The sequence below is a fragment of the Apostichopus japonicus genome, chromosome 3 (assembly GCF_037975245.1).
Source record: "Apostichopus japonicus isolate 1M-3 chromosome 3, ASM3797524v1, whole genome shotgun sequence".
Classification (NCBI taxonomy): Eukaryota; Metazoa; Echinodermata; class Holothuroidea; order Aspidochirotida; family Stichopodidae; genus Apostichopus; species Apostichopus japonicus.
The window spans coordinates 17,439,639-18,545,426 of NC_092563.1; the positions used below are offsets into that span (position 1 = coordinate 17,439,639).

At 37.6% G+C, this 1,105,788-nt stretch overlaps 44 protein-coding genes, 4 long non-coding RNA genes and 64 other non-coding genes across 186 annotated transcripts; 37 read left to right on the plus strand and 75 right to left on the minus strand.

The window, feature by feature from the left end:
* The first annotated feature begins 285 nt into the window (after positions 1–285).
* LOC139965256 (uncharacterized) lies at positions 286–41,079 on the plus strand. 3 transcript variants are annotated; one of them, XM_071967431.1, is made up of 39 exons: positions 286–470; positions 1,639–1,733; positions 2,992–3,175; positions 4,061–4,255; positions 6,027–6,193; positions 6,570–7,319; positions 8,438–8,704; positions 9,621–9,679; positions 10,819–11,139; positions 12,169–12,339; positions 13,071–13,346; positions 14,060–14,267; positions 15,311–15,430; positions 16,025–16,132; positions 16,651–16,715; positions 16,984–17,169; positions 18,493–18,646; positions 19,444–22,209; positions 22,536–22,696; positions 23,234–23,464; positions 23,949–24,071; positions 24,389–24,514; positions 25,241–25,471; positions 26,345–26,556; positions 27,267–27,428; positions 28,019–28,103; positions 28,935–29,099; positions 29,847–30,024; positions 30,748–30,952; positions 32,021–32,127; positions 32,424–32,604; positions 33,108–33,335; positions 34,064–34,235; positions 35,179–35,386; positions 36,311–36,480; positions 36,702–36,761; positions 37,027–37,286; positions 37,755–37,881; positions 38,688–41,079. In XM_071967431.1, exons 3-39 carry the CDS (start codon positions 3,012–3,014, stop codon positions 38,874–38,876), a joined length of 9,558 nt encoding a protein of 3,185 aa, XP_071823532.1. In that variant the 5' UTR covers positions 286–470; positions 1,639–1,733; positions 2,992–3,011; the 3' UTR covers positions 38,877–41,079. The 3 variants fall into 3 exon arrangements, with proteins under 3 accessions (XP_071823532.1, XP_071823530.1, XP_071823533.1); XM_071967429.1 differs by lacking the exon at positions 1,639–1,733 and having other exon boundaries at positions 287–470; XM_071967432.1 differs by lacking the exon at positions 1,639–1,733 and having other exon boundaries at positions 287–470; positions 24,392–24,514.
* Positions 41,080–58,517: 17,438 nt separating this feature from the next.
* LOC139965264 (signal recognition particle subunit SRP68-like) lies at positions 58,518–72,626 on the plus strand. 13 transcript variants are annotated; one of them, XR_011792206.1, is made up of 6 exons: positions 58,528–58,714; positions 61,232–61,331; positions 61,570–61,799; positions 62,605–62,819; positions 69,639–69,717; positions 70,915–72,626. XR_011792206.1 is itself a non-coding variant. In XM_071967446.1 (5 exons), the coding sequence occupies exons 3-5, from the start codon at positions 61,693–61,695 to the stop codon at positions 71,139–71,141; spliced, it is 363 nt and encodes a 120-aa protein (XP_071823547.1). In that variant the 5' UTR covers positions 58,518–58,626; positions 61,232–61,331; positions 61,570–61,692; the 3' UTR covers positions 71,142–72,626. The 13 variants fall into 13 exon arrangements, 6 of the variants coding, with proteins under 6 accessions (XP_071823547.1, XP_071823546.1, XP_071823552.1 ...); XR_011792207.1 differs by having other exon boundaries at positions 61,570–61,616; XR_011792205.1 differs by having other exon boundaries at positions 58,530–58,714; positions 61,570–61,749.
* A 14,130-nt stretch (positions 72,627–86,756) lies between these two features.
* On the plus strand, positions 86,757–88,820 carry LOC139965263 (uncharacterized). The gene is made up of 3 exons (XM_071967444.1): positions 86,757–86,912; positions 87,458–87,662; positions 88,586–88,820. Exons 1-3 carry the CDS (start codon positions 86,881–86,883, stop codon positions 88,712–88,714), a joined length of 366 nt encoding a protein of 121 aa, XP_071823545.1. The 5' UTR covers positions 86,757–86,880; the 3' UTR covers positions 88,715–88,820.
* Positions 88,821–88,964: 144 nt separating this feature from the next.
* LOC139965262 (cyclin-D1-binding protein 1 homolog) lies at positions 88,965–96,103 on the minus strand. Its single transcript, XM_071967443.1, has 7 exons — positions 95,879–96,103; positions 94,142–94,204; positions 93,368–93,529; positions 92,932–93,028; positions 92,251–92,398; positions 91,246–91,581; positions 88,965–90,277 (listed from the first exon to the last, which is right to left on the minus strand). The coding sequence occupies exons 1-7, from the start codon at positions 95,964–95,966 to the stop codon at positions 90,116–90,118; spliced, it is 1,056 nt and encodes a 351-aa protein (XP_071823544.1). The 5' UTR covers positions 95,967–96,103; the 3' UTR covers positions 88,965–90,115.
* A 7,092-nt stretch (positions 96,104–103,195) lies between these two features.
* On the plus strand, positions 103,196–129,449 carry LOC139965259 (chromodomain Y-like protein 2). The gene is made up of 8 exons (XM_071967439.1): positions 103,196–104,365; positions 105,018–105,786; positions 111,782–112,007; positions 113,146–113,272; positions 113,895–114,067; positions 118,885–119,095; positions 120,294–120,437; positions 120,963–129,449. The coding sequence occupies exons 1-8, from the start codon at positions 104,330–104,332 to the stop codon at positions 121,119–121,121; spliced, it is 1,845 nt and encodes a 614-aa protein (XP_071823540.1). The 5' UTR covers positions 103,196–104,329; the 3' UTR covers positions 121,122–129,449.
* Positions 129,450–133,831: 4,382 nt separating this feature from the next.
* Positions 133,832–146,322, minus strand: LOC139965257 (uncharacterized). Of its 10 annotated transcripts, none has more exons than XR_011792202.1 (6): positions 146,090–146,304; positions 142,513–142,612; positions 142,205–142,251; positions 140,942–141,155; positions 136,212–136,290; positions 133,832–135,085 (listed from the first exon to the last, which is right to left on the minus strand). XR_011792202.1 is itself a non-coding variant. In XM_071967434.1 (5 exons), exons 3-5 carry the CDS (start codon positions 142,195–142,197, stop codon positions 134,940–134,942), a joined length of 351 nt encoding a protein of 116 aa, XP_071823535.1. In that variant the 5' UTR covers positions 142,198–142,251; positions 142,513–142,612; positions 146,178–146,322; the 3' UTR covers positions 133,832–134,939. The 10 variants fall into 10 exon arrangements, 4 of the variants coding, with proteins under 4 accessions (XP_071823535.1, XP_071823534.1, XP_071823536.1 ...); XR_011792201.1 differs by lacking the exon at positions 140,942–141,155 and adding an exon at positions 136,503–136,594 and having other exon boundaries at positions 142,046–142,251; positions 146,090–146,299; XR_011792199.1 differs by having other exon boundaries at positions 142,072–142,251; positions 146,090–146,298.
* Positions 146,323–156,021: 9,699 nt separating this feature from the next.
* LOC139958531 (F-box/LRR-repeat protein 8-like) lies at positions 156,022–159,432 on the plus strand. The gene is made up of 2 exons (XM_071955656.1): positions 156,022–156,141; positions 157,472–159,432. The coding sequence occupies exon 2, from the start codon at positions 157,483–157,485 to the stop codon at positions 158,701–158,703; it is 1,221 nt and encodes a 406-aa protein (XP_071811757.1). The 5' UTR covers positions 156,022–156,141; positions 157,472–157,482; the 3' UTR covers positions 158,704–159,432.
* Positions 159,433–159,569: 137 nt separating this feature from the next.
* LOC139965258 (cyclic nucleotide-binding domain-containing protein 1-like) lies at positions 159,570–174,759 on the minus strand. Its single transcript, XM_071967438.1, has 13 exons — positions 174,619–174,759; positions 173,396–173,480; positions 172,642–172,784; positions 171,940–172,117; positions 171,291–171,439; positions 169,840–170,000; positions 168,630–168,691; positions 167,368–167,446; positions 166,119–166,251; positions 165,310–165,419; positions 164,072–164,222; positions 163,518–163,585; positions 159,570–162,928 (listed from the first exon to the last, which is right to left on the minus strand). The coding sequence occupies exons 1-13, from the start codon at positions 174,695–174,697 to the stop codon at positions 162,800–162,802; spliced, it is 1,527 nt and encodes a 508-aa protein (XP_071823539.1). The 5' UTR covers positions 174,698–174,759; the 3' UTR covers positions 159,570–162,799.
* Positions 174,760–178,233: 3,474 nt separating this feature from the next.
* LOC139965260 (uncharacterized) lies at positions 178,234–188,692 on the minus strand. Its single transcript, XM_071967440.1, has 5 exons — positions 188,538–188,692; positions 186,853–187,173; positions 185,536–185,859; positions 184,571–184,948; positions 178,234–182,704 (listed from the first exon to the last, which is right to left on the minus strand). The coding sequence occupies exons 2-5, from the start codon at positions 186,995–186,997 to the stop codon at positions 182,073–182,075; spliced, it is 1,479 nt and encodes a 492-aa protein (XP_071823541.1). The 5' UTR covers positions 186,998–187,173; positions 188,538–188,692; the 3' UTR covers positions 178,234–182,072.
* Positions 188,693–194,587: 5,895 nt separating this feature from the next.
* LOC139965261 (adenosylhomocysteinase A-like) lies at positions 194,588–202,761 on the minus strand. 2 transcript variants are annotated; one of them, XM_071967441.1, is made up of 8 exons: positions 202,358–202,761; positions 199,668–199,858; positions 198,517–198,745; positions 197,933–198,045; positions 197,587–197,794; positions 196,962–197,164; positions 196,262–196,456; positions 194,588–195,664 (listed from the first exon to the last, which is right to left on the minus strand). In XM_071967441.1, exons 1-8 carry the CDS (start codon positions 202,386–202,388, stop codon positions 195,533–195,535), a joined length of 1,302 nt encoding a protein of 433 aa, XP_071823542.1. In that variant the 5' UTR covers positions 202,389–202,761; the 3' UTR covers positions 194,588–195,532. The 2 variants fall into 2 exon arrangements, with proteins under 2 accessions (XP_071823542.1, XP_071823543.1); XM_071967442.1 differs by having other exon boundaries at positions 202,274–202,390.
* Positions 202,762–205,446: 2,685 nt separating this feature from the next.
* On the minus strand, positions 205,447–219,083 carry LOC139965266 (adenosylhomocysteinase B-like). The gene is made up of 8 exons (XM_071967452.1): positions 218,924–219,083; positions 217,227–217,417; positions 211,174–211,402; positions 209,396–209,508; positions 208,735–208,942; positions 207,932–208,137; positions 207,141–207,335; positions 205,447–206,545 (listed from the first exon to the last, which is right to left on the minus strand). Exons 1-8 carry the CDS (start codon positions 218,952–218,954, stop codon positions 206,414–206,416), a joined length of 1,305 nt encoding a protein of 434 aa, XP_071823553.1. The 5' UTR covers positions 218,955–219,083; the 3' UTR covers positions 205,447–206,413.
* Positions 219,084–219,513: 430 nt separating this feature from the next.
* Positions 219,514–229,205, plus strand: LOC139965268 (V-type proton ATPase subunit d 1-like). The gene is made up of 7 exons (XM_071967455.1): positions 219,514–219,780; positions 221,122–221,293; positions 222,203–222,381; positions 223,618–223,775; positions 224,684–224,860; positions 225,382–225,459; positions 226,245–229,205. The coding sequence occupies exons 1-7, from the start codon at positions 219,651–219,653 to the stop codon at positions 226,404–226,406; spliced, it is 1,056 nt and encodes a 351-aa protein (XP_071823556.1). The 5' UTR covers positions 219,514–219,650; the 3' UTR covers positions 226,407–229,205.
* Positions 229,206–230,180: 975 nt separating this feature from the next.
* Positions 230,181–234,724, plus strand: LOC139965271 (dynein light chain roadblock-type 2-like). Its single transcript, XM_071967459.1, has 4 exons — positions 230,181–230,336; positions 231,571–231,649; positions 232,788–232,955; positions 233,517–234,724. Exons 1-4 carry the CDS (start codon positions 230,334–230,336, stop codon positions 233,564–233,566), a joined length of 300 nt encoding a protein of 99 aa, XP_071823560.1. The 5' UTR covers positions 230,181–230,333; the 3' UTR covers positions 233,567–234,724.
* A 624-nt stretch (positions 234,725–235,348) lies between these two features.
* On the plus strand, positions 235,349–238,246 carry LOC139965272 (dynein light chain roadblock-type 2-like). The gene is made up of 4 exons (XM_071967460.1): positions 235,349–235,582; positions 236,153–236,231; positions 236,707–236,874; positions 237,690–238,246. The coding sequence occupies exons 1-4, from the start codon at positions 235,580–235,582 to the stop codon at positions 237,737–237,739; spliced, it is 300 nt and encodes a 99-aa protein (XP_071823561.1). The 5' UTR covers positions 235,349–235,579; the 3' UTR covers positions 237,740–238,246.
* Positions 238,247–240,855: 2,609 nt separating this feature from the next.
* On the minus strand, positions 240,856–244,070 carry LOC139965270 (MIP18 family protein galla-2-like). 2 transcript variants are annotated; one of them, XM_071967457.1, is made up of 5 exons: positions 243,770–244,070; positions 243,149–243,218; positions 242,611–242,736; positions 242,179–242,224; positions 240,856–241,737 (listed from the first exon to the last, which is right to left on the minus strand). In XM_071967457.1, the coding sequence occupies exons 1-5, from the start codon at positions 243,994–243,996 to the stop codon at positions 241,637–241,639; spliced, it is 570 nt and encodes a 189-aa protein (XP_071823558.1). In that variant the 5' UTR covers positions 243,997–244,070; the 3' UTR covers positions 240,856–241,636. The 2 variants fall into 2 exon arrangements, with proteins under 2 accessions (XP_071823558.1, XP_071823559.1); XM_071967458.1 differs by having other exon boundaries at positions 243,149–243,226; positions 243,868–244,059.
* Positions 243,962–254,097, plus strand: LOC139965267 (tetratricopeptide repeat protein 5-like). 2 transcript variants are annotated; one of them, XM_071967454.1, is made up of 10 exons: positions 243,962–244,084; positions 246,186–246,318; positions 246,788–246,999; positions 247,813–247,960; positions 248,740–248,831; positions 249,722–249,775; positions 250,571–250,717; positions 250,926–251,140; positions 251,817–251,961; positions 252,464–254,097. In XM_071967454.1, the coding sequence occupies exons 2-10, from the start codon at positions 246,186–246,188 to the stop codon at positions 252,581–252,583; spliced, it is 1,266 nt and encodes a 421-aa protein (XP_071823555.1). In that variant the 5' UTR covers positions 243,962–244,084; the 3' UTR covers positions 252,584–254,097. The 2 variants fall into 2 exon arrangements, with proteins under 2 accessions (XP_071823555.1, XP_071823554.1); XM_071967453.1 differs by lacking the exon at positions 243,962–244,084 and adding an exon at positions 244,148–244,308.
* A 1,539-nt stretch (positions 254,098–255,636) lies between these two features.
* LOC139965273 (diacylglycerol O-acyltransferase 1-like) lies at positions 255,637–273,878 on the plus strand. Its single transcript, XM_071967461.1, has 18 exons — positions 255,637–255,896; positions 257,804–257,985; positions 258,606–258,693; positions 259,325–259,365; positions 260,501–260,586; positions 261,337–261,389; positions 261,793–261,895; positions 265,294–265,482; positions 266,542–266,622; positions 267,377–267,480; positions 267,618–267,656; positions 268,120–268,161; positions 268,596–268,640; positions 269,199–269,311; positions 269,822–269,887; positions 270,651–270,738; positions 271,227–271,289; positions 272,208–273,878. The coding sequence occupies exons 2-18, from the start codon at positions 257,810–257,812 to the stop codon at positions 272,379–272,381; spliced, it is 1,551 nt and encodes a 516-aa protein (XP_071823562.1). The 5' UTR covers positions 255,637–255,896; positions 257,804–257,809; the 3' UTR covers positions 272,382–273,878.
* LOC139965275 (carbohydrate sulfotransferase 15-like) lies at positions 272,895–298,408 on the minus strand. Its single transcript, XM_071967464.1, has 8 exons — positions 298,339–298,408; positions 288,460–288,678; positions 283,302–283,539; positions 282,618–282,725; positions 282,127–282,274; positions 281,177–281,342; positions 280,344–280,488; positions 272,895–279,404 (listed from the first exon to the last, which is right to left on the minus strand). Exons 2-8 carry the CDS (start codon positions 288,514–288,516, stop codon positions 279,217–279,219), a joined length of 1,050 nt encoding a protein of 349 aa, XP_071823565.1. The 5' UTR covers positions 288,517–288,678; positions 298,339–298,408; the 3' UTR covers positions 272,895–279,216.
* On the minus strand, positions 289,286–299,925 carry LOC139965274 (uncharacterized). Of its 2 annotated transcripts, none has more exons than XM_071967463.1 (3): positions 295,769–299,925; positions 295,133–295,244; positions 289,286–294,038 (listed from the first exon to the last, which is right to left on the minus strand). In XM_071967463.1, the coding sequence occupies exons 1-3, from the start codon at positions 296,359–296,361 to the stop codon at positions 293,754–293,756; spliced, it is 990 nt and encodes a 329-aa protein (XP_071823564.1). In that variant the 5' UTR covers positions 296,362–299,925; the 3' UTR covers positions 289,286–293,753. The 2 variants fall into 2 exon arrangements, with proteins under 2 accessions (XP_071823564.1, XP_071823563.1); XM_071967462.1 differs by having other exon boundaries at positions 295,760–299,924.
* Positions 299,926–304,319: 4,394 nt separating this feature from the next.
* On the plus strand, positions 304,320–310,001 carry LOC139965582 (uncharacterized). The gene has a single exon (XM_071968107.1). It carries the CDS (start codon positions 304,320–304,322, stop codon positions 309,999–310,001), a length of 5,682 nt encoding a protein of 1,893 aa, XP_071824208.1.
* Positions 310,002–321,439: 11,438 nt separating this feature from the next.
* On the plus strand, positions 321,440–321,512 carry Trnak-uuu (transfer RNA lysine (anticodon UUU)). The gene has a single exon. It is a non-coding gene; the product is annotated as a tRNA-Lys (tRNA).
* A 95-nt stretch (positions 321,513–321,607) lies between these two features.
* Positions 321,608–321,680, plus strand: Trnak-uuu (transfer RNA lysine (anticodon UUU)). The gene has a single exon. It is a non-coding gene; the product is annotated as a tRNA-Lys (tRNA).
* A 95-nt stretch (positions 321,681–321,775) lies between these two features.
* On the plus strand, positions 321,776–321,848 carry Trnak-uuu (transfer RNA lysine (anticodon UUU)). The gene has a single exon. It is a non-coding gene; the product is annotated as a tRNA-Lys (tRNA).
* A 268-nt stretch (positions 321,849–322,116) lies between these two features.
* On the plus strand, positions 322,117–322,189 carry Trnak-uuu (transfer RNA lysine (anticodon UUU)). The gene has a single exon. It is a non-coding gene; the product is annotated as a tRNA-Lys (tRNA).
* Positions 322,190–322,291: 102 nt separating this feature from the next.
* Trnak-uuu (transfer RNA lysine (anticodon UUU)) lies at positions 322,292–322,364 on the plus strand. Its single transcript has one exon. It is a non-coding gene; the product is annotated as a tRNA-Lys (tRNA).
* Positions 322,365–322,632: 268 nt separating this feature from the next.
* On the plus strand, positions 322,633–322,705 carry Trnak-uuu (transfer RNA lysine (anticodon UUU)). The gene has a single exon. It is a non-coding gene; the product is annotated as a tRNA-Lys (tRNA).
* A 96-nt stretch (positions 322,706–322,801) lies between these two features.
* On the plus strand, positions 322,802–322,874 carry Trnak-uuu (transfer RNA lysine (anticodon UUU)). The gene has a single exon. It is a non-coding gene; the product is annotated as a tRNA-Lys (tRNA).
* Positions 322,875–323,142: 268 nt separating this feature from the next.
* On the plus strand, positions 323,143–323,215 carry Trnak-uuu (transfer RNA lysine (anticodon UUU)). Its single transcript has one exon. It is a non-coding gene; the product is annotated as a tRNA-Lys (tRNA).
* A 95-nt stretch (positions 323,216–323,310) lies between these two features.
* Positions 323,311–323,383, plus strand: Trnak-uuu (transfer RNA lysine (anticodon UUU)). The gene has a single exon. It is a non-coding gene; the product is annotated as a tRNA-Lys (tRNA).
* A 100-nt stretch (positions 323,384–323,483) lies between these two features.
* Trnak-uuu (transfer RNA lysine (anticodon UUU)) lies at positions 323,484–323,556 on the plus strand. The gene has a single exon. It is a non-coding gene; the product is annotated as a tRNA-Lys (tRNA).
* A 3,203-nt stretch (positions 323,557–326,759) lies between these two features.
* On the minus strand, positions 326,760–326,832 carry Trnak-uuu (transfer RNA lysine (anticodon UUU)). The gene has a single exon. It is a non-coding gene; the product is annotated as a tRNA-Lys (tRNA).
* Positions 326,833–326,933: 101 nt separating this feature from the next.
* Trnak-uuu (transfer RNA lysine (anticodon UUU)) lies at positions 326,934–327,006 on the minus strand. Its single transcript has one exon. It is a non-coding gene; the product is annotated as a tRNA-Lys (tRNA).
* A 269-nt stretch (positions 327,007–327,275) lies between these two features.
* Positions 327,276–327,348, minus strand: Trnak-uuu (transfer RNA lysine (anticodon UUU)). Its single transcript has one exon. It is a non-coding gene; the product is annotated as a tRNA-Lys (tRNA).
* Positions 327,349–327,443: 95 nt separating this feature from the next.
* Trnak-uuu (transfer RNA lysine (anticodon UUU)) lies at positions 327,444–327,516 on the minus strand. Its single transcript has one exon. It is a non-coding gene; the product is annotated as a tRNA-Lys (tRNA).
* Positions 327,517–327,617: 101 nt separating this feature from the next.
* Trnak-uuu (transfer RNA lysine (anticodon UUU)) lies at positions 327,618–327,690 on the minus strand. The gene has a single exon. It is a non-coding gene; the product is annotated as a tRNA-Lys (tRNA).
* Positions 327,691–327,791: 101 nt separating this feature from the next.
* Positions 327,792–327,864, minus strand: Trnak-uuu (transfer RNA lysine (anticodon UUU)). Its single transcript has one exon. It is a non-coding gene; the product is annotated as a tRNA-Lys (tRNA).
* Positions 327,865–327,959: 95 nt separating this feature from the next.
* On the minus strand, positions 327,960–328,032 carry Trnak-uuu (transfer RNA lysine (anticodon UUU)). The gene has a single exon. It is a non-coding gene; the product is annotated as a tRNA-Lys (tRNA).
* Positions 328,033–328,133: 101 nt separating this feature from the next.
* Positions 328,134–328,206, minus strand: Trnak-uuu (transfer RNA lysine (anticodon UUU)). Its single transcript has one exon. It is a non-coding gene; the product is annotated as a tRNA-Lys (tRNA).
* Positions 328,207–328,301: 95 nt separating this feature from the next.
* Trnak-uuu (transfer RNA lysine (anticodon UUU)) lies at positions 328,302–328,374 on the minus strand. The gene has a single exon. It is a non-coding gene; the product is annotated as a tRNA-Lys (tRNA).
* A 101-nt stretch (positions 328,375–328,475) lies between these two features.
* Positions 328,476–328,548, minus strand: Trnak-uuu (transfer RNA lysine (anticodon UUU)). The gene has a single exon. It is a non-coding gene; the product is annotated as a tRNA-Lys (tRNA).
* Positions 328,549–328,818: 270 nt separating this feature from the next.
* On the minus strand, positions 328,819–328,891 carry Trnak-uuu (transfer RNA lysine (anticodon UUU)). Its single transcript has one exon. It is a non-coding gene; the product is annotated as a tRNA-Lys (tRNA).
* Positions 328,892–328,986: 95 nt separating this feature from the next.
* Positions 328,987–329,059, minus strand: Trnak-uuu (transfer RNA lysine (anticodon UUU)). Its single transcript has one exon. It is a non-coding gene; the product is annotated as a tRNA-Lys (tRNA).
* Positions 329,060–329,328: 269 nt separating this feature from the next.
* Positions 329,329–329,401, minus strand: Trnak-uuu (transfer RNA lysine (anticodon UUU)). The gene has a single exon. It is a non-coding gene; the product is annotated as a tRNA-Lys (tRNA).
* Positions 329,402–329,502: 101 nt separating this feature from the next.
* On the minus strand, positions 329,503–329,575 carry Trnak-uuu (transfer RNA lysine (anticodon UUU)). Its single transcript has one exon. It is a non-coding gene; the product is annotated as a tRNA-Lys (tRNA).
* A 270-nt stretch (positions 329,576–329,845) lies between these two features.
* Positions 329,846–329,918, minus strand: Trnak-uuu (transfer RNA lysine (anticodon UUU)). Its single transcript has one exon. It is a non-coding gene; the product is annotated as a tRNA-Lys (tRNA).
* A 270-nt stretch (positions 329,919–330,188) lies between these two features.
* Trnak-uuu (transfer RNA lysine (anticodon UUU)) lies at positions 330,189–330,261 on the minus strand. Its single transcript has one exon. It is a non-coding gene; the product is annotated as a tRNA-Lys (tRNA).
* Positions 330,262–330,356: 95 nt separating this feature from the next.
* On the minus strand, positions 330,357–330,429 carry Trnak-uuu (transfer RNA lysine (anticodon UUU)). The gene has a single exon. It is a non-coding gene; the product is annotated as a tRNA-Lys (tRNA).
* Positions 330,430–330,698: 269 nt separating this feature from the next.
* Trnak-uuu (transfer RNA lysine (anticodon UUU)) lies at positions 330,699–330,771 on the minus strand. The gene has a single exon. It is a non-coding gene; the product is annotated as a tRNA-Lys (tRNA).
* Positions 330,772–330,872: 101 nt separating this feature from the next.
* Positions 330,873–330,945, minus strand: Trnak-uuu (transfer RNA lysine (anticodon UUU)). The gene has a single exon. It is a non-coding gene; the product is annotated as a tRNA-Lys (tRNA).
* Positions 330,946–331,215: 270 nt separating this feature from the next.
* Trnak-uuu (transfer RNA lysine (anticodon UUU)) lies at positions 331,216–331,288 on the minus strand. The gene has a single exon. It is a non-coding gene; the product is annotated as a tRNA-Lys (tRNA).
* Positions 331,289–331,383: 95 nt separating this feature from the next.
* On the minus strand, positions 331,384–331,456 carry Trnak-uuu (transfer RNA lysine (anticodon UUU)). The gene has a single exon. It is a non-coding gene; the product is annotated as a tRNA-Lys (tRNA).
* A 101-nt stretch (positions 331,457–331,557) lies between these two features.
* On the minus strand, positions 331,558–331,630 carry Trnak-uuu (transfer RNA lysine (anticodon UUU)). Its single transcript has one exon. It is a non-coding gene; the product is annotated as a tRNA-Lys (tRNA).
* A 101-nt stretch (positions 331,631–331,731) lies between these two features.
* On the minus strand, positions 331,732–331,804 carry Trnak-uuu (transfer RNA lysine (anticodon UUU)). The gene has a single exon. It is a non-coding gene; the product is annotated as a tRNA-Lys (tRNA).
* A 95-nt stretch (positions 331,805–331,899) lies between these two features.
* On the minus strand, positions 331,900–331,972 carry Trnak-uuu (transfer RNA lysine (anticodon UUU)). Its single transcript has one exon. It is a non-coding gene; the product is annotated as a tRNA-Lys (tRNA).
* Positions 331,973–332,067: 95 nt separating this feature from the next.
* Positions 332,068–332,140, minus strand: Trnak-uuu (transfer RNA lysine (anticodon UUU)). Its single transcript has one exon. It is a non-coding gene; the product is annotated as a tRNA-Lys (tRNA).
* A 101-nt stretch (positions 332,141–332,241) lies between these two features.
* On the minus strand, positions 332,242–332,314 carry Trnak-uuu (transfer RNA lysine (anticodon UUU)). Its single transcript has one exon. It is a non-coding gene; the product is annotated as a tRNA-Lys (tRNA).
* Positions 332,315–332,409: 95 nt separating this feature from the next.
* Trnak-uuu (transfer RNA lysine (anticodon UUU)) lies at positions 332,410–332,482 on the minus strand. Its single transcript has one exon. It is a non-coding gene; the product is annotated as a tRNA-Lys (tRNA).
* A 101-nt stretch (positions 332,483–332,583) lies between these two features.
* Positions 332,584–332,656, minus strand: Trnak-uuu (transfer RNA lysine (anticodon UUU)). The gene has a single exon. It is a non-coding gene; the product is annotated as a tRNA-Lys (tRNA).
* A 101-nt stretch (positions 332,657–332,757) lies between these two features.
* Positions 332,758–332,830, minus strand: Trnak-uuu (transfer RNA lysine (anticodon UUU)). Its single transcript has one exon. It is a non-coding gene; the product is annotated as a tRNA-Lys (tRNA).
* A 95-nt stretch (positions 332,831–332,925) lies between these two features.
* Positions 332,926–332,998, minus strand: Trnak-uuu (transfer RNA lysine (anticodon UUU)). The gene has a single exon. It is a non-coding gene; the product is annotated as a tRNA-Lys (tRNA).
* Positions 332,999–333,093: 95 nt separating this feature from the next.
* Positions 333,094–333,166, minus strand: Trnak-uuu (transfer RNA lysine (anticodon UUU)). Its single transcript has one exon. It is a non-coding gene; the product is annotated as a tRNA-Lys (tRNA).
* A 101-nt stretch (positions 333,167–333,267) lies between these two features.
* On the minus strand, positions 333,268–333,340 carry Trnak-uuu (transfer RNA lysine (anticodon UUU)). The gene has a single exon. It is a non-coding gene; the product is annotated as a tRNA-Lys (tRNA).
* A 95-nt stretch (positions 333,341–333,435) lies between these two features.
* On the minus strand, positions 333,436–333,508 carry Trnak-uuu (transfer RNA lysine (anticodon UUU)). The gene has a single exon. It is a non-coding gene; the product is annotated as a tRNA-Lys (tRNA).
* Positions 333,509–333,603: 95 nt separating this feature from the next.
* Positions 333,604–333,676, minus strand: Trnak-uuu (transfer RNA lysine (anticodon UUU)). The gene has a single exon. It is a non-coding gene; the product is annotated as a tRNA-Lys (tRNA).
* Positions 333,677–333,777: 101 nt separating this feature from the next.
* Positions 333,778–333,850, minus strand: Trnak-uuu (transfer RNA lysine (anticodon UUU)). The gene has a single exon. It is a non-coding gene; the product is annotated as a tRNA-Lys (tRNA).
* Positions 333,851–333,945: 95 nt separating this feature from the next.
* Trnak-uuu (transfer RNA lysine (anticodon UUU)) lies at positions 333,946–334,018 on the minus strand. The gene has a single exon. It is a non-coding gene; the product is annotated as a tRNA-Lys (tRNA).
* Positions 334,019–334,119: 101 nt separating this feature from the next.
* Positions 334,120–334,192, minus strand: Trnak-uuu (transfer RNA lysine (anticodon UUU)). The gene has a single exon. It is a non-coding gene; the product is annotated as a tRNA-Lys (tRNA).
* Positions 334,193–334,463: 271 nt separating this feature from the next.
* Positions 334,464–334,536, minus strand: Trnak-uuu (transfer RNA lysine (anticodon UUU)). Its single transcript has one exon. It is a non-coding gene; the product is annotated as a tRNA-Lys (tRNA).
* Positions 334,537–334,631: 95 nt separating this feature from the next.
* On the minus strand, positions 334,632–334,704 carry Trnak-uuu (transfer RNA lysine (anticodon UUU)). Its single transcript has one exon. It is a non-coding gene; the product is annotated as a tRNA-Lys (tRNA).
* Positions 334,705–334,805: 101 nt separating this feature from the next.
* On the minus strand, positions 334,806–334,878 carry Trnak-uuu (transfer RNA lysine (anticodon UUU)). Its single transcript has one exon. It is a non-coding gene; the product is annotated as a tRNA-Lys (tRNA).
* Positions 334,879–334,973: 95 nt separating this feature from the next.
* Positions 334,974–335,046, minus strand: Trnak-uuu (transfer RNA lysine (anticodon UUU)). The gene has a single exon. It is a non-coding gene; the product is annotated as a tRNA-Lys (tRNA).
* A 95-nt stretch (positions 335,047–335,141) lies between these two features.
* Positions 335,142–335,214, minus strand: Trnak-uuu (transfer RNA lysine (anticodon UUU)). The gene has a single exon. It is a non-coding gene; the product is annotated as a tRNA-Lys (tRNA).
* A 101-nt stretch (positions 335,215–335,315) lies between these two features.
* On the minus strand, positions 335,316–335,388 carry Trnak-uuu (transfer RNA lysine (anticodon UUU)). Its single transcript has one exon. It is a non-coding gene; the product is annotated as a tRNA-Lys (tRNA).
* A 95-nt stretch (positions 335,389–335,483) lies between these two features.
* Positions 335,484–335,556, minus strand: Trnak-uuu (transfer RNA lysine (anticodon UUU)). Its single transcript has one exon. It is a non-coding gene; the product is annotated as a tRNA-Lys (tRNA).
* Positions 335,557–335,657: 101 nt separating this feature from the next.
* Trnak-uuu (transfer RNA lysine (anticodon UUU)) lies at positions 335,658–335,730 on the minus strand. The gene has a single exon. It is a non-coding gene; the product is annotated as a tRNA-Lys (tRNA).
* Positions 335,731–335,825: 95 nt separating this feature from the next.
* On the minus strand, positions 335,826–335,898 carry Trnak-uuu (transfer RNA lysine (anticodon UUU)). Its single transcript has one exon. It is a non-coding gene; the product is annotated as a tRNA-Lys (tRNA).
* A 101-nt stretch (positions 335,899–335,999) lies between these two features.
* Trnak-uuu (transfer RNA lysine (anticodon UUU)) lies at positions 336,000–336,072 on the minus strand. The gene has a single exon. It is a non-coding gene; the product is annotated as a tRNA-Lys (tRNA).
* Positions 336,073–336,167: 95 nt separating this feature from the next.
* Positions 336,168–336,240, minus strand: Trnak-uuu (transfer RNA lysine (anticodon UUU)). Its single transcript has one exon. It is a non-coding gene; the product is annotated as a tRNA-Lys (tRNA).
* Positions 336,241–336,341: 101 nt separating this feature from the next.
* Positions 336,342–336,414, minus strand: Trnak-uuu (transfer RNA lysine (anticodon UUU)). Its single transcript has one exon. It is a non-coding gene; the product is annotated as a tRNA-Lys (tRNA).
* A 101-nt stretch (positions 336,415–336,515) lies between these two features.
* Positions 336,516–336,588, minus strand: Trnak-uuu (transfer RNA lysine (anticodon UUU)). The gene has a single exon. It is a non-coding gene; the product is annotated as a tRNA-Lys (tRNA).
* Positions 336,589–336,711: 123 nt separating this feature from the next.
* Trnak-uuu (transfer RNA lysine (anticodon UUU)) lies at positions 336,712–336,784 on the plus strand. Its single transcript has one exon. It is a non-coding gene; the product is annotated as a tRNA-Lys (tRNA).
* Positions 336,785–336,879: 95 nt separating this feature from the next.
* Trnak-uuu (transfer RNA lysine (anticodon UUU)) lies at positions 336,880–336,952 on the plus strand. Its single transcript has one exon. It is a non-coding gene; the product is annotated as a tRNA-Lys (tRNA).
* Positions 336,953–337,053: 101 nt separating this feature from the next.
* Trnak-uuu (transfer RNA lysine (anticodon UUU)) lies at positions 337,054–337,126 on the plus strand. Its single transcript has one exon. It is a non-coding gene; the product is annotated as a tRNA-Lys (tRNA).
* Positions 337,127–337,866: 740 nt separating this feature from the next.
* On the plus strand, positions 337,867–450,214 carry LOC139965277 (uncharacterized). 16 transcript variants are annotated; one of them, XM_071967473.1, is made up of 32 exons: positions 337,867–338,353; positions 355,542–355,642; positions 358,104–358,162; positions 368,779–368,846; positions 372,657–372,762; positions 377,469–377,563; positions 381,799–381,910; positions 388,532–388,623; positions 393,903–394,046; positions 394,948–395,189; positions 396,136–396,278; positions 401,813–409,057; positions 410,372–410,413; positions 412,950–413,030; positions 415,065–415,139; positions 417,434–417,538; positions 418,499–418,555; positions 422,043–422,114; positions 424,899–424,961; positions 426,727–426,819; positions 427,544–428,598; positions 430,845–430,856; positions 432,310–432,468; positions 432,881–433,063; positions 434,244–434,363; positions 436,439–436,603; positions 437,557–437,675; positions 438,973–439,047; positions 439,578–439,770; positions 440,500–440,617; positions 442,598–442,747; positions 445,975–450,214. In XM_071967473.1, exons 1-32 carry the CDS (start codon positions 338,303–338,305, stop codon positions 446,058–446,060), a joined length of 11,481 nt encoding a protein of 3,826 aa, XP_071823574.1. In that variant the 5' UTR covers positions 337,867–338,302; the 3' UTR covers positions 446,061–450,214. The 16 variants fall into 16 exon arrangements, with proteins under 16 accessions (XP_071823574.1, XP_071823577.1, XP_071823566.1 ...); XM_071967465.1 differs by lacking the exon at positions 337,867–338,353 and adding an exon at positions 349,924–350,223; XM_071967467.1 differs by lacking the exon at positions 337,867–338,353 and adding an exon at positions 349,924–350,223 and having other exon boundaries at positions 415,065–415,097.
* On the minus strand, positions 385,683–388,006 carry LOC139965287 (uncharacterized). The gene is made up of 3 exons (XR_011792211.1): positions 387,820–388,006; positions 386,922–387,081; positions 385,683–386,521 (listed from the first exon to the last, which is right to left on the minus strand). It is a non-coding gene; the product is annotated as an uncharacterized lncRNA (long non-coding RNA).
* A 2,668-nt stretch (positions 450,215–452,882) lies between the features above and the next one.
* Positions 452,883–463,630, minus strand: LOC139965283 (uncharacterized). Of its 2 annotated transcripts, none has more exons than XM_071967490.1 (5): positions 463,272–463,630; positions 457,125–457,242; positions 455,994–456,134; positions 454,757–454,906; positions 452,883–454,238 (listed from the first exon to the last, which is right to left on the minus strand). In XM_071967490.1, exons 1-5 carry the CDS (start codon positions 463,455–463,457, stop codon positions 453,736–453,738), a joined length of 1,098 nt encoding a protein of 365 aa, XP_071823591.1. In that variant the 5' UTR covers positions 463,458–463,630; the 3' UTR covers positions 452,883–453,735. The 2 variants fall into 2 exon arrangements, with proteins under 2 accessions (XP_071823591.1, XP_071823592.1); XM_071967491.1 differs by having other exon boundaries at positions 457,115–457,242; positions 463,272–463,411.
* Positions 463,631–465,387: 1,757 nt separating this feature from the next.
* LOC139965281 (uncharacterized) lies at positions 465,388–476,372 on the minus strand. The gene is made up of 5 exons (XM_071967487.1): positions 476,003–476,372; positions 471,916–472,033; positions 470,787–470,930; positions 469,517–469,666; positions 465,388–469,001 (listed from the first exon to the last, which is right to left on the minus strand). The coding sequence occupies exons 1-5, from the start codon at positions 476,186–476,188 to the stop codon at positions 468,499–468,501; spliced, it is 1,101 nt and encodes a 366-aa protein (XP_071823588.1). The 5' UTR covers positions 476,189–476,372; the 3' UTR covers positions 465,388–468,498.
* A 1,781-nt stretch (positions 476,373–478,153) lies between these two features.
* On the minus strand, positions 478,154–505,277 carry LOC139965279 (N-acetylgalactosamine-6-sulfatase-like). Of its 2 annotated transcripts, XM_071967482.1 has the most exons (11): positions 505,034–505,277; positions 501,992–502,115; positions 501,332–501,509; positions 499,566–499,776; positions 498,423–498,687; positions 497,670–497,773; positions 497,021–497,263; positions 496,259–496,383; positions 495,072–495,189; positions 491,062–493,495; positions 478,154–478,458 (listed from the first exon to the last, which is right to left on the minus strand). In XM_071967482.1, the coding sequence occupies exons 1-10, from the start codon at positions 505,220–505,222 to the stop codon at positions 493,409–493,411; spliced, it is 1,644 nt and encodes a 547-aa protein (XP_071823583.1). In that variant the 5' UTR covers positions 505,223–505,277; the 3' UTR covers positions 478,154–478,458; positions 491,062–493,408. The 2 variants fall into 2 exon arrangements, with proteins under 2 accessions (XP_071823583.1, XP_071823584.1); XM_071967483.1 differs by lacking the exons at positions 478,154–478,458; positions 505,034–505,277 and having other exon boundaries at positions 493,191–493,495.
* LOC139965280 (uncharacterized) lies at positions 479,185–488,885 on the minus strand. 2 transcript variants are annotated; one of them, XM_071967486.1, is made up of 5 exons: positions 488,489–488,885; positions 485,084–485,210; positions 483,670–483,813; positions 482,268–482,360; positions 479,185–481,751 (listed from the first exon to the last, which is right to left on the minus strand). In XM_071967486.1, the coding sequence occupies exons 1-5, from the start codon at positions 488,672–488,674 to the stop codon at positions 481,249–481,251; spliced, it is 1,053 nt and encodes a 350-aa protein (XP_071823587.1). In that variant the 5' UTR covers positions 488,675–488,885; the 3' UTR covers positions 479,185–481,248. The 2 variants fall into 2 exon arrangements, with proteins under 2 accessions (XP_071823587.1, XP_071823586.1); XM_071967485.1 differs by having other exon boundaries at positions 482,268–482,417; positions 488,489–488,884.
* A 558-nt stretch (positions 505,278–505,835) lies between the features above and the next one.
* On the plus strand, positions 505,836–516,491 carry LOC139965282 (aurora kinase C-like). Of its 2 annotated transcripts, none has more exons than XM_071967488.1 (9): positions 505,836–506,091; positions 507,430–507,493; positions 508,225–508,475; positions 509,647–509,838; positions 510,638–510,776; positions 511,196–511,344; positions 512,229–512,403; positions 512,778–512,834; positions 513,701–516,491. In XM_071967488.1, the coding sequence occupies exons 2-9, from the start codon at positions 507,464–507,466 to the stop codon at positions 513,803–513,805; spliced, it is 1,098 nt and encodes a 365-aa protein (XP_071823589.1). In that variant the 5' UTR covers positions 505,836–506,091; positions 507,430–507,463; the 3' UTR covers positions 513,806–516,491. The 2 variants fall into 2 exon arrangements, with proteins under 2 accessions (XP_071823589.1, XP_071823590.1); XM_071967489.1 differs by lacking the exon at positions 505,836–506,091 and adding an exon at positions 506,151–506,289.
* LOC139965284 (uncharacterized) lies at positions 516,048–525,778 on the minus strand. Of its 2 annotated transcripts, none has more exons than XM_071967492.1 (3): positions 525,340–525,778; positions 521,650–522,464; positions 516,048–519,140 (listed from the first exon to the last, which is right to left on the minus strand). In XM_071967492.1, the coding sequence occupies exons 2-3, from the start codon at positions 522,399–522,401 to the stop codon at positions 518,921–518,923; spliced, it is 972 nt and encodes a 323-aa protein (XP_071823593.1). In that variant the 5' UTR covers positions 522,402–522,464; positions 525,340–525,778; the 3' UTR covers positions 516,048–518,920. The 2 variants fall into 2 exon arrangements, with proteins under 2 accessions (XP_071823593.1, XP_071823594.1); XM_071967493.1 differs by having other exon boundaries at positions 518,997–519,140; positions 521,772–522,464; positions 525,340–525,775.
* A 102-nt stretch (positions 525,779–525,880) lies between these two features.
* On the plus strand, positions 525,881–528,523 carry LOC139965286 (DNA replication complex GINS protein PSF3-like). The gene is made up of 2 exons (XM_071967494.1): positions 525,881–526,355; positions 527,147–528,523. The coding sequence occupies exons 1-2, from the start codon at positions 525,960–525,962 to the stop codon at positions 527,390–527,392; spliced, it is 642 nt and encodes a 213-aa protein (XP_071823595.1). The 5' UTR covers positions 525,881–525,959; the 3' UTR covers positions 527,393–528,523.
* Positions 528,524–531,811: 3,288 nt separating this feature from the next.
* On the plus strand, positions 531,812–547,500 carry LOC139965289 (zinc finger protein 236-like). Of its 3 annotated transcripts, none has more exons than XM_071967497.1 (11): positions 531,812–532,042; positions 533,068–533,324; positions 533,756–533,899; positions 534,847–534,989; positions 535,575–535,699; positions 536,408–536,818; positions 537,512–537,886; positions 538,888–542,447; positions 543,209–543,446; positions 544,846–544,980; positions 545,575–547,500. In XM_071967497.1, the coding sequence occupies exons 1-11, from the start codon at positions 531,997–531,999 to the stop codon at positions 545,742–545,744; spliced, it is 5,604 nt and encodes a 1,867-aa protein (XP_071823598.1). In that variant the 5' UTR covers positions 531,812–531,996; the 3' UTR covers positions 545,745–547,500. The 3 variants fall into 3 exon arrangements, with proteins under 3 accessions (XP_071823598.1, XP_071823599.1, XP_071823600.1); XM_071967498.1 differs by having other exon boundaries at positions 531,820–532,042; positions 538,891–542,447; XM_071967499.1 differs by lacking the exon at positions 531,812–532,042 and adding an exon at positions 532,142–532,546.
* A 4,995-nt stretch (positions 547,501–552,495) lies between these two features.
* LOC139965290 (meckelin-like) lies at positions 552,496–581,136 on the minus strand. Of its 2 annotated transcripts, XM_071967501.1 has the most exons (29): positions 580,819–581,136; positions 580,012–580,106; positions 579,296–579,395; positions 577,187–577,335; positions 575,986–576,057; positions 572,386–572,460; positions 571,250–571,395; positions 570,486–570,585; positions 570,256–570,342; positions 570,070–570,135; positions 569,361–569,418; positions 568,384–568,479; positions 567,619–567,736; positions 567,012–567,132; positions 564,869–565,024; positions 564,455–564,553; positions 564,125–564,211; positions 563,031–563,210; positions 562,259–562,315; positions 561,579–561,719; positions 560,735–560,815; positions 559,879–559,995; positions 557,893–558,003; positions 557,545–557,575; positions 557,027–557,059; positions 554,944–555,038; positions 554,353–554,455; positions 553,677–553,819; positions 552,496–552,741 (listed from the first exon to the last, which is right to left on the minus strand). In XM_071967501.1, exons 1-29 carry the CDS (start codon positions 581,006–581,008, stop codon positions 552,661–552,663), a joined length of 2,988 nt encoding a protein of 995 aa, XP_071823602.1. In that variant the 5' UTR covers positions 581,009–581,136; the 3' UTR covers positions 552,496–552,660. The 2 variants fall into 2 exon arrangements, with proteins under 2 accessions (XP_071823602.1, XP_071823603.1); XM_071967502.1 differs by lacking the exon at positions 557,027–557,059 and having other exon boundaries at positions 552,501–552,741.
* Positions 581,137–581,176: 40 nt separating this feature from the next.
* On the plus strand, positions 581,177–618,727 carry LOC139965291 (uncharacterized). Of its 3 annotated transcripts, XR_011792214.1 has the most exons (6): positions 581,204–581,318; positions 601,763–601,834; positions 603,866–603,935; positions 614,875–614,973; positions 615,447–615,554; positions 617,617–618,727. It is a non-coding gene; the product is annotated as an uncharacterized lncRNA (long non-coding RNA). The 3 variants fall into 3 exon arrangements; XR_011792213.1 differs by lacking the exon at positions 601,763–601,834 and having other exon boundaries at positions 581,177–581,318; XR_011792212.1 differs by lacking the exons at positions 601,763–601,834; positions 603,866–603,935 and having other exon boundaries at positions 581,182–581,318.
* Positions 618,728–632,509: 13,782 nt separating this feature from the next.
* LOC139965296 (ciliary microtubule inner protein 1-like) lies at positions 632,510–645,331 on the minus strand. The gene is made up of 3 exons (XM_071967509.1): positions 645,089–645,331; positions 637,014–637,095; positions 632,510–635,220 (listed from the first exon to the last, which is right to left on the minus strand). The coding sequence occupies exons 1-3, from the start codon at positions 645,151–645,153 to the stop codon at positions 634,963–634,965; spliced, it is 405 nt and encodes a 134-aa protein (XP_071823610.1). The 5' UTR covers positions 645,154–645,331; the 3' UTR covers positions 632,510–634,962.
* Positions 645,332–645,727: 396 nt separating this feature from the next.
* On the plus strand, positions 645,728–748,249 carry LOC139965294 (uncharacterized). Its single transcript, XM_071967508.1, has 6 exons — positions 645,728–646,400; positions 653,632–653,664; positions 686,851–687,213; positions 705,270–705,386; positions 729,807–729,991; positions 735,227–748,249. Exons 1-6 carry the CDS (start codon positions 646,358–646,360, stop codon positions 735,941–735,943), a joined length of 1,458 nt encoding a protein of 485 aa, XP_071823609.1. The 5' UTR covers positions 645,728–646,357; the 3' UTR covers positions 735,944–748,249.
* Positions 658,932–661,252, plus strand: LOC139965298 (uncharacterized). The gene is made up of 3 exons (XR_011792216.1): positions 658,932–659,115; positions 659,854–660,013; positions 660,414–661,252. It is a non-coding gene; the product is annotated as an uncharacterized lncRNA (long non-coding RNA).
* LOC139965299 (uncharacterized) lies at positions 710,195–729,792 on the minus strand. Its single transcript, XR_011792217.1, has 3 exons — positions 727,981–729,792; positions 723,111–723,195; positions 710,195–714,031 (listed from the first exon to the last, which is right to left on the minus strand). It is a non-coding gene; the product is annotated as an uncharacterized lncRNA (long non-coding RNA).
* On the minus strand, positions 740,705–801,475 carry LOC139965293 (U3 small nucleolar RNA-associated protein 4 homolog). Of its 5 annotated transcripts, none has more exons than XM_071967507.1 (18): positions 801,335–801,475; positions 798,035–798,314; positions 796,468–796,587; positions 795,844–795,909; positions 794,863–795,040; positions 794,277–794,431; positions 793,451–793,670; positions 792,399–792,499; positions 791,210–791,312; positions 790,842–790,909; positions 789,944–790,060; positions 789,157–789,417; positions 787,739–787,831; positions 786,292–786,474; positions 783,667–783,757; positions 783,497–783,594; positions 774,754–774,891; positions 740,705–751,449 (listed from the first exon to the last, which is right to left on the minus strand). In XM_071967507.1, exons 2-17 carry the CDS (start codon positions 798,188–798,190, stop codon positions 774,772–774,774), a joined length of 2,130 nt encoding a protein of 709 aa, XP_071823608.1. In that variant the 5' UTR covers positions 798,191–798,314; positions 801,335–801,475; the 3' UTR covers positions 740,705–751,449; positions 774,754–774,771. The 5 variants fall into 5 exon arrangements, with proteins under 5 accessions (XP_071823608.1, XP_071823606.1, XP_071823607.1 ...); XM_071967505.1 differs by having other exon boundaries at positions 783,497–783,630; XM_071967506.1 differs by having other exon boundaries at positions 783,631–783,757.
* Positions 801,459–804,639, plus strand: LOC139965297 (chromosome transmission fidelity protein 8 homolog). Its single transcript, XM_071967510.1, has 3 exons — positions 801,459–801,599; positions 802,290–802,407; positions 803,180–804,639. Exons 1-3 carry the CDS (start codon positions 801,580–801,582, stop codon positions 803,441–803,443), a joined length of 402 nt encoding a protein of 133 aa, XP_071823611.1. The 5' UTR covers positions 801,459–801,579; the 3' UTR covers positions 803,444–804,639.
* Positions 804,640–806,503: 1,864 nt separating this feature from the next.
* On the plus strand, positions 806,504–820,324 carry LOC139965300 (uncharacterized). Its single transcript, XM_071967512.1, has 12 exons — positions 806,504–806,805; positions 807,466–807,594; positions 808,039–808,161; positions 809,416–809,537; positions 809,938–810,035; positions 810,775–811,596; positions 811,715–811,813; positions 812,325–812,423; positions 813,749–813,871; positions 814,534–814,626; positions 815,434–815,538; positions 815,892–820,324. Exons 1-12 carry the CDS (start codon positions 806,617–806,619, stop codon positions 815,894–815,896), a joined length of 2,007 nt encoding a protein of 668 aa, XP_071823613.1. The 5' UTR covers positions 806,504–806,616; the 3' UTR covers positions 815,897–820,324.
* LOC139965303 (ileal sodium/bile acid cotransporter-like) lies at positions 818,695–844,311 on the minus strand. 2 transcript variants are annotated; one of them, XM_071967519.1, is made up of 4 exons: positions 843,517–844,311; positions 822,341–822,956; positions 821,502–821,803; positions 818,695–821,148 (listed from the first exon to the last, which is right to left on the minus strand). In XM_071967519.1, exons 2-4 carry the CDS (start codon positions 822,932–822,934, stop codon positions 820,620–820,622), a joined length of 1,425 nt encoding a protein of 474 aa, XP_071823620.1. In that variant the 5' UTR covers positions 822,935–822,956; positions 843,517–844,311; the 3' UTR covers positions 818,695–820,619. The 2 variants fall into 2 exon arrangements, with proteins under 2 accessions (XP_071823620.1, XP_071823619.1); XM_071967518.1 differs by lacking the exon at positions 843,517–844,311 and adding an exon at positions 828,547–828,827.
* Positions 825,865–825,936, minus strand: Trnay-aua (transfer RNA tyrosine (anticodon AUA)). Its single transcript has one exon. It is a non-coding gene; the product is annotated as a tRNA-Tyr (tRNA).
* On the plus strand, positions 833,169–854,096 carry LOC139965302 (hepatic sodium/bile acid cotransporter-like). Of its 4 annotated transcripts, none has more exons than XM_071967516.1 (3): positions 833,169–834,056; positions 847,692–847,793; positions 847,964–854,096. In XM_071967516.1, exons 2-3 carry the CDS (start codon positions 847,787–847,789, stop codon positions 849,385–849,387), a joined length of 1,431 nt encoding a protein of 476 aa, XP_071823617.1. In that variant the 5' UTR covers positions 833,169–834,056; positions 847,692–847,786; the 3' UTR covers positions 849,388–854,096. The 4 variants fall into 4 exon arrangements, with proteins under 4 accessions (XP_071823617.1, XP_071823615.1, XP_071823618.1 ...); XM_071967517.1 differs by lacking the exon at positions 833,169–834,056 and adding an exon at positions 840,345–840,982; XM_071967514.1 differs by having other exon boundaries at positions 833,181–834,056; positions 847,692–854,096.
* Positions 853,828–868,753, minus strand: LOC139965301 (T-cell immunomodulatory protein-like). 3 transcript variants are annotated; one of them, XR_011792218.1, is made up of 17 exons: positions 868,518–868,753; positions 866,874–866,952; positions 866,322–866,467; positions 865,461–865,512; positions 865,171–865,245; positions 864,133–864,386; positions 863,537–863,631; positions 863,020–863,186; positions 862,605–862,725; positions 861,522–861,624; positions 860,473–860,504; positions 859,886–859,964; positions 859,452–859,579; positions 858,755–858,837; positions 857,719–857,836; positions 854,884–856,441; positions 853,828–854,834 (listed from the first exon to the last, which is right to left on the minus strand). XR_011792218.1 is itself a non-coding variant. In XM_071967513.1 (16 exons), the coding sequence occupies exons 1-16, from the start codon at positions 868,708–868,710 to the stop codon at positions 856,382–856,384; spliced, it is 1,785 nt and encodes a 594-aa protein (XP_071823614.1). In that variant the 5' UTR covers positions 868,711–868,753; the 3' UTR covers positions 853,828–856,381. The 3 variants fall into 3 exon arrangements, 1 of the variants encoding a protein (XP_071823614.1); XR_011792219.1 differs by having other exon boundaries at positions 853,828–854,799; positions 854,851–856,441; XM_071967513.1 differs by having other exon boundaries at positions 853,828–856,441.
* Positions 868,754–871,094: 2,341 nt separating this feature from the next.
* LOC139965315 (N-acetylgalactosamine-6-sulfatase-like) lies at positions 871,095–884,740 on the plus strand. The gene is made up of 10 exons (XM_071967550.1): positions 871,095–871,289; positions 873,330–873,453; positions 873,887–874,064; positions 874,543–874,753; positions 875,736–876,000; positions 876,720–876,823; positions 877,255–877,497; positions 878,175–878,296; positions 879,724–879,841; positions 880,613–884,740. The coding sequence occupies exons 1-3, from the start codon at positions 871,161–871,163 to the stop codon at positions 874,042–874,044; spliced, it is 411 nt and encodes a 136-aa protein (XP_071823651.1). The 5' UTR covers positions 871,095–871,160; the 3' UTR covers positions 874,045–874,064; positions 874,543–874,753; positions 875,736–876,000; positions 876,720–876,823; positions 877,255–877,497; positions 878,175–878,296; positions 879,724–879,841; positions 880,613–884,740.
* On the plus strand, positions 874,266–880,699 carry LOC139965583 (N-acetylgalactosamine-6-sulfatase-like). Its single transcript, XM_071968108.1, has 8 exons — positions 874,266–874,306; positions 874,543–874,753; positions 875,736–876,000; positions 876,720–876,823; positions 877,255–877,497; positions 878,175–878,296; positions 879,724–879,841; positions 880,613–880,699. Exons 1-8 carry the CDS (start codon positions 874,266–874,268, stop codon positions 880,697–880,699), a joined length of 1,191 nt encoding a protein of 396 aa, XP_071824209.1.
* LOC139965308 (copine-3-like) lies at positions 883,415–989,323 on the minus strand. Of its 7 annotated transcripts, XR_011792220.1 has the most exons (18): positions 989,009–989,322; positions 965,964–966,223; positions 963,904–964,083; positions 953,401–953,475; positions 937,151–937,225; positions 933,481–933,567; positions 928,082–928,171; positions 915,751–915,846; positions 914,834–914,929; positions 903,619–903,705; positions 902,239–902,298; positions 901,645–901,778; positions 900,216–900,322; positions 899,405–899,538; positions 897,579–897,815; positions 896,811–896,828; positions 888,904–891,842; positions 883,415–886,141 (listed from the first exon to the last, which is right to left on the minus strand). XR_011792220.1 is itself a non-coding variant. In XM_071967529.1 (17 exons), the coding sequence occupies exons 2-17, from the start codon at positions 966,150–966,152 to the stop codon at positions 886,135–886,137; spliced, it is 1,755 nt and encodes a 584-aa protein (XP_071823630.1). In that variant the 5' UTR covers positions 966,153–966,223; positions 989,009–989,322; the 3' UTR covers positions 883,415–886,134. The 7 variants fall into 7 exon arrangements, 6 of the variants coding, with proteins under 6 accessions (XP_071823630.1, XP_071823628.1, XP_071823632.1 ...); XM_071967529.1 differs by lacking the exon at positions 896,811–896,828 and having other exon boundaries at positions 888,904–889,004; XM_071967527.1 differs by lacking the exon at positions 883,415–886,141 and having other exon boundaries at positions 887,636–891,842.
* A 5,200-nt stretch (positions 989,324–994,523) lies between these two features.
* Positions 994,524–1,023,514, minus strand: LOC139965312 (dipeptidase 1-like). 2 transcript variants are annotated; one of them, XM_071967548.1, is made up of 10 exons: positions 1,023,394–1,023,514; positions 1,008,097–1,008,238; positions 1,007,408–1,007,540; positions 1,006,088–1,006,238; positions 1,005,173–1,005,242; positions 1,003,562–1,003,738; positions 1,002,491–1,002,599; positions 998,992–999,067; positions 997,399–997,534; positions 994,524–996,158 (listed from the first exon to the last, which is right to left on the minus strand). In XM_071967548.1, exons 1-10 carry the CDS (start codon positions 1,023,420–1,023,422, stop codon positions 996,051–996,053), a joined length of 1,131 nt encoding a protein of 376 aa, XP_071823649.1. In that variant the 5' UTR covers positions 1,023,423–1,023,514; the 3' UTR covers positions 994,524–996,050. The 2 variants fall into 2 exon arrangements, with proteins under 2 accessions (XP_071823649.1, XP_071823648.1); XM_071967547.1 differs by lacking the exon at positions 1,023,394–1,023,514 and adding an exon at positions 1,012,678–1,013,045 and having other exon boundaries at positions 995,982–996,158.
* A 3,563-nt stretch (positions 1,023,515–1,027,077) lies between these two features.
* Positions 1,027,078–1,064,054, minus strand: LOC139965310 (cytochrome P450 10-like). 6 transcript variants are annotated; one of them, XM_071967534.1, is made up of 11 exons: positions 1,063,903–1,064,054; positions 1,060,751–1,060,841; positions 1,043,044–1,043,339; positions 1,041,902–1,042,127; positions 1,040,967–1,041,157; positions 1,035,447–1,035,645; positions 1,034,348–1,034,534; positions 1,032,229–1,032,395; positions 1,031,245–1,031,323; positions 1,030,628–1,030,831; positions 1,027,078–1,029,880 (listed from the first exon to the last, which is right to left on the minus strand). In XM_071967534.1, the coding sequence occupies exons 3-11, from the start codon at positions 1,043,324–1,043,326 to the stop codon at positions 1,029,770–1,029,772; spliced, it is 1,647 nt and encodes a 548-aa protein (XP_071823635.1). In that variant the 5' UTR covers positions 1,043,327–1,043,339; positions 1,060,751–1,060,841; positions 1,063,903–1,064,054; the 3' UTR covers positions 1,027,078–1,029,769. The 6 variants fall into 6 exon arrangements, with proteins under 6 accessions (XP_071823635.1, XP_071823639.1, XP_071823636.1 ...); XM_071967538.1 differs by lacking the exon at positions 1,060,751–1,060,841 and having other exon boundaries at positions 1,063,903–1,064,052; XM_071967535.1 differs by lacking the exon at positions 1,063,903–1,064,054 and having other exon boundaries at positions 1,060,751–1,060,852.
* Positions 1,064,055–1,081,198: 17,144 nt separating this feature from the next.
* Positions 1,081,199–1,092,793, plus strand: LOC139965305 (sterile alpha motif domain-containing protein 3-like). Its single transcript, XM_071967520.1, has 9 exons — positions 1,081,199–1,081,313; positions 1,084,302–1,084,531; positions 1,085,172–1,085,280; positions 1,085,934–1,086,101; positions 1,087,124–1,087,217; positions 1,088,142–1,088,483; positions 1,089,159–1,089,339; positions 1,089,866–1,089,951; positions 1,090,795–1,092,793. Exons 1-9 carry the CDS (start codon positions 1,081,303–1,081,305, stop codon positions 1,091,077–1,091,079), a joined length of 1,506 nt encoding a protein of 501 aa, XP_071823621.1. The 5' UTR covers positions 1,081,199–1,081,302; the 3' UTR covers positions 1,091,080–1,092,793.
* The last annotated feature ends 12,995 nt before the right edge of the window (positions 1,092,794–1,105,788 follow it).

Sequence of the window (1,105,788 nt, forward strand, 5' to 3'; positions counted from 1 at the left end):
GGGAAAAAAATGCGACCGGGCCGGCCAAGTTCTGTCCCCTTACTGGATCTGCCGCAAGGGACAGATCTATCAACTTAATCCCACGCATATACTTCGTTATGGGCTTGTTCGCATAGCGTCATACGTTCTGTGGCTTCTGTGCCATCGTGTATAAAACAAAACTTTAATAGCTACAGGACACGAGTATCGACGACCCTCCTTTTAATTCCTGTTTACGGGCCGGGCGTTCCATATGCAGTTGAAACAGTAGAATGACAAGCTCCCAACATACCGCAGAACAACATATCAAAGATTGAATCACATGCTGAAATGAAGTTTCGCACTAACTTCGACATGGTAATTCCATGATAACTTCCGCGGCAATTTGTTTTGATGAGTAAACTTTGAATTTATTTTCACCGTACGTGGCATGATGATTAAAATGTAGTGCTATGTCAGAGCAAGGAAATATATGAGAAGTTTCCAAATCGGTAAGAAATTATCGGTGTGTGAGTCCCTCGTTCATGTTTTTCTTTTGTGTACGAAAAATTTGAACGAGAAGAAAACAAACGAGTACGGCACCGTTCTGTGCAATAACACTGACAATTTTCCTAGGCTACGTCTGTACTATATTGCCAACCATAGTTTTGTATTGGTTAGGCTAAATATAGTCTGTGTGACACTGAAGTGTCAGTTGCAAACATTCTGACTGTGTCTATGTAGTTGAGATGATAGCAAAATTTAGAAATAAAGTGAATATTTTGAAAAGGTCACACCAGATTGGTGACAGGCTAATACTAGCAGCTTAACTCAGATTAGGTCTAGCCTAGTGCCAATGGAAATGTTACTGTTACTAGTGTTACTAGTATTAGTAAAGGCTTCATAATTGATGCACCTTCAAATATTACTAGCAACAATACAGCAAGGAACCTTAACTTTTTGCAGTTAAGCAGAGTTACATCTTTCATGAGTTTGAATCCATTTCAGTTATTAGCTGATCAAATTGTGGTTTCATTTAACACCCTCCCCCAAGTTTTGCACGTATTTTTGGCATTTGGAAATCTGACTCCCTAAAAATAACCAAACTTACCGCAACATGATACCACTTCTCCCTGGGACCTGAGCTTAGAGGCTCAGAGCATAGCAAACAGCACCCTAAGTCAATTGATGTATACTACAAAAGTTACAGTTACAGTAGCTTATCAACAAATGTGTCAATTTCGAGGTATGAAAGAACTTGACACGGCAGACATTTTGTGGTCAAATTTTGCTCAATTGTACATTACATAGGTACAGAACAATAATTATTTGGAGATCATTACATTTCCGAGGAACTACACACATGAAAATGCATACAGTTGGGTGATTTGGATTTTTACTTGATAGACATAGTACATTCATCAAATCTTTCAGTGAGTTAATTAATATGAGCCCACCATGCTACTACTAGTGCCTATAGACCTCATTAGGTTGGTGGGAATAGACCAAGGCTAGACCTTACAAGTTACATTGTATTTCATAGGCTTCATTACATAGGTGTATACTGGTTTGATTTTGCGTATGGACATAAAATATCCAACAGAAATTGCAGGTGCAGAAATTTGGCTTCCTTTATAGCTGTTTGGAATGTAGTTAACATGCTCATTTCCTTTTGTCTAGGATTGCAATTATGGAGATCATCACGATAAATTATTTATCTGAGTGAATGAACGTTCCCCGCAATGAAAGGGTTAAGTCAATTCATCACTGCAGAGGTGAGAAGTCTATTGTTTAGTCCACTCAAGCAATAGCTGTAATCCTAGCTAATTATGCTTTTCATCTAGGCCTAGTCATAAAAGAAATTTCGATCTGAGTGAAATGACAACATCAGACGTACTATATAAGTTCCCAAAATCTCGAACTGACAATCCTGAACAGAAATAGGCCGTATAAAACATAAGGAAAAAAACAAATGTCTTTATTTATTCAACATGCCCTTTTTTTGACCATGTGGCCTTGTTTCTTCAGAACTATAGGATATGACTGTACATGGCATAATGCAGCATATTATCGCTATACACTAAAAGCAACGATACCAAGAAAGTTTCATGTGCATGACATGTTCCAGAACTTCTCCGACAGATTGTAGTTTTTGTCATTGGACACGATAGCCAATCAGATACTGTTATTGAATGGTATGAAGCTGACAGAAGATATATTGTCTCTTTTCATTGGCTGAAATATCTAAAGCTAGTTCAGTGAAAAAGTTTGCATGATCATAAGAAAAGAATTTTCCTGTTCTGCCCAAGATAGGACAGTAGGCCGATATAAGAAGGAGAAAAGAAACTAACCACTCAACCAATGACAACAATGATAATTTATAATCTTCTTCAAATAAAAGGTTTTGAAGCATTTTCAGTAATCTTACAATGATCCACGCTAGAGCTAAGTAAATTTGTCTTTACTATTTCCTTTCACTGCTCTGCCGTTTTATGTTGATAAACCTGTCTGTATTCTGTGCGTGTTTTTGTCCCTTCTGTTACTGTTACTTGTCATTTAGCCTTTGAAGAAGATCCTGCAAGGATCGAAACATCAGGCCAACTAACTTTTACATTCTCTTACACTGTAGGCTCTCCAGCGGATAAGCAGTTTGCTAACAGTTTTATTTTATTTTGGTTTTATATTGAACTCTGAGCATCTTAACTTAGGTAGCTGAGGGAGCAGCCATCTTTTGCAACACAATATTACGTAGCAAATTAACCTATAGAGTATAGACCGTACTAATGTAAATGGCCTATACAGTGAGGTATCAAAAGTTTATCAAACTTTCTAATATGTTGAAAATGAAAATTTTTAAGATACTATCCAAAAAATGGTCCTTTAATATACATCTCTTTATAATGACCCCACATAGATGCTGCACTCTCAATTTGCTGTCATGATATGTACAGTGACAGTGACATGGTGTACTTTTCAGAATCTAACAAAAATTTCATTTGAAAAAGTGATTTCTCCTTTTGCTGATTTTGCCAGCATTTTTGAAGTAGACGAGAATGGAAGCAGAGCGTTCATCACCGTTTACTCCAGATCAGGAGTCCTTCTTGGCTCATGCAACTGGTAAGAAGACGGAAATGGATGACATCACAATGAGCTCACTTCCCGGTACTCCGATAGCTGCGTCCACAGTGATGAGACAGAAAGGAGCCATGAAAGAAAGGTGGGGATATAAGATGCAATAAGGACAGATTCGTAAGGACTGTGCTATGGTCTGAGATTTATTAGAGCTCCGGCTTATATTTACATAGTGGCACTTAATTTTCTAGGTATCAGGCAATGATCACAAAATTTAAAACCAACAATGCTTGTCAACAGTTCTGGAATATTTATCTATTTGCAATGTACTGTATTCAAAGTTTTGTAACCATCTTTTTGTTGTTGCACAAATTCTCCGGGTAGCATGAACTGAGCAAAACAGTATTTTCGATGAACTTTTAAACCATGGAGCAAAGTAATCATTTTGCTTCAATTTGTAGTACCTTAAGTATCTTTCAAACCATTTCTGCCTTGATTACGATTTGTGTGCGAACAATTTCCTACTCTACGAAAATCCTGTTTATGAGTTTCTCAATCAGTATTCAGATGTTCATGATGTATATGTTTTGTATGTATACATCAAGAGCCAAATTCCTATTGAATGCCTTGCCCTGCCTCTTTCTGGTTTTTATGAGAGCCTTGAGGAGGAAACTGGGACTTGATCCTTGGTAACACTATATGCAAGGCACTGTGGCTTCTGAGTTGCGCCCTAAACTAAGAAATGAATTTATAGCGATCAACTAAGGGCTGGATAGCTCAGTTGGTGCAGAGCTCAGGGCTTTTATCATGAGGTCACTGTTTTAAATACCTATCTAGCCAAAAAGCTATGAATTTAAACAACAAGAAAAAACATAGTTTGAAAAGTAAACTTCATTCACATTCACTTTCGATATGTTATACAGTAAAAGATATTTAGATTATTGTTTGTTACGTTTCTCGTTTCACAAAACTTGTATGAACGCCTTCTAAGATAAAATTATTTTTTGTGGGGGATTGGTTCCCTATTCAGGATATCTGCCAATGGAAAGGACTCGAGGGGATCACTGTTTGGATCAAACGACCCAAGTCTGGCTCAGTCAAATGACTCACCACAGCTGATGGCAAATACAGAAAATGCAATAGAAGAAGAGAGCCCTCTAGAGGCCAAGCGTGACGAGGGTACTTCAAATGAAAATCTTGCTCTTTCTTTAGAGGAAAAGTCCAGGTAAAGTTTATCAATTAATGCAACATCAAATTAGCTCTAATTGTAGTTTTGATCCAAAGTATTAGAAGCTTTTGAAGTCCTTATGATCTTCTTGTTTTCTAAAGAGGTCCTATTTTGTGTGTGATCTATACTGTTTACAATGGAAAATATGTTTCAAAAGATCTCGTCTTTGACACTGAAGAATGAAAGTCGCATATTACTGCTCGTGATCAACTATGAATTGTTGGTGTAAGCCCAGTATATTTTCGTGGCTAAAATGTATTGGTTAAGGGATGAATGGAAAAAAAAACATGTGTTAGCTCGAATATGTCACACTATTTTGTGAATTAGGGAATGTGCAGGTAGTTTACTTAGAGGTGTATGTCATACTGTAGATCTCTCTCAAAGACATTCTCAGTGATTTCAGAGACTGCAGCTTGTCAAGTTTCTTGTAGCTGGAGATCCCCATATAAAGCAGCATTTTGGGTTTTGTTGCCGTTTTGACAAGTCCATCAAGTTTTTGACATATATCAATCACATAACAGCAAACTAAGATATTAGCCAAGTTTTTTCCCTACCAAAAGCGTTAATTGGCGAGTTATTAAGGACATTTGTAGATAAGAAGAAAGAAGAAAAGTGTCCTGCAACAAAATTACACATTTAATATTAATCGCATACAGTTCCCTCAACCCACTAGTTTGAATTCAACCAATCAGAGATGCAGGTTTAGTTATGAGCCGTTGCTAAAAATAGATTCAAAACGTCGAGTTGGTAACTTGGTACAACCAGCAAGCTGGACTCTAACAGCTCCCCGGTACAACTGCCATAGACAATCTACACAAATCAAGCATGGTGTTGTATTGCGTATTGGCAATTGACGTTCGTAGCTTTTAAATATTCATATTATGTGCGAGGTTTATTTATTTGGATCCCAAGTTCCCACAAAAATATCTTCGAGAAAAACAAAGTTTAAAGTTGTAAATTTTTCAACTTTTATGCCACCATTTGAAGTAAAATTTGAATAGATAAGCTAGTTATGTATGTCGTTATGGCATTGTGGAATCAGTGAGGTTGAGAAAAATCATAGAAAAGGACGCAAAATGCTGCTTTAAGACAGCTTACTGAGCTGCGGTACCTACTGAAATGACAATCGATGATGAAATAATTTACTGAATTCTAGTTGTTTACATCAAACTTCAGATTGCATTGTTAATAACTAACTCCAAATAATCAGCCTCCTTCACTTTGGAGTTACAGTACCTAAATGAAAGGCAAATAGTCGTGGCCTAGGCCTATGAAGTATACTGGCCCAAAGCTGGTGCTCTATTTCACCAGACTTACATATCCTTCAAAAAATATCCTTCAAAGTATCCTTCAAAATTTGCCCTGACATGAACTTTAATTTATGTCCACAGTCTACTTTGTTTTATTACTGTCACAAGCAAGAAATGTTTGCACTGCACAACTGTTATTTGATAGTTTTATCTGATTTACCCGCCATAGACACTGCTGAAAGCGTATTCGGTATGTCATATTTGGTTCCAACTGCTCCCACTCTACTGTACCAAGAACCTACCCAATCAAGAATTGCTTTGTACGTAATGCATTTTGCAATTAAAACTTTTGGCAGAATTGTTTCTCACTCGCTTACCATGTGGTCCCGTGTGTTAGGGAATGTGGTGAAAAGTGGACCAATATCATTTTATCTTTGGGTTCAATAAAGCATGGATGAAAAGCAACTGGCAATATCCATCATTCTGTTTTTCTTTGTTTCATTTTTCCCTCCCATCAGTGATAATGTCGAAGACTTCCTCAGGACGCACAACGTCTCTGGTCTGTTACAGAAGATATCTCTTTCCCAGCTTTCGCTTTCGGATAGACCTCTGGAAACAAGACAGAGCTTAATGTCACAGACTTCAGATACCTCCCTAGGAATATTGAATCTGGATTCCATGCAAGGTGAGATGGCTTCCCTTGGCTCTGTTAAATAACGAATATTCATATTAATACCTCAATTAAGATACTAATTTAAGAGAGTTTGGTTTTAGTAAACAGTTGAATCAAAAATATGTATCTGATAGTATGCAAAAATAATTAATATGCAATTACTACTAATTACTAATTGTGAATTTTTGTGGGAGGATAAAAGGAAAATTTCCTCACCCCAGCCCGTCCCCCGTCTGGCGTGAGTATTGGTTGTTTGTGTTTGAAGCAGAATGCATAGTCGGACTTCAAAACTTGGTAATTTAGACTGGCTGAATAGTTATAGATCACGTTTATTGTGAAAAGCATGCAAATTCCCAGACTTTCAATTTTAGTTGGTTTTATTTTACAGATATATCTGCAGGAATAGACAACTATGACATCACAGAGAGAGACCAATCAGCAACAGGAATTCACAATGACTCAGAGAAAGATTCCAGGAACAGTACCTCGGAGAAAGGCAGGAAGGATGCCATGAACCAAATATTGAAAGCTTCAAAGAGAAATTACTTGTCCTCCGATACCCCTGGCCCCAGAGGTCAGGGCTTAGGGGAAGGTCAAAGGTTAACAAACAGCTTTGGCAAAATGTCTGAAAAGAGTCTATATGGAGAAAGTAGAAAAGATTGGTCATGTTCAGAGCACATTGTTGGAGATGGGAATGTTAGAACAGTGAGTGATCCAGGAATGCCTCAAGGAAACTCTTTCTCACTAGAAAGTCAAACCAGAAGGAGAGAAGGATCCACCAATGAGGTCCACCAGGTGCTGAGAACTGAACCCCAAGTAGATCAGGAAAGCAGCATCCGCTTTCAGGAGGAGGAGGAGGAACGAGATGCAGAGTTAACACCGTCGTCTGCAATTGATTCATCCGAAGGTGGAAGAGATTTCAAAACTGGGAGGGGATGGTCTGATAGAGGGTTGATAATGTCAGGCATAGGAGAACCAAAGATAGATAGAAGGGGTATTTCATCGAGTGACTCGAACAGTAATATAATGGAAGGAAGAGACGCAGTGTTTGTTCACAAGCCAAATGATGCACCGGTTTCTCAAGGGTTAATGTCACTGAACCATGAGGAAGAGGAGGAGGAGCATGAAATAGACCGGGGTGAGTTCAAAATGTATGTATGTATGTATATTAGATCCTCCTGCAAGCAGGAACTCGTGAAGAAGCCTCATTGGCTTATCAAAGCCGCAAGCTGACCGAAGTCAGTCTCTTACATTCATATTTAACGTCCATGGTTATGAATTGTTAATTGTCAACAACTCTGTAACTGGACGACATACATTATTCTGGGAGTGACTCGAAAATAGCTTCTGTTGTCACTTGGAGGTTCTGGGTTTTAGCCTGTGGCAGCTTCAGTTTGGTAAATGATTTCTCAAGGACAAATCCATAAATTTCCCCATCTGTAATGGTTTTCCCAAATCGGAAAAAGAAATGTTGAATGAGCTTGACTATACATTGGATCTAGTTGCAAATTGTGAAAGTGTGATATGTAAGCCATTCGGTTTCTCTTACGGCAAGTGTGGCTGCTTAATGTCTTGAACAAACTGCCTCCCAGGCTGATGTGTCATATTCTATCATATCCTCCGAGTGTATAAAGTTCTGCGAATCTGCGGCCAAACTCAGATATGAGAGAGAGAGAGAGCGATGTGAAGTATGAGGCTTCCCTTAGATCATAATTTAATGCAGAAATATAATATTTATAATAGCCAGTTAAAAGTGTGACTGGTACGTAGACACATCTGTGTGGAAGAAACTTGTAACAAAGCTAGAGCCTCTTGGCGTCATGGGTTTGGACAGCCTCAGTTCCAACACTCTGAGCGCAGCCGTTTTGATAGGTACATCGTCCAGTTACTAAGATGAATGTTTGGTTACTATGACGATGGCACCATATCTTTTGTATTACCACTGCCTCACCACCATTATACTAACTCTTCTTTGTTAATATACTCCTCTGCACTGCTGTCCCTTTCATCTCCAGCAGGCCAATAATTCATCTTACTGCCCTTGTACTTATATTTTCCATTGTTTTAACGTTCCAGTTGGCATTGTCTGTCCATTTGGTCTACTAAACAGCTATATCATTGATATCGTTTCCAGAGAAGATCCTGGTAGGACTGAAATGTCAGGCCCTTTAACTTCTATCGTTCCACATATTTTCTGTTAGTTCACATGTCCTTTTCAATGGCAATTGAGCGTTCTCTCTCTGTCATGCTCAACAGTTTCCATTCAAGCCGGGCTGGACCAGCTCGATGCGATGTTCTTCAATCCAAGTCCGAGTTCCAAGTCGCAGAGGTCTGGCAGCGGAGATGGAGAGGAGAGCCATTGTTCGTCGGTCCAGCAATCTCCGCGAATCTCGCAACAGGGTCGAGACTGGCCGCCAAGCCCACTCGCGGCACAACACATCCGCACAGAGTCGCAACTCAGTGCCACGTCTATAGACTTTGGTGAAGTCGGTGATCAGGGGAACTTTCTACAAGATGCATGTGGTAAGTCCAGTTAATATTTTAATATTCAAAGCACAGAATTTACATAACAGTTTGGTTGACTAGGTCCCCGATAGGTGACCGAAAATTTCACCTCCTTCAACTGGGGCAACCATCTGGGGACGGATAATGTGGCTTGGAGAAAGGTTCTGTATATGGGTAGTTCAAGGGTGCTCAGTTAGAAAATGGTGTCACATTTGGCAACTTTTGAAGTAATTCATGTTCAAGAAATACCACTTTTTTTGTCCACAAATTTTGTCTTCCAATATCCTTTGGCAACCCTCTAACATTTTTTGCCAACCTAAGAAAAGGTGACGACCCCCATTTTGAATACCAGGGGGGGCTATGATGAAGCAAATGGACGTGACATTTGAAGTACGGCATTTAACTACCATTTCTGTGCCAGTGTGTAGGTTTATTATCAAATATGAAAGGTAATGGTTACATACCAACTGATTCCCTTCAATTCTTAACATTCTGTTGTTCCATCACTTTTCATTACTTATAGTGTTAGCCACTTGCAAAATAGAAAACCTTTTTCAAAACAGTCAAACTTAAATTTCTTTCTCTGAAATGAATATGACCTCTCTCATTATAGCAGCAATTTGAACCTTTGAGTATTTTCTTTCCACATTGCTGTTTCCACAGCGTTTTTCTAGTTTTCAGTTTGAAGAAATTTTGTTTGAATTTTGATGCAGGGTTTGCTTAGTTTTCTGCCTGATTAAGCGTTACGAACCAAAATTTGATGAAAGTCAACTGGAATCTGTAGTAACAAGTTTGACTTAGTTCTCTTCTTGGGCTGGTATACCTTTCCTAAAATTGTTGCAGACATAAAAAGGAAAAATGCTACTGTAAGGGCAAAAAGTAAAAATTAACATTTGTTTTTTGTTTTGTTTTTTTCCCTTATGATCTGTTCTAGAAGCTGCAGCTGATGAAAGTGAAATCGATACTGAAGATGAGATTGAGGCAGCTCGAAAGGTATTTCAAATTTCACTTCAAATTTCAAATATGAGATATTTACTGTAACTTCTACTCGCTATGTTGGGATTATTCTATATGCAATTGATATACCTTAAATGATTATTTGCCTTATTCATCATATTGCATTTTACCTGATTTAAATCATGAAGTAAATTCTGATGATGATTTTCTAGTCTATCAAGTACAGCGTAGCTCTTCTTCAGTCCAGGTAATAACAGACATTTAAGAAAATCAAACTGTAGTGTTATTTCTGAAAGCCTGTGTAGGAAGTCGGTACCATATAAAGTTAAAAGACCGGGCATTTCGATCTCAACAGAATCCTCTTCAAATATTTATTTACTTTCCAAGAAGATCCCGTCGGGATTGAATTGTCAAGCCGTGTAACTTTTGTATGTACAGCATATATGTCAATTGTTCCTCTAACTTACACATAAATTGGCAAAGAAAAAATGTCAGTTTGGATTACAAAAATTGTGAATGTACAAGTTCAACATTCTGAGTATGAGTAGGATTACAAAGGATTACAGAGCCTGGATTATTGGTGGTGTTTGATTTTCATTTGGTCAGAGTCAGAGTTTGAATAAAAGACAATGGGAATGAGTTCAGAAAAGTGTACTCAAAACTAAGAAATTGAGTGCAGACTTGAGTACTACATATCTATATTGAAAGTAATTTTAAATTGACAGAAGTTTTTATCAGATTTTGAAATAGAAGAACCATCACCCTTAAATTTTCTTGGACCATATTTGGTCTATGACTCGATAGTGGCTGTATCATCTCCTCACAGGAGAAAACTTTCAAAACAGTCTTTTTCACTTTTGCAAAATGGGTGTCCCCAATCATGATTGGTTATGTCACTAAATTCAATTTTCCTGGAGGTAGGTGAAATTTGTGCATAATTTGCAGGAAATTTGAATCATAATATTTTTGTCAAGCAATTCCAATTTGAAGTGGTCCGTGATTTCACTTCATCAATTGTGATATATATAACTCTAAATTGTATTTTAATTGTCTGTGATGTCATTTCTTGTTAATGGAGGAGTTTTGCTCAATCCATCACCTCGACCACTGCACAGATAATTCTGGACTGTGTTTTTTTTTTTTTTTTCTTCTACTGCTCTCTCTCTCTCTCTTAGGAATCCCGACAGGAACGTGAGGCGGTGATGGAGGACATTGTCCGACCAGGTATCGAGGGAGGAAGCTCAGGTGAGGAAGATCCATCCCCGTCAGCGAGCAATCTTGAGCCCAGACCGTCAGCGGAGGGGGTAGTGGCCGTCTCTCCTGTCCCTGGTGACGGGGGAGGGGGAGGCGATGGAATGAGTGACCAAGAGTCTGATAGTGGTGCCTCGATAGGTGAAAGGTCACCGGTGAGGAATGGTGTCAGTGGATCTGGAAGGTCGCTTGATGCTGATCAAGACGGTCTGGATGGAGATTTATCCGGGGACAGAGATATAGAGGTGAGACTCATCCTACTCCATCAGAGATAAGAGACACAAAAGCAATCGTCCTGATGCATGAATGATGATGAAATTCTTGAATTTTAGAGGGATACTTTCAGTGCCTGAAGAAGAATTATGTAATATTAAAGGGAGGACATTCTCTGAACTTTAAGTCAAAAATGACATCTTCATAGCATTAAATCTGAATCTGCAAAATATTGCGATATTTTGCATCTGGCAACAGCAGAGTGAATGATGTGGTCACGCTAATTCAGCTAAAAATTGTTTCTTGTATTTCCTTTCTAGTATTTAAAATCACTTAGTTACAGTAAAAAAAAAAGTTTTAGTCTGATGGATGAAATGCTAAGTATTGTTTATTCTAAATAATTCAACAAGAACTTTGGACAGCTAGGCAACCGATCCGAATGCCTCAGTTTTCAAGGATAAATGAAGATGATTAAAATCCTAGAAAATTTAAGCTTTTCAAGTAAATGACTTCACAGACTTAGTGGCCATGATCTACTAACTGGGAAGAATCCAGAGTTAGGTCCGTGGAAATAAGTGTACATTTCAATCAACCATATGTTGAGCTAGGAACAAGATATTGAGGCAGGGGTGTCAGATAGTGTGAAATACAGTCTTTGTTTCCTCCAATATAAATGTCACATTGTCTGCCACAGGGCTGTTCCCTTTAAGGTGATCCTTACCTACCTGTGTTTAGGGAGGGGGTGGGGGTTTAGTTCCCTTAATCTCAATTGAACCAGTTGAAATGTATCAGTGATGCTCTAGGAGTTGCTGGGTGTAATAAATCTGTGAAACAGAGAGTCGGCCGATGAAATTGCACGGTGAGGATTTCGTCTAGGTGAAAATTTCTTCCAGGTAATAAGGTAATAAGGAGATAATTTTAACCGCTGTTTAAAGTTTGGAGTCCTTTCATCATGTGATGATGAAGAATCCATTTAATAGTTAAATGTCTTCAAAATATTACATAATACTTCATGTACCTTAGTGAAAGATAATCTTTTTTCTATTTTTTTTTAACACCAGGGACGAACCAGGTCACAGCCGGTCGGTGATGGTATCATGGATCACGCTGTGGCCTCCGGCAGGCAGGTCCGATTCGCCAGCCACGACGATGTCACAAGATGGACACCCTCTGGATCGGCCTTCCACAGCCGACTGAGAAGGCCTAGACAAAGTGAAATTGAAAATGGAGATGTGAGTGGAACCAATTTTGTATCATAAAAAGCGGACAATGAAATTTGATGAAAATGTCCAGCACATTCACTTAACAGACGTTAATTCCAAATCGGTGTTATGTTATTACTTGCCCTCTATGTTAATAACATACTTAACTCCCCCTCCTTACTCCCCACAAAAACTCACATCCAGAGGAGGACAGTGCTAGAATGGTAGTGAGGATGTAGGTTGCTAGTTCAAAAGTGAGGGAGCTGTAGTGTTTAAATTGTGCAAAGACAGGTAAGTGAGGAAGTGATGTAAGATAACTGAACCAGGTAAGAATGTTGAGCTATAGAGAGGAGGGTAGTAGATTGGAATGGACCAGTCACCGAGAGATGAGGACAGTGTCAAAAGGATTACCACTCTAGACACGACAGAGCTATAGTGTGTGTAAATTGTGCAGAGACAGGTAAGTAAACATCACTGTTCAAATAATAACATGGTAAATAACTAAAATAATTTACACCTGCCGTTTACAACCAAGGCTTTAAGTACAAGGAAATAATTGCTTTTCAAAATTAAGGGTCAGCTAACATCCTTCCCCATTATCTGTTCTTCTAATCCAACCACCCCCCTCCTACCCCCCCCCACCCAATTTGGTTTGTGCAGGATCCATCTCTTCTACATTGTTTGGTGTCATAAATTCTGTCAAAATTGTTTGTATTTCATCAGTAAACATTAAATCCTATTGTCTTTCTTTCCGTCCTCAGGAGTCCTTGTTTCCCCATCCTGCATCCACCAAACCCGCCTCCCAGGACGATCCATCCCTCATTAACTCTCAGTTTTTACTGCCGAGCCACACTTCCTTGGATGGTCTCGTCGAAGAGTCCGGTGTGGAGTGGAGTCAACACGGAGACAGCTTAGTGTTTTCGCAGGGTTCATCTCACCCCAGCCAGCCAACAGACAGAGGGTTGCCTGGAGGACGCACAACATCTCACTCGAGGGAATTTGAGAGGACACTGACCCCGGGCGCATCGACGGGTGATGTAAGTATCAAGATAAACTGGTCCTCTGCTAGGCAGTACCAGATTGGCTTGAAAGACTTGGAAGTGGCATGGGTGAAAATTACCATTAAAGGCAGTAGCCTAGCCTTGACCTAGAGCTGCCTCAAGGTTGTTGGGGCAATCTTTTTTGTCATCAGTTTGGAAATGGAAGGGTGGGGGGCAGGCAGGGAGGGGGGGGATGAGGCAAGAAAACTGAAGGGACATCTAGGTAATTGGCAATAATTTCATGTCCTGACAATCAGTTATGTGATCAATGCATGTTCATTTTTGGATGGTCGTCAATATTGTGAAGGAATCTCTATAAGGTGTGTTATTTCCAAAACTGACATGCAAGTTAGGTACAACAGTTTTTTTAAGATTCTTTCTTTGAAGTGTCTATTAGATATACTTTTGCAGAGATTGGTGTTTTATTACATCTGTGGTGTAACTTCCTCACTAACAGTATGTGACCCCAGTGACCTTATGTATTGATATTACACTCATGCGGTCCTTTAAAGTGATATGTAAATAAGCTCACAAAATGCCTAAAGTATACCACAGGTATTACCCATTTTGACAAAAAATTGAGCAAGTTAAAGTTTTGCTTATCAAGAAATTAACATGGACAAAGGCCTGTATATCTTTTTTAAGCTAATCAAAATGCCTGATATGGTCTTGTCGAGTCAGTAAACTTTTTTATTGTTTTCGTTAAACAGGACTCGTTTCCTCTGAGAGGTTGCTCCCTTGGAAGCTTTGGTGCCTTTCCCACGGGAGGCTATACAGATGTAGGAAGCTCACAGGCAGTCTCATTTGGGGAGGACTTTTCACTCTTGCAAGCTGAGGGGGGCTCGGGGAGTGATGGGAGCAGTAGACGATCGAGTGGGGAGACCAGTGGTAGAGGTAATAACAGGCGATCTGTGACAGGTTGGTATTCTGTGGTGATGGTATACACCTTTCTTCCCACAAAAATTGGGTTCATCTGTGTCACCACCATAGGAGCGTTTTTCATCGGGTCTAAAATAAGAACGCCTTCAGAGGAATGCTTTCTTGGTGGTGTCATAGTGAGGGTGGGTTTTTCATCCAAGACCAATTTACAGATTTCCCATCTGAAATGGCTTTGTTAGTTGAAAAGATTCCAAATTTGAGTTAAAGTGTTGAATTGGCAGCCATCCGACGTGAAAGTTGTAATCTATAAGCCCTTGCGGGTTTCTCCCACATTCGTGGTCGCTTCAGCGTCGTAAAGAAATATAACTGCCTGAATGTTAATGATTAAAACAGATACATCTTAAACAGAGTTTGTCTTAATTTTAATTGCTTTTAAGCTATAGATTCTTTCGGAACAATTTTCCTTATATGTACTTACACATATTTGCCGTGAGTCGTAGCGACCAAGAATGCGCTTCCACATTTGATGTAAAACGAATATCATTTAGAAGTGGCCTTTCTCAGATTCTGTTTTGCCGTCATGCCCTTCCCATTTGGCATGATGCCTTTGACCATTGGAACCTACCAAAGGCATTTTTGCTGTTCCCCTTTTGAGGCTTAAGTCAAGCCCTGGCATTCTAAGACATAGAAGTGAAGTCTTGTCAGATAACATATCACATGTCATTTCAAAAAAAGACAAATCAGGACTTTTAGAACTATTTAACTTATTTCTTCATCAAGCTTAAACACTTGACTTGTTAGGCTATGAGGTTGCATTGCCATTTAATTTTCAGTATGCAATCGAAATATTGCTTCTTTAACATTTTCCGCATTTTTTATTTCTTTTTTCTTTGTGTAAAAGTAAGTGGGCCTGATGTTTCGATCCTAGCAGGATCTCCTTCACAGGCTGATGCCTCTGAAGAAGCTCCTGCTAGGATCAAAACATCAGGCCCACTTACTTTTACACATTCTCTTACACAGGTTCTTTAGTGGATAAGCAGTTTGCTAACAGTTTTGTTTTATTTATTTATTTTTTTTACCAGGAGAAAGTGATAGTGTTGTCATGACCAGTCAAGCTAACCAGGTGGTGTACTTAGATGCAGAGGGACAAGGCGTCACCGATTTGGCATTCCGCACTTCGTTACCAATTTTGCACAAACTCGGTAAAAAGCACTAGTTATCATTATAACCCCCAGATAGGCCAGAAAGTCGCAGAGTTGGAAAACCTTGCAAGCCATTGGAACCTGGTTCAATTCAAATTCAGGATACTTGTGGGAATTCACAGAGCTAAAAGTAAAAATTTAAAATAAAGAATAGAAATAGAAATAAAATAAATACAAATGTGTTCAAAAGTGCTGAGAACAGTTTTCAAGATTGAAAATAAAAATCAGTGGCAGATTTGTTTTCCCCAACATTATTTTTATTGTAAAGTACTACCCTTATGTATCAGAATGTTCTTGGTTGTCGGGTTGGGGGGAAAAAACCAAAGATCCCTGCTACCAGAAAACCTAGGGTACACTTTTTAAGGTTTTCCGGAAAATCTTTTAATGATGAAAGGTGGAGGCAGGGCAAAGAAGGAGGTGGGTAGACATCCCATTTTTAGTATTGCTGTGGGTGCTATAGTAATGTATGAATTATTCATCATTATTCATCAACATTTATGCAAAAGTTTTGAATAAATGAACAATGTCTACTTTAAGCTTATAGGTTGCATGACAATTAAATAATGATCATATTGAGCATTCTCTTTTTCTCAGGTGCAGTAAATCCGTTTGATTCATTCGATAACAAAGACGAGGTTGAACAAGATGTCATGAATAGCATAGACTTTGGTGTGGACATCAACGAAGAATTCCTCCCACCTGGTAAGTGATTTCAATCTCTTCATTTTTCGCTTGACAGTCTTGTGGGCCTTTGGAAATCTTTGTACTTGAAATTATATCAACAGTTTGTAAAATTATTATGATTATTATTGTTTTTAATTATTTCTGATTTTGTTGGGTTTCTCACAAAATGATTATTTTTATGGAGAAGTGATAACAAAAATGGCCTACATAGTGAATTATATTTAAATTTCATCAGTTCTGCCTCAAAAAATATAAGAACATTAAAAATTGTCTCTCGTGTTTAAACCATCCCCATTAAAGCATTCTGAAACCATTTTTAAAAGCATTCTTCCTTCATCGAGCGGTTTCCTTCTCCAAACTTTCTGTATGTCTGGAAATAATTTTTTAAAAAGATTTTCCTCATAGAATATCATAGTGTATAAATTTACAGCTATTTTTCTTTTTAACCCACCCAAATTTGGAGACCATTTGTAACAAACATTTGAATTCTGTGAAAAAGTACAGACTTTTATCTTTTCTGATTTTGTTTTATAAAGACCAAGCAGCCGCAGTGCTCAATGAGGACGAATCAGAATTTCAACGGGATAACATCTTTCATCAGGTAAAGGATCGCGGTGGGGTGTCATGTGACAGGTCTAAAGATATAAATATCTCATAACAAGACCCCTATCCTCTCAAACATGGTAAATTAAAACAAAAACTGTCCGAATGAAAATCATGATGAAAGACTTGTTGGAGTTTAACTTTCTTAAGTGTCGATCACATTGTTGTTAGATAAGCAGAACTCTAAATATGTTTAAAGCAGGCTATACCAGGCTCTCTCTCACATCCATGGGAATTTTTATTTCCTCACACCATTTATATCATAGGATGAACAAATGTCACCTGATGCTTATAAAGATGCCTCCGATTGGTCGATTGGGAACGTTAGTCATGTGACAGTGAACAACGACATCACAGGCACAGAGGACTTCTGTCGTATTTCTCTAGGCACGTTCTTTGGGAAGAGAACGGGAGCGTTGGGTTCTTTGTCCGGCTCTGCAGATACCCAGCGAGTAAGTCCATCAGATGTTTTCTCAAAAACTTCACAAGTTGCATTAGAATTAGTCCTAATAATGAATCCAATCTGAATCCAGCGAGTAAGTCCATCAAATGTTTTCTAAAACTTCACAGTTGCATCAGAATTAGTCCTAGTAATGAATCCAATCTGAATCCAGCGATTAAGTCCATCAAGTATTTTCTCAAAAACTTCACAAGTTGCATCAGAATTAGTCCTAGTAATGAATCCAATCTGAATCCAGTGAGTAAGTCCATCAAGTATTTTCTCAAAAACTTCACAAGTTGCATCAGATTTAGTCCTAGTAATGAATCTAATCTGAATCCAGCAAGTTAGTCCATTTTTTTCTTAAAAGGGCAAATATTGTTTTAGCGTACAAATATAAGACCCCTTAGTGCAAATTCTCACCATCAAAAATAATCTCACTAATGTGTATTATTAAGTGCATAATTCAGTTGGACCTCAAAAGGTGATTGCCTCGAAGGTTGTGCAATCAGCTACTTGACAGGCCAATCTATTGATATCAATAACAACCATTTGCCCAGAAATTAGAAATTTGTTTAGATTTAGGTACCTTTGCATTAAAAAAATTTCATGTGCGGAGATATCTTCCTTTCTTCCTTGTTTTAGAAAAATATACAAACCTTTTCAAAGAACTGTTGTGACACTATGCATCAAGTAAGATGATAGTTTTGGGCAATAAGTGTTGGCGTGGTAGAAAAAATGCATTAACAATGCACAGCGAGCTTCATTTTGTGAAAGAGGATAAATTACAGTGAACACTTGCGTGTGGATAAACACACATGCAAGTGTTCACTGTAATGGGTCCTCTTTCACAAATCGAAACTCGCTGTGCTTTGTAAGCATGGTCCTTTCTATGTGCAAATTAAGTTCTCGTAAATCATGCTTAGATCCTTTCTACTTGTACTAATACAATCCATGTTTCTACTTGTCCTGCTTCCCATGTTGTATGTATGTATTTTAGATCCTCCTGCAAGCAGGAACTCGCGAAGAAACCTCATTGGCTTATCAAAGCCGCAAGCTGACCAAAGTTAGTCTCTTACATTCATATTTAACGTCCATGATTATTAATTGTCAATTGTCAACAACTCTGTAACTGGACAACATACATTACTCTGGGAGTGACTCGAACCGGGACCTTATGATTGAAAGGCATCGGCGTTAACCACTGAGCTAACACTCCTAAATGTTGTAGTTCTTGTCCTAAAAGTCTGGTGTAAGGGTAATAAAAAGAGATTAGTGAACAGTGCCCATGCTCATCTCCTCGCATATTAATATTCTGTTCTCAATTTTTCTCCAGCCCACTTTTGGGATTGATGATGTTGTTAGTCCACCTGCGCGAGAACCAGTTGCACTCGTGAGCATATCGGAGCACAGCAGTAAGGCAGAGGGTAGCGATCAGGAAGCGTTTTCTCCTCACCACCGGTTGGATGGAGAGGGTGGCGACAGCAAAGGTAAATAGGCATAACATTTTGAGTTCAGGGCATTTGAACAGCAGGCAGCTTTAAGGCAAAGAGGTGAATGTATTCCCAGCAGAGAGAGGAATATGGTCGGTGCCAAGTTCATGTGTGTATAACTGCACATACCACATGTGTTGTTACATTTATATTTACTTGAGTGAAAATGTCTGGTAAAACTATTACTATCCAGCCCTTAGTTAGTTACAACCATCCCTATACAGGCATTTTGGCTGCAGGTGCCAGTGAGATGAAAAATAAGAGAAATTCTCAAAAAAGATTCCTTGTTTACAAAAGTTTGTCAAGTTAGGTATATTTTACAGTGTGAAATAATTTTTACCAGAAAGTGTCATGAAGTTTGAAAAAGAATGAATTAAAATCCGATTACATGGTAGCTAAATACCCCCAAATAGGTCAAAAAATAATTTGTTATCAGTCTCCATCAAATTTGGAGACACCGAAGTAAACAACAATAGTGGAATGCCTATGATCCACCCAATGGGGAGTTTCACTGGCTCAAAGCTGGTGATCTGTTCACCAATCATAACGTCTCTCCTACAATGTACATATACATAATGTATATGTACATCGGTCATTCTCTGTTACTGTGCCACGTTTTTCGGACAACCAACTTAGCCGTTCCAGTGAAAAAAAAGGAAAGACCTGATTGAAGAAAAAAATTCTCAAAACTTTGTCCTGTCATCATTTCATTGAATTTGTGTTGTAAATGTAACTCTGATAATAATATAACAGTTGATCTGACTATTAACAATAAATTGTCGCATTTCTTGCAGGAAATGAATCAGCTAACAGCGAGGCCCCTGGGAGTCAATCAGCATTTGCAAATGTTCAAGGAGCATCCGTTTCATCGACGTCTAACCCTTCAAATAATAATCAGGAAGAGAGCGGCCTAGAGGTGACCTTGGGGGGTGGCGCCGGAGGTACCGAGACCCCTCCATTAAACCTCAGCGACATTGCAGGTATCATCGGTCAGATATCCAGTAAATCTAATTCCGAGGAAATCTTACAGAAGATCATCGCCTTATCAAACAAGAGATCCTCAATGAGGCAAGGCAAGGATGGAGATGATCAAGGCAAACCAGATGGGAGGAAACAAGGAGTGGCTTTGAAAGAGAAGAAACTGCTGGGAGATGACAACAGCAGCAGTCAGCAAAGAAGAAATCGCAGTTCCGCTCATGGATCCAGACGAAGACCTAGAGATGGCAGAGAGGAGCAAAAGCAAGGAGGAAGAGAGAGGCAGTTGTTGAAGGGTAGCGTGTTGAATTTTGATGAAACCAAAAGAGACAATAGAGAATCGTCAGTGTTTGATGGGGATACGAATTCAAGGTACAGCGGTGTCAGCAGTGGGAAAACTGGAAGTGGGAAGACTGACGAATGCAATGGAGACGTTAGGAAAATGCCTCAGAAAAGAACAGCAGTAGCTACTGGGGTTAGCAATACTCGTGTAAGCTCTATTGAAACCCAGGATAGAGATAACAGTAGAGTAGGATTTGTTCGTACGACCGGAACAACATCGGTAAGAGAGGAGGAGAACGATACTGAAATAAATCATCAAACTGGTACCCTGAATAAATCCCAGAATGGTTCTCATCTGAGTCAGAATTTAGAAGAAGCAGAACAGCTGCAAAGAGTAGGAATTGATAGAGTGAATACACCTGCCTCGGTGGGAATAACTGAGGAACCACAGGGCACATCATTCAGAGAATCGGTGATCGCTCCAAATCAAGAGGACGAAGGCAATAGTTGGGCTACGTCTTCCTCTATTCGTAGAAGTTCAATGCTTTCTCCAAGGGGATTCTTTAAGGCGAGCACAAACGTGGAAAGAGAGATACTCTGCCTCTCTCCGAGGAGATTTGAAGTGAACGAGAGACGGTCAAGTGCGGAGGATGAAGAGGAGGAGATATCGCCGATAATAGGGACAGGGATCGAACTGGAAGGCAAGAGACACCTCTCGAGACACTTCGACCATCCATCCACACTCTTGAGGGAGGAATCGGAACCAGACGGAGAGCCGAATTCATCTGAAGTCGGGACAGTCGGGGGTTTACCTCCCATCCCTCAGACCTCAAAGTCACAAAGTAATTCTTTGTCTTTGCAACCAGGTCAAGTTGCAGATGGAAAGTCACTCGATGTTAACTCTGTCCCAAAGCACCCGACTCATGGAAGGAATTTCTCTCGGCCATCTGAAATAGACAAGGCTCCCTTGGAGTCGGAGCCTTCTGCCGTATCTTTGCAATCCTCTTCTAGGGAATCGATCAATAGTAAGGGCATGTTTGTGGTCGGCCAACACAAAGTAAAGCAGCTGAGTGCGTCCCTGCTAGCCCAATCTTTCAACGATACTCTTCGTCCAAATTTCAAGCCAGGTGGTCCATCTCCTCCTCCACCAGCATCTCCCACATATAATCAGGATCATTTACTTGGTTCCAGTAAAGGAGGACATGGGGGTGATCTGTCATCTCAGGAATGTACGACGTCGAGCTCGTTATCGTCGGAAGAAGAGGCAGGACAGGTATCTCCTTCTCCTCCTCCTCTTCCGGCTACTGTTTCTTCGAGCAATGCGCAGCCGGAGAGACACATAAAGGAGGTACCTTCATCCACTCTTCCCCAACAAATGTCTCTGGACAAGAGACAGATGGGTTCCCTTCAGACCAGGCTAGAAATAGACGGAGAAGAAGCTGTCGAGGAGAGCCCCCTCCCTGTAGCATCCGCAGCCACTGTGAAGGCTAACAGCCATTTGAGACCTCTTGCAAATGTGGCATCGCATGGGAGAGATCTTTCATCTGGGATGGGACATTACGAGTCGGTTAATACACACGCCTCTGCTGCGTTGCCCACTCTACTCACCAGCCAATCTCTAATGGATGCCCACTTAGCCAACCAAATTGTTAATTCTAGGCCAGGTAGCAGCTTGTCTGGGGACCTCATGGATCCTCGTCTTTCTGTTCAAAGTCTGGACTCTTACGGGACTTCCCTGAGTGGACATTCTGCTTCTTCCCAGTACGGTCCGGGCTTGTCTTCCCATAAATTTTTAGGAGATACTTTCTCCAATCTCGGAAGAAGACCTCTTTCTTCTCAGTCGTCCTCCGCATCGCAGGAACTTCCAACTGGACTCCTCCAAGGAAATCCTTACCATGATCATTTGAGACATACCCAGCCAGGGTTGCCATACCAGGGTTATTGGCATCATGGATCCCTAACAGAAGGTATTGCCCATCCGAGCTTCTCCAGGGGACACACACCTCACCCGTCTTACTTAGCCGATGGACATATAGCCATGAGCAGTCAACCGCACAGCTTTCCAGAGTCTCAACAGCAAGCGCCGATTATGTCTGTCGGAGCTCTCCCCGGCAGCTTAAGACATTCAAGCCTACCTTATGGTGCTACTCACTTGGGAACGACGGGTGTAGTGTTACCATCAGGCGCGGATCCGCAGTACTCCCAATTTCGCGGTCCAGTGACCACCTTCGGCAGTGGTCTTCACTTGGAGCGTAGATCTAACAGCATGGTCGACGGTAGCTTACCACCGGAGTACCAGAGGGGTGAGTTTTAAAGTCCAGGTTTAAGTTTTGATGGAAAATTCAAGCAGTTGGTTGGTTTTCATTTGAAGACAGAAATGACTATACTGAACTTCTCACAGGATACAACTGAAGCAATGGGTTACTGTTTCTAGGAAAGCTATAAAGTATTGTTGTTTGTTTTTGTTTTTTTGTTATTTTTTTCACAAAAAGATGCAGTTAAATTGTAGTATTAAAGCTCAACCAAGTCATTCTGTATAAAGCATTTTTCTATTAATAGGTTCAACATGTTTAATTTTCTCCTTTCTCTTTTTACATTTTGTGTTGTATTGTTTGTAATCTATTTATAGGTCCAATGCCCAGTTGTCTGGACCTGCCAGCTCATGTACGATTCAAAGGTGTCTGTTGCGTGGGTATTGCATCTCACACCAGTTTACCTCTCAGAAACACGAGCAACAGATGGCTCCACTGCTTCATGGACATTGTTCAGGTCACTGCCAATGGAGAAGAGGTAGACTATATACATAACCATCAACTATGAGAGACAGATCAAAAATGGTCACCTTCGTCACCCCCAATTTCCCCATTCCCCCACCCCCCCCCTTATTCTTCTCTTTACATTTGACTAACAAGTTGTCTATTCCTCTGTTCATGGATTAATTGATCATTGTCAGTTTCTTCTCTTATTCTTTTATCAGTAATCGTGAATGTTTTCAAATTTGAATTAAAATAATTACAATGGTACAGTAGCAAGTCCTAGCTTATTTACAACATGTGAGTAAACAGAAGTGTATTAACATAAATCAATGCTATCATCTCACAATGCCGAATTTTGGTATCATTTAATAGTCATTACCAACTTGAACAGGGAATATAAAATACTCATTAACAACTTGCATTTCACAGTTTGCATTAAGTATTAGAAGATGACAAAATAGTGATAATATGGCCATGCAGAGTGCATTGAGAGGAAAAGAGGATGTTTAAAAAATATCATTTGTGTCATCAGAGGAAGTTAACTTTTCTTGTCCAATAATTTTCTTGAAAGATGGCACCTGAAAGCCACAGTACCTTCATTATCAAGCAAAGGACAACCATCTCTCCGCTCGGAACAGAACAGATCAAGATAATATTCGTCCCAAAGCATCCAGGGATCTACACAGCTCTCCTACACGTCGGTTCGTCAACAGTCGTTCCCGATGGGGACAGGAACGACACCCCACACGTACCTCCTCAGGTCGTCTCCCTTCAGGCCCTGGCAGAGAGCCCATGTGTTGAGGTACAGTAATTGATATGTGCCCTGTATGGGCTGTTTCCTTTTTCTTGTTCTGTGCTTTGTTTGTAGTGAACGATGATTAGACTTAATGTTATAAGTCAAACATTGATGATCTCCATCAAGAAGATTCTATTTCATGTTAACACTACTTAAACACATACTCTGATAGATTCTAGAAGACAAAGACTATTTTATGTTAATACTTCTTTCACAAATACTATCACAGATTCTAGAAGACAGACTATTTCATGTTAATACTTCTTTTACACATACTCTGACAGGTTCTAGAAGACAAAGACTATTTTATGTTAATACTTCTCTCACACATACTATCACAGGTTCTAGAAGACAGACTATTTCATGTTAATACTTCTTTCACACATACTCTGACAGGTTCTATGTTAATACTTCTTTCACACATAGTCGGACAGGTTCTAGAAAACAGACTATTTCATGTTATTACTTCTTTCACTCCATACTCTGACAGGTTCTAGAAGACAAAGACGTATTCTTTGGTGAAATGGTACATCAGTCCTGTCGGTCGAAGTCTTTACACATCATCAACAGAGGGCGCTGTACTGTCCCTGTTCGTTTGCTGGTGACGACATCTGTGAGTTTATTAAATTTCCAAGATGTGTCTTTTCCTATATAAAACGCTCTATGGGTTTGATGACTGCAAGTTTTTAAAGCTGCTTAAAGGGGTTAGACAGGCAATCTAGTGGGAAGATTCACAAGCATGTTTAATTTTAAATTAAAGTGGTACAATGTTTATTCTGTTCAGATGATGGTTCTCTCTCTCTCTCTGTCTGCCAGGAAATCACATTTCCCATTGCAAGTGATTACAATCATTATTTTGATATTGTTCACTGATGTTGAGGAATCTTAATTGTTCAATTATTAGTTTTCTTTGTCTTTTGTTGTTGCCAGCAGAATTCATCCTCCTTCAGTTGTTTTTCCGTGAGTACAGGAGAGAAGAGGTCCGATGCGGTCACATCAACCTTCCAAAGAGGAACTCACAAAACATCTATTACCCCAGTTCATATCAGGTTAAAAGTAAGTAATGACGCAGAGCTCATATTTAGCGTAAAAAAAGTAATCCATTGCGCCAGTTTTATGTCAAGTTAGAGTTAAGCATCCTTTAATACCAGTGCACATTAATATAAAAGGAAGTAGGTATTAGAGAACTTCATATCATATTTAGAGGAATGTCTGGCAAACTGACAGTTGCCTAACCGACTTCACAGTTTCCTAAAAACTCACAAGCACCCATTCTTCCTGTTTCCCATTACTTATTAACCATATGACTATAAAGGTTGACGTTTTGATAAGGTAACCATGCAGAATACTCCATCGAGCATCCATTAAATAAACTGATAATCACTTTGAAATCTTCATCGTTTTGCACCAGCCGACTTGAAGTTAAGGAACTAAAGCATTCCATTACTGTCAAACTCTGCCTCCAGATTTATAACTCTGTGCAAAAAACAAAAACAAAAAATTATTATTAATAAGAAAAGAAAAAACAGCATTTTCAACTCCATTGCCCTGAAGACATCATTCATTCTGCTATTGCCAGATGGATGAATTCACAAAATATAACCCAAGTTTTAAAAAAGCAGAAAATCATATCTCTGCTATACAAAATGCTATGAGAATGTTGTTTTGACCTAAAGGTATGGACAATTTCCAGCAATTATATTTAATAAGCAGTCATATGTCAGCAACCAGAATAATTATCCCCTTTAATTATTCATTGTTTGTTTGTTTTTTTTATTCCAGGGCCGTCCAGGATCTGACAGTGATGATGACCTCGCCACAGCTACCACAGTATGGGTCCATTTCAAAGCTCCTCCCAGACGACAAGAGACGGACCATAGCAAGGATGCTGACAACTTCTCGGCTCAATTGGACATCGAGATGGACGTCCCGGAGAGAATTCTGTCCCTCCACTCCGTCAACCTGAGAGCCGTAGTCGGAACGGCCAATCTGCACATTCCAAGAAAAATGCATGTAAGTGTGGATGGTCTAATTGTTGATCAGATCTTATGGTGTAACTTCTTATCGGGTAAAGACTAGACTTTTATGCTAGAGGCCGTAAGAAGCATCCTGACGACACATGTGGGACAGAAACTTATGATATTAAGCCTTTTGATGATAGAATTTGCCAAAATGTGTCACAAATTAGGAATCACACTAATACACCAATGACAGTGCCAAATATGAACATGTTGCAAATTTGAATGACAGAAATCTTAACCAAATGAGTGGAAAATTAGGAATAAAAAATTATCTGAAAGGTATTAGAAGCAAAGAAATGATATTATCAAGCAAGAACCTATTTTGCATTCCAATGACAGAGATTTTGCAGAAGTAGTGAAAACCAATGAATTTGTGGTATTAAATTGCGTGTTCATTGACTGGCAAGGTCAAACAGAATCATAAGCATTCCAATGGTCAATAATATTTTGTCAAAATGAGGAAAAAAGATCAGACAAAATGTAAGATATTACAGATTGTTACATTTTATACTCAATTTTTCAGTGGGCTACGAAATGTTCAAACATTGAGACTATAGTGTAATAATTCCCAACCTATCTCCCCTGCCCTCCATCCCCCACAGAACCCTCCCAAACAAGACAGCAATATTGCTCATAATATCCCATCTTCTTAACCAATGCAGAAGACTATAAACCATGACCATGGTATTAATGGCAATCAAACTACAAACAGAATGTTAACTGAAATGTTTGTCACTTTCTGTGGGACAATTGTATGACAATCTGTAGGGCACTGTGTAATAGTAGGACAATCTGTAATTGTGTATCATCTTTGTTTTTCTTTACAATGGCATATTATCGCCTCTCTTTACTCTTCTCCAACCAGATGTTAAACTTCTCTACCACTGTCGGAAACAAAGACCGTCGAAAGCTGCCGCTGAGGAACTCAGGCAACATCAGACTTGACATCAAGTTTGCCATCTCAAGAGCAGAAGAGCTCTTTTCTGTCCATCCAGAATTCTTGCAGCTGAAACCGGAGGAGGAAACATCCGTGGAGATCACGTACGCTCCGAAGGAAGCGCCATCTGCCGTGGAAAGGTTTGTTTATCCACTTTGACATTTTTACCGAATGATTATTTTACATCCTCATGAAATAAATGTTTTATAAATACCAGATTGCTCAAGTTGCTAACAGCTAATTGTACTTTAATGACTGGGTTTTAATTAATATCGTATTGATGCACAGAGACAAATCTGTGCCATGTTTTCCCCTCAAACTGTGCATCCAACTTTCCACTTCAATAAAGGGATGCTTCCTAATATGAAAATATGAAAAAGTCAGTGGGATATTGTCAACTTCACGTCCTTGTTGTTTGGAAGCTATGGTTTCCAAGATCAAAGCGAGAAAGTGAAAATAAAATGAAAGCAAAACAAAACAGTTTGCTATGCACATGCAACTGTTACATGACAACTGTTTGCTTCAAGTTCACTTGCGGTACAAACTGTGACAAATTGGACTATCAATATCCCAACAATGCTGTGTAGGAATCAAATGCAAGCTTCACGAGAAAGCTTGGGAATATGTTGTTCCTCTTTCATCTTTGACAAACTGAATTTCCTCTGGAATTTCCTTTAGCATCTTTCTTTCAGTTGGTGGGGTGGGAGGTGGGGTGGAGTGCCTTGAGGGTGGATTAACGTGCTTGCTTGAAGTCCTGGCATAAAATTACCATTATTTGATTCTCAAGTGTGTTTTGTGTTCACTGCTGATTGCCTTCCATCTATGATATGTAATTGCTTTTATCTTCCAGTCTGTTGACAATGAAGGTGGAAGGAGACGGTCCCCAATACGAGGTGGTGATGAGAGGAGAAGGAACCGTTGAGGAGAAGAAGTCTTCATCCAAGGACAACCCCTGCCTATTCAGCAATAAACAATTCCTCTCATGGGGAGGTGTAGCCTTGGGTAGAGCCTTGTAAGTGAAATTAAACAAAGTGTCCTGATGTGGTTAGAGGGGGTTTCATGCAGGGAATTAAGTTATTTCTGATAAATTAGGATTTTTTTTTTCTGGTCATATTTTCAAGCAATGTTATTGAAGACTTCTTCTCTGCAGTGATGGGTTTTGTCCGTCAGTTATATGGAGACACTCAGAACCTGTGGAGATGTTGGGGCAGGTATTCAGGGGACCCTTGCCGTTTTCAACCCCGCACAATATGTTATTAGCAGAACCTTGCATGTAGACCAAATTATAGACCTGTCTGAATGCAACTTTCAATGTCTGAAGTATCTTTCTTTTTTTCTTTTTTTTCTTTTTTAATGGAGTAGTATCCCCAGACCTCCATTCATGTAAGTCTGTTTCAACTATCCCACGGCCACACTCTCTCTTTTTTAAAGTTGTGGATCCGCCCATTGAAGGGTGCGGGTTGGGGGTAGTGTTATCTATCTGATGGGGGATGTAATGTGGTGCATCCAGAGCAGGAAGGAAGGAAAAGTTTTCTTTGCACATGCAATATACACTTAAATGTTTTAATACTTCATTTTTTATTTCTTTTTAATTTTAAACAGGCAGCAGAAAATTGTCCTGAGAAATTCATCTTCATCAATGCCTCTAAAGTTAAAACTTTCCATAACAGGAGGACCAGACTTTCAGGTGACCCACTATTTACATATTTTGTAACAATTTGGTTTTCAAATGCCCAGTTTTGGAAACCACCAAGACATGGTTTAATTGGGATAGCTCCTTTGGCAGTGACCTGGAGTTGTATATTTGAAGTCACAGAAATTATTGTTCCATCCAAAATATTACTTCATTCCAATCTGTTTACAATTTTGTCATTTTGGGGGGAAATCATCTGTTAACATTTACATTATTGATGATGTTAATTGGGGACTTGTCTTAATGGTTAGCAAGAAACAGTTTTACATTTTTATCAACTGAATGGATTAAAACACATCAGAACAACCTTTGATTTTCAAATATCTTTATCTGTTTGTCGATGAGCGAGGCTATCTCCAGACTTGTAGTCATTCTGCACTTGTACTCCAATTCTACCCTTTAGTTGCTTGTACTCGCAATCGACTTCATGGATTTATACTGATACTCGGGGCATTTTGGAAGTCTAGCACAGATGCTAGTACAAGATTGAGTACTCATACTCACTAAGAGCCTTGTTGTCAGTAAACACTTGTGCTCCAATTCTACCCTTTAGTTGCTTGCACTCGCAGTCAGCTTCATGGATTTGTACTCATACTCTGGGCATTTTAGAAGTTTAGTACAAGATTGAGTACTCATACTCGCTCTAAGAGAATTGTAGTCAGTCTTTACGTTTGCTCCAATTCTACCCTTTAGTTGCTTGTACCAGCAATCAGCTTCATCGATTTTAGCTGACGGTGGGTTACCAGATTATTATAGGCAGATGAGATTTGAATGTGATGATTAATGTGTTTCCTCTTTCTTTCCATCATTTCCACTCGATCACAGCTTCAGAGCTCGTTCGGTTCGCAGTTACAGTTAAGCGATTCCAAGTCATTAATTTTGAAACCAGAGGAGGATTTGCCAGTGAATATCCTCTTTGCTCCTACTATGGTAGCTTCATCTCAAGGACTCCTGATAATGAAACCAGTAGGTGGATGCTCCAAGTATACGGTAAGCTCATGCCATGGTTTGCTTCTTTCATTGGTTGTTTGCTTGCATATTTGTTTGTTTTTATTTGGTCATCTATGTCTTCAATAACATCAGTAGTGATGTTTAGTAAAAGTTGTAGCAAATAAGTTTCCCAGAAAGTCAGAAGGTATCAACGAAATTGGAACATGAACATGTTGAAAAAAATGCCAAATGTGGTAAAAGGAACATTTAAACAAGGAAAAATGGGAGTTCAAGAAGCTCCATGGAGTCTGCAAGGAAAAACCTTCCTTTCCAATCATTACTAGGAAGGCAGGATCAAATAACTTTAGTGAAACAAAGGCTAAATTCAGAGAATTGAACAGGGAAGCAATGAATAGAAAGATGAGAAAATAAAGACTTGTTTTACTTTGGTGGATTATTTTTATTTAATTTTTTGATCTCAGGAACATTTGAATTAGGGCAATCCTTCAGACATAGCAAAATGAAAAATTTAAATGTTTCTTGTGGGACACAAAATATTTGGATGGGTGAGTTTAAGCACCCAGGTCACTTAGTCAGATTGAGGACTATCAGATTATATGTGATTGTTACACGGCTCAGTGAAATTGACATAAAGTTAACACCCAACTCATAGTGCAGATTTTTTGTTTTTTTTATTTTTTTCCTACTATTCTTTTGTGTTTCCTTTGACCCATGTTAATCTATACAAATATTTCTTACAAAAATAAATCATGTAACTCATTATATATTTTTGCATCGGTTTGACAGGTCCCTCTCTCTGGTTATGGCGGTGTCTCGAGTCTTTCAGTCGACGATCTCCAAGCGGTCGGCGAGACATCCGTCCTCGCCATTGGTAACGTCAACGTAGGACAACGAAAAGTCTTTGCTTTGAAAGTCAGCAATAATGGGGACAGAGCTGCTTTTGTCAAAGTTCTCTGTTTCAGTGGTAAGTGAGCCATCTGGTCTGTCTCTAACACAAAGCAGATGGATGTCTTCCAGAGCTGAGATGGTGGAGGTGTAGTACAGTGGTTGGTGTGTCCAACCAGTGTTCGCATTAGGACACAGGATGCCCACAATGTATCTGGTGGGTCCCTCAAAAATATTTTCTCTTTGGGGGAATTTCCCGCAACAATTCCTGGTACTTCTCACAACTTGCACCATTACTGTTGTTACAAAACTTGCCAGTTAAAAGCCAGTTATTTAAAAGTGTTGTTGATTTTTGTAAGGAGTAATGCGATTGGTCAAATCTTTCCAAAAAAGAAAACACTGGCTTCGTTTGGTGCGGCACTGCACAGTGTGTATTGGTCGCAATGGGCAAACAATTGTACTACACTGTATGTACTATATGCATGCTAAATCTCGGTACGGGCATAAATACATACATCTAACTACTAACATAATAAAATTCCACCCCCCAAAAAAAAAAAAAAAAATTGGAAAATCCCTCCCAAAACTAAAAATGTTGACAAAGAAATTGACAATGAGTGAATTTCTACTCACTCTCTGCCCCAAAAAATTGTGTTTCAACCTATTTACCGCTCTGTCCAAAGATTCCTATTTCTGTTTAAGTTCCTAATCTACTTGCTCTTATTTCTCTGTCACAAATTTAGTGATACCACGTAATAATCGTAGAAAACAAACTAATTGTTTCCCATTTGTCATCTTCCAGATTTGAAAGCCAAAGTCAAGTTACCAAAGACCCACTTGAGTGTCGAACCTCACGAATTTGTGATTCCCGCCAAATCGGTCGAGAAATTGTCTGTGGTATATCAGCCAACAGAAAGAGATGCTGCACTCTGTTACTGCCAATCCAGTATGGTGGCAGCAGTGGGATTTTTCTCTGGAGATGAAATAATGAGAAGACAGTATCAAAAGTGAGTTTGTGTAGAAGAATCCTGCACTGAATGTGCAAAAATATTTGGTTTAATCCACTTCTCTTTACTTCAGAATTCCAATTCTTACCTCTTCTTCTAACTTCAGAAGTGGTTCAAGGTGGTCTAATGTTAGAGACTCTTATTTATTTTTCTGTAGAGAGACAAGAACAGTTATTGGAGGGTGTTAGCCCATTTGATACTAACTTACTGCCCATTATGCCTCCTGGCACATAGGGCAGCAACAAAAGTCTTCCACTCCTTTCGATCCTGGGCTAGTTTTGGATTGTTCCCCCCATGTGTGGTTCAGGTCTTCAATCTCCACTTCCACAGTTCTTCGCCAAGTGTTTTTTGGACGTCCCATCTTTCTTTTGCCTTCTGGTGTCCAGTGGAGGGCTGTTCGTGTGATATCATCTATGTTCTTTCTCATTACATGTCCGATCCATCTCCACTTTCTTCTCATGATGATGTTCTCCATGCTGTCTTGATGGCATTGGGCATATAGCCCATTTGATAGTTCAGTTAAAAACACTGGATTACTGGCATCCAAGAATTCAGTTGTAATTAGTCAAGGCTTTAACATTTCACATAATGTCTTTTTTTTAAGGCTTGGAAATCCTTTTTTTCCCATAGAGAATAACAATTTCAAAAGTGGTTTAATTTTAGTTTAGTTACATAATACAACAAACTGCATGCATTTTTCAAAGGCTGCATTCTGAATCATTCATATTAAAAATCTATTTTAGGGCAGTCTGGAATGTTAGAACTGACAGTCAAAAACTACAAAAACAAATTTTTCACTTTTTTTGGCAACTTTTGTCATACTGCTGGTACGACTTAAAATTTCCTGACAGTTTATGATTACAGATTCTATCAATGTCTTTGTTTGCATCAATGGCACCCAACCAATCACTAAGCTTGGAAAAATGGGAACGTTTGCCATTATGCCTCAGGGAATTCAATATAACCCTTTTTTTGTCACTTGTCCTCAAAATTGCTGTAGCGTTTTATCTACAGTTTGTTTAACCCTGTGGTGATGTTTTACGTACTGTTTTCTGTCTCTGTTTTTAGGGCTCTAAAGTTGGGACAGGCTCAAGATTTCCAGATGTCTGCTGATAATCCTCTGAAGGGCGTTTTATTCGATAAAACATTCTTGAAGGAAAAGGATGAGAAATCAGGTAAATTACTCATAAATACTTTTGAAAAAATATATAGCATTTCTATTGGTTCAAAGTATCCTTGTATTATATGTTTCTATTGTGTTTTAGATGAGATAACTAATTAGTTAATTGCCAAAACAAAGACCAACCTACCATGAAATATTCAACATTCTTTAAGGTTTTATATGGACAATGCATTAAGCTTTTACCTTATTAAAAAATTTATATAACCTCTCCTCATCTTGCAAAGTTTAAATGTATCCTTCTTCAGTCTTTAATGTGACCTGTAACATTTTCCTTCTCCCGCTCTCTAGAATCTTGTCTGCCCACCCGGCCCAACGATATCCACCTCTTCTACCAGTGCGTATCTAGGGTCATGGTAGCGGTTGTAGGGGATGCCTCGACGGGTACTCAGGAAGCCGGTGTAGTGAACGGCATCTTGGGAAACACACAGACGCCGCTGAATGGTGACATCATCGGCTCGGGAGTGAACAGGTAAGATCATCTGAGTGTCTTATTCCGTGATATCTGTGACTTTTGACCAGCTTGTTGTGTTTGCAACATTACAGCTTCCAATGGAAGATCAATAATGAGATTTATATATATATATAAATTTATATATATAGGAATAACGGAAAAACTGTTAAACAACTATGCTGCATTTAGAGAAAGGCTGGATCTCGAGTGAGATACAATAATTTAATTAGGTAAGTTATTGGAAGCAAAACAGCCAATGTTTGGTTTTTGCAGAGCTTTCGAGCAAAACTAGCTCTTCTTCAGTGCATGATCACCGATATATATTTATATATATATATAATGTTGTGCAGTTGTGAGTCTTTGAAGGACATGATGTGCATGGAGTTTAAATCATTATCTCCTCTCCCCTCCCCTCCTCTCCCGTCCTTTCCATACGCCACTTCTCCCACTTTGTGACATTTTTGTTCATCTTTGAAAGCAATTCTTGAAATTCAGAACACTTGTGATTTATTTAATCACAGGTCAGATCTTGGTTCTGTGAGTCCTCCTGTGAGAGGAACCCGTGCAAACAATCGCACACCATCTGCTGGCCATCAGCAGACACCAACTTCAAGGTTTTCATCCAATGGGCCCAGTGGCCCATGGAGCCTTCACCCTGACCATCTTATGTTAACTTGGACCCCAGGCAGTAAACACTCACAGGGCACAGCGAGGATTCATTTCTGCAATCTCTCAGAGAGGAAATTGAGGTATACATACCTTGGAAAATATTCATAATTTATTGTTTAGATTCTTGCTTAGATATACATATGTAGCTTGATGTGAATTATTTGTGTGTGGGTCATAGCTTGAGAGGTAAAGGTGTAGTGTAGTGTAGAGTGTCCACCAAACAACCATTAAGTTTCTATGATATAAGGGCAAATCAGAAACATCAAAATAAATAGATGGGAAAATGTAAGCAAATTTCTTTAGTGGTTAGGATAAAAATGAAGGGGAAATTCTTCGCAAGAATTGCAACTATACATCACCTTTACTTTAGACTCCTAGTATTGGGGTCGCCAAGTAAACACTTGGCGACCGCAATTTTCATGTTTACATTAATGGAGGTGTCAGAATGTATGTATCTCATGAGAATGTATCTCAAATTTGAGATATGTGCTTACTTGCAAAAAAATGCTGTATTGTACAACTTTGAAGTAAATTCTATTCAAGATTTTTTTCATAAATATTGACAATGTGTGTTTCTTCTTCTTCTTCCAAATCTTTGGCGACTGTCCGACACATTCTGGCATCCTTAAAGAAGATTGCTAACCACAGTTTGACTAGCAGGGCTGTAGACACACATACCAAAGTAAAGGCCTTAAGCTTATATGTATTATTGCATGTTCACATGGGTCGATACTGACCGGCACCATATTCACCCTTCAAATTATATGAATGCCCTTTATTTTTTATCTTGTTATTTTTTTCCCCTCAGCTTTGAGATAGCTTGGCCAGGCCATATCCTAACTATCACCCCTCAGAATGGAATGGTAGAGCCCATGGAGCAGAAAGTATTACTAGTCAGTGCAAACCCGTCCATTCAATCCAAAGGGGTTATCCTTCCATGGAGTGGAACAATCTATGTCTCTTGTGATAATCAAGAGAAGGTCAGAGCCCTTTTGTATTTTGCATCTTTTTTCTTTCATTTTAAGGTTTATGTTTCAATTATCACATCCTCTTGAACTAAAGTTATCCTAGTTAATTTCCTTTGAGAGCTAGAAAGAAATTTAGTTTTGGCAATGAGTGAAGGAGAACCAAACTGGCACTATTCAAAAGTTGAGCTATGTACAGGTTAGGCCAGTAGATTGTTTAAGCCTAAGGTCTTATGGTCCTGCATACCTATGGTCCTGCATAACTAGTGCAAGATCTTTAGTCCATTTTTTATTTGGGTTGGGTGGAATGAAATTTGTGGTGGGCCAGATTTGAGGACGGAAGCTCTAGAACTTATAAGAAATGCCGACAGAATTGTATCGCTGATAATAAAGCAGCTCTGGCAAAAACTGGACTTGATCAACTCTACGTTCCTAATCGTCACCCCTCAGAATTTAATGGTAGAGCCCATGGAATGGGAAGAATTACTTGAGTGCAAACTAACAAGCTCTTGAAGTTGAAAGAAACACTGACAGAACTTTTTCTCAAACAATAAAGCAGCCCTGGAAAAAAATGGTCTTTATCAGCTTTACCTTCCCTATTTATTAGTATTGGTTTTTCTTATATCTCAGACATGTGCTACAACTGGAATATTTGTTTAGCCGTTCTCTTTTATTTAAAGTAATATTATTATCCTCAGTGGATTAGTGATTTTTACATTAACATAGAGAAAACAATTTCAGCAGGCATCACTGAGTTTGATGTTGCCAGGTGCATTACGAACTTGCTTTTCCACAATGCACTGTGCTATAAGGATGTGGCTTTGACTCAAAGATGGCGAAAATTCCCAGCAATTTGTTAAGCAATCAACTTCATCTGTTGGCATATAAAGAACTGGTGGGAAGTGAAGTGTATATAAAATGTGAAATGTTTTTTTTTTTTCTTCTTCTTCATCTTTAGGAGATCAAAGTCCAAATCCGAGAAGATCTTGCCTTAGATACCTCAATCTTTCCAACATCTTCCAAACAGTTGCAATCGTTATCTACCGAGCCTTCCACACCAGCTGCACAGAGGAGACCGTTGCCCACGGCAACTGTCTCTCCCAAAGAACTTAAAGTCAGGTCAAAGGTCATCAGTTGTGAAGATGCTCATGTTGGACAGAAATCTGGTACGGTTCTTTCGAGCCTTGTTTCTTTGTCATTGGTCAGGCTCAGCTTGCTGAAGGGACTGTTATAAATTTATACATTAATGTGTATTTGCAAGATTTATCAGAAGACATAGATGCGTGTTTTTTTTTATTGTTTGGCCAAACTACCTTGCAGTTGAATCAAAATAAAGCATAATCACATTACTTTTGTTTGACAAGGTATCAATTCATTTTTGCAACATGAATTAACAAATCTCTAACAACATCTTTGGAAAATTATAAAAGAAAATTTTATTAGCCATATGTCCTCAAAAATTGAGAATAGCATCTTATTCTTTCACTAATAAGGCAACATTTCTTTGGTCAATTTCAGGCCTGATGTTATAGACTGTTCATTCATTCCAAGGGTGAAAAGTTGTTACAGTCAATTTATGATTGCAATGTCATCCAGAATATTAGATAATTCCACATTCTTTAATCGTACCAGTTCTCACTAATAATAATAGTTACTCTTATGTAGCGAAGAATCCAACCTGAACGGGTCGCTGAATGCACTTTATAGGTGCCAAGTCAAAATGGCCATTTAGTTACACTTAGAAAATTGAAGAGTTTTTATTCCATGATTAAATTGTTGGGAAGAGTCCAACAATCTTAATTGATCCCGGAAGTGAGTTGCCCACGCGAGGAGCTGTGTGTTGGAAGCTTCGATCACCAAAGGTCTCCATACGAGACTATGGGACTAGAAGCTACAAGAGGGGGTCTGTTTGTCACTCTTTGATGTAGAAGTTTTCATATGTTCTATGGGGTGCCATATTTTAATAGCGCCGGAGACTGAGAGAAGAACATGGTAGTATATATGCATCTTATCGGGTAGCCAGTGTAATTCCTCGAGTTGTAAACATTGTAAATCTAAACTGATTCCCTCTCTCCATTCTGTCCTGACAGAGTTCATCTTTGAGTTTGAGAACACCAAACCGTACCCGATGAAGTGGAATCTCTCCTCGTTCGCCCCTGCCTACCTGAAGCAGGCGGACGGCACAGTCTGTCGAACCACCTATTCCGCCTTTCGATTTGAAAGCACCTCTGGCGAGATGACCCCGGGCCAGAAAATGCAGGTGGGTTGTGATTCATTTGCAATTTTGTGTCTCTCTTTGTTTGTTGGATAATTAAGATCGAGATGAACAATAAATGCCAAACAATTGGAGAAGTCAAAGATGATGTTAAGTTGATACATTTCATTGTCTGCCTCTATTGTAGTACAACATCTCTTGGTCTTCTTTATCTACAATTATAGCTCTTTGTTTTATCTTTCTTTTTTGTCATTTGTCACTTTTAGCTTTCCCTGCATTTCATGCCGAGAGAAGAAGGTGATTATTCTCAGTTTTGGGATCTTGAGGTAAGTGTTGTCATCGAACTGTTTATTTTAAGGATTAGAATTGTATTTGACAGTTACTATGCTACAACAATGTAACACTGGTATCATGGTAACTGTTAAATCATAAAATCTTGCACCTTTCCTTCAGTAACTTGCAAGGAACATTGAATGTTCAGGTAGTTTTCTCTTTACCTTGTTGTAAAAGCTGTTCCTCGCATTGTTTCTCAACTCATAATACTAAAATGATTCCCAGCTCCTCACTAATATTTCATGACCTTCTCCACAGAGTTCGTCCACTCAGAATCTTGTGTCTCATAAAACAAGGATAGAGCTCTCAGGCCACGGACTTCCAAAGAAACGTACCTCTCAGAATGTCGATAATTATTCCAGAACTTTTCCAAAACAAAATCTCTACGACCAAGCACTAGCCAAACAACTCTCAAAAAGTCAGCCGTTGGACCTCACAAAAGTATCCAAGTCAGTCTCATCGAACAATCCGATTGGTCTGTCGAAGACTACTGCAATGCCTGCTGGGAATGGTAAAAGGTAAGAATATCAGTCTTGATGTTTCAATCAGGTAAGAAGAAAAAAGGACTGCTTTCTTTCTTCTTTTCCCATTTTTTTTTCCAATAAGCAAACAGTTAGATTTTTCCTAGAGTATTAACATAAAAAATAATTCTTGTTAACACTTGTGAGGTATTCATTGTGTTCACAACCTTGACAAATTTTACATCATGGATGCCTTTTTTATTGCAGAAAAAAAATTCTTCAAAAAGTTCCAAGTGTGACTTTACAAGTTTTGAAAATCTTTGTGTAATTTTCAAAACAATTGTGTGATTTATTAAGCTGTGACTATTTTGTCTGTGATCTCAAAAACATTGTTTATATATTTGTTAAGTTTTTTGTTTTTGCCTTTTAATCTGATCATGAAAAGTAGTTAAACGTACAAAATTTAGACTCTTTTGGACGTGCAATGACCTAATGTACCTTCCACACCCATCTTGACATTCTCAGTACAAGACACAACAGCAAAAAGTCATCAATTGTCATCAGCGAATCAGCCAAATTTGATCGCTGCGAAGCGAACCAGTCTCAGACGGTCACCGTTCGGCTGAAGAACTGTTCCATGAGTCCTCAGACGGTAAATTTTCACACAAGTCATGGCATAAATATTCTATATAAGTCATAGCGTAAATATTCATATAAGTCATTGCATAAATATTCATATAAGTCATTGCATAAATATTTATATAAGTCATTGTGTAAATATTCATATAAGTCATTGTGTAAATATTCATATAAGTCATTGCACTTTAACTCTTCTTAACAAACCCACACATACTCAAGTTGCTGATGAATTTGGACTTTTTTCAGAGTGGGAAAAGCGTTTGCTCTATTTTTTTCTGGCATATTTATTGATTACAGCATACATGGTTTTGGTTGCTGTTCTCTATAAATCTAGTTTCTTAACTGGTTTGTTTTCCACAAATGAAATATTCCTTCTGGCAAATAAAAAGATAAGAGTTGAACGGTTGTAAACACTTCAGAGTTTAGAAGGATCGTATTGAATAAAAAATAAAAAAACACTTATGATTGTACTTAAATTTATAAACCCCTATTATTACTGAAAATTTTCAGTCCTAATTGGATGTTCTATTATCTCTAAGAAGAATATGAGCTTTTCAGGCCCCTAGGGGTTATTTTTGGGGGGGGGGGGAGGAGGGGATTGATTGCACCCTCCCATTCACAACTTTTGAAACATTTCTCTTTAGTTATAAAAAACATGACTTTTGACTTGTTGTTGTGAAGGAAATTATTATACTCTGTTAATTATACTCTGTTGGAGGTAACTTGCAAGTAAAGGGTATGTTAGCCTTAGATAGCATTTCAGCCTTAAGTTCTTGCTGCTACTTAAGTTTTCATTTGTTCTTCATTTCCTTTTCTCAGGTCAAGTTTGTGAGTCCTCGACAACCCTTCTCCATCACTCACCACGAGCATGTGATTAAACCTCGACATTACCTCAAGCTGCCAGTGACATTCCACCCGAAGACCAAAGGACATTTTGAAGCCCCTCTAGTCATCCAAACAGAACTTCAGGAGAATTTGGTGGTTCGATTGATCGGGGAGTGTTTCTGATCGTCTTAGAAATGTGCGAACGAAATTGTATTATCTTTGAAGAGATAATCAAGCATTAAGATTTCTATTATGCATACAATATCAAATATCATAAACTGAAAAGCTGGCTTTGAAGACTAAGGAATGTTCTTTTCTTATATGTTTCATAAAAATATGTATTTGGTAATGTCACAGCAGTGTGAACTTAGATATCAGTTTCTTGTCAGTCATGCATGCTTTGGCAATAATATTCAATTAAAGTTGCCAGTTACAATCGACTTATGGGCCTTAATTAGTACACAAACCAATATGCTACACTCAAAATGGGCAACATAACTAGACGGAGTATGGTATAAGTTTGTCATTTATTTCAACTGCAAAGTTAAAGGGTGACTTTAGCCAGAATTTTTAGTCTTGATATTTGATAGTCAAAGAAAAACAGACAAATTTGATAGCTTGTTAGGTATCTATAGATGTTCAGGTTTTCAAGATATAATCATCTTTAAGAAATATACCATATCTCTGGATTGCTCCTTTAAGTGTCATTTCTCAACAAAAAATTTAAAGTGATATAGAAATAGAATCTGGACAGATGGCAGTGTTTTTCTCACGGTCTATAACAAACTCAAATTAATTTTGTGTCTAAAGTTATCCTTAACCTGTGCTTATTAGTATTAAATTCACTTGTTGTGATTAAATCAATTATTCAAGCCATTCGTGGATATTAAAAGTTTCTTATCGTTCCACAAAGTCCATGACATTTTGTCATTTTAGAAATAATGCTTATTCTGTCAAGGTGCTGAATAGATAGTCTTCCAGCTGTATAGTACAAGAAAGAAGGTGCAGAAGATTGCAAAGGCTATTATTTTTTTTCTCCATAAAGATTCGTAGATGATATGTAAAAGTTTAAATATTCATTCCCAGTTTCTCTAGGTCGGTTGTTTATTCGTGCCGGTATGTGATCCAGTGCTGAACATATTTTCGAACAGTTTTTCCAAGTTTCTTTAAATCTGCTGTATTCTGTTGAATTTTTGGAAGTAGTTTTACAGAATTTAATATCTGAAATATGAGCTCATGGATAATACTTTGTATTAGATTTTACAAAGTTGCATTTCAAGTCAGGAAGGAAGAAAAGGCAAAAATTTTGAAAAATATCCGCTTTTGCATATGATTAAACGATAGATACAAAAGTGTTGGGGCTAAAAGATACTACAATGCTCAATTGATGAAAAGAAAGAATGAAACCTTGTCTTTGTTAGAGCAATTACAATACTGTATTATTTTGAATAATGCTAATTTTGATAGTTGATAGAGATTTTCCACTTATTAAATTTCGTAATTAAACGTACAGAACCTTTAAGGTTTTCTCTGACAAATATTTTGTCATTTTATATAGTAGCAAAACCTCAAGAAATGCAAATTTATTCAAGAGAAAATATTGTTGACATTATCTAGTTTTAGTACTGCACTGAAATATTATCAGTTGAGTTAACATGACCGAAAAAGTTTTGTTTAAAAACGGAAAAAAAAGGAAAAATAAAAAAAAACTCTTTTAACAGATATTTACTCGTTATCTGCAAAATATGCTGTTATTTTTCAAAAATGGAACGAAAAATATCAACAATTAGCTTACTACTACAGCACTTAAATATCAAGTTTCATTAGGCCAAGCCTGATTAGCATATAAAATTCTGGGCTAATATTTTCCTTTGTCATTATTGCTTATTACCAAGCAGAGAGGAACATTTTGACAAAACAGAAACAAAATATTTCAAGGTGTTTGTATGAAACCTTCCACCAGGCCTAGCAAGTAAATGGCAAGCGATTCTGATGGGAGGTGCCCTACAGTGTATAGCTTTATGAATGGAATGCAACCAGCTGTTTTTGAAACCAAAATCAAGTATCAAAGGGAGAAGAATTATGAAAAACGTTATTTTAAGTTTTTTGCTGCAAATCAACTAAATATCCTCATTTTTCATCATCATCAGGGATAAATAGTATTCTTACAAATCTGTGACAAATGAGACTGGAGTTAAATATACCTTCATTCTTCTAGATGGTATCAACTCTTAACTCCGATCTAGAGCAGATGTCGTAACTGTACATAGATATACAAGAGAAATACTCATTGTAAATATGTAAATGACCTGTACAGCACTGAGGAAATGATATATTGCTTGTTATAATGCAATGAATTATTACTTTATTGTCAATGTTGCTTTGTTGTAAAAAATGAAAAAATTATCATATTTTTGTTTTGTTTGCCAGTATCTTGTTCCTTTTGCCTCTCCCCATTTTTTTGCTTTTGTTTCTTTGTTAACTGTATCTCAGATTGGATCCTGGGACAGGTATATGACCCCCTCTGCCCCTCCAGGGGTGCTGGAACCGGGTGGGGTGGGGGACAGGGCCCCTTGTGTTGACTGATCATGTTCTTCTCTGGTTAGAAGGTTACTGCTTATTAGGAGTTACCGGATGTAACAAATGAAGAAATAATATTCAAGATGGAAGAAAAAGATGTGTTGGTGGTGCCTGTTGTGCATTCTTCCGTACTGGAAGGTTACATTCTAACTTTAATTATTCTTTAATAGGGGAATGTATGCTGAAAGCTAGAATGATATATTTTATATCAATAGCAATAAATTCCAATGTGTAATGTTAGGTCTTGTTCGTATATGGTATTCCATACTTTCCTGTCAATATTTCATGTGCTGTGATGTTCTTTGTGTTTTTGTTTATTTTTCATATGTTTGTGATGTTCGTTTTCTTTCGTTTTTTTTTTGGCTCTGTATTTTTCCTGTAAATATATATTAAAAATACAAAATTTGGTACATTTGTAGAAAATAATTTATTAAAGAGATATACGTGATTGCAACCCATAATTTTGACTTTTTTTCTTTCTTTTAGTGTCACCTTGTTGGTCTCTTGTCTGAAAATATTTACTGGGGATTGCTCTGCTATCAAGCCATGTATTGTTTACAGGTTAAATATGCCTCAGAATGACCAATTTGATGTTGAGAAAGTTGTATATATATATCTATTTGTTTATGCCATGTGAGTTGGCTTCAACTTGGGCTACACCCCTTTCTAATTACATTTGCGATCTGCCCAAAATCATACGATTGAGGACATTTTCTCTTTGCTATATAGGTGCATACGTGCCTTGGCATCTTGTACTATTATTTGACAGAAATCAATGGGAAAAGCCAAGGCATTTCTGATCCAGTGTTTAGTCTGTCTCTAAAAGCTAATCCCTGGTCTGTCAATGTCCAACTTTAATGTTCTACTCTACGAACGCAATAGCTCACAGCTCCACCCCCAATGTGCGGCCGAACCAAGGGCGGCGGAAGCACTTTTAATCGGGGGGGGGGGGGCACCGACATCAAAGGGCACTTTGCAGAAATTCGATTGGACTGATACAGTCTTATATGTAGTACCCTTTATAACTCTTATTGTATTATCTTATTTGCGTATACACATCACTTCATCAACGCCCCCCCCCCCCTTCCTCAAGGAAAATATGCATACTAGAACTGCAATGTCCAATTTACAAATTGGGAAACGAGGAACAAGTTTTCTTTTGCGACAAAATGAGGTGAAATCATGCTAATTATTAACAGGCGCGTATCCAGGGGGGCGTTGGGGGCGCCCCCCGGGTAAGAAAAAGAGGAGTGAAAAAAAGAGAGGAAAAAAGAGAGGAAAAAAGAGGAGGAGGAGAGGAAGGAAGGGAAAAGAGAAAAGGAGGGAGTAAAAGTAAAACGCCAAGACACCAGGAAGAGAAAGAGGAACAGTGACATCATTATAGCGCTGATCCCTATTATATATACAGGGTAGCCAGTGACGGATGAATGATTTCGTAAGGGGCGTGTGACTCACCCTACCCCTGTATACATCGACAACTCCATTTTTGGACGTTTCCATTTTCCTCTCTCACTCATGATCCGTATATATATACTATATATGGCCTATCATAACGCGTGTGTGTGTGTATATACGGATTAAACAATTGTAGAATTGTGCTATGAAACCAACTGTGGCTGGTCTCGAACTCGACCGTGTCGTCGGGGAACATGACGCATTTTGGGAAGAGGGCGACCGCCCACCCCCCCCCCCCCCCATTCAGCATATTTTTTTTTAATGATATCGCTAGTAATTTCAAAACATAAAATGCTTAGATGCAACTTACAAGGCCTGGGAAGTGTCAAGTGTCATTTCCAGCGATCTGGGAGACATTTCGGCCAAAATTTGCTTGTACGCTTCGCACCAACCTATGGTGGCGCTATGCTTAGATAATTTGCCTGGGTAGTGCCATTTCCTGTGCCTGGGAAGTGTCAAGTGTCATTTCCAGCGATCTGGGAGACATTTCGGCCAAAATTTGCTTGTACGCTTCGCACCAACCTATGGTGGCCCTATGCTTAGATAATTTGCCTACAGGCTTCGCCCCTCCCTTGGCAAATACCTCGCTACGCGCCTGTTCGAATTTGTAAAGCAAACAGCAGATATCACATCGTATCAGTGAGCATGAAAATGGTGTTCCAGGATGAAAAGCCTCAAAACTGTCCGACTTGCCTGAAAAAAATAACCAACAATTTTCGCGGGCTTTGCGCGCGTTCAACATGTTAATATCACATGAGCAAGCTTTGGTTATTACATCGCATGCCATCGTGTACCGTACGGTCCGTTGAAATTGCGCAGTATACCGTGGGATGCTAATGTAAACAACGAAATGTCTTATGTAGATGTAGAAAAAGCATGGAGGTCCAATTATGTCAAAACTCTCTTTTACATTAATGGCGAATAAGGGGCTGCCCCCCTCCCCCCGCCTCCTACGCCTATGTGTGTAGTGTTCGGTTTCGGGAATATCTGCTATTTTTTCATTTCCTTCAACGAAGTTTTATAATAGCCTTTATAAGAGGTTTTAATATTTGTACACCAATAAATTAACTGTGTCTGAATTTTTGAAAATTTCTGACCAACATTCTGCGAAAATTTCTGACCAACTTCCTTCTACTCGTGCAATTTTGACCGGTCTGTTGGGGGTTGAAGGAAGTTTTTCTATAGTGTACAACATTTTCGGTATGTTTTGAAGTGAGTTTATTCACGAGAAATGTGAATTTTCAAATTCTGAACAAATAATGGGCTTAAAACCTTCAAAAGTTGACTGTCGGGTATTGTGGGCCGCAACGTAGAATCACCTACAAAAGCAATGACCCACGGGAGATGCGAGAAGTTGAACATGATGTGTGCCGGGTTGACAATCTTCAAAAAGGTTATGGATGGAAAAAATAACTATTAGGAAATACTTGGTTCTCAGGCAAAAAGTGTACATCTGGTTGGTCATTTCAAGCCCGAGAAATGCCGTTTCCGGTGATCTGGGTGGTATCAAAACAAAAAGTTTTCTTGTACGCTGCGCGCCAACCGATGGTGGCGCTCCGCTTATAGATAGTAATTTGCGCCCCCCGCGGGTTAGAAAATCCTGGATACGCCCCTGGTTAACATGAACTTTAAGGATAATGTAGAAGAATACCATAATGCGTCGAACCCAGTCCAAGGAGTGCTTGACCAATTAAATTGACCACTACATCATCACTTCTTAAATGAATGTCCATCTCGTATGTTATGTATTGTACGTTTAGTGTCAACCGGTAGCATTTCTAATTGCACTTTGGACCCTCAAGGAATGAAAAAAAGATAACTCGTTTTAAGTGCATTCCAATTAATGGCCGCATGTCTATATATGGCCAAATTCTGTAGGAATGTTTTTACAATTTTAGAAAGTTACCTCTAAATGACAGGACAAACTAAAACGAATGACAGCGAATGACAGAATGACAATTGACTTTGTACAGGGTTAATTATCATTTGCGAATGACAGCGAATGACAGCGAATGACAACGAATGACAACGAAGGACAGTGTTGAGAAAAGATATGATTAACGGAGTGGAGTAAATCCGGTTATTGGTTTTCTGCGCAAAAATGATTTGAGGAAAATCGCATGTTACGTGGTTGCAGGGTTTTGGTGTAATTTACGGATAGAAACCACAGGGAAAGTTTTTGTGTGAGAATGCGCTTTAGTGCTGTGCTTTTTACCTCTGTAGATTTATACAGAAAGATAACTGAAGCCGTTTCAAGATTATAATTGTTAGTTTCTAACAATTAATATCGGAAAAATGACGTTAAATTTACTTTTAAAAATCAGACTTACAATTTCGCTTACTATAAGGTGCGTTTTTATTTTGTCCGTACTTTACTAGATCTAGATACCCACGAAGTCTGAACTGTGATATCCGGTTGAAGCAAATGTCTGTGCTGTCATTACTGCCATTCGTTTTAGTCAACGCAATTTTTTAGTGTGTAAAACATATTGTCATTCGTTATGTGTAACGCAATTGTCATTCGTTTTAGTAACACCCTAAATGACTTCCGAATTCATTGATATGTCAGCCTATTTAACACTTAACTTGCGCAAATCACTTACGAAATTTTAGCCTAATCAAAGGGGCAATTTGCAATGTGGCAGTTATTTGAACACAATTGAATAAAGCGACAGCATCTTTCCTGTGCTGTAGCAACGCTGTAGCAGGCATGTAGCAGGCACTGTCATAAAAGCTCAACTGAAGCTTACAGCCGGACAAACAATCAAATTAATAAACCATCCCCTAGGCCTACCATGCATTAATGGCACATGCATGCAATAACGTCCAAGCATTGAACAATATCACTTAGGCTCTCGTTTTGATAAATCTGCTGGATAATGATTGTGCATAAGTCATTTGTATTGGTCAAATACTCTTTGGACCGTATAAGACTGACTATGGGACTCTTCAATTATGTCCTTAGAATTCATATGACCTATTGGTTGGGTGGTCCGATGCGTGCTGGTTTTAATTATGGCCTTACGGGGGGGTTTTTTTGTTAGGCCCCGTTACATTCATTTATGAAGTGATGATTTAGTGGTCGGTTTAATTGGTTAAGCACTCTTTGGACCGGGCAAGACGCATTATGGTACCATTCTAGAATGTCTTTAGAATTCATATGACCCATTGGTTGGGTGGTCCAAGGCGTGCTGGTCTTGACTGGGGCCTAAAGATTTCAAGTTGCAGGTCCATTTACATTCATTAACGAATTGATAATTTAGTGGTCAGTTTAATTGGTCAGGCACTCTTTGGATCGGACAAGACGCATTATGGTACCCTTCTACAATGGCCTTGGACTTCCTATGATCCATTGTTTAGGTGGTCCAAGGCGTGCTGCTGGTCTTGACTGGGGCCCAAAGCTTTTTCGTAGTCCCGTTACACTCATTAAAGAAGTAGGCTAATGATTTAATCAGTGGCGGAGAAACAGGGGGGTTGGGGGGGGGTTTAACCTCCCACTTTTTGAAGAGGGGGGGTTGGCCCACACAATCAACCCCCCCCCCTAGTTTTTTGCCAGTAATGTTCTGTTATAGCCTATGTTATGTGCTCCAAATGGCATAATAAATCAAATTATTAAATTTGAAATTGTTAAAGTCATTTCAACCTTTTACCTGGTAGTGTAATATTGTGACGAGCCCGCTTCCTCCGATAGTAAAACTATATCGGGACTCGCGATAGAAAGGTACTGGGATATCTTGATGCCGTATTTATGCTTCTTCAGGAGATGTCTCGAACGGAAGAAAACAATGACTTCACACAAAAAACAATTTGACGAGATAGGATTTGATTTGATGATTCGGTATAATTTCTTCTCTGTCGATTCTCTTAACAAATAAAACTAAATTACAATGATTTGACTTGACTTGACTCCGTCAATTAAACAATTAGGAGTGATGAACTTTCGGCGGAGTGATAAATTTGCTGATCAAGTCATAAATTTGCTGACCGAGTGATAAATTTCTGACCTCCTTTTTCTTTTATACCTTACTTCCATAAAATCTCACTGCGCACAATCAGTAGGCAGCCAATAACCTGACCATCCCGTATTAGCTTAATGATATAAAAATAAGTGCACTGGCACTGATCTGCCCTGATTGGTTGGGAGTTTGGAAGTCCATCCCCTTTTCTATGGAAACTTCCATACCACGTGAGAGAACCTTCTCGAATGTTCCACAGACATAATGGAATCTATTTTGGGAAAAGGCCCTGTACCAAGATTCAATAAGATAGTTAAAAACTTCTCGTGGGAAAACTGAATCCATGACCTAGATAAATACATAAGAGGCCTGTAAGGTATCTCGATGGAGCTTTTCGGTAACATCAAAGAGATGGCATCACTATTTCATAACATCCCCCTCAATCTTTTAAAATTTTTGGATACTCCAAAATTTTAACATCATACTGCTTTAACTTATCATTATCTCAAGAAGGTAGAGTACTGTAAGCACATTCACTAATATCCATTGACTTCAACAAATGGTCTTCATATATCTCAAAGGTTAACATCTTGGTTACGAATTATTAAAATGATCATATGGTATATACATTGACACTATCTCCATGAAAATATTGTGTACCTCTTCAATATTGATGACATCATATGATGTAATCTAAAAAAAATATCATTAAGATATCTTAAGGTTACATGACACAGCAAAATATGCAGTATCTCTTACAAAATACATTTATGCATTTCATACATCAATAATACATTTATATCAAAAGTGAAATCATGCCGTGATTTGGGGAGAGATCAGAGAAAACTTGACTTAGTTATCTTTTAACTGAACAGAACACCTCAGCGTTCCATAAATTTTCATACACAAAAAAAAGAACCTTAAAATATTACAAACTCATTTACAAAGCTCCTCTTTAATGAAGGCATACAGTAGTTTCAAAACTGCTTTGAAACCTTGTGAATCATATACATTCACCTCAAGAAAATCCACAAAATGTGACTCGATAGCATGGTGACCCTAGGTATGCACTCCGAATGATAGTCTAGTAAAGTACCAGAGTACTAGATATTCGATACCATAAAAGAGACCCCATAGACTATGACATCAACAAATCTTTCTTCAAATTTACATAATACTTAACATCTTGTCTTTTCAACTTCATGATGAAATTTACTTTTGCATGAATAATTGAGGAAAAGAAAATATATACATAATTTCCTCAAAAGATCTATACTCTCATTTGCTTCGATAACTGTTGCTGTAAGCAAAAGTTGCAAATCTTCAATGCTGTCTCTGAATAGCCTTCAATATAACATCAATGATGCAATGTAAATATCCTTAAAATATTTCTCAATATATGAAAACCCATGTTGCTAATATTCCGGATATGTTCTAATTGCCGGGTAAACGTTTGAACGAATTCATAAGGAGAAATAAGGTATACTCATTACACATTTGTTATAAAAGATGAAACTAGGTCACTTGGTGGTGGTTTTAACAATAAAGCTTATATTGTTACACCATACAGTACAATGACTTCCACTTAATAGGTATGCAGGTAATTGCCATTACGCATTCCATTCATACAATCGTGGGTAAAACACCTGTTCATCTGAACTTAAAGCAATATGCAGTTATACATTCTAACCATATAATGTTTGCAACATCCTGCCTGGATTGCCTGTAATGTTCAATCCCTTTTCATGGAGAAAATTCATTATTTCCTCTGTGTTGGAATATTTCCCTACATTCCACCAAAAATCATGACTCTTAAAGCCTGTTGGAAAACATGGTGTCTGATAGGTGACCAGAACCTGTAATTCACCCAATTTGTATCTAGCACGTTGGACTTTCATGTCTCCTTGTGGAGCATTTGCAAAAACTTTCTTTTGCCTTAATATGCTATCTTTAATGGAAGGATATGGAATTGCTAATCCTTCATTATGTGCTCTATTCTTTAGAAAGGATGCAACATTCATTGGCTTAGTGCTCATAAGACACATGACATGATCTGAAGTTACCCCTGGCAAAATGTTACCAAACTCATCATGAAACTCAATATGTGCATCTTGCATGACATTAACATTTTCTGCATTAGAAGTGTTACTACTCAAAACATTTCTCATTCGAGCAACCTTTTCACTTGATGAACCCTTTGTTTTCAAGACATTCCGCAATTTCTGAATGTTGGTGATATTCTTAGTTTCAGAAGATGCTCTTACAAAACATGGTTTAAGCCTGTTATAATTGAATACATCACTAAGAATTTCTCCTTTGAGAGTGGCCAACAAATAATGAGTCCTATCTAAAACTTGATGGATCACTAGTGGTCCACACCATTCTGCAGCAATTTTGCGAGAGTTCGCAGTCAAGGAGGAAGACGTTGGCTTATATAGATACACTAATTGACCCGTTGAATAAATTGCACCTTTGTCCAGTTTTGCACTTATCTTAACATTTTGAGCATCTTGTTGCTTCTTTTGTAAGACCAACATTACCCTTGACAAATGATCAAATCGTTTCTTTAACAATGCAGCATATTCTCCATGAGATTGTGATAATCCTGCCATTGGATTGAATGATAAATTTGTAAGATTTGGTGGCTTACGTCCAAATGCAAGTTCAAATGGGCTATAGCTACCTAACTGAGGAGAGGAAAATGTGTTATATGCATAGGCTGATGTTGGGACAAATCGTACCCAATCCGTACCAAACTGATTTAAGTTCACTTTGAGGAAATTTGAAAGAGTCTGAATGTGTCTTTCAACCTGTAAGCTTCCATGATTGCTAACACTGATGAACTTTTGTTCAATGCCTAAAGCTTTACTTAAGAGCTCCACTAATTTTCCTGTAAGAGAAGCTGCCGCATCACTTATAATACAAGACGGTGGACCAAATGTTGTGACTACCCTCTGCAATAATGCTTCACATATTGTTTCAGCATCAAGAGTCTTAAGAGAAACACATACAACAAATCTAGTGATCTCATCACAAACAACCATCAAATGTTTAAATCCTGTAGCCGTTGTGGGCATAGTCTTGAAATCCAGACTAAGTCTGTCAAAAGGACGATAAGAATCAGGAATGCGAGCATGATATTGTCTCAATTTGTCTGGTTTCTTACGGAATTCTTGACAATGGAGACATGCCTGAATATAATTACTGATGCGTTGAAACATATTGCGCAGATAGAAATGCTGTCTAATGGTCAAATATGTACGCATTACACCCTGATGATTACTTAACAAGTCATCATGATATCGAGATATTATTTGTTCTACCATAGTCTCAGGTACGACTAACTGAAGAGTCATCTTAGCATCATTAGTCTCATGCAAAAATATCCTGAATAACAAACTATTACATAACAAATAATCCTCTGCTTGAGAACGAACAGTTCTAGCATGCTTAACATTACTTGGAATAATGTCGTGTGCAAGAAAATCATAAATTGGTTTGTAGTAAGGACAAGTTTGTTGTTGAATTTGCAACTCTTTTACATCAAATGGCAGATCATAGTTTTTGATCAGCTTTCCTTGAATTGCCTTCATGACCTTATTCAATTCCCTTTGTTTTGGAATGTGCCCTGTAACCAAATGATCAATGTTTGTTATGACTGGCTTTGGCTGAACAAATAATTCTGGTGGTGGTTCTCTGACTACCTCTTGCACTCTATGTCTACTCTGATCCACTAATCTTGGCTCTGAAGGTTGAGACACACTTGTAAAATTTGGCACAACTAATACATCAGGACTAAATGTATGTCTATTTTCAATCGGCATAGTAATAGTAGGCCTTTGAATATTTGTTTCTCTCTTGTCAGTAGAAATTACTGGTGTAGTCATCTTTTGTGACTCAGGTTGTGGTCTCTGTGTAACATGATCACTAGAATGTGTTGCCTTAGGAACGGATGTCCTTTCAACTCTATTTGTTGATTCTTTGGCTGGGGAATCCTGCTTAGACTCCTTTGTGACTTTATTCGGAAATAAATCTGGAACTTTGATTCCCATTGACCTTGCCATTGACCTTGTCATGATTGGATTAAAGGTCTCCTTAGGTGGAGTTGAAAAATCCTCATAAGAACTGACCTCTTGAGCAACCTGATCTATTTCAGAGTGAAATTCCTGTGGTGCTCTAGACAAATAATCTGCCAACACCAATTCTGAGCCTTTCTTATAACCAACCTGAAATGTAAATTCTGACAATTTGAACAGAAGCTTACGTAAGCGTGAAGTTGCTGGTTCTTGTTTCGATTTAAACAATTCAACAATGGCTGAGTGATCAACATATGCTTCAAATTCTACATTTTGCAATAAATGTTTGAATGCTGTCACATTAATAAATAGACCCATCATTTCTAATTCAGTTACACTATACCTCTGACATGCTGGTGGTAATATCTTAGAGTAATATGCAATAATATTCTCTTTGCCATTAACTCTTTGTGTCAGGTATGATCCTGTTGCTACTCGTGATGTGTCGCTATATAATACAAAACGACCATATTTCTGTGGCATATGCAATATAGGTGGATTACACAACAACTCTTTAATATTTTGAAATGCACTCTGATGTTCCTCTGTCCATTTAAATACCTTTCTCTTACGACTCAAATGATGTAATGGTTTCAATAGTGCTTGAATATTTGGGAAAAACGAAGCCACATAATTAACTGCACCTACAAATCGTCTTACTGACTTAACATTGTGTGGTTTCGGTGTGTTCCTGATTGCTGCACATCTGTCATGCAAAGGTTGGATACAAGCCTCACCTTGTGGGGTTATTGAGAGCAAATGTCCCATATATCGGACTGAATTTTGAAAAATGCTACACTTTTTCGGAGAGATTTTCAATCCGTTGTCCATTAAAACCTTAAAAATTGCCTGTAGGTGTTGTTTGTGAGAACGTTTGTCTGCACTGTACACAATAATATCGTCATGATGAGCAATACAGAACTTATTTGAATTTGGGATCGTTGCCAAAATATCATTAATTTGCGACTGAAAGATCGCTGGAGATAAATTCAATCCCTGTGGTAAGCGTTTATAATAATAATGCTTTCCTCCATGAAATGAAGCAATACCTGTATATTGTTGTGCATGAACACTAAGTGGCAGACAGAAGAATGCAGACTTTAAATCAAGAACACCCAAAATTTTGGCCCCAGAGTACCCTATGGTACGGATAGTCTCATTCAGTAAAGGAAATGGGTGATTGAGACGTTTTATCCTACTATTCAAGTAACGAAAATCTGTGACAACCCTTTTGTCTTTTGTTCCCTTCTTTGGAATGAGGAAAACCGGTGAGGTATAAGACTGATGTCCTACCGCTAAGATTCCTAATCGCACTAATTTGTCAAGCTCACTGGCGACAATGACTTTGTCCTCATCTGAAAGTCTATAGGGACGTATGTAAAATGGCTCATCATTAGTAAGAGTAATATCAGCCTCATAATTTGGACAGTGAGATAATTCACCATAAAGAGAAAATGCATCTCTATGTGAGTCTAGAAATTCATAAATGCTTTCTGTTTCTGAAGCATTCAGAATACTTTGTTCCAAATTAATGTTATCTCTCATGATTTCCTGTTCAGATTTGGAAACCAGGGGATCATCGGCTGTCAAATGTGGATATCGATGTAAATTATATCGTGTAATTTCATCACGATTCTCTTTAGAGTTAGAATTGGTTTGAAAAAGAGACGGTTTTTCGATGTCTCTCATGACATTTAGAAAATCTAGAGAATCAGTAGGTATGTCTTCTGTGACCGTAATGATATCTGCTAAATCTAAATGAGCCACTGTGCGAGAAGGATTCAGAAAAAATTTCCGGTTACCCATGTTCCTTAGTAGAATCTTTGTTCTACCTTTATGCATTTTCACTAACATTCGTGAAGGACACATACGAGATATTAGAGGAAACGGTTTAATAACTACATCTGCATTTCGTGCATATAGTGGAAGACGTCCCTGTACAGTAATGTATCTTTGCTGACCTGGGTAAATAACAAATCTCTGCACTGGCCTAAGGAAGACTTTGGCTTGTTTAATTCTAAAACAGTTTGTGGTAAAGTCCAAAGATCCATTCAATTCCTTCAGAGTTTGACTACCTAATATTAAGTCAATACCTGTCAGGTTTGCAGCAATTAAAGCAGAAAGCTGAAATTCATGACCCTGAATTTTGACCTGAAATGTTATCGTGCTATACGCATGAATAAACTGACCTTTACCCAACTTTAGGTTTACTACATCAACTGAGACTGGTTGTATAGAGGATAAATACTTTGAATTTTGCACTGTAGAAGAAGAAATGATAGAGCGTGTCGCTCCACTATCAAACAACAATGAAATTCCTTTACCATCATGTAAAGTACCTCTTACAAAATTACGTGTGTCCAGTTGAATATCCACATTACAGTCGTTCCCTGTATATCTAGAACTAGGAATATTACTATTCTTCCAAATATTATTTGCTTTACGTTTCGATCTTCCCTTACTTGGTACTTTGTCTGGAGTCACTGTATGATGAGTGCAATCATAAGTGCTCCCTAATGAAAATTCTGTGTTGGTACTTTGTTTACCTTAGCCTCCATTTCATGGCTTAGGCGAATTTGGCAATATTGTGCAAAATGACCTCGATTTTGGCAGTAATGACACGTGACTGAAGGATTAAAATATGGTAACCTTCTCCTGTTATTATTTCGACCTGTCCTAGGACCACGAGCATCACGAGAACTATATCTTTGCCTCATGTCTTTTGGATTGTCTTGCGATTCTGACCTACGTGACTGATCAAACTTGGTTTCTAACTCCTGAATTTTGGTACACAACTCGTGTATCTCAGAAGATGCAGAAATAGTAGGAGTCTGAACAGAAGACGTTTTGTCGTGCATTGCCATAAATGGTTCGGAAGAAACTGGGGGTTGACTTTGGATTTGTAAGTCAAAATAGCATTGTACTTTCATGACCAAATCTGCAATTTTTGCATGTGGTGATGCAGACATTAACACTGCTGAGCGGCATTGCAAAGGCAGGGTCGAGATCAATTTATCTCTAATTTGGTCCTCGCCATAACTTAATTGTGCTGCAGCTTTGGAAATTTTGGCCAAATGAGCTTGAGCTGTATCACCTGGCGTATAGCTTAATGCGTGAAATGCCTGTGATTTAGCGTAGGAAGAAGTGCCTGGACTGAAACGAGCAAGGAATTGCTTGCGCAGATCATCAATACTTGAAAAAATTTTGTTCTCAATCCAGAGTCTGGCTTGGCCTTTAAGTGTTCGCTTAAATATGCGACATATTTCATTAAATTCTTCCGCTACAGGGGTGGTCTGGGACGACAATTTATGCAACTCTAAATAATCTTCAAATCCCAAATAATGTGCTTCGGCTAAATCTGCATCAACTACATCGCCCTGAAATCGTGATGGCAAAAAATCAGTGGGCCCATGTTTCTGCATAACATTAACAGAGGTAGAAGTTTCCTGTTCACTGACGGACATTATGCTGAATACAATTAGGCTAGTTATGAGTATACAACATAAGCCTATACTTAATTGAACACACTATCGACCGTTATTAAATACAAATAACAATTATGCAATACATGGACACGATTAAAATAACTTATCGGTACACTCTGATCTCAAATAGGGGTTGGGATACAAATTGGCATGATTTCACTCACCCTTAAGTTTATCTAAGAACTGGTACTGGTACTGCAAACGATGATTGAAGACCCTCGGCTAGTAGTAGTAGTAGCGGCAGGTAGTAGCAGTAGCAGGTGGGTAGTAGCAGGTAGGCCTACATCTCGTAAGAACTTCAGATTCGTTTGCCGTTAACATCGGGTAGAGTCTTAGATCGCGAAAATGTTCAGTTCTGATGTTTAGAGCTGTAGTATACGTACTAGTTGCGCGAATGTTCAAACGCGAACTGCATGCTGGGTTGATTAACGTTAGTGTACGATCAGTGGTTCCGGTGTACAGGCTTAGGCTAGTATAGGCCGTCTTCCCTCGTAGAGTGTGTATGTTAGGCTAGGTCGTGAACATACGTTGTGTTCCTCGTTAGGTCTTCGGGCCAAAAAAAAAATCACCTGTTCGTTATTGATCGTAACGAACGAAAGTGTGAACAGTTCCGTTACCGTTTTGTTCCTGAAGAAAGCAACCGATCTCCACCATGTAATATTGTGACGAGCCCGCTTCCTCCGATAGTAAAACTATATCGGGACTCGCGATAGAAAGGTACTGGGATATCTTGATGCCGTATTTATGCTTCTTCAGGAGATGTCTCGAACGGAAGAAAACAATGACTTCACACAAAAAACAATTTGACGAGATAGGATTTGATTTGATGATTCGGTATAATTTCTTCTCTGTCGATTCTCTTAACAAATAAAACTAAATTACAATGATTTGACTTGACTTGACTCCGTCAATTAAACAATTAGGAGTGATGAACTTTCGGCGGAGTGATAAATTTGCTGATCAAGTCATAAATTTGCTGACCGAGTGATAAATTTCTGACCTCCTTTTTCTTTTATACCTTACTTCCATAAAATCTCACTGCGCACAATCAGTAGGCAGCCAATAACCTGACCATCCCGTATTAGCTTAATGATATAAAAATAAGTGCACTGGCACTGATCTGCCCTGATTGGTTGGGAGTTTGGAAGTCCATCCCCTTTTCTATGGAAACTTCCATACCACGTGAGAGAACCTTCTCGAATGTTCCACAGACATAATGGAATCTATTTTGGGAAAAGGCCCTGTACCAAGATTCAATAAGATAGTTAAAAACTTCTCGTGGGAAAACTGAATCCATGACCTAGATAAATACATAAGAGGCCTGTAAGGTATCTCGATGGAGCTTTTCGGTAACATCAAAGAGATGGCATCACTATTTCATAACAGTAGGCTACATCAACAATTAACGACCGAAAACCGAGTTAGAATTGACCCACACATTATTTCTAGCCCCTTTCCCCCACCTTGCGCATTGGAACTTGTAGCTCATAGCGCTAACTTCACCCCACAACAGACATACACAAAATAACGTTTTGTTGCTGTTGAATAGCTTTGGAATTGTATACACTTGCCAACTTCAACGAGGTGAAGGAAGGAAAGAAAAAGAAGAGAGAAAAGGACGGAGTAGAAAATAAGGCAAGAAAACGGGAAGAGAAAGAGGAACAGTGACAAAATTATTCGAATTTGTAAAGCAAACAGCAGATATCACATCATATCAGTGAGCATGAAAATGGCGTTCCACGATAAACAGCCTCCAAACCATGGGCGCAGATCCTGGTGAGGACAGCGGGACGCGTCCCCACCAACTTTTTCAGTAGTGGGGACATGATATACAGTGTCCCCACCAATTTGTCTTGACCAATAGCTGCATTTCAAGTTCCCCTGTATTGAACTTTGGCGCAGTTTGATCCAGCATTGTGCAAATGACATGCAGCAGTTCTCATTTTATTGTATTTTATCCATAGTTGTTAAATATAGGACGGAAATCGCATTTGCGGCAGTCTATATTTGTTTTCTGGGAGAGGACCCCAGACCCATCGTACATACAAAAGTCTACTTGGATTATCTGTCCCCTGATTTTCTTTCTGCAGACGCCCATGTATTTCTCCAAACTAAATTTCTAAGCCATGAGATCTAAAACTTAAGGAGCTTTAGGAGCATCATTAGGTCTGGGAAGTGTTATTTCCAGCGATCTGGGAGGTATATTTGCCCAAAAAGATCGTACGCTTCGCGCGAACCCATGGTCGCGCTCCGCTTAGATAGTGTCATAGAACAGACACGCGCCCCCACCATTATCCAAGACTGATCTGCGCCCATGCTCAAAACTGTCGATGTGTGTAGTGTTCGGTTTCGGAAATATCTGGTATATTTTTATTTCCTTCAACAAAATTTTTTAGTAGCCGTCTGAATTTTCGAAAATTCCCTAACCAACATACTTCATCATACTCGTGCAATTTTGACTAGGGTTTGAAGGAGGTTTTTCTATATCGGTTGTCCATAGATGATATTTTGTGCAACATTATGGGTATGTTTTGAAGTGAATTTATTCACGAGAATTGTGAATTTTCAAATTCTGAACAGTGGGGCTGACGGATATTGTGGGCCGCGATGAAGAATCACCTACAAAAGCAATGATCCACAGGATATGTGATGAAGTCGAACATGATGTGTGACTGGTGACAATCTTCAAAAAGGTTATAGATGAGAAAAAAAGTATTTGGAAAAAACTTGGTTCTCAGGCAAAAGTGTACATATGGTTGGTCAGTTTCAAGCCCGAGAAGTGCCATTTCCGGTGATCTGGGGGTACCAAAACCAGAAATTTTCTTGTACGCTGCGCGCCAACCAATGGTGGCGCTCCGCTTAGATAGTAATACGCACCCCCCTGGTTAGAAAATCCTGCATACGCCCCTGGTTAAATGCAGCTTTTCAAGGCCTGGGCAGTGTCATTTACTGCAATCTGGGAGGCAATATTTGCCAAAAAATTCTTGTGCACTTCGCGCCAACTTATGGTGGCGCTCCACTTAGATAGTGAGCCAGCAGTTATGACTTTTTATTTCATCAATGGCCTGCAACCCCCCCCCCCCCCCATTTCTGACAAGAAATCTCCGCCACTGGATTTAATGATCATTTTAATTGATCAAGCTCTCTTTGGACCGGGCACGGCGCATTATGGTACTCTTCTACAATGTCCTTAGAGTTTATGTTAACCATCGGTTTGGTGATCCAAGGATTGCTGCATGGATTAGGGCCCAAAGCTTTTTCGTGGTCCCGTTGCACTCATTGAAGAAGTAATAATTTAGTGGTCATTTAAATTGGTCAAGCTCTCTTTGGACCGGGCACGACGCATTATGGTACTCTTCTACAATGTCCTTAGAGTTCATGTTAACCAGCGGTTTGGTGATCCAAGGCGTGCAGCATGGATTAGGGCCCAAAGCTTTTTCGTGGTCCCGTTACACTCATTAAAGAAGTAATGATTTAATGGTCATTTAAATTGGTCAAGCTCTCTTTGGACCGGGCACGGCGCATTATGGTACTCTTCTACAATGTCCTTAGAGTTTATGTTAACCATCGGTTTGGTGATCCAAGGATTGCTGCATGGATTAGGGTCTAAAGCTTTTTCGTGGTCCCGTTATACACTCATTAGAGAAGTAATGATTTAGTGGTCATTTAAATTGGTTAAGCCTCTTTGGACCGGGCATGACGCATTATGGTACCCTTCTACAATGTCTTTAGAGTTCCTATGACCCATTGGTTGGGTGGTCCAAGGCGTGCTGGTTTTGATTAGGGCCCAAATGTTTTTATTTCAGTTCCCGTTACATTCATTTAAAAAATTGTTAATTTAGTGGTCATTTTATTTGGTCAAGCACTCTTTGGACCGGGCAAGACGCATTATAGTATCCTTCTACAATGTGTTAAGAATTCATATGACCCATTGGTTGGGTGGTCCAAGTCGTGCTAGTCTTGATTACGGCCTAAAGTGATTATTCTCAGGTCCCGGTACATTAATTTAAGAACTGATGAAGTAGTGGTCATTTTAGTCAAGAACTATTTGGACCGGGCAAGATGCATTATAGTACCCTTCTACATAGTCATTAGAGTTCATATGACCCATAGATAAACCTCTTTCCACGACCAAATGTTGAACATCTTTTAGGAAAGCTTTTGTCTTGCCAGAGGTGTTACGTCGATACCATTGTCGAATACGTAACTGAATAGGTAGCAGTTACTTATTCGCGAATATCGAACGAGGAACGGGGAATAAGTATCTAACTTCACACCGGTCAATTAAGCTAAGGAGCGCGAATTATGATCTGTATATAAAGCTCACGAAAAGTTGCACGAGCAGTTCGCTTCCTGGCAGCCGTTGGCTAACAATTCATGCGTAATTGTAATTTGTAGCCTATTCTGTACGGGTAGTAACTGCCAACGAATTTGAATGCCGGAGGTTGTTCATTAGTTTTGTGGAGCAAGTTAGTACTTCACATTGTTTGAATCAGAGAGCGTGAGAAATTAGGCTAGCCTATCATATAATTAATAGCATCGCTTAGGCCTAACGATAGGCTAGCTCACGTAGGCACTGGCGTCTATAGTAAGTTGGAATGGTAACCTAGGCCTATGCCTAACATGATATTCACTAGACAATTTACGTAAGTAAAGTAAGTCACTTTATATCTTCCGACAAAATACTACTACTAGACCTAGCTGGTTGGGCCTAATTACTTTCTGGTTAAGGCTAGTACAGTTAGCGTAGGCCTAACTTAATTAATTGGCCGTGGCTATTCTTACGACGGGTCATACTAATTAGCGTCAACAGGCCGATTTCAAGACAACTCAAGACAACAAGTTTAAAATACCATCAAATACAATGGATGTAATCAGAGTATATCTGGAAACACGTTAAAAACTGACTGGAACCAGCGTGCATACATATTTTTCACGGGAAAAAACGTTTTTGTTGTAAAAATCATCAAGTTTCTCCGTCCGTAGAAGTGGACGACGTGATGCTAATGCGCTTGCGCAATGACATTCGACCGCACCATTACACTACAGATAAGTGCAATTTTTAGGTCGAGAATGGCGCTCAAACACTCGTGTCAATGTCTTTACAAGACGTCAAAAGTAAAATAAGCAAAGACATACAGAATAAAATACACGGAGAGAATAATAAAACCATGTCTTCCAATTCTACGGATGGAGAAAGTTGACTACTTTTACGAAAAACACATTTTTTCCCATGAAAAATATGTATGCACGATACTTTCAGTCAGTTTTAAACGTGTTTCCAGATACACTTTGATTACAACCATTGTATTTGATGGTATTTAGTTTGTTGTCTTGAGTTGTCGTGAAATCGGCCTGTTGACGCTAATTAGTATGACCGCTTACGACTAGTCGTTACAATAATTTATAAACTATTCTTATTTTCCTTCATACTATCACAACTTTCTATAATAATAATATTATAACATGTTATTTGTTAATACTCTACGTCGACTGTGTTCTACTTGATTGCTTAAAGAACTCATATACCTAAACAAGGAAACATGACACCTTTCTCCCTTAAATCTTTCCCTACAGTTATTCCACTTACAACATCTATTCTTTCCACATAGTCTAGCCAATATGCCTCCCATGAAAAACCTTAGTTAACTCCACTGAAAATGTTAATTTCCTATGAAACGTACTTGACTCCCCTATGATGAAGGGAAAGTAAGTTACTCAACTTTTTAGTGGGAGGAAAATAATGTTGTTAGGGGAGGGAACAAATGGCCCCAGGCTAGGCCTACCACCAAATGAAAATGGGAAAACCTAGGCTAGCATACCAAAGCAGAGGCTAGATAGAGATCAGGACGAACTAGCTTATCCTAGGCTTGTTATACAAGCAACGGTACTTTGTAAAATGAAATTCTCAAGCAATTAGGCCTAGCTCTGTGGTCTAATTGATGTTGGTGATGGTTCAAATATGGAGAAACCTCTCCATGCAAACTGATGTTACCTAGCGTAGGCAACTAAATTGATATATTTGATCAACTAGCATAATTTTGATCTGAAGCTAGGCTGAACAGTATTGGTCCAACTCTCGGCATATCTTTATCAGATCATAGACTTCTTTGATGCCTAAGGCTTGATTTTATAGTCGGCAGAACTGTTTCACTGAAACTTTGATTATTATTAAACCGAATTCAAACTTTGCTAAGTCGACCTCTTATTGTTGAGTCATTGTCTTTAATTTGGTTTTTAATTTGAAAACATTAATTAAGTTGTGAGGAACACAGCTCATGGTAAACACATATTAAGACTATTGAGAGATAAGTACAATATATAGTATCTCTGTCCTTGTTTATATAGAATATTATTACGCAGGTGCTAGAAGTCATGGAAGCACATGAGGGTTTACCATGAATATACCAATATGTTGTTCGTACACGTGTAAGGCCGAAAAGCCAGTTTTCATCTTTGCTAAGTGTACATGTTGTAGCTTAAGTGTCAGTCCTTATTTCACTTGTCAAGTTTCTTGTTTCAAGAATGATGTTTATTTCAGAAATTTTTCAATTTTCCAGTTACTCATGAATGTGCTTGCTAAGTTTGTTTAAACTAGTACATGCTCTCAAAAATTGTTTGGCTGATGAAATGTTCTCAAAATTGTGTTCAATTCATTCCTTACTATTGGCTTGACCGTTATAGTGAACAATGTACATCAAAGGAAGTTTTGGCATTTTGTGAAGTATATACTCCATATGTAGGTTTGATAGCAATGTCTAGTAAGGTTCATTAATAAGTCATATATTGCAAATATTAAAAATAAACAGGCACTTAGTAAAAAAAAGAGGTACAGTTTATTCATGTTTCTAAACATTCATCGGAAAGGTAGATCTGCATATGCAAACTGGAAGATGTTCTTATGTAAAACTACTAAAAATATTACTAAAATTTATTTCACACCATAGGTATATATATACATATTGCTTTTGAATTTGTCTTTACAGCATTGCATTGGCCACACTGATTCACAAGAAGACTCCATGAACTGACTAACATCCTGCTGGAGGTCTGAGACATTGAAGATTCTGTAATGCTTCCATTTGGGTATGCAGTTTACTATAGTAACACAGAAATATTTAAGCTCTGGTATTTGTTTCGTTTATTTCTGCCGTTAAACCACAATGATGTACATTTGTTTATACATAGTTATATCAATGAGGCCGCAGTCAGGGTTGTTTAGGTAGTCAGGGGGAGGGAGGAAGGGAGGGAGTGGATAAAAATGAGTCTAGGTGCAATATCTACAGTATCTGCTTTCCAATGTATGAAATCTTATCTTTTACAGTACTGTCTCAGGTGAAAGAGGAAGATGAAGAAAATGTCAGGAAAATTGTGAGTCTTGGATGTCTGTAATGAAGCTGGATCAGGTTTAGAACAAGTGGTTGAAAGATCATAAACTCCACCAAAAATGAGAAGATCCTTCAAGCATGTCCTCTACAGAGAGATCTGGAAGTGTTATCTTGAGGTGATTTAACAGAAATTGGAGAAAAAGTAAGATTCAAGGGAAACATCAGTGTGAGTCAGTATCATGAACATCAGTCTTGTCCTCTCAACAGTTGATTGTTGTCAAGATCAGTGCTAAATGTAGGAGACGCGGTGCCTTAGCCTGTTGGAAGCAGTCGGTATTTGGTGTTGTCTGTTTTTGTGCTTAATGTAGGAGACACAGTGCCTTAGCCTATTGGAACCAGTCGGTATTTGGTGCATGTTGTCTGTTTTTGTGCTAAACCTACGAGACACTGTGCCTTAGCCTATTGGAACCAGTGGGTATTTGGTGTGGTCTGTTTCGTGATAAATTGAAGAGGAGTGCTGTGATAATTTTTTGGTATTAGTGTGGTGTGTTTGTATTAAATTTATAAGGTTTGCCTTAGTTTATTGATATGAGTTGCTAACTAGTGTGGTCTGTTTTGTGCTAAATTAATGAAACCCGGTGCCTTAGTCATTTTGTAGTTAGTAATTTGGTTGTCTTAAATTGATGATTGTTGCCTTAGATTGTTGGAAAGAGTTGCCAATTAGTGTGGTCTGGGTTGTGGTAAATTAAAAAGGCAGAAAGATCAGAAAACTCAAAGATGAGCTGATTTGATGGAAAAACACCAGCTAAGCTGGAAAGCTGCAATATACAGTCAAGGTTAGTCATAAGAAGGAAAGGTTCCTAAAAATGTAATAAATATTTACTTATGTTTCCACCAGTAAAGTTTCAATCACAGCCTAAACTTTGTTGGAATTAGTTGCTTATTAGTGTTTAATGTATTGTGCTAAAATGTACGAGACTTACTTTGAAGAAAATTGGCTAACTTCTTTTGCATTCCTCTCCTTTTATTAGGGATCTGAGGATTATGTTGGTCAACAGTTAGCTTTTTGACATAGCGCCACCCCATCATCCATCACTCTATTACTTACCCGCCATTTAAAAAACGTATGCGTCCTTGGATACCAACACAACGCTACCGAGTACACTTTCGATTCATAGTGTGTCTCTTCAAAAGGAGTTCCTATTCTTTCCGTCTGCCGTCTTAGGCTGGAGACTAATTCTTTCTGGTAAGTGAAGTCTATGATCAATTTCATTGTATAGAAGCCATTTAACACCCGTAGGGAGGGGCTGTTTTGCCAATATGACAACCCCTTACCCACCTCTAACCGCCCCCCTAGTCGAAAACCTAAACCTCTCTGATTTTGGCATAGACATTAATGTCTGGATCCCTGTACAAAAATAGCAGAAAAAGACGAAGTCCAAACTCCGTTGAAAGAAACCCATCTCCTAACTCCAAACCAACCACCAAAAAGTCCGCTCAAGCAATCACTGTATCAGGAATCTTACCAGAACTATCAAAAACCCAATAACACTTGCTGAACTAATCAATGAAGAAAAACCAAATACCATGATCTCAAATATAAACCGTCTTCGTAGCAACAACATCCTAATCACCCCATGACCCTAAATCTGCAAGTATCCTCCTGAAACCATGGACTAAGCTAGGCAACCCCAAACCAAGAATCCCTCGAAAAGTAGGACAAAGAAACTTCTCTGTAGTACCCTCATAAACCCTGAAATTCAAATCAAAGATATTGAACAAGAACTCAAAGACCAAGAATACACCCCCAATACAACTTAAAGACTCATTAGTCATGCCACAAACAATCCAACTTGGAAAGTAAAAATAACATTTGAAGAACAAGAACCTCAACAATCCCTAATCAAACAAGGTTTCTATTTAGGATACTATAAACACAAAACAAGAATACCACGAACCCCTTCAAATCACTCAATGTTTCAAATGTCAACTTTTTGGACACACCCACCATACTTGCAAAAATCAAACCAGATGTCTCAGATATGGCGAAAACCACAGAGTTGAAGACTGTCCCGAACCAAAAGAAAACACAAAATGTGCCAATTGATCAGGGACTCATGCCGCCCTTTACAAAGGATGCCCAAAATTTAAAGAAGCTAAAACTGAAGCTAATAACAAACAACAAGAACAAAGAACCTACGCGAATGTAACCAAATCGACCCCTAAAATTGAAATAAGAAATAAAATCGCCACTGAAGAAAAACTTAATATCGCAACCTTTGTAATTGAATTAGTACAATACACCTTCCAAAAAGCCGACAGTAATATTAAATCCGACGACCTTGCCAGTTACGCCACTAAAACACTAGCACTAGCACTAAAACACCTAAACTTAAATATCCCAGAAACTGTAATTATGGAACATCTCCACCAACGTTCAATATTTAGCCCTCCTCAATCACCTACATGACAAGCACACTCCCTCCTTCGGTCGAGTTCCTCCACCTAAACATCAACAGTATCCTTCCAAAATTAAGCCTCCTACTTAGTATATTCACCAACCACTCCCCGGATATCATTTCGTTAAACGAAACTAAACTAAATACAAATTCCCACCTTAGCATCCCTGGTTACCAAACTTTCAGACACGATATCTCTCGGTCTATGGGAGGAGTACTTATTGCTGAAAAAACAACCTCAAAGCCACCCTCCTCCCAAACCCAACCCAAACAAACAATTGAAATTGTACTGGAAAGAGACAATAAACCTCTCCACATTATTGGCTTTTATAGTCCCCAAATGAGCCCATATCCACAATAAAAATAAGTTCTAATAAAAATACAATACTACTAGGAGATCTAAATGCCCACCACATCATTTTTGGTTGCACCAAAATATCTGAAAATGGCATACCCCTATTAGAAATATGTGATAAACACAACTTAACAATAATTAACCAAAATACCAAAACTAGGATAAACCCGATAAACAATAATACTGAACTACTTGACTACGCCATAACCTCAAACCACCTGCAACTAAAACTCATTCTATTCAAATCCTAGAAGATGACCTAATCAGTGACCATTTTCCACTCCTTTTTGAGCTAGACATAAACCTCAGTCGCATCCAAAATAACGAATTAATGTATAATTACAATAAAACAGACTAGACATCATTTAAAAAGGAACTCGTAGCAAACAACACTATCCCCAATTACCACAACAACAAGCTAAATTACATCGGCATATATAGTGACAGCATTGCCCAACATATCTTCAATACCTTCAAAAACACTGCCCCTTAAAAACAAAACAGAAACCGAAAACTAAATAGGAATATTCTTACACTAATTAATGTTGTAAAGCGATATTTGGGGGCCTGGAGGGGCGACCTTGGGTGGAACGAGTCAAGCAAATGACAACAGAAAACCGTCCAAGTAGTTTAGCTGCAATATATTCCTCACAAACGGCACGAGCAGTAATGGGAAAGGAAAGGAACAGAAACGAGCAGAGCAGAGCAGCCCCTAAACAAAATAAAATGAAATGAAACATAAATAAACAAAATACAATATGATTCCCTTGCAATTTAACCCAGCTAACTATTTTCCTCCAACACTCTGTAAGGGTAAAGAAATAGTACAGTAGTCAATCTTCAAGTGAAATATTATCCCAAAACACTAGATTGTATTATAACCCCACCATTGTCACTACTTGGCATCCCTTCAGACTGATTTAGACTAGGTGAAAGCAAAATACATAACACTCACATCCTAATAGTCACAAGTGAGGAATACAAGAACCTATACACGACTGGATCATGCCCCTTTAATATGAATGTCAAGTTATGATGAATACAAACATGAATACTTAAGCAATTAACAACTCTGCCTTCATTTTAATCACTATAGTCATCAACAGAAATCTTTGAATACGGTTATCCCTTCATGTGAAATGAAATTCTATACACAAATTTGTATCAGTACTACATAATGCTTTAAGGTAATCTTTGAATGATGAGAACCCATGAGCAACTCCATTAATTACAATTAAGCTTAACAAGTTAAATGAGATCAAAAATACAATTACAGTAAGCCCTGACATGATACTCTCAACTCACCGGACCACAATCAGGTAAACTACTTTAAGGTAGATACATTACACCGAGACACATCGTCTACGAACCCTCTGAATGATCAGGAACCTACAATGGAATTACATAATAACCAACAGTTGTACTAACCATTTACACAACCTGCAGTCCTGTCAACAGTAATAACTAACAAGCTGTGTCGAAATTGTGACAGAAATAATACAGTAACAATCAAGAAAATAAAGAACAATCAAAATACAATTAAAGGAGTAGTAACAGAATAGAAGTAACAGCAGTTCATGCAAATCCTAACACAACGCCCCTATGCTGCTCCAACTAGCACAAGAGTGTTACAGAAAATGTAGTTCCACTATACTGCTTTAATGCTGGCATGATAGACCAAGATACCATTGTATTGATTAATAACAAAGGGCCACACTGTACAGAACTAACTTTCTAGTGCACTGCCCAGAAACAAATAACGCTTATATCTAACTCAACATAGATCAATATACAGAAATTATGAATAAAGCCAAACACTGTAAGATCTACAATATTTACTATACCAGGATTAGGAAAAGAGTTAACACTATAGGTACAATACTGTGAAACTAACTTTTAAAGGTACACACACTTCCTCTTACACTTTGAGATCTCCCTCACATTAAACATCAGAATGTAGATGTATAGACACATATGTACACATAATTGGCAGTTACTGACTCTTTAATCTTTCTATAGAACTAGGAAATAGCTTACTGGTGACACCACACTATGAGTCAGCCATGCAGTTACCATAGTCATCTCAACCATGAGCCTTCAATATACTCTTTTTAAAATCCAGAACTAAACTCTTCTCCCAAAATACTAGTGTTAACAATTAAATATACAGTTTGATGACTGAATGCACTCTGATGGAGTGATTATCCTTAACATTCTCTTTAAGTAAATATATCACTTTAAGGCATTGTACCACAGCCTTACCCTGCACAATACACCATGCCATGCAATATAGCACAGGCTAGCCTTATTTAACAGTAAGAGTAAGTTAGATTATAAATAGTCACAATTCTAATTAATTAACCAAAATACTGTTAATGAAATAAAATACAGTCTCCCACAAGGATGGCAATTAAAACTATACTTTTACTCAACTTCTTGAATCATTCTCAATCATGACTTCTCCAATGCAAAATAAATGGTGAAGTTATGAACAAAGGAAATGGGAGCACATGTTCCCCAACCTACTGATACTGATCTCCTTAGAAACAGTGAGAAAAAGTACAAATACATATGCATCATCTGAAAAGTAACCAATCAAGATTTAACTCTGGTTTACACAATCCACTAAGGGGTACAGTTTTGTGGCAAGAGGCACCTGTCATGATGAGTCACATCTTGTTTATAAACTTCTCTAAGAGGAGCTCTGTCTCTAGGCATGGTGCTCTAAGAGAGGCCAGTAGAAACTTACCAAGGCAGGCCAATTTGGAAAATATCCAAAACTACACATTACTACATCAACTCAGACGTCGCCTACATAGAACCTATATGATCCCCCCCCCCAAAAAAAAACCCAAAAACACTTTTGGAAATTTTTTTAAAAATATCATAAACCCATAACAACCCAAACACAGGTAATACAGACCAATGCCTTAGAGATAAAGTAGGTAACCTGATCACAAAAACTTAAGACCAAATAAAGCTTATTGAATCGTACTTGAAAACTATATTCAATATCTTAGGTGGCCCTCCATACGATAACAGATTCCAACACGAAAAAGACCGTACAATTATCTGTAATGCAACCAGCTTTATCCCTGACTTCTAAGGGGGTCTCAACAAAAACATCCCTCTACTCAAAGAAATAGATATAAACAATTGGTATAGTGCCACTAAGTATGCAAAAATGCCTCCTCCCCTGGTCATGACAACATAAATGACCTAATGCTAAAAGATTCCCCTCCGTCGGCCTCCGATATTCATTAATTCTCATATTTTCCCATTATTAAACGAACTCCTTATTTCCAAACCCTGTGGAAATCCGCCAAAATGATTTTAATACCGAAACTATTGTAAAGACACACCAAAATTCAAAACTATCAACCAGTTAGTCTCCTGCCAGCCTTAGGTAAGATTTTCGAAAGAATTATAGAAAGCTGCACCAGAACCAACCTAGAGCAAAATAGTCACTTAGCCCGTATCAATCAGGCTAATTCCGTGCACACAAATCTACAATAAACCAAACTTTCCGCCTTTCCGAAGAAATTCGCATCGGCTTCATAAAAAAACATGATACCACTGCCCTCTTCCTTGATACCGAGAAGGCGTTCGACAAAACTTGGCACAACGGCATAAGAATTTAACTACTTAACTTTAATCTCTCCTCCAATAACACCAGACTTCTTTCCTCTTTCCTTAGTGAGCGCAATGCAAAAATATGCTACAAAAACAAACAATCAAAACCTATTCCACTTCGTGCAGGTACTCCACAGGGCACTGTTCTCAGCCCCCTCCCCTACACCCTATTTGTTAATGATTTGAACATCCCCCCTATCTAAATGCAACTATAGTCAGTACACTGACGACATAGCCATTTGGAGCACCAGTAAAAATATCTATATGACGGAACTAAATATTAAAAAAGCAATTACACATCTCGAAAATTGGTGCTCAATGTGGAGAACAAAAATAAATCCCTCAAAATCTAACTTAGCCAATTTCTCCATAATAAACTCAAAATACCAACACCATATTTCCAAAATTAATCTTTCAACACCTCAATGACTGCTACTCCTAATGCAACCTTCCTCGGTACCACTTTCGATAGCAAATTATCGTTTAATCTACATTGTAACAGAACTGCAGGACGCTGCTGGTCCCAACTTAAATCCATTCAAATCCTCTCACACAAATGTAACTTCTCTCCAAAAACCATTATCCAAATCTATAAAACCAAAGTAAAACCGATTCTCAGTTACGGGAGCATCTCCCTGCTTACCATCTCTAATCCCAATAAACAAATTTTAAACAGAATCCACCCCACAGCTTATCGACTTGCACTCAAAATCCCTACCTATATTGCTACTTTGTACGTTCTCCGTGCAGGAAACACAATAAAATTTACTTTCACCCGACTTGAAGAATTCAACACCAACTTATACAAAAACAACCTCAAGAACGACCCTTTGATTGAAGACCTCCCCCTGAAATACAAAGTCGCAACAACTCACTGCTCAAAAACCAAACCCTTTCTGTATTCACAATTGTTACTACTTTAAGTCTCATTCCATTAAAAAAATCCTTTCCTAAATGGGTCTAGGCCCCAACTCCAAGTATACTATATATACAGAACAAAACAAACAACTCCAACAATGACCGATTGATTAAAACATAAAGTAGCAACCACTCCCTTACCAAACAATAGAAACCACAACCACTCCCTACCCAAACAATAGAAACCACTCCGTCTCCACAATCCTCAGAACTTAGAAATTCCTCTCCTTTAGAAATCCCTCCCTAATTGGCTCTTCGACTCCGACCTCGGGTATGATTATGGCTATCCTGTCCAATGTAAATATATAAGACTTCATTTACAAGCAATTCCCTGACTGAACGTAGACAACTTTTCCAAGAAAAAAAAAATGTCTAAAAACAAACTTATTATCCCCTGTAGGACCTCTCGCCAGGTCGACCAGGGGTTAAACTCCTTTTGATTCGATATCGACAACAACAAAAACAAAACTTTCACTCAAATTAAAAAAAAAGGTAACTAATTCATTTATTTCATTTCATTTATTTATTTTTGTTCTATCTTAACATAAGTATGACGTATGACATAGAAGGAGATAAGAAACAAAACTTGTGAAAGGAAGTGTACTAAAAAACCCTTTAGGGCTTGTCGGATAGTGACACTCCCTAAAAAACTGAATGTGGAAGACATCATGATTAGATTTTGGTTTCATTTAATTGATAGGTGGAGGTAGAGGAATTGGACACTCTTGCGCAAGATATCAACGGCTTGAAGTACTCTGCTCAGGTGGCCTCCATTCTAGGTATGTACTTCTAATATTATAATAATAATCATAATAATAATAATAATCAATTGACTGTGTTTGGAAATAAACTTTTTGCTGCTTTGGATGAAGATAAAGGATTCTTGTTTTCAAAATGCAAGATGGACTATATATGAAAGGATGAATACCAAAAAATTAAGAAAAGAAATAGGGTTGGGGGAGGGGGAATCAGGCAGAGACCATCATGCTACTACCCTGTTAATTTTGTGTAGGACCCTGGTTAGTTTAAAAGGAAGAAATCCCTTTAGTACCCTTGAGTTTCTGAAAGGTTTCTTCTTTGGGATAACGGTGGAGAGACATATCGATGTTCTCTTTTGGGTCTGATCGTCAGGAAAATGCAGATTAAACTGCCGAGTCCATTTGGAACCTGGGAATTGAACCCTGCTACTGGAACAAATGTTTCCCATCAGAGCATAGACAATGATTCAGAGAAATATGGCATTTATATTAATAATCTGTTGTTTTCTTTCCCAAATTTTTCTCTTTGGTTAAACAATGAGTGAAAAGATTCATTCAGTTGGAAGCAGCACCACCCTTTTTCACCCCTTTTTTTTTGGGGGGGGGGGGGGGGGTGGAGAGACCTATTAACCCTTAGGGTCTGAAAATATTACAATAGGATTATTGTAGTGGACAAGACAGACAACAGTTATTTTTGCTCGTAGCTGAATGTATGATGTCCAGGGATCAGAAGGAAGTATCAAAAGCCCGATCAAAAATGCCGTTTTTTTGTACTATCGAAATTTGTCAGAATAAAGAAATTGAAAGCCAAAATAAAAAGAGTTTTTCTGGCCTTGTAGACTGCGATTGAACCAGTCTCTGTCTTCTCCAAATAATAGAAAGTGTGTATCCATTTCTGTTTGTGACAGCAACAACAAAAAATGACTGCAAATTATCAAGTTTTTGTAAACTTTCTCTATTCAGGGATTCAAATCTCAAATTCCACTTCAATATACCCCCCTACTTATGAACTGTCAGGTAGCTCAAGCTGACAAACTTACTACAAAGATGAGAATAGGCCTTATGTGGTTCCTAATTGAATGACATTTCTCACAATTAATTGAATTGACTTCCCCCACCCTCCGACTACTCTCTCCCATAGAAAATACCCTCCACCCAAGAATACTTTAAAAAAAAAAGGCCATGGCTTACCAAGAACCACTTTGCGTTAATTTTCAGATTCCAATGAACCTTCCATCAGCAAAGGAATGGCGCAACTCGGTCTGAAGGACAATCAACCGCTGGTGGACTTAAAGCTGTCACCGTGCAAATCGCTCTTCTCTGACATAGTGCTGAACCTTATAGAGTTTCCCTCCTTGGACGAGAAACTGAAACAGAATAAATCGGCCGCGCAGGGGGGTTTGGGTGGGTTCCTGCATGGATGGTGGAGTGGGGGTGAAAAGTAACTCTAGATTTGCCAAGATGTCGGAAAAAGGATCGAAAGATAGCGTCTCTCTGGGATCAAGTGGGATCCCTAGTGGGAATGTTAGCAGGTGAATAGGAGTGATATCTTTTACCAACCATGTTATTTTTCTTTTTTTACTCTCTTCTTTGGTCTTTCGTTGATTTCATTTGTTTTTTTTAGTAGAGAAAACTATTCCTTGTTGCAATGCAAACATAAAGATGGGGGAAGGCCAAAAAGAATAACACTCACTTTTTTAACATGGCTTGGCAAAAAAAAATTGAAGAATATTCAAAATGGGAATTGGAATTCTATGTATTTTGGATTTGGTGTTTGTGTGTTAATCTCTTTTAGAGAAAAAGAAGAAAAAAACAGCATCTTTATTTGATGGGGCTTTAAAGTTTTAAAAATGGGTTTGGTTGTTGATTTCTTGGTCTACAAACATTGTGGTGCTTGACCGACTGACACTTTATGGGGATGTTAAGGTGACTGAATTTGATATTGGCAGGAGTTATGGACGGTAGTTGGAAGGACCAGGGGTGGGGGGAGGGGGTGGTGAGGCGAAGGGGGTGGTGAGGCGAAGGATCGAGAAGGAGAAATGAAAGTGAAGAGGGAGAATCTTTGAATTGAATATTCAGTTTGCAGTAGCACAGGTTTACTGATAAGGCTTTATTTAAAGAAACTTTCAATAATGCACTCTTTGTGTATATAATTTGGGGTGTGGTAGTCGGGGGGGGGGGGGGTGATTGTGACGGCAATGAAAGGGAGCAACCTTTCCACATTTATGTTGTTTGTGCTATAGTAGTATCGTTTCCTTTTTCAAACTGGAGGGCAAAAATGTAAAAGTTAAGAGTTATCTAAAACTAATTCAAAATTAGATTTAGTTAATTAATGAAAGTTAAAGAAAATGATATTGGTGGTAGCAGGGGTGCCATGGTATTATTGTAAACTGAATCATCAATCAGCCATGGAAGGCCACCTCCTTTTTATTGGGAACTTATTGTCAAACAAACCTATGGATTCAAGCCCTGTCTGGCTAAAGTAAGATGGGGTTATTATTTCTATCTAGGAGAAATCCACTCTTTTTCCCCTCATGTGAAAATGGTCTTCCAAATGTTTAAAAAACAAAATGTCCAAAAAGAATTTACCGGTGTGAATTGGATAGCCACCTGGTGTGAAGTAAAATGCCATAGGGCATATCCCATATGTACATGTGACTGCTTAGCATCATTAATAACTGCCCTCCAGGCTGATATTATAAATAATAGAAACATTATAGAAACTAACTGTCTCTTGTCACCCAACCATCTCAATAGTAGATGCAGGTATCACTAAGAATGTTTATGATAGATGTATTGCATGTTTTGATTAGTATTTGATAAGGGATAACCTGTTACTTGACAGGTAGTTGAAGGGTATTAACTGTGGTGGGAGGGATGAAGAAACATCCTGTCCATGAACTGATTTGTCATTAAAAAAAAAGAAGTTATTTCCAAGCATCACTCTCTTTTTTTTCTTCCTTTTACTGGAGTATTGTAAAAGGAACAGAGGTTGAGTTTGAGCCAGGGACCTTGAGATGCAAAAGCAAAAGTCTTTACCACTAGACCATTAGGTGGGCCTCTGGTTTCCAAAGCTTTACAAATATTTAAAGATCCTGCTGTTTGGACTTAGTCGTTTTGGTAAAAGATTTTCTCCACTACTCCCTCACCCCCCGAATAGCTAGTCAGGGGGGAGGGGTGGCGGCAAACTCCACTTGTCCGCGCGTGAACCTTGTCAGGGGGAGGGGTGGCACCGAACTCCACTTGTCTGCGCCTTTACCTTGTCAGGGGGAGGGGGTGGCGGCCAACTCCACTTGTCCGCTCCTTTACCCTGTCTCCCCTTCGGTACTCACCTTATCCACCTGTCAGGAGGAGGGGGACCGCCCGCCTGCCTTCGGGATTCACCTTATCCACTTGTCAGAACTCCTTTTGCGGATACTCACCTGGGACTTGAACCGATGCAACCCAAACCAATCGCTTACTGAACGATGGAACTACCAATTGCACCATTTCGGTTCCCTCTGGAGAAACTTTGTTTCTTATATTTATACTTCCACTCCCTCCAGAGAGTAGAAAAGTAAAAGGCTCTACCTGGACATGAACAGCAGACATGGAGCTTGTCTGGGAATCGAACCGGAGACATGGAGTTTGTCTGTCTCTCTCCAGTCCAGAGCACTACCAACTGTGCCACGAGAACTGTTGAGAATTAATGCTCGTTTCTAATATTTAAACTTCAAAGTCCAGAATGGAATCAGTAAAAGAGCAAAAATATAAAATGCTCTGTCTGGGGTTCGAACCGGAGACATGGAGTTTGTCTGTCTCTCCAGTCCAGAGCACTACCAACTGCGCCACGAGAACTGTTGAGAATTAATGCTCGTTTCTAATATTTAAGCTTCAAAGTCCAGAATGGAAGAAGAAAAAGAACAGAAAATCAAAATGCTCTGTCTGGGGATTGAACCGGAGACATGGAGTTTGTCTGTGTCTCTCCAGTCCAGAGCACTACCAACTGCGCCACTAGAACTGTTGAGAATTAATGCTCGTTTCTAATATTTAAACTTCAAAGTCCAGAATGGAAGAAGAAAAACAGAAAATCAAAATGCTCTGTCTGGGGATCGAACCGGAGACATGGAGTTTGTCTGTGTCTCTCCAGTCCAGAGCACTACCAACTGCGCCACTAGAACTGTTGAGAATCAATGCTCGTTTCTTATATTTAAACTTCAAAGTCCAGAAAGGAATCAGTAAAAGAGCAAAAAATCAAAATGCTCTGACTGGGGATCGAACCGGAGACATAGAGTTTGTCTGTCTCTCTCCAGTCCAGAGCACTACCAACTGCGCCACTAGAACTGTTGAGAAATATGCTCGTTTCTAATATTAAAACTTCAAAGTCCAGAATGGAATCAGTAAAAGAGCAAAAATATAAAATGCTCTGTCTGGGGTTCGAACCGGAGACATGGAGTTTGTCTGTCTCTCCAGTCCAGAGCACTACCAACTGCGCCACGAGAACTGTTGAGAATTAATGCTCGTTTCTAATATTTAAACTTCAAAGTCCAGAATGGAAGAAGAAAAAGAACAGAAAATCAAAATGCTCTGTCTGGGGATTGAACCGGAGACATGGAGTTTGTCTGTGTCTCTCCAGTCCAGAGCACTACCAACTGCGCCACTAGAACTGTTGAGAATTAATGCTCGTTTCTAATATTTAAACTTCAAAGTCCAGAATGGAAGAAGAAAAACAGAAAATCAAAATGCTCTGTCTGGGGATCGAACCGGAGACATGGAGTTTGTCTGTGTCTCTCCAGTCCAGAGCACTACCAACTGCGCCACTAGAACTGTTGAGAATCAATGCTCGTTTCTTATATTTAAACTTCAAAGTCCAGAAAGGAATCAGTAAAAGAGCAAAAAATCAAAATGCTCTGACTGGGGATCGAACCGGAGACATAGAGTTTGTCTGTCTCTCTCCAGTCCAGAGCACTACCAACTGCGCCACTAGAACTGTTGAGAAATATGCTCGTTTCTAATATTAAAACTTCAAAGTCCAGAATGGAATCAGTAAAAGAGCAAAAATATAAAATGCTCTGTCTGGGGTTCGAACCGGAGACATGGAGTTTGTCTGTCTCTCCAGTCCAGAGCACTACCAACTGCGCCACTAGAACTGTTGAGAATTAATGCTCGTTTCTAATATACAAACTTCAAAGTCCAGAATGGAATCAGTAAAAGAGCAAAAATATAAAATGCTCTGACTGGGGATCGAACCGGAGACATGGAGTTTGTCTGTCTCTCTCCAGTCCAGAGCACTACCAACTGCGCTACTAGAACTGTTGAAAAATATGATCGTTTCTAATATTTAAACTTCAAAGTCCAGAATGGAATCAGTAAAAGAGCAAAAATATAAAATGCTCTGTCTGGGGTTCGAACCGGAGGCATGGAGTTTGTCTGTCTCTCCAGTCCAGAGCACTACCAACTGCGCCACGAGAACTGTTGAGAATTAATGCTCGTTTCTAATATTTAAACTTCAAAGTCCAGAATGGAAGAAGAAAAAGAACAGAAAATCAAAATGCTCTGTCTGGGGATCGAACCGGAGACATGGAGTTTGTCTGTGTCTCTCCAGTCCAGAGCACTACCAACTGCGCCACTAGAACTGTTGAGAATCAATGCTCGTTTCTAATATTTAAACTTCAAAGTCCAGAATGGAATCAGTAAAAGAGCAAAAATATAAAATGCTCTGTCTGGGGATCGAACCGGAGACATGGAGTTTGTATGTGTCTCTCCAGTCCAGAGCACTACCAACCGCACCACTAGAACTGTTGAGACTTAGTGCTCGTTTCTAATATTTAAACTTCAAAGTCCAGAATAGAAGAAGGAAAAGAACAGAAAATCAAAATGCTCTGTCTGGGGATCGAACCGGAGAAATGGAGTTTGTCTGTGTCTCTCCAGTCCAGAGCACTACCAACTGCGCCACTAGAACTGTTGAGAATTATTGCTCGTGTCTAATATTTAAACTTAAAAGTCCAGAATGGAAGAAGGAAAAGAACAGAAAATCAAAATGCTCTGTCTGGGGATCGAACCGGAGACATAGAGTTTGTCTGTGTCTCTCCAGTCCAGTCTAACTGCGCCAATAGAACTGTTGAGAATTAATATTTGTTTCTAATATTTAATCTTCACAACATTAGGAGGCAAATAAATAGAAAATCAAATGCATCCTCTGGTGTTTGAACTCAAGACAAGGAGTATGTCTCATTTTTTCAGTTTATTGACAATTTCTTTGTACAAAACAATAATAAATATGCAAAATTATATAACATAACAACTGCGCCACAGTAACTGTTAATTGAGAAATGATAGGCGTTTCTAATATTTTAACTGCAAAATGAGGAAAAGAAATACCAAATCAATACATCCTCTGGGAGTTGATTTCTATACAGAGAGTTTGTCTTACTTTCTAAGTACATAGCACTAACCACTGTAACTGTTTAGAAATAATTATTAGTTGTTTGATTTGATTTATTTTGTTTTTTCACGTGCAAATATACAATGTGAAAGGAAGCCTTCTATAAAGCATACAATAGCTTAACAATGTAAAAGACTTTGGTCAGAAAAGCATTATTTGGACAATTGCTTCCCATCTGGCAAAAACATATCCCTAACAAACAGTAAACCAGCGTCGTAAAAGCTTTTTGTCATAAAAAATGGTATTATCAATTCAAATAAAATTATTGGGGATTTGCTCACCCAAGTCTTCCGAAGGTTTCTTAAAGGTAGCTAAGCTTACTCAAAACCATACAAATTTGTCCAATGAAGGTATTTTTAAATACAGGAAATATCCTGGTCATGAAAATTACAGTTAAAAAGCAACTCTTTACCGGACGGCGACAGAGAGTAATGAAAAAAAGAGCTCCCAATACCCCGTGTTGGCATTATTACAATAACGCTTGACCCAAGAGGTTTTGAGAGCACCAACAGAGCTGTGAACATATATTATTTTTAAACCCCCCTTTTCAATGGGGTTAAACATAGTAAGTCTCCTTACATTATCAGTTTTCCCGTTCGAAATAAATCAAAAATAGTACTTTGGATCTTATGAATAAAATCTTTTGGAGGGCTAGGCAGATTCCTTTGGGACCACGTATCTCCCGAACGGAAGCAGATATGGACATGGGAGTTGCAAATTTGGGCTCCTGAGCATCGGTTAACCCCTCTTACGTCATTTGGGCGAAATCGACTTTGGATCGATTTTTTGTCAGTTTTGGCAAAAACTGCAAATCAGGTTTTTTTTGCCCCCACGCCCCCACACAACACCCAATTCCAAAATAAACTTCAGATTCGTAATCAGCGTGTCGCGAACTACCAGAAAAGATACACATTTATTGCTTTTGCGACAAAAAGTTTTTTCACCTCAAAGAAAAGTAAGACCGAAAAACTTTTACGACGAACAAAGGTTATCAAACCTTTTGTTGTCCCTAAAAGTTTTTCGGTTTCTATTGTTCCTCTGAAGTTGCAAACTGAGCGAAATAAGTGTCATAAGAGGGTGCTCGACGCATCTTGCCAGTGATATGTGATTTCAAAGCAGTCAAATCAAACCTTTGTTTGTCATCTTGAGTTTTATCTTGACATTTATGAATAAATGGGTCAGTTTTGGCAAAAACTGCAAGAAGTACATATCCCTTAGGCCTACGTTTTTTTTTTTTGGAGGTGAAAAAACTTTTTGTGGCGAAGGCGATAAATGTGTATCTTTTCTGGTAGTTCGCGACACGCTGATTACGAATCTGAAGTTTATTTTGGAATTGGGTGCTGTGTGGGGGCATGCAGGGGGCAAAAAAACTGATTTATGATTTATGAAAAAAACTAGAAATCATATGAACAAAAAGCCTTTCCCGGTCAGATAATTACACGAAATTGGTGTATAACAAAGACAAGGTTGTCTTCTACTCCACGTCTAATTTTAATGTCGATGGGTGTTTCAGAGAGGACAAGTGAGGGGGCTGAAAAGAGGGGTTTTCCAAATTGTGCACTTATAAAGAACACGTATTTCTATCGGGTCCTTTGGGACCACGTATCTCCCGAACGGAAGCAGATATGGACTTGGGAGTTGCAGATTTGGGCTCCTGAGCATCGGTTAACCCATGTTACGTCATTTGGGCGAAATCGATATTGGATCGATTTTTGGTCACTATTGGCAAAAACTGCAAATCAATTTTTTTGCCCCACGCCCTACGTCGCCTACGTAGAACCTATATCATCTCCCGAGACCTAACTCTAAAAACCCAAATTAACCAACTTAAATAGCAATAAACAGACAAATATTGGCGGATGAACAAAACCGCGTCCAAAACCAGGCGCGTATCCAGGGGTGTTGGGGGCGCGTGCCTCACGGGTAAGAAAAAGAGGAGAGGAAAAAAAAGAGGAGAAAAAAGAGGGGAAAAAAGAGGGGAAAAGAGGAGGAGGAGAGGAAGGAATGAAAAGAAAAAGAAGAGAGAGAAAAGGAGGGAGTAAAAGAAAAACGCCAAGACATCGGGAAGAGAACGAGGAACAGTTACATCATTATAGCGCTGATCCCTATTATTATAAACACAGGGTAGCCAGTGACGGATCGAGGATTTCGGAAGGGGCGTGCACCTCACCCTACCCCTTACACCGACAACTCCATTTCTGACGTTTCCAGTTTTCCTCTCTCACTAATGTATCTATATATATATATATACTATATATGGTCTATCATAACGCGCGTGTGTGTGTGTATGGACGCCTTAAACAATTGTACAATTGTGCCGAAACCAACTGTGGCTGGTCTCGAACTCGACCGAGTCGTCGGGGAACATGACGCATTTCGGGAAGGGGGCGACCACCCCCCCCCCCCCGAGCATATTTTTTTTATGATATCCCTAGTAATTTCAAAATAGAAAATGCTTAGATACAACTAACAAGGCATGGGAAGTGTCATTTCCAGCGATCTGGGAGGAATTTTCGGCCAAATTTTTTTGTACGCTTCGCGCCAAAACATGGTGGCGCTACGCTAAGATAGTTTGCCTACAGACTTCGCCCCTCCCTAGAAAATCCTCGCTACGCGCCTGTTCGAATTTGTCAGTTAAGCAAACAGCAGATATCAAATCATATCAATGAGCATGAAAATGGCGTTCCAGGGTGAACAGCTTCAAAACTGTCTATGTGTGTAGTCAAAGGCGAGGGAGCCTAATTTGATTTGGGGAGCTGTAACGAATTGCCCGAAAAATATATAACCAATAGTTTTTCGCGCGCTCCGCTCGCGTTCAACATGTTAATGTCAATATCATATAAGCAAGCATCGGTTATTACATCGCATGCCATCGTGTACCGTACAGTCCGTGAAAGTTGCGCAGTACACCGCGGGATGCCCATCTAAACAACGAAATGTCTTATGTAGATGGAGAAAAAGCATCTTTTACATTAGTAATGGCTAATTAGTCGGCAAAGCTTAGAACTTTATTTTAATTACCAAAGAGGTGATTTTTAATTAATTTCCTTTAGATGTAGCTATGTCTTGCAATTTATTTTTCTTTCAGTATAGGTGCCCGAAAAATTCTCATCATATTGCCCGAATTTTCAGGAAAAAAATATTGGGCGGGGGGGGGGGGGTTCAGCCCCCGCCTCCTACGCCTATGTGTGTAGTGTTCGGTTTCGGAAATATCTGGTATTTGTTTCATTTCCTTCAACCAAGTTTTATAATAGCCGTTATAAGAGGTTTTAATATTTGTACTAACTGTGCCTGAATTTTCGAAAATTTCCTGACCAACATTTTTCATCATATTTCCCTCTACTCGTGCAATTTTGGCCTGTCTGTTAGGAGTTCAAGGAGGTTTTTCTATATTGGTTGTCCATAGATGATTTTGTTTGCAACATTATGGGTATGTTTTGAAGTGAGTTTATTCACGAGAAATATGAATTTTCAAATTCTGAACAAATAATGGGCTTAAAACCTTCAAAAGTTGACTGTCGGGTATTGTGGGCCGAGACGTAGAATCACCTACAAAAGCAATGATCCACAGTACATGCGATGAGGTCGAACATAATGTGTGACTGGTGACAATCTTCAAAAAGGTTATGGATGGGGGAAAAAAGCTATTGGGAAATACTTGGTTCTCAGGCAAAAAGTGTACATCTGGTTGGTCATTTTCAAGCCCGAAAAGTGCCATTTCCGGTGATCTGGGGGGTATCAAAACCAGAAATTTTCTTGTACGCTGCGCGCCAACCGATGGTGGCGCTCCGCTTAGAATAGTAATTCGCGCCCCCCGGGTTAGAAAATCCTGGATACGCCCCTGTAATTGCTAATTGCACAAGAAAATTTTTGGTTTTACAAACCCCTCAGATGGCCGGAAACGGCCCTTCCCGAGTGTTCATTCTGGTTCCTTGGCCTCTTGCTAACTTGAGACACCTCAATTTTTATGTAGAAAAAGGGCACATTTTTAACCTGAGGAAAAAAGGGGGCACGTGCCCCCTGTGCCCCCCGGTTCCGCCGCCCTTGGGACGAACCGATGGGGGGGCAGGGGTGCTTGTGTAAAACGCAAATCAAGAAGAGCCTGACAGTGGTCTACAACAGTGGCGGAGAAACAGGGGGGGTTGGGGGGGTTTTAACCCCCCCCCCCCACTTTTTGAAGAGGGGGGGTTGGCCCACACAATCAACCCCCCCTAGATTTTGCCAGTAATGTTATGTTATGGCCTATGTTATGTGCTCCAAATGGCATAATTAATCATATTATTAAATTTGAAATTGTTAAAGTCATTTCAACCTTTTACCTGGTAGGCTACATCAACAATTAACGATAGAAAACCGAGTTAGAATTGACCCACACATTATTTCTAGCCCCTTTCCCCCACCTTGCGCATTGGAACTTGTACAGTAGCTCATAGCGCTAACTTCACTCCACAACAGACATACACAAAATAACGTTTTGCTGTTGAATAGCTTTGGAACTGTATACACTTGCCAACTTCAACGAGGTGAAGGAAGGAAAAGAAAAAGAAGAAAAGGAGAAAAGGATGGAGTAGAAAATACGGCAAGAAAACGGGAAGAGAAAGAGGAACAGTGACAAAATTATTCGAATTTGTAAAGCAAACAGCAGATATCACATCATATCAGTGAGCATGAAAATGGCGTTCCACGATAAACAGCCTCCAAACCATGGGCGCAGATCCTGGTGAGGACAGCGGGACGCGTCCCCACCAACTTTTTCAGTAGTGGGGACATGATATACCGTGTCCCCACCAATTTGTCTTGACCAATAGCTGCATTTCAAGTTCCCCTGTATTGAACTTTGGCGCAGTTTGATCCAGCATTGTGCAATTGACATGCAGCAGTTCTCATTTTATTGTATTTTATCCACAGTTGTTAAATATAGGACGGAAATCGCATTTGCGGCAGTCTATATTTGTTTTCTGGGAGAGGACACCAGACCCATCGTATATACAAAAGTCTACTTGGATTATTTGTCCCCTGATTTTCTTTCTGCAGACGCCCATGTATTTCTCCAAACTAAATTTCTAAGCCATGAGATCTAAAACTGAAGGAGGTTTAGGAGCATCATTAGGTCTGGGAAGTGTTATTTCCGGCGATCTGGGAGGTATATTTGCCCAAAAAAATCGTACGCTACGCGCGAACCCATGGTCGCGCTCCGCTTAGATAGTGTCATAGAACAGACACGTGTCCCCACCATTATCCAAGACTGATCTGCGCCCATGCTCAAAACTGTCGATGTGTGTAGTGTTCGGTTTCGGAAATATCTGGTATATTTTTATTTCCTTCAACGAAATTTTTTAGTAGCCGTCTGAATTTTCGAAAATTCCCTAACCAACATTCTTCATCATACTTCATCATACTCGTGCAATTTTGACCCGTCTGTTAGGGTTTGAAGGAGGTTTTTCTATATCGGTTGTCCATAGATGATATTTTGTGCAACATTATGGGTATGTTTTGAAGTGAATTTATTCACGAGAATTGTGAATTTTCAAATTCTGAAAAGTGGGGCTGACGGATATTGTGGGCCGCGATGAAGAATCACCTACAAAAGCAATGATCCACAGGATATGTGATGAAGTCGAACATGATGTGTGACTGGTGACAATCTTCAAAAAGGTTATAGATGAGAGAAAAAGTATTTGGAAAAAACTTGGTTCTCAGGCAAAAGTGTACATATTATGGTTGGTCAGTTTCAAGCCCGAGAAGTGCCATTTCCGGTGATCTGGGGGTACCAAAACCAGAAATTTGCTTGTACGCTGCGCGCCAACCAATGGTGGCGCTCCGCTTAGATAGTAATACGCTCCCCCCGGGTTAGAAAATCCTGCAAACGCCCCTGGTTAAATGCAGCTTTTCAAGGCCTGGGCAATGTCATTTACTGCAATCTGGGAGGCAATATTTGCCAAAAAATTCTTGTGCACTTCGCGCCAACTTATGGTGGCGCTCCACTTAGATAGTGAGCCAGCAGTTATGACTTTTTATTTCATCAATGGCCTGCAACCCCCCCACTTCTGACAAGAAATCTCCGCCACTGGTCTACAATATGTGGAAACGTTACGTATGTACTCAGTGGAACCATCTGTTTATAGCTCCATGGCGAAACAAAACCTAATCACCAGTAACCACCCAGTTTATGTCCTGCTTCGAAGCACTTGTACTGACAGTACAAGCAGTATGACTATCATGTTTTAATCAGATCAAGGTTAGGGACTGTTCATACTATCAGTAGGAGTGCTCTGAAGCATGATATGAGAAGACAGTATAGAGTGATATTATCTTGGAAATTTAATTTTCCCAACTGGATGCCGCCACAATACTTACAAATGCATATTTATTAATGCCCGACCCTTAGACACTATATTAGGGGCTCTGTGTTATTCTAAGCGCAACCCCCTTCCTTCCTCTCCCCACCCCTCCCCTCATTGAATGCATCACGGAATGGCTAATAAAGAAAACCCTCATTAAGCAATCAGTTCTATCACTCATTGTTTTCTCCCTGAGGATTCGTACTTTTCATATTGGTCAACAGACCCACTGATCCAATCAATAGTCAGCATTTCGTATCCACAGAGTTTTGAGGTTACATATTTAATTTTCTAAAACAGAAATATATATATATAGTATGCGAAATTCTAGCAATTTCAGATGCTAATATCTGAATGCAGTACTGACGGAGCGTAATGTAGGCTACATGAGATAGCCAGATGGAAAACTGTATCCATTGCACTGTTATTTCAGAATCCAACCTCTTAAAGATACACACTTAATTGCGTGTTAAGATCTCATGTATCTGAGTTTCTAGTTCTAGATTTTAAAATGGCAGTCTTTACGATTCCTATCCATTTTAAAGTTTTCGATCCAAACTTTTTGTTGAAATCATACATTAAATCCATGACGCATGTTGATTCCTATTGTTCTAAAGGAAACATCTGGGAAATGGTCGAACAGTGTTTAAACGGAATAAAAATCGATTTTTGACGAAGTTTAATAGCATTCCCACAATTTTATTCGATTTTATCACCAAATTACTCGTGTGAAGAGAAAATTCATATTGGTACACAGTGATATTATTATGATTATTGTTTCACAATAAAGCGACGAATATCAGAGCGAACAACGTACAAACTAAAATCAGAGTTTATTTAAATTTAAATGCCAGTGTCGTTTTTCTTTGGAAATATCTCAACGATTATTTTCCGAGCAGAAGGTATACCATGGAATTATAATAACAATTGTCAACTAACAGGTTTGTTTGTTATTATCATTATTATTCCTCTTGGGTAATGTTTAGTTTATGTTAGTGCTATACGTTATATGTTAGTGTTATATGTTAAATGTTATATGTAAGTGTTATATGTTAAGGTTATATGTTAGTGGTACTGTATATGTTAGTGTATATTTGCTCCACTGTTAACACCAGCCTGTGTAGGGAGCTCGTACACAATTTCATTATGCCAAATGTAATATGTATAGGTCTATACTTAAACCATGGAATTGACTGACGTAATGAATACAATGGATAAACAAGTGTAATTCATCTAGTGGATGATGTATGTATGTATGTATGTATGATGTATGTATAGTTGGGAAAAAGTCAGCGATTCTACGAGTATATCTTCTCGGCTTTAATCCGCGGTTTCTTTCTTCTTTTATCAAAGCGAATGACTGAGAAACCCTTTTTCGTCTTAATCAGGGGGGTAGGAAGCTTCCAAAAAGTGAGGGAGCACAACATCAGAGGGGATTTCTCATTCCACAACCACCATTCGTTATGCTATAAGCCGATACACACCGGCCATGTCATTTAAATATATATGATGTGTTAGTATGCTATCAATACTATTATGGTGAACGTGGCTCTATCAACTTACATCTGTATTATCTGTCCATCCATAGTTTAGAAGTTTCCAATTGTGTTCATTCCTTGAACAAAAGTCTTTAGCAACCTCGGTTAAATCCTTAGCATGTACAGACTAAAAATAAATAATTAAAATAAAATATTAAAATTAACAAAGGCTTAAGATATCCAAAAGACAGTTAGGCTATTCGTCAAAGGGGCACATTTTATTTGCCAGTAGGGCACATTTGCTATTTTGGATAAAAAAAAGTGGGTGGGGCACGTTCCCCCAGTGCCCCCCCCCCACTCGGCTCCTACCCCCTGATCTTATTCACATCTATGTGGAAATTATATAGCTCCATACTGACAAAAAGCTCACACAGGGTCGTTATGTAGACATAACATTTTTACCATGGCTGCTAAGTGTCAAATGCCAAATACAAACGTTCGACTTTTGGTTTGTGTAGCCTAATGGTGTTCATATAATCACATCAAATTCAATAAAATGTAATAAGCGATGGGTTTTATGCTATGTTTATTACATACGATTATGCAGAAGCATTTTCAAACAGATAAACATTTTACTAGCTTTACTTACTGGATTATTTCATCACAAATACCTCTATTATAGAAAGACGTTGGTTGGCTTGGATTATGATCTCCTTTAACTCTAGTACGGTATCAGATGCGTCCAGCGGGAGCCAGGTGTTCATTATATCGATGGAGGTTGTTTTGATTGCCCGAGTGGCTATGACATCACTTATCTCTATGTTGATGCCTCAGTTTTGGCTTGACCTGCCAAGAAGTTGTTCAGCAGTATAGGTCTGGTGCTATTGCATTTCAAGTTAGTTCAATACGTACGTTGGAAAGGTAGAAATGAGGAAAAGGTCGCGAAGGCCCGGCGGGTTAATTTAAAAGACGCCTTAGCCGGATGTAAGGAAGTTGAACTGTCGAGATTTCTGCTACCGTGCACTCAGATATACAAGTATGTTTAAACCACTGCTGGTAATTGGCTACCTGCAAGCAATATCAACTTTTCCATCGTAACAACGTTTGCCAGACGTTTAAAGGGCAGTCAAACTGTAACTATTCAATTTGAAGATCATTCAGTCCGTGTGAAATCGATACCCTCCTATTTTACAGCAGCTGTTCAGTGCGCATGCACCACAGAACGCTCGGGTGAATCCCCCTCTCCTGACCCCATTCCCCGACCCCCGCCTCCACCCCCCCCCAATCCCTCGATATAACTCACATTGTTTCCGCCACAAAACATTCTTTAGCAATTTCATCAAACTAACCGTTAGGCCTTAAACACTCCTTGTTATCGGACCATCCCTTTAAGTTGTCACGCACGGCGGCAGGTGTCAGCGGACCCGTCGGGTTAATTTAACCTCCTATCGGTCCACGAGTTCCGTCAAGCTGCGGATCTGTATGGATACTTTATACGGAAGAATTTATTTTACATTCTTACATCAATATAAATATAAATAGGCCTAGATATATGCACTTATGCACATGACTCTCGATATTAGCTTAGGCTTCAGTCGCATTTTTTAGCAGCACACGTCAAAACTTTTAAATGTTAAGCTGTTCTCAACACAGCGTGGATCTTACCGTGTAGCTCTTTTATAAAATGAAAAAGAATTTAATTGATGCACTGTGGTCACTGAAATTATATATAAACTGGACTAAATTAAGGAGGCTAGGCCATGTTTGGGTATCGCACGCCTACGTAGTAAACAATCTTGCCTACTACACTGAGCTGACAATACTTATACAACAGCGATGATTAACATACCAGCAAGTCATCGTTCTGTACTTAAAAAACTTTTTTTCATTATGTGCTTTATAATTCGAGATTCCATTACATTTGCATATATCTGTTTTGACAGTGATGAAGGGATTTGCTTGTAATGATTAGAGAATATAACGATGCTATAGACAGGATCATACAATATAGATGATATATTATAGCTACAGGATATCAAGTTATTTGTTGCTACTGGATGGATAGTTTTAATCTTCTGAATACATCGACAATTTCATCAAATCGTTTTGGAACATCTACAGAAGCACGAGAGTTTTCTTTTCATTTTTTATTTTCGAGTTTTAATTAAGGCACAATGTTTGAAGCATTGCAGGAAATCTAACGAATAGATGACAGAGGTAATTTCAGTTTCATTGCATTCAATTTAACTTAGGGAATGATTTCTGTCCAGGACGGTTATATCAGCTGTGTGTAAATAGGGAAGTGTGATAAGAGTGTTTCGATTCCACGCTGTTTCCATGTATTTCCGACAGGTACAGTATATACTGCATTCGCCCCACCTCCTTCCCCTATTATAACCCTATTACAACTTACCCAGTGGAAAGCCGCTATAGAATCAACATATTAAGAAGTGTGTGTTTATATTCCATATCCCCTTGATTTAAAGTTTAATCTGCCGTTTTTAACACCATATTCAACAACAACAAAAACTTGTGCGAAGTGGTTGTCCCATAGGTCAATAATACAGTGGCCAAGTAGGTCTAGATTGTCTCTACCGGTGAACCTTGTTTGATCAAAATAATGTTTTCAGTCCCTGGTTTCGGCCGAGTAATATTTCAATTGTCAACCTTGCTTTATTATTATTATTAATATTATTATTTTTGGGGGGTTTGGGTTTTTTTGTAACAAAGATGAATATATAATTTCTTTCACATTCCTCATACATATGACCAAGTCGACTTTGATATATATTAATACGCAGGGACTCTGACCGGTAACGTGTGCTGTTTGCATCATCAAGAATATCGTCTTATAAGTATTTAACTGGAAGAACACCCAAACCGGGCAGCGGCACAGACGACACACGACCCCTTTAACTCTTCTTGAGGCGAAGCACTCGAAATGGCTGAACCTGGAATGGAATTTTTGTACGGGTAAGAAATTATACATCTATTATATATCAAATGCAGCAGAATGCGCGGAATGAATGAATTAACACTTTACTAATTGTGTGCGGTGAATTAAAACAAAAATGTGACAGTAAATCACCAACAAACACATTGGAGATTTAAAGGGTAATATTTTTATATCCATTATCATAATACAATTTAGGTGATGTTATTGTCAGGGTCGGCGAAAGAGGTTGCAATCGGGAGAGGAAGGGGACGGCACATACTTCGAGGGACGGGTGAACATGTTACTTTGGGTAGGCCTATGAGGGGAATTGGGAATTGAATTTTGATAACAGAAGGACTCTATACCTTCTTTCCCTTAATGTTTTCCACAACAGGGATTTTCTATGTACATTTTTAACATAACAAAAGGGCAATTCTTATTTATTAACCTAATTAGGTTTGTCGCAAAACTAGAGTACGTGCCTCTCTTCCTACCCCACCCCACGGGACCATGGGGTAAACTGGGAACCGGTTATGCGTTATAATGATGACATGTATTTTCTTGTTTTGTTCCCCCCTCACAGTGTAATGGCCGTAGTATTCGTCTGTATTGCGATTGGTATTCTCATGTTCTGGTTGACATGGCGTAAGCGGCACACCAAAGAGACCCAGGAGGTGAGGGTAATATTTCCGGATGGCTCGGTGAGACGGACCATAGTAACACGCACAGATATATGGCCCCACCTCGGCAAAGCAACAGACCAATCAGAGACAGATGACGACAAAAACGTAAGGACTCTCTGCCCTCGTGCTTGCATTATATTTTGCTTTTTGACCCATTGCCTCTTCTCCTCTTCCCTCCCGTCATCCTCACCCCCAGTGGCGGAGCTAGGGGTATTAGTCAGGGGGGGGGGGGAATGGTATGATGTAGGGGCACCTTCGACACTATCTAAGCGGAGCGCCACCACAGGTTAGCGCGGAGCGTACGGACATTTTTTTGAGTAGAGATACTCCCTAAATCACCGGAAATGACCCTTTCCAGGGCTTGCTAATTTGCAGATAAACGAAGAATAAATAGGTGTCATCGCCATTTGTAACAACTCGGAAGTTTATATGGTTTTCCGCCGTTAGAGCATTTTGTCAGAAAATTACACCAACAAAATGTGACAAATGTCAATAGGTAGATGCGAGCGCAATAAAAAAGTCAATAATCGCGAATAAGTAAAAAGTGGCAAAAAGTGAAAATGCCGCCAGTAGTCCATTTGAGTCCGTCAGGGGGGGGGGGGAGGTCCGCCCCCTGACTGTATGGACGCTCCGCCACTGCTCACCCTACGACGAGTAGAATGTAAGACTAATGTTTGTATTATAAGTATGAATCGTATATCATTATATATTCAAAATTCGGATCGCGTGATTCACATCGGGCAAGAATGTTACGAAGAATATGTATTTAGGGTATAAGAATAGCTGTTTTGATATATAACAGCTTAACATAAATGAATAACATATAGAGATCTTACTTTACTAGTGAGGAACCCATCCCCCTCCCCTTACCATCCCGTAACAAAATAGATCAACTATATGCTCGGGTGTGTAAGGTAAGATTATTTGAAAAGGTCACAAAGTTCAAGAAGAGTTTATTTAACCTTCGGTTAAATTGTTTCAAATGTGTCCTTCCATAAAGATTCGTCTTCCGTTATTTTCTTTCGCAGCAACTTACAGAAAATGATCACGTAGAAATCATCTTTGGAGAATCACAGATAGTGGAGACCCATAGATCGCAGAGAAGAGAACCGGTGTTCCCGATACCGGGTGTAACGATGACGTCAGACGACCTATGACCTTGCGCAGATAAAACCGATAGCTGTAATTCCGTTGTTTTATATTCAGACTATTTCTTTTTATGTGGCGAAAGCGAAGGAACGCTGCCTGGAAGGAGTGGTTACACATATTTTACATTCAGGCCTGATGAGAGCTGGGGAGGGGAGAATCAAGAGGTCCGGTCCAGGGGAACGGGATCGATTAGGAGACAGTGGAAAGTGTGGAATAAAAATGTTATCTTATTTTCATAATATAATTAAAAATGTAGACTTCAAACGAGGCGGTGACAGTTTTGTTTCCGGTGCCCGACCTGGCTTACGGGCCGCCCCCCCCCCCCAATTCACCGGTTATGTTTATGAGAAGGATTTTGTTTTCTGTAGTAATTACTTGGTAACGAACCTATAATCTTGTACCGTATTGACGTAGTGATCATATATAGCAAGGATTTTAGGAGAATAGTCCAAGTCATTTTTTCATTAGACAGAATTTGGAGTATTGTTAAAGGGTCCCCGGAGTAGGAATAGCTGTGACAATTACAAGCATGCCTTTTAATTCTGTCCACACCCCAAGTAGTTATTAACACAAACTTGCGTGTAGATCTAATTACAGACCTTATCCATAGCCAATAGACTATGCATCAGGATGCACTATTTCACGTCTAAAATGTTCTCTTTCTTCTGGGGAAGAACACCGGACCATTCCCCCCCCCCCCCCTCCTCCGGTCCTACAGTCGACATCAACCACCGCGACCCCGTAACAAGATCCCCTTCTGTTTTTTAAATCAAGGATTCGCCTGTGATATTTTTACAAGTAAATCATTTACATTCCGAATCGTTTTTATGTTCAAATTACTTGCTTTGACCTTCGTAACACCTGCACGCATTTTCAACTGTCTGCTGTATATTTCTACATGTTTACGTAAACTTACCAAATTCATAGTGCAACACTTCCATAGTCTAAATTACATGCCTTGCAAAAACTGTAAAATTTAATTAGGATAAGATTGTTGATGGGGAGGATAGAGCAGGAGGAAGGGGGGGGGGGTAAGGGTGGGGGTGATGGGAATTAGCCTACCTTAACACTCTCATACTTGGTCACTGACCAACTTGTGCTTTTGTTTGGTTGTGTAAGAATCATAACATTTCCAGCCTGTTCACTACTTTACTGATCATCTGTGTGTCACCTATATACACTAGATAATCAATGTTTTAAACCTCTTTTACTACCACATCCAGAACCCCTACAATGAGAGAGGGACAGGGGGTGGGGTAAACATCCACTCTGGCCATTTCCTATACCAGTGAAAACTTTGGAAAATTAAGCATTCCTATAATACTTAAAGCAACTGTTTATTCCATTTTTTAGCATGCTTAAAAAAATATGAAGGCAATGCCCATAACTTTTAATCTTCTGGCCAGTGTTTATCCTCCTACTTGCTGTTTGGTTATGTTCTGTAACTGTTCTAGGTTGTGGTTGATCGCTTTATGGAGGAAATGTATCCACTGAAGGTCACCTTCACTACACACATGGGATCCTTGAGTCTTGTCCAGTACATCATGCATGACCTCGGTCAGCTGGATTGCCTACCGAACGAAGCAACGAGAGGAAAACAATAACCGATGAAAATTTAATAACGGTTGAAACAGAAATCTGTAACAACTTATGAAGTTCAGTGAAATTGTTTTGATAATGTAACAGCCAACTTGGATCAAGTCTTGAAAGAGACACGTACAGCATAAAAAGTATGTTAACGTGAACAACTTACTCGACTGGACTCATTAACATTACAAGCTAAAGTATGGAAGCATAGAAGAGACATCACATTGACGACTTAAACACAATGCAAAACGTAAACAAATCTGAAAATAATTGTCCTGACGGAATGTACTAACCATGCAAAGCAAGAAAGACGAGAAATGCTGAGCGTGCATTTTCAAATTTTTACCCATGTTGCAATGTGTGCAGCAAGTCATCAACATGCATGTCCATTGTATGCTTCTGTAGTAAAGTGACTAGATATATATATATATATATATATATATACATATATATATATATATATATAAAATGTATGAGTTTGATTATAGCTATAACATTTTTTTTACTAAAAATACCTTTTATCAAATCTTAAACAACTTTGAGTTAGGGGTAGCTTTGCAGTGAGAAAAAAATATGCAAGATATGAGACAGCTATGATTTCCAATGATCCTTGAAACATGGTCCTTCAGAAATTACCAAGATTTCCAAATAAAAATAAAACTGATACATCATCGAATACATGGACTCCTAACTTGCTGCACTAATTATATAGTGAAATAACTAAATTATGATTACCTGGTATCCAATTACATATTACGTATTACACAGCCTCTAAAGCGGAAAAAAGCTTTGACACTACCCGATGAAATTCCTTACCGGTGAAAATTAAAAAAAAAAATTGAACCAAGGATCGAGGCTTCGTCACGTCACACCTTTAAATTAGGAAAGAATTTATCAATTCTTTTAAGAGCTATATCCAGTTTTAACCCAAAGATATTTTCTTTCAACTCACATTTGTTTGCAGGCTAGCCATACCGACCGGAGGATAAACTCCCGACACCAATTCGTCCAGATGGGGACTGATCTTTGAAGATGCTTCGACGATCTTATCCAATTGGCCAATCTCTTCCGCAGATGTTATTCTGCCATTGACTTTCACAGCACCTCTGCATTTCTTCAAGCAGTTTTTACATGCTTTGGTTAAGCCAGAGACTGGAATAAGGACGGCCTTTTCTCTGTCCATCCTGCCTCTTCTGGGAGCCTGAAACGGATTGGGCTCATCTCCAGAAATTGCTGCTTCTAAATCGTCCATGAAGTCATCCATGCCTTCCCCATCTGAATTCTGAGCCTGAAAACATAATTACATTTAGTTTTTTCAAAACTTTTTCCATCACTTCATTTTCAAAACGGACCTCCTGATTAGTTATCTGTGTTGTAATGCCCTCAGTCACTTGAAGCAAGTAAACTCCAAATCAAAAAGTTGTGTCAAAGTTTGAGAGCTTGAAACACTCAACTCGAGGATTAGACACTTTGGGCTTGCCTGCTGCTAAAAGACTTTCTTCTCAAGTCTGTTATCCCTTGACAGATACAAGAAACTTGTTTGAGCATAATTCAAAATTATTATCATCGATTCCAGGCAAATATATATCTCTTGCAGTCAAAACAGTGGTACCAACATCCTACGCATGGGTCGATATCTTATATCTCCTAAGTTTTGTAAATCATATAGAGGACATGAACTGTATGCTGTTCGTCACACAGTACTCATTATAAATGTTTCACATCCGTTCTCCTTCAGTGAGATGCTTGTAGCCATTTTAGACTCCTTGTCCACACTTAATCTGTATTAGCTGAAAAAAAGGCACTTCCATGCACATTCATCTTTCTCAACATAAACACTCCAATGACAGGGAACTGAATCATTAAGAGTATAAATTTCACAACTCTGAGATGAAGTTAGAAAGGCAACAGATTTAAGGATTACCCTACAATTTTTCTTTAAACAAAAATACTGTACCTCTGCTAATTCTTCCAAGGCATCCTTCACCAGATCCATATCAGCTTGTATCTCAGCCAAGACGGCCTCTTTGTTGTCCTTCGGAGCAGCTTCTAGCCTCTCGCAGGCTGCCCAGACGCTACCTGTGCTGCTCAACAGTTCCTGCGAGCTGTATAGGACAAAACCAGATCGCAGAAGACTGCCATAAATTTGAAAGACTGCCATGAATTAATTATCTGTGACAACCTTGATATTCAATGTTGCATCAGTCTCGCACATAATACTTTGAGTAGCTTTGAAACAATTTGGTTGATTTTGTAAGATGTTATTCAAAACTAAATTTGTTTATAAAATAATGATGTTCAAAAAAAAATCAATAACAGTTTAATTTTAAATTTCCAATTTTCTTTCCATAATGAAACACCTAAATAATACAGAGATTGAAATTGATCCAAATTACAAAATGAACAATACATTTCAAGAAATGCAGCTCATGTAACGCAATGAACGCTATTGGTGTATGTTATGTCTCTGTCAGCTGTTGAGATTAATTTCATGTTAGAAGGATAAACCTATGATATAATAAGCAAGTACCTCTGGGTGAGGTGTGGGAGGAAAGAATGAGAGAAAGGATGGGTTAAACTCCCTGTCAAGATACTTTGAAAAAGCTTCAAACTAGACCCAAGCTATCTACAGGCTTACCTCTGGTATCTGTCAGACATTATTCTCTGAAGCAATTCATGAAGACCAGACACAACACTGAGGCAAACCTTCTTCAAAGCTTTCCTTAATGTAACACCTAAACGAAAGAGAAATTGAAATTGATACAAAGTGGACAATAAATATTCAAGAAGTGAAATTTGTGTAACTTAATTCTTAAGGTTAATGGATCTATTTTGTCTACCATACAGATAGGTCCATTAGCCACAATTTTGAAATAAATTGATTTATAGAAAACTATCACAGTGACCTCAATTGATTTCCACTCAATGAAATCTTCCCTGCAACCAACCGGTATCATCTGAGCAATTTTATCTTCTTAAAAAAAAAAAAAAATTTGAAACAAATGACAAAATTTATCAACCAGGAAGATTTTAAGAAGACAAAAAGTCAATAGCTGATTGCTAAAGATGCTCACCAGATTCTTTCGGAATGCCGTAAAATAATGAGACCAGCACAATAATACGTCCCTCCGCTCCTGCTAGCATCTGATTGCAATCTTCTGGTTTTGGTAACGGGGGCTGTTTGAATACCATCGCCAGTTTTGTTGCATCGAACGATAACGACTTCAAAGCAGCATCTGGTTTAGAAATAAATAATATGAAACCCATGGAATACTTTATCTGGTATCCAATCCCAAGAAGCAATGCAAAATTGGTTAATTGCTATGCAAAATGCAATGCAAGTGCAAAAGACATGAAGCAGTTTTGGTACACAGGAATCACAGTATTTTGTATGGGAACGTTCAGAAGTGCTATATTCAAGCACTAAATTATTCCCTGAACCCCTGGCTGTGACCAAAATATCACTTAAAGGGTGTGAAGACTCGCGCGAAAAGAAACGTCTAATGCCGGTATTTTGACCTAGTTTCGAATGAGGTGTAACAGAAGTGTTAAACACCACCATCGATCCCAGAAAATACACACACAGCTTGCTACCTTCACTAGTGTTCAGTCAGTACATACAGCTGCGGTCAATACCCACAGCACAGTATACAAACGATACAGCGATGGACATCTCAGGTCCAGCTAAAGATAACAATTTTAGGTATCATGTTTCATTACTGTCTGCATTTTGTAGCAACACAAACAAAACGTCACTTTCAAGCAACAGAAAGTTAACTATTTCAGATGGCCGCACACGGTTTCGGGTGAGTCTTCACTGCCTTTAAAATGTGTGATCTTAGTCTTACCTATTTTGCTGAGTACCTCCTCAAGTTTGAAACCAGGAGCCATAGCCCTTGCAGAATCATCTTCTGTGTGAAAGAAAAAGATCAAAATTTAACAGCTGACATGACACCTTAACTGGACGTGCTGAAAGCATTAATTTATGATGAGATTAATATTCCTTTCAGTACAATCAGAGTGTCAGAGTCAAAATGGAAATTACAAACTATTTTATATATGCTTTGCAGAATCTTACTACAGGTTATTTTTTGTGTGGTTAGTTTTTGTGTGGGGAAATCATTAATTCTATAAATCCTGTTGAGAAGGACACATCTTCAGGATCATGTCCCATTCGTCGCCTGTTGCTTTATTTTGGACTATACCATTCGTTAATAGGTTGGCACCTAGTTTAACAATGGTAAAAGGTAGGCATAGATTATAGGGACTAACAATAACATAAGTACTATTACTTCACTAAATTAAGATAGGTTGGGGATGTGCTTTGATGTTCTCAAAATATTGAGAACATCAAAGCAACAACTGTTCTAGATTGTACACAAATACAAAACATCCCTACGTAATACCAATAGTGGAATATTTCAACCGGTGATGAGTGAGAAAAGATCCCATCTTCAAAACATAATATTCTTTGCTGGAGTCAGAGTCACATTGGGTAAATCATTATTTGACGAATAACTAGTACTAGCCTTTTCTAACTGGATGCAGAGTCACAGAGGAGAAGTTAAACAACTTGACTGCGAGTCCACTGGAGTTTCGAAGAAAAAAGGGAGTAATTATAGAATACAGGGCCACTCGATGATACTATCTGAGCATCCAGATGCGCGGATGCTCAGTCTCGCCCCAGTACGTATGTAAGTAAAAAATGTCAAAGTCCCAGTTCTTTCTTTTTGAGTGGATGCGCGGATGCGTGGATGCAGAGTCAAAAATTTCTTAAGTCCTTTGCTAGTACTTCTGTGGTGGAATTTTAGAGGGCGTCGAACATGTACGGATGCCTTTTAAGAACGACACACTATTGATGTGGAATGTCTTCGTACATACGGGACTTTCAGTATTGGAAATACGTGATGGTATATGTCGAAACTTTTTCGAAAATTATTTAAGTCAATTCCTAGTACTCCCGAGGTGGATGCGCGGATGCGGAGTCAAAACGAAATATGTGATGGTATATGGGGAAACTTTCGAAAATTATTCAAATCCATTCCTAGTACTCCCGGGGTGGATGCGCGGATGCAGAGTCAAAATGAAATACGTGATGGTATATGGGGAAACTTTCGAAAATTATCTAAGTCCTTTCCTAGTACTCCCGGGGTGGATGCGCGGATGCGGAGTCAAAATGATATACTTGATGGAATTTTAGAGGGCGTCATACGTGTACTGACATGTACAGACACACCGCGCATCCAGATGCTTGGGAAGAGTTAATGAATGGCCCTGTATTCTATAATTGTACCGAAAAAAACTGACCTAATGAATGGCAGGGTATTTCTATACTTATACCTTGCCTTCATATCTTTACAAATTTTAAACAAATTGGTCCTGTGAGACTAAAACCAAATTGGCGTTGATCTTTCTGTTTAATATGTCTATTTTAGGTCTAGGCCTAGATACAAACTTCACTTCTGCAAGGCTAGGCCTAGACCTAAAATGCGTTAGGCCTACACTGTAGCCAATCTGAGTTATCTAAGCTTCGACCTTATTTTTACTTGGTCTAAATAATCATGCGTTATTCTTTTAAATCAAACCTTTCAATTTATCAAGAACATCGTTAAGATTTCCGATATGAGATTTAAATACATTATCGAGATTTTTATGTAGACTAGAAGTGTTCATGGTGAATATCTCGGATTTCGGTCTTCACACGAGACAGTTGAACGGTAAATTAAACATAGTCTAGTTCTGCTACACGATTATGCGATTGTGCAATAAACTCTACATTTCAGTCCATATGCCAAAACGCAACCAAATAATCTGCTACGCGAGTCGTTAACGGGCTGCTAGACCTGTAATATATAAAAGCGCTCACAGGCATAGGAAATTACGTGCATAATGGAACCCCCTCCCCCACCCAACACACACAACCACACACCTCTACCGTCAGTTGGGTAAACGTTCAGTCGTTAAACCTTTAGAACAAAAATAGTTCTTGAAAGGATCATGTCCCTAATTCGATTCGTTGGGGGATTTAATTCCACCTTTCGGAAGGAGCCCATATTTAGAATCCTGCGCACGTCACAAGTTAAAAGTGGGGAACAGGTGTATGTTTCTTATCTCAATTTCAATATTTCTTTGTTTCTTATATTTGAAGTTGATATTTGAGATAAAATTATATCTCTTAATTTGTCGAAATTACGGTAGAACAGTTGCAAATGCGAGACAAAATAGTCGAAAATGTAATATTTCAAGATTTTCTTATAACAAATCCTAGCATACATAATTCCGAAAATATAGTCGAAAAAATAAAAAAATAATAAAAATTAAGAAGATCGTAACCAGTTTGAATTGAACTTAGTAAAATGTCTTAGAAAATCCCGAAAATATCGTGTGAAATATGAAACAATGAATAAGTTTAAAAAATAGATTTATAACTAGATATATAAGTTAACTTTGCGGGAGGACCAGACCTTGCCACTGGGGAGGGCCGCGCAGTGGAATGGAGGGGGAGGTGGTTAAGGCCCTCGGCTATATAGTATGTCACCTCCCCCCCCCCCCCCCTCTGAGCTGATTCCTATAGTCTGATCTTGCTCAGTTTAGACTTTATAACTGAGATGATATTATAGTTGTTGTTGCGATTATATGCAAAGGAGGTTACCTCTACACTGGCGGGATATAATTGAAACACGATCGACATAGTTATAGAGCGTCTACAAGTGGTTCTGAAAGGAGAGAGAACCACTACCGTCATTATTGTTCTATGTAATGGAGATAGCTGTCATGAAAAAATTCCCCAAAACAGCTAAGAAAAATGTTATATTATGTGGGAGATATCACAGATTGAATATTTCATCAAACTTAAGGCTGAAGAATTGATCAAGTTTAAAGATAACATCATTGAGCCACATGAGCTTAAGTTTTCTTGTGTCTGTCTTTAGTTTATTACCATGTTCATTTTCTATAATGGAGATGGGTTTTACAAAAGTTGAATCAAAAATAGGCCCTATATTTAACTTCTTAAAATGACCTATATGATGGCATTGGTTTGTATAGTGTCAACATTTAATATTCTACCTTGAAAATATGTGAAGTAAGAAACGAAGAGAAAGTAACATATTTCAGATGATAGTAACACTATGACATCACAGCTCACAGACACTATACTTTTAAACTATGATCTCTACCACACGGAACAAGATTGTTCTTAGCTGTTTTGGAGGGAAGTTGTTCTTCACAGAGATTGTTTTCATATCAGCTAAGATATGTTTAGGTTTGTGTCCCCTTTAACTTGAGGACAAATGAACTTGCGAGGCTAATGATTACAGGTCTGAGTCTGTGCCATATCGTTTAATTCTGTTTCTTGGGGAAGATTCAATCGTTTCACATTTACCTCACAATCTGTGGAATGCGATATTTCGACAAAATGTGGAAAATTTTGACGTGAAACGTGAAATATTCGATGAAAGTGATATTTGTATAGCTTTATGTGGAGAATTCATCTTAATATATCAGACTTTAAAAAGAAAAAAAGCAGGCGAACAAATGAAAAATATATCAAAACAAGAAGTCGGAATTTCAAAACACAAAACCGATTCTTTTTTTTAAATTGAAAGGTCGAAAGTTTAAGAAAAGTGGAAATTACCAACAATGTAAGTTGACAATATAATCGACATTTTCTGATAATTTTCTGTATAAGACGTCGAAAAAGAAAAGGGAACCAATACAGAAAAAATATAAGTTTAGAATGAATCATGCTTTACTTTTGCTTTGATGTAGTCGAAAGTCGAAATTTCGTTATGAAGTCGAAATTTTGTCAAAAGTTTAATTTTGTTGTTGTTGAAATTCTGAGAGTATAGTCGAAAGAAAGGGTATTTACAGAGCTGCCATTAAGAGCAGTCCCTGAATAGACATGTAAAAACCTGACAAGATATAAGGGGATTTGAGTGGCTCGGGGTCAATAACGGGGGCTCACTGGAAAAATATGAAGGGGGCCGTGAAATATTGGATAATAGGAGGTTATTCTCATGGAAAAATGAAGAGTGCAAACATATAGGTTTCCGGTGACACTGAAATATTTCTAATATGGCGCTTGATGTCTCTGGACACCGACAAGTCAAATTTATTGTAATTTACATGTAAGTTGTTAGAAGATTTGAAAGAGAAACGAGCAACTGTTTCGCAATAATTATGTACACGCGTATCAGTGCAGCAACAGCACGGGTAACGTTCTAGCTATTTGAAAGTTGAAGACGTTGTTCAATATGAGGATATATGTATAGCTATGCAAGATGAGTATATGTTACCAATGTCACTGCCACAAATAGATGATGTATTGACTTGACTCCCACCACGGTCGTCACAGATTGACACATTATAGTGACGTCATCAGCGCGTATATTTTTTTTCTGATTTCTTTATTGAGTGACTGTTAATTGGTTATTTTCTTCATTTCTTCATTATATTTCTTTCTTTGTGGGAATGGTTTGTCGCTGAGACAGTACTTGAGGTAATATTTATGAAAAGGAGACATGCTAAAATCAGGTAAGTAAAAAGAGAAAGAAGGAAAAGAGGTTTGTTTTTAATGACTTTTATAATGACCACCATACTGTATATTAGACTATAATTATTATTAAAAACAAATTACCGTCACGTAGTGTGCTGTGACGATTGAATTGATACACTCATTGTGTCAAGCTATAATGATTTATAAATCATTTTGAACTAGCTACCTTTTTCTCAGAATACAACCTAAATGTCAAAGGTAACGAGGTCAAGTGGGGTCATTGAAGGTCAAGTTCCAATTTGGTCAAAGTACTGTGAACCCAGCAAACACAAAACGTTATCATAACATTTTTAAAAGAGCCTCTAAAATATGTTTTTATAACGTTAAAGGTGGTGTTATAAAAACGTCGGCATAACCTTTTCATGAGATATTAATGTTATATTAATGTTTTAACGAAAGAAAATGTTTTGAAATAATAGCCTGAAAACGTTTTCGTGACATATTTATTACACCACAAATAACGTTATCAAAACAAAAGACGAAACGTTTTAATAACGTTTTAAAAATGTTTTTGTGTTTGCTGGGTTAAGAGCCTCCTAAACATTGACGTTCTATGGAAGTATAGAGAGCATTGCGACTTGTCGGTTCATCAATGGGGGTACAAATTCCAAACTTGCAAGTAACAAACACGCACCTGTATATATAAAGTGTTTGGAGGTAATAAAATTAAAACGACAATATTACTCACCAGTTCGTCTAGTACAGCAATAATATAGACCCTGGCCCACTGCGTCCGTCCGTTGTGAATTAAATTAATAGAAAAGACAGGATCCATATACGATTAAAAGTATGTTGAGGTACTTCATAAAATACAAAAAAAAATATATATATAATGCGGTTCCAATACAAAGTCTTCCAATGACATAATCCGATAGGGTCGGGTAGGAACGTTTCACAACTCGATGGGAATTATCCGATCGAAAATAATTAGGTGAGAAACGTATAGTTGTTAGCTCGTCGTGTTGAGAGGTCGAAGTCGAAAGTCGAAATGGTGTAAGTTCATGGTAAGCTCATTCTACTTCTCAAGCCCCCCCCCCCCTCCCAGGGAATGTCTTTATAGAAATTCTCATATGATCCCACCAGGTCTATATTTACTGGGTGAAAAAACGAGCGAGAGTTGCGAAACTCGATCTTCTTAATCGCAAAACCCAACTGAAGTTTGGTAGGCAAATGCCCCCCCCCCCCCCCGCACTTTATTATCAATGATATAACTTTGTACATATGATGATATGCAAACGAATAGATAAACAAGAGGGCATTGAGTTGCAGATCTCATCTCCTCCATCACGTCGGAAGTGATTGTTGGGTTACTTCTGAATGCATCTGGTTGCTATCTTAAAACTTAGAATTTGTCTCATTGGTCTCTACATATATTTTGGTTTAATGACTTTTCCATACTTACAAGCATGTAATGGCGAAAAAGACAGTTTTGGGGGTGTGACCTTTGATCATATGACGTCACCAATCTCGTATGCACGAGTTTTCATGGTCAGGCGTGCACCAACCCACAAAGTTTGAACGTGATCGGACTAATGGTGTAGGAGGAGTTCGTGACACATTTTCCCGCACAATTTAGGCCAATTTGACCTTATTTTATGATTTGCCCCAACCCTAAACACCTAAATGTGCCTTATTTTAAAATTCGTCTCACCGTTCTCTTCACATATGCATGGTGTGGTTTAATGCCTTTTCCCTCCATGTTGACATATGTAGATATGAAATATGAATCTAAGAGACTGACTTCGGTCAGCTTGCGGCTTTGATAAGCCTGCAATGATGGCTTCTTCGCGAGTTCCTGCTTGCACGTAGAATCTAAAATACATACATACATAGGCTACCAGTGGCGGAGATTTCTTGTCAGAAGTGGGGGGGTTGCAGGCCATTGATGAAATAAAAAGTCATAACTGCTGGCTCACTATCTAAGTGGAGTGCCACCATAAGTTGGCGCGAAGTGCACAAGAATTTTTAGGCAAATATTGCCTCCCAGATTGCAGTAAATGGCATTGCCCAAGCCTTGAAAAGCTGCATTTAACCAGGGGCGTATGAAGGATTTTCTAACCCGGGGGCGCGTATTACTATCTAAGCGGAGCGCCACCATTGGTTGGCGCGCAGCGTACAAGCAAATTTCTGGTTTTGGTACCCCCAGATCACCGGAAATGGCACTTCTCGGGCTTGAAACTGACCAACCATATGTACACTTTTGCCTGAGAACCAAGTTTTTTCCAAATACTTTTTCTCTCATCTATAACCTTTTTGAAGATTGTCACCAGTCACACATCATGTTCGACTTCATCACATATCCTGTGGATCATTGCTTTTGTAGGTGATTCTTCATCGCGGCCCACAATATCCGTCAGCCCCACTGTTCAGAATTTGAAAATTCACAATTCTCGTGAATAAATTCACTTCAAAACATACCCATAATGTTGCACAAGATATCATCTATGGACAACCGATATAGAAAAACCTCCTTCAAACCCTAACAGACGGGTCAAAATTGCACGAGTATGATGAAGTATGATGAAGAATGTTGGTTAGGGAATTTTCGAAAATTCAGACGGCTACTAAAAAATTTTGTTGAAGGAAATAAAAATATACCAGATATTTCCGAAACCGAACACTACACACATCGACAGTTTTGAGCATGGGCGCAGATCAGTCTTGGGTAATGATAGGGACGCGTGTCTGTTCTATGACACTATCTAAGCGGAGCGCGACCATGGGTTCGCGCGTAGCGTACGATTTTTTTGGGCAAATATACCTCCCAGATCGCCAGAAATAACACTTCCCAGACCTAATGATGCTCCTAAACCTCCTTAAGTTTTAGATCTCATGGCTTAGAAATTTAGTTTGGAGAAATACATGGGCGTCTGCAGAAAGAAAATCAGGGGACAAATAATCCAAGTAGACTTTTGTATATACGATGGGTCTGGTGTCCTCTCCCAGAAAACAAATATAGACTGCCGCAAATGCGATTTCCGTCCTATATTTAACAACTGGATAAAATACAATAAAATGAGAACTGCTGCATGTCATTTGCACAATGCTGGATCAAACTGCGCCAAAGTTCAATACAGGGGAACTTGAAATGCAGCTATTGGTCAAGACAAATTGGTGGGGACACGGTATATCATGTCCCCACTACTGAAAAAGTTGGTGGGGACGCGTCCCGCTGTCCTCATCAGGATCTGCGCCCATGGTTTGGAGGCTGTTTATCGTGGAACGCCATTTTCATGCTCACTGATATGATGTGATATCTGCTGTTTGCTTTACAAATTCGAATAATTTTGTCACTGTTCCTCTTTCTCTTCCCGTTTTCTTGCCGTAGTTTCTACTCCATCCTTTTCTCTCTTTCTTCTTTTTCTTTTTCCTTCCTTCACCTCGTTGAAGTTGGCAAGTGTATACAGTTCCAAAGCTATTCAACAGCAAAACGTTATTTGTGTATGTCTGTTGTGGGGTGAAGTTAGCGCTATGAGCTACAAGTTCCAATGCGCAAGGTGGGGGAAAGGGGCTAGAAATAATGTGTGGGTCAATTCTAACTCGGTTTTCTGTCGTTAATTGTTGATGTAGCCTACCAGGTAAAGGGTTGAAATGACTTTAACAATTTCAAATTTAATAATTTGATTTATTATGCCATTTGGAGCACATAACATAGGCTATAACAGAACATTACTGGCAAAAACTAGGGGGGGTTGATTGTGTGGGCCAACCCCCCCTCTTCAAAAAGTGGGGGGGTTAAAACCCCCCCAACCCCCCCTGTTTCTCCGCCACTGTAGGCTACATACATAGATATTGGCTAAAACCATTTTTTAGATTTCTTGACCAATTAATGACCTGTGACCTCTGACCTATGGCGTGTTTAATCACGCATGAACTAGTTTTCATGGTCAGGTACCTACCTACCAAGTTTGAACTTGGTCAGACTTACGTCCGGTCTAAGGAGGAGCCCCCCCCCCCCCTCTTCCCTTTTTGCTACTCACTCACACACACACACTTCCTGACATTTTTCATGTGGCGTGAATTACAATCTCATCTCCCTATGAAGTATGAGATGGATAACAAAACCTCAAAATTTGCTATGAGATTTGCATGCCCAGCCTAGTAGAATTTTTTGCTGATTTGCTTTGCCTTCTAGAATATCTTTTTCGATACGTTGTATTTGTTATTCTTTCTGTCCATATTTCCATTTTCCCCCGACATTAACCCAACTAATATAGCAAAATTGTTATCATCCATCCGGGATCGGGACTGGAAGAATTTTCTTCTTCACACTATGCACCGCGTTTGATTCTTACACAAAAGATAATACCACTGGCCAGTTATATGCAAGAACTGCAGCCATGTGTGCAGAGACGTGCATCATTGTGGTTTGTGTGCATTATCAGTGAATGGGTTTATCGATTGGCGCAGTTTCGCTCCATAAACTTATAACTTACAGCAAACTGTCAAACAGACAGACGTTTGCTTAAGCTGCTCTTCCGTGTATGTCATGCTCGTTTGTTTATCGCTGTGTCTTCGCGAAGGAAATGAACAGTAAAATAAGAGAATAGACGATTGATACAAATGCTTTTTGATTTGGGAATGGATCTTACAAACGTTGCTGCTTCTAATCTAACATAACAACTGTGTGTGTAGCCTAACTTAGCCTATCAAAGCATGTACGTATAGTAATGAGGTGAAATCCTTGCGAGCCTAGGCTAAGTTACAACTTACAGGTTTGTCTAAATTTGAAAGACTTCGGCTGGCATATAAATTTGTTGCTTGCCACCAGGGAGAGACCTAATTGGACAGAGGCCTTATTTAGGCCCGCAGTTGTGGTACTTCCTCACATGACAGTGAACTTTGTAGGCCTAGCCTATCTTCTTCTAGTTTAACCACTATCAAGTTAATGGTTTGAAACATGATATGCTTGTTGAGTGTTGACATGTTCTATTTCTAGCCTTTAGAATGTTGATGACTTAAAGAAAGGCCATCTCCATATAATTCGATCATACAATTCCTTAGGTTTGTTATGCAGCAATCGGACAATGGCAGACATTTTAACCGATTTCACAGATAATTGAAGCACGGTCTGTTGTTATTACCTTCAATTATATTAGACTGAGCAAAAGTTCAGCAAATGTGTTCAGTAAGCCTAATTCAAAATAATCAGCCTAATTATTGTGTAACAGATTAAACTTAGGGAAAGTTTTGAAGCTAGTCTAGCCATTAACAGTATGAGAGCTAGACAAGTACAGTATGTGACTATTGAGCCCTTCAGGTTAAGGTCCATCCTGGCAGTCAACAAACAGTCGAAGAGATCTGCAGAAACATCTGTTTAAAGGAGCAAATGACTGGCAGTGAATTTTAAAGCTGGAAGCACAGTTTTTATGAAAAATAAACATGTACATTTGTTTTCCTGAAGCCAAATGTATCACTACAAATTGCTACTGAACCTTCATACTAAAGGATACACAAAGGCTTCCAAAAAGTTTGGATCATGATGGAACAGGGTACTGAGGAAGAAGTGTTTGAGGTTTGTAATTTTACTTTACTTGCCCATTTCCAGACGAAAGTCTAAATTCTACTTTTCTTTTCAATTCAATGTACAACCCTAACATAGTTGGTTTATAATCTGTCATGATACAGTTGGCAATATTTTCATCATGCTAACTTAACTATTTGAAATTGCGATTGAATGAATGAAAAGATCAAATTAAAACAAAGTGTCTGGTTTTTTGTAATTGTTTTTCCAATACCACAACTTCAATCGGACGGACACATGTTCGTACAGATGTTTTAATTTTCTTTCAAAACTTTACTATGGAAATGTTTTGCAAGAAAAGTACCTTGTCATGATTGTGTGACCATTTACTACAGAATAGTACCAAAACAGATTCTTCAAGAATGTCAAGATCAAATGCATATAAAATTTTGAGCTTTAATCAGAACTACCTGAAGAATTTCAGTAGGATTTGAGGTTTTGTAAACTCATTTGTTGACATACTTTATGAGGACTACCTGCACCTTGTTTTTACACTGAATAAAAAAAAAATTGCCTAATGGTTCGGAAAAGACAGAACCTTTTTACATGAAGTTCTTTTTTTACTTTGTTAAAAAGTTGTATCAGTTTGTTGATCAGACTATCACTGTATCCATAAATTCTCTGCATTTGATTACTTGGATAGGTTTACAAAATTCTTGCCAGAAGGAAAACCAGAAAAGGAAACCTAGAATATCTTGTCAGATGGAAGAATTATGGAGAAGAGGATGACACATGGGAGCCGATTGAGAATCTTCAGGATTGCGATGAAGTTCTCAATGACTTTAACGAGAGGCTTTCAAAAGGAGATGCTCTACACTTTGAACAGAGTCCGAAGAAACATCGGAGGTTTCAAAGAGTAACTGATTCTCCTTCCAGGGACAGCAATGCCAGTTCCCGAGGCTCAACACCTCCAAGGACTAGAGCCATATTGAATGGCCCAGAATTACACAGACATGATCAGCAATCGAGAGACGAGGGCGGGAGCCTAAAACTTGCCAGTAATCCCGAGGATGTCAGTTCCATGATGAAGAAGAGAAGCCCAAATTACTTGAAACCTAAAACAGGACCAAAGTGGGAGTTTCTGTCCATAAGTCCCAAGTTACCTGTGGATGGCGATCATGTTAAGAAACGGTACCACCAAAATTCCCACATAAAACAACTCTTTCCCGGGGACTACGAAAGGGAGGAGGAGGAGCAAGATATTTTCTTGTCAACGAGTCCAGATGGAGAGACTCAAGACTCTTATGGTTCCCTCTCCAACGGCTATAACAGTGATATTTACATTCCAGCTAAAAGGATGAAAAAATCACACTCTGTAATTGGTACACCTCTACAGACAATGGAAGTGTCCAATGGAAATGTGGTCATTGTGACAGGACGGGAGAGGATGGTCAGTGTCTCTGGCATCCAAGGTAAGAAAGTTTTTAAAGCAGTACATAACATGTTCAACTTTTCATATTGTCCTATATGTGCCTCCTAATCTCCTACTCTTCCTCCTCTCCTGCCTCTCCTACTTTTCTCCTATCATCTCCCTTCCTCATCTCCTCTCCTGCCTCTCCTACTTTTCTCCTATCATCTCCCTTCCTCATCTCCTCTCCTCCCTCCTTCACTTCTATCCCTCCTCCTTTCGCTCCTCTTCCCCTCCTCTTCCTCTCCTCTTACTCTTCCTCATCCTTCATTGTTGGATTATAATTTACACATTACAGTAGTACCAATAAGATTGTTTACACTGTTGTAACAAAATGCATGTATAGTAGAGCTTTAACATCAACACTCCAGAAATCTCTTAAAAGGAAGTCAGCCAAGCCATGTTAAAGGTCTACGGCGGACACCCATGAACAATGTTGTCCTAATCACCCTAATAGGCAATAGAAATTATGAAAATAGCTGCAAATCTCATGAAAATCCAGTTTACAAGTCTTTTCTTAATTCTAACTTTATTTATGAATAAACATTAGCTAATTATGCACATTTGATAATGTAAAGGGAGTGACTGCCTAAGTTTTGGTTACGATGCCTAAGGCTCAGTGACCTTTGCAATCGTGCTGGCGTGCGTGTTCGTGTAAGTGATGGCCATTTTGTAAACACGACACTCAAGAAGCTCAAGTTGAGTCAATGTCATTCTTGGTAGATTGATGTGCCCTACAGTATTGTTTGTGGTTCCCATCTACTGTATTGCATATTACTGAGTGGGCGGACCTTAACGTAAGATTATAATGGCAATACCGCTTCAATCATACTGTATGTCCAATTTAGTTGATACTGAATATGGTGATGTAAGTTAATATAGTATACATGTTTATTGCAACAACAACTTTGACCTCATTAGTATTCATGAGTTGGTGTGGCTTAATGGTAAATCGTCAAAAATGGCTTGTAAACACGATCTCTCAACAAACACAATTTCTGCTTCATTAATATTTATGAGTGGGTGTGGCTTAATGGGAAATCGTTGAAAAAGGGCTTGTAAACACGATCTCTCAACAAACACAAGTTGAATCAACGTCATATTCGTAAAATATCAATATATCTGCAACCGTATGTCTGATTTAGTTTATAGTATGGTGATGTAACTACTGTATGTACATGTGTACATGTTCTTTGAAGCAAAAGTTATGCCTACATGCTTTGGGACCATCTGAGCCAAAAAGGATCTGGGTGCATTTTTGGTCCCAAATTTTATTTCCACCTCAAACATTCTTAGGACCCAAATCTGTGGGCCCAATATTTTTGGGATAATTTGGGCGCACGTTTAGTGGAGTACAATTTTTGGGGTGCAAATATGTTTTGGAGTTTGTTTGGGCCAATTTTTTGAGACCCATTGAGGCGCAGAATGTATTGGGTCCAATTTTGTGAGAGGACCAATCATTTTACAATTGCATTTTTTCAACAACCATTAATGGGATTGTATCCAAACATCGACTACAGTTCTTGGTTAATAGCTGCTGTACATGTGGGCATAAACAGTTATTGCCCATTTGGGTCCAACATTGTGTTCCCATTTTGTTAACCAAAGTTTACTTGGACTTTTTTGGGGCACAAATCTATTTTTGCCAACACTTTCTGGACCCAATTTTGGTTAGTGCAATTGGGCTCTTGTGTTAGCATTTACACTTCTATTGGAATGACTGACATATTCAACACCGCTTGTAAACAAGATATCTCAACAAACACAGGTTGAATCAATGTCATACCTGGTAGGTAGAACCAGCTTGGTGAGTTCAAGAACCCTTTTGAAATTGGCAGAGGTCAAAGGTCACATTATAACATGATAACTCCAGCAAGCCTTTTGAAGCCCTGAATATTCCAGTGGCTGAAGTTGATTACTTTTAACATAATTTCTTGAAATTGTCTGCTTCTTTTGGTCAAAATTATATCCTCATAGCATTCTTTATGGGTTAGATATTTATTTGTTTCAAATTTGGTGATATTTTATGAATGCATCTGGCAACAACAGAGTGAACAATGTCATCATGGCAATTGTACTGAATATTTTTTATCTTTTGATATTCAAATTTATTAACAAATTATTCAACATAGAAAGATAATATTTCTAAAACGAGTTTTTAAACATACTGTAGAAAAGATTGACCACTCAGCAAACATTCCAAAATGCTTTAGTTTGAAGGATAAACGGACAAAAACATCATAAAGCAGTAAGACAAAGGCTTACAACATTACAGACCATCTACTGTGATCCACTCCCTGGAGTAAGGGTGGGTTTATCAAGTCAACATAGGTTACAGTATATTCAATTTACTTGTATCTCTATTTATATGGGTTTCTTTTCAGTGAACAGCGTTTATCTCTCCCTAAAAGTAATACGTACATTGTCTGCTTATCTGCAATATCCCTTGCTTGAATTTTCAACTTTTAAAAAAAGATTGACCACTCAGCAAACATTCCAAAATGCTTTAGTTTGAAAGATAAACGGACAAAAACATTAAAAAGCAGTAAGACAAAGGCTTACAACATTACAGACCATCTACTGTGATCCACTCCCTGGAGTAAGGGTGGGTTTATCAAGTCAACATAGGTTACATATTCAATTTGATCGTATCTCGGTTTATATGGGTTTTTTTTCAACGAACAGCGTTTATCTCTCCCTATAAGTAAACCGTACATTGTCTTTTAATCTGCAATATCCCTTGCTTGAATTTTCAACTTTTAATAAAACATCTGCACTGCATCTGGTGTCATGAGTGATATTAAGTTAGACTTGAGGGAGGTACAGCACATTTAAGACTTTTAGCTACTCCCTATGCAGTCTATACTGTACAGTATGTAGTTCTATAATTTACAGCAGTACTCTTTAAGTTCACTCAATTCACTGCATGAGGTACTACAAGGATTGTAGTTAAGTGTAGAATATGCAGCAATAGCCGTGGGGGTCGGTTGTGTATAATGACTACAGTCACTCTAAACTGGTACACAAATTTCTTTCAGTCGTAGATCTTTTCCTCTACCATGTTTTTAGAGTGTTCTGGCAGTTCATAGAACTAATTTCTACGATGGTCTGCTACTGTACATTTCTTACCAGATCTTGGAAAACTCCTTCGTCAAGGTTATGAGACATAAGTTGGATAAGAGTGATTCACAACACTGAAATAGGAACATGTTATATTTGATGATAATGTATCAATAGTCACAAAAGGAACAGGAAATCTGGTCAAGCTCTCTCGTTCAATCCCCAATTCCTGTGTTGATTAGTAATTATATTTACTTTTCAACTGTATCCCTTTTCTTGGAGAATTTTGTGATAATCTGTAGTTTGCAGTGGATAGATTGTTTAAATTGGCTCATTGTTCAGACCATGATTAATCTCACGTGTCTGACTTTCTTCATACCATAAATGATTTTCACGGGACGGTTTAGCAAAGTTAGTTACTTCAATAACTTTAATAACTTCATTAACTTCATTAACGTTCAGCTGCCTTTAGTAACAGTAGTACACAGAACTTTGTGTTAATAATTTATCATTCCCAACTGTTAATCAGAATATATTGACCAAACAGCTGTTCATGTACAGAGCAATGAGCATAATTAATGCCTTGAAATTATGTGTACGTTAGCAGTTTGCAGGCTCTGCATGCTGTCTTTTATGTAATTAATGGATTATTCTGTGTATTAAAACTAAAACTGCTGTTTAAATGTACTACTACATAGACCTTTGAACTGGAACAATTTGACCATTTTGCATAGCATTTTGTTGTGCGATACTGGATTAAATATTCCTGGCTGTTTATTGATCATGTATTGTTGTTGTGCATGTGGGGGTTTATTAACACACACAAAAAAAGTGGAGGGGGGGGAGAAGATATTATTCTGAAATCTTTTCTTTTTGAGCAGCATGTTGTAATTTTATTCTCACGAAAGATATCTCCATATTTTTTGGGATAGCTGTCTACAATTGTATTACTGTAGAGTCCCCCTAGACAGGAAGCAATTCTGTTGATCAGTTCACTCGCAATTATTGTTTTGCAGCAAATCTTGGTACACAGAACACAACAGTGACAACATAGTACTGTATGTTTGCTAACTTTATTGCAAGTTCCTGAGCTCTTAACATGTGAACTGAAAAACAATTGATACACCTTTTTCGTAGCATTAAGGAAGACCCTCGTTACGAACCCTCGGTCCTCCTTCGCCTCTGTACGTTGTTTAAACTTGTTTTTAATTGAATGAACAATTTGTGTCATCCAGTACACTCAATTAATGTACACGTTTGATATCCTGGATTATACCATGCCAACTGCAGTACCTTGCATACATGTACAGTGTAGTACACAATTTTTAAAACTGCAGTTATGAACTCCGGAGGTGTAAACAGGAAGTTACCATATATATGAAGGCACAGGGACAAGTTTGTAGATCCTGGTTACAGTGTAGCTTGAAAATCTCAGACAGGGTTTAGAAATTTGGTCAAAACTTTATTTCTATACAAATACAAAGTTTGAAACTGGCCTTTGGATGATTCATATAGTAAAGGAAATTATATGGATGTGGCCTCCAAATTGCAATATTAGTTTGAAAACCTAGAATTCATGTGCTTTAGAAGTACTGTAGGTGTGCTGTAGTAGCTGTACCAGTAGGACTGCTGTATTGTAAAGCAAAATTTGTGGAAAATACTGGATGGATTTGAATGTACATCCTGTATCCGTGCACTCTATACTTGTACACTAATTGTAACTTGATCAATTGAAGATGGAAATATTGTATTTATCTGTTTGAAATTCAAAGAGTACTAGGGCTTATCTGTGATGTAATACACATAGTATGTACAGTATCAAATAACAAGATCTGTATATACTGTACAGTTCTATCCGTATACATGTTTGTATCCTTGTTTAAATAAGTAAAGTAGGAGGTTTTAGTAATTTCTTGTCAATACAAAATAAAAGAAAAGATAAAGAGTACATGTGAAGAAACATAATTTCAGAGATAGAGAGAGTCAGGTACGAAAGATCACATTAGTTTCCATTTCTTTCAATGTGCACAAGCGGTGATGACAAAGATGTTAAGACGGTTTGCACAATCATGATGTGATAGCTTAGATCAGTTACTTTCAATATAAGATGAACCAGCTGATAAATAAACAGAATTTAAACAGATTTTGTATATAACATTGCATGCAGTATAATGTTGGCCTCTTTACTTTACCAATGTTACAAGTTATACACACAAAGGGATGCCCATGGTTGTCTAAATCATATCTCTTTCCGGTTTTGAAAAGTTCCCTTCAGTCATATTGAGATTCATATTTCCAACAGGAATTAACCCTTTTGCCAAGATTGTCTATGTTATTTTATGTATCTATCTATGATCTAGCTATATATCTATCTACTGTATCTACCTATCTACTCTATCTATCTATCTATCTATCTATCTATCTATCTATCTATCTATCTATCTATCTATCTATCTATCTATCTATCTATCTATCTATCTATCTACTGTATCTATCTATCTACTGTATCTATCTATCTATCTATCTATCTATCTATCTATCTATCTATCTATCTATCTATCTATCTATCTATCTGTCTGTCTGTCTGTCTGTCTGTCTGTCTGTCTGTCTGTCTGTCTGTCTGTCTGTCTGTCTGTCTGTCTGTCTGTCTGTCTGTCTGTCTCTGTCTATCTATCTCTGTCTATCTATCTCTGTCTATCTATCTCTGTGTTTATTTATTTTGCTTTTTTTATCTTGTTTAGTATATAAACAAGTAAGTTTCAACAGACCTATCAAAATTGGAAAAGGCTCCCTCCTCATGTGCATGTTTGTAACATTGGGATGCAGGGTGAGGTGAGACTTAAAGACTCTACATTCTCAAGTGAATCATTAAATTAAAAAAAAATTCAGCTTAAATTTTGAAACCTCACCTGAAAATGTCTGTCTTCTCTATAACATAGGAATGAGGGACAGCGGGCGTGGAGATGAATCTCCTATAGAGTTACTATCCAAGTTTTCCCCCGTCGTCAAGTTAAAGAGTATCACTCCAACAACGAGGGTAGACGGGGTATTCACACAGCCAGAGTCCAAACGGTTTTCTGACAAGAGGAAAGCCAGCGTCATCGCTAGGAGAAGACTCTCTCAAACAGAGGCAGGTTCGTACGAGGAAGAAGAGAAAGTGGACAGGTAAGGGATGCCTACAGGGCCGTAAGAAATAGATGAATGAAACAGGGTTTTGGAATTGATGTAGATTATCTTTTGCTATATACTATAGTGTTCTAGAGAGTAAAGACAGAACACAACTTGTAAAAGACTGAGAAAAAGAGAACGAGAAAAGAGAGAGATAGAGAGATGAGCAACGAAATAAAAATGAGAACAAGCAAATTTCCTTTTGAGTTAAATTTCACTTTGTCTGGTGAACACTACAGTATTCGTATTGATTAACAACCCAAGTAATCGTGGCTTGTTAGTTTGACTAGTCAGTTAATAAATTCCATTTCAAATAATGTACAGGTAGTCTGCATTTTTATGTGAAATAGTGTAAATAAAGTTCAGTATGTAAAATGTTGGGGGCAGTGTAATATTGATTCAGATTCAATCCATTAATTAGTTGCTCATTATCTCCTCCTCCCCCCCCCTGGTGAAAAGTTTTAGATGGGCACATTGTCTACAAGCATTTTTAATTGGTCTCAATTATTATTGTAATGTGTGTTGATACTTTAAAAGTCCCATAGCAATGAAGTTCATCAGCTTTAGAATTGTTAATTTTCAATTAAATAAAAAGAAATAAATAGATGAAGTGCAAAGTCAACATCTTTTTTTTAGCTCTATGAATAAGTGTCTTGAGGACAAAGAGTTGAGAATGGAATTATGGAACCAAATTTAGAACTCTCTTGTTGGTTTTTTAAATATCCAATTTGTTGAAAAATGTATCGTGTGTAATTTTTCGATGATTTTTCTAATGCCCATGTACTGTAGGATTTCGTTCCAAATTTTTTTAAATCTAGGCCTGAGATATACTCTTGTAAGTAAAGACAATGAAACCACATTCGATGAGAAAGTACAATGAAGCCTTCCCTATTGCCCTGTGGATGTTATTAAGCCTAACCAGTCGAACTTGTTAATGGCAACTTCTCAGAAACTGTTCAGTTAGTTTAATAATGGCGTGCTTGTATACATTTACTGGGGAGTGCACATTACGTGACCATTAAATTGTGGTAACTATTGTTGTGTAATTAAAATATCTAATTCCATATTCTGGGGAAAATACTGACATATTTTTGACAGGGTGCCACACATTTTTTTCTTCTGTTTTCTTTTGCAGGAGGAAGAGTGTCCGCCAGATAGAAAATTTATATAAATACAAGGAAATTGTGGTAAAGAAATGTAAGGGATACACACAGATACGACTCTTCACCACCACACCTCTGAGGAACGCCCTCAGCATCAAGGTCAGTGCAATCGTTGAAGGACTCCTGTCATGTTTATACATGTCCCCCATCTCCCTCCCTCACCCTCCCTCCACCCCACCCCACCCCACATCTCCCTTTCCACTTCCCATACTTCATATTAACTTTTGGCTGGTTGCCCCCTACACTCCTTCTTCTTCCCAAGTGTGCCTTTTACACAGAATAATTTGTCCGGTATTGCATCGCAGAATGCTAGGCAAAATGTGGAAATTGCTATCTACAAGTGTAAAGATATATATTTACCAGTTATTGCACAGAGGAATGATAATATTTTATAATTCTGTAATGTGCAGAGCCTTCAAAACAGCTACGCAATGATTTGAGTACTAAATTATTCCATGCTTTTAGAAATACCTTTGTAACGATTGTCGTCCTTGTATATATTTCAATAGGGTACGACAGGCATGGATTGCATTGTACCTAAGCTAGTACATGTCCTTAATGAGAAAGGAATGGAAGTTTGAATGTTATTTTTAGAGGTTACATTGTCTACCGTAAGAGAAAATTGAGAATTCGTACTGTTGAAATAATAATTAAAAAAATCTTCCTTGTTTTTTTGGCAAAAAAAGTACTGAATTTTAATGACCCCTTTGGCCTTCCTCAGGCTCTCAAGGAACTCACAGCTGCTTTTAATAGTGCAAACAAAGACGATTCAAAAGTCGTCTTCCTGAGTGGATCTGGGAGTATGTTCTGCAGTGGCTTAGACCTTCAGTGTTTACGGAAGCACAGTATCGAGGAAAGGAGAAAAGCGGCTAGGCACCTGGCCTCCACGTTAAGGTGAGTCACAGAGTCGCAGCTCTGTAAATTAGCATCTTTAAAAATGTATGTTTGCATGTTATTATGTAGTCACACATCTAAGCCAGTAGCGCTTAAATGTTTTAATGTCAAACCTTTCAAGCCAATCTATTTATGCTAGTCATGGAAAGATATACGCATGTAATTATGTAGTCACTTCTAAGTCAGTAGCGCTTAAATGTTTTAATGTCAAACCTTTCAAGCCAATCTATTTATTCTAGTCATGGAATGATATACGCATGTAATTATGTAGTCACTTCTAAGCCAGTAGCGCTTTAATGTTATTATGTCGAACCTGTCAAGCAATCTACATATTCTAGTCATGAAAAGGTGCAAGGTACTCACCATGCATGATCATTAACCAGATTTCTGACAAGTCACTTCAATTGAGCTTTAAGTCGACTAATCACAAATAAATTTTTCCCTGCTGCAGTCAAGTCGCAGGACTGTAGTCACTGTACTTTTACTACATTAGATAAAAACTTCGCAAGTCGGTTCCAGTCACTTCTCTCTTTATTTAATTTGTTGACTCCGGTCACGACTCGTTAAAACATTGAAGAAGATCCTGCTAGGATGGAAACGTCAGGCCCTCTCAATTATGTATTATATTTGTCTTTCAGACAAGTTTGTCATAGCGTATCAGTGTTGGATTTTCAGGTTTAACACATGTTCACAGCATGATTGTGTTTACGTGATATATCAGAATTGCCTGTAACAACGCTACACGTGCGTCGCATACAAACAGTATTGTTTATGATAAACAATATAAATCCTACCAACTAGAATGATAAATAATTTATCGTTCAAGTAGGTAGGATTTAGATTACTACTGTTTACTACTGCACAGCTCACGTGCGTACGTCCAGCAATGCATTTTCACTCAGCCTATAGACTGTCAGTGTTTGCACTGACATTTAGCCACGAGTCTCATTTGTTTTTTGGGTACATTATTAGAAACTAACGTTAGGCGACTTTATTAGTGTACAGACTTTTGCTAACGATGTTATAAAGTTAAAATATCGCGCATGTTTTAAAATAATTTATGTATGGTTTGGGGGTTATTCAGAAACTATTTAATTGAATTGACTTTCGTTTTTGGTTCCTTGCTTTAGCAAAAGGAACCTATGCAGTCAGGTTGGCGTGTGTGTGCGTGTGTGTGTGTGTGTGTATGTATGTGTGTGCGTCTGTGACACTTGCTTGGGTACGCTCTATCTCAATAAGGGAATGTTGGATTGAGGCCAAACTTGGACTATAGATCCGCCATATGGAGAAGGTGTGCCCTATTGTTTTTGGTGCCCACAAAGGTCACCAAAGGTCAGTTATGGTCCAAAAACCGAAAATATTAAAACTGCAATAACTCCCAGTGCCAATGTGCAACAAGGTTGATATTTTGGGACAAGTTGTGAACTGGTTAGGGGAACATTTTCAAACTTAACGGTCATGTGATCCGAGGTCACCAAAGGTCAATTAATGATAAAAAACTAGTATTTTTGCGATAACTTGAGAACGAAATGTCCGTTAGGGTTGGGAGTTGCTTCAATGTAATCCAATTGTCGACCCGCATCTGGGTGACCCTTGACCTCAATTTGACCTCTGGTGACCTTTACGTGTTTTTTGGGATTTTTACAGTTTTGATGCTATTTTCAGATGTCAAAGGTACCTTCTGATCATAAATGTCAATAGGTTGACACCCGTGTGACCTTCGTGTGCGAAGTTATACGAGGTCAAAGTTAATTTTCAGACATTTAATGCAACAACTCCCAGTGCCAAGGTGTGACAAGGTTGATATTTTTGGACAAGTTGCAAATGGTCTAGGGGAATATTTTCAAACTTAACGGTCATGTGATCCGAGGTCACCAAAGGTCAATTAATATTAAAAAACTAGTATTTTGGGGGTAGAAAATGGGCAAAGAAAAAAATGTTTGAATTTGTATAGTTTGATGCTCTAATTTAGGTCTCATCAATCAAAAATGTCAATAAGTTGACCCAAGGTGACCTTTGTGTGCGAAGTTATACGAGGTCAAAGTTAATTTTCAGACATTTAGTGTAATAACTCCCAGTGCCAAGGTGTTACACAGTTGATATTTTGAGACAAGTTGCAAATGGTATAGGGGAATATTTTCAAACTTAACGGTCATGTGATCCAAGGTCACCAAAGGTCAAATAATGATAAAAAACTAGTATTTTTGCGATAACTTGAGAACAAATTGTCCGTTAGGGTTGGGAGTTGCTTCAATGTAATCCAATTGTCGACCCGCATCTGGGTGACCCTTGACCTCAATTTGACCTCTGGTGACCTTTTCGTGTTTTGTGGATTTTTACAGTTTCGATGCTATTTTCAGATGTTAAAGGTACCTTCTGATCATAAATGTCAATGGGTTGATCCCCGTGTGACCTTCATGTGCGAAGTTATATGAGGTCAAAGTTAATTTTCACACATTTAATGCAATAACTCCCAGTGCCAAGGTGTGACAAGGTTGTTTTTTTGTACAAGTTGCAAATGGTATAGGGGAATATTTTGAAACTTAACGTTCATGTGATTCAACGTCACCAAAGGTCAGCTAATGTTAAAAAGGTAGTATTTTGGGGGGAGAAAATGGGAAAAGAAAAAATGTTTGAATTTTTACAGTCATGCTCTATTTAGGTCTCACCGATCAAAAATGTCAATTGGTTGACCTCCGGGTGACCTTTGTGTGTGAAGTTATGTATACAAGTTCAAAGTTAATTTTTTGACATTTAATGCAATTAAATCTCAATGCCAAGGTGTGACATGGTTGATATTTTGGGACAAGTTGTGAATGGGGTGGTGGAACATTTTGAAGCTTAAAGGTCATGTCATCTGAGGTCACCAATGTTATCATATCTGTTGACACGCTTGTAGGTCTCTTATATTTCTTACATTTTCGACGCCATATTTAGATCTCAAAAGTGCCCTTTGATCAAAAATGCGATCACATTTTGTGATCACAAAAGTGTTGGCTATAGTGTTGGTTACTTTATGGGAACATGTAGGACCACAATTACTTGGACTATTTGAGCCCAATCTTGCTTGATAATATTATGTGTATTGTCATATACCCCAAGCAAGGAACCACAGTGCCCTTGGGCTCTTGTTAATGAAATATAATTAGGCTCAATAATTCTTCAAAGCCTTCATTGTTTTTGGTCGTCCAAAGGACTACCAAGCACACAACATTTTGAAAGATTTGGTAGTCCCACGTAACTTCTAGTTGTCTCGGACGACCGTGAAAATCCTACACTGCGTATGTTAACTTCTGAGAAGCACACTTTATGGAAATCTTCAGAAGTTTAAAGCATTTTCCCCTTAATTTTACATCATAAGTCAAGCCTAGTGAGTGCTAAGGTCGTGAGGAGACAGGTCAGCTCATCACTCGTAAATATCCAAACCCGGTGAGGTTTGAAATATTTGTAGGATCGATGAAGCTGATTAATTCTGTTAATCAGGAGTAAAATCCCACTGTGACAAAAGTAAAGTCTTTTGAACTTTTGAACTATTAATTCATTAATTGTAATTAACTAGCTGTACAGTATGTAACAGCATTAGCTAAACTTCAAAGGCAATAATACTGCAAATTTGTTGTTTTAATGGATTTATTTGCAATAAGTGTTTTTTGCAACTCAGGTTATTTACTGGCTAAAACCCAGTGGATTTTGCTGTTTGCCAGGAATTTGCATTTTCCTGTCAATAGACATTAAGAACATTAACACATGTATGATGAGTTGGATGGATATTAACAATTGTCAGTCATGATTTCGGTAATTTATGAATATAAGCCCAGTAAATTTACTGCTTATTATTATGCAAATATTATTGGGCTTGCTCCCATTTATGCCTGTAACTGATATGTGATGACATTGAGGAATATTCCAATGTAAAATTGATTTTATGAATCATTTTATTCATTTTAAAATTGTGAATTGTAGATCTGGCAATCCCAGTTTATGCTATCCTTCCTCGCTGAAGAAAAGCGTTCAATTTGGAAGAAATAGTTTAAATGATGGCAGTATGGTAGTGGTGACATAACGTCAAAGTCCAACCTACCTCCTCCCCCACCCCCCAAACAAGAAGTTTGTGAGGTAATGTTTCTGCCGCTATTCAAACAGTAAAAGTTACTGAAAGTCTACATTTTAGATCCTTTAAGGTTGAGTGGATGATGAGAAGGTTTCTCAGTCGAGACATAAATGTAAATCCTTTGTTTTCCAAATTCTCTCAAATTCTTTAACTTCAAGTTAAGAGCAGAGTGCCCGTTAATATAGTGCTAAACATCCACCACCAGTTGTCCATTTTTCAACAGATTTCAAAAAAACTTCCAAACTTTGCAAAATTTATCTACAGTTTTCAGAGAGCGTGCCCAAAGAGCTGGATTCAGGTTTTTTTTTTAAGCAAAGTTCATAGTCTAGCTAGCCTTCATTTCAATCTGGGTAATCGGGTGTTGTGGGTACCGACTCAGTCTTTGTGAAAGATCCCTGGGTCATGGATGTTAAAGTTTGCCGACCTCTGCTTTAAAAGCCATGGCAGGGGGGGGTCCATTTGGTGGGTGTGAAGGGTCAGAAGGAGAGGAATCTATTTGGTGTCCCACAGAGTTTCATATTTTGTACATGGAAATATTTTCAACATTGAAATTATGATTGTTTGTACTGTCATAAAATGGAAGAGGTAAGTATTTTCTCTACGCAATGCACATATAACAACATTTTGTGGCTTCCATCTTGCTGTTGATGTCAGCAGAAGTACCAACTGCCATAACATACTTGCATTCCCTCTTGTTGCTCTCCAGGACTTTTGTGGACACGCTGATAAACTTCCCAAAGGTCATAGTGGTTGCAGTCAATGGACCTGCAGTGGGCATCGGTGCAGCCATCCTGCCGTTGTGCGATATCGTATATGCCAGTGATAAGGCCTGGTTTCATTTCCCATATTCTTCCCTGGGGCAGACACCCGAGGGGTGTGCTTCCCTCACCATCCCTGAGATCATGGGTCAGGCTTGGGTATGTGTCTCTGAATATTATTATTTATTTTATTATTTTTATTATTTATTATTATATATTTATTTTTTTAGTGTACATTATTTATTTAGTGTACATTATTTATTTATTTATTTATTTATTTATGATATATGATTTATTATATATGATTTATTATGTTTTATATTATGATATATTATTATTTATTCTTTTATTCTATTTATCCCTTACTTTTAATAATGATTTAGAAATGTTTCAGTGAATTCAAGCAATACGGAGAACTATGTCAGTTGCCTTACAGAAGCTCACGTAGTGATGATGATAACAATTAGTGTTAGGCTCGTCTGCTTAGAGTGAAGCGGCTTGCACTTGCTTCGTTCCTCTTGCGTCTGTCTCATCTAGTTCATATTCACTCAGATGAAACCTACCTGCCAAAATGCCAGAAAAACCTTTATTAAATGCTTGGAATAGGATTTAGACTTGGAACCTGATCATGAAGGCGGATTGAATAAGTATATCTGTCTCGTCTCTCATTCTGACATATCACAAATCCTTACCGGTTCGAACGGTTTTTCCAAGAAGGAATGGTAAATTTTTACCAGCAGTGACGGCATAGAATCGTAAAAAAAACAATAACATTAGGTGGGTTCGTCATCCAAGAGAAATCTACGGTTTTCCAAATTTAAACAAAATCCACAATGAGATAAATCTGTAAATTGGATTAGCCACCCGATGAGAACTGTAAGTAATATGCCATTGGGCTTCTCCCACATGCATATGTGGCTGCTCTGTGTCATAAAACAACTGCCTTCCAGCCCGACCTTATATAAAATATTTGAATGGTTGCTGACTAAGGCTTGGGTAATGCTTGGCATACTTTGTTATACGTTGTTATTTGTGTATTTAAATTAATTATACAGTGGTCTTTTCCTTTCTTATTTTTTTTAAATTTTTTTTATCACATCTTTCCCGACAAATGTTTGGGAAGTTTTTGGCATACTGTACTTTGTCATCTCTCAAATTTAAATTAATCTGTGAATTTAAATTAATTTATACAGTGTTTTTTTCTCTTCTTTTTCTCTTGTTATCAAATCTTTCCCAACAAAGGTTGTGGGAAATATTTATTCATACTTTGTTATCTCTCAAATTTAAATATATCTGTGAATTTTAATTAATTTATACATTTTTTATTATCTCTCTTTTCATAAATTTTTCCCTTCAGGCTGGTGAGATGTTATATGCAGGTCGCAAGTTAACAGCCTTGGAAGCGTGTTCTAGTGGCCTGGTATCTCATGTATTCTGGCCGACAAGTCTTATGCAGGAGGTGACACCCAGGGTTCAAAAAATTGTGGAGGGCTCTGCAAAGGTATTACTCAATCTTCTTGACTTCAGGGCTCAATGAAAGGATCAAGAGGGGGCATGGCAACTATTTTAGGGGGCCAGTTAGAAATTGTCACGGATATTTCATGGAAATGGCATGTTACCACAAAACATTTCACAGTGAGCAGAATTCATAAAATTGTCCGTAAGACTGCATTTCTGGATCAACGTGTCCTGCAGCTGCTTAATGGCTGTTCATTGGTGCAAATATGGGTGGAACTTTTTGACAATTTTGGAGCCCTGATTTGGTTGACAATGAAATGAATGATAGCGATTATAAATAGGGTTTTTGGTATTAAGGGAGGATTTTTAAGGGCGTTACAGCAGGTGTTAGAGGCTCCAAAGGCAATTTGCTTCTCCAGATAATATTTGTAATACAGTGTTATTAAACCCAATTGTAAAATCCTGTAATCTTCTGCTTCCATTTTTTTTCCCCGACTCAATTTTTGCATCACTGCATCACAGCTTTTATTAACTACAAGTTTTACTTTCTGGTAATTTCTCTCTACAGATGTTGTTGACGTCCAAAGCATTAATTCGAAGTCAGCTGAAGCCAAAGTTGGAATATGTCAATGAACGGGAGTGTTCTTCCCTGGAGGAGATTTGGGTCAGCCCGGATTTTTACCGCCAAGCTAAGATATTCCTCGAAAGAGGAACAGCAGACTTATAATAGCTGAATTCTAAAATCTGGAAGGTTTGGCTTTGCTCAGAGGAGGCTAAATTGGGTATATAGCTTTATGCTAGTCAACACCTTCCAGGAGAGCATTTGTGAATATTCAATGAATTAATTCAAGCATATCATGTTTCATTCTACAAACTACACGACATTTGACAAGTCTTAAAACCGTAGCAGGTTGGAAGAGATTGACTGATAGCTGGAACCAAAGTGCAGTGGTGTTTGGTGTCAAGATGAATGTTCCAGAGAGGCATATCGACTTTATAAACGTTTCTAATTTATTTTAATTTAATTTTTCTGTTTTTACATTATGAATGAGAGGGTCTCAAGGTTACATACAGTTTTGTTTTGTAGGTTGGGGGGAGGAGGGGGGGGGCTCACTTTCCGGACGAAGTGACTTTCCTGTACACTTTTGTGATTTCATTCTGAAAGTGATGAAGGGCCTTTATTCTTCAAGTCATCTAGGGTAAATAGTTATATATATAATAGAGAATTTGAAATGAAAAAGAACAAAATTTTATAATGAAAATTGACATGGAATGCTGGAACTGGTTGTTTCCCCATGTATAATGATTTGAACCAGGAAGGAAGAATGGGATTTTTGGGGTTAACAATACTTTAGATGTAAGTGAGTGGGTGCGTGTGAGCGGGGGGGGGGGTTGGAAGATGGCAGCAAACTGGATGGGTGGTAGGGGATTGAGGTAGGGGAGGCTGCTTTGGTTGGACTGAAATACAGATGGAGAGAGGGAAAAGATCTTGTTTGCAGATCGTTATGAAACCACTTCACATCTGAGGACAAATCAATCATGCATGCTTGTAGGTATCTGTGTGTGGCGAGCAAGCCTCAGCTGTTTGTATTAACAAACAGCTTTATGTTTACACCAATACAATTCATCTCTGCAATTTGCAATGCAATTTTGAAATCTTCTGTATACTACAAAGACCTGTCTCTGGAGAACTTTTCCCTCCTTTTCCATCTTTCTAACATCATTTTCGTTTGTGCAGAATGAATCAAACTGGGATAGAGCGGTCAAACCTTTATTTTACATTTCAATGTTCTGGAGGTAAGAAGTGACTGAATCTTATGAAAAAGTCATGTGCAGAGTGAAAATACCGTGCTAGATTGAAGATAACGTTGTTATGATGGTGTAACATGCTTCAGTTGAGTGAGAGAGGGTCGAATTGTGTGATCGTTACACCGTTGTTGTAAACATTTAATGATTCAAGAAACAAAGGGCTGTTTAATAGTCCTGTAGTTGTCTTCCTACGTGTAAGTCAGTATTTGGAATTTTGACCAGTCATCTAAGCACACAAGTGTAAGAAAATTTGCATAAGACAACCACTTTAGGTTGGAAAATATTGAATGCTTGAGAAGAAAAGCACTAAATCATTTATATTTTGCTCAAATGAGATTTTTGGAAATACTCAAGGTTGAAACATTGCGATGTTTGAAGAGTAAATGTGCTGAATTTTGTTGTCAAAATTGGCCAGGGGACCAGTCCTTCCAGTAGCTAGAATTATAAGACACAGATTCTATCAAATTTAAAAAAAAACCCCTTCCCCCCCCTTCCCCTGGTACTGCCTTCCAAAATTAAACTTCCCAGTATCTCCGAAATTTGAATGCAACTATTGTGATTTTTTTCTCTTTTAGAACATGAATCTAAGAAAGAGAAGAAAACATAAACGTCACAATTTGAGGATAAAATAGGGACAACTTGACATCAGACATATTTTCAAAGGAGGGCATTTTTTATATAATTGTGTCTTTCAGACGGTTGTCCATACTTGTTCTTACCAGAAATATAAAGGCGATTACGTTCTGTCATGATCTCGTAAACTTAACACAGTGTTTAAAATCATAAAATATGTATAACGTTGTTAAGTGGAATTTGACAGATCTCGATTGCTGTATCGAGTTATACTTTGTTTACCATGATAAATTTATTAAGTACATTAGGAAGGATAATTAATTTTGTGCTTCTCAGCCTTCTTTTGTTGATTCATTTTGAGACAGAATATAACATTTGACAATATTCATAGAGGTATCATGGAAAAGTTAATTTCAAGTTTTACCTTTATTCTGTGTTGACGTTATGTGTAGCTTGTAGAAGTATAAGTTACCGACCATGTCGTTGAATGTCTCTGTGTGTAACTCTTGTGTAATGTCTCTTTGTGTAACCTCGACTAGACTTGATCTACGAGTGGATGTTGGGTCTAACAAACACATGTGCTCCTACACATGTAAGTACTTACTACATTAATGTCACATTTTCTTACAGTGATTTTACATGTTACAGTGACGTAACGTCTTCTAACAGTGATTACGTTACGTGAAAAGTGTTGTTCGACCAGCAATGTTACATTTAAGTGGTGTTACATCCAATACCAGTCTCACGCAGAAGTGGTGTGATGTTGTGTGGTGCAGCAATGTTATATTGTAATCCGGTGATGTTACACAGAAGTGATTACGTACGTTATTAGTGTTACATGTGATTGATGTTACGTTGCCCTTGTCAACAGTGCTATATACTAATGTGGTATTGCATTCATAGGCAGTGTAACATGCAACGGTGATGTTCCATCAAATTCAATTGATGTGACATGTATTAAATCTTCTCAATCAAATCTTCAAATTTGTTTCTCACCATCGTGGGTTGGTTTCTGTTGGATGGGGTGTGTCAAGTGGCGATGAGTTTATTAAGTCTACAGAGGGTCGTGGACTGGAGCAACATACTCATCCATGCTGCGGTCATGAATGTGAAAGTAAGGTAACATTTCGGTAATGTTACCTTATCATGTTACATGGAAGTGAGTGTTTCATTCTCCTACCAATTGCTCATGAATGTGGTGTTACATTCCGTGTGGTGATGCAATGTAACATTTCAGTAATATTACGTAACCATATGTCACCTGAAAATGGATGTTACATCTCATGCCCATGTTGATCTCTTTGTTACACATGTTACGTGTCAGTGAGTGTTACAGTTTCATGCCCATGGCTCTTGAGTAGGTTGTCACATTCCCTTGTTATGTAACGTATCATTAATGTTAGTCTTAATTTGACATTGTTAGATCATGTAAATGAGGTGACGTTCATGTCACATACAAATGGGTTTCTGAATTATGTTATGTCACATTCTTTTGCAATGTCATCTCATCTGTGAGAAATGTTACATATGTTAGCTTAACTGTCACGTTTTCACATCACAGTAAGATGTAACTAAGATCACTTAGGTAATTGATATGCAAAATTTGTATACTAAGAAAATCTGGCCCTTAAATGAAGGAAATTAACATTTGTGGCAGCCTTATGGTAGTAACAGTGATGGTAGTAACAGTATCAAGAAGCAGTTTGGGGGGGGGGGGGGGGCAAACTGAGATTAAAGGTTGTATCATCCAAAATGTGAAAAGCTTACCTGTTTTACAGTCTGTTTACCATACAGTATGATGTACTCTTTCATCTAAGCGCTATTTCTAATGAAGGCAATACATCAAAGTTTCAAGAGCTATCAGCTTTGCTCAGTCCACAATTTTCGCTTAATCCCCCTTAGAAACAGCCCAAAGTGTGAAGAAAACTGGAAAGTTGGTGTCAACGATGTAAACAGTTTTATCTCATAGATTTGGGCTTGTATCGCTATGGTAACTGAAATTATAGATTGAAAAGTCAGTCACTGTTGTCTTCAATATTTGGCTAATTAAATTAATATTAAATTCAAGAAAAAAGTTCTGCACGACATCATTTCTTCCAATGCACAAAAAAAGATACGCAACTTCTTCCACCCCAACCAAATTATTAATTCCCACTGCCTCCCCCAAACGATATATTAAAGCAACGTGCATGGGGTTGGGGTAACAGCTGTTTTTTTCTTCAGCTTAATCTCAAAAATCACTTTTGCTCTTTCCAATCTGCTTTGGAATACCAAAAAAATTACCTTTTCTTCATCATTGTCAATCAATAGTTGATCAATTTAATTTACCAGTTGTTAGTTAATAACAATACAATTTGGGTGCGTGGGCGGGGGGGGGTGAGATAGAAGAAATATTTTAATTGAAAAATGGGTTCAAATTATAATCAAGAGAATTCGGAGTTAAGTGACCTGAGTTAGATTTATGTGAAGGAAACCTGACCTGTCTGGTCTAAATTTGTAAAATATACTTAATCTGTAGTCATTAAGAATCCAGGATTGTGAAGATATGCTTGGCCTTGTTGCTTTAATCATTGATGGAAAAGTTTTGGTTTAAAACTAAAATCTGTTTTTTTTTTTTAATGTGGCCTGCAACAAATTTTTGCCATCTGTCCTTCTCATGCAATTGAGAAGAAAAAAAAATTGCATATTTATTATATATGTTTTTTTGGGTTTTATTTTTCCAGTGTGTAGATTTAAAGCTTATTCAGACTCTAGGTACTCTTAAAGTTCCAAATATCCCAATCATTTGATATCTTGTTAGTGTAACTTTCTGATTCAAAGCTCAAAGTCTTAAAAAGTAAACAAGACAAAGTGTGTTTCAGACCCCTCTGCCTACTTGACTGGTTTTGTCTGGTTTTGTTTTATAATCAAGTTACTTCGCTAAGTAAACAATAATTACCCACACATTTATTGATACAGCTTGTCGAGTTTAACTTTTTATTTTACCAAAATGTCTACCAAATTATTAAGGTTTTATTAATTGTTTCAAATTTCAGTAATTAATCATCCAGAATAAGATATTAGAGGCTGTTGGTTGCTAAGGTAACCTGCATAAATCTATAGCCGAGTTAACTTCAGACTGTTCGTCTGTATTTTTTGATAACCTGAATCACTGTGTAGGAGGTTATCGGAGTTTCAAACAATACTTTCAGAGCTTCTTTTTATTTTCTCTCCACCTTTAAATGCTGTTACCTTGCAGAGTGGTTTATGTTAATACTGAAATAGCGCCACCGGTAATGATGGTTTCACCTAAGGTTTTGTAAAGTATTAGACCTTTGCATTCAATTGATGAGTTATGGTTACATATCTCAACAGATGGGGAAGGGGGGTGGGGTTGGGGAGGTGGGTAGGGGGGTGATGACGACCCTAACCTAACTTTCCTTTAGCAGCACCAGGTGTTTTTGGGGGATGGCTATAGTTTACCATTTGTATTGTCACAGGTCACATGTTGCTTTTAAATTATCCATTAATACCCTCGTTAGTATCAAAAATGCAGTGTTCGTACGTAGTGTTTGTTGTCTTCCATATTTAGTTTTATCAAGTCATAATCACATACGTTTGCACAATGAGTAGTATATGCTTCTTCCTATTGTAACTTTGGTGTCATTTTTAATTTTGTTCATGGCCAGGTCACATACCTGATAAGTATCTGTTATTCTTAAAGGGATGGTTCAGTGGCTAACTTAAAACTGTTTCACAAAGTTGCAGGAAAACCTTTTCTGCATCCAGAGGTCAACACCACATCCTTAGCATCGTGTATGGTGAAATTTATATGTATTTTTTCTTCTTAAATTATTCAAATTTGATGATCTTTCGGAATGCATTTGGCAACAGCAGAACAAAATGACGTCATAAGGGCTGTTTAATTGCTTATCAACACATCATTTATACCTGATCCAATCAGTCTAAGAAATCAACAAATTTCTCTGTCATTTATCGGAACCAGTTTGCTGATTCCTTTACATGCAATCAGTGAATGATAAAAGTCTCTGAGAGTGTATGTAAAATGTTAAACCCAGTGTTTGTTAATCTCGACTTTGCTTGCTACTTAGTGTCTCAATGAATGACAACCAAGTCAGAATTCTGAGGATTGATAGTCCAACAAAATGAAAATGTTGGTTCAAGATGCCATTGCCATCATCTGTGGTTGATTTCCAATTACCCAAAGTGCAAAGGAATACTCCTTTAAGTATAGCTTTTAAGTATCCCCATCAGTGCAAGACTGCTTGTTTATTCCTTGTAATCCTTTGCTCTATAATATTCTCTTTAATTTACAATTTCTTTTCAATTTAATCTCCATAACATGACACCACAAGATACAAATATGTACCATGGTTTGCTTTAAAAACAAAATTATGTGTTGAAAAGATGATATTTGAGACAATCAAATCCTATTTTATTCTGAGTTTTGTGGATGTCCCCACACACTGTTAGGTCGTCTAGTCACTGTGAAAACGACACTATAAAAACTGGTGCTAAACTGTAGTCTGCACTGTGATTGTTGTTGTTTATTGTTACAAGATACCATCCTTCCAATCATGCCCGATCATACATAGCACACCGTTTGATGTTTCAAATTAGAAAATATTATAAAACTTTTATTGCCCAAAAAAGGTGAAATTTGATGAAGAGGAAATTATCATAGAAGATCATTAAGCAAGATAATGTCAAAATATGTCTTGAAAGTTTAAAGGAGCTGTCTAACCCATCAAAAAATAGTTACGCTCCTCAGACAAATTGTTCACAATGTTCGCCTTGCCAAAACTTATAGTCATTAAGATGAGAAATAAATCTTTGCCAATACCTTCAATGTTAATACAGGGTTTATGAAAGCTCTCCTTATCCAGTCTTTCAATATTCACTGATGTCCTTGACGTGACAACATGCAGTTAACTTGTTCACATAGTTACATTGTAAAGGCGCAATTTCTCCACCATTCCTCCCGCCCCCCCCCCCCCATCTCATGTAGTTACGCTGCCTGTTACTTAATAAACTGTGAGACATACTTGGAACTATATTAATCCCTTGATCTGACCCAAATTATTGCTTGTGTATGATAACATGTAGGAAGTGCAATCATGGATCTGTTTAGGAAATTGTGATATTTCGTGCTAAAAACGTCCGAGAGAGTTAATTAAAATGTAAGCTGGTATTTCTTAATCACACAGAGAACACTGCTTGCAGTTAAATATAGGCATTTGGATTAAAAAGTGAAGCATACTTCAGTTAACCAGTTTTAGAGTATATAATATATCATAAAAGAACAAGTCAGAATTTTGATGTTATGCAGGTATATTTATGATTGGTGTGTAAGTATTGGTAAATGTCATCAATGCTCCCTGAAAGTGAAAATTATCTTCAGTTCATGCCTGCTTTATTATTTAGCTTAATATACGGTTCAGTTTTCTGTTTAAGTATCAACTTCTTGCAGTTAAGCAGTTCCATAACAAGATAACAAAGAGATTAAAAAATAAAACACCATTTATTTGCTATATTACATATCAATATGCTCATCATCGTATAGGTCACGTTCTCTTGTGTATTGGAACTGGGACTAAGATTGGGGTGGTATGCGCTGATATTGGATTGGAGGGACTGTGGCCCTGGGATTGTTAAAGTTTACTCACCATGTAGGGAGGGGATATGAGAGCCCCCCCCCCCTTCCCACCAGAAAAAAAAAGAAGAATTGTACAGGTAACTACTTAAGAGTTTGTGTGTGAGGTTGAACAGGGGGTGTACAGCACCAACCCCAGGATCCCGCTCCTGATCAGGGTGGTACTTTGCGTTGTTGTAGTCGTAAAAAAAAAGCATGTTTCGTTCAGATTTAACCACCAAGTTAAACGTCAGGTATATTTTCATTATGTTAGTCTTCTTCAGTTTAAGAACCACTTAGTTGTATATCTGTATTTCACGAGGGCATTTCTTTGATTATTATTTGTACATTTTTATGTTCTTCTTTTGTTGTTATATCCCCATATGGTTTACAGGATTCGAGTTTGCTGTAAAAAACATATTTTTAAGAAGGTTTAAAAGCTGCAGGAGAACGGATGTCAAATGTCTGTTAAATCTTTCAAAAACTGTTCAACAAACAATGGCGATTTAAATTCATTATTCATCATTTTTCACACAGTCCTTTTCGATTATGTTCTGTCACTAAAGGAAGCATACACCCCTCTCCAACCACCCTCTGGTTTCCAACCAATATAGTTAACCCCTATAGATCAACAAGTGGTGAACAACGTCAAATTAGCGATGGGAATGGCGGACCCCAGCCCCTCCCCTCTTCATTCATTTACCCCTACTCCTTCACCCCCATGGAGCTTTAAATTGATAGATTTCGTGAAGTTTATTCCATGGTCTCAAGAGTAAAGATAATATAATTATTTTAAAGAGTTATGATGCGAAGCAGAATAAATGATAGACCTACCGATAACATGATTGGTGTAGTTAGCTTATGGACTTTGTATATACAATTTATCAATGCTTTTTTGTTTTGTTTTTTTGGTTTGCTGGGACTGTGACAGCTCAGTGATTCACAGATTGTTCAATTGGCAAGCTTTTGTATATAAATATAACTACAAAGTTTTTAAATCTTTTCCGTTATTGTTTTAATAAAAATACAAATATGAACAAACATTGTCTTTCCCTAATCTTATTTTTGTTTACAATAAAGGTCACGTTTTCCTTTTTTTAGGCCCTCACGTTTTGGCAGTCCCTTAATCATCGGCCCGGGTCCTGTCTAGGCCTTACTTGGGAAAGTCTTTTCACCAAGTACTCACCCGTTCCTCTTCCTTCGCGGAATCGAGTATTTTTGATAATGATTCGCCCCGTATCACCGCAAATATAATTTTAAAAAATCGTGTTTTATCTCAAAATGAGATATCAAAAAAATGTTTCCAGCCGCCATGTTCTTCCTTTTGTTTTTTTGTTGTTGATTGCATGGGGCCACATGATCAATAGAAGATCACAAGCAACCAGCCATTTCAAATTTCGGCAAGAAACGGAAACTATTCTAGATCTAGACACTTTGTGAAGGAATTATATGGATAAATACTCATATCAAATCTTATAGACGTTCACACGCTTTTGTCTGTTATCTTGCGCCACAGCAAGGGGCGCAACCACGTATACTTCTGCAGGGGCGTATCCAGGATTTTCTTACCCGGGGGCGCGAATTACTATCTAAGCGGAGCGCCACAATCGGTTGGCGCGCAGCGTACAATAAAATTTCTGGTTTTGATACCCCCAGATCACCGGAAATGGCACTTTTCGGGCTCGAAAATGACCAACCAGATGTACACTTTTTGCCTGAGAACCAAGTTTTTCCTAATAGCTTTTCTTCCCCATCCATATTCTTTTTGAAGATTGTCACCAGTCACACATCATGTTCGACCTCATCGCATGTCCTGTGGATCATTGCTTTTGTAGGTGATTCTACGTCGCCGCCCACAATACCCGACAGTCCACTTTTGAAGGTTTTAAGCCCATTATTTGTTCAGAATTTGAAAATTCATATTTCTCGTGAATAAACTCACTTCAAAACATACCCATAATGTTGCAAAAAAATCATCTATGGACAACCAATATAGAAAAACCTCCTTGAACTCCTAACAGACCGGCCAAAATTGCACGAGTAGAGACAAACTCCAGACAAACACAGACAAACTCCATGTCTCCGGTTCGAACCCCAGACAGAGCATATGATGAAGAATGTTGGTCAGGAAATTTTCGAAAATTCAGACACATTTATTGGTGTACAAATATTAAAACCTCTTATAACGGCTATTATAAAACTTCGTTGAAGGAAATGAAACAAATACCAGATATCTCCGAAACCGAACACTACACACATTGGCGTAGGAGGCGGGGGGCTGCCACCCCCCCCCCCCGTCCAATATTTTTTTTCTGAAAATTCGGGCAATATGATGAGAATTTTTCGGGCACCTATACTGAAAGAAAAATAAATTGCAAGCCATAGCTACATCTAAAGGAAATTAATTAAAAATCACCTCCTTGGTAATTAAAATAAAGTTCTAAGCTTTGCCGACGAATTAGCCATTACTAATGTAAAAGATGCTTTTTCTCCAACATAAGACATTTCGTTGTTAAGATGGGCATCCCGCGGTGTACTGCGCAACTTTCACGGACCGTACGGTACACGATGGCATGCGATGTAATAACCGATGCTTGCTTATATGATATTGACATTGTCTGTGTTGTATAATTTTGCATATTTATTATTGTTTTGTACAAAGAAATTGTCAATAAACTGAAAAAAAATGAGACATACTCCTTGACTTGAGTTCAAACACCAGAGGATGCATTTGATTTTCTTTTTTTTTTGCCTCCTAATGTTGTAAAGATTAAATATTAGAAACGAATATTAATTCTCAACAGTTCTAGAGGCGCAGTTGGTAGTGCTCTGGACTGGAGAGACACAGACAAACTCTATGTCTCCGGTTCGTTCCCCAGACAGAGCATTTTGAATTTTGCTCTTTTACTGATTCCATTCTGGACTTTGAAGTTTCAATATTAGAAACGAGCATAATTCTCAACAGTTCTAGTGGCGCAGTTGGTAGTGCTCTGGACAGGAGAGATACAGACAAACTCTATGTCTCCGGTTCGATCCCCAGTCAGAGCATTTTGATTTTTTGCTCTTTTACTGATTCCTTTCTGGACTTTGAAGTTTAAATATTAGAAACGAGCATTAATTCTCAACAGTTCTAGTGGCGCAGTTGGGAGTGCTCTGGACTGGAGAGATACAGACAAACTCTATGTCTCCGGATTGATCCCCAGTCAGAGCATTTTGATTTTTTGCTCTTTTACTGATTCCTTTCTGGACTTTGAAGTTTAAATATTAGAAACGAGCATAATTCTCAACAGTTCTAGTGGCGCAGTTGGTAGTGCTCTGGACTGGAGAGATACAGACAAACTCTATGTCTCCGGTTCGATCCCCAGTCAGAGCATTTTGATTTTTTGCTCTTTTACTGATTCCTTTCTGGACTTTGAAGTTTAAAATATTAGAAACGAGCATTAATTCTCAACAGTTCTAGTGGCGCAGTTGGGAGTGCTCTGGACTGGAGACACAGACAAACTCCATGTCTCCGGTTCGAACCCCAGACAGAGCATTTTATATTTTTGCTCTTTTACTGATTCCATTCTGGACTTTGAAGTTTCAATATTAGAAACGAGCATTAATTCTCAACAGTTCTAGTAGCGCAGTTGGTAGTGCTCTGGACTGGAGAGATACAGACAAACTCTATGTCTCTGGTTCGATCCCTAGTCAGAGCATATTGATTTTTTGCTCTTTTACTGATTCCTTTCTGGACTTTGAAGTTTAAATATTAGAAACGAGCATTAATTCTCAACAGTTCTAGTGGCGCAGTTGGTAGTGCTCTGGACTGGAGACACAGACAAACTCCATGTCTCCGGTTCGAACCCCAGACAGAGCATTTTATATTTTTGCTCTTTTACTGATTCCATTCTGGACTTTGAAGTTTAAATATTAGAAACGAGCATTAATTCTCAACAGTTCTAGTGGCGCAGTTGGTAGTGCTCTGGACTGGAGTGAGACAGACAAACTCCATGTCTCCGGTTCGATTCCCAGACAAGCTCCATGTCAGCTGTTCATGTCCAGGCAGAGCCTTTTACTTTTCTACTCTCTGGAGGGAGTGGAAGTATAAATATAAGAAATATAAATATAAGTTTCTCCAGAGGGAACCGAAATGGTGTAATTGGTAGTTCCATCGTTCAGTAAGCGATTGGTTTGGATTGCATCGGTTCAAGTCCCAGGTGAGTATTCGCAAAAGGAGTTCTGACAAGTGGATAAGGTGAATCCCGAAGGCGGGCGGTCTCCCTCCTCCTGACAGGTGGATAAGGTGAGTACCGAAGGGGAGAGAGGGAAAAGGCACGGACAAGTGGAGTTGGCCACCACCCCCCCCCTGACAAGGTAAAGGCGCGGACAAGTGGAGTTTGCCGCCACCCCTCCCCCCTGACTAGCTATTCGGCGGGGTGAGGGAGTAGTGGCGAAAATCTTTTACAAAAACGACTAAGTCCAAACAGCAGGATCTTTAAATATTTGTAAAGCTTTGAACGCCAGAGGCCCACCTAATGGTCTAGTGGTAAAGACTTTTGCTTTTGCATCTCAAGGTCCCTGGCTCAAACTCAACCTCTGCTTTTCCTTTTACAATACTCCAGTAAAAGGGGAAAAAAAGAGAGTGATGCTTGGAAATAACTTTTTTTTTTAATGACAAATCAGTTCATGGACAGGATGTTTCTACATCCCTCCCACCACAGTTAATACCCTTCAACTACCTGTCCAGTAACAGGTTATCCCTTATCAAATACTAATCAAAACATGCAATACATCTTTCATAAACATTATTAGTGATACCTGCATCTACTATTGAGATGGTTGGGTGACAACAGACAGTTAGTTTCTATAATGTTTCTATTATTTATAATATCAGCCTGGAGGGCAGTTATTTAATGATGCCAAGCAGTCACATGTACATATGGGGTATGCCCTATAGCATTTTACTTCACACCAGGTGGCTATCCAATTCACACCGGTACATTCTTTTTGGACATTTTGTTTTTTATACATTTGGAAGACCATTTTCACATGAGGGGAAAAAGAATGGATTTTTCCTAGATAAAAATAATAACCCCATCTTACTTTAGCCAGACAGGGCTTGAATCCATAGGTTAGCTTGACAATAAGTTCCCAATAAAAAGGAGGTGGCCTTCCATGGCTGATTGATGATTCAGTTTACAATAATACCATGGCACCCCTGCTACCATCAATATCATTTTCTTTAACTTTCATTAACTAACTAAATCTGATTAACTAACTAAATCTGATTAACTAACTAAATCTGAATTGGTTTTAGATAACTCTTAACTTTTACATTTTTGCCCTCCAGTTTGAAAAAGGAAACGATACTACCATAGCACAAACAACATAAATGTGGAAAGGCTGCTCCCTTTCATTGCCGTCTCAATCACACCCCCCACCCCCCCCCCCCGCTCCGACTACCACACCCCAAATAATATACACAAAGAGTGCATTATTGAAAGTTTCTTTAAATAAAGCCTTATCAGTAAACCTGTGCTACTGCAAACTGAAAATTCAATTCAAAGATTCTCCCTCTTCACTTTCATTTCTCCTTCTCGATCCTTCGCCTCACCACTCCCTCCCCCACCCCTGGTCCTTCCAACTACCATCCAAAACTCCTGCCAATATCAAATTCAGTCACCTTATCATCCCCAAAAAGTGTCAGTCGGTCAAGCACCACAATGTTTGTAGACCAAGAAATCAATAACCAAAACCCATTTTTAAAACTTTAAAGCCCCATCAAATAAAGATGCTGTTTTTTTCTTCTTTTTCTCTAAACGAGATTAACACACAAACACCAAATCCAAAATATATAGAATTCCAATTCCCATTTTGAATATTCTTCAATTTTTCTTTGCCAAGCCATGTTAAAAAAGTGAGTGTTATTCTTTTTGGCCTTCTCCCATCTTTGTGTTTGCATTGCAACAAGGTGTAGTTTTCTCTACTAAAGAAACCCAAATAAAACTTAAATAAAAGATGATGACAGCACATGCAGGAGAAGAGTGAGAGCCCTCCCAAATACTACTGGCTTATGTATACAAAAGACCTCACGGACGCAGATTAAGGGTGAAGGAGTTACACCAATTTGAAGCTCCAAATAACCTGGACTAACCCATTTGACCTGACATGTGTCATTCCTGTAATCTTATGATGGATGTTTATGAAATGTGATATATCAATCTGTGGGTGCCTCACCTGAATGTACCTGGTACCACAACATGCAATACATGCAGATATAATCATGTAACTGTATAATGCCAACACATACAACGGAGACCAAAGAAGAGAGTAAAAAAAGAAAAATAACATGGTTGGTAAAAGATATCACTCCTATTCGCCTGCTGACATTCCCACTAGGGATCCCACTTGATCCCAGAGAGACGCTATCTTTCGATCCTTTTTCCGACATCTTGGCAAATCTAGAGTTACTTTTCACCCCCACTCCACCATCTATGCAGGAACCCACCCAAACCCCCCTGCGCGGCCGATTTATTCTGTTTCAGTTTCTCATCCAAGGAGGGAAAACTCTATATGGTTCAGCACTATGTCAGAGAAGAGTGGTTTGCACGGTGACAGCTTTAAGTCCACCAGCGGTTGATTGTCCTTCAGACCGAGTTGCGCCATTCCTTTGCTGATGGAAGGTTCATTGGAATCTGAAAATTAACGCAAAGAGGTTCTTGGTAATCCATGGCCTTCTTTTTTAAAGTATTCTTGGGTGGAGGGTATTTTCTAGTCAATTCAATTAATTGTGAGAAATTTCATTCAATTAGGAACCACATAAGGCCTATTCTCATCTTTGTAGTAAGTTTGTCAGCTTGAGCTACCTGACAGTTCATAAGTAGGGGGGTATATTGGAGTGGAATTTGAGATTTGAATCCCTGATTAGAGAAAGTTTACAAAAATTTGATAATTTGCAGTCCTTTTTTGTTGTTGCTGTCACAAACAGAAATACAAGGCCAGATAAACTCTTTTTATTTTGGCTTTCAATTTCTTTATTCTGACAAATTTCGACAGTACAAAAAAACGGCATTTTTGATCGGGCTTTTGATACTTCCTTGTGATCCCTGGACACCATACATTCAGCTACGAGCAAAAATAACTGTTGTCTGTCCTGTCCACTACAATAATCCTATTTTAATATTTTCAGACCCTAAGGGCTAATAGGTCTCTCCACCCCCCCCCCAAAAAAAAAGGGGTGAAAAAGGGCGGTGCTGCTTCCAACTGAATGAATCTTTTCACTCATTGTTTAACCAAAGAGAAAAATCTGGGAAAGAAAACAACAGATTATTAATATAAATGCCATATTTCTCTGAATCATTGTCTATGCTCTGATGGAAAACATTTGTTCCAGTAGCAGGGTTCAATTCCCAGGTTCCAAATGGACTTGGCAGTTTAATCTGCATTTTCCTGACGATCAGACCCAAAAGAGAACATCGATATGTCTCTACACCGTTATCCCAAAGAAGAAACCTTTCAGAAACTCAAGGGTACTAAAGGGATTTCTTCCTTTTAAACTAACCAGGGTCCTCCACAAAATTAACAGGGTAGTAGCATGATGGTCTCTGCCTGATTCCCCCTCCCCCAACCCTATTTCTTTTCTTAATTTTTTGGTATTCATCCTTTCATATATAGTCCATCTTGCATTTTGCCTTTTGAAAAACAAGAATCCTTAATCTTCATCCAAAGCAGCAAAAAGTTTATTTCCAAACACAGTAAATTGATTATTATTATTATTATTATTATTATGATGATTATTATTATATTATTATAAGTACATACCTAGAATGGAGGCCACCTGAGCAGAGTACTTCAAGCCGTTGATATCTTGCGCAAGAGTGTCCAATTCCTCTACCTCCACCTATCGATTAAATGAAACCAAAATCTAATCATGATGTCTTTCTTCCACATTCAGTTTTTTAGAGAGTGTCACTACCTGACAAGCCCTATAGGGTTTTTTAATACACTTCCTTTCACAAGTTTTGTTTCTTATCTCCTTCTATGTCATATGTCATACTTATGTTAAGATAGAACAAAAATAAATAAATGAAATGAAATAAATGAATTAGTTACCTTTTTTTTTAATTCGAGTAAAAGTTTTGTTTTTGTGGTTGTCGATATCAGATCAAAAGGAGATTAACCCCTGGTCGACCTGGCGAGAGGTCCTACAGGGGATAATAAGTTTGTTTTTATAGAATAGACATTTTTTTTTTCTTGGAAAAGTTGTCTATGTTCAGTCAGGGAATTGCTTGTAAATGAAGTCTTATATATTTACATTGGACAGGATAGCCATAATCATACCCGAGGTCGGAGTCGAAGAGCCAATTAGGGAGGGATTTCTAAAGGAGAGGAATTTCTAAGTACTGAGGATTGTGGAGACGGAGTGGTTTCTATTGTTTGGGTAGGGAGTGGTTGTGGTTTCTATTGTTTTAATCAATCGGTCACTGTTGAAGTTGTTTGTTTTGTTCTGTATATATAGTATACTTGGAGTCGGGGCCTAGACCCATTTAGGAAAGGATTTTTTTAATGGAATGAGACTTAAAGTAGTAACAATTGTGAATACAAATAGGGTTTGGTTTTTGAACAGTGAGTTGTTGCGACTTTGTATTTCAGGGGGAGGTCTTCAATCAAAGGGTCGTTCTCGAGGTTGTTTTTGTATAACTTGGGGTTGAAAATTCTTCAAGTCGGGTGAAAGTAGATTTTGTGTTTCCTGCACAGAGAACATACAAAGTAGCAATATAGGTAGGGATTTTGAGTGCGAGTCGATAAGCTGTGGTGTGGATTCTGTTTAAAATTTGTTTATTGGGATTAGAAATGGTAAGCAGGGAGATGCTCCCGTAACTGAGAATCGGTTTTACTTTGGATTTATAGATTTGGATGATGGTTTTCGGAGGGAAGTTATATTTGTGTGAGAGGATTTGAATGGATTTAAGTTGGGACAAGCAGCGTCCTGCAGTTCTGTTACAATGTAGATTAAACGATAATTTGCTATCGAAAATGGTACCGAGGAAGGTTGCATTAGGAGTAGCAGTGATTGAGGTGTTGAAAGATTAATTTTGGAAATATGGTGTTGGTATTTTGAGATTATAATGGAGAAATTGGCTAAGTTAGATTTTAAAGGGACTTATTTTTGTTCTCCACATCGAGCACCAATTTTCGAGATGTGTAATTGCTTTTTTAATATTAAGTTTCGTCATATAGATATATTTACTGGTGCTCCAAATGGCTATGTTATCAGTGTACTGACTAGTTGCATTTAGATAGTGGGGATGTTCAAATCATTAACAAATAGGGTGTAGGGGAGGGGGCTGAGAACAGTGCCCTGTGGAGTACATCCACTAAGTGGAATAGGTTTTGATTGTTGGTTTTTGTAGCATATTTTTGCACTGCGCTCACTAAGGAAAGAGGAAAGAAGTCTGGTGTTATTGGAGGGGAGATTAAAGTTAAGTAGTTAAATTCTTATGCCGTTGTGCCAAGTTTTGTCGAACGCCTTTTCGGCATCAAGGAAGAGGGCAGTTGTATCATGTTTTTTTATGAAGCCGATGCGAATTTCTTTGGAAAGGCGGAAAGTTTGGTTTATTGTAGATTTGTGTGCACGGAATTAGCCTGATTGATACGGGCAAAGTGATTATTTTGCTCTAAGTGGGTTCTGGTGCAGCTTTCTATAATTCTTTCGAAAATCTTACCTATAAGGCTGGCAGGAGACTAATTGGTCGATAGTTTTGAATTTTGGTTTGTCTTTACTTAGTTTTGGTATTAAAATCATTTTGACGGATTTCCACAGGGTTTGGAAATAAGGAGTTTGTTTAATAATGGGAAAATATGAGAATTAATGAATATCTGAGGCCGACGGAGGGGAATCTTTTAGCATTAGGTCATTTATGTTGTCATGACCAGGGGAGGAGGCATTTTTGCATACTTAGTGGCACTATACCAATTGTTTATATCTATTTCTGTGAGTAGAGGGATGTTTTTGTTGAGACATCCTTAGAAGTTGGGGATAAGGCTGGTTGCATTACAGATAATTGTACGGTCTTTTTCGTGTTGGAATCTGTTATCGTATGGAGGGCCATCTAAGATATTGAATATAGATTTCAAGTACGATTCAATAAGCTTTATTTGGTCTTAAGTTTTTGTGATCAGGTTGCCTACTTTATCTCTAAGGCATTGGTCTGTTTTACCTGTGTTTGGGGTTGTTACGGGTTTATGATATTTTTTAAATTTTTTTCCAAAAGTGTTTTGGGTTTTTGTTATTAATGATTGAATCGCATTTGTTTTGGACTCGGTTTTGGTCAACCGCCGATATTTGTCTATATATTTGTTTTTTTAGTTGGTTAATTTGGGTTTTTAGAGTTGGATCTGGGGAGATCATATACGTTATATGTAGGCGCCGTCTGAGTTAATTAGTATAAGAATATTCCTATTTAGTTTTCGGTTTCTGTTTTGTTTTTAAGGGGCAGTGTTTTTTGAAGGTATTGAAGATATGTTGGGCAATGCTGTCACTATATATGCCGATGTAATTTAGCTTGTTGTTGTGGTAATTGGGGATAGTGTTGTTTGTTAAGAGTTCCTTTTTAAATGATGTCTAGTCTGTTTTATTGTAATTATACGTTAATTCGTTATTTTGGATGCAAATGAGGTTTATGTCTAGCTCAAAAAGGAGTGGAAAATGGTCACTGCTTAGGTCATCTTCTAGGATTTGAATAGAATGAGTTTTAGTTGCAGGTGGTTTGAGGTTATGGCGTAGTCAAGTAGTTCAGTATTATTGTTTATCGGGTTAATCCTAGTTTTGGTATTTTGGTTAATTACTGTTAAGTTGTGTTTATCACATATTTCTAAGAGGGATATGCCATTTTCAGATATTTTGGTGCTACCAAAAATGATGTGGTGGGCATTTAGATCTCCTAGTAGTATTGTATTTTTATTAGAACTTTTTTTTATTGTGGATATGGGCTCATTTGGGGACTATAAAAGCCAATAATGTGGAGAGGTTTATTGTCTCTTTCCAGTACAATTTCAATTGTTTGTTTGGGTTGGGTTTGGGAGGAGGGTGGCTTTGAGGTTGTTTTTTTCAGCAATAAGTACTCCTCCCATAGACCGAGAGATATCGTGTCTGAAAGTTTGGTAACCAGGGATGCTAAGGTGTGAATTTGTATTTAGTTTAGTTTCGTTTAACGAAATGATATCCGGGGAGTGATTGGTGAATATACTAAGTAGGAGGCTTAATTTTGGAAGGATACTGTCGATGTTTAGGTGGAGGAACTTGACCGAAGGAGGGAGTGTGCTTGTCATGTAGGTGATTGAGGAGGGCTAAATATTGAAGGTTGGTGGAGATGTTCCATAATTAGAGTTTCTGGGATATTTAAGTTTAGGCGTTTTAGTGCTAACACGGTGGCGTAACTGGCAAGGTTGTCGGATTTAATATTACTGTCGGCTTTTTGGAAGGTGCATTGTACTAATTCAATTACAAAGGTTGCGATAATAAGTTTTTCTTCAGTGGCGATTTTATTTCTTATTTCAATTTTAGGGGTAGATTTGGTTACATTCGCGTAGGTTCTTTGTTCTTGTTGTTTGTTATTAGCTTCAGTTTTAGCTTCTTTCAATTTTGGGCATCCTTTGTAAAGGGCGGCATGAATCCCTGAGCAATTGGCACATTTTGTGTTTTCTTTTGGTTCGGGACAGTCTTCAACTCTGTGGTTTTTCGCCACATCTGAGACATCTGGTTTGATTTTTGCAAGTATGGTGGGTGTGTCCAAAAAGTTGACATTTGAAACATTGAGTGATTTGGGGGGGGTTCGTGGTATTCTTCTGTTTTGTGTTCATAGTATCCTTAGTAGAAACCTTGTTCGATTAGGGATTGTTGAGGTTCTTGTTCTTCAAACGTTATTTTTACTTTCCAAGAACTTTGGATTGTTTGTGGCATGACTAATGAGTCTTTAAGTTGTATTGGGGGTGTATTCTTGGTCTTTGAGTTCTTGTTCAATATCTTTGATTTGAATTTCAGGGTTTATGCCACAGGGTACTACGGAGAAGTTTCTTTGTCTTACTTTTCGGGGGATTCTTGGTTTGGGGTTGCCTAGTTTAGTCCATGGTTTCAGGAGGATATTTGCAGATTTAGGGTCATGGGGGTGATTGGGATGTTGTTGCTACGAAGACGGTTTATATTTGAGATCATGGCATTTGGTATTTCTTCATTGATTAGCAAGTGTTATTGGGTTTTTTGATAGTTCTGGTAAGATTCCTGATACAGTGATTGCTTGAGCGGACTTTTTGGTGGTTGGTTTGGAGTTAGGAGATGAGTTTATTTCAACGGAGTTTGGACTTCGTCTTTTTCTGCTATTTTTGTACAGGGATCCAGTCATTAATGTCTATGCCTAAATCAGAGAGGTTTAGGTTTTCGACTAGGGGGGCAGTTATAGGTGGGTAAGGGGTTGTCATATTGGCAAAACAGCCCCTCCCTACGGGTTTTAAATGGCTTCTATACAATGAAATTGATCATAGACTTCACTTACCAGAAGGAATTAGTCTCCAGCCTAAGACGGCAGACGAAAAGAATAGGAACTCCTTTTGAAGAGACACACTATGAATCGAAAGTGTACTCCGTAGCGTTGTGTTGGTATCCAAGGACACGTACGTTTTGTAAATGGCGGGTAAGTAATAGAGTGAAGGATGATGGGTGGCGCTATGTCAAAAAGCTAACTGTTGACCAACATAATCCTCAGATCCCTAATGAAAGGAGAGGAAATTAGCCAATTTTCTTCAAAGTAAGTCTCTTACATTTAGCACAAAACATTAAACACTAATAAGCAACTAATTCCAACAAAGTTTAGGCTGTGATTGAAACTTTACTGGTGGAAACATAAGTAAATATATATTACATTTTTAGGAACCTTTCCTTCTTATGACTAACCTTGACTGTATATTGCAGCTTTCCAGCTTAGCTGGTGTTTTTCCATCAAATCAGCTCATCTTTGAGTTTTCTGATCTTGACAACAATCAACTGTCTTTTTAATTTACCACAACCCAGACCACACTAATTGGCAACTCTTTCCAACAATCTAAGGCAACAATCATCAATTTAAGACAACCAAATTACTAACTACAAAATGACTAAGGCCCTGGGTCTCATTAATTTAGCACAAAACAGACCACACTAGTTAGCAACTCATATCAATAAACTAATTAAGGCAAAAATTTAATACAAACACACCACACTCACTACCAAAAAATTATCACAGCACTCCTCTTCAATTAAGCACAAACAGACCACACTAATTAGCTACTCATTCCACCAAACTAAGGCACAATGTTTCTTTAATTTATCACGAAACAGACCACACCAAATACCGACTGGTTCCAACAGGCTAAGGCACTGTGTCTCGTAGGTTTAGCACAAAAACAGACCACACCAAATACCGACTGGTTTCAACAGGCTAAGGCACCGTGTCTCGTACATTAAGCACAAAAACAGACAACACCAAATACCGAATGCTTCCAACAGGCTAAGGCACCGCGTCTCCTACATTTAGCACTGATCTTGACAACAATCAACTGTTGAGAGGACAAGACTGATGTTCATGATACTGGCTCATACTGATGTTTCCCTTGAATCTTACTTTTTCTCCAATTTCTGTTAAATCACCTTGAGATAACACTTCCAGATCTCTCTGTAGAGGACAAGCTTGAAGGATCTTCTCATTTTTGGTGGAGTTAATGATCTTTCAACCACTTGTTCTAAACCTGATCCAGCTTCATTACAGACATCCATGACTCACAATTTTCCTGAAATTTTCTTCATCTTCTTCTTTCACCTGAGACAGTACTATAAAAGATAAAAAGATTTCATATATTGGAAAGCAGATACTGTAGACACTGCAACTAGACTCATTTTTATCCACTCCCTCCCTTCCTCCCCTCCCTCCCTCCCTCCCTCCCTCCCCCTGACTACCTAAACAACCCTGACTGCTGCCTCATTGATATAACTATGTATAAACAAATGTATATCATTGTGGTTTAACGGCAGAAATAAACGAAATAATACCAGAGCTTAAATATTTCTGTGTTACTATAGTAAACTGCATACCCAAACAGAAGCATTACAGAATCTTCAATGTCTCAGACCTCCAGCAGGATGTTAGTCAGTTCATGGAGTCTTCTTGTGAATCAGTGTGGCCAATGCAATGCTGTAAAGACAAATATCAAAGCAATATGTATACCTATGGTGTGAAATAAATTTTAGTAATTTTTTTAGTAGTTTTACATAAGATCATCTTCCAGTTTGCGCATGCAGATACCTTTCCGATGAATGTTTACAAACATGAATAAACTGTACCTCTTTTTGTTACTAAGTGCCTGTTTATTTTTAATACTTGCAATATATGACTTATTAATGAACCCTACTAGACATTGCTATCAAACCTACATATGGAGTACTTCACAAAATGCCAAAACTTCCTTTGATGTACATTGTTCACTATAACGGTCAAGCCAATAGTAAGGAATGAATTGAACACAATTTTGAGAACATTTCATCAGCCAAACAATTTTTGAGAGCATGTAATAGTTTAAACAAACTTAGCAAGCACATTCATGAAGAACTGGAAAATTGAAAAATTTCTGAAATAAACATCATTCTTGAAACAAGAAACTTGACAAGTGAAATAAGTGCACATGTACACTAAGCAAAGATGAAAACTGGCTTTTCGGCCTTACACAAGTACCAACAACATATTGGTATATATTCATGGTAAACCCTCATGTGCTTCCATGACTTCTAGCACCTGCGTAATAATATTCTATATCAACAAGGACAGAGATACTATATATTGTACTTATCTCTCAATACTCTTAATATGTGTTTACCATGAGCTGTGTTCCTCACAACTCAATCAATTTTTTCAAATTAAAAACCAAATTGAAGACAATCACTCAACAATGAAAGGTCGACTTAGCAAAGTTTGAATTCGGTTTAAAAATAATCAAAGTTTCAGTGAAACAGTTCTGCCGACTATAAAATCAGTCTATGAAGTCTATGATCTGATAAAGATATGCCGAGAGTTGGACCAATACTGTTAAGCCTAGCTTCAGATCAAAATTATGCTAGTTTATCAAATTAATACATGTATATCAATTTAGTTGCCTATGCTAGGTAACATCAGCTTGCATGGAGAGTTTTCTCCATACTTGAACCATCACCAACATCAATTAGACCACAGAGCTAGGCCTAATTGCTTGAGAATTTAATTTTACAAAGTACTGTTGCTTGTATACTGTAACAAGCCTAGGATAAGCTAGTTCGCCTGATCTCTATCTAGCCTCCGCTTTGGTATGCTAGCCTAGGTTTTCCCATTTTCATTTGGTGGTAGGCCTAGCCTGGGGCCATTTGTTCCCTCACCTAACAACTTTATTTTCCTCCCACTAAAAAGTTGAGTAACTTACTTTCCCTTCATCATAGGGGAGTCGATCAAGTACGTTTTCATGGGAAATTAACATTTTCAGGGGAGTTAAAGTAGGTTTTTCATGGGAGGCATATTGGCTAGACTATGTGGAAAGAATAGATGTTGTAAGTGGAATAACTGTAGGGAAAGATTTAAGGGAGAAAGGTGTCATGTTTCCTTGTTTAGGTATATGAGTTCTTTAAGCAATCAAGTAGAACACAGTCGATGTACTGTAGAGTATTAACAAATAACATGTTATTATAATTTATTGTATTATAATTATTATAGAAAGTTGTGATAGTATGAAGGAAAATAGAAAATGTGACCAGGTACCTTACTGTACTTGTGTAACTGTTCAGTGATTGAAAGATGTAAAGTGTTTGTGAATAGGCCGGTTTGTTTGTATGCGAACATGGGGTAATTAACATGCATGGAATCCATAGTGGTTATGGGTTAACTTGTATGGCATTCATTGTGGGAATGAAATAACATAGAAACTTTAGCCTATAGTATAGGTATATGCCTTCCTTGGTTCCTCCCCTAAAATTGTTGTTTTCCCATTTACCAGTTTCTTCAGTTACTACAAGTGTCTCTTTGAAATGTGTTCCTTTCTTTCACCAAACTCTCTTAAATCACAAGATACATTTACTACGTACAGTTGCTTCACTACCTAAAGGAATTCTTTCCACAGCCAAGCCGTCTTTCTTTCCTCCCCTGAAAAACGTTTGTTTTAACCCTATAAAAATAATTGAATATCTAACAGGAGCCACCCTGTCATGATGGAAAAACAAAAGCAATGAGAGAGAGCTTTCATCCTAAGCTAATTAGTCAGGTTTCGAGTTAGTTTCTTGAGAATGTGTTACTGTTAAGTGCTAGATGGCATAGCCTAGGCTATGGGGTTTCAGTTGTTTTCCGCATACGTTACTTTCCGCTGATTACTTTCCGCTGAAAAATTCTTCTGCGGAAAACACCTTTTTTCACCTTCCTGTATACTATATTTTCCGCAATTTTAGGATACCAAATTCAGGCAGGATGATTAAAATAACATGAGAAAGTATCAAAGAACGTCGATAAAGGATGGTTAGACTGAGTTCATGTCAGAAAACTTAAGCTGCTTATAATACAGAGGAGGCTTGGGGTGTGTAATTAGGGATTATTAAAGAAGTAGGTGGTCGGCCGATAAAAGGGCAAAGGGACACCCGCGTTATGAAGGATTGACTCTCTAATATAGTATTAAAACTGCGGTCCGCGTAATGATAGTTTAAAAAAAAAAGTTGTAAAAGGCGGTATCTTTGATTTTCGCTGAAAATGGCTGTATAAGTAAGGGCTGTTTTAATAGCCGAACATCGCATTTGCACCACCTTTCTTACGAGTTACATCTAAAATCATGGCCGATTTATCCTTTTACAGTTAAATCCTATCTTCTCCACCTTCCTAAATCATTCCATGTGCCTAATCAATTAAGTAAGTTATTCTGTTCCTCCAAAAAAAAACGTGACTTTCCGCTGAAAAAAACGTTGTTTTCCGCTGACAAATTTGTTTGCGGAAAACACCGTTTTGTTTCAGCGGAAAGTAACGTGTGCGGAAAACAACGGTACCCGGCTATGGTAGGCTACTCTGGTAGGAATTTAAAGACAATTAATTACGAAGTGGCTATTCTTACGACTAGTCGTAAGAATAATTTGTAAATACGCATGCCCAGTTGCTTTAACGTGGCTATTTTTACGACCACTATTTTTAAGACTAGGAGTAACAATAATTTCTGGTTAGGGTTAAGATTTGGGTTAGTGTTTTGGGTTACCCCTACTAGCCTAGTACTACATGCGCAGTTGCTTTATTTACTTTACTGAGCTTGAATTCGCCAATGTTATAAGAATAGTTTATAAATTATTGTTACGACTAGTCGTAAGTATAGCCACGGCCAATTAATTAAGTTAGGCCTAGGCTAGGCCTACCCTAACTGTACATGCCTTAACCAGAAAGTAATTAGGCCCAACCAGCTAGGTCTAGTATTTTGTCGGAAGATATAAAGTGACTTACTTTACTTACGTAAATTATCTAGTGAATATCATATTAGGCCTAGGCTAGCATTCCAACTTACTATAGACGCCAGTGCCTACGTGAGCTAGCCTATCGTTAGGCCTACAGGGTAAGCGCTATTATTATATGATAGGCTAGCCTAATTTCTCACGCTCGCTGACTCAAACAATGTGAAATACTAACTTGCTCCACAAAACTAATGAACAAACTTCGCCATTCAAATTCTTTGGCAGTTACTACCCGTGCAGAATAGGCTACAAATTACAATTACGTATGAATTGTTAGCCAACGGCTGCCAGGAAGCGAACTGCTCGTGCCACTTTTCGTGAGCTTTATATACAGATCATAATTCGCGCTCCTTAGCTTAAACTTTGACCGGTGTGAAGTTAGATACTTATTCCCGTTCCTCGTTCGATATTCGCGAATGAGTAACTGCTACCTATTCAGTTACGTATTCGACAATGGTATCGACGTAACACCTCTGGCAAGACAAAAGCTTTCTTACAAGATGTTCAACATTTGTTCGTGGAAAGAGGTTTATCTATGGGTCATATGAACTCTAATGACTATGTAGAAGGGTACTATAATGCAAATAGTTCTTGAACAACTAAAATGACCACTACTTCATCAATTCTTAAATTAATGTACCGGGACCTGAAAAAAATCACTTTAGGCCCTAATCAAGACTAGCACGCCTTGGACTACCTAACCAATGGGTCATATGAATTCTTAACACATTGTAGAAGATACTATAATGCGTCTTGCCCGGTCCAAGGAGTGCTTGACCAATTAAAATGACCACTAAATTAACAATTTTTTAAATGAATGTAACGGGAACTGAAATAAAATATTTGGGCCCTAATCAAAACAGCACGCCTTGGACCACCCAACCAATGGGTCATAGGAACTCTAAGGACATTGTAGAAGGGTACCATAAAGCGTCATGCCCGGTCCAAAGAGTGCTTGACCAATTTAAATGACCACTAAATCATTACTTCTCTAATGAGTGTAACGGGACCACGAAAAAGCTTTGGGCCCTTATCCATGCAGCACGCCTTGGATCACCAAACCGATGGTTAACATGAACTCTGAAGACATTGTAGAAGAGTACCATCATGCGGCTTGCCCAGTCCAAAAAGTGCTTGAACAATTTAAATGACCACTAAATCATTACTTCTCTAATGAGTGTAACGGGACCACGAAAAAGCTTTGGGCCCTTATCCATGCAGCACGCCTTGGATCACCAAACCGATGGTTAACATGAACTCTGAAGACATTGTAGAAGAGTACCATCATGCGGCTTGCCCAGTCCAAAAAGTGCTTGAACAATTTAAATGACCACTAAATCCAGTGGCGTAGGAAGGTACTTTTGAGTGGGGGGCTGAAGACTGATGGCCGGCCTGGGGGAGGGGTCTAAGGGGAAGGGGTGTTCCCCTCCCCTTTGGAAATTTTTGCATTTCCAGGTGGCCTCAGATGCAATTTGGTGCAATATAGCACACTTCAACACCCACTCCATTTTGTAAACTTAATTTTGTATTTTCACCTGGCCTTGGATGCAATTTGGTGCTCCATATGAGATTTTCTTCTCATTTGGAAATGAAAAAGAGGTTTTCTGTCTTGTGAAGCGGGGGGGGGGGGTCGGGGCGGAATGATACTTCCGCCCTCCACGTTTTTCACTGGGGCGGCGCCCCCAGCCCCCCCCCCCCCCCCGGTTCCTACCCCCTTGACTAAATCATTACTTCTTTAATGAGTGTAACGGGACCACGAAAAATCTTTTGACCCTAATCCATGCAGAAATCCTTGGATCACCAAACCGATGGTTAACATGAACTTTAAAGACATTGTAGAATAGTACCATAATGCGTCTTGCCCGGTCCAAAGAGTGCTTGACCAATTTAAATGACCACTAAATCATTACTTCTTTAATGAGTGTAACTGGACCACGAAAAAATCTTTGGGCCCTAATCCATGCAGCAATCCTTGGATCACCAAACCGATGGTTAACATGAACTCTAAGGACATTGTAGAGGAGTACCATAATGCGCCGTGCCCGGTCCAAAGAGAGCTTGACCAATTTAAATGACCATTAAATCATTACTTCTCTAATGAGTGTAACGGGACCACGAAAAAGCTTTGGGCCCTAATCCATGCTACACGCCTTGGATCACCAAACCGATGGTTAACATGAACTCTAAGGACATTGTAGAAGAGTACCATAATGCGTCTTGCCCGGTCCAAAGAGTGCTTGACCAATTTACATGACCACTAAATTATTACATCTTCAATGAGTGCAACGGGACCACGAAAAAGCTTTGGGCCCTAATCCATGCAGCACGCCTTAGACCACCTAACAATTGGGTCATATGAACTCTAATGACAATGTAGAAGGGTACCATCATGCGTCTTGCCCGGGCAAAGAGTGCTTAACCAATTAAACTGACCACTAAATAGTTAATGAATGTAGATGGACCTGCAAAAATCTTTAGGCCCCAGTCAAGACCAGCAGCACGCCTTGGATCACATAACCAATGGGTCATAGGAAGTCCAAGGCCATTGTAGAAGGGTACCATAATGCGTCTTGCCCGATCCAAAGAGTGCTTGACCAATTAAACTGACCACTAAATTATCACTTCATAAATGAATGTAACGGGACCTAACAAAACAAAAAACCGTAAGGCTATAATTAAAACCAGCACGCCTCGGACCACCCAACCAATAGGTCATATGAATTCTAAGGACATAATTGAAGAGTCCCATTATCAGTCTTATACGGTCCAAAGAGTACTTGACCAATATAAATGACTTATGCACAATCATTATCCAGCAGATTTATCAAAACGAGAGACTTAGTGATATTGTTCAATGCTTGGACGTTATTGCATGTGCCATTAATGCATGGTAGGCCTAGGGAATGGTTTATTAATTTGATTGTTTGTCCGGCTGTAAGCTTCAGTTGAGCTTTTATGACAGTGCCTGCTACATGCCTGTTACAACGTTGCTACAGCCCAGGAAAGATGCTGTCGCTTTATGCAATTGTGTTCAAATAACTGCCACATTGCAAATTTCCCCTTTGATTAGCTATAGGCTAAAATTTCGTAAGTGAATTTCGCAAGTTAAGTGTTAAAAAGGCTGACATATCAATGAATTCGGAAGTCATTTAGAGGTAACTTTCTAAAATTGTAAAAACATTCCTACAGAATTTGGCCATATATGGACATGCGGCCATTAATTGGAATGCACTTAAAACGAGTTATCTTTTTTTCATTCCTTGAGGGTCCAAAGTGCAATTTGAAATGCTATGGACATTAATTTAAAAAGTGATGATGTAGTGGTCAGTTTAATTGGTCAAGCACTCCTTGGACTGGGTTCGACGCATTATGGTATTCTTCTACATTATCCTTAAAGTTCATGTTAACCAGGGGCGTATCCAGGATTTTCTAATCCGGGGGCGCGAATTACTATCTAAGCGGAGCGCCACCATCGGTTGGCGCGCAGCGTACAAGAAAACTTCTTGTTTTGATACCACCCAGATCACCGGAAACGGCATTTCTCGGGCTTGAAATGACCAACCAGATGCAGGGACGGATCCAGGGGGAGGGGCCCGGGGGGCCCGGCCCCCCCCCCTTTTTGAAAATCCTGATTTTTTTTTTTTTACCGCGTTCGAGGGAAAGGGCCCCATGCGTGATCAGTGGCGTAGCTACGGGGGGCCTGGGGGCCGAGGTCCCCCATGAAATAGGCTGGCCCCCCCACTGGCCCCCACTGGGAATGGGGTAAAAAAAATGTTGTAAAAATATAAAAATAAGTGCGATTCACTTATATTTTTTGTTCAATTATTTGGGAAATAGAGTTACACAATTATCTCGTCTGCATCTGGCAGAATAAGAAAATACAATATCTGTAGCAATCATGAGAATGGTCACACAGCATGGCATGGCAATGGTCGATGCGACGATTGCGACCATATACCACAAACCTTGTTGTGCTGCGCGATATCGATATCTGCTGAAAATATGTTCAGTGCTTCCACCTAGCGCAACAATCTATCAAAAGATTGGCTCCGTTTGTACTGAGCCGAGGTATCAGGTTTTCATATATTGCCTCGAGTCAAATGAATATATGCAGGCGCGGATCCGGGGGGGGGGTCCAGGGGGTCCGAACCCCCCTGCTCTTGGCCCAAAAAAAAAAGAAAAAATAATTAAATTAAACGCCAATTTTAAACATGTAGGACGTCAGAAAAGCGGTAATCCTCACAAGTCATCCAGGTGTGTCTTTTCCGTCAAATGAACTATAGTGTGCACGCGTGCTACACGTGTCAAAAATGCATAACGATCTCAATTGTCTGACCGAAAAATTTCAAAATTGAGGTGGTGTTCGAATTTTTTTGGGCGGTGAGGTTACAGAGCGGTAGGCTGCTAGGATGCGCTAACGAATTTTTCATGAGCAAACCCCTCACCCTTCCAGAATCCTGGATCCGGCCCTGCATCAAACAGTGGTGACGGGAGGGGATTGGGGGCTAAAGGCATTATGATTTTTGTATCATCTCAACTCATCTGATATGTAATACCATATTTCATAGATTGTTTTTTTCTCATCAATTGAGAAATTGCAGACATGAGATCCATATTTTCAGGCTAGGTACATGCTGCTTAGAATACTCGGGAAGTGCCGTTTCCGGCCACCTGGGGGGTTTGTAAAGCCAAAAATTTTCTCTGTACGCTCACATTTCTCGTGAATAAACTCACTTCAAAACATACCGAAAATGTTGTACACTATAAAAAAAACTTCCTTCAACCCCCAACAGACCGGTCAAAATTGCACGAGTAGAAGGAAGTTGGTCAGAAATTTTCGCAGAATGTTGGTCAGAAATTTTTCAAAAATTCAGACACAGTTAATTTATTGGTGTACAAATATTAAAACCTCTTATAAAGGCTATTATAAAACTTCGTTGAAGGAAATGAAAAAATAGCAGATATTCCCGAATCCGACCACTACACACATAGGCGTAGGAGGCGGGGGCAGCCCCTTATCGCCATCACTAATGTAAAAGAGAGTTTTGACATAATTGGACCTCCATGCTTTTTCTACATCTACATAAGACATTTCGTTGTTTACATTAGCATCCCGCGGTATACTGCGCAATTTCACTGACGGACCGTACGGTACACGATGGCATGCGATGTAATAACCAAAGCTTGCTCATATGATATTAACATGTTGAACGCGCGCAAAGCCCGCGAAAATTGTTGGTTATTTTTTTCAGGCAAGTCGGACTGTTATTTGGCTTTTCATCCTGGAACACCATTTCATGCTCACTGATACGATTTGATATCTGCTGTTTGCTCTACAAATTCGAACAGGCGCGTAGCGAGGTATAGTATTTGCCAAGGGAGGGGCGAAGCCTGTAGGCAAATTATCTAAGCGTAGCGCCACCATAAGTTGGCGTGAAGCGAACAAGAAAATTTTGGCCGAAAAATGCCTCCCAGATCGCTGAAAATGGCACTACCCAGGACCATTTGTTGGCGCGGAGCGTACAAGCAAATTTTGGCTGAAAATGTCTCCCAGATCGCTGGAAATGACACTTCCCAGGCCTTGTAAGTTGCATCTAAGCATTTTCTGTTTTGAAATTACTAGCGATATCATTCAAAAAATATGTTGAATGGGGGGGGGGGGTGGGCGGTCGCCCTCTTCCCAAAATGCGTCATGTTCCCCGACGACACGGTCGAGTTCGAGACTAGCCACAGTTGGTTTCATAGCACAATTCTACAATTGTTTAAGCCGTATACACACGCACACAGTGGCGTAGGGAGGTACTTTTGAGTGGGGGGCTGAAGACTGATGGCCGGCCTGGGGGAGGGGTTTTTTTGCATTTCCAGGTGGCCTCAGATCCAATTTGGTGCAATGTAGCACACTTTAACTCCCACTCCATTGTGTAAAGAATTTTGCATTTTCACCTGGCCTTAAATGCAATTTGGTGCTCCAAATGAGATTTTTTTTCTCATTTGGAAATGAAAAAGGGGTTTTCTGCCTTGCGGAGCGGGGGGCGGAATGATACTTCCGCCCCCCATATTTTTCACTGGGGGCTGGCGCCCCCCAGCCCCCGGTTCCTACGCCCTTGCACGCACACGCGTTATGATAGACCATATATAGTATATATATATAGATCATGAGTGAGAGAGGAAAATGGAAACGTCCAAAAATGGAGTTGTCGATGTATACAGGGGTGGGGGTTAGTCACACGCCCCTTACGAAATCATTGATCCGTCACTGGCTAACCTGTGTATATAATAGGGATCAGCGCTGTAATGATGTCACTGTTCCTATTTCTCTTCCTGGTGTCTTGGCGTTTTACTTTTACTCCCTCCTTTTCTCCTTTTCTCTTTTTCTTCTTATTCTTTTCCCTTCCTTCCCCTCCTCCTCCCCCTCCTCCTCCTCCTCCTCCTCCTCCTCTTTTTTTCCTCTCTTTTTGCCTTTTTTCTTCTCTTTTTTTCCTCTCTTTTTTCCTCTCTTTTTTCTTCTCTTTTTTCTCTCCTCTTTTCTTACCCGGGGGGCGCGCGCCCCCAACGCCCCCATGGATACGCGCCTGTTCTGGGCGGGGGTTCCCACCCTTCCCCAACTGGCAGACATTACATATATCCTAGTGAAAATACTTAAATATGTAACAAATATCAGCGGTACAACCTGAACATTTTTCAAATTTTGTAAAATATAGCACAATTTTGCACCCAAGCACCCAAAGAAAAGGGGAAACCACTCCCTTCAGACCCATCCCTTGGGCGTTATAATAACAACCCCACCCCCCCCCCGCACCTAATAAATAATGATATAAAAAGGGGCGATAACACTGAGCATTATCCAAATTAAAAAAAATTATTCATAACTTTACTACATAAGCATCCCCCATTACTTCCAGCCCATTACCTGTTTATGAAATTAAGTTTGCAAAGGCTGAAAGGTATAACGCCAAATTATTACGGAACTTTGACCTCACAGTGTGACGATAGCTTGATCTAATTACTGTCATGCATGCTTCAGTTCTCCTTATTTGGAAGCCGCACACCAATTGGGTTTTCTCTGCTCTTCGTTAGCTTTGTGTTCGCTATTTCGTTTTGTATGTGCAACGCCCTCAGTACCGATACTCGATTTCTCGAAAACGTGCACCGTGTGAGACGAAGATGAAGGTGAGAGGAAAGAGTTGGGATACCTTTTGATCTTTTTTTAAATGGAAAGTACCCTTTTTTTATATTCAAAACGTGACCTTTTTTCTTTACAGCAATTATGAAAAGTGTTATTAAAACGTGTCCTTTTGTTATAAACCATTAAAAACTCACTCTCTGTTCTGCAGGTATACTTCCAATTGGCTTTTACCTTTGCGATGTCCCTTTACAAATCAGATGTTCATCTTACAATGTGGCAATAGCACTAAGTTTAGATCTTGCAATTTTGCCATTTAGCCAGCTATTCACAATGAATGTAACCATGAATTATGAGTCTAAATGTCCTTTTCATAGAGCCTTCCGATATGGCTATATTCAGGGGGTAGGAGCCGAGGCACTGGGGCACATGCCACCCCCCCCCCACTTTTTTTTCCAAAGTAGCAAATGTGCCCCACTGGCAAATAAAATTGCCTCTATGATGAAGAACTGTCTTTTGGATATCTTAAGTCTGTTAATTTGATATTTTATTTTAAGTATTCACGTGCACCATACTAGTATCGATAGCATATATACTAACACACACATCACATATATTTAAGTGATATGGCCGGTGTGTATCGGTTTATAGTATAACGAGTGGTGGTTGTGGAATGAGAAAGTGCCCCTCTGATGTTGTGCCCCCACCACCTGTAGGAAGCTTAATCCCCCCCCCAGCCCTTGGCTATATTAACAATATCAATCAATAATTAAGTCTCAACCGAGGAGCTGACCTCATTATGATGTGTATATATTCTTAAGGTGCATTTCATTCAAAATGTATATAAACCTTAAAATATCGTAATATGCGTAGAATTTGTAACCCCCCACCCCACCCACCCCCCCCCCCCGCGCATCCATCACCATCATCATCACCTTCATTATTAACCATGTTTCCTATACAAAATCACGTTCAATCTTGTTGCAAACTTTACTTTATTAATTTACTTTTGTTTAGCTAATTTGGAACCTTACATAATCCAAGATCAAACAAAGGATTTGAGATTGAGGAAAAAGTCAAATCTTATGTAATATGTATGTATAACATCACACGTGTTTCGAGTTCACTTTTATACAAATTGGGACATCATCTACCATGAATATCTAGCAAACGGTTCGACAGAATGAAAATTTAATTTTCAATATGATGCTTAAAATATGTCCATCTCTTTCAGGTCAACACATCTAAAATTTTATTATATTTCATTGCAGAAATTGCGTTAAATTACAGAACATTAATTTTACTACCTTATGAAGCAATCCTACCTTTTTTTAATATGTTAAAAATCAACGTTTCAATCAATCATATATCAATTTTTTTCCTTTGTGCGTCAAACGTCTACTCCAATAAAGTTAGGTCAAACAGTAAATATCCTCCAAAATATGTCAGCCAGTAAGATACTAAGTTAGTAACTTCCCATGATGTAAAGTCACTAGCCTACATTATACGCTCTGTTCTTTCGGCATCCCATAGTAATCCATAGTTGAGTAAAGTAACTTCACAGCACATATAACAATATTACGATAATAGAGCCCGAGATACAATTACGTAATTCTTTCCCGATACTTCAAGATACGCAGTATAGCTCAAACCGCGTTCATATTATATGATTTGTTGCAGATTTATGTCGTGATAAATATTTTGCTTTGAATGCGGAACTTGTCGCCATGCCGTATATCCATTTAATAATGCATATATTCAATATAATATATTTTTATTAACTTTTCTTCTGTTCTTTATTTATTAATTAACTTTGACTTAATTGGTGAGCATTAATGTGATACATTATTTGCGCGATGTGATTTGCATACTCGACTATCACCGTTGACCCATTTTCGTACGTGTCACGGTTATATTGAAGCAAGGGCGTAGGAACCGGGGCCGGGGCTGGGGGGCGCCAGCCCCCCAGTGAAAAATGTGGAGGGGCGGAAGTATCATTCCGCCCCCCCCCCCCCCCGCTTCGCAAGTCAGAAAACCCCTTTTTCATTTCCAAATGAGAAAAAAAATCTCATTTGGAGCACCAAATTGCATTTAAGGCCAGGTGAAAATGCATAATTATATACAAAATGGAGTGGGTGGGCTGAAGTGTGCTATATTGCACCAAATTGCATCTGAGGCCACCTGGAAATGCAAAAAAATTCCAAAGGGAAGGGGGACACCCCCTCCCCTTAGACCCCTCCCCAGGCCGGCCATCAGTCTTCAGCCCCCCCCCCCCACTCAAAAGTACCTTCCTACGCCACTGTATTGAAGCTAAGTGATAAAAAACTTTCAGCGGTGTCTTTGTTTGATAACTTGCAATCACTTAAATCTGCATGAATACGTACCTGTAACATTAAATTAAATTAATGCTACTGAATTTAATTCAATTAAATTTCATATTTATCATAAATTTAAATTAAGAAACATACATGTGGATGATTAATTTTATTATTTTGTAATAACCATCTCTCCGTTTTAGCATGACCTATTTGTAAGGAGGTTCTAAGGAGGTATAATAACAAAACAAAACTTTTTTTCTACAGTTGCCAATACACATCGGTAAGTACTAAATAACAGCCAAACTAAGTACATGAGATCCATTTCCGCGATACATTGGGGTTCGTTTTGACTCAATATACTAGAACGAATATTGTGCTCTACGTATACTGCGTGTAATATTAGCTAAAACAAGCATTGACTGGTTCATTCTCACGATGTGTACCCAGGGAGTTGTTATGGAACTCCCTGGTGTAGTATAGGCCTACTTCAATAATCTCACTCAACGGTTACAATATGAATATCCTCGCGCAGTTCTTTCCGTTCCAACTCTCGCACGGGTTTCCGCCGGTATAGCGAGATGACCAATACAGCATTCCTCGCATAGCTGACTCACATACTCCGCATAGCGACGGGGAAGCCGAAGACGATCACCCGGCCCTCTGTTGATCATATCGAAGCTCAATGGTATAGAGTCAACATTGAACAGGGAAGATTTTAATCAACTCAGAACGAAATATCCAGCCTGTTTTATTTTTATTATTATCATTGGGTTAATCTTCAGTTAGGTAAGTGCATTGTTATACAATACAACTTCTTTCAGTTAAGTAGCTAGTTATACCCAGTCTCAAGAAAGTAGAACGGCTTATACCTTACGTCATATTCATAGATTATAACAAAGAAAACTTATAAGATATCTTTAATATTCTACATTTGATATATGTTGCTTGTTCGTTACTGGATTTCTCAAATGCAGTTGAAGGTTTTCTTCTGCTTGTATGAGATTACACCTTAAATGCAGTACACTTGCAGTGGTATTTCATCTATTTTGGTTAAGGTGTATCAAGGGTAGCTCTTTCGAAGCGCCAATTTTACATTCGAGAAGCTAATGCTCATATTAGGAGCTTATATGTACGAAATTAAGTCTGAGAGAGAACCTCCCTTTAAAGGTAATCTGTATAGGCCCCAAATTATAGCACGCTATAATTGCTAGAAGTTTTCAAAAAGTACTTTCCTGGATGTCTTTACTCTCCAAATTGTTTTCAGACATTTTTAAGGAACACACAATGTGACTGAATGTCCCAGTGAGGAAAATTACCTCGAAGATTGTAATAAAAACAGTTTATGAATTTTGACCAAAGGTGACCATATTTGAATATCTGGAGCCAGTACATATTTGAATATTTGGAGCCAGTACAGCACACCCTTAAGGTGCCCGCCTTTACGCAATAAGAAAAAGAATTAAACTTAGGAAGTGTAAGTAAGCATTCGTAATTTCCAATTATCAATATGTGATATAATGGGGTTGTCTATATCTGTATAGCATTTCAGTTGGTGCAGGCATATAGTGTATTTGAAGATTAGTCAACACAACGATCTGGGTTCATCAGAAAATAATCGTTTAAGACAAGATGTCAGGACCTCAGTGGTTGAGCGATTAATCAGGACTGTTTCACTCACCGTAAATCTACATTAGAGCAATTTTAAGACTCCGAAAAAAGAGGAGAGAGTTTTGATTGTAATTATAGCAGCAATAATATCGTATGTGTTTGGTTTTGTGCTAGGAAATTTTTTTGAATCCAGATTCTAGAAAGTTTCAGTAAACACCGAATGAGATCTATAAAGTGTTGTTTAATCGAGTTAATAACTTGGAATCGTGTCATATCTTTTGTGTTACACGTGACTTGAAATTACTTGTAGGGTAAATTGACTTGTGACTGGACTTGCCTTGACTAAAATGACTTGTTGACAATAATGGAATCTGTACGTATGTATGGTGCTAATGAATAAATTCATATTAGGGCAGTTAAATCATATTCTTTTAAATTGTTTAATTTCACTCTTTTTCTACATATTCTTGTTTCGCTCAAATCATTAACGATCATTCCTCCTTCACAGATGAGATCACAATGGCTAGGAGTGACGTCATCTTCAGAGCTGGTCGATGGAACGAATTACCTCGCCATATTATCCTTGTCGTATTTTCACACCTTCCTCTGCGAGACCGATTCTCCGCCTCTCTAGCCTGTAAACTATGGAGTAGCTGTTTCAATAGCCCTGTCTTATGGAAAGAGATTATCTTCCGACTCGAAAAGGCAGAAGACGCCCAAAGATGTTTGGTCTCCGTTGATAAATATGGCGGCATTTTACGAAATTTAAGAATTGATTTGAATCCTAAGGATTCTATAAATTGTACAAACGCCAGCAGAGTTCTGACCAATTTGGCAAGATGCAAGGAACGTTCGTTGGAAAGAGTGTCGATTAATTTTACGGAAGGAAATCCATTGTTTTTCAGGGGAGTGGATATTTTATGCAGCCTGGCTGAATTATTTGGTCCACCTGACCCTAAAATTCGTTTCTCTTCATTCTTAAAAGTACTAGATTTGAGTGAAATGGCAATAGCTTTTGATGACAAGCTCATCAATTTACTCTCTGGAAATCATCAACATTTGGAAGTCATGAATATGCAAAACAAGTCTCTGACGTGTAGAGTTACTCCAGAGTGTATGGAAGTTTTTGTTCGAAAGTGTCGGAAACTTAAGGTTTTAATTACATTTTACAAATGTTTATCAGAACAAGTTCTTTTTGCAATGACGGAGACAGGTCGTGAGCCCATGCAATTTTTGTCCGTTCTGTGCAAAATGGAGGAAAAATATCATAGAGGAATAACGAACGAGGCGTGGTCAGTGATCGGATGCAAGTTACCTGATTTGAAAGTTGCAATACATTTTGATTATACCACTGATCGGGACCAAATCAGAAAAATTTTGCTTCCAATGATCCCATTGGCTGAGCTAGACATCCGCTCGCTGTCCGACGTTCATCAAGAAGTCCATTTGGCGGGAAAGTATTATCATAATAGTTTAGAAAGTGTGACCATCAGCACGACACACTCTGACCAATTAGAAGAGTCGTTTGTGTATCTAGCGGCTCACTCGACGAAATTAAGAATGTTACACAGCTTCTGCGGATTACACAAGAGCACAATCCAATCTATTCGGGAATTTCGACCAGAACTCCAAAAATATACACTTCAAGAAAATGACACCGAAGACTGTTCTCTACCGCTGATATTTCAGGGGAGATTCGCCCAAGTGGAAAGGATGAAAGAATTGGGAATGTACGGTTAACAAACTGCGAAAAGATGACATTTTAAGCCTGAAATTAAGTCTATATTCCTTTTGGTATATTTTTTGGGTATATTTATTGCTATCCGAGCTACGACGTACACAGAGTTGTATTGGTGGACAAATTCTTAATTTCCCCTACTGAGTTCATTAGGGGGAATGATTCTTTAGGGAAGGGCCAAAGGTGGATCCAAGATTTTATAATCTGAGGGCCTCCCCCAAGGAAAAAGGGTAAAGTTTTAGACGTCAAATGGTGCATACTGAGGCATATTTATAGACAATAAAACTAATTAGGAATATAATTATAACTAGACGCAATGTTATGCTTATAGGTGCGTCTGATTTTTTTTTTGTGTCAGAGGTTGGATCGGTCCTCATGGCGTATTTCGCCTAGAGTGGTCTACTTGTTTTCTGACTGAATATCAAAAAATCCCCACGGTGAACTTTTCCGCCATGCAGAAAGCCAAAAAAAAATAACTACTTGATTTAGTACAATATGATGACTTTACCTGCGGGAATGTATATACAATGGAGGAAAAAAACAGCAAACATTGCTTCGAGTCCGGATCCGACGGTAAAAACTGAAATATTCTCTCGTAGAAAGCAAGTGAAGTCTGTTATTTTACCTCCAAATGTACAAGGAAGTTTTGTTTTCTTTGGAAGGAGATTTTGAAACTTTGGCTATGATGATATCATCAACCTTTATCATCTAATTTTGGCTGTAAATCGATAGGGTGAGGGGGGGGTACCATTTACTCCCAATAACATTAGTAGATTGGCTTCGAAAGAACGTTTGGTAGGATATCTGTGTCAGGGAGGAGGAGGGGGAGGGAGAGGGGATTAGAGGGAGGTCCAGCATTTCGATGAACAGTGCAGCGTTTTCTTGAAAGTGCAGTTGAACAGAAAATACCTTGACGAACGTTTCCGACCCATTACTGCTCACTGATAGAAGAAACCAAAAATTAAATGAGAGACTTTTGACTATATTCTTTCATACTTTCTATATTACAAATATTTTACATAGCGTAAGGTAACCTCACACTCAATATATTTGACTGTGTTTTTAAACATCCTTAGCCAACAGAAATATGATGAATGTATAGATACCAGTCTTTACAATGTATCAAGACAGGGTTGTCCAACCTTTTGCAGAGGAGGGCCACATGGAATGATTATGATGAAGGAAGGGGCTGAATGAACCCTACGCTCGATTTTTCGCCCGAAGCCCAAGGCAACAAAATGTGAGCACTGCGCGCGGAGCACACTGATTTATTTTCCTTCCTGATAAAACAGATGAATAAAGTCCAGCCGTTCCCCCCCCCCCCTCCGCTGAGAGAGTCACACAAACTAACCTGTATGCAGTTTTTTGGACCCAGAAGGTTCGAATGATTGATTATATAGCTTCAAATTGTTATCAATAATTCTGCTCACTAAAATTTCACACCGTAGAGCATCTCTGGCGGACCGGACGCAACCCTGCGGCGGGCCGGACTGTGGCCCGCTGGCCGTAGGTTGGACAACCCTGTATTAAGACAACATGGACCTAACATGCACTTAATTCTGTTCTATAGAGCACAAACATAGCTTTGTATTTTCACTTACTCCCCCCCCCCCCGCCCCCCTGACATCTGGAAATTTAAGGTTTCTTGCAAAGTTTTCTTAGTATTTTATTGTATATCATATGGTACAGTTTTGCACAATTGCTGGCGGACATAAATCCTTTTAAAAAAGTCAAACATTATATAAAGGCAAACATTCAACTTTCATTTGGACTCGACAACATGTCAGTCCGTTAAACCTTGCACTAGTGTGAATGTAGTCAACTGTAATAATAATCTTCTTTCCACCATCCTGCTCTTCCTTCCCACCTGATTCCTCAAGTCTTTAGCCCCCCCTCAATCCCCACCACCACCCCTCTGCCATGTTTATTGAATATTGAGATGTCTCAAATCTTGAAGAGATGAGACTCATCCATTAACAATCTTTGAGAAGTTTCATTAATTCATAACAGCTAATATTGATTTATTGAAAATTATCTATATCTAAAGTTACTTGCTGTAATATGAATATTCAAATATGTAAATTCCAGTTCTTGACCAACGCTTCCAGCAATACTCATTAGTACTCTTAATTTTATTTATCCCTAACGTATCAGGATAATTATCCACAAAGGGGATTGTTTGTACATAATCAATATTATTTCTCAAACTCATTGTTTTAATTTCAGCAATATTTTCATATACAAATCCAACACGTGCCCCTACTTTAATGATTGAAATGTTGATATAAACATGCATATTATCTCAATAATCATTTCTAGAATATTCATATGTATGTAACAATTTCTTTTTTAGGGATAATGTCCATATCATTACTTCCTGTCTTCCTCTATGCAAATTAAAAGAGGGTTATAACCATAAATATAGGAATATTCTTATCTTTATTTCCTGAAATATGCAAAATAAACAGTTTGAATTCTTAATGAAGGGTATTGGTAATACTGATTAAGAAGCAGAGCATTTGGTGAAATTGCCGCATTGAATATCAATTTGAAAATAAATAATTCACAGTATTATAATTTATCAGCAATAATAATTAGTAAGCAAATTAATATTCATATGTAGATTATTAATAAAAGGGAATTGCATAGAAATATTCAATGTTTTTAATTCAAAATAAATCATGACTGACAGTGATTAATTGAAATTTAATTAAGCAATATTAATTCATTTCTAAAAATCAATGGCATACAGAATTATTGATGACATCATTATCGACATTATTTGTTATTATGCAAAATAGTACCATTACTTTTGTTAAATTGCTTGGTAGAATTGATATAATGACAAAAAACTTTGTGATCTTTTTGTTAACAAAAATCTTACTAAATATAGTTATCATAGAAAAACTCTTCTTCCCAAATAAAATATGAGATTTCATTGGAGCAAATAATGTGCAATTTATCATATGTGTGATATAATTTCTTAATAAACACATCTATTTGTGCCTTTTATATGCAGATTATTACTATATGTGTGCAAACAATTATGTCATATGTTTACACATTTTTTGGTTACAAAATACAATGCATATTCATGAGTTTTAAATTGATTTAATATTGATTTTATTTAAACTAAATTTACACTTTGGTCAAGATCAACTTTTTAGATACCCACAATTACTAAAAGATGATTAATGTACAATAATTGTGATTGGTTTCTCCAAACCAACTAATAATCCAATAATCGTTTTTTTCACTTTTTGTCTTAACTGTTCTTCTTACTTCTTACATATATTTACTGTCAAATTTTCAAAAATAGATCTTCTTACAATTTTTGCTGTTTTAAATCAAAAAGTTCTATGCAACTTTTCCTATGCAAAAGTGAAACAAAACTAGATACAAGAAGGTACCACGATACCGACAAACTTTCTTCAAATCATTTGAGTTTTGGTGTAATTAAACATATGTTATAATGAACTAAGAACTGCACACCAAGAACCTGTTGAGGTGAAAAAGTTGAAAAGAGAAAAAAACACATGTGTATATTTGGTTGGATTAAAAGAAAACCTTAACATATCATGAATGAATTTCCAGTGAATCATTAGTGTAGCAATTGGTTGCGATAGAATTTGATTCCTGAGAAGGCAAGATGCACTGTTTACATTCCTGCAAAGAGTCGCACTATAATAATTCAACTACGAACCTCCCAGGATATCGTTCAACTCACCCAAGTCACCAACAAATGTGATGTGGCATTGATGGTACATCTTCAACATGGACCAAAAAACCCAAATGGTACCTGCATTTGTGGTAAGAGAATACCTGTATAGGTTTTGTGAAACAGTAGGAACAGTGGCAGATTTGCCCACCAGGTTACTGCCTCAAAACTGGTGCCATGCTGGGTACAAGGTGCTGCAAAGTTGAGGTGCTGATTCCTCCTGGTGTCAAACGGTGCAAGCTCTATCGCACACACCAAAATACATTGTTGTTTTAATACCCCAGGATCCCTGGTTGTTTCACTGAACTGGTAGCGAATTTATGTCCAAGTCTGCCCCTGAGTGGGGTACATTGTCTGCTCTGCTCTGACACACATACACACTACTTTGCCCACTTGCCACGTCCTGGTCGTATCCCTTTTGCAAAAATAGAATCCTCCAAGACACCCTGCTTAAACTGGTTCCACTGTCTCTTTTCTTCTTGGCTAATATATTCATCATGAATTTGATCCTGTGAAAATAAAACATTATATCATCACACCAAGTTGCAAAATTTAATGCAACTACCTCCTGCAGTGCATTCTCACTGCAGTTCATCAAGTGCTTCTAACACTATGATTGTAATGGAACAAACTTACGCATTTCTATGAAGTAAGTTCTTCTCAAACTGTGCAATAAGCTAGCAAGAGTTTCTAGTTTTCTATAATCACTTTTTGGCTTAAAGTAAACTATGCACTGGTTTGTATTTTCCCTAACGATTTTACAGGCTTAGGGTAGAGCTAATATTTAACTGTTTGTAAAAGTTCACAGAATTTCCCAATGTATTAATCATTGTTGTGAAATTGATATGCCATTAATAAAGGAGAGATTGTTTATAGATGTTTCCATGTAAACCCAACCAGCTTTAAAAGTAGCTATACCTTCTTTATAAACTAAGTGATTCATCTGTATTGACTCCAAACTTTTATTAAATTTTATCAGAAAATTAAATTTCTATTCCTCAAAATAATTGTCAAATATTGAGGAGGAAACAAAAGAAACCAGTTGCATGGTAGGAGATGTTACCATGGTAACACCAGCAGTTGTGCTATAAATCTTACCTCTGTCATTGTTTTATAAAGGCTTTCATTTGACTGGAGTAGCAGTGATGTGGTAGTTTCATCCAACTCTGAAATAATAATTGTAATATCAAAATAAGGTGTCTGGGCTTTTAGTTTGAGTAAAAAGTATTTTGACAGGACATTGAATTTGCGTACATGAGATGAGTCAAACATATATATATATAGTTTGGTGTGGCTTACAACCTGCAGAAAAATGATTCGCTTGGTTACAAGATTGAAGTTTAACCCTGATTTAATATTATTTGTGAGAAACTTGAGGGAAACAAATCAAAGTTTATTATTTTTCTGGCCCTGCACACATGGATGGTAAGTGAGGAGAAAATGTTTCAGAAAACTTAAAAACTGTTGTTAGAAGAGTTTAGCACTTTCCTGTCTCAATATCGGCCTATTTAAGTTTGTGACTCGAGTAACTGCATGACCTTGAAGGGGAAAACAAACTTCACAAGTTCAGTTGAAAACTTTTGTTGAATGAGAATGGACGATTCAAGATACACGACTCATTACACACACTGCTACTTGATATAGGTCCTTACCTTGTAATTTCTCCAAGGTTATAATTCCGACCTCCACCTGTGTGGCTGTAACCACAGATGACGTGATTGGTTCAGATTTAAGAACGCTTACTTCGCCAAAAGATTCCGACGCTTTCATTTGACCCACCACAACCTGTTTTCTCTTCCATTTCTGATGAAAAAGGAAATCCCAAAACGAGGAAAAGTTATCACATTTTTTGGTAAAATAATTTTTGAAATAATTTAAATTAAGAGAAACAAAACAATTTCTCCATTGTCTTCTACACAGGGTTTAAGTGGAATCTCTTTCGTCCATTTTTGTATTAAATCATAAATCGGTCAAATTATTGTGGCATGGCAACAAAAGTCAACACAATGAAGATTTATAAATGATGACCAGTGGAAGGAACTTGAATTTAATAAGGAAAAAATATAATAATAAAAATCAATTTTCTTCAATATCTTCTGCACAATATTAAAGAGGAATTACTTTTATCTACTTCTATATTTTGTACAACATTACGAAAGAGACTTCTTTTCTGGTTGCGGATCTGCGAAACAAAACTGAAGACTCATGTTTTTTCTCTTTTACTTTGTTTTGGGATAGGGATGAGGAGGGAGGGAGGGGGAGGGGGAGGGGAGGGGGAGGGGAGGGGAGGGGAGGGGAGGGGAGGGGAGGGGAGGGGAGGGGAGGGGAGGGGAGGGGAAGAAGAAAAGACAATGGAAAATTCTTTTTCATACATCTCATCCTCCCACCCTCGTTTGCGAATCACAATTGTTGACAGAGAAAGAATTACTGCGGGTATCATTATAACAAAAACACAGGTATTGATAAATTTCCTCCTATCCAAATTATGTTCTGATTGAACGAAGGAATGGAAAAATGGATGGGCCTGAAAATTTGTGAGCTTTGGTGATTCATATTCATAAAAGTCATGTCACATGAGAGAGGACTGATGTTGATCATATATTAATCATGCTAAATGTCAGAGCACAAATGACAAGAAATGTTTACAAGTTTTACTTATCGCTTTCATCTCACACGTTACACCACGAATGATTTAATTTTAATGCGATGATTTTCATTTAACGTACCTCGTTTGGTAGCATCATGTAACAACTGGCATTAAGTCAATGTTCCACAAACCATACTGCTGCATTGGTATTACCATCAGGATATAACTCCTAGGACTTTCATCTCACACGGTACAACCACGAATGATTTAATTTTAATGCGATGTCTTTATAATTTAACGTACCTTATCACCGTTAGGTAACATCATGTTGACCCTGACCTCCCGCAGTACATGACATTCACCGTTCTTGATGAAAACGATGAAAGGACAGAGGAAGCCCTCACTCACAAGCACTGTAAAGAGAACATGTCAACAGGAGAGTACAATTAAACATAGAATCACAGAGAAAGCTTGTGTTGCTCTAACCCATCGCATATAATTCACTTCTACTGAGGGGGTTGGAACCGGGGCAAACAATCCTACAGTCTCTGTGATCCTACCAATGGCACCAGGGCCTTGAATTAAGTCTTACATTTGTCGTCTCGGATAAAACTAGTGACTTCAGTGACCATTAAGAAATCAGCACCTTCTTTGACGTCCCTGCTCAAATGCATTGCAAACAACTGATGAAAGTCAATGTTCCACAAAAAATACCGCTGCATTTGGTATAACTATCAGGATATAATTCCTAGGACAAAAATTAATTTTAAGAAATAGAGCAGTAGTTTTTTCTTCTTTATTATGCTTCATTTCTTAGGCCAAGGAAAATAACAGAAAACTGATTGGGAAAATTATGAACATGTTTTGGAAAGAGTAAAACACATTATCAGCCAAAAATTTCTTTCTTTTTTTCTTCTTCTTACAATTCTTGAATTTTAATGTTGTAAAGGGCAGGATTATGTCAGGTGAAGATGAATAAATAAGTCTAAAGGTTGATTCTCAGGTTATGGCAAAATATTCTAATTGACAATAGTCTTCTTTTCTTCTGGCTTGCATGAAAAATGATAAAAGATCTATATTCCAATAAAGAGATATAAGAAACACAGCCTGACCAGTATTCGCTGGAAACTTTGTCCATTCGAGTAATTCAGCTAATCTCTGGAGAGACTGCCTCGGCCACATCTTATAAGCTCTACAGGACTGTATCAATTCAATCTTTTCGGATATTTCATGTTCTATTATGTGCTGAAATAAAATACATATTCAGAATGATGGCGTGATAGTGGTCACAACTCTAATAGTAATTCATTGATCAATATTTTGAAGCTTAATGATTAACATCAACAACATTTAATCAATCAATCTCTGCAAAGCATACATACCAATTATCCAAAAGTTTTACCCTCCAAGGGTCCCATATCAGTGATGAAAATTAAGGGAGCAAATCACTTTTCTGGTGGGAGTTGTTGGAGGTTAGGGGGGGGGGGGGGGGTTGGTTGGGAGGTTGAAATAAGCATTGGAAATAACCATGTACTGAAATGAGGAACTTTGAAGAACGAATTGAAGATTCCACACACAAAACGGACGTGTAGGCACTATCGGTGGTAGAATGAGAAGGAAGGACTTTGACCGTTGAGGTCTGGACATAGTGTTACAAGGTAACCAGTTCATTCTAGGCACGGTAGAATGAGAGTGGTAAGGTTGTGGGGAGACAGGTAAGCGAAAAGCAAAAAGCAAATAACATTGTTGCCTACACCCTAAAACCTAGCAGAAAGTGCAGAAACAACAATGGTGTAAGCTTAAACCGAATTTCAATTTTGCTTACAGTCTGTATTGCAAAATATCTTGATTGTAGCTAGTAGTCAAGTTGCAACAATTTAAAAAAAATTAAATCACAAGCATTCTACAGTTCTTCATTAAAAGAAATGCACTTACAATACTAATACATATTAGACACTTATATAGCGCTGCTACATCAAGATCTTAGCGCTTTGACAACTTAGCCTTGGTCATTGGTAACTTGTCACACCTACACACCAAAGTGTGCACAATTCAATCAATCTCTCCTGGGGCACCACAACCATGTGTCGCCCGGGGCACTTCCCATAGGGTGCAGCCACAAACCGGCGCAACTATTATTTACAAGTTACCTCGCAAGTCCCCATTTATACACCTGGGTGAAGAGAGGCAATGGAGATAAAGTGCCTTGCCCAAGTACACAACGCAATGATCTGGCCGGGGCTCGAACCTGTAATCCTTAGATCACCAGTGCACTGCCTTAACCACTTGACCACAACGCCCCCCCCCCCACAATAATAACACAAAACACAAAGCATTTTCATGAAAATGAATTTTCCTCACCTCTGTGATCCTCTTAAAATCGTTGCTGTGAATCTTGAGAAACTCACATGGTACCGATTTAATTTCTACACAGAGTATCCTGTAGCAAGAAGGGAAAGGAAGGACTAATAAGATTATTTAAGAGATCCTAGACTTGGACATTAACAGACGTGGACATTAAGAGATCCTGGACATGGACATTATGAGACATGGATATTGAGAGATCCTGGACATGGACATTAAGAGATCCTGGACATTAAGAGACATGGACATTATGAGACATGGACATTAAGAGATCCTGGACATGGACATTAAGAGACATGGATATTAAGAGATCCTGGACATGGACATTAAGAGACATAAACATTAAGAGATCCTGGATATGGACATTAACAGACATGGACATTAAGAGATCCTAGACATGGACATTATGAGACATGGACATTAAGAGATCCTGGACATGGACATTAACAGACATGTACATTAAGAGATCCTGGACATGGACATTAAGACACATGGACATTAACATATCCTGGACATGGACATTAAGAGACATGGACATTAAGAGATCCTGGACATGGACATTATGAGACATGGACATTATGAGATCCTGGACATGGACATTATGAGACATGGACATTAAGAGATCCTGGACATGGACAATAAGAGACATGGGCATTAAGAGATTCTGGACATGGACATTACAAGACATGGACATTAAGAGATCCTAGACATGGACATTACAAGACATGGACATTAAGAGATCCTAGACATGGACATTAAGAGATCCTGGACATGGACATTACAAGACATGGACATTAAGAGATCCTGGACATGGACATTAAGAGACATGGACATTAAGAGATCCTAGACATGGACATTAAGAGACATGGACATTAAGAGATCCTGGACATGTGGACATTAAGAGACATGGACATTCAGAGATCCTGGACATAAAGAGGTACTGGACATAACGTCTTCCAAATGCAAATTCACACCACACAATATACACTGTCAACTTTGCATGTATGCCACACAAATAGTGTTGAATAATTCATAGCAAAAGATCATTCTGTTTTAATGCAAATATCTATGGTAAGCCTAGATCTCCCAAAATTTCTAAGGAAGATGCAGTTACAGCAAAGCCTCATTTGCATATAAGAATCAGGACTGATAATTGAGAGATACAGCACATTGCAAGAAAATATATGAATATAGCCAAAACAGCCTCCCTATTTCTTTGTTAAATCAATATATGTTATTGTTATTTTGCTACACTTTACCTGCTATTTGGTTCAGGTCCATCAACCCTTTCTAATGTGCCAAAGCAATCTCCGACTGACAACTGTAAAAAGATACACAATGTTTATGCAAAGTATAAATATCAAATAAAGTTGTAATGTAACAACAGTATAAGCTAATGCATTGGTCTATTTACATGAAAACTGACTTTCTGCAATTTGTAGATATCAATATTCTATAAAGTTGTATCTGGATTTTTTTAAGTTCAGTAAGAGCTAGATTATCTGGATACGCCAGACTAGAGATTCTCCCGATATGGAACACATCCAGATGATAAAGTTTCATATAACTTTGTACATCATGATATTTTATTTTTCGCTATATTCTGTTTTAGAATGTGAAAAACAGTACAGTCACATGACCACAGTTATAGACGCTTCCTTGGAGAAAAGAACTAAGTAACAAAATAATAACATAAAAATAATAAAAAATGTGCATTGTTTAAGTAGCAGACTGTGTAGTGAAGATACAAATGCAGTATGAAGAATGAATGGTTGGATATTGGATCCTGATAAAATGAGAATAAAATCATGTTTACTGTATGTAATTTACATAACAGACCAATGCACTTCAGGTGAACTTAAAAAAAAAGAAGCATGCTAGAGATATTGCACAGAATGACTTAAAACTACATTATGATTGAATGAATGAATGAATGAATGAATGAATGAATGAATGAATGAATGAATGAATGAATGCATGAATGAATGAATGAATGAATAAATAAATAAATGAATGAATTGTAAAATAGAGGGCACTCTTTTAGATGTACCAACAAAACTTAGACATGATTAACTCAGCCTGTCTGTGTCTTGTCTTGTTTCATTTTGACTCATTTCACAAAACACACAATCAGGTGAATACATATTAACTGTTAACATTAACAAACAGGGAATCTTCCTATGTAATCTATGCCTGTTGGTATTAACATTCACCACAAATAATTCTATATGGATGGGAATTTGATCAACAGTAAAAGAACAAAACAGATAACATCCAGCAATTTTGTTAAACAATCAACATCAGTCACAGGAATATTCCTTAAAAAGAACTGTACCAACAAAAAGGTGACCTCTAACACCAAAATCTCACTTAGCCAGTTTTACTCGAAATCTGACAATATTGTCTCGGTTAAAGAATGCATTGGTAAAAATAATAATAAAGCTAATAATGGGTTTTAAAAAAACTCACCTCGATATTTGCAACGCTCGGTTCTGGCGAATCACCTGCAGGGGTGGTTAGGATAGATGGAATGGAGGACAGATGGGGCTGACCTCGGAATTTCAACCAAGGGCGAGTAACTGGTGTCACACTTCCTCGCAAGATGATGTAAAATCCTGTATTTGCAAAAACTATCAAACAATTTTGAAAAAAAAAAAAAAACGCAATAAGTCAAAAATAATATAATGAGGTATTAAGGAACACTTTAAACTGCTAAGTAAATATCAAAGCAAATCTGAAATTTGCACCTGTTAGTTAGTTTACCAACCATCCCACCTACTATTACCGACCCCAAGATGGTAACGATTGCATCTAGCCATCTTCCCAATGGTATTTTCATATTGGTATTAATCAGTCTTGAGACAAATTTCAATTCTCCCCCCCAACCATCCCCCACACCCACCCACCCCCCACTCCCAAAAAATTTCACTTGACACCTTATTTAAAGAAACTTAACTATAGTCATACTAAAGAATTGGGATTGTTCCGAGAATTAAGTATATTGTGGCAACACAATTTTACCAAAACTGATATGCAAATAAAGTTGCCATAATTGAGATGTATTTCAAGATTGTGCACCAACATCTTTGCAGAGTTTTGTTTCTATTTCCTTATTAATTTAAACTTTTCAACGTACCATAGAAAAACTTAATGCCAAAGACTTAACAACTAAGACTAACATTTAAGAGAGAACAACACAATCAATACAGCGACTCTTGCATAATGCAAAGAGTAATTCATATGCACTTACAATTTAACCATTGGCAATACTTATTATCGGGTACAAGGACTTCAACAGTTACCACAAAGATATCCCCAAGCTACTGGCATATACTGGAAGGTTTTTCACTCTTCTGATTTTTCCAACTAACTACAATTTCAAATATATCGGTATTCAATTGCCTTGGTCGTTTATTTCCAGTTCATTTAACAGAGTCTGTTCAAAGGGATCTCTTTCAAGATCGGGCTTTAGGATTCACAAATGACTTCAAATAGCTTAGCATCATAATTGATCTGTAGAGCAAGGTAAAATATTTCATCAAACAGAACTAGCATTGTTCAATACGGGTGCCAAAAGCCTACTGTACAGTGGAATGAGGACCTTCCTTACCAGTTGGAACATCTGGACATACAATCAGAGTCCATGGCCTACTTGGTTAGGGTGTACGCATATAAAGCAGGAAGCCCGGGTTCGAATCCCTGTAGGCTGGAACATTTTTCACTGTTCTGGATTTTCCAACTAATTACAATTTCAAATATATATGCATATGCTTAGACAATCATATTCGGTTGTGTATTAGTTGCAAATAAGAGATAAATAAGAAATACATTGAAAGGGGCTGGGGCATGAGCAGTACATTACAATGGCAGGAAGAGCCAGTCAAGTGACCCTGCACGTAAAGAGGCTGCAATCAGTGTACCTGTGTAGTTTTCATCCCTCCATACATCTTGCTGGACAGCTGTACATAGCTCTCTTAGTTCTTTGTTGGAGACTTGTTTGGACAATTGATCAAAGCTCTTGAGGTGTGTGTATAGTTGCTTGATGTCTTCAGCTGTCCTTTCATAGGGCCTGGATATACATATAATAATTGAATAACCATTTAAACTATCGAAACTAAAAGACATATGAGCAAAGTTTGCAAAAAGCATATTGTGATCTAATTGTTATACCTTTGACCTTATCAACACTGTGATTTTTGTTATCAAGTATCAGAAATAAATCATTCCTCTGATCCTCTGCATCTCCCCTCCATCTACCCTCCCGCTTGCCCCCCACCCCCGGGTCCCTGACTCCCCTCCTCCCAACCTTATGAAGTGTGTAGTAATGGTTTTTACACCACCCAGACAACAGTGACTTACATAGGAAAACTTGCTGAGGAGATTACTTAAGAACTGCAGAATAGGCAGAAGTTCTCCACCAAGTATGATATACGCCCCTCCCCATAGTGACTGTGACATAGCTGACCCCTTCCCTTCCCTCCCCTCCCACCACCTCCCCCTCCTGCCACACCACCTTCAGTCCAAGAGAGATATAACACAATGCTTTTATTTCCTATTGTTATTACTCACATCTTTTTTGTAAGTGCCCTCAGTTCTTTTATTTTGTTTGCGAATAGAATATCCGGATCCATTATTTTCCGTTCTTTGTGAAGTTTGGACATGTGGAATTTGATGTCATGGCTCGTGTCATTAGGACGACCTTCCTCTCTCTTGTGGCTCCTACTGCAATCTGAATGCGATGAAGCGTCTGTAAAGAAGATGAAACACAAAACAAAGATGCACGGTGGAGTGACCTAACTTTAAACTATATTATATTCTCAGTACCTCATTTGCCTTGTGCCCGAATGGCCGGGTAACTTTCATTATTAAAGTGGGAGGGATTTATCATGAGAAATACGATAATCAACTCTCAACTAAGCCTATCAGGCTTCTGGCCTCAATAATGCTTAAAGAAACACCTATATCAAGAAAGACTCAATCTAAAATCTTTCGAGACATAGACTTTCGAGTACAGGAGTCACAGCAGTGTAGACAAACGACCTCATTTCTTTAAAGGTGAAAATGTTAAGACAACCTAAAAATGTCAAAGATACACTTTGCCATTATTTCTGACTGATATTTTCTTCAAAAACCTGCACAGCTGAAGTGATTTATTTCCTATATATGTGAGCATTTCATAGAGAAAGGAATTAACAGTTAGTTGCAATACAAAAGTAAACAAGAACCAAATTTTCTTTCAGGGTGACAAAACATACATCTTTTCTCTCTCACCTGAATTATCATCTGATGGCTTTGTAGCTTCTAAATCCTTGGCTGTTAGAGGAATTCCTGCTTGTGGACTGGTGTCCACAAACATCTCATGGTAATGTTTCATGAAGAAGTTATGAGCATCTTCGGTAGAGACTCCATCTAACCTAGAAGAAAATTTAGAGGAACCTTGTTAGCTCAACTTATCAACCTACAATCATTGTAGGTAAAACTATAACATTGTATTTAAGATGGACTAGTGATTTAATCCTAACGTCATTTACTTGACCAGTTGTCGCTATTCAATTTGTTAGAGTGAAATTAAAGGTTATCAGCATTGCAACTTCCGGATATGCTAGAAAGTTAGATAACGGTCACCCATGCTCAAAATTTTAACTAGTATTTTATTGTCACTCTAAAGATATTAACACACATTGAGGTACTGAATTGTCTTCACTAATTACTCTGATTTGCATGAAATATTGTCTATTATCCAGTATGACACAATCAAAGTATAAGTTACTGATTATAGGTTCATCTAATTAATCATCTAATTATAAAAGTTCCTACCAGCCAACTCTGCACCTATTGATCGAGTCTTCGGGACAATACAAGTTAAACTACAGAATAGACTAGGTCTGCAAAAAGCTGCAAAAGTGGTACAGATTTTTGAGAGGAGCAGTGGACATTGTCTGGTAATGTTTCCTGAACTATGCAGTAACTATGGAAATGATAATGGCAGAAGTTGTAAATGTATTTCTAAATGAGAAATTCTTACTTTTTGCGGAGACCTTCGTGGTTGCACAACCAGTTCAGCTTGGCATAGTCAACCATGGGTCTTGGAGATGAATTGTCATGTTGAACTAAAGGAATGACAGTAAGCGATGATGTTATATGTATGTGCAAAGTGATAGTCACAATTTACGGATTACATCAATGGGAATATATTTTCATGAGACACTGCTGCATATGGGAGGTACGTTATGTAGACCTAGATGTATATTGTCAATGGGTCTTCATGACAGAAAATAATCTAACATCAACCGATTAAAACTTGTTCAACTGCTTGCTTTCAGTCAGCATTCAAGGACAAATTTGATCCAAGGTTGTTGTTTTGGAAACATGCAGCTCAGTCTACTTAAAGGCTTTGAAGACTCACCCCAAACCGAGTGCGGCCATCTGAAAAAGTTAACTTTCTTTTGCTTGCAAGTGACGTTTTGTTTGTGTCGCTACAAAATGCAGACAGTAATAAAACGTGATACCTTGTTATCTTTAGCTGGACCTGAGACGTCCATCGCTGTATCGTTTGTATACTGTGCTGTGGGTATTGACCGCAGCTGTATGTACTGACTGTACACTAGTGTCTAATTACCGCAAGTTGTGTGTGTAGTTTCTGGGATCGATGGTGGTGTTTAACACTTGTGTTACACCTCATTCGAAACTAGGTCAAATTACCGACATAAGATGTTTCTTTTTGCACGAGTCTTTACACGCTTTAACTGCTGTATAGACCCTCAACTATAGCACGCTATCATGGAAAAGTTTCTTGAGATTACATAGTTGACCTGCCTTGGTCGTAAAATGACCTTTGCCACATAGTTTTTTCTTGTATGAGGGTCTTTGTGTGAACGCTGCTTGATTAACTACACTGTAGACAAGAACATATTTCCACAGTGTTTACACAAAGAAGGTATGCTGGCTAATTTTAAAGCTTGAGGTTGACTTACGACCGTGGCAGGTCGATTACGTATACACAAAACTTTCCTAGCTATAGCGTGCTATAATTGGAGCCAATAAAAGCAGATCTTTAATTTGACAGTTCTGATTGTCATGGAGTGCTCTCAACACTTTGACAATAAATTTTGTTTCGCTAAATCTGTTCGTGTAACTATATTTCGTGTAACTAGTACATGCACCAGTACAACTAAGATTAAACAATATTCGTAACGTATTTTGAATATTTTTAACACATTGATCAATTATTTTTTGTCGAAAACGTACAAAAGTAGGCAGTTTCTTGCTTGTCGCGTTCAAACCATGGATTCAACTCTTTTCCTTGGTTGTTCGAATCGAAATTCATTCTTACGTCTTTCGAAAGTTCAGAAATGTTTGATTGGACGCCTGGCAACAGATGCAACTATTACGTAATTGTAAGGTGCATGGGAAAGAGATTCAAGCCCCTCGGTGATGACAAGTGATATTATGATTTGTTGAAACCTAGTCTGATACATAAAATCTGCGCCATTGTTCTTGTTTGCATTTATTTACTGTTTTCGTAATGGTTGAAGAGCACTATGTTTGATTGCGCAATGGTGTTAGCATTGGAAGCAGACTGCCGTGGAGGGGTGATGAGGGTTTCAGATTTTCTTTCAAATAAAACGCGAAATTTTACTACACAAATGTAATTAAAAATGACGGAAATATAAGCACCATTTTGTATCTCAGTCGTTTTTTTTTCCTCAAAGAGGAGGTGAGTCAGGTAACACTCCTCACCAGTATGCACACCAAACAACAATTTGTGACCCCTTCCTCCCAATTCAAACTTTGGCTATGGGCCTGCATTTGAAGGGTCACTGTTAGTGGTGGATGCCCCACAACTTTTTTTCTTTCTTACTAAAGGTGGTGTGTGATGGTGGCAGGTAGGATCAAAAATTGACAAAATAAAATCTTAACATTTGAAACATGAAAAATGGGACATTTCAACATTCATTACTCCCGAAGAATAGTCTAGAAAACTAAATATATACATGAAACTTTTCTTCAAATGTTTGAAAACTTTCTTTCAAACCTGTGCTTCACATCCAAATCAATTAACATATTTATGACCTAACTAACAATCTCTTTCCCTTGATTCTCTGACATTTCTCTTCCTGAGCTGTTTTCCCATTTTTGAAATTTTGACCTCTGTTCAGCTCAGGTGACCTTTCACCTCCACTGTAAACAGAACGGTTTGACTACCAAATATTGGACATCCACACGTGGAGCATGAGACCCATCCGTCCAGATGATCTTTTCGACGATATCCGTTTTAGAATGTTGTCACATTTTTACCTCTGCTGAACTTTCTCCACCGCAACTAATGGAGTTCACCTAATTAATGCAGGGCATCCACACAGAAAGCGTTAAAGCAATCCACGTATCACTCCTTGAGATATTGTGTCTACAAGCAGCTATCACACATGTACACACATGCATAGATACATGTACATACCAGGCGCGTATCCAGGATTTTCAAACCCGGGGGGCGCGAATTACTATCTAAGCGGAGCGCCACCATCGGTTGGCGCGCAGCGTACAAGAAAATTTCTTGTTTTGAAACCCCCCAGATCACCGGAAACGGCACTTCTCGGGCCTGAAATGACCAACCATATGTACACTTTTGCCTGAGAACCAAGTATTTCCTAATAGTTTTTTTTTTCCATCCATAACCTTTTTGAACCCGGCACACATCATGTTCGACCTGATCCCATCTCCTGTGGGTCTTTGCTTTTGTAGGTGATTCTACGTCCCGGCCCACAATACCCGTCAGCCCCACTTTTCAAGGTTTTAAGCCCCATATTTGTTCCGAATTTGAAAATTCACATTTCTCGTGAATAAACTCACTTCAAAACATACCCATAATGTTGAACAAAATTTCATCTATGGACAACCAATATAGAAAAAAACTTCCTTCAACCCCTAACAGACCGGTCAAAATTGCACGAGTAGAGGGAAGTGTGATGTAGAATGTTGGTCAGAAATTTTCTAAAATTCAGACACAGTTAATTTATTGGTGTAGAAATATTGCAACCTGTTATAACGGCTATTATAAAACTTGGTTGAAGGAAATGAAAAAATAGCAGATATTTCCGAAAGCGAACACTACACACATAGGCGTAGGAGGCGCGGCGGCACTGGCGGAGCTAGGGGTATTGGTCAGGAGTGGAGAGAATGGTCTGAAGGGGCGCTTTCGACACTATCTAAGCGGAGCGCCACCATTGGTTGGCGCGTAGCGTACATAAAATTTTTGAGTAAAGATACTCCCTAGATCGCCGGAAATGACCCTTTCCGGGCCTGGCTAATTTGCAGATAAACGAAGAATAAGGTGTTATCGCCAAATTACACGAACAAAATGTGACAAATGTCAATAAGTATATGAGAGCGCAATAAAAAAGTCAATAATCTAGAATAAGTAAAAAGTGGTAAAGAGCTGAAAAAGGCGCCAGCAGTCCATTTGAGTCCGTCAGGGGGGCATCCGCCCCCTGACCATATGGACGCTCCGCCACTGCGCGACGGGGGTGCAGGCCCTAATTCGCCATTACTAATGTAAAAGAGAGTTTTGACATAATTGGACCTCCATGCTTTTTATACATCTACATGAGACATGTCGTTGTTTACATTAGCATCCCGCGGTATACTGAGCAATTTTACCGTACGGTACATGATGGCATGCGATGTAATAACCGATGCTTGCTTATATGATATTAACACGAACACGTTTTTCGCGCGCGAAGCGCGCAAAAATTTTTGGTTATTTTTTCAGGCAAGTCGGACAGTTTTGAGGCTTTTCATCCTGGAACGCCATTTTCATGCTCACTGATATGATGTATATCTGCTGTTTGCGTTACAAATTCGAACAGGCGCGTAGCGAGGAATTTGCCAAGGGAGGGGCGAAGCCTGTAGGCAAATCATCTAAGCGTAGCGCCACCATAGGTTGGCGCGAAGCGTACAAGCAAATTTTGGCCGAAAATGTCTCCCGGATCGCTGGAAATGACACTTCCCAGGCCTTGTAAGTTGCCTCTAAGCACTTTCTATTTTGAAATTACTTAGCGATATCATTTAAAAAATGCTGAATGGGGGGGGGGGGCGGGCGGTCGCCCACATCCCAAAATGCGTCATGTTCCCCGACGACACGGTCGAGTTAGAGACCAGCCACAGTTGGTTTCATAGCACAATTCTACACACGCGTTATGATAGACCATATATAGTATATATATAGATCATTAGTGAGAGAGGAAAATGGAAACGTCAAAACGTGGAGTTGTCGGTGTAAGGGGTAGGGTGAGTCACACTTTTACGAAATCATTGATCCGTCACTGGCTACCCTTCAGCGCTGTAATGATGTCACTGTTCTTCTTTCTCTTCCCGGTGTCTTCGCGTTTTGCTTTTACTCCCTCTTTTTCTCCTTTTTCTCTCTTTCTTCTTTTTCTTTTCCCTTCCTTCCTCTCCTCCTCCTCTTTTTTCCCCTCTTTTTTCCTTTTTTCTTCTCTTTTTTTCTCTTCTCTTTTTCTTACCCGGGGGGCGCGCGCCCCCAACGCCCCCCCCCTGGATACGCACCTGCATACATGGTTACATAGGTTTAACATTTTCATTGAAATAAAGACAAAAAAACGTTTTTAAAGATTTATTCTGGTTTATATTTCAGCAGTGATTTTCTCAACAATTCCAAGTAGTAGTACTGTACATCCATTGCACCAAATTCATGAATGAGTTAAAAATTCTAAGAACAATATTGATTGCAACTTGCTTTAAGTCATCACTGACAAATACACATAGAAGTTTCACATTTTCACCATTAAAAATATTGCATTTCCATCATCTTCTAAGCATATATATATATATATATATATATATATATATATATATATATATATATATATATATATATATATATATATATATATATATATATATATACATATATTTAAATTTACATTGAAACACCAATGAGCTGTAAATTCTAGAGGAGTTAATAAACTTCCATCCTCCACCATTGTTTGATATGACGTCCAGCAGTCCAAACATGATGTCATTATATCACTGTAGACCACATCATCTATCAGACCAGCTAACTCTCCCTCTTTTATTGGATTCTCCCAGAATTACAGCAATCTCATGTTCTTCTCTTCCTTTATCTCCCGGGAAACTTTGATTCATAAATTGTGATCAAAACTGGCCCATGCCCATGTTACATATATACAGTGTGTAACATTTCACATCTGTTACACACTATAGTAAAATGCAGTGTATCTCAACTGGTCACTGGAACATAACTTTTCAGATCAAATTTGTCCATTGAAGACCCTATTATCAAGTCAACCATGTTTGAAATTAAGTCTGCTCTGTAAACAGCAAGTGCCATTCCGTGAGGTTATTTACCTCTGGAAGTATAAATGAACAATGCAACTTGTGTGTGTATATATATATATATATATATATCTATATATATATTCTTCAATTTACCTTGGGTTGTAACTTTCATGCACTAAGTAGCCTTTCTCTGTCATTCTTAGTCATGTGATGTTGATACATATATGGTTGCCCCTCATTTGGGTAACATTTTCAAATGGATTCAACCTTTTAACTGCGACAAATTAACAATTTTACAATTCTTTGTCCTCTAAGGAAAGGAATTTTGGTAGTGTTTACACGGGTCCAAAAATCGGGAACCGGGTACCCGAGGGCCGTTACCCGTCGGGTATCCGGGTACCCGGACAAAATTTGTTTACCTTTGTGTATCACGATTTTCAAGAAATTACATATTGGATGCTGTAATAAATGCATTACTATTACTGACAATGTTTTCATGTTCAAATACGTAGGTGTACGATAAGGTATAAAATCTCCCTCAATAGTTTTTATTTGTTTCTGTTTCTTTCATTAACTTGTTAATAAATTATTTATTTAATTATAATTAGCATTACTACTAACATCGTACTGCCGCCGCTGCTTATGCTAGCTCGTGCAGGTCTTTTGGATCAAACCATATATACATCCAATTTAGCTCTTAAACAGTTTTTAATACTACTGGTATCTATTATGCAGGCCCAGGGTTTGCATTAGCCGCGAGATTGCGCGATTCGCGCAATTTGATCGCATTTGGAATAAACGATTAGTAAAAAGCCACTTGCGATTACTATTTTTAGTTATCCCGTCTATAATTCATAAACATCGAGTAAAATTCCTTGTCAGCCTTTCCTTCTTTGAAATAAACGAATGAATAAATAATAATTTCTTCCACATGGTAGCCTAACACCACACTAAGTCAATGAGAAATCTAGCTAAGCCTAACCATCTGTTTATTTGCTGGAGTTGTGACGCAGTTATAAGACATCCATGGAATACTTTCGTTATTGCTGTTACGTTCGACCACATGGTTGCCTAACACCACACTAAGTCAATTGGGGTAGTCTAGCCTAGCCATCTGTTTATTAGCTGAAATTGTGACGCAGTTATAAGATATCTATGGAAAGCTTTCGTTATTGCTGTTATCTTCGAACACATGGTAGCCTAACAACACACTAAGTCAATGGGAAATCAGCCTAACCATCGGTTTGCAATTTTTTTTGAAACAATCACACTTTGCGTATGATTCGGGTAATAAATTAGGAACCGGGTAGTATTGCGTCGAGCGGGCCCCTTCGTTATTGCTGTTTTCTTCGACCACATTGTAGCCTAACACCACACTAAGTAAATGGGAAATCTGCCTAACCGTCGGTTTGACAATTTTTTTTTTTAAATCACACTTTGCTTAGGATTCGGGTAATAAATTAGAAACCGGGTAGTATCGCGTCGGGCGGGTACCCGGGTACCCGGATAACCCGTGCAAACACTAAATTTTGGTACCAAAAATTTGTGGTATTGGTCTGTTATTCATGTGCAAACAATTAAGTTTATGGCTAATTCTTAGTTCCTGGTGTGTTTTTGGCTGACAGTAGCAGAAGAGTATACTTCAGGAAACTTATAATTCCCTTAACGGACAAGTTTGCGGTAAATTGATAAAAAAATATAGCTTTTCCAGCAACAGATTTCAATACAAAATACAGCAAACTTAGCTTAGTTATCTACCTTTAAGCAGTAAGTGTTTTTTGTTTGTTGCATATAGTGAAGTTGATAACTCCAGTAACACCCTGCCATATGTAAAATACTGTCACTATATAACAATAATGTATATGTACACAAGAAATACAGGAAATTAACTTAACACAAGAATGCATATGCAAAATGTTGACCAACACATAGAACTATAAGTTAAAATGGTTTTACACTCTTACTAGTATTAACCCCTCACCCCCCCCCCCAGCCCCCAAACACACACAGACAGAATACATCCTGCTGTAGGGGTCAAGTAGAGGGCGACTTAGTCTGCCTTTTTCTTATTCAAAGATATTTACATAATGGATATATATATCTCTCTAACCATTGACTTACAATAAATTATAAGTGAAACAGACTACATATTCATGCAGTGCTTTCTCATTGTAGGAATAAAATACAGTGGAAATATTTAATGAAGATATATGAAAATAAATCTTGATTAAATTTGGCAGTTAATTAAAAATAGAAATTTGCATTATCGTATTTTTTTTTTACTCCTTTCACTAAAGGTATTACACTGGTTGCCTTTCCATAAATTACAACTTTTAGTCATCAAAATATTAATATGCTGGAAAATAAATGTTTACATAAACAGACATTAGACAGAGAAGGCTTGATAACGTCTAAGGCAGCTAGTTGCATCATTTCCCCCCCCCCCCCCCCCATTTTGCATAATTAAATACCTGTGATTCTGTGAATGGAAACTGCTCTATTAGTTTGTTGTATTAATGATGCAAATTTTTTGTAAATTATTAAAGAACCATCTGGAGTATTAAGACTACACCTTACTTACCTACAACACCACTACCTACCACACCAAAGGTGTCTAGCCTTCTTTGCATAATTGTAATTAAAGTCTTTATTGCAATTAACTGTTCAGGCTTATTGAAGTATCCATACTACCTACTTATAATTATGCCATTTCGAATAATCAACAAATAAAACATTTTGTAGACTATATACAAAAAATTGTGAAGGTAATGACTAGAATGAATCTGGAGTAAAACTGAATACCTGTAAATAAAGTTTTATTGTTTATATGGATATGTTATATCTAAAAATTATACTCTTGATTAAAACTATATATTTACATTTTGATGGTGCATTAGATGCAACTTTAAATGATATCGATAGTCTAAGGTACCAACAAACAACATTTCAAATAGACAAACCCAAAAAAGAGTTACAACCGGAAAGTTAAAAAATCTTAAAAATTCACCCGCTACAATCTACAGAAAGACAACTGAGTGAACCTGTAATAGTCTTGACAATATCACCTGTGATATTTCCTCCCCCATCCTCCCTACCCCCTTCCCCCCTCCCCCTCCATCTGCAGTGATGAACGGAAGAAGGGTTCATACATTTTTAAATATGCATAGCCTACTATTGCTAACCTTGTGATCAGAATTGTTTGAGCATCTGGTAGATCAAAGGTCAAAGGTTACAGGGCAAATACTCTGAAAGACACAGTGTTCTCATTTCACTATAGATCAGAAAAGTCTGAATACAACCCCAGAAGCTATAAGGAATTCAAAAGAAGGGAAGTCTTCTTTTTCATATTTTTGTTTACCCAATGTCTGGCTACAATGTGATGATGATCAGAGCCTTGTATCGTAACTTCTTTCGGAACCACTGTCCGATGGGCTAAGACTTCCGTCAGAAATATCATCCCGTTGTTCAAGATGTCTTCCAGAATTATCCTCCGATAGGTCAAAGCTTCTTGCAGAGATATCCTCTTGGACTTCGGAGTTTCCTCCGGAATTATCATCCGGTAGGTCGACGCCCCTGTCTGAGCTACCGTCCTGCTGTCCAAGGTTTCTTGCGGAGTCGACGTCTGGAATGTCAAAGGTCACAGTGGCATAGTCTGGAGGAGGGGACTCAATTGGGTCGTCTGCTACAGCTCTTGTCGACGATTCCGAGGCACCAGTCATATCGTTTTGTTCCGAGAGCATCCGGAAAAGTTCTGGATTGGTCACAAATTGTTGGTAAGAGGGCGGAATGTCGTCGGGTAGTACCTGAACATCTGGCGGTCTCTCCAAAACAAAATCGTCTACCTGCTCCAGACTTCGGACTGATAGGACCTGTATCTGAGGTTGGCTTTCAGCCTCGTCACTCTCTGTGGAAATTCTTCGGTTAAACCTCTGTACTAACTTGCACATAGCAAAGGCAGCACCCAAACATAATGCAATGAGGAAAAAGGCGATTAATCCACCGGATACACTCCTTTGATCTGAAAAGAGATTCATAAGAAGTAACAATATTATTGATGCTGGTATGAAGTTAGTCTAAAAAAAATATAAAAAAATATATATAAAAAAATTTAAAAATTTGGAAAGACAATGGTAAACAGCTAGCACTCACAATGCTATCCATTCCAGTGACATAACCCTATTCAGCTCTCTAGCAACCCCCATCACTCAAATCTGACTACATTGTTACAAATTTACTACACAGTAAACCCCAACATATCTTAACATTCCAGTACCAACAGCTATTTATGACTCACTGTACAACAGGTCTTGAACTGCTGTTATACTGAATCAATGCCATTATTACACAACAAATGCAATACATGAAACTGATCTGTAGAAGTTATGATTATAAGAATTAATGACTCTCCCAAATGACGAACTTACATTGCCTCTTGACCGATGATCAATGGGCGTCATCTATACGAGTTATACGAGTATAGATGACAAACTGTTTTCAAGACAACAAACTTTAATTAGTTAGAGAGCTTGTTACATAAAAAAAAATCTTAGGCAAATAAAATTCTGTGAGTTTGTTACAGGTTAACTTAACACTTAACTTAACACAAACAAGTTAATGATGATAAATGCCAAGAAATCAAATACAAGGTTTGCTTAGTGATGTTTGAAAGAATAGGGTACAAGTAAGAAATAATTTAAAACATTGCTTCAATTTAATCAAAGACAGCATGAACTATCAATTCTCTGTCTTAGTTGGTATGGTACTCAATTCTAGTGCATTGATCCCATTAGCTTAGCATTGTTCATAAACGACAACTGATTGCATTTGCAATGTAATTTCTCCTGCCACTCTAAATATGAATGAACATGAAGCAAAAAAGCACTTTACCATAAAACAAGCTTGAGTATGTGAGGAAATAGAGCAAACATACAGAGTAGTGATATTTGTTTGTATTTATGTCATCTCATATTATTGTATCATCTTGCAGGGCAAATTTTCAAAGAGTTTTTTCTGGTTGTCCCTCAAACAACCAGGCCTTACTCTTTGGTTGCCCGAACTGCAAACTTAATCCTCCGAGAAAAAATAGTATATCATGTCGCTCGAAGTACGTCCAAAGCAAAACCACTTGCTGTGATATTAATGTGAAGCCTCCTTGGCAGGATATTGAATATGAGCAAACAAAAGATGGGTAGTTGAGGGCGCTGCTGTTTGATAGCTTTTGCAAGGTTCGGTAATCCAAGGTTATCTGACGCAAAGACTGTAGCAGCTAGGTAGGTCTGTCAAACTTTACAACATGTTGTTCAATTATAAATTGCCAAGAAATGCTAGTATGCACTTTGTAAAACTTTGTTCAGCTGTTACAGGATATCAGGTTTACTTAGGACTTCAGCATCATGCTGAGAGCAAAATGGGATTGTGAGCAATATTGGCTGCTTATAACAGCTGTCAGCACTTCACTTTAGCCATGTTGAATATCCAATCAGATTCACTCCAGACACTACCAAAGAATATATTTATCCAGTAATATGACTCAATTGCTATTAAAACTAAGCCACAGATGTAAAGCAGTCTTTGAACGACCAAGAGGCGAGGAGAGGAGAGGGAACTGGCAAGCATGCTTTAAATTTCCCATAACCAGCTACCCATCCAAAGAATGAACCAAGTTTTAAAAAGATATTTGAATTGACCAGTTACTCAGTTACCCATAGATATTCTAGTGCAAAAACAGTAAAGATTTCAGAGCTAGGGATATGTTTACTACTTTCTGGGGGAAGGGTTGAGGGGTGCCCACCCTCCAATGCCACTGCCCCATGTTCTGATGTTAATGAAGTATTACGAAACACACTGCCATAATATAAAGATGATACTGTATCATGATTCTTACCATTGGATGGGTCATCGGTGGAGTTCTTCCCTTGGTTTGACGAAATAAGACTAGATTGGCACTTGACATGAAGATAAAGTTTATTCTCTGCTGGTTGACCAGCACTGTCTATCCATTTACACTCATTAAGGTGATCCTCGGAACCAGAACAAGATGGGTACTGTGGAAGACATTTGTAGAGATGAAAGATCTGTGGTACTTCGGCACTGTATGAGTGTTCTCCTTGGCCCTGACCTAACTGATTGCACAATGTAGTTGTTGCCAATGAATTCCAGGTTTCATCGCACAGAGTGTGCCAACTGTTCTCAAAGTAAATCAAGACAAGGTTTCCAATCTCCATGGTAGTTGTTGAGATTTCCACTGTGACAACATCAAAATCTGGGGCAAAAACAAAAAGGAAGGGGGGAAAACATTATAGTAAACGTATACGTCATTGGTAAATAAAATTTGTATTATCGATGTATAAGAGATCTAGATGGCATCTGTATTTTTATGGAACTTTGAGGACTGAAAACCGTTTCTTTTCTTTCTTTCTTTTTCTTTTTGCAACTTATTTACGAAATGAAAATCTGGTTGTGACTCCATGTCACTAAGCCAGTCATCTGACATCTTCCTTCAAAACAGAACTGATTTTTAACAAAGAAGAAGAGTCCATATATAGAAAGTTTAGATACTAACAACTTATTCTCAATCTAAATGATTTACAAAGGAACTACTACGCTCTGTCGGCTGGAGTAGGTCTATGTTTGGTTACATTTTGAAATGTAATAACGTTTTGGTTTCAGAAACCGTCCAGTAATCCACTTACAATATATAACTTTGTAGCGTTGTGTACATTGTGAGTTTGAAATGGCGTCTCATGCCTCCCCCTAAAAGGAAAGATCTTTAAGTCGTGCTTGTAATTTTCCTGTCACCTTTAGTTACTTAACATCAACAAGGATGCAAGGGTCAAACTCACACCATACCTTGGTAATTAACATCAGGAGTGCAACGTAGGGTGACATCTTGGGAATGGTGACAAGCGCCAATGTTCACCAAGGACAAATTACAGTCAGAGAGGTGTGATTCGTCACCGTTACATACAGCACTGTCATAGACGATCGGAAGACTAAAATCTGGAGATAGGGGGAAGAGGTGGGCTAACGGTGGACCCATCGAGAGTTGATGACAAGCAACCGCTGCAGCTTCCCAGGTCCAAACGTTGTTGCAAAGGGTGCCCCACCGAGAAGGGCGATATTCAATTTCCAAACGACCGTCCCAAACAGTGTCTCCTTCCGTCAGTCTTATACCTGAATATCAGAGAGAGAAACAAATATCATGAGAGAAAACAATTACTTCAAGATTTGTCAAAAATCATACAGATAAATGTTCAGTTGCAATGAGCCAGGCTTTGTTTAACATTAAACAGTTCATTTGGAGTACATGCTGGCCTTTTGAAGCCTTTTACAAGTATAAGTGGAATTTTACATGTATCACTAAATATGTAGTGGGACTACATTACCTAAGAATTAAGGTTGTATTGTATATAGATAAAAGTTAACCAATCAAACATGCCTTGCAGTCATTCCTTGTAAACCAATTGATGTAGTTAAGGTGGTAGGCTGCATCAACCAGCATTTAGTCTTAGAACCGATCAGCACCGTTTAAATTCTGTTACCTTTCCGACCAGAATTGTTTAAATTTTGACATAATGACCCGAATTAGCCAGTACTGTACACTGGAAACTGGTTACCAGTACTCAACTCAGTTATACTACGTAGCTATGTCCCTTGTGATATATCTAAAGTGAAACGGTACTGACTACAACCTACAATCAATAATGAGGTAAATGATACATTAAGTGTATTTTAATACAAGTCTTGCTTTACCTAACCCAGGGAATAATTTAGTGTCCAAAGTTTGTGTAGCAGTTTTGAAGGCTCTGAACATTGTCTATTATATTAATGATTAATTCTTGTACAGCAATCTGTACATATTGCTATGCGATAACAGTTAAATTATTTTCCCAGTAGCTGCCTTAAAAATTCATGCGTATCATATACCTCAATTATGTAAGAAGTCAAATAATGGTTGCCCATGCTCAAACTTCAACAAGGTAACTGCCATTACCCCTTTATGAGTTCTTTAAATTCACTGTCTACATTTCCAACACACTTTAAATATGGGAAAGATTTTGTAGGGTGGAAGTATCAAAGAAAATACTGTTGGTTTGGTTTGGCAAAAAGCTGTGGCCAATACTGGTGACCTTTGGAAAGCCATAATCGTCATCACCAGATACTCACCACTTTGCCATACTTGGCTTTCTGTCACATGACACTTTAAGGATGTCAGAAACAGGAACTGCAGAATCGGCTTGATTAAACGAGATGGCCGGAACACATTCCACATGGTAGCTGGCATCCACCTCTCTGCTACTATGAGATTCATCTTGATGTCAGGTTGTTTGTGGATTAGTCACATCATACTGTAGCTCTCAGTGACCTTTTCGTGCATGTACTGTATGCTCAATAATTATCACTGCCTCGTTCTAAAAATTTGGGAATTGGTGATATCCCATGGACAAACCTGTCAGTGTGCTCAAACCTCTCTCATACATTAAAATCCTGAAAAGAAGAAAGAAAAGGATTTAAGTCTGGGCAAATTGTTAAAGCATATTTCTGGCGGTCCCTCGGACAATCAGTTCGTACTTTCTTTGTTGTCTGAACAGCAAAGTTTGGTGTCCAATGAGCAAAATAACAAAGAATGACCAATAAATGTACACTGCAGGAAAGATGTGTACGTTTGGTGGTTAGAACACCTTTTAGGCCAGAAAAAAGTGTTACAAATTATTATACCTGTTTGGGAATACTTCAGTTACAATGCAATCTGAATTTGTAGTACGTACTAGTTGTCCGCCAGACAACCTCCAGTGCTATTTTGTGGTCTGAACAGAGTTGAACACAACCCTACAGTATGGTAGCCTACAGTACAAACTTCACTCCCTTTACAAATTAAAAAGTAACATTAAGCGGAATCGAAATTCGACACCGATTGTGAAAGTGCAATGAGTATGGAAGATGTCAAATAGTTTGCAGAAGTTAACCAATTTTGCTAAATGCATGGAGTAATTCACCATTGTCTCAAAATACAAATTGATTTTTTTTTTCAGTGGCAATTTTGGCTGTTTCTGTTAAGGCTTTGTAGATTAAAATTGCGATAGAAAAATGGTTACAATTTGACTTACGAACACTGCAAGTGCCAAGTACAGTGTCTATCAGTGCAGCTACATATTTAAAACACATTATGTGGATGTCGGGGACACACAAAATTACTGTACATTGTGATACTTCTAACGAGAAACTTCCTGCTAATCGCCTGATATTTGGTCAGTCAGTGATTACCACTCTCCTGGGGAGACTCATCTGTTCATGAGTAAAACTGCTTTTGCTCATACAGTCAATTGAACATTAGGCAATTGAATATTTACAGCTTATAGTTACTTATACCTAGGCCAAAGGGCCAAGATTATTGGGATGACGATTTAACTTGAATTTTGATAGCCTGTTGATAACTGTACTGTTAGTGTTACTGTTACTGTGTTACTGTAGTGTTACTGTTAGCCTGTTGTTAATATAAGATGGAAGTAAAACGGGTGGCAGCAAAGTAACCAGTACTGATAAATTTCACAAATTATAATGTTCTTTAGCTTTCATGCCCCGTCTCGACTGACCAAGCCAATACAACCATCGGGTTGACGTTGACTAAACAAATCCAGGTAACTTTACTGTTTAGTGTAAGCGTAACTTGGACTAACTAACGGTAGACCTAGTCCCCGGACATCCCACAGTACTAGGCTAGATCCGCGAATTCGAAAAAGAAACAACCACTTGCCAACAAGTGTTGGCCTAAATTATTCAATAGTTTGTAGTTCGTGTAATTAATGGAATCTTGATGGAAATCACATGAGTAATTTCAGTTTTCATACTACCTTTGCGAGTGCATTATCTGGAACTTCCTATTAGGACTCCGTGTTTTCACTGGCAGCCAACGAATTAATCTGTCGGAAGCTAGCAGCAAATAACAGCGGACTATGACGTATAGTGCTAACACACATGGTATGAAGATAACGAAAATTACACTAATACACATCGACAGTGTACAACAACTGAGGCCAAACAGGACCAGAAAGTCAAATGACTTAGTGATTCCTTGCTAATATGAGAAGAAACTTTGGATACAAGAGTTTCCAACGATCTGAATTGCTGAGCAGTGATGACAAGTCTTGCAGACTTGATTTATCATACCTATGCAAAGAGGATTGAAGGTCAAGCAAACTTCACTGCATAATCAGACTTATTCTGAATGTAACCTGTAATTGACCTTTGACCTCAAGGGAAACTGTAGACATTTATGTACATACCAAGGGGTATGTACATACATGGCAAGGGGTGTGTACATACCAAGTTTGAAGTTCAAGCAACTTCTCAAGTTATCGCATTTTCAAATTTCTCAGACTTTGACATCTGTTGACCTTAAACGACCTTTGACCTCCATGAAAAACAATAGGGATCATCTGCTCACCAAGGGCTACCCAACAAGCAACTTTACTTCTTGAGAAATCGTGTCTACAAGGTTTACAGCCTTTGACCTCCGGTGACCTTTGACCTGCATGAGAATGAATAGAGAACAACTAATCACTAAGGATTACCTACATACCAAGTTTGAAGTTCAATCAACTTTCACTTCATGAGATATTCTGGTTGATAGGTTTTCAGACCACCCATGAACTTTGACCTCCATGAAAAAACAACAGAGATCATGTACTTAACAAGGGCTACCTACATACCAAGTTCCAAGTTCAGGTAACTGTGGGTTCTTGAGATATCGTGTCAAAAAGCCAAGGCGTTTAATACACCCACACACGCACACGGTTGCCGGACAACTACCCCCGGACATATACCCCCGGACTCATAGCCCAGGGACAAGTACCCCCTGACAATCACCCCGGACAAAAATCCCCGAGGACGAATACCACCCAGACAACTACCCCCGGGAAAACTACCCCGAATATACACCACCGAGGACAAATACCCCCGAGGATAAGTACCCCCCCCCCCCCAGACAACTACCCCGGGACAACTACCCCCGGACATACACCCCCGAGGACAAATACCCCTGAGGACAATTAAGCCCCACCCCCAGCAATTACCTCCGGGAAAACTCTACCCGCGCAATTACACCGGCACAGATACCTCACCCAGGCAACTACCCGAACTAAACCAGAAACAATGCATGGGGGTATTGATGATGATCATGCACACCAAACTAGAGGGGTGGACCGTGATTGTGCTTGCCCCGCCCCTCCCTTCTGCTCCTCCCATCCTAAAATGGCGTTCAATCCCAGGAAAATAGCTTAGGATAAGCAAAACAAGAGGAGCGTGGAGGCCGAGTGGCTAATTCTTTTGTTTTATATATTATCACAGGATTATGGGTTCGATTCCAGCTCTCACCATTATGTCGTATGTCCTTGAGCAAGGCACTTTTATCTCGACTGGCCCTCTCCATCCAGGTGTATACTGTAAATGGGTACCTGTGAGGTAACTAAGGTATGTGCGCTGGATTCTCGGCACAGTTAGCCTAATGACCAGGGATTCAAAGTGCTTTGAGATGGCTGTGCCATATAAAGCGCTATACAAAAACTAACATAACATAACATAACATAACAAATCATCAAATAAAATTACTCAGAAGAAAACTTGAAAATGGTAAGTCGCAATAAGCCGGAATTGTTCGGAGATTAATATTACAGAATAGTGTCATTATAACAAATAGTAAATTAATAGTTACTACCATCAGTGAGCAATGCCCAACCCCACCCCCCCCCCGGGCCTTGGTCCATTGTCAAACCCTATCCAGGGGTTTTGGGGGCTTATATATAAAAAGCTCGAATCTTTTTCAAAGTCGGGAGGATGTTAAAAGGGCCAGGGCACACGACGACTCTAGTGGTGCGAGTTTAACCAACACCCCGACCCGATTGTAAATATGCTCTCGGCGTTGCCCGAGGGACCAGGGTATATGTTGAGGCCCGCGGGAAACTAACCTTGAAAAGAGACGGGCGTATCCGTTGCTGCATCCGTCCACTATAGTTAACGGCATATGTCCAGGGGAATATTCGTCCGGGGGTATTTATCCGGGGGGTAATTGTCTAGGGGGTATTCGTCCGACGAGGTTGTTGTCCGGGTTGTGTTTTTTTGTCCTCGGGGTAATTGTCCGGGTATATGTCCGGGTGGAAGTTGTCCTGGGGGGTAGTTGTCCGAGATGGTTTTTGTCCGGGAGTATCTGTCCGGGTGGTAATCGTCCGAGGGTTATTGTCTGGGGGGTAATCGTCCGGGGGTATTTGTCTGGGGGTATTTGTCCGGTCACGACGCACACACGCCATCACAATATCATAGATCCTTTCGGCAAGGAATAAAAATGGGCAACTTATTAGAGACATGACATAATCCATATGTTGGCTTTTAGCATGATAAAATAGGTCTACTGCTACCGGTACCTTCTTGACCAATATTGATCATATAATTAACAATTTACCACTATTCAAAATTCATCACAACAAATTCGATCGAGATAACTTCCAAAACTATGGTTTAATTCTTCCAAATTATATAATTCAAGTTCAAGAGGGATTTGAGGAGGCAGAATAGTACAAGAAATGAGATGAGAAACTCTTCTTTCACGTGGTATCTACCAACTATTGGTAACAAACTTGCTTGTTGACCAAAAATGTCCCTAAACATTATGGCTCTATTTCGCATTCGATCACGAATTTCTTACTTTAGCAAAAAAAAGACACTTTCAAACTATCATGGTTCATGGAGTTTTTCTTCGGAACTCAATAATTCGAGTTAGAGAGGGTTTTGGGAGGGCTGGAAGAGTACCAGGAAAGAGAAAAGACACTCCTCTTTTACGTTTCATGTTTTCTACTGGTAACAAAACAAACAAGACCATAAACAGACCGCTATTTCAAGCCTAGAAAATATGTATTACTACTATCAAATTCCCCCGGCGGAGGGGGTGGCTGAAGGGGGATAAATTAGTCATGGTCTTTCACGAATTGAAATAATTGTTAGAATGTTTAGTCACCGTTTACTGTTGGAGTTCTTTAGGAATCTCAAAACACTCTATAACTGGAGTTGTAAAAATGTTTATAACTAAAATAATTTTCCTCGGTGTTGGTAGTTATATTCAATGCACATATTAAACATTATGCTTTATCCAAGCGTATCAGATACAAGATGGGATCACGGTGTTTATGGCCATTTCTCGCAGACTAGCTTGACCGTGATAGTTGTCTTATACAAAAGGAATGAGAAATGTTTGAATTTTACTGTGCCGGGTAGAATTGTGGGCTCTCAAATCGCTCCACAACTCCAGTTTTCACCTTTTCTATTATGGTATATTTCCAACATTCTTCGTCAGATAACAGGATGTCAATTATTGGAGGTTATTTTTATTCTAAAATAATTTGTTGACTATTAAATATATACCACACGGAAGCGGAATGTCTTAACTTCACACTGGTACTGTTTTGTACGGAAGCGTAGAAAGGACATTGCAAATTGACGAGTTACCAACTTGACAAAACGACAATTATCTGCAAGTTGACGAGTTGACGAGATGGTAACGTGATAAAATTCAGAAAATTGACGTTTTGACGAGATAACGGATCTCGTCAATGCAGCAATTTTCTGCAAATTGACGAGTTGCACATTTACTACCATCTCGACAAGATGACAAAATTCAGAAAATTGTCGTTTTGACGAGATAACGGATCTCGTCAATGCAGCAATTTTCTGCAAATTGACGAGTTGCACACTTACTACCATCTCGACAAGTTGACAAAATTCAGAAAATTGACGTTTTGACGAGATAACGGATCTCGTCAATGCATCAATTTTCTGCAAATTGACGAGTTGCACACTTACTACCATCTCGACAAGTTGACAAAATTCAGAAAATTGACGTTTTGACGAGATAACGGATCTCGTCAATGCATCAATTTTCTGCAAATTGACGAGTTGCACACTTACTACGTATACCATCTCGACAAGATGACAAAATTCAGAAAATTGCTGCATTGACGAGATCCGTTATCTCGTCAAAACGTCAATTATCTGAATTTTGTCACGTTACCATCTCGTCAACTCGTCAATTTGCAGATAATTGTCGTTTTGTCAAGTTGGTAACTCATCAATGCAATGTCCCTTCTACGCTTCCGTAGTTTTGGGTACTCCCTACATAACTCGAATCATGAACGTTTAAATAGGACAAAATACGTCAAATATTGTCGCAGTAAAAGCCTTCATGCAGTCGGGCCCTTGTACAGACATCCAGGGAGTCCGTTTGTGCATACTAACATTTTGACATTTTGGTGCTCAAAGACAAACTGTGATCATTGCGTTCCCACATGCGGGCGTGTGAAGGTGTGACGAGAGTTGGGTTGCCAGGGTTTTAGTGGGGTACAGACCCCGGGCCTGCGAAATATGGGATAAAGAAATGTGTATTCTCAAAATAAACTGAAAGCTGTGTGCGAAAACGGCGCCAGTGAAAATTACGCCGGTGAAGGGGAGGTGACCATGCAGCTAGCTCTTGGCATATCTGGGCATGCATATATGTGCAAGACATGTGTAATCATATCTATTACTTCCCTTTGCATATGAAGTGAGCCCTGGACGCCTATTGTATTTGGTTCCGATGTTAAAGGTCATTTGAGCAGAACATTCTGATATTCCAATATATAAATTAAGGCAGTCAATTTGGAGGTCCTCATACTCCAAATGCAAATGTCAAAGATGACCATGTTTCTTCAGATGGCAAAATGTGAAAATGTGTAAAGATGATAACTGACATACCGTGTACAAAATGCCCATCATCTGCTGCAGCTGTTGAATTTGAAGTACATTAAGGTCAGCTTAAGTCAAGATCTCAACCTTGTTAACACTGTTTCTCAAACTTTGATGAATCCCAATACCTTTAAAGTGGTTGTTCCACTTAAATTTTAAAAAAAAAAACCTGAATGTGTTCTCATGCAGGGTCAAAAGGAATCACAAGGATAAGTTTGCGGATGGATCAAATTTTTCAAAGCTTCAATAGATTCTGAATCTCCATTTCTCTTCTGGACAGGGTTGTGATCAGTCCGACAGTGTTGGCTGGCATAGGACTACAACTGATGAAGATTTAGGCAGAGGATGGAGAGAGCCTCAGCTGGGGTAACTCAACATGTGGCGTCTTTTGCCACTGGCAGTCGACAGTGTGTGGCAGTTCACAACAAAAATCTAGCCTGTCTCAAGAGATGTAACCAATCAATGGGAAATATGCTGCATAATGTTGCATTTTATGGACCTAAACAACAGTGTGAACAGATAAATAGTCATTTTAGAAAAATAATTTTTAGAAAATGCTTTTTAGAAATAGTTTTTAGAAAGTAGTTTTTAGAAAATGATAGAAAATTTTTTGAAAAATAGTCACAAATTGCATACAATAATGTCATTTGCATACAATTTGTATACTATTACATAATTTACAATTATCATATATTTTTGCATACATTATTTCAATATTGCATTGCATATATTAATTTCATTCTGCATCAATTCAATTATTTCATCATGGTAGATGCTGCTATTAACTTTTCTTATTCTATTCTGAAATTTTTCTTCATTTTTTCTTTTTGGGGAGTCTCCTACTTTGTTAAGCCTTGCAGGCTTTATAGGAGACTTCCCGTCACATTGTAAATTGTGATAAAACAAATAAATATACAAATAGTCATCCTGTGCACTCATCGCTTGTTCAGTCAAGCCAACTACCACATTGTCCCAGCTGAACAAGACCCGCCTGGATTCAACCGTAGTTTAAACCTTGTTTTGATAGTTGTCACATGACCCATTTTCTTACAACTGACATACAAAACAAATCTTTGCATGTTAAAACTACAACTTGTGCCTTCGTGGAACACAATTCAATAAATAAATATATAAATTAATTGTTTTTGGATATATATTTCATTCAATGCTTAAATGTCTTTACGATAGCCAAGATATAAAGTTACTTATTAATTGATAGAATATGTTCTCATATATTAAATGGAATACAAATGACTTCATATAGAAAATACAAAATTTGTGCTACACAATTGCAAGAGATTATTTGTTAGCTATTTTCTGTCACTGACCAAACTACACATAAAATTGGATGTCATACTATATAAGGCAAAACACCATTATAATGGCTTATAAGACATTCTTATAAAGTACTATGAGAACTGAGTCACAGAAGTCTTCACAGTATCAAAACTATAGATTTTAACTTTTTAAATACAGTGTAAAAGTAGTACTGAGTTAAATGAACTAAATAGTTTGTTTTCTATGTGATATGAAAATGCCTGGTCATTTCTTTTATTATTATTTTGTATTCGGTTATATAAAGAAATACCAAAAGTTTGATTGATTTCCCTTGAACACCATACAAACCTTTCACCAGGCTTCAAAGTTGCAGTCTACCCAGAAGATCTGTAATTCATAACCAGTACCCCCCCAAAAAAACTACCTGAGCAATATGGAAACCATCATAGTCTTGTGGGTAAGCTATTAGTTCATTTCTAACTTGCTTGATCAAATTGGGAAAACAACTAGACCAAAATGTTTTCCTTTATCAGACATTGTGGAGTTTATTTTTGACACGTTTAATACGATAACCCCCCCCCCCCCGCCAACTACAGTGCCCCCCATTTGTTTCTGGTCTGCTTGCTGCTAACTAACTGTGTGGGTTTTCTTTGGTTTATGACGGAATCATCCTATGCAGTTACAAACCTTGACATATCTACTTATCGAAACATCTGGCAATTTTGGAATTAAAGCAAATTTAAACAGATTACAGCCCACAAAATACAACTACCTGTCAGATATTAATCCCTTCCATTTAAATTCAATATCTGTAGTGGTCGGGTTTGAATGGCCCTTCTGGATTAAGTCCAAGATTATTCGCCTGAGCATCTGTCAGTTTGGTCAGTTTTACACCGAGGTGATCTAGATGAGCTGCAGCGACCTCCTCATCTAGCTGGAAAGGATAAACCAAGAAAAGATAGAAACAAATTTATCATTTTTTATCCTTTATTCACAGATGCTAAACAGGAGTAGCTTCAGGCAAGTTTCTAGTTTAGATGCAGGCACAAGAATATCAGTCAAAACAGGTGTAAATAGACACTTTTGAAAAAAATAAAATGGTTTTCTATAAGTTACTCAAACAGCATCATTAATATACAAACACAGCACTTTGTAGACACAAAATCATAACTAATACATACAAAGGTTTTACTTTCTCAAATGGAAACTAAAACAGAATGTAAACTAAGTAAATAAATTTTTAAAAACAATCAAGATAAAGACTGCTATTTTGTGCTTAACAATGGAATATTTCTCAAATAGGAACTTCTAATAACCATTGAATTTAACTTTTATGCATCATTGACTTTGCATGAACAGTGGTGCCGTTCAATATAATATTATATAAACTTTAATCAGAGAAATTTTGAGACCCGCAGAATTCAGTATTCACTAACTTTTCCTAACTTTTTCTTTTAACTAATTCAAGTCACACTAACTATAATAATCACAGCTTTCAAAAATATGAAACACTGTATTTCTAAGCTTATACCTTCTTTGGCAGTCGGTAAACCCCGACAGGATACTGTTCTGGTCTTGTCCAAAGCTCTATCTGTGCCAGAACTTGGTTTGTAAATGACGTTGACATGACAAAGCTTGGGTGGCCTGAAGCACATCCTAGGTTCACTGTGCCTCCTTCTGCTAAGACAATCACATGCCTGCCATTGGAAAGTTTGAATCTATCCACCTGAAGGAAGGACATTTGTGGGTTTCAGCATTATTTTGGTGCACTTAATTTTTAATTCTCCATCTTTGAAACGAGGCTAATAAGATGATGTTGGCTAAAATTAATTTCCAAAGAGTGGCCTCATAAGAAGAAGTCCTGCACTCGGTTAATATTCTGCTGCACAAAAGATTTGGGAGCATAGCTAAATCTAGTCCGCGCCTGGTGCCGCGCAAATCTTCTGCCCATTGTGCTGCTACTGAATATTCTTCACGACCCAGGGACCACAGTACTTCACTTGGCAAGTTAATGAGGCAGCCGTGGGTTGGGTCCACGAACATGAAATGCTGGGCCCAGACTAGATTTGGCTACGTTCCCTTACAGACAATGTAGTGGTAGCACAACAGACAAATTGTTCCCCACCTCCTCCCCTCGTTTTGCTGATATTTCATGATGATTTTCACACTGTTATCTGTACAATATCTCAACCCCTCATATCACATATATGCCATCTACGGATTCTACTCACCTGAGGTTTAATGGTTTCCCTCTCTGCATTCTCTCTCAGCCACTTCATGTCAATCTCCGAGTCAAAGTGGCCGATGTTACAGACGATTGCATTGTCCGGCATGGCAAGCATGTGTTGGCCTGTTATGACACGGGGGCATCCTGTGGTGGTCACAAAGATCTGGCCTTGTGGGGCTACCTCAGCCATTGGGAGAACTTCATGACCTGTTAAACGAAACCAGAACACAATGCATGCCTTGATGTTTCTTTGACATAATTTGGTAATCTTCTGAGCATGCAGACATCAAAATCGTAATGAGGAATTTTGGACAGAGGCCAGGAGTGAGCCAACCTGACAAATTTCAGATTGACCTGCAGTGTGTATAAGAGGTATAATGATACCAAACTCAACTCAACTCATATCTAAATGGCTCCTCCCTCTCTCATATTCAACAACTACCCCCTCTTAACCCACTAACAGCACAACTGCTAAAAGGTAGGCATGCCTTTAATAGACCCTTGGGGTGTAGTAAGTGGGTACCTAACTCGCTAATGACTAGCTGCTTCATTGGGGTAATATGTAACAGACTACAAACAAATAGCCTGGACATTTTCCCATGTACTAGTGTATCTTCCTCTGAATGTACCTTCCATTGCAGCCTGCAGGGCATTGATCGGGTCTACCTCCGTAATGACCACCCGTGAACCGCAGGCTTTCAAAGCTTGAGCAGAACCTTTGCCGACGTCCCCATACCCCGCTACAACGCATAATTTTCCAGCCAGCATGATGTCTGTCGCTCTCTTAATGCCATCTACCAAGGACTCTTTACATCCATACAGGTTATCAAACTTTGTCTGCAAAATAGGATTATAAAACAATGTTGGAAAAAAAAAATCGGTTGGTGATGTAATTCATAATTCAAAAGTTAGAACGACTTGAGTTTACCTAAAGTGATGCATTTGCATTTTAATCTCTGGAGACAAAACTCTCACCTTAGTCACAGAGTCGTTTATATTAATCGCTGGCACTTTTAATCTACCTTCCCTCAAAAGTCTATTCAGATTGCACACCCCAGTAGTCGTCTCTTCTGATATGCCTCTCACTCCTGAAAGATTAAGAACAAGGAGACATGTAAACCCTACTACCATCATTAACCAACTCTGTGATAAAACTTTATCATCACCATTCGGGAGCTATGAGACTTTAAAGCTACATGACACTCGCACAAAGAAACGTCTCATGCCGGTAATCTGACCTAGTTTTGAATGAGGTGTACAGAATGAGGTGTTAGACACCACCATCGATCCCAGAAAATACACACACAGCTTGCTACCGTCGGTAATTAGACACTAGTGTACAGTCAATACATACAGCTACGGTCAATACCCACAACACAGTGTACATAGCAGCATGGACATCTCAGGTCTAGATAAAAGATAACAAGGTATCACATTTCATTACTGTCTGCATTTTGTAGCGACAAGAAGAAAGCTTCCCTTGCAAGCAATGGAAAGTTAACTTTTTCAGAGAGTGGCACGCAGTTTGGGGTGAGTCTTCAATGCCTTTAAATATTTACCACTGATTAAATCTGGATGTTTTTCATGCACCCAGTTGGTCAGGTCCCCTCCGTCATCGAGGATCATATTGAGAGGTTGGCCATCGGGAAAGATGACCGTCTCTTCCATACACCACCAGTACTCTTCGTCTGTTTCTCCTTTCCATCCAAAGACACCAGTATCTTTCTGGGCCAGGGCTGCCATGGCATGGTCTTGCGTGGAAAAGATGTTACATCCACAAAATTGAACCTTTAAAGTAGAAGTAAAAACAACTTTAGTTTCTTTAACTGTTTGAAATGAAACACAAATTTAGTTTCCTGCTTATGATAATAATAATAATCATAATAAATGAGACTTATATAGAGCCAAATCAGTAGACAAAAGTCCTTTTCACAATATGGGCAGTGGTGCTTTGGTTCTTTTGAAGTTTCTGGATGATCGAATCAGTAAGGCCGAATCAAAGTGAATTTAGAAAGTCAAGCTTTGATGTCACAAATGCAAGTTTTGCCATACAACTGGTGCCAAAGTTTTCAAAAGTAGCTGCCCTAAAATAAAAAAAATACCCTACTAAAAATCATTTCAAATTGTAGTACTAAAAGGATGTGGACAAAGCAATAAATGTATCAATATTTATTGTTTTCTTTATTCTCTCATGTCTATATCACTATACTACCTTTTTTGCATTCATGAGAATACGTCGTCAAGCAAAACGCATTTTTTCTTCTTATGGGAAGAAGAAAATGGACAGAGGGAGCGATGCATTACCAACTTTGGTTCGGGGGGGATGCCAGGGACACCTTTAGTGCATTTCAAGACCCTACCCGCCCCATTCTCCTCGAACTAATATTCTGTGACTCAAAGTAATCCACTCGTAAGATAAAATCTGCAAGTGAAATGGAATTGACCTTCACCAGCAAACTTCCAATACCTGGCTAATGGGTTTGGAAAAGTACTTGTTTATTAAACTGAAGATATTATCATGAAAACAATCATTCATGTACCTGCTTTAGACAAACTCATTTAACTTTGAGATTGTTGATTGCATACAAGTACAGAGTCAGATTATCAACCTTATATGCTCAATATTTGAAGATGAATAGATCCACTGATAAAAGCTGGATCAAGTTCAAGTTCTCCATAATCATTTACATTGAAAGTGTTCCTATAATACCTCAGCGCCCAATTCTTGCAGAGTTTCTATGAGTACGGCTGTTTGGACGGTAAGATGAAGACAACCAGCGATTCGTGCTCCTTGCAACGGTTTGCTGGGGCCGTACAATTTCCTCATCATCATCAGCCCAGGCATTTCATACTCCGCGAGAGAGATCTCCAATCGCCCAAAATCAGCTTGGGCCAAGTCAGCTAAGTTTCAGAGAACAATAGAGAGTTCAAATTCAGTGGTCAGATTTAAAAGACAAAAAAAAAGAAGAAGAGGGAAAAAATACAAAGTTAAAGATATATCAGCCATTGTGCATTGTGACAATGATTAAGATCATTAGAAAGCTGACTTTGCCAATAACCATGCAAGGTTCAGAGGGCTTGGATGTGAGGAGACAGGTAAGCAAGAAATATTTAAGTAAATCCCCCCTCCCCCTCCCCCACCCCAAACAACAAATCACTTGTAAGATGCTGAAAGTACCTACTGTAGGCTGCACCGGATAGACAAAACAGTGGTAGCACGGTCTTGGCATTTGGTAGCAATGTTGTCCACAATTAACAGTTTGCTATACATGAATAGCAGCAGATCAATTAATCACCATCACTGTTTCTAGTAAACTTGAGAGTCCTGTATATGAACCACTACTCTTAGCATGCTAAGTCATTACCACACATGTAATGTACCACACATTGGTACGGATTATATTGTTCTTAATTTGTCCCAAGAATTAAATGTATACAAAGTCTGTTACTCTTAAATGTGAACTCTTCTGTAGCTCCAACATAGTCAGCCATACTACAGATCTTAGTTCATTATACAGTAGATCAGTATGGTAATAGACTACTGAGGCCTTGTGATGTGAAAGAATCATGGTGGCATGACTTGGTCGTAATATATTCCACTTGCTGAAAGTTTGCAATCCCAGTAGGCCTATAACAAGTCCAAAATGTCAGTCTAGACATCATGTTTATATTGGTAATTGCTGTTGGGCCAGCAGAAGGAGGGGGGAGAGGGGGGTGGCTTGGCTTAATTTCCTAATTGTGTGCAAAAAACTGACATTCCTGAAGTAAAATGAAAGAGGCCAAGTATTGTTAAAATTACATCAGATCCTACAAATAATAATGATATAAAATCAATGTGATTCCTGAGCTCCCTCCCTTTCCTACCCCAACCAAAGAAAAGGAGAAAATTTAGTGACAACTAAACTGACAATGCATCAGTCAAATGTGATAAAGGATTCTTGTTCCCCTATTACAAGTCAATTATTTTTAAAGAGTAGGGCATGCATTACCCCCTCCCCCCCCCCCCCACCAAATTCAGGGATTTATTCTGCCATTTGAGGCATCCTTTGAAAGTAACATCAATGGGTTCCAATGGAGCTTTCTTCTTTCCTATCAGGTTCACCTATCAACAAGTTTACTGTTTTATAGGGTATGGCATAACACCCGCCCAAATTTTACTGACACCTAAACCACCGAACGGCATCTTTTGAAATAACATCGATAGGTTCCAAGGATGGTCTCATCTTACCTTTCTTGTTCGCCTATCACAAGTTTACTTTTTTATGGGGCAGGGTGTAAAACCCATAAATTTTAGGCACAAATAAACCACCAAAGCATCCTTTTAATGTAACATCAATGGGTTACAATGGTGGCTTCCTTTCCAGGCATTTCATGTTCCACTATCATAAGTTTGCATTTTATACTAAAATAATCATAAAACAAATGTGACATCCAGAATTGTTGATAATTATAAATCACTCTGGGTTATTTTCATTTTAGCAGTTATGAACCTTGAACTCAACTGACAGTTAGAAATATAAAACATTTTGATAGGTATTACTTGATTGATGTTCTAAGGAATCATGATAACCTGAGAGCAAAATCTGAAAGGAAATGATCATAAATTACCCGCAGGCCCTGTGAGCATAAATCAAGGACTGGGGAAACTATGTTTGGCTTGCAGTGCTTACAGAATTGAGAAAAATGAGAATGATTTATTTATCCATAATCTGTTACAAATGTATTCAATACTTTATATTACATTATGAAGTATGCAGCTTTGTCAAAATTTTGTCAAAGCTTAATTGTCCGTATCATTACCATTAACTAGTAACTAGTGCAACACTAGATGCTAGAAAATTCATGGTTCCACAAATGGCCAACTTATCACCTATCCAGTGTTGGGTAGCGTTTAGCTAGTGAGAACTTCTATACTTTTGTGATTTAGTGTGTAAGTCAATGGGGCTTTTCATAGGCACATGCTACCTTGTGTGAACCTTGGGATAAACATTTAAATGGTTGAATTAGGCTACTTTAATACTAACCTAGGACTTACAAGTTAGGATTCTAAATAACCTATTAAGTTAAGCTAAGTAAGATATGCAAAGGAGTAAGATCCTATGTGTGTACTGGCTCAGGAAGCACTTCTATGCTGCAATATTACTTCCAATGTATTAAATTTAGCCTGAGTGACGCTTAAACTAAAGTTACTACTGTATGCCTGTACAGTGTGGTGCAAAACAGGACTCTAGTCAAGTTTGGTAAACGATAGTCTTACTATCCTAATCCTATGGCCTAAATTATAATTAGGCCTAAGTTACAGGAGACATGTCATACTTTGCCCTGCGGCGTAGGCCTCACATTATGCCTCGACGGTAAGTCAACCATCAATTCAAAGAAACTACCTAGGCCATAGCTCACCAACTTTGTATCTTAATTTCTTTTCTGACATTTCGACGGCGGCGGTTGATCACTGCTAACATCAACGTGGTTCACAGTCCGCTTCGTTTGCAAATGCCAAAATTTTTGGAGGTCAAAAAATCTGCACAGACCCGTAATACTGTAGTGCGTACGGAGGCTTCGGGTATGTGGCAAAGAATATCTTTGTTCGTGGGAACTCGTCACGTCCATGTAGTCTAGAGACCATAGGGTCTCTAATGTAGTCATGTAAAGAGAATAGTATGAACAGCCTTGTAAAACTTTCACAAAGCGATTTCCCGTATCTATATGCTGTACTGCCCAGAGAAAGCCCCCGTCAACGCTTTCGATTGATACTAGATTGTATCGAATATATTCTCGGGCATGCAGTGGGCAAGAACATCGTGATAGGCAGAAATTGAATCTGAGGCATGCACAGTTTGCATGCGAGAAAAGGAGTATTACAAACGACTTGGCCAAGACTATATGTGGAAAGTTGCTCTAGTTGGTCAAACTTTAATCAGATTGGGAAACAACGTTTGTGATAGGCCCAAAGTTGAAACAAAGAAAGTGTCCCACACCCATGGGCGGCGATCATGGGGGGGGGGGGGGAACGGGGGACATGTCCCCCAATATTTAAGGTGGGGATATAGTATCTAATATCCCCCAAATATTTGGTGGCATAGTTTTTTTTGTGGCTATAATAGAAAATAATGCCTGAAATTATTTATCCAAAAGTTGGCGGTGGCTAACTTCATCCAACACATGCTGCATGAGGTAAATGACACTTCGTGGTCGCGCGTTTCTGTGACCGTATGGCAAGTTGTCACTCATGATTATTATCATAATATGTCTGTTCATCTCTTGTGTATGAGTGTAAGAACGTACAATCATATATATGATCCACATCGATATATGGGTTCACTGGGTTTCCATTTGGCCCGTTTCCTTCAAGATTTCTAATCGCAGGCGCGTAGCGCCAAGGAGGGGCGAAGCAGGCGACCGCCCCCCCCCCCCCTCTTCGGAGCATATTTTTTGTATTTTTTATGATATCGCTAGTAATTCAAAATAGAAAATGCTTAGATGCAACTTACAAGGCCTGGGAAGTGCTATTTCCAGCGATCTGGGAGGCATTTTCGGCCAAAATTTTCTTTTACGCTTCGCGCCAACCTATGGTGGCGCTACGCAACGTTCAGTACAACGACTGTTTCAGATTCTACAAAAATACAAAACTTTTAATAGTGGAATATACCGGCCGGATACGAGCGGTACGTTTTTTAAAATAACAAGATTTGACCGCAATGAAAGACTTTGAATGAACCAGGAATAGCTTTATTCTGAGAGCAGGCTACTAATTGACGATTCCAGCTGCGACGGACAGTGGCGTAAGCAATGGGGAGAATATGGTTTTTGCTGGGTTTTTTTTACATTTAGTTGGGGATGAATTTGACCTCTGCGTCTGGTGTACAACCCTTGTTCAACCTCACTAAAGGATCAAGTATCGGTATCAGGTAACCTTAGATCTAATAAATAGTCTATATGTCTCAGAATACACCATTTGACGTCCACAACATTGAGAATACAAGGCCACACCTCCCTTTATGAAATCCGTCATTTGCCTCTGGGCTTTTCCATAAATGTTCAGCCACTACCTAAAGCAGTCGGGGGAATTTGTTTTGAATATATCTGTTAGCCTGATGGACAGGGGCGTAGCGAGGAATTTGCCAAGGGGTTGCAATGGGGGGCAATTGTCTGTAGGGAAACTATGGAAGCGTAGCGCCACCATTTTTGGCGCGAAGCGTACAAGAAAATTTTGCCCGAAAATGCCTCCCAGATCGCTGACAATGGCACTTGTAAGTTGCATTTAAGCATTTTTTATTTTGAAATTACTAGTAATATCAACAAAAATATGCCCAAGGGGGAGGGTGGTGGTCCCCCCTTTGGCTACGCACCAGCTGAAGTATATCCACAAACATATTTCTCACAATGGTACACCAAATTTTATTGTACGACACAGTGGCATGAACAGTGGGGGATATTGGGTGTTTTCATAACCTCAACCGCCCACCTTCCCTTTTTGTGTATTCCCACCACTAGATTTAATCACTCCTAAATTGCCCCTACATGTTGACATGTGAATTTCTTTGTCCACAGTTGTATACAACTAACAGAAGGCACTACCACAATACCAAAAAGAACTGTTATGCACAGCCTCTGATAGACAAATCATGTTTGTTCTAGCAAATTATCTATGTGTAGCGCCACCATATTTTTGCGCAAAGCGTACAATAAATGGCTGAAAATGCCTCCCAGATCGCTGGAAATGGCACTTCCCATCTGCATCTAAGCATTTTCTATTTTTAAATTACTAGCGATGTAAAAAAAATATGCTCAAGTGGGGTAAGGTGCCCCCCTCCCCCCCCTTGGCTACGCGACTGGAGTTCTGTTAGCGATATTTGCAGATCTTGGAAGTATTCTCACGTTGGTACACCAAATATGTTAGTTGTATGACAGTGGCAAGCAGAGGGGGTGTGAGTGATATTTTCATACCCTCCATCACCCTTTTCCAACTTCCCCTCTTAAATTTGTGGACCCCCACCACCACATTAAATCACTCTAAGGTACCCTTACATATTGTGCATTTCATTGCCCACATGCTATATACAATTAAGAGATGGAATTTCCACAAGCATGACAGAACTAGTCTAGTGTGCACAACCTCTGATCAACAAATTCACTTCTCTCTCCCAATTCCCTTACGAGAGCCTCCCCATTAGCTTGCAATGCCAACAAAATATTAAAGAACATATTGAATTTTCCTCCCAAGTTTTGCCCTCACCACCACCACACCACTGAAAGCCCAGTCGCAAAACCAGGAAGGGATGGGTGCAAATGATTTCATTCTTAGTGATCATAGTTCATGTCCTCATAAGCTGGTACCTCAGAGAGACGTTTAAGTCGGTTTTTATATTTGGCTCATTCTTACAAAGAAAATGAAATAAATCTGAGGGGTTAATAACAGTGTAAAACTGTGCTTGCCTTTAATTATGCTAGTTTTAGATTCAAACAAGAAAATAAATGAAACAGACACCTTGTATTATTTCTGATAATATATTCATCATTTTATGATTTTAAGAAAAAACGCCATGAATACCTACATAATGTCTTACTTCGAAACTAAGGTCATCTATGTATCACTCAAATGGAAGAGGTACACATGACCTTTTCGAAATACAGCAGAGCAGGGGGATGGACTTCCATCCTATGCATGATACTGAGTCGAGAGAGTCTGGGCAAGGACTAAACTGATCCAATCACAAGCCCCCACTGTCTCATCGAGACATATCCTATGCATGATCTTAGCCAAATTATTGGTAACTACTCTTAACCTGTATCCAAGGTAATGCTATTCTGTAGGAGAAGTTGTGCATCTTAGCATAATGATATCATGAATTGATAACCTTTTTCAACGATCAAAGCGAAAGCTTGTTAGATGAAAATAATCAAATTCAAATCACTGTCATGCAAAATACTTCTCGCTTTTAAAATTTGTCTCTGCATATTATATATAGCATGACATGGAGGTAATCCTGGTCTCACCTACAGTTGAGCAGTGACACCTATGGGAACAGTCTTATCTGGTAATGCAGAGCAAAATGCTACACAATTAACGATAATACGCAGTTTGTATGCAACACCTGAAATTGGTTCAGTATGTTCCAATAAACATGTTTATACCCTTTAATTTTGCTATGCAAAATGCAAAGTTTGAAGTACTGAATTATTATTCCTGTCAGGATGAGGAAGGGACCTAACTTCAAACTGCTCTTCGGCATACTTTGTATAAAAGAAACTATGTACCACAAACACTGGGGCAAATCTCACGATATGAAAGATACAGACATATGAATGGAGTACACATGAATGGAATACTATGGTGTTGAATTTCCTGGTTTACTGCCTGTAAGGAAGCAATACTCTGTGGTGGATATAATATTTATTCAAGTGGGGTGTGGGGGGCAGGTATCGACGAAGGCTAGAGTCTGGGAGCAGGCCAACCTAGTATCGGTAGTGTTCTGGTTTGTAGGGTCCGTCAGCATTCAAGCCAAGATACTTGGACTGTACTTCAGTGAGCTTGGTGAGCTTAACGCCGAGGTGGTCCAAATGTGCCAAGGCTACTTCTTCATCCAACTGCAGCAAAGAGAGAGATCATATTGTTATGGTCACAGGTAATAGCAGCATCGGCTACAAATACCTAAAATGCTTGAGTACATGTATATAGAAACATGTAATTGACCATCACATGTCAGATCCCAACTCAGACATTTTTTCATACTTAATAAACAAAGTATCAGTAAGTCACAACCGGCTATGTACATATGAGATTATAAAAAAGATTGGAAGGCATTAAAATGGCTACAAAAAATGTATTAAAAAGAGCACCAGAAAGAAAGAGTGGTGCAAGTCCTTTTATGATAGCATGTACCAATGTTGAGGATTTTAAAATGCATTGTTGTAATTAAGATTAGTGCAATGTGCACTACTATGTAATGCCTTACTCCCGAACAAACTATGAAACTGTGAGCTAGACCAGTGTGCTTCATTTCATCAGCTCTGCATTTTACACATTTTCTTTTTCTTTCGTGTTTTTCAATCTAAGAAAGAAATCCCTATGGATCTACAGCTGTTTTGAAGATCAAAAGTTACAGAATATAAGATCTTTTGTTAACATGTCATTTCTGCCAAGTTCAACCGGTAAAACAGGAACAGAGAGAGAGGAACTTACCTTCTTTGGCAGCATGTAAACTCCTACTTTGTATTCGTCCTTCTTCGTCCAGAGTTCAATCTGAGCGAGTACTTGGTTTGTGAAGGAATTGGACATGACAAAGCTTGGGTGACCAGTCGCGCATCCCAAGTTAACAAGACGCCCTTCAGCCAAGACGATTATGTGCCTGCCATTTGCCAACTTGAACCTGTCAACCTATAGAATATATATATAAAATATAAAAAACATTAACATGGATCAAAACATAACAATTCACCTGCAGCAAATATTTGTTTACACAGCAGATGTAGAATCACGGCAGTATGTAGTTATTGTCAAATTTAAGTTATAAAGCTCACCAAACCTAGATTTCATCAATAGTCAAAATTACACATCTTTTTTTGTGCTTTGAACTGGTTCTCTCTACTTTGGTAGCATCCAGCCACCTGATGTCAAGGACTTTCCATCTTTTGATGCTTAACAATAAACATGGGGAAATCATTCGTTCCATGTGAAAGTGCTGAATAGATCCCTGATAGGTTTTCCATATTTAAAAGCATTTACCCACACTGACACATATTTGTCTGAACAATTCAATCAAAATAATTGTGTATGCAGTATAATTGTGATGGATGGATGGATTCCTTGACAATGTTGGGGTTATGTGTGGGAGACAATACAACACTTTAACATTTAATACAATCTTAACTTCTGATGATGAAATAACACCGATCTTTTATCTGGTAAGTTTCATAACTTTTTCTTACACAACCATCACTGAAGCCAAAAACATTCAGAGAGCACATTCGTACCTGTGCCTTGATGTTGATCTTCTCTACGTTGTTGGCGTTCAGCCACTTCATGTCGATCTCTGTGTCAAAGTGACCGATGTTGCAGACGATGGCATTGTCGGGCATCTGCTCAAAATGCCTGGGGCAGATGATGTCATCACAGCCAGTGGCTGATACAAATACTTGACCCTTCTTGCAAGCCTCGTCCATGGTGGTAACCTCATAACCTGAAAAGAAGAAGTGATAATTTCATTGATCGTATTAGGAACCATGTGATGCCAAGAAACTGGAATGTTCCACACAATCAAATGAGGATCAATTTCATGCCCAGCTTAACGGATGTTTCTCATAATAAAGTTTTAATAGGTTTCCTTGTTACTTAAGGAAGTTTCCTCCCAAGTTTTGCCCTCACAACCCTACTACTGAAAGCCCAGTTGCAAAACTTGGAAGGAAACTTCCTTACCTAACAAGCAAACATATTAAAAATTTATTATGAGAAGCATCCATTACGCTGGGCATGACTTGATATAGAACACCATCACAATCTTGGTGAAGTTTCCATTAACTAGAAACGTTACACACAAAAAAAAACAACTGACGTAATGTTCAAGGTCCTTATCCAAGTTGTGCATATTAACAAATGCCAGATAGCATAAACAACATGGCAGGGTGTACAACTCACTCCTGCTTTTGCAGTAATCGCAATTAATACTACACAGTATGAACATAAAGGACCACTATCCTACTTTTGCTACGCAATAAAGCCTTCTAAGATCCACCAGCCATAATATAAGAAAACAACCAACTATAAATCATAAATTTACCTTCCATGGCTGCTTGTAAAGCATTGATGGGGTCAATTTCTGTGATGATGACACGGGCACCGAAGCCTCTCAGGGACTGTGCGCTGCCTTTGCCAACATCTCCGTACCCGGCTACGACGCAGACTTTGCCTGCTAACATGATGTCTGTGGCCCTCTTAATACCGTCCACCAAAGACTCCCTGCAGCCATACAGGTTATCAAATTTACTCTGCATTGAAGAATTGAAAACATTAAACATTAATTTTCTCTTTAAGAATTAAAAGTGTAATCAAAGACCACAAAAAGCTGTCTTTGGCATAGAGTTTTAAGAACTCACATGATCTCTCTTTCCCAAAGTCCAAATAAAATTATCTATGTGGCTGTAACCACTTCGCCTCTTCTTCTTGAGTTTTGCATCCTTCAAGTTGGTCTCTCACATGAAACTTTAAGTCTGCAAATTTTGAAACCAACACTTAGCCTACATATGCTTTGCCCAATAATCGAATGGGATTCAAGATTTTCAGAAAACCCAAAATCGATAAATAAGATATGCACATGTTAAAAAATTTACAGATGACATTTGAATACTTTAGCATTACAAACAGATGAACGCTATCGAATCGAAATTGACAGCAACATTGCAAATAACAAGAGATATTTTCAACAGCTTCAGTATAACTACCTTTGTAACAGAGTCATTAACATTGATGGCAGGCATTTTCAGATCACCAGTTTTCAGCATTTTGTAGAGGTTGTGGACTCCGGTAGTGGTCTCCTCTGACACACCATAGATACCTAACAAAGAGAACGTAGAAACATGCAAGTACAATTCTCGTTTGAATGAACACCTACAGTTCCAAAGCCGTATATCCTACAAAAGGTACTACAACTTTTGTTACTGTTACACGCATGTTGGAATGTACATAGTTATTTACAGGCATTCCAAACTATGAATTTTTTCTCAGTTCACGCTGAGAAAACAGATGGAACCAGAATTTATCATCTGCACCTGGAGGTTGCAGCAGGAGAGATTGATATTCTCAACAAACAAAAGGGTTATCACAGCTTTAAAGCAAACAGAATCAAAGAACATGCATCTTTTCCATACCTCATAATAAACTAGAGCACCAATGGTGCAGAAGCTCATACCTTTTCGAGCTGAAAAATGTAGGGCCCACAAAACCAATTTTGGGCCTGTGAGGGATAACCCCCCTCCCCCCTCCGTTAGCAGAATCCTGGCCACACCACTGGCTATAATTCCTATTTTCCCCTTTAAATCCTATTTTACCCACTCTCTCAAACAATACCACTGGCCTACCCTATTAAACTTTCTCCCCTCTACCTTAGCAGACATAACAAGCACTCCCTACAAGACATAACTTCACAAGCTTCTAAGAATCGGCAAGTGCTGATTGGCTATAGGGCTCTCATGCTTACAGTTCAACAGTTAATAACAACTCCCAGTCCTGCTTTAATTCCACTAACAGCCTCTGCAGAGCTTAACCACAAATGTAAACAAACCCTGCAGGGACTGGGAGACAAATTAAAGGAGCTTTGGCCAAAAGTGAAGGCTCAGATTTTTTTAAACAATGGGGATTAATTGTAATTAATTAACTTTTGACCAAAAATTTTTAGGCATCACCTTATTCATACACAATCCAACAATCATCAGTTCAACTTTGAATATGATCCATCAAAATCTTGAGGAGATTGAGATATTTGAAAATATTACAAAGAATGACCCCCGATGACCCCCTAAATGACCTTTGACCTCAATTTTCCGAACACCCCTCGTAACTCTCATCCCGAGGAACATTGTGACTAAGTTTCATTATAATTGGCCATACACTGTACAAACAGGAGCAATTTGAAACTATACGGCCGCGGCCCGGGCCACAAAAGACCCCTAGTTGATCTTTGATCTCAAATTCATGAACACCCTGAAGGTAAAACTACCATAGCACTATTGTGACAAACCCTCAACATTGTACTATGGAATCTGTAGGAGAAGAAGCATTTTGCATATTTCCACAAAATGGCCCATTACGGCCCACAGGTGACCTTTGACCCCAAATTTTGGACCATCTCTGATGGCCCTATACCCAATGGTCCTTGTGTCCAAGTTTCATGAAATTCCATCAAACACTGTGCGAGTGGGAGCGGTTTTACCAATTGTTGACGGATAGAGTGATAGACGCCGCACTGTAACAATAGCTCACACCAGCATGCTGCTATGAGCTAACAACACATTAAACCAGTATTGATCTATTTTCTCTCTATTTTTCAATATCAATCCTTTCGGAAAACACTCTACATTGGAGTACTTCCGCCTGAGAGCGATCTGTAACTGCACACAGGTCATACAGCACACTACTTCAACTCAACCACTTGCTACAACTTGCCTACTTGTCCTCCGTAATTAGATAAAGCTGCTGGCATCCGATACCATGTTAGACTTACCATCAAGCAACTGTGGGTGTTTGGTGTGAATCAGATTTGTCAGGTCACCACCATCGTCCAGAATCATGTTCAGAGGTTTGCCGTCTGGGAACATGACGGTCTGTTCGATGCACCATAGGTACTCCTCGTCGGTCTCCCCCTTCCATGCATAGACTGGGACACCTTTCTTGGCCATGGCTGCTGCTGCATGATCTTGGGTTGAGAAGATGTTACAACTGGACCATTGCACCTGCAAGCAAAATGCATCAATATTAGTATATTACAGCTTGCATGTATAAAATTTAGGTACATAGCTAGCTCTAAGCAAAGGTCAACCTAGATGCACTCTTCCGTGTACCAGTAAACAAGTATCTGTGCTGCATATTCTAGTTGCATTGTAACTTTGCACTGTTCGGAACAAGCTCGTGATATGCACATGTTACTGGTTACCACTCGTGATCTGACGTCTGAGTAGTTAAAACCATCTGAATGCTCCTAATTTGCTGGTTGTTGTTTTAGTTCTGTGCAAGAAATTGGGACCCACAGGTTAAAATTAATATGCAGGGTTTCAATTTCTTCTCAAGGGGGCATTGCACTTGTTAGGCATCAAAGGCCAGATATCTCAATTCAAGTAACTTGTGATGCTTATGTCATTTAAAGGGTTTCTGACATTTTCATCTATCAGATATTACTATTCAAAGTATCAGACCTTTCTTCCAAGTTTAAAACTATAATTTTTTTACTGTTCCTGGGGAAATTTTGGTGGACTTAAGATGAGAGAAAAAAGATTGCTTCCATTTAATTTATATAAAATAGACACATAATGCAGCTACTAACAGTAGGTAGTGCGGGGAGGTGAAGGAAAGCCGATTACAATCACAAGTAGCAACATTTGCATCTCTCTGGGTTCATTTCTGTTTCATAAAAATCCCAGAACCATTCATATTCAGCAAAATCTCATTGTCTACAGGTGCATATTGCATCATCAGAAAACATTTGTCTAGAATTCACAAAGTCATGACTGATAATAACTGCTCCTTATTTGCCCAAGGTCTTTGTAAAACCCATCTAATCGGCTCAAATCTGATAAAGAGTCATCTGGATTAGGTCAGTAGGGGGCAGTGATCTTGAGACAATATCTTGGAACAGTAACAAGGGTTCTGTTATTATGCAATCTAAGCAGAGATTTCAAGACTAGTACTTGTCTCAACCATAGAGCTCTGTTTCTACTTAAATAGATTTCTGTGTCAACAGATTGTAATTTCTATTTGACAATCAGCTTATTGTCTATCTGATCTAAAGAGCAACTTTTTTTAAAGGTTACTTTGACAATCATTTAGCTGTAAGCTACTGAAAACCCATGACCAAGCAAGATATCAAGTTTGACAGGTCTGCAAGTTTCATTTCTAAAAGTTTACCTGAAGGTTACAAAATATTCAAATTTTTGAAATTTTTCATGTGATTAATAGCAGGCGCGTAGCCAGGAATTGTAGATTGGGCATTGCAAACTATCTAAGCGTAGCGCCACCATGCGTTGGCGCAAAGCGTACAAGAAAATTTTGGCTGAAAATGCCTCCCAGATCGCTGGAAATGGCACTTCCCAGGCCTTGTAAGTTGCATCTTAGCATTTTCTGTTTTGAAAATACTAGCGATATCATAAAAACATTAAAAAAAAATTCAAAATATGCTCAATGGGGGGGCGGGGCGGCTGCCCTCTTCGCCCCCCCCCTTGGCTACGCGCCTGATTAATAGTGATATATGCAAGAAATGGTCTGGAATTTCCAAGAGTTGAATTTGCCAGCTTCTGATAATGTGTCAAGTCAGTGTACATGTTTGTAACCTAGAGAAAGCACTAAAGAATAAACAGACCAAGGTAGCACAACTAAACAGTTTTTACAACAGTAACATATATGTGACTATTTACTCACTCAACCTATCATGGTATCCACATACACCAATAGGGCCTGTCATAGAGTGGAGCAAACTTGGAGCAACTTAGGAGGTAGATACTGTCGTACATTATCATAGGTCTTATTTTTGGTAATATTATAAACATGCAAAAGGGTATTGGGAGATATTTAAAGTCACTTACACTTTTAACGGTATTTAGGATCCTCCAGGGCTCTACCAATTATCATATTTTTGTGTTTTCTTGAAGTTAAGTTTTCTGTCCATGGTAATTCCTAGAAAAACAGACTCTTAACTGGGGGTAATGTTCATCATATAGAGTACAGATACTTAAAGATTACAAACTAAGATTTCTCTCGGTTTATGTTTACTCTCCTACTGAATATGTACACCCAATGCTGATGCAGATCATGCAGTCCTTGAACTTTTGAATGGAGCCGATGCAGGAAAGAAATTCTTTTACTACTGTGCCAATTAGCAAGGTCATCAGCCAATTGACTGCACTGTGTAGAAGGGAGGTCATTTACATAAAACTGTATAACATCCTTGAGCAGTACCAGCTTTGAGCTCAAATGAATTGGAGCTTAGACCATTGAAGATCAATTTGGTCGGTCAGGTTAAAGTGGCCATGACACGAAAATTTCAAAGTCCTATATTTTTGGGATCCATCAAAAAATGTTCTCTAGAACATGTATCAACCAATCTGCCAGTTTAAAACTTGATTTTTCAAGTCGAAAATTGAGAATGAATTTACCCTTTTCGGCGTTTGAAACTTTGTTTACTCGAAAATTTTCCGATTCGCATGACGTCATGTGACGTCACGTTTTGAACACATTTGTTGTCGCTGCTGACCATACCATTCACGTACACAGTAGACAAGTACACATACCACTAGTAGTTACTAAACAAAACACCGATCACAAGTGCGATATCAAATCAAAATTTCCTGTGAAATGGCGGATCCAGAACCAATTGCGGCAACCGAAGTTCAAAGTGATAATGGTTCTTCACCAGGCAGTGAAATTGGGCTATAAATAGAGTGCCCTTTCAGCAGAGAGTGAAGGCGATGATCATTCCAATATTGAACCGAACGTTGAGGGTGGAGCGGAGGTGTTAGAACCGTATCAGTTCGAGCCTGTTAAACGAGCCGAAATTGAAGCTCCACAACATATCGAAGAAGAAATCCGTTCGAAACCATTGCAAGGAACATACAACGTGGTAAGAATTTATTAACGAAGCATTTAAAAACAAAATCCAGTCCATTTTGTGCATGTGTTGTTGGAATTCGCGGAACACCCTAAACCGTATTGTGCGTTGTGTTACGGTAACTTACAACCCATATGTAGAGTGTGTAGTACTAGTAGGGTTGGTTGCATACTGAAAGTTTGGCTCGGGGATGTAAGTTGCATTATGCAGCCATGCTAGGTAGGCATATGTGTTATTTCATACTCATTATTACTTGGCTAGTACTTTGGCCTGGAGTTTTGCAAATCAATTTTCTGAAACAAAAGAATGTTTCATGATACATGGAAGGTGTAAAATCACAACAAATGTAACCATAACTGTACATTGTATGCCTGCTTGTTATTGTGGACATCATGGGCCAACATTAATAAATTTTGAACTGTCATAAATTTTTTCCCAGGCAGTACAGATACATAGCCTACGGTCAACAGGTTCAATGATACTTGGGGTTCCTAGCAAGACACGTCAGGGTTGTGCTACCATCATGTGCAGTCCAAAGGATCAGAAGTGATTTTCCAGCCAATGGTCATTACACTGGATTCAAGTTGCCAGGAGAAAACTCATTGTATAGGAAGCCTTGGTTGAGAAATTCCTCCAGAAACACCTTTTCTAAACTACGATTGTGTTGGATTATCAATCCGTCAGGGTTCCCTCAGTGTTGATATATTGAAATTCAAGACTTTTAATTCAGGATGAAAAGATTATTTTCCAGACCCAACATCAACAACGAAAGAAAAGGCATGTTTTGCAGCATTTGGACACAAGTATTGGCGTGACCGTGATGTCATATAATATGTGCATAAGGGAACGGGCATTGACCTTTTTAGGAGCATTTACCTCCCAGACGTTTGATTCGTACCTTTAATTTGGAAGCCAAAATATCCATATCACCAATGATATTTGACAGAAAAGTCATAGTAAAGACCAATGGAGGCAGCAGAACTCTTGAATGTTTAGACTTTGTTTCTTCAGCAGCAGTTGGTTTGTTTTGTAGTCTTTCTTCAAAAACTCAGCAGTACACCCTGTTAATGGTCTTCAATTGTTTTAATGCGTGTGATGCTGTGTTTCACATTGCCCATCAGTGTTGTACGTGTCGTCGTGCTTGGGTAACATTTTTGCATGTGAGTTACTTCGTGCAGTGTTTCTTGGTTTACATAACCCTTTATTGTATTTGCTTCTGGATTATTCTAATTAATTTGTCACAACAACGATTGATAGCGATAGACATGCAACTGCTTTGTAGGCTTAAAGCAAAAAAATTCATGTAAGTTGTTTTCTTTTAACCTCCTTTGATGTCACAAATTACATTAGTGTAGTGTATTTAAGAATGATAATGTTTATGGAAAGAACAGTTTTACTTTTATGTCATACAATACAATGATTGTTGTTAATGTTAGTTCAGATTGTCCAGAATGACTGTCTAGAACTGATATTGAATAAATTTTGTTCAATGATTTAACACTTGAACTATGTTGTGTGAATTTTTGGCTCTGTGACTTTAAAATAAATCGCTTTGAGATTTAATTAAACACCCTTTGGAATAAAATCTTTTTACCTACCTATTATGACCCATCCCCATTACCCCCACTCCCTCCACAACATAAAAAATGGTTTTCCTGGAATAGGAATAAGAAATTATTGCTATAACTAACTGATCCAGCATATTCCAGAAATAAATTGGGGCACTGAGATTTGTTCACAAGAAGATGTAACCCATCGCTTCTGAAGCTAACCTCATAGCTTATTAGTATACAATAGAGCAATGAAGGGGGTGTTAATTTAGATGATACAGTAAAATCTCTTCGTCTATTGCGACTTCAGTGTAGTAACGCTAATACTATAGTACTACTAGTGCTCGGCGCGCTACCTCCTAAGGATCGCCACTTGCCCCATTGGAGGTTTTCTGTTCCCCGATCTGGTCTTCAGAGTAGTTTTTTGTGGATTACTTGACAGAAGAATGACTCTTTTATGTCGAACCGTTAAAGTCTATTTGTTTTATTTCATAACAAAAAGGAGGGATCGTAGTATGCTTCCGTGAAGTGTTCGCTGCACAATGGCTAGGCCCAGTGAAATCGGCGCTGGTGTTGTGCACTAACTTGGTCATAATCGCCCTGTTTTTTTTCGTCCTTCAGCCATGGATGAAGGCTAATTGCATGGGTAATGATATTTATGCAGCCCCCAACAACACAACGGACCGGCATTTCTCTCGGATAGTTTACAACAGTTGTAAAACAAACTAGAAATTTCTAACGATATAGCGTAATACAGTGGTTGTTCTCTCAGTGTAAATGTGCGTGTATATGGAACGGTATGATCGTCGCGCATCCGATACATGCCTGGGCTTTGCACTTGTGTTCCTAACATGACGTCATCATTGTCTTGTTGTGAAATCGCATTCTCAGATATCTATTTTCGGATGCGAATATTAAAACGTTAATTACTAATTAGTCCTTGAGGTTTTCAAGGTGTTGAGGACAGTTTTGAACATAGATTTTCTCATAGATTCAGAGGAAGGTACTCTCGATGAGTTGGATTTTTCGTGTCATGGCCTCTTTAATTAGATACGACCTCCAGTACTGTTGATGAGATAGCTTGTTTGGTTACCGAGGCTTTGTTCTAGAGCAGCCTCCAAAACCTGTGTCGCTGGCAATCTCATCACAAGTTGTCTTTAATTTACTGGTTTCCAAGTGATAAATGAGAATATCTGCACAATAGAGGGATGTAGCTACGGCGTCAAGTTTGTCGGGTTGAGTTGATGTTGTTGAAGTTGATAAAAGTCAATGTCGTTCCTAAATATTCATGAATGTATACAAAGCTTGACAGTTTATATGTACGATATTTTCTGCGGGATCTTTAATATAATGGAACCTTTCCTTACACAAGAAACCACAGATACAACCATGCAAAATTGAATAACTCACTTCAGCACCAAGTTCCTGGAGTGTTTCAATCAAGACGGCTGTTTGGATGGTCATGTGGAGGCAACCTGAAATCCTTGCTCCCTTCAGTGGTTGGGTAGGTCCATACTTCTTTCTCATAGCCATCAAACCGGGCATTTCAAACTCGGCCAGCTCAATTTCTTTACGGCCAAAGTCTGCCAGGCTGATGTCAGCTGAAATGAGAATTGGGGTTTTTGGTTGATAAAAATTGCCATTCTGAAAAGCAGAACACAAATATGGCAATACATTGAGTCCTTGACTTTGCATTAATTGTCAAGCAGCAGGAATTGTTTGATACTGGTAACATCTCTTATTTTCAAGTTGAAACTCTCACATGGTTTATGATCAACCTGTTGAAACTTGAAATACAATATCAAGTGATTAAAATTCACTTTAAGACTCAAGGTGACGCAATAAAAGGTTGTAATAAAGTTCACATTGTAAGTGATGTTCCTATTCCATCAAATGACCAAAACAATGCTGTAATTTGCCTTTTGTCCTTATTGTGAAGTGCTCAACTCGGCTATGAGTGAATGGTACGGATCCATATAAAGGCACAATTTACTTACAACTATCCAAATCATACAATGATGTTAAGGTTATGAAATTCTGTTGATAACATTTATGAAACAAAGGTGGAAAAATTCCAATATTAAATTATGTTATTTTTTTTGCACAAAATCATGCAACAAAGTGGGTAGAGAAATTGGAGCATGTGGGAAAATTAGCAACAATCACAACACTAGGTTATGAGTTAAAAAGGACACCAGAATTAAACTTGAAAACACAGTACTGGTCAGTGCGAACATCCTTGTTACTGGTCAGTAGCCTAAATCTTTAACAGTCCCCAACCCAATGGTATTCAACTTCAATTTCAAACAACCTTTTTCTGACACTCTCAGAACATTTGCTCATACAATATATATTTTGACATTTTAATTTGATTATCCAATAGCAACAAAATGACTGACAGGTCAGCATTTATAAAAACTAAGCAATTTCTAGAATTCTGGAAGCGAGACAAATCTAGCAAGCTAAGCCTCCCATGCCCAATTAATAGCATTAATATTACTATACTACTGGGGGACTATGATTCAAGCTGATCAGTAACATAGGCAAAATAGCCAAACAGAGGTAACATGATGTCCACAACTGTGCATCAACTACAACAAGCAAGCTATTGACCAATAAACCAAAGGGTGTGAAGTAACATAGGCCTATTGGAATATTGCCCAACAATTAATAACAGTGATATAGGCTAGCTTAAGTTAGTCCAAACATTAATGCATGTGTTTATCAGTTTATGTTGAGGGCACCGGTTTTATCTGGTTGAAACTGGTTTATTGCAACATAGGACAATGCTAATTTTAGGCCCCCACCTGGCAGAGCGCCATGTCAATATCAAATCCTGGAAATATCTGGGCCTGTCATTTTGCAACAATAAATTATAATGCCTGAACTTTACACTACACTAATTACAATTTACAGTCACACTTAAGTTACACTAGTTACGTAACTCCCTTGAGTAGATTCATCCATTTGGTATGAATCTAGGACCCAAATCCCCAACTTAATGCCCGAAACATCATTGAAAAAGGAGCATCAATTCGGCTTAATTAATGTAAATTTATAGGCTCACAATGGAAGAACCATGCTGTTACATTCACAACACCACTCACCAACTTTGTATTTTGGTTTAGCATCGGCCATTATGACTGTGTAATAGCGATCAGATTTGACAGGCTGAAAGTAGTTAACAAAGTTGTGTGCTGTGCTAAGAAGCTACGGTAGTATCGCCTTCACTGCGAGCCACGTGAAAAAGAGAGAGATCAGACGTCGTCATTACAATTTGAGTTAAAAGCTTTGGGCGATGACATTATACAGAGGGGAGAAATTAATATCAACTCTAAGTACTTTGTGTCTTAATATACCATGTTCCTGTAGAAATTCTTATATCTAAAGAGAATACATATTATATTCAATTAATTTGGTAAAGTGTGAAAAATATCAATATTTTCTTATTATTTGATGTTTTTCAATTACGAATAGCCTAAACAAAATGGGTAAGTACATTCTTATTGAAAAGAAACGCTTCTGTGATTGGCCAATTACCGTGCCATTCTGAACGTACCACCAATGGAAATTTTCAGAAATATGCACTCAGTCAGCGAGCCTGGAAATTACGTCATGTGATTGGAAAGAAACAGGTGACCCATGACGTCACTACATATATCAGTCAGGGGATGACAATATTATATTAGTGTACAATATTGTGTTAACTTTGGTAAAAAAAAGCAGGCTAGGATATGTCAGTACGTACTAGTACTAGTAGTACACTGGATCACACTTGCCCTGAATGACTGTTGTAGTAGCTTTCCATAATCAAGCCTATGAAATAATTCCATCATGTATTCTATGGCGGAGATGAGTTTCAACATGAACGATGGCTATTTAGAAGGCCTTGTGAGAGGATTTAAAGGAGGAATATTGCGACAAGGGGATTATCTCAATCTCGTGCAGTGCGAAATTTTAGAAGGTATATTTGAGATCGTCGAGGAATGTAGGCCTAGGGCCTAACTTAGGCTAGGCCTAACTGAACGACAGTGGAGAAAAAGATATCATTCATAGACAAAATAGAGCTAGGGCATTTGTAAGCTTACTTAGCCTAGGCCTAACTATTTTGGCTACAATATGAATTGATTAGGTGCATGTCAGTATTGTTGTGCTAATCTTGAGCAAGGAATGGCACACATTATTAAGGAAGTCTGTGAGATTATCAAAATAAGCAAGATTATTGTGTTGTGTGATCATTTATTGAATTTGAAGCCAACCCAACTCCTAGTCCTAGAGTCCTAAGCTGTTCACTTTCGTTGCTAGAGCCTGGGTTTTTGAAAGTGTCTTTCATTATTATTTAGCCTTGTAATGGTAATGGACTAAGTCTATTTAGTCTACTAGGCTAAGTACTATCTACCAAGTAGGATGGTGACTTCGAAGTTCGGACACTTAAAACTTAAAACACCCCAAAACTAAATCTTCTGGTATAAATCACCAGAAAATATACTTCATATGGTGGGAGAATTTTGGTATATTACGATACACGGCCAAACTTTCTTTCCTGCAAACTGTTTTCACGTTGTTTTCCAAGAAGATTCTTCGTGATTGTGGAACTGGTATTTCTTTGCTAGAGTATTGCGAAGTTCGGACACGCAACCCACAGTGTGGCGCTGGTGATAAAATTGGTGGCGCAGTTGCTCTTTCAGTAATTATATCAGACTTCATAGATCTTCGTCATTTTATTGACAAATATGTAAGTAATTTCTTGCACACGGGTCATTTTGGAGAGAAAATAACTGTAGCTTCGTACTTTTTGGTGAAATTTGGCTCTTCCTGTAGGTTTTCATGGTGAAAATCGTGTATTTCTTAGGGTGCCCGAACTTCACAGTATGCCGAACTTCGCAATACTGACTATACCAGCATTGACTGAGAAAAAAAAATACAAAGATTGATGCTATAGCTTTTCTGTCTGATTACCTGGAAAATAAGCATGAAATTCATTGATTCACCTGCTTGCTGTGATGGAAGAAGCTCTATACTTGTAGTGCTTAAATAAGTTTAACAGTCCATATTAAAATCAACAGAAAATTTTGTAAACAACAAGAAGGAATTTTAAGAAAGGTAGAAAGATGTGAGCTACCAAACTTCAATGTTCTTCAGTAAGAACCTGTTTATCTTATAGAACAAAGTATCTTGAGGTATATGTGTCAGTACTTAGGAAAATATGGTATGGTATATGATCTACTATTTTAGTAACTTTAAAGGTTTATTTTCATGACAGTTCTTGTTACATGAAACACCATGTTTTCTCATTCATTTCCAGATTTAAAACTTCACTTACAAAGCACAGATTATGGTAACTTCCTACAGAATGAACCATCACCTTTGACAGTGTCAGTCATTGATGACAAACTCAAAGAGAAGCTCGTAGTGGAATTTCTGCATCTCAGAAAGCAGTCTGTAGAGCCCTTATCAAAATTTCTTGACTTTATAACGTAAGTTTTATAGTGTACATTTTACCATGACTTCATAGGGGCTAAACACAGTTGTATAGATCTATATGGTTATAGGTTGTTCCAAAGAGAACCTATACTTCAGCTGGTGGGTATGCATATGATGGTTTGGTTGATGCCAAGCTTGTGATATATGTCAAAAAGGGTAGCATGGACAGCTGTCTCTTACTTTTGCAGATGCCCTTTACTATGTTCTGCAGAACAGGAACATTCAATCTTCTTAATGAGATATCTCCAGATAGACAGCTTGCATAAATCTCAGTATGTACCATAAAGTAAGACCATGCTTACAAAGGAAATTCTATTACTTTGTGGAACTAAAGCATCATCGTCAGTGTGCACCTTGTAAACATGTTATCTTAAATATGGTGTATGGATGACCCATAGCTACTAAGTTACAATTAAGTAGTCACTTTTTTTATTCATGAAGGTCAGAGGTCACTTGAGGTTAACACAGGCAATGATTTGAATCACTTTTAAACCGTATCTGATATTTGTCGCATAAGTCGTCCTGAATTATCTACGACAAAGCCTTGTGATCAATCTAAGTTAAATTTAATTTGATTTTATTAATGAACTATAGTAAATCAGCTGAGTACATATTTAATCCTACAGCATGAAGGTCTCCTTTCAAACACAATGTACTCACTTGAAGGTAGTATTTCAAAACATGGAGAGTAGAGTGAAAACAAAAAAAGTTGCACCCACTTCTCAATCAAAATCAAGTTCCTTGAACTTGTTTATCCTTCTTGAACAGTTCAATCAACCACTGCTGGTCAGCAGAGATTAACCCTGTTTGTTTGAAACTGATTCATCCTAGCTGAGTTGGATTTTGCTACTGTTGCTGCAGCTTTTGATACAGTGCCTGATTGTGTTTTCTTATCTATACAGTTACAGCTATATGATTGACAATATCATTCTACTCATCACTGGGACTCTCCATCAAAGATCCATCTCTGAACTCATTCCAAAATGCCATCCTCTTGGCAGCTTCGAACAAATGGAGGCAGTCAACGTGGCATCTACTCCAGCAGAACTCTACAATGCAATTATTGTAGATACTCCATTAGGTAGGTGCTTCAAGGATCTGATAGTTTAAGAAAACCTTCAGATATTTTTCTTTGAAACATCTTATCACTAATGTTTGGTAGTGTACTCTCTAATTATGGAATGGCAAAGCCAGAAATATATCTGAAATAGTTTGCAGATGGTTGTAGTTTGTGAAAGTTAGTAGACTAGGACAGTTGGAAGATGCCTTCCAAACTCAGTTTTGTACAAACTGTTCAGTAGAGGAAATGCATCAAAACACAAGAAGATGATGGATTGCATATTAAAGTCAGGATAACTTTAAAAGGGGTAGAAAGGATTTTTTATTTGGTACAGTAGTTTGAAAAATTCTGTGATTTTCAGTAAAAAATGTGTAAGTGTTATCTAGCATTTGCTATTAAGATTGTGTCAATATCATATTTTATTCAAACAAGAATTTTATGGGACAGACCAATCAATTGTCAAGAATTATTCAATCTTTTTAGCAACTCACATATAGTTCTGCCCTTTAGCACATCATATTGAAAAGTCAGTGGCTTTTGCATCATCATACTGTTAATGGTTACTTTCCAAATAATGTACAATAAATGTAATAGATTTGCTAACAGCCAATGTAGCAGTACAGGCCTATAAAACTCCAGCCAATAGAAAAAAGTACAGTAAATTAACCATAATAGACTTGTTAACAGGATATGACCAATATTAAAGCTGTTACCAGTAAATGAAACTGAATAGGAAGAGATGACTTAGCCATTTGCTTTGACTTAAACAAGGATGATTTGATATGGAATTTGGTTTCAGTCTGTCCATAGGTACATGGAAAATGGAAAAGCTATATATTAACTGATGATTGCTAATAGGAAATAAAATCTATCTTAGTATCTTGCATTCAAAGTTGTGTCCTGGTTTGCAAAACAATCTAATTTGCAGACTGAAAATGTTTCTTTTTAGCAAACAACTTTCGGCAAAAATGAAATAAATAAAATAATTCTAGAACAAATAAAAAAAGAACTTTCACACTATTTTCCAAAAGATTCCAACAAGAATGGAAAGTTTGGTGTGGGGAGGGTTGGGGAAGGGGTATCACAACAGAATGGAATAAAAAGAAATTTCTTAGTAAAAATAATAGTAATCACAAGCTTTTAACACCAGACAAAAATAATGAAATTGTTAATTGTTTTGTTTATTATCATATCTCTTTCAAGTTACATGTGTAAAGACACTTATGGAAATATATTTCTTTGCATTGTCTCTTTCAGCTGATTTCTTCCAAGACTGCATTTCCGAACAGGATCTAGACGAAATGAATGTTGAAATAATCAGAAACACTCTGTATAAGGCCTACTTGGAGGCATTCTACAAGTTTTGCAAAGAAATAGGCGGTGCTACAGCTGATGTCATGTGTAACATTCTTGGGGTATGTAGTATCAATCCTGTCATATGGCAAGACTATTGTCAGTGAATGAACCTAAAGAATGGCATGATGCATATATATGGGTGTATATTTGAGTGTTGAGGGGGGGGGGGGTTGAGGGAGTAAGTAGAGGGGTTGCTGCTTAAAGGAAATTGCATCTCTCTGATCTGTTCAGGATGAGACCCCTTTCTTCACCCCCTGGTCATTATGTTATTAGCTTACAGAGCAAGAACAGTATAGCATTTTATAGAACTGTCAACATGGTTAATGTTATCCTAAGCCAAGTATGCTAGCTGTTACAATTGATGCCATATTTGAGCTCTCAATAGTGGTTTTGGCAAACTTTCGCCTGCAATAAACTTACAAATTACATTTAAAATCAGTTTGCGTACAGTAGTAACTGAAGTTTGGACACTACCGCTCTTTGTCAATCATTTTGCAGTTTCTTTGGAAGGCGGTTTATTCTACAACGGGCACAATATCAAGATTGTCCCAACTTACAAGCATTAAGAAATTACAAATATGCCACTTCTTATCAGAAGGTTGTATATTTGTCTCTGGGATGAAACTTGTTTACCTGAAAAGTTATTAAAGCATAACAAAACATTTCCATAAAAAAAGAGATGAACACAAATATCAGATTCATGAACCAAAGGTTTCTATTGGTCTTGTAGGACAAGGTATTTCTAGTCAGTTAGATTATTTTTTTTTCATATCACAGTCTAAGTGTCCCAACTTAAAGTGAACAATAAACTCCAATAAACGGTAGTTAAGGTTCATATTACATATGACTGGAGCATTACATATTCTTTCTTGTCTGAGTAATTCTAAGGCATTCCTTGAGAAGCCTGCAGAAAAGAGATCTCATTTGCAGTAATTAAGCAAAGAATTTCTTACCCTTTCGTTAATAGTTTGAGGCGGACAGACGAGCTTTTATCATAACCATCAACTCCTTTGGCACAGAGTTAACCAAGGAGGACAGAGCTAAACTGTTTCCCAGATGTGGACAGTTAGAGCCCTACGGCCTAGCAGACCTCGCCAAATGCGATGACTACGATCAAGTCAGGGCAGTCGCTGATAACTACCCTGTAAGTATTATTTATAGTTGTAAAAGTGGTCTGAAAATGTGACCTGATTGCAGCAAATATCATTTTTGAGAGGTAAAAAGTCTTTTAAGTTACTCAACTACAATTTGGAAATGAGTAAACATCCATTACTGTCAATGATTCATTTGTTCATTTCCTAATGTGATCGATAGTTTCACTGCCTGAAACCAGGTTTGGTCTTTAAGGGTAATGAAATTTCAATGGAAAGCCATATTTTTTCCAGTCATTATTTGATTTGAACCCCCTGTTGCCTTTTGTAGTACCCTTTGCATTTTTATTCTTATCAATTGAATGTTTCCTACAGGGAGTAAAGCTTTGTCACATTCACAATTGGAATAAGTTAGATGTATTCCTGTGCCTTTATTCAGTTGTCATTTGTTAATATTTGTGTGTGTATGTCATCTATGACAGAAAATTTGTTTTCAGTATTGTTCCTACTGTCATACCCTGCACAGTAAGAAAAAAAGCCTGAGTTTTCTGATTTTTATTTTTTGTTTCACCAGGAGTACAAAGCACTGTTTGAAGGAGCAGGAACAAACTCTGGAGAGAAGACTCTGGAAGATAAATTCTTTGAACATGAGGTAAGATAACTGCTTTCCCTATCCTTCCCCCACCCCACCCTGTCTCTCACTTTCCAACCTCTCTTCATACTGCATTTATTTACAGCTTTACACATCTTCAATTTGTAACCAATGGTTTACCTTACTTGCTAAGTTTGACAATATTTTGTGGTTACGTTCCAAACTGCTCAGTGAAACTGCAGAAACAATTGGTTTGTTTGTTAGCTTGTGTGTAGCTCATGTCAGTGTCTGTGGTAATGTCAAAAAACTACTTGGAGAGATCAAATGGCAATGATCTCTATGATAGAGCCTGCTTAATTGTTGATGACTTTATGACTCAGGTTTCTTTGTAACATAATACAAACAGTCTAATGTACTTATCTATCTAAGCTACAGTGACTAAGTACACACAGAACTTTATTCAATGCAGTGTTTCTTTCAAACAACATTTCAACCTTCGCATTTTGTTTGTTAAGTTGCATTTCCATGTATTTCTCTGTACTATGAGTTAAAAGCTTTAGTGATACATAAAGGAACTTATAAATAGTTCGCTCGGATATTTGTAATAAAAACATGTCAACCAAAAACCAGAGGTAAAGCAAGAGCCAATCCAGATGATACTACCTATACTCAAATACGATACTGTGTGATGGTTTGTCTTTGACCTTCAGATGTTGTACACTGCAAACAACAGTACACTTGTACCATTAGTGTCATCTCTATAGAGAAAGGCAAATTTGGTTTGCAATTCCTATCAAAACCTTTACTCTGTTTATATTTCCCCTTCGTACAACCTTACACAACAGGTCCAGCTGAATGTGAATGCATTTATGCAGCAGTTCCACTACGGTGTTTTCTACTCGTACGTCAAGCTGAAGGAACAGGAATGCCGAAACATTGTGTGGATTGCTGAATGTGTTGCACAGCGTCAGAGGGGCAAGATAGATAACTACATTCCAATACTCTAGAGAAGCAATGCAGAGACAACACATTACGAAAGAGAGAGAATTTATCAGTACAGTCTGCTATTTAATTTCCATGTTTTAAGAAAGAATGTACTCCTAATTTGACCAATGCCTATTGAGTAAAAAGATAAGAGTATTATGTAAATGAAAGACACTAAAATATGTAAATAACATAAGAAGAGGAAAAGCAGTTTGGGCATTTCTGTATTTTCTTTTTTTCCTAGTTGATATGTAAAAGATTGATCTTTGAAAAGGTCACAGTCATGTGGTGATTGTAACTACATGACAAATGTGTACTCTGCACATGTCTGTATGTGACTTGCAAGCACCTGAGTTACATGTGACCAGTCTAGTGATTATGCTGGATGAATGTCTTGAACCACTGGCTGAAATGAAATCATTTTACATGTGGCCCTGTGGATATGACAATTGGCAACCTCTGGTACTCAACAGAGGTAAATCACCCTATGTATAAGGAAGGTAAGAAAAACAAAAAAATATATGCACTTAAGACTCTTAACAGTGTATTCTCGCATAGACGATGTGATAAGAAATAATTATTGAACAAACAGGCATAAGATATTTGCATAATTCATTTAAAATGAATAACAAGGATTTTTTAACCACCAAAAGTCTTATCTTGTTTCTCTCTTCAGAAACATCTGGTATATAGTTGGCTATTTATTACAAGAGGTATTTAGGAACTCATAATCAGTGTTGTTGAACAGCACTGTCCAAGATGTAAACAATTGTAAAAACCTAGATTATCTGGACACACCAGGATCTGTGTTTATGTGAGTATGAGAAAGATTGGGATAATGATAAGGATGTCTATACAGTAATGTCATTTTAACTTTTAAGATGAAGTTTTAAGAAACAAACATATTGTTCGATAATGCTAACTGCAGTGCTGTTAAGTACTACTTCAGCATTTTACCCTTCTTTAGTGTGTTTCTGCCCTGGTTTTTCTGTAGCTGGAAACAAACAAAAAATCAAACTTGCTAATTACCAGCTTCCTGATATCAGTGGTCATTATAATCAACTTTTAATGTGGTGTCATTTTGCAAATAAGCTCTGGTTTTTATACCAGTTAAATCTTAAAGAGATCATTTTAAGTGTGATTATGAGAGGATGTGCATCATGAACCAAACAATCTATGTTTTTTGTTTTCTTCTTCCTCTGGCATGCTGATTTTTTTTTGTAAAAAAAGTGTTTCTCTTTCATTCCAATTCCATCACAGAATAGATGCTTGTAATATGTAGCACTATGGATTCATGTGTATTCCGAGATAATATGGAATTTTAGAAGTTAACCTCCTTACAATAAAATAGTATAGAGGGAAATAAATCTGTTAACAAACTGCTTACCTACTGCAAAAAGCCTGAATAGGTAAATTTAGAGGGCCTGATGTTTCAAACGTAGAAGGATCTTTTTCAAGGCAAACTGTCAAAAAAGTATTAATATAGTGTTGTTATTATATTTAAGTTTTGTTGTTGTTGCTGTATCCTTGTTTTTATGTTCTACTCATACAGTATGTCTATTATTTAGCCTGAAAAACCATATGCAATGAACCTGTTTGTGAAATCTAAGTCCTATAGTTTGTGTCTTTTAATTTGTTGTCATATTCACTCATCTCTGGTATGCCTGTATACTAAGTAATTAATACATAGTAACCAGTCAGAATATATGAATTGGTTATGATTACTTGTTATTCTTGAAATCATTTCCAAAAAAAAGGTTTATGTAGCCGATACATGTACTTGTTATGGGTAAAGTCGTTGATAATAAGTCTTGTGGTTTGGTCATGAAAATAGACAAACTAATAGGAGGTGACACAGTATCCAAATATTGAAGGACTAGAGAGTTTCTTAATCAGTGTGGGGAAGGGATGTTGGGGGGATGGGAGAAACCCAAGTTTCCTTCAAGTTCTTTTGGTATAGTGTATAATATTATTTGGTAGTACTATTTGTCAACTCATTTTTAGGAAATGGAAAGATTGTGTTGCTGATATCTTTGTTCTTGTAAACATATGACCATCTCTTTCAAATATTCCCTGGTTGGATAAATCACTTTAGACTGAGTGAAAGTAATAACTAAAAAAAAGCATTATCTTTTAGTTGTATAGTACAATCCTATGTTCTAAATGTGAAGAAATTAGAATGATGTAAACATGGTTCCCTTGTTTTTCCTGTAGCTGTGTCACAATTGAAAGATGATTTGCATTATATTTTGTAGTTTGTAATGTGTTAGTTGGTTTTGTTCATTAGCTCTTCCGGTAACAACCATTGACATTCAGTGTACTTTTATTTAAGATTTTGATTAAAGATATCTGGTTGTTGTTTACATATGCCAGTGAGATTGGTGGAAACAAACAGAACTTTTTGTGAATTTGATATTCCAAAATAACAGTTACAAAACAAATAAGACACAGCCCTACTTGTGATATGTACATTTTATATTAACAAATTTTCCCTCAACAAATCTCAAAGAAGCTGATGTAGCGGACTGAATGAGCTGTTCACCTTTTTTTCCACCCTTGTTGTTTCGATGGAATTGAGGGGAAGGATTTAATTTTACCAAGTAATGAGTTTCTGTTTACATGAAATGTGTAGAAAAGTATGTTTTATGTGATTGTTTGGAAGATTTGCTTATCTCCCCCCCCCCCCCACTCCCCCATTGTTGGTCCCCTTATCAGCCAATGTTATGCTTATTACTGTGCAATTTTCATGAATATTTTTATGTCATTGGTAGTCTGTGGGGTGTGGAGTAAATTTGAATAAACTATATTCAGTTATCCTATTATATTTCATGGTCCATCTTTTCTTTTTGTCTCAATTGCTTGCACCCATTATATACACAGAAATTTGTAGAAAATATTGATGATGGAATATAGCAACTTTTCCCACAGATGAATTTTCAGTCATAAAATAATTTTGATTCCTTGCAAAAGGCAAAAGAAATATATGTGATCATTGAAGTATTACCCTGACATGGTAATACTTTAATGATGTGGTATACAAGTGTATACACATGACTCCTTGGATTGTAAACAAAACTTAAAGTACATGGTGGTTGAACTTGATACTTATTATGGAGATCCACCTCTGAATACATAAACCCTATTGGTTCTAAAGGTCAGTCTCTTGAGTTCACCAGAGGTCAAAGTATTATTGCAACTACCATCTTGTATTTTTTGTGGAGGTCAAAGGTCAACATAGATCATATCATAACATGTGATACTTCCTTGCTAATGGTGACTGGGTGGGAAAAAAGTCATGGGACCTATTGATCTGTCCAAGAAAAGCAATCTTTTAGTGAGTATTTAGGGGAAACTATTATTTTTCATGAAGGATCATGTTAGCACAACCACAATGAGATGAGCACATGATGTCAGTAACAACCAAAAACTTGAAAATCTTGTGTCCAATGTTAGCGTTCAATTTTCTAATATAAAATTGGCAAAGCGTCACAATTCTTCATGAGACCTTTACAAACTTGTCAGTTGTATCTGTATAGTGTCAACAGAATTCATTATTGACTATGACGCATGACTATGTAATGCATCACAAGTTAATACATAACTGCAGTTTTCGCAATCGAATGAACGTTCTAGTGATCCCTTTTTTTACCTGATTTTTTTTTAACTGGCGATATAACTAAGTCTTATTCGCGTTCCACATACAGTTACGTTTAGGTGAAAATAGAAAAACTGGAAGTACATCTCAATCTGCGCATGCGTTGGAAATGTCATGTAGCAACCATGAAAATGGAAATGTACGTACTGTACGTTGATCACTATGCTTAGTTACTAAATTGACAAACTACTGTGTATACACAAGCCAGTTTAGTAGAGCTAAGTTTAACTCAACAGTGAATCCACTACAAATACTTATTTTCGTCTTCCTGTCACAGTTTCACTCAACAGTAAACATGGTTTGTACTTTCATGTTAATATTTCCGGGCTTCTGAGATCCAATTAATCGTTGCCAAGCCAATCCCAACTAGTTTGGCTGGCATACATTTCAGGTTAAACGTTGAAACCAGGGAGCTGCTACTTTAGCAGCTCCCTGTTTAGACCAAGTGACGTCTTGGCCTAGGCTAACGTTAGAACTAACAAGTATAGGCTTGTTTGCATAGGCCTAGGCCAGTTGGGAAACATGAAAGAACATAATATTTATCCTAACTTCCTAAGCAGGCTTTGAAATGAGTACACAATATCAAAATGTTGTTTCAATTGACTAGGTCCTAGGCTACTTCAAGATACAAATGTCAACTGAACACAACAATATTCCATAGGCCTATGTGTTCAGAGTAATTATTTAGGCTGTACTCTGACCTGGGTAATAAGTTAATCTGTAACTTAGATTCTAACTGCACCATTTTTATTCTTGTTGCTGCATCCCCAAATGGATCAGTAACATGATATGTTTTTTAATAAATAGCTAGCCTAAATCCTGTAAATCGAGTAAAAAGTGTGCTAACTGTTATAGCATGCTTAAATAATTCTCTATTCCATGAGGGACCAGTGGTGTATGTAAAAGGACCCACATTTCCCATTGATTGCAGCTTTTCCCCTCCCGGAAGTCAATTAATGATGTCTTGCACTCTGTATACTGTGTAATCATATGTAGCTGTACTGACAGACTACAGAATATATGCAGCTTCAATTGCTAAAATTTGCTCAGCGAAGGAAGGAAGGATCGCGAAGCATCAATTTTGTATGCCAAGGCACTTTGACAAATTATTTCACCCATTTACTGGAATTATACCATAAATATTACACATGCATGCACAAAGTGAGGGAATTTGTTTCCTACCTTCTACTGTTTTGACTCAAGATCTTTACAATGATAAATCTTTATATTGTGGATTCTGGAAAAACCTGATCAAATCATTAAAGAAACCACAAACATGAAATTTAAAAATGAACCCCAATGAAACAGAGAATTTGTGCTCTTAGTATCACACCTGATAATGTGAGCTAATATGACTGATAGAAAGAAGAAGTTAAATTACATCTTAATACTCATATATTGGACATAAACAAATAGCAACTTATGTCTGGGTGATGAAACGATGAGATTTGAATCATGCTTGTGAATTGCTCATAAATCTTTACTTAGGGGAGTAATCTTAAAAAGTAACTCTCTGTTTCTCTTTCTTACAGTCAAACGAAGTTGAAGAATCACTGAAAAGGATCCAGCAGATGAAGGGAGTGATTGGAATTATTGTGATCAATGCAGAAGGTATTGATGCAGTTTGCTCACTCGTTATTGCATTAGTAGTATCATGGTCTAGCTGTGCTACCTGATCCACTCTGATTTCAAATGTTGAAGTATAACTTGATTTGTTGGATCCAGTGGGTTGTGGAATATTCAATTTATAAATGTTTGGATATTGGTTTAAATTATTACAGGGTTTCTTGCATGTAGTAATCACTGTTTCATAATGGATATGATCTTTGCCTTTGCTATGATTTGGTGTCCAGTAAAGAAGGGAAAATATCCCTTTTTTGGCATTGACAGCAATTTACACATGTAGTCAAGTTGGCTGGTGTGTATATGTGTTAATGAGCACATAGTTTATGTGTTGATGATAACGCAAGAACCCATTTGTGGTTATAAAATTGTTAATGTGTAAAATTCTTCTTTAATACTATACCTCGGGAATTTGATCATGAACAAAGCTTATTTTTTCAATCATAAGTTGCTATGTAACAGATGGAGGAAATGTGCATATCATGTAGGGAAGTTTCAAGGTCAAAGCATGAATACCTTGTAACAACAATATCTGTTAAAGCAATTGATTGGTAGATTTCATACTTGACATGTGTTCTATTGATGAGTGCAATAGACGTTTTGTTCCTTTGTGGATGTCATTTGAGGCCTATGAATGATAAATGTGAAGAAATCTTCTTTAACATTACATTTCAAGAGTTCTGTTATGGAAAGCATTTATTGTGTCAGTGAAAGGTTGCTTCACAATAAATGGAACAACTGCCACATTCTGAATTTCAAAAGTCAGTAGAGGTAAAGAAAGAATTCACTTTATTATCATATCAGCATCTCTAGAAGAGAAATGTTGCCATCAACCAAAATTTATGAAATTCATATTACAATGATTCAACTGTAATGTAGTTTGTAAAAAATTTCACCTTATGTAGCAAATAAAAAAAAAGTAGCTGTGCATTTTAATATTTTTGCACACACATTGTTCTGTGTTACTGTTACATCTTTATATTGTACTATATAATAAATGGTGTGTTTCGTTTAGAAATTTGATACTTTAGTGCAAGTTTCAATTTCCTTATATGGCAAGTACAGTAGCCACTGGTAGGTTCCTCACTCTGGTTTCATAACTTTCATTTTGTTCTATTTATCTCAGGCATTCCAGTGAAGACAACATTGGATAACTCTACTACAGTGCAATATGCTGGTTTGATTCATTCATTGACAGCTAAATCAAGAAGCACAGTCAGAGATCTTGATCCACAAAATGACCTTACTTTTCTGAGAATCAGATCTAAGAAACATGAAATAATGGTTGCACCTGGTAAGTTTGTTCACTAAGTTAATGTATTTGGTATTTAACACCATTGCTTCATGGGCTTTACTAATTCTTTCAAACTTCCTTAGTTAATGGTAGGCAGGGCCTACAGTAACAGCACCACTTTGACAGGGTCCTTGTTATGCTAAGTATCAATTGTATTTTCTGTCAAAATCTCATTAATTCTGGAAGATATTTACATGTATTTGGATCAACACTAAAATATGATGCTGATAATAGTTCCTGAATTGGGATCAAACCCTGATAACAGGAAACAAAAATGCAGCTCTTTTGAAGTTTGACTCATCATTACAAGTGACCCAAACTGACCCCACCCCCCTCCCCCCCCCCCCAAGAAAATGTTAAACGAATTAAGATATAGATTTGATATGTGTCATTGTGGCAAAGTTTTGGAAATTACTTTGTGTAGTTAGATGTGAAAGACCTGCAATATGGAAAGTCTGCCATCACAGTTCTTTTGGAAACTTTTTTTATAGATTTTTTATTTTAATTTCCTACTATCTCAATACAAATGGTATGAATAATTTGTTTTATTTCATCCAACAGAGAAAGAATTCCTGCTCATAGTGGTCCAGAACCCATCGGATGGAAGCTAGGAAGTCAAGCATTTCCATTTTGTTATAATGAGATACTTTCCAAAATGTATTTGAGTTTAATATTTGAAAGAGGTTACCTCTTTGTTCAGTTAAATCTGCAAAATAAGCATATGGAACCCTGTGGACTTTGACACTGTTCACCACAAAGTTGTGCTCAGACCACGCTTGTAGTATCAGCACAACGGCATGAGCATGATTACTAGTAGGCTTGCCTATGGTAGGAGTACTAGTACCAGTACAGTACGAGTACTTGATGTAGCACTAGTTTCTATATAAAATTCCAATTTGCCTTCCATAAGATTATTGGATTCAATAAGAGTCTGGCTTTGACTAGGACATTAGTGGTGTAGAGATCATTTACTCAAGACCTATTGTTGCCTTCAGCATAATGTGCAGTGGTGTATGTAATCAAAAGGGATCTTCAGAACTCAGATATGTTGTGTTAGTACACTTTGGTTTTCATGAGAAATTTTTTTGGCAAAATATTTCATGGCCAAGGTATGTTACTATTTAATTTAATTACTCTGTGTGCAGAAGATAGAGATGCTTCCTGGTTTCTTGTTAGAATAATTAGTATTTGGGGATTAGTAAATTCTGCAAGTTTAGACCTTAATATGTTTCACAAATTTTGCTTTGCATGATTTCATTAATGTTCATATCAAGCATAGTTATACAGGCAGGCTCTTTTGTCATGGTATTTTTGCTTCTTCTAAATTAGAAACTTAGAAGATCATGTTTTTGCACTTTAAAGTTACCAGTTTTAGTATGGTTATGGATATATTCTGTGTAAGTTATCACAAAATTCAATTGTGAGTCTCATCTATGTAGAAAAATAATACACAGAAATAGTGTTTAACTTCATGCCAAAGATAGTAGCATGTTATCATTCCTGTCATTCTGAGACTTTCTGAGCATACAAATGACAATATATTAACATAATTGTCAATGTAAATCCATGCTACAAAACATGTTTAGATTTTGCTTTAAAGTTTGCACATGTTACATATTTAACATAAACAAAGTGCCCTTCGTAATAGTTTGTACTTTACCTGAGAGTATTAGTTTAGAAGTAGCAACCTGTTTGCTCCTAATATAGTTCTATTTAAAAGTCTTTGAAATTTTGGATTTGAAGAGAAATAAAAGTTTGATTAATGTTCAGTAATTGTGTTTTTATTTTCTCTGTTTATCTCTGTTTATCTGTTATTGGGAGGAGAAGGATATAATAAAGATAAATGTCCCTGCATGCCTGTTGAAACTCACCCCATTTGGATGATAATGAAACCAAAAGGTAACCTAGAAATGCTTCTAAGCTACTTTGCTAAAATGTTCATAATCTGGCAGAATGTGTTTGCCCCTAACTTCCATTTTGTCTTGTTTGTAGGAATTGCTTTGGGTAGTGGTCCCTATTTGTCCAAACTTTATTTTATCTCCTCTATATGAGCAATTTGCCTGCCAATTATTTTGATACCAGAGTAGTATTTTCTGGACATGTTGATATATGCAATGTTACAAGCAGCAAGGGAATACATTTTGCGTACCGTTTGGTTCATTTCATTTTCATGGCGTTGTGCATCCAATATGATTAAATAAATAGTTGAGTATATAAACACTTGATCAGTTAACTGACTTCGGGTAAAATTGTGATGGAGGTATACATTGTACGACATCGGAATTTTTACTTGATTGGCGTTCAATAGTATTGCCATGATCCTTAGCAGAGATTTGACGACCACAGAACTGCATATTCTGTGTGCCTGATACACATAATATGACTAGACTGACCGCATATAAATTATAATGATATAGTGCAGAAGCTGTTTAAAATAGTTCTGGGAGTGATTCCAATTCTCACAAAAGGCGTATAGACCTATGTTGACTTGACTGACAAGTAACATTATTGTTGTCTACTAGTACTACTACTGGGTGAAGTCTTATCCAATCCATTTTAAAAGATCGTGGCAATTTGTGGTTAATGTGAATTTACGATTCATCCGACGGGTCGCCAACATCAATATGGTCAGTGTTGTTTATGTTTCATGGTAATTTTACAAATAGGTTGTCAGACCTAGCCTGTCAAAAGTACATTAACGAATTACAACTATAGCCTACGCCCCCCAGCACACCATGGATGATTCCGAAGAAGATTGCGAACACGAATGTTTCTTGAAATAGTTGATAGGCCTAGTCTAGATCTATGACCTTTTCTCTGTAGCTTAACAAAACATTTGATGGGGCATGGTTGGAAAACATTGCTCCATACTAATTTACAGAAGGTACACGGCTATATATGCCTTGCATTGGAAACATGCAATAAAAAGTTTCACTTTTAGGCAATCATTTTGGGGGAAAGTGCCAACACCCATCCCCTTCTTAGTCCAGCAGCAATGTTAGTGAACTAATAGGACCTTCATAGTGCCCCTCATCTCTTCTTCTAAGAAGAAAACGAGATCTGTGTCAAGGTCGACATTGACTGAAGCTTGTGGTTGTGTTGGGAGATTGATAATTTATACAATTGAAAATCCTAAACATCTGACCCATGCATACTTTGTTAGTGTATCAATCCATATTGTGTGTTTGCTATTATAGTCAAGTGAAGTTGAAGATGCCTTGAAGAGGATCCAACATATGAAGGATGTGCATGGTACAATCATCATCAATGCAGAAGGTGAGTGTATTGTACATACAGAATCCCATCTCTTTGCGTTTCCCCTTAACAGAAAATAGATTGGAATTGGATCAAATTATTACAGTGAGGAGGGAGGGGAGGGGCTACATAGGGACATGCTTAATCCTTTTCATTTAGTGTCATTATAATTTAGCCCCATTGAGGTATTTCAAAATTTTTACTCTTGATACTGCTATGCATTGTCATATGAATTTTCATTCTGATGTAAACAAACCAGACAGTTTGTCAAAATTTACTTTTTTAAGCAAAACATGAATATGAATGATCAATCATCTGATTGAGTGATAACAGGTGAACAGTATTGCAGTATAAACACTTATTTTTCCATGCAACTGGTGATAATTTTCAATGTTTAGTATTTATGTTTTTTTTTATATATGTCAGTATAAGTACAATTTTCATTAGGTCTGGCAATTAGATTACATGATCACACATATATCATTTCTTTTCAAAGGTACTCCAGTTAAAACAACTCTAGATGATTCCACTACATTGCAGTATGCTGCTTTAATCCATCAATTAACTGCCACAGCAAAAGGCACAATCAGAGAAATGGACCCACAAAATGACCTTACATTTTTGAGAATTAGATCTAAGAAACATGAGATCATGGTGTCACCTGGTAAGTATTCCTGTGGGGTGTCTCAATGAGACAATGGCTCTGTTGTCTCAATCTCTTGTGATTGTTTTGTGTTAAAAAGTGTTTTTAATTTGATGGTATTACAGGATGACTTAATGCACAAAATTTAGTTTGATATGTTGTAGACCATTAAAAACACTGCTATCAGTTTACATTCTAATTTTTATATCATTTTTTAATTTTTGAGAAATGTCCATTTGGCCTTTAAACTGCTGAGGTTCATCAATTAAAGCAACAAAAAGTTACATAAGGTAAATATAGGGCCTCAAATGGCATGTTTGTAAACAATGCTTTACAGCTGTAGCAGCTGCATTTGGATAGCTAATATCTGTCACATCCATAAAATAATGAATATTGAGTTAAAAATATGTAATGTTGCCAGAGTCATGAGCAGTGATAATATATAAATACTACAGAATTTAAAAGTGAGAGACCCAAGATAGTGTTTTACTTTGCACACAAACATCAACATTTAATGTAGGCTAACAGCTGAGTTATCCAGGCTGAACAGTCTTAACACCAAAGATGAGTGGAACTTGCTAAAATTTCATTAATTTATTATAGCAATTTGAAGTTACATTCAACATAGTAGTAGTACTTCATAACATTTGTAATATGATTTAAAATTTTGGTATGTGGAGTAAGAGGAATGTTAATTAATTTCTTTAAGAACTACCAGTAACATTAAACCATCTTCATTTTGAATTTATGATCTTTTGGGTGGGTTTGTGGTATGAAATTGTCTCAATATCTCCATGCAATCTCTGATTTTTTTTTTTTTTTTTTTCTCACTACAGAAAAAGGTTTCATGCTCATTGTCGTTCAGAACATAACAGAAGAAAAGTGAGCTGTGGTTGGAATGTGCTCTCTGTTGACTCTCATTTCAGCTTCTCTAATATTTCAAGAGAGACAAGTCCCATGCACTCTAGAAGTGTTATGTCTTAACATGTTGGGAATGTGCTTATCCAAATAGGTCAACTTGCAATAGTCTAATCTAAAATAATAGCCTCTCTATTGTCTATAGTATTAGTCAGGGTTTGCCCAGGTATTCCACATCTCATGATTTTCAACACATCAAAGAACTAAATGTGCAACTTTCAGCTCTTTGTTCCGGTTCCAAGAATATCGGTAAACTCTTCTCAGAATTTAGGACTCCTGAAATGTATGAAGAAATTTATTTATATGTTTTGAGTATTTTGAAAAGAAAGTTGCATTTAATATGAAAGTAAGTTTAACATAGGATGCATACCACTGATTCGGGTGTCTAATATCAGTTGAAACTTTATTGTGAGGAACTGATCTTTGAACACCAACCATTGGAAGCAAGGACTGCCTTGTATTGTGTAATATTACATGAGTATTACATAATATTACATTGTGTAACATTACATATTACATAGGCCATATTTAAACTCGGATTAGATTAGATGGCTTCATTAGCTTGCTAATGACGAGAGATACTTGTAACTTGAAAATTTGGAATGGCAGAGCCAACCTCAACTATGTTAGAACATGCAATTTGCAAAACCCTTTCTGACTTGTAAGTGTAACAAGTTGTATTTGCTGAAGTTGGTCTCTTTGTTTTTATAAGGTTTTCTTCATCTTTGCTTTCATGAGGGCTTTTCATATATGAATGGTTTGTAAATATTTCATGCCAGGTTTATTTATGTGTTTTTTAGTGTATATTTTGTACTCAATTGAACAGAGCTGCCGGTGGTCGTATACTTATTTCTTAGAATGAAACGGTTAATATTTACAGTTAATTAAGATGCATCTACTTTGTGAAAAGTAGACCTGTGCATTAGCAATATGACAGTGAGTGGCAAGAAGGGTTTTTACTGGTGATTGGGAGAACATTAAAAGGATCAGTTGTCTACCATAGGGAGGGAATGTTTCTATTGTGTTCACCAAAATATAAATTTATTTGATTAGTAATGCTAATATTAGAACAAGAATTTCGTGGTTTAGAAAATGATAAACGGAAACAGTCAATCTGGGATAGTCTGCTTGCAATTTCCTTGTAATAGTTGGTAAATTAATAAGAAAAAATCTAACACCAAAATGCGGTCATTAAAGGTAATTTGGAACTGCTATATTTTCTTAATTTGATGTGTCATAGACTCTTAGTTTTCAACTCACTTTTGCACATTGCTTAAACATTGCTTTTGCTGTTATCTCAAACAGTATTGGCTGATATATTTTAAACAATGCAAAGAGTGATTATATCAGAGATAACACAGCATTATGGAATGGAAACATTAACATTTTCAACCTACTTTGGTTAGGTTAGGTCTCATTATTAACTATTCAAATCTTGTAAATTTTCTCTTTTGCATGTGCGGCAACATAAAAACGATAATCAATATCTACCAGGAAGACAGATTTTGCATAGCTTTTTAGAGGCCAATTTAGAGATTGAGTTTGTTTGGTATCATTTTTGTCAATATCTAATAACAGCTAAATGAGTGAATATCACACTTAAAATCTTTCTCATTGCAACACAGAAACATCTTCACATCCTGACTCGATATGTCATGCATCTTTCGCTGTAGTATTACGTTACGATTTAGAAATAAAGTTCTATTAATAAATCTTTGAATTCACTTTGCACTTTTTTTTCGTCACGTTAACTCTATTACCATCTAAGGAAGTGAGATTTTACAGTGAAAAAAAGTTGCCAGGGGGGATCTCCCTGCTAATTGCTTCGGTGAAGCGAGTGCCATCTCAATAGGCAGCCTTTCACCATTCTGCTTACATCTGTTATATTTCCATAACCCTCCCCCTTCCCCCATCCCGTCCCCAATATTCATTAAATGTTGATCCCACCAACAAGCTAAATACTTAGTAACTGTTTCTAGACTCCTGTGATCTAGTACTATTATATGTTTGAAAAAAGACGAGGTTGGCCAAACCGCCTTAGGACTTAATTTTAGACAACCAAGTAACAAGTAGCCATTATTTTGGGAGCATTGATGTGCAAAAATGTTTCACATGGAAGACAAAACTTAACCTACCTGAATAAAAGCTCTGCATCACAGGGTACATGGTAGTGATTACTTTCTCTTTGAAGACAAGCTACATGGAATCCTTTCATGCATTCAATTTATTATAACACTTTATTAGAGTTTCTCTTAAATCAATTAAACATGATGGTGAAAGTTCACTTCACATAATACTCACAACAGAGTCTTCAATCTTCTTTAATAATAAGAACTAATATTTTTACTTTAATAAGATACTTTTATGTGGTCTAAATGGGGATGCCATTCAGCCCCCTGGTCTAAACCACTAAGTATATGCAGAGCACATGATAGTCTATGAATGTCACTTTAGCTAATGAGACATCCAAATACGCCAGTCCACCATACCAATATCATAATTTGTTAAAGGGTGTGAAGACTCGCGCACAAAGAAATGTGTCGTGCCGGTAATCTGACCCAAGTTTCAAATGAGGTGTAACAGAAGTGTTAGACACCACCATCGATCCCAGAAAATACATACACAGCTTGCTACCGTCGATAATGAGAAACTAGTTTACAGTCAATACATACAGCTACGGTCGATACCCACAACACAGTGTACATAGCAGCGTGGACATCTCAGGTCTAGATTTAAGATAACAAGGTATCACGCTTCATTACTGTCTGCATTTTGTAGCGACAAGAAGAAAACGTCATTTGCGAGCAATGGAAAGTTAACTTTTTCAGAGTGCGGCACGCGGTTTGGGGCGAGTCTTCAATGCCTTAAAGCTACGGCATGTCAGTTATCTGTAATAAGCATCCCCATATGTATCTTGAATTGGGTCGAATATGCCTACCAAGTGGCGGCTGTCAAAGGCAGCAGCAATATTCATTAAGACTATACACAATAGATACAATACTGTATATGAAGCTTGCAGAAAGTCCATGCTTCCCCCATTTGACATGTGGTGAGATGTACAATTTTTGTCAGACAACTACAACATGACAGTAAACAACATATCTATATTCCTCTTATCTGCCTAACTCCTGTAGACAGTTCTGTATAAGTTGTTTCAAAGTATCTATCTGCATCAAGAAAAACAAGTATATGAAGCTCACACTGTTGTAAATAATTCTCTCTGACAAGAATGTACAGTTATTAAGCATTATCCTAGGATTAATGACTGTCTGTATGTAATAACCAGCGTATCCATCAATCTCTATCTGATAGACTCTTGTTGACAATTCCCAATAAGTTGTTTGGAAAGGTAGCAGCGCAAGCCTCATCAAAGAATGGATGGTTTATAAAAAGGAGCTCATGCTAGTCTATGCCTGCCCAGTGATCTTAACTAGATATTTATTTCAAAAACTACTACATGACAGTAATCAGCCAATCTATGCATTCTATGCAGACTCATTGACAATTTCTTTTCTTTTGACAAAGGCCACTGCAATCCTTATGCAGTACTTTCCAGAATAGAAAATTGAAAAAATTGCTGTTCTACCAAGCCAGTCCATTTGACATGATTGGTCAGTTCTTTAACATGGTCCTTATAAAGCTGCCTGCCATTAATCAGGCAGTAATAACCAGCATATCCATGGATACATCTCTTTCTGACAGTTGACAATTCTCAGTAAGTTGCTGTCAAAGGCAGTAGCAATCCTCATTAAAGAACGGATTGTATATATAAGGAGTTCATGCTACTGTAGTCTATGCCTGCCCATCTGATGTGATTGATCCGTCTTTTATAGCATCATTCCAAGAGTGGCAGCAACAACCAGTTCTATGCATCCCTCCCTGACAGGCACTGGTTCACAACTTCCAACAAGTTATTGTTTTCCAATGCAGCGGCAATCCTTTCCTTGTCAGCCAATTGTTTGTTTACTGTGAGGTGCAAATGAAGTTTGAATTTTCTATTACTCAACCAGAACTTTGCAAATGTATTTCTATAATTCCTTGTTAAATTACTTTAAGAGAGAAGAAGAAGAACATTCACAAATAATGAATAATTTAATAACAATAATAATCAAAATAACAAAATAATAATACACCTACTTATTATTCATGACAGCTACAGATTTTTGGGAGAGTTCCTCTTCTCAATAATCTGTAATTTCTCCCTCCCCCCGTTTCCCCCTATACAGGACAATGACAATAGACGGTGTCAGCAACAAGAGATACCAGTATCCAAGCAGTTACTGCCTCTACTATTTCTACCTGTTATGAGTTGATATTACTATTACAATTACTACAAAAAATAAAGCTATGATCACTAAAAGGTTATCATTTGAATTCATTTCAGGATAACAGTGAAAAAAACATCACCTGCTTTCTCTGATACATGGGTGCCTTCTTTAATGCACACATCCACCTAGAAGAGGAAGAAAGAGATCAAGACTAAATTAATATGTTCAAATAGAAGATAATATTAAAAATAACTTGGAAAGAAAGATATCAGAATATCAAGATATTGCTGATCTGTTTAAATTTTCAAAATAAGCCCTAAGTAAGCTCAGGCCCTTAGGCTAGTTAGTACTTACTGTATTTTAATACAAGCAAAGGCATTACACACACACACACACAAGCCACCAGTATTGCATCTATTTTATTTGTCATCAGAAAGGAATAAAACAAATGTTTTTGTCTGATACACAAGGTTAAACAACGATGTAACATATCGATAGGTTATATCTCAGGATCAATCTGATATTAACAATGTTACACAGAGTCAAGTCACATTAAAAAAAAAATACTTACCTTAAATCTTGGCGGAAGTGCTCTCTGTAATTTTACCCTTATTGACAATCCAATCAAAGTTGCCATACTGCAATGTGGAATTGTTGGAGTAAAATTAACTTTGATGATATTATCTTGGTTGTTTACCTAAGAAAAGACAGAAAACAAATGAAATAAAACATGCTAGAGTTCCTTTGTATGAGGCAGTTTTTTTTTTTTGATTTCCACACCACTTTTACTACCAAACTGGGAAAAATATGATATAATACCTGTTACTACTCTGGTTATATGACTACCATGCACATTATTTCCACTATGTGAAGGTCACTTGCTGTTATTTATATTGTACAACTTACAAAGTTCAGTATTTTGAGCCTCCACTAACAACAGTAGTTTAGTAGTCACATTACATTCACAAGTGGATTTAATAAAACAAAGCAACATGCATTCATTGATAGTAATAAAGATATATAAATATATATATTTATTTGAACAGCCTGTTAGACATGTTTCTGCAATTTCCAAGTTTCAAAGATTGATGTTACAATACTTCACCTACCTCTATTTCTGCATTCTCAACCACATGAAGTTCTTCTAATGTCAAGGGATGCTCAGGGTCGTTGATATTTCTAACAAGATGTGAATCAAAATTAAGGATGAATAAAATAGTTGGCAGTGCCACTGATTCTCATTAACAACTTCTCAACACTGTAATAGTTAGCACATGACTGTACTAAGTATAGGAAAGGAAAATGGTTCACACCTACCTGGGTTCTACCAAATGGCTGAAACAATGGCCTACTGTGCATTTTTAACCGTCACAGCCAATAGGAATGCCATTTACATATCTTACTGTATTACAGAAGAACTACCACTCCTCCACAAATACGTAAGGATGGTGAAAGGGATTGTATACAGTGTTAAAAGTCACTATGTTAAGGGACTAGTAAGGGCACAACTTTTGGATTAATCATTCATAGGACAGCGGTAATACTAGTAATAGTGATCTCTCTGATATTCCTATGAGTTTTTAATTTTGTCCTTCAACTTTGTGATTTATTGAGTATATTACTAAAAAAGACCATAATTAACCCACGAAGAGGTAATCCCTTGGCCAAACTTAGTTAAGGCATAGTCAAGCCTAGATGTATAATTAATGTGCGATTACTAACACACTTACGTTATGCCTATGGGTCTACTGTAGCCTAAGTCAAGTGTAACGTTACTCGTTAGCAACTTAGTGTTATCGCAGTTCATTAATTTTGATATAGAAAGGATATCAAATATTTCTCTAGTGTCGAATAAGTCCTCTATGTCATCATCTTCATCTTCGGCGGTAGTCTTTCGTTCAACAAGACGTTCATGAACTGTTGGATTTACATTTTCTAGTGTTTCATTGCCTGCCATTGTGTGTTAGGTGTACTGTACAGTCTTACTTCTTTGCTGGTGTGTGTAACGTGGATACTCAATACAAGTCGATGGTTTACAAATATTGGTATGGTAGCAGTTTCACGAGATATTAACCCAAACGACTTTTGTATGTTGCCTAACGTCAGGCTCTGTATATTGATTAGCGACGACCTAACACTAAAACAATCAGTAACTCACCAGCAACTCATTAACCCGGGCTCAAATCAGAGGATCTCGAAGTGACCGTGGTGTCAGACTGTTAAAGAATTTTAGTTTAAAATGCAGGCAGAGGTTTTATCACAAATGAAGGTGATGTCACGTTATCGTCTTTTGAACTTCTCAGACAAAGTTAGGTTAATGTTGAATGAATGCCTAACATTAGGCCGTCCGTAGTAGCACTGGTCTAATGTTAGTCTACTTTACCGTATTTTGTGTGTTAATGGGGGTTGTTTTTCAATCCCTGGCCAGACTAAGTAACGGTCTTAACTTTGAATAGGGACCTGGGGCCAAGGATTACACAAAGCCCCAAACTGAAGCAAAGCAAGCAAATCATTAGTGCAAAGTGTTTCGTTCTCACATCTTCTTGATGATGGTGAACCTGTCATTGTTTAAAGCAATGTCATGCTGTGTGAACCATATACTGTAGGCTTGGGACACCTACGAATCCATGCTTCAGGGCATTGCACCCCTCAAATCCCTGGCCTTACCACTAGATAAAACTGGTCAAACACATGTCTCATGCACAATGATTTTGGCCAAAGTTACGTTGTGCATTCAGTGAGTGCCCCTCCTTGTGACTAGGTTTTGCTCAGTGAAAGACCTGAGTGGCATGATATATGATATAGTTTGTGGGGGAGACTGAAAGTTACGATATAGACCAAGCCTATGGATAATCTCTCATATAAAGCAGCAAACCTATGGTAATCATTATTGATTTATGTAGATAATGAGAGTATAATGTAGTATTCAAATTTGTGAAGCAGTGTTGATGGCTCTAAATTTTGTGTCTCATAAACCACATTTGTTCCTGAGTAAAAAAGAGTGCTATACATGATTGGACTTAAATATCAATTTGACCATATTTGGATAGCATTTTATGATGTGATACTTAATAAATCATTCCCTGATAATTACTGTTGCATCTTTTTTTAGCATTCTAAGGTTTCTGTCGGTTACCTTAGGCCATGTGAAGTGTCCCATCTGTACCCCAGGATAATTTCGCATGCTTTAGTTTACAGCATGTATGAAAAAACAGCAGAGCACACTCCAATCATGGCTGTGTTGTGGGTTCACAGTGTTAAACAGCATGTGTGCAGGGATAAGAAAAATTTGAATATATATGCTCATAAAGTATAATTGTCACATATAGGAGATAGAAATATATCTGGGCATTAATGTAAAGGGTGTGACGACTCGCGCACAAAGAAACGTCTCATGCCGGTAATTTGACCTAGTTTTGAATGAGGTGTAACAGAAGAGTTAAACACCACCATCGATCCCAGAAAATACACACACAGCTTGCTACCGTCGGTAATTAGACACTAGTGTACAGTCAGTACATATACAACTGCGGTCAATACCCACAGCACAGTATACAAACGATACAGCAATGGACATCTCAGGTCCAGCTAAAGATAACAATTAAGGTATCACGTTTCATTACTGTCTGCATTTTGTAGTGACACGAACAAAACGTCACTTGAGAGCAACAGAAAGTTAACTTTTTCAGTTGACCGCATGCGGTTTGGGGCGAGTCTTCAATGCCTTTAACAGACATTTGTTTCTTCTAACCTTCTTCTAACTACATGCTATTGTTTTATTTGTAAATCTCTCCAGTGCAATCACCTCTTGCAGTACTAAGTTAATATTTAATTAATAATTTTATGCTTGATTGTCAGAGTAATGATTGTATTATTTTTAAGGCCATAATTTGCTCATTCCTCACTTAGATTCAGCAAACTCAAAATGCGAGAATTAATTTTTATTCCAAAAGTGACAGCATAGACTTCATTTATCAATTTTAAGTGATCATGATTTAAGCCCACAGACAAGGTTTGGTTACTTTATATTTGAAATGGAATTTACAGTATAATAGGACTTAGTCATATAACTGAAATCCATAGGTTCTTGCCAAAATCTATATATTTCAAAATTATACCTTCAATTTTATTTTCAATATTTTACAGATGGCAGTCGATAATCTCTATGATTTCCGTGATCATTACTTTGAAAGAAATCCAATAGAGAAGGCTATAGACAAAACGGACGATGTGCGAACTGAGCTGGAAAAGGTTTTGAAGAAACTCAATGAATCTCAAGGTTTGTCTTCAAGTTGCACTATTTATTAACTGTGTCAAACTCTGGTGATACATTGTGAAAGGAAAAACACTGTAAGGGTATCTGTCATCATAAACTGCTCAACGAAATTAAAATTTGGTGATGCAGAATTTATTGGATTGGATTAAGCTATTAATAAATCACTAATTAGGTGTGTGACAATTGGTTATTGCAACATATCTCTTTAGTTAGATTTAGGCATGTCCAAATTATCACAATGCATGTTCAGAACTATGCAGAATTATGCAAGTACCAAGTTCAACTTTTAAGTTAAGCCTTTTTAAAGCATCCACTGTAGTTGCTATGGGAGAGTAGTTTTTACTCATTCCAGGTTTACATTTTGATTGTTCACTTATAGGGTTATGTGGGACCTTAAGTCCTGGGTATACTTTTTATTCAGTTTTGCAAACTTTATGTTTCAACTGAATTCTGTCCTTCAACTATTGAACAGGTCAAATTGAGAGCAAGAGTGAGTTTCTTCTTCTGAAAGGGAGAGCATTAAACATCTTACCAGAGTTTAGTCCTGAAGCCCTTGATTGTCTTTCAAAAGCTGTCAAGTTGGATCCTAAACTAGTAGAAGCCTGGAATCATCTTGGAGAATGCTACTGGAAGAAAAAGGACATAGAAAATGCAAGAAATTGCTTTACAGGAGCCTTGAATTATGTAAGTTGAATTTAACATCCAGTCCCCCCACCCTCCCTCCCTCCCCCCTCATGCTTTGTTCATCTGATATTGAATGGTTCAATTGGACCCTAGGTGGGTTTTAGGAAAATTTCATGGCATTTAGTAGGAAAAGTATATCACAAAATTTTTTAGATGGTTTAGTGAAGTTCTATGCTTTTAAATGATTAGGAAATTGTCTAAATTAAAAATTACTAAATAAATCTTTAAATTTTGCTCTTTGTATGAGCTAAATATACATGTGAAATTCATCGGGTGATGAAAGTTGTACTCTTTTAATTCAGTGCATGGAGCAATATTGGCCTTTCAGTTGTATCCTTCTTTAATCTGATATTTGGGAAGTTTGGTCAAATTTGCAGGAATTGTTAACCAGACACAAACAACTGGACTCTTACTTCTTTAAAATTTATTCCTCAGCTTAAATATAAAGCATCTGCAAATAGCATCCTATGAGCATCTTCTGACCTGGAAGTTTCTTCCTCATTCATGTAATCTCACCACAATATTTGTCAATTTCTGTGTCAATGTTTGTTAAAGACTCTGCCAATGCCGGCCGCATTCGAATTGTCACTGTCAGAAAAGGTTAAAATACACTTTGAACATTGACAAGAGAACAGAGGCTGTACCAATCATTTTCTTTGTATTGTATATATTTCCTCTTCTGTAATTTCATACATGTTTCTGTCTTCTATGTTAATTGTTGGTACTTTTTGCCTGATATGAATATGCTGCTAAAGCAATAGAAGTCTGCAATATAATTCTTCATTAAATACTCTGTTTGTTTGTATTCGTCAGTCGGAGAACAAGGTTTCCTTGCGTAATTTGTCCATGGTCCTGCGGCAGCTTGGTGGTACTCCTGAGGAGAGGTCAAAGTTCATGCAGCAGAGTGTGGATAACATCAAGAAAGCTGTACAGTTGGATTTCAATGATGGCACATCGTGGTGTAAGTAACCAGTCCTTCTATTTTGTACAGCTCAGGATTAATTTAAAATGCAAGCCTTATCAAATACATGTTTGATAAACTTAAAAGAAGGAAGGAATATCTTTTCCTTGTTACTACAGTGCTCACCACTCGATTTCAGTAATGGTACATTGTGGTGTAAATGTCCAGCAAGTTATTTAGTACAAGTTGGAATTAATGTATGCATACGTACACTCAACAATCACATGTTTGTAGTTTAGGAGTAGGAATGCATACCATTGGCTTGAAGCTGATACTGTCGTAGTCGTTTTAATTTCAGTGATAGTTCACACTTGTGTAGGTCAGCAGTTTACTATCACTCAACCGGCACTGTCAATCCCAGTTTTTTTTTTCTGCACCACTTTCGAGAAATGATCCTTGACCTGATATGTTGATCCGTCCAAGTAACTAACCTGGATTACTTAGTCTATATGAAAAACAGACCATTAAAGGGTTTAAGAGATCACAAAATAATTTGATTCCAGTGATATGGTTCATCATGTTTTAAGTGTTCTTTACTTAAAATCAAGTGCCATCAGTTCTGGCTTTGTTTCTGTACCAATTTAAGAATTTTCCTTTAAAAAGTGACAGGTTAATCAGTCAAGTGACTGGATTACAAAAGATTCTCAAGACATAATTTTTAAAAACAGTGAAGTAACTATTAGACGTCAATATTTCGTTATAGTGAGTTATTTAGTTTTATTTCAGTTATAGAAGTTCTTTCTGATTTAAATCAACCTGTTCTTTGTCATTTTTCATAGTTATTGCCGGAAACACATACTTGAGTTTATTCTTTGCGAGTGGCCAGAGTGCATCGATACTAAAACAGTGCCTTGGAGCGTATGCCAAAGCAGTGAGTATTTGTGATTCTACTGAATTTTATTGTACACTGTTGATATTCAATAGGTAATCATAGCAGTAAAGGCAACACAGTATGTAATTGGTAGACAATCACAGCTAACCTTTCAGCTTGCCTAAAAAATAAAACAAAAGAAGTCACTCACCGTCAATGTTATTTGTGTATTTAATTAAATGAATAATGGAAAACAGACTGGGAAATTATAGAAAATCAAACAGAGAAATGAAAGTTATGCCTAGAGATCTAGCCATGAGTTTCTTAGCTCTTTCCAATCTTGCTTTCATCAGAGTTGTAATAAGTGGTTCATTTAACCATTGAGTCAAGTCATAACGAGTGATTTTCCTGACTCAAGTCACTCAAGTCACCTTTACAATCTTTTCGAGTTGCTTTTTTAAAAAAAAAAAATATTTTAACTTGATTCATGACCAATTACAACACTGGTTTTGAATCGATCAATTATTTCAGACAACCATTATTTATCATTTTCAGTGTCATTTTGACTGTGTGTGCAACCTGCAGTATGTCTGAAGAAGTAGTCCTGATGTTAAGGAAAACAACGTTGAAAATGTCAGAGTTTGTGATTTCTAAGTTGTAGAGCTGGACAGAGATTTAAAATATGATAATTATATAAACTTAGTGGTGATACCAGAGGTTTCAACATATTTGAAATGTTATTGACTGTGACTTCTAAATGTTACTGCCTCCTTTATACTTGGGTGTTTGGTTAACATCAAGTTTTTGGTTTCTAAGCCATACAGTATATATGTGCTGTGAACAGAGATACAAAACAAAGTATAGAACATCACAACCTGTCTCAGTGTTAATTTAAACTATGAGGACACTTTGTAATTTTTTACTGATAATTTTTGGTTTTCATCCTACAGGAGAAAGATCCAGTTGCCAAGAGTAACCCTGACTTACACTTTAACCGAGCTGCAGTAAGTATGGTTTTAATACATTTGTGTGGTATCTACCTATAAAGATATGTACTTCTTAAATGCCAGGATTTTTCACTAGTACCATTGGTTAATGTGTAGAAAGATTGCTTTCATATCCTACTAGTGTGGTTGATCAAGATGTAGCCTGTCACCTACAGTATAATCACTAACCAGACACTTGAAATTTATGAGGAGTATTAGCTGTTAGCCGATCAGATAGCCTAGTTCAGATGACAGGAGAAGTAGAAGGGAAGGCCAGGCCAGGACGTAGGAAAACAGGATGGATCGATAACATCAGGAAGTGGACGGATGGAGGAATGGCCATGGCAAGAGCAAAGGCACACAAGAGAATGCTGACGGTTCTGTGAGGACTATGGCAAATCAGCAGCAGCAGCAGCAGTTAGCTCAGTGGTTAACGCCGGTGCCTTCCAATCATAAGGTCCCGAGTTCCAGTGTCTCCAATATTAATATATGTCATCCAGTTACAGAGTTGTTGACAATTCATAACCATGGACTTTAAATATGAATGTAAGAAACTGACTTCGGTCAGCTTGGGGCTTTGATAAGCCAATGAGGCTTCTTCGCCAGTTCCTGTTTGCAGGAGGATCTAAAATACAATACATACTTTAAATTTAAATCCTGCCAAGGTAATGTTTTGTAAAGAGTATTAACAAAGATAGGATAGATATTGAAATGCAATGTTAGAGGTGATATATGTAGGAAACAATGAAATTTTTTGGAAGGCAAATTCCTCGGAGCAAAGATAATTGATGTTACTTTCATCCTTTATCGCAGATTTATAGATTCCAAGAAGAGTACCATTTGGCAATCGAAGGGTATGAGAGAGCTACGGCATTAGACCCACTATGGAAAGAACCGCAGGAAAAACGGAAAGAATTGGTCAATTTTTTGTGGAAAGTGTCCGAACTTGTCAGATTAAAGGTAATACTTTAGTAGAGTTTGAGGTTGTGGAGGAATTTGGTCATGCGTGAGTTTTTTCTTACCTTATAAAAGTATATCATATTTGTATGGTGTTAATATCTTGAAAAAGCTTGTTTTCAAATGTTTGACTTTCATTGTATTTATTACATTCAAAACTAATATTCTGGATCAAGTCTTTATTTTACAAGAAACGTTTTTTACTCCACAGGGCAAGTTGAAAAACAAGAAGCTCCAACAATTGATATCATCTTTGACAGAGGCAGATTTAGGGCCATACGCCGGAGGATCGTACACGGGTGCGAACAAGGAGACGGTGAAACTAGAACCATGCCCCCTCTCTAAGCTGGTGGAGGGTAAGAACCTTGAAAAGGTCGTGGTAGGAAAAGTGGTCTGCAGCGTCAGTCTCGACGAACCGATTCCTTTGTAAGTAAAAGAAGATCTGTTTTGATATGAATGCCATTTGTAAAAGTTACTTTTACTGTACCATAATCCACTTAATAACAGATTCACCTCAGATATTAGTAAATACATTAATTCAGTTATTGAGATATGAAGTATAAACCTGCTTCAGTCCTGATAAGCAGATTGCTTTGTGAGACTATCATAGAAGTAAAGGAGTCATCATTATTAGATATTATTAATAATTTCTATATTCATTGATAAAGTGTCTGAATGATAAAAACTTGTTCGAGTTCTGCTTGTTGAAAGCATAAGGAAGACTTTGCATGACATGCTACCACTACTCTGTATTGTACTGGAAGCTTTATAAATATAAAAAACTTGGTGACTGTAAGACTTGTCCAGAAGTCTGAAACAACTTCATATCTCATCAGACAACAAAGTTATCCCAAAGAGGTAGTCTGAAGGAAAACCAATGTATTTTGGAAAAAAAACGAAAAAACCCACCCCTTCCTTCCAATAAACATTAATCTTGTTGTACAATCAAACTTGCTGTTCTGAGAAGTGTAGAATAATCCCAGGTTGATGAGCAAGGCACAAACTTTCCTCAAAAAACCAAGCCATAGATAATGCGCAAATATATTCGTAATTAATTTTGTTTTGTATTTCTTTCCCCTTTTGTTTTATTTATCCATTTCAGCACATTTGCAATAGTAGATTCAGAGGGATCCTGCTATGTTGTTAATCTTTACAACGTCGCTCAGGGTCAGGGGGTCATCATCGGAGATTCAGTAGCCATTCCAGAACCACACATCATGAAAAATGATCTTTCAGTCGATGATAAGGTGAGTCAAGTTTGGAATTTAGTTCCTTGCATTTGTCTTCACTGTTTGTCTTGAGTAATTTAAACAAGTTGATATTCGCTGAGATTTCCGGTTACCTTGTAGCATTTTTTCTACCGGGCAGTTGGCAATATGCGGTCATTTAGGACTACCACTGCAGAGTTTTTACGAATCTAACCAATCACAGAGAAATCAATTTGCACGAAACCTTTGGAAGCACCTGTCATTCACAGCAAACAGTTGTTGTGTTAACCCATCATTTGTTCAGTGTTGAAGGGGAGGGGCAGGAGGAGGGGGGAGGGGAGGAGGGGGAGTCAGTAGTGTAAGTATGGGTATTCAAGACTTTCCTTGATCACAACGATCTAGTTGAGTAAGGTCACATTCAGTCAGGGCAGTGTACTGTGGACATCACAGTGTAGTATGTGGTGTTCCCAGTCATCAGTAGATATTGGAGACCTACCAAGAGTGATTATCTTATCAACTTTTTTTTCCCTCTCCTCGTCAGCATATTAACTTCTTCAGCATTCGAGTGTTATCACCAATATACCTGGTAGTGAACAGGAGGAAGTTAGGTGCAGATAAACAGGCACCTGCTACTCTGCAAGTTAGCACCTTAGGAGAGTGAGAAAGACCTGGCATGGACTGCTGAGATACATGCTCAAAACATAATCTCCTCATGTTGGAGAAGAACTCTCCCAGAAATCTGAACTAGTAAGGATGTGAACTTGAGGCAGAATTATCAGTACTGGTAACTGATAGAAGCATCCCTGAAATATTTTAGAAGTCGTGACGAATGATCAACACCTTACACAGCTTTACGAGAATAATTCAGAGTTAAATGTATTCTTGATGGAAAGATGAAGACAATCTAAACCCCTTTGGTCCAAACTTTTTACAGTTTACACCTCTGACTTGTCCTTTTCAAGTTGTTAACATTTGAAGTTGATACATTTTGTACCAAACTTTCAAAGATTATGTTCCTCTTTTGTCAGTCAAATGATGTCTACTTCTAGACCTTTCTTTCAATTGTATCAACAGTTTTGGCTTCATACCAGTAAGCCAGTCTTTCATAGTTAAAGAAGCAAATATTCTGAATAGCAAAGCTGTCAGTGGGAATTGCAATATGAAACTAACTGTTAATTATTTGTGTGAATTATGACAACAGTGGTGTGATGCAAAGAAAAGGAAATAGGCTTGGACTTTGTGCATCTGATCTAACAGGGATAGGGTCTCAAATAAGCTACTATAAGGCTTCCGGATCCTTGGGTCACTAAACTAAACTGAACTATCTTGATACACCCTTACGTAAAGACGTAAAACATGTTCACTGCTTGATAAGGTCATCTACTACTTTGATTGATAATAAACACTGAAATGTGGCATCATATCATTTGAAGTACAATAAGACACAAAGGATTTATACAAGGAGGAGAAGGGGGTGGGGGAGGGGATGGATGCAGGACAAGCTTTATTACAGCAGATGGTTTTGTGTCCCACAAGTTTCAATGTTATGTCTTTATGTCTATGCATTATTCATCATTTCTTGGTACAAATTGTAGGACTGTGGTAAACAGAGTATTAACAGATTTTTGAGCGTGCTTATGCTACCACCAAATTGTGACCGATGTAACACAAAGTACAGTTTTAAGAAAGTTTATGGGATTAAGCTCTGCAAATGTTTTGGTAATGAGAAGATTCTTATTCAGCAACTTTGGATGTGTGGTGTTAGAAATGAATGGTAAAGCAAACAATGTATACATATGCTTTATAGTTGTTTTATATCTCAGAGAAATTTCCAAACATAAAATATGTTTCTGTATTGATGCAGTTTTTACCTACAGATGCAGACATTTTGTAGCATCCTTTACTTCAAACAATCCAGATATGCCTTGTGATATTCAGTTTTCATTGTTGTGTAGTCTCTAATGAGCGTTTCTATAATGGGATCAACCAACCAAGTGGATTCATTAATGAATGTCAGTGAAGGAAGCAACCCTTCACACTGAACCTGAGGCTTACTTACTTTGTACTATATAAAGGCTGGCTCATGTATATAAATTGTTGTTGTTTTTTTTATATTTTTTGTTATATGTGTCAGTGCTTTTGAAGTGCAAATATAGCCATTGATGAAAATTGAAAGAGTTAGTTTCTTTTATTGATTGTGTCATAATTTCAGTGGGATTGCATCCAAATGTCTTTGTTACTAGAACAGTTCTGCAAGGTGGCTAAATGAGGGACAGCCTTCCCATATCTAGTATGTAACCCACTACTGTAATAGCCAGTGTATCCTGAGAGTCATTGCTCTTGTACTTCCCCGTGGAGAAAACTAAAAGACAAAATTAAGAAACTTAGAAGGAAAATCTTAAAAGTAAACAAATGTTTGAACCAGAAAAACTAATGAAACTAAACAACAGCTATAGAGGAGATACCGCTAGAGAACTCCATAAACAATCAAGAAAGGATACAAGATTGTTCACAAACTCAACAGGGGGGGGGGAACCTGGGAAATTTTTGGTCCCAATTTACAACTGCATTAAAATTTGACAAATGAGTGTGCCACTGAGGGGTTGTTGAATGCGCCTCTCTTGTTGGGGGGGGGGGGGTAATTCGAAGTAAAGAAGTCGTATATTGCATTCTGGGGTATTTAGCCCATAATGTAGGTCTGAAATTAGTTCTAAATGCAAGTTAGTGCTAAAAATACTAATTTCTTTTATAAACCCTGTTGCCTGGCCAACATCGACATGTTCTCGGAGATAAGCTGGCAGGGGATACGGAATTTAAAATGTTCAGTAGAGGGCGTTAAAAACTGAAGTACGTCAAGTGTTTTCTGCATTCGAAACCTATGTTTTCTACATACTGACCACCAAACAGGGTAGATATATTGGGATTTTAAAATACAAATTTTGCTTTCAGTGTTTCAGTTTTTTTACTTGTTTGTCATTGGGCTTATTCCCAACATTCGGGAATTTTTCGACTTTCCTGCCTGCAAAACTTTTAATGGCCTAAAATGCATTTTTTTACTAATATTATTGCAATGATGATTCGATAAATTAAAGGTATACAATATCTCAAATTTTCAAACTTAGTATTAATTCAGTACTTTCAGAAAATACTGTACAGTATTTACACTTGCAGGTGTAAAGTTTAATAAGACTTCGCCAACAGTTTCGACCATCTACCAACACTGGCACCATGCCCATTCAAGGGACGCCCCCCCCCCCCTCCCCAATAAAAAAAAAACAAAAAAACATGTCCATGTTTATAGAGTTTCAACGTTCAAAACACTTTACTTGAATTTAAATTTCTGTTAATTCTTTGTTCAGCAATAGGCCCTATGTAATCTAAGGAGAAAAAAAGGACCCTATTTCAAGTGGCTCCTATGTTATAGTCTTTCCCTTCCTCAGTTCCTTCCACAGTCATCCCAGTCGGAGCCCCCAGTGCATCAACAACACATGCCATTATGATTGCCATGATTAGGCTATAGGTCTATTTATAGTTGTAAGTGTCCTGGGACTAAAGTTTTTCAAGGGGAACTTAAAATCTATATGCAAATTATATTAATCCGTTAGTATACATTCCGCTTTTCTCTGAAATTAGTGACGCAAGATCGATGTGCTATAGCTATAGCCGCGTGTCAAATTTCAAGTTCACCTTGAAGGTGTTGAATTCATTGCAAAAGCAAAAATTTTCTCTGTACTTAGTACAATGCATGGTAGCAATCTGCGCTCCGCGCTAGCGATTCCGCCTGACCCGACAGATCAGCTGTGTGACAATGACAAACAGCGGTATTTCGCAACATAACTTTTATCTGCTCCTTGGACTTGGTGAACAATTGAACAAAATTTTCCACTGGATTGTAAGCAAGGGAAGTAAATAGCAAGGTTTCGTGTCCTTCATGAGTAAGCAGGAGAGTAGATGAGAACTATTCCTTTCACTTCGTAAGTTACCCTACGAAGTACAAAGTTAGGCCTACATTAACTATGTTAAACGGTTTGTTTACAACAAGGTATCGTAACTTGGCCTAGTTTGTGTTACTACTAGTAACACTATTTAAGTTGGGCCTAGCCTCTCACTCAGTTTCGCAGTCTGTTACGTTGTGCATAGCCTAAGCTATTAGCTGTACAAAGGCTAAGGTGAAAGTACAATACGGTACTATATACATTAGTGAGGAGTGAGCAAACAAATTAGTAACTAGTGGTAAGCACTAATTACAACGCCTTATCACTATTTTGTAGTTGTAGACGTAACATTGTATTAAAACTGTAGCCTAGGGTAGGCTTTGGCCAAAGTTATCAGTAGGTATCCTTCAAGGTGGACTTGTGGAGTATAAAAGTCTAAATCTAATTAATTTTGGAAACAGTGAGTGAACCCTTAATAACTTCCATTGACTTCACTTCCATTGGAGTGCCTTTAAGAAAAATAACTCCATTGCTGTCTGTGTGATGGCACAGTTGGGTCGGTGCAAGCTTATATGGGTGGAATGCATTCACATGGGCAGCCAGTGAGTAGTTTCAAGTATTGTCTTATACTTTATATAGACATTTTGTGCACAACAAGAATGGATAAAAAAGTCTCACAGGGGGATATTAATTGTTCTTTACATTAATTGGACTCCATTAAACATTTAATACAGTGGAACTAACATCAGTACCTTTACATAATCAAGAGTTAGTGGATAGAGATGATTTCAATAGTTTTGCATCATGGTTTGACTTCACTAAAATTGTAAGCAACACATTGAATGACTCACTGGTAAACTTTGCAGTGGTTTACTTTGTGTTGCTATGGTAAAATCATGAAATTCTGCTTTAGTGTGGCATAAAATCAGGGGCGTAGCGAGCGGGGGGGTGTGGGGGGGTGTCACACCCCCCCAATAATTTGGTCGCTGTCGGCAAATTTTGGGTCTGTCGGCAAAAGGAGAAAAGGTGAAGAGAGCGGAAGGGGAAGAAAGAAGGAAAGCTGAATAGAAAAAGGAGAACGGGAGCTTCTTCCGTGCCAAATTTGACTTAAAATATGCACCAGATTGCATCTAAGGACGTTCAAACTAATTTTTCCAAAGGGGGAGGGGTACACCCCCTCCCCTTAGACCCTCCCCCATTTCAGTCACCACTTCCAGATCCGTCGGCAAATCAAATTTGACTTAAAATATACATCAGATTGCATCTAAGGACGTTTCAAAACTAAAAATTAGACCCCTCCCCCATTTCAGTCACCACTTCCAGATCCGTCGGCAAATCAAATTTGACTTAAAATATACACCAGATTGCATAAGGACGTTTCAAAACTAAAAAATTTCCAAAGGGGAGGGGGACACCCCCTCCCCTTAGACCCCTCCCCCATTTCAGTCACCGCTTCCAGATCCGTCGGCAAATCAAATTTGACTTAAAATATGCACCAGATTGCATCTAAGGGCGTTTCAAAACTAAAAATTTTCCAAAGGAGAGGGGGACCCCCTCCCCTTAGACCCCTCCCCCATTTCAGTCACCACTTCCAGATCCGTCGGCAAATCAGATTCTCCACACCCACCCAACAAAAAACCCTTCGCTACGCCCCTGCATAAAATGTACTGCAGGATGGTAAGGGCCCAAGTAAAATGTACTGCAATATGACAGTTTGAATTAATTCATCAGTTGTGAACAAAGTTTTGAGCGTGGAGAGTAACTAGAGCATTTACAATTAATTGTATGTATGTATGTATTTCAGATCCTCCTGCAAGCAGGAACTCGCGAAGAAGCCTCATTGGCTTATCAAAGCCGCTAGCTGACAGAAGTCATTCTCTTAGATTCATATTTAACGCTCATGATTATGAATTGTCAACAACAATATTAATAACATTTTCTTGTAGATTAAGATGGCAGGAAGACAGGATGGATCTACCAATGAGCAAACTCTGCATCAGCGTAAACCAAGTCAGGGCAAAGGAAATGACAATCAGGCTAAGGTCACAGGTCAGGGTGACAGTCAGGTGACAGCTGAAGATGAAGTTCTATCAGAAAAGAAAAATTATGGCACTGAAGCTGATATGAAGTAAGGCTATGAGAGTGGCAGTACTTGGTTTCTTGATTTTAAGAAACATCCGACGATCAAGAAATTATATACTCCGCTAGAGTTGACCAAATCTGCTTATTTAAGCAAACATGAACAGTGCTCTTTTATAACTTTCCTGCGTTGAAAGGCTTTCCAATGTTTCTTTGGAGTAAGAGTTCCTCCCTCCATGAAAGCCCGTCTAATAGAATGTAAAAATTGCTGATTTATTTCGTTATTCGCACTAAATCCAGAAAGTAGTGCAGTTTATTTATAAATGCATTAAAAGCTGGTTGCAAACGTTTAAGGGACCAATTGCTGATTGGTGGCTTTTAATAGGCAATAAACACTGTTAGCTTATCAAATCTGTTTCAATTGACAACTTTGTAATGTTTGGAAACAATTCTCATTCTGCTCTGAACTTGAGAGAGGTAAAATGGTGATCAAATTTGGTGAATTATGGGATATATGTCATCGAGAGTGGCTCTTACCTACTCACAGTTAACATTATGTGTATTTTAACATTTTTTTTAGTTTTTTATGCAAGTTGTATAATATACAGTACACATGCTTTATTGTAAATGTTTTATAATTTACTATCAGCTTTTTTTAAACTTCTGCAGGGTTCATACAGCTCAAGACTCTCTGCTTAGCAATGCAAGTGGCTTCAACAACTATAGAGGCTTTTTGAATCTTTGTATTGTTCTGCTGGTAAGACAATTACTTCTTTGTTCAATTGGTGGGATTGGTTGGATAAGCAAAATGTATGTATGTATGTACTGTATGTATTTTAGATCCTCCTGCAAGCAGGAACTCGCGAAGAAGTCATCAGTGGCTTATCAAAGCCGCAAGCTGACCGTAGTCAGTCCCTTAGATTCACAATTTAACGTCCATGATTATGAATTGTCAACAACTCTGTAACTGGACGACATACATTAATCTTGGAGTAGCTCAAACTCAGGACCTTATGATTGAAAGGCACTGGTGTTAACCACTGAGCTAACATTCCAAAATCAATTAATTTATAAAAGAATTATTAAATAATGGGAGTCAGTCAATTTGTAAGTGCTCCCATCATTGCACTGATCATTGTAACAAATTTCAAAATAAAAAAAATGTGATGTGTTAAATAACTAAAAAGTACTTATCAGAGAATAATTTAGTGTTCAAATTTTGCACAGCAATTTGTCTTACATCATTTGGTAAACTTTCTTAAGAAAGGAATCTTTTGAATGATCAATGAATTTTACTTTGCAAAGTAATTTGTTGGACCTGTTGCTGTAAATTTCTCACATGCTACATGTCTGTGAACTAATAGCCTTTTTTGCCTTTGCTCAAATAGGCAATGTCCAGTGGTCGTCTTGTCCTGGAAAACTTATTGAAGTAAGTGTTTGTTTTCTTTCTTGGTTTAATATTGAGCAATGCTAGTTGAGTTCATCCATCTTCTCCTTTTTTTGTTAAATGTTCACAAATCACAGTTTTTTTTCTGGTCTCAAAGTTTAGTTTCGTTGTTATCGGTTTGTGACACACAAGAATAACTTTATTTGGACTTAAGGTATAGTTTTATGTCAAATCAGTGCAAAGTGTGATAAAACTAACTGCAAAATGTCAAACGGATTTGGTTAGAGAATGGTTGGATCTCACCTCAGTGTAGTACCTTTTTGGATTTTGCACAAATATGAAGCAATTTTATCACATACATGCATGATCACAGTTAGCGACTTCAATGTGACGATATATATAATTCAATTATATATATATATATTATATATTAGGAATCGAAAATGATTTTGAGTCAGTTAGCATGATGTTTGATCTCTAGAGTAAGGCAAATATCTCACCAAAACAGAACTAGTATTGTTCACTACAGGTGACAAATGCCTACAGTGGAATTACGACCTTCCTTACCGGTTTCGAACCTCTGAACATACAATCAGCATCCATGGCCTAGTGGTTAGAGTATCCACGTATAAAGGGGGGGGGGGCACGGGTGCGAGTCCCAGTGGAGGCTGGAAGTTCTGGATTTTCCAACTCACTACAATTTCAATTATATATATATATATATATATATATATATATATAAATATATATAGTATGTCCTACATGGGGAATTATATATATGGGGGCTTCATTTTCATTGAGAGTAATTGTGGTCTATATACTTTGTTGACCAAAAGTTACTGAAAATACTTATCGGTTCCATGCAGAGAATTAATCAGTGCTCAAACAAAGATTGTGTAGCAGTGTTGATGGCTTTGAATTTTGTCACTTGTAAAACAGTATGGTGCCTGTTAAGAAAAAGGTCCTATATATCTTCATACTTGTTCAGAAATGTGATTTTATTCTGCATAACATTTTGTTGTGCGACTGGATAAATTATTCCATTATTCTGTGTACTAAAATCTACTAGACATCTTTTGCTCTTTGTGTTGAAATTTGACCATTTCTGTGTAGCATTCTGCTTTACATACCAGATTAATGATTCCCATCTTTTGTTTCCCTTTGTTTTAAACCTTAGATATGGTATCTTAGTTGATCCTGTATCGTGGGCATCTGTGCTATGGAATGACCCTTACAGATGGCCCAATGTTACATTAGCAATATGTAAGTTCACCACCCTTTCTCAAATACTTAAAGAGATTATAAGGGTTGTTTCACCAATTTGGAGTCCAACTTTTGACAGCTTTCTCCTCCCCCCTGTTATACTATGTGTCAGTGAGAAATTTTTTGTACGAATTATATTAGCCTACCATTAATTATGTAATAAAAAAGGCGATTGGAAATATTTTTGAGCATAAAAGATGTTTCATCATAGAATGGGCAACCCTTGTTATTAAATTGCTACATTTTTCAAATTCAGTGGTCAAATACAAGTGTTAGAAGGACACCAAGAATGTCAGAAAGTTGGACCCTTCATTCATGGTATTTCCCCTCACTATCATTTTTCCCATGCAGTAATTTTTCTGTTATTAATTCTGATCCATCATTTTATATACGCTTCTGCCATTAGAGCATTTAGTAACATTTAGAGGCCAAATCTGAGAAGGAAAAGACACTAAATGTCGTTATGTATTTTTTTTGTACTTTTTGCAACAAATATGGGAGCATAAACAATTATAAGCTATATAGAGTTATAGTTAATGGAAAAGCTTTCTTGTCAACTCGACTAGATATGACTGTTGCAACAAATAAAACAGTCTGGTTTCAGCTTTCATTCAACATCATTGGGTGGGTCTTTAGAAACAAATGGGGGAAATTCTATGTTATTATTTCATGTAGTCATCAGGTGAATTATCATACAGATTTAGTACTTATTTCATGCATCTTTTTTTTTCGTTTTCTCACATCCTATAGGTATCAATTACTTCATTCTATTTTCCTTTGTTGTCGAGAAATTAACCACCAAGGTAAAATAATTTACGCCTTTTCTTTTCATCTTTGTTTTCACTGTCATAAAAGTCGAAGGATACCTGAGTGGGGCAATGTTGCTGATAATGCTGTAGTTGAAGTCTCTTTGCTTTAATATACACCCTGGGGGTCACTGTTTCCAATCCAGTCCTTGCCAATAGGATCTTAGCTATTTCAAAATTCATTTATTATTTGCTAGTCCGGTTTGTGTTCATAATTAACTTTATTGACAAGAAGTCATCGTAGTCATATTTTTGCCAGATTGCCCACATATTGTTCCATAAATGTAGTTCCTTCTGTGTGTTAGTAATTAACAAAGCAGTTGGATTGTGTAACATGAACATTGTGAATTAAGAAAATTAATTAACTTTGTGAGTCAATGTTTTTATTCTTTTTCGACAGTTACACCTTTCTGAAAACTTGTTCGATTTTCTCAGCATGGGAAACCTTGTCGTCTTACTCTTGTTTCCGGTAATTGTCATCACCGTTGTGGAACCTAATCCAGGTAAGAATTGCCATGGTAACCAGACATCAAACACAGGGTTGGCCCTTTTTTCCCAGAGGGGTGTCTCCTCTCACCCTTTCTGAGCTTGAGAAACAATAGTACAGGAAATGTCTTTACCAGGTTCAACAAACTAACGTTCAAACTTTGTAACTGTTTATTGCAGCTTTATAGGTTTATATCTCACTGTCACCGTTTACATCCAATTGTTGTGTTGTTTGTTTTTCATTATCATTTCTTTTACTGTATCAAAGGGTAGAAAGTTGTATGTATTCTTTTCCAAAACTACAAGAAACAAACAACCTTGTTCACCACAAAGAGTGTGTTTATGCTCTCTGTCAAGTTAATCCCTTCCAGCAATAATGAAGAAATGAACACATTGTTTTCTTAAATAGTTAAATGTTGTGAAAGGAACTTGGCTGTTAAATTCCAGTGAACGTGAGATGAGTGTACAAAAGGCTTGAAACTAAGGACAGAAACTGTACGTTGAACTGACTATTCGGAGAATACTAACAGTCTACTGTATATCCCTTGAAATTGCCAGCATTTTACAATGGTCTTACGTTCATGCTAACGTTTATTTTTCACCAACGAAGCTTAGTTATAGACTTCCTGCATGATCAAAACTGAACCGATTCTTATTCTTTTTGTAAAGTGAAAGTTACAAACAACCCCATCCAGGTCACTTCCTGAATACTAAGATAACAAACTGATACTACAGAACTAGAGTTCTTTGGCAGCATTCCATATGAGAGTTTATTTATATCTCTGACTCTATTGGCTATGCCTTATGTAGTAACGGTCCAAAATAGGGTTGTCTATTCCTAAAAAGGAAAGTTTTGGATATTCTACATTGCATCTATTTTGTTATGAGAACTGAAAGTAGTGTTATACAAATTGGTTTTTAAAGGTACGGCTTATTTAAAAATGTTGGTTGTTATTCTTTTCATAATCTAGTTGCACTGCATTTACACTTTTGTATTGATTGTATTAACAGGATTTGACCTAACAACAATTTCCTAAGGGGAAGCAATGGCTTATATGTGAAATGCATTGTACAAAACATTTGGTATAAATTCCGTTTTGAATATTGTGAGTGAGCAAAAATAGTCTGACGCAAACACCCCCTTGACCATAAGTCTAATCAAGATCAAACCTGGTGGTTAGGTGCCTGACCGTGTAAACTCCTGCATGATAGGTCAAAGATCAGAAAGGTCAAGAAACCTAAAATTGTTTTTTTTTATCCATTTTCTGTTTATCAACATGTAGGAAAATGGCATTAATCCGCATGATATGTAGAGAATGATGAGACAATATTTAAAAATAATATCAGTTTAGGATTTGGTCAAAGGTCAATTGAGTTTAATGGTTTAAAATTGGTCTGAATTGTGCGAAAAAGTGAGTCGTGAAATTCTCCTAGATCATAAGTCCAATCAAGTTCAACCTTGGTGGGTAGGTATCTGACCATGTTAACTTTTGCATGGGGGATCGATAATGTTGTATGTCAAAGTTCAATGGTCAAGATATCTTAACATTTGGTTTTTAGCCATATTCTGCATGCCAACATGTTGAAAAAACTCATTACACCAAACAATATGTAGAGAATGATGACGCACATTTTGTAATAAGACGGATTTAGGGTCAAAGTTCAACTGAGTTCAAAGTTAAGACTGGTCCAAATTGTGGAAAATGAACACAAAAAAAAAGGAATAATATTCATAGTACAATGCTTTAATATATCTTTCCAATGCTTATAAAAATCTTGGTACAAACAAACAATAATTAAACTAATTTGATTGATGATGGTTGATTACATTGAGCATCATTATCATTGGGGGTCGACAGCTCAGTTATATTTTGAAAGTGAGAATACATTGTTCTTCATGCCATATTTGCCCAGGTAATGTTCCCTAACCGACCTTGGACTTCAGGGATGTATGTAGCCCACATGACCATCCCTCTACAGTTAGCATAGCAGTAACTGTCAGGGCTGCTTCAGAATGTTTAGCAATATATAATGGATGCTCTGACTCAGTGAGTCTGTTCTTTAATCCAAGTAAATAAAGCTTGTAAATTACATCTGGTCTGAAGTGTTTTATTGAGAGGATGAGAGAGGATGAGTAAAAACAAGTAATCTAAATAAATCATACAAACACACGTAATGGAGGTTTCCTGATCACTTTCTTAAAGATTTCAAAAAGTCTGTGAAATTTGGTCTATTTACTGACCAAATACCCGTGAAATTTGTCATTGCCAGTAGGGAAAAGAGGTACTGGCATTTTTCTGCCAGATGCCATTCAAGTTTGATAAATCGGTTAATAATCTTTGGTCAAAAAATTATTTTCTCTTCTATTTAATGTACTTGCTTTTATTTATCAACATATTAGTGCTCTTTTAGTTAGTTGCTGCAATACTTTCTTTTTGTGATCAAAAAGATCACAAGTTGATTTTTTGTTAATATCCTTTTAAAATTCAAATTTTTAATATCACAATTTGCTTCTGCACTCAAGATGTTTAGAGCAGACTTTTCCTTTTTTAAATCTAAATCTTAAATAAAGCTTTGAGTGTTGTCTACACTCTTGTCTGTCCTTCTGACTGTCTTCCTTATTCTGTCTGTGTGTACACACATCTGTGAGTTTACTACTTGCCTTGTTATTCTACTTAAGTTTCATCTACTTAAAGTCCCAATGATAAACACTTTGAAATCATCTCAATGTTTCATTCACACTTTGTTCTCTCGTGTTGTCATTACGGTTCTATTCTAAGCCACTCTGTTGTATACTTTAATGAATAATTGCTTCTTATTTATAGAAGCCCAAAATAAAATATAAAATATTGTGTAAACTAACCGTGAATGAAGAAAATCTTCAGGGACAGTTTGTAAAGCAAAGTTTAGAGGAACATGCATTTGTCACAAATACAATAGTGTTAACATTCTGTCCAAATTTACATTCAACTTTCTTACAGTGCATCTTTTTAGATATGTCAGATATTGGCAATTCCAGTTGTCACATTTTAGGAGTGTTAGCTCAGTGGTTAACGCCGATGCCTTTCAATCAAAAGGTCCCGGGTTCTAGTCCCAGATTAATGTATGTCGTCCAGTTACAGAGTTGTTGACAATTGACAATTCATAATCATGGATGTTAAATGTGAATCTAAGAGACTGACTTCGGTCAGCTTGCAGCTTTAATAAGCCAATGAGGCTTCTTCGCGAGTTCCTGCTTGCAGGAGGATATAAAATACATACAAATACATACATACATTTTATATAAAATGTGAACTTGAAACAAAACAAAACATGATGTCATAGATGCACACATTGCATATAAAAAGGGTCTTCTTTATTTCTCATGTAAATATTTGACAGTCTTAATATCTTACTTTTATTTTTCTCTTACCAGTGGGAGCATGCTTTGCTCTGGGGATGTATGCCATGGCTGCCATGAAGTTATACTCCTACCACGTCGTCAATCAGTGGTGTAGACAAGCGATCGGGGAATCGAAGAAGAGGAAAAAAAGTTTAAAGAAGACACCACCGTCGTCTCCAAAGAAAGAAACCAATCAAAAGACTGACCTGGAGAAACCCAAAGGTAAGGTTAGAGATCAGCTGTGGTTGTTTTTGAAAATAGAAGTTATTCATTTTCTCATTTTCAGACAAACATTTCAGAGGTGGGTCGTTCTTGTTTTTGACTGTATAGGAGAGTGCGTACTCGTTGAGTGCGTACAGTCCGTACTCGTTTTTATTTTTTTATGTTTTTTGTTGTTTTTGTTGTTGTACTGTACTGGTACTTTTGGTAATGGATATATGTACTCATAGTCATAATTGGATCAATGTCGGAAATGTAGTATTATGACCCTATAATGCAACACTAAAAGCCTGGTCATGCTACAAATATACCATGGGCGATAATGTAAACGAATCTTTTATTTGTTAAAAACATCTTCATCGCAAGTGGTAATTGTTACGTTTAGCCAAGGGCTGAATTTTGTTTGACATTTGTAGCACATAGCCTGTATTAAACGTCACTAATTGATAACTTGATCTCCCAGGCTGATTCTGAAGACCGATTTAAAGAGCGATGGGTCCAAATTGCAGGCTTTGACTGAAAGTAGGCAAATAGGTGGGCAGTAGCAGCTTCTAAAATAGGATATGATGATAAAAGTTAGTTTGTATCTTCCAACTTGATTGTGATCATAACAGGGTAGTTTATGGACGGGCCCATTAAACTATGTACTCAATGCATGTTGCACTTGCTAGTTAGGCCTATATACTATTGTGTGCATTGGGATGTGTTCCACGCTACATTTGTGTTGTGCAGACTTAAATATTTTGGCATAGCTGTGAAGTATGCATCAATTTCATAATAATATCTTGCAACACTGCTATAGTTTTTTATATATAGCTATAACATGCTTTACTGCATAATAAACTAGCCTTTAGTATGCATACTTAGAGCTCTGTATGCAAATGTTTGTACCCATCCCAAGTGAAATTCTAATTGTACTAATGTTGTTGTACTAAAAGTCTGCTTTTAATACAAACCTTTCTACTTGTATGGTTTGTATTCTTTGGTAATTTCTCTATTTGTATTTAAGAATTAAACGTGAAATTTACTCTCTTTTTTTCCCCTCTCTCTTCAACTTTCAAGATTCTTCAACTGAAAATGGAGATGCTCTCCATGTGAGTGAAACAGTACAGCAAGAATACCCACAGAATATTAATTTGAAAGGTAAACTATTCTTTGGGACAATTGTCTGTCTCTTGAAAGGACGGGTGCAATCTAAAATGCTGTCAGTAAATGTTATCCAAGCTACAAAATTGAGTGCCAGAATATATATTATGTACAGGTGAAATTAATTGTGGTTATATACCCTAACAAAAATATATTGAATGTGTAAAAGTAAGTTGGCCTGACATTTCGATCCTAGCAGGATCTTCTTCAAAGGCTAAATGACAAGTAACAGAAACAGAAGGGACAAAAACACGGACAGAATATAGACAGGTTAATGAGCATGGTGAACACAAAGAGATAGATGTAAGGGATGGAGAGAAGAAAGAAAGAAACAAATATTGAAAGTACTGTAGAGGATACTTTGAAGTTTATCATAGGCAACTGTTTTAAAGAAACACTTTCCCTTGAATTTGAATATTCTTCTTATAGTCTCATTGCCAACCCTTGTCATGTCCCTTGCTCTTAAAACTCTTTCAAATTTCAATTCAAATGTAAAATAAAATTAACGTCTTTTTTATGCACTGTCTGTTTGAAATTCCACAATTATACGAATATAACCAATAATCTGCACCACCAGTTGTTCAAGAGGAAACTTAAAACTGTGTTGTTTTATTTATTTATTGGCCGGCCTATTTTATTGGTTTGTTATTATATAATAAACGTTTTACTTTCACTGCTGTTAGAAGTGAAGACTTTCTCTAGTAGCTCCAATTTCTAAGTTCATTTTTGCACTCTCTCCCTGTTGCTGCAGATATCTACTACTTTATGCTCGCCCCGACTTTGTGCTACGAGCTTAATTTTCCAAGAACGGAGAGAATAAGGAAAAGGTTTTTAATTCGAAGAATTGTCGAATTGGTGAGTGCTCCGTTCATCCATTCATTTTCTTCTTTGTCAATCCTATTCATGTCTTTACTTTAAAAAAATGGACAAGGTGTTTGAAAAAATATAAGACAATCTATCATAACAACTCTTTCTCCTTTTTGTGTTCACAGGTATTTTTGCTCCAATTGAGCCTTTGTTTAATACAACAGGTGAGATCTGGAATTTTTATATATTTTTTATTTTGGTCATAAAATATTTAACAACTGAATACAGTTTACTGTTGCAGATTCCATTTCATTAACGACACTATGCAACTAATAGTACACCTGCCGTAAGGCTCACCAGGTTTACTTCATCTCATGTTTGTGGCACAATTTTTTTATAAACGATGCATTGACGAGGCCTTAAACATCCAATGCACAGTAATAACATGTGTGTATGCCTTTGTATGTTATATGTTTGCGTGTTGTTGTGTATTTATGTGTGTGTAGGTTCAGATATGTTTGTATGTTGCTATATGTCTGTGCAAGGCATTGTGTACGTTTGTGTTGTTCTCATACATTTGTAGGTCATCCTTATTTATTGTTTTGTTTTTTTTAATTCAGAAATGTACTTGACATGCGCATGATGTGTATATAAAGTGTCTCATTGCTTTATTCTTTGACTTCACAGTGGATCGTACCACTAGTCTACAATGCCATGAAACCATTTTCGGTGAGTTTTTTTTTTTCCTTCTTTTTCTTATTTTGCCTTTATATGGTTTTTGCCATTTTTGGAGTATAAAAATGATGGCGTGTATCCTAAGAAATGTTCTTTGCACTTTCATTGATGTCAGAGCATGCTTATGTACAGATGTCTTATCACCAGAGGATGATGGGATGGGGGTGGGGGAGGGAGAGAGGGGGTCAGGAAGAGGTCAAAGCAGGTATTGTGTGAGGGTGAATTTCCCCTCTCCAACCCATCACTCAGGTGTATAACAATAAACAATGATATAATGAAAACATCGGTGTAGCTCTCGAAATTTCAGTGTGTTTATTCTCAGAATTTCATTTACATCACATTGAATATACTAGATTAACTATTTACTTTCTGTTTTCAAATGTTTCTTTTGGAATGAAATTGAGTGATTTTATTTTTTATTTCAATAGGAAATGGATGTGACTAGAATGGTGGAAAGGATACTTAAACTTGCCGTAAGCGTTTTCTTCCAGTTTTCACTCAAATTAAAATTTCCTACTTGAAATTCACCATTCATTGCCTATTGTCATGTTGTTTCAAGGGGAAACGTCAAACAAGTAAAATCAATGTGATCAGAGTTTATGGGAACGATTTCTCAGGTACCATCGAAAGCTTTTATAACCCCTAGAAGCTGTAACAGATAGTTTATAATTTCATATTTTACCTAGATGCTTAATTTACCGCAAGTTTTCCCTCTGCTGTCTTCATTGTTTTTGTTTGTCGTGATTATCACTTTTATAGATATGGCTTGTTGATGAGGGCTACAGTGGTTTTGAAATTTTATTGATGCTTTTTTCTTCTACCGACCCGCCCACCCAGCACTAAACTGTCCTCTTCCTACAGCAGAAAGACAATAAATAAAAGTGCAATTAAGTTCCTCTCAGAAAAATAATATGAATGGATTTACTAACTTTCCCCCCCATAGTGAACAAACTGACGACTAAAACTGTCATAATTTGATAGCATATTTGTCAAAGTTAATTTCATTCCATTTTTTCTCCTCTCTTTCACAGGTTCCAAATCATTTTATCTGGCTTTGCTTCTTTTACTTTTTCTTCCATTCTTATCTTAACATTTTGGGCGAAATTTTGAGGTTTGCCGACCGAGAATTCTACAGAGATTGGTGGTGAGTCGACAAAATTTCATCATCTGCATTTTATTACTATCACTTTCAAGTGATTCATTGATCTTGATATCAGTTCCTGGGCTGAGGGTAATATCAATTAACCTGATTAAAATGGCTGTATTGGATATGCGCACAATCTCAAATCAATCTTAAAGGTCAATACAAAGCCATGTAATACTATAATTGGAAATAAATAAAATGCAAGAAATAATGGAAGCAGAACAAAACAGAGCGATAAAACTTATCATCTGCCTGGGATATTACCTGGAAGGCAGTTACTTTATGACATTAACACATGTGCACCTGGCTCATTACTTTTACATCAAATTCTATTGGCCTATTTGAAATTACTCTTGACATGATTTAGGCCAGGTGGCATAAGCTGCCCTCTGTCTTTGAAGTCTGTGGCTGTTTTCTCATGGTTTTCTATAGGTAGTGTGAGTCATATTCTGAACATAGCTAAGGAATGTTTCATGCTCTGTTTATGAACATTTTTACCATGTCTTGTAGGAATTCAGAAACAGTCGGTTATTTCTGGAGGAATTGGAACATACCAGTCCACAAGTGGGCAAGAAGGTAAGATTAGGCGTTTAAGTAAACACATTTTCCAAGAATTGCAGTAAAGAATCTCATGAGATTGTAATTTGTACTGTGTTCATGAAATAATATGATAGCTGTAATTTCCAATAGCTTTAGTAGAATCACAGATCTTTCCTGTCAACTTAAGCCCTTGCCCATTCAAACTGAAAAAAAGTTGCACTTTTCTTGGCTAAATCTATGGACGTATAATGTGAATTAAGCTGTCATTTTCCGTTATTAGCTCCTCACATCACCATCGATCATCACCTGGTTACATTTGTGTTGTCCAATTTCATCCTACTGCTCAAGAAGCCACGTAATATTTTATTTGCTAAGTGGGTGCAAGTGTCCCCCCCCTCCCCTCCCTCCACCATCCCTCCACCATCTTTTGTTCCCTTGCTAAAAATTTGGAAAGATTGCACTTCTTGAGTTTTTAATTATTGCACCTGTTCGGCCAACTCAGTTTATTACTTTACATCCTTCAGTGTGTGTTTTACAAAGCAAGTGTGTGGATAATTTACTGTCCATTCCCAAATGGGTCGTACCACCAGGCTTGATGTACATCAGTGGTATACCATCTATGTATAACTGGCAATACTATTCAATAATATCATTTATTCTGTAACATCTTTTCGTTTGTTAAATATTTGCCGGGGAATTTTTAACGACATTCCAGACATCATTGTATAGCCAGTGTACAATCATAGCAGTACAATCAATATTCTAACAAAGTATTTTGACCATCTTCCTCCTTTGACAGGCATGTCTACAAACCAATGAGAAGGAAAGGCTATACAGCCTATTCTGGTCAAGTGGCTGTATTTATCATGTCGGCTATTTTCCATGAGGTAGGCAAAGGAAAAAATTACTCAAATGATTTCTATTCAGTCAGCAGTTTGACGTTATAGCTGCTCCAGTTGCATTTGCATAATTCCTCTTTAATGTAGAATTTTAATTATTTTAAGTAAATGATGAGTTTAAGAAAATTAATATCAATTGCAATTACCATCCACCTTGAAGCCTGCCACCTGATGCACCCCCCCCCCCCCTCCCCCATCCGAAAAACTCATGTATGACTCTCCTTCAATTGCTTGAATTTCTTCCTCCCTGAATCCACTCCTCCTTGAATCCGCTCCTTGAGTTCCCTCCTCCCTCTCTTCCCTGATTTACATCCTCTCTGACTCCTCGCAGATTCCTGATATTCATCCTCTTCCTTGAATTTCCACATTGCTATTTCCCATCTACCTGGACTTTTCCTTCTTCTACTTACTCTGTAAGTTCCCAGCTGGTAGTAGATATGCTTCACCACATCTATCTTCATGTTTTTTCTTTTCAGTATCTTGTCAGTGTTCCCTTACACATGTTCAAGTTGTGGGCTTTCATGGGAATGATCATGCAGGTAAGGCTTATAGGTTATCTGTTATGATTTTCTGCAAGAGCTAACTTCCTTACTTTGCTGTCAACCAAGTAGTAGATTGGTGAATGGGCATTACAGAATCACACATCAGTGACCAGTTTAGAAATTGCTTTTGGCACAATAGAAAAGTCCTTAAAAACTCTCTAAATTCATTTGTTTTTCAATGTCTTGCCAACTGAGCTATGCAGCTCACTAGAAATGTCAGTCAACTTTAGTTTGTTTACTCTTCTAAATATGATTTTACTTTGTTGACTTGAAAGTATGAACTGTGAGTTTTAGTTTATCATTTTCTTCCCAAAAGTTAAACAATTTTTGGATTCTTGATAGAATCAACATATCATGCTAGTGGTTTTTTTCTTCACTTGACTGGAGAAAGATTATATATATATATATTTTTATATTTTTATTTTTTATCTTACATATTTGATGATCATTCCATCAAGAGTCCAAACAATGTACAATTCATAAAAACATACATTATGATCATTAGTCAATATTATCAACAACAACAACAACAAATAAATCATTAAACTTCAAATAAAGATTTCCAGTTATGCCTTCTGATATCAAAAGCTGACAAATAGTTTTATACATAAACTTTTATTTTGGGAATGCGGCTTCACCCAGAAACAATGGAGGGATTTTCAAAACTGGATTCAAATCAAATTGAATATCATTATTGCAGTTAGTAAAGAGCTTGTTCTGTCTGGAAATTATTTGTACAAAGACTATGTGTTTAATAACATCCTTCTGGTTCTGAAATTTTGTGTTTACAAAAGTAAGGTTAAAAATGAGAAACCTCCCTTTAGCTATGGTAAAATTGATTTAAAGAATTCTTATCTTAAAGAGAAAGATTATATGATTGATTTTGATAATATCCGACGCTCATTTCTTTGGCAGATTCCGTTGGCTTACGTCGTGTCCATGTTCTTCACACGACATTATGCGAATATGGCGGTTTGGCTGTCCATCATCATTGGTCAGCCTGTGGCAGTTTTGATGTACGTCCACGATTATTATGTCATCAATTTTGTGACCACAAATGAAAGCAGCATAAACAGCACAGCGACATAGTTGTCACAGGGAATCGTCAGAGGTCAAAGGTCGATAGAACATAGAGGAAGTAATGTGCTGCAGCTGTATGTATGCTATATCCATCGCAAGTCTAACCACGGAGGAGAAGATTTGTAGAAGATTACCTAAGAATGGGTCATTATAAGAAAACTGGTTCTATTAAATGTTGTGATGTAAGGTTTTCTAAGTGAACTTTCCATTACACTGGACAAGGCCAAAGGTCATCAAGAACATTCTAGGAAAGTTACCACTTTCTAAGGAATAAGATTCTTGTGATTGGTTAGTGGTTGGGGCCAAATGTTTCACCTCACCAGGCAAGTCCAAAGGTTAAAGATAAGCCCATAATAGCCATCTTCGATGAACCTGTTGTTACCTTTTAGTGGTGCTGGAAGAATTGCCGACTATTTTCGTGGAAATTTATTTTGTGATATGAAGTTTTTGAAAGAATAGTATTTACCCACACAAGAAAAGTTCAGAAAATGACGATTCATTCTAAGGCCCCAGTTGGTCAACTTTTATGTATTTTTATTATTGCTGTAAGGGTGAGAACTCTTTTCATTTAGAGCTTCTGGCTAGCAAATGCCTTAATAAGGCATGTTTCCATGACAACACTTGTATAGGACTACCACAGTAAACCTTTGTACATGTCTGATGTAACAATAAGGAGGGTAAATGTGTGCCGTGATACTTCATACAGTGAAGTTTAAATGTTCTCTGGCATGACTAATCACCCATTAATGTGCAGCAGCAGCACCTTTAGACATTACATAGAAGTTTCAGGTCTACTCAAACATGTCATTTTAAATAGAAAAGTGTACATTATACTGCTATTAGAAGTCCAACAAAGCACAAAAGACATGCATGAGAATTGCAATCAGGGGAGCATGCTGTTAGTACATCTCCCATTTACCTTTTGCTAATTAAGTCTAGTTTGGGTGGTGATGAGTTTTTGTCTCATCTTAAGCAACATGGATTAATTAAGTCATTTAACCCCAAAAACAGATGTCAGTTTCTGATTATGGGTGAGTCTGTTATAATTTTGGAATCGTGGACATTGCACTGCCAAGAAGTATGTTTTCTATTAATGAAATTGAACGTGCACTAAGACAGTGGTCCGTAGCACTGGGATTGCAGAAGATACTTCATTTGCTAACAGGGTCGATGTGGAGTGAGTAATTACTTTGACCGGATATGATGTGTGTCACACGCTCTCTTGAAAAGACGCCGGAGGAGAATGAGTTCACGAGTCCATGAGTAGTAGTTTCCAGTTAATCTATTGTACACTATTTACAGTGCTTTGTAATGGAGGGTAAAACCCTGAAATGAATACAATTAAAATATATGGTGACTCAATGTGAGTGACACGAAAAATGAACAAATTGTAGAAATGCTTTATACTTATCATGAACGTAGTTCAGATAACCATTGTATGCTGACCCATATCAATGCTTTACTAATAACCCAATTCATTCAATAAAATAATGGTTACACAAATCAGTCTTTTCCTCGTTTTATTATCATTCAAATACTTTAAACTCATTCACTCTAATTAAAATGAGGTCGTACTTAACATTAAATTACTTTACTTTGTAACCTCAAGACATATCTATCAGGAAATCCCAGTTTTCTGGAATCTGGTATGGTACTAGTTCAGAGTTTATACTACAACCTGCCATCAAATGTACCTATGGTACTAGTTCAGTGTTTATACTACAACCTCCCATCAAATGTACCTATGGTACTAATTCAGTGTTTATATTCCAACCTCCCACCAAATTTATCTATGGTACTAGTTCAGTGTTCATATTCCAGCCCCCCCCCCCCCCCCACCAAATCTACATGTTTATATAAACACCAACCTGCCACCAAATGTACCAATGGTAGTTCAGTGTTCATATTCCAACCTCCCACCAAATGTATCAATAGTACTAGTTCAGTGTTCATTTTCCAACCCCCCACCAAGTTTACTTATGGTACTAGTTCAGTGTTCATATTGAATTCCAACCTCCCACCAAATTTACCTATGGTACTACTTCAGAGTTCATATTCCAACCTCCCACTAACTTTACCTATGGTACTAGTTCAGTGTTGATACTACAACCTCCCACCAAATGTACTTATTGTACTAGTCCATATTCCAACTCACCAAATTTACCTATGATATTCAGTGGCGGATCCAGGATTTCGCCGAAGGGGGGGCCCAGATGGGAAATGCCTAATCGTCGTCCTGGGGGAGGGGTCTAAGGGGAGTAGGTGCCCCCCTCCCCTTTGGGAAAATTTCACAAAATATGGAGGTCCTCGGTGCAATCTGGTGCTACTTTTCGTGAAAGTTTGGAGTAAAATTTATTTCCAATAAATCATGTATTCATGGTTTGCCGGGCATATATTTGCAATTTCGAGCAATGAGCTGGGATTTACGTCTTTGGGGAGTAGGTGGTGATGCAAACTACTTTTTACCAGGCTACTCCAGGCCATTTCATCTTGGATGCCCCCTTCCAGATGGAGACTATTGATGCAGTCAGAGTGCCCCTCTCACCTTCACTTTATCAGAATGATGGTGTACTCTTTTTGCAAATATATTTTACAAAAAATCACACGCACAGTGGCGTAGCTAGGATTTTTTGAGTGGGGGGGGGCCATGGGGGCTGTTCTTTCTTGTGGGGGGGCGGAGTTTACTATCTAAGCGGAGCGCCACCTTGGTTGGCGCGGAGCGTACAGAGAAAATTTGAGATTTCAGCACCCCCCAGATCGCAGGAGATGGCACCTGTGAGGCAAAATAGCAACCAAAAAGATGTGCAACTTTGGTGACAGAAATGCAAAAAAAGTTTTTTCTCTTTCATGCTGACTGGCCTTGCCAACTCAGCCAGACTTTTAACTTGAGGGAAGTTGGCATCATTTGTCGTTTCAAGCTGTCAAGGCCTTTCTCCCAACTCAAACCCCTGTGGGCTACCGGTAGATTTGCAGGATATGCCCACATGTGGACTTAAATAGCATTAGAGGAAGGGGGTGGAAGACTAACACGCATCGATGTTTCGGTAATGGTCCACATTGATGGCTCGGTGATTATTAGGCCATTTATTGGGTTTCTTGAGGCAGCTGTCATCAGAATCTGGCTTTTTGTGCCAATCGATGACCGATAACATGTATTGGTATGTAAATTTCTTCTTCATATATCTAGCAACACGCTAAAAACCCCCCAGATGGCCGGAAACGGCACTTCCCGAGTATTCTAAGCAGCATGTACCTAGCCTGAAAATATGGATCTCATGTCTGCAATTTCAGGCCCCCCGTAGCTACGCCACTGATCACGCATGGGGCACTTTCCCTCGAACGCGGTAAAAAAAAAAAAAAAATCAGGATTTTCAAAAAGGGGGGGCCCGGGCCCCCCCTGGATTAGTTCAGTGTTCCTAACAAAAATTATTTCTTTTGCCCCCCCCTCCCCCAAAGAAAATTTGCAAGTAGCTAGTTGTTAGCTGTCCAATTTCTTATATGTAAAGTAGGCTAGGTGTAACTGTTGAATTAAGCACATAATGGACCTCCTGTAGGCTAAGCATTGATGTTTGATCCGTCTGGAAATCTAACCAGCTGTTTTAAGCTGTGTAATAATTCATTATTTGCCAAATAACATTTTTTTTTCCCTTTGCACTTTTGCAGGTAGTGTTGGGTTGCTAAGTCTTATCTATGTAATATCCAACAGCATCATCATGTGGAAAAAAATTCAATTTCTTAGTAGAACATTTGAATATTTTATGAATATTAACTTTATATAACTTCACAAACTTAATTTCCTTAGCCTTCTGGCTCATTCATCAGTGGCCTCAAATAATTTTAATCCAAAAATACTTCACGCTGCTCATCATCATATCGGTTTTACTATATATTTTTATGTATTTAATTTTTTTTCCGCAGTAGGTAACATTAAAATATTAAAAAACTTAAAGAGAAACAATGGATTATAGATTCTAGCTATTTTGCTTTTATTGTTGTTGATGTATATGTCAGAATCAATGAGAAATAATTGTCATACTTCCTTACAGACAAAATGTGTTTAAATCTATAGATTCAAGACCACACTATCAAACTAAAATATAAATGAATTTGGTAACCAAAATTCTAAATAAAAAAATCACTTCAATTTTGGCAGTATGGTCATTCAATTAATAATTAAACTAACAAAAGGAAAAAAGAACAAAAATGTATAGAAGTATATGAAGATTGTAAATGCTAAAAGTAAAATCCCTTTGATCCTCTGTCACATTCAATGAAAACTAAAAACTAGAGCACCAATGGTGCAGAAGCTCATACCTTTTCGAGCTTAAAAATGTAGGGCCCACAAAACCAATTTTGGGCCCATGAGGGATACCCCCCCCCCCTCCATTAGCAGAATCCTGGCGACACCACTGGCTATAATTCCTATTTTCCCCTTTAAATCCTATTTTACCCACTCTCTCAACAATACCACTGACCTACCCTATTAAACTTTCTCCCCTCTACCTTAGCAGACATAACAAGCACTCCTTACAAGGCATAACTTCACAAGCTGCCTACATACCTCAGGCTCAAAGACTTCTAAGAATCGGCAAGTGCTGATTGGCTATAGGGCTCTCATGCTTACAGTTCAACAGTTAATAACAACTCCCAGTCCTGCTTTAATTCCACTAACAGCCTCTGCAGAGCTTAACCACAAATGTAAACAAACACTGCAGACACTGGGAGACAAATTAAAGGAGCTTTGGCAAAAAGTGAAGGCTCAGATTTTTTTAAACAATGGGGATTAATTGTAATTAATTAACTTTTGACCAAATTTTTTTAGGCATCACCTTATTCATACACAATCCAACAATCATCAGTTCAACTTTGAATATGATCCATCAAAATCTTGAGAAGATTGAGATATTTGAAAATATTACAAAGAATGACCCCCGATGACCCCCTAAATGACCTTTGACCTCAATTTTCCGAACACCCCTCGTAACTCTCATCCCGAGGAACATTGTGACCAAGTTTCATTATAATTGGCCATACACTGTACGAACAGGAGCAATTTGAAAATATAGGACCGCGGCCCGGGCCACAAAAGACCCCTAGTTGATCTCAAATTCATGAACACCCTGAAGGTAAAACTACCATAGTACTATCGTGACAAACCCTCAACATTGTACCATGGAATCTGTAGGAGAAGAATCATTTTGCATATTTCCACAAAATGGCCCATTACAGCCCACAGGTGACCTTTGACCCCAAATTTTGGATCATCTCTGATGGACCTATACCTAATGGTCCTTGTGTCCAAGTTTCATGAAATTCCATCAAACACTGTGCGAGTGGGAGCGGTTTTACCAATTGTTGACGGATAGAGTGATAGAATGATAGAGTGATAGACGCCGCACTGTAACAATAGCTCACACCAGCATGCTGGTATGAGCTAAAAAGACAAGAATTTAAATTCCTGATTTTTTCTATGAGAATTTAAAAGCTCAAAAGTTGTCTATACAGTCTTATATCTCATTTATAATTCCATACATGATCAAGTTAACAAAACTGCCTAGAATAGAGGTCAATGCTAACAGAGATATAAGGAAAGAAAGTCCTTGTGAAATACTGAGAGGCTATGAGGTATACAAGTTTTCATTGCATTACAGGCACAATGTGTTTTAAATCTGTAGATTCATGACCACACTATCAAACTAAAAACCAGAATGCATAAGCGTTATTAGTTTCCATGATGTAACATGAGCAGTTTTCTTAACAAAACTGCCTAGAATAGAGCTACATCTCTTGAAGGTAAAATATTGGTTTATCTGTTAGCTTCATTTAAAATATTGAACTTTCTTCATAACAGCATGTTCTGGTGTCATTAAGAACCAACTTCTTCTTCTTTCATTGTTTTTTTGCTTCCTTGGCAATAAGAATTAATTAGCATTTGTAATCAGCTTGTAACTTCCCTGACTTTTACTTGATCACACCTAAACAAGGAAGAGAAAGTTTTGGAGGCATTTAGTGGTGTAACTTTGAACAACTTTTACAAGAAACCTAATACCAAGGTTCATTTCTAATACAGTATAGACCATTGCTTTAAGAACACTAACTCTGCAAAGAATGGCTAATATGAATAATATTGCATGCAGTAAATAAGTGAAAACTATATTTATATATAAATGTATCTTAAAATTTTTCATCACTATTTGATTAATAGCATTCTGATTAATGGAAGTGCTTTACAAGGCACTTTTGAAGGTTTACTTAAATGATGATTGGTTCATAGTTACATGGAAAGTTGTGACGGGTTCAAAGACGGTCTTTAAGAACACTAACTTCGCAAAGAATGGCTAATATAACTAATATTGCATTCAGTAATACAGTAAGTGTAAAATATATTAATATAAATGTCTATTAAAAATTTAGTTTCATCACTATTTGATTAATAACATTCTGATGAATGGAAGTGACAAGGCAGTTTTGAAGGTTTACATATTTTAATGATGATTGATTCATAGTTACATGGAAAGTTGTGACGGGTTCAAAGACGGTCTTTAAGAACACTGACTTCGCAAAGAATGGCTAATATAACTAATATTGCATTCAGTAATACAGTAAGTGTAAAATATATTAATATAAATGTCTATTAAAAATTTAGTTTCATCACTATTTGATTAATAACATTCTGATGAATGGAAGTGACAAGGCAGTTTTGAAGGTTTACATATTTTAATGATGATTGATTCATAGTTACATGGAAAGTTGTGACGGGTTCAAAGACAGTCGTTTATGTAATGCACATTGGATATTTACTTCATTGCACAAGCCAATACTTCATAAGAAATTTCAAAAAGTTTTAAATTCCCCAAGAAAAACTTGAATGGCCCAATAACTTGACCAGTTCTCTATTCCATGGCCGATAAAATTCCTCCAGAAGATGTCTGGTACTATTGAGCATAATTTTGAACTGTGATTTCCTCTGCTTTCGACTATTTCGGACTTTTCTCATCAAAATGGAAGCCAATTTGGTCTCTGGGAGTGGATCTGTTGAATGGAATAGAAAAAAAAACATGTACAGCAAATTTCATTTCTACAGGAATTTACAGAAAAACATTCTCCTTTTCAACAGTTTCACAGGGGATGTGTAAATGAAGTTCATACATTTATATTCGGCACATTTTCAGCTGACAAACAAGTAGGACATTGGGTTGATGTTATAAGGTTTTTTCATTAAATATTTATGATTGCTGTTCATGACCTGATGAACATTTGTGATTAAGGTTCATAACCTCATTAACACTTATGATTAGGGTTCATCAATTAATTAAGGTTTGTCGTTAAGGTCCATAACCTCATTAAGACTTCTGATTAGGGTTCATCAATTAATTAATTAAGGCTTGTCATTAAGGTTCTTAACCTCATTAAGATTTATAATTAGGGTTCATGAATTAATTAAGGCTTTTCATTAAGGTTTATAACCCTCCTAAAGACTTATAATTAGGGTTCATCAATTAATTAAGGCCTGTCATTAAGGTTCATAACTTCATTAAGACTTATGATTAGGGTTCATCAATTAATTGAGGCTTGTCATTAAGGTTTATAACTTCATTAAGACTTATGATTAGGGTTCATCAATTAATTAAGGCCTGTCATTAAGGTTTATAACTTCATTAAGACTTATGATTAGGGTTCATCAATTAGCTAAGGCTTGTCATTAAGGTTTATAACTTCATTAAGACTTATGATTAGGGTTCATCAATTAATTAAGGCCTGTCATTAAGGTTTATAACTTCATTAAGACTTATGATTAGGGTTCATCAATTAGCTAAGGCTTGTCATTAAGGTTAATAACCTCACTAAGACTTATGATTCGGGTTCATCAATTAAGGCTCGTCATTAAGGTTCATAACCTCATTAAGACTTATAATTAGGGTTACATTACAATTATGGCTTAGGTTCATGACCTGACATTCCACCTCTCACCTAATTTCAAGAAGCTGATTAAATTAGTCAAGACTTCTTTGGGTTCATCAATCCAGTCCTCTGTCTTGATGACATGTACATTATCTCTGCCATAGGCTTCTACCCATTCCTTCAAATACAGATAGTAGGCACCATGCAGAGGAACCTGGAAAAGAAACAAAAAGCATCAAACTCGTTCAGACCAATGACGGCTAAATGGTATTTATTTTTTTTATTTTTTTCATTTCTTTATTCCAGTATAAATTTACAGAGAAATTTATAAATAGGATAAAAATATAACACTATACAGAACATCAAAACTACAGGTTAAGACATATAAAAGTTTATGAGATTAAGATGATAATGAACGATAATCGCCACTGGAACAGATGTTTTTTCATTCAAAACGTGGAAACTTTAAACATCTGTAATTTGTGCTTTAAGCAATGGATGGAATCTTTGGACATAAAAAACTACATTTATCAGCAAATCTTCAATCATAAAAAAATGACAGAAGAAGCAAAGAAATTATTGGCTAGAACGAAAAAAAAGAAAAAAAAAGATATGAACCAGGAAAATTAGAATACAAATTTTTTACTCTACCAACTCGGCTATGAAGCTGTAAGTGGGTATACAGGGACTGCCACATACTTAAAGGATGGATCGCTTATCCTTGTTATAAACTGTGAGCCGCAGTGGTTCTGTAGAATAATTCAAACTAGCAGATTCAGTTTCTAACAGACACTTGATACACCTAGTTACCATTTCTACAAAGCTTTCAAAAAATGATCTTCCACATTGTTGCAACAACAACAAAAAAGTCCAGGTTGCACAGTTGCACAGCATCAACTTACAAATTTCGTCCAGTTTCCAATCTTTAGCGAGAAGGCACATGCTCTGGCAGACTTTTTAGTTCGAAGGCAATCCTTGGTTTCTTTGAGGCTTTTCACCACTTCCTCATGGAATTCCTCTGGTGTTTTGGTTTCTCTCTTGTGTGAATAAAAGTATTCTGACAAAGCCCTTATAAAGAGAATATATCGAAAAGTTATATTTCAGTGACTGACATTTTTAAACGCTTCCACAGAGCTGTGGTAATCCCCTGACTGAGATGTAACCATCTCCGTGTTTGTAAGGGCAAGGAGAAGAAAGAGGAGAAGAGAGGGGAGAATCAAATGGTTTGATGGAGAAACATGAAATTTTGGAATACACCCACCCATACATCTTTTTTTATTTTGCAGAAACTGCAATGAATGCCTAACCTGTGGTCTCTGTTCAAAGGGGAAGTTATACAGAAAGCAGACGAAAATTGTATTGCCTTAATAGCATCTTGTGTGTATAAACATAGATATTCTTGCGAGCTTGTCTAGCATTCTCACACCCGTCTAGTTGGTTTGAGTTAGGTTGCACACTTTTGCATTATTTGAGTACACAATGTCATAGTCACAAAATAACTGGATACTCATGAATCCAACCCAAGAAATACATACATTGTATATAACTACATTGGGTACATACCGTACAACAACTCCACTAAGCCTTATTGGTGTATTCTGCAAGACTTTGGTGGTGCAATTCATAAAATGTTTGTGGTTTACATAAAACTTAATGTTTCATCTTGAAACATCTATAGTTTATGCCCAATTTTGGAATCGTCATATTTCATGGTGCCATTTCGGAGGACCAAGGTATAGACAGGTATAACCCTCGAGTGTGGTACCCACAGACAGTGGAAAACTTGACACAACATTCTGCATGAAAAACAGCAGTTGCCATGGGTTACAGTGGTACCCCGTTTGAATCTCACCTGTCTAATGGGTTGCGGAGTATGGCATAAACCTTAGCACCTGGTTGGACGGCATGGATGACATCAGCCAAAACATGGCTGGGTTCCGGATCGGTGTAATTGGCAATTCCGTCAGCAATCCCCCAAAGGGCTGTAATGGATCCATCACCTGGCGTTATAGAAGGAACATGGATTGCGGAATAAATCAAGGTCAATTAAGTCAGTTTTGAATAAGTATTTCAATGCCATCTGTCAACTTCCTTTATACAATGACAATGGTCAATTGCCCGGTTTGGTCAAATTTCATACAAAAATTAATGAAATAAAAAAGCGATAAAAGTTTGAAATTTTACCATGGCCAACTTTACTGTAAACTAAACCATCAAATATCACATACTGCTTCAACAAAACATACTGCTTTAACACAACAGGCTGCTTTTAACACAACAGACTGCTTTTAATACGACATACTGCTTCAATACAACGTACTGCTTTAAGTGCTCTAAACTTACCAATCACCTGATTTGGACTCATGTTTCCTGTTTGATGCCTGAACCAGTTTAAGTACCAATCAAGAGAACTGTCGTCTCCTTTGCCAGTCAAGTCTCGTATTTTCAACACTAAGGGGAGCAAAAGAAGAATTGTTGTTCTTTTTTCTTTTTCTAATACTTTTGTACCAGTACAACATGATAAATACATGCCACATCTAGCATCATACTTTCATTGTGTTACATTTGTGCTTTTCATTCCACTGACAAGTATTGCTGACAAAGGTCCCAGGGGAACGAACTTTCCAATATATTTTCTAAAACAATACTCCTTATTTGTCAATTATGATGAGTCATATCTTATTTCTCTGCTATCGTCTAATAATATATATAAAAATATATTAACAAAACGGGATGGGGCAAACTGGAAACAACATTTTTCCCAGTAAAGAGATATTAAAATCAAGTACACTTTAGGACACCCCATCTTACTCTACTAAACCACCTCCAGCCCCCTCCTCCCAGTCCCAAATATGTATTGACTCCACAAATAAAACATGTAAGTACTGTATGTCCATACTACATAGTCTAATGCTCGTTAATGTTAACTAGATTTCTGACAATGAATGTGTTGTCTTCATTTCTTTATTTACTTAGGTCGTTATATTTTAAACCTTTCAAGCAGTAAATACAATCAGCCACTTTTACCCATTTCATGATGACAAGGCAGCTCTTTGTAACCGAACCGTCTCCATGCCCACCAGTGCGGTTCCTTCAGAACAGGGACCACATCTGGGTGTTGCACCAACTTATCCCAGATATCAGAGGTACCAGACTTGTAGGAACCAATTTGGTAAAAGTATGGCAGACATTTGAGTCCATCGGTTTCCTGCCAGCATGGACTACGATATGAGGGAAGGAACTTCTTTGGCACCCTCTGAGAGATCTGAAGATATAATAACATGTAGCATGATACGATAGAAGCTGAGGCAGCATTCAGTGTTTAGATGGGGAGTGATTCAAAAATCTATCGAATAGTTAAGTTGTGTAAAAGTAAGTTGGCCTGACGTTTCGATCCTAGCAGGATCTTCTTCATGGGCTAAATGACAAGTTACAGGAACAGAAGGGACAAAAACACGCACAGAATACAGACAGGTTAATGAGCATGGTGAACACAAAGAGATAGATGTAAGGGGATTAGTAGACAATGGATGGAGAGAAGAAAGAAAGAAACTAAAAGAAATAAATAAACATCGAACTGGATTGTGGCTCAAAGATGTAAAGAGCATATGAAAGAAGTGCTGGATTGGAAAAAAAGCTGATTGGGATCAAATGAAACAGGAGTATGGACAGATAAATTGGGAGGATTATAATAACTTGTCGTTAAGCCAGTTATAGGGAGACTGGATGCAGCTGTATACCAATCATGTTAAGAATTGTGTACCTAAGAAAACAAACCAAATGGAAAACAAAGAGGATCAAAAAGTTGATTCGCCGAAAGAGGAAAGCATGGAGGATACAGTGCAAACTTTTGATTACTAGGGAAGTAGAGGAGGAGGTTCGATTGGCAAAGAAAAACTTTGAATTATTATTGGCAAGTAAAATGAAGGGATGACCCTGAAACATGTTATTGATATGTAAGGTCAAAGCAACATACTAAAAGTCAAGTTGGGACCACTTAACTAAATAGGAACAGTAGAAGCTTTAAACACTTCTTTTAAGAAAGATTTTACGATAGAGGGTAGGAACGTGCCTGTCGCAACAGAAATTTATGAAGGAGAAGAAGAAGATAGACTATGACTTTTTGGAAATAACGGAAGGAATGGTTTGTGGCAAAAGATGAGGATATTGAAGCAAGGGAAAGCAGCGGGGGGAACTGATGGACTGAGGCCGGATTATATCAAAGCATTACCAGAAGAAGTAGTCAAACCCCTTATGGGTCATATTGCAGCAGTCACTCTGTGAGACAAAACTTCCCAATGAATGGAAATGTGCCAATATAACACCATTATGTAACCAGAATGCAAAAATGCATAGTGGTTTCGATGATGTAACATGAGCTATTTTCTTCATGAATCTGACAAAATGTATAGTGAGGGTGTACAACATACTTGATATTAGTGATACAGTGAAAAGCAGTGTGATGTAACAAACAATAAATTCACAATGACAGAGGCTTCTTGTACTAAAATGTGATAGATACATCAACATACTAAATATGACATCAGTCCTTGTTGAAATATTGTGTAAAACATGGTTTCACAATCTGACCCCTGGTGAACTTGACCCTTGACCTCCATCCACAATATTAAGGCTTCTTGTACTCAATGTGGTATAATTACATACCAATGTGCAATCTGTCCAAGCTTCCCTTGCGATATTATGTTTAAGAATCTGTTAGTGTGGAGAGACAGGTAAGAGGGGAGTGAAATAAATGTTTGGCATTTGCTGACTTCAAATGACCTTTGACCTCCACCAAAAGCAATAATAGGCTCCTTAAATGTAATGTGTTACATCTTCAAACCAATATGTGATCTGTCCAAGATTCCCTTACAATTTTATATTTAGGAAGATGTGTAAGTGTGGAGAGACAGGTAAGAGGGGAGTGAAGTAAATGTTTGGCATTTGTTGGCTTCAAATTACCATTGACCTCCACCAAAAGCAATAATATGCTCCTTAAATTTGATATGGTACATCTACAAACCAAATATGAGATCTGTCCTCTCATTATCATGTTTACAAGGTTGTCACGATTTGACCTGTTGTCCCCAAATGACCTTTGACCACACCAAAAACATAAGGCTTCCTGTACTCAATGTGGTACGTCTACACACTGAATATGAATTGGTCCGACCTTTCATTCTTGAGATATCTTGTTTACAAGGTTTTCAAAATTTGACTTCTGGTAACCCCAAAAGACCTTTGACCTCCACCAAAACCAAAAGGCTGCCTGTACTTAATGTGGTACTTTTACACAACAATTATGAGGTTTGCCCAAGCTTCCTTTCTTGAGCTATTGTGCTTACAAGGTTTTCACAATTTGACCCTGGTGACCCTAAATGAACTTTGACCACCACCAAAAACATTAGGCTTCTTGTACTCAATGTGGTATGTCTACACACTAAAAGTTAGGTCTGCCCAAGCTTCCCTTCTTGAAATATTGTGTATACAATGTTTTCACAATTTGACCCCTGGTGAACCCAAATAACCTTTGACCTCCACAGAGAACAATAAGCTTCTTGTACTCAATGTGGTACATCCACACACCAAACATGAACTTGGTCCAACATTCCCTTCTTGAGATATCGTGTTTACAAGCTGGGCGTCACAAACGCACGCACACACACACACACGCCATCATGATTACATTGGTTACGATATTCATCGAAAGCAAAAAGGGACCAAGTTCATATATATATCTAAATAGAGACCTGTGAATTTAACTTCAGTACCAGGAAAGCTCATGGAAAATATATTGAGAGTTGCAATTGTAAGACAGACACCCGGAGGCAAATAAATAAGTGACACACAACCAGGCTTGGGGTAATCGTAATCAGTAATCGTAATCGATTACAATCGATTACATTTTTTTAAGTAATCGTAATCGATTACTTTTGTGAAAATTACAAAGTAATCGTAATCGATTACAAGGGCAAAGTAATCGTAATCGTATTACATTTATGATTACAGTGAAATTTGAATGAGAAGGGCAAAATCAGTAGAAATGATTAAAACTAATTCTTACTATTGGCTTTTAGTGTGACCAAAGAAGTGTTCCTGCTTCTAGAATTCTCTAGCACAATAAACTTACACTAAGAAGTACTGGGGATTTGATCACCATATTCAAGGATTTTTTATCACCTGAATTATTCTGTTCAATGCTGCCTTTCAGCGTTTCTCTTTTTGCATACACAACTGGTTGACATTAGTTGACATGGTGTGCTGATTATAGAAAATTATTTCATTAGTATATTAAACACTTAACAAACAATAACAGTCAGGCTGACAAAATACACCCTTTAAATTCATTTAAGTAAGTAAATTTGATAAATAATTCCATTTGCCATGTTCAGTGGGCCACAAGGCTCAGGTGTAGCAGCTATTGAAAGCACATTGCTATTTATGTCAGTCTATTGTTCTCATAACCAGAGTTGACCACTTTTTGATGAAAATAATTTATATACTTTTACTTTGGCCTTCCATATCCCATGTACTGTGGAATCATTGGAATGCCCCATTTCAAAGCTGTTTAGTTTTATTTTGGTGTTATAATGTAAATGAGTTTTTAGTTTTGCTGCTATGCAGAAATTATTAGTTTACAAAATATAGTGTTGCATGAAAATCTTCATGTGTTTTACTTTAGTATTTGTCTGTTTACTCTTTGTCTGTTTAAATTGTATTTATTACTGGACTTATGAGTTACACATCTTAAACGTGTTAAGGCATAAATGTGTAATGCCTGGTAGGAACTGTAGATATACTTCCACAATTTTGTCCGTATATACTGTAAATGCCCTTCCTTTGCCCTATTTCATTGCCCTATTTCCCGGCAGAGAGTTATATTAAACAGATATGCAGAGGATTGTGCAAGTAACCACAATGTAATCGTGATTGTAATCACGATTACATTACAATGTAATCGTAATCGATTACTTCAACTTTAGGCTGTAATCGTAATTGTAATCATACATTCTCAAGTAATCGTAATCGATTACATTCAGATGTAATCGCCCCAAGCCTGCACACAACACGGCTTTACCGTAGAAAAGCAAAATCGTGTGTGACTAATTTATTATTGTGTTGGAATGAGCTTACAGATTATATTGATAAAGGAATACTACAGTAGTGGATGTGGTGTACTTAGACCTACAGAATCCATACGATACAGTAGTCGTAGTCACCCAAAAGAGGCTAATATCTAAATCAAAGCATGTTTACAGATGACACGAATAATATTGGACCCATTTGGACTGAAAAGGATAAACATATTATGAAATGTTTTCAGTTCATTATTTGGATACTAATGTGGCAGGTGAAAATTTAATGTGTATAAAAGCTTGGTGTTACACTTTGGACACAACAACCTAATGTACAGATACGTGTCATGGATGACAGTAATTTACAGAGCAAGAAAGAAGGAAAAGGCCTAGGGGTGTATGTGAGTACAGCAATGAAATTTAGTAAGCAATGTGCAGAAATAAGTGGAAAAAAAGCTAGAATAGTGTGATCGGAATCGTTCAAACGTAATTGATTAACTTTGATAATCTTGAATACATGCGCTTTGAAGTTATATATATTATAAATCCTTGGTGAGACCCCACTTGGATTATGCCATCCTCTTAGTATGTAAGCCAATCTTAAGGAACGATATAACTTAATGGAAAGAGTGCAAAGGGGGATGACAAGATTGATACCAGGAATGAAGGATAAAACGTTATATGAGGAAAGATTAACTGAGCTCAGAATAATGTCATTAGAAGTGAGGCATGCCAGTCAAGACATGCTATCTTTCTACAATACTATAAGAATTTCAATGTAGAATTGGATGGAATATTAGAAACCATATGGAAGTGAGAAAACAAGAGGACATTTACTGAAAATTAAAACCCATGCAAGTATGCTAGATTAGAGGTCAGAAGGAACACATCTTATGAAAGCATATTTGGAAATATTGGAATGAACTACCAGATGAAGTGGTGAAGGCAGATAGTGCTTCAACATCTTTAAAGATGGACTGCAACACACCATAATCTTAAAGGGTCATTGGCCTTCTATCTATCAGCCAGCCTCTTCCAGGAGATGATCCCAAGAAGAGGGGGGCACTCTCATAAGCTTAAACACATGCTACAGTTTGATCATAACTTACCTCTAATGCATACTTTTGCAAGATCGTTCCTTCCTTAGATAGAGGAAGACTTTTCATGTTGTCACTCCTAAACTTTGTTGTTCCATTAGTGGGGATACTATTCCCAACGGGTCCTCTTTCATGCTTTCGTTCAGGCTGAACCCTGTCAGAATTCCAATCGGCATTGAGAACACCTAACGTAATTATCACAGCAGCAACTGCGATAGCGAGCAGATACTTCTGGAGATAAAGAGAAGTGCACAAGTTAATGCCAATTTTATTGGTAAATTTATATGTACTGTTGTAAAGATGTCGATTGGTGCAGTCTTTGGGACCTCATATGGTGATTTATGTTATATACAACACACTTTGACTGAGAAACTGATCAGAACATTTAGAACTGCTGCTATGATTACTACAGTAAAGTTACTTGTTAGGCCTGGCCATAGGCTTATGCTGGTACAGCAGATGGGCCTACTTTGAGGCACTATTACTAATAGTATTACTAACTTGAACTACCCATGTCACCCTTATTTTCAATTACTGAGATTTTCATGCTAAAACTAGTAAACATAATTTGAAAATGACAACCAACTTTTTTTCTGTTCAATTAACCAACAAATAAACGAAACACTCCAAACGGCGAAATAAAGAGAGTTGATCCACTACCTACTGTAGCCTAGGCCCTATACTATAGACCTATGGATAAATCTGGTGTTCATTCAACCTGTGATAATTGAACTAGCCTAACCGTAAACGTTAGAATGGGCCTAGTTGTAGATTGATAACCCATTCCTCGACTGGTGAATAATTCACTTTAACTAACATGCATGCACTGCAACTTCAACATTTAGTCTAGATTTTCTTCACTGAAAAGGGTTTCGCAAAAAACTCAGGATTCGGCCTAACATGTACAGTAGCAGACCTAGTCAACATTTATTTGAAAGACGTTTCCAGAACTGACCCCACACAGTCGCCTCGTAGAAGGAAGCAGCCACTAAGAGAAAAAGGACAGTAAGACATGACACACAGTACTGCCACGACGGTCGTGTGTGTTCCTCAATTTGTGCATAAATAAGAAAGGTATCGTTTTTTTGTTTACCAACTTTGTCGATAACTCAAATTAATCGATTTTGAAGAAAAAATTAAATCATATTTTTGATCGTTCCTTATACGTATATACCGCCCGGTTAGAGAGGTCCGTAACGGGGATAATTGCGTTTAGGAAACTTTTGGTCAAGAAATCGGCATTGTTACCGATAGTAGAAATATACCATGTGAAAGAGGAACCTTTCTACTTTAATGTGGTGCTATCCGGACCTCTCAAGTAGGTCGATGACTCAATTAATCGATTTTGAAGGAAAAAATGAATCATAACTTTGGATCATTACACATTAAGTTTATACCGCGCGTTTAGAGAGGTCCGTATCTGGGATAAAAATGTAAGGAAACTCTTGGTCAAAAAATCGGCGACAGTCGGAAATTCCGAGTCAAAAATTTCGACTGTCGCACTCAAATTTTCCAACTATCGTCATTTTTACCAAGATTGGGGGGTGAGACACCCCCACCCCCCCCCCCCCTCTATAGCGACGTCCCTGACTATTGCACTCATAACCATTCATTATTTGTATAATATCTAATACACAGTCGGCTCATTGAGGTATCAGCCACTATAAGAGACACGTGTTACAGCCACTAAGAGAAAAGGGACAGTAAGACAAGACACACAGTACTGCCACGACGGTCGTGTGTGTGTTCCTCAATTTTCCATTTCATTTCATTATATATTTGATCCAATCACAAGAACAGTAAACAAACAACAAAGCATGAAAACACAAAGCGGATCAGGATGTACAAAAGGAAACCAAATTTCTGTAGCCCAGAGGCCTGTACACCCTTACAATAAGAGACTTGGAACTAAAATAAATATATAATATTAACAAATAAAGCCATAAGAAATATAAGAATTAAAATTGACAAATTACACATGTGATAACGCTAAGAAATGTTCCTTAATATTGCACACAATTAAATGACTGATAGGAACCACACAAGAGCAAATTCCTGGTCTCAGGGGGAAGTTCATACCAAATCCTAGGAAATTGGTTCAAAAAAGTCATTTTCAAAACATTTGTTCTTGCAAAAGCATGATTAAAATTTGTATTTACCAACTAGGTCGATAACTCAAATGAATCGATTTTGAAGAAAAAAATTAAATCATCTTTTGATCATTACACATTACGTACATACCGCCCGTTTAGAGAGATCCGTATCGGGGATAAAACTCTTTGTCAAGAAATTGGCTTTGTTACCGATAGTTGAGATATACCACGTGAAAGAGGAACCTTCTACTTCAATGTGGTTAATGTGCTGTTAATTAACCGGGCCTCTCAACTAGGTCGATAACTCAAATTAATCGATTTTGAAGAAAAATTGGATCATCTGGGGGTAATTGTCCGGGGGAAGTCGACCGGGAAAGAAATTGTCCGGGGGAGTTTTCTGGGGTGGGAACTGTCCGGGTGGGAATTGCCTGGGTGGGAATTTTCCAGGGGGTAATTTTCCAGGGGGAGTTGTCTGGGGGGGGGGTAATTGTCCAGGAGGGAGTTTCCCGGACACCACGTACACTGTTAAAAATTGGTGTAAAAACGCGGTAGCCTGCCCTGGGCCTAACCTATTAGTACTGTAGCCTATGTTACTCTAGGCTATATCCAGAGAGTTCCATAACAACTCCCTGATTGGAGCGAATGAAGCCGATCTTTACTGTAGACTCTTGAAATGTTAATACTTTTGTTCAAGTGTTTAAAGACATTCAGGAGCTGAAATTCTAGAAATGTAATGGAAATCAATGGGAATATTGTTTATACATGGAGCGCAGGAACACCATATTTTTTATATGCTTGGCCCATCGGTATTTGCCGATTTAGATGGGGCTCTTTTTGTTAGCTCTACAATTCGAATTCTTGATATCTCTAATCCGAATTTTTGGATATCTCGAATTCAATTTTGGATATCTCTGATTCAAATTCTTGATATTTCGAATTAGCCTTCCTTAATCCTTCTTTCATTACATATGGAACCATTGTATTCGCCAGCAAGGGTACCAGCGGTAGCGTTTTTACACTAGATCTAGTGTTTTTTTCTTCACTTTTCTAGGGTTCTAGCGTACTGTTTTTTTTTTTCAAATTGGCGGGAATCTAACGTTTTTCGCCCAAAATTGATCATTCACAAAATACTTACTCGTTTTCTTAAACTTTCGAGACCAAATTACCACTTGGTAACCCAATACAATCTATTGATAGGTTTCCGTGGCTTTTACACTATAATACCGCGTAAACTGTATTCATGAGAGGCTTTTCAAACTTAGGGTATTTATTTAGCCTGAATCAGTCCGTTTGTTAAACCCATTGTTAATGTTCTTGTATTATTTCCGGAATATGATAAACCGTTATAACTTGTTATTAAACTTAACTTTTGTACTTAACTAGTGGCAGCATACTTCAGGTTCAGCTCTACAATCAAATAAAAGCAAGCAATTGTTACTAGGTCACCGTTCACTGAGCACATAAAATAATCAGAATAAAGAGATAATTTTTTCCAATTTTGTTGTATGAAACCCGTTTGACTACACTGTAAAAAAAAATCGTAAACGTTTCCTTGAAAATGGTTTAAAGTTGCTGCAACCAAAAGTCGGGTTTCCTCAGATTAATCCATGAGATGTTAACCGTATCTTGGTTAAACGTTCACCCTGTTTTGCGTGTTTCATCATTATTGAGTTGCTGCAACCGAAAACGGTGTTTTCTCCTTAAAAACGCAAGTGTTTCCTGAAATATTACCACTTTTAGAGTTACCTTCAACGGATTAAGTTTTAGTCTTCCTAATTTTAGAATTTAGAGAATATCTTTCAATTATCTTTTCAGAATACTATTGACACAGTACATGTATTTGCGTGGAAAATTATGTATATGATGGAATTCTCTGCCTTTTAAGATTGATGTACAGAATGATAACAATGAATAGTAAGAGCTGTGAAAATGATACAAACTTGATTTTAAAGTAAGAAATATTTATTAAAACCCAACAAATAATACCATGCAAAGATTATCAATCAAAATTTAAAAATGTACAGTTAAGTATTGTATATGTATCACTAAAGATAACAACACATGGAACAAGCACCTATATGTGGTGAAGGGTGGGCTGCTTTTACAAGTGAAACTTAGAGAGTGAGTTTGAAACTTACAAAATTGGTCTCCAATACTTTTCTCCTTATTTTAACTCCGACCACCTTTAGCTCTAACACCCGTCTTATATCCCTTAAAACGAGGTGTAGGATGTGGTGACCACACAATCAAGAATTTGGAAAGAGCTTCTTGATTATAACATTGATTCATTTCAGGTCACATTATCACACCCAAATCTCACATCTAAACACCTACTATAGCACGTCATGCCTAATCAACAATTGTTTCTTATTTACCCAAGACTACATGTAAACAAACACTATCATTTGAAGCAAGAACAAACAATCAATTACAATTAAACATTCACAAAGATTAGGTTTTAAGCATTATTTAATTAGTAAACAAAATGAAAAAGCTCCATATAGGGTGGAAGGTGGGAATGACAATACCACCGAACACCATTTAAATACCACCTGTCTACTCGCAACAATTTTCCTAGTTTAGTCAAGAGTACACCCTCTCCCCATAGACATATAGGTGTATACAACAAAGTATCATATGAAGCAAGAACAAACAATCAATTACAATTTAAAAATATACAAATATTATGTTACCATTATTTGAAATAATTAATCTCAACATCAAATAGCATCCCATGTGTACCGTCAGTCGACAAGCAACGATTTTCCTAGTGATCCAAGAGTGAAACCCCTGCCCCAGATTTAAAAGAATAGATGTTGATCATGTCACCCTACCTAAAGGTTTATTAAACCAAAGTGCAGTAAATTCTTGTTTTCTCATCAACTTTTTTAATTAAATTATGCCCATAGTATTACACATCTCTATCATATGTTATTTTCAAATAGCTGAGGGCAACCTGATGACTGACCACAGTTTTTCTTTTCTCACAGTTCATTATATGATAACTTTGCAATTAAAGGGCTTTTCCCATGGAGGAATATATTTTCAACAAAATAATTCCAAATCTTTAAAACAAACATGCAGTTAGATTGTGCTTCCAAGCTTTCGTATAGTCGCTTTTACATGCTAATTCTCTTTCCTGCTATCGTATAGTAGCTGTGCTGGATTTGCTTAATGTTGCATGTCCACGTGAGACCGCTTGGAGTTAATCATCTATTGGCTAGCGACTTTTGTTACAAAGGTAACCAACTTAGCCGGTACCTTTTTATTGTCAGTGATTTCAAAAATCTCCTTTTGTACATATGTCAATGTACAGTTACATGATCTCGGGTATTCGATATTGACAACATAAAACATACTGATGAGATGAATGAGACTGTCCACAGAATCACCTTCCTTGACCACTTGGGACTCAGCAGCAATGGCACATGTACTTTCACTGATTAGAATTTTTGGGGTTGACACTGACTCTGCAATCTTTTGAAATTCGTTTGAAGTCTGAAATGAATAAAAACAATACATACATACAAAATGTCATAATGCAACAGGTTTATAATGACAGGATAAGACATGTCTTTCACTTTGCAGTGCATTACACTTGGTCCATGCGTGGACAATTGTCCTTCCCATACCCCATATGTGCGCATTCCTATATGACTCAGTGCTTCTATGGTACGTTTCACCCATAGTAAGAGGATATACAAGCAACTAAACTTTAATCATAAAATGGGATGTAGTTCTTGTTGTCATGCTGGAAGACTATATATAAAGAATACGCAAGAAAGATTATGATTTACACACAAACGCTTTAAGTCATTGAGGAGTTGACTACAATGGATGCAATAAGTATATTGTAATCCTTGATAACAACAGAAGCAACAAATTGGCTACAGTTGCAAAACATAAATCTCATAAATATTACTTGCTAACTCATCTCACTGTAAGGAATAAGATGAGAGACAAAATCCCTTCTGTAAAGATTTAGTTTGCTTTGCTTTGATAATTGCTAATGACAATTTAAGTAGGCCTGCTCTTAGGTGACAGAGACCATCTGCAGACCACTGGAACAGCACATCAAGTGGCAGCCTCATCAAAATGAACATAACTGGGCTTTCCTTTCAACCAATCAGCATAAGTCTTCAACAATCAATAGATTCACAACACATTTGGATATTAAATAACTAAATAAGATAATTAAATAAAGATGATCACTTAAGTGAGTTATATTATTAACTACAAGCATGACATGGCACTTGACATGACACACATCAGAGGCAGGTTCTGTAGAAAGTGATGGGTGGCCACAAGAGCACCAAAGACTTGCCTGTGAGTCTTCTGCCAGAATTTTGAAAGTAAAGAAGCCCATGTTACATGCAATTTCCTGGATACTGACTCATAATCATAATCAGGATAATGAAACTTAAGGATTTTCATCAGCATGTGAAGGTGGAAGGGGCTTTGGATGGTTAATCCCACCCTGAATCTACACCTGCATAAGATATGCTATTTTACTCAGAACATGAAAACAGGTGATACCAAACATGCCATGAATGCCCATGATCACAAATATTCTTTTCCAACTTTGATCTTACATTTGTGTAGGAAACGAAGTCTTCTTCATTTTCCCGTAGCAGCAATGGTAGCAACTGTAATCCTGCTTTATTCTGTTCCTCTGTTCTGTCTACCTCAGAGCTTCTAATATTCCTGGAATAATAACAATGGTGAAGAACACAATATGATAGTTTGCATCATGCATAGTTTTACGTTTGATACACGATTCATGAATTTAAGAAGGGTAAAAAATGTCATAAGTACATGCAATGAACATAGCAGCAGGTAGGCCCACAAAATAAAGAAATGTGGTCTTTGCCTTTGTAACGTTTTGGATTTCCTCAATCGCAACAAAAAAGGACATTTTTGCACCCTTAGGGGACTAATATTTCATGTAAGGGATGATAGGTTTTTTGAAAGGTACTAGATCTGTTTGTGATTTAAGATAAAAATGAACGCAAAAGAACACTCTATTAAAGCATTCCTATTTATTAACCTTTGAACGATTTCTTTGGGTCTGTGGGGGTATAGTCTGTCCACACTGGAGTGGGGATCGTTGGGAGCGTAAAGCTTTTGAAGGGGGCATAAGGCTTAATACCCAAGCCTCCTGGTAGGTCTACAACACTGGTAGAGATTTAAACTGACTGAAATTAAAGTTGAAGAGTTACCTGTCACACCTGTGTAGAATTTCTTTGATCTTGTCATGTTTAGGACCACTCTTGACACTCTTGAGGTAACATTTTCCCAGTAAGGTGATACTTTTGGCCAATCTAGGAAACTTTAATGCTTTCTTGGTACAATCAATGTTCACCAGACGAGTCATCTCATTGCTAATTTCTTCTGTTAGCAGAAGGGCAGGATACTCTTGGAGTAAGTCTTTAACAAGTGGTTTATTGGTTAAATATGCTCTTCGTTGTGGATATGTTGTATCCATAAGTTTCTCGATCAAAATCAAGTTTTTGGCCCCTTTCTTAGACATCTCCTTTTTCATGGTTTCTTTATGTCCTTTCAGAGAGGTATCATCTTCAGTGGATGGTATCACTGGCAGGAAATTTAATTCCCCTTTGCAGGGCCTCTTGAAAACATCCTTTTGTAGAATGCTCTCTTTTCTTTTAAGAGGTGCATATTTTAATGAGAGACTTGAATCTTTCATCCTCAGTGATTTCAATTTATTGTTAAGGGCCGCAGTCCAAGCATCATAACCTGAGCCAATGCGCTCCCTTAAGTAAGGATATTTTGTTATTAGCTGTTCAGCTATTCTCCTTTTCATGTGTATATCTGGGTACTTGTTTTTTTTTTGTACAGAAAGTCTCCAAGATGATTGAGTAGTTCATGTGTTTGGACCCACTGTAGTTGCTCTTCATTTTCAAGCTTGTTCTGCAAAGTCATGCTAAACTTGATAAAAAGTAACTGAATGTCCCAACTATTATCATCAGAACTGCCAGCTTTTTCAGTTACACTAATCATTTTGTTTGATTCTTCAGTGGTCTCTTGTTTGGTATTTGGAACATCTTCAATCACACCTGCACAAAGTTCTGGTGGAGTCATATCTATTCCAAAATCAAGTGATCCAACTGTAAGCTCAATGGAAGCTTTATCACTCTCATCATCAGACACACAAGAACTAGATGCACTAGTTGCAGAACAATTGAAATTGAGTTTGTCAGTTCCTATCAAGGGCTCTATAGGTTGAAGAGTGCTTAGTTTAATCTTGCTCTTGTCTAAAATTTTGGTTCCAAGCTCAAGGTCAACCCATGACTTAAAATCCTCATCAAAGTACTGGAAAAATGTTTCTTCTGATGAAAATGGAACACTCATCATTATGCAGAGAGTATTGTATAATGACTCAGTGAACAGTGTATCTTCATTTTCTAGTTCAATTACTTTCCTAGAATGACCATACTCAACAAGAATTTTCATGGTGGTGGGTAATGTTGATAACACTTAAAGTGGTGATAGTTTTAGCTCCAACACCTGTTTTGGGAAACAAAATAAAACACCAAATTTTGAAATATACCTTGGCAAACTGACACCTCATGAAATACCAGCAGAAAGTCAATTCTATGTTAAACATCAGCATTCTCCTATCAAGTTATTGCTTATTGTTACAAAATTATATGAAGCCACACCCCCTCATTAATATGCTAATATATCAAATTTAACAGATATCAACACACTAATGTTTTTACTTAACTACACGATAGCAACTTTCACTAGAATGGGAACTGTGGTTTTCGAGTAGGCTAACAAAATATATAGTTTTCAGGTTTGACCCAGTGACCTCATTAATATTCATGATATAACTACCAAAACAATAATGTTCTTGCACTCACTATACATAATACATCTACATAGTGAATGTGATGAACATCGGGCATTCCCTAGTTGAGTCATCCTGACCCTTAGCTAGACTCAAACATGGGTACATATAGCCTACATGCATCCAAACACACGCAAATCTGAATGCATAGTTTCCTTTTGCTTTCAGCAGCAAGAAACCATTGTAAGCCTAATCCTTATTTACTTTTAAGCCTCCATCCACATTTTATAAATTTTGAAAACAGGAGGACCTGCTTTCTTTGTACATTTTCATTACACTAGCCTTGACCTAGTTATATATGCACAATTACCTTTTGTTCACAAAAGTCTAACCATATAACTCCAAAACTAAGAGGGAGTATGTGTTTACTCTGACGTGATATTAAACTATAAAGGCTACACTTAGGCCTGCTTTATTTTAATAATAGATTAGCCTAACGTTTGTAATTGTATTATATTTATAATGTACTCTCATCGTAGTAAGCTGGCTACAGTATACGTTTCATTGTGAAGCATATATCCTAACAAGTAACATTGGGCTTAGTATACGGGCTAAGATACCACAGATGCTGTACGCTCCTGCAAGCCTAGCCATCTCCACCGCATCAGCGAACCCGACGTGACGAAGTCTACCACGAAAATACAGAATTTATCAAATACTTCGAAAGAAATGCGATTCCCTTTTGTTGAGCATATCCTACTGTATCATGAAAGAGCTAAGTTACTTGATTTAATGGGTGCAAACTGTTTGAAATTCAAGAAATTTACCTCGTTGGTATAACCAAGTTTGGTGCGAATGTGGCCGTTGGCGTGTATGTCGCGATCGATGGGTTAACGAAAACCGGGTTTACGTATTCTAGCGTGTGTTAACATTAATCGTATGTGCGCTTTTGTCAACACCAAAAAAGCTTGCAGAGATAAACATTACCTGTTGGACAGAGTAACAGTAACTTTCCGGATAATCTGGTAAAACGTTTATCCGTATGTAACCCTTTGAAAGTGATGTGTTACTTTAATAATTGGTGGCGCTGTCTTAGAATTAATTAGAGGGTTTACTGTTATATTATGCCACTGCACATGTCTAGGTTTTTGTTGCCTGGTATCATAAGCGTACGGGACCATTTCAGTTTGGGGGGGCAGAACTTTTTGTGCCCGAAAGTTCCCATGACACTATCTAAGCGGAGCGCCACCATCGGTTGGCGCGTAGCGTACAAGAAAATTTTTGGCAAACAATGCCTCTCAGATTGCCGAAAACGGCACTTCTGAGGCCTTGCAAGTTGCATCTAAACATTCTTTATTTTATAATCTCACGTTTTAGAAATTTACACTTCCCCAAAAATTTGGTAAATTAGAAGAAGAAAATATGGTAACATCACTTTGAAGGGGAAAAATGAGACAGTATATTTTTTAAGCTCCTATTTAGTTACCTTATTTATTATTTTAACACAGTACTCAGCTACCCCGAGAAAAACATACATTCTTCAACGACACGTAGGCCAAATAATGTCGCTGTGTCGGGTGAGACTGCAATTTGTCTCACAAAAAAGTATAAAATATAACAAAGAATATGATAAACCTGTACTTCTAGGCTTGTAGGCACTCCCCCCCCCCCCCCACCATCCATGAAAAAGAATTTTTTTAAATATACACTCATGTTGGGGATGTCCAGGTCAAGGGCGGCGGGAGCTCTTTTAATCTGGGGGGGGGGGGGGCTACCGACATCAATGGGAACTTCGCAGAAATTCGATTGGACTAATGCAGCCTTATTTTTAGTACCCTTTATAACTCTTATTGTATTATCTTATTTGTGTATACACATCACTCCATCAACCCCCCCCCCCCCAAGGAAAATATGCATACTAGCACTGCAATATCCAATGCGCAAATTGGGAAACAAGGAACAAGTTTTCTATTGAGACAAAATGAGGTGAAACCATGCTAGTTGCTAATGTAGGAATCTTCCGAATTAGAGCTTTTTTCTTGTTAATATCTTAACAAATTTTTTTCCATTTGAAATAGCTTTGAGTTTGACCCACAGAAATTCATTATAAGTCACGGGCTTAGTCAGGATTTGCAAAGTTGTATGCACGACTATCTGAGCGGAGTGCCACCATCGGTTGGCGCGAAGCGTACTATAAAATTTTTGGTTTTACAAACCCCCTCAGATGGCCAGAAACGGTCCTTCCCGAGTGTTCATTCTGGTTCCCTGGCCTCTTGCTAACTTCAGGCACCTCAGTTTTTATGTAGAAAAATGGCATATTTTTAACCTAAGGAAAAGTGGGGCATGTTCCCCCTGTGCGCCCCGGTTCCGCCGCCCTGGGTCCAGGTATACAATTGACTAGTTAGAAAAAAATGATCGTGCAAAAAGCGTGGTAGCCCAGATGAACTGCGCTTACGGTGGTGTTACACGGAAATATTCGGGCATCATGATGCTAAATAAAAAAAAAACACATGGAATTGTCGGGCAAAAATTGGAAAAAGATTCGGGCAAGGTACTGCATATTTATATATATATATATATATATATATATATATATATATATATATATATATATATATATATATTTCCAGAGGACAAGAAATTCGGGCAAAAGTCCTGAAAAATTCGGGCAGCCTAAGAGGAGAAAAAATATATATATATTTTTTTTTTTTCTCCTCTTAGGCTGCCCGAATTTTTCAGGACTTTTGCCCGAATTTCTTGTCCTCTGGAAATTTGGGGGGGCAGTCTGCCCCCTGCCCCCCGCCTCGTACGCCTATGCCTGGTATCCATCTTTACTCGTGCAGCCTTGTTAGCCTTGCTATCCTCTGTAAGGCATAGTTTACTTAGTTCCATTTGTCAGCTGGTGTTTTGTGGTTTTATCTTGAGACCTTCTGTAGCAGATTACTTGGCAGCTCTCCAGACTGGTGTTGAGGACCGGTGCTCCATACTTTGAGGGTCGCAGGAACTTCGCCTGAGCCTGTGATGTCCGCGAACTGATCAGTTAGCGCGCGATATTAATTAGGGGAAATTTGTATAGTCTAGCTGGGGATAAGTGCATGCAACGGGGGGTATATTAATCTAGAAGGGGGTTTATCTCACTACTGTGGGGTAGCATTCATTGTTACTTTGTTTAAGCATTATCGTATTAAGCATTTAAGTGTATACCACACCGTATTCAAACGGGGGAATTGATCTTTCCCGTCTCAATAATCGATTACCCTGACCGTATCAATTCAGTACGTGTTGGGACAATTTAATAACTTGGGTTTTGAGTCTTTATTTCTTCTGGGTTAGGGGGCTATTACTCTAACCTAAATAGAGGGCGGACGAACCACGGGTTACACGTATATTCAGTAATAGAAAAGCGTTCTGATAGATTTTCGTTCAACCAGCTAAAGTTTTCCTTTCTTACCCGTAAAATAGAGCAAACCTTGCGCTCGACGTTGGTTTTAGAACAATCGAATTGTGATCTTAACTGAGAAAAATCCTCTCCCTCTGTAAACAATAATCCAAATCAAGACAAACGTTAACGATTTTTTTTTACAGTTTACCGTATAGTCACACATTGATGAATACTGATTGTAAAACGCTTCAGCCTTTGCACTGTGTTTGCAGTATAACTGTTGCTGATTGTCTTGTGGTGTTGTAAAATTGTTTGTAACATACAGTTCTAGCTTCAGCTTACATCACAATGAATACATGCAGAAATCATTGAAAATGACCAACAACCATCTTATTAGCTTTAATTGAAATATACATAAGCCACCAAACTTGATGAACAAAGCAATGACAATCCCCATGCGTTCTATACGTCCATACTTTTATCAAGGATTTTCTTGTTGTGCTTGCAATCACTGGAGATCCCTTCAAAATTTGTCAAGATATGATTATCTCAGATGTGATGCTATTTGTCACTTTTAAAACATATTGTTCTGGCATTAACAAATAGCTAGTGAATAAATGAGGAAATTATTAAATAACACGAACAACTATCATCTATAAGCTTTCACTGGATATTAATCAAACGCCAAACTTGATGAACAACTTAAGTAGAATTGCATTTTACTTAAGCAGAATTGTATTTTACTTAAGCTTAATTGTTTAATTTGTTATCCACTTAAGCGGAATTCATATTAGCTTAAGTTCAAATGGTTTGTGTCTTTATCGTATTTTACTGAAGTAAAATTCAATTTAGCTTTAGCTTAATTGAATTAAGCTTAAGTAAAATACAGTTCTACTTAAGTAAAACACAATTCTGCTCAAGTAAAATGCAATTCTACTTAAGTAAAGTGCTATTCTACTTAAGCAAAATGGCTTCTCAAGTTTACTTAAGGCTAAATTGCAATTACGTCCAAAATCAAAGTAACTGTTCAGAGCGATGTCCCAAGCCATTGTATTTTACTTAAGTAGAATTGAATTTAACTTAAGTAAAATGCAATTATATTTAGCTTAAGTGCATTTTAATTCTACCTAAGTAGAAATCAATTTATCTTAAGATAAATTCAGTTTCACTTAAGCTTAATTGTATTCTACTTAAGCTTAAAAGAAAGTTGTTATTTTACTTTATTCTAAAACAATTAAGCTTAAGTACGTAAGTGCAATTAATTACACTTAAGCTTAATTCTATTATATTTAAGTGGAATTAATTCGACTTAAGTAGAATAAGACGGCTTATAGGTTTGTTTACAGAATTGTGGTGAATTAAATTTGACTCATTTGATCTATGAGGAAACATGCTTTGCCTTTATTTGAATCAAATGTTTAGACCCTCCACTAAAACAATAGGATTCTTGTACCCTGTATATGAGACCCACTGACTTACTTGTTTGTGAGTCTGTTTTGTATCACGGCATCCTTAATAGCCGAATGGTCATAGGCGTAGGAGCCCAATTTGATTTTTTTTTTGGGGGGGGGGGGGGGGGCTGTAACGACTTGCCCGAAAAATATAACAACAATTTTTCGCGCGCTCCGAACGCGTTCAAGATGTTAAGGTACATATCATATAGGCATGCATCGGTTACTACATCGCGTGCCAATTACATACAATCATTTGCCATGTTATTACCAGTTTTGGGGAAGCCGTTACAATAATAATATCAGTTTAACCATTGAAAAACACATTGCAATTTATTTTTCTTTTAGTAGGTGGCCGAAAAATTCTCAGCATATTGCCCGAATTTTCACAAAAATATGTCATGGGGGGGCTGCAGCCCCCCCGCCCCCACCACCACCTCCTACGCCAATGCCAATGCATGACTGAATACAATATTTCTACTCTAAACTAAATCATTAAAAAAAAAAAATTTAAACTTAAAATAAAAAGAATTTTTTTAAAGTTTTTAAAGAGTATTTTTGCAACGTAGGAGCCGTTTTATAAATAAAGGCTTTTTAAAGGTTAAAAGTTATAGGTTTCGCTGGGAATAAATTCATATATATATTTGACCAAGCAAACCCTGTTTGTTCTTCTTGACCTCTAACAATGTAAGTGGTATACAATGTAAATCCATCTTCGGAATGAATTGCCATTGCATTACAGTACATGTCATTACTTAAAGCACTCAAGTCCATCTAATATTTACAAGTAAACAAGACAATAAACTTACTAGAAAATACAGACGGACAGTTCAATTATTGTGCAATGCTGACTTCTTGTACCTCATAACACATGTTTACACACTTACTTGTGCAAAAAGATTGTATTAAACTGACAGGCCTGCCCAAGTCTCATCACTTAATTTCTTGCTGTTCTTGAAACATCTGCAGCATTATAATGTTAATCAAGTAGCGCACACCTACTTGTGCCGTTGCTTTATTACTATGTTGCACTCCTTACCACACTATGTTGATCTTCTGAGGGAATGATGTTATATATGAATCCAAACACAGCTGTTTCCTGAATGGAACATTACTTTGCAGTAACCCGTGAGCTGTGAAGATTCACTTCATTTCCTATTAGGCTATGCTGTCTTTTCTTTGTTGTAATTTGACTAGCGAGTGACAGCCACGACAAACAAAGTCAGGGATACTAAACTGCAATATGCATGTCCTCCTTCCTCGTGTATCCAATAGCAGAGACGGATACGATGCTTAACTAAAATCAACAGAGTTCGTCGATGGCAAGATCAGATTTCCGTATCTTGTTGCAAATTATTGTTATCAATAGGTAACCAATTCCTATCTACATAGTTTGTTTCATATATGATATGTTCAGGGATTGTAGTGGCAGAGTTGCTTATTCGGCCTTCCATAGAAAAGTTATTTTTATGTTTTCGGGTGTTGAAAGCCTACAAGCCAACACGGTATTTACGAGCTTAATTATCACCATTTGTGACCTACGAGTACGTTTATACGAGTACGTTTCGAGTATATAACCATTCTATAGCGTTTAGAGTGTATCATTCAACAGTTATTTTGTTTCCTTGTTTTTCGTGTTTTTTGTGAGGAACGGTGTAAATATCTCTGTAAATACAAGTTGTTTTATTACTTTACTACGGACTTTCGTCAGTGTGTGTTTTTACATTACGGATTTTCGTCTTCGTGTTCATCTAATTTTAGTCGGCTTTTCAGCTCCGTGCCCGGACATCACATGGTAAATACCTTGGTTATGTGTTTACGAAACCTTACGATGGACTGTTTATTTTATATGTTAACAATACGTTATGATTACGAACCTTTTTGTGACCCCTCGCTACTGATTGAAATGTGGATAGGCTATAGCGGAAGTAGGCAAAGCTATCTACTGTGTATGTAGTGCGCACAGTATCTAGGTTAGTTACAGTTCTCGTATAACGGGGCTACAGTTTTCAGTGAAAGCAGCGCGCGAGTGCTGCTTCTTGAACATTCTCTACGGAAGCCTATAAGGGCCATCACTAAGGAATTTTAGAAGAGACATTATTTCGTTACTTTGATACGATACCTTAACCAACGACATGGAGGCTCTCAAAAATGAAAGAGCTAAGTTCTTACGTACCTCGACTCGATTAAAAAATGAGATATCAAGTCTTATAACGCTACCGTCAGTTGAGGATGAGAAAATTCGAGAAAAGGTGTCTTTGTATGACAGAAACTTTGTTGATTTTTCGGAAGCCCATAAGGCATACATTGCTATGTTGAATGAGGAAGAGGCCACAGAGGAGAACAGCACTTATTACCAACCGAAATCGGAGGAATATCAACAGTTTTCCAAGGCAATGTCTGAATGGATTAAAGGAAGAGAGGTCGACATAAAACCTCAAGATAGTATTTCTCAGGTTTCCAGTAAGGGTTCCAGAAATTCAAAGGCCTCATCAGTAAGGACTGTAGCATCCACAGAGCGTATGAAAGAGGAAGCCAAGTTGGAGGGACTAAAAGTTAGGGTTGAAATGTTGAGGAAAAGAAGAGAAATTGAAGAGAAAGAAAGATTGCTCAAACAACAACGGGAGGATTATGAGTTAGAAGTTGAAATGAAGTTGGCAGAGGCAAAGGCGAATGTGTTCAAGAAATATGACAACCCAGAATCAAGTGACGAAGAAAGCCTGCTGACAAAGTCTGACGACAAAGTTGATTCCAGTGGTGTACACAACTTGATTCGATCCCAAACAGAGATCTCAAGAATGATGATAGACCAGCAAAAGCTTGTTTCACTTCCTAGGCGTGAGTTGCAAATTTTCGATGGTAAAGTTCAAGATTACAGAGCTTTTATTGCTGCTTTTGAACACAACATTGAGCAACTCACAGACAACAACCAAGATAGGCTATACTACTTACAGCAGTTTACATCTGGTAGGCCTAGAGAGCTAGTAAGAAGTTGCATGGGGAAAGACCCAAAGAGAGGTTATGAGCAGGCTAGACGAGAGCTAGAGGAGGAGTACGGCGATGACTTTAGAATCTTGAGTTCTTACAGAAAAGAAATAGAAATGATGCAACCTATTAAAGGAGAAAACTCAGCGGCTATGAAAGATTACCTTACATTCTGTGTTGTGTTTGGTAACGCTATTAATGAAAGTGAGATCCTCAGAAAAATGGACCAGACAGAGAGTATAATGAAGTTGGTTAGCAAACTTCCTTATAGACTACGAGAAAGATGGCGCTTGCAAGCCTACAGAATCAAAGGGAAGAGTCATAAGTTGGCAGGATTCCATGACTATGTTGAGTTTGTCAGAGAACAAGTGAAGATAGCTACCGACTCGATTTACGGTGACATAAGTATGGAGAGTTCAAAGGACTGTAGTAAATTCAGGCAAAACAGAAAGTCCTTTAAAGGTTTCAGTACAATTATACAGGAGCAGAAATCAAGATCCAAGAACGAAGGAAAGAGTATGGAATATACTAAATGCCTGTATTGTGGCAATAACCACATGCTAGAAGTCTGCAGAGAATTGGGCTCCAAAACACATGAAGAAAAGTTGATCTTCCTACGTACTAAAGGACTGTGCTTCAGATGTCTTGATGGTAACCATATTAGTAAAGATTGCAAGCAGGATAGACTTATTTGTAAAGTATGTCGGAAACTGCACCCTACAGTACTTCATTATGGTAAACAGCCCGAACGTAAGCCCACAAGCCAATTGGGTGACTGCTTAAATCAAGCACCCAGAGAAACAACCACTACAGTCAAGACGAGTTGTGTTAACACCCAACCAGGGACTAGTATCTGCATGGGGGCCGGAGTCAATAAGACATCCATGCCTGTTGTGCCAGTGCGAGTGAAATCTAAGTCAACAAATAAAGATGTCGAGACTTATGCCTTCTTAGACACTGGTAGCTCTGACACCTTTATCTCAGAGAACCTTGCTAAGCAGTTGTGTGTCAGTGGACCTAAGACCAAAATACTGTTAAGTACACTGCCGAATGATGGACTGGTGGATAGCCGATTTGTTGTGAATTTAGAAGTGTGCGACCTACAAGGACTGAACTCCTTGCCATTGCCAACAGTGTACATCCAAAAACGGATTCCAGTTAACAAAGAAGACATTGTTACTCAAGATGATTTGAGAAAATGGCCTTACTTGAGAAGAGTCTCAATACCAGACTCAAAGGCAACGGAAGTTGGATTGCTCATTGGACAAAATGCCCATAAAGCATTAGAACCATGGGAAGTGGTTAACAGCCAGGGAGATGGACCTTATGCTGTACGTACATGTCTGGGATGGACTGTGAATGGTCCAATAAAGAGTGGCATGAAGGTTCATGTCAACTACGTCAGTTTGCGGACCATAGATGAAATGTTAACTTCCCAGTTTAACTACGACTTTAGCGAAAGGATTTCAGAAGAGATACCTGAAAAATCTAGAGATGATCATCAATTCCTCCAACAGTTAGATAAGTCAGCAAAGTTGGTGAATGGTCACTATGAAACAGCCCTACCTCTTAAACAAGAAGATTCTTGCATGCCAAACAATAAAGACTTGGCAGTGCAATGGGCTACCAACATGAAACGTCGTTTTCAGAAGGATCCAAAGTACTATGAGGACTACAAAGGTTTCATGCAAGGGCTGCTGGATAAAGGCTATGCAGTTCCGATAACAGATGAAGAGACACATCGTGATGATGGCAAGGTGTGGTATGTTCCTCACCATGGAGTCTACCATCCTCAGAAGAAGAAAATACGTGTGGTATTCAACTGTGCAGCCAAATTCAAGGGAGTATCATTAAATGACAAACTCCTGCAAGGCCCCGACCTTACAAATTCATTGGTTGGAGTCCTTCTTCGCTTTAGAATGGAGCCAATTGCCCTCATGGCAGACATTGAAGCGATGTTCTACCAGGTTCGAGTGCAAACGGAACATCGTGACCTCCTACGCTTTGTTTGGTGGCCAGATGGAAATACTGACCAACCCTTACGAGAATACAAAATGATGGTGCACTTGTTCGGTGCGGTGTCATCACCGAGTTGTGCCAACTATGCGCTGCATAAAACTGCAGATGACTTTGGAGATGGTTTCGATAAAAGGACCGTAGAAGCTGTAAAGGAAAACTTCTACGTGGATGACATGTTGAAATCAGTAGGGACCGAAGAGGAAGCTATTATTCTGATGAAACAATTGAGAGAATTATTGGGCAGAGGAGGATTCCGTTTGACCAAATGGGTCAGCAACAGTAGATTGGTGTTGGATACCATTCCCAAAGATGAAAGAGCAGAAGGGATCAGGAGTTTAGATATGGAGAAAGACAAACTACCAATTGACAGAGCTCTTGGAGTCTCATGGTGTGTGGAATCAGATCAGTTTCAATTCCGAGTGACAGTGAATGAGAGGCCATACACTAGAAAGGGGATCCTATCGATAGTCGCTTCGATCTATGACCCGTTAGGATTTCTCGCCCCATTTGTCTTAGTTGCAAAAAGAATTCTCCAAGACCTTTGCAGAATGAAATTGGCTTGGGATGACGATATTCCAGACGAGCATCTGAAATGTTGGAAAAGATGGCTGTTAGAATTGCCAAAGTTGAAAGACTTCAAGGTCAACAGATGTCTCAAGTCAGATGGTTACGACAATGTCAGAAACACCCAGCTACACCTTTTCAGTGATGCTAGTGAAAGCGGTTATGGTGTTGCTGCATATGTTCGTTTCGTGAATGAAGAAAACCAAATTCATTGCGCATTTGTGATGGGGAAGGCAAGGGTTGCCCCCCTCAAACAAATCACCATCCCACGGTTAGAACTCACAGCGGCTACAGTGTCTGTGAGACTCTTCAAATCCTTGGAGAGAGACCTGCATATCAAACTGGACAGTGTGACATTTTGGACAGACAGTACCTCAGTAATTCGATACGTCAGTAATAGTTCAGCGAGATACCATACTTTTGTAGCCAACAGGGTTGCCATTATTACTGACACTTCCCAGCCAAGTCAATGGTCGTATGTGGAATCTTCAGAAAACCCAGCTGATGACGCATCGAGAGGTCTGTATGCAGACGATCTAATCCGATGCCATAGGTGGATCCTTGGACCAGATTTTCTTTGGCTGCATGAGAACGAGTGGCCCTTAAGACAGAAATTTGAACGAGATATATCTTTGAAAGACCCAGAGGTTAAAAAGACGGCAACGGTTGCTGCTACGTCTACCAACGTAGCCCAGAACACCATGAATGAGTTGATCAGCAAGTACTCAAGCTGGTTCAAGCTCAAGTGTCACATTGCATGGATGTTGAAACTGATGTCAGTACTAAAGCAGCTGAGTGATCTTCGTAAGAGTTTGAAGGGTCAAGAGCCAAAGGAAATAGATGAGAAAATGAGACATGCCAGACAAAGGAGATTCAAAATGAATTTGTCTGTCTCCGACTTGGAAGAAGCAGAAGTTTCAGTTGTGAAATTTGTTCAGAATCAAGCATTTCCTGATGAAATTGCTTCCTTACGAGACAACTCTAAGGGCGGATCAGTTAAGAAAAGAAGCCCTATCTACAAGCTGGATCCGAGATACAAAGATGGAGTGCTGAGAGTGGGAGGACGACTCAGTCGGTCAGCCATGCCTGAATGTGAGAAACATCAGTACATCCTTCCCAAGAAATCTATTGTATCTGAGATGATAATGAGAGAAATCCATACACAGTTACACCATGGAGGAAGAGCCCTGACTCTGTCGCATCTGCGAAGAAAGTATTGGGTTGTGAGTGCACATGCACTGGTACGTAAATGTATTAACCAGTGTGTAACATGTCGGCGTTTGCGAGCAAAGGCTGGTGAACAAAAGATGGCTGATTTACCGACTTCTCGTATTACTCCTGATGAGCCACCCTTTACAAGAGTGGGCGTGGATTTCTTCGGACCTTTCAATGTCAAACAAGGACGTTCGTTAGTGAAAAGATACGGAGTGGTCTTCACGTGTTTTGCAATACGTGCAGTACACTTGGAGGTAGCGCATGCTCTCGACACCGATTCCTGTATCAATGCACTCCGTAGATTCATCGCTAGGAGAGGACAAGTTGGTGAAATTTGGTCTGATAATGGAACCAATTTGGTGGCAACAGATCGAGAGTTGAAACGGAGTATTCAAGAATGGAATGACTCAAAGATTCGAAGTGAAATGTTACAAGTCAATGTTGACTGGAAATACAGCCCACCAACTGGTTCACACTATGGTGGAGTCTGGGAACGTCAAATCAGAACTGTGAGACAGATCCTAAATGTTCTATTGCGGTCACAAACATTAAGTGATGAGAGTTTGCAAACCTTTTTGTGTGAGGTGGAGGCAACAATAAACAGTCGTCCTTTAACTACTGTGTCCCTCGATCTCAACGATGTGGAACCCCTGACACCAAACCACTTACTTCTTCTGAAAGGCAAACCTAATCTCCCCCCTGGAGTCTTCGTCAAGACAGATGTCTACGTGCGACGACGTTGGAGACAAGCGCAGTTTCTTGCCGACCTCTTTTGGAAGAGATGGCTTCGGGAATACCTACCTCAACTTCAGCAGCGTCAAAAGTGGCTGAAACCAAAGAGGAACTTTGAGCCTGGAGACATAGTTTTGATAGTAGAAGATAACGCCCCGAGAAATTCTTGGTTGATGGGACGTATCACCTCAGTATTGTCAGATCAAAGGGGAGAGGTTAGGCGGGTTAAGGTAAAAACTGCTTCCAGTGAATTAGAGCGGCCAATAGCCAAACTGTGCCTGTTATTAGAGGCTGATGAATAAAGCTTGCTCTATGTATGTGCCAAGGTGAGCCTAGCGCCCTTGGATAAAGACCGTGAAGGTCTGATCTGATCTAAATTTACCTCTCCATGTGAAATTTCTTACTATTGTTATGTTAACCTGACATTTTTGACTTACTTTCAGTTGAGTATTGAGCCAAGTTTTGCATTCCTTTGTTCAATGTAATAATGCATGTAGCTACCAAGGTGAGCCAAGCGCCCTTGGGTAAAGGTCGTGAAGACCTAATTATCTCTTTTGTAAACACAAAGTTAATTATGTAATTTGTAAGCAAAAGATTAAGTTTTTGAGCTGTTATTTTGTTTAGAACTTTGTGTTATTTTGTTTGAGAACTTTGTTTTTTTTTTACTATGCTTTTTCTACATGTTTGGAAATAAGTGTGCTAGTTTGCTTTTAAAAAAAATGTTTAGTTTGTTATCCTTGTTGTATTATTCATTGTTCTACCAGAAAATGTTTAGGGTAATTGTCAAACATGCCTAGTTTGTACAATTAAGGGGCCGGTGTAGTGGCAGAGTTGCTTATTCGGCCTTCCATAGAAAAGTTATTTTTATGTTTTCGGGTGTTGAAAGCCTACAAGCCAACACGGTATTTACGAGCTTAATTATCACCATTTGTGACCTACGAGTACGTTTATACGAGTACGTTTCGAGTATATAACCATTCTATAGCGTTTAGAGTGTATCATTCAACAGTTATTTTGTTTCCTTGTTTTTCGTGTTTTTTGTGAGGAACGGTGTAAATATCTCTGTAAATACAAGTTGTTTTATTACTTTACTACGGACTTTCGTCAGTGTGTGTTTTTACATTACGGATTTTCGTCTTCGTGTTCATCTAATTTTAGTCGGCTTTTCAGCTCCGTGCCCGGACATCACAGGGATCCTTTGGTAAATTTAGGGCTTTCACTCTGAAGATATTAGCCTACCCATCGTTCCACGTGGCCAATGGCCTGGCAGCCGGGTGAATGAAAATGTACACCCACTATTTGTATGGCAGTTAATTGAGCAATCAGAGAGCAGATCTAAGTAGGTGCAGAGTAACACAGTTTCTGTACTTGTTGATTAAGTACCAAGCAATTAGGGATCAACATGATCGTTACTCACCGGGAAATCGTAGGGTGAATAACAGCTGCAGTACACTGGTCCAGAGCCGTATATAGAGAGAGTTTGGCCAACCATGTAACCGATTTGGATTGGTCGAGAGGGAAAACGCCCACACAGGGTGGTAAAATAGGTCCACTTGAAAACTTTATAGCAGACGACACGCATACTCACAGTGTATAGACTATCGTTTGTGTACACGAAAAAAGTACGAAATTATGAAAGAAATGGTGCGGGGATGCTGCAATCGGTCAGAACATGGATATTGTTGTTTGATTATCCGACTGACCATAAAAGAAGAGGAATTTTTTGGAAGTAGAAAGAACAAGATGGAGATCTAATGAAAAAAGTCTGTGTAGCCTAGGCCCATACTCAGGCTAGCCATAGGCCCTAGTGTAATACGAGTAATGTACAAGCAATGCGAGAATTTTACGTTCAGACTGGTTTCTGTAATTACATGCATGGCTATTCTCTCTCGTTTTACGATCCACAAATTCGATTTCATTATGCCAGCTCTCCTAATCATAGGCATGGCAGTTTCAGTCGCACATATAGTTATCCTAATTCCTAGTTATTGTATGCCTAGGCTATGCCTAGCCTAAAAAAGTATCACTTTTAGTTTAATGTAAAAGGGTGGGCTAGCCTCTAGGCATCACGTAAAGCCCTAATCCTTAGTTAAGCCCGAAGCATAAGTTAAGCCTGGGCTTAGTTAGACCTGGACCATTCCTTCTATTACTACAACTGTTATAGCACATTACATAATATGGCACAGTATAAGGCCCAATTAAACTAGGTCTAAGGAAAACAAAGTAGCCTAGGCCTAAACTAGTTAGGCTAGGTCTATACTCATTGGCAACTTGTGGGTTGTGTACACATACAGGCCTAATTATATAGACCCTTTTTAGTATGCCATAAACAAGTGCCCAAATGGTTAAATGATCTTGGTTTGTTTAATTGTCAGCATTGGCCTATCCTTTTTAGGCTAACATGAATTCAGCCTAATTTTTTCTTCTTCAAAAGTATAGCCTAGGCCTTGGTTTAATTTGGATGCAGTCAACTATCATTTATCAAAGTTGCATCAGTACCTCCTTATTCCCTTAATTGACACCCACATTGATGATTGAAGTTAAAAAAAATCTTTTTAAATTATCTTTAGACAGTAAATTTTAACTCCCTGAATTTCAGGACTTTTTTTACAAATCAAAGGTGACATGTGCTCTGAAGAAAAACTCCTAACATAAAAAGCCACAGTTAGCAGACTGTGATAATGACAAACCTGGTGAGTGACTACTAGACTGAAATCCAGTTCCTGCAACCACAGCAATAAAGTCTTTGTTTTAATCAATGCACTTGTGTGTTTGAAACTTTCAAATGGACACTCAATGGCAGTTGGTTAAGATATAAGGTTTTACCTTCATCATGGAGAGTTGAAGGGAATCTGCCTCATCATCTGAATAATGGACTCAAGGATAGCAACAAATCATGATTGGATAATGATTTTGAGCAAGTAAATATCTGGCAATTTGAAAGTTTGTATTATTTTTTTTACATATTATTTAAGCTGTTTAGCTCACACACAAGCAAATGATCAAGTGACAACAACCGATGCAGTATATTTAAAGGTATTGAAGACTTGCCCTAAACCGCATGCCACGTTCTGAAAAAGTTTACTTTCCGTTGCTTGCAAGTGAAGTTTTTTTTGTGTCGCTACAAAATGCAGACAGTAATGAAACCTGATACCTTGTTATCTTTTATCTAGACCTGAGATGTCCACGCTGCTATGTGCACTGTGTTGTGGGTATTGACTGTGATGTTTGTATTGACTGTACACTAATGTCTATTTACAGATGGTAGCAAGCTGTATGTGTATTTTCTGGGATCAATGGTGGTGTCTAACACTAGTCTTCTGTTACACCGCATTCGAAACTAGGTCAGATAACCGGCATGAGACGTTTCTTTGTGCGGGAGTCTCCACACCCTTTAAGGAGAAGTATTTATATCCCATTAATAGAGAAAGAATTATGTTTCATTGGTAGCATGCAACTTAAAATTTTGCAAACATTAGATACAATCAAACAATAACAAGGTTCATTTACAAGGTAATCTACTGCCCTTTATTTCACATTAGTCTGTCACATCAGAAGGTCACAGCTTTCAATAATTATACAAACAAATTCCCTTGATGGGTGCTTCGGTAGATTCCTGCAATTTTCAAGTTTATCAATGTAATAAGTTCTGAATGTGGCAATGTGGAGAAGCTTTGGGATAATCTGTGGATAAGACTGCCAGACTATCAACAAGATTCCACATCCATGCAACTCCAACTGCTTCCTTCACCTCCTTGCAGATGTACCACATGTCCCAAAAAAAGTCAGCATTGGTTAATGTAATTAAAATCTGGCTTCCTCCTGAGCTGGCAAATACACATGAATTGTCAAGTACAGAGGTCAGTGTGAAACCACTGAAAGATCTTCTCAGCTTTCAAGAAAACAAAGACTTGAAGCCAAATTGACAGAGGCCACACTGATACCATTCCACTCTCATAAGATGAAGGTATCACACACACTTCATTTTGCTTCTGCGATGCAGTGCCTGGTAGACTGTGAGGGTCACCCAATGGATGTTTTAACAACTGCCTGGTTTATAGAGCTCTGCAACAGATAATTCATCCTAATGTGTAGTCGTCATCCTGTCATGGCCTTGAGCAAGTTGAACCCACTTCAACACAAAGCAGCTATTGAATTCTTGTCTAGGTACTGTCAAATCCACATCACCGTCATTGCTGGTTCCAGCTACGCTGACCATGATGAAAGAGTACAATGAGGGTTTTTTAATTCACCCAACAGACCTTGCATTCCAGTACCTTTGGGCAGCTGAAAAGATATTCAGAAATTGTTATATATGAGTGTGTTTGTATGCATGCATATGTGTGATTTTCTTGCTTTACAGAACAGCTCCATTTTGATAAGCTATGTAACGTGGAAACCTGCCAATCATATGTTTGAAATAGGACAGGCTGAAACGATTCTTAAATGAAAAGCTTAACGACTTCTTGCATTTTTATACATCACTGTTCAGGTAAGGCCAGTAAGGGCAGTATGAAGAATAAGTAACAATTAATAATTATCATTATGGCCATTTGCTGTCTGCATAATAACAAACTGAATGATGTCATGATTGTCATCAGCCCTGTGCTCAGTTGACAACACTGACAAGCAGGCACACTATGTCAGTGTGATCCATGAAACCTTATTAAGGACATGACCGTATAGTATATATGTTAATGGAAAATACATAAGCTACAACATACACCAGTATTCAGTTGTTGCAGGTTTTTTTTTTCTCGACAGACCCATTCAATCTGTTGCACCTACTATAGCCTAGTACTACATTCCTGAGAAATTAACACCACAATATCAGTCTTAGGTTTGCCCACAGACTCCCAACTATTGCTAACTCCTACACTCAAGTATATAGTTTAGTTTAGTAGAAAAAAAGACCAGGGGAGACATTCAAGTCCCCATTAAGGACCCTAAGGCTATATGAGAGGAATAAAACCGAGGACATCAAATATCATACCCAATTACAATGCTTAATGTACTCATCCAAAGTATTCTTAAACCCATTCACACTACTTGCAATTCAACCTTCTCAGGCAAACCATTCCATCCATTCGCAACCATTGTATAAGTTGTATTAGACTTTAGAGAAAAAGTTATGCCGAATATTAATCCTACTATGTAACTTCTGGAGTTTAATACAATGACCTCTGGTACAACTACTTTTTGGCAAACCTGAAAAGATCAGTGAAGCATAAATTGTCATTTTGTAGGCCTGTGTAGGCCTACTTTATTTAATTGAAGGATCTATTAATGTAGGCCTGATGCTATAGTTGTGCGTCTGTAATCTAGCCTAGCCAGGACTGTGATGTGTGCTTTTCGTTTGTATGACTAAAGTAGGACTAGTAGTATGAGGCGTAAAATAAAACAAGTGTAATGACAGGTTTTCAGCTAGTTTTCTATGCTTTTCAGGTGTGAAGATAAACGTAAATGTCATTAACTAACGCATACTCTAATTCATTACCTGATATCCATTTTGTTCCTCGTATGCCTGTCAAAATCTGACATTCTGAGTCGCTTCGTTTGTTCGCAACGAGCACAGTGTGCAAAGCTGCTATATATTGTGTGTGGTGTTTTTCGTGTTTCGCGCAACTGGTAACGACAACTGGACCTATTTTGATGCCCATGGTTTGCGTGTGACGTCACAAATCGCCAGTTGGCCAAACTCTCTCTATATACGGCTCTGCACTGGTCCTTCAATGAGCTCCCTCAGTGTTCTATCCAACACAACACTTGGCATCTTTTAGGAGAATATTTAAGATCAACCACATCCAAACATTACGATGATGAGAATTGACTCTCATCAGTTAAGGTGCCATTTTAATAACCACGTGTGTCAACTGGCTCTTGTAATCCATATGTTAACAATTCTAAAAGGAACCGTTAGCTTCAAACTATGTGCAGAACATGCAGCGTTCAATGTGCGATTCCATTTTTGTCGAGATGCCGGGGAATAAGGAAATAGGTCATGTTATTCACTCAGCAGCTGGACGAACTACAAGGGCAATACGCCTTATATGTGCGGTTGCCGGGTGAATAATATGTTACGTTTTCTTATTCGCATGGAAGCATCGGGTGAATAAGTACAAGGGTTAGTCCTTATGCATCCGGCTGCCAGGGAATAAGATTATCGATGCATTTCTTCTTCGCCTGGTAGTCCGATGAATTACTAATGCGTTTATCTTATTCCACTGGCTGCCACGCGAAAAGGCACGACCGTTACCCTTATTTAAATCTAGGTTAGGCAAGTTAGCCTTGCCTTTACAGATAAGTAATGCAACCTAGGCCTAGCTTTACTATAAGTCCAAGCCAACGTTAGAAACACATATTCGACAGCGTATGATATTTAGCCTAATTTAAGAAAGGCCTTGGCCTAACTTATTGGCAATACCTTAGCGTGTGCTACAATATATAATTTACAAACACAAGTACAACGTCGCTAGGCCTATTAAAGTCTGTCCTAGCCTTAGTAAATCCTGAACAGTCCAGGTATTTTTTACTTTGGATTTTTTTAAACATTGACTCGGGTTATATGAACCGTTGAATTGTTAATAGAATATTGAATAGAAGAAGTTTAGCAAAACCCGCTCAACGTACTTCATGTGGCGCATTTAGAAGCCTTCATAAATCCGGTATCTGGTCAATTAATGGTAGATACTCATCAAAGATGAAGCGAAGAGGACGAGTAGGTTCTGGAAACACTGTCGTTGCGAAGGGATCAGTGTCATTCAAAAATTGCACTCGGCTATTCAAAGGCAGCCATTGCAGCCTGCTGCAAAGTCCAAGTATCCTTAACACTAAATCGAAACTTTGCTGGTTGGTCTAATCCAGTGGTTAGGGTTTTGACGTTAGTCAGTACCAGAATATACGGCTCTGGTCAGTTCCTTTCGGTAGCAGCTAAAAGAGTTGCCATCAATCGTACGCATCACTAGGATATGATCGTAAGATACCTTGTGCACTGCACTATTGTTAAAAATGAGAGGGGGCTATAGCGCTAATTACTTAATCAAAAATCTCCAAATGCTAATGATAAAAAATGTAAGTCGGATTTTGTTTGTGTTATCGCAGTACACAGGAATTTGATATTTGGTTAACTCAAGACCGTCCATTGCAATAACATGTGAACGAATTTCCAAAAATACTTAAGGTCCCAGCTCCGTGTAGAATTGCATCTTCCCCTGCCAATACCACCGCCGCAAACACATGTGACCCCAATCACATATATAGATACAGAGAGGCAAATATACGAAACTTTATTCAGCCATCGGGAAGCCTTCAAATCCCATCTTAAGTGGGTCCCAAGGCGTCCAGAAGCGTGTCCACTTCGCCAATTTTAACCCATTGAAATTGCACGCAACACAACTTCGAAAAATATTTGAAGTCGTATATTGCCTTTATGTACCGATGGGAGATTGGGGCCAAGATTTGAGTAGTCTCATATTGATTTTACATTGATAAGCGCTTTGACCCTACTAGTTGACACCATAGAAATTGAACTAGGAAGAACGCTGACACGGTGTATCATCATGTGTTTAAGCTGTGAAGCCTTGAAAGTGAGGGCTCTTTGCGTAGTACGGCAAAACGGCAGATCATTTGTACGTCCTCATGCATACATTGTGCATTCTACTTTGAAATTGAATATGATTTTACCAGTTTCTTTTTCAAAAGAGTACATGTACTTTTCACAATAGAGACATGTTATGGCGACCAGAGTGGTAAGTACTATGCTATTTTTAGGAGTGTTAGCTCAGTGGTTTACGCCGGTGCCTTTCAATCATAAGGTCCCGAGTTCGAATAATTCCAACATTAATATATGTTGCCCAGTTACAGAGTTGTTGACAATTCATAATCATGGACGTTAAATGTGAATCTAATAGACTGACTTCGGTCAGCTTGCGGCTTTGCAAAGTCAATGAGGCTTCTTCGCGAGTTCCTGCTTGCAGGAGGATCTAAAATACATACATACATACCTACTTAAGAACCAACTTTGAAAACTTTCTTTCTTCGCCTCTAATGACTCGAGCAAGAGGAGTGTTTACTATGCAACTTTTAATGTCTGTAAAGTGTCATTTCCGGTATCTGAGAGACATCAGTTTTCTTTCAGATAATGTCATATAGTTGTCCCTGGAAAATGCCGTGAAAGGCAACCCCCTCCCCCTTTTTGTTGTGTGTAATACTTCTATATTAGTCTGTGCCTGCAGTTAGTTCTGAGTTTAATGTTAATGTTGCAAATTGGGTAGTATTTTATGCAGAATAACAGATCCCACCTTATGAATTTAGAGTGCAAAAGTTTGATGCATGTCTACATTCTTTCACAGTCATCAAAGGATGAGATGTTAGCACGAGTAGTGGCTCGAGTGTGTCGTTTTGCCTACAAAGCTTAATTTGTCCGAACATGGCTAGTGAATACCATTAGACATTAAAATCATAGTTGAGTAACTTTAGGCAAATGGTCTACAAATTTACTCTCCAGAACATACCTGGCTAGGCTGAGTAGGTTTTGGCCTATCTCAAACCTCAGATTACTGGCTGGGCCTTTACAAGTTATGCCATTTTGCCATATTAACAGTGTTGGGAATATGTTGCATATGGAGGATGTGTTTGAATATGTTTACAGTTCTAGATATGTTAATAGACTGAAATATACTAGGCATTTGTATTTGTATATTTATTTGTTTCATCACAATTTACAGTGTGACGGGAAGTCTCCTATAAAGCCTGCAAGGCTTAACAAAGTAGGAGACTCCCCAAAAAGAAAAAAGAGAGAAAAAACTTAAGAATAGAAAAAGAAAAGTTAATAGTAGCATCTACAATGATGAAATAATCGTATTGACGCTAATTGAATTTAATAATCTTAATAATCAATCCTAACAATCTTTATAATGATCTTAATCACAAACACACACAAGAATAAATCCATCAATAGTGAGAAATAATTACAGTTTGGAGATTCCCTTTGAATACAGAGTAAGAAGGATTATTCTAAACATTATCCTGGAGATTATTCCACGTTTTATAGCACGAATACGAGGGCTTAAAGAACCCATAGTACTTCGATGGGATAAAACATGTGCGTTATTACAATGGCGTGTTTGATGGTTATGGATTAGTCTATTACTATAAATAAAATCTTTAAAAGCCTCGGGTAGCAATCCATTCCATGCTTTATATGCAAATGTTGCAAGCTGGACTCTTATAATATCATTTAGTTTTAATAAATTTAATCTTTTGAATAATGGGCTAGTATGATCACGTGGTGCAGCATGTGAAATATGGCGGATAGCTCTCTTCTGGAGGACACATAGGTGATTAAGATTTGTAGAATAGGTTCCTGACCAAATAGTGGTGCAATAAGTTAATTGGGGTAAAATCAGAGTTATATACAGTGTTCTGAGTATATTTGGAGGTAAATAATGTTCTAATTTGCATATAATACCAGTATTTCTAGCCACTCTGTTACAGACTGCTGATATATGATCACGCCACGAAAGTTGATTGTATATGTGTACACCCAAGAACTTAGTTGTGTTAACCCGATTAATAATTTTATCATTCATGGTAATGTTGTGGTCCTATCTGAATGAGTGACTAGCATTAAACACCATATAATTAGTTTTTTCTATGTTAAGAGATAATTTGTTTGCTGGAAAATTTAGTTAGTTCAGTAGAAACAGTTTTATGTGATGAGAATAGATTTTGGGAATCGAAGAAAATATTTGTGTCGTCGGCGAATAATATTGTTTAGCAATATCGGAGACATTGACGATATCATTGACATAAATTATGAATAGTAATGGACCTAGTATAGAACCCTGAGGAACTCCGCAAACGATTTTAGCAAGTTCAGATTTAGAATTTTTATATAACGTGTACTGGTATCTATTTGAAAGATAACTATCTAGCCAATTTAGGGTTGTTCCTCTGATACCATAAAAAGATAATTTACTTAGTAATATTTTGTGATCGATGGTGTCAAAAGCTTTGGATAGGTCGAGAAATACGCCTACGCAGGTATTATTCTTATCAAGACTATTACATATATTGTTGACTGCATCTGCTAAAGCTAATTCTGTAGAATGGTCAGGACGAAATCCGTACTGTTCGTTATTAAGAATATTATATTTACACAGAAAACTGTATTTACGGTTAAACATTAATCGTTCAATAATTTTTGAAAAGACTGACAATAAATATATAGGGCGGTAATTAATAAATAAATGACTGGGGTCTCCTTATTTAAAGATTGGTTTTACCTTTGCTATTTTAAGCTTATCCGGAAAAATGCCGGTGTTAAAAGAAATATTGCAGAGATGAGTTAAAGGTTTACAATGAATGGGATTACTTGTTTGATAATACCTGGCTTAAAGTCACCATAGCCTGCTGCTTTGTTTGGTTTCAAATTTGTGTGAGCAACTTTTAAAACTTCTACTGTTACTGGATATGTAAATATGGAATGGCATACTTTGTCATTATTATGTAAAAATTGTTTTTACATAGTTTTCCCAATTTCAGAAGTGAAACTTTTTATATTATTATCACTGTAATTACGTGCATAAATGGGATTATTTTGTCGGCGATTAGTCTCGAGGGCATTGACAAACACTTGAAAGTGATCAGTGATATCAGTTACAAAAATACCTGATGAAAGTTTAGAATTACTATTAGTTATAATATTGTCAATCAAAGTTGAAGAGGTACTGTTCACTCTGGTTGGTCTTGATATTGTAGGATAGAAACCATTTGAGTAAAGGTTATTTAGAAACTCTGGTGATTTGATTTTATCTAACAAATCAATATTAAAATCCCCCATTATGTAGGAAGTACAGTTTAGCTGATTAATGGTAGTACAAATATTTTGCATGTTATAATAAAATTGTTCTAAAGAACCATTTGGAGGTCTATAAACAATACCAATAATTATTTTCTCTTTAGAATTTGGCAAGTTTGCCTCAATAAATAAGGATTCAATGATATCGTTAAATGTTGATAGATCTGGTTGGTGTTTAAAGTTTAAACCATTGTGCACATATAAGCAGACACCGCCACCCCTTCTATTAACACGATGTTTTTCTATAATTTTGTAATTTTTCACATGAATAAGGGGTGATGGGTCGTCACTTGGGCGGTCACATATTATCGCATTCTCATCTTCGAGATTAGTCCACTGAGACTTATAAACAAAGTTGTAAAGGACGTATAACACGTATCGAAAACTTAGTAACCGTAATTACAGTATTCAAATTTCAAGTGTAACTTAAAAAGCAACATTTGCGAGATATTACCATTAGATTTATTATTATTTTCACATTTTCTGTCAAAATTTATTATATATAAAGTTTTGAGATGGGTGAGCCAGTGGGCTCGCCTACCAATAAAAGAGGGGGAAAAAGCATCAGACTTTTCATTTGAGGGTCGCGGGTTCGAGTCCCTCGTCGGGTGGCTACAATTATTTTCTGTGTTGTTCTTTTCACCATCTTTTCTGAAAGTATCGGCTTAACAAGGATGATAAAGTTATTTTGTATACAAGCATCTGAGCCCGATTAGCTCAGTCGGTAGAGCATCAGACTTTTAATCTCAGGGTCGCAGGTTCGAGTCCCTCTTCGGGTGGCTACAATATTTTTTCTATGTTATGTTGTTCTTACCTTCATCCTTTCTGAAAGTATCGGTCAAAGAGGGTGATAAAGAAATTTTGTATCAAAACATCTCAGCCCGGTTAGCTCAGTCGGTAGAGCATCAGACTTTTAATCTGAGGGTCGCGGATTCGAGTGCCTCATCGGGCGTCTACAATTATTTTCTGTGTTGTTCTTTTCACCATCTTTTCTGAAAGTATCGGCTTAACAAGGATGATAAAGTTATTTTGTATACAAGCATCTGAGCCCGATTAGCTCAGTCGGTAGAGCATCAGACTTTTAATCTGAGGGTCGCGGGTTCGAGTCCCTCATCGGGCGGCTACAATTATTTTCTGTGTTGTTCTTTTCACCATCTTTTCTGAAAGTATCGGCTTCACAAGGATGATAAAGTTATTTTGTATACAAGCATCTGAGCCCGATTAGCTCAGTCGGTAGAGCATCAGACTTTTAATCTGAGGGTCGCGGGTTCGAGTCCCTCATCGGGCGGCTACAATTATTTTCTGTGTTGTTCTTTTCACCATCTTTTCTGAAAGTATCGGCTTAACAAGGATGATAAAGTTATTTTGTATACAAGCATCTGAGCCCGATTAGCTCAGTCGGTAGAGCATCAGACTTTTAATCTCAGGTTTGCAGGTTCGAGTCCCTCTTCGGGTGGCTACAATATTTTTTCTATGTTATGTTGTTCTTACCTTCATCTTTTCTGAAAGTATCGGTCAAAGAGGGTGATAAAGAAATTTTGTATCAAAACATCTCAGCCCGGTTAGCTCAGTCGGTAGAGCATCAGACTTTTAATCTGAGGGTCGCGGGTTCGAGTCCCTCATCGGGTGGCTACAATATTTTTTTCTATGTTATGTTGTTCTTACATTCATCTTTTCTGAAAGTATCGGTCAAAGAAGGGTGATAAAGAAATTTTGTATACAAGCATCTGAGCCCGATTAGCTCAGTCGGTAGAGCATCAGACTTTTAATCTGAGGGTCGCGGGTTCGAGTCCCTCATCGGGCGGCTACAATTATTTTCTGTGTTGTTCTTTTCACCATCTTTTCTGAAAGTATCGGCTTCACAAGGATGATAAAGTTATTTTGTATACAAGCATCTGAGCCCGATTAGCTCAGTCGGTAGAGCATCAGACTTTTAATCTCAGGGTCGCAGGTTCGAGTCCCTCTTCGGGTGGCTACAATATTTTTTCTATGTAATGTTGTTCTTACCTTTATCCTTTCTGAAAGTATCGGTCAAAGAGGGTGATAAAGAAATTTTGTATCAAAACATCTCAGCCCGGTTAGCTCAGTCGGTAGAGCATCAGACTTTTAATCTGAGGGTCGCGGGTTCGAGTCCCTCATCGGGCGTCTACAATTATTTTCTGTGTTGTTCTTTTAATCATCTTTTCTGAAAGTATTTGGCTTAACAAGGATGATAAAGTTATTTTGTAGTAAATCATCTGAGCCCGATTAGCTCAGTCGGTAGAGCATCAGACTTTTAATCTGAGGGTCGCGGGTTCGAGTCCCTCATCGGGCGGCTACAATTATTTTCTGTGTTGTTCTTTTCACCATCTTTTCTGAAAGTATCGGCTTAACAAGGATGATAAAGTTATTTTGTATACAAGCATCTGAGCCCGATTAGCTCAGTCGGTAGAGCATCAGACTTTTAATCTCAGGTTTGCAGGTTCGAGTCCCTCTTCGGGTGGCTACAATATTTTTTCTATGTTATGTTGTTCTTACCTTCATCTTTTCTGAAAGTATCGGTCAAAGAGGGTGATAAAGAAATTTTGTATCAAAACATCTCAGCCCGGTTAGCTCAGTCGGTAGAGCATCAGACTTTTAATCTGAGGGTCGCGGGTTCGAGTCCCTCATCGGGCGGCTACAATTATTTTCGGTGTTGTTCTTTTAATCATCTTTTCTTAAAGTATCGGCTTAACAAGGATGATAAAGAAATTTTGTATCAAAACATCTGAGCCCGATTAGCTCAGTCGGTAGAGCATCAGACTTTTAATGTGAGGGTCGCGGGTTCGAGTCCCTCATCGGGTGGCTACAATTTTTTTCTATGTTATGTTGTTCTTACATTCATCTTTTCTGAAAGTATCGGTCAAAGAAGGGTGATAAAGAAATTTTGTATACAAGCATCTGAGCCCGATTAGCTCAGTCGGTAGAGCATCAGACTTTTAATCTGAGGGTCGCGGGTTCGAGTCCCTCATCGGCCGGCTACAATTATTTTCTGTGTTATTCTTTTAATCATCTTTTCTGAAAGTATCGGCTTAACAAGTTTTATTAACAAGCTACTAAGTTTTTAGGTGTTTATATTGATAATAAGCTTTCGTGGCATGAGCACATTTCTACAGTATGCATGCAGGAAAGCAGCGAAAAGCGTTGGGATTTTATCAAAGTTGAAATTTCTCCTACCAGAGCGCATATTAAAAAATCTCTCCACACAAACTTTGGTCGTTCCACACATCCCATATTGTTCAATTATCTGGTCCGGCACGTCAGAAACCAATCTTCGTCCTCTTATTATTCTCCAAACGAAAGCCATGCGCCACATTTCACGTGTTGCACCTCGTGAACAAACAAATCAACTTTTCAAGAATCTCAATTTATTAAAAGTTACCGACATTTTTCGTGTAAATCTTGCCACGTTTGCATATAAGGCATGGAATGGTTTATTGCCTAACACATTTCATGATTTTTTAACTAGTAACAGTGTTATACATCACCACAACACACGGAATGCTGATAATGCACATTACTTTTCTTATAAAACATCAATTGGGAGGCTTCGTCTTAGAAATCGTGCAATAAGACATGGAATTCCATAACAGAGAGTTTCAAAACCAAAGTATCCAGTAAAATATTCAAAAAGCATCTGACCAAAGACGTTATATCCAGTTATTAATAAGTCATCCATTCATTTGCACGATAACAAATTATTATCGTAAATATTATCACCATATATTGTAACACTTCACATTGTAACATTTATGTGAAAAAACAAATAAATGAATGAATGAATGAATATATAGTATTCATTGATTGTCGAATTATTCTATTTTGTATTGTTATGTAAATACATTTCTTCTTTCCTTTATACAGGGAGTCTTCTACTTTGTTAAGCTGTTGTACGCTTTTTGGAAGACTTCCTTCACTCTGTAAATTTACACGTGAAAAACAAATAAATAAATCAAATCAAATCAAATCTTTTCTGAAAGTATCGGTCAAAGAAGGGTGATAAAGAAATTTTGTATCAAAACATCTGAGCCCGATTAGCTCAGTCGGTAGAGCATCAGACTTTTAATCTGCATCAGACATCTGCATCAGAATCTGCATCAGAGCATCAGACATACAATGTACATACATACAATGTACATACATATATACATACATACAATATGTACCTTACAATACAATACATACAATATGTACATACATACATACATACATACATACATACATACATACATACATACATACATATACACACACACACATACATACATACATACATACATACACACACACACATACATACATACATACATACACACATACGCACATACATACATACATACATACATACATACATACATACATACATACATACATACATACATACATACATACATACATACATACATACATACATACATACATACATACATACATACATACATACATACATACATACATACATACATACATACATACATACATACATACATACATACATGCATACACGCATACACGCATACACGCATACACGCATACACGCATACACGCATACACGCATACACGCATACACGCATACACGCATACACGCATACATACATACATACATACATACATACATACATACATACATACATACATACATACATACATACATACATACATACATACATACATACATACATACATACATACATACATACATACATACATACATACATACATACATACATACATACCTTTAATGAAGTGACGATTAAAAAGTGTTTGACTATCATTGTCAACAATCAGGGTATTACTAAAGATAGGTTGATTGAGGATGTCTTCTCTGGTCTCTGGTAGCCAGAAACGGCCTTGAATTAGCCGATCCCATGCTAACATGAGTTCACAGTAATACGGGCTTAGCTTATGAACAGACTTGCGGTTAGGAGTAATTTGAAAGATACCACGCCCAAGGCTCATATCTTCATACATATTCAAAAAATACAACATTAATTTTTGTAATTTAATATTAATGTTATTGCTTAATATCTTACTACAAAATTTAATTCTAAGAGCATCTCTTGTTAATTCAATGTCGCTCAAACTGAATCCCCCTCTGTCGATTGGTAAAAGCAAGTTAAGATACTTAATAGAAGGTTTTTTACCTCTCCAGATAAAATCGACTACACTCTGACGCAATGTGGTGATAACCCAATCAGGGATTGGTAAAACAGTGGTCACATATACTAAGCGAGTTACGATGAGCGAATTTATAATGAGAGATTTACCCTTAAAAGATAATTTTCTACCTTTCCAGGTATTTAGTAATTTACGGCAGGAGGTAACTTTTTTCTTCCAATTTTCTTTTTCGATTGACTTTTTATCGTTACCAATAGCAACACCTAATACAGTAATGAAGTCTTTCCTCACAGGAAAGTCGAAATTGCTGGGATTAACATGGCTGCACCGAATGCACCGAATGCAAAAGTCTGATGCTCTACCGACTGAGCTAATCGGGCTCAGATGCTTGTATACAAAATAACTTAATTAAAAAATAACTTAATTAACAAATTAACTTAACAAAATTAACTTAATTTACAAAATAACTTAACAAAATTAACTTAATTTACAAAATAACTTAATTAAAAAAATAACTAAATTAAATGATATTATAAGGCTACAACTTGCTGTATTTACGTATAAAGCATGGCATGGGCTACTTCCGGGTTCCTTTCATAATTTCTATACAATTAATGTAGAATTATACAATTATAATACCCGAAATAGACAAAATGCTCATTGCAACTTCTATCACACGAAATTAGGTACACGCAGCTTCCGCAACCGTGCAACTAAGTTATGGAACTCATTAAGCAATACCGTTAAATCTAAGGCTACAAAGAATTCATTTAAGAAATGTTTAAAAAAAGAATTGATATCATCATATTAAATTATGTAAATGAGTTATTTACTTCGGCAGTTTCTGTACATTATGTAACCAACATTCAATTTGCATTTATTAATTAATTTTTTTCTTTATGGAGTCTTCCACTTTGTTAAGCTTTTAAGCTTTATGGAAGACTTCCCTCCGCTTTGTACTTCTGTGGAAAAACAAATAAATGAAAATGAACTTTATCACCCTTGTTAAGCCGATACTTTCAGAAAAGATGATTAAAAGAACAACACAGAAAATAATTGTAGCCGCCCGATGAGGGACTCGAACCCGCGACCCTCAGATTAAAAGTCTGATGCTCTACCGACTGAGCTAACCGGGCTGAGATGTTTTGATACAAAATTTCTTTATCACCCTTCTTTGACCGATACTTTCAGAAAAGATGAAGGTAAGAACAACATAACATAGAAAAAATATTGCAGCCACCCGATGAGGGACTCGAACCCGCGACCCTCAGATTAAAAGTCTGATGCTCTACCTACTGAGCTAATCGGGCTCAGATGATTTACTACAAAATAACTTTATCACACTTGTTTCGCCGATATTTTCAGAAAAGATGGTGAAAAGAACAACACAGAAAATAATTGTAGCCACCCGATGAGGCACTCGAATCCGCGACCCTCAGTTTAAAAGTCTGATGCTCTACCGATTGAGCTAACCGGGCTGAGATGTTTTGATACAAAATTTCTTTATCACCCTTCTTTGACCGATACTTTCAGAAAAGATGAAGGTAAGAACAACATAATATAGAAAAAATATTGTAGCCACCCGATGTGGGACTCGAACCCGCGACCCTCAGATTAAAAGTCTGATGCTCTACCGACTGAGCTAATCGGGCTCAGATGCTTGTATACAAAATAACTTTATCATCCTTGTTAAGCCGATACTTTCAGAAAAGATGATTAAAAGAACAACACAGAAAATAATTGTAGCCGCCCGATGTGGGACTAGAACCCGCGACCCTCAGATTAAAAGTCTGATGCTCTACCGACTGAGCTAATCGGGCTCAGATGTTTTGATACAAAATTTCTTTATCACCCTTCTTTGACCGACACTTTCAGAAAAGATGAAGGTAAGAACAACATAACATAGAAAAAATATTGTAGCCACCCGATGAGGGACTCGAACCCGCGACCCTCAGATTAAAAGTCTGATGCTCTACCGACTGAGCTAACCGGGCTGAGATGTTTTGATACAAAAGTTCTTTATCACCCTTCTTATACCGATACTTTCAGAAAAGATGAAGGTAAGAACAACATAACATAGAAAAAATATTGTAGCCACCCGATGTGGGACTCGAACCCGCGACCCTCAGATTAAAAGTCTGATGCTCTACCGACTGAGCTAATCGGGCTCAGATGCTTGTATACAAAATAACTTTATCATCCTTGTTAAGCCGATACTTTCAGAAAAGATGATTAAAAGAACAACACAGACAATATTTGTAGCCGCCCGATGAGGGACTCGAACCCGCGACCCTCAGATTAAAAGTCTGATGCTCTACCGATTGAGCTAACCGGGCTGTGATGTTTTGATACAAAATTTCTTTATCACCCTTCTTATACCGATACTTTCAGAAAAGATGAAGGTAAGAACAACATAACATAGGAAAAATATTGTAGCCACCCGATGAGGGACTCGAACCCGCGACCCTCAGATTAAAAGTCTGATGCTCTACCGACTGAGCTAATCGGGCTCAGATGATTTACTACAAAATAACTTTATCATCCTTGTTAAGCCGATACTTTCAGAAAAGATGATTAAAAGAACAACACAGAAAATAATTGTAGCCGCCCGATGAGGGACTCGAACCCGCGACCCTCAGATTAAAAGTCTGATGCTCTACCGACTGAGCTAACCGGGCTGAGATGTTTTGATACAAAATTTCTTTATCACCCTTCTTATACCGATACTTTCAGAAAAGATGAAGGTAAGAACAACATAACATAGAAAAAATATTGTAGCCACCCGATGTGGGACTCGAACCCGCGACCCTCAGATTAAAAGTCTGATGCTCTACCGACTGAGCTAATCGGGCTCAGATGATTTACTGCGAAAACCTTTATCACCCTTGTTTGTCCGATACTTTCAGAAAAAAAATGATGAAAAGAACAACACAGAAAATAATTGTAGCCGCCCGATGAGGCACTCGAATCCGCGACCCTCAGTTTAAAAGTCTGATGCTCTACCGACTGAGCTAACCGGGCTGAGATGTTTTGATACAAAATTTCTTTATCACCCTTCTTTGACCGATACTTTCAGAAAAGATGAAGGTAAGAACAACATAACATAGAAAAAATATTGTAGCCACCCGATGTGGGACTCGAACCCGCGACCCTCAGATTAAAAGTCTGATGCTCTACCGACTGAGCTAATCGGGCTCAGATGCTTGTATACAAAATAACTTTATCATCCTTGTTAAGCCGATACTTTCAGAAAAGATGATTAAAAGAACAACACAGACAATAATTGTAGCCGCCCGATGAGGGACTCGAACCCGCGACCCTCAGATTAAAAGTCTGATGCTCTACCGATTGAGCTAACCGGGCTCAGATGTTTTGATACAAAATTTCTTTATCACCCTTCTTATACCGATACTTTCAGAAAAGATGAAGGTAAGAACAACATAACATAGGAAAAATATTGTAGCCACCCGATGAGAAACTCGAACCCGCGACCCTCAGATTAAAAGTCTGATGCTCTACCGACTGAGCTAATCGGGCTCAGATGATTTACTACAAAATAACTTTATCATCCTTGTTAAGCCGATACTTTCAGAAAAGATGATTAAAAGAACAACACAGAAAATAATTGTAGCCGCCCGATGAGGGACTCGAACCCGCGACCCTCAGATTAAAAGTCTGATGCTCTACCGACTTAGCTAACCGGGCTGAGATGTTTTGATACAAAATTTCTTTATCACCCTTCTTATACCGATACTTTCAGAAAAGATGAAGGTAAGAACAACATAACATAGAAAATTTTTTGTAGCCACCCGATGAGGGACTCGAACCCGCGACCCTCAGATTAAAAGTCTGATGCTCTACCGACTGAGCTAATCGGGCTCAGATGATTTACTGCGAAAACCTTTATCACCCTTGTTTGTCCGATACTTTCAGAAAAAAAATGATGAAAAGAACAACACAGAAAATAATTGTAGCCACCCGATGAGGGACTCGAATCCGCGACCCTCAGTTTAAAAGTCTGATGCTCTACCGACTGAGCTAACCGGGCTGAGTTGTTTTGATACAAAATTTCTTTATCACCCTTCTTTGACCGATACTTTCAGAAAAGATGAAGGTAAGAACAACATAACATAGAAAAAATATTGTAGCCACCCGATGTGGGACTCGAACCCGCGACCCTCAGATTAAAAGTCTGATGCTCTACCGACTGAGCTAATCGGGCTCAGATGATTTACTGCGAAAACCTTTATCACCCTTGTTTGTCCGATACTTTCAGAAAAAAAATGATGAAAAGAACAACACAGAAAATAATTGTAGCCGCCCGATGAGGCACTCGAATCCGCGACCCTCAGTTTAAAAGTCTGATGCTCTACCGACTGAGCTAACCGGGCTGAGATGTTTTGATACAAAATTTCTTTATCACCCTTCTTTGACCGATACTTTCAGAAAAGATGAAGGTAAGAACAACATAACATAGAAAAAATATTGTAGCCACCCGATGTGGGACTCGAACCCGCGACCCTCAGATTAAAAGTCTGATGCTCTACCGACTGAGCTAATCGGGCTCAGATGCTTGTATACAAAATAACTTTATCATCCTTGTTAAGCCGATACTTTCAGAAAAGATGATTAAAAGAACAACACAGACAATAATTGTAGCCGCCCGATGAGGGACTCGAACCCGCGACCCTCAGATTAAAAGTCTGATGCTCTACCGATTGAGCTAACCGGGCTGAGATGTTTTGATACAAAATTTCTTTATCACCCTTCTTATACCGATACTTTCAGAAAAGATGAAGGTAAGAACAACATAACATAGGAAAAATATTGTAGCCACCCGATGAGAAACTCGAACCCGCGACCCTCAGATTAAAAGTCTGATGCTCTACCGACTGAGCTAATCGGGCTCAGATGATTTACTACAAAATAACTTTATCATCCTTGTTAAGCCGATACTTTCAGAAAAGATGATTAAAAGAACAACACAGAAAATAATTGTAGCCGCCCGATGAGGGACTCGAACCCGCGACCCTCAGATTAAAAGTCTGATGCTCTACCGACTGAGCTAACCAGGCTGAGATGTTTTGATACAAAATTTCTTTATCACCCTTCTTATACCGATACTTTCAGAAAAGATGAAGGTAAGAACAACATAACATAGAAAATTTTTTGTAGCCACCCGATGAGGGACTCGAACCCGCGACCCTCAGATTAAAAGTCTGATGCTCTACCGACTGAGCTAATCGGGCTCAGATGATTTACTGCGAAAACCTTTATCACCCTTGTTTGTCCGATACTTTCAGAAAAAAAATGATGAAAAGAACAACACAGAAAATAATTGTAGCCACCCGATGAGGGACTCGAATCCGCGACCCTCAGTTTAAAAGTCTGATGCTCTACCGACTGAGCTAACCGGGCTGAGTTGTTTTGATACAAAATTTCTTTATCACCCTTCTTTGACCGATACTTTCAGAAAAGATGAAGGTAAGAACAACATAACATAGAAAAAATATTGTAGCCACCCGATGTGGGACTCGAACCCGCGACCCTCAGATTAAAAGTCTGATGCTCTACCGACTGAGCTAATCGGGCTCAGATGATTTACTACAAAATAACTTTATCATCCTTGTTAAGCCGATACTTTCAGAAAAGATGATTAAAAGAACAACACAGAAAATAATTGTAGCCGCCCGATGGGGGACTCGAACCCGCGACCCTCAGATTAAAAGTCTGATGCTCTACCGACTGAGCTAACCGGGCTGAGATGTTTTGATACAAAATTTCTTTATCACCCTTCTTTGACCGACACTTTCAGAAAAGATGAAGGTAAGAACAACATAACATAGCAAAAATATTGCAGCCACCCGATGAGGGACTCGAACCCGCGACCCTCAGATTAAAAGTCTGATGCTCTACCGACTGGGCTAACCGGGCTGAGATGTTTTGATACAAAATTTCTTTATCACCCTTCTTTGACCGATACTTTCAGAAAGGATGAAGGTAAGAACAACATAACATAGAAAAAATATTGTAGCCACCCGATGTGGGACTCGAACCCGCGACCCTCAGATTAAAAGTCTGATGCTCTACCGACTGAGCTAATCGGGCTCAGATGCTTGTATACAAAATAACTTTATCATCCTTGCTAAGCCGATACTTTCAGAAAAGATGATTAAAAGAACAACACAGACAATAATTGTAGCCGCCCGATGAGGGACTCGAACCCGCGACCCTCAGATTAAAAGTCTGATGCTCTACCGACTGAGCTAATCGGGCTCAGATGATTTACTACAAAATAACTTTATCACACTTGTTTGGCCGATATTTTCAGAAAAGATGGTGAAAAGAACTACACAGAAAATACTTGTAGCCTCCCAATGAGGGACTCGAACCCGCGACCCTCAGATTAAAAGTCTGATGCTCTACCGACTGAGCTAACCGGGCTCAGATGTTTTGATACAAAATTTCTTTATCACCCTTCTTATACCGATACTTTCAGAAAAGATGAAGGTAAGAACAACATAACATAGGAAAAATATTGTAGTCACCCGATGAGGGACTCGAACCCGCGACCCTCAGATTAAAAGTCTGATGCTCTACCGACTGAGCTAATCGGGCTCAGATGATTTACTACAAAATAACTTTATCATCCTTGTTAAGCCGATACTTTCAGAAAAGATGATTAAAAGAACAACACAGACAATATTTGTAGCCGCCCGATGAGGGACTCGAACCCGCGACCCTCAGATTAAAAGTCTGATGCTCTACCGACTGAGCTAACCGGGCTGAGATGTTTTGATACAAAATTTCTTTATCACCCTTCTTTGACCGACACTTTCAGAAAAGATGAAGGTAAGAACAACATAACATAGCAAAAATATTGCAGCCACCCGATGAGGGACTCGAACCCGCGACCCTCAGATTAAAAGTCTGATGCTCTACCGACTGAGCTAACCGGGCTGAGATGTTTTGATACAAAATTTCTTTATCACCCTTCTTTGACCGATACTTTCAGAAAGGATGAAGGTAAGAACAACATAACATAGAAAAAATATTGTAGCCACCCGATGTGGGACTCGAACCCGCGACCCTCAGATTAAAAGTCTGATGCTCTACCGACTGAGCTAATCGGGCTCAGATGCTTGTATACAAAATAACTTTATCATCCTTGCTAAGCCGATACTTTCAGAAAAGATGATTAAAAGAACAACACAGACAATAATTGTAGCCGCCCGATGAGGGACTCGAACCCGCGACCCTCAGATTAAAAGTCTGATGCTCTACCGACTGAGCTAATCGGGCTCAGATGATTTACTACAAAATAACTTTATCACACTTGTTTGGCCGATATTTTCAGAAAAGATGGTGAAAAGAACTACACAGAAAATACTTGTAGCCTCCCAATGAGGGACTCGAACCCGCGACCCTCAGATTAAAAGTCTGATGCTCTACCGACTGAGCTAACCGGGCTCAGATGTTTTGATACAAAATTTCTTTATCACCCTTCTTATACCGATACTTTCAGAAAAGATGAAGGTAAGAACAACATAACATAGGAAAAATATTGTAGCCACCCGATGAGGGACTCGAACCCGCGACCCTCAGATTAAAAGTCTGATGCTCTACCGACTGAGCTAATCGGGCTCAGATGATTTACTACAAAATAACTTTATCATCCTTGTTAAGCCGATACTTTCAGAAAAGATGATTAAAAGAACAACACAGAAAATAATTGTAGCCGCCCGATGAGGGACTCGAACCCGCGACCCTCAGATTAAAAGTCTGATGCTCTACCGACTGAGCTAATCGGGCTCAGATGCTTGTATACAAAATAACTTTATCATCCTTGTTAAGCCGATACTTTCAGAAAAGATGATTTAAAGAACAACACAGACAATAATTGTAGCCGCCCGATGAGGGACTCGAACCCGCGACCCTCAGATTAAAAGTCTGATGCTCTACCGATTGAGCTAACCGGGCTCAGATGTTTTGATACAAAATTTCTTTATCACCCTTCTTATACCGATACTTTCAGAAAAGATGAAGGTAAGAACAACATAACATAGGAAAAATTTTGTAGCCACCCGATGAGGGACTCGAACCCGCGACCCTCAGATTAAAAGTCTGATGCTCTACCGACTGAGCTAATCGGGCTCAGATGATTTACTACAAAATAACTTTATCATACTTGTTAAGCCGATACTTTCAGAAAAGATGATTAAAAGAACAACACAGAAAATAATTGTAGCCGCCCGATGTGGGACTAGAACCCGCGACCCTCAGATTAAAAGTCTGATGCTCTACCGACTGAGCTAACCGGGCTGAGATGTTTTGATACAAAATTTCTTTATCACCCTTCTTATACCGATACTTTCAGAAAAGATGAAGGTAAGAACAACATAACATAGAAAATTTTTTGTAGCCGCCCGATGAGGGACTCGAACCCGCGACCCTCAGATTAAAAGTCTGATGCTCTACCGACTGAGCTAATCGGGCTCAGATGATTTACTGCGAAAACCTTTATCACCCTTGTTTGTCCGATACTTTCAGAAAAAAAAATGATGAAAAGAACAACACAGAAAATAATTGTAGCCACCCGATGAGGCACTCGAATCCGCGACCCTCAGTTTAAAAGTCTGATGCTCTACCGACTGAGCTTAGCGGGCTGAGATGTTTTGATACAAAATTTCTTTATCACCCTTCTTTGACCGACACTTTCAGAAAAGATGAAGGTAAGAACAACATAATATAGAAAAAATATTGTAGCCACCCGATGTGGGACTCGAACCCGCGACCCTCAGATTAAAAGTCTGATGCTCTACCGACTGAGCTAATCGGGCTCAGATGCTTGTATACAAAATAACTTTATCATCCTTGTTAAGCCGATACTTTCAGAAAAGATGATTAAAAGAACAACACAGACAATAATTGTAGCCGCCCGATGAGGGACTCGAACCCGCGACCCTCAGATTAAAAGTCTGATGCTCTACCGATTGAGATAACCGGGCTGAGATGTTTTGATACAAAATAACTTTATCACCCTTCTTATACCGATACTTTCAGAAAAGATGAAGGTAAGAACAACATAACATAGAAAAAATATTGTAGCCACCCGATGAGGGACTCGAACCCGCGACCCTCAGATTAAAAGTCTGATGCTCTACCGACTGAGCTAATCGGGCTCAGATGATTTACTACAAAATAACTTTATCATCCTTGTTAAGCCGATACTTTCAGAAAAGATGATTAAAAGAACAACACAGAAAATAATTGTAGCCGCCCGATGAGGGACTCGAACCCGCGACCCTCAGATTAAAAGTCTGATGCTCTACCGACTGAGCTAATCGGGCTCAGATGCTTGTATACAAAATAACTTTATCATCCTTGTTAAGCCGATACTTTCAGAAAACATGATTTAAAGAACAACACAGACAATAATTGTAGCCGCCCGATGAGGGACTCGAACCCGCGACCCTCAGATTAAAAGTCTGATGCTCTACCGATTGAGCTAACCGGGCTCAGATGTTTTGATACAAAATTTCTTTATCACCCTTCTTATACCGATACTTTCAGAAAAGATGAAGGTAAGAACAACATAACATAGGAAAAATATTGTAGCCACCCGATGAGGGACTCGAACCCGCGACCCTCAGATTAAAAGTCTGATGCTCTACCGACTGAGCTAATCGGGCTCAGATGATTTACTACAAAATAACTTTATCATCCTTGTTAAGCCGATACTTTCAGAAAAGATGATTAAAAGAACAACACAGAAAATAATTGTAGCCGCCCGATGTGGGACTAGAACCCGCGACCCTCAGATTAAAAGTCTGATGATCTACCGACTGAGCTAACCGGGCTGAGATGTTTTGATACAAAATTTCTTTATCACCCTTCTTATACCGATACTTTCAGAAAAGATGAAGGTAAGAACAACATAATATAGAAAAAATATTGTAGCCACCCGATGTGGGACTCGAACCCGCGACCCTCAGATTAAAAGTCTGATGCTCTACCGACTGAGCTAATCGGGCTCAGATGCTTGTATACAAAATAACTTTATCATCCTTGTTAAGCCGATACTTTCAGAAAAGATGATTAAAAGAACAACACAGACAATAATTGTAGCCGCCCGATGAGGGACTCGAACCCGCGACCCTCAGATTAAAAGTCTGATGCTCTACCGATTGAGATAACCGGGCTGAGATGTTTTGATACAAAATTTCTTTATCACCCTTCTTATACCGATACTTTCAGAAAAGATGAAGGTAAGAACAACATAACATAGAACAAATATTGTAGCCACCCGATGAGGGACTCGAACCCGCGACCCTCAGATTAAAAGTCTGATGCTCTACCGACTGAGCTAATCGGGTTCAGATGATTTATTACAAAATAACTTTATCATCCTTGTTAAGCCGATACTTTCAGAAAAGATGATTAAAAGAACAACACAGAAAATAATTGTAGCCGCCCGATGAGGGACTCGAACCCGCGACCCTCAGATTAAAAGTCTGATGCTCTACCGACTGAGCTAACCGGGCTCCGATGTTTTGATACAAAATTTCTTTATCACCCTTCTTATACCGATACTTTCAGAAAAGATGAAGGTAAGAACAACATAACATAGAAAAAATATTGTAGCCACCCAATGTGGGACTCGAACCCGCGACCCTCAGATTAAAAGTCTGATGCTCTACCGACTGAGCTAACCGGGCTCCGATGTTTTGATACAAAATTTCTTTATCACCCTTCTTATACCGATACTTTCAGAAAAGATGAAGGTAAGAACAACATAACATAGAAAAAATATTGTAGCCACCCGATGTGGGACTCGAACCCGCGACCCTCAGATTAAAAGTCTGATGCTCTACCGACTGAGCTAATCGGGCTCAGATGATTTACTGCGAAACCCTTTATCACCCTTGTTTGACCGATATTTTCACCCTCTTACTTTTTGATTTGATTTGCACGTGAAAAACAAAAATAAAGAAATTTTGTATCAAAACATCTGAGCCCGATTAGCTCAGTAGGTAGAGCATCAGACTTTTAATCTGAGGGTCGCGGGTTCGAGTCCCTCATCGGGCGGCTACAATCATTTTCTGTGTTGTTCTTTTCACCATCTTTTATGAAAATTTTGGCCAAACAAGGATGATAAAGTTATTTTGTATACAAGCATCTGAGCCCGATTAGCTCAGTCGGTAGAGCATCAGACTTTTAATCTGAGGGTCGCGGGTTCGAGTCCCTCATCGGGTGGCTACAATACTTTTTATATGTAATGTTGTTCTTACCTTCATCTTTTCTTAAAGTATCGGTCAAAGAAGGGTTATAAAGTTATTTTGTATCAATGCATTTGAGCCCGGTTAGCTCAGTCGGTAGAGCATCAGACTTTTAATCTGAGGGTCGCGGGTTCGAGTCCCTCATCGGGCGACTACAATATTTTTCTATATTATGTTGTTCTTTTCACCATCTTTTGTGAAAGTATCGGCCAAACAAGGGTGATAAAGAAATTGCGTAGTTAATCATCTAATTTTGAGGTTAAAGTATATGCTCAAGAATTTGTTTAAAATTATTTAACTAAAAATGTTAATAAAGAGAAGAATAAAGAATGCGAAACTTTACTGATGTTAAGAAAGTATATTGTATAGGAGTATCATTAAAACTACAAGTTTTTACCCTATTTAAAGTATAAAGATTAACACCCCTGAAAAAAATAACTTCCCGACCGGTTTCCTCCTGTTGGGACCGTAGTGAGTACCACGTGACCACAGTGATTCAACTGTCATAAAATGATAAACCCTATACAATATACTGTCTTTAACATCAGTATAGGTTCGTATTCTTTACTTCTTTTTATAAATTGTAAAAAATCATTTTAAAAGTCTAAATCAAATGTTCCTCATCAATATTTTTTGCTTTGACATATTTTGGCTATATGATATTTCAAAACCATGATTAGTCCAGCCCATCAGTAGCCACGGGAGCCTATACCAACAGCGCATGCGTACTATCCGTAGCAACGGCATTCCCGGCATATCTGAGATTATTGATACGAGGCATCTTCCCGTCCATTGGCAGCGAAATATACAATGGATCCCTCACGTTGTGTATCGGAGTTATATTGACTGTTTGGTATCCCTGCCTCTTCTCATCTCTCGTATCATAGTTATAAGTAAACTCATGATGTAACGATGAGGAACTGAAGTTGATCGACAGAGCGGTGCACTGAGAGAAGGCACCAACGGGACCCTTCCTGGTGATTTGCAGTGAGTGTGTTGCTGTGACAGCGATGATGTAGGATAAATTGTATCAACCATGCAAAATTGACTCACAGAAACGAGATCCTCTGGTCATTTCAAAGAAAGAGAGCAATCTATATTTCATTTCTTCATACTACATTGCTCTGTAACAGAGTGTGTGTATAGGTCATCTTCTGCTGTTGTATACGTTGAAACGCATCTGAATTCACCTACCCTTTCATCGCTTTATACTTGGATATTACGTACACCATCAGAGTCACCGTGTGTAGGCTACACCATGCGCCAGTTTGAAAATTATACGGTGGAAACGATTGTGCAACTCTGAGAAAATACATTTCAGGCGAATATGTATGATATAGCAGAAAGGCGCAGACGACGGGAACAGAGGCACAAGGAGGTCAGTAATTGATTAATAATGCATGATCAGTTATTGTAAGACAATTGCATGCTGTCAGTTGGCATTTTGAAAAGATAAACAAAATCTAACGATTGTGACTATGTGTAAACTCAAACTTCCAGTTCTTCGAAACGCCTTAAGGTTGGTTTTGGACTTGCCATGGGGTCGGGGACAGGGCATGGGTGCAACTATACGTATACTTCAGGGGAGGGGAGGGGGCATTGACAGACAATATCATACAAATAGTCATATTGTACAGTCCATAAATATATACTAACATATACATGTATATGCGGTACAACCTAAAAAGACGCAAATTCTTCAACATTGCTTTAAAAGTGGCAAATAATAGCACCATATTCTATATCTAAGAACCCTCCGTTTTTACCTAAATTTCTCCAACGGTAGGTCATACACATATTATATATTTATGTACTGTTCGTCAGCATTTTTGGTAATTTTCTGTCTACCAGTGGTGGGGGTGGGGCTAACCCCCACCCCTCCGATTTTATTCTGGGGGCTAAAGCCACCTTCCGTCAGAAGTACTATTTTGTGCATCTGATCTCCACCAATCTCAACAAACCATAAACCAACTCTCAGTTGGCAAGAAAGGTTGCTTGATACATTACAATCCACCCATACGTTCCTTACAACACAGCATATATTCAGTCCTCTATATCGCTTAACACATTGTATATAGGCCTATTGCATGTATTTATATATATTGTCGAGTGCCAGGTCGGGCACCGGGGGGGGGGGGAATTACGTCCCCGCCCCCCTCTTTTAACTCTTCATTTCTTCTGCATCTTACAACAAAATGAGAATACACTAATCTGTATCCCAATATTGACCCAGTCGTCTCCACATTTTCCCGAGTCCACTAAATGCTCATCTGGCCTCAGAACTGTTACCTGACCCCTCCCCACCCCCGTCCCACTCACCGCTTTGCTCAGCCTGTATACGAGTAAAAAATCGTGATTTGATAGGAGGGAACGACCTTTTTCAGCTTTTAACCTTTATACTTCAAGTAAACTATATACATATAAGAGACATGATATAATTGGTCAATGCTAATTCAGTCGAATATATCAACACCTGCGTCATAACAATGTCATAAAGCCATATATATCTCCTGAATATACAAACAGAAAACTATAATTAGTGCATAAATACACCAAATATATATATATATATATATATATATATATATATATATATATATATATATACATATATATATATATATATACATATATATATATATATATATATATATATATATATATATATATACTTATATGCATGCGTGGGTATAATTTTGGATCACAAGAGACACGCATCGTACTTTTAGCAGGTCACATGTCACTTGTCAGAAACTCGACACCAATTCCGTGTTTGCTTGTCACATTGCATTATATATAGAGAGAGATTATGATAACAACCAAACACAAAGTGGGACACTTTTCTTTTAAATCTCATTGTTTTCACGTATAGCTATTAAGCTATTGATTGTACAATGTGCAATTGTATATGCAAACGTCAGCATTGAAGGGTTCCATTCGGCAGTTTGGACAAACTTTGAATATTGGTCATCCTCCAAACAAAAACAAACACGAAATGGATACAAAAGTGAAAATGAACAAGAAGCGATTACCTCGTTAACCCTTAATCTCTGCGCCAATTTGAACTACTTTTAACAACTTTTAGCAAATGGTGGAACGCTATAAATTACAAATATTAAATCAACGACCCCTCTCCCTGCCATATATCATCCAACTAATTACCCCAACTAAGCCACACAAATCTGAAGATGATGTAGATGCATATATATAACCATTTCTTTATACATAATTGTCTCATGAAATAGAGACTGTTCCGCTCACCACCCCTCCCTCCCCCTCGAGCCCTCCCTCCCTCCACCCCACTATCACCTCCCTGAAAATAGAAATGTTAGAAAAACTTTCCTTCATTTAGTATGACATTTTTAGTAAGATGTGACATTCTACGACCACGTAAGGCGATTGCGTAAATATAACCAATAGCATTTTGGAGGTCGTGGGTTCGAACCTTATAGAGACGCTCAAAGTATAAGGTAGGTTTTTCATCTAGAGCGAAATCCACGGTTCTCCCATCTGAATAATCTTCCAAATTGTGAAAACATCCAAAATGAGCTAAAATTGTCATCAATGGGATAGCCAACCCGCCACGAAGTGTAAGGATACCTGTCATTCGGCTTTTCCCACATTATAGGGACGTTTACATTTGGCTGCTAAACCTCGTCGTAAAAACACTGCCCTCAAACCCAATAATGTATCCCGGTAGGTCTTGTAAACTTTCACTTCGCGGCAAACTTATAATTGAAACTCAATATTCATACATATATATAATCCGCAATGTATTCTCTTTCGATCAAGGTACAGACCAATTGATGTCACATGTAACAACCTATACATAATGGTTGGTCGATTTGGAATTACTATTGATAGCATACTGCCTGAATTGAGGGGGTGGGGGTGGGGGCGTGGTTTGAAGTAGCGTTTAAAGCGGATCAAGCTTTCATATTGGATCGAAGTACAGTATTTTATGTCCTGAGCAGAATTCCCCCTCCCCACCCACCCCCCCCCCCCTTCGACGTGCGAGCAAAATATTCCCTTTTTATCTTATAAACAAAGAAGTAAGTTCATGAGGAAAACAGAAAACAATTCACATGTAGCCGTATTGTGGTGACTTCAGTTTAACTGTCTATGTTAATCATCATCACTTTCCAGGAATGTGTAGATAGCCTGCCACCGGAAAAATTGTTTGAAATTGTAGCACTATTTAATATGGAAAAAAAATATTAAGCGGTCGATACTGATGACATTTGATTAGAGTATCAATTAACCTTCAGGAAAATATTCACGTGCAGTATAAACAGAGGAAAGGAGTTCCTGAAAGAAGCGACCCAAACATGTCAGATACTACAGAGATTTACAGAATGTTTACATTTATATAGGTTAATAAACAGCGGTATGCCTAACTAAGTGAATAAATGAACAAAAACTATATATAAGGATATTTTTTGCCTTCATACACACAGCAGAAGCGTAACTTGCTTATGATAATTCAGCAAAGTCACAGTATGAAAGAAACAAATCAAACGTGACTATTCGGTGAAAGTCTGGAAGATGTATTGGGATAAATACTTACCCAGCTGACTTGCGCCATTTCGGACTTTCATAATTATGTACCGTTCAAGTATGTATCATGTGAAAACGCAATTCAAATTCTGGTCTAATTCGGAGGATATAACCCTGACAAAGGGCTGTATTGCCTGACCACAAATCTCCGAATGAAACAGTACTGTAGAAACTGTTTATCGAATCAAAGGTGACCCAAGCTCAAGTGGGACCTCAGTATTTACGTACAAATAGTATATAATGTATAACAAAGGCATTTTAAATTAGGAACCTATAGGCAATGGTAAAAATGTCATATTTCTTAGAAAAATATCATACCCTTCTCTGTGCATTCACAGCGAAGAGGACAAAGAGAAATTTGTGAACATGATATTTTTCTCCTTCTTGGAAATAAGACTATAGCCCATTTTTTCAAATTTGCTCATATCATAAAGTAACAGTATACGCGTGTTACACGTACACGTCATCACTTCTCAGCAAGAACTATATTGTTCATCGCGTAATAATATTGTTTTCAATATTAAGATGATACGCTATTCGTTGTTTGACCACGATATACCCCGCTGTGTGTGTACTGTCTAATAGTTTCAATACATTGGTTGCTGGCGGTTGTGGTTAAGAATAGACGTGTTGCTATACTCACAAGAACATGAGTCATCGTCTTAGCAGGCCTATTTGGCTTTGGCTTTGATAACCTGTTAACCTTTTCCCAGCCTTTTCAACTTACAGTATTACTTATGTATTACATAATTATTATTTAACGATGGCCCGACATCGACAATGTGCAGACATAGAAGGGGCTTTTTCGATGGCGATTTATATTGTTGATTTGATAAAAGTGACAGTTCCCATTACTGGTTAACACACCGTGCTAATAAATACATGATGTATGTGGCCAGGTGTTTTAGATAAGTCTTGTGATGAGTCTTGTGTGATGATGTATATATAAATATATATATATATATTTATATTTATATATATATATATATATATATATATATATATATATATATATATATATATATACATATGTATTTTTGTATATACACCATGATAAATTTGTTGGACACCCACCTTCACACGAGCGCAATGTGTATACATCTCAAAAAGATGAATCGTACAACAGTCAAAATGCGGGACATAGGGCAACGATATATGAGCAACTGCGTTGTAACTTGACTTCTACTTGATTCAAGTCCTTAGAAGTTATCAAAACTTAAAAAATGTCTTTTGTTGATCCATTAACCTTGTATATGATTCCTCATTTCACATGACTAATATGCTCTATACGTTGATATTGTTTATGTGAAAGCCATTAGTCATTCACCCTTTTCAACTTGTGGTTTACTCAAACTGATTCTGCAAGTTTGGAAATTCCGACAGAACTGATTGCATCGTTATGATTATACGGTCTGTTTGCAATATCTTTTAGGAATATTGATTTTTTTTGTGGGCGGGCAAGGGGGGGGGGGTGGTGGTGGGGAGGGGCGATAGCCTTTCAACATTTTGGACATGAATGGCATCGTTCTCCCATAATTCGCACTTCCGCGATTTTGGCTAGCGGAGTGATTAGCCTACTTTACATTATTTACCGAAACTAGGAAGTCATTATCACTGGGGCCCACTCAATTTAAAAATTTAAAAGGAAAAAAGTATGATTTCAATGAGTCAAATCAGAATTTATCTGTAGTTTATTTAATTGCTGAGATACAAGTGTAAGATCTTTTTATATACATATCCAGTGCAGAGAATCTCAAATTACAACAATTAATAGTTGAATATTAGACGAAAAATTTAATCTAATCAAATTGTTGCTAAATACTAATTATCTGCTTCTTCGTTAATAAGCTAATTTTCCCAATTAACATGTTAAACGGTTGATATTACTCACTTATATTATTGTAAGAAACCCATCAGTTTACTTGAAATTGATAAACATGTTTACACCATAATTTTGATTTTATATTGTTTTCTATTATTCTTCATGATAATGAATGGTTCCATAAGTAAGACTTTAAGTTAAAGTTAAACGAAAGAACAAACAAACAAATTAATAAACAACAAGAGGGCTGTTGATCTTTGAGTATTTAACGGTTCGTCCTGTATGAGTATTATATAGACTATTCCATTATTGTCATGTGGTAAAGTACCTTCAGGTCGAATAAGTTCCCTGTAATCATGACACACGAGGTATCAAATATCTACCTGGGATGAGATGGACGAGTCAACGTTCAATCAGATATAAACCGCTTACCATAAAACGATTTTTCATTCCAACCTATCTCATGTACAATAAGTTTTCATATATTATAACTATTGTAGTGTTTAATTGGATCAGATGCTGTAGTCATCTCTCCGCCTACGCCATTGGCTGACATTTTCAGACACCCTGCCAGTCGATTCATAAGCGATAGCCTTCAAAGATAGGGGCCCACAAGTGGAAGAGTTTTCAAATCATAGAGTTGGATGTTGACCCGGTCATGTTACTGACTTATAGTGATATAATGACGCAGAACGTAGTACACGGCTTCCCGCGGATCATTCCTCTATTTGCAGCTGGTATATTTAACCGACTGTATCCAGTGTGGAGGTTATAATTGCATATATATATATATATGTGTATATATATATATATATATATATATATATATATATATATATATGTATATATATATATACATATATATATATAATCAACGTAATTATATGATGTTTTTATACCCTCTAAAATGAGCAATTAGAAGGCCAATCAGAGATGGCGATGACGATGACGCGTTATTAAAACGTTTCGTCTTTTGTTTTGATAACGTTATTTTTGGTGTAATAAATATGTCACGAAAACGTTTTCAGGCTATTATGTCAAAACATTTTTTCTTTAAAACATTAATATAACATTAATATCTCATGAAAACGTTATACCGACGTTTTTATAACACCACATTTAATGTTATAAAAACATATTTTAGAGGCTCTTTTAAAAATGTTATGATAACTTTTTGTGTTTGCTGGGGATGACGGTGACGTTGACTATGGAGCAAAAATTGATCATCGTGATTCCTGGGTTATACGTGACCCCTGGATTTTTAGGCAATGTAATTAACAAAACCATATACTCGAGTTGCTAACTGTCAAAGACAATCAAATTCTTGTACAGCAAACGGTCAAACGACGAAAAATAGTAGATGGTCACTATGCACGCCAGGCAGCTGTATATGAGGGTTAATTAAGTTTGTTCTGAATCTCAAATATCCAATCAAATGACAGCTTGTGAAATAAATCAAATAGTTAAATTTATAGTTTAGATATGATACGTGGGCGTTACTTTGTAGCAATCTACACGCAGAAGCACTCAACCAATTCGAAGAAATAGCGTATACTCTCTTTACCAGCGATGTTCCTGGATAAGATATATTTGTTTATGTGTAGGTCTGTATTTATAGGTTATGGGACTCGGGGATCTCTCTTCCACTTCTAAATGAAGCCTAGACGGGCCTGGCTATAAAGCTAAATCACTTTACCTCACACAAAGACTTTTGCCAATGCCCTTTGAAGCATTCAGTATAACCCTGTTAATAACACTGTATACCTTTATCATAACTCTTTTTTTTGGGGGGGGGTTCAAGTTTACAGATGTACCTTTAAATGAGAAATTCCTAACAAATGAATCACTTTTGAACGAGGAGTCCCTGTCTCTTAATAAAGTCTTCATTGTTTACATTTTATCCAGACTGTATTTACAGAGCTGCAATATTTGCTGTACACAGTTAGATACTTAACAGCTCCCTGCTGTAAGGATCAGCAATAAGTATTTAGTATTAGCTCTGACATTGATAAACACCACCCGCACCACAGAAACTTCTTTGAAGAAAACTTATCTGCGTGACTGAATAACGAAGGCAGGAATTAATCTAAGACAATTTATATTATTCAGTAACCTCAAAACTATCTAATGCTCGATTTTTAAGTTAACCTTATTTATTATTTTATTTATTCCTTTAAAGTAAGTGAACAAAGGAACAGAGTTAGGAAGGAGTAATAGCATAAAAAGAAAAGGGGAAAAAAGGGAGTAAATAGATACTCCAATCTACAGGTACAATATGCTACTGTAAGAGTGTAGGTTATGTTATGTAAATTGTCTATATTGTCAAGTGAAGTTCATTTGCATATAGAAAGTATTTAAACGGCTGTGTATGTTATTTTTGTAACTAAGCTCGATTATATCAACTTAGTCAACATCATGAAATACTTTCGCATACATGGATCTTCAGACGGGGCTAATAGAAATTAGACCCCCACAGGGACGTAGCCAGGGGGGAGCAGGGGGAGCGACCGCTCCCCCCCTTTCAGTGTCGAAAAAAAATGTTTAAAAACTGTCCTTTTTTTTGGCATGGTATTTTGTCAGTGCTCTTTTGATCTTGAATACTCGTCAGCTCCGTTAACTCGATTATAATCGTAGTAACATTCACGCCTACTGATTCAACTACTTACTAAGTTTGGCATATGCAATTAGCTAAATTTAGCCTATAGCCTATTACAAGCCTACAGTTGGCCACTGCGTAATAAAATACATATTGCCTACCTAACCTCACTCTATGGAATGTCACGAACCGTATGCACAACAACGTCGACAACGTTCGTTCTCATCCTTTCTATGATTCGTCCTAAGTTGTTGCACGAACAGCATGTTATGAAGCTAAGCTAGCAATCGTACGTGATATGCACTTCCTATAAATAATTATTACACTGCTAATACACTGCAATAACGATATTTGTTTTTAGGCCACTGCATATCTGGCTATATTACAAAATATGAAAGTTTATATTGTCCATCAGTTAAGTTCCTCAAATGTATTAAAGTCCAGACATTGGACAATAAACAAGAATCATCCTACTGGAAAAATTGTAAAAGAGCACTATGTTTGTCTTCTGATATATTATGTAAAAGAATATGTGAAAGAATTCAAACAGGAAACAAAATCTGCTGATGATATCATATCATATGATCAGGGGCATAGCCAGTATGTAGCACTGTAGGCCCGGGCCTACACTTTTTTTGGGCCAAGTTATCTTTTTTTTTTAAACACCCATAATTCAAATCCATAGGCTTGCTGGACGAGTTTAAGAGTCTAGACAGGAAAAACTATATTGAAATGAACGTAGCAAGAATATGGCTAAATTAGGTGACCTATTCTTCTGTCATCTAGGCTGTCATTTCTATTGCGTGCCATTTCATTCAACACTCTACCCGCCGAAAAAGACTAGGATCCGATCTTGTCAGTTTTTTAACATCTAGTTAAGAACCCGTTAACGCAGATAATATTTCAGTTGAGAAAACAGTTGAGAAATTTGCATCAGATGGCAATCGTCGGATAGCTCTCTTTAAGCCAACTTAAACATTTACTAGCTACAGTTGTATCAAAGACAATTACTGGCTAAAGTTGTATCAAATACATTTCTGGCCTATCTTTGTATTTACAAGTATCAGAAGTTGAAAAGTAAGACTACTCTGTACATGTACCTTGCTAATTTTAAATACATTATGTAGTATTGAATTACGTACTATTTTAACTCGTTTGTTTTTGGGGTTTAAAAGTTAGCAAGAGGCCCGGGAACCAGAATGAACACTCGGGAAGGGCCGTTTCCGGCCATCTGGGGGGGGGGGGGGGGGGTTGTAAAACCAACAATTTTCTTGTACGCTCCGCGCCAACCGATGGTGGCGCTCCGCTCAGATAGTCGTGCCTACAACTTTGAAAATCCATATCAATCGCAAAAAGTGCTCCCCCCCCCCTTTCAAATTCCTGGCTACGTCGCTGGACCCCCATGCCGGGTTTAACACATCCATTTTCAATCACACTGACGAAAATCAAGAGTAGGCCTATGTGTATATATTTATATATATATATATATATATATATATATATATATATATATATATATATATATAAAGGCTATATATGAATTAGACCAATCAGCAAAATTTTGATTTTTGTTGAAATGTGAGATATTTGGGAAAGTTTAGCTTATTTGTCAATTTTATCTTCATTAAGAATTTCATCACTACAAAAAAAAAACTTAACAGAATTTTTTTATTATCAGGGTATGGACCTAAATGTTAAATTAAACAATGATTAACTCTGCTGTTACAAGATGCATGGACTAATAATCTTTTTTACTGGCCTATATATCTGTATAAATCTAAATATTCGTTGGAGGTGAAATATTGATGTGGGGAGGGGTGGGGAGCTTCTAAAATCATTTTGCATCGCGGAGTTTCAAATATGAAATTTTAATAACACCGTATTTCAAGGACAAAAAGTTTAAAAAAATGCTGGTTGGTCTAATCCAAATAGCTTATATATATATATATATATATATATGTTAATGCAATGGAGGTAAACGACAAAGGCAAATGAATATATATAAATGAAAATCGTAATGAGTTGGAAAATCAAGAACAGTGAAAAAACTTTCAGCCTCCACCGGGATTCGAACCACGGGCCTCCCGCTCTGTACGTGGACACCCTAACCACTAGGCTATGGACGCTGATTGTATGTCCAGAGGTTCGAAACCGGTAAGGAAGATCGTAATTCCACTGTAGGCGTTTGTCACCTATATCGAACAATACTAGTTCTGTTTTTGGTGACATATTTTGCCCTACTCTAGAGATCAAACATGATGCTATCCAACTCGAAAATCATTTGTGATTCCTAAAGCCGGATCTCGAAAGAGATACTTTGAACAGACTTTATGTTAATGCAATGGAGGTAAACGACAAAGGCAAATGAATATATATAAATGAAAATCGTAATGAGTTGGAAAATCAAGAACAGTGAAAAAACTTTCAGCCTCCACCGGGATTCGAACCACGGGCCTCCCGCTCTGTACGCGGACACCCTAACCACTAGGCTATGGACGCTGATTGTATGTCCAGAGGTTCGAAACCGGTAAGGAAGATCGTAATTCCACTGTAGGCGTTTGTCACCTATATCGAACAATACTAGTTCTGTTTTTGGTGACATATTTTGCCCTACTCTAGAGATCAAACATGATGCTATCCAACTCGAAAATCATTTGTGATTCCTAAAGCCGGATCTCGAAAGAGATACTTTGAACAGACTTTATGTTAATGCAATGGAGGTAAACGACAAAGGCAAATGAATATATATAAATGAAAATCGGCTGAAAGTTTTTTCACTGTTCTTGATTTTCCAACTCATTACGATTTTCATTTATATATATTCATTTGCCTTTGTCGTTTACCTCCATTGCATTAACATAAGGTCTGTTCAAAGTATCTCTTTCGAGATCCGGCTTTAGGAATCACAAATGATTTTCGAGTTGGATAGCATCATGTTTGATCTCTAGAGTAGGGCAAAATATGTCACCAAAAACAGAACTAGTATTGTTCGATATAGGTGACAAACGCCTACAGTGGAATTACGATCTTCCTTACCGGTTTCGAACCTCTGGACATACAATCAGCGTCCATAGCCTAGTGGTTAGGGTGTCCGCGTACAGAGCGGGAGGCCCGTGGTTCGAATCCCGGTGGAGGCTGAAAGTTTTTTCACTGTTCTTGATTTTCCAACTCATTACGATTTTCATTTATATATATATATATATATATACTCTTGATTTTATTCACTGTGATTGAAAAATGGAGACCTGTAAAACCCGGCATGGGGGTCTGAAGATGGAAGGTGACGGCCGTGCCCCTGACTTTCTTCTGGGCTTGTAATGTTAGACTACATGCTAATTGTGGTAAATTAAGAATTACTTATCAACACTTTGAAAAGTGGTAACTAAAAATGAGGGAGAATATAGAGCCCGGTGTAGGGTGCTATTGTTTCACTGAAATATAGTTATCACAGTCAATGGATAGATCAAAGCATCAATATGTAACTGAAAGTCTGAGAAAAGGGATGTTGGAGATTTCATTACCTGTAATGTATGGAACGGTAGTTTTGAGATCTTTCGAAATGCTCCATTACTATACTAGGACTATGTACTGATGACGTAATCAGTACAATGCTTCTTCACTTTGACAGTGTGTATCAAGGCGCTTATCAATTTGACCCCCAGCTTCCCGATCATCGGGCTGAATAAGTTTCGTATATTGTTTATATGTACCTCTGGTAGTCTGGGTCACATGTTCCTGTTGTGTTGTAAGGTCAGGGGAAGATACAACCCTGACTCTGGGACCATGTTATTTCAATTGACGGTCTTGAGTCAATGATACCAAAACTCCTGTGTACTGCGATAACAGAAACAAAATCGACTTGCATGTTTTTTATCATTACCATTTGGAGATTTTGACCTATGTAAGTGCTATAGCCCCCTCTCATTTTTATCAATAGTGCAATGCACCTTCTGGTCCCTGTGTTGTTGCGTGTGATTGATGGCAAGTCCTTAGCTGTTAGTATTACCGAAGGGTACTGACTAACGTCTAAACCCTAACCATTGGATTAGACCAACCAGCAAAGTTTTGATTTAGTGTTAAGGATACTTGGACTTTGCAGCAGGCAGCAATGGCTGCCTTTGAATGCCGAGTGCAATTTTTGAATGACACCGATCCCTTCGCAACGACAGTGTTTCCAGAACCTACTCGTCCTCTTCGCTTCACCTTTGATGAGTATCTGCCATTAATTGACCAGATACCGGATTTACGAAGGCTTCTAAATGCACCACATGAAGTACGTTGAACGGGTTTTGCTAAACTTCTTCTGATCATCATTCTAGTAGCAATCCAATAACGGTTCATATAACCCGAGTCAATGTTTTAAAAAAACAACTACAAAAAAATACCTCGACTTGCTAAGGCTTTACTTAGGCTAGGACAGACATTAAATAATATTATTCATAGGCCTAGAACGTTGAACTTGTATTTGTAAGTTATAATTTGTAGCACAGGCTAAGGTAATTACCAATACGTTAGGCCAAGGCCATTCTTAAATTAGGCTAGATACCATACACTGGCGAATACGTGTAACAGACATTGGCTTGGACCAATAGTATCGGTAGGCCGAGATTATAATTATATTAATTTTCTGTAAAGGCAAGACCAACTTAGGTAACTTAGGCCTAGATTTGAATAAGGGTAGTATTAGTCATGCCTTTTCGCCAGGCAGCCAGTGGAATAAACCCATTATGTATTGTAATTCATCAGACTACCAGGCGAAGAAGAAATGCATCGATAATCTTATTCCCTGGCTGCCGGATGAATAAGGACTAACCCTTGCACTCATTCACCCGATGCTTCCATGCGAATAAGAAAACATTACATATTATTCACCCGGCAACAGTACAAATAAGGCGTATTGCCCGTTTTAAGTCGTCCAGCTGCTGAGTGAATAACATGACCTATTTCCTTATTTGCCCGGCATCTCGACAAAAATGGAATCGCACCTTGAACGCTGCATGTTCTGTATACAGTTTGATGCAAACGGTATTGGTAGAATTTTTAACCTGTGGATTTCAAGAGCCAGTTGGCTATTGAAATGGCACCTAAACTTATGAGAGTCAATTCTCATCACCGTAATGTTTTTGAATTATGGTTTGGTTGATCTTAAATATTCTCCCCAAAGATGCCACGTGTTGTGTTGTCTAGAACATTGAGGAAGTTCAGAGAAGGACCAGTGTGCACTGCAGCTATTATTCACCTTTCGATTATCCTGTGAATAACGATCATCATGAACCCTAGTTGCTTTGCACTTAATCAACAAGTACAGAAACTGTGTTACTCTGCACCTACTAAGATCTGCTCTCTGATTGCTTAATTAACTGCCGGACAAATAGTGGGTGTACATTTTCATTCACCCGGCTGCCAGGCCAATAGCCGCGTGAAACGATGGGGTAGAATAATATCTTCAGAGTGAAAGCCCTAAATTTACCAAAGTATCCCTGAACGTTTCATATGAAACAAACTATGTGGATACGAATTGGCTATCCTATGGATTACAACAATTTGCAACAAGATACTAAAATCTGATGTTGCCATCGATGAACTCTGCTTATTTTAGTTAAGCATCGTAGCCCTCTCGGCTATTGGATACATGAGGTTGGAGGACATGCATATTGCAGTTTAGTATCCCTGACTTTTTGGGCATGGCTGTCACTTGCTAGTCAAATTATATACAACAAAGAAAGGACAGCAGGGTCGACAAATGTAATTTAGCAAATCTTCAAAGCTAAGTTAAATTTACATTTGCTCATGGTTCACTGCAAAGTAATGTTCCATTCAGGAACCCCCTGTGATTAGAATTCATAATATCATTCAGAATATCAAAGTAGTGTGGTAAGGGGTGCAATATAGTAATAATGCAACTGCCCAAGTAGGTGTGCAAAACTTGATTAACGTTATTATAATGCACAGATGTTTTAAGAACAGCAAGAAAATTAAGTGTTTAAAACATATTACTACCCCCTGTACCTTCTCTTTTGACTTTTGATGTTTTAGATTTGAGCAGGCCTACCAGAGCAATTTCACAGTAAAATTTCCTCTTTCACTAGTCAATCTGTTAATTCTCATCCAGAAATGCTGACGTGAACGTAATGGCCATTTTAGTGTGTCTGTGTTCCAGTGTATCAGTTGCTCACTGATCTCTAAATGATTTACTGTATGTAGTTTGATTCCAACTCTAAAGATTTACTTTGAAAAACCATTCTCTAAGTATTTATTTCTTTCTTTTTCTTCTTTTTCTTCCAATTTTTTGGCAGTAAAATCTTTCCTTTATGACATGATTAGTATTTAGAAAATATTTTAACTTTGATTTTGTAAACTTCCTTTGCCATGATTTGGAATTTTTAGTTTAATACAAAACTTTTTGCTCAAGATGACAAATGTAGGAGGGATGTGTCCTGATTGTTTAATCGATTAATATTTTATTTGGGTTAGTAATTCCTTTAAATTGCTGGTGAGTGGTGACAATTACTTCTGGTATGTAACCGAAATAACCTTGAAATTGTGACATCCATTTATGTGAAAGTATTTCATGGTGTTGACAAAATATAGCTTTGTTACAAACCTTGAATGTTCACAAAATGCCACTTTACAGAAATGTTATTTCTGTGATATTGACATTGTGAGGCACAGTACAGTACCATATGCAAAGCATCCTGTACTGATTAAAACAGTACATAATTTGCAACTAGTACGCATTCTATTCACAGTTTCTAGGGTACTGTAACATTGTACCTGTGGATTGGAGTATCTATTTACCCCCTTTTTTTCCCCTTTTCTCTTTATGTCAATTACACCTTCATACATAACTCTGTTCCTTTGTTCGCTTTCTTTAAGAATCAGTCAAGCAGATAAGTTTTCTTCAAAGAATTTTTCTGTGGTGTGGGTGGTGTCTATCAATGTCAGAGCTCTAATACTAAATACATATTGCTGATCCTTACAGCAGGGAGCTGCTAAGTATCTGTGCACAGCAAATATTGCAGCTCTGTAAATACAGTCTGGATAAAATGTAAACAAAGAAGAATTTATTAAGAGACAGGGACTCCTTGGCTCAAAAGTGATTCATTTGTTAGGAATTTCTCCTTTAAAGGTACATCTGTAAACTGGAACCAAAAAAAATAAAATCCAGTTAGATAAAGGTAGTACAGTGTTATTATCAGGGTTATACTGAATGCTTCGATGGGCATTGGCAACAGTCTTTGTCTGAGGAATAGTGATTTAATATCTTGGCTCAAGATTTACTAAATGCCCAGATCACAAGATACACGGTATTATTCTCACAAAGTTAAGTCTAAAACTTAAACTAGAATTGATCAGATGGCTAAGCTTGCTAAACTTACCAGTATGGCATAAGCTCAGAAGGTTTACTGTACAATGAATGGAAAGGGAAAAATATCATTGCATTGAATACTGTATGCTATGTGAATTTAAAGAATGATTCAGAAGTAGTAAAAATGGTTTTAAATAAATGTATGCCAGTTTTTAGTGGTATCTAGTATATGTGGGAATGTTACACAGGGATGTGATCACACTGAGCGGCACCGGGCGGCTGCACCCAGCAGTTCTGAATGCCGCACAGCACAAACAGTATTTTAAACATTTCCGCCCGGCACTTTTTTTTATGATAATTTAACAAATTTTACGATAACCAAAATCTGTGAGAATACATAGTACAGAATAGGAAAAGTAGCACTACCTGAGCATACTTCATGTACAAAATTTGTCCAGTGGGGAGGGGGGGAACCCCACCCATGAGATGATGTGGATCACACTACCTGCCCAGCACTCAAATATTCCTGAGCACATCCCTGGTTACATCACAATACATCACAGGGAATAATTTAATGTTAAAAGTTTGTGTAGCATTTCTTTAAGACTCTGATATGCTTAAAAAATACTATGGTTCCTGTGTAAAAAAAAAACTATATCTTTTTACCACTTATTTAGCAGTTTGACCATTTTGCATAGCATGTTGCCATGCAATACCCGGATAAGTTGTTCTCAGTATCAAGCTATTCATCACTGCAGAAAGCATCCCTGTCAACTTATTTCTCTCTTTTTTTTTACAACCGGATGTTATCATGAACTGGCTCCTATTGTCATAAATGATAGCAGGGAAGTTCCAAGCAAAACAGGACATGACCCTTACAATTTCAAATGGACTCATTCATGGCAAAGTTGGTGTCAAGTTGAATCTAAGATTTCAAGTTTTCATAATCTGCACAACAAATTTTACTTTTGTTTTGTTTACCTATTTAACTTTGTAATGTTAATTAGCATAACTTTAATTGCAATATAACTACAAAAATTCTAATTAAGTGGATTGTTAAATATATACAAGATAACAATCATAAAACTGTTTTGGTATGTGATGTTCCAATTCCAGAGAGGGAAAAATATGACTTAATTGTTTTGTTACGTAGTTATCATGAACTGGCTCCTATTGTCTTAAGTGATAGTGCACAGGAAACATTGGGAATACTTAAGATACTGTAGGAATGGCAGGTCACAAGCATGTGTAAACGTTTGTAAATGATTTGTAAATTTATTTTCTGTTATTTGACTACCTCTTTGCTTGTTTTTCCATTCGTTGTTCTTCTTTCATTTTTGTGTATATACAATATGAAAAGTTTGACTGCTTGTGAACATTTTTGATTCTTTGTTAATTGTATTTTCTGCTCCTGCCATGTTGCAGTTTCTTGTGTATTCGTGTGTAAATTTTTAAAAGAGTGTAATAAATTCTTTATAGTTTATACCAAAATTCAAACAAGCTTCTACAAATGATGCTCATGAATGCAAAAGTTGTAAAGCAGCTAATTTGCAATATTTGATTTCATTTATTCGGATAACTTTTTGACTGCTACAGTATTTGATGATAAAATGTCATTTTCAGCTTGGCTAGTGGTCATTTCATGTTATCAGTGTATATATAGCAGAATATTGTGAAATTTTCTATACATTTTTACTGTACACAGGATGAATACTAATGGGCAGAATGTTTGGACAACAAATTGTTGAGAACCTGAATGGAATCATTAATTGCTAATTCATCAACTTTTATCGGGTGCAGAAATGTAAACAAATTGTGTAAATCTGATCAATTGCATGGTTTATTTTCTTCACCTGTCTCCATTCAATACTTATCATGCACTCTGACCGTAGTAACATGTAAGCAGTGCAACCCTCCCTCCCCCCCACCCCTCAAAAGCCACCATCAACCCACTTTTGGTCAACAACCAACCATTTTCTGTTTCTTCCAAATCTACCATTCTGATTTACAATGTAATTTTCATCTGATACAAGCTTTGCTAAACCTGTCTATCAAATGTAAAAAGCTGCTTGTCACTGCATGGTTCTGACAGCCATTGTGAATTTGAAAACAGTGGGCTAGATTGTAAACAAAACAGCTTCCTTGTTGTTATCTGAGGAATGCTGATTTTCACTCAAAAGTTTTTATCAGAATTGGAAATTTAGAGAAACATGAAAAGTAGACTAAGAGAGGAAACTTGCAAATGCCTTGGTACGTTACTTTATTCATATTTCTCTTCGCAGCTTGCTGAATGTGGACTCCAGCTCTCACATACCGGCAGCTACTTGGAGGTTGAGGAGTCCATTAATGACCAGAAGGATGACTTTGAAGGCTACGATAAAACGTGAGTGTTTCATGTCATTTTGCAGAGCTTTGTAAGCAGTTGTAATGATTAAAGAAATTATGAAATTAATTTCATCCAAAAGGTTAACAAAAATATTTGAGTAATATTTTGAAAATGGATCATTAGTAAGTAGAGGCAGGACAGGGGCTTAGAGTTTTACTGATATTTGAATTGTTCATTTGCTCATACTTGTGTGAAGCTTTCTAATTGGTCACCGTACACTGTATAGTATAAATATTAAATTCTATTTATTAATACAAAACAAGCCCACTGGTTATTTTTTTTCTTTTCTTCCGAAAGGGTGTTTTCTTATTTTCCTTTTTTTGGGGGCTGACATTTTATGTGATTTTAAGAAGTATTGAAATTATATATACAGTATAACTATTGTGCTTAATCTGATATATGGAAGCTAAAAAGCTACAGTACTGAGTACTGTAATACTGTTGAAACTCAGACCATAGAAGTGTGATTTCAGACATCTTACTGTGCATTTCTTCCAAAGGTCGAGTACAGTATATGGAACTCCTTGATTGTGACAAATCTCACTCCTATAGATAATGTACAGTTATAAGATAGGATACCAAGAAGACTGCATCTTGTCAGTGCATGAAAGGGATAGCATGGGTCTTTCTAACCTTGGTCATCATTGTTCATATCTTATTCAAAACTTTTCACGGTTCACAGAACAGTCAAAGAGAGGTTATTTTAATCGGTCTTGTTTTAAAGGAAGTAGCAGGGTGGGGAAGGACTTTGACACTTTTGTCCAAGGTTTCACACTTTACAATTTTGATCTTGCTTTTCTTTGAATTTTAAGCTCAAATATATTCAGATGTGTCTAAATGTGTGTTTAAGCTTTTGAGGGTAGGCATATCAATGAAATAAGTCTGTTGGGAATATTCTCCCATTGTTAAGCCCTGTACACAATACCATGAATGGAGACTTTTATCCGTCGGACGCAATCACCCTGTCGATAGTCTTAGACCCTTTACAAATGGTGACCATTACGGCTTACACTAGTATAGCTTCAGTCAACTGTGTGGAATTAAGCAGAATTTAACAAGAAAGTTTCCATCTGTAAATTTTAATATATCATTGAGCACTTACTGTACATCAAATTTAGCTCCTAATGTATATATAGTGGGAATAAAACTGCTAAAATGTTTGGGGAAAAAAGAAGACATTGTGAACAATTTTAGGCACCAAATTAAAATGCATTATTAAATAATGATTATTTTATTAATATAATAATACAATAATAAAATAATATTATAATTCTTTAATAATTAAAAACTAAATTGCTACTCATCTAATTAACCTGCTTTTGTATACATAAACGTACTGTATGTATACGGAAGTAGTTTTGTACAGTTAGAAATAACAGATTTAATTACAGCACCTGTGGTGAAGTGTTTTCTTTTCGGTCTAGTTAATTAAAAAAAACTCCTTGTTGCAAATGAGGATATATTTCTATTTCAGGTTTATAAAAAAAAATGTACTTTGATGCCTTTAATTTTCTAGGAAGAAGGAAAGATGTTAGAACTACATTTGTGATTGTTTTTGTGTGTTTTTTTCAGAGGTAGTATTTATGTATGGAGAAAAAAATATATGTGTGGTCAAACATAAATGATTTACTAAAAGTAACAAAAGCAATACCCCCACATTCTCACATATTCAAGTGGATTCCGAGTCTAAATCTGCTAGATTTAGGTGGAATTTTGGGCCTTTCAGTTTTAGAATCTTTGTAAAAGTTTTTAACTTGATAGTTTGAAGAATGTACATGTACTGTACAGTTATTACAATATTAACAAAAGAAGTATTTGGAAGAAAACTACCTCTGAGTTTATCAATGTGCGGATTAGTATAGTACTCTTACCCTTGTTTTGTATGGGTTTGATCTCCACACAAAATACACTGTAGGCCAATTGTATTCTATGTTGAGCTGAACTGTCATTCAAATCTACAGTACCGTGCGTTCTCTTAGGTTTCATCACAGTGCACAATAAATGATTTCTGCATTTGGAAGGAAAACACGGACCCTAAAACAGGTCTGAGGGTCTGATCTGGCGGACTAGTTGGAGTCAGATATTTTCCCAATGTGGGCACACCATCACCATGCCAACATAAAATCACTGTCCAAATTATTTGATAGGCCTTTTAAAGGTTCTTCCCCCACTTCCTGGTGATGGAGGACCTGGAAGGAAAGAAAGTGGAAAAAATTAAGTTGACAATATCGTTCATTTGTTGTTTATATAGATCTACTTAAAACAGTGTATAAAATGTTACAAAGGATGAATATTTGAATGAAAAAAACAAAAAATGTTGCCAGGATGACATTTTCACTTTTTGATGGCACAATGAATTTTAACTATTGAAATTTGCAGTAATCATTTTTTTTCTTGCCCGTTTTTTATCCATTTTATAACAAAAGTTGATGAACTCTGCCTCTCCCTCCTTTTTACAGGAAGAAACATTCTGTGGTACTACGAACAAAGCTCCCTATCAGGGTGACAGGTATCTTAGGTAAGTACTTATTTAATGTGAAGATTAACTCCACTCTTTTGTTGTTCTATGTTTATTTTCATTCAGTTAATGCTGATCTTATATGCCTTCACTGCCTTGCCATGTTATTAACATTCCTCTCATACAGCTTAGAATGATATTCTTTGCAAAAACTTACAGATTAATTTACTGGTTTGAGAATGACGTGCAGAGCAGGAGGCATGCCGTTGTTAGATGGTGTTGAAATTGCCACATGTATGTGAGGTGCCATGCCCACATGAAAATTATTGAAGGGTGGGAGGGGGGGTTGGGTGGGTGGAGGGCATGGTGCTCATCCCTGTACTGTCAGGACTTGCTGCTCAAGTACAATATTTTGTAGGCCCTAGTAGTCAATCTTCTTTGACCAATGTTCATCTTGATAATCTTGGCAATCTTTCAGTGACAAATATGGCCTGGAGAAGGGGTCTACAGGGAGAGGTTTCGCCACCTCACATATAAGACATGTTTAAATTGATAAAGGATGCTCAGCTCTGCAAAATGGTGAACACACTTTGCAACTTTGGAAGAAATTTATATTCAAAGTTTTTCCACTTCTAAACTTTGTGGCAATGTTTTGGTTCTGTTCTCCCAGGTTTATGGTGTAAAATCTTCTCATTCTAACGAGGAAACATGAAGTCTGTATGATTTTAAAATTTTGGTAGCTATCGGTTAATTTCTTTTGAAGGGTTCATTTTAAATTTGACTAAATGAATATTTCCAAGTGAAATTTCTGCTTACTTTTTGGTGAGGTGACACTCTCAAGTCTTACAATTCACGTCTCACTTTTTGGTGGATTTGTTAAGGCAAATTTTGACAAACACTTACAGGTATCATATAAATCAAAACAAAAACAGAACAAAGATTGAGGAAAGTTAGCTTTATCATTAAACAGGACTTTTTCACACTGAGCATCACAAGCTAAATGTTGTACAGTCATACGCTGATATTCAAAAGAGCATGTACATAGAATGTAGTGAGAGAATTTCAGAGCAAGTCACTATATATCAACAAAAAACCAACAAAGTCAGTCCGTTCCTTCTTTGTGGATTTGTAAGAGTCCAAGAATTTCGCACATCATCAAAGCTAATCGAAAAATTCCCAGAGTTTTCCTAAGTTTCTCGTTTTGTATAGAACTCCTTTCAATCAAACCTGGTCTGTTGTGACTCTGCTTCTAAGTAAAGTTTGTCAACCGTGAACGTCTGTTTGATTTTCTCTCCATTAATAGCTGGTTGTAGAAGCATTAATTACAGCTAAGCCTACACATAAAATAACTAATTGTTTCCTGATTGGTAAGATCTGGTCCGCTAGTTACCGTGGAAACCATATTTTGTTGCAATCGGAGGGCTGGTATTGGGTGTACAGAGACCCCATGCAGTTGGCCTGACCGATCAAGTATCAAGGTGGTGGAAATGGGAAACTGCTGCTTTGGTTACCCTCATTCTGTGATAAATCAGATTTTATATATCCTGGCCAAAGTCACTCCTACTGTCTGTGCAATACCGTTAAAAGTCACTGCCAAGTAGGACTTAAGGCTCTATGTGTACTGTGTATGCACAAAATAAATCACAAGGTACCAATAGCCTAGGGCAGCAACTTTTGAATGACCAAAGTAAAAGAAACATTTGGGAATGAAATGGAGTGTTACTGATTTAATGCAACATCAAAATTGCCTATAAAGCATGGTGCGGTACTGTGAGACCTGTTTTAGCAGTATCTGGTTACAAGTTGATTCTAATTATAAGGTGACATCAGGTAACCATACATGGAGGTGATTTAAAGATCAATTTACACCCTAAAGTAAGTAGCTTTTAAGACTCTGCTTTGGCAGGTACTAGTTAACAGTACATTGCATGAAGGATAGAAGGAAAGAACAATTTGAAATATATAGCGATATTGCACAGGTTTTTGAGCCACAAGATTGGCTCTCAGTTTGTATTGAAACAAATTTTAACTGTGTTTTGTCATGTTGTTTACAACTTTGTTGCATGTTACAAACTGTTCGTTCTCGTTGAAGTCCAAGCCAACATATCCAGTATATTATGCGAATTGAAAGTCATGAGGAATTAATATAGTGTGTTAGTACTGTAATCTGCCAGTCCTGGGTATCATTCTGTATTCTGTGTTTTAATTACTGGATCTCTTAATTAGATGTATTGCTTTTGTTCATGCTATTCATCGCTGTACTTTTATAGCTTAAAAGCATTATAGTTCTAAATACAACTTGGTCTGATAACTCAGTGAAATCTAACAGTCTATTATTGTATAACATGTCAAAATTAATTCTGTAAATAAAGTGTTCCTTTAACACTCTTCAGAGACTGGGATTAATTCAGAAAGACGGAAGTGAGCACCTCTAACGAAGTACTGTTCAAAAGTTTGAACAACTTTGGGCAAACATTTTGAGACAATGCAATTTGCAATTCAAACCTTTGCCTTTTGCCAAAAAAATATAAAAAAATGTGTGCTTCATATTTTGCAAGAAATTAGATCTTTAGCCAGAAGCTTTATCAGTAATAGACACCAAATTTTGTTGATTTGTTGGTGTTTTCTCTCAGTGTGACATCTGAGATTTGGAGACTAACTTTGATGATATTTCTGGAATTTGAAAAATCGAGTCTAGGGGTCTTCCAAAATAGAGGTTGAGTTTGTTTAGTGGTCACTGGAGGTCACTGGCTACACAACTTTTGATGTGATTTTGAAAATAACACCTTACACTATAGATAAGAGGTCAGCAAACTGTCAAACTGGTATTAGGTGACTATATGGAATGTCCACTTGTTAAAGGCATTGAAGACTCGCCCCAAACCGTGTGCCGCACTCTGGAAAAGTTAACTTTCCGTTGCTTGCAAATGACGTTTTCTTCTTGTTGCTACAAAATGCAGACAGTAATGAAACGTGATACCTTGTTATCTTTTATCTAGACCTGAGATGTCCACGCTGCTATGTACACTGTGTTGTGGGTATTGACCGTAGCTGTATGTATTGACTGTACACTAGTGTCTAATTACCGATGGTAGCAAGCTGTGTGTGTATTTTCTGGGATCGATGGTGGTGTCTAACACTTCTGTTACACCTCATTCAAAACTACCGTAGGTCAGATAACCGGCATGAGACGTTTCTTTGTGTGCGAGTCTTCACACCCTTTAAAGATTTTCTCTGACTGGGTATGCGTATTTAATGATTTGCCATTCAACAATGCTGTAAATATTTCCATGTGCTATAACATATGAACATATTGAACTGTGAACGGTCTGAATGCCATACACAACGGGGAAGTTCATTGTACTGTATTATTTATGAGGACAAACACAGAGGCAAGATAAAGTTATCCACAAAGAAGTATTTCTTCAAGCAACTGGGTGTCCTCTCTCGACCCCATTCCCCCTTTACGTTTAGACAGTAACCATACATCATGATGGTCTGTACAGGAAGTGAACCTGAAGTGTCACAAGTCCCTACGATCAGGGATTAGATACTATAAAATTGATTTTAGTCAAATTCAGAGATGAACTCTCTGTACCTTGTGTATATGTGAAGAGAAGATACTAAGTCTTTAAACTAAAGCACACGGCACACCGTGACATAATTGCATTCATGAGGGCTTTCTGAACCTGTCTCTACGTTTATTTCACCTTACTATTTTACTTACTCTTACGCTCAATTTTTATTTGTGAAAATTATTAAATTTTTGAAATTCCCAAATTCATCATTGTATTTCCTAAACAATCAATTCACAAACAATCTATTTACACATGGGAACTGAGTGGAATACTTGTGATTGAAACCACACTAAGTCTAAGATGCACCCCATGCATGCACCTGGATGCCTCCTACTGTACCTGTAACATCAGATGGCCAAAAAATTGGCAAAAGGCCTTAACCCATCTTCCAAAACAATCCACTTGACTACAGTAGGCAATGGATGCTTCTGTACTGTACTGTACAAAACATGTTCATGGTTTTTTGTCTTGGCCTTTTGGATTATACAGTAAGATCATTTGTAATTTGCTCAGACACCTACATACAGGATGTGTGGACATGATCACAGTATTTACCCAATGTGACATGACTGGGGCTGATAGTGTTATTTGATTTTTATGCCCTTGCTTAATTAATCTTGAGTGACGTTAACTCAAAAGTACCATGTTGACATAACCTGTACTACTACTGTAAGTTTATTAACAAGATTGTTGATAGAACTTTGATATGCACAGTACACAGTAATGTGTACAGCTTTAGACCTAGTATTGCAGACCTACTGTACATATGATATTAATACACACTTGCATAGGTTTGGAATCACGTATACTGTATAAGTCGTTTCTAATAGTTTATCAATCATATTTATTGCATTAAAGAGAGATCTAATTGCTTCTTGAATTGAGTGTGACATACAGTAAAAGGTAATGGTATATTCCACAATGTGAAACCTAAAAGAACTTGTGGTTAGATAGAGATAGCTTGCTTCCAACATAAGATATTCACAGTCTGGACATTCAAATGTCTGTTTCTATAATGGGGTTCTATAATGGGGTTATATGCACTCTCAGACAACAGACCACAACGGTACCATACATTGATCACTACAATTACATTTGTAACTATTTAAGAACTTTTGAACCATATTTTCGAAGTTTCAAGTCAACAGTTTTAAGCACATTTGCTCCGGCTTTTCTAAAGCAAGCTTTTCGTTTGGCTTAACTGCACTAGTGGAACCTTGAACAAGTCGATCACCCAACATGTCTCGTTCGTATGCTTGTGAGGGCTTTCACATGATTGTGTTACTATAATTAAAGAAATCATGGGACATGTAGATCACGCTTTTTAGGACGGATATGACAGCACCCTCTCTTGAGTCGCTGGATAGCCCGATATATTGCTCAGGGTTGGGGAATAGGAGGACCAGGAGGGATGATAGAGGGCCAATTAAAAGAGATGATAAACGCCAGCAAGCACATCGTCCATTCAGTGAGCACTTAAAAAAAATCTAAATTATATCGAAACTGACTGGCTTGAACTGTAAACAAAGGAAGTGTTTTTTCCCAGTAGAGCTGAAATTACTTGCAAAGTATACATCTAGGCTATTCCCATTTTAGGAGAATTATGTCATCATGTATCTGTCTAGTAAGATCTAAATTGAGGGTAGAGGAAGGTCATTTTCTCTTTATATTGTGAACATGAATCATCAGATGTGCCCACTGTTGCCCCATTCACAGCTGACTCTATTATCCACTACATGCATGGATAATCAGCTTAAAGGTGTTGACACAAGTTTCACAGTTACACGCTAACCTTGTGTATAGACCATTCACAGAGTTATAATTAGAGAGTTACATAAGCAGACTTTGTTTAATCTTTTTGATGTAATTTAAGTTGGATTACCTTCTCTATTAATTAATGTACCTTAGTCACCTTAAGTTTACACTTACCCTAGAGGCTTACCACAGTTCCCTCAGAAATGAACTAAACTGAATTTATATTTAAGTTGTGATTCATCAACAACCTTCCATTTTGGTTCCTCGGTATCGTTCTGCTCTGTAAGAGAAAGAAAAACCAATCTAGAGTCCCCTTTTCTTCATTATATACAGTGTTTTATCTGTGTGAACATCATACAGCTGATGGTAGCACTTAATAATAACATAATCCCCTTCCCAAGTATGGATCAACTCAAAGGACCATTGCTATGCTCTCTATGTAGTGGGCCAAAGCCAAAATTACCGTAATTGTGGTGGGACGGAATTTGATAGACCTTTTGAATAATACCACTTTATATGTAGCATATATGAAGGAATCAGGATATCCACACAAATAGGTCAGTCACAGACTGCAACCAGACACAAAAAAAACAGACACAAATTTGAAGATGTTGCCATGGTAACACAAATATATTGACGTGGTGGGACAGAATGATAAATCTCATGAAATCATGTACATGTAACCTTTATGTAATTATTATCAAAAGTAGTACAATATCATAGTAATTATTAACACTGAAATGGAGGTGAACTATTCTTCTACCATTAGGGAAAAAATGGCAGAAATTATACTTCACGCATAAGAATTGTGTTAATTTTACCGAAAGTGTTTCAATGTGGTGGGACGGAATGTGGTGGGACGGAATTTTATTTCCAATGTAAAGGCTGTTGATTAGGTACGCAAACAATAAACAATTATGTTTTCTCTCACAAGAAGTTCATAAGCAATGATGAAATTTATGCTGTCCAGAGTGAAATATTAAATATGCTCGATGAGATCTTGGACTTATTCAGTCGGAAAGTTATTTCGAACATTTTTAATGGATGCTTTGTACGCTGCTCGATTATTTGCTTTCTGGTTGGCCCTTTGCCTTTTCTTCCTACTCCACTCCCATTCTCGAAATACCTCAGCAGTCAGCACCCCATTCTCTCCTTCTTTTTCTTCCTATAACGTATGTATCTGCTAGCAGACACATTTTGAGGCTCAGGATTTTCCATATTGATCTGCTTTGCAAAGAGAGATAAAAGGACATTCTTACCAGCGGGATGCATGAAAAGGGGACTGGGGGTGGGGAGTATAGCCACACACATTTCTGGCTTAACTATTAAGAAGTTGGGGGACCAGGAAGCAATAGTGGTCTTCACCTATATGCCAACATGTGAATAGAAAGAAAGAATAAGTTGGCTTCACTGTCCTGTGAATTGTGTATTACAAATGCAATATGACATGAGAGTTGGCCTCATAATGTGCAGTTATGAACAGGCTGAATAATTGCTAGCCATAGACAGTATACACTTCCTGCACAATATATTTCAACTAGCCTACATGGTGTTTTGGTTCACTTTTTTTGCATCATAGGCTACAAGTTTCAAAATCCAACTTAGTATGGTAGATAGCAACAGCTTAGGCAGCATACCATATCCTGTTAGGCAACTGCTTAGGCTAAAACATTAATTTGCTAGGCTATAGACAACTCCAGCAAAATATGTAATATTTCATCTAACAGGTTTGCTTCCTAGCATTAGTACTGTAGGCTACACATTTCTACCTCTAATTATATGATAAGTTTTGTTTTAAACCTTTCCAATATAACATAGTCTGTTAGGCAACAGCTTAGGCTAAATCATAATTATCACTAACAAATTGTCTGAATTGCCTATAACCATGAACTGGAGGTAAATTATTATATTACTATTGAGGAGCAGACTGAATTCTTACCTTAATTCTTGCAATCTAGATCTTCATTCTTGTATGCTTCAGTATGTGAGTACCATAACAACTTGACTTTAAAGTCAATTTCTTGTGCACGTGGATCATTGTTCATCAGCAGATGATATCAATTCAAAAGCACATGTTCTACAATGGATAGTTTAGGAAAGCCAAAAGGGCCAAGAAGAAACCTAGGGTGAACAACCAGGACTATTTCAATAGTGATGGGATTTATTTATGCATAATAAAAAACCCATTCTCAATTTACCCAAAAATGTGTTGTTTTGACACATGAGGTTCAAAACTGATGTGATGTGTACGGTATGTACTGTATGGAATATCCAGATACATAAAATTTTGAAGTATCATCAATGAATCACATTGTTATAAGGTTGGGTGTTCAAGAAGTCTGAATAAGTTTGTAATCTTAAGTGACAGAGGTAAATTTTGGACCAGACATGCTGTTTGAAGATGCCTTCCATTTAAAATTCCGTCCCACCACACCTTGTTTCCGTCCCACCACGAAAATGTTGGACTATCCCCCTGTCTATCCAGAATAAAATATTTATTTTTTCTCCACTCAGAGGTGTCAGTTACATACATAGTTGATAGTTTGGAGTGTTTAAAAAAAATTATAATTTTTTTCCCCCTTGGAAATTAAAAAAATATGTTCAAAAATGTGGTGGGAGGGAATTGAACACTTTCGTTTTATTTTTTTCTTCATTCAGGAACTACTATTGATACATTTTATAGTGCATAAAGTATCCTCATTAAAGGCCATTTATACTGTCAAAAACAGAAAAGTTCAACTTTGTTCCCATATGTAATTACCTCATTTTTCTGAAATTCCGTCCCACCACATCAGGAGTGTGCTACCTGCATTTTGGAATGACCGCATTCCATTGTTCTGCGAGTTATCGTAATTTTTTTTTATGATTACAAAACTTTGGTTAGTTGTTCTCATAACCATGGGTGGAATGAGCCTAAGTGGCAATGTTCAAATTTCAGGTAAAGTGATGACCATTAATGGCTTTGGCCCTAGTTTATGTACACTGCACTGTACTGTCCATGGGAGCATGGCAGTATTTCAGTAATAATTCCTGGATGGAACCAGTCGTGAAGTATTTCTAACACCCAAACTTTTCGAGCCGGCAAAACTACTTCAAAAATTTGAAACTAACTAAAGCTGAAATTATTCTCTCTGAAAGAATAGCTGCAAACACAACCCAATCATCCGCTTGCAATTGTTATAAGAGGTCCTTGTCAGTGCTTTCTAGCCTATTGTCGAGATCCCAACCTTATAGTCCAAGATATGTACAGTATCTTGCAGTCTGAAATATGCCTTTTACCATCTTGAGGACGGCTAGCCACCCCCTTGTAACCCAGTCCCTCCTCCTTCCCCTCCCATGCCACTCTGCATAGATCTCTTCATTTTGTCATTCCTTTTACACTAGACAGGTTTACTGTTCATGAAACTTGAAGTTTCTGTGTCTCCTTGGTTAATTGCTGGGAATAACATTTGGCAGTAGTTTCACCATTCATTGCATTGTCTCATACAACCGTTAGTATTAATCACAGTTTATCTTGGGTGACCATATATTTGATTTTGTAGCATGTTGAGGGACCATTACTGATGATCTACTGTATCAGCTGATGAAATTTATGGACACCTCGGGGGACAAAAGGCTTTGTTTAGTTTCTTGTAGATGTGTATTGTAGATACTTTTGTATAGCACACAATTGACATTTTCATTAGTGTACTGTCTATTACATGCATTCTACATGGATCTGTAGTCCCCAGGCTATTGATTATATTGCCAGGTTCTCTATAGATCACAGAAACTCATTTACTTGTTTGCTGACAAATTACTTATACTGTAACAAACCACCTACCTACATCTGATACATGAAAGCTTTCATTGCTATGTAGTATGGTTAATAATTGTATGAAATCTGTTTTAACATGAACTGATGTTATTATCCTAGCCTGTAGGATCCTTAATGATGATGGGCAAAGAGCTGTGATAATTTTAAAGGAGCACAAGACTAGAAGTGTCATGATTTAATATTTACACTGCACTGGTAGCAATGGAGTATGTTTGTGGCATCCCAATGGTTTAAAGGTTTCTCTCCAAATATTTCAAACAAGATGTATCGTTGTGATGAAAGATGTGGAAACTAGGAAGTGTTGAAAATAATTGGGTAGAATAAGATTCAAACCATTTAGCTTGGTAACACATGCACTGTGCCCGACCACTCAGCCACAGGATCAGAGAGTCTACTTATTAGACTTTTTTACAGCTGAGTTGCCCTTTATGAAACTTGGCTGGAAATTTGTTTCCAATTTTGTGTCTAATTTACTGTAAGTGTCTGGTTGTAAGCATACTGTAGCTTATCGTGCGCAAGAGCATGCTGAAGTTGTACATAAATAATGAGCACAACATGTTGACAAAATAAATTTATGACATTAAGTGAGCCTTCTCATCTCAAATTACAAGCTGTAAAATTTATTTCTGTTTGTAACCTTAATATGCATTCAGGATTGACCATAAGTTAGATTGTGCAAGAGCAAGGTCATCAGAGTGTTCTACTAAAGGTTGAAGGGAAGGGGCGGAAGTTGGATCAGGATTGGGGTAGGAAAAGGAGTGTAATTGGAATGGAAGACCTCCAATGTCAAAGAAGAATTGTTGTGTAGTCTTTTTGATTGCATACAGAAGGACCCTTGGTTAAAGAACAAGGCTCTGGTATCCATAGACTGCTTTAGAAAGTTTACTTTAGGTTACAAACATAATGGCATCTCAATGAAATCACAAGTCTGTTTGTAATAACATGTCTCACTGAAGTCACCAGGCTATTCGCAGTAAGATGTGACACTGATGACACCAGTCTAATTACCGCAATATCCAGGGTCCTCTGACTGGTGTTTTCATTAGATTTCAATGCTGGCAGTGCCTTTTAATTTGAATGAACAAGTGCAAATTGACTTAACCAATTTTAAGTTAATTAATTAAGAGATCTACAGTTTGGCATGATGGATCATGAATTTCATATTGCTGTGATCATCCTTCAATGAATGGAATATTAATTAATTAATCCCATGTGTATAGACTGGTTTTGTGTTGACATTGTGAACTGTGTCGTGTTGTTATTGTTCATTGCATCTCCTACCCTCTCAATTAACAGACAAGTTGCCATCAAAGTGAGTCAAGGCTGCAGGTAAACAAATATCTTGTTTCCTGAAGTAAATTTTACAAATGGTTATTTGATATAATGGAATGAATTTTACTATTTTGTGCAATTGGGATATTGTTGTACTGTAATTGTGCTGTACTTTGCAATACCTAACAACAACATTTTTATTTTTGTTATTTTCATGGTATTTTTAAATTTGGTTGATATGTTTTCTTTTCCAGAGAAACTCAGAACGTCAAGTGGCAGGGATTTACGACGGGCATTGTTTTCACTAAAGCAACTTTTTCAGGTGGGTACTGTTCAGTTACTTGTAATTTACTTCGCTCCTCGCTTACCTCTCCCCCCACAACTTTAGCACCCTCGTTCCACCGTGCCTAACCGTGCCGAACTGGTAACCTTTTAACATTGTGCTCCCTCTATGACTAAAGTAACTTTTTCAGTTGTGTACTCATCAGTTACTTGTAATATGTGATAAACGTATATACAATCCTCAAAATCTTTTCAATGGACAGTCTGTACTCAAAGTGGCATATTGAGTTGATTTGGTTTAATGTTTTTCATGCTTCTTTGTTTGTACATTCTGATGATTAAAGGTCATTGGTATAGTAGTCAAGTTTTAACTCCAATAGTGAATTATTTAAAATTTAAAAATGTTAAAAAAACTTGAAGATTGCCAGATTTGTGCTGACATATAGTATGGTTTAGTACTAATATGAAGATGTTGCAGCAGTGTCAAAATGAAAAGCTGCAGTAGCTGTAAGTTGCTGCAGCGAGGCTGAATCAGTATGAAAGAGTATTATCTCGGCAGTGGTTATCTCAGCAGACTACTGTAGCAGTTCCTATTGTGTGAAAAAGAGTACAGAGCAAAATTATAGGTTGCATGATGCTGCAGCCCCTCGCAGTGTCTGACTTTTGACACAGTGCCTAATTTCTCACTCATTTACTATTATTTGGCAAAAAAACAAAACAATCTACAATAGGAGAATGTTATAATGTGATCAATTACAATCTTATTTTGAGTAAATTTGGTAGGTTATTTGGGGAAAACTTGCTGATCAAAACTCAAACGGCTGCAAAACGCCAGAAAATTGTGCAGACTATGAATTAATACCTTGAGCAAGTCAGCTAGCTTTTTTGAGGCTGAGCAGATGTCATTTGTAGAATGTGAGCTAAGTGCTATTACAGATTATCACTGAGTAATTACATTTGACATTCCAGGGGAACCTTTAAAGATTTTAATAGTGTATAGTCAAGCATGACTCATAGCCATTGATACATAGGGCAAAGGTCAGGAAGGCTTGATGATGACATGTCGCATAATTGTATGTACATTCATGTGTTAATTACACATGTACTTTTACTTTACTACATGTGTAACTTAGCAATGTGAAAAGATGTTGGCTTCAGTGTTACAGTATGCTGCCTCGGTAGAGAAACCGTAACATGGTGTATGATGAATAAAGCCACACAACTGATGTAACAGAGATCCAAATTAAATGAACAGCAATCATCAGGGTTATAAATTTATGTGAGTAGTCCTGAGTTACAGACAGACCCAAAGAGAACTCATTGAAATGTGAGAGAAGTGTGGGACCTAATAAAATTATTTTTTACAGTTGTAGGAAAAGTACAGCTTGATGCATGTGCAAATTTGTGACCAGATCTGGATAAAAGAAGTTCTAGATTTCAGATTTTTACTGTTCCCTAACACCAAGTGGAGAGGGGGAGGGAAGGGGTGTTGCAAAGGCTGTTTTTCCACCACCACTGAAGATTGGTCTGACCCTTGCTCTCCCCCCCCCCCCCCAAAGAAAAACAACTTAAAAATACATCAGGATTCCTGCATTACAAGAGTTTCATCTTAGCAGTGCTTGTGACATGGATTACAACTACAGTACCTTGTAAATGAAACAAAAATTTTGAAAGTTGAAAGGTCAGGGAAAGGCCATTTCATGTCTCTGAGGTTAATACACTCATACTCTGGGGATGTCCCACAGATCTATAATTCAGTTTGTTCACTGAAGTAGAAGTTCTGTAGTCTGCATCTAGTAGTAAGTAAGAGGTGATGAATTGAAGTTTTCATTAAAAACTGAACGTTCACATGAATGCAGCTTATGTATACACTGTGGCAGACATGATGCAAAAAGAACTAATATGTTCAGTTTATTGAAATACTCATTCATATCTGTAGCCCAAGGAACATTTTTAATGGTTGTCCTTTTGTCCAAGACGAGCACATTTTATTCCGGACAAACCAAAATCAGCTTTGGTGGTGGTCCTGGGGACGAATAGTTGTTTACATCAATTTCAGATTACATTTCAATAAATACAACCAAAAAGATAAATTTATAAATTGCTATCACCATCCAGGAGCTCCATCACTTTGGTGGTACCGCAGGGAAACCAAAATAGTGGTTAGCCGATATGATCCCACCAGAAGAAGTGCCTTTTTGGCCCAACACCTGGTGTTCTATCCACCAAAACTATACACGCCCATCCTACCATGTACATATTGGTAATTCTTTGCTATATTGCTAAATTTTTTCGGACCACCAAATTTGCTGGACAACAAAAAAGAAAGACCTGGAAAAAATAGATAAAAATTTGCCCAGAGTAGCATACACCACTGTATGGATAGGGCATCAGGGAGTTACAGTACAGTATCTATACACTGTAGCAATGATGTGTGTGTTCTGTATATAACCATGTCTCCTATCTACTATTTTTACTTTGTCGACCTTGTACTGTATTGTTTACCAAACCCTGGACGATAACAGGAACACCTGCTGGTCATGTGACCCGGTCGAGAATTTAATTTCCTTACTTTGAACTTCCTCCAGGACAATAAGCTTAATGAAGTGGATCATAGGTATGACTGATTAATTGTTTCCATGTGTTCTTGAAAATGTCTACAGACCGAGGAACTAATTATTAATTGCGGTGTAAGATCGCTCAATATATATACACAAACACCAACCTCAGAAACGATCTGTTAAACGAGGCATATTCACTTCGCTCCTCACTTACCTGTCTCCCACAGCACTCACGTTCTACCGTGCCTAGAATGAAGTGGTAACCTTTTTAACACAATGCACCCTCAGTGACCGGCCCCTCTGGTCCATGCCCTCCCTTCTAAATTCTACCATCCAAGGTGGAAAGACTTAAGATATCTCAAAATATATGGAATGTAATGCAAGGTTGAGTAACAAACGTTTTTCACAATTTGTCTTGCAAGTGCAGACTTGGGTATGTTTTGCGATGTACGGCATAAATTAGTTTGCATTGAACTTTATAACATGTGTTGGAGAACCGTGGAATTTTATCTTATCTCTTCATCTGAATGCTGATAAGTTCTTGGAATAGAGCAAAGTAACTTCCCACTACTTTGCACCAGCACAAAGTTGAACAGCTGTGTGAAAAACCACTTTAAATAAACAATCTCACCCAGGTCACCTAAAGTTCTCTTCAAAGTTATTTCACTCTATTTGTGTGAGGAGACAGGTAAGCTTGTTGCTAATAATTTTCTAAGCATTGTCAGTTCTAAAATATTCAGAAGTGTATAAATGATACTGCCGTCGCACTGTTCGAAGTCTCATAATTATAAGCAGCATCAAAGGTCAGTGAAAATTGTTATTGTTCGTTTTACAACTTTTGTCGGGTGAGGTAAGGGTGGGGAATGGAGAGTGGGGGTATTGGTGTGTAACGGCAGACTTGTTGAGTATCATAGCTATTGACATTGATTCTCCCCGAAAAGTCTCTTATGTCTTGTGCTAGTAGAGATTAAGGTCATTATTATTGCCTCCATGTATGCTAACTACTGTAATTAAGGAAAAAGGGGTGACCCATGTTTAAAGTTTCAACAATCATGTTACAGTCACTTGGTTCAGAGCACCCCCCTCCTCCCCCAGTGCCATTCATTGAGTAAACACACCTGTTAAAATGCCTGGGAATACTTTGGTTGCTCATATATTCCAGGAAAGTGTTTTTGAAAAGATTTTAACATGCTGCAAATGTGGAGGCAATAATGAGGCATTGCCAGCAAAAAATAAATAAATATAAACAAACCAATAATTGAATGTTTTCGTACTTTCTTAACATTTAGGATGATCAAGATCTCGTCCATGAGTTTATCAGTGCTGGTGGCCTGGATTGTCTCATCCAGCTGGGGATGGGGTCAGATCAAAATCATCGAAGCTACATCCTAAGAGGTGAGTTCATCTCAATAATCATGAGAGAATGTTCAATACTTTCTGATTTGTAAATATATAGTTGTCCATGTATCTGCCTGCTACATCCTTTGGTACAGTAAGTCACAGATTCTTATGTATTAATTGAGGTATTTTTACTTCAAAAGGGACTTGGGATAAAAAAAAAGGCATGAGCATTTCTGGTGGAGAGAAAGGGGGAGGGGGAAGGGGAGAATAGGGGTTACTTGTGTACCTTCTTTTTTTCTTGTTAAGTCCATTCTTATACAGATCAATATCATTGGTTCTGCAAGAACGATCTTGTATAATAAACAAGCTGTGCAGTAGTCTTGTAGTCCTGTATACTGTACTGTATGTCAATAGATTGCCGTAGGCTACATTCACCACACGTGTTGCACATAAATTTATGGTCAAGTGGAGTCATTACCTGTAATTTTCCTGACAGTCGAAGGAAAATGTTACAGTTGTTTTTTTAGGCACTTCATGTTAGACATGTAGTGACTGAGACTGAAGAGGCCAGACCAAAGGAGGAGAATCACCAAATGAAATGCCAAAAAAAAGATTGGATATTCTTTGATGTGAAAGTCTGCAAACGAAATGCATGCTTACGTTTGGATGTTAGACGCAGTAGGAGAATGTAGGTGGTATCCCGGAAGTGGAGTACTAAAATGTTAGCCTGTTAGGTATAGCATACTGTAGGTTACTGTAGGTACATAGGAAGGTGCTATGGAGACTGGTACAGGTAAGTATATAAGTTGCTGGCATAAATAGCCAGACCAGACAAATTTTTTATTTAGGGATCTATCTTTCAACCTGGTATCAAAAACATGACCCTGACAAGGTTGGGACTCTGTGCCAACATTCAGGATAGGCAGTTCTTGTTTATCAATGATTATAAATGTGTCTAATATCATGCTGCACCAGTGTTCGCATCAAGGACCCGCGATTGAGGGATTCCCGCAATTTATCTACAGGGTCACGGAAAAATATTTTCTCTTGGGGGGGGGGGGGGGATTTCCGCAACAATTCCTGGTACTTCCCGCAACTTGCATCATTGCTGTAGTTACAAAACTTGCCAATAACAAGCCGGGTATTATAAAGATTTTTTTAAGGAGAAATGTGATTGGACAAATCTTTCCAAAAAGAAGAGCTGGCTTTGTTAGTGTGGCGCTACACAGTGTGTATTGGTCGCAACTGGCCAACCATGTGTACTGCATGGTATGTACTATATGTGCGCTAAATCTCAGCATGGGCATATGTATGTACATCTAACTATCGACATCACAATATTGAAATATGTTGACTGGCCCCACCTTTTTTAACATTCTAGAGCTAACAGTGTCATGCACACAGATGTACTTTACACTGTGACTTACCTAACAAAATGTTTTGCTAATACCAAAAGTGGTGTATGTGCTAAAAAAGCTGTTTGTTTTGAAATTGAACCATTCAGTATGCAAATGAATGATAACAAAACTGAGTTTGATCAAATTGCAGACCAAAAAAGCTGCTTTAAGATTGAACCCAGTAAAGACCAGGATGGAAAACATGAAAAACCCATTTAACAAAGAATAATATGTATAAATAAAATATAAGTTTTTTGTTGAAAAGATATAAAAAAAAGTTGGTAGCAGAGGATATTTATGAGAGTAGAATATAGCATTGAAAATGTAAATTGTAAACAGACTGACTATAAATCTGCTGGTGGATTCTCAGTGGAAGTTTTATACTGCACGTTTTTAGTGTCTCACTTGAATTTATTAGTCCGAACAATTCATTTTCAGTTATTCAATAGATGAACTTTACGAGGAACACCCAGCCAAAGTACATGTAACCTTTTAGTATGTAGGCTACTTTGGAAAGGTAATTTCAAAACAAATCATTTGTCACGACTACGGTTCATTTTAGAACCATGACTAAAATATATCAAAATGAAAAAATACCAAAGTCATTTATGACTATTTCAGGTGCATTTTTCCAAAGGGTATGACCAACACTCCAAAATGTATGTTGGCTTCCTCAAGTTCATAGACCGTGCTTTATGTACCGTGGGAAATATTGTATAATAACTGTTTGTGCTTTATGTATGGGATAAATTGTACAATACTGTTTGTGCTTTACCAACATGTATGTATACATATATATACCTAACAGATATTTCAAACATGAATGTTTAGATTACTTCATCATGAAGTGTACAGTAGGTCACTGCTGTTTATGTTGTTACTATGTAGTATGTTACACAGGGTCTATGATGCTATTACATGGGGTCTATGATGCTATTACATGGGGTCTATGATGCTATTACTTGTGGTCTACATTGCTATTACTGGTGGCCTATGATGATATTACTGGGATGTTGCTAGTACTTTGTGTCTATGATGCTGTTATTTGGGGTCTATGTTGAGCACTTGTGGCCTATGTTGCTATTATTTGGGATGTATGATGCTATTACTTGGGGTGTATGATGCTATTATTTGGGGTCTATGCTGCTATTTGAGGTATGTTGCTTTTACTAGGGGTTTATGTTGTTGCTACTATAGTCTAGTTTGGCATTATGTTTCTACTGAGGCTTGGTGTTGTTACCACATTAAATCTATGTTGCTAATCACTCAACTAGGTTTCAGATGGTCACAAACCTGATAAACATTGGTAAGGTAGTCCATGTTGCTAATTTATATCATTGATGCCCTTCAGGTTCACATACAGTAGTTTCACACACTCATTGCCATAAATTTAGCGTATACATCCACGATCCAATAGATAAATGGTTTGCGTTACAGAGTTAATTGGAAGTGTGTTGTACAGTGGTATTACAGTAGGTATAGGGCTGGCATTGCAGGAGATTCCTGTAATCGGTTTCCTGAAAAATGAAAATTCTTGTCAACTTTCTTTGTCAATACCAAGAACAGAAAAGTCTACTTGCCAGAAGGCAACCTCATTTTAGTGACAGTTTTGGCAAGTATGCATTCCACTAGGATATTGTCCTTGGTTGAGAGAGATAGATAGAGATAGAGAGAAGTAATGGAAGAATGAATTATGAAACATCTGCCTGTCTATTCCGAGTCCCAAGTGATAACTCTTCAGCTTCTTCTACCAGTGGCATCAACATTCCCTATTCTTAGAAGAAATAATTTAAAAACAAGTTATGGTCCTGTCATCAGTTGGCAGAAGCACCTAGTCTGACCCCTTGGCGATATGTTTAATGTAGCATATATATAGCCACAGTGCGCTGACAAAGATTAAAGAGATTCATGCCCCACTAGCTACTTTAAAAAAAATAACCAAGTTCAAGAAGCATGGAAAGAGGCTGTGACAGATTGTCTTCATCAACAAATGGATGTCTGATGTTTTTGTAACATTTCTAGTGGTATGGATTTCACTTTCTTTTTTATTTAGGGTCTAGGTCTGCCAGTTCATGAAGGAATTTAGAATTACCTCCCAATGCAGAAACTGATTTCGTCTCCTACTTCTGACAAGGGTATAAATCAGTGTGTGTATTTTTAAAGATCTGTTGTTGTGTTGTTTTTGGATTTTACTTATTACTGCAGTTCCAAGGGAATTTAAATGGACAAGTTACTGTAGCTAAAGATTGTTTGATTTTTTTTCTTTTTTTTCTTTTTGGCAAAAGTAATTTTGTGTTTTCAGGTGTTTGTGAAACAAGACCCCCATCCTTAATATCCATAAAGCTGTATAATGAATAACTCAATAAGACCAGGGAACTGCTATTCCTCCCTGATAAGACTATAGTAATGATCTCAGTATATATATGTATTTATAACTTGTATCACTCTAAACTTCCCTGTGTCTGCACAACTGTTGCACTATGGTTTACTGTACATAATACTCTATTAAAATAAATTTTTCAACACTGTCAGATATTTGTGAGATATGAATTTAGTGGTTAACACTGCATTATTAAAGGAGAAATGTGAATTTAATTCCTCACGAAAAAATTTACATAAAAATGAACGAGGCAAGGAAATATTGATGGTAGAAATGGAAATAACAATGGAATGGATTTTTCCAATTACTCTTATCCCAAAGTGGTATGCATAATTGACTTCACTCCCTAGCCTATCTGTCTCCTCACAACATTAGGACTGCTACTGTATGCTGTGTCTAGAGTGAACACAAACACACTTAACCACAGTTAGGCATTTGGTCAATGACCCTCTGTCTCATTCTACCTCCTAAAGTATCTAAAATTGTTTTCAAAACATTCGTCTTCTGTACACTATTTTTGTATCACCATACCGTAGCTTTAATGTATTTTTCTATCCTATTATAGGTTTTATGGTGTATACCTTTTAGGCGATATTTTTCTACTATTTGCTGTTGATTGTTTCCTGTATTTTAAATGTTTCCTGTGTATTAATTGTTTCAAATCCTGTAAAGCGCTTCGAGCAACGTTGCTGATGAACAAGCTATATAAGTACTATTTTTTTATTTATTATTATTTATTATTTATTTGTTTGTTTGTTTGTTTGTTTATTCTGTATACATAAGATCTGCAAGGAGAAAGGTGAGCTTGTCACTGGTAAATAATATATATCCAAACACCGTTGGTAAGCTTGTGGATTTTCTGTTAGTTTCTATCAAAATGAAACCAGCTTTGTTTTGCCAAGGTTATCTCATGGAAAGTGTGTCAGAGAATGGCAACACATGTTCCAGCTGTTCATTTCCTCTTGTTTTCATATCTTCCGCAGCTCTGGGTGAGATCATGCTCTTCATGGATGGCATGAACGGCATTATAGAACACAACCAGGCCATCCAGTGGTTGTATTCACTCTTAACCATGCAGGTTTGTGGAAGTTACTTTCAGATTCCAATCGGGTGCTTTCATTTTTTGGATGGCAGGAAACATGCAGTCATTCGTTACCAAAGAAATGTAGAGGGTTGATAGTTGTATAGAAATTAAAAAACATGAATATGTGGTACTGTATAGCTTGGTGAAAGCAAACCATGGGCAATGTTATGGCCACACTAAGGATTTGGAGGAGTGATGAGGGTGGGTGGAGCGTGGGGGGGGGGAGGAAGGATCAGCAATAGTCTATATAGTGCTGAAAATATTTTTGAAAGAATATATGTATCTTATGGTCCATTTTGTGAAATAAAAAGTGATTACAAATATTTCAAAATGATATTTTTGAAAGATACATTAATATAAAAGCAAAACTATCCAGTGACCCTACCCCACAATCAGAGGTGTTTGGGGAAGAAGAGGGAGTATGGTGGGTAAAGTTCTTGCAACCATCAGCTTTGAATTGTATTATAAGTCAGGGATGTGCCCAGGATTTTCTGAGTGCCGGGTATACTGATCGCCGTCCCAGGGGAGGGGTCTTAGGGGAGGGGGTGTCCCTCTCCCTTTGAGAAATTTTTTGATTTTTGAAGGTGCTCTGATGCCAAATACTGGCACTTGCATAGCTTTATAAGCACATACACAAATACAAACAATTTACATTTTTTTTTCTTTTTTAGTGAATTATATTATTGGTAAAATGATGAAAATAGTGCTGGGCGGGATTCACAATTTTTAAGACAGTGCCGGGCGGTAAATTTTAGTGCTGTGCGGGCCGCCCACTGCCGCCCAGTGTGGGCACATCCCTGATAAGTAATATGGAAAATGCAATTAAATGGGAGGAGATGAGGCAATATGGGGGGAAGGGGGATGGGGGAGGTCAGAGTGGGTTAAGGAGGGAGGGACATCTTGCAAGAGTTTTATTAAATATATTTCTCCACATTCTGTCTAATAATCTGAAGTACAGTAGTAGTTACCAGGTTTGCTTTGAATTTGTTAATTGCACTATTTGAAAATCCCACTGTGTCACTTCCTGATCTACTTTTATATTATACTGTAAGCACCATATGTGGGTGTGATTACATAGCAGAATAATCACTATGAGGTATGCCAAAAAATTGTTTGTGAACTAAAGCAATAGAAACCACATTGGAATCAAAATATCTGTGAATGAGAGGTCTTGTTTGTATTGTCCCCACACATTGTCCCATATCTGTGTTATCTGTAAGTGTAAGGAGGGGTTGCGTCATTGATAATTATGTATACTCTTGGCTGTGCAATAATGGTGTGTGTTTGATAATGAATTAACAAGGAAAGGAAAAATTTATCGTGTGCTAAAAGTTCACTGGTACAGTATGTGAACTTTACTATCTCCAGTTGGTTAGGCTTAAATTTATTTATTTATTTTTTTTATGAAAAAAAATGTAGTATATAATAATAATAGGAAAGTTGCAGCATTCATCATATTTGTGTGCATGTAATTTGGAAACTCTCTGCTAAATTTGCAATGCCCCTACCCTCCCCCCCCCCCCACCCAACACAAATAAAAAGGATATGGCAAAATATGGCTTACATACTTTTTTTTTCCACAAATACAGTCTGCTATAATAATGCTCATTCGGTAAATTTGCTTTTGGCTAAAAAAATAGTCTGAATTATTTGTCAAGAAATGTAACATAAATCTTTGTGGCAGCAAAACCTCATTTGTAAGAATTTCTTCCCGTCTGAAAATGATTGCAAGAAGCAAGAAAATTCCAACTTTAGAAAATGAATTTTTATGATATTAGTCCTTCAATAACATTCCATCCATCAGTAAACTGGATTGATAAACAGACATTGACCTCGTTATCATTTCATACCGTCAGTAAGAAACGATCCTTGTTCAGGAAGTTGTTGACTTCCAAGATATGGACAATTATTTCCGATAAAAATATCAAACTTTGAAATCCGATCCATTATCAAAAAAAAATTGTCATTTGCTAGTGTCATCATGCAAGTTGAATTATAAAAAGTGATTAAAAAAGGACAAAAAAATATAATTGTGACATGAGGCTGTTTCACAATTTAACATTATTTACCTTTTTTCATGAAAATTTAAAAGAACTTTTGTCTTTTTTTTTCTAAAAAGACTACAGTACAAGGAAGCAGAAGGTTGGACCAACAAGTGGGGTAGACACAAACAAACAATAAAGCAATTTTAATTTCATTTGATTTTAGCCCTTCAGAAATTTCCTTTCATCAGTTGAGATATTTTCTTACTTATAAGGAGCCAGTGATGTAAAGAGTATAGGGAAGGATAGAGGGAGGGAGGGGTAAATTAGGGGAAATAGGGGGGTTATCCTGGGGGTTTAAAATTATCAACAGTTATATTTCATCATAACACAATTGCTGTCTGATTTTATCCTGTTCCCCCTGTCCCCCCCCCCCCATGTTGCTTACACTTCTGTAATGGCAGGAATTTATCAAATGTTACTTCTTCACTTTCGTTTTTGTTTGAATGTCAGTGAGTTGTTTCGAAAGTCAGGAAAGGAATTTAGGATCAAAAAGGCAAACAAAAAACGAAATTCTTCACATTGTGCAGAGATTAAGGAAATAATTAACTCACAGCTTTTGAAATAAATATTCACAGTCATTTTTACATCATTACATCATATTTGAATGAATTCAACTGTTTCTCCTACTTCAAAACCCACTATCACTTTGTATACATTTCTCATGCATTTTAGGCAGAGAGGGGAGAGGTAAGGGATGGCATTTGTTTGTACCTACAATAATTACCTAGGACAGTTACCTACTTTTTAGAAAGAAAAAAAAAACTAACTCCCGCAGCATCCAATTTCCTGGTAGTGTAACTAATGGTGGGGTTCGATTTGGTAATGGGTAATTGATCACCACAGTTCGTCCTTACTCAAGCCTGCCACCCCCTCCTCCGACCCCCCTCCCTTCACCTTACTGCCTCTTTGCTTTCTCTCCTAGGCCATACCTGTCTGTCTGAAATAACCAGTAAAATGTTTGCATCCTGGCAGATCTCCTTTTGAAAACCATCTCTGATAACGGATTCCCATTTACACAAAATTAATGAAAAGCTATTTGTATTGGAACAGTACTTGATATATTTGCTGTGAAAGGAGTGGCACATTTTGGCTAAGAGGTGTTAGTACATAAATGTTAGTATTTAAACTATGTATGAGACAGGTAAAATTGAAAGGTAATCCCCACAGCATGCAATCAATATAGGATGGTTTAACGTTCGAATTGTCAGATTCTTTTTCATGTCAGACTATGAAGACGAGCTTAAATAGCAAGATTTAAATCACTCGTCGATTTGGCAGACACTTTGTCAAACACAGCATGCACTGTCAATGCAGTGCTTAGTAGCAACTAACTTTGCACAGGTCAGCATGCAACTCTGCAGCTTCCATGTTCATTATGGGATATAGCAACATTAATCAATGTTGTGACTACATCTCAGACTGAACATCTCCCTGTGACATGAACTCAACTGGACATAAGAGTAATTAGAAGAAACCTTCATTGAATACTACAATTTTTAGACCCCCCCTCCCTCCCCCTACCGAATTTTGTTTTACAGCACCCACAAATACCACAAAAATTATTCTTTTGTATGCAGTCCAAAGGTGAAAATTTGGCCAATGTCCTGAGAAAAGCCTTCCTAAAAGGTACGGCATGATCTTCGTGAGCAGAATTTAAGCTCTCCTCAGGTGTCGAATACCACATATACAGTCGTATAGGACATGTGTCTGTTTTAATTATGAAAAATTACCTAAGGGTTATGTACTGCTTTAATATATACAGGTCTCTTATGTAAAGTGTTCCCTCTCTGGAAAGTAGTCTGAGGTTCGTGTCAACCTGTGTGTAAATTTAATTAAATTATGTTTCATTCTCAGTTAATAAAAGTATGTGTTAAAATTTGTGAAAAATTCCACCACTGATAACCCCCCGTACAGCTCAAACGTCAGCCTCCGTGGGCGTAAATTAAGACATTACTCAATGGTCAATATTATTGCCGTATAATTTCCCATTAAGCTGACGTTACATACATGTAGCAATAGAAAATTGGAAACAACCGATCGAGTTACTCATTTCTACGAAGAGAAATCGTCTTGCCTTTTGCAGTTTCCTACCTTTATTGGCATTACCTTTCAATTCTGCATTTTTGTTTGATTTTGAGAAAACAATGGTCATGATATATATTATTATTTTTGGTTCCTCTTCAGTATCGGTTGGTTGTGAAATCTGCCTTGAAGCTCCTTATAGTGTTTGTGGAGTATGTGGAGACTAACGCCACATTGTTTGTGAAAGCAGTGAAACAGGAAGATGCAGAACAGAGTAAGTACTACGGTATATAAATAACTTACCTCATAGTAGTCGCTACCATCCTCTGGGGAGGGGTGATGCCATGAGGATTTCTGGAGGGATTTGCTGACCTACTTGTGAATGCAAATTACAAGCTGAAAACATTTGGGATCAAGCAAACCACTGAAGGAAACCTGAGGAGTAAAGCTACATCAAATGTGTGCAATTTTTTATGCCACCAGAATAATCCTAGAATGAGACGATAAATATGCATGAAACTACGATAGGAGTGTAAGTTGTATGTTCTGTGTGTGTGTATGTGAGGACTCAATATCTGAAGGAAATAGCTGGAACCTGAAAGTGTAATCTGCGGTACATTAAAAATTCAGCGGAAACGTTGAAAGTAGTTTAATGAAAGGAAACTGTGTGTAAATGAAACAATGAAACAATGTTTTCGATTCTTGGGGCACATCATTTTTCTGTATTGTTCACCTAAATTCAGTTTAAGAATATAAACTGAGAGGCCAGAAAGGGCACAGTAGTTTTGTATCTGTTTATATTGGCACTATCAGTGCTTCCTCTTCCACAACTCTTGTATATTTGACAGTTTATTCTCCCCCTTATATAGCCTGCTCTAAATCTATGTCATAAACAAACAGATTTTAAAGGCTGAGCTCATTATACCTTGAAACTGGAGGAAAATTGTAACTGAATTTGCAACATTCCTTCTTTTTGAGGGCCTTCTAACGGTTAGCAATTGCCTATAGTTGTATTAGTTAAAACAGTATTTACCATTTGGTTGTTAACAGACTTGTAGTGTGATTACAAAACAGAATACAAGTAGAAAGCCCAGAGTAGGAGTAAGAAAGCCTCAAGTAGAATACAAGTATAAATCATCATCATCATCATCATCATCATCATCATCATCATCATCATCATCATCATCATCATCATCATCATCATCATCATCATCATCATCATCATCATCATCATCATCATCATCATCATCATCATCATCATCATCAGCATCAGCATCATCATCATCATCATCATCATCATCAGCATCAGCATCAGCATCAGCATCATCATCATCATCATTATTCATCATAATTACATGAAATTTGCTTTCTCCAAGTATGAGTGAAAGTCCCTAGTCGGAGTATGGATAGATTAACTCGAGTAAAGACTTAAGTATTAGTACAAACTCAAGCACTACAGGTGTGGTTGTAACTGTAGGTCACTCTGGCCAAGCCATGTTGTCGTCACTGGATTCCTGTCAATCATACTAAGAAAAAGGGACAGTTACCCTATTCAGTCAAATCCAGAAAATTTTGTGACTCACAAAAATGTATTCCTTTTCTTTTTCCCCAAAAATTTGCAATCACTTGAAGTTAGTATCTAATTTTGTAACACATGTTAAAGCAGCATTTTGCGTTTGTCCAGAATTTTTCCGTGTCTATCGAGTTTTTATCATAATACGATCACAAATGACCAAACTAAGACTTTCTCATACTTTTTTCCCCACATCGAACGTTAATTAGCAAGTAATTAAGGATATTATATGATTCTGAGAATTGTGTCTCCCAGACACAATCGACATTAGTATTTATCACATGCAGCTCTACAAACCGCCTATTCAAATTCAACCAATCAGTGAAGAGATGGTTATGTATGACCTGGAGCTTAAAATAGACTCAGTCATTGGCATGGTAATCCCTCAGCGTCTTTACCGTGAGTAAAGTGTACACGCACGTAAGCCTACTGTACGTAGTACTTAGCAAAGTATTTAGTGTCGTATTATTGCTACATGCACACAATACTATAACCTGGTGACGAAGTGACAAAAGAATAAAACAATGGAGAAGAGCTCAAATGGGAAATATAAATTTTTGAAGAACCTAACTTCAACTGAAAAGAGAAAATGACGGAAAGCCCAGAAGAAAAAGTGTCACGACACCGTGTCCCTTTCGGGAATCAATGGGAAAGATGGAGCGAAGTGAAGAGGAATTTACATCTGAAGAGTGATTCAGAAGTCACTCGACTTCTACTCGACAGGTAAGCAAAGGATAGAATTCTTCGTTACAATTTTTGTTTACATGATTTAACGTTACTTCTCATTATCGGTGAGAGAAACTGAGACCGAACCTCTGCCTCCACTATTATTACTACAGTATCTAGTTTAGCCTAGGCTAGGACAGTATAGGGGCCTATACTAAGTCTATAGTACTACTAGTACTAGGCTAGTAGTATAGTGTACTTCTAGCCTATTATTTACTAGCACAACCAAGGCCAGTTAGGCTAAACGCTCTTACTCTTTCTTCACAGTCATATCAAATTGCAACAAGTTTTTGTTCTTGATACAGTGCTAACTAACGTTCACGCCGACGCATAGATACTTTACACTAGACTTTACAAAGCATGGGCTATGATGGCAGTGATTGCATATGCAGTAGCCGAAATCACGAGGCCTACGTTCTGGCGGTTCCCGTTAGTTTCATGCCCTAAATAATGTTTGTTTCCTCCCCTAAAAACGTTTCTTACCTCTGTACCTCCTCAATCATGGGGAGGAAATTATTGTTTTTCCAGGGAGGAAGCTGATGAAAGCATATTGGCTAGGAAATGTGGAAAGAATAAATTTAGTAGGCCTAGGGCCTAAGTGGAATAACTGTAGGAATTTCTTTTCATTTCTACCTTTTCTACAAATATCTCTTCCCATATAGCCTAGCCAATTTGCCTCCCTTGAAAAATGTTTCTTTGATTGAAATCATTATTTTCTCTCCTAATTAAAAAATTACAGTTACTTCAGTACCTAACTCTTTCTACGTAGCCTAGCCAAATGTCTTCTTGCTTGAATTCCTCCCCTGAGAAACAGTACTTTCCTCCCTGAGTGATAGTTTATTTTTGTGATTCTACTTTCAGGTTTACAAGGAATTTCTCAAAGTCTGCAGGCAGATGGACCTGTGTTCCTGTTATGGAAAAGAATAGTTACAAGTACATTCCGCAACTGATGAAGGACATATTTAGACGGAGGCTTGATGATGACAATTCTCAAGTAGGACGTGTTGTCGTGTTGTTCTTGCTGAGGATGACCCAAGGCACATCTCTGGTACAATTCGCCCGAGCCAACCTCCATCAGTTTTACAGCTTCTTGCAAGCCATCATAGCAGGATGGGACCAAGTTCTACTGTTGTAATGAGTCAAATCTATAAGTCTTCCTTGCATCAGAAAGTGATATAATTTTTTTTTTTGGGTGGGGGGGGGTGGGATGGAGTTGTTGCACAGCTTGTTGCAAGCCATCAGAGCAGCATGGGGCCTAGTTCTACTTTGTAATAAGTCAAATCTATTAATCTTCCTCGCTTCAGCAAGTAATATTATTTGGGGGTGGGGGGAGGTTGGAGTGATTGCAACCTGCATGTCTCCTACAACTTTGCAGTAATTTAAAAAGTGGTAGGGTGGGGGGCTTCTTTTCTCACAGTCATCAGTCATGCCAATTGATCTAAAACATAATGCATGTACTAGTTTGGAATCAGGTTTGGACGCGAAGAACTATTCCTTTTTTTCAATTTTTGTTGTTGTAAAGATCAGCAGACTTATTCTAAGCACATTCATCAATAAAAAACGAACACTTAATTGAACTTGTTATGTGTATTGAAGCTTATTAATGTCCATGTTTCAGAATAAATTAGCACATTAAATTGGAAGATTTTTCAGATTGAAGTAAGAACAGCAGTGAAAGAAACTGTGTGTTTATTCAAAGCCCTGAATGGTAAAGTTAAGGAACACAGAAAAATAGAGAAAACCATGATCACGTCTTTCACGAAAAGAAAATGTAATACTAATAACATGTCTATAATCTTAGATGATAGTGAAAACAAGTCTATATTTGGCAAGGAATACAACTGATCAAGAAATAAAGAACTGAATACAAGTGAATGATTAAGTCAAGGAAATAGAGAATATCTTTGACCCAAGATCACTTTGACCTATGGAAAACAATAGCAATCAATTACTCTCCAGGGGCTACATATGTAACAGTTAACCAACTTCTCTTCTTGAGATATGGCATTAGCACTAATGGCCATAAGCATAACAATGGGATTATCTACCCGCCGAGTGTTATCAACATTTGCCATGAAACCAACTTTCACTTCTTGGGATATGAACTATTGTCCTCAAAATGACCTTCATGGTTAACAAAATGTTTTACCTTCTCACCAAGGGCCACCTATATAGCAAGTTTGAAGTTCAAACAACTTTCACTTCTTGATATTGTTTATAAGTTTTCAAGAGTTGAACATCTCTTGACCTAAAATGACCTTTAACCTCCATGAAAAATAATAGGGTTCATCTACTTACCAAGTGCTATCTACATAGCAAGTTGGATATCAAACCAACTAGCACTTCTTGAGATACTGTTTTTACACAGATTTCAAATGTTGACCTCGAATGACCTTTAAACTTGATGCAAAACAATAAGAATCATCTACTTTTCAAAGACTACCTATATACCAAGTTTGAATTCAAGCAACTTTTATTTCTTGAGATGTTGTGTGTACATATATCCAAAAAGAGTGCCGGATGGGTTTCAAGCAGTTGCATTACCAGTTGTCGAGGCTGTTGAACATCTACATTACCAACCATTGCCTAAGAAGAAAAGTGAAGAAAAAAGAGTATCATTTATTTTGCTTAAGTAATAATATCATTGCTTTTGATGATAGACAGCACTTATTGATTGTGTTGCTTTGGGTGTTTAATATACATGTGATATAAGAAGATAGACATAAAATATATTGTTTGAACACTACACCAAGTACTACGAAGTGCTCTGTTTTTCAAAACTTGCTTTCAGACAAACAGTATTTTGCTTCCAAAAAGGATTAGCAAATATAACCCTTTGATAATTGATGTCACTTAAAAATAACTATTTTCAGTATGACAATCTAGCCAGCTACTTATGTTGCTAGTATTCTTTAATTGAGCAAGCCATTCTGTTATTACCAGCTGTTACTTTGCAGATCCCACAATTTTGCATATTGAAACGTACCCTTATATTTCCCATTCACTCCTGTTGGCGTTCTTCTACCTGCCTCCTAGCTGCAGCTGCTGTTACCCGGGTTGTCCCGTTGTCTGGTGTTACCCAGGAGCTAACCTCTCCGTCCTCTACTTCTGCCAGCCCTCCTTGGTGTTTCATCACCAGATGGTTGCTAAGAAGGTAGCAAAAGGTTTCAAATTATAAACATGTCTTTGGATCCGCTGCTAAAATGTATTGCTCTCATTTACTGGTGACATATGACTAGATGCTATTTATCACTTTCATGGAATGGTTGTACACTTTACTATAAGATTTATAGAACAGCAGACATTGCATGTTGCCCTAGGTTTCAGTTTCCCGACCCGTTAGTTCCTCCCCTGAAAATTTTAGTTTCCTCTACTAAATACGTTACTTTCCTCCCCTACATCAAGGTAATAAAGTATCGCATTCAGGTTAGGAAACTAATATGCTTGTTGAATGAAACTTAAAAAAAAGGTTACTTACTACACTCACACATAATCATAAAAATCGCCTAAATCATCAATTGCAATTACTACAGTTTTGCAAAGCACTTGCTACAATGCACTACTTCAATCTCCACATGGCCTAGCCAGTATGCCTTATTGCATTCCCTTATGAGAAACGTTACTTTCATCTCCTGAAAACGTTATTTTCTCCCATGTTGTAAGAGGAAGAAGCTAACGTTTTTCAAGAGATCCGGAAAAAAGGCCCCCATTGCGATACACTCGTAGCTACATTGCTTTAAGTGCAAAATTCACAGCGTGTACATAACGTTATTCAGGCCTAACCAGTGTAAGTCACACACTAATAGATCTGATTGTACTACAGTAACTAGCCTATGTAACACCGAGTAGAGTGATACAATATCGTTCTAGAGAATGTTACGTACCGATCGAGTTCTTGCTGGTTCAATGACTTTCTCTCTTATGTATCCTTGCTACAAAGCTGGTTTTATTTTCGCGGAGAGACGAATTTTCTTGGGTTTTTAGGGCATCGTATGCAATGAGATATGCCGTAAGTGTCCCTTCGCGCAATACGTACATCTCCTCAGCTGATTTTTGTTTACTGTTTACCTTGCTATTCAAAGTAGGCCTACCTTTTCCGTTATACATATTCACAAGGTTCCTTTATGTGGGAGGAGTCTATCGAAGTCAAAGATTCAAAATACGAAAACCAGAAAATGTCATATTTTTGCACTTTTCGGGAATAGTTTGAGTTGAAACTTTACAGTTAGCTTAGTTTACGTCATTGGTATAGTATCGGATATAGTATATAGTATTGGAAAATCTCGAGAATCAACGCAAAATGCTGCTTTAACAAATGTTTTTTGCTATTCTTTGCTGAGTCGAAGATGGCAGAATGTGGCAAATGTAATCCAAAAGGCAGCTTTAAAAATTGATGATGATGCATGACCACCCCCCCCCCCACCCACCCACCTTCTCCCCTTCAAATCATGTTTTGTAGAGAACTGAGATAATAATTGTTTTTTGTGTGTGTTAATGCATTGGTTTTGACATATTTGACTGTGCCAGAATTTTAGATAAATTTAAAGAAAACTGTAAGAAAAGTATAAAATAATTTTCTATTTATTTGTTGGACAGATAGGGACATCGGGGCTAATTTCATGAACATTTTAAGCGATACAGAACAGGATTCTGAGATCACAACCTACGTGATGACTCTCATCAACAAGGTAAATATTCATTTATTTCATTCCTCTCTTTATCTGTCTCCTATAAATATATGCACTCAGATCCACCAAGCCTAATTTTAAATTTCTTAAAATAGAAAGACTTATTTTAGAATATTCTGCAAAACAAGGGTATGGAGGAAGAGGAGTCAACTGCCTCTTTTTAATAGAGAGAGAGAGCAAGGTATGCCCCATCCCCCTCCCCCTCTACCCCTTATTTCACCCTGCATCTTTGATATAGAGCTCTAGATGATTTCAGACCTACCCATCCTTGCAGTATACACTGTGCAGGCCATCCTCACATGTGTCTGGTGTTTCCTGCTGCTTATTAGACAGGAGTTTAAGTTAAACCTTGATTAATATCTAAAACTGGAATTCCTCACCACTCTTCCTCTACTGGCATTTAGCAAATGAATGCCTTTGTGACTCTGTAACTGCTGACTTGGGTGTAACAGACAGAAAGATGGACAGACAAACAGACTGACTAGGGTGTCTGCAATTTATGCCATGGTGAGCTCTACAATGCTATTCTGACCAGTCTGGGGTATAGTCGCTAACCTCTGATGACCTACGTTTAGGATTGTAGAAATCTAACAGCCACGAAAATGTACTCTTAAGAAAGTTTGAGGTAAACTTTCAGAGTGGTAGAGGATGTGGAAGATGTGGGATGTGACCCAAAAGTTGGTCACCGTGACAACAGTGCTAAATATCTTATGGATTTATTTTTGTTTTGGTAACTTACTGTATGTAGATCAGATTGCATAGATATTTATAGGTGAGACCAGGTAAAGTGTAGTCGTTGGTGAATACCCAAATCAGCAAGTTTCGTGGTATTCATGAGTTTTCTATTTTCATACTTTGGAAGCTACGCAAACGGCAGCAGGTGATTATTTAGGTGGTGGCCAATTGGCTAAGGCGTCGGACTTGTAATCCAAGGATTGCTGGTTCGATTCCTGCCTAGTGCATTACGTTGTGTCCTTGGGCAAGATGCTTTATCTCACTTGCCTCTCTCCACCCAGGGGTTATAAATGGGTACCTGTGAGGTAACTTGTCATTGGGCGCAGTATATAACTGTTGCCGACTGGAGGAATTGTCTCTGGGACAGGTTATCATTGACCAGGGGTAATATAACGTCTGTAAAGCGCTTTGAGACCTTTCACTGGTATAAAGTGCAATATAAAAAGCAAATATTATCATTATTATTTAGTGCATTGCCTCATTACTACATTAATACACATTTACTACAGATTAAATTGGCCAACTTATAGCCACCTGTTCTGCAGTCTAGAAAGTTAACCGGATCGAAATCAGTATTCTGAAACTGTCAAGAGGCTAGGTATAGGTTACAAAAAATATTTGGCAGGCGTTTTTTATGAGACTTATAATCAGGGTGGCATTTTTGCCACTCCTAGCTAAAGTCCTTTAAGTGCCAAGATATATAAATTTATCTTCTTATTTAAATAAACAATGCCATATAATTTTAATTTGTGTATTGTGAGTTGAAGGAGATGTTTGAACACACCCGCAACATAATGTTCTTTATCTAAATATATATATGTGGAGGTATGCATTGATAAATTAGTTGATAATTAATAGTGAAACCAGCATGGAAGAAGTTTGTTCTGTTTGCAAATAGATGAGTACAAAGGTATTGTTTTGTTTGTTACATTAAATTTCATAGTTACTACATCATAACTGATCTCGCTTTTTTACTGGGATTGATTTATTATGGTTTAACATTAAGGTGCTGTCAAAAATTTGATAACCTTTTTTTTAATATAGTAACATTTTTCAATAAAATTATTCAGTGTTCGGTTAATACATTAGCAATTTGCAGCAAAATGAAGAATTTCTTAAAATCTGGTGAGGAATTCAATGTTATAAGTGCCGTTCAATGACCACATGTAGTACCTTAATTATCAAATGTCTTCAATTTATCATATTGCAGCAAAAATGATAAATTGATCACTTAATTAATTTTGTCAATTCAACATAAATTTTGAACCAAAAGGATTGATGATGCTCAGAATGTCATCATTTCAACATTTTGAAGCAAAAGATAAATTGCAGAAAAATTTAAACATATTGTTTGTTCTTGCTTTTTGTTTGTGTGTTTTTGTTTGAGATAAAGTTTTGTTGTTTGTATTTTGTGATAGTCTGCTTTTGTTTGCAAGTTACTGACAATTGAAACATGAGATACTTTAAATAAGGCATAACTTTAATATTACTTATATAATTTTGCATATTCAACACTCAAGGGTTTGAATACTGTAGTACTCAGCTTGGCAACCTGTTTATCACACTGGCACCCATAGCTGATGAGATCGAAGTGCCAAATGAAAGAAAATAAAAAGAATAAACCATAACAATAAATTATTATGATTATTCCAGTCTGGAATTTAATTTGCCATGTTTTAGTATTTTACATTTATTTTATATTATTCTTTAAAAGAAACAAAGAGGATATCAGAAATTTGTAGATGACCTTTTTTAATATATTATTGTTCATTGTTCAAAAACCAAAATGAGACCAAATATGCCAATCTTTGTTTGCTATTAGAGGATTACTTTTATAGGCAGAATTTCAGTCTTCATATGTTCTAATCCAAGCACAAAACAAAAAATAAATGAGTGCTAGACAATTATTTTCTATATATTCTGGTTTCAAGGTATTCACCTTTAATGTACATGCTTATATCTCTGGCATGCTCCTTTAAGGCTAATTGAAATGATGATGCGGCTCCTCATCGCAGGCCTAAATGATAATGTGAATCAATTGTTTTATAAATTACAATAACCCAAACCAAGGCATGTTCTTTTAACTTTTTATAAACAACAGAGCACCATTGGGATGACATTCAGCATGGTTTGTCCTAACAAGTCTGTTCTACATTTTAAACATGTCATTTCGAGGCCATAATTACTAATTACTCTGTATGGTTTCCCCATTGTTTTGTGGTGTATCTGAGTAACTGACCCAATGGTCTGTGTATTAGACTGTTTAGTTCAGTCACTTTAATGAATGACCTTCAACTGCTTAAAGGGTCATTTCTAAATGGACAAAAATAATTGTGATAGAAATTTAACCTGGAACAGTCTAAAACATGCTGAAATTAATTTAGTGCTTGAGGTCATCCTTTAATATGTTATTATTTTTGTGGAACGATTGTATTCAATTTCGCTTAAATTTTTGTAGAATTCTTAGAATGTCCTTATAGTGGGGATAGATATGTCATAGTAGAATAAAAAGTAGGTTAAATCGTCTACTCAATATCATGCTTGGAATCCAAACTATTACCGCAAGCTTTAGTTCAAATTGTACTTTGGCTGACATAAGGGTTTACTATTCAATCGGGAAGTGTTTGTTACGATGTGATTTTTAAGGAAGTAATATTGGATTGTTTCAGGAAACATGAAAAGCCTTGAAATGGCCAAACAGGTGGAAGTGATTTAGGAGGTCTGTTGCCAGTTAATTTTCATTGTTTGTTTTGGTATTGTTGTCCAGAGCCCTTTATCAAAATCGTTTAATCTGATAAGCATGATTCTGGAAAAGAGGGAGGCATCCGGAAATGAGATAACTGTTATGGAGGGCAGAATGAGATGCGGAGGTGCGTAATATGGCTAGATACCAGTGGAAGTGACTATGTTATTTAATCTGTCATGATTACCCTCCAGCTAATCTCTGGTGACCTAGAAAGATAGCCAGAGGAAACCGACATACAAGAGCATCATTTTCATAGTTTGCGATGCATTATCTAACGAGCTGCCTTACTGTAACCTGCAACTACAGTAGTAGCTTTCTAGCTGTCAGTTTGAAGTATTTTAAGAATCACTTCACATTTAAAGTTTGAAATCTTTGGCAACCCAAAACAAACTTCTGCACAAAATGTTGGTGCAGAAAATTCAACTTGGATGAAAATTTTACATCGATGAACCGGCATCAATTTGTTTAACACTACTCTATAATATGGTAGGCTGTTAATGTTGCAGCCAAGTTTGAAGTGTTCCAGAGAGTTTGCCATGTACAGTATGTGTCGTGCATGAAAACAAGTCTCATGCAAGATAAATTATATACGCAAGCCTGGAAATTCAGGCCATTTTACAGTCTAAAATGATGGTGAATTTGCCATTTGCCAGTAAGAAAATAAGCCGCAGGCAATTTTTCTCTCAGGATACATCAAGAGCATAAATACATGTTAAAGATGATTCACGACCTTCAGTCCAAGAATTAGGATGATTTCCATTCCTAACATACCTAAGATCTTACTGCTCATTATCAATAAATATTTGGTTCCCTTAAAATGCTGATAAAGTAGCTCATGTACAGTATGCTACAACTCAGGAAAATACCAGTGAGCACTTGATTTTAGCCAGATGATGTTTTTAAGCACTTGCAGTTTTTGATGAGTTGCCAAAACTGTAATATTCTAATTTCTAAGCCTGATGTGTTTGTATGTGTGATTTTATGTAAGATTTAAGCATCTAAGAGAACCTCTGCATTGGTCCATATTTATAACCTCTGGGCTGGCAATGAAATTGAAGACATTGTGCTAATATGTGCCATGAAGTTATGAAGTATTAGCTGATAGCAACATTTTGGGAATATTCTTATAACATTGGTAAGATGCCTTCTACGTGGTTAGTTTAAATTGAGTGAAGAAAATATGTTGCTTGGGCACATTTAGCAGTTGAAGAAAGGTACAAATGAAATTCATTTGCAGCTGCATTTTTGTTTGTTGGAATTTTATGCAATCAAGGGGTACCATATTGCACCATGAAAGGGAAGCTATTAGGTATCTGAAAATATGATTTTTTTTTTCTTTACTCCACCAAATTTCAGACAAGGAAAGTTGTTAGTTGAAGGCACAAAACTTTCAAATGGAAAAAATAAAAAGCACCCATTTCATATGTGGGACATAAATTTCTTGGACCAGACTTAATGGTTTGCAACTTGCTAATTAGGAGCAATCAAGGGAATGTCACCATGGTAACATAGACCTCTTTGTTAGAAAGTGGTGTATTCCTTGTTATGTCTGTGTATTGCACACATGGTCATAATGACAGTGTTAAAACTCAATAAAAACTACGACATTTAGCCAAGCTTTTTACAATGTTCATTGGCATAAACAACTAATGTATTTGCCTTGACTAATTGGCAGTCGTCTTTGCAGCTGTAAATATCTTACTGAAACATTGATTTGGAAAACACATACCATGAAGGCTCTTTTTGAGCCATTGATGGCTTGAACTATTATATTTATTGTATGTGAATTTCCTTGCAGACTCTGAACTACATTCCAGACCAGGACACATTTTACGATATGACCGATGCATTCGAGAGACAGGATATCGAGGGGGTGTCGCAGAGAATGTGTAATAAATCAAACTCAGACCTTGATCTAGTGGAGCAGTTCAAGTTGTACGAGGTAATTATGGAGAAATGGATTCCAGAAAAACATTCAGGACATCCCAACACATAGTTTTGCTGTGTAGTTTATAGCATTATACAAAAAACTAAGTGAAAAGAAAATAAGAAAGAACAAATGAACGAGGAAGATCTATCAATTGGATAAAGGAAGTTCTAAGACAATGATTCAAGTAGTCGAAACATTGTTGTGTTGTTTGTCTGACTGCAATTAGCACCAAACTGTTTACTCTGAATAATGAATGAAACTTTCAAAGATGCAAATTTTCTCAATTCTTTGTTGACCTGTTTCATTGTTAGAATGATAAAACAGAGAGAAAGAAAACACAGCCTGAAGTCTTTTATGTTGTGTTAAAGCATCTGTCATGTTGTGTGTTAGCTCTAGCTATCAGTTTACTGTACTCTTAAATTTAGGGCATCCTTCTTACATTGATAGGTCTTAGTTTTGAACTTTGTCTCCTTTGTAAAACTGTTTTTCTGTGTACAAAAGCTGCTATATATCTTTACACTTTGCATAGCATTTTGCCCAATTTGCAAAGTATTTTGGGATGCAACACACCATATAAATATTCCCCTTTAGTGCCTTTTATCTTTGTATCAGAGACTAGGAGGTTACGATAAGGTTTTGGATGTAGGAGACAGACCATCATGTTCATTATAAAGCTACTCATTAATATAAAGAAAGGTTGGTACGGATGTATGGCAATTTAAACACAATCAGAGACTGGGAGGTTACGATAAAGGTTTGGATCTAAGAGACGGACCATCGTGTTTATTGTTGAAAATCTACTCTTTAATATAAAAGAAAGGTTGGTACGGATGTATGGCAATTTAAACACTTACGCCACTTTGCATTCTGATTGACTTTTCATCATCGGATCCGAAATATATTTTTTGTTCAGTATGCCTTGAAGCAAGAAGATGGGGAAGCGGACATTCCAATAAACAAGAAGATGAATTTACGGAAGGCCAGGCGTAGCTTGGATGTCACAAACCAGAGGAAGAGCATGAGGGCTGGTGGGTTGAAAGCAACGTCAGCGTACAGCGACATCTCTAAGAGGTTATCGTTAGATTCGAGGTCGTCATCGGCAGAATTGGAGAACGGAGATTACTTATCGCCTCAAAGAAGGAGAAGAGAACAGAGGTAAAATAAGTCCACAGAATGAAATTCAAAGAAGGTGGTTGCACACTTGCAGTTTCATTTATTTTTGCCATTAAATACATTTCAAATGCAAAGCATTTCTCACTTTAACTAGTTTCAGTTATTGTCAGATGTTTAAAATCTCAAGGATGTTTTCCTTCCCTTTCTTTGGAGCAACAAACCTTCATGAGTAGAATTTTTTATTAATAAAAGACAAGGTTTAGTTACATAACTGTTACAAATGCTTGTGCCAACTGTCCAAGGCTTTGCAGTTTATAACTGTGGTACTGTTATCTTGGGACTCTCTGTTATATACTTAAAAAGAGATGGTGGTTTCATGTACTAATGATGGGTTTTCTTCCATCTGTATTTTCGGTAAGATGTTCATGCTGATTCCCCTTTTTATATAATCTCTCTCTCTCGCTCTGTATTGTTGAAGCAACTGTAAATACATATATTATGTTATCAACATGGAACAGAAGGGAAAAAAGGAATAACACTATTATGTCAACTGCTAGGTATAGAATTGATGAAAAGAATAAATGAAGGAAAAGTGACATGCCTTTCTAAAAGTTTTCATAAAATAATCTGTTATTGGTTGGGGTTTTTTCCCCATTCACTGCTGAAGTTTATTGATTACAACTAGGAATAACAACAGTTTGTAGACCTAGCACTGCTGTGTTTCAAAGTTTTTATAGAACTGATGAGAGGGGGGACAAGTTTTTAAGAAGAGTCATCAGTTTTATTGATGTTTCATCTTTATTATTTTACATCAGACGGTAATAAATTTTTACAATCTTGTAGATTTGTTCCCTCGATAATATTGCTTACAGGGTGGGTCCTGTTTCATTGCGACCTACTTACTTGCCAATATTTTCATTCGTTTTCCCCATCTTTGTAATTTTTTTTTTCTTTCATAATAATGATGTTTGGCAATGTTTTCTTGCAGACGAAGTAGAGACCTCTCTATGGATAGTGAGGATTTAATGAAAGGAAACAGGTCAGATATCTCTGCATCACCGCTGATAGTCCAGCCACCGTCTCTAGTAAATCAGGCAACTGTTAGGCATCCACAGCCGTATCAGAGAAGTGGTAAGTATCGCTGATCAAGGTTATGAACCGGTGTTAATTCCACAAGAACTCTGAAGCCTTTGTGTGTACATACACTTTAAACACAACCATATCGAACAAGCAAAACGCCTTCTCCCCTCTAGGTTTCATACGTGAGTTTTTTGGGAAGTCAAGGGAAGTTTTTCTACAAGAATTTTGTGTCCTTTGACATGATATAAATATGTCTTGTTTCACTTTTCCTTAGTAATAAATCCAGTACGTCTTAGATATGTTCTGTACAAAACATTTTATTGTAGTCAAAACATAGCTCATCATTGAATAAAAGCAGTACTGGGAAAGTTGTTTGTTTAAATGCTTTTACTAAAAAAGTAAAAAAATACTAGTCTCTTTCTGATATCTCTTTTTGGGACATGAAATGGAATTCCTGGTAGAATGTTAAAAGTTCATGATGCAAACGTGAAGTGAATTTGAAATTAGTGATCAGATATGGAAAATGGTGTCTTTTAAGATTGCAACCATCTCACTGAAAAAAAACTTGAAAAGGTCTAGGAATTCTTTTATAAATTTCTGTGCCATAATCACAATGATCTAGGGTTGTGGCACTACAGACACAGTGGGTGAAGCTAAAATTCCAAATTGTCAAATTCCATAGATTTGGTGGATGGTTTACAGGTCTCTACAAAAGTGAGTCACAGTGAGATCCATTTGGAAGAGGGGAGGGGAGGGGGGATTAGGCAAAATTCTGCAACAGACAGATCCCCAACTTGTAATCCTGTTACACTGTCAGATCAAACAGTTAGTTAAAAAAAAAAAAAAATTAAAGAAAACAAGTCCATTCATCCATGCAGGAAGACTACATAACATTTCAAACATCCAAACCGTATCTTATTAGGTTATACCCGATGCACTACTGTGCCTGAAAACTGATACCTTACTATTGAAACCTTGGGTCATATGTGGAAAGACATTCTCAGAGACAAAAGTTTCACTTTATGTCAACCTCACGAGGCATGCAGTTTACAAAGAGACTGAGCTGAAAACTGTCTGGAAATCAACCCCATTTGACCACAATTGAGCAGAATCGTTGAACTACAATCTTATCGTAATTTTGTTCAAGCAACTTCTAAGAAGTAGGATATCACACATTTATTTGTTTCTTGATTGCCTCATGCTAACAGAGCCATGAAAAGTTAAGATCCTTGTTTATTTCTGCTGCAAGATTTATTATGTGCATCTTACTGCTTGAGATTTAACATGCTTGACATATTTTGTAATATATGCCAAATTATTTGAATTTTTTCTCTTTCATTGATACTTGGGCAGTATCATGTTGAAAGTGTAACTAAATGAGCAGTTTGGAATGTTCTGCCATTGATTTCACATTTCTCTGGGGAGAGCGTTCTGTATGGTAACTAAGCTTGTAAACGATATAAGAAACAAATTATATACAGGAAATGATCACTTTCTTCAGATCCTCTTCTGAGAAATGGTTAGAGATCTCTACTTCTCCCTCCAAACTCTTTTTCCTTCAATATGAAAATGGTCCGCAAATTATCACTGTTTTATTTGATACTTTAATAATTTGTCATCTTGTCGACAGTTTTTAAATTGATGTCATCTTGTGAAACTATTTCTACTGTTCTTTTCCCAACTTCTCAGATGACACTAAAACCAATAATAGGACAATATCAATCATGAGTTGTTGTTTATGGGGTTTTAATGTAAATTAGATATTTCAACTTCTCCCCCCCCCCCCCCCTCAACAAACATTACAAGGAACCAAGAGAACAATATGTTCATTGGAGAAACAATTGTTGCTGGTCCTGGGTGAGAAGTACATTTCCAGATCTAGTGAGCAATCATATTTTGCTGTAAAGCTTAAGCTGAGCACAGTTGTAGCTTTTGGGGTTTTTAGATTATGTTGTTGACAATTCAATATATGAAATTAGTGCTGTCTCCGATTCCTATAGTTGTAAAGTGAAATACCTTCTGCAGTATCTCCAGTTTAGATAGCTCCTTCACACAGGTATATCTTGATGTCACCTATCATTAATGTCCAGATACTGTACGTAAATCTTCAAACATAGGCAGACAGAAGTGTAATCCAGGAGGCTAACTTTGACATTTTAAAAATACTACATTGCTTTGCATACATGTAGAATTAGAAATGAAAATCATATGATTGGTGAGGTTATTTGGGAATGTCTGTTTGAATATATATGATCAAATTTGGGCTTTATTTTGGAATCTGTTGAGCGTGGTCTTATTTTGAAGTAAAGAGTGTACTTCCTATTGGTGTGAGTTCTTGTGATGATGTTCAAGAAGAAAATCTCTGGATTAAAATTTTATGTTAATGATCTGTGAATTTTTTTATTTTTTTGATTGGAGAATTAACATATTCATCCAAAGATGGATAAACGTTTCATGCAAAGTGCAATGGTTTAAACCTGATCCAAACAAGAGTATTTCAGCATCATACTGTTTGCATCATCCCCTTTAAGCGATGTATCTACTGATCTGCGAAGATAAAAAGTTATCACTCATTAGGTTTTATGGTAAGAACATTTATTTGACAAACATTCTGTCTTTTCCATCAAAGAGAAGGAAGCCAGTTCCGGTGACAGCAGAACCTCTAGCTTTACTTCTTGCACGTGTCTCTTTCTTGCTGATTATTCAAATGCTTCCAAATCTTCTTCAGGTATTCCCTCTGGGGATCAGTTTGTCTTGCATGTCTGAGTACAGTATATCTTCCGTTTCCCCGGTCCATCGTAATAGCCATGTGTGCTGTATCTGGCATGTTTTACCATTTGTCTGTGAATAGTTTAGTAGTAAAGAATGGATCATTGTTGATTGGGAAACTTCAAGGGGTGCACTCAAACCCAACCATCATCTTTAGCTTACAAGACAGATATCTTTGTGAAGAGCAACTCTCCCAAAACAGCCAAGAAAATCCTGCCTGTTTGGGATTTGTGTCTTGGAGCTGTCATTTTGTATATCAGTATAAATGTCATATTAGGATCTGAAACCTTTTACTTGCTCCTTTCTTTGCTTCCTTTTATGTTTTCAACTTAGAATGTTAACAGAGTTAACGCTGAAACTATTGCCTACATGAGGTTATGCTAAGAGGTTCAATATTTTAGATTCAGTGTTTGCAAAACCCATCTCCATTTTCAAAAAATAAACATTGCAATAAATAAAGAAATTAACATAAAACATTAATGCACATGTGACTGGATGATGTCATATTTAGAAGTGATCAAGTCTTCAGCATTGTATGGGAAAATAATATTAAATCTGTGGTATCTCCCAAAATTTAAGATTTTTCTTTGCTGTTTTGGGGAAGTTGTTCATGAAAGTTATCTCTATCAAATAAACCAATAAATGATGGTTGAGTTTCTCTCTCCTTATAACCCTAAATGTATTTGGAACGTCACTTTAGTTTTCGAGATGTATCAGTAGTATGAGACACAAAGATGCATTGGTGCATTGAATGAGGAAGTTGGAAATGGTGCAATGTCTGATTTGAGGAAAACCTTAAACTAAACACTACCAATTTAAATTGGTTTTCCTAAAGGAAAGTCTGCAAGGTATCATTGCAATGAAAACGAAAAAGCTGTTTATAAGTTGAACAGTTGATTCCCGTTGGTTCTATTCATGACATCCAAAGACTTCCAAGGCTCCTTTTTCTGCAAGTGTGAATGTTCTTTCCATTGTTTTATCCTTGTGTTTTATATGCCCTCCACTGTATGTTATTTTCAATGTAAACTAATGAGCTGTTGTGGAATCATCTGTAGGTGTGAACTGATGTCATGTTAATCAATCACATATATCCATAGTATGAACGCTGTAAATATCACAAGATTTATTCAATTCAAAGTTGCGTATTACCTATAATACATCTCATGTTTGCCTTAAAGCAGTTGGTTAAAATGCTTTCAATACAAACTCTACTGCCACTCATGTATTCTGGAACAGATATATGTATATATATATTTTGTTAGTTTGTTGTATCTGAGTCAACACAGAGTTTGAATGCTTAAGCAGTTATCAAAGTGAATACTAACAACAATGTAAGCTTCAACCTACAAAATTTCCACCGAAAGAGTATCATAAATGCCTAAGCAAATTGGCATATAATTTGCATACAAAACTTGCATGAATTAGGCAAAATGCCAAGGGATTGTTCCCTTTTGGAAGGGAAGACACACGTTATAGCATTTTTTACATTGTAATCATTACTAAATTGACTGGTAGGAGTGTGTGAAGCATCAAAGTGTGATGTAACTTCTCAACCAGCTGCTTTAACGTAAAAACAAAACTTTCTACATCATAGTTATTGACGTGATGCTGTCTCCTCAAGATGTTTTAAAGAGCAAACTTAATCCAAGAATCTACATTGTTTTAGTTGTTTTGAAAATATTTTTCCAACACATTATTAGTTGTAACCCTCCAAGTTAATCACCAGTTAATTGTAAAAGTTTACTAATTGGTCTTAATCTTGAATTGTGGTTCATATTTGGTCATTGAGTAACATCTGAGCTGTTTGAGCTACTCTGTCGGTAAGCTAAGAGCTGGGAGTGTAACAGTGGGCATTAAGTGTAATTTAATATCAGTTTTGCAACACATTGAAGTATACAATTCTAGAGAGCATTTCCAAGCAACCCTGTTGCTAACATCAATACAAGTTATGTACTTATACTTGATGATCCTTTGCCTCTGGAGTTTTAATTAATTTGTTGTCCTGAAGAAGCTTCGCACAGAACGAACAGGCTCGTCCCCCTTCGCACTCAATGAATAATGTGTTCCTTTCTACCAACATGCTGCAATAGACTCTGTTTATAGGTGTGTCAGATATTTCTTTGTACTTTCCTTTTTGCCTGATTAAGGGTGTGTTGCATGTCTCTTAATACAGCATGATGTTTGGATCATAAGCATAGCATGGATATAGTCTGCTAAATTATACTGACAGTTATGACCTAGCTAGAATCTAGTAACCTGCATAGTTTGTGTAAACTACAGTATACAGTTTGCAATGCCTTGTGAATGCTGTTGTTTGTAATTGCTCAGAGGAAACTAGGGCATAATGTCTAAGATAAAGTAAAGGCAAAGGTAATTTAGCATACCAGTGTAGTTTATTTTGGCTGGTTACTAAATATTTTAACACTTCACGAATGAGCATGTGACGTCACCATCAATTTTGCTGTGAAACATTCATTGTAATTGTGCTGAAGAATGATTTGATTTGAAGAACATACAAATGTGAATGTGGCCAAGCATGTCAGCATAACATGCACCATTTAGAGAGAAGACAAAGGAGCTGACTTTCAGTAGAAGCAGGTGTTATGAGCATGCAGAATGGACTTCTCACCTTTTCATCTTATTAGCATGCCTTACATCGAGCTAAGTACTGTACAATGTAGAGTTGCCTGCTGCTTGATACAGAATGCAGTTTGACTGATAGAAGCATGGAAATATTTGCATGGCATTGCAACTGACGTTTGATGACTGCACCCTCTTACAAGATGCTGACCAACCTTCCTTTCATTGCTTTGAAGGAGATGATGAGGCTTTTGGAAAAGGGAGTGACATCATTGACAGCAGCAACCCAGTGGATCATCATTCAGATGAAAATGCAAAGTCGGGACAGGTACTTGCAGAAAAGATTCATGGTGATGTAGATTCACAACAATACACTCATTGTGATGAAGAAGTTACCAGGCAAGAAGGAATCCTTGAAGAGCATCAAAACTCATGTGAAACAGACCATGTTGCAGATTCCCACAATTTGATCCCTACAGATTTAAGACAGATACAAGAAGAAAAGGAAGATGAAGAAGATGATGGTAAAGATGCTCAAGCAGGATTGAAAGAGAATGAGCTATGCAATGGTTTTGTGGCAGTATCAGCAGACCATAGTGGTGTACCTTACTCTGTTGGAGATTCTGAAGAAACGTTTGGCAACACAGTTGAAAAGTATAAAGATATCACTTTGATGTCATCTACTGATGAAGTTAATGAAGGAGAGGAAGATGAAGATGAAAGTACAGAGGAGGATAATGAGGATGCAGAGGAGGAGGAAGAGGAGGAGCAGGATAACCAGGAAGAAGATTATGATAACATCGTAGAAAAGGATGACAACATTAATTTAGAATTTCAGAATGTCCCTGCCATTATGATGAAGCACAGAGATGATGGTGAAAAAAGTGAGGATGTCATTTCTAAAGCTTATGATGATGTCTTTGAATACAGCTCAACTTCCCAATCTGTCGATGCTTTTGATCAAGAGCAGTTAAGAGACAATGACAGTTTGCAGAGAGAAGGGCATATTGAAGAAGGAAGGGAAGTGGCTGTCAGACATGGTAGCAAAGACATCTCAACTGAAGATGGTCAGAGATTTGAAAGTGTCCAAAGTATGGGTGCAGGCATGAGTGAGTTTGATCATGGAAATACAACTGTAACAGGTCATGAGAAAATAGGGACTTTGGATGCTACTAAAGATGAAGAACATGCAGGTATTGCAAATTCAGAAAGGAAGGAAGAATGCAAGGAAAGAGGAGAGGAAGACAAGTACAATAACATGTTGGCTATGCTGGAAAAGAGGCGTGAAGAAAGAAGAAAGCGTAGAGAGCGATTATCCAAAGGCAGTGGTGAAGAAGAAAAGACTCGAGGATCAAGAAGTGACAGCTTAGGCAGATCTCAGGTATATGAAACAGACATTAATACAACAAGTAAGGATGTTGAGGAGAAATCCATGACTGAGCCAGAGATGAATGCATTAGGAAAGAAACCAGAAGAAGTTAAAGGTGCGATGATGCATAAGATACCAATTATCATTGAGCCCTCTGAAGAACTGGATCCACAAGAGAAGAGGAAAAGACGTCATCAAAGACGGAAACAGCAAAGCAATTCTTTGGAAGATGTTGATACAAGTTTGTGTAGTGCAGAAGGCAGTGGAAATCATGATAAGGTTTTATCAAAAGAAGCAGAAAACAGTGATGAAGGTGTAATTACATTGGAGGGATGCTTGGATGGGGAAGCAACAAGAGAAGCAAATAATGAAAGTAGTGGTAAAGAATTAGAGGTACTGAACTTAGAAGAATCAGATAGACCAAAAGTTGCTACTGGGACAACAGAGGTGGAAAATGGTGTCCACAATTCAAGAGAGAGTGAAAGGGAATCTGAGAGGGAGCGTTGGAGAAGGGAGAGAAGGCAAAAATATAGACAGAGGAGATCCCAAAGAGAACAGGAGCAAAATATTTCATCCTTGAATGATAGTAAATCCACTTATCCTGATAAGGAAAGTATTGATGATGTCTCAAATAGAAATGAAGATCGAGGTCATGTGATGGATAGTGATAGACGATCCAGAAGAACTGAACAAAATGCAAACGTTATTAATTCGTCTGTTCCAGTAGAAATTAAAGATGAAGATGACTTAATGAGGATGCTTAGAGGTGACAGCTGCACAAAAGCAGAGATTGTACAAGGTACCGATGATGTAATGCCAAGGCGAAGGCTATATTCAAGGCGCAGGAGAGGGGAAGGTTCTGGTTCAGGATCATTAGAAGATTCCATTACGAAAGGTGAAGACATTCACAAGTCAACATCTGAGGATTCTTTTGAAGTAGTTCAACCTGTTTCTGATGTTGAAAAGGATATTAAAATGAAGCAAGCATTATACTGTGGAGAAGTCAAGCAGGAAAAGCTCATTAAGAAACGGGAGAGAAGTCAAGAAGAGGATGACATTTTAAACCTTCTCAGAGGTGGAATTGCACCTGTGGAGATTCCTAGCCAGGAGGTTTGTACAGCACAGGAAGGAACCAGACGTCATGGTAGGCTAGGCCGGCAAAACAGAGTTAAGTCTCAAGAAAGTATTTCTAGGGAAGAAACTGAAATTCCATCACCCCCAAGTACAGATAGGGAGATTAAGGATGACCCCTCTCCAAAGCAGTCAAAGTCAGTTATTGATTCTGTCAAGAGAGGTGAAGAAAAAGAGATAGACATGCAGACCAGTGTGAACGAAAACAGCACTCAACCTTCCAGTAGCAGCTATCATGAGGAAGAAGGGTTGGGCATGGAGGTGGAAAGAGCAGATGACCTTGAACAGCTTCAAAGGAGGAGAAATCAGTCTGATGCAAAACAGAGTCAACAGAAGGAGGAGACAGACATGCTACTTCTTCGTGGTGGCGATGCTGTAGATTCTACCCTTCAAGGTGAAGAAAGGATGGAAAGACCAACCCATACTAGAAGGAAGTTGGACAACTCTGGCTTCAGTGGTCAAAAGAATCACCAGCATCATGAGGATGATGAAGATATGCTTCTTCTCTTGCGTGGAGGTGATTCAGTGCCAACTGCAGATAAAGTAAAATCTGGCAAGGATGCTGATAGCAGAGAAGTAAAACCTCTGCAAGAAATCAACAGAAACCTAGTGGACAGATCTGATCAGGCTAATGAAAAGAGAACAGTGTCTAACAAAAGAGGCAATAAAGAAGATACATTAAGCATCCTGAGTAGTGGTGATACAAAAGAAACAAAGGAAAGAAAGTCCTTAATTCAAACAGAATTATTGGATGGTCATTCCTGTCATCAAAAGGATGTGCAAGATGGATCAAGACAAAAAGTGTCAAAAATTGCTACCCAGGATCAAGAGGATAGGCCAACTGTGTTTAAAGTAAGTATGAAGAACAGAAAGCCCAAGAACTTGTCTTCTAGGAAACCCATCATTAAGCCAGAAGAGGAGGAGGAACTTGTATCCATGTTGAGAGGAGATGGCGCACCCTTACGTGAAATTGACAGGAAAGCTGCCATTTTGGAGGAGGAAAAGGAGACAGGTATGGAAAAGTTATCAACTTCAAAACAGACTATGGTGGCCATGGAGGTGACAGCAGCAAATGTTGTACAAGATGTCATTGGGATGAGACGTGATGATAGTAGTAACAAAGAAATTCAACAGACTACTCCATCAGATGATGGCAACAGAGAGGAGAAAGCAAAAATGAAGATTGCTGAAGAAGCAAAGAAACCACAGGAAGAAGTAAAGGTAGTACGTCTTAAGCTACGAAGCAAGAAAGGAGTAGAGAAAAAGTCTGTATCGAAGCAAGAGGATGAAGGAAAAGATGAATTAATGAGAGTGCTTAGAGGGGGCCTGGAAACAACCAAAAAGGTATCAGTAACAAGAAATGAGGACATACCTAATCAAAAAACAGATGAGGTAAAGTCTGTCACATTAAGAGCTAAGGTTGCTGTGGAAAATATTGCAAAAGGAAAGAAGAATTCTAAAGATGGTGCAGTAACTCCAATCAAACAAACAATGAAAGAAGCAGATACTTTGCTGAATCTTCCAAAAGGTGGAGATAGTTTAAGTTCTAAGAGCAACATTTTTAATAAAAAACAGCTTCAGGAAAGTAAAGCCCCGGGAGGGAGAAAAACAGAAGTTGAGAAAGTCACTTCTGGGGAGGACCTTTTGAGTCTATTGAAAGGAGGAGATGCGAACACATCAAACCCCAGAAGAACTCAGAAGAAAGACGAGAATGTAGGGATTTCCTCTGATAATCTTAATAGAAGTATGAGACAGCCAAACCAGCGTACTGATAACCTTAGTCATCCTCAAGACCGTGAAAATGAAGACAAGATGTCATCAACTGGACAATCACAGAGGCAGCCAGAAAGAGAAGAAGATGATTTGTTAAGTATATTGAAAGGTGGAGATGCAGGGTCTTTCTCATCTAGTAACAGGGCTGTTGGTTTGGAGAAACAGAGGCATGGAAGATTTACTGCTAAGGAGATTGAGGATGAAAAATGTAATAGCCTGGGCATTACTTCATTAAGGGAAAATATCTTAGAGGAAAAGAAGAAACTAAGAGATGAAGACAAAGATGTCAGAGAAGACCAGGATTCAAACAAAGAAAAGAAGAGACAGGTAAAAAATTTGAAGGAAATATATGGTAGAGAGAAAACATTTGCTGGTGAGGAAAAGAAAAGGAAAGGTACTACTGGAGAGAGGTTGATGGATGAAGAAAAATCACTCAAAGTAACAGATGATTTGAAAGAATCTGGGCAAGAAAATCAGAGCAGATCTCTTCAATCAAGTGAATATAAGAAAACAGTTCCTGAAATGACCAAAGACAGGGATAGGGAAGAGCAGTCTAATTTGCAGGCAAGAGGAGAAGAGCCTTCAAAGCATAGGGATGACAACTCTTCTGATATGGCTTTAAAATTAGCTAGGACAGACCAACAGAAGCAGTCGTCATCTCCAACTGATCGAAGAGGTAAAATAAATGCAAGGATTGAATCGTTGAATAAAGCTAAAGAAGAACCAAAGCTCCGAAAGAAAGAACCATATGTACCTGTTACCAATCAAGCTGACATTAAAGAAAAGATTTTGAATAAGAGTAAAGAAGAATCTCATCCTCAGAAAAAGGTGGATTTTGTGCCTGTCACCAAGCAAGCAGAATTGAAAGAAAAGTACCTCAGCAGCAGTTCAGAACAAAAGCTGCCCTCAAAGAAGGAACACCCGGTACCTACAAGCAACCAGTCTGACATCAAGGACAAGTTGCTGGCTAAAGCTGTAGAGGAAGGAAAGGGTCATAAAGTAAGTGACACTTCTGTCTCCAATAAATTATCCAGAACACAAGAACTGGACTCTGCAAAGGGAAATGAGGAAATAGATGCACTAGAAGAAGTGGACAAGGTGACAAATAAGAAATGGAGAAAGGGTGCAAATGAAGCTGATCAAGTCCCTAAAAAATCCACAGAAAAGGGGAAGATGCTTGATCTGCGTGAAAAATTTATGCCTCCAGTTCAAGAGGGTGGTTCTCTTCCGAGGAACTTCAAAACAGGCCACTCCCAAAAGAATCAATCAGTACAAGCTGCTAGCAGCAAAGATGGCCAAAGGGAAGGGAAGCATGGTAAGGGTACTAAAGATACTTCTAAGTCATTGGAGGAACTCCTTGATATTGCTGTAGCAAGGAAGTCAATGCCGAGAAGAAGGAAACAAAAGCAAGTAGACAAAGTTACTGGTGAGGATGAAGTAAGAGTAGACACTGACATGAAAAATGAAAGGCGGGATGGGACAAGAAGAAATAAAGAGACGGTTAATGAAAGAAAGAGAATATCTTATGAGGACTCCAGTTCAAAATTGGACAAGAGGTATGAGGTGGAACAGAAGGATTCAAAGAGAAATGAGATTGACCTCAATGACGAAAGAAAGGTGACAGCAGTTGGCAAATTGAGAATTAAGAAGGATGGTGTTGAAAGTAATGATAAAGGTAAACATGGACAGAAGCAAGTCAGAGATACAGGTTCACTCAATAAGATGGAACGCAAACTTGAGACAGATAATAACTCACTTCAAAGAAAGAAAGACAGACAGAGAAGTGAAGAGAGAAGATCAAGAAAAGACGATGTTAGTCAAAGGAATGCTAATGATAGGAGAGAAAGAGATGCGGGTGGTGAGAATAGTAGACCAATAAACCAAAAGCTTGACCTTCCTGCCAGTAAGGAACCCAAGGAGAAGAAGAAGGAACTTATGGACAGGTGGTTGAAACAAAAGCCAAGGAGTGGAAAATCTAATGACAAAGAAGCTGTGGGTCCAATCCAAAAGAACCTTCATGGGAAATTACAGGCACAGAGGGACAAATGGCTGCAAGAGCCAAAGGATGGTGACACACCATCCAAAAAGAGCCAAGGTCAAGGGAAACAGCCTTCAAAATTAAAGTCCAAGTATCAGTCAATGATAACTGATACTGAGTTGCAAGATAAAAAGAAAGAAGAGGAGCTTGAAGTTCAGAGAAAGAAAAAGAAAGAAGAAAGAACCAACGAAAAAGTGTCAGGATACAGTGATTCAAGAGATATGGATGGTATTCTGGGGGACGTGCTGGAAGAGTATGATGGTTATCATTCTGCACAGAGACATGTGGAAGGTGGTGAGACAAGTGATGACGAGGACACACTGGAATATTCTGAAAAGGAGGATGGTTACGACAGATTGCTAATGGAAGGTGTCGAGATTCCTGATTTGACCTTGTCGTACAGTGACGAGTATTCAGATGAGGATAGTAGCACGCGGTTCTTCTCTTTTCCATCAGATGAGGAGGTTGGCAGAACTTCGGAAGAAGAAGTTTCGTCAAGGTCTCAAAGAAAGCTTGGGTCCTCACTCATTAGAAGAATGACCAGGCCTTCTGAGGAGAGTTCAGGGACTCTTTGCCTGACAGATAGTGATGAAGATGAGGAAAGCCTCTGCACTCTAAAGGAATCAGAAATCTCATTGGAGCAACAGCTGAGACAGGAGGTAGGGGATGATGACTCTGTGTTTCTTGCCGGCAGCTTTGAGAGTCTTGATATGAAGTCTGGAAGTGAGCTGTCATCGATGGGCGAAAAATCAGATGCAGTGGAGCTGAGGTCTACGATAGGCCATGGATATTCTTCTGAGGACTTGGAGCAGGGGCTCATGAAGACAAAGTCTCTCCCAAGCAATTTGGATAACTGCCATAGGAGGAATTCAGACCCAAAGCAAGATGGTTTCACTGCCTTCACTCCTCCAAGCAGAAGGAGGTATGTCAAACAAATCAATGACCGTCCTGTTTCCCAGGCAGAGAGTGCCGAGAGTCTCATGAGCGGAGGAACGGGAGTGTCTGCTGAATCTGGGATTGAAATTGATGAGAAGCTTAGAGAAGGCTTGTTGGAGTTGAAGGAGGACTTGATGGATGAGGCGAGCATGCATAGATCAGAAGAAGGTAGTGTCGATGGTGAGGAGGAGGAACTACTGAATGATCATCCTGATGATTATGGTGAACAAGCAAGTGAGTTTGTTGCTGTCCATGTCTGCATGCTCATAACCTGATAAACTTTCTCAAAAGCATCAATGGAAAGGTCTGATGTATCCAAGCAAGTTTCCAACATTGCTGAAGTATAGTGAGGGAGTGGCAACAAAGGATATAAGCTACAGGAAGGTATAAGATGCATTTACCAGCCAAAACAAAATTCACATTTGGGCATATTGATGGTAACATTGGTTCAAGGGTTAAAATGTGGGAATGAGATCGGGGTTGCTATGGAGCTATGTTTTGAAAATTGGGGAAACTCAGATTCTAGAAAAATTATTTTGTTCATGTTGTTCTAAGCTGATGAATGAGAAGGGAAATATCTGTGTTGCCGAGAAAACTTAATGAGCAGAACATTTTAAAATATTGGGAGACATTAAGACGTTGCAGATAGAACCATGAATTGTAACTGAAGAAATATGCCCTGTGGATGACAGTAAAATGTCCTATAAACTGATTGAAAATGCAGGAGACCACTGTTGTTGTTGTACTGTGTTTGGCGATGGTAAGATAGTTTCAGTAACAACAGTGCTCAAAAGAGGGATATTGGTACATGTATGATAAAAAGTATAAAGTAAGAATTGTTGCTTCTTGGTGATAATTTCACTATAAATTGGTTGCTTTTCTTGATCATGATTACATTCACTGATACTCTTAAATTTCTAAAGAGATCTAGTTTGTCTACACAGATATTTTATTAACCAGAGAAAAAAACCTTGAAAATGTTACTCTGGATGGTCTGAAATAAACAATAAAGCAACTGAATGCTGTATTGTTTCCAACTTTAGCAAAACAAACTTTAGCATTAACTCAATGTCCTGCTTACAAGTAGACAGTCTGTGTATACAAGCAAAGCAATCAAGAATGTCACCAGAAACCTTCAACATTTGAAAAAGAATTGCTGAAATTTTTGCATAATTATTTCAGTTGGAAAGCTGATTCATATGTCAAAGAAGAAACCAATTAAATGGGAAGCAACAAAAACAACCAAGAGAGAGTGCGAGAGTGACTTGCATGTAACCATTTTATAATTAGCAACAATTGGATGATTGAACAAACAGGTTATGACTGTCTTCCTCTCCTTGTTAGGAGGACATTGCCGATAGTCATCCTGTGATATTCTTCCTACACTTTGAAGTACTTTACAGTACATTCCACTCAAATGACTCAATTAAAATGAACTTTTGTCTACTCAAAGAAAACTGACCACCACATTAAAGCCTCCAAGTTCTTTTCTAATTGGAATTTTTGATAATTTAGTCTATTTCTATACATAAAATATCTCCTCTTCAGGGATAGGTAGGAAACCTAGACGTAAGAGGACATCTTCGAAAAGTAAGTCAGACATATTGCATGGAATAGGATTTTGGTCGTTAAATCATTAACTCTGTTTTGTGCTTACTGTAGCTTGTTTGGGATTTGGAATGATATTTATCACACAGTGAGAGAATTGGTGTGCAAAATGTACTTATGGCAGCCTGCTATGTTTATGAAAACGAAGCCAGGGTTTGGTTTAATAATTAAAAGGTCATTGGTTTTGTCCTGGCATATGCTAGAGAGTCTCGTAATGGCCACCCATACTTACATTTCAACAAGCATCACTACCCTCAGATTCCAAACAGCTATTTCTCTGTGTTTATTTAAGATTCCTCAATGTCTAGGAATAATAAGGAAAGTACATTTGAAAACTTCCACAAATTTTAGATTGTCAAAATTTGGGGCCAATACTGATGATCTTTAGGGAAAAAACCATAAAAATCAAGCCAGTGACCAAAACATCATTTCACAGTTCTTAGTGGAGATGGGATTGCTTTGTCTGGCAGTCAGGGGTCAGGGGTCAAAGGAAGAGATGATATGGGGAACATTAACATCTCTCTGTATTGCTGTATATTACATAGCAAACATCTACTTGCAAAGTAATGATTAACCCAGGATAGGATAATTGTGTAGGTCACATTATAACTGATTAGAACAGTTTGAAGAGGAAATTGTAACAGTATAGACAGATGGGTTGGTATTGGTTGGTACTGAGGTTTATGTGATTTTTTGGCTCATTATTACTAGCAGAACCTCTTCTCCCTCCCCTCTTCTCCCCTACACGCACACACCTAGTCCCAATATTTCCCTTCACTCCTCTGTTTTAAACCACCAAATATGTGCTTGAAAGTCAGATGCCAGCTGCTTTTACAGCTTCCCAGAGGACAAAATTTCACGAAAAACTGACGTGTGAGTGCAGTGTGCATGCAAATAAAACAGTCGATTGCCTTGACTGATTACGTATATATATAGTTGAAATATCTTGAATTTATGAAATTTATGCATGAGTTTTCTTTAAAAAAGTGTTTTGTTTACACAGTCGTGTTGCTCCGCTCTGACAATAATGTCAGTGTCAGTCAGTACAGTAAACTTACAGGAGACGTTCCGAAAATGTACAAAATCGGGACCATCAAGTGTTCCTTACTTATCTGTGTCTTAATAGTCAGAGCATACATTGGAGTAAATCACACAGAGCTAAAAAATTCAACTTGTTCACAAAAAGTGGATCAAAAGGGTAGACTCCCACAAGCTGAAAATCTAGCATTCTATCCATTTGTTTAATTTAAATATAATTCAAACTTATTAGTCAGTCTCAGTCATGTCTGAGCATGTATGGCAAAATAATGCTGTTATTCATTTGGAAGTGATGTGACAGTTGGAGTTCTCTGCCAGGTTATGGCTTCCATGTAATAGCTAAGGTATTAACCTATATCTGCCAGGTTGGATTGATGCAATAGTTGCATAGTATTATGCAGATAGTGTGAGTACCGCATGGTTTGTATTGCAGTGTAAATCATACCAAACCAACATTGATTGGTATATTGCAGTATGGAGCTGAGCTGGAAAAAATGTTTATTGTGTCTTGGTGTACAAACATTCGTGATAACAAATGTCAACATATACCCTCATAATGTGTCCCTACAGTGGATAGAACATGGGTAGGGGTTATTTATTTATAGGGGAATGATATGAAATATGTGGTGTAAGTCACCATGAATATCTGTCTTTCTCCGAGTAGTTTCAAATTGGCAATTAATTTTGCAGCCGTCATAAGTTTTCAGCCCTTATTTTCAGCCTTATAAGAGATTTCAGCCCTTATAAGAATTTGAGGGATTGGGAAGGAGAGGTAATCTCATGGTCAGGGGGAGGAGGCAGCATGTACTAAGCTAGTTATATATGCTTTTGGTGTGAAGAGCAAGGAGATTGCAAAGGGACGGGGAATGTGATACTGTCTAATAGGGTTTTTAAAGTTTGGAGTGATGGAGGTCCATAGTGGAACAATTTCTTGCACATGATTTGATTAGACCCTGCAAATTAAATTACTTAGAGAGCCCTTCTCCTGTGACTTTTAGTCCTTGGTGTAACCCCATCTCTCACATCTTGCCTGAGAAGAATGGTACATGTACAGATGTATTGACAAATGTTTGATATGTTAGAGAGTGTTGTGGTCAAGTGGTTAAGGCAGTGGACTTATGATCTAAGATTTGCAGGTTCGAGGTACATTGCCTCTCTTCACCCAGGTGTATAAATGGGGACTTGCGAGGTATCTTCTTAGTATATATACAGTAGTTGCGTGTGCCGGTTTGTGGCTGCATCCCTATGTTAAGTCCCACGGGTTACACATAGATGTCATGCACTGTAGTGGCCCAGTTGGGATTGTTTGATTGTGCACACTTTGGTGTGTGAGTATGACAAGTTGGCAATAGCCAGGGGTTAAGTCTTGTAAAGTCTGTGTGAGAAGGCCTTGAACAAGATTGTAAACCTTCAACTTAAACTCTTAAGCATTGCATTTATTTATACAACAAAATTTCTCAATTCCACGCAATTGAAACAGAAATGAGAGTCCCAGAGGTGATTATTCAGGAACCGTCGACGCCAACCGAGAATGGCTATGACCTACACCACAGGAGGAAAGGTATAGACCCCATGCTACCCCCACTTCCCCCTCACCAATGTTTGTGCTGTTTATATCAATCATTGGATGCTTCATTAACCAACTAACAAAGTGCATGGTACCATGACGTACAAAGAGAAACAGGGTTTCTTTGTAATAACATAAATTTGTTGGGTTTTTCTCCTTTTCATTACATTTTTTACATTTCAGGCAAAAGTGGTATTTTCTTTTTGAGTTGGTGTCCTTCTGAGTTTGGTCATTTGGTATTACATTTTATCTCACAAAACGACAAGAAAATGTTTGTATAACTCACTCAGTTGCATGCTTTTTGTTGGTATTTTGTAAGTAATAATTTTCCCCCAATTTTAATTTATTTTTTATTTTTATTTTTTGGGTTTTGTACTTGTTCTCTAATTCCTACATTCTACAGCTCTCATAATTAATATGGTCTGGTCATCACACTGGTGATAGAAACAAAAACAATATCCATCACAGTTTATATATATATTATTAAATATCCTGTCAATCCCATATATTTATAAAAACTACTAACCTCAAAATTTGAATCAAAGCAGCTACAACGGGTGTGTGGGGATGGGATGTGTGGGGGAATGGTGTTTTTGGGGAGGGTATGAAATGAGCACAAGGAAAAGTGACGCAAAAAATGTTAAAAGGAAAATTAAGAACAGAAGTTAGATCATCGAGTGGAACATATAAAGTAGAGCCAGTTTCAGGGAATAACTTAGTGTTCACAATTTGTGTAACAGCTTTGGATGGTCTCATTTTTTATCCCTTATTAAGTACTATGGTTCCTGTTTCCACGACTGCCATACACCTTTGCACTTATATAGCAATTTGACCATTTTGCATAGCAATTTGTCCATTTTGCATAGCAATTTGACCATTTTGCATAGCAATTTGACCATTTTGCATAGCAATTTGTCCATTTTGCATAGCATTTTGACCATTTTGCATAGCATTTTGCGATGCGATACCAGATAAACTACTACCTGAATTTACGTCACTTGTCATTTCCTAGTTGCACAGTAATAGTACCATGAAAAGTTTTCTCACAATACGAAAGCATCTCAGAAAGAAAGAAAAACCCAAATGTTTCTGTGTTTATGTGGGAGCAGTAAATGATTTTCGATGGCTTCCTGACATATTGTTAAATCTAAATTCAGGAAGAGTGGTACGTTGTCCTACTGTCTGTATTAGTTTTGATCATGGTTAAATAGGCACAGAGAAGCTATACATTCAGCAGTGACTCAATTCAAGCCGATGTAGGCTTCATATGAAAGTGACTATAAGGAAAATAATTAAGCAAAATCTAAAAAGGTGACAGTGTTTCCTCTCTTGCTACAAAGTGTCACTTTCGATATTGAAATGTTCATTTCAGTAGCATTGTCATTGAGAGTTAGTTACAGATATATAGGACATTTTTGTGTTACAAGTAATTTTAATACCTTCCCTCAAATGGTCCAAGGACTGCATGTTGTGCCTGTGGGACGATATATAGGTAAATTGGAATTTGACACTAACAAAGCTTATTCAAATTAACAACTTTTGTGGAAATTTGATGAGTAACCAATTGCAAAAAAAAATTCTTGAGTGATGTTTTACTAAAAATGACTGATACTATCAGCTCTTCAAAGTTATCAGGTGTGAAGAGATGAACTCATAGAGCCAGTCAAGCCATGTGTGCATAAATCCTGTTTTAAGTCCAACTGTAGCATTTTCCCAATTCTGTCATTCTCCTGATTCCCTTCCACACTTGGTTCCCCTCCCCTTCCCCTACCCCCTCACCATTCTCTATAAAAAGGTTTTTATTTAAAGGTGAGAGGGAAAAAGCAGTTAGCAGAACATGTCTAAGCACATAAAACATGATATGAACAGAGGTTACCATATTAAATTAGAGAATGTTGAAGATGGTATAATAAAATTATACCAATTTAAAGTTATGCAACTTTGAAGGGTACAGAAATGGATGTGTTGGGCAGTCTTCTCATTTGTTTGTTTTTTAATCCCTTTATTAACTGTAAAAATTTCTTATAGTTTCTCTGGATGCTTCCTTGGAGTATGGAGGAGGTGGGTTGTATACAACTTTGTCAAAACCTGTGCACCCTATTTGTAAGTGAAACTATCCTGGCACAAACCACCTTCCTTTATCGCCACAACTCTTTCGTTTAGTTCTTAGTGACGAAACAGGTTCTTCTGGGAAGTCTAAAAAAAAACATTTCTTTCGTATCTGTAGTTCACCACTTTTCACTGTAGATTCACCGTAGCAATGAAAAAGAGGTTCATTTGATATCATAATACCAGTCAAGGTAATGAACCTCATATTGATCGGTCATGTCAAAATTCATATAATTTTCCCTTTTGAATAGTTGAGACTTGGAGTAACAATTTAGACATCATGTGTGTGTACGAATATGTACAGCCTAAAATTTACTGACATACATATTAACTTAATATAATCAACAAAAAATTATATTCCAATTGCTCTACTACAACTTTACCCTCCATCTCGTTGAATCTGCTCTACCCCTCCACACCTCCACTGCCCCCCTCTACCACTCTATTGTCACCCCTCTACATCCCCCTCCACTTTCTCAGGTACTGTTGTGACTACTGATCTTGGCGGTGAAACTGGGTGTCAATTTTGATGCACAATCAATCAATTTTTAATCACTTTTCTTCACAATTACTAATAGCAACCCAATAAGTTTAATTCTTTCTTTTAACAACATTTTATGTCTTTGAGTATTATTATTAAACTAAATATGGTTTTTAACTGAATGCTTTCTTAATTGTTCTGTGTTATTCTTACTGACATTCATATCTTTGCTCTTTGCATGCTGTTCTATATTCACTAACGATCCAGTTGGTATACTTTCACCCGAAATATTTTATTTACAAAATATATAAAAAAAAAAAAAAAAAAGTTTAAAACCCATTGTCGAAAGCATAATACTGATCCATTTGTGTGATATCATTGTTTTATATTTAAGTGGGCAGTTTTGCCTTTTTGTTCTGTGTACATCATCATCCTAAATTACCAATTTGTCAGATATCACGGTACATTCTCACCACCATTCTGCACATTGGCTCTGGTTGTGGTATGGTAGAAAAGAAGGGAGATCTCCTCCTCACTCTCAGTTCCTCCCCATCCCCCATCCCCCCCCCAAAAAAAAAAATCCTTCCCAGCTAACAAATCCAGACTATATGCTTTCAGGCTAAATGAGAGAAACAGCAGTTATTAAATTGTCAGCTTTGCATTACCCCCTAAAATGGTGGTATGTCACCCTTACACTCCACCTTACCATTTCTGCCCCATCCCCCCCTCCTCCTCCATCCTCCTTACCACACTGATCCATATCTCTGTTCCCTTCATCACATGTTCATCAACATTGCAAATTATGTGTCGTCCCTGATATCGCCATGAATATTTGCGGCTTCAAACTGACCACAAACTTGTAACCAGCTTCCCACCTGATTAATCGTTAGTTCATGCCAGCCAGAGCCGTTACTTGGCTCGAATGAGTAGAAACTAAAGCAAAAAGAGAGTAGGCCTCTACATATCTTATCTTGTTGTTTTTTGTTTGTTTTTTTGCATTTTGAATGCTCACTCTTTCGAATGTTCATGTTCTAAAGAGCCTTATGTTCTCTCAGGCTCCTGAGATATTTAATGTTGGCAAACATTGCTTGTTTTATCCTTACTAAAGCACCTGGTTGTGGTTTCATATTTAGCAGTACAGGGTTTTAAGTGTATGTTTGATGTTGAACCAAGGTTTTATCAGATGGCGGGACAATTTGGCGTGGTGGGGGATGAGGGAGGGGGTGGGGCAAAGGGGGAACACATGCACACTTTCATTTTAATCAATGTTGCAGTCTTCAGCTGATCCAAGTTTCTACAAAGACTGTACAGTAAAAAATCCAAAGTTGTGTGAGAAAAGTGACAAAGAAAACAGATGTAAAAGTCACAATAAACTGATGATGCAACATCTGTCCAGATTTTAATATGCAAATTAGACAAGACTGGATTTTCTATAGGAGTTCAAGGCCTATCCAAAATGAACAGACTCAAATGGAAATCCCAAACCTCCAGGCTTATAATCGATCAAATTTTTGAATTTGGTGCATTTTTCTGTATGGATGGGGCAGTGGGGTGCATTCAACAAAAAAACCACAACCACCTGCTTTAAAATTATTTGTGAATTCTATCAAATGCTCTGGTCTGTGAATCGTTTTGAGATCTGTGAAGAAAAAAACCCTTTTGCAATATTTGCTTTCTCAGCAAGCTTAATTGGCCTTGTTGCAAACTTTCTCTGCAATGTAATTAACTTGAGAGAACAAAATGAGAAAAGAAAAAAAAGTTGTTGCTTATAATTTGCATAATGCCATGCTGCTTGACCACTTTACAGATGAACCTGCTATTCCTGAAGATACAATTGCTCCCACCTCTATAACTGAATGCAAACAATCTACCAACATTGAAACACCCACCCCACCACCCGAAGAGGACCAAGGTGAGTTCCCAAGTTGACATCCTTCCCTAAACTTTACTCCTAGAAAATGACAAGAAAATTATAAAAACGCTGCTTTTGGAATTGAGTTCCCTTCCTTTCCCACTCTTTCTTCATCTGTTTTTTTTTAAATACTTCAAGCTTAAAAATACATGTTATTTGCAGCATGTTCTGTTTGCTAGAAAGCCTGTATGTCTTCTTTCTGTGGTATGGATTGCAAAACAATTTATTGAAGCTTTTTGTCAATGGATGTGATTGTATTAGGATAAATAAGATATGTCATTCCCTTCATCAAAAGAGCTGTCGCATAATTTGCAAAACTATATTCAGTTTTTTTTTTTTTCATAGCATGTTCATGAATTTTTTATATCCGTAGCAACATTCGCAAACCTCCATCGTAAAAGTTTTCTCATTTATCAAATTCGGCCATTTTTCATTGTGACCATCTCGATCCACTGGCCATTGTCATTGGTGTGTGATATAAGTTCCGAGCTGGAAGAGTTCTGTCCTTTTAGACGTTTTGATAATTTTTAAATGTCATTGATTCAAAACAACCATGTCTTCCTTTAAGTTTTTGGAGAAAGGTAAGCAGAAGGGGGCTGATGTCCTTATTTCCTTTGCATAGCAAATGAACCAAACTTTTGTAAAAAATTCTTCAAGTTCTTCCATGTGTAAACCAGGTACAGAATAACCTACTGTGATGTGTATTATCGTGTGTCAAGAAGATTTAATATTTTAGAAATTGGACATTTTTCATAGCATGTTTGAGGTTTATGAGACTTGCTTATTGCAAATTTTATTGGATATACTAATAGACTACCTTATGCAAAGATCTGACATGCATCTTTGCAGTATGATTTTTCAACAGTTTTGTAATTTGGTACAGCAGTTTGCTCTAAGATATCAGAGAAAATTAGTCCCTGTCTGAATTTTTTCTTTCTCTTCCACGTTTCCTTGTCTCAGATCAAAAGAAGTTACGTCACATACCCGAGGAACCTCGTCTTTCATTCGTCCCACCAAGTGAGTCCTTCTTTATCCCTTTTCCTATAAATGTACATATTTTGTCATGTTTGAACTATCACATTAAGCCCTCCAGTTGATTTGTTGTTTGTATTTTATCGTTTGTTTTATTTTAGTTCAGTCTAGTTTTTTAAATACTTGACCAGCACTGCAAGTTGGATTACGTGTATAAGTGCATATTTTTGGGAAAGTGGCAAGGCCGAAGTTTTTCCAACCAGGGTGTGGAAATCTGAAGTGTTAAAGGATGACCAGGGAGAGGCGGGGGTTGGGGGAGGTAAATATTTACAATTGGGGATTGGGTAGGTAAATTACTATTGGGGGTTGGGGGGTTGGGGGAGGTTAATATGCACTATTGGGAGGTTGGGGGAGGTAAATATGTACTATTTGGGGGGAGGTAAATATGTACTATTGGAGGGTTGGGGAGGTAAATATGTACTATTGGGGGGTTGGGAGGGTTAAATATGTACTATTGGGGGTTTGGAAGGAGGTAAATATGTACATTGGGGGTTTGGGGAGGTAAATATGTACTGTTTGGGGGAGGTAAATTTCATTTTCATTTTCATTTTCATTTCATTTATTTGTTTTTTCTCAATATACGGTACATTGTATGTCATACAAACGTTTACAGATATGAAATTGAGTATAAAGAGAAAGGAAGTGATCTAAAAACCTGAAAGGCTTATCGAGTAGAGCCACTCCCTAAAGTAGGAAAATAATTAAGTTATCAGTGTTAATGATATAAACAAACTAAGATTTCTAAAAAGTATTATGGATCAATAATCACTTATGTAAACCTCGCTTAATTGACTTTTAAAGGAACGTGGTGACTGAGAATCATTTTGTATATGATCATGATGATTAAGTAGATAATTCCAGCAAGTGGTTGCCCGATAACATATACTCTGTTTACCCAGGTTACTATGGGGAAAAAGTTTATGTATGTGACCAGCCTGTCTTGTATTATAATCATGGATTTCCCTATTAACAGTGAATAAATTTTTACATGTGGGCGGATTATACCCATTAATAGAGCGATAAGCGAATGTAGCAAGATGAACTTTCACAAGGTCCGGTAATTTCAGTAGCTTAAGTGAGGCAAATAATTTACTAGTATGATCGTTATAGTCGGCAGAAGATATATGTCGAATAGCCCTTTTTTGAAGTACAAAAAGTTTCTTAATGTTATAAGCAGCCGTGCCAGACCAAACTGTAATGCAATAAGTAAGGTGAGGATAAATTAAAGTAAAATATAAAGAACGAAGAATATGTTTTGGTAAGTAGTGCTTCAATTTGGAAAGAATCCCAACGCCTCGAGAAATATTTGTTGATATTGTATTTATGTGATCACGCCATGTCAGACCAGAATCAATAGTTACCCCTAGAAAATTGGTAAAACACACTTTTTTTAGACTACTACCATGCATCTGTATGTCAGACAGAATATTCCTATTCCTACCTTCATTGAAAACAACATATTTTGTCTTACCTACATTTAAAGAAAGTTTGTTAGCTGAAAACCAAGCATGAAATTCATCAAGCACATGACAAATTCTAGCCCTCATTTCCACAGGATCCAAGCCAGAGAAAAAAATATTAGTATCATCAGCGAATGATACGATAGTACAATTATCTGGCACATGACAAATATCATTTACATATATTATAAAACGCAAGGGCCCCAATATAGATCCTTGTGGAACCCCACAAACAACATTCATGCAATCAGAATCCGTATGAAGACAATTTGTAAATTGTTTTCTGTTTGATAAATAGCTTCTAATCCAGTCTAGTCCTGTGCCTCTTATGCCATAATGTGACAATTTCATAAACAAAATACGGTGATCAATTGTATCAAACGCTTTGGACAAGTCCAAGAATACACCGACGGAAATCCTTTTATTATCTATGGCATCATACAATACCTCCAGGGCCTCAGTCAAAGCAAGTTCGGTTGAGTGTCCTGGCCGATACCCATATTGACTTTTGAACATAATATCATGTTTACTGATAAAATTATAAATACGATTATGAACTATTCTTTCAAAGATTTTAGAGAAGCCTGTTAGTACAGAAACTGGGCGATAATTACCTATAACATCGTGATCCCCTTCTTTGTAAACAGGGATAACTTTCGCAATTTTTATATGATCTGGGACAGTACCAGTTGCTAAGGATAAATTTATAATGTGAGTAAGAGGGTAAATATGTACTATTGAAGGTGCATAGGTACTGTATAGTCTAGACTAAAAAAACTAAACTCAGTCCAGATGAGAGGGCAGGCACTTTCAGTTTGACTAAAGTGAATTGTTCTTTATCTTGTATTCTTTCATTCAATTCAATAGTTAATTAGAAAGAGGAATTCCTCTTTATTACAGGAAATTCAGTCAAAATGCAACCACTTGATGGCTTTGTATATGTGTCAGCATTAGTACTTTCATTCCTGTTGGACTTGACTTTTAAAGCAACTGCCTCAGGTGTCATTTTGATATTACACCTGGCATCATGCAATATGTCTGTGGGCCCTAAAATTCATTATCAGTTTGTTTGTTTCATTAGTTTTAAACTTTAAAGCATGTGTAAAAGTAAGTTGGCCTGACGTTTCGATCCTAGCAGGATCTTCTTCAGAGGCTAAAATGGGGGGGAAACGTCAGGCCAACTTACTTTTACACATTCTCCTACACAGGCTCTCTAGTGGATAAGCAGTTTGCTAACAGTTTTATTTTATTTTAGTTTTAAAGCAGTTGACAAATAACCGTGAGATTTTGAAGTAAAAATTAAAAACTTACCTCAGGCCTTCAACTTGTAGTTTTATAGCATAATATGACAGATTAACATGCTGTATGCACAGCCTAATTTGCATGTAAGACTGAGGGCAGATATGTATCTACAGTAGCTTTGAACTACAGTATTCATCATAGAAAGACTAGTTTTTCATGCTTGACATGCCGGCTTCTTTGCAGTAGTCAGTATAATTGGATTCAGGATTTCTCTATGTTTTGCAGCTGATTAATATTTATTCCTTAACTTAAAGTTTCTTTATATCTTCACATTTGGTTTTTCTAATTTTAAGATATTCTAAGGTAGGAGTAATAATCTGTGAGGAACTCGGTGTTGAGTTTCTGTATTAAAAATCATGTAAGACTACCGAAATAGTCATAATGTCCCTACGATTGGTAACTGTAGATGCAAATAATCAGCATTATTACTTCCACTTTCCAGCCTGACCCCACCCACTTCTTGCATTTAATAATCTTTAAAACTGTGCTAGAAAACAGTGATCTCTATTTGCGTTATCCCACATTTCTCTTGTCCATATTTCGTTGGCGTGATTTGACGTGTTTTCGTCATTCTAGAAAAATACGTAGAGAATCATAACTATTTAATTTCTATTAAGTGCAGTGTGCTATAGATCACGTTCCTATTTGGAAGTTATTATGTTGTAGATGCATCTCGTTTTATTTTGCGGTGACATGTTTTATCCCAAAAGCTGCCACGGCCATGGATCAACGAAGACGGAGACCCAACAGGGATCAAAATAAAAATTATAGTACCTCTAAAAGTAAGGATGGCATGTGATACTATTTCTGATGTACAGTACCTCCACCATACTGCACATGCCCTGTTCAATTCTCACATTAACTCAAACATTACAAACATTCTTTTCCTAACGCTGCTCTCGCTTGTAGTTCATTATTTTTGTTTGCATGATTATCATACAACATTTCCATGGAATTCAACATCTCGGATTGCATCACTGATTGATTTTATCTCTCTTCATCCGCCACTTGGATTTGTTTCATTTTGTATGAAAATCTATGTTACCATGGTGATGAACAAATTTGTTGCACCTCTATTCACTCCATCTATTGTGCGAAGTATTAATAACCTAGCATGAAATCTATTGCATCCTTCCTCTATAAAACTGTATGTGACATCATTGCGTCAGTGTTTCGCTATTTACCAACCTGCAGTATGTTACCTTAAGACAGATGTTTGTCATCATCGTTATTCCCTTTGGTGTAGCCACAGGGGGGAGGGGTAGGTTTTCAGGTATGAAAAGGGGGAGGTTTTCAGGGACGAAAAGGGTATGACAAACAAAATTACAAAGGAAAATTAAATAGCCATGATGTAAATGATACTTGATAGGCGGCTACTTGTCTTAATGGCACAGGTATAAGATACGTGTCTTCATGGCATGGATAGGCTACTTGTCTTCATGGCATGGATAGGCTACTTGTCTTAATGGCACGGATAGCCTACTTGTATTCATGGCATGGATAGGCTACTTGTCTTAATGGCACGGATAGCCTACTAGTCTTAATGGCAAGGATAGGCTACTTGTATTCATGGCATGGATAGGCTACTTGTCTTAATGGCATTGATAGGCTACTTTTCTTCATGGCATGGATAGGCTACTTGTGTTCATGGCATGGTGTGATCTTCTCAGGTTCTCCTCATTAGTCATACTAAGCATAAGAATGTGATGTCTCCAAACTAGTTAACTTTGATTCAGTAAGTGACACTCCAATTCAAAGTTACACGCATTGTATGGCACTGCAGTGTAGTCTTCAATGAAAACACATCCCCACTTGGCTGAATATAGAGATATGTTATACCTGTGTATACCCATACCCACAAGTACTATAATGTACTGTATCTGCAAATATTTATAGCATTAATATATACGGGGACGTTGCCACTGAGAGCATGTGAACACAGGCATCCTTCCCTCCCCTCAATCTATTTCAGACTTTGACAAGCATATCCCTGAGGGTTGTGTCAGTATAGCCATGCCATCTATTAAACTTAATCAACAATAATAATCTTTATATTGTTTGCACCTTTTCATGGTATTCCTTTAAATCACACTACCTACCTACCTGTTATAACAGTTCCATTGTATTTCTTTCAAATAAAAAAATTAATTTCATCACCACCTCACCCCATCCTTTCCTTTTGTGTGTGAGTGTGTGTTATCTTTGTTTTTCAACTTTTTGATGTTGGCAAACACAAACAAACCAACACCTGTGGCAAACAGTCACTTGGGATCTTATCATAACAGAAATGGTTATTTCTATCTTCTACTCGCAGGTAGGGGTAACCCTAGGGATGGCCCAGGCTCCTACCACATTCTTACCAACCACTTTATACCTCCATCTCATCAATTAGCTCTAAATTACTAAATAACACAAGAACACTGGCACATTTGATATCACCACCATCATTTCCCCCCTCACTCTGGCAAACTCCTCCACCCCTAAAGCCCTTCATCCAAACTAAATTGAAATTCTGTTCATTTCTTAAACTGGTTGTGACCAAGCTTACATGATTTTTCTTTTTTTCCACTCATTCCTATCTGCATGTGTTCAACAATTGTGTATCAATAAGGTAGAGAAAAAACTATACCAAATGCTGCATGTCTGGAGGGGAAAATCTTGATGCTAAGATCTTTTTGTTTCATTATTTCATTGAAAATCAGTCTATCACATTATCTTGATCGTTAATACTATTGCACTCAGGACAACAGAGCAAAATGACACAAGTCATGCGTTGTTGCCTGTCACCCATTTGTCCCCATATTGCTTGGTATTAGTTTAATTGCATTGAATTGATTGTGGATTACTCGTTGGACACCCTATCGATATTAAATTGATGTAGATTAAAGTTAATATGCTCACAGAATGTTGTCCACAGTATAAGTATCAAATAATTGAAAACGGGCCATTGAACTTCTTGCCCTAGCATCTATATGCATTCAAATAATTTTTTGAAGGTTTGTTTGTACACACAGATACTTTCTTCACCAATTAGATATCTCATTTCAAATAATTACAAACAGGCCATTGAACTTCTTGCCTCTATATGCATTCAAATAATTTTCTGTTTGTACATTTGTCTTTTCTTCACCAATGAGATATCTCAATTTCAAATTTAAATATTTTATTCAGCTCCTGAGTAACAACCCTAAATTTGCATAGTAAAAAATTGTGTTTTGTAAGGCGTTAAAAATTAACAAAGGAAAAGTGGTGTTGGACATTTCGACATGTCATAAGTATGATCTCCAAGAATTCTGTTGTTTTTTTAAAGTTTGTGGGCTAACACTCAACATAACCAGTATGGCCGTCAATTTTGACTCAGCCATACAGTACAAGGGAATTACACATATTATCCTCTTAGTATTGAGGAAACCTATTTATAAAAAAATTATAAAACAGATAGAAATAATAAATATTTATTCAGACGCCTCTGATTTGCCATCCAATCACTCATTAATAACATTAAACTTCCGCCTCAAATCATTCTTAAATTATTCACAAATTACCATATTTGTTTGAATATTCAGATGAAGTTAAAGAGCCTCCATCCATTAAATCATCAGATTCAACTGCTGACTTGAACTTCAGAGGTAAGTCTATATCATGTGTCAAATATATTTTGTGAGATTGATATCATCCCGACCTGATCCCTCCAGACATTAAAAACATATTAGGCATTGAGAAACGTGCGAAGTGGTGCAGATAACATTAGTTATTTTAATGTGTGAATTCGAAGAAGAGAAAACAAAGGGGTTTTTTTCTCATGGTAGAGTTTCTATTTCACCAAATATCAAACTTCTGCTTCCTCAACTCATCCTACCTTGCACTTCTGTTGTCTTGCCAGCTACTCAGTCATATAACTTGATTTCAGGAGATTTTATGTGCAGAAAATTGGCTTAGTGAAAAGTGGGTGTAGGTCAAAGTTCATTTAAGACCATGAGGGGTCAAAACTTGAAATCCTTGTAAACACGATATCTCCAGATGGGAAACTTTATTGGCTCTCATATTTTGCATGTGGCTTCCCTATAGTGAGTACAAGAACCCAACTGTTTGGGGTAGGCAGAGGTCATTTGGGGTCAGCAGAGGGCAAATGGTAAAAATCTCCAGAACCTGAACAAGAAAGGAGCTCATGGTATAATTGCCTTATGTAGGGTAAAGAATTTACACAATTAGTGTGGGTGAAAGGTCATCAAAGGTCAAACCCTGAAAACCATGTAAGCACAATATCTCAAAATAGGAAACTTCACAAGATCTCAAATCTAACTTAAGGCTTTCCTATAATGAGTACAAGATCCCTAATGTGGTGGATATCAAGGTTATTTAATGTCAGCAGTTGCCAAAATGTGAAAACTGTAACTCTCAAAAATCAAATTTGGTCATGGTTTATATGCACATGGAAGATTATTCTTATGGTGAGCAATATCTACATATTTTTATGCATGTCAAAGGTCAATTGAAGTCAAACAGATATGAAAACATTGATGATATCTCAAAAAGGGAATATTGACTGTCATATTTTACACCAAGGTTATAAGGATTCACACTGATAACATTCTTTGAAACCTTTTGGAAATTTGCCTTCATCATGTGTGCTGCACCTAATGTTGATCAGTGTTGGCAACTTTCTCACTAGTTAGTGGGAAAAAAATGCATAGAAGGTCATTCAAATTTTCCTAAAAATGACTCAAATTTTCCTCTGACTTAGGGACATCCTCAGAATATGATAAGATAATGATCTGTCTTGGTTACAATACTCCAGTATGTGAAAAGACACATTGTATAGTAAATAACATGCTATGAAATCTAGACTTTATTGTACTTGCAATCATCTACTTTCAGTAGTATTTCATGTCTATACTTTTAGTAGTATTTCCCTCTCACCATACCATATCACTGTACTGTACAAAACAGCTGTAAGATGTCATTGCTCATTTTAGCGGACCAAGAGGTCGACGATTATCTGCAAAGTACCATTAAAAGGGGATTTCCTTCTGACCAATCAATACAGGCAGTAAGCTAAAGTCAGTTTATCAGTTTTCACCACTTGACCTTAACCACAGGTCAACCATATATCTGTTCATCTATAGATGCAGTGACAGAAATTGCTACAACATTTTCGTACTGGTAGAAATGGGATGTCCATTCTGGTGACAGACTGCATGTGTTAGCCAATTCCAGACAAATTTGACAAAACTGCTATGGTCTCTAGGGAGTAAAATGGTTCCTTTTAGAGCGATTAGGTCACTGATAATGATCTTGATGACTGGGAGGGGGTCTTCACTCTGGTTCTTCTTGCATTGATAGAAATGTTCATGTAATATTTATGAATAAAAGTGATTATTTATTTTCCTCTAGATAACGTTGTGTCATTCAGACGGAGGAATTCAGGATCTACATCTGAAGAAAAACCAAGAGAAGAAAAAGAATTAAGTAGGAAAGCAGCTGAAGGTTTGTAAATGACTCTTGATCCAACTTCAGGACTATCATCCTCCTCTCCACACCCCTCCTCCCACCTCCACCCCCCTGCCCCAATCCCTATTTCTATTTATCTCCATGTCCATCCCTGCTCTTATTTCTCTGTTTTATACCTGTTTATTACCTCGATGTCCCATTTCTCTCACATCCATGCTTCGCTTTCCATTCTCCTGTGTTTGTCCTATATCTTCCTTTAGAAGTACATTACTTCATGTTTTTGACACCAATCATAGCAAGGTATTATTCTTCTTCAATTAGGGTATGGGTTTACTATGACAAGGGTAAATACAGAACTGGGATGACTTGTAAAATGGGTTGATTCAGACACTAGATAACATTTGAGAGAGTGTTTATACACTTTGTAAGTATCAAACCAACTGTCATCCTTTTCAGTCGATGAGTTTGCTCGTAATGATGTTCTCTAAAGTTGTCATCTTGGGCATGCTCTTGAGATTCAATCACTTTCTTCACATTGAAAATGTGTAACAAAAGTCATTTTGTCACCAATTTCATATAGTTGCATTTCACAGTTGTGACTCTCCTACGACTAAGCTGTTTTTTGGTCCTATTCTCTTTTCCTCCAGAAAACCAAAGAAATGCCAAACAGTCCGATTTTGTCACCATATTTCACTTAGTTTCATTTCACAGTTGTGACTCTCCTACTAAGCTGTGTTTGGTCCTTTTCTTTTTCCTCCAGAAAACCAAAGAATTGCCAAACAGTCCGATGCAATAGAAAACAGAATACCGGTGGGAATTCCCCAGGAACATACCTCAAATGACGTCCTCGTCAGAAGGGAATCTCAGGAATGCCAACCCGAGGGGAACAGCGTAAGCCAGCATAATGATGTGAACAACAGGTTGTTGGCAGGTGACGAAGCTAAGGAGACAGAAGGGCCTTCACTTCAAAATGGCGGCTTGTTGGACGTCCATCCGGCCGACTCGGAAGAAGATGACAAGATGAACAGAAAAGTATCCGTTTCTCTGCGGAATACTGCCACAGTAGACCAGAGAATCGAGAAACTGAGAATTAGTAGTATCGATGAAGTGCCGCAGTCGCCTAAAGAAATAGACCTGGAAAATCAGGGATCGGTCCAACAACTCCAAGATCAACTGACAAAACAGGGTTCGCAAGATTCTTCCGAGGGTGCCCCCACCAATGTCAGTCAGTTGGCCAAGAGTTTGGCCGATCTGAAAAACAATCTGAACAAAACGCCGGTCCCCCCTAAACCTGCAGAAGAGGTCGTCGAGCAACCTACCCCAAAGAGGAAAGAGACCGTTACAGACTGGATGATGGTGTTGATAAAAAATAAACGCAAGCTTGAAATAAAAGACTGGGACTTTAGAGATTTGACATCGAAGGATGACGACAACGTCTTTAGCTTCACTGAAATGGATTCAAAGTCGGGTAGTGTTCCTCCTCCTCCTCCACCGATGGGAGGTCCTCCACCTCCCCCACCTCCACCAGGGGGAATGCCACCTCCTCCACCCCCACCACCTCCGATGGGCGGTCCACCGCCACCCCCACCACCCATAGGTTCGAAGAATATAACAAAGGAAGGGTACATGACGTACCCCCCTAAGGGTAAAAAGACAATCCGCCTCTTCTGGAGGCAGTTCACCCCCGTTCCGGAGACTTTACTGAAGAAGAACAAGTTGGATAATACCATCTGGAAGTCTTTGGTCGATGTGAAATTGGACACTCGTAAATTGGAGACTCTGTTCGAGTCAAGGGGTAAAGACTTCCTGCCAAGGGTGAGTATATAGATCCCCCTACACATCATCGGTTGCAGTGTATATGATTCGTTGCTTTTGATTGGCTGTTTAGAATAATTTATCAACACAAGCTGTTTGAAAAGTAGTTTACAAAATGGCTTGAGTGGATTAGAATTGTACTTATTAGAAATGTGAAAACCAAGGATGTTTTGTTATTTTGTGACAAAACAAAAGAAGACTTATAAATATTGAATGTATGTCAGTGAACGACATATAGCTTTCTGGTTTTCTAAGGGTAAAAGAAGATGAATTGGACATGAAAATAAAATTTTGTAGCTGGTGTAATATTGCAAAGTTTGGGAGCACGCCTTTTGTACTGTAAACTGGTTTGCCCTCGGAAAATCTTGACATTTACTGTCATTGTTTGACAAGAATGTAACTTATGCACTGGTGGACACCCGCTTACAAAGTCGAGCCGAAAATATAAAAGAAAGAAAACTGATATGTTTTGCAGGAAAATTCAGTCCTGGACTTCCTTGAGCTAGTGAGAGAATTATTCACAGGGCTTTTACAATGAAGGATAATGCAGTTTCTTACATCTTCCTTTCCCCCATCTCTCCACCCACACCCATAAAATAGAGTAAAACCCAATGCCAAGCAATTACCTGTAGACACCTTAGCAGATTTGCTTTTTTGGCTTACAAGGTTTTTATTTTTCAGTCCTTTATCAATGACCATTGTGCATCCTACCTATATTGTATAAATTTCATCCTGTACAGTAGTTGTTTTCCTGAAATCTTTGTTTTTCGTAAAGATGTTCATAAATTGCTCTGTGATTTCAGTTGACTATTTCAAGAGTAAGATGTAGATTTGTCTTGCTTTATAGTAAAAATGCTTTGACAAAAAAGTTTCAAATGAGCTCAAAGCCATTTCTGAATTTGGTATCAGGAGTTTTTACAACTGCTTTTCATGATGCTGACTGGACAGATCTTCTTATTGGATGGCTTAGCCATTCCCAGCTAGTCAATGAAAACAAAGCCTTGTTTGAGAGAGAGGGGAAGGTAAACATAAGAACAAGGGTTAACATAATTAAGAACAAGGTTTATTCATCATCCTTGAAAATGATTTTTTTTCTTAAATTTTTGCATTTGACATTGCATCTTTTCTAAAGTTCAAGTTGTATGTTTAAGTCTCATAATGATTATGTAAATTGCATCAATTAAATCTGAATAATTTACTAATACTTTTAAAGTGACAGCAGAGTATTACATCTGTGGTATTCTCTCAGTTCTCGATCATTTTACAATTTTATTCGTTGGTTAAGAATTTGTCTCAGGGTTTGTCAAAAGTTTAAACGAGACAATTATCTCAACCCCAACCCCTTTAGACAAACTGCAAGGCTAAAACTAAAAATCATGTCTCATTTCTTGGCTTCAGGTTGTCGAAACTGCGAATATTTGAATTGAAAATTCTGATCTTTCACTCTGTTTTTCGAATGCTTCAAGGAGAACATGAAATCACCTATCCAATGATCCTCCTGATACACCAAAACCAAATTAGCAATATTCTGGAAAATTTTCCCCTTTTTGTGTTATGAAAGGGTTTTTTCTTTCGTCTCTGTCATATCTTAAATGAGATATGTTGCAACAGTTGTTTCATATCTCATGAAAGAAGATTTTTGCTTTTATTTGCCAATTTTTCTTCATAAATTTGCCAATCCGACCAATTTAGACAACAATCTCAGATTCTTGCAGACAATTCATATTAATTAGCTAGTGAGTACGCAGTGATCCGATAATGGAAGAGGTTGTCGACTAGACACTATTTCGTAGTAGTATAAATAAGCTAAACAAAGCAAAGAGGAAATTTCCAAAAATCTGATAAAGAAAACGCTCAATATAAACCCAACCAATTAACTGCATAGGTTTATGCCGTCACTGTGCCAAACAGCAAATAAAATTGAATAAAATCGACTAAGAATAAGCTGCTTTACATTTTCATTTAGATTAAAAACAAAAGAACTAACCCAGTATTAAAATAACCCTCTTACAGCCTGCCCTCTGTCATTGCATGAAATGTCTGGTATTAATGCTGAGGCTATTTTTTTTTTTTTAGCCTCTACCTCGCTAGCAAAATGTTTGCAACTGCTAACGATTCATTGTTTCTCACTTCTCTCTCTTCGGATTATGTTTTAATTTTGCTACCCTCTCTGTGTGTTCCTCCTTCTCTAACCTTGCACCGAATGTGGCAAATCCATTTACGTGTCATGCGCTTGCAACTGCCAGGATACAGGAAAGGTTTGTGTTTTATCTTCTTTGTTTTGTTTTTATTATCACTTGTTTTATCTTACAATTAAGTATCAATTTTTTTCCCTACAAAACTGGATGGAATAGTGACACGTTAAGAAGCGCTTATTTCCTTTCCAAATATGGGGCACGATTTTTTGGGGCCCAAGTTTGAGAATTTAATTTATAGTTGCAGTAGCACTTATAGGTTATTTGGGAGGGGTTTAGTATAGAATATCGAATCTCTAATGGTTTTATTATCCGTGCTGTGGCCGAGTGGATGAAGGCGGTGGCATTTGAAGCAATGAGGCTAAGCAATCGGGAGGTTCAGGTTCCATACCCAGCCGGGTCATAGTATGGTGGGTTTTTCATCCAAAAGCAAGCTATGGTTTTCCAATCTGAAATGACTTTCTACAATTGAAAAGATTCCAAATTTGAGCTTAAAATGTTGAATTCAAAGCCACCCGACGTGTAAGTTGTAATCCATAAGCCCTTGCAGGTTTTTCCCACATTTGTGGTCGCTTAAGCATCGTAAAAATAACTGCTGATTGTTATTATTATTATGATATTGACACTGTTTCTTTCTTTGTTTGATATTTAATTATTCAACCTTGCTTCTAGTCATTGATATTTACTTGTAAATGCAGCTTGAAAATTTGTTGGCAAAATTAAGTGTTACCTCAGTTTTGCTTCATGGGCTACTTTTTTTCCAGCATTTTGGAGTCATTGATGCTTGTGTCAAAATTCCTTGTTTATGATTCTTGCTTTGTTCTTGCATTGTTCTTTAAACAGACGAAATAATTAATAACTGATTACAATTTGAATAATCTTGGGGTTTTTTTTAGTGGTCAGCCTCCGAGACGGTTATGTCTGTCCCTTGTATAGCTTCACTTAGATTCTGTTAAGGAATCCCAGATCCTGTCATTGAGGTGGTCTTAACATCATATTGTCCAATATTTGAACTTTCTCTGAGTTAAAATCCCAGCTATTATAACTGAATTCAGTTTTTTAACAAAATTTCTGTATTCTGGAGGCAAACTTTCGGGGACTATAAACCAGTCTTGTTAGGAATAAATAGAATTTCAGCTGTTTATCTCTTACTTCATCAGCTGAAAAGGTTTCTATTAACCATACTGGTTATTCTCTCTACTCCCTCCTTCAGACAAAAACAGAAAACTAGGAGAATATAGTCTCTATTGTCTGTATATATAAAGTCAAATATGCATGTGTGTTATAGGCTGACGACTGCCCGCCAGTTTTATAGTTGCAGATAATTATATTTAAATTTGTAATTGACCACCTTCAGCAGAATGTCTGAATTAAGCATTTCCAAAGTTATAAAAACGTTGGGAATTTATTGCAACCCAAAACTCAATATTTCTGTTTTCGTGTATTCATTGGGTTTTGTTTTTGTTTATTTTTTATACCCTCTTTGCATTTTTTCTACCCCGTTTATATTTCTCAGAAAGCCACAGATTCTCAGAAGAAGCAATTTATAACCGTACTGAATTCCAAACGATCGAATGCAATAAACATTGGTTTAACAGTGCTACCTCAACCAGAGACCATTAAGCAAGCTGTACTTCACATGGATTCCCTTGTTCTTACCAAGGAGAATGTCGAGGTAAAGAGAAAACAGGAGGATGGCCTAGTTAATACTCAAGTGCAAGATGTTTTTCTCGGCAAAAATCCATTTGGTTTTGATAAAATTGCCAGGAAAGTTACACAGAATAAGTTGTGAATTTGGATATTTTCCAAAAAAAATTAACATAAGTCAACATTTTGTATGTGAAATGGAACCTGACTTGCTCATGGACTTCATGATGACAATATGTTATAACAATGTTTTAGCATCCAAATTTATCAAAACTCGTCCAAAAACCTATTCTATAAAAGCTGCTTTGAGTTAATATGTGTCTGCATGTGAAGGTTTTCTGTATGTACAACAGGGCTTGGAATCCCTCAATCCGATAATCAAACAGAGACAATTTGTATCTATTGATCATTTCTGCTCATTTTTGTTTTGATTATTTCAGAGGCTTTTATCGATGGCCCCGACAGAAGAAGAGATAGACATGATCAGAGATGCACAGAGAGCATCTCCAGACACTCCTCTCGGCTCTGCAGAAGACTTCCTGATGATGCTGGCATCCGTCGGAGCGTTGGAGGCACGACTAAAACTATGGATCTTCAAGATTGATTATGATAACCAGGAAGAGGTTAGTGTTAATAAGAAACCTCCCGAAGGAATCATAAAGAAAACCAAGAGGCATCATAGACTGACTTTCCTCGACATCAACTGATAGTGAGAAGTCTGGCCAAATGGATCTCACATACTGATTAATCCTTGAAATAAATTGATCGAGAGAAGTCTGGCCAAATGGATCTCACATACTGATTAATCCTTGAAATAAGCTGATTAAAGGCTCTCGCCCCAAACCGCTACGGCCATCTGAAAAAGTTATCTTTCTGTTGCTTGCAAGTGACGTTTTGTTTGTGTCGGTACAAAATGCAGACAGTTATGAAACGTGATACCTTGCTATCTTTAGCTGGACCTGAGATGTCCATCGCTGTATCGTTTATACACTGTGATGTGGGTATTGATCGCAGCTGTATGTACTGACTGTACACAGTGTCTAATTACCGACGGTAGCAAGCTGTGTGTGTATTTTCTGGGATCAATGGTGGTGTCTAACATTTCTGTTACACCTCATTTGAAACTAGGTCAGATTACTGGCATTAGACGTTTCTTTTTGCGCGAGTCTTCACACCCTTTAATCAATTATATCCCTCTCCTTTCCAAGCACGAATCTTTTGTTTTTGAGATATTTTAGAAAATGAAACGATAAACAAAGTTTCCTGGTTTCCTCACTTGGCATCCTAACACATTTTACTTGAGAGTGTCATGAATAGTAGAAAGTAAGGTACAACAAAACCATTCATACTTTAAATTTCTTTACCTCAATTCAGTAAACACAGCCCGTGATAAAAAGCTTTCCTTCTTTCAATGTGAATTGTTAACACCGTTTTCTGGAAAGTAACTCGCACGGTCTACTTCTGAGAAAGTAAGGACTAAATAAAGAAAAGATGAAAAGAAAAACACAGCTTTGGTTTGTTTGATATTATGTTTGGACACATCAAAATAAGCTGTACAGAATAATTAAGCATGCATTTGTCACCAAACAAACGTCCAAAATTATGATCTTCCAAGAAAAATAGAGAGACAAAGACCATTTTTCTGCTTTGTGTATAAAAAGCTAATTCTGGGATAAAATACCCTTTTTGGCATTTTTTTCAGTTAACCTTTTGCTTTAAATTCCTTTTGTTCTTCATAGATTTGTAAAATGTTTCTATAAGTTTCAATAATCGGTTTTTCTGTTCTTTTTTTTTTTTCTTTAGGAAATTGCAGAACACTTAGCAGACTTGAAGACTGGGATTGATGACTTACAGAAGTCGAAGACATTCATGTACATCCTGGCCGCTTTAAGAGCAGTAGGAAACTTCCTAAATGGTGCAAATGTAAGATTCTTGGTTTGTTTTTAATCCTGGTAAAGTAACAAAATGAAAGAAAGTTTCTAATGCTTACCAGTTGTAGAATTTTCACACAGAGACAGGGATGTAAGTCTTCCGTATTTTTACGGAAATCCGGTTTTTTTTATTATTCCAATAAGTCTTCCGTATTTTTTCGGAAATCGGTTTTTTTTTAATTCCAATAAAGTTCCACAAAATTGTTCGAATATCAAAGACACAACGCGGCAAAAATGCCTGGCCCGTTGCAGCAAGCTAAGTTCCACAAAATTGTTCGAATATCAAAGACACAACGCGGCAAAAATGCCTGGCCCGTTGCAGCAAGTCTTCCGTATTTCTACGGAAATCGTTTTTTTTTTTAATTCCAATAAAGTTCCACAAAATTGTTCGAATATCAAAGACACAACGCGGCAAAAATGCCTGGCCCGTTGCAGCAAGCTAACTTCAATTTTCACTCATCGATCATTCAAAATACCATTTCCAGTTTCGCATCATCGCATTGCACTGTACAACATTGTGCCATGTGAATATCGTTGCGTACGTGCGAACTTCAAATCGCTATAACTCATTTCTGTCGTTGAAAAACCTTGCCTAATTCATGTTGATTGGACTGCTAATTAATAATATCTTCGTAACTGCTGGTGCTCGAATTGGAATTAACGCTTGTGATATTTGTGAGCGGCGCAAATCTACGGGATACGCATATGAAAGTCGATATTTGTGATCGCATTCGAATGTGAGACTGTTTTTTATTCCGTAGTTCGCTGCGACGTATTCGTAACTGTAAGCTAGCCTAACATAACGATAGTGTGTAAGTAGTAAGAACTACGGGTAGGATGTGTTAGCGCTAATACTTCTAAGCTAGCCTAACATACAGTAACGATAGTGTGTAAGTAGTCAGAGCTAGGAGTAGGATGTGTTAGGACGGCATTCACCTGGGGTCTCCGAATAGTTTTCCGTTTTTTTTTTTTTGGCTGCACCTACATCCCTGCAGGGAGTTCTTTATGGTATGATTAAATATTTGATATCATGCACATACTTAAAAAAAATGGAATAATTAAGATTTAAAGGATTCATCTCCCAATGGGCACTACATCAGAAAGTAACAAAATGGCAGCCCCCTGACACAATTTTCAAACCCTTATATCTCCTACAAAAAGTACTTTTTTCATTTATATTTGGGGATTTTTCTTCACTAAGACCTCTATCATATAACAAAAAGTTGTTGGTTGGTTAACTTCTCCTTTAAAATAATTCAATGACATACAATTTCATTTCTGTTATAAGTTTAATATTTAAATGAAGTATCTGGTTGGATTGAAGCAGGATATAGGATTGGATTTCCAATTACATGTCAGTTTGTCTGCACTTTTCCTATGAAGATCTAATGAAACAAACAACATTGATCATTTTTAATTTTGATTTAGAGAACAGAAATTAGAAAATAAACCTTCTTGAATATTTAATGGCCTTTTAACAAGTATGTCATAGTTTAGTAACAAGTTGTAATGTCCAGCCTAAACTTTCTTTAATTTTCTTTTTTTTCTCGTTTTGGAAAATTTCTAAAAAATTTTTTAATAACAGACGATATTGAATTTTTCTTGGTTGAAACTGCCTCTTTTGGTAATATGGCTGTTTTTAGTGTTAATCTGAAAGGAGAAACAAATGGTGATAATTCCTGCATTAATATAAGATATGATTTTATTGTAGTTAAGTTGTTAAATAGAATCTGCAAGTGTTATAAAATAGAAGATACATTGGCAAAATCACAACAAAACAAAAATCACGACAAAAAAAAATAAGGAGAAACGTGTAAAAAAATGGCAAAATCTTAAATGTATTAAATCATGTATGTATTTATACATATTTTTCTTAAGGTAGTTTTTACTGCACCTGGAGCGGTCCTATATTAACACACTATTAAGATGACATACGCGTAGTAACATAGAAACAATGAAACTAATTTGTAGTAACTTGCAGTGATGGTTAACAGTGTAAGTAATACAGCTTCGTGTTTCTTTAAGGCTCACCTTAAACCAATTTCAATTTTTCATTTTTGACGTTAGGTCGAAGGGTTCCACATTGAGTACTTGAGTAAGGTGTCAGAGGTCAAAGATACGTCCTCCAGCAAGCAGAGCCTTTTGTTTCATCTCTGCTCCATCATCAGAGAGCAGTTTCCTGAAAGTACAGATTTCTTCTCTGAAATAGGATCCATAAAGAGATGTGCAAAGGTAAGCTAGTAATGCATGGTCAGAGTGACAGACCTGTTTGAGCCGTGCAAGGCATGGCTCCTGCAGGTAAATTGGAACTTCTTTTTTTGTTTTGGGTGATGAAAAACAGACAATTGACCAATTTAAAGTAACAAATGAGGTTGAAGATAAGCAGTACAAAAATTTGGAAGCTTTAAGAGAGAAAGGAGCTATTTAGGAAAAATAATGATAGGTTGCCCCAGACCTGGCAAACCCACCCTGCTAGGATGTACCCTTAAGCTAAGAAAAACGTAAAAATAAAAAATAGTTCCTGGTAAGCTAATAAGTACCTTAATAGGTACCTTAAGTACCTAACTATAGGTAGTATAGTGGTCTGTGGTAGCTTTTAAAATCAATTAATTTTGCACAGTGTTAAACATAAGTAGCTGCACATGTGGCGTTTAAGTCAAATTGTAATCACAATTGCAATTTTAATCTACAAAGCCTTAATGGAAAAAGCCAAAATTGCCACAGTGAAAATAGGAAATATCAATTTTATACTTTGAGACACTTTTTTTAATTATTTCACCCATTCACTGAAATTATACAGTTAACTTCAATTAAGCATGGAGTTAGGGAACTCTTTCCTTGCTTTGAGCAGTTTGACCTCCTTTTACAATATACTTCTTGTTATTTCTGGTGAAGTCTGATGAACCATCGATTAAATCACATAGTTGAAGAAGAGCTCTAAACCACAGAGCAAAATCAGTGAGATTGTCATACCTGCTGTCCTTTGAAAGGACATGAATTCCTTTAGTATCTTCGCAAAAGTACGGCACACCATCCTACTTAAGTACCAAATTAAGTACTTGGTAGTACAAACTGGAGTACCTCAAGTACTTAAGTACCTTAAGAACTAAGTACCTAGTTAGTTAGGTAGTTATTCATTACATCTGTCGTCCAATATTTCTCACTTCCGTTCTTTTCCACTCAAGGTTGATTTTGATGAGCTAGAGACGAATCTCTTGAAACTGGAAGAAGAGTGCAAAGCATCCTGGGAACACTTAGAACTAATCTACACAAAACACACCATGTCCAGAGAATTTTATAGAAAGTGAGTCTCGCAATATATTTCTCTTCCGGTTTTATGTTCAGATTTGGTTGTAGAATATATTCCGATCTCTTGTGACTGTAGTAGTATCTTAAAAGTAACACAGTTCGATGCTTCTGCTAACCATTACAGTTTGCAATTTGCAAAGCTGTTTTTTCCCCCCCTGTCCCAAAAGTGCGAAAGCCCAGGTCTGTTTCCAAGCCCTGATGTCCTCACCCTGTACTGTTGAATTTGACACGAACAAAGATCGTGATAAACAAGCACCATATGATGATTGATGCTAATCACTGTTAAAGAAAGAAGCTAATGCCTGCTGCATCATCCTATGACATTCTCTGACAACATCAAACTACAAAAATGTTAGCAAACTGCTTATCCACTTAAGAGCCTGTGTATTAAGAGAATGTGTAAATGTATGTGGGCCTGACATTTTGATCCTAGCAGGATCTTCTTCAGAGGCTAAAACCTGCCATAGTTTTGGTGCAACAAAAAATTGCGATAGATTTTGTCACACCAGCTTTTCATGTGTAAGCTGGCTGCTCCTAATACCAACCTTGTGTACATAGCATAGTGTGCACAGACAGGCATGTACATACTTTCAGTTGAAGTACAACTGCAGTATACTGTTTTCAAGAATATTCAGATCCAGCAGCATTTGCTGCTCTAGTTATCACACTCACAGATACAAAAGCTATGCTGTTTTTTTTGCTATCAAAAATACTGGTTGTTGCATTACTTAAAATCATGCAAAAACTACCATCCCTTCACCATCACTGCAAATGTCATGTACCCTTTAGATAATGTTTCTTGATTTTGAAATGCTGTCACATGAAAGATTATATATCAAGTCCTTTGAGGGGAAGACTATCTACAGTACCTCTTAACTACCTCAAGTATATTGAAATCTATGTAGCTTGAATGTGGCTCCAACTTTAAGAGATATTTTCCTTTTTTTGTGAAATATTCAAAACTGTATTCATAAAAATGTATTTCATTTTTTACCGTAAGTTGATAATTTGCAATTTCTTTTAAAAGTACAGTTTGTTCTCTCTAGTAAGAAATAATAATAAAATAAAAAAATTCCTTTGTTTTCTTTTTGTATCCATTTCTGTAATACCCGCATCTTCTAATAAAACTTGGCCTGGTACATGTTTTTTTTTCTTTGTAATAAAAGAGAAAGAACTATATTTTTTTGGTATCATTTAGATTTGTTGTATGTCTTTTAAAGTAATAATGCATTATATTGTTTTAAATGAACAATAACGGTATTTTTACTTCTTTTTGTCTTTCCATTTTCTAGAACGAAAGATTTGCTTACTGACTGCGCTCAAAAGATACTTGTACTTAAAGTGGTTCATGTGCGAGTCTTAAACAGGTCAGTATTTGCCTCGTTTATTTCTTTCTGTGCCACTTTTGTAATGTATCTCCTATGTCTGTAGTACCCAAGTCCATACTCCTGCTGGTACTCGAGTACATGCTTCTGTACTCGTACTTAATATAATATACGTACTTGAATTCGTAATCAGAGAAATCTGATTACTAGGGGCTTTTGCACTCATGCTGGTACCCGGGTCATTGAAGTTGTACTTAAGGTTTAGTACTCACACCACAAAGTCTGATATGCAATATATACAAGCAATGTAACCTAAACTTCAAAGAAAATGTCCTTTCAAGCTCAGTTAGACCAAAGTAAAGTGTTTTTCATCTAGGATCAGTCCACAAATTTCTGTTAAAGCTCTGTCATATTTAAATGGCGGCATTAGTAGCTTTACCTCGACAGCACATCAATTGCATATTTTTGCTCAGTTTAGACCAAGAAGCCCTAAAAGACAAGAATGAAGTTCCCAACTACATGAACACTTTTATCAGTGACCCTTGTTTATTCTTCCCTGTGATGTCTCCTAGGTTTCAGAAGTTACTTCTTTTCTTGGGAATGAACGCCACGGCTGCCCAAGAGCTGAAAGTGACTGATTTCTGTTCCATAGTGAGCGAGTTCGCCCTAGAGTATCGTACCATCAGGGAACGTCACATCGAGATAGAAAAGAAGAAGGAAGACCATAAGAAACGCAACAAGACGAGAGGGAAGATGATAACTGAGGTAAAAACTGTTTTTATACATAGCTGCTTGTTAGGATGATAACTGAGGTACAATCTGTTTGTACACATAGCTGCTGGTTAGGATGATAACTGAGGTACAATCTGTTTGTATATAGCTGCTGGTTAGGATGATAACTGAGGTACAATCTGTTTGTATATAGCTGCTGGTTAGGATGATAACTGAGGTACAATTTGTTTGTACACATAGCTGCTGGTTAGGATGATAACTGAGGTACAATCTGTTTGTACACATAGCTGCTGGTTAGGATGATAACTGAGGTACAATCTGTTTGTATATAGCTGCTGGTTAGGATGATAACTGAGGTACAATCTGTTTGTATATAGCTGCTGGTTAGGATGATAACTGAGGTACAATTTGTTTGTACACATAGCTGCTGGTTAGGATGATAACTGAGGTACAATTTGTTTGTACACATAGCTGCTGGTTAGGATGATAACTGAGGTACAATCTGTTTGTACACATAGCTGCTGGTTAGGATGATAACCGAGGTTCAATATCTGCTGGTTAGAAATGAATATGATATCCTTTTTGTTTGTCACATTGTCCCTTTATTTGTACAGTGTATTGGAAGCATTAGTCCTGTTCAACTGTTAGAGCTGTTTCGTTTCTACAGACTGGTCATAGACTAAGAGAAAGGAAAATTAGAATGATAAATAATGTTTCTCTGGCTATTCCAGTTTTCATGTTTTCTGTTTCATCTGTTTTTAGAAATTTCTCAGCAAGGAAAAGGCAGAAGATGCACAGCTTAAAGCGTTGCTAACAACACGTGGGACCGCCCCCGGTGATGAAACTCTAGAGAGCCGAACGAGAGCAAGGCCGTCAAATAGTAAGAAAAATTAAACATCCAAGAAGTTGATTGAAGTCAATTAGAAACTTAATGTTACTTCTTCACTGGAAAATTGAATACTGTTTCCATGGAAACAGGATTAAATATTTAGGTCAAATCTTGTCCCTCCTAATTCAAGCAATCAAAGCATTTTATTTTCCCTTACATTTAAGACCTTTTTCCTCCTTTCAAGTTTGAAGATATTTTAGAAGTAAAAAGATTTATGAGAAAAAATGTTAGTAACTCTGTATCCTGTGTTCTATGTCTAAATTTGGGAGAAACATTTTTTTATTTCAGAAAAAATTCAGCTAACATGATAGTTTTATGAAAAGAAGTTGCTCTTCCTGTAGTCATTAAAGCTTAGCATAAGTGTGCAACACATTTGTTTGATGGAGTCAGATAGTTGGGGCTGGAGCAGTGGGGGTGTAGGGAACTTGTCAGACAACCTGTGCCCCCGAAGGTTTCCCGAAGTTTTTCCTCAATTCTTAGCTCACCAGTTTGTGACAGAACCTGTCAGACATGTTTCTCCGTATTTGAAAAGAAATGATTTGTAGCGAGACAACCTGTTCTGTTTGCTATCAAAGCGTTGCAATGTTTCATAGAGTAGGATTTCAATTAAAAACAGAAATAACACAGAGAAATGAAACCAAAACTCTTGTATTGTTGCCAACTTGGCCAAGCTAACCGAAGTTTTAAACCCTTGAAAAAGCTAACCATGCTAGAAAACGTTTTCTATCATATGATGTTTCTGTTTCCTGAATGACACTTTATTTGTTACTTAACCGAATGTTGTTTCTCTCTCCTTCTGGATATCTTCTCGTTATCTTTGCTTTCTCAGCGTGTACGCCCCACAGTGAGTTTAAAAGAGTTATTTGCACGTGCAGGAAGCATTTAAGAATATCCAGTCAATCATGTTTGGCTCAGTAGGGTAGAAATTTTTTTTTTTAAATTTAACCTGACGATAGATTTTGTGAACTCTTTTTCTCCCTTTCAAATTATTATCTGCATGTTGAATTTGGTAAGTCGTAAATGGCCGTCACCAAAGAAATTCTTCCCTAGACCCATAAATGGAGTTGATAACAAATTTTAAAATTGACAAGTTCAGAGGAATTTTCCATGGAAGCAAAAAATAATGAACAAATATTAACTTCGTATCGATAGACATCGTCCTTGAAAAACTGGGCTGCAGACCGTTTTCATTTGCCACACCCATGCCATTAAAACAGAAAATAAAAATTCTGAATTTTACCGTAAAGTTAATGCAAGGTCTTTGCGGTCAATTTCAAGTATATGAGAAGGCGTTATGAATTTGGCCAAGAAGGTAAATAAATTGAGCTTTGTCCCGTAGTTTTGCAGACCTTTCTATTCACTACAGATTTCAGGGACATTGTCTCAGATATTGCTTCACCCTCTCCGTTCAAATATTTTATGGAGAACCGTAATAAACTCCAGAAAAGAGACGGCAAAGAAAGGAAGAGAATTAAAAGGATCTCAGAAACAGATTCATTCTTTCATCTGATTTAGTAGTTCATCAGTTTGTAGTATATTTCAATGCTTACATGGTAAGGTAAAATAAAAAGGGGGAAAAAAATATTAAAAATTGACGAAAAGAATTGTCGTGGATAAGATCAGAATTTAGCAATAAATTTTGCTATTTTTGTACCCTTTTTTATTATAATTCTTTACAGTACTTAATTAGTTTACAAATATTTTCAGAGTTAGTAACAAAGTCAGTCATATACTGTACCTGCACAAGGTAAACTTTGAAAAGAAGCTTTGCAAAGATGAACAGATGGACGTAATATTCTTCAATTTCAAGGGAAAAGAAAGTGAAAAGTTTTCTGCCAAATTTTGCATTTTCTTATGTGTTGCTATGCTTTGTTCTCTGAAAGGGTCACATCTTGACTCTTGATTGTTGACCTTGTTTCTTTATGGCATGTGTGACTTATGACCCTTGACCCCCTAATTTGCATGATACAGGGAGAGGGCAAAGCATGCGGTTAGTGGACCCAGAGGAGGATGAACAGACAGATGAACTGCTCACGATGCTGGTGAAAACCAGGAAAGATTCCGCCAGTTCCCGACCGCCACGTAAGAGAGAAAGAGCTAGGCATTCCAACCGCAAATCACGTGAGTAAATGGGCCGTATTTCGTTTTTCTGTTTTTGGTGGTCCACATACCCCACCCTTTGGTGTACGATTCTTTATTCCATACACTAACTCTGAGATTGCCTTCCGTTTACTGTTTTCTCACTCCGTTCTGGGGGTTGTTTTACCTTCATGCTCCATTTCTGGGGTTGTTTACCTCCATGCTTCATCCAATATCCTGTATGCATTTGCATCCTCTCATCTTTGTTGTCTTTTCATCTCTAACTTCTTTAAGCTCTCTGACCAGATGTATTTGGAACTAGAATCATTTATCATGATGTCAATGACCAAAGTATATTGTTTTGTCGTTAATTAGCTGTGTTAATTATTCAGACGATGGTTTAAATGAACGTTCACAGAATGACTGAATCTTGTTTAGATATTGATCCACAATCAAATTAATTTTAGTTTTTACGAATTGCTTGACTTATTTTCCTAAGAAGTTATTTTTCTAAGAAGTTATTTTCCTAAGAAATTGTTATCCCTACAGAGTTATCTTCCTATGTCACTTTAAAAACATACATGACTGTCATGTTATTACTGTTATAATGCTACATGTAATGTTACTCTAATGCAGTTTGTCTACAATGACCAGAGAAAAGCATTGGTTGGAGCAATCGGCCAGACAGATTGAAAAATATATCACCATACCTAGGTTGAGCAATGTGCATGGTATGGAATAAATTAGTGCTCATATTTTGGGTACCAGTTTTGAAGGCTCTAAACTCTGTCTCACACATAAAATACTTGGTTACTGTGTACAGAAACCTGCTTTGTCAAATCTTTACACTTGTATAGCAATAATAAGATCACTGTGCATATCATTTTAGGGCATTGTGGACTTGTGATCTAATGATTGCAGGTTCTAGTCCTGGCCAGATCATTGCGTTGTGTCCTTGGGCAAGGCACTTTATCTCCATTGCCTCTCTTCACCCAGGTGTATAAATGGGGACTTGCGAGGTGACTTGTAAATATAGTTGCATGCGCCGGTTTGTGGCTGCACCCTATGGCAAGTCCCCCAGGGGACACGTGGCTGTGGTGCGCTGTGGTGCCCCAGGAGAGATTGTTTGAATTGTGCACACTTTGGTGTGTAGGTGTGACAAGTTACCAATGACCGGGTTAAGTACAGCGCGGCGAGACTTTATTGTAAGTTGCGCTCGCTATATAAGAACTGAGAATTATTATGATGATTATTATTTTATGATGCGATGCTGGATAAATTATTCCCAGAGTTGGGAGGGTGCTCATAACTAATAAAATAAGAGTCTGCAAACTCCAATTAGTGTAAAATTGTAGGAAGATTATATTTTACCTTTTTGAGGGCCATATTAAAAAAAAAAAAATGTGTGCGCCTTTTTTTTGAGATGCCCTGATCTGGTAAGTGGGATATGAATATTTTGTGTGAAATATTTTTTAGCCATTTTTCACTTTATTTTCAGTTATATTAAATTTGATGTTCGTCCCTTTTTGTTTGTGTGACATTTTTTTTATATTGTGAAACATATTCATTTCTCCAAAAAATAATTTCAGCCTAGTTGTACTACGAGATATATTCTAGCTTTTCAGTTGAAAGTAGAAAGATGCAAAGTTGAAGTATCATAGATTGTGATGAAAAGGCAGTAAATCAGGAATCATGGTTTTGATGCAATAGTAAGAATCATACAACAATGGCAGAATGAATCAAGAACATGTCCCCATTTTCAAACGCTAGAACAATTTTGTGAGAGGTGTCATTGGAAACTCAAAAAGTGGGTTGTTTGCTCCTTTTTCTGTGTTATTGTTTAAAAAAAAATTAAAAGATATTTGAGTTATTGAAAAAAAACAATATTGTTTAATACTTGTTAATATCAGATCATATGAATAATAAATACTTAGAAACCAACATGAAAAATTGGAAACCTTACCCTGAGCTCTGCTGTAATGTTGTCTTTATGCCTAATCAATATATTATTATGACTGATCATATCATTTATTAATCCACAGCTTAGTCGCACCACCCATGACTCATTGTCATTATCACTAATCAATATATCATCAACACCATTCTTACACCACCTTTAAACTCCATATCAGTATGACTTGTCATGTATTATTTGTCACTACACACCACACTTACACCACCTGTAACTCAATGTCATTATGACCATTCACTATATCATTTTAGCAATGGACACCATAGTGGCACCACCTGTACCTCAATGTCATTATGACCATTCACTATATCATTTTATCAATAGACACCATAATCGCACCACCTGTAACTCAATGTCATCATGACCAGTCAGTATATCATTTTATCAATGCACACCATAGTGACACAACCTCCAGCTTTATCATTGTACACTTGTAGAATAGATTAACATATTCATTAAATGCTTAACATCATCAATTTAAAAGTTAATGTGTTAACTTGAATGAAAGTGCCAACCACGAGAAATGTATAAAACACTGCCTAGTTTTCTGCTTAAATTTTACGTGTTGGACTCCTCCTTGCTAAGGTCATTAGCGGTCAAAGTCTGAAACCTCATATATTTAAAAAAAAATGTAAAACCAAAAAGTATTTGTATCTTGTTAAATTGTTCAGTTCTGAAGGAAGAAAAATCTTACCAGGTATATAAAGAAAATGGAAAATCTGTTGAAATTAACCTTACAATATTCTACAATCCCTTACAAACATTCCTGCAGATACGTTTGCAAAGTTAAAATAAACTTTGCTGGTAAGTCAGCATTGTACAGATACCGTTCAACAAGTCCTGTGCATTTACTGTGATGAAAATCTAATAACATAGCTATATGAGAAAATTCTCAAATGACAGAGTGAGGGAGCTGACCATCTGATTTAAAATATCTGCCTCTTACAGGCATGAGCTTTTTCCGCGAATTCGCGGAATATCCGTGATTTCTTTTCTACCTCAGGGACAAAAACTATTATCCTAACACACTGAAGCATACGCAAACTGGAGCCTATACCGCAATTTTTGCAAAGTTCCGTGATTTTTTTTTACCTCAGGCTCATCCATGCTCTTAGCTTATCTGGCCAGAACATGTTGCTACCCACTTCCCCACGCCCCCTACTTTTACAGAATGTATCAAAGTTAGAAAAAGAGAACCCTCTCCAACTAGAAATCTTACCAGAAAGAATCCCTTATGAAGAGAAAGAAAGCAGCCAAATTTATTCTGATTCTATCTTTATTTTCTTTGCCATTTCAGTAAGAAGAACTCTAAAGAGTGGTCTGACAGATGCCGAGAAGGCTGCACTTGGTCTGATGCCGAAATCACCCACAATTAAAGTTTAGCCAAGTCCAGATATCTGAAATCTACAAATTGGAAAAATGGACGTCAGGTCTCCATCCCAGCGATGAGACCAGTTGATGGTCCCCTCTTTCTGGAGACAGCAGTGTCATTCTCAAGATGTGATCCAGGTGTTCAAGTCTGTTAGTGGTCTGCTAGAGGACCATGGTCTTACACCCATTATGTCATTTCTGGTCTCATTGAGAGTTTTAAGTGAGGTTAAGACTGGTCTGAGTCTCACTAGACCAGTTTGTAGTCTCTTTGCCAGCAGTCCTCTCCCTAGTTGCCAATCCTAATTTACATTTAAGGTCTTGTGAGAGGTCTAAAGAAAAGTGGTCTTACGTCAGGTTATCATACCGGTCTAATCGTCAGGAAGAGTCTGAATACTAGACAGGGTGCAAGTCTCCTTGTCAGCAGACAGATACCTCTGACCTTAAATCACTTTTCACAGTTTAAGATCTGTGAGTGTTTACAGGGATACTGGTCTGTACACATGGTCTCAGTCTGTTCGCATATGAACTGGCAGGACAGACTGATAAAAAATTCTTCAGACCAAACTAACTACGCCATCGGAATAGTCTTCATATTCTGTATTCATATAATAACGGTTTGGTAAAAATGGTTTATAAATAATATGAGACAATCTTTATGCCCAGTTGAGATGGTTTAGCGCCTCCAAATGATGTGTCTTACAGGTAGTCTCATCCTCTGTCAGACTGAGTCTTACAAGCAGTCTTATTCCCATTTCAGTCTGAGAGAGGGAGAGAGTTGATGAGTCTGCTTGCTCCGCAATGAGAAGTACCATCGTACCTTAAATTGCAGACCAAAACGACTTAACCACTACTATGGTTTCCAGATAAAGAGTAAATGTGTCTAATTTTGCGATCTTAAATATCCAAGTGTTACAGGGTCAAGGAAAGACTGGTCTCTCTGAGACTGGTCTTGTGTCACCAAAGGTATTAAGAGAGACCAGTTAGAATATAGGCATCTTCTGGTGTATCTTCAGTATTGGTCAGATCAGTTAATTGTGGCAACAGTTTAAATATAAGCCCAGAATGGAAGTTAAAAAAAAGTCTAATATAACATAAAGAGCCTTTTTTCTTTGTGAGTGAGTGAGTGTGCCTTTTGTTATCATTCTTCATTTCTTTCCTTTTTTATACCCCTTTTTTTTTTCTTAAATTAATACTTTCGTTTTTATTTTCATAATTGCAGTATGTTCAAAGAGAGTTTTAAGTTTAGCTCTGCTAAAAATCAGAAGGCTTCCGCAAAAAGTTTATAGTACAATATAGTGGTCCTGTAATATTTTAAACAAGAGGCATTTGTACTTGTGGCGAGAAAATATTCATTTTCTATGTATATGATTTTATATATATAGGAATTTATGAATATTCATTGGGTAAACATGTACAGTTGCAGCAAACAATGTGTTCAAAGTGTGTGTAATTTTTTTTTCTTCCTTTTTTAGGCTATTTATATTGTTTTGTAGACTGGTTATTTAGATTGGAAGATGAAGAAATTAGGAATTGCAATGTATTTTTTAAGTTTCTATGCATTCTTTGCTAGATAAGACAGAGTATTAAAACTTGCTGATAAAATGTGAAAAAAGTTCAAAGATTTTGTATTTTAAATCATTGATGCCATAAAATCGTCTGCATAGTTATATAGAGTTGAGTACAGCATAATATTGGGTGAAAAAGAAAAATTCGAAAAAGTTTATCAATAATAGAAATGATCAGGTTCCTAAAAGAGATTGGATGTTTATAGGATGAGTTCTGTAAAGCTTTATCACAAATTTAATAAAGGAAAAAGAGGTTTAGGTCTTTGTCAAATAAATAAACATGTTCTCTAAAGAATGCCCATCTGCATGTAGCATTTTTTTCTACCTTTCCCTTGATGGGGAGGAGGATGGGAAGAATTGAAAGGGGGGCTGGAGGTAGGGCAGGAGCAAGACAGCTTCAAATGCAAGTGGCAAATCATAAAGAGTGTTTTGTAGATGCAAACGGTACTAGAAAAAGTAATAAGTAGATGTTACCTTATTCTGTTACACTGCCTAAAACTGAATTATATGTTTCTAGGATAGTGGTTTCAAGATGGTTCCTTTTGAAAGGAGGACTTTTCATATTGTGGGAGTGGCAAGAACAGAAATGAGTGTGTTGAATTTGTGTGGCATGCCCATTCCCTCCCTTCATCTATCCCTCCTGTCATCCCCACCTCCTCCCCTTTCCTCCCAACTACCTCCTTCAAAGTGAGTTTGATTTATGAATAATGAATATTCAAATATACCAAAACATGAAACTGGTCATTGCAAAGTTAATCATTCTTTGTTATAAATGTAATATTCTTTGCTCAAAATATTCATCACATCATTTCAAATTTTTTGCTGCCTTATTTTTAAGTGCCTGTGACTATTTTCCCACAACATGCATTACAAAAGATTATATTTTATCAATTGAATGTACCAGTGCCTTGCTTTTCTTCATTTATAATTATATTGATTAATTATTGCCTTGTCGGTCTATGTAGTATTTGAAGCTCCTATTAACCCCCTCCCCTTCCTCCCCTTCCCCACTATTAATAAATACCACAATAAATTTAGAAATTCAGAGTACCATTTCTAAGTAATATGATTTGTGAGTTTCCTTTCCCTATGGTCCACCTCCCCCCCCCCCAAACCACCTGTCTCCCAGAAAGTTTGAAAACACTTCTCAACTCTGTTCACAGCTCTATATACACTTTTTAAAAACTTCACACAAAATCTATTAGAGGGCAGTTCCACATACACCTGTCTACACACAACTACCGTAGTCTAAGTTCTAACTATCAACGTCATAGTTTAATCATTTTGTCACTGCCCTAACAAACACACCATCCAGTCTACTGTAGTACTGCTGTGTGCTTTAGTCTCACATCCACAATAGCTATTTGAATATTTGTGTATCTTTTCTTAGCAATGTATGTTTTTCAAAAGCATTAGGATTATAATTTGTATCGATGCACAGTGAGTCCAATCCTTCCAAAAACAAACAAAATATTATATATTATGTTCTTCCAACTAGGAATAGTATTCTCTTTATTAGAACAATTTGTCATTCAATTTTAATTTGTTATGGTTTCACATGTTTTGCATAACAAAAAAAACAAAACTAGAAGATATCAACAGAATCAATAATCAACTGTACCTGCCGACACTTGTAGCGAACAGAATAAGACTGGGCCTTAGTCTTAGCTAGGTTAGACTTAGGGTAGTATCCTAAGCGAACCTAAAATTCGCAATTAGTAGCGTACATTTAGGTCCTTTTTTAAAAAAAATGGAATTCTCTCAGGATTTTGAAAACAATTCAGACAAATAGCACATGATAAGATTATATTCCTTAGCAGATTTTTTTATTTATTTTTTTTTAAATTTTTTCTTTAGGTATGATAAATTGATGGATGTAGACTAGCTCTTGTTACTTCAGTGTGTTACACTTGTAAAACTCGCAGCCAACTTTAATCCAATTTCTAATGAACTATAATCAATCGGTGCACGAAAATTCCCGTCTGAAATTATCATCTTAGATTCACTTCCATTACTTCAACTTTATTGATGAATCAATTTTAAAGTCGTTGTTTTATCACCCTTCCTTCCTCTTCCCTTCCTCAATATTGTCCCTAACGGCGTTCCCTGTTACACTCCTATTTCTGATGTCACTGATTTTCGTTTGCATAAAATGTAACTACTCATTTCTGTACACCAAAAAAAAAATCGGTTGTATGTTCTATGTGGTTGATGTTCCCACAGCTTACCACCCAATCCCGACGCTGTATGGGGTACACTTTGTTGTTTTTAATCACACTGTGACGTTATGTTGGCGTACATTTTAAGAGGTAGTTATAGGGAAGTGTCCTCTAGGCTGGTGAACCAACGATTCGCACATGCATGTTATAGTATTGTCAGTTCTCTGCTGCTAAATCGCACATTCATTAAGTGTGTGTTATAATTCGTAAAGTTAGGAACAATTGGTATATATTCACCTCACTCTCCTTTAAAGATGTCTAGCAGTTTCCTTTTGTAAGGTGGTTAAAATCAGGATGACAGGGAGGGTGGGGGTGCTTACGTATTATGCACAGTATATGTGGAGTGTCATACCTAAAAATACAAAGATGCAATAAGAACAGATATTTCCATCTCTTTTCCCTTTATTGTGTTTCTTATTTCATTTCATCTTTGTTTAACATCAGCTGGAACAGTTACCGGACGAATCACAAAAGAGACTTAGTTTCCATATTCTTTATTCGCCCACTCCCCCCCCCCCACACACACACCCCTCCGTGGATTACAATACTCCCAGCCCGAAACTATATAGTTTAGGCGGAGACGTCAGTGTGTACGGAGATACATGTGAGTAGGGTGGGGGGTCGTTAAATGATAGGCATTTCTTTAACTGATTACAATGAACCAATTCATGAACACAATGGTATTATGTTTAGTGTCAATTGTCCTATTCATTGATGAGACTAAAACCTCGGCTGACTTGACATTCATACATTGACATTTCTTCTTCTAAATCGTTAAAGTACTTTCTAAGCAAAAGCCACCCAAGATAGATTATGGCTGGGCACGAAGAAACGAATTGATCCACTCTCGACCGTTCCCCGCCCGCATACTTCGAACTTGTCACTGTGTGAACTCAGGAAGGATCAACCCTGCTTGGAACTATGGCGACACACTTTCAGAGAAATATTTAAAAAAAACTGTGAGGAAAATCGTTATGCTTGCCACTCTTAGAAAAGCCAGGTTGCAGTGTACACTCAAAACAGAACATCTGAAAATAAATTATACGTCACCTTAACTTTGATATTAAAAGAACTGATTCTTTGTGTGGAACTATTTTAGCCCGTTTAGTGGTAAAATAAGTTGAACATATCTCTAATAAAGTTAACATTTAAAATTTAACTGAAATATCCAGTTTGGACGATGTTCATACACAGTACTTTCATGTCAAAGCACTCGTACTGACAGTATCAGCAATATGAATTATTATCCTGTTTATATCAGATAAAGATAAAGGATCTGTTTATACTGTTAAAGGGATACTCCGAGAGCAACGAAGGTAAACTACATATATGTTTGATTGATTGTTAACTATTTTGATTGGCAAAACTTCTCAAGATAGTTGGATCACAGTAAAAACTTTCCTTATGCTATTATAATCTTGTTGTTTATTTATCCTTGAAACCTGATGATACATTTGGAAATGTTTGCGTAATAGCTGTCAATGTTTTCTGTATTTACAATTCCAATAAAAATACATCATTTTTGTAGAAAAAGTGGATAAAGTGATTAAAATAACATACAGAAATGCACTGATAACATCATTCATTCTGCTGTTGCCAGATGCATTTATAAAATTCATAAATGTACGAGATACAAAATGAGGAAGAGGTTTTCGCCTTATAAGATACAGAAAATGTTCAGCAATTTTGCTAATTAAGCAATCAATTTTCAGGCACTAGGAAATCCTTCAAATACGAGTGCTTTGAAGCATAATATATAGGAGGACAGCGTAGCGTGGTGAAAGCACTGGCGGATCCAGGGCCTTTGTTTGGGAGGGGCCAAAGTGGCATTAGAGTGATATGGGGGAGGGGTCTAAGGGGACGGGGTGCCCCCCTCCCCATTTGAAAATTTTCTATTGCTGAATGCCCTCAGACAGGCACGGTGGAACGGAAAAATTATTGGTGGGGCTAATGTGTGTGGAGACTATCTAAGCGGAGCGCCACCATCGTTGGCGCGGAGCGTAGAAGAAAATTTTGGGTTTTTTTCAAACCCCCAGATGGCCGGAAACGGCACTTCCCGAGTGTTTTATGCTGAGAATACCTAGCCCTAAAATATGGGTCTCAAGCCTGCAATTTCTCAGATTGCACGTAAAAGTCTATAAAAACATTGTAATTTGTATATTCGATAGAGAGTAGCTCTTACTCGTAGTGTACTCGTACAGACGTTTTTGAGTGTAGTAAGGGCAGTGGGACGCTTTCGACACTATCTAAGCGGAGGGCCACCACAGGTCGGCGCGGAGCGTACAGAAAATTTTTGAGTAAAGATACTCCCTAGATTGCAGGAAATGACCCTTTCCGGGCCTTGCTAATTTGCAGATGAACGGAGAATAAATAGGTGTCGTCGCCATTTTGTCGGAAAATTACACCAACAGAATATGACAAATGTCAATAGGTATATGAGAGCGCAATAAAATAGTCAATAATCGCGAATAAATAAAAAGTAGTGAAAAGCTGAAAAGGGCGCCAGCAGTCCATTTGAGTCCGTCAGGGGGGGGGGGGGCATCCGCCCCCTGTCTGTATATATGGACGCTCCGCCACTAAGTAAGGGTATGTTGGAGAACTGGCTGAAATGAGGCGTCATTGACCTAAGACGAAGTTGTGTTACGCTTACCGGTACTCACACTCACTGCTTCCACTTTTTACGGGGCGTGAAGACGCGGTTGGGGTGAAAATGTGGTCTATAGCCAGGGGACGGGCCGAGGGTCCCCCAGCAATTACTAATATTATTACACCTATATAGTATACGTGTGCATCGGACAGATCGACAAGTATGCATTGAAAAATGGGCTGATGCACGTTTCGGAGCCTTGGTAAATATTGGGGGGGGGGGCTTGTCATGCATTTGCCCCCCGCAACTTTTTCATTGGGGGCTGAGCCCCCCCCCCCCAAGCCCCACTGCCCTCAGATGCAATTTGGTGCGACAAAAGTGTACAATGGTGATGTTAATTTACTTCTAAAAAAAATGTTTCCCAGGTGTAATTTTCTAAAATATTTATAAAACAAAGTTGGGATCATCTTTCTCAAAAATTTTTATTTCTCATAGGTTATAAATTTCTTACAACCAGCCTGTAACTGCGAAATGGTGTTATACTGTAAATCCTCATGCTCATACATTTACATAGCTCCCAACTCTTGAGAAGACAAATGCTGGTCCATGCCACGAATCGCCGTCCTGGGGGAGGGGTATAATGGGAGGGGGTGTCCCCCTCCCCTTTTGATTTTTTTTGGAATCCCGGTGATGCCTTCATGTAAAATGGTGGCACTTAGAAAGGCATTTGTCACCCAAAATTTTCTGAGAATTATGCATTTTTTTGTGTGTAAAATCAATAAATTGAATAGTAGGTGATAATTCATTCTTTCCCGTGGCATGAAAATGTTCGCTGCTCGCCCCAATGAAAAGAATTATAGGCTAATTTGAGGTTCAAATGATGCTGTTAAGGAGGTTTTGTACTCTATTATGCTAAATGCTAAAGAAATGATGGTTGCTAAGTCAAAATTTGATGCAAATTTTTTATGTATACTTGACAATACAATGCGGTTTTTTCGGACGCTTGTGCGGGTCAGCGGGTTTGGGTGTTAGAATGCGGGTCTAATTCCCGCGAATTGCGGGTCAGTTGGGAGCTCTGCATTTAATTTTAAACCAGAAAACGAAAAGGTTTAGACTAGTCTACCACTGCTATTCCTCTCGATTTTTTTAAATTTCCAATCATATGATTTAGCGGATGTTCGGAAACAATTTTTGGCTCACCTTTGGGGGGGGCATGGCCCCCCTTGGCCCCCCCCCCTTGGATCCGCCAGTGGGTGAAAGCAGTATAAAATTGTCCCAGTGGGCTGAATAAAGTTATGAGTATGCATTTTTGAATGTCACTGGGTGCAAACAGCACATGTGAGTTCGTAGCCATCTACATAAGGACCACACGGAAGCCCTCCACCACTGGATACGCATCTGCCCTCGACGAGATCCAACAAAGCATGTAATGCACCAGCTGCTGAGCCGTGAGTTCGATCTATGGTCTGCATTTCTTGATCCACGCAAATGTACATAGAGCGCTGGTGAACGGAGTGCGCTCGTTCAGCCATGAGATAACCGCGATACTCCAACGTCCATTCATTTGACGGACATAGGTTCTTTCCTGGTATCATGAGTTGCGCGAATCTCGTCGGCGCTTTACAAACCGCACATGGCACATCATGCCATAAACGGTCGCTGAGAGTAGGGAAGTTGTCGATTTGGTACTCTATTGCATAAAGAAACGAACGGCTTGCTCCCACACCAGCCACTGGTTCACTATAGACGGGATCACTCGGTAAACAAAGCTGGTTGGCGCCATTACCGGTTTCACCACGAAATGCGCCTGCAGCAATACCTGTGACAACAAGAATCACGTGATCATGGTCTTAAAACGTAGAGCCTGCAACAACCTCGGATTTCACTATCCATAGTTTTGCAAGGGAGTTCTGTCAGTGATTAACTTCCCTATTTGCTCTCCCTTGTACATCTCCCCCCCCCCCCTTATCCTCTCACATCCCTCCAATCTCTCATATCTCTCTCCCCTACTGTCCCTTTCCAATAAAAAAGGAACGCGGACATAAACATCATTCATTGATGCAAGTGATGTATCCACAAAAGTGGTTGACAACTTGACACACTGTCATTAACCAGGACCAAGTTTTAAATACGGTTATGTCGCCATCTATTACGTTCTGTACTCTTGGACCGCGTATCATTTGATCAATGGTTATAGATGTATGCTTGTGGTGTCCTACGAAGTTAGATAAAGTAGTACGGATTTTGCGTCAACGGACAAACTCAATCGAATTTATTTAAATAAATTGGTTAATTAACTTTAGCCAAGAATATAATGTGGGGTTGCACTGTACCTACCACTATACACCAATAACGATGAAGTGGGACATTCCTTGTGGCCCCACCTCACGTAGACAGCTCCACTTGTGTTAGAGTGATGTCTCGGATTATCTGAAAAGTGAGTCGTTTGCGATGACGTCATTTCTTGAAATCCAGGCGTGATGATCGCTACATGTTTACAAAAATAAAAGAGCCAAATGAAAGTTTTTTTTTTCTTCCTTGAAAAAGGAGACTTTCTATGAATCGCATTTAGTATCATAGAAAGGTTCCTGACTGAGTTGAAACTGCATGACCCTTTCATCTGAGAGGGTGAACTGATCAAGGGGTAGGTGGGATGAGAGGGGGAACTGATCAAGGGGTAGGTGGAGTGAGAGGGGGAACTGATCAAGGGGTAGGTGGGGTGAGAGGAAGAACTGGCCTAAGGGGTAGGTGGGGTGAGAGGGGGAACTGATCAAGGGGTAGGTGGGATGAGAGGGGGAACTGATCAAGGGATACGTGGGATGAGAGGGAGAACTGACCTAAGGGGTAGGTGGGATGAGAAGGGAACTGACCAAGGAGTAGGTGGGGTGAGAGGGAGAACTGACCAAGGGGTAGGTGGATGAGAGGGAGAACTGACGACCAAGGGGTAGGCGGGGTGAGAAGGGAACTGACCAAGGAGTAGGTGGGGTGAGAGGGGATACTGATAAAGGGGTATTAGACTACGGGTCGACATACCAAGTATGACCTGTTCAAAGGTCATCAGTATTGACCTCAAAATTGATCGTACTAACAATCTTTCTAAATGAACTAAAGTACCTGACCTGACCTTCTGACCCTCATAAATTATTTCCCAGAAATGTACGGGAAAGTATAAATGGGGTGGAGGGGTGGTGGATATAACATATTGCATAATATGGATTGAAACCGTTTGAGGATAACGATAAATTTGGGTTTGTTGAGGTATGAGCATGGATGTACATTGAGTGCCCATTTTCTTTCAAATTCTAGTGTATTTGGGAGAAATGCTGTCACTTTTGGCAGGCCAAGAAAGAAGAATAACAATGATTTGTGACGTAATAAGTACAAAATGAAATTATATTAATTATCCAAGTAGAGCAGAAGCAAAACATGGAAGGGCAATGTTCTTCATTAACAACTTTAGTGGAAAGAAAATATTCGACGTAATTTGAGTTCTAAAATTAAGTGCTGTAGAAGTTTAATTTAACCTCCGCAATGCTCTCCCTCCACAGCACTTCCTTTCCCATCCCCTTCTTACCTAAAGCATCTCGTCCATCTCTGCCCGGTGGCCCAGAGGGGCCAGGGTCCCCACGAGGACCGACAGGACAGAGAACACACGATCCACCAATGAAAAACGGCGTTACGGTCACCGGGCAGCCGTTTATACCAGGTATGCCATCTACGGCAAGAAAATAAGAAACGCAAACTGCAACAACGATATAAGTGAGGCTATCCATCGACTGGCTTAGGTATTAATGGTGTGTAGTTACTTAATCCTTCCCCTGTGAGCTAAAAGGTCATTATGTATGTCTTACCATAATTAATTAATCCCATTGACTTACTAAATTAACTTAAGTATACAACTTTCCAACTGACACATCCTACACCCACCACATGAAAGAAGAGAGCTTCGTCTATCTTCCCAATTTAAAATTTCTATCTAATGACCGTTTAGATTTTGAGCTAGAAGAGGAGCAAGTTTAGCATATTGAACTCCAACCCTTCTGACTGCTCTTCCGGAGTTATATCGACATTTAACCAAAGTATTTCTAGAACTGCTTTGTATCACCTTCAATCTTCCTTATTTTCACGCCATCTGTACTTTGATTTAGTCTCCTTAGCATAAAAGCAGGGGGAAAAAAGGTTCTGATATCTGTAAATATGCAAAATCAATGACTTCATTTGGGTAATTTTAGGCATGATAGTCACCCATCTTATTTTTTTTTGGCGGATGTACACTATTCTAACTGTGGTATGGTACTTATAATGTACTATGTGGATCCTTATTAACAGCCTGCTATCCATGCTGGCAGTCTTAAACCTTTCGAGATTACTTCTTGTTTCGGATATCTTCCAGCAAGAGTAACAGTTTGATTCCCAGTTCCCAACCACTTGGTGCAGTTTCCAAGGACGTGATGCAGTTTCCAATGACGTGGTAGAGTTTCCAATGACGTAGTGAGTTTCCAGTGACGTGGTCGAGTTTCAAATGACGTAGGGTAGTTTCCAATGACGTAGTGCAGTTAACAATGACGACGTAATGTTTCCATTTTATTAAATTTAATAAAATGGTACGTCAGATCAGTTTTAGAAGAGATTATTCGACAAAGTTATTCCACAAGAAATGTAGAAAGCTTCTAAAACTAAAACAATAACTCTTACCAGTATTTACCTGTCTGCCCTGGTAACTGTTGCAGTCCATCTCCTGCGTCTCTGCGACCTCGAACATTTCTAACACTGTCTTCAATTGCATCACCTTTATTAGAATTTAAATGGTCTTTTACTTCATTCTAAGGTCGAAGGGGTCAGAAAGAAAAAATAAATGCGATAACATATTTACAATGTTTACATTGTAATTTCGAAGTATGAGCTACAATCTTTAATATTTCTTTGGTTTCGTGTGCGCGCGCGTGTGGATGTGCGTGTATGTGACTTGCATGTGCGTGTGTAATTTCATAAATCTAAATCAACGGTAATGTTCTAAACTAAACACTATTCGCATATTTTATTCCCTACTAGGTAAAAACTGCATGGACTGTTAACTAATAACGGTACAACCCTCCTAATCTTCAAGAAATGTTATTCAGTTTGAGGAATCACTCTAATGAACATTTAATATTCTAACAGTATCAGACGAGAGTAGATTCTATATTCCAGTGCCATGAACTGTCCAAGCGATATTAAAAATGGAAAAAAAAGTGGATGTTCAACTAAAAAATCAAAACGTTACTTTTATTTCTTGATAGAAAAATATTTCGTGATAAATAGAACATCTACTCTGAAGGAAAATTATTACCACGTATGTACCGTTATCAGGCGCGTATCCAGGATTTTCCAACCCGGGGGGCGCGAATTACTATCTAAGCGGAGCGCCACCATCGGTTGGCGCGCAGCGTACAAGAAAATTTCTTGTTTTGAAACCCCCCAGATCACCGGAAACGGCACTTCTCGGGCTTGAAATGACCAACCAGATGTACACTTTTTGCCTGAGAACCAAGTATTTCCTAATAGTTTTTTTCCATCCATAACCTTTTTGAAGATTGTCAACCCGGCACACATCATGTTCGACCTGATCGCATCTCCTGTGGGTCTTTGCTTTTGTAGGTGATTCTACGTCGCGGCCCACAATACCCGTCAGCCCCTCTTTTCAAGGTTTTAAGCCCCATATTTGTTCAGAATTTGAAAATTTACATTTCTCGTGAATAAACTCACTTCAAACCACTGAAAAAATAGCAGATATTTCCGAAACCGAACACTACACACATAAGCGTAGGAGGCGCGGCGGCAGTGGCGGAGCTAGGGGTATTGGTCAGGAGTGGCGAGAATGGTCTGTAGGGGCGCTTTCGACACTATCTAAGCGGAGCGCCACCACTGGTTGGCGCGTAGCGTGCAGAAATTTTTTGAGTAAAGATACTCCCTAGATCGCCGGAAATGACCCTTTCCGGGCCTGGCTAATTTGCAGATAAACGAATAATAAGGTGTCATCGCCAAATTACACCAACAAAATGTGACAAATGTCAATAAGTAGATGAGAGCGCAATAAAAAAGTCAATAATCTAGAATAAGTAAAAAGTGGTAAAGAGCTGAAAAAGGCGCCAGCAGTCCATTTGAGTCCGTCAGGGGGGGGGGGGCATCCGCCCTGACGCTCCGCCACTGCGCGGCGGGGGTGCAGCCCCTAATTCGCCATTACTAATGTAAAAGAGAGTTTTGACATAATTGGACCTCCGTGCTTTTTATACATCTACATGAGACCTGTCGTTGTTTACATTAGCATCCCGCGGTATGCTGCGCAATTTGAACGGACCGTACGTACATGATGGCATGCGATGTAATTACCGATGCTTGCTTATATGAAATTGACATGAACACGTTGTACGCGCGCTTTGCGCGCGAAAATATTTGGTTATTTTTTCAGGCAAGTCGGACAGTTTTGAGGCTTTTCATCCTGGAACGCCATTTTCATGCTCACTGATATGATGTGATATCTGCTGTTTGCGTTACAAACTCGAACAGGCGCGTAGCGAGGAATTTGCCAAGGGAGGGGCGAAGCCTGTAGGCAAATTATCTAAGCGTAGCGCCACCATAGGTTGGCGCGAAGCGTACAAGAAAATTTTGGCTGAAAATGCCTCCCAGATCGCTGGAAATGGCACTACCCAGGACCATTTGTTAGCGCGAAGCGTACAAGAAAATTTTGGCCGAAAATGCCTCCCAGATCGCTGGAAATGGCACTACCCAGGACCATTTGTTAGCGCGAAGCGTACAAGCAAATTTTGGCCGAAAATGTCTCACAGATCGCTGGATATGACACTTCCCAGGCCTTGTAAGTTGCCTCTTAGCACTTTGTATTTTGAAATTACTTAGCGATATCATTTTAAAAAAATGCTGAATGGGGGGGGGCGGGCGGTCGCCCCCATCCCAAAATGAGTCATGTTCCCCGACGACACGGTTGAGTTCGAGACCAGCCACAGTTGGTTTCATAGCACAATTCTACACACGCGTTATGATAGACCATATATAGTATATATATAGATCATTAGTGAGATGGGAAATGGAAACGTCAAAAAATGGAGTTGTCGGTGTAAGGGGTAGGGTGAGTCACACTTTTACGAAATCATTGATCCGTCACTGGCTACCCTTCCGCGCTGTAATGATGTCACTGTTCCTCTATCTCTTCCCGGTGTCTTCGCGTTTTTCTTTACTCCCTCCTTTTCTCCTTTTTCTCTCTTTCTTCTTTTCCCTTCCTTCCTCTCCTCCTCCTCTTTTTTCCCCTCTTTTTTTCCTTTTTTCTTCTCCTTTTTTTCTCTCCTCTTTTTCTTACCCGGGGGGCGCGCGCCCCCAACGCCCCCCTGGATACGCACCTGGTTATTGGCTACCAAGCAAATGGAAGTAATGTCGACACCCATTGTCCAAACGAATCTACCTTTATAGTATGCAATTCACTTGAAACTATCTAACTGTTTTGTCAACCCAATTCTGGTCCTTAAAAAATGTTTAGTTCCACGTACTTGTAGAGTATTGCGACGGAATGAGAATTGAAAGACTCTACGTAATAATATTATATAGATAGATGATATATTTACGATACCTTCATGATTTTTATCTCATCTTTCTATAGGGAGGATGAGATATTGCAGTCGGTTGGTCAGTTGTTCCTATTACGGCCAAGATTTTGTATAACGCCGAAGACACTAGATCGAAGTCTCCTGTAGTTCTTACTCATCGTCTGCATATGTCAGTTTTCACAATATCATTTATTGCAGCGCGTTCATATATAAAGCCAACTTATACGCGTTCATACGCGCGGGGATCCATTTGCCTTGGCTGATCGAGTATAGCATCTAGAGCCTTCTCGGCCTTTTGGCTAAGATCATGTGTAGTATCTGTTCCCTGTCGAGGGGAATGGTGATGCACACCCGACGATGATCACACAGTCACAGTCCCGATGCAAGGGGACTGAGGCTGAGAGCGGATCAGTCGTTTGGTAGTTTGGTTTTCGTGCCCAGGTTCTTTCTCGGGCGACTTTTTCTTCAAAAGTAGCATCTGAGCCTTCGCCGCTGTAACATCATCTCTGATTACCACTGATGTCGGTTTCCACGACAACGGTTGCAATGGTAATAGATAATTTCCTAGAGGCGCGAGTCTCGGGGGATCACCCTTGTTAGGGTGATCGAAGTTGACCGGAATTCAATATCTGCAGGGGAGGTTGTGGGTGTGTGTGTGTGATTGTCTGTCTGTTACATCGGCATCTTTGTGTCTAACTCTCCTCATAATAGACCGGGTCGATATTATTCAAACTTCAAACAAAGGACAAAGGTCATAGGTTGATTAAATATCATTTTAATATTAACACCCTGAAAATTTCATACAATGCCACTTTTATTATCAATAAAGTCCCTTATGAGCTATAGAGATTCAAAACTGGACATCACATCGGGAATTTGACAAAATTCATTTTTCGGCCAAATTTAATCATTTTTAAGGATTATAGCCTTATGATTTTGATCAATTTTCGCAAACTCGTGACCTTTCAATTTCTTTTCGAAATCATGCATGAGATCGGTGGCGCCCTTCTGATTACCGCAAGTCCATAATAATGTAATAATTCTTTCCTTTTTTGAAAGATAGGCAACATTTATAAAATTAAATATCAATTTCATATTTAGAACCTGAAAATTTCATAGAGTGCCACTTTTAATAACAAGAAAGTCCCTTATGAGCTATGGGATTCAAACATGGACATCACATCTGGAATTTGACGAATCTCATTTTTCGGCCAAATTTAATCAATTTGTAAGGATTATAGCATTATGACTTTGATCAATTTTGGCCAAACTCGGGACCTTTTAATTTCTATTCAAAATCATGCGTGAGATCGGTGGCGCCCTTCTGATAACCTGCCAGTCCATAATAATGTAATAATTAAAAGAAAGCCAAAGTTTAATGAAAAGATATTAAATATCAATTTCATAAATACACCCTGAAAATTTTATAGTAAGCCACTTTTATTATCAATAAAGTCCCTTATGAGCTATAGAGATTCAAAACTGGACATCACATCTGGAATTGACAACTCTCATTTTTCGGCCAAATTTAAGGAATTTGTAAGGGCTATAGCCTTATGATTTTGATCAATTTTGGCCAAAATCGTGTCTATTTTATTTCTTTTCAAAATCATGCGTGAGATTTGTGGCGCCCTTCTGATTACCGACAAGTCCATAATAATGTAATAATTCTTTCCTTTTTGAAAGATAGCCAACATTTAATGAAAAGATATAAAATATCAATTTCATATTTAAACCCTGAGAATGTTATAGAATGCCAATTTTATTATCAAGAAAGTCCCTTATGAGCAATGGGATTCAAAAATGGACATCACACATACCTGCCAGTCCATAATAACCTCATAATGCGTTACTTTTTGAAAGATAGCCAAGACATTAAATATCAATTTAATATTTAGACCTTGATTATTTCATAAATTGCTACTTTTAGAATCAAGAAAATCTCTTAAGAGCTATGGGATTACATTATGGACATCCCATCTGGAATTCGAGAACTTTCATTTTTCGGCAAAATGTAATCATTCTGATCGATTTTTATCAATTTTGTCCAAATTCGTTGCTGTTTTATTTGTTTTAAAAATCATGCTTGAGATCGATGGCGCCCTTCTGATTACCTGCCAGTCACTAATAATCTCATAATACTAATAGGCCTAATATGATTAGTTATGATGGGATTCCAAACTGCAGGTCCCAACTGGAATTTTCGGTCACATTTTGACCTTCTTTATTTCTTAAACACAGAATGTGAAACCATTGCACGTACGCAATAGCACGCGCATATTTTACACGACAATATTTCTTACGTACGTTGGTATAAACTTAACGATGAAGTGAACTTTTATTGTTCGCGCGTATTGGCTTCATTTGGCTGATCGGTTGGCCATATTTGTAAGATCATTTCTTCAAGTTTGGTAAGAAGTGCTAGGAAATTATGCCTTGAAGACCTTCAGAATGAGAGGTCAAAGGTGAGTTGAATCGAAAAGTGACTTTTTGCTATGCATACAAGGACAAATTTGAATAAAATTGCAACCTTCAAAAAGTAAATATTATCCAAATTTATGGTTACAATAATGTCTGAGGTCAACAGTCAAGTGGTGGAAGTTCCAAGGGCGTAGGAACCGGGGGGCTGGGGGCGCCAGCCCCCCCCCCCCCCCAGTGAAAAATGTGGAGGGGCGGAAGTATCATTCCGCCCCCCCCCCCGCTCCGCAAGTCAGAAAACCCCTTTTTCATTTCCAAATGAGAAAAAAAATCTCATTTGGAGCACCAATTGCATCTAAGGCCAGGTGAAAATACAAAATTAAGTTTACAAAATGGAGTGGGTGTTGAAGTGTGCTATATTGCATCAAATTGCATCTGAGGCCACCTGGAAATGCAAAAAATTCCAAAGGGGAGGGGGACACCCCCTCCCCTTAGACCCCTCCCCAGGCCGGCCATCAGTCTTCAGCCCCCCCCCCCCCACTCAAAAGTACCTTCCTACGCCACTGGGAAGTTCTATTAAGTAGCTCATACGGAATTTATTCAATAAAGTGATTTTGATGAGATGAGATATGCAACTCCGTGGGTTGCCCTCATTTGTGAATATCTTATTAACGCAAGGATACAGGTTAACAACGACAACAAAAATCGTTACTGGATAAAGTTTTTTTCATCTTAGCTATCACGTGTTTCCTTTCTTATCATCCCACTTGGTTAATTTACAAGTGCAATTCGAATGGACACGTCTCCATTGTTACATAACAATGTAATAGGCCACTTACCTTCTCAAATTCTATCTCAATCTTCTCCAACTTCGCCTCTAAATATGATATGCGTTTCATTAGTGCATCTGAAATATCGACGCTAACTGAGCCATCCGTATCTCCTGTATCTGTCGATATAGACGCAGCGCTAAGGCACGGCAGCTGCGAAGCCACTAGAATCACAAGAAGTGGAAAACAATACATGTTCGACAAACAGACAGTGAACTCCACTTTCTAGAGTCTCTTCACCACCAGTGCTCTACACAAATCTGTTTACTAGGTTCAATAGCGGGATTACTTAGCGTCCCATGAAAATACTTTGTTCACTATGTATGTTGTACGGGTTTTCTTTGACCTACGTGAATTTGGCCAAGTAGTTGTTTTGCAGCAACTGAAAATATTTGTTGTGACATTTATTGAAGTTTATGATTTACTAGTATGTCCAAAAGGAATTTGTTTTTTTCCAATCAAATCACTCATATCTTCTAGATTATAGTAAGCCTGCTTTGAATCACGTACACAAAACTAATACGTGCCGTCGCGTAGCGACACTTGTTCTGATGCTTTGTTATTTTAACACTTTTACAGTGTATATTTCGAACACATCAATTTGACAATAGTATATAAAGTCTAAACAATATCACGCAAGAAATCCTAGAAATATGGAATAATTATTGTCCATCGTCTTGAATGGATAGACGGAAGGGTGTGAAGACTCGTGCAAAAAGAAACGTCTAATGCCGGTAATCTGACCTATTTTCGAATGAGGTGTAACAGAAGTGTTAGACACCACCATCGACCCCAGAAAATACACATACAGCTTGCTACCGTCGGTAATTAGACACTAGTGTACAGTCAGTACATACAGCTGCGGTCAATACCCACAGCACTGTGTGCAAACGATACAGCGATGAACATCTCAGGTCCAGCTAAAGATAACAAGGTATCACGTTTCATTACTGTCTGCATTTTGTAGGGACACGAATAAAACGTCACTTGCAAGCAACAGAAAGTTAACTTTTTCAGATGACCGCACTTGGGGCGAGTCTTCAATGCCTTTGTTGCGCGCATAAATTCCTGAGCTATATCAAAAAATATATACCCCGCCCCCTTCCCACGCAGTCCCATATTCCCGTCCCTGGTTAAAATTTTAGTAGGAGAAGATTGTCGGCATGTCAGTGAAGTCAACTCGATATACTGAGTTATGCATGCTGGATTTGAAGAAGTTTTGGAAAATCGCATTTTTAAAACCCGTATCGGATTATATGAATCCGATTCGGTCGTTAACTGCAATTTTAAATTCTCTTGAAGTGACAGGTTATTTGATCTTTTTTTGTTGTTCTGATAGCCGATCTACTTGGGAGATATCACGTATTTGATGTTGTTTCACACACAAGCCTGAAGACTTGAAAGAGCCTAAGTATGACATCATCGAGTCATTCTTTTCTTTCTTATTTACTACAATGTTTATTGTCTTTAACGGAGATGTGATTTTCGAATATTTAGTCAACAAATATTCAAGCCCTTCACACGACCTATAATGATGACATTGATTTCAGTGTCAATGATGTTAACATTCTACCTTGAAAATATGAAAGAAAATATGAAAGTAAAAGATTTCAGATCAAACTGTCACAGATAACTTTGTGTGTAAAAGATAATTGGCCTGACGTTTCGATCGTAGCAGGATCTTCTTCAAGACTAAATGACAGATAAATTTGTAGAGGATATATGTCAGAGCAAAAGTGGTAGTCCATAGAAGACCCGCGGGATTAATCCGGCATGAGAAACATTTCCACCTGACCCCTGGTAGGACCAAAATCTGGCACTGGACAGGTAAGTGGACACTTAATGCTTTAGGCTTCACCCCTTGAACCGACTGATTGCCGTCATCATATTGGTTTGTATATTAAAGTGGGTCCAATCGCACCTCCAACAATCCCCTCCGTTCTCGTTAGTTTGGGAATATTGTCAGTAAATGTAATGCCTTTTCTATTCCATTATGCTATAACTATAGGTACGCCATAGCCTTCCCTGCAGCCCACCCTTCCCCCGCTTCCCCCTCCCTTCCACCCAGGACAACATTAGTAATAGTAACGCATATGGTGACGCAATAAAGACACGAAAGCATTGCTCGAAATTTCGGATTTTATAACCATTTTGTTAGAGTTCACAGGCTTTCAAAGGAATAGCTAAAGTTCATCAGCATTGCCCAAAAGTTTAGCATGCTAAGAAATGCTAAAACAATATCACTCTGATGTTATAAAGTTATATCAAGTTATTCTCAGAAACAGAGACAGCTTAAATTGGACAATTAACTGTCTTTGAGAGTGGCAAAAAGCTTGTTGAATTTGAACATGGTACCTGACCATTATTTGACTTTCTAGCATATTTGAGGGCAATACAAATGACTTTTACTTGTTGGTACATAGGACAAACCTGTACTGATAAGAATACCGTTCTGCCAACAGAATTAGCGATTCCTTGCCAATTTTCAAAATAAGAACATTAAATGTTAAAATGGATACAAGATATTAAAGTTATGTGACCAACAAAGTTCTTGCACTAAACAAGGATCCACACACAAGTATGAAGTTCATCCAAAAAAGAAATTAATGGGTCAACATGTTTACAAGATTTTCAGAAATTTACACTGTTGATCTCAAATGACCCTTGACCCCCAGAGCCAACAATAGCTGTTTATGCATCAACTGTATGACGAACCTACATAACCTGTACCGTGTTAGGTTTAGTAACCTTTACCTTTTTTCATGTTTAGATGAGTTATCATATTTACATGGTTTGAAACTGATTCGAAACTGAAGTCATAGCCGCTGCAAAATGATGAAAACGAATGATATAGGCCCTGCACCAGCTTAATCCCACCCTGCTATCCTGATGACATCACAGATCATCAACTGTGACCCACTTTCTGGAGTAACGAAGAGTATATCCACTTCCTGGAGTAAGGAAGGGTATATCCACTTAATGGAGCTGGTCTCATGTAATCAAAGGTATTAAGAGAGACCAGTTAGTCTATAGGCATCTTCTGCTGTATCTTCAGTTTTTGATCATATCAGTAAATGTTAAATATAAGCCCAGAATGGTAGTTAAAAAAAAGTCTAATATTACATAAAGAGCCTTTTTTTGTGTGTGTGTGTGTGTGTGTGCGTGAGTGTGTGTGTGTGTGAGTGAGTGCGCCTTTTGTTATCATTCTTCATTTCCTTTTTTATTTAGTTTTTTTTTTTCTTAAATTAATGCTCTGTTTTTGAAAGGGGGGCTGGAGGTAGGGCAGGCGCAAGACAGCTTCAGTGCAAGTGGCAAATCATAAAGAGTGTTTTGTAGATGCAAACGGTACTAGAAAAAGTAATAAGTAGATGTTACCTTATTCTGTTACACTGCCTAAAACTGAATTATATGTTTATAGGATAGTGGTTTCAAGATGGTTTCTTTTGAAAGGAGGACTTTTCATATTGTGGGAGTGGCAAGAACAGAAATGAGTGTGTTGAATTTGTGTGGCATGCCCATTCCCTCCCTTCATCTATCCCTCCTGTCATCCCCACCTCCTCCCCTTTCCTCCCAACTATCTCCTTCAAAGTGAGTTTGATTTATGAATAATGAATATTCAAATATACCAAAACATGAAACTGATCATTGCAAAGTTAATCATTCTTTGTTATAAATGTAATATTCTTTGCTCAAAATATTCATCACATCATTTCAAATTTTTTGCTGCCTTATTTTGAAGTGCCTGTGACTATTTTCCCACAACATGCATTACAAAAGATTATATTTTATCAATTGAATGTACCAGTGCCTTGCTTTTCTTCATTTATAATTATATCGATTAATTATTGCCTTGTCAGTCTATGTAGTATTTGAAGCCCCCCCCCCCCTTCCTCCCCATTCCTCACTATTAATAAATACCACGATAAATTTAGAAATTCAGAATACCATTTCTAAGTAATATGATTTGTGAGTTTCCTTTCTCTATGGTCCACCCCCCCCCCCCCAAACCACCTGTCTCCCAGAAAGTTTGAAAACACTTCTCAACTCTGTTCACAGCTCTATATACACTTTTTAAAAACTTCACACAAAATCTATAAGAGAGCAGCCATAAATAGATTGTTAGTTCCACATAAACCTGTCTACACACAACTACCACAGTCTAAGTTCTAACTATCAACGTCATAGTTTAATCATTTTGTCACTGTCCTAACAAACACACCATCTAGTCTACTGTAGTACTGCTGTGTGCTTTAGTCTCACATCCACAATAGCTATTTGAATATTTGTGTATCTTTTCTTAGCAATGTATGTTTTTCAGAAGCATTAGGATTATAATTTGTATCGATGCACAGTGAGTCCAATCCTTCCAAAAACAAACAAAATATTATATATTATTTTCTTCCAACTAGGAATAGTATTCTCTTTATTAGATGAACTTTGATATTAAAAGAACTGATTCTTTGTGTGGAACTATTTTAGCCCGTTTAGTGGTAAAATAAGTTGAACACATCTCTAATAAAGTTAACATTTAAAATTTAACTGAAATATCCAGTTTGGACGATGTTCATACACAGTACTTTCATGTCACCCTTCAAAGCACTCGTACTGACAGTTTCAGCAATATGAATTATTATCCTGTTTATATCAGATAAAGATAAAGGAACTGTTTATACTGTTAAAGGGATACTCCGAGAGCAACGAATGTAAACTACATATATGTTTGATTGATTGTTAACTACTTTGATTGGCAACACTTCTCAAGATAGTTGGATCACAGTAAAAAAAAAACTTTCCTTATGCTATTATAATCTTGTTGTTTATTTATCCTTGAAACCTGATGATACATTTGGAAATGTTTGCGTAATAGCTGTCAATGTTTTCTGTATTTTCAATTCCAATCAAAATGCATCATTTTTGTAGAAAAAGAGGATAAAGTGATTAAAATATCATACAGAAATGCACTGATAACATCATTCATTCTACTGTTGCCAGATGCATTTATAAAATTCATAAATGTACGCGATGCAATATGAGGATGAAGTTTTCGCCTTAAGATGCAAACAAATTTCAGCAATTTTGCTAATTAAGCAATCAATTTTCAGGCACCAGGAAATCATTCAAATAGGAGTGCTTTGAAGCATGATATAGGAGGACAGCGTAGCGTGGTATAAGCAGTATAAAATTGTCCCAGTTGGCTGAATAAAGTTACAAAGTTATGCGTAGGAATGTCTGAAAGTCACTGGGTGCAAACAGCACATGTGAGTTCGTAGCCATCTACATAAGGACCACACGGAAGCCCTCCACCACTGGATACGCATCTGCCCTCGACGAGATCTAACAAAGCATGTAGTGCACCAGTTGCTGAGCCGTGAGTTCGATCTATGGTCTGCATTTCTTGATCCACGCAAATGTACATAGAGCGCTGGTGAACGGAGTGCGCTCGTTCAGCCATGAGATAACCGCGATACTCCAACGTCCATTCATTTGACGGACATAGGTTCTTTCCTGGTATCATGAGTTGCGCGAATCTCGTCGGCGCTTTACAAACCGCACATGGCACATCATGCCATGAACGGTCGCTGAGAGTAGGGAAGTTGTCGATTTGGTACTCTATTGCATAAAGAAACGAACGGCTTGCTCCCACACCAGCCACTGGTTCACTATAGACGGGATCACTCGGTAAACAGAGCTGGTTGGCGCCATTTCCGGTTTCACCACGAAATGCGCCTGCAGCAATACCTGTGATAACAAGAATCACGTGATCATGGTCTTAAAACGTAGAGCCTGCAACAACCTCGGATTTCACTATCCATAGTTTTGCAAGGGAGTTCTGTCAGTGATTAACTTCCCTATTTGCCCTCCCTTGTACACCTCCCCCCCCCCCCATCCTCTCACATCCCTCCAATCTCTCATATCTCTCTCCCCTACTGTCCCTTTCCAATAAAAGGGAACGCGGACATAAACATCATTCATTGATGCAAGTGATGTATCCACATAAGTGGTTGACAACTTGACACACTGTCATTAACCAGGTCAAAGTTTTAAATACGGTTATGTCGCCATCTATTACGTTCTGTGCTCTTGGACCGCGTATCATTTGATCAATGGTTATAGATGTATGCTTGTGGTGTCCGACGAAGTTAGATAAAGTAGTACGGATTTTGCGTCAACGGACAAACTCAATCGAATTTATTTAAATAAATTGGTTAATTAACTTTAGCCAAGAATATAATGTGGGGTTGCACTGTACCTACCACTATACACCAATAACGATGAAGTGGGACATTCCTTGTGGCCCCACCTCACGTAGACAGCTCCAGTTGTGTTAGCGTGATGTCTCGGATTATCTGAAAAGTGAGTCGTTTGCGATGACGTCATTTCTTGAAATCCTGGCGTGATGATCGCTACGTGTTTACAAAAATAAAAGAGCCAAATGAAAGGTTTTTTTCTTCCTTGAAAAAGAAGACTTTCTATGAATCGCATTTAGTATCATAGAAAGGTTCCTGACTGAGTTGAAACTGCATGACCCTTTCATCTGAGAGGGTGAACTGACCAAGGGGTAGGTGGGGTGAGAGGGAGAACTGACCTAAGGGGTAGGTGGGATGAGAGGGGGAACTGATCAAGGGGAAGGTGGGATGAGATGGGGAACTGATCAAGGGGTAGGTGGGATGAGAGGGGGAACTGATCAAGGGGTAGGTGGGGTGAGAGGGAGAACTGACGACCAAGGGGTAGTTGGGGTGAGAAGGGAACTGACCAAGGGGTAGGTGTGTGAGAGGGGATACTGATCAAGGGGTAGGTGCGATGAGAGGGGAAACTGACCAAGGGGTAGGTGGGGTGAGAGGGAGAACTGACCAAGGGGTAGGTGGGTGAGAGGGAGAACTGACGACCAAGGGGTAGGTGGGGTGAGAAGGGAACTGACCAAGGGGTAGGTGGGGTGAGAGGGGATACTGATAAAGGGGTATTAGACTACGGGACGACATACCAAGTATGACCTGTTCAAAGGTCATCAGTATTGACCTCAAAATTGATCGTACTAACAATCTTTCAAAATGAACTAAAGTACCTGACCTGACCTTCTGACCCTCATAAATTATTTTCCAGAATTGTACGGGAAAGTATAAATGGGGTGGAGGGGTGGGGGATATTATAGATTGCATAATATGGATTGAAACCATTTGAGGATAACGATAAATTTGGGTTTGTTGAGGTATGAGCATGGATGTACATTGAGTGCCCATTTTCTTTCAAATTCTAGTGTATTTGGGAGAAATGCTGTCACTTTTGGCAGGCCAAGAAGGAAGAATAACAATGATTTGTGACGTAATAAGTACAAAATGAAATTATATTAATTATCCAAGTAGAGCAGAAGCAAAACATGGAAAGGCAATGTTCTTCATTAACAACTTTAGTGGAAAGAAAATATTCTACGTAATTTGAGTTCTAAAATTAAGTGCTGAAGAAAGTTTAATTTAACCTCCGCAATGCTCTCCCTCCACAGCACTTCATGCCCCATCCCCTCCTTACCTAAGGCATCTCGTCCATCTCTGCCCGGTGGCCCAGAGGGGCCAGGGTCCCCACGAGGACCGCTAGGGCAGAATAAACACGCAGATCCACCGATGGAGAACGGCGTTACGGTTACCGGGCAGCCGTTTATACCAGGTATGCCATCTACGGCAAGAAAATAAGAAACGCAAACTGCAACAACGATATAAGTGAGGCTATTCATCGACTGGCTTAGGTATTAATGGTGTGTAGTTACTTAATCCTTCCCCTGTGAGCTAAAAGGTCATTATGTATGTCTTACCATAATTAATTAATCCCATTGACTTACTAAATTAACTTAAGTATACAATTTTCCAACTGACACATCCTACACCCACCACATGAAAGAAGAGAGCTTCGTCTATCTTCCCAATTTAAAATTTCTATCTAATGACCGTTTAGATTTTGAGCTAGAAGAGGAGCAAGTTTAGCATATTGAACTCCAACCCTTCTGACTGCTCTTCCGGAGTAATATCGACATTTAACCAAAGTATTTCTAGAACTGCTTTGTATCACCTTCAATCTTCCTTATTTTCACACCATCTGTACTTTGATTTAGTCTCCTTAGCATAAAAGCAGGAAAAAAAGGTTCTGATATCTGTAAATATGCAAAAACAATGACTTCATTTGGATAATTTTAGGCACTATAGTCACCCATCTTATTTTTTTGCGGATGTACACTATTCTAACTGTGGTATGGTACTTATAATGTACTATGTGGATCCTTATTAACAGCCTGCTATCCATGCTGGGAGTCTTAAACCTTTCGAGGTTACTTCTTGTTTCGGATATCTTCCAGCAAGAGTAACAGTTTGATTCCCAGTTCCCAACCACTTGGTGCAGTTTCCAAGGACGTGATGCAGTTTCCAATGACGTGGTAGAGTTTCCAATGACATAGTGAGTTTCCAGTGACGTGGTCGAGTTTCAAATGACGTAGGGTAGTTTCCAATGACGTAGTGCAGTTAACAATGACGTCGTAATGTTTCCATTTTATTAAATTTAATAAAATGGTACGTCAGATCAGTTTTAGAAGAAATTATTCCACAAAGTTATTCCACAAGAAATGTAGAAAGCTTCTAAAACTAAAACAATAACTCTTACCAGTATTTACCTGTCTGCCCTGGTAACTGTTGCAGTCCATCTCCTGCGTCTCTGCGACCTCGAACATTTCTAACACTGTCTTCAATTGCATCACCTTTATTAGAATTTAAATGGTCTTTTACTTCATTCTAAGGTCGAAGTGGTCAGAAAGAAAAAATAAATGCGATAACATATTTACAATGTTTACATTGTAATTTCGAAGTATGAGCTACAATCTGTAATATTTCTCTGGTTTCGTGTGCGCGCGCGTGTGGATGTGCGTGTATGTGACTTGCATGTGCGAGCGTGTGGATGTGCGTGTGTAATTTCATATATCTAAATCAACGGTAATGTTCTAAACTAAACACTATTCGCATATTTTATTCCCTACTAGGTAAAAACTGCATGGACTGTTAACTAATAACGGTACAACCCTCCTAATCTTCAAGAAATGTTATTCAGTTTGAGGAATCACTCTAAGGAACATTTAATATTCTAACAGTATCAGACGAGAGTAGATTCTATATTCCAGTGCCATGAACTGTCCAAGCGATATTAAAAATGGAAAAAAAAGTGGATGTTCAACTAAAAAGTCAAAACGTTACTTTTATTTCTTGATAGAAAAATATTTCGTGATAAATAGAACATCCACTCTGAAGGAAAATTATTACCACGTATGTACCGTTATTGGCTACCAAGCAAATGGAAGTAATGTCGACACTCATTGTCCAAGCGAATCTACTTTTATAGTATGCAAGTCACTTGAAACTATCTGTTTTGTCAACCCAATTCTGGTCCTTAAAAAATGTTTAGTTCCACGTACTTGTAGAGTATTGCGACGGAATGAGAATTTAAAGACTCTACGTCATAATATTATATAGATAGATGATATATTTACGATAACTTCATGATTTTTATCTCATCTTTCTATAGGGAGGATGAGATATTGCAGTCGGTTGGTCAGTTGTTCCTATTACGGCCAAGATTTTGTATAACGCCGAAGACACTAGATCGAAGTCTCCTGTAGTTCTTACTCATCGTCTGCATATGTCAGTTTTCACAATATCATTTATTGCAGCGCGTTCATATATAAAGCCAACTTATACGCGTTCATACGCGCGGGGATCCATTTGCCTTGGCTGATAGAGTATAGCATCTAGAGCCTTCTCGGCCTTTTGGCTAAGATCATGTGTAGTATCTGTTCCCTGTCGAGGGGAATGGTGATGCACACCCGAAGATGATCACACAGTCACAGTCCCGATGCAAGGGGACTGAGGCTGAGAGCGGATCAGTCGTTTGGTAGTTTGGTTTTCGTGCCCAGGTTCTTTCTTGGGCGACTTTTTCTTCAAAAGTAGCTTCTAGAGCTTTTGCCGCTGTAACATCATCACTGATTACCACTGATGTCGGTTTCCACGACAACGGTTGCAATGGTAATAGATAATTTCCTAGAGGAGCGAGTCTCGGGGGATCACCCTTGTTAGGGTGATCGAAGTTGACCGGAATTCAATATCTGCAGGGGAGGTTGTGGGTGTGTGTGTGTGATTGTCTGTCTGTTACATCGGCATCTTTGTGTCAAACTATCCTCATAATAGACCGGGTCGATATTCTTCAAACTTCAAACAAAGAACAAAGGTCATAGGTTGATTAAATATCATTTTAATATTAAGACCCTGAAAATTTCATACAATGCCACTTTTAATATCAAGAAAACCCATCGTTACCTATGGGATTCCAAAATGGACATCACATCTGGAATTTGACAAAATTCATTTTTTTCGGCCAAATTTAATCATTTTGTAAGGATTATAGCCTTATGATTTTGATCAATTTTCGCAAACTCGTGACCTTTCAATTTCTTTTCGAAATCATGCATGAGATCGGTGGCGCCCTTCTGATTACCGCAAGTCCATAATAATGTAATAATTCTTTCCTTTTTAGAAAGATAGGCAACATTTATAAAATTAAATATCAATTTCATATTTAGAACCTGAAAATTTCATAGAGTGCCACTTTTATTAACAAGAAAGTCCCTTATGAGCTATGGGATTCAAAAATGGACATCACATCTGGAATTTGACGAATCTCATTTTTCGGCCAAATTTAATCAATTTGTAAGGATTATAGCATTATGACTTTGATCAATTTTGGCCAAACTCGGGACCTTTTAATTTCTATTCAAAATCATGCGTGAGATCGGTGGCGCCCTTCTGATTACCTGCCAGTCTATAATAATGTAATAATTCTTTCCTTTTTTAAAAGACAGCCAAAGTTTAATGAAAAGATATTAAATATCAATTACATATTTAGACCCTGAAAATTTTATAGTAAGCCACTTTTTTTATCAATAAAGTCCCTTATGAGCTATAGAGATTCAAAAATGGACATCACATCTGGAATTGACAACTCTCATTTTTCGGCCAAATTTAAGGAATTTGTAGAATTTTGATCAATTTTGGCCAAAATCGTGTCTATTTTATTTCTTTTCAAAATCATGCGTGAGATTTGTGGCGCCCTTCTGATTACCGACAAGTCCATAATAATGTAATAATTCTTTCCTTTTTGAAAGATAGCCAACATTTAATGAAAAGATATAAAATATCAATTTCATATTTAAACCCTGAGAATGTTATAGAATGCCAATTTTATGATCAAGAGAGTCCCTTATGAGCTATGGGATTCAAAAATGGACATCACACATACCTGCCAGTCCATAATAACCTCATAATGCGTTACTTTTTGAAAGATAGCCAAGATATTAAATATCAATTTAATATTTAGACCTTGAATATTTCATAAATTGCTACTTTTAGTATCAAGAAAATCTCTTAAGAGCTATGGGATTACATTATGGACATCCCATCTGGAATTCGAGAACTTTCATTTTTTGGCAAAATTAATCATTTTGATCGATTTTTATCAATTTTGTCCAAATTCGTTGCTGTTTTATTTGTTTTAAAAATCATGCTTGATATCGATGGCGCCCTTCTGATTACCTGCCAGTCAATAATAATCTCATAATACTAATAGACCTAATATGATTAGTTATGATGGGATTCCAAACTGCACGTCCCAACTGGAATTTTCGGTCAAATTTTGACCTTCTTTATTTCTTAAACACAGAATGTGAAACCATTGCACGTACGCAATAGCACGCGCATATTTTACACGACAATATTTCTTACGTACGTTGGTATAAACTTAACGATGAAGTGAACTTGTATTGTTCGCGCGTATTGGCTTCATTTGGCTGATCGGTTGGCCATATTTGTAAGATCATTTCTTCAAGTTTGGAAAGAAGTGCTAGGAAATTATGCCTTGAAGACCTTCAGAATGAGAGGTCAAAGGTGAGTTGAATCGAAAAGTGACTTTTTGCTATGCATACAAGGACAAATTTGAATAGAATTGCAACCTTCAAAAAGTAAATATTATCCAAATTTACAGTTACAATAATGTCTGAGGTCAACAGTCAAGTGGTGGAAGTTCTATTAAGTAGCTCATACGGAATTTATTCAATAATGAGATTTTGATGAGATGAGATATGCAACTCCGTGGGGTGCCCTCATTTGTGAATATCTCAGTGGCGTAGGAAGGTACTTTTGAGTGGGGGGGCTGAAGACTGTTGGCCGGCCTGGGGGAGGGGGTTTCCCCTCCCCTTTGGATTTTTTTTGCATTTCCAGGTGGCCTCAGATGCAATTTGGTACAATATAGCACACTTCAATACCCACTCCATTTTGTAAAGAATTTTGCATTTTCACCTGGCCTTAGATGCAATTTGGTGCTTCAAATGAGATTTTTTTCTCATTTGGAAATGAAAAAGGGGTTTTCTGACTTGCGGAGCGGGGGGCGGAACGATACTTCCGCCCCCCCATATTTTTCACTGGGGGGCTGGCCCCCCCCCCCCCCCAGCCCCCCCCCCCCCCCGGTTCCTACGCCCTTGGAATATCTTATTAACGCAAGGATACAGGTTAACAACGACAACAAAAATCGTTACTGGATAAAGTTTTTTTCATCTTAGCTATCACGTGTTTCCTTTCTTGTCATCCCACTTGATTAATTTACAAGTGCAATTCGAATGGACACGTCTCCATTGTTACATAACAATGTAATAGGCCACTTACCTTCTCAAATTCTATCTCAATCTTCTCCAACTTGGCCTCTAAATGTGATATGCGTTTCATCAGTGCATCTGAAATATCGACGCTAACTGCGCCATCCGTATCTCCTGTATCTGTCGATATAGACGCAGCGCTAAGGCACGGCAGCTGCGAAGCCACTAGAATCACAAGAAGTGGAAAACAATACATGTTCGACAAACAGACAGTGAACTCCACTTTCTAGAGTCTCTTCACCACCAGTGCTCTACACAAATCTGTTTACAAGGTTGCATAGCGGGATTACTTAGCGTCCCATGAAAACACTTTGTTCACTATGTATGTTGTACGAGTTTTCTTTGACCTACATGAATTTGGCTACGTAGTTGTTTTGCAGCAACTGAAAAATATTTGTTGTGGCATTTATTGAAGTTTATGATTTACTAGTATGTCCAAAAGGAATTTGTTTTTTCCAATCAAATCACTCATATCTTCTAGATTATAGTAAGCCTACTTGGAATCACGTACACAAAACTAATACGTGCCGTCGCGTAGCGACACTTGTTCTGATGCTTTGTTATTTTGACACTTTTATAGTGTATATTTCGAACACATCAATTTGACAATAGTATATAAAGTCTAAACAATATCACGCAAGAAATCCTAGAAATATGGAATAATTATTGTCCATCGTCTTGAAGGGGTAGACGGAAGAACGGAAGAACGGAAACGGTATTAAAGGGTGTGAAGACTCGTGCAAAAAAGGAAACGTCTAATGCCGGTAATCTGACCTATTTTCGAATGAGGTGTAACAGAAGTGTTAGACACCACCATCGACCCCAGAAAATACACATACAGCTTGCTACCGTCGGTAATTAGACACTAGTGTACAGTCAGTACATACAGCTGCGGTCAATACCCACAGCACTGTGTGCAAACGATACAGCGATGGACATCTCAGGTCCAGCTAAAGATAACAAGGTATCACGTTTCATTACTGTCTGCATTTTGTAGCGACACGAATAAAACGTCACTTGCAAGCAACAGAAAGTTAACTTTTTCAGATGACCGCACTTGGGGCGAGTCTTCAATGCCTTTGTTGCGCGCATAAATTCCTGAGCTATATCAAAAAATATATACCCCGCCCCCTTCCCACGCAGTCCCATATTCCCGTCCCTGGTTACAATTTTATTAGGAGAAGATTGTCGGCATGTCAGTGAAGTCAACGCGATTTACTGAGTTATGCATGCTGGATTAGAAGAAGTTTTGGAAAATCGCATTTTTAAAACCCGTATCGGATTATATGAATCCGATTCGGTCGTTAACTGCAATTTTAAATTCTCTTGCAGTGATTCGCAACAGGTTATTTGATCTTTTTTTGTTGTTCTGATAGCCGATCTACTTGGGAGATATCACGTATTTGATGTTGTTTCACACAAGCCTGAAGACTTTGAACGAGCCTAGGTATGACATCATCGAGTCATTGTTTTCTTTCTTATTTACTACAATGTTTATTTTCTTTAACGGAGATGTGATTTTCGAATATTTAGTCAACAAATATTCAAGCCCTTCACACGACCTATAATGATGGCATTGATTTCAGTGTCAATGATGTTAACATTCTACCTTGAAAATATGAAAGAAAATATGAAAGTAAAAGATTTCAGATCAAACTGTCACAGATAACTTTGTGTGTAAAAGATAGTTGGCCTGACGTTTCGATCGTAGCAGGATCTTCTTCAAGACTAAATGACAGATAAATTTGTAGAGGATATATGTCAGAGCAAAAGTGGTAGTCCATAGAAGACCCGCGGGATTAATCCGGCATGAGAAACATTTCCACCCGACCCCTGGTAGGACCAAAATCTGGCACTGGACAGGTAAGTGGACACTTAATGCTTTAGGCTTCACCCCTTGAACCGACTGATTGCCGTCATCATATTGGTTTGTATATTAAAGTGGGTCCAATCGCACCTCCAACAATCCCCTCCGTTCTCGTTAGTTTGGGAATATTGTCAGTAAATGTAATGCCTTTTCTATTCCATTATGCTATAACTATAGGTACGCCATAGCCTTCCCTGCAGCCCACCCTTCCCCCGCTTCCCCCTCCCTTCCACCCAGGACAACATTAGTAATAGTAACGCATATGGTGACGCAATAAAGACACGAAAGCATTGCTCGAAATTTCGGATTTTATAACCATTTTGTTAGAGTTCACAGGCTTTCAAAGGAATAGCTAAAGTTCATCAGCATTGCCCAAAAGTTTAGCATGCTAAGAAATGCTAAAACAATATCACTCTGATGTTATAAAGTTATATCAAGTTATTCCCAGAAACAGAGACAGCTTAAATTGGACAATTAACTGTCTTTGAGAGTGGCAAAAAGCTTGTTGAATTTGAACATGGTACCTGACCATTATTTGACTTTCTAGCATATTTGAGGGCAATACTAATGACTTTTACTTGTTGGTACAGAGGACAAACCTGTACTGATAAGAATACCGTTCTGCCAACAGAATTAGCGATTCCTTGCCAATTTTCAAAATAAGAACATTAAATGTTAAAATGGATACAAGATATTAAAGTTATGTGACCAACAAAGTTCTTGCACTAAACAAGGATCCACACACAAGTATGAAGTTCATCCAAAAAAGAAATTAATGGGTCAACATGTTTACAAGATTTTCAGAAATTTACACTGTTGATCTCAAATGACCCTTGACCCCCAGAGCCAACAATAGCTGTTTATGCATCAACTGTATGACGAACCTACATAACCTGTACCCGTGTTAGGTTTAGTAACATTTACCTTTTTTCATGTTTAGATGAGTTATCATATTTACATGGTTTGAAACTGATTTGAAACTGAAGTCATAGCCGCTGCAAAATGATGAAAACGAATGATATAGGCCCTGCACCAGCTTAATCCCACCCTGCTATCCTGATGACATCACAGATCATCAACTGTGACCCACTTTCTGGAGTAACGAAGAGTATATCCACTTTCTGGAGTAAGGAAGGGTATATCCACTTAATGGAGCTGGTCTCATGTAATCAAAGGTATTAAGAGAGACCAGTTAGTCTATAGGCATCTTCTGCTGTATCTTCAGTTTTTGATCATATCAGTAATTGTTAAATATAAGCCCAGAATGGTAGTTAAAAAAAAGTCTAATATTACATAAAGAGCCTTTTTTTGTGTGTGTGTGAGTGTGTGTGTGTGAGTGTGTGTGTGTGTGAGTGAGTGCGCCTTTTGTTATCATTCTTCATTTCCTTTTTTATTTAGTTTTTTTTTCTTAAATTAATGCTCTGTTTTTGAAAGGGGGGCTGGAGGTAGGGCAGGCGCAAGACAGCTTCAGTGCAAGTGGCAAATCATAAAGAGTGTTTTGTAGATGCAAACGGTACTAGAAAAAGTAATAAGTAGATGTTACCTTATTCTGTTACACTGCCTAAAACTGAATTATATGTTTATAGGATAGTGGTTTCAAGATGGTTTCTTTTGAAAGGAGGACTTTTCATATTGTGGGAGTGGCAAGAACAGAAATGAGTGTGTTGAATTTGTGTGGCATGCCCATTCCCTCCCTTCATCTATCCCTCCTGTCATCCCCACCTCCTCCCCTTTCCTCCCAACTATCTCCTTCAAAGTGAGTTTGATTTATGAATAATGAATATTCAAATATACCAAAACATGAAACTGATCATTGCAAAGTTAATCATTCTTTGTTATAAATGTAATATTCTTTGCTCAAAATATTCATCACATCATTTCAAATTTTTTGCTGCCTTTTTTTGAAGTGCCTGTGACTATTTTCCCACAACATGCATTACAAAAGATTATATTTTATCAATTGAATGTACCAGTGCCTTGCTTTTCTTCATTTATAATTATATCGATTAATTATTGCCTTGTCAGTCTATGTAGTATTTGAAGCCCCCCCCCCCTTCCTCCCCATTCCTCACTATTAATAAATACCACGATAAATTTAGAAATTCAGAATACCATTTCTAAGTAATATGATTTGTGAGTTTCCTTTCTCTATGGTCCACCCCCCCCCCAAACCACCTGTCTCCCAGAAAGTTTGAAAACACTTCTCAACTCTGTTCACAGCTCTATATACACTTTTTAAAAACTTCACACAAAATCTATAAGAGAGCAGCCATAAATAGATTGTTAGTTCCACATAAACCTGTCTACACACAACTACCACAGTCTAAGTTCTAACTATCAACGTCATAGTTTAATCATTTTGTCACTGTCCTAACAAACACACCATCTAGTCTACTGTAGTACTGCTGTGTGCTTTAGTCTCACATCCACAATAGCTATTTGAATATTTGTGTATCTTTTCTTAGCAATGTATGTTTTTCAGAAGCATTAGGATTATAATTTGTATCGATGCACAGTGAGTCCAATCCTTCCAAAAACACACAAAATATTATATATTACGTTCTTCCAACTAGGAATAGTATTCTCTTTATTAGAACAACTTTGATATTAAAAGAACTGATTCTTTGTGTGGAACTATTTTAGCCCGTTTAGTGGTAAAATAAGTTGAACACATCTCTAATAAAGTTAACGTTTAAAATTTAACTGAAATATCCAGTTTGGACGATGTTCATACACAGTACTTTCATGTCAAAGCACTCGTACTGACAGTATCAGCAATATGAATTATTATCCTGTTTATATCAGATAAAGATAAAGGATCTGTTTATACTGTTAAAGGGATACTCCGAGAGCAACGAAGGTAAACTACATATATGGTTGATTGATTGTTAACTATTTTGATTGGCAAAACTTCTCAAGATAGTTGGATCACAGTAAAAACTTTCCTTATGCTATTATAATCTTGTTGTTTATTTATCCTTGAAACCTGATGATACATTTGGAAATGTTTGCGTAATAGCTGTCAATGTTTTCTGTATTTACAATTCCAATCAAAATGCATCATTTTTGTAGAAAAAGTGGATAAAGTGATTAAAATATCATACAGAAATGCACTGATAACATCATTCATTCTACTGTTGCCAGATGCATTTATAAAATTCATAAATGTACGCGATACAATATGAGGATGAAGTTTTCGCCTTAAGATGCAAACAAATTTCAGCAATTTTGCTAATTAAGCAATCAATTTTCAGGCACCAGGAAATCATTCAAATAGGAGTGCTTTGAAGCATGATATAGGAGGACAGCGTAGCGTGGTAATAAGCAGTATAAAATTGTCCCAGTTGGCTGAATAAAGTTACAAAATTATGCGTAGGAATGTCTGAAAGTCACTGGGTGCAAACAGCACAAGTGAGTTCGTAGCCATCTACATAAGGACCACACGGAAGCCCTCCACCACTGGATACGCATCTGCCCTCGACGAGATCTAACAAAGCACGTTGTGCACCAGTTGCTGAGCCGTGAGTTCGATCTATGGTCTGCATTTCTTGATCCACGCAAATGTACATAGAGCGCTGGTGAACGGAGTGCGCTCGTTCAGCCATGAGATAACCGCGATACTCCAACGTCCATTCATTTGACGGACATAGGTTCTTTCCTGGTATCATGAGTTGCGCGAATCTCGTCGGCGCTTTACAAACCGCACATGGCACATCATGCCATGAACGGTCGCTGAGAGTAGGGAAGTTGTCGATTTGGTACTCTATTGCATAAAGAAACGAACGGCTTGCTCCCACACCAGCCACTGGTTCACTATAGACGGGATCACTCGGTAAACAGAGCTGGTTGGCGCCATTTCCGGTTCCACCACGAAATGCGCCTGCAGCAATACCTGTGATAACAAGAATCACGTGATCATGGTCTTAAAACGTAGAGCCTGCAACAACCTCGGATTTCACTATCCATAGTTTTGCAAGGGAGTTCTGTCAGTGATTAACTTCCCTATTTGCCCTCCCTTGTACACCTCCCCCCCCCCCCCATCCTCTCACATCCCTCCAATCTCTCATATCTCTCTCCCCTACTGTCCCTTTCCAATAAAAGGGAACGCGGACATAAACATAATTCATTGATGCAAGTGATGTATCCACAAAAGTGGTTGACAACTTGACACACTGTCATTAACCAGGACCAAGTTTTAAATACGGTTATGTCGCCATCTATTACGTTCTGTACTCTTGGACCGCGTATCAGTTGATCAATGGTTATAGATGTATGCTTGTGGTGTCCGACGAAGTTAGATAAAGTAGTACAGATTTTGCGTCAACCGACAAACTCAATCGAATTTATTTAAATAAATTGGTTAATTAATTTTAGCCAAGAATATGATAAGGTGTTGCACTGTACCTACCACTATACACCAATAACGATGAAGTGCGACATTCCTTGTGGCCCCACCTCACGTAGACAGCTCCACTTGTGTTAGAGTGATGACTCGGATTATCTGAAAAGTCAATCGTTTGCGATGACGTCATTTCTTGAAATCCAGGCGTGATGATCGCTACGTGTTTACAAAAATAAAAGAGCCAAATGAAAGGTTTTTTTTCTTCCTTGAAAAAGAAGACTTTCTATGAATCGCATTTAGTATCATAGAAAGGTTCCTGACTGAGTTGAAACTGCATGCCCCTTTCATCTGAGAGGGGGAAATGATCAAGGGGTAGGTGGGGTGAGAAGGGAACTGATCAAGGGGTAGGTGGGATGAGAGGAGGAACTGATCAAGGGGTAGGTGGGGTGAGAGGGAGAACTAATCAAGGGGTAGGTGGGATGAGATGGGGAACTAATCAAGGGGTAGGTGGGGTGATAGGGGGAACTAATCAAGGGGTAGGTGGGGTGAGAGGGAGAACTGACCTAAGGGGTAGGTGGGGTGAGAGGGGGAACTGATCAAGGGGTAGGTGGGATGAGATGGGGAACTGATCAAGGGGTAGGCGGGATGAGAGGGGGAACTGATCAAGGGATAGGTGGGGTGAGAGGGAGAACTGACCTAAGGGGTAGGTGGGATGAGATGGGGAACTGATCAAGGGGTAGGTGGGGTGAGAAGGGAACTGACCAAGGGGTAGGTGGGGTGAGAGGGAGAACTGACCAAGGGGTAGGTGGGGTGAGAGGGAGAACTGACGACCAAGGGGTACGTGGGGTGAGAAGGGAACTGACCAAGCGGTAGGTGGGATGAGAGGGGATACTGATAAAGGGGTATTAGACTACGGGTCGACATACCAAGTATGACCTGTTCAAAGGTCATCAGTATTGACCTCAAAATTGATCGTACTAACAATCTTCCAAAATGAACTTAAGTACCTGACCTGACCTTCTGACCCTCATAAATTATTTTCCAGAAATGTACGGGAAAGTATAGATGGGGTGAAGGGGTGGGGGATATTATAGATTGCATAATATGGATTGAAACCGTTTGAGGATAACGATACATTTGGGTTTGTTGAGGTATGAGCATGGATGCACATTGAGTGCCCATTTTCTTTAATATTCTAGTGTATTTGGGAGAAATGCTGTCACTTTTGGCAGGCCAAGAAGGAAGAATAACAATAATTTGTGACGTAATAAGTACAAAATGAAATCATATTAATGATCGAAGTAGTGCAGAAGCAAACATTGGAAGGGCAATGTTCTTCATTAACAACTTCAGTGGAAAGTAAATATTCTACGTAATTTGAGTTTTAAAATTAAGTGCTGTAGACAATTTAATTTAACCTCCGCAAAGCCCTCCCTCCACCGCACTTCATGCCCCATCCCCATGTTACCTAAGGCATCTCGTCCATCTCTGCCCGGTTGCCCAGAGGGGCCAGGGTCCCCACGAGGACCGCTAGGGCAGAATAAACACGCAGATCCACCGATGGAGAACGGCGTTACGGTTACCGGGCAGCCGTTTGTACCAGGTACGCCATCTACGGCAAGAAAATAAGAAACGAAAACTGCATTAACGATATAAGTGCGACTGTGAGGCTATCCATCGACTGGCTTAGGTATTAAAGGGTGTGAAGACTCGTGAAAAAGGAAACGTCTAATGCCGGTAATCTGACCTAGTTTCGAATGAGGTGCAACAGAAGTGTTAGACACCACCATCGATCCCAGAAAATACACACACAGCTTGCTACCGTCGGTAATTAGACACTAGTGTACAGTCAGTACATACAGCTGCGGTCAATACCCACAGCACTGTGTACAAACGATACAGCGATGGACATCTCAGGTCCAGCTAAAGATAACAATGCATCACGTTTCATTACTGTCTGCATTCTGTAGCGACAAGAGAAAAACTTCACTTGCAAGCAACGGAAAGTTAACTTTTAATAGATGGCGGCACTCTGTTTGGGGCGAGTCTTCAATGCCTTTAATGGTATGTAGTAACTTCTTCCTTCCCCCGTGACTTAATAGGTCATTAAGTAAGTCTTACCACAATTAATAACTACATTGACTTACTTTATTCACCAAAGTATACAAGTTTCCAACTGGCACATCCTACATCCACCACATGATAGCAGAGAGCTTGGCCTATCTTCCCAATTTAAAATTTCTATCTAATGACCGTTTAGATTTTGAGCTAGAAGAGGAGCAAGTTTAGCATATTGAACTCCAACCCTTCTGACTGCTCTTCCGGAGTTAAACGATGACTTCATTTGGGTAATTTGAGGCCCTAGTCACCCATCTTATTTTGGGGGGGGGGGGCTATCATGCTGGCAGTCTTAAATTACTTCTTGTTTCAAATATCTTCCAGCAAGTGTAAGAGTTTGATTCCCAGTTCCCAACCACGTGGTGCAGTTTTCAAGGACGTGATGCAGTTTCCAAGGACATGGTGTAGTTTCAAATACCAGGGTGCAGTCTCAAATAGATGGTAATATTTCCAATGACGTAGTGCAGGTTCCAATGACCTAGTAGAGTTTCCAATGACATAGTGTACTTTCCAATGCGTAGTTGGGTTTCAAATGACGTAGGGTAGTTTCCCATGACGTAGTGCAGTTTATTACAATGACGTCGTAATGTTCCAATTTGATGAAATTTAATAAACTAAAATGAGTACGTCGCATTAGTTTTGGGATTAAATTTAATAAACTAAAATGAGTACGTCTCATTAGTTTTGGAAGGAATTAAAGTTATTCTGCAAGAAATGCAGAAAGCTGCTAAAAAAAACAAGAAAACAACATCTATAACTCTTACCAGTATCACCTGTCAGCCCTGGTATCTGTTGCAGTCCTTCTCCTGCTTCTCTGCGACCTCGAACATTTCTAACACTGTCTACAATTGCATCATCTTTATTAGAACTTAAACGGTCTTTTACTTCATTCTAAGGTCGAAGGTCAGAAAGAAAAATAAATGCGATAACATCTTTACAGTGTTTACATTGTAATTTTCGAAGTATGAGCTACAATCTGTAAATATTCGCATATAGTTTACTATTTTATTCCCTACTTGGTAAAAACTGCACGGACTGTTAACTAATATTCATTCAGTTTGAGGAATCACTCTAGAGAACATTTAATATTCTGGTAGTATCAGACTAGAGTAGCTTCTATATTCCAATGTCATGAACTGTCCAAACGGCATTAAAATAGAAACAAAGTGGATGTTTCACTAAAAAATCAAAACGTTACTTTTATTTCCTGATAGAAAAATATTTCGTGATCAATAGAACATCCACTCTGAACGAAAGTGATGTACCGTTATTGGCTACCAAGCAATTAGAAGTAATGTCGACACCCATTGTCCAAATGAATCTACCTTTAGAATATGCAAATCACTTCAAACTATCTAACTTTTTTTTTTTTAAATGTCGTTTCCACGTAGGCCTACTTGTACCGTTAGCATGAGGGAGTATTGCGACGGAATGAGAATGCACTCTACGTAATTATAAACAGATAGATGATATTACTACGATAAGTTCATGATTTTTATCTCATCTTTCTAGAGGGAGGATGAGTTATATATTTTTTTTTAAAATCATTTTAGATAGGTTGGTCAGTTTTGCCTATTACGGCCCATATTTTGTATATTTTATATAGCGCCGAAGACACTAGATCGAAGACACCTGTGGGTCTTACACACCGTCTGCATATGTCAGTTTTCACAATATCATTTATTGTAGCGCGTTTATATACACTTAATGATAAAGCCAACTTGCGCGTCAATACGCGCGGGGATCCATATGCATTGGCTGTTCAATGATAGCATTTAGAGCCTTTGCGGCTGTAACATTATCACTGATTATCACTGCTCTCAGTTTCCACGACAACGGTTGCAATGGTAATAGACAATTTTCTAGAGGAGCGAGTCTCGAGGGATCACCCATGGTAGGGTGAACGATGTTGACCGGAATTCAATATCTGCAGGGGAGGGGGGAGGCTGTGGGTGTGTGGGTGACTGTCTGTCTGTCGGTTACATCGGCATCTTTGTGTCAAACTCTCCTCATAACATATATATATATATATATATATATATACATATACATATACATATACATATACATATACATATATATATATATATATATATATATATATATATATATATATATATATATATATATATATATATATATATATATATATATATATATATATATATATATATATATATATATATATATATATATATATTCTTCAAACTTCAAACAAAGGTCTAAAGTTATAGGTTGAGTAAATATCATTTTAATATTAAGACCCTGAAAATTTCATAGAAAGCCACTATTAATAGAAAACCCTTCGTGATCTATTGGGTTCCAAAATGGACATCCCATCTGGAATTCGACAAGTCTCATTTTCGGCCAAATTTAAGGATTTTGTAAGGCTTATGATTTTCATAAATTTTGTCCAAAATCGTGACTTTTTGTTTCTTTTCAAAATCATGCGTGAGATCGGTGGCGCCCTTCTGATTACCGGCAAGTCCATAATCTTGTAATAATTCTTTCTTTTTAAAAGACAGCCAACATTTAATGAAAAGATATTAAATATCAATTTAATATTAAGACCCTGAAAATTTCATTGAATGCCACTTTTATTATCAAGAAGGTCCCTTATGAGCTATGGGATTGCAAAATTGACATCACATCTAGAATTTGACAAGTCTCATTTTTCATTCTGTAAGGCTATATTATGACTTTGATCAATTTTGGCCAAAATCGTAGCTTTTTTATTTCTTTCAAAATCATGCGTGAGATCGGTGGCGCCCTTCTGATTACCTGCCAGTCCATATTCATGTATAATTCGTTCTTTTTTAAAAGATAGCCAACATTTAATGAAAAGATATTAAATATCAATTTAATATTAAGACCCTGAAAATTTCATAGAATGCCACTTTTAATAACAAGAAAGTCCCTTATGAGCTATGGGATTCAAAACTGGACATCACATCTGGAATTTGAAAACTCTCATTTTTCGACTAAATTTAATCATTCTGCAAGGCTATAGCCTTATGATTTTGATCTATTTTGGCCAAAATCGTGACTTTTTTATTTCTTTTCAAAATCATACGCGAGATCGGTGGCGCCCTTCTGATTACCTGCCAGTCCATAATCATGTAATAATTCGTTCCTTTTTTAAAAGATAGCCAACGTTTAAGAAAAGATATTAAATATAAAATTAATATTAAGACCCTGAACATTTCATAGAATGCCACTTTTAATAACACGAAAGTCCCTTATGAGCTATGGGATTCCAAAATTGACATCACATCTAGAATTTGACAAGTCTCATTTTTCGGCAAAATTTAATCATTTTGATCGATTTTTATCAATTTTGTCCAAATTCGTTGCTGTTTTAATTGTTTTAAAAATCATGCTTGAGATCGATGGCGCCCTTCTGATTACCTGCCAGTCAATAATAATCTCATAATACTAATAGGCCTAATATGATTAGTTATGATGGGATTCCAAACTGCACGTCCCAACTGGAATTTTTCGGTCACCGGTTGGCCCTCTTTACTACTTGAACACATAATGTGAAGCAATTGCAGGTATACAATAGCACGCGCATATTTTACACGACAATATTACGTACGTTGGTACAAACTTAACGATGAAGTGAACTTGTATTGTTCGCGCGTATATTGGCTTCATTTGGCTGATCGGTTGGCCATATTTGTAAGATCATTTTTTCAAGTTTGGTAAGAGGCTCTAGGAAATTATGCCTTGAAGACCTTCAGAATGAGAGGTCAAAGGTTAATTGAATCGAAACGTGACTTTTTGCTATGCATACAAGGACAAAGTTGAACTTACTTGCAACCTTTAAAGAGTAAATATTGTCCAACTTTATAGGTACAATAATGACGGAGGTTAAAATTCAAGTGGTGGAAGTTCTGTTAAGTAGCTCATAGCTCGCAATTTGTTCACTAAAGCGATTTTGATGAGATGAGATAGTCAACTCCGTGGGATTGCCTTCCTTTTTTGAATATCTTATTAACGCAAGGATACAGGTTAACAGCGATAACAAAAAAGTCGTTACTGGATAAAAACAATTTTATCTTGGGTATCACGTGTTTCCTTTCTTATCATCCCACTTGGTTAATTTACAAGTGCAATTCGAATGGACACGTCTCCATTGTTACATAACAATGAAATAGCCCACTTACCTTCTCAAGTTCTGTCTCAATCTTCTTCAACTTCGCCTCTAAATGTGATATGCGTTTCATTAGTGCATCTGAAATATCGACGCTAACTGCGCCATCCGTAACTCCTGTATCTGTCGATATAGACGCAGCGCTAACGCACGGCAGCTGCGAAGCCACTAGAATGACAAGAAGTGAAAAACAATACATTTTCGACAGACAGACAGTGAACTCCACTTTCAAGAGTCTCTTCACCACTATAGTGCTCTACACAAATCTGTTTACTAGGTTGCGTAGTGGGATTATTTAGCGTCCTATGAAAATACTTTGTTCTCTATGTATGTTGTACCAGTTTTCTTTTACCTACATGAATTTGGCCACGTACGTTGTTGTTTTGTAGCAGCTGGAAATATTTGTTGTTGCATGTATTGAAGCTTATGATTTACTAGTATGACCATGAGGAATTTGTTTGGCCAATCAAAACACTCATATCTTCTAGATTATAAAATGTTATGAGTAAACCTACTTTGAGTCACGTATACAACACTAATACGTGCAGTCGCGTAGGTCGTTTCTGATGTTTAAGCCGAATGTTGCCGTGGTTTTTATATTGAGTTCCCATAAATTTTTTTTACTATTCTTGATTTGTCTTTCCAAGAATCGTTTTGGTCAATGGCAACTAACTCTTAAATTCTCAATCGAACGATTTGGGAGATTGAAGTGATTTGCAACAGGTTATTTGATATATATATATTTTTTTTCGTTCTGATAGCCGAACTTTTGTGAGATATCACATATTTGATGTTGTTTCATATACAAGCTTGAATACTTGAACGAGTCTAAGTATGACATCAGAGAGTCGCATGTGCTTCATTTTCTCTTTCTTATTTACTACCAAGGGCGTAGGAACCGGGGGGCTGGGGGCGCCAGCCCCCCAGTGAAAAATATGGGGGGCGGAAGTATCGTTCCGCCCCCCGCTCCGCAAGTCAGAAAACCCCTTTTTTCATATCCAAATGAGAAAAAAATTTCATTTGAAGCACCAAATTGCATCTAAGGCCAGGTGAAAATGCAAAATTCTTTACAAAATGGAGTGGGTGTTGAAGTGTGCTATATTGCACCAAAATGCATCTGAGGCCACCTGGAAATGCAAAAAAATTCCAAAGGGGGGGAGACCCCTCCCCTTAGACCCCTCCCCCAGGCCGGCCATCAATCTTCAGCCCCCCCCCCCCACTCAAAAGTACCTTCCTACGTCACTGTTTACTACAATGTTTATTTTCTGTAATGGAGATGAGATTTGCGAATATTTAGTCAAACAATATTCAAGCTCTTCACACGACCTAACGAGGCATTGATTTCAGTGTCAATGATGTTAACATTCTACCTTGGAAATATGAAAGAAAAACTGAAAATAAAAGATTTCAGATCAAACTGTCACAAAAATAGAGGTGTTGTCCATAGAAGACCCGCGGGAGTAATCCGGCAGTAATCCGACATTTCCCCCCGACCCCTGGTCGGACCAAAATCTGGCACTGGACGGATACGTATGCTTTAGGTTTGACCCCTTGAACCGACTTATTGCACATTGATAATTATGTATTAAGTACGAAAAGAAAGGGTCTTATAGCAACCCTGTCGTACCCAACTTCCTTCCAACACACCCACACACACCTTCTCAATCCCTTTCACCTAATTAGTTTGACGATTAAGAAACGTAACGACGTTGTGAAATAGCATATGAAATCTTTCAATTAAAATACTATGCCCCATATGAAGGCGTTTGCTAATTGAGTTCGAATTCAAAACAGGTTCTCGACTTTGTAGACTGCACGTATATGCTGGCTGATATATGCGATACAACGGGAGCGGGGTAAATGAGATGTTGTTAGCATTCTTTTGGACGGGGACGTGGGTTGGTACATGGGAGGGGAGGGAGGGACGTGGGTTGGTATCCACAAAACAAATCCGAAATGGAAATCACCTACAAACGGGAACATAGTTACTTTCCTTGAGGTATATTGCCTAGAAACTTACTTAGCAAGATTGAATAGCATACAAAGTCGAGTGGCTTGTGAAAGTCGCATCATGTTAATCATATTGCTAAATATATTAAAGTGGGTCCAATCGCACCTCCAACAATACCCCTCCGTTCTCGTTAGTTTGGGACTATTGTCAGTAAATTTAATGCCTTTCTATTCTATTATGATATAACTATAGATACGTAAAGCCTTCCCTGCAGCCCCCCCCCCTCCCTTCCACCCAGGACAACATTGGTAATATTAAGGCATATGGTGACGCAATAAAGACACGAAAGCATTGTTCGAAATTTCGGATTTTATTACCATTTTCTTTTCAAAGGAATAGCTAAAGGTCATCAGTATTGCCCCTAAACTTAGTATGCTAAGAAATGCAGAAACAAAATATCACTCTGATGCACCAAGTTATTCTTAGAAACAGAGACAGGTAAATTGGACAATTAACTGTCTTTGAGAGTGGCAAAAAGCTTGTTGAATTTGAACATGGTACCTGACCATTATTTGACTTTCTAGCATATTTGAGGGCAATACTATTGACTTTACTTGTTGGTACAGAGGACAAACCTGTACTGACAAGAATATCGTTCTGCTCGATTATGAAAACAGAAAAGCCAACAGAATTAGCGATTCCTTGCCAATTTTCAAAATAAGAATATTAAATGTTAAAATGGATACAAGATATTAAAGATATAATGTGACCAGCAATTGAATCAGAAATTGAGTTTACACTTTAATTTTTATCTTTCACACTTTAATATCTTTTAGGCAATGTCAAATCTTTCTTTGCTCATAAGAGATATACACACACACATTCCAAGCTCATTACACAAGAAACACTCAATCTATACACTGACACATGGCAATCGTGTGTACACATTCCACTTTGCTGACAAATTTAAAGTGATTTTGCAGTTGGCTGAAGTTCATTGCTCTGTAAAAGAATGGAAAGTGTTAAAGTTTGAGTTGAAACTCACATCCTAATAGCATTATGTATCATGGAAATACACATTTAAAAAAGTGATGACATTTTAACGAATGAATTTGGCCAAAACAAAGTCATTATAGGAGTAAATTTAGTTGCTTTATCTAACCCACTGTTGAAAATAATATTCTTACACATAAGTTTCATGTTGACAAAAATCTGAATACTCAATCAATGACAACTAAGCAAACACCCCAAATGTATCTAACAAGGGTAAATCAACAACTATATTATGATTAGGAAAATAAAGATTTTGAAGAACATCCACCCTGCAGTGCCGGATAAACCTATAGCAAACTTCTATCAAACCAATATATGCATCAATTCAACTGTAATGTCAGGAACCATTGTAACATAAAATGATTTGTAAAGAATTCATCATAAGAGGAAATATTGTATGTAAGCAGTTAAAGGATTGGTTCAGGTGTTTGGCATGTCTATTTTGTATGAAAGAGAACAAAAAGAAAAAAAGAACAGTGAAGAAACTACCATGATAGCATGCTCTGTTAAGGAGATATGACACTTTGAAGATATCAAAATTTCGTTGAAAACGGCTGGTGTAGAAAGACTTACTGTGAGGGTGTGACGTCACATCCTCTCACTTCCTTAACATTTGTAAATATATTTTCTTTAAAAATTATTTACGTTTTTTAACACATTTTGAAAATAATATCATAAAAATTTCTTCAGATGCTTAATCTCAAATACTTCCTTTGACAAATATGAGATCTCCTGACATATCCTTTGGTTGAAAGTCATGAAATCTCACAAAATATTTAGAGAAAAAACAAATACTTTTCAGGAATGTGAGGATGTGACATCACAGCTAGTCAGATTTCAGCAGTTTCTACACAATCTGATAAAACTTTACACTTGAATATCTCTTTAACCGAAAAAGATATTTGAACAGTTTTTTCACCATTGTGTTTCTTTTTTTGTCCTCTTTCATTTAACATAAACATGTATGACAGCTGAACCAATCCTTTAAAGACAACAAACATGCCAGAAAGACAACAACAAAAAAACAAATATAATTATTACTATTACAAATCTTTGATTGCTTGCCTCTGAAAAATGTTCAGCCTCAAAATTGTCAACTGTTGAGTATGAATCTGACCAATTAATATTTGGTTAAAATCTATTATGTTAGAATAAGATGTTGAAAACCCATTTTTGTCAACAGTAATTGGTAACAAATGTCACATGTCTCTTGTTGCAATTACTACATTATTTCAGGGGATAAGAAAAAACATATTTCATATTTTATGGAAATATAAATGGAAGATATGGAGATATTGTTGAAGGGTAGCCCAGCTTTAAAAAAGTATTACATGCTGGCCAAATCTGCTTTAAGCGACATCAACGAAATTTGCACAAAAGACTACAAAATCAAGATTTCCATATTGATTAAAACCTTTTATCAGAGTGTAAATTGTAATAAGCAAAGTCATATCCATGCATGGGACATGATGCATGTATTTATTTGTGCTTAAATAAGACGACGACCCAATATTGTAGGTAGAAAGACTCGTTAACAGACTGCTTTAATTACTGGGAAAAGGTTCTATGAGCCAAATGGAAACACAATACGTAATTAAAAGATACAAACTAAAAAGGACTAATTTGGCAGGTCACCGAAAACACACTAATATTTTAGATGGTAATATTATTATTATTATTAGTATTACAACCCTCTCTGTGGTCTAGCATATTTTCAGTATATATATATATATATATATATATATATATATATATATATATATATATATATATATATGTTTTGACTTGTACAAGAAATTCAGATTAGAGAAATAAACAATAGAAAAGTAGAAAGAAAAGTAGTACAAATTTTATTTGTGTCTTGTCACCGAAGATATAATTTCAGAACTGGAGTATATTCAGCTATCGTTTTTTTCAGAGTCCTTCTCTCTAATGAGGCCAGCTGCATTTGACTGGATTAGACTTTGGGATAGGGAGGCACTTGTTCAGTTTCTCGCATCCTGGTGGAGCCCAATGCTGTTGGAAGGACAAAAACACAACAACAAAAAACAGTTAATTTGGTTTAGATATGAGCCAAAAGGCAACTCCAAATATTACCAACTGACAGTAACGGAAAGTAAAGGGATATTCTCTGCGGTAGAAAATGTACATAACACTTATTGTAGAGAAAAAAATATCCCGCACCATTTAGTTGAAGATAACACCTCGATATCTTGTTTCTAAATAAAGCTATGGTTGTTTGAATTTAAGCTATTTTGAGAGGCTAATCGCTTGATTCTTCTAAGGAGTGCATCACAGAACTAGTCTGTGACATTATCACTGCAAATGTTATAATTCAAAGCTGTACTACTTTGCTACTTTAATCTTCTTGTTGATTCATCCTCAAAGATGTGATACTACTTAAGTCACATTGAAACAAATACAGGGTACTATTTCAGCAAAACAAGATAAGATTTTTAAATTTTTTTTGGAAGGGGGAAGGGGAAAGAATTGAAAATTACAATTATTAGGAAAATAATGATATTGGTAGGCAGTATTGTTTATTTGCCTATAACATGCAGCTGATAGTATCATAGTACACTGTGTGGAAGGTTAACTTTTTGGAGCTGTTATATTGAGAAAACAGTTTTGTTTTTAAGGATGAAAGTTGCCAAAAATTCTGTTTGTTTAAACATAAGCTTTACTCATGACAAGCATACCAAGTCCTAAGGCACCTGATTCTGCTTGGTCACCAAATGCAAACAAAATTAACAAATATCAGGAGACTTCTACTCAAAATGAGGTTCCAATCAATCATTATTATTAGTACTACCCTGGTAGATCTTTCTACTTTATAATCAGAAGATAGCCAATGAATTATGTTTGTTTCTAGAAAGTTTTCTCTGCAAAACAATTCATTCTTTATTATCAACAATACACCATATTGCAACTGGAAATTTTTTTCAAAATACTGTTAACTTCATTACTTCTTATTATTATTATCTATTAACCAAGCTTGAACGGAAAAGACTTATAAAAAAAAGTGCAATGTTACTGGGGTTTAGTAACAAAAAGAAGGAAAATGTACCAAAAATAAAACAAAAGCACCATTTGCTTTATTTTAAAGGGAGTGAAGACTTGCGCAAAAAAGAACGTCTCATGCCGGTAATCTGACCTAGTTTCGAATGAGGTGTAACAGAAGTGTTAGACACCACCATCAATCCCAGGAAATACACACACAGCTTGCTACCGTCTGTAATTAGACACTAGTGTTCAGTCAATACATACAGCTACTGTCAATACCCACAACACAGTGTACATAGCAGCGTGGACATCTCAGGTCTAGATAAAAGATAACAAGGTATCACGTTTTATTACTCTCTGCATGTTGTAGCCACAAGAAGAAAACTTCACTTGCAAGCAACGGAAAGTTAACTTTTTGAGAGCGCGGCATGTGGTTTGGGGCGAGTCTTCAATGCCTTTAAGAATAAGATGGGAGAATCTTGAAAGTGGTAAAAAGAGGATGCAACCTGGAAGTTCAGAGCTTTGGAATGTTAGAAATTGCAGATATACTTTTGTCAGCATCATCTGCAAGGAAGGAAAGAAACATTACCTCCACGGCTTTGTCACAGATGTCAAGTTGAGGTGTTCCCGCCAGTAAATTCTTCTTATGCTCATCGACTACAGCTTTCAGTGCTGGCATAGCTTGCTTGTATTCATCATTTGACGCTCTGCGAGTAAAATCAAGACAATAATTAAGGTCTGTTAGATGCATCAGGGGCAGATCGAGGATTGTAAAAAAAGGAGGGGATGTGCCCTTGCATTTGTTGAAGCAGACTCCTATGTAACTCTAGGGTTCTGGGGTACCTCCCTCCCCGCCCCCTCCAAAAGGACAAAACAACTGAACTTTTAGAATTTAAATTAGGTTGTGCTAATAACTACTTAAAATAACCACCTCATGCTTTGATCCGCACCTGTGCATGTTGTATGAAGGACAGCTATGACAGTTTGTAAACAGTGTCAACCTGGGGAGAGGGAGTGGGAGGGGGAGGGGAAAGTGGGGGAGGGGAAGATGGAGGAGGGAGAATTTGTAATAGGTACAGACATCATTAATGGACATTGCCATTCATTAATAATTACAGCTGGTTTTATAACGCAACATAGCTATGTTGCAATTACTTGCCAAAATGTACAGACTTCAAAGTTTTAATATCAAATTTTGGGGTTCTTTTATATCAAGCTTTCTTTTTGGTAAAGAATTTCAAATATTAACATAAAATTTGGAGGGTGAAGATATATATTTAAGTACCTAAAATGCCTGCACAACAAATATTTTTCATAACTTGGTGATAATCCTTGTGTTTTCAAGTATACATAGTGGAATAAAACTGAAGTTTGGTACAATCAAGATGCGATTCTTTTTGATTCAGTTGCTGATGGTTATCACTGGCAGGCAAACTCTCATGAAACAGTAACAATATGTCAGACATGGTATTTTCCGTAAACATATTTTACTCACCTTTGATGTCACCTTCTTAAATTTCTAAAACAATTATTTATACTGTCAAGGCCTTGTCCAAATTAATCTTTTAATTTTCCTTTTGGAAGAAGCACTAAGATATGGAGCACAATTGATGGACGTTTAATAACCAAAATTCTTACAAAACCACAAGTACGGGTCGACATCATATTTTAACACCCCTGTCTATTACAAAGAAACATATATGATGATATTTTCATATTAACCAATCAAAGTGCATGTAATTTGCATATGCATGAGGTGTCTTTAATATGACTTACGATATAGGATACTTTTCACCAGGGTCTCTCCCTAGATGGAAGAGCACTGGAGCATCCGTATGGTTTGTTTGGTCGTGAGTTGTAATCCCTGTCACGTTCTCTCCCGGGCAGAAATCAACATGTGCCTGAAATATGGGAAGAACAAAGGTGATATTGAAAACAGTTCTTAACTTGACAAACTAGGTATAAACCATATTAAAGTGAATATACTGAGAGAATCTTTCTGGAACCTGATTAATATCTCAACCAGGGGTACGAGCACCATCATTGTACTGGGGGGGGGGAGCCAAGGTGTTAGACTAGGGGGGCCTCCCTCACTTTGAAAAGATTGGGAAAATGGAGAGAGCTTACATGCAAAAATGGTGCTATATTTTGCAAAGTTTCAAACAATGTCAAAGAATTTCAACGGTAGAGGTTGTACCGTACATACATGTTATACTGTTGACTAGGAATGTTGGTAATATTTTGCCTGCCAGTTGGGAGGGGGGGGGGGGTTGGGCAGGGCGAGGGTGCTGAAAAATTGGTTGGTCTGTTTTATACAGTGCTGTAAATCTCTCACAAAGTACTGCAAAAGAATTGTGAGTGTTCACTTACTCCATGCTGCATTAAAACAATAGGTCTAACATTTCTGCCATTTTAACAATACCATTTTTGACAACATATATTGTTATTTCTACCAATGTAACCGCTCCTCCTGATAAATTATCGTTAACGAAAAAAAGAAAATAAACTCTTTCCCATAAATGGGAAAGGTCTCCTCACCTGATGAAATTCTTGAATGGAATTTGTCCATGTCCAGTAATGGGCCTTGTAGAGTCCCTGGCGTACGGCCATCATCTCATTACCACGGTAATAAAACATGGTTTTATTTAAATCCATTTCCTGTTTGACAAGAGATGGTAGTAGACTTTTGCCATCTATGATTCTATCTTGTGGTATTTTAAGACCGGCGAGTTCTACCGAAGTAGTAAATATATCCATGATGGATCCTATCTGATGAGATATCTGGCGGAAAAAAACAAAACAATTGATAGCATCAGTCCATTACAGACCAGACCAGTAAAGACCAAGGGAAAAATTTACTTTTGAATCATAAAGAAACAAAACAATTTGTACGCATCCTGGTGAAATTTTCATGCAATTCCTACATTTTTCCAACAAGTTTTTTCAAATAATTTTTAATAGTTGAAAAACTGTCACTTTTTGTACCATAAGTGAACTTGAAGCAAACAGGTTGTTGTCATGGGTGCACACCTACCTGCGCTATGACTTACATCACTGGAAACTATCATTCATAATTTGTCAATTGAAATTCCTTCAGTCTTTCTTTTAACATACTTCAGTTTGTTTCACTGGCACTTCCTCATATAGAGACAGTTTATACAGTTGCCCAAAAAAAGTTAAAGCATACCATGCCTGGTTGAATGTGGGCGGGCCACCAAGCAATAGAGGGCTCCCTCATGCCACCTTCAAAAGTTGTTTCCTTTCCACACAAGAAAGGCCCATTGCTACCGCCTAGGTATGATTAAACACGAAAGGGATACGTAAATAATCCCATATCGGTCACAAGAAACAGAAAAACATTGTCAAAGTTGAGCATTCTATCTAGATGTACTACATGGTTATAAGAAAATGGTCCTAATAAAAATTGGATTAGGGTGTGCTTGTCACGGAAAAATTGATAGCTACCACCTTGTACGTCACTCAGTAGCATTACATAAAAGCAGTAGCATTAAATAAAACATCTTTGCTGAAACCTGATAGATTAACATCAAATAGGAATTCCTCCGTTTGAGAGTCCTAAGCAACATCAGACCAGGAACATTTATATTATCACTTGTCATCAAGAAAAGCTCATCTACCCACAAATCATTGCAGCTGCTATAAATGAAACTGTTTGTTCTGTAAAAGTGTGATAAATAATAGGAGATTGCTGAAACACAGGCTCGGTCAAGCTTAGTTTGATCTTGATAGGCTACAAAAGAATGGTCTCTATGATTGCACAGTATCGACAAACGCACTGTACATATACACAATCAATAAAGTGAAGCCTGCTATCGAAATACCTTCAACACCTTTTCTCGTGGAACTTATCTAGTGACCAAAAACTGCCAAAAGTCGGATTAAATTACTCGTTTAAATAAAGAAAACTCAAATTTCTCACCTTTCTCCTTCGCATAAGTAGCAGCTCCGTTATCGGACATGAAAAAGACAAAGGTGTTACTGTCAATCTTAAGGTCTTTCAGAAGCGCTAGAATCTTGCCGACACTATCGTCAAGTTCCATGACAGCATCCCCGTAAAGGCCGCGCTGACTTTTACCTAGGAAATCTTTGGACGCGTACGGGGGGTCGTGAGTAGCATCTGGTGTCCAATACAGGAAAAATGGCCTCTGTGAAGATGCTTGGTTTAGGATAAAGTTTAAACCTTCCTATATCGGGCAAAATGAAAAAAAAAAAACTGAGTACATAAGCAAGCAATCTTGGTTTATCTTAAAGCTGCAAGATTCATTTGTCATAATTTATGAAATCATAGATTTCAGTTGAACACGGAGGTATACGTCACTGAGACTTTGTCTTAAAGGAGCATTCCTGACAGTTTCTGTTTGATCATGTCAATGTTGAGCACCTGGAAAAGTGATTTTTACATCATGAAACCCCGCTATCAGTTTATATTTATTAATTTATTTCTCATTTTGCTTTTGTCTTGCTTTCTCTGCTTCATGTCAAAGTCACCTGTATTTTGGTCTCCGTACCCTACAACAAATATATACTTGGTGCTTCTAAAGAATCCTAAACTCCTCTTAATTGAACAAATCAGTTCAAATTTTGATAAATAAATTGCTAATTGATAGGTACTGATAATCACTGATCTCCTCACTGTCCTTATCATATAATCAGCCTGCAACTAATATCCAGTAATTTGATCTAAAAAGTCTGTATGATTAAGCTATGCTCTGACCTCCTTGTGTAGTAGGTTAAAGGTTAGGAGTTCCAATAACACAAATGCACCCGCTAGTGACAATCAATGATATATCAGAGGTAATCCCTCCCCTCAACTAACAATACTGAGTACAGAGAGCATATCTATTTACGGTAAGCCTAGGCCTACTTACATACTGTACATAATGCTTTTGACAAACTTACAAAAGTGGGTACAAAACGAGACTGTCCAGAGTGTTCTTAAATGGATTCCTTTAAACTTAACGTGAATAGACAACAGTATTTGACTAAAATTATTTCAAAGTCTAATTGAACAAAGTCATGATCAGGCAAGTCTTTACAAACTTGAAACTTGGAAACACTTTACCTGTAAGAACATTTGAGTCATGTTAGATTCTCCCGTTTTTAGATTGATTTCAAATTCCTCGTAGTATCTCCCGATCATTTCGCTATCCTGAAAGACTGGAATATTTGGAGTGCCCTTGTCATCGTATGGTCCGAAATGGCAGTTAGTAGATCCAAAGAACTCATCAAAGCCATGTTTAAGAGGCAGAAATTGATCTTGGTGACCGAGATGCCTGAAGATGCAATAATGCAAGGAACATACTGTCTGCTGATTCTTTGACAATGAATCTAATCGTCTGTGTGTACAACAAGACACATATGAGTGGACCCAGAAAGCCAACAGGCTATGTTATTCCTTGCCAAGGTTGATCTCAGACTATTTAATGTAAAACAGGACACAAGATTCACAAGCTTTAACCTCCACAGACAACAAAAAAAAGTGTGAAACTACATAAGCAGTATGACTTTTCATCCAAACTTTGCTTTTCGAGTAATCTGATTTAATTGTTTATAAAAAAAGTCAGACCTTGAACTCTGGTGACCTCAAATGATGTTGTGAAGTAGTAGGATTTACTGTATTTGCAATTTATATTATGTTTACTAGATTTTCACACTTTGACCTCAATTGACCTTTGACCATAGGAAAAACATCACAATAGGGTTTCTTGTTCTCACTAAGTTTGATCCACACATCCAGCATAAAGTTTATCCAAAGCTTAGTTTTTGGAATGATTATATTTACAAGGTTTTGGGACTTTGACCTTATTTCTAGGATACATCACTGAGAAGATTATAATAAAGAAGAGTGTTAAGCCCTTCACAGACACACACTTCTTGGAGTAAGGGTGTGTTTAGCCAGTCAACAAACAAAGGTTACATTCAGCCAATCATATTATCTCAAGTTATGGACAAGTTAATGAGATAGGGTTTGAAACAGGTATTACAATGCATAATGTAGTATGTTGTAATATCCCAATGGTATCACTTTAAGCATGTGCTTCCATGCCTCTGTCTTAAGAGTAACTACTTACCTCCTGTTCCCGAGTTAATTCCCCCCTCGTCCACATCATAGTCGTAGAAGCCCCCTTTGTCTTAATTCCATGAAATATTTATGCTTAACCACAGATGACAACCTGTTGCATCTCATGTGTATAAAAATGTGGTTAGTCATAGCCCTCTCCTATGTGCCTTAGTAATTATAAATAAAAGAGTCTGTGACCAAGTGTCTATGTCAATGAGAGGCTATTGCCCCTTCACAGGAAGTTGTAATGACTTAAATACTGCAGTTTTGGAATGAAATAAAGACATGCATGCCAGACTTTAGAGAGTGCAGTTCAGATACACTATTCTGGATCTGCACTCCAGCAACGATATTATCTCAGAATAAATAAAGTTTTTGTTCTACAATTATATCTATACATGTCTGGAGTTTCTCTTTATCTACTGTTCTACCTATTTTATGATCAAGCCCTGAAAATAACTGAGCCGGAGCACCCCAACGTAATAAATGTTAGGGATTATTTTCTCCTTCTAAACAAGAGTACTACTGGATTAATCCTCAAATCAGTCACACAGCATCAACTAGATCATGGCTAAATCATACCAAACAAGTATTAGACGCAAATTATGCTTCAAACTGACACTAAGTACACAATACAACATATATAGATAACAGATAACAAAAATTCAACAAGCTTCTAGACTTGAATTCCCACCTCTTCTTTCTTTCGATGGTGTTAACTCATTTTGAAATGGCTAACAAGAGGATCAAAGTTTGGAGAATCTTACCACTTGCCGATGATTTTACTCCTATATCCTGCTTTATTTAGTATTTCTGGCAGAAGAATTTCACAATCTGGGATTCCTCCGACAATATTCTGAGGTGTGTAAGCATTCCTGGCATGGGCATTATCCGAGTAAAATCCATTTCGGATTGGTAGACGACCGGTCAGGAATGATGCTCTAGCTGTAACAAAAGTTAATTGTTACTCCAGTTTTATATAGAAAATATCTTCGCTATAATATGTGTCTCTTTTGGATTTTAGAAAGAGCAGAAATGAGCTTTTCGACAGAAATCAACAGAATTATAGATTCATTTTCCCCTTTCTTCTTCGTTTCCCTCACAAAAAAAAAGGATAACTTGATTTAGATCAAAGGTGAATTAAATAAAGTCAATGAAAGATAAATGAGCCTGTGTACATAAAATAAATTATGAGTAATTAAACTGGTGACAATGTAGTGTAGAATTAGCTCTTTGAAATTTGATTTAATGTTAATTTGACGATTAAAAAAAAACAGCTTACAATATCTCAGATGACTTAGACGGTTACAGTAAGTAGAAATTTCCAATTTTATCTTGAAATTTTCACTTTGAACCACAAAATTCTGATGTTATGTCGAAAATGTTTAACTTAAGAGATTTTGGTTTTCTAATTACTTGTTACTTACAAGGAGAACAGAGTGGATTTCCAGCATAGAAGTCTGGAAGCAAAGTACCTTCAGCAGCCATTCTGTCTAAATTTGGGGTCTCTTTGGCAGGATGCCCATAGACACCCAGATCTCCCCATCCCATCTATAACATAAAGCAAGGAGAAGAACTTTGATAAGTACCACCTAATTGTCATAGAGATAAGATGATAACAGGCAGGGATGCAGTATGTGAGTGTGGAAATGAACATAAATCCATTTTAATAGGTTTGGTATATCCTTGTAATGGACTTGTCCCACAGTGTCCTGAACTCAATTCCAGGTGAATCCATACAGTAAGAGTTGACCGAGTGTTATTCATATGCTGTGTGCAAACACTGGGTAGGACATGTTAATATATTACGACTGACCTAGTACCTAAGTCAACATCATATTAGGAAAGGAAAACCGCGGGCCCTTCTTTCATCCCTCCATTCGTCATGACTTGTTTAGTAAAGTTAACTTTTTGTTACATCACATCTCATTCAGAACTCAGTAGCACAAGGTAAGTAATATGAGGGGAGCTATTCACCAGATATTTGGCTCAATAAGGAGAGCGCTCTTGTTAATTTACACGATTATCAGTTCAGAAAGCAATGCTCTGGAGCTTACAGATCTTATTCTGTGGGTTCTATAAGCACTCTGCACTGGTGCTTATTTACCCAATCTTCGGTTGTCTAAGAATGCACTGGTGCTCATTTACCCAATCATTGGATCAATTACAATGACTCTCTTACTTCTTTACCGGATCGTCTATTGAATGAGCAATGAATTGGTTTTACTTTCCAGATCATCAGATCAGATCAGGGGTGCTTAATTAACCGATTCCAGGTGAAATGTGCCTGAATATAATGCTTATCTAGCTGACCATCGGGAGATAACAGACATAGTATCAGGCCCAGATCAAGGGGGTATCGTGTACACACCCCTCCCCTTTTTCAACCATGAACCCCCTTTCTCATCACCCTAACTGACAAAACAAAGTAGTTATGAGCAGAGCCCAACAATGACATGTAAACCTAAGTATAAAACAAATTTGTAGCCTAAGTATTCCTCAGAATGCACCATTTCACATCATTTTTTTTACTTTCCTGGGATGACCCCATAACCCCTGCACTGTAGTCCGCTTAAATGCCCTCGCCATACTCCCAGACGCAAGAGTAAGATGAAAGGCCTATCACAGGTATAAAGTGGGCTAGGCCTACAGCACTACTGTAATACTACTACTTAGTGTTCAACTGATTATGCATAACAGAAAATACCGATTACCGATTATTTTTTTCATAATCGTACCGATTCCGATTCCGATTATTTGAAAATGAGAAAATATCCCGTCTATACGAAATCAGCAATAAAGTTTGACAGAAACAATTATTGTTGTGATTTTCCCGTTTCCTTTTGCTTCGTTGTTATACAATGCTCTAAGATATCATTTTGTATGAACCAAATTACCTCTGGAGTTTCTCGGAAAGAAAAAAAAAAGTTTTTTTTTTTTTTAAATTTCCAAAATACGGAAATAAGACATCCTACCTAGTCTGCACTGTGCTAAGGGAATGGCCTAACCACCTCGACGGGAATGTCACCTGTTAATGGCTTGAAATGGGTTAAGAATAGTTACTCAGAATATCCATCTCAAAAAGTACCTCAGACAAACCATCCATCTTCAATCTTTACCAAAGTGTAAAGTTTAATGACATATTGCCTTCATTCCGACATTATTTTGTACTTATTTTCAGTAGTATACCGTTTAAGGACAAATAGAAATGTTACGAATTTGAATTTAAACATACCTATTCGTTACCTATTTAACTCCATTCAGGTTCAATTAGAAAATGTAAGCTTAGGCCAATCAAACTGAAAAGCAAATTTTATCATCGTATCTTGTTTAAAATTACTCTAAAATGTAATACCAGATTGATGTAAAGAAATAATAACAACTAGAAACTACTCCAATATAAAATAAAACATTTCCTCTTTAAGACATATCACTTACAGTACCTTCCAAACAAATGCCGATTTCCAGCAAATTGAAAGTTGTAAACTAAGCTACGCATTTTTTTTTTTTTTTTGGCAAACCGATGGTTAGGCTACATTTCCCATTTACTTAGTGTGGTTGTTAGGCTAACATGTGGTCGAAGATTGCAGTTTCCTTGGATATTTTTAGTTTTTATTTGCGATACAACTGGAGGAATAAACAGATGGCAAGGTTAGATTTCCATGCAGTTGACTTAGTGTGAAGTAAGGCTACCATGTGGTCGGAGATTTGTGAGGATTTTAGGTTATTTTCGCTGGTACTGAAATTGCTTCGTGCAGGCCGTAATTTGCCACGGGAAATTCCCGGTGATTGTGCGCGACCCTCTCGCACTGCTTCAAATTTGATGCGGGGTGTGAAAACTGTTTGCACGATTCGCGCTGCAACTGCAATTCCTAGCTAAAGCAAACGCATGTCACAATTAATTTTACACAGACACCTGATATAACGAGGGCGATTTTCTTATATTTCTTTTTCTTTTTCGCACTCGTAATTGTGCTTTAGGAGGTCTTTGTAGCACTTGCGAGGGCGAATCGCCCATCGCCCCCGGCTATTTCCGACCCTGCCCAGCACATTCTTTAATTCGCGAAATTGGTATTGCTGCTATGTTTACTGTGCCAAGAAATATGAAGTCACTAACCACGTGGGAAGCAAAATCGGCGACCCTGGCAGCCTAATTTGATGAAAGTATACGTGAAAGACGTATGGATGTCTTAGTTTAATATTTCGCAGTAAAAGAACAAACCTAATACATCAGTTGATATTTTCAACTCCCATATGCTTTTGAATAATGATATTTTCACCTTCCATATGTTTTTGAATAATCGGTATCACATAACTGGTATTCCACGTAATTTTTACCGATTCCGATTATGTTCCGATTATGCAATATTCGTACCGATTCCGATTCCGATTAGGTTAATCGGTTGAACACTACTACTACTAGTACTAGACTTAGTTTTATTAATGGTACTTGGTAGGCCTACACTTACATCATCCATTAGCATGAAAATTATGTTCGGTGTTCGAGCACAATTCACTTCCTTCCAAAGCATATGAATTGATATAATACACAGAACCCGCTTGAAAGAAAGCACGAAGCTGCAACTGGCCGGACCCATATTGCTAGCGAAATGATTCGTTTGATAGAAAGCTGCAATAATTATCAACAGGTTAAACATGTATTTATGCAATACCTGTGGCCCTATTCAGCTGGTGTTTTGATTTTTTTTTTAGACATGCTGATAGCATTTGATGTGACCATAATTATACTACTTGGACATTTTGGCTTTAAAAGTATTTCAAGAAATGTGCTAGTTACTAATGAGACAGAAATGTGCCAGGTGCTCAGTTAGATCAGTCAAATTTGAGTCTAGTATTGGGAAGATGTTAGCGTAATTTCTTTGAAGAAAATTATGTGCCGTGCTGGGGGAGGGGGGGGGGTAGACAACTTTTGTTCATCTACTAACATAGTCAATAGGCTAGAACACTTCTAGTGGTGAAATGGTCAACTTTGAAGCGCATCGACCGACCATGTGACTGGATCACATGATCGTTCCAATGCTCTCGGATATAAAAATACTGCAAAAGTGGTTAATCTGCGTTCCAAAATGTTTCAGAAAGTATTTTCATAAAAATTACTCTCATTATGTGTGTTGATTGTTTGGTTAATTTATGAGAGTGTAACAACAATTGTTTGTATATATCTGAAACTCTAGCAAACGTATGAAGTGGGTTAAAATTACTAATGAATATTCATATTTTAGTAACCAATCAGTACAAAGGATGTTGGCTTTAAATTTAAAAGACACAAAACTTGAAGCATACCCTTCACTGTACGGAGGCTGCGATCAAAAGTTTCACATTTCACTCTTTGTTGGATCAAATCTGTCATTCCTAGACGTTCTTATTTAGAAATTCCTGTAGATTTCATCAAAGTTAATCATATTGTTACTCTTGCAAGATATTGCTGAACTTATTTCGAGGGAAACGCAAACAGATTTGAAACGTTCATCGGCTCATGCCAAATCAACCTTAGCCTAGGCCTAAAGTGAGTTGAAAGAGCCTAACGTACAATTCTATTCATATCACTTACATCTTACCGTACACGGTGTAGGCTAGTCATCAAATCCAGTTTAAGCCTAATTAACGTTAGGCATTGTCAGCATTGAAATTAGCAAGCCCTTGACTAGGTTTTAAACTAACTTTGGGTGCCGAGAGAGTGGAGACTATTGTATTCGGCAGCCAAGTAAGTTAAGCCTTATGATGTTGTTTTCTCTCAATCTAGGATAGGCTAGTCCTAGGCTAGCTTGAATCACTGCAACCTGAACTAAGTTATGCCTGGCTTATTTAAGTTTGTATTATGAATGTTATTACAATACCCTTAATATCTTCTCTTTTTATGTTTTTTTTTTTATATTAAAATATATGGGAAGGTACAACAAGTAAGCCTAGCCTATCCTATGTTTGATTAGCATATCCAGCCTTTCAAGTTTTAGAAGGTCTTTTCCTCATAATCTTAGGCAGTTACCCAAGCTCAAGTGGATTAAAGTGCTTCTCCACCACTGTGGATTAGACTCCAGCCAAGAAGAAAAATAAGAAACAGCACAGATAGTCTGTTCAAGTAAATGTCAATTGTTTTATATTAAACTAATATCCTTTCCAGTTTCCACCATGATTTTGCCTCCAATATAGAGAAGGTCTCACTCTCAGTAACCACCCAAACTTAAAAAGTAATAATAATTCTTTTCCACTGTGACTTCGGCTCCAGCACAGAAGTATAAGCATATAAGAATCATCATTAACCACAGCATCTCCAGCAAGAATATCTTGTTTGACAAGATATCATTGCATTATCAAATGTTCTGTCAATAACTCATCTAAAAATGAGCAGTCTCTCTCCCACTGTTACTACTACTCCAGAAAAAGGTTCCAGTACAGTATGTGGTAGTAATAAGAATAATAATTTCCCACAGAGACGTTGATTGCCGGCAAACAGTAAAGTGCTTCACCACCGTGGACTCCAGCAAAAAGGCTGCTCATGTGTACACCAGTGTGCTACACTTTAAAGGCCTGCCTTTGATATAATTTTTGAGATTAATACAACAACAAATAAATGCAAAAGTGCAGGGTTTTATATGTATACTCCAATGGTATGGTCATTTAACACAGAAGGTCCTTTTTAATCAAGAGCATATACATAATTTTTTTAGGTTAGATTGAGCTTCTGGAAATATCTTCTTTAAAAGATATAGATCTAGTCTTTTCATATTTAAAGATGTCTAGCCAGATGGCTTATGTGACAAATTTCATTTTTGGCCATATTTTGTGGATTCCATTTGCTCTGTAACTTTAACAGCATTTAAAAGATGTTTTTTTCTGTTTGCAGTTTCACTGGTGCTGGTGATTTCTTGAAGTGCAAAATGACCACTAGGCAGCCAATGGATATGAAGGTTTGTAGCCTGTTGGATTCATTGAACTAAATAAATTCACCCATTGAAATATTCAACCAACTTAACCAAAGCAAGAAATGTTCAAAGATTTTTGTTTTTTTATCCTTGCTCTCTACAATGTTTATAATGTTGTCGAAAGTGGCATAATTAGCCAACCTTTCTTTTCTTTAAGTTCCAGCCAATATTTTCTCAACAGTTAATTTCAATGATGACTAATACCTGATCTATATGCCAGGAAACTGTAAAAGTTTATAGATCTATATGCTTTCTATTACAGAAACAGTTTTTATTTTCCTGCATTTTGAGTATCTCTTGTGCAACTTGTGCTAGTAGTAATGAGAAACTTTAAAGTCAAGTATATAGTTTGTTTGTCAAAGCATGAATAATGATGCCAAAAAAAAATTGGTCATATGAAAGAAAGAACTGCTTTTTAGTTTTGTATGGTACTATGGTTCCTAGAATGGAAGAGAGGATGATTGTTGACTTCAAGCTGTTGCATGCAGGCTTTAAAAAAAGTTGCATGAAGACACTCTATCACTAGGCTTTGATGTTTTTGTTAGGATATGTACAGTACAACACTGTAATTACCAGTTGAGTATATCAGTATGTTTTCTGTCAACCGTTTTAGTATTGATGACTGTCGAAAGACTAATTCTAGTTTTTTATTTAGTAAACTTATTAAAGATAAATTTTTCGTAAATTTAAACATAAAATGTGTATTCTTCTTACAGGCTCCATCTACCAACCGAACCCACCCAACAGGTCCACAACGAGTGCTCATGTCATCTTCTGGGGCAAACTCCTCGGGCAATCATGTACCTGGCAAACATGTGTTGCAAACAGCACCTGCTAATGCCAAGGCACACCTGAGAACAGCTGGGGTTACACCCTTGTCACACAGGGATGTACCTTCCAAGGAGAACAAAGACCCACGGCAAAGATCACAACAACAGGCTACTAAAAGAAAACCCAATGCGCCAAGGTAAGATAAAACTGTTGGTTTTACTCAGTATTTTTCCTTCCTCTAGTCCAGGTGCAACGGTTCCAACTCGTTTCTTTTGAACCTTTAGCAAATTCCGATATAGTCCCACCCACATGGAGTAATATTAAGTGTTGAAATGAAAGTTTGTGTACCTCAACTTTTTGAAGGCTCTAGGCTGTCTCTTGTAAACTAATATGGTTTCTCTTTACAAAACCACTTGTGTAGAAAATTGCCAATTTTTAATTTTGCAATATGATACCGGAACAAGTTGTTTTGAAGGCCATTCGTACAGGCTCGGGGCGATTACATCTGAATGTAATCGATTACAATTACTTGAGAATGTATGATTTCGATTACGATTACAGCCTAAAGTTGAAGTAATCGATTACGATTACATTGTAATGTAATCATGATTACATTGTGGTTACTTGCACAATCCTCTGCATATCTGTTTAATATAACTCTCTGCCGGGAAATAGGGCAATGAAATAGGGCAAAGGAAGGGCATTTTACAGTATATACGGACACAATTGTGGAAGTATATCTACAATTCCTACCAGGCATTACACATTTATGCCTTAACACGTTTAAGATGTGTAACCCATAAGTCCAGTAAAAAATACAATTTAAACAGACAATTAAACAGACAACCAGTTGTGTATGCAAAAGGATTGTGAACGCTGAGAGGCAGCATTGAACAGAATAATTCAGGTGATAAAAAATCCTTGAATATGGCGATCAAATCCCCAGTACTTCTTAGTATAAGTTTATTGTGCTAGAGAATTCTAGAAGCAGGAACACTTCTTTGGTCACACTAAAAGCCAATAGTAAGAATTAGTTTTAATCATTTCTACTAATTTTGCCCTTCTCATTCAAATTTCACTGTAATCATAAATGTTATACGATTACGATTACTTTGCCCTTGTAATCGATTACGATTACTTTGTAATTTTCACAAAAGTAATCGATTACGATTACGATTACTTCAAAAAATGTAATCGATTGTAATCGATTACGATTACCCCAAGCCTGCATTCATATCTCTGACTGTGCCTCTCCTCCCCCCCCCCCCTGATGAAAATGGTTTATTAATACTTCCAACTAGCAATTTACAACATTGCAAGAATTGAAATAGGACTAGAGTTGTCTTTTTTTTTGTATTTTATAACAGATCAAACTGGAGCCTCAAAGACTTTGACATAGGCAGACCATTAGGCAAAGGAAAGTTTGGTAACGTTTACTTGGCCAGAGAGAAGCAGACGGAATTCATTGTAGCTTTGAAAGTTTTATTCAAGTCACAATTACAGAAGTGTCAAGTAGAACACCAGTTGAGGAGAGAAATAGAAATACAATCTCATTTAAGGTAAGGTTGAACAAAACCGTCACAGAACGGGTTAATTCATAGATGCAGGAACAAGCATTGCAATTATCTTGAGCTGTACTTGTCATACATTGAACAGAAGGAAACAAACGTCTAGAGCACAGTTACAGTAGCTCTCTATACAGTATATAAATAATGCTGTACAATAGCTGGTGTGCTCAAAATCCATTCTTTTGCCAAGTAGTGTTTCTGTTTGAATGAAAGATGCTATTATTATACCCCACAAATTTTATTTTATTTTGTTATTCATTAAAGTTTATGGCTAACTTTACTGTTCATGGTCTGTTAGAACCTACTCAAGATCCTTAATGAAAGAGAATGTGGCTACAAAATTATGGATAGTGTACAGGGCAGTATGTATGTTAAATTATCATTACAAGTATATCTTATTAGCTCTCACTGATCCATCAGTACAATTTGCCACAAACATGAAGCAGGTAGTAAATATATGGTCCAGTATTTTACTTGAGTACTACTAACTTATTTGGTCATTCCTAAAGTCCATTTGTGTCTTTTTGTGGTTCACAGAGCCACAAACATCTACATGTATTAATGCAAATCTAACTTTAAATCAGGAAAATCGATACAAATGATTTTCATAGTGTCAGTTTCAGGTGTTTGGATTGTGCCAACTCTGTGAATTAAGTCAATGTTGTCAATATTCTGTCATGGAAGCAAACTCATTTTTGTGTGAACAAATGGAGACAAATAACTTGGTAATTAATTATTGGGATTTCTATCTATCGTTCATCCAATTACTTTTCCTTTTCTGTTTTTGCAGGCATCAACACATATTAAGACTATACGGATATTTTCACGACGAGACTCGGATATACCTTATTCTGGAGTATGCACCTAAAGGAGAAGTGTACAAGAACCTGCAGAAATGTCGTCGCTATGACGACGCCACGGCAGCCAAAGTAAGTTTCTTCTTATTTTCATTTTTAAACCTACTGCATGCATTGGAAAATAGCCAAACAAGTATTGAAAGTTGAAACTGCATTTTGCATTGGATGGTGACAAGTAGCTTCATTCTCACAACGAATTTTGTAGTATTTTAGCCCACAAATAAGAACTTTAGGTACTTAATGCTTCAGGAAATTAAGATGTTCAGTGAGAAATTTTGTAAATGAAACTCTCCCGTTGCTAAAAGATTTTCTGGAGTGAAATGGACAAAATGAGACATTGTTCCATAATTAGTTCATTTCAGCTTATGCAATAGATAGGAAGATTCGGCATTAAAGTTAATAGCAAATGTTCATAAATTAGGACTCGTATATGTTTGTCAAACCATGAGCAAGAATTCACTGCTGAACGGTCTAGTCTCTGTCTCTTTCAGTACATGGGCCAGCTCGCTGAAGCACTGAAGTATTGTCACTCTCGAAAAGTCATTCATCGAGATATTAAGCCAGAGAACCTTCTCCTTGGAATCACCGGAGATATCAAAATAGCTGATTTCGGTTGGTCTGTCCATGCCCCATCCTCTAGGTATGTATTCTCTCTCTTAACGTCTGTCGCATTCAAATCGGTCATTGCATGATGGTATACATGTGAAAAAAGTACTCCAACAGATGTTAGACTTTCAAGAAATGTAAGGTGAAACTAATATCTGTCTATATTTGCCATGTTATCTATATTAGATTAGATCAACTTTATTAAACCACAAAGGTAATTGCATGCTCGTATAAAACAGGATATGAGATACAAACATTAAAGTAAGAAGACCTAAAACATACAGTATCAATTGTAAGAATATGAAAACATAAGACATTTTAAAACAGGATATGAGATACAAACATTAAAATATGATAACCTAAAACGAACAGTATCAAACAAATTGTAAGAATATGAAAGCATAAGACATTTTAAAACAGGATATGAGATACAATTATTAAAATATGAAAACCTAAAACGAACAGTATCAAACAAATTGTAAGAATATGAAAACATAAGACATTTTAAAACATGAAGTAACACAATATACAAAGCTCATGACAATGGCAAGAGAGTACAGTCGGAACAGAAGAAACAGCCAGACGAGATCTAACGTTGAAAGTCTCCATTATAAAGTTTGATGCATCGTGTAATGAATGAGGAAGAATGTCGATTCGTATGAGACTGAGGTAGCCGCCTCTTCCACTTCTAGGAATAACCGCTCTGTCGAAATATTGATGGAGTGGGTGGTTATCATCGCTCATGATTCTATCTGTTTTCACTCTGTATTTAAATTTGTCATTAGATCGTGTTATATACTGTTATAACTGTGGGGAGATCAGGCAGGCAGCATCAGCAGAAATGTGGAATGAAGTACATGTAATAACTGGCAAATAGAATAGCTTTATAGATTATTTACCTCCTTGCTTTGAAAACAGGCGTACCACTATGTGTGGAACTTTGGACTATCTACCCCCCGAGATGGTTGAAGGAAAGTCTCACGATGAGAAAGTGGATTTATGGAGCCTTGGAGTTCTCTGCTACGAGTTTTTAGTCGGCAAGCCACCGTTTGAGACGGCCAGCAATACAGAAACTTACAGAAAAATTACTAAAGTAAGTCACTGGTCTCTGGAGACTTTCTGTTTTTATTTTCCATTTTTGCACCGTTTTATGGAATTAAAATTTAAACATAAAAGTGAAAAGTAAACAGCATCCAATTGTTAGTTGCGTACACAATTTCTCAGTGTTACTGGCTTACAGACACTTGTAGCAAACTTGCTGAGCAGTAATATTAGAGAAAATTCAAAATTTTCAATGATACAACCAATCATTTTTCAATAAATTTATGTAGTTTAATTGCTTTTATATGCACTACATCAGATTGCTCCTTGTGCAGTGTCAGAAAAAGAATGTTTCTATTCCGTCTTTTTTCTTTTAATGAATTCTGAAGTTGTAAAATGGATTCCTTTTTTCTTAATTTTACACAGGTGGATTACACATTTCCAAGTTATGTATCAGAGGGTGCCAGAGATCTGATCCGGAAGGTAAGCCCCATAGACTGATGTTACTACATCTTGAAGGGCGTAAACTGCAAAAGTTATGGGGATTATCTCATGATGTGCCAACATGCACACCTCACTTGCTATGAGTTTGATATTTTCATGATACTGAAAAATCACCTACTAAAAATTCAGATTATTAGCTTGACTAGTCAAGTTTATTTTTCAAAAAATTAAGACCAGTTGACAAAAATTTTATGTCTGATTTGTTCTTTGCATAAATGTGGTCAGTACCGCAATAAAAAAGTTTGTGTTTGGCGACCAAATTCTCTGACCTAAATGGAATTATAAAGCAGTCGCTAATTTGTTTTGAGCAAAACACCCAAGTATTTTGGTAAAATTAACGAAAAAATTTAAAAAAAAAAGCTGCTGTATTTTCAATTATTGATAAATGTCATTGGAATTTGTTAAACAGAAATTGCAACAATTGAAAGGAATTTCAGAGATCATTGTATTTTGCCCGAATATATTTTCAACTCGTTTCGGGTGAACTCCTCAAAAAGATACAATATTCAATACACATTCTTGCCTTCTAGTCAAATCCTGATATATTTTCTTCCTGGAATTGAAATGATCCTGTCACAGAATTTCTCTTTTACCATAAGTTTTAACGGCCAGTTAAGCAATTTGTAAAACATGAAGTCAATATTAAATTAAAACAAACAGTTTTCTGAAGTGCGTTCCTGTTGGTGACTTGCCCAGCTTTGCAATTCTTGTTTATCATAAACTTTGATCTGCAAGCTTGAGTGGATTCTTTCTCTGTTTAAGTACTCTACTGCTCAGATGTAAACTAGGCTTCCAATAATCAGTGTCTTCATGTCTTTTGATTTTGATTTCCATATATTCGACAGCTCCTGGTTCACAATCCATCCAAGAGATTGACTATGGAGGGTATCTGTCATCACAGCTGGGTGATGCAGCACTCTCGACCAAAACAGGCCGTGAAGAAATCGTGATCAAACAGATTCAATTTATATCTAGTGTGTGTAAGGAGATTGGATTCAGAGAGAGTGCGCAGAGTTTTGTGCCCAGATGCATATTCAAAGAACATTCCAAGCACACAGGCGGGGACTCGCACCTTCTATGTCAATATAAACTTCAGATAATCATACCTGGAGGTGAGATAAGTCTGTCGTACAAGAGGATAAAAGTTCCCAACCGAGGTATATCATTTTTTTTACTAGTGTCGTGGAGAAGTGACCATGCTGCTTTTTGGTAGTCAGTAAACACTTGTTTGTACATATGATGCAACCATCTTTTGCTGACTTATTATCCATCATAACAGCAAAATTGTTGCATTGATGGTATCCATTCGGTGATTGATTATGTTCAAGTTTTTTTTCTTTCTTTTTATATTCTGTAAGGAATTTTGTTTGTAAAAGATTTAGTTTATTGATAATGAGTTTGACCGAAAAAGTGTTTTCAAATTAAGATTACCAGGTTTTCAAAGACCTCATTAACACTTGATGTAGCTTGAGACAGATTTTTTTTCAGGGGGTGGGGGGGGGGGGAAGTGGTATGCTTTGTATAAGATCAAATGTTTTTTAATTCTTGAATCAGTACCGTATATAACATGATAAGGTTAAACGTGGATATCCTTCTGTCCTCACACAGTTAGGTTTATAAAGTTATCAAAACCAAGTAGGGTTCATTCTATATTTGGATTATATATGTACCAAGCATGATCACCTTTAAAGTGAAATATTTTCAGTTAAAAGCTGGCTCTTCAGAAGCTTCCATCAAAGTGCCGGATTGTAGTCCTTATGCACAGGAAAGTAGTTTCTCTGTAAGAGCATAAACTGATATTAAAAGTATCTAAAGTTACAACTCTGTGTCTTGTGAATAATTCAGAGCTTTTTACAAAAAAAATCGGTATTCTGTAGCGCAATTGTCACATCCATTTCATGATATATCTTTTGGTGGGATAAGAGTAAAGAGTATCTTGAATTTTTTAAAGTTTTTGCTACATTTTCACTGTGATATTTGCAGTCTTGAGAGTACCCCAAGGTAACTTCAAAGATAGAGATGAATTTTGTGAAAGTTATTTTCCTCATTTACATATTAATACACAGACATGGATAGTTTCTACTTATTTTTCCATTTCATTAAAGTTTTGTATTTCTTTCTTTCGCATTATGAGTATATTTTCTTTTGGATGTCCTTCTGTGTATATAACATTATCTGGACTTTATTACGGTTACCTTCCTGTGTGATGTTTATTTTGGGATCACTCGCGACGAGGTCCAAAGGTTGATAAAGTTATATTACTTGTGAGTTGTACCTACATTTATTTTCCATTCTTTTTAAGACTTTCAAGCTGGAGTCCACGGTAAAGTTGGTAAAGTGTCTTCATTTACAGAAAGAGACAAGATTCCTGATAATCTAAGACCACCCACTCTGTTAAAAAACATTTACAGCATAAGATTGTGAACAAAGGGACTTCAAACAGTATGGCTTGTTTTGTATAATTAAACAATGATTACCATGTTAATCCAGGACTAGTTACATGGATTTGAAACTTTTGGATCGCAAAATGCAAAATACAGTTTTCATAGACATATTTTTCTTTATCTAAGTTAACAATTACTTGCTGAAATGTTTTTTTTTTGGTTTTTGTCAATTACTGATAAGAATTCTCTGAACTGAATACCGCATAACAATATCTATAAGAAAGTAGTTTACAGTAAGCAGTTCCCAAAGGTTATGCTTACTAGTTTATTAGTATTGCATAGCCTAATGGATTGAAGGTGTGTACGTAGGTCATAACAATGCTAAAATGCTCCGCTTTTGTTCTGAATATCCATCCATCTTGAAGTTAAACTGTACTTTACTGCATTGTGTGTTCGTTACAGTGATTAACGTTACAGTCTTAAAAATGGTCACCAACATCAAAATAGAATGCACCATGGTAGTTTGGTTGTAAAGGACATCTAGTCACATTTAGAATGAATGCGGGCCTAGTCTAAGACAAAGTTGACAGGTTCAAATGATCTTTTGACAATCTTAAAGTTCAAGTCTCTCTTTTTATTGTGTTTCTTGGAAAAATACAGGTAACTATTCTTTTAACTGGAACATTTATCCTCAATTTTCTTGATCATGAAAACTGAAAAATATTTTCTAGTTGTTAGTTAAGGATTAAATATTGGGTACAATGAACACTCTTCAAACTGTCCTGATTTTTTTGGAGGGCGGTGGGAGGGAGATGGGTAGAAGAGAGTAAGTTTAGCAAAGCTCTGTTTCTTGGTATAACACAAAACAGGTAACGCAACCTCAGAATACCACAAACTGCATTGAAATCACCATGGAGATTTGATATAGATAATTAACTATAGATCAAATGTGAAATATTGTTGTATGGAAAGTGTGTGATATGATTCAAGTTTGAGTAAGAATTTTTAATAACAATAAAGCTTGGGGAGAGGATAAAGTGTTTAGGGAAATTTCAACCACTAGTTCAACAATCCATAAAACTTGTCACTTTTGATGTCACTTTTGATGTTGCTGGTTGCCTAAGTGTGTATAGTAATGTTAAAGTTACATGTCAAAGGGTAAATGCCAAACAAGAAAAAAAAAATTATTAGTGCAGTTTTTGTACATATGTTCAATAACAAAATAAAAATGCTCACATAACTACCTTAGAAATTTGCTTCTTGTGTTTCCAGATTCTTGTGTGTTTTTCAATTTATTTCCCTGGTTAGCTACTGAGAATAGGAATAGGATTCTACTAACAGAACTGTCTAGACTGGTGCTAACACATGTCATACTGCAATTGTATAGTTTGTTACTCGAACATTGCCATTTAGTATGGCATACATTGAAACCAGAAGTAAACTATGAAAGATCTAGAAAAACATGGCCTAATTTTGTCCACCCCTTCTCAACAAAATGTAGTGTTCCATGAGGTTGCTAATTCACCCTGCCCCCCCCCCCCCCAGCTTTGGTTTGTATTTTATTTGTGACTATAGTTTCAGATTAAAGGTAGCTAAAATCGTTCTATTTCATCTCACCTTTTGCGGTAAAAGAAATTACATTGTTTGCACACAAAGGGATGCACTGCTAGCACTGTTGTCCGAATGTACAACACTTGGAATACGGAGTTTGGGATATACCATGAAAAAATAGCTGAGGTTGTGGGGAAACATGTAAGCATAGAACACTAAATTATAGCAGTAAAATAACAACTTCAGATAACTGATTTCATTCATTCCTTGTATTTTAATATCACCAGCCCAGTGGGCATGACTACTGAATAAGGCAACTATATGGTGTATAAGAACATAATTGAATAAATAACATATATTACATTCGGAAATGAAACTTGAATCAAACAGTATTTCAATTTGTCAATTCCCAAGTCTGATTGCCCACATCATCATTCCCCCCACTAGCCACCACCAACCCTCCCCCACTAGCCACCACCAACCCCCTCCCACCACAAAATCCTCTATTACTCAAATCTTAGACTTAACTAGACATTACAGTGTGACCATGGGGCGTACTGGGGTACAAATTTATACTGTCTCTGCGCTGGGGGCCTTAAAAAAAAGCCGCAGACGAACATAGCACCCTTTTGAGACCAAGAAGAAATTGGCACTGCAGTCTGGCTGGGCCTTGGAATGCCTTAGACCCAGCAGTACACAGGTTCCAAATCAGTTAATCGGTAGGCCAATCCACCTATCTGTTTTGCATAAAAAGCATTTCATCTTCGTGAACTCAATTTAGAAAAAATTGTCAAGTCTAGAATAAGTTAGAGCAATTCAAGATCACTTACAACACACTATTATTGCTGATCAATTTGCTGACTGAAATCTAGCATAACTTAACCCTGGCTGGTTAATATTACAGTTAGTTAATAATATTACAGTACTGTCTGACAAATATTGTCTGAGATAAAAAGGAAATAAAAAAAGAACATTTGCCAATCAATTTTGGATACGTTTTCAATCACTGTGAAGCATTTGCAAAACGTTGTAAAAAGAAAGGGAGACAAGAAAACTTACAGTTCTAGTCTCCTAAATTGAAAACAGCAGTTGTTTTGACACTTCAATTACATGTGGGGGTCGAGGGTGTGTGAGTGAGGGAATGAATTTCCATATGGGGTAGCATGTCATACTGTATACATAAAAGGATTATTGTTTTAGTATTATCTTTCATCATTATGTTTAACAAACATTTATTCTAATTTTCTTTTCTGTTTTGGGTGTATATACCCCCCCCCCCCGCCCCGAGTCCATTTTTCTCCACACAATTAGGTTAACAAATACAAAGGTAGTCCTGGCCTAGAAATTCAGGTTACTTTCACTGGCTAACTGCCATAGGACATTGCCCATGTCAGTAGTGAAATAAGCCCCTTGCATTTTTCTGCCAGTAGCCATTAAAAATATAAACACATGATTAGTTGAGGGTAACAATTGCATGATTTCTCTACCAATCATAAGCCCTGGATTACTGCTTCTCATCACTAAACATTTAATGTACTCCTCCCATAAACCTGTAAAGTATTCCACAATTCAAGAAAATGCCGGTGGAAACTTGATTTTAGCCAGTTGACATTTTAAGCACTTACACTTTATAGCCAGTGGAGAAAATTGTGAAATTCATTCTTGCTAAAGTCCAATTCAATCCACATTTTAATAATATCTCAACTTTCTCTTTGCTCACATGACTAAAAGAGTCATCATATTTCATGTACACTAATTGTGAACTCGTATTAAGTAAACAACAAATCTATGTGATATAATTTCTGTTGTATCTTGATATGACTGTTTAAACTCTCACACATTTTATAGTCAGTTATTATGGAATTCATTGTTGCCAAAGTTCAATTCAATCCACAGTTGAATAATATCTCAAATTTCTCTTTGACTCATTTGACTAATTAGAGTTATGATATTGGCATATGTACACTAATTGTGAACTGGTATTAAGTAAACAACAAATCTATGTGATGTAATTTCTGTTGTATCTTGATATGACTGTTTAAAACTCTCACACATGTTATGTGAACTAAATAATGGAGTTACAACTCACACCTCTTCTTTTTTTACAGCTGATTCAATACCTCTATCAAATCAAGATTTGGCAGCCTTTTTCAATTTTAGAAATCCGACTGATCGTAAATATCTAACAATGAAAGGAGTGCAGGTTAACGTGACGGCAATTCGAACAGGAGCAAACACTTTGTGGACACCGTACGCGACTACAAATGTGCTGGCCCCTGCGGCTAGCTTGGATGAGATGATATCCTCCCCAAAGTGTAGCATCTTCAGCAAGCTTTTGACATCAAGCCCACTGTGAGAGAAACAAAAGAAGTAAAACGGGGGTAAAGGATGACATAATATTTGAGAGGTAGTGATGTGTTCCTTCATCCAAAACTCTCTCCATGTTTGGTCTGCTATGTAACCAAAGCTACCAAGAATTCCTTAAATAAAATTACAGTTGATGACACAAAGAAACCTCATACATATTTCTTTACCCCAAATGAAGACAAACGAGCAAGTAATACATAATTCCATTCGTTTTGTAAAGTTTTGTCTTTCATAATAACATGTAAAAAATTTAATTTCCTCATCATCATAGGTGTTATCTTCAAAAATGAAATATCCACATGTCACTTGTCATTTAGCCTCTGAAGAAGATCCTGCTAGGATCGAAACGTCAGGCCAACTTACTTTTCCACATAAAAACATGTAATAAGCAAACTAGAATATTTCAAAATCTGTCAGTTTGCACTTCAAATTATCTGAAAAGAAACTTAATTACACATACCATTAATGTAGTATATATTTGTGGTATGTTTATTAGTAAGAAATGTGGATATTTCATTATTGAAAATAACACTGATGATGATGACCTTAAATTTTAAGTCAGCTCTACTGTCTGGTATATGATGTCCAGAATAAGGACTTCCTAAGAAGAATCTTTCCCAAAATTTTGCACAGAAAACTACGACTGTCTAAATAAAGTACAGTAGTTGAATGTCACAGCCATGGTGAAATTAATGTGAGAATTGGGACAATTTCAAATGTTTCTTTTTTTTTCTCTCTCAACCTGTAAAACCAATAATGACATGCTCTGATGTAGGCAGCATTGCTAAGTGTACAAACTGTGCAAGATTCTATGACCTGAACAAATGATTTTAGCTAAAGATGCAAAGTTTTCAAACTGCTCGCGAATACAACCTTTTCATATACATGCGAAATAACAAAACAGTATGTGACGTAGATGGAAACACTCAGTGATGTTGTTGTAATTCTTCATTAAGCATTAATAAATTAAAATGACAAAGAGAATTTAAAATGTTAAAAGAAACTTGAGCAAAAGCTGCATTTGATATTGAAACTGTTAAACTGAATAATCAACAGGGTATGAACTATGAAGAGCTCCTAAAATGGCATGACCTGCTTTTAACATTGTTTACTGCCATAACAACAATTAATGAGGATGGAAGTAGTGCCAAATAACAACAGCATGACAATCTAATATGTGTTTCTTAAAAAACCAGAGAAAGTTTATGAACTAGAATGGTTTAAACATATGGATTCCATGGCATAAATAGTGGAATCTCTAAGAAATCTGACATCTGAAGATTCCCTTCTTGAATTATCATGCTATAAATACCTTTTTTTATTGTTTAACCTCTGCTGACCTCCAAACGAACTTTTTACCTTCACACAAAACAATAGGGTTCACCCTCCTAAATAAAAGACCTCAACAACCAAAAGTATATATAATCAATCCACATTTCCCAGCTTGAGATATACTCTCTTCAAAGTTACTATGTTGAGCTCTGCTAATCTCAGAATAAAGCATGAATACATATTTTTTTTTAAAGTTTGTATTACTGAAGTTGATTTTATTTTGTGTTTATGTGTTATGTTATAAAGTTTATGTTATTAAAGTTTATGTTACTGTTTCATAACCTTATTTCCCTCTCCACAAGTTCTATAGCGAAATTCCATACTGACTAGATACACAATTTTACTTCTACTCCAAGGTAGGGGGTACTGTAATTAGTATCAACTTTCAGCCCACTGTTTATATGCAAATCAAGTTAAGATGGGTATATCTGCTACTGTATGAAAGGGTGATTGATTAGGCTCAGCAACAATATGTAGTTTGAACAGTAACAAGATTTCTTTAAAAAAAAATGAAGCATCCATTGTGATATTAAAGCGAAAACCATTATGCGAGGAAGTGAGTTTGACGGTGAGAGAAGTTGAATACACAGCTGCAAACAATTTCAACAATAATGTATATCCATCGTGCAAAAGAATTGCTCTTATTAATTATTCAAATTTCACGGTGAATTTTCTACATTATGTAATGTCATTCAAATGCATATATGCCATGGGAACCTGCAAGGTTAAAAGCACATTTGTTGCACACTGTAGTGTCCCAGGGTAGTACTGTTTGAATGGTGCACACTTTGGTGTATTGCTGTGACAAGTCACCAATGGTTAACTGTAGTAAAGTGAGCAGGCCTTAGCCTAATAGACAAGACTGTAAACCTAAAATTGTTTTAGTTGTTTAAGTAGTAGAAATTTAGGTAAGAATTATCTAAGCATAACTAGGATGGTTTGGTGAGGTAACATGTGCATTGGTAATGCTCCATCACATTACAAACATGGATCAAACTATAGTTAATACAACCAGCTATTTAATTTCAACACTTCCCTACAAAAAGCATGATTTCATGACTCTCAAAAGGGAATAGTTACCTGCCAAAGAAAAAATGGAAAGACAAAAAATATGATAAAGAGCAAATTATGAGTGTATGTTTTTTTTGTGGTTACTTCACCTTGAAACTGCCAGATAAAAGCCTCCAAGTGACATGAGCGATATGCAGACATGAAATATAATGACTGTTGAACCGTAATCTCTAACTGCCAGCTTTAGACGTTGCCTTTGTGTCAGACTCACCTGACCATCAGGTGCAGCACTTGAACTATAGGAACGCCCACTAGACCCTTGGGCCACATCGGCCATCGCCAACTTGCCAAACATGGAGTTCGTCCGGCAGTATTTGGTACTCCCAGGAAGGCAGGTTCCTTGCAGGATACATGCAATATCTTCCGACCACAACTGGTGTGCTGTTTGTCTTCCGCTGTTTTTGGCTCCCTCTAGCGAAAAGTGTCTACTCACGTCGGAACTCGCCGTGTTTGGTAGGAATGGTCTGAGGGTGTGGAATGAACTTCTCTGAGTGCTGAGGGAACTCTGATTAATGTCATACAGGGAGGGTTTACCAAACATGGAGTTTGTACGGCAGTACCTGGTACTACCTGGCATGCAACTGCCCTGGAGTATGCAGGCCATATCTTCCGACCATGGTTCGTATGCACCGAAAGGCGCTTTTCCCTGCCGACTGTGCAAACATCTACTACCTGTGGATGGCCGGGTATATTCTGTTCCCAAGAACTGAGTGGGTTCTCTTTGTTGAGCAACTTGCCCAGATGTGGCTGACCCCACTAAAGGTTTATACATCAGTTGACTGAAACAGTTGGGTTTCACAGTGACTCTGATAGCATTGAGGCTCATTTGAACCACAGCCATTTTTGTTGTATTTTTTCTCTTTTGGATACCTAATTAAACTTTTGTTAAGTTTCAAGATATTGCCTGTGGAAAATAAGAAAAAAGACAAAGCGTTTAAGACTGTATTATTAGTCGAGTTTTCCGACAAGCAGAATCACTTGCAGACTGTAATAAGGTCATAAGAATTTATGAACAAGCAGTAACTATTAATAATGGACTGAGGAACAAATGAAACCATCAATATTTATATCCTTGTAGGATCATTCCAGAATCTTCACCAACTTTAAATACTTTGGACAAACATGTTTGTTAAATAAAGATAAAATGTATTTCCATATTCCAACTTTTTGTCTGACTGTGACATCATATGAAATTTCTTTCCAAACCCTATATACTGTAGTCATCCAACGATAATTGAACAGTGTGCAAAACAAGATATTGCAGTCAAGCCATCAGAACGGAAATTTGATACTATTCTGGACTAAGAAGGTTACATTATCATAATGCCATGCAGACACAGATTGTTAAGACCACAGCTTGTTTAGCAGTGGCGGAGATTTCTTGTCAGAAGTGGGGGGGTTGCAGGCCATTGATGAAATAAAAAGTCATAACTGCTGGCTCACTATCTAAGTGGAGTGCCACCACAAGTTGGCGCGAAGTGCACAAGAATTTTTAGGCAAATATTGCCTCCCAGATTGCAGTAAATGGCATTGCCCAAGCCTTGAAAAGCTGCATTTAACCAGGGGCGTATGAAGGATTTTCTAACCCGGGGGCGCGTATTACTATCTAAGCGGAGCGCCACCATTGGTTGGCGCGCAGCGTACAAGCAAATTTCTGGTTTTGGTACCCCCAGATCACCGGAAATGGCACTTCTCGGGCTTGAAACTGACCAACCATATGTACACTTTTGCCTGAGAACCAAGTTTTTTCCAAATACTTTTTCTCTCATCTATAACCTTTTTGAAGATTGTCACCAGTCACACATCATGTTCGACTTCATCACATATCCTGTGGATCATTGCTTTTGTAGGTGATTCTTCATCGCGGCCCACAATATCCGTCAGCCCCACTATTCAGAATTTGAAAATTCACAATTCTCGTGAATAAATTCACTTCAAAACATACCCATAATGTTGCACAAGATATCATCTATGGACAACCGATATAGAAAAACCTCCTTCAAACCCTAACAGACGGGTCAAAATTGCACGAGTATGATGAAGTATGATGAAGAATGTTGGTTAGGGAATTTTCGAAAATTCAGACGGCTACTAAAAAATTTTGTTGAAGGAAATAAAAATATACCAGATATTTCCGAAACCGAACATTACACACATCGACAGTTTTGAGCATGGGCGCAGATCAGTCTTGGATAATGGTGGGGACGCGTGTCTGTTCTATGACACTATCTAAGCGGAGCGCGTCCATGGGTTCGCGCGTAGCGTACGATTTTTTTGGGCAAATATACCTCCCAGATCGCCAGAAATAACACTTCCCAGACCTAATGATGCTCCTAAACCTCCTTAAGTTTTAGATCTCATGGCTTAGAAATTTAGTTTGGAGAAATACATGGGCGTCTGCAGAAAGAAAATCAGGGGACAAATAATCCAAGTAGACTTTTGTATATACGATGGGTCTGGTGTCCTCTCCCAGAAAACAAATATAGACTGCCGCAAATGCGATTTCCGTCCTATATTTAACAACTGGATAAAATACAATAAAATGAGAACTGCTGCATGTCATTTGCACAATGCTGGATCAAACTGCGCCAAAGTTCAATACAGGGGAACTTGAAATGCAGCTATTGGTCAAGACAAATTGGTGGGGACACGGTATATCATGTCCCCACTACTGAAAAAGTTGGTGGGGACGCGTCCCGCTGTCCTCACCAGGATCTGCGCCCATGGTTTGGAGGCTGTTTATCGTGGAACGCCATTTTCATGCTCACTGATATGATGTGATATCTGCTGTTTGCTTTACAAATTCGAATAATTTTGTCACTGTTCCTCTTTCTCTTCCCGTTTTCTTGCCGTAGTTTCTACTCCATCCTTTTCTCTCTTTCTTCTTTTTCTTTTCCTTCCTTCACCTCGTTGAAGTTGGCAAGTGTATACAGTTCCAAAGCTATTCAACAGCAAAACGTTATTTGTGTATGTCTGTTGTGGGGTGAAGTTAGCGCTATGAGCTACAAGTTCCAATGCGCAAGGTGGGGGAAAGGGGCTAGAAATAATGTGTGGGTCAATTCTAACTCGGTTTTCTGTCGTTAATTGTTGATGTAGCCTACCAGGTAAAAGGTTGAAATGACTTTAACAATTTCAAATTTAATAATTTGATTTATTATGCCATTTGGAGCACATAACATAGGCTATAACAGAACATTACTGGCAAAAACTAGGGGGGGTTGATTGTGTGGGCCAACCCCCCCTCTTCAAAAAGTGGGGGGGTTAAAACCCCCCCAACCCCCCCTGTTTCTCCGCCACTGTTGTTTAGTGCCCAACCAATTGACAGCACCTGCACTTAATTCAAAGGTTAAAATTGGCATTTTGATCAACAGTTAGCAATGTTCATCAAAATGACAATCATGACCGTTGCTTCACTGCACTGTTTGTATGACAGACATCTTTTTGCCCTTGTAAATTAACTACAGATCACAAATCCTTTGGGGACTAGATCAGATAAGCCTACATGTCTGTGTCATGATGAGGTTAATGGTTGGTGAGCGATTTACTGTACACTGTTTACACATTTGGCACATGATCTTAGCCAAAACGCCAAGAAGTGTTTCTTACATACAGTTATTAGTCTAACTCTTTAATTCCAAGATCGGCCTAACCAACTAGTACTACAACTTATAAAGTTCATTAACTTAGTTCATTGCATAGGATTAGGTAGTTTATCAAGTTAGGAATTGTAAGCTACAGTACTAAGTTCTATGAAATGAAATACATGTTAGACAACTTACAGATCCCCTTTTCCAGTTTGAGTCTACTGAATTATCACTTCAGCTTCAGAGTGGTAGCACTTACTAGGCTGGCTTACGTCCGAAGTTTTGGATTGCAAAGCCTCGAATGACTTTGGATTTCTAAGTTCGGGTTAAGATAAAATAATGCAGTGTCATGTATCAAATTTGCTGTTGCAAGATGTATGTTAGATCATGCCATTACTTCGTGATGATGATAATCAATATTATAAAACAAAATAGATAATCATGTAGCTAATTTGCTGGGAATGAAAATGCTATTCCCAAAAGTGTTAAGATTTAAGAGCGTATTGCAATAATATCAACTCCACAAAACTGTTATTTTGCAGGGTATTTTTTATTCGAGTATATTCTCAGTAATGATCTGAAGAGTCCGTCGGCACAGTTTTCCCAAGTTTCGACCAAACAGTTCCCAATGTTTGGTTATCGTATAGCATTTTCACGTATTATTGAACGGTTACATTCAGTACCTTCTTCGGGTCAAGGCTGTTTACATGATAGCGGTAAATTTGTAATTCTAAGTTTCTCTAACGTATAGAGATTTGTGTTAGGACAAGGCTTTCCATGTTTCATTTCGTTTTACTTCATCGTTATCATTCAAAATGTCCCGAGTGTCATACACAAGATACCATAACGAGTCTCAAAATTATTATAATGTCGAGGATATTTTAGCATCACAAGAGAAAGTTCCATGCAGTTGTGAAATAACTTTGCACCGGTTAGGATTTCTAAATCCTAGCAATGATGGAGAACACATTGTTCCTGGCACAAAGTTAGACCTACCACTGTGGTTAGCCCAAGGTTTGCATGGCCGAAGACGAAATATTATCACTGTGGACCTTCCTAAGACATATAAAGCCAATATGCGGGAAATATTGAGTGCAGATCCAAATATTGTTGATATGCATACAAACTCACCTTTCTTCTATGCATTTGGTACCAAGCTGTTAACTTTCCAGCACCAGGAGAGCACAGATGTTGGGAAGTCTCTGTTGGAGGTAGCCTGTAACTAAGATGAACTCTTTCAATTTCTCACATAAGCCTATGTTTAAGCTGAATAGTTCTTCAAACCTCTATTTCATTAGTATGCCCTTCATTTACTTTTACTTCAAATAGGCTACAATATAATATGTAAGAGGCCTAGTTATGAAATTTTATTAGGCGTGTTACAATGTTAGCCTATATATTTGATGGTCATGGTTTGTTTGAACTCACATGCATGCATCATGTTATTAATAACAACATATTGCATGGCACCCAGGGGTGGTGAAATATAGTGGACATCAGTAATGGCGCTGACAATTTCTACTCTTCATCAAATGAATTTCTGTAATTGTTTCATACAGTAACTAGCTACAATGTTGTTACATATACATCTGTAGTTTACATACAATGATTTACTGAAATGCAATTTCTATGCAGTCTTTAACTATCACTCATCATGCCATTTCTTTGCTTATAATGGTTTAGTTTCTTAGAAATACAGTAACCTTTGTTACATTCTGTAGTCCTACCACAAAAAAATACATAAAAATTGTTCTATTAATCAATGTGAAAAATGATAATGAGGTTTAGTAAATGTGTGGGACAGAGAATCAAATTGTACTTGTGTAGGCATATAAGTTAAATTTGAATTATGTAATATTAAGACAACTGAACAAGATTTTTAACAGCAGTGCACATCTACAATACCTTAGTCTGCCTTCAGATTTATTCTTTCATTTTTTTGTTTTTCTTTCAAGTGAAAAAAACAAAACAACATTTTCTCTTTCTATTTTACCTATTGTAGACATTTGTTGGACGTTTCAGACGGATCATGGATGGCTCACAGAATGCCTCACACAGAGACATAACACGGTTGACAGAAAACTTGAGCTCCATCGAACTTAGTCTCTTCGCATCCGGTCAAAAGAGTCTTGAAGGATTTTTGAATTGGGAAAACAGAGAAATTACCAAAATTACAATGTCCAATATGGTGGTCTCTCATCGCAAGAGAAAAAGGGCAGTTATGGAGGAAGAAGAGGAAGATAACTGAACCGTGACAATTGCAACTATTTGATAAACTAATTTCTCCACTGCAGAGGAGATAGAACTTTATCTTCTAAATCTTTTAACAGTTTGTAATATCTATCCTTTCACGGTTGTTGAATGTTCCTTTTTTTCTATACATGTAAAATGTGTATTATTTAGAAAGATGTATACAGTAGTTTAATATTGTTGCTTTTCATGGATTGCATGCAGTGAGTAAACCTAAGCAGAGTTGATGTCATTCTCCAAATGTAATTATATACTGTATCGGTTTATAACAGTCTACAACATTTACCAAATCATTTTTGTACCTTTCAAAGTAGCATCCAGCAAACATCCACCAGTAAACTAGTTATATTGCTCAAAACAGTTTTAGTATCTACCAATGTTGGTCTACCTAACCTTCTCACCTCCCCCCCCCCTTTTATCTACCAATGTTGGTCTACGTGACCTTCTCACCACGCCCCCCATTACCCCTTCCTTTTGGGTAAGTCTGCATCAGCAACTAATTTACATAAATGCTTTATGTAGGCCTGCCAAAAACAGTTTCTACTAAATGCAACGATACTGATCAGGCAGAGAGTATTTGTATTAGTAGAGTGCTTGCCACATACACATGCACTGTGCCAGAGATAGTATACTTCTATATGGCATATTTAAAACTCATATTATTCAGTTTTCCTCAATGACATATTTTATAGTATTTTCCATATAATCGTTAGTCCTTACTGAAACACTGCTTATTTCTTAACTTATTCCTTATTGCAGTTTAGTCTCCCAGCAGGTTAAAATAACCTGATGCAGTCGGGCCTGTCAATGTACATGTCATTTAATAGGAGTATTTTCAAGCTAATCACTATTAAATGTAATTGCTACCTCAGTCACCTTCAACAATATTTACATCAAAGTTCATCCAAACCAGGCAATAAAATGGAAGCTGAACTGAGAGTACATGCAGCAAAGTGTGCACAGTAATTTCCATGTGGACCTAACACAAAGTTTTCACACGACTTTATTTTTTCTGGTCTTCTAAATCTGGTAATTGCAAAGTTAGTTACGATCAACAAGCAATTTGGTTTGACTATTGCCAATATAATCAAGTGTTCGATTTACAACTCAACATTACCAATGTCCAAATCTGCGGCCTTTCTCACCCCCCCCCCGAACCATACCACCACCCCTTTTCCCTATACCTTTTCCCCTGTACCTTCCTCCTTCCCTTACCCCTCACCACCAGTGAAGGGATAATGAAGTATAAAACTTTAAAATATATGTAACACTGAGCAAGTATAAAGAAACAGATAATTGCAACTCTGATTTTGATAGCTTTTTTTGTTGCTGAGATACCAAATCTTGAAAGTTATTCATTTTATTCGAATAGTAACAGTGTACAAATTTTGTGCAAAATGTACACAGCTGTGATGAAATAGAGGGCAGCAAACACTCATATTCTCCCCCCCCCTCCCCCTCTGACAGACAATATTACAAAACAAAATCCAAGATACCCCTAACATTCAGCAGGGGAAGAATTAGACCACAGCTACTTGTGTACGCACCCCCCCCCCCTCCCCTTCAAACCTCACAAATAATCAATAGTACTATCAGGCGCGGCGGAACGCAAAAATTATTGGGGGGGCTAATATGTGGAGACTATCTAAGCGGAGCGCCACCATCGGTTGGTGCGTAGCGTACAAGAAAATTTTGGGTTTTTCAAACCCCCCAGATAGCCGGAAACGGCACTTCCCGAGTGTTTTATGCTGCGAATACCTAGCCCTAAAACATGGGTCTCAAGCCTGCAATTTCTCAGATTGCACGTAAAAATCTGTAAAAACATTGTAATTTGTATAGGCCCTATTCGATGGTGTTTTAAGAGAGTAGCTATTACTCGACGTATACTCGCAATGACGTTTTTGAGTGTAGTAAATTACTACTCGCAATTAAATGCAATAATTACAAGATCGTCGGAAGCTATTTTTGATTGGTACGGCGGTTCAGAGTGTGGCCAACTATCATAATTATCGGGGGGACGTTTGGTAGGTCAAACTACGCTACGTGCCACCATGGTTGGCGCGTAGCGTAATGGAGAAAATTTTGAAAATATGCCTCCCCGATTGCAGGAAATGGCACTTCCCGAGCTTGAAAACAAGACTCCTGCCATACCAGAGTAGTCACATTTAGCCTATTTGCCGTCATCATTATTGAAAATTATTGAAACATATACCTCCGAGATTTTAATTTTCCATTTTTTAGTCCTACTTTTTTTTTTGCGTCGTGAATATTGGTCCGGCGTTCGCCGGACCTGCCCGTACCGGCTCCGACGCCCCTGAATTAAATAAATGTCATAAGAAAAAGCAGAAAGCATTTCTTACTGTCAACAAAAGGGTAATTCCAAAACAATGTGCAGTTGCCAACAAATTTCTATGACCTAGCACTCTCATCATGTCATGAATGCATGTACCCTATACAGTTCCATTGAAATGCAAATATTGTGTTTTTGTTCGTTGAATAATTGATTGCGTTTAAAGAGCCATGTTCCACGCCTTGCGTGTACTCGTAGTGTAAACGCAAATGTTGATGAGTGTAGCGTTTAGCTTATTACGCTCTTATTTAAAACACTAATATTCGATGAGGCATGATACAGACAATCAATTATCATATTTAATTATTACACCTATATAGTATACGTGTGCATCGGACAGATCGACAAGTATGCATTAAAAAATGGGCAGATGAACGTTTCGGAGTCTTGGTAAATATTGGGGGGGCTTATCATGCATTTGCCCCCTCAACTTTTTCATTGGGGGGGCTGAGCCCCCCCAAGCCCCCCCGGTTCCGCCGCCACTGAGTACTATAAGCACAACCTTGATTTAAGGTTTAATTATAGACCTAGTTTATGGTCTTAATATAGAATGCACCATTTGACTTCAGTTCAGTTTCTGGGGTTGGCCCCACCCGCAACTTCAAGGGCCACTACGTCCTTTATAAATCCTTTATTCGCCTCTGGTTCTTCCATACTAGCTCATCCCTACCTAAATCAGGGGAATAGCGGACAACCACCGGCCTCACCATCCCATGTTTGAAATCCTGTGCGTGCCACTGGTGTACAATACATACGCTGACGAGACATCCGTATGAAAATTGACAAATTTTATCGAATTGCTGCGTTGCAGGCGGTTATACGACGATATATCTTGACGAATTTAGCAAATTGTCGAGTTTGCAATTGATCCGCGCGAGTTATAACTGCACTCACTTGATAAGTGATAAAAAGAAAAATTAAAAAGTTACACAGACTCGACACGACATACTGGCAAAAATTGTCAAGTTAATTGCTGTGTTTCACGGATACTTAACTCGTCAACTTGAGTCGACGCCGTTGAGTTGGCAAGTGAGTGGTGACTTGAAACAACAAAAGTCGACAAGTTTGGTAACTGTGGCTAAGATCATACAGTCTATTATAGCAGCTTCAAGACATTTGGAAAAATAATAATTTATCATGTTGAGCTAAGTAATAGTCAGGCTAAATCTCGTATTGAATGTCCAAAAAACGGTGAGATAATGTTATCAACATTGCGACAATTAACTTGAAGTTCAAGTTAGAGGAAATTGCCCGTCACTGAGGTACGGTAAGCGATCTGAGATAAAAGTGTCATGTAGGGCCATTCCCTACCTTTGACTTCAGTCGGGGGATATTTGCATGTAGAATTGTGCTATTACTATTGGTGTATCCTCCCCCCCCCCCCCCCGCCCACCAGTTACTTTCCGCTCACGCAGTATTTATCAGCAAAACTTGCGTGCTCGACCCCAGACCCCCTTCATTAGAGTCAGTTCCAATGGCCCAGTACATCCCCTTCTTTCTAAAATCCTTCATTCGCCTCTGACCCTACCACAAAAGTTCTTGCAATCATTCGGGAAAATTTTGAACGCCCCTCCCCCCAACCCCACCTTTAAATCCTGTGTACGCCGGTCACTGCTTTAGAGTCTATTGAAATCAAATGTCGATTTAGAAAGGTCGACAACTCGAGAAAATAGTGAAACTTCTGCGATGAAACCGTCTAAATACCACCTGGGAGAAACCCACCACTGATAGATAATATTGTTAAATTTTATCATAAAAAAGTTTTTCACGGTACTCGATCAGTTACTCATCGCCCACTCATCCCAACTATTTCCCATATATATGCTCACTCATTTGATTTCCTCCCTCTATAAGAGAGATCAAGTTGTCTACCCCTCAGCAGGTTTCTTTGTGTAGCGCAGGGGCCCGATGGACCCGGAAGACCCCCTTGAGTAAGACTATTATATCCAACTGTTAGATAGCTGCAAAATATCATGATATATCGTATATTTATGGAATGATGATTTTTTTTTTCATTCTGTTGGCACAGTCAGCGTATACATATTGCTACCAACAAATACATGTATGTGTACATTATTAGTACGTCCCACAGTCATATCACGGTTCTATGCCTAATAGTTTCTCTACGTACGTACTTTTAACTGCTACTGTACATAGTACATACACTATTGTCAAAGGTTTATCCGCCATTTTATTCTTTCGCCTGAATGAAGAAGAGAATATACATCTCAAAACATCTGTAACATCTGGCTATGGAGGAGCCAGTGCACAACGAAACTTATTATGCAGCAACCACTGGTTTGTCTTTCTTATTTTCTTAGTCAGTAATTCGCAACAAAGTGTCTGAAAATCTGAATTCTGAGAACTAATTTTTATGGTACTTTTTGTGAAACTAGAGCAGGCATTAATATAGTCCCTACACTAATACATAGTACTGTATGTATTGGGTGCTTTATGTATGGGATACATCGTACTACTTCACGTACTACTTAGCTGCGTTGGTATAATTTCTTGACTTGATGAAAGATTTGCGGAGTAATCAACGTCGAGACGCGCAGGATTTTAAAAACATAATACTCGTAGACATCGAGTTAAAGCTTTTAAATACAGATATGCATGTATAATAACATGGCATATTGTGTCGCTATGATTAACTGTTTGAATAAATTATCGAACAACTAGACATAGATGTGGATAGTCTGTAATGCTGATACACGGATGTTTTCTACACAATTCATAGTATCGTCACTGTATATGGACAGAATACAAACCGTAGGCCCGAATAATTTGCCCATGTATCAGGTAGCCTTACTCATGTTATCGCTTTTGAAAGTAAATATACGTTTTGAAAAGGTCACGGTACAGCTTGAGTGTAGCTGAATATGACAATAATAGACTTTGTAACACAAGTTATCATATGAAATTAACTTTGCTTGTACTCATAATTCATATAAAGACCTCCATATTTTGTAGATGAACCATACTATTTTGAAAGGATGTCAACTTCATTGCAATTAGATGAGGTCAACATTATTCAATAACTCATGAAGAGAAATAACTTGGATAACTTTGTATTTGAATGCTCATTAGAGTTAGTTCCAAAAGTGCTTTTGAAACAAAGACAAAGTTCAGTTTAGACCGACAGAGGTCAAACTGTTAAAAAAAAAAAAAAAAACGTGAACATATTGTGTGGGTATACCCATCATGCCAGATGACTCTACAATTGTTTTTGTTGGAAATTTAAAATCTATCGGTGTACGGTATATGTTGTATCGATGATATGTCCATACATCACGCTCTTTATATTATAATTATTCTTTCAGTTGTCCCCAGTATTGAGAACAATGAGACTCTGGAAGTGGACACACCAATGGTTACTGTGTTGCTCCCAGGACAAAGCACCACACGTGCACCACCGGCTCCTGATCAGTTTGTCTGTGATGTGGACACCTGTCTGGAAGTGTTTGCCTCCCTGAAGGAACTAAGGAGACATAATAAGAGTCATGCAGAGGAGAAACCATTCAAGTGTAGAGAATGTAAGACGTCCTTCAATGTAGAATACAACCTGACCCTTCACAAAGTAAGTCATTTTTGTCAACCTGTCCCTCTAAACTAATTCTCCAATTGACAGTGAATAATGACATGTTATGTATCTCTGATTCTTGACTAATTGCCAAACAATGAAATTGTTTCTTTTACCTTGTATTTCTGCCCAAAATTCAAGTTCAGTATTGACCAGTTTACCTTTTGTGTTTTTTATTTTCTACGGTGATAAACTCAGTTTTGAGGAACAGGATCGCAGAAGTTTATACTGACTATCTGCTCTGTAATAGGTTTAAAGATGCATGCAGTTTGGCAAATCCCTGTGAGGTACTGTACTGTATGGTATTTGGATACCTATATAACCTAGATACATGTTGCTACAGTCTTTGAACAATGAGTGTACTTCTTACTGTTCAGTGTAATATTGTTTGGAACCTAACCTCTCTTTTTCTTTGTTAAACATCACAGGCAATTCACCAGAAAGGGAAATTTGAATGTCCGGACTGCAATAAAAAGTTTTCCAGACTAGCTAGTCTGAAAGCGCACATCATGATACATGAGAAGGAGGAGAGTTTAATATGTGTTGAATGTGGAGATGAATTTAGCTTGCAAGTAAGTCATTGAATGTAAAACAACATTAAATGGCCCATCAAGTACTTCTATGATCACTTCACTGGCTTATGTCCCTCCCCCTCCCCCAATCACCTTCATTGTGTCCAGGTACACCCAATTTGAGTAAACATTTTCGAAAATTCATAAGTATATCTTTCAGTTTTGTTAATTTTTTTTGAGGGGGGGAGGAAGAAGGGGGGTGGGGGGACTGCAGACAAAAATTGTGTACTTTCCTGTCAAATGTTTGTTTACATTAAAAAAAATACCAAAGTAAGCAAAATTACTCACAATTTGGATATATCCACAACTGCCAACGAAACAAGAAATTCTGCCCACCTATGGGGTTTTGAATACATCTGTGAAAGACATAATGCCAAAAAATGGTGACGTAGATTAAAGAATTTTGTGGAAAGTTGCCAAAAAGAGCTCCATATTACCCCAAATTATGTGCAATTGTATTCGGAAAAAAAAAAATGGCTAGAAATAAAACTCCCACCCAGATCTCCCTTTGCTTGATATATTTGGCTTTATTGTTTTCCAAAGAATTCACCAACAAATCATTCCTTTACAAGTGAAAAGGACATATCCTCTGTCCACCCAACCAGTGGTTTGGTAAATCCCATGTATCAAAGGTTTAGTGCTGGCATTCTGTGTAAATATAGTACGCATGTTCAGCGCTTGAAAATAATGCTCTGTCAATCTACATGATCTCCCCAAATGAACTCTTGAACACAGAAAGATTCCTCGATATGATAAAGTCCATGTGGTATGTTCGCAGTAACATGCACATAATGTTCACTACGGGCGGAGTATCTGTAAAACTGCATCTATAGAACTCCTTAAAACAGCATTGTATAGATTGATATACAGGATGCCCGAAGGCTCAAAGTTCCTTTTTTTTCCAAATGAAAGTCTTATCTAAAATTGGTTCACTTGTTTCCGTTCAGAGAGAACTTTCTCGTCACATGACTAGTCACACGCAGACGTTTTCGACCAATGATGCTGGTGAATATCCCTGTAAGGAATGCAGTGAGGTATTCCCTTTGCACCATCACTTGAAAGAACATATCAGGTTAATACACAAAATAAGGTAAGATCCCTTGAAATCCCTTTGTCGAAAACATTGTTTGAATGAGCTACCTCCTATAGACTAACAAATAAGCTGAAATGATCACTCGCAAGTATTGTAATTACTTATAAATGATTCTAATTATTCTTTTCTGAAACTGAAAGGACAGAGAAAACTTTCTGAAGGTTTTGTTTTTCATGTGACACATTTTGTTTTGTTGCTGAACGTGATAAAATCTTAAAACATTTTGCCAAAGGGGCCCATAAACTTGGACTTTTCTTAATCATCGAATGCATTCATATGGGATTTTGGCCCCTGACCCGATCGCGCACTCGCCACCAGACCGTGATGATGAGGGCATTGCCATTATCCCGCATCAAAGATGGTTAAAAGTTTGTTGCAATACACAATTTTAATATTTCAATGTAACAGTGTATTATATCGTGGTGAAGGTATCTCAATAACAAGCTTATTGATTATAGTTGTCGACAGAGGTCTCTATAAAATTTTAAACTCAACATCAAATTTCTTTCACATCTATGGATTTATTTCACCACAGAGGAACTTAGCCAGTAATTTATTTGCAGCTTCTCTAAATACTTGCAGGAAATTTCTAAGGGGAAGGAGGAGGATCAAGACATCTCGTCACTACCCAAACAATGTCTGTTTACACTGTGGAAAATCTTTTCCCAAACCCAGTCAACTGGTCAGGCATGTCAGGATTCACACAGGTAACCAAAAAAAGTCATTGTGCCTTAAAGAGTCTTCTGAATATGCATGGATCGGGGTGATGATGGTGAAATATAGCTTTGAAACTTTTCCTTATCCCAAAAATTGTTTATTCCTCTCATATTGTTAACATAAAATAATGAAAAAATACTATTTCAGCTTCCTAAAGGAGGCGTTTATTGTTTATACTGTATAAGTAACATGGAAAGAGTTTTAGACCAATCTTGAGAAATATTTTGGCAATTCTACCAAAACACAATGTGTTCAACTGTCAATGGGCTTTTTGTAACATCAGCTAAAACCATCCTTTTAGTGATATGTGTCTGACTTGTGGAATAATCTTTAGTTACACCTTCAATGTATTAATTGTGCATTCAAAATGCATTTTTTCCATCTAGCTACAATTGAAAGTTCCTTGGTGATGTTGAATTGGCCATATTAGTTCTACCAACCCCAGTTGTATCGATACGTGTTAACTTTGAGAAGTTTGATTGATCATGAAGTATGTTATATCTTGTTTCCAGCTTTCCCTCCCCACCCCACCCCTCCCCCCCCCTCTGCTTCTGTTGCTATGAGTTACCAGTAAAGGGATTTTAGAATAGTTAGTGATTAATGAATGAAAGTATTTAGTGGACCTTAGATTCTTCCATCTATACAACTGTCCATCCGTCTACGAATAAGTCGGTCTTGTTCTTTTCACGTCTTTCCAGGAGAGAAACCATTCCATTGTCAAATTTGCAACAAAGCCTTCAACCAAAAGGGTGCATTGAATATTCATATGACAAAGCACACTAAGGAGAAACCGTTCACCTGTGGCCAGTGTCCGCTCAGTTTCTCACAGAGAGGAAATTTACGGGCTCATTTCATCCGCGTCCACGACCTGAACTCAAAACTCGATAACCCCTTCCGTTGCGAGGAGTGTAACTGTGCATTCCGCAAGCTGGGGAGTTTGAACTCACACATCAGTAAATTTCACTCTTCCCCCGAAGACCCCCTGACCTTGCTCAGGCTTGGGGCGCTAAGGCTGAACCGGCAAATGACGGCAGGGGGCACTAAGCCAAAGCCAGCAACAGGAGTAACACAGAATGAACCGCATGCTGTGGTTCCTATAAGAGCGCAAGGTAAGACTATCGAAGCAAGCTCTGCTATAAAAATGCAAAAGTTTGAACACTTAGGAAAATACCATAAGAATGCAGTGCATTGACACGACTAAGCCGAGGTTTATTTCAAAAATGAAGAGACATTGGGTAAGATTTGATGACAATGCAGGAAATTAGCAAGTAAATACAAACAGCTGTTAAATAGGGGGCTGTAAAGAGATTCAGAAGGGCACATTGCTTGATTCATTGAGTAATGTTTAAGTGAAACATTGAGTAAAAATAAGTGACTGCATGGTCAGACACTATACAACAGAATTGTTGATGCATGTGTTCTCCTGCAGCTGTGAAAATCATTGAAACTTCAAAACCTATCAAAGGAATAGTGATGGTATGAATGTTTGGAAGCATGTGTATGTTAACATAATCTAGAAATGTGGTTGTCGGGATGGTGAGGGTGGGGGGGGGTGGGTTCAGGAACAAATGATTTTCCAAAACATTTGTTTCCGTGGTTTCTTTTAAAATAATAAGTGATAAATGTTAAACAGAACACAATAGGTGTTAACTATTAAATGGACAATAATTTTTTCGCTCTTTGTTTCATGGCATTGGAAGTAGCATGAGAAAAAACAAGGTGCAAATTTAAGAAGAGAAAAAAATCAAAGAGTATAATGCAAATTAATATTATAATAATACAAAATGCCTTTTGTTTTATAGATGAGGATGCTCCAGTAAACATCATGGATGTAGTCCCTGTCGATGACCTAACAACAGTGGAAACAACTTTAGAGACGACAGAGGCAGACGACTCACAGGTGGATCATTCTTTCAGTGACATCATTCAGAAACTGCTGGAGTTGACTCAAACCGGTGACAAGGAAGACACCACAGAGTCCTTCATTAACGAAGAGGAGGAGAGCAGGACCAGCAACTTCTCCACCGACATCCTGGAACAGGCTCTGGAAAATTGTGGACTGCAAATGCACGGCCAGACGACGGAACAACAAGAGCAACAACTTATTCAACAACAGCAACAACAGCAGCAACAACAGCAGCAACAGCAACAATATCACCAACAACTGAGCACACCAGGTAGAGTTATCAAGAGTAATCTAGATAGTTAGAAGCCATCATGCAATATGACCACCAAATATGCTAGACAGTCAAGAAATGGTCACTCATAGTCAGTTTCCAGGAAACATTTGCCAACAGCCTGCAAAATAATTCTCCAAACCTGAGACATTTCATTGTCTCATTAAACACTCTTCAGCGTGTGGAACAAAATGTGTTTATCTCTTGGAGGGGTACCTTTGAGAGCCGTTAGTAGTTTTTTAGCTTGCTCAAAGTGTAGGGCAGGTGTTCTCAGTTAGTTTTGTAGGCGGCAAGAGAAAGCATTGGTTGGAGTGAAGGGCCAGTCAGAATCGAAATCTCACTATACTGTACATAGATTGAGCAGTGTCCATGTTAGGCTGGTAGGGTGTTCCAGTCGAATGTATTGAGGGTCCATGTACCCAATTAGTGCAAGATTGTGGGCCAAGAAACCCTGGTGAAGCGACAGTATTGATGACCTGGAAAGGAAGCAATGACAGTGAAGTTAATACTTTTGAACATTTCATGATGGTTTTTTTTTTTTATTGATTTTTTTTTACTTCTGTGTTCCTGCCATTTCTATAGTAAGCTGTAATCAATGCTTCACCTTTTGAATAATTTGCTTCTTTCGATGATGTTTTGATGATCAGAAAGGATACTTTTATTCTGAAAACAGATATAAACATGATATACTTCTCAAATATTTGGATGATGGTATGTTATAACCAATCTACAAGATTAGAAATTTTGACGCTATCTTGGTGTCATGAAAATATAATAAGAATTTAAACTGAATGTTCATGAAATTCATGCACTTCACTAATGAGAAAGTAAACTATCAACTATAAATATTTCAAAGTTTTATTACAATTTGAAGAAAAATTGAATACCACTTTTATCTATATTCATAATCGATAGTCATTACAACCACTTCCCACACTGACCATGTTGCGTGGTTTTTCATGTTATATTAAACAGATATGTACTTTCTCTTTATTATTCAGCAGTTAAAACAGCCGAGGATGTGGTGAAAGTTTTCACTGAAATATTGCAGAGACGGAGAGCCATGAGGAGTAACGCCAGTAGAATCCACACATGTAAATTCTGTCAGAAGGACTTCAAGAAACCCAGCGATTTAGTTCGGCACATCAGGACTCACACGCAGGAGAAGCCATTCAAGTGTGAACTTTGCAATAAATCCTTCACAGTGAAGAGTACCCTTACTACTCACCTTAAAACTCACACAGGGGTCAAGGAGTACAAGTGCAACGTCTGCCAGAAGCTGTTTTCCACCCACAGCAGCCTGAAAATCCACCTCCGTTTGCACACCGGGGCCAAGCCATTCGAGTGCAGTCAGTGTGCCAAGCGCTTCCGTACCTCCGGCCAGCGGAACGTCCATCTTCAATCCCACAACAGGTCGCAGGATCCAAATCGTAGCAAGGCTCCGGCCAAGAGAGGACCACCTGACATAGAACTGCAAACGATATCTCTCCCAGAGCCCATACTGATCACAGACACGGGTCTGGTACAACAACCCTCTAGAAGCCATGCAGCATTCAACCAGTTAGAGCAGTTACAGCAGAACGGGTCTGTGTTTGATCGGCCGTACAAGTGCGGGTATTGCGGCAAGGCCTTCAAGAAGTCCAGCCATCTGAAGCAGCACATCAGGACCCATACCGGTGAAAAGCCGTACGGATGCAACCAGTGTAACAAGTCCTTTGTGTCTTCGGGCGTTCTCAAGTCTCATTTAAGAACACACACTGGTTTCAAGGCGTACAAGTGTGTGATATGCGAAAGACTCTTTACGACCAATGGAAGCCTGAAACGGCACATGGCCACCCACAGTGACGTCCGTCCCTTCATGTGTCCGTATTGCCAGAAGACTTTCAAAACCTCGGTCAACTGTAAGAAACACATGAACACACATAAAAGAGAGCTACTGGAGGGAAAGTTATCTCAAGAAACGATTGTCACGAGTGTCATCGAAGAGCAGATACACACAGACACGGCGCAGGACTACAGTGAACAGTTGTTTAATCACCTGACGGCAGATACACTGCGAACTCAGCAACAAGAGAGTACCCAGAATCCATTGCTACAGCCGACTAGTCTTACCCAAGAGGTGTTGTCGCAAGCATCGTTAGGGGGTCCAGCGAATCTTACAAATGTCTCACAGTTCGTGCAAGGACTACAAGAATTTATCTCACCAAATAATCAGAACAGTCTGCCTGCTGAATCACAAGTGAGCCTACAAACCCAAGAAATTCAGCAGCAGTTAGAGGCGATAACAAACCAGTCGCTGTTGAACCCACCGCAACCGGAGCAACAGCTCGCCCTCGTCGGTGGGCCAGCTCCACAACAACAGGAGATAGCCCTAAGTTTAAACAGGTCTCCGTCAAAAAGGTCATTCAAATGCCACGAATGCGATAAGTCTTTTAAGAAATCCAGCCACTTGAAGCAGCACATTCGTTCCCACACAGGAGACAAGCCCTTCCGTTGTCAACAATGCCCAAGGTCATTCATATCATCGAGTGTCTTGAAGAACCACCTGAGAACTCACTCTGGCTCCAAGCCCTTTAAATGCACCACATGCCACGCGTTGTTCACCACCAACGGTTCCCTGACCCGACACATGCAGATTCACACCGAAGAAAGGAAGTACACCTGTGGCAAGTGCAACGCTCACTTCAGGATACAGATGGAACTGAAACGCCATCAGAGGAAACACGAGGAGGAGTACAGCAGCGAGATCAAGAATACCAGTAAGAGGCCGTACAAAGTGGTCGTCCTGGACGACGACGAGAAGGAAAAGTTAGCCACGGAATCTCCCAGCTCTGACGCTCCACTGTCGCAAAAGATTCTAGCACAGCTGAGCCACGAGAGAGATCACGTCCACGAAATAGTGGACAAGTCGAAGCAGCTGGCATCTTCGCCCAAGTTTGCCAACGCATGCTCGAGATGTCCGAAGAGCTTCAAGAAACACTGCGACCTAGTCAGGCACATCCGCATCCACACGGGTGAGAAGCCGTTCTCCTGCGATCTGTGTGGGAAAGCTTTCGCTGTGAAGTCCACCCTGTCTTGTCACATGAGAACCCATAGGGGAGTAAAGCAGGCTTCCTGCCACATCTGTAAGACTCTGTTTGCGACCGTTGGTAGTCTCAAAGTCCACATGAGACTCCACACTGGGGCGAAACCCTACAAGTGCCCCAGTTGCAACATGCACTTTCGAACCTCTGGGTCGAGGAAAGTTCACATGGAGACACATTACAACCAATCAGGGAGAAGGAGAAGAAGATCAGTGAAGGATAGGCTGGACGAGAGTCAGATCGACGAGGTGGTGGTGCAGGCCATATCTTGTGACACAGACGAGGTGGGTAACCAGGTCCAGCAAGTGGTGGTGTCACAGGCTGCAGCTCCGACCGGTGTCATCAATGCGCCCACTCACGTGCTACCTTCGGTATCTTTACCCAGCGGGGATCTGACTACTGCAGATGGCCTGGTGGCAACGACCGTTGTTCCGATAGAGCTGCAACTGAATACACCAGGCCTGCCCCAAAGCTTACAGATGCCGGGTCTGAATTCCAACATCACGGTGCAGATCGATCAGTCGCTTCTGAATCAGTTACAGCAGAACGCGGTCACTTTCCACGCAAGCGACTTAGGACAGGTCAACCTTCAGCTGGCAGCCAGTGATGTGGTAGGTAATCATCCTACCATAGTGGCGCTCCAATCGGATGGTACCACTGACGGTACACGGGCAGTCCTCCAGGGAGCCGATCCTCAGCCCATGATCCTCCAGTTGGATCAGTCCTCCCTTCAGCAGCTCTCGCAACTGAGTGTGGCCAACATCCAGTCGCAACTGTCCCTTGGGGATGTCGGGCAGGTCTCCACAGCACACTTACCTCTACAGAGCAACGTGGTACAGCCCTTGATGACAGCAGATGGCCAACCCAACATCGGCGATGGTCTCACCACTAGTGCCATCATCGTCTCGCAGGGCCAGCACGATGCCCCTCAGATAAGCCTGTCTGCACCCATCCTCCCATCCAGCAATGCCCAAACAATGGCATCTTCCCAGTCCACGGTGGATTTGAGCGATTTACAGCAATCTATGGAAAAGACTTCTTTGCCTACTCAGGCCAACCTGATGTCGACGATACCGCTGTCCATGACCGGTGCCAGCAGTATTGCTGACACCTTCCAGCTCAACATACCCACTGATTCCTTTCAACCTGTCCAGTCTCCTGTATCTCTCCCCCAGGCCACCCAGACATCCACCGTCGTCACCACCACCCCTTCCTCCGGTCCGGTGACAACCTCCGATGTGCAAGACCTGGTTCCCGAAATGTTCGGTCCCGACCTTCTGCAGGAGGAGCTTCAGGCGATAGAGGATACCGTGGGCGAGAGTATGCCGACCTCCAGCATGATGACCCCTAGTAGTACCCCTGCCCCCCAGAAGGCCCCATCAAAGCGGAAGAGGACGCAGGAGCCCACTCTGACGGTGAATGACGCTGCGGCTGCAATCGGATCCATCTACACCTGTAATATGCAAGGGTGCCGTGAGGTGAGTTTCATATTGTAAGACAAAATTTTTCTCCTAGATAGATTTCCGGGGTTGTGTAGGTCTTCATCAAACCTGTTCATAAATTGGTGGTGTTCATAAACATTGTGTCAAAGGTCTTTCAGGAGTCATTTAATGGGAATTCCTTTATGCCATGGTTTACACCAGGGTTGTCCAACCTTTTGCAGAGGAGGGCCACATGGAATGATTATGATGAAGGAGGGGGCCGCATGAAGCCTACGCTCAATTTTTTGCCCGAAGCCCAAGGCAACAAAATGTGAGCCCTGCGCGCGGAGCGCACTGATTTATTTTCCTTACTGATAAAACAGATGAATGAAGAAAATAAAATAAAATAGATGAAGTTCAGCTGCCCCCCCCCCCCTCTGCTGAGAGAGTGTCACACAAACTGACCTGTTTGCAGTTTTTTGGACCCAGAAGGTTCGAATGATTGATTATATAGCTTCAAATTGTTATCAATAAATCTGCTCACTAAAATTTCGCACCGTAGAGCATCTCTGACAGGCCGGACGCAACCCTGCGGAGGCCAGACTGTAGCCCGCGGGCCGTAGGTTGGACAACCCTGGTTTACACTCACCATGGTTGCTAGTAGTTCGGAAAGTCTCATTTGGAGTTTGATGAAGAATTTGATGTCAAAGGTCACATAACTCGATCAAACGAGGTTGTCGTTGAGAACGGTGTGTGTTTTATGATATCAGGTTATGCATATTTGGGCCTCTAATTTATATTTTGACATTTCTCCTTAGGAATTCACAAAGATGGCAAATCTGAGAGCCCACCAAGAGAAGATGCATAAAACATTGCGACCTCACCAATGTCCAGTTTGCAAGAAGGCATTTAAAAGGTCTACCCACCTCAAGGAACATGTGGAAATACACAACCCCGACCGGAAGCCCTCGGATAAAGCTCCCCATGTGTGTACCTTCTGTAATAAAACCTTCTCAAAGCCGAGCCTTTTGGAGAGGCATCTGCGTAGCCATACGGGTGAGTAGCGCTCTCAGATGGAAATTTTATTTTATTTCATTTCATTTATTTTATTTTATTTTACTTTATTTTATTTTGTTTTGTTTGTTTTGTTTTGTTTTGTTTTGTTTTGTTTTGTTTTGTTTTGTTTTGTTTTATTTTATTTTATTTTATTTTATTTTATTTTATTTTATTTTATTTTATTTTATTTTATTTTAATTAAATTAAATTTTCAATGAGCAGATAAAGTAAGGCACTTTGTCTAAAGTAAGATGCTGAGGGGGCTGCAGCATCCAGCATTATGTGGGATGTTATCATTTGTGCTGTGCAGTTTCACACAATAGGCAGTCCTTTTGTCTCTTTTGTTTGATACTGATTCAGCCTTTATGCAGGTGGCCTTGCAGCTGCTGCAGCTTATCTCTTTGATTCTGTTCCTAAGCTCCATTTGATATAAACAGCTCTTAGAATGTGGCTGTATTTTTTTCATTTGGTGTCAGCATTCTTAGAAACATATTTGAATTAATTACTTTTCTGAAGACTCTTCAATGATAATCACATATATATGTATGAATTCAAGCAACACAACCAACAGTACACCATTGATTTTCTCATTTTGCTTACATATACTTTTTTAGACAATTTCTGTAGTCTGGTCAGGCACTTTAATAATAGCAACAAATTTTGAAATGGTTTTGTTGTGCTGTTATGTTTCATTTCATTGTGTAGACCTTGTTTTGGGTCAACTTTCTGTCAGAGGACAAAGTAGTAAATTTATTGATATTTTGTTGTATGTCACAACAGATGTTTGCTACTTCAAAAACAAAAGAAGAAAGATAGTCCACTGATAAATGTTTGTTTTAACTGAAAGAGGATGAACATATTTTTAGCATCCTGGTGTAGCTTTGCATTCAATTCCTGTGTAAAGTGTTTTTGAGATGTTGATAGTTGAAATTGTCAAAGTTTGTATCAGATGTGAACTTGAATATAAAAATTTTTAAAAGACAGAGTTCAGATGCCATGGTTGCACACTAAAATATGAAAAAGGTTGAGCAATGTTTAGAGACAAAAAAAAAAACAGGTTGTAAATATACTTCTATGACATCACACATGTTTGCTACAAGTCCTTTTTTGAAGCAAACCGTTATCGACTAGAGCTGCTCGAAAACATATCGAGAGCCACGTGAAGGAATTGAAAGCAAACCAGGGTTGCTTAGAAGATGATCCTTCTTCCTAACAACTGTAAATAAACCCACCTTGGACTCATCTTTTATAGATCACTCTTTTATGGATCCCTTTTATGGATCAGGTTTATGGATTTAATGGATCACTGTGGATCCATTTCTTTTATGGATCACTCACTGGGTAGAGAGAAGACAAGGTAGTAGTTTGTAACGTGTACGCGCATCTCTCCCTTTCACAGGTGATCGTCCCTTCGATTGCCCCGAGTGCGGTAAATCATTCACCCAAAAGAATTCTCTGACGGTTCATATGAAGACCCACACCAAGGAGAGACCTTTCACCTGCCATTACTGTGGACACACATTCTCACAGAAAGGTAACTAACTCATGGATAAATACTCTCCTTTCTTCACGTATTCTGAGGTCTCTATATGAATAGATTTTTATGTATTGTAGGGTGTTGCCCTGAGGTCCTTGAAGTTGACCCCTATGTAGGGGGTGTGGGCGTCCTCCTTCAGAAAAAAAAAAAAAAATCAAATTTAAAACATAAAATGGTGCATTCTCATATTTATGCTATAATTAATATTTTGCTAGTTGTGAGAAAATATAAGAAACCAGTATTTTTGGGGGTGGAAGGATGAAGTAAATTCAACCAATAGTGAAATAAGACTTAGCTGTTTTCCTATTTTTTTCACTACCCATGTGTGTAGACAGCTTGGTGAGGCTCGTACTGCCTGGTAACAGAGTAGAAAAGTGAAAGATTTATTTCTTGTTGTGATAAAAAAGATTCAAAGATGTCTACTTTCATACGTGTGCATTAATGCCATTGGATTTGTTTACAAGATCACACATCAAATTCACATATGTCTAAGTACCCAATTTGAATATAAGTTTCCAGTTTGACAATACCTATAAGCAGATATTAGGGTAACGTTATTCTATATTATCATGTTTCTTGTTCATCTCTTAGTGAACATGAAGACTCACATACAACGACAACACAGCAAAGAGTTGGCAGAGGAGAAAAGCCTTCAAGGCCAGGGAGATGGGTCAGAGGTCAACCAGAGCTGCGCAGCTTCTGGTGGAAACAGTGACGATACCCTGGATATTGAGGGAGTCATGTCTCGCTTCTTCCCTTGATAATGTGTATCAATGAAATCATGTTTATATATGGTAGGCTTGAGAGTGGGAGGTGTTAATTTTTTTGGGGGGGAGGGGGGCTGGGGGAGGGGGAGAGGGATTGTGATCCTTGGACTTAAGATCAGTTTTAGAGTAAATTGATGTAGTGGTGGGAATCTCATAATTGGTATGACAGGTCACAGGTTATTGGCTGGGAAAATACTTTGTTCATGCATAACATATAAATGAATTTTAAGTTTTACAATTAAAGAGTGAATGACCACCATATATTCAAGCTCATGTCACAGAAATCCAGCTGGGCACACTTGGGGCATCAGCATCATACATGCAGGCATCAAATAACTCTCCAACACATCAGTGGTGGGAACTTTAAAATAAGGAGATTTTTTCACTTGTTTAATGGCTTGCATTAGTTATGGAATGGTGGACCAGTATATTGGAGGGAACACAAATATCCTAAGCCTGTCTGTTCTCCACTGTTTAACATACTTTTCCCTTTAATTTCCAGTATTCTAACTCCAAACGAACCACTGACTTAAGTTTACATGGTAGTCAATTAAATCATATGCAAAGGTTTAGTGCCATTGGTTGCTGAACATATATCAATGTGCAAACATAACCCTTATGTCCTTGAAAGATGTGACAGGCCTATGCCAATGTGACAGGCCTACCTCAGGGTGACAGGCATACCTCAATGTGATAAGTAGTTCCCAATAAAGTGTTATTCAATTTTAATTTAGTCTCCCCTAAAGTAAAGTAAGTATCCATTGAATTGTGAAAAAATAACCACTTTCTGAATTATTTAATGTTACATTCCATTTTTGCTTTTCAAAGGCCTTGAATTCATCCAGACAAGATTTGATTTTCAATGTTTGTACTTGAAAGAACCATAGCAGTGTAAGCCACATTTTCTTTTATCCAAAATTATTTCAAGACCTTGATATTTCCGAGTGGCCAGAGGCATCAGGAGGGGGCCGCAGTGACAAATTACCCCACCTGGTCCATATTTTCACTCTTCATGTTTCCTGAAGTTTATTATTTATTATGAAAGTGAGAAAACTCTATTATTCATCCCTCCAAATAGCCTGGGCCCAGTATTTGACCCCATGACTGTATTCTCCTAACCTTTCCTCTAATCAGGCCTGTGTATATGGTTGTAAGATATATCAACCATGGATACAGTTGTCATGGATACATCCATGGATCCATCAACCATGGATACATGGAACATCAGGATGGATCGTCTTATTTTATCAGTATTAACAATATGAAATATTTAACCTGTACGGCTTCCCAAAGCTTTGAAACATTGTTCATGACTAGCAGCCCATGTTATTATGTCATCTTTGTGGTCATTAATGTGTCCTCCATTTTGATGTCATGTCAGTGGCTACCCTAGTTGAAGTTAGCAGTAATATTCAAACTTGAAGTGTATTTATTTTTTCTTTCTTATTACATAGAAAGGGTTTGTTATGAAATAGAACAGTTTTCTTGGATGATGAGTTTTGTTCACCTCCTTCCTTATTAATGTGAGACAAATATTTCTGATTTATATTTACAATTATAGGTTTACTCTTTTCTTTTTGACAAAGGAAAGGATCATCTTTGCTGCCAATTTGTACAAAAAAATTAATTGTATTTACAAAGTTTTTATATAAAGATATGTGACAATATTCTTCGTCTTTTTTTTTTTTACATTATTACATTTATGAAAGTTTATTTGTTGAAGAATAAAATATTTGAATTCAATATTATATCACGAAACTCATTGTTATTTTTATATTTCAATTGTTTCTTTCTCTCTCATTTACATTTTCCTTTTGCTATGCTAGAAGTTGTTGAAAAAGGATTGATTTAATTTGCTATAGACTTAGAGACTAATTGGAAATTTCTAAAAAGTATATTCTTCTTCCTAACTTGGTGGTGCAACTTACCATCAGTGAAACTTCTCAAATGACAAAGCTGGCTCGCTCAAAGAGAAAAGCTTGAAACAGGCAAAAGTGATGGAATGTCATTTTTTATTTACACAAATGAAATAACAAGAAATATGAAAACTTTATTTTAAGCTCTTTTTCTGGTTACACCTGACATCTATCTTGAAAGATAAGTCAAAATCATGTTGAATACAGAAATGGACGGTGTTTTTTCAAGGTAAAAAATCGTTACAGGACTGCAACAAAATTATTTCCTTCAAGGTAATAAATTGTTATAGGACTGCTACAAACTGATTCCATTAAATGTAGTTCAAGGTGATAAATCATAACAGGACTGCTGTAAACTTACTCCCTTCAAGGTAGTTCAAGGTAAAAAATTGTTACAGGAACGCATCAGACTTGTTCCCTTCAAAGTGAATATAAAGTTTAACGATATCCTTTGTTATCTGTGAATCTTTCTGCGACACATTTTAATCCTTTCTCAGAGGTCAATTATATATAACAAAAAAAAAATACAAAAAAAATCAATACAAATTTATACATTTGTTAAGGTCTCTGATTCCATCTGGCAACATTCCGAAATCTTCTGCTGTGTAATACTTATAAGTCTGATGAACATTACATGACCATACTGCACCCTTCTCATACTTAAGTCATAGACTTGACACATTACCAATCTAATAGCATCTGTGAATGCTGTATAGCTGCAGTTAGACCTGTGCATTGTATATGTTTACCAATGATTTACAGTCTGAACACAATCAAACATTTCATGTACCATAGAAATGAGGGCATATCGATTTGATTTCAAAGATCATTTGAAAATAAATGAAAACGTAACTAGCAAAGATAAACTGCAGTAACAGATCTTTTAGGTCACAGAATTTCACTAGCATCAGATGACTGACCATAACATAATATGTAAATTTTCCATCCCAGACATAAATTAATTCCTCTTTCAATCTTTCATGATTAAGAAAGAAGTAACTCAACCTTGATAACACTGATGGAAATTATAAAATATTGCTCATTCTAACCCAGCAATTTTCATGGTATCACATGCACCCTAGCATTCATAAAAATGGACTCTCTCATTTGCTTGTGCCATGGAAAGGTACACCAATTTAAAACCATCTAATCGAAACTGTACACACAATCCGTCTGCTTATAAATCAAATATAAATTACAGGTTTACAAAAGAATTTTCATAACCAGATAGAAAGACAGATGAACTATATTATAACAATAAATTCTAAAAAGTGAATACCAATAGACGATAAAAAGTAAAAAATTGTATTAAAACGACAAAAGAGTAGAAATCTGAACACAAAAATGTAATTGGCTAAAGATAAACAGCAATCTAGGTTAAAGTACAACATGAATATGCATAACCAGCAAAGCCTTTTCCTTAAAGGCATTGAAGACTCGCCCCAATTCGCGTGCTGAAAAAGTTAACTTTCGGTTGCTTGCAAGTGAAGTTTACTTCTTGTCGCTACAAAATGCAGCAGTAATGAAACGTGATACCTTGTTATCTTCTATCTAGAACTGAGATGTCCATCGCTACTATGTACACTGTTTTGTGGGTATTGACCCAGTGGCGGATCCAGGATTTCGCCGAAGGGGGGGCCCAGATGGGAAATGCCTAATCGTCGTCCTGGGGGAGGGGTCTAAGGGGAGTGGGTGCCCCCCTCCCCTTTGGAAAATTTCACAAAATATGGAGGTCCTCGGTGCAATCTGGTGCTACTTTTCGTGAAAGTTTTGAGTAAAATTTATTTCCAATAAATCATGTATTCATGGTTTGCCGGGCATATATTTGCAATTTCGAGCAATGAGCTGGGATTTACGTCTTGGGGAGTAGGTGGTGATGCAAACTACTTTTTACCAGGCTACTCCAGGCCATTTCATCTTGGATGCCCCCTTCCAGATGGAGACTATTGATGCAGTCAGAGTGCCCCTCTCACCTTCACTTTATCAGAATGATGGTGTACTCTTTTTGCAAATTTATTTTACAAAAAATTACACGCACAGTGGCGTAGCTAGGATTTTTTGAGTGGGGGCCATGGGGGCTGTTCTTTCTTGTGGGGGGGGCGGAGTTTACTATCTAAGCGGAGCGCCACCTTGGTTGGCGCGGAGCGTACAGAGAAAATTTGAGATTTCAGCACCCCCCAGATCGCAGGAGATGGCACCTGTGAGGCAAAATAGCAACCAAAAAGATGTGCAACTTTGGTGACAGAAATGCAAAAAAGTTTTTTCTCTTTCATGCTGACTGGCCTTGCCAACTCAGCCAGACTTTTAACTTGAGGGAAGTTGGCATCATTTGTCGTTTCAAGCTGTCAAGGCCTTTCTCCCAACTCAAACCCCTGTGGGCTACCGGTAGATTTGCAGGATATGCCCACATGTGGACTTAAATAGCATTAGAGGAAGGGGGTGGAAGACTAACACGCATCGATGTTTCGGTAATGGTCCACATTGGTGGCTCGGTGCTTATTAGGCCATTTATTGGGTTTCTTGAGGCAGCTGTCATCAGAATCTGGCTTTTTGTGCCAATCGATGACCGATAACATGTATTGGTATGTAAATTTCTTTTTCATATATCTAGCAACACTCTAAAAACAAATGAGTGGATTTCATTCCATTGGAGTGATCACTCGGCGCACTTCAAATTAAGAGTGAAATTTAACTCTATTGGAGTTAACCCTCACTCCTAATATGAGTGAATATAACTCTATTAGGAGTTAAGATTTACTCCAATGGAGTGGAAATTCACTCTTATACCGGAATGTGCTCAGTGATCACTCCCATGGAGTGAAATTCACCTATGTTTTTATCAGTACAGTACAGTGCATATCATCATAGACGAACGTACGTACGTACTACTACGTACGTTCGTATATCAGACGCACTCGATACCCACGATACGATACGGTCCTGGAGAAACTATTTCCACTCATCATTTTTTAAGGCGATACAGTAGTGAGTATTGAACAGGCACAGCCGCATGTTTGCAGGAAATTCAGAATTCCCAATATTTTATATCTCTACCAGTAGTGAAAATCATGTTTTTCGACAGTTTCGTGGACATAAAAAGTTGTTTTGTGGAATATTCAATGACATATCAGGGGCGAATGCAGGATTTGTGACAGGGGGGGGGGGTCTGACTGGTTCAGCCGCGCCTGAACGTAAGACTATCTAAGCGGAGCGCCATCATCGGTTGGCGCGGAGCGTACAAGAAAATTTTTGGCTTTACAAACCCCCAGATGGCCGGAAACGGCACTTCCCGAGTATTCTATAGCAGCATGTACCTAGCCTGAAAATATGGATCTCATGTCTGCAATTTCAGGCCCCCCGTAGGCCACTGATCACGCATGGGGCCCTTTCCCTCGAACGCGGTAAAAAAAAAAAAAAAAATCAGGATTTTCAAAAAGGGGGGCCCGGGCCCCCCGGGCCCCCCCCTGGATCCGCCCCTGTGACCCTAGCTGTATGTATTGACTGTACACTAGTGTCTAATTACCGACAGTAGCAAGCTGTGTGTGTATTTTCTGGGATCGATGGTGGTGTCTAACACTTCTGTTACACCTCATTCGAAACTAGGTCAGATTACCGGCATGAAACGTTTCTTTGTGCACAAGTCTTCACACCCTTTAAAGTACTACGGGACACCTACCCAACATATTCAGTACATTTGTTGTGTGTGATAATGTCATTCACAATCTGTTCAAATTTGTCGAAAAGCCCTCTTCATTTATAAGATATCCACATCTGAAAGTTTGGATAAATCTGGGGAAACTCATTAAATTTGTGCAAACTATGACGTGGAGTGTTGCGCTCATCAAAATTTCTTATTTTAATCCTTAATAGGTTAACCTCTGATTACAAGCCCACATATATCATTTGCATAATGTGATGTTCCTCTTTTCAAAGGAGACTGTAAAATATTTCAAAACATCGCCTAAGGCCGCAACCTGTTTTCAGTGTCCTTAAAACGAAAGTTGTGAAAACAAAAGGGATAACATAACAGAAAATTAGGCAGTCACTCCCTGTACATCATTAATGTGCATAATTACTTAATGTTCATTCATATAAATTAAACTAGAATTGAGAAAAGACTTGTCAAATGTTCAATCTTTGATGGGTTTTGATGGGAGTTGCAGCTATTTTAATTTCTTATGCCTTTTAGAGTGATAAGGACAAGGTTGTTCATATAAAATGCTAGACGAAGATGCTAACATGGATGACTCCCGGCAGAATTTTAGTGTTGAAATGTCGCCATCTTTAAAATTTGTAATTGCGTTATTATATCTTTTCCTATTGCCTTTCTGTGTGTTAAATGTTTGAGGAGCTGAATTTAGAAATGAGGTGCGTGCAAAACATTTTGATAGCACTAGTTGTTCAAGGAGCCTCTGATGTTCAAATACTGATCCCCACCCCCCTCCCTTCCCCCGCCCCCCCAAATGAAAAATGGTATTGAAACACAGCTTGGACTCCACCAGAACAGTGACTTCAAAATAGTCTGGAACATGAAATATTAATTTCGTGCCTATAGTCATCCTTCAAGCAACAGCTCTCATGTACATGCAACAAACTAATAACATATTGTTGCGCTCGAGTGTATTTGAAGAAAATTACCAGGTATGACAGAGTCAACTTTTAAATTTATATTAATATAGCTTTGCATGTAAGATTATAGGCATACAAGGGGAACAATCCCCCCCCCCTCCCCTCATCTGCCTTTCCAAGTACCACTTTTCCAGGCACATCCTCCGAGGCACCCCCTTCCCTGAATTTATTCCTTCAGACGTCCATCATCTACTAAGGTGGTATGACCACAGTTAAGAAATGTTTTCATCCTCTTGTGTCCATTCACATCAAGAAATGCACCGCTAATAACCTCAGATCACTACAACGCTCCATCTTATGAATACAAGGACTGTTTTGGTAATTATCTTCATCTTACACTCGTCACAACATACGCTGCTTTTCACTCAGATTAGAAACCTTTCATCCACTAAGGTTTTCTTGGCAAGATTGTACCTTCCAAAACTACTTCTGAGCATGCTAAGTACCTGCCAAAAAAATGGAATGAAAAAACAATTGTTTGATTGTTAAAAGGTACATCAGGAATTTATGAACCTGCTTGGTATTAAATCTAAGCTAGACGAAGAGAAGAATTTTGTGCGAGACTTTATCTCTCGTCTCCATGGTGGTAGAAATGGTAACACTTGATCTCCAATGTAATTAAAAGAGATGGTTGGTATTGGGAGTTATCATGATTCCAGTTTTTGTATTTCTGAGGTGTAATCAAGTCCAGCTCGCATTTTGTGTACTTCCCAATTCAATTTCCAAACAATGAGCTGGCATTTGACTTCCGACTTGACTTTTGACAAGAATAGAAATGAACTTTCAAATGATTAACCCCATTTTCTTAAAAGATATCGCAAAGATTAATGGCAGGTTGTGTTAACAACGAATCTGTTGTTGAGCCTCTTGCTAGGTTAATTCTAAGTTTTAACATTCTGTATGGGTGATTAGAATCCTAAGATGGCTTTTTTTCTTCCCAAAGTCACTCTATAGGAACAGCTTAGTTCTTTGTAAATCAAATGTATAAGAAAACAAAATATTAGACATAATGATTGCAGGATCTTTGCCAGTGTCCATCAGAAGACGAACACATAATTCATGTCCATCATTGATATGAAGTATGTATGTGAATGTATGTATGTATGTATAATGTATGTATTTTAGATCCTCCTGCAAGCAGGAACTCACCAAGAAGCCATAATTGGCTTATCAAAGCCGCAAGCTGACCGAAGTCAGTCTCTTACATTCATATTTAACTTCCATGATTATGAATTGTCAACAACTCTGTAACTGGACGACATACATTAATCTTGGAGTGACTCGAACCGGGCACCTTATGATTGAAAGGCACCGGCGTAAACCACTGAGCTAAAACTCCTAGTGTTATTATTATTCCAAACATTTTCTTCTTTTTACTTACAATGCTGATGATGTAAGTTACAATTCCAGCCAAGAGATAATTCTGGAAGATGAGGTCGACCACGCAGAAGAGGAGCAGCTCAAATAGAAGAAGAGTCGATTCGTGACCGAAGAAGAGAGCCTGATCGAAAGAATGTCCGTCGTCTGGAGAAAAACCAAACGGAAGGGGATAAAATGGAAAGGATAAAATAAGAAAACGTTTCTTCTTTGGAGAAACAAACTACAAATGCCTGTGTCTCTTGAAGTGAGAAAAGGTTTCAAAGTTTAACGCAAGCAATGCACACTAAAAATGAGTATAAAACTAGACATTCCTCGGTATCTATCCTGTTTGTACAATGGTCATGAATGAATGTTGTCTTCTATCAAACACGTTCCCTTTCGACAAGTGTTCGGAAAATTAATTAGGAACGGAGCAGAGGTGGATTAAGGGGTTACGGAGGAGGACCTAAGAGCCCAGCAGACCCTCTCTTCCCTTAATGAACAACATTCACATTCATACAATGCAACAGCTAGCTACCAGTTCTGATGGTTACAAAATTTTATGCAATAAATGAAATAAAAAATTTAAAAACAAGGATGTGTGAAATTTTATTAAAGGGCAAAAGTTATTAGACAAGAAGTATATTCCTGAAAATGATTGTAAGCTAAAAAATAAAACAAAAAACCATGAAACAAACCATTGAAAAGAAATCCTTTATCCACTGGATCATAAAACTCCATATCCAGAATCTTCTCCAGCAGAAGTTTATCTTTGACCAAATAATCAATGTCTCTCATACCCTGGAAGGAACAGAGACAGAAGACATTGCATAAAACTTTTAAACAAGGGGGAGGTGGGGAGGGGGAGAGGAGGGGAGCGGGAGGAGAGGGGGAGGGGGAGGGGTGTGTGAGAAGTGTGATTGGGTTGTATTCAAAATTTTCTCAATTTTCTTACTAATGTCTATATACCATTGTTAGGCAAGTCATTAGGTTCCCTTAATCAGAATACCAAAAAAGTATCACGAAATTTGAAATATTTAAATTTTAAATTGTTTGAATGTAGTTATACACAAATGACTAAGGGGGAAGGGGTGGAGGTGGTAACGAATGTCCATAAATGAATGCTATTCATTATTTTGTAATCCAAACTGTATACATGAAACCTGAACTGATCTTAATATTGAAATCTCCAGTAAAAATGGCAATTTCATATTAAAGCTGAATAGACATTTTAAAAAAGTGAAATGGAAATTTTGTGCCAGATATCTTCCTTTCATTTCATAACTTACATGATCAATAAATGCTGAGAGAAACTTGTTCATAGTCCCGTAGGCTTCTAGAATGGTATCCACTTTAGTTCCACTTCTGTTAGACTGTGCTTGATCTAAATTGGTGATATCGAAGGGAAAAGAAATCAAACTTTTCTGAGTACTGAAGCAAAAATACCAACGTCACTGAAACTTTGTTTTATGAGATCATCACTGTGTCGGCTACTGGTTGCTTTTCATTATTTAAAGTACAAAAATGATGGTTGAAAAGGTCTCCTGAGATCGAGTCAAGAACAACAGAAGAGCCAGATACTTTTGCCACTTCTGAGATTTATATTTTGGGCATTTTCTATAAACCATTTCTGGCCGTTGATATACCATATCCACTGCATTAGTCACTAGTTAAGTTTCAAGAACATCTGAAATAATTTCAATTTGCAACGACCGACTTTTAAAATCCTCGGTACCAGCTCAAACTACGTCCAATTCCGTGAAGCATTAATGATGCGTTAACGAATTGCTCCGTCCTTTTGTCCTGCTTCCTCATCCTACCTTTGTCTGTCAGCCAAACAGTTGTGTTTCATACCACTTATGTTCCAGTATGGGCCAAAGGGAAAGAATGTGAAATGTGGTTGGTCCCCACAACATTTTCTATGTCCTTGCCTTCTGTCTACAATCCTGTGATAGGGCTTTTTCATGTTAATCAAAAGTAACACACCTTAAAGCTAAAAGAGAGTTTTGCAATCCGTTCCATTATTTATTCTAAAGTGGTCTTTGGCAAACAAACTCTGTGGATTTCCCAGGAAATAAATAACATAACCCTGGTCAATTTTCCATCAGATTCACAAATTTTGATTAAATTATCGCGACATTCAAGTCATGACTCGTTATAATACTCTCTATTGCGACATTCAAGTCATGACTCGTTATAATACTGTCTATCGCGACATTTAACAAACCGAAGTAGCAATGCAGTTTGTGCTAACAACTTTACATGGTAGGAAATGTTAAAGTGGTTAAAAACACAAAGAAATTAATATGAAACATTAGAATGAGAGTGACATAGAAAGAAAGATTAGTGACTGATCGAAAACAAAAAAATCATTATCACAGAGTGACTATGTTAACCTATCATAACAGTCTTAAAAGCGTTACTTTCTTTCCTGTTCAATTCTGCTCGCCTTGTGTACTGTTATGTATCAGCAGATTCCATTGTTATGATATAGCTCATTTCACTACTAGGCTGGGCTAAGGGGTAAGTTCAATTGTTTCCGTAACAAGAGTGATATTTAAGCCAAGCATCTCTCTGTAGCACCTGATTTTGACAATTCAGTTTAATGAGTCAAGATTGATTGGTATTTCAAAGAGATATTGTTCATGCATGTATAGTGGAGTAAACTTCACATGACCTCCCATCCCCACCCCTTCTCCCACCTCTCCTTCCAAGACAATAAACTAATGTCATCTCTCCTCTAGTGTTTCTCCTTTAATACTTCTCACTCATTTCTCTAGTGTCTATTCTTTAGGCAAAAAATGTCTTCTATTGTTATGCTCAATACTGTCGATGGTTCTTAATGTGGTTCTTTAAATGCATTGAAGACTCTCCCTAAACCGCATGCCGCCATCTGAAAAAGTTGCTTGCAAATGAAGTTTTTTTTGTGTTGCTACAAAATGCAGACAGTACTGAAACGTGATACCTTTTTATCTAGACCTGAGTTGTCCATTGCTGCTATGTACAATGTTGTGGGTATTGACCGTAGCTGCATGTATTGACTGTGCACTAGTGTCTAATTACTGACGGTAGCAAGCTGTGTATGTATTTTCTGGGATCGATGGTGGTGTCTAACACTTCAGCTACACCTCATTCAAAACTAGGTCAGATTACCAGCATGAGACGTTTCTTTGTGCGCGATTCTACAATGCCTTTAATGTAAATGAAACCCTACACGATATTTCTAGAGAAAACACTTTGAAAGACTTTGATGATGAAAGAGAGATGTAAGCATGTCAATAATGGATATTAATCAAACAATCAATAAATTGATCAATTAATCAATCAATCGGTCTTTGTTAGTTCTTGTGCCACATCAATCACACCCAATACCTGCGATGACATCACGTTGCATCTGCTGCGGGTCTAAGCAATCAAAGACAATACAATGCATTTCAAATTATGTAAATTTAGGATGAAACAATTACAATTCAAATCAAACTGATTTCTCAAATTGTATGTACAAAGATATTAAACACAACAAGATAAATAAAACAACACATTTAAATAGACACTTTGCCACTGGTGCTGCTAGCTACTTCAATCGCTAGAAATGGATTGCAGCAACTAATTCAAAAGTAGTCCCCCCGTTGTCTCAATAATCATAAGTTCTGAAACGTTAACAGAAGGGATTGTCTTCCTTTCATGCACACCTGGAAACACTTCAAGGAAAATACCCTAAATGAAGAACACCATCAGCAAACATTTAAGAACATAGAACAAAAAGTTCAAAGACAGACATAATGAGGAAATGTCTGAAGTCTCCCATGCAAAAAAAAACATATTTATATACCAAGCATTTTAGTAGTCTTCCCCTGATTATGCAGAGACTGACAGAATTGAATACTCACTTGCTCGTTGCTGCTCTGCCCTTGTGAGATTCTGTTGAGTGAAAACAAACAAATGAGTCTTAATAAAAAATAATCCAGAGATAAAATTACTTTTGACTAATGATGGGGAACATATTATCTAAGCATCCCTGCAGTGGAATCTAAGTTCAGTTCTTCCCTGCAAAATGATAATTGTTGAAATGAAGTTGTCATATTTTGTAACAAAATTTTCCACTTGAATTAAAAAAAAATTTTTTTTATCATAATTGATAGAAAAGTTTGACTATTGATTTTTGTCTATTAATTTGTAGGAGTGCATTTTAGCTAACTTGTTGATGCATATCAAGTTGTAGTAAAATTTCTACTCACCAATGGCTGTAAAATTCTGCTGTAATTTTCTCTAAATTTATTCTGCAGAAGTAATTCAAAGGTCTGTTGATCTGTGTTGGGTAAGAGACCTCTTTGGCCGACAAGATTTTCCTGTAAATTCGAAAGATAAATAGAGAGCAAGTTTGAGGAGTCACTTGATACAAGCAAGTGTGTGTATATTAAAAACTAAATGACATCACACACTAATTACATGCTTGTACTGTCAAAATACATATAAATACAGAGATACCTTATCTCACAGATGCCCACTAGGTGAGGCAGGGTGTTGCTAAACCTCATCCAACCGTAAACGATATCCTATCCTCCTTATTGCATGCATCTAGTACATCTACTAGGTGAGGCAGGGAGTTGCTAAACCTCATCCAACTATAAACGATAACCCATCCTCCTTACTGCATGCATCTAATACATCTACTAGGTGAGGCAGGGAGTTGCTAAACCTCATCCAACTATAAACGATAACCCATCCTCCTTACTGCATGCATCTAATACATCTACTAGGTGAGGCAGGGAGTTGCTAAACCTCATCCAACTATAAATAATATCCCATCCTCCTTATTGCATGAGTATAATACATCTACAAGGTGAGGCAGGGTGTTGCTAAACCTCATCCAACTATAAACGATATCCCATCCTCCTTATTGCATGCATCTAATACATCTACTAGGTGAGGCAGGGAGTTGCTAAACCTAGGTGAGGCAGGGAGTTGCTAAACCTCATCCAACTATAAACGATATCCTATCCTCCTTACTGCATGCATCTAATACATCTACTAGGTGAGGCAGGGAGTTGCTAAACCTCATCCAACTATAAACGATATCCCATCCTCCTTATTGCATGCATCTAATACATCTACTAGGTGAGGCAGGGAGTTGCTAAACCTCATCCAACTATAAACGATATCCCATCCTCCTTACTGCATGCATCTAATACATCTACTAGGTGAGGCAGGGAGTTGCTAAACCTCATCCAACTATAAACGATATCCCATCCTCCTTACTGCATGCATCTAATACATCTACTAGGTGAGGCAGGGAGTTGCTAAACCTCATCCAACTATAAACGATATCCCATCCTCCTTATTGCATGCATCTAATACATCTACTAGGTGAGGCAGGGAGTTGCTAAACCTCATCCAACTATAAACGATATCCCATCCTCCTTATTGCATGCATCTAATACATCTACTGGGTGAGGCAGGGAGTTGCTAAACCTCATCCAACAATAAACGATATCCCATCCTCCTTATTGCATGCATCTAATACATCTACTAGGTGAGGCAGGGAGTTGCTAAACCTCATCCAACTATGAAATGTTATCCCATCCTCCTTATTGCATGCATCTAATACATCTACTAGGTGAGGCAGGGAGTTGCTAAACCTCATCCAACTATAAACGATATCCCATCCTCCTTATTGCATGCATCTAATACATCTACTAGGTGAGGCAGGGAGTTGCTAAACCTCATCCAACTATAAACGATATCCTATCCTCCTTACTGCATGCATCTAATACATCTACTAGGTGAGGCAGGGAGTTGCTAAACCTCATCCAACTATAAACGATATCCCATCCTCCTTATTGCATGCATCTAATACATCTACTGGGTGAGGCAGGGAGTTGCTAAACCTCATCCAACTATAAATAATATCCCATCCTCCTTATTGCATGCATCTAATACATCTACTAGGTGAGGCAGGGAGTTGCTAAACCTCATCCAACTATAAATAATATCCCATCCTCCTTATTGCATGCATCTAATACATCTACTAGGTGAGGCAGGGAGTTGCTAAACCTCATCCAACTATAAACGATATCCCATCCTCCTTATTGCATGCATCTAATACAGCGTACAATTTACCCAATGAATGACACCCTCAAGGATTTAAAGTCACAGGTCACTTTAAATGGAATGCAAATAATTTGAAGATTCATTAAAATTGAACTCAAAGTACTCTAAATTACCTCTTCTCTCTTGAGTTGGGCTCTCATTTCTTTCATGTTGGTGTCTGAGAACCCATGCACAGATCTTCCGTGGATGTAGTGGCCATAGTTATTAGCGGATAAAATAAACACACTGATCTGTGGACGAATAATGGAGAAAGGATCGATAACGACAACAAATTATTCAGAAACAACGAATACTCGGACAAAAATGGAGTTTCCTAAATTCATCTGGACCCTTAATAGAACAGGGGGGGACAAAACTTACTGCATTAAGGCACTGTGTCAAGTGTAGGATGCTGAGGGACTGTCTCATCCTGCAGCCAGACTGTGTAGGACGTAAACCTGTGGTGCTGTGTGGTTCACACAATAGGCTAGGCTAGTATAGGCTAGCATAGGATAGTATAGGCTAGCATAGGCTAGTCTGCAGAGATAATCTCTGCTCTTTGATAATCATTCAGTCTTGTTTGCAGTGGATTTTGCAGACTTTCTTTTTGATAACGAAGCATAAAAGTACACAAATGTTATTAAAACCAGAGCAATATGTGCGTGGAAGGAAAGCTAGCGATCACCAAAGCAAAAGAAAATTCAACCGCAGCAGAACAGTAGATTGGAGTTCGTAACAAACTGTTGCCAAGACAACAAGACAAATCAACCAGAGTGAGCAAGCTGAGCAATGTGAAGTAACGCCTATCAGGTGCCTGAAGATCACACATTGTGTGAAACTTGAAATTCCCAAAAAGGTTCTAAAAATAATGATCCCAGTTATGCAAGTTGTACACATATGAAGCTCTATCAAATGGTATTGAGCAGTATTGATACATTAACTATGAAAACATCTCTCTCTTGCTATATATACATATATGTATTAACTTACATTTGCCATGGAGCAGAGGTCCACAAAGTTCTGCAGGATATCTTCAACAAACCGTTCATAAATAAATGTGAAATATATCCACTGTGGAAGCAAAGAATGGAACAAGAGGTTCAATCAACATAAATTCTATGCTATAATCCTGTCACAATGAAGCTCATTACCTTGGAAAGACAGATTTTATTTTATAAGAAGGGGAAAAAAAGTTTTAAAAAATGGAAATTCTCTCAAAACTGTGTTATACAATTGATTATTTAAAGAGACCAAGAACAGTTATCTTACAGAGAGCTAAGACTTCCACTTCTTTGGTTCTTCCAAGTGATGAAGATTATATGTAAAATACTTATAATAATATTTTGTTTATTTGACTGGTTTCTTCATGAAGTCCCTGTTTATTTTGCGAGGCAGATATACATATTGCCGTTTTAAAATATATGTATATCTATATATATATCAAAATATAAATATATATATGTATTTATAAATAGATATATATATACAAATATATATATATATATATGTTGAGACTAGTTGAGACTAGTGGAACACTAGTAGTTGTAACTCAGAGTTTCACGCGTTGAGCGATCATCAGACAACACAGTTGTCTGATAGACGCCAACCAACCAACTCTATATATATATATATACAAACTATATATATACAAACTATATATATATATTTGTATATATATATATATAAATAGTTTGTATATATATATATACAAACTATATATATATATATATATATATATATCAATGCCACCGAGACATTCAGTTCATGCCATGTTCTACCAGGTTTTATACTATCATGATCATCTGCTTATCTCTAAGTTCGAATGGATCCCTACCTGCACAGCCGCAATGAGCAGATAAATTCCGGTCGCCACGGCAAACCTGAGGATGACATCATACCCACCGTAGTAAGCGTTTGGGTCAGGGTTGATAGAACCGATGGGGTCTGTGGTGGTAAGGTGGACTAAGCCAACAACCTGAGTGAAAAGGTATAGACATTGAAGCATTACCGATGACGTCAAGTCAAAGGAGACCTTCTGTATTTGAATATTAAATTCATGCTAAATGTCTAAAATAATTTCTATGAGATTTGTTCAGGTTTGTTCTCAAGTTAATACATCCTTTACCAAATGGTAAAAGATACGATCTAGCTGGTTTGTACATTGTGATTATCTCAACACTCATCTCTCCCTAAGATACAAACAATGCTAAATAGATCTAGCCGAGGAATGCCGAAGTGAAATGGAGCACACATAGTGAGCAGAGAGATGGAGCACAGAGGGAAACAAAACAAAAGTATTGGGCAACCTCTAGAAATGATGTGTCCCTTACAATACATAAGAATATGTTACATAGCATTCTCCCACCCCCAACCAATTTTCCCGATGATCCCCACCCCCAACCAATTTTACCCCAACCCCACCAATGTAACTAAACAGTTAAAGATGAAAAGGATAACACTTCACAGGAATTAATTTTTCATACAACTGCATTTCCTACTGGTATCTAAACTCACCTCCAATAGGAACAGCATTACCAGTAGTTGTAATCCTGTATGACTCTTCCTTGTGGCCTGAAAGGGAAATCACAAACAAAAATAGAAAAACATTGATGGAGACTGGGCTGTAATGAGCAACTGCCTTTTTTTTTCTTTCCTCTTCTTCTGTTTTTGCACAGCTACTTTTTTTAAATGTGATAAGTTTTGTCCCCAAGATTCATAGAGTGGCTGTCTTTCGAATTTAAAAGATGCTCTGAAAAAGGGACAGGGAACATTATCAAAATTGGATCATTTCTGATCATTAAAACTTATATCACCTTTCTGGGGAGAAATATCTATTAAATGGCAAAATCTCTCAGAGGGGTTTAAAGGAGCAGGGTACATTTCATTACTAACACCACAAAAAAAATTCCTTGGTTTCTCCACTCAGTAATAACTGCTTCATTATTTACAACTTCTAAAAACACTACATGACAACTTTCTTAACAGAAACATGTTCAATCAGCAGTTTAGTATTCTATTGACTTGATGATAATAACAACCTTTAGCCTGTACAAGTTAGGCTAGGCTTAGGTACATTTCCTGTGAAAGTGTTCTAGACCTCATAACCCAAGCTGTTCTTACTTTTTTTATGGTTTTGTTTTGGTATTAAAAAACCAATCTGTTGTGACAGTAATGTAACATATTATTTTTATGTCCATATGGAGGAGGAGGGGTGTGGTGGTCATTATGCAATATGTATAACACTGTTGCCTTTATAAAATATTTCAAACAGAGGTTGTCATGTCACCTGTAGCTCGTTCCACTCGTTGGCTACGAAATAAGTTCTCCAGATGCTGACAGGTGCTGGCATGCCCTTGGTGATGGCTGCGTCGTTAGCCTGGACCAGACGACCCCTTGACCTCTCCCAATCGATCAAGAAGATGTCGGTCGAGCATTGCACCGCAAAGAGATGCACAAGGTCAAAGGCCTGAAAATAGAAAAGATATCACACAAAAAAGGGATAAAATCAATTTGAATTTATGAAACATTCCTTTAAAAATCCTGTGAAAATGTGTTTGCTAGGATTTTCTTCATATTTTTATACATTTTGAATTTTCAGGGTTCCAAGTATGTACGCTTAATGATGCATTATAGGAGCTTACCAAATGTTCTAGTTTCATTCAATGCTGCCTATGATACTGAGAGCAATTCTTCATAAAGCTATAACATAAAAACTGAGCAGACCAAAAACAATTCTACCAGCTTGATACTAAATGAATGTTGACTTAGAGGGACACAGTGCACAAGGAATCCAATATCTCACTTGTAGAACTGTTGCCACTCAATGACGTACTACCCGACATGGAATGAAAATACTTTCATGGATGGCTTTCGTAAACTGCAAACTTATTTTGAGTCTTTAAAAAGTTGGATAATTCAATCATGAAATGAAATCTTACACTATATGAAAACAAACCTGTAAGCTACTCAAACAGTTAAAAAAAAAGGTTGAAACTGTTATCAAAACTGTTTGGATAATCTAAACCATGCTTTTTTAACAGGTTAACTAAAGGCCACATCTGGCCTGTGAAAGATTTAGATCTGTCCTGCTAAGAAAGCAATCGGCCCATGATCTTTCCATATATCAGGTAAGCGGAATTTTAATGGGCTAATGCTTCAGCACCCTATTGGCCTACCCTGTACATAGCTCAATCTTGGTATTGCCAGTTTTCTAATCTGCCCGAGACCTTTCTTTCCAACCAACACTTTTTCTGGCTCTCATGGTAGAAGAATTGATAATTTAATCTAAACCATTCCAAGGTACATCAGGTAACGTTTTTCAATTTGAAGAATTCCTTGTTGAAACAATTTCAAAATGCTTCTGGGAACGTTGAGATTTACCTTGAATACAAAAGCCAGAACCACATAAGCGACAAACGATCCCTCCTGGTCACGAGTCGGTAGCACGATGTTGAATACATCTTGTTTCTATGGCGATGAAGTAACAAGACAATGTATATTTTTCAAATAAAATTCATCAGAGTCTTTGAAATAGTTTCCCAGGACTCACAAGGTAAACCAAGAACTTGTTATTGAATCAGTTCACAGTGTGTATGGAGTGTGGGTGGGGCGGGGAGAGGGTTGGGGTGGGGCAAAGTGAGATACTTGTCGTTTACCATATAGCAAACTTAAAAAAAAAACATGAGAATTGCAAGGGAGGTGGAAACTTACCTTGAAAAACAACAACCAATATAGAGAATATCCAAATATGACAGCAAAGAATACATTTGCTAGCAGACCGCAGGAGAAAGCAACAAACTTAAACATTGTCTGGAAAAAACAAAAGGAACATGACCAAGAAAATGAAGCAATATGTCACATGTCAGGAAATTTTTCCATATTTGTCCAAAAAAGTTTCCAAAACAAAATTCTCTAGTAACAGTGCAAAATAAATACAGATATCAACAGCAAAATAAACGGGGAATCAATAAAATGTTGCACTGCACTATAAGCAATAATAATAGTTTCAATCACAGAAAGAAATTTTTCACCATCATTGAGGTCTACTCTATAGTAACAAATGCTCATTATAATTTTACATACAGAAATATATGTTCTTTTGCAAAAACCCATTTCCATTCTCACCTTTATGTCAATGTAAATTAGTCCAGTCCTTCTACGCCAGGCATTTGATTTTACGAGACCGTGTATCACAGCGAGGGCGCTAAGTACTCCAAGGGTGATCGACAGTCCCCTGCGGCTTCCTGATTGGTCCATTGTGTATGTTACTTTGAAAACCACCTGAAATGATCAACCGATCACAACAACAAAATTTAAGAGAAAAAGTAAAAATCAAATCTAATTTATGGATTACTCACCGAGCAACCTTCACTTAAATCTTATTTTGAATAATTTATTTGGTAAAATTGGTGATAAACCCCCCCCCCCCCCCAAAAAAATATGCTTTAATCATAACTGTGGTTGGGCAGGAGTCAAGTTCATTGTGCTTGAGATGTCACCCTGGGAAGCACGTACTCCTAAATGTAAAAGGTAAATACACAAACCCATATACACACACACGCCGACACACCCATATGATATCATGACAGCCCAGGTTCCTACTTTTTAACCTTTGGCATCGGAACAATTAAACCTAGAATGAATTTTTTTCAGCTGACTAAATACAAATGCTTCAGTCAGAAAATAAACTAGAACTGACAAAAAGACAAAAGTACTTGACACGTTGGTTTTATCAATAAACTGGTACAAACAACCAAGTCAATATAAGAAACAAAGAAAAAAACTCAACCGACATCGATAGAGTCAACAATTACTATTGTTTAAATATCATCAATCAAACAATGGATTCTATTGTTTTACTCTAACCACATTTGTGAATCAAACTTCACCTTTTCATTGTAATTCTAACTTGATACTAACACTCTGCTTATTGGTTTGACATTGACTAAAACTCAAACACTTTTGGATTATAATTGAATTATTACACATCCTCGACTACAGGTGATAACCATATTTGTTTCTGGTGATTAATGCTTCTGTGCTAACACTTATGTAAAAGATACAAGCCAATTACAACACCTGCCCTTTGTAAAGAAACAGACTGGTTTTGGAATGTTACAAGCGGGCATGTTCGACACTCGACGATATGACTTTCTGAATTAAACATTAAAATATTGTTAGGTTCTTTGGCAGAAGGAACCAGACATCAATATTTCATTCTTTTGTCTTCAGAATTTTATAACTTTGGCTTTTATGCCAATGCCTGACAATATTATTATTATGTTTATTTGTGTGAACTAACACAGGGTTATAAAATTTTAAACTTTGGGGAAAAATTAATCTGGGAGTGCATAGCCAAATGTGAAGCTTAAATGGACCCTTTGCGAATGAAATGCAAGAGATATGAAGCAGTTTTTTAACACAGAACTGAGGCATTTTCATTGTATGAAGAAACACATATGTTAGAAGCCACAAAAGTGCTATGGAAGGTCTTAGAGAAAAAAATTATTTTCCTGCAATTCAGTTCACTTTCCACCAGACCCTGCTGATTTCTCATTCAAGCAGTAATGTAGTGATTCTAAGTTTCTGTACAATGTAATTCTAGACTAAAGAGACTAAAAACAAAAGATTATTGGCTGAATGACAACCAAGTTATCAAACCCTTAGTTTGTGACAATCCCCACATAAACTACCTGTGAAATAATATTAACAATAAATATTGAGGATTTATAAAGCGCAGACATATCCACTGATAACGGTGCTCAAGGCGCATAGCAATATTACCCTGGTCAACGATAACCTGTCAAACTTAACATGGCAGCAGCTAAACAGCACCCAATTAACAGTTTAACTCACAGGTCCCCATTTATACACCTGGGTTAAGAGAGGAATGGAGATAAAGTGCCTTGCCCAAGGATCTGGCCAGGGCTTGAACCTGCAAATCTTAGATGACGCGTCCACTACCTTGACCACTTGACCACAACACTCTCGATAGGAAGGGGAGAGGGAGAGGGATGCCGGACATCAGCCACAGTACCTTGTACACGTTGACCTATCAATGACAAGCCAGTTTGCTTGATACAAGAATGAGGCATGTCAAGGGACTTCATGAAAAATTATATTTCTGTGAATCAAACACCGAAACAATGAGTGGGATGGTATAAACCAAATTTGTTGGAAACAATTTTTTGCTTCCCCAGATGTTACTTTGCTTTATCTTTTTGGGATAGGGGAGGGGTGTGGGGTTTAAAAATTATGAAGAACTGACCGTGGTAGAAGTGTCACCCTGATAGTCACTCTCCTGAGTGAGTTCAGAATATTTTATCTTCAACAGAGGCGGGTAGATCCTGCCATTTCTGGTTTGTCCTTCTTCATTCTGTAGAGTTATTCTGCAAGCAGACGACGGGGGGACAAAAAGGAATGCTTTGGTCGTCCATTTTGTAACCATTTACTTAGTTCTCAAACTTATAAAGTATGTAAACATCCGAAAAATAAGTGGAAAATTAAAAACACATTTGAAGAGAGCAAATTATTTGTTCGTTATTTTTGGGGGGGGGAGGGGGAGGGTGGAGGGGAGGCTAGAATGGGATATGAAATGGACATCATCATCTTTCTGAGATGAAAAAATGAATTGTTATACAGGGATGAGCCTGGGGTAAAAAAAAATCACAGAACTTTGCAAAAATTGCGGTATAGGCTCCAGTTTGCATATGCTACAGTGTGTTAGGGTAATAGTTTTTGTCCCCGAGGTAGAAGAGAAATCATGGATATTCCGCGAATTCGCGGAAAAAGCTCATGCCTGGTTATAAGACCCTCAAGTCTGTTAATAATAGGGGCATGTAAAGAATTATCACAGGTTGACCGGAGAGACTTACACCAGCTCAATTTCCGAGGCATATCTGACGATGCTCGCCGGAGCGTCCGCGGCTGTTTTACCGCTGACGTTATCTACCAGAAAGAACCTCCTTGTCAGCTGCCAGTTATTAGGAGTTGCTGAGAGATGAGTAAATCAAGAGAAGAACTCTTAAGAATGTATGATATAATTCAATATTCATCATTCACGATCGTTCAAGTAAAAATGTTCGAGGTCGATTCAAATTGAACAAAAAGTTTTACAGGGGAGATCGGGTGGGGAAGAGGGGGGGTCGGGAAGCAACACTTCCCAGAAATATTTTCTCCAAGTTTCTCAAATATGATTTACATTTTAATTTACCCGCTAGCCATCTTTATCAAGCATAATCTTCTTTTGAAGTTATCATTTCATAACAAAATTTGGCTGTTTTGTGCACAAATTTGAATGTTTATGTATTATTGACATGTTGAGCCAGGGTTCGTTGACAAAGCTCACATATTTGCAAAGGCGGATAAAATTTGGTTTTCAAAGCATGTAGTTGGTTCAGAGTTCTTTTCATGTTTGCATTATGATGTATTTTACTTTTATGTCAAATGCCATTTTATTGTCATCAACTTTCTTGTACTTATTGGGTAAAAAAAAAAGACAAAATACTTTTGTATAACATGATCATCTGAAAAATAACCAACAACAACAACGACAAAAAACTGCAGAATGTCCCGAAAAATTGGAATTTAAACCAAATGATGTTGCTATTAGAAAAGTCCAAACAAGCTGTATGACTTACCTCTATTGACAAAGACATTAAACTTCTTAAGTGTATCAACTAGAACTGGTATTGCATAGAGCTGCTGGTCGCCAGACAGGTCCTCAAACCACAGATCTGATCAGTCATGGTTACAGAATTTTATTACATGTAAAGGGATTGCCCACATTTGCATAAAATGATGATCGAATGCATTGATTCTTGACTGACGCTAAATCACATGGTCACGTAAAATTGTTATCTCACCTTAACGATGTAAAAGGATTTTATACCATTCGAGATCGCATATTAATGCAGGTAATTTGCATGACTGGTCAAATTGTATTTTGATATAAGCAGTGAACATCAAAGGAAGGAAAGGGGCAAGGGCAAGTAAAAGTACCTCATGCTTACTGATACACAAAAGTCCTGGGTGCCTCTTAATGGTCCTGACATTGATTAAGATTACGAAGAAAGGGGAGGGGAGCGAAAACACTTCTACTTATTGCAATTGGGCAACAAATTACAGGATATTCTAAAATGCCCTTTAAGGAATAGCTAGTGCATTGAGATTAACAAAGCACATCAATCATCGCGTATAGCATCAGGTACCGAGTCCTGCACCGATCGAGGAGCAACTCACATACTCGACTGAATGGTTATGTGACAGTTGTATAAATGTGACAGTGATATCTCAGGTGACAAGTGACTGACAGATTCCTCTCCCCAAGAGACAGTTTGGAGCTGTACCTAGTGGTTCGCGACATGAGACTTGCAAACTTCAAGTTTAGCACTGACGGAGGTGCTACTCAAATACTTGAATGAACTGTTATGTAACGGTAATGTGTGGTAATGTGATGGTGATGACTCCAGCATGGGAGGACTGCTGGGTGTAGACAACCTGGAACTGCTTCACGACATGAGACTTGCAAACGTCTGTGATAGTTACTTCAAAAGCAGTTAATACTAAACTGAATCAAAGCAAACTTTAATTATCAATTGACTTAAGAAAAGGATACAAGGATCAAAGAAAACAGTTTCATAGGTATCCCAGAACTTCCGTGATGGGATGGTACACTGAATAGAAAACACAGAAGAGAGAAATGAAATGAAGTTGTATCAAATATCAATGAAGTCAATCACACTGGTTTGATCAAGATATAAAGACAAAACATTTTGATTTGGAGAAATGCAAAACATTTGACTCCATTGTTATGAGTTCTTCTTTGATTTTTTTTGGGGGGGGGGGGTGCTGAGGGAGGAGCGGGAATGGGAACCATTGTTAGAGCATTCCTGCTTTTTATCTTGAAATAATCTTACCAAAACTTTACCAAAATCTCCATTATGAAAGTACTCTAGATCCTGTGGTGTGTTTTTTTTGGGGGGGAATGGGTTTTTCTTGTCTTTTGTTCAAAAAGCTGACGATATGAAAATGTCATAGAATGCATTGTTTGCTTAAAGGAGAGGCAAACCAAACCAGTGGTTGCTAAAAGAAGTTCAAGTCAGTAGCATCAAGGCACTTATGCCATGAATCCAAGCTTTCCTTTTTATATCATTATGAAGGTAAATGCTTGTGTTTTTCCCTGGAAATACTTTATTTTATAGGATAATGAGTCAATCATTCTAAAGTTTGCTCGTTCTTAAAATATAGAACACTTAAAGCTCCAACCAACACTTGTACAGCAAAAAACGTACCATAGCGGTGGTACGATACATTTGTTTCCTTACCGAACTTGTGTACGTTGTCCCAAACTCATAGGCAGCATTCAACTTCTCCGTAGTATCAGGGCAAAGCTAAGACAAAAGGGAAATACAAAAAAATCATGTAAACATATAAAAATTAAATTGTAAAACATTTATGTAAACGTTCAAAGATTTTGGACGACTCTTTTCATCGACTTTCTGACGACATACCTGAAGTCTCCCGTCTTGGGCAGGAAAAATTCCTCTGAAATGTCCTGTCATGTTGTATTCTGCCACGTAAATATTTAACATGCTTTGCTGTAAGGAAATTTAAAGAGAAAATCAGTATGATTTTGAGCAGTGAATTGCAGGGTCAAGTGAGAACATATGATTTTGAGCAGTGAATTGCAGGGTCAAGTGAGAACATGGTCTATTTCGATCACTAATAAATGACGACATACTTCGGACGACATGTTGGTTCTGAAGGTAGTCTGAATCGTGGTCTCTGTTAACACCTGCTCGGCATCTTCTGTATAGAACAGCCAAGGCATTCCGGTTGGCCTGTGGAGAGGGGGGGGAAGGAAATAAACAAGGAGACTTTGAAATATTATGGAGTAAAGAGACATTTTTTTTACAAGAAATAATCGAAGCCTACCTATGCATTCACATCACAAAAGTGTTGTTGACATGGATGAAATGATATGGATGGAAACATAGATGAAATGATCATGCATTATACAAATTTAATAAAATAACAACTTCAGACTAGCAAAAACAAAAGGAAGAAAATATATGGAAAAGTGAAAAAAAAATAGATCTAATAGACAAGTGACACTGCTTCGATACCAACTGTAATCAGTTAACCTTACAAAACATCTGATTAAGATGATTCAAGAACAACACTCCAGGTTTAATGTCTACATGGGGGATGGAGTTTGAGGTAAGGTGGGGGAGGTGAGCATATGGCACTTCCTTTTTGCTACCTCAAAAAGGAAAGTGCTACTTTCAAGTAACCATTTCCCCCAAAAATTGCCAGATATAGGCTATAAAAAGTTGGTCAAAGAAATGTCAAAAACTTACCACATACGTATAAAATCAAATATTTCACAATTTGCGGCAAGTTTTGACTACTTTTGAGGAGGGCCAGTCCCCAAAGAAATTTGGTACCATGAAGGGATATGCTTCCTTTGGGGTGGGGAAAGGGTGGGGAGTTCTCTTGACCTACCAGTCCAAGATGTCATTCACCACATCGCTCTGCTGGTCTCCTATGTTGTTGTAAGCCGTGCAGGTCGCTTCGTAGTCATCTTCGTTGTAGTCTACCATGACGCACAGATTACCTAACAGCTGACATGCTGTGAAATTACCCGCAGACTGAACAACAAAAAAGGGGTAAAAACGTGTCTAGTAGGCAATATCTGATACATGACGAAAGGCGGGGTTTGTGTGGATGAGTATCGACACCACATTAACCAGAGTGACGACACCAATCTTTAAAGTTATGTGTAGAGTAATAGCAAAACAGTCGATGGGCAAATCAAGTAGCTTTGAACGATGTTCTACATACATTAACACAGTCTATAACAATAGTTCAATGACAAAAAGTATCAAGATGGCAATATCTACCACATGATGTCAGCATTTTCAGTGTTGTTTGAAAAAGAATTACCTATCTCAATTCAAACAAATTTAATGATGGTTATCCTTGTGTTTCTTTCTCCTTTTATTGCATCATCAAATAATAATGAATTTGGTGATCAATGTTTTTGGATAATTTCAGTCACACAGAGTTGTCTTTTAGGCTCTCTAGTCTCTAAATATTTCTTGGTTCCTTCCTGTTGACAATTTTTTTCTCCACAAGCGATTCAATGCTAACATCCCCATGACAACAAAGGTTCATTAGCTTTAACTAGTCAACCTATCATTACTACAAACAATGAAATAACTGTCACAAATGTTGAAAACTTTTGAACTTGCTATTCAAATTGTAGATTTTGTAGTCAATCTGTTTTATCGCTTTTCGCTTCACCAGTAGTTTTAATAGTTTTTCGATCTCATATTCCTGTATATTTCTGTAGATGGTAATATGTATTTTCTGTTTTTTTCTTTTTATTGTTTTATGGCATTGTATTTTCTAGATTGTAAAGCGCACAGATGCATTGCGCATAGTGCGCTATATAAGATTTTATTTACATTACATTACATGTTACAACCAGTCATATATATTGAGAAGACTCAGTCAGTTTGGTATTAAAATGGCTGATGAAAACGATTAAAAGGCGGCTTCGAAAATTCCTGACAGTCACCGATCGAAACGATGGCATCTCGAATCGCCTCTTGAAAATTCCTCGGTATGTTACTTACACTGCACAGGGACTGCACTGAACGGTAATATTGGTTGAAAAACCAAGAATCCACAAAGCCATCATCAGTTGCACTCTACAAGGAAGGGGGAAAAAATAAAAACAAAACAAGGAGGCAAATGACTTTTCGTCCAAATGTTACCTTGCATTCAAAACCAAATATGATCCATTGAAATTTCCAATATATTGGTACCCATTATGCCATCTTTATCTACATGTGTACCTCTATGATGAACTCACCTTATGAAAGTGTTAAAAAAAATTGAATCATCTTTAGGTCTATTAAATGGAATTTCTAGAGAAGAATCCCGTTAGTGTTACGTAGAACCAACAACGCAGCGATGCCATGGGATCGTCCAGAGTAAAGATTAGAGCAGCGATTAGTACTAAATACTTGAATCAATGCTTGGAGCAGCGCTGAGTATTAAATACTTTGGTTCGATGATTGAAGCAGCGCTAAGTACTAAACACTTGGTTCAATGATTGGAGCAGCGCTAAGTACTAAACACTTGTTTCAATGATGGGAGCAGTGCTGAGTACTAAATACTTGGGTTTGATAATTGGAGCAGCGCTGAGTACTAAATACTTGGTTAAATGATTGGAGCAGCGCTGAGTACTAACTACTTGGTTTGATGACTGGAGCAGTGCTGAGTACTCAATACTTGGTTCAATGACTGGAGCAGTGGGAGTACTAAATACTTGGTTCGATGACTGGATATGTGAGATGAGTGTTAATATACTGGTACTATAATAACAGGGCATTTTTAATCCTGGTATAAATAACTATGCAAAGTGGTGTCTCGTAATTTATTGTGCTAACATTGATTTATATCATGCCACACTCTGTCATTAGTATGGAGACTGGGAACTGCACAAGCTACAATGCATTCATTTAATAGGGACAAAGTAAAAAACAGTGAAGCCCTGAATTGTCTGGACACGTCAGGACCAAACTTGCACAGATATGTCAAAATTCTGGATAAAGAAGTTTGTTATATTTTTTGACCTGAAGTTTTGCTGTTTTAATTGATGGTACAATAACATTAATTCTTCTATTCATTTGTGACATATACTACAATTTTGTTTGACTGTAATTGAACTTTTCGCTCATTACAAGCTCGTTACCCTTCTTCTGCTAACCATACAGTATGTAGGAGGGCACCTCTAAGTGTGGTCAGATGCAATCTTATGTCTGAGAATTGTTTGGTTCCTAGCCTAAAACCTCAAAGGCAAACCCAAAACTACAGTAAGGTTTAAAAGTCAATTGTATAGACAATATGTTAAATATATATGCACACACACACATACCCACACATTCACATACAAAAGAAGATTAAAAACCTGAGTATCTGTTGAAAGGTTAGAAATTATCATTCTAATGCTATGTAGATATGATAACACAAATCGCACTTTAATGTTTACAATATTTACTATAGAATCGTGAAGGAGGAACAGAACCAATACCTCCGACTGATAACCCAGAACACTTTACGATAAGAAAAAACTTCAAAGGGATGCCCGTAGATAAGACAGAGATTATTTTGTGATGAGAGGCAAAAATGAACTTTTTATGACTCTGTATTTCATATTGTATCAAGCTCATGTTTTAATGTTCCAAGATTCTGTTTGCATTTGATTCACATTCTATGATAAGTTTAACAAATATCACCGGCTGGCTTTCAAATGTTAAATTACAATTGCTCAAAGTAGAGAAGATACAAAACAAAACCAACATAAGTGGTCTATTTGATAGATATATAAACTGTGACGAGCAACTTCCCCGAAACAGATATAGTTAGAAATATGATATTCCATTTGGCAGATCTATATCACAGAGTTCATATTAATGTTTCTTCACACAGACACACAAGGTTGAACACTGGAATCAAGTCTAAATTAAACATCATCAAATCACATCTGCTCCAATTTTATTTTTAAGTTATTCTATATTTCATACTACCATTTTCTTTTTCTGTAATGGTTTTTTTGCAACAAGCTGAATATAAAATACTGAACCTCTTAACATGACCTAATGATGATGTCATTGGTTTCAATGTCAACACTGATAACATTCTTCTTTGAAAATATGATCAAGCAAGATACAGAGAGAGAGTACTGTAAAAAGGCTTCAGATCTTGGTGGCTTTATGACATCAAAGATGTACAAAATATGACAGCTTTCAGACACAACTGTTAAACAAAGAATATCTCCCCCACGGAACAAGATTTGTCTCAGCTGTCACAGGGAGTCATTCTTCACAGAGATCCCTGTCATGGAAGGTCAACATGATAGTTGAGTTTGTGTCTCTTTAAATATATCCTTCCAAGGTATTTTTAATCGATTCAACGTTTATTTTTTTGATATATGTTTTTTGAGACCCTTGTCTATTAACTATCAAAAGAACTGCAGAAGGTTCTGTAATAAAACACTACTTACAGTCCAATCAAGCTACTGTAATGGATTTTGAATTAATTATTTCAATTTTCATCTAATCTGAACAATGTTCCTTGCAGACATACATCATGATAAGCCAGGCTTTCAAGTTAGTCCCACAAATCAAGTATTTTAGGATAAAAACTAAGCAAGTCTTTGCTTGAAATTCAAAAAAAGGCATGATACATGAAACAGAATCCGGTAATTTGAACCACTCGAGTATTTGTCTAAATCGTAAAACATGGATCATTCCGTTATCAACTGGTATCATCCAGATGCTGGATTATCCAGATTATCCAGATAACTTAGTCAGTCATAATTGGGTCATACTGAACATGTATGATGCTGTTGGTTTTGCATAGCTCTTTGTGCAGTTAATACAAATTATGACCAGGCATGATGAAGGGAAGGGGGGTATGGGGTGGATACAGACCCAGGGCCAGGGGTGATACATGGGATAAAACATAATGTATTCTCATTTTCATAATATACTTAAGGAAATATGAAGACCTCAAAAAGGGACGTGGTCACATATTATTTTCCCTATGGTCCAACCTGGCTCTTGACCCCACCAAGTGCAGATTTGATTAAAAATATCAAACATATTGAACACAGTCCATTACAATGGTCAACTAAAGGAAAGCACATACAAAACTTGACCATCCTTACTCGAGTCCCAACGAGGTCGTATAACCTGAACTGTCAAATGTTTCCAGAATGTACAAAAGTTTAAATTGAAAAGAGAAAAATGATAAATGCCAGTCCCGCTTCGAGACTAACCCCAGAAAGCCTGAAGGCTTTGTGATTCCTTGCCATATAATTTGCACAAATTTCCACTTAACTTTCTCACTAATGTACAGCATGTGAGTTAAATTTGTAGAGAATTATAAGGTGCGAACCAGAAGAGATCATAGATTTCCAGCTCTCATTTGTAGCACTCACCTTGTGGGCATCGACCAATTAGTTCACTGGTAAGGATTTTACAATATGAAATGTTTATTCCAAAATGTTTCAATATCCACAAAGAACAATCTTCCTTTGTGAAATAATAACACACATATATACTACAAGTGTCACATACACACACATAAATCATAACCATCGCATAGATTAATTTTGCCTCCAGCGAGGAATCATTGCAAACATTGATTTAATCTTGATTTCATACCTCAAATGGTACTCTGTAATTATCCGGCAAGTCGTCAACAAGTTCACCTTCACTGAAGCAGATACCTCCGGACTAAAGGAAAGAAGGAAACAGGCCATCAAGAACTGTCTTCAAGAAATTAAAGTTTAGCTATATTTTCATCATCGACCTATTAAATCCATAAGATTGTTTGCTGAATATCTTGTGTATGATCTTTATGATCCCACAGTTGTTTTCTATAAAATACATCTTTTATCCATGACCTTTTAAATGTAAGTTACCATAGCATGTTGGACGACTAGGTCTGCTTGGCCTTTTTGTATGACTACAGCTATTCACATACAGTATGAAGATTGCATTACCCGAGTACTCCATCTGGAGGTGAGGGGCGGGAAGGCTTGAGGCAGGGGAAATGTGTTTATCACATAAATGTTAAAGATAAATGTATGGGTGAATGGTGAACTGGTGCATAGCCATTTTACCCCCCGACCCTCCCCTACCCCATCCCCAGCCCCCTCTCCCGCCATTTGAGGAAATTAAAATAAATAGCCAGACACTTTTGTACTGATTGAAAAGACCTGTCTCAACACAACGAAAAAGATTCTTTGGTCATAGAATATTAACAATAGTCTATACTCTGAGAAATGTTCACATTGCCCAATGACTTGCCACTCTGAAGTATTTACAAATTTATTTTCATATTGCCTTCAAATATTTCTCACAAGTTATCATTAAATTAAATTTAATCTCTGCTATAATGTCAATTCATTTGAGCTACCTCTAACATACTACCTATGCTGCACTAACAACCTCAGATACAACTTTACCAGTGCAACGTATCTTAGTGGGTTTGCTTTCTTTGGGAAGGGGCAAGGGGAAGAAGAGAAGGACTTAATGTATGACTGGTTTGTATTTCTTTGCACATTCCTATGACTAATAGTGACCACAGGACTGAAATGCCTATTTTGATGCTTTTCCTATGAAAGAATCAACATTGTCATTTCCCATGGCATTTCCTTCGTCATAAACTCCCCCCACCCCCCCCCCCACCCCCGGCCTACCTACCTACCTACCACCACACTTCATCAAATAAAAATTGTCGAAATTACTGCCAAGGATTGAAATGCCAAGCATATTAATCTCTGAAATCAAGTCAACATACACGTTGAACTTGCGGAGAGCGTTTAGAAAGCTTTGATAAAAGATTTTGCTCTAGGCTTACCAAAACGTTTGGGTCCACGCAACTGCAATCCCCTGCAAAGGTTTGGTGACACGATACACATTCAGCCACGTCAGCATTGGGTTCCTTGGATGTGTCACAGGTCCTGCAATCACTGCTGCTGAGCAGTGCGCCTGTCAATTCATACTCAACTGTGAATAAACGGAATATTCTGAATGAGAAAACCTGCTAGAATCCAATGGCGGAGCGTCCATACAGTCAGGGGGGCAGATGCCCCCCTGACGGACTCAAACGGACTGCTGACGCCTTTTCAGCTTTTTGCCACTATTTATTCACAATTATTGACTTATTTTATTGCGCTCTCATCTACCTATTGACATTTGTCACATTTGTTGGTGTAATTTTCTGACAAAATGCACTAACGGCGGTCTTTAATTTAATGGCGATGACAAATGGCGATGACACCTATTTATTTTTCGTTTACCTGCAAATTAGCAAGCCCCGGAAAGGGTCAGTTCCGGCGATCTAGGGAGTATCATTACTCCAAAAATTTCTGTAAGCTCCGCGCCAACCTGTGGTGGCGCTCCGCTTAGTGCTAGAATCTGTTTGACAAGCGGTTGAAACCATTCAATTCATGCAAATCTCTATAGATATAAATAAGTGCTTGAACTTTGCAAAGCAATCTTCATAAAAGAAATAATTGATTGTAATATTAATCCCTTGCACTTATATATAGCAATTTAACCAATTTAGGAAGGGCACTGCTATACCATAAGAGACAGAGAAAATTTTTAAGGATGATTTCGGCCACCAGGTCTTCCTTGACGGGTGTGTCCGAACAGCAAATTTTTGTTGTCAGCCAAAAAGGTGAGCCAAAATTAACAAAGAATTACAAATATGTACACTTTAGGAGAGATGTGTAGGTCTGGTGCATAGAACACCAGCTTTGGGTCAGTAAAATGTCCCTCTAGGTAGATCATGGGCCTACCACTATTTTTGTATTAATGAAGTATCCCCAATTGATCGTTTTACATATTTGGGGGTATGTAGTTACAAAGCAATATGAATTTGATGTAAACAACTAATATTGATTTTGGTTTTCCAAACAGAAATTTGGTCCTCTTGGATGATTGGACAACCATTACTAGTTTTCCTGCAAAAGGTAAGATAGAGGTTTTTCCCTGACACTGCATGTGTCAATGGGAAGTTTAACAGCAAAACCATCTGACGTATTAAATTAAGACTATCCTTTCTTGAAATAAAGAAGAGGTCACGTTTTACTCATTTTTGAGACATTATCCACAAAAACATTTATCATTGTAAGAATCGGTCTGGCAGCCAAACATAATAAAGAAACAGAAACATAATAAATTTGTTTTAACTATGATAGTATGCAGATAACACTGCCTTATATACAGGTACTCAGCACTATGAGCACTATCCTCCGAGTCCCTTCATCGCTCACATCGCCAATCCAGTCTTCGAAGCCAGCCATCACTCATCGCCTCCCTTAAAACATGCTACTTTCCTACCATCATCATTCATCAAGCCACGTTTCTCTCCGACCCGGCCCTCAAAGATCATATTTACACAATCCCAATTCCTTCAGATCTCAAACCAAGGAGTCTTATCATTTTTACCAGCCAGGGGCTTTCGCCCCTGACCCGCTGAAGAGCTCAACGGCTGAAACAGCTTTTGACAAGACATATCGTATCATATCGTACTGTGAGCACTCTATGGACTGTTGAAATCATTATGAACTGTTGTTACAGATACATATCATTCTGTATTCTGTTCTGTTACACTGATACCATCGTCTTAAGTTTGTAAAACATCAAATACAAGTAGCCAGTTCTAATACCACTCTGGATGAATATTCATGAAAGTTGAAACTGACGAGGACCAGCATTGGTATCATGACCCCAAGACCCCATTGGTTTGTGTTTTTAATAGATCTACTGGTTAGTGATGATAGTCTGCAATGTGACAAACTTATGTTTCAGGTTGCTTCTTTTTTTTTTTTTCATTACAGCTTTGATATCAACTTTTGCACTGGGTCAGAGCAGAAGCAGGGATAGCCCTAGGTAGCAATCTTTTGACCCCTCTTTCGCTCGTGACTGAAGTACATCTAACTCTGCTGATTGTACAAACCTCTTATATCTCTATCACCGCATACTGGACACGCTCCGGTGGCAGGGTTTACCAAACCGTTACCACACTTGATGCAGTTTTGTCCATCTCTTGTTGCAACCTGCAACAAATTGTGAAAGAGGTCCCAAGATGGATAATAGATAGAGTTTAAGCTATCAATCAAAGATGGCTACAATGCACATAGATACATTAAGGACATGGTGTAAGATTGGGTTATTTGTCTCCACGATTCAGGGTTTTGAGTCTGGACATCATTAATCTTGTTATTCCTGCAGGTATGTCGCATCCGGGATTCCCCAATGATGTTGTGATGACATTAAGAGGGGATATTTTATAGTTTAGCAAGTTCAACATATTTCTTCTGTGATAGATATAAAAACACTAACATGAAATGACATAGTTGATTCAGACCCCAGATGGCTAATAACAACATGATTATAGGCCACACTAGCCTAATCATTAAATACAGCAAATCAAAATTATTATCCATGTGACAAGTTCTAAAGTGTCTGTTATGTATGCAGTTTAGGAGTTTTCAAATTTAATCGTGCATAACTGTTTTTGCTATAACAAATTTAGCTGTAAAGAGGACTTAGTGCAAAAGATACATAAAAAAGATGTGAATTCTATAGGGATATGATTAGAAATATGAATTTGTCAAATATCAGAGCATCATTTATTTCATTCACGTGAACTGAAAATCCGAACATGCTTACCTCATCACCAGCACAAGCCTCGCAAGATATTTCAATTCCCCGAACAGCTGAATCTGGTAGTTCCTTATAACCAGTTTGACACTGACATGATAACCCTACAAAGAAAGCCAAATGGTTGATACTAGAAGTAATTCAACTAATATCAACTGGTTTCCATGATGACAAATTTTTCCCCAATATTAATATGTCATGGTACCTTTGGTGTAAAATGTAATAAGAAATTTACAAACAAATTTGAAAGGAGCAAATTTCTAAGCTCTTTGGATTTTGGTATATAATTTTCTTGCCAGCTTTCCATTATTGAAAAAATTCTCATTAAACCTAGGCATAGGCCCAGGTTAGTAATAATAGCCTAGGAAACATAATGATTGCCTGTTGGGCTAAGCAGAAAATTTGCCTTCGCATCGCCAAAACCTCAAATAATTACGTGGGTTCTGTTCGCCTTTAGTTATAGTTTGTAAACTTGTCATAAACTAGGCATATAATTTGCCTATGTCTATGTTTGTAGTCTATGCCTAGCCTAGCACTGTTAATATGTTAGGTCGTTAATGTCAAACACATACAACCCATTATTCTAACTAGTTCCGCGAGAAGGTCGTATTCGTTTGACTATTGACTCGTTCCTGTAAACGAGTCAAAATACACTGTTTATGATAGCCAAGGATTGAGTTTCATCGCAATCTAAAGAACTGAGACCATAATTTTAGAAAAGTAGCAACGGTTAATATTATAAGAACTGAGCCCTTGATTCTACCAAGTACCATAGGCCTATGGCCAGATTCAAAGTTAGCCTAACGTTAGCCTTACCATCACTTGAGGCTATCATCGCATCACCACATGGGCGACAGATGAGTCCACCAATATCAAAAAATTGTGTCTCGGCACAGCTTTGAACAGATATAAAAGGGATTCTGTAATCCTGGCCATTACTAAAATGAGTTTGAGCAAGAAAGTATAGCAGAAGTACGAGAAGACAAGTGAGACGCTTTGTTGCCATCGTAAATATTTGTGAGGTAGCATGACACCGAAAATAATGTTGTTAGGGCTGAGTTAACGCAGCAAGCAGACGATATGCACAGAATTTTTTGTGACACATGCTGATTGTGGATTACATGAAAACTTAGGGCTACGCCTTACATTAGGATATATAACAGCAAACGGTAGGCTGAAAAGAAACCACATGAAACTACCAATGGCCCCACCCCGGACAAAATGGCAGCATCTGACATGATTGACTCGATTCTTAACAGTTTACCTACTGGTCTGAAAGTCTTTAAACTTCAGAATGTGCAGCCTTGCAGCAGAAGGTAGGCTTACATTTTGATGTTGGTTCCTCAAACTGTCACTGTCAGGGTCCAAGGTTTTTATCACACTTTACAGCAGGCCCACATGCATTAGACCTACAGCTTGGATCACAGATCATATATGAGTTTATTCATATTTTTAAGCAGACATTGTTTGTGTAAAGTCAGTGTAGCCTAGACTGAAGTATTTAAACATCATGTTTGACATGATACAGGCCTAGCTTTAGCCATAAGCTCAGCCTAACCAAGATGCAGTAAAGGCTAAAGCCTAACCCGACAAAAAGTGACAGAGTTTGATCAAAATTTCAGGAAATGCAGGTTATTGGGGTCTTAAGTTACCTAGCTACTAATCCTAACTCCAGTCGAAAGGCCTGAACCACAAGATTTTTGCATGTATTTCTCTTTAGTAGACTAAGTAATTTCTCACATAACACATGGTTCATACAGAATTGCCCACTTTAATGAGCACTACAATTCTCTCACAGTAATGCAGATATCAAGTCCCTATAAAAAATTCTATGTTTAAAGCACATCACTGGCTCCTGTGCACTTAAGGGATTGCTTCATCAGTTGTTATATTTCCCCAGCAGCTGAATGATCAAGGGCTAACACTCACAATATTCTCCTTGTTACCAAGGGAATATAATATGCAGATCGTGTTCTTGACTTGGGAGCCAGATGAGTAAGGAGTACTGCCTACTTGCTATTTCTCTGGCTGCCTAGCGAATAACAGGACTCGTTTCCTTATTCACTTGGCTGCTGGATAAAGTGGAATATATGAATGCTGAAAGACACATGTGTCCCATTTAGACAAATCCAATCAGTACACTACAGATCTGTATAGTTTTAATCTTTTATTGAGCCTACACCTGTAGAATATAAGGTATAAGTTGAGAGAGATGCCATGGTACAGTATGTAGTAATGCTGAAATGGCATCAAAACTTAAGAAAGTCACTTCTGGGCACAATACTGACATATATATGGCAAATGTTTAGGGAAAACATTGTGGAAGTTTGTTGAAACACTAACTTTTTTCACCCTAATAAAGAATGTCATGTGAATACCGAACAGGTTGAATCTATTTGGCACTACTTATAGCAAGTGTTGAACTTGTGTATACTGATTGCTTACTTCACAATGATAAGGTAATATAATTAATATAAACTGTATTACTATTCACCTGACTGCGGGATGAATAGCCATGACGAATATTAGCATAATTAACTTAAAGTACAATATACTGTGGTTCAAAGCCTGACTTAAAACGTGTACATTAGCCTATACTTTGATATTTCACTAGTATACATGTGGTAGGTGTGGTTGATTTGAAATGAAGTTTTTACTTTCTCTAGAATGTGGTAAAATCTTCAGATCTTATTTGTTACAATGACAATTTATGGAATAAATTGTTTCTTTATACCAACATACAATGTTTTACCAATATAATATATGTGTGCAAGTATGTAGTAGAGCTCTGAATGGTCAATTGATATACACATCCATGTATCATGTTTTTGTGTACACCTCACAGAATATTTACCTAGCACAAATATTTCAAAGGAATTGTCCACAACTTTAATTCGGTGGAGTACATATATACTGTACTTTGAATTTAACCGGTGCTGTGGCCGAAAGGATAAAGGTGGTGGTGGGAGTTTCCAGGTTCGATACCCGGCCGGGTCATAGTAAGGTGGGTTTTTCATCCAAGAGTAATCTACTGTTTTCCCATCTGAAATGACTCTCCAAATTGAATAGATTCCAAAGTTGAGTTAAAATTTGAATTTGAATTGGAAGCCAACCGACATGTAACTTGTAATCCATAAGTCCTTGCTGGCTGCTCCCACATTTGTGGTCGCTTAAGCATCGAAAAACTAACTACTGACTATTATTATTATTGTTATTATTATTATGATACGTTAAGTCTAGTTTTACATAGTCAATGATGAACTGTTTATAGTTAAGTATTCAAATTGCATATATATGGATCACACATTAAAAGAGCTGGCCTATAATGCTACGTGCAGTTTTTATATTTCTTAGAACAAATTTGTAAAACATGCATATACAACCATAACAGAAACATGTTGTATTAAGGCATTTCTAATTGGGACCCAGGGACAAACATCACAGAACCCTACAGAAATCATCAGATATTTTCTTGTTTTTTCATTTAACAAGTTAAATACAAATACAATTCAATAAAGAAAAATCGTTTTTGGAGATTCGATCGTTTGGAATGTATCTACCTGCATATTCTTCTTTGACTTTTTGTTCATGGCCAATTTTTCAGGGTGGGGGGGGTGGGGAGGGTTGGTGAATTCCTCCCCATATATCCTTCTGTCTCATCTCCTTCACTCATAATTAACCACCGTAATACATTCCTGTACTTTTCTTTTCTTTCCTTCGTCTAAGAACTCTTTGTGACATATTTATGTGTACCACTGTACTATACAGCATACAGAATAGTGCAGTGACACATACTGCTTGTGAAATACATGTTATAAACTGTAACAAACACGTGACGTCTCCACGTTGGCTGTGCAATATATACATGTATACGGCCACATGGATGCACTGACTTCAATCAGCCTGGGTTTCTGTACCCTTGACAGTCTATTTACAAACAAGTAGATTTTAACGTAATTATCGAATAGTGCTTAAAAATTTAGAGCCCCAGATTTGCTTGACAGAAATCAGGGGATGAAGAAGAGGGATGCACTTAACATATTAACTGTAATTGATTTCTGCTGATGGTATGCTTGATAAATCGTTCCATTTCCTTTCAATGTTTACAAACGGATCGAGAACAATGAAGTGCTTTGACTGTTCCAATTGCACAAAGAAGGTTTTGAAGGCACTTTTCTAGAGCACGGACAGCTACAACAATTATAATCAAATTCGACAAAAAATTGTCTTCTCGTGATCACACGACATGCACTTACGGTTGATTGTAAAAGAATTCAGCTCTATAAACTGGTTACTTTGAAAGAAAATATAAACATCATTTTCTTCATTTCTTGCACTCAATAGTTTGTTTTTCCAGGTTTGTTCGTAAATGCACATATAAGTGTATGTGCGTGTATCTTCATTTTTTACGTACACAGAAGCCAGTGCGTTACAAGTGTAGGGTTATAATAACGTGTATTTTCTTTAGGATTTCCAAAACTATTTATAAATTCTTTTCTTCAAAAACATTTGGTAGCAGAGTTTGATAACAAAAATAGCTCTTGAAAAGTATGTGTTCACTGCTTTTAATTATGGGGAATAACTATATATTTTGTCATAAGAATCAGTACAAATCGACATTTATGTAACCAGAGGCATCAAGAGCAAGGTCAGGAGCAAGATCCCTGCGTGTGGATTTTTAAGTCACCAGGTCCTCTGTTGCAGTCTGCATATATCCCATATTTTCCTGGGTCCCCTCCGGACATATTCTTCTTGGGCCCCCCCAAATTGACCTGGGCTACAGGGCTGTATTCCACCTGACACCCCCCCCCCTTCTCATTATTGTATGCCTCGATTCATCAGTACAATCAACTCAATCACTGCTATTAAGCATCTGGCATTTAAGTTACATGGTAGATTTAAGTTAAACTTAATAGAAGTTGTCGACCAGCAGCAGGTCACTGTCATAACTTCCCGTCTATGAGTCAACCAATTATTGAGAGGGTTGTTACCATATATTCACATAAATTCATATTCAAAGTTTTCATGGAGACTGGCAGGTCTATAGAATAACTAGTTTAACCAGCCTTTTGTTATGTCACAATTATTCCAGACAAGCTTCAAAAAGAAAAGGATGGATTTGGGTGAAGATATCACCGCCTATGACCATGAAACAAAAAACAACAATATTGATGTCATTTAGATGGCATTAGTTCTTATATGGGAGTGCCAAGCAGTATGCACAGAACGTAACAATTATTTTTTCCTGTTCTGGCTGCATTCGATATATTCCTGCAAATTGTCTCAAAATTATTAAATGGGTGTGAAATAATGCTCAGATAATTCCAAAACCAAATTCCTGTATTTAGGTTTTGTCCCCACAAATGACATCCCTACGCAAAATTTCCAATATTTGGTCTAAAGAAGTAACAGTAAAGTAACAATTTTTCTAGGCTATTCAGTTTTTAACAAATTTGTTAGAAAATATCTTTTGTACAATAATCAGAGTAAATATAGACAGTAGCTTAAGGCAGGTTTTTGACAAATAAAAATTGCATAATAAAAAATTGAATGAGCGAAAAATGATTTATTTGGTTGTCAACAGTTGTTTTATTAATTCTAAACAAGTAAATTCCAGACAAGTTTTTTAACTTATTATTACAGAGCATACTAAGTAGATGATAATTGTCATCATTTATCTGTGACAAATTTATAACATATTAAAAAAATATATATATTTGAGGCCGTTGAAGTCATTTGTTTTCCCACTGTGTTTAACAGGCTGACTCAATTGTCTGTGTTAGACATACTACACAGTTCATTCATTTCAACTGATCAACCTCAGCTGTTAAATAAATGGTCATTTTTCAAAGAATTTAAAGTTTTATAGAAAATACAATTTTTACTGCTAGGAGTGGCTTTTAACACTAGTCTGCAACATACCAAAATTAATTTTGTGCCTTTGATTATCATCGCGAGAAATTGAAATGTATCGAACGAAAGGAGAACAAACTATATACTATAAAATATTATTTTTTCTTTTCCTTTTGTCTCACTCTCTCATTGTATTTCTCTTTAGTCTTTTTGTCTCCGTGATTAACTCGCTGTGAACAAATAACATTTGAGTCAAATATATATATCACCCTAATGAATTATCCGTCTCCTTTGATTTTGGATTAATTAATCTTGACACATCCTTATAGGGCTCCAATTAGTATGATTACCTGCTGTGGTTTTTTTGCATGCAAGGCAGCGGATTCGGCTAAATGTTTCAATTAAATCTCTTATAAATTCATTACCCAATGTGAAAATGTAGAAGGAACATTAAATGATATTATTTTTAAAGTGAGATTTATGGTTTGACCTCTGATATCTTGTTACATGTGAATTTGTCTGCACTTCCCCCATTCAAACTTATATGTTTTCATATATATATATATATATATATATATATATATATATATATATATATATATATATATATTAATATGCATCCATATATACTAATTTTGGGTACGGGAGAACATGGTCAAGAAGTCTTTGCACATAAACTCTTCATCAGTATTTCTCAATTGCCATATTTTTGCACCTAAAAAATTTCTGAACTGTTTAAGTAGAAGGGGGGGGGAGGTGGTGGAAGTGAGATTTAAATTGATCTCCCACCCCTTTCGGGGATACACCCAAGGTTTCATGCAAAACATGAAATCTTGAAAACCCAATGCATTTACTTTATAGTGTAAGAGAACTAGTAATTTTGCCAAAGGTGGTTGATTGGCTGACAAGTTTAGGCAAAGTGATGCAATGGAATGGATGCAAATGATGGTGAAAGTCACCTAAACCAGTACTTTTGTTTAGGTTAAAAAACAAATACCATAAAACAATATAGATGCTACAAATGTAAATCAAGAAATATAATGAATCAAATGGACATTCTGCATCATAGACATTTAATATACAAGTTCATCTGAAAGTTATGTTTTGCAACAGCGCCCTCAAAAGTAAAAGTAGAACCCCCCTAAAAATGGAGACTTGAATAAACATCGATGGGCAGTTGCTTGCTGAAAATTTTGAATATTTTTTAGAATTTTGAATATCTATATGAAAAAAAGTAGTGCAAGGAAGCGGAGAAAGATTTACATAGTCATATATAGATGGTAATATCATCAACTTTTTGTTCAGTTATTAAAAGATTATCAGTAAATATTGTCTATAACTAAACATTAATTTAACTGTTAAACAAAGAGTTTTCATGCTGCTTTGCCCAATGAATTTCCTGGTTATACCTTTGACCAATGATCAAACACATAAGCAAGTTGGCATTTCTAACATATACCCAGTTTTAGAGGAAGAGAGATTAAGGGGAGGGAGCTAAAACTTCTTCCATCCATCCTAAATGCATAATTTTCCGATCCATTCCATATACAGTTTTCAAAAAATTTAAAATGTTACAGAAGCAAATTTTTAAAAGCAAAGAACTTTTTTGGCTACAGCAAAATATCTGTGTTCTTATAAATTCGTGTAATGTTATTTACTTTTTTTCTTCACTTCCTGTCTCAGCACAACTTCTGCACTCTTTCTCTCTACCATGTCTACAGAGGCCTGGTAACTGATTGTCACTGACCTCACACATGTTGACCGGTCACATCAGGTCAACCTGCCTCCTCACTCCACCACTAAAAGTGTCTAATCATGTGTTTTAAAGAGCGACATAAACAAAAGTGAAGATTTGTCAAATTATGAAACAATGAAACTTAATGACTTTGAAGCATACTTTTGTACACTAAAACTTTCCCCTTCGCTTGACACATCTTAAAACAGAGTAGAACAACCTTGATCTAATCAGTAAAAGCTTCTGACTAAGTACCCTATAATAGCATATGGAATGGTCAAAGAGGTATCACCCCCAATTTAGCAGCTGGAATGCTCAAATTTGGTAGAACACAAAACTTTAAATCCTGGAGTCACTTGTTTGAACCTCATTATACAGCCAAAAAAGCTTACTGTGACCTTTGTTTGGTGATTTTGTTAAAATAGTTTCTTATTAATTGCAGACAAAAGCATATCGCAAGATAAATAATACAAAAATATTAGTTATACACAAAAAGCCCTGAAATTAACTGACTAACACCGGAACGATTGATAACGTACTTCTCAAAACATTCGTGTCAGGATTCCTTGATAAGCCTACCTAGATGCCCTGGATCTATTATAGTCACCATTTTAACTGATTGCAAGTTGATAAGGAAATATCTTATTGGGTCAATTTTCTCACCAAATGTTTTATAGGTATTTCAGTTCTGTTGTTTTTAACATTGGTATCAAATCCTTTGTTTGTTTGCAACTTTGTTCCAGTTTGTACATTCCTCAATTGACATATATAAATTAAAAATCAATTCTGGTTGATATTTTTTACTCTAATTGAAATCGGCAGTGGAATATTTCCTTTACCAGAGGGGGCACTCTGCCACTTTTATCTATCAGATAAATTTGTTCCATTTCTCTCTCAGGGAAAGTGCAAAAAGGTGTCAAGATAACGGGGCTGTGACCGAACAGGGCCTTCACCTATGAATGCCACAGGTTGGTTGAATTATGGGAAAAATCATAATCATACATCTCCCCGAAAAATCAGCGTGCGGTTTCTTGTGACCCTGCGGCGAACCGTGAGTGGCCCGGCGTTCTTTCTGTTGATTTTTTGTTGACATTGTTTATACTATTCGTGGAAGATAGCAGACCTATTTCCTGCGGTACTAAATAAAGTTGTTTTGATTTCCAACAATCACAGCTAACAAGTAACGGCGATATTACACAGCGGTGTGCGCGATGTATACTGCGATGCCAGTGCGGTAGTATATGAAGTGTTTTTAGGGCTGGAACGTGTCTGTGATATCAAGGCTAACGTTTCGACCTTTATGCGGTAGTAATTTGTAGGAATTAGATACAAAGAAACAAAATACAAAGTTTCTGTTTTCTCTGAAATTTGTGCAAATTAACCACCAGCACAAGTAGATGCAAAATTGACCTAATTTGGTTAATATCCCTTGGCAGACATTTTTTTCACCTTCCAGTCATAGATAATTTTTGCTTTCAGAGCAATGGTGATTATGATAGGCAAAATTGTGTCCCAGGTGGGTAGACTACGATCCTTGGGTGAGAGTACACTGTAATATTCTGCGGCATTCCAGGGACAGGGAAAACGGTGGTTGTTGGGAAGAAGTGCAAAAAAAGTGTGTGAAATTAGAGAATGACCAGGGGCGAATTTCACCGTTTCCACTCCACAATTTCCCCATTCACTTTAACCACTATTTATGAAATTGTGGTAAACAGTTTTTCCTCTTTAAGCAGGGCTGCGCAATAACTTTAAAAAGAGACAATAAAAGACCCAACATTCATCATTGGTCTATGTTACAGAGAACGCTGTGATGAACAATTTGCCCAAACCACTATTAGTTGGAGACTTGATCAAGTCTAAATATGACATCATCGAGTCACATATGCTGCAGTTTTGTTTCTGTTTGTATGTTTTCTTCTAAAATTACATCTCTGTAGTCATCGAGATGGCCGTGTACCCATGTCTTTTGAAATGTGGGTTGAGAAGAGAAAGGTAGGCATTGGCAGAGGAAGAAAGACAACGGGCAGGAGCACATGGAGAGATTAGTTGAGATATATATATATATATATTTAAATATATATATATATATACAGGTCGTTCCAAACAGTTAGCATGGAAAGTGAATAGGAGTATTTTAAATTTAATTCAGTTGCCAGAGAAGTTTCTTTAAAGGCATTGAAGACTCGCCCCAAACCTAGTGCAACCCTCTGAAAAAGTTAACTTTCCGTTGCTTGCAAATGACGTTTTCTTCTTGTCGCTACAAAATGAAGACAGTAATGAAACGTGATACCTTGTTATCTTTATCTAGACCTGAGATGTCCATTGCTGCTATGTACACTGTGTTGTGGGTATTGACGGGTAGCTGCATGTATTGACTGTACACTAGTGTCTAGTTACCGACGATAGCAACTGAGTGTGTATTTTCTGAAATCAATGGTGGTGTCTAACACTTCTTTTACACCTCATTTGAAACTAGGTCAGATTACCGGCATCAGACGTTTCTTTGTGCGCGAGTCTTCAATGCCTTTAAGAGTGAATGAGGGTACTCCTTCTAGAGCTATAGTGTAATCCAGCATATTGGAGACAGAGTCCAAGTCCAAGTCCAGCCATTCTGAGTCCAAATCTAGGTATCCCATGTACATAACTCTGCATGAGTCCACAGGAAAGTGGATTCAGATTCGAGTACTACAGCCCTACATCCATGTAAGCACAGCAGCCATCTACATATAGACAAATATTCCCATGGCACCAATAGAAGATAGGCTATCATTGACATGCCAAAATGTTATGCTGAAATATTCCCATGTATATGTAATGTTATGTATCAGATATAGAATTCATTTTATTAAAAAATCATTTTAGAAAAAACAAATAATTCATCATCTTTTCTGCAAACAATGGAAGAATAGAAGATAGTGCTTTATGCTTGTTTTTGCCAAGCCTTATCTTGGATGGCGCCATCTCAATCAGTGGTGATTTTGGCATGCCAAACACAAAAGGTCAGATGTTGGCAAGTTGTCGATATTAGGCAGATAAATCCCAGATGAGCCAGTTAACTTTGTGACTTCATGTTTGACCCTCTTACCATCCATCAGCAAGTTTAACATTATAGACTTGTTCATCATGGATTGTGTATAAAACATAACAACTCCCCTCTCCCCCCCCCCCCACTCTCCCCTCCACTGTTCTGAATCATTCCCTAATAGTGGTAGCTAGGTCTTCCCATAATGCAACAGACACAGAAGAGTATTAAAGTTCCATCAAATAGAGAAATATATCCCAAAGAGGACAAGGAAGGGAGTCATATTAAGAAACCTGTGTTCTGGTGGTGGGGGGGGGGGTGAGGGAACCACCTAGAACGCATTATTCTTGTTCAATTTGCACCATAGACTTTTGTACCTAAGCTTAGAATGTATTGTTTGAGTTTTAACATTAACAGGCTCATTTTGTAACAACTTCCTTTGGGAAAGCTCCTATAGGATAGAATTATTTCCCTTGCTCACTTACCTATCTCCTTACAACAATAGCACCATTGCTGTACTGCATCTATATAGAAAGTGATGTGGTCACCCGGTTTATAGCACCATACAGCCTTAGCAACAGGTTAATTTCTGTTCACTGACTCCTCTGGTTCTTCTACCACCCAAATTGTCTAGAAGTGTTTCTAATGTGGACTGACTTGGTTAATCTTTGGGAACCATGGTTTCTGGTTGCCATTAGGAGTTGGTGCTCACCATTTTGGTCTAAGAATATCAGTTTGCAGTATGTACACTTTGTGTGTATGTGGCTTTAGCTTAATTCTTTATCTACGGTAACAAGTGAGAGAAGCGAATAGTGAACCATAGTGTATAAGGAGAGACCACCCAATCTAAGCTTTTTCAAACTATTTGAGGTTCTCTTTATTGAAGGTTATAGCAATGTACTTAAACGTCTATCTTCTATTTAGTTTTTAAGGTGGGGAGGGGGTTGGGGGATGATATTTTCCTTTTCACCAAGTGTTCTTCTTTCCTTTAAGAGGCCAGGGCAAGAGGGGAATCAGTTGCCATTCTATTATCTGTTCTATGCACTGTCGTGAAGGCTTCCATCTTAGAAAGATGATTAATTTGACCAAACGTCTTTCAGTCAGGCATAGTCAACATAATGGTCATCGGTATTGCCCCCCAATATGCTAGAACTCAAATAAAGGTCAGTAAATGTTCAATCCTCAAAATGCAATTTTTACTGCCACCAACGAATTTTGCCTCATTGAGACATTTAATTGTCTGATATGGCTCTCTTTAATGTCTGGAATTAACCTTGGAGATTCAGAACCTCAGAAAAGTACTCTAGAAAATTACTAATTTTACTTATTTTATGTCTAGCAAGCTACAATTTCAGGCCAAGACTATAAATGACCTTTATGTGAAGGCTTTTCTTCTTTTCTTTGCTGGTTTTTAGTTGATGTTTGATGTTAATTTTCTTTTACAATAATGAAGCAGATGTCTGAGAGTTTTGCAAATCTGTCAGTTTGCTCTTTATAGGAGATTAATGTTATTAAACGAAGCAGTTTTACGGCCTTACAGGGCGGGCGGGGCAAGGAAATGTTAAGGGTCCAAAGTACACTCCCTCATTTATCTTCATTTAATGGAATAAATGTAGCAGTGTGTGTTTGTTCAATAACATTTCTGAAGTGGAAAAGCGAAACATTAGAGTAGAGACCATGAAATTTTAGTTATGTATTTTTTTATGACAAACCTGTGCATATGTCTGTTGATGTGTTTCGGTTCTAACATTTCATTTGTTTATTTTTGGGTGGTAAAACATTTCTCAAATGAAAGTATTCATTGCAGGGTTCCAGCTATCGGGCGGTGAAACATTTGGGGAATATTTCGGCTGGAAAACATATCTAGTAGAAAGTCTGACACAATACATTATTGCATGATTTGCATGATATCAGACTAAAGAAAACAATGTGAAGATTGTTCCATTCTTTCTAAGGGGGTTGCTGTTTCTGAAAATGTATAGTTGTGGTAGATTGTTCCATTATATTTAAGGGGCTGTTGCTTCTGAAAATGAATAATTGTGGTACATGCCTGTATAAACACAGTTTCTGTTTCTTGAACATTGAAAGAACCGTCATTGGGAACTGTTTCAAATATTTGAGAACATCAAAATAATTGTTTATATTAGATTCGTGATATACTGCTGAAAGTCCGTTGATAACTTTGTTATCGCGGAAGGCTCGAAAGACGTATTTTGCCTTAAAAATTAAGTCCCCAATAATTGGTTACTGGAAAGTGTAAGTGTAAAACTGATAAAGATCAAGTCAATTGGAGCGTTCTGTCACACAGATTTCCATAATATCTGTCCGTCAAATTATGAAGATTTTCACCGACTTTTGTCGATCTCTTGTTTACACACTAACGTGAGGAGAACTTATGCTGCAGTGTGTGGACCAAAGCATTCCCATGTATGAGGGTGATTTAAGCTGTTAAGAGGCTTCTGTCTGTGCAGGTGTTTGTATAATGGTACGCTAAAAGGGAATTTGTTACAAGTTTAATATCTTAGAACAACAGTTTTTGGACAATTTATATCGTTTAAGAGCAATTACAGAGACAAAGAACACAAGATGGTCAGTTTCAGTTTAACTACTGATGTCTGATTTATGTGTCATTATAGAGGCCAGGGAAACCCCTCATTTCAGCTCCCTTTAAAGTGGCCTATAGCTGAAGTGCTTTTCCAATATATACAGGACTAATAAGTTGCTGATTATAGAAACCTATCAAAACAGGATTTCCAATAATGTGGAACATGTGACCCAAAAACTGAGGGTTGTGACCCACAGGTGAATCAATATTAGCAAATATTTAACATGTGTATCTGTGAGAACTTTCCAGAAAACTCTACCAAAAAAAATGACTTCTGTTATATTTTTGTCATTATTGTGCTGTGGAATTGCATCAAATTATATCTTTAAATCTAGATACTAATTATATACAGTAAATGACACTCAGGTCAATGTTATATAATAATTTTGTTCCTCTTGTTTTCATCTGGCACTCCATCAAGGTGAGTCGTGTTTCACATTTCAAAGTTTTCCGTCTGTCAGGTCACTGGTGTAAAAAGAATTGCAGACCATACCGATCTAAAAATGTCATGATTTGAGTCAGCTAGATTTTGGGCTTTCCAATAGGCGGCCCGTGTGCAGAATATGGCCTAAAAAAAATTTCAATCCGGCCAATGGAAAGAAAAATGGCCAACAATCTTGTACGGTAATGATCTGGTATGCAAACTATTAGTCCTGCAGCACATTTGCACAACTGATCAGCACACCGCAAAACCACTTTTTGCTGTTAATGAAGGGAACTTGTTATAATATGATTGGTTATAAAAACTGTGCAGTTTTTATCGTGAGCCACAGCACACTGCCGACTGCCTGCCAAGAAAATCCTACATGTTTAGCTTTGCCAACTGAAGTTGATGTTACATGTGACTGTCAAAATCTTGATCGGTCGTGGTGTGGAGCACCATTCAACACCTTGTACCTTTGTTCTATGACCAAATCGCGAGGGATTCGATACCAATAACGTCAAAACAGTTTATATGTTTTCAAGGGCAGGCATGGTTTTGATAGCTCGCTTGACACATTGCGTCTTATTTTGAATAGTAAAGAATTTCTTTGTAATATTCGTCCATGCTATTCTGTTATTCGTATGCCAGGGCTTATCCATCACTGGTCAGAGGTCTAAACGTTGTGAATGGAGTGACAACATGTAGTGATTGCGCACACATCATCGTAAACATTTCAATTTTCAACTACACAATTATGGCTAAATATTATGAATCGGGGAGATTGCTAAACTATAAAGTTAGACAATGCTTTCAGAACGCACTATGCATCGGGCATGCAAATGCACTACCCAATTAAACACCACCTGGCCTTAGAATTCCAGAAAATATGGGAACACTGAAGGATGGGTGGACTAGGTATTACAGCATTAATGCCAAACGTAGCCAATTTTTTTATCCAATTTTTTAAAATCTTTTTCTGTTCATAGATCTCTGAAGCAACAATTAGGGTGAGTCATGATCTGACCCGAATTTTGCACATATGCAGAGAGAAGGAAGTGTCGTGTGTGACCCAAATTAAACCGTGAACACAGTGCTGCTTTAATATATACACCCATCTGCTAAACTTGGGTCGGTAATCTTCCCTGCCAGTAAATTGATTTGCCTTCTTGCCGGGTCATCAAGTAGTAAAGACTTTCCCATGAAGTCAAGGCTAGTAATGGCTCAAAGCTTTTAAGCAGTCAAGAATAAACATTTTTTGTTTTCTCTTTTGGGGATGTCTGTCTAGAATCGAAGAGAAAAAAATGGAAGGAAGAAAGAAAGAGTTTTGTCTGATCTTGTGGAAGTCTCCTATCAGGATTTAAAGAGATGCAACTCTTCAGTTATCGCAAAAAAAAAACTGAAAAAAGGAACTAAAAAAGAAAAGAAAGCCAACCAAATTTGTAACACAGACTTTTTTCATTTTTTTGTTTGTTTTATGAGACAATCTTTAAAATATTTTTTACTAGTGTTACTGGATATGGGAAGAAGCTTTGAGGCACTAAGTTTTGTAACCAAATCAAATTTATGCAGTTGCCATTTGGTTCTTGAGTAATTAACAGATGAATCCAATACTGTTCCATGAACTTTATGTACGATGTTACTGGAACATAAACCACATTATTCCCTATAATCTGATGTTGGTGAAATAAAAGCATGAACAGGGTTTATGTTATCCGTGGTCATAAACTAAAAGGATGGCTTAAAAGCCAATTTTAGTCTCAGTTAGTTGCACAGTCCAAGAAAGAGAAAAATTTAAGTGCTAGTAATGTTTCTATAGCTATTCTGGTTTTCAAAATATTCACCTTTAATATATACTTTATTCTGGAATGTTCCTTTTAATAAGGCTATAATGATATGGTGATGAAGTCGTTTCCTCGTGCAGGCCAATAACTTAGAGGATTTTCTGGTGACAAGCAATGTGAAACTTATATTGAAGAGAAAAATATTCCACACTGCTAGGTGAAAACCCCATCTAAATATCTTAACCCTAACTTGAGATATGGTTGATTGAATGTAACCTATTTTGACTTGCTAGACCTTCAACTGCTCCAGGAAGTTGGATCACAGTAAAGGGTCTGGGCAAATGCGCTTCGAAAGCTTTTACTTGGGCTGTTATAATCTCTAAGTAGATTAATCATTGAAACCTGGTACATTTGGAATGTTTGCTTAGCTGTCAAAGTACATGTACTTGAAGGTCATGAAAATGTATCTTTTTTGTAGAAATGTTCTTTTCCTTCTGTGGATAAATGATTGACAAATTATAGAGTAAAACAAAGCAATTCGGCTGAATTTCACTGATGGCATCAACCTTCCTACTGTTGCCAGATTTCTAAATTTACAGAAATAGCACAAAGAATTGAAAAATTTGTATGTTTGCAATAAAAAATGCTATCAGGAAGTGATTTTCGTATATAGATTCAGAACATTTTCAGCAAGTTTGCTAAGTAATCAACTTTAACCACAGGAATATCCTTTCAATGCTACTGATAACCCTATATCTTTATAAATTCTAACCTAGTAACCTAACCTATCAAGAAAACGTAAGAGTTAGGCCAACAAACAGGACGAAGGAAAGAAAACACACTATAAACAAATAGAAAATGTTCGCAAAAGAAATTAACCAAGAGAAAATGAGCGTACAAATAGAATATAACAACAATATATCGAGTACACTACAGACGGGAAAACTAGCATTAATAATTCTGCAACCTGTACCCCGAATACACTAAACAAAATGGGAACAGGGACATCCAAAAAACCTTCCCTAAATGAAAAGAATACTTATCAGGCTGGTCACGAAAGCATCAGAAAGAAATTCCCTATTCCCAAACACCAAAACAATGGCCTTAAAAAGTCCAATTGCGAACAAATTGACAATGAAAGAAAACCCGAGCTCAGAACGATATTTATTTTATATTTAAACCAAAAAGAAAAGAAATGGCCAACCCTGCTGAGATAGGTACGGGTGGAAGAGTAGACAGGAGGGTGGGGTGGGGTGGGGGCTAAGTGGAAAGGCTATCACAACCTTCTGCAAAACGAGAAGATAATACAGAGCTAATGATCTAATGAGCCGATGTACTAACAGTCTTTATTTCTGCTTCACTCCTCATCAGGCCCAGTGAGGATTTGTATTTAAATACTTGCAAACGCTCACCATGAACGACGACATATCATAATACATAAAAACACTTCAAGGAATCAAGGGCAGCCCTAATTCTGACATGATATGGAAGAATTTCTAGTCCACAGTCGACAGAGAGCTCATTCTCGTACTCAGGAGAGATAATATAATAACGTGTTTAACGAATAACAAAATACCAGCAAGAAAGTCCTCATACATCTTTTATTTCAATGACTAATATGTATGCTTTCAACTATGAAGTAATTTGGAAACAAAAATGTCAGAATATCATAAAGAGAATTATCAAAGTCACCAGAATATGTTTGGCAGATTAAAGCGGGCATACTATCAGGCTAAGTAATGGTTGGATAATTTCAAAAAATTAAACTTTGGTTTATACATTCATTACAAGAAAGACTACAATAGCTAGGTATACATATATTGCACTTAATACTTCTTCCAGGTATTCAAATTGTTCCCATAACTTTGGTACTTAATCTGAACACAATTTTTTAAAAAATGGCTTCCTTAATTGCCCTAAAAAACTTGGGGATTCAATTTGCAGAAAAATTTACACCTTCATATTGACGATGAGAACAACATAACTCTTTCCCTGCAAATACGTTTTTTTTTCCCCAAAGGTTCTTTGTTGATATTCATCTCAAACAAATAACAGACTTTCTTGAACAATATTTAAAGAATTTAACATCCCTATGGTAAGGACTATAGTGCATGTAACTATTAACACTAATGTCTTGCCGGCTGGAGTATATTGCGTGGCGTAGCGGGGGAAAAACATTACCTTTGCCAAAACTCAGCTGGTTGCTGTTAATTATAGTGCCTTTCCCATCTATAATAATCAACTTAGCAGTGATGGCAGAGCTATGCTTGAAACCAAGCCACTCGAAAAAAACAATGTACTCTTGTCACGCATTGTCTGACCTACATTTTTTTCAATCTCCCTTTTACAAGTAGATTTTTTTTTTTGCCCGTTTTTTTTTTTTTTTTTTAATGTAACAGGAATTTTTGTTGCTGTTGGATAGAAATGATAAAGCCATTTTTATCCCGAGTTATGTTTCTTTATCATGCTTCAACGGACAATCAGGAACTGCGCCACGAAATGACTTGGCTATTTTTTTTTTCTTTCAGTTATGTTTTCATAATTGACAAGAAAAGAGAATAGTTTGTCTAGACATGCTAAATATATAAAAGATTACTGCGACAGCTTACGAGTATACGGTTGAGCATGGAGGATTGAGGCACTCCTATTGGCTAAAGCATTTAAAGGGTAGGTAGCTTACATGTATCAATTGGAAGTGAGTTGTGGTATGGGCACCTCTTCACAAGCGGGAGTATATAGTAGTCATGTTGTACAATGGTAGGGGGACTGAAAGATTATTGGTACTAGTTATACCTTCCCTAACACACACTCTAGTTGTCCCACACATCCTTCCCCCCCTCCCCTTTCCCTCTCCACTCCCACCATCTCTTAGCTAGTCCTTGGTTTCCCTTATCGTATATTTAGTACAAACTGAACCAGGCGCGTAGACAAGGGGGGGCCAAGGGGGCAGCCGCCCCCCTTGAGCATATTTTTTTTTGTATGTTTTTATGATATCGCTAGTAATTTTAAGAGAAAATGCTAAGATGCAACTTACAAGGCCTGGGAAGTGCCATTTCCAGCGATGTGGGAGGCATTTTCAGCCAAAATTTTCTTGTACGCTTCGCGCCAACACATGGTGGCGCTACGCTTAGATAGTTTGCAATGCCGTATCTACGGCCCTGAAAGTTTGCCTACAGTTTCGCCCCTCCCTTGGCAAATTCCTTGCTACGCACCTGAACTGAACTTTGCTAGTTTAGTTAAATGTAGATATTGAATCAAAACCATTTAGAACTGCTATATAATCCATTATCCTGGTACATAGTTTTTATTAAACTGTATACACTGTATTATAATAATGAAAAGGAAGGATGTTATTTGCAATGAAAAGAGAAAAAGAAAAGAAAGCATTCCACAATTAGATATAGATTTTCCCCCCACATATATATATTAAAGCCAATGTTCTTTGCCTATAGCCAGGAGTGGTAGAGGAAATGGAGAGCAGGATAGAGGGGCAGAGGAGGAGAGGGGGGGGGGTGGGGGGGGGGGGGGTAGATGCAGAAATGAAATATATTTGTGCTTAAACTATACCTTGCATAATTAGGGAGTGGTTTCCATTTAATGAATATTTTTTTTCATTGAATTTGTATTTGATTTTCAAAAGTGGACTAGCTGACATCAAATGGTGAAGGTTCGGAGAATGGGGGGTGGGGGGGGCGGTAGGGGGTGGAGTGGTAGAGAATTAAGGAGCAGCAGGTATTTTACTTCACACAGGGGAGAATATTACAATTTGATTATTGCTATAACTAGTATCTAATGTTTAGTTCTTTTGATCATTTATTATTTATTTATATTTATTATATCTATACATGCGCTATTGTCTCAGTCAATAGATATATACCCAATGAATGAAACATATAATAAGTCTGAGCTTAATAATGGCATTGAAAATGACAGTATTAACACATGTAAAAGATATTTAAACAAATGCATTTATTCCTGTCATTGACTATTAAAATCCTCCACATATTCATTTCTATTCCTTCCTTAGGAAGTAATACATCCAAAAATATATGACCTGTAAGTCAGTAACATATATATATGCCATAAAATACATACAACTTCCAATCCGGACAAAAATTAGAAACCGCAAGTTAATCTTTAATGCTCTCGATTTAAACTCGACAACCGAGACTGATGCAAAGTGATTTCCGATTGCGTGATAATGAATATATGTTCTTCCCTGTTTTATCTCTGCCTAATTTATCATTAAAATTCAACAAATTCGCTAATAGCATCAGAATGTTCTTGTAAAATTATAAAAGGATCTTATGAAGTTTCCCTCTTTTTTATTTTTTTTTTATTTTTTATTTCCATGATATTGGCCCATATGATTAAGGTGAAGAGTGGTCCTCAGTATATGGACACCTAGCATGAATTAATCAGCAACATTTCCACTACTGTTTCTCTCCCCTACCCTCCTCGTTGAGTTGTCGGTTCCATTCCCCCCCCTCCCCCCTCCTTGTTGAGTCGTGAGCGGTCCTGAATTACCTTTCCAGACTTGTGAAAAGCCCCTTTCTTACTTTCCATTTTTTTTTAAACTATTTTTTATGTATGCATATAGACCTGCTGCTTTGGGGCAGACATTCTGTCTTTATGCAGACATTATATATATATACTGCATTAGGATTAAGCAAACACTGTTAATGTGATTTTAATGTTAATACAAACTCTACAACAGGAAAAAAACCATGGAAAAGTACTAGTCTGGTTGATAGGTCAAAGGTTATACTGTCTCAACCTTTTCTTCCCCTTCATTTCTGTTCACTTTTCATATAAATATTTGCAAAAGGTGACATTGTCACGTTAAATAGCATATTTAAAATCTGTTTTTATTCCTATACAACCCCACTTCCCACCACCCCCCCCCCTTGCGCCCCTTCCAAAAAGAAAAGGAAAAGAATTCAACTCAATCATTAAACTATGTGTTGACAATATGAAGCCAGAGGTCTGACTATAGAGTGGGAAGACCTTTAAAGTACTATAAAACAAAGTAGTTATTAGGGCATGATAGATTTGCCTGTTGGTATAATAACAGGGAGATACGGGTACTCTGGCAACAAGAACATGGTGACTAATGCACAGTAAACTTTACGCATCTTCAGGTCCTTAGCTTGGCAGGTAGGTCTGTTTCAGAAGCAGAAAGTTGGACTTTCTTTTCTCATTTGACCATATCAATTCCCATATCCCCATCTCCCCTCCTCCCCCAAAACAATACTTTCAAAGAAAGAAATGTGATCAAAATCAGTCATGCCGTGGGTTGCTCCAATTGCTTTCCTAATCCAAAAGCTTAGCACTCTTTATGTTAATTTGATTGACATGAAAAATACCAACATGAAAACATATTGTTCAACATAAACTATATTCTGAGTAAGGAATTGATTTAGATTTTCACTCTTTTTTCTCACATTTTGATGAAAGGTACTTCTCCCATCTTTGCCTCCCCCCTGCCCCCCCCCCTTTCCATCCCTTTCTCTTTCCAAAAATGTAGATAAGAGAACATACATTTATGGCTATGTATTAGATTGTTTACTTACAATGTTATAATTCTTCTGTAAAGTTCAAGTATGCTTATCAGGTGGGAAAATATCTAGAAAAAATAGAACAAACGTCATAGTGCTTTCTTTTGAGGAATTTGGAAGAACAACAGTTGCTCTAATTTGTTTGATTAGTCATTTTTATATGCCACTTCCTGCATAAATTTGTGAAAACAGGACCATTTATTACTGGATTTTGTTAGTCCTGTTCCTAAGTATTGGAGAAAGATCTTAGTGCACTTCATATGTACATGTTTGTATCAGTGGCGTCGCCAGACATTTCAATCTGGGGGTTGGGGGGGGGGGGAGACAGGGAGGGCACAGCACTTTATGTGTATGCCCCTTTAAATCTGTACGTTGTTGACCATTATCTGACTTCTAGCATATTTGGGGGCAATACTGAAGACTTTTAAAGATCTTCCTGTATGTTGTGGTGTCGATGGGTCATGGGTAGGGTGGGTTGGGGTTGGTTTAACTACTTCTTCACTTTCATGTATAATTAGTCCTGAATTTTGTCCCCAATTAGACATTTCCACGCACTCGAATCTGCCTATGCCTGTAAAGTGTCTGTACTGTATAAAGCCTATAATGGTTATAATGGATAACAGATTAAATACTACCCATACATGATGTTAAAGATTGCTGGCAGTTATGGATATTGTCAACATTTTCAATATTTATTTTATAAACATTGTAGTTTGCTTGGCCTTTATGTCTATTTTTTTTTTCTTTTCTTTTTGGGGGCGTGTTTTCTCTTTCATGTACAGGCAAGATTTCATTGGTTGATCATATATCTTATGTCCTCTATCTTCATTTGTGCTGGTAGCTGGTGGTTAAAGGTAGGCTGTACTATTTTATTTTTCCCCAGCTCTCTTAAAAATGTGAAGATTAGATGAGGGATTCTAATGATTCTACTTAAAGTCAAGCTTTTCATTGCATGGAAATTAGAGACAAAACAGAATTTTTTTTTTTTTTGGCTAAGGAAAAAAAAAGTGTTTTAAAGCTTGAAAAGATGTTTTTTTTGTAGATCACTTCATAGCTGAGATATTCAGTGACATTTTAAGACACCCTAAATATCTGACCCATTTATCCTTTAAGATAGCTAGAACGATAAAATTGTGAATGCTGGTGATCCATAGAGAGGTTTGAACAGATAAATTATTAACAGCATACAGACATAACAGACAGGCCTTGAAAATTCAGGATCTTTACTGGCTAAATGCCAGCAAATTTCACCGTTTGCCAAAAAAGGCAAAAAGGGCTGCTTTTTTCTGCTAGTAGACGTTTAAAAATGTAACCGATAAGTCAGGGGTAACAATTGTCAGCTAAAATAAATCCCATGATCTCTATAAACCTAGCAATAAAGCCCCATATTTCTGCTTATTATCAGCAAATATTAATTGGGCTGCTCAGAAAAGCCTGTACATGTGGATTAAAACTGAAAATGCCAACAGCATAAGAACTTCATTGTAGGCCAGTAGATCTTTGAAGCACTTGTACTTTTTAAACAAGTAGCTAAAATAGTAAAATTCTATGGCCTGAGAGGGAAAATCCATAAATCGATAATCAATAATTGATAAATGCAAGGGTAGTCCCCCTGATTGGACACCCTAGCTCACGCATGTCCTTTCAAAATACATATAGGGTGTGCCAGTATTGATGTCCCACCTACCAGATTGATGGTAGCACACAGGTCAGAAATAGGGTAAAATGGCTAACATTTGAGTGATGTGTTATCCTCCCTTCAAGAACTGTTATCCCCATCCTTTTAGAATACTTTCCGGACTTGCCCCACTCAGTAGTTGTTGACCAGCGCCCTCAGTATTGATTTCTCAAGGGACTGCCAACACCGCTTCACACGTTCCACAAGTTGCGTTTTGGTGGTGCAGTATGGGAGTTCATAAACTGCGTCTTTCAAGATAGCCCATAGCTTTTCGATGGGGTTCAAGTCCGGGGAGTTGCCTGGCCACTCATTCTTTTCCCAGAACTTTGGGAAGTTGCCTCTGCACCATCTCTATCTCGAGCGGAGAAATCGGATCCAGATCTGATCCTAGTGTGAAAACTCTGGATCTGACCCAGAGTTCTTAATCCTCCTTTCAGGGGAGATTTGATCCGGAGCTGGGGATCAAAATGACAAGTGTGAATACTCGGTGGATTACGGTGACCCTAGGTCATGATGACATGACTTTTCGTTCATACCAAGTCACTTGTTTTCTTCATTTTTCAACTTTACAATTTGCTGTCAAAATGTACTTAGCACTATATATTCTTATTTTTACAGTTGCTCCCAAATTTTTAAGAAAACTGTGGACCTCAAAACTGAAAATGATGGTTATGGGCATTTTGTTTTTGGTTTGGTATCGATTATGGTCAATTGTTTTAAGCTCTTTTGTATTCAAAATCCAAGTAAAATGTAGTTCACTGGGGTGACTCTTTTATTTCTCAAATAAATGTGAGGAATGGTGAAGAAAAACTTGACATTTTTCCAGAGCACCTTTTGCTGATGAGTAACAGTAATAACAAAAGTGCCTCATGGTCTTAATACTTGGAGGAGTCAAATTGGAGGGGTGGGTGAGGGGGGTGGTTGCAGGTTGGAATGATCCAATAGTGCCAAGGGTGCTATGGGAGTGCTAAGCGCTCCCCTGTAGGTGTAAGGTCCAGGGACAATGCCCTGGTGCGGAACAGGGAGCAAAGGCCCCCTTCAAATGGCATTGGATGCAAAAAGATGCAAATAGCCTAACTCAGGATAATGGCCGGTCGATTTGATGATGCAGGGGGCTTGCGTGTGGGAAGGTGGAGGATGGTTAGGGTTGCATGGGACTTTGGTGGACAACACTAGTACATTTCCTCAATCTTGCTTTTTCTTCAAGCCGACCTTAAACAAAAGTGAGAAATGGAGGATTCTCCAGGATTCTCAAGAAACTGCGGCCCGGTTTTTATGTAAGTATTAATCACATGTTTGGATGGGGGAAAAAAATGAATAATAATCAAAAAAAAATTATCTGCACTTTTCACAATGTTACAATCAAAACTTTAAACACCATAAATTTTGCCTCTGGGCTTACACAAAGAGAGAGGGGGGTGGGGGGGGGAATCTGCCAAACTGATGGAGCAGAAAAATGTTTTTGTTTATCTTTAACAGCTACTATAACAGCCATATTTTGTGTATCCACTGTTTTTACATTGTTTGAAGATCTTCAGTGTCATTCTGGTTTCCAAACCTTTGTCAAATCTGCCCAGCATAGCAATAGGTTAAAAAGCAAAAGAGGTTTGTTTTGAACCACAAAGATGGCTAGCTAGCTTCATTAAAATTTGTGTATCCAATTTAATGAATGACAAGAAGATGACACTTTTAGAGTGTTGTACTTTGCCGTCTTACTTTCTACCCCGCCCTGTCGGTTTTTGAAATCTATAGCTTACCCCTTTCTACCTCGCAGAAAACAACATATATATCTCCCTTTAAATTTCCAGTTTATCTAATTATATTGGCCAAAAAGTACATTGCCTGCTCTTTTATGTCTGAGAAATGATTTTATTACAAATTTATTCAATAAGAGACACGTTTCTGGGGAAATAACGGGTGAACTTTTTCCGAGCAGACTTTAACGTTCAAAACGATGACTCTCATCTTGAAGAGCGAAAAAACCTTCTCTTGAACCGTACTTTCCACACTTTACAACTTTCCCACTTAGTACATGTCACCTCCGTCCCGTAATTCATCGTGAAATTGTCCCGTGGGATCCGTTTTTTTCCTTCTCTCCCCCCTCCCCCCCCCCCATTCTCTCCATATATCTCTTTCTTTCCTTTGTGTATATTTATTAGTATTATTACTATGTTTTCTTTTCTTTCTTTCGTCTCTTTTATTCTTGTTTTTTGTTTTTCCCCGCTCTCTGCGTTCGATCGTCCTCTTTAAGGCTTTAGCACCCAGACGGGTTTATTAATTTTTGACAGAACGTCTCGTTAATGACTTTACGGCAGATGCATGACGCTGGCAACTTCTCACGCACACAAGAAATTAATGGCTATTAAATGGCATGCAGACCGTGGCTTGCCGAGCATGAAGATATTAAATTAATGAGGTTTGAATGTTCCAGGAATAAACAACCCCCATGTATAACATGTTGTGCCACACGATATCAATCTCGCACCCAACACGAAGCACCGGAACGGAAATATTACTCTCCAGATAAAAACTTTCAAAATGAACAATTTTCCAAAGTGTATCCATCCCTTTTATGTGTTTTCAATACAATCTAATTGATGTCATTGCATGCAGACATCCATGTTTTTTTTTTCATTTTATAACAGGCTCCTCAAATTTTCTTTTCTTCTCTCCCCCTATTTTTTTTTTTTTTTTTTTTGGACAAGAGACTGCGTGTGGACATATGACTCATGAACACATGAGACAGACAGAGTGTGGCGGTCACAGTACTTTAGAGTGGCAAATTAGGAGTATGTATATATTCCATGCAAAAGAGGTCGCCCCTTTACCTATTGTTGGTTATCCTGCCCCTGTAATGCAGAAATGAATAACCATGAAATAAATGATAATCTCTTTCAAGTACATGTGCAGTTTTATAGGTTATTTTATTAGTATATAAATATATATATGTACATGTAGGTATATAGTAGTATATATATATAGTAGTATCTATATATATCAAAATTGTAATGAGTTGGAAATCCAGAACAGTAGACAAATCCTACAGTCTCCACCGGGATACGAACCTGGGCCTCCCGCTTTGTATGTAGACACCCTAACCACTAGGCCATGGAAGCTGATTGTATGTCCAGAGGTTCAAAACTGCTAAGGAAGGACGTAATTCCACTGTAGGGCGTATGTCACCTGTATCGAACAATGCTAGTTCTGTTTTTGGTGACATATTTTGCCTTACTTACAGATCAATCATGATGCTTACCCACTCAAAATCATATGTGAATTCTAAGGCCAGATCTCGAAAGAGCAACTTCCAACGGACTCTGTTAAATAAAATGGAGACAAACAACCAAGGCAAATAAATATTTATATACATTTGAAATTATTGTGAGTTGGAAAATCCAGAACAGTGAAAAAACTTCCAGTATATATATATATATATGCCAATATTATTAGAGAAAACCAGAGAAATAAGATATCACTCACATATATATATATATATATATATATATATATATATATATATTTATATATATACATATAATACTATATATCTATAGATATATATATAGATATAGTATTATACCTATATAGATATATATATAGATATATGAAGTACTATATGTATAAATATACATTTATATATATATATATATATATATATATATTTATTTATTTAGATATATCTATAGATATTTATATTAAATTTTAGCATGAAAAAAACCTATAACATAATACTCAATACAGAAGTTGTTTAACATGCTAGATATTTCAATTGTCTGTTAAATTAAATGAATTAACTTTCCATCTAAAGTCATCCACTTGACTCGGAAAACAATGGAATGAAAAAAACGCTCATCAAAATGGCCATCTGGAAGTAAATATATATAGTGGCTGGTAGCTAGCGCTAAATTGTTCAATTACACCATTTCTGTCTAATATTAATTTTAATATATATCTATACAGACGTATGTTAGATATAAACACTTTGCCATCTTTATGGGCATTTAGAGCAACAGAGGTGATATATAAATGTACAGTAATACCTACAGTCTAATTAATTGATCAGAAGACTCAGTGTCTGGAAACTGTATTGAGAAATTAAGATGGATGGGGCAAGACAACATCTGCAATCGGCAATAATGGCGATCGAGCTCATCTGGAATTGTCGGTGTTTATGTGAAATTTAAGCTGCTAAAAGTGTTTCTTTATAGGAATTGTCTATTAATTTATCTGCTGTATTCTTTAAACTACGGTAAATAAAACTTTTTCCCTCTCAAAATAGAGGTTTGGAGGATGTGAAAGCTCCTCCCCCACACCCGCTCCCCTCCCCCTTTATTTTCAATCCCAACCACAAAGAAAAACAATTAAAAGTACTTATCAGCACAATTAACCTTGCATGTAGACCTATTACTATATAGACCTAATTTATAGACTAATATTTTCCAGCATGCACCATTTCACTTCAAATATATCACTTCTTTTACTTTGAGAAGACCTCTAGACACTCCCCACATTGGATTCTGCTTCAACAACAGCAGAACTAAACCTACGCTTTCTTAAAACACTGGAACTGCATTATGAGATTGAGACTAAGTTTGTTGTTTGTCTCATACTACTCAGCTGTGCTCCCTATTTGACCATGGGGACCCACTCTTATTAGGCCTGTGTATTCCTTGTCTGATACTCTCATTTTCAAATTTTACCAACATTCAAAAGACATTATTCTTCTGTTACATCAATTTCTTTCTCTGAACAATGTTGTGAAAGAAACATAGTTACCAAACCGTTACTAATTGCCAGATCCAGGGAGGCTAACATCCATCCCAGCAGTTATTCACTAATGAAATTCCTTATCAAATGCATATAGCAGGGCCAGATCCAACACCTGTATAAGGCATTTTAATTGGTCCAAAATAGAGACCCAGAATCCAAGTTTAATGATCATTGTCATCATCATCATAATCATCATTATCATCATAATCATCATCATCATCACCATCACCATCATCATCACTAACCCTGTCCCATTTGCCACCAGTGACTCCTATTATTAAAGGTCCTAACGTTTCGTTTTCTTTTCTTTATACCAGGGCTTTAAAGATCCATTGAAACTAAGAATATTAAACTTTCCATTAGTTTATATGATTATGAACATTTCCACCCCCCTCCCTCCTACCCCCCTCCCTCCTACCCCCCTCCCAATCCCTCCCATCCCTACTCAACTCAATTCCACAGCTTCCAGGTCTAGCTGGGAACTAGTTCATGTTTTCTGCCTAGCTTAGATTGCGTCAGATGCTGTGCAAAAGATAAACGGCTGTTCATTTAAACATGCACTTCTCCCCCAATTTTTTTTTTGCTACATCCCATACAGGCTCTGAACAGCAAATATGACTGCTTTTTATCTCATGGTTGTCCAAATGTTATTGAATATATATCTACACCAATAGAAATCCGACTGGAGAATGATAATTTTGATAGCACAAACAATAATTACTACACATGTTTGATATTGCAATCATCTTTACTTTTAGTTTTTTGTTTCTAAATTTCTTTTCTTAATATATATAGTTTTTTTAATTATGTAATTTACTGTTTTTTATTAATATATATTATTATTTATTATTATATATTATATATATTTATTTATATATATATATATATATATATATATAGCACCCTGGCAACATTATTCCTTGAGTTGACGGGACAGCCACTCTTTGTTGAAATTGTCAAAGATTATTCCATTTCTACTATTTCAGAAGACAGTTCATGGATTTTTAAAACAAACAAAATCCTGCATTCAATAGAACTATATACGATACACTTTGAGCTCCTGTGTTGTTGGTCGCTATAGGCAGCAATCACAGCAGCAATCTACAGACTGAAAAATTAATCTGCTGTCTGAAGAGCCACCACATGATGCCAAGAAAAGTTCCACAGCACAACACAGCCAGAAAAAAGTGCAGTGACCCAAACAAGTTAAGCCACTAGGTAAACATTAGCCAACGGAATGTAATATTTACCCTGAAAATTGGGGACACATTCAAGAATAGCTTTCTCTGTTTCTTTTGGCCCAGTCTACAGCCTGAGGAATAAATTGCCCAGAGGGGAATTGGAAGGCTTTCCAAAAATTGTTGGCACCTTTTAGGAAAAAGAACCAAAGCCTCAATCACCGATTCAAGCATTGGAAGTCGACATTTTAAGAAAATAACCGAACTGTCTCATGTAAAAAGATCGTGATTTCAAGTTTGTGATTTTTTTTTTTTTCCGGTATTCACCCATTCTATAGTTGGTTTATTTTGTTGAATACATTGTGGGGGAAGTTAGTAACTAAATTAGCTAGATCCTACTCAAGCTCCCTGGGGGCGATGTTCGTCGTCTGTCGTCGTCGGAAGAGTGCAGACGAACTCTTTTTTTTTCACAGGGGGTTACTGCACTATTTACTTTTTCCCTGTCTGTTAATGTTGAGGGAAATGTAAGGACCTGCATTTGCATGCGATGGCTGTCAGGTGATTATGTGGTTGACGAGAACGGAATCCGCTGCGCATAGCATGAGGGCGGTAACATGCACATGCTGGGGACTGGATCAGCGTTAAATACGTACCGAAAACGATAACAGCAAATGATGCCAGCAACAACAAAAAACAGAACAAAAGAAGACCGCTTAGAAGAAATGATGAAAATGTCAAACATACAGGAATGTAGGTCACATGAAGGTTTAAAGATGTGCTGCTCGTAAAACCAATGGGCAATTCGTTTTATCCTGGTCATGTTTTACTGGGTCGTATATTGTCAGGCCTGACGACAAGGGGAGGTCAGGTGATCGGGTCTGGGGTCAATTGGGGAGGGGGGAGGGTACAGAGTTGATATGGGATATAAAGGAAAATGTATTATCCTGTGCCCATGTATTTATGAAGAATTCAGAGTGGATGAGGGGAGGGAGGGGGTCCTTGGTGACATAATTTTCATTGGATACCAACCTTGCTTTGAAAGTTGTTTGAGATCATGATATTTACAAGCTCAACAGTTTCAAAACTTTAAAAAAAAAAAAAAAGGAGGGGTGTTAGAGTAGAGAGAGGGTCATCAATGATTGGCTGGGTATATTGTAATTGTTGCTCAGACAATTGAATTATGAAGTCAGAATCTTTTAAAAGTATGAGGTGACCGTAGGGGAAGGGGGGGCATGGGATATAATTCATCTGCCCTCAAATTATGGAAACGCAAGCCAAAAGTGGGATATATCCTAGCTGTTGCTGAATGCTGTTTTTTGTTCCTGTGGGTAACTTAGTAATCAGAGGATTATTTTAATCAAAATCAAAACTACAGTATGAAATGTTTCCCTGAAAGGAAATGAGGGCGGTATTGAAGACTCCGAGATCTGATGAATTGGAACCGCTTAAGCTCTGTGACAGGGGTTCTACTGGTATTGCATAAGGTTTGCATATAAATATACATTTTTGAGCAGTCGAATGAGAACGTTATTTCAGAACACATAAAAAATATTTGTGTACCTTATACGTCTTCTGCGGTGCATGCAGTTTTATTTTCTTTATAGATATATTTCTCATGTTAGTTTTTATTTAAAGCCCCTATCAAATAATGGTACTAACCAAAGCTTCAATACATGGACTATTGTACAGGGGATTAAGAATTCCTGTATCAAACACAACATATTTTAACATTTAAGGACATATTTACTACATAATATCAAGATTTACTTTTAATTTCATAGTACCCGTACAATTTTAATGTTCCTTTGATAAGTTAATTCTACCTGTTGCATGTTTTTTTTTTAACCTTGACAAAACAAGTGCAGACCCTACGATTTGAGTACTCGCAACCTGTCTGAGAAATGACGGTTTCCGTCCCTTGTAGTCAGCTCTGACTACTGTACAGCTTTTCTGTAAGTTGCTGTGTCAGAGGAATCTAACCGACATAACAATTACTAATTCCTGACTTTGCAATCCACATTTCAGTCATTGCCATCTTTGCAATCCGTGGGTCCCCCTTCACAATTTTGCAAGTTCGGTATAACGAATGACTCCATAGTTTTCCCTTTTTTTCGGGAAACCGAAAACAAAACAAAAGGAAGTAAGAAGGAAGGGAGGTAGGAATATCCATTATGTGTTAACTGTTAGGCCTTCCTGTAACATGAATTTATCCCATATGTGACCTAAAGCCTGTGTTGGATGATATGGAGATCCCATCAGTATTAACCTTATACCTTTTATGTTAGGAAGGAGATGGATTGCAGGTTTGGTCATGCATGATGCCTCACAGGAAATCCTTTAAATCTCTATTGGCTTATTCACAGTTGTTAACTTAGGACCATATATATCTTAAACATGAAATGTATTACCACTATCACCTAGGATTTGAATATTCATTTTCATGTTCCCATTGCTTTTTAAAGGCATTGAAGACTCGCCCCAAACCGCGTGCTGCCATCTGAAAAAGTTAACTTTCTGTGGCTTGCAAGTGACGTTTTGTTCGTGTCGCTACAAAATGCAGACAGTAATGAAACGTGATACCTTAATTGTTATCTTTAGCTGGACCTGAGATGTCCATCGCTGTATCGTTTGTATACTGTGCTGTGGGTATTGACCGCAGCTGTATGTATTGACTGTACACTAGTGTCTAATTACCGACAGTAGCAAGCTGTGTGTGTATTTTCTGGGATCGATGGTGGTGTTTAACACTTCTGTTACACCTCATTCGAAACTATGTCAAATTACAGGCATTAGACGTTTCTTTTTGCGCGAGTCTTCACACCCTTTAAGTCGTGTAGGACAGTTTTTCTGACAAATTATTTACGAAGGCAAAAACAGAAAAAAGTATTTTTAAACTCCTTTCCAGTTTCCCCTCTCGTACATATCACCTGTTTTTGGACATCGCAATATGCTGATCCTTAATTATTTTTTTTCTTGTGAAAAATACTTTTTTCAAAAAAGTTTGTGTAAGAGTCTCCTGCTTTTGGTTTTTTTTCTCTCGACTCGTCATTTCCTCCTGCCCCTCTCCCTCTTCCCTAATTTTCAAATGAAGAAAGAGGTCATTTGATATTTCAAAGACAATAAGGGTGAGAGCATTGTAAAATTTGCAGAAAATCTCATGTTTGGAAACTTGAAAGTGGATCTCATACTTGCAGTATGGATGCCTTGCATTCACACTGTTGAGTGGAGGTCAAAGGGCATTTCAGGTTAGTAGAGGTCACTTGTGGGGTCACTGGTCACACTCACTCATCCAAGATTGCACGATTCCAACAGTCATTACTGGGGCCCAATGGTACCCTTCATCTGTACAGCACCCTAGTTATGGGAAATCCCACACACAATCCAGCGCACACAATTCTGTATACGAGTCACCTTGCAGGTCCTGGTTTACACACCTGGGTGAATACAACGATTTAAGTTATAGTAAGTGCCTTGCCCAAAGGGAACAATGTAATGATCCAGCCAGGACTTACAAGTTCATAATTACCTTATCACTAATTGACCACTGAACTTTTTTTTTGGGGGGGGGGGTTGGTAGGTGGGGATATGAAGGTTATAGAGGATTTTGCATTGTAATGCTGAGATGGGGATAAAAAATACATAACGCAAATAAATTCTTTCTAAGTGTGGCGCAAAATTTTGCTTTAGGGTAATCTTCTTTTCCAGGCTTCATAAAGATATAGGAGCAAGTCAGAAGGGGGGTAGAAACCGGACCATTGACCCACTTAAAGAACCCGCTTCATGATGACGAGGGTGTAACTAACGCTCTTGACTCCAAGCCTCGGGAAGATTTGCATCCAAGGACAGATCTGATGGTTGGTCAAAGAAAGGAAGATGAGTCAAAATCACAAGAGTAACTTGATCTTACTAACCTCTTAAAAAGAGATGAATCTACATTTTCACAGTGTTTCTCCCTTCATGAATATTCATAAATTTGTCCATCGATACTAGCATAAGTTACTTTACGGCATCGTTGTTTCCTTTCGGATCGTTTCAGATTGGAGGAGAAAAGAAAAAAACCCAAAGGTTTGATAACATTTTTGAAAACCTAATGACTTTCTCAAGTGTTCCATTTGTATTTCAATTATTTTGGTTCAGACTTTTGTAGGATTTATGTTAAGTGACATAACTTTGAGAATAAACAGTTTTTTTGCCTACATATTTATCAGTTGTAAAGTGTGGAACCAAGTTTTACTTTGGGATGTCGAGTGTGATGTACCCCGATCACTTTACTTTTAGCTATAGTTTTCCGATGTTATATATTCCAGAACTACCGACAGAAGTCAAGATATGCGCACATTGATATGTAACGATAAACAGGTTGCAAATGTTACACATAGGGCCCCACATGTAGCAACAGCTAATAGGTAGCTTATAAGAGGTGAGGAGGGGTGCAAAACTGGGCACAGGAGAGGGTGTGATAAGTGCATGCAATGAGACTGATCACTAAATCAGCCTTGAGAAACATGAAACATCTATTTGCAATCACAATCCTTTAATCCACTAAAGATTATATAAATATTTAATTTGTGGTACAACCCACCATGTGGAGGGGAGGATTTGGGATAGCTAGGGTGCGGATGGTGGGGGAGTGGGGGATGATGGTGGCTTGGAAGTGGGGAATGATAAGCAAAACGGATCCGCCCTACGTGCATATTTCAAACGTAAAACTACCAGCTCTCAATCAAAGGGGTTAAAATATCAACATTTTTGCTATCTGAGGATATTTTTCGTGCAGTAAAATGAGAGGTCAGTGGTAATTCATCCAGGTATGCCCTGTAGCCCCCAATTCCCTACATCCTTCCCCCATTACCATATATCCCTCTCCACCACCATGTACCACATCCCTTCCCCCACTCTGTAGGCTTAACTGTTATTTAATATTACTCATTGGTTATTTAATAGTACTTATTGAGGTCAAGACTTCCCTGGCATGGGCCATGGTTTGACCATTAATCTTGTTTACAAACACTGGACACGGTGGTTTGGTTCGAATTTTGCCTTTAATCCATCGCTTAATTGCAAATGGAGCAAAATTCAGGCCAACATAATGTATCATGGTAATTGTGTCTTTCTTTACTACACATAGTACCGAACAAAAGATTGCAGCTAATAGGGATCGGTTAGGTTTGGTTTATGATTAGTAGAAGTTGAATGGGATAATGAAGTTTTAAAGAGCTGAGGTTCATCAGTTTTATATCAAATAATACACAGACCATGAGGTCTGTTCCTTGGAACTATAGCATCCTCTGATCTCCATGCCCCTACCCCCACCCAGTGGCGTAGCTAGAGGTTTTGGCGCCCGGGTGCAAGAGTAAAAAATTGCGCCCCCCCCCACTACTGAAAGAAAAACTGCACGCGAAGCGCTAACATTTTTATATTTTTCAGGCAAGTCATTACAGCCCCCCTCCCCCCCCCCCTAAATCAAATTGTGGAAATGGACTGAAAAAAAATCACAATCTGATTCTTATGAGTAACTGGAAAATATACATGCCTGACGACATACATCAATTTCGTCATGTTTTTCTAAAAAAGTGCTTATTTTTTACTCTCATTCTCCAATTTCAGCGATCCCTAAACCCTTCGCCCAGGGCACGTGCCCTCCCTTGACCCCCCTAGCTATGCCACTGCCCCCACCCACCCCTTGGTTTTTGTCAAACCTACCCACTTTTTCTGAGCTCAACTGTGCTGTACATTCATTTTCACATACCGTATAATTAGTGTTGTAAAGCCTAACAGTAATCACAGCCTTGTATATTAACAGGATTAGGTGCAGAGTTCTTTCACCATTAATTGGAAACAGCCATAAATCACATTAAATGGCCCGGTTGGTGGGAATACGAATCTTAGACATAATGTCCTTGAATGATTCTAAAAAAAGAAAAGCAGAATATGTTTGAGTCTCATTTACTTGGAACGAAATCAAATTTGGGAAATCCTGTCTGCGGAAATCTCAGACTGGGTTCAAACATATGACCTGCAATTTACATTGGTTTCATTTGGTTCCTTGTTTATGGCTGCTGATTTTTTTTTTTCCTCCTAATTTTTTTTTTTTAATTCACGGCTCGAGAATACGAGGGTGTGATCAAAACTGATTAAAATCAATGTTGTCATGTTTTATTGATCCGTACGTGTCTATCATTTGATAACATTACGACGCAGGCAGAAGGCAAATGTGACCATGGGTTTCTGTAAGGTTCATTAGCTTCCAAATTATTTTCCTACACAGAAAAATAAAACTGACAATGACAAAATAGAAAGCAGTTATAAAAAAAAGAGATGTTAGACAAAAGAAGACAAAGAAAAGGAAGAAGGAACAGAATTTCAGGTATGTTAAATAGTTCCATTACAACCACAACGAAGAAAAGAGGAGGATACTGTCAGAGTCAATCCAATTTATACTTATGGTTTAAGCATAATTTGACATTTGTTGGATATCATCTTTGTTTGCCAACTGGAACTGAGAGAAGTAAAGGGAGAATGTGGGGGATGGAGGGGGGGTGGGAGGGGAGGGAGGGGAAGGGAAGGGAAGGGGAAAAGAGGAGATATTCCATCTCTCCTACTATGTCTAATGCATAACATTTACACAAATTTACCAGGTGATGCATCCTAATGTTTACAATCGGTACCAAAAACAAAGCCCTATAGATCTGTCAAAAAGCTGCAGCTTGCATGAAGAAATTGATCTTCAGATATTCAACATTTAGATTTTGCATTGAAAACTATCATTTCAAGGAAGTTTGGAATATAATATAACTAAAGTTAGATTTTTGATATTCCAAAGAATTTTTTTTTTTTCAGAGGAGTCAACCAGTTCCTACTTTTAGTTAAATGGCTGGCCGCTCTGCTACTGAACATCGCATGAGTGAAAGAGACTAGGTGAGAGAGAGAGAACCGAACATTAAATATGTAAGTGTGATATAGCAGTATAGTGATTGCATATTAAACCATGTTGCCCAGCATATATCCTTGATGTGATGTGATGAGCTGTTTTGTTTTGAATTTTTCATAGCCTCCATCTCTGTGATTAGGTCAAAGTTTTTTCAGAAAGTTTATTGACCTGATTTGTGTGATTATTTTACCACACAATAGTACCAAAAAAAAAACAAAAAAAATCTTTAGACTATGTGAAATTGAATGTCATAATATAAGGCTCAATGGTCATTTCCAAAAAAGAGAAAAGTGCTACAGGAATGCAACATGCACTAATAATGGTGGTCTTCACTTTTCAATGTAATCTTGTAACTGAAAATGGCTAGCCCTAGATTCCATGAATTAGTAATTCTTTGATTGAAAAGGAACTTGCATCAAATTAGGGAGTAAAAGCAACTCCCTGGTTAAATTAACATGATGTATTTATAATAATAATAATAATCAAAATATGACAAAGTATATACACTAGCCATTTCCACATTTTTTTGTTACTCCATTATAGCTAACATTTCATAAACAATTGGGTACAGATCCAAGCTGTGCACGTTGACCCAGCGAATAAACTTTTTCGGCAATCACGAAATATGTCAGTCACATGGGGCTATGCCCCCAATAATTTTCACCGCAGTGATTAAATTTCACACATTCAGTGCGCCACCACCGGACGAAAATTTCAACCGCTATTGGGCATTAGTCTGGGTCCTTCCCTCCCTCCATCTATCCTATCCTACCCTGCCCCCCTCCCCTCCCCAATCACAAACCTGTGTCAAGGTATCTGCACAATTGGTCATCCAGCATACAGCAACATCTCAGGGGGTTACATCTCTATGTTCCGACGTCTCTATGTTCCGACGTCTCTATGTTCCGACGTCTCTATGTTCCGAAGTCTCTTTGTTCCGACAAATTGTTTGGACTCTAATTTTTTGTGACCCAATTTTTTTCGGACCCCATTCTTTTTGGACCCAATTTTTTTGGACCAAAATTTGTTCGGACCGAATTTTTTTCAGGCCCAATTTTTGTTCACCCAATTTTTTTATGGACCCAATTTTTTTATGGACCCAATTGTTTTGGACCTAATTTTTGTGGACCCAATTTTTGGGGACCCATTTTTTTTCGGACCTTATTTTTTTGGGACCCAACTTTGGGTCACAAAAGAATGGAGTCCAAAAAAAATTGGGTCCCAAAAAATTTGGTCCAAAAAAATATCAATTTGGTCCAAAAGAATTGGGTCTCCAAAAAATATTGGGTCCAAAAAAATTTTGGTCCAAAAAGATATTGGGTCAAAAAAAATGGGGTCCGAATAAGATATTGGGTCCAAAAAAATGGGTTCGAAAAAATTGGGTCCAAAACAATTTGGGTACAATAAAAATGGAGTCCGAAAAAAAATTGGGTCACAAATGGGGTCCGAATAAAATTTGGTCAAAAAAAATTAGAGTCCAAACAATTTGTCGGAACATAGAGACGTCGGAACATAGAGACGTCGGAACATAGAGACGTCGGAACATAGGGATGTCACCTCTCAGGGACTAACTTCCATGTGCATCTGGAGCAAAAAACAGTTCAGAAATTTACTGGCAGTTTTACTGAGCAAATTGAGGGCAGCATTGTTGACCTTTTGTCAGAGCCGTATCGGCTCTGCCTTTTGTGTGTAAATTTCACTCTTAGCTTGTTCTGTTATTTCTTGTTTTTTTTCCTTTCTTTTTGGCATGGCGAGTGAGAAGTTTTTAGTCTTATCTGATATGACTATTGATGTAAGCGAGTAGTTTTTTATCAAATCACAAAAACTGTCTTATTTGATTAACTGATTTTCTGATTAACACTGATCAGCCGAATGTTGATCTTTTTCACTATTATTATTATTATTTCTGTCTTTGTGTCTCTAGTGTTTCTACACCAATTTTTCTTTTTTTTTCCAGGGGCTCCCGAGATAACAAATGTTTTCCCATACATTGATTTAATTTCCATTTTCAAGGAAAAGTTGAAAAAAAAAAACCTTGGGATAATATCAACCTTGCAGATAATATATTGTTTTGTTCAGTTGTAGATGGATGCTTACATATGATTGGCTGGTTTCACAGACAGCAGGAATGATGCCAGCTTGAGCAGAGAGTGAGAGAACAGACACACACCTAATATTCGGGTCATGGTCAAGAAGAGTGAGGGGGAAAAAGAACCTTGGACTTAGCCCTGGTTCCTTGGCAAGAGGTCATTGACAAGCGCTCAGTCACTTGAGAGAAACCTTGCATTCATCGTCTTGTGCCTTGGCATTAGAAAAAAATCCTTTATCTGCTTTCTTCCACACCTCTAGTTAGTTGCCAAGGTTGTCTCTGCCTCCAGAAGTATTACAACCATGGCACAGTTCAATCACCTTGTTTGTTACCCGAAATAGATGATGTTTTGGTCCACAGACTTTGAAAAACCTTGAAAGAGGCAAAGCAGAGTCTGGTTAATCAAGTTTCGACTGCAGACAGGGAAAAAGGAAAAAAGTATGGTAGAGGTGAAAAACCTTGGAGTTATTCAAATGAAGGTAATACAATGTCAGCAGACAGAATGCTTTCATGCAGAAAGATTCTCGTGGCAGATATGGAAAGGGGAAAAGAAATCAAATCAAATGTGTTTTGTCAGTACTGTCTGCATGCTAATGTGTGACATCCCATTTGAAATACCATCATAACGTTTCAGTACAGCAGATTCTGAAGTTTTCATTTTTGTCAGTTTTTTTTTTTTTGGCTATTAAAATTCAGAACATTTGTATTACTGTCTATCCTTGAATGTGCCACTCATCCCCCCCCTTGTCCCCCGACCATGGTTCTTTGGAGCCTGCCACACACTGCCCAATTGATGGCAGCTTGACTCAACTGAACCATTGTAACCAGACAGCATGGTGGATGAGTGCAGCTGCGTGTTTTTTATGTGTGTGTGCAGCATGGTGTATGTATGTGCGACTGATCAAGATTTACCAGTTTGAAGTGGTGTCTCACAGCATATAGCAATTTCCTGGATGGGTACGTGTTGACATCATGTGGGGGTTCAGAACCAAGAACTGCCAGTGCACAGTATTAGCAAATGTAACAAATCATGTGACCTTAACAAGCACCGGTGATACGAAGTGTGCGCTTAGCAGTCGGTCAGTCTGGGTGTGGGGTGTCAGTCTGGGTGTGGGGGGTCAGTCTGGGTGTGGGGGGTCAGTCGGGTTGTGAGGGGTCAGTCGGGGGGTCAGCCTGGGTGTGGGGGGTCAGTCGGGCTGTGGGGGGTCAGTCGGGGGTTCAGCCTTGGTGTGGGGGTCAGCCTGGATGTGGGGGGTCATCGGGTTTGTGGGGTCAGTCAGGGTGGTGGGATTAGAAACTAGGTCATAACAGTCAAGCAGAATCTGGTATTATTATTCGGTCCTTGCGGTATGCGGCTGGCTAAAGTCAAGCCCTTATTGTTAATCTTTGCAATCTGATGGGTATTAGCGAAATGGACAATGCAACAGACATACAACGAATATACAGAAATATAAGTAAAACTATCAATTTTATTCAAACAATAGCAAAGCAACTTTAAAAAAAATAGAATTAAAACAGGGACAATAAAAAAACTAGCTTGAACAAAAGAAAAAAATGTGTCTGCATGACTTTCATGAGTTTTCTTGCTCTCATTTTTCAGCATTCTTGTTGACCTTGGAAGAACGTGTGGATTATACCCTTAGTAATTCATAATTACATCTTATTTACAGCAGAGTGTAGTTGTCCACTTCATGATCATGATTAAGTGTCTTCTGTACTTTGTGTAGAGGTTATGATTAAATGCTAAAACTGCTTAGGAGGCTTTCGAAAAGTACAGCTGTTGAGGTCGTGATCATGGATTAATCATGGGATGTTGAGAGGGACAAAATTTAATAGAGAGATTGAATGTCCTGGATAATAACAGGCACGCTCAAAAGAAATCTACACTCAGTCTCATTGTCATGTAAACCACTTTTGCTCAGTTTTTGAATAATCTTGAGAGTAATTGTGGCTCGAAAGAGTTGTCGAGAGGTAAGGTCTTCCATGTTTTGTTCGGCGATGAGAGGAACGCATTCTGAAGCATCCCGGTGAAATTTGAAATTTCAAGGTCATCAGAGATATATCGGTTGTTGAAAGGTTGTCACTGTTTCTATAATATATTAAGTGAACTTTCTGAAGCATCCCAGTGAAATTTGAAATTTCAAGGTCATCAGAGATATATCGGTTGTTGAAAGGTTGTCACTGTTTCTATAATATATTAAGTGAACTTAAATCAAACAGGTTAAAGGGAGTGAAGACTCGCGCACAAAGGAACGTCTGATGCCGGTAATCTGACCTAGTTTTGAATGAGGTGTAACAGAAGTGTTAGACACCACCAATGATCCCAGAAAATACACGCACAGCTTGCTACCGTCAGTAATTAGACACTAGTGTACAGTCAATACATGCAGCTATGGTCAATACCCACAACACAGTGTACATAGCAGCTATGGACATCTCAGGTCTACTTAAAAGATAACAAGGTATCACGTTTCATTACTGTCTGCATTTTGTAGCGACAAGAAGAAAACTTCACTTGCAAGCAATGGAAAGTGAATTTTTTCAGAGGGCGACATGCGGTTTGGGGCGAGTCTTCAATGCCTTTAAATAACGACAGAAGATATGGTTAGACTTTGGATTGGAAGAATATTCTCTGACTTTACCTTAAAGGGGGACTTGATGGAGGTAAAAATATACCACTGATTGAAAAAGGGGGGGTGGGAATTATTTAATGTGCATGTATGACATTTTACATGTTTTGCTTCCAAGTTCACTCTTTGTGTACAAAACATTAACTATTAAATTTTGTAATCTCTAAAAATAATTTAGACCGATATTCTTATATTTCATCATGATTGAATACTTAAAGCCCTATTCCAACACACTTTGTCAGTTTTAATAGTCAAGCATCATTTCAAAGTAATAATAAAAACTTAAAAGGCAGAAGTTTTGCAAATTTCCAGGTTTGCTTTTGCATGTATGAACTGTGGTATTGTATAAGAAAGTGTGTGGAGGAGGATATTTATAGAATTGGGAGGTATTTTCATAAGAACAAATACAGAAAGATTGTCTCAATAGACTATTTAAACTTTTATGACAAATAATACGTAGTTGTTTAACTACAATTGTCAGCCTTGGCAACCCAATATGGAGACCAGGCTATTCATAAAACATACAAAACAAGACTGAATTTTCCAGTGAGGGAAATTTCCTCAAAGGTTGTAATAAAAAAAAAGTTTTAGAATTTTGACCAAACGTGAAAATATTTGAATATTCAACATATTTGGGCCCAATACAGAATACCTTTAAAACTAGAATATCTCCCAAAACAGAGCAAGATTTTTTTTCTTAGCTGTATTGGGGAGTAGTCCTTTACATAAAGGAGTTGTTTATAACCAGTTTTAGTTTTGCAATAAGCATTGAAACTTCTTACAACTAGGTTAGTTTATCTAATCAGATGAAGATGAATAAGGTAATGTTGATAGAGCTTCATAATACTTACCTCTGAATGTACTGGATTATTTTGTGATTTATAATTTGATACTAGTCATGTTTTTTGGGGTTATTTCTCATTGACTGTTTTACAATGACAACATGATTGCAATAAACGTAGGGGAAGAAGAAACAAATGATGTGTTTAATATCCGCTCTTCTAGTCTCAGTCAAACATATGTGCATTCTGCTCTTGCCAGTTACCTTGCTTACAAATATTAAATGATATTAGAGGTACTGTTAAAAATGGATACAGGGCACATTGCAGCTTAGCAATACGATATAGCTTTGTGTTACCTATAAGGGAGTCTATGTAAGAGGTTAGGCTACCCAGCATATCAAACATTTCCTCCATTTTTCACAGGAGTGATGCTATACTTGATTCGTTCCTTATGCAGCAGTCCACATGTTCTAAAAATGGGGAGGAGGGTTGGTGGGGGCCAGGCTTTCTTTGATCGTTTTCCATCAAACTGGTTTAAAAAAAACTGGCATATATGACTTTATATCCTGTTCATTCTCTGCAGAAATTTTTAAATCCACGTCGTTTATATGGACGAGCAAGATTAATTGATTGAGGAAACTAAATATTCATTCCCTGCATAAAATTCAAAATATGGGCACACCTCTATACCAACCGCTTCGCAGTAGACGTTAACATTTTAGCAACGAATGGCCGTGATGGGATATATACCTGTTTATATCGATTCGAGTTTGCCTATAGGTAAATGATGGCAAAGGACAATGGATGCTAGTATTGGTACCCAGCCAGAACCAGACATGTTTTTTCTATTAATATCAATATCATAGAGTATGCCTTCATATTGTGATTCTTTACTTTACTATTATAATCTTCTTTGCTTTCACTTTGGCAAATATTTACATGACTTCCCAACTTCTTCTTTTGGGCAGAAAAGGCTCATAAGCAGACTCTTTGAGCAATTTTAGACGTTGTGTTTTCTCTTATTATCTGTAGGATTAATTAAAAACAAGATGAGTTTGCAATGAAAGAGTACAAAGTTTGCAGGGTAGAAGGAACAATTAATGTTCTATTATTATCTCCGTTCATATTTTGTGGGTATTTTTGGTGTATTTTATTGTTAAATCAAACAACCATAAATTTATATTATTATATTAGTAAATGCGATCCCTGTCTGCTCATTAGCAACTGGTCTTACGGTTGCTATTTTTGGCTTGTCATATCACTATAGTGTTAAAACTGCGAAATAATATGCATCTGGAGAAAAGCGTCGCAAAAGCCTTGATGACGTCACATGATTCAAAATTGTGTCGAATAAATCACGATTTGTTATCAAGTAAGCAAAACTTTCGAAGAGAGCAAAGTATCATCTGGTATACATAGTTAACAAGTGAGCCCCTTGTTCATTTTTGAAACAGTTTCGAATACGGTAACATATCTTATAGGCTACGGTACTCTTTTGCTGCCGTGTTGACTTTTGACACCGTTTTTGGCGTCGTTTTCAGTTGTTTTATCTTCTAGACTATTAATTTTCTTTGATGGTCAGAAAATCAAATTCTCGCCATACTTAGACGGTCTAGCAATTTACGAAACAAACTACAAACATTGCTGATGATCTCTTACTAAAATTGAAGTTAATTGTACAAAATTGAAGAAGGCGCGCTGAACTTGACAGAAGAGCATAAACGGAATTGTTATTGTCAATAAGGCATTGGACACCCCGCAAACATTCACAGTCTTGCAAATTGAGTTGGGTGATGATACATCCCAACATCGAGGTATAACTGCACTTATTAGTTAGTATACGATATAGGCTTAATCGTGATACAGCCCACAACATTACACCGTTGGAAAAAATGAAAGCAACCTGTTTCCACCTGGTCTAGGCTGTGGTGTTTGTTATTGCAACAAGTCCCGTAGTACATGGAAGTCATACTGCCACGTGTACGCTGATGATGAATCAGCGACACGGTCCTACAACGGGCCCTCTCCTGCAGATTTAGCACATCCATGACCGCATCCATTCAATTTGCGGGCCCTTAGGACCTTAGGCTTGAACAACCTATACGGCATACCCTGAACATTGCTCAATCGTTCATTCTAGGTATATTCAGACTATAGTTATATTTTGGTTCTCTTAGCCCACGGTGTATATTGCTCCAACCAACCAATATTTCTCTCTCGTCCGCTCTTATAAAAAAATAAATTGAGAACAGTTGATCTAGGCTGTACTTGTTTATGCTGTATGACAGGGTAACACTTCCATGGTTAATGAATAAGGGAGGCTATACTTGGTACGGTGGATATCATATCATGACATGCTCAAATACATACATTTTTAAAGAGCCTCTAAAATATGTTTTTATAACGTTAAATGTGGTGTTATAAAAACGTTGGCATAACGTTTTTATGAGATATTAATGTTATATTAATGTTTTAACGAAAACATGTTTTGAAATAATAGCCTGAAAACTTTTTCATGACATATTTATGATACCACAAATAACGTTATCAAAACAAAGACGAAACGTTTAATAACGTTTTAAAAACGTTTTTATGTTTGCTGGGTTTCATGCTATTTCGTTTAAATCAGAAAGAGTCACTAATGTAATCATCTGTAATATTGCGATGCACAGCGTGACGAGAGACACTACATTATTGTCACAAATTTGGACAGTCGCATTAAATGGATGTATCCTATACTAATTGCTATATCAAAGTAATAGGTCAGCGGAGTCCGCTATACTTTACATGGAAAAGTTATGTCTCATAAACCATGTGTCGGACAATCTTCGATCCTTCCCCGCTTTGGCATTTTTACTAGTGTATGTGACTACATTTTATCTGTTGGTAATCTAAAATCAAATGTCAAAGGTCACGTGATCCAGCTATTCCTTCCTTTCTCCCGGCCCTGCAGTCCCTTACGTGTTTTCTTTTTCTTTCTTTGTTTCTCTTTCTCTTTTCTCCACTTTTGAGCAGATTCTGTACGTGAAGTTCACGATAGTTCATTCAACGGTTTGATTTCAGAAGAGCATATCCGGTGTTTTTCTTTCTTTTTGTTTGTTTGGCATTGTGTATAGTCAGTCATATTAAAATTAATTCCATATAGGATGAATACATGACAGCATGCAGTAATGTACAATCACAACGGGAAGAAACCATTAAACGTGAGGTTCAACCATGTCATATGTAAGAGAGCTATATGGTATGAGCTTTAATATACAGTAGCCTATAAGCTATTTATCTGGTAAGCCATAGGCTGGTGTACGCGAAAAATGTATTTGTGTAGGCCACGGTGAATTGATATACCAGCTCTGAACGGGTGCGCTTGGGTGGGGAGAGTCAGCGCGGCCCCATTTGTATAATTATGTCACGACGCCCCGACCCCTCCCCCTCTTTACCTGAGGCTTCATTTTTGTTTAAGTATATGATGAGATGAGAATACGCTATTCTTTATCTCATAATTTCCCGGGTCCGTCCATATTTTTCTTGGCCTCTTATTTGAACTGGGCTAAACATGTGCCCTCTCGCTAGGTCCGAGGCGCCACAACTACACTACGGTAGGTTGAAGGCGCACATTTCATATTGTTCGCGAAAGGTGCTATAGTTTGATCCGAGGCGCCAGATGTGCCGCAATTCAAGGTCCGGCATTGCTGGTTGGATCACTGGGCCGCTAGCAATTTAAAGCCCAGTTCGCCACGGATCCAAGGGTAATGTGCTTTTTTTTCAGGGTCAGGGCGGGGTCCCGATCGAAAACAGAAAACTTGCAATCAAGTCCTACATCTTGTTTTCTAGGTAACATTTTAGGTTGAAATATTATACTAAAACTGAGCGTTAAAAGCAAACATGTGTGATGTCATAATATATGAAAAGGCGTAGATTGACAAAGTTGTGCTTCTCAGAAATTGCATCTGATTTTTTAATTCCAAAATTTGGTTGCAAACTTGCAATAGCATAGGAACTTAAGGGTCAGTGGAGGTGGGGTTGAGAAAACAGGGCGTGCGTAACTTCCCCGGTAAACATTTAGTTTTGTAAATGCTACGGTGGCGCAGATGGGACTTTGGAAAGTTCAATGTTTTGTCTCGATATTTTTTCGGAATGAAAACTTGTTCATCGAATTGGGCAACCGTATATATCTCAATTTTTACTTTTTGTTTCAAAACTATGTGCTGCCTCCACAATTTCGAACGATTTTCAAAAGTTTGCCCACGTGTTCTCTTAAAATGTCTACTGTTTTCTCAATTTTTTCACTTTTTCTCAAAACAGTTTGAAAGATGCAAAGTTACTAACAAGCTGAAAATGCAGCTTTCAGTTATACGTGAGCAGTGTTCACTACGGTCACAATGAAGTAGTTGATCTTTTCCTGTGACGAAAAGAAGCCAATTAACTGGGCATGGTTACGCAGGCTAGGGGCAATAATCCAAATAGCCCCGATTCTTATACGCAAAGCATGCACACGTCTAGCAGGCATGCTTGCATTGAGTCCGCACCGTCATACTCGTATTCTCTATCATTGTTGTCTATACGGTACTCATGGATGGGTACTCGCACTCGATCATGTTTGGGAATCTAGTGACTAGGTACTCATGCTTAGGGCCTTTTGCTCGTACTCATACCAAGGGGGAGGGTCATACTTGTACTTGAACTCGTGATGATTTACTCGTGGCATTTTGGGAATTTAGTCTAGATACCAGTGTAAGACTATGTACGCGTGCGTACTCATGCTTTGGGCCCTGTACTCGTACTCATTCCGAAGAGAATTGTAATTGTACTCACGGAAGTCATACTGTTGTACTCGTAGTAGGCTATAAGTTTACAATATTTCTCGCTTTTCGAGCTTTGTACACTGATACTCGCACACGTGTACTCATACACAAAGAGAACATTATGCTTGTACTCGTATTCTTGTTGTTTATATGTATACTACATGACTGGTGATATAGGTCTAGGATCTATAGTGACGTTCGTTTAAAAAAAAAAAAAGCAAAAACGCTTACATTATACCTTAACAGCTGCCAGTATGACACAAATAACAAACTTGTGATGACAAGAAAGAATTACGTTACAAACAGCTATCAGCTGCTTTAATGCAAATGCTGTCTCCCCCCCCCCTTTTTATACTGACTCAATATATCCCTTTAAGGAAAGGCACGTGCCGCACCCTAGCACGGAAGTTGCATACATGGATGTTGTCACGTAACCACAATCATTTATTGTGTCTGTTACTTCATGATGCCAGTGTCGACCAGACCGGTCCCTCAATGTTGTAAATTTCAACAAATACCACCCCTTTTATAACCAAATTGAGCGACTAGATTTCTGTACTAATTAATGTCAATTCCGTCAAAGTGATATTGTCAAATACAATGTTCTAGTGGGTATAACTATGAATGCAAACAGTTAAGCGAATGACTGACTGCACGGAAGAAAAATGATAAAATCAAGAAACATCTAAAAGACATGTTTTGAAATTTTACTTTAATTCAATTCGGTCGGTAGTGAAATGTAGTGGCGTGATTCGTTAATACTGAATGACCTACGGTCCACCCCCCCCCCCCTCCTCCACTATCATGACCGTTTGATTTTCTCGTCAGAAAAATTAACTTGTCAATGTTTGTGTCTCAAATCTAGCGAACTAAACAGTATAAAATCTTTCAACATTACGGTAATTTAATAGACATCATATTCCACGGGCCATTAACTGATCCTGGGCATGCAGTCCCTGACCCCCCCCCCCACCTCCCCATCTCTATTGGTCTCTTCAGACCTGGAGGTGTATTGAAGTATGAATGGTAGCCTACGTGTTCAGACTGTGCAACTCAATCCTCATAGCATTTTGTACGGCGAAGAATATGAAGTTCTCAAATTTGATGATATTTTGTGAGTGCATCTGCCAACAACAGAGCTAATTATGTCATGCATCATGGCAATTGAGCTGTTCTCTTAATATTTTTCTTGATAATATTTAAATCAAATATATAGTAAAAGAGGAAAGTAATATTTCTAGCAAAATATTATTTATTTTCCTCTTTCAAATAAGGGTTACGTTATGTACCGTCGAAATATTTCAATCAAATGTTTGTTGTGCCTGATGGAGAATCGGTGGAGGGATAGGAGTACGGTGAGGAGTTATAAGCGTGGAACGCTATGAAGAGTGAGGGGGGGGGGGGTGAAGGTGCTTGTGAGATTGACGTATTAAGAAGAAAGAGAATGAGAGAAAATTGAACGGGTGAGATTTATTTCTGCTAATTTTCCATTGAACTCTTTCCTATCGCCAAGTTGATTGTTGCAGAAGAGGAGAACGTAGCCGGGGGGGGGGGGGGGGGAGAGCAGCGGCGGCGATCGCTCCCCCTCCCTTTGAGTACCCCGAAAAATAAAATTTAAACTATAAGCAGGACATATCATTAAAGACCTCTTTTCAGATTGAAGGAAGCTAAGCGACCCTTCTCAATATTTTCCCTGAAAGTTCGTCCTCTACGTAATACAGTTTTCATATTATTGTTTATTTCCTGCAACGTGGGAGGCATTTTGGGCAAACTTTTTCTTTGTACATCTTGGCGCTCCGTTAAGTGTAATAATGCTGTCTTTGTGAGAAGTTCCCCTTTTGGATTCTCCTCCCCCCCCCCCCCACCCTTTCAAAACTTTCTGGCTACTTCCCTGGAACTCGCTATCTTGATATGATATACACTCACCGTTATAATGTAATACGTCCGCTGGTTTACTTACACAAAATGATTCCTCCGCATCTTGTATAGTTGTGTTTGTACACAGGTCGCTTGCTTCCCTGAATGTTAAGTTGCTTATCCGCTCATTGTTCTAAAGTACACATTTACTTCCAATTGGAATCAGGTCATAGTCTTTATGTGTTTGTTGTCTGTCTGCCTTCTCTGCATGCCTGGTATAGTTGGGCCATATAAATAATATATAGATATATACAGTATATCGCACCTGAAAAAAAAAACACGTTAAATACATCATTATCTATCTTGCTCTTATTTCTTTTTGCTCTCATTTCTCGGCCATGATGTAAATGATTTTAGCCTTTGTAGGTCAAGAGAATTGTATCAATTTATAAAACACAATATGAACGCATCTATATAGGAGCGTTAACCTGAATTTCCTGAACCATTGTAGATCTATATAATTATGTAGCAGCGATAACATGAATTTCCTGAACCATTGTGATCTATATAACTATATAGCAATGATAACATGAATTTCCTGAACCATTGTGATAGATAACTATGTAGCAGCGATAACATGAATTTCCGGAACCATTGTGATCTATATAACTATATAGCAGCGATAACATGAATTTCCTGAACCATTGTGGATCTATATAACTAACAGATTGATAGTCATTGTCAACTCCACTGAAAACGAGGATAGATGTTTACTTGGGCGAGGGGAAGGGAAAAAAGAGGAGGGAGGAGGGTCGAAGTGAGAGTGAGGCGGGGGAGTAAGGGACAACGAGGGGTGAGTAAAACTCATTCTTCATGCATCTATGCAATAAATTTAACCCCCCCCCCCAGAGAGAACAATCCACTCGTCCGTGTGTCAGATGTATATAATGACAAACAAGCCCAACATTCAATGACTTCAGTCCAAAACACCAAATAAAAAATTGTGTATTACTTATGAATAAACAAATAATATAAATAAGCTATAAGTATTACAGTATATATTCACAAGTTATTGCATCATATCCAAACATTTAAAGATTTGGCGCGTCACAGACACCACAGTTTTATCACTGTCTGAAGTACACGCAGACGCGGTTCACAACTGTGTATCTTTTTGTTTAGGTAAACATTTGAATTACTCCTGTGAATTTCACAATCACAATTTGAATACCCGTATAGCCTGAGTCACAGTTTCTCTTCACTAAACTAACAACATACCGACATGTCGTACGTATACACACGTCAGGACTTCAAATATTGGCATTTGCGCTATCATATGCAGGGTTTATCTTTTATGGAGTTCGATGTACTATTAAGGAAGGCATCTCTCGATCCCTACCACTGCCCCTAAAATAGTGACGGGTAAGAGATAGAACTAAGCGGGTGTACACAACCGAAAGTAAAGGCATTCTATGTGTGTGATCTTCATATCGCTTGCACGGCACACGATTTTCTTATGATAATGGCACCAACCACACAGTAAACCATAACTTTGCATGTTATCAGGGAGGGGGAGGGTGACCCTATTAAAAAAGTTAAGATTTTTAATTGTGCTTTCTGAAGCATATTTGGCTTACTTAGAAGTTAGGTCTATAATTAGGGATATATCCCCTCGACCCCACCCACCCACGCACACAACCACCACCACGGATCCCCTAGTACTTTGTAACTTTTGAGCATGACTTTTGAGCACCAAGATATTGATCTACACAAACTTTATGAAAGAGTGTTTCCCTGTTCTCAGAATCTGCGGACAATGTAGTAGAGGCTTTGGTTAGTTAAATGCGTTGTAATACTTCTGGTTTTTAACCATAGGTTTGTTCGTCTCTTGCTGTGAGGATATACACTTGAGCAAGCACATTGTACCGTGTGTTTGACTGTTTGTTTGTTCTCACAGTTTTTAACATTAGCTTTTTGAATTTCATTTCTTTAGTCGAGAGTCCCTTGTCGATATAGGCCTATATAACTAACGCACACTATAGTATGCGGCAGGTATGCATCAACCAAGGGTCTCAGTAATATGCTCGGGGTTCTCAGGCCATAGGAAGAACGTAGAAGATTCAGAATTAGCGTATCACCGGTATTTTACCCCGGGGTCCGTAGGCCCCGCGGACACTGAGAGTAAATGGGTACGCTGAGTGGATCCGCGACAAACGATATCCAAACAATCAGAGTAAATCTGAAAATACATGATTTTAGGGCGAAAGAACGACACTTTCTTGACCCCATCTCCCTATTTTTGGGGGTCCTTGAACATTTCATTATTGTTCCCATAGTCCCGTGGATGAAAGAAAAAAGAGGTTATCACAGGGATGGCATGACAGCCTACGCGGCGGAAATGTCACAGTTCGAGATAGTCTGGTTCATTACGTACACCAAACATCAACACCTCAGTCGAATCCTTAGGATTGGTATATACCGACTCGATAATAGACATAGGCCTATAGTCGGTCTAAAAACATGTTGCATACTGCAATCATCAGGGCTGAAATTTATACTTTATAGAGTGTAACGGCTAAGGCTACACTACCGGTGACCGGACAATTCCCACCTGGACAGTTCCCACCCCAGATCCCCCCCCCCCCCTGGACAATTCCCATTTCGACTCTCCACCGGACAATTACCCCCGGACAGTTACCCTCCCGGACAATTTCCCCCGGAAAATTTCTCCGGACAATTGGCCCACAGATAATTGTCAATCGGGAGCACCCAAATACTACCAAGTTCTTATAGTATTAACACTTTTGAAACAGCCTGAAAAATAATACTTCATATCGTTGTAGAACATGTGAATAATGCATTAGATTGACTCTTGTCACTCTCTTCGGGGAAGTTGGACCATATATGTATATATAGGAATGTCACGTTAGTCATGAAACTGCGCCAAACTGCATTAAAAAGTGAGTGCATGCGTGAGAAAGACGCTTCCGGAAAACCAAACAAAAGGATGGCACGTATTAAGCTGTTTATGTACCCCATAGAACATTCAAGAAGCTAAAGCAGAGACGTAAGACGTAAACGTGGAGATCACGTTTTTCTTCCAAAAATGCCGACGTATTGGCTCAATTTTTGAAAGTGCAAGGTTTTTTTTTATTTTATTTTATTTTTTTTTAATTAATAGGCATGTTCTTTTCAGTTGACTAGAGCGATAATCACATATTTTTGTTTTGTATGGATAAAGACACATTTTCGATTAAGCTATCAAAGCGCGATGAGCGGGAAATCCATGGAGTGGGTTTCTTCGATAAAAGAATTTTTAGTTTTGTAGATAATACGGTAGCCAATATGGGACATTGAAAATTTGACTATTTCATGTTCAAGTTTATAAACTGTTTTTTTTTCTAAACTTGAATTTTAACGATGTTTTATCAAGATTACGACTATACTGAAATCAACATTTTAACATTATGTCGCAATTTCGACAAAAAAAAAAAAAAAAAAAATAGAAATGTATTATGAACTATATGAAACGAATAATGGATCATTTGACACTCAAATTGCTATTACAAAGGAGACAGTTGAATGATTTAGCACTGCCATGGAGTGCATCCTTAGTTGAAAATATGAGGTGGCAACAGCATGCACGCAGAACTATGATCACCCCTCCCCGCACCCCTCCCCCCCCCCCGTCCCGACGCAGCCTATGACAATGAAAGTACATTAGCAAGTTTCATTTCAAACGATTCTAAAAATTTGAAAATTTGTTGGACGGATAGATGTAGAGGAAACGATGTAGAGGAAACGACGTCCCTGCACCACTCCCATCTTTATAATTTCATAATTCCTGCTGCAATTTTAGTGAACTAAATGTAACAGATGATTATAGTCAGATGCTATTGGGCCCCCCCCCCCTCCCTAGTATATGGTGTACCAGCAAATATTGTGATAAACTTCAAGGCAAATTGCACCTTTGATAATTAACGTCTGACATCCCCGTTATTCAAAACCACAAGAATAAATTTAATTTATACCAGGAATAGGGTGATTAATTAACACAATTTGCGTCACCAATCATGTTTTTGGTAGGCCTTGCATTGAGTCATAAGAGAATCTAGGGCTTCATGTTGAGCTGATTTACCTCTACATACACAAACATTGTTGCTTACAATGCTCAATGCTGTATTAAGAATGCATCGGGTGCACGTGTAAACAGCCGACCTAGTACTAGAAAGAGCATTTTGGTTGACAGGTAAGCAAAGCCATTCATCACCCCCGGATTAAGATAATTCATCAGCATATTTTCTTTAGTAGCATTGTCTTAGAACACGTTCCTTATTCAGCAGTCATAAGTTAATTTTTTACTACCCTGTTAACGATCATACTAGGATTTATCAATTTTAAGTACCATTGCATTCGGTTATCATGCTTTGCTAAACGTGCACTCCAGTGGCGTTGCAAGAGAGGGCGGGGATGGGTGGAGGGACCCTACCCTCCCCCATAGAAATCTCTGAGGGACACAATTATTTTCTATTTACCTCATAATATGTCAAAGTTTTGCCCGTTGTCCAAATTTTTGTGGGAAAAATGAATTTTGGAATTAAAGAATTTGAAATTATGACATAAAAAGTTTTTTTATGTTGACAAAAAGTTCACAATTGAAAGTAAGAAAAGACAAAGGATTGCCACTTTTCTATACCCTGTGCATGTTTTTAAATCTTCCTATGGCACTGGCATTGAAAGTCTCACCATCTCATTGAAACTTTATATAAAAGCTGACAACAGCTATAAATAGGTAGAAGTCACTTGAAATAATACAATTTATCAGGAATTTCTTTTTTATTCACTATCATTACAACTCACTTGCATTCATAAACGTTTGGTCTGAGTGAAAGTCAAATATTCTGTGCTGACTCAAACAATTGCCCTTGAAACTTACATATATAATAGCGACAACAATAGTGAATTCTCCCCCCCCCCCTCCCCACCAAAAAAAAGGTGTTTTTAATGGAAAAATTAAATAAACTAAAAGAGAAATGAAAGAAAAGACAACATTGCGCAACTTACTATTAATAATCATTTCAATTATGTGCATTTGTATTGAGGAACCGCTTCATGTGACATTTTCTAAAAAACATGTGAATACAATCCTCAATGTGTTTACATTCAGTCCTCAAAAGGTTATCACATTATGTATTCCAGTCGAACTAAAGCAACAAGGCACACAATATAACTTTACTGGATTTTTCTGACCTCCCATCCTCTCACCACACCATCCAAAAGTTTTACAAATACAGTTGAACACACCATCAGTTGTTATTGCAAGTGCAGCTAACTTGAACTAAGGCAGAGCTTGTTTCCATGTGTGTACAGTCCACAATAAGCAGGAAGCTGAATTTTATAAAATTCTCAACAATATCGATGACTAAGGTTTCATGATTGTACTGGGATCTATAAAAGTTAAGATATCAAAGGCTTGTTCTGGAGGATAAATTTGATTGCTTAACTAAAATTGTTAGCGATTTAGTGCAACTTAATAAGGTCAATGACACATCCTCACACAGTAGTTTGGATGACAAAGATATGTTTTTTTTTCTTTGGTGATATTTTATTAATGCATTTGGCACAGCATAGAGAATGCTGTCATCATTTGCAACTGCACAGGTAACATATATTGTCCACAGAGAAAAAATGAATCATATTTCTAAAAAACATCAATAAAAAAAAAATCATTTTTGATGGAATGTTTAACATGTATCAGATGTATCCAGAATAAACGAAGATGAAGGTTATAGAGGAAAGTCAAACTTTTTTAAAAACATTTGATAAACATTGATGATATCACATGTACTGCTCACTGTGTTTAAGCCAATCAAAGTCTGCCAGGTTCTACTGGTACTTACTCTAGCTAGCACAGACGATGCTAGGCTATACCAGACGTCCCGCATCTTTAATAAAAGTTTAATACGTTCTTAAAGGGATACAGACTGACAAAGAAATGTTAAACTCTATAGAACCATAATGGGTTCCTGTCGTAAAGATGATGATTTTTAAAGCAGGTCTAAAAAGACCTCTGATGTAAAGATGATACTTAGGAAAATACTGGGATTTTATATACAAATTTCCTGAGAAGATAAGACAGAGAGAATCTTTAGTTGACACGGAAGAGCGAGTGATTTTTTAAAGATGTGGAAGAAATAATGCAAAGTTAAATATTTACTTAAAAAAGATAACATAGTCTCATTCACTGTCATACAAACCTATCATCGCCTGGGATCAATTTCATATGTTGCAAATATAACGTAAAAGCATTGCAGAACTAATCAAAACAGCTACTTCGGAAACACATTGATTTAAAATGTTTCCACATTATTAAAATGATAACTTTCTTATTTTGATAGATCTACAATTACAATATATCCATTACATATCTAATTAAATCACATATATTGTCTTCTATAATCGAGTATTATATAAATATTTATTTTGTTTTTGACTTTTCATCCATAATCACATTATATACAACTTGTCCTTCTTTCTGTTTACAAAATCTTTGAAATAAACTGAGTAGAACTGGAACAAATTGAAACAAAATTGGTTAAAAGTACAAAAGTTTTACCATAAAAAGGAGTTTCATGGCTGTTGAACATATATTTAGGGATACTATACTGCATTTACTGCTATAAAACAAGGTCTTATTTGAATAGTGATTTCTTTTTGCCAGTTTGCAAAGTGGCTTTCTCTACAAAACTTTATGTCGATGATTTTTTCTCTTATTGTTAACTGAGAGGAAGAAGAAAATCAAATCAAATAAAAATAGACAACAAACAAATACAAACAATTTTTTTTATATGTATAAAAATTATTAATAAATTAAAAAAAATTAATTTCCTGGGAACCAACTTGAACCTTCACTCAGGCAGTACTATCCGTATCCTTTCGGTAAGTTCATCTTAGCGTTAGATTCATTGGGGTGTATGTAATTAAACAATAAATATACTCTAAATTTCAAGGTTGCCTCCTTTAAACTTTTGACATGATATAAATCACTTTGAGTTAGATAAAATGGTGAGGTTACAAATGGGATGTGGAAGGGAAGGGGTGGGGGAGGGAGGTGGGAGGGGAAAGCGATCTGACCAACTTGCAACCCTTTTGAAATGGGAGAAGTGGATGAGGATGGCATTCCAACTTACCACCCATCCACATCCACATTCTAATATTTTCCCACTGCCTCAAAATTGAAATTGAAATGGACCAGTCCGATGTAATTAATCGACCCCCTCAGGCGGCCAGTTGAGCTGCTTGACCAAACCTCCTTTTGGTCGGGCATATCTACCGTACCGCTCCAATGATAACTGAGGTTGAGATGAGCGCCACCCTACTTCGCAGGATGTGGTCCTAGGGTACGGCTGTGGTGATGGCAAGACTGTTATGTATCGGGATATAGGGGTGATAGGGGGCAGGGTTAGAGATGGAGGTAGCTCAATTTTCTTCACTTCCCTCTCCTGAAAGTCACCCTTCACCAACTGAGGAAAACGAAAAAAAATATGTATTTCATTTTTCTTTTCTGGGAATTTCATAAGTAACAGCACATGTGTTGGAGGTAAAAGGACAAAAAAAGGGAGGACGTTTAGAGCATTTTACTGGTTCCTGTTATTTGTTTGATTGCAAATTTGCAAATGAAAACTCAAGGAAGTCACAGTGAAACCTTGAACGTGTACAAAACATTCCTTTGAACAGTTGTTTCACATGTAGACCGTTTGTAGAAATGTAGGGCACCTTTGTTAGAGGTTACCACATGTGTTCATAATACCCGTCCACATTGAACTAGGGACGTCAATTGTTACATTCCTTACCAGCAATCCTCTATGACAACAAAAAAAATCCCCAATTCCCCTCCCCCCCCCCCCACTACATATATCGTACCCACACAGCTGCTGAGTTCCTTCCATTGACATTCAAGCAAAGTGCAAGTGAAAGGTTGTGTTGTGAAAGTCTTGTGAAAGGTTTGTGAAGTTCATCACCCTAATGAAGTTGTTTTTGAATCGGCTCTTAAAGTATAAAACATGAATTGATAGACCAAGTGCCACCAGCGAATATCATTTAATATGGAGGAAAGAGAGGGCGAGGCGGGTTAAAATACTCATGCTATCAAAGTTAATACGACAAAACCTTTTAAACTTGATATAACCCAGTCATTGTGATTCATAGTAGTACTAGGGGTTAGTATGCATTGCCACATGTAGATGTAAAAATTCACATAGCAGGGCAAGTTCAGGAATTTCATGTTATGCAGAGAGCAGGAAAGTCAGGGATGGTGTCAAGATGGGAGAAAAGCTATTACGTATTCAAGAGAATTGAACAATGCCATAATTTGCCAATGTACTTTATTGGACCATTCGTGCATAACAGCGCTTAAGACGTAATCAAATGAAGGTACAATGAGGCATCATTGATTGTAATGGAATTAATAGTCAACAATCAAGTAAAATAAATCCACATATGGTGTTAGTGTACTACACTGGGAACAGAGGGGATTGATTGGTAGTGAATGTCAGGGTAATGATTTACTCCAAACTCAGCCGAGCAAGATTTCATAAAGCATGTGGTAGGTAGGTCCATTATACGTTTACAGCATTGTGGCAGTTAAGCAGTTTGTAGCAATTTTGGGATCATTTTAGCGATAAAGCTTTGCAGAACGTCACCGATGATTCATGAGACCAATGCATTGTTCCGATCCTACTGGAGGAGTTATAATCAGTCTGGGTACAATGGCTTCTGCCACAGTCACATTTACTTGACATTGTCTCTAGGCATCGTACATTACTTGAACTGCTTTTTTGGCAACTTGCCAAGTTGTGTGTGTGTGTGTGTGTGTGTGTGTGTGTGTGTGTGGGTGGGGGGTTAAGATACAGTAAGGTCATGTAACTGGAACATAGTAAGCGATAATCTGTACTGCTAGTAAAGGCTGCTGCTTGAAAGGGGAGTGCAGACGAACTTTATCGATAAATGTCCTATGCAGATGTTCTCCTAATATACAGTTTTTCAGAACAGAAAAGATTCACAAATTCTTGGGCTGTACCTCATCCCTGCTGCCTCCAAGTAAACTCTCTCCAGAGTCCCGTCAAACCATAACCTAAACATTTAGACAGCTCTCTACAAAGTTTTCTTGGTGCTGACGACAGCTCTTTTTACTTTGACTTCTACACATATAAACTTGCATACATATGTTAGTAGGAAAGTTTGAGTTCAACTTTATAAAAAGGGCAAAGGCTCTTTGCCTATCACATTTACTGTACAATGTTTTATTGTAACTCACATCTTTGTAACTTGTACGCAGAAATCCCCACTCAGCGGGCCATTTGCGGGACGCATCGATCTCGTACTTTATGTGGTCCTTCCTGCAAAGTCAATTCAAATATTACATTGATACCATCAAAATAAATAACTCAAAAATATCATTGGTGCATGCTAGACTTCCAGGTGCCTGTACAACCTGTTAATGTCAATATCATATAAGCAAGCATCGGTTATTACATCGCATGCCATCATGTACCGTACGGTCCGTTAAAATTGCGCAGTATACCGCGGGATGCTAATGTAAACAACGACATGTCTCATGTAGATGTATAAAAAGCATGGAGGTCCAATTATGTCAAAACTCTCTTTTACATTAATAGTAATGGCGAATTGGGGCCTGCACCCCCGCCGCGCAGTGGCGGAGCGTCCATATGGTCAGGGGGGCGGATGCCCCCCTGACGGACTCAAATGGACTGCTGGCGCCTTTTTCAGCTCTTTACCACTTTTTACTTATTCTAGATTATTGACTTTTTTATTGCGCTCTCATCTACTTATTGACATTTGTCACATTTTGTTGGTGTAATTTGGCGATGACACCTTATTCTTCGTTTATCTGCAAATTAGCCAGGCCCGGAAAGGGTCATTTCCGGCGATCTAGGGATCGTATCTTTACTCAAAAATTTTATCTACGCTACACGCCAACCAGTGGTAGCGCTTCGCTTAGATAGTGTCGAAAGCGCCCCTTCAGACCATTCTCGCCACTCCTGACCAATACCCCTAGCTCCGCCACTGCCGCCGCGCCTCCGACGCCTGTATGTGTAGTGTTCGGTTTCGGAAATATCTGCTATTTTTTCATTTCCTTCAACCAAGTTTTATAATAGCCGTTATAACAGGTTTTAATATTTCTACACCAATAAATTAACTGTGTCTGAATTTTCGAAAATTTCTGACCAACATTCTACATTACACTTCCCTCTACTCGTGCAATTTTGACCGGTCGGTTAGGGGTTGAAGGAAGTTTTTTCTATATTGGTTGTCCATAGATGAAATTTTGTACAACATTATGGGGATGTTTTGAAGTGAGTTTATTCACGAGAAATGTGAATTTTCAAATTCTGAACAAATATGGGGCTTAAAACCTTGAAAAGTGGGGCTGACGGGTATTGTGGGCCGCGTTGTAGAATCACCTACAAAAGCAAAGACCCACAGGAGATGCGATCAGGTCGAACATGATGTGTGCTGGGTTGACAATCTTCAAAAAGGTTATGGATGGAAAAAAAAACCCATTAGGAAATACTTGGTTCTCGGGCAAAAAGTGTACATCTGGTTGGTCATTTCAATCCCAAGAAGTGCCGTTTCCGGTGATCTGGGTGGGTTTCAAAACAAGAAATTTTCTTGTACGCTGCGTGCCAACCGATGGTGGCGCTCCGCTTAGATAGTAATTCGCGCCCCCCGGGTTTGAAAATCCTGGATACGCGCCTGCTATATGTATATAGTACCGTATATTCAAACACGTATACCGCAAATTGCCACGAACAATGATAGTATGAATGTCACACACACAGTTTGGTGGACATTAGGATTTCATGATTAACGGTTAAATGCAGACATTTAATTCTTGGAATACGGGAGGTAGGTCTATAGCCTTCCAGACAGTTTGCAAATTTTAAAAGGTGACTATCCTGATAAAAACAAATAAAGGTACAAAGTAAAAGCAATATTGGATATTGTTTACATATGTAATACCTCGTACGACTATAGACTTCCAGACAGTTTGCATATTTGTTTTTAAAGATGAATACCTATTAAACCAATAAAGGTACAAGTTAAAGCCTGATAACAACTCAGTTAGGTGTTGTTCTCCTTTAATTACACTATAACATGTTAAAACTAACTGACATTTTACAAACACACCCTTGAGTCGAACGATTGATTCGTATTTACAGATCATAAAATTTAGGGGTGTGGTACCACCCACCCCCCCCCTCACACCCGTCCTCGCTCCCCACTCACACACACACTACAATCCAAAAAGATGAAATTATGTTAGGAAAACATTGCGAATTTAATAAAGTTGCAACGTAAAGTATAGGCCTACATAGCTTATAATTCAAATTTAAATTATATTCGTCAAGTGACGGAACATTGTTGGGTCCATTTTATCATGCGTGTATGGAGAAGGGAATCCATACAGCCATCGGCATTGCGTTCATTGCTTGATATGCTTGCGATGAAGAACTCCAAAGAATTAAGAAAAAATATCTTGCTACGTCACTTGGGAAATAGGCTAGTTTCAAAGCCCTGATGGGGGGGGGGGTACCGTGTTGTCTTTGTGTGATGTAATTGTGCTACAAGAAATAATTGATATATGGACATTCCCTTCGGTCTCTCAATCCTATGTTTTTTAACATAAATGAAACAGTCCTTCAAGTTACTTATAGAGACCAATATGTAGGGCCATGGAGGTAAACCTGCTGTTTTACTTCCATGATTGACATATTGGCATCATCAACAAACAACATGTTACAGGGAGTATGGCTATTAGCTAGTCCAATCAAGCGACAAAATATATAAACGTACAATCATACATGATCCACATCGATATGGGGCCACTGCGTTTCCATTTGGCATGTGTTTCCTCCAATATTTCTAACCGTAGGTGCGAGGCCATATATTTTATGATATCGCTAGTAATTTCAAAATAGAATATGCCTAGATGCAACTTACAAGGCATGGGAAGTGCCATTTCCAGCGATCTGGGAGGCATTTTCGGTCAAATTTTTCTTTTTACGCATTGCGCCAACACATGGTGGCGCTATGCTTAGATAGTTTGCCTACAAGATTCGCCCCTCCCTTGGCAAATTCCTCGATACGCGCCTGTCTAACCGTGTCACAATTGTTACCAAATATCTCCAAAAACGTCACAGACTTTCTACGAAAGTAGTTTTTACTTATTTCGAATTGAATTAGCTAGACGGACCGCATCCGTAATGAAAAAAAAAATAAAATATATATATATATACATACATATATATCTATATCTATACAAAATATCACGATGCGCGCGAACATTTTTGGGGATGAAAGTTGCTACGCGCCTGCACCCAAGCAAATGTCCCCCACCAATATTTGAAACAAATCGCCGCCCCTGTATACATCAATACGTGTTTTGTGTGGTAGCGTGTTCGATACATGTCATGTATCAGGTGCGTATCCAGGGGGGGGCGTTGGGGGCGCGCGCCCCCCGGGTAAGAAAAAGAGGAGAGAAAAAAAGAGAAGAAAAAAGAGGGGGAAAAAGAGGAGAAGGAGGAGAGGAAGGAAGGGAAAAGAAAAAGAAGAAAGATAAAAAAGGGAGAAAAGCCTGAGGGAGATAAGAAAAACGCCAAGACACCGGGAAGAGAAAGAGGAAGAGTGACATTATTACAGCGCTGATCTCTATTATATACACAGGGTAGCTAGTGACGGATCAAGGATTTCGGAAGGGGCGTGTGCCTCACCCTACCCCTTACACCGACAACTCAATTTTTGACGTTTCCATTTTCCCTCTCTCACTCGTGATCAATATACTATATATGGTCTACCATAACGTGTGTGTGTGTATATATGCCTTAAACAATTGTAGAATTGTGTTATGAAACCAACTGTGGCTGGTCTCGAACTCGACCGTGTCGTCGGGGAACATTACGCATTTCGGGAAGGGGGCGACTGCCCCCCCCCTTCAGCATATTTTTTTTTTATGATATTGCAATTTCAAAATTGAAAGTGTTCAGATGCAACTTACAAGGCATGGGAAGTATCATTTCCAGCGATCTGGGAGGCATTTCCGGCAAAATTTGCTTTTACGCTTCGCGCCAACAAATGGTCCTGGGTAGTGCCATTTCCAGTGACCTGGGAGGGATTTTCGGCCAAACTTTTCTTGTACGCTTCGCGCCAACTTATGGTGACGCAACACTTAGATACTTTGCCTACAGGCATCACCTCTCCCTTGGCAAATTCCTCGCTACGCGCCCGGTGTTCGAATTTGTAAAGCAAACAGCAGATATCACATCATATCAGTGAGCATGAAAATGGCGTTCCAGGATGAACAGCCTCAAAACTGTCCGACTTGCCCGAAAAAAATAACCAAAGATTTTCGCGCGCGAAGCGCGCGTTCAACATGTTGATGTCAATATCATATAAGCAAGCAGCGGTTGTTAGCCTACATTACATGCCATCGTGTACCGTACGGTCCATCGGGATGATAATGTAAACAACGAAATGTCTTATGCAGATGGAGAAAAAGCATGGAGGTCCAATTATGTCAAAACTGTATTTTACATTAGTCATGGAGAATTAGGGACTGCACCCCTCGCCTCTTACGCCTATGTGTGTAGTGTCCGGTTTCGGAGTTTTATAATAGCCGTTATAAGAGGTTTTAATATTTCTACACCAATAAATTAACTGAGTCTGAATTTTCGAAAATTTCTGACCATCATTCTTCATCACACTTCCCTCTACTCGTGCAATTTCAGAGCTCCCAACTGACCCGCAATTCGCGGGTTGGACCCGCATTCTAACACCCAAACCCGCTGACCCGCGAAAGCTTCCAAAAACCCACATTGTAATTGTCAAGTATACATAAAAAAAATTGCATTAAATTTTGACTTAGCAACCATCATTTCTTAAGCATTTAGCATAATAGAGTATAAAACCTCCTTAAGTTTACAGCATCATTTGAACCTCAAGTTAGCCTCTATTTCTTTTCATTGGGGCGAGCAGCGACATTTTCATGCCACGGGAAAGAATGAATTATCACCTACTATTCAATTTATTGATGTTACACACAAAAAAATGCATAGTTCTCAGAAAATTTTGGGTGTCAGAAGCCTTTCTTAGTGCCACCATTTTACATGTAGGCATCACCAGGATTCCAAAAAAATTCAAAAGGGGAGGAGGACACCCCCTCCCCTTATACCCCTCTCCCAGGACGACGATTCGTGGCATGGACCAGCTTTTGCCTTCTCAAGAGTTGGGAGCTATGCAATTTGGACCGGTCTGTTAGGGGTTGATGGAGGTTTTTCTATATTGGTTGTCCATAGATGAAATTTTGTGCGACATTATGGGTATTTTTTGAAGTGAGAATGTGAATTTTCAAATTCTGAACAAATAATGGGCTTGAAACCTTGAAAAGTGGGGCTGACGGATATTGTGGGCCGCGACGTAGAATCACCTACAGAAGCAATGATCCACAGGTCATGCGATGAGGTCGAACATGATTTGTGACTGGTGACAATATTCAAAAAGGTTATGGATGGAAAAAAAAAATTATTGGGAAATACTTCGTTCTCAGGCAAAAGTGTACATCTGGTTGGTCATTTCAAGGCCGAGAAGTACCATTTCCGGTGATCTGGGTGGTATCAAAACCAGAAATTTTCTTGTACGCTGCGCGCCAACCGATGGTGGCGCTCCGCTTAGATAGTAATTCGCGCCCCCCGGGTTAGAAAATCCTGGATACGCGCCTGATATATATACTGTAGTAACATCATCATAAAATGTTTCTAGCAGGCCTGGGCAAAATGGTCTATTTGTAGTCAAAACACACAACAAAAATTCAATCTTATCATAACATACCCTGCACTTTAAATGTCATCAGTATATTAGTCTCAAACTTGAGCATGCTAAATAGTTGCTAAAACTTTTCAAAGTTACATTCCTTTATTCGGAACCTCAAAATTGTTTTCCAATAATTGAGGTATACAGTACATGTTCATACATGGTGTCTTTACATCCTAGTGGGGAAAGAAACCTCTTAAGTTGGAGAATGGGTGACCATTATTTAACTGTTTAGCATATTTGGTGCCAAAACTGATGACCTTTCAGGTAAAAAACTGAGAATCATGATTAGCTCAAAGTCTCAAACTACTAAACTGAGCTTCTAAAGCTGAAATTGATTAGCAACAGTTGTACACAACACACTCATGTAAATGGACACCTGTGTACATCCTGCATCATGGCATTCCCATGCACAATTCTTGGCGAGAATCCAAGTGAAGTTCATCTGACCCCAAATGGGTACGTATGATCCAGAATGAAACTGGCATGATTAAAGACAAACATTTACAATGCACAACTTTGTGGTTGATACCTGATATGTTATAATGCCAAGCCTTCAATTTCTCAAACATGAGTAAAACCTCTTAGTTTAAACACCTACAGGTGTTACAAAGGCTAATGCACTACATCGCATTACATAGTACATGTGTGCACTATACATATATTTGTGGGTCTTTGCAATGTTGATATAAACTTTCTTGTCTTTAAAGACAAACGTGGATGACGTATTACAGATTGAAACGCAGACTGTGCTAGTGTGCTTTCGCATGAGATATGATGAAATGGTGAACTTAGCCTTTGTTTTGGACAATCCTGTTACAATATCTTACAAAAGATATTAAATATGTACATCCACCCCACTGTGGACAGAACTTAAAATGGCCATTCAATTACAGTTTACGCTGCCAAACTCCCCAAATCTGTTTGAGAGATACCCAAGTTTAAATGTCGTGTTTTGGAACCTACTAATCTCTCTTTGGGATTTCTTTTCGTACCTACGAAGTAGAAAGCATGCCGTTATAAGGTCATGATAAGAAGGTTCGATCCTTCAGATTCAGCATTGCAAAAACTAGTCTCCATTAAAGAAAAATAAACATTGTAATAGATATTTGCCCACCTGTACTATAAATGGTCTAGCGAAATCTAAAAAGAGGTGAGAGATGCAAAAGAGATCACACAGGTATGCACAATATGTGTTCTTCTTGTTAATTTGTCAGTGGGAGAGGGGGGGGGGGGGAGGGGGATTGTGCATCTACTACTAGAACACAGTAAATTTGGCCAAAATACCAATTCTACCCATACAAAATGTTTTGCAAATAGGTACATGCAAATCCTATTATCTGCAAAGATTAACATCATTTCACTTATTTATCTTCAGTTTTGGTCGCAATGATAATTCAATTTGAAGTGTCACACATTTAAACTCCATAATGAACTTGGTCTAAAAAATATATTATGTTGGTACTTTTGTTTAGTAAATAATCACACGCCTCCGTCCGTATAAGGAGTCTAGTAATATGCAGAGAAATGCCAAAAGTCCAATTTACCATGCTGTTGTGGCTACACCTTTGGTTCACTTATGCATAGGGAAAATCAATATGAGGAGAAATGCACAAATAAACTAAGTTCAATGAATTACGCTGTTGTGGCTACTTCATCAGGATGGTTCATGTTTTTGCCATTCCTTTTAAGAACGACCCATCATTACAATTACGAAGTGGATATATAGCCGTCAGACGGTCCCGATTCCAGTTCACTATTTAGCCGTCACTTCTGTCTGTCATGCGCAGTTATCAATTTTTCTAATTTTTTAATTTTTTAATTTTTTTTCATTTTTTTTTTCTTCCATTTTTCATTTTTTTGGTATGTTTTGAAGTGACGGCTAAAGTTAACTGGAATCGGGAACCATCTGACGGCTATATATCCACTGCCTTACAATTATTACTATGGGACGTAATTGAAACTAAAATTATGCACAGGGAAGTTCAATATGAGGAGAAATGCCAAAACGCAAACTCAAGTTCAATGCATTATGCTGTTATGGCTACAGCGTCAGGAGTGCGACAGTAATGCCAGCTATAGTGGTGTAACGGTATAGCCTCAGGGTTTTGTGGAATGTGTCTTTCCAAACAGTTCTCTCTGCTGTGGGAATGTTGACAGAAACACAGATATAACGTGCTTGCCAATGCGCCCAATTCAATAGCCTACATGTTTTGATCTCTAGGCTATCAAAACAAAAGCAAAGAACGGACACAATTCTTTGGTTTGAATTTTTTATTCCCTTGTGATTGGGAATGGGCCAAACTTTTACTGTATAGCTGTTAAATCTCCCATCCATTAAATAGTAGACTACTGAAGAAAGTCTACTACAGCCAGTATAAGCAAGTGCTTTCCATGAAACCATAGCCTATACTTAGGCCTAACAACGGCTTAAACTACTGTATGCGTAGCCTAGTAACAGTAACACTGACTGAACGTTTTAAGTAAAAATCTTGGTCTTACCAGATTTGATCCGTTGCAACGTAATTTGTGCCAGCAACCGCTTGACCCTGGCTTGGTCTATCCATAATTAATCAAATCCCCACAACGCGAATTAATCATATAAATTCTTATTCAATAAAGTACGTTTCTCTCGTTAGACTGATCTTTCGGCTAACAAATTGATACTAAATTACTATCGCACGATTCCATATACAACTGTACAGTACCACAGTGCACATGTCCAGTATATATGCTAGCATAAGAAACTATACATCCATTGCAATGTGTACGACGCTACGTAGTCGTCAAGGCAACAATACCATCAAAGGTCGCGCAGAGTATAATATGACAACAATTAATTAACTATAAATATACCATTTCATTGATGGGGGTATAGTGCCTTTATAAAGTCTTAAAGAACTAAGAAAGAATTAATTTACGTAGCCTAATTTCTTAATTTTCCTTAAGTCAATGATTAATTCAGTGTTGAAAATTATTCTCCGTAGAATCTGAAACAATTTCATGCAGTTTGGTCGAATTAAAGAAAGTGGTATAAGTAACACATTGCGGTTTACACGCTGTCTGTAACAAACCGACCTCTGTCTGCATAATGGTAGGGTCTTGTCTGGTTCTTGTCTCGTGTTCACATTTACATTTTCGCCGCAACCGCTAGATCTGTCTAGTCTATGGAATTCTGGAAAGGAACTCCGTATTGTGTCAACCGCCCACCATTTCTAGCCTAACATTTTCCAAGTGAAAAAGGAATCCATTTCTTGTAAGTTTGTAATTTGCTTATGAGATGATCGTGGGGAAGTGTTTTGTCATCTGAATTCTTTAGGATAGGATTTTCTATCGTCAACCTTCTAATTTGGTCTAACGGAACCATGCAATTCGGCTCTAAATCGGGAATAATCGGATTAAAATTGGCACGTTTAGGAGGAAAGTTGTCACTTTTGTAACGTTATATTCAGGGGGCTTTAATTTATAGTGATAAGACGGTTACATTCAGGAATACTGTTACTGTTATTGTGCGCTCGCAATAGGCCCAGCAGGCCTAATACTTCAGTTTTGCCGACATAATTGACATTACGCGAGTGCTGGGATAGCCTAGGCCTACACCGGAGCGGTATATGTGATATCCGTTCAAAGATGGTTTTGTAACTCCAATCGTAGTAACAAAGATATCACGATGAAGGATTTAACTTGTAGATATGTTTCAAATGCACAGTAGTTTACACTTCAACTCGTCGCTTATGTCGGCGAAATCAATCAGGTGTGGCACGGGCGAGTATGGAACGCCACACCGAGTGTTTTCTTTGCATCAGTATTTTTGGTAAGTTTGTTCTCATTTTAATGACTAAGTTAGCCATAGGCCTAGTGAAAGTTAGGACTGCCTTTAAATCAGCTTAGCCCTATCCAAGGCTTTTGGTAGTCATTGCCTAGTCTTTGTCTAAACAAGCCAACCCGGCAGTACCAATGACCTGTTACTAGTTAGACTATTTGCGATGAAATTGTTAGAGATCGATGCAAGCCCACTTTTAACCGAGAAAAACTGGACTAAGGTGATGATATCAGGCCGATAGGGCCAACATTACATGAACGCCAAGATGCTACCCTACTACTTACTAGTAGTATAGTCAGTATTGCGAAGTTCGCCATACTGCGAAGATCGGCCACCCTTAAGAAGTACACGATTTCACCATGAAAATCTACAGGAAGAGTCAAATTTCACCAAAAAGTACGAAGCTACAGTTATTTTCTCTCCAAAATGACCCGTGTGCAAGAAATTACTTACATATTTGTCAATAAAATGACGAAGATCTATGAAGTCTGTTATAATTACTGAAAAAGCAACTGCGCCCCCAATTTTATCACCTTCGCCACACTGTGGGTTGCGCGGCCGAACTTCGCAATACTCTAGCAAGAAATACCAGTTCCACAATCACGAAGAATCTTCTTGGAAAACAACGTGAAAACAGTTTGCAGGAAAGAAAGTTTGGCCGTGTATCGTACTATGACAAAATTCTCCCACCATATGAAGTATATTTTCAAATGATTTATACCAGAAGATTTAGTTTTGGGGTGTTTTAAGTCTTAAGTGGCCGAACTTCGAAGTCACCATCCTACTAGTTCCATGACTATGCAGCTTGGCCTATTTTTTAATGGCATTTTAGAGTTTGTATGGGGTAGTTGCTTACGCCTAGGCCTATGTGGTATCTTCCCGTATGCACTGCCTATTAGTTATGACACACTTGCAGAAAAACCTGATTTTACCATAGCAACACACTAAACCAACTTGAAGTGTGCTAGCTTCGCTCAGAATATGTTTCCTGATCAAACTGAGCGTAGACGTTTGTGTAAATTTGCCGCAAGTTAGGCCCAAATCATCACTACTAAAGTAACTTCTTTTGTGTTAGCTTACTAATAGTAACAGTACATCTGGACTGGTAGAATTTTATTTTGTTTGTGTCCAATGTACTGTAATAAATACTAATGCAAACTTGAGATGAATCATATATATAATTTCAAGATCTTTCTTATTGTACTTTAAATATTTGCATTAAGACAAAGTATATTATTTCAACTCATTTAAGATCATCCCAGTGAATTCTGAACCCATTTTGCTCTTTGTAAGTTTTTTGGGAAACTACTGACACAGAAATTGCCTAGAGTTTTGTACAAATGTTGTCAAAGCACGAAAACTGTAGATGTGCTTGTTGGTAACATATATTGCGAAGGCCAGGTATGTAGAAATATGAGAAATTCTTAACATGAGTAAACTTTGCCAGTTTACAGTCTTTAAGTGTGTCATAATTGGAACCGCACACCATGCTACTGTGTTAGACATATGAAGCTGGACTGATAGATATTGTACCTGCTTGTTTGAAAGTCAAATTGTATCCTCCCATTTTGGAATGCAATTTTAATCAAGCCTATATACCTAGCTCCCAGACAAACACTTGGCTAAAAATTACTAAGCTATAGGATTAGGCCTATCTTAGTGAAACAAGTAATCAACAGTTAATATAATCCTGAAGGACTTAAATGAATAATTTAATCCATTTATTGGAATTATGCTATAAGCTCTAAATATGTGATGTTATGGAAATTGCATCTTCGAGCGTTTTGACTGTATGGGTTTATTTCAGTATGAATGCGTATCAGATCTTTCGTTACTTGTTATCCAGAGTTAACAGTCTACCATCTTTGAAGTACTACAGTGCCAAGTAATATGCAGCAAACATGTATTGTGTGCATGGTACTGTATATAGTAGCCTGAGGAATCATATCTAATTGTACTTACACATACTGACACAGCTATGTGGACTCTATAGGATAATTGTTATTAATAACAAAAACAACAACAATCTTAAAAAGAACTTACACCATACTTACTTAGAGACCATTGATACTGTAAATTTAACAGTCTGATCCTAAGTGTCTGTGTAGGGTCAGATGATAACACTGAGACTGCAGTCGCAGTGCCAATTAGTAAAGGTTATTCACAAACTGCCAAAGTTGGTAAATAACGTCCAAGGACTGTGAGTGACATCCATCTCATGTTTGAGACAACAAATTGTCCAACATTACAATGTATGTTGCAATGTTTTCCCCTCAACTTCTAATTGTGATGTAAATCAGGACATTTTCAATGGAAATGCATTCGAAGCATAAGAAATAGGCCTTGGTGAATTGCTGTCACAGAATACCTCACCGTTACCCCTCAATGCATTATAATATACTTTATGGTATCTTATCATTGACATGACATGCACAAATTAATGTAGCATTTTGGAGGCTCTGAATTTTACGTATTGTTATTAAAGTAAACACTGTGGTTTCTGTGCACAAAAACTACATGTTTGCACTGGTATATAGCAAGTTGCCCATTTGGCATAGCATTTTGCGATGTGATAAGTTGGATAAATTATTCCTGTGACATGAGGGATCTAGGCCTAGCCCTCAGTTTCTATGTGTATATATATGCCAAGGACATCATTCATGAGCAAGCCTAAGTACTTTGACAATATTGTTAATAGACATTTAAATTATAGTATGTGCTAGCCTGGACCTACTTGCAAATTACGCAACTATTTTCGAAAGCATGTGTTAACGTTATGAATCTAACTGAAACTTTCCATTATCCAATATTCGAGGGAATAATAAAAATTAAATATCTTCAAAATATGATGGATTACAGTTTTTTTTTTAGATTTGAGAACAACAAACAGGTTTGCATCGAGACAAATACAGTATTGGCAGTTTATATCGACTATCTGATTTACTTTACCGATATCAGTAACATTCGATTTGATAAACCACATCCGAATAGGGTGCAGTGAATAACTTACCCACTATCATATTGCAATGCTATATAAAGTAGTTCCTATGCAGTTGTAGTCGTAATGTGTATAGCATTTTTTTTTACACAGGAACCACATGCTATACTTTATAAGTAACAAAGTTCAGCGACTTCAAATCTGCTACATAAAATTTGAAATCTAAACTTTTCCCTTGGCTGAAAAATTGTTAAAAAAAAGTCGTAAAAATCGTAATAAAAAAAAAATTGTTTTATGTTATATAGGAGCTGTCGAGTTTTATTTGGTGGAGACAATTAAATTATTTAAATTAATTTGGAGAAAGAAAAACTGGGGCAGGAACAAAGTTATATGATAGTAATAGTGTCCGCTCTGCTGCCCAGTTGGTTGGGAGAAACAGAATTAGGTTAGGATTGTATAAGTTACCAGAAAACAGTCGCTGCTAATTAATATTAAAGGCAGGCTCTTTCCTTTCCAGTGTCAGCAAAACAATCAGATGAGTATTACTGTTATTCCGTGACATGTATTTATGTGTAAAAAAATATTTGATTATGAATTAAATCTGATATTTAATTGCTCTATTCATGGGGAGTTGCTATGACTGATAATCTCAAACTAAGGGGGTCTTTGATTTATTTATTTGAAACAAATTGATCAAATTCTAACAAATTTCAAATAGTTTTCACGAAACCTATGTGCATTACTAAAACAGAGTACATTACATTATTAAATTCAAACAAAATGAATTCCTCTTTTCTATTTTGTTCCTCAAAAGAAATGAACATTTGTTAGATTAATAAATCAATGTTTCCATTAAGATTCTGATTTTTATTTTTTTTATTTCCTTTTTTATCCATCCAGATAGTTCTTTCTGTTAGTATCAATCAAAATACAGGATTGGACAAAGAGAAAACATGGTTATTGTAATTAACTACACTGCTATTCAGGATTTCAGCATCGAATAGTTTTCAGACATTTATTGAATAAACTAAAAAGTAAATGGAGAATGGCAGCTGTTCTTTCAACTAGAGCAGTAACAAATTAATAAAATGTGACTTGGGAAATTTCCCAAATTTTTGGACCATTTTATTCATTATGATTGCAAGCAATGATAATGAATCACGATAGGGTAAAGTACTGCAATTTTATCCCGGATTTCAGAATCAAATTTTGGTTTCGTAATCGTGACCAAAACCACGGAAACTGCGAAATGGCTGCCATTGCTGCCGCAGTTCATCAGCTATCTAGAGCATATCTATATGCAGTCACTGTAATGTGAGGTTGATTCACAACATCACAGGTGTGGAAGGTAATAACAATTATCATGACATGATGTGATATCATGCCTTTCTAGCTGGTTTGTTCTTACACTGTGTTCAACATTGTATTTACCTATTCACAGGCTGAAGTGCCAAAAACTTTGAGATTACATGTCCATGTTACTGTAGGTCTGTAATATTATTAGAAACAGACGGTTGGCAAACATTCTGTACTGTACGAGCTGTGACAAGAGTAGCAGACAGACACATGTGAGACATGTCTGCTAGTCACGCAATGTTCAGCATCGTTGCATGTGCAGTGTGTCCTCTGTGTGTGTGTACAGTCAGTACTACGCCAAAACAATTTCATTCTAGCTGTGAAATGAGTGAGTACTGTCTTACATTGACAATCTATGACGATGGAAGTCTAACTAATACATAATTGAGTGCGGTATTTTTTTGTAAGTTATTGGAGTAACTATACCGTTATTAATGCACATACATAGGGAACTAATTTATCTGTTATCACAGACAGCAGTCATGATTGAAATACCAAAAGTACGTATAGGGAAAAAAAGGAATAGGAAGAAAAAGGTGTAGAAGAGATTGAAGAAGTTTATCAATACTTTGTTCCAGTTTACTGTAGAGTTTTTAAGATCCTTTACAAACAAAAATAATAGCAACAACAACAACAAAAATATGGAAAAAAAATGATTCAGAATACAAACGTAAATGTTTTTAATGTGAACATGATGAATGAAGGAACAATTCAGAAATGGAATGTGATCGATTTATTACTGCCTTGCTATAAATTGAAGCAATTTTTTTTGGTGTTGATAAATATATGGTCTAAAGGTTCCGTAGCTATTTAAAACTAGCATCCCTTGAGATTTGATGATAAATTTAATGAAGAAAACATGGAATATTTTAAAATTTCAATGTATGTTTCCATTTGTTATGTTAGTTATTCATGTGAAAAATACATGGAGGATGAGATCACAGGTATAAAAAGGGATTTAGTATTGATTACAAAATATGAAATACTGTTCATTACATAAAGTAAGGCCAAAGATTGTCCACAATCAAGAAAATGCACAAAACTAAAAGGGGAGGGGGGGGGGGAAGAATTTTAATAACTTACAGAGGTTTCTCTTTTGTGTATATATATATGATAAAATTGATCATTTTTTTACAACAATCCTACCTTTCAACTTATTCTGCTCTTTTAGCTTTGTATGGAACAAAATACCAACCATCTTTCATCAATATTCCCACACTTTTTAGATAATTAAAATTGACTTTTGAAGACCAAAATCCATTTTTGATAAATATTTAGTCTGCTACACTTAAACCTACAGTACGTGTACAAGCAATGTCTGTACTGCACACACTTGTGGATGTCAGACTGTCCTGCAATTCCCTGTAAGGTGTTAATGTGACAGAGGCCTTATGCTATACAAACATACACCATAAGAAAGAAACTAATCAGTAGCCTAACATGTAAATCATGTAAGATAGGTGTGAATAACTTATGCATGATTACCACATTAACAATTTTGGTCTGGCTTTGGTATTTACTGACATTCTTCCCGACAGATTGTCATCGATGTTGTAAGTTTGACAAAAATTGTATCTGAGGAAGTTGATGTAAAATTGATCTGTCAAACTGTTAGAAATTTATGTAGGTATTTTGTGGCTTGCATGGACTATTATTATAATTATTTCTATTTTGCTTTGAACCAAGTGACTTCCCTTACCAGCAGTTCTTTTGTGACTGTTATGCAAACTAAAATGAGCTTATACTCTAACTCTAAAGGGATTGTTGGGGAAAAAAAGTCATTGTTTGCCTGTTCGAAGTCAATCTATTAACTGCAATTCCATATATCTTTATTGACACAACAACCTGCCTTTCATATTCAACTTGAGACATGTTGTAAAGTAGGAAACAGATAAATGACGAAGAAATGACTGTCTGCAAAAAAAAAAACTGCGCCAACCAATTTTTTTTCAATCACAGAAAAGTTTCCATGATTCTCAAGACTTTTGACCTCTAGTCTAAGGCATGAACAAACAAAGATGGAAATGTTTTCTTCAGGTTTGACAGTTTATGCAAAGAGTTGTGCTCTCCTATAGTTATTTATGCATATTTATGCAAGAACTAAGCATATGCCTTCGAGCGGCTTCGTCAAATGTTTACAGGCACCGAATTTACATGTACAATGGAGTAGCGACTCCATTGAAAGTCATGCCTAGCTTGTACTACTACTACTCTACTCCATTTTGTGGAATCCCTCAGTCATTAATTTATGCTGCCTAGTATATTAGGGAACCACCCTGTTGCTGTCTGTTGAGGTCAAAGCTCAATGTTGACAGAATCTAGCAAAGCCCGAAATACTGTTGAACATGATAGAGTGCATGGTGGCAGCAATATATACCTAGTTTGTGTTGTGTGTAGCAAAACTGATACCTGTTCAAAACATACAGCTACAGTATATTAAGGATGTTACACAGGAGTATGATCAAACATGGAAATCATGGAAAGTTAAAAAGGATGTGTACTAACACATATTATACAGTGCTTTTCACACTGGTGAAGAAAATATTTTTGAGGATGAGGATTGTGGGAAAGATGATCATTAAAGTGGAAAAACACAGAAGAATTCCATGAAGCAAATTTAAGTGTGCAGAAAAACAACCAAATTTCCTTGTGAATGGTAGCTGTTTTAGAAGGATGAGAAAGTGGGCGGTGGACCCTGATGTGGGACATAGGGGGTGTAGTACTAAAGTGTTTCCAATCATGTAGTTTAGGTAATTAGGAAAGTAAATATTTTAAATTGTTTACAGTAAAATATCCTGGCTCGTAAATACCCGGTCAACTTCGGGTACTTATAGTGTCTGGTGACCATTTTGATAAAACTTTCCTTTTGAAATTGATGGTTGGTAACTTTTTATCTTTACTTTTCTCTTCTTGTTTTTTCTTACACAGTGATTCTTCTTCCCAACTTTGCAAGACCAGAGGGTGAGTTTCATTTTCAGTGGCCTATTTTCAATAATCTGTTTCAAATCCATGATTATCCACATGATCCCAGATTATCTTAAATGGGATATCCGGTTACTCATCAGGCCTCCAACTAATTCCAGCTATTTACTGGCTAAATGCCAACTGGATTTTTGCCATTTGCTGGTACAGAAGTGGCACTTAAAATAGAACTGCTTTTTCATAAAATTCAAGGAAAATGCAAGCGGGAATTGGGATGTTAGCCAGTATATTTTTATGCAAAGCTGATATTTTTGCCGGCCGGCCACATATTGCAGTACTGCACATGTACCCTAGATAAGTTTAGTATTTTCATTTAAAGCCTCGATTATGCTGTCCATGCGCACAGGATGTTTATTCTTCTAAGTTTGCATTCATTTCGGTCTTTGCCAATTGGGCCAACATTTTGGCAAACAGCTGTACATGGTCATGATCTTGTGATTATTTATTTACGGCCATACAAAAGTATCCACCAAGAAATGAAAAAAAAAAGATTTATTAGACCGTCCGGAAGCTGGAAGAATGAACTCATAATGCAGTTTTAAACAAATACAGAGTATTTTTTCATCGCCACACAATTGCCGTTTTATTCCGGGTATAAACCGAGCGAGGGCCAACCAGGTTGAACTCGTAATGAAATATATCAAAACCTGCAGGTGTGTCCTCATAAAGGTTGACAGAGCTATAGCCAAGTGCAAAAATGATGTGTTTACTTGACTCCTCACAAACGCCTCACAACAACGGGACTCTTGGTAGCCTTTTACCGGTGACCGCTGGGTGACTAGCCTTTTCCGGTCTACCATCCTCCTCATTCTACCACCCAAAGTGTCCGGTGCACATACAGTTAATGAGAGTAGACAGTTCTGCAAGTTTGATAAGAGGCTTTAAGTTAAAAGCATGATGGTGCTGTAGTGGGAGTGGATTGGTTGCCAGTGTGTTAGGACATTTTTCCCGATTTCCTACATCGACTTTTGCATTGGCTGTTCTGTATGTACAGTAAACATACAGCATGGTTTTGTTTGCATCGAATGGGATACATTATTGGTGAACACACACTGTTCAGTAACATTGTACAAGACATACTGTGTGCATGGCACTGTATGTAATTTATAATGGGTCTTGCCGCACTCCCAGTGACCGGTGGGAGCTAGATTACTGCTGTGACGTTGTTGATCTTACAGGCGTATTGTTTGTGTAATGGATTGTATTAGAACAAAGTACAAACTGTTGATTGTCTTTTTCCAGCTCTTTTCAATTTGTTTGGCTCGACTTTGGATCAAGATTGTGGATCCCGTTATAAGAAGACCATTTAGAAATTTATATGATGATTTTTTTTTTGATGGAGGGTAATTTCGTGTATGTTTACTATAGGGTGTTGTAACGATCCTGAACTTTGTTGTTGTGATAGCAGAGTCCTTGCCCGGAGAGTTACTGTTGCCAATTTGTAAAAATCTTTGTTAATTGATTGATGATGGAAGTGTGGTAGTACTGTAGTTGACCCCATGCATTTGGGAACAAAAGACTGAAAATGTATACAAACACTTCCGCAATCTGAACTAAAAGGTAAAACAGCCAAAGTAACATACATGCCTTACACTTCCAAGTCTCGTTATCATAAGATGATCAAGTTTTGACATATTGACTATACATCAGAGCATCTTGTACTGTATGTGAGGACTGGAGGGGAAGGGGGAGGTGGTATAATATCTTACCTGAGTCTCTAGAGAAATGCACCCCAATACATTCAGTGATCAGTGCACAAATTGTTGGAAAAGATTCCCCTTTGAAACATGCATGTGATGAAGTAACTAAACATTAATGTACTCTAGGAGCTGATCATATATATATCTATCTCTTCCAAACCACTGCACTCTCTCTACCTTCTCTAAAAGTGACCCTGATTATCCCTGATATTCCTTCGACCCTTGCAGCTGACCTCCCAAGGTGAACGCTCACCTCTGGTCGACCTACTTTCTCCTGATTATGACCAGCCAGAGTGAATAAAATAATATTTGTGTGCGACAGATGGCGTGATATTATTGCATTTATTACTCGCATTTTTGCAAGCAGTGAACTGGAAATTCACATAAATCTTGACTTATCGTTCTTTTTTTTCAAATGCAGCTTGATATACATCCAGTCTTAATGAGTTGGAAATATTCACCCAATTAACTTCAAATATTGACTTACTTGGCTTACTGTGATTTTTACCAAATTATCAAAACCCAAAAATGGATCTCATTCGATAAGGAAGCCATAGTTTGCCTATTTCTCAGCCCTTGCTGAGCTAAAGTAAAAAAAAAATCTTGAATCTTAAGGTGTATTCCCATTACGATGCTGCTCATTAGCTCATTAATTCACTGATCAAGATTCATGACAAGATAATGTAAGCTTCTGATTTAACGTTCGATCTGGCTTGTATATATGTATGTTCGTATGTATGTGAATGATCAAAGTGTCCAGGACATCCAGATGATAAATTTGTGGGTACTGATGTTAATAAATCCTGATAATCATAATTTACCAAATCTGTTAAAAAAGGAGTGCTAAAAAAAAAATGGCGGTTTGATCAGTCCCATTTCATATTTGCATAAATAACCTAACTGTCACATTTACGGTATAATAGATTCGCCCGAATTAATTTGGCTTCCATGCTTACATGTCTCCTCGCAAACTTAGCTTTGTAATAACTACGGAAACAAACCGTATCTTGAAAGAAACTAGAGACATTATGTTTATTTTTCTATTTTAATTTGGGATTTATTTTCCCCTTTTCTTTCGAAATCATTAAATGACAACTTAATAGGCACCTCAATTAATTGTTGATGTGTTGTAGATCATCATTATACCATTGTTAACTTTTTTGATAAATGACCGTTTAAATATTTGAGACATCTATGAAAGTGGCTGGACACTGAGTCTAGCACACAGACTGTTTGGTCAAAAAATTAGCTCTTACAGCTTTGCCCCTTTAAGAAATGTTTTACAGCTCAAAACTGCATGTGGAATGATGGCTAATGCTATCTGTCTGCGTTTTAAGTAGGTTAATGAAACTTTGTCGTCAGGAGATAAAATTTCTTGACGAAAATTTGAACTTAGAACCTTTCATATGGTTTATTATAAATATATATACAGTGATCACATGACCAAAAGGGATGATAAGGGTTCTTTGTTTGCTTAATGTCAGGTAAAGATAAGCTTGCGTTTCCTTTGAGAGGACACCTATGTATATATTCAGCTCTTATCAGTAAAATGCATGTATGTTGACTGTGTCCATTTAAGTACATTCAGCACCATCTTTTAGATACTTCTTTTCTGGACAGTCAGTTAAAGTGATATATGTAACAGTTAGTAGAGTCATGAGAAAGCTGACCTGCCCATCATGCTATTGCACTGTAATCTATACATGGCTCAAGTCACCATGTTTTTACATTAGTTTTCAGATCATTTTGATTTTAAAATTCATTAGCAATGCAAGCTAATGCCTTTGCATACAAGAAAAAAATAGGAATTAAAGGTTGAATGTTTCTGATTTTCATTTTGTGTGTGTTAGATATGTTAACATAAATAACAGGAACTTTAAATGCAGTGTGGGGATGGAGGAAGGGGGGGGATAGGAAGGAACAGCATATTAGAACTTTGGTTTAGAGTACCACACTTATCATGTAACTGTTGCTATGCTGTGTATACAGGTAGGTATGTAGAAATTAAAAACAAAACTTGAACTTTGGGTTCTTAACTGGATGGTTCATTATATTTATAGACTTTCATATCATAACTTCTGCTTTCTTTCCCTGACCCGATTTTCCTGTCCCTCCCCATTTTGCTGTTTCTCTTCACCCTCAATTACTGCTCTTTCCATTCCCAGCTTTCTCCACCCCCCTCCCTGTATCCCATTGTCCCCTGCCAATCTTCCCCTGTTCCTCACCCCCTGTCCTGTTCTTTATCTGTCTCGTCCATTTCTTGTACCATCTATTCTTTAATTTCTCTTCATCCCCTGTCCCTATTTGACCCCTACCCCATTCTGTCAATTGCCAGCCCTGTCCCTTCCCCCACCCACCCTTTTCTTCCCTTGTCCTATATAAACTGAAACCTGTGGTACATATATTGTGTTCTTGGGTTCTTATGCCCTGTTTGTATAACACATTCACATAATATGTGCTCTGCAACAGTCTTTAAGTTGTGGTCAAGACTGAAAAGAAAAATTATTCATATAATTTTTGGCACCCACAGTGTTATTTTCAGTGTAAGAAAAAAAAAATTGTTTATTTTTTGCTTATTTTAATTATTTCCAAAAATAATCCAGCTAAATAGCATAATGATAAGTTACCTATCTGTACTAGTACTGCTTAGAAACACATCATTGTAAATTGCAAGTTGACAATGGTTTTTTTTTTTTTTCTCTCTCTTCTTCGTCATTTTGTTCACCCCTTGTACCTTCTTCTGACAGTGAGACCTGCAGTTGTAGCTTACACATATGTATACATGCACACAGACCTCAATGCCTACAGTACACTGCTATATAGCTACTGCCATAGGAACTGTATGCAGGCTACTTGTACATGTATTAAATGCCACATTGACTGCTTACAGTGTGGGTATGTATAATATATCTATAGATATCTATATATATACTGTAGATCTATGCATGCTAGTACATACTACAGTATGTGTGGCAGCAGCTCAGCTCAGCTGAGAAGATGGGAAAAAAAATGTGAGGTGTGTTCCCTGCATAATGTGTGTAAAGCCCATCATGGAAACTGTAGAGAAAGAAAGAGAGAGAGAGAGAGATTACGAGTAGGAAGAAGAAGAAGAAGAATGTGGCCATCAGGAATTCACATTTCCAGTTGATTGATCAGATCGTTTGGAGGACTGTCTCTCTATCTTAATGGGCTATATTTAGACTGTCTGTTCGGTGCCTGGGCATGCCACTGACCTAAAATAATAGTGTGGTGTGAGATGTGTGGTATGAGGTTATAGAAAAGGAGCTGGATCTCCTTTTGCATTAAAGCAGCATTTTGCGTTGATTCTCGAGATTTTCCAATACTATATACTATATCCGATACTATACCAATGACGTAAACTAAGCTAACTGTAAAGTTTCAACTCAAACTATTCCCGAAAAGTGCAAAAATATGACATTTTCTGGTTTTCGTATTTTGAATCTTTGACTTCGATAGACTCCTCCCACATAAAGGAACCTTGTGAATATGTATAACGGAAAAGGTAGGCCTACTTTGAATAGCAAGGTAAACAGTAAACAAAAATCAGCTGAGGAGATGTACGTATTGCGCGAAGGGACACTTACGGCATATCTCATTGCATACGATGCCCTAAAAACCCAAGAAAATTCGTCTCTCCGCGAAAATAAAACCAGCTTTGTAGCAAGGATACATAAGAGAGAAAGTCATTGAACCAGCAAGAACTCGATCGGTACGTAACATTCTCTAGAACGATATTGTATCACTCTACTCGGTGTTACATAGGCTAGTTACTGTAGTACAATCAGATCTATTAGTGTGTGACTTACACTGGTTAGGCCTGAATAACGTTATGTACACGCTGTGAATTTTGCACTTAAAGCAATGTAGCTACGAGTGTATCGCAATGGGGGCCTTTTTTCCGGATCTCTTGAAAAACGTTAGCTTCTTCCTCTTACAACATGGGAGAAAATAACGTTTTCAGGAGATGAAAGTAACGTTTCTCATAAGGGAATGCAATAAGGCATACTGGCTAGGCCATGTGGAGATTGAAGTAGTGCATTGTAGCAAGTGCTTTGCAAAACTGTAGTAATTGCAATTGATGATTTAGGCGATTTTTATGATTATGTGTGAGTGTAGTAAGTAACCTTTTTTTTAAGTTTCATTCAACAAGCATATTAGTTTCCTAACCTGAATGCGATACTTTATTACCTTGATGTAGGGGAGGAAAGTAACGTATTTAGTAGAGGAAACTAAAATTTTCAGGGGAGGAACTAACGGGTCGGGAAACTGAAACCTAGGGCAACATGCAATGTCTGCTGTTCTATAAATCTTATAGTAAAGTGTACAACCATTCCATGAAAGTGATAAATAGCATCTAGTCATATGTCACCAGTAAATGAGAGCAATACATTTTAGCAGCGGATCCAAAGACATGTTTATAATTTGAAACCTTTTGCTACCTTCTTAGCAACCATCTGGTGATGAAACACCAAGGAGGGCTGGCAGAAGTAGAGGACGGAGAGGTTAGCTCCTGGGTAACACCAGACAACGGGACAACCCGGGTAACAGCAGCTGCAGCTAGGAGGCAGGTAGAAGAACGCCAACAGGAGTGAATGGGAAATATAAGGGTACGTTTCAATATGCAAAATTGTGGGATCTGCAAAGTAACAGCTGGTAATAACAGAATGGCTTGCTCAATTAAAGAATACTAGCAACATAAGTAGCTGGCTAGATTGTCATACTGAAAATAGTTATTTTTAAGTGACATCAATTATCAAAGGGTTATATTTGCTAATCCTTTTTGGAAGCAAAATACTGTTTGTCTGAAAGCAAGTTTTGAAAAACAGAGCACTTCGTAGTACTTGGTGTAGTGTTCAAACAATATATTTTATGTCTATCTTCTTATATCACATGTATATTAAACACCCAAAGCAACACAATCAATAAGTGCTGTCTATCATCAAAAGCAATGATATTATTACTTAAGCAAAATAAATGATACTCTTTTTTCTTCACTTTTCTTCTTAGGCAATGGTTGGTAATGTAGATGTTCAACAGCCTCGACAACTGGTAATGCAACTGCTTGAAACCCATCCGGCACTCTTTTTGGATATATGTACACACAACATCTCAAGAAATAAAAGTTGCTTGAATTCAAACTTGGTATATAGGTAGTCTTTGAAAAGTAGATGATTCTTATTGTTTTGCATCAAGTTTAAAGGTCATTCGAGGTCAACATTTGAAATCTGTGTAAAAACAGTATCTCAAGAAGTGCTAGTTGGTTTGATATCCAACTTGCTATGTAGATAGCACTTGGTAAGTAGATGAACCCTATTATTTTTCATGGAGGTTAAAGGTCATTTTAGGTCAAGAGATGTTCAACTCTTGAAAACTTATAAACAATATCAAGAAGTGAAAGTTGTTTGAACTTCAAACTTGCTATATAGGTGGCCCTTGGTGAGAAGGTAAAACATTTTGTTAACCATGAAGGTCATTTTGAGGACAATAGTTCATATCCCAAGAAGTGAAAGTTGGTTTCATGGCAAATGTTGATAACACTCGGCGGGTAGATAATCCCATTGTTATGCTTATGGCCATTAGTGCTAATGCCATATCTCAAGAAGAGAAGTTGGTTAACTGTTACATATGTAGCCCCTGGAGAGTAATTGATTGCTATTGTTTTCCATAGGTCAAAGTGATCTTGGGTCAAAGATATTCTCTATTTCCTTGACTTAATCATTCACTTGTATTCAGTTCTTTATTTCTTGATCAGTTGTATTCCTTGCCAAATATAGACTTGTTTTCACTATCATCTAAGATTATAGACATGTTATTAGTATTACATTTTCTTTTCGTGAAAGACGTGATCATGGTTTTCTCTATTTTTCTGTGTTCCTTAACTTTACCATTCAGGGCTTTGAATAAACACACAGTTTCTTTCACTGCTGTTCTTACTTCAATCTGAAAAATCTTCCAATTTAATGTGCTAATTTATTCTGAAACATGGACATTAATAAGCTTCAATACACATAACAAGTTCAATTAAGTGTTCGTTTTTTATTGATGAATGTGCTTAGAATAAGTCTGCTGATCTTTACAACAACAAAAATTGAAAAAAAGGAATAGTTCTTCGCGTCCAAACCTGATTCCAAACTAGTACATGCATTATGTTTTAGATCAATTGGCATGACTGATGACTGTGAGAAAAGAAGCCCCCCACCCTACCACTTTTTAAATTACTGCAAAGTTGTAGGAGACATGCAGGTTGCAATCACTCCAACCTCCCCCCACCCCCAAATAATATTACTTGCTGAAGCGAGGAAGATTAATAGATTTGACTTATTACAAAGTAGAACTAGGCCCCATGCTGCTCTGATGGCTTGCAACAAGCTGTGCAACAACTCCATCCCACCCCCCCCCACCCAAAAAAAAAAATTATATCACTTTCTGATGCAAGGAAGACTTATAGATTTGACTCATTACAACAGTAGAACTTGGTCCCATCCTGCTATGATGGCTTGCAAGAAGCTGTAAAACTGATGGAGGTTGGCTCGGGCGAATTGTACCAGAGATGTGCCTTGGGTCATCCTCAGCAAGAACAACACGACAACACGTCCTACTTGAGAATTGTCATCATCAAGCCTCCGTCTAAATATGTCCTTCATCAGTTGCGGAATGTACTTGTAACTATTCTTTTCCATAACAGGAACACAGGTCCATCTGCCTGCAGACTTTGAGAAATTCCTTGTAAACCTGAAAGTAGAATCACAAAAATAAACTATCACTCAGGGAGGAAAGTACTGTTTCTCAGGGGAGGAATTCAAGCAAGAAGACATTTGGCTAGGCTACGTAGAAAGAGTTAGGTACTGAAGTAACTGTAATTTTTTAATTAGGAGAGAAAATAATGATTTCAATCAAAGAAACATTTTTCAAGGGAGGCAAATTGGCTAGGCTATATGGGAAGAGATATTTGTAGAAAAGGTAGAAATGAAAAGAAATTCCTACAGTTATTCCACTTAGGCCCTAGGCCTACTAAATTTATTCTTTCCACATTTCCTAGCCAATATGCTTTCATCAGCTTCCTCCCTGGAAAAACAATAATTTCCTCCCCATGATTGAGGAGGTACAGAGGTAAGAAACGTTTTTAGGGGAGGAAACAAACATTATTTAGGGCATGAAACTAACGGGAACCGCCAGAACGTAGGCCTCGTGATTTCGGCTACTGCATATGCAATCACTGCCATCATAGCCCATGCTTTGTAAAGTCTAGTGTAAAGTATCTATGCGTCGGCGTGAACGTTAGTTAGCACTGTATCAAGAACAAAAACTTGTTGCAATTTGATATGACTGTGAAGAAAGAGTAAGAGCGTTTAGCCTAACTGGCCTTGGTTGTGCTAGTAAATAATAGGCTAGAAGTACACTATACTACTAGCCTAGTACTAGTAGTACTATAGACTTAGTATAGGCCCCTATACTGTCCTAGCCTAGGCTAAACTAGATACTGTAGTAATAATAGTGGAGGCAGAGGTTCGGTCTCAGTTTCTCTCACCGATAATGAGAAGTAACGTTAAATCATGTAAACAAAAATTGTAACGAAGAATTCTATCCTTTGCTTACCTGTCGAGTAGAAGTCGAGTGACTTCTGAATCACTCTTCAGATGTAAATTCCTCTTCACTTCGCTCCATCTTTCCCATTGATTCCCGAAAGGGACACGGTGTCGTGACACTTTTTCTTCTGGGCTTTCCGTCATTTTCTCTTTTCAGTTGAAGTTAGGTTCTTCAAAAATTTATATTTCCCATTTGAGCTCTTCTCCATTGTTTTATTCTTTTGTCACTTCGTCACCAGGTTATAGTATTGTGTGCATGTAGCAATAATACGACACTAAATACTTTGCTAAGTACTACGTACAGTAGGCTTACGTGCGTGTACACTTTACTCACGGTAAAGACGCTGAGGGATTACCATGCCAATGACTGAGTCTATTTTAAGCTCCAGGTCATACATAACCATCTCTTCACTGATTGGTTGAATTTGAATAGGCGGTTTGTAGAGCTGCATGTGATAAATACTAATGTCGATTGTGTCTGGGAGACACAATTCTCAGAATCATATAATATCCTTAATTACTTGCTAATTAACGTTCGATGTGGGGAAAAAAGTATGAGAAAGTCTTAGTTTGGTCATTTGTGATCGTATTATGATAAAAACTCGATAGACACGGAAAAATTCTGGACAAACGCAAAATGCTGCTTTAAAAGCAGTAATGACATGTAACAAACGTCCTTTCTTTTTTAGGCCTTTTTTTTGGGGGGGGGGGGGAGGGGGGGGGACAAATCTGTCAGTGAAATATGTATGCTGTCTTTGGTATGATAGTATTGGCTGTATATTGATTTGCATTACGTTTGCACCCGGGTGATGAAAGTTCTCCTTACCTTTGCAGATAGTTCCTTGGATAATGACAGTAGGTGCTGGGAATATGTTTAAACATTTTTATTATAAATAGCTAATTGATAACCTAATCTGTATTTTGAATACTTTTGTAAATTGTTAGTGATGTTGTGATTGAAAATACTAATATTAAAAAAAAAAGTAAAAAAATACATGAAAAAAAATTGAAAGGAAAAAAACTCTATAAAAATACCCCCCCCCCCACAGGGTCAATACATAAGCATCACAACTGGTCCTCTTCCTTCACTCTTTCTTTTGAGCTCGGCTTCCAGGGACCTTAAAATGGGATACATTCACATACATGTGTGCTGTTATCGGAACTGACATACTCGTAACTATGGGAAGCATCAGTTCACTCTACACTTCCTGTAAAATACATTACATTTTAAACAGATCTACATTTGAGATATTTATGACAAGGGACTGCAGAATTACTCTTGAAATTGCACCAACAACAGCGGGTCGTACAGCATATATTTTTATTTTTTAATATTTGGATCATAACGGGAATGGGCGAGTGGATTTTTCACATCATGCTGCAAAAACCTGTTATTGGCTTTTTAATTGATCTAGTCTCAAAACTGACTCATCACCATTCAGGCATGATATCAAAGAATGCTTAGTTGTCTGTAAGTTGCCTTCCCAACAAAAATATGCTCTTTTGTTGTATATATATAATTTGTAATTATAGTTGTATTTTGCATCGTGAGTCTAGACAGTTATGCATTGTCAATCTTTCCCATACATTTACACATCAAAGTGCCGAGTATCGGTATTTTTTGTCTGAATAATCTGAAACGAAATGTTCTTTGCCAAGGGAAATTTGCTGCGGTGATAGTTCCATTTCCCTATATTGCAAAACTTTGGTAGGTTTCTGTCCAAGGGATCCCTGGTTTCAGGGTTAAGCAAGATAAATGTGGCTGCTTGACTTGCACTCCACAAGTAAATATCTGTGTACAGTTGATATAGCTTCAGCACCTATTGGTCGGCCTGGATAGCTCAGTAGATTTCAAGGCTTGAACCCCCTTGAGGTCCTTGGTTCGAATCCTGGTCTTGCCCATGATGTCTAGATGCTCTTTTTTCCAATGTTCAGGACTCCACAGCCAGTTTTTGTTGTTGTACATTTTACTTATATTATGGTTCCTTAATTGCTTAGTTTTGTTTTATAGTATGATTCCTTAATTGCTAGTTTTGTTTTATAGTGTGATCCCTTAACTGCTAGTTTTGTTTTATAGTATGATATTCCTTTATTGCTTAGTTTTGTTTTATAGTATGATTCCTTAATTGCTGGTTTTGTTTTATAGTATGATTCCTTAAGTGCTAGTTTTGTTTTATAGTATGATTCCTTAATTGCTAGTTTTGTTTTATAGTATGATTCCTTACTTGCTTAGTTTTGTTTTCTAGTATGATTCCTTTATTGCTAGTTTTGTTTTATATTATGATTCCTTAATTACTTAGTTTTGTTTTCTAATATAGTTCCTTAATTGCTAGTTTTGTTTTATACTGTGATCCCTTAACTGCTAGTTTTGTTTGATAGTATGATTCCTTTATTGCTAGTTTTGTTTCATAGTATGATTCCTTAACTGCTAGTTTTGTTGCGCTGCGATTGATGCTATGGACTATCATTGGTATAATTTGGATTCCTTGCCTTTTTCGTAACAATTTACAATACGTTCACAAATCAGTTACGTCTGAAGTCCATTGAGCAGTTCATTGATTACGAAATAGAACATTACAACCCGTACACAAGATATACCTGCAGAATTTGATATTGATGTTGCTTAGAAGTAACTAAGTACAGAACTGTGCAACTTTGCTTATTTTGAGAAGAAAGTGCCAACCAGCCATGTTGCTGATACAAATGGTATCAAACCTTAAGTGGCAGTGCCTGTCTTGCTGCCTAGCCAGAAAAAATGTAATTGTCAGTTAGAAGCTAGATCATTGCCGAGGATGTAGAGATGTATTTACCTTGAAACCCTGTTGAAATTGTAAATATTGTAGTAGTGTGCTGGGAGATTGATCTCTTGTTTTCAAACTTTCTGTGTTTAAATATGTTTTATGAGTTATGTTTTGTGGACAACAATACAGTGGGTATTTAAAGGGCATAATGTGAAGCTAAAAGTAGATATTACTTTAAAAGTACCGAAACTTTGTTGAAGACTTCGCAGAGCTCTGAGTTTATCAGGCCTCAAAATTCAGGCTCTCTACTTGCTACAAATGCCAGTAGATTTTGTAGTTTGTCAGTAAAAAAAAGAGAAAAAAAAGAATGACAGTTTTCTTCTCTGCCAAAGTGGATTAATGTTACTTTTGCATTATTGTAAGGAGAATGCAAGTGGGAATTTTATTTTAGCCTGTAGATTTTTGTATGCATTGGCATTTATTTTTGGGTTAAAGGTAACTGTGAACAGAGCACAGATATCTCAAATATCTCAAGAATGAAACTTGGATTGTCTCCACACTACAGTGGTGGATGTCTCACAGGTAGCCAATTTATTTATAGGAATAAAAAGGTGAGAAGAGGTTAGAGGGTTATGATATGAACTTTCTTAATTTTGCAATGAATTTGAAATCCCGGCATTATAGCTACGTAGATTCTTGCTAGGTACGTTAGTCCATGTTGTTATGTGAATTTCCCCAAACAATTGTAAGAAAGAAAAGGCCTCAAGCAAATGGGGATGAAGGTATTGAAGTGGAACTTTTGTAAGTTGTATGATATTCTAACAATAATTGTTATTATCCATCAATACTTCTTTATTCTTGAGGTTGAAAAAAAGTTCAGATGTCTGTGCAACCGTGCTTAAGTTCAGGGGAACGAATAAAAGAAAATAATAACCAACTATTAACTGTGTGACCTGTATAGCACTCCTTAATCTAGTATTTATATCTACATTTTATTGAAAGAATGGGAAGCATTCAACAACCAGACCTTGTTTTTTTCTTTTTTCTTTTTTATGATGAATGTTACTCTATTGTTTCATTGTGTTCTAGTATTTATACAACAATAGTCAGTTGGAGTTTAACATGGCTAAGCTGTTGCACCTGGTAATCGTGATATTTGGTTCCATGCCAATGGATAATAGAGTGCAAAATTGTTTATTCCTATAGGTGCCAATCCTCAAGCTGTGCAATGCTTTACTTAATTAAAGGAGCCTTTAGGGTTTTTATATCAATACAGTAACTGTGAGAGGTATACCAAGAGGGGTACTTTCTTGTACACACCTTAGAAATAGATAACACGGCTTGGGGGCTAAACGTCACATGTTAGTGTACTTGAAAATATGTCCAGGAGGTTTTTTTTATACTTGGGAGTAAAAGAGGGGTGGAGGGATGGGGGAAAGGTTTTAGTTTGAAGGTTTTAGATTTGCATCTATGGGGCTGTTATCTTACAGTATTAAGATATATTAGTTTCCTAGTGTAATAGGAGTGTATGTACTAATGCACTAGTGATAAGCATGTTTTACGTCCTTGAATACTGTTTATCATAGATAACAATGGTGAAAATGCTAATTATGTATATTTACGTGACTCCTCACTTATCTGTCTCCTTTACCTACACACACCTATCTACCTTAGCCTAGCCTATTGACTGGTAACATTCTTGCACTGTGCCCCCGATGAACCCTTCCAAGGTCACTGACCTCCCCTCTCCCAAATCTATTACTCAGAAGCCTGTCATACATGTTTCTATTGGACTTTTTCATACCTTCGTTTCACGCCTAGTTTGACATTCTCTTTGGAGTCGGGAAGAAAGCTTCTTCAACTAGTTTTCATCTACAACCAATCACTGCTTTTATAAGTATACTTGAATTGTCAATGCTTTTGTATGCATGTATTTTTCCCTTCGGGATCGCCCTCTCTCATGGGTTTTCTGTTGTATATAGGTACCAGTTGTGTAAAAATACTTGGTGTCGATGCAGTGCCTCCTTGTAAATCTTTATATTTGCATCTCCAGTTATTACAGTTAAATGAATTTTACAGTTACCTATAAAATGTACCAATTTGGTCTTGTTATATACTATTTTGCCACTACGCTATACAATACCACATTTACTTATTTCCTGGCCTGCACTTCACATTCTTTTTCAGTTACCGAAAAAGTTTTCAAGCCACATATAAAACCTCTTTAATTTCTTCCCCCCGCCCCCCCCCCCCCGGTTACCGCTGTTACTGGGTTTAAGTTCAAATCCAATTATCTCAGTCACTAGAAAAGTTTTGAAGCAATATATATAACCGGTTTTACTTCATCCCCCCTCCCTCCCCCCCCCATCACTGCTGTTACTGGTGTAAGTTCAAATCGTATGTTTATGGGGTGCAAGAGTTTATTCCTTAACAACATTCATATAACATCGACAGGTATGTTTAGATATTTGTAAATCATGTGCAGAATGGTTGAGAATTAAGACACACTTGAACTTTTATTCACATTACTGCCTGCGTGGTGGAGGTATGTTCTACCCTCCCACCGAGATAATTATTGGCAATTTGTACTATTCATGTGAAAAACTGTAAAAAGCATGTTTTACTTGGCTGTTTGGTAATTGAGCTAGGTCATCAGGGGTTCATGTAAGGAATGCCATGACCTGCGTGCAGGACAAGGATACCAGGATACCACAGACCTGTATCTCGTTTAACAGAGGTCAACAATGTCAGACGTCATTCTATCCTTGGAATATGCTTTATTTACTTCGTTCCCCGCTTACCTGTCTCCCCACAACATTAGCACCTCATTCTACCGTGTCTGGTATGCCCTGGTAATCTTTTAACACTGCACCCTCAGTGACCGGTCCCTTTCGCGTCAATGCCCTTCCTTCTAATTCTACCATCCAAAGTGTTTACTCATGCGTAATATTCCAATGTAATCCGGGCAGTTTTCGAAAGATTTGAATCCACTACGAAAACGCATTGGTAGGACCCCCAGAAGATGTAGAGACTTGTGGATAGAATACTGGTAGGACCCCCAGAAGATGTAGAGACTTGTGGATAGAATACTGGTAGGACCCCCAGAAGATCTAGAGACTTGTGGATAGAATACTGGTAGGACCTTCAGAAGATGTAGAGACTTGTGGATAGAATACTGGTAGGACCCCAGAAGATGTAGAGACTTGTGGATAGAATACTGGTAGGACCCCAGAAGACCTAGAGACTTGTGGATAGAATACTGGTAGGACCCCCAGAATATCTAGAGACTTGTGGATAGAATACTGGTAGGACCCCCAGAAGATGTAGAGACTTGTGGATAGAATACTGGTAGGACCTTCAGAAGATGTAGAGACTTGTGGATAGAATACTGGAAGGACCTTCAGAAGATGTAGAGACTTGTGGATAGAATACTGGTAGGACCTTCAGAAGATGTAGAGACTTGTGGATAGAATACTGGTAGGACCTTCAGAAGATGTAGAGACTTGTGGATAGAATACTGGTAGGACCCCCAGAAGATCTAGAGACTTGTGGATAGAATACTGGTAGGACCCCCAGAAGATGTAGAGACTTGTGGATAGAATACTGGAAGGACCCCCAGAAGATGAAGAGACTTGTGGATAGAATACTGGTAGGACCCCCAGAAGATGAAGAGACTTGTGGATAGAATACTGGTAGGACCTTCAGAAGATCTAGAGACTTGTGGATAGAATACTGGTAGGACCCACAGAAGATCTAGAGACTTGTGGATAGAATACTGGAAGGACCCCCAGAAGATCTAGAGACTTGTGGATAGAATACTGGTAGGACCCCCAGAATATCTAGAGACTTGTGGATAGAATACTGGTAGGACCCCAGAAGATCTAGAGACTTGTGGATAGAATACTGGTAGGACCCACAGAATATCTAGAGACTTGTGGATAGAATACTGGTAGGACCCCCAGAATATCTAGAGACTTGTGGATTGATGATGATGCTACAGTGGCCAAGATGGATTACTTGAAATTTTGACAATTCGTACAGTAGTTCAAAATGTTTGAATGTTGATGTCAAAATTTTGTCCGTTTCCTTGACATCTTGACCTCTTTGTCGAAATTTTAAGGTCTTATTCCAGAAATGTTTACAAATAATTTATATATATATATATATATATATATATATATATATAATAATAATAATATATTTCATGTCCTCTTTTTGTACCAGCAACAGATATGATCCCATTTTGAGAGATTATACTGTTGCTCTAGACAATATTCTCCGGCCTCTTATGGAATTATGGGAAGCAATTATCAGCTGCTTCCTTCCTATCCCTTGGAGAAGGAACATTTAATTGGGATTCACATGTTGCCAAATTCTGAACAAGCCATACATGTCATATCTTTTTGAACATTTTTTTTTTTGATATCCGGCCCTCAATAGATCTAACAACCATGTTAGCTGACCCGAATAAAAAAAAATTACAGACTGTTCAGTCATCATGTAAAAAAAAAAAAATTGTCTCCCCAAAGTTTCATGCATTGCATTTTTTTTTCAGTGGCGATCTTTTGAACTATGTGCCAGATTTCGGCGGACCGAAATAAAAAGTTACTGTATGTTTTCCAGGCAACTTATATTTTTCCTGTTATTGTTGGCTTTGGTACCACACCAGATACAACAACCAGATTGTATGTCAAATGCAGCATAATATATCTAATACAGTTGGTTTGGTTGTTTGGTTTTGAACTGAAATGGCCCTTGCCCCCTCCCCCCTCCCCCAGTTCTTACTTTCTCATGTTTAACCACACTGTATGCATGCCAAATGACCATAACGTTGCAACTTTAAGACGCAATCAGGATAAAACATTCCAACTGTTGTAACCCTGCCTGCGGTTCTATATGTCAATTGAGTCACAGTACAAAACCATTCTGGCCCTTTTTCACCCCCCCCCTCCCCTAAGTGATATCAAAGGTACAGAAAGTCCTAAGTAGAATTACACTTTACAGTATACAGGTGGGTCTCAAAAAGGGGTCAGCTATTCACACTGATAAACTTTGACCTCTGACTTGGGGATATCCTCTAGGCATATTGCCAGGTGTGCTGTTAATAAGAAATGGCATAAAGATGATGACCTTCAGAGAACTGGTTCTCTACTAAAACCAAATGTGATGTTTGTCTGCATCTTGCTGAAGGTGGTGACCTCTGACTGACTTGCTCTTGTGGTAGTTGTACCCCTTTACAAATGATTTCATGCTTGGATAGGTCTCCATTGACACCAAATGACCTTTGGCCAAAATTGTGTGTAAACATTTCCAACTTTGGTGTTGTAGAGATTAAAATGATCTACCTGACACAAAACCAGAGAGGGGTATATGTCAGTAGGGAAAACTATGGACATGGATCCATTGTAGGACATGGATCCATTGTAGGACATGAATCCATTGTAGGAGGGGTTGGCTTGGTAAGCCAATTGGAATAAAAAATTTAGTTGGAACAGGTAGGGTTTGCTTGTAAACTTTGAAAAAAAAGAAAAGACTTTACTCAACATCGCTACCTCCTTTCTGGCAGAATCAAGGGTTGTTACAGACCCTCAACTGTGACTCACCTTGTCAGGAGGGTCACACATCACATACTGTACAGAAGGAGACAGTAATGTCAGTTAAATTGGAAGACGTTTTCTATGCTACTTTCAAGCAGCATTTCGGGATGTTCCTCTGTACAACGAACAATCATGTGTGGATAGAGAAGCATGCATTCATCTACAGTACTATCAAAACTGAACATGCATACTCCTGTAAAATAGTAGTCAGGGTTAACCCCAACTGAGAGGTTAATATATTGGATCGGTAGTGTACCATCAGGCATTCCTTCCAGTTCCTATTTACGGTCGGGACTCTCGACATTTATCATCCCCGTGATTTTTGGTTTTGTGTTTCTCTTAGTCTGGATCCCACCTATTATGTGTGTATAATGAAGAGGTACTAACAAAGACACTCTCCTGATCCTAGACAAGATTGAAATCAATATCTAAAGGAATATATTGTCTGCAATAATTTCCCCTTTGACAATATTTTTAATCTTACCTGCCTGTGTCAGTCATGCATGGATACTACCCCGCAAGTGGGTGGCATTTGTGTACCCTGGTCAAACTCTCTTCAAAATGATCTGCCTGTGTTACTGTCTCTGTGTTGACACAGTTGACAGACTCACATTGTGTGAGATGTATATAGACTATGACTGGAACTCCGGTCTGAGGTAATCATAGGTTTCGGTTAATTTGAACTCTGGGAGACCTATGTAACATAAAGAACTGATTCTCAGAATTAACAGCTGTGGTTTTTTTTTTTTTATTTCTTTGATTTGTTTTTATCGTCATTTGGTAGTGTATATAGTGAACTTTTCTTCACCCTTCATTTACTAACAACATGGTTTTGTAATTTCTATGTTAGACTCTTCCACCCGCCTCTCAGGGGTGATGATGAATGTGCAGGAACCATCTGCGTTCATCAGGTTCAGGTTCCGGTCGGCATAGAGAAGAATTACTTCCTTTTAATAAATAATTTTACATAGATTAAATGATTGGCAGGCAGTCGGTGTGTCTGTTTATTTCTTGCAATGTGATCATTTATTCGCAGGTAAAAGTAGACTTGAGAGTTAGTTTGGTGTGTCCTATAAAATTGTGTACTCATAAATCACCTTAAATCTTCTTATGTTGTTTGTGTCTGTTTATTTATATTGATATCAATTTGGTGGAAAGTATCCTCTTATATCTTCTAATGGTAATATAATACATGTGATCCCCTAGAGCTGTGGATAGGAGTGGGACCTTTTTTTTACTATACTTGCAGAAGAAAGTTAGTTTGGTGTGTCCTTACAAATGTGTACTCATAAATCACATTACCAGAACTACATGTTGTTTGTGTCTGTTTATTTATATTGATATTGGTGGAAAGTATCCTCAATACCTTCTAATGTATCTTAAAACTAGATCTCAGTTAATGAGCTGGTGGTTTAGAGTCCATGCAAACACAGGTGTGGTGACAAAAAAACGTCTACCGAATGAGGCTGAAAGTTGAGGGGTGAGTGAGGGGCCAATTTGTATAACCATTAAATGTGCTTTTGACTTGCAAAGAGAAAAGACAGAAAGAACAGCCGGATGTACGGAATAATGAACCACATAATATAAGAATAAAAGCATTAACAGACAAAAGAAAGACAGAAAAAGAAACGAATGAACTTTAGAAAGAAAGAAAGACAGAGAACCAATTACAAATAAACTTTGGATTGAAAGGGGAAAAAAAATAGGACATTGATTAAAATGCCAATTTGGTAACAATACAGTTTCGGATTAATCGGTAACAAAACGGTGGATGTGGTTAAAATGAATCATTTACAGTTGTGGTTTTCATTAGTACCGTATTTAAATCTTAGGATGAAAAATTGTCAATAAATGTCAACATATCATACAATTGGACTATTGACATAGAGATAGATGTAACGATCGATCGAGTGATCTTGAAACATGTTCACAAAAAGAAAACTTTTTTATGGCTAGTATTCATGAACAACTGTCAGTGTGTCACTGACAATAGTTACCGTCTAGACTAAGGTTGATGTAAATTAGATATGAACGTTTGCAGAAACTGCTGGATGTCTTGGAAGGCTCAGTGGGCAGAAAAAATCAGCCATATTTACTGTAATGTTGGATGAACATTAAAGGCAGTAAAATAGTGTATTTATTTCACCTAAATTTAGTAAGATTTATATTGCCACATATATTACACACATTTACAATCTACAAAGCAAGTTTTTTTTCTTTCAGGATGCAAAATGCGGAAGATAGTAGATTGGTTCTGTAAAAAAAAAACAACAGCCTGTAGTGAAACAAAATTTTACAATTGTGTACATAGTAAACAGCGACTTTTTCTATTACAATAATATTACTTTACAATCTAAGATTATTCACTGTGTTTGTATAGTAGATCAGTTGCAGCTTGATTGGTGATCTGTAGCCCTTTGAATTAGACAAGCTACGGATGATGTTTCTACATTCCTATATAATGTTCTTCTCTGGCAGGGGCACCTATACTTTTTGTGTGTGTACCGGTTCTGCGAAGTTGCTCTGGTACTAATATATAAATGCTCCTCTCTCCGACGATTCTTGCTTGTATTTAGTTCGATCCTCCACTCTTACCTTTCTCCTTTCTACTTTTGAACCCCCCCCCCACCATCTACCGTACCTTTTTGGTTGGTTATGACGTTTCAGAACTGCTCAGTCCCGCCCGGCCCATATCCCATGTCCATGACTTTACCCTCTTTCTTTTACTCCTTACAAATCTAAGTTGCAAAAGTTTACTTTCTGCAGAGAATTTTCAATTCAGGAACATTAACTTCGTTCCTCAATGCTTTTTAAAAAAATATTTATTTATGTTGATGGTGAATCCTATCAGTATTAAGTTTCTTCAACTATACAGAAAACACTGAATATATTTGGTTTTGCAATGCAATTTTCTTGCATGCAAATTTCTGTAGGTTGCAAGATGTCACTGTGATTTATTTTACATTCGCTTTAACTTTGATGACTCTGTGTGTGTGTGTGTGTCGATCCCTTGGGTAACCACCAGATTTCCAAAAGGATCTTTAACTCTGTCTAATAAGTAGGTTGTGAATTACTAAATGTTTTGAGTGGCTGTGGTTCTTATACCTTCAATGATTCTCTCTCTCAGCAGAACATTACTTTGATCTATGTGGTGCTTAAGAAGTGAAGGCTTGCCTAGCTGTCACTACACTTGTGAGGGTAATTGGGGCTATAGGCCTACAGTACCTCTGTGTTCCAATAGCAGTTTATCCTTGATAGAGCTTTAATTAAAGTACCAATGCTCTTAAATTATCTTGAGCACAGGAAGGATGGAGGAAGGGGGGAAGGGTGGTGAGAGTTATGGGTTTGTTCCAGAGATAATTTATTATATAGCTGGTCTACACATCTATTGTACCAACTTGTAATATATGCTGGATTGCAGCATTTTGTGTTTCATATTCCACAGAAAGCATGAATGATCTATTCCCGATTTCCGATACATGAAGTATTTCTTTTTTTCTCCGCTGTGGATCATATTTCATAGAGCTTACTGTATATCTCACAACCTCTTTGAACTAACATTTTGATCATTCCTCTGGGGTATACATACTCTGCTGTTTTTGTTTTGTCTGTTATCATGATGTGAAAACAAGGGATCATGGTGAGTAGCTGGTGCATGGGCAAGATTTACAGCCAGCTGACACACTGTACATAGGTCCCTGTTTGGCTCAGGGTGAATGTTGCGAGAAGCAATCTGCATCATGATGTTATATCTGGCTGCAGCGAGTATTATTATAAGCAGGGAGACTAGCTCTAGAGCTCTGTCTCTCTCTGAAGAGTCAGCAGAAGATGGAGGACATTGAGTCATGCATGAAGCTGTGCTGCTGTATATGCTACTTTTACACTACTGATTCTTCACCATCTTTTCCTAATTGTATAAATTTAGTCTGCTTATTGCATCCTCTACTTGTTGCCTATGTAGCTTGTTCAGATTGCAACTTGAGATTATGTAATTGCCTTTGTAAACAGCACCCATGCTAATGAAGAAAAAATTTTACTCCTTTTCCACTCCTCCCCTTGTCCTCTGTTCACCCTGTCCTAGCTTTCATCATCTTGTCCTCCCTTTACCTTGTCCTCTCTTCATCCTTGTCCTCTCTTCATCCTTGTCCTCCCGTTCCTGTGTCCTCACTTCCCCTGTCCTCTCTTTCCATTGTCAATATCACCTTGCATTCTTCCTTTTGTCCTCTCCCAAAATTACCATCTCTTTCCCCTTTTCCTCTCTATCCCCTTGTCTTCTCTTCACCCTGTCCTTTCTTTCGATTGTCCATATCACCTTGTCCTCTCTTTGCCTGCATTCTTCGTTTTGTCCTCTCTCTCACTTATCCTCATGCTGTCCTCTCTTTTCCCTTGTCCTCTCTTCCCCCTTGTCCTTTCTATCTCCTTGTCCTCGCTATCCCCTTGTTTGGTCTTAATCCTGTCCTCTCTTTCCTTGTCCTATATCACCTTGCCCTCTCTTCCCTCTGGTCATCACTTCTTGTCCTCTCTTTCCCTTAAGCTCATTTATCCTTAATATATTCTCTTCACCCTGTCCTCTCTTCCCTCTTGTCCTCTCTATCTCCTTGTCCTCTCTATCCCCTTGTCTTCTCTTCACCCTGTCCTCTCTGTCCCCTTGTCCTCTATTCCCCCTTGCCTTTTCTTCTTGTCCTCTCTGTCCCTTGTCCTAGTATATTACCCTGTCCTTTATGACCTAGTCCTCCCTTCACTGTGTCCGTTCTTCCTCTTGTCCACTCTATTACTAGTACTCTCAACGTTGAACTTTTTTTTTTTGAGTCTTTCATTTTATTATCCCAGTTCTAGGCTTTAATAATTACTTGTAAGGGTATATCCGACAGAAAATATACTCCCTGGCACAAAGGAATGCATTTCTCCTTCACATTTATATCCTTTGCAGACGAGAACATTTCCTACAGATATTTGCTAGCAGGTGTGGTGAGGTTTATTTGCTGGTCTGAACTTTCCACAAACAGTACCAAGTATTTATAGATTTTGCTTGACGAGGACAATTGACGTAAAATAGTCATGATCATCGTCGCATGGGTTTATAGTCTTGATGTAAAGGGGACTGGGGTTAAGAGTGGATCAAGTTGTTTGGTTTTCATATCTAGGCATCTGCCTTGTGTGACTTTTCTCAAGAAGTGCAGGCAGGCAGGCAGGCAGTTAGGCAGGTATACTTGCGCAGCCATGCATGAATAGTTTCTGTCTTTAGTTAATTATGTAATTAATACACTGATGACATGAATGAATAATACTTGCTTTTGACATAAATATTGCCAAATTGTATATATATTTATCAAATAGAATATAAACTGTTACAATTATTAGCACATAACAGAAATTCTCAAACTGTTTCAAATTTGCTAATTTTGCTAAAGTTTTGTACTTTGTAAATATCCAGATCAGACTAGGGGAACTGACCCAAGATTTTGGGTCAAATTAATGATGATCCCCTGAGTGTCATGATGGGGGGGGGGTCATGATTGTCCCAAGAGGGGAATGAGATCTTGATAGTGGGTTGGGTCTGATCCTGAGTGTGCTTGAGTGTAGTTACAAAGTTGGTCATAGTCCTTACTGCAGTATCTGATCCTCCGTTGGCTTCTAAGGACCTAAAGCTACTGTAGAAAAAAAAATGCAATTTAACAAGTGTACCTAGAGGTCATGCTCAGTGAATTATATTACATTAATTATATCTGCAGTATATTATAGTAGGCCTACAATCAAATTTAATGGTTAACTTTGGTGAGTGGCAAAAAACAATTCTGAATCATTTAAATCCAATTTTCAATCATGTCTAATTAGCAAATAATCGGCTTATGTCTGCTGCGTTGGTCGGTGCGGAGCTCTGTGCTGACTAGCAACGATGGCTAGCTACCACACTGAGCACTGGTCATTTTAAGGTTCAAACCTTGCAAAATGTGAGTTGTGGATATGAGAATAATCACTATTTGCAAATAGCTCCCTCCCTACCTTCTCTCAACAGTCTGAACAAATAGTACTATTGATTATGTCCTACATTTATCCACTCTTAGTAAGTTTTACTCCTTCCTTTGGTGTGCTTCTTCATAACGAGATCCTCCTCCCCCCCCCCATTCCCCAGTGTAAGGAAATGACCATTTGTCATATTCCTAACCCTGTGGTGCGGTGAGGTACTGCCATCTAATATCTAACGTTTGTCTATACTGCTAGTATTTTAAGTCTCAATGTGTGTTTGTTGATGAATTTTGGAAAACAAATTTTAATTATTTTTATTCTAAATGCACTCTGACCAGGTGGGTTTAATGGAGAAAAGCTGTCACAATCAAAAGAAAGAAATTTATTTTCTGTTGCCCTTCTGGCGTGAACGATTTACCGTAAAATCACTGCGACCGCCCATATCAGCATGTTCATTGCACAAATGTAACCTATATTTACTGTATCGTCCACTTTATTGACCCAATTTCACTGAGGAAATGTCTGAAAACACCTGTTTATTACTGTATTACTGTATTGTAGAACACATTTACAGTTCAAATGTTAACCATATGGTTATGTGCTGTACAGTCATATGACTGTACAGCACATAACCATGTGGTTAACATTTCAACTGTAATTGTGTATAAACAGTATACGTACCACTGTTCTGCTAGTACTTAACACACTGTGCAGTACTTTACTAACTACATTGTTGTATGTTTTAACAGTTGCAATGGACAAGGTGATGTGCTGTACAATAGAAACATAGGACTATATGCTGCTGCTAACTATACTTAACACCGTACTGTTTTCTTGTTGAACAATTTTACTGTTTTTAAAAATGCAACCAACTTGGTGATTTATTGTACAATATAGCATATAGTACTATACTGCTGGTACTTAAATGTACACATACTGAATATTAAAGTATGCTCTAACAATTTTATAGAAAGAAGCTTTGGTACAGCTTATTGTGAAAAATTATGTTGATCATTCTCATGCTTGCATACCAGTAACAATTTTTTTATTTCCAGCCGGGTGCTGTGAGCTCACCCACTAAAAGGGAGCTCCCTGTTTTTAGGAATTATGTGCACTACATATCCTGTGATCTGATTTCTTCTGTACTTTCAAGGTTTCAAAAAAAGAAAAATACATATAATTTTTTTTACAGACTTGTTTTTCCTTTGCTTTTCTTTCCTTTTGTTGCAATGCCGTTTTCACTTTATAGCTCAGTGCCAAAACATGTCTAGCCAAATGTAGCAGTTTGTCACATGATTGTAACATGAGTACTGCAGGTGACACCGATAGTCTGGGAACATGAATCACTTATGCAAGTGTTTGTAATATGTTGTCAGACTAAATGTAATAATATTACCTCTACTGTTATAATAGAGCATTTAAAGGCATTGAAAACTCGCCCCAAACCGGGTGCCGCCCTCTGAAAAAGTTAACTTTTGGTTGCTTGCAAGTGAAGTTTTCTTCTTGTCGCTACAAAATGCAATCTTTTATCTGGACCTGAGATGTCCACGCTGCTATGTACACTGTGTTGTGGGTATTGACCGTAGCTGTATGTATTGACTGTACACTAGTGTGTAGTTACCGACGGTAGCAAGCTGTGTGTATATTTTCTGGGATCGATGGTGGTGTCTAACACTTCTGTTACACCTCATTCGAAACTAGGTCAGATTTACCAGCATCAGACGTTTCTTTGTTCGCGAGTCTTCACTCCCTTTAACCAAGTGTATGAAAAGGCAATCAAAATCATTTCAAAGAGCAAAGAAGCAAATGTACTAGGCGGTAAGGGGGAGGGGGGAGGGGATTCGGTGCTTGGGTCAACACCAGGGCTGAGCGAATATAAGGCATCTTCATCTGGAACCCTCTCCCCCCCCAAAAAAAAACTTTAATACGAGGACCTGACATTTTGGGTATCTCCGAAGTATTTCAAGCTTGATCGTGAGCTGTTTCTAACATATTGGATCACCTTTTTCCGTAAACGAAAGTTTAAATGGTTGTCACACTGGCATAAAGTTATGATCTTCCTTTCCTTGTGATACACTTTCTAGCACTGCAAAAGTAGACCAGCACTATTGTTTGAGTGCCAGACTGACATAAAAAGGTTGCATAAACCTCAAACACCATTGGCCGTCATTTACTTTATTCAGCTCAAAAATGTTTTACAACAGATAACTCAATAAAAATAATGAATATTGATATGAAAATTGCATGGAACTGGTGTCATTTACACCAAGCTTTTAGTGCAGTTAGCTGGAAAGGTCATAGTTTAAAATTTGGCAAACATGTACTGAGACTTTAATTATATCCCAGACACAACAACAGACAATGCAGTGTCTGAAGTGTCTCAAAGGGCTGTTTGGAAAATGTGAAGGTAGGTGCTTGTATTGAGAATATCGGGGAAAAGAAAAAAAAAAAAAGGGGGGAAATTGAGTAGTGAGTTTGGCTGGCTGTAGAGTACTCTAAGAAAAAAGGGGTGGCGGGGGCTTAATTGAAAGTTAATTTGTACATGCAAATTTGTTAGTTCATAATTGCTCTTTCTATCACAGATCATGTCATGTCATGTCACATGTTCAGGTATCTGTTCAGGGCGTTGAATTCATAAAGTGTTTTGTTCTAGATGATATAAAACAAGTTTTGGTATTGCTTGGGTTTTTGACATATGGCATTGCCATTGATTGCTTAATTCAAGTTCTGTTAAATGGCATATCTGGATTAGTTGAGGCCATGCGCCAATACATATAACAACCTGGACACATTTATATACCTCTACATGTACGTGTTGAATACCACACATGCCTCTCCTGTCTTTCTGTTTTGCAAGGCAGTTCGCATATATATGTTTTGTTGAAAGAGAGAAAGAGGTGAGCGAACCTTCAGAAAAAGAATGCAGAACATGAAAAATTGTGCAGAAATTTCAAAAGGACACTCACCAAATGTTTGTTAAAGGTTGGTCAAAAAATTGATAGACAATCGTTTGAATCTAAAAGAATTCACAACAATTGAAGAAACTACTTTGCTTACCTGTCTACCCACAACCTGAGCACTCTTTCTGCCGTGTCTAGAATGATACCAGGAAAATTTGGAACAGTGTAAAATTTGGACAAAAGTTGGCTGGTGTCGGTACGTGTTAAGAATGGGTAGATTTGGGAATCAGAATGAGCTTGCTGACAAGTTATTAAAGCTAAGGTACGCATGGTAGTAAACTGACCCGAATTTATAGCTTTAAATTTGAGTCCAGATTATTACAAGTATCAAAGCCCAGGCCTTCTCACACTACTTTACAATGTCAGTCACCCCTGGTCACTAGTAACTTTGTCACACCCACCCATATAACCAAGTGTGCAAAATTCATTCGGTCACTACCGAGTCACTACAGTGTCTGACATCCCATGGGTTACCTCACGAGTCCCCATAAAACTACAACTTATTTTTTTGTGGAAATATACAAGCCTTTCGTTCCTGTTACTTCCTTTGAGGGAATCGTTACTCTGTTTGACCAACTACGTTCAACACTTAGGCTGCAAGTCTTATACAGACTGTCGCCAAATGGAGCCACAAATTTCGTAGCAAAAATGTTAAAAGATGACATCGTGCGATCTATAAAACGGATTTCATGGAAGAAAAGACATTAGCGTATCCTGGCTAAATTCTTTTACTTTTCCCCTTTGGTAACAGAACCAAAAAATGATTTTTTTTTTCAACTTTGTAATTTCCGTTAAACAATTCTATCCTACCATTAGCCAGCTATATTAACGACTAAGCCTAGCCAAAATAAGCACGTGCTTTGTGTTTGAAATATTTCGTAAACTGGCAACAAATTGTGATACGCAAACTTGATTCTCAAAATACAATTTTTTCATCAGATATTGATGTTTGAACAAACTACATCAATGATACTCGTTGCAGCTTTTTAAAAGATACGCATTTTTTGGAATGATTTAATATAGGAGGTTTCCACGTGGTAGCATTTTCTTCTCAGCGGAAGCTCACAAGCACTGTGCAAGTTAGTGTGATAGGCTACTACTGTAGTTACTGTATATAGTTTATCAAATGTTGTTCAACAGTACATATTAAGTTTCTTCTTACATTGTGTTTGACCGCAGTGCATTGTTTGTAGGTCTAAATATGCCATGTTTACATTTTGATTGTGCAAACAGTTTTCTTAGATTCTTGCCAATAATATGGGCAAAACAGGTGTCATCAGATATGTCCAGTTTTAATTATATTGTGTTTGCTTGTATAATACAGTGCCCAGACTGCTATGTATGTAACATTAAGTGGCCTGACTGGTCTGTTTACAAATCGTAATCGGTAAATAGTTTTCAGAACTTGCGTCTTTGACCAGCTGATCGACATATTGACCATTAGCCATTAATCTAAACTGAGGCTAAAGAAATGGGTTTTTTTTAGAGCAGATTAATAAATCATCGCAAATAACAAGAAGTGGCTTTGTTGTGAACAAAAAATGTTCAATATCGGTTTGCCATGATTAGTAATGAGGCTCAATGTTACCGATACAGATATGCGATAGCGCAAACGACTATGGGGGGGGGGGGGGGGCAACACTAGTTATATCTGTTACACATTGCCATTATATCATTTCTATGTCTGGTACTTAGATCTATTCTGTTACATACATCTTTCCCAGAGGCAAGGAATATAATGTTTTGCAGTCTATTATGAAACTTCCAATTTCTAGCAGTCACCTTTGAGGTTAGCTCCCTGTTAAAGGAGTGATTAATATTTTCCAAAAAAGTTGAAACTGGCCTAACCGGCATTTGATCCCAATTTTTTTTTTCATGTTTAAAATGCATAACATACCCACAGCCAGTTTGAGAATTGTCCCTTAAAATTTGGTCTGAATATATACTCCTGCTTAGAAAAGGAGTTAAAAGAGGAGTTTGACCAAACAAAAATTTTACCCTGTGTATACATACTGACGTTACGACATTGGTTTGATGTTGTCTCAAGAGTTTGACTTCCCCCAGCAGGAATTCCCTTTTCCCAGAGATGGGGGAAGGGGGAGAGGAAGGGATTGAAAAAGGTCTGAAGGGGACTTATTCTTCTATGAGCTTTTCTGTGAGCTAGCTATAGCCTACAAGTTTTCCTGCTATTTTTATACCTCAAAGCATCAATTTGAAGAAGAAAAAAAAGATGACTATTAGCAATTCTAGAGAAAACTCTGTTCGTATATATAAATTTAGAAGCCTTTGGGTAAGTTTTAATGTTCTAGTAAGGTAGCTTTTTCTTTGAGACTTTTATTCTCCATGCATCCACAAGTTCTGAAACTCTTTTTATATTTGTCCAATGTCCTTTTTTTAGTACTTTTCTCTTTCCCTCCTCTATATCTACAAATAACAGAATATTATTTATAATGAAAGTTAACATTAAAACATGAACAGTTCTATATTTAACTAGAAAAAGTACTCCTTTAACAGATAATCCACTCCTTGGGAAGAGAAGGGCAAAGTTGGAGGTCAAAGGGTTCTCCCAGATCTACTGCTAAATTCCTGAGGCAGACATGTCAGGTGAACAGTTCACATTTAGTGTGAAGGGAGACAATACCTCATATTGTGCAATTCAAGACCACTGAGATGACATTATGCCAAGGAAACAGCAGACTCCTAGATAAACAGGACTGGGAAAAGATAGCTAGTCTTTGATAATATACTCTGTTGAATCAGGGTCTTCTTCTTCTTCTTGTGCAGTGCTTCCCACAACTGACTGATTGGTGTGTTAATGTATGCAATACTCCCCCTCCCCCTCCCAAACATATGCTTCCAACACCACTCCACACGACACCCTATGACATGTCTCTTCCACCTTCCCCAGGCTTGAAGAGAGGGGATTAGGATGATATAGCCCTAAGATCCTGGGTCAATTAGGTGTCCTGGCAATGAGGGGCAGTGGTGGGGGGGGGGAGATTAAAATATGAAGAGTGCAAGGACGGAGCCCGGTGACATCGTTTTCCCTGCAGTATGACCAGGCTCTTGCCATCTTTCTGACCTTGTGCTTCTTCAGGTTGCTTCACGATTTTTGCCAAAAACAGTTTGAGTATATTAATAAAAAATAAGAAAAGTGCTCACAAATTGATTTGACTAAGGGTCCCTCAACATTCACCTAAAGAACCTGATTTAGGGGCATTACTTTTGGTTTCAGGGATGTCTTTATCCAGACAATTTGGAAAGTTTTATGAAATTTGTGTGACTTTTTGCCTTCCTGTCTTGAAATCAAGCTTGACTTAAAGTCCAGCTATCTAAACTGCATTGCAAGCTGAAACTTGGTTATCGAATCCTGCAGATTAACTGGACCAAAAACAACCAGGAAAGAGGCAGCACAGTGTCATACCTGGTACCGTTTAAAGGTTGACTTATGGCCAGAATATTAGTCTTGATATGTTTTAGTGTATGAAAGCAAAACGACAACAAGAAAAGTGAGTGTTTGTAATGTTTCTATAGCCATTCAAGTTTGTGCTTTAAACTTAATCTCTGCAATGCTCCCTTTGAGGCTAATTCGATGATGACTGTTGGCCCCTCAGCATAGGCCTTAAATGTTAATGTTTATCTGTTGTTCTAGACATTCTTGTAACTCAACCAAAACATGTACTTTTTAACTTTAAACAACAACAGAACATCCTTGGTTTATATTCAACACCTTTGTTCTTACCAAACTAGCAATGTAACCGATCATAAACTCATCATTTGAGGCCATGAAAGTCTCCTTTTCACATTGAGTTTTGGTGTTACATCTGAGTAACTGATTTATAGTTAGACTACATAGTCCAGTCACTTCAGCTGATGAAACTATTCAAAGGCTCATTTCTCCCAGAAAAATAAAAAGTGGTATCGAAATACAACCCTGACCTAAAAGCATTGTTTTTTAATGATCTGCAAAATTAATTGGTCCTCCAGGTTTAAGGTTGTCCCATTGCGTTTCAGAACAGTGACCTACTGTCTACGCAGGGTAGAGTTACTGAAAACACAGTAGCTTCTAGCTTGTCAGTCCGATCCCATGTTAACTGGTGGGATAGGTTTACGGTTTGTGACTTCTGTCACGTAACTTCTGTCACCTATTGCTAACTGCTGGGATATCAGTCAACTATCTGAACATGTATTCAGACCTGATAAGTATTTCTTTCCTATGTTTGTTTTTTTTTCCAAACTTGTGTTTCTATTTCAGGGGCAAGCTTCTCTGAAATTTGCATTTAGACTTTAGCCTTCGCCCCCCCCCCCCCTTTTTCATGTTCAGATAAATAAGATGGAAGTGTTTGGCATGACTGGACTGGATGTGGTATACCTAAGTACATAATTATGAATATAGTGTGTATACTATATATTGTACCTAACAGATAAGGTGTTTGTCTTAGAGGATTTTTTTATTTGGGCAAGTTGTTATTACCACGAGAATATCCCTAAATGCTTTTTTGACATGACTTTATCTTTTAATCTGAAGTGAGATACATTAGTTTAATTAATATTTATGATTTAAGTAATTGACTACTTCTTTATTTCTTTTTTCTTGTCTTCTTGTCAAACATGTACTAAACAAACTCCAGGTATATATGTTTAATAGCTTTGTTTGTTGCCTAGCCTACTGTTTCATTTTATGAATGTATACAAATATCAAGTCAAGTACTGAGTTGCTGTTACTTCTGTGGGAATCCTCTCGGGAAATTCCGAGGAGGATATTAAACCCGGGTGTTATTTTTAGATGTGGCGAATTTTTTTTTTCTTCTTTCCGTTTCTTTTTTGCTTGGCAAGCTATTGAGTAACTGACAAAATTTAGTGGAGTGTTTCAGTCTTGAACTGTAGTACTTGAACAGTCTGTAAAGTTGAACTACAGTAATAGCACAACCTAATTTACACCAGGGTACACCTGATGTACAGTATGTGATGTATGCCCAATGTTTGGCCAATGTTAGAAATAGTGGTACCACTGGTGGAACCTTACCTACACCAGGGAACAGCTGATGTATGTTATTTGTGCCAGTCATGTTTGTCCCTTCTGTGACTGTTACTTGTCATTAAGCCTTTGAAGAAGATCCTGCTAGGATCGAAACGTCAGCCCAACTTACTTTTACACACGTGTTTGGCGAATGTTTGAAATAGTGGAACCACTGACTAATGGTGGAACCTAATTTACACCAGGGAACAGCTGATGTATGTGATGTGTGCCTGCCAAACGTTGGCGAATGTTAGAAATAGTCAAATCGCGATCGTGTAGCATTTTACGATGCGGTCGGCACTGGATAAATTATTCCCTGAATTGACATGAAAAAAGTTTTGATGTTAAAACAAAAGGATTTAATCAAAAATGTACGTTACAAAAGAGGAAGGTGTTTGCATTGGATTGAAAGACTAAATCGCTCACTCATGACCGCCCCATTGTGCATATAATCCCGACAACAGTCTAGACAATCTTTGTCAACAACTATTGTGTAGTAAATTATGACACGATCACGATGATGCACTTTTGTAGCCAAAAGAACCTTGGCCTAATTCGCAGTGATTGAGTGAACGAAAAATTGAAATCGAAACAAAAGTATCTGGTCCTTTGTCTTTTTATTGGATGAAAATGAAAACATTAATAGGGAACGCATGCTTTCATCTTGACTAAGACGGTAACAACTTTGTTTTGGTTTGAATTCGTTCGTTCGTTCGTTCGATCTCGGCGAATAATAGGGTGATTATTTACTGTGCCGTAGTACCAACAAACAATTGTCGAGTGAGGGATCAGTTAGTACATGTTTATACTGGAATGCATAGAACAGCCAAAGAAGTTGAAAACCATAGGTAGCTTTCTTTAGATATAGATATATATATATATAATTGAAATTGTAGTGAGTTGAAAATTCCAGAACAGTGAAAAAACTTCCAGCCTCCACCGGGATTCGTACCTGGGCCTCCCGCTTTATATACAGACCCCTTAACCACTAGGCTGTGGACGCTGATTGTATGTCCAGAGGTTTGAAACCGGCAAGGAAGGTCGATATTCCACGTTAGGCATTTGTCACCTGTATCGAACAATACTAGTTCTGTTTTGGTGACGTATTTGCCTTACTCTTGAGATCAAACATGATGCTAACCAACTCGAAATCATTTGTGATTCATAAAGCTGGAAAAGAAAGGGAAGGCTAAAAAAAGAGAACACATAGCTACTTAAAAGAGCTCAAATCGTTTGCAATGGTTTGCAAGATTTCCTTACTTACCTGTCTCCTCACAACCTTAGCACTCTTTCCAGATAGTACGTCGTGTAGAGTGAACGGGTAACCCTTCGTACACCTCCAGCAGGGGTGATCTGCTACATAAGAAACAAAAATGTTTTGACAAACAAAGATCAACTATGTGACGCTTTTGGTAATGATTCTGAGTTTGTATCAGATATTCTTTGAACAGTCAACGTAGATTCTGAAAAAAAGAAAGATGCGAAGTAAGAGACCGACTGTATCTACTCCGCCAGCAATATGAGTTCTTCTAACGAGTTCTCTTTTTTCTCTCTCTCTCTTGTATTTCCACAGAGTGCACCAAGATATTTACCGCTTCACCAGGAAACCTGAGCGATCTGTTTTATGCCGGGGAGCAGCTGAACGTCTGTCAGTATTTCGTTCGTGCTCCTGGGGATCACTTGATTCTTTTAAATATAACAAGACTGATTGGGTTTGCTACAAACAGCTTACAGAATTGCCTCCCACGTCTTGTTATCATAAGTGCTAGCAAACAAAATAATAATAAAAAGCTTAGTTCGAGAACAGTTTGCAGTTATTCAGAGCCTCTGCCTTTAGTTGTGCAATCAGACGCGAATGAACTTAGACTCATCTTTTACGGTTCAAGTTCAGTCAATTCTGGATTTTCTGCCACTTACACCTTCCACACAAAGCAGAGTAAGTATACAATGTACGTGTGTATGTATGTGTGTGTATATGTTTTGTCTTGTTTCTACGTATTTTCTTTTGCCGATTATTGAACATGTATACAAACTTCAAGTATTTCTAACAATTCGTTTCACCCCTTATGATAACCTATCGGCATGTAGGGCCTGTCGTGCCGATAACTCCGGCATCCTTCACATGTTCGATTGTGGGTATAGGCCGTCTTGCTTTTTTAATGTACATAACGTCATGTACGTACGTATGTATGTACGTACTATGCGGTCATCTCTGTTAAGGTGATCGGCTTAAGGGTGACTGGCAAAGATCGTTAGGTTCCTTCACGGGATCGGCAGAAAAGGATTCCTGCAAACAGATGAATCGATTCCGCTTCTTGATGCAAACTGCTCTTTCCTAGAACGAACAACTGTTGAAAAGTGAACAGCAGAGACAGGCAGACCTTAAACTGTTTTCGCAACGTCCGAATTCAATACGTTTGGCATTTTTGCCCACTTTTTTTGGTTAATTAACAAGATCACTGAAGATTCATTTTCGATGCAACTGGCGGATAGAATATGTCGAGTTGCAAGAAAGGTTCCAAATTGTGTTCGATGTAGTTTAATGTTAATGATTCTTAACCCGTTGAGTGCTAAGCACGAGTATATTCGTTTTGCGATCATGCGAGAGACCACACGGTTTTTCCATGGGAAAATCCCTTCCGTAGGCTATGATGTAATGTAAGTGTATAGAAAACGTGTTCTCATTGGTGTATTCGTAAACGTTGTGAGGTTAATTGTGACATTTGTGTTAAATACCACACTCGACATATCCTAAAGGCTGGACGGACGAGGAAGAAGGGAGAGTATAAAGTATGCGACACAAGAGCAGCTATTTCTATGTCTTTTGGCTTTTCACTGAGATCTTTTGATAAGTTTTCTCATCTCCATCAGAACCTTAAAACAAGGGTTGTGTTTTCCTTTAAGGGTAATTCTAAAGTGCTGCTTTCATTGTGGAATCGCTGACTCTGTAGGTTTTTCTTGGAAACCACAAAAGTGAAGATAACCGAGATAGGGGAAAGTTTTTCCACTCAGTTTTGCCAAGTTAGAGGATGATGAGTTACTGTCTGGAAAGAATTTGGGTGTTGGTGGACTTCAATTACAGCCCTTTAATTCAAAGTAGGGGGTCGCAACACTTTTAGGGTCGGGCCAAAAACATTTGATAAAAAATTGTTTAAAAAAAAAAATCAGGAATGAAAAAGGAAATTGTAGGAAAATTTAATGGAAGTGGAAAAACATTGAACTTAAATTGCTTCCAAAGTTACAAAAGGTTGTACAGTATGTGTATAAGGGAAGGTATGAACAGAAGCTGTCTTCTTGTAATGTGTATGGAAAAATCACCCCTATACATTTACAGTGTGAATGGCAATATTTCTGCCATTTGTAAAAGAAGCAATTGCGAGGTTAGGTGGAATTTAATTTTTTTTTTTTTTTAACATGTTCAGGTTAAGTGTTTCTCCATATTTAAAAAACAAATATTTAATTCAGAACATACAGTAATTCAATTTTTATTTTTTGATTTTTTTGATTTTTTAAAACAATATGATAGTTGAATCTTTTCTAATGGCCAAAAATTGTGACAGAAGTTAATGTTTTTTGTTCGCCTTTATACTGGTGATTACAAATATGATGTTGTGATAATAGTATTATTCATATTCAAGGCAATAAGGGAAAGGATTAGGAAAAGAGGTAGGGGGTAGGATAGATGAGGATTTACGGAGAGAAGAGGGTAAACCATCAATTTTTGATGTGTGCGGATGTGCGATTAATTGATCAGTTTTAAGGACTGGATATTGCCTAGTTAAATTGAAGCCAGTGTACACACTTTTGCGTAATTTCAGCAAAATTTTGATGAATCTTGAAAACTTGAAAATGTAGTCTGCCATATGAGTCCATCAAAGTCTGCTATCATTCCAAGTGATATTTCTATATCACTTTTATTTTTTTGGGGGGGGGGGGTGAAATCTCCCCAATTAAACATCTGTGGGTCATCAGTTCAAGTGGCTGGACTATTGAGTCTAACACACACCTGAGTCTCATCAATTTCAGTGGCTGGACTATTGAGTCTAACACACAGCTAGCTGGCTAGGTCAGTTCATAACATGCAACAGAAAACTCTATAGGAAAACAAAACTCTTTTATGAACTCAAATAACATGTTTTACAATTGCTTTAACAAATTTGTCAAAAGGACAAATGATGTTGCTTATCATCCAAGGGTACTTTGCACATATATATAAAGTTAAAAGACCTTGATTGTTAGGTTAATATAACTTTTAAACATTTGTATTAACTTTAAAAGCACTTAGACTAAGGTGACCAGACGTCCCCGATTTTCGGGGACAGTCCCCGATTACAGTGTGCTGTCCCAGATGAACAAGTGTCCCCGAAAATGTCCCTGATTCGTCAAAAGGTTCAGAAATTTCGAAAATATCCCACATTATTAGTAAAATAATTGTAAAACAAAATGTAGTCAAGTGTGCAGTCGCAGAACGGAACTAACCAGTATTTCAGGTGGGCCAGTGTAAAGTGGAAACACTGTTAAAATATGCTAGATCGATCTAGCACTCTTTCGTAAAGTAAGTAAATTTCATAAGAAAAATCTACATTTTTGAAAATAAAATTGATTTAAAAAGTGCTTCTAAGTATCACCATTTTACATCTAAGCAACTTAGGCACTTGAAAATGTTCACCCCCTAGCCTTAGACCCCTACCCCATATCAGTCACGCAATAAATGTCCCTGATTCCAGTCAGGCAAATATGGTCACCTTAACTTAGACCCCCCCTTTCCTCCCCCGGTCGCATAGAGGTAGCAGATGTCATCGACAAGTTAGCCTCCAAGAAGCAGTTCAGAGTTAATAGACATTTATCTTAAAACTGTGCCCATCTTGAAAACCGAAATAGCACATGTAGAAACATGAGTAGATCTAAAATCTCTCTGGTTCTTAAAGACTATTTTAAGACTTAAATTCTGCCTAAAGTCATCCACATGCTTGTCTAGCTGTGTCTTGCAAAAAAAATCCTTGAATAAGTTTCAATTGGTAACCCCCCCGCCCCCTACTCTCCGCAGACGTCCATTCCCCTCGATATTAACCCTGCTCTGTTATTGCTAGAAAGCAAAATTTCCAATCAGTGCATTACGGTGAGCATTAGGTGATATAGCTTTTAACACCTAGGTGCATGTGACACAATTCTGAAGTATGCAAATGTAGACATATATACATATATACATATATACGTGCATACTGGCTTCTGTCACACAGTTAAAATGCAAATTTCCTTCACATTGGACTCGTCCCTCTTAATCATGTAATGTAACAAAAAATATAATGCGAAAAATGGAGACAATTTCGGTATTTTGTTTTGCAAGAAGCAATGACACAGAAGAACTATTTTGTTCTTCCCCGTTTCCGGAAGACCGGGATTTCCTGAAGGAAATCGTCTTCCTAATATACAAAGATTCATGTGTACTAAGTATAGCTGATAACCTGCGTTATCACTGTCTGTCTGTCTGAAGGTCAAGGTTACAGCTAGGACTCCGCTCTGGAGCAAGTGCTATTTCTGTAATGTATAACAACCAAACCCCCCAAGATAAGCAAACATAAGTAGAAAGGGTTATGCCCAGCCCTATCTATGTACATGTGATCACAACATGTGATCACAACTATATTTACCACCGGTTAAACACACACATACCACATATACACACAATAAACAAAACATGTTTAACATGGGAAAACATGTGTTTCGTGGTAGCAATTTCACATGTAAATGTTTACACAGATTTGAATGTGTGTCGAAAAGCATATGAAAAGTGTGTTAATTTAACCGCAGCCTTTTTGTTTGACACAGGTGGGAAAAAAGAAAAGAAATGAGAACATTTTTGTTAATGGGGGTGAACACTCGCGCACAAAGAAATGTCTCATGCCGGTTATCTGACCTAGTTTCGAATGAGGTGAAACATGAAGTGTTAGACACCACCATCGTTCCCAGAAAATACACACACAGCTTGCTACCGTCGGTAATTAAAAACTAGTGTACAGTCAATACATGCAGCTACGGTCAATACCCACAACACAGTGTTCATAGCAGCAATGGATAATCTCAGGTCCAGATAAAAGAGAACAAGGTATCACATTTCATTACTGTCTGCAATTTGTAGCGGCAAGAAGAAATTGTCACTTGCAAGCAACGGAAAGTTAACTTTTTCAGAGGGCGGCACGCGGATTGGGGCGAGTCTTCCATGCCTTTAATGGGGGTGGTTAGGAGGCTTACTTCATGTAAATGACATTACTGGGGCAGGTAAGAGACCTCACTCCAGAGTGTTCACACTTGAATTGGGTGGTGGATCAAAGTCGAAGGAAAAAGAGCATGCATTGCGCAAGCACACAAAGGTGGCAGCGATGGTATCAATCAGCTACAATTGTACTGCAGTCTGCCCGGTCTTTGTTTATGAGGAAGTGACCATCTCCTTTCCCTCGAAACGTCACCCTACGATCATCTTCTACCTTGCTGGGTCAGGTTCCTTTGTGAAAGAGAGAGATTACGATTTCAGGATCTGATCTTGTATGCGACAGGCGTTCGCACTATGAAGATGATGAGCCCTTGCGCTATCAAATCGCCCTTGCGTTCTCAAATGTGAGAAAAGGCTTGATATTCTGCTTCCGTCTTTATTGTCGGTCAAATTTGATTTTGTTACTCAACCAGGTAATTAGATAGTGAAATGGCAATGACAAAGGAATCGCAATGTACTCTGGGCTTTTGTTTTTGGTTCGACTAAACTGTCTGCAGTCAGTGAGTTTTTCGGAGGTTCCGTTTCGCATCTGACATTAAATATGTCTCTTGTCGAAGCTTTATTAATAAAATTGGATTTTTATCTTTGCGAAACTAAAATAAACATTGATTTTAGACTCGAAACATAACTCTGCTAGTACTTGAAGTGTATAATGCTAGACCAGTTTGACAGGAAAAGAGATGTACTTGAAATGCGATCTAACGGATGGGGAAGGCTTAAAACAAAGTATGCTTTAATCGCCTTTGAAATGTGCACAACGTTATACCTTTGTTTTAACTGTTCCATACTCATCAGTAGTGAAATTGAGCGCACCTTATACCCTCCAGTTCTCCATAGACTGTAGCTGGTACCATCCCATTTGTATAAAAGAACGTCTGTCTGGAGGAGTTTTTGCCCCGAGAAGGTCAATGTTGGGCAAAAAGTGCAACAGAGTGAATTATAGGGGTTGATCTGTTCATATACAAATCTGCAAGCCTGGGATGATAACAAAGCTTTGCATGTACTTCCTACCTACACAGTGCGAAGTGGATGAGACTCGTTCTGGCCTGTGTTAAATACTGTAGTTTGTGTGATAGCTATACAATAGAGATTGGCGTCTTACAGCCGGTAAAGGGTGCAGTAAACTATTAGTTTCCCGCTTAACCTTACCTGTCTCTTCACAAGCTTAGCTCTCTCACTTAGCAGTTTGGCAACTTCTTCGCTCCGTAAATATCCAACCCATCGATCAAGTTCGGAGGATTGAACAGCAATGAAGGATCTGTGTTGTGTACATGACCAGAACGGAATAGGATCAACTTGATCAAAGAGTTTAATCTTTTAGCCTAGAGGATTTGACTTTGGAGGAAGAAACATTGTTCAAGGATTATCTGTAGAGTCTTGAACAGTCCTTCCTTGGTTAATATTACATTATTTGTGGAAGTGCTACGGGAAGCCCCAAGTAAGTAGGGTTGAGCTTCTTTACCCCCCTCGTCAGTATAAGACATTTGTCTTCACTATTTGAAGTTATATGCTGTATACCAGGGAATAGTTTTGTGGTGCACATTGACCATTGAATTTCCTTCTTGGTAAACAGTATAGCTACCCTATCCGCTCACCCCCCCCCCAAACTCCCTTTTCAGACGTACCTGAAATCTTTAACCTCCCAAAAGACATGGCTACCTCTCAGTCATGTGTTCATCCCCAGCGAAATATTTCTATCATCTCTGTGGTTGTCTAACTAAATCCAGGCCTCTCATTGTGTATAGGAACACCATACGCCATTTGGTGTTGGCATGTACCCCCCCCCCCCCCCAGTTTGCTAAAAAGCCTAAAAAGTTGCTCTTTTTTCATAAATAAGATGTGTCCATTTTTGTAGAAGAACAGTGCCCTTTTTCAATTTTGTTATTTAAAGAGTACCTTTTGTTATTTAAAAGTATCCTTCTGTCAAAAAAAATAAGGCACAGTGTCCCTATCCCCACCCCCCCCACTCCCATCACCTCTGACTGAATCCTCTTTATCTACCTCTGTATTTTACAGTATGCTCTGTGTATGTCATATTCCTAGAAACAGTAGACCCTCAATGTGTGATATTGAATGTATGAGGAAATGCATAAAACCTATGTTAGGAATTAGTTTTAACTGCTATGGTTAAAGAGATATATTCCAGTGGCTGACAATGGAACACTTTACCTTCCAAAAGGGGGGGAAAAGTCCACATTGTTGGTTTAGAATCCCATCTCAAAGGATATCTTGTCCCAAAGTTAAGATATGGTTAATTGCATGTAACCTATTTTGACTGGCTTAACCCTCCCCGCATTTTCAAAGAAGTGGATTACATTTAGCTGGATGATCTTTGAATGTGGTTATAGCAGTTGTTCTCCACAAGTTTTACTTTTCTATTGTAATAATCTTGTTGCACATGGATTTGTCCTTGAAATGTGATACATTTGGAATGTTAAATCAGCTGTTCCATATTTAGAATTGCATCAAATTAATGCAAATTATTTTGTAGAAAAATAATTCTTCTAAGTGTAGATAAATAAATGATTTAAATATTATGAAGAAAAAAGATAGGAAAACAAAAAGAAAACAAAATAAAAGAGAAAACATTCAGCTCAGTTGCCAAGATGACATCACGCACCCACTTGTTGCCAGATGCATAATTAACAAATTATCACCAAATTTGTAAAAGTTTTGTCTGTGCCATACAAATTGCTTATGAGGCTGTGGTTTTGATTTACAGGTGCAGATAAATTCTAGCATTTTGGTTTTTAAAGCGATCAACTTTTTAGCCGTATTCCTAAATATCCCTTTAATTTAACAAATACTTCAAAGTACATAGTGGTTGTGCATTGAAGAGTGGGAATAAGAGTTGATGACTGTGTAGGTTTTAAGTACACATCCAGACACTCTGAAGTGTCCCACTTCAGACACTGATTTTGGCAAATGCAGGCTTTTTTTTTTCTTTCTTCACTTTTGATGTTTGGTTGGCTAAATTTTTTTATAAACTGAAAGCAAAACATGTTAAGGTAAAGTGTTTCTCCTGTTTTTAAAAACAAATATTTAATGCAGAACATACAGCAATTCAATTTTTTTTTTTTTTTTTTTTGATTTTTTTTTTTGTTGATTGAGTGCAGTGAAAGTCCTTAATGGTTAGGTAAGTAGGTAAGGGCAATGTTAACCTCTTTTTATGGCAAAGTCAGATTGAGATTGAATAAAATCCAAAATTGACTTTGTTTCTCTCTTACCTGTCCCTTCTAAATGATTCACGCAGCCGATTCACCCAGCTTTGCATCAGTCGGTATATATTCTTTGTACTGCGCTCCGTGACGACCCTCGGCTAGGGTCTACTCAAAATAGATTTATACTTTAAACCTATTCTCAAGAGTTAGGGACAATATAGTGAGATTTAGTTTTCAGTTTTTACTCTGTGGAATAGTTTCCTCGTTAAAAAGTAAATAAGCACTTGTTACATTGTCCCCGCCACCAGGAATATCCCTTGAATTTGCATACTGGTTTTAATATGTAAAGTAACCCACTGGGATATATCCAGAGATCAGATTACTCTTCTGTGTGGTTTCTGCAGGAGTGCTAGACATTATCATAATATATATGAGAATGTCCTTGATATTGATCTGTCTGGAATAAAATATGATGGTATTAATACGTATGTGTGTGTGTGTGTGTGTAGATCTTCATTATAATGCACAAAATGTCTAATAGACAAAAAAAGCAAATAGGAAGACCTTTTTGGGGAGTTGATTTCCTTGCCAAAGGCAAAAGAGTCTATGGGATGTTGGATGGCTTGAGTATGTATGTGTCTACTAAATGGTCTACTACCTATGGTCTACATAAATACAACACTTTAAAGTTTTTTATCTAAAAGTAAACTTCCTTGCCAAACATAGAAGTTTGGATTATGGTATCAGATCACATAGTTAATTCAATTATACTTGCTACCTTACAAGTATCAAGTCGTATGATGCTCGTACCATCCTACTGTGGAACTTCCCTTTGTCTATCAAGTCTAAATCAAATCTGTAACATTTTAGCACATGGTTGACCCTGACGGTTCCTAATACACAGGAAACATCCACTTGTATGCGTGTATGTATGTATGTATTTTAGATCCTCCTGCAGGAACTCGCAAAGAAGCCATCATTGGCTTATCAAAGCCGCAAGCTGACTGAAGTCAGTCTCTTAGATTCATGTTTAAGGTCCATGATTATGAATTGTCAATTGTCAACAACTCTGTAACTGGACGACATACATTAATCTTGGAGTGACTCGAACTAGTGACCTTATGATTGGAAGGTACAGGCGTTAACCACTGAGCTAACATTCCTAGTTTGTTAGCTTAACTTGCTGTCTGTTGGTTACAAGTCTAAAAGCATGTTGTCAGATTTCTTCACAGGGTTTGTTGTCCGTTGATGTAAGAGTTACTATACTTCTTCACCTGATGCAAATGTTGCTCAATAGGTTGCACTTTATTTTATCTATATAGGAAGCTTGTACATGACACATTTTGAGTATTTAACACATTTTCCTGTCAATATGCAATTCTCCAATATCCCTCTCTGGCCCAGATACCATCCCGTTTCTTTCGTTGTCTGGCATGTTTACTTCATTTCTCTCAAGATCGACTGTATTCTACACATCAGCAGCACTTGGATCTACCTTAGCCTTACTTTCCACTGCTAACATACTTGCCCTGTGATCGATCCCCGCCCCCCCCGTCACCCACTTCCCCAATTATCCACTCAAGTAAGATCAGTGCTGCCCTCATCCTTCCACATCTACCATTCAGAAACCCAACTGAACATTCTTGTTTATAGCCTGAATTATCATCCGCTTGAATTGTGCTCGGTTTAAGAAATCCCGTCTCATCTATTTTGTCATCATTTTAGTAAAAACTTTGCAAATAATTATCCTTGTCATTTTTCATGTATTTTAAACGTGTTTTCTTTCTTTTCGGATCACCCCTTTCGGTCGAGGTGTTAGTATATGGCACCAGTTGTGCGAAAGCATGCAGTACATACATGTTGGGTTCCTATAGTGTTGTTGATGGTACTTATCAGGGGAATAATTTAATTTTTAAAATTTTGTGAAGAAGTATTTGAAGGCTGTGAACCTTTTTCTCTTATCAATTATTATCGTTCCTGCATAAAAAATAAATTTGCTATACATCTTTGGATATGTATAGCAAATTGACTATTTTCAATAGCAATTTGCCGTGCAATGCCGGATGAAGTATTGGCCGATCTAGTGGTTTAGGTTCCCAGTGTGCTGGTTCCGTCATTCTTTGGAAAGAGTGGACCCACGATATATAGAAATTAGTAAAGTATGTATCTCTTATACATTCATTACCTCACTAACATGTCTTCACATAGCTAAAGCACTCTTACAGTGCCTAGAGATATATACAACAGGTATGTAGTATTGATTTTTGTAAAGCATATCATACATTGATTGATTCTGGTTCAATAACCCCCACCCTCCCTCCCTTCCCCATCCGCTGTTCTTCCCCCCTCCCCCAGGGCTATACTCCCCATCTCAATGAACATCCCAACAGCCTGATTCATATGAACCATATTCACGGCGGGCGGGCGGGTGAGAGAGATAAGAGGTCTCATCGGAATACGTCTGGCTCTAGAGGACAGAGGGATTTACACTGAATGAAATGAAGCATCAGTATTATATATCCGAGGTACCTGGAATCCTTCCTATTAGGTATCATGAATGTCTAAAACAGATGTTTACAGTAGTAATGTGACTTCCCTTGACATCAAACACACTCAACAGGAACTAGTATCATCATGTTCACTTTGTTGTATTTAGGTAACGACAGCTGTTAAAACCTTGCGGATGTCAGTTTACTTCTTCAAGGGCAAATGGTAGTGCACAACTGGTACCGAGCATGTATTTTTCCCCGTTTTTTCTTTCTTTGGAAAGGAGAGGAGGGAGAGGGGTTAAATTGCATAGTTACAATTAGACTTAGCATAGCTAGTTGTTTATATGCTAATCAAATTAGTCAAAATCTGTTGATGGTATATTTGACTTGTGGCTTAATTACTATGAGTAGAAAGAAAGAACCCTGTGTGTTGGAGTGTGAGGATGTAAGAGTAGAAGTGAAATTGTGATATTTATCTAATGAATCACGTATATTGACACAGTTCATTTGGTCAACGGTTATAGATTGCCTCATGATCTGCATTGATAAATATCATGTATCTTTGTTTTTGCTTTGTTTTTTGGCGACATGGTACCGTTTATCGAAAGAAGGGAAGGGTTACCAGACCCTCCTACCTGACATGTGGCTTAATTCCTTTGATGATCACACATGAACTCTATCTAGGTTTTTGGTGGTCAAAGGTCACTTTATTAGCTTCCTCTCTTTCCTGTGGTCATTTGAGAGAGATCAGTGTGTGAATCTCCTCTTAACCACTAGTGTATCTCAGGAATATCTCAAGAATGGTGTCTGTTTATTATGTCAACAGTAACTGTAGGTTGTTTTATATAATAAATGAATGAAGAGAAACACGTTTGGAGTTCAAAGGTCGTAGTTCAAGGTGTGGGACTGGGGTCAGTATGGAGGTCAGGAAAGACCGATCTTCATAAAGCCAAAGTTTCATATTTTATTTAGCTTGTGGATTTGATTGGGCCTAGTTTCTGACATTTTGAGCGAACCAAGTTTTATTCAAATTTCATATTGCAATTGATGTTACCGTTATTCTATCACCTTTGTGATGATTTATGAGCACATACAAATGGACTACTTTTGCTTTTAACAGTTTTATTGCATGCAATCTGCTTCATATACTAATTAATCATGAGAAAAACATAACAAGGTGGAAATTTATTTGTCTTTACTCTTTCTTTTGTCACATGAAACTCTAGTCATGCAAATTATTTTGGTTAATTAAATTATGATTAATTAAATTATGGTTAATTAAATTATGGTTAATTAAATTATGGTTAATTAATTTATAGTTAATTAAATTATGGAAAAAAAAAGCACATCTGAAAGTTGGAAATTTATTTGTCTTTACTCATTCTTCTGTGAAATGAAACTCTAGTCAAGCAAATGATTTTGGTTACAACGTTTAGTATCGATTCGTGAAAATTTTAAAAAATAATGAAAATTAACCGCATACAATTATCATTATCACTGTGTTTGTAATAAATTAAGATGAGTTTGAGGGATTTCATTTTTACACCAAAAACAAGAAATTAACATTATTACATACTTTGAAAGTTGGCACCTTCCGAGAAGTCTTGTTCGCATCTGAGAATGCTAGGGGATCGACATCTTGCTACCCCCCCCCAATTGAGGAGAATGGGGTTACTGGATCGACGTCTTACAGGAGAGCATAGCGTTAGCGAGCAAAAGGGTGGTAATGATTGTTTCTACAAATCAATAAGCTAAATATAGTACTACAGTACTACCCATCCTTAGATTCATGTTGGTCTGTATTAATGCTGAAGCGATGAGGGCAGTGTTAAAATTTGACCAGTTTTTAGGCTACAGTAGGTAGATGGAAAAGTGCAATAGTATAGAGTCAAAGACAGGTATGTATCGTCCCTTGTAGAAAAAAACAATCGAGGGAGCTTTGTAGGTTTGAAAATGATTAGAAATCCATAAAATAGGTGCTTTATCTCTGACCAAAAGGGATAGGCATGTAAATTCGTTTAAAAATTTACAGTATTTAGGATCCTGAAAGAGGTTGAAGAGGTTATCGTTTTAACCTGGAAAACCTTGGAAGACTCACGGTCAAAGCAAACACTTCAAAACCAAGTTATGAGATAATAATGCAGGTGTAAACGAAAGGAGATAATAAAACGGGTTCTCTGCAGGTATGTGGACAATAAAGTGCATTCCTTCAGAAAATGGTTTAAATTTCATTCTGGTTTCTAGTTTCTTCATATGGCAAACAACCATTAAAGATGATCCTTCCATCTAGCTTTTCATTACACCTCTGAGGGTTGAGCTGCACATACCTTATGGTCGTATCTGCACTGTACTAGAACAAGCAAGGGTAGACTCCGAAATATTCATTGATGACCCCTCCACCCCATGATGATTAAAGATTCTTTTTTTTGGGGGGGGGAAAGAATAAAATTTAAAAAATGGTGAAGAAATACAGCCAAGACTACTAAAAAGTGGGTGTTAAATGGTCTTTAATGTACCCACCCATCCTTAAACTTTAGTGATTATTTAGAGTACTAAAAGTAAGAAGATGGTTTTGAAAATGGAACCAATATCTCATTGTACTGGAGCATACCGGTTATTAATATTTCAAGAAATTCAAATTAAGGGACGATTTCAATGAAAGATATCGTCTCGCCGTTAATTTCTGCAGGAAACCGCGTCGTATTTTCACGACAGCTTATTTTTCTGCGCCCCCTACAGACAGAGCAGCCTTGGAGAGTTTAAGTCGTCAAACCCGCTCGAAATGATTTACTTCTGTTAAAACATTGTCGGGAGCATGTCTCTTAATTCCTGCCTCAACGGTTAGTGCATGGATCAACATGGAATAATGTTTCTCACCTGAATAGTAATTGACTATCTGCCAGACTGTCTTGACAGCGACGGAGACTGACAGATTCACAGATGCTTTTATAACGTTCGTTGTCTCTCGTAACCGAGAGAGACCCTCCCTGCGTATATCTCGCCTCACAGTCGACGTAATCTTCCCCATTGTGCTACAGTATAGACGAGACTGCTTTCCTTTTTTTTTTGCTCTTTTTTTTTTTTTTCCTGCTTTTTTTTCTTTCCGTTTTTGTTCCTTTTGGCGACATTCTGTAACTGTTCCAAGATCAGGATCAGACTTGGAAAATTGGAAATGAAATCGGAAAGGGGTTTGGGTTCCAACATTCCCTAATGTTCTGTTACCATGGCTACTCAACAGGGTAGGTCATAATGAGTGAAGAGGAAGTTTACCGTACGACTCCCAGATTGGGTCGATGGAAAGAAATGATGGCTGTATGATAAGATCTTAACGATGAGTTAATGATGGCTGTTACCGATATGTTTCGGACAGATGGCCATCTCTGATCGTTAGAGAGCGGAAATGATTGAAACATTGGTTATGAAATGACAGCTGACTGTATTGTGTCTTTATGTGTGACACATACATTAGATTATATATACATTAGATTATATATATATATATATATATATATATATATATATATATATTTATAAATATATATAAATTTATATATATATTAATATATATTAATATATATATTAATATATATGTATAGATAGATAGACAGACACACACACACACAGACAGACATAAAAATATATTACTGATCAATTGAGAATTGATATTACACTTAAGAGCTGTTTGATAAACCACATGGTAGTCCGATTAGTAGTCAAAATGAGTATATCCATATGAATATGAGTTGACATAGATATATATGTATATATATATATATATGTAGATATAGATATTATGTATATATATATATATTTATATATATATATATAAATATATATTTATATATAAATATATATATAGACATATATTTATAGATATATATTCTTTAGATGAATTATGCGCTTTGGATAGGTGGTGGCTGTTTCACTGAAATTCTTCTTTTGATGTCGTTTCCTACTTTTGATTTCAACATCTCTGACAAGTATTACATGTTTTGATATCCCAGCAGTGACCCATTTCTTCGGTGGATATTACTCCCTTTTCTCCATAATTTTGTTTTGAATATTTGAAATGGAGATTGTGCCACAACAAGCTGCTACTGGTCATATTTAGTGTAAATTATTTTCCCGATTCAGTAGACCTACTTTTACAAGAGGTAGTAGCCAGTAACTAACACGCATCGTTTGAGCGCGCCACGTTATGCTTTATTGAGGAGCAGTGCCATATAATATGAAAATGTCTGCAGACAAGATTTAATGCTGAATCATTAAATGAATTGAAGATTTTTTCTTGCGGGGGGGTGGATAACTGAGGTGTGCAGCGTATATATGTATCGTTGTCATTTGTAAATACCCAATCCAGTGAGTTTTGGGAATTTACTTCATATGTCTGGGGGTCCTGTGAACTAATCTCCATTGTCTTTTAGGGGGGGGGGGGGGAGTTATATGTAACCAGCTAATACTTGAACCTTCCCAAAAAAAGGCTAAAACAGTCAAGCAATGGTCACTCACATTGAAACATCAAGAAGTAAATGTTAAAAACAACTGTGAAAAGTGTGCGGAGACATTCCTAGTCAACATTTCATTTTTAAGCACTGGTTCAATAGTTTGGTTTGACTTGAAGGATCAGATGCTCTTCCACCTCCCCCTCCATCCCTTCTCCCCTTCCTCCCCATTCTTACCTCTCCTATCCCATTCCTTCCAATCTTTCCCATCCCATCCCACCCCTTCCAATCCCATCCTATCCCATCCTATCCCTTCCTCCCCCTTCCTCCCCTTCCTCCCCCTTCCTCCCCTTCCTCCCCCTTCCTCTCTTCCTCCGCCTTCCTACGTACCTTTCCTATCCCATTCCTTCCAATCTTTCCCACCCCTTCCCATCCCATCCCTTCCCATCTCATCCCCTCCTCCTCTCTCCACCCCAGATGATGAATTCGGAAAAAAGAAAAGTGATACACTTTTATAACATCAGATCTGATGTCAAAAGTTGGTGACTTGTGTCTGTCTGCCCTACAACTGATTCAAACAGGACACTCAACATATACAAAAATTGTTCCATGACAATCCTGATGACATGAGAAAGTTTGACTTTGTTAGTCTCCTCTAACATTCAAAGGTCGTCAAAAGGTTGCCATGTATTTTTCCTTTCCTTGCTTTTAACAAGAACAAGAAGGAGAAGAAGAAAAAAAAACTGTGTCAGGATTGACTTGAAAGATGTCACTCATTTGGATGTTGTGTCTGTCTCCAAGGGGATGGTCTGTTCCTGACCTCTTTATTCTTCCTAATTCATTGGTCCTGTTTTCAAGTTCACTTAAACAGATCAGTTTTTTCCTTGTCAATTTTTTTTCCATTCAACAAAAAACAAAAAAATAATATCCTACTTTTGGCAAGGCTGAGAGTTTACAAATTAGAATAGTTATGATAAAGGTTATAGTGGGTTGATTATGTGTTTAAGAAGAAAGTATTTGGTTGTTAGTGGTTTAGATCACCCTTCCTAGGCAGGGACCTGCAGGAGGGACTGGGGAGGGGGAGGGGGTACAGATGATGGAGTTGTGCAATGGATGAAAAATTTCAACCAGTCACATCATACTGCCAAAAAAAAAAAAAAAAAAAAGAATACAGTGATTACTATGAAAAATCTTTCAATGATATATAACCTATTTGTGAGTTTTGTGCATTTGGGTTGGGTGTATTGGGAGCTGGGGGAAGGGAGGGTAAGGGGGAGGTGTGAGAAGAGAGGTATATATGTTAGTTTATGCATGACGAATGTTAAACTATTTCAAGTTGATTAAAGTCCCGTATAAATACATGAAAGTACATATTCATAAATAGTTTTTATCATCCTACTCGGATATAACACAATGACAATGACAAGAAACGTTTGGTCTTACCAACCCTGATTAATTTGTAGGTGCATTCAAATTCTGCTCTCTTGACCAGAATTAATTAATACAAAAGCATAACATTTTTCACCAAACCTTCCACCAAAAGGTTTACACTTCCATCTAATAGATGTAAACTCATATCTGAATTTGATTTCCACCCACCCAACAGCAACGATCATGCAGCGAAAATTCACAGCAAACTTTTGATGCAATTTCAGCTGTTGCCGTTCGTCGTCGTCGTCGGAAAAGTATTATTTTTTTGGTATTTAATGCAGACATAATTTCTGGCCCCCGTGACAAACATCTCCAACACCCAGGGGCTATTTTCATTCCGGTTTAGCTTTTCAACCTACTCATAGTGTATGTGAGTGCGTGGATGATGATGATGATGATGCATCACTTGGTAATGTGCCTCAAAATTCCTGATGAGTTTTGACTTGTGTAATTGGAATGGGGACACAGGTACTTTGTAAGTAAGCTGAGGTATTTCATATTCAACCATGGACCATGCAGTCATCATTTAAAGTTATCTATTTGTGTGACTTCTCCATTCACTTTGAATAATACTCCCCCTCTTTAATTGATATGTCATCCCCCAGTCCTTCCCTGCTACCCCCACCCCCACTATTCCTCTCCCACCTCTCCCACTTTTCCTCACCCACTTTTCCTCTCCCACTTTTCCTTTCCCTCTACTCCTCTCCCACTTCTCTCCCTCCTCTCAAGAAATGTTCACCTGCTCAATATATCCAAATATCCCTGGGAAAGCAGGGAATTATTTTTCTGTTAATATGTAGCATTCAGTTATACAAAATGAGCAAACTGCTACACACCCTGAATAGCAGTGTGTTTTTTTTTGTTTTTTTTTCATATACAGAATAATACACTACCATAATATATATATTTTTTTATGTGAAACAAAAGTAAGTAAAAGGTCAAAAACTGCAGCTGATGCAAATTAAGGCCACTAAAGATATCTCTCCTCTAATGTGGCCCGTACACTTGACAATTCCCGTCTCCCAATAAAATATTTTGTTCGCCCAATAAAATTGTTGATTCTCTTTTAGTAAGTTATCTGAGGTGGCCGTTGATCAAGTCATAGTACATGTTTGTCAGGAATCGAAGACTTAGGGAAATGGAATTTAACCTTTTGTTGTTTATCGAGTGTAAAGTTTTCTCAGACAGTGATTAAGTTAAGTATGTCAAACTATTAGGGACATGATGGTATTCCTTTTTCTTGGTGGTGTTTTAGTCGGTTTGTACCACACCATGAAATCAAGAAGCAGATGGGGGTTGCTCCAGGTACGTAAAACATGCAAGATCAAGAGGTTGTCTTCCAGACACAGATTTGTAAAAGTTCATACATAAGAATTATTGAGCAAATCAATACCTTGCCAAGGCGTCATAATTGGCACCAACCCCCCCTCCCCCTCCCTCCCCCAAAAAAGAGAGAGAGAGAGAGATTGGTTTGTGCATACCACAAGGTACTTTTCAGGAAAAAATTGCCAAAATTCTGTTAGCCAAATATTTTTGAGTTCATAGTTAAAATTTTGGGGTTTACATTGTTACAGTTATGCAAGAAGTTGGTACAATTTGTCAGGATCTTGTTAAGAGTGAGGAGGGGTAGAGGGGAGGGTCACCGTCAAATGGACACATTCTATTGAGAAAGCTCATGTAACAATCAATAGGATATAGTGCATATTTGGGGAGCGTGGTGGCCAATTGGCTAAGGCATCGGACTTGTGGTCCAAGGATTACAGGTTCGGTTCCAGGCCAGATCATTGCATTGTGTCCTTGGGCAAGGCACTTTATCTCCATTGCCTCTCTTCACCCAGGTGTATAAATGGGGACTTGCGAGGTAACTTGTAAATATAGTTGTGTGCGCCCGGTTTGTGGCTGCACCCTATGGGAAGTGTCCCTAGGGGACACGTGGTTGTAGTGCACTGTGGTGCCCCAGGAGAGATTGATTGAATTGTGCACACTTTGGTGTGTAGGTGTGACAAGTTACCAATGTCCAGGGTTAAGTTGTAAAGTCGTGTGAGAGGGCCTTGGCCTTGAACAAGACTGTAAACCTAAAATAAAAAATATATAAAATAAAATAAAAGAATATTACGTGAATATATTATAAAGCTTGCCAGATATGTTTATCGATGAAATGTTTAAAGTTTCTTTTTCTTTTCTTCCTTTCTTTACAGAACCAGATATTAAACATTTGTGTCTGTCATGCAGGTTTCGTAGAGATACCGATAAAACAGTAAATGAGAGTGAAGTCACTCGCCTAAAACCAAAAGGTGGCACAACTTCAGAAAATGGTGAGTTGATCTCTAACGAACTGCAATGATAATAGATTAATTATTTAGCCGTTTGCATCATCGTGTATTTTCGTTAAAGTGGAAATTGTCAGACCACTGTTGAAAGAAGTTGTTTTCTTATGTCGGTTTGTGGTTGAGATAATGTTCCCATTTTATTATCGGCTTGAGTTTTTAAAGGGTAAGTGTTCTGATGTGACGTTTATCCAATCACATGCATGGATGATGTGCTTGGAATAATTTCAGTTGCAGTTTGGAATGGACTGTGGTAGGTCTGACAAAGTCATTTTCATGAATGCAAATGGATCAGGGCGGCTTGCATATTCATAAAAATATACTGTCGACAACTGTATCAAATTTCGCTCTTGATGGTTATTTCGGCTGTAGAAATGACCTCAGTTGTGTGTGACCTTTCCTGATGCCCAAACTCTGTTTGGACCAACCTGTAAGAATGTACAAACTTAAGTGACTTGTGGATCTATATTCTCTGGTAATACGTTGGTGATGTGAGGCTGTACTTGTAATGAGTCTGTACTCCTAGTGAGTCCACATTCGAAGTGAGTACACACTCACATTCTGTATCTGTACTCATAGTACTTGTAGTGAGTCTGTACTCCTAGAGAGTCTACTTGTAGTGAGTCTGTACTCCTAGTGAGTCCATATTGGAAGTGAGTACACACTCACATTCTGTATCTGTACTCATAGTACGTGTAGTGAGTCTGTACTCCTAGAGAGTCTACTTGTAGTGAGTCTGTACTCCTAGTGAGTCCATATTGGAAGTGAGTACACACTCACATTCTGTATCTGTACTCATAGTACTTGTAGTGAGTCTGTACTCCTAGAGAGTCTACTTGTAGTGAGTCTGTACTCCTAGTGAGTCCATATTGGAAGTGAGTACATACTCACATTCTGTATCTGTACTCATAGTACTTGTAGTGAGTCCGTTCTCCTAGTGAGTCTGTACTCGTAGTGAGTCTGTACTCCTAGTGAGTCCACATTCGAAGTGAGTACACAGTCACTTTCTGTATCTGTATGCATAGTACTTGTAGTGAGTCCGTTCTCCTAGTGAGTCTGTACTCGTAGTGAGTCTGTACTCCTAGTGAGTCCACATTTGAAGTGAGTACACACTCACATTCTTTATCTGTACTCATAGTACTCGTAGTGAGTCTGTACTAAAACCAGTAGTGATTTAATGCAGTCAAGCATATAATAGTTGTAGGAGAATTTCAAGCGTAATTGGAAAATGGAAGCTTTCTGTCAGCTAGTTGACAGATCAGGGAATACCTTCAATATAAAAGCCATAATTTGTTGTATTAACTTTGGTGCGTACATTCATGTATAGCATTTCAGAGATAATAGTGTCCTTATATAAGTCTTGTTCTTTGCTGTATGATCTTTGATGACTCCTCAAGCTAAACATTTGAAGTCAGGCTTGTACATTGCACAATCCTGCTTGTTTCTTTCCCTTGCTTTTGTCAAGTTGGTATATATAGCTTTGCTGCTAGCTACTTTTAACAGTGTGCATGTAGCGATGAGCGTTACAACGGAAGACGGTTTCTACTGATATGGTATATTACAGTCTCGCAGACAGCAGCAATCTATGTAAACGCAAACACATAAGAAATGTTAACAGATGCTTCATGTTGACATTCACAGTGGGAGCTGAACACCCAGGTCAAAAGGTCACAGGTCATGTAATATCCAGGGTTGACAAAGGTAAACACAATCAGAAAGGAGATGATTGTTTTGGCTTTGACAAAGGAACAGAGAGTAGGATAGTGAGTGGCGTAGGTAGAGGGGAATGGTAGGAAAAGAAGAGGACGGGGGGGGGGGGCAAGGGGGTGAGTGAGGATGGGAAAGATTAGGGTAGTGGTGGAGGTAGAGGAGAAGGGTAGGTAAAGAACGAAGTGGGCTTAGGGGCAGGTAAGGGAGTAAGATAGGGAACGAGAGGTAGGGAGTCTAAGAGATGAGGTGGAAGATATAAGGTATGGGGAAACAAATTGAGAAAAGGGGAATAATGAAGTCATAAATACAAAACTTTCAGACCTGAAGATTTTGATTGCTTACATCGATAAGAAACGAAGGAGAACATATAAAGATATCACATTAAGATAATGTAAATCAATCATTTTCAATTAAAGTTGTAGATTCCACTTTTACATACAGAAAGGTTCGACGAAAGGCGTTTTTTAATTTAGCTTAAGAAGCAGATCATAGTCAAGTTAGAAACTAATCCATAAAGGGTGTCTTGGTTTGAAGAAAGGAAAATCAATATTGCTAGGCTCAAAAAGTTCTCTGATGTTGATAGTTAACTGCCCTTTGTAAATTGATTTTGTCCCGTTCCCTATCTGCCAAAAAACATAAATTATTGTTTTCTGATGGAGATATATTCTTTAAAATCCAGGGTTCTTGATAAATCTGTCAGCATTGTTGTCTGATTTTAATGTAAAATCTTAATATATTGGCAAATTTGGCAACCTCATCATATTTTCTATCTTCATAAGTCCGATGACTAACTTTCTGCAGAATTTTTATACTTGAAATGTGATAATTTAAAGAGTGAAGGAGTTAATGTTTCTACAGTTATTGAGGGCTTCAAGATAATTCACATTTCAAGTATATTAAATTGCTTTGAATGCTCCTTTAATTAAGTGTTAAATTTAGAGATGATGTCAGTTTGTTTTAGTGGAGAACTTAATGTTATAACTTTAGACATTGTTTTATAAATTCTTACAGAACTCACTTAAAACATGTTCTTCTTACTGCATATATACATGCAGAGGTATCACCATTGGATGAAATTCAACATGATTTGTCTCTAAAAGAATTGTATTGTTTTGTAAACATGTCATGGGGGGGGGGCCTTAAAAAGCCTTACGTTTCTACATTGAGTTTTGTATTGCATCTGAGGAACTGACCTTATAGTCTTGTGTGTTAGAATGAAAAGAAGAAGAAAAAGCCGCTTCAAATGATGGAGATCAGCTGGTTAATTTAAAGGGTCATTCCTGAAATATTAAAAATAGAAATAGAAATTCAACCCGAACGGAAAGCATTGTGCTTTTAAACTGTCCACAGCAAAGACTCCACTTTTTGGTTGTCATAAATAGAGGTAACCTTCTTAAACTAAATAAACTGGAGAATACTGATACTGGTTTACTGAAAGCCATCCTGTTATTTTTTTAAATGTTTTATCTCATATTTAATCTGATCAAAAGTGTATTATTTGTTTGAATGGTGTTTAAGTTCATAAGTATCGGTCCCACATTTGGAGCATCCCTTAAAATTTGCTTAACAGTCTCAACTTGTTCCCAATAGGCATTTGGTGTGAGTTCAATGTGGCCACTGACTGTGGCAGTGGGATAAAATACTTTGAGGGTGACCGGATTTTAATTTTAATTTAAGAATTAGCGACTGATTTATTTAACTTTCTAGTGTAATTAGTGAAAATAACTAAAGACCTACCATGAATATTGATTATGCCTCATGTAGCGAGCATTATAGCATATTTAATGAAGGTGACAACCTAAATGTCAAAAAAAGAAACACACATCTTGATTGAAAAATGACTAAAATATATCAAAGCTTGTAAAGAGTTGTGAGTACCTTGCCCAAAATGTAACATGTTTGCAAACTTTCAAAGGCAGAAATGGTTGCAAAGTGTTTTTTTTTTATACCACATAAAGAGATAGCCACTTGGATGTACCTAATTCTGGTCCCCCCCCAATTCGTATATCCCTGTCGTAACTAAGTTACCGTCCACCTTTTGCCACTTGTAGTCACATTGATTTGAATCATGTGCTGAGATAATTATGTTAAGTGGGAAAAATTATTTGTGAATCCAAAAGTTGACTTTATATATTTTTTTTCAAAGGGAGCTGACTTCCCTGGTTGACCAAAGCACTGCTATCTAGATATTGTAGCCGTGGCTTTCTAGGGTTACGTAGGTGGTACTGTGATGTTATACGAGCATATGGTCGTTTTCTAGTTTCAGATTTTCCACTCTATTGTTAAGCTGTCTATAAAAAAAGCTGCTTTCTGAATGGATAAAAAACAAATTGAAAAAGACCATGAATTCGACAGACAGCAGTTAACAGAGACTATAAATAGTTCGCACAATGGTTTTTACTGTCGGACACTTAGCCGAGAAATTGTTTTCTTCTTGGGTTATTTTTTTTGGGGGGGGGGGTGGGTTGACAATGAAGTATTCTGCCTAAAATAATAATTTGTTAACAATGTTATTGTCTCCACTTTAGGACTGGTACCTTCATTTTTTTTATTTTTTTTTTATGATATTTTTACCATTCTCTACAGAATTGGCAACATGTGTGGAGCCTTGTAAGTGCAAGTAACCCCCATACCTAATTCAGTGATCTTTGTACTTTCCCTATTCTGGCAATAGTGACCGATTTTGACCAATCTTTTTGTGTTTCTTTTTACAACCTCATCACATTCTGAGAGTTACCTGCTTTATGTCAGTGTCTATGTTATGAAGGTTCCCAATTTTTGTTTTTTGTTTTTTTTCATTCTCATGAAATCCTGGCCCTTTATTATTCAGAGGTATATCTTGCTGTTAAAAGATACGAGACATCTATAGGAATTTGCTGTGATGGCTAGATGGATGTCCTTGGAAAGTTTAAGTGTATAAGTAGGGGCAGATGCAGGATTTATAAAAGAAGCTGGTACAACCCTGGGATCATTGAACCCAATCCCATGTAGGTGTGGGAGGGAATATATATATATATATATATATATTATCTATTATTATATATTATCTCTATATATCACTTCCTACTTTTAGTTCTGGGAACAACATTGTCAAAACAAGTGCAAAACATAAAATAATGAAAAAAATAGAAACAACCCAAACACCACCATCTGTGTTCAGCTTTAATATTTGTTGTTTACTCCGCATATGCTCATTACAGAAATAATTTGAAGGTTATTTGGAACCCTTCTTTTTCTTCAAGTGCGAGACCTTGCCCGCACTATTTATTACACGTACTCCCTTGCAGCTATATGCTAATGATTTATTGATTGTGTAGTTGAGCGCCCTCAATTTAAGGAGGCCTGTTTCAAATTTTTTTTTTTTTTGTCCAGACAAACAACACACACACATACATACACACAACACAGACAGAGAGACAAAAACACATTCTGAGTACACAAAAAGAACAGAATGTTTAAGAAAGACGGTCATTTAAATAATTTATTTCTGCGTGGGGTAATAGGTATATGGAAGAAGAGTTGAAGGTTATAAGTATGGACCCTTCTGAATTTGAAACACATTTACTGTTGTACTGTGGTCTGGTTCTCACATTCGCTCAGCAAGCTTTACCTCACTGTGGGCAGTTCTACTGTAGGGTCAACCATTTTGAGTGTGTGTGGTTTTTCATATATATATATACCTATAGGTAATTAAGACTCCACCTTTTGATTTTTGCAAATAAAAGTTACATTTATAAAAATTAGAACTGCCAAAACTTCTTCTAGTTTGCTGACTTGTTAAAAGTAAGATTGTTCTCGTGTCTGTCCGAGATTTAGACTTGCTCAAAAAAAAGAAAGAGAGAGTGGGTCATGTTTGTTTGAGTAAAAGGAGCTCTACTGTACGTGTACCTGATACGGTAGAGATTTTTATGAAGAACAATTCGTCCCTCTTTCCACATCCCCATGTCCCCCTTCCCCTCCTCTCCCCTCTGTCCCCCTTCCTCTTCCCTCTTTCCATCTCCTATCCCTTCTTCTACCCCATATTTCCCCATCTAAACAGCTACCCCCCCCCTCCAATGGCACTATGCAGCTTTATTGGTTTCTCCAACTCCCATGTGTATTACTGTCTAACTTTGGCACTATTACACCTCTAAAATACCTAAAACTGTGGAACTAAACCGCATCATCAAATTGGCATTGAAGCTACATTTCCCTTGACATGTCAGAGATTTTGAAATGTAAAATCCATTCCAACCATTGGGTGATAACAATACATCATTGTGTTTATATTAGATGACAAAGACGTCCTTGTCCAACAATCCAAGGAAATATGCTGAAACATGGGGAAAAAAAGTCCATTGTTTGGATATGTTTTTTTATTCTATTTCTTTCACCACTTCAATATGTTATGGAAATTTTTCAGAGATCATGTTTCTCAAACAACATTAAACCTTCTCCTGGCGTTTTCAGTGGATAGTTTATATATCTATAAACATGTTCCTCATTTTGGATCTCAATTTTTTTTTCTTTTTAGATAAACCTGTTGTGTTTTGTTTTGTATTTTTGGAAATAAACGATTGGCTCCTACATTCATCACTGCCACTATTATCCTACCTAGATTTACTAGTTTCATCGATTTGATATGTTCACTCGTTTTAATGAAACTTGCATATTTACAGATAGTTGGGCTTATAATTCATTTCAGAACTTGATTTACAATTTGAGGGATAGGTCCATTAATCAAAATCAATATGTCATATTTCCCCTATTTTACGGGGTCTAACATCAGGGTATGTTTACCCCCCCCCCCTCCTTCAGAATTGATAGACTTAAGACTGTATTAGTGCATTTCATAATGTTTTTAATTGGATGGATTTCATAGTGATTGAACGAACACTCTACTTTTTGGGTTCCTTCTTCCTTTTTTTATCTTCCTTCCTTTTTTGTCATTTTTTCCACCGTAACTTAATCTTTTCATACACTTTTGTTCTTTTCTTTTAATTTTACTTTCATATCTCTAAGCTTCTCAAGGTATCGTAAAACTAGTCACATATATCATCCTTGCCGGTCTTGATACTTAGCTACTCTCCAGTTATATTAAAAGATGATGAATCAACACAATATAGTTTAAAAAGAAAAGGGGACAAATATGGTTGGTTCTTATAAAAATAAAAAAAAATTGAGGTAAATATTAGTCAGAGATTATATCAAATGATGATGATGATGATAATGAAGTTGATAAACTTACTTTCAGTTGTACAAGGTGTATGCCAGGTAGATACAATGTTTAGTCTGTAGGTGAGCGAGCTTATAAGAACATAAAGAAGTACTTGTGACGGTGCATCTGCACGTGAGGATTAAAGTAACCTGGTGCCCTCTCTCAGTTGGGAATAATTGGCACAAACTTGCAGGCAGATGAATGAACCAATCGCCTTGCTTGGTAAACGCTAAACCTGGATCAAACATGGAGCAAACCAGTCCCACTCAAGTAATAGTATTCAGTGTTTAGTGCTCTGAACCAATTCTCTTGGGTACCAGGGCAATTTAGATCTGGCAGAATCCAGTTTGCTCACTACTACAAAGAGCTCTCTGAAGTCAGGTTTGTTCAACTGTGGCTTTGGAACTGTGGGAGCAGTCTTGGTCAAAGTCAGAATAGTATAGTAATAATTATATGACTCCTCTGATGAGGTTTGCAGTGTGGACTCATCTTTAAATCTTCGCTACTGTAAAAGGCAAATGGATTATGTGATAGTGATGTTTTGTGTGTGTGTGTGTGCGTGCGTTCGTATGTATGTGTGTCTCCTGCTTATAAACACGAGTACTTCATATGTACAGCTTGTTTGAACTTCATCCTGAGCTATGCATAGATTTCCTCTTAAATTCATGGCGATTATAGGTCATGTTAAGGTCAATGAATCACTAATCTGAAGACCTACTCAAAGGTAGATCTTAAAAGTACTACATGTCTGTCTGAGCCAGTGTAATATACACAAGAACCAGTTGCTGTTTTTTGTTGAGGTCAAAGGTCATCTGAAGTCAATAGAAGCAAAAGTCTGAAAACCTTATAAATATAATGACCTTGATTTGTGAAGGTCATAGGTCATATGAGGTCAACAGAGTACAAAGTGTCAGAACTGTATGGATACAACAACTCTTAAAGCATAGCTTGGATAAACATAGACATACTGTAAGTAGATCCACATTAGTGATATAACAAGAAGAAGGCATATATATGGTTTTCTGTAGATGTTAAAGACCAGCAGGTTCAACGGGAAAACCTTGTAAACACAATGACGATGACTCCAAACAAACGTAGTCAAATCGAATGATCTTCATTCTTCGTACTGTAAAGTCTCCATCAATTGGTGCAATGTACCTTTGCTGTCACCAATGCTCAAGGGTGTACAGTGTTTTTTAATTTTTATTTTACACGTTACCATGTATAATGTGAGACAAGGATTGAATCATTGAGCCTGTTGGTTTTCTGATTCTTTGGACAGCTGGTGTCGTGGGCATGTGGCAGGGGCTTCCCCAAGCACAGCGTCTGCATATAGTACCCTCCGGGGTGCTTGGACATTTGTTTTCTCATTTTCTTTCATAGATCAAAATCAGAAACTAATACCTGTCCCACCACCCATGCAGTGGTCATTACACACAAATAGCAAGACATTTTACTAGTTTGGCAAGTTACACACCTTCTCTATATATGATGAATTTACATGTGGTGTCCCATTGTGGTGAAGTCAAGTCAGTGTGCTATGTACTCACCTGGATTGATGGTCTTTTTTGCCAACCGATTCTGTTACTTTTGTGGAAGATTCCTGCTGAGGGTCATCTCAGTTGGTTAGTTAGGAGAAGAGTTCAGTGACCGTCCTATTTTTCCTTTGCCTCTCCCAGAGTGGATCTGAAGATGTCGGTCACCTCGATGAAAGGTTCTTCAGTATCTTCAAGCAAGGAAAACAAAAAACGTAGTGCAATCTATAATCTCAACTATAGTGTGAAGGAAACCCTTCCATACATCGCTTTTTTTTTGCATAGCATTTTTGTGTCACTATATTGTCCTGCTATATAGGAGACAGAATAGGCCATGCCTAAAATGTTGTTAGGATAGATAAAACTTTAAAATGCATCACTTTGTATTCTTTTGGGTAGTTAACTATTTTCCCTGCTATCAGAGAGATGGGTAATAGTTTCCATGTAGGAATGGTGACATTTAAAGAGAAGCAATTTGTCATTGTTGCTTCTAAAGGATGACGCTAGCCAGAATTTTAGACTTGATAAATTTTGTCCCGATAAAAGAAAAAAAGTAAAGTAAAGAGATTGTTAATAATGTTTCTAGATTTTTTTTGGGGGGGGGGGGTTGGTTTTCAAGATACACAGCTTTTATGTATTGTAAATTTCTGGAATGCTCCTTTAAGGCTCAATTGTTGATGAGGTTGATGGCTCCTTAAGGGCAGGTATCAGTTGTTAATGATAATTTTTTCAAATTATAATATATATCTCAACAGAAACCATGTTCTTGTAATGTCATATATTGAACAAGAGAGTACCTTTGGATGACTTGCAACAACATTTGCCCTTGATACATTTGTAAACATATTTATTCCATACCATGAAACTCTTTGTCTTTCCCATGGAGTTTTATGTTGCAACTGAGGAACTGACCTACTCTGTATGTTAGACTAAGTAGCCCAGCCACTTTAATTGATGAGCCTCAATGTTTAAATGGTCATTTCTCAAAACATTAAATGGTATTGAAATACAAGCTGCTGCACTGTGATAGCGATTAATGTTTTTGTAATTGTCGACCAAGGTATAAAAATTTATTCTTGGGCCCTATAGTGGTCATCCTTTTTAAGTTATAAGACATCTGTGTGGATAAACCAAATTGTTTTATTTGGGCTGTTCTCAATTAGTTACTTGTATATTATTGCTATGTGCATCAAAGAGAAATTTTTGTTACCAAATACTTTAGTGGGCAATCTTTAATTTATTTTTCCTCATAAACATGCAAACTTTTGACTTTGCTGTTTGCTGGGTCGATTTTTTTGAGGTGGACTAAAATAGCGGATTATTTCTCTGGAGTTGATCTTAAATTTCCCTTTAATATCGGAGAAGTACGACTTCCATCATCATCAGCTAGTACTAAATGCAAAATGGAAACACGTATATGAAAACAAGATGGCTGATGTGAATTAATTGAACATTACTCTGACAACCGAAATACCTCAAGACAGTTATATCTTCAATATGATAATTAACACTGAGGCTTGTTGCCCATGGCTATAATGACACATTGAAAGCTCAGTTTGCATAGAGAGGTCAGCTGTAGATCAGCCATTCTCGACTTTGTTAGATTCATTAAGGATTGCTTACAGCACCATTCTATGTCAGAAGAACTACTATGGGTTACCGTACCGCGCCGTTAACTGCACCATCGACTTATACGTAAATAAAATCTAACACTCAGGCTCTCGGGCTGCCTTAGTTAGCATACAAGTTTCATAGAGTCTAACAAAGTCATCCCACCATATGACAGCTGATAGGTTGTGGACTACCATGTCGCTGTCAAAGTGCCCTACCATGACCACTTTAGATGTTGCGCTGCAAGATGGGAGAGTAGATGTAGCTATATCATCTACTTTCCCAACCTCCTGTCTACTCACTTGTCTATCATCTCCACTTTTCACAGAACTTTGAATTAGGCAAAAATGCCTTAAACTCACCATTAATTTTGCATGATTTTTTTACATTACATTATAATGTACATTGTCATGTGATACAACTAAATTGACATCCAAACAGCAACAACAAAAAAGAAAAGAAAGAGAAGATGACAATGAGAATGAGGATGAGGAGGATGGGAAGTTTACCTCGGCTGCTTCTGTAAAAGATGTTGATTCTCCTGCTAGGTAACACCCCATGGCTCATGAACGTTACTCTTAATTGGTTAAGATCCATACCTCTGAGGCATATCTCTGCATACATGCAGGATACACTGGTTACAGAAAGACACTAGCAGCATAGGTATCACCTCGGTTCAAACATACAAGTATGCGCCCAATTCGATGCTATTTATGTCCGAACCCAGATCGTCTGCAATGGCTTCTAATAAACCAGGCGGATTTGGATTATACAGATGAGAATGGGGGGGGGGAAGGGGGGCTGTCGTTAATTGAACTAATTAACTCACATGAATACTAACATGTTGGGGTTTTTTTTGTTAATAGTCGGGGAGCAATCGTAGTTGGTAATAATGGTATTATATATATATATTGATCAAAATCAATAATTCAACGATCATATCAATTTAGAGTCAGTCTGAGATATCTCGTACAAGAGTTTTGTAATAACACGGTCTGTGTCATTGGTTTTCTGAGAATTGCAGCCGGGTAAACGAGTCCGTCGGGAGGGTCACGGGGTAACGTGGTCTTTCCAATGCCAACTCAGTTTTTGGTAATTCGGAGTAATTCATAGACTTGCTAACAACACTCATTTGTAAAGTGATCTCTATTGCGTTTGATAAGGGCAATGATGAGCCTGTTCTCATCAGACAGGGGTGATGGAAATGCAGACGGACATCTCTCAGCGTGGACGTTTGGCCCTCCCGCTGCTATCCGGTGGAAATGAGGCAGCATGACTCTTCTCAATTTAAGCAGAACACATTCTGCATGTTAAGAAAATTCTGCCAAAAACCACCGTAAAATATTGGAAAAAATAAGAATGAGGGGAAAAAATGGAGCAAATAAAAGAGAAGAAGTAATTCATGACAATTATCTTCAAGACGGTGCTCGTAATTTAATGTCTGATGACTGACTGACTGTCCGTGCGTGCAAAGATCTATGCGTCAGTTATATCTCGATATCTGGTGGTTTTTTATCAAGGTTAGATTAAGGTGAATATACCTAACCATTTCTTTTCTTCTTTTCATTTTCAGTCTTTGTTTAAGACGTAAGAATGTGTTTTTTCCGATATTTTTTGTTACCCAGTAGTTTCTACAATTTTGAAGTTGTGTTTTTGTGCATTGACTTAAATTCGGTCGTAATCTGGTAATACCCAAACTCAACCGTGACCGCGGGAAGACTAAAGTTACCCGTAACAAGGTAACCACATTGTAAAGTGAGGACTCTATTCCGAAAAGAATTGGTCGCTTCCGGATCGATGATGTGAGGCAAAGGAATATTAAGGTTTGCAACACAAAATAGTACATGGGACCCTCAATTGTGTGCATGAGCACATAACCTTCTCTATGTCGGGTTAGACGGAAAACGAGGACACACCCATTTGAAGGGCAACCAATTGGAACTGTAACCAAGCACCAAGGATAGCATAGATTGAGAGGTAGTCAGTTACACAACAGTGGAGAGCCAGGTCGGAATCTTGACGAAAAATATGTCGCCTGTCCTCCTTAGTTCTTTTAAGTCTTCACTTTTGGTTTAGTGTATTATGAAAAACGAGAACAACTTGTTAGTCATCCATATATCTCTGGGACTTATTGACACCCTGGGTCCCCTACACCTCCCTCCCTCCCTCTGGTCAGGTAAAGTACAAAGATACAACCAGGCAAACAGAATTATATAGAGCTCTAATTTGCCTATGCAGGATTATTTATACAATGAAAACTCAAAGCTGTCGTCATGTAACTACCTTACAAGTCCTGACCGGTTGATTTTGAACTCCCAACCCAACCGCTCTCCCCCCCCCCTTCCCCAGCCTTACCCACCCTTCCACACCCTTCCACATCCTTTCCCATCCTTCCCCACCTTTCCCCACCCTTCCAACAAATCTTACCGTTCTGATGAGATACACTGATTCTATTGTCATTCTCATAAATACAGAAAGCAGCAAGTTTTGGGGATTACTGCATGTCATAACTAACCGTATGTAATCCTTGCGGAACTCGGCAGGAAAACACCCCGTTACGCAGCAAATATCGCTAAAAAAATAGGCACATTTCGCGCAAAATCTTTTCATAACTTTCAAAGTATAGCATTCAGTCATTCAGTCATTGTCATTTTGAAGAATATTGTGTCCTCTTAATTTACAATGTGTCGTAATTTATTATGTGTGTGAACTAAACTACATACTTTTTAATCTGAAAAAGAAAAAACCACTTCAGAAGCAGTGAACCTCTTCAAAATGTCCCTATCTCTCAATGCTTACATTGTGATTGCGTAACCAATTTCTTTCCTATGCCGAAGAAAAGTTTGTTGACTCTTCTCTCTAGTGGATATAAGATTTGACTTGATTGGTCAATATTAAGCCTCATACTTTTCACCAGCAAATCAAAAGCATCGTAAGAAAATTGTAAAATCCTCCTTTTTCGCAGCTAATCTGAACACAGCACAGTGTGCAGTACTCTCACAGCAATTTCGGAGAGTAAAATCCACAACGCTTCCTGTGCGTAAACAACAGCATTTAATTCTCCGACAACGGGCCGTTTATAGAGCAAAATTTTCCATATCGTGATGCCGCACGCATATAACATTTTAATCAGACTGGCCCAACTTTTGGACTTTATCAGATCAGTTATCCCTCACATGTTTTAACTGAATTTTGGCCCATGGTTGTGACTTTGACAAGATGAGCCGGTGTAATTTTTAAACCCGCTTGAATAGCACTACTCAGCCCCAGCTAGGAGAACCGTGCGCTTTACAGAGTCATAACAAGCGCGTTATCAACCCTCTTGTAGCCCATGACAGAAAATTTGGGTCACACAAATCAGATGTCCTCTAAATCTCTGAGTGAGCTATTGTGGGTTTTAACCTTGGGCATATACCTTTGGAAACTAATCCCCCTCCCCCTCCCCCCCCCCAGAATGTGAAAGGTTAACTATTATGTATGATGATTGGTTTGAATTTTAAAAAAACTAGATGTAGTTAATGTATAATTATAGTCATTATTCTTGAAGATATAGCTTTGAAAACCCCCCACCCCCATCCCCAGCATGTGAAAGGAAAAATATGACGTATGATGATTGGTTTGAAATTTAAAAGAACTAAGATGTAGTTAATGTATAATTCTAGAAATTATTCTTGAGGATATAGCTTTGAAAACCAACACTCCCAACCCCCCCCCCCCCAGCATGTGAATGGATAACTGCGATGTATGGTGATTGGTTTGAATTTAAAAAATAAAAAAACAGAACATAAAAAAAAAAAAGGGAACCTTTTGGGATTTAATCAGTGCAATTCTACTCGCCAAGATTTTTCCCAGGGAAGTGTATGGTAATTTTGCATCTTTTTATTGTTACTTAGTATAACTTGTACAATAATGTGTTGAGGGACTCTAACCTACCTTCCTTCCCCCTCCCATTGTCCAGTTACTTATGCAGTACACACTAATAAATAAGTCAGGCATCATTTCTGACAGTGACAGTATCCATGCATCTGTTATTACGTTTAGGGCACTGCATAAAGAATGTTATAGCCTTGAAAAGTCTTTCAGCTGAAATGGAGGTCACAGGACCCATTCTGCTGGTTGGGGGATTATCTCTTCCTTGCCTGTCAATCTATTCCTGAAGTCAATTGCTTCTCTACACACAGACACACATGCACACACACATATATCTACAAGATATACATATATACATATATATATATAACTACAGTATATACATACTGCAGTACATACAAATCTATTATTAGACCTGGAAATAGAAGCTAGCTAGCTCACTACATAGATGCATTCACTTGTATTTAGCATGTGTACATACCAGACTACTAGATCATGCCTGCACATTGAGTGACAGCCATACAGTGTGTGCTGTGCCTGTAACACAACAGGCCCAGACCAACAGCAACAGCAGCTTGCTTGCTGTGCTGTAATAACAAATACAGGAGGTCACACACAGACACAGTACTACACATGACATACAACAGAGCTGTTAACACTGGGTACATTGGAGTCTGTCTGCTGTGTATAGTAGGAGTAATATTACTGTAGTACTGCAATGGTCTGTGGAGGAGGGCTGGTACATTGCCTGCAGGTTTGTACTATTTCTGCCTATGGTATCAGGTAAATTATGTAGGGTTTTCTCCAAAATTAATGTTTCATTATACAGACAAGACACTGCTAATTGTTAGGTAATGTATAATAGGCTCAATATATCCTGACAGTAATTTTTTATATTATTTTAAAATTTTCCTATCTTGATATTTTTACACTGGCAATTGGGCTAGGCTTGACTGTATGTAAGTTGTATATAGTGCTTGTAGTACAACTAGGCCTAGTAGTAGTAGTATTTCATTGAAACATTTCCTGTGTAGTGATAATAGTAGAAGGAAATGTGGTCAATTTTGTGGAACATATATATATATATATATTATATAGGCCTAGGTATATATATTGCACAGAATGGTAAATAAGTCAGTTGGTCAACAGTAATGAAAGAAAATAGTACTTAGAGATTAGAGCCTAAATAGAATAGATATGACCATGCATTAAACTACCAGAAAAACAAATGTCTTACATTTGTTTTTACTAGTATAGTAAAAGAGGAACGTCTTCATAGCTTTGGTAGCCTATTGGAGGAGTATGCTAGCATAGGATATATGTTCTGTCTTTAATTTCAACAGGCTTGGTTTGGGGCCTGGGGGGGGGAGGGGGTTAAGATGGTTTGGGAGGAGGCGTTATATCACAAAATAGATTGCATCCTTTCATGTAGACTTCAAGGTGATGATGGTTTAATGTTTTGTTTTCCCTCCCTTCCCCCACCCCCAGCTTTTCTGGTTTTTAAATAATCAAATTTTATTTATTTTTGTGTGCATCAGGGCAAATATGAAGGCTCATTTAACCAATTAATGAAAAAGATAATTCTGTAATCTCAGTGTATATATGGACCACCACAGTTGGACAAAAATGTATGTTACATGTATTTCCAACTGGAGAAAATTTAGTAAGCGTGATGGAGTCTTTCATGACCCACATCGCCTCTCACATACTGGATAATGATGATGATGATGAGGGCCTGTGTTTCTCGTTTACTGTACTATATCGATAAACGACAAAAGCCTACTTTTTTGTCTTGACTTCTGTATACTGAATAGTGCCAATGATAGACCATTCTGCTCAGACATGGCTTGAGAAGAGCTCTTCATTATTATTATGATACAGTAATTACCACCAAATTTGAAATGAAGATCAGTAAAAAGGCACAAGAAAAAAGCTTGCAGGGATTGAAGTATGAGGATGAAAGTAAGGTATCAACCGTCCTTTCTCCAAGCTGATGTACCCTTAGAGGGAGGGTGGGTGGGGTGGGAGGGGGGGTATGTGTACCCATCCCCATCATCCTCTAGCCTTTGATACAATTATTCTTTTCAATGCAAGGTGCAATGATCCTTTGCATGTCGTTGCTCAAGTATACGTTTATTTTATGCTGGTTCATATGCTGTACGGTTCGTACACATTTACATCAGTGAATGTACATATAGTAGTAGATGAGGAAGTTAGTTGCTGTACTGTATAACTGTAACATCTTTATATACATACAATCCATGAGACTATTCCACTGTTGGTAGGACGAGAAAATAATGTACTTAATTAGCCAGTTAATGGATTTTTCTAGGGGTATAATGCCACATGTACCATACATGTCACAATCAATCAATCAAATGTTGGCTGTGCTATACCAGCACCTTTTGTGATGAGCAGTTACACCTCTGATGTTTATCATTACCGTTCGTGGCCTGCTGCTGCTGCTTGTGTGAGCATCATAGATTCAGAGGTATATATGTCTGCTCACTTTCCTCCAATATCCTTACAAAAGATAAAAACCCATTTATGGTCCCAGGGTATCATCCATGAGTTTAACAGCTCTGGCATAATGCAAAAATATTCACAAATTTTTAAAGCACAATTTTATTTTAGATATTTTATTATAATGCAGGGTTCCCAGCCCTGAAATTCATGTGTGTGTATTTGTGCCTTTGTTTTTTATTCTGACTGAGGACTTGAACAAAAGAATTCCAGGTCCTCAGCTGTGATTTCTAAGGAATCACCACACCCTCGCAAGAATTCTATTGTTACGGGGTATTATCACGGTTAGGGTAAGTGGATTTGAACAATGGCAAAGACAATGGGGTCCTCGGTCTGAATGTAAAACACAGCTGTATACATGTGTGTGTGTGATGGGATTATTGAAACTTACAAAACAATGGAGTGAACTTAGATCAGTTATAAGCTCTTGAGCTGTATGAGACAACATTTGTCAACTCTATTCTCACAGCAAGATCTTATTACATATGTTACAGGGCTCATTTTTAGGAAAATTTTAAGGTTGTCCTTCGAACAACCTTGCCTTCATATTTGGTTGTCCGAAGGATATTTTGGTTGTCCAAATGAAAGCATGAAAGCCTCCTCCTCCTCCTCTTGCCTACTGCTCTCTCCTCCTCACCACTTCACCTTCTCTTTTGCGCCTCACCTTCTCCCCCCGCCCCCCTTCCCTCACACTTTACCTTCTTAAATGTAAATGTTCACCCTACTTTCACATATTTGTGATATCACTTTCCATGGCTTTCTGATCTCTTATACTATCTATTATTACCTTTCTTATATCAAATATTTATCATACTAACTCCACTTTGATTCTTGCCCCAGCTGTTCTAATATTCAGCAAGCAGGTTTTTTTGACATTTTTGTCATGTAGCAACAGCAGTGCAGCAGGCTGGTGGATACATGCAAGCCTCCTGTCAATTATTTACCAATATAAATTGTTACAGTACCAGGTATATAGATTTACATTAGTTGCTCCTTTGCTACACAACAACCAGATACCTTGTTAGCAAGTCCTTTGATAGATGTTTTATCCACCAGCCTCCTCTTGTTCTATAGAAAATGAACATTAGAAGCTAAAACTTCCCGCTTGTTGAATGTGGCTGCTGACTTTATAAGTACCATAGTGTGTATACTTCTATTGCTACTGCATGACAGGTTCATTTGTTGTGTCTGTCTGGTTGGCTGGCTGGCTGGCTGTCTAGACTAAATAGCATTATGAGAAAAAAATCTAATAATCACTTCTCTTACCTGACTGGCACTCCCCAAATCTTGATTTCTGAGACAGAAAGACAAATATGCAAATTTTCTCCTTTCATTTTTGTCTACTCTCAATCTGAAAGGAGGGGGGAAGTGAGGAAAAGGAACAAAGACATAATATCTTTCTTTATTTTTAAGTTGCAATATTTTTCCCTTTTTTTCTTCTTTTGGCTTTGTCCTTGTAGCAGTTTTTTCTTTTGCCAGAGTCGTGTAAATGTTAATGCATTTATCAGGCATGCCCAGCGAAGGTTTTTGCGGCAAATTGGGTGTGACATACTGTTACGCTTGCTATGTATGTATGAATAGGTGAAAATGTAGTCTGTATTTTAAAGGTTTTATCTAACAGAAGATGACATATATATGTTAGTAAAATTCTCTACAATGTTTATTTCTCTGACACCCTGGTCTTCCTTCAACATGTACAATGATCAGACAAGTCTGTATAATTGACTAAATTGCTAACATACGTGTACACATCTTTCTGTCTGTCTGTCTGTCCATACACATATATACACGCATACATATATTTATTTATGCACATACGTATAGACACACTGTGTACATTGAATTGCAGTGCTGAGAAAGAAACCAGTCTCATTTTTTTTTCCGTTTGTGATGTTGTTACCTTCAATTTTTAGATTGTTTTTATATTTTATTTTGTAAGGTGAAACCCCTGGTAATTAAAGCTAAGTTACTACTTGATTTAACCCTTTCATAATAAATTCATGATTTAGCAAAGTCTGTTGCTTCGTTTTAAATTGATTTCAGTTATAGTGCGTATCTATTTAAAAATCAGTGTATATTTTACCATACTGTACATGTATCGACACATACACACACATATTAACAAAATATGTAGAAAATTACACATTTTATGAAATGTTGCCAACCAGCAGATCAATTCATGTTTCCTTTTTCTGGTCATTTATTTTTAATAGTTATTCTCAGTTTTATCAAATTGCTCCTCTCCCCCTCCCCCAATTCCCAGCACTATTTTTTTTAATGTTATTGTAAAGGACGATACAGGCCTATTTAATCTTTTCATTTGCCTTTTAATACAGTTGTAGTTGACCTGACAAAGTCTAGACAGACATTTTGTCACATGCTTTCATGGTTGGAAGTAAAACTGAATTTATTTGCTCACTACCTATCAGCAGACATTTTACATTTTTTGTCGGGTGGAACTTTATGAAGTCAAAATGTAATTGTCTTCAGGTTTATTGATTAACCTGACCTATAAGTGATTCAATGTTGTCATGCCTGGATTTTGAATTAGATCACAATTTAGTCAGCTGGAAAAGAAAGAAAAAATGTTTTCTTTAATATATGATTGCAAACCATTAATGTCTAGACATTTCAAATTTGAAATGCACCAGTCTTGTGTCAAGATCTTTTTTGATTTACTGTTATTTGCAAAGATTGTCTTTGAAGATAGAAGAAGAAGAAGGAGGTCCTTAGCATTCTATTAGTTGCTGTCACTGGAAAGGGACAAAGGTCGGGGTTGTGTTTTTTTTTGTACTGTCCTGGAACATGGAAATGAGTGCCTAGGTTTAACCACTGGAAGGATGGAGGTGTGGGATAATGTTTGGCACTGATATGGAGAATGTAAATCATGTGTTTAACCACTGGAATTCCTAAAGGGAAGGGCTGAAACATAGGTCATTAGAAGCTGGCTAGTAATAACCATGTGTGGCTAGCTATTTATACTGTCTTAAGTAAAAACAAGGTGGGGCAACTAGAATGAAGATATTAGTGGGGGGGGGGCTGTCTGATAACATGTAACCATGGGGTTATAACTGTTGAAGGAGTCCAGGGTGAGGTTGGAATGGGGATACTAGGAGTTGCCTAGTAAATATAGGTCATAGACTAATAACTTGAGGAGTAATGAGGAGGAGTAATGGAATTAATCTCATTGATACACAGTTTTCTCCTGACTTGTTTCCATCCATTAAGCTACAGTCTGCTTGTAATCCCTCTAGAGGTATGTGAGCACTCACAGTCTGCGTGACTTGTCGTGTTTCATTAAGTAGCATGTATTTCAGATAAGAGGAACTTTTTTTATTCGGAACTTGTAACCGTTAAGATCGGAAGTTCGATATTGTTCGTCTATCAAGTTACTTTTCAATCCGTACCTGTTAACCTCTGGTTAACTGGAGGTGGACATGTATTTCCTTTTGATATGTGTACTATTTAACGTAAATAATCTACTGTTAATATTGTATTCCAGCCACATTTTTCTCTTTGCAGGGGGGAGTGGGAGGGAGGGAGGGGGATGCTATTGTATACTAAATAATCACACAATCGTTATGATTAACAAGCATTTGACCGAAGTTTTGGCCCAAAGTATATCAACATGCTTTAATTAATGTGATTAATTACCACGCATTAGTGTTAAAACGAAAACGAGATGTAGGGTATATTTAGTTTGAGTTCAAGACACATTGTTAATTACTTTGCCTGATGTATTTGACTTCAGTTTACCAAAATTTTCATTAATATATAGATATTTATGTATTCTATTGAAGGAACACCATTTTTCAATATTTTAAGAGTGATGGCAGCAAACATCCAACGATAAACCTTGGCTCTAGTTTGAATCTACCAAATCTTTATTGTCTTTCCATCCATCCATTTTAATTCTTTTTATAATTATTTTTATTGTTTACTCTATCTCTTTCACTCTCTCTTCCATCTCCCCCCCCCCCCCCACTTTTCTCTTCTCCCTTCTTTCTTCCTTCTTGGCCCTTCCTGATAATAATGTTGAAGGTTAAACAGTACATTTCCTGAATGACCTGGCCTCAGCTGAGACAAACACTGTACTAGACATTAGTACCGCCGTCTCTGTTGCACAGGATATCACACAGACAGACACTGTTTATCCAAGCATCAACTTCAACAGTGCAGCAATCAGTACATATCAGATATGCTTGCCACATACATACTTACATACATACAGCAGAAATCTATGCAGAAAAGTGTTTCTTCTCTCAGCACATGTTTTTCTGTGTACAATATAGTTCGGCAATGTGCAACAGGTTACTATCTTTACTTCTACAGTAGTATATATAACTTGGGAGATTTTGGCCAAATATCTTTGTGAAGTGAGAAAAGTTTTGTTGGAAAAGGGGCAGAACATTTTCATATTTGGTTTTTTTGTTTGTTTTTGCGATTGTCTATCCTGAAGTTTTGACAGCTAAGGATGATAACAATTTATTTTGCAAAGGATATCAGTTGGAGGTAAGAGTAATTGGAAAATATACTTTTTGGAATATGTTAATATTATAAATATTTTATTATGTAAATATTATAAATATTATTTATAAATATTATAAATATATATATATTTATGGCAAAAAAAAACATTCTGTAGCTGTAGTACTTAGACGTATTTAATAGTTAGTAAACATATTTAATACTTTAGTAATTCTTAACGTTAGCTGTTCTGTTAAATGTAGGTGTCTGATACTACAGTACAATATTAGGCAGCAGTGAAGACCAATTGGGTAGTTGAAGACCCAGAATGTTCAAGTATATAGTGTACTTACTGTACTAGTCTTCATAGTTCACAATTCTTTACACAATGGCCATATTTTGTGAGAATGTGTATATATTTTTTTAAATTCATATTTCAATTTGTTTTAAATGACAGTGCAATATATGAGTTTTTGAGTCTATTTTAGGTTATCGTGAATTGATATATTCCTCTTTTGAAGAAAACAGTGTGCTGTTTGCTGACAGTTTAAAGCCCCAAGTAATGGTAATTGTGTCCTTAAAATGAAGGTGATAATAGCTGGTTTTTTGGCAGATTGAGCTAAGTGTGCTGGTGTGTGTTTTGTGAGTTGTTTACTTTTCCTGGAAAGGAAAAGTGACAGACAGATTACAGGGAACGATACATTTGTTCTGACAACAATGCAGTGTTCATTACAATGCCTTTTGTTGCTTAATGTGTTCGAGCATGGCACGTACCGCACATAGTGCAACTTTGTCTTCCTATAGTTAGGGGGAAATTTGAATTTTCCCACATACTAGTTAATTTTCTGTCCCTTTCTCTATAGAAATTTGTTTGGGTCATATCCATACACCAGTAAATCTGTGCAGTTATGCACATACAAACTGCAAGAACATTCATGAACATTCAGTGTAATTAATTGTGTATGCAGTACATTGTGTTGTGAAACACACAGCATGCAGACCTAATGTTATCGACCCCCAATGACTGTGATCGTACAAGGATGCATGTACAATTTCATTTCCTAAAAGCCAGATAAGAAAAGCAAAGGCAAACATAGGCAAGCTGTGGTGGTGGTGATGGTGTAGTATTCAATACAGCACAGCTAGAGAAAGCCTACACAGACCAACGTGGTCATGATAGCTAGGGAACCTTTGACATCGCAATATCAGTGAGCTCCTAAAAAGCACCTGGCTGTCTTCTGACTGGAAGGAGTACTACTGTATATTTGGTGTTGCATTATCTCTGGAGTTACTGTATGTTCTGTTTAAAGCTTTTTGAGGTTACTGATCCAGGTAAAAGGCACCCCCCCCATAATCCTCACCCCTTCCTTTCTCCCTCCTTCAAATGACCCCCCCTCACAATCCTCACCCCTTTCTCCCTCCTTCAAATGATTATAATTTTGCACCAGATTTTAAGAAGAAAAACAGGTATATCGTCAAGTGTCATTTTAGCTTTATAATATTGCATGCAAAAACTGTATCTCTAGAGTAAATATAATGTTCAACCCTTGGAGTGCTGCCGTACATATGCAGCTTCCTTTGATTTAGTATAACTACCTGAATATTATAAAGTAAAGTATTATCAAAACCAGACCGTAAAAGTGATTATTAAATTGTGAGGTATACATACCTGTGTCTAGCTGTACTATTGCAAGATTTGAAGACTCCTGGTTGGGTAGACTGATATCATGTGACCTACAGGGGATCACTCCTCAGTGGCGATAGGAGGACTATCGACTTCATTCCCAGGACGGTGAATGACTGATGACAGTTTGCTGGTTATCTGTGTAGGATTTAATTGTAACAGAGACACAAACTATGTCAGAACAAACCGAGTAGTAATATAGACTTCCTCTCCGGAATTTACTTACAAAAAGAAACCAGGTACGAGAATGAATGCCATCATGTGCAAGGTATCAGGTGGCAGAGTTTTCAAATGCCCTTTTAAGAGAATCCTACCACCTGTGGTTTGTTTCTAAACCATCAGAAAAATGATATTTTGGATTATGAAAACTTCATTTCAGGAATGGGAATCCTGTTTTCATAATGCTTGGGACAAAACCGTAGAGTTTAATTCCTCCAAACGTTCGAACCGTCTACTGTATGGTTATCACTTATCAGCTGGGTGGAAGAAGTCTGCGCTTTTATCGTGGCAGACTATTTGCACAGTAAGAGTACAATAGTCCCTCTGTATGAGAATGTACAATGCTCAAAGTATTAGTATGAACATACTTTACTGTACTATACTATACTAGGTTTGTTTTAAATGCCACGAGCGAGGGGACAGAAAAATCCACATCGAATACTAACTACTCTAGTACTAACAGTGCAGTACAAGCAGTTTCAAGCCTGCATCAGGAACTGGATCATAACTTTGTGCGACCTGAAAAGGGATAAAGGTTAACACCTACCACATTCGATCCCCTCACATTCGATTAGGATAAAAGATTGTTGCATGGCTAGAATCGTTTCTGGTGCTCGTAACTTTTCAGTTGTGAACAGTTTGGTACAGACAATGTTTGTGTTCAATATGTAAAATATTAAGTTTTCATCTTTGTTTTTTAATATGTATACCTCTGAGTTTCAGGCCTACAGTAATTGTGACATTGCTCCTTGCTGTGATTTTGGTGGCCTTGAAGTCTTAAAGTTGTCAAGCAACTTGTCTTTTTCCTCAATCTGCTTAAAGATGTACAGTACCACCATCATATTTATAGAAAATGTGACACAGAAGAGCAATATTTCAAAAATACAATTTGACGTATTGTAGAACGTTAAAGAAATACTGCTAGTAGTTTAGGTTGTATTTTTATATCAGCTTTAAGTTTTTGAGAATTGAACCTTTAAGCATCTTACAGACATCAATGAAAAGTGGATGAATTAAGTGTAACGCACACGCCGTTACTGTAAGGGTCATATTTAACACAAAACTCAGAACTTAGGCAAATAAAATCATGTTAATGGCCTCAAGTAAACATGTTTACAACGCTGTTTACAACTTTGTCAAGGGCAAATGATGTCAACTGTCATTCAAGGGGGTACCCTCAGTCAGAGTTAGAGGAACAGGTTTTGGTTGAGCTTGTTTTTGTTTTTGTTTTTTAGAATGGATTACACAGCTAGAGGAGCAGAAATCATTGTCAATTTAGCCTTAAAGGAGCACTCCAAAGTTATAGCACATTTCAAAACTGAATATATCTCTTGAAAGGTGGACTATCTATATATAGAAACATTAATATCAACTAGCTCATTCAAATGTTTTTCCTTTCTCTCGTAAATACTGTGTGAAACAAATCAATATTAAAATACATGTATAACCTATGTACACCACCCACCCCCCGTTGTTGATATATAGCAGATCGTATACTACAGTGTACAGCATTGAATGGACACTGCGTCGTGTATATAAAAACCACTTCCATCCTCTCACCATCCTCTCTCTCTTCCATTTCCCATCTATAGGTAACAGCCAATCCGATGAAAACTCGCTGAAACGCTTGGCAATTTTTGTATTAGCAATCGTAACTCCAGTGGCCATCGTTTGCATGTGCGCTATTCTTATATATCACTGCCGCAGCTGCATTGAGAACTCAGAGATGTCGGGGCATTCACCCCGGACGCCTTCACAGTCTGATGTCACCACAGTAGTGAGTATACATTCCTCCGTACTGCTTTTTCTCCCCCCCCTCCTTTTTTTTTCTTTTTTGAAGGATGCTATTGCCCTACAGGGGGAGAGTTGCCAGAATTTTCAAATATCTCAACAGATTGTGAGTTATGACTTGCAATGTCATGATTGTTGTTCAAATGCTGATCAATGTCATGTTTTTTATTTTTGTATACGTCACCACTGTTTTTGTTGAATACTGCTTTATATGGTTCGTTGTCTTCTGATTCATGTCAGGAGCAGGAAAGGTTGTCGGGGGGGGGGGGGATGGGGGGTTAGGGGAAACAGAATCCAGACGGAACAGGCAAAGTTATTAAAGCAAGCAGTGGAATTGACAAATTTAATTAAGAAAGGTGAAAAATGTTCACTACAACCTAAAAATCTTCAAAACGAACTAAGGGAGAAGAAAAACAGGAAAGGAAAAGAGCTTTACTTTACAATGCTGTCAGGTTATCAACCTCAGAATGTCACCGACTGGATTACTCGGCTTGATTTACGTCGCTCAGACTGTTCTGGCATCCAGATCATCTTATCCCCTCTGGTTGTAGTCTTACTAATGAACACGGTGATGTTTGAAAGCCTCATTAATGCATCAAATCCGGTCTACAGTCTAAGAATCATTTACTTTGATCTCTGCTAATGGGTTAACCATTTAGGTCAAACCCCCCCCCTCTCCCCTAACCTCCCCAACTAAAAATGCACACTGTTTATGATCGTGTGATTAGTAGGGTTAGGGATTGGTTAGGTTCTGTTTATAACGGAATGCATTAATGGGTCGTTAAGATCTATCAATGGCTTGTCATTTTATCTCCATAGATCCCACCACGTAGTTACCCTTCCTCGATTTTAGGACTTAAAATAGATCGTTGTTAAACCTATTTGAGCTGCACTCGTAAGCTACCAAGTGATTTCATGTTTTAATATAACATTACAGCAAAGCAACAGGAAAGGATCGTCACGAATTTATCGTAGTCCTTTTCATTCGTGGGTAAGGGGTCTTTAAAGGTTTTACCTAGTGGCATCATTTCTGCTTTAGTTTTCTTTTTCAACTCAAGTTAACATGGAATGTCTCAAGGTATGTTATAATCCATTTTGAGACCACCCCGTACATGGTTTCACCAGTTTGTGGTAAAAGTCAAAAGTTCTCCGAAGACAGTGTTAGATTTTTAAGTTACTCTTTGCCAGGAATGTTAATGACAGTAACTGCTTTTTGTCGAACAAAGTGCAAAAGTGGGCAACTTAATAAAATCCAAAGATATGGTGTACAGTAACTTAGTGTTGCTCATGGAACTGGATATGACCCATTCACTTTACGAGGTTGCACAAAAATGTTCCAAAAATATATTTTTTTTAAGAAAATGAAATTTATCAACATAAATCCAAAATATACATAGCCAAGTATTCTTGCGTACCTAACTTGAAATCTAAAGGCTAGGAAACACAAGAAAGATATCACAAATTGAAGAAGACCGTTTGAAAAAGAAAAAAAGGGAAAAAATCTGTTTCTTCTGGGATTAAACGTGGTACATTGTTCAAGACACATAGAAATATGTAAATGGTTGAGTACTGAATATGCAAAGACCCATCCTATCATGTCTGTTGGATTGAAGGGCCTTCGTCAGGACCCCTGAAATCTTTTTGTCCTCTCTGTCAACAGTTTCATCCAGAGGAAATGTTTCTCTGACCTCCTTAGTCTCAATGTCTACCCCTTTGAAGGAAGAAGATAACAGTTTTAGCTTGTGGTTTTAGCTTGTGGTTTTAGCTTGTGGTTGGATAAATTATTTTGTTTTACAATTAATCTCCCCCTTCCCCTTCTCCCCCTCTCCCCCCATTCCCTCGGCCGCCAGACATGGCAGAAAATGGAGACAAAAACCGTTGTGGCAATTTGCAGCGTTGAGAGATCGGACCAACACACAGGCTTTGAGTACTTCCTAATTGGGTTCAGTTTCAGGAAATGTTAACAGCCAAAGCTTACTTATATCCCATTACCACGGATACCGTCTGGGCTCCACCGTAATCGCATCAATCAATCCCTTGGTAATAACAGTGACATCAAAATGTGACATAGCTGGTCTCCAAAGTTGGTATTAAAGCTCAATTGCTTAATAATGGGTATAAAGAAGAAGAAAGAGGAAAAACAAAACAAAAAGAGAGAGAATGTGAGGAAAAAGAGAGGGAGGGAGGAAGAGAGGTAAAAGATCTTACATAAAGGACACAGAGCATTGAGAGAGACCCTCATAATTCAACTGAATAACCAACAGTGGACAGACATATAAGGTACAAGGCCAGAAATGGGATTCATTATTAAAGTTAATTGAAAGCCTCGAGATCCATTCGACGTTGATCGACTCTTGGAAAGTGTCTCTGAAATATGGCAGAAAAGAAGGTATTTGTCTCAGTATCTACTTGGCATGGTAGTAAGACGATATTATTTTTTTTTTTTCTTCTTTTTTTTTGGGGGGGGGGGGGAATTTTCATACTATGTTAGGCTGTTCATTATTAGGGTATGCAGGGTTGATATATAAATAACCTATGGTCGAGTAGAAAACCTGGGGTAAAATGGATTGTTTATAAATGTATGTATTCGAGACATGATTGTATTTGTTGATGCTGTGTTTGCTGAATGTCTGGCTTCATGTTTGTTGTTGTTTGTTTGTTGTTGTATATTTGTTTGTTTTTTTGCTATTGAAGGGCTACATTTATTTGAGAAGTTTGTCATTCCATGATATACAGTACTTGAACTGTTACCATAATCTGGCATAGATATTGTGAATATTTGGTAGATTTAAGATCAAACACCCCATTATATCCACATCCCTGCTTGCATATATATATTTGTATAGCCATGGAAAATGTTCTTGTTGCATGAAAGAATTTGATGGGAGGATATTGGAATTCTTTTTGTTTATGGAAATGCATATTCTTTTCAATATATATGATAATCTGGATAATCCAGTGACAGACAATGGGATTCCTATGTGGAATGGAAAAGAAAACCCCCATCTCAATATTTTGTCCCTTTCTGAAAAATACGTTGATTGCAAGTATTACCTATTGTGACTATGGAAAAATGTATCACAGTGGCTGTTCTTTGATCTCATAAAGGCAGGAGTTTTGCTCTCCTATTCTAATATTCTTGTTGAGTCATTCTGACCGATCTGGAATGTGTGCTAGCTAGACTGTCAAATTTCTCTGCAATTACAAATTTCATCAAAATACAACTTTCTTGTAAAAACAACATTATTTTCCTCTGTGAATTAGTGAGTTCAGTATTTTAAAGTGTGGTGGGGGGAGGGGAGGGGAGGTGGAACACCTTTAGTTGTTGTCTCTTGAGGGTCGAAGGTTTACAAACATGTAAGAAATAAAACAAGTGTCACGGTACCCTTTATAAGAGTACCCCTCACCCCCTCCTAGTCGAAACTATGTCAAACCGTGGATGATGAAACTTGCCTTAACAGTGTTTTCTACAGAGCAATTCAATATACTTATATGAGTATAATAATTATATCAATATGGTGGGATGATATTTGAAATGCAATTTAGCCAAGTCATGGCTTGATTATATGGCCTATTGTGAGAGGTATTTAAATCCTGTTGTTATGGAATTGGTGCTCCATTAATTTCAAGAGTAGCTACTTTCCGTGAATGACCCCCCCCCCGTTGAAACGATGGGAACGAAAAAGTGAGCTGTTATTGTTAACTGGTGCATTGTATAAGCCTTCTAGAACTTATGAAATGTGAAAGACAATGCTAGGTTTTGTCCATAATCCTGAAAACTTGCTGCCAAAAAATGATAAAAAATATTGAAATAAAGAAAAAAAACGGGGGGGGGGGGGGCCAAGAGAGTTATTTATGGTCGAGAATACTAAAATGTGAAAAAAATACGTATTTCTAGCTTTGGCCAGGATGCAATGAGTAACTGGCAAAGAGATAGTTTTACCTCTTTTTTCAAACCAAATATGTATTGTTTTAATGTGGGTATGAAAGTGTGTTGGCAAGACTCTTTAAGAGCGGTGAACAAATTGCCATTTTACTTTGTAAATTTTGTAATTAGAAACTTTATTAAGGTTATCTGTCGAAAAGAAACATCCAGAAAGGCTGTACGCCTCCAACGTGTGTATTTGAAAGGTTTATAATTGGATAGTCGGGGAAGAAGACTTTTCAGGATTCTCATCTAAGGTCTAGGTTAGGTGTAATGTCCTCTGAACTTGTAGAAGCTGCTACCAGTGTTGAAACAAACTAGCACGGTCTGGTCTACTTTATCATTGCCATTAGAATCTGATCACGTTATTTATAGAATATTTGAACACTTTGCCAAAATCTTTCATCAGACGAGCTTGCAGGTTATCGTTGGACAAACAATGTTGCCATTTTAAAGAAGAACCCTACAGAATTTTGGAAAAGCCTGACTTTTGGCAGAGAAATCAATAATCTGCTGTAAATATCATATTGAATTAAGCTGACAACCCTTTATTAAAGTTGATTTAAAGTTGATGAAGTTTGTGGTTCATATATAGAAAAGACTTTTGTTTAGTTAATACATGAACAGTTTTGACCTTTCACCGCTTGAATTTCTTTGTTCACAACGTGATATGTCAAAGTAGTCACGATATAGGTGAGTTGTTGCCAAATAGCTGGGGTTATTGTTTCATCCAAGGAATGTTAATTAGGGGGGGTTAAATCATTGGTTCAATTCAGATTTGACACTTTAATTATCAGACTCAAAGCTGGGTAGAGAAGCTGTGTTGGGGGAGGGGGGGGGGGCGGGTTGGTTGGTGGGTTGGTTGGCATAATGGGTCCCAGTTTAATGTGTCACCTTTCGAAGATTAGAAGTGCTCCTTTTCAGTTAATGAGACTACTCATTTTTATTTTTATTTTTGTCATTGATACAAAGTGCAATCTTGTCATAGAACAATGCGTCCATCTGTTGAAAACATTCTGTGGAAAATCAGAAAAGCCAATTGTGTTGCCAAATGCAGTAAATTAGCCCCTGGGTGGACAAAAGAATTCAATTGAAAATTCTTCTTCTTTTGTGTCACTGTTCCTAAATCTACCATCTGCAAATATTTTAGCATCCTCCCTCCTTGCTGAGATTCTAACTTAGACACAGAATGAATGATACACGTGTAAGATTTGAACCCGAAAAGTTGTTTAAAAATTGCCCGTCTTGCAGACAACAGACTTGATGCCCTTTCTCTTTTCACTTCCATCCAAACAGGCAAGCAATTCTCCACTACTTCCCGGCACCAGTACTTTTTCTGCCCAGCAGAACCAAGACATGCTCCGCCAGCAGCGTGAGATGGTGTGCAGACGCAGTCCCTCGACGGAAAAGTTCCCCGTCTCCATAACCCTGCGCGACGAGGACGAACCGCCCCACCTTCGCTCGCAGAGGTTGAACCCCGATATCAACTCGGACCACAACCTCGGGAGGGAAGGGGTGCGGGGACCCCCTAATAGGACTGTCTACGACAGTGACATGTACACTTCTACTCAAAAACCTAAGACCACCCCGGCCGGACTGGTCCGGACCGTGCACTCGTCGTCGTCGTCGCAGCCGTACGGTCCTCCTTTAATTTCTAGGCCTAATGTTCATATAGTCGATAGTATAACAAATAAACCAATTGAAATATTTGACTCTGATGAGGCACCGCCACCGTATTCAAGTATCGTTTCTCAGAACAGAGCAGCACCTGTGAATAACAATTTATTGAACGTGTGTGAAAATAGAGACAGCCGCTGCCAGACGACGGCCCGAAGCCGGACGGAGAGGTTCCAGCATAACACATCGCCACAGCAAGAGCAGCAGCAGCAAGAGCAGCAAGAGCAGAACAGATTGAGCACGGTAGTAATACAGTCTCCAACGCCAACGCAGACATCCTCCTCCTCCTCCTTGTCACATCTAGATGCAGTCAGAAACGGTTCCAGTAGGGAATAAAATAGGAAAGGAAATAACGCTAGCAATTTTTTTTTTTTTCCTTTTTTTTTTTTTGGCAAAGTATCTAGAGATGGGACTATTGTGTGGCAGCAACAGTAGCAGCAGCAAGAGGTCTCTCCAGCTGCAATCTTGGCGAAAGGTCAAAGGTTAAATTGTGCCCCAGTTGTTACTTCAATGTGCCATGGTGCTTGTAGGTGGGTGTGCCATTGTCTTTCTTACTGCTCATTTTATAAAATGTTTTTATTTATGTTAATGCGTCTGTGTGTCTTAAAGAGAGAGAGAGAGAGAGAGCAAAAAAATGGGGAGGGGTAAAAAAAAGAGAAGAAAAACGTGCAGAGTTTTTCGGCGGGATATTTTGACAAATTTGGTACCAAAAACCAAATTGCTGTAGAAGTGAAAGACAATTAAAACAAATTTAACGATTTATTATTATCTGTACCTTAAGCCATTCGTTTGGATGTGGTCTGTAAAGCCTACGTCGATCAAAAATGTTTGTCATGTTCCTTCCACCTGAGCCATAAAGGTGGGTTTTTCTGGCAATTTTTACTATAAGCTTAAGAAAAACTTGTGCAAATAAAAAACTTCTGCTTCTGTGGAAGGCGCCGTTAGTCGTAGGGTTGATAGCTATAACCAAGATTATTGTGTTAAGTCACAAAAGACAAAAAGACGAAAATAAATATGGATTTTGACACAACCAAAATTTAGCAAAAGGATGAATAAAAGAAATACAAAATTAAATGAAAATGGTTAAGTGTTGGGCCTTGCTTAAATATTAAAGTTCCTGTGTGTTTTGCTTAAAAAATTATGACATTAATATATATATATATAATATTTGTAGTACAAACTAATACAACCATTCATTGCAGTCCCCCCTAAATTTAAGCAATTGCCAAATCTTTTGCTTCCCATGATCTCTCCCCCCCCCTCCTCCCCTTTCAGAAAAAAAGAGTGGGTCTAGGAATGTGTTTCATTGCTAATTTTGAAGTGTATTTTAAGGAGTAAATTTCTTCCAAGACTTTCAGATTGCTATTCGCTTACATATCTCCCCATAGTGACTGCACTTTTCTTCATCGTAATAGAAAGTACGTTCAGCGCTTTAAGAAAATGTGAGCCTTCTCGCAGAGCCAAAAAGGACAATGACCATTTAAAATTAATATACTATTTTGATGTTCCTCAAATTTAACCTGGTCAAAAAGAGTTTCTTTGTCGGTGGAATCTCCCCCCCCCCCCCCCCGATTCCAAGCCGTTCCAGCTCGCTTGGATAAGGACACTTGATAGGTGCAGTTGGGGACGGTTGGAAACCTTAAAATACTGCACTGTAATAAATAAAATATGAAGATTTTTTTGATATCCTGCCGGTGGTATCCGTTACTGTGTTCGTGGTTCAAGTTACAGCAGTGACTGATGTCTAACCCACACCGTTGAGATGATATTAACGAAAGGAGAGTTCGTTTCCCCTTTTCTCCCCCTCTAAATGCAGATCACAGTCAATTTCAAGTAGATTGATAATTATGAAATCTTATGAAAGCACATCAAAATTGGCATTTTTTCCCCTCTTTTTCTTTTGGAGAACCCGTTTTCTGTTATGTGACTAACGTTGCCTGTAGTACAATTGAGTTGATTGGGCAGTGTGTCAACGAACCAGGTGAACGCCTTTTGCCACGTACTTGTCACGATCAATGCATGAAAGTTCAATTTTCGCTGCTACCTTTAATTACATTGTAGAACATGGTAACATATCTGTAAACAAGCAACTGTGCTGTTTATATGTAGTGCAGGTCATGGTGGTGATGAATATTTATGAGGTTTTAGTGCAACGATTGAGTGAAAAAGGGTACTTTCAAAAATGGGCAGATTCAAGGAAAGGAAGTCATTAAGTCATGACAGATATTTTTTGTTGATAATGTAATGTTTTTCTGTAAGTTCATTCACCCATCTTGATATCATCACATTTTGCGTGTCCTTATGACAATATGACAATCTCCGTCGTGTACCGCCGCTTGGGGGGTTGGGGAGAGGGTGGGGCTGGGGTGTGAGGATTTATAGGGTTTGTACCTTCCCCTCAAAATCTTGATACACCCCAGTCCACCCCTTCCCCACCCTATCCATATCCTCATAGTCAATAAAGATTTAACTTTGTTCATGAGTTGGTTCTACACTGGGGTATGTTATCATCAGATTTTAGTTCATTCTCCTTTTCCTTGATCCAGAGGTCGCATGACATTGATCTAGGCCAATGAAACTTGTCAGTTTGTACACTGTAGCCTCGGAAAAGGATGCTGGCCGTTCTAAGATTTTGAAAAATATCTCAATGAATGCTTTGAAAAAGAGTGACAGACACATATTGGTACCAGAAGGGTCAAGTTTGGTCTCTAGGGGGCGTCATGTGTTATTTAATTGAGTACTAGCCGGTACATGTAACATTATCGATGTGGTATTGACAAGCGGGAACGATGTCGGTAAGATATAAATGACCATTGAAGTTAAATATTCCTGAACATGTGTAGCCTGGGTATAGAATGTTATAACGAGTAATGGCCATCGGCCTATCATTTAAAGGGTGACTTGAGGCTCAATGTTAATTTTAACATGTTATAGACCAATCGAAAGCGCCATTCAATAGCAGTCCACATTGTGATTTCATACCACTTTTTAGTTTGCAGAAATGTCCCTTTAAACCTCTGAGGCTCGTTAATTCAAGTGACTGGACTACTTAGTCTAACCCACAGACCATTATTAGGTCAGTTTGTCAGATGCAGCAAACAAGGGGGTTAAAAAAAAAAACTGGCAAATACCCAAAATGATGACCTCTGACAACATGTTTACAAATGCATTCATCAATACACATTGAACAATGACAAATGGTGTTCAGTGTTGTTCAATGGTACTCTGTTGTTTATATGAAGTTAAAAAGAATGCGGTTGAGTTATTAAAATTGATAACACAATGGATAAACGTTCAAATTGTGGTCTGCATTGAGGATCTGACTCATCATCAGGTTATGTGTTAAAGGATCATTCCAGAGATTTAAATTATTTTTTATCTGAATATCATGAAACCTGGAATATGCAGCTATACAAAAATGCTACTCTTTTTTTTTTTACTTTCCTTGGTCTATGACATGTCAAGACATTAATGTTCTGGCGTAAGTCACCCTTTTAAGTTTCAAGAGCGTAATTGAAGTCATTTCCGGTCAAATAAAAACGTTTCATGTAATAACGGTTTGGCTGATGGTTTAGAAAATCGATTGTGGTGCATATACGTATATTGAGTGTCATGACAACCTTACCTTGCACCTTCACTTACTTTGCAAAGAATTCTTTAATAAATGATGAAATTAAATTAAGGCATCCTCTTGGGTGTATTCACTAATTAAAGGGGTAACGAGCAAGTAATCATGATGAATTTGATCCATTTATCACCTTTTTGTTTTGTTGCTACCCAGAAATAACTTAATTGATGATATAGTTCTGTCAAATTCAACAAGTAAAATCAGAAGTTTTTTTTTTTTTTTTCCTTCGTATTTTTTCGATGAAACTTTTGAAGATACAAGACAGAAAAGTCACTAGCTCGTTCAAAGAATTTAGTATTAAACCCTACATTGTCATGATGCGATTCTTGTATCTAAAAAAGCATTGAAAAAATTTACCATGTTAATCAACTCATTTAAATGTATCAGAATTGAATTCTAATTTTACAAGACGGGACCTCCGTGAAGCCTCATTCGTCTGGCTCACACAGAGATTTGCTGTCTAACTCCATTTACTCTGTGACCAAAAAGATGAGAAATTTGTACATGAATGCTGTGCAGTTGCACTCAGAGCAGTGCATAGATTGTACTTCCTCAAGACGAAATTCAATACCGTATCTGTGCTGGATCAAATTATATCACTCAAAGAGTGATACACTATGTTACGAAAGAAAAGTTGAAATTGTCCGGTGTTATGCTGGCAGAATCTGTCAAACTGGTGGACAGAGAATTTTTTTTTTTCCTTCTGTTTTTTTTACATCTCAGAAAAGATAATTTGCTATTTACTGTTAACATTTCTTTTTTCAAAAATGCCAGTTTTTACACTTTAAAAGCAAAATTCACACTTAACCTTTATAGTTGGTTATAAAATCTTAAATGAAAGAAAAGAAAGGGGAAAAAAAGTTCCGAACGTGAATTTTTTATTGGAATTGGAATATTTTGATGAAACCCCCAAATATGACAGTAATATGTACAGTAATTAATATATATACTATAAACCAATCCCTGCTTTGTTTTGACCAAAAAATATAAACTTGCATTTGTTTGTTAATGGTTGACTACACATGTAGAATACATGGTATCTTGGCTTTAGTAAAGCAACTTTCAATGCATTTTTCCGTTTCTATTTTAAATTTTCAGAGAGGGAGAGGGGGGGGGGGGGGAAGGGATGGTATTTACATCTTTGTCATATTTTATGGATGAATTTGCAAAAATTGTCAGTCAAAGAGAAGTGGGGCAATAAATGTTTTCTTTTGCATGCATGCATAGAAAGAGTGTGGCCCAGAGTAGTGAAGGAACCTCTTCAGAGTATTATTTTAAGAAACTGACGTTTCCAATATTTCCTCCTAAGCTCTGTTTGTCTTTGAAAATATGGCCTGAATTTTTGAATTAGTTAAAACTGGCAGCAAGTTTTTGTGTCAGCACAAGAAGACTTCCCCCCCCCCACCCCCAACCCACGACCTCCTTCCTCTCTATGTTATTGAAGAAGAATCATAATTTTTTTTTGGGGGGGGGGAGTGTCTAAGAGAGAACTACTTATTGGTCATCCTCTTGTGAAATATGAGATTCATCCAACCAGCTGCTGGTCTGAAGTTACTCCAGTTAGATTTACCCTGTCAGTAGTGACCTTTGACCTCAACCCACCAGTATGACCCATACACACGTGTCAAATATATATGGTAAGGTACATGTTTCTCCTTTTTGAGCTACAAACTGAACATACTGAAAGGCACGCACACATACAGATCAGTTTGAGTTGGAAAGATTACCTCCCTGCCCACTTTTGTGATGTCACTAAAATGCAAAAAGGCATTAAAACTTGAAGACAAACATGGCATTCAACAAAAAAGTTTATATTAACCTGCTGAGTAATTTATGGAATAATATTCATGAAGGAAGAAGCATTAGCAGAAAGGAATAAAAAGAAAGAAAACTAAAACTCCCTACCTATCACCTCCCTTCCCCCCCCCCCTCCCCCTCCCTACCCTCTCATCAAATCATGCTATAAAATGTTTATTTTGCATTCTAAATTTGGCAAAATTTATGAACTTAAAATGTGTGTTGATAATGTTTCAAGATTGAGATCATCAGAACAGGAAAATACATAAGGAAAATAAAAATTTCTGGGGTTTCTGTTTAAAAGTTTCATATCAAGTCTTTTTCCTAACACAAATTACTTCAGTTTTTAAAGCATTCTTTGGAATTTTACAGTGAAATTAGCAGCCCCTGGTGGCCTCTTGAATGAATATTGTCCTAGTATAGTGAGAGAGAGATGTTTGACTAGCATGGAGGAGTTATGAGCATTTTATTGTTCAAAGTTTATATATTAGTATTCGATACAAAGTTTTATTTAGTAATTACTTACAAGGTTGGAAGGGTAGGATTGGCTCAACTATCGTGATTGGAAAAACACATGCAATTCAGCATCGCCATATGATTTGCCTTGTGTGGATAACTAACATCTGCTGGCTGGATGGTGGTCAGTTGTAATGTTATGACCACTGACCATCCAACCAAGGTCACATGTCTAGAAGGAAACACACAAAGTGGGTCAGTTTTGCTGCTAGCCAGCTGGATATATAATCAGTCAATTTTGATATCCCTGAGATAGATAGGGTAAAGGTCAAAAGTTTAATATACCAGGTAAAATAGTGTCCAAGATGTTTGTGATGGTCTAAAACTCTCTTTTTGATGTAGTAAATAAGTCACACAGTCAGAACAAATGTAGAGGAGAATCAGGCAATGAAATATTCAGACAGTAACATATGTTTGTAAACAGGTAAACTCTCCCCTCCCCTCCTCCCCCCTCCCTATGGTGTAACATGGTGTTATGAGGTAATCCTTTTTGAAAGTTTCTTGTAAAGAGCAAAGAAGCCCCCAAAATATGAATTTTTACTAACCATTTTACTTAAGGGGTACATGGCCTTTACTGATAAATATAAAATGATAAGCTTAACCCTTTAAAATCATTTTACAGGGTATGAAGTATTTTGAATGTTCACATCCCAGCAAGCCTTAAGAGTTTCCTCAAGTTATATCAGCTCTTTGAACTGCCATAAGATGATATCTAGAGAAAGATGAAGCAATTTTACCTTAGTCTCAAACGATTTTGTTTCAATACAACAGACATACATACATACATACACACATACATACATACATACACACACAAACATACATACATACATACAAGATTGATAAAGATCATCAATGTTGCCCTCACAAAATATGCTAGTAAGTCAGATAATGGTCACTAATACTCAAAGTTCAACCGGCATTGTACTATTGCAAGCATCTTTATAGCATATTTATCCCCACAGGGACACACGTTGTTCTATTCTAACAATCCTTTTTTATGTCTAGGAATAACAACTTAAGGACCAGAACCCCCAAGGAAAGTACTGCTAGCCATTTTTTAATACCCTGAGATTTCAGACTTATTCTAGCCTACTGATGACCAAAAACCCTGAAGCACTTTTGTCGATCCACAAACTTTTGGCTACCAGCTTTGGGGGTGGGTGTAGGTATGACTTTTCCCACCCGTCAAAATAAATGACACACTTGATGTGTTCAGAGACGTCTCACATGGAATAAACAGGTTATATTGTGGTGGAACTGTGAAGTACAATGAAAAGAAGTAGGGTATGACAACAGGGTTTTCTGGGACTTTTGTCACCATAATGTTTGAATTCTGACCTTTGGGTAACCTCATAAGAAAGGTCTCTTACTATGCTTTTGAGGTCTTAGAATTTCTCTATGGAATTTTTTGTTTTGTTTTTTTGTGGTACATTTGGCTTAGCACACTGTTAATTATTTGTTTTTTATTTATTGAGGAACCATCCATTGATCGCTAATGTTGTTATTTATTTAAGCAAATGTACTACGTAGCTCACAAAGTCACCCCCTATAGTTTGTGTTTACAAAGTTAGATGAGTGAGTGTTCTGGAATAGCAATAGTCTAGAAAAAATATTGTGGGCAACTTTGTTTTTGTAGTAATATGAAGGTTGTGTAGAAAGACTAGGAATGTGTAGATCTGACTTGGCAAAGTCCTAGCATGAAAGTAGGTTTTAATATTTCCAAAGTCCTTCTATCAATAAAGAAAAGATTGAAACAACTATCATAAAAACTATAAAAATACAGCATCGCTTTTTTTGACTGGAGTCTAAGTTCTTCTCAAATTGTTTAGATCTAAAATATTCTTCCTCAATATGGATAGAAATGTTTTTTTTTTTTGTCCTTATCCTGTCTTGTCTTGATCTTGTCCTTCAAATATAAAAGAAAAAAATGTGCTCTTCTTTTAAAAACATCCTCCCCGGTGAAAATTTTTGCAAACTCACATGGTAAATAAGTCATCACACGTTAAAAGGTCACCACATACACATAGCATAGTTGACAAGTTGTGTAATGTAAGCCAAGTTTAACAGACATCTCCTTATCTTGTTTGCCAAAAACTTGTCTGTAACAAACATCTCTTGTTACAAATGAGTTCCTCTGTCTCTGGTATTTCTGCCACGACCAAACTGTATGCTGATAATTTTAATGAAGAGGGGGGGGGCGAAGGGGGGTCAAAGAACTTGACGTTCACGTTTCTCCTTTCATGGTAGTGCCATCATATCGGTTTCGTAATGCAGAAGGTTCTATGCAAACTATTGATAGTACTCAAGTAAATAATTGTATGAGCAAAAAGATGTTATTTTTTTGGGCTGGCTACATGAGTGCTAAAAAGCAGAGGTTGTTCAAGGTTTTGAGAAAAATTTTGGGGTAACATTTTTCCAAACAATTATCAACTTTTTAAGTTCAAGACAGCCATATGCTATCATTACTTACGGTATCTTATATCCCAGTCAAATTTGGTGATCTGACTTTGCGTATGAAAAGCGGTGCTGAAGTTGTCATTTTTAAATACAATCCAATTTGCAGCTGAGTGCACCCATTTTGTTTGCAGTGTTAGATCATTCCTAATGGAAAAAAAATACACTGCAGAGTCTGGTTAGTCAATAGGTCTGGGAAAAGATGTTAAAACTGGAACTGCAAAAAAATGATGAAAGGTACATTTTGTATTGGGTTACATAAACTCTTGTGTCATTCTCACTAAAAAATCCACCTTGAAAACTTCCGTGGGCCAAATTTGTTTGATGCTCTTGGTGGTGCGAGTTTAGTCTACTTAAAGAAACAGATCAATGTTGTCAGGTTCCAGGGACTATAAATTAATGGTATAGTCTAATATTATGTTGAAACGCTATAGACTGCTAATAATTACTTGTTTGGTTACGTGAGGGTAAAAGGGTGGGTAAACATCCCCTCCCTCTCCCCCCCACCCCTGAGGATATTACTATATCTTTTCTGTAACAGTCGAGTACAGTACCAGCAGATTGTAAGGAAGAGCAACACATGATTCCAGCTATTTAGTGTAATGTGTGTATAAACAAACCTATTGCTTTCACAGTAAAACATAAATTATAGCAGGAAAAAGAAAATACAGCTGAACGTTCCCCTCCCCCCCCACCCCATAAATATTTGGGAAGACTGTTTAACATTGGGGTAAAACATCTAGTTGTACTACTAACCCAAACCCCCCTCTGATTACTCCAACTAAATACTATCAACTCTGCCTTTTGCTACTTCTACTAAAAAATTATGCCATTTTGCTTGCTACTGCTACAATCATTAGTAGTCACACTGACTTTAGATCAACACAAACTGCTCGGTAAATCAATTAAGCCACTTGAAGAAAGTCTAGACAGATTTCCTGGAAAGAGAGAGATAAGGGTTGGGGGGGGGGGGGTGAAGAAGCATCATGCCAATGGAATTGAAAACTGACAGGTTATGTTAACAAGTTCCCTTACAAAGCAGGAAACATTCACTCTCATTTAATCTATTTCAAAAAGCAAACCGAAAGTGGTCATCATGGGGAAAGGGAATTCTAATACAAAATTCCCACCTAGTTCTTTGAGTGGGTCATCAAAATCACCATGGTAACCAATATATGGAAAAGTGCACTGACATATTTTCTATGCTGTCTGGATGTTGTCCATGCATTCATTGAATAAATTTGAAATTGAAAGTTATCAAAATATTCTTTTTTGATTCAGTCTAGATTACTTCGATGGCTATGTGGTCATATTTGTGACGGTTGAATCACATTGATGGAAAACAAACACAGAACATTTGCATGTTTGTGTACATAGAAAGCTTATACGTGCAGGAAATAATCCAGTTGGAAATTTTGGCTGCTCGTAGCATGTCCCGGTTTTTCAGCTTCTTGGACTGATCGAACATAAGCTCACAACGGTTCGTTAGTATTGACCCCACCGTTAGCCCCGTTGTTGAATGTCACTAAAAGTTTTCGAAAATTTTTACTTAATGTCAGACAACTGTCTCTAACTCTGTTTATTAGTCGCAGACACTGAAGGAGGTTTGTCGATCGAGATAAAACGTCCTCTGCGAGGATCAAATAGCTTTTGGAAGAAGGTGGCGGTTTAACTGTCTTGTAGGTAGAAGTTTTATCGAGAGTGACCGTTATTTAACCTTCTAGCATGTTTTAAACTGACGAGTTAAAATTTACCATGGGTACTTAATAGCTTCAATGAGGGGTGGATTGTAAAAGTATTGCTTGCATGTCATCAAGTACATACCACTCTCCTTTCTGTTTGAATGCAAAGGAGGAGAAGAAAAACAAAGTGAGGTGCACGGTAATAGGTTTTACATAGACACTCAATAGTGTATGTCCACTCTAGATATGTATTGTACGTGACTGACTTAGGGGAAATTTAAAAGGGAAGGTAAAATCGTTTTTTGCTTAATACTAGGTACTACCACCATTTATTGCTTGGTATTGTGATGTTTGTAGATATAACATGTACATTGTTAGAAATGAGTCTATTGTTCAACACATTTTGTATTAAACATGATATATCATACGATTCATATGGACCCTCCCGTTCATTCACACCGTAGAGTATAAGAATTATGACCAATGAGTACTCTTTATCTGGGTTTCTCTTTATTTGTGCGGTTTATATTTTATTCATTGAATTTTATTAAAGCACCGACTTTATTTTCTGTTGTTGTTTTAAGGCTAAGTTTCTCAAATAAACCATTTCATCATCCATTGAAAGTTGCTGGCAAACAAGCCTGTTTTGTTTGCCAGCAATTTGTCAGGTATGATACAGAACATTTATGTCATTGATTTCTGGCCAGTAAAATAATGTTCTTAATTCTTGCACATTATACTTAAATTAATAGATTCAGAGAGAGTAAGAGAAAGATGGTTGAAGAGGGATGGATCCATGCTGATCTTGAACATGTTAATGAGCATTCAGGGATATGTATGCATCTCCCCTGGGTTGGATCAGGTTACCAATCACAGAATATGGCCTATATTTAATGGGGGAGATCCATCCATTATTTAATAGGGATAAGAAAAATGCAAACATATATACAGGAACTACAATATTTATGTACCCAACACAATGAAGTGGATTGTTCTCAGTATCAATGTAAATGGTTGGTTACTGTCATGAACAGTGCAAAAATAGAGGGCAGTATACATCTTCTTAGTGGAAGGAGTATGTACATACCCATCCACTTTGAACAGTATAGAATGATATTCCACAGCAAATAGCTGTCTGGATGTGTTTATCATGATTATGTTTTGATGGTTTGGAAACATTTTCATCAAAATTCTGCTCGATTCCCCTTCCCCCTCACCAAGTGAAGCTGTAGAAGGGGGTTTCTTTCTAACCTATGGCAATTCAAAGGTTGGATTGAAGAATAGAGACACTTCAGTTTCAGGAACTAGCCTTGAATAAATTATAGTAACAGTAACATGAATTTTTTTCTTTAATTTATGTTTTAAACAATCTCAAAATCAATTAAAGTGAAAATGATAGCATTTGTATTAAGTTTACTGCACCAAAACGTTTTGTTGTTAAATTTTATTTTTTAATAAATTATTAATCGTATGTGCATATGATGCATTATGTCATATATATGGTGAAGTTTAAAAACCCGGACAGAAAAGTATGTATGGAAAAAGTAACTTTTTTTCTTCAGTAAGGAAGAGATAGAAAGAAAAGGTAATATTGTCAACTTCTCTAGTTTTGCCATTTCAGCTTGTCCTCAAAAAGTAAATCAAATGTTAAAAGAGGGGGGGTAGAGGGGGAGGGGGAGGAGAGTGAAATTGTCAAACTTGAGATCATATACGAACGTCTTTTTTTTCTTTTCCTTTTTGTAAAGTCGCGTCGTTCATCATCTTCGTTTATCTTTATTTGTTATTTTCTTCTCTCTCAAAGAGTACATGCTTTATATTTTAACCATGAAGATGGTATTATAGCTCGTAAAATCGTAAAACCGTTATATAGTTTAGTATGACGACCAACAAATCAAAGCAAAGTACTTTCCATTCGTTTCATGGATTGCATTTCCAATATTTGTGGCAATATGTGCAATGAAGGAGAAGAAGGAGGAGAAGGAGGGCAAGAAAAACGTAATCATGTTAAAAGAGGACCTTTGGTTTTTGGGGTTTCTGTTTTTGTTTTTTTTTTCCTGTTTTTTTTTTTTATTGTAAGTGTACAAAATGGAAGGACGAAAAAAGATAAAAAATTAATGGAAAAAAAAAATAATAAAAAATAAAATAGAAAGCCTGAGCAAATGCTTTTTATAAATATGCTCTTGCTGCAGCTGTTGCCATGACAACAGATCAAAAAGTGTGTGACCTTAATGTAAGAGAATTTCTAGTTGGAGGACTTAAACAAAATAAAACTACATTGATAAATGGCAGTGTGACCATGAAAAGAGAGAGATTTTGTATAGAGTGGGGCAGATAGTGGTTAATATGGCATCATTGCTAGGGTTGTAACAAGAATACAATGAAAGGAGAGGAAAAAAACAAACAGAAAATGAATTTTAAAAAAAAAAAATATGGAAAATGGGGTCACAGCCTGTGTCAAGTGCAGTCACAGGACGCTCAGCACGGTACCATCTCCAGCTTATTTTGTGTTCATTTGTTGAGTTCAAAAATTACAAATAAAAAAAAAACCTGCTCTTCATTGAATTCGATTTATTCATTTCTTTATTTGTTGTCAAACTTTTGAATCATTTCTTCTTCTCCCTCCTAGTTCCCCAACCCCCTCGATTGTACATTTCTTTATTTGTAGTCAAACTTGTGGAACCATTCTTCTCCCTCTGAGTCCCTTCCCCTGACTCCCACAACCCCCTCGATTGTACATTTCTTTATTTGTAGTCAAACTTGTGGAACCATTCTTCTCCCTCTGAGTCCCTTCCCCTGACTCCCACAACCCCCTCGATTGTACATTTCTTTATTTGTAGTCAAACTTGTGGAACCATTCTTCTCCCTCTGAGTCCCTTCCCCTGACTCCCACAACCCCCTCGATTGTACATTTCTTTATTTGTAGTCAAACTTGTTGAACCATTTCTTCTCCCTCTAAGTATCTTCCCCTGACTCCCTCCCTCCCCCAACACCCTGATTTATACATTCTTTATTTGTAGTCAAACTTGTGGAACCATTCCTTCTCCCTCCATTCCCTTCCCCTGATGCCTCTCCCTATCCCCCTCCCATCCTCTTTATAGTTTGAAACATGAGTAACCTGGAGGAATTTCTGTCAACTATTGTAAAGAACATTGATTCCAGTGATTGTGATTCCAGGTATGCACTTAATGTGATTACCTTTCACCCCTCAGAAATATAATCATAAATTGAATGAGTTTGATGTGAAAGAGCAAACTGCAACTTAGTGTGGGCCCCTGGGAGGACTGCGGATGATGTTATTTGAAAACTTGAATAACTAGCAGCTGTAAATTTGTTTTTGTCCCAGTTACTCGAGAGTGGCTTTTGAATTATTCTTCCCATTGCTAAAGGAGCTGTTCGAAGTTGATTTCAGGTAAAGGTTTTTCGGGTCAAGAGTAAACGTATCCGGTTGCTACTCTTTGGCAACATGCTGGTAGGTTGTCTTACGTTGATTTAGTTTGTCTTATTTTGAGGAACATTTGCTTGGTTTTTAAATCCTTCAGTTTGGCAACCGATTCAAACAGTTTTGCTGTCAAACACAGGTATTAATTCTGAGGTAGATTTTCCAGACCTGGCTTGTTAAAGTCAACAGTTTTTCACCAATGGGGAAGACTTGTAGCAAGCAGGTGTGACATCATAGATACAGACCTTTAATGACCGTGACCTTTGAACTGGGTTCAGTTTGAATTTCACTATGGAGGTTGTTGAGGTTTTAAAATACTACTGAAGAAAAACAGGAACTTTTATAAAGTTGTGCATGTAGCCATATATCACATCACCTCTTGTTTGCTTCAAGTTCACTTTTATTAAAAAGAAGAAAAAACACTGTAAATTTCACAAGGATTAGTGATACTATATTCGTCTTGCACATGTGTCAACAACAAACATTTTTACCTTTTAAGGTCCTCACATTAGCAACTTCCACCAAAAATAGGAGTCTAATGTTAAAGAATTACACATTCATTTATTTTTTTTCAAATATGATGATTATTGACCTTGCCAACCTTCAACATCACTGGTTAAACAAATATTCCTGTGCTAAATTTTGCGACACTTTGTATGGACGACAAAACAATCTTATAAAACCTATTCTCACATTTGCGAATGCAAGGAGCTTCATGATCCTGCTTATCGCCAAGAGAGAAATAAAACAGGAAATCTTGGGTCATGACCACACTACAAACTTGACCATCCTTGCGGTCAGGATCCACCCCCCCCCCCGAAAGGGTGATAACAATCGCAGGGTCTGATCCTGAGAATGCAAGCATCAACGCCTATAATCTTGATAGCTCTTGTGGGTTCATATCCTCCTTGTATTCTTCAAATGTGAACAAGGCTATGAAACTGACTTATTTTTAACAGGAAAAAACTCCCTCCACTACTTTCTTGGGAATGAATCACAGCGGACGATCAGTGACATCATCATGAAATAGTTCTTCCAAACCCTCAATCTGATGTTCCCCCGGAAATCTATAAGGTTAACTTACAAATTTCGAGACATCCTTCAAACTGCAAATTTTCTGAAAGATTATCTTCATCTTATAATAAGAGATTTTATATATGTGAACAAGTAATTGAAAACAGACTGGGAAAATTTGTCAAACGCACCCCCCCCCCTACCCCACTGGAGGTTCGAATCCCTTTATAGCCAGAAATTTCTCTGCTCGTTTCCAATAAGTGATTCTGATATGATTGCAATTAAGAAGACATTTTCTGTTTTAATTACTGTAAATAATTATCAAGATTTCGCTTAACTCTGCTGTTACCAGTTGTAACATTCCATCAAAATTACACCAATATTTTTTCTTCTTCAAATCTACATTTCTTGTGATTAAACAATGCAATCAGGATAACAAAGAAAAATTCAAAACAAATTTGTGTAGTGACTTTTACAGCAGGTTACTGGTATGATCAGCTTCTGCTCAACTGGATAATCCCTTCAAAGAACCCCATTAATCCAATCCTCTCATATATATTATATAAAATGGCAATACCACATAAGGAAATTAATTTGTAACAAGACAATTTGATGACAGGATTAAATGTGGTATGAAAATATTCAGATTAATGTTAAATGGTGAACTATTAAAAAAGGAAAAAGGCCCATTAAAGTTTCAGCAGTATTTGCCCAATACTTTTAGAATGCTAAAAGCGTTACAAAAAAATTGTTTAAAAATGCTGAAATGTTGTCATTACTCTCCTCCTGGATGTGTTGACCCTTACAGTGCTGAGGGAAGAAGTGTGTGGTAATGATACCTTGACATTTAAATGTACAGGATTTCACAAAATGAGTGGCCACTGTTTGACTGGTATATGCAGGGTTTGGTACAGTAGAGATCGAAGTCCTGATGCCATTTTAGCGAAGCACGTAGCAATCCTTCCACCTTTGACAATATCTCATCCTGTAACTTTAGTCTAGTCAATCAGCATAACTCCTGGGCAACTACATATTAATGTCACATATTAACCAGCATTCCACTGATCCAACGAAACAGTAAACTTTCACAAGCGATGCAAGATTCTTGCCTGATAGACGACAAACTGACTAATCGCAGAGCAGATCGCAGAGCAGATCGCAGAGCAGATCGGGGGGGGGGGGGGTAACTTCCTCTGATAGACCCTAGACATCATCCTCGTCGTAACAATAGCTGCCCGATTCTTAAATGTCTTGAATAATGACTCCAGAATGGTCGTCGTAGACTGGGACTTGAACATGCCGATGGGAACTGAGAAAGAAAAAAAAAAAGAGAATCATAACTACAGTATGAAATGTTTCCCCGCAAGGAAATGAGGGCGGTATTGAAGAACTAAGATTTATCACAGGGGTTCTACTCATAATGTGTATTGTAGGCATTTAATATACATTTCTGAGCAGTTGAATTAGATCTTTATTTCAGAATACATAAAATATATGCATTCCTGATACGTCTTCTGCTGTGCAAAGCAATTATTTTCGTCATAGATATATTATTTTTTGTTTTTATTCAAAGCCAACTTATGTGACCCCTGTCAACATAATGGTAGTAACCAAAGCTTCAGGTACATGGACTATTGTACAATGGGCTGCGTGCTAAACGAGGTAGTTAGTTCAGTCGCTTTAAATGACTGGCCTCCTATGTTTAACGGAAAAATTCCCAGAAAGGACATAAAATGGTATAGAAATGTAAATTTGTATGAAGAGTTCATGATGACCACATGAGTCACATAAATTCCAAAATTAACTGTCTGTCTCAAGTCATCCTTTTAGAGTTCAAAGGAAATATTGTTCTGTCTAATTTAGGTACATTTATTACCATGCCAGTCACACTCATATAATAACACTGGACTCTTGCAGGGAAGTGCCCAGGATTCCCTGAGTGCCGGGTATACTGATCGCCGTCCTGGGGGTGGGGTCTAAGGGGACATTTTTCGATTTTTGAAGGTGCTCAGATGCCAAATGCTGGAACTTGTGTAGCTTTTTAAGCACATACACAAGTACTAGTTTTGCCAACACTTAACATTTTTAAATTTTTTTTAGGGAAATATGTTACGTACCTGGTAAAATTTATTAGTTTGTTTCAAATAGATTTTACAAGGGACCGATTGAGAGCCGTAATGTTTCTCTCATGCGTAACTGATGCATTACTAGTCTGTATGATTTTGGCATAGGCTAGACCCAATTTATGTTGAATATATTGTTAGGAATGTCAGGATTTTAGATGAAAATAGTGCTGGGCGGGATTCACAATTTTTAAGACAGTGCTGGGCGGTAATTTTTAGTGCTGGGCGGGGCCGTCCAGTGCCGCCTAGCGTGGGCACATCCCAAACAAACCTGCTCTTATCATGTTCTTATCATGCTCTTGTCATGCTCTTATCCCGTACAAACCTGCTCTTATCATGTTGCAATTTTCAAATACAGAAGGAAAATTGGATATCATAAAGTACCTTGTCATGCTAAGTATAGAAGGTGGCTTTAAAATTGATTAACTGCAATCTCACTTTTGATACTTTTCATTCTGTAAATTGCATGTTGGAAATTGAACTGATACGACCAGAAAAGATTAGTATGGTCTGCATAGTATTACCACTAATTCTTATCCAGTTAATCCATTTGAACCATAAGCAAACAGAACGAAAATTTCTAAAAAAGAAAATGACATCACTGGGACATAACCAAACCATTGACAATTACACTGAGTCAAGGTGTTGTTAAACAAAAGGTGACAAAGGGTTTTTTCAAGTCAAAATCTTACAAACTGCATCTCGAGGAGGAAAACTATTGCGCGAGTATTGACAATTAGTATGCAGCACCCATAACAGTATGAAATATTACAATATATACCAGATTACTAACAAACTAATGTAGAAACACACTCTCTCTTTGGATAATGTTTACAATTACTGGGAACTGAAAGAAATTACCTGCAAATGGAGGGGAAGAAGGGGGGGAGGGGAGGGGTGGGTGAGGGAAGGGGAGAAGGAAACATAGTGGTAACTTATGAAAAAGGATAATGCATTCTACAGCCAAGGTCCACACACAAGGGGGGGGGGACCAAAAGTGGGTCATAAACTTTTTGTGGGTTGCGTAATTTTTCCAGTTTCGGAGCTTACCAACAGAGATTGATAAAGAAACATTTTCCTTCTGATACAGTAACTACAACAAATCTTGATCCTTCCCAGCCCCTGACCCTATCCCTCCCCATTGGTTCGGTGCTGTGGCTGGGTGGTTCCGGGTTCGATACCCTGCCGGGTCATAGTATGGTGGGTTTTTCATCCAAGAGCAATCTACAGTTTTTCCATCTGCAATACCTTTCTAAATTGAGATAGATTCCAAATTTGAGCTTAAAATGTTGAATTGGAAGCCACCTGACATGTAAGTTGTAATCCATACAGTAAGCCCTTGCAGGTTTCTCCCACATTTGTGGTCGATTAAGCGTTGTTAAAATAACTGCTGAATATTACTATCATCATTACTATTATTATTATCTGCTCTTCCTGATGGCTGAATGCCCACCCCCTCTGTTAAACTACGTCATGTCACAGCATAATCATTTTCCTGTTCCCAGTCGATGAATTTTTAAGTTCTTTTGTTCAATACTAAATATGTTTTATATATCCCAACAATTTAATAAATACTGTTTCATTACATTTGTAAATTAAGATATAATCTGAATGAAATTTGTCAGGAAAGCTCACATGGGATATTTTTCAATTATTATTATTATAAAAATAAAAACAATTCTCCCTGCTCCAACCACCCCCCCCCCCCCCAGAAATGTATTCAAAAGCTTTGAAGCTTTCTAGAAAATACAACAGCATACACCTTAGTATTTTCATCCTGATCCATTGTTCATTTAACATGCAAAGTGCAATAGACACTAGCATATCATGACTATCCTCATTAACAATGTAAAAAAATATATATATACATATAAGAAAACAGTATCCTTGATTATTTCGCAAACACGGAAACAAACGTTAAGAATCCTAGTCAGGCAGCAGCTTGTGAAGAGCAGCAGTTTTCCCTTGGGTTAACAATATGCATGTAAAGAAGGGATAGGGCAAGGAGACTTAGCTTTGCACTGAATGCATTTATTAATAAACTGTCTAGACAGACATGAATGAAGGCAAACATTCCATGCTAGACAGCAGGCAAACCGTACAGACAGACTGGGTTGTTATAAGCAGCTAGCTAGCTAGCTCTCTCTCTCTCTTTCTCTTTCCATGCATGACAAATCCTAGAATAAAAGTTAGCTGACATGTACACAGAGTGCCAACCATGCGGTGACTTAGTTGAGATAAAACCTCACATTGTTGGCCAGGTTGTGTTATTTAAAAGGGGCTGGCAATGTTGCAGAAGATCTGAGGGATGGTCTAATACTTAAATAGAAGAGTATTGAAATCTGGCAACAGGCACCTTGGTGTTATTAGGGGGGGGGGCACATTTGTTAAGGCATGGAAACTGCCTGTTGCTTGCCTATTTCATAGGATGTACAGGTCTGGACATGATAGCACACAGAGGTCTAGACATGATAGCACACAGAGGTCTAGACATGATTGTACACAGAGGTCTAGATAGGATAGCACACAGAGGTCTAGACAGGATAGCACACATAGGTCTAGACAGGATAGCACACAGAGGTCTAGACAGGATAGCACACAGAGGTCTAGACAGGATAGCACACAGAGGTCTAGACAGGATAGCACACAGAGGTCTAGACAGGATAGCACACAGAGGTCTACAAAGAGTAGCACACAGAGTTCTAGACAGGATAGCAAACTGTAGTCTAGACACACAGCAGTGTGGAGAGCATAATGCCTGCATATATATTATTCGTCAATGATAAACCTTTGATTTTTCTGTCCAATTTCATCACATCTAGGTTAAATTTTAGATGGACTTAATGTAACAGATCATCTTTCCTGGTATAGCGCCTTTTCTTAAACCACTCTGCATAGGGCTAGTTACCTGATTGCAGTATAGAGTTTCAAATCGGCTGGGGGGGAGGGGGGGGGAGTTGTAAGCTAGAGAATTCTAGCATGCAAATATCCCTTGAATACTGATTTAATGAAACTGCGAGAAAGTCTCTTCCAATACCTCTTCAAAAGACATTAACACATAACCGCAAAAATATTAACACATGAATAACCAAGTCCTTAAGAACCAAACAGCGATTTACAGATTTGAAAATTATTGAAAACTCAAGGACTATTGTACTTATTCTTTTGATAAAACTTAAGTTTAGACCTTTCACGTGTCTCTTACATGTCACCGTCTTTCAGATACCTTGGGGTCGTGGGGGTGGGGGAGGGGGCAGGAATTAAAATACATTCTTATATAAATAGCTTAGGGAAATAATAAAGTAAATTGCCACTTATTTGTCTTTCTTTTTAATCTAAGTGGTTGGGTCTGGCTTAATTGGAATCTCAACTACCATTTGTAGTTGGCAAAACCCTTACCCTCCCCCATCCCTTTTACACCTTAGAATTAGCAAGCGCTTGAGGTCTATCTTAACCAAAATGGAAAATGAGGCCCGCCGAGTGCTAAAAAAAAAAAAAAAAAAAAAAAAAAATAGAGAGAGAGAGAGAAAGAGAGCTGATGCGATTATGAAGTGTGTTATGGTATGCAGACCGGTTGTTGATAAATTCATCGACTTAAGGCCTCTTAAAATCCAATTGTTATTCAAATCCTACGGAGACAGACGAAGCCCCAAGACACATCATTTTGCAGCGCTGAATCTCCTCGCGGTAGACTCGCTCCGTGAATCATCCCTGAGCTTACCTTGGACAGGAAGAGGCCCTGGGAGAGGAGTGATGCCATTCGGTAGTACTATCAAAATAACATGCACTTTCACTTTGTACTTTTATACTTTGCTGCCCTCTATTAAGGTCTATTTAAACCTTTTTTGGTGTGTAATACTAGAGGTCGTAACTCTGGATGTGGAAAGTGTAAAAGATTACTTTACTTTTATATTATGTAAAACTGAAATGTATATGAAGACATAATGAAGTGTTCAGTGGCTTGCAAAACTGGTCATTATGATGATGATTATGATTATGATTAAGCAAATCATTCGTTCTTTTGTTTTGCGAGACATCCTCTCTGCTCATTTAAAAACAAGGAGCCATCGTGTTAATAGAGTTTCTTTCTTTTATAGGTCTCGAGCTTTATAGACCTTTTTTGTAGCTGTTTTCTTTGATGGCCTGACCACACTTTGCCTCTTACTGGGCATTATATTTTATCCCAGTTAACGGAATAAATAAGTCCATATAAGTCCATGGGAAACTATATTGAGAGGGGATGGGAAGGGTGAACAGTGCTTGGGGCCGGCCAAGTAGGGATGAACAGGGAAATATGAGATAAATGATAAACTATTCCCATTTTCATTTTGTCCTTATTGAAAATGAAGACTTTAGAAAGGGGACTAGGAGACATAAATGTCCCAGAGTCAATCTTGCTTCTTTTTTTTGAGGGGGGGGGGTTTGGGGGGGCTTGGTTCAACTAGTGTTTATTTACAACCAGAGCAATGGCACTATCGCAGCAAATTGACCAGCTATGTGTATGCGAAGGCGAATCTCCAGAGTCGAGAGTGTTGTCAAGCAGGCAGAACAACCCACACTACGTAGAAACCAGATTTGAATGAAATCTGACTAAAAACACAAATCACAAACTAGCAACTTAGGACAAGAATCAAATATGAGGCCAGGTAAAATATGGAACTTGTAGCACAGGGAAATGTGCCAGGCCTGTACAGAATAGTATTTTCTCATTGTTACAATATCAAGGGAAAAGGAGGGTACAAAAATGTTCCCCTGGGCGTCACCTGGCACTTCATGCCTGTTGTCTGACCACGCTTGATCGTACATCTAGCATTATGGTCAGGGAGGTCTGGAGGAGAGATAACGAAGTTAGTGACTTTCAAGAAATAAGTTGAGACTTTACCAAAACAACACCATTTCTCTTTGACAAGATTGAGAAACTTGTAATGGAAACAAGATATTTGGGGCTAATAAAGTCTCTCGTTTCCTTCATCAATTTGTTTACTGCTTCTGAGGAGCTGACCTTATGGTCTGTGAGCTAGACTTGGATATCCAGCCACTTTTACCAATAGGCCTCTGATGTTTAAGGTCATTTTGGTACAAAAAAAGGCAACCTGAATATCAAAACTATTAGCAAATGGACTTGCAAGTTTCAAGTCAGGGGGAATCAGTGCCATCTGAAGTCAATAACAGATATATTTTTTTTGACAATTTCTCAGTGTTTTTGCCATTCTTGTTTTGCTTGCACTTATCATTTCTGTTCTTCAAAAATATATTCACTGTCGAGACTTTTCATATATGTGATTGTTTGTTTTGTTTTTGTTTTTGCTGCTGTTGTCTGTTTTTATAACTCCAGTTTACATCCAGAGGATAACAAGAAACATACCTTTTTTTCCCCCCAATGTTCATCTCAATAAGTATTCAAACCTTTCCTTCTTGAAATTATCAACTAAACTTCTCCTTTGACACTGTAGAACCAAGAACAAAAGTGCTAGCCTCAATATTTGTTTCTTTTTTCTCTGTCTCTGTCTTTTTTCTTTGACAAATAATCAAAAGTTCAAAACATTCAGGTTTTACATTTTCTAAACATCTTTTAAGATTCCATTCTGGTTGGGGTGACAATATGGAACACGTCTCTCTCTGTTTCCACGTTTCAATCAAACATATAACGTGACAATACTTGAATATACTTTCTTTGTTTCAACCTTTCAATTAAATTGTCTGTGACTGCAGTGTTACAGTTGCAATATATGAATATTAAAGTCTTTCCCGAAATGGCTAACAAAGTCTTGACAGTTTTACGTAAATGTAGGCCTTTGATTCCTGTTCGTTCGTGCTGTTTTGTGTCTCATGACCTTGTACCTTCTTTTTTTTCTGTCTTTAACATTTAGTTGACATTTCATTTAACAACTTTCACCTTCACTACTTCAGCTGTTTACCTCTCATGCTGGTTTATGTTACTTTACATAAATGCGTGACAGAATGGAGAAGCATTCGCTTCGCTTCAATGTTTTATTTAAACATCTGAGACGAGTCTTGACAGTGTTTCATAGAAAACACTGCACTTTATTACTCACAATTGGTACTTTGTTTCTTTATCTAGTCTTTCTCGTTAAACATTTAATTGACTATTTATTCAATCACTTTCATAAATGCCTTCTTCGTTCACCTTTAGGCCAGATTCCCGGGGATGGAATTTTGAAGATGAATCTTTTACATCGCTCTAATTCTGACATTTTTACTTGATTTTCCATAATCTTTGGACAATCCGATGATATTCACACAGGCCTCTCCCTTCATTTCAAATACGGAACGATGCAGAAGGTCAAAGGTTGGCTCAATCGGGCCACAGTTCTGCAAATTGCGTTCAGTACTGAATGTATGAGTTTGTATGGTGTAGTAACTAACACTAGTCCAAACATTGGACTATGCCGCATATAACAAATTAGCAACGGTGAGTTGTAAACAAAGGTAATCTTTCTTTAAGTGTCTTTCGACCGGGTGATTTTGGTAGCCTATATATGTATAGTGCCAGTGATAGACAGACTAGACTACAAAGCAATATTTGGTGAGTTTGGCTAGGCCAGGGTGAACCATGGAGTGACATTTTGACTGATTGTACCAACGCCAACATTCAAGCAAATTGTAGAGACACGACTGTACAGAAGCGTTTCAGGGTTCGAAAAGTACCGTTGGCCTTGGACGGGTTGACCATTAAATGTTTGTCGTTAAATATACGTGACATAAGAATGACATCGCTGGGAATCAGTTCGTCTCCACCCTGTCAATCACTACAGGAAGTGAAAACTTAGCGTGTAACAGGGTGATCTCCCCACTATACGATTGCAACTTTTGTTAAATGTCAAGCTATGTAAAAGGTTGAACAGCTCACGTCTTATCAAATCAACCAAGTGTAAAGTTTTTGGAAACGGCATACCCTCCTTTGAATTTGTGTGACGTTTTAGACAAGATCCGCTTTGGTTTGAACAATGTTCCATTTACACATCTGCTGACAATACGTAAAGCAACAGATTAACAATAATTGCATTCTTGTCAACTATTACAATTTTGAAAGGAACCAAATCCAGCAATCCATTCTTTCTTTGCAGTATTAAATCAAACTTCCTCAATGGTGAATTTTTCTTTCTATTTTTTTTTTCCATTTACCAGGAATCTGTTTTTCTCTCACAACCAATTTACAGTCTGTTTACCTGAAATACAAGAATGAGCGGGTACAGTATAAACTGCCAAAATTTAATAACAAATTGTTGTGACACAAACGGAATAAAGCAATACCATACAATGATACCTGGACCTGGTAATTAATACAACGGTGAAACCAAGCTAATTGTTCAAGTTAAGACACAACAAATGAGCAGCTTTTATTATTCATGAAAGAATGCAAGGAACAACCAATGAGAATGGATACAATTGCAAGCTCCAAACCTTGAATTCATAAACAAAATCGTCATGGCAATACAAAATCTTAGCATGAAGCTTGAATGCTACTACTGTTCCCATAATGATGCTGCTTTGAAGAGCTGAATTAATTACCACATTCCCATGACATGAGCTGATCTGTAATGTAATGTAATGTAGATATATACTATATATACCAGGTTAAATCATGTGTTGTATTGCTGCTATCTTCAAGTTTGAAGGGTCTAACATGTGGTCTTCTTACAGTATATCCTGTGTTTAGATTCCCTAATATCTGCCTCCTCTGCAGATTGGGGATGCCAAGGTGAATTAGAACCCAGTTTTTAGTCATTTATGACTGTTCTGTTCCACAGAAAAGATCACAGTTATCAGAATGTATCTGAAATTGAAGGTATCTGTCTTCTTTTTTTCAAATTCTTAATTTTGCTTTTTGAAGTGCGACTTTGAAAAAAAAAAAAAATCTATCAGTCAAGATTTTGTTTCCATACCAAATCCGTCCCCCTCCCCCATTTTGATTTGATTTTTTTGAGAAAACTTTTTTTTTTTTTTTTAATCTATCAGTCAAGATTTAGTTTCCATACGGAGTCCATCCCCCTCCCCCCATTTTGATTTTATTTTTTGGAGAAAACTTTGAAGCATTGAATGCTCATATTATATTTCACACAAAAATGTTTTTTTCACAGTTACACTTCAGTTACTAGACATCCTTTTATAAAAGGTCACCACGAATAAAGCCTCCAAATTTATATGGTTCTCAAAATCGATAAAGTAATTTCAAAATGACTTTGCTGACGACTGATCTGATAAATAAATTAGAAATATTAAAAATAGAAGGATAAATAAAAAAAAAAGAAGAAGGCTAAATGCTTTTGTAGATGGTTTTTATGGTCACCGTTGCAGATCAGACATGACTGATCATACTCAGACATTTCTTGCAACATCGAGCATTACTCGCTGTGAAAAAGTGAGACGCTATTAAATCAAGTTTTAAGAAACCCGAAGGTTGTCTGGGATTGAACAATGAGTTCAAAACATTTCACAAAAACAGAAAACTGGTCAGACCTCAATAATCCATCGATCGTTGTTGAGATTTCACTCCGTATCTGAAGGAAGGTTGGAACTTGCCTGGGTCGCTAAGAGGTTCTCAAAAGTACTCCAAGTTTTAGGCTATAACCTCACAAGTTTTTTTTTCCCAAGACAGTAAATGAGGATCCAAGAAAGGTATAAAAAAATTATTAAGGGCAGAGAAAGATATTTGAAGGAAGAAGAGAAGAAAAAAAATAGCCCCAAAAATCTGATGTGGTTTTCTACAGTAATCTCAAGTAATGGCAAGGACCATGAATACCGCAACAAACTATGTTTACTCTTTTATAGGCTGAGATAAACCAATATCAATTACATGTCTGTATTGATTTAAATAACATACTCTGGGCTAAAGTTTTTTTTTACTACTAATATATCTCTTAAAGTATAAGAAAGGTTCTAGTATTGAATATAATTTAAGTATTTGTGATAAAAATGAATAATTACTAACAGTGCTATAGTTATGTATATAGGTAACCAGTCACAATACTACATATTTACTTACAGTGCTACATTTATGTATATATAAGTAACAGGTCACAATATTACTAACAGTGCTATATTTATGTATATAGGTAACAAGTCACAATACTACATATTTACTTACAGCGCTACATGGGGGGTGGGGGAGATTGGAAGCAGGATCATTATCGCTTAATCTGTCATTATATGAAAAATCTCTGGACTATTCTTGTAAGGAACTGGAAAATACTTATAGTACTGAAATTCAGCACTCTGCTAGTCTAGTACACCAACAGTGTAACAGGAAAGTTGAAAATTTGGCATAAACTTCATCAATTTGCAAGCTCTTTTTCGCAAATCGGACAACATTTACAATTCATTTTTTACTTGCCTCTTGACTTTGACAGCAGTTTTTTCCAAAAAAAAGGGGAGGAAAATCGTTTGCATTTTCAACTCAACCGTTTTTCGCTGCTTAATACTCTTAAAACGCAGTAAGATATTATTGCTACATTAACCCGCAAATAATGGTAATAATCTGCTACAACTGAACAATCAATGTGAATCCACTGAGGGACGTTAAAAAGATTATCAAGAAAAATTGTGGATTAGGGAGTCATCATCAAAAGAAAACATCATTATTAATAAAGTTAGGACTTTTTGTCTGTGATATAGGCAACTTGTGAGCCAGACAGACAGACAGACAGGTATTCCTGTGTAAAGGTAATTGAATGAGTTGAGTTTATTACAGTACTGTGTGTTATGGCTTGCTGCCAGGAGAACAACACCTGGACGAGTTAACAGGAAACTGTTCACCATATTCGATTTATGACCATTCATCCATAAATTAAATCAGGAATCAAAACAAACCTTGTTGACACAATTGACTTGAGGAAAGTAACAGACATTGTGCTTAGGTGTTATCAGCAAAATCAATTTGCATAACAAAGGAGATCATCGGTTCATTAAGGCACAAGTTTATCTTGATGATTATATACATAATATAGTCTGCAATGAGAGTGCACAGTTTGGATTTGCTCTAGTTTACTTTACTGTAAAACTTAATTCTTCAAATGTTTAAACTTAATTTTTCAAATGTTTTTAAAAATTTAATTCCTCTGAACGTATAGTGGAGCTGATAGGTAAAAAATTTTTAAAAATTTTAATAAAATCAAACGTTGAAAAACCTTGTTATTGAAACAGATTTCTCAAAAAGTGGATTTTCTATGATGGAGTGAGAAACAACTGGGATCTGCCTATAAAAATGATGTATAGCCAGAGAGGTGGGATGGGGTGTGGTGGTGGGAGGGGGTGAGGCTCAAGAGTCAGATAAGACACCAAGGACAATTGCCACCAGACCAGGAAGACCTCCTTTTGAAATCATTTTAACGTAACGGTTTTATGAAAATTAGAATACATTTTATCTCTATCCCATGTTTGCCGTGACCACCAAATTGCGCCCCAGACCCCAGGATTGTAGCCCCTGACCCCGTTTCAGTTGGACAACGTGTAACCGCTATTTACTCTGGTGTCCGCCTACATAAAGTGCCCACATAGATTTGGGAACTTTCACCCTGTCCTGACATATACCTGGAGGTGCGTGCAGCTTAATGAGAAAGTGTGTTTAATACACATATGCATCTGACACTCAAGGTAGACTTTGGCTATGCCAGACAATTTTCCCCATTCTGGCTTTGGGTATTTACGAGGGATGACACTTTGTACCTGTCTCTACTCCAGGTATGCACTTTCCTTTCTGACTGTAAAACCTAACTGGATTTGGAATTATCATTAGCTACACACCCACTCCTCCCAATTTCAGGAGGTTATAAACCTAGGTGTTTTTCTTCATGGAATTTTCACTCCTGGGGAACACCCACTCACTCAATCTTTCTACCCTTGGGATTCCTTTCAATCAATAGACCTGCTACCTCTCTGGTCTTAATATGTTACTTGGCATGTATGAAGCAATGATTAAAGTGTTTCTTTTGCTTTCTGTGATATTTTCCATCACAGATAAAGAGAGAGGATCCAAGTAGCCTCAGCCCTGACCTCATCAAAGATAGCTTTCACAGGGAGTTATTTACATGTTCACTGTCAGGCTTTTTTGAGAGAAATCCCAACAGGCTGCAGCAATCACAAACAGACAATTCACCATTCATTTTCAGAGAGAGAGAGAGAGAGAGAGTGCTGTGTTTATCTAGACAGCCTCTCAGCATTTTTTGAAGAAGAAAACAAGAAGGGAAAACCCCCAACAGCAGATAAAGAATAATAATCCAAGGGACTGAATGACAACCTTCGATAATCTCTTGGCAGCAGCGATGTAAATATCCTACCCTGTTGTTAATCGCAGCACGAGAACACCATTTGTTTAACAGGAAAGCAATCTCAACATTTTCATGGCTTTTCTTTAAATTACAGTATTTGAATTCTATTTGAAATAGCAGTCACTGGTCTCATGCTGAAATGTCTTGCTAAATCACTGCATGCTTGCAACCATGACAACAACTAGTAAAGTTAGACTCCAGCAGTCAATCTGTAGAAGGTATTACCTGTTTATAATCATTTATATGATCAAATCATTTTTTTGTTGATGTTCGTTTATGGAGAAAGTCAAGTAGTGTGCTATTGGTTACTGAAACGGGAGTAAAAAAAGTCCGCGTTCTGATTGGTTGAAGTAGCTGCCATGGCAACAGTGACTGATACATATCTCTCTAACCTGAGCTCTGCTAGAACAGCTATAAGATTCCTAAATGCTATACAGTGTTTTCTCTCAGTTCCCATAACAAGTTTAAGTTTCTTGAAGACCTAACCAGAATACCAGAGATTTCTTATTCTCCTGACAACTGCAGAGGTAATTTGTAACACTTAAAATGAGAATGCCAAGCAAGTAAAAACTCATTGATAAGGACTGGGCAATTGATATACACTTATCCTATGCCAAAATGTTCCGACATCCCGACAGTAACCCTGTGTGGAACACAGTCATATATATATGGCCTGTGAAAGTCATGGAAAATTTCCTTTACCAAATGGAGCTTATTTCAGCCAATCAGCAGACACCAGCCCTTTCAAAAAATAAATCCTTAGATGAATGAAAGCTACATGGCTTTACCTCTAATTTATTTCAAACCCTGTTCTAACCAAGAACAAATTTGATACCAATAAACAATAACTTCTTCCCTAAAACCACTCAGTATGAATCAAGCAAGGAGTTGTCATGGTTCCATACAACTCCCTGAATCAAGTGTGTATTCAAGTTTCCCAACAAAAGAGTAAACAACTCTGAAAAATATAGGATTACTTCTTCTATGAGGGTGGTGTTCACAATTAACCTCAGCAATCTTGTTACAGTATTGTAAATGCTACGCCTTTCCTAACTTTTAACGCCCCAAAACAAAGGATGGAATATAAGAGAAAGAACATTGATCCCCAGGAAATATTTTCAATGTCGTGTTGATACAGATCGTTTGTTTTGTCTGGCTCAAAACCGAAACCATTCACGTTATTGATTCCAATCGAAAGTATTATCACTCTCCAACCAGGATCTCTTCAATGGTGCCAGAGTGCACTTTATTTGCACGGAAGGACAACCTTCCCACAGATACCCTCCTTTGCAGAGTGGAGAGAGATTCATATTTATGAATTTTGTGTTAATATGGGCTTTTTTCTTTTTTTCCTTTCTGGGAGTACTTTATGAATGTTTATGGTGCTTTGCTTGATGAACCATGGGCACACACTGGTGTAAGTACAGAGCGAGTCGTTGCCGGTTTGGAGATAATTTTAGACTCTAATTCATTTCACCTCTGGTGCTGCAGCACCCTGGAATATAAAAGACTACAAAAAAAACAACAGGGGAGAGGTTCCACCAGGAAGCCAATTTAGGTGAAATAGTGAATCCTTTGCCAAGTTTGTACAAGAATATTAAATGATATCCCGGAAAAAAAATTGCTAATGTTTCGATCATTTACAAACCCTTCAAGTGATCAACAAGGTTTCTGAGTTGAATGTGGGATGGCAGACTGACGTAACCAGAATGAATAACAGTCTGCCCCCCTCCCCACCCCGAAGGTTGAATTGCTGGTCTTTGGGTTCTATGGACAAATCGATGGGTCTGTGGACTTGCTTTTTCTTTTTAGCCACTCACAGGCATTACATGCTTTATATACATTTTGTGCACATATCTAGTTTGAATATACATCTTGTGCACATATCTAGTTTAAACTAATGCCATATACATCTTGTGCACATATCTAGTTTGAACTAATGCCATATACATCTTGTGTACATATCTAGTTTAAACTAATGCCATGTACTTCTTGTACACATATCTAGTTTGAACTAATGCCATATACTTCTTGTGCACATATCTAATTCAAACTACAAACCATGGGCAGACCCTTGCTCCCATTGGTCGACCCAAATGATGTTCAAAGTTAAACAGATATATCCACCTTGATTTTGCTGACAGAACCTCGATAGCAACTGACTTTTATGCAATGACTACTTCAAGCAGTTCATCCAAGCTATAGATTTGAAATTTGCCTCGTATGAATGCATGCAAAAAGGCCTTTTAAATCTTAAACTCTTTTGACCTCAAATGACCATTCATCTCTCTCCTCTCTATCCCTCTCTCAAAAAGAAGACTTCTCGTACTCACCTGAAGGCAGACCAATATGCAGATTGTATCAAGCTTAAAAACAAAACAAAAAATCCTTTACCTTAAGCCCGGCGTTCACTACAAGACTCGAGGTAACCCCACTGTCTCTACATGGAAAAATCGTTCATTGTCGGTTAGTGCGCGTGGGTTTAAGACTACAAGGTAGTAACATTTTTGGTGACAAGTGTTTGCCATAGTGGGTGACATGTATGTGTCTGTTGGCGACACATTGTCGACATGCATAATAGTCCATATATATAATATATTCTCAAGTCTTATGAGAGTAGGGTTATACAGTACAAGAGAGTCTGGGTAGATTCATACAATTTTTAAACAAATGTCTACGGTTTGTACTTCGTGTAATAGGTAAAATATTTACGGTATATATACAACATGTGCACAAAAAAACATGATTTTTCTTCTCAGAAAGGGAGGAAATACCTAAAAAGGTCAAACTTTTCAGTTATATAAAAATTATTAAATATCTATTCAATGTCTATAAGTTGCACCCTCCTTTAAGTTAATTTGAATAATAAAACTTTACCTTCTTCGCTGTGCACTCCCGTAATTAAGTCCACCCATAGATCTGTAAACTTTAAGAGAGACCCGGGCCCATTGGCACAGAAGAGAACATGTACACTTGTTTATCTGGAGTTGACTGTCATTTTTGTACACGTCTTGCACATCACACCCTAAATAATTAGTAAATATCCCCCTTTGGTCAGAGCCTACAGTAATAGTTACAGAGACAAAAAACTTTTTCCACGGTGACAGCTCATATTTACTCAAATCTTAGCACTGAGAAAAAAATTTCTCAAAAGTGATTGTCTTTCCAAAATTCTGACAAGTCTTACATCAAGACTGAGCTCCTTGGCTTCCAATTTCTGAACCATTTCCATGTCAGTACTGTTTCTTTCAAAAACAATCACTCTTTTAACTTTACCCCAGAAATAAAACGGAAAATCCCACAACTTTAAACTCACTCCCAGGCCGCAACAACTTTCTTCTTCCTCTGTTTGAATGAAATATGGTAATTTTTGACAAACCATGTCAGTAGTTTCTTTCAAAATCAATCTCTCTTTTAACTTTACCGAAGAAATAGAACGGAAAATCCCACAACTTTACACTCCCTCCCAGGCCGCAACAACTTTCTTCTTCCTTGTTTTGAATGAAATATGGTAATTTCTGACAATAAATTAATAAAACAGTGTTTCAAATTCATTAGCATCCATTTCTAGGCAAGTATAAACGTGACTGTTAACATATATATATACATGCTCCATTGAAAGGTCACAACTCACAGAAACTTCATTGTTTGTAATACAGAAACACCAGTGGCAGAGCGTCCATACAGTCAGGGGGGCGGATGCCCCCCCCCTGACGGACTCAAATGGACTACTGGCGCCCTTTTCAGCTTTTTACCACTTTTTTCTTATTCGCGATTATTGATTTTTTTTATTGCGCTCTAATCTACCTATTGACATTTGTCACATTTTGTTGGTGTAATTTTCTGACAAAATGCTCTAACATCTATTTATTCTTCGTTTATCTGAAAGTTAGCAAGGCCCGGAAAGGGTCATTTCCGGCGATCTAGGGAGTATCTTTACTCAAAAAATGTCTGTACGCTCCGCGCCAACCTGTGGTGGCGCTCCGCTTAGATAGTGTCGAAAGCGCCCCTACACACCATTCTCGCCCCCCCCCGACCAACACCCCTAGCTTCGCCACTGAGAAACACCCAAGACAGACTACAGGACAATGACAACTAGATCTTGCGGTCACAAACATTTGAAAATCATCAATTACAATTCCAAATTAATCGGGAAGTTTTTTTTTGTGCTAAGGAAGTAAGGAAAGAGTTCTTCAAAATTACATACAAATATCTTCTTCTAGGCCTACATGCAAGTGCTGCAATGAACATTGTGATATTCAGCTAAAACAGATTATAAATGTTGTAACAAATATCTATATATCGCAAGAATGAAAGTACTGGAAATATAAGAACCCTGGGACAAATTTAAAAACTCTGTAAGCATGGGATATTCCAAAGAATACAAAAAAACAAACAATAAAACATTCCAACGATGGTTACAAATAGAAGCTTCGGGATAAATAACCGAAGTGAAACGACCTTGAGGTGGTGGTGGTGGTTATTAACCAACACAGTGTGTGCACATTGGAATGTGGCGCTGAACTAGATGTCATTCTTGGTTGTACTTTGAAAGGATAATGACACAAGTGTTGAGGTCGAACACTTCAAAACTCATCCGGATATTGCAAATTTGTACAAAATTCTCACGGGGATAAAACTTGTCTAAAGGATACCTATAAATACATTTAGAAATTCATCAGCACTGCCCCCCCCCCATCCCCAATAAAAAATATTCTAGAAAAGTATCAGATAGTGGCCATCCAAGCTGAAACTTCAACAAACATTATACTGCTGTTTAACTATGAAAGCAGTTGTCCACACATCTGAGAGGCCTGCTTCTAATCAAAGATCTATTTCAATAATGCTAAATGGCTGTGAGTAAACTAGAGGATCAGAGCCACTGAATATGAATGTACTGTTGAAAACTTCTAGGCTAATTTTTTAGCGATGTTAAAAGTTTTGGGGTGAATACTGATGTTTAAGCCTGGTTACATATAACGTAATAATGTTATATGCTTGAGCTACTTATATCTTGTATCCCACAGGGCAAACGTTAATCGGTCGTCCGGTCTTCCGAGGAGGCCAAATATCCAATCGGGTGACCGGTTTGGAGGTTTGTCTAGTGGACAACATTGAAGTAGTTTTCATATTGCATTGTAAACTGCAAATGATCCCAAATGATAAAGTGGTATTACCCTCCATCACTTTAGAGACTCTGACATATATAATACATAATATCTTACTAAGAGCAACACACATACAGTACCAAAATCGAGATTCATCAAAGTTATAATTATTGAGTTAGCTTCCTTACAAAGGGGCATCAAATTTTGCCGTCTGTTGACCGCAAATGACCTTTGACCTCTACTGCTAAAGGTGTAGTACTCATTATAAATTGGGCACCTACCGCCCAAGTATTACATTCATCCAACCCTATAGATGTTCAATTAGCTTGTTTACTTACGTAGCTTGTCATATTTTGGCAAATGGTGACCACAAATGACCTCTGACCTTGCTCGATAACTACGAATCCAGCCAAGAGCTTTACAACAAGAAGTTCATGAACCATATAGGTCTGTTGAGATATCATGTTAAGGAGACAGGATGTCACACCACACACACACACACACACACATACCAGCACCTTTGCAAAGAGCTCCTTTTGCCCTTTGGCAAGGAGGTGATGTGAGCCTTGAAAAGTCACTTCATAATGATGATAATAACAACTTCATACAGTTTGAATATTTAAATTAGACACAAGTCTTAGGTTCAACTTAGCTATGTCTGCTACGACATTAATTTAATGTTATGTAAAAGTTATTAAAAGGATCCGTCCCTGGAAAAATTTATCTTCCACTGATGAAAGAGGAACTTGTCTTAATAAGCATCCTCGCGAGATTTACAAACAATTCCTACAGAGCGCCATTAAGTATTTAATAATTAAAGTTACAATATTTTTGTTTTTCTTTAGTTTTTCCCCCCATTTTACTGTTTTGACTTTGGATCGGATACATATCCACCCTTATGATAACCTAAGGGAATGTAATGTTAACAATATATACAGTACCTATGACTACAGTATGCTCATATTGAGATACAATGTATCTTAATTTGAGTAGGAAATATTAGATGTAATTTATTAAAGTATAAAAAAACATAAAAGAAACTTGTCAGTGATGTGCTTCTGTGACATCACAGCAGAAAACACTCCCAAGCTTACTTTTGACACAAAAACGTGGAAGCTTCCGATGCTGTTTTCGCAAAAATGGTGGGTAGGAACTGAATGCAGATTTCACCAGGACGTTGAAAGAATGTGTTTCTCAATCATTTAGTCAAAAACTTCATTTCCCTCTTGAAATATCCTTGTAATGTTTATTATATGACGATGAAACAACACATATTTGGTGCTCATATAGGTAAAGATGGTTAATTTTACCAATGTAGACTCAGTGTTCAGATTTGCACATGTATCAAAATTTATTATCGAGGCTGTCCTCTCAAAGTCGAATTACATTTTTTTTGTCACCAAAGTTCAACATTTCAAAGTACAGATGAAACAGTTCTTTTTGACAGAGAGAGAGAGAGAGAGGAACACCAACTCAAGCAATAATTATTGATTACATTCCTAATTAAATTTGCAGCCATCATTTTGTGGGCGTTATTGAAAAGGTCATGAAAATACTGCGTTAATCTCCGAGAAACAGGTCTATATCTAATGATTGGCAAAATGTGACAAGGTCTGATCGTGATGACACAACATTACAACTTTAAAGGCGACCTAATGTCACAAACCAAACCATCATTGATACTCTATGTGATAGAGGTTAACCGTCACAAACAACAGCCCAAAAACAGCTAAAAGGAAAAATATATCTTATTTCAACCTGAGATACATCAAAGATTTAGTGTTTCTTCAAACACAAGGCTGAAGGCTTGATCAAGTCTAAAATAGACAAAATCAAGCAAATATTCTTTTTTTTTTTTTAAATGTTTTTTTTCTTCCATTTATTACAAATGTTCACTTCCTTTAACTGGGATGGGGTTCGCACAAATCATGTTGAATCTGATATGATGAACCTCTTAACATGACCTGATGATGTCATTGGTTTCAATGTCAACACTGATAACATTTCTACCTTGAAAATATGAAAAAAAGATACACAGAGAGATAGGAAAAGGGTTCATACTCTTGGGGCTTCATCACATCATAGATTTATCAAATGACAGCTCCCACCCACGACAGTTAAAACTAGGATAACTCCCAAAACAGGAACGAGATATTTCCTAGCTGTTTGCGTGAGTTGTGCTTCACAAAGGTCTCTGTCACATGTGCCCAGAGAATGACGGTTGGGTCTGTGTCCTCTTTAAGAAATTGTTACGTGGGTAGATTGACAGGCCCAGACATGGATAAAGTAAGTTGGGGTCTGTCCCACAAGGACATTAATCAGTGAGCTTTAGATAATTAAAGCTAATCTAGGGGGGGGGGGGAGAGGGGGGATTAAGTATTCTGTGAGACTCTTCTTAGTACACAGGGAGAGGCCACTGCTCAATACATAAAACAATACCAACAAGAACACAGGTCTGTGAGCTGATGGTGACGATGTTGTCATTCACTCTGCTGTTGTTGCCCAGATGCATACACAGAATTCTTCAAAAGTCACAACATAGTAAGTAAAGTAAAATTTGAATAAAATATGGCGCAGAATATTGTGTCACAGACTGCTTCTTGTACCGCTGGTATCAAACCACTATATAGAGGGCGACACCACACCAATTTCACCCTCTATGCATGACCTGCTTTATTATTATGTACTTAGGTTATGCCTGCATTGTTTTCTGTTTTTTTTCCACCTTCTGACTTTACGATAACAGCAGACATGGATCCGCGGCGTCGATGCGCCGAGGCAGTTTTCCTGCTATTGAGAGCAGCAGTAGAAGCACATTCCTTCTGGGGTTTTTTTTGCTCCCTTAAAATGATTACGCGCTCTAATCTAAACTTTCCCTTAGGCAGCCAACGAATGCCACTCGCATTATACATCAGAAGGGTGCTTCTATGTCCCGTAATTACTCTACTGTTCTTTCGTCTGCCCCGTTCAACAACGGGAGAAACACTTGAACACAGAGAACATCTCCAGGAAGAAGAAAATGGTTATGCATGTGATTTATGCCTTTTCGGTATCGCAACTCCGGAGGGTGTCTGAGCGGGGTTAATTCTTATAGGTCGCTGCTTTTTATTTTACCTCCTACCCCCTTTCCTTCCTGACCCCACCCCAACCTTCACCCCCACCTTCTCCCCCCCACCTTCTCCCTCCCTACTTTGCAAACCCTCACACCTCCTCCTCAGCATCTTTCAGACAATCCTCACAGATCCAATTCTGTTCAACAGTACATGTTAATAAGCTATATACCCCATAACGACTACAGCTATATATATTTCTTAACTCAGTGAAATTTCTATCTCTAGTTTTGCCTGAACAGTGTTCCGTTCAGACGGCACCGTGACGGCTTGAAGGGTTGTCGTACTTAACAGAACCAATATACTCTTTATCGAGCACTTCTGATCTGAATGTTGAACTTTCTTCCTTTCCTATCTTTTAAATAAAAATTCTTTTTTTTTTATCATTTTGGCTTCAAGTCATGAATTTTTGGCCCTTCATTAAGGTGGATACATGTACCATTTCAGCCGACCTGGGAGAAAAATTAATTCGGCACAAGTGGCCATAATGACATCAAAGTTTCATATTCTGGTCTCCCGAGCTCGGCGAGAGAATCTTAAAGTGCAGGCCTACTCCCGTCAGGAGTTGGATGAACCAGAAATTACATCCATCAAAGAAAGAAGAAAGAAAGAAAAAAATTGTCCTCTTTAACAATAATATAAAGAACAGACGACGGGAGGGGCAATCTAGTAGACACGAATTTTCAAAGTCTATTCCCTTTCGTGTCGGAAATATGACATCTCCGGAATAAAAAAAAAATTATTTACCAGGAAATGACAAGAGACTGACAGTTTGTGATGTATAAAAGCTAGAACGGGTGGATGGTCTCTCGCACGTTAGATGGCCCCATGTCCCGAGGCTTCAGACATCCTTACCTTTAATCTCGTTGCAAGGATTTACATAGCATGCTTGGCTGATGAATTCGTGGAGAGCGACTCGAAAATAAATTGTTCTGATGGGCAGGGGGACTCCTTTACTTGCATAAACATTCTAATTACGGCTACCAGAGGGAAAAAAAACCTATGCAATCAGACCAATAGTGTTTTTGTATATCTTTTTTTGTTTTTTGTTTTTTTTGTTTTTTTGTACTTGTCATAGAGAGATAAGAATCTATCCATATGTGTGTCTATCAAATTTTCAATTAGAGTAAAATTTGGAAAATGCAACGTTTGGTATCTAGTAGATATAACTAGACGTATAAGTAACTTCATCGGACTGACTTTTGAAATAGTCCACCGACAACCTAAAACCAGACATGAAAACGAGGGTTGAAAATCCTGATATATAAACGTGTGTTAGACTTCCGGTGTAGATTCCAGGGGAGGACAGTGACCTTAGATGGGGTCATTGGGGGTGCAGAGGATAGTGACCTTAGATGGGGTCATTGGGGCGCAGTACATGAACGTTACCAGTTGTTAGGCTAGGGTGGATAGGAGGGTATAAGTAAAGGAGACAGGTATGTGAGGAGTGAGGTCAATGAAGTATGTTCAAAGAAGGCTGTTTGAAGTCAAAAAGCTAGAAAAAGGAGTCAAAATCCTTGTCAGACATGATGTCAATTTTGGACAAAGCAAGTGTTTTCATCGGGAGGGGGGGGAGGGGGGCTATACTTGGGGTTCACCAGGGCTATTCTGGGGGCCCTTCGATGGTTCGTTTTCTAATTTTTACAATGAGTGTAGTAACAGAAAACACTCTTTTCTATGGTGTTGTGTTCTCGATTCTTATTAGCTTATTTCATTACGTTTCTTTTAATGTATTCATTAGATGTTTTATCTTAACGTATTAATTAGATGTTAAGTTGCATTATTTCGAATGGTTCTCTGAATCCATTTTTTTTAAATGTATTAATTAGATTTTCACTTGCAAGTGTTGGAACAGTTCTTTAAGTCTGTTTTAAAGCCACTTCCACTTTCACATATTTATCAGGCTGCGCTATATATTCCAGTAACAAAAAAACTGCAAACATCACATATTAAAGATGTAAATTAAACCCCCAAAATAAAATATTTTCTTGGCATGTGCTACGATGAGATTTATGAGTAGCATTTTAACACACCATCCACAGAGAAGTACCATATTGCAAAATTTAAATAGTTGCTTCCACTTGTTTTGAAAGGGAATATTCCTATGGCAGAAGACAGTGTGAAACTTAAAGAAGGAAAAGGAAAAAATAAAATTTCAAATGTTCTTCGAGAGCTTTAATTTGCTATTATATTCTTCTCGTCATTGATTTACCATTGAAACCTAATCTATTGATAATGTTTTGCTTTAGGTGTCAACGCTCCCCCGCGTTCAGGAATTTTGCTGTTGCCAGAAGCTTTAACAAAATACCACCAAATTTTGAAATATTAACTTCATCGAGATAGTAAATGCTACGAGGATGTGGTTACGAACTAACAATGCAGAGAAATCTCTAATAGATTCATGAAACAATCAACGTTAAAGGCACCAGAATATCCCTTTAAAGCAGTCGATGGTATTTCGTGTTGCTGTGACTCCTGCCAGGCAATGGGTTACACAAGCGCCGGGGAAACTTGTCGATATTCTTTTTGGCTTTCTTTGTTCGTCGTTATTAACAATGTTATAACAGATGTTACAAGTACAATCAACTTATGCAAATAATAAACAGGATGAAAGGTCAAAGATGACTTTGCAATAATTTTTGTTGTTTTTCCCGTTTTGCAGCCAGATGTTGATGTGGCCTTGTCACGGAATGTTGCGAATATTTGTTCGAGTGAAATCCGGTGCGAACGTTAACGTCATTTTAGATGTGAGAGAAGACCAGCTGCTTTATGGTAGAGCAAACAGCAAAATGTATTCAAAAGTCAATATTTTTTTTCGTCTTGTAGTAAAATGAACAGCTTCTGAAGACCTGTGAAGCTGTCCAACACTAACTGATATTCCCACAAACACACACACATAAAAAAAAAATTAAAAAAGAGGCAAAAATTCAGGTATTCGTCATGAGAATAAAATGAGGGTAAGAATGCTCTCACTTATGACTCACCTGTTTTAGTTTTCTAAATCACGTCCCAAATTTCTTCGTCTGGAATGCAGGAGGCAGTTTTTCGTAGATGGATCTTATTGGCCTCTCTATGACCAGAATCGTCTTAGGATCGGAGAGGAAACCTGCAAACAGCAAAGGCTAGAAGAGAGAGAGAGAGAAAATAGAGAGAGAAATAAATAGATAAAAAAACAAACTAGGTGATTGCAAGGTTGGACTGAAACAGGACGAGCTTGAGGTTGGCATACAAGTAGGATTATCACATTAAAAGATGTAATTGGTCCATATGTATGACCGTTTAAGCGGTTGTTGGCATTTAATCGCCCGATTTCAACAGACCTAGCAAGTATTACTCCAGACAAGCTGAGACAGTCTGCTAGGCTGTATCTTCAAATAAAAAACCTTTTTCCTCGTGAGTAATTAGTGGTCGTACGTGACTCTCGAAAATTTGGCTCGCCCACGCATTTTCCTCTGAGTATGTATAACAAAATTTGGAAAAGACCTGATTTTTGGGAAATGTTAAAAAAAATTAAAATGCTAAAACATTCTTTTTGCACTATAATGAAAGATGCCCTGATGAGCTAATTAACTGCTACATTAATCATCTGCTTCAAGTATAGAAAATCCATAAAAATGAGGAAAGGGGGGGGGGATGGTGGGAAAAGAGATTCTTTTAAACACGATGGCAGTATAGCAGAATATAAACTTTGTAACGTATCGACAGCAAGGAAATGGACGTCAAACGAAAGCGTTTGGTAATAAATTACGGCTGTCATTGAAAGAGATCATTCGAAAGAGAGGAACTGTTAAATTTATTTAATTTATTCAAATTTATTTGCCAGGGTAATACCAAGAGGTTTCTTTACATGAAAACCTCATATATGCTTAAAGCAAATTTAACACCTGCATGTACAATGAGCACAAATTTCTCAGCTGAACGAATTGATACTTTTTTGTTTTCCTTCTCCAAAATATTGTTCAAATTTATGCAAATCGTTCCAACCGATGGCCTATGGGACAAACTGTTGTCATTTTTTTGCCCCTTGCTTCCTTCCTTCTTTTTAAATAAAACTTATTTCAAAGCTAGAATATAACCTATGGGACATAACTGGAAGATGTGAAAACTACTACCTGAGAGTACTGTTTTGCATTCGGAATGCTGCAGTATTGCATGAGTGTAATAACAACAGACACTAACAATCTACTATGTTTGGAATTTGGTCTGGACAGTTGAATATTAATTCAATAAATAAATGAGCATTTCCGGCTCCCTTATTGGTATGGTATTATTGTCCTCTTTGTATATAATTGTGTATTTTGCTTTAAAGTACTTTTGATTGGTCTCTTTCTCTGTGTTTTTAGGGAGCGGAGCACCCCCTCAATCCCACAAGGGTTTATTGTTCCTCGTCCTTCACTTCCTGTATTCTTCACTACTACTTCATGTTGTTTGTTATTTGGAAACATTTAAATGCATGTTGTGCAAACAAAATATATGAAATGAAATGAAAGAGAAATTCAATGAGTGCCAACTATATTTAAGTGCACATGACCTAAGCTGACAAGATAAACACCGATGCTACATTTTAAGACCAACTACTGGAGTGTTACGAAAAATATCACACAAAATGTACAAACGTCCCTCTTTAAACACTCTACCATTGTTCAATAGCGATGCCATTACTTATACAGTGGGTCCACTGATCACCAACAGTCTTTCATAAGTGACCCTTACATATGATTTAAAGGACCACTGCTGCCAAATCTCTCTGGCCTGTCGAACGCCCTCCTCTCTTGTTTATTCAATAAATCATTAAAGCATGACGACAGCTCCGGTACATAATCTCTGAAATCACAAACCGTCCATCCATGAGGCTTCAACCAATTGGTTATCAAATTTACAACCCAAAAGATATTATAGTAGCAGTATGAATGCATATTAGCTATCTGGTCGTATTCACAACCTAAAGACTGCTCCCCCCCCCTCCCTGCCCATCACCTGATGCATGGCTTGAGCACAAGCTGTAAAGTGGTTATTGTTTATAAAGTAATGGCAAAAACTGGTAAAGTTCTATAATTCCATTAAAAAACACAAACACTACTTTTAAAGGATCATGTAGAGAGACGTGACAAAGGGGACGATTTTTCAAGTTAAAATTTGCACAATTTCCAAGTACTCCATGTGTAGGGTAATTAATACAGAACATTGCAAGTTAAACATTAAAACTACCAAAATCTGTTATAAACCTGTGTTATTTTTTTTTAATTTTTGTTGAATTTTTTTTTTAAACTCCTTAAAATTGAGTCACAAACAACAAAACTGACTGCAGTATACAACTTTGAGGTATCCAATTATAAAGTATGAGATTTGATTTTTTTCCATCAAGAACCTTTGATCACAATACTACTGTAGTAAAACTACTAAAACAGCAGTTCAAAGACTACCAAGAATAACTTTTTCTGCAATTTTAAGTTCATGGCATTTACACATTACATCGACAAAAACAAATCCTCCAACATCCATGCATACTGGTGCTTTAATTCACACTGTTTGAATACCAACAACTGCTTAGAGCTGAAGTAGAACACATCGTCTGGGTTCAAATATGGTGTATGCATCAGAAATTTCAAAAACCACATTTAATATTTTACGATCGTATGGTTTATGTTGTTTTTACGACGAGAAACCCTCTATGAATGTCATATGCGAAGTCTACCAGATTAAAGTTTTAATCACAACATTGGTGTGGAAAGACAGCTGTTGAAGTTCAATCAAAACCAAATTTTAGGGTTCTCAAGTAGAAACAGCTCAGAATAACAACCTTGACTTCCTTTTTATTGTTGTTCCTTGTTTATTATCTTTTGTTCTATATACCTTTTGTTCTTTTTGGTTGTGCTTTCATTTTGTTTCTTTGTTTTTTTTTTACTTTGCTCTTTCAGATCTTTGTTCCGTCTTTCTCTTTCTTCTGTTTCTTCAATGGAAGAGCTTAAAGCAGCATTTTGCGTCCTTTTCTGTGATATTTCTCAACCTCACTGACTCCACTATACCATAACGACATACATAACTAGCTTATCTATCTAAATCTTACTTCAAATGGTGGTACAAAAATAAAAAAATTTGCAACTTTCAACTTTGTTTTTCTCCAAGATATTTCCCGTTGGGATCCCAATAAACCTCGCCCATAAATATGAATATTTAAACACTACGAACGTCATTGACCAAAACGTAATACAACACCATGCTTGATTTGTGTACAGTCTATGTGGCAGTTGTACCAGGGAGTTCCATAACAACTCCCTGGTTGTACCAACGCGAAGTCTTCAATCTATTTTTAGCAACAGCTCATAGCTAAACCTGCATCTCTGATTGGTTGAATTCAAACTAGTGGGTTTGGGTGAACTGTATGTGATTAATTTTGAATGTGGAATTTGTCGTGGACACTTTTCTCATTATCTGCAAATATCCATAATTACTCGCCAATTAACGTTGTTGGCAGGGAAATACTTGGCTGATATCTTAGTTTGCTGTTTTGTGATTGATATATGTAAAAAACTTGATGGACATGTCAAAAAAGTAGAAAACAGCGGCCAAATGCAAAATGCTGCTTTAAAGTTAGCTTTTTGTAGTTGAGTAATATTCACATTTGCATCTTTTTCCCCAATCCAGGTACATCCACTTGGGAAATCTAGTAACTACTATTTCCCTTACAAAATTTGGTGTCCCACAAAATTTCCAGGGTAATGTTTTAATCATTAGCAGCTCTTCAAAGTTTGCCTGATGACATCATTCCTGAAGCATCTTTGGTTAATTAAGCAACAAACATTAACACTCTCAGGCATCTTCCACTGCTTAATGTAGGTTGGCTTGATGCAACAAGATTGTGTCAAATTTCGACACAAAATGCCAATTTTTAATAATTCACCGCTTAACGACTTCCACATCGATTCTGATACCATGGTGTTGCATCTCCTATCAAGGTGTTACATAAGTCCAGGCTGTTCCCAGGGGATTGATAAAAGTGGCTGGGCTATCTAGTTTAGCAGACAACCCATCATAGCTCCCAATTCACGAGTGACTTCCCAATCAAGCCAAATTAGAACAGCATAAACAATTTTTGTGTTCTAAAATAAAGTATGTTTTCCACTGCAGTTATAATATCCTCAATGACAGAGGCTGTAACAATTCATTAGTATGTGCTCACTTTTTTTTTTATATGAAGCTACTCAGTAATTTAAAAGGGTTGAAAATTATTGGCGGCAAAACAGATAGGAAATGGATAAACAAATTTTTAAAGGATATGGAAATAGCTGATTAACAAAAGAATTATGAATACACTGAGCGAAGATTACACTTCTCTTTGCCTTAATAAATAAATAAATAATTACTTGATATGAACATTTGATATGAGCTCACCCTGACAGGTCAGTAATTGTGGTATACATAAATAAACTGTGACGTATATTAGTGACGGTCTGACAAACCAACCATGTGAATCCTTGTGCACTTTCCATGGGTGTCCTTTTGCACATACGTGACACAGTTATTTTAATAGCCACTTTCAAACTCTTTTTTCCCTCCCTCTATTCCTGCAAGTGTGGCGTACAACAGTGATTACTTTTGGGGGGGGGAGGGAGGAGGGGGTGTGTGCAAAGGGGGGCCCAGTGGGCCATGGCCCCCACCTCTGATCGTCAATCGGGGGAAATGGTTCAGTGGGGAGATTTTTGTATCCTGCCAGGGATGAATAGGATCATTACTATGAGTGAACCTCCCCTCCCCCCCCCTTCCCTCCCCATATTTCAACTTCACACAATGTATTTATTTAACAAAACCTTGCGTTTAAGGCTTCTAACTTATAGTTTAAAATATGCCTCAATAGGCACCACTTGACATTTTACTTTGATTTCCAGGGGGCACCCCCCTCCCAAACTCCCCTACATAGGAGATGGCTTTAATGACCTCATAGCAGAACCCTGCCAATATAAAATCCTATCACCTGCCTCTGGCCCTCCTGCAAAGGTTCAGGGGAAAGTTTGAAAAAGTCCTGCGCAATCCACAGTTCTTAATTATTAACTCTTAATCAATTCTGCTTCTAAATCACTTAAACCTTGCGAGTTTCAATTTGCGCCGGGTTTGAAAAACTGGAGAGATGGAAATTAACATAATCTTTCAGTTTTTTACAAGATATCGTTAGAACGATGAAACGTAGGTAGGTTGGTGTCAGACAGACAGACAGGCAGACAGATGAACAATATTAATAAAATGTAAATCATAAAGACAATCAATCATAAAGCAAAATCCTGATTAAAAAACGCACATGCATTGTACAGTACGGTACAGTATGGTAGTGTGGTTTGAGTTGCCATAACACAGATATACCCCTCTCCCCGGACAAACATATCTTGACTGCCAGAAGGGATGGTGTATTTGCACCCCCTCCCCCCCCAAAAAAAATTCTACCTTGATCACCCTCCCCACTCACTCATCCTACATCAACAAATAAAAACAACAACAAATTATATCAAACATATATACAGGTTAAAGAAATAACAATGACAAGTATTTGGATGTTTTTGATGTTTCTAATCTCTCCCATTTTCTTCCCCTCTCCTCTCCCCTCCCATATTCTCCTTCCCCCTTCCGTTTCCTTCCCCATCCCTCTATGCACGAATGAACGTAATGGAAATCTATGATGATAGTAGGAAGTTCAGGGCAGCAATAATTTACTATTAAACTTCAAATCTGTAATCATGGTAAACTGTTTTTGAGATTTACTACGAAACCAACCTCTGAATAATAAATCTCTCCTTTTTTATCTTGAAACTTGTGATACCAAAATAGCAAATTTCATCTTACAAAATAATTCCCTCCAGCATAGGAAGAATAGGAAGAAGAAGAAAAAGCTAAAAACTAGACACAATATTAAAATAGCGTGATTATTATTAATCATCATGTTGGTTAAAACTTTAACCAAGTGAACTTTATCGAGGAAACCTTATCCTTTTCTGTTTTACTTTTTTTATTATCTGGCTTCGAGAAGCATTCTATTAATAAATCACTATATTCTTCATCTATCAGATTCAAGGAGCCATATGATGGATGGTTTTGCCAAAATTTCACAAAAGATAAAACACAACGAAAGCTACTCCCAGCTGGCAGATTGGGTGTGCATCACACTACCCACGATGCAAAGCCTATGAAATTTTAATAATGGCTAGGAAATGTTCACAGATTAACCGTACACGAAAAAGAGACAGAGAAAACGAAAAAAAGAGAATGAAACAAGCACAAACAAATGGGTAAGAACAAAGGATATTATCAACGCAGGTAATTCGTTAACGACACTTTATCTGTCATTATCAAATCTCTTTGAACTCACATGAAGAAAGACGAGAAAGGAATCAGGGAAGAAAGTGCAGCTTCTCTTGAAGTAGATAATAGCAGTAGGTTGTCATAGCAACATGATATTCCCAGCTGGAAATATGCCAACAGAGATTTGCGTAATTATCATGTCAGTGTAGTTAATAACCATGTTGAAGGTAATGTCTTGAAATGTCATATTCCAAGAAGAAGCAAAAAAAAAAATTGAGAGCACTAAAAGTAATATTTCTAATTCTCAGTTTATAAAATATTTACGAATGTTATGAAAAATATTCATCTTTAAAAACGGCTAAATTTAGGATGCTCCTTGAAGGTAAATTGATAACAGCTTATGAGTTGAGGCCTAATTGTTAATGTTCATCTATTGTCTTACGGATTCTAAGAAGTCGATCTGACCGAAAACATGTTTTATCTTTAAGAATGATATAAACAGCAGAGTGTGACATTGGATCACATTATTACAACATTTGTCAAATGTACAATGGCTTGGATGCATGTTATATAAGGCCACAAGTCTTTCCCCAGTGAGTTTTGTGTTTCATCTAAAGAATTGACCTAATGATCTCTGTGTGTTTTAGACTTAATAACCCAGCCACTTTAACTGATGTGGCCTCAGATGTTTAAAGGGTCATCTTTTCGTATTCATCAAAAACTAATACTGGTATCGATATACAACCTAGACTGACAGCTGTGTGTTTTAAAAGCCTACGACATATGAAATGAATTTTTTTTTAACTTTGAGCTTAAAACTCATCCTTTTAATGTATTTCATTATGTGTGAAGCATGACCATTCGAATCCTAAACAAACAAAAAATCATAAATACACCGATACGAATATCAAAACGCCAAATTAATTTCACATTCATTATCATTTTTCCACATATGAGCAGACGACAGGATACACAGCAAATTTTTTTGACAGTGTCATGACTTTTTTTTATATCAGTGACAAGGTTATGTCTGGTGTGAAAAGTCTGGTATTAAATTTATACCTTCAGCTTGAATAACCATCAATCGCTAATCCATCTGTGATAACTTGCAAAAACCAGAACGATGTCAAAATATCCCCCGGGGGCGATATCACACCATGACTGGCCAAAACCTGGGTAGCAGAATTAGAAGAGATGGACTGGCAGGAAGGGTGACAGGGGATGGTGGGGGTGGAGGGATGGACCAACAGGAAGGGTGTAGGCAGATTGTATGGGGGGGGGTTCAAAGGCCCCATGTTGAGAGATGGCCCAAACTCGTCTTGGACTTGTATTCACTGTCTTATGATCAATCACTGAATTCTCAAGCAGTCAATACATTTATATTTGCATTCAGTGTCAATCTATACTTTCACAAATCACTGTCCAATATATAGACATATATATATATCTATATATATATATATCTATATATATATATATATAGACACATATATATATATAGACACATATATATATATAGACACATATATATATATATAGACACATATATATATATATATATATATAGCTACACTTTCTCAGAAACAAAATAAAACTGATGATGTTATATCACTAAAATGAAGAAAATCAGAACTGTAATAAAAAAACAAACACAAAACAAAACAAAGTTCTCATCACATTAAATAGTGGTGTCCCATGTAATACGCTAAACTGACTAGTAGAATCTCTTTGATTGATGAGCCTTGTGTCATTGACTTCAGTTTCGTCAGGAAAACTTACTATAAGAGACTAGGATAATATCAACTACCTTCTTTACTACCACCTTCACGGCATACTACACTTTACTGAAATAACTCACCCCTCCTGGATGTCTGGAAATAAGTTTGCCGGGGTAGAACCTCCAGGAGGATAACTTTGAAAGCTTTTAGCAAATGTTTAAGCATTCTCAAAATTTGGGGACAATAGTACTTATGACCTGTAATGGACAAATCATGCACACCTTACAGTGGGTGGTATTGAAATGCAGGTGGCACTGAATGAAGTTGATTTTTAGATGTCTCTAATATGTCAGAGTTCATGCTTTCTCCATGTTTTCAAAATGTTAGTTGCTTTTTGGTTTATCTTGATTTTTGGTGATGCAGGCTGATTCATTCTTTTTTTTTTTACTGCCTTGAAAACTTAACGATTTATTTGCTCTTGCACGGTGTGTGTCTCTGATTATGAATGCTTATAACACTATTGTCTTTTTCTATTCTCAAACCCTGTCATGGTAACAAATACATCCATCCACCAGAGAGAATACGACCGTATGAAATGGAGCAAAAACAAAGTGGTTATTTCTTAAAAGTTAACAGTAAGGTCTAACATGCCTCTCGAAAAAAAAAAAATTGGGAAAATGGATGGAATATTGAACAAAAATAAAAAAATAAATAACAGCACCTTATACTTTTCGCAGGCAGCCATTCCATGCTGCACCTTATTCTTTTCGCCGACGGCCACTCCATGTTTCACATTAGACATGGGCGGGGCCTCACGACCTCTCTTCACCTTTGACATGGGCGGGGCCTGACGACCTCTCTTCACCTTTGACATGGGCGGGGCTTCACGACCTCTCTTCACCTTTGACATGGGCGGGGCTTCACGACCTCTCTTGCTGCCAGCAGAAACATCATAAATGGGTTCGTAGTCGTCAGGTGGTCGCTTTGAAGAGATACAAAAGAAAAACAGTAATTTTACTGAAGGGATATTTTTAACGACAGTTAATTGACAACTTATATGCCGAAAAAAACTATTCTACAGTGGAAAGTGGAAATAGTGGCAAATCCATTTTGATATTTTTTTCCCATGCATATGGACTGTTTTCCTAGCTGCTAATGTTCTCTGTAGTTGGAATTTCATCAAAATGCAATTCTTTTCTTTCTTTGTTTTGCAGAGGGTGGGGGGGGGGGATGGGTAGGGGATATTAGTTTTCTCTGTGGATAAATAATTGCAATATTACAAACAAACTGGACAACATTTTCGGCTCAACTGACATGATGACGTCAATCACACTGCTGTTGCCAGACGCATTCCTGGAATATCATTAAATATGAGAAATTCATATCTTTGTGATGCAAATCTTATGGGAAATGTTGCCATGACCTAATGATGAAGAATATTTCCGCCAATTCTTGTTAAGTAATCAAAATTTAACGACTGAAATGTCCCTTTTAAAGAGAGAAAAGGCTTCTGTCGCAATCAGAGGTATGCGACAAGGTAGGCAGAAAAGTCATTCGCATCAGTATGACCCAGAAGAAAAGAATATACACACATGCCCCAAATTAGGATCATGGCATGGCATACAAAGTTCTCATCATGCGAAAAATGTGAAGAAATTCAGTGTTGTTTTGCCAGATACAAACTATGCGCTGGAGAAAAAGTCGTAAAAAAAAATTAAAAAAAGTTTTGTCATCAAGTTTGGAATATGGAATATATGTTTTTCCAAATAGCTGATGCACAATTTAGCAGTCAATTCTAAAATGGTCTTAATTTTTGCACGCAATACTACTGTACCTTATCTTTTGCCATATGAAGGATACGTTGGTACAGGTCGGCATGAATTTGACCTGTACCCAGTTCTCCCCCAAAACACAAAGACCTCTTTTCCCTTGTACGGCAAACCGTACCAAAATTAGACTGCACAGTTGATTTAGCAGGAGACATGCTGGTAGTTTCACCAACCCACAGACGGCAACTAAAAACTATTTTAGAACTATTTGCACGAGCTCATCACCACCGAGCAGCCCGTCACCATGGAACCGACACTTACAATTATTATTATGATGGTATCCTTCTTGGTAGGGTTACTTGCACTTCCAAGACAAAACACACACAAGGGAAAATTAGAGTACTGAACACATTGAATAATGATCATTTAGTGACCTTGGATCATTCAATTTTTGACACAAGACCGTTACACTTTTCTGGCTTAGATCCCTTGCTGGTAAAATGGGAGGAATGCATTGCGTGATTTTTGTGTGGGGGGGGGGAGGGGGCGGGGATATGTGAAGAAGCTAGCAACTGAACAAGTGATTGATTTGTGTACTTATACTTAATCTAAAAGGCAACTGGCGGACAACAAACTCTCAACTCCACTGTACCACAGCTTGACGGAAGATTTGGAGTAAAATGACAAAACATAGTCTTGCACTCGTAAATAATAAAACCAAAAAGTGTGTCTTCACCACTTATGTTTCTTAAAGTCATGGAATGATTCATTATCTCTTTTTCTTTCATTTATAGTTTATTTTTGCCAGGGGGTGGAGGGGGGAGGGGAGGGGAGGGATCCACTTTTGTTACCTGAACCTTTGATGAGATACAATGAACATTTTGAATCTACAGTACTAACCTTAGAGTAATTCAGTACCTTCCTTTTGCGCGTATTAAGTGAGAGCCTTTTGTTATTCAGTGCAAACAGTTTCATTATTCAGTAGAAACCTTTTTGATTATTCAATAGAAACCTTTTGTTGATTATTCAGTACATACACTTTGATTGTTCAGTAGAGACCTTCTGATTATTCGGTACAAACAATTTGTTTATTCAGCATGAAACTTGATTATTCGGAAGAAACCTTTTTATTATTTCAGTAGGAACCCTTTTGATTTATACAGGACACATATTTTGGTTAAAATTCAGTAGGAATCTTTTGATTATACAGTACACATATGTTGGTTAATCAGTACACACAAGTTGATGATTATTCAGTAGAAACCTATTGATCATTCAGTAGACACATGCTGATTATTCAGTAGAAACCTATTGATTATTCAGTAGACACATGCTGATTATTCAGTAGAAACCTATTGATTATTCAGAAGACACATGCTGATTATTCAATAGAAACCTATTGATTATTTAGTAGACACATGCTGATTATTCAGTAGAAACCTATTGGTTATTCAGTAGACACATGCTGATTATTCAGTAGAAACCTATTGATTATTCAGTAGACACATGCTGATTATTCAGTAGAAACCTATTGATTATTCAGTAGATACATGCTTATTATTCAGTAGAAACCTATTGATTAATTAATCAGTAGACAATTGCTGATAAGTCAGTGCCAACATTTACAGTGCTCAGTCGAGTCAGCACCTACCTTTCTGTTTAATGACTTTTTTTATAATTAAAGCTAACACTTTGACTATTCAGTACCCTCCCTTTTGTTTTTGCATTTGTTTTATTCATTACTAACCTTTTGTTTATTCAGTACCACCAGGGATGTATTGTCCATCAGGATTAATTGGCTGTCGTTCGTTTGATTATACTCCACGTGCACAATCGACTGCTTCCTTCCTAACCACTGGAGAGTACAAAATTTGGCAAGCTTGGGTGACATTTTGGAGTAGGTCTGTTGGTGAAGCGAAAACTCGTTCATCTGGAAGAGAAAGGCCAAGAGAGAGAAAGAAATATGGTTTTCATTTTACTTCATTTGCCAGATATGACCAATTGATCCCATTTAAAAATGAGATTATGCACCATTCAGATCAAGCCGTTAAATATTCACACATTATTTGCACACTTCTCAAGCTAACTAAAGGATAATCCTCCTCGGTGACTACCACCCTTGGGATGCATTAATTATTAAGTTAATAACAATTTATACCAATTTTCTATACAGTCAAATTTTCTCATCTCCTACTCTTTACTGCTTCCTGTTCAAATCTATGATCTTTTGTGTATTAACGTTACATTCCTGTTGATATTAACATGTATCACTATGTACAGGGACTATGTTTACCAGCTACCCTTCCACCGTGGTGTCAACATTTGGGTACGCTGCCGCCATACAGTGACAATTGCAATAGAAAATGTGTGAGACAATCAGCACCTCCCACCACTCAAATAACTGGAGCGTGAAATGATAAACCTCGTAGCATATTCCACACGCCAGATACTTAAACGCAACAAGAAAGTACTTTTCCTTATAGACAGAATAAATACATTAGCACCTAGCATAATAAATAAATAATAAATATGTCATTTATATAGCGCTAAATCACAAAAAGTATCAAAGCGCTAAATCACAAAAAACAAAAACAAAAAAATGATAAAAAGGAAATAAATACAGTGAAAACAAATAATAACCTTATAAAAATAATCCTAAAATACCAACACAAAAGAAGTAAAAAACAATAAGAGGTTTTCAAAAATACAATAGGAGGTTACATACAAAAAATTAAATTATATTTTAAATTTAAAAGAAAAACACACTAGGAGGTTATAAAAGCACAATCAGAGGTTATAACAAACAAGAGATTAAAAAAGGTAAATATTACGTGAAGAAACTTAGGCCAACGATACACATTTTACGATACACATTTTTTTGGTAACATTTGGGCTAGGCCAACCACGGTGCTTTGTTTATCCAAAACTCTCCCAATAAAAGTGTTGATATAGACCGTCTACAGCCAACTATGACATTTGTGGACAGAAAGAGAAGTACTTTGCAGCAATCTTGTATTTCTTCAATCACTTTGCTTTTTTTTCTTTTGTTTTTTACGTTTTGGTTGACAATTATTTTATCTGTTTCGCAGTCCAATATGTTATATTTAGCAGTCAAATTATAATGCGTCACTATAACTTTAAGAAAAGGAAAACAGAAAGCAAGGAAAACACCGAATACTGAAGAAGATGCTTACAGATCTATCTGAATATACGACAAACAGCAGGCTTCCAGAATAATTTAACGCCATGGATATGATAGGCTTGTAACGAGGGAGAGCTGTCTGAATCTGTATAAAGAGATAAACATTTTATATTTGGTAACATGAATGCACTGGAACTAGAGACAATAGATAAATACTTGCTCACATACCAGTACAAAACTTTCACCATGATAAAAACTGGCACGGAAATAAACAAAATATAAGTATATATATGGGAGGGGGGAGGGGCTTGTAATTTCTGCATATTAAAAACGACAGAGTCTGCTACCAGCATATTGAATAAAATTGTTAATATTTTATTATATCAATTATATCTGACCTTGGAAATTTCTCATAGCTGTGTGACATCGATGTGTGTTCACTAAATTGCTTCAAAATATCTCCCCACGAACAATGGTACTTATTTTTTTTAAGTCTTTAGAACTATCTGGATACGTTGCTTAGGAGCGATTCACGCTACAAATTGTCACCGCTTAGTTCATGCGTTGAAGATGTAAACATGACCATATATGGTAAAGAAACATCTTTATTGTAGATCATTGTGAAATGTTATAACATAGTTTACTATTGTGGGGCCTATTCAAAATACCTACAAAAACTATGTTCATATATCATTTTCATTGGGAGGAGTTCCACTACAACTTTTGAGTGGTGCGGGCTCGTCAAGTATAGATCAAGTTCACAGATAAACAGCGTCAGTTTTGTACGTGCAGAGCTATGGCGTACTTTCACTGGAGTATAAAACTGCCTTTTTAGAAATGGACACCCATCGACTAGCAAAGTGACGTGGATTTAGGAAGTCTAACTTGATGAACAATGTAAAACATTCAAGGTAGATTGGAGAACATACACAATTATCTATATTTAATGAATGCTGTAAATACCAGTACTACTGTGGAGAGCTTCAAAAGGAGGATTCTATATCAGGGTTTCTGGTTTCTTTCAATTTTTCAGTTTTTAATATTTGATGGGAACATGTTTAAACAATGAAAATATTTGATGGGTGCATGTTTTATTGGAATGCTTGGTAGGAGTATGTCAGTAAAATATATAGCATGATGCATACAATGCATGATGGCAGTGTACCTATTATACACATGCAATGCTTGATTTCAGTATCTTATATAAAACATACAATGCTTGATGTAGTATACCTATATAAAACACACAGTGCTTGATGGCAGTATTTCCCACACTTTTCACTTAGTTTACTATATACTTTTACTTTTACTGCTGTTGTTATTACTTTTAGGTTTTCTTAAGTTTGGTAATTTTATATTCCAGGTTTTGGTTCTTTTGTACAGTGCTCTTGAGCATGTTTTATTTCATGATAACAGCACTTTAATATATGGTATTTATTATTATTATTTATTTATATAAGCTACTCTTACTTCTTTGGAAGGATCTTTGAAATTCAAGAGCTTAATGAGACCAGACTCATCAGTAACAGCCATGACTGATCCTTTGCTTGGTATGGCCATGTTGGATATGGGACGTTCCATTGGCTCGAAGGTATGGAAAAGGATCGGATGGAGGTCGTCAAGGGTGACAAGCTGTATCGAGCACTGATTGGTCACCGAGACAAGCTTACTTAGGTCTGGCGTGAACTTTAACTGGTGCGAGGGCAGCACACTGTCAGGAATGAGTGGCACCTGTAAAGAATATTACAAAAAAAACAAAAACAAAACAACTTTAACATCATCATTTTCAAATCAATATTCATATCTTTTTAAGAGCTAAATAGCTAAAGACATTCATCAGTTTTCAAAAGCTATTAGAGGAGTTGAGCGTTTCATTCTGATGATTCTAAAAATTGCTCTCTGGTTTTCGATGGAAACCAAAAAAATTCATGGAATATTTCCCTAAGGAAGCTGTTCTCCTCTGTCAGCTGGTGACTAATTTACATATTAGGTGACAGTGATATGTTTGCCTATATATATATATCATATATAAATACTAACAAACTATTCAGACCGGTGAGAAATGGACATGAGTAAGGTAAGAGAAGAAATGTTTTCAACAGAGTGTTGTTCCAGCGAATTCATCCGCGTAATAGCTTAGTTGCAGGTGTTTTTCCCCATTTTGATGATGAAATTTCCATTTTTTTGTTTTTGAAATTGAAATGGCAAATCAAAAGTTGTAAAAACAGTTCTTAATGACCGACAAGTCTTAACTTACCTTATGAAGTACCAAGGGATCAAGGGTCACCTTGTATAACCTGATTTTCTCCACAGTGGAATAAGCCAGCCAACTCCCACAGGTACTGAGGGCGCTACATATGATTTGCTCTCCACTCTGAGGAGAGATCATTCCAATAAACACATCATGTAGATACATATTACTAGCAAACATTCACATTAATAATAAGAATAATAATATTCATTTATATAGCGCAACTATATGCAAAAGCATTTCTATGCGCCTTACAATCACAATATTACCCCAGTCAACGATAACCTGTCAAACATAGAGACAATCCCTCCACATGGCAGCAGCTAAACAGCGCCCAGCTAACAGTTTTATCTCACAGGTCACCATTTATACACCTGGGTGAAGAGAGGCAATGGAAATAAAGTGCCTTGCCCAAGGACACGACTCAATTATCTGGCCAGGACTCGAACCTGCAATCCTTAGATCATAAGTCCAATGACTTAACCATAACACTTTCATTGAGCAGCACCTCGGTTGAAGAAGAGCAGAATCAGGAAAGGAAAGGTTGGGGAATCGTAGGAGAGGGAAGGGAGGGAGGAGGGAGGGAGGGAGTAAAAGACAGGTGTCGAAAGGAAAGGAAAAGAAAAGGATGGAGGTGGGAAAATGGATGATGAGGGATGGAAGAAGTATAAAACAGGAGGTTGCATATCAGAATTTTCACAATCATATCATGGAGATTATTCAGCAGATATCGTTATCTATAGAAGCAAGCGTATCGAAACTACCAAGATTTTCAGTTTCACACTCAAATGAATCATATGAATTCTCACACAGCTCAATAATTACCTTATAACTAGAGTATGTACATTTGTGATAGCTTTTTTATGCATATTACTGGTAACTTCAACTTCATATGGTGGTTTACCTTTGATCTAATCTCAATGAGTTTACTCGGTCCTGATGCAATTGAGATTGAGGCTCCGTCTGCAAAATCTAGTCGGAGAAGATAAAAGACGAAAAGGAAAACATTTTCAAACTGCATCGTAATAAAAAACTATGACATAATCAGGAATCTTTCTTCGCCAACTGAGCAAGGTTTGTAGACTAAAGCAAAACGTTATATTTTAAAGGTAGTAGGCAACTGGTCTTCACTCTTAATCGCCAAGTATCCTACTTCTAGAAAGTGAAAACTTCATGATAAAATTCAATCTTCTTTGGGACATTCACAAATTGAAAGGTGGGGGAAGAATACATCAACCTGACTAGAGATTGCAATGTTCACCATCATAGTACCTCTGACATCTTTCTCTATGGAGCCAAGTCTCCATAGTTCTACACTGCACTGATGCTGACACAGAATCAGGTTGGCCTCGGGGGCTGTCTGGACGAGGGGTTTCTGTAGAGTCGTGCGTGGAAAGAAGAAAATCGATCATATCATCCACTGAAAGCGACTCGTTTGCATTTATTTTGTTCGAATTCATACTCTCATGGAAATCCACAAGTACAGAAATTACAGAATATTTTGGTAACCTAGTCAAACATATTAATTTTACTCACCAACTGACTCTGCCTGAAAAATGATTTTTTTTAACCAAATCTATTGATTACTACTCTGCCCAAGAAAAACATGATTATTTACCGATAAAACCAAGACCTTTTTCTAGATGCAAGTAATTAACTCATCACACAGATGATTATCTCAGTGCTTATAATCACATGTAAAAATGTTCAACAAATTTACTCAAAATCAGCTCCTTTCAAGAATATTTCAGAGAACTTCTCTTTGAGACGGCATGTAAATAACTGCTGACCACCCCCTCCCCCCCCCCAACCAAAAAAATTGAGGCAATCCACCTCTTTATTTCACAAGAAACTTGGCTGGATGTTGCTTACCCATTAGAATTCTAGGCCTAAGTCTGTATGCAAAATCTAATTGCGACATCTACATGCATCCAGACTCAAGAACTAATCTAGTCAATGAATTAATGTCTACATTGCTTATACCTGCTTAAGAGGATGTGTACCTAGGTCAAGCTCAATTGCACCTACTCAATGAGGACATGTATATAGTTTTAGACAGATTGCATGCACCTAAGACTAGACTAATTGCGCCTACTATCTGGGGATGTATGATTCTACTTTCGACAGTATGAGTATGGTTGTGGCGTCACAGATCTGGTTGTGAATTTGTGACGTCACAACCATTTTCCTAAGTACCCTTTAAAAATTTGAGGGCTTGTGGAAGGTTTCAATTGCCATTTTCTCTCAACCTGTTAAGTGCAAATGTCATTTTCTCTCAACCTGTAAAATCAGATATTCATATGCTTTGGTGAAGTTTTTGTTTCATATTATTCTGGTCATCTATCAATAAAATATGAAAAAAACTCTGGAATATTCTTTAAACTTTTGAGTGATGATCTTCATCTTGTAACTTGCCATTTGACAGCTTCTTCTGACAAGATGGAGATTTCTTTTTACTCACCATGGGGAAGGGAAGATCGTTTCTTCTCTTGGGGATTATCTGACTGTTGCTATCTGAGCCGAGTCTGTGTAAGGCTGTCGATCTCAGAATGGTATCCGTGCCTGGATAATGGATAGAGGCAGATTTATTACTTTGACAATGTCACCAAGTAAATGTTTAATAAGCTTGTACTTATGATTCTAATTCATCACTCCTAAAAATTTCATTAGAAGTTCCATAATTCGCAAAAGACAGCATACATCAGCCAGGTGGACATATTCAGCCCCTTCAATGAATATAAGTAACCCATCTGAGTAAATGGTCACCTCCCTAAATTACTAAAACTGATCAAATTCCCGTCCTTTGTTTTTACGCCTGAGTAAACAGTCGTTCCTATACTAATAAGAACATGTTAATCCTTTCATTAACTATACATGTGGAAACAGTTACCTTCCTTCATAAACTACACCTGTGTAAACAGTTACCCTCCAGTTCATGAACTACACCTGTGTAAAGTTACCCTCCAGTTCATCAACTACACCTGTGTAAACAGTTACCCTCCAGTTCATGAACTACACCTGTGTAAAGTGACCCTCCAGTTCATTAACTACACTTGTGTAAACAGTTACCCTCCAGTTCATGAACTACACCTGTGTAAAGTTGCCCTCCAGTTCATTAACTACACTTGTGTAAAAGTTACCCTCCAGTTCATTAACTACACTTGTGTAAACAGTTACCCTCCAGTTCATGAACTACACCTGTGTAAAGTTGCCCTCCAGTTCATTAACTACACTTGTGTAAACAGTTACCCTCCAGTTCATCAACTACAACTGTGTAAACAGTTACCCTCCAGTTCATTAACTACACTTGTGTAAACAGTTACCCTCCAGTTCATTAACTACACCTGTGTAAAGTTACCCTCCAGTTCATTAACTACACCTGTGTAAAGTTACCCTCCCGTTCATTAACTACACCTGGGTAATAAGGTAATGTTACAAATGTAGCAGACAGACTCCTGATGTTCTTACAACCAGAGATCTATAAGGAGGATAAAGACTACATTCTATGCTAACCTCCAGATACAAGGAGATCGTCGACTACTGATAACGCTTTCACGTCATGAAAATGGTGGTGGGATGACCAAGCCTTCGTCCACTCCTCTCTGTTGTTCCTGTCGTTAGTCGACGCTAGACTAAAGGTGACGATCCTAGGGTCTGCTCCAGCAGTGTACACTGATCTCTCATTGGGGCTGACACACAATGCAAATATGCCAGCTCTGTGACTGTTGAAAGACTGTACACAGACAAAATGCAAATGTACACAGACACACACAAACAAAGGAGAAAAAAATATTAATCAACGATGTGAGATAATAGTTACCAATAAATTTATACATCCTCTCTTTGTATTGCAATTTAATAAAGTTTTAGTAGGCCCCCAAGACCATGTTGATGTTCATCTATGGGAGAAAATAATCATTACACGTTGCTACGGAGACAACTTTGAGTAGCCAGTAGGGCATAGCAATTTCCTGGCATTTTTCTAAAATTGTTTTTAACCTTCTACACCAATGCCTCATATTACCCTCAAAACTATTTGCTTGTGAGAAAATCGAGGTGTTGACAAATTCTATTCTGTTATTTCTTGCCAGTTCTAATACATTCTGCTTTGAGTTTTCACTCACGTTGTTTGATAACTTGAGTGATGACACCAGTATGGTCTGCTTTTAGATACCCATTCTCATTCCCCCCCCCTCTTGGAAAATCTTGCAATCCAATATTCCTAAATTCTATCGTCACTCAACGAAATTTATATGATGAGACATCATATTTTATCAAAAAATTCCAACATCCTTTGGCCCGCCAAGACTTCTCCTGTCGAACAGCATGGATAACCTACCTGCAAACTCACTCCTGTCCTGGCGTCCCAGAACTGCGTCAGGCCTTGAGAATCTCCGCTGACGATGGTGAAGTCTTGCAGGATGGTGAGGCACCACACCACCACCTCTTGGCGCCGACGGAGACGCTGGGTGGTTATCCTCTGTTTCACCTGACCTAAAATCAAAGGAATTAGTGACAGACAGCTTACATACGGGGATCACTAGATGAATAATGTTAACTCATGAATAATTCAGCAGCAGTTAAAGCATAAAATACAGTCTTCTACAAAAATGGCCAAATTGTTACACAAATGACAAATTATGAGACTCTCTCTGAAGTGCTTCTTCTGTTTTCTCAAGACACCTTTAGCGATGCTGTATAAAAAATTAAAACACCGCATTTTTCAATGGAATACCGTTTGGGTAGTAAAGTACCCATTAAAACTATTGAAAACTTAAGGTTTATGAAGAGGTACTGTAAATGGTTGACAAAATTGGCAGATCCAGATATGAGAGAAGAAGAAGCAGAACTAGAAAGGATATCTCCATCTTTGTTTTCATTCTCCAATGCGTTGGAAGGTTTGCTATCTTTGGCACCCGACTTACCCGAGGCTACATCCCAGACTCTTATATTATTGATGGACCCTGTGACGATCACTTCGCCGGATCTGTGCCAGGCTAACGAGACGATCTGCTCTTTCTGGAATTGAAATCCTCTCTCATAGACCACGCCCTTATCCTCCAGGATCTTGTACAATCTTACGCAACCATCCTCGCAGCCAACCTAGAGAGAGAGAGAGAGATCGACTTTTCACAGGTTTGTTTATCATGACCGACATAAATCTTGTCCAAGTGACTTTCTAGTTTATTTTTGCCACAAATCGAGCACAGTTATAGAAATCCTGACTATAGTTCAAGGAAAAATGTTCCTGTTCCTGCCTGGACATTGTTAGATATAGTTTGGTTTAATCAACCACAAACTAGAGTGGTTAGACATGGAAATCATGAGTCTACAGATCAAGGAAAACTGGTTCCCATCTGGACATTGCTAGCTATAGTTTGGTTTTATCAACCACAAGCTAGAGTGGTTAGACATGGAAATCATGAGTCTATAGATCAAGGAAAACTGGTTCCAGCATGGAGACTGTAAGCTATATTTGGTTTTATCAACCACAAGCTAGTGCGGTCAGACAGAATTCACACTCTTTCAAAATCTATCATTACCTTAAAATTTATAATAAACTATTTATGTGAGTTTCCACATTAATAATATACGTTTCAAGAATAGAAACATACTTACTGCACTACCATCAATGTATCCTCCCCCCGTCCCCTCCCCCATTTACCATTTCACAGGGAGACGACTGAAGCTACAGTAAACATTTTACTTGCGATAAAAACACAATGTCCATTGCCTGTTTCGATTGATCTGCAATGAATTAAACTGAGAACAAAATGAGGTGTTGCTACTCAAACCTCTTGCCTGATTCCCTTGCCTCTCAAATGTCACTTAAGGCAGGAGAAATATAAAATATCTCATTGATTAATTTCTCAAAAGGTTCAAAACAAGACACAAAATGAACTCACAGCTAGCCTCGATTTATCATGACTGGCAGACATACACCAAAACCCGTGACCATAAAAGTGTGAAACCTGAAAGGTAAGGGAGGAGAAAAGCAAGTATAAATATAATCGGGTACAAATAGAAGGCATAGAAGAATAGGAACTTTATATCAATGGTAAGGGAGAAATGGTCCTTGGATTAGATCGACAATACCCATTTAAAGTTCTTTTTAGCATGCTACTGATTGCATCTATGTATACTGTACAAACTCAATCATAATTGAAACATAGGGCCTAGAAAAGGTGAGAATAAAATCTTCTTAGTAAAACCAATTAAGCAATGATTTTTTTTTGGGGGGGGGGGGGGGGTGCTATCACAAGCTTCGAACCAGTGACCTCCAGATAGTAATTAATAAAGGTGAATTTCGTTTAAGATACATTCCAAGCCGCTTTCTGGGTTGTATCGAATGAAACTGGCAAGTGATTATTGGTTACACTGTATGCAAGGCTATTGTGCAAAGTAATAGTTATATTGGGATTGCCACCACAAAAATCCGGATAGCCCGATTCAAAAAATGGCAGGAAGTGTAAAATTTCAGCAACGACCAGCAACCTCCTGATTTCCTAATGCAGTTGTGATAAACTCACCTTAGGTGACAATTTAACCAAATCATATTCGGTAATGTTGCCTTGGAGACCAGCAGAGAACAGCCGACCTTTGACCCATGCAAGACACTGAACGTTTCTTTGCTCACTACCGGGAAGTGTCTGACATTTGAGAGAAGAGAAACATTGATGATATTATCAAGACTGAAAACAAAAACCACAAGAACATATACAGTACATAAAATGTCACAAATTAATTACTTTCTTAAGCAGTAGCATTCTCTACAACTTCCGAACAACTTCTAAACAACCTTATTTTGACTTGAAAACTCATGGATTGTTGTCAGAGAGAAAGCCATGTTGCCAAAAATATGTTAAGTTTTGCATTTGAACTAGATAGCAATTTTCTTGTACTGTGCAAAATATATCATTTTGCAAGTTGTTAACCTAACTACAAAAGAAAGTGATCAATTTTTTGTAAAATATTATCAAATGGCTCTTTTTTTATCGGCAGAAGGTTCTTACATTGTCTAACTGCAACAATAACCATAAATTTGTAAATTATTTGCATTTTGTTGAGAAATTATAATTTCCTGTGAATTTGCTGGCATCATTCAAGGAATATTTAGTCATAATGATGGTGCGCATCACTACTGAACATCATTAAAAAATGTCATGCTGTATGATAATTTCTTCTGGCCAGACATGTATAGCTGCCACTATTACTATAATATACTAACACTACAGCGTACTGTCTATCCAGTATCACATACAGTAGCTACTTCAGTGCAATGTTAAATAGGCAAATTGCCACACAGATGCAAATACAATTCATAATCATGGACGTTAAATATGAATCTAAGAAACTGACTTCAGTCAGCTTGCGGCTTTGATAAGCCAATGATGGCTTCTTCGCAAGTTCCTGCTTGCAGGAGGATCTAAAATACATACATACAAGACGTATAGCAGCATTTTATCAACTGAGACAGCTGTATAAACAAATTCCAGTATTTTTACTATTTTATGTGACGAAAGCTTTCAAAATGCTAAACAAAAAGAAAACAGAATTTAAGTATCCCTGTTTGTGTGCACAGAACTGTATAATCCATATGATCATTTTGGCTCCATAAACATGTAATCACTGTAATCTTCAGAATTCATGGAATACTTTTTTTCAACAACTTCAAAGGCATAGGCAGCCATAATAGCCTAAATCAGATATTTTAAGTACAGAAAGTTAACAGTGAATTTGATCTGTAGATGATATAGTATATCAAAGAAAAATTCTAACAACAGATACATGGAGAGGGCCCCTCCCCCCCCCCCCGCCCTTTATGAAAATTTCGGAGAATCAGAAACTCTGGCTCATTACATTAGGAGGCTATACTTACCAACTTCCAGCCTGTGATTATGTTATTTCAATGTATAATTAACCATCATCTGGTAGCTATAGCTTCCTAAAAAGTAGGTCCATTACCAAAAAAAAAAAAAAAAAAAAGGTGCATGAAATGGACACATGTGCAGCTGCTTACAAATATCAATATTTTTTGGGCTGATCTATTTAAATGAGAATGGGAGAAACAGTAACATTACATTTCTTACATCTTACCTTTTGGTGATACCATGACTCTTCCGTAACTTTCCAAATGTCAATGGAACCATCCGTTCTGCCGACAGCCAGAGTGTGATTGCTGTATGACATACACTGTATGCCACTCGGCATGTATTCAAAGAACTTTCCGTTGTGAACCTTAAACTCTCCCATAACTTTATTCAGTTCTTCTTTCTGACAGCTTGTTGAAAAGAGAAATCATCAGTTCCGTTCACACGAAATACTTCATAAGATTGATGTCACACTTCTAGGCTAGCACAGTCACTGACACTTGAGGCTGCAAAAATATGGTAAACCAGAAATTGTGAAAACTCATATAAAGCAAGACTGTTACAATTTAACTTTGCAATATTGTAGTCAAGTTGTCAACATGACAAATTAAAATGCTCACATTCACAGTTTGTGAAAATTGTGGGAAAATGTGTAAAGAGAGGGTTCACAATGTAAACTTAAAAAGTTTTTAACACCTATGCGTATGGCAACCAGTGGAATAAGAGAGGCACATTCTCTTAATTGCCCAGAATTCTGATAAGTTAAACACTCTCTGCACAACACCTTTACAAGGTGTAATTAGGCCAAGGCCTAGTATAAGGTTAGTAAACCTAAACGCCTAGTAATAGTAGTATACTGTAGTACTGTTTCTGAAATCTGCTTGTGCCATTTTTATTTAAATCTTTCAGAAGTTTGATATTAGCCTAGTAGTACATTCATTGTAATTGTAAAGTAGGCATTCTTCCAATTCCACTTCACATTAATTGCACCTTGGTATCACTAAAAAAGACCTCTGCTTAGCGGAGTTATTGTGGCCTATGTCAAATCCTTAACGAAGTGATTATTCGCAGGGCAGCCCGGCGAATAACGTACACAGACACCTTATTCGCAGGGCTGTGACGATTTTGAAAATAGGTTTATTATTGGCTTTGGATGACACCATTTTTGATGTGACGTCATTCATTTGACCTCGGCGCGCAAACCTGAAGTTCTTTCATGTCTTTCAGTTTCAGGCTTACAAAATCAGATTCTACATTTTACAGATGCTACATTTTAAATGTCATGAACTATTAGAAAAATATTGTATTTGAAACGACTGACATAAGAAGAACTTAATTACATTTGCACATTAAATTTACGATTCAGCCCTAGGGGCCTAGGCCTAAGTCTGTAAGTTCTAACGTAGGTAGCCTAGCGCTAGCCTAGCCTAAAATACTAGGCTAGGCTAAATGGACTGACCAACGGACCGTTGTATCATGGGGAATACTCCATGAAACGTTTCTTGGAAACGTGCCAAAAATGTTAACAAGCAGGTGTTAGACAGGGGATGAGCGCGCAGTTTGTACCTGGGAAAATTCTGAGCACATATTCAGTATCCTACCGTTGTCTTTAAGTTAGGTTAAACCGTACTGCAGTTGTAAACTGATGAACGTTTAGTGCACGCTATTCATTGTTAGGCAATCTAGAAACGGGGCTTTGCCGAACGTTTTTTGTTTCATAATATCGGAGGTTCTGTAAGTTAAACTTTTTAAAGATTGTAAACAGATTAAATCTCTTTTCATTTTATAACATAATACAGCTACTCTAACTTGTCATTTAAAATTTTTCATTAGCTTCGTGACAATGTAAATTCAAAAAGTTGTCAGTATTTTGCATCCTCAACTGCGATTTTTTTTATCGCCAGACACGCAAAATATTCCTTTTCCTTTTCCGGGGTCTTCGCCCCACCAGGGCCCTAGGGCGGTCCCCTGGACCCCACGCCTTTATGCTCGGCGGTTTCTCGCGATTTTCGCGAACGTTTAAACGTTTAAACGAACAAAAAATCGGCCGTTTAAACGTTTAGGTCTTTAAACGAAAACTCGCAGCCCTACCAACGGTTAGCCACTGCCCAGGCTTGCTAATGTTAGGTGTAGGCAGTGATTAAGGATATGAAAGGATAGAACAGTTGGCCGCAAATCATGAGATTGAATCTTTTGCAAGTTCCCAGATTTATGAGATGCAAAAAGGACTTAAAGTCAATTTTGGGGTCCTCAATTATGCCAATCTTTATGGCCCCATTACTGTACGTCAAATATAGGTTCTACTTAATCCATATTTGAGGGGCTTGAAAGGCCGACTTTGCTATTGATACTCAGTCAGTTTAGGGGCCTTGAAAGAGCCAACCTTCTGGGCCCAAATAGTCTTAGTCACTTCATAAGCTATTTTTTTGGAACCCCAGCAGTTCAATTTTAAAAGCTTATTTTAAGGGAGCTTATCTTGGGATTCCAAAAAGCCGACATTGCCTGAAAGCCAATATGGTCAAGGGTGTGACACTCCCCTCCCCCACCTTTACTGCAAGTGAGCAGTCACTCTGCAAAAAACAAAGGTGAAAATGAGGGATGACAATTTTTTTATGTTGGCGGTACTAATGCTAGACTGGTTCAATGATCTTAAGGCCCTAGGCTCCCAAAACCAATCCTAAAAGCAATAAGATAGAAATCCCAAAGGCTAATAAATTCCTCAAAATATAGGGGCTTCCAATTAAGACTCTCCAAAAGATAGCTGGTTCCCAAAAGCAAACTCGAATAGCCCCAAAAGTTACTGAGCCTGTTAACCCAGTCTAAGGCTGCCCTGTGAATAAGGTGTATGTGTCTTGCTATTCGCAGGGCAGCCCTGCAAATAAGATGCTTGTGTCTGGCTATTCGCAGGGCAGCCCTGCAAATAAGGTGTCTGTGTCCGGCTGTTTGCAGGGCAGCCCTACAAATAAGGTGTCTGTGTCCGGCTGTTCGCAGGGCTGCCCTGTGAATAAGATATTTGTGTTCGGCTATTCGCAGGGCTGCCCTGCGAATAAGGTGTATGTGTCTGGCTATTCGCAGGGCTGCCCTGCGAATAAGCCCCACCAATCCTTAAAGTTTTGACCTCCACTAGGCCTAAGGAAAAACAAGACATTCTTAAAGGTTAGCCTACTCAATCAAACATGTCAATTTGATTGATTTTGGTACTATGCAAAATGTTACCTCTTTGTTCAAATACTGTTTTATATTGATCCTCCTTAGGCTTTAACGCTATTCCAAATCGGACAAGTAATATAAATTAAATATAATTATTGGTTTTAGCCAGTAAGTTAAAGATGAAATAGGCCTACACTAGTCCTACGGTCGACGCTGAATTACATAGAGACTAGTTCCACGAAACACGTGCACATGTGGCGAAGGAAAGGCCTAGCTTAGTTCTGTCTTATTTCATTTTCAGTCATTTTAACAAAAGAAAATGTTAACCGTAGCTCATACTTGCTAGAATGGATTAAAGGAAATATTAGTTACCTACTTTCTTCGTGAGAATACAAGAAATGTCGTTATGTTAGTCCTATGAGCAATTTGTCAACAACTGTACGCTGCTAATTAGGGCCGAATGATTTGTCACAGCGTGATATCAAAGTTCGTTCGCATTTATACACATAGTACACATATGCAACCTTCAAGTCTTTTTCGCGGGAGACATTATATACACGAAATAGGCCTGAGTGGACTTGGGGCAATAACCCAACTGAGTTGAGGAGTTAGCCGAAGAAAATGCAGATCGTCGTTAAAACGTAATAGTTTATATTTAATTAGCATTATATTATGGAACACGATGTGGCTTTGATGACGTTTTGTAGAAAAATGCAACACATGACTTGACTAGTCCGAAGAAAGGCTAATACAGTAGGCCTAGGCCCTAATACATTACTAGTAATACCACTGGTACTAGGCCTGGTACTAGGCAGTAGTGATGAGTACTACTTCTAGTTCTAGTAGTAGCCTGGTCTAGACTAGGTCCTAGCTCAGTCTAGGCCAGTACTGTATGCCTATGTCATGCAAATTTGATAATTTGCTAGCCTAGGTCTTAGACTAGACATTAGGTGTTGCAGTGATAGACTAGATGCATCCAAATAATAATCAAGCAGTTCTTTAAGTCTAACTTCACTTTAGCCTTGGTTAGACTAGATTAACATAGGCCTAAGGCATACATGTACAAATTTAAAGTCTTGTTTATTTTCACTGACTAAATACTAATACTAGTCTATCCCAAACTTGTTACTATCGAAATCTTGAATGAGTATCCTCAGCTTGAATGTGCCTCAATGTTTCTTTCTTAATCCAATGTTCACAATTGTAAATTGCTAAGCCAGCCATGATGATCAGAAGAGAGGAACACCTTATCTTGGGCATTACTAAAGCTAGTCTAATGGTAACATTATATTAATCACAAAACTTTGATGAAATTGAACTGTTTCTTCCAGAAATCTACCAGAACATGGTGCTGAATGGGTGATGCTGGAAATGCAAGGTCAGCTTGAGTCTCCAGAAGATGAAGAGCTCTCCGGACAGTTCATTGGGGATCTACACTTCAACAAGAAGGTGACATGAATAAACTTGTATCCCCTATGCAGTTTTGCTATATCTTTATCCATTTTGATAACAAAAAAGATGATTAAGATGCAAGAAAATATTGGAAAGAGATGTTCCAATAATTGTCAGCTAACTTGATATATACCCAAACTGAAAGACAAATATAAAAGCATTCCTGGTGTTTGGTGAATAAGTTCAAGCAACTGTCAGGCACAAGAAAAGGGAAAATTTCCTAGGTAGTGTTCAGTTAGTCATTTACTGTACTTCTATAAAAGTTGTTAATATGTTTGTAGTTCTAACCCAGCTAGCAATGGGAAATTATACTATTACTATAAAAACACATATCTCAGCAACCAACTACAGTTTTACCATAAGTCTGCTACCCAATTATGAGATCATATCACCAGATAGATCTACCATAGGTGAGAAAATGTGTGGTGCTAACTTGCTTCCCTTTTCATCTGTTTACTCTCTTTGGAGAAGCAATGCTGACTATGCCAAGGAGTCTCTGGAGCTATTTCCACTTTGAATTTTAATAGGTCTCTATGATAGTATTCATCAGTTATATTTATAAGTGACAAGTATTATTATTATTTCATACCTTAAAAGATTAGGAGTTAGCACAGCATTTTGTGGTCTGTGAACTTTATGAATTTCCTACAGAAAGTATTGATTTAAATTCATGTAGAATTCAAAACCTTAAGTACTGTTTAAGCAAATGTCAAGTTTGACATGAAGTTGATGATGTGTTTTCTCCTTTTTACTCTTATTTTATTTTCAGGGTATCCCTATACTCATAATTGGTCATCATATATTGTACGGAAAAGTGGTCACCATGGAGAAACCGTTCCTCGTTTTGATGAAGAAAAATGCAAAGGAAGAGAATAATGACAACGAGGAAGAGACAGAAAAGATGGAGACGGACGAGATTTCATCTTCTTCAGAGACAGAGACGTACTATTCCATCACTGCTATTGTAAAGAAGAAGTTGATATTTAAAACTAGACCAAAGCCCATCATCACCAATGTACCAAAGAGATTATGATGTTTCACTAACGATTTAGGAGATGGGAAGAAATAACTCTGTTGGAGAAAAGAGTCTGATGTAAAGAGCGAAAAGAGGAACGGCTTTTAAAAGCTCTTTGGATTTCAGCCTGTTTGAAACTCAGCTAGCGTGATTTGCATGGAATTCCAGCTTTAAGTCATGACTCATTGTAGAGATGTGACAAGACGTCAAAGCGATGGACAGACTAACCGACAGACTGATCCACATTTAATTGTTAATGTTTAATTGTTGTTTAATTGTCATTCCAGACTACCAACTGTCTTCTACAGTAGACATAACGAAACATCCGTTTACTTGAGTTAACCTAGATGATAAGAGGTCACCAGTTACTGTACAGTCGTTGCCATCACTGTTCGATATCAACTCGACACTGATCTGTTTGGATAGAACCACACAAGGGAAAAATCTAAACTTTAGAAGTCACATCACTTCCACATCACTTGATATTTCCATTCTCAAAATAGTCAATAAATTTGAAAATATTGGAACTCAATTTTTCTTTCATAGTGAGTCTCAGCATAAATGTGTTGGAAACCTATAATGTTGAGAAAAAAATGTTCATGCATATTTCTGGACATCATGAGGGCTCAAGTTCTCAAGAAATGAAAGGTGGAAAAAGTTAAACATTCTGTGTTAATCACTTATATATATTGAAAATAGTCTAATGTGTTTGGTGGAGGTGAAAGTGCATTTGAAGAACCTTTTTTATCATGTTGTCTTAAGATTCATAATCTCAGTAAATCTCATACTTTTTTATATAAATATGGCTTTCCTACAGTGGTTGCAAGTCCAGATACCAATTGTTTTTTACTTAGTTGAAGGTCAGCATAAGTCAGAATATGACACTTTTTAAAGCTCTGTATCTCAAGAAGATTAATTTTGTCAAATTTGTGCATGCATTGTTTGTATCATTTCTCAAAAAATGGATATGATTTGATAGAGCTCAAATGTCAGTTTAGGCAACCAGAGCTCAAAAAGGGAAAATCGTTGTTGGTGGAAGTCAAAGGTCATTTTAGGACAACAGAGGTTAAAATTTAAACATCTCACACTGCTATATCAAAAGAATTGTATGCATGGTTCTCTGTATTTTCTAACAGCTTTGTAAAAATGTAAGATACTTAGGACTTCTTAAAATTTAATATCTATGATCAAATACAAAAACGGTATGAAGTAAATTTATCACATTTGTCTCATTATTTAAAGTAGAACTTAGTAGCTTCAGGAAGAAGTTGGTCCAAGATACCAAAGAGGAACGATTGAATTTTTTGGGAGGGGGGCGGCATCACATACACAGTGCCTTGTGAGAGGGAATACCCAAGACTCCTTCCCCTTACCCAGCCTTCACCACACAACAATCACTTTCTGATGAAGGGGTGAAGGGAGGGTCATGGTCCCGAATTAATTCTCAGGCAGACATGTCCTTACACGGGAAATTCAATACCCGGCGAACAGTGATCTGTTTCCTTTCCCTTCACCTTAAAGGAATTCAAGACTTGCCCCAAAATGGAACACCGCCCTCTAAAAACGTTTTACCTTCCGTTGCTTTTCAACATATTTATTTAAAAGGTACCATTTGCAAACAAAATATATCTACACGAATCGCTGATGTTGCAATATTCAAAATACTGGAAAATGGGGGTGGGTACGGAGTGCATGTTGAATCCATTTTGTTGCAAAATGTTGTGGACACTTGTAGTTTGCCCTCTCAAATCAGAGTCTTATTTCACAGTGCTCCTCGAAGTTTATGCACAACCTCCCACCCCGCCAGCCCTGCTCTTAACCTCAGCCCACCTAAATCGGGACAATGAACGTGTGCAATTTTGATGTTACGTCGAGTGCAGTTACGTGTTTCCAATTGACAGGAGGGAACGATACTTTTATAAGATAAACACACCCAAGATAGAGCATGGGTTCACAACCCAAACCGACTTGATCCACTATGAACCCCAGTCTCTTCGAATTGAGGATGTAACCGTATGATCATGACTATGTTACGACAAGCGAGCAAAGTCACCCAAGATAAAGCCTGGGAACGAAAGACAAACACGTTATCTATTATGATCCCCTGCAGTCCCCTTATATGATCCCTTGCAGTCCCCTTATATGATACCCTGCAGTCCCCTTATATGATCCCATGCCTCCCCTTGTGTGATACCCATGCAGTTCCCTTATATGATCCCCTGCAGTCCCTTTATACCCCTGTAATCCTCTTATATGATCCCCTGAAGTCCCCTTATATGATCTCCTGCAGTCCTCTTGATCCCCTGCCGTCCCCTTCTATGAGCCCCTGCAGTCCCCTAATATGATCCCCTGCAGTCCCCTTATATGAGCCCCTGCAGTCCCTTAATATAAAACCCTGTAATCCCCTTCTATGACCCCTTCCAGTCCCCTTACATGATCCCCTGCCGTCCCCTTCTATGAGACAGGGAAGCAATTATCTCGGTTAAAGAGAAAACTACTAACTTATCCAAACGGCTATAATGATCGCTTTCAAGTAATAGCAAATACGTTGTGATCATGACAATTGTTATTCAAATGAGACACTTGTTGTCCAAAAAAATAATGAATGCACTAGAATTTCATGCATTTCAACGAAGGTATTCTAGATTTCAGAGTTAACATGCATCACACTATGTGAGCATAATTAAAGGAGCAGTCCGGTTTCTCATTTACCTTCCAAGAATTGCACGAGGCTATGCAGTATATACAACATTCGTAGTAAACAGGAATATAGTTTGTAACCCAATAGCGGAGACCTCGTAAGTTAATTAAAAACTATGCAACCGCGATGCCACTTAAATATATTTTCTTGTTTAGTCGTTAAGGTCACGCCCTAGATCCTCGAGATGAAATACATAGAAATGTCGTTGATTATATCATATTTTATATATAAAAACTTTACAATTCTTCCATGTGACTGAGAGTATTAAAACAAACCCTGAATGCTGCTTTAAGGAATGCATTTCCTGAATTCTAACCACGACGGTTACGTAACCGTCCTTTTTAACTTCTGGCTTTCTGCAACACAGGTATTCCAGTATATCTTTTGCACTACCTAGTGGCGGACACTTCAAAATTTAGTACTGAAAGAAGAGGTGAAAAATCCAAGTATAATTCTTAAAGAAGTTAACATCATTTGTAAATGAATTATAATGGATGTCTTCATCATTTTTTTTATGTTTGGAAGTGCTTTCTGTTTTCAGCTAGCTCTCTCTATTGATGGATTTACAGTCAAAGCTTCTGAGGATACAACATTTTCTAACATGCAAAAGGACCTTCTTAAAATTATGAATAAGGGTAGAAGAGACGTCACTCCAACTGCTTCAAATATGATGAAAGTAGTAAGTAACCATTTTTTTTCTAAATATTATGTTCATTCAAAATGCCATATTCCATCACCTACCTGTGTGTATAACCGCATATAGCGAACAAGTGAGATTGTCGAAGTAATGGAATAAGTTCTTGAAGGTTCTTCTAATACGATCAGAACACTGGAATGGCAATTCGACTTATCTATTAGTAACAAAATTAATTCTCCCTTCAGCTTCCCCTTTTGTAACTGAATGTGTATTTTCTTCTTCTTCTTCTCCTGTTAAATAAAACCCGCTATTCGATCATTATCCGTTTGAAAAATGCATCTTCCTTTGATTTGGTAATTATTTTGTTTAAAATATGACTATATTTTACCCTACATATCCTCGATACCCAAATAAGTTTCTCTTTGTGGGTGTGTGTGGGGGGGTGTGGGGGAGTGGGGTGGGGGGTAATATGAGGACGGGGTAAAGGGAGGATGCATCGGTAATTAATTAAGCTTCCTAGTATCCGTGTCGTTATATGTAACTAGTAGCATTAGAAGGTAACGACGTTTCACTACTTCTGCATTCCATTCTGTGCATGAATATGTATGTGAGCCCTCAGGATCAATTTAAAATAAGTTATATGGAGAAATTGATACATACATAAATTTGACAAACGTCCTTCATTTTTTTTTTACTTACCAGAGATGGGATGAAGATCTGGCTACCGCAGCAGCTACCATTGTTGATTCTTGTTTCTTTGGTATTTCGATGCCAGAGGAGATAAACCTTCATGTCGATAAGGGTGTCATCCAAGCGACAGGAATAACTAAGGTGCATGGTACTCTAAAGTAGGGGGTGGTGGAATAGGAATAAATCTCGATAGAGAGGGAGAGAGGGTGGCACGAACTACTAGGAGCAGGGTGACGTGTACGAAAAGGCACACGTGTTTATATATATAAAAAGACAAATATTACAGGATGGAGGCTGACGTGCCACTTTGCCTTAAAGTTGTATTTTCTTATATTAACATCAAGTCAAAGTGGAGGGGGATTGGGGGTAATGGGTTTACATTACAGCATAAATGGGATATATAACGAACAATGCAAAAATTCGAGCAATTTCATTAGACAATATAAAAACAAGAGTAAACAAAACAAGAGTGAGTGAGAGATTATGTGACGATTTATAAAATTACATGTTAAGAATTTCTTCATTGTCTATCGCCAACAATCTTTCGTGAAGATGTTAAAATCACTCTTTTATTTTAACTTTCAGAATAGCAGTTTCTACTTGCCAGATGCCTTTGCTCAGTGGTTTGAGTTAGGGCATGTAAACTATGATTACGAATCTTTCACATGCCAAGCAGAAGAGCAAATATTATGCAAGATTTACAAGTTGGTGAGTTCTTAGAAAATGTGGATATTTATCTTGCCGGGCAGCGATTAGGGAGAGGAGAGGGTGGAGGATGACAGGATGAGGGGGGAGGGGGGGGGGTGAAATAACATTTATAGTTGTAAATGAATGGTTAACCATTATAAGAATCGGACAAACCATACATGTATATAATATTTTTTTCAGATTAAATTTAAATATGTAATGAGACCAACTTATCCTTCCACCTCACCGCTCTAACACCCAGACCACCCCTTCCGTACCTCGGCCTTCCTCCGCCCACCGTCGTTGGACGAATACTTGCAGACTTTTGTTGCAGACTTGTTGAACGGATTAAACTTTGGGTGACGACTTCTGATCGATACGCTGTGTCAATTCAGCAGACTTGCTCATAGATGACATCATATAGCGCCCTCGACTTTTATGATTTCTCTCTCAACAGCTGTTTCCTAATTAATTTTAATAAATTGTTTAATAGTATTCGAACTTGAATTACCATAACAATATATTTTTCCCTTTGCTTTTCTGAGCCAGTTTCAATTAATTTACTGAAGTAAATGTATAATAAATTTTTGGGCAATCTTCCACTTTTCCTTGTTATAACTATACATGTTATATGAAATGTTTGGCTTCATTGGTATCGAAATGTTGAGAACCGAATGTATATAATCATTACTTTCTCCAAAACTCTCATTTAGTGATAAAAAGCTAGGTATTAGTGTGATTAATGATAATCTTATTTTTTTATATATATACTGAGCGGCATTGATGAGAGAGTACAGACCACAAAGAAAATGAAGGACAGTTTGACTTTGAGATCCCTTGTGTGTTAAATCCTTAGTATAACGAGGAATGTTCGGGTTTACTCTGAGTCGATCCTCCGTGAGTTTAGAGGGGGGGGGGGTGGGGGACGTAATTGTATGTATTTTAGATCCTCCTGCAAGCAGGAACTCGCGAAGAAGCCTCATTGACTTATCAAAGCCGCAAGCTGACCGAAGTCTGTCTCTTAGATTCGATTCTTATATTAAACGTCCATGATTATAATTGTCAATTGTCAACAACTCTGTAACTGGACGACATATTTTAATCTTGGAGTGACTCGAACTCGGGACCTTATGATTAAAAGGCACCGGCGTTAACCACTGAGCTAACACTCCTTAATTCTAATTCGTTTCCAATGGCTACGAAGTCCCCAGTGGCAAGAATTTTAAACTTCAAACTTTGATGTTTACGTCAGAATTCATTCTGTTTCTTTTCCAGTTGACCTGGTCTTCCATGTATAAAGTGGGTTGCTCGCAAAGATTCTGCCCGACTTTGTATGACTCGTTTTCTTCCAAAACCGAGAAGAATTACATTTATTGGAAATGCAACTATGCCAACATGTAAGACTTCCTTGTTGCTTTGGTATAGAATGTTTAAACATTTGACGGTGATCGTAAAATTATTCTAGAGTAGTGTTCTAAATGACTCTTTAATAGCAAGCCGAAAATTTTGATTTTTATTGTTGTAAAAAAAAATTAGGATATATGTCCAATGTGGTCGCCCGAGAAATGTAACGTAGAAACATGCAGTAATATTTTTATTACCCTTGCTTTGAGTTTTTAAAACAATTGTTTTTTATGTTTTTGTAAACGTTCCGTTCAGTGGAATGCAGAATATGTTCATGTTTGGTCATTTGTCACCATTACGTATGTGATTCTTTATAAAGCACTGTTCTAATTCAAACAATCAAGAAATAATAGAAATATAACATTCTCTGTATCTACTCAATTTCTTTATTAGAAGTAATTTCTGGGAAGATGGATTTTCGTATTCTGATGACGGACAACCCTGTACCAAATGCTTCCAAAAGAGTGGTTGGTGTACTGAAGGTCTATGTGGTGAGATCCATAATCGGCGTCGAGATTGTTGGGTGTGGGTTGGGATGGGGGGGGGGGTTGTTGTTAAAGGGAATGATGGTATTCAAGGATTTTACAGTTAAGCTAATCTGCACCACATGTCGTGGTTGGGCAAGATCAGTATTAATACAATGTGGAAAATTGGTACCTGTTCTCTTTCGACCCATGCACTCACTTCCGCGTCAACCCCCTATTTTATTCTCGTTTGCGTTCACATAATTCAAAGGAATTTCGGCCATACAATTACCCCATTCTGGTCATTTTTGAAAGCATACTGCTAGACAATCATTAATACATGCACGCTTCTGCCTGTGTTCATTGTTCGCTGATGTATCAGTTTTGGAGCCCTAGAACATAATAGTGGTCGTCACATATTTTCAGAGCCGTTCATTTTAATCTTAGTGCTCTAGCGTCCTCTGTTCGCAGTTCTTGTCGGTTCCCCGTGAGTAGTCTGGTATAGATCTTTCAACCAGAAGCATTACTGTGGTGGGGAAGGGGTAGGGGTAGGAAAAGGGTAATTTTATTAGGCAAATATAAAACTGAACCAACTAAGAGTCTTTGAAAATACTGCAGTGTAACCTCATGTTTATGCACATATTTGCTGAAATACGCTTTCCGTGAAATAAATGCAAGTCTCTGTCTTTCTTAGTCCCTCGTAAAATTTTGTACAGCGTAATAAGTTTTATTTTAACCCTCTATCTTTTGTTTTCTTGCCCTGTAGATGACTCTTGCGCAAGTTCTTCAGATAAAGATAATTGTCAATGTGTTCTGGATCACGATTGCAACTCAAACGGTGTCTTCTTACCAGAGATATGCGAGTGTCAATGCAAGAAAGGGTATTCTGGAAATTCATGTCAATTGACCGATTCCACCAGGACAGCGACTGACGTCCCCCAGTCTTTCCTGACCGCTCCTCTTTATCGTTCGATCACGGACACCGACTCTGTGGTCCTCGCGACCTCCTCGATTATACCGGCACATACAACAGTGGTCAGTAACTTCCTGATCAACAAATTTGCACCAAGGAGGGAGGTGAGAGATGTCGAACCCTGGACTATAGAGGAGACAACCTACGTAGATTTAACCACTTTTGATTTTACCGGAAGTTCGACGGAGGCAGTCTCGGAAGAAGTGACCTCTCCTGAATATTCAACAGAAGAGGTCACGACAGAAGAAGTGACAACAGATATCACAGAGTTTACAATAGCCGAGGACACGACAATCGGCGCGACGAGTGACGCATTTATCGAACTGTCGACGTTTGCAGAGACCACAATCTATGATGATGACGTCACCGGAAGTACGGCGGAAGTGTCGACTACGTCACATCAAGCAGATGAAACCACACAGGATGAAGTAACTGCGCCATATGAACAAGGCGACTTTACGAGAGGTATGAGCACCGATGAGCTGACGACAGAAGGAGCGTTTACTCCATGCTCAATGATCTGTCAGGGAGAAGGACGGTTAGATGACGTCACATGTACATGCACATGTGACCAGGAAGGATACACTTACAACTACACACAATCGGCATGTTTGGGTATGCAAATTCATTCAATTTTATTCAAATAAAAAAAATTCGCTCATGTTTAAAAATCAATTTTCCTTTTAATATCCATTACCTTTAAAATATTTCTATTTTTCGTATGTGTGTGAAGTCTGCGGTTTAGAGACACCGTGCAACGACCAAGGTGTGCTGGACACACAAACGTGTACGTGTTACTGTGCATCTGGATTCCAGGGAGAACATTGTGAGGGTAAGATTTTAATCCATCCCCATCTTATAGCCTATACCCTCTAGTTCAGTGTTGAGTATAATGACCGCTCATAGACATAGATAAGATAAAATAGGTAATGCGGTTTATTATCTTTAAGCGAGACAAGCACTTCCTATAACTAGCAAGAAAACGATAGCGATGGGGGGGGGGGGGGGTGTGGAGGGGTGACGAGATGGGGAGTGACGGAGACAGTAATATAACTTATGTTGCTTAATCGCTACCTTCTCGTATTTAGAAAACTCAAAACGTCTTTGTAGCCTACGCCTTGCTTTTGTTGATGTCTGCCTCTCCGAGAAATAATGTCGATATTCACTGTGATTTATTTTGGGACATTTTGAGACAAATGCACTTCTTAGACAGTTATAAGTTATTAAGAGAGAACAGCAGAGGGACGGGAGAGGGGAAGCTATGCTGCTCAATTATTACAATGCACTCTCGTATAGTGACAATCCAAATAATGATACCATTGCACATTTATATTTCTATACAGAAATTTGCAACGTAACCACAACAAGCTGTTGGGATGATTACGTCCCACCGGATACTGAATTAAGAGGGGATTATTGTCCAGTCTACTGCCCTCACTGCGGTAAGCTTGACGTCATAGTAAAGCCTGAACACAACATAAAGGATTTCGTCCTAAACTTGCCTCATTTCTATATTAGACCAGTTTGGCAACCACGTATACTTATAGGATGAGGAGGGTGGGAGGGGTGGGGGGGGGGCTTCAACCCCCAGAAGAACACCCCAATCACCACCAGCAGACAGAATATTACAAACAATCCTAGCCTAGCGCACAAAACATTATTCAGCATATAATGTGAACACTGTTGAACAAATCTTCAACATTGTTTCAAACGTTGCAAAATACAGTAAAAGAATTGATATAGTGGTCATCCATGCTTAATGATCTTAACGATGTTTACCTACCTTCTAACCATTCCTCCACTAAAGCTGAGAATTCTCAGAATACGAGAACACTTTTGGAGGGTCTGGTAGTACATGCGGCAGCATTTAACTGACATTTAGCAATTTTGGAGGCAATTCTGATGACCTTAATTTAGCCACCAAAATAATACAAGTTCAAATAATACAAGAGACTGCTACACATCGACAAAGAAGTGGCATTTAACAATAGGTCAAAACGAATAATTTGTATGAGTTCCTGCAGCCGTTATCAGTGTTATATACTAAAGTACTCTAATAAGTCTTCCAAAGCCTTTGTTGGCATCAAACTCCCGATTGTCATCTTATCTTTATTGCTATCTTGAAGATGCATTCAAGCATCCAGTATAACGGTTTTAAAACCCTCCAAATTGCTGCCCTTTCCGGGAGGATGATGGCGTGACATAAAAGATTTGATCACAACAATTGTTCGTGGGGATTTTGTTTTTCAGGCTGTTTTTGTTCTCCATGATATTGAGAGCAGACCAAGACATTCCAATATGTATATATAACTGACTGATCTTTGCAGTTGTTTGTGTACATTCCCAAGGGATCTTTAATAGTAATAGCATGTATTGTAAACAGCATGAGTAGTAGAACGCTAATCACTGGATGAGGACTATACTATAGTATAGGCTATACAAGTAGAATATCCGCTGGTAGGCTGCTGAGTATCTGAGAATGGGCACACGTTTTATTAAAGCTTATAAGCTCACCTCACCTCACATTACTTTTTTTACCTAGTAACCTGATCATATCGTCTTGAATTCACGGTTTCAAGGTACACGTCACTGTTGCACCGCCCCCCCCCCCACCACAAACCTCTATTAAATTACATCTTAGCGCAGACGGTCCTGCAGGGCTGCCGCCGTTATTTCACCGTTAAAACTGACACATAGCCTACATTTGTTCCCTAACAGGTTAAAGATAAATATTTCAACACGTTAAATTGATTTTTCTTATATATAGATAGTTGTCCCGATATGACCTGTCAAAATGATGGTCACGTAGACAAGATTAGCGGATTCGAGGACAGGAGTGGTATGTGCCGTTGTTACTGTCCGTTGCCATGGAGTGGACTGGAATGTGATGGTAGGTTTACAACCACTCTGGTGCTACCCAAGTTTAATTATTAAATGAAACCACATCCTTGGTGCGTAGTTAGACATTATTCTAACCTTTAAATTATATTTATTTTTATTTTTAACTTTTATTTTTAACCCTTATTCTAACCCTCATTTTCCTTTTTTTGGCTTTGAAGTGCATGTTTGGTATTTCCTTCACCCCAGTATTACCTGTCTCCATACGACTTCAGCATTCCAATTTAAACAATACCACAAATTGGTAACATGTTTGCATTACGCTCCCATTGACCCACTTCCGGGTCACCGCTTCCTGTGTTGGGTTGTAACTTGCTTGATTTTGACCAAGATATTTAATATTGGATACTGCTCTTAATTAGCAAGTTATTGATCGGTTAATCCAATGACAAAAATAAACAATTTCATCTTCTTCAGGTTTGCAAACCTAGGCTGTTGGGCCCAATTTTTACGCCCCCCCCCCCCCAACGGGATTGAAGTAAAATATATCCTGTTTCTGGTCCGTATTCGTTTTTTAACTACTCTGATTTGAATCCCCCCCCCCCCCCTTGCCCTCTCTCGTGTAGCTACGCCACTGGTCAACACAGTATGTAACTATAATATAAACTGCAATAAATTTTCATTTTCATTTATTTCACTTGATTATTCCCGTAGATTGTAACTTAATTTGCAGTAACGGAGGTACACTGAACTCCACGGAATGTACCTGTCAGTGCTTACCCGGTTCTAGTGGTTTCGATTGCTCAAGTAAGCTCATTATTTTGTTATCTTTCTTTTCGAGCACCACTTTCCCATACTTTTCTTTGTCCTGTAGGAATGTTTGCTAAACTGTGGAAAACGAGAACAGAATACCGCGCGTCCACCTCAGGAATTATTCGTGTTCTTTATTTGAATTCGACAATAGAAGACATAAAAAAAACCTAACTAAACCAACTTGACGTCCAAGTTTAAGCTTTATTACACTTTATCTTGTTTGATTTTCATTTGATGTTTGCTTGACCTTCGAGTTATTTTAAATACACCCTTAAAATTTATTGTGTTATACTTTTTAAAAAAAATGGGGTGACGAACTGTAGTGAAATTATACCGTGTATTCCCAGCAGTAAAACGATGATATCCCTATATAGTCTACACACGTTTTAATGTCTACATAAGCTGCAAAATCTTTCCATGTCATATATTATTTCTACTCACTGTATATTTATTGGGTGAACGTGAGGGAGGGGGGGGGGGAGGTGGTGTTTAGGGCAGGTGGGTCATTTGTTTAATTGACGGTTCTTTCTTTGCCATATAGTATCTGAATATTGAATGGAACTTCAATGCAAATTCTACACACATTTTTTTTTTTTAATCGGAGCGATGAGGAGGATTGTATGATGAGGTTTGGAAGTTTGTAGCCTTCTCACAGTTAATAATTATGGCCTCTATATATACTAACCGAAACTGACTAATAACCCCCTCCCCGCCCCGCCCCCCCCCCCGCCACCCCACCCACAATCCGACTGCATGCACAATCCTTGCATGCTCCTTCGTTTTCAATTACTCTCTTTTCAGATACATGCATCCAGAAATCTATGTTATGTACCCAGAATGCCTTTCACCACTGCAACATGCCAGTCATTGCCAAAAACTGTCCAGAGCTTTGTGGTATTTGTGAAAGTATGTGATTTCTTATATTAATTAATCCTAAAATCATTGATAACCTACAGGTTATTATTTAATTGCTAACAATATCACGATAAAAGACAAACCTATAGATTGACCAAACAGAGTAACTTGGCAACCTTTAAAAATATAATGGAATTAGTGAAAGACGTTTTAAAGCCTGACTTTTTCTTCATGGCGTCTCTGCCGGAGACCTATACAGTTACAAGTAGGCCCTATTGGCAACATAAAATGTACCCTAACAGTTAAGACAGTTAACAGGCATCGTTGTATTTGCTTCTAACAGTTTCACAATATCTGATGTAAAGATTCCATTGTACTGAGTTTCCCTTTCTATACTTTCACAGGTTAAGGTGATCGCTAGTTTCTTCAAGGTCCACCCCTATAAATGCTACTACCTGCAGAATAATAATCTCAATAGACGGTTACTCATCTCCTTACCACGGTACTATAACAGAACCTCCATGTAACAGCCACTTGAACTTGATGGTATGACTATAGCGGTATAGGCTCAAAGCTTAGGTCCATAGCAACGGAAGGATGAACCTATCAAACAGTGTATCAAAGTGTTAGCTCCATAGTGCATTGTCTTTCAGCACGGAACACAAATGTGATACGAGTTTTTGTTTTCATCCCTTGACCTGACCCGGAAGCGAAATTATTTTTCCCACTTCGACGCGGCCACATGGGCGTGGCTTATGAAATACGTCACAGGCCGGCAAGTTTGTGACTTCGACTTCGAGCTCTAACGTATAGCTCTTTAATAATATACTCAGCTAATATACTCAGGCCTAATATACTCAGGCCTAAGACATGACTTCATGAGATCCATGATGATGTGCGACTGCTCCTCCCAGTCAATCGGGTCTTATGGAGCTCTTGAGGTAAATTCCATCACAAAATCAAACTGTGTTGGTTTATTAGATGTGTTATGAACCTCCCGTGTCTGGAAAAGTTTGGAAAAGAACCTCCCGTGACAGCAGGGTCTGGAAAAGTTATAAATGAACCTCCCGTGGTATTGATTATTACACTTCATATTACACCAGGTAGGCCCACTGACCTTTCAATGCTAAAAACCTACAAAGATACATGTATTGTATTGTGCCCCATATTGTTTTATCCATCATTCTAAATTATTTGTTCATTTATAAATGAACCCGCTTTTAAACGGCAGTAAGGAGCCTACGTGCTTTCATCATTAGTTTACGTACGCTACTGGGTATTGTTACGGACGTAAAATATTCTACCAATTTTATTAAACAGTTGTCACTTGCGTCTGTATTAACTATAACCAGGGAGCTGTTACTGTTAGAGTAGCAGCTCCCTGCTATAACTATGCCTAAATAGCAATGTCCCTCTGTACTATACTATTTATTATACTGGTACGTGTTTACTAGAATCCCTGACATGTAACTTAATTGAGAACTTTCAGCACCCAAACAAACACCCGAGAGATATCACTGCATAGTCTGTGACGTGGACCAATAAACCGTAACAGCGACCGATAGTCCACGCCCATTATGCTAATATGGCCGCGTCGAAGTGGGAAAAATAATTTCGCGACCCGGAACCTTGAATCCGCACTTGCGCTGTTGAAATCTTAGACCGCCGTGGGTTTTACTTCTTGTCCTCGAGCCTGCTTCCTCTTTCACCACGAGCCTGCGTCATTTGGAGAGAAGTCTTCGATAGCCTATAGATGCACGTTGCCTCGGAATCAAGTCCACCCATAAAAACCGCGGTTAATTATATTGAATGTAGAGATGAATCAATTGGATGTGAGGAGGGGTTCGGGGTTGGGTTGGGGAGTGTGGAAAGGCAGGGGGAGGGCATGGGGGTTGGATTTCATATGTTATTTTCAATCTGAATTTCTAGGAACTGTAGTTTGTACAGTGCAGGGTTGGTATGTGTTCGCAATAGTTTATAGATCTTAAAAAGCAAAACCTTTAAACATTGGCTATGAAGAAACAAATATACCAACCTTGGTACAATTCCTATTTTGCTTTACTTCTCCCTTTACCAGTCTCCTTCACTAAATTCGTAGCGTTTCAGAACTTGTTAAAAAAAGCAAGATTTAATTTGATAGATTATAGCATGTAGCGAAGCAACTGTTTGCGCTGGTAGCTAAATTTTGTCCAACCAGTGCCCAGATAGTCCAAAATTTGAATGTAATTTATCATACCGCCAAGAACCCTTCTTCTCTTGGTATCCTATAATTAACATTTATTATTGCATAAATAAGCCTTTCAAAGAAGGTTCCAAAATGTTGCGCGATTAATGAGGCAAAAAGGCAAATGTTATATTCTTAAATTTGGTACTTTATCAATATTTAACAAATAAAACAGACACAATAACAGTTAAGCCATTGCATCGTCGTTAGCTTTTGTTCGTCTAAAAACATGAGGACTTCCAATGAAAAATAAAATAATGTGAAAGGAAAGGGACATCCTGTCATTTTCGATGTTATCTTCATGTTGCAGTTAAATATCATGGTACATTGTTTTCACAATTTGTCAACTATATATAACTTTATGATTGACAAAAGAAGTCAGTTTCCTGGTTAACTATATGTCATTTTGCACTGCCTTGTATTTTGTTCTGTTTATACATTTATTTACATAAACATAATGAAAGATTTTTCATCTACAATTCTCAAAGATGGTTGTGCATACATATATTTTCCAAACTGTATGCATGTAGACTTTCGTACTTTCCCATTTGATCTTAAATAGTTTACATTTCCCCCTTTTTTTTTGGGGGGGGGGTGTTAAATGAACCCCCTTCATTTGCAATGTTCGTAAATGTCTAGTACCCTTTGGTGCTCGTGTTTGTAAAATGAATTTGTTTCGTTATTAAAAAGGGTCATAAGATGCTGCTAACATTAACATATTGAAATCTGTGGCATGAATTGCACAGAGAATTTATTTTGGCGGGCGTTCTTTGTTTGTTTTTGCGGTAACGTTTTATTTAGTTCACTTATATCAAAGTCCACCCCACGCACCCCCCCCCTCCCAAAAAAACAGATTCAATCCCCTCTACCCCTGTTTATGCCTTTGAATGTCATTTCACTATGAAACTTGCCATAGAAATATTGTCAACAATGCAGATGAAACAGAAAAGAAGTAAAAGAAAATTTCTTTTGTAAAACGTAAATCGGAGGACCATAATATATTCATAAAACCAAAGAGAAAAAAAAGGAGAGTAAATTGTTGGCAGCATTCTTGAAATACGAATACAAACTGACAGCCAATCGTACGTTCTAAATCACAGTTCAAGGAGATCCTAACAAGACGGTTCCGAAAAGCATATACGTCATGATGACGTCACAGGCTAATCCGTGCGATTAATTTCATGGATTTACGAACGACTTGTCCGGCAGAACTTGGAGTACCCTTCAAACAGCCATCTTTAGTTGATTTGAAGTTTTCAACTAAAGCAGTGAATCAAATCTGCCTTGTTACAAGAATTAACATTGCCTTTATATAACCGAAATAATCCTTTAAAATTATAAAATATTGTAAAAAAAAAGAAAGAAATATTATTGTTACAGCTAACTGCATATAAAGTACATGAACAAAAAATCGTTGAAAAAAATTTACAAATTTAGCTCAGGTAAAATAATGATACCCCAATTCATGCTTGCACCGTTGTTGTTTGTTTTCTCATTAGCAACATAACTATAGTTCAAAAAATGGTCATCCTATCATCAAACCTTAACTACTTCTTTTTCATCACTACATATAGCTATTTCATGTTATTGCAAAATAATTCTGAAAGCTATCATATTTAGGAAGGTAATTTTTGGCAACTTTACACAATTTTCACTCCTTGTTTTTTGTCAGTCAGAATATTTTATATTTACCTTGCATGTATCCTCTTTTCGACAATCATAAATTATTAGCCATTGCTAAAAGTGATACAAAACACCGATGGATAAATCATTGGTTTAATCATAGAAAGACGTGTAGGGTAGTATAGGTTTGAATGAATTAGTCAAATATAACGGAAACTGATGAAGGAATTGAAACATAGAGTAAAATTTGACAAATAATTATCAATACATATATATATGTTTCGAGAATTTCTCTTGAGAATTTTTGAAACACACTTTTGCATCATTCAAAGTAAAAAAAGAAAAGAAATATTTTACACGGAATAATACGGTGGGTGGGGGGGGGGTGGGGGAAGCGAGCCAGACGGGAGAAGGTGATAGGGGGAAGATAGTATTGATACAAAATATTAATGTAGTGCACTGTAAAGTGTCATATATGTAGTTTTTTTATGTCCTCGGTGATATATATGGTGAGTATTTGAGCAGTTACACTGACATTTAAGGCAACCTTACCCTGATGCAAATTCTCGTTACGCGCTTCAGACCGTTACTATTCATAAATCCCACTTTTCCTATAGAAAAACGAGAGCATATCTGCCCAGGATGTTGTTCCATAACAACTCCCTGGGCAGCCGTTGTGATTGTTTGTATTCACATCTATAAACTTTTTAACGGTTCGCCGTCCACTTGTCAAACCTTGGGTACCGTGCATGGCCTCTTAGAACCGTTACTATGCGATTAATACCGATTATACTTTGGAATTCGAATGTGCAGGGTTCTCTTGCATTATGTACAGACACCTTTTCCTACAATGCACCATGAGCACTGAGTATTAGTCAGTATAGTATTAGGAAGGTCTCAATGCAGTAGCGGATTAAGGGCGGGGCAACAGGGGCACGTGCCCAGGGCCCCTACATTTTGGGGCCCCCACATTTAGAGTATCCTAAAATTTACAAAACTGTCGTAATTGTGATCCACAAAATTCTTGAAACACGATGAAATACTCTCTGAATTTGCAAGCATGAAAGTGCGGAAAAAAATACAGACTATAGGTCCCCCACACGATTGCGTGCCCCGGGCCCCCGACACGCTTAGTCCGGCCCTGTGACGCAGTGTCACTGTACAAAGCCCCGTAGAGGAGAATACAATGTACCCGATATATACATATATATTCATGCATGTGAACTGAATACCTGCATATATGCTGTATGCTACAAGCTAGAATTTCTCAGCCTTTTTTAGACTCTTATACGACCGTTTTGTCATAGAAAGCTGGATTTTCTATTCCAGATTCTGCCTCATGGCTCTTGTCTGGGAGTTTATTTCCATTCGTCTCTCTGACCTTGCTCTCGTCTTCCTTTAGATCGACTTCATCGTCGTTTTTCCCGCGACAAAAAAGGAAACGTGACAGTTGATAGATGATAGAAATAAGGCATCCTTCCACCAAAGTGATCAAGACCGTTAGGGTCTGAACACGGCCCACGAGATCCCCCTCCGGTTGTGGATAGTAAAGGTACACGACGGTACGGGCCAGGAGAGCGTTCTGGACCCCGGTCTCTAGAGCGATTGTTACGGATTTCTTAATAGGGAGGGCAAATATTCTAGCCAGAGATAGTCCCAAGTAAGCTCCAATGAGAGGCGTTACCAAGGCAGCCACCCATATCGGCCAATCTGAGTAAAACATATGAATGTCTGCCGGTATACCGAGACCTAAACCGAAGACAACAAGGAGAACCGCGATAGGCTTCAGGACCTTCTCACAGAATGTTCGAAATCTAGAAAGGAAAAAATTAAAGTTGTTTTGTAAATATTCATTGAAGAGAAGTGGTGAGAAATGGACAAAACTATAGTGTTGCAAAGTACATATGTGTTGTGCTCTGTCGTCTCCACCGCCCCACCCAACAAATTCCCCGCCTCTCAGATGTAATTAGCTACCTGAAACTTCGAAAATTCAATACCCTCTTTTTCTTTATTTACTTTTAGGACTCCACAATTAGTGCATTGGTAAAATATACTGCTTATACGTTCATCAATAGTAGGCTATATCGAATAAAGGGAAAAGTATATTAAAACAAAAAGAGGGGTGAGGAAAATGAATGAGAGAAAGTGAAGTGTTTTTAACTCTTACTTTTCAAACTTCCATCCCAGAAGAATACCGATAACACAAGCCACTACCAGCAGAACAAGATTAAGGGCCAAGTCACCGAAGGGTGTTTGGAGGTTTGTATTATCCTGGATAAAAGGTGTGGCATAGATGAAGATGTTGAAGGGCATCATGGCCATCCCAGCAATCGATGAAAAGAAGGTCATTGTTACACTGAGGATAAAGTCAACATCCAGGAGGACACTGAAGATGTTGCTTAACCATCCTCCCGGGCAGGTCCCTACTAGGACGATACCGACCGCTGTGGGGTTATCCACTGGTAATATCTGAAGGAAAGATAAAAAACAAGCAACTGCATGAAAACCGTTCTTAATATATCATGGACAGTAATAACATCTCGGTCTTGTCACAGAGGAGTCGAGAGTGGGGGAAGGAGAGGGGGGGGGGAGATGGGAAGAAGAACAGGGGTCTGGTATAAGGGTTAGGAATACACTACCGTATCCGTATCCAAGATGTTTCGAGATGAGGGGAGGGGGAGGGGATGTAGTCGATTCAACGTTGATGTAACATCAAAATATCAAGAAACTGTTTGTAAAAAATAGGTAAATTAAATGGATTTCGCAGGTTCCTGAGATGTTGTTTAGTGACCATCCAACGATTTACAAGTAGTCAACAGGTTAGGTACATGTTGATCACAAATCTTTAAAGGGGGAAAAGAACACCTATCATATTTCCTTAAGTGATAGCAAAGATTTATTATTACACTGAAATTTGACTTTGTCAAGCTACTTTACCTACAGATCAAGAATTATTGGAAATGAAGGGGGGGGGGGGGGGAGATTTTCAAGGAAGTATATACTTACATTTGCCAGAATGAAGGTAACCAAAGGCATTAAGATGAACTGGCAGATCATTCCGATAATGATTGGCCAAGGAGGGTACAATCTTTCTTTTAAGGTGGGCCAATCCATCAGGGCCCCCATCGACACATACGAGATGATCAGCCACACTAACAGGGTGTAAGTAAAGATGACGCTAATCGCTTTCGGTACTCTCTTGACTTTGATGGTGTACGTCGCCGCTATAAGATCGCCCTCGACATCGACAAATTGTAAGGATTCGATACCGAGAAATTTGCCGGTTATTTTGACTTGAAAGGTTTCGTTGACAGGTACAGTGTTGTCATCGTTTCCGAGCACTTCGACCTCAAATACTCGTTCGTCGCTGCTCCGGACGAGGTAATCACCGAGTTCCTCGTTCACAATCATGAAATCGACGGTGACTTCATCTTCGACTGATAGCAGTACTTCGGCGAGCTCCTCCTCACCTGTGTCGTCGTCTTCCAGTAGTCTGACGAGGGTGATTAGTTCCTGGTCTTCCTCGGGCACGTGACCACTAGTCAAGCACGCGAAGAGTACTACGGCGACGAAGATGGCCGACTTGGCTGAAAACATCATCTTTATTATTGTAGGACAACTTCTAAAAATGTAAATGGTGGAGAGATAAAATGGGAAACAGAAATAAATGGTGAATGATCTATATATGACAGATCTGATTCAGGACTATTTAAATTTAAAAAAGAAGAAGAAGAAGAAAGGTTAAATTAACAAATGGGACCAACTACTATAGACAGAAAGCTACTCTTAGATATTCGCTAAAAACTAGATATTTCTTTGTCAGTTCTCTATAGCATGTGTAGTGTCATCTGCAGGGTTACACGATGATGGTCCGCAAACTAACAAGAGACCTGACCAAAAAAGTGTGATACATTTATCTACAGTTTTCGGAACTTGCCGACGACCGTACTCCAAAGTCAGATTACATTCTTAGCATCGATTCTCCGGGGTTGTTGGTCGGTCGGTGGTTGACTGGTCCTGGGTCTAAAATGTTTGCGACGACAGCTGCTGCTGTAACAGCCAGAAACAGGCATGAAGTTAGGTGGGTTTACTACCCCAACTTTCCTTACATCACATGTGGGTTATTTAGCGCAGATTTGCAATGTAAATTTTGACAGCATGTTACTGTTTCTTTCACTGTGTACAATAGGATTCATTATTCTAGAGAGAAGTACGCCATCGATGTAGCGGCGTTCATAAACCGAAACAACACTCGGCTAAATTGTAGTACTCGAGTCCACGCCCGTATTCGTAAGTACTAGTCAAATTTGGGCCTGATACTCGCAAGGTAGAAAGGCAAGCATTAAGTACTCGTGATTGGCGTTGAATTTAACCTGTACTCGTACCGTTCTTATAATCATCCCGTGATGATTTTGTACTCATACTTGTACTAAACAACCCGCGTACTCTTACTCAAGAAGGCAAGAAAATATACATATATTCGAGTACGTTTATCTGTACTCGTATTCGGAGAGAACAAAAATCTTATCTGTACTCACACACTTACTAGCACGGGTCTGTTTATTCTGGTACTCAGAGAAGGCAAGAAAATGTACTTATACTAGAGTACATTTATCTGTACTCGTAATATTACTAGATTTTTCAGCTCATTCTTGTTCTCAGAATGGGCAAGAATAATGTACATTATATTCGAGTACATTTATTCTTACTGGTACTCAGAGAAGGCAAGAAAATGTACTTATACTCGAGTACATTTATCTGTACTCGTAATATAACTAGATTTATCTTCTCATTCTCGTACTCAGAAATGGCAAGAATAATGTACATTATATTCGAGTACATTTATTCTTACTGGTACTTAGAGAAGGCAGGAAAATGTACTCATACTAGAGTACATTTATCTGTACTCGTAATCTTACTAGGTGTATGCACATTCTTGTACTCAGAAAAGGCAAGAATAATGTACATATTCGAGTACCTTTATTCTTACTGGTACTCAGAAAAGGCAAGGAAAGGTACTTGATTTTATCCATACTGATGGTTTTTTCCCACACTATAAGTCTGAAAGTTATAATAGCATGACTTGAAAGGGAGTGCATGGGTAGGCTAGGGCTGTACTGATTTTAATAAAGAAAGACAATCGGCCGCTTTAAAGATAATTCAATCATAAAAAAATAAACAAAATAAAGCAAGTATAACACACACAAAAAGTAAAAAGAGGGCAAAGTTGACTTTTTTAGTACCCTGCCAGTGGTTATACGATGTGGAATTCAATGGCTGATACAGAACTGAACTTAGAGTAGAATCGTGTTCTTTTGTTAGGCCCAAAATTAGAAAACTATTGTGTAGGTATAACATGTCCATTCCAATTCAAGCTCACACAATGCGTTGTTTGCACCCCATAAAAAAAGAGGGTCTGGTCATTCAATACTGATTATTCTTGTGAAACTAATACACTGGAAGGACTTCAAGTCGGTAATTGCATTGCTGAAATATTTCACTAATTTATGCTATATATAGAAGCTGTTCAATCCTGTCCAAATATTTCTGTCCTTGATGGATAGTTAATCCTAACAGAAGTATACTGCCAGGTTTGTAGTACGAGTACAGAATTCCCATTGGTGAGAGACTGAGTACAAACAAGCACAGGGCTCTAAGAATGAGTACTTAGTCTTGTACTAACAAGTACCAGGATGTCCCCCCCCCCGTTGGTATGAGTACGACTACAATGCACTAAGCCCTAGTACGTATGAGTAATTAGTCTTGTACTAGTATTACTAATAATCTGCAATATACCACGAGTACAACAACACGAGTACAAGAACCAGGATGTCTCCACCGCCTTGGTATGAGTATGGCTACAATGCCCTAAGCGATAGTAAGTACGAGTACTTAGTCTTGTACTAGTATTAATAATAAATCTCCAAAATGCCACAAGTACAACAACACGAGTACAAGTACCAGGATGTCTCCACCCCCTTGGTATGAGTACCACTATAATGCCCTAAGCGATATAATAAGTACGAGTACTTAGTCTTGTACTAGTATTAAAAATAAATCTCCAAAATGTTACGAGTACAACAACACGGGTACAAGGTATGAGTACGCGTATGAGTACAAGGCTCTTAGCGGGAGGACGAGTACTTAACTTACACTAGTACCTATATATGATATGCAATATGCTGTCCGAGTATGAGTATAGGGCCTACGGGTGCTAAACCAAGAGGCGTGTACGAATACAATATACGCTAATTAACATATAACAATACGGACACACTATGAAAGTCAACATATACAAAACTTACAATTCAAAACTGTTTAATTAACTATTACCAACTAAAGAGAATACAATTTTTGCCCTAATTCTTATATGCAAATTATGTGTCGTATGCGTAGATAATAAGTTTAAAGTATCGTATTTGTTTTGTTTGTTCTATATATCTATATCTATATATATATATATATATATATATATATATATATATATATATCGTTATGAGCTGGAAAATCAAGAACAGTGAAAAACTTGCAGCCTCCACCGGGATTCGAACCCGGGCCTCCCGCTTTATATGCGGACACCCTAACCACTAGGCTATAGACGCTGATGCCCAGAGGTTCGACACCGGTGAGGAAGGTCGTAATTTCACTGTAGGCGTTTGTCACCTGTATCGAATAATACTAGTTCTGTTTTGGTAACTATATAAATATATATATATACATTGTGCAGTGTAAATGTCATACCACTTTTTATAGATAATCTCTGTTAAAGGTCCATGGTACATGTTATGTACATAAAGGCGTTTTTTCACACATATTCAGGGTCACTCTTAAAACTTTACTGAAGTCGCTGTTAGTCTTAGTGCTGGGTAAATAATATGTCGGTAATAAACTCAGAACACAACATGCCTGTGACAATATTGTTCCATGGTATCTCTAGTGTGTTGACGTTGTTATCAAATTTATTACAGGAATGGCTACGACTTGAACCAAACAAGAACATAGGTGAAAGAATTAGTATTAAAGGATAGCAGAGGTAAGGGGACGGGAGGGCTGGGTGGGGGGGGGGTAGTAAAGGCCATAGCTTAAGTCGTAACATTAAAAAAAACTGCTTTTGGGACTGTAACTATGAACAATACCATGACACGTCAATGTCAATGTACTTTATTGACACTCTTTTTTAAAAGAAAAGTTCCCAAGATATAGCCTCGACACGAAACAAGTTAACAAACTTGACCCCGTTAATTACACTGAGTCTATAGCAGCGTGTGGACATGTCAGTGTTACGTCAATTGAAGGAGGTATATCACGAGTAACGTTGAAAGTGTATATATAGGTCTATATATACTATACATGACCTCGGTTAAATGTTTGATAAGCGATTAATATGTATACTGTGTACTACACATGTTTTGAACCATGGTCTGACGAGAGAAGAGAGAGAGAGGGGGAGGAGAGGGGAGGGGGGGGGGGGCTAAAGCCCCGAGGCTCGCTGTCAATTGCTGCCGGGAATATATGGAGGGGCCCGGAAAGTTATGAGATAAATAGTAATGTATTCTCATTTTTATGATATACATAACGAGTGCAATATTGGGACCCGGTGACATACTTCTTCTTCTTTTTGTACACTAACATTTAAAAATAATGTTTTCTTATTACGTACTCATTTTTGATATCCTGTTTATAAATATTTATATTTATACTGGAAATAAATAAATGGAAAAAATAAAACTAATCCACAGGGCCCGACCTGGCTTACGACCCATCTTGTTACAGCTGATTGGCTGTTCCTTATCGACAAATTGTATACCGTTTACTCCGATAAAGAAGAGCTTGTTTGAAACAAGAAAAACAGTAAAGTTTTATGTTGCGTTTATGTAGAACTTTATGCAAGACATATTGCTGTTGTTGTTGTACCTTGTGAAATTTTGGTGGATTAACGTAAGTGATTGCGTTTCCAAGTACCTTGGCATTCCCTTTTATTTATTTATTTATTAATTAATTTATTAATTTTCTAATATGGCTACAATTAATAAACCAGATTATATCAAAATGCTTCGCAAAAGTCAGCTCGCGTACATAAATTTTTCATGTATAAATTTATTCAGTTAAAAGTTTAGTACATGAAAAGTTCATATACGTATGCGCGATGTCCACCTATAAGTTATCTCCGACTGAATCATATCCCGCAACAGATTCTAGCTCTTTATCAGTCAGTATACATGGTTCAATAAAAAGGAATTGCTATAACAAGAACTTTGATATTACAAACGCGAATTCTATAAAGTGGTGTACAAAGAAGCCCCACCTGTAGTGGTGGGCTTGGATTCGTTGTCGTGCACTGTCTGCCATCCGCTTACAGCAATTGTCCCGCAATACATTTCTCAGAATTTATCGAGTTTCTTCAGTGTCATCCCACATCATGACACCACCACCGGTGATAACTTTCAGCCATAATATTAGGACATGTGTAACCCTAACCGCGTATATATATATATAGACTCCGGTTTTAACAATGAGGTGTATCATATAAAAATGTATTCGAAAGTTAAAAGCTTCTCTTAACGATTACATGGTAAACAAGCATCCATCACCCGGTGATGTCGACCTAGCTCTCGAGACCACAACACGACACATTGACACATTGGCTTCCGTTTAGACATCAAAATCTACCATACACGTAGCTATATTGTTTCTCGTCAACAATGTGGTGGATTTCGGGGATCAAGTTACCTGAGACTTTGATGAGAAACATTTTACATCCTACGTCTAAAGTATAATATATATATATATATAGATTTCAATTATATATATATATTCAATTGCCTTTGTCGTTTACCTCCATTTCATTAACAAAAGTCTGTTCAAAGTTTCTCTTTCGAGATCTGCCTTTAGGATTCACAAATGATTTCGAGTTGGTTAGCATCATGTTTGATCTCAAAGTATATAAGGCAAATATGTCACCAAAACAGAACTAGTATTGTTCGATACAGGTGACAAACGCCTACAGTGGAATTACGATCTTCCTTACCGGTTTCGAACCTCTGGACATACAATCAGCGTCCATAGCCTAGTGGTTATAACGGGTGTTCGCAGATAAAGCGAGAGGCCCGGGTTCGAATCCCGGTGGAGGTTGGAAGTTGATATATATATATATATATATATATATTTATATATAAACAAATACATACTTCAAAAACAGAAAAGTTTCTTACTTGACAACTCGAAGAGAAGAAGATCAAGGTTTCCTTCCACGATATTTTGGTGATTTTCTTAGAGACTTTACAATATCCTTCCAGAGACCTCCTTCCTAATCTCGTAGAAGACAATTTCTCACTGGTAGTTCATACCAACCAAACTGCAGTGAGTGGCAAAGACGGATCACTCTTATGAGCCTATAACTAACAGTATTCACCACAACTGGACCAATGCGGGGACATTCAGTGTTATGATGTGGTTATTGTTTACCTGCACTAGGCAAGACACGAAATTTTAACAATGGGGACGAACGTACACATGCATTTCATTCTATGACACACCTACCTGTTTTGTTACCCTGCATCAATTATCATACGGGCTACGTTTCAATTCTTTAAAACGGACCAATCAGGACTTGTCTATTATTTGCCTAGGCAGTTTTTGGTAATAGTAAGAGGCATAAAGCAAAGGAGTAAAACTTATTGAGTAGCGTTAACAAAGCCGGTGATCAATCACGGGTCTTTTCTTTCAAAGAAAGGGTGAAAAACACATAAAAACGAAGAAAAGTTTAACTACTTTGTTTGGTTTGATTAATCAAATTGTGAACCACCGCCTGTACTTTTGTTGTAAATGTTCACCTTTGCACACAGTTGGCAGATCCTAACATTTTAGCCGTTTTAGTACAGAATATTGTTATAAGTCTTCTTCTTTTTTCTTCTTTAGTGGTATATATATATATATATATATATATATATATATATATATATATATATATATATATATATATATATATATATATATATATATATATATATATATATATATATATATATATATATATATATATATATATATACCATACCATACCATACCATACATACATACATAATTCGGTGAGAATGTACTTTTACTCATTAAAGGTCTACGGACACCTATGGAAAAATATTTCCTAATCACTCTAATAGGCAATAGAAGTAATGAAAATAGCTGCATCAAATCAAATCCACGATTGATCATTTTATAGGCCTTTCTTAATTCTAGTTCCATCTATGACTACGGATTACCTAATTATGTGCATGTATGATGTAAAGGGAGTGACTGCCTAGTTTTCTGTCATGTTATGCCTGTTACAACCTTCTATCAAGAACACAGAAGACAGGTTGTGCTATGATTTCTGGAAATGTTTTTTTTTGTCTTCTTTGGAAATTGGGACACCACGTTATTGAAAATATATGTGGGCTTGTAATTACGGTTAAGTTAATAAGGTCTTAAATAAGAAATTTTGATGAGCGCGCAACACTCAATTTCATAGTTTGCACATATATAATGATTTTCCCAGACTTTTCAAAACTTCAAATGTGTATATCTTGGAAACGAAAAGGGCTTTTCGAAACATTTCAACAGATTTTGAATGAGATTACCACACACAGCAAATATACCGAATAGTACTTTAAAGACTTGGTTGGAGAAGAATATAGCTTCACCTTTATACACAATTGGCATTTACTTCAGATTTTTTCTTTGTAGTTTACCATGTTTTGTAAAAAAGGGTGTCTAAATAAATTTGTTGTTTACCAACCTATCCATGTAATAATATTCTTATAGCAAAAAGTGTCTGTCTGTATGTCTGTCTGTCACGGATGAATGATATTTGACAAAGAGAAATGTGTGTGAAAGGAAATGTCGTTAAATGTCGTTAAATATAGAACGCATAAAAACTATTGTGTGATATGAGTTACTGTTGCCAGATAACAAAATAAAGTAAATAATGGCTTTAGAACCCAATTATCTCGAGACAGCTTTTGTGTTGTGCGACATGATGACTTATCAATTTAGTTGTTACCAAATTTATACATCCATTGTCGCTTTCTTTTGGCGTTGAATTTTTAACTCAAAAACAGGCACCTCGAGAATCGCCTAAACGTGATTTTGAAACACGAAAGGCAGTCAGACGTCAGTAACACGTTATATACCTGTTTCACGAAATGTATACACTTGTCTTCAGCGAGTTTTAATGTGCTATTAAGTGACGTAACCCATCGTTCGTCGTCGAAAACTTCAAAGGCTTCCGTTAGTTGAGAACACCAAATTATTTTATTTAATAATAAAGAAAACCATTCCTAAATAATATCAACTTTAACGCCGGGATTACGCATGATTAAAAAATAAAAAATAAAAATAAAACATAAATTATCACCTTCAATTTGCGGGCCACATAATTTCTTGATGGAGATAATGGTTTTTTAAAAACGTTTCAAACACTTTTTTAAAACGAACAGCAAGTGTGAGTGCATGTAAATCCCTGTGACGACGGATGGGAGGGAGGGGGAGGGGAGGGGAAGGGGAGGGAAGGGGAGGTGGAGGGAAGAGGGTGAGGGGGACGGGGAAGGGGAGGGGTGTTGAGGCATTCCCCACCTCCATCGTCAGTGGGGGTAAATATATTCAGTCGAGGGATTTTTTACATTCATCCGGGGAAGAATTAGACCACTCCTTGATCAAAACTTTAATTATAGACCTAATTTATAGTCGAAATATGCCTCAGAATGCACCACTCACTTTTTTCTTGTTAGGGAGGAACCCCAACCCTCTACATGGGAATCGGCTTCAACGAGCATAAGGCCACACCGCCTCCTCTATTGACCTCTGCCACTTCTGTAAATGTTCCTGCCCGACCTTTTACATTATTCTAGAATTTACACCCCTCGCACACCACCCGATCCCATTTTGTGCAAGTCACCATTCATTCCATACTTGAAATTGTCACTTTATATGCACAAAAGATCTCCAAATCTGCATTTAACATCGTAATGCATATCCTTCCGAGATATTCTTTTATATCTAATTTATGACGCTCAAATAAATAGCATCATTAATAAAGCATCCTGTTTGTTGTTTCCATAAATAAGTGCGCAACTTAAAGTATATCTACCTCACGTATATCGTTCGAAATAGACGGCTGCAACGTATCATATTTCCGCAAGATGATTTAAATATAAACAGTATTTAATATCATGCTCTGTATATAGTCAATATCACAGGCTTCCTGTCCATACACATGGTTGTAGGATAATTGTATAAATAATTATAAAGTCCTGACATAACACTACAACAACCGCAAACTCTTTCGTAACGGACGTTTGTATTATGATCGACGTAAAGTTAATAACAAACATTATTGTCAAATGTTTGATATAACTTTGATTTGTTGAAAGATCCCATGGGGAAGGGGAAGGGATTGGAGAAGGTGGGGCAGGGGGGGGGGAGAAGGGGCTCATGCATGCCTCCATTCGTCATGCATACACGACGTTATTTAGATTGTTTAAGGCATTGGCGAGATCAACTTAATGTGCCGTAATCATGGTCGGATCTTCTTTCGTTGGTTTGGATAAGCCAAGAATATCATATAAATTAGAGAAAAAATGGGACTTTGATAAATTAAAGGTATGCTGTATTGGCCCCAAATATGCTAGATATTCACATATGGTCACCATTGGTCCAAATTCTTGAACTGTTTTTATTACAACCTTCGAGGAAATTTTCCTCGCTTAGACATCCAGTCATCTTGTGTGTTCCTAAAAAATATCTGAAAACAATTTGGAGAGTGAAGAACTCCAGGTTAGTACTTTTTGAAAACTTGTAGCAATTATAGCGCGCTATAATTTGGGGCCTATACTGACTACCTTTAAACTATAGATTTACTATGATACTGATAATAACGATATATGCTTCGGACTCCTGAAAATGAAAAGCACGACGGAATGCCTTCAATTACATGATCAGGGCCGTCAATGCGTATTGAAAAGGGTGGGGAGGGGATATTCATGACTGAACATTGCAGGAGTGTGCGCGTAGCGCACACCGCGAGCGCCTTTATAGGATGGGGTCCAGTGGCGAAGCCCCGGCGGGGTCGGGGCGGACTCACATCTAGAAATATTCACGATTGCTTTTGTTTGGTCCCTGAATTGGTATGTTAGTTATAAATATATTTTAACAAAAGTCACATCTGACAAGTGATTAGACTTAAATTACGAAAGACTTATCTATTTAACATCCGGGTGTTAATTAGGGCCTTTATCATGATTTACAATATTGAGACTTGAACTCAAAACGGAAACATTATTAAACTTTACACACAGGAATAAAAAACATCTTGTTATACAGATGTCTACAACATGGACACATGTGGTATCATGAGTACATTTAATCTTTCACTTTATCGGGAACATGGCCTGGTGGAATTATGAGTCATTATGAGCCTAGGGGACGCCGGGGGGGGGGACATTTGATATTGTGTCCCACACCCTTCAGAAAGCGAGGGGAGGGGAGACGTGTCCATTTTTAGATAAAATGACATCGCTGTTTATGAAAGTTGTGTCTCAAAGTCCCCGATTGATACGACATTGATTAACATGTACCCCATGCAATGCGCATGCACTGTATACACATAAATTAACTCCAAACTGTAAACACAACGTCAGCCCTATTTAGCTATATACACAGAAATTTGGCGCTCAATAATGTTGTTTCTGGTTTGCAGGGTTCACTCAAACGTTACTGACCCGATCTTGAACTGTGACGTGTCTTTTATAGGCCTATGAAATGAACCATATCAAAATCCATTCATGAACGGAGGCTCTAGGGATTCACGTCAAATTATCATTCGGAGAAAAGACGTTCAATTGGACGGAATGATACACGGTAATCGAATTAGTCTTTGGTTGCTTCATCACGTTCATGTATGAAATTCCGATATTTTACGCAACGATATGAGATCGATAAAAATCTTTATTGATATCACTAAAATATGATTTTTTTTGCTTAGTGAAAATTGTCGTTTGTTATATTCCCGACTATCAAATATATTTCTTCCATGATATATCATGATTTGATAAAATAATCAGTCTGCCTCGTTACTTAACAGACATATAGATAATATTCCTTAGTATATAATGTATATGCCAGACGATTTCGCTTTTAGCAATTTAACAATTTTAATTCATATATGAATAGCGCATTTAATTGCATAAATCAATTGACTCAGATTTCTTGATCACAGATTACATTTTCCTGACTATACACTCGACAATATGTTTCAGTTCTTTGCAGTTTCTCTTTAAGCAAAAATAAAGGAATTGACTATATTTACATACGGTATACTATAAGTTGCTGTTCAAATACCAGCTCCATAACGAAATCAAATCAATAGCCGTTTGTTATATGTTGTCTTGCTATACATTACTGGTGTTATGACAAATACAAGCCTTGTATATATATAGTGCACTGTTGCCTTAGTTCAAACCTCTGCGTCCGTGAGAGCGTTTTTCAGTCAGAAATTGAATGTTTGCCAGACGTATATCAAAGATAATGTTCATATCTTTCGAGAAGGAAATTCATGTCAAATTCAGGGCAGGACAGGGCGTTAGCAGTGAGGCTAAAAAGAAACTACATCGAGTTCATGCTTGTAACGGCCTTGTATAACACAACACGTTGGCACAGAATTGACCAACCATAACAAACCTTGTATCATGTAAGTATTATTTTATGCAAAGACAACATTATTGACAGATGCATTGATATGTGACGTTATACGAGATTGTTAAGAACAAAGGATTAAGTAGGTGTTGCAATTGTTACTCTGTTTATGTAAAGCTGACGCCCAACTTGCATATGAACTTTAAAACATTATAGGAAAGCGAGACGTATTATGTCAACGGAAACTATACAGTTGTTTTTAGAATGCATTGGTCGACACCCTAATGTGGTACATCTCAAGAAAAGGAAGTAAAACAATATAGCAACATCACGGTTTGCAAACCAATAGTACAAAGTTTACTGCCAATCTTGAGTAAAAAAATCACCTTAAAAACTTGATTTTCCGAGCGATTTGTGGACCTTTTGAAAAGCCATCGAAAGTTTGATCTTTGGTCAAACTTGAGCTGCCTATGAAAGGTCTTTACGTTAGGATAAATAATATACTAGCTCAAGGGCGTAGGAACCGGGGGGGCTGGGGGGGGGGGGGCGCCAGCCCCCAGTGAAAAATATGGAGGGGCGGAAGTATCATTCCGCCCACCCCCCGCTTCGCAAGTCAGAAAACCCCTTTTTCATTTCCAAACGAGAAAAAAATCTCATTTGGAGCACCAAATAGCATCTAAGGCCAGGTGAAAATACAAAATTAAGTTTACAAAATGGAGTTGGTGTTGAAGTGTGCTATATTGCACCAAATTGCATCTGAGGCCACCTGGAAATGCAAAAAATTCCAAAGGGGAGGGGGACACCCCCTCCCCTTAGACCCCTCCCCCAGGCCGGCCATCAGTCTTCAGCCCCCCCCCCCCCACACAAAAGTACCTTCCTACGCCACTGTACTAGCTTAGGTTCGAATTACGGCTATCTATCGAGTCACTCCAAGATTAATGTATGTCGCCCAGTTACACAGTAGTTGACAATTGACAATTCATAATCATGGTCGTTAAATATGAATCTAAGATACTGACTTCGGTCAGCTTGCAGCTTTGATATGCCAATGAGGCTTCTTCGCGAGTTCCTGCTTGCAGGAGGATCTAAAATACATACATAAAACACATAAAATGAAAGAAAAGACAATGATGGATTCGATGGCCCGCTATGTCGAGATCTGCCAGTATACATTCGTCTGGAGATGCAGACTATACGCCCTCATCCACAGGTAATGTACCACAGTTACATCGTTAAGTTTCATCAGCTCGAAAGGTTAACTATTGTCGAAAATACTAAATGACAACAAAAATATGACCTAATGCAGAGTTTGTTTCTGTATATTTTCAAATCACCATCATTGTTTTTTCTATACCTTGATGATGTGAAAGAGCTTAAAATACAGAGCTATGTGCAGATGGTGTGAAAATATCTAGGAGAATATATTAAATTGCAACCTAATTTGGGTTTTTGCTGGGTTGGTTATTTTTTTTTGGGGGGGGGGGTGGTGGTGGGGATAAAATTGAAGTAAAAAGGTTACTAGATCAAAGAGCTAAGATAATTTTTAAGAAGAGTCACCCAAGATATTGAAAACAAAACCTGGTACATTTTCAACCCCAATATTTTTATATCGAGACTGTAACCATGCATCTGATCATCAGGATGAGGATGAGGCTGAGAAGATGCCCAAGTTTGATATCCTTTATATTGATCAGGCCCTATAAATACTGATGATCTACTATATATTGATCAGGCCCTATAAATACTGTTGATTGCTCTACTATATACTGATCAGGCCCTATAAAGGCTGTTGAGTGATCTACTATATATTGATCAGGCCCTATAAAGGCTGTTGAGTGATCTACTATATATTGATCAGGCCCTCTAAAGGCTGTTGAGTGATCTACTATATATTGATCAGGCCCTATAAATACTGATGATCTACTATATATTGATCAGGCCCTATAAATACTGTTGATTGCTCTACTATATACTGATCAGGCCCTATAAAGGCTGTTGAGTGATCTACTATATATTGATCAGGCCCTATAAAGGCTGTTGAGTGATCTACTATATATTGATCAGGCCCTCTAAAGGCTGTTGAGTGATCTACTATATATTGATCAGGCCCTATAAAGGTTGTTCAGTGATCTACTATATACTGATCAGGCCCTATAAAGGCGGTTGAGTGATCTACTATATATTGATCAGGCCCTATAAAGGCTGTTGAGTGATCTACTATATATTGATCAGGCCCTATAAAGGTTGTTCAGTGATCTACTATATACTGATCAGGCCCTATAAAGGTTGTTGAGTGATCTACTATATATTGATCAGGCCCTATAAAGGCTGTTCAGTGATCTACTATATACTGATCAGGCCCTATAAAGGCTGTTGAGTGATCTACTATATATTGATCAGGCCCTATAAAGGTTGTTCAGTGATCTACTATATACTGATCAGGCCCTATAAAGGCTGTTGAGTGATCTACTATATATTGATCAGGCCCTATAAAGGTTGTTCAGTGATCTACTATATACTGATCAGGCCCTATAAAGGCTGTTGAGTGATCTACTATATATTGATCAGGCCCTATAAAGGTTGTTCAGTGATCTACTATATACTGATCAGGCCCTATAAAGGTTGTTGAGTGATCTACTATATATTGATCAGGCCCTATAAAGGCTGTTGAGTGATCTACTATATATTGATCAGGCCCTATAAAGGCTGTTGAGTGATCTACTATATATTGATCAGGCCCTATAAAGGCTGTTGAGTGATCTACTATATATTGATCAGGCCCTATAAAGGCTGTTCAGTGATCTACTATATATTGATCAGGCCCTATAAAGGCTGTTGAGTGATCTACTATATATTGATCAGGCCCTATAAAGGCTGTTGAGTGATCTACTATATATTGATCAGGCCCTATAAAGGCTGTTGAGTGATCCACTATATATTGATCAGGCCCTATAAAGGCTGTTGAGTGATCTACTATATATTGATCAGGCCCTATAAAGGCTGTTGAGTGATCTACTATATACTGATCAGGCCCTATAAAGGTTGTTGAGTGATCTACTATATATTGATCAGGCCCTATAAAGGTTGTTCAGTGATCTACTATATACTGATCAGGCCCTATAAAGGTTGTTCAGTGATCTACTATATATTGATCAGGCCCTATAAGAACTGTTGAGTGATCTACTATATATTGATCAGGCCCTATAAAGGTTGTTGAGTGATCTACTATATATTGATCAGGCCCTATAAGAACTGTTGAGTGATCTACTATATATTGATCAGGCCCTATAAGAACTGTTGAGTGATCTACTATATATTGATCAGGCCCTATAAAGTTGTTGAGTGATCTACTATATATTGATCAGGCCCTATAAGAACTGTTGAGTGATCTACTATATATTGATCAGGCCCTATATCTGAAAAGACCAGCAGTATACTAATATACAAGTCTGAGAAGATACTTTTCAAGAAAAGTCACCCAAGATAGAGCCCAGGCACAAACACCAAAATCTTGATCCACTCTTATCCCCAGCCCCCCCCCCCACCCCTCCTACCCCCTTACATTCGAGACTGTAACCGTATTATGACCATAACAAACCCTTTGTAACCCTAATCCCTTATAGTCAAACCAGTTCTAAATCTAGTAGGCCTACACAACTCCGGGGTAACAAAGAGCGAGGCGTTCCATAACAACTCCCTGGAAAGATAGATAGTTGTAGATATCCACTTGTAGGATTTGAAAAGAAGAATAGGATTCATCGTACCCTTGAGAAGTAAATCAGTAAGAGAGGATTGTAGCTTCCCACAACCCTGTGGCATTCCAAAGTAGATTAAGATTGTAAATCGATGCTGCCGTACAAAGCCATGAGTAATCCCCTTGGTACGCCTTTATAGTGATCACATTATATAATAACGGTTCGTTCGTAAAGATTCTATACATATCGGTTGACTACACTTACACAATGCTCCCCCTCTATATATATTTATATATTCAATAGGATTCTCACGTATATGGCTGCAGGTGTACCACAATTAATCGCTGCTCGGCCTTTTGGCTAAGATCATCTGTGTAGAATATGTTCCCTTTCGAGGGGAATGATGATACACACCCGACGATGATCACACAGTCACAGTCCCGATGCAAGGGGACTGGGGTTGAGAGCGGATCAGTCGTTCGGAAGCTTGGTTTTCGTGCCCAGGTTCTTTCCTGGTGACTTTTCTTAAAAAGTACCACAATTAATCGTTCCATTGACTTACACACTAAAGTCGTCACTTTCAAGGCCCGCCAAAGCACAGATAGAAGTTTTCAACTGGCATATCCTACCCACCACATAGTAGCTGAAATCATGGCCTGTCAGGGCCCTTGCGAATTTCCATATCATGACCGTTTAGATTTTGAGCTGAAAGAGGAGCAAGTTTAGCATACTGAACCCCACCCTTCCGTCTGCTCGCTCGGAATAATTTCAACATGTAACCGAAGAATTTATAAAATCGTTTATACCACCGATAATCCTATTATTTTCAAACCATCTGTACTTTAAATTATGCTTTTTCACATTAATGCAGAACATAAATGATGGTAACTGATATTATGCTAAGACAAGCATAACATTAGGTCATTTAGCTCATTTTCCGACAATGGTTAACCGTTCGAGCGGATGTACATTACTCTAATTGTGGTACGGTACCTATATAGCCTAGTATATAGCCTACATTGGTTGTTCGCTTACCAGTTTGGGCCTGGTACAAAAATAAAATAAACAGTGAGTCTATAAGCCTATATGTCAATGACCTCATCTGAGTGAAGGGACAGGGAAAGGGGAGGGTAAGGTCTGTACCTATAGTAACGGTCGTATGTAGTGAACGGTGAGTTGTTTTGACAAATCGAATACTGATCGGCCTCAGAACTATCATTAGCAGTTGCGCGCATGCGCCCATTAATTTTGCATTTCAAATTGGTCCTATCCTCCTCATTCAGCCCGGAATATTATGAGCTAACCACATACCACATAATAAGGCTTATCACGTCCATACAACTTTCGAGTGTGTCCCCGCATAATATGGCATGCCAACGGGGTCAAAAATAGCTGTCTAATACGTTGTGCTTGAACAGCCAATCAGTGTAGCCGTATCACTCACTGTGAACGAACCGTCTAAAAGCCGGCAATTTGCGTTCTCGAAACTCAACAACGTGATATATGGGTCTAGGTTACCTGCAGTTAGTATAGCTATTTGATAACGTTGCCGTATGGTTTTGACGGAAATCACAATTAGACAAGGCTTCAGTTTACAATAAAGCTTGTGTTTACAAACCAACTAGACACGATTTCACGAGAATTAGCACAATTGTTTTACAATTGTGTGCTCTCAAGAACGTGTTCCATAGATTCTTGTGCGCATCGTCAAAATCGTAAAAACTTGTACCACAATATTGAAGTCGCTGTACTAAATTGTAAGACAGCCGTTACGACCGTCGCTGGCTCGCCACAGATGCAACGACATCATCAATTTTGAGCTTGAGAAGTTGACGGTAGCAATTGAGATAACGGCTCGTTAAACTGAGTTAGGATCACTGGAGTGTCATCACAGTTACGTAATAGTTGTTAATGAGTTGTTGAAAATATATACAGCTACCTGCACCCGCTAATTTTAATGGTTCTCAGCCCGCTTACGATTCTGTATTCCATTTTTGGCTGAGCAAAGGCATATAATAAAATGAAATTTGGAAATATAAATTTTCGGTAAATTAGTGGCAACATTCTTTTAGTTGTAATAGAGAACAATAATGGCTTTCATGAAAGTAGTGTCGATTAAACTTTTTCGATGGCGTAAGTGATGTTATTTTGTGTCCCTTAGTACAAGAAAAGTCTATTTGCTTTGTTACTCTTGGAATACACAACCAACAACGACAGGGAATGAAATTTACCGACAGATGAGGTACATTCCGTGATATTTCAATTAAAGCTTGTATAAACTCAGCCGAATACTATACCATGAAATTCTACAAAGTTGTATGTGTCCCTGAGAACATTGTTGCCTAATTTTTATTGGTTATAAAAGTATAGGCCTGTTGAGTTCAATTGTCAACATTGGCAATTTTCTACGGGCATCCATATAATTACAAAAACAATAAAATGTTCAATTTATACTCTGATTTTGGAATGCAGAATGTAACCAGGAGTGTTAGCTCAGTGGATAACGCCGGTGCATTCCAAACATTAGATCTCCAGTTCGAGTCACTCCAAGATTAATGTATGTCGTCCAGTTACAGAGTTGTTGACAATTCATAATCATGGACGTTAAATATGAACCTAAGAGACTAAACTCGGTCAGCTTGCGGCTTTGATAAGCCAATGAGGCTTCTTCGCGAGTTCCTGCTCGCAGGAGGATGTAAAATAAATACATACATACATGCAATGCTTAACTCAACAACGAAAAGTGGGACAACTTTCATGTACAATACTACGTAGGCCTATACTTTTATAACATAATCAACTGATCAATGTATCCAACTCTCAGACCATATAAGGCTAACCCACGACCCTCAATAGCTACTCAACAGACGTCCCACCTGCGGATCCCTCTTACACTATATTAGACCACTCATCCGCCCCTTTACCCGACCCCTACTCGGACCCTTTCCACCCCTGCCACACAACCCAACGTCCTCATGTATATGTAGTGCAGTTAGCAACCAGAAAGCAAGCACGCCTTTATATATAGATCTATGTGCCACTCGTTGAAGCGAAGACTTGTACATATATACAAAAGTAGCGTGGGTAGTTTTGGACAATCAATGTGTCGCTACAATTTAGCTATGCATGCTATTATTATTATTCGGTTGTGCAAACGAATGCACAATACAGCAGTCTTAACGGGTCTTTTCTTACGTTAGATATAACGATAAGTTCAATCGACAATTGAAGGATATCGACTACAGCAAAACCGTGGAATTGGATCGTATACTCTGAGATTGTACATGTAAGTTTGAAGCATTCCATGTTTGTATATTAGATCCTCCTGCAAGCAGGAACTCGCGAAGAAGCCTCATTGGTTTATCAAAGCCGCAAGCTGACCGAAGTCAGTCTCTTACATACATATTTAACGTCCATGATTATGAATTGTCAATTGTCAACAACTCTGTAACTGGACGACATACATTAATCTTGGAGTGACTCGAACCGGGACCTAATGATTGAAAGGCACCGGCGTTAACCACTGAGCTAACAATTTTTGTTAGGATTTAATGTTAGGATTTAATATGATATAAACACACATCGTGTGGTGATATATATCCCTGTTGCTGTTCTGACAACGTTGTACTCTGAAATTGCATTTTAAGTTGTGTACTGTTAATCATTTCCAGGTTGTGGGATATACACACATATAGTGTGGTGGCTTCCCTGCTGTTGTGCAAACATTATCAACTTGTTAAAAATATTACTGAGGCAAGCCTTATAGATGAGTTGACGTCAGCCTAGTATATAAGCTTTACAAAGTTTTGTTCTTAGAAAAGAAGTTTGAACTGCTGCTACAAGTCAATTTGCCTTTCTTTTTAGAATTCACTGGTAAATTTCATAAGTTTGATAAAGATTAATGTTTGCACATTAATGCGTTCAAGCTATACATGATCACGCGTGATATGCAAATTGCGGTAAAATTCTTTTTATTTGGTTCCAGTTTGAGGTGACGTGAAACATGTGATAACAAATATGAGTGTTTTTGAATGGCAATCGTGTTGCAAAGATTTGATTTTCTTCATAACAGTATAAGTTCCTTTAAAACAGGGTTTCCCTAACTTTTCCCCCCACGAATCCCCTGTGGATGTCAGAGTTGTCCACGAACCCCCAACTTTTTGAGACACGATCTGAGTCATTATTATACTATAATACGAATAAAAGTGTTTCGTGAAAGATCAAGTTCATAGTGTAATATTGTAGAGTTTGTCGATAAGTGCGAATTTTGTACATTACTAAATTATATGATATATCAGATTTTAGTTCAACAAAAAGTAGGCCTACTCTAGTCTAGTTTTGACTTTCAGAAACGTCTCATGAACCCCCTGGGATGGACTCACGCACCCCCTGGAGGTTCATGCACCCCAGTTAGGGAACCCCTGCTTTAGAATATGATTTTATTAATAATCATGCACACATATTGCCTATTCACGGAGTTTTGAATTCGGAAAACGGTTATGCAAACATGTTCAGTTACCGCATGAAGGTAAACTACACAATTTAAAGCAGACATCTACCAGCATGCTGATGTAAACAAAACTTCAGCATTTGAAAAACAGATTTGATGATATCAATGCCTCAGTAGTATACCTCCAACTTGGTGAAATATTCCTACAGTTCCCAAGAATGTAGGGCTGCATTTTTATGGAGATCTGATCAATATCAGCTACTATTTAAGAAAATTCACACAGGAAAGAACCTAGGCACGAAATCCAAACTACCGAACGACTGATCCTCTCTCAATCCCAGTCCCCTTGCATTAGGACTGTGACTGTGTGGTCATCGTCGGGTGTGTATCACCATTCCCCTCGAAATGGAACCGATAATACACATGATCTTAGCCAAAAGGACCAGAAGCGATCTCAGTACCGCAACTATAGTTTCGTTTGTGTCTTTAAGTGCCACAATTTCTACCACCGAAATATTTTTGTTTAGTAAAACTGATCCTTAACTTACTACCGTATCGAATGCAAAAAACGTAAACAAAGAAACCCGTCGATTAGATTCAGATAATCGACAGTTGAAGTTACCAAACAGTTCCGTCTTAAAGTTTGGTAAATACTCAGTTTCCTGAATAATATGGGGCGTATGAGTTTTTGTCCTTCCAGTTCAATGTCCAACGTAACCAGTTTACTCAAGTATTCATCAGTGGAAGTTCGCTGAAGTAAAATAAACACCAGTTTGTGGCAGTTCGGCCCCATATCATAGTTCTATCTGGACTTAATTTCATAGGACATTATGTCGGACCGGACACTTTTCACTATGGGACAAAATTTTCATGCTATACACCGAAAAATTGCATTTGATTATGATATTGCTATATTTCTATAGGCCTATATAGAATATTCAAACATCACTGTTACTAGCAATGAATAATAAGATTTACAAGATTTACATGAACATTTCGTAGACTCCTTTCGATGTTGAAACAAAGTTTAAGTTACATTTTTACAAACTTATCCCAATAACGTTTTTGGCAACTTCGCTACATTGAAAAGTCAACCAGGGCGCAAACTTTGTGGAAGCTTGATTAACAGAAGGACATGTCCATTCTTTTCCCTAAAAACACGGATCCATGTTATTTTTGCATGAATGGGACCACTAAAAGATGTATTTCTTAAAAGTAACTTTATTGAGCAGGACCCGAAATTAGGCAACCTTATCACCAAAGTTTGGCAGTATGTTTTTCTAATCTTGACGAAGAAGGACTTACGGTTTCTCTAGCTAAGAGCCTCACAAAGTACACACACATACACAAAATATAGAGAAAGTTCTTACCTGATATTGCTGATTGTTATGAACAATCTTGCACAACCGATGTGAGTAGTGGGAATTGTTTTCCATAGTTCCCATGGCAACAGTCCGCTATGCAAATTATGGATGGCATGGCAACCGTCTCTCTCCCAGTATATATATAGCCTGATTACCGAACGAAACTATATAAATCGGTAGGTTTGGTCCACGTTCATACAGTGAAAAAGAAAATCACAATATATAGTAATAAACATTATCCAGATTTGTATGTGATAGTCGTAGCAACAATTAACAACAACAAAAATTCAAAGCATAACCCAGTATATGTCTAAATACCGCGTGAAGAACATGACCATCGGAAAGTGAAAGCGCAAAATTTGTCATTTTGTTAAAAACCTCGCACGCGACGGACGAGTTCCACACCTGAAAAAATAACAGCTAAGCGCTATACTTAGTCCTGACACGTTTTTATTTTCACTTTATTCTCTCGTATTTGTTCCCTCCTCCATTCTTGGATTCATTTTTAGAACTGATTGTGATCTGATAGTTGCGACAGTTTTTCCTTCTTTAATAATTTCCTGTCGTAATATTACTTGAACATCTGTGTTATCTAACAATATTGATAGCATCATCATTACATTTCAGCCAGACGGAATACGCCAATCGATTTTAAAGTTCCAAACAGTCGGCATGTTTTTATTTTTTATGGATACTGTGGGTTTCAAAGTATTTGTTTGTTACACATTTATTACATCGAATGAATGGAAGTTAGAATCACCAAAGATCCATCTTTATATGTATGTATTTGTTCCTTTCTTGAAGTTACTGAAATTCTAAGTTTATTTGCAAAACGAAGAGGAAGAAAGTCTGAGAATCCACATTCTTACTATATTTTGTAGTCATCATCAACTGACTTGTTTTCTCTCGAATGTGAAGCGTTAATATATATAACCTTGAATAATTCTAGAACAGATGCAAACAACAAGAGAGGGGGTTTTGTTTCTTTTATGGAAATGTATAAGCAAGTCCTTTCGTCAAAATAAAGAAATGATTAATAAAATAAAATCGTTTAAAATAACTCCAATTTCTCTAGAAACTAACAAATGACATCACATATCACCAGGATTGTAGTGTGCAATTTACGATTTCAAATTTAATATGAAATTTTTTTTCTTCTCAAAAGCTTGTATTTCAATGCATATTGTATAGGTAGACGTGATGGGAGTTGTAGTCGTTAGAGTAATTAAACATTTTGTTTGTGCTATCTTTGAATTCAAACTTCAGAAGATTCCCTTTAACTACTATGGCGCCATATTTTTTTTATTTTATTATTCTTAGGAACTTCGGATACTTGACCTATTGGGGGAAATGTTATGAGAGTGCTTCCTCTGTTAGAAACAAAATGGGCGTTATAGAGACGGGAAATTGTTGGGCGAATTATCTTTAAAATAACATGATGAATAGCAAAACGAATGTGATGTCCTTCTATAAAAAAAAATTAATAAAATTTTTTTTCACACTTTGGAACAGCTTAAAGGTCATTGATAAAGTATATATATAGTTTATCTTGTTCATGCCTAGCTTACCTTCTTTTCACGAATTTACCGTGAGACCGCAACGTGTTTTTTTTTTTTTGGGGGGGGGGGGGTTGTCTCGTCTCATGCACGGTTTGGGAGGGGGTGGTAGTTAAGACCCGACTGTTTCAGACGAAACTTGTGGAAATGATCTGATTCGGCTATATTTTTTGACGAAGAACACAATGAAACCGAAATAAGCCAAAGCTATTAATTACAGCCTAAGTGACGCGATATTTTCTAAAATTAGTGTAAAGGGAAAGACATCTGTCACACAGGCGTGAGAGCTATACACACATATATATAATTTTGAAAATAATCCTGACTGCAGTAGTCCTACGTGTGAAACGATACACAATTTGTATAGTGCACTATAGGCCTAATTGAAGTTTTGTCTTGGGCAGGACGTAGATTTACCTTTCTGTGAACTTCTTATCAGCTCAACCCTATACACAAAATGTCAAACCACGTGTAGGCCTATATGCCGGAAATCAATTGAAATTTTATAGTCCACGTTCAGGGGCGTAGCGAAGGGGTTTTTTGTTGGGGGGGGGGTGTGGAGAATTTGATTTGCCGACGGATCTGGAAGTGGTGACTGAAATGGGGGAGGGGTCTAATTTTTAGTTTTGAAACGTTCTTAGATGCAATCTGATGTATATTTTAAGTCAAATTTGATTTGCCGACGGATCTGGAAGTGGTGACTGAAATGGGGGAGGGGTCTAAGGGGAGGGGGTTCCCCCTCCCCTTTGGAAAATTTTTAGTTTTGAAACGTCCTTAGATGCAATCTGGTGCATATTTTAAGTCAAATTTGATTTGCCGACGGATCTGGAAGTGGTGACTGAAATGGGGGAGGGGTCTAAGGGTAGGGGGTCTACCCCTCCCCTTTGGAAAAATTAGTATGAACGTCCTTAGATGCAATCAAGTCAAATTTGGCACGGAAGAAGCTCCCGTTCTCCTTTTTCTATTCAGCTTTCCTTCTTTCTTCCCCTTCCGCTCTCTTCACCTTTTCTCCTTTTGCCGACAGACCCAAAATTTGCCGACAGCGACCAAATTATTGGGGGGGGGGGGTGTGACACCCGTTCGATATATTTTGATAGGCTAGGCCCCAATATATCGTAACATAGGCTACGCCTATATAGGCTACAGACTAACAACAAAAGAAGAGGTGTAATTGTTAATGTATTGTTATGCATAATATAAAGAAGTATATGGAACTGTAATGACAAAGAAAGAACATCTATATAGATTATAAACTTACCAAAGAAGCCAAAAGTTAAAGCGACCGCCTCTGGATCCACTTGTCACTGATGGGACTAAATGGCCCCGAAACGTATTTTAGTATGAATACAAGTCAATTCGATGTTGATTTTTCCCGCTTAAACTTTATACAATCCTCTGTATAGGTGCCTCGGTTGGTATATAACATTTACACATCATTCGGTTTACATCGAATGACGTCATACTTGACTTTTATTCTTACCTTTGCAGTTATCGTATGTTGTGTGCTTTTGTTGAATCATGCAACCCGCGCATTCTGTATATGGCTATACACATCTAAGTTATCTATACACTTCTACAAGTATAACACTCAAATCCATTATGATATAATGACCGTAAAAATATAATCTCGTTGTGCTGGTTATTTCAAGAACAGAATTCGATATTTGATGATACCAGCTGTATTCACAAGTAGGGAACTAAGACTAAACCAAATAACATGGCGGATGTGAATTGCATTGAATCCATCCGATACTCCGCTATCATTGCGTAAACCTTTGGGTTATGTACAGGACAAGAAAGTTCATATTCAATTCATATGAGCTAATGAGGCTACTATGTAAATGCTCATAAAGGCAACTTGTTACATTACGATAGGCGATTAGCCTAACCGACGAAGAACACGTCTGACTTGGTTGATCACTATATGTAACTACGATCCTTATCGTTATCGGCAATGGTGCATCATGGGAGAAGAAGCATGGCAATAACTGAAGTTATGATTAATCATTCATATTCATTTGACTTTAATTCGCGATATGCAAAGCTCTTATAAACCCCCTCAAACTTATTGATTTGATCGTACCACATTGTATGCTATACTTTGAATTGAATTTATTTCCTGGGGGAGTGGCCTATTTCTTGCCCGACGGAATGCAAAAATAAGTATCCTCAAACTGAACGTTCTCCCTCGACTGACAATGGATGTCGGGGCCTAAAATAATTTTGCACTTGGCAACATGTTTATACAATACACGCTTATTTTGAACGAAGGCGGTAAATTTATATGCTGTAAGCAAAACACATCTGACTATATCCCGGGTTTGATTTGATATTATACTAATAGCAGAAACGATGTCTAGCTGGTCGGGTAGTCTCTTGGAAATTGTTTCCGATGAATCATTCAAATGCAGAACCTCAGGTTAACATAGTAACGGTCGGGTAGTCACCACATATTCTATTAACGTGAACGCCTGTTCCATATTTGTTTTGGTAATGGCGGGATGAAACCGTATCTTATCTCTCAATCGTTAAAGGTATGATAAGGTTTACTGGAATACGTTTATATCGTATTTCATATTTAATCCATTTATATCCACACATAACCTTTCTTTTTGTCTGTTACAGTTGAAGGGTAATTCTCTACGCTTTACTCTCGGGACGAAGGCATTCTCTGCAGGGCTAAAAGCTCCCGTGTAAGATTCGTGGTTTTATTTACATGAATGAAAAGTAAGTGAATCTGCATCAACCCATGCATGGATGGATATAGGCCTATATCATGGCGGCAACAGTCAAGCGCATATACATGTTAGCCATTTTCACCATCGCAACAACGAAATGTATATTTGGAGAATTTGCGTACAGCTTTTCACCCCCTAATTTACCAATTCTGATTCCAGGAGTAAATCGATCTATCGAATTATCGATGACCGGTATTACAGAAGATGTACTTGTCCTCGTGGAGAGCACAAATCCACAGTCCGTCCGGATCCTAGGAGACTCTAGTTTTGCATTAAAGAAAGTAAATGACGTCGCTGACAATCCAACATCAAATACTTCCGTCACTGTTTCTGTCAGCTCGGTTTATGTCGGTATATCGGATATTCGGTTCGATATTAAAACTCGCGATATTTTTTCTGAGTCACCATATCAAGTCGATAATTACACTGTCACTGCTAGCATCGGAACTGAAACCCTGAAACTAATATCTACCTACATTTTGCTCGTTTGGCTCATCATAAGTTACGTTACCATGGGAACGAAGATAACGTGGTCTGCAATAAAGCCAAAGTTGTATCGACCTCATGGCATTTTGATCGGTATAGCGTGTCAGTTTATCATAATGCCCGGATTATCATTTCTTCTGGCTAAAGCTATGAATTTGGATCCTACGGCAGCAGTTGGAATAGTTATTGAGGGATCATGTCCGGGAGGTTGGCTTAGCAACGTCTTCACAGCTCTGCTTGATTGTGACCTAGTGTTAAGCCTAACGATGACCTTCTGTTCAACTATCCTCGCTCTTGGCTTTATGCCTTTAAATATGTTCATCTATTCCACGCCTTTCACAAAAGGGGACGAAAGCTTAAAGACACCGTTTTTGGACATCTTTACGCAACTTAGTTCGCTCGTTATACCAGTCTTTGTCGGAATTCTGATAACCTACAAATTCCCAAAGTTCGGAAATAAGCTTTCGAAATTAATTAAGCCGTTTGCGACCATCATTATCATTATTTCATTGGGACTTGGAATTCCCGCCAATTGGTACGTTTTACAGTCGCCGTTCTCAATTTGGATCGCATCGGCTTTACTTCCTCTGATTGGTGGACTTCTTGGCTTGATTATCGCCAAAATAACGTGTCTTCCTAACAGGAGCGCCGTTACCGTCAGTTTTGAAACTGGCGCCCAAAATAGTTTCTTAGCAATCTCCATGGCAACATTGTCCTATCCTCAACCGGCATCGGCGCTGATTGGGCGCCCGCCATTGTTGGTAGCGTTCATAACCATGATAGAAGGCACCATTGTCGTTGTAATTTATCTTCTAATGACCAAATATCCAGGAAAGCCTAATGGTGGTGAAGAGAAGGAGTCATACCTCATCAAGAAAACATCAAACTTAAAGCAATTAAATCACGCACAAGTAGGCGGCGCAGTGGGAAACCACGTGGCAATACAAACAAACTATGAGGATATACAACGGGCTGGAACAGCTCATTTGAATCAAGCCTATTCTAAATCTATAGCGTCCATTTCTGGAAGGTACCATTATAACGACCACTCAATGTTAGGCGTTATAAATGGTGGCTTTGAGAAACATTATGTATAGCATTGCAGGGATGGGACGTATGATATTATTCGAAATGACCAAATTAATGGAATGAAGAGCAGATCGTGCATTTTCCGGATCGATAGATAGACATCCGGTCCTTGGAAGCAGAAGCAGAAACAAATGGCTACGTCACCATAGGCAGCTGGGTGCATTTCGGTACTAAAATACCATATTCATAAAGCATTATCCATATATAGCCTACTAAAGTATAATTCAAGTATAGGTCTACAATGTTTCATGGACACACTTTTGGTTTTATTGGAACACGAGTGGCCAATTTTTGGACGTTCTAGCATATTTGGGAGCGACATTGCTGGTGTTTAATTCAAAGTACAAAATAAGAAAATGAATATCTGCCAGACTTTCTGGCTCGTAGTTTCACATCAAGCCGCATTAATCCTGCCTTATTTTGTCAGAAAAAATGTTTTTCCATCGTTTGACTATATGCTGCAGTAAGATTCTCAATATATTTGTTTAAGTATAGCATTTTGGCCTAAGTAATATATGGTCGTTTTGCCTTTTTCACAATTTGATAGAACATTTATACACTAACTTTGAATTGCAATCGATTCAAATGATTGTATACCTATGTAGTTGTTCGTTTCCATACACAATGGTGACTCATTAGTGAGATATTTTACAATTCCTCTAGAGGCCGACAAAATTCATTTCCTATCTACTTTTGTTATCTTACTATTAATCACATCCTAACACAAACAAAGACTGATGCAAAATACAAACAAAATACGTCCTTGGATATCTGATATGAAACGTAAGCAATCTGATGTGATTGTCATGATATTTTGACGTCATGAATAAACAGCTTCAGATACAAGGAGAAACAGTCAAAATGCACGTTAACGATGCACAACTCCCTTTCAGCGAAGTTACCCTGTCCATATGTAGCAGAGGTTAAAATACATGCGTCCGATCAATGCTTTGGTTCGATTGATATGATGGGATACCCAATTGGTTTTAGGGTTAATACTTTCATTTGGTCAAAATCGAGGAATGCCTATAGGGCCAAACTTTTTGACCACAAATGCATCGCCATGATTGTGTTATTATTTACGACATAATATAGTACCAGACAAAAGAGTTGGGAGTCGTTATCATTGGTAAGCTAGTGTTTATGCAATTCTACTTCTAGATGAAAGCTATTTCGTGAATACAAAGGAGAGGATTTGCCATATATCTCTTTTACGACAAACTTGTTGAACATATAAAAGCATGGAATAATAACTATTGTTTTATTTATGAGAGTAAAGTTTGATTTGATGTTTTGTATGTATGTATGTATGTATGTATGTATGTATGTATGTATGTATGTATGTATGTATGTATGTATGTATGTATGTATGTATGTATGTATGTATGTATGTATGTATGTATGTATGTATGTATGTATGTATGTATGTATGTATGTATGTATGTATGTATGTATGTATGTATGTATGTATGTATGTATGTATGTATGTATATGTGATCTTCCCGCAAGCAGGAACTCGCGAAAGAAGCCATGGAGGCTTATAGACTCGCAAGCTGACCGAAGCCAATCTCTCGGCACACATCCATTTAACGTCCATGTCGGGAAGTTATTGAACAACACCCTTGCCAGACGACACACATTGCTGTCGGCGGGGAATCGAACCGGGGATCTGTTACTGTCAAATTATGCAATATGTTTATACAGGTATAGGTTGGCGTAGCCTTCATGAAATATATCTTAAATCAAGTACCGCACCACGGTTTATCTTGCACACAGTAGGCTATGCCTCTAGCATATTTTTTCCAAGAACTGTTTTATTTCTTATTATACTTGGAGGATGTATTTATGTAGATTTTTAATCTTGGTATATCTAAGCAAAAGCAGAAAGGTAAAATATTAAAGCTGCATGGTATAAAGTTTCTATATGGTATTCCGGTTTTCAAGATATTTTATATATATATATATATATATATATATATATATATATATATATATGCAGTACACAGTTTGTAGACATCTCTGCTGTAATAAATGTCTCAAAATGCTAATTCAATATGCAAACTGGAAATATTAGTAATTCTATTGTTTCGAAATTTCGGCTTATTTTCAAATTTGCGACATTTTATACAGAATTGTGTTCAGTCGTAAGGATGAGAGGGGTGTTGGGCATGGGCGCAGATCCTGGTGGGATCCACCAACTTTTTCAGTGGTGGGGACATGATATACCGTGTCCCCACCATTTTGTCTTGACCAAACGCTGCATTTCAAATTCCCCTGTATTGAACTTTGGCGCAGTTTGATCCAACATTGTGCAAAAGACATGCATCAGTTCTCATTTTATTATATTTATCCACAATTGTTAAATATTAGACGGAAATCGCATTTGCGGCCAGTCTATAATTGTTTTCTGGGAGAGAACCCCAGACCCATCGTATACAAAAGTCTACTTGGATTATAGTATCAGAGAACAGAGACGCGTCCCCACCATTATCCATACTGATCTGCGCCCATGGTGTTGGGTGCAGGTGAGAGGAGGTTTTTAATCAATAAAGGGTAAACTTGATAACTATATAGTGCATGTAAATGAGCAGTCGAACCTAGCCACCTTCCCACAGACATGCTCATTGATATTGGGCCCTTCATGACATAGCAATGACATTTCAGTATAAACGTTATGTTTAAAAAAAATTCCAAATAGATCTCCGTTGCGGAAGAATCTTCATGCATGATTTCTGGATAAAGTAAACTCTTTCTACCCTGTATACCCCAGAGTGCATACACTGGACTTGTTTTGCCATATTATGGATCAATACCCCCCCAATCGTCAAGTCATCCCTACCATTGTTATGGTGTAAATCTATTGTTAAAAGCGCACAATAGAGTCAGTGGTTGTTTAAGAATACACACGATATATGGGGCCAAGTCTGTACAAAGTTGAAATAGTCACTTGTATAGGCTTATTGTATCTTCGCACGAACTACTATAGAGAGTAAAGAAGAAATAAAATTAGTTTTGTAATAAAAATATGTTGACTTTGTTTAATGACTGTAAATTTCATGCAATAAAAACGACCAAGGTAAACAGGTCTATGACATCACCCTGTGACTGTTATTGAACGGACGCTTACTCGTTAGCTGACGGTATGACCCAGGCTGTCACCCCTGCTACCCCTATCCTTCCGGCTTTCGTACTTGTATTAAATGAAAAGGTCACACTTTCCTGTCGATAATATTCCTTCCTCTGAAGAAGTAATGTCAGTCTCTTCAGCCGGCATCATAATTCTTTATTTCTCGGCGTTCATCGGAAATGAAACCAAGTTAACAACAAGTTTATAAATTGTCCTGGATTCATGCAACGCAGAAAACTTAAAGGCAGTGAAGACTCGCGCACAAAGAAACGTCTCATGCCGGTAATCTGACGTAGTTTCGAATGAGGTGTACCAGAGGTGTTAGACACCACCATCGATCCCAGAAAATACACACACAGCTCGCTACCGTTGGTAATTAGACACTATAGTGTACAGTCAATGCATACAGCTACGGTCTATACCCACAACACAGTGTACATAGCAGACATCTCAGGTCTAGATAAAAGATAACAAGGTATCACGTTTCATGTATTTTGTAGCGACAAGTAGAAAACTTCACTTGCAAGCAACGGAAAGTTAACTTTTTCAGAGCGCGGCACGCGGTTTGGGCGAGTCTTCAATGTCTTTAAGCAAATTGCGCGTACTGTAAAAGCCAATTACTATAAAATAAAAATGGAGGTGTGTCTGTCTGTGTGTGGGAGTGGCATATTCAAATGTAAATATTCAAAAAAAAAAAAAAAAAAAAAAAAACCAGAGCGAAGTAGGATCAAGGTTTCCAACTGTTCATCGTGTAATCCCCCCCCTCTCCCAACCCCCACTCCCCCTCTTTTGAGACCAAACTGATTGTGAACCGCTCGAAGGTTCATGATGAGCAGAGGCGGCCGACGAAAGTGGTTTTAATGCAGGGGAGGGAAAGGGGGTATAGAGGGGGAGCACACACATTTAATGGACATTAGGATATGTGACTTTTAATGAGGGGTAAAGCCACAAAATACCTCACAGTTCTCCAACCATCTGGACCCTCTGTGAAATTCTTACCACAAAATACACTATTAAATGTTTTTATTTTGTCAACAAAATTGCGCCTATTTGATTCCTTTTCAAAAGGATATTTCTAAGATACTGAAAGATTTCTTAACTCCATATTTAACTCCTTTTTTAATATTATAAATGATATTAAACCAAAGAGGTAGGGGGTACTTCTCATTTCTGAAAAGGGGAACTCAACTTACACAATATCATTTCTCTCTCACCACTACACCTAATCCCTCTAGCTGAAATATGAGTGATTCAATGTTTTATACAAAATCATAGTTGAGTCATTTAAAGCATGAAAATAGTGACACAGAAAACGAAGTAAAAAGATGTCATTGACGGTATAATTTAATATCTAACGGTATGAAAAACAAAATAAGACTTATGGAAAAAGAACACAAGAAAGATAATGTTGCAACGAAGAACGAATATCGAGAAATAAGTCTTAACTGATGCCAATATTTAAACGAAATAAGAGGAAGAAATGAATATTTCAACTTTCAGACTACATTGCATGATATATGAAAAGACAGATACAAGCAGTTACATCCAGAGTGACCACGTGACCATCCAATAGCTTCCACACTACACTAACTAAAATATCTTGATTTGAGAATCAATTATTCCTAGTAACAAGTCCTGACAATTGATCTGTCTGCTCTCATTAACAGCTCCATGCATAATAATAACACCTTTGTGTTTTCATTTATGATACACCCTGTTACTAATCATTGCACCCATCCACAAAATTAGACCTCCTTCTTACACCCAACTACATATCAGAGTGCCTGTGAACAAGTCCTTACTCCTAAGTTGTTATTCTTTATTCCAGATTGCTCCCGATAACAGTTCCTTGCCTGCAATACTGGCATCTATACATACACCTACCTATATATAACACCCAAAATTTTGTACAATTTTTTCCAACACAAACAAGTTATAAGAGATATAATTCTTTAATATTTCATTCGACGATAAACAACTAATAACGTTGGTTTTAACCTGAAATGAAACAACGGCACTTGGGGAGTAAATAATGTAATGTGCGGAATCATTTCAGGAATCGATATACCCGAAGGTTACCTTTCTCAATATACCATGTTTACAAATTTCCACTTTTGGAATGCCCGGTTGACCTCAAATGACCTTTGACATTTTTTCCACCTCATTATGAGGTATCATCTTACTACGAATGGCAACCATTCAAATTGCCCGTGTTTAGATATCATGTTTCCATGGCTATCACACTTTGACACTAGGCTTGAAAACTAGGCTCCACCTACTCAATAGGCTCCACCTACTCAAAAAGCTCCACCTACTCAAAAGCTCCACCTACTCAAAGCTCCACCTACTCAAAAGCTCCACCTACTCAAAGCTCCACCTACTCTAAAGAAGGGCATCCAGTGACACATTTTGAGATCCATCAACATTTCCCTTCTTGAATCACCATGTTTAGAAGGTTTGAAATTATTTTGATGACTATTGAATTTATCAATTAAAATCATCCACCCCTCCCCCTTCCCCCCCCCCCAAATAGCCTTCTCTGTCACTAATGTTTAGTAATAGTACAAATACATTTTTGAATACTTTTCATGACTTTCAACCTTTTAAGTGAAAAAATTAAAAAAGAAAAGTTAAGGTCATCAGTATTGGCCCTAAATTTTAGGTTGCTAAAAATTGCTTAGAAGTTTACAAATGTACTTTCCTAGAGCCCTGTGATCCTCCAAATTATATCCTGAAACAGAGGAGAGATCCACTGGATATTAACATGTCTCAAGATAGGCAAAATACTTCAAGGCGGACCATAAATTTGTGCGTTGAAGTCTGACAATTAGTGACCATAATTTGACTATCTAGCATATGTGGAGGCAACACTGATGACCATTAACTATGAGACCATCATACCACATGACATCCTCCCCCCCCCCCCGGCCCCCATCACAACCCACCCCAGAAGAAGTAAATAAGTTAAGAGAAAACATGATCTTTAACATTATTGCTATTTTCCATGGAACTGATGGAATGGAAATAATTTCTCCTCTCACTCCTGTTTACTTTGGGGGTGGGTGGAAAGGGGGGGAGGGAGGGAGCAAGATACAAAATAACACCTCTCAATGAATAATTATGAAAAGAAAGAAAATTAAGTTGGAAGCAATCAAAAGAATACTTTTATCACTTTCTTCAGATTAACTTCAGATTAAACAAGAATTGCACTTTGTAATTTATAAAGAGAACTAAACATCTCCAAATGACAAAATATTAACTTTGATCACTAGAAAGAAGGAGAGAAACAACTAAAAACCCCAAATATAAAGGAGTAACGTTAAGTCCATCTTTTTAACACAATCAAGCCAAGGCAAAATATGTAGCAAATTTGATAAACTTCCTACAGAGTACCAAACACACAGAACGCTATTAGGAATCCAACACTTGTCTAGATATACAAGCAAAACCAGAATACCTGATTGAGGGTGGGGAGGGGGGGTGGGGAAGATGGGATTAGAGAGGATGGGGAGGGTTAACTAAAATTTACATTTCAATTTTTTGATTGACCACCTTTTGCTCTTGGGAAAGAGTGACTCGTGCAGTTACCTACCACTGGTTAACTTTTGTACCAAAATAATGTTAAATATCTTCCAAAGTGGCAGACAAGGTGTATTGTTCATATGGGTTATACTTTGAAAACTGGAACAATGGCTTGTTTCATTTGATTCACTAAAAATCAAAGATAAATCGATATCGGGTAGCCCTGCTGCTTCGATACAAACACGAGACACAATTACACGGCTACACTAGGATAAAACGAAAACCGAATCCATGCTTTGCACTTGGCCCTTAAAAATGAAAGTCATTCTCCACAAGAGGTGGGAACGTTACTTTTACATTGCATCGAAGTGGAACTTGTGAGCTTCCTGCCTCTTTTGCTTGTCATCTTCTCGCTGCAGAGAAAGGAGAAACAGAAAGTATATAGATAATGAAAGGGACGAGCATACAGCATTCTGTAGGGAAAATAAATAAAATTACTGTTTTGATTGGGAATTATTGAACGGAAAAGTGATGATAACGTGATGTTCTTTGTATCTGAAACCGATCAATACAGGCATAGCAAAACAGTCGATCGAACTGAGAGTAAACAGTGATTGTGCACTTTCGAATGTTATACGTTCTGCCAGTTATTTTTTTACATTTTAAATTGCCTTTGAAAAATTGGAGAATACTGTGGGCCTTCGCTACAATGTTATAATGCTAAATGGAAGTCCATACACGGCCTAAACACTGAACCATGTAAAGACTGTAGTCAAAATTGCCCATGGGGTTTTTGTTTTCTTTTTTCATATTGGTGATCACGAGCGTGAAACGAACGCTGACATTTGGCGACTTTCTTTTCACTCAAACTTTCTAGTTTCGACTTGTACTACAAAATCTAAATAGTGGTACATTTCTTTAAAACAAATCATAACATAAGGATAACAATAAACTTGAAATATTGGCTCTTTTTAAGTATTGCCATCTCCTCAACAACAAGCTACTACCTTACACAGTATAGCGCCCTCTATATGAAAATCAACTATTACTTTATGAAATTTGACAGCCCAGTAAATTTAAAGTCTCAATACATGTTTGCTGATGAATTTCGGAAAACAAACTTCCCAAGCAGATTCAATGTTTCTTATTCTAAATGCACTCTTACCACGTGGGTTCAACGGAGAAAAGCTGTCGCAACCGAAAGAAAGAAATTTATTTTCTGTTGCCCTTATGGTGCGAAATCACTGCAAACGCCCATATCAGCATGTTCATTACACCAATGTAACCTATATATACTTGTATCGTCCACTCGTAAGTCTTATGCCTACAGGTTGTAAACAAAACAGAGAGATTTGATTGGCGCATGATCTGTTGGGCAGGGCTTGCAAATTTTGAGTCAAGTTTGTAGAATGTACAGACACGTTACAAAATCTATGCGAATTTTATTCAGCTCAAAATGTTTAACCACAGATTACTCAATACAAATAATGATTATTCATATGAAATTTGCATAGAACGGTGTTATTTTCACTGAGCTGTTAGGGCTGTAAGCTGGAACGATCAAAGTTAAAATTTGGCAAACACACATCAAGACTTTAGATTAGAACTAGGTTAAAAGCGGAATCCTTCAAGAACTATAACATCCCACACCTCCAAACTCCCTGCAGATATTACAAAACATAAATTGTACCCTTTCTAGTAAGTGGAGCAGTCCAGCGATGACACCAATGAAGAGGCAGGTACCGATGAGGACGACACCAGTGAGAAGTACCGATTGACTGGGGTGTATAATTAAGCTACTCTCCCAACTGTGAAATAATGTAAAGAAGATGTTCATGTGAATTGGAAACCCCGTATTCATAGTGGAGGTCACAACAACACTTTAGATGATCGTTACAAAATTGGGAAGGAGAAAGAAATAGCTGATAAAAGTGGAAACAAAACATGGAAGTCTTGAATATAAATTACAAACATTTTGCAACTAAACACCAGTAATCATATAAAAACTTCTCATAAGTGGGGTGGGGATGGGTTGGGGGGGAGCCTCATAGAGTCCTTCCCCTGGTAGCAACATATACCAAACGAAGATGAAGGTGAAAGTTGGGGTAAGCAAGCAAAATCATTTGAATACCTCTAAATTGTTTGTATTATTTAAATCACAGACCTTAAAATCACAGAAATAGCTTTAAACTCACAGACCTCGTTATCACTTTATCCGTGCAGGTTAACTTGTTTCTATATAAAATTTTGTTCACTAAGGCTTGATTGTAAACTAATATTTATGTCATGAAAAAGGTACCTTTGTCTCAAATTTGTCAAAATGAACTACAAAATTTGCAATCCTTGCAAGGAAACAAGGTAGGCTTGTATGTTTTTAATTTGATGAAATTATATTATGAAGCAGATTTTGTATGAGTGGCAAAACTTTTGCAAACTAGCAATTTAACTCTAAATATGACACTTGACTGAATATGTGGGAAGTCAACACTGATAATTTAAATGCAAGTTGCACTTTCAAAAGCAGGATGTTTTTTTTTTTTTTTAATTTTTCTCTTTTTTTTTTTCTTTCTTTTCTTCTTCAGAGGCTAACTGAAATGAAAACAGACAAAGAACACATTCAGAGATACAGACAGACAGACTGACAGTTCTGCCCAACAGTCTAAAGTCTTTGGCTTTTTCTTTACTAATAACATATTTGACAAAGAATAACTTGCAGAGGTTCATACCTATCAGGTCCGTCCAAGTTTACAGGATAAACCACCAGCTGGGAGTTTGGAATGAGGGAGAGCCAAGAGTTTGACCTTTGTACCTAAAATAAAAGGGAAAAAGTGATAAGCCATCATGGTTTACCTTGGCTTGAATATTATAGTGGTATATATATATATATATATATATATATATATATAGAGAGAGAAAGAGAGAGAGTAATATACAGTGTTGAGTTGCTGTACAAATATTCAAGCTACATAAAATAGGGCTAATTGTAAAACAAAAGCAAAGATGCATTAGTAGGCTCTGTTTGCAGATTACAATCACCTGCAATCATTACAGTAAAATATCATTACAGGGAAATTTCATAGAGAAATGTTAATATATTGATATCTACAAGGCTTATTTGTTGATTGAACATAATTAAAAATTTTAAATAAAGTACTTTTCATTATTCTTCAAAACTTGCCTTAAATATCATTCTCAGAAACATATCGTTTTCCTAGGCATTTCTGCATCATACATTTGATAACTATGCATGGTATGAAACGTAAGGCCAACTAACACTTGCAGATCACTCTATAAAAGATAAAAAAAACTCTTGCCAAGTCGAAAGAAACAAGCAACTCATGTCCACATCTTCAATTTTACACACTTTTAAAAATTCCTCGAGAAAGGTGAACGAAAAACATGGAATAAGATGATTGAGCATACCTGGATATCACAACACTTGTTTGGTATACTGACACTAACGACATCCACAAAGTTAGGGTTTTGGCTGAGGCCCATGATCACGTAGGGCAGTTGAAGAGCCAGATATGCAGACTGGCTGAGAAGACCAGCTGTAAGGGAACATGTTAACAAGAAGAAGAACTGTCTTAATGCATGCTAGTTTGCTGATCATACGCAAGGAGGTCAGAAATAAAATGGGGGTGGGGGGTTGGAAGGAAGTCACTGTTAGTGGTATATGAGAAGGGGAGGGGGTTGAAAAGGGGTGGTTTGGTTAAAGCTGGCCTAGTCAAGGTGACAAACTAACTGAAAGTAGTAAACTTTAACTTCCTGCAACCCAACATGGAGGAACTCTTATTATGGATTCCTAAAGGCTAGGTAAGTACAAAACTGAGATAATAACGCAAGCAGCTACATACCTCGGAGTTGTTGCCTCTCACCGCTGGGGGTGGTGGTTTCGTATTTGGTCACTGGTCCTGGTTGATTACTGACATGTGACTAATATAGGACAAGAAGAAGAAGAAATAACATCACAGAATCTTACATCTTACAATCCCATCCCTGACCAATTCTGAGTTGTTTGGAGTGTTATTTGGGGGGGGGGGGAGGGAGGGGTGGGGGTGGCATTGGGTTGACAACCCAACACAGACTCTGTTGTTTAGAGACCTATTTCAGGAGAGACCATCGTCTGCATCATACAGCAAAATACTACAGTCTGGATAGCACACTCAAAAACACACTTGGTGAATCATAATGACATAACACATGGACTTCTGTACTTGTGAAGAACACAAACAACGATACGGAGCTTCAGCGTGTAATCTACCCACATTCCGACTAATTGTTACTCATCGTGACTGAATGTGACTGATTGTGACTGGCTCTGATAAGGAATACAGAAAATCCCATTATCAAACTCAAACAACTGATTTTTTTTTGTGTTTTCAAAAATGACAACACATCCCTTTTATGAAGTCATAATGTAAGAAAACCAATGCATACTTACGCCTGAACACTTGGCACAAGTACGTTGGACCACTGGAGGGAGAGTGGGGAAAAAAAGGAGAAAAAACACAAAATAGAAAATTTGCATCATAAATCGGTATACAACTTTAAATCATGTAAATAAAAACTTAAGACCACCGTTGTTTAATAATCTTTACTAATTATTTGTAGACAACAGTTGCAATGGTTAAGATGCCCGTAAATCATACATCAGAGACTGTGGAGCGATATATACTCTTTCATACAAAGGGTGGGAGGGAAAAGGGGACGTGGGAGGGGGAATTCAATCTCCAACGTCCCAGCAACAGAACTCGTCGCAAAGATGGGGACCAATGAACTTCCGTTTATTTCAATAATTGAGACTTTTGTGCCCCTGTTTAGCATGTTGACTCTTTTAATGCCTAGGTTTTCAACCTTCTGTCCCTCCATGGACCCCTTGGCACAATTAGGATATATTTAAAGACCCCTATCACATTGGACTATCATCAAGGACCTCAAACACACCCTCTTTGCCAGACATTTTTGACTGCCTTGCAAGTATACACAAGTCAGTAAAATGTTAATAGGCTTTAGCAGCCCCTACCTTCACCCTGTGTATCAAATATCCAGTGCAAAGGCTTTTTGCTACCAGAGGTTATCTTCATATTTGTGTGTTGCAACAAATACCACTTAAGGAATCCATCTTCTTATCTTCACTGTTACTGACTCACATCAAAGACTTACAAAGATAAAATGATGGACTAATGAGATTTTTCTTTTTATACATTCTCTGTAAAGTATACCCATTGGACATTAATACTTCATGGACCCATTTCAACTGTGTATTACTCATAGGAACCAAAAAGACCCCAAGTTTTGACTATAATCCATCCTTAAACATGCAATGGCTCAAACTTAACCCTTTCTCCTCCGGCACTGTCCGATTTATTTGTTTATAACTTCTGTTATTATTCAAACACAATTTTGTTTGTTATTGTCATAAAATTTCCCCAAAAACTGTAATAATTTCATGATGCCAAACATTGAATATTTAAATTCCTAGAAGTTTACCTTCGACTTTGATGAAGTTAGCATCTGGAGAGAAGGTATTGGTCATCAGGTGATACATGTTACCCTCTTCAGTTTCTGTGCCAACAACTATATCCATGTGAGCCTGTGAATCAATATTTTAAGATGAATGATATTTGTCACAAATTGCATGTAAACACAACAACACCTAAAACAAAGCAAACAAATAAACAATAAACAACCCACTATGTTTACCATTTTAACTATCATGGTGAAGTGGAAGAATCCTTGGATGACTTCAAAGCTATATATTGTAATGGGGCTCTCCAGCCAGGCACAATCCTCAATACTTAGAAATTCCTCCCCTTTAGAAATTCCTCCCTAGTTGGCTCCTTAGTTCCGACCTCGGGTATGTTTATGACTTCTATGCAATGTGATTACATAAGACTTCACTTACCAGCAACTCATTGACTGAACAATAGACAACTTTACTAAGAAAAAAAAAGTGTCTATTCTATAAAAACAATCTTATTATCCCCCGTAGGACCTCTCGCAAGGTCGACCAGGGGTTAAACTCTTTTTGATTTGATTTGAGCCAGGCACAACATCAACAGAGGACCCTGTCATATGGAGTTTCACGAAACTTGATAATCTACTAACTACAGTATGACCGCAGATCAAAACGGTACCATGGACAGAACACTAGATTCAAAAGTAGTTTTGAAGCAGTATTGTTTGTACTGTTTGAAGAAGGGAAGGGACCTTTTAGAATGTATTTTTGATGCTTCAATTCATGCTAACTGCTTTGAGAAACTGACCTTATGTTTTTCAAAGCATGTTGTTATCGTTCAGCGAAACTGAACAAGTGGAACAACAAGCTAATCAATGACACAGGCAATTTAGTAATCAAGTTCATCAGACATCACTGCCAAACAAAATGCAAATTTCAAAAACATTGTTTGAAGAACCACTCCACTTGCAGAATTGGCTGATGACCATTCGATAGCTTCTTAGAGTCTGATACTTTACTCGACCTGGTTGTGAAAACTACATCTCTTGTTTGAATTGGTTTTGGAATGATTGAATGATTACAAATTTGATACAAAAACAAAACAATGACTTTACCGTCATAGACATGTCAACAAAAGCGGCCACAAATGGGGACTTGTTGCTGTTTGTGGCTGGGACACGATTCAGAGTTAATCCTAGTCCTCCATCGTTGATCAGAATTACGACTTCGTTTGTTCTACAAAATGAGAGAGAAAAAGAAAGGTTGACCTCATGGCAATGTTTCTTCAAATTGTATTTGTCTTCATACTATGTGGTTTCATTGTTTGGATTCATTATACACGGCTCCAACATTACACGGCTTGTATCAGTTTTCCCTCGCAACATATTAAACTTAAAGTGTGACAACATATAATATTTAAGAGATTGATAAACTGCATTTTTTGACTACTGTTTACATCACTTACATACATCGCTCTCTGAAAAACTTCAAACTAGTGTGTTGTTATATGAGTATGGTGTTTATACTTACTCATTGGCTCCCTTACGCATAATACAGGTGAAATCTGTGTACGAATCCAAGTTGAAGTCGCCAGACCGGAGTTGGAAACCAGCTGTAATTCTCCTCCATGCGGGGATATCCTTTGGAGATGGGAAATGCCAACCCAGGAGATCTTCAGCTGTCATAATGTCTACCCACTAATACAGTAACAACAACAAAAAGAGAAAAGAAAAGAACAAAGAAAGAAAGAAAGAAAAAATTACAAAGAAATGAAGATTCTAGAAAGGTCATCAATTTTTGTTTGATATTTTGAAATACCTTCGAGAATACAAAATAGTTAAATGAATTGAATTAAGGTAAATGTTAACTCTATTAAGATACCTCACTTCTGGGTCATTGCTCACTTTTCTAATTCCTTCTGAATATAACCATACACCACATTAACCTTACTCATACTTTTCTGGTGTTTCCCCCAACTCTCATATTACCCCCCCCCCCCTCACCCATTATCAGTAATCTCTCCTTCCATTGAGAACAGGATCCTTACATCTTTTCCCTTCCCGCTGTAGTACTTGATTCCACTCTGAACGCAAGCATCGTCCAGACACACCGGTACGACTTGATCCAAGTAACCGTCCGCATCTGGGCGAGTGAAGAAAAAAACATGCAAGAGACACGTTAACAGGAAAGCAAAGAACAAATTTTCTCTGCTTAGAATATGAAAACTGTTTAATGAAACACAAAACTGCTTTACTCAGTACATGGATACACCATTATATTATCATTAATATGTTACCTGTGTACCGACTCAGAACCAGTTTGCCTGCAGGTTTATGCATGCAGACAGGGTTAAGTTAGGTCCTGCAGGCGCTAATTTCCTCTTGGGCGCAAAAATTGCTAGTTTCATCCAAGGATTATTTCTAGTTCCTATTGACGCCAGTTGGATCACTGAGCACCCGGGTACCAAGTTAGGGTCCGGTCAGCCCCTCCCTGGGGACATATCAGATTTTCTTGGTTACATAAAAACTCTGAGAAATGACTTAAGTTCAACTGGACAAAGCATCTAGCGTACATGGGGGTTCTTCTCATCCCATTGTGCACATGCCTTGGTTGATTTGCAAATATTGAAAGGAAGACACTCACCTATATCCACAAACGTTGAGATACCGATGTAGCCGTCACGTTTCAGGAAATGGGAATCTCGGAACTGCCAGGTTATCAGACCATCATCGGCCTCTGTTACGTTCCAAGTTTCGTAGACCAATCCTTTCCCGTTATCCGATGTGATGAACAGGTGCGTGTTCATGTCACTGTTTAGATTGATGAATGCGTAATTGACAGGTGCGAGATTTCTTTCGGAACTTTTCACCAGTCTCTCTTCAAAACCGTCTTCTTTGCTACAAGGTAAAAGATCAAACAGAAACTTGTGTTATTTGTTTCAACAAACTGGAAACTTGCCAAAAACACAATTTTCGTAAGTTTGACTACAGTGTCAATCCCATTGTACACGTCAATTAATAAAGAAAAATTTGTCACCAGCACACTGATGGGGGAATTGAGAACAATTTTGTCCTATAAATGCAAATGTAATGTACTTTCGGATGAGAGAACACAGTTGAGACACATATGTACTGTGTATGTAACGCTTCAATAAATGCTTGTCGCCAAGCGCTTACTACTACCTTCACTAAAACGCAGTTGATCTGAATATGCAATAAATTACATCACAGAAAATACTTGCAAATGATTAGGTAACATATCTGACATGAACTCCCAAAAAAAAAAAAAATGCAAATCACAAAATGAATATTTGGAGATGGGTAAGTGTAATTTAAGCCCTGGAAAGTGGAAACTAACAGTTTTGTGAAACTTGTGACTATATACAACAATAAACAAACTACAGATAAGATGACAAATTTATTCTTCTTTCAATGCAATGGCCAGTATTGTAAACTGTGAAGACTCAAGTCACCAAATTTTAAAAGTGAAGGTAATACTTAAACAAGTTGGTCAACTTTTCCCCATAGTGATAATACAGTGACTCAAGTCCACGACTTGACTCTAGATAGGAAAATCACTGGCGGTGACTTGAGTCGACCTTAACATGAAATGACTTGATATTTATTACAGCTCTGGCAATGGCATTGCGACTCCCTGCTGGTAATTGTCACTAATACTTACTTCTTGAAAACCCAAAACTTCAAGTCTCCATTCTTCGTGGCGCCAAAGACGTCGGCGACCATGTCATAATTATAACTGGAAAAAATTAAAAGAAACCTCTATTAATTACATATATTATAAAATATATATATTTTCCCTAGTAAAGAAACTCTCACATTTGGTAGTTTCATAATTAAAATTTAGTTTCTTCTATGCAAATTTTATCAGGAGTGTGTTAATGATTTGACATATATGCTAATGAGATTTAAACATTCAAGATTAAGAATGATCCTGAAAAGTGGAAAACTTACTCAGCGACTAAAGGTTGGTTTAAAAGTTGATCTGACACTAGTATAGGATCACCTGGAAAAAAAAGCAAAACAAAACAAACAAATGCAGGAGATAAAAAGGGGTGGGGGACACAATCATCCTTAAGAATTACAGATAAACTAGAGAGACCAGAAGGGGAGGAGGAGGAGGAGGAGGAGGAGGAGGAGGAGGAGGAGGAGGAGGAGGAGGAGGAGGAGGAGGAGGAGGAGGAGGAGGAGGAGGAGGAGGAGGAGGAGGAGGAGGAGGAGGAGGAAGAGGAGGAGGAGGAGGAGGAGGAGGAGGAGGAGGAGGAGGAGGAGGAGGAGGAGGAGGAGGAGGAGGAGGAGGAGGAGGAGGAGGAGGAGGAGGAGGAGGAGAAAGAGACAAGAATATGAGGAAATTTGGTATTGTAAATACCAACATGGAGGATAATGCTCCTTGTTTTTTTTCTTTTGGTAATACAAAATTGTCAGTAATAAGAGGCATATTCAAATGGCTGCTCAAAATGTTGGGAATTATTTTTTTACCATTTGGAAGAGCATTTCAGATGGGATCACCGTGGATTTCTCATGAATGATAAACCCCACCTTACTTAAAGCCTGCAAGGGCTCAAAACCCAGAACCTCCCAGATGCTATGTGTAATTGCTTCTAATGCCACTCAACCATAGTGCTGCATTTTAAAAACTTAAAACTTACTTAAAACTTGTGGCTTGTCTGTAGCAGGCAATGTCCTTCCAGAACAATTCTACTTTATTTATGTAAACAAATTACAAAACAAACAATTTTAGACTAGAAAATGTTAAGCAAGCACTTTAGAGCAAAGAAATACTTGATTCACCTAATGAAGTGACAAAATACTTACCAAACTCTAATTTATCATTTCCTGCATGCATATATGCTGCAATGCTCTCGAGGTCATCGTCGTCGGTCAAAATTATGACCAGTAAATCGGTTATTTTGTCCCCGGTGAAGTCTGACGGTGTAACACTAACTATGGTGTTATTGGGCCTGTTACAACGATGATAAAGATAAACAGAAAAAATAGTATCGTTCAGTACAGTATAAACTAAAATTTAAAAATAGTTACTTTAAATCACATCAATTTGTTTTTGCAAATACCAAACAATTAACAAAAGAGAAAAAGGGCTACTCATTCTCACATTTCTGAATCAAACAGTTGAAAACTTGGTACAAGTAATAAGCACTTATTCAAAATGTTTGATAGAACAATGAGAATATGACAGTCTACAGAACTGTTAGACAAAAGTTACAAACCAAGGAGCAATTCATTGTGGTGCACTACACAATAGGCCTTCATTATTATGGGCAACTTTTGCAAGTTTATTACACTTTGACATACAGTGTAAGTGTGTAACACATGCATGAGATAACAGTACACTTTAACTGGACTTACCAACTAACTTTGGGTTTTTTATCTGGTGCATACCACTGTTTACCGCTATCACTTTTAGACTGAACAGTGACTTCATGTTCTATAACGAGAAAACAAAAAACAAAAACAAACGATTAAACCCGTGTTGAGTAATCATAAAATTTGAACACTTGATTTCTACCTGGCAAACTTGTGGTTCATAAAAGGATGTCATCATAGTATTTGTGTACCTGTTTTGACGGCTCTGCATTACACCTCATGTAAAATAATATCGTTCCTTTGTTTAAAAATTGCAATTAGATCTTTGTATTTTACAACCACAACCTCTATGAAAGTCTCAGTATGTGTTTGCCAAATTTAAACTTCAACCTTTCCAGCTAACTGCACTAATAGCTCAGTGAAAAATGACACTGTTCTATGCAACTTCCATATCAATATTCATTATTTTTATTGAGTTATCTGTGGTTAAAAATTTTGAGCTGAATAAAATTTGCCAGATTTATTAACAAGTCCGTAGATTCTACAATCTTCAACCAAAATTTGCACGCCCCGCCTAACAGATCATGCACCAATCAAATCTCTTTGTTTTGTTTCCGACCATTAGGCCTAGGACTACTTTCACTTTTGTGGCTAGCCTGTGTTAGTTCCCTTCTCTTTTAGTATATTTCTTTCGGTCTACTCTTACTGATGTAGCTTGCAAAATTGCCTCAATTCCTTCCATTGCAATGAAAAAACAGGTATTTTCAGACATTTCCTCCATGGGATTGGGTAAAAAGTAGATGATATAAGTATATATAGGTTACATTTGTGAAATGAACATGCTGATATGAGCGGTTGCAGTGATTTTACGGTAAATCTTTCGCGCCATAAGGTCAACAGAAAAATAAGTTTTTTCCTTTTGATTGCGACAGCTTTTCTCCATTAAACACACCTGGTCAGAGTGCATTTAGAATAAGAAACATTGAATCTGCTTCAGTTGTGGATTAGTCTTATCATAAAACTGATTTCATCCATGGTTTTATTATATTTCACTAGGAATGAGATACTAAATTGTTAAGGCCTTAAATCAATCTTAGCACTTGAAACAAAGACAAATTGCCCTAACTTTATGTGTGTTCAAGTTTACTTTACAATTTCATTGAATGGGTGTGAGAATTCATTTAAAAGAGCTTATAAATTACAAAAAAATATTTCCTACTTTACTGTATCAATTCAATTTGAGCCATTTTCCCCCTAACCTTTGCTCAGCTGCTTATAAAAGAAAGTATGGGTCAAGTTATCCATCTGCCTGGAGATTAAAGTGACACATTCTCTTCTCCACCCTGCTGCTGGAAACACATGGAGGATGTGATTCCTTGTTTTTCCCTAGCTGCTGGACGAATAGGCTAGCCGGTTAAGCATTAACTTTAACCTAGAGAAGCCTTGCCAGCTAGCCTACACTACTGTGTACATCACTCTCGTTGATGTATAGCCTGAACCTAATAATTTCTGGTTCTACTATTAATATTCACAACTTTTATCTCTATGAGACAAGAGAACTTACAGAAGATTTGATAATTGCATGTTACGAAGCTTTAAGAAAAAAAGCAATTACAATGAAATAATGATGGTCTTTGGCCTTGAGCAATTTGTAGCACAATGGGTACCAATGTAAAGTATACGAACCGTTATCTGAAATAATAAATAAATCAGGTGACCCGTCTCCGTTATAGTCCCCAAATGCCGCAATTGTTCCGAAATTGTCATCACCTAAATAAATATCTGTAGAATCTACAAGTGTTATCTTCCCTGGGAACAATTCCTGTCCCCTTGTCCATCCATAAAGGAGGAAAACGTAGGCAAGAATAAATAACTTCATTTGTTTGTCTGAGTTGTTCCTGTTCGACGTAAAAAGTGAAAATTATGACGTTATTTGCTCTTTTTGGCACACACAGCATGGAACGCCAATTGTGTGTTACAAGATTAGGGAAAATATGTAAATTATTTCAGGAGAAGTATTCAGCACAAAAATTTGTTCATTGTCATTGTTCACCTTAGAACAATGATTGAGTATTCCATTGGGTATTCCATTGAGTATTCCATTGGGTATTCCATACCCATAGGCGTACGAGGCGGGGGGGGGGGGGGCAGGGGGGAGGGGGAGGGGGAGGGGACTGCCCCCTAAATGTTCAAGCGGACAAGAAATTCGGGAAAAAGTCCTGAAAAATTCGGGCAGCCTAAGAGGAGAAAAAAAATATATATATAAATATGCAGTAGCTTGCCCGAATCTTTTTCAAATTTTTGCCCGTAATTCTGTGGAGAGCGTTTTGTGACATTAATATTAATATAGGCCTAATGATTTTCTTTATTTAGCATCATGATGCCAGAATATTTCCGTGTAACACCAACGTAAGCGCAGCTCATCTGGGCTACCACCCTTTTTGCACTATCGCCCAAAATTATTAACAAGGAATGCTGCTCACAATCGTGGTGTCATGACATTCTTCTTCTAATTTACCAAATTTTTGGGGAAGTGTTAATTTCTAAAACGTGGGATTATAAAATAAAGAATGTTTAGATGCAACTTGCAAGGCCTCAGAAGTGCCATTTCCGGCAATCTGAGAGGCATTTTTTGCAAAAAAAATCATGGTACGCTACGCGCCAACCGATGGTGGCGCTCCGCTTAGATAGTGTCACAGGAACTTTCGGGCACAAAAGTGTTTGCCCCCCACACTGACATGGTCCCGTAGGCCTATGTCCATACCCTATTGTGGAACTCTAAGATCATTAATGCTATGAAGAACTGAATGAGTAAATTTGAAGAAAACGTCACAGTAAATATGTGTCTCTTACAGCTGGTTAGGAGTTAATTATACTAAGCATTTAAAAGATATTCTTGAAATCTGTTTATCCCTTTTTGGATGAACCTTAATGCCATTGATACGTTGCATCATGTGTGTTGAATATTTTCATTTGCGCAACAGTAACACGACGCATGCAGACTGTCTGATTTGTGAATGAACATTACTTTAGAATTGTAATATTTTCACATAATTTGTTGCGTGATCCTTCGCATATTAAACTTACCTTGTTCTCACCTGTTTCCTAACTAAGCTTATTTTTGTGTTTCAGAATATCTAAAAGGTGCACAGGTAAACTTACGCTGGTTTCTTAAAGGATGCGACGAATGCAGTATGCATTGTTTGTTACCTTTCTCGGCCATTTGGCTAACTGATCATATGTAATATATCTATGCCCTTTCTCAGGGAACCTGTCATGCACAGTTGACGATGATCACAATCTCGATACAAGGGGACTGGAGTTGGGAGTGAAGGGCCGTTAAATTATCGTGCCCATATTCTAGCTGTCTTGAGTGACTTTTCCTTAAAAATGTCGATCCCTTCACGCCATTTTGGTTATAATCATATATTGGCAAGCCTTAAAATGTATTCTTATTTTTCGTATAATACAATAGAACTACCAAAAAGAAGTGAGGTTATATTACAATAATAGAAGTGAAGTAAACATTCTACCTACAATTTCTTAAAACATAATCTTAAAATGTCCAAAATTTGAAACTAAACACTAGTTCGTCTTTGAGTTTTGTTACCGTTCTGTGGCATTTCCGCACAGTCGATGTTTATGAAAAGGGTTACTGACTATATTTGTTTAAAATTGTTTAACAATGAGTTTCAAATAATGTCAAGATAATGTGAAAATGTATTTATTCATTGATTCTTCAGCAGTCAATAACTCGATTTTTTGTGCATATTTGGTACAATTTACTTTGCAATATTGTTCGAGTTTTTCGTAAAGAAGCTGACATTGAAATAGCTCGGCCGTAGCTCTGCGTTAACCCCACCAATTGCTTATGAGGGTGAACAAGGCCTAATACAAGGCTCATTTCACTGACGAAGTAGGAACGTTTTAGAAAAAAAAATTATTTCTTGACCACAAATAACCCAAAACGTTTAACCGAATTTGACATAGCGGGAAAAGTACAGTGAACCTACAACATGCTGAATAGGAAGGTCTCATCTCTTTTCATGTACAGTTCAATTCCGGCCTCTCAAACCCCTCCATAACTCAATATTTGAATGCAATAAAAACACCAACTTTAAGTAAGTTGTCCGTGTGTCCCCTGTTGTGGTACACTATTGATGTGTTATATATATTGTCGTTTTGGTTAGTGTCTGATGTCAATGGCTGCTAGCTTCCAGCAGGCATGTTGTTGTCTGCTGCCAGTAGAGCTGTTAATTGCTGCTAGCTTGTTTATTTCATAACAAGTTGGAAACACCATAATAACATAACTACAAATATTACGTTTGAATGAGTGTTGAACGGTTTAGCAACATGAGAGGCGTTTTCATACACTTTGTGTTGGGTCTCTGGATAATGCAATCTGTAGATAGTAGAAATACATCGAAACCCAACATAGTAATCATGTTAATGGACGACGTAAGTCTTATCTTAAATTATGGGAGCTTGCCGTGGACAGCAGCCTAGGCTAGTCTAAAGTCTAAAGAAAGGCTTCACTAGGTTATGCCCATAGCCTACTACACAATTTAGTGAGCTATAGGCCATACAGTACAGGATGGTACTTCACTGGGGAGGCCATTGGCATGACATCAAAATCGACTCATGCAGAGGTGTCGAGCTCTAGGTCGGGCCCAGGGGCTTATCCCCCTCACTACACTCTCCTTTCGTCTGGCCGAGACACATTAATGAATGATACAAGGAGTCTGACACGACATAACATGCACCTTACAAGATGAGATGATGGGCAGTAGGACATGACCCATGAATGGCATAATTCAAAGATTGTGGCAAATCCTCCAGTTAACATATTTCATGTTGTTCATACTATAAATATACAGAATAAATAAGGAAAACTTCACCAGTGAATATGAAAAAAAAAAACAATATCGAAAGTGAAATAGTGGTAGCCTAGTGATTCATTTTTCTTTATGGGGAAAAAAAAGGCATTCTGAGAAAAGAGCTTTTTCTTTAATCTAACTGCCTGTGTGCTTAATGCCAAAAAGTTTCTCATTGGTGCAATGAAAGGAGAAAAAAGAGCACACATGTTCACATGGTATCAATCATCAGAAAATAGGACTGGCATTTGGTATAACCATTTACCTTAAAACTGGGAATTATCTTGTTCATTGCTTTGAAAGTTTTACAATTTAGAAGACAGAACAGCAAATACCATCTGTGATAAGGGGAAGGTTTGTCAAAAATTTGCTATCTGGGTCAAGCTTGACTATAATCAGGTGAATATGCAAAGTCAACATTATACCAATGATTGTGTGAATAGCTGAAAACGGAGTGGCAGTAACATCATTCAGAGAGTTGGCATAGATGTGATATCAATTTGTCAAGCCCAATAATTTAGGACTTTAATAAATCATGTTTGTTGGTAGTCTGAAGATCAACAAATGTAACCTGTGTCTCATTAAATATATTTTGTGCTTTATTTTTCTTTCATAAAGTCATGTTCTGCATGAATTGAAATTAAAAATTTAGGTTTTAGAATTTTTTTTTTGTACTACTGGCATCGGAGTACTGTAACTATAGAATACAGGGCCACTCTATGATTCTATCTGAGCATCCGGATGCTCAGTCCCCAGTACGTATGTGAGTAAAAAATGTCAAAGTCCAAGTTCTTTCTTTTTGAGTGGATGCGCAGATGCTTGGATGCAGGGTCAAAAATTTCCTAACTCCTTTCCTAGTACTTCTGTGGTGGATGCGCGGATGCGGAGTCAAAATGAAATACGTTATGGAATTTTAGAGGGCGTCATACATGTACGGACATGTGCAGACACACCGCGCATCCGGATGCTGGGAAGAGTTAATGGTTTCCCTGTATTCTATAATTGTACCCTGGCATCGATTTCACTGAAAAGTTGAATATGTTTTAGAAAATTAGGACTTTAATAAATCATTTTGTTGGTAGAATGGAGATCAGCAAATGGAACTAGTTTTTCCTTAAAGACATTTTTTGCTTTATTTTTTCTTCTGTAAAGACAGTTTCTGCATAAATTGATATTATATGTTGAGATTTTAGAAATATTTTGTACAACTGGCATCAGTTCCACTGAAATTCTTTTGTTGAAAAAATGACAAAAAAGAGAGAAAAGAAAAGTTAAATTTTTACCCCTTTGTTGCAATATGAGATCACACATTACATAAAATTTTAGCATTCCTATGACATGACTTGTTGATCATACAGAACCTCCCGAAGGGAACAAGCAAATAACTTTGCCTTTTTTCGAGAGAATTAATCATCACATGTTTCATCACTCTATAGTTATATCGAAGATTGAATGATTTTATGTCTTCTCCCAAGCATTTAACTAATTTTCTTTTGAGATTACAGATTTTTAGAGAACATATAAAGCAGGTGTTGAATAATTTAAAGTTGGAAATGGATTAATCATTTGGTGAAGTATAATTACTCCCGGTAAGTATACTCAATATGTTGTTCTACTTTTTCAGATGGGTTGGGGTGATTTAGGAGTTTTTGGTCATCCAGCTAAGGAAACACCATTCTTAGACAAGATGGCATCGGAAGGGGCACTTATGACAGACTTTTACGCTGGAAATCCACTTTGCTCACCTTGTAAGTATGAAGCTGTTCATCTTAGTAAGCTTGACATGTTTTTGTATATATATATACAAGGCTCGTCTTTTCTCTTCTAATGTAATCTTGAGGAAAGTAGGTATTGGTTATAAAAATGGGATTCAATTTCAGAGGTGATGTTTTGTGCTGTACTGATCATTTCTCAAGCTGTCACCTTAAAACTGTGCTGTTATAAACAAAAGGGCAACTTGAATAAATGTATCTAAGCTTACTATTTCAAGAGAGGCCATGCATTAGTTTGAACAGCTTTCTCATGCTCCTTCAAAAATTACCTCACAGTTGTCCAGTCATGTTTTGTGCTTTTAATTTTCTTTCAAACAAATGTCTCAATGACTTTTGTAAAAGTCAATCTGGAGGGACTATGTGATGGAATAAATGAAATTTTTATGTTGTCCTTAAATTGCTCCTTCAGCAAGAGCAGCTTTTCTGACCGGACGTCTCCCAATAAGAAATGGCTTCTACTCTTCAAATGCACATGCTCGTAACGCCTATACCCCACAGAGGATCGTTGGGGGCATTTCAGATAGCGAAATATTGATTCCGGAAATCCTCGGGAAAGCAGGATATTAGAGCAAGATCATAGGGAAGTGGTAAGATCTCTCTTATTTATGGCAAAAACATTTCAAGAAAACTGGAATTTATAAGGTTTACAGTATTTACCCTCAAAATAATGTAGAAATTAGTCAACTAATGGACACAAGCTCAAATTGTAATGTGAACTTTATATCCGCTGTAAAAGTAGTTACACCCACAGAGAGATGTTTTATTGAATTCTTTTGTAATAATCCGGAATGGATGGGAATAATTACCAAGGCTCAGAGACTCTAGAAAAGTACTTTTGAAAATTAGCAAGTTTTAGGATACTCAAAATTTGTGACCAATACTGATGGTGATGGTAACCCATGGTTACCATTTTATACTGGTATAGATTCAAATGACTTGTGATGCAAGCACAGTTTCAATAAAGCTATTTCATTCTGTATTTTATGGTGTTTCTGCATTATCATCATTATATTTGTAATCCGTGTCCATTTTTTTGCTATGATTCTTTTCCTTTCGTAACTTTAGGCATTTAGGACACCAAGAACAGTACTTACCACTCAATCACGGTTTTGATGAATTCTTTGGTTCGACCAACTGCCACCCGGGGCCGTTCAATGACAAGAGTAAACCAAACATTCCAGTCTTTCGTGATAGCGAAATGATCGGCAGGTACTACGAAGAATTTGAGATCAACCACGAAACGGGGGAATCAAACATGACACAGCTGTTCATTGAGGTATTTTAGGCTGACATATTTGTTCCTTTCGTTTAGATTGTAGTAGAAAGTTTACTTCCATCCTCTCTGTGATCTGTTTGAAATTACCTACATAATTATGCACTTTCCCATCTACCTAAACTACAAGACTGGAAATGTGTTAGCACTGAGCCTCCTTCATAACACTTCCTTGAAGAACTGTCTATTAACTTGTATTTATTAAACCTATGGTCTGTATCTGCTGTTTAAACTTTAATTTGTTTATTTGTTTATTTATTTGTTTTATCACAACGAAATTACAATGTGAAAGGAATTAATTTACAGCAGTTTAATTAATTTACAGCAGTTTAAATTTGTATGGTTTTATGCAAATTCTACCTGCAAAGAATAACATTTGAATAATTTCTTGGAGATGGATCTGGTATGATTGGTTATCCTACTAAGTAGGTATAAAAGTTATTTAAATTGATTCAGGGAAACTGAACACCATTAAAGTGTGTAAGCTCATTTCAGTAACGTATATTAATCTAGTCCTGCACTGCAGGTTGCTTTGCAGGGCTCCACCCCCAAATGCAAATAAAGTCTCCATAAAGTTAAGTATTTGGCTGCTGAGTTTCTGTTATGCATGTTATTGTTGTTACTTGCTATTAAAGTCAGCAGATATGGAACTTTGGACTGGAATAGAGTGGATGAGGGGGGGGGGGTGGGTGGATGCAAAAGAGATGGGGGGAGGACACAATCATCAGGGTTCACTATCAGACGAAATAAGACATAAAAACTAGGAGTTCTTTTGGGTGTATCTCTCTCTCTGATCAAGCATTTTAGTTAAAAAATAGAGCCATAAATGCTGGTCTACCAAAAATAGTGATTTAGGGAATGGACCTTGTAGCTCAAATCAGAATACTTAATAATAGGATTGTTGTTATAAATCTTAAGCTGTTCACTGGTTCAGATATTTTGAAATATTTTTTTACAATTTCAATTTTTCCCCCTGATATGACAGGAAGGTCTGAAATTTATCGATGAACAACACACAGCCGGTAACCCATTCTTCCTTTACTGGACACCAGACGCCACCCATCTACCACTCTACGCCTCCAATGCCTTCCTGGGCCAAAGTCAGCGGGGCCTCTACGGCGATGCAGTCATGGAACTGGACAGTGGCGTCGGGAGGATACTGGACAGATTGAGAGATTTGGAGATTGCTAATAATACCTTTGTCTTTTTCTTGTCTGATAACGGGGCAGCAACGTATGCCAAGTCTAATGGTAAGCTCAATCACAACAGCTGTTTATATGTGTCTGGTTGCCCCCCCACCCCCCTCCTCCCAAACAAAAAATGAACAATTCACATGCAGGTGGGGACCTTTGTATCAGTGAGTTCATTTCAGTACAGATACATTATAGTGATCTATAGATTACAACCTCAGAGTGGTTGACTATGTTTGTCGTAATATATCAGCCTGTTCAAGGGTGAAAGGTCACATGAGTTTGTGGTGGATCACGGGATGGGATAGGGAGTTGTAAGAACATAGTTGTTCACAAGTATAAAACTGGGTTGTGACAGTTGGGTCTCGTTCTGAATTAATATTTAATAGTCTGTTCTATAAAAATTGGTTTTTGCTAACCTGCAGGAGCTGTGCCTCACATGACTCGTTAAGGCTTGTTCCCCTCCCCCCACCCCCAGACACTATGGGTCTTGTTTAGTTGGGACAATGTGCGACAGGCTTTGGTATTATTTTCATTTAGTTTTGGGAGTGATTTTCTTGAAAACTGCTGTACTGCATATGATGGCATCAGAATAGGTGTGGTCAATGTTGACTACTGAACCAGGAAAGAAATTTAGTGAACTGAGTGTTGTATATAGTTATGAGAAAATTGTCTTAGAAACGTCTTCTGAGAGGTTTGCATGAAAGCTGTCTTTTTACTGTTGTCTGTGTTATGATTAAAAACCAGTATCTGTCAAAATGTGTTTGTTCCACTCGCAGGTGGAAGTGTCGGCCCGTTTCTCTGCGGAAAGGAGACCACCTACGAAGGTGGCATGAGGGAGCCCTCTATTGCTTGGTGGCCGGGAAAAATCAAACCAGGCATAGTAAGGCAAACAATGGCTCTTTCGATAAGTTTTTAAGAATGGGGTGTGGATGAATAAGAGAAGTGTAATCAGATTGCCGTCCATAAAATTTATGGGGAGGGTTGATAAAGTGCAGCTCTATTTTGAGATGTGATCATATGGAAAAAGTCATCAGTTCTAGTTTTAATTTGGAATTATTATTAAGGCTTTGCTAGAATTGCTAAAAGTTTTCAGAAGTAATATGCTCCAAATAATGGCTCAAACATTCAGAAAAATTAAAATTAGACTATTAAATGTAGCTGAATGAAAATGCTTTGAGAGTGGCAGTAAACAGATGTGACCAGATATCTCCCATTTCCAGGGGGAGTGGGGGGGGGGGGGAGAGGGTGGATCACTCTATCACACAGCTGGTAACAGTTTGTCTGAGTTGCTGTTTCTCTTTGCCTCCTTAGGTCTCCCATCAACTCGGGTCCATAATGGATTTGTTTACTACTGCTGTCGAGTTGGCAGGCCTGAATATTCCCCAAGACAGGGTCATTGACGGAAAGAGCCTCCTCCCTGCTCTCCTGAAGCAGCAGGTGGATCCAGAGAAAGCCATCTTTTATTACCGTGGCAACGAGATGATGGCTGTCCGTCAAGGCTTGTACAAGGCTCACTACTGGACCTGGACTAACTTTTACAGCGAGTTTAAACATGTAAGCATAATTTGAATGCACGTTCAATTCCCCCCCCCCCCTCCCCCCAAAAATGTCACTACGTAGCCTGGTGGTCCATCCTACCTTGCATGGATCACTGTTAGTGTTGGATGATACTAAAAGCATTCACAATCCAATAGCATTTGTCAAAAATCAAAATTACCCTCTTTTATTATACAAAGCAGGTTTATCAAAATTACGTTTTGACAAATTGCTATCAACCAGACCTGATGGGGTCAGGGGAGGTGGATGAGTGGAGCGGCTGTGGTCATTGAGCCGGTCAGGGGAAATTTGGCAAAGAAACAGGTAGTTTCAGTTTCATAATGTACGTCAGGAAAAAATGAAGACTTGGTGAGTGGGGGGGGGTCTGGGGGGGCTGGTGCCGTTGATGTTCCTGCTTCAAACTGTGTCATGTGAATCCAAAGGTTAGGTTGGGAGAATAAATTGCATCTGTATGTAGGTGAGACTCAAAGGAAACAAAGCCAAATATTAGAAAAAATTCAAGTGAAAAATCTGCTCAAAATTAATATACAAACTGGCTGTATAATAAGTAGCAACAATTTTTTTTATTTTTTATAATTAAATCCATTGGAACCTGGGTCATATAATCACATTGAATTTCTTATCTTGAAGCTGTCAGGATTGTAAATGAATATAATTTTGAATTTTACTAACAGGGCACGGATTTTTGTCCTGGCCAAAATGTGAGCGGTGTTATGACTCATCAACAGACGAATCGCACGGATTCTCCTCTCCTGTTCAATCTTGGTCTGGATCCCGGTGAGAAATATCCTGTATCGTGAGTATTTCTTCGCTTGAAAACGTGATATGTTCAAAATAAAAAGGATGCCACTTCCTTATTGATGTCCTAAACAGTTTAAAGGACAAGTTAAAAGGACAAGAAATTAGATGTATATCTTCCAGGTGGTATATTAGGGGAAGAGCTATAGGTTCCGTGAGAGCGTGGTGGTCAATTGGCTAAGGCGTCGGACTTGTGATCCATGGATTGCTGGTTCGATTCCTGCCTAGTTCATAACGTTGTGTCCTTGGGCAAGATGCTTTATCTCACTTGCCTCTCTCCACCCAGGGGTTAAATGGGTACCTGTGAGGTAACCCGTCATTGGGCGCAGTATATAACTGCTGCCGACTGGAGGGATTGTCTCTGGGACAAGTTATCATTGACATGGGGTAATATAACGTCTGTAAAGCGCTTTGAGACCTATCGCTGGTATAAAGCGCTATATAAAAATCAAATATTATTATTATTATTATTATAGATTCATTAAATATCAAAAGTGCAATCATTCTGTTCTTGAAAAAAAACAGTTGTTTTGCATCCATATTTTTGTCTAATTTTTGTCTTTTTTGATTAGATTTTTCATATAGTAGCTTTAACATTGACCTGTACTAAGTTATTTGATAACTACGCAAGTGTAATTGTAACATGTTAATTCATATCAAGCACTTAATTCGTCTATGGCGGTGTTCTCTAAACAGATGTTTTAAGAATACAAGTTAAACTGATCCGATTTCAGTATGCAAAATGGTAAAATTGGTAATAAAAAATACACATTATGCAAAGATGTTTGACTGTGTCTGAATGTAGAAACTTGCTATCTGCAGTATTTTGTGTTGAATGAAATAACTGAACTGAACAACAAAATCACAAGGAAAGATGCAAACTTTGAATTATTTTCCGAAAAGAGAATAATTAGTAATTCTGATTATTTATGACTGGTTTGATAAAAAATACCCATAAAGATAAATATCTATAAATAGGACTGTAAGAATGTGACAAATGCCGTTAATCTGACTTAGTTTCGAATGAGGTGTAACAGAAGTGTTAGACACCACCATCGATCCCAGAAAATACACACACAGCTTGCTACCTTCGGTAATTAGACACTAGTATACAGTCAGTACATACAGCTGCGGTCAATACCCACAGCACAGTATACAAACGATACAGCGATGGACATCTCAGGTCCAGCTAAAGATAACAAGGTATCACGTTTCATTACGGTCTGCATTTTGTAGGGACAAGCAGAGGGCGGCACGCGCTTTGGGGCGAGTCTTCAATGCCGTTAAATTAAAATGAAAATTGTTCTGTTAGTGAGTTTCAGCTAAAATATCTGTAACTTATGAAGCAACTTTGAAAACAGATATTGGTATATCTTTTCAAAACAAATTTCTAACCATATTTCATCTGGCTTTTGATTTTTCCAGGAACTCTTCTCGGATTTTCAAGGTGGTGATACCATCCCTGCAAAGTGTTGTTGATAATCATAAGAAAGGCCTGAAGCCTGGAGTTCCTCAGCTAAATTACTGCGATACAGCTGTCATGGTGAGCTCCTACTCAAAGATGGGTTTTTATAAAGGTCTTTGTAGGAGATTGATGGCAGGGGTGGGGATTTATGAGGGTGAGGGTAGGAGGGGGGGTGGGGAGTATATGGAGGATAGTAAGGATTGAAAGGTATTTGTTTGTTACCTTTGAACTGCTTTGAGTTGGAAGCCATGGAAATTTGTAGCAAAAATCCAGAATGGTCATTTGATTTCCTTCTGAAATGCTTCTTTAAGTAGGAAGCCATGGAAGTCAGGAGGGGCAATCGCACTTTCCCTTTCAATAACCAGTTAACTGTCCAAAGATGGGTGGGGGGGAAAGGGGGGCTTTCCAGAAAAAAAATAAGTTAACCGTCAAAGTTGACTGGGCAAACTCTACTTCTAACAAGAGATTCCAGTATTTAGTTTTTTGTTTTACTGCTTTTATTTCTGGAGGGGGAGGGGGAGGGGTGGGAGGGGTGAGCCCCCTTGTCCTTCCCCTTGCAGATGCCACTGTTGGAAGCTCTGCCATTGTGCAGCTCCTGTGCTTTCTCCTATATCTGCAACCTCTCCCCTCCCCCCACACATAAGTGGTTGCACCTCTGGTTCTGATACTTTTACTGTATTTCACCCCACCCCACCCCTTTTTAGCCTTTTAGTTTCTATTCTTCCCATTCCAAAGGTCAATGCAAACCTCAGATTCTGTCTCAAATTTATGGTTCATTTTGTCTGCCCTTTCTGTGACAATTAGCTTCATGAGGAGTAAAATGACATTGACATGCATTTACATTTTTAGAATTGGGCGCCGCCAGGTTGCGAGAAGATAAACAAATGTCTGCCGATTCCAGAGTCCAAACCGTACAAGTGCGGCTGGGGTCACTGAAGTCATCAAGCACAACAAGCATAAAGTAAGATTTATATTGAATCTCCTGTCTCTGTAGGGTGATATGAAACTAGTAAGGTTTGATGTAAATTTTGATTCAAGTTTATTTTATTTTTCTTTCTTTTTCTTACCATTTCTGTGCTTTCTACCAGAGTATGTTTGATATTTGTGAGCATCTATTATGAATAATTTCTTTTTTTGGTTTCTTAGGCAAAATATGCACTGGCCACATCCAATAGTCTTTCAAATCAATGTGGATGTATGATTAATATTTTTTTGGTCATTCCAGTTTGACTCCCATGGCAGCTTTCCTGATCTATGATCTAAAGAACCATAAGTGGCATATTTCAGCATTCTTCAGATATTTTTTATATTTTTATTTTTTATAAAAGAAGAGAAGAATGAAAATGAATGAAATAATCATAATTTACCTTAAAGGGGATTGTTGACTTCATTTTGATAAAATTTTCCTAGCAATATATTTAAACTAAAATCCCATACCAATGGTTTATAAATTTGTCAAGTTTTAATTCAAATAGTGAAGGAACAAGTACAAAGGACCCCATCCCCCCCCCCTTCTAAAATATAATAGAGTCATTGTACTTTGTCCCTGAAGAAGTACACACTGGAATATGGTTGAATTGCACATTTGAAGGCCCAAGGTATTTCAAAATAACAGTTGATATTTGAAGGTCGGAAAAGAGGTCAAGCTAAGAAACAATAACTGTGTGTTCGATTTTCCAAATTAATGACTCAACATTCAAGGTAACAGATATCATACTATTATTAAGATACAGTAAATAAAATTTAAATATATATATATATATATAACATAAATTATGAAATTTAAACTAGTAAATTGATAAGCTAATATTAATAGAGGTGTTAACAATTTTTTATACTTTCCAAGTTTCATATTTTGCCAATAGAGTATTTCCACCAACGACATTCCGATATCTTTATTTTGCACTGTTTGATTTCTTCGTAATTCGTTAATTGTAGTAATTCCCAGGATTTGTTGCATTAATTGGATGTAACTGTTATGTAGATGACTAGGACCTGCCTTTTGCTGTTAACCATTCTCCACCGATAGAATGCAATATTACGGGATATATATTTTTGACATCCAGACTGTTTCCATTTTATGAGGCTGTTTTATGTTTAAGGTATACATTTTAGCAATATTTACCGCCAACAATATTACTCTCATATGGAGGGTGGTTTTGGTATTAATTGTTCGGGGGATATCTAATTTGTTAATGCAGGAGCTTCAATTTGTAGATGTTATTATGCATGTAGCAAATTGTTATTTTTGTAGCATTGAAACAACTATAATAAACTACTCTATGCGAGTAAAATGTTTTCATTATTCAATGTCATTATCTAACCTGGCACTGACAGTAAGTTTGTTGATGGTAGCAGTGGCATAGCAAGGAACAACCCTGCCTCGGGACAGCAATAGAAATGGACCCCAAGGAAAGTCTACATACACCCAAGATTCGATCACCCAAGATGGGCTTGTTTGTGCTTGGGTGAGAAAAGTTTTGATATTTCGGACTTCTAGATCACTCAGGCTACCGTAATTCAGGCTAAAGTATTTCAGACATACATGAATATCATCTCCTCATCTTAAAACTTGTCTTCAGCCGATTGGTGGTCATATTTTTGGACCCTTGACCAGCCCCACTTTGAGCCTGAGAGATCGCACCAGCCTAGTTACACTGCTTGGTATTGGAGTAATGTAACATACTTGAGGTTCAAACAGCCAATACATTTGTTGGGAAATGGTCACTCATTCTTCAAGTAAAATCCTTCTTGTCACTCATCGCACCCTTTCATCGTAAAAAGAATAAAATGTTGTAATTTATAAATCTCCTCGGTGTCTGATCCAAAAGTTTGGGATGAAGAACCCATGGGGGAAGGTAGGGTTTGGTTTGAAAACTTTGGAGCAAACTTTAGCCTACTAAAGTTTTACAGAATAGCTTATGATGTCAAGTCTAGGGGTCTCCAGAATTTGAAGTTTTTCCCTCTCACTGTTGGGGTCCATGTTCAAGGATTTAGTGTAGGACCTGACAATATGCAGGACTGCAGTATTCAGTTTACTAGGAGGTGGAAATCGTTTGCTCTCTTTAATTTAAAGTGTTGGCACTGAAACGAACACCAGTGTTGAATTATGTTGGGAACTTGAATAGGTTTGCTTCAAAGGTGTGGGAGGGTCAAATCTAAATTTCTCCAACTGATAAAAGTATGAAGGAGCATGAATCTTTATAGAATGACCAGAGGGAAATCAAGGATTGTATAAGGTAAGGGAAAAAAATTCCCCCCAAGTGAACTATCCCCCCCCCCCAAATGATGATGGGATATGGTTGGGATGATTTATCTTTCGCAAACGTCACTGTTACGTCATTTGGCAAAACTCATCTCTCCAGTGCGGAAAATAACCAAATTTACCAGATGACGAAACCCATTATAAAATTAAGCACACTTGGCCAAATGATGTCATATTTATACTTGATAAAGTCCTGTATGTGGTGAAATACTAAAACTGATATCTTCCAAATGGAATCAGATTTTACATAGCTGTTTGGAGAATTCCTCACAGGTATCTCGCTAACAGTGCCCAAGGAGAATGGGCCGGGTTCGCTTTTCCCACGTACATACATAAATTTGAGAAGTGACGCAAAAACGAAAAAGAAGTCCAAAGAAGAAGAAGAGTTAACATTTGGGTTGCTTTTATTTCACATCATCCTAGTTTATTGACTGTTAGTTTTCAAAAGATTCTGGATTTGCTCAGACTACAAGCAGTCTATAAGACTGATCAACCTAAAAAAAAACTAAAAAAAAAACGAAACAAAATTTTTAATTATTAAACCACCTGTCTAAAACTTTGACCAATCCACTCTCAAAATATGAAACCCCTAATTTTACAGTCATAATAGTTTTACAATCATACAAATCACATAAGTACTACACAGCAAATTTGTTTGACAAAAAAACAACATGAGGAGGAAAGTAATAGAAGAAATAAGAATGCCAAGAAAATGTTGTTCATATTATTTCATAAGAATACAAATTATTGAGGCATTAATAAACTGCTGCTATGCATATGAATTCCTTTGCAATACCCCACCTGCTCCTCCACCCCAATAGCTCCCCCCCTCTACCCTTCTTTCTAAACTTTACTTTAATAATTCTCTTGAAGTAATCATAAACATTTTACAATGATAAAATATTGTTTCAATAATTTCCAAAGCCACCTTAAATATTAAAGTACTACAGAATATTAATTATAAAAAAAAACAACATGCAAAAACACAAGACAATGTCTGGTTATATCTAAATTCAAAACCGGGTAACTGGAAGAAGATTAAAAAAACCAACAGAACAAATCTACCCATTCAAAAGCCTTGGTGAAATGTTTCCCCGTAAGAAAACAGAGGAAGATAGAAGAGATAAGAATATACATTGCTCTTAATAATACGAACTGGGACTGAACGTTGGAAGTATCGGCACAGGTTTCATTCATGTATTAATTCAATTATTACGAAATTAAACAAAGAAATGTAAAAATTGTGTACACGACAATTTGAACATAAACAAATTAGGAGATAGTCCAACATGCAACAGACAAACTGTTCACCTTGAGGGTCAGTCAACCTGAACTCTCCATGCAATTTTTTTGAACTTTTCATGCATTTTGGAATATAAAAAAAAAATGAAAAGGGTCCAAAAAAATTGAAGAGGCCAAAACAATAAAGAGAAGCAACAGATTATGGAAGTTGGTCATATTTTGTCATTTTTTTTACATTTTTTTTAGTGAGATTAGGAAACAATACCTCTTCAAAGTATTCTTAGAAGTGAATGGGACAAGCAGGAAACTTCCTTTTATAGCATTTTGCTGTATATTTCACCTTTACAGTCAAGGCAGGGTAGAAAAATTTAAGGATAATAATTTTAGCTTATGCGTTCAATCTTTTGGTAAGTCTTCATGAGGAGGTGGGAAAAAATGAAAAAAAAAAAAAAAAAAAAAAATGAAAGAAATTTGGCCAGCTAGCAAGCAGAAATGTGTCAATTGGTCATTTTTGGAAGGGTTTGGCCTTCAATACGTGTGAAGTGGTCATTCAGTAGGAAAGCGGTAACAACTAAAAGCATGTCCATTGCAGCTCAACTTGGTCGTCAACTCCCAAGTTCTGTTTATGATTGTTGCACCTGTCCATTTTTGGAAACAATTCTGTTCTGTTTAATACTAACGACTTCCAATGAATCGTCGATAGCAGTTTTTACCCCTCATTTTTTTTTTTATCCTTCAGTGGATTTACATGTTGAGAATGTTCAAGACATATCCTTGACCTTAATGTGAATATGTATACGGAAAAGTTCCCAAATTCTGTATGGGCAATGAATTTTTATAAGGGGAGAAAAAAGAAATTGATATTTCAAATTCAGTAAGAAATTAAGGCTACATGCTTGAATCCGACAACTGTAATAATCTCTATGAGAATTATACTGCTCTTTTCTCTCCACGTTAGGAATGATCATCCCTCTCAATTCTAATTTTCATTCGACAGAAAGCTTTCCAACCCTCAAAATGCTCTTCTCCTTGAGGACATTCACAGCCAAGTCGGGGCCCCGGGGCTAGCACGTCAGTGGGCCTTCATTGCGAAGTCTTCATTGATCTTTAAGTACATAATGACAATGACAATACATTGCTCTTAATCCTGTATTTTCCTAGTCCCCTTAATTGACATGGGCCATGTGACTGACGCCCCCTCCTTGATAATTCTCAGCTGCTGCTGACCATGAACCTTGACTTGCTCTCATAGACATCTCCGATCAGTTCTAATGTGGGGAGATCGGTCCCAGTTATTACTGTCAAATGCAATCTTCATCTTGCCAGGGGTGTTCGGGTAGAGAGGCCAAACTGGCTTTATTAAATGAAAATCATCTCAATAGCGTTCATAGGACACATAAAATACATCTCTGATTCTCCAAACTATTTTCCCTCTCAAATCCACAAATCTAACATTTGTTCCAAATTGATCCTTTTTTTAACTTGATACCTTTCAATTGCTTATACTTACATGTGCTACTAGATATTTACAGCAATGAATGTTATTTTGTTAATAATCTAAGCTAAACCATTTGACATTTCCGTTTCTCTATAAATGTACATGTTACAAAGCATTGTCCTATAATTTCTGTAATTAATTTTTTCTTCGGTAAAAGTCCATTGGACGGTTTGCTTCGGTTTGCAGCTTTTACCTACGTATTGGACTCGCTAGTTATCATATCACCCTCTCTTCCTCCCCACTTGCTGGAGGGCTAGGTCCATACTAGGGTCCCTAGTGATACCAATCAGGTATCACATGACCACTGTTAGGATTCACACTGATGGACAAAGCTGACATCCACAAGATGGGTAGGTTCCAGGGACCCTATAACCTGCAGCAAGGGAAAAAGACAGCAATATGAAAATATAAATAAAATGTGATCTTTGCCTACACATTATGATATATAAAGGAAATACCATACCATGTAAAAAGGGAGTAGGGTGTTACACTATTTACCTGAAACTTTTTTCAAACTTTAGAGGTCAATTGTGCAATGGTGAGGGATATTTAGGCAATATTTAGCTCTAACCTCAAGGTTGTGCTAATTAAAGACTCATAACTTTTTTTTATTGGTGAGATTGAAAATGAGCAACACGGGGAGCGGGTTGGGGATTTATACCTGTAAGCAGTGTTCTCATTCTTCTGTATATAAAACCCCCAAAACTGAACCACATTCACCCACCAACGGAGAAGTGACACCCCCACCCCCTCCCTCCCTTTGTGTATGCCACTGAGCCTACCCTGCACATTCCTCAATCTAGGCATAATGAAATTTTGATTCTTTCTGGCCCTTTGCTACAACTTGTATTCTTGTCGACAGCTGGCTCCCTTAGAAACTTAATTGAGAACCTCTAATTAAGCAAATTCCAGAACAACAGAATAAGGGCAATATTTATAAAACGTGCGACTCAAAAGTTCCACACAGTAAATGTAATTGAATCTTTTGGTCAAAATTTAACAAAGAGAGATAAGAAATGCACTTACTTGTCACTTTAGAAAGAGAACAGAAATATAGGTCATCAGTATTGCCCTCCCCCATGCCTCCACCCCTCCCCCCACCTAAATAATTTAAGAAGTCAAAATAATGATCATCTTCAAAATCCAAGAAGCATTTTGATAACCTTTGTTCTCACTGGGACATCTTATTTCCATCTTAAAACTCTTAAATGTCTGGATATAACTTACAGTAAAGTATTTTTTCACATTACAAGCAATTTTTGGAGATCTTAATACTGGGGGTAGGGGGGGGGAGGATAATACTGATGAGCTTTGAGACTGTACTTACCTTAGTTAATTATGAAGAACATGCAAATCACACCAAACATAGAACATGCAGGATGGACACCACGAAGCTGGAACCTAGAAAGACTCCATCATTTAAAACTGATAGGATCATCTAAGGAATAAGTGTGCGACTGGGTTATCCCAAACATTCAGCAAAGAACTACTCAGTGTTTGTGTGTGTGTGGGGGGGGGGGGGGGGTTACTGCAACCTCTGCAGTGTGGTATGAACTTCTTAAAACACTTTTTATTGTGTTTGAGAAACGTTTCTTATTTTATAGAAAAGCCATATTTGAGTCCATTCTGGTGTTTGTTTTGTTGCCCAATAATTTCTGTATTTGATGAAACAACTTGCATCAATGTTAATTTGTTAAGAGCAAAAGACCTCCCATCCCTACTGTCTCCCCTCCCACCATCCTCTCACCTCCCCCTCTCCACCCTCCCCCCTCCATCCTCCCCTGCCAATTTTTTCTTATATGTCAACTTAATTAGTAGGATAAAAACACACCAAAGACAAACATTGAAAAACAAAACACAAAATTCATGTTTTACAGAAAGGTTTATTTTCTACAAGACTGAAAGAAATTGAACTAAATGAAATGTAGAATATGTATTTTACTCTCATGTGCTGATCTGTCGTTAGATTCTTCCAATATCAAAGGTATGTGGCCATCTTTTGTTTTGAAGATGTGCCTGGCAACAAAGTGGGAGGGGCTGGTTAGTGGTCAACTTCCAGGCCTCCACTTCCCCCCCCCCTGCCATCACTAGTTGTTTATTCAAGTAATGCCAGTTAATATTTTACTAGTAGATCATCCCTTTTGGTAACTTGATATCCAGGCTCGATACTAAATATCTTGTTTGCTGATACACATTTGCAAAATGTATGGAATAAGACATTAAAAATAACATATAGAGTACTATTTTATTTCAGTACTAAAATCAATGCAGTTGTTTTTGTCATAACATTACAGTAACACAGTAATTTCTATATCGTGAAACCTTGAAAGACATATATGAAGCAATACACATATGTCTGTGCGGACTTGGTATCCTAAATGACCAAAATGATTTACTTTTTTTATCTTTTTGATTCATACTTTAATGATTTACTCTTTTATACACAATTGTGTTTAGCTATCACATATCTAATATCAGTTAGCATGCATGATAGGGTGTATATGTAATACACAATACACCAATATTGGCACCATAGACAGAGACACAAGAATGACACCAGAGACACCAACAACAACACCAATGACACCAGAAAAACCAACAGTGGCATTCAAAGACACCAAGAATGACATCAGAGACCAATCATGATATCAGAGACACCAATAATGGCACCAAGGACACCAACAATGGCACCAGTGACACGACACACATTGGCACCTTTTATATACCGGCATTGACACTCGAGGACCAATAATGACATCAGAGATACCACCAAAGGCACCAGAGAAAACTAACAAATCTTTAAAGAGGCTTGATTAATTTGACACAAAACAATTTGTTTTCATAAACTTCATGTTCCACAAGTTTATTGTGACCAAATTATTTCCATATAACAAATTTTTTACCGTTCCATAATCTTTCACTAATTGGCTCAAACAAAATGTATTTCTCACAAACTTTCACAAAATCCATTTTAAAAATAACTTTGTAAATGTTAACAGAGTAATGCATTATTTCACCCAAACATTAAACATTGATTTACATTTGTGACAAATATAGGCTATGATTGCAACGGGCTAATTAGGTTGACATGCAAAGTTAATGTTATAACATTTTCATGCGAAGATGATATATTACCGATGAAGAACAGGAGGGTGTACACTCTTCATTCTGAAATACTCTTCCACTTGTTGAGGAAGCTCCGCTAAAACACATCTGGCTAACTCTGCTGGGTCCGCCTGGGGTTAGTGTTAGAAATAATGGCAACAATTATAAATTCACTCGGATTGAAAACCCAAGAACTCCCTCCCCTTTCCACACCCTCAGCTCATTGGGGTTAGTGTTAGAAATAATGGCAACAATTATAAATTCACTCGGATTGAAAACCCAAGAACTCCCTCCCTCCCCTCTCCACACCCTCAGCTCATTTGGGATTAGTGTTAGAAATAATGGCAACAATTATAAATTCACTCGGATTGAAAACCCAAAGAAATCCCTCTATCTCTCCCCTCACCCTCAGCTCCTCTTGCACCAAAGTGGAAGCTATCCATCAACATAGCATTTGATTACACATCCTTGAACTAATAAATTGTCAGTGCATATTGGTTTCAGCCATAAAAAAATGAGAGACTTTTCAAGTTCATGTATGAATGGTGAAGAATTTATGGTGCCGGAAACTTAGGATCACCATGGCAACACAGAGGTCCATACATTAATGCTATGACAGCTATGGACATCACACAAATATACTCCCACTTTTTGAAAGTGGTTTTGATGTCTGTTGGTAAGGTTTTAGAAATTGTGGCCATTTTAGAATATATACACATCTAGCAGTTCTGGGATCACAGCCATGGCAGCTTCCTGAATAAAACACCTTGTAAATCATGAGTTTTAACTCGTAAAATATCATAAACATATTTATTTGTATTGTTTTATCATTTATTAATTTATGATACAGTAATTTATGATTTATTAATTAATGATCAGACTGTCATTATCAGATAAAAATTGAGTGATATGAGCTGACAACTAATTAAACCATGTGTTAGGCTAATGCAGTGTTGTAACCAGTTATGACCGGAGTCCGTAAACTTCAAAAGTGAAGTGAGTTGAACAAGTTTGTCCACTTTCTCCCCCCTATAGAGACAATACAGTGACCCGATGACTTGACAGTGGTATTAAACTCAAATGGAATCCACCTCACAGTTAACTCATTCAGTACCATGGTAGGCTAAGAGGCCTACATTGTTAACCTAAATATTGAGCATACTGTCGTGTAGAAGCTTGTTAAGTTGTGATACTCCAGAGATGCGGTATGGTTGTTATATTGACAACTATCCAGGTAAAAGCAACAAAGGAAATTACTTGGTAGAACAGTTGTAGATTTGAGGAGAGAGGTGGGGGCATTGGAGTGGGGGAATGGGGGGGGGGTGTTGGTGGATGATCGCTCTGACAGAATTTGCTATACATCTTAACTACTTTAATTGTTAGTTTCCATCTCAGAATGGTAAAGTTTTTTTTCTGGGTCATAAGTTTGAATGTAATACCTGAAAATACAAGAAAAGAATGGATTTGACATTAAGTTCTATTATTTGCAATATTATTGGAGACGGAACAAAAAGGAGAAGGAGATACGCTGTTTCAGTGATACTGGTAGATAGCCCCTCCAAAGTCTCCTGCATGTTGGGCTCGATCTGCTACTGTTACTGAAAATAACATTTCTCTGTTAAGCCTGCACCTCTCTATGAAAATCAGAAATTTTACTGGATTTGCTTTTTGCCCAAGATAGCATCGTCCACAACTTTAAAATGACCAGAAAGTCTTTCGCAGACGTCAAAATGTTCAATACATGCATATTAATATTTTCAAGCAACATCTATAGTTAACCTTTTTAAGGAAACAATTACATATGAACGATTTTAAACACTTTTAAAAAATTGATATATTCACTTGGTTCTGCTCATTACTGAACATACCAATATCACCTGAAAACTTGCACATTAAATACGTAGAGTTGCAAAACAAAAATATATAGATATGAAACGAAGAAAATAATATCCTTGTTGGGAACAAAAGTTATTATAACATACTTTTACAAATATATTAAATAGCAAGAAATATGCATATATCCTCCTGAACCTCCCTGCACTAATTTACGCATAGAAACGCATAAAACAGATTATAACGCATAAAAATGCAGCTTTTTGCATCAATTTTGTTCAATTTTACCGATACTACTCTCTTCTTATCACTTATAACAAAACAGTTCACTTAACTTTACTACTCAAGTCTCAATCCCATATTTTGGATACAAACTTTTTTTTTGTAAAATCAAAATTATCAATTACTCCGTAATTATCAAATATTCATTTCGAAGAGAGGTTACAAAGATATTTGTCTCAGTTTTTAATAAGCTGCGATCTTATAGTGGGTAGTAATCAATTTTCGGAGAGTTTTTCCGGAATAAAATTGTCTGAAAATTGGCCAAAAAATGGACACAACTACATTCCGATGGTTTATGATACAAAGTGACTGACTCTTTGTAATTACTGTTAAGTTCTCCCAAACTACCAAACCATGAATTTAAAGCTTCATCTATTGTAATTTAACCTTACCATAACTCTGTTAAAATTTCACATCAACCCCACCACTGGCCTCTACTTGTGCCCCCCAAAAAATACATACATGAAAAACATTTAAAAACCAACTGATATAAAAGTATTGTTTAAAACTTAATCTATTTCATAGAAAAAAAAATGAAGCCAAAAAATAGCGAGAAAAAAATGGCAAACCAGAAGGCCAGTTGTTTGTTGATTTGGTTTTCACACAAACAAGGTTATGGGGTGGCGTGAAAAAAAATAAATGAAACGAAACAAAACATGGGGGAAAAAAAGGTTTTACACAGATCGGATGACACTTGTTACACACGATTATCAAAACATTTTGTACTACAGACGTTTCTACGAAGCAGCAGCGGGTTGGAATTTGGGAGGCAACAAATTCTTTCCGTTGAAGAAGGCTTCAACTTGCTGGGGGATCTCAGCCAGCACTGCCTTTGTCAAATGGTACGGTGAAGTCTGCGAAGGACGACCACAAATATGCATGGAAACAAAGAAGAAAACAACAACATTGATAAATTAGCCTAAATCACAGCAAAACCACCCATTCTCGTGATCAATAACAAACTCTGATGATGATTGACTGACAGCAGAGACTGAGAGGAAGGATGGGGGAGGGATGGGGGAGGGGGTGGGGGGATGGATGAGGATGGCAGTGCTTGAGAGGGGGAGGGAACAAAATAAGGGAGAATCACGTAGACTAAAAATTTCCTTGATTTAAAGTCAAAAACGTTCATTATTTTTGCAAAGGATAATATTAAAAATCAAATGGATTCATACATTTCCTTGATATGAAACCTTTCATTATTTACAAAGAAACAAAATGTTTATTGTTTGTATTCTCCAAATTCAATTTTTATCCTTTTGTGGGGAATTGATATTACATTTGAATATCGAAAAGGAGGGGGGAGGGGGGGGGGCATTTTGTGTCGGTATCCGTACCCTGCAATCTTTGCTGTCAGTAATTATAATCCAAATATCCACTGCAAATAAATTCACACTGATTAAATGACAAAACTAGACTAACCATGGAAGTATGCCATCGAAAAACATTTGACCGTCACTTACGTTGATAAGTTGCATATAATTAACGATTGGCAAGTACTGGATGCATCACACACATAAATTGTTTTAATCATTGAATTAAGGTTGTATGAGAACTCAATGATACTCTTTTTTAGGCTGGTATACACACCGACGTGTTAATAATTACCGAGTATGGTTATGAAATGCGCTAATTAATATTACTATTATTTATAGCCTTCTTTATTCAATCAGCCATGATTGATTAATATACATAATTATTTTGGATGGTATACAAAACTTTTTCAGTATTATTTAGAGAGGTGGGTATATGAACCAAAACTTAATCATCATAAATTTGTTGGTGATATGGTATCGTTGTCAGTGACAATTAAGAACCCATCAATTATTGCAGTTTACTAAGAACTGAATAGAAAATATATTTGCGTATGACAAAGTTGCATATATTTAGATTCAATATAAGTCGGTTGCATTTTCATTTCTGAAACATTCAATCATATTTTTGATCGTCGCAATATTCAGTAGAGTTACAACTTTATTTATTTATTTTTTATATATCTCAGGACTTAACTACCCACACAAGAAGGCTAATTTGTTAGAATTATTTTCTCCATATCATTAACCAGGATATATTTGTTGGAAGCAAATTTCAAACCCCTGTCTTCAAACAGAAATTTGTTGGAGATAATTGTACAGCACCCACCCTTCCTTCATTACATTAACTATAACAAAGAAAATTAGTGTTATCACCAAAACAAAGTAACTAAGGCATGAAAAAATTAAAACTAATACATTTTGGTACATTTTGTACCTCTTTGGTATTGTTATTTTTGGTATATCTCTTTCTTAGTGTGGTTGTACATTGCCTTTGGAAAGAGAGCATTACCTATGAAATGGGGTGAGGGTTTGATGTTTAAATTCAGTACATTGAATAAAGTATACAACATATGGTTTTATGACAATCAGGAGGGTGGGGGGGGGCAGAGAAAAACTAGTTTTGCAAGATACTATGAAACAGAAAATTTTTATTAAGAATTTTTAAGAATATTTTAAAATTTGCAAAAGTCTAGTCAAAACTCATGTTTATTAATTAATTCATTTGCATAATAATAAATCCAGTTGGTAAAAGAGCTGATATGGATTGAAAACTGTATTATGAATTTATTTTTCAATAAATCGTTTAATAGGTTTTTCAAAAAGGTTTTGATAATGTAAAATATCAAGATCAAGATGTCGACACCATCAAGATTGGCATCAAAATGCTTTGTGATGAGAAAAAATGGAACAACAGACTACGGATATATACTCTACTGGTTGCATGCTGACGACAAAGGAAGGAAATCCCATTATTGACAGTAATCAGTGGAACATGCATAGTAACCATCACCATGGTTACAGAAACCATCAAAAAACAATATGTCTACTAAGATAGCGACTGGACATTGCAAAGGAAGAAGAAAGAAAAACGACAAACATTAAAGGGAAACACAAGAAGAATTTAAAACCATTTGTTGAATTGATTGGTCATGAATTCTTCCAATAAGATTTACCCATTTTTGGAGTGAATTTAAAATCTGGCATCAATCCAGGACCGTTGACTGTTGGCTTATCGTCTGCATGCTCTGTATATTCTTTAAATCTGTACTTATCGTTGGTGTACCTTTGCCTTCTAGACATCTGGTATTCAAACATTTTTGCTTTTAAAACCCAACTCTCACCTTGATCATCTTGGTTATCCTTGAGTCGTGGACGATGTTATGGAACTGAGGAAGGGGTCTAAAGCAATGAGGTATATCCCCCTTCCCTTTTACAATTTGTTTTCACATGGTTTCACAATGTGCTTTAGTTGGAAAAAGGTGTTATATATTGCTTAACTTTTGAAGCAATTTATGTTCATGATTTTTTCCAGGGTTTTGTTTTTTTTCTCACAAATATTTGGCAATTTTTTCATCCTTCACGATTTTTTAAAATATTATTTGGGGTGATCCTCCAGAATAATTTGGTGACCCCTAAAACCAAAGGAGGCCTGATTGATCCTCATTTGAATACCAGGGTTGTTGACAAAGGGGGAAGGGACCTTCAGGAAACAACTCTCTAAACACAGAATCATGTTAAAACTTTTACTTAGGGTTACTTAGGACTTAGGGACTTAGGCTAAATTTCCAATGATGACACGGCAGTTTTATAAATATGATTGGTAACATCTGCTATAACATTGGTGCTAGTTTTTTCATACTAAATTCTGAGACAAATTTTTTAGCATACACAATATGGGCCTAAACACTCTACTTATGATGTCTTTATGTCATGGAAAATTCTTTTATTGGCCCACCCTCCTTTGCCCCTCCCATCCCACACAGAAAATAATTTAGTTTGAATTCCCAATTTTTTTGATGACACAAAATATATGTTACCTATTTTCATTTTAAACTTCCTAAATATGCCCCCCACCCCTCCCTCCCTCTATGTGCATCCTAAAAATCTGAGCTTTGGCCATTTGCTGGGAGCTGCATGTATTTCTATGGGCATGTCCCCCAAACACACAGACACACACGCACACACACAAAGACCCTTTATAACTCTCGAACTCTATAAACTAAGGGTTGGAGGTCATTTTATAATTCTATCACAAAATATGGAATACATAATACTTATGGAAGACGATGCCAGATTACAGAAATGTAAATTATGGATACTTTTACAAAGTGTAGATGTTTTCCTCTATGAAAAATGAAAGGGAAGGAAAAAAGAATATAGAAGATACACTTTGCTCGTACAAAAATATTCCTTTCGAAAATGCCAAAAGACAAAACAGGGTACATTTGATGTTGTAAATTTTAAACATATGTTAAATAACTAGTTATTTTTTTCTGCATTTTTCATCATTGGTAAAGGAAACTTTAAAACCTAAAGTAGAAACATCAAGTGCTGGTTGGCATCTGTATAAAACTTTAACTTTTAAGTTTCATGTGAACTTTAATCGAGGACAAAGCTTTAAACCTTTAAGTTGATTTGCATAAATGTGACAGTCTATGTAACGATGCGCTCGTGGAATATAATTTCTTTTACATTCTGTCTGTGGGGTTCGAACGGATTAAACGACATCAAAGAATGACGTTGAAGTTTCATCAATGAAAAAAACATCTAATGTACCCCTTTAATGGTATAGAAAAAATGATATTAATAAATAAGAAAGATGGGTGAGAAATATGATTGATAGTATCAATAAAGAATGTTAATTTAAATATCAAAGAAATGACCAATGATGCATAAGATGACATGAAAAGTTATAAACACAGATGTAGTCGTCTTTCCAACAGGCATAAATGATGACAAACATGATCAGAAAAAGTAAGTATAATGAAAAATAATCATAATCATAAAAAAATACAAAAAAAAGCTTAAAATAGAAAGAGAGAAGATTGAATAATATGAGTACAAATATTGAAAGAATGAATTCATCCCTGTGTGCAGACATGCACTGACGACCTTGATGATTGGTTAATCTACTATTTATTGCTTAATGAATATTCATCATTTAAGTAATAGTTAATCATCTATAGGTGTTTTCCATACACACATGGTGCTATACAACTTTGTAGATGTATAGCAAAACTATTATTAACAGCATGAAGGAAGAATAAGTGTTTATTATTGTTCTCCTCAGAGAACCAAGAGGGAATTAAGAATACCTCAAACGTGAGCATTTCACGTCAAACGCTTCCAGTGGTAAACCATGTGAAACATTTCACATTTGTTACCCATTTTCTTGTAGCAATGTTCTTAAAGTTGAATGATGTATAATTTCAAGGCAAGTCAACTAGCCCTGACAAGAATAATTCATATCTGAGTTATGATCATTTAAGACATCAGACTATTTCAAGGATGACGATGTTAGCTATACGTGTTATTGAACTGTATTCATCACACAAAGGCCCTGTTTGTTCTTTTGAACAGGATTCTGGTAAGAGTGACTTCCATGTAATGACATGAATACAATAAATAGAAAATAAAACATTACTTTTGCCGCAAATGAAATGAGAAAAAGGTACATAACATAATGGAAAATACATACCACCGTAACCATAGCAACCCTAAAAATAATTTTCCTTCAGCATGCTTCACCTCAATGAAAATGGTTACAAAAATTGTTCAGAATGTTGAACATTGGAGGAGCTTAAAAATTTTGCCAGCCAAAATTTATGTAAAATTCTTCTTCTTTTTGACAAGTCTCTTTACAAGCTTGTAGCGTTTTTCCCATTGTACCTGCCAAACACCCAATTGGCCTTATAGTAAAATGCAATGAAACCCTTGTATGTGTTGTGAAATGAACTGTGTAGAGGTGTGTTGCAATGCAGGTGCGTTTTCCTGATAATTACTTACAGCTTCAGCTTCTGGACTCTAAAGCAATGAAATAAAATGTTGTTATGTGCTGATGAAAGCCAAAAAATAAAAACAATAATAAAAAAATTAGCAAAATGAAATGGAAAAAGAACAAAAGGAAGAAACAATAGACTGCATTCTTGGGCACTATTTTCATTTGAAAAGGAAATTCCTTTTTTTTTCTTCTTTTATTCCCTTTTAATTCCTTTTAAATTTGAAATTGAGATTTTTGGTCTGTTTTACTTTTTTGCACTTACTCAAAGTTTACAATTTAAAAATTGTAGATTCATTTACCAGTTGGACGTAATAGTACTCCACTAGCAATAAGAAATAAAATTATAATCATGGAATGATGAAAGCAAAAACATGAAAAAGGAAGAGAAAGTAAAAAAAATAAAAAATAGATTGCTTTCTTTTGATAAAACTTAAAGAAAAAGGAAATTCCCTTTTTCTTTGTTTCAAGCTGCAAATTTTCAATTTGACCCTTCAGAGTTTGGTATCTGTTTTACTTTTGTGCACTTAAAAAAATGAAAGTTCACAATTAAAAATGTTACACTGATCATAATGATTCATTCAAATATCTTGGAAAACTATTCAAAACATTCTCCAAATTCATTTCTGCAAGAAAAAAAAAAAAGAGAAAAAATCAACCCCCTACAAACAATAAATAATAGTTCCTCTCATTTTTAATACAATAATCACAAAGTAGTGATTATTTGGACCCAAATGAGAGGCAACAAAGACGAATAAAATCTTCCTCCGACTTACCCCTTTGAAATCTCGGAATGGTACAAACTGCACGATATCTCTGGCAGCAGCTTCTCCGTTCGGGGATCTTAGTTTCCCGTCGTCTCCGTCCAACATCCTCATGTCGGTGAAATCGGCCGTTCCGACCCCAACGATAATGATGGACATGGGAAGATGGGACGCCCTCACTATAGCATCCCTGGTCTCGTACATGTCCGTGAGGACACCGTCGGTTAGCAGGAGTAGGATAAAGTATTGCTACGAGCGAGATGAGAAGATAAGTTAAAATGTTGGAACAATTTTACACGTGTGAACATTTTTGCGACTCTTCAAGAGATGGAATAAAGCTTAATTCAATGATTCATAAATTTCTTCAGCATTTTTTCCATATTTATTATTCGAACCCAACCTTTTCAAATCTCCAGTGCGTGTTGGTGTCCAATGTCCATCAATCTCTGACCCTTGACATTGTAGTTTAACTGCTGAATAAATTTGGTTATTAAAACTTCGGCAGAGAAACTGTTAGTATCACTTGTTGATATTGACCGAAGCAAGAGTAAATCGCAAACGAGCTTCATGGAGCAAACTTCATATCGAAACAAAGAAATCTTATAATAACTAAGTCAATTGTTTACTCAGATTATAATATTTAATATACCTATAAAATATTGCATCTTTACCAACATAAATTACCTATAATTATCTTATAACTAATACTATACTAGTCGTTTCATTAGTTGGGTAATGTCATCTTTTGAAACTAATCATGGTCCAAGCGATGCAGGGTTTAAGCGATCAAAAGACCCAAGCATTGGCTTCAAAATTAACTACTTTCGCAGAACAATTTCCATTCTGTTTTCTGCATTTCTCCTTGTACTGCAATCGATATCGCAACTTCGTTTATTAAAAGCTGCAACAGGCATGACAAGATTTATATATTTGAAGAGCATAACACTGTAACACATTAGATCATAACTTTTAATTGTTTTTCCCCCAGACCCCTCTCTCTGTATTTTATTCTGATGTCAGTATGACATGTTTTTTTTAATTGTAAACAGTACTCCACTATGAATCTGTAAGGAATTATTTATCTATTCTATGATATATAATGTTATTTCTGGTATAATTGATTTTGTGCAAATGAACTTACAATACTGATTTAAACCCTTGTGGAATGTGTGTGTGAATGTGATATGCCATAAACTGTGTTATGCTGTAAAAATACAAATGAATTTTATTTAAATTGGCAAAGTCCTATGATTGTGTGGGCGAGTGTGTGTGTGGGCGAGTGTGGGTTGGTGGTTGTGTGTGTGATGTGCTGTTAACTGTGATGCGTTGTAAAATATGCGACGTCCTTCAAATATTTGGCTGGCTATTTATCGGAAGGTTAAACATGTTAAAGGGAGGAAGCAACCTCGAACAGCATAAATGCAAAAGTTTTCACTTATTAACAAACAGATAGCTTAAACAAACCACTCGCACGTTGACGACATCTTATACTCTTGTATGTTAGGTATTGCTTTATCGCTATCAGCTAGTAAAAAAACATGGGGGGGGGGGGGGGATTGTTCACCTTTAATAGTTAATGATCAGAAATTAACACCTGCCATAGCAACCGTTCTTTCTTAGTTACCAAGCACTGGACTTTGATGAGACAGCTGTCCAATTCATCCTGCATTTCCTGCCTCCAGTCACCAATATTTTTAACCAATCGTATCAGTGCCTATCGCTAATTACTTCCAATCTTTGCTGCGTATGCGTGGCGGTTTCGACCCGAATGTCTCAGGGGGGGGGGCAAAGAGGTCGATAATTTAGGGCCGGACTCTACACCCCGGGGGGTAACTTACCGACGCTTTGTTCTGGTTTAAAGCCTCCGATGCAAACTTTGCCACGTGACTGATGATGGGGGCGACGTTTGTGGGGCCCCATAGGGTGACCTGGCGCAAACAGGCTTGGTACGCAGCTACAACGCCAGCAACACCTGTTTGAATGAGTAAAGGTTTGCAAAGACACAAGATCAATCTTGGCGGTGAAGACTGGTTAATAATGAATTCATGAACATATAATGGTAAACAAAATGTTGATTGGTTAAATGCTTAATGTTTAATTAGCAGGGGCAATCAGATAAAAACGATAGTTTAATACAGCTAGTTGAGGTTTTCTGATGTTATCAGCACAATATCCCTATTACCACAAGATCAACTAAAGTTAAATGTTCTGTAAAAACCAGATGGAATATTTTCTTAAACCCCTTCTTCCCTCCTTGCCCCTATCCCTCTTTGCCCCTCCCCCCTCCCCCAAGTTGATGTTTCCTACTTAAATCATGCAACAATACTGCTATTGCCACAATATTAACCACATTGAAATGTTCTGTGTTGAGCCCTATAAGAAATTTCCCTTTCTTCCACCTTCTACCCTCACTGCAGGCCTGTCAGGCCTGCCCATCGGGTGAAATGGGTAACAATTTTCTCAAATAGACAAACTCGTTCAATTTTTGTGTAATCTTTATTCTATAACTAATTTGGCCAATAAAGTTGATATATATCATAATCTTTTGCATTGCATTATATTGTGAGAAAATCTGCATCATGTCTTGTGTGAAATACTAAAGCTTCCATACAAAATCGGTCACTTGGGTTGTAGAATGTAGGACCTCACCTGAACAGAACGGATTATTAGCGTTGAAGTTGATTGCAAATTCGTGAGAAATCTCGTTATTTGGAGGAATTTTGGCTCCAAAGCCCAAGGCAGGGAAGAGCTTGTCACTATGGTGAAGGGAAGAGAAAAATAGAATTAAAAAAAACAAGAAAAGTTATAACAGAAAGGAAACGAATGAAAATAGAAAAGCAAGTTCAAAACAGGAAATAGGACTTCTGAGGAAGCATAAATGGGTGAAGTTTAAAATGCTCGGAAGATACAAAGCATCTCTTGAGACTTTGAGACCGGCGCGGAGGGAATTAAGACGTCGTCTGAGAACGTTTTCATACGTTCGTCTGGAATCGACACATCTTTAAGACTCTGTTTACTCTGCTGTGGTTCTCCTGTTGGTACCATAGACCCAATCAGTTGATTGGTATTTGCACAGACAGAAAGATATCGACGAGCAAGTTGTCCTGCCCGACTTTTTAAGAACATTTTGACGTCAGAGATTCGGTTGTGGCAGACTAGACGAGGTGTTTGTGATGCTTTTATTATATATGTCAGCAAAAGAGAGGAATGAAGGGAAGAAAGAATTAACGGGGATAGGATGATGTGTATTACAATATGCCTAATTCATGAGTGCGAGGTATGTTTGAAAAAACTAGGCCACAGGGACTGAAATCAGAAAGAAAGTAAAGATAATGAAAATGCATCGTATGGGACTCTTGAGGCTTAGGCTGTCAAAGTTTGTAGATGATGAAGTATTAAGGGTAGATTATAAGAGGAAAAAGTTTTTCTTCTTGATTGAAAATGTTCTCATGTTGACTTTTTCTTAATCTTTTTGCAAACTTCATTTCCTTTCATGAGCTTGGTTTGGACTTTGACCAAACCCCTCAGTCCAAATGTCTGAGAACATTTACGTTCCAAGGATCCCAGTGAATCAGTTTCCTTGGTAACTAAGGGACCGTGTACAAAACAGAGAGCTGCAGCGGCTGCAAAAGCCGCTGCAGCAAAGCTGAATGAATAAAATAAAATAGAGCTTATCGCTGCAGATAAACAGTTTCCTACTATGTGAAAGACCGGTATACCTATTAATGTGTTGCATCCTACCCAGCCTGGCTGCAGAATTCTGCAGTCCTCTCAGCACCCTACTTATGACACAGTGCCTAATATCCAAGTATCCAAGATATTAGGCATCCAAACTACTATGTTTCCAAGATATGAAGTATACAGGATACCAAGTAACTAAGATATCAAGTACCCAAGATATCAAGTATCCATGCAAGATGCAGACCTACTGTACTTGGTTGATTATGAAATGTCCTTTAACCGAGCTTGTAAACCTTGTATGATCTCATTCTCAACCCTCCCCCACCCTCCCCTCACCCCACGGTAGCAGTATTATTAATAGTTATCAAATAACAAGTTTTATAGTGGGTTTATATACCTGTCATAATCTTGAATGACCTCACCCACACCTACTATAGCTTGTGTGTACTCATTGGGTGCTGAATCACTGATGAAATGGAGTGATGTGGCTTCTTGAGGGTCACCGTTCGAACCTGTGAAATCGATACCAACCTGCAAGGGTGGAGAAAAGAGAAAAAGAAAAGTTACAAAGAATTTAATTGTCTACCAAATTTCAAATAATTGAAAAGTGTCGCCAATGGTGATTTTTGGTATTGGTTAAGTAATATATAATCATACTTCCACCGATGTCGCATATGGGCCATCCTATTCAGAGGAAAAGACAAGAGGGGTGGGTGAGGAAGGGTGGGGAGAGAAGGTTTCCCTCATTTCAACATTTTCTTTACTATCCATCCCAATTTTTTTGCAGAATTAACATAAGAAGCTTAGTGTGTCCAAAAATAAAGGATATGCACGTCCATATTTGCACTGTGTAAATGAACCGTTCAAAATGGACAGCCATCTCAAAGGAACTCGATATGTTACAGAATCAGCACCCTTGAAAAGGGAGAGGTGTCTGAGAAGAAGAAGCATCAAAAACTATGCAACCCATGAGAAGCAAAAAATAACTTACTGTGAAATTAATCTGACAGCCACCTAGAATAAAGTCCAAGAATGTATAATGCCTTTTAACCTGCAAGAAAAATGAAATTTGAAAAAGAAAAAAAAAACAGTCGTGAAAGATTTACTCGGCTAAAACAAAGTAACAAGGACGATGTACAGGGCTCTCCAAAATATCGGTGGAGTGCACTGTCATGAATGGGACCTAAACCATGTGATCTGATCTGTTAACATCAAACATAAAGGTTCACACCTGACCCACCCCCCCCCCCAAAAAAATTACATTTTCTATGTGATAATTTTGATTTTTGGCCCCCTCTCCCGGCCAAAATTTAAACTAAAAATGAAAGCCCGTTTATAACAATTCTGGAACAACCAGCTGGTAAATAACATAAAAATTTTCGTGAACGGACGACAGTTTGATGCGAAGATACATTCACAATCTCGACGGGCAATAAGTCTGCTTTTTTCCACTTCTGTCTTTCTCAGGGCTTCATCGACTGTTAGATGCCCATCACGAAGGTGTATCTCGTCATCCACCGTCGTCGTGAATGCCGTACAAGAAAATATTCACCCAATCAATTTTAAATTCGAACATGTGAGAAAACATCTGCCCTAATTCTGCATGTTGCTGTGAAACTAATTAGTTATTGTATGGGGTCTCTATCTGGATGCCTGATGCGTTCACACCTATCCCAAAACGGTAATCTACTCCTCCGAACAAATCTTCTTGATTCCGCTCATTTTATGCTACGTTAGAGGTGCGAAGGAGTAAGTTCCCGAGAGGGATGGAAAACACGACATTTACATCGACAATAAAGAACAAAGAAAGAGAGAGGAAAGAAGAATAGAAGAGACAAATAAAACAAAAGAAAGCAATGAATGCTGACGTATACCAGAGCAGGCTTATACTGCCACAAAAAAAGCATTCTGACTTTCGTTTTGGAATATTAACACTTTTATGAAAGGAAGATAAAAGATGACCTTAAAAAAAAAATTAAAAAACAGAATCAGAGACAACTACAAACATACAGAGGAGTTAGGGGCAATTTCATTCACAAAAAAAGACATTTTATAGATGAAAAGAATTTTTTTTTTGTGAAGTACGTAAAGCAACCAATCATGTGTAGTTAATAGTTAATAAGAATTATCACTATTAAATTTGTTAAGCATTGGGACTTGTTACATGATATTGATGAATGCCTCAAAGGCAGCTGGAGGGGAGGGGGAAGGGAGAGGGGGTTTCTATTGAATGTGAGGATGAGTTTTTACTGGTGGAGGGGAGGGGATAGGAAAAGAAGGTATCTATAAACTGAAATATGGAGGTAACCCCCTGTACCAGCGAGTCCCCATCCGATATTCTTTCCAAATATTTCTCCTTAATTATTCTTACCTCGCAACTTGTGAGAAAAACTTTGCCTGAATTTTTGTAGTTTTTCTTCTTGGCTTTCTTCTTTGGATTAATACAATCCCATTCAATCTGGATGGACAAAAAATGGAGGAATAAAAATAATTGGGGGTTACAATATATATTTTAAGGATCTTTGTTGTTTTACAAAATTTTATATACTTCAATAGATTCTGAATACCAAAATATGGTAAATAAGATTAATGTTTTCATAAATTTTGAATAAAATAATATCATGATACGGAATATTATTTTTCAGATGCAAGATGTCCATAGGGTGAAGATGGGGAGTCTAAAGGTAGGGGAGGGGGATGGCATTGTACAAGTTCATATGTCTGCATCTCCTCTTTGATAAATATTAAGACTCATTGGTGGTAAACTTTTAGCCAAGTATCTGCAGAGTGGAAAATCCACTGTCTACATTACATCACCCTTTATCTTTAAGAGAACAATTATCTGGGGGGGGGGGGGGGCTAGGATAATGCTGATTCCAACTGCCCCTATTTTTCCTGAAAAAGCTACAGACTGTAAAATAATTTATTTTATTAGCAAGAATCTAGAGGGAAACTTTTACAATCTCTCCCCTTCCTCATTTTTATAAAAAAATAAAATAAATAATAAGCAGAACTTTAATAGTTTATACTACTACTAGGTATCTATAGATGCACTAGAAATTCCATGCCCCAACCCCCCCCCCCCCACTTCCCCCTTCTTTTCACTCTGTCTGTCCATACAAATAAGAAAGAAGAACACGACAGGATCTAAAATCATTCATCTTTTCCGGGAAGCAATCTACTGACAGAAACTGAAGTATCTATCTGTGAAGACATATATCACGCTGCATCTGAATAAACAACACAAATCTCATGAATATTCAATGCTTAATTGGCACAACCCTTAACGTTCTCACATTTTGGATTGAAAAAACCTAAATTATCTTCACCTTACTGTAGCTTGATGACTGTACGATATCTCTTTTCTTGCTTAAAATATTACTTGTGTGCAAAAACACCAAAATTCACCAAACTTACCATTTCTTTAGGGGGGGTTGTGGGGGATGGGGGGGAGGAGGGGAAGTTTATGACCATCTATTAAATGATTTACTTTGTTAATATAATTTTAGTATCCTTTAATACAAGCCACCAGCTGGCATAGTTCTTCTTCTCACTTTATACTGAAACTTTCAACTGTTAACAGTGAATATTGAATATTTGGCTGGTAACCTTTTAATAGTTGTGCTTTACAAAATTTAAGACAAAATTACTTACCTTGTAGGTGCCTTATACATTAACTACACAATACGAATACTGTATAATTACATGTTATAAGTAACATACTGATTTCATCCAATTATAAATATACTACATGTAAATAATTTGAGGTTACCATGATAAGTTTTTCCACACAATCTGGGGGATTTGGCATTAGTGATGATTGCGGGGTTTAACTACCAGAACACTGGCAGTTTAAAGACAGGGATGGGATATTGAGGGCCTCTCTCAGTGTTTTAGTGTGCTGTATCTCAAGGAATGCTATCAAATGGCCATGATTAGAACAAGTCGTTCACAAACAACTATTTTGTCCACGATGAAAGTCCAAATGCTAATTTACCAAATAGTGAAAGAAAATGCTTCTCTCGTGGATACAAAATTATTCAATGATCTGGCTTGCTTTTATCAGTGAGTGGTGAAGGAACTTTTCCTCCGTGGTTGTAAACAAGCACACTTTATGTTCAAGCTGTTTAAATGAGCAAAAGGGCCAAACAGGTTATTTAATTTAAATTATTCAGGGACATTTTGACAAATTCATTGATATAATCCTGGTACTGAACAAAAACTCCAAAGACACTCTACATCTGGAAATGGTACATGACAGTTCTACAATTGAGAAATTTTGAAATTTGGTTTTTATGTTTTATTTAAATGTTAGAATGAAATGTGTCTATATACGTGACCAACATAACATTAATGTAGAAGAATTCTTTGTAATTATATGATTGCTATTTTTCTGTTTCTGAAGACCTTTTTACCTCAGTCTCTGATTCCAAAAAACGGAGACCTTTTCCACAAATATTTTGTCTTCTTCCTTCTGCTCCTATAAGCTCCCAAACATATATATTTATATATTATCACATCTGCTGTATTGAAAATGCTATTGATTCCTGCAGTGCAATAGTATGAAATCAAAGATGGCCGACAGATTGTAATTCACAATGACTGGTTTTAATTTCTAATTGACAATTAGGTTTTATAGATGGATGGCTTGGGGCATTACGGGCTCTGGAAGAATTATGACAGCTATCTCTATCTCTCTCAAGGGAATTCCTTAAAGTTGAATGGTTAAACAAGATTCCTTTCTGGAATATATATGCACATATATATATGCACATATATATATGCACATATATATATGCACATATATATATATATATATATACAGATACATATTCATAAATATAGATTTGATAGATTTTCAATCCCACAAGAATTGTTGATTTAAGTCCCTAAACTACCAAATCTGAATGGCATTGCTACTAAAAAGGACTCCTTGTCTGGGCCGTTTCTTGTCTACGACTGTCTTCCATTAGGTATATATATATATTACATTGATGGGAAATTGCAGTGATAATATATATTTTGTGTGGGTAAATATTTTCAACTTCCATTATCGCCATAAATCTTCTCAAAGTGAGTTTCAAAAAAGCCATAAAACTGACATCCAATTAAAATAAATGGCAAAATGATAATGAAATTAGAGGGCCAGATATATGGTTACCAGGAAAAGAGACAAACTCATGCTCTTAAATTTAGCCTTAATTTAGCGAAGTAGTCTGGATAGAGACAGACGCTCGCTTATCTTGTTCACTTTACTGTTATCAGTTTATTGATTTGGTTGGTTATGGAGCTTGCATGTGCTTCATAGTCTTTTCTCTCCTTCATCACTTAACATTTTTTTCCCCAAAGTTTTCCCTTTCTGTTTAAAATGAGATATTTCAACCTCCAAAAGATGAAAGCACCCTTGGTGAATCATTGAATGAGAAACTGAAAAGTTAAAAGGTTTCATTTATGGGGGTGGGGTAGCAGATTAGGGGGAGGAGTCAGGGATTTGGGGAGCTGCAGGTATGTAATGGAGTATATGGGTGTGTTATAAAAGCTATACTTTCATCTCAACATCAATGAGAAATATTTATTGATGGCTTAAATTTTGAGTTCTAAACAGTCAAGCTAAATAAACCATTTTCCAAGGAAAATTAGTTCCTCCTGGTGGGAAGGAAGGCAGTGGGGGAGTGGGAGGGAGAATACCATGAGGTGGTTGAATACCAATATTTTGGAATTGTAAATGTCAGACTTTTTAATTTGGTCTAAAAGTATACCCAAGAGCAGAGTTGTAAATTTAGTTGGTATAATTAGATCGAAAACAACAAATTTTTTGTAGGATTTGTCCAAGAGTTTCCTGAAACCATACAGTGGGATCCTCAGGAAATATGAGATATTTGTTAACAATTAATGGTCTTTGATATTCATTTCTTGAAAATCTGTTTCTTTTATACCAAACAAACTTTTGACTACCCACCAAATGACTGATTAGTCTTATCAAGGCTTGGCAACCTGTTTCTTCGGCTACGAAGTGCACAAAGGCTGGGTGTGTCTAACAATTTCTGATATGCTTTTACAGTCACTGCACTAACCATACTTACTTACACCTGTAAACTCGGACAATTTAGAGAAAACCACAAATAATTACTCAAATCCATAGACGTGCATCACTGGCACCGAGAAAAATTAGGGCAAGCCCCAAACCAGCTTTTAAAACAAAATTTTACAGGGGCAAAATGAAAATAGATGAATTGATTTTTCTTGTCTCATTTCTTTATTCTACATTTATTATTGGTTGTTATGGAAACACATGTACAGACTGTGGAGTGCTATACGCTTGACCATGCTAATTGGACGATGAAAAAAGAAAAAAAAAACTCAAGCAGAAGTGTCCGTAAAATCAATACCATTCCAATTAGAAAAAAAAGGAAATTTTTCCCCTTGTTGCTTTGCTTTTATAAATTCTTATTTCCTGGGTAAAGACATATATTTCTCTACTCTCTTGGAATCTTCATATATTTGTATACATTTATCGATTGCTGGACGACAAAAATTTTACACCAATAAATACTGTTTGATGAAAATAAATACAAATGCCAAAAAAAAAAAAATCTTGACCATGTATGCATGACAAATCAGCTAGCCTAAGGCTAAAATTTGAACGGCAGAAAACATCACAAAAATATTTTGGAACTTTTTTTTGGAAATAATTTTTCTGTTGAACCCAACCTAACAGGTCAGTATTTACGTAGATATGAAATTTGAAATATCATGTTATAGTTGACATATGTACATATATCGTGAGTAAACTAGACGGTATTATGGGGACGTTTTAAAGGGACAGTCCAAATTTCTCCATTGTTGTCATCGTCATGTTGGGGTTCAAGGTTTCAACCGTGATCTTCGTAACAGATTAAAAGGATTGAGGCACAGGGTAAAAAAGAAGGGATCTGAGGGCTGCAGTATATCCATCAGCCAGGCTGGGTAGGATAAAACCAGTTTCACCCAATGGGGAAGGGAGCTGAGGGGGCTGCAGTATATTCATCAGCTAGGCTAAGCTGGGTAGGATATATTCATCAGCCAGGCTGGGTAGGATATATCCAGTTTCACACAATGGGGCACTCAGTGCTTGTCTGCCAACTTGAAGAATAATCTCGGTTTCATTTTGATTGGCTGCTGTAGCTTTTCGTTTTGGCACAGTGCCCAATTTGGACGATGGTTGGGAACTGTAATGTGACGCAATCAAGTTACCTTTCTGACACAATCCCATTTAATAGATTCAGATTCATACTTTGCTGATCCCAAAATCAGAGTAGATCCTATGTTTAATTGTCCAGGTCTTCAAAACAATTTGATTAGCTGTATAAATAACATTACATGCGTTTACCACTATCGTGAATAGTGTCCGGTTGATGAAGGATCGAATCAAATTCTAAATCACACAGTCCCACACTATAACCTTCATTTGCCAAAATATCTAATAGGATGTTGTTATTTTTGTTAACTGCAAAATCTTTCTCATTTATTTTGTGTGTGTTTGTGTGGACGGGAGGTTGTGGGAGGGAGGGGGGAGGGGGGGGTGGTGGTATACTTTAGGGAGAGTCTTCACAACTTTACAATTTAGACCAGTTTCTGAGTACTTGTTGATAAATTTGTTTCTAAATGTTATCCCAGAAATATGAGTTTAATTAGCTTAATGAGTCCAACTGTTTCATTTCAAAATTCAATGTCACATTTAAAGCTGGATGATATTGAAATCTTTCCAATTTGCTAAAAGCATGGAATTAATAATAAATACAAAAATCATCTGGGCAAATCAATTCTGCACGATCAAATTAAATCAAATTTATTCATTAATATTACTCACTCATTTATATCCTCACATTTTGATTCCAAGAATCTAAAAGGTTGTTTTAGCTTTGAGATCTTAACATTGCGTATAGTACCAAATATAGTTTCGGTAACCAAACTAAAAACGTTGTTTTTAAATTATGGCATAGCATAAACAGCTGGAACCCGGATAAAAGGTTTGAGCTTTGGGAAGGGGTGCGGTAGGGTAGGGGACAGATGAGGGGGGGCAGGAGTCAGTCAGAATGTTCAGTGGTGTTGAATCTGATGCCTGCAGTAGTATTTATGTGCCAGGTGACCATTCAGTGCCATAAATATTATTGGGAGGACATGGCACATGGCTTCCCCTCCCCTACCCCCACCCCTAAGTGCCAGAGGCCTTGCACACAATAATCACTAATGATTCTATACCAGTCTTTTAAATTCAACATATCCCTTAAGGTATCCCATCATATCATAGAGTAAGGAACAGAATCACATAAATACTCTGTGAATGAAACTCCCAAAGGACTTTAGTTGATGGTGTCTAAAATTGTAAAATTTTGTCCTGCATGATTTTGGAACTTAAGATTCTAATATTTAATATAATCTGTCATAACTAAAAATTTACCAATACAAGAGACGCACTACCATTTTGTTCTTGCCAAACTAATACCACCGATATTCAAAAGTGCTTTTTATTTCAGAGACCATCATTCTACGTTCCATCAATGTCCATAAATTGATTTTGAATTAATTAATATGCATAAAGGTCCTTCTCGAGTTTTGATGCAATATACACATGTATGTATATATATGAAATGCAATTTTTTAATATCAACATCATTATATAATGGCTTCAAAGTTCAGCAAACATAAAAATTGATTGGTAGTATTCTAAAGTGCTCTCTTATCGACAACGCTCAAACATTTTGCTGACGAACGAAGAGGAACGATAATTGTACGGATAGGAAGGTTGTGTCATTTCAGGATATTTTCTAGATATAATTTAATCGGGTGGAGAACTGTACAGTTTGTACAGAGTAAGGTTCCACAGTACTTACCCGTATTCAATATTTCTCCTAACCAGTATATATATATGTGAATTATATATAAATTATATAAAAATATATTATAACTTAGATTCTGATTCAAAGATGTTTTCCATGAAAACTGATTCTAACAATTCTAGCCAAATATTCTGGTAGCAATTATAAAATGGGCTCCATAAAGAACTTACCTGCTGGTTGTTGGTTTTTCTGAGTTGATCTTTCTTTCAGTTTATTAATATCGTATTTAATCAAGATGAATTATATCGTCTATTATTCATAGATATTAAATTGTTTTTTATAATGAAGCAATTATATAAGTCTTTGAATTACAATTAACAAATGAAGAAAAAAGTTGGAAAAAATTTGAACAAGAAAAAAAAAAAAATGAAAAATCCATTTGGAGCAAATAGAATTTAAAGGTGTAATCTTGGTGAGAGAGTGGTGGATCATGTGAGGATAAGAGATGAGGAATGGGGAGGGGTGGGGGAGGGTCAGGAGGGAAGAACGAGCTTTCGTTCAATGTGGTTAAGTATTTATTTTATGATATACGATGATGTTTCACTGCAAACCGTGTTCTTGATTAATGAAAATGAGGAGTCACTCCAACCATGCTGAAATTAGGGAAAAAAAGTTGTCATGCAATGGTTTTTAATCCAGATTTGGGCAATAATTTTGCAGAATTATTTTGGACCGCATACCCACCGACTTGTTTGCGGTGGCATGCCGTTGCTTGTTCACCTTTGAGCTCATTTTAACGGGAATCATTTACAGGTGCGAAAGGTTTCATCCTTCCTAAATCGTGAAACCGTGCGTCCGTAGTCCCACCGAACGGAACAGCCTTGAACAGTCTTCTTTTTTTTTCAATTAACACCATTTCCTAATTCATAAAACCAAAGATAATTGTTTAAATCAATGGAACATATATATACCCGTTAATTCCGATGCATATTTTAAACTTGAATCCTAACCACCCAGGAGATGTATTAAAATACCTGTTTATATCTTGAGATTCATTATTAAATACCTCCTTTGTCTACACTAGGAGGGTTGAAGGTGTCCTAATTATGACCTGAGCACTAAGCAAATTAAAGGCCTATATTCCTGTATCGCTTCCAAATGTGCTGAAAGTTCAAATATTTGTCACAAATTCTCAACGCCCACTTTATGTCATTTTTAACCGACATTGACAACGTAAGTGCATTTCCGAGCATCAGGACATGCGACGGTCTGTTTATTAATCTTTTCGATATAATTTCTGATAGCATTGGATACGTCGTCGGTGAGACTGCTGTTTATTCTTCGCAATGCATAAACAAAAGGTGCTGACATATTCGTTAATGGAATTTTGAAAGTTAGCAGACTCTAAGTGACCATACGACAGGGAATAATTCATCCGATAAGGCATCGGGAAATGCTAGACTAAATTGGCAAGTTGCCGTACAAGTGTAAAGATGTATTGCAGTTTTTTGCACACATGGCGCCCCATAGTATTTTAAAAGAGAAACGTTCAGAATCCTTCAAAACAGATATATAGACAATCTGTACAAATCATGCATGTGGCATTATACAATTATGAATGGTTGGATTAAACAGCTAGATAATCCAGGATCCTCATACAATATATCTGGATCATCCCGGAAATCCTTATGAAACCTGTGTGCCTGATAAAACAGGTTTTAGGTTTTGATTTTATAAATATATTCTTTCTTTCGGCTAGCGCTTTGGAACATTCCCCAACGGAAGTAAAATGATCACTGTATTTTTCTGTCCTCCATTGGAACATTTAATTTCTTTATTTTTATAAAGAAAGACATCTTTTTAACAACCCCCCCCCCATGGGTCAAAGAAGGTTCCAAGACAAAGGCTTTGGATTACAGAAACACTTTTCGAGACCGAGTAACCAGAGACATGAAAGGTGTAGTAAAGAGAATGGATATCAATTCTCAGAGAGGGAAATGTTTGAGTCTAGAGTTACGACAGTCGTACTAACAGAAAACAGACAAGTCTAATTGTACAGAAGACATATCCAGAATGCATGGTACTTGAGGTCTTTGACTGTTGCCGACTTTAGCTGAGACATGGATCTAACTATCGACTGTATTAACGGGCGCTTTAGCTCGGTTTGAGCAAAGTACCGAGAATTCTGAGCACACTGGTTTGACTGCCAGTCAAGCTACTGATTTTATTTCTCTTTCAAAACTTGTTTCTGTAAATCCTTCTATTCCTCTGCTATTGGTTTACTAATGCAAAGAACCAAATTTCAATGAAATGCCTTCCCCTCCCCCTTTGAGATGTATCAAATGAAACTCGGGTGTAATGTCCAGTTTATACAAGGTAGTGTAATTTTCTTACTGATACTCCTCCCCCCACCCCCTCCCTGCCAAAGAAATGGTTATACAGGTATCACCACTAGCTAAGGACCGAGGAAAGGTACCCTTTTCTTCCTTCTTGCTTTCAGAGACTAACATATACAAATATAAACATCATTTGTTTTCCCTTCAAATTGCCAGATTAGGTTCTATGTCTACCAGATGTGTGCAATTATAACAACTTTTCCCAAAGACAATAAGATCTGGTAATGGAATATATTTATCAATAAACCCCATCGATCTTTCCCTCATTTTGAATTCCTATCTATACAGCATTTGCCATATCTGCGTTGAGTCTAAGTTGAGTCACTGAAACATACCCACAGTTTTGGCACCTACATTTGAATATCCAATTTTAAAATGTAACAATTCTTCCTTTTTTTTAAAACATGTTTTAGCCAAATTTAAGCTGACTCTTATATTATAGGCCTTGAGGTTTTGTCGAGGAAATCAGATCTTACTATACACATCGTCCACTGCTAAAAATATTTTATAAATTTTCTTACCACTATCTCACAACCTTGCTCATCTTCGCTTTTATTAACTGCCTGAATATTTTTTTTCCCCCTTTTTTCCCCATCATCATTTTTAGCTACCGCTTCGGTTGGAATGCATATATATATATATATATATTCATTTTCAATTTTTTTCAACTCCAGACCAGCAGTATATATAGAAACGTACCACATGCTAAAACTAATGGAATTCACAGTTTGAAGTTAAATCACAAAGTTTCACAGTTGATTACCCGCCAAATTTGGTCTCCATTTTCGGTTAACAACGAATGATAACCTAAATTACATGGCGGGGTCCCAATCAATATTATATTTCCCTGCATCTGCTCGTGATGACGTGGAAGAAACTCCACCAGTATTTGACGGACACAGATATTTCTAATTCTCCCGTAGAAAATCTAGGACAAGATACCCAATGATACGTGAACGAATGCCGCATCCCTCGATCGGCCATTTGTGAGGGATGAAATGTAACTAAAGAGATTTGTTGCCTCTCTCTGGTTTTTTTTTTTCGTTAAATTTTTTTTTTTTTCATTTGAATTTTTTTTTTTAAAGTTTTCTTTTGTTTTTGTGCGTGTCGGCGGAGAGGTCCAACTGAATGACGTAAATCCTAACGAAGGATGACGTATCGCAGATTTGCTTTACAGGCCTGGATGTTTGTGGAGGAAGATAAGTAATGAACAAGACCCTGGATGTGTGAGCATGATTCTACAAATGTCGTCGTCGAGTTAGAGAACAGATGACGTTCAAATAGATCAAATGCTTTCTGTAAAAATCTTTGATATGAACTGGAGAGGGTGAGGCAGATCTATTAAGCCTGAATCATATTTAGGCGTCAATAATTGTTTAATCACAATCAGAAACAAAAGTTTGATTTTTATTGTAAAGAGCATTCACCATCTATGTGATGTCTTTGCTAATTTGGACATAAAATGAACCTTTGTTGAAATCCTTGTAATTGGCATTTTTAATTTGCTCCCACTAAAGAAATTAAAAACCTTGGAAACCAGAGACATCAGGAAGATGAACAAGGTTGCTATATCACTGAGTTGGTTATTGTGGATTTCCTTTTCGCAGACCTTACACATTGCAAGAGAGGGCAAAACGAACGTGGGTGGGAGTATTCTTTTCCGTTCATTTCTATCGATACCGTCGAATTGAAAATTTTTCAGAGTACTAAAATTATGCCAGTAGTTCTCAATATTTCTCTCATCAAAACATAGGTTTGGAAAGATAAAAAAAAAAAAATCAAATTAAGATCAAGTTTATAAATGGGCTGTTCTGTGGTGAGGAGGTTTGAGTGAAATCAAAGAAAAGACTGCAGATATGGAAAAAAATTTACCTTCTTGAAACTAACAACTAAAGGTTTGCCCATATGAATGGGATTTGACAATTTAATCCAATTTAATGAAAGAGTCTTTTTTATTTTGTTTTTAACAATTTATCGGAAAGATTGCAGTCTAAAACATGCTAAAGAATGGAGAATAAAAAAGTGTGGCTCTATTACTTTGTTAATAAAAGTGTTTTTTTTTTTTTTTTACCACTTAACATCAACTTGGTGGTTGTTCAGTTAGAAACTCAATAAGTTAGGATATCAGCTACTCTTCTCTAAGATATATGTGTTTTGACAAGATTTTCACACATTATGACATAATATGCTCCCACCACAAAAACAACGATAGTAATTTAACGATATTATATCGTCTACATAACAAGCCTACAACGTTGATCATAGCTAGATTTATAACTGCTATTAAAAAACAAAAATGAAAAGAAAAATGTAATTCTACTACGAGTTTAAAAAAAAAGAAAGAAAGATTTTGAACTAGTAGGATTTTCACCTGACGTGTCCCCGATTCCATTAACTGTCTGGCGCTGGTATAGAACTCCCCGATAAGATCATTGGCACTACCCTCATCATGATCGAAGCACATAATCTAGGAATAAGGAGACACAAGCAACAAAAAAACAAAAAAGACCGTCAAAATAAACATTCCAGGCTAAAGCTAACATGTCTTACGCTTCTTGCCAACCGATTGGGTAGTGGAGAGTACAAATGGAGCGCCTCTCGACATTCATCATCAAACATTTTAAAAATTGTTTACAAAAGAGTTTCAAAAGTCGAGTTTTTTTGGCAGAACTTTAAACGATTCTCCAAGACATTATGGAGTCTTTGCCGCCCAGACTTTTCGATATGAACAATGGATATATTGGACATCGAGATAAAAGGAGGATAAAAAAAGTGGATTTTTAAACCATAAAAGTTGTGAAAAGGGGGATATGGACAACGACTATGTCTGCCATAGCCGTTATCGTTGCCATGCCAACGAAGGTGGTGTGTAAGTGTGTTGGTAATCAGAAAATATCATGCTCTTGGAATGTCACGGCAACGAAAAAAAAACAATGTCAACAAGTGCATTGTGGGTAAAATGAACACTCTTAAGGTTTTGAAAGTTGCCATGTGTGCGAGAGAGGCAAGGAAACGGCAAACTTGATATGATCTCTTTCTGTTAAATAAAGAGATGCCATGGTTATAAACAGTTATAAAACAGGAGGAAAAAGTGTCATTTAATAAATGTAAAAATACAAAACTGGATTTCCACGCTATTCACTTGCCATGCGACATGCGTTGTGTGCATTGGAGGATTTGAGGAGATAAAAAGAGAGAGTTTTGTGTCATAAGGATGGTAAGGTCATAGGGGTTAAAGGTCAATCAGGAGAGGATGGCCACGCCAAGCAGTTATCAACCGGAGGGTACCTGAGATCGACTGTTAAAAATAAGTTCTCTGGCTGTCGTATAGAACTCCCCGATCAGATCGTGGCCTCCGTCAAAATCGTAATCAAAAACCTGCATCTGTTTGGAGAGTCGAGGTTAAGGGTCAAAAGAAAACATTAGTAAACTCAAGAGAAAGAAAGAGAGAGAAAAGAATTAGTCATGGCACGAATCACAGACAGTAATTACATCACAAAAGATACATAACGATGATGATGAAGGTAACAACTAGAAAACAAAGTCTATGACCACAAGTTTTGGTTTTTACCAAATTTGTTTATCTCCCTTGTTCATATCTGCAAACTCTTATAATGAATATTTAATTACTACATCCATTCACTCTTTTATTGTGTCAATAAACACAATAAACCAAAAATGGAACTTTATCATATGTGATGTTCCCAAGATGCATAAAAACTGCAAATACAAGCCATTGTAATAGCTGCTCTTCTGCAATATTTTTCTTCTTTTTTTTCCAGTAGGGGGGAGAAGTCAACCATAGAGGGGTGTTGACCTTTAAGCCCCACCACTATAAGAATTGAATCATTTTGAAAGACTGAATAATTTTAGAGTGGCAATCAACTATGACCAATTTGAAAATTTAGTCCTTGACAATCAATACAGTATACAGTTTAAACATATAGCATATCTTTAGTTTGGCTTGTTGCCATGGCAGTATACACCGACAGTTGGTAAAAAACGGCAAGGTCTATCTATGCCATCATATGTGATTATGCAAGACCAAAATGCATAACACCTTTGCTACATTTCAATAACCAAACTATTAACAACAATAAGGTAACCGTAGACCATAAGGACTATTTATAGTACAGATTACAGCCTTTAAAACATATTAATGGAACCAATAATTTGTCTTAAATTACCTGGATTTTGATGAGTTTATACTGAGCAACAGGCAAAACGGTCTTGCTGTATGGTACACCATTGCAATACCAACATGAGTTAAAATAGTGTGCATTCATCATCGTCAACAATTGTATTTTATTTGCAATAAGGAATGAACATGTACTCAATATGACATGGTACTGCCAAAACTTAAACATGGTCAGTTATTAAATGCTAGAGTTCAACACAATTCATGAACTATTGAAAAACACAAAATGTTAAATTAATAATAACAACAACTAAATTCCAAAGCAGCATAATTTGTTGTAAATATACCATTTAGAGTGAGAAAGAAAAAAAAGATATCAAATGCTTGTTAACTTTTCTCTCGTTATCAAAATGATTTAATATCAGCGCATAAAGGTCCTCCGTATTGGTCACAAATTTAAAGAAGCTAAATCTTCCTGAAAGTTTTCAAATCTACTTGTCAAAGTTTCCCGAGGGTTTCATGCATCCTCCACATTAAATTCTACACACTCGCTAAATGAATACAACTCCTATTAGAAGCCCTTGTTGATAATTGAATGGAGTGACCACTTGAGACTGTTTATAGCATATGGGGAAAATACGGGTAGCCATTAATAAAAGGTTTTCATAGTTGCCTTCATATATAAAAATGTATATATATATATATATATTTAAAATTTAATTATTAATCAAAAAGTAAAGACTGGTAAAACTGATTAGAGTTAGAACCCATCTAGCTTAAAAAATATTCAGTTTTTTTTATAATGTTCGGTAAACATCTTCCCATTTTGAATGTCATAAAAATATATATATATACATCAAAAAAAGATAATTAAGTTGTAAATAAACAATAAAAGTTGAACTTTGATCGATGAATAAATTAACACTCATTTTGTGAAGATGGTATAAAAAAAAAACCCTTAACATTTATAGCTTTATTAATCATAAAATATGAAGATATCATAGTAATCAAATAAATACCAAAAGAATAAAATACTATCACTGTGGTTGTGCAGATGGTGTAAAGTTTGAGAAAACTTGCTTCAAATTCCTAGACAGTTTAACAATAATTAGCTGGGATATGTAAAACTCAGTGTCAGTGATTTAACAATATTTATTTGTTTTATCACAAGAAAAAATTACAATGTGAAAGGTGTATTTAAGTCTATAATAATTCTAATTATTATATAGAGCATTTACCACAAGATCTTTCTGAGATAGAAGGTTGAGAGGAAGTTGGACGATGCGGTGGGAAGAAAATGGAGATGGAGAGGAGGGGGGGGGGACTGATGGTAAAAAAAGGAAAAAAGGCCAGGAAAACAAACATATTTTCCGGGTTTTTAATAGATGGGGAGGTACCTTGTTTTGTTTTGGTCTTTGTGACAATCAAGAAATTCTGGAAGACAATAGTTTCTTGCTTTTGCTGTTTTTGATATATTTTTTTTCTGTTTCTTTTATACCTTGAAAATTCCTCAAAACACCCACTTTTCTCAAGTTTCTTACAACTTTTCAACTCAGCCTCTGAATTACCCCCTCTCTCATCTGTGATCAAAATTTGTCACTTAATAATGAATTCACACCAAGACTAGATTAATTTCAAACAAATATTATTTCCAGTTAATAAGAAAAATATATGGATGCTTTTGTTTGCTGAGACTCAAATTTCGGAACAGAAAATTTGACACATTTCAACAAGGATCGATTCAATATTGTATAGAGAAAATCTGCATTCCATGGACGATGTGTTCAAAGATAAAGAATCGTGGGCGATGGCTATTTGAAATATAATATGCAAAGACCCTTGACTAAAGTTAATAATAAATAAAAATGGAAAACCAATTAAATAATTAAAGGAAAGAAAGGAAAAAGCCTGACTTATCTCATAAAAATTTTGCAACTTTTGTTGGCTTTGTGACAATTTTTTGGGAACTGTACTCATCGCGACGATGAAAGCACAGATGGATTTGTGAGAAACCTTAATAGTCTGTTTGTAAACCAGTGGCAGTGTACATTAGGAGCCATTATCTTACATGCATATTCAGTCATCCAGAACTAGAATACAAGTTTTTAGTCTTTTAGATATTTCTTTTCAAATTATGGAAGCTTTAAGCTCTGTTGAACCGCATTGATTTAAACATGCGTCTCTCATTTAGAATATAAACTTTTAACTTTTCCGACCTATTCTTCAAACAAATGGTTTTATGGAACAAAGAAGTCATTTGTGCCTTTCAATCATAAGGTCCCTGGTTCTAGTCACTCCAAGATTAATGTATGTCGTCCAGTTACAGAGTTGTCGACAATTGACAATTCATAATCATGGACGTTGAATATGAATCTAAGAGACTGACTTGGGTCAGCTTACGGCTTTGATAAGCCAATGATGGCTTCTTCGCGAGTTCCTGCTTACAGGAGGATCTAAAATACATACATTTGTTATTTGAGGTAATTAAAGGCATTTTAATGGCCAAACAGTACTGGTTGCTTATAATGCTTCAAAAAATTGAGCTACCTATAAAACGATGCCACCGATCCATGACGGTATGCAGAGAGATTTGATCTTTTAATGACAAGTCAATAATCCTTAGAACCCTTCCAGACGTCATTTAACGATCCTTTCTTAATTGAAAGTCTAAATCACACACACGCTATCTGAAAGAATAATAAATCTGTCTGCCGTATCAAAGTATCACCGTAAGCCATTAACTTTAAAGCTAACCTAATTTCCAGCTATAAGTGTCTAGCGATATGCTAATATATCATTTCTATATATTTGCCCAGGCAAAGCTATTTTCCCTCAAGTCTGGTAGACTTGTTATAAGTCTGATGTATAATATGCTCTTACTTGCAGCAGTCTAGCACTGCAGTTGCCTGCACTTGTATTTTTAACCCAAATGCATTTTGTACAGTTTGTACTCAAGGCTATATGTGGAAAGCTATACTGTAGATATTATAGAGGAAAAATGGCAAAGATATATGGCTAGAATAGGATTTCAAACCTCCAGTGACCTCTGGATTACAAGCCCATGCAGCTCTCTACTAACTGAGCTATCTATCCAGCACTTATTATAGTAGTTGGTGGCAATCCCTATTTAGCAATTTCTCTTTGCTGAGGGTGCCGGTCAGAAGCCATAGTACCTTGCATGCTGTGTAACTGGGGGTCACGCACCAGTTGCATTCGATACAACCCAGAAATCAGCAGGGAAGGAATCTCAAATCCTGTTCTAGCCATAAAGTTCTTTTCTCTTTACTATTGTCTAAAACTATCTCTGTCATTTTCCCATTATTCTTTTACTATATATAAAGTAGATACAAAACTGTTGGATTGTACTGTAGCTGATACTCATGGCTAGGTCTTTGTATACATACTCACAGCAATCATATCACGAGGATAATTCTACATGTACTCATACTCATGCTGTTGCTTTCATACTCACATTACATATACGAAGCAGAATTCTACATGTACTCAATCCCATGCTGTTGCATTCATACTCACTCATACTCACATTACATATACGAAGCAGAATTCTACATGTACTCATACTCATGCTGTTGCATTAATACTCACATTACTCATACATACAAAGCAGAATTCTACATGTACTCATACTCATGCTGTTGCATTCATACTCACAGTGCACATACCAAGGGTAATTGCACATGTACTCATACTCATGCTGTTGCATTCATACTCACATTACATATACGAAGCAGAATTCTACATGTACTCAAACCCATGCTGTTGCATTCATACTCACTCATACTCACATTACATATACGAAGCAGAATTCTACATGTACTCATACTCATGCTGTTGCATTAATACTCACATTACTCATACATACAAAGCAGAATTCTACATGTACTCATACTCATGCTGTTGCATTCATACTCACAGTGCACATACCAAGGGTAATTGCACATGTACTCATACTCATGCTGTTGCATTCATACTCACGGTACTTGTACTAAGGGGAATTCTACACATAACCATGCTCATCCTTTGACAAGGAATTAAAATGCCAGATAACAATTAGAAGTATATTCAAGACATTTTGAGGCAATGCTGATGTTCTATCAAAGTACACATAAAATATATGTCAGATACATCATCCATAAAACAGAGAGGTTTTTCCACGATGAGTCTCATTCCACCTTCAAACTTCTGATAGCTTAAAATATGACTTACTCGTATGTCACACCAAGTAATATATGTACATACATACACCTCGGCACGATTTACCGGGTGAAATGGAGACCTTCATATATTATTCCCCTCCAACTAATGTGATATCATGAATTAATTGAATCGTAGCCGACGGTGATGATTAATTAAGAGTATTTTTCAGATCATCCTTTCGGCCATGTTTTTTTTTGTCTATGCCAACAGACCACCAGCTGGAGATGCTCTTCATTAACATGAGGTAAAATAAAAATGCTGTTTTTTTCATTTATTTTCCCGACCCCCCCACCAACCACCCCGTCATGCCACATTTACAGACAAGAGAAGAAAAGGAAACGCATAGCCGCCTAGTTGATTAATAATTACTCGTTTCGACCACTTGTTTCTAGAAGTTGTGTGCAGCACTGACAACAAAATTAACGAAGAAAATGGTAACATTTTACTGTAGCTAATTTCTTGAGAACAAGAAGAAGATCGTGTGGACAAAGAATATTCAATATTTGTACGGATTATCATCCTGACCTGACTGAATTAACTGCTTATGAAATGGGATGACTTTTAACTGATTCCAGTGACAACTAATGTAAGGCTTATATCTCAAAGAGAATATATTTCACAATGTTATAAAGTTGAAAACTGAAGGGCAATATCTTTGTTCCAAACTCTAGGTAAGGTTGCTTGAGTTTGATGTAACCTATGTAAATTGGCTATATACATACACAGTCACTTCTTTCAGGGGGGGTGGATTGCAGTAAGTACATGATCAATGACAATTGTTGATCATCACAGCACATTTCCAGCACAAAATTGTTCTTGATTTATTTTTGAAAAAAGTTGAATGCTTTATAGGGGTCAATATTCTCTGTATTTATAGAATTTCATCAAAATGCACCCCTTTTTTTTTTTAGATTATCAGTTTGCACCTAGCGATGCAGAAAGTTACCAGCAACTTCAGTAATCAATCAGCCTCAGACACCAAAATAACGTAAAATCTTAGTAAACTTTACTACATAGATATATTGAAAAAAGACTTACAGTAATTCTTCTCTTTCTGAGTCTATAACTGTTGTACAACACCTTCACAGCACTGAAAATATGTGTTCACTCTGCAGCCATGTAGGTACATCTATACACATCACCTGTAATGGTTGTCACACCTCCCCCACCCCCCTCCCACCACCCCTGGTGTGTCTCTCCTATAGTGTTTACACAATAAAACCGGAATCATAAAAGATGAGAAATTATCATCTTACTAGCTGTTGGCCATCATCTCTTTTTCTGTTTCTACTTACACCCCCCCCCCCCCTTCCACCCATCCCGGCATGTTCCCAGACCACATCACTGACGTATTAGTGCTTCTGATGATCAAATCCACACTAATTAAAGCATTGTTCACATGATTTAAGTGACATGTACGACACACTTAAACAGGGGAAATCTTCTCACATGCCATCAATACTGTATTCAGCTGTCAATTAATGTTATCATAAATGGTTGGCATTTAAAGGTCATCTCTATTGACCTACCTTTTATCATTTAAATTAATAGTACTATGTTTGAATGAGAGTACATAACTCAGGTTTATATTCAGAGTTTCTCTATAGAAGTCTTATATGTAGGTGTTCGGGAAGGTCAACCTTTCATCAATCCTACAGAATGTCAACCAAATAAAGAGAAGAGGTTTACAAGCTTGAGTAACTAATTCTAACCATATTTTGTTCTCTTTAGCATATTTCTATGCGAGGGGTAATTTAAGGGACAATTACTTTCTTATATTAATAAATCAATCATTATTGTAAAAGTCTCAATGATATAAATTAGAACCTGTCTAACATTCAGAGAGACGGCTAACATCTGCAAACTTTAAAATGTTAGCCATTTTAGGATAAAATCTTTGAAAATAATCTTGCTATCTCAAGTTACCTCCCCCTCTGTGAAATGGTATATATTGCCAGAGATCTAGATTAATTATGCACAGAACAAATCAGTGATTTGATCTATTTTCCTGACACACACCTTATATTTTTATTTTCCATATTTAATTTTGTTGGCATCTTGTTTCGATCCTCATCGATAACAAACATGAACCGCAATGGGTCAAATTTTTCTCGAACATTGATAAACTCATACAGGCTGCCTTCCCAAATTTAGCCAGGAGATTTATTTGGCTCAATTTTGTTCTTCTTCCCATGGGTATTTGATTTCTTTTTAAGGGCAAAACCTTGAGGAAAAATGATAATACTCCTAAATTATTTTGGCAGTTTATAAAAAAAAAGGTTAAACTTATGAGGGGGTAAAACAATGGTATCCGAAACTTACAGAAATGAAAGTTAAACGGCCTCTGTTTAAATTGTGTAGTTTGTAATCACTGGCTTTAATAGAGCAAGTGGACTTAAACGAAAGCGAAATTAACCATTTTGGTGAACAGTTTGCACGGTGTACATAGATATAGGTCAGGGTCATTTGATTCCTCGCCCAATGGCGGTGATACTCGATCATACTGTGTGACAAAATTAGTTGTTGCTAGGATACTGCCCTAAGGAATTATGGGATTCTTTGACTGTACTTTAAGCTCAACATACACAGAAAACTGATAGGTTAGAAAATGAGATGGCTGTTTCGTGGTGAAAGTCATCACTTTGCACATTACATGTTGATGGGTTTCTGAAAATTAGGAAAGCAATTAATTAGTCACTAATCGGCACGTATTCATCACCATAATTGATTGGTAGACGCACCCTGAATATTTAATATTCAATGTAAAGTAAGATTTAAATGCCACTATGTGCACGCAGCTATCTGGCCATACCAAAATTGTCAAAACAGTATTTTATGATAGTACAAATGACTTTGGTGGCAAAATGAGGTTTTGGAAACATGTTTACTGCAAGTTTGATGTAAATTCAACACATCTTGCTGGAAAAAATAGAAAATTTCCATGACTGATATTAATTTGGCCAAGAAAGAAGAATAGAGAGCAAATTCTGGGTGCAATATTGAACCTGGAGACATCAGCTGTCAAGATCTAGGCAAGATTTAGAAGAGAAAAGCAAGAACAAATTCTAGAAATTTACATTACAGTAGTTTAAAAATGTAGTTTAAAATGCAGGAGTGTTAGCTCAGTGGTTAATGCCGGTACCTTTCAATCATAAGGTCCAGAGTTCGAGTCACTCCCAGATTAATGTATGTCGTCCAGTTACAGAGTTGTTGACAGTTGACAATTCATAATCATGGACGTTACATATGAATCTAAGAGACTGACTTCGGTCAGCTTGTGGCTTTGATAAGCCAATGAGGCTTCTTCGCGAATTCCTGCTTGCAGTAGGATCTAATATACATACATACATACACCCATACATACTTTAAAACTAATTGATGGCTACAGTATATATATGCAGTCAGAAAAGTAATGTTGTATATAATTAACACTAACGATTCAACACACGATATAATTGCTCACACAAGTAATATTAATACCATGATTGTCAAAATGAAGTGGTTTCTTAGCCTTTTCAAAAATGATAAACAAACTATAATAATTTGTTGGCACCTTCTACAGTGAATGATTCAAATCACACATTTACCACAGCTATAATACCAATGACTGATCAACCCTGCGCATTAAGCATTTTTTTTCCTTTTCTCTTCCCTAATTTTCAAGTGTATAGTTTTGCCCATACATCTTTTGGCATGTGCAGCTTGGCGAATCGGTAAAAATTAATCTCCGAATGACATACAATATATTCGCATTAAATAATGGCTTGCCAGCTGTTAAAGGTCGTCCATCTTTATAGTCTCGGTTTACAGCAGATTTGCTAACTCGTAAATTTTATTTTCAGTCAAAGTTTTACATCACTAATTTGCAAACAAAATTCTCACTATAACTATCTGCTCAACCTTGGTAAAAACTTTCGAGAGACCAGGTGACCAGTTTTTTGTCCTATTAGCAGATCTGGGTGGGGAATGGCAAGACTGTTTCACTTTAATTGCTGACACGTTGTCTGCTGTTTTTGGGCTTATGCTGGGGGAAAGATTGAAGCTGCCAAGTGATGTTGCATAGATCGCCAGCGTCTGTTCTCGAGAGGTTGGCACGACAACCGACTGGTAGAAGTCTTGGATTATGCATATAGAGCATTCATAGAAAATGTGGTTCTCATTGACCTTGAAAATGTTCGAATTCTATGCAACCGGTGGTGATTGTTAATTAAGTTCATGGATGTAAAATTAAATAAAACGAATGAAATCTTTCTTTAAATGGGCTGTTGCGAGTCGACCTCAATCTTACACAATGGAGGAAGAAAAGGTGATTGTTATGTATGGAATATGTATTTCTCTAGCTGTATAGTGAGAAGTGACCAAAATCTAGAACACACAAAACAATAATATTAATAGTAAGGGAGATGGGGGAGGGGGAAGGGGGGCGGGAAGATTGCCCTAAAACAATGTAGCGGCCACTAAATTCAACGATCTATTTAGAAGCATTATAATATAACTATACTGTAGAGGAGATAGTAAAATGTTAACTGCATTTTTAATTTGGAGATATGGAAAGCTAAGCAGAGTTTGTACCTTTTCACAAAGAACAACCTAAATTAATCATAAGCTTTACGACTTGAGGGTTATTAAAATGAACTCACAGCATGCTGATCTCTCAAAAATGAAAAACATTAAGTATAAAACTGTAAATTTGATTCAAAAAAATAAAATGGGGTGGCATTGGTGTTGTGATGATATTCATTCCAACGTTTTGTTCTTCGTACAACAAACATTTGAATAAATATGTTTCTATCATTTTATGTTGGGTCGACTGAATATACCTGCCTCATTATGTCATATAATATTTACTGAATTATCCATATATACAAAGAATTGATACCTGCATTTTGGATGGGGCGCCCTTGAGAAAAGTACTATATTTGTCCAGGCTTGCACTGGTTTCCAGTATGTATATAAAACAAACCAGAATGCAAAAAAACCAAACTGACAAATAGCATATGGATTCGTTAAAAAGGTACTTTAACATTGAAGTGTACAGAATGCTGAAATTGTCCTTGATATATAATATTATTATGATTAGTTCACAAGCGTGGCTATTGATATGTGGACTGAATACTTGACAAATGTTCCCTCTCTCCTCCACCTATTCCCTTCCCAGAAAATAAAGCAATACAAAAACAAACATTTATTGAATTTAAGTAAAACTATGTGAGGAACAAAAATGATGGACAATATAAAGAAACGTGTTTATTTATATCTATATATATATAATATATATATATATATATATATATATATATATATATATAATACATTTAAATCAAGATGAGTGATAAAAAAATGAACAAAGGAAACCATTTTAGCAAGTATCCTGTTTAAAACATACGGAATACAAACAGTGCTAACAACTATTATTATTTAAATCTGATTTTTTTTTCTTTAGGTGTTCCGCAGTCCTATATCACTTCAAATTAGCAACAGCAAAATGTGCAAATATTAAAAACTAGATCCATTTAATCACAGTGAGTACCGCAGTATACAAATATACTCTTCACATTAAAAAGGGATAACGATTGTTATGTATATTGTTAAGTAACACACCACATGTCGATCGTTTCTTGTTTCAAACGAATTCCACACGTATGCTCGGAGAATCAATCTGTGTCAACAGAAAGCCGACGTTGAGACTGGTACTGTCGACACGAGCAGCAATATCAATGCCACGTTTTAAGTGCTTGAACTAACATGACAACAAAAATGGGCACACTCGTTCATCCGTCTCTTCTCGATCCCCTTAAGAGATTGCTGGTGCGAGGGAGAACCGTCTCCTTCGCAAACATTTGATCGATGATGACTGGATCATGGAGAATGCTCTCAAGTTCACACTCACCCCATCCCCCCTTCCCCCCCCCCCCCCCCACAATTCGACAACACCTTTCATGTCTTCTCCTCTCTTTCTTTTTTTTGCTTGCTTAGAAATTAATCAGCACTTTCATGAAGATCAATATTTAAATGTATAATTTATCTCCCGCCACATGTGTGACATTTTTTTTGGTGTGTGTATCTTTAGAAAACAGTTAAAAATGCGTGAAAATGTTTACTGGTGATCATAGACCGAACAGGGGAATCTGAAAAGCTATGAGGTGGTTAAAATGGCAGTTAACATACTTTGTGTAGCTAAAGCCTTTCAAAGTGGGGTTCCGTCACATTTAACGGTCATCGGATCATTGTACTTTTCTCCGATATTTTAGCATCCCAAAATGATCCAAATGTTTTGCAAAATGGTTTCAGGTCTCTCGTCTGGTTCTCATATCCTGTGATTTAATTTCCCCACACATCTAACACCACCCGTATTTTGCTATACTTATTTATATTGGACACTCAATAAGACTAAATATTTACAATCAGATTCAAAATTTTGTCATGTATTTGGTCTGCATATATCCAACTGGCAAATTTAATTCATTTTACATGTGAACAATTTCGATGACAATGGCAAGACATAAATTCCACACAAAAAAAAGAAGCCCAAATCAGTCGAACCACAATTTTTCAACAGACAATTAGGTTAAGTCTGTAAATATAAGAGGTTAATAGCCTTTCTGAGAAGCAGTGGACATCAGATTTACCCCTTTACCATTTCAATAGGCTGCAAATTCCAAAATTATCTGTTTGTTTCAAACACACATGCATTAAAAAACAAAATTTTAACCCAAAAATTTGTGTTCATCTGACATATTTTCTACCAAAACTATGGGAATGTGCCTTTTCTATGTTTGTTGCTAGCAACTACTGCACCTGTCACAAAAAAATTGGTCTCTTGTGTATGATATCACTGCAGCAGTCATTTTAAAATGCTCATTCTGAGCCGGTCTTCTGATTCTGCAAAAACACTGGAATCTCTCGTTGTTAGGCATCAAGTTGAAGCTAGCTGCTGCATACATCGACTGCTTCAAACCTTTCATCTCCAGGAGACAACGCCTGGGGCATGTATACATGTGCTGTAACAGGACACTGCAGATATCACACTTCTATCAAGTTCAACTGGTACTTGTGTCTCTTGTGAAGTGGTCTGCAACACTTGAAGGAGGATCTGCACACGTACATCTTCTCCGAGGCTAAAAATACATATTTTACCTCAAAGACGGAAGAAAGAGACAATAACTCGAGTACATATACATCTGAGCTAACGTTGAATGGCAAAAATGATTTCACGGAAACGAGGGATGCAAGTAAAGATTACCGCAAAGTAGCTGGACTTACCTTCAACTTTTTGTCGTAGTCTCCATTGCATAACTTTCTGACACCGACTTCTGCAGGTTTCCACACAGGGTTTAGAGTGTTCTTTATTACCTACAGATGGGAGAAATGACAAGAGGGGGAAAATAAAATTATAGAAATTGAAGTAGAAAAGACTATCACAGTGAACCATGCAGAGATAGCAGTTTTGCAAGGCTTACTGAAAAAGAGGAATACGGTGAAGAGGCAGGTGGAATAGGGAGGGTGGGAGGGAGGGAAGGAGGTAGGACGTTGAAGGAATTAGGGGAGGGTGGGGGAGGATAGGTAAGGAGGAGAAATGAGAATTAAAGGAAAGAGTCATCAAAACCACTAGTTTGAAAAAAAGAAAGAAATTGAAGTAGAAAAGACTAACACAGTGAACCAAGCAGAGATAGCAGTTTTGCAAGGCTTACTGCAAAAGAAGATTGGAATATGGTAGAGAGGGAGGTGGAATAGAGATGGAGGGGGGAGGGAGGAGGTAGCTAGACATTGAAGGAATTAGAGGAGGTTGGGGGAGGAGAGGGAAGGAGGAGAAAAGAGAATTAAAGGAAAGAGCCATCATAACCACTTTTTTTAATGAGCGATCAGAGGCAATTACAAGTTGTCTTCATCTCATTTTCCATCCATCTTCTATTTCATTTCTTACTATTTGTAGCATTTTTTTCTCTTCTTACTTGATGTTGACAACACTATAGCACAGCAAATACCTAAACAAATTAACACAAGGCTTTTATTATTTATTACTATTTCAAGATTGAAAATTGTGGGTAATTTATATTCAGAATAGAACTTAACAAGATTTTAGGTGAATATATGAAAATGAGAGATGTTCAAACATTTTATTTACAAACAGCTTAGTGTTACAGCTGTCCTATGAGTATACAAACACAAAACTGTCAACTGATCTCCATGTTTTAATTGAATTTAAACCCTTTTGGTTCTGATATTTTCGATAGAAAAGAAACTACAAGGTTGTGAAGTTCTGTAAGTTTCTAAAACCAAGATGAAAGATTAAGAGCAATGTTGAAAGGTTCTGCTAGTTGATGTTTAGGACTTGGCACTATGACAACAGAATGGTACGATCCACGCAGGCATGAATTGAGGTGCAAGTAATATGCTATGCAGAATGGTCAGCTTACAAAGACAATCATGTCTAGCATTTTTTCTAGCAACCAGAGTATATCATGAGAGACGAATTCTGAGCCTGCTACACACAATTCGAAAACTAAATTATATTCCCTGGTATATTTAAAAGAAAGGTTATATGTAAGTATGTGAGGGAAGAATTTTCAAACAATATATTGTCATTGCGGGTAGCCTAACATTATGAAGTGATTACATGCAGCTGTCCTAACCAACACATACCTTATTAAGTCTATGTTAAATTATGAACTTCAAAAGTTGTCATCAAATGGCAAAAGCAGAATGCTGTGATTCTCTTTCTCACTTTAGATTGAAGGTTCATGATATTTCTGAAGGAAGTGAATTATCTATCAAAGTCACAAATGAAAGTTTTTTTCAAAAGCAAACAAGGAGAGTAAGACTACGTCGAGAGTACTGTATCTTACGACTCTGCAATATTCAAACAGATCAAGTTCTAACTCGCAACTCGATACTATTTCAACAGAGTAAATAAATGACACACAGAAACTAATTGGCTAATGTAATTTATACAAAGCCCTTGAGACGACATAAAAAATTATGTCGGCATGGATCTTGCTACCAAGGCAAGGTTTTTCTATTTTTGAATTTCACGCCATAAAACCTGATAGCAAAAAGTGTAAATACGTACGCTGTTTCATCTGATCTAAAGATACTTTATCGGCTCGCTCTGATAATTTTTCATACGGCATGCATTTCGAAAAGGGGATGTTGTTTACAAAGAAACTCCTCCGAGTTTCACGACCAGAAAATTTTCGGCTGAGCTATAGCGTAAAAAGGCCTAGATAATACTAAGACAATGACCCCAGAGAGTGACGACACAGCTCGTCAACCCAATCCAATTTAATAACCTTGGAGTAAACTGGATTAATTCTGATAGCCAAAACTGATCCGTTGCTGCAACACGACTGCATTTCATGGTGAAAGACTATATATCCCCCATACAAATCACATTACACACAGCAGCAGCACCAAAATACCTTCAGCAGGTTTCGTCGGCTAAATTTAGTTCAAACAAGGTCGCTCACAGTTACAGATAACAACGGGAGAGCGCATCTATATGTTTTAGGTCGGTGAGACGTACCGAGGCAAAGATATTTTTGTAAACATCGCATTAACCAATGGCATACAATTAATGAAGTCTTGGAAGACTTGAATTACAATAATCTATAAAATGATTGACTAGGTGGTTAGGCCGGTGGTAGGGAGGAAGATAGGGGGGAAAGTGGGGGACTTCCTTTTGTTTGATGTCTAAGAAATAAAGACTAACCAAGACTAGATTATGATGAGATTAAATGCTTGAGTGATGAGTGATTGGAATTCAGAATTACTTACTGTACAGGTCCATTAACAGTAAAATTCTTTATTATTAATTTTTTTTACATGTGCAGTACTCATTGCATTTCTTCATTCTTTATTCATGAAAAAGTTGACTTTTCACAGAAATACTAAATTAACGTCATATATTTATTTCAATCTTTAGACTTGAGGAGAGTCCTCTAGGCCTGTGACGTGTTTAACAAGATGGAGAGCTACTTGAACCTGGTTCAACACAATTGAGATTTGTTTTTTGTGTTTGGTTCGACAGGAATTGGTTAAAACTACTAAAAATGAAGAAGAGTGGTGAGAAACTAAAGATGAGTGGTTAAAGAAGAGTGGTTTAGAGGAGTCCTTGAAACCAAGTAGTGACATACATTAGACTAGTACGGTACATGCAGTGACAATCGAATGCTGTGCATGTCTATAGCTCAAAGCTGTACAGCAGTTTGTCGTTGTATGTGAAGAATACACATAAACGAAAAGAAAGTTAGTTGTCTTTGAGTCTGTAAATGAGTGGGTATCTCCAAATAACTTGTCCCAATATGAACCTTATAAACCAATATCATTGATCATTGAACCATAACCGCGTCAATGATCTCAAAGGGGTAGGCAAGAGACTATATGGGTGGAAGGGAGGGAGGGGGCGGGTTGGATTAGACAGCTTTTGAACCGCCCTCTACTTTAATACTGACCACAATGGATATGAAATTGAGCGACATTTCATATCGATCCACACCATATTTATTCATATTGCACTTCATGACTTTGACACGCTCCAGTTTTTTTTTCTGTATCACTAATAAAATATTAATCTCTAAGTGCAATCAATTCATGATTGATTTTAGTTTTGACAATTAGTAATCGTAGCCAACTGGACTAAACATCAGGTAAGTAGGGACTTGATTACAAGTAGTTTGAACAGAGGATTTGGTTGTCTGATGAGAAAGATGTGTAAGTTAAAAGTTCCACCTTAATAAGTGTAGATGTATTAAAACCACCTTAACCGTTCCTTGAAAACATTTTGGACTGACTTTGTGGATCGATGTCAAACCTAGGCATCTCTCGACAGGCGCGTAGCCAAGGGGGGGGGGGCGAAGGGGGCAGCCGCCCCCACCCTTGAGCATATTTTTAATTTTTTTTTTAATGTTTTTATGATATCGCTAGTATTTTCAAAAGAGAAACTGCTAAGATGCAACTTACAAGGCATGGGAAGTGCCATTTCCAGCGATCTGGGAGGCATTTTCAGCCAAAATTTTCATGTATGCTTCGCCCCAACCATGGTGGTGCTACGCTTAGATAGTTTGCAATGCCGAATCTACAGTTTCGCCCCTCCCTTGGCAAATTCCTGGCTACGCGCCTGATCAGTGGGAAACCCTTACATCTACTATCAGCCTCACTAATTTACCATGCAAGATGAATTTATTGTGGCAGAACCAGTTTAATTATATCCCATATATGATCTAAATCTTGTTTCTCTTTTTCAGTTTCTTTTGAATCACATCGTATTTGTGTTCCAATGCACAGTTTTGAAGAGAATTTAAAAGTAGTATTCAAGGAACAGGTCTGTGAGATCCGAGATTTGTCATAAGTTGGCCATTATTATTTGAAAATGACCAACTCTAGTAAATTTAGTATCATCACCTATAACAACACCATCAATTTCTCTTCTTTATGCTGTTTCTAACATCTGCATTAGTTCTGCTACTTTATCAGTTTGACGTCAATCGTCTCCGAATAAAATACGTTCAGAACTAAACAAACAGAAATGATTAAAGAAGAGTAAAGCCACAAATCAGAAAAGAAAGAGTTAAATATAAATGATCACTTGATTTATACTAAATTACTCAATCCTAAGTATAAAACTTACAAAAATATAATAGAGCTCAGTTGATGTGATAAACTTCCATCCGTACAGAAACGGTGTTATTTCCGTGAAAGCGGAAGGTCATCCAGCGCTTCTTATCAAATTAAAGAAGCAAAAAAATGACCTAACCTTGATAACCCACTGTCTTAACCCCAAATGCATTCTGTCTGGGATTATTACATAGCAATACAGTTTCATTTGTTATAGTAGGTGTTAAAGTTTGCACTAAGAGGTCTGCCGGGGAATATAGGATTTAGTTTTTTCATTAAGTAAATTTGCGTAACCGATACAGTTGCCTAGTGCGTTATTACCCGTTTTGAAATGGAATCAATGCGAGCAAACATATTTGTCTAAGCTTTCCTTCGTCTCTGGCCTTTCAACGCAAGCTGATTACGCAAACGCCGATGTGCCTCTTTGGCAATACGATACCACGGTTACGTGCAGACGGAAATTTTTCTATCGAACGTAAATGGAAATTAAAACGGAATAGATAGGACACTTTGGTTTTTTTCCTCTTCTGCTACGACATGTATGTTCTTGCAGTATTTACATACTGTCTCAAAGTTGAAAATAAGAAAAAAACATGTTATAGGGAACAAGTTTGAAAAGCTGTATTGATGACTGTTATGAATTTCACATTCTTCCAAAACACAAAACAAAAAAGGCCTGAAAAGTCCAGTTCCGAACGAACTGAAAACGATAGAAAATCTGAGCTCAAAACTAACATCTAAGTGCTTTTGGTGGTAGAATGAGGAGGGATGGGGGGGGAGGCATTGACTGGAGGGGTCTGGTCATAGAGGGCGCACAGTGTTAAATGGTTACCGGTTCATTCTAGGCACGGTAGAACGAGAGTGAGGATCGAGGTGAAATATCACATTCTGGATTTATATAGAAGGAAATAATCCACAAGGTTAAATTTCACTGTAAATTGTGAAACCACCAAAGATAAAGAAAAAATGATAGAGAAATTAATACAATAGAAGAAATATAAGACGACAATGAGCTGAGCAGACTAAAACAATAGATGAATTCCTCTTACCTCTGTCTGATGTACTTTGTGCCAATCTTCTGATGTCGTGCCTTGCTTGTAAAATTCCAAGAATGGGTCAGATTTACCCATAACATCCTGTTAAAAGTAAAATGAGAAAGAAAACAGTTTTAAAATAGTAAAAATGATCAGAATCAGGTATTAGGTACTTCCAAGCAGGCGCGTAGCGAGGAATTTGCCAAGGGAGGGGCGAAACTTGTAGAAAAACTATCTAAGCGAAAAGCAACCATGAGTTGGCGCTAGGCATACAAGAAAATTTTGGCCGAAAATGCCTCCCAGATCGCTGGAAATGGCACTTCCCAGGCCTTGTGAGTTGCATCTAAGCATTTTCTATTTTGAAATTACTAGCAATATCATAAATGAAATATGCTCAAGGGGGGGAGGCAGTCGCCCCCTTTGCCCCCCCTTGCTACGCGCCTAATTCCAAGACTTCAATACTAGGTTTGGACATGCTAGTGACTTACCTGTCTCCACACAACATTAAGCACGCTCACTCTACCGTAACTAGAGTGTAAATAGAATTAAGTTTTGACACGTATGATCTTAGAGACACCGTCACTATATTGTTCAATGACCCCACTCCTTCTCATTCTAACATCAAAGTGTCTCAAAGTGTGTTCTCTAAGTAAAACAGAATTATCTATTAGAATCTATTTTACAATTCCCATGGAGACTTCCATGTGCTTAGAGTGTCCATACCTGTACTTGCAGCCGAGTATCCCGTATTTTTTTTGGGGGGGTGGGGTGGGAGAAGGGGGCAGGTTTTACCTGTTGTTGGAAAACATATGGGCCAAGATGGGACTAGAGGAGACCAGAAAAACAGAGACTAGACAATTAACAGATAACAATAGACAGAACAGATAACAATAGACATAACAGATAACAATAGACAGAACAGATAACAATAGACAGAACATTTAAATGAGTATTGTACCTCAAAAAAAAATTCAAGCATGTCACTCAAATATAGCATGTTTAGGAAACAGCCCTCTTTACTCAAAGGTACCCCACTCTACTGGCTAATTGAAGTTACAGTATCTCAAGTGCACATTCTGTGTGATAATACCAGTGCAGAAAGAAAAACTACAGTATATCCAATTTGAAATTATACAGAACAAAACTCTGGTTATTACCCCATTCTGAAATATATTTCTTCCATTCCAGCAATTGATGTTTTATTTGAAAATTTTTGCACAATTTACTTTCAAACAAGCAACTAACGTTTTTTACAGGATCTCAAAATGTTGTGAAAAAAAAAAATTGTAAGAACTGTCATACATAATTCTGACTTCATTTTGTCTCCGAAAAAATAATTCTAATCCATAAAGACTTTGTTCAGAGACCTTTTTTTTTTTTGCTACTTCTCTTCTCATTCATAAAGGATCATCTTCAGATTCTCCTTGAACTGCCCACGTAATCTTTGAAATAAATTACAATACTTTGACGAGCCGAGTGGAAGAGAAATTATTCACCTTCCCACTGGCTAGACTGAGGGAGATGTACAATTCCCAAGGCTGGAATAATAGATTTTTGATTTCATGAAAATATGATTAAAATTGCAAAACTTTGTTTGTCTAATCAATCAACACTTGTTTGGTATTAAAGAAGTCTAAGCAAACCTGACCATTTTCATTACTTTGTATGATAGAGATTCCTGTACTTATTTCCACACCCTATCCATCCCTCCCCCCCTATCCCCTTCCATATCCCTATCCCACCCCCTTTGCTTCCTCCCACTGATAAAATAATCCAAGATATATCAAAAAGTTGCTTGTGTGCTTATGGTTTGGTGAGTATGTGAGCTCAAGATGATTACAAAAGGTGAAAATCAGCTGTCTTTGCTTTTCTGTTCCAATTTTCAGTGAATCTTACCTTTTGCTAACATTAGAGGGGAAACCCCACCCCACCCCCCACCCACCCCACCCCCAAGTTGAGTTAAAATCTTTCATAGGGCTACAGTATATTGTTAGAAGACACTATCAAGTATCGGCTCCCAAGTGAAGAAAGCAAACAAGGAAACCAAACTGTAATTAAGTCCAAGAAGCAGAGAACAGTTGTAAAGTTCACTTTCGTTTCGAAAATTCTACGCATCGATGCACATTTGGCAAGAAGGAGGAATAACGCTTGATGCTTTTAAGACCTATTTATGTTCATTATACAGAAATCTTGGTAAAATATTAAACCAAACTTATTTGGCAAAAATTTCACAGACATCATGCCCTTAGCAGCAGTATATAACTTTAAAGCTTAACGCATGGCTGTCGAATATATGTATCAAACAGTCACAAAATATTCTCTTTGCAGACTTTCCTGTATAATTTTGACTTCCAGTATGATTGTTTACATGTCGACAGTGACGGAATCTGAAAACTTCAAATTCCCTGTTACAAATACTGCTGGTACTATTCCTAGTCAACATGCTACTTACCAATAAAACAAACACTTAAAAAAAGATTCAGGTTTTTTTTTAAAAGCAAGTTGCATTATATACTATGACCCGAGAGTGTTTCTTAATATACACACAGTGTCAGAGTTGTCTGATATTTGTGAGACAATCACTTTAACTGAGATAAGTACAAGTGTACTTTTCTAGTTTAGGGTTCAGGGCAAGACGACTCTGAGAGAATTGTTCAAATTGGACTAAAATATTGACGTCAAAGATCAAGAAAAGGTAGGTACCTGGGAGAAGGGCGAGTAACAAATATTTAATTTACGTCAGAAAGGATACCTCAATCAACGCAGTCTTTAGCCCCACAGATATTCAGACTGCAGAGACACATTCTCTAGCAAAAAGGTAAAAACACCTTAAACTGGTTTTTACTACATTTGCGTCACAGATGGCAACATTGCGGGAGGTTCTAAGAAGGGAACAAATCCATAGTAAATGGAATTGGTCAGTTTGGGTTATCTGATAAAAATCCTTTTAGGTGTTTATATACTGTATAAATATATCCAATTTAGTTTGCCTGTCACCATAAAATAAGTGCAACTGATTGTACTGCAAAAACAACATATATTTATATTTGTTTTGCTTCATAGCATACCTCTTAAAGCAGATTTTTGAGCTAACCTTGAAAAAAAAAACTATTCTGTTTGTTAGAAAATTTGAGAAACGATGTTGGTCAATCAAGCTTCATGATTGTTTAGAGATAAGTTTCATTAAAAAAAAAACAAATTTAAAGGAAAATATTGCAAAAAAGCTTAGTATTTTCCAATTTCTCTTTAAATGTGAATTTAGTATTAATTCTGCACAAATTCATTATTTACTCAGCTACTGTATTACCGTTCATTTTGGTGACAACAAATCTTTAAGTGACTTACTTAAAATGATCAGTTAAGATGTTGGGAGTATGATCACACTGGAACATTTTTGGAAGAAATTTGGACCAATTAATGCAAATATGCTGTGTTTTTGAGATCATAACTGTTAGACGAAAAACAAAAATAAAGAACCCAATAGCTGAAACTATTCGAAAACTGTCACACCATTTCTATCACCATATTAGGTCCTTGCCCTCTCTTCCTGAAAGACTCAGCCTAAGCCTCTACTAAGTCCACTCATGTTGTATTAAAAATGAAACATTCTTAATAAAAAAGTGGCAGATGGTATGATGCCAAAAAAATGAATAAAATATGAAAATAATTTAATAGATTTTATCACCTTTTTATCCAGACTGGATGCTCGGAATGAGAGAACTAAAACGTCGTGATTTTCAGCTACTTCCTCGGTATCAATCTGCAAAGAGAATAAAATGAAGAAGAAATGGCAAACATTATTAACATTCATTTCGGTAAACATTTGTCATGTTTTTACTGAAGTATCTGAAATGGTTGCCCCAAATGTAAAAAAAGGGAATAAAATATCAGCTGAATACTGTAAATAGAGATTAAATGATATAATTTCTTCTTTCAATTTTCTTTTATAACCTGTTTGGGATTGAAAGTTTTCAAATTATCCTCCAGTTGATTGAAAGTTTGCAATATGATTTCTCCTGCTTTCTTCAGCTCAGGCTCCACATACTGTAACCTAGTGATTAAAAGTTTGCAATATGATTTCTCCTGCTTTTTTTCAGCTCAGGGCTCCACATACTGTAACCTACTTCTGATGTTCTCTCTACTGACATCTGTCTGTCAAACAGTCAAATTAGTTACATCAGAAAAACATGAGAAGAATTTTTGAATACGACAGTTTACATTTTGAACTGTCGTCGTCGTGGTAGTCGTGGTTGCCGATGGAAACGTGTCAGTCATAATCTCATGCAGTACATAGATGTGATGATTTCGTTGGATGGTACTGTTAACCCTAGGTAATTTCTGTATCTGGGTCATTTTTAGGACTTTTACATTCGAACATGACAAGAGAAGACGAAGAAGAAGTGAAATTATGCAAGCAGTCAAACATTTGATCAAACCTACAGTCATATCAAGAGAGAGAGATAATTACATGAAAAAAACTGATGACTTTTTTACCGATTTGAATATTTCCTTTAATAAATCAAAGTAAAGAAAATATGCCACTTTTTCCTCTCTTATCTTGTGTACTATGTACGTACTGTTCGTACTTAGTGTAAATTGCAGAAGCTTTGCGCACTTCTTTGCGCAGGTCTTCTAAAAAATGATCTTTGCTCTTGCATCGGTACGCTTAAATTGTCAGGACGAATATATGTATCACAGACCAAGGGCGTAGGAACCGGGGGGGCTGGGGGGGCACCAGCCCCCCCAGTGAAAAATGTGGAGGGGCGGAAGTATCATTCCGCCCCCCCGCTCCGCAAGTCAGAAAACCCCTTTTTCATTTCCAAATGAGAAAAAAAATCTCATTTGGAGCACCAAATTGCATCTAAGGCCAGGTGAAAATACAAAATTAAGTTTACAAAATGGAGTGGGTGTTGAAGTGTGCTATATTGCACCAAATTGCATCTGAGGCCACCTGGAAATGCAAAAAATTCCAAAGGGGAGGGGGTCACCCCCTCCCCTTAGACCCCTCCCCCAGGCCGGCCATCAGTCTTCAGCCCCCCCACTCAAAAGTACCTTCCTACGCCACTGTCACAGACTAAAGGAAAGAATTGTTCTCTGGGGGGAAGGATTATTTTGTCTTCCTAATTACAATTGACAATTTATCGGTGAGGATATCCATTCCGATATCTGCCACTCCGCGGCTCATCCTGTTGCTAAAGAAAATCTGGGTGGCTCAGAGGAGCAGGATAAAATTTCCATCAACGAATGACAAATGAGACAGATTTGTTGAAATCTGAGATTCTGGTGCCATGTGTCTAGGAAATTAAGATAGAATACATACCCCAGGCCCAAACAAAATATATATATATCCTAGTCTTTCTTATCTTTTCTTACAGTTTACCAGACAGTAAACAGAAGTAAATAATATGACAATATTATCAACTAGTTCTCACAGACTTCCCAAAACTTACTGGTTAGTGGATTTGTGAGGGATGATACATACCTGTCTCCCAGTCTATATCTGCACTTCCCTATCTACCTACTTTAACTACATGGCTGGCGCCCTCTATTATGGGGCACCACTCGCTCACAGTTCTAATTCCTTCCAAACCTAGCGATTCAGAATTCAGAGAAAGCTATGTTATGTTCTCCGACTTTCATTGGAAAAATTTCTCTTCACGTGCTTTACACTTCGGCAATAATTTTTTATTTGAGATATATACATCTGCAACTAACCTTTCCTTCACCCACTACAGAAGCTTCAATAGGGCTCAGAGACCTTTAAAGTTGCTACAGTAATTGCTGCAATTCAATTCAATAAATCAAGATTGTGCATTTTCCCCCAGCAATTTTGTACACACTTAAAAGCTAACAAGAGAGAACTCAGAGGGTGAGGGGGGTAGGGGTGGGGGTGGGGGTGGGGGTGGGGGTGGGGGGAGTAGCAGGCATACATGTCCAGTCTGCACTTTAATGTTGACAACTTTATTCTCATGGTAACAATTCATTCCACAGGTATACATTCAAAACTATGGAGGAACATCAACGGTTTTGAAAACTAGATAACAGCTGTACCATATATATACCACAATATTGACTAACACTACTGACTAACAATATTGACTAAACATTATTGACTAAACTTGAGAAAGGTCTGTCAGTACGACAAAGTAACACTCAGTAACAGAGGTCCCCTCACATTCCCCCCCCCCTCCCCCACCTACCTCCATCTGTCCCTCCATCTGCCCCTCCTTTTGCCTAACCATTAACTATATCTACAGCACAAACCAATATGGATGGGGATGAAAGAACCCCAAATAAACTAATTGGATTTAGAAACAGAGACGTTTAAATATTTACGCAGATTTAACCATAAACTAGCTAAGAGTATCTCCATCTTTATAAATCATGCAGACTCGTGGGTGGATGAGGGTTCCGTAAGGTAATGAATGATCAAGGAGAGATAAATGCTCTCTAAAGAAAAAAAACAAAATTGCTGCCTGATTACTTGAAGATCGTCAGTGAGTGGGCATCGAATTCAGATACCCACAGCATCATAGATACATCTCTGCATACTACTGTAGTGCATAAATCATTATGCAAAATCTCCAGACTTACTGAAAGTGTTCAATTGACTACTGTACTTTACATTACTATGAAACATTACTGTAGATTATAGCTTAACAATATACCTATACCTTTACTAGAATCATTCACGTATGGAAAAAAATAATAATAATGTTGGGTTTAACGTAGATCTCCGACGTAAGTGTGAGCAAATAAATCTGTGACGACATAATCATGTGAACCCTTGGAACTTGTACATAACAAAATATACTGTAACAATAGAGTTAGTGAAATACTGCAGATTATATGCTTAAAACCAATCAGAATTAGTGTTACATGCATACACTCAAAACCAATCAGAATTAATGTTACATGCAGTGGCAGGGAAAAAAAAGGCGGGAAAAAAAGGAAGCAAAATGCTAAATGGAAAACAGAGGAGAAAATCAAAAAAACTTAACTTCATCAACCGCTATACCTTCATTAATACACGTACAGCTGATTTTAGCTTCTGAAATATTTCAGAGTCTGATTACACCTATCTTAGTTTCTCTATTTTTTTTTATTTTTATAGATTTGTTTATGCTTTTGCACATGATATGGAGGTAGGTTTTTGCGAGAGTTGCAGCTTCGTCAAGGCTAGGCAACTTAGTAATCCAATAATGACAGGCAAATCCTATTAAATAGTAGTAACAGATAAACTAGCTACGGACTTCATTGATTTGCAGTTCTATAAAAAGTAGCAACAGAAAGTAGTACTGTACGTTGCAATTGGAGGTGCTATGGCAACGTTTAAAAAAAAAAAAAAATTGTGGGGGCTTTTAATTCACCTTTGAAAAGTACACAACATTTCAAGTTGAATAAGATGAGGAAGGAGGGAAAACTGAATGCAGACAGAACTTAATGGTAGGATGCATATATGTGTCAAACATGTTTGACTCAATATTTGTCAACAGTACTGGATATGCATATATGTTCTAACTTTTGAATTCATTAAATTTTTTCAATTTCGTGATTAACTGTCTCTTAAGTTTTTCACATGGATGCAACTTTCAGTTGCCTCCCTATAAGGAGGAAATGCTGCCTCCCTCATGATATTTGTCCAAGCTATAACTTAGCATAAAGGTCAATGCAAGAAATGGTCATCTATGCAGGTGTATGTATAGACTTGTCCAAGTCTCCATTGGGAGCTATTGTGAATCAGGTTCACACTACCCAGGCAATACATATTTCCTTAAAAATAACCCTCCTTTAATACTGGAACTACTCAACACAACCACTGCCATGTCAAGATTGACTACAAACGTCATTATAAAGACAGCATGACGTTTTGCAAGGGACTGACTATTAAACTCGTGGGTAGCAAAAACACCTGCAACAGATACAGCAATATTCAAAGTTCTAAGGCATAACTTCAGTATTTACTTTACTGCAGTCAGTCATATATCACGGTGGGCATGAAGTCTAGTTGTTCTTATTGATAATCAAAGAATGTTTCTGTTTTTCTGGCGGTCTGCAATAATTGCAAACCGCCAGCAAGGTTGTTGAAAATATGTTGTGCATACAGCCCACATGCAGGTGCAGTGAAAAAGTATGGGATTATGGTTCACTTGCAAGGGAATGAATACAGCTCAATTGCAGGTGTAGAAAAATGGAGTAACTTCACTGATATGCAGATAACAGGAGAACTAAAATTTCATTAAAGTATGGTTACCATATTTTTTTATTTTTTTTATCTAAAAACTTTTATGTCTTGCTCCAGGGGATGAATCTATGACTTGAACGTTTATACCTCCCATTTCTGAGGTTAAAAAAAAAACAGAAATTGAAGGATACATGAAAATCATACCAGAATTGTCGCTGAAAATGTAAGGTACGTTATAATGCTTGAAGGACTACTTATAACTATTGTCATGTTGCCCAAGCTCTTAGTCATAATTGGAATACTTAGTAATTAAGAAGAGCAATTTACTTCAGAGAAATTTTTTGTCGGAGGCACCAAATAAATCCAGAAATGTTTTAAAATTTTGAAAATCCACCTGGACCAGGGGGGTAGGAGCCGGGGTGGGGGGCACTGGGTGCATGTGCCCCCACTTTTTTCCAAAATAGCAAATGTGCCCTACTGACAAATAAAATGTGCCCCTTTGATGAAGGACTGTCTTTTCGATATCTGAAGCCTTTGTTAATTTTCATATATTATTTTAGTTATTTATTTTTAGTCTGTACATGCTATATTTTAAATGGCATCCCATATCTTTTTGCAGCACGGTTAATGAAAATAATGTCAATAAATAGTATTGATAGCAAACTAACACATCATATATATTTAAGTGATATGGCCGGTGTGTATCGGTTTATAGCATAATGAGTGGTGGTTGTGGAATGAGAAAGTGCCCCTCTGATGTTGTGCCCCCCCCACTCTTTGGAAGCTTCCTACCCTCCTGACCTGGACACTCACATTAGATGGCAAAACAGGAGGACATGTGAACAATATCTGGAAGTATGGCAACCCTACATGTCAAATAAAGCACTCCTTGGTACTTTATAAAGAGGACGTTAAAATTGAGTGATGCAGTTCGTACTGAAACCTCAAAGTTATTTAATAAACAAACAGAACAGTCGGCTGACTTTTTTACGTGGGGAGCTGATCGGTTGTAAGGCTAGCTACCTGCAGGAATCTGAGGCATTCACTCAGCTCCACAGTTGCTTTCAAGCAGCTGTTTGCATCGTGCGGTAATTTTTGGACATCAGTTTTTTTAACCGCTCTTTTGTTTATTATTCCTCCTTGTCTTAGTACCAAACTCCTTCTTGGTGTTTTATGGATACCTTTCCATTTCTTCCTTTTTTTGTTCTTGTCCTTCTCTCGAGAACATAATTACATGCTTCAGGGTAAAGAAGAAGGGAGTATAGCTGGTACCCGTTATTAAAGTAGATGACAATTTGCAATTCTTGAAAGCAGCTTCTACTAGACGGACTATATGTAAATCGATTTAGAAAAAATATCAACTCCTAATTACAATTTATAATCATAATTCAAAATGACAAATAAGATGCTTCAGATATACAGTCAATTACTTGTAATTTAACCACGAAAAGATAAATATTGTGTGCCTTTGAGAAAAGAAAATGTTGGAAAATTATGAAATGAAGAATTAATCCTAATGATATGATCCCAACATAATTGTTCAGTAATGATGTGTCTTCAGCTATGAATTACAAAACACACATCAAACATTATATTTCAAGTTGATTTAATCAAGTATTTACCCACTTGTACCAAGACTTCTAAGAACAAAATGGAATGGAATACTCGTACTTAAGGAGTATGTACTGTCTCTCAATGACTATTAAATAAAAGGAATTGAAAAATGTCAACTCCTTTAAGCCTAGCTCAAGTTGAAAGAATTTTGCCTGTACTTGAACATACAAGCTCAGTATGAGAGGCTGTACGTAACAGATTTAACACTTGAGCGACGAGCCGTCTGAAATTCCTTAAGCAGATTAGTAGTAGATAATAGTGTGTATATATTGCTTAATTCAGCAAGTACACAGGCATCGCAGCCTTTTCACAGGGATGATATTTCATTTCATATTCAGTTCTATGAATATGCATTTATGCATATCATATGTTTATAAACCGTGTTATTTTCATATGATTATAAATAATACGTACAATTAAGACCATCTTCTATCCCAGTTATCTTTAGCTAACACGATTATTTGAAACGGTTCGACTGACAAATGTGCTCTTAATTGCTATTAAATTCCCCGCGGTATCGTAATTAACTTAATTAAACGGTTCGTTTCCAGGTCAGCGAAATAACAGCCGAGCTATATATCTAAGCCGTAGACCCTCGGGAGAGCGGTTCTGCGATAGTGTACACCCCATTTCGTTCATTACTGCATTTTAATTCAAGCAAACCATAACATATCCCTCTACTGTACTAGGAGCCATTAAGATTCAGCTGTGCAGGGTAAAGGATATTAGCATGCCGATATCACTACACATCGTATCGTGTGGAATGATAGACATTCGAACGATCACAGCATGGCTTTGGAAGCCATATCTTTCCCACACGTTTGAATTTGTTTTCGCAGGACACAATTTACCTGGATAAGATTACCGGTTGATGTAATCCTAACTGTAGGGGGATATTGAATGGACGGACGTGCACTGCGTGCGGCACCTACACAGATATCTTATCTGGCTAATTCCCTGCGCAAGAATAAAAACCACACCGGTTTAAGCTCGAAGGATGGCAGAGGATGCCACAAGTAGACAAATTTTATAATAGACCAAACATTGGAGAACTGATTGAATATTGGATGAGTTAATTAGTACTGATATACACCACACATATGTTCATTGCATGAGGGTTATTTCATTCCTCTCAGAGTAGTCTGATTCTTGAAACTAAAGAAACCTGGCATGTTGCTTTAAAAGAGCTAAGAATATGTTCTTTAGTGTTACTGTCAAACTTTGTGTACCTGTGGTAGTGTGATTCTTGAAACTAAACGAAACCTTGCATACTGCTTTAAAGGAGCTTAGAATATGTTCTTGTTTGACTGATGGTGAAGGAAAACCCATCTCGAAGGATCTCCTATAAATCTTCAGAAGCTTAAATGAACAAATCCACCAACAATAATTGTTTTGCAGTTCTTGATTCAAAATTCCAGGTGTGGTTGAAAACAAACCAAATGAAGCTACTGTATATTGATGAAAAATGTGATCATAAGAAACATAATTTGCTGTTAACCTTTGCCAAACATAAGCACCATGCAAATACATATACTACTTTTCTGTGTTAATATTGTTATTTAGTATATTGTGACCTCAACCTCTCCCTTCTCCTTCCCTCCCAACCCCCACTATCACCAGCCCCTCACAGTTCTTCCCCTTGTAAGCAATCAGCCCTTTGCCTTTTAAAAGCAAAATTTAAACCATGTACCTCCAGGTTTGAGAATCTATAGTGAAATCATAACTATTCTAACTGTAGAATACTCTCTATAAAGAACAAATACAGAAGTACTAATATAGCGATATGTACAATAACCAAATAACGTACAGCTAGTCTACAGAATTGTGTAATACGTGCACTGAGCAATCTGCATCCTCTACCCCGCACATGATGCAACATGCCCGATGCTATCCATATTCCTTCCTTCAATATTGCCGTACGATAACATGTTTCATCGTGATGTAAATCTTTAAAATGAATCGTTTAATTAGGCAATGTCTTCTCAAAAATTCTCAAAAGTATTGTAATAGTGTCTTTTTATTTTTGATTATGTCATTCCCGGCCGGCCTGCACATTAATGAGGTACAAAGGTTCATGTGCGGTGGTACTGTAATGGCTCGTGATCACGATAGAGATGCGTCTCCAACTGGTTTGATTGATTTGAGGCACTGTGGGAGGGTGCATACCGCTAAATACTGGGAACACCGACACTGTATAGACCAGCAGTGGGGTATATATACAATATTTATCATACATACATGTACACAGTCAGCCCACCGCATGTTCAAAGCATCGGTACAAGCACGAAGACTAACTGTGATTCATGTTAAAAACCTGCAACATCAAAAACATTAACAATGATTCGTGCAGAATGGCTGTCATGTCCATAACGACGAAGGATGCAGTTTGCGATATCCAAGATTGTTGCCGGGGGCCCTGTGGCACTTAGCAATACGGCCATTTTATTCAGGATTTAAAGATATGTACATAGACTAACCAACCATAGTATTATAAGAAAAATCAATAGTATCTGTACTGCTGTTAAATAGCTAATATCTAGAAGGATACAAAAAAAAACTCACCTCGTTAATTTAGTATTAACGAGCAACAAACTTACCTGTCACCTGAAGACCTTTGCACTCTCACTGTACCATACCTACAGTGATCTACCATAGGGGATCCAAACACTCTAAAACACACATTCTGTTAATACCAAGCTGTTAAGTTTGGATTCACATGACATGCATGTAGATGAGGAATGTGAAAATCTACTACTTGAAGTGAAGGTTTATATCAAATAGTTCTGGTCCTACTTGACAAAGCTATAAGTGTGCCACAGTTGTGGGCAGACAGGTGTATGAAGCGTGAAGTCACATTAGCTGTGTTTTTTTAGATATATTACCTCACAAACACTTTGCCACATATATTGAATCATGCCGTCTACCACAGTAGCTAGTGGTTCCAAAATTCTGGTTCATATTTCAAGAAACAGTTTTAACAACGCCTAACTTTTCACAATATATCGATCTCTGTCCATGGCTTCCTGGAAAACAAATTGCTAGCAAAGCTGCTGAAAATATTACCTAAGCTGTATGATTTCATTCATGGCATGTTTTGACCTCTCGATCATACCTACTGTGATACGGCAATGAAGCGGTAATTGCTATCAAAACCCAGGCCAGGGTTACCATAATGTTTCTGCGAAAAAGATTGATCTGTGACTTGTAAGTAGTTGACGTCTGACAGATAAATTGGCCGGGTGAATGAACAACTAATCGCACTGTAAAAGTTCATGTTCTGTATGCTTGAATTTTTTGGGAAAAGGGGGTTTAGGAATACGAACATTAACTGGTCCCAATTACAGTACTCCTAAGAGGATTCCGAAGAGCTTTCAAAAGTACTTTTGTGGTTGTTCTGTATATCTCGATGATTTCCAGACATGTTTGGCATATTTAAAGTATATTTGGGCAATTTAATATATCAGTATAATGGTAAAGAAAGTTGCCTGTAGAAATATTTGACTTTCTAACATACTAAGAAGGGAGACACTAGGGGAAGGAAATGGAAGGGGGAGAGGAGGGGGAGAGGAGGGGGAGAGGAGGGGTCTCATCAAGGGGGAAGGGCAATACTGATGACCTTCACAGTTTTATTTTAAGTTATGTCGAAAGGTTAGAGCCAGCTGAATCACTGTTGGTTTTATGTTACTTTTTGTGACAGCCCAAAGCAAACTATATAGCATATTAATTCATACAGTGGTAGCACAACTGCACTAGTTTCATGAAGCCTAGCAATGGCTAGCATGGAAAACAGGTAGGTAATTTTTATTTAAGTTATAAGCTGACCGATTGTATCCAATGGTTGTACGGCATTGTACACAAACAAAGATTCTGTAGCAATTACGGAACAATGCACTTTGCACTTGGGTGAATTACTACATTTCAGGAGTGAAAATGCACTATATACAGAACCTGTGTATACCCCAAGCAGTACTTCAACAGTATACTGTACATATGTCCATGTGGGCCGAAGTTGTTTCCAATGTAAATTGAATGGACCAAAAGAACAAACCCAGTACTAAAGTAGAAATTCAAAATGTAATTGAATTTACTTAAGAGGTGGACCTCACATATGGTACAGTTTGGCAGGAAGTGGACCAGAGAGTGTGTCAATATAGAGTACAGGGGGTTCATTACTAAAACGTAACCACTTTGTATCTCTTCGGTAGATGAGAAAGTGCAATTGTGGAGAGGGACAGGTCAGAGAGGGGGTGTAGTACATCTATCAGTTTTGTACGTACAAGTGAAATATTAAGTTCGTTTAAGATTTTTAAATGGCAGTGTAAGAATTAAGATCCTAAGCGGAGGCTAGCACACTGTAGGTTAATGATAAACTATGGCCTATGAGGTCGATTACATAACAGAGCAGACCGTGTGCTCCTTTTTCAGCATCGAAACAAGGCCAATTAATTTTGAACGTCTGAATGTCACATTACACCCCATGCTCGAAATCAGACCCTACGAGCTCACGATCACCATGAAGGTGATGATTGTTTCTAATATAAGTGAAATAACGCAAAACTATGAGCCGTGTCATGTGAAGCCCTGCTGTTAATACCTGCCACACTTATGTCGAATTGACTCACGTTATTTAACAAGCAACAAAGCTGATCATTGGTCAAGCCCGAGCTGCAATTACATTCCAAATCTGTCCTGGATTCTATAGTCTATTTGTGCGATCTGATCATATTTTACACTGCAAACCGGACCGTTTAAAGTTGAAGTTTTACAGTCGTGTTCAAGGCCAAGGTGCCCTGGGAAACTTTCCATATGGTGCAGCCACAAACCAGCGCACACAACTATATTTACAAGTTACCTCCCAGGACTGTATTTATACAAAGGTCTGGGTAAAGAGAGGCAATGGAGGTTTAAGTGCCTTGCCCAAGGACACAACGTAATGACCTAGCCAGGCCTCGAACCTGCAATCCTTTGATCGCCAGTCCATCTTGCCGTAAAGCACTCGACCACAACACTCTCACTACGTAGTGGGTGGTGTCCAAGCTTTTGGTTCATATTCAAGAAATAATTTAACAACAACTAACACAAATATATCCACTTATCATTGTCTTCCTGCCTTAACCACAAAACTCCTAAGAGTCAAACTTCAATTAAAACTTGTTTTAAAACTATATTGGTTTTAGTATAATTAGTTGTGGATACAGCCAGCATTTTAAGTTCAGAAATTTACAGGAACACGTTCACTCACAGAGTATATACCGTAACCTTTAACAGTTTCTTTATGTTAAATATGTCCATACCACTTTTCCTCATTAAAATTGCTTACACACTGCACGTCGCACTGACAAATTCCCAAGAAAATGATTTATTCTCATAAGTACTACGACAGAAGGTTGGTTTTGCCTGAAATTATCATTGATTCGCCTGCCGATATCGTCTGGAAAATAGAGCCGTAAGATCATGTATGTATTACCCTGCACGACCGGTTCTAAAGTTCAATCACTCGGTGTATAAAACATTAGTGGGTTCTTTGAGTTTGAATGTGGGTTATGATGACTAATACATAAATTATAAAATAAACTAAAGAAGGTTCAAAAACACAAACAATTAAAGGAAAGATTGCACATTACGTTGAGGGAATTTAAGAGGGATTTAAAACCAAAATTACATCTATGCGAATCGAGCGATAAATCCGTTAGCTGGGGTTTTGGGAGAATTATGGAATTGAAATATATATATATATGCTCTGCTAGTTCCATATGGTACATGACACATATTTCTCCGACACAGATTGGCCTCTCGTGCATATAGGTCTACACACAATTAACACACTGTACTAAAACTTGGAGTGCATGCATGCATTCAACCAATTAATATGCTATCTGTTTAATATGAATGAGCAGCCTCAAGTCTGTGTTGATAAAAATCAGACTGCATTAAAATGGAAAGTATATAAACCGGCCATAAAAAGAAGGTTAAACTATCTTATCAGGAAGACGATCCATCTATAATCCCCAATATTACCGGATTTATCAATAATACAATTAAGCGAGGAATACTATAAACAGCTCATACCTAGGAATAGGAAAACTGGTAACCTTTATACACACTGCCTTCTCCTGACCTAGCTTCCTCTTCAGGGTCATGGCTCACTTCCTCTTCTTTCATATATTTCCTTCTAAACTTTTCCGATGAATATCAATCTCTTCTAGCAATGTATGGTTAATAGTAGAATGCGGGGCATGGGACAGTCAAAATCAATTAAGAAACATGTCAGTTTTTGATATCCAAAGCTAGAAGAAATTTTATGATAACTTCATTTAAAAGATGACTTGTACTTTAATTCACATATGTTGTAGATCGTTAAAGCCGTAAGCTAGCAGTCTATACGTATTACTTCTAGAAGTACGGCTTATTTCTATATCCCATATTTTTCTTTGGAAGGAATGACCCATTAAAATCTTATGCAAATCAAAAGTGAGTTCTAAACTATTGCCAGTTCACAGACCACATTCGGTATGCTCCTTGGAAGATACACAATTATTGCTTTAATTTACGACACACCTTGAAGGCCCTACAAAAGGGACCTTCACACTGAAAGATAATGGAAAAGTAATGAGTCTAGATCTGCACAGCTGAAAATACCTAATATACCTAATAATCGGTACTCTGATTATAAACATCCTTCAAGGTGATTCGCACCTTAACACCAACACTGCATTCATGCATGTTTGCGTCAAATGGATTAAACACCCTAAACGGACACAATTCACAGTTTAGTATCGCATCGTGGAGAATAATATATTTGTTCCATGCACTAAATTTGAGATTGCTTTGATTAGATACACGTAGCAACTACTGTATAGTATATTTAACATGAGAGTCTATATTTAACTGTTCTTAACACTTTGCACGCTGTTTGCATATAGGTAAACAAGCCTCTGGGAACGAATAAACGACTAAAAATAGCAATAAAAGGGGTCAAGATGAGGTAGGTAGTCTGAATCCATTGATCTGTCAAATCATATTGTAATTGGAGTTTGCATTCAAATGACTCATACATGGTTTCAAATTATCATATACACCTTTCGCCGACACCTTACCGACTCGCAGATTGTCTTTTGACGTCATTCTCTGACCGGGGCGTTAGCCGCCCGTCTTCTGTTTTAATAGACTTGACACCTCTCGACTCACGAGCCGATGTAGTCAGATTTCGGATAAAAAGACCGCCATTTTCTTTTTAGCTCTCCAAACAATTTGTCAAACAAATGATTTTACCATGAGCTCTGAGACTTTTCCAGAGAAACTGCAATATTAGCTTTATGCATGTTTCATGAGTTAATCCCCTGGGCTTTAAAACTTTTTGACAGATACATCATTCTTGGTAAAGACAGTGAGAGAGAGAGAGAGTGAGAGGTGGAGAGAGAGCATGCAAGAATGGAGTTCTAGCTAATTTCCAAACAATAAAACTGGTCTTTCGGTTTTCTTTTTGTTTATATTAGCAATTTGTCACCCTCTCTTGCAAGATATTATTTTTTTTTGGTTCACTTCATACGCAGCTGTGATTCTCCCAAAATGAATATCAGTCACTGTTAGTTGTTGTCCAGATTCGAGAATACTGTTTAGATTATGAACGTACAAGAGCGTAAGGAACCGTGCAAGCGGGACTAATGGTATGTTTTGCAAAACATTTGAAATTTCGGGCTAAAAACTGTACAAACAGTGCAGACTAAAACGAAACGTTGAAGTACCTCGAACGAAATGTTAAGAGCAAAATAACGAGAAGATACTAGAAATGATATTGACAGACGAACAGCTGTCGAGGGCATAACTTTGGAGAGTTTTAAAATGAGAGCAAAGCTGGCCCGTTTGGTCGTTCACCGTTTGAGCACAGATCAATTTTTGAAATCTATAAAGCTTCGCTAAATAAATGCTCTTCAACTGTGAATTCTGGCTCAAAATTGAGCAGTTATGACCTATTCCTTTTTGCAAAAACAGATTCCAAAACTTTCTCAAACATATTTTTTAGGGGGAAGGAGTTGCATGGAAGCAATACACAGAGTTAATACCAAAGTCTAAAACAGAGACCTGCATCTTGGTCTTGAAAATCATAACTTCTGCATCTACTATGTACTATCTTTGGAGATAAACAATTATTCCCAAAGAAATTCTTAAATGCTCCATTTTAGAAAAAAGAGTTCCAAAACATTCCATGGAAATCCCAAAACTCACTGGTTTGGGTATTTACGAACGACGATACTTACCTGTCTCCTACAACACACATTCTTAGCTAGCTAGACGCCACTGGTATCATTTTAACACTGCGCCCCCGGTGACCTCTCCCACAGGTCATCACGCACTCTCTCTTCCTTCTGGACTAGGAAATGTGCGTTAGTGTTGTAGGAGACAGGTAAGAGAGGAGTGAAGTAAATGCAAGTGTCCCAAAACCTTTGCAGTAATCATAATGAATTCAACCAGCACACACACACACAAAATACGGAAACAGAAATTCTTAATACTGTAAATTAGAACCATGTACACAAACAACCCGCCCTATAAAACTGTACACATATTTTGTACGAGGAAAAAAAAAAAAAAAATTGTAATGAGGAAAACATTAAAATATCTGTGTGGATTACACATGGGTAAAATATGCAGACTTATTGATTCAGCTGGCTTTCTGATCAAACAGCTGTTTGATTGATTGATTGTAAACACACACAGTTTTTTTTTACATATTTGCTTACGATTTTAACTGATGTTCTCCAAATTATTTCGACTAACATGACCGATCTTGACACTGAAAAATCTCCATTATAAACAAATAGATGACATAATTATGCATTTTCATTGCTATTTATGTGTGTACTTTATGTGTAATATGCGTTACGTACATAAAGAAAAGACCCAATGCTTTCACTGTATACAGATTATGTATGTATGTAAAAGCATTCATCTTGTGTGGATGAACATGCTATTGTTGTATCATTACTGTACTGAGTAGATACATGCATAATGAGGGGGGGAGACCTTCATTTCAACGAAAGATGGGAATTTTGTCTGATTATTAGGATCTTATATGGCTTTTACAATTTGACCAACATTGATTATTATTACAGTATTATTATTTACCAAATTTATATAGCGCTCTTTTCATGCTTAAGCATGTTCAAGAGCGCTTTACAATGACAACAAAATGACAAAACCCTTAAAATATTAATATGAAGAATAAATTTGACACAGCTTAAATATTAATATAAAAAATATATATATATATATAAACGAAGGAATAATATTAAAAATAATATAGATTTGAAATTCCTAAAAAGAAAAAAGTGAGTTATATTGATATAAATATATTGTATCGCTTGTTGTTACAAGGAGGATAACTTGATAACTTAAATGCAGCAGCCTGCAATGGATCATGTTGACACAAAAAATAGTCCTCTAACTTGACTAGTTTAGTAATGGACATAGGATGGTGCTTACATGTCTCCAATCAATGTATGCATTCTAATTTAAAAAAACACAGATGTTAATGTATAAACCTGTAATGGTGCATATTAACAGAAGCTCCTACAAAGAATTTCAATTAGAATTTTGAAAGAAACAAAGTAAGTATTGGCTACTGCTAAATAGGGATTTGAGTCGTCAACAACCTGAATATTACAAGTCCTATTCCTCCACCAAAAGAGCTAAACAGCCCTTAGTTGATGGTGATCCCTTCACCATGTTTTTCTCTTTGCTGTTGGTTGCCATGTTCTTTCAAAATTCATTACAATTTTCTAGTAATTCTACTTTCCACTCTTCATCACTTCTGTTATATTTTTCTATATGAATTTAAGTATCATCACCCACCCAACCCCACCCCACCCCACCCCCTACCAACCCTTTCCCCTCACAATGACATATGTGCTTTTATTTTAAAAAATCCTCAACTTCTGGAATGATTGGGGGAGTCAGATTTCCCAGGGAAATTCTTCTGAAATTTTCATCACTGAAATAAAGCAGGGTCGATGTTGGTTTGGGGGGGGGGAGGGAAGTTGATGGCCTTAAAATGAGTTTACATCCAGGCTACATGCAGATTAAAATAAAACATCTTTCATGTTGTTTATCTCTTATTTCACAAGATATCGACTTACGGTAATGGTTCCTTTCTTGGCTGGCTTTCCATCCTTCAACACCAATGGCTTTGTGATTTTCTTAGCCGACACCAACTGTTTCGAACAAGAAAAGACAAGTAGAGCGCTAAATAAATAACAAAAATATTTGATGAGAATAATAATTCAAAACTTTCTGCCATTTACTTAAGTACACAAAGGAAACAAGTGACATCCAAGGAAAATTTTAGATAAACATCTTGCATTTCCTCGTAGTGGTTGTGGTATTTAACAGCAGGGTAGAGCTGGCATCCATTTTAACACTGTACCCTCCCTCTAAGAAATGGGTCACTATCTGAAGCTGACCATCATTTTACCACCCAAAATGTCAGCAGGTTTTTCTCCAAGGGGCCTTTCGCCATCTCTGTTGGTGTTCATCACATGATGCCTGATGAGTATCCTAGCCTACTGCACCCCACTGTAGAGTTGATTCTTACAGTACATCCATTATTTTATGAAAATACATGTCTTTTCCCCTATCCCCTCCCCCCCTGCTCCCATTCCCCCTGCTCAAAATTCCACATCCAAACTATATTGTTTTACCCAGATGCATTATTATTCAAAAATGAGGAATTTCAAATTTCAATATCGTTTATTTAATTCTAAAGACAAAATCAGAACAAAAAAACTATTTATTTACAATGAAAGAACCTTTGGATGTATACATGCAGTGGGGGAAACCTTTCAACATGCAACAATCAGAGTTTAATATCTTTAATTACTTCCAAATCATTGCTCAGTTTGCCTCAGTTTTGTGATAATGATGATATTCAGGACCATCCATTTATTCCCTTCATGTGATATCAGTCTGGTCTTATTACCCAACAAGTTAACAGACGGTAAAAAAAGTTTGATGTCTCTTGAAACCATTACACTGTAAGAAGGATGAATTTTGTTAACCACAGTAATGGTAGAAACAAAATACTCAATTTTAAAGAGTTCCTAAAGTACTTTAATTGATCAGGGTGACATACTGTGCACTTGCACGTATAGAACCAGACTGCAGACCAACTATCGCCAAAACTTTCTGACAGAAAGCAGAAGTTTCTAATCTGTAGTTTTATGCAAGTCTGTTTACCACTATTAAAAATCAATGATAGGAAAATTTGAAAATCTCAAAAAGCACCACCATTTTGTATAAAAGAGCTCTCAAATTAATTAATATTACCACCCATAGAGACCCTCCCCCACCCCTCCCCGGTCACCCAGACCATGAAAATTTGTACTCCCTACTTTAGTTCCAATTACAATATGTTTATAGTCTGGTCTACAGTATCGCCACAGTGTGTGGTTTCTCGACAACTAGTAAAATGACAGCATAAAATTCCCCCTTCTATAATACTCTTTACTGCATTTTCAAATCACTCCAAGAAAAATATTTTGTAATTCATCCATATCGCAGATAACATATCAGTTTATCATAGTGAACAAATTACGCCTTTTTTTAATATTGAAAACTAGAATGTGAGCCCAGTTCACATTTAGCGTGATTTTTTTATTCCTCCATTCCACAATAAAATATTACAGAGATGCATGCTGGCAGTATATGCAACATGTTTTGATTTAAAGTTGCATGATTCAAAGGTATGTTGGCTATTATTAGCACAAACTATGCTTGTCCATGTTCATATAACATTACGGTACCCTTTTGTTTTTCTTTCTATGTAAACAAACCCACAAGTCACCTACTGATTTGTGAGAACTTGTTAATCAAGTTTATATATCGGAGCTTAAAATACTGTATTGGCATATCACCGTTCCCCTAGAAAATTAAATCAAACATATATTGCAATTCTCCAAGATCCCCTATAAATATCATACACACTCTACACAGCATATGCTACAGTACTGTCAGTGTTACAAATTTGATCTCATATATCTGATCTCATACAACATATATTCTAGAGAGTGCTCTAAATGTCCAATTTGTGAATTACTTCTCGACAGATGTGTATAAATCATAACGAAGGAGGAGACCTATAACGACCACGATTAATAAAGAGCCATTCATCTCCATCAAGTGTTTCTGGAATTTTGTCATCGCCATAATTGTCCTTACGGCTGCTCATATCTGTTCCGATATTCTTGACTATATATATACTGTATACGTATATATACTAGCCCTATAAACCTGTCCTATAAGTCACATTGAAAAGAATCATATATACTAGCCGCATTATATACATCACGTCTCCATTTCTTTTTCTTTCTCTTTTCTTTTCTTTCATTTCTGGCAATCAATCTGAATGAGCAGAGATCTACAGTAGATCTGGAGCGATGACTGCATGTGCCACTTAGAGATTCCTGAGATCCAAATGACCATTGGCTAATTAACTATTTATTAAAAGTCGGTAATAAATCTTGCCACACGGGATTCGTTGCTACGAGTGTGTTTAGTTTATTGATAATTGCTGGCCAATGATAATACATTAAATAACACAAATTGCATGTTTTCTCTTCGGTCGATCTGCTTACACACACATGCATGACCATGCATGCAGCTACTGTATATGGTCTGTATCAGATCTAACTTGGCTGCCCATCTGTGAAATGAATTTGCCAAAAAATGAAAAAAAGTCGATTCAAAGCAATTAAGGTTGAGGTTAATCTATGGATAGTTTTTTTAGAGGCATTATGATGTGGACCCAAGCTTCAGTTTATTGAATTATCCAAAATATTTCTGCATGCAATATAAATACATAGTTACGTTGAAGAAAATATACAGGTCCTTTGTATTCTGTGCTTTTATGTATATGTGCTCTGTATATTCTATGTATTTCTGTGCTTAAGTACATACTGTATTTCAAAGAAGCATGTTCTCTGGGATTAGTTGCTTACTATTTGGTCACATTACAGTTAATATTCCATACAAATTGATGTATTCTAAGCCAGTTGTTAAGCAGGGATGCTTATTGCCTAGAGTAATGGGTACATCAGGAAAGAGGTCAGTGACCTTAGATAGGGTCATTGGGGGCACAGTGCAAGAATGTTACCAGTGATTAGGCTAGGGTAGATGGGTGTGCATAGGTTAAGGAGATAGGTAAATGAGGAGTGAAGTTAATATTGTCCTTTGCAAAGTTTTGACCAGCTAGCTGTAACCTCACTAATAGCTAATAAATGTTAATCAACAAGATGCAATATTTTCACTAGTACATCAGTAGAACCTTAGTTATACCAATCCTTTAATCCAGTAATAATTAAGAATGTTTTGTGTCCCACAGATTTATTTGCAATATGTGTTTAATTTGCAAACCTTAAGTTGACAGCTTACTAATTCCATTGTTGGTATAACCAGTGTTCTTTTGGGCGCCTCAGTTCAGGCCTAAATTAATGTTAATGTTTATCCATTGTTTTATACATTCTAATAACTCAAAACCAAAACATGTTCTTTATTACTTCATATAAACCACAGAGCGTCCTTGGATGACCTTCAAAACTACTTGTCCTTGATGAATTTATACACATATATATATATATATATATGTCATATGAGAACCATTAAATTCTGATGTTTCCCCGTTGAGGTTTTGTGCTGCATTTGAGGAACTGATCTAACGGTCTGTGTATTATAGACTACACGGTCCAGCCACTTCAACTGATGAACATCACAATTGTTTAAAAGAGTCATTTTACAAAAATTAAATGTGGTATTTGTTCTGTCCTTTCTTTAGTCTTCGGATAATCCAAGATCAAGATGGATTCAGAGAGAGCTTTATTGTATGATATGCTGGTGTATTCGTTTTTCATGATTACATCGAGTCCACCCAACTGGGCGGGGCATAACATAGGTGATACCATTTTATGCTAGGGTTAAAGATACTACATTACTGGAATACAATCTGTACCAAAAGAAGTGGTTTCAAACTGTCTACTGTATATCAAGATTAATTTCATGTGGTAAGCTATCCTTTGAGGGTGCACAGTGTTACGTATTTTACCAGCTCACTTTACAAAACTGTTGAACAAGAATGCTTATATTGTGAGGAGACAGGTAAGGGAGGGATTCATGAATTACTAACGGCATCAAAGCAAAACAGACTTTAAAATTATTGATATCTGTACTCTTAACCACTGCAGTCATCATAGCAAATGCCTAAATTGCTGCATATTACTTTAATTCCTTTGTGCAAATCAATGTCATTTAATTGAATTGAAACACAATAATAGCCAATTAAAAGAAATGGAAAAAAACTGAATGGAAGCAGTAGAATTGATTGGTTAATTAAATTGGCATGCTATAGAAGAGGTGAATTTTGAGAATATTTAGTGTTTGAAACTTAGATTTACCGTGCAGACAAACGCTTCCATTTTAAATATTATAGCTTTAAAACTGAAGGGACCTTGTAAAATTGCTTAAAGGGACATGTTTTCTTTAATTCCGAGGGTCAATTATATTGAAGGTATATTCCAGTGAGACATTTACTGAATATGGAATATGGAAAAAAAAATATCGACACTGTTCCTTGGAAACACCCATCTCAATATTTACTATTTACTTACTTCTGAATTTGTTTTGGACTATTGCGTTTTGGGCTTTTTTTTTTTTAATTTTTAAATTTTGTAAGTATCCTTTAATACGGGTGTTTTTTATATTGTTGCTTTTACATTTTTTGCCTTATTGGTTCTATATATTTAATATTTAGGATTTGTTACTATTTGTTTTTAGGTTTTACATTTGTAAAGCCCTTTGAGCAGCTTCGCTGATTATGCACTATATAAATGTTACTTATTATTATTATTAATATCATGTCCATAACTCAAGAGATGCTTGATTGAATGGAACTTTTGACAGGCTAAACCCTCGATGCTTTCCTGGAATAGATCACAGTGGGTGGTCCGTGATGTCATTACTGCAAATGTTCTACGAAATATATACTTTCCTGCTATAATCTTCCGGTTGATTTATCCTTGAAAAATGATACAATTGAATGATTTCTTTTAACTGTCACGGTTGTCTGCATTAATAAGAATGTCATCAAAATGCCACTTCTTTGTACAAATATCAGTTTCCTCTGTAACTGAGTAGGCTAAATATTATTGCGCATAACAAAATTGTTTTTTCAGCAGAATTCTGATGGCATTTATTCACTCCCCTGTTGCCAGATTCAATCACCAAATTCCACTAAATTTAAAAAAAAATTGATATCTTCACCATATAAAAATGAGGGTGTGGTTTTGACATGACGATGCAAGAAAATATCTTTAACATTCTGCGCACAAAGGTTTCGCTATCGGAAAAGTCTACATAATACATGTAATCAAAATAAACTGTCGTTAAAAAAATTCATTCAAGTTTGGAAAGTGAGTAGTTGAAAGATTGTAATCATTTTTGCACATCTGTGGAAGCAACTTGAAATATGTTTACAAAATTAGCCAATTTTTATCACGATGCTCTATGCAATATATCACAAAAACTAAATATAGTTTGCAAATTAAAAACCGTTACATACACTTGGAAAATGCATCCATTCACAATTAACATACAGTAAAAAAAAACATAAAACCTGAACAATTTAATTTACAAAGCTCTTTCAGCAGCAAACGGCCATAAATCACAAAGTTTTTATTACATCTATTTTAATTTCCGTCTCATGGGGGCTTTTCGTGATATTCTGGGCATGGTGAATATCATCGAGAAATCGTTTAGCACCTTACAGTGTATCGACTTGTATTATTAACTAAACTCTTTTGATTGATCTGCACACTGATCTTTAGACAGCTGACCGTTTGACCTCGCAGCGATGGCTTAAAATCATCTCCACTAGACCTGCTACATCTGTTACGCTGTTCATATAAAGTGACCAATCACATGACCTACAGTATTAGACCAGCCACCGTTTATAATATATTGATCGTAATCACAAATCTCTCTCATGAACTTGTCTCTCCCTGACCATTTGAAAATTACATTATCTCCTGAACAGCCCTTCTACCATCTGGAATGTTATCTTGTGATGCGCCCTAACTGTAAAGATACCGAAGCTATTAACCGATGGCGGCTTGGGAGAGCAAAACACGAGCCCAGAAGGAGCGGTGGTTGCTATCGACTATCGCAAGATACTTCACCTTGTGTATACACAACCCCCCCGCCCAATTTATCTCATCTTTACATACAGTATATATATATTGGAGTGTCATGTGCGTGTGTACGTGCGCAGTGGTAGTAACGAACTGTATAGCACCTCAAATATTATTGTCGAGTCTAATATCAACCCATGGCAGGTTGCACCTGAGCTAGATAGTTCTTAATGAAGACAGTCTGTGTGACCTAGCTTTATAGTATTACCATGCACCCTCCGGGGGTAAGATGCATGGATCTCAATTAGGATGGTTCCCATATTTCCAGGTACTTCAATAAATCTATAAATAGAATTAACTGGGAATAAGAATTTTCAAAGTTTATTCCAAGCAGCAAGAATAACTCTAGCTGTGCATGCTAAATATTTACATGATACAGTAAGTGACTGCACTGTCTTTAGAAGATCTGCTGTAGCTCTCAATTTATAGTGCTTGATATTTTTGTTTTTTTTTACTCTTCTTTGTCCAAAAGAGGTTCGTTCACCCAATTTACTATATTTATATATAGATCCCATAAAATTGAATTTTATTATGAAACTTTGTTAAGCTTAAAAGTCTTACAAATCATTAAAGCATTTACAAACAGCAATTATAACTGAAGTAAAATTTTACTAAAGTTATAATTGCTGTTTGTAAAGATGATATGAAGAGTCTTCCACTTTTCAGTGAAAACGGACCAAATTATAGATAAATGACTCCTGATTGATGTTACAGGCCAGCCAAAATGGCATATTTGAAGAAAAAAAAGAAACAAACAAAAACAAACAAAAACAAACAAATCCTGTGAACAGTACTTTTAATTTCTTCCAATATCAACCATTTATAGCTAAAGATGTTTTCTGTCTTTCTTCTTCTTCTTCTTCTTTTTTCCTGATTTATTAATTTACGGTAAATATCTCCTCAAATCCAATAACTTCATTATTTACCAAAAAGTGATGAAAACCACAGAGTTTGACTTCAGCCAGACACTTCATGCATCGTTAGACCATAGCTAAATGCTGTAACTATTTCAATAATGCTAAAGGCTCGAACAATTTGCCAAATGCGAAAAGAAGAAGAAAAAGTGTCAAGCGTCCGTGCCTTTTAAGTCCCAGAGGTGAGGCTCATTTGAGGCAAATGGTTTTAGAGACCAACATCATCAATCATACTGTCGAGGGAGAAGGGGGGGGGAGGGGATTTTAATCTAAATTGAATCAAATCCAGGCATCTACAGTATCAGTAGTTTTTTTTTGTTTTAGTTTTAGTCTGATGGTATGAAGGAGGAACATTAACTGCAAAGACCTCTTCGTGGGTGAAACCTTTCCGAGAGCAACGTTTACTGCCGGATGTAACCATTATAAACTGACTTCCTTTTGATGATAAGTGAGCAATTTGGCAAACTCCTGATGGATTTCTGTTTACTTGAGATGAGAGAGAAAGAGAGAGACAGAAAGCATGCAGCGTTGCCGTGGCGATGTTACGCAGACAACAGAGATGACAGTTGGTAACCTTTTCTGCGACAATTAAAACAGAGTTTACCAACGAGCACACCTTCCATGCAATAAATTGGAAGAGTAACTGCCCACAAAATGAGCAAAGAGAACATTAATCATGGTTAACTTTAAAAAAAAAATCGTAGGGTGGGAAGAATTTAGTTTTTTCAGGATGTGTATAGTAGCATGCAGAGGCACTCACAGCAGAATGAGGGGTACAGCCACAGTAGAGGCAAAAAGAAACATTCCTGCAGATCAGACTATACTGTCTACACAGTAGTTTAGGTACCTATTATGGAGCAACTACCTATGCTTATAACACACTGTTGAAAATGTCATGATAACAGACCAAGCACAATACGAAATGTGCTAGCAAGCCTCTCATCACTTGGTTTCTTCACAAAAGTTAATTCAAACGATGACGTAACGTTGCAATGCTAGACCAACTATCCAAATCAATTAAGCATCAAATTTAGCTTACTGAAATATCAGCTCAATAGTTTATATTTATTTTTTAGGTCCTTCCTACAGACGTGAAGAATGAAGACACATGATTCTTTCTGGACATTTCTAAATGTACCTCTAGTTTAAAACTTTATTTGTAACTCAATTGTGGTCATCCATGTGACTTCCAGATGCGATGCACTCTCTCAAGTATACACAATATACAGTAATCCAGGGCACTATACCCCAAAAAGTGTCTTGGATAATCTTGTTTCCAAGGTTGTAAAGACAACACAGATTAAAATGTCATGTGATGGGAGCTTATGCACATGGCTGGTAATGTGTGACGTCATTGTGTACTAAAGTAGGGTAGTCCAATGATGAGCATGAAGGGCATTGACCGGAAGGAGCCGGTCACTGAGGGTGCACAGTGTTAAAAGATTACCAGGGCATACTAGACTAATGTTGTGGGGAGACAGGTAAGCGGGGAGCGAAGTAAATATTGTCATAACATTAAGAATTGAGTAATTAGTGACAACATCATGAATATTAACTCAACTTCCCTATCTTATTCCTCTTGAATCAACCTTGAAATTGACTATGTACTAGCTGGTCATAGATACAGTAGGTCTGACAAAATGCCAAATTTCACGACACAAATTTCTAACCACGCATTGACTAATAAGCTTGTAAGGCAACAACATCCAAGTATTCTGGTGCAGTAATTTTCCTCTTGCAGGAAGCTATGTATTGTACGTGCAACTCTTCAACGGTAACAGCCAGATCATATGAAATAACTATGGTGTACGCATGGCCTTACAGACAGAAACCAAAAGTATAATATACAGTACTGTAGTTGCCCAGTGGATCAATTCTGATATGTATTATTAACTCTTTTAATCTATCTCCTTACTATTACTCTTTACCGAAGCAATTAACCTACTTTATTTTTATATGACATTCATCATGTATGAAACCTCCTGTCCTAGAAAACAGCTCTCTCTGGGGAACAGTGATTGACCCTTGTGACCAGAAATCACACTTTAAATAGTCTTAAAGCAAAAAAAAGCTGTCATTTCAATTAGAATCTGTAGAAGTACTATAATGCAGTATGGTAAGAGCATAAAACAATTAAATCTTTTCACAAAAAAAAAGGGGAACAACATTAATTAAATTTGAAAATGGCTGGGGCTTAAGAGTCAGGTGATTAATACCTCCTATTATGGACTTAAATATTAATAGATTTGAGGCTGTCAAAGAATTAATATTTGTTTGATTTGATGCTGACAAGGACTTAATACTTAGTGATTCTCACCTCACAAGGACTTGATATTAAGGAGGTTTAATATTTCTTGCATTTGAAGTTGACAAACTTGTACTAAATATCTGGTGATTCTAACTTTGTAAGGACTTGAAATTAAGGAGATTTCCACTTGACAAAGACTTGACAGTTGATGATGAATTTATTTTACATGGACTTAATACTTAGTGTTTTGTACCTCATATCAAGGACTTAATATCAGGGGATTTCCACCAGACAAAGACTTGATAGTTGATGATTTGAAACCAACAAGGACTTACTACTTAGTGATTCTTACCGTCGTAAGAACTTAATGAGAGGAGCTTTCAACCTGTCAAAGACTTACAGTAATGATATAGTGATTTGAAAGTACTGTACTGATTCTGCATATTTTTGATGTGAACTTGTACTTAATAACCTAATTTTCAACCTTTTTCAACCTAATAAAGACTTAATACTAACTGATTTGACTGAAGCTACCAGAGGAACAACTTAGGGATTCTAACCTCACAAATATTTAATACTAGATTTGAACATGACAAAGACTTAAAGGTATGCTGTATTGGCCCCAAATATGCTAGATACTCAAATATGGTCACCTTTGGTCCAAATTCTTGAACCGTTTTTAATAATAACATTTAAGGAAATTGTCCTCACTTAGACATTCAGTCATCTTGTGTGTTCTTTAAAAAATGTCTGAGAACAACTTGGAGAGTAAATTGACCTCCAGGAAAATGCTTTTTGAAAACTTCCAGCAATTATAGCATGCTATAATTTGGGGCCTGTACTGACTACCTTTAATAATTGCTGATTTCAAACTGACAATTGACTGAATATTTTTTCCCAATCCGAAAACACTATGAGACACTTTGGTGGTAGATAAAAAAGGAAGGAAATCACTAGGGTCAGTGAGGGTGTACAGTGTTAAAAGATTACCAGGGCATACTAGACACGGTAGAATGCGGTGCTTAGGTTGTGGGGAGACAGGTAAGTGGGGAACGAAGTAAATACGACAAACTCACCGTAGTTGGTGATTTGAAACTTAGACCAGGACTTAATATTTCTTGATTTGCAACCTGATTGGGACTTGATATTTATAGATTTGAACTTCATTATTAAACTGACAAGGAAAACATGGGCAGCTACCACTGCTAGGAATGATGACATGTTCCTGAAATTGAAGATGCTTACCTGTCCAACGGTGCACTCTGTTTCTCCAAGGAAGTCATCGTCTCGGAGGTCCTTGGTGTTATTATCGATGTCATAGACACTAAACTTGACCTTCTGTACCTCCTCAAAGTGATACTCCATGATGACTCCTTTCGTGAACGTCGGGTTTTGGTTATTCTTGATTCGTTCTGTTCTGTCCACCTGATGATGGCAAAATGGATAGGAGAAATTCTTAAGCCTCATGCTAGTCCATATAGACCTAGTGTATAACCAGCAGGTTAAACTGCCACATTTGCAATTGATGCTTCATAGTACCTTTAAAGTTCTCTAAGTACTTTAGTGGACGTGTTAGCAAAATATTTTGCTGGCAGTTTTTCGAAGGTTGTGTGAAGCACCAATATTAGTACGATGACCTTTCAGAAACAAAAAGATGAAGGAAGGGTTTTGGTTATTCTTGATTCGTTCTGTTCTGTCCACCTGATCATGGCAAACGGATAGGAGAAATTCTTAAGCCTCAAGCTAGTCCATATAAACCTATAACCAGCAGGTTAAACTGCCACATTTGCAATTGATGCTTCATAGTACCTTTAAAGTTCTCTAAGTACTTTAGTGGACGTGTTAGCAAAATATTTTGCTGGCAGTTTTTCGAAGATTGTGTGAAGCACCAATATTAGTACGATGACCTTTCAGAAACAAAAAGATGAAGGAAGGGTTTTGGTTATTCTTGATTCGTTCTGTTCTGTCCACCTGATCATAGCAAACGGATAGGAGAAATTCTTAAGCCTCAAGCTAGTCCATATAAACCTATAACCAGCAGGTTAACCTGCCAAATTTTGCAAATTTTGCAAATTTGAAACTCCATAGTACCACCTTTAAAGAAGTTTTCTACTTTAGTGGACGTGTTAGCAAAATATTTTGCTGGCAGTTTTTCGAAGGTTGCTTGAAGCGCCAATATTAGTACGATGACCTTTCAGAAACAAAAAGATGAATAGTTTAGCCGATATACATCCTAGATGCTCATGAAAAATTTGCCTTTATATAAAATGTTCAATGTCGCCATCGACTTGGACACAATGTACGTCGATAGAAGAGACAGACTTCATGTTCATCGAACAAACCATGAAACGGAGCATCCTAATTGGTTGAAACCCTTTGAGACAGGGTCACATGCAGTTGTACATTAATTTTTTAAATTCAATTCATATGTGTTATCTTCTTGAACTTCTTTTGTTTGCGTAACAACTTATTCGAAAAGTCTTTGCGTCATTTCAAAAGCTGAATTTTCTCCAGCCATGCATGAAGGCCTCTGGTTATATAAAGATGCTGGTTTCTCCTTTTCTACCATGGTCTTGCCATGAAGGATAGTGTCTTGAGGGAAATCCCATGATTACTCTCGTGAACTACCAAGGTTTCAATATCGATTACACGGTTTTAATCATCCAAAGAGAATGAAGTATTAATTGTTAAAAGAAGACTTTTTAGAGGTGAATAACTAAACAAACAAACAGTATTATTGTTATATAGTCATTGATGTACAATTTCCAGCCAAGTGTTTGTCAACAGAGGACAAAATCAATACCGCACATTAAAAATCACTCCATACAATATGAGTTTACAAGCAAACAGCTCATTAATATTACATAGTCATTGACGTACAATTCATAGACGATTGTGTTAAAAGCAACAGAGGATAAAATCAACACACACAGTGAGACAGCAATGTGTCTGCATTTACACATAGATTAAATTTAAAGAACAAATCTTACAGAAACCCTCAAATGCATCAGAAAGGCTTGTTGGGCAGCATTTAGACTATATATAAATTTTACAATTTAATATTTGAAAATATTGTCTGAGGAATATATATTTAGCAACCTTCTCCCCAAACATTTAACAACGGATTGGATATTTAAAAAATAACAGCATATATGGTTCCAGTAGATACTAAATGTTCTTTAAATTTATCAACAACATGAACTTAATAACAGTTTTTTACAGGACTTCAACCTATTTTTTTTTGGGCAGGAATGGTGGATTGAAAAATTGCAGCCTTTGATCCAGATCTAGATCAATTTGCTTACCTCGGTCCATTTTTTAGTCATTTGATCATAAATCATAACAACAACTAGTGGATCTGATTTGGAGGCAATATCTTTGTCCATCAAGTTTTTGCATGAGAGCCTCATCTCAACTTTGGTCAATAGCCTATTGACGCCAGGTATCCGTGGCGACGACGCCCCATCCGAGTTTCCCTGTGGTATAAATGCCATGGTGGTCCTCTGCTTTGACTTCCTTCACTATCAGGGATGGTGAAAAGGCTTTCTTCTTTTTTGGGTGGAATCTGAAGAGTAAAGATTAAAGTATATCATTTAGTATTTCATCAATCTTGAATTCATCACAGAAAAGCCTGGAGTTGGTTTTAACATGTTTGCAAACCTCTGGTAAATAATCTTAAACCGTAATAACCAGTCACTGCTTTCAGCTTTCGACAATGATCTGGGAAAGTCCCATTTCCACGATAAAGTAATGGATTGTGCTCGAGCACACACATGCCATGTCTATATACTTGGCAGCCCAGCTTGTTTACTTACTGGCCTAGAATTGACAACATCATTCCAATTCCAAATTCAGCTTAATTTACAAGGTGATGAAAATGTTGGTAAACAACTGATTATCATCCTACAGTATTTGGACAAAGCCTGACAAACATTCTTCTTTTGACAGTCATTATTTGAAAGGTTACTCAGAGTTTCCCCAAACCTTACTACAACTTTTTATCGCAACCAAACTTGTTCTCCCTCCTCCCCAACCCCCCTCCCCCTCCCCTCCTGCTCCCCCTACTACTACACAAGCTATAGTATCTATTTAAAACAACCAAACTAAACAATCTATATTTGAACTTCATGTACTCTAAACTTCAGCTAGAAACGTACCAGATTTCGACTCAACAAATAGAAATCTGATTCGTGCAGATCGAAAACCTGAGCAAGAATCTTATTGCAAGCTTCAGAATGATACAAACTGGGGACTAAACCTGCACCCAAATCCTAAAATGCTTCCCCCTACCCCCCCCCCCCCCCGACAAATGGAAAAAGATACTCTAAATGTCAGTCTGTTGAGCACAATTATTAATATGAAGTTAGAACAAGGTGGTGAACAATCAATGTTCCCGATGGCTAACAATTCAGAAACACACTTCTTTCTGCATGGTAGAACAATCAAGAGTGCTGATGTTATGAGGGGACAGGTAAACGAGGGCTAGCATAGAAAATTGATGAATTTTCATAGGGGAAGCAGGCAATGACCTGCTAGAGGCAACTGGGGATGTGTAGTGCAAGCTAGGAAGGTCGGAGTATAATAATGCACATGCGACAGGTACAGTATTGGGCGCAGAAGATGGAAATTTTGTGAGCTGGCAAGTCATGTTTGGTATAATTCAGACTAAGTACTTTCAAATCCCTGGAAAAATTATTCAGAAAAATGTTTAATATTTTCTTTTACATTGTGAAGTAAGATGAAGGAAAGATGGAGGAAGGGTAGAGAGAAAGAGCAAAAGGGTGTGGAATGGGTGACCAGGGTCTGGCTAGGGTAAACAATACATACCAGGTTACCAAACTGGTGCATTTGGCAAGCATCATATATTACACCTTTGATTATTCCGGTTAAAACCAAAGGTTTAAACCAAAATATGATGCATATACGAAAACCAAAACTGTCAAGCTACAGTAATCAAGTATGGATGAGACACAGCCATTAATCCTACAGCCTCTTCCGTCGAGTACTTCACTACTCAGTGAAGTACAGAGTCTGTACAGAGTCTATCTAGTCTAGTAGGCTACAAACGTTTCCCCAGGCAACAAGCTGCAAATCTCTAATGCATAATCCACCCAAATCACCTACATGCCCTTCGGAGTAAATATGTATGCAAAATTTACTAAATTGTTTGCATAGAACATGTTCACAGGATGAAAATCGTCTTGTCGAGTGAAGTTGTTCCCTTTACTTAAATATAAGCATGAATTAAGAACAGTTTGTAATGGACAAGAGCTAAGTACGAAGACATAGGCTTCAAATCTCAAGTGTGAGTGGGTGAGTGAGTGAGTGTATTAGATGCCTGACAATCGGAGAAATATGCTTGTTTACGGCAGGGCTGGAAAACTTGGCAAACCTTTCGAACCAGGTTCGCGGGAAATCTGTGATGCTCGCGGGAAATCCAGCCTGGCTGGAGAAAAAAAAATCAAGAAAAAAAGTAGAGAATAAAAAAACAGGACGAAAAATATTAAAAAAAACGAAGGGAAAAAAAGTACATCTGTAAAAAAACAAAAAGGAAAATTTCAGAAGAAAAGTTTCAGAAACAAAAGAAAAATGTTAAGAGAGTGTGCTTGCAATTATAGTCACAATATCACCAGTAATGATATGTCCCCAACCCACTCACAAGGGCAATGTCAATGGCTTGTTTCGCACGTAAACTTTACGACTTTATACAGTCCCTCGGATGAATTTGAATGACAACGGCTTTGGACCATTCAGCGACATACAGATCACATGTACTGTACCTTAAGTCACACCCACCAGTAGGTACTGTATACAACTGGTTTCAAAAATCAGGATTACAAAATATAAGAAAGCTAATTAACCTCAAAATCTAGATCTTTATAAACAGAAATCATAATGAAGAAAAAATAAATTCCCAAAACGGACAGTGTTGTGTGGAGCAACGTATTAACCCGTTAATCTGAAAGACAGAGGCTAAAAGACGTGTTGCGTTTCTTCTAAAAGTTATAATATAAGGGTAGTCAAGGTTTGTAGTTAGTACTGCAGTAGTCATAGAAACCAGCTATTTCCATACAGTGTCATATCTTTTGCAATCTGCCACATGTGACAAATGCATTTTAGTCTTAAAATTATATTTTTATCTGTTTGGGTCATGTCCAGTGAAATCTATTTACCTCTGATGTCATCACTTCTTTATGCCTTTATTTTTCTTGTTTAGTTTTATATTTTACCAGCACTGTTTGTTATTCTTTGGAAAAACATATGGACTCAAGTTTTTTATATTTCCTAAAGGTCCCCTAACTATCATATAAATTTTAATAACTATATAAGTTCATTAGTGCATATTCATTTTGGAGAAGAAGATCAAATAATGGACAATTGAAATTTGAAACAAAACATTTGTAATGTCCTAGAAGCAAACTGACAAATTTGTTTTATGTTTTTCTTTAAACTTTACATCCACTACACTACCATTTCAATATTGGACTACAGTCATTGATATATGTAAATCACATCTCCTCAAAAGGTAAAAAGTCGATTATGATCCAATCCAATGTGAAAAACAATCATAAAAGTGATAAAGAAAGCAGAGATAAAACATTTTGCCATGAGATTTGTACAACGTACTATGAAACACCACGCCTGTTTGCTTCAAGTTCACTAATTATGCCATCTCAATATAAAAGCCATGTAGGAATTAAATGCAAATTTTAACACGAAATCGACTATATACTGTATAGACTATATATTTCTATTTCATCAGGTCTTAACCTTTAATAATATCCTTTTTACACAGTTAACAACTTGTGACAATATATATATATATATATATAATTCACATTATAACTGTAGGCAGGTGAAACCTCTATCTTCCATATCAATATCCTGTTTTGGCCACTGAAACTTATAAAAGCAGATCAGACCAGTAAAGAGATGAAGGTAGGATATAGAAAAGTGAAATAATGAGATATAATTATGGGAAATAGTACTATCCTATTCTAATTTTGCATCTCTTCATTTTATTGTGTGTCTAAAAAACACAGGCATATTATTAACGAACGTCCCGCTTTTGTCTTGAAAATGAGACTAAATTCCACAAACATCAGGTGTGCATGCTACAGTTAGTATCGCAATTTCCCCCACACAGGAATCAATAATGCAACCGCTTTGATTTTTTTTTTTTGTCTTTCTTTTCTCGCTGATGAGAAATTCCAGTTAGAACTTATATAACTTCATTCCATTGCATTCAATATATATATATACATATATATATATATATATATATATATATATATATGACTGCAGCAGTATCTAATTTCATATCTATGTATTAGTGAAAAAGCTGACAAGCTCCATATTTCTTTAATTACAACATTCACTATATTGATTCTACGTTCTACGTTCTCGTTTCTTGACCCAATTAAAGTCTCGAATTGGCAACACCGTGAAAATACAGGCAAAGATGCGTACGTGAGGCCCACGCAGCCTAACAAAAGGAAGCTTTGTTGCTTATTTTCATAGTTAATATTGAATATATGTGCTTGGATCTTAAAAATTCAATGTTTCACACTAAATAGAGTCAATACGTGTGCCTATACATACTGTACATGTGTGGAACAGTAAAAGTTGACTATATTTCATGTAAAGAATTATATATTCAATAAACATAATTTATTTGTATATGTATGTACGTGAGTCCAACACAGCCTATTAACAAAAGTAATAAATATTGCAAGTAAATATTGCATGTACATGGATCTTAAAAATTCAATGTTTCACACTATAGAGAGTCAATAGGTGTTCACATGTGGAACAGTAAAAGTTGACTATATTTCATGAAAAGAAATATTCAATTTTAATATACTTATATATATTTGCAAAAATTCAGGCTAAATAATAGTACAGGGTATGTTTGAAATCAGAGTATAATGATATATTAAAGGTCAGTGTGCAAGAAAAGGATGCAACTTTAGGCAAGATAAAAACATCAAATTTAGCAATTACTTTCTGTACATAAATTGTTAGAAATGTGGACTGATGTTACAATGGGGTGAAACTGGCATTGCCAACATTGGTGGCTGGGATTAATTTATGCTGTATCATCACATCGCAAAATGCTATGAATATTGGGCAATTATTAGCTGTGCAAGTGCAAGTAGATGTATACAAGTAGTTTTTCTACCCAGAAAACAGTGTTTTTTTTTTTTAACAGACAAAATTAAAAGGCTATAAAACTGCTAGTACACAAAATTTTCACTAAGTTATTCCGTGTGTTACTCATACATAACTTGAACCAATTGAAGTTAGCACTTTCCTCTCCCAGTATTGACGAGCCCTTCTGTCCTAATTCTCATGCTACCTCCAATCTTGATATTTTTGATGGTAAAATGAAAAGGACTGTGACAGACCCAATTGGGCCCAGGGCCATCAGGAAAGGACCATGCCAAAAGGCAACTGTTCTAAACACAGCTAGATCCATGCAGAGTGCAGTTGTTACGAGGAGTCAGGGAAGGGAGGCATAAAGGTTACCAGCTCATTCTAGACTAAGTAGAACGAGGTGCTAAGGTTGTGGGGGGACAGGTAAATTAGGAGTGAAGTAATTGGTTGGAGACAACTAAAAGAGATGAAGTGTGATGAACTTGTTCATAACAATAATATATATCATTAATATCACATTGTCCAATAAAAATGATTGGGGATACATTTCCATTAACTGCCTGATTAATATACCAGCCAGCATATTAAGAGAAGGAAAGGCACATTGGATTGTAGTATGACAAGGAAGGGCATTGACTGGGGGAGCCGGTCAAAGAGGGCGCACAGTGTTAAAAAGGTCACCAGTTCATGCTAGGCATGGTAGAACAAGGTGCTAAGGTTTTGGGGAGACAGGTAAGGGAGGAACAAAGTAAATATAACAGCCCGCAGAAGAGAAGGGAAAGATTGAATCACCATAGCAACCATGCAGGCAGTGCCATGATCACGTGACTATTTGAATATTCCAATCACAATTGGCATTTAGCAAAGATAGGACAAGCTTCCAAAGTCCACACTCATATGCATTTGAAAGGAAAAATGGGACCAATTTAATTGTGTCAATTGATTAGACTATTTTTCAAATGGGTTAATATCAAATTAAAAAAAAAAGTTCTTTCACGCAAAATATCTGTCTTTTTTCAGTACTTGTGGTTTTCAATGGATGTTAATTCTATGCCATACGTAAGCCCTAGGTTTAGCTAGCCTCTTTTAATATCGGTTCTAGGAAAGGTTTAAATTGTTTCATGAAAAGATTCCGTAACCCAAATCAATCAAAGAAGGTGGTGTTCGAAATACAGGACTCGGTGAATGCAAATATTGTTCGGAGTAACTAAGGGAATATTCCCCAAGATACTGTCGGCCATTTTGTTGGCTGGATGCAGTGTCTCCTGTCTGCTAAACCTTGACGATTAGTTTGCATAGCTGGTTAACAATTGCAGGTATCAAGAAAAAGGAAAAGGGAAGTGTTGCTTTGGCAAGGAACTTTTCAAGGAACAAGTCTCAGGGAAGTAAAGTACAGTAAACAATATCAACGACTTTGCTTTTGAATTTCCTTACCTTCACCACAATTCGTTCACCTAGTTTTGGATGGTAAAAGCCTTTTTAAATATGGGTCAACATGTGTACAGCACTACAACATTGTAACACAGTGGTAGAATGCAAAGGAGGCCTAACTGATCGGTTGCTACGGGGTGACAGTGCTAAAAAGATGACCGGTTCACTCTAGACACGGTAGAGCCAGAGTACTATTGTTGATGAGACAGATATGAAGGAGGGAAGCAAGTAAATTTTGTGATGGGCAAAAATGTTTACAATATCTCTTTTATGCACTTTATCGTTGGCAGAGTGTTTACAATTTCAGAGCTGCTTTCCACAGAAATAGCCCTAGTAAGTGCTCCAAGCTAAAGCAGATTTCTGAGAAATGCTTTTTTCAAATCATCCACTATATGATTGAATGTAGTATATATATACCATTACAACAGATTCTCAAAAGTTTCCCTTGAACATCAGAACACCGCACTAACTTGGCATACCAAACTCAAAACGATCGCGTCTTACGACGTAAATTGCCAGAAAAGAAAAAAAATATTGTACAAATATGTGAAAGTTCTATAAAAATCAGATATGAGAAATTGATCCAACTAATGTAACTACTTGGTGTAACTCATTGGATAATGCTGTATTTAATTTAGCGTGACCGCTCGAAAAGCTTTCCAACGTAATTTCCGAAATCCAGCCGGAGTTGATACGGGCATATAAACGATGATTTGTCGTCTCTCAGGAACTGTTTTTTGACTGGTAGAATTTTGCAATTGTAATATTGCCAAGGTCAAGATGGAGTCGAGCCGAGAAGCTCCGTTACTTAATTAAAAGTGTTGAGCTCGGTGTGTGTTGTCATTCGTGAGCGCTATATGTGACGGTAACGGGGAGAGGCAGTAATTGCGTAGATTCTGTGCTGAAGGGACATCGTAAGAAACCACAACACGATTAAATTACTCTGCTAGAGTAACACTGTGTGAACTGTACATGTGTATACACAAATTAGCCACTTCAAAGTTCCCATTGACCGAGCAATACTATAGTCAGTCCGTCATGGATTGAAAGTTGAATGAGAGAAAATTAGTTTTGAGTAATCACAATTTATTTCAAATTAGGGAAAAATATATTGGTTTTTCGGTAAAAAAAAAAAAAAAATTGAGAATAGCACAAATTTCAACTTTCCTAACCATGTTAGTTTTGAATTTTAACGTGTTTCATTTCTATTCAAAACTGCTTATTTGATATGAATATTCATGATGTGGGAGGAACTATCATGCCTCCACACAACCACAGCACTCTTGCCATTCAATGTATTGTACTGTGTAACTGCCACAGCTTAGAACGTGCCCATACAATCTGCACTCTCATTCTATTGGCCATAAACGTGTGTATTTGGTACTCTCCCACAAATGTTCTCTTCTCTGGTTCTATGTTGTCATCAAATTGGTAACCATCTAATATTTGGATGTACTTTATACCTTTCCAATCCATTGCGAGCACTGCTCCTTAGCCTAGATACAGTAGTTAAAGTATCCCTTTCAACTTTGTAAGTTTATATGAAAGGTTACTCACTAAGTTTGCTATATATAGTAGTTGTTTCCATCCTTTGTTATAAACTTATGTTGTTTTATGAGGGGAGGGAGAGGGGAAGGAGAGGGACTGAGAGGGGAGGGAAAGGGGAGGGAGAGGGGAGGGACTGGGGAGTGAGAGGGGAGGGAAAGGGGAGGGAGAGGGGAGGGAGAGGGGAAGGAGAGGGAGTGAGAGGGGAGGGAAAGGGGAGGGAGAGGGGAGGGAGAGGGGAGGGATTGGGGAGTGAGAGGGGAGGGAAAGGGAAGGAAGAGGGGAGGGAGAGAGGAGGGATTGGGGAGTGAGAGGGGAGGGAAAGGGGAGGGAGAGGGGAGGGAGAGGGGAAGGAGAGGGAGTGAGAGGGGAGGGAAAGGGGAGGGAGAGGGGAGGGAGAGGGGAGGGAAAGGGAAGGAAGAGGGGAGGGAGAGAGGAGGAATTGGGGAGTGAGAGGGGAGGGAAAGGGGAGGGAGAGGGGAGGGAAAGGGGAGGGAGAGGGGAGGGAGAGGGAAGGGATTGGGGAGTGAGAGGGGAGGGAAAGGGGAGGGAGAGGGGAGGGAGGAGATGGGAGGGAGAGAGGTAGGGAAAGGGAGGGGAGGGAGTGGGGAGGGAGAGGGGAGAAAGAAGGAGAGGGGAGAGAGCAGGGAGGGACTGGAGAGTGGAGGATGAGAGCGGGATGCAGGGAACAAAAGGGATGGACTAATGGGAGAGTGACGGAAGGGAAGAGAGAGAGGGAAGGGAGAGGATACTGTGCGGTAGATGGGGGAGGAAAGTGTGGGGAGATGGGAAACATGCTAAAGCCTAAAAGAAATATTGGTCTATAGCAGTTACAGTGTTTGTAATTATATGGAATTCCCAGCATGCAGATTTACTTGCTTTTTTACTCAAGAATGACACTATCGTACATCAATCACTACAAAAATGACCCATATGGCTGTCTAATTGCATTTCATCAAGTCTGAATGGAAATACGACAGATAGCATAAATAGTCCAAGCCTCCATTAGCATCTTAGTCATTATTAATCGCAAGAGAAAAAATGGGGTTAATTCTTCTCAGACAACTTTATAGGCCAACATTTAGCTTCATCTTTCTCTAGCGTCGTAGTCTTTTCTGTGCAAGTGAAACCTACCGAAATCTGTATATATGCTATGAAACATTTTCTATTGATCGATCAAAGCTGATCATTTTCTGAATACCAGCTACTAGTATGGTTTTGTATGTAAGCTAGCTGATATCATCATGCTGACTGACGAGACCGGCTTGCCCTGTTTCAGATGAGAGTTCGACCAAAAACGCAGACGTCTTTCATCCGGATTGGTACAGTACTGTATGTTCTGGAGAAAGATGAAGTTTGGAGGGGTGGGGGGAGGATTCAAACTTTCAAAGAATCACCTCTTAAAACTACCATGTATAGGCTTCCATTTTATTAAATTATCTCATCAAGTTATATATCTGGTCTGCTTGTTAAATTGATAGATATGGTGGCATAGAAAAAGAAAAAAAAAGAGGCTGACGATGATGAATGGCCATTTTCGTAATTGATTTGGAGTTTTGAAGACCTTTTAGAATCAATTTTATTAACCGGCCCCTCTGGTAAATAAAGCTGACAAGCAGATGGCAAAAAAGTCTTTAAAAACAGAGAGAGCTATATCAAACACATGAGGCCCACTGAGTACAGACAAAGGCAGGTAGATGGGTAAAAGTTAATCCGTCTTTTAAAGAGAAATGAGGATGTTTTTCAACGTTCCGTCAGTAGTGGTTTCCCTGGCAACATTAAAAGCAACTGGCTGCATTTCATAGCTGTGATTATACAGTAAATACGGGTAATAATCATCTTTCCCATGTTCACTTAAATTGACTGTTTTTTCCAAACAAACTAAAAACTTTGATCATATGTTCAGACAGAAAGTTATTCTGAATCTAAAATGTCATAAAAACAGCTATAAGATTTATCTGTGTATATTATAAAACTTACTGGTTTATATATTTACGAGTGACCCACTTACCTGTCTCCCCACAACCTATGCACCGCATTCTACCGTGTCTAGAATGCCCTGGTAATCTTTTAACACTGTACACCCTCACTGGCCCTAATGGCCTTCCTTCATTTTCTCGCAGAGCTACTACCTGTTACCCTAAAAACGTTACGTAAGAAAAAACAAACGCATGGGCGAGAGTGTACACTAAAAACAGCCCCCAAAAACACCCTTCCCTACAAGAAAAGGATACTTATCAGGCTGGAAAAGATCCTTGGAAGTGCAGAAGTCCTGATAGGAAACTTCTAGAGTATAAATCCAAGGTAATCCAGGCGAATTTCGCAAAAAATTTTCTAACTCCGAAAAACACAGTGAGACACTTTGTGGGTAGAAAAATGAAGGAAGGCCATTAGGGCCAGTGAGGGTGTACAGTGTTAAAAGATTACCAGGGCATTCTAGACACGGTAGAATGCGGTGCATAGGTTGTGGGGAGACAGGTAAGTGGGGAACGAAGTAAATACAGTAGTATAATACTGTAATAATTAGACAAATGCAATAAAAAGTTCATGTAGTTTGCAGTTTTAACAATGAGAAATGTCCAGACTCAAACATATTCATTAATCATTAAATTCACACGTAACTTCACCCTATATTAATTGTTTTTACTTAAATTATGACCATATATTTTCTTACAATATATCACATCTTCACTTTCTCTTAACCCCTTTTTTACTTTTTTTTTTCATAAAAATTCACACTTTTACTTATAGATTGACACCTTCACTTTGCATAAATTGAAGACAAGCTTAAAAATATGAATTTTAGGAAAACAGTCATTTGAAAGTAATTTGGCCCTTCGTTGCTTCCGTAGCATTCAGTATATAAAACGTCATCAGAAATTAATACATGTCGGTTCAAGTTCTGGAAGAAAGAAATGACGTACACTACTGTGCATCCCGAAAGCTAACAAGATTTATCAAAATGTGAGAACACTTTGCCTGATTTAAGTAACTGAATTCTTTCTTTCTGAAATGTTAAACTTTATACTATCTGCTCTGTACTTCAGAGAGTTCAAACGATATAGTGAAGACGAAACAGCTCAGTAAGCCAGCAAACCCAAACTTTCCTCTACCACCATAAAAATATGCACTCAGCTGTGAACCTGAAATTTATCTTTGAAACATGCTGTGAAGTAGATCTGCATACCTGACAGGGATTTTATTTGAAAGTTTTAAATACTCATGGTACAGAGTTGTGGGCACAGACATTTAGAGTTTAGATGCAGACAACCTCTCTTGGTCCTCGAGAAAAAAAACGGCAAGTATTATTACCCAGGTTAGGTTGAAGTTACTTTGTACTTCCACTCTTATCTATTCCATACCAGGTAGTCTGAAATTTATTTTTACTTTTCAAATTTATTCTAAATCTAATTTTAGAAGTTCTTTGTGACTTTGCACGGTATGAATTGAAAACGAAAAGTAAGAGTTAATTCTTTCTGGTGGTATATATTGTATCTGCACATAGTGCACTGTCAATAGTAGGAAATATCAATTTCAACTTGAACTGCATGGTTCAATTCTGCTTTAAATACCAATAGAGATCCACTTCACAAGTTGAAGAGTACTTTTTCTTGATGCTGGCCAACCCCTCAAACAGCTATTGAGTATCATCAAATGGATAAAAAATAGTCAAGTACAAATCTTACCTGGTCTGGATAATCCACACAACAACTGCACCACACTAATAATAATATTTGCTTTTAATATACCGCTTTATACCAGCGATAGGTCTCAAAGCCCTTTACAGACGTTATATTACCCCTGGTCAATGATAACCTGTCCCAGAGACAATCCCTCCAGTCTGCAGCAGTTATATACTGCGCCCAATGACAAGTTACCTCACAGGTACCCATTTAACCCCTGGGTGGAGAGTGGCAAGTGAGATAAAGCATCTTGCCCAAGGACACAACGTAATGAACTAGGCAGGAATCGAACCAGCAATCCTTGGATCACAAGTCCGACGCCTTAGTCAATTGGCCACCAAGTCTCTAATACTGTGTCTAGAGTGACCTGGTAACCTTTGACACTAGCTGACACAAGCTGACCTGTCAATAGGGGAGGCCAGTGTCAAAAGCTACAGGGCCACTCTAGAGGCTGCAGCTAGGATGCAGCTGTTGTGAGGAGACAGGTATGTGAGGAGAGAAGTAAATATTGACTTTAAATGTTTTGATGAGGAACGTTAACTGAAGGTGATGGTTTGTATGTCCAGTAAATGATGAACTGAATCTAGGTGACCATATTGACATCTCTTTGACATCTTTGGGCCCAGCAATACCCACGCCTTGAAATTCAGTCTATGTACTGGCTAAATTCCAGTGGATTTCGCTATTTGCCATTAGAACAAGAAATCGCTGGCATTCCTATTGCTACTGTAGTAGAGACATACTGTATTGCTATATTATATTAATCAAAGGAAAATGTGAATTTTAGGGAATTGACTTTAAATAGCAAGTAGAGTAGATATTTTAGACACATGAATTTCTTAGCAAGTGGCTAAAATTATGAAGTTCTAGGCCTCAATGCTTGAAAAAAGGAGAAAAAGAAGTTCAAGTAAAAAAAAATTATTGGAATATGTGATGACACTAAAACTGACATGTTGCTCAGATATAAACCATTTAGTAGTATATATAACAGATAGAGATATCGCTAGAAGCCAGTTATGTTGTCATCACATACATAATGATAAGATGCCATATATACCGTACCGTATTGCAAACTTGAAACAAACATATCCTGACAACAGAATTATGGGACGACATGACAGTACTAAACTAGTATTCTGCCCATACCAGATGCCGTTCACAATTTCAACTCTGTTATCTTATTTCTTTCACATGATAAAATGGCTAGACATTTTACATTTTTCGTCACTGACATACGAGTTTAGAGAAATATATGCCTTCCAGCAATAAAGTGGGTTCCACAATTTATGCAACTGACAGAGAAGGATGAATCTTGGCTGCCTCTAAGGCAATAATTCTGTATTAAGAAGAACATGGGCTTAACTATAGGCCTCAGTGTTTGTTCTGGTAACGCAAGAACAGTGTGACACAAGATAAACTGGCTAGTCATAAATTAGCAATGTTCGACTAAAAGGAAAGGCAACACTCGAGTGTATACAAAGGTTAGGCAAGAGAAGTGTTATAATCTTTCTCTATAAAAATAAGTGAGTAATTGGCATGTACAACAATACGTCACATAGAGTGCCTATGATGACAAACTTGTGACACAAACTGAATGGTTAATTAATGCAGTTGTGATTGGAAGTTTGTTCTATTATATTTGAAATATTATTGGAAGAGAGTCCTGTAGCATTATTAGCATAAAAGTGCGACGGTATATATTGTATTTGGAAAAACATTACAAGATTTCTTTGCTTTTCAGGATATTTGAAAAACCTTAATTGTTTCAGATCCTTAGAAAAGATCAAATTATAATTATCAATTTTTTTATACAACAAACAACTCATGTCAATTAGTATTACCTAGATATTAGTCTAGATATAGTCTATATTTTAAGCAACATTGGGGATCTCCAGCCACGCCCTAAATCAACAAAGGATGCTGTTAAATCCGTCCTATCTACAGTTGCTTGACGAAACTTGACAGTAGCCGCAGTCTATGAAATCACTTTGAATTCCTTTTGAAGAATTTCTGATGGACACTTCTGGGCAAACTATACCTGCAAACTTACTATAATTCACACATGTAGTGTGACACTTTCAAGCTAACATAAACATTTACCACTCATAACTACTGTTGTACATTTTTAGCAACGAAATGGCGCCGGCCACCATTCGTTTGGCAACTTTACACACGTCTGATCAGCAACCAATCAGAAAGCTCTTCAGAAGTATTCTCAATCATGTCGGATAAACTGAGTTTAAGTTTTGAGCATCAGTAAACATTTTATCGAAGGACCTTGAATATACTGTACTGTACTGTTCACGACTAGCTCATGACTAGATTGAAATATATACAAAATGTTTGGAGATCATGTACTAAACAGTATAGATCTCACTCATTCGGTGAAGTACTCCCTAAATTTAGCTCTGTACTATAGAGCTCTGCACAAACAGACACTGGTGTATAGAGCTCTGCACAAACAGACACAGATTGCATTTGTGATCTGTACTATAGAGGTCTGCACAAACAAACACTCTTGCATTTGTGATCTGTACTATAGAGCGCTGTAAAAACAGACACTCTTGCATTTGTGATCTGTTCTATAGAGGTCTGCACAAACAGACAGTGATATATAGAGCTCTGCACAAACAGATGCTCTTGCATTTGTGCTCTGTATTATAGAGCTCTGCACAAACAAACACTCTTGCATAGTTTGTGATCTGTACTATAGAGGTCTGCACAAACAAACACTCTTGCATTTGTGATCTGTACTATAGAGGTCTGCACAAACAAACACTCTTGCATTTGTGATCTGTACTATAGAGCTCTGCACAAACAAACACTCTTGCATTTGTGCTCTGTACTATAGAGCTCTGCACAAACAAACACTCTTGCATTTGTGCTCTGTACTATAGAGCTCTGCACAAACAAACACTCTTGCATTTGTGATCTGTACTTTAGAGCTCTGCACAAAAAACACTCTTGCATTTGTGATCTGTACTATAGAGCTCTGCACAAACAAACACTCTTGCATTTGTGATCTGTACTATAGAGCTCTGCACAACAGACACAGATTGCATTTGTGATCTGTACTATAGAGGTCTGCACAAACAAACACTCTTGCATTTGTGCTCTGTACTATAGAGCTCTGCACAAACAAACACTCTTGCATTTGTGATCTGTACTATAGAGCTCTGCACAAACAAACACTCTTGCATTTGTGCTCTGCACTATAGAGCTCTGCACAACAGACACAGATTGCATTTGTGATCTGTACTATAGAGGTCTGCACAAACAAACACTCTTGCATTTGTGCTCTGTACTAGGGTTGGGCGATATTTGCTTTTTAACGTCACGATAAATAGTTCAAAAATTATCGCAATATTTCGATAATTACGATAATTTTTCCTTGTTGTTTTTAGTGTGTTCGCAAACACACTAAAAACAACTGCCGATTTACCACCGGTGTTTTCGCGCAGCGAACACACCAACCCCTGTTGCGTGCGAGCATAATGGCGTGGGGTCAAGGGGCCCGCCTTAGGGCCCAGTGGGGTTAAGGGATGGAACCCCTTGTGTGGGGTCCAGGGGCGAAGGCCCCGGAAAATTTTAGTATTTTTGCGTGTCTGGCGATAACAAACTCGCAGTTGAGGATTCAAAATACTAACAACTTTTTGAATATAAATTGTCACGAAACTGATGAAAATTTGAAAATGACAAGTTAGAGTAGCTATATTATGTGATAAAATGAAAAGAGATTTAATCTGTCTTACAATCTTTAAAAAGTTTAACTTACAAAACTGACGATATTATGAAAGAAACTGTGTTCGACAAAGCCCCATTTCTAGACTGCCTAACAATGAACAGCGTGCGCTATACGTACATCAGTTTACAAGTTAACTGCAGTGTTTACCCCTACTTAAATATCACGGTAGGCTACTGTACATGTGCTGCGGATTTTCCCAGGTAAATTGCCAAACAACCCCCCTAACACCTGTTTGTTAACATTTTTGGCACGTTTCCAAAAAACTTTTTATGGAGTAAACTATTTTGACTCCACTCTAGAATTAATTAGGTCAGTCAGTAAAGGATCTGTAAAGTTATGCGAAATATTATTTTAGACGTTTAAGAAAATTTATATCCCCGTAACATTAAGGTAGGTAAAACCATGGAGGTAAAAACACACCTCAAGCCAACCGACTCATCCGCATGAACAAAACAATATGTTCCCCATGATACACGAGGCACAGTCTATACCATACAGACAGCACGATATCAAGGCCCCAGTAGCTACAGTATGGCCATCTTTATGAAAGTATATCTTGCAATCCCATGTTTTAGGCCATTTGGCATGATTAACTAAATGCTAAATATTGTTTCCATATCCTTGTAGAAAACGTCAACTTCGCAAAATACAATTAGTTGTGTTTTTGTTGTTACGTGAGATTCGTAACCAACGAAGTGGTTAGGCTATGTACTATACTCCTAACTATGGTAGGATATTTTTTTTCCTTTTTTTGTGGAAATTCTAGAAAATACTTTCTCTTTCCCCCGCTTAACAGCAGATGTGGTCGTATGGTTTATTAATAAATGGGTGTACTAGAGCCTTGTTTACATGACATTTGTTGCATTTAGCACGATATGCCAGTTTCGCGTGAATTTTTCGAAAGTATTTTGCTCGATCTTTCGTAAAATTTGAAAGGTGTACCAACTTAATGTTCGTGCACATTTGGTAATTTCTCTACTGATTTTCGAGGTTTTTTATACAGTTAATGTTGTAAAGGACGGGTTTTTTACGAAGTTCAAAAGTCAGTAAATGAAGTTGATAAACTTTATTTTGTTTCAACTTTCTTAACCATGGAATGCTAGAATAAACATTTACACATAAAACGGAGAAAGGATAATCGCATTTTTATCCACACTTATTTCAAATTTCTTTCACAAGAAATTATCGTCATTTGTTCAATCCTCAAAAAATATCGTCTTGAAAAAAAATTATCGCGATATTAATAATTTTCGATATATCGCCCAACCCTACTCTGTACTATAGAGCTCTGCACAAACAAACACTCTTGCATTTGTGATCTGTACTATAGAGCTCTGCACAAACAAACACTCTTGCATTTGTGCTCTGTACTATAGAGCTCTGCACAAACAAACACTCTTGCATTTGTGATCTGTACTATAGAGCTCTGCACAAACAAACACTCTTGCATTTGTGATCTGTACTATAGAGCTTTGCACAAACAGACACAGATTGCATTTGTGATCTGTACTATAGAGCTCTGCACAAACAAACACTCTTGCATTTGTGATCTGTACTATAGAGCTCTGCACAAACAAACACTCTTGCATTTGTGATCTGTACTATAGAGGTCTGCACAAACAAACACTCTTGCATTTGTGCTCTGTACTATAGAGCTCTGCATAAACACACTGCAACTTTATTGTGCACACGAAAAAATATAAGACATTTCTACAGTAACACAAGGTACCATTAATTTTGATATATTTCACCAACTTGTGGCCGGTGCACAATTTTTTGGTATATTTTCTTTTTATTTATGGTCTTTGATGTATTGATTGAATACGTATAGTTTTTTTGCAAACGTAGCAATCACATTTTGACTAAATTTAATCAAACTACTCGTAAAATCATGTATCCAGATGAAGGATTTAATTTAACTAAATGCACCATAATCATAAACAATCATAAACAGAGCAAAATCAGAGAGATTGGCATGAACATTGTCCATAAATGAAAAAATCAATAAATAAAAAGAGGGATTGGCATTAACATCTTTCACACAAAAAATAAAACCGTTGCTGCTCGTTCAGTAAAATGGCAAATTTACCATATGTACAGCTATCATATACAATAATTCTTCAATCAGCCTGAGTACATGCTGCGTGTGTTGGATAGCTCATAGGACATGATCATGAGATTTAACTGACAAACACAATTATTACCCTTGTGACACAGATGGTACGGTACAAGTGAGTGGTTTTTTTTTAATAAAGCCTACAACATTATTAGAATTTAACTTTGCAAAATTACAGTCGAGCAGAGTATGTGTAATTTTGTAGGGGGGAGGTTGGAATTATGACATTAATATTCGTATGTGCAAAAACGTGCTAAGTATTAAAAGATGGCTGCATGTACGGCTATATGTACAGTTGAATCTTATATGCCTGCCAAAAAAAAAAAATGAAATATGATGCCATTAGATTGTCTTTGCAATCTGAGCTGGTAAGCTAGTTCAATAAACGCAGAAACATGTGCACACTATCTATATAAAATGAAATATCTTTACTTTATTAACAGTAACTCGTTCGGGTTCAAATATTATCAAATTTATGCCTTACATTTTCAATATTTTAATACATTTTTTCTGGCATCCATTTTTGTCTTTTTTCGCCGATCTAGACCACTATGAGAACTGACGTAACCAAACAGTATTTTATTTGTAATTTTCATTCCCCCTCAAGACAGCCAGTCAGTGTGAGGGTAAATTGGTAACCTTATTATTTCTCAATTCAGCTGTACAGTACATATAGTGAGGAGGTTGAGGAAGTGTAATTGATGGAGAAAGAGCGAGAGAGAGAGATTAAGAGTAAGCCTATACCAGTGGAAGTTGGGTAATGTAAGCAGACGTACCCTAGTGCTTATATATTATATACAGTCAGAATGCACAAAGCCTGTACGAGCCGCAATTATGATTATTATTATTATTATCACAAGAATGAAATCTATGACAGGGTTGCTTTTACGGTACGGTAAACCGAACGATGGCAAGATGATGTGACGTCGTCTAGATGTATGTGCTGAGTGATGTTTGCACTCAGTAATTGAGTGATACATTAATATATATATATGTCTGCCTGTATTTCGGAAGCAATATAGGCCTGCATGTCTTACTGTATGTAGTGAAATGAAGAATTTTTTAATGAATGTTTAAGTTATAAGTATTATGGATGATTAAGGCATCTATATTAGACAACGAAACTTCAGGTTGTACAGGCCACTCGCTTGGTGGGAGACAAGAAGGATAGGAATGAACTTAAATAACTTAGTTGAAGTATGCTTAAATTATGCTGTGCTATGACACAAGCTTCTCCTCCTCCCCCCCCCCCCCCCCACCAAATAAAAAAGAAACATGCTGAAATACCAGTTTAGCAAGTTATTATCGGTTTGGTCATCAGTACAGTTTTTTGTTTCCTATTTTGTTTCTAAGAAAATTAATTAATGACCTCTCAAAGCGTTAATTCCACATGTTCAATCTCTCTAAATTTGTTATCCCTACCTGCTGTTCAATACTGTACATGGCTACCAAAATGACCTCTCTCCCTGCCAACTCTCACTCTGTACCCAACCACTGCCATTCCCTTCCCTCCCTACCCCCTCCCCCTCCCATTCCTACTTCTTTATAGTCCCTGAAGAAAGAGGGACATCATGTACAATTTTAACCATTTACATGATCACAAACCTTTTGAAGGTTTGTTACAGTGGCAGACAATTAATGTATCACTTACAGACTTACAGACTTAAAATCTGAGAAAAAATTCAAACTGTGGTTGGAAACTTCCATCTCAATATCTTCTTCCTAACTCATGATTTATAGTTGATTGAATGTAAACCTTCCATTCCTCCAGGGAGTGGTATGTCAGCATGGTAGCTGTTCTTCACCTTCAAAAATGCTACTCTCCTAATTTAATTTTTTTTGGCGGGGGGGGGGGGTTTGGGGGGTGAAGGGAGGAAGAGGGATCATGATTTATCCTTGAAATGTGACATATTTATATATTTGCTTAGCTGTCAATGTTCTTTGTAGTTATAGAATGCAGATTTTTTGTAGAAATATTTTTTCATCTCCGCCCTAAGTAAGCTAAATTTGACAAAGAAAGAAAGATTTAATCTGAATTGCAGTGCTGTTATCATTCACTTGGTTGTTGCCAGATGCAAATAACACACTATTTCCACATTGGAAAAATTTATATCTTCTTCCCCCACCCCCGCCCCCACACCCACACACAAAGAAATAAGCAGAATATTACTGGGCATCTCTTATCAGTGTGAACTCTACAATTTTGAGCTTTCCCAGCATCTCTGTGAAAGCAATGAACTTTAGCAACTGCAATATATCCTTTTATATACCATACCAATTGGCAGTCAGAACTTAACGTGCTTCAAACTGAGTATCATACAGTGTTATCAGGTACTTAACATTAATAACACTTGGGAGAACTTTTGCTGGTATGTATTTAACACACATTTATGCAGCTGTCACTCTATATTACTTTGAAATAAAATTTCTCTGTAACAATTTGTACCATAGATAATATATCATAGATCTATAATATACGACTACTTAATAGCTGATAAAATTACGTTCCAATCAAATTTTTATCTCAAGAGCGGGGAATGAGTAAATCCAGTAAATTGCATGTATACATGCTCAGCAAAATGTTCAAAAGATTTACACAATGGTGAAATTGCTACGCAAAATGGTCAAGTATGCTATACTCAAGTGCAAAACGTGCACTGTATGACAGTTTCTGTTGAACAGGAAACATGGAGTAGTATTTTATGTTATCAAGACTTTTCAGAGATCAGAGATTTCAACAACACTGCACTACACAAAATCTGAACACTGAATATCAGCCAGTTTCAAAGCCAAGTAGTAGAATGTGGAAAGACGTTTGGGAACTGTTTTGTAGTTTGTAACCCCCCGCCCCCCCCCCACACCACAAAATGTAAAATATTATTAATGATGGCTTATTTGGGAGAAAAGTTCAGAGTGTTGTCCTGAGTAAATTAATAAATGGTTGGATCAGGGAAATGTTGACAAATTTATCAATATTGGCACCCACATGCAAACAGCTGTCTTCAGTGTAGCAGTTGTATCAGCATGCATACATGTACAAGAGCTGTATGTTCCAAAAACAATTAAATACTGCATATATGATATGAAAAAAAATTGATTGCTACGGAAAATGATAAACAAAACAGATCTGTTAGCTTTTCAAAGCAATTTTCAAAGTTTAACCAGTTTAAATGTGTTAGTATTCTTCAATGTCAGCAAACTTTGTTCAGGCCTATATACTCGAATGGGAATTATCTCCTACATTTTGTATATATTACACTATTATTACTAAATAGCTGTTTTACCTACAGTATTATACAGACCTATACAGGTATATATATAGACTACATGAGTAGGCTATGGTTAGGGGAGTTCCCACAACTAAAAAATATCAAAATCATTGTTATAATAATATATAATATGGTCCAGAAAATTCAAGCCAAATTGTGAGAAATTCTGTATAGCATTCTCTGTGCAGTTGAGCAACTAAATTGTGGTACAAAGTACAAACTTATATTTGTTTGTGTACAAGATGAGACTATATAGTCTGTTATAGTCAATAACGTTCTCTAACCAGTGGCAGTATCTCAAGTCCCTGATTCATGTGAGCTAGGTTAGACCTAACTGTAGGACTGCCTAATAATATGAGAGAGATAAGAGATAAAACAAATCCAGCTATAAATTTCAGGAGGCCTATTATCTCTTGAAATCCCCTTCCTGCCCATTTCCATGTTGTTGAAGCAAACAAACCTGGGATGTTATATTAAACTCACAGGGTCAAACTCATGGCAGGCTTATACCACCCATTGGGGATGTTATCATGGTAACATAATTTAACATTAACTTTAATTTTAATTTTTTTTTTTTTAAATACTGAATTACTACAGTAACTCAGGTGTCTTAAAATTGTAAACAATTAACATCCAAAAGAAACACAAACGTAGAGTTTATAGCGCGGAATTTAAGGAATGGATAAGAACAAGCTGAATTAGGCAACAATGCAATGTGCCTTTCAAAAACACTTTATAAGTACAGTACTGTAGTTTACAGTCCAGCACAAAGCCCTATATTTTGGTACATTATCAAATCACTTAATCACATACTAAACAAACCCTCCAAAGCCACATTTCCCCAGGGTCTAATAACTATAATCCAGGGTTTTATTACCACACACACATATACTGTACATTACACAATAATTGTCTGCTTGGTAAATGAAGTATGTGCTACTGCCTGTTTAATTTCTCTCAAATGCTTGAGCTGTGGAGAATTACTTAGGGATGGGCCACTTATGGGATGAATAACCAGACAGAAATCTTAGTGCAGCTGGGACTTAATGATTAACATTCATGAGTGTTTTATAGTTCTTACCATGCATGCAGAAACAGTATTGTTCAAAATCGTACAATAAATTCAAAGTGTATTATTTATGGCATATAATTGCAATCTGTTAGACTGTGTTGTTAGTATAAACACCAATAGTTTTTTGTGAACAACAGAGCCTCCCATCCTCAAAACTGCTTTCTTGGCAACCCATGTTTGTGAATTCCCTCTCGCTACTCTCACGACCCATAAATTTCTGAGGCCTTGAAAAATCATCCAAATATTTACTCCCTTGTGATTGATGAATAATTGAACTGTGAATCGACTGATTTGATTGCAATTGATTGCACATTAGCTGAGAGTTAGAAAATATACAGCACACAGACATTTATCAAAAGTTCTCCAGACAGACAAACAGTTTACGTTCCAAATATTATACAGTATACATTGCATTGTTTTCCCAACTGCCAGACTCACAAACGGCCACTGTTATTTTGAGCATGGCAAAGCATGTTTAGATTGTAACCCATAGATAGTGTTTGTCTATGGCATATGTGAAATATTAACTTAAATATGTACAGAATAACAACTCCAAACGGCTAAATGCATACAACTCATAGATGCTAGAATCATACTTTCTCATAAACACACACAATCAATGTTACAAATCCACAAAAAGCTGATTTAAAACTTGATGTTAACCGGAAAAGTGGTTTAAACATTTCATGCAATGATAGGAAGTATAACTTTGCAGCTTTTAAATGACACAAGTACAGGCTGTGGGATGAAGGTCCAGGGCCATACTACCTTGGACCAAGGTCCAATTTACCAGAAGGTAATGTATATGACCCAAGGCCAAGGCCTGTGTACAGTACACACAGCTATAGGAGCAAAACCATACCATATTGACTAGGCTATGGAGTAAACCTATGGTCAAGAGTTTTCTTAGTTCTGGCAAAATCCCTCAAAAAGTCTCCTCTCATTGGAACTGGCAATTGACAATGATACAAACTTTGGCAAGTAGCTCTGCCTAATATTGAGAGAAAGTATAACTATGGTCTGGGAAGTATGATCAAGTAGCCTTGGGTTACAGCACTAAGCTAGACTTGGCCTACGTGAAATAATTCCAAAATTAGGCCTAGATTTTCGTGGGTCTATTCATTCATACTCGAGTCACGGTGCTATGTCAAGACTATCCAAAGATCATATATCTTTGGCAAACATTGCCTTGTAATTTCACCTAGTTACTGTAAATATACGTTCTCTGTCAATGCATAAAAACACCGGAATTGATATCTCGAAAGCTACCAGTAACAACTCAGATTGAAGATAACCTTAACAATTTCGCGATACCACATATTTGGTACTTACCGAACGTTAACGTAAGATGTAGAGATTGAGATCCTTACTGATTGCTATTCTTCCTCGGCCAGTATAATTCCGTTTACCTTATTCGTAACAGAATGACCAAATCCTGACAGTGGTAGGGATTTCCAAGAAATATGTCCTGTTTTATAGTAAAGCTGCAATCCCTAACGTAAGTCTATCCGGATATTTTGCGTGCTGACCTCTTTCAGTCCAAATCCAAACTGTTGTGTGTGTGATTTTCAAGTTGTCCATGCAAGACTAGAGTAGCTTGGATGGCATTAGTCCGTGTGCAGTGTTGATGGAAAACAATTCCCCGCGTCAGTGTTTACTTCCGCATCGTTGAACTGCTAGCTGAAATACCTGGTAACTTGGAACTGCTAGTAAACTACGGAAGCCTATAAAATAGCAAATCGATAATTCGCTATTTTGTGCATTTCAACAGTGCATAAGTGCATTTCAACAATGCATTGATAATAATAATTATTTACCTAAGCACACGATTCAAGCAGTTTGATTCTAATTACAATATAGCAGAGAACCTGCCCCTCACTTGACCTTCCAAGATCATTTCTGATTACTTCTCGGTTTTCCTTTTATCTGCGGTGGAATAGGAATAACGTGTCCTCTGCGAAACGTCGCTATAATTAGGCTATTTGCTGCATGGAAAATTCTAATGTAAACTGTAGGTGTACCGTTGGTTTACTCTTAATGCTTTCGGAAAGAGCAATTCAAGAAATAAATTAATCCGTAATTTTTTAAATCTTTTTCATTTTTAACAGAGATCTACGTTAATGGAGTCACATGCATGATGCTATTGGTATGATGCTGTAATTCCCCAGGCTTTAGGCCTATAACATCTGTTTCGGTAGGCTATAATTTACGAATTTGATTTATGACGCAACATTATACAGCTTTGGACGAAACTAAACTCTCTTAATGAATATTATCGTATTTAGGTCGTATATTGAAAACTGGATAAGTCGGCGTGCCTATATGTATAGGTCCCTTTATATAAAGTATATATACAGTATAGATGGTAACATTAAACATATAACCGTGTTAGTTGACGACAAGAAAGGGTCGTTGGATAGGGGTTGGGTTGATTGATCACCTCAATGAACGAAAAGTACGATTTTGGTATATTGAAGGGATCCTGTCTTTTGAATACAAAGTGACAGACTAACTATAGTAGTGTTAGCTCAGTGTTAACGCCGGTGCCTTCCAATCATAAGGTCCCCGGTTCGAGTCACTCCAAGATTAATGCATGTCGTCCAGTTACAGAGTTGTTGACAATTGACAATTTATAATTGTGGACGTTAAATATGAATGTAAGAGAATGATTTCGGTCAGCTTGCGGCTTTGATAAGCCAATGAGGCTTCTTCGCGAGTTCCTGTTTGCAGGAGGATCTAAAAAACTTGCATACATATATACAACTCAGACGCGTAAATATCATTATGTGAATAAACATACGTTTGACCGTAAAGTATGGCGTAAATGCGAAAAAGTGGCGGAAGAGGGTTCAATATGGGGACTCGGGGGGGGGGGGTGGCGGGTGGAGAGTTGGCAAAACTTGAAGTGAAGTGGGAAAGGTGAAATTCGTTTGAGGAACGAAACTGCATAACCCCACCTGAAAACGTGCACGCCGGCAAAATGGATCCACTGTGCTTTCCAGTGCCATAGTAAATTCCAATAATTTATGATTTCTCAACAAAAGGGCATATTCTTATTACAGCCTTCTTAAATTTTTAATAAAAGTGCGTTTTTTGGGGGTTTTTAAGGCACATTTTCATTAATAAATCAGATGAGGAACGTTCAGTAACCAACGAGACCAATGACCATAAAACAGTTGTCATTAAGATTAATCTTCATGCTACCGTTAATCTTTTATGCTGAGATGCACCTTTCAACCTACCGTAGTTATCGGAGAAAAAGAGACACCAAAACATAAACTCACTATGCAAACACAAACATATAGAAAGTCAACATAAACATTTCAGTTCATAGATCGAGATTATTCTGCCGTGTTGTCGTAAAGAAATGGGAAAACTTTCTTTTTAATATAACATAATTTGGTTGTTAATAACTACTTGACCCCATGCACCTTGTACTTTCTTTGTCCTTCCTTCTCCCGGGCCCTCTCAGTCCCTCTCCCTCTCCCCCTCCCCCTGTAAACCAAATTTCAGAATTACGCCTGAAATCAATGAGAACCGAACTTTCCCCCCTCTCTCTCTTTAACTATCGCTAACCGAACCTGACAGAATATAACCCTCGTCGTGCGAGCCCGGTTAAAACATAGAAAAGATTAAATTAGATATGTTATCAATTATGGATTAATTAAGTCCCATCTGCCTGTCTCGAGCTCCCATGTTATTGTGTATATTGAACTGCATATGATTCTGTGCGTCATCTATTTTTTATTTTGTTTTTAGCAAAGAGATTGTTATCATTGAAGTTGAAAGAGATCCAGGGTAAATAATTGCAAAAACTGGATCTACTGCCACGACTGAGAGGGTTTCTTTTAATGAATATTTTACGTATTAACGATCATTTTTTTTTTATTATTTTGAATGAGTAACAAAATCCATACCTGCAGTGACAGCTTCAAATGGGAATTAAGCGAATGAAAAATGATTCTCATTCTAACAGGATTTTATAACATTGTTTGATAAAGCTCACGATATGTGTTTAATGGCAGTGGAGTATTGTAGGGGTAGGGCGGGGGAGGGTTGGAGCAGGGGGGGGGGATAAAAGAAGCGCCAGTATTGTATAGGATATGGGGAAATGCACACCACTCTTTTATATATTTGTTTGGTTTAGGGACGTATAGGTTGTCAACCCTTTGTTTTCCATCCACGGACCCCTTGAAGCAATGAATAAATATTTACTGACATACAGACAATGGAATCATTAGCAATAATCCAGATCAAACTCACCATGTCCAGATCAGACTTAATTTAGATCAAACTCATCAGCGAGATGATGAAAGTTCGGTCTTCTCTTTTGACTATTATGGTAGGGCATATATGTCAGTAAAATGTTAAAGGGACCATCTTCCGCGGAAACCTTGCCTACACGTCCCCACCCCCCCCCCCCCCAACGAAATCGCGGACGCTTTATACAGGCTCTAGGAAACTAGGTTGAGAAAAATACTATCTAAAGGCGTATTTATGAGCAAAATGGACGTAATTAATATGTGTGTGTCTTACTCTGTGTGTGTCTTATAGACGGGAGAACGATGGCCCCCTGGAGAGGGGGTGGGGGTGGAGGATCGTTCATGGAAGAGAAGCAGGTGTCATAGTATATGATATGTCCCTACTTCCAATCCCAATTTTTTTTATTTTTTTTTATTTCAGAATTGTTAGAATATTAAGAATACGTATTACACAGAAGGTATACGTGTGCATTATCGACATAACACCCTCATTCACAGTCAGTAATCCGACCAGGAACGATGGTAGGAATTTGACACTGAGAATAATATCATATGCAATATTGCCCCGACCCATATGATGCCTTCTATATATGTTGAACTTGAATGGGCATCATATACAGCTTACATCTACAAACAGTAACGTAGCGTTGTAGGAATATATGACGTCACAATGACATTCGTTTTAGTTTAACCCCAAAACCCTACTACATTAGAATAATTGAAATCTATAGTGACCATTTCGATTCAGTGAAAGGAAATTGGTAAATTTTGCAACGAAAGCTCAAAAAGATTCGGATTATATTCAACCGAATAAGTTTTTGTTCGTTTATATCAAACAAAGGAGATTTTTTTTTTTTTGGTCTACGATTTACTGGAATTATTCGATATTACTACCGGTATAAAACTACGGTATAAAAGCCTATTATAGGTACAATGCCAAAATAATGGTATGATAAATCCGCTGGAAATGGACTTAGTTAACCACTGTGTCAGGAACAGTGTCTGAAATGATCAAATGAAGTGATTGTTTTGAGATATTTTCAGATAACATCTTTGTTGTTTGTTTTTCCCCCGCTGGTATGCTAAAGAGAACTAATCAAAGTACATATGGTGTGAAAATAAAGCGGATTGAGGGGGATTTAGTTACAGAATTTTAGAAATTCCTTGATTAAATGTGGATATTACCCTCAGCGATCAGTCTGAATTACCGGGTTAGGGTTGGTTCAGTATATGTTTAAATTCTTTCGTTTCTTGCTCAAAACCTAAACTTTCATGGTATGGAAATTTGCAATTGCTGTGATACGGCCAAACCACCAAGTTTTCATTTCTGTGGCTGATACAAACATCACTTTATTTTTTCTCGTATGGAAATTTGCAATTTCAGGTATGGAAATTTGCGATTCCAGTGATACGGCCCAACCACCAATTTTTCATTTTGTGCATGATACAAAAAACATAAAAAATACACTTTTTTTGAAGAACAAGAGCAGGGAGAAAAATTTTAAAATTTCTTATATTTTTCAATTTAGATATTATAATTATTTTTTTTTTTGGTTTATTGACAGTTCGAATTTTTGGGAATCTATCTCCTCTGAGAAAATATGGATAATTCGATATACTTCTATGCAGGCTGCAGGTGGTATTTGGTTGACGCCGTTCGTAGTTCATAGAGAGTTCATACGTCACACGATCGCATGTCCAAACCAAAATAATTGGCGCTGTTTTGTACCATGCAATGGATCCCGATAAGTGGCAATTGTAGAGGTCGCTCTTTCATAAAGCTTTGTTGCAACCTGGCCTTTGTAAATGTATTATTTTATTTATATTTTAGCATTTTGAAGGTATTTTTGTGTAATACTTTCATTTCGATAAATGTTACGGTACCGTATTCTACGATGGGTAATTCACATGAATCCTCTGGTTACACCCATGATATATAAATCTTAATGAAAGGTTTGCATATTAAAAAGAAAAAAGATGGAATTTTAACACCTTTTGTGAGGTTTTTTTTTTTTGCATCCAATTAATCTCGCCGTTAAAGAGTTAACAACATTTTTCGAAATAATTATGAAGGTATTATCGCACGTTGGGTCTTTTTTCTTTTAATTAGATGTGTGTGTTTTACCCCATTGTCTTTTCGAAATTATGTCATGGCTATTGTTGATAAATAAAATTTACCACATCATGTGAGCATCGGACGTTTGGGTTGCAAATGCTTTGCTTCTCGACTCTGGGATATGATCCGGTTGTTTGATATTCTATAAACGTATCGCGCCACCAATCGACTGGCACATACACACCTAGTTGCATTTTCACTGCAATAAAACGTACTGAGCCACAGTAATTTAAAACTTCTCCTTACTTGCGAATATAAGAAGTTAGAAAGTGGCTTTTGAAACATGTCTTTCTTGTTATTTTAGAAGGATGAAAGTTTGGAGTTATTTCAGGTGATATATTTAAAACAAATACGATATGATGAAATGAGAAAGTATTAGACATAGGCCTTACAAGCAAACAAACAAACAAAAACAAGTTGAAATTGCGTTTATCAATTTATTAATCTATGCATATTTGAAATATATAACAGAATTAAGAAGTGCTAAATGCATTGTAAGATTTTTTTCACTTTGTTTGATAGAATTTCAAGCGAATGAGGTCGATCGATGGTATCTTAATAAATTGTCCAAAAAAAATGCCTGAACCTTTGGAATGAATCTGAAAATACACATTCAGTAATTCGCAGTAGCAGTCGTTTTAATTAATTTCCGTCTCATTCTTTGAAAATTACTCGTAAAGTCGCGGCACGAAAAATTCTAAAGTGTGGTTGTGTGTGCGCGTGTCGGGTCGGGGGTGGGGTGGGGGGCGGCAGTTGTTGAACTCTGAGATATGTTCCTTGTTCTCTCTTAGCGACCCTAAATCACAAAAGCACATGTCAGAGCTGTAGTGCGTTTAGACAATTCTCTTGAATCTATTTTACCCTTTTTACAGAAATGCAGGCTATAAAGCTTCCAATTTCACTGGAATGTATTTCAAAGCCCATGTGGGGATCCCAGAGGGCCGCGGAGACCCAAGGAAGGAACCTATTTTCTTTGCGTTGTATTACCCACATAAAGGATAACAAGAATTTGGCCGTAAGGGAGAATGCTTCAGTTTTGTTTTACCGCAGCCAAATGGGGAGGGAGGCAGCCGGGGTGTGGGGGTGGAGCATATTGATTGGGGGATACCCCTTGTCTCCTAGCTTGGCTTCGTACCAGCAGTATGATATCAAGAGGTGATCTGTACTGGACCGCACCCCCCCCCCCTCCCCCACCCCCCATTCACTTCCATCGCTGAAAGATATGAAAGAAATTCTATGAGATCAAAGGTTCACACCGCCTCTTTTACAATCAATTTCAGGGCAATAATTCACACGTATATAAGTCATAGGGTTCTTTTTAACTCCTCATTACACAAACTTCAATTAAGGTATAAAAAAAAGATCGAGAGTATAAGCAATCTTTAAAACTCATTTGATTTGTAAGTTTAGCCAGGGATGAAACTTTGGTGTCAATTCATGTAACACAACGCTTGAACCAAGTTCATATCAATTTACACAATTAACTTTTTTAAATTCATATCGTCAAAATTCAAATATTTAAATTCGCATCAAAATACTACAGCATATACGGATTCTGATATAGAAATGAAAATATAAGATATACCGTATACTTAGACAAAGGCTACTCATGCATTTGAATTTCGCAATACCACACCTCCCCCCCCCCCCCCCGAAACAAAACAAAGCAAAAGGAAGCAAAATTCAGAAGAGGGCGATTTTACTTTAAGCCAATCCCTAGTGACCATTTTCCTATAATAGTCATATTTGAGATGTTTTCATTCAACACAACAGGATGGAATTCCTCAATTGAAAATATAAATATATACAATTGTGGTCATCCTTAAACGGTGATATTATCCAGTTGTTCCCTCTTAATTACTTAATAGTGCGGTGAGAAAGTTTGGATTGTGTTTACTAAAACAACACAACTTCTGAAGAGTCCACCCTCCCCCCCCCCACCTCTGTCCACCTCTCTCTCAACCTCGCAAAGACGATACGATCACGGAATATGGGTTTAATCTGAATTATAGTAATAAGTTCTACATGTATTGGTGTTTTCTCCTCCACTAGTGCGTGGCATGTTCTCTTCCAGTGGTATCTCACCTGCCATGCTGTCACGAACCTGTATTGTAAATATTCCAGAAACGTAACTCATTTAATACGATTACATAATAATTTGTATGAAAGTTAAGAATATATATATAGGCTATATATATAAATAGGCTATTTATATATAGGATATAGGCTATAGGATATAGGATTATAGGCCATATATATATATATATAGGCCCTATATATAGGTTATATATACTAAACTATATACAGGCTATATATAGGCATATATGTATATATAGGCACATTTATATATAGGCTATATATATATATATATAAATATAGGCTATAAATATATATATATATATATATATATATATATATAGAGTAGGTTGGCGTCTATCTTGGCGCAGAGTGCTCTATGTCCATTGGACAGAGCGGAATATATGTTGATACTAGATGAGACTAGTGGAACACTAGTAGTTGTAACTCGGAGTTTCACGCTTTGTAGCGATCTTCAGACAACTCTGAAGATCGCTCTGAAGATCGGAGTTGTCTGAAGATCGCTACAAAGCGTGAAACTCCGAGTTACAACTACTAGTGTTCCACTAGTCTCATCTAGTATCAACATATATATATATATATATATATCACTATATACAGTGTGAACGGACTTTAAGTTTCTTTTATAATGGTCAGAAAGATTACCCAGGATTGTGGCAAACTTTAGACAGTCGATATTGTGTTGTGGAAGATTAAAATGTTCAGCCACTGGAAAACTGGTTTTGTTGAGGCTGATTGTACTTTTGTGATTATTAAGCCGTAGACATTGGGAAGACGTTGAAGTGATGGTCTTTACAACGCCTGGTTGCTAACTGTCTTAAAAGATATCGTTTGTCATTGTCAAAGCCATGATCACGTGATAGCTACTAACTCACTATATATAGGTATGTCGTTGATCCAAGGTCGGATTAATAACCTTTACAAAAGACGTCTTATAAACTAACTTAAAAAGGACGTTGCAGTATTAAAGTCCAAAGAACGTTCAAGTCTTTGATTCGAATCAATCGTATGTACTTAGGCCATGTCGTTGATCTGACGTCGAATGAACCTACTATAACAAAGGACGTCTCAATTCAAACGTTAAAGCGACGTTCAAGTGACAGCTGCTTATTACTCATCCTTAGGCGAGTCGTTGATATATGACATCGTGTGAATCTATACATTTTAACATCTCACAAATTTACCGTAACATATATGCGCAAAACCGGGATACGAACTAAATATATTGAAGTATATACACTACTTACGTCTTCCATTGCCCTCATTGCCCGCAAGAGGTTGCCTCCTATCAGCTTTTTGATATTTTCTTCACTCCATCCATTTTGAATGAGTGCAGCTATCAGATTAGGGTACTTCGATACATCTTCCAAATCATTTGGCACGCTGTTTGAGACAGGGACACAACAAAAGAAAAACAGCATGTGATTGCTATAGAATTTAGCCTACGTATAGGAATACATATTTTGTATAATGGTTTAAGACCATATTTTTGGGGTGAGACCTAAGTTATATGCGATTACCAAATTCAATTTTTAAGGAAAAGTCGCCCAGGAAAGAATCAAACTACCAAACGCCGACTGATCCCCTCTCAACCCCAGTCCCCTTACATTGGGACTGTGACTGCGTGATCATCGTCAGGTGTGCATCACCATTCCCCTCGAAAGGGAACAGATATGATCTTAGCCAAAAGGCCGAGAAGCTATTACCAATTCGTCACAATTCTCTCTGCCGAATATTACGATATAAATTTCTCCGCATCAAGCGCTCAGTTAAAAAGGCATTTGGATGATTTCGTAACGTTGTGAAATAGCAGTATTCAGGAGCTTTCACTCATGGAATGATTTCAGACGATTTTACATTATGTATCGGCATATCGTTTATCTAAACCCTATATGCTGTGTAATTGTGAAACGAAAATGGCTGCCTGATGACGTCACAAGTTTGTAATCAGCTATTCTAGTATACGATATTACGTTAAATTGAATGTGTATCATGCAAGGGCGTAGGAACGGGGGGGGGGGGGGGGGGGGGGCTGGGGGGCACCAGCCCCCCCAGTGAAAAATGTGGAGGGGCGGAAGTATCATTCCGCCCCCCCCCGGTTCGCAAGTCAGAAAACCCCTTTTACATTTCCAAATGAGAAAAAAAATCTCATTTGGAGCACCAAATTGCATCTAAGGCCAGGTGCAAATACAAAATTAAGTTTACAAAATGGAGTGGGTGTTGAAGTGTGCTATATTGCACCAAATTGCATCTGAGGCCACCTGGAAATGCAAAAACTTCCAAAGGGGAGGGGGACACCCCCTCCCCTTAGACCCCTCCCCCAGGCTGGCCATCAGTCTTCAGCCCCCCCCCCCCCACTCAAAAGTACCTTCCTACGCCACTGGTATCATGTTTAACTGTACTCTTAATACGGAGACATTTATATCGTAATATTTCGGCAGAGAAATTGTTGACGCATTGATTCATACGTGATGTTCAAAGCAGTATACCGCATCAGTTTAAAACATACAACGGTTGCCTTATTGTCACATTGTTTAGAAGCATATTCGCACTTTGTATGAATCTCGATGTATTGGTGCATGCGTAGAGTGTTGAATGATAGGTGTAAACGTGTAAGTAAAGTGGCCCGTCTTATTACGTCACACTTTTGTAAACAGCTATATACTAGCATATTGCCATAGTTTATAACAATGTGATGCAATCATATCACGCGATAGCGCATCTTTCCTACGGAGCTGTCCTCGAAATTGTCAAAGGTATTGAATTTTCGCCAAATGAGAACTCGTATAATACATCTCCTTTGAAGTAAAAAGTACGAAATATTGTAAGATAAAACTTACGTATCCACGCCATCATAATCGCCTCCAATTCCTACGCAATCGTAACCGCAGTGGTCAGCCAAGTGCTGAATATGCTCTTAAGAAAAAAACAGTAAAGATGCAAGATGGTTAGTTTAGTTAAATCGGTTTCAAAATCAAAAGAATAGGCAGTTAAAATCATCGTCATTGTTACAAAACTTTGCCATAATGTCAAGACATGGTCACGAGTGAATGGTCGCAATTCAACGTTGTGCATTCTACTGTCAACTTCAAACCGGTTCCCCTTAAAGCATTCGGTCCTTCAGCTGTCTACTAGGAGACAAACTTCCAACCATCACCATATAGAGCTTACATGTAAAAGATCTTTGTGAAGATCAACTCCGCTCTAAACAGCTAAGGAGAAGTTTATGTTCCGTTTGGGAGCTATCCTGGTTTAAACGCCGTCTATTATGGGAGCTGCCATTTTCTAAATCTATGACGTAATAGTGCCACTATTAGGACCTGAAAACTTTGTATTTCTCTGTGTGTTTTTTTTCTTCTTCTTCATATTTTCATGGTAAAATGTAAACAGTGTTGACACTGAATCCAAAGTCTCTATTAAATCATGTTCTCCGATATTGAATATTAAAATTTAAAACCTCATCTCCATTACAGTAAATAAACACTGTAATAAAGAAAGAAAAACATTAAAAAAGAAAAGAAAAGGGAATCACAAGTAGTTCGATGATGTCATATTTAGACTTGATCAAGTCTTCAGGCTCCTTTGTTTAAGGAAGATTACATCTGTGTGTGATATCTCACAACTTGCATGTGTGAATTTGAAGCTCAACACAAGTTACCCAATCGTGATAGGATACGTACAGACCTAAGTTTTCCAGGTAAACGTAAATTAATTGCCCGCGTGAGCTGGCTTATCAGTCCGGAATCAATGTTTACTTATCCTGAGCGTCTGCATTTCAGTTAATTCATCTCATCTTTAAACCCAATATTGACACAAGCAAGGAAGTCGAGGAACCATTAAGACTTAAGGCAGAAAGCAACGTCAATTTACTAAAGAAAAATCGTCATCATTACTAACTTTTATAAGTGAAAAATGCAATTTCCTCTTATGTACATAGTAGATGGGACTATATAAGTTATGAACCATTAAGCTCAGCATTCAGTTCCAAGGGCGGTGGAAGCACTTTTAATCTGGGGGGGGCACCGACATCAAAGGGCACTTTGCAGAAATTCGATTGGACTGATGCAGCCTTATATTTAGTACCCTTGATAACTCTTATTGTATTAACTTATTTGCGTATACACATCACTCCATCAACGTCCCGCCCCGCCCCCCCCCCCCCCCTCAAGGAAAATATGCATACTAGCACTGCAATATCCGATGTGCAAATTGGGAAACAAGGAACAAGTTTTCATTTGAGACAAAATGAGGTGAAATCATGCTAGTTGCTAATGTAGGAATCTTCCGAATTAGAGTTTATTTCTTGTTAATATCTTAACCAATTTTTTTCCATTCGAAATAGCTTTGAGTTTGACCCACAGAAATTCATTAAAAGTCAGGGGCGTAGCCAGGATTTGCAAAGTTGTATGCACGACTATCTGAGCGGAGCGCCACCATCGGTTGGCGCGGAGCGTACAAGAACATTTTTGGTTTTACAAACCCCTCAGATGGCCGGAAACGGCCCTTCCCGAGTGTTCATTCTGGTTCCCTGGCCTCTTGCTAACTTGAGACACCTCAATTTTTATGTAGAAAAAGGGCACATTTTTAACCTGAGGAAAAGTGGGGGGGCACGTGCCCCCTGTGCCCCCCCGGTTCCGCCGCCCTTGTTCAGTTCTTCCTGGTTCTTATTCAACTAATGCTTTTCATTCGCGTTCTTAATTTTTAGTTAAATTATGCCATTTTTTCCCTTTCTTCTTGTTTGAAGTTTGAAAAGACCTAAATGTACAAATGACCTGCAAAAGATGATTTCAATAAGGATGAAAAAATAAAATAAAACAACAATTCTGCTTAGCGCCATCACTTTAAAATAACTGATTCCACGCGCGGTGTACTAACGTCAAAAGCAATTGAAGGACTACAAAGCTGCAAGAACACACACACGCACGCGCACGCACGCACTTGAGTCGGCACTTGAGCACCGACTTGAGTCGGTTTTCGTACTCAGATTACAGCATAGTTGCCTGTACTTGTATTCGCCCTGTTGGTCTTGTACACGCTAAGTTGTTCTGTTACTAAATTGTGCAGCATATACAAGCGACAGAGAATTTGCATTGTCATTAGTTTTTTTTTAAATTGTAGAGAGGTTTGAGTCTAAAAATTGATGTGCAAGTTTACACGCCGTTTTAATGATCTGATGTCATATGGTCCATAAGAAAGGCACGTGTAACTGTACACCAGTCATGACGAGAGGGTGAAGGGGGGGGGGGCAGGGCGATCGAGCCCCGTCGTCAATTAGGGGGTTCGTAGAATACGGGATGGATAATAATTTATTCTCATTTCCATAATAAACTTAAAGGACATATGCGGACTTCAAGAAGGGGGCCCGGTGACATATTTCCCCCGGGTCCATCATGTCTCTCCACTCTATTGTCTCCGAATACTGCAACAAGACTTCACAATGTTTTTACATGGTTTATAAGTTAAAGTTTCAGTTCACCGATCAAAATATAGTTTGCGTTAAATAGTTTAGTTTCAGATGGATTTTTTTTATTCGGCTTAATATTTACTTAAATATACTTATATACAGACTTTGGAAATAAATCCGGTTCTTAAATTAGTTTTATTGAGTTTCGTAAGTCTACTCAATGTAAACAATGTAAAGCAGAGAATAAATAAAATATCTTGGCTATATAACGTGGGTTCACTGAAACCCTATTACGTCGTTAAATAATAAAATAAATACTTGGGGCAATCAAGTAAATCAAAGACGATAATATAATCTTATAGCCAAAGTGGGCAAACTGCAGCCTGCGAGAAAAGTCCCCCCCCCCCAACTCACCACCGCCCGCCATTCCAGACAATTTTTTTATAACCCTATTAATTTTGCCTGCGGTATCCTTCTATTAGGGTAATGTTTTTACCCTTCTATATCAGTCACCTGAAACAATGAGTTGACCGAACGACAGAAAAATTTAAAAACCAAATAACTATGAAATTTCTTTTGGAAGTTTGTATTTATAATTATGATAGGAGATACGCAGGTAGAACATTCCCATGTAATGTAACATTTTCGTGGTTTCTTTATGGTCATCACATTAATGTTTCGTGGCCCCGCGTATTAAATTTATTTTAAAGTGGTTCGCAAACTTAAATTCGCATCCAACTCTACATATGATTTCAGATTGTCATTGGTTATAGCAAATGTCTCCCAAAAATCCTTTGACATCGTGTACGATCATACATATGTTAAATATTTATATAGTTGAAATCATGACAGTGGTTTTGTAGTTTTGTTAATACTCCAGATTGTTTGGTCTAAAATATAAAAAAAAGATTTATGTACAGATTAGGAAATCTTACCAACAACTTGAACGAGTTCTGCAGTTTCTAGATCGGCAGTTACATTATTTGGTGGACAATTTATGTATTTTGTGTAAAAATTGACCATTATTACTCCTCCATTTGCTCTCTGAGAAAAGAAGAAGAATAAGAAGATATATAGAAGTTTTGTGAATGAAATAAAATGGCTACAATGCTATGGTTGGTAATACTATATGATACACAGCCTCACCATGGCTTGAAAATCAATTACTGGGTATAAGTGTTGGCATGGAATTAACAGAGTAAAGTCAGTTGAATACTTTTATCGTATTTTGATTCAAGAGATGTGTATTTCAGTTCTTAGGGAAGAAAGGACACGGTGAACTGAGATCAATTGAATTCCGTTAGTACAATACTGAAATGTATTTTCTGACTTATTTTGACGCCATTTATTTTAGTTCACACATGGATAACATTGACCTTTTAATACTAAGCTATATGTGAATATATACAGTTACATGGCTACACTTTAATGAATTCAATGAAAACAAATAATACTGAGTGTGTCTATTCTGTTCAAGTCTGTCATAGTTTCAACTTTCTTAATGTATTGGCAGACCTCCACTTAGTCTTAACTAACAAAATTATATATATTTATGTATAAATATATATATATATATATATATATATATATATATATATATATATATATATATATATGTTGATACTAGATGAGACTAGTGGAACACTAGTAGTTGTTACTCGGAGTTTCACGCGTTATAGCGATCTTCAGACAACTGCTTTTGTCTGAAGATCGCTATAACGCGTGAAACTCCGAGTAACAACTACTATAGTGTTCCACTAGTCTCATCTAGTATCAACATATATTACGCTCTGTCCAATGGACATAGAGCACTCTGCGCCAAGATAGACGCCAACCTACTCTATATATATATATATATATATAAATATAAATAGCTGTTAACACGCAGTTGAACGTGGTATAGTGAGCAACCTGACAACAGACATGTATGAAAGCACGGAACTATTGAACACATAGCAAATGTATACATTTATAATGTTAAAACAAATCGCTGATAGGTGACTTACCACTAATGGAAGAACTTCGTCATTAACATTTCTAAAACTTCCACAGACGGAGAAAGCGGAAGAATGGCTAAAGATGACAGGTGCGGCGGTTACGTCCAAAGCATCACGCATTGTCGCTACAGATACGTGCGACAAATCCAAAAATACACCGATGCGATTCATTTCTGTAACTATTTTCTAAAATGTAGAACGTAAAAACGAAGAAAAGGGAAAAGATTTTTTTCTTATTGACCACCTACATTGTGAGTTTTCTGCCCCCCTCCCTACCTCATTCCATCCGCCCTCCCAATCCACAAAAAAAATTCTCGGCCTTAATTTGTCACCTTTATTCTTTCTTTTCTCATTATTTCATTGATTATCCCGATCTGAAATCCCCGAATGTAACTTATTCAAAGTTGATTTCATTGATTTTAATTTGTTATCATTTTTAACAATTTAAAGGATGACTTTTAGGTACAACTTTTTGTTTTCAATTGTAATTATTTGGAATTGCTGTTATAGTCCAGATTGTATTGAAAACTGTTGCGAAAGGAACCTTGGAACAGGTAACTATATCTTTTGCAGCTCCCTTCGTTAGGAATGAACAATTTAAAGCATATCGATAAAAGAGGCTCAGTGGACTTCTTAGTCTATACCAGTGAGCTGCGTGCCATTTCTAAATGGCAGCTCCATGGTCTAACACACACACACATACACACATTCGGTCAGCTTCTGTAATGTAGCATAAGGCTACAATAAAACATGAAGACTTTGATTTCCTGAAATCATTTACGTGCGAAGGATTTCAAAGGTTTGGGAAGGGGAGCTAGGGGAAGATTCTAAATCTCCAACTTATCTCAACTTATTCCCGACTGGATTCATAATAAACCCGACTGAGCTTTCACCCCGTCCCCGACTAACGATATAGGTGGGGAACCATTATAGGGACCAGGGATGTGCTCACACTGGGCGGCACCGGGCGGCTGCGCCCAGCAGTTCTGAATGCCGCCCAGCACAAACAGTATTTTAAACATTTCCGCCCGGCACTTTTTTGATTATAATTTAACAAATTTTACCATAACCAAAATCTGCGAGAATACATGGCACAGAATAGGAAAAATAGCACTTCCTAAGCATACTTAATGTGCCAAATTTGTCCAGTGAGGAGGGGGTACCCCACCGATGAGATCCCTCTCCCAGGGTGTGGATCACATTACCGCACAATCTGCCCGGCACTCAAATACTCCCGAGCACATCCCGGAAGGACCATATAACCTCTGCCCCCTTCGCGCACGTCACTATACCTTTAAAAATATGTTTACAATGCATTACCACAGTTTTGAAATGTTCTTGCCGTTTGTCATTCACCAGGTGCTCTGCTGTGTAAATTTAGATAACACAATGGTATAATGTAAACATTATTATTTGGCGTGTACGGAGGAGCTGACGTCATCATCAAATTAAGGCTTAAAGGAGCACTCCGGAGATTGAGCATATCATTTTACAGCTGAATCTCTTGAAACAAGAAGAACAGGTTTACAGAAACTTTACTAGCATTACTTGTTGCCTTCCATTTGCTTGGACTATAACAAATCAAAGAATGAATTAACAGATGTCAGGGTAATATATTACCTTTCCCCAATCAGTCAAACCGTCAAATTCAGGATTTTCTTCGTCGGAATCCGTCAGCCAGTTATCCGCCCTGCAAACACAAACAGCAAAAAAACAAATCAAAATCAAATGGAAATAAATAATGAGACGCCGGTTGTCACCTTTCTCCAGTGCGATTCTAGCCCATCCAGGGGCGGCGGAGCCGGTGGAAATGTGCTGTTTCCCCAGTAATGTAAAAAAACACACAAACTCGCATTGACTCTTTTCCATATATCATTAGCGCCTCGTTTTGCTAATGCAAGGCGCCCAAGGTTAAGAAATTAAGAAAACTGAACTTAAAAAGTACCCATTATAGTAACCAGACACAAAAAAAAACGTTTTCTAGTTGATAAACATTCAAACATTCAAGAATTTTTTGGCACAGAATGCACTGACATATTATTTTCGTCGGGACGCTCGAGGTGGTTTTGCAGCTTGCTTCCTCAGATCAAGGTCACATGTGACATGTCACAATGCACTTGGAAGTCCCGTCACCACCCCTTCCCTCCCCTCCCCTCCGTTCACCCCTGCAGATTTAAACATTTGTTTGCCGGCTCTGTGCCCATCAATAATCAGGTGTTTGTCTGCATTGTTTTCGCAAGTGTTTCCTTGTCGATATATAGGGCCTGCCTATGAGCCAAGACCCCGTTACCAAGCAAAACATGACGTCATTTACAACTCATCGGTCGTAACATTTGATTATGAAGAATATTACAAAAATAGATCTCTATGTGTAAATGGAAGCCCACCCCACCCTGCATTTTCAAAATATCCGCTGGAGCAACATTCCACGAACATTATCTGGTCCATAATGTTACGATACACATGAATGTGTCCAGCCCCACCCCAACCCGCCCCACCCCACCCCACCCCAAGAAAATAAATAAACAAGCTCACCATGGAGTGTTACAGCTGTGTGTCATTGTCATGTAACGCATCCCGAGCTCTACGAGCATGCGCAGAACAGCAGGGGAGCTATCTATGTTATGTCCACCTTCAACACCAATTAAACCACCTATTTTGCCCTCAGAAAATGCCTGTTCAATTCCTGTGTGAAAATAGTAAAGCAGATTAAAAATGGATAAATAAAAACAAAGAGTCAATGAGTTTTATATTCCAATTAAGTTCTACTTGAACTCAATATTTATTCATATGTATATGACAAGCAAACCCCCTAATCATCTTCTCTACTGTACATGAAAGAGATGAGTGTGATGAACTCCATTACCCTCAGTCAGCAAGGGGTGGGGGAGGGGGTGGTGGAGGGGGGTGAGGGGGAGGGAGTTCTTAGTCTAACATGCACTTGTTTTACGTGGATTCATGATGATGGTTGTTGGGCTTACCTCTTCCCTATAGAATTTGTTTTTAACTTAAGCAAGAGACTGCCCTGATAAACTCAACCTTGTTTTCTGTAATACACTTGCGAACACGAATGAACTTTTTCTGACCTTTATTCAGTAACACATTCAGTCATATCAGTATTGTCAGTGCTTCCGTATGTGTTTTTCCGTATAGCTTAAAGAAGTGATATTCCAGGGCAAAGTTCTATTCAGTAAACTGATTTTTTATCTTGATGGCAAAAGGATTTCCGACCACAAAGTCACGTATTTTATTCTTGTATTCGTCCACTTCTTTATCAGATAACTGAGTGAGATATATTTAACTACAGCTGTAAATGTCCTGAGCACCACCATCTAAAACTTCGCTAAACATTATTGGAAAATATACCCTCTTGGAGTTTCAGATCATTCATATTATTCAAATGTTCATGTACTGACATCACGCCTTTAACTTCAAACTACAATTTTGCTAAGACATGTACCAAATCCATGTTTTTATGTCAAAAATTAAATGAAAGTAATGAATGTAAATACCAACAGGATGGTTACAATATATGCCTCTTTGTCAATAGTCATGACAAAATAAACGTAACCCCTGAATTTTCTTTCGAATATTTGATCTACATCTGGATAACTATTCAGAAGTATAGACAAAAGCTTGATAGAAAATATTTCTAGAATCATTCGAACAAATTCGAATGAAACTTTTTGTCCCCCATACATAATTCAGTAAAAACGATTTTTTTTATTATTATAGCATAGTACGTAATACATAAAGATATATATAGCTATATATAGCTATATCACTATTTTGGCATTGCAGTTTATGTATAGAGCATGTATACCAAAGAAAAGAAGGGAAAAAAAACACCCCTACCGTCTGCTGACGTCACAAACTGAAAGTCCTCTGGATACTTCGCACACATTCTCTTGATTACGTCTATCTGGTCGAGCACGTGGGTGACGGCATCCTTATATTGAGAATCACAGGATGTATACGCCGCCCAAAACTATGGTGAATGAAGAAGAAGAAGAAGGAAAAAAAAGCAACTAGCAATCATTCAATAGAACAAAAAATGTTGAAAAGAAAAGGAGGAGAAAAACGAAACAGTGAGCCAATAATGTAGGGTATGGATCGTGGGGTTGGGGATCGTGGGGTGGGGGGGGGGGTTGGGGTTGGGTGGGTTGAGGGGTAACGCATTCACATGAGATGGGGGTAGAGTGAAGGTGGCGAAGGGCAGGGACTTAATATGAGGGGTGCATGTTTATTTTGATTCCTCGCCACCAACCGAATACAATGTAAAAAGTTATGGCCAATCGTCCGCTTAAATGTTTTAGAACGGCTATACATGGCCATGCACATGTTGTGATGAACCAGGGAGTTGTAAGGTATGTGTACTGTTTGCACACGACTTCCCCATACTTCGTAGATAGCGGATTTATACTATCTTTAAGTTGTGACGTCATCAATATCCATGGTCAGGATCTTTTTTAGTGAGGTCATCATAATGCCAAATGACACTTACAATACGCGGTATTTACCGAATCGTATACATACACACTTACCTGTGCACCCACTTTTCCTGCTCTCAATCGAGGAATGTCGGTATGTGTGATATCATACTGGTCGGCTATGTTTGTCGATAGATCGATATCTTCCAGGCGGTTATCGTGATTATTTTTCAGGAACCACGGTAAATCGTTATGACTGTGAAGAGAGTGAATGAGAACCTAAATTATAAACAGAGAAATATGACGTAACGAGGGTTTTCGATTCTACTGGGACCCTCTTTAGCAACACTTCACAGTAAAATGAAATATACGAACTTCAACACAATGAAATGGTGACACTTGATAAATACACTTTGAAGAACTACCAACTTTTTGTATGTTAAAACCATGGAAGCAACCACCAGTTAAGTTGTTATGGGTGGGAGGGGACGGAGGGGGGGGGGGGCGGGTAAGATTTTACGTCGTCCTGGGGCAAGGTTATAAGGGGAAGTCTGAGAAATATTTTACGAAATGGAGATTTGACTTGTGTATGTTTTTGGCCCGAATAATATAAGGTTAAAGGAAGTAAAACACAAATGATCACAGATATCGTATATAAGACGTCATTTTATACGAAAAGAAATGCGCCATGAACAGTACGTCGAGAATCAATTAATCATTAACCACACGGGGACTAAACTCCGAATTGTGAGCCTTAGAGCACATGTCTTTCAAGGTTAACCCATAAGGACAAGTGAAACTGACAAATTATATATGTAGGCTTGGCATAGAATTATGGACTTTAGAGCAAGGCCTTATACCATAAGTAAGATGAATTAGATAAATATATATGATACTAAACCAACAACTAGTTTGTCTTTAACTTGTTGGAACTGACAACTCATATATGTAGGCATGACATGGAATTGTGGAATTTAGAGCAAGGCCTTACCATAAATAGGCCTTACCATAATTAAGTATAAATAGGCCTTAACATAAATAAGCAAGATGACTTAAATATATTCAAGACTAACCCAAAAGACTTGTGAAACTGACATATATAATGTAGGCATGGCCTAGAATTGTGGACTTTAGAGCAAGGCCTTACCATAAATAGGCCTTACCATAAATAAGTAAATAGGCCTTATACCGTAAATAAGTAAGATGGATTACTTAAATATATTGAAGACTAACCCAAAGGACTTGTGAAACTGACATATATAATGTAGGCATGACATGGAATTGTGGACTTTAGAGCAAGGCCTTACCATAAATAGGCCTTACCATAATTAAGTATAAATAGGCCTTAACATAAATAAGCAAGATGACTTAAATATATTCAAGACTAACCCAAAAGACTTGTGAAACTGACATATATAATGTAGGCATGGCCTAGAATTGTGGACTTTAGAGCAAGGCTTACCATAAATAGGCCTTACCATAAATAAGCAAATAGGCCTTACCATAAAGAAGTAAGATGAATTACTTAAATATATTGAAGACTAACCCAAAGGACTTGTTAAACTGACATATGTAGGCATGACATGGAATTGTGGACTTTAGAGCAAGGCCTTACCATAAATAAGTACTTAAGATGAATTAGTTAAATATATATGAGAATAAAGCAAGAACAAGTTTGTCTTTAAAGGTATGCTGTACTGGCCCCAAATATGCTAGATATTTCAATATGGTCACCTTTGGTCCGAATTCTTAAACTGTTTATTTATTACAACCTTCGAGGACATTTTCCTCACTGGGACATTCAGTCATATTGTGTGTTCCTTAAAAATGTCTGAGAACAATTTGGAGAGTAAAGACCTCTAGATACGTACTTTTTGAAAACTTCTAGCAATTAAAGCGTGCTATAATTTGGGGCATATACTGACTATACCTTTAACTTGTTGGAACTAACAAATCATTAATGTATAGGCCTGGTATATAATATCTCATTGCCTATTAAGGTTGGAGAAGTGTCGACGTTATACTATAAGCCAACAACGTATAAATCTATATAATCTATATACTAAACACGGATGTGTTCAGCACTTATAAACCTGCGCAAGAATCGACTGCAGTCAATTACCTCCATAAGATCATTAAGACTGTTTATGTGACGTTATTGTCTGATGGTTATGAGGTTGTTTATAATAAGAATAATGATAATGATGAATTTGCTTAACTGAACGTTTGATTACTTAAGGTGTAGGATAAAGTTAAGTTCTTTCAAAGGTCTTACTATATTTACTGTTGCAACATCTGAATTCTGGTCTGTTATTGCCATGTCATGGTTTCTCCAACTCAAAAAGTTGCCAAGTCATCTAATCCGCGAAGTTATTTTAAATGTGTTTTCCCCCCTTTTTTGTCTTTTTAGTAGGATACACTGAAGTTTTCGTAAAGAGTAAATCCTTTTACTATTACATTTCGTATATATGGGTAAAACTGATACGGTAGCAAAAATACGGTCCGTATGGGCTTATATACAATCATGCAGAGCAAATAATAATAACAATAGAAAGTATACACTGGGAGCACGGAACAATTCTGTAAACAAGGAATTTTTACTTTCTACCGTTTAATTTCAATTTGTTTAAGTGATGAAGCAAACATAATAAATCACTGTCTTTAATTTTGAATTCAGAGGGCAGGTTTTGCTGGTTGTGAATTCCACCATTCATCCACTATATCTAAAGTAAGCAAACCCAATGTATAACCCTACTCCGCATAGTTTGTATTGACTAGAAGCCATTTTACTGACACTAGTTCTAAACCCTTCCGCTCGGCCTTTTGACCAAGATCGTGTGTGAGCATTATGTTCCCCCTTTCTAGGGAAACCGTGATATACACACCTGACGATGATCACACAGTCACAGTCTCGATGTAAAGGGGAGAAGGGGGGGGGACTGGGGTTGAGCGAGGGTCAATTGTTCGGTTGTTTGGTTTTTTTCGAGCCTAGGTTCTAGCTTCTTGGGTGACTTTTCTCAAAAGTTATCAATAACCAACCAATGATCATCTTTCGAACATTATTGGGGGAGGAGAAGGGAGAGGAGAGGATGGGAGGGGGAGGGGTGTATAGTTGATCGATGGTAGCGGTGAAGCGGAGAGGAACGGTGGTTGGGAGGGTGGAGGATTTCGAGATGTAATTAACATTGTAAGCTGTTTTATCTACTTTTCCTTTCGTATCAGAGTATCCATTTTTCTGTGTTCCAGATGGTTCACTTCCCCCGTTAAGAATTACACTGAATGAAACTCCTTTCTATCTGCGAGTGCCCGTCCTTCTAGCAGGGAGTACTTAGAGCTTATCTGGCTTGAACAAACGTTTGAGCTTTAACAAGTAAACATATAGTTGAAGAGCAGCCCTCATTGCGCATAATGGTGGCATTTACTCTTTATGTATGATCTTTGGCTTCGTATTTTTTTTGAAGTCTTTCTTAATAAACAAAACTAAAAGATAAAGCATCTTTAGCTGATAGCTTATGAATTTTATACTGTCCACTTTTTTGGTTCATATTTTATGTTATATAAACATACTTGTCCGTGAAATAACGAGGATCAGCTGTTTCAGTAAGGCTATATATTGAAATCAAAACAAGAGACGTCTTCGTTACTTGGTATAACTGGGTGATGTTTTTCCCCTGTTTCGTCAGAGATGTCAAAAACAAGTGTAGCAGTCTGCATGGCTGCCTGGTTGAAGGGATTGGGGGGGGGGGGGGTTGATGAAAGTAGGAAGCTTGCATTGGTTGGGTAAACGCGGATCAGACAATGATTAGCCGTCAGTATTGGAGTTTTCATTGGTTTGTTATTTACACGGTTTGCCACGAAGTAACATTTATCGCCACATAACCCCACCGATCAAGCTCGGGCTTGCCCTGTTCCCACGCAGTAAAAGAGTGGAGCAACTTGCCCTCCTCTCGATAGGTCCATCATCTCCTGTCCACCTCTCCACCTCTCTCGCTCTCTCACTTAAAAATCAAATCAACTCTCTCAAGCTACCGGAACGTTACAACATGCATGAGTTTGCGCAGCCCTAAATATATATGAGTATAAATGGGGCGAATTTGATCAATGAAAATCCTTCAGATAGTGATGCGAGTGAGGTGAAATGTCAGGTTTAATTGTATACAAGAAAATATTATTTTGAAACCTACAGACACCCCGCCCCAAAACCCACATATATACCAGGTATGCTTATATGAAGTAAACACCGTAAAATCTGCAGTAGGCCTATACAGTGCATGTGTTCGTATGGGTTATGTGCTGTTCCTAAAGGGCAATAGGCAGATAACAGGTATGGTTTGGTGGTATCTTATCGGTTATACTCTATATTACGCCTTTATGCTTTACCTATCTATCTCTCTGTATAAAGAGATTTCTAATCTTACGGAGAACTTTTTTGTCAGAAGCCTTAGCCTACTATTTAGTTAAAAGTAAGAGGGAGTTGGAGGTATATTGGGAGGAATTAGGTGAGAGGGGAGTGGGACAAGGATGCTAAACGTGTTTCTCTGGGTTGTAACAAGGGTTTCGGGTCGGGGAAGGATGAGGGAATTAACGGGGAGGGGACGTGATTTCATAGTCCCTTCCTCGGTTGCAGCATTGTTGAGCAGATCTCTCTATATGCTACCTAATTATGCCATAAGTTAATACAGGCTATTTACCTACCCGTCAATTAAGGGTGCTTCAGTCATGTATTGCAAAGCAAGATCCATGCTTTCTTCGTCTGTTAGCTCATCAGCTCGTTTTGACAGTGGCACGGCAATAGCAACAACAATTGCTCCAACGACTATCACAGACGTAACTATCAAAATAATCCAGCGCTTTTCCGACCCCATTTTGCTCTGAAAATGATTATAATTCTGTCGGCGAAAAGTTAAAAGTTATAGAACTGATCCAGTCCTTTTCAATTGGCTTTCGTATAAAGTCGTGCACCAGTAGTGTTATAAAGTGCGATGTATTAGATGACGCACAGAAGACAAGCTCCGAGGGGGTTGATACGCGCATGCGGCCTGTAAACTTGTCTGGCTCTACCGTGTTAGTGTGTATAATGAGCGGTAGGGATACCAAGGGATTATCTGGATGATTGCGCATGTCTGTAAATTACCTGGCTATAAGGTGTATATATATATATATATATATATACATATATATGTATATGTATATATATATATATATATTAATATATATATATATGTATATTTATATATAGGGCACAGGTATGGCAAAGTACAAGTATAGATGCGAAAACCTTATTGGTATGTTCCGACCATACAACTGCTCATGAGATATATCCGGTATTTGCTTCCTGGGGTAGCTCATTATGAACACGACATGTCATTCAGTTAAAAACTTGTTCTTGTAAGGTTATAAGTCATACCGTTTGGGACATAGAAGTTGACGCGAAGGTGGTCCGCAAAAAGCATTATCGGTGGCTCGGGGGATTTTTCCAGACGTCGAAAATATTATCTACGGTTTTCTCGGCGTTTGCCGATAGAGAATGACTAGGATATATCTTTAACACACATTATATATAATAAGCTCCAGCTAGCAACCATGCATTCGAGCATCGATTCTGAAGGGAAAGGGGGGGGGTGGGTGGGGACATTCATAAAGTACTCTGACGCTATCAAAATTCTTAGTTAAAAAGCATGGAGGAGACGCAAGGTTAGTCCGCTCTGTCTTGATGAATATGGCCTCCATCAACATGACAGGCACGTTGACATCAACACCGCTATACCCAACACTCGCCTGTCAAGACCACGGTATAGCAACATGTTTTAAATTGAATGTTAACACAGAAGGGTACTTCTCAATGGAACTTCTAAACAACACATCCCAAATATTGCAACCCCCGCCCCACCCCAACCCCCTTTGCTATTACCATTTTCTTCGAAGACTAGGGAAGGAAGTACGGAGGTTTTAATCCCTCCAGTCATGCGTGACAGGATTTAACTTCAATAATACAGTAAATGGTATGTTTCCCCAACCATCATTCCTTCCTACCCCACCATTTTTCCGAATCTAAAACTAGCAGAATCATTCGTTCTAATATGCCATACGAAAAACAGAGACTTTTCTAGCTGATAATTGGTCAATTATTTTGCAGGGGCTGATTCAGGATTTTATTAAGCAGTGAGTGTGGAGAGGGTTGGGGGGGGGGGAGGTGGTTTCATGCTAGGAGTTCACTCCCCTTCCAGTTAAATGACGCATTTCTGGGGCATAAATGGTAGACTATAAGTAAGGTCTATAAGTTGGTCTAAACGCAAAGTTGAAGGTTGATAGGGACGGTGGGCAAGGGTTGGGGTGGGGGAGGGGTGCTAGTATACCCCACACCTCGTTGACCCTCGCTTGTGTTTGAATACTGTCACCCCCCCCCCCCTTGTACGTTTCTTGGCCTCTGCGAATTGGATTGGGCTGTAGCAACTATCTATACCAACGTGTATAGAAAGTTTTAACAACTTGACTATACCAATGAAACAAAATAAATCTTTTTATATGTAGCGTGTGGAGATAAGCCGTATAATTCACTGATCCGTTTAGTAAAGGTTTATCTCTGTAATGCATTATCAACAAACAGAAACCTTTACTGAAGGAGTTGACTTGATTACTCGGAGTATATTATACGACGGTACTTTGTACTTTGGTTTGCTGTTAGAATAAATAGATACTTAACAGAGACGTGTTAGAGCTTCACAGATATAACAGTTGAAGAAAATATATCTCTACAATTCATTGTATTGATATTTAAGTGATTACAGACACGATCTTATCAAAAAATGGCACAGCATTTTATCAGTCAGCAAGCTATATAGATACCTTCTGGCAGTCGCACTGTGATGCCGTGTAGTTTATACAGCACGGGAAAGACAAGCAGATTGTATCTGGCAATAAGATATAGTTCATTTACCATTAACTTCTAACCTCGGTTACCCAACGATTCTGCTAAAGAACCATCACTGGTAAAACCATGCACCCGATGCATACAGAGAACACAGTTACTACTGTAAATCTTAAAGTTTTGTACCGCATTATGAACTGGATCGTGCTATAATTCGGTAGCATGTGCTATTATGATTACAGTTAGAACTGAGGATATGTGTAATTCTAACAAATCCAGTTGTCGGGATTTATTGGGATTACACATATCCTCAGTTCTTACTGTAATCCTAATAGCACATGCTACCGATTTATCAGATTTGTCAGCACGATCCAGTATTTACTGTGGTACAAAACTTTAAGATTTACAGTAGTTACTGAAATCTCTGTGTGAATCGGCTGCACCATGACTTAATTCACTGCAGCCAGTCGGGACACTTTTCTGTTAACAATTGTTCTCTGATGTCATCCTTCACATCACTGGTATTATGCTGATGTATAGCATTAGTATAATATGTATAGTCCTAGTGTTAAAATCTTGTTCATTCATACTTAGTAAAGTTTCCTAAATCCTATTGGTCCATCCAGGTCAGCTGACCGTGGTTAATCCTGTGAGCAACGCACGGTAAAATTACGGGGCATCACTTTAATAAATCTTTGGTTATATGTAACCAAAAATGTTTTGTTTTATGATTTTTCCCCCACACAAATGGTAGTGTATGAATGAACGGGGTTAATCAACGGTCTAGCGTGCGTTACTCACATGATTAATGCACTCCGGGTGTTAATGCTATCGCTGGATGCACTCGGGCTCCGCCCTCGTGCATCGCTTGCATTATCCCCCGATCGTGCATTAATCCTGTGAGTAACGCACGCTAGACCGTTGATTAACCCCTTATTTATATATCTGATAAAAGTTATATAGATACAATTGTTTTCGACTGCTGTAATAGCATGGACGGATCAGCCACCTGTTTGAAGCAGGATATGTAGGATTGCAATACAGATTGGTAATAAATACCATTAGGAAACTGTTCATAACTGGCTGACTTAACTTCCAGGATGAGAAGCAAAAACATCCATGGTCACCGAATGACTTATACGTGATATAATGACGCGCTTTATGAACAACCCAAATAGAAAGGGGAGAAAAAACATCTTTTATTTGAAAACATCATGATTTGACGATACTGTTGACCTGCGCAAATGATCTAAGTACCGTGATATCATCGAGCTACTTGACAATTCGCTGTAATTGTTTTGTTTTTATTAACTGCATTTTGTTATTTTCTCTGATCGATATATAGAGTTTGGCATTGCTGATTCTAAACAAATAATTATATCATGCATAAATATACCCTCTTTTTTGTCATTATCAAATTCAACTTGTTTTACGTTCACCTTGAAAATATGGAATGAAAAGCCCCTCTTTCTCCAACCTCCATCACCCCTCCCCCTCCCCTCCCCCAATAAAGAAGAGGTAGAAGGCTCCCCTCCTAACTTGCATTCAGGCACTATGATATCACAAACTAGTGACATGGCAACTATTTGAAGAAGAAAAAAGAACAAACATAACAAAAAAATGAACCATGAAATCCCCCAAACGGACCAAGAAGTTCTGATTTTTTTTTTTTTTTTTTTTTTTTTTTGGGGGGGGGGGGCTCACACGAGTGTCCTTTATTATATGTTAAGGCGTGTTTCGTCATATACCGCATAAGAACCATATCTGCTCCTACTTTACACGTTCCCGCCACCCGCACAAAACAGTTTGGCAACCGTGTATTTCCTGTAACTGGGGCCAGGCTGTGGAACGAATTGCCGTCTTTGGTTTACTAATCAATCGACATTTTCTCTTTCAAAAAAGCTCCGAAGACAGTTCTCTTTAATGAGAATATAATATATGTATATATATATATATATATATATATATATATATATATATATATATATATATATATCGCAAGCATCCTTATCATTTTGAAATCTGAACTTTGAGGTTAAGGTTTTTCCTTTCTTATGATAGCTATATACACCAATCATAGTCGGCCTTGGTAGAGTGCTAACGGTTTCTAAATTGTTTTTAAAGCTTACAGTCATGGACTTTTTCCAAGTTATTGCCATGCATGCAGTCAGACAATCTAGCTCGGTGTGCGTGAGTATACACGTTCTCTAAGGAGAATGATGAAGTACAATAAAAAAGTTCCTCCCTGCTCTCGCTAGATTACTTATCAAGTTGTAACTACAACTACCTGATTAGACAGGGTGAGACCGCTGAATAAGGTATGAAGGTCAGTACTAGTAAAGTTTTATCTTATCGGCGATATTTGCTTTGGAAAACGCCGGGAAGTAATATCTGTTGTAAATAGCTGGATCCTCTCATGTATACATCCGTATGTATGTGTGTATGTTTATATGTATATACTGGATTAGGTACTAAGCATACGCGGCCGAGACACATTTCCCCACTTTACCCATGGTATAAAGTTATTTCAACATAAGGAAAATACAATCGCACTCACCTAAGCTTAACTGTGTTTTACTTAAGTAAAACTGCACTTTACTTGTGCAAAATCAAACTAATGCAACAAAATAAAACCAGCAGGTGTTACACAACAAATAGAACAATGTACAACAAGGCAACCTGCAACAAATACAACATAGTAAGCCAACAGGTGTTACACAACGAATAGAACAAAACACAACAACAGCAACATGCAAAAGATACAACAGAGTAAAACCAACAGGTGTGACACAACAAATAGAACAAAATACAACAAGGGCAACATGCAACAAATACAACAAAGTAAAGCCAACATGTGTGACACAACATATATAACAAAATACAACAACGGCAACATGCAACAATACAACAGAGTAAAACAAACAGGTGTTACACAACGAATAGAACAAAATACAACAAGGGCAACATGCAACAAATACAACAGAGTAAAACCAACAGGTGTTACACAACGAGTATAACAAAATACAACATTGGCAACATGCAACAAATACAACAAAGTAAGCCAACAGTTGTTACACAACAAATAGAACAAAATACAACAAGGCAACATGCAACAAATACAACAAAGTAAGCCAACAGGTGTTACACAACACATAGAACAAAATACAACAAGGGCAACATGCAACAAATACAACAGAGTAAACCAACAGGTGTTACACAACGAGTATAACAAAATACAACAATAGCAACATGCAACAAATACAACAAAGTAAGCCAACAGGTGTTACACAACGAGTAGAACAAAATACAACAATGGCAACATGCAACAAATACAATAGAGTAAGCCAACAGGTGTTACACAACACATAGAACAAAATACAACAATGGCAACATGCAACAAATACAATAGAGTAAGCCAACAGGGGTGACACAACAAATAGAACAAAATACAACAATGGCAACATGCAACAAATACAATAAAGTAAGCCAACAGGTGTTAAACAACGAATATAATAAAATACAACAAGGGCAACATGCAACTAATAAAACAAAGTAAAACCAACAAATACAACATAGTAAGCCAACAGGTGTTAAATAACTAATAGAACAAAATACAACAAGGGCAACATGCAACACGTACAATAAAGTAAAGCCAACATGTGTTACACAACAAATAGAACAAAATACAACAAGGCAACATGCAACAAATACAACAGAGTAAGCCAACATGTGTTACACAACAAATGGAACAAAATACAACAAGGGCAACATGCAACAAATACAACAAAGTAAAACCAACAGGTGTTACACAACAAATAGAACAAAATACAACAATGGCAACATGCAACAAATACAACAAAGTAAAACCAACAGGTGTTACACAACAAATAGAACAAAATACAACAATGGCAACATGCAACAAATACAACAGAGTAAGCCAACAGGTGTGACACAACAAATAGAACAAAATACATCAAGGGCAACATGCAACAAATACAATAAAGTAAGCCAACAGGTGTTACACAACGAATAGAATAAAATACAACAAGGGCAACATGCAACAAATACAACACAGTAAGCCAACATGTGTTACACAACAAATGGAACAAAATACAACAAGGGCAACATGCAACAAATACAACAAAGTAAAACCAACAGGTGTTACACAATGAATAGAACAAAATACAACAATGGCAACATGCAACAAATACAACAGAGTAAGCCAACAGTTGTTACACAACGAATAGAACAAAATACAACAAGGGCAACATGCAACAAATACAACAAAGTAAAACCAACAGGTGTGACACAACAAATAGAACAAAATAGAACAAGGGCAACATGCAACAAATACAACAAAGTAAAACCAACAGGTGTGACACAACAAATAGAACAAAATACAACAATGGCAACATGCAACAAATACAACAAAGTAAGCCAACAGGTGTGACACAACAAATAGAACAAAATACAACAAGGGCAACATGCAACAAATACAACAGAGTAAAACCAACAGGTGTGACACAACAAATAGAACAAAATACAACAAGGGCAACAAGCAACAAATGCAACAAAGTAAGCCAACAGGTGTTACACAACGAATAGAACAAAATACAACAAGGGCAACATGCAACAAATACAACAAAGTAAAACCAACAGGTGTTACACAACGAATAGAACAAAATACAACAAGGGCAACATGCAACAAATACAACAGAGTAAAACCAACAGGTGTGACACAACATATATAACAAAATACAACAACGGCAACATGCAACAATACAACAGAGTAAAACAAACAGGTGTTACACAACGAATAGAACAAAATACAACAAGGGCAACATGCAACAAATACAACAGAGTAAAACCAACAGGTGTTACACAACGAGTATAACAAAATACAACATTGGCAACATGCAACAAATACAACAAAGTAAGCCAACAGTTGTTACACAACAAATAGAACAAAATACAACAAGGCAACATGCAACAAATACAACAAAGTAAGCCAACAGGTGTTACACAACACATAGAACAAAATACAACAAGGGCAACATGCAACAAATACAACAGAGTAAACCAACAGGTGTTACACAACGAGTATAACAAAATACAACAATAGCAACATGCAACAAATACAACAAAGTAAGCCAACAGGTGTTACACAACGAGTAGAACAAAATACAACAATGGCAACATGCAACAAATACAATAGAGTAAGCCAACAGGTGTTACACAACACATAGAACAAAATACAACAATGGCAACATGCAACAAATACAATAGAGTAAGCCAACAGGGGTGACACAACAAATAGAACAAAATACAACAATGGCAACATGCAACAAATACAATAAAGTAAGCCAACAGGTGTTAAACAACGAATATAATAAAATACAACAAGGGCAACATGCAACTAATAAAACAAAGTAAAACCAACAAATACAACATAGTAAGCCAACAGGTGTTAAATAACTAATAGAACAAAATACAACAAGGGCAACATGCAACACGTACAACAAAGTAAAGCCAACATGTGTTACACAACAAATAGAACAAAATACAACAAGGCAACATGCAACAAATACAACAGAGTAAGCCAACATGTGTTACACAACAAATGGAACAAAATACAACAAGGGCAACATGCAACAAATACAACAAAGTAAAACCAACAGGTGTTACACAACAAATAGAACAAAATACAACAATGGCAACATGCAACAAATACAACAGAGTAAGCCAACAGGTGTGACACAACAAATAGAACAAAATACATCAAGGGCAACATGCAACAAATACAATAAAGTAAGCCAACAGGTGTTACACAACGAATAGAATAAAATACAACAAGGGCAACATGCAACAAATACAACACAGTAAGCCAACATGTGTTACACAACAAATGGAACAAAATACAACAAGGGCAACATGCAACAAATACAACAAAGTAAAACCAACAGGTGTTACACAATGAATAGAACAAAATACAACAATGGCAACATGCAACAAATACAACAGAGTAAGCCAACAGTTGTTACACAACGAATAGAACAAAATACAACAAGGGCAACATGCAACAAATACAACAAAGTAAAACCAACAGGTGTGACACAACAAATAGAACAAAATAGAACAAGGGCAACATGCAACAAATACAACAAAGTAAAACCAACAGGTGTGACACAACAAATAGAACAAAATACAACAATGGCAACATGCAACAAATACAACAAAGTAAGCCAACAGGTGTGACACAACAAATAGAACAAAATACAACAAGGGCAACATGCAACAAATACAACAGAGTAAAACCAACAGGTGTGACACAACAAATAGAACAAAATACAACAAGGGCAACAAGCAACAAATGCAACAAAGTAAGCCAACAGGTGTTACACAACGAATAGAACAAAATACAACAAGGGCAACATGCAACAAATACAACAAAGTAAAACCAACAGGTGTTACACAACGAATAGAACAAAATACAACAAGGGCAACATGCAACAAATACAACAGAGTAAAACCAACAGGTGTGACACAACAAATAGAACAAAATAGAACAAGGGCAACATGCAACAAATACAACAAAGTAAAACCAACAGGTGTGACACAACAAATAGAACAAAATACAACAAGGGCAACAAGCAACAAATGCAACAAAGTAAGCCAACAGGTGTTACACAACGAATAGAACAAAATACAACAAGGGCAACATGCAACAAATACAACGAATGCAATAAAAGCAACTAGTTGGTGGTACACAACAACAAAACAGAAAACTCAACAACAACAAGACTAAAGAAAAAATACAAAACAAATGCAACTAATATATAACAAAATACAACAATGTCTTTTTTGGGCAAACTATTAATACTTCCAACAGGTGTGTAACAACAAATAACAACGAATGCTCCGCAAAATACAGTTTGAGTAGGAGGTTCAGTTTAACTTCCATCTGATGGGGGCCCATCAAAAGCAACGAGGGTGTGGGGGGGGGGCGGGGATATAGGCATGTGCGTCATATACTACGACAACTGAAATGGCAGAGAGAAATGAATACAAAACGATTAATTTTGGAAGTGTTTTCTTCTATTTTCTAAGCAACCCGGAAAAAGGAGAAAAAATCGTAACCTTCAAAAAAAGAAAAAAAAAGAACCCCCCCACAAAAAAAATCAACAAATTTTCAATCATACTAACATGGTTACTAGCTATCTAATATTACTATATTTGTGTTAATCAACATCAGATCTAAATGATATATCCACAAGGCTATAAACATGGTGCTACTCTTTGCATATACGGACTTTGGACTCACATTATGGTATAACGTCAGTTTAATGATCGAGAGGGGTAAAGCAGCCTTTTTAGGGCAAGTAAGAAATTGCCTTGGATTAGTTGCATGGAAATGGCAGTGCATGCACGACGGGCAATTCTTTTCTTCAGCTTTATAAAGATTGAAAAGCCAATTTCCAGGAAAAATTGAAACGGTACCGAAGCTTCTTCATTCCGTTTTCCGGCAACGTGGGACCAAAACTCGTAAACTGGACAGAAAACCAGAAACGGTTCATGAGATCGTACTTCGTAAAACCGTACGTGTAGATTAATATATTTACGTCCCCCGCAGCTTCCTCATCGCTCTTTCTATGGTGCAAAATATAGCTGGAGTTTCGGACAATTTGCATATGAAGCTAACTAATCGAGATAATTGAGGGCGCACCTCACGCGATCATATCAGAGCCGTATATACGGCTCTGGATCATATAGTTTATTGTCGTTTTCTTCCACGGCTTTCTTCAAACGTCATTTATACCTGACCATGCAGCGTACAGCTCAGAATGACACGTGAATGACAGATCTTCATAACCAATACATGTTGTGATACTTATCCCCCCCCCAATCCCCCCCCCCCCCCAATATCATAACCCTGTATTATTGGACACGCGTCAAGACAGAGAAACGGGTCGTTATTGAAGTTTATTTCACACAGCCTCATAGTTTAATACAATCTCAGAGTAAAGGCTACATCTCTTTTACTTTTTCTTTTTAATTAGACCATTTGGGATACACAGCATAAAACACAACACGTAGTGCGACATTGGCGTTTTGACGTAATTTCGTTACACTGGACCATATAGTAAGGACTCCAGTATGGGTGCTATTTATAATGATCCCTTTGCAAAATACATATAGCGAAGAATTTAATTAACTAATTACTTAGTGGCACATATACATGTTGGTCAAAGTGAATTAACTCTTTCACAACCACTTAAGGCTGCATAGCATAAAATAACACTTAGAGCGACATTGGAATGTTTCTATTCCAAAATGCTTATTGTAATATAATAGCATTCTATACTTTTAGAGAAATATCTATTTTTCAATTCGACCTTGTACCCAATTTTTCTTCAGATTAAGGCAAATATGATCATAGAATATGTAACTACGTCATGTTCGCGCAAGCTTCATTCGTGCAAACTTCAGTGATGATATCTGAGCATATCCTAAATCATGACATTAAATTTCAAGTTCATACTTACTATACACACGAGAAATGACGACGACTCATCAGATATGTCCTAACGACCAATTTCAAACATTTAGCGTAGGCATATATGGCAAAATCCCCAAATTCCACATGCAAACCCTTCTCAAACCTAATAAGACAGGCAAAGACTCTAAAGCCACTGCAGTGGTAGTAAAGTAACCAAACGACAGTACAATGTATATATGCAAGAATGCAGATGATGGCATGTATAGCTTTATCCTGTGTGTTGTCGTAGCTACGAATTTCGCTTTTGTTACAATATGTGATTATGTAATACCAGTATAAGCGCGATAGGGTTATACCAGGGAGTTGTTATACAGGGTTGGGTTTAGTTGCACAAATCTAGCAACACAGTCACAGTCCCGATGCAATGGGACTGGGGTTGAGAGAGCGGATCAGTCGTTCGGTAGTTTGGTTTAGTCGTGCCCAGGTTCTTTCCTGGGCGATTTTTCCTTAAAAAAAATCTAGCAACGTGCAGGCACTAAAATCGAAGGAAAAGAGTACGGATTTTGTCAGTGAGGACCTAAGTTATATTAGCCTATATATGGTGCCTCAGAGCGTAGGCTACTACTCGAAACAGCAATCGATTTATAAAGAGTTCAACATATTTTATGCCAGATAACTTTTTATTTCTGAATTTATGCTATTTTAGAATTCAAACATTTATCGTAAATATAATAATAAACATTCGCAAATAGTTGAAATAACCATCTTGATGAAGGTTTTACTTGTATTAAGCTATTTTGGTGGTACACATTACTGTAAGTAGTTATAGGTGACAATATAGGCTGGGTGACTTTTCTTCATGTGTATCATGATGTTCTTCTTCTGGGGGAATCACGTGATACACACCTGACGATGATTACACAGTTCACTGTATCTATATGCAAGGGGACTGATGGGGTTGAGAGCGGATCAGTCGGTTCGTTGTTTGTTTGTTTTTTTCGCGGCCAGGCTCTTTCCCGGTGACTTTTCTTAAAAAGTAGCTAATGTGTAGTATTAATGTTGCCCTTCTAGAATCGTGATACACACATGACGATGATCACATAGTCAGTTTTGATGCAAGGGGACTGGAGTTTAGGGCGGACCAGTCGGTTTGTAGTTTGGTTTTCCGTGGACATAAGCTTTCAACGACGTTTACGTAATGCAAGCCGTACGACCGAAAATGTAACGTTATACTGTAGAGGGCCGGCTTCTCATCGGTAAAATAATATACCGTACAGTGCAAATATTGGCAATATAGCTGTATTTTCTTGATTGTTTCCTTAAAAGGAGCTGATTTCATTCTTTGGGTTGTATACAACAAAGGGTCATTTTATAATAAAGAGATACACATCGATTTCACAGAAAAGGCCGAGATTACAGTATATCCGAAAGTTCTGTATTTACTGTAGGCGAATATAATCAATATCAGAATGCCTATCTTCAATGCATCCTATTTTACCAAGGTTTCAATTAGTTTTCGTAAATGCTAATAAAATCAAACATTTCTAATTTACTCTCTATACTTATAATATTTGCAGAATGTAACTCTATCGTTCCAAATTAAAAAGGCAGAACTTAGGGCGACATCTCAATCAAGACTGGCGGAGATCATGCCATCAAATAATATTAATTGTATATTAGGATGATTGCAAAAGAGATACCAACTTATTAAAGTATATGCTTTGATACTTTGCATATATATATATATATATATATATATATATATATATATATATATATATATATATATATAAATGAAAATCGTAATGAGTTGGAAAATCAAGAACAGTGAAAAAACTTTCAGTCTCCACCGGGATTCGAACCACGGGCCTCCCGCTCTGTACGCGGACACCCTAACCACTAGGCTATGGACGCTGATTGTATGTCCAGAGGTTCGAAACCGGTAAGGAAGATCGTAATTCTACTGTGGGCGTTTGTCACCTATATCGAACAATACTAGTTCTGTTTTTGGTGACATATTTTGCCCTACTCTAGAGATCAAACATGATGCTATCCAACTCGAAAATCATTTTTGATTCCTAAAGCCGGATCTCGAAAGAGATACTTTGAACAGACTTTATGTTAATGCAATGGAGGTAAACGACAAAGGCAAATGAATATATATAAATGAAAATCGTAATGAGTTGGAAAATCAAGAACAGTGAAAAAACTTTCAGTCTCCACCGGGATTCGAACCACGGGCCTCCCGCTCTGTACGCGGACACCCTAACCACTAGGCTATGGACGCTGATTGTATGTCCAGAGGTTCGAAACCGGTAAGGAAGATCGTAATTCTACTGTGGGCGTTTGTCACCTATATCGAACAATACTAGTTCTGTTTTTGGTGACATATTTTGCCCTACTCTAGAGATCAAACATGATGCTATCCAACTCGAAAATCATTTTTGATTCCTAAAGCCGGATCTCGAAAGAGATACTTTGAACAGACTTTATGTTAATGCAATGGAGGTAAACGACAAAGGCAAATGAATATATATAAATGAAAATCGTAATGAGTTGGAAAATCAAGAACAGTGAAAAAACTTTCAGTCTCCACCGGGATTCGAACCACGGGCCTCCCGCTCTGTACGCGGACACCCTAACCACTAGGCTATGGACGCTGATTGTCCAGAGGTTCGAAACCGGTAAAGAAGATCGTAATTCTACTGTGGGCGTTTGTCACCTATATCGAACAATACTAGTTCTGTTTTTGGTGACATATTTTGCCCTACTCTAGAGATCAAACATGATGCTATCCAACTCGAAAATCATTTTTGATTCCTAAAGCCGGATCTCGAAAGAGATACTTTGAACAGACTTTATGTTAATGCAATGGAGGTAAACGACAAAGGCAAATGAATATATATAAATGAAAATCGTAATGAGTTGGAAAATCAAGAACAGTGAAAAAACTTTCAGTCTCCACCGGGATTCGAACCACGGGCCTCCCGCTCTGTACGCGGACACCCTAACCACTAGGCTATGGACGCTGATTGTATGTCCAGAGGTTCGAAACCGGTAAGGAAGATCGTAATTCTACTGTGGGCGTTTGTCACCTATATCGAACAATACTAGTTCTGTTTTTGGTGTCATATTTTGCCCTACTCTAGAGATCAAACATGATGCTATCCAACTCGAAAATCATTTTTGATTCCTAAAGCCGGATCTCGAAAGAGATACTTTGAACAGACTTTATGTTAATGCAATGGAGGTAAACGACAAAGGCAAATGAATATATATAAATGAAAATCGTAATGAGTTGGAAAATCAAGAACAGTGAAAAAACTTTCAGTCTCCACCGGGATTCGAACCACGGGCCTCCCGCTCTGTACGCGGACACCCTAACCACTAGGCTATGGACGCTGATTGTATGTCCAGAGGTTCGAAACCGGTAAGGAAGATCGTAATTCTACTGTGGGCGTTTGTCACCTATATCGAACAATACTAGTTCTGTTTTTGGTGACATATTTTGCCCTACTCTAGAGATCAAACCGGTTTCGAACCTCTGGACATACAATCAGCGTCCATAGCCTAGTGGTTAGGGTGTCCGCGTACAGAGCGGGAGGCCCGTGGTTCGAATCCCGGTGGAGACTGAAAGTTTTTTCACTGTTCTTGATTTTCCAACTCATTACGATTTTCATTTATATATATTCATTTGCCTTTGTCGTTTACCTCCATTGCATTAACATATATATATATATATATAGGGGGCAGGGAGGGGCAACGAAACGGGACAGACATCCTATCAGTTGTTTCTCAATCCGAATGTATATATACTGGGATGCATACAGCTAAATATGCTTTCATCTCTACTAATATTTAGATAAAGATATAGATATATAGATAGATCGTTCGGTGACGACAAGTTTCCACCACGATATGTACATGACCACAATGTAATTCATAAATTACCTAAGTAACATCACAAACGCCGTTTTCGTAAATATGGATTTGTGATAGGATATTATGTCGTATATTGGAATAATACATGCTACCATGCAGGCTGTTTACACTTACTTTAGTGAAACTTTGCCACAACTAACTTCTTCGCAGTTTAGTCGAAGTTAACCACATTCATAATAAAAACAGTATTGCCCCAAAATGTTATCCTATAAATGTAGCTATAACTCTGATAAAAAACAACTTTCCCAGGGATGTTACTCCGCACGATCAGTGGGCTACCGGTAGGGCGGGGGAGGGGGGCGGCTAGACCCAACTCACCCGCCTCCCACCCATGCTCACGACTATACATAGAAGGAGATTTGAACTAAGACAATTAATTTCCTTGATGAGGTAAGATGCTTCGAAAGAGGTTATTATACGGTAACGTTCGATTGACCATAGCCGGGCAGATCTGATCTACCTGGCCGTTCGTTTTAAGGTAAAATGATCTATAAACCAAAATTAAGCAGTTTGCTGAGGAAAACTTATGGGAAGCTCCTTTCCTGCGTGTTATAGCAGAACTTTGGCGATAATTTTTTTCACTGGATTCAAGGAGTTGATGCTTCATTTTTTTATATCCATGAAAAATTATGATTATTAAAGTTGTGAATTTCGTAATCATATTTTGTTTTACCCATTTTCATCTCCGAGATGTATATGCGACATATATGCGACATATGGCTCTCAATACATTTTCGCTTCGTTTTTGCATAATTTCATCAAACATTAAATCATACCAAAATAATTAGATATTTTGTATGGTTTTACTAAAAACGAAGTATGTTAATAAAAGTGCCTTAAAGTGGGAATAATATATTGGATTATACACACATATTTAACATACCAATACTTTTGTCTTTTTTGGGCGATAAAATAATTTACATCAATACGTGCACCTCAATATGAAAGAATCATACACTAAAAACAAAATAAATGTTCACGAAATTCTTAAAGTGCCACGAAAAGTTCCAACACGTATTATATTTTGTTTAGCTATATATCGAATATGTCCCTAAGTCGAGATGAACATTATCTCGATTATTTCGAAGGCAGACCATCTCATGGCATTTTGAGAGCTCCGTAAATATGTAATTGTCAAAGACCACGTGATACACGTGGTTAATTATTATATGATGGGAATCTATATTGGTATACACTCTAGTACATAGGGACATGCAACAACCACACTTAAACTTATATGATATATGATAAAGAGGTACAGTTCTTGCATTTTGTCAACCAACTGTATTTTTTAGATACACCAGAATACTCGCAAACTGAATAGAAGATAAAATATTTATATACACAGTTAATATTTACAAAAAGGTTACCCACACTTGTGCACTTTGATATATATCCGGATATATAGCTAACTTTGCTCATATGGATTTAATTTTCATACACAATATTGTCATAAAAAATTTATAAACTGTTCATTTCAAGATAATACAAATTCGCTCTCTCAGAGGTCGTCCAATTGAGGAATCTCTAATTCCACCGAAAGTGATTTCTTTCATCTCAGAGACTAGAATTTTCCAGAAAAATTCAGCTCAAGTCTTGTAACTAACCAGGCATTATTTCCATTTTCTTTGTACGTAATAGTCATTTAACTTGTTTTTTTCCCCATGGAAGAGTGAAAGTTTCTTCTTCCTCGATAGAATCGCCACATGTATGCACTCACAACGACAGAATTAATCCCTTTTTTTATGAGGAATTAAGAGTAAACTCTCCGCAAGTGAACAGTACAGGGTCTCAGAAATTTGTGGATGGTCGTTTGACGAGATGGCGTCAGTATATATATACTATCTGTGAAGCACTAGGTTAAAGATCGACGGTAGTGGAGGAACGTTTCCGTATTTTATAAGTTGACGTGTGACGTCACAGAAAAGACACCAATCACATTGCTCGACGTTTTTTTCGTGGTTTCGGAAGATGCTGGTCTTATCCGAGGCTCCAGATGTGCCACTAGTTCCAACGTTCCAGCGCCGCCCCACCGGCTGGATCAATGCAATTTATGTCCCAATCCGCCTCCCTTAGGCTATCAATATTTCATTGACTGAGGAATAAGTCGGGCGTCGAGTTTAAGCTATATTAGCTCAGTAAAAACCACTTTCCTCCTTAGGACAAACGTGAAACTACAATACCTGCAGATGATATATACATATATAGCCTCTATTCAATGTAAGAAATCAGCCTCTAAAATCGAACGAGAACACATGGCAACAATGTTTTCAAGTGTTCTCCGAGAACTCCAATAAAACTTGTTTTCTGTCGTTTGCTTCAACTTTACACAACAACGAATTAACAACAGCTCTAAAGACTGCAAAAAATCTTCTCTTAGGTTTTGATCGATCTCTGTGAGAGAGATTAAGATTTTAGAATGGTCCGATATTCACTCCTTTCTTACAGTAGCTAAGTGCACGAGGTTACGAGGTCAGAGTTCATGACCTGTCAAAGACCTTTGGTTGCATTGGACTGCTTGGTCTACTGGTAATCTTAAAGTCCAAAGAGATATCTTCTCGGTGCCATTCGAAGCGGAAATTTTGCAGAAGCTATAATAAAATAGAAAGTATAAACAGTTTATGTCAAATTTATTAGGTTTCGACCCTACCTCTAAAATTTCTATGCACATTACATACGTCATCAGAAGAAATTATATTTGGTTACGCTGCAAGTGAGTTTTACCAATACCTCAACCGATTAAACAAATATAAAGAATATTAAACAATACTTCACACTAATTACATCAGGAATGAAAAAAACAAAGAACAAAACAGAATGAACAAAAACATCACAGCAGTATCGAAACAAAACACTCATGAATTATATGTTAAACACCATTAGCTCGCTCTTAACAATTACTTATTGAATATTTAATCCAATTTAATTTATTGGTTTGATTTATTTATTAACCCTTTGCCTAAATCCTTTCTTTCTGTTGCAATTTCGTATTATGATGAAACTGGTCTCCGGTCCGCATACAGTCATATATTACAAGCCTTTCACCAGGTTGAAGCGAGTTCGACGGAAAATGCATTTTTGTGAAAGCTATCCAAATTACAGACCAAAAAAAAAACCCCTCAAGTTCGGCAATTGTGTCTCAATTTAACGTAAGCATGAATAAGCAATTATTGTAGTCAACCTAGCCTGAGCTTTCTAGACTGGAAAAGATGGCGCTATTTAAATACAAACGATTCTCCAAGTGCCAATTGTGTTGCTATTATGTGTGTAGCCTACATACTATATATATATATATATATATATATATATGTAATGTCACAATATAAAGATTTTCATACCTTGACAAGTCCCGTGTGGATTTGCTGTTCAGCGAATCGTTTCCCCAGGCAACCGCGAAAACCAACGCCAAAGGTTATAGTAAGATATGGGTTAGCTAGGATGCTCCTGTCTGCCGCCCTCAGCCATCGTTCAGGCTGAAACTTCTCAGGCTCGGGTACATATTCAGACATCATTCCAGCCACTGCGTGGATTCTAATAATTGACTGAAAATTTATAATGATACAAACAGTTAAAATAACTGAACGAATATTGGACCAATGCGGCTCATTGTCAGAAGACGAACCGGTTCTGGGTCTTCAGACGGGAACTGTAAAATCAGTAAGTATTTTCCTCAAAAAAGGTACCTGTTGCCTATTGCAAGTACAAGATGCATTTTAAGAAGTGCATTTGATTTTAAAGCAATTTGACCCAGAGGTGAAACCGAGATGGAGTTTGAAGCATTTGCAATGAAAATGTTTTCGTTCTGTAAATGAAACTATTTTCATTTTTAATCTTTCAGTGGAGTAGTTTTTAAATGCCGTTTTCCGGACTCCGAACTCTCAATGAGTTCTTATATCTACATCACTTTAGGTTTCATTACGTGATTGATTTAAAGCGCTATACTGTTGTCACTTACGTTGGCTGGAATATTATATCCAGATAAAGTAATATTCTTGTCCAATATTCTTGACGTACCGTCGATAGTTGGAAATAGCCTGTTCAGGAAATAACGAAATAAAAAATATTAAATTAACCACGAGGGACATCTCAAACAAGTGGTATTTATTTCATAATTTCTAAATTTAGGCTCAATGTAGAAATCAAATCTAACAAAAAAAAAAGAAGATTTTGTTGAATTGAAGAGAAGTGAAAGACAATGATCGTTGCAGGAGAGAAAGGAAAGACAAGAAGGGGTCTACAGGAGCCTATATGAGACCTCACACAACTAACTCTTAGTGCCCTTGTATGGAGGTAACATCATGCACCCAACACATTATTTCACTCACAGAAAATACGACTAACGAAATCTACTTTCCTAGACTGAAACCTTGATATCATCTCTCAGCTGGTCTAATTGGGTGGTTCAGGTAGTTTTCAGGTTTACAATAAGGTTGACAGGTTATAAACTTAGGAATGGTAGATTCGAAAATATGAGGGCAGTGTTCCCGAAGAGTGTTAATGAGGGCAGCAATGCAAGAATGTTATACCGATTGTTACAGGCTACCTATATAGGAGTGTGTATATGTAAAAGGAGACCGATAAGAAATAGAACTGCATGTGCCTGCAAATGCGCAGTATTGTAGTGCGTGTGGGGTGCTTGCAGTATTAGGAAAAACTTTTCGGTTGTTCATGCTGTTATTTTTTGGGCGGACAACACACCAGGGAGTATAGTCATGTAGGTACCTACAAAGTAAGGGCGCTTGTGAGCGTCGTGACAGGCTCAGAAAAAGTTGGCTACGCTGGTAGTCTCTGAAACTGCAAATGTACAGAGACTATATGAAACTTTAAGTTTCAACTTCCAGTCATGTAGGTATCGTTCACTTGGTCAGAATTGTCGAGACTGTAGCGCGCACGCGCACTACAATAACAAAGCAAGTATACTTGAACGGTAAATTCTCACCTCGCAGATTCCTTGACACACGCTTTGAGGTATGGTAGCATCTGAAGTACTTCCGGTGTAACAGGTTCATCGGGAGACAAAACACGTGATATCTCTTCGTAAACTTTCTCTTGGCATTCTGGATTTTTCGCGAGGTTGTATATAATAAATGAGAACGTACTAGACGTCTATGCAAAAACAAAGAAAGAAAAAAAGATGAATTTTCACATTAACATGACTGTAATGATTGAATATAACGAATTATAATAATTTATGGCATATCGGACAGTCACGTAACCACAAATCAGAGGGTGGGGTTTGGGCGGGGGGGGGGGGGTGGACTAAGTTTTGGGGAAGGTTGTGGAGAAAGAAGGGTGAGGATATAAGTGTGGAGAGGGAGAAGTGTGGAGGAGAGGTTATGGCGTATACAAGGGGTGTGGGGTATGATGGTCACGAAGTATCGGAGTGGTTGAGAAAAAGGAGTGTTGTGGAGGTTGCTAAGGGGAAAATATGAAGGAGGAGGGCAGTCGATTACAAGGATGTCGAGTAGAAGGGGTGTTAAGGAGGGTGTGACGTTACAGGAGTAGGAATTAGCAGAGGTGTTCAGGAGGAAGGATATGGAGAAGGCGCGTGGAGATGAAGGAGGGTTGGGTTGGTAAATGCCTGACTTTTTACCGACGAATGTGAACACTTTCTTTAAAAGTAGGAAAGTATGACGGAGGAAAGAATTGGAGGTGGTGGTGGTGGGAGGGGAGGGGGGGGGAGTTAGTTAATATTTTGCCCCTGGTTAATGAACGAAATATTAAATTTGTATTTTTCAGACTTAGTCTGTTCGTTGTTGTCACGGAAAGCAGTCATAGAGATGTTTATTTTGATGTACTGTAAAATGTCGATACAAGGTACCGGTAGTATCTGACAGATAAAATACACTTCACAAACTTAACATTTATCACTGAACGTCATTTTCTAGTAACGAAGGAAATTCTCAATTTTATATTTACTCTTTGCCGTTATAACTGAATCGGCATTTTGCTTGTCATGTATACAGTTAGGTTTATCTCTGTATGAATTGATTTGATCAGTGAACATTTGAACGCTTAGGATAATGTTTCTTATGATACAGGGAGCACACTGCTTCATATTCCCCCAACGCGAATGCCCATGCTATCGTAAATGCACTAATTCAAGCACTTTGTTTGCATGGCAGAGTCCCACTAGCATACTAATGACGCTGTGAAAACTCTTCACAATATATAGCAGAAACCGTTCTAGGTTTACCTTGAACTAATACTAGCCTATTTTCATACGTTACTTAATCTCTGACTCGTTGAAAATGAGACCTATAAGAAGAAGAAATGTGCAATTTATTGTGGGGTGCAAAACTAGTCTCCTTCTATTTTGTAATTTAGAACTTGAATTACTTCCCATAGTTATTCAGGTTGCTTGTGGTTGATGTTTGTTTTTGTTGGGGGTACGTGTTGTTGGCTCAATTTATTATAATTGATGGATATAAGGATTTGCAAATATTGCTACTTAAGTAATAATAATAATAATAATCATAATAATAATAATATACTAATAATCAGCATTTATATTTTACGACGCTTATGCGACCACAAATGATGGAGAAACCCGAAAGGGCTTATGGATTACAACTTACACGTCCGGTGGCTTCCGATTCAACAGTTTAACTCAACTTTGGAATCTTTTCAGTTTAGAAATTAATTCCAGTTGGGAAACACCGTAGATTGCTCTTGGATGAAAAACCCACCCTACTATGATCCGGCCGGGTATCGAACCCGGAACCTCCCGATTGCTAAAGTTCTGAAGTTTGCAACACTTTAGTCTACCTACCTATCGTTGCTTTCGCTAACAACGATATGTTTACACTCACCATTAAAAAATGATAAACAAAGGAAATTAAAAACTTTTACCTCTGCAGAGTGACAATGTATGCTATCACAGATTGTCAAAACTGCAGCGCGTTGTCGTTATACAATTACTTTCGAATCTTCCGAAGTAGGGACATTTGTCCAACCTTTATATGGGGAGGTTGTTTACCCCAGACATTTTTTTGTCTTGTATACTAAATAAGATTGATGGATTTCATTCTTGTTTTAAAAGGATAAAATTGACTCACTGTGTCGATCGCTCCTAGTAAGAGGTCATTCAAAAGGTCAGAGATCATTTCCGGTCCGACGTTACTATGTGTGACAAGCAACGTCTCTAAGAAATTGGCTTCCCTGACCAACGGCTGGGAGTCGGATGGTGCTCGAAATTCCCGTGACATGCTATTAATAGTATCATGGACGTATGATAGCATGAATCTGAAGAAGATAAGAAATGAGAAACAAGATGGAGAGAAGTTATAGAGACACTTGTCGCATCAGCATGATTACGTCATAAAATAATAGAACAACTTGGGATAAATCTCACTCCAGTTGAATTCGACAGATACCGACACGACCCGGCTCAATTCGACCGACGTAACGTCGATAACCGTTTAAAGCGTTGCAGCGTCAGTGTTCTTATGACTACGACTGATTAAGAATAAGTCAGTTTTAAGTCACGTTGGCTGAGATCTGGACGACTTAACATGTTACGTGTTCTAAATAGTGACAGCAGGCGGTGACTGTCGTACAGTGTGGGACAGGATTAGGACTACACAACTGCTTAATGTCGACAACTTGATGCAACCAATCATAGGGGAATAACGTTCCATGTCCAATATAAGTGCAACCGATGGGAGTTCACTAATGACTATACGTCTAAATTAGCTATAATGACGTCATCGGTCGTATAGATGAGAGCGTTACGTAACATTTGTAAACCTGGATCAGATCTGCTAAGGCAGCTCGTTGCGTTGGGTTTGGAAACTTGATCACATTATGCGATACTGATAATATCCCATAAGTGTGGTTCATTAGCTTCCCTAGTGCTGTTTTACTTCAAAAAGAGAAAGATTGTAAGAAATATATACAAAATTCAGGTTTGCAATATCTACACATGATTAATAATATGTAGTGAGTGAGTGATATGTATATATATATATATATATATAAATATAAATAAATAAATATATATATAAATATATATATATATATATATATATAAATATATTTATATATATGTATATATATATATATGTATATATGTTTATATATATATATATATATATATATATATATATATATATTTCTATACATATTTCTATATATATTTCTATATATTTAACTCACTCGAAAAAGAAATCTTGTGCAGCAACAAATTTTTTCCACGTTTCGTTGTATATGCCAATCTTGTACAGGGGGAGTCCATATATGAGATCGCCGAGACCATTGAAGAAGTGAATGGCAGATGTGATGACCCTCTCGGCTTGAGGGCTGAGATTTTGATCCATGCAACCTATTCTGCTATCCAAGACAACACTTCCTAAAGCTGAAACGAGAAGGAGGGAGGAAAGAGAACGAGGTTAAATCGGCGTGAAATATCCTTTATAATGTTCATGCACTTTGTTTCGTACCGTCTCTGTAATACCTTATAAAATAAGACTGGTTTTGTATGTGAGAAAGTGCTCCCTTTCTACCCACCACTTTCCCTACCCCTTACACCAAGGTTGTCCAACCTTTTGCAGAGGAGGGCCACATGGAATGATTATGATGAAGGAGGGGGCCGCATAAACCCTACGCTCGATTTTCGATTTCTTGCCCGAAGCCCAAGGCAACAAAATGTGAGCACTGCGCGCGGAGCGCACTGATTTATTTTCCTTCCTGATAAAACAGATGAATAAAGTCCAGCCCCCCCCCCTCCGCTGAGAGTGTCACACAAACTGACCTGTATGCAGTTTTTTGGACCCAGAAGGTTCGAATGATTGATTATATAGCTTCAAATTGTTATCAATAAATCTGCTCACTAAAATTTCGCACCGTAGAGCATCTCTGGCGGGCCGGACGCAACCCTGCGGTGGGCCGGACTGTGGCCCGCGGGCCGTAGGTTGGACAACCCTGCTAGGCTTACACCGTCGATACACGTACGCGCAAAGAGGCACAGTAGCATATTAGATTGTTACAACAGTGTACTTCCTATATATGAGGTTATAATTGCTAATTGTTTGCAAAGAGTCAAGGCTTGACGACGCAAATCAAAATAGAGCGACATAAATATATATTTTTTTGCGCAACCAATTTCAGGACGGCGGTGAAATGGCTAGTTAAAGATTGAACCCGACTGACCATTATTTGGCCTCATTGTTTTGCTAGCATATTTTGCATGGCATTACACGATAACTTTTAACTGTTCTCCTCAGAACAAAGATATGAAAGTTATCCTATATATGACTAATATTATAACCAACACCATTAATAACAAATGAAACCTAATGTTCATTAAAGCGGTCTTGGTCACGTGATTTTTATTTACATCACGTGATTCCATTGTAATATAGCTTAGACTGATATAAATGTACACACAATCTTGTATGTACAAATTATTACCACCAAATCTAACTTACCTGCATGGTGATTGAGAATTAAAATTAAGGGTTCACTTTTTTAAATTTTTTATATATTAATTAAATGCAAGCATCAGCTCCAGCTACAATTATACTGCCCTTGAACTACACTAACACCAAGGCCACCCGTAAAATCAGCAGATATGTTACCTATGTAAGTCATTAAATAGAGATCATACTTCTAGTTCCAAATCTATGCACGCAAACTTAAACTTGATTGATTTTTGTCAATTTTTCTCGTCAAAAGATTCGATTTTTTTCATACAAGTATTAGTATTTCTATGGCAGTAGCGTGTCAACGTTATGAAGGGAAAGAGAGAGAAAGCAAAACGGAAAATGTGGGTCACCCTGTGATCCGATTTCTGGAGATTTTCAAGGTCTAACTATCAACCCTTAAGTCTGAACACACTTCTGTGGGCACAGATATTTTGTCCACCTGTTTTCACTTCCTTAAGAAGAAACAAAGGAGGCAAAAGAAAGTAATATATTTAAACAAATAATTCGTTTATAATAAACTATTCACTATGGGCTAACCGTCTGAGGTAAGGAGATATTTATCATTCTCACAGGGTCAAACATCTTAACGTTACAATTTGTGTTGATTTGGCTTTAATCATTTGATATAATACTCCAGCATTTCAAGAAAATATAGTTTCATGCAAAAAACCTAATTTGCTCCTTAAGTCCACCAAAATGGCACCAGGAATGATGTAACTCGGCATAGAAATGTTGGCAAAAGAAATAACATAAATGATGTGTGTGGGACACAAAATATTCTATGTGTAGAACGCAAAATATTCTGTGTCTTGAGTACAAAATGTTCTCTTTGAAGGACACAATACTATATTCTTCTGTGTGTAGAACACAAAATATTCTGTATTGGAACAAACTGTGAAAATATGTAATGACATGTTTGTTAGGAGCAAACCCAAATGATTTTAATCTCAGAGGTTTATTTAGTAATAGTAGTTTTACTTTTACAGATTGAGGTGAATAAAATGTTTGTATTGAACTGTACAATGGTATCGCCAGAGAGACACAAGTTCAACTCAACGCTGTAACTGTACAACTTGAAATGGCTTGGAAAGTAGGTTGCCATTGTGAATTACTGTATAGGAAAGTAGGTCACTCTATGAACGGAACTTCCATTGTCATTTCACAAATTAACGTTCCCCACTAGGCAAGCAAAATGAGCAGACAATATATCCTGAGTGGGATTATATGAATGCAAATATAAACAGCCAGCAGATTGACAGAAACCACCAGAAAATCATTATTATCGATATCACAGATTGAGCGATTAAACAACTGAAGGTTCGCAGTACTTTCGAAAGTAAATTCTCATTCTTAATACCGTACCGTATATCTTAAACTGTACCCTGCAAAATACAACATAATTACCAAGGTATTACAGGTAATATATATATACATATTTTGTCTTGATTTGCTTAGGTTTCATTTTTGAATCGAACATTGTGTCCAAACTCGACCTGACCGCCTTTTTTTGGCGACTGATGACGTCATAAAGGATTATTTTGGAACATATTTGTCCTTTCAAGGAACTTTGTCATGAAATTGGTTGGAAGAACAAAATACGAAACTGGGTTGCTTTGTTTCCCCCCGCCTCCTTTTTTTCCACGAATTCTTTGATCGCATGAATTACTTTCATCCCTTACGTGAGAAGGGGACTTATGGAGTATAGAATAATAAAGAGAAGGGGGGGGACACAGGGGTGAAAAGGTCGACCCAGTTCATCATTTCAAGCTAAAATGTGTGCATCTAATGGCATTTTCATTGTAGAAGAACTATCGACATCTCGAATATAAATGTTAAGTAAAATCGAAGTGGAAGAAGGGTTTGGGGGGGGGGGTGGGACAGGTGTGGGTGGGTATAGGGAAATGGCGGATAAAATTAAAGCCATAATTGGTTCCCAAAATGAATTACATGCAGTTGTCTCAAAGTCCAAATTTAAGACAGAATTTATGTCTGAATCTCGTTCAATTTCTCGTTCACATTAAGTCACTGTATCGGTATAGACGAACGTTATAGCATACGAAATCAATACGTTAATTACTTTCTGGAGTCCATCGAAAATACTTATTTTATAGAGTACATGGTTTAGTTACCTTCTAGAGTCCATCGTTTGTTTCTAGATCTCATCGAAAATACTCATTTGATAGAGTCCATGGTTTAGTTACCTTCTAGAGTACATCCGAGTCGTTTATTTCTAGATAACATCGTTAGTACTTATTTTATAGAGTACATCGTTTAGTTACCTTCTATAGTACATCGTTTAGTTACTTTCTAGAGTCCATGGTTAGTACTTACTTTCTAGAGTCCATGGTTAGTACTTACTTTCTAAATCTCATTGTTAGTACTTACTTTCTAGATCTCATCGTTAGAACTTACTTTCTAGATCTCATCGTTAGTACTTACTTTCTAGAGTCCATCGTTAGTACTTACTTTCTAGATCTCATCGCTAGTACTTACTTTCTAAATCTCATTGTTAGTACTTACTTTCTAGATCTCACCATTAGTACTTACTTTCTAGATCTCATCGTTAGTACTTACTTTCTAGAGTCCATCGTTAGTACTTACTTTCAAGATCTCACCATTAGTACTTACTTTCTAGATCTCATCGTTAGTACTTACTTTCCAGAGTCCATCGTTAGTACTTACTTTCTAAATCTCATCGTTAGTACTTACTTTCTAGATCTCATCGTTAGTACTTACTTTCTAGATCTCACCATTAGTACTTACTTTGTAGATCTCATCGTTAGTACTTACTTTCTAGAGTCCATCGTTAGTACTTACTTTCTAGATCTCATCGCTAGTACTTACTTTCTAGATCTCATCGTTAGTACTTACTTTCTAGATCTCACCATTAGTACTTACTTTGTAGATCTCATCGTTAGTACTTACTTTCTAGAGTCCATCGTTAGTACTTACTTTCTAGATCTCATCGTTAGTACTTACTTTCTAGATCTCACCATTAGTACTTACTTTCTAGATCTCATCGTTAGTACTTACTTTCTAGAGTCCATCGTTAGTACTTACTTTCTAGAGTCCATCGCTGGTACTTACTTTCTAGATCTCATCGTTAGTACTTACTTTCTAGATCTCATCGTTAGTACTTACTTTCTAGATCTCACCATTAGTACTTACTTTCTAGATCTCATCGTTAGTACTTACTTTCTAGAGTCCATCGTTAGTACTTACTTTCTAGATCTCACCATTAGTACTTACTTTCTAGATCTCATCGTTAGTACTTACTTTCTAGATCTCACCATTAGTACTTACTTTCTAGATCTCATCGTTAGTACTTACTTTCTAGAGTCCATCGTTATTACTTACTTTCTAGAGTCCATTGTTAGTACCTACTTTCTAGATCTCATCGTTAGTACTTACTTTCTAAATCTCATCGTTAGTACTTACTCTCTACATCTCATCGTTAGTACTTACTTTCCAGAGTCCATCGTTAGTACATACTTTCTAGATCTCATCGCTAGTACTTACTTTCTAGATCTCATCGTTAGTACTTACTCTCTACATCTCATCGTTAGTACTTACTTTCTAGATCTCATCGTTAGTACTTACTTTCTAGATCTCATCGTTAGTACTTACTTTCTAGAGTCCATGCATGGTTAGTACTTACTTTCTAGATCTCATCGTTAGTACTTACTTTCTAGATCTCATCGTTAGTACTTACTTTCTAGAGTCCATCGTTAGTACTTACTTTCTAGAGTCCATCGTTAGTACTTACTTTCTAGATCTCACCATTAGTACTTACTTTCTAGATCTCATCGTTAGTACTTACTTTCTAGAGTCCATCGTTAGTACTTACTTTCTAGAGTCCATCGTTAGTACTTACTTTCTAGATCTCACCATTAGTACTTACTTTCTAGATCTCATCGTTAGTACTTACTTTCTAGATCTCATCGTTAGTACTTACTTTCTAGATCTCACCAGTAGTACTTACTTTCTAGATCTCATCGTTAGTACTTACTTTCTAGGGTCCATGGTTAGTACTTACTTTCTAGAGTCCATGGTTAGTACTTACTTTCAAGATCTCATCGTTAGCGCGTACTTTCTAGATCTCATCGTTAGGACTTACTTTCTAGGGTCCATCGTTAGTACTTACTTTCTAGGGTCCATGGTTAGTACTTACTTTCTAGAGTCCATGGTTAGTACTTACTTTCTAGATCTCATCGTTAGTACTTACTTTCTAGATCTCATCGTTAGTACTTACTTTCTAGGGTCCATCGTTGTATTTGCCTTATAAAGTCCGGAACTTCTCCATCTGGTGTTCTGATATTTTTTACCAGCTGACAGAAATCTTCCGCACATTTCTCTGTTTTCGGTAGGTACGTATTTAGTTGGTCTGGTTTGAATAGCAGGTGGTTGAATGGTTGTCGGAGTCTTCGCCATTCGTCTCCTTGACTACCAAGTTAAAAGAGAAAGCAAAACACAGATTTCTTTTGGTGAGTCGTGATGCTTTAACTACGAAAAATGGCAATTACTGACCTATAGCTTCAATGGGTCAGAGGGAGGTACATATGTGGGTGGGTGGGTGGGGCTGCGTAGAACTCATCCTTGACCTACCGAATGAACTTTTCGTTGAACAAATGTTGTTTACTCGAGTTGTAGGTCTTTTTTTCACAACGAACAGTACGTACTAGCGCCATCTATATCCCTTTATAGCGACATCCTCAACAAGTTTCTACATGTACACTAAAACACGATATCCCTCAACACTTGATGGATGGCTGTATAATGTCGTTGAGCGGAGAAGAATTTCAAGCAGAGGGATATATATATATATATATATATATATATATATATATATATATATATATATATATATATATATATATATATATATATATATATATATATGAAATCCTTAGACTTATCTTGTCGACAATACTGTCGTCTGCTATGATCATCACCATGAACCATTGATAGATTCATAAAGGCTATGATTCTAAGAATCAGGGCACACAAGCGTTAATTCTTCGTATGAGAGCCAATACAATGAAATCTTTTACTCGACCACAGAACTTGTATGTTGTCAAAATTTGTCTCGAAAGAGGCAATCAAAGAAGAAGGGGGGGGGGGGGATGGTGGGGGTGTCGAGAAATTGTGGACGGGTGAGGAATTAGAGGAAGAAGCTCATATACTTACAGGTTACTCATGCCAATATTTCTGTTCCTCAATTTTCGGTATGCGACCATAGGGTCAAGGGTTATCCTCCGTGGGTTAGGTCCTTCGTGGCGGAGTAGTTCCTTGACGTCATCAGGCTCAATGATATGCAAATGAGTTATTCCAGCCAGGGTTTCCTTGTAAACCGGACCGTATTGTCGGAATCGATCGATTGTAGCCAAATGCATCTTTTCCATACTATATGGACCTGAAAGAGTAGAGTTTCAAGTGAAAATTTATCAAAATTGGCAGTGTCATAATTTATAGGCATTGTCAGCTGAGAATAAATAAAAAAGTTCCAGTAAAAAACGTTGTTAATCGTGTTATTCAGAAGAACACGATTATTATTTGTTATTATAGATAGGCTATCTCTTGTCTAAAGTGATTGCATAATACGCAGTGTCTTGCTGAACATGCTCGGAGGCTGCTATAATTGCCTGCCTTAAATAACCTGTTTGAATCTACCCAACTTAGTTATTTTACTCCGTTATTCAGTTAACTAACTTGTCTAAAAAAAATTTTTTCTTGGGAAGGTCTCCTGGCCACCTCCTACTTTCCTATACCATATAGATGGTTAGGCCTACACACAAATGCATTTGCAATGAGTTATTAGACTAATCAAATAATCAGCTAAAATAATAAAGTACGCACAAATGGTCTTTCCTCTCGAAACTAGTTATTTTTCCTGAGCGAATACGCGTGTAGCTCTAAAAATGCAATTTGTATAACTGCCGACTAGATAAGTGTTAACGGTGCTGTAACAAATCGGAAGGTATATGCGTGAACGGGTATATGGGGTGGCGGGGGGGGGGGCAAAGGGAGGGTAGCGGGAATTGGCGTCACCTTTCACATATGTAAGTAACTGTTGGAAGAGAGCGAAGAGTATAGACCCGGGTGGGGTTTGTTTTTCTCTCTAAATGCCTTTTGAGGACTCATATCCTATAAATATGTAAGATAATAGTAAAACCGTCCTTTTCTCAATGATTCTTACTACACATTCAAGATTAAAGAGAAAACGGTTATCCACGCATCCTTACACATATCCATGTAAACGCATAAATACTGACTTGTCTGATTAAAACTCCATGCCATGCGAATACCGAATACACATAATACGTACTTACCGTTACCCATGTAATCTAGCAAGGACCCAATGAAGGGCAACCCTTTTGGGCCAGGTACTTCCTCATAAGGTTTGACATTCGTAACGACATGCCTCTTCTTTGTACTGCTAACAGGACATATTGAAGGCACTTCTAACACCGTTTGATCGTTACCTACAGATGCTACTGCTGGAGATGGCGCCTCAGCAGGGACGGCACTTCTACGTCTCAACAAAGGGTAAGAAACAGAGGATAATCGTAATTGGTTGCTACAGAGCAGACACCGTCGACTGGCGGGAATCATTCTGCCGGGAAATCTGTCAAAAAATATATGTATAGAAAAAGACGATCGATTAATATACAACAGTACCGTAGTATATAGGATAGTACAATAGGAGGAGCATTAAGGGGGGGGGGGGAGGAGGAGAAGGCTCGAGAAGGAGAAGGAGAAGGCTCGAGAAGGAGAAGGAGAAGGCTCGAGAAGGAGAAGGAGAAGGAGAAGGCTCGAGAAGGAGAAGGAGAAGGAGAAGGAGAAGGCTCGAGAAGGAGAAGGAGAAGGAGAAGGAGAAGGAGAAGGAGAAGGAGAAGGAGAAGGAGAAGGAGAAGGAGGAGGAGAAGGAGGAGGAGAAGGAGAAGGAGGAGGAGGAGAAGGAGAAGGAGAAGGAGAAGGAGAAGGAGAAGGAGAAGGAGAAGGAGAAGGAGAAGGAGAAGGAGAAGGAGAAGGAGAAGGAGAAGGAGAAGGAGAAGGAGAAGGAGAAGGAGAAGGAGAAGGAGAAGGAGAAGGAGAAGGAGAAGGAGAAGGAGAAGGAGAAGGAGAAGGAGAAGGAGAAGGAGAAGGAGAAGGAGAAGGAGAAGGAGAAGGAGAAGGAGGATGAGGAGGAGAAGGAGAAGGAGAAGGAGAAGATGTTTACAAATAAACAACAACTGTCATGTGACCTATAACCTGTACCTGTGATGAGGTGTAAGTTCACCGGTTATCACTTTTGATATTGTCATTTTTATTGATTAAATTACATGGCCAGATGTACAGCGATGAAAACACAAAAACAATCCACTTCCTGATCATGGATTATATATTCAAAATGATTATGACAGACTTGTAAGGGGTGAAGAGATGTTATTTCATTTCGAAGAAAAAGACTGCATAAAGTGAACTAAAAAGTAAACTTGAGAGCCAAGAAAAAATGTTGCTTGATTCCGGTTACAAAAGTACACAACTCCATAGCCTCCGTCCTTCTGCACCTTGTGTCGCTATGACAACGATCAAGTTGATCAAGTTCACAAGGTTCGCAGAATAATGACGAGACTTTTTAATTAAATAATTAATTTAATTAAAAAAAAAAAATGTGAATTCATTATTTGAGGGAGCCCATATGCAATGCTCAATGATCATGTTAACATTTCTATTCAATTCACAAGGGACCCGTGATACTAACTTCGTCATGATCTTACAGTATTGGAGAGGAGATACTGTATATCGAGATCTTTTATATTGATCATAATCTATATATATCGAGGGTATACTGAATAATGCCTTTCATCGTGACTTATTAAGGTAATGTTCAGTTTCTGCGAGATCATTCACTTGGAATACTCACATTATAAATAAACTTACACGACAGTCGCCATATTTTAGAAATCGAGTCAATCACTAATCGATGAATACCGAGATCTTTTGTTCAACATCTATATGTATATATATATATATATATATATATATATATATATATATATATATATATATATATATATATATATATATATATATATATACCACGGTTTAATTGCCTCAACGGTTTATGGTGATATGACCTGAATTTCATGAGACGGTTCATGCCAGTTTATTGTGACGCTTTCGGGAGATCACAGATGGCAATTTCAATAAGCCTAAAGTTTTGAACAACCGGTCGGTGAACCTGTGTATGTGTTGGCTCGCGAACGCAGTTTACCTTACCAAATTGACAAGTTGTAACCTTTCCTCGATTGATTTGACAACTATTTTAGCAATTTAATGAGGAAGCAATACATTAACACCACAAATACCCTTTATATGATCAGATTAACAGTTGACAAACATATAGGAAAGTTCAACAACAGGTGATATGTTTTGGATAACTGGAAATAATTGAGATGTGACTTGAGATGTGAAATATTCATTACAAATATGGTATGTTACAGGTTCATTTGCAAATTGCAAAACATGATGTGGTAATCAACTATAGATATATGTACGCATGTTCACACACGGTAACTGAAACAGCCAAAGGACCAAAGTGTGTGTGTGTGTGTGGAAGCCGGGGGGGGGGTTAGTTAAGGTCAGGGTGGGGGAGGGAAGAATCTTACTAGTTAGAGCAATTTTGTATATTTTATTCTTCATATTGCATGGTTACCGACAATGCAGCGTATGGTAAACTATCCTGGCATTGACCAACTGAGTCGAAAGAAGTATTTACCCGCCCGTGGTAGCTTTGGTGTTTTCACTGAAGGTGGGGAGGGAGAGTGGGGCGAAGTGGCGAGTTTACATTGTCATCTACCCCACGGGGGGGGGGGGGTAAATAGAATCTTACCATTACTATTGCTTTGAAGAATTTAAGTGATTTAATCCAAACACAATGCAAATCCTTTCCTACTTTTTGATATTATTATTATTATTATTTGACATACAAATTCTCCGAGGAAAGCATTCTTTTTGACACCTTTTTGCCACCTTAATTCTGGGCAAAAATTGAAGGTTAACAAATACACGTTAACAGAGAAACCTATCGTAGCAGGGGTCCTAACCAACGTCAAACAATCAAAGAACGAACATACATGAATATTAACAATATTTCATTTTGCTCTCTGCCAAGATCATATATTTGCTTTTTATTTTACCTTCAAAAGCAGTCATTCTTGCGTAAAACTAATTATGACTATAACCCTTTGAAGTGGCCGACTTGGGACGCAGAGTAAATGCATTGTGAAGGTCATCGTTTAAATCTCCGTTTCTGTGTGTGTGTGCGTGGTGTGAGGATAATACGTCGGGTCTGTACGTTGCAATATTTTGACCATATACATATGTATAAATATGGATAAAATATACCGAAGTCTGTACAAACTATGACCACGTTAACATACAAGATTTTCTTAAAGTAGTTTTTTTTTTCTCGTTTAAAAATGTATGCTTTACTGGCCCCAAATATGCCAGATTTTCAAATATGGTCACCTTTGGTCAAAATTCTGAAACTATTTTTGTTATATTTACCTCACTGGGACATTCAAAACATCTTGTGTGTTCATTTAGAATGTCTGAGAACAATTTGGATAGTCAAGACCTCCAGGAAAGTACTTTTTGAAAAGTTTATTTTTTTTTTATTGAAAACTATTATAGCATGCTATAATTTGGGGCCTATACAGACTACCTTTAATGATGAAGAACACATGAACCAGGACCACAACCACGATCTATATAACTCAATGCGGATTCAGTCCTCCAACGGGGGATCTCTCCCCTCCCCTCCCCTCCCCTCCCCCTCCCACCAACTGATATTACAAAAAGAAATCATAGTGTATAGTACATACATATATGTAATATATGTATGCACTAAACACTAGTGAATAACTTATGTGTAAATTACAACCAGAACAGTTGAAAATTATTCACCATTCCTGAAAAACTCGCAAATCATACCACCATGTGTTTTTTTCTTATCGGTAGCGGTAATCTTGACCTTATCATGTGAGCGTTTGCATATTATACAAATACATCGATAACGGAAGAAACGAAGGCCAATATTTGCATTATGACGTATAACGATGTGTTGAAAATAACAGCCGATTCACAGAGATTATACAGTAACACTACGAAATGACAGAAGTTATTCGATCTCTTAGTTACACATTTAAATTTCAGTGGTATACCTCGTTGAAAGTGCATTAAAGACTCACTGTTTATCTTACTAAGTGCAAGGTTATGAGAAGCATTGAATCCAAATGTATATTCACACATGTATAACGGCGGCGGAATATGTCTATAGTGTGTGAATATTTCTTCCAAGTCTTTCGTTACATGTATAGTCATATTGATAACTAATGGACCCATATAGTAACGATGTACGTAGCATGAGTGTAGGCCTATATAACGGGGTTGTGAACAAACCGACATTGGCAGAGAAAGTACATAAAGGCCTAACATACTGACATATATAACATGACGAGAGGAGGCGGTCGGTGTGGGAGGAGGAGAGGGGGGGGGGGTAATGTCAGCTACAGTCATGGGGTTCATGATCGATTAGGGAAGCCTGGCAATAACTATTATAATCTTTTCTTATTTTTAAAATATATTTAAGGAAACAAAGAAGACTTTAAACTGGGGGCCGGTTGACATCTTTGCCCCAGGGTCCGATATGGCTAACACCAAGATCTGTACTGATCAGAGAGCTGTGATCTGTGTTTTTTGTGAACTTACTGAATGTCATTTTCTGTAAATCTTTCTGTATCTAGGAATATTTTCAACCTTCTTCTGTATCTAGGAGTAGGTCTAACCTTCTTCTGAATATAGGAGTAGGTTGAACCTTCTTTATCTAGGAGTAGGTCTAACCTCCTTCTGTATCTATGAGTATGTTGAACCTTCTTCTGTATCTAGGAGTAGGTCTTACCTCCTTCTGTATCTATGAGTATGTTGAACCTATTGTATCTAAGAGTAGGTCTAACCTTCTTCTGTATCTAGGAGTATGTTGAACCTTCTTCTGTATCTAGGAGTAGGTCTAACCTCCTTCTGTATCTATGAGTATGTTGAACCTTCTTCTGTATCTAGGAGTAGGTCTAACCTTCTTCTGAATATAGGAGTAGGTTGAACCATGGAGCTGGTTGAAGTACGTTGAACCTTCTTCTGTATCTAGGAGTAGGTCTAACCTCCTTCTGTATCTATGAGTATGTTGAACCTTCTTCTGTATCTAGGAGTAGGTCTAACCTCCTTCTGTATCTATGAGTATGTTGAACCTATTGTATCTAAGAGTAGGTCTAACCTCCTTCTGTATCTATGAGTATGTTGAACCTTCTTCTGTATCTAGGAGTAGGTCTAACCTTCTTCTGAATATAGGAGTAGGTTGAACCATGGAGCTGGTTGAAGTACGTTGAACCTTCTTCTGTATCTAGGAGTAGGTCTAACCTCCTTCTGTATCTATGAGTATGTTGAACCTTCTTCTGTATCTAGGAGTAGGTCTAACCTCCTTCTGTATCTATGAGTATGTTGAACCTATTGTATCTAAGAGTAGGTCTAACCTTCCTCTGTATCTATATGAGTATGTTGAACCTTCTTCTGTATCTAGGAGTAGGTCTAACCTCCTTCTGTATCTATGAGTATGTTGAACCTATTGTATCTAAGAGTAGGTCTAACCTTCTTCTGTATCTATGAGTATGTTGAACCTTCTTCTGTATCTAGGAGTAGGTCTAACCTCCTTCTGTATCTATGAGTATGTTGAACCTATTGTATCTAAGAGTAGGTCTAACCTTCTTCTGTATCTATGAGTATGTTGAACCTTCTTCTGTATCTAGGAGTAGGTTGAACCTTCTTCTCTATTTATATTGGAGTAAGTCTAACCTTCTTATGTGTCTAGGAGAAGGTTCAACCTTCTTATGTGTCTATGAGTAGTTCTAACCTTCTGTATCTAGGAGTAGGTTGAACCTCCAACCGGAACAGTATCTTTCAAGTTTGCTTTTAATTTTTTTTAACCTGCTACATTTTGAAAGCTTTACTGATGACCTTTGTAAAGTCAATCCTTTTACAGCGTGACCAAGGAAAAAACAACCTTGCAACTTCAATGGGCAATTTTGATGAGAAGTTTTTAATTAAGGTCACTTTGCTAACATCTAATAGAATGCTTTTTCAACATCAAGAAAGGGAACTACTCGGCGTGCGAGTTATAAATCCATTTTTAATTCCCTTTTTTGTGTTCCTTTTATCTGCTAACTTCGCTATTTCACTGTATGTCCTTGTTATAATCCGATGATGACACCTGTTTTGTGGCGTCCGTATCTTTGCTAATCGAATGTTTACGAACTGGTTGTGTTTCATTATTTAGTTAAAATAATAATGTCATTTCAACTTCCCGTAACTTAATCAATTTAACTGAACATGCCCGTATATCGCGGCTGTGAACGAGAAGAGAGCGGGGGATTTCCCCATGCAGACGAAGGTCAAACAACCAATAACTAAGTTGCCCTTCCCAAATAGCTGATTTGCAACGCTGGTGCTCTCAGCACCAACTAATATAGAGAAGTCATGAATCAGTGGTTATCGGTTTTTGTATGTCGCTAATCAGCTATTGTATGTATTATCGGTTATGTATGTCGCAAATCGGCTATTGTATGTATTATCGGGTTATTGTATGTCGCAAATCGGCTGATTGTATGTATTATCGGTTTATTGTATGTCGCTAATCGGCTATTGTATGTATTATCGGTTTATTATATGTCGCTAATCGGCTATTGTATGTATTATCGGTTATTTTATGTCGCTAATCGGCAATTGTATGTATTATCGGTTACTGTATGTCGCTAATCGGATATTGTATGTATTATCGGTTTATTGTATTTCACTAAGCAGCCACACACCCGTGTATGTGAAACTGAATGAATTGTAACCTGTACTTTACTTCGAGTGGCTATACAATTTATAAGTTTAGCTCATTTTTGGATCATATTTTGTTGTCGTGAGATTCATGATAGATTGCCTACGGATGACAAGTCCAGGACACAAATAATCAGTGCCCCTCCTTACATTTTCTCCCTCCTTAAATTTCCTACCTCCTTAAATGATTGGTTTACACCTCCCCCCCCCCCCGTCCCCTCACTCATAATTCCTGGTCATGTGCTTGTTTATTGATCCAAGAGAGGAAGTAACCAGAGCTCCCTTGCTTTGAGAGGTAAGTTTGATACAAGAAATAGTTATCGGGTAAATGCATAAAACACTGACTTGACTTTGTCCCTTGACAAAGTTCCTTTCTCCACTCAATGAAACAGATTTCAAGGTCAACAAGCGCTATTATCACTTCCTTGAGTGAACAATTGATTTCCCATTCCGTGATTTCACTTTTATACCATCAACAATTTAACCTGGCGGTCAATGAACCAACATCATATTCAAGTTAGCCCGCATATTATTATATTATATCCAGAATACGTTGTGAAAGGGATGATTTTAATGGCTTAAGGCGCAAAATGAATTTTGATGCGTCTTTTGAATTTTTTTTTTTGCTATCAACCCAGGTTGTATTTCTATATATTCCATTTTAACATTTTGCATGGGACATGAACTTTAAATCATATGAGGCCCATTAATTCAAGTGGCTGGACTACTTAGTCCAATACGCAGATTATATTAGGTCAGTTCCTCGGATGCAACACCAAATTCAATAGAAAATATTAGACGTTATATTATTTTCACTTCAAGTTACACGTTTACAACGCAATACAACTTTTGTTAAATGTGTGGAATGTGATCGGGCCAATGATAAATGGTGTTCTCATGTTTACATGACGTTTTAAATGGGTTACTTTATAGGTGAGTTCTTACAATTTATAAAGACAATGGGTTAACGTCAAGATGATAGGCCTGCAGTGACGTCATCGTCAATTTATCTTCAAATTAAAGACGTATTTCAGCAGCTCTCTAATTAATAGGCAACCTTGTAAAAATAATCCATCATATCTAATCCCATTAGAGCCTATACCTGTTAACCGGTTAACCGACCGAACGGCCGGCTAAAACGTCCGACGTACATCGTAAAGTTTAACCGTTTTTTGTAATGCCAAATATATATATATATATATATATATATATATATATATATATATATATTTAGATATATATATATATATATATATATTAGATATATATATATATATATATATATATATATGAGTGTGTGTGGTGCTCTCTTATTAATAGGCAACCGTGTAAAGATAAGTTGATGACGTCATGTTCACCACAGAGTTTCGGGTCAAGATACATAACATATACTGTTTCTGCATGTGGGAAGTTGTACAACTCACGGACGTTTTAACTACTGAAAGAAAGTCTAACTATAAGAAGTTGTTACGTCACGCTGAGCTTCAAATTAAGATTGCTGTGAATTGCAAAGGTCAAAACGACAATTGCTTGTACGTTTTCAACTTTCCGAATCCAAGCAATAAATACACACCAACCGCCATCCGCATATATATACACACTTACTAATACATACACACTTAAGTGATGACTTGATAAAATTCAAACAAAAACTATGTATATTATACGTGAAGGCAATGTCTTCAATATATACTAAGGTTTTAAGATATTTCACACAAGATAAAATATACCCTGAATGCTCCTTTAAAACAGAGTTTCGGTAATGAATACTGTAAATATGCTCAGGTCTCATATTAATAAATACCAAACGTATATCATATCAGAAATTGTCATAAATGTGTGACACTTTTTTTGGCTTCGTGCCAACAAGGACAAGAGGCGAACAGCAATTTGCCCTGGGGAACACTTACCATAACGCACTAAACTATGATAGCTGAAAATCGTACAGTGTTATTTTGCCGTTTATATCTGTTTTGGTTGTTTCCAGTGTTCATGTATAATGAGAAGCTTTTCAAAGAGAAAAGAAAATCATATATATATAATAAATAATAATAATAGGACTAATTATACTGCATGTTATAACTTAGCCCTGTCATGTAAACTAGAAAAAAAAGTGAATTGCCTCAAGAGAATATTTCATAAGAATATAGTATCGCGTTATTCAATCTGCGAAGAAATTAATTCTGTCATACCTGACCATATTTTGTAGTTCCAATTAGAACAGACACCGTCAATGCAAAATTATGCGATATACTAATTGGAGAATTTAAGTATGCCGGGCATTTGAGATATTGTTAATTTGTGTTAGGTCCTCAATACTTCAAAAGTGTAATTGGCCTCAATATCATTTCACAAAAACGAATGGTAAACGATTAAACAGGTCCATACATTTTACATTTTACCAACTAGGAAAGACAATATACAACATTCTTGAAGAACTATAGTGCATTTTACATTAACACAGCATCAAAGAGGCCCATATAGGATTGTTAGCTCAGTGGTTAACGCCGGTGCCTTTCAATCATAAGGTCCCGAGTTCGAGTAGCTTCAAGAATAATGTATGTCGTCCAGTTACAGAGTTGTTGACAATTATTGACAATTCATAATCATGGATGTTAAATGTGAATCTAAGAGACTGACTTCGGTCAGCTTGCGGCTTTGATAAGCCAATTATGGCTTCTTCGCGAGTTCCTGCTTGCAGGAGGATCCTAATACATACACATATTCTGCATTTTTATTAGGATGATATACATTGCAACACACGTACAGACTTGACGCATACAATATACACAACGTTGGTAATACCAAACATCAATGTGATGTAGAATCAGAGAATTCACTGTATCTGTTCTATATGTAAATTGTCTTACAAACATTGAATGCCGCAAAAAATATATAATGTCGTTGGAAATTGGATTGAAGCGAGGAATATATCATTAAAGAGTTAGTATATACGAGACTGCGTGTAAATGACACCCTATGGGTATAGTCGTTCGTGAAAGGCTGCAGAAGGCATTGAAAACGTGAATTAGTATACGAACCGTTTTAGACTTCTTATAAGGACCCTGCAAAGGTTATAAATGTTTCCTGAAATTTAGGAATCTCATTTACGCACTCGTCGATTGGAGAGCAAACTGTAGCCTTCTACGGTTGGCACAACGCCAAGAACAAAGATATATCGAGAGAAAAAAAGCATAAAAAACAGACTGAAAAGGAACCAAATCCCCTGGAATCGAAGAAAGAGGAAAGATTCCGGGATAACGTATTGTAAATAGTACTGTAGAACATAACTATAATAACACGTTGATTACAGGTTTCTTGCTTATACGTTGGAAATGGGGAAAACGAAACTACTTTATGATGACCTTTATACCATGCAAATAAATCCCTATTTAAAGGGTATCTGAAAAAAAATCATGGTACAACAGATCATGTTAATTAGGGAATGTGAAGATGTTGTATGTATAATGTTCTGTGAGTTATTTATAGGCCTACGGTAAAAACGACCGTAGTCTCTTAACAGTCGCTGGGAGTTTGATGCCTTGCCAAAGAGAAGAAGAGCCTAGAATCGATGCATGATTTAAAATTTTTGAAATTGACAAATATTAAAAAGCTAATTTTACTCGGTAGGTCTTTAAATTAACTTCCACTTGACTCTCCTCTCGTCCATCCAGGGTTCAAATAAATATTAAGAAGAACGTTCAAAACTTTTGAAATTATAGAAACCCATGCAGAACGGTAGCAAACAGTTAGGTAAATATGCCACACACAGATGTAACCACATCATGTTAATTGCTTATTCTTGTAACGGTTTTTCGGCTTTGAAAACAGTACGATCGTTTTGATGGTTCTAACAGAGGACCCCTATCATGTGACGTCCCAGAAATTCAATTCAATTCAATTCATAAGACTTTATTTCAATCTCTTGTATTAAAGAGACTTAATAGAGGACGAGGGGAAATTCCATTAATTTCGCCATTGAAACAAGTTGACAGTATTGGCGATGAAAAATGTCAGGCAAGAAAGAACACTTATCAATGTATTTTTCTAAAGGCCTACAAGTATATGTGAACTTTCCACCCCCTTTAAGATCACAAAAACCGAACAATACATTCTTCCAGTAGAAACTTCGCATTGATAAAAAAGTAAAGGATTGTACAACATTTAACCTCGAATTGAGGGATTAAGCTAGATTCCAATTCGGTTACGTAAATAATAGGAACGGAAAGTGCCTGTCACCCCCTTTGGAAATTCCCCGCTGAGTAGTAGATAAGTTAAATTGACATGCGACTGGCCTGAGAGTCTGTCCTAGTGGGCTATGTATAACTTATATTGACAAATATAGTGCCTACTGTTGAGGATAGAACGACGTAAGGGATTCCTATGATGCAGGTGCTCTTATTAAATTTCCTGGTCTTATAATTGAGCCAGTCTATTACTTAAAAAAGTTCCACTCGAGAAGTTTCCTCTACAGCAAAGAAGTTATATATTTTGTAGAATGATCATTGCCCACACAGATTAATCATCCGATACTGTCTGACCCTTCCATACATGTTCAGTATAATGTTTTCTTTTCTATATATATATATTTTTTGTGGTGGGGGGGGGGGGGGAGGGGGGAAATGTCAGTTACAATAAAATAATATTCTTACAGCGTCCGCACATATAGAGTTCAAGGCCCGGGTTCAACTGTTCCACTGTTTTCCACTGTTCTAGATTTTCCATTTCATTAGGCTATCATTACAGATACGACTGTACAGAATACAGCTAATGAATATGGTATTACATACACACATAATTGTCTCAAATCTAAAATATTGAAAATATTGGAGACTATAATGAGACACGAACAGGTGACGCAGACCATTTAATAATCAAAAGGTACAATGGAACATGCTCAATTAACCACTATATAGACGGCCAAAGTTCAATTGATTTCTTCCAACTTATTCGTCGATATGACACCAATTCATCACCCCCTCCCCCCCCCCCAACAATTCCCTTACGAAAATGTTAAATATTTGTCAAGATTCAATGTATAGGCTGACGCTGTAAACTGTAGAAGATGATATTAAAGGATGACCCGCCGCATGGTTAATTTTGAAACTTTGATATGTTATATGCGGTTGAAGGCTACCGCTATACGCTGTACAGTTTGTTTTTCTATCATTTTTGTGAATAATCCTTTAAACGTCAAGAAGAGGCTCATCAATAAAGTGGCTTGACTAATACAGAGTTGTATAGAGAGACCAAAGTTAGGTACGTTCCTCTTGAGTAAATGCACAAAACATCGATAGGAACCACAGGAGGAGATTTATGGCTGTATTATGTTTTATACACGTCACTTGTCAAAGACGCGGAATGGTATACTGTTGAATGCGATCTATACGAATGATCTGTTGTTTGGAATGTACACCGGTACGATACGCATTTCAAAAAATAGTCATTTTTATTGTATTTTGAGTGGTTAGACTCTAAAAAATAATGGACATTAACATTTAGTCCTGGATTAATGAGTTGATATCATAATCATTAATTGCTGTCCGAGCTGTCGTCAACGGAGCTATTCCGACCAGAGTTGTCACAATACGCTGTTTTATATATGTGAATCATTTTGAGGAAGGGAAAAGCTAAGGTCACTGTGTAGCAACATTAGCATACATGCACGCTCATATCTATTTTTTCACGGTGGTTGGACCATGGCATATCAACACTAAACCCATGTTGCTATATCAGAGTCAACGTAAGTTTAAGGATGGTACCAACTATACGAGAACTTACAAGGATAGTCCTATAAGTGCAAACTATATTTTGACTGCATGCTGAATGTACACAATCTACTTAGCATGCTAGCCAAATGTGCGTGTAATTCCCGCCATAAGTTTTCGAGGTACTTACGGTTAAATTGTCACAGTTTGTATACCATAAGTGAACTTCAAGCGAATTGGTTGTGATGTCATATATTTGTAAACTGACAGCATCGATAGGGTTGTAACTTTGCCTTAGGGGACGTGAACGGTAATCAATACCTACCTTTATTGACTGTAGAGTATTCATAATATTATAATGCATCCCAACTGTGAATAGTAAAATTGGATATAGCCTACACTTTATGGGAACTATATATACACAACTGGCAATATATATATCTATATATATATATATATATATATATATATATATATATATATAAATATATATATATATATATATATGTATATATATAAAATATTTACATATATAGCCTAAATATATATATATATTTATTTATTTATATATATACACATATACATATATACATATTTATATATATACATATATGTCAGTGAGTTGGAAAATTCAATTCACGAACATGTTCAGGACATGTGTAGTGTACTACACTTACTTATCTTACAAACACGTGTGTATTTCACTGGTATTCGCTCCACCTCAGCGTAACAAAATATAGACCAAAGAAATAAAAAGAATACCCCTTTCTTGTCAAGAAGTGATTGATGGATAAGAAAGAAATTCAGACATTGCTTACCTGAATTCATCCGGTAAGTTTATAATCTTATCTGTGAAGTATGCACCTATCACGGTGATAACTGCATAACATTTCTCAGGTATTCCAAGCGATGGGTCCTTCTCAAGCAAAAGCTGCACGTGTACGCATTTGGCCTATATATAGCTAGGCATATATAAATATCGCAACCCTATGGGCGCATTCTAACAGAGAGAGCTTGTTTACACGAATGGCCCGGAACCCATGCATATGGGGTTGACAAACATGATTGCTTCAAACCTCGATCAATATTTGTTCAGCATACACATTAAGTAATCAATGGAAAAGACCCGTGGTTTAAGAACTGTCCTGCATGACCCACACCGCAGACAAGGAATCAAAAAATCGACGTTTTTTTCTTGTATGTGTACGATACCAGTATACCCTTACCTATATAATAAAGCCTACTGGTATAGGTTTGCATAGAAAAGTGCACTTACCTTTACATTCATAAACACAAACAGAAATCCGTCGATGTGAATGCTATCCAATGGGAGTTTGCAGAAGATAAAGAAATCAAATCACTTTCGTTTTAATTTAAACGATATATCCAGTTAAAATCTAAAATAAAACGAAATAAAAATCCTCTCCAAGTTCGTATGATATCCGATTAAAAACGATATGAACTATTTCACAAGATTATTAGTCCTTCAACGCAGCGATACAGGAACAATGACAATTTTTTTGTGTTATGAACATGGTGAGGATTATAACAGGGCACTGTTACCGAGCCAGCATGGCTTTTTTTTCCGCACACCGGAAATAAAAGAAGAAAAGAAAACGGATGAAAGAATGATGAAAATTCCAGGACACTGGCACCCAGCAGCACCCTCAGAAGCTGTTGAATAACTGAAGTAACATTTACAGGTGACCGCAGAGATAAATGGAAGAGTTCCCAGACCACCAAACAGTATTTACCAAAACTCCCTGATTTATGATTAACGACTTAATACGTCCCTACATTCCGACATTCTATTCCTTATTTTTTTTCCTTCTTTCTTTTTAGCGTTTTGTAGTTTTGTCGTTTTGTCACCTAGGCAACCTAACCCTTTACCTTTTCCCCAAATGTCAAAGGCTTTTGATTCGGTGGTTAACCGAACTCTAAGTACCCCTCAAAGAACACCGCATCCAGGGTAACACACATTTGTTTGGTATGTGCTGCAGCGCGTATAGCAGGACGACTCTTATTCAACCAGAAATACCTGCAAATCAAAAATATTCTTCTAACTTAGCAGTCAAAAGCAGAAGAAGAAAAATGTCCTCACTGACAAGGCATTGCCCTGTTGCAGAGCGTAACCGAATTAGCTATCATACTGGGACTTGCGATGCTTCCATGAACTGAGCGATCTTCAAAGTGAGAGAGAGCACGAGGTCACACTGCAGATGAAGTCTGCCGTTTCGAACAAAAATCCAAATTGACCGCCCCCTCAATCAACATCATCTGATTGGTGAGATTGATACGGGGGAAAGGCCAAGTTTGCCTGTACATGAACGATGTCTGTGTGGGGGTCAGCGACCGTGCGGTTGTTTAGGTGTGGACCCTCTTGAGGGATACGGATGGGTGTAGCATGATTTTTGGCCATCATCCAGAGACGGAATAACAGAATAGTTTGTCAATTACCACAAACATTTTTCTATGATGAGAACTAGACAAATATTTGTTGTGTTGTAATGCTGTAGAAAAGAAAGTTGTAATGTCTATGATACCGTCCGTACAATGGGGTGGGGGAGGGGGTGGGGTTGGGAGGTTAACAAGAATGTGTTGTGTAGAACATGACTCAGAACGTCTGGGTATGAAGTCACAGAGTAAGGGTGAAGTTTACATATAGTCTTTTGGCTGAATATCTCGAAATATTTTTTTTGGGGGAGGGGAGGGGGGAGGGGGTAATAAGGGATGAATCAGCGGTTTAACTTTATAAAGAAAAATTCTACGTCATAAGGAACAGTACTGTAGGTTTGTTACGTGACATAACTTATGTAATCACCGTGGTGCTTGCGATACTTGATTGGAAGGAAAACTTTTAATTTTATCGTTATTATACTAACCCAAATAATACTGAATACAGGTAGTACGTTAGTTGGCAGTGCAAATTTAAGGCAAATTTGCTTTGGAATGACTGTTTGTGATATGTTAGATCATTCTTCTGCAAAGAAAAGTCAATGAAGAAAATCTTTCGATTTCACTCGTGTTCAGACGAAGACTTACAAAATATCAAGAACTTCTTAACAAAAGGGTAAAAAAGAACCCACAGATGGGGGTGGTGGGGGGGTGGTTGGGGTTGGGAGGCGTTGGCGAGACGAAGGTGTCGTGCTCTGTAAAAATGTGTGAATGAGTATGATTGCATTAAGCCGAGCAGAAAACTGAGCAGTAGAATATCAATGACGTTCAGTAGACCCCTACACACAAGCGGAATGAAGTAACAAATAAATTTACAAAAAAAAAAAAAAATACAGAAGGCAAATGGAACAAAGATGAAGACGTATGCATGCGATAGACACCCTGTATGTTTTCCTCCCGAATCACCGCCCCCTCCCCTCACCCCGCACACACACACACAATCCTATTCAAGGGCATCAATTATTCACATCCTATATGTGTCAATCAATCATATGTAGTATCACGGCCTCACGCCTGAAAAAAAGTACACTTTTCACTTCCAATTCATTTACTCTGAGAAGAAAGTATGCATGTACATTTTTTGTATACCTTACGGTAAAGGTCAAAAAAATAAATAAATAAAAAGAGAAAAAAGGCCTAGCAAAACCTCTTACCTTCTTCCTTTCTCTTTGGGAGGTGTGAATTAAATTAATCGTGTCTTCGATTGACGAGCGCATATATACAAAAGTGGAAAAAAAATTCTCGTCAAAAGAATGTAAAATAATATTTTCCACGCACGGCTTTTGTTTTTATCACTTTCATCCACTTATCAGTTTAGTGGGTCAAAGTGTCAGACGCACACGCCAACACTTTTTTTTCCTTATTTTTATTTTAGGGACGCGGTCAAAATAAACCTCACGACTAAATGTATAGCATGCATGATTAATTAATTGATTTAGCAGTTTTAATTAATCGATTCAAAAGCAACGAAGGGCATGTGATCCTGATGACCGTTTTAAGAGAAAGATATTATCTTCTCTAAAAAAAAATCTTAATTTGGATGAGGTCAATGGCCAAGATGACTGGGAACATTTTAAGATTATCTTCAGCTTAACTTCCTTGTAAAAAATGCTATCGATTTCTCGGTGTTTACGATACGAATCACAGATGCCTTTTCCCAATAACCGGGGTATTCTGTTGTATAGAAAAGGTGTCTCATCGAAAGATATGCAAACCTTAATTGATACAAGGTGATGAATAGCTCTTCGTTGGAACTGCAGGATCGAGAAAGGTCCACGTGGCGAATGGGGGGGGGGGGAGGTGTCTATGACGTCACGGACAAGGCTATATCTTCAGAATAGGACTAACAAGAAATATTTTGTTTCATGTAAAGTAGAGAGTTGATCATATATACTAAAGGACCCTTCACCACAATTTCTATACATTTTACTGGTTATGCTGTCAAGCAGTTTTTTAAAAGAAGCCTTTACTCTCTCGATTAAAACTTACATATTTGAATTCATTATTTAACGATGTTAAAGGAAAATGAAATAACATATGCCACATACGTAAAGAGAAATATGCATTTTTGTCATTATTAATTGTTCTGTTTACGATGTCCTGACATAGAGATTTAGCATATTTCAATGCGACATATATACTGAAAACCAAAATAGCTATAAACACATTATATTAGCTGACAAAAAAAAAGATGCATCTCTCTCTCTCTCTTTTTTTCAGAATATGAAAACTAATGTTCCGCCTAAAGGCAGGCCTTTAAGATATTTTAATAGGCATATTCTACTTCATAAAACCTCTTTTATAGACTTTCAAAATTGTACAAAAATGGGGAATCATTTGTAATGTTCTACGGCATATACATAAGTTACATATATCTGACCACACAATATGTTTTCCATTGTGTCAGAACTACATTTATTATCGTCCAATTTATTGCCAGCTTCGTTTCCATTTTTTCCAGCCACTAAAATGTTAAATAAATATTACCTCGCCTTTTGTGTAAATATATATATTGCAGTTTTCCTTGAACTAGATAGTTGTAGAGGAAGTGGATAATATTACCCAGATGTCATATACGTATAAAGATATATTTTTGTTTCAATTCAGTGTACTTTCTCTATTATGATGTACGATTAACTATGTCGTGTGAAGTGACCAAAGAAAAATATATTAAAAGCACTTTAGCCAGCTGCATGGGAATATATGTCACAAGGTCTCGTGTTTGTATACTATTCATTTCCCTTACGAATATCGTGAAAATGTGCAAATATTAGTCCTTATCCCATAATTTCCTGACCCTTCCTGCTTTGTAGTAAACCTCGGCGGAGGTCTGTAGACCCCCCTGACCCCCCCCCCCCGTCTCGCTTGGTCAAAATGTATTCCTCTTCAGCGTTTACCGGTGATTCTCAAAAACTCGAAAAAACATGGCATATATATTTTCTTCAAAATGTCCTACCTTTGGTATTAAACAGATGGTTGTTATGGCAAAGCCAGGACCCGCGAATGGTATATATCGAGGAAAATCTTGAAGATCATGACCGCAAAATCTTGGAACGATCCAAAAATAGAGAAAATAATAAATAATTAGATTTGTGTTGGATGTATATACACGGTACATAGAAATTACCGGTAGTTAAAAATTAAATGATATTATGAAAGGTTACGACAGTTTGCAGACCACTATATCGACCAAAAGGAGCATAGGGTAAATATAAAACTTAATATATATGTTTGTATGTTGGAATATGGAATTTGGAATCATCCCGGAGGGCAGTGACCCCTAGGGAGCCCAACCCACAATAACGTATGGTCCCAAGTTTGAAGAAAACTGCAAAGCTATAGGGGACTGTCACTGACCGATATACGGGTTGGAATTTGTTTAATATAGAAATTTCTTGATAATGAACCTGTATATATAAACAGTGTGTTTATTGCATATAATGCATATACATTTGAACTATCCACATTGCGCGTGACGTCACTTAACCACCCACCCCATCATGGAATTACTTTAACGTATACCTTCATGTATATATATATATACAACATCGATCTATTTCAATGTCATAAATTACTGGGCAGGAGAGCAGAAAGATTGTGCAAAAGATTATTTGAATTTAATTCATGAATAAAAGAGAAATAAAAATCCAAACATGTTATCACTTAGATCACTACTCGAATCGTTCACCAGAATACTTATAGATATACAGCCCTATAGGTCATGTGTAATCAAACGTTTTCAATGCTTCTTTGGATATTGGCCAAGGTTAAACAGTGACGAAATACATTTTGATATGGTCGATTTCTGTATCACGCTCTTTACGAGAAACCTTCATTTGATCATATCGAAGGCTCATCAATTAAAGTGACTGGAATGCAGTCTGACACACAACCCCTCCCCCTCCCCCTCCACGGTTCCTCATGCAGGCGGAACACAAAATTTACTGAACATGCGACACATATGGCCAGAAATAACATCTTTGCTATAATTATTGCAATGTTTCAAGTGCAAATGATTTTGGAGTCATCGAAGGGTGCTCTCTGTTGCTCCTATAGTTATAATATTATGTTTTGGTTGATTTTATTTGATGAAGCAATGGTTTAGGCTTTTACTCAGAGAAGCCGACGCCATTTAGACAGAGAGGAGCATCACATAGAGTTAATATATTTTAATGCTGAATATCCCGAAAACAGTATATACAGACACATTAGCAATTAAAATTGCCTTTGTTGGTTTCTCCGACTATTAAATGTCAAAACTTAAAGCCTGCTTATAGTCATCCTTTTAATATGTTTAATAGGAATATTGTACCTCATTAAAACCGATTTCCTTTAGAATTTGAAATCGTAAAAATCGTAAATAAAAAAAAAGGTGGGGGGGGGGGGGTCGGGGAACAGGGAAACATTCGTAATGACCTACGGCATACAACTATATAGGACATATGTAGGAGCACAGAATAAGTTATTCCTCTGTGTCACAATTATATGTTAACAACTTCCAATTTATTTTCAGCCAATAAAAGGTTAAAGAAATACTTCAACGCGTTCGGTTGATATATAAAAAGAAAATGCTGTCAGGGATGCATCAAACTAAGTTGGCAAACTATAGGTAGTGACCAATATTTGACTTTCTAGCATATTGGAAGGGGTGGGGAGAGGTGCATTAATCCCTGGGAAATATGTATATACGCCAGCGCACACTCCAGATTACATGATTAAATTGAAATGGGTTGGAGGGCCTGCAGAGGCGCTGTTACAGGATGCTATATTTTCATTTTGCTGTATCTAAACTACCTGGCTCCTGGCCCCTGTAACCACAGAGCGATCGTCCCTCCCTCTGTGAACCCCGGTGTGTTACCTGTAACATGAACTTGTGTAAGTTCGAGGTACTTTCTTCAAAGGAAGTTCAACTTAAATATATATATATATATATATATATATATATATATATATATATATATATATATAAATATATATATATCTATATATATATATGTATGTATGTATATATATATATATATATATATATATATATATATATATATATATATATATATATATATATATATATATATATATGCACTATACATATCATGCACTGTTAAATATTATATCTCAGTTTATCATGTCAGTTCTTGTTAACGTTTTAAATATCTGTAAGTACATCCTTTAAACCACAGGTAGCATATTAAACTGGCAAAGACTGCAGGTGTATTGTAGGTACTTGTGTTGTGTTTTGTTTTTTGTTTGTAGTTGCCATTGTTGTTGCTGCGATCTTTCTATCCGCATTGTTTTGTATACGACATGAGTGTATCGTATATATACCGATAATGATATTGTTGGAATAAAGTATGCTATATGATTTATGAGAAAGTGTAGGAAATTTAACACAAAATGAAACCATAACTATGTTATAACTCTAAAGGCTGTATTTTGCATGAAATGCGGTAGAGGCACACTCTATATCACGAGTTCGTCCCGAGGTCCCGAGTTCCAGTCACTCCAAGATTAATGTATGTCGTCCAGTTACAGAGTTGTTTACAATTGACAATTCATAATCATGGAAGTTAAATATGAATCTAAGAGACTGACGTCGGTCAGCTTGCGGCTTTGATAAGCCAATGATGGCTTCGTCTTCGCGAGTCCCTGCTTCTAGGAGGATCTAAAATACATACGTAAATACTACATACATATACATACACACATACATACATACATACTAACATTCATACATATCAGTAAAGCGTATTATTGTTTCATTGCATACTGACATTTTTCTGTCCCACAAATTTAATGTATAGGTTTGCTTACTATGCAAATGTTTCCTATGCCTTATTTCACATAAATACATACACGCATACACACGCACATATATATATATATATATATATATATATATATATATATATATATGTATATATATATATACATACAATGAATGTTCTATACAAAATTTATCAGAATAAAATAAATTACAAATTTATCAATCTTTAACTCCTCTTGACAGGCGTCAATCAGTCAGTTAAACAGCTAGATATACCGAATAATCTTTAACATACAACATATATGTCAATACAGGGGCCAGGCTATATAAATACAAAGGCTTACCTTTATGTAAAGTCCATGATCAGTGCAGAGAGTCCCTCATATTTATTACCTGCTTGTTAGATTGTTTGGCTAGAAATGAATACAACTAGACTATTCCCTTTCGTCAATCGAAGGTGTTTCCATAGTAGTTAATCCTATACCTCAATCCCTCGGCATACCAGGTTGAACCAGCTGTCCAACTTACTTTCATCGCCCCCCCCCCCGCCAAAATAGTGTATCACCAGTGTAGTAATATTATTACAGTGGCGAGGAAGTGCCATGTATGTAATGTTGGTAACCAGTAAAAAGAATACTCTCCTCTTAAAACAGTCCGCATAAATATTATATGAACGAAATACAGTTGGTAAAAAAATAAGAAGTTAAAAGACATATAACAAAAGAATGGGCACCAGCATCATCATCATCATCATCATCATCATCATCATCATCATCGTCATCGTCATCGTCATCATCATCATCATCATCATCATCATCATCATCATCATCATCATCATCATCATCATCATCATCATCATCATCATCATCATCATCATCATCATCATCATCATCATCATCATCATCATCATCATCATCATCATCATCATCATCATCATCATCATCATCATCATCATCATCATCATCATCATCATCATCATCATCATCATCATCATCATCATCATCATCATCATCATCATCATCATCATCATCATCATCATCATCATCATCATCATCATCATCATCATCATCATCATCATCATCATCATCATCATCATCATCACCACCACCACCACCACCACCACCACCACCACCACCATCATCATCATCATCATCATCATCATCATCTTCATCATCATCATCATCATCGTCATCATCATCATCATCATCATCATCATCATCATCATCATCATCATCATCATCATCATCATCATCATCATCATCATCATCATCATCATCATCATCATCATCATCATCATCATCATCATCATCATCATCATCAACAACAACTACAACTTCTAGATATCTGATATTCCTCTACTCCAGATAATAACAAAAGCAAAAACAAAACAAACAACAATCCATGCCTGAAATAACTTGACTATTGTCGCAGTTTCTTTTGAAGTTGCTGTTCCTGTGTTCATAGCCATGATACTGCAAATAATATCCTGCTGTTCCTTGAAGTGAACGTGTAGTACAGGAAAGGTGGTGCTCTCCTCTGTGATGTCACTATAAACTCTCCACGTCTTTCCTATCACGGTTAGATGTAAGTCATATCATTATAAACCCTTACGTTATGTTGAGGCAGTTGTTTGCGCATAATAATGAAATTGCATGAGCGTCGTATTCCACGCCCTTGTTTGTATTTTGTCAGTGGCAGACTGGGCCATAAAGTGTTACCAATTCAAAGATCTAAAAGGCTGCAATGAGGCCTTCATACAGGCGGCGCATTGGTTGCCTCTGACGAAACTAGCACCTCACCTCTCGCGACCAAGGTGACATCGGCGCTTTCGGCATCTCTATCTTGGGGACGCATTCGGTTTATTGGACCTGCTCGGATTCAAACCGGTTCAAAGCCGGCAGGCTATCCTACCACTGGATTTGATTCATACCTCAAAAGGTACAACTCACCCCCCCCCCCCCTCTACCCCCTCCTCCATTCGAAAAAGAGTTTGTTTTCCTAAAATTAAAGTTTCGTAAAAATGTCGCATGACTCTAAAAACGTCGATTCCAAGCATCCATACTTCAATATTTACTTCCAGTATTGCACTTACTGATTCAGTTGATCCTTCACATTGAGAGTAGGACGATATCAACGCCATCAATTTTAATTCAGATTACAAAATGAATCTCAGCGTGAAAGCAAACACGAGGCACAATACACACAGAGAACACATACCAGCACATATCGGGGGGTTTGGAGGCACCTGGGCTTTGTTTGAAAACAGACAAAATATTAAAAGAAGGTTTTGTACAGCACCGGTATATAGCTATTGTACTGATGTGGAACTGACAGCACTCGCATGCAGGCATTACACGCGGCTATTACGCAAAACAAATATACAAGTGCCTCCTTTTTGTATCATATTTATTTTAGAGAACAAACCCTAAATATGTTAATTTATTTTAACTGGGTATATCATGACGTAGTCACATACAATAATTTGCATATACATTTCAAGAAAGCAGATATATGTTAATTTGCACCGATCACTCTCCCACACGTATAACTTGCTATAGGAGTATATGTGACACATATATATATTTCATGTACGCGTTTTCATATTTTTCATTCACTTTGTTGATAATTGCATTGAACAAATCATGTTTACAATATTATACAAAATACCCAATATCTAGTATAACTAGACTAACTTGTACAACTAGACTAGTGTTGTTCTCTCCATTCAGTTTGCAAACAATTTCATTTGACAAAAAGGTCGATATTTTTACAATTTTTACAAGGCAATTGAGAAAAGACGTCGCCCTTTTTGCGATACCTTCATTTGCGTTTGAAACTACCTTTTCATTTCCATAAATTTAAATAACATTAATTAAATGTGAGACAATCAACCCATTACGTGGATAATCTATTTATATACGTAACAGCTAAGCTAACATGTGTCATGTGAAAACAATTAACTTGGATCAATAAGAAATAATGTAACTTGTTACAATAAAACAAAACAACAACAACAACAGCAGCAAAAAGGTGCGTTTTCTTTTTTGGTCATATGCTAACAACCCAGTCAAATCGATTTTTGTAAGCATGCCTTCAATTGATCTCTGTTAATCAGAGTTCTGTTTATATACTCAACACTAAATTCAAATCGTCTTCGGGGTATTTAAACATTCTAATCGAGATTTCACAGGTTAAGAAGGTCAAGCAAAGAGACAAATTGCTAAAAATAAAACTGTAAACAGATAAAGTAGAGTCAAAAAACAAATTGACATTTCAGATTTAATTTTAATCTGAGCCTACCACGTCACGAATAACTTCCCGTTTAAAGTATATCGTACAAACCAGATGCTGATGTCAGAAGCGGTTGAGTATCAGATCATTCACCGGGGACAATTTCATCATCGGGCCCCCTTTTGGCACTCTCAGACGGTTCCTCAATATGTAACCGTCCCACCCCCAAGCCACCTTACCCTTACTTCTTTCATCAACTCTCTTTGATGTTCTCCACATGAAGTAGCCTATGTTCAATTCATACATGGTAACATGAAATGATATTTTCTCTACATGATGCGTTTGCGCGTTTTGCTTTACATTTGACAAAAACCACATGATAACATAATCGACTGTTACTACAGTATATACTTAACAATATGTCCTGCAAATTGGATCCTCCAAAAGCACCCCAATAGCAGTGAAAAAATAAAGACATCGACAAATATTTATTTTAATTGAAAAAAAAATGAGCAGGGACACAAAAGTTTCTGTGTTATATTAATAGACTCTGTTACTATACATTTTCAGATTAGTATGAAAATCTAAGGGGTGGTGTCCATTTGAAGCAGTTATGATTTTAACTATTAGAAATGGAATGTCTTATACATGACCTACATGAGGGGGAACTTATACAACCCAACTCAAAAAATATTCCAGAAAAGTTGAACTTTTGAATAGAGCTAATCGAAACGGTTGCAGAAAACGTGCGATAGGATTACGGTTAGGCTTATAGGTATAGCATAAACAACGGGCATGTATATCGACAGATTCCTTTAAGATTTATCGCTCGGAGGAAGTCATTGCCCTATAGGCAAACATTTCTTTAAGGTTTACTGGCGAGGTAAGTTTACGAATAAGCCAAAGAGAGATAAGTTTCTGACGTCATTTTATGACCGGATATATAATGTTCAACGACGGTTTAAAAACGATTAAGACATTATAACGGCGACCCATAGATCAAAATAAACTCGTAAAGACAACCCGTTACGTGACAATAACACTCACACGCGGGGGGAGGCCCTGGGCAACGACCAAATATACATCATATCTCCCAGGCTTGTATTTATTACAACGTCAAAAAGTGATCTCGTGATTAATCCATATCAATAATATAACATAAATTACAGAAGAGAGATAAATTATCAGGAGACCAAAAAAAAAAGGTCCGTGACTGTGCAAATTACTTCGGTATGAGCAGAGTTATGTTAAATCCCACCACCCCTCCAACCCCTTCAACCACCATCACCCACGGTAACCCATAGGTAACGATTGTTGATGAGAGGATAGGCTATAATGTATATCTGTCCCTACTATGTGCATGGAGAACCCACTCGTCAAATTGCGCTCTAATATGTGCAAGTTTTAGAGTCGAATAATAGCAAATCCTCAAACTTGAATGAGCATTTAAATATACCAACCACCAAGAGTCAAGTACAATTTCCCATTACTTAGACATGTAATTCCAAAGGATGGTCAAAAACTTTCAGCAGAAGTTAGATAGAAAACTTTCTGAATTTTTTTTTATATTTTTTTTTAGGATTCCTACACTTTGGGGTGATACTTCTACTGACCTTTAAATGTAACGTGTGCTATTGTCACATAAACATCCTTCGCTGTGGTCTGCACTGAATATGGATAGCTGTGACGTCATCAGAACAAAATATTCTTCTGATATCATATATAATAATCGCCTTTTGTTTAATATACACTATTTTTCTTGAAGTGTGAGGTATTCTTTTAAATTGCTTATTAGAGCTTTCAGCACCTAAACACACTGATTTCATACTCGTTATATATATATATATATATATATATATATATATATATATATATATATATATATATATATATATATATATATATTCTTCTCTATCTATCTATCTCTTTCTGCACCGACTTAATGATTTACGGGTTTTCTTTGTTTTCTCCAAACGACTTTTCCGGGGTACCTAGATGAATAAATCGTACTGTGATCATAAACATTTCGGGTCGAGTTGAAGGGCCGAGGTATAGGCCATCATAACGTGCTTTACCGGGCAGAAATGACACGAAAATGTTATACGATGGGTGTTTAATCATTCACCAGTTCTTCGCCCTCTTGTAAAGGATCTATTCTTTTAAAGGGTTATATGTTGAACATATTTATAGCGAGAGTTAAATTTGATGAAATTCAGAGATGTGTTTTGGATTCGATGCTCATCTTCCTCTGGTTATTGCCTCTGAAAGTCTAAATTATACTAGAAAAGCCATGGAAAATAATGGTCATTCTTGTAACATAAGCTTTACACTCAAAATATATATGCCGTGTCCCTCAAAGTTGGGAGTATAATTATGTTTAGCTTAATACTCCTCAATGTATGAGAGTCATTTGCAGGTGGGGTGGGCCGGGGTGTGCGGCGGGGGTGGGGGAGGGGGGGGGTGGGTGGGGGCGTTGGGGGAGTATGTTACCTTGTAGCGATAGCTAAACGTTTGATAGAGTATACTGTTGAGCTCTCATAGTGTGGTGATGGTTACAAAGTCTTTAAGAATGAGTTGTGTTTAGCTGTAATCGTTACTTGGTATTCTTATGTATTGATGAAATATCTTTTTTTTTGTTCGAAACTTTGCTTCTTGCGCACATGCGTATGGACGAGTTTATATTGTCATATTATACACTGGTACATAGCTCTATGGGGATATGAATGGGGGGTGTAGTGTAAGGGGGTGACGCTACGAAAGATATCAGTACCACAAGAAATATGCCTTAGGTTTAATATAAGTTTGCTTTGTGAAATCCAAATACAATAGAATATTCTACCCCCACTTCTAAGCTGTGCCAGCAAATGCATTACGCTTTTAATACAACACTATTATTGGTTCAAAGATAATATATGTTAATTATATACCAAAATATGATTCAACTAAACGATGGTTCTATTACGAGAAGTAGATTAGGCTTGGCATATAGGTAGTATCTAGTGACAGCAGTGTGACATGAATGCTTTATAAGGGAACAATGTGCTCTTGCCCATTTCAAATTGCGTCTTATCCTGGGCCATGCGTATAGGCTATATATGCACTGAATGACGGCATATCACTTTAAGTGTAGTTTCTTACTGTACACACTCAATCGGGTACTTTTTAACCACTTATATTCTTGGCCGCATCATATAATTTACTTTCACCTCAACATTTCGAAAATATCGGATATGTGGGAGGTAAGTTTGACATCAAAATATGTATGATTGATGTATGCAGGTTATAAAGGTTTGTATGGCCGATAGTCTATGAGTAGAAATAGAGTACCCATGTTAGAGCAGATGTACACTCACAAACACATTGTGCACACCGCCACACCCACACGCATATATGTACACACACACATTTATATATATATATATATATATATATATATATATATATATATATATATATATATATATATATATATATATATATATATATATATATGGATTCCGATCACCAAATGAAGGACATTGTCACGTTATACGTAACGTGAGTCTATTCAACTGTGGCGAAAAGTCACGAGGTCTTTGCGGATTGAACCCAGCGTTTTGGTTCTCTCATGTTGTTTTCTCATCCTTCTCGATGTATTTAAAATGATGTTTATCGTCAAAATAAGTTTAACCATTCATTATACTTTGCCTTGGTTGTCATGACGTTTGTCACCGTCTTGTTTTTCACATTTGAAAGTCAAAAGTTAAACCTCGTACAGAGTTTGGGAATGTGAAGATAATAGACGATGATACTAGCTATTAACATTTTTATTTTATTTCATTCGTAAAACTGTAGAAATATTTAAAGGTCATGTTAATTGTAAGCAAGGTTACACATCATGAAACCCCGCAATGGACGCTTCACCATAGGAGAAGTAAAAATTGAAGAAGGTTACATGCTGATCGATTATAGTCTGAGCAAAGACTAAACTAAACAACAAAACCAGTGATACTTTACACAAATAATTTATATTATTAAAGCTGAGATGAAAAAGGGGGACATAAAGTTTTATGTGACGTTCCAGTCAGAGATTGGAAACGGAGAAAGGGAATGTCCCATCCAGAGGCAAGATAAGAATGGATATAGTTTCGACATTTTCATGATCATCACGTAACCAGGTATAGACGCTTGTCGTCTGCGACTTTACCAGAACCCTTTAATTATTGATGAGCTCTGAGAGTATTGACGTCATTACACATGTATATACCCTTGTTGACATTACAAAAGTGGCGAGACATTAAAGTGTGATTAAGCTAGTAACATGAAGTATAAATGATTCGTGCAGAGGCGGCGGAAACAGGGATGGGAGAGGGAATCAGGGGCATGTATCCCCAATTATACGACAACGAAAAACAAATCGTTACATAAAAGTGCCCCTTTTTTCTATGATGAGTAGTAATGAAAAGTTTTTTTTTTAATTTTCTGACTAAAAACTAACCTATTGCTATTTAAACTCTAGTTGAGAATTTAAGCCAAATGTATCCCCCCAAAAAGTGCCATTTTCATTGAAAAACATTCAATACTTGAATTTGTGCCGGTACAGGGTGCACACGAGCGGATGCATTTTGTCGGTGAGTTGTCAGTTATGTTTGTACCTCCCCCCGCTCCCCCACCCCTCACTGCCGAATGACCTACTTCCCTACAAAGTTTCCAGCTTGACTCCTCTTCTGCCGAGCCCTGGATTGTGATACGTTTCTGTATAACTAACTAGGCGTATACATGCGAGGCCAGTGCAGCAAAACTGTGCCAACACAACTGTTTATTGGTTATTTAACAGCCTGTGAAAATCAAACGGCATATAGCCTCTTTAGTGTAGCGATTGCCGCAACCCGCGACATATACCTCGGTATCACTCAGGAGTTATTCCTGCTATTATCGCCAACAGGTGTAACATACCATCACGCAGATCAAGGATAAACGATTTTAATAATTCTTCATTTTCATTTCATTTCAAACCAATGATGCATGTTCATACTAAACAGATGTTCCAACCAATGAAATGTTAACAATAACATGATTGCCCCCTGTGTTTCTACGAATACATTCAGGTTTGCGAGGGCAAAGTCGTCAAAAGGTTACAGCAAGTCGAAAATCTATCGTTTCGGCAAATTAGGTCCTAGATTATCTTCCGTAGTTTATCTCTCAGAAAGAGAAAACTGGCCTCACTAAACAGGCTTGTGTTTGCTACGTCAGAATTACATCAGCAAAAATATGATATTTTATATTAGGATGTTTTACAAGTTGAATCAAAAAGATCAGGGTACGCCGAATGGGTCATTAATGTTACATGATCAATATTTATAAGTAATGTCTAAGCTACTCGGGAATATTATGTGTGATATTATGACAAACATATACACATACCCATCATTATGACACTGTTGTACACCTAAGTAAGTTTGATTTGTGATTAGTTTGTTTTACAATCAATGTTGTAAGGGTACTAGCCTATTTCTAATATACCGACATATATATATATATGTAGCTCAACAGGTGGATTTATGTATCATCCCGGCCATAGAGACACTTTCCCAATTCTCCCCTTGTCCTATACGCCCCCTCCCCCTATACTCTCCCCTCCCCCTATACTCTCCCCTCCCCTATACTCCTCCTCCTCTCCCCTCCTTCACCCTCCCCCTCCCCTCCCCCTTCTTCACCCCTCCTCCTCCCCATTCCTTCATTTATCTATACTGATGCTGACCGGTTTGAATTTTATCCGGTCAAAACATACCGTATTTGTCGTAATATTTTGTACTTATTAAAGAAAAATGACCCAAGATAGACCCCGGTGAAGAACTCCAAAGAACCGGATCCATATTTCAATCCCAGTCCCTTTACACATAGGCGTAGGAGGCGGGGGGGGGGCTGCAGCCCCCCCCCCCAAATCAAATTAGGCTCCTACGCCTATGCCTTTACATCGGCGAGACTGACGCTTTATGATCATGAATGTGTTATGTCCAGTGCATATCACCAGGTCCTATGTAGAGGATAGAGAACAGATACGGTACTACACATGATCAAGTTAAAGGATGGTAAGTATTTTGTAATATGTTTTACACATGATCACTTGAACTTAAAAACCAAATGATCGAGGACCTAGTTAAAACTATATGATATCTTCACGTATAGGTTATACAGTACTGAGAACAGCGCATGGTGACACGGACTACACGAACTAAAGTTAATTAACTCAGACGTCCAAAAGCCGATCATTCAATCATGTTTATGTACATCACGCGAACATTTGCAACTGAGCGTATAGGTCGGATATAGCCTAGGCTAACTGAACAAATCATTATTCGTTCTATTCATTGACACATACATAAAAAACATTCCCTACCCCCTTCCTCTGTTTGAAGTCTTCATTCTCCCTTATTAAGTATATCATAAAATAAGAATACATTATTCTTTATCCCATATTTTCCCCGGACCCCCTACATTGACCCCTGGCCACGCGACGGTAACCAACTCTGACCCCCTTTTCACCAGTTCTGCATACAAACTCTCTTAAGCGATTATAATATGACCGTTTGTAAGAATCTTAAAAAAAAACACGGAAAGATAGTAAGTAAGAAAACAAGCCCCCCCCCCAAAAAAAAAAAATGTTTTCCCCTAATTATTTCGTCACCTTGAAAATTAGAAGGATAGGAATATTGTGCCCCCCAAAAAGACAAAAGAAAAACCGTTCGGTTCATCGAATTCGATGACTAATTATCACTATATATAACCTAGTATTTAGTTGATCTCTCCTTTCAACGGGGCGGTTGACTCTTCTCCCGTTCTGATTGGGTCATGCCCGTTGGAAGCTATATACCTCCAGGAGTCGATGGCCTACCAACAATGCCAGATCTTACATGCTTTGGCCTTTTCACCGCCCGTGGATCTATTTTGAGTACGAGAGATAATTACAATTAGTTGGTAACTTGAGGTAAATATCAGGATTATGGAATCAACTCCGCGATGGTGACAATGGAGGCCTTCTGATAGGGGTCGCTGACCCGTTAAGTAAAGGCCTTTTGTCTCACAGCCGGCTTATTGGTTTCAACGTGCGAGCATGGAAGAACCAACTACCACCCAGTGAAGGTCGCATGCACGCAGCCAATGTCATCGTCTACGCTTGTTGTAAAAAGATTGATTTTGGGGTAAATTGAGTTGATAGTTCAACGACCTGACATGGGTGTATATCCTGGCTCCAAGATAATGCTAGACCATAAATGGAGTACATCGATATAGTCTAAATAATAATATAGCCAGAGGGGATTAAGAATAAAGAGAGAGAGAAGGAAAAATCGGATGTATAACTAAAGTCGGTATACTATGTAACGTATAGCCTACATTATACGAGATATGAATTGAGGGAAGCTATATTTATCCTGAATGATTCCAGCAGGATATGAGAGACTTTATTATGTGAGTATACATCCGGATACCGTTAAGAAAGTTGACTTAAAATTGACCACATCCTGAGTTCAATGATTGCAAGAAAAGTGGTGACAACGCCGGGTTTTTTGCTGGAAAATGTCCAAAAGAAAATGAAAATAAGCAGAAGAAGAAGAAGAGGTGGAAATAAAACTGGGACAAAAAAAAAAAAAAAAAAAAAGGCAAAATACGGTCATCATTCTAATAATGTCAAAATTCCAATAGTCATTCCTTGTATATCTAAGTTTCCGTCGGTTTCGTTATTTCTTTTATCACGTGATCCTTTTTATAGCTGTAAGTTTTTCGTTGAAATTATACCACAGTCTTGTGGTAGATCTACCATATTAAATGTTATACCTCTCAAAGGAAGTATACTCTTTTCCTTCAGTCATTGAGGTTCTCAACATGTTTCCCACCATACAAGGCCCCTCGGGACAACGAAAAGAATGTTCCAGATCCCCCTAAAAAACATAGGGACTCAGCCCACCATGGTTGGGGGTTATGTCAGGCAAAATGTCGCGGTTCCTTATCCTTTAATTTAAAAAAAAATATCATTTAGTTATTTAATTTTTTTCCCCTCGAGATGGCATTTGAATAATTTGTTCTGGGTGGTGTCTTATCAGCGTATATACAGTCAGTGATGTTTAAGAACCTGTTCGGTTTTTACCGAACTCAATTTCGACCCGGAACCCTTCCGGACCTCTTTGCCCTCATGGACCCCGACAATTTTTCCGACTCCCTATGGTTCGCCGGCGCCAGGTTAAAAAAAAAAAATGTTGTAGTCCACCAAAATCACGAGATCAAGAGATATGGTCAACATTAAATTAATTCAGTCTATATTCGCACGATACGTTACGGTACTACTGGGGCTTTTTTAAAATTTTTTATAAACCAGTGACTCGGTCATTCAGCTCGACGAAGCGATGCTACACAGTGACTAAAAACAAAATGTTGAAGTGTGAGGGGTGGAATAGGGGGGGGGGTGTCAATATACCGAATGATAAACGAGAAACCTTTAACATTGTTAAAACATATTTATGTTGGTGTGTAAAGAATAAAAGAGCTTGCATAAATTAAATTGAACTTATTGGAAAACTTTTTAGTTAATATTGAGTTACTAAAAACTTTGCGATTGCAAGTCGTCAATATCTTAAAAATTTAATATATATATATATAAATTATGAAATATATAACGAATTTTCAATCGATCACACATCACTTACCTTTAGAGAGGCCAAAAAAGAAGGAAGAAGTGTGATGGGGTGGGGTGGGGGGGGGGGGGGAATTAGTGCCGTATCTTTAGAACTTCTAGTTGCGCAATAGTCCTCTTTGAGTCAACCTACTTTGACAATCAGATTTAATAAGATATTTGAGCTAACTTTTTTTTCTTTTGTTTTATAACTTTTACGATGTTTTTCGGTATTGAAATCTCACGAGAGTGTAGATCTATTAGATTGGTTTCAACGTGTCATGTCAGAGGAGGACATGACAATGAATTGTAGTCTTATTTGGGATCCACTGGAGTATAATATTCAGAAGATTTGGTCAAATTGGCGAAAAAATAGGAAATTGATTATGTCGAATAAAACGAACAAGCGTATGTTAGGCCTATATATTGTTATAGATCGGATCCGTGCAAGTGATCCTCTTTTTTTTTTCTTTTTTTTTTTCAAGAAACGAAGAAAAGCTTCGATTTACTTAGTTACTTGCCAATAAAGTCTTATTCGTTTTTTTTAGGGAGGGGATGTCGGTTGGCTCCGGTAGGGGGGAGGGGGTCATATGAAATGCCATGGTGAAAACCTGCAGTTCTGTCGTTTAGTGGAAGTGTATATAGGCCTCAGTTCAGTGTCAATTGTGGGATCTTGAGGGGGGGGGGGGCGGGGGGTATGGCAATGGATAAATTCCAATATTGGCAAGATTTTATGCATGATCACAGAACAGATGGAGACCATCTTGAAGTTTGTTTTTAATATTGTCAACGCAACCTTGCCAATAAATACTGGGTACATGATACGCCACCGGACTAAACATGTTAACCATTTAAACCACAACAACAAAAGCAAAAATATATCATGTATAATTATATCTCATGCGATGGGTACGGTTCCAGAAAAGGAGAACCTCCACAGACACAAACCTCCACATTCACTATTGATGTTGCTCTAAAAAGGAGCTTGTCTTTCTCACAGCCTCACGGGGGGGGGGGCTTAGGGGGCACAGGGGGCAACAAGAAGACGAGAACGGAAAGGAAACATACAGGAAGGGGGGTAGGGCATGTGGGGGGCATGAAGTCGGCTTTCTTTCAGTTTATTGAAAGTTTTACGCGTGATTTTCTTTCAAATTCCCATTTTGTCCCATGTCAACAGCAAACTAAATCTATGTGGTAGGTATCACTGGTACTATGTATTACCTATCCACGCCCAAATCCTGATACCGAGTTCGCCTACCGGTTAACCGGTTCGGAAACGGTGTACCTCTGGCTGTGAGTCGCCGAATGCACCGCTAGTGTGAGATGCTGGAGGCTCCGATGCCCCCCCCCTTGGTCATACGAATGGTGCTCATGTTCGTTCCTGGCGCTGCATTGGAAACATGTTTCTAGGCCTCAATGGCGCCAGGCTGGTTTGATCATTGCGCTCCCGGATTAAGCTACAGTGTCCGTTCTTGAACATACTATAACGATAACTACCTTCATTCCTCCTATTGTTTTGGTTTTGTTGACCTGTATACCTGAGTGGTGATAGTCTAGTCACTTACATTGATCTTATATAGAGAGTGTAGAAAGAATGATACAGAAATATATTCCGTGGACATTTTTGTTTTTATTGGTATATTTAACATTTTAATTATGTGCCCAAAATGTTAGCCCTTAAAGAGAGTGAAGACTCGCGCACAAAGAAACGTCTGATGCCGGTAATCTGACCTAGTTTCGAATGAGGTGTAACAGAAGTGTTAGAGACCACCACCGATCCCAGAGAATACACACACAGCTTGCTACCGTCGGTAATTAGACACTAGTGTACAGTCAATACATGCAGCTACGGTCAATACCCACAACACAGTGTACATAGCAGCGATGGACATCTCAGGTCTAGATAAAAGATAACAAGGTATCACGTTTCATTACTGTCTGCATTTTGTAGCGACACGAACAAAACTTCACTTGCAAGCAACGGAAAGTTAACCTTTTCAGAGTGCGGCACGCGGTTTGGGGCGAGTCTTGAATGCCTTTAACCTATCCAGTTTGAGAGAACAATAATTGCTTGGAACGATGTAGACTATAGACTGGTAACTTAGCCTACAGCAGATTATGCAGATTACATCTCCCTATATAACTCTGCATTTCTGAATTATATTGACCTCATTACGTCAAAGTATAATGTTAATTCGTGTTGATTCAAAGAAATTAAAAAGTCAACATTATCTATTTCCCAAATTTAACATATAAAATGCTAACCAACAAAGAACCGGAGTAATCGGTTAAACCCAACGATTAATCATCACAGATAAAAATGATACTAGTAGACAGAATACATTATGATGCTCCTTGATGGTTTCAATAATGAGTGACCAATATATTTGACATATTTGATGACAATGTTAGTGACGTTTTTATGTCGAATCGATGGAAATTGCATTTTGTAAAATGTACGATCTTTAAGATCTCCATAAATATAGGACTATACCTGGAATGAAAATATGCTCACATATCTCTTATCACAGATAGAATTTCTGAATTAATTAACGGAGACAGTTAAATCATACTTCATGACACAAGGGGGGGGGGGGCGGCGCTCCGGTGTCCACTGTGCAGAGAAAAGACATAGCCTACAAACTTTAACCCGCTTATTGAATCACCCCTAACCCCCCTCCCCCACACACCCTTCCCATGTACGAGATGTGCTTTAAATAATATCCCAGTTGAAAATTTCAAAACGAACAGTACAAAGTGTAGGCTAGTACTTAACCCCATAAACCCCCTCCCCAACCCAGGCCCCAAAATTGTGTACACTTAGCTATAAATATGGCCATCTCAATTAATTAATGAAAATCACAGCTTCCAACTCCGATTCAAATATGCAGAATAGTTTATAGGCGTTCACATGCGTTGTGACGTAAACAAGTAAATAAATGACTGACATGTGCTAATGTGAAATATTACACGGCCTCGTCATATTGGATGACTTAAAGAAAAACAATGCTAAAAACGCAACTCGAAATGTATAACTTTAAACATCTGTAACGTTATTTAATTTAACATGATTACACTGCAGCATGTGTTTGTATATGATCCATATAATACTAACGCAAATCTAATTATTTTAAATATATATGTATATGACGTCATTATACGCATACCGTGATAATTGTTTTTAAATGAAATTAAATGTGAATGATGTAGAAATGACGTATACCAAAGAACGAAATTGTTGATGAATTGGTTTTGTTTATTATATTTACGCATGCACGACAGTAGCTACACTCTAAAAAATAAACGGGTAGTTCTACACTGTTGTCAGGTATTTTAACACATGGATTGTTATTAAACACTGGAAAAGTGTATAATAAACATCCACAATGTAGTTATACCATCACAAAGTGTAAACATAACCATTGCCTTGGCCATTACCCGATTAACGTGTACATATACCCCGAGGTAAAGCCGGTTTGTGTATTTCTGATCTTTGTGGGTAAATTTACATACTGTGCGTGTAATAAGACACAATGATTTATGTACATTTACACATTTACAGTGCTTATTTTACACTCACTTTTCAAAAAAGTACCCTTTTTAACCAATAGGGTAATTTTACCCACATAACATGTACTTTGCACGAATAACGTATACCTTAGTAACAAGGTGTAAAATAACCCTTCTTAGTATGTTGTTTTAAATCAAAAAGGGTATAACACCAACAACACTTATTTTGAAGTATCGTAAGAGGGTAGAATCACACAAGATAAGAGCTATTTATACACTTCATGTGGTTGTATTTGTTCTATACACTTGTGATTAGTTTAAAATGCCACCCTGGGGGAATTATCACCCAGTATTTATGTACTGAAGTATAAATTTACTCGTTCATGGGTTAATATATATCACTACCAGTATTTTCGGGTCTTAGCCCGTCATTATTTGTATGCACCCTATAGTACCCTACATGTACATTTTGGAACACAGAGCTGCCCCGGCGACTATAGGCCCAATTTCTAAAGTCCCAACAACCAATGCAAATTACTGTCAAAAGGAATTGGGGCGACAATAGGCCAGCTGTTTAGCTTGACATTTATTTATTAATAGCCTATATCGTGTTATAAATATACGGCAAACTGTACAGATATATGGAGTATCCCCGAATTTCCCCGTGGAAATGTCTGCATGGTTATTAGTAAAATAATAACTGTTTCTTATGTGGGGGTGAGAGGATATGAATGGAGTCGTAGGATAGGCCTATATGAAGTTTCGTGAAAGTTTAATAAGGCAAGACTAACTAATACAGTCAAAATAGCAAATGATCCTGAGGTAATGAACAGATAAGGAGCGGCTCCCAACCTATAAATACCAACACCTGATTAAGGGGTGCAGACAATTATCTATAAGATCTACATAGGTCTAACCATGGGCGCGTATGAGACGGGGTGAAGGTTTGCAACCCATCGATCAGAAGGTACCCTTTTCTTCAGACCAGCCGCTCTTTTTCGAGCATGCTAGCTTGTGTTGCGTCAGACCAACCCCCCCCCCCCTCAACGAAGGTAGTCCCGTACGCTTATGTACATAACAAAACAACGGAAAGTATATAAGCTACTGCGATCATTTTCTCGAAACACTGAATCCCTCCCCTTCTGGATTGGCCCATGAAGACGGTTTGACTCACAATCAGTGGCGTAGGAAGGTACTTTTGAGTGGGGGGGCTGAAGACTGATGGCCGGCCTGGGGGAGGGGTTTAAGGGGAGGGGGTGTCCCCCTCCCCTTTGGAATTTTTTGCATTTCCAGGTGGCCTCAGATGCAATTTGGTGCAATATAGCACACTTCAACACCCACTCCATTTTGTAAACTTAATTTTGTATTTTCAACTGGCCCTAGATGCAATTTGGTGCTCCAAATGAGATTTTTTTCTCATTTGGAAATGAAAAAGGGGTTTTCTGACCTGCGAACCGGGGGGGGGGGCGGAATGATACTTCCGCCCCTCCACATTTTTCACTGGGGGGGGCTGGCGCCCCCCCCCCCCCCGCCCCCCGGTTCCTACGCCCTTGCTCACAATTCAAACTGATAGAGCCTAAACGTGAGTATTTCTCGAGACACTTGTTTACAAAATATTCTTAGAAGTACAGCTTGAGCTAGCTGGAACAATATTTTTGTCATGATTGTGTACGTTTAAGTGTTTTGTGCTTTTTCGCACGGCCAGCATACATTTATCCCCACAACGGATGATAACAATGCCTGGCCCTTAAACGTCGACCATAGCTGAAACATTTTTTTCATTGTGACTTCTATAGAATTTTCTACAATGATGTACTCATTCGTACTAGAAATAAAAGTTACGTTTGCAGCCAGGCCGCGCCGAGAGAATAATGGCAGACAATACGTCTCAGAAGTGTTCTTACTTCTCATTGGTTAAAAACAAATTTCCTAAAACACTACTTTACATTAATTCACTGAATACAGCCTTTCAAGAATGTGGATGTGGTAATAAATATTGGTAAAAATGTAAAAGATTCAAAGTTGGTATTCCAGAAAATGGGTGCATATCTGAAAAATTAGAAAGAACCCCACATAATATCAAATGAAAGATTCAAACTTTAAGCCAATGACAAGTTTTCTTTCACAAAGGGTGGTTCGTTCGCGCTTGGCGCTTGGCGCTAACACAATGCCTTAGACCTACGTACGTACAGTACAGTATACAGTATACTGTCATCGCTGCACTGCTTGGCGACCAGTCCTAGTATTTCATAGTTTGTTCCCGCAGAAGCGCTTAGCCGTCACATTTGACGAGACTTGACACGACTGGACTTCACCTTCAACGGCCGCTTGTATTTTTATATGAATCTAAAGCAACATGTCACAAGTGTAAGTTGACGTTAAGCCCTTGAAAGAGTTGTTTGGTTTATAAAAGTACAGATTAAATAACTGTTATGCCTAGGCTTTACTAGCCTAACTGTTCTGCTACTTATTCGCCTATATAAGATTAGAAGACTTTATAACTAAGCCTAGGCTATGTCTTACAAGTAACAGCCACTAGTACAATGCAGGGCCTACACTGTGGCCTACCATTGTATCAAAGTTTATAAGCCTAGCTAGCGCAGGCCAAGACTGAACTATTAAAACTGAGTGTGCATTAATGCTGTGAGGTTTGTCCAGTACTTATGCCAAGCCATCCTAATAAAGCCTAGCCAAGGTTTTGTTAGATTAGGCCTTATGGCATCCTTGCAGATGCAAAGTTGTTCAATATGTAACACTTTCAGGACCATTACTTTCAAAAAGTTGTTACATCACATAAGATTCTCACATAGTATTGAACCCAACTTCTCCATAAGATGTGGAATAGATGGTTGTGAAAGAAAATATCGGGTGTTCAGCACGTTTTATTCCCATCTGCGGAAATTTCATAAAAGAGTGTTCGATGTTAACATAAGGCATGACAGTAACTCTGGTGGGCATGAGGATACTGAAGTAGGCACAAGTCTAGTGACGGAAAACATTGGTTTAGAAGTTGATGATGTGACTCATAATTCGCATAAAAATAGTCTTGCAGAATCAACTGGAATAAGTGCTATCGATGCTGCTGCTCTGGGTGATGGATCACACATCAGAGAAATCGGTGAAAGATCCACGGAAAGAGACTTTGCTCTTTTCATCTTAGGCATGAAAGAGAAGCATAAACTACCACTTACTGTTACAAATAGCATAATATTAGAGCTATCTGAACTCATCTATAACAGTTCAAGGGATGATAGCACAGAGATCAAAGAAAAACTTTCAGCTTCTGGTTTCACAGTGGCTAAAAATCCTGATATCTTTAACTTTATCGATGAAAAGTTTGAAAAGAAAAATAACATCTTTGAAAAGTTGGCCTCAGACTATAAACAGGCAGCTTTTTATAAGGAGCATTTTGGTTTAGTTGAGCCAGTTGAACATGTGCTAGGTTCCACCTGTGGGAAAGATGATACATTCATTTATGTACCATTGCTTGATACTCTAAAAAGTCTTTTAAGTCATGATGATATTTTAGCAGAAGTTCTGAAGTCCCGTTCTAGACATGGGGACAAGCGATATGAGGATTACTGTGATGGTGAAGCATTTCAAAATCATCCCCTATTCTCTTTGGAGCCACATGCACTCCAAGTTCATTTTTATTATGATGATTTTGGTGTGGTGAACCCACTTAGAAATAAAGCTAACAGCTACAAAGTTGCTGCATTTTATTTTGTTCTTGGAAATTTATCCCCAAAGTTTCGGTCAAAATTGTCATCAATTCAGCTTGTTTGCCTCTGCTGTACAAGATTAATAAAACAGTATGGCTTTGGGAAAGTGCTCAAACCGCTTCTTGAGGATGTTAAAGTCTTAGAAAGTAAGGGGGTGACAATAACAACTTTAAACCAGGAGGAGTTTACATTCAAGGGTTGCATTAGTTTGGTTTCCATGGATAACTTGGCAGCACATCAGTTAGGAGGCTTTCAGCAACATTTTCATGCTGGTAGAATATGTAGATTTTGCATGGCAAGTAGTAATGACATTCAAGATCATTTTGATTCATCCAGTTTAATCGAAAGAACAAGTGTTGGTCACAAACATCAGGTGCAGTTAGTTATGGAAAATCAAGGTCTTAGGCATGTTTATGGAGTAGCTTCTAAATCTGTTTTGTCAGATTTGCAATACTTTGATGTAATCAGTTGTCTACCACCTGATCCAGCTCATGATTTGCTCGAAGGACTTGTTCCAGAATTAATGACGAAGGTTGTGACAACATTTATTCAGGATGGCTTTTTCACTTTGGAATCTTTTAACAGTGCTTTGAAACTTTTTCCCTTTGGAAAAAGTGATCAGAAAAGCAAACCAACTTGCAATACCACTGCTAACCTGGGAAGTTTCAAAATCAAACAAACAGCATCTCAAACATGGTGCCTGATGAGATTATTGCCTTTAATCATAGGAAGCTCAATTCCAGAGGGAAATGAATACTGGGAACTATTTTTGTCACTTATGGATATTTGTGAAATTACATTTGCTCCCTCTATACCATGTGAAATGGTTGCATACTTGGAATATTTGGTGCATGGATTTCTGGTTGCTCTGAAAGAGCTCTTTCCTGAAGATAGAATTAAACCCAAAAGTCATTACTTATTGCATTACCCTCGTTCAATATTGAAATATGGACCTCTTGTTCACTGCTGGACAATGAGGTTTGAAGCTAAACATGCATATTTCAAAGAAATTGCCAATAGGCAGAAAAACAGGCGGAATTTGTGTAAGACATTGGCAAGGCGTCATCAATTACTTATGTGCTATTATGGAGCTGGTCAGAATTTTTTGGATGACAAAATGACATCCAACTCAGGAGGGGACATTCAAAAGTTACATCAGTTTTGTGATGGGATTCAGAGAGCTTTGAAAAGTCAATTTCCAAGCATTGAAGAAGTGCATACATTAGCTTTTGTTGAATTACACAGTTCATTGTATGCAAAAGGTTGTTGCATGGTTCTAGAGGCAAGAGAAAATAGGTTGCATGAATTTGGCAAAATAGATGCAATCTTTATCAAAGGTGGTAAAGTGTATTTTGTTTTGATGGTTTTGCGCACTATTGGTTACAGTCAACATTTCCATAGCTATGTATTGTGTTTTCAACAAAAATGGGTCATATTTGCTTATGAAGATTTTGCTTGTCATTTACCCTTATCAATTTACACAAATCAAAATCAGAGAATGGTAACACTTAAGTACTTTGTTTAGAGAAACATTAATACTTAAAATAGAGCATCTCATTCCTTATCATTGTTACTTTGAACTTCAAAGGTTAGAAGAAACAACTTTTTAGTTTCTATATATTTGTGTCTTCAGTGAAGCACTTAAACGGTACCATGTAACTTATGGATCCAGAAAAAGGGTTTTCTTATGTAGTGCAAGTGATGTAGAACCAGAAATCAAATCTCAATTTGGGATAAAGAAATTTCGGCTTGAGGTCTTTGATAAAGACTTTGACGACTGGGTGGACATTGACGGTGATATAGAAGAAGAGCAGATGGAAGATAAAGCAGTTAAACTGAATGTGATTGGTGAAAGAGATGAAGGTAAGTATAAATGCTTCTTGTACACGATTGCAAAAAGATTGTTGTCCAGAAAAATTTGCCTATCAGCAGCATGTTTATTACCATTTCATGAAGGAGCCTTATTGGCATAATATGATGTGTGAACCCCATTTGGAACTTATTGGTACTTGGGTAGTTCCAAGGATAATATATGCACATAAAACATTCTTGTATGAATGTATGTACATTGTCATAACCTCTCCTCATGGCTTTCCCCCTACAGTAGTGGAAAGTTTTGGGATATTTGACAGGAGGAAGTCACTATAGTATTCATATTTGAAATTTCAGGGAAGCTTTAAGATAAGAAATTATCACAGTCTGAAGGTATTCTGCAAGGGACAAATTGGTATGCCAAAGTTGAATACTACTTCAAATTTTCATTGTAACAGTTTACAGTTTGCAATATCAATCAAAAAGCATTACTGTCTAATGAAAGTGCTAATCAATATCAAATTGGTTAGCAGTTGAAGATTTAATAGTAAGTAGCAAATTGCAATGCAAATCCAGTTATTTTGTTTCTTGTACTTATGAGCAACACATATTTAATCTTTACATCCTGGGGTTTTGCAAATTAGAAAAATAATTTATAATACATATTTTGGACACTCCTTTCCTTTGTCAGTTGCATGCCTCAGTGCCAGTTCATTTACAAGCTCTTCAAGTTCAGATGACACCATTATATTGGCTGGAAATGAAAGAGATGTACCTTGTACCAGTGATGTTTCAGACAGGTAAGACATGTAACATTTCATGTTTGAATTATTATCCTACCTTGACAGAAGCAAAAAAGAGCTTATTTAAGGGAATAAGCAGTTGCCCCAAACTAATTTGCAATATCAGCTAAACCTTGCAAATTTCTGGTGCTGACCTTACAATTATATTTTATGGCATTTTAGAACATAAATATTGCATATAAAAGACAAATCTAAGAGTTATGGTGCATGAATTCAACAATTCAGTAACAAAAACATTGTCACATGAGTAGGAAGAGCCATAATAGAAATATTATACTACAGTATACTAATTCAAATCAGGGTGACTGCATTTTCTCTTTAAGCTATCACTACAATATATTAGGGTATGGGGGGTGGGGGGTTGGTGGAACTTGGTTGGTTAACAGTAAGTCCCACACATTCCCTAAAGAAGTTCAGTACAAAGCCCCTTATTTGAAGAGGCCATTTAATATGAAGTCACATTTTGCTAAGTACTGACATGCATGTTCAACAACTTACAGCTGAAGTAGTGAAAATCAAGCTGTTCAACCTGTGTCAAAGTATAATCTGTATTGTTCATGTAAAATTTGTTTAGGGTCACTTTATTGAAAGTGCTAATTCTATACATTTTGCTAATAAAGTTTTGTTTACCCTTTTTGCATGCTTGATAGTTTTCATGAAGAAGAAAAGTTCTTGCCATGGCCAAACAAGTTTGAGCTGCATCAAGATGATGTTAGGAGAGACATCTTGGTAGAACTATTAAAAGGGGGACCTGTCAGCAACAGAATTAAATCTGCTGTAATCCAAGCTACATTTGACAAAATGTGTTTGTTTACTGTGTAAGTACCTTTCCCTATTTGAATATTAATATTTTGTCTTTTCAATCACTAATGCTAAACCAGTGTAAATTTTTGCCTTCAAATGTCATACGCATGCATAATGCACAAGTCTTTGGAATCTTGACTTTTCAACATCTCAGAATTACTAGCTTTGAAATATGTCAATGTGTAAGTATGCCATCTTTGAAATTGTGGTGTTATTTAACCTGGAACAATAACACCTTTGGAAGCCTGTATTTTCGCATTTGATTTTTTGCATATAAAGACGTCATGTGTCAATAACCTACAGATTTTAATATTGTGGAACCTTGGAATGATGTGGTTACAACTTTGTTAAAGTTCTGTTGATATTTTAACTTCAGATGGGGATATCCACATTACCAAAACAAACAAGCTCAGACAGCGACCTCAAATATAAAATCATAGCCTTTTAGCTGACTCAGCCTGTCTGGGGGGAATGGGGGTGCTAGGTAAGGTACTTAGTACAAGCAGGACTTGATGGTTAGTGGGTAAATGGGTGAACTTTTCACTGTTATTATTAAGTTGCAAAATAAGTTGTTGATATTATTTTAAAAATGTAATTTTTGGTGTTTGTGTGTGTAAGGTTTATTTCAATCCCAGATCAACATCAGACTAAAACAAGGAATTAAGAATTACATAGTAAAAACAAAACAATTTAGACAATATATCTTCAAGAATGATACAAGAGACCACTATAGAGATGGTCCGCAGTATCCCGTAACATAAGAAATTTCTATTATGGGAGATCATTGGGCCTGTATGAGTCTCACCCAACCAAGCCCTGTCCTGCTGATATGAAGGTTAAAAACTGGAGCTTTTGGAGCCCCAGACAGTACCATCTTTTCCTTTCACTCCACATTTTAAAAAGGCTCCCCCAATATACTAAATCCCCCCCAAAAGAGTTGGTTAAGTGGGTAATTGCCCCCCCCCCCCTCCTAAATTTTACAGCTGGCACTAACCCTGTATGTGAATCAACTATAAAGTGATATTCTTTTTTGTAGGTATCCTACTACAGATCAATACAATACAGCAGCTAAAGCAGTCATAAAGTCCTTTCCAAACTTGGCAATCAAATTACCATTCTGTGAGCCTTATGTAAGTATATGATTAAGCTCTTCATTTATTATCTAGAAGGTGGGCGTATATGTACATATAAAAAGCCCCTGACTAGATTGTGTAATTTCGACTACTTTGTACAAAACTACCACTACTAATGGTATCAGTCAAATTGGTGCTTTTCAGGTAGACAGGAGACTATTTTCACTGTATTTGCTTAATTGTCAAAAGCCATTTTTATATCCAGTAGCTGGTGCTAGTGAAGAACTATGTACAGCTGGATCTTTTTAATAAAGACATCAAATGATGGGGCATTCAAAACTAGATTGTTTCTCCTGCCATTTCAAGGGCAAAATCTTACATCCACTATAGATTAATTTTGCTGTTGGTTTGTAAAAGTACTTTTCAGTTTGAGGGAACTTAACTGGGTGGATGCAAGGGTTGAACTGCTGCAGCACAGGGTGGGTGGGGGAGGGGGGGATATTGTAGTCTGGGGTCTTGTATACATGCAGATGTTTGCACATTAGCCCCCTCCTGTGACATATATGTATACATACATATTCATATAATTTACTGGCCTACCTGAGAAGATGCATGAACCAGTACACATTGTGCATGCATCTGACATGAATGTCCAGATGTGCATGCTTGTAAGATCAAGGTGTCTACTCTTTAAAATGGGTGAGGTGACATGATGAAACATGTGCATAAATTACATTGTGAGGTTGCCGAGTTTTATACCTAACAATAGTGTTGAAGTTTAATTTGAATTGTTCAGCTGTTTTTAAGACCTTGTAACAAAATTACAATATACTTTGTGTTCAAGTGTTCATCACAATTTCATAGCTCTTTAAATTACAAGTCCAGACTGAAGAAAGGTATTTTAACAGAATATGTAACATTGATATCAGATTATCTCATCATACTGCAGCTTCCATTCATTTTTGCATCTTGGTTTTGTAGGATGCATTGAAAAATGCACTCAAAGATAAGTTCAGAAATGAGAGGAGACACATGACGAGGGATGTAGTTGTGAAGAAGAGGAAGACATCTACACATGCAACAACTGACGAGGGAGAACGAAAAGACGGAGCTGATTGGACTCTACCTGAGGGTGAAACAGAGGAGACTATCAAACTGCACATTAAGGAACTACAAAAGGAATCAACAAAGAAAAAACAAGACAAGAACAAAATTAAGTCATTAATGGCACTGACATTTGGAGAGAGGAGACTTGTACTTGAGGAGAAACCACCAATAGCAGAAATCAGAGGCAAATTTCCTACTCTATTTTGTGCAGAACAGGTAATTTCAAACATATGATTCCTAATTATTAAGACTTATGATTATAATGTTCTACACTGGAAATTGTTGGTTTGACGAAATCATAAGCCAATGTTAAAGCTTGTGTATGTAAGGGTGAATGAACTTGTGTTCATGCTGCATAGCTTGCTCTCAGGATTTCTCAGGAAGGGAAGCTTCCTTGAATCATAGCTGATATTCATGAAACACAGTGCAATAAGTGTTAAAATTGTCAGTTACTGGCTTCTTAAAAATCCCTTAGAATGTTGATTGCATTTGGTTAGTAGATGATTCCTACCTTTTTTTGTTCAAGAATCATTTGAGGTAGACAAAGTTCAAGGAAAAGGGTCATGAGTGCATTTTGCCACAAATTAACCTGCCAAGTGAGCTAATCATAGCTGTTTTATTTACCATGGAAGAAACACATTGTTAGCTTTGACAGGGATTTTCAAAAAAGTAGGTGAATCTAAATACCATGGATGATATGTAAGAGTATTTGAATGTTTAGAATTTCTACTAAAATAGAGGTTTGACTGAAGAAAATCATGAATAACTGCCAAAACAAGATTCTTTTACTGACTTAATGATCTAACACGAATACTTGGCTGAAAGTTCCTGTTTGAAAGTTATTTATTAATACAATGTCATTATCATCCTTTTTATTACCTTAATTCATAGATCATAGAAGATTTTTCAGCCATCATCAGTTGGGATGCAGTGTCGGAGATGTTCTACAAAAATCTTGATGACATTGCAGCAAAGATCATCACCTACAACACAAATCACTCAAAGGGCACTCTTCGATTCCTTGTTGAATACAACAACTTTATTCAGCAATTGACAGAAAAAGACAAAAGGGGTAAGTTAACATCTCAAAGTGCTGAGTTAATTACCAAAAATAATAAAAAAGTTTACTATTATGTAGACTAGGAGATATGTCTTAACAGTTTCAGTTGAGACAAGCATTTTGTCAGCTTCTTAAAATATAAATTAGTTAAACTGATGGCAGATGTTTGAAAACTTAAAAAAAAATCCAAGGTCTTTCAAGATAATGAAGAAAAATGTGGCCAATCCTGTTTCATATATACAGGATAATCTGAGCAAGGAGACAAGTTGTGACCATATGAGGCAAAGTAGCAACAGTGTCGTCATTGGATGAATTAGATGGTTTACTGAATCCTGCAATAAAACATTAATTAAGGAACACTTCAATGTAGTTATTTTTAAGAGTGCAGAGATAAAACTGCATTGATACACTACATCAACTTACTAAATCATTATGTTATTTTCAGGAAATCAGCATGAAATTTTTTACTGTTGTGTTACATTTTACATTCATTTACACTGAATGAAGACAATAACTTCAGTGTTTATTTCTGCTACAGATGCTACATGGACCGCAGCTCTCTGGATACTACCTGGCTTCCTGAAAGAAGATCGCAACTTTCTGTTTATAAACAGTGATGATGATGTAAGCTTCCCATTTTAATAACCCTTTCATTAGTTGGTGTATTATTTGTAAACTTGCAAAAGATGTAAAGAGTAATATGTCGATAACCCTTCTAAGGCCAAAGAAATCTATGCAATGCTGATCGGGGTGTGTGTGAGGCCTCGGTTTGTAAACACTATACCTCAAGAAGTGAAAGATGGTTTGCACTTCAAGAGTAATATGTAGATAGCCCTGGTGAGCAGATGATCCCTATTTTTTCTTTGAATTAAAAGATAACACAAGGTAACCCTTGGTGAGTAGGTGGTTCTTCCTGTTTTTGATTGTGGTCAGAGGTCATTTGAGATCAACAAACATGAAAACCTGAACCCTTTAATTACCACCACATATCATGAATTGAATTTAGGTAGCATTTGGTAAGTAGCAAATCCCGAATGTTTTGTATGGAGGTCACAGTTCACTTGTCTTCAATTAGAGCCAAGTCTTAATAAAGTTGATCGCTGAAGAAATGATAGTTGGTTTCAAATTCAATCTTCTTATATAGGCACCTATTATTCGATACTCTAAGGCCAATGGCACTTCTGGTGATATCAGGTCAGCACGGTGGAAGTTGGAAAATATGCCATCTAATGTTGCTTCATAATGGCAAGGAATCACTAAGTTATTTGACATTCTGGTTTATATATACCCTGAGTTATAGAAACATTCGCAATATTCATTTATAGCTAGAAATGATGCTTATTCAAATCAGCTCCCAAGTAATATTATCAAATGCAAGTTTAGTGTATGTGATTCTGAAGAAGCTGGATTACCTTTGAAAATGTGTTATCAGGAATTAATCATCCTATTTATTTCATTGTTTGATAGGTTAGCTCGGATGTTGAAATCAGCACACCGGTCATAACATACACTGGGGATCCGCTGGACCCATCAAACATAACAATCATTGCAGAAAACGAAAAATGCAGTACTGCAGCATCTTTCCCTGAGGCAGTTCTAATCCTGCTGGCAACATATTATGTTTTCAACATACAGTATAACGGCAAAGTAAAAGGAACACTGACATTTCTGCAAAATGTTCTGCTGCAATGCAAAGACAAGGGGAAATTGCCTCAAAAGATCATTTCATTAATTGCAAAACTTCAAGCATGATTTATTTCATTTTGTGACTTTTCTTCAAGTTCTATTGTTTTTCTGTTATTTGTTGACCCAGAATTATTGTTAGTTATGTTTTTCAGATTGTTTGCTGGATTTGCATAGTGTTGTTTTCAGGGATTTAGTTTGTTAGCACAATTTTACAAGACAAATAATGTGTAAAATGATAATTTGGGTAATTCTTAATACACTTAAATGATATATAATACTAAACATTACAATATTGGTGAAACAGTGAGATCAGGGGCAACTACAAGTTTGAAGTGCTGTGACATGCCTTGTTATGACGAAGAGCAAAGTTGGGGGCGAAAATTTAGTTGGAACACTAATGCAACTTTATAAAAGGTGTCATATAGTAAAGTCAATAATAAGCTGTTAATACAATTAGAACTGGGTGTAATAAGAAGGCCAAACAGCAATTAGTTGATATTAAGCAAATTATCTAAGCCAGTAAATTTTTTATACATTCAAACCAAGATTGATGAGCATTAAGAATAGCAAATTGTGTACAGTAATATTTTGTGATAAATTGTGGGGTCTACAATAAACATAGAGGGGTATAGTGATTAAGGTTTAACGTTCAGCCTAGTTGAAGCAAGCTTAGTGTAGACTAATTGTATGCTAGTCTTCCTCAGTTAGCCTCGGTTACACTCAACACAGATGGTTAATGGTGATCATTCACAATCATAGGCCTAAACTTAAGCATCACCGTATCTTTGCTCGATTTGATTTTGTTTTTGTCAATTTATACCAAGACCAGGAAGTTGTTATCGATAATCTTTGTAATGCTTGATGCACATATAAATAAAATCATGGAGACAATTGCTGGAACAATTAGATCAGTGACAAGAAAGTTCCATATATTGTGGCTTGTTCTGTCACAACAAAATTTGGTTGGTGGGGTGGGGGTGGTGCACATAAACATGCACCACTCTAATGCAACTTTTTGAGTGTACTGTTGTATTCAAGATAAATCAACATGAAATGTTAAAGCACTAAGAACTGTATAATTAATCATACATTAGAGTTAAGGTATGTTTTAGAGTTATTAATTTACAACTTAGTAACATACAGGTCTTATCATGTAAACCATTATTGTGTTGATGCAACATTCATGGTCAGTGAGAACTGATGGGTTTGATCATAAACAAAAGCATGTTGATGTACCTGCATTGATTTGCAAAGTTAGTTGTTTACATACAAATTGTTTTTATTAGTAAGTTATTATTGTTTATCCCAATATTCTCCAAGTTTCTCAATTTTTTGCTGAGCCATTTTATAAAAGTGGGAGTTATGGTCTTTTTTACCAATGTTATGCCAAAGTAATGCACTTTTTGAGTGATACCAGATTTTTAAGGTGACAGTGATACAGCATAATCATAACAGACAACCTGAAAGTAATATTTGTGGTCAATAGAGATTTATGTTAATGTTAAAAGATTGGCACACCTTAATTTTACAAATGTATTCATCGATGTAAATGAAAATTGTTACATGGTTTAATACCTGACATGCCTAGTAATGGGTTGTGGCAGTTTCTAATTGTTGAGAAAATGTGATCATACATTAGTAAATGTAACATTTTTTAGTCAAGGTTTTACTAGTATACACATATGTTACCAACTTTAAGTGTTGCTTCACCATATTGTACATTATGCATGAATATTCCTAGATTGATATAAACATGCTATTGCATTGATTATTCATATCACGTTTATGCAGTGTAGTATTCATGTTTGAAGTTTCTAGTTTTCTCCTAATTTAACATTCTTACCCATTATATTAATTCAAGAATCTGCACAATTAAATTGCATTGTGTTATGTAGCCCAATGAAGGTATGCTGTGTTGGCCAAATATGGTCATCTTTGCTTAAAATTCTGAACTGTTTTTATTACCACTCTTGAGGAAATTTTTCTCACTGAGACATTCAGTCATCTTGTGTGCTCAATGTAGAATGTCTGTGAACCATTGGAGGGTAGTGACCTCCAGGAAAGTATTCTTTGAAAACATCTAGCGATTATAGCATGCTATAATTTTGGGCCAATACAGAATACCTTTAATATAATTGTAAATTATGTGCAGCAGCATCAAAGAGGTAGTTGTACATCTTAAGCATAATAGTACCAAAAGATCTAATGGAATAATCCCACACATCAACACAACTAAGTCATAAATTTACACCTATATTGTTTAAAAGTAACCAAATAGTGGGTAAATGTGAGTCTTGCTTAGCAACTCAAATAATGGTAAATTGACACCTAAATTGTGTCAAAGTAACCAAATAGTGGGTAAATGTAAATCCTGCATAGCAACACAAATATGGGCAAATTCACACCTAAGTTGTGTTAAAGTAACCAAATAGTGGGTAAATGTAAATCCTGCATAGCAACACAAATATGGGTAAATCGACACCTAAATTGTGTTAAAGTAACCAAATAGTGGGTAAATGTAAATCCTGCATAGCAACACAAATATGGGTAAATTCACACCTAAATTGTGTTAAAGTAACCAAATAGTGGGTAAATGTAAATCCTGCATAGCAACACAAATATGGGTAAATTCACACCTAAATTGTGTTAAAGTAACCAAATAGTGGGTAAATGTAAATCCTGCATAGCAACACAATAAAGGGTAAACTTACAAATAAATTGTGTAAAAGTAACCAAAAAGTGGGTAAATGTAAATCCTGCATAGCAACACAATAATGGGTAAATTCACACCTAAATTGTGTAAAAGAAACCAAATAGTGGGTAAATGTAAATCCTGCATAGCGACACAATAAAGGGTAAATGCACATCTAAATGTGGTTATAAATACCCATACTTTGTGTCCACATGCGGGATTTACATTTACCCTATTTTGGGGTAAATAAACCCTTTTAGTTTTTACAGTGTACAACTATGAGAGGAAATAACTTTTATGGACTACCAGAGCTTGTTGCTTGATGGAAACGAAGACACATGCACTCTACAAACTATGTTTGCATAAAATCTCAACAAATCTCCGACCACATGGTAGCCTAACACCACACTAAATCTAGCCTAACCATCTGTTTATTTCGCTCAAATTGTGACGCAGTTAGCTGGAACTAAAATATCCATAGAATAGTTTCGTTATGCTGATATCTTCGACCACATGGTAGCCTAACACCATACGAAGTCTATGGGAAAATCTTGCCTAACCACCGGTTTTCAATAAATAGAAGGAAAAGAGCACATACACACACACACTTTGCGTAGCCTTGTTTACAACTTTCAATTAGCTGGAAATCAGCAATTGTTTGGAAAGTATGTGCTATGTTTTGAAAGAGGGAATGTACGGTAGTATTTTACGTACACTGTTGCTGTTGCGATGGTGTGAATGTATTCAATTTTGAGAAGATTTCACCGGTATAATATTTTCATTTCTGGTGGTGAGGGATTTCATCCACACACGAAAAAAGAATCATTAAGAATGGCTAAAACTTGAAATAGTAAGAAATTAAAACAACCAAGAAAGGGTGTCCGCATATAAAGCGGGAGGCCCGGGTTCGAATCCCGGTGGAGGCTGGAAGATTTTTCACTGTTCTGGAATTTCCAACTCATTATGTTTTCAATTATATATATATATATATTTATATATATATATGTATATATATATATATATATATATATATATATATATATATATATATATATATATATATATATATATATATATATATATATATACCGTTACAGTATGAACCTTCGTTCATACCGAGAAGCGATCATTGTCCACGTGGAAACATGTCAAGGGTGTACATATCATGACGTCACTCAAAAGTCAATTACACTTAGATAATAGGGTTGGTTAATCATTCGTAAACCTTGAATGATTAATACGCCCCCTTCACGTTGTGACGATAATTGACTCTATAACATAACTCGGCAGGTGAACATATTACAACTACGTCAGAAGATCTACTACCTCTTGGAGTTAACTTTATTAAAAAATTATTACCTTGATTTTGATATTGGTTTTAGCAGGATATGTTAAAAAAAAAAAACTAAAAAAAAAAATGTTCAGTTTAATTTCCTTAGATGACGTCATGACCTTTGGTTTCTATTGCAATGTTTAATGACAGAAAATGAAGTAGAATTTTCCTAGATTTTTTCTTTTTCTACGCTGTCAATTAAATATAATGCCCTGATATGATTGCATTTAAAAAGTATTTCATCAAAATTTCGTTTCCAATATTTGGTCGCAGGAATTGTTGTTCGTATTACTAGTGATAAATATGAGTGATAAGGGTATATATTGACAAAAAAGTTTGAACTGTAAAGTTGTCAAAGTAATGCAGGAATCATTTAAACGTTCGTTTAGGAATAAATTTTTCATCAAAATTACAACCAAATCATAATTGTCTTCATTAGAATGCATGTGGGATTTCAAGGCCTTAAAATCTATAAAACAGTACATACTTGATCACAGGCACCGGCCGCTCAAGATCAGAAAAGTGCAAGCAAACCTTCTGGGGCTACGCGTAACACGGTACGTATATTCTTGACATGATTCCAAGATTACCTGTAAATATAGAAAGATTATAATGCTTTCTCTTCGCCGACCGATGTTACAATCAGCATGGTTCTGTCTTATCAACTTAACCACCACGGGCGGCTACTATACCTTTATAACGAAATCATTTGGTTCTTTACCTAAGCTAGAAGCATCAACAATGTCGTCGAAGGACTTGACGAAGGGGTTTATAAGGAGAAGCAATTATAAACCACAGATAATCTAGGACAGGTTGCTGGAAATTCTCTCATCAGAACTTTGTGCTTTACAATACGGTACTTTATAAGAATGCTCCCTAAAAAGTACGTTAACTCAAACATCACACATCTATATAAAGGAAACGTCCATTCAATTTGTAGTTAAACTGCTGTGAAAATATCAAACTAGAAACCATGTCCACTTTAAAGGTATTTATCACATAATCAGTTTATTTAATATTAATTTAGATAAATAAATATGTAAAAAAACTCGACACATCTCAAGAATTTTTATTTTTCAGAAATATTGAAAAATAGGAATAATTCTGCCAGGAACAGAAAGTATTAATCGATTTAATTAAAGAACATATTTCATATATACCGCGATATGAAATGATAGACTGGAAACGTTAATTTCTCAACTAGTGTTGGAGGTGAGGTGGGTGTGTGGGAGGTGAGATGGGTGTGTGGGGAGTGGTGTTGAAAATGGGGAGGTCGAAATAACATGAAGATATAAGAGACCATTACATAATCCTCTTTCGACCCATATACTCTCAGAACTAGATATGGTTATAGGTTTTTACACGCATGTGTTGCCCCAGCCTCCCTCTGTAATTAAATCACGTATTTCTTGTCCTGGTGTCCTGCATGACTGCTGGGATCATATTAACACGACGATGATGTGACTCAGACATTCAGTTCTTTACGTCAATAGCAGAGGGTGTCATCGGTAGGGGTAATAGAGGGGGGGGGGAGTAGGGGTGGCGTATGCTGATGCCTCTGACCGTCCATCTATAGGGATGCACGCCACGACAGTGCTAAAACATTCAAATGGATCTTTTACATTAGCAGCAAGAGTGAGGCAGGCAAATCGTATGTCTTCTGATGAAGGATCCATATATACCCTATACCTGTTTTTCTGCTCCTCATTTTTTGATAGCTTCCTACGCAACTGGGTAAGTATATAGAGACACTTCATGTTTCATGTTTGATCTTTCAGATCGTTGGCTCACCTTCCCAGAAAACAGGAAACGAACACATGGGAGGTTGAACTAGCAGAGCAGTCTTGGAGTTTTCACTCGGGCTTGTGTACAGAAAACACTGCCTTTATGTCACAGGTTGATCGACGATGTGTATACATTACATGGTAATTTAGTCGGTGCCAACACGAACAAAAAATTCCTCCACGTAAGCGAGGATTTCCACCCCAATTTAAAGTAGCGCATTATTTGCAACGTGTAACACTATATTCAAGAATGCTGCTACGCGTCAAAAAAAGGAAGAAAGAAAGAAGTTTCTACTGCATGATGTGTTCGTCGTACTAAAAAAAAACACGTACAGTGACACCCCTTATCTGAGCAAATAAAGGGCGTGGTCCATTTACCATGTGGCTTACTTGTTTATTTATACTTATCGCAGTTAATCATTTGTAATTATGATCGCTATTTACAATATAGTCAACTATTCTCTCGATAAAGCACAGTTATTTCTCCTATTTATGAGAGAATCGGAAACACATTGAATCTTTTTTTCTAAAGGTATGATAATTTCTGTTTGCGAAAAAAACCCCCTTTTTTTTGAGTCCATTGCCGAATGAAGTGTGCAATGAGATATAATAGAGTCACCGCTTACATCGTCCACCTATTGACAGGCACTATACAGATGAAACACATGTGTACTTGGAAACCGTACCACCTACGCGGGCACGACGAGATTCAGCCCGAGGTTATTCACATTCCAAACATAGAATTGAGCTTCCTCAAAAACGATTGCGCAATGGGTAGAGGAGGCGTAAATAATAATAATAATAATAATAATACTCATACCTTAGCTATGATGACGGGTAAATAGTTTCATTAGAATAACCCATTTTTTCCCCTCTTTTTCTTATTCCTTTAAAGTTCTGAAATGTTTGCGGATTATTCTGACTGCCAAACCTCCCGAGTTGAACGTCCGATAGTTCGTAAGACTGTTATTCTTATTAACATTTGATACGATGCTAACTTTGAACCTAAGTTTAACATGTCATATCATAGTGCAACCTCTTGATGTTTCCCATGGTTCTGGTTAAGTTGACGCAATAACTGATAGCAGGTAAAATATCTGGAGATAAATAGATAACTCCCAATGGTCTCGTTTGCGTGCCACAGGTATGCATGTATTTAGAGGGGGGGGGGGGGGGGGTTACAGATATAAACCGTTCTTCCTTACACTCGTTGATAGCTGAAATCGTTGTCACGAATTCCGGTGAGTGTGTGTATATGTATATCGGATTTGAACTTGGGACACTTCCCCGGGGACAAGGGGGCACCTCCTGTGGATTGTACCATTTCGAAGGAAAAGTTACCCGGTATCGTTAAACTTAAAACACGATATAAATGTCGCTAACTGGTAGTGATCATGTCGATGACAAGTGGGTCTTGGCTTAGATTTCCACGGAACAGCGTCACAAAGGAAAGGGTAGATTCAAAACAAAACAAAGATGTTATCGCCATATTAAATCTTTGAGGTAGTTCACCGATTATCAAATGTCAATTAAAGGTCGTAAGTCATTGACATTAATAAGAGAACAACGCGACAACGTGAGTTATCCATCATTTATTGTTAAAATTACGTTAACATTTAAAAAATTGATTTTAATAGTATCCATCCTTAACGGAATATCTTACTCTTGTTATCTGATAACAATTACCTTTAAAAGAACAATAAAAAAAATAATAATAAAAAAACGGCACTATAGTTGGAAAATACGAGAATATTGGAATTAAGCTGAACCTCCAAGCAGGGTGAATAAGGAACGAAAGTTGCTCCGGAAGGATTCAAAGTTAAGGACTTGTCTATTGGCAATGAGAGGAGACGGATGGGGTGGGGGGGGGGGGTAGGGAGGAGGGATTGGCAAAGTGTTTATAATTACTACACAACAATACAATGGAATTTAATGCTAGACCTATTTCCCTATATTTATTTTATCTCGGGGTTATAGTGGGAGGGTAATAGAATGCTGGACGCCATCCGCTCTTATCTCTAGATATGCTGAATCATTTTTTTCCTCCTGGAACCTTGGTACTTCGGTTCCATCGTTCTCTGGTTTCATGATCAACCTCTTCCACACACCCCCACCGGCACCCCAGCTTCCGACACATAAATGACCTCTTCCCTATATATGATCTCATTTCCTGTATTTTGAAACCTTCTTTCATACGAAGCTTCAGCCGCGAATGAAAAATTCCTTATTATAATATCGGCATATATGTCGTAATTTAACATATGCGAAACGAAAGCGTTGTGAAAAGATTCCGTTTATTGGAATGATTAACGTGTTAAAGTCATTGGAGAATAACTACCTAATACCATACGAAGGGGTCAGGTGGGATGTCGGTGGGCCGGTGGGTCGGTGGGCGGGCGGGCGGTATGTGCTTGCAACTCGGAACTGGATCTAATATTTTGGACGCGAAATCTCTCTCTCTCTCCTTTTGAACAAATATCGTAATGTTTTAGCAATTTGATTTTTGCGAGGCCTTCATTGTAAATAGTATCCATTTTTTTCGATGGAGAGCATGACAGGTCTGATAAGTATTGATCTTGATACACATCTGTATACCAGAAATGCAAAGGTACTTATTTTCTACCAAAAGAAGGAACTGCTCCTTTTACAAGTTCCGAGATCGTTGATCCCGAAAATAATTGGTTAGTGTCAAAATACTTAACCAGATTTGGGGGATCATAGGTTTTTCGGCGAAAATTAATTACACGAACCCTTCATCCATGAATCTTATACACGGTTGGTTAAACAATGCGTAGAATTGTGTTTAATATGGGTGAAAAATGGAAATGGAAATGGTTAAATAGATTTATTATGAGTTGTGGGCTTTGAATGTTATGGTGAAATGTCACTCTTGGTCGAAAAGAATGTATAGGCGGACATTAGTGACATCATCATCATTGGAAGGAGCTATTAGATTAGTTTAAAGCAGCATTCAGAAGTTCAGTAAAAGAATCCCATTTAGATACATGTATCTTTATATCCTTGACTACGTACGTTAAACATGACTGAGGTTAACTCCTTGAAGTTTTCTTTACGGGACCTTATATCAAGTTGTAAGATTTATTTTCAAGAACTACGTATAGGCTGAGTACAGAACATTGACAACATCAAAGTAACACATATTCTAAACTTCTTTCTAAGGTCATACCGAGAGAATAAAAATGTTAAGTTGCTTACACCAAAGCAATAACTTTTCAAGTAGAGAAAACTCTCATTAACAGTACAATGTAAATGTAAACATATACGATATATGTTAGATGCTATCAAAGATGTGAATTAGTATTATAATCTTTCCGTGTGTAGCCTACAGTAACAATATATATATATATATATATATATATATATATATATATATATATATATATATATAAATAAGTGTTTACTATAATACAGGCGTTTTGTTTTTTGATGTGTGAAATGCTTTCATATATCATGATAACTAGCCGGCAGGATTCCAGTACATAAGGTACATGTCTACGGAGGAGCCAGCATATGTCTTGAAGGTTTCAATTTACGATCAACAAAGACTTGTACTTGTACATTGGCACTGCTTACTCCAGCGGCACTCTATATACTTCCATGGATATGGCTTAACAGGTAACATGCAACAGTCAATTGGCAATTGGTGGCTGGTGACGGGCAGTTGGCGTCAGGCGGCTGGTGACGGCAAGGGCGTACGAACCGGGGGGGGCTGGGGGGGGCTGGGGGGCGCCAGCCCCCAGTGAAAAATATGGAGGGGTGGAAGTATCATTCCGCCCCCCCCGCTTCGCAAGTCAGAAAACCCCTTTTTCATTTCCAAATGAGAAAAAAATCTCATTTGGAGCACCAAATTGCATCTAAGGCCAGGTGAAAATGCAAAATTATATACAAAATGGAGTGGGTGGGTTGAAGTGTGCTATATTGCACCAAATTGCATCTGAGGCCACCTGGAAATGCAAAAAAATTCCCCCTCCTCTTAGACCCCTCCCCCAGGCCGGCCATCAGTCTTCAGCCCCGCACTCAAAAGTACCTTCCTACGCCACTGGGTGACGGGCAATTAGCGTCGGGCCACAGACATTGGGCGGTGATTGCAAGAATGTGTCGTTACTATTGGAGTACGGTACCCAGGTTAGCATATTGCTGTAACAAGAACACTACGCAGATTTTATCAAGGACTTAGTTCTTCTCCAATCCAAATGGATGTCTACCAAAATCCCCCCCCCCCCATTCCCTCCATATCAGCTCTCACCATCACAAGGACCGACAAGGGCGGCGGAAGCACTTTTAATCTGGGGGGGGGGGGGGGCACCGACATCAAAGGGCACTTTGAAGAAATTCAATTGGAATAATGCAGCCTTATATTTAGTACCCTTTATATCTCTTATTGTATTAACTTATTTGCGTATACACATCACTCCATCAACGTCCCGCCCCCCCCCCCCCCCACCCCCTCAAGGAAAATATGCATACTAGCACTGCAATATCCAATGTGCAAATTGGGAAACAAGGAACAAGTTTTTTATTGGAGACAAAAGGAGGTGAAATCATGCTAGTTGCTAATGTAGGAGTCTTCCGAATTAGAGTTTACTTCTTGTTAATATCTTAACAAGTCATTTTTCATACGAAATAGCTTTGAGTTTGACCCACAGAAATTCATTAAAAGTCAGGGGCGTAGCCAGGATTTGCAAAGTTGTATGCACGACTATCTGAGCGGAGCGCCACCATCGGTTGGCGCGGAGCGTACAGGAAAATTTTTGGTTTTACAAACCCCTCAGATGGCCGGAAACGGCCCTTCCCGAGTGTTCATTCTGGTTCCCTGGCCTCTTGCTAACTTGAGACACCTCAATTTTTATGTAGAAAAAGGGCACATTTTTAACCTGAGGAAAAGTGGGGGGGGGGACGTGCCCCCCGCGCCCCCCGGTTCCGCCGCCCTTGAGGACCGAGAAGGGTACGTTTTACAGTTGGTTTTGTGGAAACAATTGTGCGCTTTACATGTTACGGTCTAGTCTGTTTTCTGTGGTCGCTGTAAAACACGTGTTATGCTTAATAGCCCTTTCTCACTGGGCGCGACGCGGCGGCATGATGTGATGCAACGCGATAAGAAAAAAGTCGCCCGGCGATATTTTTGCTTTCACACTTACAGGCGACTTGTTTTATCGCTCGGCGATGTTTTTCAAGGCGGAAAATTTCTTGTGTCCTGGGTCACATGATGATTAGGTATAGCTAACAATAATTATGTGCGATAGTTGTACAACGACACTCAATATCATGTCATCAACGGTGCAAAAGGTTTTACAGAATTGTGATGAAATAGAATTAGTTTATATAGCTTAGCTGTATCGTAGAGTATAACACAAGAGAGAAAGATCTCGGCGACTATCACCGACTGGTAGAAGAACTTCGTTTGGGTGGAGGGTTGAATGTGTCAGGGACCATTTAGTTCTGACATCAATCATGTAGGACGTATCTTTCAATATGACCCTTCCAAATCGACCTGTGAAATGCAAGCCCTCAACAAGTGGTATAGGTATGTGGTTGAAATATCCATCTCAAATAAAGGAAGTGTACCCGTCGCTTTTAGTCAGGCTGCTAACTATTTCCTTCGAGGCATTTTCTCTCAGAATATGATCCGTTGCCTACATCCCGTATCTCGGGGTGATCCCGAACAAACAGGATCAGATTTTCTTCCAAGTTAGCCCGGTCACACTACAGCGATATTTTATCGGAATACGGTCCGATTTTTCCGATTTTAGGCCGAAGAGTGAGATTAGTGTGTAGTGAATGTAATGAATGCAGTGGAATATTCGAATACCTACTCCAAATCTGAGGGGTTCTGGAACGGACTACATTCTGAAGTGACGTCACATCGAAAAACGATAAAAATCGGAAGAGAAATCGGATAGCTGTCCGATAAAAGGAAACGGAGTCATTATCAAAAGTTAGGAGAGAGCTATTCCACATCGGAATGGCTCAACAGATAGCAAATCAGGTCCTTTATCACTGTGGCTAGAAGACCCGAACGAAAAAAAGGCTGTTTCGATTCCTCCGAGAAAATCGGATAGTATTCCGATAAAAAATAGGTATAGTGTGACCGGGCCTTTAAGGCCTAAGACATACCGTTAGTGCTTTTTTCATAGCCAACACGTGATTAGTAAGGCATTTACCTTTTACCCTACTAGATCATCTGATCCAACGGAGGGCAATGACTGGTCACACAAAAAATGCGCTCTTCCTTCAATATGATCGCATGGCGCCGCGTCGCATCGCGCTTAGTGTGAAAGGATCTAAGAAATGACAGTATTTCAACTGCGTCGGGTCTATAGTTTTACAGGGCCTTTAATGTAGTTGAGCATGGCGTTTCTAACCTAGCAGGATTTTAGTGAGAGGTTCGTGCAAGGCAGTGCCTACCTGTTAAGATGATCTTGCTATAGGCTGTGATCGCAACATTCTGCCGAATTCGCATATGCTCTTACACACTGTATATTTTGTGTAGATATTAAGCAGTTTTTTTCCCCTTTAATGGAGATATTTTACCTATAAGATTGTTACCGAATGTAGGTCATTTTGAACGTCAAGTCCCTAATGAATTTTAAGAATCTTGTACGTCATCGATTCCGATATCTGACTTAATCTTCAATATAACGGTCTGCTCTTAGGTTAAAAGGTTGTACTTACCGCGCCCATGTATAAGCCAGTTGGAATTTAACTTAAACGGACCATATGGATTGCTCCACATAGTAAGTTCGCAAACCCACGAAAACGAGTGAAAATATCTAAGAAACAGACCGTCAAACCAGGCGCGTAGTCAGGAATTTGCCAAGGGAGGGGCGAAACTGTAGATTCGGTATTACAAACTATCTAAGCGTAGCGCCACCATGAGTTGGCGCGAAGCGTACAAGAAAATTTTGGCTGTAAATGCCTCCCAGATCGCCGGAAATGGCACTTCCCATGCCTTATTAGTTGTATCTTAGCATTTTCTCTTTTGAAAATACTAGCGATATCATAAAAACCTTAAAAAAATTTGTAAAAAATATGCTCAAGGGGGGGGGGGCGGCTGCCCCCTTCGCCCCCCCTTGGCTACGCGCCTGCGCCAAACAGACTGGAAAGAACAATTCGAAAGTCCATTTCATAGAAGGAAGGAATACTTGTTATCTAACTGTCCAACTATGTATACAAAGAATGTATAATAGTTAAGATGGCATGGCGTTATACGACGGTATAGCAGGAGTTTCTCCAGAGTCGAAATAACAGAATTACAAAGAAGGATAGAGAGTGAATACACATCAAATGACCATACTTCTTGATAGAAGCACATGAGTGTAGTTTTAGGGTGGAACTAGGGGGTGAGTGAGGGAGGGATGAGGGGCGATGGCAGCTGAGCGATGGGGGGGGGATGTTTGTGGTAATAAAGTTGCCAAATATCTTGGTGAAAGAGCGGCTCTTGATAAAATACTATGTCATTGGAACATAAGCTTATCACATACCGTTAACGTACGATAGAACTTTAATATGTCTTGCTAACGTTGGTCGTGTGCTTACCCTATGGCAGCTCAGCTTTCAAATGCATGCCATATCAAAAAGCCCATAGGTATCACTTCCTATGATGAATATAAAAGCCTGCGATGATCGAATGGGAAGAGCCTCTGGGGAAGAGCCTGGTTGATGAAGGAAGGGTCCCGTGAGTTCGTGATATTGCTTTATATACCGTCTTCCTATGGGATCGCACTGACAAACACATACCGTGGTACATAATGTTATATTAAACGTATATACAGCAGAGACCCTGGATGGTCTGTCCATAATGGACAATGACGTCATCGAGCCCCAGTTTTGCACTTCCCATTTAAATTAAGTTTATGCCAAAAACTAATATTCGCTTTTCTTTATCAACATTTTCCATGCTGTTTAGTCGCTTCTGACCCCCTCCCCCATCTCGTCATGGCGAGGGGTGAGTTGGAGGTAGGGTAGGTGTGAAAAACTTTTTGTTTACAGAGCCAAGTAGTGTAATTCATACCTGATGAACCGGCCTATGAATAAAGTAGTAGAATGTAAAACATTAATATAATAATGGAAACTTTCTATATGTGACTTGAACTTTCATGGAGTGTACACAAACATGCGTATATTTTATCTTTCGACATCGCCGCATGGCTGGTCTTGAGTACCAATCGCGCTTTCGCGAACGAATTTCAGATTTAGGGTCAACAAAGCTCACTTCTTATATTTGTAAGTACAGAATTGTTTTCCTCGAATGTTTACCAATTATCAAGACCTTGTACAGCTCATTATTGCGTTATGTTATGAGGAACCCCTGCAAGTATCAATATAATTGTCCCCAGATTAATCTCCGATGCTATACATTTTCTTTCTTTCTTTTTTTCTAACGGAAATATTATAAATTCGTAAACGTTGTTTGTCTTTTAAACTATGTTAATTCCCTCTTTGGATAATATCTTCTGCAGTGGAAACCACCTGTCTGGCAAGCTCCACAGGGGTTTACCTCATGCAAAGGACGTTAGGAGTCAGCAGGCTGTCAACATCACTTTAATAGTATTATAGGAAACGTCTCCTCAAATAATACTGACAAAAATAATATCAATTTATACGAATGTATAACAAGAATTCACATAACAAACTACCGGTTACATGTTGTCACTCTGTAGGTAAATGACATGGAATGGGAGGGGAGTGAGGGGAATGGAGGGGGAGGGGAGGGTGGTGGGTAACGTGAGGATGATGTGTCTACATAGGTTGACTATGGTACTTGTACTACTAAAATAATTCGGGGTTAAGTGTATAGACGTATAAATTTCATCATGGAGAAGTGTTGTATAGATATGAGGAGTCCTGACGGTGAGGTGTTGGAAGTGATAAGGGGGGGGGGGGGGGGTACAGCCCCGGGGCCCGGGGTCAATTACTGTGTCTGAGACAATACGAGATGAAAAATA

What these genes read in the sequence shown, in the direction of transcription:
- LOC139965284 (XM_071967492.1), bottom strand. Translation starts at nt 522,401, where the DNA reads ATGGCTGTGGTTCAAATGAGCCTCAATGCTATCAGAGTCACTGTGAAA. An exon ending in TTTTATCTGGCAGTTTCAAG is followed by an intron (nt 519,141 to 521,649) that starts GTGAAGTAACCA and finishes TTTCTCTCACAG; the next exon opens with TGGGCTTGATGTCAAAAGCT.
- LOC139965301 (XM_071967513.1), bottom strand. Translation starts at nt 868,710, where the DNA reads ATGAAGTTATTTATTCTTGCCTACGTTTTCCTCCTTTATGGATGGACA. An exon ending in AAAAAACCCAAAGTTAGTTG is followed by an intron (nt 866,468 to 866,873) that starts GTAAGTCCAGTT and finishes TCGTTGTAACAG; the next exon opens with GCCCAATAACACCATAGTTA. An exon ending in CTTGTGCCAAGTGTTCAGGC is followed by an intron (nt 859,965 to 860,472) that starts GTAAGTATGCAT and finishes GTCCTATATTAG; the next exon opens with TCACATGTCAGTAATCAACC.
- LOC139965272 (XM_071967460.1), top strand. An exon ending in AATCATCATCAATGCAGAAG is followed by an intron (nt 236,232 to 236,706) that starts GTGAGTGTATTG and finishes TTCTTTTCAAAG; the next exon opens with GTACTCCAGTTAAAACAACT. An exon ending in TGAGATCATGGTGTCACCTG is followed by an intron (nt 236,875 to 237,689) that starts GTAAGTATTCCT and finishes TTCTCACTACAG; the next exon opens with AAAAAGGTTTCATGCTCATT.
- LOC139965303 (XM_071967519.1), bottom strand. Translation starts at nt 822,934, where the DNA reads ATGATGTTTTCAGCCAAGTCGGCCATCTTCGTCGCCGTAGTACTCTTC. An exon ending in TTACCTTCATTCTGGCAAAT is followed by an intron (nt 821,804 to 822,340) that starts GTAAGTATATAC and finishes TCTTTCCTTCAG; the next exon opens with ATATTACCAGTGGATAACCC. An exon ending in CTGGGATGGAAGTTTGAAAA is followed by an intron (nt 821,149 to 821,501) that starts GTAAGAGTTAAA and finishes TTTCCTTTCTAG; the next exon opens with ATTTCGAACATTCTGTGAGA.
- LOC139965268 (XM_071967455.1), top strand. Translation starts at nt 219,651, where the DNA reads ATGTATTCTATGGCGGAGATGAGTTTCAACATGAACGATGGCTATTTA. An exon ending in TCATGTGTAACATTCTTGGG is followed by an intron (nt 223,776 to 224,683) that starts GTATGTAGTATC and finishes TTTCGTTAATAG; the next exon opens with TTTGAGGCGGACAGACGAGC. An exon ending in ATAAATTCTTTGAACATGAG is followed by an intron (nt 225,460 to 226,244) that starts GTAAGATAACTG and finishes CTTACACAACAG; the next exon opens with GTCCAGCTGAATGTGAATGC.
- LOC139958531 (XM_071955656.1), top strand. Translation starts at nt 157,483, where the DNA reads ATGGCTAGGAGTGACGTCATCTTCAGAGCTGGTCGATGGAACGAATTA.
- LOC139965305 (XM_071967520.1), top strand. An exon ending in AAAATGTGTTTGTTTACTGT is followed by an intron (nt 1,086,102 to 1,087,123) that starts GTAAGTACCTTT and finishes TCTTTTTTGTAG; the next exon opens with GTATCCTACTACAGATCAAT. An exon ending in TACCATTCTGTGAGCCTTAT is followed by an intron (nt 1,087,218 to 1,088,141) that starts GTAAGTATATGA and finishes TTGGTTTTGTAG; the next exon opens with GATGCATTGAAAAATGCACT.
- LOC139965282 (XM_071967488.1), top strand. Translation starts at nt 507,464, where the DNA reads ATGACCACTAGGCAGCCAATGGATATGAAG. An exon ending in GAAATACAATCTCATTTAAG is followed by an intron (nt 509,839 to 510,637) that starts GTAAGGTTGAAC and finishes CTGTTTTTGCAG; the next exon opens with GCATCAACACATATTAAGAC. An exon ending in GTCCATGCCCCATCCTCTAG is followed by an intron (nt 511,345 to 512,228) that starts GTATGTATTCTC and finishes CTTTGAAAACAG; the next exon opens with GCGTACCACTATGTGTGGAA.
- LOC139965308 (XM_071967527.1), bottom strand. Translation starts at nt 966,152, where the DNA reads ATGGCATTTATACCACAGGGAAACTCGGATGGGGCGTCGTCGCCACGG. An exon ending in TTTTTAACAGTCGATCTCAG is followed by an intron (nt 914,930 to 915,750) that starts GTACCCTCCGGT and finishes CCTTATTCCTAG; the next exon opens with ATTATGTGCTTCGATCATGA. An exon ending in TGGAATCGGGGACACGTCAG is followed by an intron (nt 903,706 to 914,833) that starts GTGAAAATCCTA and finishes TTGTCCATCCAG; the next exon opens with ATTGAATGGGATTGTATTAA.
- LOC139965583 (XM_071968108.1), top strand. Translation starts at nt 874,266, where the DNA reads ATGGATGGGAATAATTACCAAGGCTCAGAGACTCTAGAAAA. An exon ending in TGACACAGCTGTTCATTGAG is followed by an intron (nt 874,754 to 875,735) that starts GTATTTTAGGCT and finishes CTGATATGACAG; the next exon opens with GAAGGTCTGAAATTTATCGA. An exon ending in TTTACAGCGAGTTTAAACAT is followed by an intron (nt 877,498 to 878,174) that starts GTAAGCATAATT and finishes TTTTACTAACAG; the next exon opens with GGCACGGATTTTTGTCCTGG.
- LOC139965302 (XM_071967514.1), top strand. Translation starts at nt 847,843, where the DNA reads ATGGCGGCAACAGTCAAGCGCATATACATGTTAGCCATTTTCACCATC.
- LOC139965260 (XM_071967440.1), bottom strand. Translation starts at nt 186,997, where the DNA reads ATGAATCTCATAGTAGCAGAGAGGTGGATGCCAGCTACCATGTGGAAT. An exon ending in AAGCCAAGTATGGCAAAGTG is followed by an intron (nt 185,860 to 186,852) that starts GTGAGTATCTGG and finishes TCTGATATTCAG; the next exon opens with GTATAAGACTGACGGAAGGA. An exon ending in TCCTGATGTTAATTACCAAG is followed by an intron (nt 184,949 to 185,535) that starts GTATGGTGTGAG and finishes TTTTTGCCCCAG; the next exon opens with ATTTTGATGTTGTCACAGTG.
- LOC139965582 (XM_071968107.1), top strand. Translation starts at nt 304,320, where the DNA reads ATGGAGGCTCTCAAAAATGAAAGAGCTAAGTTCTTACGTACCTCGACT.
- LOC139965310 (XM_071967534.1), bottom strand. Translation starts at nt 1,043,326, where the DNA reads ATGATTCCCGCCAGTCGACGGTGTCTGCTCTGTAGCAACCAATTACGA. An exon ending in GCTAGATTACATGGGTAACG is followed by an intron (nt 1,042,128 to 1,043,043) that starts GTAAGTACGTAT and finishes CTACTCTTTCAG; the next exon opens with GTCCATATAGTATGGAAAAG. An exon ending in ACAACGATGGACCCTAGAAA is followed by an intron (nt 1,035,646 to 1,040,966) that starts GTAAGTACTAAC and finishes TTCTCGTTTCAG; the next exon opens with CTTTAGGAAGTGTTGTCTTG.
- LOC139965290 (XM_071967501.1), bottom strand. Translation starts at nt 581,008, where the DNA reads ATGGCAACAAAGCGTCTCACTTGTCTTCTCGTACTTCTGCTATACTTT. An exon ending in GCCTCGGAAATTGAGCTGGT is followed by an intron (nt 567,133 to 567,618) that starts GTAAGTCTCTCC and finishes GTCTGCTTGCAG; the next exon opens with AATAACTCTACAGAATGAAG. An exon ending in GCAACGTGATGTCATCGCAG is followed by an intron (nt 555,039 to 557,026) that starts GTATTGGGTGTG and finishes TCACCAATTTAG; the next exon opens with ATCAAGCACAGTCTAACAGA.
- LOC139965271 (XM_071967459.1), top strand. An exon ending in TATTGTGATCAATGCAGAAG is followed by an intron (nt 231,650 to 232,787) that starts GTATTGATGCAG and finishes TATTTATCTCAG; the next exon opens with GCATTCCAGTGAAGACAACA. An exon ending in TGAAATAATGGTTGCACCTG is followed by an intron (nt 232,956 to 233,516) that starts GTAAGTTTGTTC and finishes TTCATCCAACAG; the next exon opens with AGAAAGAATTCCTGCTCATA.
- LOC139965267 (XM_071967453.1), top strand. Translation starts at nt 244,279, where the DNA reads ATGCAGGCAGAGGTTTTATCACAAATGAAG. An exon ending in GAAACTCAATGAATCTCAAG is followed by an intron (nt 246,319 to 246,787) that starts GTTTGTCTTCAA and finishes ACTATTGAACAG; the next exon opens with GTCAAATTGAGAGCAAGAGT. An exon ending in CAATGATGGCACATCGTGGT is followed by an intron (nt 247,961 to 248,739) that starts GTAAGTAACCAG and finishes CATTTTTCATAG; the next exon opens with TTATTGCCGGAAACACATAC.
- LOC139965312 (XM_071967547.1), bottom strand. Translation starts at nt 1,012,847, where the DNA reads ATGGGGTCGGAAAAGCGCTGGATTATTTTGATAGTTACGTCTGTGATA. An exon ending in ACGAAGTTCTTCCATTAGTG is followed by an intron (nt 1,002,600 to 1,003,561) that starts GTAAGTCACCTA and finishes TTCTTTTCTCAG; the next exon opens with AGAGCAAATGGAGGAGTAAT. An exon ending in CAATGAGGGCAATGGAAGAC is followed by an intron (nt 996,159 to 997,398) that starts GTAAGTAGTGTA and finishes TTTACAATACAG; the next exon opens with GTTCGTGACAGCATGGCAGG.
- LOC139965262 (XM_071967443.1), bottom strand. Translation starts at nt 95,966, where the DNA reads ATGAACACTTCTAGTCTACATAAAAATCTCGATAATGTATTTAAATCT. An exon ending in TGTTCTTGATAAATTGAAAG is followed by an intron (nt 94,205 to 95,878) that starts GTTTGATTTAAA and finishes TCTTTCACACAG; the next exon opens with AAGATGATTCTGCAAGGGCT. An exon ending in GGAGGTACTCAGCAAAATAG is followed by an intron (nt 93,530 to 94,141) that starts GTAAGACTAAGA and finishes TTTCTAAACCAG; the next exon opens with ATGCTGCTTTGAAGTCGTTA.
- LOC139965315 (XM_071967550.1), top strand. Translation starts at nt 871,161, where the DNA reads ATGAGTGTTGAACGGTTTAGCAACATGAGAGGCGTTTTCATACACTTT. An exon ending in TAATCATGTTAATGGACGAC is followed by an intron (nt 871,290 to 873,329) that starts GTAAGTCTTATC and finishes CTACTTTTTCAG; the next exon opens with ATGGGTTGGGGTGATTTAGG. An exon ending in AAATCCACTTTGCTCACCTT is followed by an intron (nt 873,454 to 873,886) that starts GTAAGTATGAAG and finishes TTGCTCCTTCAG; the next exon opens with CAAGAGCAGCTTTTCTGACC.
- LOC139965277 (XM_071967465.1), top strand. Translation starts at nt 350,059, where the DNA reads ATGGCTGCCTTTGAATGCCGAGTGCAATTTTTGAATGACACCGATCCC. An exon ending in ATTCACTCTTAACCATGCAG is followed by an intron (nt 377,564 to 381,798) that starts GTTTGTGGAAGT and finishes GTTCCTCTTCAG; the next exon opens with TATCGGTTGGTTGTGAAATC. An exon ending in TAAGAGGACATCTTCGAAAA is followed by an intron (nt 410,414 to 412,949) that starts GTAAGTCAGACA and finishes CAATTGAAACAG; the next exon opens with AAATGAGAGTCCCAGAGGTG.
- LOC139965280 (XM_071967485.1), bottom strand. Translation starts at nt 488,674, where the DNA reads ATGTATTGTTTTTCACTTCTTGTCATTCTAGTGGCTTCGCAGCTGCCG. An exon ending in TTGAGACAGAACTTGAGAAG is followed by an intron (nt 485,211 to 488,488) that starts GTAAGTGGGCTA and finishes CTTCGACCTTAG; the next exon opens with AATGAAGTAAAAGACCGTTT. An exon ending in ATCGTTATTGGTGTATAGTG is followed by an intron (nt 481,752 to 482,267) that starts GTAGGTACAGTG and finishes TTGTTATCACAG; the next exon opens with GTATTGCTGCAGGCGCATTT.
- LOC139965258 (XM_071967438.1), bottom strand. Translation starts at nt 174,697, where the DNA reads ATGAATTTCGATTCGAACAACCAAGGAAAAGAGTTGAATCCATGGTTT. An exon ending in AGGGCACTTACAAAAAAGAT is followed by an intron (nt 171,440 to 171,939) that starts GTGAGTAATAAC and finishes ATGTATATCCAG; the next exon opens with GCCCTATGAAAGGACAGCTG. An exon ending in TGTTACCTAACGGTGATAAG is followed by an intron (nt 164,223 to 165,309) that starts GTACGTTAAATT and finishes CTTTTTCATCAG; the next exon opens with AAATGGAAGAGAAAACAGGT.
- LOC139965281 (XM_071967487.1), bottom strand. Translation starts at nt 476,188, where the DNA reads ATGTATTGTTTTCCACTTCTTGTGATTCTAGTGGCTTCGCAGCTGCCG. An exon ending in ACAGTTACCAGGGCAGACAG is followed by an intron (nt 470,931 to 471,915) that starts GTAAATACTGGT and finishes TTCTTGCCGTAG; the next exon opens with ATGGCATACCTGGTATAAAC. An exon ending in ATCGTTATTGGTGTATAGTG is followed by an intron (nt 469,002 to 469,516) that starts GTAGGTACAGTG and finishes TTGTTATCACAG; the next exon opens with GTATTGCTGCAGGCGCATTT.
- LOC139965286 (XM_071967494.1), top strand. Translation starts at nt 525,960, where the DNA reads ATGTCCCGAGTGTCATACACAAGATACCATAACGAGTCTCAAAATTAT. An exon ending in TTGGGAAGTCTCTGTTGGAG is followed by an intron (nt 526,356 to 527,146) that starts GTAGCCTGTAAC and finishes TACCTATTGTAG; the next exon opens with ACATTTGTTGGACGTTTCAG.
- LOC139965289 (XM_071967497.1), top strand. Translation starts at nt 531,997, where the DNA reads ATGGAGGAGCCAGTGCACAACGAAACTTATTATGCAGCAACCACTG. An exon ending in GCATGTCAGGATTCACACAG is followed by an intron (nt 535,700 to 536,407) that starts GTAACCAAAAAA and finishes ACGTCTTTCCAG; the next exon opens with GAGAGAAACCATTCCATTGT. An exon ending in GGTTCCTATAAGAGCGCAAG is followed by an intron (nt 536,819 to 537,511) that starts GTAAGACTATCG and finishes TTTGTTTTATAG; the next exon opens with ATGAGGATGCTCCAGTAAAC.
- LOC139965264 (XM_071967446.1), top strand. Translation starts at nt 61,693, where the DNA reads ATGAGAAGATCCTTCAAGCATGTCCTCTACAGAGAGATCTGGAAGTGT. An exon ending in TCTGGAAGTGTTATCTTGAG is followed by an intron (nt 61,750 to 69,638) that starts GTGATTTAACAG and finishes TTTAATTGATAG; the next exon opens with GTGGAGGTAGAGGAATTGGA. An exon ending in TCAGGTGGCCTCCATTCTAG is followed by an intron (nt 69,718 to 70,914) that starts GTATGTACTTCT and finishes GTTAATTTTCAG; the next exon opens with ATTCCAATGAACCTTCCATC.
- LOC139965297 (XM_071967510.1), top strand. Translation starts at nt 801,580, where the DNA reads ATGCAGATCGTCGTTAAAAC. An exon ending in ATGCAGATCGTCGTTAAAAC is followed by an intron (nt 801,600 to 802,289) that starts GTAATAGTTTAT and finishes TGTTTCTTCCAG; the next exon opens with AAATCTACCAGAACATGGTG. An exon ending in ATCTACACTTCAACAAGAAG is followed by an intron (nt 802,408 to 803,179) that starts GTGACATGAATA and finishes TTTTATTTTCAG; the next exon opens with GGTATCCCTATACTCATAAT.
- LOC139965273 (XM_071967461.1), top strand. Translation starts at nt 257,810, where the DNA reads ATGGCAGGAAGACAGGATGGATCTACCAATGAGCAAACTCTGCATCAG. An exon ending in ATCTTTGTATTGTTCTGCTG is followed by an intron (nt 258,694 to 259,324) that starts GTAAGACAATTA and finishes TTGCTCAAATAG; the next exon opens with GCAATGTCCAGTGGTCGTCT. An exon ending in TGTCGGCTATTTTCCATGAG is followed by an intron (nt 270,739 to 271,226) that starts GTAGGCAAAGGA and finishes TTTTCTTTTCAG; the next exon opens with TATCTTGTCAGTGTTCCCTT.
- LOC139965263 (XM_071967444.1), top strand. Translation starts at nt 86,881, where the DNA reads ATGGCTGAACCTGGAATGGAATTTTTGTACGG. An exon ending in GGAATGGAATTTTTGTACGG is followed by an intron (nt 86,913 to 87,457) that starts GTAAGAAATTAT and finishes CCCCCCTCACAG; the next exon opens with TGTAATGGCCGTAGTATTCG. An exon ending in AGACAGATGACGACAAAAAC is followed by an intron (nt 87,663 to 88,585) that starts GTAAGGACTCTC and finishes TTTCTTTCGCAG; the next exon opens with CAACTTACAGAAAATGATCA.
- LOC139965266 (XM_071967452.1), bottom strand. Translation starts at nt 218,954, where the DNA reads ATGGCCGATGCTAAACCAAAATACAAAGTTG. An exon ending in TTAATGACTCTGTTACAAAG is followed by an intron (nt 208,943 to 209,395) that starts GTAGTTATACTG and finishes TCTTCAATGCAG; the next exon opens with AGTAAATTTGATAACCTGTA. An exon ending in AGATCAACATCAAGGCACAG is followed by an intron (nt 207,336 to 207,931) that starts GTACGAATGTGC and finishes TATATTCTATAG; the next exon opens with GTTGACAGGTTCAAGTTGGC.
- LOC139965256 (XM_071967431.1), top strand. Translation starts at nt 3,012, where the DNA reads ATGGAAGCAGAGCGTTCATCACCGTTTACTCCAGATCAGGAGTCCTTC. An exon ending in CAAAGTTCTCTGTTTCAGTG is followed by an intron (nt 30,025 to 30,747) that starts GTAAGTGAGCCA and finishes GTCATCTTCCAG; the next exon opens with ATTTGAAAGCCAAAGTCAAG. An exon ending in CTCAGTTTTGGGATCTTGAG is followed by an intron (nt 36,762 to 37,026) that starts GTAAGTGTTGTC and finishes CCTTCTCCACAG; the next exon opens with AGTTCGTCCACTCAGAATCT.
- LOC139965293 (XM_071967503.1), bottom strand. Translation starts at nt 798,190, where the DNA reads ATGGGAGAGTTTAAGGTTCACAACGGAAAGTTCTTTGAATACATGCCG. An exon ending in CATAGAGAAAGATGTCAGAG is followed by an intron (nt 790,910 to 791,209) that starts GTACTATGATGG and finishes TTCTCCGACTAG; the next exon opens with ATTTTGCAGACGGAGCCTCA. An exon ending in TCAAAGATCCTTCCAAAGAA is followed by an intron (nt 787,832 to 789,156) that starts GTAAGAGTAGCT and finishes CTCTTTATACAG; the next exon opens with ATTCAGACAGCTCTCCCTCG.
- LOC139965259 (XM_071967439.1), top strand. Translation starts at nt 104,330, where the DNA reads ATGATGGAACAGGGTACTGAGGAAGAAGTGTTTGAG. An exon ending in CTGAGGAAGAAGTGTTTGAG is followed by an intron (nt 104,366 to 105,017) that starts GTTTGTAATTTT and finishes TTACTTGGATAG; the next exon opens with GTTTACAAAATTCTTGCCAG. An exon ending in CAGTGTCTCTGGCATCCAAG is followed by an intron (nt 105,787 to 111,781) that starts GTAAGAAAGTTT and finishes TCTATAACATAG; the next exon opens with GAATGAGGGACAGCGGGCGT.
- LOC139965300 (XM_071967512.1), top strand. Translation starts at nt 806,617, where the DNA reads ATGGATGTCTTCATCATTTTTTTTATGTTTGGAAGTGCTTTCTGTTTT. An exon ending in CTTCAAATATGATGAAAGTA is followed by an intron (nt 806,806 to 807,465) that starts GTAAGTAACCAT and finishes TTTACTTACCAG; the next exon opens with AGATGGGATGAAGATCTGGC. An exon ending in GAGTGGACTGGAATGTGATG is followed by an intron (nt 813,872 to 814,533) that starts GTAGGTTTACAA and finishes TTATTCCCGTAG; the next exon opens with ATTGTAACTTAATTTGCAGT.
- LOC139965294 (XM_071967508.1), top strand. Translation starts at nt 646,358, where the DNA reads ATGGAACGCCACACCGAGTGTTTTCTTTGCATCAGTATTTTTG. An exon ending in TCTTTGCATCAGTATTTTTG is followed by an intron (nt 646,401 to 653,631) that starts GTAAGTTTGTTC and finishes TTTCTTACACAG; the next exon opens with TGATTCTTCTTCCCAACTTT. An exon ending in AGTCTGATGTCACCACAGTA is followed by an intron (nt 729,992 to 735,226) that starts GTGAGTATACAT and finishes CCATCCAAACAG; the next exon opens with GCAAGCAATTCTCCACTACT.
- LOC139965270 (XM_071967457.1), bottom strand. Translation starts at nt 243,996, where the DNA reads ATGGCAGGCAATGAAACACTAGAAAATGTAAATCCAACAGTTCATGAA. An exon ending in AGTAGACCCATAGGCATAAC is followed by an intron (nt 243,219 to 243,769) that starts GTAAGTGTGTTA and finishes ACATCTTGTTAG; the next exon opens with AAATATCAACGACCCTGAGC. An exon ending in CACTTCCGCCAAGATTTAAG is followed by an intron (nt 242,225 to 242,610) that starts GTAAGTATTTTT and finishes TTCCTCTTCTAG; the next exon opens with GTGGATGTGTGCATTAAAGA.
- LOC139965279 (XM_071967482.1), bottom strand. Translation starts at nt 505,222, where the DNA reads ATGTTTAACCTGTTGATAATTATTGCAGCTTTCTATCAAACGAATCAT. An exon ending in CCATTCAAGAATTTCATCAG is followed by an intron (nt 496,384 to 497,020) that starts GTGAGGAGACCT and finishes CCCATATTTCAG; the next exon opens with GCACATGTTGATTTCTGCCC. An exon ending in TCTGTGACAAAGCCGTGGAG is followed by an intron (nt 493,496 to 495,071) that starts GTAATGTTTCTT and finishes TCCTTCCAACAG; the next exon opens with CATTGGGCTCCACCAGGATG.
- LOC139965257 (XM_071967434.1), bottom strand. Translation starts at nt 142,197, where the DNA reads ATGGATGTCTGTAATGAAGCTGGATCAGGTTTAGAACAAGTGGTTGAA. An exon ending in TCTGGAAGTGTTATCTCAAG is followed by an intron (nt 136,291 to 142,071) that starts GTGATTTAACAG and finishes TTTAATCGATAG; the next exon opens with GTGGAGGTAGAGGAATTGGA. An exon ending in TCAGGTGGCCTCCATTCTAG is followed by an intron (nt 135,086 to 136,211) that starts GTATGTACTTAT and finishes GTTAATTTTCAG; the next exon opens with ATTCCAATGAACCTTCCATC.
- LOC139965283 (XM_071967490.1), bottom strand. Translation starts at nt 463,457, where the DNA reads ATGTATTGTTTTCCACTTCTTGTGATTCTAGTGGCTTCGCAGCTGCCG. An exon ending in ACAGTTACCAGGGCAGACAG is followed by an intron (nt 456,135 to 457,124) that starts GTAAATACTGGT and finishes TTCTTGCCGTAG; the next exon opens with ATGGCATACCTGGTATAAAC. An exon ending in ATCGTTATTGGTGTATAGTG is followed by an intron (nt 454,239 to 454,756) that starts GTAGGTACAGTG and finishes TTGTTGTCACAG; the next exon opens with GTATTGCTGCAGGCGCATTT.
- LOC139965275 (XM_071967464.1), bottom strand. Translation starts at nt 288,516, where the DNA reads ATGAAAAGTCTTCCTCTATCTAAGGAAGGAACGATCTTGCAAAAGTAT. An exon ending in GCCTTGTCATCATGAAATGG is followed by an intron (nt 282,726 to 283,301) that starts GTAAAAGTGGCT and finishes TGCTCCCCTTAG; the next exon opens with TGTTGAAAATACGAGACTTG. An exon ending in CTCCGCAACCCATTAGACAG is followed by an intron (nt 281,343 to 282,126) that starts GTGAGATTCAAA and finishes TCTCTTTATAAG; the next exon opens with GGCTTTGTCAGAATACTTTT.
- LOC139965274 (XM_071967462.1), bottom strand. Translation starts at nt 296,361, where the DNA reads ATGAAAAGGAGAATAGCTGAACAGCTAATAACAAAATATCCTTACTTA. An exon ending in ATTCTACACAGGTGTGACAG is followed by an intron (nt 295,245 to 295,759) that starts GTAACTCTTCAA and finishes TTATTATTCCAG; the next exon opens with GAATATTAGAAGCTCTGAGG. An exon ending in ACTTCGTTTCCTACACAAAT is followed by an intron (nt 294,039 to 295,132) that starts GTAAGATCAAAG and finishes TATTCATTTCAG; the next exon opens with ACTTCAAACGAATTTCAAAA.
- LOC139965261 (XM_071967441.1), bottom strand. Translation starts at nt 202,388, where the DNA reads ATGTCAGAAAAGAAATTAAGATACAAAGTTG. An exon ending in GAAATTAAGATACAAAGTTG is followed by an intron (nt 199,859 to 202,357) that starts GTGAGCTATGGC and finishes TCTGAAACTTAG; the next exon opens with CTGACTTGGCCCAAGCTGAT. An exon ending in TAAACGACTCTGTGACTAAG is followed by an intron (nt 197,795 to 197,932) that starts GTGAGAGTTTTG and finishes CCTATTTTGCAG; the next exon opens with ACAAAGTTTGATAACCTGTA.
- LOC139965296 (XM_071967509.1), bottom strand. Translation starts at nt 645,153, where the DNA reads ATGGATAGACCAAGCCAGGGTCAAGCGGTTGCTGGCACAAATTACGTT. An exon ending in GTTGCAACGGATCAAATCTG is followed by an intron (nt 637,096 to 645,088) that starts GTAAGACCAAGA and finishes TTGACTTTGCAG; the next exon opens with GAAGGACCACATAAAGTACG. An exon ending in TGCGTACAAGTTACAAAGAT is followed by an intron (nt 635,221 to 637,013) that starts GTGAGTTACAAT and finishes CGTTTTCCTCAG; the next exon opens with TTGGTGAAGGGTGACTTTCA.